At 42.1% G+C, this 883,814-nt stretch overlaps 5 protein-coding genes and 2 long non-coding RNA genes across 23 annotated transcripts; 3 read left to right on the top strand and 4 right to left on the bottom strand.

The window, feature by feature from the left end:
* Positions 1 to 7,688: 7,688 nt before the first annotated feature.
* On the bottom strand, positions 7,689 to 44,674 carry otulinl (OTU deubiquitinase with linear linkage specificity like). 3 transcript variants are annotated; one of them, XM_062979411.1, is made up of 8 exons: positions 29,255 to 34,076; positions 28,982 to 29,118; positions 28,022 to 28,053; positions 27,840 to 27,931; positions 23,616 to 23,765; positions 22,943 to 23,071; positions 20,034 to 20,303; positions 7,689 to 12,034 (listed from the first exon to the last, which is right to left on the bottom strand). In XM_062979411.1, exons 1-8 carry the CDS (start codon positions 29,312 to 29,314, stop codon positions 11,855 to 11,857), a joined length of 1,050 nt encoding a protein of 349 aa, XP_062835481.1. In that variant the 5' UTR covers positions 29,315 to 34,076; the 3' UTR covers positions 7,689 to 11,854. The 3 variants fall into 3 exon arrangements, with proteins under 3 accessions (XP_062835481.1, XP_062835480.1, XP_062835479.1); XM_062979410.1 differs by lacking the exons at positions 7,689 to 12,034; positions 29,255 to 34,076 and adding exons at positions 12,047 to 14,997; positions 42,067 to 44,674; XM_062979409.1 differs by lacking the exon at positions 7,689 to 12,034 and adding an exon at positions 12,047 to 14,997 and having other exon boundaries at positions 29,255 to 41,968.
* Positions 44,675 to 51,271: 6,597 nt separating this feature from the next.
* On the bottom strand, positions 51,272 to 497,639 carry trio (trio Rho guanine nucleotide exchange factor). Of its 7 annotated transcripts, none has more exons than XM_062979400.1 (57): positions 497,108 to 497,639; positions 362,424 to 362,498; positions 355,272 to 355,386; positions 353,054 to 353,246; positions 342,549 to 343,061; positions 333,707 to 333,829; positions 323,921 to 324,112; positions 317,537 to 317,668; positions 292,235 to 292,465; positions 261,357 to 261,479; positions 259,798 to 259,989; positions 239,855 to 240,024; positions 236,226 to 236,400; positions 234,211 to 234,406; positions 227,954 to 228,120; positions 221,799 to 221,918; positions 211,171 to 211,362; positions 209,306 to 209,455; positions 206,453 to 206,567; positions 204,675 to 204,790; positions 201,574 to 201,696; positions 196,376 to 196,570; positions 196,107 to 196,222; positions 193,508 to 193,574; positions 192,857 to 192,966; positions 189,435 to 189,504; positions 188,651 to 188,740; positions 183,186 to 183,278; positions 178,206 to 178,317; positions 174,795 to 174,985; positions 172,802 to 172,903; positions 169,886 to 170,028; positions 164,001 to 164,100; positions 150,519 to 150,762; positions 117,523 to 117,821; positions 116,627 to 116,797; positions 110,617 to 110,712; positions 109,147 to 109,295; positions 100,576 to 100,642; positions 98,640 to 98,743; positions 96,683 to 96,752; positions 94,745 to 94,834; positions 93,806 to 93,898; positions 91,302 to 91,352; positions 89,567 to 89,644; positions 87,481 to 87,672; positions 79,970 to 80,147; positions 78,333 to 79,099; positions 72,437 to 72,684; positions 70,865 to 71,003; positions 66,703 to 66,730; positions 60,153 to 60,315; positions 59,183 to 59,304; positions 59,022 to 59,100; positions 57,976 to 58,176; positions 56,706 to 56,844; positions 51,272 to 53,793 (listed from the first exon to the last, which is right to left on the bottom strand). In XM_062979400.1, the coding sequence occupies exons 1-57, from the start codon at positions 497,259 to 497,261 to the stop codon at positions 53,251 to 53,253; spliced, it is 9,267 nt and encodes a 3,088-aa protein (XP_062835470.1). In that variant the 5' UTR covers positions 497,262 to 497,639; the 3' UTR covers positions 51,272 to 53,250. The 7 variants fall into 7 exon arrangements, with proteins under 7 accessions (XP_062835470.1, XP_062835471.1, XP_062835468.1 ...); XM_062979401.1 differs by having other exon boundaries at positions 117,529 to 117,821; XM_062979398.1 differs by lacking the exon at positions 497,108 to 497,639 and adding an exon at positions 484,586 to 492,268.
* On the bottom strand, positions 121,809 to 149,354 carry LOC134298629 (uncharacterized). Its single transcript, XR_010005726.1, has 2 exons — positions 137,476 to 149,354; positions 121,809 to 136,056 (listed from the first exon to the last, which is right to left on the bottom strand). It is a non-coding gene; the product is annotated as an uncharacterized LOC134298629 (long non-coding RNA).
* Positions 343,092 to 348,371, top strand: LOC134298628 (uncharacterized). Of its 2 annotated transcripts, none has more exons than XM_062979408.1 (2): positions 343,092 to 344,699; positions 348,092 to 348,371. In XM_062979408.1, exons 1-2 carry the CDS (start codon positions 343,317 to 343,319, stop codon positions 348,131 to 348,133), a joined length of 1,425 nt encoding a protein of 474 aa, XP_062835478.1. In that variant the 5' UTR covers positions 343,092 to 343,316; the 3' UTR covers positions 348,134 to 348,371. The 2 variants fall into 2 exon arrangements, with proteins under 2 accessions (XP_062835478.1, XP_062835477.1); XM_062979407.1 differs by having other exon boundaries at positions 343,092 to 344,864.
* Positions 497,640 to 560,046: 62,407 nt separating the features above from the next.
* On the top strand, positions 560,047 to 859,200 carry dnah5 (dynein axonemal heavy chain 5). 7 transcript variants are annotated; one of them, XM_062979388.1, is made up of 80 exons: positions 560,047 to 560,481; positions 582,129 to 582,263; positions 588,432 to 588,516; positions 588,707 to 588,864; positions 589,773 to 589,994; positions 592,319 to 592,456; positions 596,434 to 596,610; positions 598,170 to 598,283; positions 598,980 to 599,087; positions 606,712 to 606,834; positions 608,826 to 609,041; positions 611,839 to 611,946; positions 613,359 to 613,444; positions 614,633 to 614,954; positions 618,220 to 618,426; positions 620,015 to 620,186; positions 622,136 to 622,281; positions 625,714 to 625,858; positions 629,595 to 629,837; positions 631,469 to 631,659; positions 631,755 to 631,851; positions 634,479 to 634,615; positions 635,594 to 635,795; positions 636,720 to 636,955; positions 640,863 to 641,081; positions 642,637 to 642,699; positions 644,029 to 644,267; positions 646,327 to 646,567; positions 648,149 to 648,348; positions 648,435 to 648,588; positions 648,801 to 648,964; positions 649,475 to 649,631; positions 652,586 to 652,798; positions 656,653 to 656,877; positions 658,590 to 658,762; positions 675,063 to 675,241; positions 679,664 to 679,851; positions 680,817 to 681,011; positions 681,925 to 682,059; positions 697,815 to 697,922; positions 699,650 to 699,803; positions 710,024 to 710,170; positions 711,024 to 711,265; positions 712,187 to 712,363; positions 715,191 to 715,395; positions 715,795 to 715,937; positions 716,627 to 716,761; positions 717,596 to 717,718; positions 718,701 to 718,914; positions 720,979 to 721,202; positions 721,908 to 722,106; positions 723,981 to 724,007; positions 738,956 to 739,128; positions 749,805 to 749,935; positions 755,044 to 755,197; positions 755,813 to 756,080; positions 765,245 to 765,476; positions 771,008 to 771,122; positions 771,374 to 771,550; positions 772,994 to 773,197; positions 777,025 to 777,204; positions 778,312 to 778,449; positions 778,836 to 778,971; positions 791,354 to 791,670; positions 792,248 to 792,403; positions 806,340 to 806,522; positions 810,765 to 811,008; positions 814,003 to 814,117; positions 817,543 to 817,733; positions 818,605 to 818,726; positions 819,744 to 819,893; positions 820,695 to 820,940; positions 822,340 to 822,559; positions 822,792 to 822,997; positions 824,018 to 824,221; positions 840,231 to 840,446; positions 844,262 to 844,474; positions 845,736 to 845,888; positions 846,717 to 846,948; positions 856,961 to 859,200. In XM_062979388.1, the coding sequence occupies exons 1-80, from the start codon at positions 560,359 to 560,361 to the stop codon at positions 857,110 to 857,112; spliced, it is 13,962 nt and encodes a 4,653-aa protein (XP_062835458.1). In that variant the 5' UTR covers positions 560,047 to 560,358; the 3' UTR covers positions 857,113 to 859,200. The 7 variants fall into 7 exon arrangements, with proteins under 7 accessions (XP_062835458.1, XP_062835457.1, XP_062835461.1 ...); XM_062979387.1 differs by having other exon boundaries at positions 629,592 to 629,837; XM_062979390.1 differs by lacking the exon at positions 560,047 to 560,481 and adding an exon at positions 572,600 to 574,604 and having other exon boundaries at positions 629,592 to 629,837.
* LOC134298626 (uncharacterized) lies at positions 772,715 to 773,843 on the bottom strand. The gene is made up of 2 exons (XR_010005722.1): positions 773,635 to 773,843; positions 772,715 to 773,214 (listed from the first exon to the last, which is right to left on the bottom strand). It is a non-coding gene; the product is annotated as an uncharacterized LOC134298626 (long non-coding RNA).
* On the top strand, positions 797,699 to 802,975 carry LOC134298623 (uncharacterized). Of its 2 annotated transcripts, none has more exons than XM_062979395.1 (2): positions 797,699 to 799,302; positions 802,696 to 802,975. In XM_062979395.1, exons 1-2 carry the CDS (start codon positions 797,920 to 797,922, stop codon positions 802,735 to 802,737), a joined length of 1,425 nt encoding a protein of 474 aa, XP_062835465.1. In that variant the 5' UTR covers positions 797,699 to 797,919; the 3' UTR covers positions 802,738 to 802,975. The 2 variants fall into 2 exon arrangements, with proteins under 2 accessions (XP_062835465.1, XP_062835464.1); XM_062979394.1 differs by having other exon boundaries at positions 797,699 to 799,467.
* Positions 859,201 to 883,814: the final 24,614 nt, after the last annotated feature.

Below are 883,814 nucleotides of genomic sequence, written 5' to 3'. Positions count from 1 at the left end.
CGGGTTCAAATCTCAGGAGCGGAATGAGCGATCGCTGTTAGCCCCAGCTCCTGCCAACCTAGCAGTTCGAAAACATGCAAATGTGAGTAGATCAATAGGTACTGCTCCGGCGGCCACATGACCTTGGAGGTGTCTATGGACAACACCGGCTCTTCGGCTTAGAAATGGAGCACCAGCCCCCAGAGTCAGACATGACTGGACTTAATGTCAGGGGAAAACCTTTACCTTTTACTATATACATATGATATTGATAATAATATTATCATTTTATACAATATAATATTATTAATAATACTATATAATAATATTAATTATATGTTACATATTACATATAATATTACAGTATAGTGGTATAGTTCAATATCTATATATATAAAAGACAAATGGTGTCCTCCCCTGCCACTAAACAACAAAAGTACAAGCCCAAAAGTACAAACATAGAAATTTGGCAGCACAATCCACCATCCTTGCCCCTACGTTCCGACAAGAAAAAGAAAAGAAAATAAAGTCCTAATTAGAGGGAGATGAATAATTGACTTTAGCCAATTGTTGCCAGTTAGAAGACTAAGCTCCACCCACTTGGTCTCCTAGCAACCTACTCAGGCCTCACTCTCTCTTCCCCACTGCCTATAAAATACAGATTATCTAATTTACACTGGATTATATGGCATTGTAGACTCAAGGCCCTTCCACACAGCTATATAACCCATTTATAATCTTATATTATCTGCTTTGAACTGGATTATCTTGAGTCCACACTGCCATATAATCCACTTCAGTGTGCATTTTATTCAGTTCTGTAGAAGGAGCCTCATATAATCCAGTTCAAAGCAGATAAGATATACAATAGAGTCTCACTTATCCAACATAAACACCCTGGCAGAACATTGGATAACTGAATATGTTGGATAATAAGAAGGGATTCAGGAAAAGCCTATTAAACATCACATTCCCTCATGACCCTATCTGCTGCCAAACGGCCATCCATGTCTATGCCAGGCATCCACAGAGATTATGAGATCTGTTTGAAAACAGACAAGTGGGATGTTTATTTTTATCTCACCAGTGATATCCAGGATGGGACAACTCTTATCTGTCTGAGGCAACTGTGAATGTTCCACTTGCCCACCTTGATGACCATTGAATGCCCTTGCACCTTCAAGGCCTGCCTACTTCCTGCTTCGGAGAGGAATCCTTTGTTGGGAGATGTTAGCTGGCCCTCAGTACATCACGTCTGGAATTCCCTGATTGCTCAGTGCTGTTCTTTAGTTAACTGTCCTGATTTCACAGATTTTTTTTTTTAATACTGGGAGCCACATTTTGTTCATTCCAGGCAGGCAGGAACCATCCAGGCTTTGAAGCTACAAGGCTATTCAGTGCCAATTCCAACATTCACACTTGCCTAAAGCAGACAACACTTCTTTCTTCCACCCTGGTCATTCCACAGATATATCAACCCCACTTCCTTTTGTTACAACACATTTCACAACCTCTGAGGATGCCTGCCATATATGCAGGCAAAACATCAGGAGAGAATACATTTGGAACATGACCACGCAGACCACAGAACTCAGAGCAACCCAATACAAAGAGAAACAAAAATAATAAAATAAATACAAAAAACAAATAAAAAAATAAAAAAATAATACAATTAAAAATAAATAAATAAAAATAATAAAATCAAATAATAAAATATAATACATACAAATAATAAAATAAAATAATAAAAACACAAATAATAATGAAAGAATAAAAATAAAATAAATACAAATAATACAATAAAAATAACAAAAACACTAAAAATAATTAAAAACACTAAAAATTAATACAATAAAATACTATAATAACAGAAAATAACTTAAAAAATACAAGAAAATAATAAAATATAATAAATAAAAAAGATAAGTTACAATAAAATTAATTAAAAAATACAAATAACATCAAATAAAAATTCCACAACAATTTTTAACCAATACCACCACCACTTTGCCACAGCAACGCGTGGCTGGGCACAGCTAGTAGTAATATATAATGCTAATATTGCGCTATGTTAATAATATAATATATTGTGTGTACATTCAGCTGCTCTGAGTTCCCTTTGGGGTGAGAAGGGTGGGATATAAATGTAGTAAATAAATGTAGTAAATTAATAAATAAATAATTTTGGACTTAGGGTGGCCCAAAGTCTGAAATGACTTGAAGACACAAAACAACAACAATCCCAATTAACCTGACTATCTCATTGGCCAGAAGCAGGCCCACACTTCCTATTGAAATCCTGATAGGTTTATGTTGGTTACAGTTGTTTTTATTTTTAAATACTTTGTTGGTCTTTCATTGTTATTGTTGTTGTTTTGCAATACAAACAAGATATGTGCAATGTTCGTTTTTTTTCTTCAAATGATAATTCGGCCCCTCAACAGTCTGAAGGATTGTGGACCGGCCCTCTGCTTTAAAAGTTTGAGGACCCTTGTTATAGTGTATTTTACTTTTTAGCCATACGGGCTTTTTTAGCCATCACACAAAGCACCACTGCACTTAGCAATAGTCTGAATCACAAAATGCTTTGTGTATCCTGCTGTTTGTTTGCCCACAATCCCATCCCAAGCTACTGTCTGGTACCTTGCTGTTGTTGTTTTTTTTCTGCAAGTCGTTTCTGGTGTGAGAGAATTGGCCGTCTACAAGGACGTTGTCCAAGGATGCCCAGATCTTTGTGGTAGGCTTCTCTCATGTCCCCACATGGAGTTGGAGCTGATAGAGGGAGCTCATCCGCGCTCTCTCCGGGTTAGATCGAACCGGCAACCTTCAGGTCAGCAAACCAACCTTCAAGTCACCAGTCCTGCCTGCACAACGGTTCAACCCACTGTGCCACCGGGAGCTCCAGTAGTAACATGGCATCAGAGTGGGATTCCTCTCCTTTCCGCTTCTTCTCTCACCCTTTTCCCCTCACAATTCCCAAAGCTGGCTACTTTTTATTGTATACACATTTTAATCTTTTTTTAAATCCTGAAATTGCACAATTACACCAAATATAAAAATAATTTAAAATTACAGAGCCATATTAATGAAGGATGAAGGGGTTACAAGGGTATGCAGAAGTATGATTGCGGGACTAAAATGGTAAATCAATACAATGGCGCTATTGAAGAGAGATACAATATCAACAGTGCACAACCTAGTACTATCTATTATCTACGTGAGCGTGATTGTAGCAGAATAGTGAACTGGCGTGACAAAAAGTACTGAGAAATAATGGAAATTGTTTTAAAGATGACAGAAGATCTCTACACTAGAAAGGTGTCTCATATGTAGAGTTTTATGGTTGTTTGCTGCCCTCTTGTGTTCAGCTGCTTCATTCTGATTCACACTGCAAAACAGTGATTTTTTTTTTTAAGTATACAAATGGTCTTAAACAAATATGGAAAATAAAAAATTACTGGTTTCCCCAAATTGTCTCTGCACTTGTCAAGTATTTTGCAAAAGGATTGCTGAAATACTGTATCTGAGTCTGTAGAACAGGCATGGGCAAACTTGGGCCCTCCAGGTGTTTTGGACTTCAACTTCCACAATTTGTAACAGCCTACCGTAGTTAGGTATTGTGGGAGTTGAAGTCCAAAACACCTGGAGAGCCTAAGTTTGCCCATGCCTACTGTAGAAGGCAAATCTGAAAGAGCCATCATGGTGTAGAGGTGGAACAGGCCACTAGGAGGCCAGGGTTCAAATCCCTGGGTGACCTTGAGCAAGTCAAACTCTTTCAGCCTAAGAGGAAGGCAAGGGCAAATTGCCTCTGAACAAATTGCAGGATTTCCAAGCCAGACATGACTTGAAGGTGCATCATACCAACCACAGAAAAGACTATAAGGAAATGTCAGGAATGACTGTAGAGATTTTGTGTCGAATATGCTAGTGCCTGGAGCCCCTGGTGGCACAGCAGATTAAACCACTGAGCTGTTGAACTTGCTGACCGAAAGGTCGGAGGTTCGAATCTGGGGAGCGGGGTGAGCTCCTGCTGTTAGCCCCAGCTTCTGACAACCTAGCAGTTTGAAAACATGCTAATATGAGTAGATCAATAGGTACTGCTCCATCAGGAAAGTAGTGGTGCTCCACGCAGTCATGCCGGCCACATGACCTTGGAGGTGTCTACGGACAACGCTGGCTCTTCAGCTTAGAAATTGAGATGGGCACCAACTCTCAGAGTTGGACATGACTAGACTTAATGTCAGGGGAAAACCTTTAGCTTACTATCCTAGTGCCTAAATACAAAGATCCCATCTGATCTTGGAAACTAAGTAAGTTCAGCCCTGGATAATACTTGGATGGGAGACTGCCAACAAATAACCAGGCGCTGTAGGGTAAATTTCAAAGGAAGATACTAGGCAAATTTTATCCCTTGTCTAAGAAACCCCTATGAAATTTATAAGATCACCATGTTGACATGTGATTTGAAGGCACCTATATTTACAGAAGGAACATAGTATGATAGAGCAGACTTTCTAAGTCTTTAGATTTCTTCCCCTTTAATTTTTATCTGCCCTTTTCAATAAACAGCCTTTCCCAGCTAAGGCAGGGCAGTGGCTTTGGATTCTTCACTCATCAATGTCACAATGGGAGGGTGGGGGTGGCTTCCATGGCGACAGGGGGTCTAAAGGATGTTTCAGAGCCTAACTGGATCACTGTGCTCTGCTGCATGCTGGATCAAGTTGATCTCTTTCCTTTTGTGGGGTGCAAATTTCTCCATCCCGATTGATGTGGTAAGTGTGGACATGAACTGGATATATTTCTGCAAGAGAGAATTGAGACAAATGTGCTAAAGAAACAAGCTCTTTGGCTCTGATAGTGTAATACCAGGCGGATTTAAAAGATATAACAAGATCCAGAAGGTAAGCTCTGGGAAGAAAAAAAGAGGAGGATAGTGATGTGAAAGAAAATGAAAGAAAATTGTCAGATTGACTATTCAGAATTAATGAGTTGAGAAGACAAAATCATGCTAACTGAAGACAAAGGCCATGTAAAGCTCTGAATTAAGATGCGACCAGTTTGAAATTTCTGGTAAACTAATTTAAAAATTCGTTTTTTAAAATAGCAAACTTAAAAAAAAACATGCTATAAATTCATCAGCAATGAACAATTGCTTCTGTCTTGCCATGGGGCAGCACAAACTCAAGAGAATAATGGAAGGTATCTCCAGGTGCAGGTTATCACCTACAAAGCCCTAAACGGTTTGGGACCCACCTACCTTAGAGACCACATCTCCCCCTATGAACCCGCACGTTCTCTTCGCTCATCGGGGGAGGCCCTTCTCTCGCTCCCACCACCCTCACAGTTGGTGGGGACGAGAGAGAGGGCCTTCTCCGTCGTGGCCCCCCAGCTTTGGAACTCGCTCCCTAGAGAGATCAGGCAGGCCCCTACCCTCCTCTCCTTCCGTAGGAGCTTAAAAACCTGGCTCTTTCAAAAGGCCTTTGATACTTAATTTGGTGTCGGACTGATCTATCTGCCCATTTTATAATAGCCCCATTCTCGAGGTGTTGCCAATGCTATATTGCACTTTGTCCATTTCAACTGTGAAATTACCTTCCCCATTTCAGCCCATTTCGGCACATGTTGCACTTTGCCTGGGTTCTATGAATTAGTCTCCAGTGTTAATATTGTAGGTTTTATGTTGATTTTAACGATTGTTTTTACTGTAATTGATGTTTTTTATTGGATAACTGTTTTATTGCTGTGTTTTGATATTTGATTGTTTTATCGGGCAAGGCCCCATGTAAGCCGCCCCGAGTCCCTTTGGGGAGATGGGGCGGGGTATAAAAATAAAGTTGTTGTTGTTGTTGTTATTATTATTATTATTATTATTATTATTATTATTATTTATATGTTACTTTACTTGAACCAGTGTAATGTAGTGGTTTGAACACTGGATTACAGATCTCATTACTTTGAGGTCTTCGATGCGGGGAACAGTGAGGGGCTGGGACACAGGGTGGCAAGGCAAATCATGGGCAGGGGAGTGAATCTGTCGTCCGGCATCACTCATCATCCGCACCACCCACTTGCTCATCACATTCCAGAAAGCATAGCTTTCCAGTGTGTGCCCACATTGTCCCCATTATTCCTAAACTGAACACAGGCACTCTCCCGTGTTCAGGTTTTCCCCTCCTACCATACTTCCTCTACAGTCAGAACAGAGCCCCGCTGGAAGTAATTGTATGTTGTGGAATCCGGCGGGCTCCATGCTGACTGCACCAAGTGTCCTACGACACTGATTTTTACTCATGTGATGAGGTCCTACAGCTCTGGAGACTAGGATTTGATTCCCTGCTGTGAATGGGTGACCTTGTATGAGGTAAAACTGTCACCCACAGCAATGCCTGATAAATTCTCCTTAAGATTTCTGTGGGTGATAGTTTAACTCATACAAGGTCACCCATTAAATGAACAGGGAATCAAACCCTGGTCTCCAGAGTTGTAGGACCTCTGAAAATGACAAGAACTGATTATTAGAACCTAACTACTTGAATGTGGGCTTTGTACTGGACTGAATACATGCACGCACGCACACACACTTTATCCTTCTCGATACCACAAAATGCTACTACAGTAGTATCCAATAGTTGGTTCTCCAGGTGTTTTGGACTTCAGCTCCCAGAATTCCTGCACATTGAACAAGATGGCCAGGGCTTCTGGGAACTGGAGGTCCAAACACCAGGAGGATCAAAGATTGGTCACCACTGCTCAATACAATGGATTAAATCTAAAAATGATCACAGGAAGCAGAATATGACCCATGTAAACAGCAATATATGGGGGGGGGGGGGGTAATTGGTCCAGTTAAGCATTTATAGGCTTGACTACTGGCTTAGTTTTGGGAAGGGATTTGAGTGCAAAAGCCAAAATGTTACAGTAGTTTGTGTTGGACTAGGACTTAGGAGACCAGGGAAATCCACTGGATGACTTTAGTCAGGAACATGATCCCTGAGTGACGTGTCATATGTATTAAGTAAAGTAAAGGTTTTCCCCTGACATTAAGTCTAGTAGAGTCTGACTCTGGGGGCTGGGGCTCACCTCCATTTCTAAGCCAAAGAGCTGGTGTTGTCCGTAGACACCTCCAAAATCATGTGGCCAGCATGACTGCATGGAGCACCGTTATCTTCTCACCTAAGTGGTCCCTATTGATCTAATCATATTTGCATGTTTTAAAACTGCTAGGTTGACATAAGCTGGGGCTAACAGCAGAAGCTCACCCCGCTCCCCGGATTCGAACCACCAATCTTTCAGTCAGCAAGTTCAGCAGCTCAGCAGTTTAACCTGCTCTGCTTCTGGGGGCTCCGCATATGTATTAGTGGTTCCATATAAAAGAAATACACATATAAATGCATCACAAGTGTCACATACACTCCAAAGAGGTAGAATTTTGATCATGTTAGGGGAAACTAGACAATCAAATAGATTCAAACTCTTAAAATCATAAGTCATTTCATTCATAGTTTTAAAAATATTGTGACTGCTCTTCACAAAATTTTGTAATGCATAACAAGAAAACTATTGAAATAAATGCAGATATTCATGACTCTTTTCAGTGACACCTCCACAATTAAAAGATTTCATGAGTAATTTATCAATATTCTCCACTTGGAGAGATGGCAAAATTTCAGTGCATATATCTGTGGAGTTTTGCTCAATTTAGCCATAAGTCTTCATAAAGCATATGTTTATTATAAAAACATTTAAACAAATGGAGAGCCGTATACATAATAAAAACAGAACATACATATACAAATTAATGATAACAAGAAAACAAACACAACTTCTTGAACCCAGTTACTATATTTGACTCCTTTTTGTCTCATTTATCTCAATGTGCGCATATGTGCACGTACACAAGTAGAAATAAGAATGGTGAAGAAATTTTACAAACAAGTTTTCTCTTTTTTTTCAAAAGCACATAGTGCTTAATATGATCCACACTTAGGAAGATTAAAAACGCACAGATGCAGAATAATTTGTTATTTACAACCATTACACAAAGATGCGAGAATGAAGAAAATCAGCAGATAAATGTCATAACAATGCAAATTGCAAGATCTGTTTGTATACTGATATGCACTAATATGCACTGATATGCATTTTTTTTCTAAATGGATAGTGGCCAGGCATATTCTGATTTCAACTGAGTGCACAAAGTGTAGATTGTGGCTTTAAACAAAAGGTAGGCTTGAAAAGGCAATAATTGCTCTTGTGAAATTTCAGAGTAACAGTTGAAATGAGTGTTATCGAAGACTTTAATAGCTGGAATCACTGGGTTACTGTGAGTTTTCTGGGCTGTTTGGCCATGTTCCAGAAGCATTCTCTCCTGATATTTCACCCACATCTATGGCAGGCATCCTGAGGTGTGAGGTCTATTGGTAATGAGGCAAGTAGGGTTTATATATCTGTGAAATGTCCAGGGTGGGAGAAAGAACTCCTTTGTCTGTTTGAAACAAGTATAAATGCTGCAATTGATCACCTTGATTAGCATTTAATAGATTCAAAGACTGGCTGTTTCCTGCCTGAGGGAATCCTTTGTTGGGATGTGTTAGCTGGTCCTGATTGTTTCATGTCTGGAATTCCCATTTTCAGAGTGTTGTTTTTGATTTGCTGTCCTGATTGTAGAGTTTTCTTTAATACTGATACTCTGAAATTCTGAATTTCAGGGCCAGCTAACATCTCCAAACAAAGGATTCCCTCAGGCAGGAAGCAGCCAGGCTTTAAGTCTGCAAGGCCATTAAATGCCAATCAAGGTGATCAATTATTGCATTCACACTTGTCTCAAACAGACAGGAGTTCTTTCTCCCAAACTGGCTATATAAACCCCACTTGCCTAATTTCCAGCAGACAGAGGATGCCTGCCATAGATGTGGGCAAAACATCAGGAGAGAATGCCTCTGGAACACGGCCATACAGCCCAGAAACCTTACAGCAATCCAGTTTAAAAGAGATTTCCAGTAGCTGCGGGCATGGCTTCAACACCTTGTACTACTTTTCACTGTTTCCAATGGCAGGTGAAATCAGAAAAAAGTACACAAAACAATATAAAACACAAATTATGAATGAATCAAACAATTAATACAGGCTGCTGGATTATGCTTTCCTTCGCATACACTTTGGGACTGAAGTCCAGCCTGGAGACAGCCAACCAAATGCAGTGTTTGTAACCATTCTTTGACTGCTGCAAAGAACATGTCAACACATCCCATTCAGAACTGCAATTGAATGAATTTTCATAACAATGATCTCCTAGAGGATCAGATGACGTTATGGGTCAGTGGTAGGCAGGAGAGCCTAAAGAAATTATGTGATTGGAGGGAGCAATACAAATTACTCTTCCTAGCTTTATTGTGATACTGCAATACAACACCTGCTAGCCGTATTTTTTTTTGTAATAATCTTTAATGAATTTTTCCAAACGTACAGTAGAGTCTCACTTATTCAACATAAACAGGCCAGCAGAACGTTGGATAAGCGAATATGTTGGATAATGAGGGATTAAGGAAAAGCCTATTAAACATCAAATTAGGTTATGATTTTACAAATTAAGCAGCAAAACATGTTACACAACAAATTTGACAGAAAAAGTAGTTCAATACGCAGTAATGCTATGTAGTAATTACTGTATTTATGAATTTAGCACCAAAATATCACGATGTATTAAAAATATTGACTACAAAAATGTGTTGGATAATCCAGAACATTGGATAAGTGAGTGTTGGATAAGTGAGACTCTACTGTATTTCTAAAATAAATATTGGTAGGTTTAGAGGACGAGTTGAATAGGGAGGGATAAGCGGGGGAAATGGGGGGGGGAAAGGTGAGGAAACGAGAAGACAAAAACATAACAATAACAAAAACACATAAAATGTGTGTGTGTGGGGGGGAGGGGTGTTGTACTTCCAATTTTTTCTTTTGGGTGTGAGTATATTTCTGTTAATATTTTTTAGTCCACTCCATCATCATATATTTATACAAATATCTTCTTACTTCAGGTATATTTTTAATAAAGTCCAATTTGTATTGTTTGTTTGTTTGTTTTGCTTGGTGAGTTTTCAAACAGTAGGTTAGATTGTCCATATTCATTATATCCAAAATCTTTAATATCCTTTCTTCTTTTATTGGTGTTTCTTTCATTTTCCATTTTCTTACATAAATTATTCTGGCTGCCGTGGTAAAATAATTTAATAAAATTTCTTGGTTTCTATCATTCCTAATAGAAAGTACTCCAGTTTCAATTGAAATTTAATTTTAAGGATACTCTGTATTATTTTGTGTATTATCTTTCAAAATTCTTTTGCACTTTTGCAGCTCAACCACATATGATAGAATGTACATCGCCTTGATTCCACATTTCCAACAGTTTTCTTGAATATTTTTGTAGCACTTGGCTAATTTTTGGGGCATCATACATTACTGGTACATCTGTTGCTGTATTTTCTAAGAGGGTATAGGGCAACATATTCCTACTCTCTCAATTGTGCATGTGAAGGTTACTTCTAAAACTTCTTGTACATGATGGAAAAAATGGTTCCCGTGTTACCTTCTGTAACATTTTTCACCCTTGTGCAAGAGCAAAAGGTCAACATCTTTTATCCTCCCAACAAAAAGGTTGATGTCGGAAGCAAAATAAGGTATTCTGCACAAATAAGATTTTTTCTCACAAAAATGCTGCAATGTATTTGGCACAAAATGCATTTTCTTCCACAAAAGCAATTCTGAAATGTGAAAATGCAAACAAAGCTCTTGCAATTTCACTAAAGAAAAAAACACCCTTTGACACTTTGCTTCAGACCAAACCACATATACTGTACAATCATTAGCCCATTTTCCATTACTTGTTATTTGAAGACCTCTTATTTCCAAAACAAATCAGCACTTTTAAAGAACACTTAGCTACTACATCCATGAATTCAAACAAGGCCTCAGTTCTTCTACGTGGATACAAGATATTGTCTCAGCTTACCTAACAAATAGGTTAGGACTACAATAGAGGCTACAGATCACACATGTCAAAACCAAGGTCCATGGGTTGAATCTGGCCCACTACATCATTTTTTGGCTCACAAGGGTTTCAAATCCAAGGCAATATAGATACATTTATACAGTCTTATTATTACAAATGGCCCCTTGAAGGCAACCACAAAGTTGATGTAGCCCTTGGTGTAGACACAATGTTTGGTCTAATGTGCAGACTTCTGGATGCTACTGAAGTTTCAGCATCCATAACAAAAACAGGCAATGATGAGGAATGCAAGAACTGTAATCCAGTGAGATCTGGAAGGCTGCACTGGGCCCACTCTGATATAAATAAAAATTAGGCCTGGCAGAACTATCAACTGGAGTCTCAGAGGACATCTATAGTGTACCATTTTAGATCAATTTCACATAAGAAGACTTTGGCAAATTGCCACTTGGTAGTAGTGCTGAGAATTCTCTCTTTTGAGATCCCTAACCCCCACTCTTTTACAGAACTAGATCCCTTTGAGACAGAGAGTAACAACTGCTTTACAAAGCTTGTGTTGTCACTATACCCAAACCACAGAAATGTATCTACGTGAATATTCAACAATAGCCAGCTTGTACACTATCAAATTATTTGTCAATGAGCATACTTGTGTTGCCTACTTGAAAGTGCTGTTTACATTGTTTTGGACTTACAACAAATTTCTGAGGTAGATATGCTGAGCAATGGCCTGATTTATAGCCAATGAGTGGTTATTACAGTTGGATTGGGATGCCTAGCAGAGATTCTTGTGTTTCTTGTGTTTCAAGCTTAGCCTAACAGTCTTAACTATGTAGACACTGCATTATCCCTCCTCAAAAATTAGTTTTATATCTTGGCAACCAGAATGTTATAGTGACGGTCATCCTCAGTTAGAAGAAAAACTTCATGCCAGTCCCTCTCATAGCCCTCCATATAGTTTTCTCGAGAAACTTCTGAACTGAACTTCGAAATTCTATAAACTACTATTTTAACTTCAAGACAATATCCAAGGAGAAACATTTCAACCTGTGAAGAGAAAACAAGAAAACATATTAGGTTTTTTAAAAGTACAGCACTGGCAAATCATATAAATTATGTTTTATGAGAATATGAAATTATTTCAAAATCACATCAACATATTTTAAAAGTAAACTTTTAGAAAATGGAAGAAATGGGATGCCTATAAAAAAAATAATAGGCAATGAATTTTGTATCCTATCGCATCACAGTTAACGGGGATTCTTCTATAGTTGGGATTTCTACAAAAATAAATTTGTTACAGCTTAAGTCTTTTAAATGTTTTGCCTGATGTGAGAAAATTGTACACCTTGAGGCAACTGTCTTTTCTAGACTACTGTGATAGTGAAGGGTAATGGGTGTGCCATGCCACATATTATTGTAAATCTTCATGCAGCATCTTCTTTACTATTTGCATGAATATCCTGTACAATAATAGGCTGTTTCACATGTGAGATTATAAGAATGCGTTGCTTACCTGTAACCATGTTTCTTCGAGTGGTCATCTGTAAAATCCACAAATATGGGTTTTTCTGCACCTGCACAGACCTTTTGGAATTCTCTAGAAGCTCAAAGATACAATTTTGGCTGGGGCCTTGTACTATATATAGGCAGTGGGAGGGGCCAACGCCCCAGTTCCGCAGCCGCGAGAGGCAGCTTCGGAGCCGAGGCATGACATGCTGCGGGGAGGATGGTCAGGGATGTGTGCATTTCACAGGTGACTACTTGAAGAAACATGGTTACAGGTAAGCAACCCATTCTTCCTTTTTGATGGTCCCTGTGAAATGCACACATATGACTGACTAGCAAGCTACTGACCTGGAAAGGCGGGCGTCATGCCAAGCACAAAGACAGAACGGCCCTGCCGAAGGCAGCATCCTTCCGCGATAACATGTAAAGCTTGTAGTGTGACATGAATGTCAATGGCGTTGACCAAGTTGCGGCACGGCAAATGTCGTCCAAGGGCGTGTGAAGTGGCCATAGCCCTCGTGGAGTGGGCTCTCAGCATAGACGGCGGTTCACGACCCGCACACTGGTAGGCCAGTCGTATGGTAGCCACAATCCAAGAAGAAAGATGCTGCGGCGTCACTGGAAGACCTAAACAGTCTTGACAATACTTTAAAAAGAGGTAAGGCGATCTTCTCAGAGGGTGCGTTCTATCCACATAGAAAGCTAACGCTCTCCTCACGTCCAGGGTGTGTCATGACTGTTCTAAGGGGGATGACGGGCTTTGAAAGAAAGCTGGTAAAATGATAGCTTGAGAAAGATAAAACTGGGATAAGGTGATATCTGTTCGAAGAACAGCCTTATCTTTATGAAAATGGAGTTAGGGTTTGTCGACCCTCAAGGCACACAACTAGCTTGCACAACGTGCTGAAGCAATGGAGACCAGGAATGCAGTCTTCCACGATAAATGCTGTAAGTCAATCGTCACCATGGGCTCAAAGGGAGGTTTGGTGAGCTGGGCAAGAACCAACTCGAGACTCCAGGCTGGTACCGGGGGACGAGCCGGGGAATGCAGGTTCTTATGGACCTTTAGAAACAATCGGATCAAGGGGTCCGCAAAACAAGAGAGATTACCAGCCTTTTGATGCTATCACGAAATAGCGGCCAGGTAACATTTGATAGAGGAGATGGACAAACCCCTTTGCGAAAGGAACAGAAAAAAATTCAGAACTACTGCGGTAGAGGCCATTGAAGGGTCGGCACCAACATGTCTTGCAAAAACAGAGAAGCATCGCCATTTATAGGTATAAGACTTATTTGTGGAGGCCTTGTGGGCTGCATTGATGATGGCTCTCACAGGCCCGGGAAGGCATAAGACGGTCTTATCCTTCATGCTGTGAGGTGAAGGGATTTCACGTCCGGATGACAAATCTTCCCCTGTTGTATGGTGAGAATGTCTGGTCTGAAGTTAGGTTGCTGAAACTCTCTTCGAGAAGCCATGAAGAGAGGTCCGAACCATGGTTGCCGAGGCCACCAGGGTGTTATTAGTATGCAATCCGCATTTTCTTTCAACAGCTTTGATAGAGTCCATGTGATCAACGGGACCGAAGACATCAACCTGGGTGTCCATGGGCAGAAAAACATTTCCCCAGGCATCCCAATGTCCGATTTGGAGGAAGGTGTGCGCAATACAGATCGCATTGTGCATTCTCTGGAGATGCGAAGAGGTCTATAAGAGGAGGGCCCCAATGATCGAAGATGTGTTGTAACCCTTCTGGGTGAACCCGCCACTTGTGGCAGGACACAGGGGTGCTGCTCAGCGTGTCCGCTAACTTGTTCTCTTCACCAGGAAGGTAAATCGCGATCAAATGGATTCCCCGGAGAATGCACCAATCCCAAATTTGAAATGTTTATCAGCTTGTGAGAGCGAGTCCTGCCCTGCTTGTTTATATAGAATTTTGTTGTCGTGTTGTCCGTGAGGAGCTGGACCACCCGTCTGGAGAACGTGGGCTCAAAGGCTCTGTGCGCCTTTTGAACTGCCAGCATTTCCAGGTGGTTGAATTGGCTCTTCTCCGAAATGGACCATACGCCCTGAACGCTAAGACTGTCCAAGTGGGCTCCCCAGCCCAACAGCGACGAATTCGTGGTGAGCGTCTTAGATGGCTCCGGTTGGCAGAAAGGCATCCCTTTCCTGATGTTGGAACAAAGAGTCCACCATTGGAGCGATTTCCAAACTGACCTGGGAAGTCTCAAGACAGGAACCACATTTGGAGCGGCCGCATCCTCAGTCTGGCATGAGGCGTCACAGCTGTTGTAGCGGCCATGTGGCCAAGTACTGACTGGATGAATTCGGCGTGCATAATGTGCTGACAAAGTGCCTCTAAAATGACCGACCTCAAGGCCATGAAGCAGTCTTCTGGTAGAAACGCTCTTTGTTTGGTAGAGTTGATGAAGGCCCCAATAAAATGGACAGACTGGGAAGGCCGCAGGCAGGACTTTTTGTGGTTGACAATCAAGCTGAGACCCTGTAGAAGAGACAACATAAAGTCAATGTGGGACAACAAATCTGCCTTGGACAGAAGCCAGCCGTCGATGTATGGGTAAACCACTATACCCTGCTGGTGAAGGAAGGCCGTGCATTTAGTAAAGACTCTTGGCACGGTGGACAGGCCAAACGGGAGAACGGAGAAACTGTAACAACGGCGAGCAACCTTAAAACTAAGAAACCTGCGATGGGAGGGCCTAATCGAAATGTAGAAATAGGCTTCCTTGAGATCAACAGTCGCGAACCAGTCACCCTTGCAAAGTAGGGAGAGGATCATCAGGAGCATGATCATCCTAAACTTTCAAGGTCTGATGTAGTAATTAACTCCCCGAAGATTTAGGATGGGGTGAAAGCCACCATCCTTCTTAGGGACCAGAAAATATCTCAAGAAGAAACATCTGTCTAGGTTTCGGTCCCTCACTCGTTGGATGGCCCCTTGTACAACAGGGATTGAATTTCTTGTAGCAAAGGGGGGGAAGGGAGAGGATGTTGATCTAATGTGCCCCGTCGGGGGCAACGTGTTGAACTCTATGGCGTAGCTCCTGGATATAATGCTCAGGACCCAATTGTCTGATGTTGTCCGACACCATGTAGCAAGATATAGTGCAAAGCGGTCCCTAAGGGTATAAGGGCGAGAAAGAAGAGGCTCCGTCCCATGTAATCTGGAGTGCGCGTGTTGATCTGAGCCAACAGTGAGCTTAACAGAGCTAACTTCAAACTATGAATTAACAGAAGAACCATAAGAACAGGGACTGACAGTTGTGACAGTGGACACGTGATTTGGTGTGGCTGGGCTAAACTCGCCGCCTGGAGGTATAGGGTTGTCTAGCCCTACCCTGTTGGCAATGCCTCGAAGAGGAAGCAGGCCTCCTTGAAGTTGATGCTGGAAGCTGAATGCACGGTCTTGAGGCCAACGGAGCAGGGCTGAAATGCCTACAATAGAAAGGTAAGGCAGAGGGCCAACGCTGACGCTGTTTGTTCGAGGGTTGTGCTGGAAGGCCAAATCTGTGTGCTGTGTGGTGGGTGCATTCCAAATTAGAATCTGTATTGGGATTGAAGAGGCCAGCATCGTCTAACAGCAGGTCTTCAATCGCCATGCGTACAAAGAGAGGCCGGAGGAGCACAGCCACGCGTGACAACGTAATGCCACAGCAGCAGCAAAGAGTTTGCCAGCTGAATCTGCTGTGTGTTTGGCCAATTCTTTCTGTAGGTCGGCAAATTGGCAGGCCTCTAGCTTAAATGCTCTGGCTAACCGTAGCTCTTCTGGAGGTAAGTGTTCAAGGTAAGGTGCCAACTTGTTCCATAGATAGTTTTGATTGCATCCCCAAGTAGGCCTCATAGTGGGCCAAACGAGCGAACAAGCCTGCAGAAGTATAGATCTTACAGCCCACTGCATCCAATTTCTTTCCCTCTCTATCTGTGGGAGTGGTCTGGGATCTCTGAGATGGGCAACTCTGGGCCACGTCCACTACTATTGAATTAGGTTTAGGGTATTTGCCAATCCACTCAGCAGAGAACAGGTCTGTGCAGTAAAGGTTGTCAGCTTTCTTGGAGATAGCTGGAATCATGGAGGGAGCCAAATTAGGTGTCTCAAGGAGACGAAGAAGGTATGGTAATAATGGGAGTGGTGTGGATATCAGGGTTTGTTGTTGTTCACGAGAAAAAACAAGATCATCGACCACCGTCAGGTCCTGGGGGGGTCAGTAGATTTAGAGCTTTAGCTAGACAAGAAATAAGTGATGAGAAGCCCCAAACCTCCTCTGGAGACTCAGTATCTTGGTCAGTGGCCTCAGGCAGTATGTTGGGCTGCAACAGTTCTACAGAAGAGCCTGAATCTGAGACAATAGCAGCATCATTGTTGGGCTGGATCCATGGGTGTGCTCATGGAGGGGCATGGTATCGAAGCTGCTGCCTGAGAGGGAGCTGTTGAGGCTTCTTGCCCGTGTGAGGAGGTGTAATGAGCTCTTGAGGAGTGGTGTCTACGGGAGGAGCGATGAGGCATAAGGGAGAGAAAATCTCTAGTATAAATAGGGTCCCCGTGGAAATAATAAGGGGAAGGAGACCTCGTTCCATAAGAATGCCCTCCGTAGGTGGAGCTTTGGGACCGAGAGGAGCGATCTTCCCCAGAGCAAGAGCTCCATGAGCTTGAGGAGGGAGACCTATAGTGCCTCCTCCGGGACCGACGATGGTGCGAGTGTCTCGAGGGTGCACTGTCCCTTGCTCGAGCCCTACATCTCTCAGCCATGGCTGTCGTGGCCGACGATACCTCCCCCGAGATGGATGCAAGGGGCGCGGGTTTGTGCGGCGCTTCTCCCTCTCTCTGCAAGGTTGGGGCGGTGGGCGTGGCCATCTGGCTCTTGGCCATGCTCATGATCGAGCCCTCTGATCACGGGGGCCACGTGGAGCTAGGGAGCTCAAGTTCTGGGTGGGGAGGACCCGCCCCATCCAGCCTGGGTTAGCGGGTTGAAGGGCCCAACTCTGCAGATTGATCCTCCATGGAGCTGTTGCCCCTGCCAGGGCTTGCAGCGAGCGGGGGAGTTGGCGCCTGAGCACTTGGTGCTTCCGCTCTTTGTTTGCTGCTTCCCTCACACTTTTTAGGGGCTTTGGAGCCCGTGGAAGGGGCCTTAGGTCTTTTAACCTTTGCCTTTTTCGGGAGAGGGGGCATCAGCTCTGGGGCTCCATCTGAAGGTAAGCATGGCTGGGCTGATGCCACCATCGGGGTTGGGCCAAGAGGCTCGGAAAAGGCCCGTTTTGGAGGCTGAGGGGGTGGCGGGAGAAGGGCCTGTTCATATAACAGCACCTTTAAGCGCGTTTCCGTTTTTCCAGGCTTGTGGAGTAAAAGCCTGACAGATTGGGCAGGAACGGGCAGCGTTCCTGCCCAATCTTCACCCATCACCCAGGCAATGGCACATTGCATGGCCATCGGTGTCAGGCAACTTGCCTCCACACTGAGAGCACTTCTTGAAAAGGCATTTTGAGGCAAGGAGAAAACTGGCCTGAGTAGTTAACAGTCCAGGTCAAATCACAGTGATCAAGGTCCAAATCAGCAGGCAAAGAATGGTCAGGTGAGGTCCAAAGATCAAATTCAACAATTCAGAACTAAATATCTATCACTAATATAGAAAGCTAGAGAGCAAGAGAATCCAACTGTCTAAAACGGCAGAAAAAAAGGAACTGGGGTGTTGGCCCCTCCCACTGCCTATATATAGTACAAGGGGAGAGTGGGCGGAGCCCCCGCCAAAATTGTATCTTTGAGCTTCTAGAGAATTCCAAAAGGTCTACACAGCCACTGGAAAACCCACATGTGTGCATTTCACAGGGACCACAAAGAAGGAAACCATTTAGGTCATCAGCTCTGATTCTCATATACAGTAGAGTCTCAATTATCCAACATAAACGGGCCAGCAGAATGTTGGATAAGTGAAAATGTTGGATAATAAGGATTAAGGAAAAGCCTATTAAATGTCAAATTACGTTATGATTTTACAAATTAAGCACTAAAACATCATGTTTTACAACAAACTGATAGAAAAAGCAGTTCAATACATGGTAATTACTGTAGTAATTACTGTATTTACAAATCTAACACCAAAACATTGTAATGTATTGAAAACATTGACTACAAAAACATTGACTACTAAAAGGCAGACTGCGTTGGATAATAAAGAACATTGGATGAGCGAAGGTTGGATAAGTGAGACTCTACTGTACTACCATGTTTCCCCAAAAATAAGGCACTGTCTTATATTTATTTTTCCTCAAGAAGACACATTATGGCTTATTTTCATGGGATGTCTTATTTTTATATCCATGGCCAGTACTCAAGCGCTCAGGCGGCATGATAGCCAGATGCCTCCCTCAATCTGGTGTGGGCTGCTACTCCTGCAAGGGAGGGAACACTGTGGTGCCCAAACCCTGTGACAGAGAGAGAGGTGGGCTCAGCAAGTAGCGCTCTGGCAATCTCCTCTGGCAGCAAGAGCACCAGGGAGAGGCCTGGCAGCTGCGCTGTGGATGGAATGAGGGCCCAAGCGCATCCTGCCTCCTTGCAGTGTTTACCCTTACCAGGGCTTGGCACTGCTCCTGTGCCCTCCATTTGGGAGATTTTGGCGTGCTCTGGCCCTTCCCTTGCTTGGGCAGGGAGGAGGGCATGCTGGTGTGAGCTGGTAAGTCAGCTGCAGCCATGGCAGAGGGAAGGGGCAGTTGCCTTCTGTACCGCTCCATGCCAGTACATTGCACAGCCATGCCTATTACTATGTCTTATTTTCGGAGTATGGCTTATATTGTGCAAATGCTTAGAAATCCTGCTACTTCTTAATTTATGAGTATGTCTTATTTTTTGGGAAACATGGTAATTCCAGTCTTGGCATGCTCTTTGGGCTTGTTTATGTAGCCCTAAAACCCAAAATGCATCAGAAGCAGCTCCATCAGAAGCAAGTCCAAACAATGTCCAAGGTCCTTCTCCCTGGGTGTACGGGTGCCTTTGCTGATGTCACCTGGCAATAGCTAGGAGCTCTTCTGGAACTCGGTGGCAAACCATCAGTGATGATGAAAAGGAAGGTGAGGTGACAATCCAATGGTCAGAATCTATTTTGGTCAGTTCAGGGTATTCCTATTCTGGTGTCGCACCAAAATGGTTGGTAGGTACAGATGAGTCCTTGGTTTCTTGCATCCACAGAAAACAGTAGTTTGCTAACTCTCCAAGCTTGATGTAGTGACACTCATGAAAGCAGAATATATGAAAAACATTGGAGCCATATGTATCTTGACAATTGTGTATTGTCATCACATCTGAACCTAACATCTGTCATGAAAGCACTGCTATGGAGCGATATTTTCTGATAATTGATTTCTACTTTTTAAAAATTGTATCTAGTCCTAATACTGATAATTTTTCCCCTGAACATAGTTCAAAGAACATGTATTTTAAATATATATATAAACAAATCATGAAACATTTTATAATTTTCTCAAATGCCTCAGTATTTTTCAAGTTTCATGGTGAACCCACATATTTACCTGATCCAGACCTCTTCCATCGCCAGAATTTAGATGATTCATCATATAACTTAACGGGTCTGAGGAAGTATCACGGATAAACAGGTGGTAAAAAAACCTTGGCAAGCCTTTCTGTTTGTTGCTGAAGCACTCGTAAGCCTCTATTACTTGGTAGAGCATCATGAACTTTACACCTTCATATAACTTGTGTTCCATACTTTCATCATTAAAAAGGGCATTGCACAAGTTCCATCTTTCATACTGGTCTTTAATACCACTGATTTCCATCCACTAAAAGATATCAAACAATAAAAAAAAACAAGTTCTTGAGCCTGTCACTCAAAGTAAGGTATTATCTTGGTCAAACTAGCTTTGATATCAAATATAAGAACAATGAATTTGGTTTTTCAAGTCAGTGAGCAGAAAATGAAGTTGAGGAGGAATGAAATGGGAGAGGTCATGGAAGGCTAGAAATAGAGCATTCTGCACAGCAGCAGGAAAGCTTCTGCAGGTATAAAATAGCTTATGCAATTTCCTCCAACTGTGTCAGTTCATTGAACATTATAACAGCATTAAGGAGCTACCCAAATGGGCAATCTATCAAGTTTTGAAACAAACTAGATATCCTCTTAAGACGAATCTACACAATGTACGATCCATAAACAGCTCATGAGCCACATATTGGCTTTAGTAATCTGAAGCTAGTAGTAAAACAGAAGTTTATCAAGGTGTTAATGAAAGACCATATATCACTGATGGGTCAGCACAACCAGAAGGGAAGTGCTCTTTCAACTGTGGAATACTCTGCCTGGGAGACGGGCAGTGGTGGTGCAATTGGTTAAATCCTTGTGACAGCTAAACTGCTGACCTGCAGGTTGGAGGTTTGAATCCACGAGACGAGTTGAACTCCCATTTGTCAGCAATAGCTTCCCATGCGGAGACATGAGAGAAGCCTCCCAGCAGGATGGTAACACATCTGGGCATCCCCTGGGCCATGTCTCTGTAGACAGCCAATTCTCTCACATCAGAAGCAACTTGCAGTATGTTCTCAATTTGCTTCTGACATGATTTAAAAAACTGCCTGGGAGTGTAGTGAAGTCTCCTTCTCTGGAGTTTTTTAGACAGAGACTCGATAGTAATCTCGTGGAAGTGCTTTGAATTTCTATTTCTATTTGGCAAAATGGAGTCAGACTAGATGGCCATTGAAATCACTTTCTGTTCTATGATTCCAGAAAGTACTTGCTGTAAGGGAGGATGCTAGTTACATGTTTTGGTGATGGTCCATTCCTTATTCCCCTGAACCAAGACAGGAAGGATGAGAATATCTTGCTAGGGATAGATACCTGGTTCCAAGAAGCATGGGCACCGAAATTAATGGCTGAAAATTGTGCAAAGCAGCAAAATACTAGTAAACACAGGAAAACACCATAGAAATGGATTTTATTTGTTTGTTTGCTATATTTGTACCCCGCCATTCTCACCCCGAAGGGTACTCAGAGCGGCTTACAAACTATGGCAAATATTCAATGCCGCGTCATACACATAACAATAAACCATAGTAAAATATAAAACAGTTAAAACATATATACAATAAAATAGATCAAAAACTTACGAAGTGCAGAGTCATTATTTCCATGCTTCTTGGTTTTCCTATAGCCATTATTCAGATTGCTAGGTTGAGGTTGAATTCCGCATTAACCTACTCCCCAAACACCTGTGTACAGAGCCAGGTCTTAGCTTTTCCCTGAAGACCAGGAGGGATGGGTCCAGTCTAATGTCACTGGGGAGGGAGTTCCACAGCCGAGGGATCACCACTGAGAAGGCCCTGTCTCTTGTCCCCATTTGCAAATGTGATGGGACTAAGAGCAGGGCATCCTCAGCCGATCTTAAATCTCTAATTGGCTCATAAAGGGAAATACGTTTGGACAAATATGATAAATCCTCTATTTTGTTTCTGTCTGTTTTTTAAATCCTTTCCGTATACATCTATATGTGGTGGAAAGATTTCACTGTGGAATTTTTCAAAGATCATGATATAGGCTACATGACAAACTGAATCAGTTAAGGATTGTTTTCATTAGATGAACAGTGATTTTCCTGAATCCATCACAGCGCACTAATTCTCCCAATGAAATGAAGTGACCAGAGCCCCTGAAAAACATCTTGGCACTGCAAATGCCACTCTCTCAATAAAAATATCAATGGGCAAAACCTGTAAATCAATCTTTTCATTTCCTGAAAGGAAGTTTGCAATGTTTAGCTCTGTGAGAGGGTGATGTTTAATTCCTGATGGCCTCATAAATAACACTCAGTTATTTATTTTTTTTTCTTGGAGGATGTCATAGTAAGAAAATGAAATTTAACTTCATGATTAGCATATAGCTGCTTTGTATCATTATAATAGATATTGCATAGTAGATAATGCAAACTAAATACTGCATTATTCGAAGTTGAGTATCATTTCCCACTATTATTGTACAAGAGGCAATAACAGGAGGATACTTCACAATGCAATGAAAATGACTAAAAGAGAAACTCAACATTTCCCCAAATGTTGAGTACCTTCCTAAAGCAAAAATGTACAAATCTCAGTAGAATATATCAGGACCACAGCCAAACAGTATTCTTTCAGGGCTATCAATCAATTTGATGGCTTCAATTAGCCTTCCTTTTTTAGCTACTTTTCAGCATTTGCATATATGAAAACCTCAACTGAGATATTTGAGATATTGAAGGAAATATTGTTCATTTTCTATAAGAGGAAAACTTCACAATAAAAATGCTAAAGAGAAGCATTTAACTCTCAGGCTTGTAAGTTCAAATGTATTCTCTCCAATTAGACATTTTATCATAGTGATGGTAGATTTAGTGCTAGTGTATTAATTTCCCCTTCAAGTTCCAATTATATAACTTAACTTCTTTCCACTCACCTGATTTTTTAATGCTTCAATACATTTACGTAACTTCCCTAATGTATTGGGACCTGTGTACTGTTCTGGTCCAAAACTATACTGCTGGATCCAATTACAGCCTTGGGAATATAGAAGTTTTTCTGGGAGCTGAAAAAAAGGCAAGAGAACAACTGGAGTTTCTGTGGAGTAGATCAATTGCAAATTACACAAAACCCAAGCAGAAAACATGTATTTCTGATGAGACAGAAAGTGTGAAGAGAGAAACTGAAAATCACAATGCAACAATATATCTTTGATATTTTCTTCAAATAACCAGAGCAACTATTGTTTTCAAATTAATCTATCAATATTCTGCAATTTCTGAAGTTGTGCTAAACACAGAATCATCATATTATTTTCATCTCCATGGATATTATTTAAGTTTCTGAAACCTGCACTGAGAAGCCAAACATGGTCTTCTCATAAAAAAATATTATGACATCCCCCAAGAGCAATTTTATGTAAAGTTTACAACATATCCACTCCCCTTGAAAATATGGAAAGTACGGTAGATTGTATAAGAACAATTGAGTTTGCCCTCAATGTCAGTTTCCAATTTTACTGTTTAGCCACTTTAAAAATAAAACTGTACTTTGAGAATAGGAGCAGAAAGCCATTAATTTCATATGTCATAATTTGATTCAAAGCATACCTTTAGGACATCGACTGCCTTTGTCCATGATGGAGGACGAAGTCCTTGCCGGAATATCTGGTATAATACAGCTCTCAGCACACAGTAGTGATCCTGTCTGACTTCTCTTAGGGATTTCACATCATACCTCCAAAGCAACTGTTCATAAGCCTTTGAGTGAAGATGATAAGGACAATGACAAAATTAGAAAGGACATTTCTTACTGAATTCTGGATGGGAACAAATGCTTGAATGAGCTGTTCAAAGATCATTTGAAAGTGGACCAGCTCTTCTATCATGAAGAAAGGCCCTCATCAAGTGGAATAGAATAGGAAGCAACCAGCGAACCATCAGAACCCATCCCATGGGTCCTGGCATTGCCTATGCAGTTTTTAATGAAATGAATAGAAGCTTTGCTTATTTGGGTTTTTTTTTAATACAGTACCTTTAGTCAAGTTTCTGAGTCAATTGTGCACTATTCATTAGTAGAAGAGAATTGGGTGATGTGGTCCCAATTTCCCACTTAGGGCATTCAAACCTTTTGGGATTTTTTTTCCTTGTCAGGAGTGACTTGTGGAACTGCAAGTTGCTTCTGATGTGAGAGAACTGTCCATCTGCAAGGACATTGCCTAGGGGATGCCTGGATATTTAATGCTTTTACCATCCTTGTGAGAGGCTTCTCTCATGTCCCTGCATGGAGCTGGAGCTGACAGAGGGAGCCCATCCACGCTCTCCCTGAGTTGGATTTTGAACTGGCAACCTTCAGGTCAGCAACCCAACCTTCAAGTCAGCAGTCTGCTGGCCCAAGGGTTTAACCCATTGCAGCACTGGGAGCTCTGTACCTTTTGGGATGGTCGGTACAGTTTAAATTGGTTTTAATTTAGCACAAGCAAAAGTCTATACCTTAAGGTCATAGATTAGGAGGGATCTCACAACCCAAAAAGTGCAGAAAGTCACCTACTTTTCAAGTTTCAGGTGTACATTGGACCTCTTAAACTTGACAAGAGTTATGAGTCTTAGCATGTTGTTATCCAGCCCCAATATTAACACAACTCTACTCCTCTTTGAGCAGTAATTTTATCCACAGCTATGTAGAAATTCATACGACTGGCAGCTTTTATTAGGTTGAAAACATATGTACCTGAGCCATCCTCAAATTGTATCCACACACACAAGTGTGGGCATGCAAATATTCCTTTCCCACCTTCTCCTGTGGAGAGTTAATGTTTTTCAATCATCATAGGCAATGTGTTTGGACTACCTCTGGCCCTCCAGATGTTGTTAGACTGACACACCCCTGAACCCTTGTAAGAATTAACAATGGCGAAACAAAATACAACAATATTAGAAAGAGCACTCGTTGCCAAACCCTATGACAGGTAGAGTCTCTTACAAGTTTCTTCCAAACTGGTACACTTCAAATCTGTTCAACTACAACTTCCATCACTCCCTGCCATCATAGTCATTGATAACAACTGGAATTACAATGTAGCACAACCAGAAGGGTACAAGGTAGGGAAAGGCTGCCAAAGGAAGTCCACCAGAGAGGTACTTCTCGGGAAAGAAAAGAGTTGCACTTGCTTATAATTATAATCTAACTGGAGGAAAATAGGGATAACAATGGAACTTATCACAAAAAGAAATAAAAATTCCATCTCAGCACAATAAACCTGAGGCATGAAAGCAAGAGGAAAACAACTGCAAAGCATTTTACCAGGAAGATGTCTGCAAATACTCAAGCTGTCCAGTTTGCTTAAGAATAAATGGGGCTTGCGGTCTCTGCTAATTTAAAATTCAGAGAGCTACATGTTGACTCAAGACCCAACTTCCCAATAGAGTATAGAATATAGCGATCACTGCTGGGGAAAGTTGCAAAATTAATTTAGAGGCTTATTAACCAAACTTTAGGCATGAATAAACTTCTTCTTTCAGGTCATCATGTAGCTGGCACTGGCACACCCTACTAATAAGGTAGACACATTATCAGTTGCTACTGCATCAGCAGCCATTATTACTGCACCTTTAGTTATCTTTTTATGGATGGCTTTCTTTATTATGCCCATATTTATTTATCAGCTACATTTATACTCCACACTCTGAAGAACTCATGGTGGCATACATAGCTCTCCTTAACACCTTCCCCAAGCAACTATGTGAGGAAGGCAAACAGAGAGGGACAACTGCAAGGCCATCCAAGGAAAGTCGTGGCTTCAAGAGGACTAGAAGTATGATCTCCCAATTTCAGCTCACCATTGCATAACACTCCATACTGGAATCTTTCTTAATCTTTCTGCTATAGTTTTTCTAGTGTCTTAAAGATGTCAAGCTAGAGTTTCTCAATGAAAATAAAAAAGCCTTAAATGCCAGTGCCTGAAATTCAACCATTCCTTCTTTTCCAAAGGTGAAATTCTTGCTTTCTTTTATCCTGAGTTCCAGTAGCCTTTGTTGAAATAATAATAATAATAATAATAATAATAATAATAATAATAATAATAATAATAATAATAGACTTTATTTATATGCCACCCTATCTCCTCAGGGGACTCAGGGCGGTTTCCAACATGATAAAAACAATACAACACAGTACACATAATAAAAACAGAAACATACAACAGTTTAAAGATAATACAAGTAATAAACATACACAACATACAATCCAACAATCAAAAATAAAACTAGTAACAATACTCCATTAACGGGCCAGTTACAGTGACCCAAACTTCAACATTGGAATGGCCAACTATAAAGTGCTATTCAAGTCTTGTGCAACAGGAGGGCTTGGACTTGAAACCACTGGCTAAACAACAAGTAAATCTTGCTTAGCATAACACTGCGCTAAAATAAGTACTAAATTCAGATCTCAGGCTAAATACTTAGTTAGTCTATCCATTTCTAAGGCCCTGAGGACATTTGCTAGAAAGTCCTGAAATTTTCACCAAGAACTCCCTCTCTGCAGTAACATCTCTAATTCCAGAAGGGTTTAACAACACTACAGGAGGCATTCATCTTTGCATTCTGAACTATCATCAAGACTATTTTGCAGTACTTTGGTCTCTTCTAGGTTGTGTGTGTTTAAGAAAATAATAATTTTGTTTTACAAACAAATTCAAAATATTTCTTTCACTTTGAAAATCAATGTAGGGTCTGAACAAGTGCCTGAACTTCCAATTATATCATAGATGAATGTATCATGTTTCATTATTTTCCCCAGAACTATTATATTACATTGTGTTTTACATGTTTGCTGGTCCCTTTGAAAGCCTGCACTGGGGAAATTCAAACGAGGTTTTGATGCTGACACATTCATGATGAATCATGGTCTCACATAATCTTCTATGTGAGGGAAGGAGTGTTTCTTTGAAACAAACCAGTTTTTGTTTATGCTTGATCTCAAAAAACCCCAAACGTAGTTTATTTAAACTGTGGTGCTATAGTTTAAATCAGAGCCAACTAACACCTCCCAACAAAGGGTTCCTCCAGGTAGGAAGCAGCCAGGCTTTGAAGCTGCAAGGCTATGCAATGCTAATCAAGGTGGCCAATTGCAACATTCACATTCGCTTCAAACAGACAAGAGTTCTTTCTCCTACCCTGGACATTCCATAGATATATAAACCCAATTTGCCTAGTTTCCAACAGACCTCACAACCTGTAAAGATGCCTGCCAGAAATGCAGGTGAAAGATCAGGAGAGAATGCTTCTGGAACATAGCCATACAGCCTGGAAAACGCACAGCAACCCAGTGATTCCGGCCATGAAAGCCTTCGACAACGCACTGTATTGCTATAAACAAATATAAATCTCAAACCATAGTTGGTGTTTGGTTATTTCAAGCAAACTACACCTAGGCAGGTTGTTGTTTCCCAACTTCAAACATACTAGAAAAACAGTTTTGTAAAAACTGAAAAATGGAAACTCCCCTCCCGCTCAAATGAGATCTAAGGGAGAACACCACCATATTCTTGTAAAACTAAACCCTATTTTAGTGCTGCATTTGAACAGAGCCACTGAAATACACTCTAAAGCACTTGGTATTTATTGGTAGTCCCATCCAAATACTAACTAAGACTTACACTGCTTAGCTTCCAAGACTAAAAAGGACCTGGTACCTTTAAGGTTTTTAAGTCTACCGCAAACATACACACATCCAAATAAGAGAATTCCAAACTGGTAAAATAAACGCTGTTTGATGAACCATACATAATAATCTCATTTTGTGCTCTGTAGCTTTCCAAATTTTATCCTTACCTTTCTCATCTGTCTGGCCTGCTCTGTTTCTCCTTTCCATTTTTTTGCACAGTAGCTAAGCAGATCAACTTCACCCAAAACACTCTGGTTTTCTAAATCAAAGTCAAAAAAATAGTTATAAATATAGATCGATTTGACATTAAATCATTTTTTAAAAATCATACATACTAATAAACAATTACTTGTGAATTTTTTCTGTAAGTATCTGCTCCATCTGAAAGTCAAGCAAACAAGAACAAGAGTTACAGTGTGCAGTAGGTAAGATTTAAACAATATTTATGCAGTTGGAAGCTGGTTGGCGGTACATTTTGGAATGACAAAAGAAAACACATCATGTAAACACAAACCTCTGTGTGTGTGATTTTTCATGTTGCAAGAGACTAACATGGCCGTGTCTTTAAATATAAACTACTGCATATATTCATATATAACTGTAGAAATTTAAATCGTAAAATCCAACCAAACAATTTGGTTCAACCTATTCATGGATCAATGTAAGCACTAGGACTGTACCTAAAAAGAACCATACCCTTCACTAAGTGATGAAAGGTGAGAGCTTAGCCCATCCTCAAAGAACCCAAAAGAAGCAATGAAATCCCCTACCAGTCCCCTCCCCAAGTGCAATACTTCTGGCCTTTTTGAATGTCTGGTTGGGAAAATTGGGGTGGCTTGGTCCTAAAATGGTACTTTCTTCCCTCTGTAGAATGACCCTTGATTTATCCACAGGTTGCATCAAATATGTACCCCAAACAGAGGCAGCAAAGTCTGAATATTTTCAGTCATCACACAATATTGTCTGTGTAAGGGGAAATGGAAAACCAATAACATGAATGGCTAGAAATCTTAATAGGGAGGTCTTAGCACTACAGTTGCAGGCTCCGCTTATATCTCTCAATACTAAACACTTCAGCTAAACATCTGATAAATATATCTTCACATAATGAAAGCAAATTATTAGAGAAATGTGATTGATAGGTACTGATGGAACAGCACAAAAGATCTTCATATAGACTAAGAATGGGCATTAAAAACTTGCCTTGTGGGGAAAAATAATTGAAAACTAAGGGGAATAAGGAATAGTCTGATACGGCAATGCATGTATTATGATCCAAAACAAATTACCCCAGCCAGTCAAAACTTACCTTTTCAGTAGATGAGCTATATATGTATATAGTTGCCTGCAGTACCAGAGAGCAGTAGCCAAAAGTGACATATTTAATACAAAGTGTTCCTTTGTAGCGTGTAACTTTTTAAAGATAGGACAGTAATTCATTCTATTCTGAAAAAAACAAGGAGGAAATATTAATGATTTAAATTTAGATCATGTCTTTCTTCACAAGCTAAGCATTTTAAAAAGCAAAAACGGATGGTTCATTAATTTACTCCTCACTGAAGTTTACAATAGTGGTCCTTACAATTATTAATGTAGAGGTGAGTATTGGAAAATACTGATCAGTAAAGCATTCTGTCCACATTCCCTACTCCCATTTGCTACGGTATTAGGGCAATGGGGATTAAGGGAGTGTAAGGATCTCATGCATGTCTCTACCCTACATACATACTTTATCCACATTTTTTCCCCATTTGTTAAACAACCAGCTGCAATGCATGATCAATCATCAATGTGCCCATGTATCTAAGCAACCAGAACATGTGACCATAGAAACTTCCAGGCATGTCTGTGACAACATAAAGCAGAAATATCAAAGTTGTGGCCCTCCAGTTGTTTGGGCTCCAGCTCCCAGAAGCCTTAGCCAGCATGCCCAATGGTCAGGAATTCTGGGAGCTGAAGTCCAAAACACCTGGAGGACTACAAGTCTGACCCCACTGGTGAATACTCCTTCCTCTTTCAAAATGGTATCAGTTCTGCTGAGAAGCATCTTTACTTGAAACTTTTCATTAGTTAGCCAGGGGTTAGACAATTTACATAGACCCTTATCTACTTAAGTCTAATACACCATCAAATCTAATGTGCACCTCAATTTTCAAAACTCTGAACCATATTACATGAATCTAATGCACACTCTAATTTAGGGAAGGTAATTTAGTCAAAAAAGGTGAGCATTAGATTTGGGTAAATACAGTATGTGTCCTTATTGTGCATTTAAATGTAAGTAGTAAAGTAGGTAATTCAAATACTACTTGTTTGTAAGTAAGTAGGTAATTCAAATACTACTTGTTTGCCTTTTTTTGCAGTAATTCGTGTCAGAGACCTAAAAGATTTGGTGTTTTCATATTCTATTGAAGGAGACTGATTCTAAATTAAATGAGTTATTGTTTTTTCTAGCAAAGGAGCTAAAACCTTGTAAATCTAATCCCAACAGTTGGCACCATGCATCCCTACCCATTTTAGAGACAATTCTCACCGCAAAACAAAAATAAAACATTCTTCATGTTTTGATTACAACATAGAAACATTTTCCTTCCAGAAGTGCAATTCTCCTTTAAACCTTGGAATAGTTTCTCCTTTCCATATCATTTTATCTAAAATAAGCAAAAAAAATATTTTTCAAACCAAAGGCAATCTGTCCACTTCCAGTTTTGACAGGATAGGGTTATGAGCCCAATGTGGGTTGGAGTGGTATAGAAGTGTATTAAATCACTAAAATTCACCACTATGATATTACAAAGTCCTCTCCCAGACTCTGACCCTGACTTCTGTTGAGAAAAACAAACCAGCAACACCCAAGAGCAGAACTTGATTATCTCAACTGCATGGGTAACATATCTAAATGTGGGCAAAATCTACTAAGCTCAAACAGTATTTGGATATCATGTACCCCACTTCAGATTTTTAATTTAGGAAACAGAAAGAAGCATGTAAACTGAGTAGAAAAACAAGTGAAGATGGAACCCAACAGAATGAAGATACAACCTAATGCTATCGCAAACACCACTAAAAACTGTAGAAATTGCAAGAGATCAATTTACCTTAAGAATGCCTACAAGGAAAAGAAACATATTGCAACAAAATCTGTACTGGCAACAGTAAGCCTAGTGCCAAGAAGGTCTCTGAAAATCTCACATGGGAAGACGAGTTCATGGCCAACAGCTACTACCTATGAAACTAATATGAATATAATTTCAGATATTTGAAGATTTAAGCTCTGCTTAAGTAACCTCATTGTTGTTGTTATGTGACATCATGCATGTAACGTATGACAATCTTATGAATGAAAGACCTCCATGAGTCCTGGTCAGTAGTAGCCAAGCAGTAGCCCAGAGCCTGCAAATTCAGGACCATGGCTTTCTTAAGTCAATCTTCTGGCAATGAGGTTTTCCTCTTGTCCTACTGTTTTTGACTTTACCAGGAATGACCATATTTTCCTGTGAGTCATGTTATCTTGTGTTGTGTCCAAACTATAACAGTGCCAGTATAGTCGTTTTACTTTTTAGAGAGAATTCAGGCTTGAATCCATTCATTTGTGGTTTTAAAAGTGCATGGTATCTGCAAAACTTTTCTCTAGCCCATTTTAAATTTGTTGGTCCTCATCTTGTCAGCTTTCTTTAGGACCAGCTTTTACAGTCATACAAAGAAATCAGAAACACTGTGGCATAAATGATCTCTCCTTGATATTCAATTATTTAACTTTATACTTCAGGATTTTATCCATTACCCTTCCAAGTCTTTTGATTTCTTGACCATAGTCTCCATTTTTATTTATGACATTAGCCAATTTCTTTCTCACCCATGTTAAAGTTGCTTGGAATATGATGTCTTGTGGTTTATTCTGGATAGTAAAATAAAATCAGCTTTCTTCTGCCACTGTGTTGGGTGGTCTTGTGCAATTCGGCTGGAGGGTGATTTGTTTTTGGTATCCAAATTTCATTGGGCACCCAGATCCGTTTTTGGGAGCCTCCCAAAAACGGCTAATGGAAATAGATGTTTAGGCTAGGTAGCTGAAAGATCCGGGAAGATCAGGCCAATTGGCGGCAATGGGGAACTTACAAGGCTCCTCTTTCCGTTCCTACGATCCTATCCTCCTTTCAAGGGAGTCAGTTTGAGCAACGGGGTTAAGGAAGCACCCTTCCTGGGACCCATTCCTTTCTTCCTTTCAAGGGAATCTGGGTTTGAGAAACGGGGTTAAGGAAGCATGTGCCACGTACTACCAAATAGAAGAGAAGAAGCTGCGCCCACAGCCACGTGGGACATTTTGGGTGAAAAAAACATGGCGGCTGAGCCCTTGCCGTTACTGCCTTACTGTGTACAAGCCTAGTGTTGGGAGCATATACATGGATCACGGTTATTTTTATAATTTTTCCATGATTTCTTATTGATATTATTTCATTATAGTATATCCTTTGTTTCTGCTATGGACTGCCTTGCTATTAATACCATCTCACATGTTTTTTTTATCAATTCTGATCAAATTTTACCCTTCTCTTTCCTAAGAACTACCCACAGCTCACAGTCTTCAAGTTTATCACAGCTATATGACTAATAGAGTTATATGCGGTCTTACAAAAGTTAAATCAAATACAGAAAATGCACATTCATACAAAGATACAAGTTTAAAACATGGAAAGTTATTGAAAGTCAATTAAGCAATCCACAAAACAAAACGTAAAAGTCAACAAAGCAGCATTCTATTAGAAGCTCTTAAAGTCAATTGGTAAAAGCCTGATCTCACTTAGTATTCCCTATACACAAAGAATGGCTAAACTGCAAAAGGCATTAAATGTGCAGGGGAGAAAGTTAGCTAAAGACTGATTTTCTTTTCTTTTAATTTGCAAGTAAGCATAGGAGGGATTGGTGTAGATTAGGCTCAACATGCTCCACATGCCCATTCGGAGAGAGTTTAAACCTCTCCTGCCATTTCCCCCTCTTTTAGGGGGTTTAAAAGGGGGGGGGAGTGTTTATGTGTATATAGTGGGGAAAAACAGTAGTGGGAGATATACTTCTCCCCTACATGCACACAGTGAGCCTAATCTGGATTGCAGACTTGTACAGTATATTTATTTATGAAAAAAACCCAAAAATCCACACACACACACACACCAAGAAACGAGTCTCAATTGCATGCTACACAGTTAATTCAACATATAAGATGACTTTGACTAGTAGTAGCCATCCAGAGTTTGACAGATATCTTTCTAGGCCCCATTTGGAAAGGTTAAGGATTAAACTGGAACCTTTTGTATTAAAAGCATAAAATCTTGCAATGAGTCATAACCCTTCCTCTGCCTAAGCAGTTTAGCTGATAAATACTGACTAAAACACACCAACTAAATATCACGAGGATGTTTCTGAGAAGGAGGCCCATAAATCAGATTAAAATGAGTATTTTGCCTTTCAAACAATATTTGCAAGAGACAAGCTTGCAAAAAGGCGTTATCTTTCAGAAGGAAAAAAATATACAGGTTCATAAATGCCATTTAAAAAGGGATGGACTTAAAAGCCCCACCACAGTCTGGACTTTGGATTCTGACATTGTAGAAAGTAGGAATGGAAATTACAGAAGGCTAGTGTGTTTGCATATACCACACCCCTGCTCTGACTACCTTTCTTTAGGGCCTCTATGTGGTTTGTGTTAAAAGAAAAAGGAGTTGTTAAAGAAAACAGTACCGCTGTTTTACATTTGTGGTTCAACACCTACAGATCTACCTTAGAAGCTGCTCTTCTCCTCCAGCACAAAAAAAAAACTCAATTTCTAATTTTGTTTGTTTGTTAACAAGTAGCTCTTTTTACTAGATAGCATGACTACTACTGAGTGACAGTTTCCTTCATGTTATCAATGCTATACACTTTATCTTTTAAGGTTATCTTAAAAATAAAAAAATCTTGCAGTGCACAGCTTGAAGTGCACAGCTAAAGTAAAAACAAACGAAACAAAAGCAGCATTGTGTGAAATGGCAGATCACTGGATGAGTGGAAGAATGTGTGCTTCCTATGCAGAAAGTCACAGTTTCAGTCCTAGGTATCTCCAGGTAAAGATACTCAGGTGGAAGGATGAAGGATGACCTGCCAGAATGGATAGCTCCTAATGAGATAGGTTCAATGCTGGATTTAGGACAGTGCTTTCCAACTTTTTTTTGACCCAGGGACCACTTTGACCAGGGACGACTATCCAACATTAGTACCAAAAGGGTTACAAATCAGTTTTTGGTCAAATTTAGATTTGGTTTGATTATTTGGGGTGCTGATTCAGAAAATTGCATTGGATAGACCACATAAATTCTAGTTTCTGATACAGAACATATGCCATCCAGTAGTTGCCATCTGCTCTCCCACAGAAAACCATATTTAATAATCTAGAACTGATGCGGTCCATCCAATGCAATTTTCTGAATCAGTACCCCAAATAACCCCAGGAACAGGCCTAAAACCAAAGATACCAAGGCGCGCCCGCTTCCAGGCACCACATGGAATGGCTCCGCTGGGGGGGGGGGGGGGGGGGAGAGAAGAAGCAGCAGTCAAGAGGCTTGTTGTCATGCCTTTCGTGGGTAGTCAACCTCTCCCCTCCAGACATGCCCATTGCCTCAGAACTATAAGAGGGTTTTGCAAGACCAGTTGCTCTCACTCCAATGGTGTAGTAATGGTGAGGCAGCGGACCATATTTAGTTCTTGGGGACCACTGGTTGGGAACCACTGATTTAGGACAAATTAGGCCCTGGGCTAGCTATGAGGCCCCTTCTTTGGGCCTTGAAGGAGGTCGGACCGGCAGGTACGCTCCCATAGACTATCAACTCTTTCATTATGTCTGGAATCGCTTCAAAACAGAATGCCCTCAAATTTGGAATAGCACCACATAAGCAAAACCCATTGTAAAAATTTATTTGGGCAAGAAGATTCCCCCCCCCCCCCGCCCCGCCTGGCCAATGGGGCCCAGTGCTTAAGCACACCTAAGCACAATGGTGAATCCAGCTCTGGATGGATGGAACAACTTCTTGTAATTGAGCTTCATCATCATTATCATCTGTGCAACAGTCATAAATGTTAATTCATTGAAAACAAAAACAGCAACATCCATCTAGTAGTATTGCAGGGTTTAGGGAATTGTAATATTGTAAAACTAAAAATGAATGTACAAACAACTTTACATAACAGCATCTGATATTGGTTTCAGTGTTGTTCTACAGCACTGGAGGCCAGGGCTTGAATTCTTGCTTGACCATGGAAACCCACTGGATGTCGCTGGACAAAACACACTCGCAACTTCATAAAAACTTAGGATAGTGTCACTTTAGGATCACCTTAAGTCAGAAATAACCTGAAGATACACAACATCAACCTAGCTCCAACCAAGTCTGGGCTCTACTCATCAAAGAAATCAAGGAAAGCATCCAATGAGGACCAAACATGGTCACCGGCTAAAGACTGCTGTGTGATTGTTGGGTGAATGTTTTCCTGGGTTGAATCAAAACTGGCTGCAACACTGAAAAGGAGTATTCCATATAGCAGCATTGCATTATACATCTCACTTTATGATGATGATGTTCTACATCAGGGTGTGAATCGTTATGCCCTCCAGATCAGGTTGGGCTACAATTCCCAGCAACCCTAGCCATTGGTGAGGAATGTTGGGAGCTGAAATCCAACATAATCTGAAGGTCTGCATGCTTCCTTTCCCTGTTCTCATTTTTCCCCTTAGCAGAGTTTGCTGAAACATATAAGGGTAAAACAGAAGGATGATTTCTATTTCTTTTTGTTTGTGATACTCAAATGATATGTGCTACAGGAAGTATGAAGACCATCCCAGGCCTCATCCAGGCAATGCCTGGTGCATTTTTGTTTATTAGGCTCTTCCAATGCTCAGCATACCCTCTGAAGTATGTACACATTGCCCAAAGCATTGGAAAACATCGCCCTTTCACCACAACAGCTAAATATAGACATTTTCAACTGTTCAAAGCAAATGACATATCATTTCAGTAATCTTCACAATCTAACTTAGCCCTGTTGATAAAATGCTTACACCAAGAAGGAATTCCCACATTGTAAATTCATAATGAGATTTAGCATGGTCAGAGACAAAATAATACTTTGCAGTCCAACACAGCACCACGTGGAAGAAGGCTGTCATCTACAGTTTGAACTAAATTATATGGTCAGTGCAGATTCATATAATGCAGATCTGTCTGCATCATCTGGAAGTATAGATCAGATTCTTTCTCAAACTTGGGGTGCAGGAACAATTAATGTTGCCTGGCGCCACTTTTACTGCCACGACTTCATGTCCTGTAAAGTCCTGAGAGTTGTAGTTTGAGAAGGCACCAGCTATGCTTTGACTAAAGACGGCATAGAACTACAACACTCCTGTGACCCCATAGTATCGAGACATGGCTACACTAGCATATAATCCACTTTCTGAATGCAGTTTAACTGCATTGAACTGGGCTATATGGCAGTGTAGACTCGTGAGTTTTAAAGGCTATTTTAAGTGTATTTATTATATTAAGGTAATCAGTTTTTCAATCCATGTTGTATTATCTAATTATGTTTCCCCATTTTGTACTGTGCTTTTTTAAACTATGGCTTCTTAGCCCCCTTGAGTCCCCACAGGGAGAAAAGTGGGGTATAAATAAAGTAAATAATGAAGTAAATAAATAGTAAAGATGCCAGCCACAGATGCAGGTGAAACATCAGGAGAAAATGCTGCCAGAACACAGCCATACAGCCTCAAAAAAACACACAATATTGTGAAGTAAGTAATAGTAACACTATGTAACAGACTTCTTGTTCCTGGGTTATAAATGTCATTTCCTAATTGGTTCAATCATAAAAACACGGGGAAAAAAGCTGATTAAACTGCTAAAACTTTGTTTTTACGGAACATCCTGCAGGACATTTTGCTCTAGTATTTTAGTGAGAGTCTCAAACCAATTTGACCTCCTGTGCGGCAGCCACAGGAATTAAGTAGAGTAGGACAACGACTTTCAAAGTAAGTACCGCACAATTAAACAGGAGTAACCCTTTCAAACCAGGAACAGAACATTTCTCAAAGTGTAATAATATAATCCAGTTCAGAATACTTCAATCATCTGCATTCTGAAACTGGATTGGATAGCAATGGAGACCTAGCTTGAGTGGCATCAAACTCCCACTGCTTTTTTAAAGAGCAGTTCAGGAGGTGCTGTGGTTTTTAATTCAGGGGGTGCTGTGGGTGAGACGGGGGGGGGGGGGGGAGGATATGATTTTCAAATGCCATTTTAGTCTATCTAGTGTTTTTTAATTTTGTTTTGACTACACTGCTACTATTGAATTACTTTTCAACCTTTATATTGCTCCTTTTAAACATGCCTAGTATGGAGTGTTAGTGTCAGTCGTCGCCCAGGATAAAAAGGACCATGGTGGATGCTGCTGATTCTGGACATCCATCGACAAGTGAGCTAGGGAATCAAAATACAAATGAACAGTCACAGAAGCGGCAAAAATATACAATGCCAGAAAACCACACAATTATGAAATGCTATTACAAATCTGAACCTCAAAGGCGTGGCTACCAAAAAAGGATGCATCAACTGTGGAAACAAGAGTACCCTGACTCACAGATAACAGAACCCCAACTGGCTGACCAATGAAGATTCATAATCAGAAACAAAGTGTTCAGTGAAGTTGAACTCGAAGAAATCCAGAAAATTTGCAAAGTAAATTACCATCACACCACAGCACAGACAGCAGAGACTCCAGCAACACTTGGAATGGTGGAACAGATTGAACCAGAAGAAAGTGTGGAGCTTTTGCAAGAATTTGAAGAACCAGCACTTGAAACACCTGTTGAACCATCAGGAACCTTGACAGCAAGACAACAAGAGCTCAAGGATAAGATCATGGCTCATGCTGCAGCAAATGCAATAAGAAAGCGGCTCCCAACTCTAAAAACCAATGCCCAAGAGACACCTGGTGCCTCTCATGAAAGATGTGAATACAGTACTCTCCACTGTCCAAATAACATCAATTGAACAAACAAGCCAGTATGCCTATAGTGCAGCAGTGATAGTAACAGAAGAGCTTGGGCTCCTACAACCAAGGCAGTCCCAAAGAAAATCAACTGGAAAACCAAAGTGGAAGGTCAGGCTAGAGTTGAAACTCAGATCAAGAAACTCAGATCAGATGCAAGTAGCCTGAAAAATATGAAAGAGAAGAAACTGAAGAATGACAAAATCAAGCAATACCTGATCCAAAAGTACTGGCTGAACACCAGAAAAATTGAAAAAACTTTGGAAATCGTGAAAGAACAAATTACAGCAACAGCCAGAAAAATTGAAAGATATGAAGCCAGAATCATCCAGTACAGACAAAATCAACTGTTTCAATCAGACCAGAGACGGTTCTGCCAGAGTCTGAACCAAACAACAGACACAGTAACCATAAAGCCAGAGAAAACTGCAACAACGAAGTTCTGGAAAAAACTTTGGGAAAATAATAAGAACTACAACAAAAACGCTGGGTGGATAAAGGAGCTTGAAGGAAAATTCTCACAGGACAATATGGAACAGATGGAAATAACAACTGAAATGATCAGCAAATGAGTACAAAAAGTCAAAAACTGGACATCGCCTGGTAGTGATCAACTTCATGGATTTTGGCTCAAACATCTGATTAGTTTACATGGAAAAATGGCCCAACAATTCAATGAGATGCTGCAGAAAGGAACTATCAGTGAATGGCTAACAAATGGAAGAACATACCTTATACAAACGTATCCAGCAAAAGGAGCAGCACCAGGAAACTACAGGCCAATAACGTGTCTGCCCACTATGTTTAAACTACTGGCTGACATCATAGCTGACAGAATTCAAGACTATCTTGAAGAAAAAAACATCTTGCCAGATGAACAGAAAGGCAACAAACGGAAAAGCAGGGGCACAAAAGACCAGTTATTGATTGACAAAATGATTCTGGAGAACTGTAAGAGCCGAAAAGCTAATCTTCACATGACATGGATTGACTACAAAAAGGCCTTTGACTCACTCCCACACAGCTGGATCATCAAGTGCCTGGACGCCATCGGGATTTGTAAAAACGTTGGCACCTTCATTGAAAACACGATGGAGCACTGGAAAACTGAACTGTTTGCTGGAAATGAAAGCTATGGACTTGTCAACATCAGAAGAGGAATTTTCCAGGGACATTCATTGTCCCCTCTGCTTTTCATTATTGCCATGATCCTTTTGTCAACAATCTTACAAAAAAACAAATCTTGGCTATCAAACATCTAAGAATTCTCACAAAATTTCACATCTGATGTACATGGATGACCTGAAGCTATATGGGAAAACGGAAACTGAAATCCAGTCTCTGACCAACACTGTCAGAATTTTTAGCACTGATATCAGCATGTAGTTTGGTTTGGACAAATGTTCGACAGTGGCATTGAAGAAGGGAAAAATCATTGAAAGTGAGGGCATAAATATGCCCAATGGCCAAACAATAAAGTGTCACCAGCCAGAGGCCTATAAATATCTGGGCATATTAAAGCTGGACAACATCAAGCATGAACATGTGAAAACTGTGGTCAGCAAAGAATACACACAAAGGGTCAGAAAAAATTCTCAAAAGCAAGCTCAATGGAGGTAACACTATCAAGGCCATAAACACCTGGGCCACACCTGTCATAAGATATACTGCTGGCATTATAAATTAAACATAGGCGGAACTGGACAATTTGGACAGAAAAACAAGAAAACTCATGACCATTCATCAATCACTGCACCCTCGCAGTGATGTTGACCGGCTATATCTGCCTAGAAGATCTGCAGAGGACTCTTACAAGTAAAACAATCAGTCAAAGAAGAAGAACAAGCCCTGGCAGAATATGTAAAGCAAAGCAAAGAACCTGCTTTGATTGAAGTTAAAAATCAGAAACTCCTCAAAGCACAGCTGACAAAAAAACTGGTACAAGAAAACCACACTACAAACTAGAGCTGACAGCTGGCACAACAAAACATTGCATGGAAAGTTCCTTGACAAAATTGAAGGAAAAGCTTATAAGGAGAAAACCTGGCTATGGCTCACGAATGGGACCCTGAAGAAGGAGACAGAAGGCCTGATCCTTGCAGCCCAGGAGCAAGCCATCAGAACAAATGCAATTAAGGCCAAGATCGAAAAATCAGCTGATGACCCAAAATGCAGACTGTGCAAGGAAACCAACAAAACCATTGATCATATCCTCAGCTACTGTAAGAAAATTGCACAGACAGACTACAAACAGAGGCACAACTATGTGGCCCAAATGATTCATTGGAACTTATGCCTCAAGTACCACCTCCCTGCAGTAAAGAACTGGTGGGATCACAAACCTGCAAAGGTTGTGGAAAATGAACACACAAAGATACTGTGGGACTTCCGAATCCAGACTGACAAAGTTCTGGAACACAACACAACACACAATTGTGGAAAAGAAAAAGGTTTGGATCATTGATGTCGCCATCCCAGGTGACAGTCGCATTGATGAAAAACAACAGGAAAAACTCAGCCACTATCAGGACCTCAAGATTGAACTTCAAAGACTCTGGCATAAACCAGTGCAGGTGGTCCCGGTGGTGATGGGCATACTGGGTGAGGCCAAAAGATCTCAGCCGGCATTTGGAAACAATAGTTATTGACAAAATTACGATCTGCCAACTGCAAAAGGCCACCCTACTGGGATCTGCACGCATCATCCGAAAATACATCATACAGTCCTAGACACTTGGAAAGTGTTCGACTTGTGATTTTGTGATATGAAATCCAGCATGTCTATCTTGTTTGCTGTGTCCTACAATCAAATAATAATAATAATAATAATAATAATAATAATAATAATAATAGAAGCATAGAATCCAAGAGTTTGGAGAGACCCCTAAGGGCCATCCAGCCCAACCCTTTCTACTATGTAGCAAGACACAATCCAAGCATTCACAACACATGGACAACGTATAAATACTATACAATACTACACAGGGACATAGACCCCCTCTACCCTCACCACTTTCACAACACACAAACAACCAAATGCATACTAAACATAAAGACAACCATACAACAGACATTCAATACCACCACTACCTCAACAAGTTCTCACCAACACCACCAGACAATGCCACAGGAAGGCGTGGCCGGGCACAGCTAGTGAACATATAAAATCCATATTATTTGTTTTGAACTGGATTATATGACAGTGTAGACCAAAGCCCCTTCCACACAGCTACATAAAATCCACATTGAACTGGATTCTAATGGCAGTGTGGACTCAGATGTAGATATTGTGGATTACAGTATCTGCCTTGATATTCTGGGTTATATGGCTGTGTGAAAAGGCCCTCATATAGTCTGGTTCAAAGCAGATATTGTGAATTATCTACCTTGATATTCTGGGTTATGTGGCTGTGTGAAAGGGCCCTCATATATTCCAGTTTAAAGAAGATATTGGGCCCTTCCAGGCAGGCTGTATATTCCAGGATCTGCTCCCAGGTTTTCTGCATTTAAATTGGATTACAGTAGAGTCTCACTTATCCAACATAAACGGGCCGGCAGAATGTTGGATAAGCGAATATGTTGGATAATAAGGAGGCATTAAGGAAAAGCCTATTAAACATCAAATTAGGTTATAATTTTACAAATTAAGCACCAAAACATCATGTTATACAACAAATTTGACAGAAAAAGTAGTTCAATACGCAGTAATGCTATGTAGTAATTACTGTATTTACGAATTTAGCACCAAAATATCACGATGTATTGTAAACATTGACTACAAAAATGTGTTGGATAATCCAGAACGTTGGATAAGCAAATGTTGGATAAGTGAGACTCTACTGTATATGAGTCCGCACTGCCAGATAATCTGGGATAAACAGAAAACCTGGGATCAGATCCTGGAATAGGAAGATCCCAAAGAGGCACAGCTTTTGGAGATTTAGGAAGGAAAGCCTACTACTCTGAACATCTTGAGAAACAGAAACCAGCCTCAAGGAGAGCCAGGGTCTGAGGCCCCTTCCCCACAGCTGAATAAAACCCCACATTATCCCACGGAATATATGCCAGTGTGGACTCAGATAACCCAGTTCAAAGCAGATATTGTGGGATTTTCTGCCTTGATATTTTGGGTTATATGGCTGTGTGGATGGGCCCTGAGGCTCGCCCCATCCCTTTCCTCCTCCACAAATCCCCCCAAAGCTCAATAACTGAGGAGGGGAAAGTCCTGCCAGGCTGCAAGGAAGAGGAAAGGGAACATGTCGCCCAGACCCTCCCTCCCTCCCTCCCTCGCAGCTCAAAGCTCGTCTTTGCTTCCTTGTTCCTTACCAGGCTGGTCCTGCTTCCCCAAGGCGCTGGCTTCCCAGGCTGAGGCAAAACAGGCAGACCTTCCTGGTCCCTCTGACCCTGGGCCACGCCTTGGGAGGACGGCCAACCAATTAGGACTTGGAAGGGGAGACTGTCAACACAGACCAGATGATGCTGGGTCTGTGTCAGGCTCAGAGGGACTGCCCACAAGCCCGTAGCCAAGGGGCCTGTTTAGGGGGTTCAAACCACCCCAAAATCTTTTTTTAAAACCTGGTGTACTCGTGGATTTTAACTGAATAACCAAATCCCCATGCCAAGTCTGCAAGAAGCAAAAATTAGAGTCTCTCCAAAACTGCAACACGAGCTCAACCAAATTCGGATTATTCACACTATCATTACCTAACTTTCTATAGGAATGAGTTAAACCCTTGTGCTGGCTGAACTGCTGACTGAAGGTTGCCGATTTGTTTATTTATTTTATCGTGTCAGAAGCAAACCGAGGATACAAGTTAAAAACACAAAGTTAAAAACAACAACAAGAAGAAGAAGAAGTTGGCATTATACTAAATGTCCTTCAACCAGTAGCTGGCCACTTGGAGTGCCTCTGGTGTTGGTGTAAGATGGTCCTCCATTGTGCATGTAGCAGGGCTCAGACTGCGTTGGAGTAGGTGGTCTATGGTTTGCTCTTCTCCACACTTGCATGTCATGGACTCCACTTTGTAGCCTCATTTCTTAAGGTTGGATCTGCATCTTGTGGTGCCAGAGCGCAGTCTGTTCAGCGCCTTCCAAGTTTCCCAGTCTTCTGTGTGCTCAGGGGGTAGTCTCTCATCCGGAGTCAGCCACTGATTGAGGTTCTGGGTTTTAGTCTGCCACTTTTGGACTCTTGCTTGCTGCGGAGTTCCTGCGAGTATCTCTGTAGATCTTAGAAAACTATTTATTGATTTAAGGCATTGTTGTGCTGGCTGACACCTGAACAGGGCATGGGCCAGAGATGTCAATGCCTTGGTCCTTTCATTGCTGGCTGCTACTTCCCAGAGGATGTCAAGTGGTGCAATGCCAGCTAAACAGTATACTTTCTCCAGTGGTGTGGGCGTAGACATCCTGTGATGATGCGGCATGTCTCATTAAGAGCCACTATTTTAACGTGGTGAGATTTATTCCACAAAGGACATGCGTATTCAGCAGCAGACTAGCAATGCGCAAGGGCAGATGTCTCCACTGAGTCTGGTTATGATCCCCAGGTTGTGCCAGTCAGGTTGCCAGTTCGAAACTGTGAGACGGGATGAGTCTGTCTGTCAGCTCTAACCTGCGGGGACATGAGAGAAGCCTCCCAGCAGGATGGTAACACATCCAGGCATCCCCTGGGCAATGTCTCTGTAGATGGCCAATTCTCTCACACCAGAAGCGACTTGCAGTATGTTCTCAAGTCTCTCCTGACATGATTAAAACCCATACCTTTCTACCTATTTGTGTTGCAATAGCAGTAATAGCTGGCATTGTGGAAGCGACTAAGTTGGCCTATCTGCAGCCGGCAGGCAAAGCCTAAGGTACAGATCTGGGGGATTTGTCCTGGATTGCAGGTGGAAAAAGAGGTGTCTCCCACCCTACCAAAAAAATCATGGAACTGGAGCAAAGACAAGAAGCTGTGCCATTGTTAGACCTTGGACTTTATATGAACAAGACTGTTTCTGACGACCAAGTGAAAGCTCAGTTAGTGCAAAATCCACAGACTCCATTGCCAGGATATGTATTTCCTGTGGATAAGAAGTAGCTAATATTTCAACCCAAATGGTTCAGCAGATTTCCCTAGTTGACCTACTCATTTCATGTACAAGGTTCACTCTTTAAGTACGGTGTGGGGTTTGGAGGAGAAATTGGGGGTAAAGGTGGTCATCAGAAGCTTGGTACATTGGTTGCTAAATCATTTGTGCAATGGAAAAATGCACTAGAACTCTTCAATAGACACCAAAAAACAGAGTATGATCAGAATAACTTGTGCTTGGGTTGTTGTGTGTTTTCCGGGCTGTATGGCCATGTTCCAGAATTATTCTCTTCTGACGTTTTGCCCACATCTATGTCAGGCATCCTCAGAGGTTGTGAGACACCTCAGCTTGACTTACACAACAGATTCCAAATTCTTACACCACTAACATCTGATCAGGAAACACATCTTGTGGAGGACCACAGTTACTTAGATACCGCTCAGTGGGCCACTCTTGATCAATGCATGGGAGATAGCCCTGACGGGGACGATGCATTACCACATTCACACTTACACAATCATGCAGATGTTCCATCCCCAGTCGTAGACCAGGAGCAGCAGGAACATCCTTGGGAGAGGGATGGGCTCTTTGAGGCATCTCAATGGATTGTCATTGAGGAATGCACTGGGGATGTTGAGGAGGAGGACAACACTTGACACCTACACAATCCACTTCAACTTTTCAGCAGACCTACACACTATCTTGCACAAAAGAGACCCAGTCAATCCTCAAAGGAAACAGGTCTTGGTAGTAGGCAACTCCCTCCTTAGAGGAACGGAAGCCATCATTTCCAGACAGGATGGGATGGCTCAAGAAACATGTTGCCTCCTGGGGGCAAAAATACACCATATCACTCAGAGGCTCACCAGGCTCCTAAAGCCCCATCACCCCCCCCCCCCCATGTTGATTCATGTAGGAACCAATGATACGGCTAGGCATACCTTTCAAAAGATCACAAATGATTTTCAAGCTCTTGGAACAAAACTAAAACAAAGTAATGTACATGTAGTCTTTTCATCCCTTCTCCCTGTTGTACGATGTGGCCCTGCGAGGGCCAGAAAAATAGTACAGGTCAATAATTGACTCAGAAAATGGTGTCAGGAGAAACGCTTTGGTTTCTTCGACCATGGTTTTCGAGGAGGAAGGCCTACTGGCAAAGGATGGGGTGCATCTCACACAAGTAGGAAAACACCTTTTTGCTCACAGACTACCAAGCTTCATCAGGCACACTTTAAACTAGGTCAGCCGGGGGAGGGGGACAATAGCCTTGCGAACAGTATTTTACCCACGACCACAGGGAATCACCATAAGGCTACATGGAGGGTTGCACAAACACAACAAGGACCCATTACCAAGAACACAATAATCCCAAAGGAACAGCTCAGGGGAAGGTCCCAGGGGCTTACATGTCTTTACAGTAATGCACAGAGCATGGGGAATAAACAAGACGAACTCCAACTTTTAGCACAACACCACACTTACGATGTCATAGGCATCACTGAAACATGGTGGGATGATACCCATCACTGGAATGTAGCCATTGAAGGTTATAACCTTTTTCACAGAAACAGAACAAAGATGAGGGGGAGTAGCCCTATATGTCAAAAACATTTACGTTGCAGAATAGATGCAAGAATCAAGGGAACTGGGACTCAAAATGGGTGTCTACTAGACATCGTGGGTGTCTACTACAGACCTCCGAACCAGGATGAAGAACTTGATGAAGCCTTCTGTCAACAGCTGACCAAAGAGGTACAAAGAAGAGCAGTCATGGGTGATTTGAACTATCCTGATATCTGTCTCATTTCAGTTATTCCAGTTATTCCATTTCAGTTATTCCAGACCAGTTATTGATTGACAAAATGATTCTGGAGAACTGCAAAAGCCAAAAAACTAATCTTCACATGACGTTGATTGACTACAAAAAGGCCTTTGACTCACTCCCACACAGTTGGATCATCAAGTGCCTGGACGCCGTCGGGATTTGTAAAAAATGTTGGCACTTTTATTGAAAATATGATGGAGTGCTGGAAAACCGAAATGTTTCTTGGAAATGAAAGCTACAGACTTGTTAATATCAGAAGAGGAATTTTCCAGGGAGACTCACTATCCCCACAGCTTTTTATTATTGCCATGATCCCTCTGTCAACAATCTTACAAAAAAAAAAAAAAACCAAATCTCGGCTATCAAACCTCCAAGAAATCTCACAAAATTTCACATCTGATGTACATGGATGACCTGAAGCTGTATGGAAAAACTGAAACTGAAATCGAATCTCTGACTAACACTGTCCAAATCTTTAGTGTTGATATCAAGGAGTTTGGTCTAGAAAAATGTTCGACAGTGGCACTGAAGAAGGGAAAAATCATTGATAGTGAGGGCATAAATATGCCTAATAGCCGAGAATAAAGTGTCACCAGCCAGAGGCCTATAAATATCTGGGCATACAACAGCTGGGCAACATCAAACATGAACATGTAAAAACTGTGGTCAGCAAAGAATACACTCAGAAAAATTCTCAAAAGCAAGCTCAATGGCCATAAACACCTGGGCCATACCTGTCATAAGATATGCTGCTAGCATCATAAATTGGACACAGATGGAACTGGACAATTTGGACAGAAAAACAAGAAAACTCATGACCATTCATCATTCACTTCATCCTCACAGTGATGTTGACCGGCTATATCTGCCTAGAAGATCAGGGGGCAGAGGACTCTTACAAGTAAAACAAGAGGTCAAAGAAGAAGAACATACTCTGGCAGAATATGTAAAGGAAAGTGAAGAACCTGCTTTGATTGAAGTCAAAAATCAGAAACTCCTCAAAGCACAGCAGACAAAGAATCAGTACAAGAAGACTGCAATACAAATTAGAGCTGACAGTTGGCACAACAAAGCATTGCACGGGCAGTTCCTTGACAAAATTGAAGGAAAAGCTGATAAGGAGAAGACCTGGCTATGGTTCACCAATGGGACACTGAAGAAGGAGACAGAAGGCCTGATTCTTGCAGTCCAGGAGCAAGCCATCAGAACAAATGCAATTAAGGCCAAGATTGAAAAATCAGCTAATGGCCCAAAATGCAGACTTTGCAAGAAAGCTGACGAAACTATTGATCATATCCTCAGCTGCTGTAAGAAAATTGCACAGACAGACTACAAACAGAGGCACAACTATATGGCCCACATGATCCATTGGAATCTATGTCACAAGTACCACCTGCCAGTAGTCAAGAACTGGTGGGATCACAAACCTGCAAAGGTAGTGGAAAATGAGCAGGCAAAAGTACTGTGGGACTTTTAAATCTAGACTGACAAAGTTTTGGAACACAACACACCAGACCTCACGGTTGTGGAAAATAAAAAAGTTTGGATTATTGATGTTGCTATACCAGGTGACAATTGGATTGACGAAAAACAACAGGAAAAACTCAACCGTTATCAGGACCTCAAGATCAAACAGCAAAGGCTCTGGCAGTGCAGGTGGTCCCGGTGGTGATGGGCACACTGGGTGCCATGCCAAAAGATCTCAGCTGGCATTTGGGAACAATAAACATTGACAAAATTACGATCTGTCAACTGCAAAATGCCACCTTACAGGGATCTGCGCGCATCATTAAAAAATACATCACACAGTCCTAAATACTTGGGAAGTGTTCGACTTGTGATTTTGTAATGTGAAATCCAGCATATAGATCTCGTTTGCTGTGTCTTTGTGTCAATAATAATAATAGAGTAAAATAAGGTAGGAAGGAAGGAGAGAGGGGGGGGGGGAGCCAGACTAGAGAGGGAAGCAACTGAGCAGATCTCCCAGCCAGGACTGAAGCCAGGAATCAAGGAGGGAGAGATTGAGAAGGAAAGCCAGACCAGAGAGGGAAACAAGGGAGCAGATCTTCCAGCCAGGACTGAAGCCAGGAATCAAGGAGGGAGAGATTGAGAAGGAAAGCCAGACCAGAGAGGGAAGCAAGGGAGCAGATCTCCCAGCCAGAACTGAAGGCAAGAAGGAAGGAGAGAGAGAGAGAGAGCCAGATCAGAGAGGGAAACAAGGAAGCAGATATCCCAGGTAGGACTGAAGCCAGAAATCAAGGAGATAGATAGATAGATAGATAGATAGATAGATAGATAGATAGATAGATAGATAGAGGAAAAGTCAGATCAGACAGAGAAGCAACGGAGCATATCTCCCAGCCAGGACAGAAGCCAGGAATCAAGGAGGGAGGGAGGAGGAGGGAGAGAGAGAGAAAGAAAGAGGAAGCTAGACCAGAGAGCGGAAGCAACGGAGCAGATCTCCCAGCAAGGACCGGGAAAGCCAGACCAGACAGGGAAGCAATGGAGCAGATCTCCCAGGCAGGAAGGAAAGAAACAAAGCAGGCAAGGGTGGGATCCGACTCCAGACCTCGGATCCTGGGCAGCAGCAGCAGCAGCAGGGAGAGGGAGGAAAAGGCATGTGCGCAGGGAGGGAGGAGGAAAGGAGAGCTAGGTTGCTCAGCAGGGAAGTGGGTCCTGGACAGAAGGCATGGGCTGAAAGAAGACCTTCTTTAAGCCCCACACCTTCCCACCAGAACCCTCACCTGAGTATAAGCCAAAGAGACGTTTTTCAGCCTTAAAAAAGGCATCCTCAGAGGTTGTGAGATCTGTTGTTGGAAACTAGGCAAGTGGGGTTTATATATCTGTGGAATGTGCAGGCGAGAAAGAACTCTTGTCTGGGAGAAAGAACTCTTGTCTGTTTGAGGCAAGTGTGAATGTTGCAACTGGCCAGCTTGATTAGCATTGACTAGCCTTTCAGCTTCAAAGCCTGGCTGTTTCCTGCCTGGGGAATCTTTTGTTGGGAAGTGTTAGCTGGCCCTGTTTGTTTCCTGACTGGAATTCCCCTGTTTTTTGAGTGTTGTTTTTTATTTACTGTCCTGATTTTAAAGCCCATAGATGTGGGCGAAATGTCAGGAGAGAATGCTTCTGGAACATGGCCATACTGCTTGGAAAACTCACAGCAATCCAGTTATTCTGGCCATGAAAGCCTTCAACAACACAAAAACATAGATGTTTAATTTTAAAAAAAATTAAGTAAAAATATATTATCCATTGGTAGGAATGCTTTCTATTGTAAATTGTTAATTTTGATTTTCCTGAGGGAAATTATCATATAAATGCCATTCAGGCTGTCATAACTTTCTATATTTGTAAATTATTGAGAATGAGTGCTTGTTATAGAGACTAATCCTAGTGTTTAAATGTGAGGGCCCATTTTCCTCCAACTTATATACCCTGTTTCCGTGAAAATAAGATAGTGTCTTATATTAATTTTTGCTCCCAAAGATATGCTAGGTCTTATTTCCAGGGGATGTCTTATTTTTCCATGAAGAAGAATTCACATTTATTGTTGACCAAAAAAATGAACATTTATTATATCTGTACAGTAGTTGTCCTCACAAACCAGCATAACCAGACAAACTGTGAATCCTATCCAGAATTTCTTGTTACTACCATTATTTCCATGATCATCCATCAAAAGAATGTATTTATTACAAAATCCATTCCTTGTTTGAAGTTTTCTTATTCAACCCGAGTTAAAATACATTGCAGAAAAATATAAATTTGGACCTGAAAAATATTTGGACCATTTTGAGCGGAGTGATGGAAAGGTATAGGACAGTCCAAAGATAATTTTGGGTGTAGGAAGGCATACGTGGTTCTTTATTCAGATTGCTGACTTAGCTTTGTGAAATAAGGGACTGGAAACTAGAAACCAATATTGAACTTCATTCCCTTCCCTAGAAGTAATTTTCCAACAGATCTCCCTTAAGCAGGAGTTCATTTTCAACTATTTGACTCTTCTATTTACAATAAAACAGGTGATAAATCATCTTAGGTATTCATTCCCCAAATCCCATTTGTTGCGAGATCTTTCAGATACTGGGAAATGAAAAAAAAATGGATACTTTATCATCTTATCTACTTTTCCCCCATCAGTACGGTATATCTTCTTGCATTAGTATTCATTCCAAATGTGACTCCAGCCTCTTATTACTAATGTCAGTTTTTAGGCTTAGGCAGAACTGAATTTTTAAAGACTCCAGGAAGGCTTTTATTATGCACACTGTATTCTCAGTGTGTTGTGTAGTGTGCATTCTAAATTAGTTCAGATCAATAGCTGCATTTGTTTATACACTGCTGTATTAACATACAATTTCATGCTATAATTTTGTTCTTTAAGAATGACATCATTTTCGTTGGACGGTCCATCTCTAGGGAGGTCCAGTTGATATACGATCAGATTACACTAGACTAGAATCCCACAGCCATTTGTTTGGCTTCATAATTCAAATCATTCTGTAAGACAATAGTACATCACTGCTGATGTTCTTTTCTATATGACCTGTGATAGTATTTGATGTCTTCATCTCCAAAACTGTTTTTCGATTGCTGTTCTCAAACTCATGTATCCTGCACTTGCTCACTAAGCCCTTTTTTCTTTACCCATCTGTCTTTTCAGCCTCTTCCTAATTCTATCCCATTCCAGTTTAATTGTGAATTATTTTGCTTGCCATGTGAAGCTAGTCTTGCCATAGGCCCAGCTGGAGGTTTTAAGCTACTTTTACCTTTGCTACACTTGCAATTTGTTTCTGTAAGAAACAATAGTTTGTTGTGTTGCTGTGAGTTTTCCAGGCTGTATGGCCATGTTCCAGAAGTACTCTCTCCTGACGTTTCGCCCACATCTATGGCAGGCATTCTCAGAGGTTGTGAGGTTTGTTGAAAACTAGGCAAGTGGGGTTTATATATCTGTGGAATAATGTCCAGGGTGGGAGAAAGAACTCTTTGTCTGTTTGAGGCAAGTGTGAATGTAACATTTAGCCACCTTGATTAGCATTGAAGGGTCTTGCAGCTTTAAAGCCTGGCTGCTTTCTGCCTGGGGGAATCCTTTGTTGGGAGGTGTTAGTTGGCCCTGATGGTATCCTGTCTAGAATTCCCGTTTTCTGAGTGTTCTTTATTTACTGTGCTGATTTTAGAGTTGGTGGTTCCCTTAATATATGGTGAGAGCACTCAGAAAACAGGGGAATTCCAGATAGGAAACAATCAGGGCCAGCTAACACCTCCAAACAAAGGATTTGCCCAGACAGGAAGCAGCCAGGCTTTAAAGCTGCAAGAACATTCAGTGCTAATCAAACTGGCCAACTGCAACATTCACACAGACAAGAGTTCTTTCTCCAACCCTGGACATTCCCCAGATATATAAACCCCACTTGCATAGTTTCCAACAGACCTCACAACCTCTGAGGATGCCTGCCATAGATGTGGGCGAAGCTTTGTGAGAGAATGCATCTGGAACATGGCCATGCAGCCTAAAAAACTCACAGTAACCCAGTGATTCTGGCCATGAAAGCCTTCGACAAAAAATAGTTTGATGATAAGCATTTGCAATCTTGGATCCACTAGAGAGGCCTCCGATAAAAAATATTAATCAGGCACATCTGTTAAATATGTTTAATTTTTTTTTAAAATAACTGATGGCAAAATAAATTATTTACATCACATCATACTGTGTAAACACACAACATCACTGTACAAAGAAATATACATGCAAAATAAAGCAAAACCTCCCAACTAAAATAAGAAATGAAATTATAATTCATAAGCAAAAAAAAAGTTATGGTTGGTATGAATACACATTCATCCAGTTTTGATTTTCAATTCTTGTTTAAAAAGTTTCTGTACAACTTTACAAAAAACCAACACAAAGAAGAAATAAATAGATTACAACATAAATTGCAAATAGTGAAATTAAAACCCAAGCCAGGTCAGGGCTTAAGACCAACTGCAATGTCTACTTCGTATGGGATTCGGGCTTGGTGTCTTTCAACAGGGATTACATATGAAGAGAAACATGGATGATTAAACATCCATGTCAGCTTGCCAATGCACAGAAAACCATCAATATCTTAATATTCCACATATTTTAAACATTTTATAAACCATTTTTTAAAAAACAAGAGACAGTAATTGTATGCCAACTTCTGTTCTTGGTTATAACCGCTACTGCTTGACAGTATTTTCTTCAAAGAGCAGAAAATTCATTCATTTATTGTACAGAAAGCAACAGACAAAATTTAAAATTCTAAAAAGTAGAGATTGATTTTGTAGGGGAAAATAATACTTTGGCATTTTTAACAACAACAACAACAACAACCACCAAAACAAACACACTTCTTGAAAAAATTTCACTCTATTTTTTTTTCTTATCCAGTTTGCATTTCAGGAGATGAAAATAATTTTACAATCTGAAAACCAGCTTGACTTCTTGAATTAAATCCCAAGCTAAGGCTCAAGTTCAACTAGTTCAATGACACAGTGATAAACCCACCCTCTCCCATATCCACTCTTGGAAATTCCAAACACAAATGAAGTCATAAAGCTCACCATACTATGAATGTGCTTTTTTTCTATATATTTATTACAGTTACAACAGAGGTCCTCATAAATAGTTGCATAAAATGTTAAAGCCACAACATTGCACATGATACGAAATAAAAAACAAAACAAAACAAAACATAACAAAACAAAAATCCCAAAGTGAGTGCATTTAGAGTATTTTCTTCTGCTGTATACTGCCTGACAATAAAGGTTGGCCTATTGGACACCAAACCCAGGAGTTCTTTTCTGATAGGTCAAAACAAAGCTGACCTGAACTAAAGACCCGCACAGTGGAATACCACCATTTAGGGGGAGGGAAAAGGAAGAAAGGGGAAAATTGAAGAGACACAGACTGAAGGCAGGTAACCATCTATTTACAAGTAAGGCCTACATTTTATCAGAGCAAAATGGTTCATTCTATTTGTATGCAAAAATCTTGAGGTTGGATGCACTTATAAGCAGAGTCCGATCTCAGTGCACTGCTATGCAAGATAGACACAGGCGAGGCAACTGGAAAGCTCCATGTCCAAGTCCAAGAAAATTAAAGAAAATAAAAATTAGATGGTCCAAAATGGACACTACCTCCATGGGCAGCCATTTTGTTGTCTTTCCATGTTCGTGCTTGTCTCTTGATACCAGTGCTTTGAACATAGGTGTATTTCCTTTTGTCTAAAATCTTGAAAATGCTAGTTAAGATCATTTGCAAAATTTCAATTCTGGTTTGACATTTTTTTAAAAAGTTTTTTTTTGCAGAAACCTGAATAAAATACTGTAGTAAGTGTAAAGTTCTTCATTTTGCAGAGTACAATGTTGTAGTCCTCCACCCCAACATAGGTTAGCACTGCTAGTCCCAAGTACAACCGTGCGTAGATTTACTTGGAATGCATTTCCACACGATGAACATGCTAGCAGCTGGTTGGCTTTTGTTTGTTTTGTTTTCTTCACCCCAAATTCGAGTCAACAGCTGATTGGCAGGAGAGCTTCATCCTCACTTTCAGTGACAAGTGAAAGAGAATGAGAGAGAACATCAAAGATAAGTTAAATTTTTGGCAAGAGCCTGCTCTGTAAGAAGTTTTTAATGCTACGAATGGGTCGAACATCATTCTGGTGTTTTCGCCGCTCAATGAATGAAGTCAGTCTGGCTATGTCAATGCTGTCAGCACTTTTGGCACTGCCTGGCTGCAGCCATTGCTCCTGGAGGGCCAGTGCAGCAGAAGGACGCTTGGTTGGATCATCCTGCAACAGGAAACATACAAAATCTTTGGCCTTTTGGCTTACTCCTCTGAAGTAGTCATCTGGGAAGCTAAAGTCTAAGCGACAAATGTTTAGGCAGGTTTCCTCTACACTTTCATCCAGGAAAGGAGACACGCCACTAAGGAGGACGTATGTGAGCACGCCAATGCTCCACACATCTGAGGTCAGGGAGACGGGATTTCCAAGGATAATTTCAGGAGCTGCAAACTCTGGGTTCCCAAGTAACTGGTGGATGTAATAGGTGGTGTTGAGCTGGACAGCATCTCCAAAGTCAGCCAGTCTGATTGTCGCTTTGGCCAAGCTCTTATCCACCAGAATGTTTTCAGGCTGGAAACAAAAGGAGAATTTCACAATCATCGTCCAGCAAGCATCAAACAGAGTAAAAGAACCAGCATTTGTATCTCAAACAATAATAAAAATAATAACAGGGTTGTTGTGTGTTTTCCGGGCTGTATGGCCACGTTCCAGATGTATTCTCTCCTGACGTTTCGCCCACACCTATGGTAGGCATCCTCAGAGGTTATGAGGTTCCTATCTAGAGGAATCCTCCATCTTGTGTGACTGGGGAGCAGAACCAACTCCACATATGTATGCTTGCCCACAATGTCCTGCCTCATGTACGGAGGAAGAATTGTTTAAAGCTACGGACAATGGGGTCGCTGTTGCCCGCTTTTGGTCTAATACCTCACAATCTCTGAGGATGCCTGCAGATGTGGACAAAACGTCAGGAGAGAATACTGGAACATGGCCATACACCCCGGAAAATACACAACTGTGATTCTGGCCATGAAAGCCTTCGACAACACATATAATAATAATAATAATAATAATAATAATAATAATAATAATAATAATAGCAACAACAACTTTATTCTTGTATTGCGCCTTATCTCCCCGAGGGAACTCGGGGCGGCCTACATGGGGACCAAGCCTAGCAATATACAATAAAATACAACAACATAAAATACATTTTAATTACAACAAATTAATACATCAGAACTATAAAATCACAACACCACACAATAAAAGACTAGCCAAGGACAACACAATGGTGATTCAATCTTGGGGCTGAGGAACAAAAGTATAGTTGTGGACTATATTAGGAATACAAATAACTAGCTAAAAATTCGAAAATATATCTACAACACATGGAACAACACCAACAGTGTTAGGTTGCTCTTGTAAAAGAACAGATTTCTGTGGCATCTCTCTGTTTTTTTTTTCATGTCAGGAGTGACTTGAGAAACTGCAAGTTGCTTCTGGTGTAAGAGAATTGGCCATCTGCAAGGACATTGCCCAGGGAATGCCCTGATGTTTTTACCATGATAAGGATCTCTCAGATTAACATATGTGTTATAAAATGAACTTTCAAGGATTATAACCCACTTTTTCAGAACTATACAGTATAGGTAAAGGTAAAAGTTCCCCCTTGACATTAAGTTTAGTCGAGTCTGACTCTGGGGGGGGGGGGGGGGTGATTCTCATCTCCTTTTCTAAGCCAAAGAACCAGCATTGTCCATAGACATCTCCTAGGTCATGTGGCCAGCATAACTACATGGAGCGCCAGAGCAGTAGCTATTGATCTACTCACATTTGCATGTTTTCGAACTGCTAGGTTGGCAGAAGCTGGGGCTAACAATGTGAGCTCACCTCGCTCCATGGATTCGAACTGCCGACCTTTCAATCAGCAAGTTCTGCAGCTCAGCGGTTTAACCCACTGTGGCATCTCAGATTAACACATGTGTTATAGGATGAACTTTCAAAGATTATGACCCTCTTCTTCAGAACTATACAGTATAATCTATATATATAAAAGAGTGATGGCATCAGGGCAGCGGACAAAACAACAAAACTACAGGCCCCCCAACCTCGAAATTTGACAACACAACCCATCATTCACGGCTCTAGGTTGATACAACAAAAAGAAAAGAAAAATAAAGTCCTAATTACAGGGAGAGGAATAATTGTTTTTATCCAATTGCTGCCAGTTTGAAGGCTAAGCTCTGCCCACTTGGTCGCCTAGCAACCTACTCAGCCCAGGGGACAGGCACAGTTAGGCCTCACTTAGGCCTCTTCCACAGATTATCAGATTTTAACTGGATTATATGGCAGTGTAGACTCAAGGCCCTTCCACACAGCTATATAACCCATTTATAATCTTATATTATCTGCTTTGAACTGGATTATCTTGACTCCACACTGCCATATAATCCACTTCAGTGTGCATACTAAACATAAAGACAACCATACAACAGACATTCAATACCACCACTACCTCAACAATTTCTCACCAACAGCACCAGACAACGCCACAGCAACGCGTGGCCGGGCACAGCTAGTGCTCTATAAATGAGGCAAATGCATCCCTAATGATCTAAGAGATAACTGAGTGTGAAGCCCATTTCTGTCCCACTATGCCATGCATCAGGTCAAACCTTCTCCTCCTGATGCTATTAACCATGCAAGGGAAAACATACATGGGAAATGTAGTAGATGGTGTTCTCCCCTTGCCTATGGCTAAAAGCAGCTTTTGGTGGATGAGGTGGATTTATCCTGCGCACAAACCAAAGAAAGGGTGCACAGAAACCACTCTTCTAGTTGTTGGATGGTAACTTTCATCATTCTTCCCTCTGGGTCAAGCTGGCTGAAACTGCTAGGACATGCAATCCAGCTGTATTTGGAGGCCCACATATTGCTCATCCTTAGATAAGTTCCTCCATGCCACAAATTCAAACTGCCCCACTGGCTGTTGTGTCGACAAGAAAAAGCCAGTAAATCTTAGGATCACAAATCTCTTCTGTTCATGTCCTATTTTCCTCAAGTATCCATAATTCTGTGAACCTGTATCATATAACAGAGAACTATTACACTGGATCATTTTTTGAAAACCCTGATTTTTCTTATTATAAATGAAAATAAAATGCCCTAATAATGTTACATGCTATAAAGATCAAGATATGGAATATGGAAAGCGAAGCAGATATCTATTTGTGTGCCTGCAAACAAAACTCTTATTTGAGCTTTCATATGGCTGTGTGACTGTACCTCAGGTGTTATGTTGTGTTTACACAGCCTCTCACAGTAGGTACAGTCTCAATATAGTAAAGGGATGGGACTAATACACTTCTCTATTCCAAGAATCTGCTAGTTGGATTTTTCTAAATATTCCAAAGCATATGCTGTTAACAGGGATTAGTATTGACTGTATTTGAGAAAGAATAAACTGTTACTCTGTTCACCTTTAGGTCCAAGTGCACTATTCTGCAATTGTGAAGATACTGCACAGCTTCCAGAATCTCGCCTAGATACAGCTTGATCTTTCCTTCAGTGAGATTTCCCCACTGCACGACGTAGTCCAGAAGTCGACCTTGGTTAGCCCTGTGACAAGAGAAGCATCAGGTTGAACACAAATTTGACTTCCATATTTCAGAGGGAAAGAAAGAGTGCATTCTAATACTGGGAAAAAACCTTCAATTACCATCTCTCTAATTTGGTTTTTAATAAAGCAGCCTTATTAAGAGTGTCCATTACTCTTCAGAAGCTGTGGCTAAGTTAGTGCTCTTGGCACATTACACTGGAGAAAAGATATAACAACAATGACGACGATGGCAACAACAACAACACTATCTGCCTGTGACAAAGAACTGGTGGGATCACAAGTCTGAAAAGGTTACAGAAAATGAACTACTCTGGGACTTCCGAATTCAAACTGACAGAGGTTTGGAGCACAATATTTCTGACCTCACAATCATAGAAAAAAAACAAAAACGAAGTATGGATCACTGATGTTGCAATCCCAAGCGACAGCAGAATTGATGAGAAACAACGAAAAGCTTACACAATACAAAGATTTTAAAATTGAACTGCAAAGACACTGGCACAAGCCAGTCAAGGAGATCCCAGTGGTGATTGGCACACTGGGCACAATGCCTAAAGACCTTGGCCAGCACTTGAAAATAATTGGTGCTGACAAAATCACAATCTGTCAGTTGCAAAAGGCCACCCTACTTGGATCTGCACACAACTTGCGTATATCTACGGGGTTGCTCGGTGTTGGAGGGACCATTCTCCCCCTTTCATCCCTCCTTTCTCTTTCCCTCCCCTCATACCCTTTCTCTCTTCCCTTTTTATCTGTCTTTCTTCCTCTTCCCTCCCTCCCTTTCTTTCTCTTTTTATCTTTCTTTCCTTTTCCTTCCCTCCCCTTCCTCCCTTCTCCAGTCTGTGGCTTTCATTCCTCCCTCCCTTCCCCTCATACATGTCACCTTTCTTTTTCAGTGAGGACTTCTTCACCTATCAACAACCAATCCCTCACCTAGCAGCAACCAATTCAGTGACATCACCGAGTGCCACTTAACCTAGTAATAGCCTTTTTGGAACGAACAGACAGACGTTGACTTTTATATATACAGAGTACTGGTTCACTGGCTCTCATATAGTACATCTGACCAAAAATTATAAGACAGAAAAAAAGCAAAGGATTTGAATTAAGTAACTTAAGGGCCCACATACATCTCTAACACCAAGATGTAACTGGTGGAGGTCTCAAAGGTATCAAGAAGGCTGACAAGCTGAGGGTGTTGGAGATTCTGCATGATTCCGAGCTCGTGGGTGACCTGATCTCGTTTCATCAGTTTCTTATTTACAAATTTAGCAGCCACTTCTCGCTTGGTCCCCTTTTGATCACATCGCTTAATGACAGAAAACCTGCCCCTGGAAAATAAGGTAAGAAAAGCACAAAGTCAGCTCTGCAAGGCAAGTGTACCGGACAGAGATTATTTATTTATTTTTGTATTTACATTCTTCCCTTCTCATCCCAAAGAGTACCAAGGGCGGATCACAGAATATATGGCAAACAATCAATGCCATTATACACTGATAAGACAAACAACTGTACATAGATAGAGGGGTGTGTCTGTCTGTCTATCTATCTATCTATCTATCTATCTATCTATCTATCTATCTATCTATAGGCTTTTACCATCTTCCGCATCCTGGAGGCTTATTCCCGGTTCCCGCCATAGGTGGAGGGGGTGCTGTTGTTCCATCTACCTGCTGAAGAGCTTTGTTCATAAACTTCCTCCTTGATCGAATTGCTGGCATTTCCTCATGGGTGCCTTAAAATACCTCTCCGCTTTTAAGCGGTACCTATTTATTTACTCACATCTTTCTTTCTAACTGCTTTCAAGCTAGGCTAAAGGTCAGGAGGTCACCCTGATCTGGGCTTCGAACTGTCAACCTTCTGATTGACATGTTTTACTGCAGCTGGTGGTTTAACCTGCTGTGCTAAAGCCCGGCCCTTAGAAAGCACAGGCTTCAGTCCTACAAACATCATTTCAAATTTAGTCTTGAAATCTTCACCCTGGAAATGGATTACACTATGTAACAAACTGTGAAAAATGCTAGAACTGTTGCATGTACATTAACAGGCATGCCACTTCTCTCTAAAATTCAGAACTGGTATCATGTTGTTCAGCAAATTTGAGGGTTGGAGTCCAAAAAGGTAACATTTATATGCATTGCTTGGTATTTAGAGAGAGATGTAGGCTGATTCATACCTGCCAAGCTCAGCCACTTCACTGTACAAGGAATCAAAGTTATCTTTCCACGTTACAATGATACCATCACTTCCAGGACCTGAAACAGGGTAGAGATAATTTGAATCCAAACATTTGATATAGGGAAGTCACTGCAATAATTTAAGTTTTTTTGTCCTTACCTAAAACTCGCAAACTGGCTGAAGATGAAACTGAACCCATGTCATTTGCAGCTATACAGGTATAGATACCGTCATCTTCTGTGGTCACACCAATGATTTTCAGAGATGCTTCTCCTAAATCACTGCAAAATACCACAAACATTGGGCATATGTGAGATCTCAGCTGCTGATTTTCTGCTTTTCCATTTTTCTTTCATCAGAGTTTGCTTTGGTCCTTTTCATAAGAAAAAACCCCCAAAACAAAACAAACTATTTTGTACATAATTTAGATTATTAAAAATGTAACTATTTCTTCCCATTTATTCACTATGTTGGCTCCATATCACTTATCTTACAACAGGGGTTTTTCAACTTTTTCCACTTGCAACCCCTTTCCACCTGAGAATATTTTTATGTAACCCTGGATATGTAAGTATATAAAATAGATACAAAAACTAAACATTTACTAATCAACATTTGCAAGGCTTGCTAAACAGGCTGATTTTTTAAAAATTAAGGTAAGCATTTCCTGTAGAGTCCACTATAAATCTTGCATGTTGTGGCTCAAACATTCGTGTAAATGTGGCATTCAGAAACCATTCACTGTTGCCCAACATTGAGCTAAGGGAACCTCATTTGAAGAAACAGTGCCGTAGAAAAACATTTCCTTAAAAAGCAATGGCTGCCTTCAAACTGAACCTGTCTCAATAGGTTAAAAAAAGCCAATCTAAAATGCTGAGAATGTTCCCCTTCCTCTAAAGCAGTGGTTCTCAATCTGTGGGTCCCCAGGTGTTTTGGCCTAAAACTACCAGAAATCCCAGCCAGTTTACCAGCTGTTAGAATTTCTGGGAGTTGAAGGCCAAAACACGTGGGGACCCACAGGTTAAGAACCACTGCTCTAAAGTAATTTTAATGGTCAACTTCCTCAATGACAATTTCTTTCCTTTCCCACCCAGGTATAAAGCATGCAACCCTCAAGGAGGCACAGTACCTGAATGAGATGCTGTAGTGACTGTCATTGCTCAGTGTGTTATGATCAGGCCCTTTCCAAGTGATGGAAGCTTTGGGACGACCACAGACTTTGCACTTAAGAATGACAGTCTCTCCTATCTCACATGTCAGCCCACTTAATGGTATTATAAATTCTGGGGGAACTGTAAGAGAAGAAAACAACAAACATTAAAAGCTTAACATACTTTTATGTTCATTATTCCAAATGCATGCAGCTATGAGATATTTTTATGCTAGTTTTATACATACTACCTCTCTTGTGGCTAAATTTTGCGTTGCTAGTAGCAGAGGTGAAGTTTGGTAACAAAACAGAGCACAACACATGCCTTATGTCTGCATCCCCCATGGTCCAGAATTCTTTCTTAAGAAAAATTAGGAACCAGCCTCGGTTCCATATAAGCTTTTCCTTGCTCTTCTCACAAAAAAAGTGTTGTTATATAAATGTGGAATTTCTCCTAGCCCAGGGAGATTAAATTAGCTTTGAAGCATTCAGGCATTCACTTTGCCTCACAGGGAAATGAGATGAAGTGAGCGCTTGAATCCTGCTTCCAGTATCTGCGTGGGAGAATCCCAAGATGAAGAATAACACTGGAAGAGTCCATAAGACATACATCAGAAACTTGAGAATCTAAATGCTTTTTTTACAGGAGAAAAACAGGGCTGGATCTATGAACACAGGAGACTAAAATGTTACGATCCTGAAGTGTTAAATGGACTGTAACATTTGAGCTGCAAATAGGTGAAAACTCTGTATCAATCTTTTAAAAGCTCTATGCAAGCAGGACACTCGCACACCAGGATAACAAATAGCAATAAACCTAGATTTACAGGTAACTGTAAAATGTATAAGGAATATATAAACGGATGAAGTGAACCTATACAATCCATCACTGTAGACAACAGTGCTAGAGCATAACACATGCTAAGTTAATTTATGTTACACAAGAGAAAATCTAAGAACCGTATTCCCATCTGCATTTGAAGGGACACATTCCACTTTTATACCTCACACCTCTACTCGTCTCATTGATTGCAGAACAGCTTTAAATTATTATCCTTCATGTCTTAAAGAAAAGTTCACGCATGTGACAGAAAATGATTTTTTTCAAATACAACTGCTGATAAAGTAGGTAAGTTTAGTCATGTCCAACTCTGGGGGTTGGTGCTCATCTCAATTTCTAAGCCAAAAAGCCAACATTGTCCGTAGATGCCTCCAAGGTAATGGGGCCGGTATGACTGCATGGAGCGCCGTAACCTTCCCGCCAGAGCAGTACTTATTGCTCTACTCACATTTGCATGTTTTCAAACTGCTAGGTTGGCAGAAGCTGGGGCTAACAGCAGGAGTTCACCCTGCTCCTCAAATTCAAACTGCTGACTCTTCAGTCAGCAAGTTCAACAGCTCAGCAGTTTAATCCGCTACGCGACCGGGGGCTCCAACAACCATTGATATCTGCCTCTAATGGTAAATTTTTCAGAGAAAGCACTATGCTGTTGGAGATACTGCATCTTGAATAAACCTAAAAATCTATTTCTGAACTAAGATGCATATGGCCAGATCAATCAATTTCAACTGACAGTCCTTACTCATTAAATAGTCCCATGCCTCAATCCCAGTAATTTAGACTGGTGTTGTGGAACATTTGGCTCTCCAGGTGTATCAGATCTCAGCATTTGTAATCTTGGCCATTCAGGCTGGAGTTTCTAAAAAGTCCAAAACATCTGATGGGCCAAAAATTACTCACCCCCGAGTCAGACATTAGGTAGTCAATAAGTGAATGGGATTGGATCTATAGATCACCGGTCAGCTACATTTCAATCTATATATATAAACTAGCTGTGCCCGGCCACGCGTTGCTGTGACTTAGTCTGGTGGTGTTGGTCAGTCTACATTAGGTTGTATTTATGCTGTGACCTCCACCTTCTTTATACTCACATTAGTAGTAGTATTTGAAGTCTGTTACCTTGTTCAATTTTTGTGTTGATTGATAATTGCTTGAGATCCCTGTTGTCTTTGGTTTGTTGTTAATTGTAATGTCTGATTCTGCTGAGTGCGGTTTATATTTTTATTGTGGTACAATAGTCTTTCTTTTGTTTTGCCTGTGTAGGTGTTTATTATTATTGTTGTTCTAGTGGTCATGAAGGTTGGATAAGTTGGATGCTACTGTATTGTTTTATGGAGGCCCAGTGTAGCACTGACTGGCCTCTCAGCCTCAGTGCCTGGCTGCTTCTTGCCTGTGATGGTGTTGATTCTTGTTGTTGTTGTCATTGTTATTATTGTAATTGTTTTTTTTTTGGAGGCCAAGTGTGAATGTAGGGATTGGGGAAGTGTTGGCGTTGTTGTGAGTTTTGTGGGTCCGGATTGTGGTTTTGTGGTGTGGTTGTGTTGTTACAATCGGGAGGGAATGCTTTTGTGTTGTGTTGCCAAGTTTTGTATTTCTGGGGCGTTTAGTTGTGTTGTTATAGTCACGATGCGTTGTTGTGAGTTTTATGGGTCCAGATTGTGGTTTTGTGGTGTGGTTGTGTTATTACAACCGGGAGGCAAGGCTTTTGTACTGTGTTGTCAAGTTTTATATTTCTGGGGCGTTTAGTTGTGTGCCAAGTTTCGTATTTCTGGGGCATTTAGTTGTGTTGTTATAGTCACGATGCGTTGTTGTGAGTTTTATGGGTCCGGATTGTGGTTTTGTGGTGTGGTTGTGTTGTTACAACCTGGAGGGAAGGCTTTTGCATTGTGTTGCCAAGTTTCGTATTTCTGGGGCGTTTAGTTGTGTTGTTATAGTCACAATGCGTTGTTGTGAGTTTTGTGGGTCCTGTGTGGTTTTGTGGTGTGGTTGTGTTGTTACAACTGGGAGGCAAGGCTTTTGCATTGTGTTGCCAAGTTTTGTATTTCTGGGGCGTTTAGTTGTGTTGTTATCGCATGATGCGTTGTTGTGAGTTTTGTGGGTCTGGATTGTGGTTTTGTGGTGTGGTTGTGTTGTTGTAACCTGGAGGCAAGCCTTTTGTATTGTGTTGCCAAATTTCGTATTTCTGGGATGTTTAGTTTTGTTGTTATAGTCACTGCGCAAACAACTTTATCATTTTATATATATAGATGAGTGATCAACAAAACAACAAAACTACAGGCCCCCCAACCTCGAAATTTGACAACACAACCCAGCTTCCACGCCTCTAGGTTGATACAACAAAAATAAAATAAAAATAAAATCCTAATCAGAGGGAAATGAATAATTGTTTTTATCCAATTGCTGCCAGTTAGAGGACTAATCTCTGCCCACTTGGTCTCCTAGCAACCAACTCACCCCAGGGGACAGGCAGGTTTAGGCCTCAGGCCTCTTTCATAGATTATCTAATTTGCACTGGATTATATGGCAGTGTAGACTCAAGGCTCTTCCACACAGCTATATAACCCATTTATAATCTTATTTTATCTGCTTTGCACACTGAAGTGGATTATATGGTAGTATGGAGTCAAGATAGACTCCATACTACCATATAACCCACTTCAGTGTGCATTTTATACAACTGTGAAGAAGGGGCCTTAGATAATCCAGTTCTAAGCAGATAATATAAGATTATCAATATACAGTAGAGTCTCACTTATCTAACATAAACAGGCCGGCAGGATAAGTGAATATGTTGGATAATAAGAAGGGATTCAGGAAAAGCTGATTAAACATCAAATTAGGTTATGATTTTACAAATTAAGCACCAAAACATCAGATTATACAACAATTTTGACAGAAAAAGTAGTTCCATGCGCAGTAATGCTATGTAGTAATTACAGTAGAGTCTCACTTATCCAACACTCGCTTATCCAACGTTCTGGATTATCCAACACATTTTTGTAGTCAATGTTTTCAATATATCGTGATATTTTGGTGCTAAATTCATAAGTACAGTAATTACTACTTAGCATTACTGCGTATTGAACTACTTTTTCTGCCAAATTTGTTGTCTAACATGATGTTTTGGTGCTTTATTTGTAAAATCATAACCTAATTTGATGTTTAATAGGCTTTTCCTTAATGCCTCCATATTATCCAACATATTCGTTTATCCAACATTCTGCCGGCCCGTTTATGTTGGATAAGTGAGACTCTACTGTACTGTATTTACAAATTTACCACTAAAATATCACAATGAATTTAAAACACTGACTACAAAAACATTGATTACGAAAAGGCAGACTGCGTTGGATAATCCAGAACATTGTATAAGTGAATGTTGGATAAGTGAGATTCTACTTTAATATGAAATAATTACTGGGATAGAATAATGCAAAACAATATAATCTCTAAAACCAGGACAGTAAATAAAGAGCAACACTCTGAAAGCAGGGAAATTGGAAATTCCACAAAGGAAACAATCAGGGCCAGCTAACACCTCCTAAGAAAGGATTCTTCCAGAAAGGAAGCTGAGAAGGGAGTGAAGAACTGTGTATTACCAAAGTCATTATTATTATTATCATCATCATCATCATCATCATCATCATCATCATCATTATTATTGTGTTGCGGTCAACCGTGAAAATGAATACAATCTGGCTCCAAGTATTCAAAAACACTAAAATCAGAATATATAAAAATTAATGTGGTATAATAAAACAGAACAATACAATCTCTAAAATCAGAACACTAAATAAAGAACAACACTCTGAAAACGGGAATTCCACACAGGAAACAATCAGGGTCAGCTAACACCTCCCAACAAAGTATTCCCATCATCAAAGTCTGGCAAATCCTCTGTTTTCTCAGGGCCACAGACAGTAGAAGCCATAAAATATTGCAAAGAACACTACTCTGAAAACAAGGGAATTCCAGACAGGAAACAATCAGGGCCAGCTAACACTTCCCAACAAAAAATTCACTCAGGGAGGAAACAGCCAGGCTTTAAAACTGCAAGGCCATTACATCCTAATCATTTCCCCTAATTGCAGCATTCATACTTGCCTCCATCAGACAAAAAAAACAACAAAAACAAAACAAAAACAAACCACAATCAGAAATATTGTATATTCACAACCTTTAGGAAATAATATCCCCTGATGGCGCAGCGTGTTAAAGTGCTGAGCTGCTGAACTTCTGGACCAAAAGGCCAGGTTTGAATTGGGGGACCAGAGTGAGCCCTCACTGTTAGCCCCAGCTTCTGCCAACCCAGAAGTTCGAAAACATGCAAATGTGAGTGCATCAATAGGTACTGTTCCGGCGGGAAGATAACGCCGCTCCATGCAGTCATCCCGCATGACCTTGGAGGAGTCTACAGACAATGCCGGCTCTTCGGCTTAGAAATGGAGATGAGCACCAACCCCCAGAGTCAGACACGACTGGACTTAATGTCAGGGGAAAACCTTTACCCTTTACCTTAACTACCAACAATTCCTCAATACTTTATTTCCCATACCACCATACTTTGCCACAGCAACGCGTGGCTGGGCACAGCTAGTGTATATATATATATATATATATATATATATATATATATATATATATAACTCTTGTAAAACTATATGGTAGTTGTGAAGGCACGCTGGGGGAAATGGCTATCTATAGGTCTGGCTACCCAAGCAGCGTTCGGTTTACCCTTTAATTATACATAAGGTAAGTACTTCACTATGAGGTAAGCTATCTAAGCTATAGGTAAATACTAGCTATGAAATAACTATAAGGTGATAAGCTATAAGGTAAGTACATAAGCTATGAGGTAAACTATCAGCTTTGCTATCTTTGAGGTAAGTACCTAAACTATGACCTATGTGTTAAGTACTAGCTATGGTGAACTATCTATAATGACTATGAGGTGAACCATAAGGTAAATACTTGATTTATGTTGCCTGTTTGAATTTGCCAGGTCAAAGAACCCAGACCAAATTATAAGACCCATCTCTAAGAGGTTTTTCTCAGGAATGCCAAATGGAGGGAAAAAAGGCCTCTAGAGATTAGCTCTGAGGCTGAACCATGTCATCCAAATCTAATCCCAAGCTCCACCCCCAAAATGAGAGCCAATGGAACAGTCCTCCCAAGAACAGCAACCAGGAAATAAGCAAGAGAGGGAAAGCCAAGTAAGACATCACAGTAGTACAGTGTGGGGCATAAATATCTGCCACATTTTGAAGGGGTATAAAAATAAAGCTATCTGGAAATATATATCTATATCTATATCTGAAAAGTACATAACAACAGTGTTGATTTAATGGGCTTTAAAAATCATATCAGACAAATGGAGGCCGTCGTTGGGACTACATTGCTGAAGATGTTCCCGGAATTTCTCCATCACTATCTGGGTCATCTTGGGCAGAGTGGTGTTGAAGCATGTACAGAACACTGTCTGTATCATTATCACAGAACAGTTGTTCTCATATTTGCTTGAATATCAAAACCTCAAATTTCATTTGTCCAACTCATGATGGGTATTAAAAACGGCAGAGCCTTACCTACTGAATTAGACCTATCTCTATCCTCACTACAGCCCACACAGTGCGCCCTCAAAATGTGGGATATCTTTATGCCTCACCCTATATGACAATATGGACTTACCATCATAAATGTAGTTGGGGTTGAGAAGCTGAAAATGAGAAGTTGGAAAAAAATTAGAATTTTGAGAAATTTTCCAAAAATCTTTTAGCGAAAAGAAGGCTTTAAAAAGGTTACGTTTAGAAGCATATCTTAGCCCCATCATAGTGTCCTTTGACCAGTTCATTCCTTAGAGATCTGCTGAATTAACTGAACAGTGTCATTCTTTCCCTACACATATTATCCCCCACTTCAGCAGCATGAAGATTACTGACCTTTTCATTTGGCACTGAAATACTGAAGTATTCACAATGTTACTGGACACAATGTTACTGCTGAAACATAGTCTGTGACTTTATTCAAACCAATTCTAGTGCTAATATGCTAGATCCCCAAAACTTTAAAAGGCAGTTTAGGAAATCCATAGAATTGTCATATCAGAAGGTTCAAATTTGCCTTTTCATCTATTTGCAGGAAACGTAATATATCAAACTACCAGTATTATCCTCTTAAAACTGCATGCAACTATATATATAAAAGTCAAGGTATATGTGTGTTTGTTCCACAAAGGCTCCTATTGGCTTAATGGATGTGGACCAAACCTAGCACACTTATCCTTCATTATCCAATTGAAAACAATTGAGGGATTTGAACTAAAAAACATACCCCCTTTGAGCCCAGAGCAGAGGGAAAGGAAAGTATCAAATCAGATTGGTTGTGGCTAGGTGAAGTGGCCCTCTGTCAGAAATAAAGGAAGTGAAGTGGATGAGCTATTGCTAGGCGATGTGTGTCGGGGAGAAAAAACATTGAGAAGTAGGTCTTCTCAGTGATGGAGAAGGGAGAAAGCAGATGGGCAGTGGCCTCTCTGACACCCAGGCAATGCTGGGTATATACCTATACTGATGCTCTTCATAATAAATATTGTTTGACAGCTTCTTTTTCCTTTTCAGGTTATTTGGAACAAGGTCTGCAGCATTGTTCTGGATTTATATCCCCTTTGATTTCAATATTTGATATTAAAGATTTGAGGCCCTCTGGCTTCTATCTGATTTAAAATAAAAAAAAATCTAATTTTGTTTAATGGTGGGCTTAGATGGAGGCGGCTATTTTTGCTATGCACACTAAGTCAATAACGATTACTAAAGTTGGAGGCTGCACCAAAAAACGTTTCGTAAAAAGATATACCAGCTCTTCTTAGATAAATGACTGACATTTGTAAAAGCACTGGTTTAAAAAACTCTGAATTTAAATTAAACAGAAGATGCTACTTTTTCAGATAAAGACTGTTAAGAAAGTTGCAAATCTTGAATTATGCTGTAATTTAAAGAGTTTGATCTACTTGGGACATGAACATTTCTGCCCAACACTATATTAACCAGTCAATTTGTTATCCATTGTCCTCTTAGCAATGATTGCTCCTGCTTCCTGTGAGCTCAATATGCATCACTTTTCATTTGTAATTTGAAAAGACTTCTGTACTCTGAGCCAGGATATTAGCTTTGTACCAGGAATATTGAAAAGTGATTATAATATTCTTTGCAACCTTCTGAATAAAGGTGATTATGCTTTCTTTACTGCATTATCCGAGAGCTTGGATTCTGGGGTCACGGTGGTGCAATGGGTTACACCATTGTGCTGGCTGAACTGCTGACCTGAAGGCTGGCACATGATGGGGTGAGTTCCCATCTGTCAGCCCTAGCTTCCCATGCAGGGACATGAGAGAAGCCTCCCAGCAGGATGGTAACACATCCGGGCGTCTCTGGGCAACGTCTCTCACACCAGAAGCGACTTCAATTCTCTTCTGACATTTTTTTAAAAAAAGTTAACTGGACAATATATGACCACACAAGAGAAGACACTACTCTGATACTTAAGCAGTGTTCCAAATCAGCTATGATGAAAAGCTATTTGGTGCTCAGCATTTACTTGAATATATCAAAAAAGGGTGAATGGTTTTCTCTTCTTCCCTTTGTTTTAAAAACACTAAAGTCCTCCACTGGCTCGACATACTATGTAAATGCAATCCACCAGTTTTCTGCAAAAATCCTAACTTTTTTTTTGCACAGAGGAGAAAAAGGCTCCCAAATCTACCAAGCTCAATTCTACTTGTTGTAAGGTATAATAATAATGTAGTTAAGAGTTTTGGGTGACATATTGGGTCACAGCAGAACATTTTGATAAAGAACCAACAATTTTAGAATGTTAAGTGGAAGCCATCTCTCAAAGACTTGGGATAAATAAAACAACAATAACAGCTGGCATAGCAATTGAGGTGTTTCAAGTTACAGATACAGAATTAATCTATATTCTAACAAAAATCTGCCAACAAATACAGAAAACAGAATAACAGAAATTTCCAAGAAAGTAGATTTTTGTAACCATCAGATCAATATATTAATCCCTCCATGCAGACAAACTGATATTCAATAAAAGCTTTTATCCTATATTATGCAAGAAATCCTGTATATCTAAGTTGCATTGAGAAAAGGAAGACACCCTAGAGATCATATAGCAAACATACACATCTAAATGGAGAGTGCAAAGAATTTAAGAAGTATAAAAATAAAACTTCAATTTATAGATTATAGTGAAGTCCTTGATTGTAGAGATCCTGAAAACTATGGATGGCTCTAAAAAGGGTGTATGATATATACTCTGGACAAGAGGCCACAATCAGGATAGAATATGGAAAAGCAAAATGGCTTCCCTCTGGCAAGAAGGGATAAAATATAAGTCTTCAGTTTATCATCCTACCCAATTTATGTGCAGAACCTATAATGCTGTGGTTCTCAACCTGTGAGTCCCCTGGTGTTTTGGCCTACAATTCCCAGAAATCCCAACAGTTTACCAGCTGTTAGAATTTCTGGGAGTTGAAGGCCAAAACATCAGGGGACCCACAGGTTGAGAACCACTGCTATAATGGAAGCAGAATTAGACCTGGAGGAAAGAGATTTGAAAATTCTGAGAGGAGACACAATTTAAGACATGCAGATGACAATGTACTTGCAGAAAATAACAAAGACTTGGGATGCTGCAGCTGCTAAATTTAAGGAAGAAAGTTCAAAAACAAGGTTGCATATGAATGTTAAGAAAACAAAAATAATGACCAGATGATTTATGTAACCTTAAGGTTGGAGATGAGGACATCAAAATAGTTAAACATTTTCTAAATCTTGGTTCAGTATTAGAATAAAATGGAAAATGTAGCCAAAAATCAGAAGACAACTAAATCTAAGGACAGTTATGAAAAAAACCTCATACGATCCTCAAGTATAAAGATGTATCATTAACAAAAAAAAGAATAGAACCACTTAGCCATGCTATTTCAAAAGAAGGCTTCTGTTTGATGTTTTGTTTTATGTCTGATGTAACATGTTGCATTTTTAATTTAATTTTAGTTGTTAAGTCATAATTTGTTTTTATATATTGGGTTGTCAATTTTCATTATTATGGATGTATTGTTGTGTTCGGGCACTGAATGTTTGCAATCTGCCCTGAGTCCCTCCTGGGACACAGGGTGGAATATAAAGTTTGTTGTTGTTGTTGTTGTCGTCATCATCATCATCATCATCATCATCATCATCATCATCATCATCATTATTAGCTATGAAAACTGGATCGTGAAGAAAGATGACAGGAAGAAAATCAACACGTTTGAATTGTGGTGCTGGAAGACAGTTCTATGGATACCATGCACAGCTCCCACCCCCAAAAAACAAATTGAACCTGAACTCTTACAAGGAACCAAAATGGCTAAACTGAGGCTATTGTACTTTGGACATACTATGAAATGATGAAAAGGATCATAATGCTCAGTAAGGTGGAAGGAACACTGTAGGAACAGATGATTTACTCCATCAAGGAAGCCATGGACCTGAGTCTTCAAGACCTGATCAGGGATGTTGAGGACTGGGACTCTCATTCATCATAAGTTAAAATTGTCTTGATGGCAGGCACATAACAGCAATAGCAACAATAACAATTTGAACTGTATACAAATTTTCTAAAAAACTGTGTTCAAAACAGGATTTTACTATTTTTATCTAAAAGAGGAGCAGGTATGGAAAAAATGCCAGTACAAACGCATGCCAAGTACAGCAACTTTTGTACTGCAGAAGGTACAATAGTGGCACATTTTGTCCCACAACTTAATGATTCTTATAAATACAACATCAGGAAGAAATACCTTCACGGAAACCTTATTGGCAAGTCCGTCTCGTGATTTACGGTAACCATTTTCTAACTTGCCTTCCCTTTTGCTGTCTTTATCTTTTTTCTCAGATTTCTTCTTTAGACGGAGTGCTGTGTGCCAAGATGATGACTTCCTGAAGGCAGAACAAAACCACAATTAACTGGAGCTTTCTCTGGGTGATTTTTGCCTTGGAAAAATATTTTAAATCAACATGTCGAAGGAAGAACATTTGAAAAACACACTGAACAGTCCATTTCAAACAAGGAGCGGTTTACGGATGAATCAGACAAAGGACTTTTAAGGCCACATACATTTGGCTGGTTTGATAAGAAGAATTATATCATTATTGCACTACGACAGCTATTTTGCATTTAGTTCTGTATGTACTATATACATGACCTCATTCGATTTACACAACAGTGCTCATGACATATGTCCCTATAAATAAATAAAGTGCTGTTGTTGTTATTATTATTATTATGTAAAAAAGAGGGATTTTTTAAACATAGAAACATGACGTAAAACAAATGATTTTAACCTAGAATTTTCCTTGGAATCTATATTTCTGTTTGGAATGATTCAATCACATAAATGCACAGTTTTGGTTTTCAATGGTATCTCAACAAGGTACAACTACAACTAGGCCTCGAATTTTGTCTTCTTTTGTAGAAACAAATTTTTTTCCATGCAAAGAAGCTTAGTATAACCATTCGGTGTTTGCAATATTGAACAGCCACTGGATGGACAAACAGATTTGGAAACTATCTGAATTCTCAAATAATTTCTGCATCTTTGAATTACTAAATAATTACTCACCATGACGGGAAGGATCACCACTTGAAACAACAATTTGGCAAAGAAAAGGTTGTGAGTCTTAGTTCTTAGGTATCCCTCTTAAGAGAGGTTATACTAGCATTTGGGAGTGGTTAGTTGAATTAAAGCACAAAAGCCCAATTTTTGTGGCAGTTTTTCTGAAATTTATCTAATTTTCTCCCTACTTACTTGAGTGTCAACTTACCACATGGGGAGCCATGATGGAACAATGGCTTAAACCCTTGTGTTGGCTGGACTGCTGACATGAAAGTTGGGTTGTTGACCCGAAGGTTGTCAGTTCGAATCCGTGAGACGGAGTGAGCTCCTGTCTGTCAGCTCTAGCTTGCGGGGACATGAGAGAAGCCTCCCAACAGGATGATAACACATCCGGGCATCCCCTGGGCAATGTCTCTGTAGACGGCCAATTCTCTCACACCAGAAGCAACTTAAAGCTGCTTCTGACATGATAAAAAAAAGCTTACCACACAATTAGTCTGTATCCTCCTGGTTTCTAATAAGGATCTTGAGGTCATGGGTTAATATAGGATATGGTGAATGACTGATTGAATCTATTCCTTGAACATTCAACTCTAGTAAGGAGATACCAGGAACTATTGAAATAGGCAGGCAGAAACCTAAACCTAATCCATGAAGAATTTAGATTGCTTCACAAGAAATACGTCAGCCATAGATGAATACAACATACCATTCTGGAATGAGCACAGACACATTGGAATTCTCTGTGAGACTTACTTCATTGTTCCATCAGGGTTGTCAATGGTGATTGCACTGGTGTGCCCCAGGACATAGCCGGGGATCCAGCCCTCGGCTGCGGGGCACTGATCAGTGGCGGCGCGGAACACCAAAAACATGTTCTGTTGGTTGCTGGCTAGAATTTGCACAACTTCTCCTTGGTAGACATTAATCTCATCCTCCTTCACTGCCGTATAATCGTGTGTCACCAGCATGGTGGAGATATTGCTACTGCTGCTACTTTCACTCTGTAGATGAAGTGATCAGGTAGAGGGAAAGGACAAGGGAGAATGTTTACTCAAGTAGAAGGGTGTGTGTAAGGTGGCTCTATTCCATAACATCAGCACAAAGGAACTTCCATTTCAGTAGGCTTGTAGTAATAGCAAAATATTCACTTCACAACTATATTGCTACTACGCTGATTAAAAAAATCTAAACAAACACAAACGATAATCTTAAAAATAGAGAAACCAGATTGATATGCATATTAATGAAGGAGATAGGGACATATTTGGAAGATGCGTATATACTTTTGAAGGTTGTGGTAAACTGAATTACAGTACAAATCCAACATCTGCATGGGATATTTCCCAGGACCTTGTGTGACTACACAAAATTATGGGTAATAACAAACCCTATTGAACAAATGACTTCCGGTAGAAACATACTGTAGTCTCACTTGTAGGACCTAGAAAATACAAAGAGATATAGCTTTTAAAAGTATCTTCACCACTCTTCTGCAGAGGGTAAGTGAAATTTCTGGTAGTGTGAACATCTTCTTAGGCTTTGTGAGCTGAATTTCCTAACAATGACTGGGGAGGCTAGAATAAAAACCCTATCTTTCTCCTTTCCTCTACTCTACCTCTTGTCTTTTCTTGGGATTCATAATACAAGTTAAATTAAACCATAACCTTTCACTGCATCCAAATTAGAGATCTTTGGTAAATGTTAGTTTGTTTCCTAGTGTTTTAAAATCTTGCTAAATTAACTGATAATAAAATCACAACTTCTGTTTTGGATCCATAGCTGAAAAATATCACACACTGAAGCTAACAGGCAGAAATGTGTGTGGAGTCACTACTCACTCCAAGTTTAATGAACTTGGTTTATGCAGATGGGATTGTTATATCTAAACTGGCCAAGCATAATCCTCACCTCGGATTTTCTGTGTTCATCTTGAGGACAGAGCCAAGATTGCATACAGTGATCCTAAACAGGTCCACTGCAACTGTGTGCCCTAATGGGGAAATATTCTGGGATAAAGTAGACCAGTCCCCAGATGTTTTGGCCTTCAACTCCCAGAAATCCTAACAGCTGGTAAACTGGCTGGGATTTCTGGAAGTTGTAGGCCAAAACACCTGGGGATCCACAGGTTGAGAACCACTGAAGTAGACTAAATAATTAACTTGTTTTTAAAGCTAATCTGCAAGTCTGAAGGTAATTGAATACAATCCACAGGTTCTACTATAATGAGTGGCAGACAATATGTTTTCACTTACTGATTGGCAGAAAATATCCTTTTGCCAGGAGACCCCAGTGGCGCAATGGGTTAAGCCCTTGTGCCAGCAGGACTGTTGACTGAAAGGTCGGCAATTCGAATCCGGAGAGCGGGATGAGCCCTAGTTCCCTATGTAGGGACATGAGAGAAGCCTCCCACAGGATGGTAAAACATCAAACATCTGGGAGTCCCCTGGGCAACGTCCTTGTAGATGGCTAATTCTCTCACACCAGATACGACTTGCAGTTTCTCAAGTCGCTCTGACACGAAAAAAAACCCTTTTGCTCTTCTTGATGTTAACTCTTGGAAAAACAGCTATAGAGAGAACTGCCTTGGCTAAGTCTGAAGGAAAGGACATTTCTCCATCAATGACATCATATTATTGCAAATGTTAAGCTTTTCATTGACCACAACAATATCCATATTTAATATAGGGAGGGGAAGGAAATAATGAAGAAAATATTTCTAAGATGTGATTTTATTTTTAATATAAGGAATAGGTACTGTTTTCATTATCTGGACAGAGGCCACAAGGGGGTGCTAGACAGAAAGGAATAGTCCATTTTATGGATTGGGGGGGGGGGGGGGAGGGTTGAAGGAGTTTTCCTGTTATTCCCCCACCCTATTTCCCCATTGTCGCAACAACCATATTTTATGATACTAGCTGTGCCCGGCCACATGTTGCTGTGGCGTTGTCTGGCGGTGTTGGTGAGAACTTGTTGAGGTGGTGGTGGTATTGAATGTCTGTTGTATGGTTGTCTTTATGTTTAGTATGCATTTGGTTGTTTGTGTATTGTGAAAGTGGTGAGGGTAGAGGGGGTCTATGTCCCTGTGTAGTATTGTATAGTATCATCATATTCATCATCATCATTATTATGTAGAGGCTGGATGGCCATCTGTCAGGAGTGCTTGGATTGTGTCCTCCTGCATGGTAGAAGAAAGTTGATCTGGATGATCCTTAGGGATCACTCCAAACCTTAGGATTGTATGATGATGATGTTGTTGTTGTTATTATTATTAGTAGTATTAGTATTGAGAGGCTGGGTGGCCATCTGTTGGGAGTGCTTGGATTGTGTCCTACATGGCAGAATTGGGTTGGATTGGATGGCCTTTAGGGGTGTCTCCTAACTGTGTGATGCTATGATTCGATGTGTATTATTATTATGCAGATATTGGATGGCCATCTGTCAGGACTGGTTGGATTGTGTCCTCCTGCATGATATAAGGAAGTTGAACTGGATGATCCTTAGGGGTATCTGCTAACCTTAGGACTGTATGATATTATTATTATTATTATTATTATTATTATTATTATTATTATTATTATTATTATTATTATTGAGAGGCTGGCTGGCCATCTGTTGGGAGTGCTTGGATTGTATCGTCCAATGGCAGAGTTGGGTTGGACTGGATGGCCTTTAGGAGTCTCTCCTAACTGTCTGATTGTATGATTCGATTTGTATTATTACTGTGCGGATCTTGGATGGCCATCTGTCAGGAGTGCTTGGTTTGTGTTGTCCTGTATGGTAGAAGGAAGTTGAACTGGATGATCCTTAGGGGTGTCTCCTAATATTATGATTGTATGATATTCTTCTTCTTCTTATTATTATTATTATTATTTAGAGGCTGGGTGGCCATCTGTTGGGCGTCCTTGGATTGTGTCCTCCATGGCAGAATTGGGTTGGACTAGATTACCACAGTAATTATTTCATATTACAGTAGAATCTCACTTATCCAACATTCACTTATCCAGTGTTCTGGATTATCCAACGCAGTCTGCCTTTTAGTAGTCAATGTTTTTGTAGTCAATGTTTTAAATTCATTGTGATATTTTGGTGCTAAATTTGTAAATACAGTAATTACAACATAGCATTATTGAGCATTGAACTACTTTTTCTGTCAAATTTGTTGTATAACATGATGTTTGGTGCTTAATTTGTATAATCATTACCTAATTTGTTGTTTAATCGGCTTTTCCTGAATCCATTCTTATTATCCAACATATTCACTTATCCAACGTTCTGCTGGCCTGTTTATGTTGGATAAGCGAGTCTCTAATGTATATTTATAATCTTATATTATCTGCTTAGAACTGGATTATATGAGGCCCTTTCTTCATAGCTGTATAAAATGCACAGTGAAGTGGATTATATGGCAGTGTGGAGTCAAGATAATCCAGTGCCAAGCAGATAATATAAGATTATAAATGGGTTATATAGTTGTGTGGAAGGGCCTTGAGTCTACACTGCCATATAATCCAGTTAAAATCAGATAATCTGTATCTTAAAGGCAGTGTGGAAAAGGCCTGAGGCTTATAACTGTGCCTGTACCCTGGGCTGAGTAGGTTGCTAGGAGACCAAGTGGGCAGAATTTAGCCTTGTAACTGGCAGCAACTGGATAAAAAAACAATTATTCCTTTCCCTCTAATTAGGACTTTGTTTTTCTTTTCTTTTTGTTGTATGAATGTACAGGCATGGATGAAGGGTTGTGTTGCCAAGTTTAGTGTTTCTGGGATGTGTAGTTTTGTTGTTTTGTCCTAAGCCGAATTTTTTTAATCCTTTTATATATATAGATGGGAAAAGAAGGGCTATAACCAGAGAAAATGGGGAAAATGGACTAACCTCTTCTGTCTAGGCCCCGTTTTGGCTGCCGCCTGGATAATGAAACAGTACCAAGGAATATTGTTCTGAAGGACTGTGAAGTTTGTAAGTGGTCTTACTACACTGCAGTCTGAGCCCCACCACATGCACAATGGAGGATTTCCTTACAGTCACACCAGAGGCACTCGAAATGTCCAGCTTCTGGTCAAAAGAAATTTAGTACAATGCCAAGTTTTAAACATTATTTGTGGTTTTTCTATAAATTATAACTGTATTCTCAATTCGCTTCTGACATGATACATAAATTGTGAAGTATTATTTCATTTCAACTAAAGCAGGAACATTTATTTTTTAAGCATCACACAAGGTATTTCTTCTGCCTAAAGAAAAGACACTTTCATCCCAGTTTGCAAAAAATCAGAAACCTAGGAACACCTTTAACAACCCTATTCCCTACTTGCATCAAACAAGTTTATCTTAATTGTCAAGTTGACATTTCTTACATTCAGGAAACTATCGAAGTAGACACACTAAAACCAAATCAAAAAATAAGACCAGGAGCCTAAAAACAAGAAGAGACATGCAAAGCAGAATTTCGTACCCTAAAACTATGCTACAGTAAGTGAAAGAAGAAAACAGGAGTGGTATATTGTTAAAAATTCAATCAAATAGTGCATGCATGCAAGAAAGATTTGGAAGGCCAAGTGATGCGCAGCTGATGTTGTGCAGAAACTGAGAAAGGAGCTGGAAATGTGCACAACATATTTAAACAGAGAAAAAAGGTCTGGGATTAAGTCAGTCTCAACATGTGAGAGTCTCATTCCCCATGATTAGTGTTTATTTTCAAAAATCTTAAAGTGTCCTTTCAAAGTCATGTTGTGTTTCCAGATGGAAGTTTGAAAGAGGAGTATGGAGTCTGTTGGCCGACAACCCTGTTCTTCCCTTGCAGTACCAGACAGCAGAATGGTTTGAAAAATTGCATTTTCAGATGCCCTGGTGCAGAGTTTCTTAGATATTTTACAGAAGGTTTTTTTTAAAGGTGATTTGAGTATGATAGTCTTTTTGTGTGTAGCAGTGTACTCAGGATTTTTTTTTAATGCTGGAAGATTCCTTGACAAGGTACATGCATATTTTAAAAACAGCAAGTCAACAGAATGCTTCAGCTCAATTGGATTTTTTTAAAAGGTAAGAGCAACAGAAGACCTCCATGATTATCTGAATGTAAGATGTTGGAGACCACAGGGGAGTGCTGGCTTCCTCGTGCATCCGGCTGCCTGATCCAGCTGGGCAATTCTTATTTTCTTCAAAGCGTCATCTGGAGTGGGGAAAATGAACTGCATGCTTGTAAGGAGGAGGAAGCCCTGAACAAATCTGCAGCAGAAATACAGGTGATGCGTATACAAGAGTTCCCACATGGCGGCAGCGCACAGCAAGTTAGATTTGTGCCTTCATGTTAGATAGGGAGGGAAAAGCCAAGAGCAAGTTAGTAGAAACCAGACTAGCAGATTTTAAAAAAATTCAGCAGAGGTGAAAGTCACATTGAGAGTTAGAGGTATTTTTTCTGTGTGTCTGTATACATATTGCAAGTCTTTGTCTTATGTATACACACACAGATAAACATACGTTTCTATGAGATCTGCACAGAAAGGCTGGAGCGACTGATTGTTATTATTTCAGAGCAGTGGTGCAGCACTGGAGAGCCAGAAGTTAGTATGGAGGCTGATGGTCACGCGCAGGAGAAGGGAGCATGGGAAGAGTTTTAGAAGAGCTCACAGTAGAGAAGCGCTCTGGCTCTTACCCCATTACTCTGGGTGGAGTGTACTGACTGCTCGCTGGCCGAGGAACATGTGCTCATGCGGTCTGTGTCCTTGCTGTGTGAAGAGTGACGGTGGACCTGGCGCTGGAGGGAGTCACTGTCCCCGGGGAAAGTGAAGGAGCCGGGACGGCTGACAGGGGATGCTGGGATGGAGCTCCAAAAGGAGCCTTTCTGCAGAGGACTACTGGGTGTAAAGTTTTCCTTGCCAAAAGGAGAGGGGAAAGCCATTGCAGAAGGAGGGTTTACTGGTGAGATGGCTCCAGGTCTGGCTTTCCCCAGCGTCAGGGATCCTATGCTGTTCCTTGAACGAATCTCTTCCGAATTCCCTCGGCATTCCCTCTGATCTGCATCCACAGGACAGTAAGTGCTTGTCGGTGCCTTCCGGGGGCTCTCCAAAGTGTTCATCTTGGGGATCTTCTCTGCTTCTCTCTCAGGACCATTTTGCTGTATGTTTGATGGATGCCTGCCTGCCTGGCTGAGGCCAGCCTGTAGGGTAGTTGTGTGGGGAGGCAGGGAGGGATTGTGAATGGACGTACCTGACATCTTGTCTGCCTCTGCCTGGACTGAGGCTGCAGAGGAGACCTGGACTGGGGAATGGTGTCGGACCGGCTGTGGGATCCGAGAGGGTCTGCTACGGCTGGAGCTGGGGATTCCAGTGCAGGAGCTTGGGCCGCTGCTGCTGTTGCTGCCACCACCGCCACCACCAGGACCACTGTGGTTCCTCTGGTACTCGATTGGTGATGTCAAGGCTGTGGTGGTCATTGAGAGAAAGCAGAGAAAATCACATAAAATGGAAGGCAAAGCAAAGCAGTTTCCTACACAAGACTTCAAATTCAACAGGTCTAAGATTGTACCAGCAGTTATTTAGGTCGGCATTGCTCTTAACACATCTGCGAAGTAAAGTGGAACATAGTCAGCTAGTGCACAGTTTCTCCACAGGAACAAAGAGAATACCCGTATTTACTCGAGTCTAATGCATCATCAAATCTAATGTACACCTCAATTTTCAAAACCCTGAAACAAAAAAAAAAAACATTTGCTGACAAATGTAATGTGCAGCAGCAAAAGATGCACTCTTCATAATATTCCCATTACAGAGTCTACCTGCTTAGAAGTCCTTCATTAATAACAGTTGTGTTGGAACATCAAAGCTTTCAGCAATGGAAAAGAAACCTTGAGGTGCACCTGTGCTGTAGTATGAATCCACTTTAACTGCCTTGGTTGAATGCTATGGAATCATGGGGGCTGTAGTTTTAACTTTCTCTACTAAAGTGCGAATGCCTCATCAAAATCCCAGGATCACATAGTATTGAGCTGTGACAATTAAATTACAGATGACCTCATCAAATAGAAGCTCCTGGTGCCCCTGAAGCAGTTACTAAGATTACCAGTATTATGCAAATCAGATCAGTACCCTAATCTTGGGAAAGTAATGTAGCCAAAAAAGGTAAGCATTAGATTCAAATAAATACAGTATTTCAGCAAACCAGAAACACCAATAAATAATAAGATACATATATGCAGGAACTTTTTCTACAGCAATATGACAAAGGAAATTTACTGGAGAGTTTAAACTAATACTAAAATCTGAATAGGACAAAAAATGTAGTTTACGTTACCATTTAGAAAATTACGCTGGTTTTCCAAAATTTGGTTGATTTCATGGATCCACATTTGGCGGACTCCTGGACTGGTGGAATGCAAAACAAAAGTCTCCATAGAATCACTTGCTCTCGATGTCAGTGCAAATTTACATGGATCGTTGTCTATGTTTTCCTCCAAACAAAGGCAACTCACCTTTATAGAAAAAAAATTAGGTGAAAAATTAAGAAATGCAGTTTGTGATCTGGTGTCATTATTTTTAATCAGATGGCAGGAGGAACTAGTATTATGAGACCTCTGAGAACCTGAGATCTTCTCATTGGGTTATGGGATGTAACACTCATTCTGGCTCTATTTTGGCCTCAGCACTGCCTACCAACATAGTCATGTCCTAACTGGGAATTCACAAACAATTTTTCCAGACCAAGCAAGAGACCAAACTTATGCTAACTCTGTTAAAAAGTAAATCATTTGGGGCTTAGACTCAGCCTCACAACTTAGTTCAAGTAGCAGTCCTTTCCTAATTTAATATGACCCTTTGCAGCAGTGGTTCTCAACCTGTGGGTCCTCAGGTGTTTTGGCCTGCAACTCCCAGAAATCCCAGTCAGTTCACCAGCTGTTAGGATTTCTGGGAGTTGAAGGCCAAAACATATGGGGACCCACAGGTAGATAACCACTGCTTTACAGGTTACTTTACTGATAAGGGGTGAGCAATGTGTTACAACAGTTATTGACATGTTCAAGTATTCTGGGATTCTGGGCTGATGTGTGAATAAACAACATAGAAATTAACCTTGGGAGATGTTCAATGAAGCAGCTAATAAAGAATATAGGGAGAAAATATTAGCTTATGGTTTCACTGAATATGGAGGCCCCTAGTGGAATACACACATTTATATTGTACAGGTTTAACAAGATGTTGACTTTTAATTAGAAGTAACCTCAGATAGAAAAGCATCTTGAAAAGAAGCAAAGGGGCTTTCAGGAAACTAATCATAGGAGACGCCAGCATATATTTGGGATCTCTTGTATGTGTTCAACACATAGTGGGGTGTCCTATGGTAGCAGATTCCCTTATATGCCTCCATGAATGTTCAAATGCGGGGTTCACAGCTGTGCAAAGAACTACATTCTATGTATACAAGGCAGACACACTGTGCATGTCTTAATGGATGCATCAAAAACAAAGTGGTCAAAACCTCCTCCTGAATGCCAGTCATATGTAGATACATAACACAAGTGTTCTTGACCTTCATTCCTATTAAGTAATTTCAAATTATACAATGGTTTAATTTAAATTTTCCTTAGTTCAATCTTTCCTCATTATTGTTCATTCCTCACAACAGGCTAACTACTCATTCATCATATCTGGCATAATTGAAAAGCCTCATTATCTATTTATCACACATGCAAAAGATGTGCAGGGAAAAGGAGAAGTAAAGTACTTCATGATGTGGCTCTTGGGACATTGTTTGTCAGCCATAAGCAAAAGAAACAATTTCTTTGAGCTTAGCGGGAATCATAGAAAAAGAACACAAAATCTAGGAGTGACTGGCTGGAAGAAAAAAACTTCACTGTGATTTTTCCTGATTCAGGAAATGAATCTTAGAGGATATTTCTAAATTCCTTTTACAGAGAATACAGGACATTTGGACTTAACTAACCTTCACTAATGCGGTGTCCTCTAGAGCAGCGATTCTCAAAGTGTGCTCTGGAGAGCCCTTGGGGCTCAGCGAGATATACTGAGTGGTTCCACAATGGCCCCTGGGGTTTCTGCTATAATTACTACTACTACTACTACTACTACTACTACTACTACAAAGGCTGGATGGTCATCTGTTGGGGGTGCTTTGATTGTGCTTTTCCTGCATGGAATAAGGATACTGGACTGGATGCCCATTGGGGTTTTTTCTATTATTATTATTATTATCATCATCATCATCATCATCATCATCATCATCATCATCATCATCATCATCATCAACACAACGACGTTGTATGGCACAGCAAACAAGATAGATATGCTGGATTTCGTTTCGCAAAACCACAAGTCGAACAGTGTCTAGGACTGTGTGATGTATTTTCTGATGATGTGTGCAGATCCCAGTAGGGTGGCCTTTTGCAGTTGGCAGATGGTGATTTTGTCAATGTCTATTGTTTCCAAATGCCGGCTGAGATCTTTTGGCACGGCACCCAGTGTGCCCATCACCACCGGGACCACCTGCACTGGTTTCTGCCAGAGTCTTTGAAGTTCAATCTTGAGGTCCTGATAGCGGCTGAGTTTTTCCTGTTGTTTTTCATCAATGCGACTGTCACCTGGGATGGCAACATCAATGATCCAAACCTTGTTCTTTTCCACAACTGTGATGTCTGGTGTGTTGTGTTCCAGAACTTTGTCAGTCTGGATTCGGAAGTCCCACAGTATCTTTGCGTGCTCATTTTCCAATACTTTTGCAGGTTTGTGATCCCACCAGTTCTTTGCTGCTGGGAGGTGGTACTTGAGGCATAAGTTCCAATGAATCATTTGGGCCACATAGTTGTGCCTCTGTTTGTAGTCTGTCTGTGCGATTTTTTTACAGCAGCTGAGGATATGATCAATGGTTTCGTCGGTTTCCTTGCACAGTCTGCATTTTGGGTCATCAGCTGATTTTTCAATCTTGGCCTTAATTGCATTTGTTCTGATGGCTTGCTCCTGGGCTGCAAGGATCAGGCCTTCTGTCTCCTTCTTCAGGGTCCCATTCGTGAGCCAGAGCCAGGTCTTCTCCTTATCAGCTTTTCCTTCAATTTTGTCAAGGAACTTTCCATGCAGTGTTTTGTTGTGCCAGCTGTCAGCTCTAGTTTGTAGTGCGGTTTTCTTGTACCAGTTTTTTGTCTGCTGTGTTTTGAGGAGTTTCTGATTTTTGACTTCAATCAAAGCAGGTTCTTCACTTTGCTTGACATATTCTGCCAGGGCATGTTCTTCTTCTTTGACTGCTTGTTTTACTTGTAAGAGTCCTCTGCCCCCTAATCTTCTAGGCAGATATAGCCGGTCAACATCACTGCGAGGGTGCAGGGAATGATGAATGGTCATGAGTTTTCTTGTTTTTCTGTCCAAATTGTCCAGTTCCACCTGTGTCCAATTTATAATGCCAGCAGTATATCTTATGACAGGTATGGCCCAGGTGTTTATGGCCTTGATGGTGTTACCTCCATTGAGCTTGCTTTTGAGAATTTTTCTGACCCTTTGTGTGTATTCTTTGCTGACCACAGTTTTCACATGTTCATGCTTGATGTTGTCCAGCTGTAGTATGCCCAGATATTTATAGGCCTCTGGCTGGTGACACTTTATTGTTTGGCCATTGGACATATTTATGCCCTCCCTTTCAATGATTTTTCCCTTCTTCAATGCCACTGTTGAACATTTGTCCAAACCAAACTCCATGTTGATATCAGTGCTAAAAATTCGGACAGTGTTAGTCAGAGACTGGATTTCAGTTTCCGTTTTCCCATATAGCTTCAGGTCATCCATGTACATCAAATGTGAAATTTTGTGAGAATTCTTAGATGTTTGATAGCCGAGATTTGTTTTTTGTAAGATTGTTGACAGAGGGATCATGGCGATAATGAAAAGCAGAGGGGACAATGAGTCTCCCTGGAAAATTCCTCTCCTGATGTTGACAAGTCCATAGCTTTCATTTCCAACAAACAGTTCAGTTTTCCAGTGCTCCATCATGTTTTCAATGAAGGTGCCAACGGTTTTACAAATCCTGATGGCGTCCAGGCACTTGATGATCCAGCTGTGTGGGAGTGAGTCAAAGGCCTTTTTGTAGTCAATCCACGTCATGTGAAAATTAGCTTTTCGGCTCTTACAGTTCTCCAGAATCATTTTGTCAATCAATAACTGGTCTTTTGTGCCCCTGCTTTTCCGTTTGTTGCCTTTCTGTTCATCTGGCAAGATGTTTTTTCCTTCAAGATAGTCTTGAATTCTCTCAGCTATGATGCCAGTCAGTAGTTTAAACATAGTGGGCAGACATGTTATTGGCCTATAGTTTCCTGGTGCTGCTCCTTTTGCTGGATCCTTTTGTATCAGGTATGTTCTTCCAGTTGATAGCCATTCACTGATACTTCCTTTCTGCAGCATCTCATTGAATTGTTGGGCCATTTTTCCATGTAAACTAATCAGATGTTTGAGCCAAAATCCATGAAGTTGATCACTACCAGGCGATGTCCAGTTCTTGACTTTTTGCACTCGTTTGCTGATCATTTCAGTTGTTATTTCCATCTGTTCCATTTTGTTCTGTGAGAATTTTCCTTCGAACTCCTTTATCCACCCAGCGTTTTTGTTGTAGTTTTTATTATTTTCCCAAAGTTCTTTCCAGAACTTTGTTGTTGCAGTTTTCTCTGGCTTTATGGTTACTGTGTCTGTTGTTTGGTTCAGACTCTGGTAGAACCGTCTTTGGTCTGATTGAAACAGTTGATTTTGGCTGTACTGGATGATTCTGGCTTCACACCTTTCAATTTTTCTGGCTGTTGCTGTAATTTGTTCTTTCACAATTTCCAAGGCTTCTTCAATTTTTCTGGTGTTCAGCCAGTACTTTCGGATCAGGTATTGCTTGATTTTGTCATTCTTCAGTTTCCTCTCTTTCATATTTTTCAGGTTACTTGCATCTGATCTAAGTTTCTTGATTTTCAACTCTAGCCTGACCTTCCACTTTGGTTTTCCAGTCGATTTTCTTTGGGGCTGCCTTGGTTGTAGGAGCCCAAGTTCTTCTGTTACTATCACTGCTGCACTGTAGGCATACTGGTTTGTTTGTTCAATTGATGTTATTTGGACAGTGGAGAGTACTGTATTCACATCTTTCATGAGAGGCGCCAGGTGTCTCTTGGGCACTGTTTTTAGAGTTGGGAGCCGCTTTCTTATTGCATTTGCTGCAGCATGAGCCATGATCTTATCCTTGAGTTCTTGTTGTCTTGCTGTCAAGGTTCCTGGTGGTTCAGCAGATGTTTCAAGTGCTGGTTCTTCAAATTCTTGCAAAAGCTCCACACTTTCTTCTGGTTCAATCTGTTCCACCATTCCAAGTGTTGCTGGAGTCTCTGCTGCTGTCTGTGCTGTGGTGTGATGGTAATTTGCTTTGCAAATTTTCTGGATTTCTTCGAGTTCAACTTCACTGAACACTTTGTTTCTGATTATGAATCTTCGTTGGTCAGCCAGTCGGGGTTCTGTTATCTGTGAGTCAGGGTACTCTTGTTTCCACAGTTGATGCATCCTTTTTTGGTAGCCACGCCTTTGAGGTTCAGATTTGTAGTAGCATTTCATAATTGTGCGGTTTTCTGGCATTGTATATTTTTGCCGCTTCTGTGACTGTTCATTTGGGTTTTGATGATTCCGTAGCCCACTTGTCGATGGATGTCCAGAATCAGCAGCATCCACCGTGGTCCTTTTTATCCTGGGCGACGACCGAGCCAGTATAGACTTCGTTTGGGTTTGATTCTCCATAATGCTAATGGGTTAGGTGCTCTTGGTTGTGCTCCTCAGCTGAGGCCTCTCTGGCTTGGTTGGACCTGCCAGTAGTTACACTACCGCCAGCACAGCCCTCAGTCATTATTATTATTATTGACACAACGACATTGTATGACACAGCAAACAAGATAGATATGCTGGATTTCGTTTCACAAAATCACAAGTCGAACACTTCCCAAGTGTCTAGGACTGTGTGATGTATTTTCGGATGATGCGTGCAGATCCCAGTAAGGTGGCCTTTTGCAGTTGGCAGATCGTAATTTTGTCAATGTCTATTGTTTCCAAATGCCGGCTGAGATCTTTTGGCACGGCACCCAGTGTGCCCATCACCACCGGGACCACCTGCACTGGTTTCTGCCAGAGTCTTTGAAGTTCAATCTTGAGGTCCTGATAGCGGCTGAGTTTTTCCTGTTGTTTTTCTTCAATGCGACTGTCACCTGGGATGGCAACATCAATGATCCAAACCTTGTTCTTTTCCACAACTGTGATGTCTGGTGTGTTGTGTTCCAGAACTTTGTCAGTCTGGATTCGGAAGTCCAGGTGCCACCCCCCCCCCCCCCCCCCGCAGGTGCCACCTTGACGTGGTGGGGGGGCTTAACTGCTCCAATGATGACTGAGGGCTGTTCTGGCGGTAGTGTAACTACCGGTAGGTCCAACCAAGCCAGAGAGGCCTCAGCTGAGGAGCAGAACTAAGAGCACCTAACCCATTAGCATTATGGAGAAACAAACCCAAACGAAGTCTATACTGGCTCGGTCGTCGCCCAGGATAAAAAGGACCGCGGTGGATGCTGCTGATTCTGGACATCCATTGACAAGTGGGCTACGGAATCATCAAACCCCAAATGAACAGTCACAGAAGCGGCAGAAATACACAATGCCAGAAAACCGCACAATTATTATTATTATTATTATTATTATTATTAGAAAAACAACATGATGAGTCCACAGCAGACACTCTGCTGGCTGTTGTATTGGATCACACAAGTCGAACACTTCCCAAGTGTCTAGGACTGTGTGATGTATTTTCAGATGATAATAATAATAATAATAATAATAATTATTATTATTTACTACTACAAAAGCTGGATGACCATCTGTTAGGGATGCTTTGATTGTGCTTTTCCTCCTGCATGGCAGAAGGTGGTTGAACTGAATGGCCCCTGTTAAGGTTATGTTGGTCAAAAAGTTTGCCCATGCCTGACACACACACACACACACACACACACACACTATATATATATATATAATATATAGTATACTAGCTGTGCCTGGCCACGCGTTGCTGTGGCATTGTCTGGTGGTGTTGGTGAGAAATTGTTGAGGTAGTGGTGGTATTGAATGTCTGTTGTATGGTTGTCTTTATGTTTAGTATGCACACTGAAGTGAATTATATGTCAGTGTGGAGTCAAGATAATGCAGTTCAAAGCAGACAATATAAGATTATAAATGGGTTATATAGCTGTGTGGAAGGGCCTTGAGTCTACACTGCCATATAATCCAGTTAAAATCTGATAATCTGTGGAAGAAGCCTAAGTGAGGCCTAACTGTGCCTGTTCCCTGGGCTGAGTAGGTTGCTAGGAGACCAAGTGGGCGGAGCTTAGCCTTCAAACTGGCAGCAATTGGATAAAACCTATTATTCCTTTCCCTGTAATTAGGACTTTATTTTTTCTTTTCTTTTTGTTGTATCAACCTAGAGCCATGAATGATGGGTTGTGTTGTCAAATTTCGAGGTTGGGGGGCCTGTAGTTTTGTTGTTTTGTCCGCTGCCCTGATGCCATCACTCTTTTATATATAGAGATAAACATTTCTTCGGGCTCAATGAGAAATTTTGCTTCAAGAAGGGCTCCGCGGCTGAAAAAGTTTGATAACCCCTGCTCTAGATTAACATGGTCAGTCATCATGGCCAATCTGGGACTTGCAGGAGCAAACATCTGGAAGGTGTCACATTGGGGAAATCTGAACTAGCAATTAGATGAAAATGGATTAAAACCTTAAACATAATCACCTTTAAAAAAATTACATGCTTACCTTTATACTATTTTTAAATAAGAACCCTGGTGTTGAGAAGCCTTTCTTTTTATCTAGTGGTTCACTGAATATGACAATCTGTTCAAACAGGAAGACACGCCTTTCTTTCAAACGTGGCAAGAGTCCTGTATCCTGGTCCGTAATCATGAATGTGTCTTGTAGCAACAGTTTTCCCTGGGCAACGATTTTACCCTTAAAACAGAAACCAGAACAAGTTTAGTCAAGCTTTCTAGCTCACTAAGTTACACGAGTAATGATACTGTTAAAGAAAAGGACATCTAATAAAATGTTGACATTTCAGGGACTTGTTTTGTTGCACAAAATTATCCTGCGCTTTGTAGTTCAAACAAAACTGCATTCATATGTAGTCATTACTAATTTATTCTTGAAGCACTGTAGTTTTGAGGAGAATGAAGAAGAAAACATAAACAACCAGCAACTTCATAATCTAAACAAATCAGTACTACACAAATCAACAACATGCTAACATGTACCAGAAAAACAGAGGTTTATCTTTTCAATGACAACCAGATGATATCTGCTAAATAATAAGATATGCAGAATATACTATCCTTACTAGGAATCTTAAAAAGTAACAACATAATTATCTATTTCCTAATATCATGCCAAAACATTAGTAGAATTTTGTTCACATTTGGAAATAATAATAATAATAATAATAATAATAATAATAAAACTTTATTTATACCCCGCCACCATCTCCCCAACGGGGACTCGGGGTGGCTTACATGGGGCCTTGCCCAGGACAATACAATATAATGTAACAATCAGTAGCCCTATCCTAATTTAAATTGCGAGGACTGGTGGCATTTTAAAAACAAAGTGCTTTACTAATATTCAATATTCATGAATTTGGAATTTCATGTTGGTTGGTCTCATCTGAGCTACTGTTACCCAACAATCTTGTGAACCAATCTAGGTAAATTGGTTTTTCACATTCTAGACTGTGAAATCATTAAGACCTCCTATGTTAGATGAAAGTAGACACTCTAGGACAGTGGTTCTCAACCTTGGGTCCCCAGATGTTTTTGGCCTTCAACTCCCAGAAATCCTAACAGCTGGTAAACTGGCTGGGATTTCTGGAAGTTGTAGGCTAAAACATCTGGGGACCCCAGGTTGAGAACCACTGCTCTAGAAGAACAGAATGGAAGGAAACATAATAGCTATAGCTCCATGGTTCCCAACCTTTTTTTGACCAGGGACCACTCTCCAATATTAATACCAAAAAGGTTACGAATAAATTTTTGGTCAACTTAAGATACGGCTTGGTTATTTGGGGTGCTGATTCAGAAAATTGCACTGGATAGACCACATCAGGTCTAGTTTCTGATACAGAACTTATGCCATCCATAAGTAGTCACCATCTACTTACCCACAGAAAACCATATTTAATAATCTAGAGCTGATGCAGTCTATCCAATGCAATTTTCTGAATCAGCACCCAAATAACCCCAGAAACAGGCCTAAAACGAGACACCAAGGCACTCCCGCTTCCAGGTGCCACATAGAATGGCTCCGCTTAGGGCAAGGAGGAGGAGAATCAGCAGTCAGGAGGCTTGTTGTCTCGCCTTTAGTGGGTAGTCAGCTTTCCCCTCCTGACATCCCCGTTTCCTTGGCACTATAAGAAGGTTTTTGCAAGACCAATAGCTCTCATTGCAACCGTGTAGTAACAGTGAGGCTGCAGACCATGTTTTAGTTATTGGGGATCACTGGTGGTCCACGGACCACAAGTTGGGAACCACTGCTATAGCAGAATGCATCCCTGGGGCATTTCCTCACCCTCTAACCTAGCAGTGAGAAGATGCGGGTTAGAAATACAATCATCATCATCATCATCATCATCATCCTATTGAATCAGCCCATGTTTAAGGCTAATTGAGACAGAGGCTAATTCTTTACGGGATGCCTTCAACCTGTAATAAATAGAAGATGTTTTAGATTGCCTAAGAATTCTGAAACTGAAACAAGGACATCAAAATGTTTTGTTTGCTCTGAAAATACAGAATTATGAAGAAAACTTGCTGTTCATCAAGAATGAAGAGCACAAACTTAAAGATGAACTTACATCAAATCCTTGTAAACGACCAACATTCATCATGTCGTTGCACCGTTTGGGGACTATACACATTACTTCTACAGCCCTCTGTTGAATCAAAGGAGACAAATATTAGAATAGTCGGATGTACTAAAAAATGTCATTCCAGAAGATACGTTATATAACTCTTATATTATATTAACTATGTCACAAAAAAGACTAGCGATTGCTTGTAGGAACAAACAGAATGCCTCTTTTTTGAAGACTCCTTGATTAATTTCTTCAAAACTGTCAATGTAGTGTGTCAACCATTATTTCCAGAATGAATAACTCTTGAGAAATGAAAATAAAAAGTACTTGGAAAAAGTGGGACACAAACTCCGTAGACATACTCTAACCTCTCCATTTGCCCCTTAGAAAATTGATCTTACATGATTGGGCCCAAGAAAAAAATGGGGAAAGGCAACATGTTCAAGTCCAAGACACACTGCTGAAAAAGACACCATGTTTGATGTGAACCAAATGACACCATGTCAAACAAAAAACATTCACCTCCAGGTGTGTGGACAAGAAAAGTACCTGAGAAAATCTAAAGACAATTCACAAATCAACACAGAAACCACTTTTCTTGATTGTTTCAGATACCATTCCAGAAAAGAAGTTGTACCAAAGCTACATGTTGCTTTGTGGATGAGACAAACTATTCAGAAGACAGAATTAAGGATCCAGGATATTTTAGCAATCATTATAGTTCTGAACAGCATCTACTCATGTATAAGTCAACCTCATGTATAAGTCGAGGGCACATTTTGGGGACAAAATTGTGGATTTTGCAGAGAGGGGACAGCAACAATACCCCAAGGGGCTGCCACTACCATTTCCCCACATAGACATTCAAAAAGGTCAGATGTGGTATCATGGTGGAGTGAATAGAGGGGGTCAGTACTTATTTTACACCCCCCAGAACACACTAAGCACTTTCCTTTTACTACTGTATTCAAGAGAAGGGGAAAATAAAAATAAGAGTCACGGTACAGTACTCGCATTGACCTGTAGATAGGATGACCCAGGGTTTTTTAAACTGATTTTTTAAACTAAAATTTCTAGACTTCTGCATGAGTATACATAGGATAAACATTTTGGGTTGAGGCAAGACATTATGTATTGTGTAATGCCTCATCACAAGATCATATCCAAACGTTGTTTTGATCAAGAGTCTGAGGGTCAATAAGGCAACACATAATGTAGTGAAATTACAGAAAAAGAAGTGATGAGTATAATTAGCCTTAGTTTGAGGACCTCTACCATAGCTCAACAGGCAACTTGAGGGCACATGCGCACACATGTCACTTACCTGTGAGAATTATTTACAACCCATTTTAGAAACATCAGATGAAAGAATCTGTATAAACATCATTAAACATCATTTTCCAAAGCAGAAAGCTGTATTATTATAACAAAATGCTCCTCTTGTCTTTATTATGTACTCTGAACACATTTATATGTACCTGACAGGCAGGATTTTGATTTGGCATTATGATTTGAGAGTGCTAGTGTAATTTTACTCTGAACTTATTTATAAATAAATATCATAACAAAACAAACAAACAACAAGAACCTAGCATTACCTTTATTTAGGAATTACTATAAGAAAGTGAGAGCATTAATTGTGTAGCAGCACTAAAAGAGCACTGGGTTCTGTCACAGTTCAAACAGTTACATTGATGGTGGTAAAATATTTTTCAAAAGCAATATTTCTAAATACCTCTAATTCTGTTATGTCAAGATTAGCTTTTTTGGAGTATTTGAGGAAGTCCTATAAAAAAGAGAGAAATATAAATTGAGACTATTGTTCCATTTATAATGAAGAGCAAAAAACCAAAGCAAAACAACCCCACACATAAATACGAAAGTCTTCTTTTTCAGAAGTACCCAATAAAAATGTGCAATTATCTAACATTCCATTGCAGAATTTCTAGAACCAGAGCTTTAACTAAATTAATTCACTTTACCTGAAATCCGAAACGTATTAAATATTGTCTCTCCTTATTTTCACTGATTTTAATTAACTTGTTGGTGTATCACTCCTAGGAGCAGCTGACCTTCATTTTCTCAGAAAACAAGGAAATCCTAACATTTTCATACCAGACCTAACCCTAGTTATTTACTTTCTTTTCACATAGTTAAACTACCTTAGTAGGTAAGGTATTCAGCATAAGACAAAACCAACAGACGGAAGCGTGCTATATAAAAAATATAGAACATATTGTTCTCTCTCATGTTCACTTTTGCCTTCTCTTCTCTTACATCACTGTATTCCTTTCCTGCAGGTGGAAATCTTTGTTCTTATGTTCTCTCTCAGTTAAATATTGTTTGAATGGATCCTCCTTATTTATCAATTCACCAAAACCCTAATTAGAAACTCAGTTTTAAACCATGATGTTCGTTGTAAGGCTGTGCTTATTAATTTTGAGATAAACTTAAAACTATGAAGATTTTCATCTAGTTAGTTTGTTCTCTATGTGTGGCAGAGGATCAGCTAAAGAAGAGAGCCTCCTGTATCCATGGAGAATCTGCAAGAGTTTGAAACAAAAGATGTAGACAGCCTTCAAAGATCTCTGTTCAGACAACTCCCAGAAAACACACTTTCCCTACTCAAGCTTTTTCACTGAGCAGATAAAGAACCTCTTAAGAAGGCTTTAGTCTATATGCAACACACTGTCTCTGATCTCTACATATCTGCTTCTAGTTTCTTCATACTTCACTTATATTCTGTCAATTTTTATGCAATAGCTTCCTCAATCAAGTCTAAACTTCACTCTTTAAATCTCATCATGGATTCACTCCTTTTTATCCATCTTTGTAATTTCCTCCTATTCTCCTCGATTCATCCATTCCAACACTAACCTTTCTAAATCTATGTCTATTTTATGCTTAAATCATCAGAGCCCACGGTGGTGCAGTGGGTTAAAGCCCTGTGACTTGAAGGTTGGGTTTCTGACCTGAAGGCTGCCACGTTCGAATCCAAACCGGGGAGAGCGCGGGTGAGCTCCAGCTCCATGTGGGACATGAGAGAAGCCTCTCACAAGGATGGTAAAAACATCAAAACATCCTGGGTCCCCTGGGCAATGGTCAATTCTCTCATACCAGAAACGACTTGCAGTTTCTCAAGTCGCTTCTGACAGAAAAAACAAAACAAAACGAAGGGCATATTCTTTCTTTCACACACAGTGATTCCGTTGTTTGTGGAAATATTTCTCTTTAGATTGGGGTGCAGGAGATGTGGCCCTTGTCCACATATACCCCCAAGGCCATGTTGGAGACCCCTAGGGCCTGCCAAAATATCCCCATTGTTTTGGGGGCCTCCCAGCTACCTTTTTGGGGGGAAATGCCTCTGCTCCACCTAAAATGGGTCATCTTCCTTCTGCCAGCAAAATTGGCATTGGGAGCTAAAAATAGTTTTATTATTTCAATTGTCTTTTTTTGGAGTCAGGGGGAGGGAGAAATATATGCCCTATACTCTCCAAAACTGCACATTCCTGCTTTAGATGTTTAGGTAGTTTTCTCTTTGCCTCAGTTTAATTAATAAAGATGCATTTTTCTTTTCTTGTACTTCTTTCTTGATGTTCCTTCCTTTTTTTCCATTTTTTCCTATTTATATATTGGTCACTGTAATGCTTTTACATTAACACAACTTTGCTTTTCGTCTCAAAACACAGTTTCCTCTTCCCCCATGACCTTTCTCTCTCTTTAGATTCTAATGCTGTTGGCAGAAATTTGATATTACTTTCTCTAAGGATTTAAAGACAGTAGATCAGAGCTTTTCAAACTGTGTGTTGCAACACGTTAGTGTGTCGGCTGCAGTGTGTAGGTGTGTTGAGCAAATGTAATGAAAATTATAAAAATCTTGGACATATATATTATCTTACAAATCATAGATTTTAACATATGAATGACAGGTTTCATGAGATGTATTCTGTATGCTGTATCCTCCCACATTTTGTTACTACAATTTATGTATGTGCTTGTATCACTTTCTCTTTGTATGTGGGTGTGTATGTATCTTTCATAAGGGGTTGGTATAATTTCTGGTTTGCTGGTAAAACTGAATTATAATGTCACAAAATAATGCATCTCTAAAAAGTGTGTCGCCAACAAGAAATGTTTTGAAATTCTGCGGTCGATGTTGTTCCTCAGGTAACAAGGTATATATATATATTTATCCCCAAATGCTACAGATTGCAGTTGACAGCATCCCATGTGCTTTACCTTTAGTAACAATTGATATTTCATAATTCTTTGCACTGGCTTTATCAGCAAATCTGTAAGCTGAAGTCTGTGACCCAAACGCTGCTTCAGGTCCTAGTAGCAACAAGATAAAATTTAGAGAAGAGCTGAAAACAATTTAAGAGAGAACATTTTCAAAAAGGCTATTACAGGTCTGTAGAAACCCATACTGAGTCCAAATTCCCCTTCAGATTCTCCCATTGCTTCCGTTATTCTTAGTTCTCTGCTGTATTTAGAAACAAAATGCATCACAAAGAAATCATTTTCTTTTTTCAAAACATTATACTTATAAGTATGGGGTGCAATTCTTCCTTAACTTCATTCTACCAAAATTTGCAAATAAAACAAAACAAACCCATTCTCCCACCCACCCACCTGTCTCTTGGACTAAAACTATTTATCAACGACACTTGATATTCTTTTGCCTTTATGTTCAAGCTGATAAGCATTTTGAATAGGATTCTACCTACTCAGTTCAACAGGATACATAGATCCTTATCAGTTGCAAGTATTACATCTCTATTCATTCCCTCCCATCTTTTAATTGGCCCTCTTTGGTCCAGTGTGTAAAAGCAGCTGGCGGCCTGAATCCAGATTACTATGGCAGTATTGTAAAATTCACTTAGATGAATCAATATTATGTGGCCTTCCAAAATCTCATGAGGACTATTTGGTGAAATTATATTTAAAAACTGATGCTATCTATCTGTTAATTAATTTGGTACAGAGAATTTATTGAATTTCAGAGCTCTAGAGCAGGGAGAGGAATCATTTCTTTGGCAACAATAGACAACTTCACTTTGATCCTCGTAACTGAAGTGGAGTAAATGTATCAGATATAATAAAAACGAGTTTGGGAAAGATTATGAACATTCCTGTCAAACCAGAGACATGTATACTCCCTGTTATTTTGGCACTTACCTCAAAAAATGTATCAATGTATTCTGAGACAATATGCTCAGACTTTGGTTTGTTTTGGCAGTAAACTATGTACATGTGCAATCTTCTCTCCTGGAAGAGAGGGAAATGAAGATTTTTTGAATATATATAGAAAGGAAATTTAGATAGAATAAAACAATGACTAATAACTACAGTACTTGTATGGGCTGCCTTGAACACCATATATATCACTACATATACAAGTTGTGTGTGTGTGTGTTTATACCATTACCATGGATATCATCAAGAAAGGTGGAAGCCAAAATATCAAATGCTTTAGAAAAACATCTGTTTTCAGTCATTTTACTAAATCCATTTTAAATTTATAGTATTCTTCTGTGATGCAGAGCCTAGCTGAAAACAGTTGTTTCCCCCCCTTGCTACTTATCAATCTATCTGCTCATCATATATCCTGTCTGAGGTCTTCTCCAACATATGCATGCTCACAATCACCTGGAGAAATCAAGGATGAAACAGCCTATACATGGATATTGTCAACAGCAATATCTGTAAAAGTGGCTGCATTTTCTGTTACTAGGAGCAAGGGAAAGTGCTGTCACTATATCCATGTTCCACGCATTATACACTTCTGTTATCTACACAGCAGCGTACACTTACACATTTGTAAATGAATTAGTGGCAAAGACTAATACTTTCTGTTAACTGGCTGGAAAGCATGTAACCATGACTGACATTGTAATGTTATTAAAAATAGTTTTGCAGCACAATGAGAATACTAACATTAAGATTAAAGGCCTGAGAATGATTTTCAAACTTTTTGCTCTCTAAACTCATTCTACATTGCCTTGTTTGCTAAGGAACCCTCACAATCCATGATAGACCCTAAAACCTGGAAAGTACTATAGGGATGGGAAAACTTTGGCCATTCGGGCGTTGTGGCCTAAAATTCCCATCAACCCCAGGCAGCATAGATGATGACAAGGAATTGTGGAAGCTGTGGCAAAAAGTAGGAAAGGTCAAAGTTTCCTATGTTGCAAACAGGGTGCAAACAGAAATAAATTGGGGAAGTGATAGGCTACTGGATTATGACCTGTTAGGATCATAACCTATTGGGTAGCAGAGTTTCAGGAGTTTTCTTTTAGTTTATTGGTTAATGGAAGATCACTGGGCATGTAAATATCTTGCTTCTATTCGATGCTCTCAGCAGACAAAATTTAAGTAGACTTCTTTAAATAACAAGTTTGTTTTACTCACAAATTCATGTATTTAAATATACAGCTACATTTCTTGTCAGGTTAAATTTCAAAACATTTCAGTTTGTATCTTTAACTTATAGTCTTTATTATCAGTCTCTTCAAAATTATATTGTTCTGCACAGCTCTCTTTTATAACAGTCTTCTTTCAAGGAACTCAAGCCTCAACTGACTTCTAATTTCTAACACTGGCATCTGTACTCAAACAGACTCAAGTCTCAACTGACTTCCTTTAAAAAAAAACTGCATTCTAAATGGTCACTGAACCAGTCACATGGTCTGCAGCCTCTCCCACTGCCTCAAGTACATAGAGCTAAGAACACTGTAAACCAAAGAAGATATACACCTCATGGAATAAACCAACACATTATAAACAGACAAAAAATTGAGGACGCTTGAGAAGGTCACCATCTGCAACATTTTGGCATATTCTAGAGTCCACTTTCAGTTCATCTAGAACTATGGGAGGCCCAATAATCACGTTTGTCTGTGCAAGCAAGTAAGCGAAGAGAAGCATGTTTATATGATATAAATTATTTAAAAAAACCTATTGCCTATTTAAAAGTATGTTACAGTCACAGAATGGAAAGTATTTAGGTGAATTGCTGCAAAGGCAATCTATATGTTGTTAAATATGTTGTGAAATATCTAGATCCATAATCAAAACAGTTTTTGTACACATTATGGAGTAGATTCTCAAACTTACATGTTTAACAAAAAGTGATCCCAATTTTTCTGGCTCCTCAAGGCACTTCTCTAATTCTTCTAAAAAGAAACTGTATAGGAAAAAAGAAAAGGACAACATAGAGAATTCTTTCTTCAAAACCAACTGCAACAAAACATTGTAGAAGATGCATTGGAGAACACTTGGACATGGCTGGCTGGAGTCATTCTGTTATCCTTAAGCAGCCACACTACTCGAGTTGTCCCTCTACATTTGCAGTTGTGACTTTTGCAGATTTGAATACTCACAGATTTAATTTAAAACGTTCTCTCATGGAATCTGTAGGTTCTCAAGTGTAACTTTATGATCAACTTCCTCCAGTCATGCTGGAGGTCCTGGAGGGAGAACAACTCTTTAGAACCCTGACATTACTGGAGCGCTGTTCCATAAGGTAAAAAATAGCAATTTCTTTTTTTTTTCATGGTTTTTCCCTTTTGTGGTACACCTAAACCTAGCAAATATGAAGTGGCTGATTGTATAACCAGTATTGTGTGCTATCTTATACTCTCAATAATACTGGAATACACTGTTTAGCTTTCACACTGCCTCAATCTACAACAGCTACTTGGTTCTCTGTGAGTTGGACCAGTCCTTAGTTCACAAAAAGGATATATGGAAAAATACTCTTTTTTATAGATGTGAGAATCAAGGAGCAACAGCAATGAAATCTGCTGAAGAGATCTCCTCTAGGACTCCTATGAAGCAGAAAATATGGATATGGGGCTCCTCTCAAATAAAGAAAATACTAGTATGTATTCCTTACACTCCCAATCAGAGAGGTAAATAATCAGTGTTGGATATGGCATGTGGAATTACATGTCAAGACACTCTCATTACTTCTAAACCTGAGCAAAGGCAAACTGAAGAATGATCTCAACCTCCACATTTAGGGAAAGGGGAAATTCCAGCTTAGATTAATCATGTTGCAGGACACTAAACCAAAAGCTATGGAACTGGATCAAAGCCAAGAGCTGTCTATTAAGAAGTATCCACCACTCACCCACAGACATGTTGAAATAGGGAGGAAGAGACAGATGGTCATTTGGGGCCTTAATGATTATTGGAATGTAGTCCTTCCAGCCAAATATTCTATCTCCCCAAGGGGACTAAATAAAACAAACCAGGAGTGACTCAACTTTCACTTATTTTCATATTTTTAATATTAAACAGTCCAGCGAGCGTGTAATACATCTAAAAGCAAATCACTGTCCCTGAAGACTTCCAGAAAAAAAAAATGTTATCCTTCCATCTCAATAAAAGATGGTCTCTGGGAATTTGGGACCACAAAGGCCAGATGCATTCTAGTGTTGCACTTTGCTCATCCATCTATACAAAGCTGCTTGGGATACACAATGGAAACTGATAATCAGAAGCAGACTGCAGATGAACCAGCATGACACTGAAAAAGACCAGTTTCCAGATTTAAGCACAATGTACTGCTCATGTGATGAAAGCAAGAAGGCATTTGTATTCATCTGCTCCTTGCCCATAGTATCCTTTTTTCCAACAGCATCTACTAGCAGAAGTGCCATTCTTTTTGGAAAATATACTCCAAAAATCAGGACAGTAGTTTGCCGGTACCTCTCCTGTCCCCCAAAATAATAAAAGTTCTGCACTCCTCTTCTGAATAATAGAAGCCATATTGGTAAAACAGATATGTGTGGTTGTATGATTTGGCTCGCCTCTCCCTGTGACAACACTGATGCTAGAGCTGCAAGGAAACCATTCTTTAAAAGAGAAGAAATGGAAAAGTCAAAAGAAAAAACAATAAACTGTTTGCTTATATTCTGGACTCCTGTGTAGTGCTGTGGTCAAAGGGGTTTCCAGGCCTGAGGTATAACAGTTTTGAGCATTCTTTAAACTACTTGAAGTGATCCTGTCCACTGCTTCAGCATTAAATATAAAAAGAAAACAAGTTAAAAATAAAAAACATACATACTCTCTGTGCCAGTCATATATTTGATGAATGTTGCCAAAAACAATTTTGTCTTTCCCTTTCATGTCATCAGGAACACCATCTTCTTTCATGAGAGCCATGTAACCCTGAAATAAATTAGCAATAACAATGAAAATATCTTTCTTTCCTTATACATATAGACATCTCAGTTAACAAAATGCTTCTGAATATTAATTCTTCAACAGAAAATTTGGTACTAGAGGTAGAAATAACAAGAGCGAATAGGGATGAATCCCTATACCACAAAAAATTAGCAGTACATACAGGTAAACAAAAACATTTGAACCTTTCCTCTGTGTCTATACCATCAAGTCATCTGTTGATTTATGATAAACCCATGAATTTCTTACACAAGAACTACTCTGAGATAGTTTTTGCTAGTTCCTTCTTCCGAAATATAGCCTACAGCACCTGGTATGTATTGGGAATCTCTGATCCAAGTATTAATCAGTGCTAACCTTGCTTAGCTTTCAAGACTTTCTAGAGAACACTAAAAAGCTTTTTCCACAACACATTCAAAGATATTGTTGTTGTTTTTTTCACCACCCACCCGTTTTCTCATGATTGCCATGGCCAGACTTAAAGATCTGTGCTTTTTACTTGCTGGAGATAGCTGATGAAACAGGTTTATCTGCTTGTCCTGTTTCTCTTTTTTGCTCTTCACCTATACTCAGATATTCTGGAGGCAGCTACTATTATGATATTCCTCAAAGGTGTTACATTTTTGGATTGTAAAGACTTAATGGCATCTTCTTTGCAGTTAAATTTTAATGTTCTTGTTTAACAGATGTTTACTTTCAAAGATCTTATTTTTGGTGATAGCTCAGAGGGAATATTCAGTTTTAAATTTCACCTCACAAACAATAGCATTAATAACATGTCAGAAGAAAAATATTCACTCCTCCTTCATTATCCTTATTATTTATTTGTCTGAAAGACATCTTCTATACCCTTTAGTGGCTCCAGAGAACAATTCTATTGTGGTAGGGTAAAAGGCCTGTAAAAGACCTTTTCCCCAAACAGTAAATGACTGGGCGTCACTTCTGATTTCACAACAAGGCTAAAACAGGTCAAACTCTTTCCTGGGCTAAAACAGGTCAAACTCTTTCCACAAAACATGGTCAATTTGTCCTCATGGCCCCTGCAACAAGGTAATTCAGTGTACCTGATTTGGAGGGGGATATTTAACACCTCAGTGTGCTAAGGACCAGTAATATATTGTTGCTCACTCCCAAAAATTTTTTTTGTTTATTAAAAACTTTCCAGGGATCTTTTTACAGAGGTTTCAAGGTTTGCAACTTGAAGGTAATGATATCAGTTTGAGTACTTAAAATATACTGGCATTGCTTCTTGGCTTTATGTTTCATCAATCCATGGGGAAGTCTGCAGGAAAGCATTGAAGAGACTCTTCTTGAAAACTGATAATATGCACCCTGGAGATCTAATAGTGTTTGTACCTACCCTGTGTTGGTGCTGGAGTTTGAGAAAGTACATTTTTAAACTGAAGCTATGTGTCAAATTGCTCAATCAGTTTCATTGTGAAAGGATTTTTGTAGATCTTTACAACCACAGCACATAGTATAGCTCAGTGGTTCTCAACCTGGGCTCCCCAGATATTTTTGGCCTTCAATTCCCAAAAATCCCAACAGCTGGTAAACTGGCTGGGATTTCTGGGAGTTGTAGGCCAAAAATATCTGGGGACCCCATGTTGAAAACCACTGGTATAGCTCCTGGCTCTAGCTTGTGTCTGTGTTCTTTAAAACACACATATCCACAATTTCCCAAAACAGTGCTTGCATTGTCTTCCATAAAGAACTGGTTGGAGGAAAGTGGCGTGGTTTTCTACACTTCCAAAGTTACCTGTTATAACTGAAGGATGGAAAGGAAATCACTATAATTTTAGCAGAATGAAACATACCTCTACTACGTAGCCAAGATCCCTTACGTAATCTCTTTCTGTTTCCACTAATTCTTGTAGGACATAGCTGCAAAAGTAATGTTAAGTGAAAAATATTAAAAGAAGAGCATAACAATATAAACCAGTTTTTCTCAATGTAGTGTCCTCAAAAGCCAATTGTGACTTGTAGTAAAAGCTAAATTAAATGCAGTGGGGGAACTGTATGTTGTTTTGTGTTCTAATAAGAAAGAAAAATATGGAGCACTAGCCCAATAACAAGTATTTGTTAAGCTGCTAATTCAGGAACAGTTTTCTAAATATTACAATGTAGTATCAATACAGAAGCTTTTTTTGAACACTCAGATTGCATGTACAATAATTACTCTAAAAGTACCAGAGTGTTGACTATATAATAATAATAATAAAATTATTTTTGTATGCCACCTCCATTTCCCCAACGGGGACTCGGAGCGGTTCACACGGGGACAAGCCCAATACAAGTCACATAACATCATAAAATCAACAGTTAAAACAACAAGCATCATTTTAAAAAATTAATCAGGTCATAGTTTAAAAAACAATTGAGAGCAGGAAATATAAACAATCATCTACAGCATTAAAAGGTCCAATATGGACATAAATGGACAAACAATCAACTGATAAAATGAGTGTCTATATCAAATTAGAACATACATCAAATAGACAAAGCAGGTAAGGAAGATAAATATGGGATGGAATCTGTAACGTGACAGGGCAAAATTCGATGTGGGTAAAGGCCAGGATATAACGGATTTGTGTAATCAAATGTACGACAGAACATCCATGTTTTTAACTGCTTCCGAAAGACAGCGAGGGTCGGTGCTAACCTAATCTCCCTGGGGAGGGAATTCCAGAGCCAGGGAGCCACCGCAGAGAAGGCCCTCTCCCGTGTCCCCACCAACCGTATTAACGAAGGGGGAGGAAGCGAGACAAGAGCCTCCCCAGAAGATCTTAGAGATCGCACAGGTTCATAGGGAAAGATGCAGTCACGAAGATAGGCTGGTCCCGAACCATTTAGGGCTTTATAGGTAAGCAACTGCATCTTGAATTGGGACCGGAAACTTAATGGCAGCCAGTGGAGCTGTTTAAACAGAGGGGTTGATCTCTCCCTGTAACTAGCTCCAGTTAACAATCTGGCTGCTGATCTTTGAACTAGTTGTAGTTTCTGAGACGTCTTCAAAGAAAGCCCCACATAGAGTGCATTATAGTAATCCATTCTAGAGGTAACGAAGGCATTGACCACCCTGATCAAGTCAGACTTCTCGAGATACGGTCGCAGCTGGCGCACAAGCTTTAATTGTGAGAAGGCCCTCTCAGCCACCACTGAGACCTGAGCATCAAGTGTCAGCGCTGACTCTAGGACGACCCCCAGACTGCGGACTTGTGCCTTCAGGGGGAGTGTGACCCCATCAAGCACTGGTTGCCACCCTATACCCTGATCGGTCGAGCGACTGACCAAGAGGACTTCTGTCTTGTCAGGATGTTTCAGCCTGTTAGCCCTCATCCAGACCATCATAGCGGCCAGGCACTGGTCCAGGACATGGGGGCCTTCCTTGGAGTTTGGTGGAAAAGAGAAGTAGAGTTAGGTGTTATCTGCGAAGAGATGGCACCGAGCTCCAAATCTCTGGATGATCTCACCCAGCGGTTTCATGTAGATGTTGAATAGCATAGGAGATAGAATAGAACCTTGCGGGACCCCACAGTTCAAAGGTCAGGGGTCCGAGCAGGTGTCTCCCAGCTTCACCAACTGGGTACGACCCTTCAGGAAGGAGCAGAGCCACTGCAGAGCAGTGCCCCCAATACCATTCTGGAGAGTCGACCCAGAGGGATACCATGGTCGATGGTATCAAAAGCTGCTGAGATGTCCAAGTGAACCAACTGGGACACTCCCCCTGTCAAGTTCTCTGCGGAGGTCATCCACCAAGGCAACCAAAGCCATCTCGGTGCCATGATCAGGCCTGAAGCCAGACTGAGATGGATCTAGATAGCTAGTCTCGTCGAGGAAACCCTGTAGCGCCGTGGCAACCACCTGCTCTAGAACCTTGTCCAAAAAAGGGAGATTGGGCGGTAGTTGTTTAAAAACCATAGGATCAAGAGACGTCTTCTTCAGGCAAGGCCTTACTACTGCATGTTTAAGTCTCGATGGCATATGTCCCTGATCAAACGAAGCATTGATGATTCTAACAAACCAATCTACCAATCCCACATTGGCAAGTTTAGTAAGCCAAGAAGGGCAAGGGTCCAGAGCGCAAGTGGTCGCCCTCACAGCCCCAAGGATCCCCTGACATCCTCAGGCTAAACCGGTTGAAACGAATCCATCAAAAACAAAAAAGCAGATGCCTTGGTTACCTCATTAGGTACTGCAGCCAAACTAGCGTCTAAGTGGGAGCGTATCTGAGCGACTTTGTCTGCAAAATGATGTGCTGGGTGGTCGGGGACCCCCTCCCCCTTATGAGAATGGAGAAGCTCCCCGATCACCCAAAACAACTCAGCAGGTCTGTTTGTTGCAGACGCGATGCGGGGAGTCAAGAAAGCTTTTCTGGCTGCCTTCAACGCCCTAAGTAGGCCCTAAGTGAGGCTCTAGCCCGTGCGCGGTCAGGTACACTATGACTTGTCCGCCAGTGGCACTCTAGCCTCCGTCTCGTCCTCTTCATCATTGACAGCTCCTTAGAGAACCAAAGAGCCGGCTTGAGTCTGCAAGACAAGAGGGGATGTTCAGGGCGATCGTGTCCACTGCCCTGGCCATCTCAGTATTGTAGAGCTCGACCAAAGCATCGACAGGATCATCAGCCTTCATGACAGGTAAGAGCCATCAAGAATCCGTCAGGATCCATAAGCCTCCTGGGGTGGACCATTTTAATGGGTCCACTCCCGCTGAGGTTTGAAGTCACAGTCTAAAACTGATCAGGTGATGATCGGTCCATGACAATGGAAGAATATTTTGCTCTTTCACACTGGCCATATTCCCACCCGCAATAAAAACTAGGTCCAATGTGTGCCCAGCCTTATGAATGGGCCCTGATATTACTTGGGACAGCCCTATGGTTGTCATGGCAACCATGAAGTTCAGAGCTGCTCCGGATAAGGTGGATTCTGCATGGATATAGAAGTCCCCCAGCATAACAAGCCACTGGGACTCCAAGATCCAAGCAGAAACCACTTCAGCTAGCTCTGGAAGGGAGACTGCTGTGGTTGGTACACAAGCAAAATCCCCAAACTGTCACGGGCACCCACATTCAGGTGGACACACTTGAACCCAGTAAATTGCGGGACAGTACACCTGATCAGGGAGATGGATTCCTGATAGACCATCGCAACCCCACCTACCAGCCCCCGGACCTGGCCAGCTGATGCACCCCGAAACTCGGTGGACAGAGCTGGGTGAGATTTCTCCCACCCAGCTTGTCCAACCAAGTCTCAGTGATGCACACCAGATCCGCATGCCCATGTTTTACCGTTTAAGGATCTGGCGTTTAACAGCAGGACCTTAAGTCCAGGGGGCCTGTCATGTTGGCTACCAGGTCTATCTTTGCAACAGAGTCGCAAAGACTGTTGCGCTTCTCCCTGGATTTTTGGAACTGACCACATATCACCCTCCTCCCCCATACGACCTCAATGGCACTCCCTGGCCCTGGAAGTCCAACCCCAGGGGTATTTGAAAGGAGAGCTGGGTTTGGAGGGATTAGTCAACTGTCTGATATTGTGGAGGTGAAGGGTGTATTGGAAATAAGGCTTGACTTTAGGGGGGATTTCTGTGGGGGAGAGTAAAGAGAGCCATTTAACAATTTCAATGAGGGTCTGTATAGATACGGTGTTTTGGGCTGATCCTCATTGTTACCAGGAGTTAACAATGATAACGGGGCAATTGGAACTCTCCCACAGATATCTAAGGAGGATTCTAAGGGTCTCCAAGAGATGTCTAGACTTTCCTTGTTTTGAGGGTGTATTTTAAATCCAGAGATAAGCAATCAAATTTTAGCATCCTGGAATACCCTCCTTACATAAATTCCCCAATAGCTCAGATGAGATTTATATACTCACGCCTCGTTTGGTATTTTAGCATCCTTGAATGTTATTAGGAGGTGTGAGAAAGAATCAAGGTGGTCTTTACGGAGACAGTCTACAGATCTGATCTCAATCTCCGTAGGATGTTTCTTTACTACTTGATTCTCCCAGAAAGAGGCTTTTATTCAGATCAGCTTGTATCCCAGAAATTATGTAGACATGATAGCCATGTACAAATATGTGAGGGGAAGTCATAGGGAGGAGGGAGCAAGCTTGTTTTCTGCTGCCCTGCAGAATAGGGCACGGAACAATGGCTTCAAACTACAGGAAAGGAGATTCCACCTGAACATCAGGAAGAACTTCCTCACTGTGAGAGCTGTTCAACAGTGGAACTCTCTCCCCCGGGCTGTGGTGGAGTCTCCTTCTTTGGAGTCTTTTAAGCAGAGGCTGGATGGCCAGATGTCGGGGGTGCTTTGAATGCGATTTCCTGCTTCTTAGCGGGGGGTTGGACTGGATGGCCCATGAGGTCTCTTCCAACTCTACTATTCTATGATTCTATGAAATTTGGAAATACTCCACAATGCATAATCAAGATCAGATTACCACATATACGCAAGCATAAAAGGTAAAGGTTTCCCCTGACATTAAGTGCAGTCATGGCAACTTTGGGGGTTGGTGCTCATCTCCATTTCTAAACCGAAGAGCCGGCATTGTCCGTAGAAACCACCAAGGTCACGTGGCCGGCATGACTGCATGGAGCGCCGTTACCTTCCAGCTGGAGCAGTACCTATTGATCTACTCACATTGGCATGTTTTTGAATTGCTAGGTTGGCAGAAGCTGGAGCTAACAGTGGGCACTCACTCTGCTCCCGGGATTTGAACCTGTGACCTTTCGGTCTGCAAGTTTAGCAGCTCAGTGCTTTAACACACTTCGCCACCAGGGCTCCCACGCAAGCATCAATCGACCCAAATATAAGCCGAGGCACCTAATTTTACCACAAAAACTGGGAAAACTTATTGACTCGAGTATAAGACATGGATGGGAAATGCAGCAGCTACTGGTAAATTTCAAAAATAAAAATAAATACCAATAAAATTACATTAATTGAGGCATCAGTAGGTTAAATGTTTTTGAATATTTACAACAGACTGTAATTTAAGATAATAATAAGACTTCAATAAGATATGACTGTCCAACTCTAATTACTTATATACTCGAGTATAAGCCAACCCAAATATAAGCTGGCCAGCACCCTCACTCGAGTATATACTGAGGGAGGCTTTTTCAGCCCTAAAAAGGACTAGAAAAACTCAGTTTATACTTGGGTATATACAGTACACTAATGCTTTGGGCTTTGGGTTTTTTTGTGTGTGCACATCCTTTACCTCAATGATGAGCTTGCTCTTTAATTGAAAGCAAATTAATAAATACATAAATAAATTAACCCGAAGCAAGTATGCTGAAGACACAGAAAGGGCTGTGAACTCCCTTCTCTGGTTTTTTGTTTGTAAGCAAATGTGTTTTTATTTAGACAAGTCTTCAGCTGCGTAACATGTTGCTACAAAACAGCATGTTGTACTTCTATTTAGATGGTTTGTTTTAAATAGTTTTACATTGTTTTAAATTACGGTTGTCATATAACAGTTTTAACTGATTTTTTGCTATTTATTAGAATTGGCTGTATTTTGTTATCTGCTCTAGATCTCATATTGGGAGAAATGTAGGTAATAAATAAACTCAAATTGTCAACAGGATTCTATACGAACAGTGCCAATGGAGTTTCCTAGTTCAGTGTAGTTTACCCAAAACAGAAATTTGGCCATGCCAAAAATACTCCAACTGGAATATTCTGCATGCACACTTATTTTAATATTTTGGGTGGGTGCCTTCTTTCTGAAGAAGACAAAAAGTGTCTGACACAGAAGGAAATCAAATTATAGCAAAACAGGATGAAACAAAATTTCAAGAAATTCTAAATGTACTAGTTCATTTTTCTCATTGAAACTTACAAAGTGTATGACAAAACTATTGTATGTATAATCACATAGCTGTTTTGTTACAAGATTTCTTGGTCTTTACAGCTATCATTTGAGAAAAGCTGAACAATTCTAAAAACTTTGCAAAGAATATTATGTTTTTTAGACGCCATACTTTACAGGAGACATTATTCTCATTTCCTGATTAATGTCCTTCTGGAAGCTGATAAAATACGAGGGCTATCCAGAAAGTTCATGACGTTTTGGAATTAAAAATAAACAAAGTATAGGAGAAAACATTTACCATATTCAGTTGAAAGCCAGACCCAAATACTAGTTCTCACCATAGTCCCCACTGAAATCTAGGTAGTTATCATAGTGATAAAAGTGTTTGAAAAGCCCTCCCCGCCCCAAGATTCCCGCCTGGCTTGCGTCCTGAACCAGGCTGGCTTCCCTTCTCTCAGCTGTCAAATGGTGCGCTCAGCTTTCCGCACGATCTTCCTCGATCGCTCTTTTGTTTTGCAGATGCTTGCAAGGAAGGTTTTTTGGGACAGGAAAGGTGTGCTTCTTGCAAAACCTTAGAAGAGCACCTTCCTTGCAAGCATCTGCAAAACAAAAGAGCGATCGAGGAAATGAACTTTCTGGATAACCCTCGTACTAGGCTTGTGCACAGATTCAGGTTGGTTGATTCCCTTCGGCCAATCCAGCTTGTACAGACGGCCGTAACGGCAAGGGCTCAGTCACCATGTTTTTATTGCCTGAAATGGCCCATGTGGCTGCTGGGCTTCTTCCCTTCCATTCAGGAATACATGGCGCATGCTTCCTTAACACTATTGATGAAACCCAGACTCCCTTGAAGGCAAGAAAGGAAAGGGTCCCAGGAAGGATGCTTCCTTAACCCCATTGCTGAAACCCAGATTCCCTTGAAAGGAAGAAAGGAAAGTATCCCAGGAACGGAAAGGGGAGTCTTGTAGATTCCCTATTGCTGCCAATTGGCTGGATCTTCCTGGATCTTTCGGCTACCTAGCCAAAAACACATATTTCCATTAGCTGATTTTCGGATCTGGGTGCCCAATAAAATGTGGATATCAAAAATGGATCGCTCTCCAGCATAAGCCTATAAAATACCCATTAAAGAAGATATTTAACAGGCAATTTTCATTACATTTTAAATCTCCATCTCTCTATGTGTGTTTTTAAAAAGAATATCTGATACATATATATTTTGATTGTTACTGTACTGCTACCATTCAGATAATGTTTTTCCTAATTCTCTAATTTGGTTTCAATGGTCATTTGTATTGGTGCTTATGGTATCTGCTATGCTCTCTATCTTTTTGATATTTTTACATTTTTAAATTGAAAAAATGGCCATGGTGTATTGCAAAGTGATATGTTGGCCTCCACTTCTGTCTTTATTTTTTCCTAAAGACTTTTAGCTCCATATAGATTTCAGAGACATTCCTCAAAAATAAAATTGGTGTGTGACTGAAGACATTTTTGAAGCACACAGAACAGTGAGGCTGATAAAAATGGAAGGTAATGCTATGTCTATATTGTATATACTTTTCCAATTTATTTATTTATTTATTGGTGTGACATGTGCAAAGCTATGTGTGCATATACAGAAGCAGGATGTATCTTACATCCTCTGTCGTTTCTGGATATTACCACTTTTCTTTTTTGTGGAATAGGTATTTGTTATGTTTTGCAGGTCTCAGGTGTCATTTCTTGATTGATGTTTTTGTCTCTGAACATCATTAGTTTGCCAATGAGGCCAACCTTGCTCATGATTTTGTAAAAGATTCCTCAATATGTGAACACCAGCTGAAACATACAGTCAGCCCCTGGGTTACGATAGGTTCTGCAGGTTTGTTCTTTGGCTGAATCTGTATGTAAGACAGTTACTTTTTAAAAAGTCTCCTGCCCCCATTTATTTTTTTGAGCTTTGGATAGCTTAGTGATGTGTTAACACCCCATGATGCTTCCTTTGCCTTCAGAAGTTTTCACTGCACTCTCTGTTTCTTTGACAATTGAATTTTGAAAAAATTGGCTTGTTGTGAAAACAAGGATGATAAAGCTTCAGCAGAAACATATTTTCCCCATGATCACCTTTCCAGGAGTGAATTTCCATAATTCTTCTCACTTCCTGTTGTCTGTAACTAGGAGTCGGATGTAAGTTGGATGTATGTAACTCAAGGACTGCCTGTAGTGGGGTTTCTATAACTGAAATAATATTATTTTAAATCTTGAATTCATTTACTTTGTTGTAGGCCATCTTCTCTATTATTGACACCATTCGGTGGGTTATTTGTGTTTAAATACATGGTTTCACTAATGTTTAAAAGCACCACAGCCAAAAGACTGTAGATGAAAATTATTGCTATGCAAAACTTAACAGGTTTTCTAGCACAATTCTTCAAAAATGTAAGTACTCACGACGCAGTCTCCTTCCTCGAAAGAGTAAAAAGTTATATTAGAACACGTTTTTAAAAACCACACAAAAAGTAAGTTAATATACGCATTTCTAAAGCAAATAACAGGAAGTCAAAATTAACAGGCCAATCTTACTGTCGTCTTTTCAAAGAGCTGGACTTTCGTTCTTCCATCTCATCCATCGGTGACGAGGAGGAGAGAAGTGAATTGTCAGAGGGATTGAACGATGGGCTGCTGCTATCACCCTGGTCGACCATCAGCGAACTTGGACGATCCTCCAGAGCCTGTGGGTAAATTGATATGTGTGGTTTACTCTCTCTAGACTGCATTTTACAGTTAATAGGATGAGGATAACATCATTAGAACAGTCAATTTAAAAACCTTTAAAAGACACACTATTTAAAGAACACACTGGCCATTTATTGCTCTCAAATATCTTAAATTGTTACCGTTATATCCACTATGTGGATATCAGAATTCTCTTCTGCCCATCCAGTCTGCCATTATGTAAACTGTGCAGCTGCAGGGTATCTCACAACACCTGCAGCAATGTGTTGGGATCAGAGAGTTTCCTGTGTCTCTCTCTCCGCACCCATATGCCTCTCTGGGTCACTGAAGCAATGTTTAAAGACCTTATCACATGGGGCTTACACTGGTGGCATACGCCAGTTCAGCAATAGTTTACCCATAGAGCCCCCCACTTCCCATCCCATGATGTAGAGGAACTTCTGGCGGGGCTCTGTGGGTAAACTATCATGGAACCGGTGTATGCTGCCACAGCGGCAACACGGGGAGCTTCCCATGTTGCACCTGCAACAATGGGGGAAAGCTGGGAGGTTGATGCTTTTCTCCCCATGGGATAGGGATGGTTGAGTCGGGCAATTAGGGACATGGGGTGATGGGTTCCCAACGCCCCCAGATGGGCACCACCGGGTTCGCCACAATGCATGGCGATTCTGGCAGCCATCTGATGAAGTCATAATTTTGCCTAATTTTGCCTAATTCCAAGAGTCTGGGCAGAGAACTCATCTGCATAATTGAGATCCTTTCAAGAAAGATCCCTGTGCTGAAGTCTGTACAGAAGAAACCAATTCACCTCTGCAGCCATCCTGTGACATTTTTAGTCCAAGAACTGGTGATAGTTACTAACTTTATATGTTTTTTTTTAAAAGGAGAAAGAAATCAGAAACATTTCCAGCAATATAGCTCTATTGGTCTGACCTGATCAGGCATCTCAATGGGCTAGGTAACATGGAAGACTTGTTGCCCCCCAATTAATTTTTTAAGCTTCCCGGGCCCATGGGTTGAAAAAAAAAAGGTATCAATTTTCCCCCTGATCTAGAAATACTCTGCTACTCTTATAGTAAATATGCCTAAACCAGTGGTTCTCAACATGGGGTCCTCAGATGTTTTTGGCCTACATCTTCCAGAAATCCCAGCCAATTTACCATTTCTGGGAGATGAAGGCTAAAAACATCTGGGGACCCCAGGTTGAGAATCACTGGCCTAAACTGAATGTGGTTGGTGCTTGGATGATACCCAGCAGGCCAATGAGTTGGAAAAACTCCAGAATTAAACGAAAGAAGCCAATAAAAACATACTCACCATTTTGCTCTTCACAAGTTCCTCTATTGCACTGACAAGTTCTGCTGCGCTGGGAGTTTCTGAGCTAGTAGGACGCACCAATAGCCGAGAAGATGTCTGCATAGTAATGTGAAAGAGGGTGGGGGAAGACACTCATGATTTCAACTTGAGTTTATATACATGATATACAATATTATTTACAAATATTATTTTTAATGAATGAAACACCTCTCCACTTCTATTAAAAATGGCTTCATTTATCAACAGTACAATAAAAATGTTAAACAAAATTCTGGTACTGACAAATGTTAAACTTCTTTCATCTTTTCAACTATTAATAATACTGGGATAGACTCTGGGAAATATTCTTGGTTAACATTTGTCTTCATAAAAAGCCTATCAAACTGACTACACAAAGTGTTGTCGAAGGCTTTCATGGCCAGAATCACAGGGCTGTTGTGTGTTTTCTGGGCTGTATGGCCATATTCCAGAACATGACTACATAAAGGCCATGTTCTGGAACATGACTACACAAAGTCCGTACTAGACACACTCACTTATCGAAAGATCGTTTCTCCACCCCTCCAAAGTCCACCAATAATTATGGAGAAACAGGAAAAAGAACCACAAAAAAGTAAACCATGGGACAGACTAGGACTACTAAACTAACAGTGAATTGATAATTCTACAAGGGAGCAGGGTGGTTTTGCTCACCATTCCTTGTGCCATCCATTTTCCCCAAAGGTAAGTGCAGAGTCTAGAAGATCTCTGGCCTCAAAAGCTACAAGATGCCAATTTATGGCTGCAACTGAGGATAAAAGGAGTTCACAGCAAAGGATTTTGGGAGGGAGTGCGGCCACTGAATTTGACTTTCAGTAATTAGCAAACACGCGAGCCTGTTTGCAGATTACATGTATCATTAAATAACTGGAAGCTAAACAAGGCACAATAATATGAACTTTACTTCATATTACAAGGACAGCACAGATGTACATCATGCAAAACACAGGCTAAGTTGTTCTTCACCACTGGATGGACGCATTCAACCACCAGATACGATCTATTCAACCTTCTATATGGGAGGCAGAAGATCAGCCCCACCCCCCATAATTTAAATGATAATATGCAGATTTTAGTGTACTGTAATTGGCTTCAATGAGACAGAACACTGGGAATGGGTAAGTGTGAAGAACACACAAGAAAGCCTAAATGGAGAGGTAGGGAAACTGAGCCAAAGCAGAAAGAGAACATAAATCAACATAATGCTAAAGAAGGAGGGTTTTTTTTAAAAAAGGAAAAACAACAAAAGAAAAAAACACAATTAGTTATGCATTAATATAGCAGCTGTCTTAGCAATTTTAATGAAAAAGGCAGAAAACTTAGAAGCTACAGTTTAAACACAATTCATGAAGAATGCAATGATGCTACCAAACAGAAGAACCACAGATTGTATTCTAGTGGTGACAATTTAGTGACACATAAATTAACATGGCCCAATAAAGTTCACAGCTGGAGACAGGGATGCCAACTGAACACAATGGGAGATGTAAAATCAAGGTCCCTCCCTTTCCTACAAAAACATTGGAACTAGTCAGTCTGTTTATAAAAATTTTGGCTACAGTATACACTACAAGGCTTTGGTGATTCTGATTTACAATGCATACTGTGGTTCTTTCTTTTAAGAGACAATTAACAGCTACCCCCTCCCTCCAGATCTTAGGGAAGGGTGTCAAGTACTCAGTCCCACTCTGGATTTTTAAAAAAAGAAACATGTCATAACTTCACAAAATTTCAGTCCTTTAAAGTTCTTTAGCCCAGTTCTCCTGCATGCAACAAACTTGCCCCATATCTCCAGGTGTAGGAGTTGGGGGTAAAAATGTTGTCTAATATTTGTGTTTGCTTCACAACTGATATACAGAACAAAAGGAAAAAAGAGCAATCCCCACAGGTACATCACTACAACATCACATAGTAGGAAAATTAGCGACAGCTCTCTAATATCTTCTTAAAATATCCATGTAACAGCATCCTGTAAGAAGGTCATATACATATGCATTGCAGCCCACGAGTTAGGTCCAAGTACACACAGGCAGTCCATGGGTGCCATCACTGGCTTATGGGAACTAATATCTTACTTTTTGAAAATATAATCAACAGTTAATCAGCTGCTATACACTGTGCTACAAGATTGGTATGAATGGACATGCTTTTGCTACAAAGACTTCTCTGTCATAAATTCACAGTACAAAAACTGAAGTTTTATTCAGATATTGCTTCCCACATTGTACTTCTGAAAATGCTAAAACTGGGAACATGCTTTTGGCTCCAGAGTACTTCTTCAGTGGCATGTGGAATGAACTCCTAGATCAGAACATGCTTTTTTGGATCATGTGATTATAATATTTATATTAGGATGTTTTTTATGCTTTGTCTTAGTGTTTAAATGTTGTTTATGCCTACGATTAATGGTTTAGAATGATAGTTATATGTCAGTGTTTAGTTATTATGATTTTTTTCTATTATATGTATATTGGCATTGAATTATTGCCATTAGTATGCTATAAACGACCTTGAGTCCCGTCCCCCCCCTCCCAGGGGTGAAAAAGGTGGTATATGAATATACTAAATAAATAAATAAATAGAATTTGTATAAAGTATTATAACTGTGAAACCATGTATGGGGAAAATAACATGTTGTTGGACAGCAACGTCTCTCATTGAACTCCCCAGTGCAAATAGAAATTAGACAAGGGCCACGTGATCTCTATCCATGTATAATGAAAGTAAATGGGGAAGAAGAAGAAAATGCACAAAATCCACACTTGTTCCAAAAGCTTCCTGTGCATACAAGAAAAGGAACCTTTTCCCAAAGACTGATAAATAGTTTCAAGAGTTTAATCTTTGGTATGAATGTAAGTTAATATCTTAACCAAAATAAGCATGACCTCAAACCTGATAAAAATGTGTTGGTAGCTATATACACAAAGGGTTTTCTGTGAAAGCATGCGCAGAGCATTCCTCAATTGTGTTGGACCCAGAACTGCAAAAGGTAGCCCTTTGTTTGTGCACTGGATATCCTGAAACCCTAGATCAGTTGTTCCCAACCTTTAGTCATCCAGTTGTTTTGAACTACAATTCTCATAAAGCCCAACTAGCTTACCAGCTGTTAGGAACAGTAGGTGCTGAAGTCCAAAACACCTGGATGACCAAAGGTGGAACCACTGCCGTAGATCTTGGCCAAAAACTTTTGCTTGCAAAACAAGCAAACTAAAATGAAGTCAGGAAAAATGCTAGGCGTTGCTTGGAGAGGACTGGGGGGCAGGGACTGGGCTTTTGTTTCTCTACACTGGAATCTTTCAAGACAGGTTCTACCATTGTTCTATCCACTCTGGGAGTCCATTTCACTGAGCAGGCAGGAAATCCCCACTGCTATCCAGGATGTGGTTACCTTAACAATGATTAATCTCCCCAGGAGAGAACCACAAGAGTGCTGAAGAAAGAAACCAAAGTTGCTGAAAACATCTGCTTTACTGAGAAAGGTGGCCTGTTGCCAAGAAAATGTACTCGTCAGGGGTTCATGTTAAAAAATTACCCTCAAGTCCCACATCACTAAATATGTTAAGCAGAACATGTATTCCTATTTTGGAATAAGTATTTCCTGCAAAACTAAAGACATACAAAAGTGTGAGAGCTTGTAACTCAGAGAGAGAAAGAGCAAGAGAAAACAAGAGAAATAGACAAAGAAGTTAAGTTCTGTAGATTTGTTCTTAAGTTGAATTTGTACGCAAATCAGAACTTGTAATAAGTGAGAGCAGGGACAGTTTAAAGTTTTTTTTTTAAAAAAAACAAGAAACATAAATGGCATAGACGGGGGATGAAAATTAAATCCTATATTTTTCAGTAAGTTAGAAGCTAATTAACTCATCTGTTTCTATGTGCAGTTTAAGTTCTATTTATGTCTTAAATATCTTCTCGTGGTTGTCTGAAAAAGACCATCTTCCAACAAAGAGAAACAATTTATGGAATCCACAAGATTCCATAAATAGCACAGTGTGTTAAAGCGCTGAGCTGCTGAACTTGTGGACCGAAAAGTGCCAGGTTCAAATCCCGGGAGCAGAATGAGCATCTGCTGTTAGCCCCAGCTCCTGCCAACCTAGCAGTTCGAAAACATGCAAATGTGAGTAGATTAATAGGTACCGCTCCGGCGGGAAGGTAACAGCGCTCTATGCAGTCATGCCGGCCACGTGACCTTGGAGGTGTCTACGGACAACGCCAGCTCTTCGGCTTGGGAATGGAGATGAGCACCAACCCCCAGAGTCAGACATGACTGGACTTAACGTCAGGGGAAACCTTTACCTTTACCTTTAATGCTTACGTATATGTGGTAATCTGATCTTGACTATGCATTGTGGAGTATTTCCAAATTTCTGGGATACAAGCTGGTTTGAATAAAAGCCTCTTTCTGGGAGAATCAAGTAGTAAAGAAACATCGTACAGAGACTGAGATCAGATCTGTGGATTGTCTCCGTAAAGACCACCTTGATCCTTTCTCACGCCTCCTAATAACATTCAAGGATGCTAAAACACCAAATGAGACGTGAGTATATCAATCTCATCTGAGCTATTGGGGAATTTATGTAAGGAGCTGCTAGGTTGGCAGAAGCTGGGGCTAACAATGGGAGCTCACCCTGCTCCCCGGATTTGAGTTGCTGACCTTTTGGTCAGCAAGTTCAGCGGTTTAACTTGCTGCGCCACCAGGGGCTCCTAAATGCTCTGTGGATGCTCTTTATTTTCATTTTCAAACAAGCCCAATATGTTTTTACCTTTGTAGTAATTCTGATGGTCTTCTAAAACATAATATATTACAGGTTTTTGAAAATTACTTTAAAAACTATACATACCAACATATAAAATTAGTAACAGAAATTTCTGGAACTGAAAAACTGCTCTACTGACCAAAAAACCCCTCCTAACAAACCAGATCTGAAGTTTTTATTTAAATTTTTACAGATGGTCCAAAAAGGGGAATGATAGAAGGGGGAGAAAAACAGCTTTCAAGGATATAATCATGCAACGGGATAGAAAAAGTACCAAGTGTTTGTTTACAAAAATGAGGGAAGATAAAATGTGTTTATTTAGTCCATTGAATGATTAACGAAATTCAACATATGAGTAACCTAGCTATGTCACGCCAAAGAAGAAACACTGCGTATATGAAGCCTCCTAATTTGAGATAAAGAAGAAGGGGTGAACAGACTTGGTGTATTTTTTAAGATGGAAAGGGCTTTAGCAAGTCACAGAGATGCATGAAATACGATGATATTCTTAAAGTCCAGAAAGACCCACTTGATCATATGTCCCCATTCTTCAGAATGGTAGAGACAATTTTCCTTTTTAACATAGGCCTTTAGAATACTGAACTGGGTGGAGCAGCTGTGTTAGGATTCTATAGATCTGGTTGCATTAATTACATCTATGAATGTATATTAAGAGTACAGTATGTGCACTGAGCACAGGTTTCAGTTTTACAAAGAGAGCAATGTGATGAGAAGACATCCCGAGAAGAGCATGGGTAATGCTGGCTTATATCTCAGAGGTTGGAGAAGGGGCTAACTAGTATTCCCACTATTTGGGGACAAGGTTTTCCTATCCTGGTATAGCTGTGTATCTTTCAAAGACCTAGTAAAATTGAACTGAGTTTTATTAGTACGGTCGCAGATCAGGATTGTTTAGTAAAATGAGAATTATTAATGACAGCAACATGAAGAAATAAGCAAAACTAAATTATACAGATATGCTTTTGTAGCATAATTTATGCATAATCACTATTTTCTTAATACAGACTTTGCACTGCTCTTGCAGAAAAATGTATTGTCAACAGTCCTCTACATGTGAGTCATTTACTAACTTCCAAGGCTACTCATTTGAAGCTCATATTTCTCTGCCATGTGCTGGGTGTGACATCGTTGGATTTGAACTCTAGTCATGTTATGTTGTCATGGACAGAGCTGTTCGCTTTCATTTCATTTACCTTGTCATCCTGAGAGTCTGGTTGGAGTAGACTGTGTTGCTGAATTGCCATTGGAGGTGGAAGTGGCACAGCATCAGCCCCTTCTTCACCTTCTTCCTCTCCGCAGCTCTGCATGCCTGAGGAAGATGATTTGGAGAGCGTGCCACTGCTCAAGCCCTCATTTCGCCCTCTCTGCAAACATAATAGAAATAATAATGGTAATAATTCATCTAGTGCTCTACACAATACTGAAAATGTCTCATAGATACTTTCTCATTAACACAACAGACTTACCCAGTAGGGCAATACTTCCTACTTTAAAATTCCCAGACCTATGAGCTCTTTGCAGACCCTTCCACTCTCATAATATTTATTTGGCAAGGTTCAGCTCATTTTAACCTTCTGGTGAATGAAGTAATCATTCCCAACGTTCTGCTTGGGTCATGGAAACACATTACACAATGTAACAAGATTTTTGTCCCTGGGTTATAGATGCCATTTCCTAATTGGTTCTATCATAAAAATATAGAAAACTTTTATTAAACTGCAAAAAACAAAAGCTGTAGAGCAGTAGGTCTCAACCTGGGTCCCCAGATGTCTTTGGCCTTCAACTCCCAGAAATCCTAACAGCTGGTAAACTGGCTGGGATTTCTGGGAGTTGTAGGCCAAAAACCTGAGGACCCACAGGTTGAACACCACTGCTGTAGAGCAAATGTAGGTAACTTGGCATCCTTGGATAGCTCTCACAATTTCTCTCTACTGACTAGGATTCTGTCAATGCCTGCCTTTTTCTGAAGAATAATCAGATAAGAAGATGTAACATCCTATTCCAGTTGTCTCTGTCTATCTAGTCTGTACTTTGGTTAGAAAACTATGCCACAGTCAATCTCAGAATAAAACACAGTGACAGTACGAACCCACACCTCTTCAATGGTTTCGTCTTGTGGCGTAGCAGCACTGTCGTCCGAGTCCTTCTGAGAACCGGTGTCAGCGCTTTTGCGGACTTCTCGACTCTTCTTATGTTTGTGGGCCAGTTTCTTCACATGGCCATCTGCTTTTCCACTGCTAAGTCGCCTCACTGGGCTAGTGAGCCATTTCCTCAGGGTGTTGCCAGGGCGCTTTGGACCCGGGGAACTCTGTGCCCCAATCATATGGGGCTGGAGTGATGTCACTGAGGCAGGAGGGCTGGCATCGTTGCTGGAAACTGAGAGTGAATCTGTAAGGCAAAAAAGGAACATTTTCAGTAAAAGGGGAAAAAAAATAAGGGCCAATGAGAGCTCTCATTAGCAACTGTGCAATGCCTAGATAGAAAACCAGTGAGGAAACTATGATATTATTTATTTATTTATTTATTTACAGTATTTATATTCCGCCCTTCTCACCCCGAAGGGGACTCAGGACAGATCACAATGTGCACATATAATGGCAAACATTCAATGCCATATAAGACAGAGACACAGAGGCAATCTAACATTCTCCAGATTCCAGCTTCCTGAGGGTATGCTCGATTTCGGCCACAGGGGAGCAGCTGCTTCATCATCCACTGTGGCATCTTGATGGATACTTCCTCATTCCAAACGGGAGCTGGACGAGTTTTATGGTGTCATAAATTAGTTAAATTTGCCTCCCCGCAGAACGTTACCTAAATTACTACTTGATAGATGCAACTATCTTTCGGTTGCTTAGGTCAACAACGAGCAGGGGGTATTTTTTATTTTAATTGTCGGGTGCTCACCCTGGCACGGGCTGGCCTCGAACTCGCGACTTCTTGGTCTTGCAGCTGGCTACTTAACCAGCTGTGCCACAGCCCGGCCCCAACAGCTGGTAAGTATGTTATTGTTACATCACAATGCAGGTGGCACAACATTAATGCATACAGTGCCATGCCTCCTAGCTCTTGAACTATGCAATGCAACAAACAGCAAAATACTGAAGCCTTGTTCTTACTCAGGTGGTAATGATTCTCCCACTTTAGATTCCAGGTGGGAACTCAAATGATTGAGGCTTCCTTGCTTAACACCCTATCATTTCCTGGACACAAAAGCACCACATGAGATAGGAGGTTTTTGCCACGATATGTGACATATGACCATATAGTATCCAGGATCAACCTTGATAATTCTGCTCTCCAGATTCTGCTCTCTGTATAAGTTGGGTAAGCAATGAATGGTGACATAAATTCTACATAATTCATTCCTCAATTTAAAACATCTTTTGTACAATTTATATATGGAGTACAAGTGACAGAGAAGGGTAGGAAGCTATAAAAAGCAGTGAATCTCTACATAACCCACTAAAAATGAATGTCGTCCCCTCTATTGTCTGCTGAGATTGCGACCAGCATTGTAATCCCTCCATTTCCAAGAATAATCTTCATAATCTAAAGAGCAAGGCACGTGGTGGTTTTCTTAAAAATATTAATTAGTATTTTAGACATGAACAATATTCAAAATAATGGTCGCAGAACCATAGATTGATAACATACTTTTGGGGGGAGGGAAGGGAAGGATGAGAAGGACAGTGATGACACAGCTGATTATTTGGTTATTGCTATACATGATCTCTTTTAAAGTCCCATGAATTTTCATGAAGATCCTGGCTATTCTCTCATTTTCCATTTAGAAGATAAGCATTTACTCCTCTTGTTAAGTCTTCAAATGGACCTCATATCCATCTAAGCTTAGCCAAAGGTATTGTCCAGGTTCATAAAACTAGTCATAAATACAGACACCAGATGAGCCTATGGGACTCTCTTACCCCTTTATCAGATTACTCAAGGGTTCACTTTTGTTTAGACTATCAAGAAACCCTCCAAGGGATAATGTATTGTTCTCTTCTCAAGTCTGAAGTGCAACTCCATATGTGCCTCTGCTAATGGAGGTCAAAGTTCATATGAAGTCCACAATTTTTAAAAAAATGAAGTGAAAGCATAATAGATATTATATTATTAAAATTAGCAATAAAATATTCCCAACCAAGCAACTGGCACTATCAAATTGCTTGATACAAAACTAAGAAACCCAATTTTGGGTTTTGTTTTAAACTTAACCATGTTCTGTCTCTTAATGAATGAAAGGAATTGGTCTGATTGTCTTGTTCAGCTCCAGATGACATAATTTTAAAGATATGGCTATCAAGAACATATATTTCCTCCCATGGAAATATACCGGCAAATGAAACAGACTTACTTTCTCACCACTTCTTTCCCAGCCAAATACAGTACACATATACACTGCTTCATATAGGTTAGCGTTATCATTCATGCTGTTGTAGCATGATTACTACTGGAAAATCATTTATCATTAATAGCTGACGAAGCAAGTTGCTACTCAAAGAAAAGAAATGCAATCCAAATCTCCCAATGCCAATATTCACCTACATGAGCACTTTTCTTCCTTCTGTTTGATAAGCCAGTTATAAAAGTGTGCTACAGAATAGCAAAATACATAAAATATACTATCAGCTTGTTAGGACTAATCCTTAATGTTACTTCATTATCCCTTCTTATAAAAGCCATGAACACATGCCAGCATATTTTATGAAGGTAAACATAAACACTTTTCTGACAGTGTGGAGATTTATTTCAGCTTTAAGTATGTTTTAAAGCTGAAATAAATTACCTCTGAGGGGAGATTTTTACATTCAATTAAAGCACAGTATATAACGTTTTCCATGTGACAAACATGTTTACAAAGACATGTTGCTATATACTTCTGCGTGAATGGTAACTGGTTGCAGGTTGATTTTCCTGAACAGTCAGTCTTCCAAACTTCAGTTTCTGAAGCCACAAATTCAACCAACCACGACTCAAGAATATTTTTTAAAATCCAAAAAAACCCCTTGATTTTGCAGTTCACACAGTACTACATTAATGTGTAGGCATGCTCTACTGCAGGGGTCCCCAAACTAAGGCTCATGGGCCGAATGCGGCCCTCCAAAGTCATTTACCTGGCCCCTGTCCTCAGTTTTAGACTTAGGCTCACCCAAAGTCTGAAATGACTTGAAGGCACACAACAACAACAATCTTAATTAACTTGACTATCTTATTGGCCAGAAGCAGGCCCACACTTCCCACTGAAATCCTGATAGGTTTAAAATTATTTTTTGCACTACAAATAAGATGTGCACGTGCATAGGAATCTGTTTGCAATTTTTTTTTCAAATGATAATTCGGCCCCTCAACAGTCTGAAGGATTGTGGACCAGCCCTCTGCTTAAAAGGTTTGAGGACCCCTGCTCTATCGTTTTGCCATTTCATTGATCCTCGGACTCTCTCTAGTAATTGCTTTAGTTGTTTGCTATTTTATATAAGGTACACCATGTATAATGGAATGAGAAACCACAGATTTTGGTATCTACATGAGTCCTGGAAACAAACCCCAACAGATACCAAGGTCTCATTGCACTTCTCTCGTAATCATTTTCTATCAAGAAAATACAACACTCAGAACTTGCAGTTAAGACTCATACAGATGTCACATTACTCAAATTTGAAAGAAAAAAAATTAATGCTGTGTTTTCCATAACTTAGCTGTCCTCAAACTAGATGCTATCCAATTAACTTGACTATAATTTCCATTTATTTAATGTTCTAGCTGAGATGATGGAAACTATATTTCAGAGGGCAGGAGGTCGAGGAAGGCTGCCCTAACCATTATAATATTAGAAGTCAAGATGTTTGTCTCATTTTCTTTGAAACTATGCTCCCTTTCTCCACTGAGAAAATACTCAATTTACATTCTTGAGTGATATGTGTATTAGGTTTTCCTTTTTAACTCAAACAGGATACAGATTCAAGCTCCCTTTTCAGATAAACAGAAAGAATTCTGTTTCTAGACTTTACCATGTAGATTACAGAAAGACAAATTATCTTTTGGTCAGATTTAATATTACTCAAGATTCTGTTTCAAGAGATCCACAGCATTGCCCATTCTGTCATTTTGTGACGAGGAAGAAGAATGCTTTATAATAACTCACTCTGAAGAAGTCTTTTCATTTTCACATTTAATATACAAGCACAATTTGTCATGTTTTATGACAAATTGGCTTGCAAGAAGACTAGTAAATCCAGGATTTATGAAATTTTCCTTTCCTCACTAGTATAGTGCAATGAAGAGAAAGCAAGAAAAAAGAGCATGTGCTCAATCCTCTTATAAATTATGAAGGGTACTAATCAAGTTTGAAAGGACGGTCTGAGACAAATATAAAACAAAAACCCATTTAATAACTTGGACATTATATTACATAGACAATTTACAACAGCAATGTATGTTCCTTGCTATGTTGCAATGTGGTAAAACCACAGATCAAAAGGTGGTTTTTATACAAATGAAAGAGTCAGAGATGAGAAGGCCTGGAAAAAAACCCGGAATAATTGGGGACAAAACCCAGGTTTTACCCGGAAGCCATTTGACCCCTGCAAAAATCATGGAAACAAGCATGTAGAAACAAAAAGTTTCAGAAATCTTTCATTAAGGTCTTCATATTATATAGTTTGGATATCATGTTATAGATATATTATTTATCATCGGAAAATAACATATTCTGCACATTTTTCAATTTTTCCAGGAAAAAAATGGCCTGGGAAAAACCCAGAAAAACAAAACCTGTCCCCTCTCCCCATTTTTTTCTGGTTTCTTTTTCCAGGCCTTCCTATTTCTATTTCGCATACAACTGGGCAAGAGACACTATTGGCTACAGTATGCACAATCTGCAGATGCTATAATCTAGGCCAGTGGTTCTCAACCTGGTGTCCCCAGATGTTTTTGGCCTACAACTCCCAGAAATACCAGCCAGTTTACCAGCTGTTAGGATTTGTGGGAGTAGAAGGCCAAAAACATCTGGGGACCCCAGGTTGAGAACCACTGATCTAGGCCAAGTCCTGCTCCGTAGGGAAAGGACGGCATAGCTATACCATACATATAAAGGTGCGCAACCAATGTTAACACACAGAATGGCACTTCAGTCCTTAATTTTTGTGACACAACATTGTTAAGACATCATAACCAACAGTGGTTTAATGATGGAGGGAAAAAGTTTCACGTTAAGCATAACTGGGGAGAATGTCCAACACAAATATTTTCTCTATACACTTCATGCCAGATTAAGAAAAATACATAGAGACCATAATATGTTCACATATGTGCCTAATTCACATCATGTCCACACAGAGATATCCAATTATCTAGGCCAGTGGTTCTCAAGCTGTGGGTCCCCAGGTGTTTTGGCCTACATCTCCCAGAAATCCCAGCCAGTTTACCAGCTGTTAGGATTTCTGGAAGTTGAAGGCCAAAACATCTGGGGACCCACAGCTTGAGAACCACTGATCTAGGTCTTCTTGGATCTGTGCATTTACTGGCAGCATCATGTAGCAGCAAATGAAAGAGTCAGCTAAATCTTGTGTTAAGCGGCCCAATATGAATTAGATAAACAATTAATTCTCAGCCTAACATCCCATTTCCAGTATGATAATACAGTTAGCAAATCTTACATAACGATAGAAAAGAAAGTATAAAAAGTGTCTTAAAAATCAAGTCATAAAATAAATATTAAGTGTTATTGTATTTCCCATGTGTGAAATGAAACAACAGTGACTTGATATATCTGAAGACAGACCTTCATGTGTAACAGGTCCTCCTATTTCACATTTCTTGCTGATGTTTCCTTGGCAAAATTAATTGAGAAGAGGTTTGACATTGCTTTCTTCTAAGGATGAGAAATTGTGACTTGGCCAAGGCTACCCAAGGGGCTTCCATGGCCGAGTGGGAATTTGAACCTGGATTTCTTGGGAGTCCTAATCCAACACCTAAACCACTGCATCATGTGGCTTTACAATGTAGCCAGTGCAATCAGAGGAACAGAGAACACACCTTGAGATGGGAGAATAGAAGTCAAAAATGCCCAGTGGGAAAGGGTAGTGATTTTGATAGAAAGGAACTTAATGTCTTAGTAGTTTGGCTGGAAGACAGTAGATTGCAATTCCCAATTTTCAGCAGCATGATTTTTTTTTGAAAAAAATCAAAACACGGGGAGGGGCTCAGAGGATCGCGTGTGGCCAACATTTTACCCATTCCAGTCTACATAGATATTTCCCATATGGAATTGAAACTGATGTAGGAAGTAGTCCTCTTAAAAGTCTCTTACAGCTGAACTGTATGAAGCACTCAGACACAAAAGTGCTGGACTGAATGAAGCCAGCCTGAAGTCATTTCCTTTGTTGTTGACATGGGAAACAAGCCATTTTCCAACTCATATGAATAGCCATTTCTGCCCAGTTGAAATAATATTAATTAGTTGCAGGTTCAATGTGAATTCAAGTAGTGTTCAGTTGTCTGCAACCTAAGTATATTTTCTCAAGATAGTGATTGATATCTTGAAAATCACACTGAAAGATTTGGTGTGATATCCTCTGAACAGAATTGAGCCAATGTAATAAAGCCGTGGAGAATGTATGGTCCTCCTGAGGTTGCTACATTGTAAAACTATCCATTCTCTTTTGACATGCTGGAAAAACACAATCAAAGCACCTCCTGAGCAGTGGAGGAGAAGTAGGGTTTTGGAAGCATGCAAGGCGAGGGGGAAAGGATCTGGGCAGCAAGGAAGATGAGGAAAAAAGGCTTTTGGGGGCAAGGGAGGAAGAGGAGCAGAAAAGAGAGAAAGCTTCGAGGGTGGGGGGAGGAGGAAGGGGAGTGTGCTCCATGGAGCACACTTTGAGAACCACTGATCTAAATGGCCATATCTTCCCTATATATCATGCAACAGGCAGTGTGGTGGATAAGGAAAAATGAGCAAGGTTCAAATGCCTACTTTATGCTTACTGGGTAGCATTTTCTTTTACTCTAACATACCTCATTGTCCAAAGTAAGTGTGTGGGTGGTGTATGTAAATAACTATACTGCCAGTGCCTTATGTTTCTTGGAAATGGGATGTGAGAAAACTAATAAATGAATTTTATGGCAATTCTAAGTATCACACCACTATTTAACCGGCATAGCTTCTGCTGGGGCATGTTGGGGCTTGGAGAAACCTAACAATAAAGCTTAACCCAGCTTTTCTTTATATTTAATGGTCTTTGCTGTTGTAATACTTATTTTTATACCCTGAATATTTCAGATATTACAGAAAGGTTATATAAAAACAAAACCCCTCTGTGTATGCACATCAACCAGCCCGTTTTGTTAGACTAGTCATAGACCATGGTAATTCCCATGTCACACATAAGCACTGGTAAACAAATACAATACGCAAATTATAAGCAAAAGAACATCTACAACTATAGTATCAGCAATTATTAGGCATGGTTGCTAGGTACTATTTCAATTACTGGAAGAACTCAAACAGAATTCAAACAGCAGAATTCAATCAGGAGGTAATTGCTCATCTTCATGTTAGAATTTTTTTTTGATTTTCTAACAAACTAAAAAAATACTGTAAATGGCCATGTCTCTGATTTTCCAGCAAGGCAAGAGTAGAAATGTCCCATGACCTTTAAGGGCTGTCAGTTTTGACCTATCGCACACACAAGACGCCAGTGAGTAAGAGAGCACAGAAGCAAACAGTAAAGTTCTCATGTTCACCATGTAATACTTGTTCACCACGTTCACCATGTAATATTTTCTAAAAACCAGATGCTACATATATACTATTATGGGGGTGATGGACTGAGTAGCCCCTAGAGGCATTACGTCCAGCAGATCAGGCCATCTGACGTCATGAAATGGCTGCATTTCTTAGGGGCACTGAGTTCTCCCCCCTTGAGTGAAAGCTGGCCTGTGAAAACAAAAAAAAATCAAGTAGGGCTATTTCATATACATTCAAGGCAATTCTCAGTTTGCCGTGCTAAACCTGTTTATACAAGTCAGCCACATTTTAAATACATAAAAAGTCTCAATTCAACATTGTAAAAAAAAAGCAAGAAAAGTAATACATGTGAAAAAGTCTGGCACAGGCAAAGATCTGAAGGAAATATAGTTGCTTATCTGTAACTGTGTTTCTTCAAATGGTGTTATGTGGAAATCGCATTTATGGGATTTTCCTGTGCCTGCGTAGCATTTCAGAACCTTCTAGAACCTTTCAGTGAAACGTTTTGGCGGAGGCCCCGCCCAAACTCCCCAATAGAGTAATTAAGGCCCTGTGGACGGGGCCAGCCCCAGTTCCTTTTTTCTGCCGCTCAATCAGCACTGAGGAACCTCTCTTGTACCTAGACAAAGTTTTTACCTTATCGGCTTGACTCGGACTGTTTTTTGACTTCCATATTCTCCTACCCTATCGACTCGGACTGTCTTCACCTCAGAATTTGTCTCTCAGAAAGGATTTGGTTACCCAGATTAATGCCATTGTCAGCCCAGTACTATGGCTTCCTTTTTCAAAAGGTGCACGGCCTGTGGGGGAAAACTCCCAGAGGTGGACAGCCATTCCAAGTGCCTTTTATGCCTGGAAGAAGGGCATAATCCTGTCTTGTCACGTGTGCCAGGGCTTCATGCCCCAGACAAGAAAGAACCAGGAGTCTAGATTGAAGGCCCTATTATATATCTCATACCTGAGATTTCACAACAATAAAGTCGTTATGAGAACTGATATCACCTTCTTGCCAAAGGTGGTCTCCGAATTCCACATGTGCCAAGACATCACACTGCCAGCCTTTTTTTCAAAACCCTTCTTTACCCCTGGAAGTGGCCTTACATTCCTTGGATGAAAAGAGAACTCTGGCATATTACATCCATAGGACGAAGGATTACAGGAAGACCACCCGGCTGTTCCTATTGGGGACCCCAATATCTTCCCAGCGCTTGGCCTCTTGGATAGTCTCCACCATTTGTACAGCATACATGCTGGCAGGCTGGGATCTTCCTTACCACGTGCTAGCTCATTCAGCAAGAGCCTTGGCGATGTCCCAAGCATTCCTAAAGGGAGTACCCCTGGAAGATATTTGCAGGGCTGCAACTTGGTCCTCTTGACTCACCTTTGCCTCGCACTACAAGCTGGATGTCCTGGCAAAGAAGGATGCAGCGTTCGGGAGGGCTGTTCTTTTCTCATGCGTGGCATGATCCACCGCCACTGGTAAATAGCTTGTCAGTCTCTCATAAGTGCGATTTCCACAGAAGCACCACAAAGAAGAAGATATAGCTGCTTACCTGTAACTGTATTTCTTCGAGTGGTGTTCTGTGGAATTCGCACAATCCGCCCATCCTCCCCGCAGTGATCATGCCATGGTACTTCAGCTGCTTTCTGGTGGCTGGGAACAGGGGCTGGCCCCGCCCACAGGGCCTTATATACTCTATTGGGAAGTTTGGGTGGGGCCTCCGCCAAAATGTTTCACTGAAAGGTTCTAGAAGGTTCCGAAATGCTGCGCAGGCACAGGGAAATCCCATAAGTGCAAATTCCACATAACACCATTCGAAGAAACACAGTTACAGGTAAGCAACTATATTTTCCTTCAGATCTTTGCCTGTGCCAGACTTGTTCACATGTATTACTTTTCTTGCTTTTTTTACAATGTTGAATTGAGACTTTTTATGTGGCGGGCTTGTATAAAAACTTGTATAAAACCTGTGTTTGGATGCTGGGTCTCATCGTTAGATGTTCTGGCTGAAAACCTGTTGGGGAATTCTACTGGAGTAATTGTCAGTGTCCATAACTACTTTTCCTCTACTTAGGCACGAACACATCCCCTCTTTTCACTGCTGTAGTTTATTTATTTATTTATTTACAGCATTTATATTCCGCCCTTCTCATCCCGAAGGGGACTCAGGGCGGATCACATTACACATATAGGCAAACATTCAATGCCTTTTAACATAGAACTAAGACAAACAAACATAGGCTCCGAGCGGGGCTCGAACTCATGACCTCCTGGTCAGAGTAATTCATTGCAGTTAATTGCAGCTGGTTTGCTCTCCCGCCTGCGCCACAGCTACCAGCTATTAATTATTAGGAACCTACATCTGAAATATTCTTAATAAGTAATAGGAATCTAAGCAGAAACAAAGACCCATGTTTCTGGTTCCTGACTAATTATACTGTAAGGATTGTATGGAATCCACATTTATTCCCTCTAGCTTGTCTTCACCAATATTAAAGGTAGACCTGCACTGGGCTATGGAGAGAGAATGAATGGACTAAGTCCATGCTAACATGCTGCAAAGCAACTGCCAAGTTCTCCCCTCCCCATATCCCAGATGTACTTTTATAAGCTCCTAACCATCTCAGTATAACAACTCCACTCATAAGAGAAAGTGGAGATTCAACATTCTCACCAAAAAAATGCTTGCCAAAGTACGGGGAGAAAAGAAAGGGGAGAAAAAACTGCTCATGTTGCTAATATCTAAAAGAGAAAAAGGTCCTCTCATTACCAAATCAAGCATTACTTTCTAAAATATTATTTCTATGTCTAATGTAGTTCTTGCTCCAGACTGAATGTAGAATTTTAGGATTTATATTACTATGGCAAAATATATCTGTTTAACATGACTGTGCCAAGAGTGCCATTTTAAATTCATGTTATTTGTGGTATTTACCTGCTATTCTGCACTCTAAGATCATGACAATTTCCGACTGTGACGGGTTTTTTGTGGGTGTGTGTCAGGAGGGACTTGGGAAACTGCAAGTCGCTTCTGGTGTGAGAGAATGGGCTGCCTGCAAGGATGTTGACCAGGAGACGCCCAGATGTTTTTTTTTTATCCTTGTGGGGGGTTTCTCTCCATGTCCCCACATGGGGAGCTGGAGCTGACAGAGGTGCTCTCCCCGGATTCGAACTGGGAACCTTAAGGTCAGCAGCCCAACCTTCAGGTCAGCAGTCCTGCTGGCACAAGGGTTAAACTAATTGAGTCACCGGGGGCTCCTAACTGTGAGGCTATTGGGGAGGAAGAAGAAATGAGACATGGCCCACTAACGTTTTTTTTTCAATGAAAACCTTATAGCTGACTGTCCCGTCTTTGATAGTGGTTTCCTAAACCTATCAAAGGAAGACGTTGCTGGAGCATGGATGTGTAGTTTGTTTTTTTTTAAATAACAATTTCCCTTAATAAGGATAAACTTAAGAAGGCATCACGGTTTCTTTTTCTAATGCAAAATTATCTGAGGCTTATTCAGGGCGGATTCAAATTATATTTTGAAAAGGTTATAAAGTAAGTTCTCCATTTTTGCTACTTAGGATCACCACAAAAGTAGAAAAAGAACAAATAAAAAAAACTTTACAAACCCGAGGGAACACCTCTCTAGAAACTCTAGAAAGTACTCTATGACAAATTTCTTCCGAAGTTGGCCATAAAGTTATGCTGGAGGATCTAGAGATTTCTAGATACAATTATTTCTCTAGTAACCTCTAGATCCCCAGTATGATACCATTCTTAATGTCCAGTGTAAACGGACCATGCAGTCACGCTGGAAGATTCCAAGAAAGAACATGTCAATGAAGTCTGCAAATACAGTAGAGTCTCGCTTATCCAACGTAAACGGGCCGGCAGAATGTTGGATAAGCGAATATGTTGGATAATAAGGAGAAATTAAGGAAAGGCCTATTAAACATCAAATTAGGTTATGTTTTTACAAATTAAGCACCAAAACATCATGTTTAACAACAAATTTGACAGAAAAAGTAGTTCAATATGCAGTAATATTATGTTGTAATTACTGTATTTACGAATTTAGCACCAAAATATCACGATGTATTGAAAACATTGACTACAAAAATGCGTTGGATAATCCAGAACGTTGGATAAGTGAGTGTTGGATAAGTGAGACTCTACTGTAATCAAATCTGCAAAAAGGTAAAACTAGAAATCTTAGAGAATGGACTGTACATTCTAAGTATTTCAGGAATATAAAATATGATTGTAACAAACATAATTTTCATTATTTTTATTGCAAATGTTGCTATTCTTTCACTCGCTAGTCCAGACAACACAGGGCTGACTTACACTGCCATAGAATGAAGTCTGAACTACATTATTTGGTCAGTTTAGACCCATATAATGTAGTTCAATGCAATTCAAAATGTGTTATATGGCAGTGTAGATCCAGTCACACTTTAATATCAAATTGTAGAACAGGAATATAACAGGATGTTTGAAAGTGGTGTGCTATGCTTTTATCTTTTAAGTTATATTTTAATCCGCTTTAAATTATTTTGAACCATGAGTAAGTTGATTAAGCCTGAGTTTTTTTAACAGGATTTTAGCAGATTTAGCTGTTTTTTGTTTTAACTTTTTGGAAGCTGTTTTGGATCTCAAGTTGAAAGAAAGTTGGAATATAAAATAAGTATGTATGTATATTTTATTTATCGTGTCAAAAGCGAATCGAGGGTGTGAGAAGGTCCTCCTCCAATGTGTATGTGGAAGGGGTCAGGCTGCATTGTAGTTAGTGGTCTGTAGTTTGTTCTTCTCCACACTCACATTGCCATTTTGTAGCCCCATTTCTTAAGATTAGATCTGCATCTGGTGGTCCCAGAGCAGAGTCTGTTCAACACCTTCCAAGTCGCCCAGTCTTCTGTGTGCCCAGGAGGGAGTCTCTCATCCAGTATCAGCCAAGGACTGAAGTTCCAGGTTATAGCCAGCTACTTTTGGGCTCTCGCTTGTTTAGGTGTTCCTGCGAGTATCTCTGTAGATCTTAGAAAGCTGTTTCTTGATTTAAGGCGTTGGGATGCTGGCTGATATCCGAACAGAGGATGGGCTGGAGATGTCAATGCCTTGGTCCTTTCATTATTGGCAGCTACTTCCCTACGGATGTAAGGTGGTGCAATATTGGCTAAACAGTATAATTTTTCCAGCGGTAGGGTGTAGACATCCTGTGATAATGCGGTATGTCTCATTAGGCACATTGGGCATGTGTATTCAGCAGCAGAGTAGTAAAGCACAAGGCAGACTTCTTCACTGTGTCTGGTTGTGATCCCCAGGTTGTGTCAGTCAGCTTTCATACGATATTATTTCTAGCACCTACTTTTTGCTTGATATTCAAGCAGTGTTTCTTATAAGTCAGAGCACGGTACAGAGTGACTTCAGATATTTTGGTGTGCTACAATGCTTCAGTGGGATTGCTTCCCAGGTATAATAAGTAAGTATATAAGTATGTTGTGAATAAAAGAAATGCCCAATACATTTGATGATGTATACAGTCATTTCTATCTCTTAACTCATTTATATTTCCCCACCTTTTGAATAACAAGAAAAAGAGAAGTTTATAATTTAAAATACTTGGCAAATAAGGTTTTGATCATATAATACACATCATTATTTTATGCACACATGCATTTCTGCAATGCATAAAATATACAATATTTTCAAGTATCAAAATAGAATTCACGTCCTAGTAAGTGACAATACTTCATTTTGAACAATTAGTAATTTATGGCTTGAGGCTTCTCCACATTTTGTGCTTCCATTCTTCCCTCCTGAAACATACAAAAGAACAAAACTCTTCTAAAAGACACTTGTTCTAGAATAGTCATGATGAACTCACTGAGACTAATCTAAAGGAAGTGGTTTCAAAGCTATTGCCAAGATTCAGCTGAAAGAGTAAGGCAGGCGAAATGACTATGTCTAAATGCTTGATGGGATGATTCCTTTTAAGGGAGAGGTGGCATGGGGGAGAACATCCAGGAATGTGAGCTTTCTTGATAATCATCAAGTTTGAATGATTGATCATGGAAAATACTGTTTTAAGGTTTTCTTCTCATATCAAATGTCTGGCATGAGATGAGTTGCAGACCTCTTTCCAAGGATGAGAAACAAATGCACAAAGATGTTAGTTTTATGTGTGGGACAAGTGTTGTCCTAATGAGGACAAGGTTGAATATGGGCCCATTAATAACAAAGTTGTTAGCATCAGGGAGATTGGGACTGGGAAAAAGCTCTTTTGAAGAGAAGTTTCCTTCTCCTATATGTTTTCCTCAGCATAGGGCCTCCCACATCTCAAGTTATTATTAGCTCTGTAGAGGGAACTAGAATTCCTCATTACTATGGCTTTTAAGAAAGGAGCTTCCAATGGTTTTGCATCATTCGATGACTTGGGAGCAAAATGTGTAAGTTAACACCGTACAAAATAAAGGAAATAAACTTCAGATTTCCTAAAATATCATAATGATGTCTGATTAGTAATGATTCATTCATGTGAGATCAACTTTTTGTTACTGACATCTAGTTATAGGAATGCTTGCATGAATTACTCCTAAAGTATGCTAAGAAGAAATACTATTTAAAAGGGATAATGAGTGAGAAGATGACAATGAGCTCTCTAATCATACTCTATGGACTGGATGGCCCAACTCTATGATTCTGTGATTCTAATAAGAACAAACATGTTTATATTCAACTAGTAAAGGTAAAGATAAAAGCTTTCTGCTGACATCAAGTCCAGTTGTGTCCAATTCTGGGGATTGGTGCTCAACTCCATTTCTAAGCTGAAGAGCCAGCATTGTCTGTAGACGCCTTTAAGGCCATGTGGCCGGCATGACTGTATGGAGCGCTGTTACCTTCCTGCAAAAGCGGTGCCTATTGATCTACTCACATTTGCATGTTTTCGAACTGCTAGGTTGGCAGAAGCTGGGGCTAACAGCGGGAGCTCACCCTGCTCCCTGGATTTGAACCACCAACCTTTCAGACAGCAAGTTCAGCAGCTCAGCGGTTTAACCTTATATTTAACTACTGGTCTTAAATTCTCTCCATCAGCCTGATTGTTGGCTGCGCTGGCTGGGGATTTCTGGTAAATGTGGTCCAAAACATAATGTTTGCAAGCTCTGATTCTAACTCAGATTGTGTTTATCAGGGTGAGCTCATTTATCGTTTAAAATCCTGATAATAATTTGAACATCACCAAACATAAATTTCAGCAATAACGGAACTTTCTTTCCTACATTCAAAGCCACAAGTCCTTTCACGTACTTAGTCACAAAAATAGTGAGTTTGCTTTAAAAGTTCAGGAAGTTAATGAGACTTTCACAGTAGCTTCCCATTCATGAAGTAGGTGCAAAAGAGCTCAAGAAGTAGGAAGGAAAATGGGGCCTGAAGTACATTAACAGGCAGACATGCCTCCCTACAGCATCCAGATGTGCGCTGTTCCAGGAGAGATTTTGCAGCCCATTGTTCTGGCTGACTCTGGCATGGGTCTAATGCAACACTTTAACAACTTCCATCTGTGCAACAAAGGCAAGGGCTACATGTTTCTTTCATAACTGGCCCGCGTCCAAGCGTTTTACACCACCCTGTCAGCTACATGGGTTAGTTTACTGCATTCCAGCCTTCACCCTCTTTTCCTGCGCGCCCTTTCCCAGCAGTCATTCCACAGTAATACAATCCTCAAGAAGGAAGGGAGAGGATACATTATATACATGTACATTTGTCAAGATGGATATGAATACTAAGTAGTGAGTGAGAAAAACTGTTTATTCATTTTAATCCATAAACTGTTCCAAAACACAAACAGAAGAAACTGAGCCAGTAAGATACAGAGCACAATACGACTACGGGGGTTCAATATGAGTCAAAGCGATCTCGCCTCCTCCCCCTTAGCTATAACAGGGCTTCTTAAACCTTTTCCACACATTACTCCTTTCAGCATGAGAAATTTTTACATGACATCAGCTTCATCGATATATAAAATATGTATAAAAATCAACATTTACTGATAGTAGTTCAGCAATTGCAAGTCTTGATAAAAAGACTGGTTTTCCTTTTAGTGGAGTACAGCTGAAGTATTTTCTGCAGAGTTCACTGCAAACAGTGCACATTGTTGCCAACAGATTTTTGTAAAAGACTGTCATTCAGAAACCTTTTACCGTTGCCATTTTTTTGAGTGAAGAGGACCCCGTTTGTGGTTCAGACCAACAGTTTAAGAAGCAGTGATCTATACTAAAGATATCTGCTCTTCCACCATGGTAAAATGACATGCACAACCAGAAGCATAGGACAACCACTGCACTATAGTGGTTAAGGGTAATTGGGAAATCCAGGTTCAAGTCTCAGCTGAACTGATGACTTTAGGATGATCATTCATTTTTAGTTTAAGCCAGTGGTTCTTAACCTGTGGGTCCCCAGGTGTTTTGGCTTACAACTTCCAGAAATCCCAGCCAGTTTATCAGCTGTTAGGATTTCTGGGAGTTGAAGGTCAAACACCTGGGGTTGAGAACCACTGGTCTAATCTATGTACAGGAGTTTCTGTAAGGTATAAGTGGAGAGGATATAGGCTGTATATAATAACTTATTATTATTTGGAAAGAAACATATACTTCAGATTATGCTGTAGACAAAAGGAGGATCTGTTGCTGTATGCTCAAGTTATTTCCAATTTATGACAACTCTAAGGTGAAGCTACCACATGTCTTTCCTAGGAAGATTTGTTCAGAGGGAGATTGTATTTCCATTCATCTATATTTGAGTGTGTCTGACTTGCCCAAGATAAGCCAGTTGTTGTAGTTCAGCCTGAGATTGGGCTCGTTCAGCCAGTAATTGTCACTGCACCTGCTTTGCCAGAGGACTCTGGTTTTGGGCCTGAACTACAACCAGAGTCTGTTCCAGTGGATTCTGGGACCAGAGACGCAAGCAGGCATTCTGAACCGCATTCTTCCCCGCTGCCAAGGTCAGTTCAACAGCTGCCAGATGAGCATTCTAGTTTGGAGGAGAATGATGTATTTGACAGAAGGGAGGCGTTCACTCACAGAAGAAGGGAGTGCAAATGTTTACGAAGGAGTAAACAACTGCTTTTGAAACATGCTAACGAGTAGTTTTTCCACGAGTAGTTTTTCCATGGAAGGAAGACCTTGGGTTTTCCTTAAATGCCCGGTCCTTTCTCTGCATGGCAGAGGTGTCAACTTTGCAATTCAAGAGAGAAAGATCTTTGCTCCATGTTCTTGTATGCTCTGGTCCTCCAGGATCCTAGTCAAATATTCAATATGCTGGCTCTCAAAGAAGGATACTGAAATGCATTTTGATGGTGAGAACCAGATGCACTGGAGGACAGCACCTTGAAATAATAGCATGCTCTCCTAATGTCTTGATTTAGCAGGGACAGTCCAGATTAATTTCATAGTTTCAGTTCCTGAGATACTAAAAACATCCCAGCCTCTCTTTCTTCCTTCTGTTTTCTGCCTTTGGGGGGGGGGGGTGTTACCTGAATTGTTGCAAACTCTGTTGTAAGCGAAAAAGCAGCTGACCTCAATTAATTCAGTGGGGAAGGGGATAGAACCTTGCCCTTCCCAGTAGGATCAGGTTTGTGTGTCCGAGGTTATGTGTTCTTGGCCATTTATAACATTTGGCCATCTTGACTACACGGATGTTGATGGCATTGTTTCATTTGTAAAATGTGATAGGCTATATAATAGCTACATGGTTTCAGGGTGCTTCAGTGCTTCAGGACATGTGCTTGCCTCCTGCCTACTAGCAATTATGAAGCAGTTCCAACACTGAAGAGTGTGAGGCAGCTAGTTTCCTGTATGGATCTGTATAAATAGAATTAAATGGGATTAAATGACTAAATATAAAGGAATTTGATATAACCCCCTATAATTTCCTCAAGGATCCCTGGTGGCAAAGTGCATTAAAGCGCAGAGCTGCTGAACTTGCAGACCGAAAAGTCCCAGGTTCAAACCCCGGGAGCGGCGGGAGCGGCCGCTGTTAGCTCCAGCTCCTGCCAACCTAGTAGTTCAAAAACATGACAATGTGAGTAGATCTCTTGTTTCTTAGATTTTTTAAAGAAATCTATATTTATCATCAAAGAAATGGATTCATACAATTATACAGCAAACGATATATATATATATATGTGTGTGTGTGTGTGTGTGTGTGCGCGTGTATGCTGGATTTCACATTACAAAATCACAGGTTGAACACTTCCCCGGCGTTTAGGACTGTGTGATGTATGGTGATAATGATGATGGTTATTATTATTATTAACAACATTGAGGCTGAGTGGCCATCTGTCAGGGGTGCTTTGCTTGTGCTTTTGGTGCACAAAGGTAGAAGGGGGTTGGACAAGATGGCCCAAGGTGTCTCTTCCAACACTCTTTATTATTTTTATTTTGATTATGATTATGATTAACACTGAGGCTGTATTTCTTCCCGTTTGGTTTTTTTTTTACTTCAAAATAAGAGATGTGCAGTGTGCAGAGGAATTTGTTTACAGGGGTTTTTTTTCCAACGGTCTGAGGGACCGTGAACTGGCCCCGTTTAAAAAGTTTGGGGACCCCTGGATTATATGATTAGTTATGGAAATAAAGTGGCGTGAGCGGCAGCTGTTAGCTCCAGCTTCTGCCAACCTAGCAGTTCGAAAACATGCCAATGTGAGTAGATCAATAGGTACCACTCCGGCGGGAAGGTAATGGCGCTCCATGTAGTCATGCTAGCCACATGACCTTGGAGGTGTCTACGGACAACGCCAGCTCTTCGGCTTAGAAATGGAGATGAGCACCAACCCCCAGAGTCAGACATGACTGGACTTAACGTCAGGGGAAACCTTTATCTTTACCTACGGAAATAAAAGGATTGATTATGATGGTACTTGGGGTACTTTTCTGATTATTGTAAAATAGCCAACACAATTTCAACATTTCACTGAGAAGTTATGCAAACTAACCAGCACCTCTGCACTCCAGTGCTCCTTAAAGGTAAACTAGGGCTTTTTTTTTCTAACTAGGAAGCTACTCTTTTTGGTGTGACTACAACATTGAAATGGTATTTCTGGCTACATTGCACCAGTATCTCATACATTTATTTGTAGCTGCTTACACATGGGCAGAAAACAGGGCAAAAATTTCTCCCCCGTCCACTTTCCTTTCTCCATAAACAGCAACAGCTTGGTTGTCATTTGATTTTAAAATCACTACAGTATAATAGCACAACCATAAATTTTTTAATCTAGAGTTTAAAACTGTCTTCCATTTCAACACTCTAAGAAGCATTTTAGTGAAGAAACATGCTTGCTCCCCAGCTATTACCCATGTTTCAACATTGTAAAGAGTGATTTAGGTGCTACAGATGTCTGGGGGAAAGTCAAATTGAAATATTCAATCTGTTTTAAATGGGTCACATGAAGGTCACAACCTTCCCAATTTCAGTACACACATAATATGTGAAAAAAGATTCAATTCCATTTCAGTTTATAATTTCATAAACATTTCTGTTGACTTGCCACCAGAGAATCTTTCAGAGATGTTACAATGCAAGAATAAAAATGCACAGATCAAAACAAGGCAAAACAAAACATAGAACTCAGATGTTTCTTACCAGGTGATTTAGCAGCCTAAGTTTACTTATTGACATATTTGCTAACCATAATTTGAGACATGAATATGGAAACCATAGGTTGGTTTTTAAATATGCATTTCCAGCATATTTGCTTTAGGTAAAGGTTTCCCCCTGACATTAAGTCTTGTCGTGTCCGACTCTGGGGGTTGGTGCTCATCTCCATTTATAAGCCAAAAAGCCGGCATTGACAGCATAGAACACCGTTGCACCATTGCACCTATTGATCTATTCACATTTGCATGTTTTTGAACTGCTGAACCCTGATGAACATCCTGGATTAATACAGCCTACTCCCACCTTCTTATTTCATGCACACAGAATGTAGTTTTATTTTGCTAGAATTAACCCATTTTACAAATACAACCATAACAGCTTCCCCCTATTCCTGACTTTTTGTTTCCCAATAATTATACACAACAAAAGGAAAATCCACTTTCTTTCCTCTAAAGGAATAATTCTGACTGGTGCCTCAGCACATGCATGTTGTTTTAACTTTCCTCTTTGCTTCTCTTAAGTCTTTTGTTCATCATGCTGAAGTGTCGACTTAACACATCCGCATCTGAAACGGGAGGAAAAAAACCTTTCTGTCCCTGCTCTGTTCCCACCAATAACCCCCCCTGTCCACTCCCCCACTTTGTACCTAAGTCCAGGATCCAGTATTTACAACTTCCAGGCTGTCCATTTCCACAGTAGGGTGAATGAAGCGATTCCAGGCTGTCCACTTGCTCAACTTCGTTTGACATCGTGTGCTGGGAGCTGCTGCGAAATTCCCCCTTGCACCTTTGCATATGCTCCTGAATGAAGATTTCCACACACAGCTATTCTTCCCTCTTTCACGCTCAGGACTCCCGCACCAAGAGCTGAGGGCAGAATATATTTAAGGCTTCCGCTCTTTTAAAGACCTTTCAGCACAGTGACTCCCTTCAGGGGATGTTCTCCTCTAATGTGCTGTGCTGGGCAGTGCCAGATTTCAGTCTCACATGTGGGAATAGCCAGATGTGATGGCTTGTCCTCTACCGTAAGTAGCCAAAGTGAAGTTCAGACAAAATTCTTACCCATCTCATTTGTTCCTATGAGGAGCCTATAGCTCAGAGAGAAGGGAGGACAGCATCGAGTTAATTTACCAACGCTTCTTATTTTGAAAACTGAAGGGTGCCCATCGAGCAAAGAGGCTTTCCAATTACCTAATATGATCAAAAGCATATTGCCAAATCACAAACTGGATGTGTGAGATTCTCCAAGTGAGTTAAGAATTACAAGCCTGAATTATGGGTTTGTTTGTGTTTTGAAGCAATATTCAGTGGCTACCATAATGATCACAAGCAGAATCTACATGTAAAAAGAAGGCAATGGATTTTATAGGACATTACAAGATTGCGTTATTGTTTGGTTATGAAGATGCTTACATATTTACTGCCCAATTCTGGTGAGCATTTCTGAGTAGTAAAACATAGTCCCTCCTCTATGTAATTATGTTAACACAATATATTTGCCATTCTACAAAACTTTCTACATTTATAGAATCATAGATTTGGAAGAAACCATAAGAGCCATTCAATCCAACCCCCTGCCATGTGGGAAACTCCCTGCATTGCAAGAAAAGTCCCTGTTCAAATTTGTAACTTCTCTATATAGAAAGCATAACCACAGAAAGAAGTATGAAAGCACAATAACATATCAAATGCAATTATGCATACTAGCCAATGGTACTCTTCTAAACCAGCAATGGGTAAACCATGCCCTTCCAGATGTTGTTGGACTGCAATTTTCATCAGCCTTTGGCAGCACAGTCAAATGCGAGGGATGATGGAGAACAGAGTCCAAGAAGATCAGATGTTGTCTAAACCTTTTTCAAAAATAGTACTCTCTCATGTTTACATTTAGCAACAATAAAGGTAAAGGTTTCCCTTTGACATTGTCTAGTCATGTCCAACTCTGTGGGGTGGTGCTCATCTCCATTTCTAAGCTGAAGAGCCGCTGTTGTCTGTAGCTCCAAGGTAATGTGGCTGGCATGACTGCATGGAGTGCCATTACCTTCCTGCCGGAGCAGTATCTATTGATCTACCCACATTTGCGTGTTTTTGAATTGCTAGGTTGGTAGAAGTTGGGGCTAACAGCGGGAGCTCACCCTGTTCCCCGGATTCGAACTACCAACCTTTCCGACAGCACGTTCAGCGGTTTAACCCGCTGTGCCACCGTGGGAACAATAGGTTACTGTTAATATCTGGCAAGTTTAAAACCAAACCAAAAAAATTGCAGTTACAAATGAGCCAAAATCCATGCACAAAATAGAGGGAGTAAAAGACAAAAGAACAATAAAAATTGTGCAGTGGCTGTTAAATGATAGGTTATTCAGAAAAAGAACTGTCTAGGATGATTTAAGGCAGGGGTGAAGAATGTTTAACTCTCCTGATGTTTTGGCCTTTAGTTTCTAGAAGACACACCCAATACAGGCAATAGATGATGAGAGCTGTAATCTAAAACAATGGGAGGGTCAAAGATTCCCTTCCATCTAGTCTATTGAAATCATATGGCAGTGCATGACCTGAAGTCAAGGCTAAGCCATCTGTGAAAAGAGAAAACTGCCCTTCGGGAAAACTTTATAGATGCATGAAAACTTGGCTGAACAAACAGCAGCACAGGAATGATGGACAGAAGATAAGAGGATCTTTGCACCTGATGAGACAGTGTGACAAGGAACATAGGTGGAGCTTCTTGAAGTACAGATTACAAGTACATGTTAGTATTATGATTGCAATTCCCTGAGCAAAGCAACTTTGGGCCTGTCAAATGTTACTCTCTGGTATGAAAGAGAAATAGTTCCATGCTCTCCTGTAACCTTTGAGCTTCTCGCCACATACTGCTTTTCAAGTACATAATTTTAAAGCTACAACATATGCCTTGAGTCACCCAAAACCTGCTCTATCCAAAAGTCATCAGATGAAAACAGCTAGCATATACTCAAAGTCTGTGAAGTATTTCAATCAGCCAGTTTCAAATCTTATATTACTAATATAAGGTGAATGGGAACACTGCATACAACAAAGCAGAATAGGCTATTTTTCTCAGGCAACAGATGCTGGGTAATGGGAAATGTCAGAAAGTCTGGCTCACATCCTTTAATTTAGACTGCTTCAATTACATGTGCCAGGAGACACTGTATCACCACCAGTGTGATAAAAATACTGACTTTAACAATTACAGGGAGTCCATGAGTTTCAAACATCCGATTTACAAACGACTCACAGTTAAGAATGGGGATGAGACAACAGAAGTGAGAGAAACCTACATCTCAGAATGGAAATTCACTCCTGGAAGAATTATCATGGGGAAAATGTGTCTCAATTGAAATTCTTTCACCAATGCAGGTTTTCAAAACAAGTCAAATTTTTCAAAATCCATTAATTTTCGCAGGGACGGAAAGTGAGGTGAAATCTGAACAGGGGCATAAGACAGCAAAACAAATACCACAGGGGTGTTAAATCTTCCCTATGTTAATTCGAATCTTGCATATCTATCTATCATCTGTCTATCTATCTATCTATCTATCTATCTATCTATCTATCTATCTATCTATATCTATCTATCTATCTATCTATTTCTGGAGTTACACATTCAACTTAAGAACAAACTTACAGAATTTATTTTGTTCATCACTTGTGGACTGCCTGTACTAGATGGATGCGTGGTAAAAATCTAATACACAGAAAGGAAAAAACAGATTCTCTCCACATTATTTTCTGCCTTTGGCCAAGATGCATGTGCCTTTTTGAACAGTACACAGCAAAATTATGAATGGTGAAAAGCAAAATGTGCATATGACGGCTGAATCTATTCATAGCTTGCTCTTCAAAACCAAGTAGCCAACTCTTGAAAGACTTCCAGAGAGCCAGTTTATCATCAGATATGGTTTAAATTGAAATGTTCCCCATAAATTTGAGTGATGAGATACAAGGCTAAGAGCATAACTCTCTTGAGAGATCCTGATTTACTACTATGTTTATATTATGGTTATGGAGAAGAATAGGAATACAAATATTAGGTCACTTCATTTTCACACACGAAAATGGAAAATTTCAACAGCAACTCCGCTGGTAGAGATTATGTGAGTTTTTGCACATTTTCCATTTTCCCTCCACATTTCACAACTTTCTAGTGTGAATTTTGTTTACATAAAAATGTATTTCACATGAACACAATGGACAGAATTCTACAGTAGGGTATATTTTACAAATCTGTAGCTACTGTACATAACAAAAGCCAACTGAACCATATTAGTGAATTGTAAAGATGAATATCCACACTCTGTGGCAGGCCTGTAGCCAGGATTTTGTTTTGGGAGGGGCTGGGATTTTGGTTCGGGGGTGGGGGGCTGAGTCTGAGCCGGAGAGGGTCTACCCTAGCAAACCTTTTGTATTGTTATCCCAATACCCCCATGCATATGGGATATATTGAGCATGGTGATCAGATCATGATATGAATAAACATAACAGTTTAAATTATAAATGTAAGGCCTTCTCGTGGACCACCCTGAGAATGAAGCCCCTCAAGCCCCCCCCCCCCCCCCGGGCTACATGCCTGCTCTGTGGAGACTGTTCCGATGTACACTGAGTGCTTTAGGTGTGGAGCAAATGCTCCACAATGGGAAGTAATATTGGCACTTCTGATGAGCACTGGGCATTTCTATTACACTCCTGGACTTCCTAGGCAGTGTCCTGATGTACATCAAAAATGGACCAAATTCAAGAAAGGCACAGACGGGTCTTTACTGATCAATTACATGAAACAAGAAAAAATGAAGATAATGTTATGATTATATACTGAAAAGAAACAACACCCGTGGGGATCTAGAAAGGAGAGGAGCTAGAAAGCAAGAAGTAGAATAGAAACAGACTTCTAACTAGCACGACAAAGAGGACTGAAAGCCTAATACCCTTCCCTTTCCTCCACTCCCTGTTGTTTGTCAACACTCCCTATCCCATACTCCTTTCCCCTCCCCTTATTTCCCCTGCTTTAAAACCTCCATGTATGTATATTTTATATCTTGTTGAAAATGATTTAATAAAAATACTTAAAAATGGGCACATTAGTGTCTATTGCATCTCAAGTATCAACGACTTATACCTCAGTATACAGAGCTGTCTGTCAATTGCTGCTTCACTCTCCCCCCCTTCTTCACTTGCAAATAATATATCAATTGAACATGAGAAAAAAGAATGAAACATTTCCCTTACTCCCCACTATATTTGCATAGTACAGAAACAAATTTGTGTTATGCTTTGCCTCAATATATTGTTTTAATTTTTTTGGCCACAATAATAATAAAAAAACAACAAGATTTGGCAGGAAAGGCTTTTATGAATAAGTCTTTAATGTTTCTAGCACATTGAACCAACTTCTTACACAGTTTAACTGTTGTACATTCCCTCTTTCTTCAAGAAACAAGCATTAATATGTTTGTCTAAGATTGACAAGAAAAAGGTTTTTTTATTATATAATGTTCTATTCATAGACAGCAGAGAAAAAGACAAGACAGAGGTCCACACTCTGATATGAGACCACTGTGTCTAAGTCAGGCTTTTTGAAGTACGGTTACAGCTGGCATACAAGTTTTAACTGTCTGAAGCACCAGCGCTGAGTCCAGGAGAACCCCCAAACTGTGGACCTGCGTCCTCAGGGTGAGTGTAACCACATCAAGCACAAGTAACCACCCTATGCACCGTTCGGCATCGCGACTGATCAGGACAACAACTTCAGGTTTTCAGACAAGAAACAAGCATTCTATATCTAGAATGGATTATTGCAATGCGCTCTATGTGGAGTTGCCTTCGAAGATGGCTCGGAAACTACAATTAGTGCAAAGGTCAATAGCCAGATTACTAGGCTTTAGGGAGCATACCATGCCGCCACCAAGTTTTTGGTCCCAATTCAAAGTGCAGTTATTACCTATAAAGCCCTTCATGGTTGGGGTCCAGCCTATCTTTGGGACCGCATTCCCCGCATGAACCTGCACAGACTCTAAGATCTGCTGGGGAGGCCCTCCTCTCGGTCCCGCTGCCATCTCAAGCACGGTTAATAGAGACAAGGGAGAGGGCCTTCTCCGTGGCGGTCCCCTGGCTTTGGAACGCCCTCCCCGGGGAAATTAGGCAGGCCCTCACTCTCCTATGCTTCCAGAGGAAGCTGAAAACATGATTTTTTAGACAGGCATTTGACAATGACTAGACATTAGCTAAACTAGAGGTCTAGATAATCAATATTTACTATGACACTTTAAGGTTACTCTAATTGGTTGTGGTGGGGATGCTTAACGTGGTTGTATTGCCCATTTTAATAGTAAATTTTGCTGCATTTTATTGAGTACTTTATTTAAATTGAGCTGGGCTTTTTATCTTTTGTCTATGTTGTTTTGTTATTTGATATTGCTATTGTTATAATTGTTGACGTAAATTATTTGTATTTTATGTGTTTATGACACTGTTACGTGCTTTATTATTATTATTATTATTATTATTATTATTATTATTATTATATGCACATTTGCAGTGAATAAGGCAGATTTTGCTACAATGGAAATTACATTTGTAAATTTTAAAATATGATCTAGAAAATAAATTTCAGCCTATTTTTTAAAGGTAGAATGTGTTATAATTTAAACTGTGTCATTCTGGCACAATGCAATGTAGGAATAACGCCAAAGTGCTCTGCCTCATAGGACACAAGACCACCCAATCCTCGAAGTCAAAAGGTCAGACACAAAACTTCAACTGTTCGGTCCTTGGATTAAAAAGCATGTTACACAAATTACTAGGAATTTTATTTACAGTATGCATTTCCTGTCATGAGAGAGAGAGAATGAACTCAACAGCAAAGAATCATTATATCCTGCCAGTTTAATTATTTACTACACCCTCCTTCTGACTATACTGGCCTTAGCCCAAAAGAATTGCACACTCTCCCCAATAAGGGAACTTCGGTAGATAATTTAGGGGTCAAAACTGTGTGGGTAAATACAACATGACATTCAAACACATTCTGGACAGACTGAAGTTTTGCTTGTCCTTGCTGTACAATGTGCCTACAGTTTTAGCACTAACAGCACAGCTGCATTCAGTAGGATTTGGTTTCTTAGGCTATAAACACAAAGATTGCCCTGTTCGCTAAAATTCTCGTGGTTCCCCCTTCCCCACAGATAAAAAAAAACCCAGCCAGTTTATAATGAACTGAATGATCAGAAAACCACTTCTTTTGGAGGTATTATTTCACGTTGCTTCCTAAGCCTGGCAAACAAAAGCACTTTTTACTGGATCAGTTGGAAGCTGATACATTTGAGTGCAAATGGCCCAAAGGCCTTTTCTTATGAGTGCTTAATAACTTTCAATTCATTGATTTTCTTCCACAAGACACAGTCAACTGCCCAGCTTTCTTCGCCTGATCCTATTAAAGGGCTTTTCAAAATTGATGAGAAGGATCAGGATTTGCTTCAGGGTGGTCAGCAAAAAAAAAAAAAAGCACAAAGACAGTTGCCCTTTAACTTTTGCTGTCCATTAAAAAGAAGTAACTCCTTCATTGCAAACTCTTAAATGAAGTCACAACTGGAACAATGAGCACTCAGGTTTGGCAAATGCATCTCAGCAGATATTTAATCTTAATGATTCCACAGGCCTCTCTCACTTCTAGATGTTCTTTTCCTACCAATCTTGCCAAAAGTGATGCAACAGAATGAGGCATTAACACTATGGGAGATACAAACCTCAGCAAAAGTCCAGAATTATGAGTAACTATTATTTAATTGAATATAGTCATATTTTCTGAAGATCTCCGCAGTGAAACACAACATTCCTGATTCCTGCACATTAAACTAATTAATCAATCATGCAATCATGCAAAGCCCAGAGTGCTGGAGAAAAACTGGCATGCTTATAAATTAAGAATACAAATTGCCAACACCAAATCCAATATTTCAAGACACTGGCGATAAAAGCACACATAAACACAGAAAAATTTAGTATCCTAATATCCTAAGGAACTGAATTATTCAATCTTTTCTAAACATCAATGGTCAAAGAAAAAAAAAACATTTTTGTAACAGGAGATTACCAATACTAAAACAGAAATGCCATATAATTTGCCCAAGATCCCAGACTACTACAATTAAAATTAAAGGAGCTGTTTCCATTATTTCTTCAAGTTTGTTTACAGATCTTTATATATGTTAGATATTGCTTGATGTGATATCTTAGGCCCTTGAAAATCTACGAGTAAACATTACCGTTAGTTGGTAACATATTTATGTATTACATGTCAGTCTTCATATCTTGCCTGTTAATGTGGATAGAAAAAAAAAACAATTCTTGTATTTTTGCAAAACTAGTCCATTTTCCATAACAAGGGAAAAAGTAAATCACGGGTTACCTCTTTGGAACTATTTGGTAATTCTAAGAGCTACATAAGGTCCACATAATGTATAAGTGTCCAGTAAAACCAACCTATGTACATGGCATTCATTGACCTTACAAAGGCATTCAACACAGTGAATCGCAGCACTCTCTGGACCATCCTCCAAAAAAATCGGGTGCCTGACAAATTTGTGAACATCCTGCGGCTCCTCCATGATGACATGATGGCAACAGTCTTGGACAGCAACTGCTCCCAAAGTGACCCATTTAAGGTGGAATCAGGTGTCAAGCAGGGATGTGTTATTGCCCCTACCTTATTTTCCATCTTCATCGCTATGATACTTCACCTTGTTGATGGGAAGCTTCCCACCGGTGTGGAAATCATCTATCGGACAGAGGTTAAGCTATTTAACCTCAGCAGACTGAGAGCCAAAATCAAGGTCACCACAACATCTGTTATAGAACTCCAATATGCCGATGACAATGTAGTCTATGCGCACTCAGAAGACGATCTACAAGCCACTCTAAACACCTTCGCAGAAGCATACGAGAAGCTCGGCCTCTCACTGAACATCAAGAAAACCAAAGTGCTCTTCCAACAGACACCAGCTAATCCCTCTGCAATGCCAGGAATACAGCTTAATGGTGTAACATTAGAAAATGTTGCCCATTTCCGCTACCTTGGCAGCCATATCTCCACAAAAGTCAACATTGACACTGAAATACAACTCCGCCTGAGCTCTGAGAGCACAGCATTTTCCAGAATGAAGCAGAGAGTGTTTGATGATCGAGACATCCGTAGAGATATCAAGGTGCTTGTTTATAAAGCCATTGTCCTCCCAACCCTGCTCTACGCCTGCGAAACGTGGACGGTCTACAGACATCGCACCCAACTCCTGGAGCATTTCCATCAGCGTTGCCTCAGAAAAATCCTGCAAATATCTTGGGAAGACAGACGGACAAATGTCAGTGTGCTTGAGGAAGCAAAGACCACCAGCACTGAAGTGATGGCCAGTCCAGCCATAAACACCGCTGGACTGGCCATGTTGTCCAAATGCCCGATCACCGTTTCCCAAAGCAGCTACTCTACTCCAAACTCAAGAATGGGAAACGTAATGTTGGTGGGCAGGAAAAGAGATTTAAAGATGGGCTTAAAGCCAACCTTAAAAATTGTGGCATAGACACTGAGAACTGGGAAGCCCTGGCCCTTGAATGCTCTAATTGGAGGTCAGCTGTGACCAGCAGTGCTGCGGAGTTCGAAGAGGCACAAATGGAGGGCTTAAGGGAGAAGCGTGCCAAGAGGAAGGAGCATCAAGCCAACCCTGACCGGGACCGCCTTCCACCTGGAAACCGGTGTCCTCACTGCGGGAGAACATGCAGATCAAGAATAGGTCTCTTCAGCCATCTACAGACACCCCCCCAAGATGGAAGACAATCATCCTCGAACTACGAGTGATCACCTAAGTATGAACCCCAGAATTTATCTCTCCAAAACGTTACAACAGTAGATGAAATGACTGTGTTCCCCATCCAAAACTATATCACAAACTGCTTGTAAAAGTTTTCTAAGCGTTCAACAGTGGAGCCCATGAACACTTGTGCCAAATAAAACTTGTGTCAAGATGTGCTCGCCTGAGCTATTCCCACCAAGCTGATCCGTTCCCATCCTGTAAGATAATTGCTAGGCTTTTAAGAGGCCACAAGACTGTTTCAAAACTTTTAATGTGGAATCACAACATGTACAGGATACTTCTAACAATGTTCAAAATGTCCCTATTATCACATCAGGCCTTTTTGCCTAGCCAAATGCATACATAGACTCATATGATCAAAACTAATGTACTTAAGGTACACAAGGAACAGTGTATATGCTGTTTGAATTACTTTAACTTTGAGAAATAAGAACAACCCAATATGGACAAATGCATCAGGTAGTTGACTAATGTGTTCAGTGTTATGTAGTAAGTGACATCTCCTAGCCCATCTCCTAGAGGGGTTTGCCCTTGCATTCCCCTGATGCCGAGAAAGTGTGAAACGCCTAAGGTCTCCTTGTGGGTTCTTTATGGCTGAGCAGAAATTATTGGATTATGGTCCCCAAAGTCAAAGTCTGATGCTCAAACTACGACACCATTAGCCACATGGAAATCTAGAAAAAACAAGCTCAGTATAAATGTGACAATAAACCAATCAACCAGTTTATTACTGTCCTTTTCATGCTAACACAGATAATTTTTATACTGATGTTTGTTGGCCATTTTTCCTCAGTTGGGAATTCTCCTGATGTTCTTGACTATAACTCCTTCCATCCACAGCCAACATATGCACAACACCAGGATAAGGATGACATAATTAAGTCCTTCCAAGCCTGAAAGGTGTTTAATTATAATCTATGAATATAGCCACCTTGAAATTTCAGGTATGGGCTTTCAGATTTCTGTGCTGGGACTACATTTTTTTCTGTCTGGTGACATGTGACCATAGCAAAATAGTACAACATAAGCTTTGCAGTCAGAAGATCTGAGTGCAATACCTGGCAACTCTATAATCTTGCCTGAAAACCTGTGAGCTGCTTCCAGGCAGTGTCCACTATAGAGTAGATGGCCCAATGATCTGGTCCAGTCGCTATGATTTCTGTAACATTCCCCACCATAGTAGAAAAAACAACAGTGAGGAAAAGCATCACATTCTCAATCTGATTTCACTTGATCAACAAATTCACCTGCATGTTATCGTTTCCACTACCATTACTACAGCCATCATCACCACCACCATGTTCAGTGTTGTCATAATCACCATTGCTGATTTCAGCAACTTTTTCAACGTAAAAGTCTTTCAACTGCCAGACCAGGAGCCTCCGATAGCGTAGGGGATAAAAGCCTTGTGACTTGAAGGTTGGGTTGCTGACCTGAAGGCTGCCAGGTTCGAATTCCACCCGGGGAGAGCGCAGATGAGCTTCCTCTGTCAGCTCCAGCTCCATGCGGGGACATGAGAGAAGCCTCCCACAAGGATGGTAAAACATCAAAACATCCGGCCATCCCCTCGGCAACGTCCTTGCAGACAGCCAATTCTCTCACTCCAGAAGCAACTCTGGTTGCTCCTGACATGAAGAAAAAAAAACTGCCAGACCTGGAAAGAAAAACTGGGATCCACTTCCAATTCTCTGCCTTAATTTGCTATACACAGGAAAAGCCTTCTAAATCCTGATTATTCTAACAATAAGCTAATAGCCAAAAAGTTTTCCCTGTTCCCAAACACCAAAATGTAATCGTGATTTAGTTCACACCATATCTGAAATGAGGAAAAAAAAGCTGAAGTATTAAATATTTGGTCTCATAATCTGTTTACTTTATTAGGTCCACTCAGAAATGGGTTTTCCCAAGTTCATGTAAAAGATCAATGTGGAAAAAAAAGAAAACCATGAAGGTTGCAGTTTCTCTCTAGGGCAAACTACAGTAAAACCCCGCTCGTTCGAGCCTCCGTGCAATCCGAGCAGGTGAACGGGGAGGGCCGTAAAGGCCCTCCCCGTTCACCTGCTCGCTGGCGTGCGTGTTGCTAGGTAGATAGCAAGCTACCTAGCAACATGCACCGGGCACTCGCCCCTTGGGAGGTGGCCCCTGCGTGTTGCTAGGTAGATAGTAAGCTACCTAGCAACACGCAGGAGGCACTTCCCAAGGGGCGAGCGCCCTGTGCGTGTTGCTAGGTAGCTTGTTATCTACCTAGCAACACGCACGTCCGACTCCTTCGCCTCGCCAGGCACCGGTGTTGCCGCCCCGGCGGGACGAAGGAGCCGAGGCACGGGCAAGGGGGTGGGTGGGTGAATGGGGAGGGCTTTTTTCCTTTGGCGAAGGCTTGGAGCCAGGGAAGCGGGAGTCACTTCCATGGCTCCAGGCCTCCGCCAAAGGGAGGGAGAGCCCCTTCGTTGTGGGGGGTGCTCCCAACCGTGGGGAGGCCTCTCCATGGGGATGAAGGCTGGACTGGGAGGCGTTGCAAACAGCGCCTCCCGGTTCAGTCCTCGTCCCCACGGAGAGGCCTCTCCATGGGGATGAAGACTGGACTGGGAGGCGTTGCAAACTGCGCCTCCCGGTTCAGTCCTCGTCCCCATGGAGAGGCCTCTCCATGGGGAGGAGGCTGGACTGGGAGGCGTTGCAAACAGCGCCTCCCGGTTCAGTCCTCGTCCCCACGGAGAGGCCTCTCCATGGGGAGGAGGCTGGACTGGGAGGCGTTGCAAACAGCGCCTCCCGGTTCAGTCCTCGTCCCCACGGAGAGGCCTCTCCATGGGGACGAGGACTGAACCGGGAGGCGTTTGCAGCTCCTCCCAGTCCAGCCTTCGTCCCGCCTGGTAATCCGAGTTATCCGGTTGACCGAGTTGCGGTCCGCCGGTTTAACTCGGAGTACCGGGGTTCTACTGTATTATGAAAGGTCTGACAGCTGACAAATACATTAAACAGAACACAAAGCCTATTCTGAGTACATGGATGTCTTATACCAATTAAGTGTGTAATAAATGGCTAAGAGTTTAACAGACTATGTAAGTCTGTTTTACAAGTATATATACATATATACAGTCCTTAAAACTTGAAAGCATGGAACTTGAGCAATAGGAAACATGGAACTAAAAATCCCTTAGCAGGCTTGCCTTGGCAAGAGATGTATCCTCAAAAACCAACGTTGACCACACTGGCGAAAAAGCCTTTTGGTCTTGCTAATATAGACAGAAAATCATGCCTTCTCCCCTGAGAAACTGATAAGGACTTTTTCGCTAACAAGCATCTTGACCTTCGCAAACCCTGCTAAACTGACCTAAATTGATGGAACGTAAATCTCCTCATTAAGCAGAACACCTGGAATCTCCTCTTCTGAGCTCATCTCAGTTTCTGACCTTGCTTCTCTAGAGAACAGCCTTTCTGGAATGTGGCCTTCAGACAGAAAATGCTCAATTTCAGGGCATAAAATCTCTTGCTGACCCTTCAGGCCAATAATCCCCAGTTACATCAGGCTGGCTTGCAGGTCCAGAATCCCCACTGACCTCAGGTGCAGGCACAAACTTCAACAATATGACTATTTCGTCATAAGGGGGCAATTTGTGGCACTTCAGATAATTCCCACTGGCTACATTGGTAGGGAATTACCTACCAATGTAGGTTGCTAAGAACTGAGTTCCAGAAAACATGGAAAGTCAAAAGTCTCTGCCCCAATAAGGAAAATTTTTAAACTACCCACTTGAGTGGTTTAAAAAGCATAAGAAAAGAAACAACAGTGCACTACTTGAATCTCTCCATTTGCCTACCTTTGTGGTTAAAAATGCCCTCCATTTCCATACTGCTCCTAGAGTGGGCAATGCAGAGAGATCCACAGGGGACCAGCCCTTCTGCAGCTGGGGACCGGTCAGTGGTTCGTACTAGGCACCAGTCAGGTTTGTCATGCGGCCGCTCCAGAACCTCCACTGTCTGACCCCGACGGATTGTCAGTTCATTGCTGTTGCATGCGGTGAAATCATGGATGACCACTGTCAACTCACATCCACCTGACAGCTGTGGAGGAAGCCAACAAAAATGGGAGGACAATCAGCACTGTAGGTTTAATAATTCCGGAGGTATATGTCATGTATCTAGACAAATTTCTAATGCAAGGCTCACAACTATTTAAGAGTACGCTAAACAACTAGTAGCAAGAATCAATTCTCATATTGTGTTCAAATGCTAACTTTGTATATGGAGTGGGGCATGCATGGCATCACACAATAAAGAAAGGTTTCACCAGAAAAATCACATAAAAGTTGTTGCAAAATACGTATTACAGACAAACCCAGACTATATAAAAGCATATGCAAAGTAAATCAACATCACATAACAGATTTCCAGTTGCTAAGACATAACAGAAACCATTCATATTAATGACTGCGTTGGGTTTCCCAATATTTGTATTGAACTTTTTAGTCAAAAGTGATACTATCAGCAAACAAGAGGAGCCTCTTGTTCTGAAGATGGTGGTTAGTTTTGGGATTCTCTGTTAACAATTTAGTTAGTGTGGTATCTTATATCCTGGAAAGCTACAAATTTGAAACATAGCTGTAATGCTATCATGAGTATATTAGATGCTAACGTGTATCATTGAATTATGTTGCAACAACAACAACAACAACAACTTCTTTATCCTTATACCCCACCAACCATCTCCCCAAATGGACTCAGGATGGCTTACATATGGGACAAAATGCCACATGGCATAAATATAAAACAATCAATTAAAGGAAAAACACAATTAAGATAAGAACATAGTAAAATATAGCAATCCAGATAAAAGCACAATTAAAATAAAACATAAAAATATAAGACAGCAGTGTTGGAACTCAATTTAAACAATGCTCAACAAAACTAACAGTACAATGGGTGTGACCAGGCAATAAAAGGGCCAGGAGTGGGATAGTACAAGCAGCCTACCATAGGGCCGGGGTATTGGATGAAGTGCAGAGAATAAAATATTATCAGGGAACCTAGGAACTGGGCATTTATAACTAGGGACTAGGCATTCTCAAATGCTAGCTGAAACATTCAGGTTTTCAACTCCCTGCAAAAGTAGGACAGTGTGCGTGCTTGCCTAATCTCACTTGGGAGGGTGTTCCAAAGTCGGGGGCCACCATTGAGAAGGCCCTCTCCTTCATTCCCACCAACTGTGCTTGTGACAGTGGTGGGATCAAGAGGAGGGGGGTCTCCCGGCAGATCTTAGAGCCTGTGCTGGTTCATAGTGGAAGATGTGGTCCGAAGTTATGATGCAGCCCCTTCAGTTTTTCCAGAATTTCAACACAAGGAGATTACATGTTAAGTCATATAATGTTTAAGATGATTACATCTTCAATTGATTGCTGTTTAAACTTACACAAATCAAACATTGTACACACACACACACACAAAATCAAAATAGAACAGTAAAATCCATGAAGACAGAATCATAGAATCACAGGGTTGGAAGAGACCTCGCGGGACATCCAGTCCAATCCCCTACCAAGAAGCAGGAAAATTGCATTCCTAGCACCCCTGACAGATGGCCATCCAGCCTGTTTTTTTTTTGTTTTTTTTGCAATATAGTTTTTATTTATTTCTTAAGGATAAGAATACATTGAAAGTGGGGGAACAGACTAGATAGTGGAGAATAGTAGGAAAAGAGAGTAAGTGAAGGAGGGACACAGAGAGAAAAAAAATTAAAAAATAGAATAAAAAACAGTGTATATATATGTGTGTGTGTGTGTGTGTGTGTGTATGAAATAAGAGGAGAGAAAAATAAATAAAATAAAAGTAAAAAAAAGGGGGGGGGAGTGGTGCTTTGACTTCCCATCCATGCTTCGAAGACTTTTCTTTCGTTTTCTTCGATAGTTTCTTTCATTTATTCTAACCTCCATCTTTTTGTTTGTTTTTATATGCAAGACAGATCTATCATGAAGTTCATTCTTCTTTCTCTTAAGAAGTTTACGACTTTTGCCCAATCTGTTTTATTCTTCCCTTCTCTTATCTTTTGTGTTCAGTATATCCATGTGCATAATATCTATTATTTTAATCAGCCAATCTTCAACATTTGGGACTTCTTCCTTTTTCCATATTCTTGCTAAAGTCAATATTGCTGCTGCGCTAATATGGAATAATATTCTATTTTCATTTTTGTTTAATGTTGTAGTTGTGAATCCTAATAAGTATGTTTCTGGTTTTAATTTAAATTTGATTCCTAACGTTTTTTTTGCTATCCAGCCTGTTTAAAAGCCTCCAAAGGAGGAGCCTCCAACACAGCCCGAGGCAGAGAGTTCCACTGCTGAACAGATCTCACAGTCAGGAAGTTCTTCCTAATGTTCAGGTGGAATCTCCTTTCCTGTAGTTTGATGCCATTGATCCACGTCCTAGGCTCCAGGGCAGCAGAAAACAAGCTTGCTCCCTACTCCCTATGACTTCCTCTCACATATTTATACATGGCTGTCATGTTTTTCAGTCTCATTGCTTTCTGCTTGAAAGCAAACAAATTGGATAGATGCCTAATAATAAGAAATCCATATGAAAGTCCACCTCTTACAGAAAATTTGTGTCTTTGAATCATAGAATCGTAGAGTTGGAAGAGACCTCGTGGGCCACCCAGTCCAACCCCCTGCCAAGAAGCAGGAAAATCTCATTCAAAGCACCCCCAACAGATGGCCATCCAGGCCCTGCTTAAAAGCCTCCAAAGAAGGAGCCTCCACCACACTCCGGGGCAGAGAGTTCCACTGCCGAACAGCTCTCACAGTCAGGAAGTTCTTCCTGATGTTCAGGTGGAATCTCCTTTCCTGTAGTTTGAAGCCATTGTTCCACGTCCTAGTCTCCAGGGCAGCAGCAAACAAGCTTACTCCCTCCTCCCTATGACTTCCCTTCACATATTTGTATATGGCTATCATGTCTCCTCTCAGCTTTCTCTTCTGCAGGCTAAACATACCCAGCTCTTTAAGCCGCTCCTCATAGGGTTTGTTCTCCAGACCATTGATCATTTTAGTCACCTCCTCTGGACGTTTTCCAGCTTGTCAACATCTCCCTTCAACTGTGGTGCCCAGAATTGGACACAGTATTCCAGATGTGGCCTGACCAAGGCAGAATAGAGAGGTAGCATGACTTCCCTGGATCTAGACCAAGGGTCCCCAAACTAAGGCCCGGGGGCCGGATGCGGCCCATCAAAGCCATTTATCCGGCCCTCATGGCACAAGGGCAGAAGGGGATTGGGCTAAATGACCCAAGGGGTCTCTTCTTCTCTTCCAACACTTATTATTATTATTGTTATTATTATTAACATTGATGCTGGGTGGCATCTGTCAGGGGTGCTTTGCTTGTGCTTTTGGTGCACAAAGGCAGAAGGGGGTTGGACTCAATGGCCCAAGGGATCTCTTCCAACCCTCTTTATTATTATTATTATTATTATTATTATTATTATTATTATTATTATTATTATTATTATTGCTCGGTGGCCAACTATAGTCCGGCCCTCCAACAGTCCGAAGGATTGTGAACTGGCCCCCTGTTTAAAAAGTTTGGGGATCCCTGATCTAGACGCTATACCCCTATTTATGCAGGTCAGAATCCCATTGGCTTTTTTTTGCTGCCGCATCACATTGTAGGGTCATGTTTAACTTGTTGTCCACGAGGACTCCAAGATCTTTTTCACACGTACTGCTGTTGAGCCAGGCATCGTCCCCCATTCTGTATCTTTGCATTTCATTTTTTGGATGGCCAAGACAATAATGTGTCTTGCTGCAAAAAAGTGTGCAGGCAGCATCTGCCAGGTAATCGTGTAAATATAATGTACAGGTTAATCATGTTATCTGAAACAAATTTGGTAAGGCTGTTTGGCAAACTTTCCCATGACCATTACCTACTAGTGTGGGTTTCTAATCCCAGTTTTGCACAACAGGGTGTTCAAGGAGAGGAGAAGGTAAAAAGGAAGCCTTATGTTTCTCATAATGAAGTAAAATAAATCAGCATGGATTCAGCAAGAGACAAGGAGGAATTACTCATGTTGCTCCTTACTTAGTCTCCCAGGACAATCTTGACTCAAGTTATGAGGTGCTTGCCTTCAGAAACATTCTAAATCTATTTGGGGTACCCTTCCCCAGCCTCCCCATCTCACTTCTCTCCCAGTTATATTAGATCTTAGTTCATTCAAAGTTATGCCAAGGGGAGCTTGGGGAGGGGGAAACGAAAAGGTCTTGAGGTTTTCTCAGTGCTGATTTATTTTTCATGGTTCTCTGTAGAGTGGAGTGAGAAACAATTGAAAACAGCTGTATGCCTAGAGCAGTCTGGGAAAATTGCCTTATTCTTTTACAGTGTGAACAGAAAGTGTCAAAATGTTAGAAAATGTGCACAAAAAAAGTTTTGTGAACAGATGGTTAAAACCTGGGCTTGACCAGCCTTGTTATATAGGAGGGATGCTTAAAAAACATTGAGTTTCTTGAACAAGTCCACGTCCCCATGAGATTTTTTGGGACTTGGTTTAGTGCCTCAGTAAGAAAACAAGAGTTCAGGAAGCAATGTGATAGAAATAAATAAAAACATGAAGCAAAGTTGGGAAGGAAGGAGACTATAGCTCAGTGACAAGCAGGGCCCTAGGTAATTTTCAAGTGTAAGCGAACAGAATTTTGCCCCCCCCCCCCAAACCAATAACTGAAAAATAAAAGCGTTGGATAAGCGAAAATGTTGGATAAAAAGGCGGGATTAAGGAAAAGCCTATTAGATATCAAATTAAATTATGATTTTACAAACTAAGCACCAAAACTTCATGTTTTACAACAAAACGACAGAAAAAGTAGTTAATTACATGTAATGTTATGAAGGAATTACTATATTTACGATTTTAGCACCAAACATTGCAAGGTATTGAAAACATTGACTACAAACACATTAGCTATTAACAAATTGACTGCAAATAAAGATAGAATTGCATAAAATAAACTTGCAGTAACAACATTGTCAGAAGTTAAATCTGTAAAAACTTCAGTCCTTGCCATAGACCTTAAGAAAGGTCAGAGCATTCTTGGGGATCCACCTCATTGGGCATATCTTTAAAAAAAATATTGCCATCTGGCAGATGGTACAGGGTGACAAAGACAAGGACAGACTGAAGCTTTTATCCTGGAGCTGGGGTTATGTTGGACTCTGTGGTTTCGCATTGATGTGGCTTTGGGGACTCTGTGGTGGGGGTGTTGTTTTGTGGTATGTGCAGGAGAAGGCATGTAATTTCGTCGTGCAGTACAAATAAAGCTATTCTAGTCCAACTCTACGATTCTATTCCCATTTTCCTCATCACCAGACATCATGACTGGAGCTGATAGGAGTTGTGCGACAGCAGGCATGGGCAAACTTGGGCCCTCCAGGTGTTTTGGGCTTCAACTCCCACCATTCCTAACAGCCTGAGGGCCTTTCCTTTTCCCTCTCTGCCACTTAAGCGACTGAGGGGGAAAAGGAAAGGGCCTCAAGATGTTAGGAATGGTGGGAGTTGAAGCCCAAAACACCTGGAGGGCCCAAGTTTGCCCATACCTGCTCGACAGCCACATCTGGAAGGCTGTGGTCCTCTGTGGGAGATCTTGGCCTTGCCTGAGGGAGTGATGAAGAGACCTGAGGGCGAAGCAAGGGGAGGGGGGAGCCGCTCACCTCGAACATGAACGAGACCAGGATGCAGAGCACCAGGCAGAAGCCGATGTCAGCATGGTTGTGGATGAGGAACTCCTGGCTGAAGAGTGGGTGGCTCTTGGCCCGCCTCCGGAATGCCACAGCAGGTGAGGGGTTAAGCAGCAGTGGGCGGGGCTTCAGGCCACACGGCCAGCCAATCAGGTGCCCGCTGCCGCGCCTGCACGGAGTGGCCCAAGCTTGAGGCGCAGTCTGAGCCACTAGAGAAGTTGCCCCAGGGTGGCTGGGCAGAAGTTGGCAGCACCGAGCCGCTGTCTGTCGGCCGGCCAACTTCTCCCCGGCCGCCCCGGGGCAACTTCTCCAGTGAGCACCTGGTTGGCTGGCCGTGTTGCCTGAAGCCCTGCCCACTGCCACTTAACCCCTCGCCTGCTGGATCGGGCCCAGGAGACAGCCCGGCAGCGCCGCATGGCAGAAGGCCATGCCTGGGCAGAGGTGCCTCAACGGTTGCTGAAGGCGCCATCTTCTAGGGGGCGCTGTTGAGGCACCTCCGTCCAGACGTGGCCTTCCTATGGCCGCGGCCTGGCCATGGCCACTGCAGAGGCAGGCCAGGCCACAGAGGCAGGAGGTGCCTCAACGGCGCCCCCTAGAGGATGGTGCCTTAAGCAACTGCCTAATTTGCCTTGCGGTTGAACCACCCCTGGTGACAAGGTGGTTATTTTACACACAAATAGTTTCTACTATCACTGATTAAGAGCATTTCAGCCAGGAGGTGGTGAAAGTACTGACTTTCATGCACATGTTTTTCAGTGCTTCCCCTGGAGACCCTGGTAGCGCAGTAGATTAGACCCTTGTGCTAGCAGGGCTGATGATTTGAAGGTTGGGTTGCTGACCTGAAGGTTGCCGGTTTGAATCCAACACGGGGAGAGGACAGATGAGCTCCCTCTATCAGCTCCAGCTCCCATGCGGGGACATGATAGAAGCCTCCCACAAGAATAGTAAAAACATCAAAAAACATTAGGCTGAGCAATGTCCTTGCAGATGGTCAATTCTCTCACACCAGAAGCGACTTTCAGTTTCTCAAGTCCAGTGGTTCTCAACCTGGGGTCCACAAATGGTTTTGGCCTACAACTCCCAGAAATCCCAGCCAGTTTACCAGCTGTTAGGATTTCTGGGAGTTGAAGTCCAAAAATATCTGGGGATCTCAGGTTGAGAACGACTGCTCAAGTCACTTCTGACACAAAAAAGTGCTCCCCATGAAACAAGGAGTAGAAAACACCTTTAAAAGATTCTTTTAACTCAGTAAAAGTCACCAACCACTATGTGGGCCCTACTGTTCCAGTTTATGTATCATTTCTACAGTGCTAAAATAACCAAATTTTATTCTACACTATAATTATCTAAGTATATGGCATATCTCAAAATTCTTACATATTGGGGTATAAAAAGCACTATTCCTTTCTTGCCCTTTATAATTATCTCATTACAGTTTCCTAAGGTAAGCAGCCAGCTAGTCAAACTGAAGTTGTAAGGAAACTAAATATTAATTGTGTGTGTGGGGGGGGGGGGGGGGGGGGAGGGGGGAATTAGGAAGTGTTATTTCTTTCTTGACCACTTCTGTGCAAACATTTTTTACTCATACCTTGTTAGACTACATTTCAAACTGTTCCTAATTGCCCAGAGATAAGCCATTAATTCTCAAGGAACTGTATCAAAGTGAACTGCATCATAAAAATGAGCACTTATCTCACACAATGCATCATAAAGCATAATAATTTAGCGAATAAGGATTCTAGGTCAGAAGATGCAGCCTTCAGGAAAACTACAAGCCTATACATTTCTTTACAGCGATTAAACCATTCAACAGCCAGTTTCCATTCTCTTTCTCTGTCCACATATCGAGTAGATGAGGCTTCACTAGCACTAGCTACAGGTGGAGGAGGAGGAACCCTTCCTCATGGGGCTACTTCCCATACACTTATTTTCAACCAGGGAGCTCTAATGTCTCATCAAACTACACACCTCTGAATTCCATAAGAAGGCACCATGACAATTAAAGTGGAATCGTAATACTACCACTATATAAGATGTAATGGCCCCAGATTTTGTGTATGTGTAGGTATGTGTATCTATAGAAAAAAAGATGAATACAACATATCAGCAGATAAAAGAATGAAATTCTAGTCAAACCAGTATAATGTTGATAACTGGTCACCTTCTCTATGTCTTCCCTCTTTCCCGCACTCCCAGGGCCAAATAATAACCAGGATACTTCTAAGTCACTTTTAGTAGGGAATTTCTAGTGTGTAGTAGGTTGCTACTGGATCTCAGCCTCTGCAAGTTGTCAGCTTGTGCAAAACAGAAAGCTGTATCATCCTATCAAAATAATTAAAACTGTATTATTTATTATGATACTGTGGCTTAGGTATACACATATAGACACACAGGCAAACATTCTCCTAACCTTGAGTTCTCTTTATTTTACTTTACTTTTTGGTAACTTACAATGATCAATAATCAGGTTTGGATGCCTGCCTGTGTATGTGTCTTACATGTGTGGGTGACCTTTCCTTGCCACTGTGGAGGGTTGGTATTTCTGTACACACAGTGTTCAAAAGCCATTCCTCCCCAGGGCAACTTTAAACTCCTGGAGCGACCTCACACAGACAATGTGAACAAAGCCTATAGGTTACTTTTTGGAACACCATTTTTTTTTCCAACTAATTAGTTATAACTACTGCTAATGTCACATCTCACATTCTTTTCCTTAAAGCCGTACTATCAGAATTATGAAGCAATATGCAGTGCTGTCCTACTCAAACACTGTCTCCCTCACCAGATCAGAAGGGAATTGTGTTCACTAACTGCACCACTTCTATAACATCTCAGTCCCTCTCCTCTTGCTCCCAATATTCTTGCTGAGAAAGACCTAAAGTAAAAGGCTGACCTATCATGTCATATAATGTTAAAGACAATTACATCTTCAATTGATTGCTGATCAAACTTACACGAATCAAAAACTGAATACACACACACAAAATCAAAATAGAACAGTAACATCCATGAAAATAGAATCATAGAATCATAGAGTTAGAAGAGACCTCGTGGGCCATCCAGATCAACCCCCTACCAAGAAGCAGGACAGCCTTTACTTTAAAGCCTCCAAAGAAGGAGCCTCCACCAACACTCCGCGGCAGAGTTCCACTGCTGAACAGCTCTCACAGTGAGAAAGTTCTTCCTAATGTTCAGGTGGAATCTCCTTTCCTGTAGTTTGATGCCACTGATCCACATCCTAGTCTCCAGGGCAGCAGAAAACAAGCTTGCTCCCTCCTCCCTATGACTTCCCCCCACATATTTATACATGGCCCTCACCATGTCTCCTGTCATACCCCAGCCACCTTTGGGTTCTGAACCTGATTCAGAAATGAACTTTGACCAGGATGAAGCTTATTCTGACTTTTTACCTAGTTCACAGTTCCTTCCAATTACAGAGCCCAGCTGTTGATAGCTCGGATGCTTCCTTAATTGGGAGAGATACTGAAAATATAACTCCCGTGGTAGAACCAGATGTCCCGAGTTCCCCAGGGAATGTATCCTTTAACAGAAGGGAGTTTCTGCATCGCCAGAGATCAGAAAAACAAGGGCTTCGAAGGAGTCAACATTTGGCATCTCGAGGGGATAATGGATAGGAGATTCCTTTGGGAACCTCTGGGGAGTTTGGTTTCCCTTCGATGGGATTAGATCTAAGTTCCATAAAAGTGTCCTACACTGTAAACACTTTGCGGTGTCAACGTAGCGATTTCCTGAGAACACTTCACTGACTCCAGTTCCCTGATTTCACCAAGCCAAGTTTCCTGTTCCTGGCGGTCAAGCCAAGCCGCGACTCCCGATTCAAACCGGAATAAATTCACTTCCTTGCCTTGTTCCTGAATCAAGATTGGTTTTAGCTTCATCTCGTTCCTGCCTTGATATCAAAGACTTTCTAGTGACTTTGGACCTTGTTATTCACTCTTGCTTTCTGTTTGCTTTCCCCGCTCAAGAACTTTCCAACAGTTTTGAGCATATTTCGGTTTCTGGACATTGGACAATAATATTGGACATTTCTCTTCAACTCTTTGGACTAATTCATACCTTTTTATAAAGGACTATTGCTCACTCATCCTTTCCACTTATTCATTCCTGAAGTTATAATTGTTTTAATAAAGATATTATAGGATTATTGATCTCTGTTTGGTTTCCAGTGCTCACGCTGCCTTGGGGTGCAACATCTCGTCTCAGTCTTCTCTTTTGCAGGCTAAACAGGCACAGCTCTTTGAGCTCTAAAAGACCTTCTATTATGCCACAAAGATGTGCAATGCAGCCATAGCCAAACATCCTGCAATATACTTTTGTTCATTGTAAACTGCTTGTCTAAGAGGCTAACCAACTTCTGTTTATTCTGTTCAAACTCACTATTCCAAATGTGCTCTTCAGTCACTTAAACAGGGCAAAAATAAAGCTGGTATTTGCCTTATGTGACACTAGTTAAAAGTGAAAGTTAAATCACTTCTTTTTGCTTTGCCTCTTGAATTCTATCCCTTCGATTTGTCCCTAACTTGTACAAAACAGTCAAACAATTGCTTTAAAGGACTTCCAAGGGAATGTGAAAAACAGCTGAACAACACACTACACAACACAGAGGTCTAATATTTTTTTAATAAGGGAGGTTTGAGAACAAAGATGTATTCATTACTTTTAAACACATACAGTGCAACTGTAAGATTCCCTGAAATATGCTATTTTCTCCCCTAAAAGTCCTCAATCTTTTCTTTCACAGCACCCTCTACTGGGCCTACCATGAACTAACAAAAATGTTCTATTTCTGCACAGTGCAGAAACTGTTCCTTTTACATCAGGGATTTCAGAAAAATCTCAGCATCGCTGCTTCACTGAGATGATGCCAGACCAGGCAACTGTAAGGTAGTTGTTATACTGCGAAGTGCAGATGACAGATTTGCTGCTGTAAACTCCCTGAAGCAATGTATTTCTCTCTGAGAACCCACAGATATTTTGGCAGTGTGTCCTATCAGTGATAAAATCATGGAAAATTGCTAAGCATGGGGCTACTTATGTTGTGTTGGATCCCAAAGACACAGTTAGGGTGCTGGGGAGGATTGAAGGTATCATAAATCAACCAGAAACAAGAAAAAGAATTAATGATTAAGTAATGTACAGCTATTACATTATGTTAGTGTAATTTTGGTAAGAAATTATAGATAGATGAGAGATAAACAGTTTAAAATAAAAAGAAGTCTATTATCTCAATTTTGTAATCCTCAGCCTAATATTGGAAGGCAGAAGCATTATTTCTTACACAGCAATTGGAAGAACAAGTAGAATCTAGTAAAAATGATTTATTTATTTATAGAAAGAGAAGATGCTTCAGAGCTCTTCCTTTGTACAGGAGGTTAGACATTATTCCCACTAGGATCTCCTGAAGATGCCAGCTAGATTGGTCTCAAAAACACTTGCCCATGCTTTCGAAGTTCTCCTTTCTCAGGTAGGAAAGCTGCTTAGAGTTGGAACAGCTTTCTTGAGGAACATCTCAAGAGGCTTTGAAAAGTAGTAGCATAGGTTTGCTGCTTTTTTAAAAAAAATAGGTTTGCTGTCAGCGGATGAGAAATTTTCTTGGCAAATGAAATTCTTCTCTGAAGCTTAGAGATGTTTGTGGTGTGCATGGGAGACAGGAGAGAGCAACACAATCACTGCAGCTCCATTACAATTTGGTTTATATATTCCACAGTAAATGTGGTTTATGACAACAGTAATTCCTTTTTAAATTGTGTTACTTTCTGCTGGCTCTCTTCAGATTACATGAGTGATTTTTCACTGGATTGATGGGTTGCTCCTTTAAGGCTTTTTACGAATCTATGTACTACTGACACTAGAAGATGATGTTATAATTACCTTTTTCAAGAGTATCATCAATATTTTAAAATTAATAATTTTAAGCTGATTATCACCGCTCAAGCACATGTTTTAAGAAGAAAAAATAAATGTCAAGGGACAAAAACCCTCAATAATACTGCTGTGAAAGTTTTATATATGAAGAAGTTAAAGGTCAAGCTTAAGAAAATAAAACTATTAACTAAAAATACCTAAGAATGTATATGTTGACTAATGCAAACTTATAAACATATGTTATATAGAGAGCTGCGACAGAACTTGGAAGAAACATGAAACTTGTATGAAATTACCTTTTTAAAAGTGCAACTTTTTTCTGATAATAAATCCATAACACGAAATGAAAGCATGCCTTTTTTGGTGAGCTGAGGGGATGTGTAGTAGGAACTACTTTTAAAAGGGCACTGTAAGAATTTTTGAGCCATTTTCAATTGAATTTGTATATACTTCTCTGGGTGCCCAAATAACCTAATGTAAAAGTAACAAGTAACATAAGATGTTACTTAAAACTTCTTGTGGCAACAATGGCAATTAATCAAGGGGCACTGATAGACTTTGCAACAAAATATAATAAATTCATGTTAAGAAGTAACTTTGCAGACCCTGAGCTGCATAGAAAGCATCTGCAAGACCTATTAAAAGGGTGCAATATCTTGAAGATGTCATTATTGTGGCCCAACTGTACTATTTTGCAAATGTCAATGTCTTGACTGCTGAATATCAGGGGGGACAGACGGGTTTTCCAGTGAGGGAAATGAGGGGATTTTATATCAAGATTCTGCTTGGGAGAATGGGTCTGTGCCTGGCAAAAGTAAAACAGCTCCAGAGCAGGCAGGAAGATGCTGTGGAATCAGATGATAGGGAGGACCTTTCCCCTAGACATTCCTTAGCAACACCAAATAAAGAGCTGGAACACATCTGAAGTTAGCAGAAGTTTGAGACTTGGTCTCCAGGAGAAGGGAGCTAGATTACGTCATTCCCAGAGAATTAGTGAGAAACAACAGAATGAAAAAGCCAAACAACAGTGTGAGAAATCATTGAGGCCACAGAGCAGGTGTGACCGGCATGACTTCCTGGCTCTGTGGAGTCCTTAAATTAAGGGGTTGTTTACTTGAGGGCCAGATCAGGTAACACTGCATTACCCTGTATATCTTGAGTCTAGTTTCATGTCTATGTTTAAGATCTTTGGGAAGGTCTGATACTCATGTTCGTCATCATGTTTTAAGAGAAGTTCATGTATTCCTGTTTGTGGATTTAAGGCTGTTTTGATCCTGGTTTTGCCAAACTTTGTCATCTTTCAACAGAACCTTGTTGCCTTTTAAATGCCTTTTTCCTATTACTGTTTGGACACTGCTTTTCATCTTACCTTTTCCCTTTTGGCTTTTTGATATTTGCTTTTTTGAATAAACTGTTTAGCTAGTATCATTGGACTCCTATGTGGTGTTGAGTGCAAAGATGAATCCAGGATAGAGTGCAACAGCTATTCTGAATTCCTTTAAGGAATAAAATGATATGAAAACAAATGATAGCAACCATAAGATTATATTCTTAGATAAATGAAATTCAGATTTAGTCTCTGGTATGATTCTATGGTATGTATGGTTCTCATATATAAAAAGTTAATGTTAATCAAAACAATTGCTTGCCAATAATTTTTGATGAGCTACTTTTCACCATGCAAAGAAATTTTGCTTTCGTCTTACCTTGTCACTATCTAGTGTATTTTGTGAGGTTCGGGAGGCAATTGAAATAGTATCAGGTTGACTACTGCCATCGCCTTGACTATCCAGGTCTTCTCCATCTCTGTAAAAACAGGAAATTGGGAGTCATTAACTCGAAAAGCACCATCATTTTGAGGATGTCAATATTCAGTTTTATAGAAGAAAAGCATGCAAATAATAACATTTAATACAAAACCTAAGAGAAAGAAATCAGAGTTGCCTATTGTAGGCATGCTATTTTGCTTTCTGGGTTGATGAGGATTAGTGCAGGCTGATAATACAAATTACATAGATCATGTATATTTAGAAAGAATAATGGAAACTCAACAGGAAATAAAGAAAGTGGACATTTCATTACATTGTCTACTTGCAAATTTGCATATTGACCATGCTTATTTATGAATCATTCTATTGAAATAAGTCTTGGCTAGTCTGGGAATTTATGCACATGCCAATACGAACTTGCAATACTACTCTCTCCAAGGTACAGATTTATTTATTTTTTTGGTAAATCTGTGCTTTTAGAACACCAGTTCAATCCAACACCAGTTCAATCCAAGACCTACAGAATCAGTTACCTGGTGACCTGAAATTCCTCATGAGATATACTTGTGTGCAAGTCAAAATGACTTGATAAGTGAAACATAACCACATATTTGAATCCCGACTCAACAATACAAGGCTCAAAGCAGCATGCAACTGAATAAAACATGTGTTCAAGATTTGCTTTAAGTAATTAGACCTAAAGACCTTAGGGTACTGTGATCTAACTTAGCAACATCAGAATTTAACTATTTATTTATTTATTTATTCTTCGAACTTATATGCCGCCACTCCCCTAGGGCTTGGAGCGGCTTCCAAAACAGACTAAAATCTAAAACAATTTAAAACCAGCAATAACAGAAATCAAAAGCCTGCCAAAACAGGCGTGTCTTACATGCCCTGCGGAAGGCTGATATGTCCCGCAAGGCACAAACTTCAGGTGGCAGGGTGTTCCAAAGTGATGGCGCCACTGCTGTAAAGGTTCTGTCTCTAGTTGCTGTTAAGCGCAAGATCTTAAAACTAGGAACTTCCAATAGGTCTTGGTCCTCAGAACGGAGGGATCTCTGGGGTTGGTAGGGGGTGAGGTGGTCCCTCAGGTACATTGGCCCCAGACCATGTAAGACCTTAAAGGTAAGTACCATCACTTTGAAGGCGATCCGGTGCTCAATTGGTAACCAATACAGCTGTAATAAGATTGGTGTTATGTGGCATCTCAACGGGACTCTCGCAAGAAGCTGAGCCACTGCATTTTGTACCAACTTGAGCTTCTGGATCACCGACAGAGGAAGGCCAATGTAGAGGGCGTTACAGCAGTCTTGAGGTGACCGTGGCCTGGATCACCGTGGCTAGGTCGTCTCTAGACAGATAGGGGGCCAGCCGTCTAGCCTTCCACAGATGGAAAAAGGCGGTTCTGCTAACAGTGGGGACCTGGGCCTCCATCGTCAACAAAGGGTCCAAAAGGACTCCCAGACTCTTTACCAGTGATGACGGGTGTAGTGCCTCACCATCCAGGGTAGGCAACTGGATATCTCCACTGCCCGGTCGGCCCAACCATAGGATCTCCGTCTTTGCTGGATTCACCCTCAACCTACTGGCACATAGCCATCCAGTAACGGCCTCGAGGCATTGATAAAAGTTATCGGGTACAGAGTCCAGTCGGCCTTCCATCTTCAACACAAGCTGAGTGTCATCAGCGTACTGGTAGCACTCAAGCCTGAAATCTCAAACCAGCTGAGCAAGTGGTCGCATATAGATGTTAAACAACAGAGGGGAGAGAATGGCCCCCTGAGGAACCCCACAAAGTAGAGGGGACCTTTCAGAGACCAGGCCTCCCCTCTCCACTCGCTGTCCACGGTTGTGAAGGAAGGAGGTCAGCCAATTTAAAGCTGTCCCCCTGACTCCAACAACGGCAAGGCAGTGGGTCAAAAGATTGTAATTGACTGTGTCAAATGCTGCTGTGAGATCCAATAACACGAGCAGCGCCGACCCGCCCTGATCAAGCTGGCATCGAAGATGATCTGTGATGGAGACCAACACAGTCTCAGTCCCATGCCCCGCACAGAAACCGCACTGGAAGGGATCCAGTCCGGCTGTGTCATCTAGGAACTGCTGCAACTGCTCCGCTACTGCCCTCTCGATCACCTTGCCCAGATTTCAATGGGGAAGTTCTGGTTCCGTCTGCTACTGTTAAAAGACTTGGGGTTGTGTTGGACTCATCGCTGACAATGGAGGCCCAGATCACTGCCATAAGTAAGCAGGCCTTTTTTCATCTTTGCCAGGCAAGGAAATTGGCATCCTACCTTTTGTCAGAGGCATTGGCAACGGTGATCCATGCAACAGTCACCACTAGGTTGGATTATTGTAACGCCTTATATGCTGGCCTTCCGAAGACAAAAACCCAGAAGATCCGAATGGTCCAAAATGCGGTGGCCAGGCTGCTATAAGATCCCATATTACACCGATTCTGAAACAACTGCATTGGCTACCAATAGAACATCGGATCTCTTACAAGATACTGATCCTGACATTTAAAGCTCGAAATGGCCAAGGACCATTATATCTTAGGGACCGCCTCATTCCTTTTATTCACCAGTGGTCACCTTGATCCTCCCAGGAAAATCTCCTAAACGTACTGGGCCCTAGGGAGGTACACCTGGAAGCTACAAGGCGTAGAGCCTTTTTGACCTATGCTCCAATTCTGTGGAACTCATTGCCTCCATATGTTAGAGCAATATCGGAGTTGCGACCTTTTGTAAAAGCGCTCAAGACTTGTCTGTTTGGTTGTGCATTTAAGTAAATCAGATCAAATTTGCCAAATAGTCACTGTTGAATGTTTTTATGTTAAATGTTTTTATATTGTGGAATGATATGTTAAATTGTAAGTCGCTTAGAGCACTCTGGTGGAGAGCGACTAATTAAGAAATAAAGTGAAGTGAAGTGAAGAAATGAAAGGTTCGAAACTGGGTGGTAGCTGGAGGGAATCGAGCGATCTAGATCTGGTTTCTTCAGCAGGGGAGAGACCACCGCCTCTTTTAAACCCTCTGGAAAAACTCCTTGCTCAAGGGAGCTGTTTATTATCTTCAACAGAGGGTCAAGTAATCCCTCCAAGCAGGATTTCACCAACCAAGAGGGACACGGATCGAGGCAGCAAGTGGTCAGTCTAGCTGCCTATTGACAGCCTCTGCGTCCAGCGGGATGAACTGGTCGAGGGTGGACCCAGCAAGTGGCCACAGAGTCTCAAGTTCTCTCATTGTATCAATTGTGGCGGGGAGGTCCCGGCGTAGTAGCGAGATCTTGTCTGCAAAATAGCTCTGAAAGGCCTCCACTGAAAGAACCTGATCATTTTTTGGGACAGTAGGGACCGTCATTAGAGATCGAATTATTTTGAACAATTTTTCCGGGCGTGAGCTGGTGGATGCTATCAAAGAAGCATAATATACCCACTTTGCTTCGATGATAGCAAGCTCATAGGACTCCATAAATGCCCTATAAGCTGATCTCGATGCTCCATCATGGAGTTCTTGCCACACGCCCTCTAGCAGTCTCTTTTCCCACTTCATCGGTCGAAGTTCCTCAGGGAACCAAGCAGACAGATTTCGGCGGGGTTGGAGAGGGCATCTAGGGGTGATCTCGTCGAGTGCATTGGATAGCCTGATGTTCCATGTGTCCACTTGGACATCGATCGAGTCACTGACAAGCTCCAGGTCCCTCAGGGCATTCCGGAACCTACTGGTTCCATAAGTCTCCTTGGGCGAGCCCAAATCGGCTTGGCACCCTTGCAGGGTGGGTAGGCGTGCTCCAACTGGACTCTCAGGGCACAGTGATCCGACCATGGAACCTCTATAGTAGAGGCTTGGGTCACTTGAATTCCTGCACTGAAGATCAAATCTAGCGTATGTCCTGCCTGATGCGTGGGCCCAGTACTACAGAACGAGAGTCCTAGTGTCTCCATGGTAGACACTAGGTCCATAGCTGCTAATGAACAAGAGTCTGCATCGGCGTGGACATTGAAGTCCTCCAAGATGATAAGTCTGGGGAACCTCAAGGACCACTCCGACACAGCCTCGAGCAGCTGGGATATGCTGCCTGCTGGTGCGCTAGGCGCACGGTTCACCAGTAGAAAGGTTATACTCTCAGGGGAATGCCACACTAGCCCAACACTTTCAATACCAGAGATGTTCAACACAGGAGCTGCCCTAAGAGAAAAGCTTTCTCGGGAGAGCATAGCCACCCCCCCATCCCCCGCCTCCCAGTCCTCACCTGGTGGGTGACTACATAACATGTTATTTCCTGAAGTAGGATCTTGTCCCCTTCTTGGATCCACGTTTCTGTGATACACACTTGGTCAACTCCCTGGTCAGTAAGAAAATCCCTGATAATAGCAGTTTTATTCCTTATGGACCTAGCATTCACCAACACCAGAGTGGGAGGGGAGGAAACTGGTGGCCTGTCACAGATGTACCTGGGGATAGGCCGCAGGTCAGAGGGGGGCTGGGTCTCCCGTCGGCTCAGCCTCCCTTTAGTATTCGTCCTGTGCCTACCATCATACCTCCCCCTCCCAGAGATGGTAGGAATTCCCATTACCAGACCTACTTCTCTTGGGGGCTCCACAGCAAAGACTAGGTGCCCAGTGTTCGACTGGCCCCCTGAAAAGGAGATGGGGCATGGCCAGTTAACAAGTGGTCATAGGTGGGGCCCTCAGAGTGATGAGGAGTAGGTGTAAAGACCAGAGCACCTAGCCGGCATTGTGTGAGGGGGGATGGTCTAGGGCAGGGGTCCCCAAACTAAGGCCCGGGGGCCGGATGCGGCCCTCCAAGGTCATTTACCTGGCCCCCGCCCTCATTTATAATATAGTATTTTTATATCAGTTTTAATAATATAATATATATACATATGATATTGATATTATCATGTTATACAATGTAATACTAATAATAACACCATATAATAATATGAATTACATGTTATATATTACATATAATATTACAGTATAGTAGTATAGTTCAATATAGTAATATATAATGCTAATATTGTGCTATGCTAATAATATAATATATTGTATGTACATACAGCTGCTCTGAGTTCCCTTCAGGGTGAGAAGGGTGGGATATAAATGTAGTAAATAAATGTAGTAAATGAATAAATAAATAATTTTAGACTTAGGCTCGCCCACTTGACTTGAAGGCACACAACAACAACAACAACAACAACAACAATCCTAATTAACTTGACTATCTCATTGGCCTGATAGGTTTATGTTGGTTAAAATTGTTTTCATTTTAAAATATTTTATTGTTCTTTCATTATTGTTGTTGTTTTGCACAACAAATAAGACATGTGCAGTGTGCATAGGGATTTGTTCGTATTTCTTTTTCAAATGATAATTTGGCCCCTCAACAGTCTGAAGGATTGTGGACTGGCCCTCTGCTTAAAAAGTTTGAGGACCCCCTGGTCTAGGGGATGTCAGATCCAGGTTCCCTCAAGAGTGCTGGAATGAGTTCTCAACTCCAGAAAACTGGGAGGACACTCTCTCTTTTATGTCCACAGTTCTGATATTCGAATCCCAGGCTCTAGTAACTTGGGGGAGTACTCTCTCCTCCTCCATATTTACAGATCTAAACCCACCCAGGGGAACACAGGCCAATTTATGGGAGGAGGCAGTAGTTGTAGATCTTGTCCATCTGCCAAATCCTACTCCCCAAAAGATTCTATGGCATCTAGTTCTCAAAGAGAGGTCAGAAACACAGCTAAGATGGATCTCATGAGTGCCTGGCTGGAAATTTAATCCTTGTCATTTTACTGGAGTGAACTGAGACTCTACTAACCTTCTTCCCTTCTGTTTTGTCGTTGGTGCCGTTTTGGGAATATGAATTGGCTCTTTTAAGGCTCCTTTGAGATGGATTGTTCTTTCCTGTATCACTTCTCTGATGTGCTTGATCCAGTCTTGTTTGTTCTCAATACTGGAAGCCTTTAAGATAAAAGAATGGCAGAAAAATCCACTGGTTAACTCCATGTGTAAAGCACAGCCTAACTGTTCCCACTCATACAATATCTGTAAGTTGCATCAGACAAACATATTGATTTCTGCTTTAAATTATGATAAAAATAGTATGTTTCTTCACCTGTTATGTCATTTGCATTACACAAAAATGCCCCAGGACCCTAAGGGAAAATCAACTCCTACAGCCTAATAACATGCTCGATAACATTGGTATACAGGCAGTTCCTGGGTTACAAACAAGATAGGTTCTGTAGGTTTGTTCTTAAGTTGAATTTGGTTGTAACTCAAAACAGGGACATTTTGTAAGTATAACTCCTGCCAAATATATACATTTTTCATTTTGGATAGTATAGGGAAGGGATAACCCCCATGTGACATTTTGTTTTGCTACCTGTGCCCTTGTTCAGAAGATTTCACCTCACTTTGTGCCACTGTGAGGATTGGATTTTGAAAATTTGTGGGTTTCATGGAAACAAGGATTGGTGATACAGCTTCAGTGAAGACACCTTTTCCCCATAACTCTTACAGGAGTGAATTTCCCTTCCTAGGGGTATATTCCTCTCACTTCCTGTTGCCTCAATTCCATTTGCAACTAGCAGTTATATGCAAATTGGATGTTTATAACTCAGGTATTGCCTGTACTGTATTAGATGGCTATGGAAAAACTACATTTCAGCCTCGATGAAGATGCATTTCTAAGTTTCTAGCCATTTGTCATATCAAAGAAGTTTGTTACGGGTTTGTTGAAAAACAAACTGCGTGCAGTCCTGTCCAGACTTATCCAGCCTTTTGTTGCATCCACAATGAGCAAAGGAAAACAAGCCAGGAAAATGGAAGAAAAATCAAAAATTTACTCTTAAGTAGCAGAGTCAAAAAGAAACACAATAAAACTTCCAGCAACAAAACTCACATAAAGTTCCTTGCATTAAACTCATGCATCTTCATAGTAGGCTCTCAGCAAGTATTCAGTAAGTCCCCAAAAACATTACAAACATTTCCCTAATATACCCCATTCAGGGAGTGGATCAAGCTTGCTAGCCTTGATTGTTCTAATTACTCAGCTGTGAGTTGTAATTGACCAGGTGTTTTTCCCTTAACACACACATATACAAGTAGTGATCCCACAGAAACTTTGTCAAATACATGCATAAAGTTGCCCAAAGCAATGTAATACTTCTCTAGCATCACCAACATCTATGAGAACAGATGGCTGCACAACTCTGTCAGTTACAACAATATGGATTCACCCATGAAAGCTTTTGGCTACCATCTTGCACAAATTAACAAATGTGAAAGCACAGCCAATGTAGACAAGTCGCAGAAAACATCCATATATTAGCCATTGTAAAATCAATTGAATTCAATTACTGCAGTCCAATATTGATGGGGGTTCTCTGTTGCCTATCATGGGAAGGAAAACAGCTGTACAGCTTGAAACTAATGTGTTAGAAGTAATTCTGTCATTCACAACTCAGGAAAGGGATGTGAATGCATTTTTTTTCATTTGCTGTTAATGTAATGGCTACTGCTGCCCTAGAGATTAGGACATGGAACAATGGCTTTAAACTACAGGAAGGGAGATTCCACCTGAATATTAGGAAGAACATCCTCACTGTGAGAGCTGTTCATTAGGGGAACTCTCTGCCCCAGAGTGTGCTGGAGGCTCCTTCTTTGGAGGCTTTTAAACAGAGGCTGGACGGCCATCTGTTGGGGTGCTTTGAATGTGATTTTCCTGCTTCTTGGCAGGGGGTTGGACTGGATGACTCCCAAGATCTCTTCCAACTGTATAATTCTAAATCACTGGTCATTTTGGTACAAGCAATGCTCACTTGTAAAGTAGGGGAAGGAATGTGTTTCTGCTAATTTAACTGTGTGCTGTTGAATTTCTTAAAATAAGTGTCCAATGTATGTAAAACATCTCAAGATGCTGTCTGCTGCCAGGTGTACTTCTAAAAGTGAACAGCACAACATGATAGAAACTAATTTACTCTGATACATATGTTCTCACCTTGACATAAAGCATGTTTAGCTTTATGTCTATCCTCACAGTCCAACCATAGAGGCAAATGATAAATTAACTTTATTATGGAACTAAATAATAGTGACTAAAAAGGAAAATAAATAAAATAAGGGAGGTATGTGTGACAGGATGATTGGAGAATGAGGTAAAGAAGAGATATGTGGACAAGGCCCTTTAGGCAGCAGAAAACAGCTACAATCGGAGAGAAAAAAGCTTGAGGAAGGAGATATAATAACGGACAAGGAATAGAACACATATACAGGCCTCATTACATTTACATAGAAAATATACTTAAAGCATCAGGCCATAACAGAAATGTTGTATTGGGGCAAAAGAATACTGTATTACGAAGGCAGCAGCAGACAGAGTGAGACTCCTGTTTTAAGGTTAAAATAGGAGAAAACTCATCTCACATAGTTACAGTGTTATGCAATCCTCTCCCATAGTAAATATAAACACTTCCTACTGTTCAGGCATCCCAAAAAAATCTCTAAATTAGTAAGTAATAGATACGTAAAGCACAGCAACCTTCTCTGAATTAATGGCAATGAGAACAAATTTACTGTTAAAAAGCAATGCTTCAAAACGCTGGAGACCCCCATGCACTCCTCTATGAGAGCACCAAAGTCCCTGAGTTTTGGGTACGTTCTCAACAAAACTGTTTCAAAATTCAATTATGTAGCAAATAACATTATCAGTCATGTTCGTTTTCTTAATTACCTTTAGCACAATTTTGTTGTCTGAAGTAGGAGTCCTTCCAACCCACAGTGCAAATTTGCAAGGATCACCCTCCACGTGCTCTGTGACACCCAATTCAGATGTCTGCAAAGAAAAGAGACAGGGATGAAAATATATTCCTTTATAAACTTTAGAGTAGCCAAATATTTTCAAATCTGAAGAGATACTTTTCATGAGTTTACATCCTGAGCTCTCCTCTGTAATAAAAAACATCCCAAGAGACCAGAAGTCTATGAATGGTAAAGCCACTGTTTGAAATTGCTTATTGTTTTCTGATTGGGTTTGTGGTTTTTGGTCATGTTTCATGGCTAGCCTCCAACCATTTCCCCTTATTAACATCACTAAAGATTTCCTAATGTCTACTATGCTATAATCTTAAATTGAAAACTCAGTTTACCAAAGATCATTGACGGATGGTTTTGGTAAGCTACCAACATTTCAAAAAAATGTTTGAATATATATTATTCTAACGCAAATAGATAGAAGAACATGCCAAAGCCAATCATAACTGAGCAGTGGGATGTTAATGCTCTGAGACACAACAAATAAACCTAGTGATAGACTCTAATATGACATTATAGCCATTAAAAATGTAACATCCCAGCTGTATTTCTGAATGTTGTAAGCAGAAAGAAAAAAACTAGGTAAGATATCAAATCAGGGGGATTTAATCTCGATTGCTATTCTCTGTGGTATACTGAATTATCAATTTGTGGCAGCTGTTGGTTTATATGGCATTTTAGGATAGGTTTAAGCAAGGTTCAACCATTAGTCAACAATGCAATTTGTTTTATTAATGATCTCTTGATGTGTTGTTGTTAAATTATCCAAAGATGCTAGAACAACAGCAAAAGATTTTTAAAAGCATAATGAGATGTCAACCAGCTTTCATACAGTGAAGTCCATTGCTACACAGGTATTTCAGGAAACCTTTCTAGACTTTGGTTTTGACTTTTCTATTGTTTTTTCTGTATTCCATCTCAGATGTCAAACAGGATATGGGAGAATAAAAATAGTGACTATGCACAGGACAAAGAAAAGGCTCTCCACCACATCAGACATGAAGCAGAGCAATGGAATAATTTCAAAAGCCAAAAGATGACATGTCTGGACTTTGTTCCTTGACATGTTGCCATTGACCATCAGATGTAGATCACTCTCACTTTACACGGTTCAGTAGAGCTAGTTCAAGAAGCTTTTCATCTCTAGGTCAAATCCTGGCTTAGGACAAAAACCATCGTGTTCGGTTGTGTCAATCAAAGGCTTTCATGCAAATTGCTATGACTGGCAGTCTGTGCCCTCGAGATACTCCTCTGTCTACTGTAGGCTCTTTCTCGGTCACAGTTGAAGAACAGTATTAGGGATACATGTGTCTCCTTCAGGCAGCAGCTTTTACTGTACTTCAGCATTCAAAAATTGTCTCCCGATGCAGATATTAGTTTTCTTTGCAGTTAAAAAGCATAAACCAGTGCTACTTAATGGTGGATCAAATATGGTCTTGAGTCATTGGCTTCTGGTCCCTGAGGAATTTCAGGAAAGGAGGAAATAATTCTACAATTGGGCACCTAATGCCAGTGTTTGGAAGAAAATAAATAAATCCTGGCACCCCATACCAGACAACCTGAGAAGCACTGGCATGAGGAATGGTATATATTTCCAGGGGGACAGTCTTTGAACATCTATCTTAAATCATGTAAGAAAATGGGCTGCTTTAAGACAGAGGTGGAAATCAGGAGGCTTCCAGATAATGCTGAAATGCACCTAGCAATATACCATACCAGTAGCTATGCTGGAAAGGGTTGCTGAAAACAGCAACACCAGGAAAGTTGCTGGATTCCCACCCATGCTTTAAAGAAAGACTAAAAAGGCAGCGATTCCTTGTATTTTAGAGTTTTCTGTATGAGGACATCTGCTTGGAATTGACAATTGAACACTTCTGGGTTTATTCAATTGAACTGCAATTTATTGAACTTACAAACAATTTGCTCTTGTAGATGTATTTGCTTCTCCCACTGGAGTCTTTCACCTCTTTACTAAAGACTAGTGACATCTCAAAGAGGAACAGATGCCTCTCTCGGCCTTTCCGAATTAGAGTCTTAGGATCCCATACTTGGAAGGATTCCTGAAGGATGAGCTCTCCCTGAGATTCAATGTTCTCATCAAAACCTATGAAGAAAATTGGAATAATTAAAAAAAAACAGAGGAAAAGAATAAACTCATACAGGGTTCAGAGAAAATGACGCTATACATTATTACACTGGTTTCAAAATTTATGTTTCAAACCTATGCAAGGAGAACAGCTGGGGTTCCATAGAAGCTCTAAGTCAGTGGTTCCCAACCTGGGTTCCCAGATGTTTTTGGCCTTCAACTTCCAGAAATCCTAACAGCTGGTAAACCACTGATCTAAACACACTGGGCCAAATTACAAGAGAGTGGCTATCAGCCAAGAATTAGAAAGAACTATCAAATGGTGAACATGAAAGAAGTGGTGCCGTTTCCTTTGCTGGAGGTTCTTGTACAGATGCTGGCTGACTGCCTACCAGATGGGTTAGAGCAGATTTTCTGCATGGACTAGATCGCTCCTTCTCGAACTGCAGGTCCGGATACCCAACAGGGTCTCCTTAGCTCAATGTTGGGGTCCCAAAACAGTCAAAGTTTCTGAGTGTCACTTAGTGGCTGTTCGGAACATTTACAGGGATCTGGTGTGCAGTATTTACAGTGGACTCTGCAGAAGATGCTTTAGCTGTATTTCATTAAAAAAAGAAAAATCAGCCTGCTTAGCAAGCCTTGCAAGTGCTTATTTGTTATACTTATTTAACATAACTATATACCTGGAATCACATACAAATTTCTTGGGCCAAAAGTGGAAAGGTTTAAGTTCCCCCAGACTAGATAACACATGAGGAGCCTTTTAATGCTATAATTCTGTGACAGTCTCTTAAAAGTACAATAAAATTAAAGTCTGTTGGGGTAGTAACACACTGTCTTTTTAAGTAATCAGGTTCAAGATCTATCAATACTGCAAATGTTTTGGATTTAACATATGCGATTACTGTCCTGGCTTTCCTGTTGAGAGAAAAGGTTAAGCAGATTTCACTACATAAAAGCAAATAATTGTCCAATAATTAGAAAAAATGCAATCTAAGTTTCCCTTCCAACAAGCATTATTATTACACTGTGTAACAAAATTTGGAAAAAAAAAATCTGTTCCTGCTTTGAAAGTGTTATTTTTTTTTGTTTAATTGAGCAGTACTTACTTTGAAAGTAGTTGTTATACTCCAGAAACATTTTTATTGTGAATTTTCAAAGGAGAAAGGGGAAAAAAAGAATAGAAAGAAAGGAGAGAAAAAAAGAGGGGAGGAAAAAGGAGGTGAAATCAACTAAAAGTTGCTTTCACCGCTGCCACAAACTATGTTGAACTGGTTGAAAATCTATGAGATAGTCATTGAAAAACTTTAGCAAAATGTACTGCAGGAGGGCCTGCAAAAATTTTTTGCAGTTTAATAAACTTCTCTCTCTCTCTCTCTCTCTCTCTCTCTCTCTCTCTCTCTCTCTCTCTCTCTCTCTCTCTCTCTCTCTTGATAGAACCAATTGGGAAATGATATTTATAATCCAGGAACAAAAATCGTGTTACATAGTGTTATTATTAGAAAGAAAACCAGTGTATTTATATGCATTCAGCAAGGAAGATCATTCAAAACCCACACTCTAGAAATAACCAGCAAGTTATTTGCTGTGGCACACAGTAGCACAACTGAAGAACTGTGTCTCATGATCTTTGAGATACATAAAGAAATCTGAGGAAGGGATCCTAAATCACTTACTAGTTTAGAATTGCCTGAAAAATACTGCTGCGCCGATCAGCCACTAAAATTACACAGTTCAGCTAGTCCTGCTGCAGATACATCAATAATTAGATGTTTGTCTGTTGCTGGTGCTTGAAATAACACACATACACACACATCTCACAATTAGCTAAATACTATATCAAGTAATAAGTGGAAGTTATTTTCGTTTACTGTTACGTGCCTTCAGGGTGATTTTGATTTGTGATTACTCTTCCACAGGGCTTTTTTTGGGCGAGATTCAGAGGTGGTTTGCTACTGCTTTCTTCTAAAGCTGAAATAGTGTGATCCACTCAATGTCCCCCAGTGGGTTTCCATGTCAGAGTGGGGACGTCTTAGTCCAACACACAAAACATATACTGGCTCTCCTTGATTTGTTACAATTATGCAAAGGATGAAGCCCAAAGATTAAACAAAATGTTAAGACAAAAAAGTGCCACGAAATGGCATGCCAACGTTAATACCATGCCTATAACCTGAATGTATATGGCAATAAGACTTCATAAATTATAGTGCATAATCCATCAAAAACCATAAATATAAACAGATGGATTAGGAGATTTAGAGATCAGTTCCTAAAAGGAATTACTTTCACTTGAGATGTTAACATGTCAACTATAGAAATACTCAACAGGGTTTGTTTAAAAGACTGACCTGTATAAAAGAAATATTGGAATATTCCATGAAGCATATTCACATACTCCTTGGCAAGATGACTTTGTTAAGAGTCTATGCTCATTCCAACACCTCTATTTAAATATAAATAATAGTTCCACCAATTTTTATGCAAGTTTGCAAGCCTCCATTAGAAAATAATTGAAGTGACAGGCTCCACACTATAGACTTAATACAAATCAGGATTGTAATCAAAACAGTAGATTTTTTTCTTACATGTTGTTATTTAATGAATTAGGAGCCATAATTCTAAAATATCACACATACAATTCCCATTAAGAAGGCCGTCAATTTAGAGGAGGCTCAAAATGAAGATTTAACATAGAATTATCTAGGAAGAATCTAACTGGCTAGGTTAGGAAAGTCAAAACATCTTCACTGCATGATAAAAATGGACTAAGTACAATAGATGAAAATGCATACATACATACTGTACTTTCTAGGTGTTTTCTTATTCTTACAAAATCCATCAAACTGACCACTGATGATCATTTATGATTTCTGTTTCTCCAGAACAGGATCTTCCAGATCATTATTTTAAAGGCATATTTAGAGACAATCTTAATACCACCTAGGTGCTGTTTGAACACAGATAATAACTGCTTGCTTTACCATGGGAACCTATTTACTATATCTTGCTGTATGCACCCTCACTGATCAAAAGGGTGTGTGTAATTAATATCCACTGACACCAGAAACAACCTAGTGCCAATAAGATTGCTCTTGTTCAATGCTTATAAACAGTTATTATTTGTACTTTTCGGATGAGTGGAGTAGGGTCACATATGACCAGAAAAATGGCCCTTTACAAGCCTGGTTAAAGCACAGCCTTTGAGAATTGCGATCACAGAGGAGAGTGTTCTTACCTTCCAGCATGCTAAGATGCATGGCATCATTGGCTCGTTTCGGCACACTAAGCATTACTTCTAAACCGTCTTTAATCTCACCTTTACCTTCTTCACAGCAAGTGAGCAGCTCCTGCAAAGTCAACAAAATCAAAATTAGATCACGTGTCACTATTAGACCATTTCTATGCAGGCTGTTTCTTCTTGCTGGGTACAAGTGTATATGCTGTCAGACTAATTTGTTCTCTATTTGCTTATTTTCCCCTTTACTGCTTGCACAGAAGCTGATGGTAAACAATATTAACATTCCATAACTCTCACCTTTAGAGAAATGAACAACTATCCTCTGCCCTCACATATGCTACCCTATAAACAAGATGTTTTATGTTTATATTTACAAGTTCTGATACATGTTGATGGATCCCACTCCCCAGTCATCTTGGGAAATTGCTTTAAGAAATTCAAAATTATTTTTCTGGACATCTACCAGATGTTTAGTGAACAGACTGGTCTATGATCTGGATTGGAAACAAATCAGCTCTGTCCTACAGAGCCAACACAGCTGATGTCAGGCTACACTGAGTCTAGAAGACTATGCTTTCCAGGATGGTATAGTTGTACATTCCAGGCAGCTGTCTTCTAGGCTTGTGCAATTTGGCCAAAAAACATGCTGTTTTTGATTTCGTTTCAGATAACTCCTCATTCTGTTTACTAGGAAGTTACTCGAATTGGGAGGGGGCTGCCGTTTTCATTCGGCAAAGATTTGGCCCATTGGCTACAATAGGAAATTTTAGAGGCTCAATTCTCACTCATTTTAAGGGTAATCTTAATGAAAACTAGCTCATTTTAAGACCCTATTTACAACTGCAGGCCTGCCAAGTTTCAGAACAATTCACCAATCTACCGATTTTTAAGAATTTGGTTAAGTTTAAATTTTAAGTTTTAAAATTGTCCTTAAAATAAGACAAAACGCAGGAGAGGATTCTGGGAATTGTAGTCGCCAGTTATGCCCATTCTCAGCCAATCAGAGCATGGGCACAACCAGTCCTTTTATTGGCTGAGAAACAGAGAGAGAGAGAGAAACTTCAACTCCCATTATGCTCCGAGAGGACCTCACAGACTTTTCAATGACTGCAACATGCAAGTGTTGCTGGGAAAGTGAGTTCTCAGCAGGGCCCTCTCTGAAGGAGGAGCCTAGGGAACTTTTCCAGAAGAAATAGATGCTGTTGCTGCTGCCAGGGAGGGAGAAAAGATGCTGCAGTTAATTCCATCTCCTCCAGGAGCCCTCGCAGCAGAAACCCCTGCCTCAGGTATACTCTTTAGTTTTTGAAAAATCCTACTCTCTCAATTTCTTTATCCGGCCTTTCGCCCCTCAGTCCTGTTTTCGAGGGATATACTAAACAAACCACGGAAGTTTACAAATCACTTTCGTTCAAACAGATCCGGATCCAACCCTATTGTCTTCATTTATTTATTTATTTATTTATTTTTCAAACTTATATGCCGCCACTCCCCTAGGGCTCGGAGTGGCTTACAAGAACCGGCTAGAATCAACAATTTAAAGAACATCTTAAAACATCTTTAAAAACATCCTAAAAGCATCTTTTAAAACATCAACAACAGAACTCAAAGGCCTGTCGAAACAGGTGTGTCTTTAAACCAGTTCTGACAGTTGTTGTTGTTATTATGATTACTTATACCCCGTTTTTTTCTTTCCACAATAGAGACTCCAAGAGGCTTACATTATAAGCATTTCAATACAATTTAAAAACTACAAATATATAAACATTATAACAGAACTAAATATCAATGGTATTAAAAATTCACAGTTAAAATCCACAAAAACTTATTTATATTTCCATGTGGAGCAAGGGAGAAAGAGATGAAATGAAGGCTGAGAGACTAAGAGATTTGGAAGGTTTTTAGAAGCTTGGAGAAAAGTAGCTCAAGGGATAAAGTAAGTGGGATTTTTTAAGGTGATAAAGAATCTAGAGATAGAGAAGGGATTAAATGAATGATTGGAGTAGGTAACAATGAAAATGAGAGACCTCTGCAGTAGTGTAGCAATATGAGCATGTCCTATCGGAGCAATCCGTAGAAACATGACTGACCTTCCAGGGATTGCTTCCTCATTTATTTATTTATTGTGTCAGAAACGAACTGAGGATACAGTTATAATGTATTTAAAAACCAAAGGTAAAAACTTTGCACTATACTAGATTTCCTTTGACCAGAAGCTGGCCACTTGGGAGTGCTTCTGGTGTCACTGTGAGAAGGTCCTCCACTGCGCATGTGGCAGGGCTCAGGTTGCATTGTAGCAAGTGGTATGTGGTTTGCTCTTCTCCACACTCGCATGTTGTGGACTCCATGTTGTAACCCCATTTCCTAAGACTGCAAGTCACTAACACCAGAAGTGACTTGGAGTATGCTTCCTCATTTAGGGGCAACTTTTTCTTGCCTATTGGAGCGAGTGGGAGGGCATCCCAAATTGATCAACCCCAAATCTTCCCTTTTGTGCCAGGAAATGAACCTAATGATCAAGTTCACATGCGTTTAAATTCAACTTTAGTTGAATTAGGTAGGAAGAGGCCATTGAGACCAAAAAACTGAAACTTCAAGAAACCTGCATATAGGTTAAACCCCTTTGTTTTAAAGGTCAGCAATTTCTCAAAGGCCTTTAATGTAGGCTTATAAAATGATGACATCTCCAAATGCTGTAGATCGATTTGTATTTTTAATGGAACATCTTTAAAAGGAAGTCAAGGAGATGAATGAAGTACATCTAGTGCAGTACAAGAAAGCTGCCTGGATATCCCAATTTTCATCCTTGTGGAGGCTCTCAAGTCTTTCTAGTTACAGTAGTCTCTCACTTATCCAACATAAACGGGCCGGCAGAATGTTGGATAAGCGAATATGTTGGATAATAAGGAGGCATTAAGGAAAAGCCTATTAAACATCAAATTAGGTTATGATTTTACAAATGAAGCACCAAAACATCATGTTAGACAACAAATTTGGCAGAAAAAGTAGTTCAATACGCAGTAATGCTATGTAGTAATTACTGTATTTATGAATTTAGCACCAAAATATCACAATATATTGAAAACATTGACTACAAAAATGCGTTGGATAATCCAGAACGTTGGATAAGCGAGTGTTGGATAAGTGAGACTCTACTGTATTTGTATGAACTCTCTGCCATCTGCCAAACTTCTTTTAATTGCTTTTGAGGGGTTTTTTGGTCCCTTGACACCGTGTTGAGCAGGTGCGCAGAAACCTTGCTCCGTGAAGCATATAATCAAGATGTGTTGCTTTGCTGCCGACTACAGAGAGGAAGAAAAGAGTGTGGAAGAGGACTGGCAGTATTTTTAATTAACATCCATATACAGGAGCCGGGTTAAGACAGCAAGCTAATAGCAACAGTTAATTCATGAATAATAGAACTGCATATGAATGTAAAATAATGGTAACACACTTATTTAAGCATATGCCTCTCTAGCTGTGTGCCTATTATAACGAAGAAGGCACATTTATTTCTATAAAAAGCCAAACTTAGTGGTCAAATCAATTCAAATTCTTTCTTCCTTTCACAGGCTCTGGCCTCATAAGATTGAATCACTATGACTTTTTCTACTTCTATGCCAGTGGTTCTCAACCTGTGGGTCCGCAAGTGTTCTGGCCTACAACTCCCAGAAATCCCAGCCAGTTTAGCAGCTGTTAGGATTTCTGGGAGTTGACGGCCAAAACGTCTGGGAACCCACAGGTTGAGAAACAATGCTCTATGTTTTTCCTGATGACCCTTTCTCCAATTTGATCAACTTGGTTATTGTCTTCTCTATGATTGCTGGTAAGAGTGCAATCACTCTTCCACATTCTCTAAGGTTAGAGCTGTAGGACCTCCATAAAAATCATGAATAAAAATAGCTTTTTGGGGTTTTTTTTTAATGTGAGAGAACACTTTTCTAGGAATTGAATATTCCAGCGGGACTCTTTGGTCTGCTTTTGATGGACATTGCCCTTTGTGTTATCCTGGAGGGTATAAAGTGCACCTAAAATCCATGTACTACCATAACAGACAATTTTATGCTGCCTTCATATTGCAATATCCTGCCACAGCCTTGTAAAATGAGTGTGGTAGTCATCTTTATGAGATAAGCATTTTAATCACATCTATACCAGTGGTCCTCAACCTGTGGGTCCCCAAGTGTTTTGGCCTACAACTCCTAGAAATCCCAACTAGTTTACCACTAATCTAAACTATGCACTGGGGCAGCCTTGTGTTTCTTGCTAATGAATATGGCAGGATACATTAAAAGTGTAACTTCTAAAGCAGCTTTGCAACAATTTAACTCTTTTGAAGCAATTTTATGGATGCTCATGTTACTTTACTGTAACTGTTACTGTTACTTTACTCTTTTCATACTACAGTAGAGTCTCACTTATACAAGCCTCGCTTATCCAAGCCTCTGGATTATCCAAGCCATTTTTGTAGTCAATGTTTTCAATATATCGTGATATTTTGGTGCTAAATTCATAAATACAGTAATTACAACATAATATTACTGCATATTGAACTGCCTTTTCTGTCAGATTTGTTGTATAACATGGTGTTTTGGTGCTTAATTTGTAAAATCATAACCTAATTTAATGTTTAATAGGCTTTTCCTTAATCCCTCCTTATTATCCAAGATATTTGCTTATCCAAGCTTCTGCCGGCCCGTTTAGCTTGGATAAGTGAGACTCTACTGTATATCCAAACATGTTACATTTGTTGAAGAATTCCAAGAATCACAAGAGATATCCTAGGTTTTGCTGATTTCATGAATCGTGATCCTTAGTTTATATTTTAAACTGCTTTTGAGTGTTTCTTCTTGCTACCAGTCTGCCTGTTAAGACAGAAAATCATGTTCTTTACAACATACAGAAGAGCTTTAGAATTATCTGAGTGTGAAAGATGCCCTCTTGCAGAACTGAGCATAGGCAATGAATATTGACATTTACCTTCAGAAGAAGTTGATATTTTGTTATTCTCTGAACAGGTTTGATAAGGTAAGAGGAGATTGAGTTGGCTAGTCCATGTCGCTGTTGTATCTCCTGTATCAGAAACAAAATGCATAGAGAAAAATGTTAGTCAACTAAGGGTATTTTGTGGCTCAAGTCTTTATCTTAAGAATGATCCCCCTCGATGGATTGTCACCTTGCTGTGGTGAGGGGGCTTGCGTGTTCCGATAAACCTGTGAACACAACCACATGAGTCATGCATTCCCAGGAGTGGCCGCAGGGGAGGTTCCAGACCAAGCACAATCCGAAAACTGAAAGACCTCAACGGCGGAGCAGGCAGAGGATAACATGATACATGTTATAACGGCTGTGAAGGCGGAAGAAAGCTGCAACAGACTGAGAAGCCACTCTCGTTGTGTTAACCACACAACTGCTGGGACCTCATTCCGTGAAGACTGTGTGTTGACTGGCCGTGCACCGACCTCCACACATTAAAAAAATCACGCACAGGCGTCTTCCAAGAAAAATAAAAACAAACCAAAAAAGTACCATGGCGATCAGCGAGTGGCGATGGGGGCAGGACTGTGAAATCTGGAAGCCCCTAGTCACAGACTGGCACATGGGCGGTGGATATGGACTCAGTCGTTCTACCTCAGGGACCGAGGCAGTTGAGTAGTCCGGCACTGTATCCATGACTGAGCAGCCCTTTTTAGGATCCGCTCTGCTCACCCCAAACAGGGAAGGGGCTAGAAAAGGTACCCTGAACATAGTCTGCCTCTCTTACCCTGACTGGACTACCACGTCCATAGGGGTCACCACTCTGCGGCCAAAAAAGAAAAATGAACTTTGGAACATGGAACGTACGGACACTGTTGGATAACACTGACAGTGAACGCCCCGAAGCAGGACTGCTATCATTGCAAGGGAGCTGGGACGCTTTGAGATTGACATAGCAGCCCTTCAGGAGACCCGGAGAGCAACAGAGGGACAGCTGAAGGAAGAAAAATGAGGCTACACCTTCTTCTGGAAGGGACTGCCTGAAGAAGAGCGAAGAATAGCAGTGCCGGACTACTCAACTGCCTCGGTCCCTTTACACGTGCAATTACACGTGCCAGAGTCCGCTGTGATGTGCTTCTCACAAGAGCCATGACAGGTACTGATGACTCCTGGACAGACCACAGGTTAATGCGATCCACAATGGCTATCAAGATCGTCCCCAAACTAAGATACATCAAGACTGGTTTGACGATAATGACAAAGAGCTAATTGATAACAAAAGGAAAGCCTTCCAAACATGGCAGAGATACACCAACTGTGCTGCCAAGAAAAAGATCTATGCCAGTGCAAAAGCTGAGGTCCAAAGAAGGACCACAGAACTCAAGAACATCTGGTGTACAAAGAAGGCTGAAGAAATCCAATACCTTGCAGATACCCATGATGCTCAGGGATTTTTCAAAGCCACAAAGATCATTTACGGACCAAGAAACCATGGCATACCGCCCCTACGCTCATCAGATGGAACCAAAATTCTGAAGGACAAAACCACTGCACTACGTTGGAAAGAGGACTACCAGAATCTTCTGAATTGCAGCTCCAATGTGGCCGAAGAGACCCTCTCACAAATCCCGCAACAACAAACCAGGGATGAGTTTGCAGCACTGCCTAGTTTAGAAGAAGTTAGCAATGCCATCAGCCAACAAAAAAACAACAAAGCCAGCGGACCTGATGGGATTCCTGCTGAAATCTTCAAAGCGGGTGGACCTGAGCTGATACAACAACTCCACCAGCTCACTGAAAAGGTGTGGGTGACCGAGAAAATCCCAGCAGACTTCAAGGATGCCACCATCATCACCCTTTTCAAGAAAGGAGATAGAACAGACTGCGGGAACTATCGCGGTATCTCCCTTCTAACCTCTGCTGGGAAAATCCTCGCAAGAATCCTTGCAAATCGCCTTCTCCCTGTTTCAAAAGACCAGAATGGCTTCCATCCCTCCAGAGGAACAGTGGACATGATCTTCACTGCACGACAGCTCCAAGAAAAATGCAGGGAACAAAATCAACCTCTGTAGATGGCATTCATTGACCTTGCAAAGGCATTCGACACAGCGAATTGCAGCACTCTCTGGACCATCCTCCAAAACATTGGGTGCCCTGAAAAATTTGTGAACATCCTGCGGCTCCTTCATGATGACATGATGGCAACAGTCTTGGACAGCAACAGCTCCCAAAGTGACCCATTTAAGGTGGAATCAGGTGTCAAGCAGGGATGTGTTATTGCCCCTACCTTATTTTCCATCTTCATCGCTATGATACTTGACCTTGTTGATGGGAAGCTTCCCACCGGAGTGGAAATCATCTATCGGACAGATGGTAAGTTATTTAACCTCAGCAGACTGAGAGCCAAAACCAAGGTCACCACAACATCTGTTATAGAACTCCAATATGCCGATGACAACATAGTCTGTGTACATTCAGAAGAAGACCTACAAGCCACCCTAAACACTTTCGCAGAACCACATGAGAAGCTCGGCCTCTCATTGAACATCGAGAAAACCAAAGTGTTCTTCCAACAGGCACCAGCTAATCCCTCTGCAATGCCAGGAATACAGCTTAATAGTGTAACATTAGAAAATGTTGATCATTTCCGCTACCTTGGCAGCCACCTCTCCACAAAAGTCAACATCGACACTGAAATACAACACCACCTGAGCTCTGCGAGTGCAGCATTTTTCAGAATGAAGCAGAGTGTTTGATGACCGGGACATCCGTAGAGATACCAAGGTGCTTGTTTATAAAGCCATTGTCCTCCCAACCCTGCGAAACGTGGATGGTCTACAGACATCACACCCTACTCCTAGAGCGTTTCCATCAGCGTTGCCTCAGAAAAATCCTGCAAATCTCTTGGGAAGACAGACGGACAAATGTCAGCGTGCTTGAGGAAGCAAAGACCACCAGCATTGAAGTGATGCTCTTATGCCATCAACTTCGCTGGACTGGCCACGTTGTCCGAATGCCCAATCACCGTCTCCCAAAGCAGCTACTCTACTCCAAACTCAAGAACGGGAAACGGAATGTTGGTGGGCAGGAAAAGAGATTTAAAGATGGGCTTAAAGCCAACCTTAAAAACTGTGGCATAGACACTGAGAACTGGGAAGCCCTGGCCCTTGAGCGCTCTAATTGGAGGTCAGCTGTGACCAGCAGTGCTGCAGAGTTCGAAGAGGCACGAATGGAGGGCTTAAGGGAGAAACGTGCCAAGAGGAAGGCCCGTCAAGCCAACCCTGACCGGGACCACCTTCCACCTAGAATCCGACGTCCTCACTGTGGGAGAACATGCAGATCAAGAATAGGTCTCTTCAGCCATCTACGGATCCATCCCCAAGATAACGAAGATAGAGAACCATCATCCTCGAACTACGAGGAATTGCCTAAGGCTTAAGAATGGGATGGGGTCTCTTGAAGATACCTCTGCATTATGAGATATTATACTTTTCAACATGATCATTTACTCAAAAGTCCCACTGAATTCTGCATATCCCACTGATGTACAGCTGCAGTTATGATGGGAATCTCATTTAAGATTTCTGGTTGTTTTTCAACAATTTTCCTCATCTTCCTCTCTTGATTTCCTATATTATCTGACTTTAGATTGTAAACACTTCAGGCATGGATGTCCCCATTCCTTTTGCTTGGCTTATGTACAATAAATCTCCACCTGCTATGCTAGCTAGAGCAAATTACAAGCTCAGAGCACAGCATTATTTCACAAAATTATTTGTATAATCGGGACATTTCCTCTCACATCCTCAGACTAGCTGATGTCATCAGAGGTTGATTTGTTCTTCTAATTAAGCCTGGCAGAACATACTTAAACTGGACGTTCACCATAAATCTTGTACAACACAATTCCTTCCAATGTCCTTTCTCCTTACCTATCACATCTTGACAGTATGGAGTAAGCAACTGCCTATCACTGTGCCAACATCTGAAGCTTTTTCTGTTTGTGACATCAGGCATGAGATCACAATATCATGTTTTCTTTTGATTTCAGCTACCTTCACAGCAATAGCAACAGCAACTAAATCACTGCAACTACAGTAGATAGCCTTCGGCCTAACTACCCAGCAAATTTTTTTGGACATTTTTGATGAGTCTGAAGCAGAATTTACTTTTAACTTGAAAATCAGGCTTCAGATAACAAGATTTCATCTTTTAGAGGGCCATGTTTTTGTTCTTATGGCTACTAATGCTCAAGTGTTAATCCAATCATCTTGTAGGGGAGGAATATGATCATGTCTGATGAAATGTCCAGGGCACAGAGTGATTTAAGGATGATTGCTGTAATATCCACTATTTCCATGACTCACGAGTGACTATGAAAATATGCAAATGTGCTTAATTTTTAGTCCTACCTAGAGTAGCCCCCATGACTCAACAGAAGCTTGTAAATGTCATTACACTCATGTAAATGCCATTAATCTAATATTACCCTAACTGGACCACTCAAACTGATTTATGCTAGAGAATATCCTAATTTAATAAAACTTTCAAGATGCATCTATTCTATTTTACAATTTAAAAACATTTTTTGCTGTCAAAATGATTTAATTGACCATTTTTGGCAACAGCTTATCCAGAAATCCTCCAAAATCTGAAATTGTCCACATGGGACAATTGAGATAGTAACACCTTGGCTTTCTCATGGTTCAGTGTACCAATTTATGCTTCATGCAGAAAATTATTTAAAAACATTGTATAAAATAAACTTTAGGTTTTGTGTTTTAGGTATAAATTAATTTTGTGCTTAGATTTGGGTACCATATGAATGATATCTCTCTCTCTCTCTGTAATTATAGGTATTCCAAAGACCAAAACAAAAACACTTCTGGTCACAAACATTGTATTACATGTGTGTCCTTTCGCTCCATAAAAATCTTATCAAGGATTCTGTTGCAGAATTTAGGTTTTTTAAAATAAGTGTCTAGCACAAAATGTGCACTAGACAGTATCTAATTTCTCTCCCATTGCTCTTCAATCTACAGAGAAGAGGATAGATCCATTTTTAAGTGTAACTTCAGACAATTTTTAAAACGTTTTGGATAGCACTGGGAAGGTTTAATATCCCTGTAACATTTATTTTGCTATCTGTGCCACTGTTCAGAAGATCTCACCTCACTTTCTGTCCCTCTGATAATTGGATTTTAAAATGTTTGGGTTGTCATGGAAACAAGGATTGGTGATAAAGATTCAGTGGAGACACCCTTTTCTCATAATAACTCTTACAGGAGTGTATTTCCCTTCCTGGGGTAGATTTCCTCTCACTTCCTCTTGTCTCACTCCCGTTTAACTAGGAGCTGGATGTAAGTTGGATGTTTGTAACTTATGGACTACCTGTACACCCTTTTGCCCTTCAACATACTTCCAAAATATCAAAATATTGAATCTAAGCATGGGAATTCTATACTCACATCAAAGTAAGCACCAGCATGTTCCAATATCAATTGGGTGGAGTCTGGCTTGTTCTTGCAGTAAGTCACGTACATTTGGAACTTGTCTGCCTGTAAAACACACAAAAAAGTACTTTACAAAATGTTACACCTACTTAAAAATGGTACCTTGCTGAGGAATATCCTTGCTTTAATTAGCTGGGTAATACAAACACCAAGAGAAAAAGAAAATAAGGGGGTGAAACAATGGCTATATGTAACACTAACTTAAATTAGGCAACCTGGAATGCAAACATACAGATGCTATAAATTTCAGTAGGTGAGACTTTGCCTGAGAGAATAACTGGGCAAATTACTTGGAACTTCCAATAATTATGTAGTTCTATGATAATACATTTTAAACATAATTCACAGGATCATTTAAGAATACTAAGGATCATTTACAAGGTGCCTAAACTTCATACTGATGAAATAACATATCAATTTTCTTGTTTATAACAGGATTGATCAAAATGAGACCTCCAGATGCTGATGGAGCTCACCTCCCAGTACTCCTCACTACTAGCTATTCTGAGTATGGCTTCTAAAAATTTAGTTAAGAAATATAAACTTCCTAATCGCAGTGTGTAAGTCACAAAGTATTTTTTATGGTTCACTATTCACTCTAGCGAGGAGTTCCTTCTGATTCTTCTTATGCGGAGAGTATTTCTTTAAACCCATTGCCACTCTGTTTTTCAGAGAATAAGGGCCACAATTGTACAAACCTTCACAAATAATTACATGACACAGATAAATACGCTCTTACCCAAGTTACAAAACAGTGACCAACATCTTCAGGTAGCTGTTCATATTTTTCTAGCTCTTTCAAGAATATACTATAAAATAGAAAGAAATAACAATATCAAACAATTATTCCTACACATATCCCTAGTCAAATATTCATTAAGAAACCTGAAGGCTTATATCTGTAGAATTATTTTTTTCATTTCTGATGCGATCAGAATTAATAGCCACTACTATCAGCTCTTAAAGGAAAAAAAAGGTTTCTAAGGGTAGAACAGGATATTGTAGCTACACAACAGTGTGGTGTGGGATTTGGGCTTTCACTACATTGAGGTTGGAAGAGATATGTCTTCCCAGTCCACATGCCCTGTTGCCATTAAAAGTCCTGTCTCATACCCCATGCCCTAAATTAACAAAAATTAAACACTGACTGCAACAAAGAAAATTGAAATGAGATTCAATACCATCCAATTTAAGTAAAAGGATCAATCATATAGCCGTAAAACATCTCAATAAAAGGATATTTCTCTCAATACTTATGGTTCTGTTCACCTATTGTGTACAATATTTCATTTAACTGCTTAACTCAGACCTGCTAAGTGTGTTAATACTTCAATCCTTCCATTTCAGCCTGAAAACATGGATGTTCAAACAGGCTTTTGACCTCGAGTATTTTATTTATTTATTTATTTACAACATTTTTACCCCACCCTTCTCACCCAAGGGGACTCAAGGCGGCTTACAAAAATTGGCAAAATTTAATGCCCAAGAAATACAATCATAAAAGCAAAACAATACATATAAATCTGTTAAAACATTATTAAAATATACTATAAAAACCTTAAAAACATATATAAAATTAATTCCATTCATCCAAAATCCTCATGCTTCGTCCTTAAATCACTAGGCTGAATGAGCACATATAAAGTTTACTTCTTGGGAGGAGAGAAATGGCCAACCTTGACAAAATAGTGAAGAGCAGAGACATCACACTAGCAACGAAGGTCCGCGTAGTCAAAGCAATGGTATTCCCCATAGTAACTATGGATGCGAGAGCTGGACCATAAGAAAGGCTGAGCGAAGGAAGATAGACGCTTTTGAACTCTGGTGCTGGAGGAAAATCATGAGAGTGCCTTGGACCGCAAAAAGATCCAACCAGTCCATCCTCCAGGAAATAATGCCCGGCTGCTCACTGGAGAGAAGGATATTAGAGGCAAAGCTGAAGTATTTTGGCCACATCATGAGGAGTCAGGAAAGCATGGAAAAGATCACGATGCTGGGGAAAATGGAAGTAACCTTGACAGCATCACCTTCCAAGATTTTAAACAGCTCAGCTGGGATCCCGTCGTCTCCTGCTGCCTTGTTGTTAGCAATGCTTCTTAAGGCCCATTCAACCTCACTCCTCAGGATGTCTGGTTCTAATTCACTCACCACACCGTCAAAGCTATCCTCTATATTATTATCCTTCCTATACAGATCTTCTGTATATTCTCGCCACCTATTCTTGATCTCTTCAGCTTCTGTTAGGTCCCTGCCATATGTTTTTGATCATGCCCATTTTTGCCTGAAATTTGCCTCCGATGTTTCTGATTTTCTGGAAGAGATCTCTTGTCCTTCCTAGCCTGTTGTCTTCTTCCACTTCCATGCATTGCTTGTTCAAAAATAGGTCCTTGTCTTTCCTGGCTAACCTCTGGAATTGTGCATTTAGTTGGGCATATCTCCCCCTATCGCTGTTTCCTTTCACCTTCCTTCTTTCTTGGGCTACTTCCAGTGTCTCAACAGACAACCATCTTGCCTTCTTGGTTTTCTTTTTCTTTGGGACGTACTTTGTTGCTGCCTCCTGAACAATGTTGTGGACTTCTGTCCATAGTTTTTCTGGGACTCTACTTATTAAATCTAGCCTCTGAAATCTATTCTTCACCTCCACTGCATATTCACTGGGAATATTTGTGAGATCATATCTAATTGGTCTGTGTATTTTCCCCATTCTCTTTAGTCTGATTCTAAATTTTGTAATAAGAAGTTTGTGATCTGAACTACAGTCAGCTCCAGGTCTTGTTTTCACTGACTGGATGGATGTCCACCACCTTTGGCTGCAAAGGATGTAGTCAATCTGATTTCGGTGAAGTCCATGTGTAAAGCCGTCTTTTAGGTTGTTGGAAGAGAGTGTTTGTTATGCACATTGAGTTTTCCTGGCAAAATTCTATCAGCCTACGTCCCGCTTCATTTTGTTGTCCCAGACCATGCTTGCATGCCCACCTTAGCATTCCAATCTCTTGTAATGAGAATAATCTCTCTTTTTGGTGTGTTGTCCACTAAGTGCTGCAGATCCTCGTAGAACTTATCTAATTCTGCTTCTTCAGCAGCTGTGGTTGGGGCGTATGTTTGGATCACTGTGATGTTAAATGGCTTGCCTTTAATTCGAATTGAGATCATTCCATCATTTTTTGGGTTGTATCCAATCACTGCTTTCACAACTTTATTATTAACTATGAAGGCTACTCCATTTCTTTGGTGTTCTTCCTGTCCGCAGTAGTAGATCTGGTGGTCATCTTTTGTGAAGTGGCCCATTCCAGTCCATTTCAGTTCACTGACTCCCAGAATGTCTATCTTTAATCTTGACATCTCACCAATAACCACATCCAGTTTGCCCTGGCTCATAGATCTTACATTCCAGGTTCCTATAGTGTGTTGATCTCTAGAACATCGGATTCGTCCTTCACCTCCAGCACCGTTGGCCGTTAGCCTTCCTTTCGGCTTTGAGCTAACTGCGTCATCACATCTGGGGCTACTTGGACTAGTCCTCTGCTCCTCCCCAGTAGCATTTTGACCATCTATCAACCTGGGGGTCCTATCTTCCGATGGTAATCGACATTTCTCTGGTTGTACTGATCCATATAGTTTTCATGGCAAGAATACTGGGGTGGATTGCCATTACCTTCCCCAGGGATCGTGCTTGGTCTGACCTCTCTGCCATGACCTTCCCGTCGTAGGTGGCCCTGCATGGTATAGCTCATGGCTTCATCGAGGCACTCAAGCCCCAGGACCACGTCAAGATAATGATTCAAGCTGGAGATCCAGTGGATATATATGGCTAAACAGACATTCAAACCCTGTATAGTCCAACCTTCAAACCCCAGGGTACAGCTTTACAATACTCTTTTCTGGTTCTTCCATGTCTGTTTGCTGTGTGACATCAAGAGACAAACCTATTTGAGGATGGGAGAAAATCTAGAAAAGGGCTTGAGGATGATTCTCCCATTGAGGGTTTTCAGATACAAAAAGCCTTTCTCATTTTCCTTAATTATTTGAATATTCTTTTCATACTTAGTTTACATGGTGTTTTACTCTGTTAAAATCACATTATGTATTAGTTTACAGGTATCAGAATGCAGTCTACCAGTCTTCATTAGCATCATCTTCATAGTCGATACCATTACTCACTTATTATGGAATTCATAGATCTCCTGCATGTTTCCAAAGATGATATGCTCCTTGTTGACAATGCCAGGAGGGATTTCTTCAACACCGCTTGTCATTTCCCACAAGTATGTCTGGTCAAAAGGACAAGACAAAAGGATGAGCTGTGAAGTTACTTAGGAATCCCCCAAAAGACCACTTCAGGTTTTGAAAAATAAATCTGATAAACTTATTCTGATCTTGTATATACAAAATCTTAACACCAGACTAAGCAGGGTAAACTATACATTTAAATCCCAACAGCTAGAGAACACAACTTCTCTGTAGTTTTAACAATGATCTGTCTAAAAGGAAATAACAGGTTCTCGAATGTGCAATATGCACAATGGAAGAACTGACAGCAGATCATTCCTTTTGACAAAAATCAAAGCCTAAACAAAGCCATAGTCAGTTTACAATTTTCCAAAATGAGGCCTTGTCTGGCTAACATGGGAATTTTACGACAGAAAAACAAGGTGCAAATTAATTTATCACGGTGGCAGTTCCCCAAGATATGACACGGCACCATTTGGCCACCCACTGAAAAGCATAACATTTGATAATACAAAAATTATACAACTAAGCCGGGCTTTTCAACATGTATACACATCAATTGGTTCTTGGACAAACACTCACATCCATACACTCCCGGAGATCTCTTACGTAAGCCTTTTCTGTCTGAATGAGCTCGGCCATAATGAACCTTTGAAACAAAGAGAGACAAGGTCACCAAGTGAGTTTTTATGGCTGAGAAGGGATTTGAATCCTTGTCTCCAGAGACCTAGTCCAAAGCTCAAGTCACTACACCACATTGGCCTTCTAGGGAAGTCCAATACCATCTGTAATTTCAAGAGAAGTTAAAAAGTGGAATAATTATGAAGTAAGGAGGTCTAGAGTGCAATTGAACGATCTAACTCCAATGTGCTCTGATATTAATAAGAAGACAGATTTTATTAAAGAGAATTACTACTAACCTCTATATTTTAATCAAATGAGTATTAGCACACATCTTACAAGTACCCTTTTCTCTCCTCTTGCTTTGTCATGGTTTTTTAGTGGGGTGGGAATCAGCTGCTAATGATTCACCATACTAACCACTGGCCTGGCCTGATTTTGTCAGCTTGTTTTATAGTGTAAAGCAAATATTGTTTTGCATTGTATTTTATAGTATGTGTGTGAGTACGTGCATATGTGCATATATCACATACTTTTTACATGGTGAATACAGGGGAAAAACAATGAAGAAACAAAACAAAAAGTATTTCTTCCTCACTGTTTTGTTCCTGATTTGTTGTTATATTTTGCCTTCAAGCTTATTCCAATTTATGATGAACATGTGTATCATGGGATTTCCTTGGCAAGATCAGTGAAAATTTCCCATCATCTTCCTCTAAAACTGAAAAAGTATGGCTTGCCAAAGGTTATCCAGTGAGTTTCCATGGCTGAATGGCAACCCAGATCTCTTGGACTCCTTGTTCAACACTCCAACCAGGATAGCACAATGGATCTCTTGTTAATAATCCATAGAAATTTGAAGTTGTCTTTGGAAGCTACTACAGTTTTAAAAGGACTGAAGAGAGAATAACTTGCCTAAATATCACTAATAAACTTACAGTGTGCTCTTTTAAGAGAGAAAATGTGGGATACAAATACAAATAATGATATAAATCTAATATATAGTATAATTTAAAATTAACCAGCCTGCTTCTTCGACCTTCTGGAAGAAAGTAAAAACCTGGTTATGGGACCAATTTTCTGGCTAGCAAGTTAGTGAAACATGAATGTATAGAATAGTGAAATGATTAATGGAACGGCCTTGGATTTGATTCTGGATGAGGTGATTTGAGTAATTGTTTTAATAATTGTTGTTTGATTTCTGGTTTTAATGTATATGTTATTTTTATTGTATGTATGTATGTATGTATGTATGTATGTATGTTCATAGCATCAAATTGCTGCCTTTCTGTAAGGCTGCACCAAGTCCCCCTTCTGGGATGAAAAAGGTGGGATATAAATGTAGTAAATAAGAAAATAAATAATAAATAATACAATATAAAACATGCCTGGAGAAAAATTATATAAATTCATAATGTACATTGAGATAGTTTCAAGATGGAATGTCTGAACCCACATTAAAAACAAAAACACATGGAATAAGGAAAGCAATCTAGCAACACCTTTAAGATAAGTGATTTATTCCTTTTTGTGTCTTGTTTTTCCTTTTTTGGTGTTAATAGACTAAATGGGCTATTTCTTTGAATACAGATGCATATACATTTTCAGTGCTAATGAAACCACATATCGTACATGTCTACATATATAAGTTGCCTGTCAACTTATGATGACCCCATGAATTTAATAGACTTTCTTAGGAAAGGAATACTCAAGAGATGGATTTGCCAGATCCTTTCTCTGAAATATAGCTTATAGCACCTGTTATTAATTGATGATGTCCGATCTAAGGACTAGTCAGGGCTAGGAGCTGCGGTGGCGCAATGGGTTAAACCTTTGTGCCAGCTGAACTGCTGACCTGAGGGTTGGGTTGCTGACGTGAAGGTTGACGGTTCAAATCTGTAAGACGGGCTGAGCTCCCGTCTGTCAGCTCTAGCTTGCGGAAACATGAGAGAAACCTCTGACCCACATCTGGGCATCCCATGGGCAATATTTCTGTAGACAGCCAATTCTCTCACACCAGAAGCAACTTGCAGTATGTTCTCAAGTCACTTCTGACACATACACAAAAGTAACCAGGACTGACCCTTCCTAGATTTCAAGATCAGACTGATTCTGCTAAGTTTAAGGAATCTACCTATACAATATGTCAACGATGAAATGAAAACTTACAAACATATATCCACAGAACACTTAAAAAGACAACACAAAAAGCAAGAAGATTGTGTTCAGAAGAGGACATCCTCGGGGTTTGTGGATGTTGATTTTTGTTACTTGCCACATCTTTTTCAATTGTGTGCTTTTATATTCTTGGCTTTTCTTTTCTTAATGAACATTAACTTTCTGTTTGTTTATGAAAACAGTACTAAGCAGTACTTATATAGGTATAGGCTTAAGTTGTGTGTATGTGAGAGTGAATGTGCGGAGAAAGAGAAAGAGAGAGCTTGTCTTTTTGATATCTAGGGCCACTTTTAAGATGTGGAAAAACACTGATGAAAAGCAAATACCACACATGAAGACAAACCATGCATAAAGAGGTATAGGGGGAGAGAAACAGCCTTACTCTTTCCTGCGGGCAGACTTCCTTTTTTCTTCATTGAGCTCATGAGAGGCATCTCGCAGTTTCACCTCTGACCCAGGAATGCTGGCTGGGATTATATCTAGCTGCAGGCTTTTACTCTGAATTAAGAAAAGGAGGGAGAGACAACAGAATCAGTGAAGAGAAGGTAAAGAGGGGGAAAAGACAGCTGTCTAGTAAGGAGCTTAAGCAGATATTAAGCCTTCGTTTCTAGCAGCAAAAGAGACTGGGAGGGGGAATCCCACAGCACTCACAGATTTATTGGAATCCGAAGAGATCCCAAGGGCTTTCTCTAAAGAGGTCCGATATTTTTCCATGCGCAGAGAGAAGTCCCTGTATCTCTTGTCCACCGCTGTGACACATTTTTTAATCTCTGCTGCGTGGGCATGGCCCTTTTCACAAAAGCCATCCGCTAGCTGGATCAACAGCTTCACCCGCTCTTTGGTTTGCTGTGGGGAACACAAAAGAGAGGAAGGTAGCAAGAAGGGCAGACCTTCACACTCACTGTAAACTAACAAAAGTCCTGTCGGGTTGTTTATCAGAGAGATGACAGCTCCTCTTATTGGGTGCTCACGGCTTTTTATTGTTCAGGAACAGACAATAAAAGGCTGAGAGCACCCAATGGATCAACAGCTTTGTCAATGCCTACTGTTTGGATTGCTGTGGGAAACACAGAAACAATCCAGATATATTACAAGAAATTATATTCTCGGTTTGAGAAAGGAAGTTTAGAATTTCTCCTCTTCCAGCTCCAGGGATTCTGCCAGGTAAGAAGGTAAAGACCGGATTTTAGCTACGAAATTATTATCCTTCAAAACCATTTTCTGCCAGACTGTTGATAATAATAATATAATATAATAATAACTTTATTTTTATACCCCGCCCCATCTCCCCGAAGGGACTCGGGGCGGCTTATATGGGTCCTAGCCCGATAAGACAATCAATATCAATAGCACGACTATAAAACAATTATACCAGTAAAACATCAATAGCAATAAAACAATAGTTAAAATCAGCAAAAAGCATATAAAAAACATACAATATTAAAACAGGAGACTAATTCATAAAATCCAGAACAGAATGTGCAATGGAACAGAAATGGACAATAAAGTGCAAAATAGCATTGGCAACATCTCAGAAAAGGGGGCTATTATAAAATGGGCAGATGGATCAGTCCAACATCTAATTAGGTGTCAAAGGCCTTCTGGAAGAGCCAGGTTTTTAAACTCCTACGAAAGGAGAGGAGGGTAGGGGCCTGCCTGATCTCTCTAGGGAGAGAGTTCCAAAGCCGGGGGGCCACGACGGAGAAGGCCCTCTCTCTCGTCCCCACCAACCGCGACTGCGAGGGTGGTGGGAACGAGAGAAGGGCCTCCCCCGACGAGCGGAGAGAACGTGCGGGTTCGTAGGGGGAGATGCGGTCTCTAAGGTAGGTGGGTCCCAAACCGTTTAGGGCTTTGTAGGTGATAACCTGCACCTTGAATTGGGCCCTGAAAGTAAACGGCAGCCAGTGGAGCTCCTTAAACAGAGGCGTTGAATGCGCCCTGTAATTCGCTCCAGTTAGAAGCCTGGCTGCTGATCGCTGTACTAGTTGTAATTTCCGGGCCGTCTTCAAAGGCAGCCCCACATAGAGCGTATTGCAATAGTCCAGTCTGGAGGTAACTAAGGCATGGAACTTCTCAAATAACAGACAATAAGCTTCTGACCTTCAAGGTAGCAGAAGGAAGCTTGTTCAGATACCAATAAGCCCACAGTATGGCAGCAGTGAGAAAGAAGAGTTCTTCAAATATAGCACTTATATATCCCTCTTTGGCTGTCTATAGAGTTCTGCATAATACTCAACCAAAGGAGCCCCTGGTGGTGCCCTAAGTCCCTTCGGGTGAGAAAAGCGGCATATAAATGATGGAAATAAATTAAACCCTTGAGCCGGCAAGACTGATAACTTGAAGGTTAAGTTGCTGACCTGAAGGTTGCCGCTCTGAATCCAACCCGGGGAAAGTGTGGATGAGCTCCCTCTATCAGCTCTAGCTCCATGCAGGGACATGAGAGAAGCCTCCCACATGTATAGTACAAATGTCAAAACATCCGGGCTTCCCCTGGGCAACGTCCTTGCAGACGGCCAATTTTCTCACACCAGAAGTGACTTGCAGTTTCTCAAGTCGCTCCTCACACACACACACACACACAAAGTCTGATCTCCTGCTGATCACACACAAATGTTTCTGAATCGCTTTTATCTCCATCCTATGTAGACTATGTTTCAAGAAACAAGTGGAAGAACACAAATACAATAGTATTTGCGCTTCTGATGGATTTGATTGTTCACAGATTTCATTAAAAGTGTTCTCTCCAGCAGGACCGGCCCAAGGGAATCCTCAGGGGTACGCAAAAAAAATTTTGCGCCCCCCCCGCCGCGCCGCGGGAGGCGGGGTCAGATCTGGCCCCGCCTCCCACACCACGCGCGGGTGCCCTGACCCACGGCGTGGGGCAGCGTGGGAGGCGGGGCCAGACCTGGCCCCGCCTCCTACGCTGCGTGCGGGCGCCCTGACCCCGCCCCCCACAGCGGGAAGCGGGGCTGGCCACGCCTCCCGCGGCGGGCACCCTCTCCCAGCCAGGCCGGCCACGCCTCCCGCAGCGCACGCCCGCTGCAGCTTGGCTGGGATAAGGTGGCCGCCGCAGGAGGCGGGGCCAGACTTGACCACGCCTCCCGTGTCGCGCGGCCATGCCTCCCACAGCGCGGGAGGCAGGGCCTGGACGCCGGAGGCGGGCCCAAGTGTGGCCACGCCTCCCAGGGGCTCGATAGCGCCCCTGGGAACATGGCGCCCAACGTGGGGGCGTGGCTAGCGTCCCGTGTTGGGCCGGGCCTGCTCTCCAGGCATCTCTAGGACCTCCAATGCAATTCTATGGTCAGCTTCCAGCAGAAGTTGACCACAGAGTCATGCTGGAAAAGGTAAAAATTCTCTCACATAAACAATAATTTCTTTAATCATTATTTCCGTTTTCTGGTGGGTGGGGGGAGCTGTGCCCTTATTCCCAACAAATGAGGGCAGACTGTAGTGGGAAATTACTTTGGCTTTTTACCCAAATGGTATTTAAAAAGTATCATATATCTGTAAGTAACAATTACACATAACTAATTCAAATACAGTTGTATGGCACTTTAAGCTAGTCACCATAGAAACAGATATGTCAGCTGTCTGTGATAAAGTGCCCATGTGTGCCACACTGTTCATACACAGGTTGCTCTATCCAAATGCATATGATGGAGAGGTGATATAGGGAAATCAGAGTGACTTTCACATGTGATCTGGTGTCTTAACTACAGGCGGTGTGCTCCCTCCCACTTACTAAATAATAGGGAAAGCTTCTAAGCACCTCAAAAGATGCTACCCAATATCAGAAGTGGCAAAACTTATTTCCTTGTTGAGCAGTGTTTTTTGTTTAGACTGTGGATTTCTCAGAGTGCTCAGGTTGTTCCAAGAGTGAAGGATACACCCACGCCCTTCAGGAAGATGTGGCTTATAGCCAGGGCTGGCCCTAGGTAATTTTCATGTGTAGGCGAAGAGAATTTTGGTGCCGCCCCAGCCAGCTCCGCCCCCTCCTCCTCCTATGGAGCCCGGTGCGGACAATGGCAAGAAGGGACGCCATGGCGTGAGGAGGAGGAGGAGGGGCGGCCGGGAGTGAGCACACCCTCCTGCATGCGCGCATGCACGCATGCGTGCGCGCCGCACCCCTGCCTCCTCCTCCCAGACTCGCTGCCGGTGGGGAGGGGAAAAAAGGAAAAAAAAGACAAGAAGCTGCTCAACGTGGAGGCGCCTCAAGAGGTGCCTCAACTGCGCTCCCCAGAGCATTACACCTTCGGCAATCGCCTAGTTGGCCTAACAGGTGAACCACCCTTGCTTATAGTCCTAATATGGATCTATTTTTGGATACCAGAGCAACTAGGGTGAACATGGCAGCATGGACTCTGCAGGCACAAGAACCTTGGAGTATACTACTTATGGAGTCTTTTTCTTTTGATTGTTATATAGCTAGTTGACCAAATCTTCCTGTTAAAAATTGGGGCGAAAATAAGAAAACATGACCAGCACTGTGTTTCCCGTTGCTTTCTCTTTAACTAAAGATACTAAAAGAAGCAAGTAAATGCCTATCTTGTTCTTGCGGTATGACATTCCATTCAAGAACATGCCAGGTGCATATAAAGCTTAAATCTGGTATAAACCTGTACTTCATCGGGACCAAAACCACCCCAAATGAAACAAGCAACAAACATGGCTGAAAGAAAACCAGAAGATACATATCCTGGCTTTGCATTTCCAACCCTAGGAATCCTGTCACAAATCCTGCCCTTGTTTCCCCACTTAATCATTTTCTGCATTGGGTTCTTGATCCTCAGGTTGATCACTTCAATGTGGACCTCTGCCTGTGCTGTTGTGTGAGTACTGTATGGTAGGTGTGGCCTTTCTTTCATGTCCGGAGCGACTTGAGAAACTACAAGTTACTTCTGGTGGGAGAGAATTGGCAGTCTGCAAGGACGTTGCCCAGGGGACGCCTGGATGTTTGATGTTTACCATCCTGTGGGAGGCTTCACTCATGTCCCTGCATGAAGCTAGAGCCGACAGATGGGAGTTCACCCCGCTCTTTGGAATCGAACTGCTGACCTTTCGGTTAGCAGTTCAGCTGGCACAAGGGTTTAACCCATTGCGCCACCAGTGGCTTCAGATATGACCTGACTCCCAATACAGGCTTGATAGAGGCAGCCAGATATAATTTTAAAACAACAGCAAGAGTATGTTTTTTAAAACACAATAGAACAATATATTAACCTCTAATACTCTACTCTTTCAGCCCCACAAGAACACAGTTCTTCCTTTTGACTGTCTATTCTGTGTCTCTTCCATCCAACTGTCTCTGAGAAATCCAATTTTCTCTCTCAAGTCCCAAACCATGCCTCTATCACCTTCAAAACCCTGTCTGATGAAGAGGCACATTTCTGCTTTTTTATATCCTGCTCTCACACCACCTACCTGAGCTGCCTTCAAGCCAAATCTGCCCGAGCTTGCACAAAAACTAATTTTTTTTTTTGTTTTCTCCAATAAGGTTTTGTTTTCTCTTAATTCTCATTTCTGTGTTTTAGGCATTTGGATTTCTTTGGGTTTTTTTCTGTCAATCTGCTACTTTTAAAAAAATTCTACACTTGATTTCTGTTTCAGCAATGCATGAATTGCTAATTGCATACTCAAAATTGTAACCAAATGAGACAGGCTTCTCAGTACTTTGTGCGGGCCATTTTGTATGTTATAATTGTTGCCGGCTTCTTATATGGCTGCTCTTGGGCCAATCTGAAAGCCACACCGTTGTTTCTGAAGACAGCCAATACTTATACCAATGAGAAAAAAATAGACACAACACTCAGAGGATCTAAAGTTCAGAGTATAAAATGTAATTCCATTACTTTTGCTGTAATCTGGAATTCTTCATGCTCTTTCAACAGCTCTTGAGTATGCTGGATACTGGAGCCTGTGGATGTGTGTGTAGATAAATAAAACTCTCCATTGTCATGGATCCACTCAAGAGCCTAAGGAGGCAATCCACAAGAAAGAATTAAACAGAATACTCCAGAAAAGGAACTGGGACATTTCCCAGCTATTCAAATTTCGGAGTATTTCAGTAAAGACAATTCAAGTGTTTCCCAGGTAGATATTACTATTCAAAACTCTGGTAAGGCATCCCTGTTTTTGATGCCACATTTCTCATGCATCAAAAGGTTTAGTCACAATCTCAGATGAATTCACTTCTCAGTAACTGCTATGAAATGGAATTAATCTTACTTCTGAGTAAATATGTTAGGGATTGTAGTGATACTTACTGCTGTCACGGTGCATGAATCAAGATGGATAAGGCAAGTATAGATTATATAAAATACTCAATACAGCTCTAATTACAAAAAAGATGGGAAAGAAAACATTTTTGAGAACTAGATAGAAAGACTCTAGGTTTTAGAAGGCTTTTTATGGCGTTACTGAAGCTGTATACCAGCCACTGGAGAGTATGCACTACATGCCTACCAAATTGGGCTTAAAAATAATAATTTTTGACAGCTGCAATGTTCAAACACATAATTTTACAAAAACGAGACAGCAGGAGTGCACTGAGAATAGATCAGCAGCTTTTGGACTGATCTGTCTCAGCAGCTCAATGATTTATGGCTTATTATTCAAAGAATCAGACAAATGAGAAAATATAAAAAAGATCTGACCTCATTTAAAGTAAGTGGAGGTTTAAAAATATTCTCCTTTTTCAACTGTTATTGCTTGGAGAGGATTGGTTTATTTACCTCAGATGCTCTCTTTTCCCAATTTGCATATTTTATTATTTTGGTCTTCTACTGTTTTCCCAAATGTCCAGAGCAAATGAAATGAGCTATTAAAGCTATATTAAAGCTATCACATTCATTCATTCAATTTATATACTTGTCTTTCTCCTATCAAGGATCCCAAGGCAGATTACAAAAATTAAAGCAACAAGTTATCTCAAAATGTACTGTCATTATCTTAAAATAAACTGCCATTAAGCATCAGTTCTGTTAAAACCAGTTTTTAAAATACATTGAAGAAATTTTTTAAAAAAAATTAAAAGCAGAGTATTCCGTCCTAAACAATGTTCTTCCACATTATAAAAATCAATTAAATTACTGCTCAAATAAAAAGGTTGTAACCTGCCATTGAAAAGAGAGTGCGGAGGGCGTTAAGTGGACATGCCATGCAAAGTAATTCCCCGGTCTAGAGTCCCTTCTATACTGCCATATAAATTCAAAATTATCTGCTTTAAACTAGATTATATGGCAGTGTAGATTCATTTAATACAGTTCAAAGCAGAGAATGTGGATTTTTTGCTTTGATAATCTGGATTACACGGAAGTGTAGAAGGGGCCTAAGATCCATTCTGTGTCCTTGAATATCTCACTATGATTTAAATATATCTATACAGTTTCAGGGTTTTTTTTCCAGAAAAGCCAATATATATCCATTGACAATTATATAACTTTGTATTTTTGCTATGTATTTGAACTACAAGTGTTTTCAAACAAGGGACCCTCTTGTGATCTCTAGCAATCTTCAAGTATCTCTACAAGCATACCATGATGAGTATGAAGATGATACATCAAAAATTCCAATGCTGGTAATGTATAAGGTAAAGGTAAAGGTTTCCCCAGACGTTAAGTCCAGTCATGTCTGACTCGGGGTTGGTGCTCATCTCCATTTCTTTTGTCAGCATTGTCCGTAGACACCTCCAAGGTCATGTGGCCAGCATGACTGCATGGAGCACCGTTACCTTCCCGCTGGGGCAGTACCTATTGATCTACTCACATTTGCATGTTTTCGAACTGCTAGGTTGGCAGAAGCTGGAGCTAACAGCGGGTGCTCACTCGGCTCCTGGGATTTGAACCTGCGACCTTTCGGTCTGCAAGTTCAGCAGCTCAGTGCTTTAACACACTATGCCACCTGGGGTAATGTATAGTCACAAAGAAAACACGACCCGCAACGCAGAAGATTTGGAAGTTGCAATAATTTTGGTTTGTTTGTTTGTTTATTTTTGCTTTTTAATCCTTTCCCCCATAATTTTCCCTTTTGTTCTCTTCCCTACTCTTTTTTCTTTTTATCTTATTGCTTTTTCAATATTTGTTTTCTTTCCTATCAGTCACAATTGTTCCCCCCCACTTTTAATGTAACTCTAAAATTATAAATAAAGTTTTTTTTTTAAAAAAAATGATGCATCAAAGTTCCAACCCTTAAATATGTAATTCAACCCTTCAGTGTCTAGCAATTGTACTAATTATGCAGGAATTTTAAAAAACCCAATCCACATAGCTCTGGAGCCATGAACTCATAACCATACATTTAGAGAAGACTGGAAACTCTGCTGAATGTTGATGAAGCACACTCACAGGTCATGCCTACAGGGATTGAAGGGAACTGCAGCATCACAAGTTCCCCAGCAGGCTTTCACAGATATATGGAAGCGAAGGGGGTCCAATAACTTTGTATTCCTGCTGATGTTTACTAGTTTTCATAGGACACTTGTCTGCATCTCACATGACTTGTAATTCTCAAAATATCACAGAAGAGCTGGAAAGAGGGGTCCTGAAAAGCAGACCTGGATATATGAAACCTAGGCATGTTTTTTCTTCTTCATCTTTATCCTACTGAATTACTCCTATTAGCCAATTTTATTTTAAAGCAAGTTGTTTCAATTGGTGAATGTATTAATGAGTTCAATATTTCACACAACGTGATCTTGAAAGTAACATTATTCTGACTAGAACTCCTTGGGGCACCAAAGGAATAAAGGTTAAATACACAGAGATGAATTGAGTGTTATCATAATGGAGAAAAAGGGACAAAGGATTCTTCGTTTTTTAAAAAGGCACAGTTCATAAGAATAAAAAAGCTGTATTGTTGTTTGCTTCTTGGTTGCCTGTTGGGAGAAGACTTGCAAGTAGATATGCGTATTTCACTCCAAATATATGAGACTGTTTAAAATACAGGCTCTGACCTGCTTGGCACTTCGTTCAAAGACCACATACTGCTGACATTGGTCAAGACGTCTTTTTCTCATTGTCCAGTAGTGCAACACACGGTTTTCCCTCTGGAAGAGTTCATTGAGGATATCTGCCAGATCAGAAAGAGAACAAATCAGCTAACTTGATTGAGATAAGGGCAAAATTTCTCTTGCATCCTAAAACGTAAAAATGCTATCCCTGTCTGTCATTTCTCGCCTGGTCCAAATGTGGAGGGTGAGTTCCAGAAAAGTGTGGAGGCAATCTACATGATCAAAAACATTGAGAGTCTTCCAAGAAACCTCCATGCATCAGGAAAACTTGCCACTGTGAAAAGTTAGAATTAACATATAAAGAGCAATATAGAGTGAGAGGGTCTAGTATGCTCCTTACTCGCACATTTAATCTATTCAGTTTTTAAAACTGGATTATCAAATCCACCTAGCTGACTGTCACAGTTTCTGATTAGTTTATGTAAATTAGTAATTATACTAAAGAAGAAAGCAGTGTGGTGGATTGCAGCCCAGGAGAATATGGTTTACATCCCCATTCAACTATGGAAACCCACAAGGTGACATTGAGCAAGCCACACCTTCTCAATCTCTGAGGAAGATAAAGGAAACCCCCCATGATATGTTCGCCTTAAGGTTACCATAAATTAGGAATGACCTGAAGGCATGCAAGGTGTTATGCTGTTTTTAGTTTTTAAAAATATTGTATGTATAGTTCTTTAAATAATGACTTATTTTCACAAATCTGTGTAAATTGTGCCAATTTATTATTTATTTACATCAGAATAAACATAATTAGAGTGCACTTGCATTTGTTATTAATAAAATCGCTCTCTATGTGGGGTTGCCTTTGAAGACGGCCCGGAAGCTCCAATTAGTACAACGGGCGGCAGCCAGATTAATAACTGGGGCGGCTTATAGGGAGCGTACCACCTCCCTACTTAGCCAGCTCCACTGGCTGCCGATATGCTACCGAGCCCAATTCAAAGTGCTGGTTTTGACCTATAAAGCCCTAAACGGTTCTGGCCCAATCTACTTGTCCGAACGTATCTCCTCCTATGAGCCAGGAAGATCCCTAAGGTCATCTGGAGAGGCCCTGCTCTCGGTCCCGCCTGCCTCACAGGCACGGCTGGTGGGGACGAGGGACAGGGCCTTCTCGGTGGTGGCTCCCCGGCTGTGGAACACCCTCCCCAGAGAAATACGGCAAGCCCCAACCCTTTTGAGTTTTAGAAAAGCCCTGAAAACATGGCTATGTGCCCAGGCTTTTGAAGATTAAACGATAATGACGACCCGGACTGATTTACGGCTACAGCACGAGGATTTTGGAGGAATGGATTTTAATCATATGTTTTTATATTGTTTTATTGGATTTTTATAGCTGTTTTAATTATGTATAGGCATCGAATTGTTGCCAATTTTGTACGCCGCCCTGAGTCCCTTCGGGTGAGAAGGGCGGGATATAAATGTTGGAAATAAATAAATAAATAAATAAATAAAATATTTGGCCTTGAAATATTTTGTACCACTAAAGAGGTTGTGAGATCTGTTGTCTCCCAACCATGCCAGTTTTTATGCAGTGCAAGTAACAAACCCCAACTGCCCTTTGAATGGATTCCAGTGTCCAAACCACAATCGCAGATGGTATGTAAGAGATTTCCAACTTTTCTTTGTGTACTTCTTGTATTACACACAAAGAAGAAACCCAAATGACATTTTTGCTGAATCACATTCAAATCAATCTGTAGTGAATCAATCGTGCTTACTTTTGACCTGCTGTTCAGGGGCTTTGATGTGAGTCACCATCCCTGGCATATTTACACTATTCCTGTGCAGGTATTTCAGGAACACATCAGCATTTCTCCTAGCTAGCGTGCAAGCCTGAAAGAGAACAAAGAAATACATTAATACAAACGTGAGCAAAATGAAGCTAACTTGACCTGTCATCTTCAGGCAAAGCAAATAGCTAGTACAGTAGCTCAAATGTTATCTATATATGTAATATATGAACAGGAAGAAAGTTCACAGGTATCACAGCAGGTTATGCATAACTGTTGATGCCATTCCTAACTTCACACAATATAACCCATTATGTCCTGCGATCAAAAACTTTTGGCTTTTCTCTTCAGTTCTTCAACAGCATGAAAGGGGAGGAGAACCACTAGATGTCATAACCCCCCAATTAAATGAAAATATCTTACACTGATATAAGGAGAGCATCTATATATAGGTTCTTCAGAACAGAACTGAAGCATGCCACCCATTATGTTAACACAATATCAAGGAAAACATGATCACACTCTTGGAGAAAGTGGTTGGTCGTATTTTCCTCACATCAGTATTCAGCTTTCATGAAGTAAATTAGACTAAATCCTTTTATAGTAAGCTTCACATGCATGTTTCCATGCTGTGTTTTTCTCTTACCACTAATACGAAAATAGTTGTTTGATGCGAGGAGCTGCCCTAGCTTATTGCATATCTCCTAGCATCTATAATTCGCAAATTACCTAACAGGCACACTATTGCTGGAGAACATACACACACCAGGCAAAACCCAAAACCGCTTAATTGGCCCAGGTTTAAAATGGCAATCATTCTCGCTGTGGAAATTTAGAATTCAGCAGGTAGAGAGACCAAGAATTTAAAAGAAGCAAAACTAAGCTTTGCTATGAAGATGAATAAATAATCTGACAATACAAGTGTACCATTTACTTCCAACACTGCTTCTCAAGAATAAGAAGGTGATCTATTTATTATCTGAGTAAACTCCAGGAGTGTGAAAAGACTAAAATCTTAAGCATGCATTTGAGGGACATAGTGGGGGGGGTGTCACTTTTTAATGTTAAGTATTGGATCAATAAGCAAGTGCATGTAAAAAGAAGCATGTAACGTAAAGTAATGCTTGAATGTGGACCAAAGAGAGACAGCCAAAGTAATAATCTGCTACACCATACACTAAGGATTCTGCAGTCACCACAAGATTTTCTTACCAGTTCCAACATGTTTACCAAAGATTCCTTTCAGGCATCTGAAGCACTCTATTTTTGTTTCTCTTCTGCCTAAACAAAATGAATGGTCTTCCCCAGCAAAAACAACTTCCAGTAGGAAGCCAGGTTTAACAATTAAAGAATAGTGTTGGAAGAAGCAGTGGATGAACTCCCTACTTGATCAGTATTATTTATAAATGAAGGTTACTCTAATCCACCAAATGCGATGATGTAATACATTGGTTAATCTTTAAAGCGACACATGAGTCTTTGCAGTTTTGGCAAGCAGGATCTCCTATAACACTATAAAGAAATTACAAAAATGGACATGCTTTCATGTTAAAAGCAGCCTGAACTTCTTGTGCTTTCCTCACTTTCTCTACCTTCTGCTCCAATTAACTAATTGCCTAGATCTGACAGTTTTTATTTGCTATTCTAAGAAACCACAACCTGCTCCTTTTTGCTATTTGCCTTAGCAAAGCATCTTCCCTCATCTTTCCAAAGTTTGTTATAGAAATAATACTCAAAAACTGAAGATATCAAGTTACATACAGCAAAACATAAGCAGAGTCTGTTTGTGCATTGAGCCTTCTGCATTTGTCTTTCTCACCCACATCCCAAAACATTCTCACAAGAACCTCTACTAGGACCTTTAATACAGGTTTGGCAAGTGAACCTTATCATAAAGGGCTGAGAAAACTGCTTCTATACAAATGTCTTTTTCTGCACCATTATCAGTTACATCATTGTTTCTCAAATTCTACGTCCGAGGTATTTTGGACTTCAGCTTTCAGAATCCCTGATCATTGTCCAAAGCAATGGAGGCTTCTGGGAACTGAAGGTCTAAAACAACTGGAGAATTAGAGTTTACAAATCACTGAAATACGTCTCTCTCTTTTGCATCTGCTAATCATGTTTCTTGCCTTCATTCTTTTTTTTCTGCTTCTCTCATTCCTTTCTCATTATATCTATCTGTACTTATAGCTATAGATATATACAGTGTTCCCTCGCTACTTTGTGGTTCACTTTTTGCTCCCTCGTGGGTTTTTAATAAATATTAATGTAACCATTTATTGTGGTATTTTCACTGTTTCGCGGGTCTTTGCAGTGTGCAAAGGGTTTTGGAAGGGGAGGAAATGGAGAAATAAAGGGAGAAGGGGGGGATAGGGAAGAATTGGAAATAAAAAAGGGTTATTTAGCTTCCATTCTTCTTCTTTGCCTGTGTACTGTATATTGTAACTGCTAAAATAAAGTACAGACTGCATTTCTCTCCTCCACACATAGAATAAATATAGTGCCTACTTCGCGGATTTTCATTTATTGCGGTTGGTCCTGGAAGGTAACCCCCACGATAAGTGAGGGAACACTGTATCACGAACGGTAGTTGCTATTACCCCCAGAAACATTCGGTACCTAAATACAGAGAATGATAACTGCAATTCTGTACACATGACTACACTCATGCCCATCAAAAACTATTTGGTACAAGGATTCTTGTACAGGAATTGGTCACTTCTAAAAACAGTCCTTGTGTGAATGGATATTGTATTTTTGTTGTCTCTCCATTTTTGGAAGACTTCAGAACAAGCCTGATAAGCAAAGCATTCAGGTCTAGAAACCCATTGCAGTTACCTTCAGGAAGGCCTCTTTCTGTTCAAGGTGTTTGCTAATCATAGGAGTCACATGGTCCGTTTCCGAGTTGGGACCCAGCTTGTCAGCTCCTCCACACCAGTCTTCTTCCCGTTTGTATTCTTGTTCCAGACTTTCCAGTACGCTGCATACCTATGAGGAAAGAGAGTTAAGTATTTCCATTGAAGGATGTGGACCAAGCTGTCAGCATTGCCTCTTGTCTACAACTTGATTTGATGGCTTCCTTAAAAGTTCACACCGGGTCAGTACTTCAGATTTGATACCAGGAACTCCTTTACTCACCCACCTCATTAAAGGAGAAGACACCTCCTTACCACAGCTTAGTTTAGATAAACTAAGCATCAGTGGATACTACAGGTGTTATAAGATGTCTCAGTGAACATGAGCAAACATTTTTTTTTTAGTATTGGAACACTTTAATTGCTCCAAGCTGCAAGTAGTCAGCCCCCAAGTTACAAACATGATAGGTTCTGTAGGTTTGTTCTCAAGTTCAATTTGTAAGTCAGAATGGGCACATTTTGTAAGTGTAACTCCACACACACACACACACACACACACTTTGGATAGCATAGAGAAGGGTTAACACCCCTGTGGTATTTTTGCTATCTATGCTAATTCAGAGGATTTCACTTCACTTTCAGTCCTTATGATAACCGAATTTTTAAAAAATTGGTTTGTTGTGACAACAAGGATTGGAGATAAAGCTTCAGTTGAGAGACCTTTTCCCCATGATACCACGTTCAGGCATGAATTTCCCTTCCTCTCTTACCTCCTATTGTCTCACCACCCTTTTGTAACAATGAGTCGCTTGTAAGTCGGATGTTTCTAAGTCAGGGACTGCCTGTACTGTCAATACTCCATGACCAGGCCCGTAGCCAGGATTTTGGGGCTGGGATTTTGGTTCGGGAGGGGGGGGGGGCTGAGTCTGGATGAGAGAGGATCTACCCTAGCAAACCTTTTGTATCGTTATCCCAATACCCCCATGCATATGGGATATATTGAGCATGGTGATCACATCATGATATGAATAAACATAACAGTTTAAATAATAAATGTAAGGCCTTCTCGCGGACCACCCTGAGAATGATATGCTGTTAGAGGCTGCTTGCCACTGAAACTGAAAAGCGTGCATTTCTTCTTCCCCCTCCACTAAAATATAACTACCCAATTCCTACAGCATTTTAATGAATGGGACTACAGCTGCCATCCTGGGTTGGTGCTGGTGGAAATCATAGACCAAACCCCCTATGTCAGGAAGGGATGCTATAAAGCACATGATGGGAGATCAGTTCCTCCATTCTCTCCACTCCATTGGTTACTATGCCCTTCACAGGGAGATTCCAGTTCTTCAGAATGTATATGTGGAGATGGGGAAGAAATCTATGGGCTGTTGCTTTGAGATGTAGCAAAAATGCTAAATATCAGACTGTTATGGGATCAAGAACTCACCAAATGAGACTGACATGGGAGGACTAGTAGAAAGCAGGCATTCGGGTTTGTGAGTTGCTACTCCATGAAATGCAGCCCCTGCATAACTGTGTATTATGTTTTGTACAAAAACAAACTGTGCTCACCCTACAGAATAACAGTGCTTAGGAAGCTCTGAAGCTACTAATACAAACACATTTGTCAGCTTTTAAGTAGCTGCGTAATGTCAGATGGTGGCATACAAAATAAAGCAAATGACCCAAGTCTATAAAATGGAATTACTTTCCCTTATTAAACCTAGCCGAATGAATTCGGGCTTTAAAACTAATCTACTACAAAAACCACCTCTGAAAACAGTTTATCAGTGGCTATTCTCTCTGGCTCAATAAATCACACTGCAAAGTACTGTTCCCCCCTACCTGCTCCGATGTTTTATAAAAGGCCACAGAGGCGTTCACAAGCTTGAGTCGGTCTTCCATCTTGAGCATCAGTTGCTGCCAATGGGAGGCCACCTTCTCAGCACAGTCCCTGATCATGTCCATGTCATAGTGATTAGCCTGCAGCATCGCCTCAGCTTTCTGCTGCACCTGCAGTGCACTCTGGTGTGTTTTCTGATCAAACAGAAATAGAACATGCCCATTACTTGACAAATCATTCAGAATATTTTCAGTTAATCATAAGCCCCTTGCTTTCTTTTCCTTTTGTATATAAAAAAGGGCAATATTATTTGGGCAATAAAACTGCAATCACATCGCAACTAGTTTCACATACCACATAAACTGCCTGTTTCATTGCACTGCCTGCTTGGTTCCACCAGCCACTTTTGAATAAAGGAAACAAACTCAGAAGGGGAAAGATAGCACTATAACATTCTATAACCATAGACTGGCCTTTCGGATTCTTACCATTATGGATACTCTTGAAGAGACACAGCCCAACAATATACTGTTTAATGTTTTGTCGATGGCTGGAATAACTGGGTTGCTGTGAGTTTTTTGGGCTGTATGGCCATCTTCCAGCAGCATTCTCTCCTAACCTTTCACCTGCATCTGTCATTGGCTTCTTCAGAGGTTCCTCTGAACCTGTGAAGATGCCAACCACAGATGCAGGCAAAACGTTAGGAGAAAATGCTGCTGGAACATGGTCATACAGCCCAAAAAACTCACAGCTACCCGATGTATTGTTTACAAATGGTAATTAAGATGTGTCCTCCCAAACTATAATGATGAAGAAAACTGAGGTCCTGCTCAATGACCAAACTTTATCTGCTTAGCCTCTCAATCCTGGTCCCCAGTCTGAATGTGTGGAGCTGAATTTGATCACAATAGTCCCTTGTTATGTATGCTTTCTCTGCTCTTTTTGTTGCCACCTCTATTGCTTCTCCTGCCTCCAGCTGAGTATATATCAGTCTGCAATGTAGGTTACAAAATTTACTTAACAGCTGAGATAGTTACTATTGTTGGATTATGGTTGTATGTGTATGAAATGTAAATCAAGTGTTTTCTGCTGTGTGTGTTTCAGCAATGAAACAGTTAACAGCAGGCTAGTTTTGACTGGCAGCCTATTGTGATTGCTATGACCTATCAGGCATGGTTTATGGCTTTGGAGGTCAGGAACTTCCTTCTGACTGAGGAATGTGCTTTCTTATCTCTGTGTGTGTTGAGCTGGTGCTTGCTGAGGCGAGAGGTTGAAGAAGAATGCCAGCTCAGAGCGATGTTTTTTACTATGCTTTGTAAATATGTATTATAGATATGAAATAAATGTTTGGACTTTAGACTAGAGATGTCTTTGAGTCTGACTTTTGAACAGAGGAATTGGTGAGGCAGATGATTGCAACCAATTCATCAGGGTGCTGGAGAAGATGATTGATGGAGTCTGAAGAAACCCACCCAGCACGCACCCTGACCTCCCTCCAAGCTGACAACTATTTCCTACTAATCCACAAGGATCCTATGAAGAAGTTGCATAACTGATGGCACTCTGCTGCAATGTATTCCCATGGAAAATACTCTTGTGAATTTTCCCAAACACCATTCAGAACATTCCAAACATAATACAGTAGAGTCTCACTTATCCAACATAAATGGGCCGGCAGAATGTTGGATAAGCGAATATGTTGGATAATAAGGAGAGATTAAGGAAAAACCTATTAAACATTAAATTAGGTTATGATTTTACAAATTAAGCACCAAAACATCATGTTATACAACAAATTTGACAGAAAAAGTAGTTCAATATGCAATAATGCTATGTAGTAAATACTGTATTTAAGAATTTAGCACCAAAATATCACGATATATTGAAAACATTGACTACAAAAATGCGTTGGATAATCCAGAACATTGGAAAGCGAGTGTTGGATAAGTGAGACTCTAATGTACAACACATTTACATAAAACTGGCCCTGGTGCTGAGATGTAGTTCTATGTCAGTGTGAACAGGCTTGCATTTCAAATATTGTCTGTATAGATGGCAACCTAAATAATGAGCTACCTAATCCTCAATTACATGTCAACCTTAAACAACAAAGAGAGTCAGAGCAACAGCAAGCCTTGTTATTTCTAGCTCCCTTTCTGTGAATGGTTAACTTTTTGGAGTGCCTTGGCAGCTGAAAGTGTCCACAATATTTTAGTCAAGGCAGAACCCCCTCCACCCCCAAATAAAAGTCATGTGTTAGTATATGTTCCTTTAAATAATCTAGATCTATTCTACACACAGTTGCAGCAATATAGCAGTGGGAGAAGGCAAGCCCTACAAAACAGAACTTAGTACCAAACCTGACTATAATTAAGGATTCCAGGTCTAGGATCTCTTTAGGATTACACATTCTTTAACTCAATTTATTAATAACAATCACACTCCTCTGAAATGGCCCTGCATACTCTCTCAACAAAGAAAACAGAAGAGATGTTATAGTGTGTCAGCATCAAGGTCCCGGATCAAACTACCTCTTCAAGAATAGGAACATCAGCTTTCTAACTCATATGTATCATCCAACATATGTTTTTTAGGGGGAGGGGGGAGGAGAGCAGACTGTATCCCATGATATGTGTTTCTATGGCTGTCATGTGACTGTTTGAACATGCTTGCATTGTTTAACATACTTGTCCAAGCATGTTCAAATGGTCTTGTGCACGTATGTTCAAACATTCATATGACTTTTGGGGGGCTCCAAATCAACTGGGGAAATGTGTGGGCCAGTATAAACATCCCAACAAAGGTACTGTATACATAGTGTGGCTTCTACAATGTTACACTATCTCCACCACCAGTGTGTTGTTTCTGCTAATACGGTATTTCTTTCTTTTAAAATACATAGTTTCTCATGTTGTTAGTGATTCCTGCACATCGCACCAGAGTAGATAAGGACATATTAGCAAATCACTGGATAATTTGTTGTGGACCTTTATTTTCTTTTAAATAAACAACAAAAATTTTTCCCTGTGCTCAACGATATTGTTGCTGTGATAAAAGCTTGGGCAGAGAATATCAATATTAGATTTGGGCTTCAAAAGACTATTCCTTTTTAGATTTGGTACCGAGTACACATTTCTGAGTTTATAAGTAATTTGGACTCAGATCTGCTTGGTGGACCTTGAGATTGCAGTAAAAGCTAAGGAGATCCAAGAAGCTGAAAATGTGCACTGATACATTTTCTTATAACATTCATAACAAGGGTGTAAGGTAGGTCAGTATTTATAAGCAATCAGCTCACAACCACATGGAAAAGCCATTTAGTCTTCTTTAAGAACGGTGCATAGCATCTTGATTCCTTGGTGCTGTGGTCAGAAAGGGCAGCTATGTGGATCTCTATGATGTTTAGGTTTTCAGTGAAATCTTCTGCTTTAAATACAGGTCAGTGTAATCATAAGTAGCATCTTGCTTAAGGATGCCCTGGTATGTGTGTGTGAAAAAGGACAAATAAATATTCAGGGTTGAAATCCAACTTTGCTCTGGAATCCTTAAATATAATCTATGTATATCCACCTCCATCACAGTCTAGCAAAGTGCCCCAATAAAAACGCCTACACATTTATTTCCCTACAAGGACAAATATCTACAGGGAAAGAATGTCATACAGAAAAGTTACCAAAGCTGTCAAGAGTGAGGACACACATACTGCAAACTGTGAACAACAGAAAGGAAAAGCAGAAAACTCCACAGAACGACAGTAGAACAGAAGGCATTCGCAGAAGCACCACGGATTTCTGAAAATACAAAGCTTCCCAACGAACAAGGCAAAGGATTTTATTTCCATCTTTATTTAAAGCATTCTGCTCTTAATACATACATTAGAAGGACGTTTATTCTACATCAGTGGTTTCAGTACAACCCAGCTCCGTTTCAGAGAAGATAGGGCACAACTGTATTGACTACACTTGCTCAATGAGTGATCATGGATTATAACACTATGTAACAGGATTTTTGTTCCTGGATTATAAATGTCATTTCCTAATTTGTTCTGGCATTTAAAAATGGGGAAAAGTTTATTAAACTGCAAAAACTTTGTTTTTGCGGGACATCCTAGCAAAACCCATTTTGCTATGGTTTTTCAATTAGTATCTCACTGACTCTCAATCAATATACCGTATATATTCGAGTATAAGCCGACCCGAATATAAGCCGAGGCACTTAATTTTACCACAAAAAACCTGGGAAAACATTGACTCCAGTATAAGCAGAGGGTGGTAAATTTCAGAAATAAAAATAGTTACCAAAAAAATTACATTAACTGACGCATCAGTAGGTTACCGTATTTTTCGCTTTATAAGACGCACCTGATGATAAGACACACCTAGTTTTCAGAGGAGGAAAATGGGGAAAAATAATTTGAACTAAAAGATGACCTAGAACATTTTAATAAAATAACGTAACAGTAAGGGAGAATTGGGCGATCGCCCAATTCTCCCTTAGTTCCTTGACGCAGGCGCAGATCACCTGAACATTAGGAAGAACTTCCTCACTGTGAGAGAGAGCTGTTCAGCAGTGGAACTCTCTGCCCCAGACTGTGGTGGAGGCTCCTTCTTTGGAGGCTTTTAAACAGAGGCTGGATGGCCATCTGTCGGGGGTGCTTTGAATGAGATTTCCTGCTTCTTGGCAGGGGGTTGGACTGGATGGCCCATGAGGTCTCTTCCAACTTTATTATTCTATGATTTTAAAGAAATAAAGGAGTTATTCAGTATTGAAACCCCTTTGTGACTTTTGGCTCACCCTGTGCTTTAGCCGTTGCTGTTGTAATTATTACTATAATTACTTTATATATATATAATATATAATTATTACTATATATTACTCTGGTACCACAAGATGCAGAGCTAAACTTAAGAAATGGTGCTACAAGATGGAGTCTCTGACATGTGACACAGACCCCCTACTACAATGCAGCTTGAGCCCTGCCACATGCACAATGGAGGACCTTCTCATAGCAATCCCAGAGGCAGCTACTGCTCAAAGGGCATTTAGTATAATGCCAAATTTATACTTTGTCGTTTTTTATATACAATAACTGTATTCTCCATTTGCTTCTGAAAGATAAATAAATTATTACTGTTAGTTTCAACATCTATTGCTTTTCACTACCTTATGTGCCATCTCTTTATATTGTAAATAACATTTGGTTTTACAGTGTTTCTTGGAGCAGCATTGTATGGTCAGCGTAGACTCATATAAAGCAGTTACACTGCACTGAGATGGGTCTACAGTTCCAGAAGCATTCTTGCCTGACATTTCGCCTCCATCTATGGCAGGCATCCTCAGAGCTTGTGAAGTCTGTTGGAAACTAGGCAAGAGGGGAATGTTAGGAGAAAAAACTCTTTGTCTGTTTGAGGCTGGTGTGGATGTTGCAACTGATCATCTTGATTAGCACTGAATAGCCTTGCATTTCAAAGTCTAGCTGCTTCCTGCCTGGAGGATTCAATGCTAATCAAGGTGGTCAATTGCAACATTCACACTTGCCTCCAACAGACAAGAGTTCTTTCTCCCACCCTGGACCTTCCACAGATATATAAATCCCACTTGCATAGTTTCCCACATTCATAACCTCTGAGGATGCCTGCCACAGATGTGGGCGAAACGTCAGGAGAGAATGCTTCCGGAACATGGCCATACAGCCCGGAAAACTCACAGCAACCCAGTGATTCCAGCCTTGAAAGCTATCGGCTCTTAGGAATTGTGGGAGTTGAAGTCCAAAACACCCAGAGGGGCGAAATTTACCCATGGCTGGCCGTTGACCATATCATGCATGGATAGGGCAGTGTAGTTGGGCCCATCCTTGGAGAGGAGGCTTCACTCTTCTGACCGGATGGCCAACCCGGAAGTATCCTTGCCATACACGTGACGCGTCTCTCTCCGCTTCGTTCCTATCTCTGTGTTCCGTGCTCCCCTGCCAGGGCGCCTCTTCCCGGCGTCCGCGTTCTGCCCAGAAGCGTGAGCCTCGGCGGGCGCCGTAGTGAGGGCTGGGCGGGGCCAGCGTAGGCCCAGGCGGGCGGGGCCGGGGCGATGGGGAATCTGTTTGGGCGCAAGCGGCGGAGCCGGGTCACCGAGCAGGATAAGGCCATCCTGGTGAGAGAGCCCAGCGGGGCTGGAGAAAGGGAAGGCAGGCCGGCCGGTCGTGGGAGCAGCAGGCCCTCAGTCGGCGAGAGAGGCGCGCCTCTCACCAGTCCCTGAGGCTTCCGCTTCCTCCCTGGCCTTGAGGAGGAGATGAGTCTGCACCAGGCCAGGGTGATCTGCGGATGTGTCCAGGAAGGGAGAATGGGGCGATCTGTGCCGCGATCGCCCCATTCTCCCTTCCTGGACGCAGACTGCGTTTATAAGACGCACTGACTTTTTCCCTCTATTTGGGGGGGGGGGGGGAGTGCGTCTTATAAAGCAAAAAATACGGTAAATGTTTTTGAATATTTACATGAAGCTCAAATTTAAGATAAGACTGTCCAGCTGATCAAATTATTATTCTCATCTTCTTCAATGTAAATGTGCTTATGTATCCTTTTAATAATAATAGAGTAAAATAATACATGTAATAATAATAATAATAATAATAATAATAATAATAATAATAATAATAAATACAGGAAAATAATACAAGTAATAATAGAGTAAAATAATAAATGCAATAATAATAAGATCAGAGTGAAATAATAAATGTAATAATAAAAATAAAAATAGAGTAAAATAAATGTAATAGTAGCAACAATAATAGAGAAAAATAATAAATGAAATAATACCAATAATAATAGAGAAAAATAATAAGTGTACCATATATTCTCAAGTATAAGCTGACCCAAATATAAGCCAACCAGGACACTCACCCGAGTATAAGCCGAGAGGGGCTTTTTCAGTCTTAAAAAAGGGGTTGAAAAACTAGGCTTATACTTGAGTATATACAGGTTTGTGGCAGCCACAAAAACCAAGTTTTTAGAGTATAACAATTACTTTCAAAGTAAGTACAGTAGAGTCTCACCTATCCAACATAAACGGGCCGGCAGAATGTTGGATAAGCAAATATGTTGGATAATAAGGAGCATTAAGGAAAAGCCTATTAAACATCAAATTAGGTTATGATTTTACAAATTAAGCACCAAAACATCATGTTATACAACAAATTTGACAGAAAAAGTTGTTCAATACGCAGTAATGCTATGTAGTAATTACTGTATTTACGAATTTAGCACCAAAATATCACGATATATTGGAAGCATTGACTACAAAAATGCGTTGGATAATCCAGAACGTTGGATAAGCAAGTGTTGGATAAGTGAGACTCTACTGTACCACACAATTAACCAGGAATAACACTTTCAAACCAGGAGCAGATTTTTTTTTTCTAAATTTTGTTACATACTGTAGTGTAATGAAAGAACAAGTCCATATGCAAAAAAGGTAACTTGTTGAGCTGCTCATAATGTTTCTGCCTTGGGATAGAAACTTTGATAAAACAATAGCATACAGTTCTTGACAAATAGCCCTAAAATGCTTTAAAATTGCCTTTACAAATAAGTTTTGAAAGAGACATGAACATGTTGATCATTGCCTCAATAGAGCAATCTCCTTACTACTTTTGAGGGATAACTTTACGGCACCTTTGTTATCAAAAGTAAACTGTTTTACTTGTAGCTCGCTAATACTAAGAATGTGTGTGTTAGTGTGTGTTTAGGAGTTGCCCTAGCCTTTCTGCTGGGCTGCACCATGTTAGAAAAACTTTAGTGATAAAACATGATGAAATATAAACAGCTGAGCATGGGGCATTAAAGAGATGTCTAAATCCTAGTTTTAACTAACACCATGATATCACAGAAAACAGGAAACTGGGTTAAACCCTTGTGCTGGCAGGACTGCTGACCGAAAGGGGAGCAAGGGGAGCTCCTGTCTGTCAGCTCCAGCTTCCCATGTGGGGACATGAGAGAAGCCCCCCACAGGATGGTAAAACATCCGGGCGTCCCCTGGGCAACGTCCTTGCAGGCAGCCAATTCTTTTACACCAGAAGCGCCTTGCAGTTTTTCAAGTCGCTCCTAACATGAAAAAAAAAGTTCTTGAGTCAAATATGCCCAGCTTTTACTACACTGATCAGCATTCGCTCTTTTCCTGCTCTGTCTAATGATAACATGAATTAAAGCTGGACCTTTTGCATGCAGAATTATGGTGTAAATCAAAACCAGTGAGATGATGACATGCTAAATACGTTTTTAAAAATTCAACTAGAATGAAAGGTACCTTTTCTACAACAAAATGGAATGGCATTGATGTTTTGTTTATGCTGGCCTAACAAAACCTTCCTCCTTTTAAGCTTAGTAATGCAATGTATATTTGAAGACATAACAAATGTGTTGAACCTTAGGTTAGCTTCACCTTGCTATATACACCAAACTGCACACAAGTTAAAGTCTTTTCAGTTGATTAGAGAATAGAAGATTAAAAAAGTTCTTAAAAAGAAAAAGTAAAGTTCCAAAAATTAGTTACAAAATAAAGCCTTAGAGCAGGGGTCCCCAAACTAAGGCCCGGGGGCCGGATGCGGCCCTCCAAGGTCATTTACCTGGCCCCTGTCCTAAACTTTAGACTTAGTCTTTAGACCTAAGTCTACCTGGTCTTTGGAGGTCTCTTTGCTTACCTACGGTCTTATGTGATCGTCTAGATGGTCTTTGAAGGTCTCTGTGCTTAGCTATGGCCATATGAGACCATCTAGATGGCTTTTGGAGGTCACTTTCCTTACCTATGGTCCTATGAGACCGTCTAGATGGTCTTTGAGAGTCCCTTCCTTACCTATGGTTTTATGAGATTGTCTAGATAGCCTTTGGGGTTCCCTTTCCTTCTCTATGGTCTTATGAAACCATCTAGATGGTCTTTGAGGGTCCCTTTCCTTATCTATGGCCTTCTGATGGCCTGATGAGATCATCTAGATGGCCTTTAAGGGTCCCTTTCCTTACCTATGGTCTTATGAGACCGTCTAGATGGTCTTTGGAGGTCTCTTTGCTTACCTATAGTCTTATGAGATAGACTAGATTAGGGGTCCCCAAACTAAGGCCCATGGGCCTGATGCAGCCCTCCAAGGTAATTGACCTGGCCTTTGTCCTAAACTTTAGACTTCGGGTTGACCTAAGTCTGAAATTACTTGAAGGCACACAACAACAACAATCTTAATTTTCGACTATTTCATCATAGTCCGGCCCCCTAACAGTCTGAGGGACAGTGAATCGGCCCTCCACCTAAAAAGTTTGAGGACCCCTGCCTTAGAGAATAATTCAAGAAATCACAAGGAATGAACAAAGTCCCATTAAAGAATGACAAAGTCCCAGGAACATGAACACATAGGCTGCAAGATAATCCAGGAAAACGAGAGCTTACTTCTTGGTTGAACAAAAGTTGCTTTGACAAAGGTTTGTCTCCAAACACACTGCTTTAATACCCTTTGCTAAACATGAAAGCATTTCTCTGGCCTCTAACCTCCCTCTTGTTTGCGATTCTCACATTCCTCTGAACCCTGAATTCCAACCGGTCAGCTCGATCTAAGGGGGTCAATGTCAGCCTGCTTGTTAGTTTGCTGAGCCTCGTTATCAGACTGAGAACTGTCCTCCTTTTCTAAGTCAATTTGCACCTGGCTGGTTTCAGTATCATCAACACCATTCCTTGCTGTGGGAAAATGAACTTGCACTCTCTGTTCCTCATCTTCTACAACAGGGACATTTTGAACCTGATTTTGAACCTGAATCCCATTATCCTCATCAGAGTCAATCTGAGGTTCCAGCTGAGTCACAACAAAATGTCTCCATTTCAACACAAACATAATTAACAGGAGTATTTTTCAAAAAAGGTTGTAATGTAAATATTATAGAGTAATATTTCTGTTAACTCTCCTATATATGTATAGCTCTCTGTTTCTTGTTTTCTCATCTGATGGAATCAGTGGCCATGATCCTACATCAGTGCATAGCTCTGCAAGTAGTGTTCCATATTCTCTCATTGCTAAGCCCTTGCTATTACTTACTGGTGCTGCTACTTATTCGTGGAGAAGTAACACAATTCAAACTATGGAGAAGCAGCTGGTTTCAGTAGTCAAGGGGGAAAGAAATAAGTGTGACCACTTACCTTCCCCTGGGAATCCAGAGTAGCTGTATTTTTACAGTCTGAATTGCTTCTTCCTCCCTCCCTATGCAACCAGTAAGCAATAGAATCAGTTCTGATGGGAATTTTTGGATGGAGTGCAACAGGATGAATATCGACCCCATCCAAAACAGGACTTTATGTAAGTTAACAGGATGTTGGCCTGATACGAGAAGCCTTTCAGAGCAAGCTGTCACTTGCTGACAAATATGTCAGTCATTTTTGCTAGCCTACATCTACCAGAAGTCCTATGGTTAGTTGACTATGATTACACCTCTGTGTATAATGTCATCAGTAGCAGATGGATAAAAATCATTCAATGACAATCTGGTCTTTGAGACCATTCAGCATCCTTTTGTAATTCAAAATTGTCAAAGTAAACACATATATCAAAACGCTGTGCCTATTCCATGATTGACTATGAAGTCCCCAAAATAGCCCAAAACACATTTACCTCTATTGCATGCTGGAACTGTTCATGTTCACGCTGCAGCTGCTCAGCTTCCTGCAGTGAGCTAGCAGTAATGAGTCCTGCATTTAGCATAGACTCCCCATTTCGGATCCAGCCCAGCACCTGAAATACAATACAAAATGTCATAATTCTGAAGGCTTTCCTTAAGACTGGGACAATGCTCTTTAAAATTTATCATCTACTGTTTAAATAACATGACAGAAATGGGCATCAGTTTCATACTACAGATGTTTTTAAAGGTGGGATTTTGATGTGCAAGCAGAGGATGTTTTATTTATCTTTTAAAACTTCTGTTTGTTTTAGAATTGTTTGTTGTTTTTGTGGTAGTTTTGATTGCTTTTATTTATTTATTTATTTATTTACAGTATTTATATTCTGCCCTTCTCACCACGAAGGGGACACAGGGCGGATCACAATGTACATATACATGGCAAACATTCAATGGCATATGAACATAGAGACAGAGACAAAGATAAAGACTCAGAGGCAATTTAACATTCTCCAGCTTCCACCTTCATGAGGGTATGCTCGATTCCGGCCACAGGGGGAGCTTCTGCTTCATCATCCACTTGATGGATACTTCTGTCAGGGTATTGTGTATTGTGAAATGTTAAAATCAATTTGGGTTATTAGAAATGCCTTATGTGTTAGTTTTTCGGCAAGGCATTTCAGCAGTTATGGAGTTAATGAGAGTCTGCTATGATTGATGTATCACAGGACCAATGGGGTCAAGTTTGTTTTGACCGGGACTTTCTTTCTTGTTCCTGTGGAATGCAGAGGAGTTTCCTGAGCAGTTGAGCGATGTGCTGTGTGTGCATGAGTCGCTTCGGCAAGCACTCATGGAGAGAAGGACTGATTTGCTCTGTTTGTATATAGACATGTAAATAAAGATTGATTGCCGTTGGATTTCCAACCGAATCCTCGTCTGCTGGAGTGTGTTTGTCCAGTGCTGTTTTTCCACACCGGGAGACAGTCTGGAGAGAAGGAGGTGAAGATCGGGATGGTGAATTTTTGGACTTCACTCTGCTACCCATCATCCCGCTGTCAACTTCCTCATTCCAAATGCTGCTGGACGATTTTTATGGTGTCATAAATTAGTTAAATTAGCCTCCCCGCATAAGCGGCACCTAAATTTTCTACTTGATAAATACAACTATCTTTCAGGCTGCTTAGGTCAACAATGGGCAGGGCGATTTTCAGAGGAGGTCCAAGGTAATTTTCAAGGAGAACAGAAATTTGGGTGTCCCCCCCCCAAAAACCAATCACTGAAAAATAAAAGTGTTGATTCTGATCATGACAACACACACATTATTATTATTATTATTATTATTATTATTATTATTATTATTATTATTATTAAGATCCAAAGGAGCAGGGTGTGAAAATAGTTCACATTCCAGGATCCCACCCCAGGCTTTTGATGTTAAACTGGATTATATGAGTCCACACTGCCAAATAATCTGGGATAAATAGAAAATTTGTGATTGGATCCTGGGATATAGGTCCTGTCTGGAAGGGCCCTAAGTGGCATATAAACTTTGGCAAGCTGAGCATTCCTTCTGCATGCTACAGCAGGCAGAAATGCAAATCGTGGATCAGTTGAGCAACATGACAAGGAGGCAAAGAGAGAGGGCCCTTGCACACAGCCGTATAACCCAGAATATCTGCTTTGAACTGAGTTATCTGAGTCCACACTGCCAGATATTCCAGCTCAAAGAAGAAAATGTGGGATATTACTCAGCTATGTGTGGAAGGGTCCAGAGAGAGAACCCTAGATGACCCAATACAGAGCAGATAAAACTTACCGGGCCTCAATTTGTGGTCCAACAGCTCTCCTGGCGCATAGCTATGACACGCCAGGCGAGTGGGGGGGGAGGGGGGAGAGCGATCCCCCCCCCGCTCTCCTGGCACGTCATTGCTATGCGCCAGGAGAGCTGTCGGACCACTAACGGAGGCCCCGTAAGTTTTTTCTTACTTTTCAAAGCAGTTTGGGAGGCTTTTGGGGAGGGGTAGGTGTCCTCGTGGTTTTCTGGGCTAATTACAGAGCATTCTATAGGATGAAGCCATGGCAGATAAAGTGGAATCATAGCACTAAAATTGTCTTGTATGATAAGAATGAGGGTTTATCACTACTAACAGAGATTTATTCCCAGTTCAGAAAGGTGAATTGTGGGTTTACAATTATCAGATATTATGTATGCAAATATATAAGGCAGAGGGAATGGGTGGAGATGATGGAATGGTCACATCTGAACCCTTAATTCTGGTAAGTGATCACTAGCTTTAGATCCATACAAGAAAATTTACCTGTGCAATGATGAATAATTGCTACAAACAATGTCATTTTATAGCAAAAATCACATGTATCTTTTTATCTCCCCAGGAAAATTACCATATATACTTGAGTATAAGCTGACCCGAATATAAGGTGAGGCACCTAATTTTACCACAAAAAACTAGGAAAACTTATTGACTTGAGTAAAAGGTGAGGGTGGTAAATGCAACAGCTACTGGTAAATTCCAAAAAATAAAAATAAAAATAGATACCAATAAAATTACATTAATTGAGGCATCAGAAGGTTAAATGTTTTTTAATATTTACATAAAACTGTAATTTAAGATAATAATAAGTGTTGTGACTGCGCCTTCGGGGATTATGGTTGATGGTGATGGGATCCGAAGAGGAAGAAAAAACCCTCGTGATGAGGGTTCACTGGAGGAGTTGCGCAGGAAGCGACTTAAAGAGCTATATGGGGGATCTTCTGAGGAAGATTCAGATGGGGAGTTTGGGGAAATGGATGCTGAGGAACAGGTGGTGGCTGGGGAAGTGGGCACTGAATGGGCACAGCCACCAGAGATGTCTGGGGATTTGGGGCCTATGGATACTACTGAACCTGGGGTTTCTGCAGGAGCTGATCCCACTTGGGACGCTTGGAGAAGGGAGGATGGTTCTTTAAGTGTTCATGGGGCTAAGTGTGGGCAGGATTATTGGGACTCCGATTAATTGCTAGGTACTCCGGATCCACGAGCTCTAGCTGTGTGGAGTTCGGACTCTGAGTAGATTTGGGACACCTGGTGTTTGGGTGTGAGTGTTTGGTCACCCAGGAGGAAGGGGAATAAAATGGGAATGTTTGGCCAATGCACTTTGCGTGTGGCAAGGTGTTGCTGAGGCGCCATTGGGATCTCTGTGTTTCCGTGAAGACTGGACTTGGACTGTGATTCGGATGTAAGTTATCTGGGACTGCTTTACAGCAGAGGGATGGAACTGTGTGGGTTTCCCTGGACTGCATTCTGATTACTATTTCTAGCTGCTGATACCATCTGGCTTGGCTCTCGCTGTGTCTTATCGTGGACCTGGTTTGGATGACTGCACCCTCTTCGGACTTTGGATTGAATTTGACCTGGCTTCTGTCTACGCTCCCTGACTGACGATTACTTCTGACTTCTGGAATTTGCTACTGCCTCTCGATCTGACCTTGGACGGCTATTCATCATCCCTTTGAAGCTTCGGCTTTATCTGCACTGTGGAAGCAGTTTACTGCTCTTCTAGTTTGTTTGTTTTTTAAGCCAGTTTGCTGTTTTCCTTTTGGGAACTGTCCCTTTAACTCCGCAGAGCCGGCTGTCTGTTTTCAGAAACGGTTTGAAGCTAAAAGAAGCTTTTGCACTTTCTGTTATACTCTGCAGCTTTTGGAAGGTTGCAAGCCTTCGTTTATTTTGCATGTTATCTTGCAGTCAACTCTATTTGTTTCTCCAAAGCTGAATTGAAGCGTTCTTAGTTTTTATTGAATGCCAGCATGGGAAAATAGCATGGCTTGTTTTTGTGTTATTTTTGGCTTATCTTCAGAATAAACTCTGTTTTGTTTGTTAACTGGTGTCTGACTCTTGACAATAAGACTTTAATAAGATAAGACTGCCCAACTCTGTTTGCCTATATACTTGACTATAAGCTGACCTGAATATAATTCGGCCACAACCCTCTCTCGAGTATAAGCCGAGGGGGGCTTTTTCAGCCCTTAAAAAAGCTGAAAAACTCAGCTTATACTTGATTATAAACAGTATAAACAATCAAAGAGATCAATCTCATTTTGTCCTATTAATAGAGGCCTCTGTTATCCCCTGGGCTATGGACAAAACATAATTACTAGGTTTGTCTTAGGAGTAGCTCAGTACATTTGCTGCATTCTTTTCCTATTAAGAATGAAATGCTAACAGTGGATGTGGACCTGAATAATAAAATATTGGGAAGCTAAAAATAGATAAGCTCACAAAGTCCTATGGTGATGAAACCCTTACAATTGTGGTGAAGTACAGCATGTTTTTCTCCCTCCCTCAATTATACAGAAGCAGCACAAATTCACAAAGATATGCCCCAGCAAAAATTGTGGGTCTTAAAAACTAAGTGAAAGAATGGACATCTTTAAGAACCTCTGTATAATGAATGCCTGATAAAAGCACAGAGTAAAGTGTAAAACCTAAACAGGAAACCATTCCTTGCAAACAGCCTATTTTTCTTTAAAATGCACGTTTAAAAACAGTAATGTCACAGTATGTTTTGCCAGTTTATTCCTATCACCTGCCATTTTAGCTCAGCTAAAGCTTGCATTAACTGCTGGAAAAGAAGTATCCTTAGGTACTTCTCAGGCCAACCACAGCCAATCTGGCAGGAAGTCACAATTAGAACTGGGCATTGAGGGCTGCAGGAAACCAGTACAACAAACAGTAAAAAAATAGTTTACTCTATCTGATCGAACACCTGGGGAGCAGTGAAGCTTTCGCTACCACAAAGAAAAAACAGTGAGACATCTTCCTTCCTGGCTTGAAAATGAAATGGGTATTTTTGTATCAAGGTCACTTATGTCAGAAGATCGAAGTGCTTTCTATTCCCTTGAACACTACAACAATGTGATGTCTGGAAGTAAAACTTGACCTGGGAATTCTCTCCACTGTCAAGATTAGAGAACAGTAATTTATCTTTCTTCCTTTCTTTAAAAAGTAATTAGGATTTTAAGAGACAATTCCAGCAATATAGACTGTAAAAAACCCAAGAACTATTAAACGGCATTAAAATGCAATGATAAGATATTTTCAATGGCTGCTCCATAATAGTCTTTCAGCATCCAAAAGGGACTCTTACACCATATGAATGCCAATGATCTCAAACCAGTAGGTAACAATAATGATTGGCAAATTTCTTTTTGTTTTCTATTAATAGACCACCCACATTTAATCTCCAATTCTGCTGATATAAAGACAGAAGCAAAGAAGAAGCAAAGATCACCAGCATTGAAGCGATGCTCTTACGCCATCAACTCCGCTGGACTGGCCACGTTGTCCGAATGCCCAATCACCGTCTCCCAAAGCAGCTACTCTACTCCAAACTCAAGAACGGGAAACGGAATGTTGGTGGGCAGGAAAAGAGATTTAAAGATGGGCTTAAAGCCAACCTTAAAAACTGTGGCATAGACACTGAGAACTGGGAAACCCTGGCCCTTGAACGCTCTAATTGGAGGTCAGCTGTGACCAGCAGTGCTGAGGAGTTCGAAGAGGCACAAATGGAGGGCTTAAGGTAGAAACGTGCCCAGAGGAAGGCCCGTCAAGCCAACCCTGACCGGGACCGCCTTTCACCTGGAAACTGATGTCCTCACTGCGGGAGAACATGCAAATCAAGAATAGGTCTCTTCAGCCACCTAAGAACCCACCCCCAAAACACCAAAGATGGAAGACAATCCTCCTCGAACTACGAAGGATCGCCTAAGAACATTGTAAACATCCTATTCATCGGATCAATACATTTCCACTTCATTATAGAAATGGGAGGTGAGCCACCGCTAAATCCATGGTATCCTAGTCAGCTCATGAAATAATTAATTTCAGTAGCACTTACTGAGGGCGACTTCTTACTGTGATGTTTGTGTTTTAATTATTGTTGTTTGAGGTTTTTTAAAAGAGTATTTTGACAATCCAAGGTGAAGAGGAAATTGAAGGTCCTGTTTGTTCAAAATAACAAAACTGCCACAACATAAGATACCTGTTCTGCAAACAGATGCATGCAACTAGCTGAAAGTCATTATTTAGGGAAACGTACATCACTTCACAGGTAAAAGTAGGTATTGAAGCGGCAGCAGAGTATCCCATACCTGCTTGACTTCAGCCTGAAGGTGACGCAGCTGCACACATTGTTCCAAGTGCTTCCGATGCTGCTCTGCAGCCAAGTCCAGCTCCTGCTGCTTCTCGTGGAGGAATTCCAGCAAATCCTGAACCCGCGTTGCCATGTCCACATCCCTGTCACAGAGCAGCTCCACACCTGAAACAACCGTCCATGAATTAACATCAATGGGACTGTACCCCAAAGGTCTTATTCCAAAACCTCAACTTCAGCATTGTAAAACTGTAGGAGGTCTTCTGGTTTTGCAGCTGCTGATAAATCTTAACTCTGTTTTCTATTGTGTTTTTCATATCTAAAAATTTGTATATGATACTGTTCTATGATTACAAACGTTTTGGGTTCAACTGAGTGAAAACAACCTCAGTGTGTGTATATTTATTATAAAGATTTATACTCAATAATAGGGCTCATCAGAAGTGAAACATCATTACTTTTAGTTACCATTTTCTACTGGTTTTTACTGATTTTAAAGGATTTCTGGGATGTTGGGTTCTGGAGAGGTGAGTTAAATTGCTGTATATGCAAGTCATTTTGTCACATCATTACCTAAAAATCGACCCAAGAATACTTTTAATCACGATGTGGCAAAATGCTAAGGGTCTCTTAGCAGCACATGCTGCACTTTCCCTATTTCCCCTAATATTTATACATTTATGTTGGCAAAGAGTGAGGGAGTCTTTCCCTGGTAGGCCAACTGGTATGGGAAATGGAAAGAGGGGCAGTAGTGAAACTGAGCATTATGGAGCTAAGGTAAGCTATAAATAAAGATTATTGTTATTATTATTATCATCATCATCATTATATCCACATACCACTATTTACATATAATAATGAGTATAGGAGCCATGAAGACAGTTCCACCTTGTTTCCTGTGCCATCAGTTGGGGGCCCCTCCCCCCAGTAACATGCCATGCTCATTCATTCACACACACACACACACACACACACACACACACACACACACACACATATATATATATATATATAAACACATACATACATACATACACACACACACTATAATATACAATAATATATAATATATAGTATATACTAGGCATGAGCACATCATCGTAATTTACATGCATTTATACCCCGCCCTTCTCCCAGAGGGGACTCAGAGCGTAATGAGTCTTAATTCAGATTAAAATCGGATTTAATTCGCATTGCGAACATGGTTCCGACGCAGGTAATCACGTCGGATCTAACCCGTGATTTCGAAGCGTTGTAGCCCAACATTCTAAATGGCTTCGAAATTTGATCCGAATTTTTTTTAAAAAATATTTTTTAATGCAACCAAACTTGTTTGGGAGCAGAGCACAGTCTAGCTTGACCTTGCCTCCCTGACCAATTGCAGTGCACCTTGATGTAAGGGGGAGGGGTTGAACGTCCTCTGCGTGCCTCCGTAGGCGTCTTTTATAAAAAAGCTCGACTTGGAGTGCCTCGTGGCATTTCGCGTAAGGGTGGGCGTGCGAGTGGGTGGGTTGCTCTTGGCCTCTGGCTGGCTGCAAGTGCCTGGCTTCTGCAGAGCTGGGCTAATAGCGAGCATTGAAGACAAGGGGAAAGGGCTAAGGGCTTGCAAAAATTGAACAGGGTTATAAACAAACACGATTTCTCTGAAATTAAGGCTTTTTTTCCTGAGTTGGCTGGCTGGGTTGGTTGCAAGGCCCCAAGCTAGCTTCAACATGAAATGGATTTGCCGAGACTAGAGAGTTGCACTTTGGAAACCAAGCCCCTGCATTTCTGGGGAAAAGGTTGAAGAAAATTCCTGAGTTCCACGGCTTACATAGAATTGTACAGGATGGGTTGCAATGTGCATTGTGTGTGCAGCACTACCACTCAGTAGTGCAGACTAGAGATATGAGGTCCTTCCGAAAGGCTTGGTGCTGGTTTGGTTTGGGATTTGGTTTGGCTTGGATTGTTTTGGTTTGAGTGGGGCGTACTCCGGTCCTTGCGGAAAGGTAGGGTGGGGCCTGTCCAATTTCCCCACAACCACAAAATCTTGTTCATCATCTGCATGCCATTATTCTTACTCCGGATGGCATGCATCTTTTCCCTCTTTGCTACCTCAATGAATAAAACACACAACTACCTCATCTTCTCTCCTTCGGTGGAATGCTTGCCTTTTTGTCTTGCAAAAAAAGTTTGTTGGTTTTGGTGAAGCAGCAGTATCCTTCAGCTTGTTGCGGGAGCATTACCTGCCTTTTCGGCAAGCGTTGTCATGTGGGACGGGCCATTGGTTTGTAGATCAAGGGACCCCTTCCGCCAGCTGGTCCTTCCTCTAAGGTTGCTGGCTTACTGCTTGTGTGGTTTGGTTTGGTTTTGGGGTGCCTTGAGGGGAAAATATGCTCTCCAGGCCAAAGCAGGGAAACTTTCCTATAGTCCGAAGGCAGCATAAGGACCAAACAGGACTGCGCGTCACATTCTATGGAATTGTAGTGCTGGGTTAAATAAGCCCCCGCATCCAAGGGGGAAATGGAGCAGAAAAAAACAGTCACCCACGGCTCAGATGGAAATGTTTAGGGACAGTGGTTGTGCAACAGTGCGGCCTCGGCCTGGTGTTATCTGGTCCTTGCTGAAGGGTTGCCAGGTTGGCCCCTCGGCAGCCTTGGCCTTGCTGTGTGGGTGTTGTCTTCTGCTGTTTCCTTCCGCTAGGGATAGATTTGTTCTTGGAATGCTTCCTGGACACTGAGGACAGCTTCATGGTCAGTTTCTTTGCTTGCTGCTTACATGTCCTCCGAGAGAGTGTGCCCTTTTAGCTTGCTGTGACATGCTGGTGTTGCACCGCAGGCCATCTTGTCTCATCCATGTCTTCCTGAGAATGAAGGCCGGCAACCTGTGGCCACCCGACAGAACCCCCCGGCCCTGCCATCCTTCCACTGCAGCCACTAGGTTCCTTCCTGGGGTGGGTCAGGAAACCTGCACTTTCAGCTAGTGGTGACAGGGCGGTGCAGCACTGCGGACCAGACACTTATGTTGCACTATTCCTTCCCAAAGGGTTGCTTTTGGATTTGGTTTCTTTTTGTGTTGGCTTAATTTGGTTTCAACTTAGGCCAGCCAGTGCCTAGTGGATTGTTGCATGTTTGGGCATTAGCACAGTCGAGTTATCTGGTCCTTCTGGAAGGATTGCAGGTTGTGTTTCTTTAGGTTTGGTTTGGTGTAGGGCTGCTTGCCTGCCAAATTAATGCCCATTGCATATGGTTGTGCAACAGTGGACGGCAGAATGGAGTAACCTTCCCCCGCCCCACAATCCTTTCGCAGGGGTGGAATTCACTCCTGGGGTGGGCCAGGGTGCTATGACAACCTGTCACCGCTGGCCCAAAAGGTCAAATTCCCACCCCGCGATCCTTTCGCTGGGGCGTGATTAACTCCTGGGGGGGGGAGGAGTGGGGGCCAGCCAACAGTGCCTGCTGCCCCCCCAACAGGAGTGGGAGCCAAGTCCCCATGTCACCACCAGGAACAAAGACAGATTCCTGCCCCGCGATCCTTTCACAGGGGTGGGATTCACTCTTGGGGAGGCAACAGTGAGGGCCAGCCAATGCTGGCTGGCCCCCCAGAGGAGTGAGAGCCAAGCCCCCATGTCACTGTCAGCAGAGAAGTCAGACCCCCCACCCCATGATTCTAACAGAGGGTGGGGGTGGAGGCCGGCCAATGGTGGCCGGCCTCCCAGACGATCTTTCACTGCCAGGCAGAAAGGCAGACTCCCTCCCTGCAATCATGATGGTGGGGCAGGGTGGGGACTGGCCAACGATGCCTGGCGAGGGGGGGGGGACTGCCATAGATGTGTGTGAAATGTCAGGAGAGAATGCTTCTGGAACATAGCCATACAGCCCGGAAAACCCACAGCAACCCAGTGATTCCAGGCATGAAAGCCTTCAAAAACAATGTTTGTCTTTATTACTGAAGCAGCGGGCGAGGGAGGAACTTTAGGACCCTGCTCGTCTTTTTTGTCTCCTTCTATCAAAGCAGTGGGTGGGTGAGGGACTGTAGGAGCCCGCTCGCCCTCCTGTTTTTCCTCTCTTCTCTTCTCTTGCAAATTGGCAACAGCCTGAAGAAGTAGCCCCGCAGAAGAAAAAGGAGCAGCAGAAGCAGCAGCCTGTATGTACAAACGGCAGGCAGGCAGGCAGGCAAGGAGCCCTTGACGAGGAAGGCACGGAGGGCTCCTGCTTGCTTGCCTGTCTGCTGTTTGTACATCCAGGCACTTTCCGCACCAGAGGGGGAAGATGGCAGCGGGGACGGCTCCCTGCTGATGGATAAATCCAGCAAGGGCGAGTTGAGTGTGTGGGGCTGGGCTGGGCATCCTGGGGAGGGAAGGGGCTGGATGGTCGAGTCTTTCTCTTCCTTTGAGCCCCTCTGTGGCCGGCACAGGCTAGAGTGAGAGGAAAGGGAAGGGGGGAAGGGCTCCTTCCTTGGCGGCGGCTCCCTCCTGCTAGGTCTTACTTTCGGGGGAGGTCTTATATTTGGCCAGTCACCAAAATCTCTACTAGGTCTTACTTTATGGGGATGTCCTATTTTAGGGGAAACACGGTAGTATTCTAGTCGGAATGAGATATGGCCACAGACATGCAGATAATGTCATGCACCTTCAATTTCCACTTCTGTCCCCATCTCCTACCATTCAGTAACTCCAATTCTGCCAAAGGGTATTGGACAAAACAAAGCCTGAACACATTTAATAATATTTCAGGTGATTCTCATATTAGCCATATGTGGATTGCATTTTTTGTCTCTACATGGACAAGGATTTTGTGATTGTGGAGGCAAAATATCTCCACAGTAAAACATATTTGTGATCTTGTGTCCCATTATGCTTACCACCCAGTGCGTTAGATCCACAGTAATACAGTAGAGTCTCACTTATCCAACATAAACGGGCCGGCAGAATGTTGGATAAGCAAATATGTTGGATAATAAGGAGGCATTAAGGAAAAGCCTATTAAACATCAAATTAGGTTATGATTTTACAAATGAGCACCAAAACATCATGTTAGACAACAAATTTGACAGAAAACGTAGTTCAATACGCAGTAATGCTATGTAGTAATTACTGTATTTATGAATTTAGCACCAAAATATCACAATATATTGAAAACATTGACTACAAAAATGTGTTGGATAATCCAGAACGTTGGATAAGCGAGTGTTGGATAAGTGAGACTCTACTGTATATCTAAATTCTGTTCATGATGAAGGTGAACTTTGTGGTTTTTTCTTCCCTTTCCTACTTGTGAAAACGCTGTTCTAGATAACTTAGGGCTTCTCTGGAACTGCATGAGAGTCATGCAGAAGGCAACAAGCAGGGTTTCTGTTGGTGGAAGGCTCCCTCAGAGGAAGCCTTCGCTGGATCCTGGTCCATTCCATGAACTTGAAGAGCCCTTCTGATAACAAAATAGCTGTGCTCAATCTATCCAGGCAATAAATATGTACTTCTACTTGCACATTTCTAGTGATATATTTAGTATGCTCAGCGGTTAAACAAATGGGTAATGGGAAATACCACATTGCATAAGCCTAAACATTCAGTGGAAGTATGAAGACACATATGCTGACTAATACCACTCTCCACATAAATTATATCTGACTAGTTAATATAATGAGAGGCTAAATAATGTTAGCTGAGATTCAAGTACTATCTGAAACTCATTCAATATGTTCAGGAACACCTTTGCCTTTTTCAAATAATAAATCTCAAGGTGAAACTCCAAATTTCTTCTGAACTGGGGCTGGAGATGTGCACCAGGAATGTCAAGTGTTATTTGCAAAAGGGCATCCTATTCATGGTAGGTAAACCAAAACAGAATACTCACATTTTAAATTTACCTGTAGCTTCTGTACCTAAGGTTTCAGGGTTATAGCATTCAATATTCCTGCTTATTAGAGAAATCTAAGAACTCAAGTTGGTAGCTCTAAATGCCCAATTAAAAAACAACACCTTTCTATGCCTGCTTACTCTAAAAGCTGCAACATCTACTAATTTGTGGGAAATGATATTGTATTGTTAAGGAAAACAAAAGTTTGTTTTATATATATTTGTTATATATATGTATATATTTGAAATAAAAATATAAATATATTTTCTCATTCAAGCGGGAAGCACTTGGTATGTTCTAATTCTTTTATAAAAACAAAATATTTAAGAAGCAACAATGCCATGACACTTGGTGACCTCAACTTCAATAATCCCTACAAATCCATTAACTTGGTTGCATTGACACCAATCGATCTTACCAGACGCCTGCACTTCATTGACATACTGCAAGAGATCTTGCCCTTGGTGGATGACATCAAAAGTCAGGTTATTCATGGTCAGGGCTTTGTCCGCGTGATGCTGAAGCCTTTGCTCAGCTATTGTAAGATCTTCAGTATCAAAATCATTCATCTGCTGAGAGAGCTCATCATTCCAGGATTCAAGATCAGAAATTATCTAAAGTTAAAGAAATTAAAAATAAGAGAAGGCCTTTCAGTACACAGTTGGCTCTCTCCATCTGAACATTGACTTTTGCAAATTTCATTCTTTGTAAATCTGATTAAAATGTTCTCTAGGTTCTCCAATGTAACTCAATCTTCAACTTCCACTGGTAGATGGCCACAGAGTTGTATTGGTGAACCTTGAAATTCTTAGAGATATGTTCTTTCAGATGTGTGTGTGTGTGTGTGTGTGTGTGTGTGTATATATACACTGATTTTTGCGAGGTTCCCTAACCACAGCAAATGGGCTGACCATATATGGTAAAATACAACACAGGATGGTATATCAAAAGGAATTCAAATATCTTTTAAAGGACTGTTCAGTAAAAAGAGCTCACAGACTCTAGAAGGGCCGAGATCAAACCTACTAAGAAATCATCATGAGAGATCTCTAGACTCAATGAAAGAAGGCAGAATGTTCATATTGATAGCTTCTATGGAGGTGCAGTACATGAATATATAGAGATAAACAACTTGAGAAATGGAAGACAATGTAGAATTTTATAAACACTAGTCTAAATCCAAAGGTTAGTCTCAGCTAGAGTAGACCCACTGAATCAACTAAGCATGTAAGTGTTGGCTTTACCAAGTTCTTATTGATTCAAAATGTCTATTCTATCTAGAAATAATATCTGGATTTAGTCCACTACCTGCTACATGCAAAGGGCCATCTAATTAGGTAGCATTCTGAATGAGTGTGGAAAGTCATATAGGAACATCTTAGATTTGTTAGGCCTTGATGAATATGTTGGACCAATGCCTTGTTACTAAAAAGGCAAAGGAGACACTTTTAACTGACCAGAGAGAATAACAACATTATAAGGAGTGTGGGAGGTTATTCAGGAATGATGGTTTAAACACATGGCAATCCCAGAAGGAAATAGGACAGCAAGCAGTCAAATGAAAACCCAAAATAATCTGTTATGAGGGATGCTACATTCACTCTGGCTTATTCATTCCCTCATTGAATCTGTTCACAACCTCAAACAATAAAGATTCCAGTGTGCAGTCACCAAGCTAACACTGGGATTTATTTTATGTTTAACAGGACCCAGATCAAAGCCCTAAGATATAAACTCTAGGCTTGAAGCAGAGTGAATAAGCATGAGTGCTATGGTAAGCAGATGAGCAAATTTAATAATCGCAAAACTGAGGTTTTCAAACTGATTTTATGGGGGGAGGGAGATACGTGTCATTAATGATAGTCTATTCCAAATACAAGGTGCTATTCTGGGATTTGAACTGGTTATCAACTGAAAAGCTCACATGCAGGTAAGGCAAATGAATGGATACTAGTGTTACCTCGGGCTTTCCAAAAATGAAGACATTCAGAATATCAAAACTGCTGCCATATTTAATATATTGATAATTAAAAGATATAGGCAACTCCGACCCGCTAAAAAGCAGATACATCAAGACTTTATAAAGCCTCCGCTGCTCTCACTGCTAACATGGCAAATATTCATGCATTCATACAGAATCCTTGTGAAACAGGTAGCACACTGCTGTAAATTCAGCCAATGTGACAGCAAAATAGATTGAAATTTCCTGAGGCCATAAATGTCTGCATTAACACTAAGATTACAGCCCATGTATCCAACTCCGTCTCACCTGGTAGAGGATTAAGGGAAATCAAATCAATCAAGGAAAGAAGTCCTAACAGCTTCATTACAATTTTTCTCTTCAAGTGAAACACCCATTTCTACCCCAGTCCACCTCTTTGGTGGGAAAAGAAAGGTGTAATAAAATCATTGGTATATGAATTGTTGGCTTACATCAATGGCATCTCTCTCAAATATTCTCAACTGTAAGAAAAGTTCCAGCTTTATTTTGCGCTCCTGGAAAAGCTCCTCCATCTGCGACTGGGCCTCATCCAGCTGCTGAAGGACGGTCTCAATATGATTGATGGAGCTGTTGTGGGGGGTCTTGTTACTCGAGATGGCAGAATCCCTATAGAAAAACAGAGGGGGATTTTGAATAAGAACATGGGGGTGTGAATGGGAGAATATTAAAGATGGAGAAGGCTCCACTGTTTTGATCTCATTAGTCTGTACTATCACAGATTCCCATCCACATTTTATAAACAACCTGAACCAGACAGAGCCAACTCAAAACAATCTGTTGACTAATGCAAGGGAGAAGATCCATCAACACCCCAATCCTATATACAGAAGTCAACTGATCTTGCTTGAATACTGGCATGGATGGCAGATTGGTTTAGCGAAGTAGTTCTCAACCTGGGGTCCCTAGATTTTTTGGCCTCCAACTCCCAGAAATCCCAGCCAGTTTACCAGCTGTTAGGATTTCTGGGAGTTGAAGGCCAAAAACATTTGGCGACCCCAGGTTGACAACCACTGGTTTACGGAATTAAGTACAAGCCAAAAGTCATAAAAAGCATTTCCCTCCAATAGAGGAGAAATCAATCCTTTCACTCATGTACCCCATCCCAAAACATGTTACTTAAGATGGTTGTCTCAAAGCCCATCTTCAAGGACCACAAAATCTGGGGCTGGTCCAGTGGCAATTCTCCAGATCTGTTGTAGGGGGCTATACTGTCCAACTCTGACCCGTTATTGAGGCAGGACAGAGTCCCCATCCGCCCAACTGGGCCAAACCTGGTTCAGCCTCACTGAATAGTCACCCTTTTTTTCTGTTATTCATCATTGTAATAGTGGTCACAGAGCTCAGGAGAGTTCCTGGCTGTTGCCAGGACCCTTTTCTGACATCAGCAAAAGCACCTGGCAACAGCCAGAAGCTCTCTGGAGCTCTGTGGCCACTGTTGCAGCAGCAAACAACAAAAAAGGTAAGTGCCATTCCCTTTTCCCCATGCTGCAGAGCACAGGGAAAATAGAATGGCAGCACTGACCCATATGAACAGCTATGTCAGTTAGATTCAGAGTCAGCTCAGATATTCATACCAATCCAAAAGTGCAGGTCTGCTCCAGAGTTCTAGAGAAATTCCTGAGTTTTCCCTAAATTCTACCAATACAAAGTAAAACCAAGTTAATGCAGGGTAAAAACTGGGATCTGTATGTCTCTGGAAGTTGAATGGTTGTCCAAGAATGACTTCTCCAGCTCAGTCTGTGTAATGCAAAATCTTAGGGCAGCCGTATTTGGCCAACAACTTTCAGAATCTCCCAGCCAGAGTTGAAGTTCCCAAAATGTAACTTTTCTAAGTTCTGCTTAATGGAAGCTCTTATCCATGCAGCAGATTATGCTGTTGGTTCTAGATCAGTGGTTCCCAACCTTTGGGCCTCCAGGTGTTTTGGACTTAAGCTCCCAGTTCCTAACAGCTGGTAAGATGGCTGGGATTTCTGGGAGTTGAAGTCCAAAACACCTGGAAGCCCAAAGATTAGGAACCACTGCTATAGATTAGAGCAATGATTCCCAAAGTAGGCGCTAACACCCCCTGGTTGGTGCTGCAGCGATCCAAGGGGGCGGTGATGGCAACTATTAGGACACAGGGGCGGGGCCAGGGGAGGGGCATGGCTTCTTCCCAAGTGCCTGTGACAGGTCTGAGAATCGATACCTCTCCTGAGACGCTTGTTGGGACACAAAGGGCGGAGCTACGGAAGGGGGCAGGGCTCCTTCCAAGAGCCCAAGACAGGGCTGAGTTTCTATACCTCTCCTGAGAAGCCTTTTAGGACTAAAGGGAGGGGCTGGGGCAGGGGCGGAGCCCCTTCCCAAGAGCACAAGACAGGGCTGAGCCTCTGTATACCTCCCCTGAGGCGCTTGTTAGAACATGGGGACAGGGTATAGAGGTTCAGCCCCGTCAGGCACTTGGAAAGAGGCCCTGCCCCCTCCTCTCTAGCCCCGCCCCCTGTGTCCTGGCAGGCACCGCAGGACAGGGATAGAAGCTCAGCCCTGCCTCAGAGCTCGTAACTCTGCCCATCCCAGTCCTGGCCTCCCATTTGTGGCCCCGCCCACCTCCCACTCCCAGACCTGCATCTTGGACTGGTGAGAGGCTCAGCCCCGCCCTCTTGAGCAGGAACCACGCCCACCCCTCTAAGCCACGCCCCTCTTTCTAGGAGGTGCTGAGTAACATTTTTTCTGGAAAGGGGGCAGTAGGCCAAATAAGTTTGGGAACCACTGGATTAGAGGAAATGTGAACCAGTGCAATTGAATGTCTCACCATGGACTCAGAACATAATTATAGACCTTATCACATTGGGATATAATCCACTTATATCAGTATGCATCCCATATTTTTTAGAACTGGATGCATACTGTATTAAGAGGGATGCTTACTGTCCTAATTACACCTGACTATTATGATTTTTATGATTTGAAAATACTGTGCTTTGATTCATCACACCAAGGAAGGCTGGCTCCTCAAAACACCCCCTACCATCACTCTATAACCTTTTAAAAAGTATAGTTGCTGATGGGATGCATAGAGATTATCCTATCACACACAAAAACAGCACTTCAACAATAGAAGATTCAATAGTATTTCAAAAAAACACGATTAGAATTCAGTCTGCAAATAATCCATTTCTGTAACGCTTTGCAGGCAGATTCCAATGGAATACTGACAGGATGAGCAAACATCATGTGATGGGACCTGTTCGAAATCATTCTCAAACAGTCTCAGAAACTGAGTATTTTCTAATGTGATAAGGTCCTTAAAGAAATCCAAACATCTCCTGCAACAGAGTATTTTAGAGCTGATATGGAGGGCTGGGTAAAACATCCTTGAAGAAAAAAGATATCCAATGCTCATCTTGTCATGAACTCCTAATAAGCTTTCAAGGAACCCCCAGGTCTGTGAACCACATAGGTTTCTGATCTTGTAAGCCATCTGTTAGTGATGTGCTGCTTTTCAACATCAGTGACATATTTCTCAAGGTTCTGACTACTGGGCACAGAAAAAGATCATCATTATTATCTATACCATCACCACCTATACTCTTTCCCCCAAAAAATCAGGACTCAAGGGAACTTACAAAATGAATAAATTTAACATAGCAAAAAACATACAAATATCACCTCCAAAATATAATATAACTTTTAAGCCCATTGAAAACAGTTTAAAATATACAATTTAACAAAGGTTTTAAAAAAGCAATCTTATATGACTTGTTCTCCTAATTCATATTAACTGATGCCTTAAAGATGTGGCTGCATGGCACTGTAGCCAGCATTAGGCCAGAATGACAGGTTGGAAGACATATCAGCCAATAAGTGGAATAGAAGAATGATTATCACTTTGTTCTCTCTATAGCATGCAATAAATGGGCCATGTTCGTTCCTACACTTTTGATCATAGCAGTCAGTAACGTGGAGGAGTGGAGACAGAAAAACAAAGATTAAAAGCAACAGGGCATGTGTGCATGAACTACACGTTATTGGAGAAAAAGAAAAGATGTTTGCATGGAGTAGTTCTTTTAAATCAAAGTATTACCTCAGCTGCTGTATCAGATCTTCACCTTCTTTGATGACATTCACTGTCACTTGCAGAGTGGTTTGCTGCTGTTGGCCAAATCTTTTGATCAGCTCTTGCACTGCCTCCACAGACTCTGCGTAAACATCATCCAAAAGTTCCTTTTGCAGCTCTTCCAGCCATGTCCAGAGCTGTGGGTGTTTTAAAAAACAAAACAAGCAAAGAACTATTGTTAAGGCTGAAGTGAAGACTTCTCAAGAACGTTACTTTGTCAAGCTAAAGATTTCCTCCCTCCCTTCGTAATATTTTGTATACCATTCTGAGTGCCTGCAAAGAAGAATGGGGTGTAAATTGAATGAATGAATGCATTGATGTTTTAAAGAAAAATGCACATAAATATCAAATATTTAGTAATCATATGCACTTCAAAACTATGACAGAGGTTTCCTAAGAAACTCAGGTGTTTTATATATGTGTGTGTAGTAGTGATACACTATACTATTTCATCCTGTCTACTTAGAAGCTTTTTAGCACCATCAGCATTGGGTGGGGGTAAAGGAGGACTAGAGGAACACAGATTTTCAGTGTTGGGTTGCAGCAGTATGCAGCAAACAGTGCAACTAAGAGTGGGATTCTTCACTCATGGATCCTACCGTAGCCATGTATGCCAGCTTATAACAGGCAAGGTAAACAGCAGCTGCCTCCCGAATCACTTCCTGAGCATGCGTGAACAACAAAACAAAGAGAAAAGGGGACAACACATAAGCCTGCCTTATTGATTCCTCCAACATGTTACAGAATAATAAAACTACAAGTTTGCTCATCAAAATGGAAATCATAAAAAATGTGAAGAATGGTCACTTAGTGAGAATGGTCACTTTGCAGTGGATTTGAAACTTGAACTAAAGACCTGCTCATGGCTGTCTTAAGAGTTTCTCTTGGAAAGTCCCTCTACACTTCTCATGTTGATCGTTAATTAATTAGGCAGCTTTAGGCAAATCTTTGCTTTCTAACATTCTTTCCTTCCACATATAATGTGGCAATCATAAGCCAGACCTACCTTACTTTGCTATTGTGAGGATTCACAACTATAAGACAAGATGGCTCAATGGAGCCTCCATGTTTCAAGTCATTACACAACTTAACACTAGCAAGTGAAGGATGATTTCACCTTACTATGAACTTTCCAGAAGCATTCAGGCTGCAAAGAGATTGCTGGATTAAAAAGGCCTTCCAACCTTATTACTAAAGTCATAGAATCATAGAATAGTAGAGTTGAAAGAGACCTCATGGGCCATCCAGTCCAACCCCCTGCCAAGAAGCAGGAAATCGCATTCAAAGCACTCCCGACAAATGGCCATCCAGCCTCTGCTTAAAAGCCTCCAAAGAAGGAGCCTCCACCACAGTCCGGGGGAGAGAGTTCCATTGCCAAACAGTTCTCACAGTGAGAAAGTTCTTCCTGATGTTCAGGTGGAATCTCCTTTCTTGCAGTTTGAAGCCATTGTTCCACGTCCTAGTCTGCAGGGGAGCAGAAAACAAGCTTGCTCCCTCCTCCCTATGACTTCTCTTCACGCATTTGTACATGGCTATCATGTTTCCTCTCAGCCTTCTCTTCTTCAGGCTAAACATGCCCAGTTCTTTAAGCCGCTCCTCATAGGGCTTGTTCTCCAGACCCTTGATCATTTCAGTTGCCCTCCTCTGGACGCTTTCCAGCTTGTCAACATCTCCCTTTAATTGCGGTGCCCAGAATTGGACACAGTATTCCAGGTGTGGTCTGACCAAAGCAGAATAGAGGGGTAGCATGACTTCCTTGGAGCTAGACACTATACTCCTATTGATGCAGGCCATAATCCCGTTGGCTTTTTTAGCAGCCGCATCACATTGTAGGCTCATGTTTAACTTGTTGTCCACGAGGACTCCAAGATCTTTTTCACACATACTGCTGTCGAGCCAGTCGTCCCCCATTCTATATCTTTGCATTCCATTTTTTCTGCCGAAGTGAAGTATCTTGCATTTGTCCCTGTTGAACTTCATTTTGTTAGTTTCGGCCCATCTCTCTAGTTTGTTAAGATTGTTTTGAATTCTGCTCCTGTCGTCTGGAGTGTTAGCTATCCCTCCCAGTTTGGTTTCATCTGCAAACTTGATGATCATGCCTTCTAACCCTTTGTCTAAGTCATTAATAAAGATGTTGAACAGAACCGGGCCCAGGACAGAACCCTGCGGCACTCCACTCATCACTTCTTTCCAAGATGAAGACGACGCATTGGTGAGCACCATTTGGGTTCGTTTGCTTAGCCAATTACAGATCCACCTAACCGTAGTTTTGTCTAGCCCACATTTTACTACTTTGTTTGCCAGAAGGTCGTGGGGGACTTGTTGAAGGCCTTACTGAAATCCAGGTAGGCTACATCCACAGCGTTCCCTGTATCGACCCAACTCGTAACTCTATCGAAAAAAAGAGATCAGATTATTCTGGCATGACTTGTTTTTGGTAAATCCGTGCTGGTTATTAGCAATGACCGCATTTGTTTCTAAATGTTCGCAGACCACTTCCTTAATGATCTTTTCCAGAATCTTGCCTGGTATCAACGTGAGGCTGACTGGACGATAATTGTTTGGGTCGTTCTTTTTTCCCTTCTTGAAGATAGGGACCACATTCGCCCTCCTCCAATCTGCTGGGACTTCTCCTGTTCTCCAAGAACTCTCAAAGATAATTGTCAGTGATTCTGAAATAACTTCAGCTAGTTCCTTCAATACTCTTGGATGTAGCTGATCTGGCCCTGGGGACTTGAATTCATTTAGAGGGGCCAGGTGTTCCTGGACAACTTGTTTCCCTATTTGGGGTTAGATTTCCCCGAATCCTTCATCCATCCAATGTTGCTGAGGTTGAAGATGGCTTTCTTTTTGTGAGAAGACCGAGGCAAAGAAGGCATTAAGTAGTTCTGCCTTTTCCCTGTCCCTTGTCACCATCACCCCATCTTCTCCTCGCAGAGGCCCTATTGCCTCCTTGTTCTTCCTTTTTCTACCAACGTAAGCAAAAAGCCTTTTTTGTTGTTTTTAATGTCCCTGGCAAGCCTGAGCTCATTTTGCGTTTTAGTCTTGCAAACCTTTTCCCTACAGGAGTTGGCTATACGTTTGAATTCTTCTTTGGTGATTTCTCCCCTTTTCCACTTCTTGTGCATGTCTCTTTTGAGTCTTAGCCCGGTTAGAAGTTCTTTGGACATCCATTCTGGTTTCTTCGCACTTGTCTTATTTTTTTTTCTTTGTTGGCACTGTTTGCATTTGCGCCTTGAGTATTTCACTTTTAAAAAACTCCCATCCATCCTTAACTCCCTTGTCTTTTAATATTGGCATCCATGGAATGCCAATCAGTATTTCCTTCATTTTTTGAAAGTCAGCTCTCTTATAGTCCAGAATGCATGTTTGACTTGTCTTCAATTTGGCCTTCCTTTGTATGGCAAACTGCAGGAGCACATGGCCACTTGCCCCTAAGGATCTGCCCCTAAGGACTGTATTGATCAGGTCTTCCACATTTGTTAAGATTAGATCAAGAGTAGCCGATCCTCTTGTTGCCTCTTCTACCTTCTGGACCATAAAATTGTCTGCAAGGCAAGTGAGGAATTTGTTGGACTTTGTACTCTTGGCCGAGTTTGTTTTCCAGCAGATATCGGGATAGTTTAAATCACCCATGACTACTATATCTCTTCTTTCTGCCTGTTTGGTCAGCTGTTGACAGAAGGCATCATCAAGTCTTTCATTCTGACTCGGAGGTCTATAGTATACACCCACAACGAGATCTTTTTGAGTCCTAGTTCCCTTGATTCTTATCCAGATGCTTTCAAGCCCCGGTGGTGAAGTGTGTTAAAGAACTGAGCTGCTGAACTTGCAGACCGAAAGGCCCCCGGAATGAGCGCCCATTGTTAGCTTCAGCTTCTGCCAACCTAGCAGTTCAAAAACATGCCAATGTGAGTAGATCAATAGGTACCGCTCCAGCGGGAAGGTAACGGCACTCCATGCAGTCATACCGGCCACATGACCTTGGAGGTGTCTACGAACAACGCTGGCTCTTCGGCATAGAAATGGAGATGAGCACCAACCCCCAGAGTCAGACATGACTGGAGAGAACTCAAAAACCACAAAGTTGTTAAAAAATAAAACGTTTCAAGGTCTGCTCCTGACCACACCTAAATCCCACTGCAGACAGCTAAGTAGTTTGCATTGCTTTTTATCACATTATCTTCGCTTGCACTAAAACACTTCCTTAATACATCATAAAATGTTGCCATAATTGAGAGGAAGAACAGATTTGGAAAGGGAAAGGGAAATGAGGTTGATTAGCATCTGGGAAAAGCTAAGCAACTTTCCAATGTGTCTGTATGAACTTCCCAAGTTTATGAATCATATTTAATAATAACCTCCATCAAAGTATCTCCTGTCATATTTACTATTAGAGGGGTATTCAAGAGGCAACATTATAAACATTGGTTGATGAACCTTCTTATTGGGATTTTACACAGTCGGTTGTCTCAATTGTTACATAAGACCTTTGAATCAATACCTTCCTACTGGAATTAGTAGCAAGTATTACCCCAAAGCCACCAAATCCCACCTGATCTTGGAATCTAAGCATGGACAACCCCAGTTAATACTTGAATGGGAAATTGCCAATGAATAGTAGGAACTATGGGCTATATTTCAGAGAAAGGAACTGGCAAAAACTACAGCTGAGTACTCCTTGCCGAAGAAAACCCTAGGAAATGTATGGGATTGATAATAGGCACTGCCAGTCTGGTAAATATTTTGATAATATTTGACAAATAACTTCAATGGCCGGAGGTTATGGATATTTTTAAATTGTGCTTGCTTTAAGTTTCTAAATTGTTTTGATATGTTAACTGGATTTTTTATATCGATATATGATGTTTTAACAGATTATGTATTGTGGTCGGATGTATTTCTATGAATTTTGTATGTTGTATGCCACTTTGAATCCCACCCATGGGAAAAAAGGGGGATAGAAATGAATAAATAATAATAAACTTGATAGTCAAAGGCTACACACACATACCATTTTAGGTATATAAAATTTTAAGTGCTCCTATGAGTCTAGGAATCTGCAATTTTAATTATGAGCTTTTATGTACGATTGTTCACTGCAGTGGTGAGTGGGGTCAAAAAAAGCCAATCAATGAAATGTTCTCATCTCTTCATGTGCACCAATTTGTTCACACAGTCAACTATGAATTAAGCCTATTGTAAATAATCTGTAAGAGGAAACAAAGGAAGTATATGCTATGTGAATGCCAAAAGGTTGGGTGAGTGGCTTCCTTAATTAAAATTCTCTGTAAAATGAACACTCACTGTGGACTATGAATGGTCCAAATGCAGAAGCAATGCCTCTCTGAACACTAGATGCTCAGTGGCAAACATGGCTTCCATTTGCAATAAGAGGGAGAAATCTCTTTTTCTCTTTGATAGCCTTTCTCATGTACCCTTTGGAGCAAGTATTTTAGTCCTACAAACTGCTGCTAGAGGAAGAGAGAGAGAAATTCCCAAGAAAATTGCGAATGTTGCACAGATATGGACCAGAATCCTGGATTAAAGAGAGCTCCAGCCAAATTCAGCGCAGCCATTCTTATTACTATGATTATACATAGCTGCCTTGCCAATTTATGTATGCTGCTCAAAAATCCCACTGTTTCTTCTCAACTGTTCAAAAGGAAGAGCCCAAGAGCATAAAATTATGTGACCGTGTTTACTTATTTAAAGACTAGCTTGGTTACCCAGTGCTTCCCAGGTTTTTTTTTGAAAAAGTCAATCTTAACTGTACAAAATGCATAAGGTTTAGAATTAGCTACAACTGACATCATGCCAGGTTAACCCCAAGAAACAATAGGGTTCGGTGTGCTCTCTGACTGTAGGATAAACTACAACTCCCATTACGGTGAGTCAGTCGCCTTAAATCCCTCCAGTAGTTTGAGTTAGTCATGGGGGCTCTGTGTCCCAAGTTTGGTCCAGGTCCATCAACAGTGGAGGTCAGTTTCTCTGGTTGTGGGAAACCCAGTTTTTCTTAAACCCCTCCAGAAATGACATTTTGACATATCAGGTATGTGTGCCAAGTTTAGTCCAGATCCATTGGTGTTTGGGTTCATAGTGCGATCTGGATGTAGGTGAACTACAACTCCCCCAAATCAAGGTGAATTTTCCCCAAAGACCTCCAGTATTTTTTGCTGGTCATGGGGGTCTTTGTGCCAAGATTGGTCCAATGTTGTCCTTTGGTGGAGTTCACAGTGCTCACTGAATGCAGGTGAACTATACATCCAAGTACCTACAACTCCAAAATGTCTGGGCCAATTCCCCTCAAAACCCACCAGTATTCACATTTGGGCATATTGGGTATTCATGCCAAGTTTGGTCCAGATCCATCATAGTTTGGGCCAATAGAGCAATCTGGATGTAAGTGAACTACAACTCCTATAAATCCCTCTAAAGACCGCAAGTATTTTTTCTTGGTCATGTGGGTTTCTGTGTGCCAAGTTAGTTCCAGGTCCATCGTTGGTGGAGTTCAGAGTGCTCTTAGATTGCAGGTGAATTATACATCCCAGTACCTACAACTCCTATAAATCATTGTGAGTTCTCCAACTCTCTAGTATGTTCAGTTGCTGATCAATTCCTGTTTGCTCTGTGCCATAGAAAAGAGTAGGAAAGGGTTATGGGAAAGGCAATGGGTGGGGTCATGCAACTTGCACACCAAGGGAGAAAGTGAAAAACACTGGAATGCCTGTGATCGAGGAGAAACAGAAAATCTAGGATGAAATTGTCTCCGTATGAAAGCATTCACTTGAGTGGTGGGCAGCATGGTGTTTGTGGAGGACACTGGCAGTGCTCTTCTACATGTTCACGGCACTCGCTATAGCCTGTAATGTCATTGGAGGGAGGGCCATTGGTGTCTTCTGAGCTGTGGGAGCTATAGCTATTTGTGGATGTGGGAGCCTGTCTGTGTAAGTGGACAGCCCAACCACACACACATATGCATATTTTCACTTTTATTATGTACTAGCTGTGCCCAGCCAAGTATGGTGGTATGGGAAATAAAGTATTGAGGAGTTGTTGGTAGTTAAGGTAAAAGATAAAGCTTTTCCCCTGACATTAAGTCTTGTCATGTCTGACTCTGGGGGTTGGTGCTTATCTCCATTTGTAAGCCGAAGAGCTGGTGTTGTCCATAGACTCCTCCACGGTTATGTGGCATGACTGCATGGAACGCCGTTACCTTCCCGCTGGAACAATACCAATTGATATACTCACATGTGCATGTTTTCGAACTTCTGGGTTGGCAGAAGCTGGGGTAACAGTGAGGGCTTACTCTGGTCCCCCAATTCAAACCTGTGACCTTTCGGTCCACAAGTTCAGCAGCTCAGCGCTTTAACCCGCTGTGCCATCAGGGGATATTATTTGTTAAAGCTTGTGAATATACAATACTTCTGATTATTCTTTTTTTTTTGTCTGTTGGAGGGAAGTATGAATGCTGTAATTAGGCGAAATGATTAGCATGTAATCGCCTTGCAGCTTTAAAGCCTGGCTGCTTCCTGCCTGAGGGAATTTTTTGTTGGGAGGTGTTAGCTGGCCCTGATTGTTTCCTGTTTGGAATTCCCTTGTTTTCAGAGTGGTGTTCTTTGCTATATTTTATGTGCTTCTATTGTCTGTGTAGATGAAGAAGTATGTACCCATATGCAGTGGTTGAGCGCACACAGTCCCCCCCAAAACAGTCTGTGGCCCTGAGATACCAGAGGATTTGCCAGACTTTGGTGATGGGAATACTTTGTTGGGAGGTGTTAGCTGGCCCTGATTGTTACCTGTCTGGAATTCCCCTGTTTTCAGACTGTTGTTCTTTATCTAGTGTTCTGATTTTAGAGATTTTATTGTTCTGTTTTATTATACCACAGTAATTTTATATATTGTGATTTTAGTGTTTTCGAATACTTGGAGCCAGATTGTATTCATTTTGACGGTTCACAGCAATACAATAATAATAATAATAATAATAATAATAATGACTCTGGTAATACACTGCTTCACTTCCTTCTCAGCTTCCTTTCTGGAAGAATCCTTACTTGGGAGGTGTTAGCTAGCCCTGATTGTTTCCTTTCTGGAATTCCCAATTTCCCTGCTTTCAGAGTGTTGCTCTTTATTTACTGTCCTGGTTTTAGAGATTATATTGTTCTGTATTATTATACCACAGTAATTATTTCATATTACAGTAGAATCTCACTTATCCAACATTCGCTTATCCAGTGTTCTGTATTATTCAACGCAGTCTGCCTTTTAGTAGTCAATATTTTTGTAGTCAGTGTTTTAAATTCATTGTGATGTTTTGGTGCTAAATTTGTAAATACAGTAATTACTACATAGCAGTAGTAATTCAGTAGTGTTCAGTTGGTGATCAATTCCTCTGTTAACTGTGTGCCATAGGAAAGGGTAGGAAAGGGTTAAGGGAGAGGCAGTGGGTGGGGTCATGCAAATTAAGGAGCTCCGGGATATCCATTCTGGAGGAAAAACAAAACATCTAGGATGAAATTATCCCAGCATGAAAGCCTTCACCTGGGTGTGGGGCAGAATGGTGTTTGTGGAGGACACTGGGAGGGTTTGGGCTACATCAGGGGTCCTCAAAATTTTGAAGTGGGGGGCCGGTCCATGGTCCCTCAGATTGTTGAGGGGCCGAATTATCATTTGGAAAAAATACAAACAAATTCCTATGCACACTGCACATGTCTTATTTGTAGTGCAAAAAAATAACAACCCCAACCCCAATTATTTCTTTATTTATTTACTACATTTATAGCCCACCCTCTCTCACCCTGAAAGGGAGTCAGAGCGGCTTACAAGTTGTATGTACATACAATTTATTATATTATTGGCATAGCACAATATTAGCATTATATATTACTATACTGCACTATACCACTATACTGTAATATTATTATATTGTATTATTAGTATTATATTGTATTACATTATAATATTATTATTAATATTATATGTATACACAATATATTATATTATTACCATAGCACAATATTAGTAAATGAAAGAACAATACAATATTTAAAAATTAAAAAAAAAAACCAATTTTAACCAACATAAACCTATCAGGATTTCAATGGGAAGTGTAGGCCTGCTTCTGTCCAATGAGATAGTCAAGTTAAGTAGGATTTTTGTTGTTGGGTGCCTTCAAGTCATGTCCGACTTTGGGCGAGCCTAAGTCTAAAACTGAGGGCGGGGGCCAGGTAAATGACCTTGGAGGGCCGCATCCGGCACCTGGGCCTTAGTTTAGGGACCCCTGGGCTACATGTTCATGGCGCTCACTATAACCTGCATGTCAGTGGAAGGACGGCCATTGGTGTCTCCTACTCAGTGGAAACTATAGTTGTTTGAGGAGGCGGGAGGCTGTCTGTGTAAGTGGACACCTCCGCCACATACACACATACACATTTTTCACTTTTATTATGTGTATAGATATAGGTTATGCACTTCATTTTTCAATAGTAAATTTATCACTGAGATCCTACTTTCTGGTGCAAACAATTCCTATGGTGCTATGCTGAAATAAAAGCAACACCAAGACGATTCAGAGTCAAATGTGCTATTTGTGTGTTACATCAACCGAAGGGCGAGGACATAACGGTCAGGAAGTTACTATATAATGAAGTAACAGAAAGAAGCTTAACATGCAAAGGGGAAACATTTTAATTTTTAAAATGGTCAAGCCTGCAATTCAGCAATTCAAGAGAAATATGAGTTATGGCCTTGTTCCTGGAAATAAAGAATGAGGAGTTTTTTCCTCCTACACTTTTCTTCCCCCTTCTATTAAATGCATTACTAAAAGAAAAATCCCAAATATCTTTTGCCTGAAAAAGGCAACTGTCAAAGACAGAACGCCACAAGATAAAAGATAACAAAGTTTATTGGAGTTACAGAACCAAAAATGCCCGTAAAAGACAAGGGCTAGGCAAACACTGGCCTTAAAAGTAAAAAGAGACAAGAAAAACGTTCAAAAGATAAACCGGATTAAACCGGAGTTTAATCCGGGTTAAATCAAAACAGCTTGCTTCAGCCTGGGAATAAACAAACAGAAGCTGGTGAACAAAAAGTTCAAAGGAATGCAACTAATTGGCAGCAGATGCTTCTCTGCTGCCAAGAGCTATGTTTGAGTAACTTAGAGGTTACTCCTCCACACAGCAGGCAAATTCCCGATACAAACACAACAGACGAGGGCAGAAGCAGTCAGCGAAGTCCCAATCTGTTCCGAAGGTCGTAAGGCCGATGCAGACGTTTGTACTTCACCAGTTCCAACGATAGACACAGGTAGGAGAATCCGAGGCCGTAGTCAGTCAGTCCGTAAGTCCAGAGTAAGCAGATGGCGTCCGTCAAGAAGACGACGGAAGGTCAAAGGTAGTCAGCAAACGAAACACACCCGTCTTCAGGAAAACTTCCCACACAGATCCCAAGCGTTCGTCCAGATTACCTTGCCCAACGCAATTTGCTATTGCTCCCAAACCCCATTTTATGCCAGTTACAAGTCCTCATCGCTATCAGCTGTTCTCCTTAGCCCGGGCGTTTCCTCATCACTTTCCTCATCAGAACTGGAACACCTTTGACTACGCCCCGCAGCATCCCCAGCTGTGGATCCCGTCCCATCCCTCCAGCTTGTCCACGGGTCTAATCCTGAAGGTCCCCAATCGCCTTCCATACTATCATTGCCAGTGGCACCCAAATCCTCCCTTACACGAGTCCATTCCATGTCATCCTCTTCCGAGCTAACCATCTCTTCCTCCATTCTCTCAGTAAACCCCTCAAAAGAATCCTCGTCAGATGGTTCTGCAAAGATATCTCGCAGCCGCTTCCTTTCTCGCTCCTCGAGAGTATCTGACTCTCGAGGAGTCTTACGCCCACGTCTCCCAGTAGTAGAGCCATGAGGCTCAACCATAACAGCAACATTCAAACTACTCTAAAACAAATACAAGAAGTTTAGTTTCTTCATCTTCCACATGCTCAGACACTCAGATCAAAACTTCATGAAACAACTTCTATTTTGGTACTCAGGTAAGAGTGTTATAAATCAGCAAAACCACTTTTTCTCGTGAATAATAAGTAATATTATGGCTCTATCTGTGAGGCAACATCTGCTGACATTTATGTGCAAGAAATATTACTTGGGGAGGTGAAATCTGTCCCATATTAAACTACAGTGGGCCCTTGGTATCTGCTGGTATTTTGTTTCAGCGTCCTATGGATGCCAAAATCCTTGAATGATCAAGTCCCATTATATACAGTGACATAGTAAAATTGTTTATATAAAAGTGGCAAAATCAATGTATGATTTTTAGATTTTTTTTAAAAAAAACATGTTCATGTAATGAATGTCTGAACCCACAGAATACAGAATCTGTGAATATGGAGTAGTCATGGGCCCAGTTACCATCTCATCTATTTAAATCGTGTTTTTGTACCGTTTCGTTCATTCGGAATGCACAAATGATACACCGCCCCTCCAGTACGGAAATATCAGTGAAATGAAAGGAAAAGAAAGTAACCATTTAGTCAGCTGATTTTCGGCACTCTGCTGCAGGCCCTGGCAGGTGCAGGCACTTTGGAGGCAATCTCCGCAATTGCCTCCTCCCCATCAAACCTACATGGGCCCTAAGATTATCTGGTGAGGCTCTTCTCTCGCTCCTGCCCCTGTCTCAGGTGCGGTTGGTGGGATGAGGGAAAGAGCCTTCTTGGTGGTGGCTTTGGAACTCTCTCCCCAGGGAGATCAGGTTAGCTCCATCATTATCCACTTTCCACCGAGAAGTATAGGTTGCTTACCTGTAACCGTATTTCTTCGAGTGTTGATCTGTGAAATTCACACATATGGGTTTCCCCAGTGCGCCTGCGCAGAGTTCGGAACCTTCTGGAAGTTTAAAAGTGAAAGAAATTGGCGGGAGCCCCGCCCACTCTCCCCATGTAGTATATGTAGCCGTGGGCGGGGCTACGCCTCAGTTCTCCGCCGCAGACAGCAGCTGAGAGACCGAGGCATGACCTCAGCGGGGAGGATGGGCGGGCTGTGTGAATTTCACAGATCAACACTCGAAGAAATACGGTTACAGGTAAGCAACCTATACTTCTTCTTACGTGTTGTCTGTGAAATGCACACATATGGGTGAATAGCAAGCTACTAACCTTGGAGGTGGGTCATGCCACACAGGAGAATAACACTGCCCTGCCGAACGCGGCATCCTTCTTCGCCTGGATGTCCAGCTTGTAGTGTGACACAAACGTCGATGGAGATGACCAGGTAGCTGCCTTGCAGATATCTTGCAGGGATACACCCCGGAGGAAGGCTTGGGAGGCTGACAGTGACCTGGTGGAGTGTGCAGCTACATGCGATGGTGGTTCTTTGTCCGCTAGTTGGTAAGCCAGGCGGATCGCCGAGGTGATCCAGGAGGCCAGACGTTGAGAAGTGATTGGAAGGCCCAAGGCATCTTTCCTATATTTGAGGAAGAGTCTTGGAGATTTTCTGTGGGGGGCAGTTCTATGAATGTAGAACAGTAGTGCTCTTTTGACGTCCAGAGAGTGAAGAGTCGTCTCCAGGGGAGATGATGGGTTAGGGAAGAAGGCGGGTAGAACAATGTCCTGGCACATATGAAAGTGTGAAACTATCTTCGGTAGGAATGCTATGTCCGTCCGAAGGGTCACATTGTCGTCAGAAAAACGGATGTACGGGGCGTCAGCCCGTAGGGCTGCAATTTCACTTGCTCGTCTAGCGGATGTGATCGCGACGAGGAATGCCGTCTTCCAAGACAGGTGGGAGAGATCGCTAGAGGCCATTGGTTCAAATGGGGGCTTTGACATCTGAGAAAGGACCAGTTCCAGGCTCCATGATGGAGGAGGTAAGGAGCTAGGTGGGTAAGTATTTTTGTAGCCTTTAAGGAATAGGCGTAGGAGTGGATCGTGAAACAGTGAGGGCTGTCCTGCTTTCCTTCTGAACCAAGACAGAGCGGCTGTATAGCACTTGACTGATGATAGAGACATATGTTTAGAGGATAGGTGGACTAGAAAGTCGAGTACTACTGAAGTAGGGGCTGTAAAGGGGTCTACTTCACAGGTGGAGGCAAATTCTTTAAATCGAGACCACTTATATGTATAAGATCGCTTTGTTGATGTCTTTTGGGCTGCAAAGATTATTCTACGGACGGCGTCGGAGAGGTGGGCCGTGGTCTGATCCTCCACGCTGTCAACTGTAGAGATGTTACGTCTGGGTGTCTCACAAGACCATCTTGGACTGTGAGAAGATCGGGGCTGTTCCTCAGGCGGACGTAGTCGCCTTTCGATGCCTTCAGGAGGGGTGTGAACCAGGCCCGTCGGGGCCACCAAGGGGCTATGAGAATACAATTTGCATTGTCTGATACGATTTTGGCCACCACTTTGGTCAGGAGTGGGAGTGGTGGAAATGCGTATAGCAGTTCTGGTACCCACGTGAAGAGGAAGGCGTCTCCTAAGCAGCCTGGGGATGCGTGAGGACGTATCCGAGCGCAAAACTGAGGACACTGTTTGTTCGCCGGGGAGGCGAAGAGATCCACCTGAGGAACTCCCCAACGTCTCGTGATGAAGCGAAACTCCCTGCAGTGGAGTTTCCATTCGTGGTTGCTGAGGGGAGTTCTGCTCAGGGAGTCCGCTAGGACGTTGTCCTCTCCCGGCAGGTGAATCGCTATGAGAAAAATATTTCTGCGAATGCACCATTCCCAGATTTGTGATGCGATGGAGAGGAGAGTGAGTGAGCGGGTCCCTCCCTGTTTGTTTATGTAGGCTTTCACTGTTGTGTTGTCCGTGACAAGTTGGATGACCTGGTTTTTGGTAAGGCGGGCAAAGGATTTCAGGGCCTTTTCCACGGCTAGGAGCTCCAAGGCGTTGATGTGGAGCTTTTGCTCTTGTGTTGACCAACGGCCGTGGGCTGTTAGGTTCTGTAAGTGTGCGCCCCAACCTAGTGTTGATGCATCTGTTGTCAATGAGACTGAGGGGCGAGGAGAAACAAACGGAAGTCCCGAGCACACATTGGACCTCTTTGTCCACCATGAGAGGGAGTTGAGGACGTCCTGAGGAAGTGATAGGACAATGTTTTGGTGATCTCGGATTGGGTCGAATTTCCGGACGAACCAGTTTTGTAAGGTTCGGAAGCGGAGGCGAGCGTATGGTGTAACCACTGTAGTTGAGGCCATGTGGCCTAAGGTGGATTGGATTGTCCAGGCGGACGCTCGTCCATAGTGGCGCAATTCGGAGACCATAGTTCTTAAGTTTCTGAATCTTTCCTCTGGTAGGAAGGCCTTTTGGGACTGCGTGTCTATAAGGGCGCCAATGAAGGTGATACGCTGGGTAGGGGAGAGGTGGGATTTTTCTCTGTTGACAACGAGACCTAAGGTCTGCAAAAAAGATAAAGTGAAATGAATATCAGATTGCAATTGATCGCGGGATTCCGCTGATAAAAGCCAATCATCCAGATACGGAAAAATCGTTATGTGGTGTCGGCGTAAATGGGCTGCCACTACTGACATGCATTTGGTAAAGACCCTTGGGGCTGTGGAAAGGCCAAAGGGTAGGACGTTAAATGAGTAACAGGAGTCTCCTATTGCAAAGCTGAGAAATCTACGGTGATCTTCCATAATGGAAATATGGAAATAAGCATCCCTCAAATCAATAGACGCAAGCCAGGATCCCTTCCTGATAAGGGGAAGGATGGTGGGGAGTGTCACCATGCGGAATTTACGTGGTTTGATGTACAGATTAATACCACGTAAATCTAGGATGGGGCGAAGACCGCCACCGCGTTTGGTTACTAAGAAGTAACGGGAAAAATAACAGGAAGAAACGTGGTGAGGAGGGATGGGGGAAATTGCCCCTTTGTCAAGTAAGGAACTTATTTCCTCAAGGAGGGGGTCTGAGGGGGAAGTGGCACAGATGTGTCCCACGGGTGGCAGGGAAAGGAATTCTATAGCATAGCCACTCTGTATAATGTTTAGCACCCAGGCATCTGATGTGATCTGTTGCCACCGTTCAAGGTATGGGGAGAGTCTATCAAGGTAAGTGTGGGTGGTAAGGGGGGGGGAAACATAGTTTGAACTGGGGAGGAGTGAGTGGTAGTAGGGGGAGAGGGGCTAAAAGCGCCGTCTCCTATTGTCTGCCGGTTTTGTTCCGCGGTACTGACCCTTCGTGGGGAGGGGTGGTCTGCGGTTGCCTGTTGAGGCAGGCTGCTGCCGTTGTCTTCCTCGAAAGGGCAGGGGACTGTAGCGGCCCTGGTAGTATTGTGGTTGATAAGGCCATCGCCGATGCTGGGAGGGGTAGGGTTGGTATTGATGTTGTCCATACTTAGTGATGGTTTGTTTCATTTTATGAGAATGTTCGAGTTGGGAGTCTGTTTCCGGGTTGAAAAGTCCCGCTTCATCCATTGGTAAGTCTTCAATAAGGGAGCGAGCGGAGGGAGACAAGATGGCGGCTCAGAGCCATGCATGTCTTCGTAGGGCCACTGCATTTGCAAGGAGTTTTCCCGATGCGTCGGCAGTATTCTTTGCTAGGTCCTTTTGAAAGGCCGTGAGAGATAATGCTTCTTGTTGAAAAGCTTTGGCAAGGGTTTGTTGATGAGGGGAAAGAGAATCGAGGAAGGATTCCATTTTAGTCCAGAGAAATTTTTGGTATACACTCATGTATACTCCATAGTGAGCCATACGGGCGAAGAGGCAGGCTGAGGTATAGAACTTTTTGGCCATTACATCAAGTTTCTTACCCTCTCTGTCTGAGGGTGTAAGCTGTGCCCTTTGAGTTGGTTTAGGTTGGGCGTCTGTAACAACTGAATTGGCCTTAGGCATTTTTGCAAGCCAAGAGGCTGTAGAGAGATCAACCCTATAAAGGTTTTCAGCTCGTTTTGGAGTAGCTGGTACTAATGATGGGGCTATCCCCACAGTTTTGATAACTTGTAGTAAGTATGGAAGGGTTGGGAGGGCTGTGGATATTGGGGTTTGTTGTTCTGAGGAGGAAAAACAGGGATCTTCCACAACATTAGCTGGTTTGGGGGTGGGTAGGTTAAGGGCTTTTGAGAGTCTAATGAGGAGAGCTGAAAAGTTTCTAAAATCCTCTGCCTGTTGAGGGTCTTGATCTATTTCAGTTTGAGGGGGTGCCAATGAAGGGGTGTCTCCTTCAGATGCATTTAGATCCCTGTCTTGCAGTGTGTCAGGGATGGGAGTTGATTGGATGTGAGCTAGCTCCCTTCCTTGCTCAGGCAGATTTGGTTCAGCTGCCTGGGAGGAGCTGGAAGGTCCTTGAGTGGGAGGCAGTGCCTGTATTGTGGCCTCTGGTCGGGAGGCTGAAGCAGAAGGAGGCTGCCTGGGCACTGGAGGAGGAAGTTGGCCTCGGTTTGGGTAAAAATCATAGTAACAAGGAGCCCCATAGGGGAAGGGGGGTGGAGGGGGATAGGGATAAAAGAAATCAGCATAATAAGGGCGGTTGCGGCCAGGGGAAAAAGACCTGGAGTAGGAGGATGCTCTGGATGGGCTCCTAGAGCCTGAGGCCCTGGATTCGAGGGAGGGGGAGCGCCCACGGTACCGAGCAGCCCTCATGGTGCGGCCTCGCCCCTCCTCCTGGAGGCTTTGCCTGTCTGGGGTTGAGCGGGGAGGAGGATAAGGCCGTCCCTGCATGGGGAAGGGCTCTGCAATTTGGCCATCAGGGACAGCTTCGCTGCTTGCTTCAGCGAGAGGCTGTAAAGAGTTAACTGGAGACAAGTGGGGAGGAGTCTCCTGTGGAGAGGGCGGGTTCGGAGAGCCTCGGTCCCGAGGCATGTTTTCTCCAGCCCGGTTTTGCAGCGGGGGACTCAAGGGCTTTGGCCAGTGAGTTGCCTCCCTTTTTTTTGCTTTTTTGAGCCCTCTTTCTGTTTGGCCTCCCTGGTCCTGGAGGATTTGGCTTTTTTGCGTGGCGCTTCAGGCACCAGGTAATCCTCGGCAGCACTCTCTTCCCTGGCTGGGAGGGAGCTTAAGGCCTCAGTTAGGAGAGGAGGAGGGGAGGCCTCTGGGCAGGGCCGTTTTTGGGCGCGTGTTTCTTCTGGCGCCAGGGCTTGCTCATAGAGGACGGCCTTAAGGCGGGCCTCTCTGTTTCTGCGTGCTTGGGGGGTGAAAGATTGGCAAATTGGGCAGGTTTGGGGAACGTGCCCTTCCCCCAAGCACAAAAGGCACATGTTGTGCCTGTCTGAGTCAGGCAGCTTAGCTCCGCATGAGCTGCATTTTTTAAAGAATAAAGTAGACATTGCCTGATTCGTGGTCAAAGTCCAGTCCAGAAAGTGGGGCAGGAGAGGGCAGCAAGTCAAGGCCAGTCCAGAGTCAAAAACCGTTGCAAATCCAAAAGAGAGGAGTACAAAAGGTTCCTACTGTCTGCTGTCGCGCGGAAAGAAGAACTGAGGCGTAGCCCCGCCCACGGCTACATATACTACATGGGGAGAGTGGGCGGGGCTCCCGCCAATTTCTTTCACTTTTAAACTTCCAGAAGGTTCCGAACTCTGCGCAGGCGCACTGGGGAAACCCATATGTGTGCATTTCACAGACAACACGTAAGAAGAACTGAAGATATGGATGTTCCAGAACATGTTTGAATGAATAGCCCATTTCGTGTTTACAAATCCGTTTGGCACTTTATCTTGCTCCTCACTCTATTTTTATAGCACTTTAAGTGGAATTGTTCCCATGTTCCACCCTTACTCGCTTGGATTTTACCCTTGGACCCTATGGAATGCTACACTAGTCTCCCCCTGCTGTGCAGAACAATTTTATCCTTAGGGTTTTAAGTAACTGTGATGGTGTTTTTATCTTGAGTTGCATTGTTTTTAAACCTTACTGTTTAATTATATTGTGTGTACTGTAATGCTATATGTTGTTCATGTTTTTTCTTGTGTAAGCCGCCCTTGAGTCCCTTCGGGGAGATGGTGATGGGGTATAAAAATAAAGTTGTTGTTGTTGTTATTATTTGGGCCTGCTCACCACACATGCACTCTCTTTTCAAGGCAGGGCCTACAGTCTGGCAGGGCCTACAGCCGAGCACTTCTCACTTGGCATGCTTAGATGTAGGCCCTGGCGCTTTGCTGCCAATGGGCTGAAAATATGCATTTTTCGGACCTTGGATGGAAAAGCTCATTTGGAATGGTACCTGTTTTCGGGAGAGGTGCTCGAAAACTAAAACGGGGCCTTACTAATGAAACAAACAGGAATGGATAGTGATTCTATACAAATGCACAAGACAAATATGGTGGTCTAACTATACATTTTTTATGAAAGAGGCCTCATGATTAGCAACATAATGCAATCCCATATCTGCAGGGGATCCATTCCTGGAGTTATATGAAGCCACACATCGTAGCCCTGTTGGAATGAATGGTTTCTGGTAGAAGCATACCATCATAGAATGATCCTATAGGACATACAAAATGTCTGAGAAAACACATCTATACTATTTCAAGGTTCCCCAAGATGACTCTATGGTCAGATTCAAGAGGACGCATACTTAGAAAAGAATACAAACACAAGTATATATACCCAGCATTGCCCTGGTATCGTTGGGACCACTTCCCATCTATTTTCTCCCTTTTCCAGCTCTCAGATAACCTACCTCACAAGATCTCTATAGAAAAATTCTGGCATCGATGGACAGGCGCTTTGTGGCTCTTTCCTTCCCCGCTCCCTTCTCCTTCTACACACATAATCTTTCTTCCCAGTGACATCACAGAGGACCACTTCACCTAGCAACTCCAAATCCCTCACCTAACAAAGACCAATGCAGTGACATCACAGAGGGCCATTTCACCTAGCAACAGCCTTTGTTGTACAAACAGACAAACATACATAATTTTGACTTTTATATAGACAGGTAGAAACAGACAAACAAACATACATAATTTTGACTTTTATATAGACATATACACCTACCCACATGCATACATACACTGTATACTTCAAATTTAATGTCACTTAAAATTAGATTTATCTCTTACAGCTTCCACCTCCCTCAAACACTAGCAACTGCAGTTTTTACGACATTCGTTAGCCTCTTGACAAAATCACACTTTCTCCCGCTTATAACTAACACATTATGAGCAAAGATGCTACTTACAACATGCTGCTTTTAATAAAAACCCATGATTCAACATTAACTCCAAAAGGTTTTGATTTTGACATAACAGGTACCAAACATTATTTTTAGAGGGGAAAATTGTGATCCTCCCCAACGCACACATTTCTTAATTTCTTCTTTCTGAAATCTGAATGTACGCTATAAGGGACACACCCAACTGCTGTGGAAGAATGATAGGGTTCTGAGAAGCTTCCTGAAAAGTACTAAGGGCCCTGTAAAAAGAAAAAAATCACATTGCACATCCATTGTCCTCGTGTGTTGCTTCCGAGTCAAAGTTTTAAAGCATTATTTCTAACATTTGCACTTTATTACAGTTCTGACTAGTAAATATGACTTAAGCCTGGAGTGAGCATTAGCACTTGATATCCTAGGGCAACTGCCAGGGCCTCAGTACCCTGGGCTGAGGTCATTGACGATGCTATATGCCAACCCTTAATTTTTGATTCCGTGTACCAACACATTGAGCAACACCAAGCAGATTAAATCTGGCCCCATTTTAATTTCTGACAGTACGTTGTCATATCACTTTGAGGCATTGCGGGGAATTAAAAGGGCGGTTAGACCCAGCTAGCTACCATAGCTTGAAGCACTGCTATCAAAACTCAACTGAGGAGATGACCCATTGGAGGTTATTCTGTCAAATGCTTGTTCAAACCTAGTAGTAGTCTTCTTCAGGTCAGTCTGAAAGTGAGGTAAAGAACTGGTGAGCTGACGCATCCCCAGAGCTATTATTAACATTTACTCTTTGTGGTTTGTTGGTTACTTACCTCTTTAACATGGGTGTGAAAAGACACAGACATGTCCAGGAGGATCTTTCGCTGCTCAACACGCCGAACAAAATCTTGAATCCTGTCTTCTAACTGATGGGCTGCTTGATAAATCTCTTCAGGGTCGCACTCTCCTGTCTGGGCTAGCTGTTCCGCTGCTTCTAGCAACTTGTCTGCATTGGTATAAGTGTTCTGTGGAAAAAGCAGGAGAGAGGGGTGATCAGTCCAAAAAGATCTATCTGCAAACATGTCGATGTATGACTGCTGCACAAGATACCAACAGAGAACATTCTCACAGCATGTAATGAGTCACAGAAGCTTGTCATTTTGTCTAACGTTCACATAACTAACTTGGATCAATGCTTTAAACTTTTTGCAATCACATATGCCAAATTGCAAGTACAATAAAGTCTTGCTTATCCAACATAAATGGACCAGGAGAACGTTGGATAAGCAGAAATGTTGGATAATAAGGAAGGGTTAAGAAAAAGCCTGTTAAAACATCAAATTACGTTATGATTTTACAAATTAAGCACCAAAACATCATGTTTCACAAGAAATCAACAGAAAAAGCAGTTCAATACACGGCAATGTTATGTAGTAATTACTATATTTACTCATTTAGAACCAAAACATCGCAATGTATTGAAAACACTGACCACAAAAACATTGACTACTAAAAGGCAGACCACGTTGGATAATACAGAATGTTGGATAAACGGAGGTTGGATAAGTGAGACTCTACTGTAGATTAATTCTGAACATTTACAATCATTGCTATCACTATTAGTCAAACCATCCTTCATACCAATGTATTAGTCAAGGAGTCGGGGATTTCAGCATCTAAGCCTGAATTCCATGTATATATTCAGTTCTGAATTCTGTTACACACATTACTGTATCCCAATCAAACTGGTATTTTATTTGCATACTGATATTGTTTGGATAATAAAAAAAAAGCAAAACATACCCACTTAAGCTTCTTGTTCACTCTTCCTACATATCCTGTTCCTGAGTATTCCTTCTTTCCCAAGTACAATACCATCACAAGACATGTTCCAGATGTTTGGAACTTTGGGCATATATTACTTCCTAGGGCTCCAACATCTAGTGAGATATCTTAGATACATGGTGAAAATGGTATGTCCTTACAAGGGTAGCAAAGCAATAATGCAAGTATTGGGTTGGGGAGGAAAGAGGCTCAGCAACATTTGGGTAAGTGGCTAATTGGAAAGTAATCTCTGGCTCTGAATTTCATCAGAAATTGTCTTGGAAGAGAACACGGGATGTGTGTAATGTTTGCCTTTTACTGGAAGCAAGAACCGCAAGCTGTTGAGATCCATATTTTGAACCAAGCAATTGCACATTTCAGCAACAAAACTGGGAAGCTTCTTTTCAGTCACATTTCAGAAGCAAAATAACAAGGAAATTATCTAACTACATGCTGTAGCCAAAATTATGTTGGTCAAAATTTCAGTCCATTCTGTTTTAAAACAATATTCTTAAAAGCACTGTTTTATATCCTACACAGCCAAGGTAATGCCAAATATGTTTCTTACTTGTGCCACTTCTTCAAAGTCCTCATGGCGTTTCTGTAGAGCTCTTGCTCGATGTAAGGACTTCCCAACTCCTGTGTGTTTGCTAAGAAAGGCTTCTCCATGGTTTTCAATCCAGTCCAGTACCTGCAAAAGAACATTTAACAAGAAAAAATCCCAACTATATGCTTCTAAAGCATTTTAAATGGTTTCGGCTTTGCTTTATTACATATAAACTTTTCAATTGATTCAGATTTCTTCTTGTCAATATTCTGAAATTTTTTTGAATATTGGCAGCAAAAAGAAACAACTAAATAAAAATTCAAGGAAGCCTATCAATGGCAAATATTTCCATTTCAAATTAATACTGGCTAAGGTCCAACTAGGACTGGCTCAGCTCTCAAGCAGAGTAAGGTGGCACAAAAATTAGCCATTGCCTAGAGGCCACGTTGATCTGCTCTCATGGCACTGATGGTTTTCACAAAGGTAGTTGAGTGCCACACAGACCTTGGGAACATTTCCTGTGCCAGATTTTGCACAGACATGAAGAATGCTCACCACTGAACATAGTGAATTAATATACAATAACAGCTGACCACAATAAACATGTCAGTGGCAGCGGAGCAATCTAATGCTGCTTCCTGGGCACTGGACCTCATACTGTGAAGTATCCAAGGGGGAGAGATGGTTCCTGAAGTGTTCACAAGACAAGGAAAACAAATGCCTTCTATGGGTCTATGTGGTACTTGCATATTTTACAAATATAAGGGCTATTTTAAGGAATCAGAGCAAAATTTCATCTAGCACAACAATCTTTCTCACACACATATTCACACAGCAATGAACCATGGAAAATCTAATAAAAAGGGCATGAGAGCAATGATTCTCTGCCAACGTCTCCTGCCTCCCCCAAGAAACTAGTATTTTAGAGCTAAACTGCTTTGAAACAATTACAGCCCAGTTCTGCATTATGGTGACCTATCATTAAAAGATTTGTTCTCCACAGGTATGTCTAATCCCTTTTTAGAAATATTCATACCAATGGCCATCACAGCATTTTATAGCCACACATTCAGCAAGTTAAAGTTGTATTATTTTACTTCCCCCAGACTGGCCTGAAGAAACTGCAGATCAGTTTAATTGCCAGGATTCCTAATACTATTTCAAAGGGGTAGGATTTATATTTGCCTTCTGAAAAGCAGGTAAAGTTATCACACTCCGTCAAATTTTCTTCTAATCTAAAAAGTGTTAACACACTTGAAGAAAGTTATGCCGGGGTGTAACCACATCATTGGAGGCACTAGATATGTTCAAAAGCAGAGCAAAATACAACTATCATAACCAAGAAGGTAAAGGTTGTTTTGGTTTATCCACAGTTGCTTGTCCAAAACGTTACAATGAGAAAACTACAGTGATCAAGAATAAATATTTAGTACTGGTATATCATCATAGGTATTCATTTAATTTCAAAGAGAACTGGACTCAACAGTCAGGAGACATAATAGTGCTGTTTCACTGTTTCTTATGAAATGTGACTGTTTCCTCCAACAGCAGTGGCACTTTTTACGTCACCACCTTTTGTAGGACAACCCTTATTCAGAAATTATCATCACTGATTCCAACCATAGAGCACATTTTTTGACTATTAACAACTTCTCTTTAACAATTTTGGTTTTAGAGATAAAGAGATCCCAGAACGAATTATCTCTATATAAAGCAACTAGCTGTGCCTGGCCACGCGTTGCTGTGGCGTTGTCTGGTGGTGTTGGTGAGAACTTGTTGAGGTAGTGGTGGTATTGAATGTCTGTTGTATGGTTGTCTTTATGTTTAGTATGCATTTGGTTGTTTGTGTACTGTGAAAGTGGTGAGGGTAGAGGGGGTCTATGTCCCTGTGTAGTATTGTATAGTATTTATACGTTGTCCACGTGTTGTGAATGCTTGGATTGTGTCCTGCTGCATAGTAGAAAGGGTTGGGCTGGATGGCCCTTAGGGGTCTCTCCAAACTCTTGGATTCTATGCTTCTATTCTTCTTCTTCTTATTATTATTATTATTATTATTATTATTATCATCATCATCATCATCATCATCATCATCTTCATCATCATTATTATGTAGAGGCTGGATGGCGATCTGTCAGGAGTGCTTGGATTGTGTCCTCCTGCATGGTAGAAGAAAGTTGATCTGGATGATCCTTAGGGATCACTCCAAACCTTAGGATTGTATGATGATGATGTTGTTCTTGTTATTATTAGTAGTAGTATTAGTATTGAGAGGCTGGCTGGCCATCTGTTGGGAGTGCTTGGATTGTGTCCTGCATGGCAGAACTGGGTTGGATTGGATGGCCTTTAGGGGTGTCTCCTAACTGTCTGATGCTATGATTCGATTTGTATTATTACTGTGCAGATCTTGGATGGGCATCTGTCAGGAGTGCTTGGTTTGTGTTGTCCTGTATGGTGGAAGGAAGTTGAACTGGATGATCCTTAGGGGTGTCTCCTAACCTTATGATTGTATGATGATATTATTATTATTATTATTATTATTATTATTATTATTATTATTATTATTATTATTATTATTATTGAGAGGCTGGGTGGTCATCTGTTGGGCGTGCTTGGATTGTGTCCTCCATGGCAGAATTGGGTTGGACTGGATTACCACAGTAATTATTTCATATTACAGTAGAATCTCACTTATCCAACATTCGCTTATCCAGTGTTTTGGATTATCCAACGCAGTCTGCCATTTAGTAGTCAATGTTTTTGTAGTCAATGTTTTAAATTCATTGTGATATTTTGATGCTAAATTTGTAAATACAGTAATTACAACATAGCATTATTGAGCATTAAACTACTTTTTCTGTCAAATTTGTTGTATAACATGATGTTTGGTGCTTAATTTGTATAATCATTACCTAATATGATGTTTAATCAGATTTTCCTAAATCCCTTCTTATTATCCAACATATTCACTTATCCAACGTTCTGCTGGCCTGTTTATGTTGGATAAGTGAGACTCTACTGTATATTTATAATCTTATATTATCTTCTTAGAACTGGATTATATGAGGCCCCTTCTTCATAGCTGTATAAAATGCACACTGAAGTGGATTATATGGCAGTGTAGAGTCAAGATAATCTAGTGCCAAGCAGATAATATAAGATTATAAATGGATTATATAGCTGTGTGGAAGGGCCTTGAGTCTACACTGCCATATAATCCAGTTAAAATCAGATAATCTGTATCTTATAGGCAGTCTGGAAGAGGCCTGAGGCCTAACTGTGCCTGTCCCCTGGGCTGAGTAAGTTGCTAGGAGACCAAGTGGGCAGAGTTTAGCCTTGTAACTGGCAGCAATTGGATAAAAAACAATTATTCCTTTCCCTTTAATTAGGACTTTATTTTTCTTTTCTTTTTGTTGCATGAACGTAGAGGCATGGACGAGGGGTTGTGTTGCCAAGTTTAGTGTTTCTGGGATGTGTAGTTTTGTTGTTTTGTCCTAGGCCGACATTTTTTATCCTTTTATATATATATAGATGAGTAGGAAGAGATACTGCTTTATACTATATATTGTTCTATTCATTAGAACTTTGGTCTACTTTATCTGTTAGGCAAGTCTGCAGTCTCTCAAGTCGCTCCTGACACACACAAAAAAACTGTTAAGTGCCAAAAGTCCTTCTTACATACAAAAATTAGAAATCATAACCATTCTGTTTGGAAGTGGTTGAAATCTGGATAGTTTATAATTTCTTTAATTTCAACATAACCTCCATAATGCCAATACTTCATAGATATTCCTTTATTAGAAAATACTGCTTCTGTCTACATTCTGTCTACCATGCTGGCTTTCCAACTTCTAAGGCCCCTTCCACACTGTCCCTATATCTCAGGATCTGATCCCAGATTATCCTTGTAACAAAGTGTGATTTTTTTATTTACAGATGCCATTTTTAACTGTGTTTTAAAAAGGGTTAATATTTCAGTTACTCAGCACTCAGAGTCTGGTTGCCATGGAGAAGGGGGCGGAGCCAACTGGGTTAGCTGAAGAGAGAGTAGAATTTGGAGGGAAACTCAGTCTGTGGTCAGAGAACCACAGGGAAGGTTGATTTTAGTCTGGGCTCTGTAGAAGCTCAGGGAAGGCTGATCCTAAGTTAGGGGATCAGGGAGACTCAATTGGTCATTTTGAGTCAATTTAAAATAAGTTTGGTGACTTATTTTAGGTAGTCTGTAATCGGATGAATTACAGTGAAGACTGATTCTCAGTTGGAGAATCAGGGAGGCTCAAGTGCTTATTTGAGTCAGTTTAAAATAAGTTTGGTGACTTATTTTAAGGTAGTCTGTTTCCAGATAAGGAACAGATAGGCTGTGATTGAAATTCATAGGGTGACTGCAGTTTAGAGTAGTAAAGAAAGAAGTGACATTTTAAGAAGTTTGAATCACCTCATTCTAGCTTTGCAACTGTCAATCAAAGTGCCTCTAAGTGAGAATTGTAACCATTAAGCTTGTGCCTCAATAAACGTGTTATTGTTCTCTCAAACATCTCAGTCTCTATCATATATACACACATCAAGAATAAACAAGAAGAAAAAAGAAGAAACATAAAATTTTAAAAGTCTCCTCTCTAAGTAGCCAGTGGCTAAATCTTCCAATAGTGGTGGCAAGAGCTGATAATCTCCTTAACATCTGGTGGCCGCATTATAAACATCTTTATCTCCGGTGGCAGCATAAATAAACATTTTTAATAACTGGTGGCAGCGGATATAGTTATATATATAATATAATTTAATAAAAACATCATCCTTCTCCACAATTGGTGGCAGAGGTGGGATTCAAAAAGTTCCCCCCCCCCTGCCTGAAAGAACCTCAGTCGTTATTAGATCATTACAACCCTCTTATCTCAGATTATCTGACAGTGGAGATTCATATAATCCAGTTTCAAGCATATAATCTGGGATCAGATCCTGGGATATAGGGCAGTGTAGAAGGACCAAGGAATCAGGAGTCTGTGAACAAAAGGAGGAACAGTGAAAGATATATTCTGCTTGGAAGATACCATATCTATGACCTCCATTGTCTTTCCATGCTGTATCACCAAGTACCCTTTGGGATATATTTGGCGGTTACACAGAACTAAAAAGGCCTCACCTGCATCCCACTTGAGTCAAGAACATGCCCTAGAGTTTTCTGAAAAAAGACAACTTTTCCATGGCTTCTGGGAGTGGCCTCTGGCAAACATGTTAGTGTAAAAAAGATTATCCAAAGGTATAATATACTGAAATACAGGTTTTTTTTCTGATTGATAAGCTGATCCTACATTCTTAACATTAATTTGCACAGTTCTAATTGCATCATCTGACATAGATTCTGCTTTCAATTCACACTAGGCCCCAAGGTAATTAATCAGAATCTACTCAATAACTGAACATTCAGGGTTCTGAAGCCAAAGTACACATTACCATACTATTGTAAGTAAGGCAGTAACAAAAGCAAGATGTTCTCTATTCCACAAATTCTCTACAGATGCATCATTCTGGCAAGCACTAGAGAGCAACTGAAATGCAATTCCTTAAAAGTGTAGTTTAATTCAAGCCTGTCCAAGTAATATTTTCAGGAACTATGTACTGTATGTAAGCCAAGATTCATCTTGGAGTCCACAGACATTCACTCATCAGACCTTCCACTTCTGCTTATATTAGTCAGAGATATTACAGAGCCATAAGGCAAACATTTATTTTTAACTGCCTTCTACAGCCAAAGACTGGCACCAGCCAGACATTCTCATAGTTGTTTGAATTAGAGGAAAGGAAAACTCAGCTGCTCTATGCAGAAGGGAGGGCTTTTCTTGGTTTGTAAATGTCTTCAGATGTTTCACTGTAATGCTGGCTATTGGATGTAGCTTACCAGGATGCCTCAAAAAGGTCACTGTAAGTGTGAAAACTATTACATGGTCTCATCTCTTAGAAGCAATTCTTCCAGCCTTCAATCATGGTTACGGCTTACGTCAGCTTTGGACTTGCACTGGTTCCTTTTTACCCAGAATTCACTAATCAAACCAACATTGTTGAAGAGACTGGGAATGCTCTGCCAGCACACTGGCTCAAGGTTCTCCCATGTGTCCTTGTTGCTTCAGAGGAAACAGATGTCATTGTCGGTATGTCCTTGCTATGAACATTTCCAGCAGCTTGCTTCATCAATATTGGCATTTTCATTTCCTTTCCCCACACCACATTAGGGCTGTCCAATATTTTGGTCGTTAGAAACCAAATTACTGTACATTGTAAGCAAAAGTAGTAAAAAGCAGAAGCTCCTACTACAAAATTAAGTTAGTTGATTACATGCAAAGTAGGGTTGATTACTCCCTACTTTTGTTTTAATGGAGCATCCAAACTGTAGCTGAAAAGTGGGGAAATATTTTTTTTTTAAAGTAGAACTTCAGATATGAAAGATCTATCTGCAAGAACTCTTGCATCAATGATACAGCTAACATCTCGTTATGATATATTACCATTTTTACTAGGGATTGATACATTTGGGGATTTCCGTCTTAATTATTTACATCAGATTTGGGGTATTCCAGATAAAACTGGGGTGTATCTACACAGTCGAAAGAATGCAGTTTGACAAACTTCAACTGCAATTACTCAATGCTATGGAATTCTGTATTAATTCTACAGTGCAGATACACCCTTGGACAGCAAGTTTCACTATTTCCAGATGACACTCCTAATCCCAGGGAAAGACGACTAGAGTTTCAGCCTAAAAGTTTCTGAAGGACCACATGGTCCTGCTCACTCTCAGAAACTGAACACACAATTCAATGTAGTTAGTGGGTGCTTGGAACAGAAAGCAGATATGAAACTTCCTTGTTTTATTGTTCTTCTGATTTTTCGTAATGTAGTGTATATTATCATTTATTGTATTGTTCAATGTGTTATGATTTGTTGTTCTATTTATATTGTGTTATATTGTATTGTTCTGGGCATGGCCCCATGTAAGCCGCCCCGAGTCCCCGTTGGGGAGATGGTGGCGGGGTATAAATAAAGTTTATTATTATTATTATTATTATTATTATTATTATTATTATTATTATTATTATACCCAACCATAGGTTCATCTAGTCTAATAATGTCTACTCTGACCTATAGAAATTCTACACGTTCTCAAACAGAAGTCTTTCCAACCCTACTCCTAATATTCCAATTGACCAATAGAGTAAGAATACAGTGAGACAAAAGTAAAAAGTCATACCACATATCACCTTTAATCTCATTTTTTAAAAAATCTTCTAAGGAAGATAGCCAAAGAGGCTGGCAGACTCATTGTTTTCTCTCATTAGTCTTACATTTTATAGCAGAGCATAATCTATATCTATATCTATCTATATCTATATCTATATATATAATAAAAGTCAATGTTTGTATGCGGTGGGCGGTGTATGTATGTGTGTATGTGGCAGCTTTCTGATTGGCTGCCACTATCACAGGCCACTGTGACCACCAGGAATGACGGACCAGGACCAAACTTCGCACACTTCATCCCCATGACGCACTTTACGCCCTGGTGCCATTTGCGGGACAATGGACCATGGGTGATGGGATATTGTGATGACTCATGGGCCATGTAGTCCCGTTCCTAGCGCTGTTATGACAGATGAAGAGGAAAACTTAGGTTTCCCACCGTTTCAGCCAGAATTGGAGCTTTCACAGCCAGAAATGGAGCCCCTGCACCTGCAGGAGATTTGCCTCCCAGAAGTTTCCCAAACAAGCCCTGAGCCGAAATCTCCCCCTTTTTCTCGCCGTGATTATTGTCAACAACAGAGAGGAGCTCAACAGGCTAATCGCAGAAGCCTGAGAATCGCGGCCAAACAAATGGTTGATTAAACCTGCTTCCCATGGGAATCTTTAGGGAGTCATGCATCTGGACTCAGAGAATGGCTTTCGGTTCTGGTTCCCCAGAGAATTGTTCTCTGGCGGGAAAACGAGACCCTACTTAGGTGTTTTGCCCTCGTAGGAATCTTGCGGAGTCAATTCGTCAACTACGGGAGTAGGTTGTGTGTGGACTACGCTCCCGTTTCCAGCCTTGCTTTGCTTCCCAGGACCTTGTTTTGCTTCTCGGACCCAGCCTTGCCTTCCGGACCTCGCCACGAATTTACCACGGATCCTGTTTTTGCTCCTTGTTCTTTGTTGCCTTGAATTAAGCCTTGTATCCAAGAATCAAGTTATTTCCTTGCCTTGCCTAAGTTTCATGGACTAAAGGACCTTGTCTTCTCCCCTCACCTTGCTTGGCAAAGTGAGTGTTTCGGTTACTGGATTAAAACTTTGGACCTTAATATTTCATATTGGACATTGTTTCTCTGGACTAATTTTGACCTTTCCTGAAAGGTCTACTTCTGAACTATTTCCTACACTTGCTTTTATTAACTTTATATATTTCCTCAATAAAGATATTAGATAGATTCTGGCCTCTGTGTATGGTTATTGGTGTTCTGCAGCCTGGGTCGTGACAGTTTGACTCCGCCACCCTAAGCACCAATTAACCTAGGCCAGAATGTCTACCGGAGCCGGACCGGGTGACCAACCACTCAGCTACACCATCGCCAAGGATGAAGTGGACAGGATCCGGGATATGCTCCATGCGCAGGAGGGAGAAATACGGGGCTTGAAGGAACGTGGAGCCCGTCTCCCTGCCCTGGCGTTGCCCACCAAGTTTTCTGGAGAGGCTTCCAAGGTTCATGTTTTCCGTCGTCAATGCCAGGCATACCTAGAGGCCCGAAATGCCGAGTTTCCCCAAGAAGACATCAAGGTGGCATGGATTTATAGTCTCCTAGACGGGCCAGCAGCCAATTGGGCGACGGCACTGTTCGATCAAGCCTCCCCGCACCTAAGTTCCACGCTAAACTTCTTGGATCACCTTAAGGCGACTTGGGGGATCGAGGACAATTTAGAGACGGCCGGCCACAAACTCCGGCGCCTTTCCCAAGGGGACAGGCCCTTGTCCCAGTACATAGCCGAGTTCCGAGTGCTGGCCCAAAACACCGGCTGGAATGACATAGCCCTCAGAGGACAGTTTCGGGAGGGTCTTAACATCGAGATGTTGGAGGAAATCTCCAAAGTGGACCCTCCAAACTCTCTTGAAAGACTCATTGATCAATGTTTACGAGCTGAAGTCATGCTTGCCAACAGGAAGCAGTGGATCCGAGGCCAGAGTGGAAGAGCCGGAGCAAAACCTCCCGCTCCCGCCGGCATCCAGCCACGTCCAGTGTGGAGACCCCCGCCACCAGCCCCATACCCCAGAGGAAGCGAGGAGGTGCCGTTGCAGTTGGGCAACGTGCGTCCCAGATTGGATGTAGCCGAGAAGGCGCGCTGCCAACGTTTAAACCTCTGTTGGTACTGCGGAAACGGGGGCCACTTTGCCAGAGAGTGCCCAGCCAAAGGAAAACCCGCCGCTCGTCTGGTGGCGGCGTCCTCCATGGAGACGAAGACGTCAGAGGCGACTGGGGCAAAGCCGGTGGGGGAAGCCAGCGACCGGGCGTAGAGAGGCTCGCCAACCCGGTCAAAAGCCCCACTCAAGAGCCGCCAACCGGGGTCCTTTTTCTCCTAGTGGTCACCTTCTGGTCAGCGAAAAAAGGACCCGTCATGATCCATGCCATGATAGACTCAGGAGCCACAAACAATTTCATTGATAGAGAGTATGCCGACTCTCTGGGATTACAATATCACGATTTCAAGAACGCCCGGGTGGTGCAAGCCATAGACGGCCGCCCCCTCAAGACAGGGCCAGTAAGCCAATGGTCGGAACCCACCAGAATGTGGATAAGGGAACACATGGAAGAGATTTCCTTCTTTGTTACCGAGGTTCCTCACTTCCCTGTGATTTTGGGGATTCCATGGCTGACCCTCCACGACCCTAGCATCTCTTGGACCAACAGAGAACTGCAGTTTGCTTCTAAATATTGCCAAAACCATTGTCTCGTAGCCAAGGTCTGTCACGCCACAGACGCTGAACCCATCATCACCTTGCCCAAGAAATACTCAGACTTTTGGGATGTTTTCAATGAAAAAGAGGCCGAGAGACTACCCCCGCATAGGCCTTATGACTGTGCCATTGACTTAGTGGAGGGGGCCCCGATCCCGCGAGGACACCTCTACTCCTTGACTGAACCAGAGCAAGAAGCTCTCAGGGAGTTCATAGAGTCAAACCTCCGCAAGGGGTTCATCAGACCCTCTCAATCCCCAGCCGCTTCCCCAGTGATGTTTGTGAAAAAGAAGTCAGGGGATCTACGCTTGGTGGTGGACTATAGAGCATTGAACAATATCACTAAGCGGAACCGTTATCCCCTGCCTTTGATCTCGGACCTATTAGATCGGCTACGAGGGGCCGAGGTTTACACCAAGCTGGATCTTCGGGGGGCTTATAATCTAGTTCGCATCAGGGAGGGGGACGAGTGGAAAACCGCCTTCCAGACTAAATTCGGATTATTCGAGTCCCTGGTCATGAATTATGGTTTATGTGGAGCTCCCGCAACGTTCCAGCATTTTGTCAATGATATCTTTCAGGATTATCTAGATCGGTTCTTGATCATCTACCTGGACGATTTTTTGGTGTTTTCTAGATCACAATCGGAACATGAGAACCACGTCAGAATGGTGTTACAACGATTGCGGGATCATGGGCTTTATGCCAAGCTGGAAAAATGCGCTTTTGATCTACAAGAGGTAGATTTCCTGGGATACCGTGTCTCGCCACTAGGGCTCTCCATGGACCCGGCAAAGGTTTCAGCAGTATTGGAATGGCGGGCGCCAACCAACAAGAAAGAGGTGCAACGTTTCTTGGGGTTCGCGAACTATTACCGCAAGTTCATTCCAGACTTTGCCCGCTGGTCTGATCCAATCACCAGCTGCATCCGTGGGAAACAGCCCTTCCGCTGGACGGAACAAGCAGAGAAAGGGTTCCAGCAACTAAAGAAATTATTCACGTCCCAGCCAATCCTTCAGCACCCAGATCCTAAAACCCCTTTTGTGGTGCAGGCTGACGCCTCCGATGTGGCAATTGGGGCTGTACTCTTGCAACCAGTGGGAGATCATCTTCACCCTTGTGCCTTCTACTCCCGTCAACTAACAGCCCCAGGGAGAAATTACACCATTTGGGAAAAAGAACTTTTGGCCATAAAGGCAGCATTTGAAAATTGGAGACATTGGTTAGAAGGGGCCAAATTTCCCATTGAGGTCCATACTGATCATCGGAATCTAGAGCATCTAAGAACTGCCCGCAAGTTGAATCAGAGGCAACAGCGCTGGGCTTTATTCTTTGAACGTTTTGACTTCCAGATTCATTATGTAACCCCAGCTCAGACCAAGCAAGCAGATGCTCTATCACGGAAACCAGAATATGCTGCAGGGCGCAGAGAGACCTTTGAATCCCAATTGCTGCAGCCCGAGAACTTTGCCACGCTCACAGTGGGGAACACCAAATCCACTCCAATTGAATCAACTCCCTCTTCTCCAGGGCCCCTTTGTGCTCAGGAAATCAGGGCCAGTCAACAGGCGGATGCCTGGGCTCAAGATCAACTTCGTCAAGGACTACAATTTCCCTTCTCGCTTAAGGATGGGTTACTTTGCTATAGAAATCATGTCTACATCCCTCCCGGACCGGGCAGGGAAAAGGCACTTCGTCTGTGTCATGATTGCAAGCCAGCAGGGCATTTCGGACTATTTAAAACCATGCACTTGATCCTAAGAGATTTCTGGTGGCCCAAGATCCGCAAGGATGTGGAAAAATATGTCAATACCTGCCCGGTATGCCAGCGTTCCAAGACAAGAAGGGAGAGGCCCTCAGGGCTACTGCATCCCCTTCCTACTCCATCCCGTCCATGGGAGATAATTTCTGCGGATTTTATCACTGAGCTACCACCTTCCCTTGGATTCACCACGATCCTAGTGGTGGTGGACCTTTTTACCAAGTTAGCCCATTTCATTCCCTGCGATGGCCTCCCCACGGCCAAAGAGACTGCAGATTTATTCCTTCAACATGTTTTCAGACTACATGGTTTGCCCAAGAGTTTGGTCACAGACCGTGGGTCTCAATTCACCTCTCGTTTCTGGAAAGCACTACAAAAACTATTGGGCATAGACTCTCGTTTATCTTCGGCTCACCATCCCCAAACGGATGGACAAACTGAGCGCACCAATGCCACTTTGGAACAGTACCTTCGCTGTTATGTAAACTATCAGCAGGACAATTGGGCTTCCCTGTTGCCGCTGTCGGAGTTTGCCTACAACAATGGTGTCCAGGCTTCAACTAAAGAAACCCCGTTCTTTGCAAACTACGGCTTCCATCCACGTTTCTTTCCTTCTGTCATTGAAACCTCAGAAGTTCCCGCAGCGGAGGACTGGCTGCAAGAACTCACAGCGGTGCAACAACTTTTGCTCCAGCAACTAGCTCAAGCCAAGGAGGACTACAAACGCCACGCTGACAGTCATCGCCAGCCGGGCCCCGAAATCAAGGTAGGAGACCGGGTTTTTCTGTCCACTCGCTTCTTGCCCTCCCACCGTCCCTGCCGGAAGCTAGACGCCCGTTTCATTGGTCCCTATCCAGTGGTGGCGCAACTAAACCCCGTGACTTTCAAACTCCAACTTCCGCGCTCTATGCGCATTCACCCAGTGTTTCATCGCTCCCTGCTCCTTCCGGCGGATGGTGTGCGCCCTGATGCAGACCGGCCGGCCCCCACTCCTGTTTTAGTGGATGGGGAGGAGGAATTCGAGGTTCAGGACATTTTGGATTCTCGCTTTCATCGCCGCCGCCTTCAGTATCTCATTGACTGGGTGGGTTTTGGCCCCGAAGAACGCTCTTGGGAAGACGCTTCCACAGTCCATGCCCCCGATTTAACCCGCCGCTTCCATCAGACCTACCCCGCCAAGCCGCGGCCCCGCACCTCGGGGAGAGAGCCCATTTTTGAGAGGGGGCTTGAGGAGGGGGATAGTGTGATGACTCATGGGCCATGTAGTCCCGTTCCTAGCGCTGTTATGACAGATGAAGAGGAAAACTTAGGTTTCTGTCACGACCCAGGCGGCAGAGGCACCAATAACCATACACAGAGGCCAGAATCTAACTAATATCTTTATTGAAGGAATATATAAAGTTAATAAAAACAAGTATAGAAAATAGTCCAGAATTAGACCCTTCAGGAAAGGTCAGAATTAGTCCAAAAAAGCAATGTCCAATAAGAAATATTAAGGTCCAAAGTTGTAATCCAATAACCGAAACACTCACTTTGCCAAGCAAAGTGAGGGGAGATGACAAGGTCCTTTAGTCCATAAAACTTGAGCGTGGCTAGGAAATAACTTGATACTTGAAACAAGGCTTGAACGTGGAACAAGGTAACTAAGAACAAGAACAAGGTCCGTGGAATAACTTGGTAAAATCCGTGAAACAAGGCAAGGATTAGTCCTGGGAAACAAGGCAAGGTCCGTAGGTAAACAAAGGCTGGGAAGCAAGGCGAAGGCTGGATAGCAAGGCAAGGCTTGAGCTGAAGCGAGGCTTGAATCGGAGCGCGCTGTCCAGACACAACTCGCTCCGTAGGCTGACGAATTGACTCCGCGAAGTTGCTACGCGGGCAAAACACCTATATAGAGTCCAACTTTCTCACCAGAGCGGTTCTCTGGGAATCAGAAACGAAAGCTAAACTCTGAGACCAGATGTTAAACTCCTTAAAGATTCTCACGAGAACCAATGTTAATTGGCAACATTCTTAGCTGCTATCCTCGCACTCCTGCGCGAAGCTGAATCCAAACTTCTCTGTTGTTTACAAAACTCCCGGCGCAAGAACACGGGAGAAGTAGGCTCTGGGGTTGTTTGACATACTTCTGGGGCACAACTTTCTTGCAGGTGCAAGGTTTCCAGATCTGCCTGGGAAAGATCTGGCTGAGAGGAATCCAGTTCAGACTGGGAAGGTAAAAAACCCAAGTTTTCATCTTCATCAGGGATTACAATGTCCTGAGCAGGACTACAAGGCCCATGGTTCATCACACTATCCCCCTCCTCAGGGCCCCTCCCAAACTGGGGTCCTCTCCCCGAGGCGCGAGGTCGCGGTTTGGTGGGATAGGTCAGATGGAAGCGACGGGTTAGATCAGGAGCATGGACTGTGGAGGCGTCTTCCCAAGAGCGTTCCTCAGGCCCAAAACCCACCCAGTCAATGAGATATTGTAGGCGGCGGCGATGAAAGCGAGAATCCAAAATGTCCTCAACCTCGAACTCCTCCTCCCCATTCATCAAAACAGGAGGGGGGGCCGGTTGGTCTGTATCAGGACGCACACCATCCGCCGGAAGGAGCAGGGAACGGTGAAACACTGGGTGAATGCGCATTGAACGCGGAAGTTGGAGTTTGAAAGTCACGGGGTTTAATTGCGCCACCACTGGATAGGGGCCAATGAAGCGGGCATCTAACTTCCGGCATGGGCGGTGGGAGGGCAGAAAGCGAGTGGACAGGAAAACCCGATCTCCTACCTTGATTTCGGGGCCCGGCTGGCGGTGTTTGTCAGCGTGGCGTTTATAGTCCTCCTTGGCTTGGTCCAGTTGCTGGAGCAAAAGTTGTTGCACCGCTGTGAGTTCCTGCAGCCAATCCTCTGCTGCGGGAACTTCTGAAGTTTCAATGACAGGGGGAAAGAAACGTGGATGGAAACCGTAGTTTGCAAAGAACGGCGTTTCTTTTGTAGAAGCTTGAACTCCATTATTGTAGGCAAACTCAGACAGTGGTAACAGAGAAGCCCAATTGTCCTGTTGGTAGTTTACATAACAGCGAAGATACTGCTCCAAAGTGGCATTGGTGCGCTCCGTTTGCCCATCTGTTTGGGGATGATGAGCTGAAGATAAGCGAGAGTCTATGCCCAGTAGTTTTTGTAGTGCCTTCCAAAAACGAGAGGTGAATTGAGATCCACGGTCTGTGACTAAACTCTTGGGCAATCCATGTAGTCTGAAAACATGCTGAAGAAATAGATCCGCAGTTTCTTTGGCCGTGGGGAGGCCTTCGCAGGGAATGAAATGGGCTAACTTGGTGAATAGGTCCACCACCACTAAGATCGTGGTGAATCCACAGGAAGGTGGTAGGTCAGTGATGAAATCCGCGGAAATTATTTCCCATGGGCGAGATGGGGTAGGAAGGGGGTGCAAAAGCCCTGAGGGCTTCTCCCTTCGTATCTTGGAGCGCTGGCATACTGGGCAGGTGTTGACATATTTTTCCACATCCTTGCGGATCTTGGGCCACCAAAAATCTCTTAGGATCAAATGCATGGTTTTAAATAGTCCGAAGTGTCCTGCTGGTTTGCAGTCATGACACAGACGAAGCGCTTTTTCCCTGCCCGGTCCGGGTGGGATATAAACATGATTTCTATAGCAGAGCAGCCCATCTTTAAGCGAAAAGGGAAAATGCAGACCTTGGCGAAGTTGGTCCTGCGCCCAGGCATCTGCTTGCTGACTAGCCCTGATTTCTTGAGCACAGATGGGTCCTGGAGTAGGGGAAGTTGAACCAATGGGACTGGATTTGGTGTTCCCCACTGTGAGCGTGGCAAAGTTCTCAGGTTGTAGCAGTTGGGATTCAAAGGTCTCCTTGCGTCCTGCAGCGTATTCCGGTTTACGTGACAGGGCGTCTGCTTGCTTGGTTTGAGCTGGGGTCACATAATGAATCTGGAAGTTGAAACGTTCAAAGAATAAAGCCCAACGTTGCTGCCTCTGATTTAGTTTGCGGGCAGTTCTTAGATGTTCTAGATTACGATGATCAGTGTGGACTTCAATGGGGAATTTGGCCCCTTCTAGCCAATGTCTCCAAGTTTCAAAGGCTGCCTTTATGGCCAGTAGTTCTTTTTCCCAAATGGTGTAATTCCTCTCTGGTGTGGTTAGTTGACGAGAATAAAAGGCACAGGGGTGGAGGTGATCTCCCACCGGTTGTAAGAGTACAGCCCCAATTGCCACATCAGAGGCGTCCGCTTGCACCACAAAAGGGGTTCCAGGATTTGGGTGCTGTAGAATTGGCTGGGAGGTGAATAGTTTCTTCAGTTGCTGGAACCCTTTCTCTGCTTGATCAGTCCAGCGGAAAGGCTGCTTTCCACGGATGCAGCTAGTGATGGGGTCGGACCAGCGGGCAAAATCTGGAATGAACTTGCGGTAGTAGTTCGCGAACCCCAAGAAACGCTGCACCTCTTTCTTGTTAGTTGGCGCCCGCCATTCCAATACTGCTGAAACTTTGGCTGGATCCATGGAAAGCCCTAGAGGCGAGATGCGGTAGCCAAGGAAATCTACCTCTTGTAGATCAAAAGCGCATTTTTCTAGCTTGGCATAAAGTCCATGATCCCGCAGTCGTTGCAACACCATTTTGACGTGGTTCTCATGTTCTGATTGTGATCTGGAAAACACCAAAAAATCGTCCAGGTAGATTATCAAGAATCTGTCTAGATAGTCCTGAAAAATATCGTTGACAAAATGCTGGAACGTTGCGGGAGCTCCGCATAAACCGAAATTCATAACTCGGGACTCGAATAATCCGAATTTAGTCTGGAAGGCGGTCTTCCACTCGTCCCCTTCTCTGATGCGAACTAGATTATAAGCCCCCCGAAGATCCAGCTTGGTGTAGACCTTGGCTCCTCGAAGTCGGTCCAGTAGATCCGAGATTAAGGGCAGGGGATAGCTGTTCCGCTTGGTGATATTGTTCAATGCTCTGTAGTCCACCACCAAGCGTAATTCCCCTGACTTCTTCTTCACAAACATCACTGGGGAGGCGGCTGGGGATTGAGAGGGTCTGATGAACCCCTTGCGAAGGTTTGTCTCTAAGAATTCCCTGAGAGCTTCTTGCTCTGGTTCAGTCAGGGAGTAGAGATGCCCTCGCGGGATCGGGGCCCCCTCCACCAAGTCAATGGCACAGTCATAAGGTCTATGTGGGGGTAATTTTTCGGCTTCTTTCTCATTGAATACATCCCAATACTCGGAGTACTTCTTTGGCAAGGTGATGATGGGCTCGGAGTCTGTGGCATGGCATACCTTGGCTACGAGGCAATGGTTTTGGCAGTACGGTGAAGCAAACTGCAGTTCTCTGTTGGACCAGGAGATGTTAGGGTCGTGGAGTGTCAGCCATGGAATTCCCAAAATCACAGGGAAATGGGGAACCTCGGTAACAAAGAAGGAAATCTCTTCCATATGTTCCCTTATCCACATCCTGGTGGGTTCCGACCACTGGCTTACGGGGCCCGTCTTGAGGGGACGGCCGTCTATGGCTTGCACCACACGGGCATTCTTGAAATCATGATATTGTAATCCCAGAGAGTCGGCATACTCTCTATCGATGAAATTGTTGGTAGCTCCAGAGTCTATCATGGCGTGGATCATGACGGGTCCCCTTTTTGCTGACCATAATGTGACCACGAGAAGGAACAGGACCCCGGTTGGCGGCTCTTGGATGGATTTTTTGACCGGGTTGGCGAGCCTCTCTACACCCGGTCGTTGGCTTCCCCCGCCGGCTGTGTGCCAGTCGGCTCAGACGCCTTCGACTCCGTGGAGGACGCCGCCGCAAGACGGGCGGCAGGCTTCCCTTTGGCTGGGCACTCTCTGGCGAAGTGGCCCCCGTTCCCGCAGTACCAGCAGAGGTTCAAGCGTTGACGACGGGCCTTCTCGGCGGCATCTAGTCTGGGACGCACATTGCCCAACTGCATCGGCACCTCCTCGCCTCCTCTGGGGTATGGGGTTGGCGGCGGGGGTCTCCACACCGGACGTGGCTGAACACTGGCGGGAGCGGGGGGTTTTGCCCCGGCTCTACCGCCCTGGCCTCGAACCCATTGTTTCCTGTTGGCAATCATGACTTCAGCCCGTAAACATTGATCAATGAGTGCCTCGAGGGTCTGGGGAGGATCCACCTTGGAGATTTCTTCCAGCATTTCAATGTTGAGACCCTCCCGAAATTGTCCTCTGAGGGCTACATCGTTCCAGCCGGTGTTGTGGGCCAGCACGCGGAACTCGGCTATGTACTGAGACATGGGTCTGTCTCCTTGAAGGAGGCGCCGGAGTTTGTGACCGGCTGCCTCCAAATTGTCCTCGATTCCCCAGGTCTCCTTAAGGTGATCCAAGAAGCGTTGTGCTGAACTCAGGTGGGGGGAGGCTTGATCAAACAGGGCCGTCGCCCAGCTAGCCGCTGGTCCGTCTAGAAGACTGTAGACCCACGCCACCTTGATGTCTTCTTGGGGAAACTCGGCATCGCGGGCCTCTAGATAAGCTTGACATTGGCGGCGGAAAACATGAACCTTAGCAGCTTCTCCAGAAAACTTGGTAGGCAACGCCATGGCCGGGAGGCGAACTCCGCGCTCCCTCAACCCTTTTATTTCTCCATCCTGCGCGTTGAGTCTGTCACGGATGCGGTCCACTTCGTCCTTGCTGATGGTGTAGCTGAGCGGCTGTCCAGCCGGCGCGGCTCCGGTAGACATCCTGGCCTCGGTTAGTTGGTGCTTATGGGTGGCGGAGTCAAACTGTCACGACCCAGGCGGCAGAGGCACCAATAACCATACACAGAGGCCAGAATCTAACTAATATCTTTATTGAAGGAATATATAAAGTTAATAAAAACAAGTATAGAAAATAGTCCAGAATTAGACCCTTCAGGAAAGGTCAGAATTAGTCCAAAAAAGCAATGTCCAATAAGAAATATTAAGGTCCAAAGTTGTAATCCAATAACCGAAACACTCACTTTGCCAAGCAAAGTGAGGGGAGATGACAAGGTCCTTTAGTCCATAAAACTTGAGCGTGGCTAGGAAATAACTTGATACTTGAAACAAGGCTTGAACGTGGAACAAGGTAACTAAGAACAAGAACAAGGTCCGTGGAATAACTTGGTAAAATCCGTGAAACAAGGCAAGGATTAGTCCTGGGAAACAAGGCAAGGTCCGTAGGTAAACAAAGGCTGGGAAGCAAGGCGAAGGCTGGATAGCAAGGCAAGGCTTGAGCTGAAGCGAGGCTTGAATCGGAGCGCGCTGTCCAGACACAACTCGCTCCGTAGGCTGACGAATTGACTCCGCGAAGTTGCTACGCGGGCAAAACACCTATATAGAGTCCAACTTTCTCACCAGAGCGGTTCTCTGGGAATCAGAAACGAAAGCTAAACTCTGAGACCAGATGTTAAACTCCTTAAAGATTCTCACGAGAACCAATGTTAATTGGCAACATTCTTAGCTGCTATCCTCGCACTCCTGCGCGAAGCTGAATCCAAACTTCTCTGTTGTTTACAAAACTCCCGGCGCAAGAACACGGGAGAAGTAGGCTCTGGGGTTGTTTGACATACTTCTGGGGCACAACTTTCTTGCAGGTGCAAGGTTTCCAGATCTGCCTGGGAAAGATCTGGCTGAGAGGAATCCAGTTCAGACTGGGAAGGTAAAAAACCCAAGTTTTCATCTTCATCAGGGATTACAATGTCCTGAGCAGGACTACAAGGCCCATGGTTCATCACAGTTTCCCACCGTTTCAGCCAGAATTGGAGCTTTCACAGCCAGAAATGGAGCCCCTGCACCTGCAGGAGATTTGCCTCCCAGAAGTTTCCCAAACAAGCCCTGAGCCGAAATCTCCCCCTTTTTCTCGCCGTGATTATTGTCAACAACAGAGAGGAGCTCAACAGGCTAATCGTAGAAGCCTGAGAATCGCGGCCAAACAAATGGTTGATTAAACCTGCTTCCCATGGGAATCTTTAGGGAGTCATGCATCTGGACTCAGAGAATGGCTTTCGGTTCTGGTTCCCCAGAGAATTGTTCTCTGGCGGGAAAACGAGACCCTACTTAGGTGTTTTGCCCTCGTAGGAATCTTGCGGAGTCAATTCGTCAACTACGGGAGTAGGTTGTGTGTGGACTACGCTCCCGTTTCCAGCCTTGCTTTGCTTCCCAGGACCTTGTTTTGCTTCTCGGACCCAGCCTTGCCTTCCGGACCTCGCCACGAATTTACCACGGATCCTGTTTTTGCTCCTTGTTCTTTGTTGCCTTGAATTAAGCCTTGTATCCAAGAATCAAGTTATTTCCTTGCCTTGCCTAAGTTTCATGGACTAAAGGACCTTGTCTTCTCCCCTCACCTTGCTTGGCAAAGTGAGTGTTTCGGTTACTGGATTACAACTTTGGACCTTAATATTTCATATTGGACATTGTTTCTCTGGACTAATTTTGACCTTTCCTGAAAGGTCTACTTCTGAACTATTTCCTACACTTGCTTTTATTAACTTTATATATTTCCTCAATAAAGATATTAGATAGATTCTGGCCTCTGTGTATGGTTATTGGTGTTCTGCAGCCTGGGTCGTGACAGATATGTAGTACTTTCAATCGCTACGGCTCCCACAGGCAACTGCGATGCCCACCAGAGACGGAACTGGACCTAACTTGCCACACAGAACCGCCATGAACCCCTTTCCATCCTGGAGAAGATTGGGGGAGGATGGACCAAGTAGCTTCACTCACTTCTTGCTCTGGGAGTTGTAGCTCACCCTTATATAGACAACACTGAACCCAGCCGACTTTGGATCTGGACCAAACTTGGCACACGGCCCCATCATGCCCAGCTGAGCATACAGGCAGGGTTTCAGGGTGATTGTCCTTTGGCTCTGGGAGTTGTAGTTCACCCTTACACAGACAGCACTGAACTCATCCGACTTCGGATCTGGACCGAAATTGCCACACAGGTTTCTCAAAAGACCCGGGCACCGCCGGGTCCCCAAGCTAGTATATAATAAAAGTCAGTGTTTGTATGTGGCGGGCGGTGTATGTATGTATGTATGTATGTATGTGTGTTTGTGGCAGCTTTCTGATAGGCAGGCCGGAATATGGGCCAACTCTCTGATTGGCCAGCTGGAATATGGGCCAGCTTTCTGATTGGCCGCCACTTTCACAGGCCACTGGGACCCCTGAGGCAAAAACTACTACCAACAGGCTTCAGCCTACTCCCTCTCCTCAAAATGACGCTAGCTTTGGTACACTTAACAGCCTTCACCCTACACTTTTGTAATAAAAAACACCACTGGGACCACCAGGAAGGCCAGACCTGGACCAAACTTGACACACATAACCCCTAGGACCCATGGATCTATACCAAATACACCCAACATGGCCAACTGTGCATACTGATAATAAAAAACTTTACATTTACATTACTATATCTACTTTCCATAACAGACTGAAGAGAAAAAATGACTATCTTTTTAATCTTTGCTGTCATTATGAACACTTTTATTCCCCCCCCCCCCAACCTTACCCACCCACCACTGGGCCCCTTTGCCCCCTCTGCTGACATGTTTAAGGCCTTCCAGGCTGGCCCCACGCTGCTAGGCCCAAAAGAGAACGCCATCTTGCCTCAAGATTGCTCCAAAGAAAGCAGCTTCTGCCTGGGTCATTGCCAGAACTATCCTTCTGCAAGGTAAGACAGTACTTTGCACAACAGACTGAAAAGAAAAAATGACTATCTTTTTAATCTTTGCTGTCATTATGAACACTTTTATTCCCCCCACCCACCACTGGGCCCCTTTGGCCCCTCTGCTGACATGTTTAAGGCCTTCCAGGCTGGCCCCACGCTGCTAGGCCCAAAAGAGGACGTCATCTTGCCTCAGCTTTCAACTTCTTTGTAAGGCCCTACTTTCTTCAAAAGACAGCAGAGAACATCGTTATTATCTTTTTAACGATGCCTTTTCAGGCTTATGAACACTTCTAGCCCCCAAAGCCCCAATCCAAGCCGCCTTTGATCATTTTGCTAACACGTTTCAGGCCTTGCAAGCTGGCTCCATTCTGCTAGGCCACAAAAGAGGTGGCCATCTTCCCTGTTCCAAACAGGGTTCCAAACAGGGCAGCTTTTGCCTGGGTCTTTTGGATACAGCACTCTCCTTCAACAAGGTAAGGCGGCAAGTACGTAAATAGGTTGATCTTGGGCTGATGGAAGTAGCACCACATCAAGTAGGAAATAAGGTACCACTTATAAAGTGGGGAGGCAAATTTAACTAATTTACGACGTTGGATTGAGGAAGGGCCGTCACAGTGGATGATGAAGCACCTGCTCCCCCCTGTGGCCAGAATCGAACATCCCCTCAAGAGAAGGTTAAATTGCCTCTGCGTCTGTCTCGGTTCTGTCTGTATATGGGCATTGAATGTTTGCCCTATATATATATAATGTGATCTGTTTATATATATATATAAATGGTTCTGTTTATATGGTTATGCATTTTATAATAGCTTTATTCTTAAAATCCAAAATCCAAAAATGCCTATTTCTAATATATATCCTTACTAAATAAACCCAGGCAACGTCAGGTACTTAGGCAACATTATTTATTTATTTATTTATTTACAGTATTTATATTCTGCCCTTCTCACCCCAAAGGGGACTCAGGGTGGATCACATTATATACATATAGGACAAACATTCAATGCCCATATACACATAGAACCGAGACAAGAGACAGACGCAGAGGCAATTTAACCTTCTCCTGAGGGGATGTTCGATTCTGGCCACAGGGGGGAGCAGCTGCTTCATCATCCACTGTGACGGCACGTCCTCATTAGTTAAATTTGCCTCCCCACTTTATAAGTGGTACCTTATTTCCTACTTGATAGAAGCAACTATCTTTCGGGTTGCTAGGTCCTTTGGCTCTGGGAGTTATAGTTCACCCTTATATAGACAGCACTGAACCCAGCCGACTTCGGATCTGGACCAAACTTGGCACACAGCCCTATCATGCCGAACTGTGCGTACAGGCTGGGTTTTAGGGTGATTGACCTTTGGCTCTGGGAGTTGTACTTCACCCTTATACAGACAGCACTGAACCCAGCTGATGACGGATCTGGACCAAACTTAAGTGATATTTCCGCACATCCCCAAACAACTCAATGCCGTCTACTAATAACCCGGGCACCACCGGGCCCCCAAGCTAGCATATAATAAAAGTGAATGTTTGTATGTGGGTATGTATGTCTGCGGGTATGTATGTATGCGAGTATGTGCCAGCTTTCTGATTGGCCGCCACTTTCACAGGTGACTGTCATCGCCAGGAATGAGGGACCTGGCCCAAACTTTCTGTCCTGGTGCCGTTTGGGGGATGATGGGATTTGTAGTACTTTAAATAGTTTCTACTCTCACAGATGACTACGATGCCCACCAGTGACGGAACTGGACCAAACTTGGCACACAGAACCCCAATGACCCACTTTATGTCCTGTTGCAGATTGGGGAAGGACATACCTAGGATGATGGGACTTCCAGTACCTTCACTCACTTCCTCAGACCACTGCAATTCACATGAATTACAAAATTGGACCACACTTGGCACACATATCCCAAATGACATGCTTTACATGCTACAGCACTTTGGGGGAGAATGGACCAAGGATTATGGGATTTGCAGTACTTTCCAACACATTGTCTCCAACAGATCACTGTTACTCTAACTAATGATGGATCAGGACCAAACTTCACACACATACCCCGCATGACCCACTTTACGGCCTGGAGCCATTTCGGGGATGATGGACCAAGGATTATGGGATTTGCAGTACTTTCCAACACATTGTCTCCAACAGATCACTGTTACTCTAACTAATGATGGATCAGGACCAAACTTCACACACATACCCCGCATGACCCACTTTACAGCCTGGAGCCATTTCGGGGATGATGGACCAAGGATTATGGGATTTGCAGTACTTTCAAACATTTTGTCTCCGACACCTTGGATCAGGATCAACGTTAGCACACATAACCCGCATGACCAACTTTACTTCCTGGTGCAATTTGGGGGAAGGCATACCACGGATAATGGGACTTCCAGTATCTTCACTAAATTCCTCAGACCACTGCAACTGCTACAAATGCCTGATTAAGACCAAACTTGGAACACAGAGCACCCATGACCCACTCTATACCCTGGTGAAGTTTGGAGTACGATGGACCATGGATAATAGGAATTGCAATACATTCACTCACTTCCTGAGAACATTGCAACTCCCACCAATGCCTAAACAAGACCAAACTTAGCACATAGAGCCCCATGTCCTACTCTGCACCTGGGTGCTGTTTGGAGGGGGATGAACCATGGGACTTGCAATACCTTCACTGGCTTCCTGAGAGCACTGCAACTACCACCAATGACGAATCAGTACCAAACTTGGTACACAGAGGCCCCATTACAACTCTACATCCTGGTGTGGTTTGGAAGAGTTTGGACCATGGATGATGGGACTTGCAGTATCGTCACTCACTTCCAGAGACCACTGCAAATGCTACAATTGACAAAACTGAACCAAACTTGGCACACATATCCCAAATGACACACTTTGCACCCTGCAGCAGCTTGGTGGAGGATGGACAAAGGATTATGGGATTAGCAGTACTTTCACCCAAAACATCTCCCACTGCAAACCCCATTGGCCACAGATCTACAGCAATGGGCCCATTCATAATATCCAAAACAGCTCAATGTCCTCTACTAATAACCCGGGCACCGCCGGGTCCCCAAGCTAGTATATAATAACAGTCAGTGTTTGTATGCGGCGGTGCGGCAGCGTATCTGTGTATCTGTGTATGTGGTAGCTTTCTGACTGGCCGCCAGTATCACAGGCCACTGTGAGCGCCAGGAACGACGGACCTGTCTCAAACTTGACACGCTTAACCCCCATGACACACATTGTGTCCTGGTGCCGTTTGTGGGACAATAGACCATGGGTGATGGGATCTGTAGTACTTTCAATCGCTACGATTCCCACAAGCCACTCCGAAGCCCACCAGTGACGGAACTGGACCAAACTTGATACACAGAACCACCATGAACCCCTTTCCGTCCTGGGGTAGATTGGGGGAGGATGAACCAAGTGGCTTCACTCACATCTTGCTCTAGGAGTTGTAGTTCACCATTATACTGACAGCACTGAACCCAGCCGACTTCGGATCTGGACCAAACTTGGCACACTGCCTCATCATGCCCAACTATGCATACAGGCAGTGTTTTGGGGTGATTGTACTTTGGCTCTGGGAGTTGTAGTTCACCCTTATGGAGACAACCCTGAACACAGTCGACTTCGGATCTGGACCGAACTTGGAACACGGCCTCATCATGCCCAGCTGTGCATACAGGCAGGTTTTCGGGGTGATTGTCCTTAGGCTCCGGGAGTTGTAGTTCACCCTTATACAGACAGCAATGAACCCACCCAACTTCAGATCTGGACTAAACTTTGCACACAACCCCATCATGCCCAACTGTGCATACAGGCAGGGTCTCGGGGTGATTGACCTTTGCATCTGGGAGTTGTAGTTTACCCTTATACAGACAGCACTGAACCCAGCTGACTTTGGATCTGGACCAAACTTGGCACACAAGTTTCTCAAATTACCCGGGCACCACCAGGGCCCCAAGCTAGTAATTTATAAAAATGGGTTTAATTCAGACATTCCACCAAACCATGATTGGGGTTCATCAATGATTCTGCTAACCATAACTTTGAATACAGGACTATGATCATAATTACAGAGGATTTTTAATTTTTTCCCACTTCCTAAGTGGTCATCTTTAAATGTATAGCAATGACCACTAAGAAGATTCAGTTTAGACATTATGCTATTACTAATTTTAACCACCTTAATCTTATTGTATGGATTATTATTAGATTACAAGCTCCATCATCTCAAAGGAAGAAAAATAGTACTGAGTTTTGAACAATATTTACCCATATTACCCTTATTTACTTGAGCATAATGCACTATTTTTTAAATAATTTTTTTAACACAAAAAATACATACCGTAGACATACAAAACATTTACAATTCCCACCACCAACACGAGGATTGTTTTCTTTTTACATATTCGTTTCTTTATGAGACAATTTTATATCTTTATCTTTATCCATTTCTGTGATGTCTCATGGGCCTTGTAGTCCCGTTCCTAGTGCTATTGTGGCAGATGAGGAGGAAAATTTGGGATTTCCACCGGTTCAGCTTGAATCGGAGCCTCGCCACCTGGAGGATGTTTGTCCTCAGGAAGTTAACCAAACAAGCCTTGGGCAGAATTCTCCCCCGTTTTCCCGAAAGGACAATTATAATAGAGATAGAGGAGCCAGGGAGGCTAATCGCCGGAGCCTCAGAATCGCTGCCAGACAATTAGCTGATTAGGTCTGCTTCCCTTGGGAAATTCTAAGGAGTCATGCATCTGGACAGAGTTGGGTTTCATTTCTTGTTCTCCAGGGAAAGTGTTCTGTTGGCGGGAAAACAAGACCCTATATAGGGGTCTTGCCGCAAGGGGAACCTTGCGGAGTCAATTGTTCAGCTTGAGGAGAGAGATCGTGTGTGGACTTCGTACCCCAGTTCCTTGTTTACCGGATCGAGTTTCCAGCCTTGCCTTGTTTCATGGATCAAGTTTCCAGCCTTGCCTTGTTTCACGGACTTCTATGGACTCAGTTCAAGTTTCATGTTTGCCTCGTTTCAAGTTTGATCTAGCCAAGATTCAAGCCTATTTTCCAGCCTTGTTGTCAAGCTACCTTGGACTTTAAGGACCCTGTCATTCCCCACACCATTGCTTGGCAAGGTGTGTGTTTCGGTCAAGTGGATTATAACTTTGGACTTTAATATCTTATATTGGACAATATATTCCTGGACTATATTTGACCTCATCTGAAAGGTCTGCTTCTGAACTATATTCTTCACTTGTTTTTATTGACTTTATATATTTCTTTAATAAAGATATTAGATAGATTCTGGTCTCTGCGCATGGTTATTGGTGCTCTGCAGCCTGGGTCCTGACAATTTCAAACCTATATACTATATAACATTTATATCTTATTTCTTATGGCTTGATCTCCAGATTGATTCATGATATAGTTCTTTACCATTGTCCATCTTTCTTCCATTTCTCTTGTTCTATTTTCATTAGTTTTTACAACATTTAGTTTCACATTCATAATTTCAAATTCCATTTGCTCCACCATATATTGGTACCATTTATTTACTGTCCATTTTGATTTATCTTTCCACCCTAATACTATTACTGCTTGTGCACATTCAATTATTGCTTCTTTTATTTCCCTTTTATTTCCCATTTCCTCTCTTTTCCCTAATACCGCTATTTCCTTTGTTATGACCCACTCATTTCCTAGTATTTGATTTGACTCATTTTGTATAGTCTGCCAAAAATATTGTACATATTCACATTCCCACATCATGTGCATAAACCGCCCTTTCTGATGACATCCATGCCAGCACTGACTACTCCCCTTTTTATAGTAGTATGCTAATTGGCAGGGTGTACGATACCATTTGTGCAATATTTTCCTCCTCATTTCTCGTACTCTGGTATTCCTTTTCATCCCTATTGTCTCTACCACATTTCTCATCTCTTGTTCTGTGATTTGCAGGTCCGTTTCCCACATACTTTTTAGATCCCGTATTATACATCCATCAGCCTCTATGAGCATTGTATATATTTTGCTGGCCTGTGCCTTCTTTCCTTCCCCCTTTTCTCTTATTATCTTTTCAAAGGCGTTATCTTCTCTCTTAACCATATTAATATTTTCTTTTATTTTGCAATATGCACAGATTGCTCTTATCTGTAACCAATTTTCTTCTCCAAGCCATTGTTTAATTTTATTTTCTCTTACCGTTCCCTCTCTGTCATATAGTTGTTCTAGTCTCTCTATTCCTTTTCCCTTCAATGTTTGAATATTTCTATTTATATTTGATTCCTTATCCTTATTGATTATCCATACTGTTGACATTTTAGATTTTAAGCTACTTATTCTCCCTTGCCATTTCTTCCACACTTGCATTGTTCCTTTCATTGGTCCTATTAATTTATCTATATTTCTCTTATCCCATTTTCTAATGATTATTTCTTCACAATTAACTCCATTCATTTCCTTTTCAAATCTCACCCATTTTTTATTTGTCACTTGTAATTCTATCGCTCTTTCAATTTGGAAGGCATCACTATATAGCTCTAGGCATGGACAGCCCCATCCCCCTTTCATTTCTTTTGCAATTATCAATTTTTTCCTTACTCTTGGTCTTTTCCCTCCTTCAACCCAATAATTTAGTTTCCTATCCCATTCCTTTAATTTTGCCATGGGAGGAATTCCTGGGAGAGCCTGAGCATAATGCACTATTGAATGTAATGCGCACCTCAATTCTGAAGGTACACATGACAAAAATGGATTTGTCCTCGAATGTAATGCACCCAACAGCGTAGGCATAGCACATCATGGAGGCAGGCAGCATGAATGAGACCATTAGGGAAGCCATGCCCCTTCCTGAGGTAAAGTAAAAAAAGGTAAAGTTTCCCCTGACGTTAAGTCCAGCCGTGACCGACTCTGGGGGTTGGTGCTCATCTCCATTTCTAAGCCGAAGAGCCGGCGTTGTCCATAGACATCTCCAGGTCATGTGGCCGGCATGACTGCATGGAGCGCCATTCCTGCCGGTGCGGTACCTATTGATCTACTCACATTTGCATGTTTTCGAACTGCTAGGTTGGCAGGAGCTGGGGCTAACAGCGGGTGCAGATTCCGCTCCCGGGATTTGAACCTGGGACCTTTTTTGGTCCGCAAGTTCAGCAGCTCAGCACTTTAACACACTGTGCCACCAGGGGTCCCTTCCTGAGGTAAAGGCTGTGCATAAATTAGCCAAAAAAGGTGAACATTAGACTCGAGTAAATATGGTATATGGTTTTGGCAATATGATGACTCCATTCTGTGGAATGCTGGTATATGCAACTTGATGGGGTGCTTGGAATGCTCTGAAATATCACCATTATGTTACCTGGAACTGTCTCAGAAAATGTCAAATTCCTCATTAAAGTACAGGTTCCAAGATTCTACAGGATTGAATCATGGTAATTAAATGAAACCAATCTCCTGTAAATGTGTCTTATATACACCTAGTTTTCAGAATGAAACTTGTATTCTCTCTATATAAAACAGTAATTTGATTTGATTTTGTTAAGGATTACAAATATACAAATATCCTGGGGTTTTAAAAATGAAAACCAAGCCTAAACCTGAACATAATGTTTAATTATTGCCACACTTTTCTATATTAACAGGTTTTGTGAGCAAGGATTAAACAGATGGCATCAATGTAATTATCTTAACATTTATTTGGATTGCAACAAGAATGGCTACTTCTGTATACTCAGGCCAATGGTGTAACCAAGCCTGTTTATTGCGTCTTCAATAAATATTTCTTCAAACTGACAGGTCTAATCCAAGTAAATCACAGTAAGGCTATTTACCCAGAAGAAAAATGGTGGCAGAAAGGGACAAAGTGTTAACACATATGACATTTAACAAATAACACTGACACAAACAACCACATCTCTATGGGATGTGTGCATTCCTCAGGTCAGTTTCTGATGGATTCATAGAACCACCATAATTCATCAATCAGTGACCCAGACGACAGGCAGCCACAACCTTCAACAAAGTGATATGTGAGGATCAAACAATATGACAGCAGTGCCACTTAAAACATTGCACCTGTCAGGGTTTTTTTTTGACAAAATAAAACTAATATGTATATGTTGTAATTATACCAATATTAAGCATGAATGAGGAAAAAAGTCCTAGTCAATGAACATATACCAGAGGCTTAAGGTACAAAGTGATTTTATATATCTGGGGTCATGTAAACATTTCTCAGTCCAAAGGGGATCCTGTGTGGAAAGGTTTAAGAAACTCTGCTCTAGATGCTGCTGGACTGCAATTTCTGTTATTCCCCACTAACTGCTTTGTTTGCAAAGGTTGATGAGTGTGGTAGTCCACATCTGCAGACCACACCTTGGTGACACCTCCACACAACTTAAGAAAGGAGCCAGGAAACACAAGTTTTTCTATGTATTCAAATCCAGGCTCTGATTTGTTACGCCTTTAATAAGGTAAGAAAAGGAAATCACTTTCAAACCCTATGTTTAAGTTCTGGTTTGTTAGGGAAATAAGAAACTACAAATTATTGTTTTCTGCTGTTTAGCCACTCCAGCTGAAAGAAGGAAAGTGGTGACATCTCAGCTAATGGGAATGGCATATGGCTGTGAACCACATGATAGAACTGTCAGCAATTCTGTTCTACTGTTACATAGGGACACAGTACCTGATAATTTTCTTTTTCTGTTCAGCCAACTCTACTGTTGCTCCCCTTCTTCCTCTCTCCTATTCACAGATCAATTGCACCTCCCCTTAACCTCTTCCTACATTTTTGAATTAACTATAAATGGTCAAGGAGCTGTGTGATTCCGCCCCTGAAATCTTTTTTCTCTGAGGCTCCCTTGTTTTCTTGTCCAACCTCAGGAACTAACTGGTGTGTTTGCTGTCACCACATCTTGCCCAAGAAGCAACGGTTGTCATTAGCAAATGCTAGAACAGTGGTTCTCAACCTGTGGGTCCCAAGGTGTTTTGGCCTACAACTCCCAAGAAATCCCAGTCAGTTTACCAGCTGTTAGGATTTCTGGGAGTTGAAGGCCAAAACATATGAGGACCCACAGGTTGAGAAGCACTGTGCTAGAGCTAGGGCTTCATTAATTCCCATTCTTTGGAACTCCTCGGCTACCATTTTTCTTATCTGTGGTAATGATTCTCAAAAGAACAAAGGAAGATAGGATGCAAACTTTTCCCCTCAACTTGAAATTAACATTGGTTTTTGGCCTTGGTGTGACTCTGGAACAAAAGAAAGTCAATAATTGCTTTAATCTTGTCTAGTGGTGTTTGTTTGATTGAAAGGAGATCAAAGTGAATTGGTTAAGAACGTCATTTTCCCTCCATTACTGCTTTTTGCCATAGTAAAAGCTAGCATAGAAAAGAGATGGAAAGGATGCCATTATTGTTGTTTTAAAAAGACTCTAAATGAACCTGTAATGCACTGTCTCCTGTAACATTAGAAGCTATGAACTAACCTGTTGTACATCCTGCTGAAAGACACAGAGCTGAAGTCGTTGATGTAGGCGAACCTTTCGATGCTGCCAGATGTTCTCCAGTTGCCTCTGGTGATGAAGCACTTCATGAATAACATCTAGGACATGATGCACTGCCTTAGAGTAGTTAGCTGAAGCTGTTAGAGAGTCTGAGCTTCCAGGAGTCAAAGGCCGTTGCAGTTTATCAAGTAATGACTTTCCATCTTGGCTGACCTGTTTAGAAAATTATGGAAAAAAAACTTGCTGGTTACAAAATGCAAATATCTACTATGAAAACTGTGCTTTTCCATCTCAGACTACGAATGAGTATACCATTACTCCACATACTGGAAAGAATGTTAGTACTTATTCTGGCTAAAATTCAAAGAGCATTGTTTGTTGAAGGATGGGCTGCAAACTACTGCTTTCAATCACAAACAACCACATCAAATACTATGGATTTGAGCCTAGAGATACGTTAAGCTACAGGGCCTTGGGCATGGCCAGGAGAGAAGGCACAGGACTGTAGAGGTGATACAACACCTGAAAAATCTCAGTCTCATGTGTGGCACACAGTATAGTCTCTTAAATCAGGGTCTATATAAACGGGCATCTTCAAATATCCCAGACTGGTAAATTACTACAAGCGTCTTCTACTGCTATTCTTTTTAAATAAAATTTTAGAAGACTGTCATCAAGGCCCAAGCAATATGATTATCAACCTACAATATTAAACTTGTAAGCTATTTCATGCATACCTTTTAATAAATTATGAAACTCAGAGTACATGTTTAAACATTTGATATATGAATTTTGTTGTGCTATCACAGATGAATATAGTAGAATACACTCAGTCCCCCATATCCACAGACTCTGTTCCATGGCTTGAAAATGTTTTTTTTTTAATCATTTTGATTTTGCCATTTTAAAAAAGGAACACAATTTTATCACATATGGTACTGGTATCCATGGAGGCCCTGGAACCAAACCTCAATAGATAACAAGGACCCAATGAGGTTTAAGTTATAATTACACTAATTACATAGGCTAATGGACTGGATGAGGGCTAGTAAGTTGAAGAACAATCCAGACAAAACATAGGTACTCCTGGCCAGTTGGAAGGCGGATCAGGATGTGAGGTTACAGCCTGTCCTGGACGGGGTACACTACCCCTGAAGACTCAGGTTTGCAGCTTGGGGGTGACCCTGGAACCTCAGGTGTCGACAGTGGCTAGGAGTGCCTTCGAACAACTAAAACCCATGCACAAGTGGCGCTCATACCTTGAGATGTTAGATTTATCCATGGCAGTCCATGCCTTTGTTACTTCCCGTCTGGACTACAACACTCTCTACATGGGGCTGCCTTTGAAGATAGTTCAGAAGCTGCAAATAGTTCAGAGCTCAGTGGCCAAGTTACTAACTGGAGCGCCGTATCGTGAGAGGACGACTCCCTTATTGTGGCAGCTTCACTGGCTGCCAATATGTTTCTGGGCTAAATATAAGATGCTGGTTATCTATATATATAAATGAGTAATGGTATCCTCCCCTCCCACTAAACAACAAAACTACAAGCCCCAGAACCTAGAAATTTGGCAGCACAATCCACCATCCTTGCCCCTAAGTTCCGACAACAAACAAAAAAAAAGAAAAGAAAAGAAAAGAAAAATGAAGTCCTAATTAGAGGGAGAGGAATAATTGTTTTTAGCCAATTGCTGCCAGTTAGAAGGCTAAGCTCCACCCACTTGGTGTCCTAGCAACCTACTCAGCCCAGGAGACAGGCACAGTTGGGCCTCACTTAGGCCTCTTCTAGAGATTATCTAATTTGCACTGGATTATATGGCAGTGTAGACTCAAGGCCCTTCCACATAGCTATATAACCCATTTATAATCTTATATTATCTGCTTTGAACTGGATTATCTTGAGTCCACACTGCCATATAATCCACTTCAGTATGCATTTTATTCAGCTGTGTAAAAGAAGCCTCATATAATCCAGTTCTAAGCAGATAATATAAGATTATAAATATACAGTAGAGTCTCACTTATCCAACATAAACACCCCGGCAGAACATTGGATAACTGAATATGTTGGATAATAAGAAGGGATTCAGGAAAAGCCTATTAAACATCACATTCCCTCACGACCCTATCTGCTGCCAAACGGCCATCCATGTCTATGCCAGGCATCCTCAGAGATTATGAGATCTGTTTGAAAACAGACAAGTGGGATGTTTGTTTCTATCTCTCCAATGATATCCAGGATGGGACAACTCTTATCTGTCTGAGGTGACTGTGAATGTTCACTTGGTCACCTTGATTGCCATTGAATGCCCTTGCACCTTCAAAGCCTGCCTACCTCCTGCTTCGGAGGGGGATTCTTTTGTTGGGAAATGTTAGCTTGCCCTCAGTACATCATGTCTGGAATTCTCTGATTGCTCAGTGCTGTTCTTTAGTTAATTGTCCTGATTTCACAGATTTTTTTAAATACTGGGAGCCACATTTTGTTCATTCCAGGCAGGCAGGAACCATCCAGGCTTTGAAGCTACAAGGCTATTCAGTGCCAATTCCAACAGTCACACTTGGCTAAACCAGACAATCCTTCTTTCTTCCACCCTGGTCATTCCACAGATATATAAACCCCACTTCCTTTCGTTACAACACATTTCACAACCTCTGAGGATGCCTGCCATACACGCAGGCGAAACATCAGGAGAGAATACATTTGGAACATGACCAGGCAGACCACAGAACTCAGAACAACCAATACAAAGAGGAAATAATAATAATAAAACAAATACAAAAAAACAAAAAAAAACAAAAAAAAATAATACAATTAAAAAATAAAAATAAAATAATATTAGCAAATAATAAAATATAATACAGTAGAGTCTCACTTATCCAACATAAATGGGCCAGCAGAATGTTGGATAAGCGAATATGTTGGATAATAAGGAGGCATTAAGGAAACACCTATTAAACATCAAATTAGGTTATTTTACAAATTAAGCACCAAAACATCATGTTATACAACAAATTTGACAGAAAAAGTAGTTCAATATGCAATAATGCTATGTAGTAATTACTGTATTTACGAATTTAGCACCAAAATATCATGATGTATTAAAAACATTCACTACAAAAATGCGTTGGATAATCCAGAACATTGGATAAATGAGTGTTGGATAAGTGAGACTCTACTGTACATACAAATAATAAAATAAAATAATAAAAACACAAATAATAATAAAATAAAAAATAACATAAATACAAATAATACAATAAAAATAATAAAAAACACTAAAAATTATTAAAAACACTAAAAAATGAATACAATAAAACACTATAATAACAGAAAATAACTAAAAATAATACAAGAAAATAATAAAATATAATAAATAAAAAGATAAGTTACTATAAAATTAATTTAAAAATACAAATAACATCAAATAAAAATTCCACAACAATTTTTAACCAATACCACCACCACTTTGCCACAGCAACGCGTGGCTGGGCACAGCTAGTCACCTATAAAGCCCTAAATGATTCAAGCCCAGACTATTTGCAGAGCCGCATCTCCGTATACAAACTGGCTTGGGCGATGCAATCTGCGGAGGAGGCGCTGCTCTCAGTCCCACGCCCCCCTCTCAAGAACGGTTGGTGGGAATGAGAGAGGGGGCTTTTTCCATCGCTCCTTGCCTCTGGAACTCTCTTCCCAAAAGAACTAAAATGGCTCCCTATCTCCTAGCCTTCAAAAAGCTGCTAAAAACCCATCCATGCATACTGGCATATGGAGAGGAAGAAAACTAACACGCCTTGACCTACCTCTTCAACTAGATATGCTAAATCTTGTCTAGTTGCTGGAATTGATTTTAACCTGTTGGTAGCAGTAAATTATCTCTTCTTACTTTAAGGTTTTATTTATTAGTTCCTAACCCCGGTGGCGAAGTATGTTAAAGCAATGAGCTGCTGAACTTTGGGACCGAAAGGATGCAGGTTCAAATCCCGGGAGCGGAGTGAGCACCCGCTGTTAGCTCCAGCTTCTGCCAACCTAGCAGTTCGAAAACATGTCAATGTGGGTAGATCAATAGGTACCGCTCCGGCAGGAAGGTAACGGCGCTCCATGCAGTTACTTAAGTTTTATTTTTGCTATTTTGGTCTGTTATTAAGTTTTAAAGTTAGGTTGCTTATATATTGTTTGAAGTGATCTGCTTTGATGTAATTTGTTTGTATGTTTCTCCTTGCTGGCATTGAATATTTGTCGTATATGCAGGAAACCGCCCTGAGTCCCTGCATGGAGAGAGGGAGGAATACAAATAAATTATTATTATTATTATTATTGTATGACACAGCAAACAAGATAGATATGCTGGATTTCATTTCACAGAATCACAAGTCGAACACTTCCCAAGTGTCTAGGACTGTGTGATGTATTTTCGGATGATGCGTGCATATCCCAGTAGGGTGGCCTTTTGCAGTTGGCAGATCGTAATTTTGTCAATGTCTATTGTTTCCAAATGCCGGCTGAGATCTTTTGGCACGGCACCCAATGTGCCGATCACCACCAGGACCACCTGCACTGGTTTCTTCCAGAGTCTTTTAAGTTCAATCTTGAGGTCCTGATAGCGGCTGAGTTTTTCCTGTTGTTTTTCATCAATGCGACTGTCACCTGGGATGGCAACATCAATGATCCAAACCTTTTTTCTTTTCCACAACTGTGATGTCTGGTGTGTTGTGTTCCAGAACTTTGTCAGTCTGGATTCGGAAGTCCCACAGTATCTTTGCGTGCTCATTCTACAATACTTTTGCAGGTTTGTGATCCCACCAGTTCTTTACTGCTGGGAGGTGGTACTTGAGGCATAAGTTCCAATGAATCATTTGGGCCACATAATTGTGCCTCTGTTTGAAGTCTGTCTCTGCGATTTTCTTACAGCAGCTGAGGATATGATCAATGGTTTCGTCAGTTTCCTTGAAAAGTCTGCATTTTGGGTCATCAGCTGATTTTTTGATCTTGGCCTTAATTGCATTTGTTCTGATGGCTTGCTCCTGGGCTGCAAAGATCAGGCCTTCTGTCTCCTTCTTCAGTGTTCCATTCGTGAGCCATAGTCATGTCTTCTCCTTATCAGCTTTTCCTTCAATTTTGTCAAGGAACTTTCCATGCAATGTTTTGTTGTGCCAGTTGTCAGCTCTAGTTTGTAGTGCGGTTTTTTTTACTGGTTTTTTGTCTACTGTGCTTTGAGGAGTTTCTGATTTTTGACTTCAATCAAAGCAGGTTCTTCGCTTTGCTTTACATATTTTGCCAGGGCATGTTCTTCTTTTTTGACTGCTTGTTTTACTTATAAGAGTCCTCTGTCACTTGATCTGCTAGGCAGATATAGCCGGTCAACATCACTGCAAGGGTGCAGTGAATGATGAATGGTTATGAGTTTTCTTGTTTTTCTGTCCAAATTGTCCAGTTCCGCCTGTGTCCAATTTATAAGGCCAGAAGTATATCTTATGACAGGTATGGCCCAGGTGTTTATGGCCTTGATGGTGTTGCCTCCATTGAGTTGCTTTTGAGAATTTTTCTGACCCTTTGTGTGTATTCTTTACTGACCACAGTTTTCACATGTTCATGCTTGATGTTGTCCAGCTGTAATATGCCCAGATATTTATAGGCCTCTGGCTGGTGACACTTTACTGTTTGGCTATTAGGCATATTTATGCCCTCACTTTCAATGATTTTTCCCTTCTTCAATGCCACTGTTGAACATTTGTCCAAACCAAACTCCATGCTGATATCAGTGCTAAAAATTCAGACAGTGTTAGTCAGAGACTGGATTTCAGTTTGCGCTTTCCCATATAGCTTCAGGTTATCCATGTACATCAGATGCGAAATTTTATAAGATTTTTTAGATGTTTTATAGCTGAGGTTTGTTTTTTGTAAGATTGTTGACAGAGGGATCATCGCAATAACAAAAAGCAGAGGGGACAATGAGTCTCCCTGGAAAATTCCTCTCCTGATGTTGACAAGTCCATAGCTTTCATTTCCAACAAACAGTTCAGTTTTCCAGTGCGCCGTTATGTTTTCAATAAAGGTGCCAACATTTTTACAAATCCCGATGGCGTCCAGGCACTTGATGATCCAGCTGTGTGGGAGTGAGTCAAAGGCCTTTTTGTAGTCAATCCATGTCATGTGAAGATTAACTTTTCGGCTTTTACAGTTCTCCAGAATCATTTTGTCAATTAATAGCTGGTCTTTTGTGCCCCTGCTTTTCCGTTTGTTGCCTTTCTGTTCATCTGGCAAGATGGTTTTTTCTTCAAGATAGTCTTGAATTCTCTCAGCTATGATGCCAGTCAGTAGTTTAAACAGTTAAGACACGTTATTGGCCTATAGTTTCCTGGTGCTGCTCTTTTTGCTGGATCCTTTTGTATGAGGTATGTGCTTCCAGTTGTTAGCCATTAACTGATACTTCCTTTCTACAGCATCTCATTGAATTGTTGGGCTATTTTTCCATGTAAACTAATCAGATGTTTGAGCCAAAATCCGTGAAGTTGATCACTACTAGGCGATGTCCAGTTCTTGACTTTTTGCACTTGTTTGCTGATCATTTCAGTTGTTATTTCCATCTGTTCCATTTTGTTCTGTGAGAATCTTCCTTCAAACTCCTTTATCCACCCAGCGTTTTTGTTGTAGTTCTTATTATTTTCCCAAAGCTCTTTCCAGAACTTTGTTGTTGCAGTTTTCTCTGGCTTTATGGTTACTGTGTCTGTGAAACAGTTGGTTTTGTCTATACTGGATGATTCTGGCTTCATATCTTTCAATTTTTCTGGCTGTCGCTGTAATTTGTTCTTTCACGATCTCCAAAGCTTCTTCAATTTTTCTGGTGTTTAGCCAGTACTGCTCACTTCAAAGGATCAGTCTGAACGCAGATCAGAGATGGCTGCTCTCAAATCCAATCTTTATTGAAGAACACATGACTGCTCTCAAATCCAATCTTTATTGAAGAACACATGACTTTGGAAAAGTCAGGAATGACCCAATGTTTACATACAACTATTTTTATAACTTTTGATGCTACGTAACACCACACGTAAATATCATCATCAAGTCCCACCCCCAATATCACATTACTACCATTTTCACACACTAGACCAATTATAATTGTTTATACTTTCGGCCCCAAGTTCCCAGGCATATTCTATCTTCTTCTGCCAGGTGCTCCTGGGATTGTTTATGTTATGACTCCCAGTTACAGGGCTGAATTACCAAAGCCCTGTAACTGGGTCCCATGACATGGTGCCCTCCTTTTCTTCGTCCTCCTCTTCGGTTCTTCTTTCATCACAAGCCTGAAACAAAACAATAATTCTATGTGTCCATTTTGTCCAAAGTACCCATATATTTTTTCAGTAAGCTACGATGGAATACAGGGTGTATTTTCCCTAAACTTTTTGGCAATGCCAACTGGAAAGTCACCTCGTTGATAACACCCTGTATTCTAAATGGTCCAATATATTTAGGGCCCAATTTTTTCGAAGGTAGCCCCAGTTTGATGTTTTGGGTACTTAGCCACACTAAATCTCCTTTCTCCAATTTATCACCTTCCACCCTCTTTCTGTCTGCGAATACTTTATACTTTTTATGTGCTTCTTTTAAGGATGCAGTCACTTGACTCCAGCATTCCATCATTTGCGCTTTCCATTTCCCTGCCTCTGTTCCCTCATTCTCTGTCCATCTCGGCAGCTGGGGCAGAGGCTGTATTTCATACCCGTAAACTACTTCAAAGGGGGTTTTATTTGTTGCTGAATGTATAGCCGAATTAAAAGCTAGTTCTGCAAAAGCCAACCACCGAGACCAGTCATTTTGTCTCATGTTAGAGTACATTCGAAGGAACTGCCCAAGTGTCTGCTGAGTACGTTCTACCGCCCCATTTGTCATGGGGTGAAAAGCAGAACTTAAACTCCTTTCTGCTCCTAGCATTTCCAGGAATTTTTCCCAAAATTTTGCTGTGAATTGTACTCCTCTGTCACTGACCACTCTACTGGGACATCCATGCAGTTTGTAAATGTGGTTTATGTACAATTCAGCTAGTTTCTCGGCTGATGGTAGTTTCGTCAGTGCTATAAAGTGGGCCTGTTTAGAAAACAGGTCCAATACTGTCCAAATATAACGATGTCCTTTGCTAACCGGTAGTTCCCCCACAAAGTCCATAGCTACACATTCCCAAGGTCTGGTAGGTTCTGCTACTGTTTGTAATAATCCCATTGGCTTCCCTCCTCTCGATTTATTTCTGGCACAATCATCACATTGAACAACATAATTTTTTATGTCCTTCCTCATCCCTGGCCACCAGCAATGTTTTGCTATTGCTTTTGTTGTTTTTGTAATTCCTGTATGACCAGCGCTCTGGTTGTTGTGAAAACGATGCAAAATCTTGATCCTTAATGTTGCTGGGATATACAGTTTCTTGTTCACAAACCAAAATCCCCCCTTCTGCTCCCCCTGTTCTGCATTGGATGCGATCCACTGGTCTCCTTCATAAGACTGTTTCAGCTCGTTTCCCCAATTATCTTTTCCGTCGAGTTCAACCATAGCAGTGTTCTCCTTTTGGGTTTGTGCTCTTGTTCTGACAGCTAAACCCCATTGTTTGTCAGAGAATATTGTTCCCTCTTTTGCTGTGGGTATTCCTTCGTGTTGAGGCATGCGTGAAAGAGCATCTGCCAAGACATTCTGCTTCCCCTGAAAAAACTTTAATTGGAAATCGAACCTGCTGAAGTATTGTGCCCATCTAATCTGTTTGGGGGACAATTTTCGAGGGGACTTTAAATACTGGAGGTTCTTATGGTCAGACCAAATTTCAAATGGGATTCCGCTTCCTTCGAGAAAGTGTCGCCAGCATTCTAAGGCTTTTAATATGGCTAGTGCCTCTTTTTCCCATATCGGCCAACATTTTTCAGTTTCGCTGAACTTCCGGGACAAATATCCACAGGGTTTTAAGTTCCCATTTTGATCCTTTTGCAATAGTACTGCCCCATACGCACAGTCTGAGGCATCGCAATGGATTATGAAAGGGCTCCTGATATCGGGGTGTTTTAGAATGGGTCCTTCTGTGAAGCATTCTTTTAGGGTTTCAAATGCCTTTTGGCATTCTGGCGTCCAACTTAGTTTGGCGCCAGGAGCTTTTACTTTTGCTGTCTCTCCTTTCCCTTTTGTTTTTAAAAGTTCAGTAAGGGGTGCAGTTATTTGCGCGAAGCCTTTTATGAAGGATCTATAAAAATTTGCAAACCCCAGAAACGATTGCAATTGCCTCCTTGTTTGAGGTACTCCCCATTCTTTTACATCTGATACTTTAGCTGGATCCATAGCTAACCCTTCTGGAGATATCCGATACCCCAGAAAGTCAATTTGAGTTTTATTAAATTCACATTTGGACAGTTTTGCGTACAGCTTTGCTTCTCTTAGTCTCTGCAAAACTTCCCGGACCAATTTCACGTGCTTTTCCTTATCTTCAGTCACAATCAAGATATCATCAAGAAATATGAATACCCCTCTGTACAACAATGGGTGCAGTATTTCATTTATAAGCTGCATAAAGCACCCGCCTCCATTTTTTAAACCGAAAGGTAAAATTTTATATTCAAAATGGCCGAATGCGCAGGAAAATGCAGTTTTCCAAGTATCTTCCGGTTTGATCCTTAATTTATGATATGCTTCAATTAAATCAAGTTTAGTAAATATGCTCCCTTTTTTCAATACGGTAATTAAATCCTTTACTAAGGGCATAGGGTATTTATTGTCCTTAGTAATTGCATTTAAATTTCGATAATCAATGCACAATCTTAGGGAGTTGTCTTTCTTTCTCCTGAATAACACTGGGGCCCCGAGAGGAGAATTGGATGGCTTAATGAAGCCCCGCGCCAAGTTTTTATCAATGTATTTCCTCAATTCCTCCTTCTCCTGCACAGACATGGGATACACTTTTGGTTTTGGTAAGTTTGCTCCGGGGGTTATTTCAATTTCTACTTCTATATTCCTTTTGGGAGGTAATTTACTTGCCTCTTTCTGATTGAACACATCCACAAAGTCTCTGTATTCAGGTGGCAATAGCAGTGGGTCTATTTCACCTTCTTCATCTCCCTCGTCCTCCTCTTCTGCAATCTTGCTTATCTCCCATTGCGTCTGCTGTTCTTTAAATGCTAGGCTCTTTCCTCTCCAATCTACTTCGGGATTTGCCTGTTCGAGCCATGGTATCCCTAATATTACGTGGTATGTGGCAATAGGGGCTATCACAAAGGATATTCTTCCTTCCCATTTGCCTATTTTACATGGGACCTCCCGTATTTCCTTTGTAGATACTTCCCCAGTAGCCACTGATCCGTCTAGCTGCGAAAACGCAATTGGGGAGTCAAGCGCCATCTGCTGGCATTTCAACGCTCCTGCTAACTCTGGAGTTATAATATTCCTGGAACAACCACAATCCACAAATGCCTTGCAGGTGGCCCGATTCTCTAGCCCCGATAGGCAGATTGGCACTACTATCATGCGTTTGTCCCGACTCACCAATTTTTCTGGAGATTCTGGGGCTTGCACCTCCTCCTCCGCACGCCTCCCGGTTGCTGGCTTGGGCTTTGAGGGTTTTGGCGGCTCCCCCTTCCGTGCCCAGCATTCTGCTGCTCGATGGCCCGCCTTCCCACATACAAAGCATCCCGGTTTAGGTTTGTTGTCGTCTCCTCTGGAGGGAATCCCCGGCCTCCCTCCGGGTCTTTCCTGCTTCCTCGTTTCTCCTCGACCTCTCGCCACCGGTCTTTGCTGGCCGCCGCTGCTCCTGAAGCGCTTTACTTGGGCCAGGGTGGATTCAACGCGCCCCGCTAGTTGAATCCATCCCTGGAGCGTTTCGGGGTCATCTCTGTGCGCTGCCCAGCTGAAAATCTCGGGGCGTAGTCCCTCTTTAAATAATTCCACTTTGGTCACTTCAGACCACTCTGGTACCCTTTCCGCGAGGTGGAGGAATTCTTCTGCGTACTCGGGCACCGTTTTGTCCCTCTGCTTTATTCCTCTAAGCTGGTCTCGAGCTCTCAATTGCTCTAGCCGGTCTCTGAACCGGTTCTCCAGTGCGGCGAGGAAGCGGGGCACTGACCTCAGGCATGGGTCCTGTCTGGCATGTAGTTGCACATACCAGCTGGCCGCTCCTCTCTTTAGTGTGTTGCCGATGGCCCGAACCCTGCTTGCTTCGGAGGGGAATGTGTGTGCATTGTCTTCCATGTATCCCCTGATGCTAATTAGAAAAAAGTTCAGTTCGGCTGATTCCCCTCCGTATTCTAGCTTGAGATCTTCCCTTCTTGGCATCCATTCAGCGGCCCGTTGATGCTGTCTGGGAGGCATGGGGAAGGGTTGCATCGGGTTTCCTTGGATCACGCCGCGCCCCACTCCGGTGGTCATTCTGCGCGGCTCCCGAAATCCTGCCGCCGCTGTCGGCCCTTCCCCCCATCCGCATACTGGCCTCGCTGTAGCCCCCGCATCTCGCCTTTCCCCGTCGTACGGCACATCCTCCTCCTCTTCCTGGATCTCCTGCTCCTCTCCGCCTTCGGCAGCTAATCCACTGGACCCGATCCCTGGCCCCAGTGGTCTTTCTACTCCGACGCCCATTCGGGGGGTTGGGAGCTCTGTTGGGGTTGGCGGCCTCAGAGTTCCCAGAGCTTGCTGGCGCTCCACTTCGCGCGCCATTCTGTCCCGGAACTCCAGCTCTTGCCAATATTCCTCGTCTCCCTCGTCCCTTGCCGCCGCGGGACTCTGCGTTGAAGCTCGCTGTCCCCTCTGGCTCCAATCGCCTCCTTTGCTTGGCTCTCTCTCGGCGCCATATCGGATGTGCTCTTTTTGGAGATTCTCTTCCAATATTGGCACTATTCTCCCCACGGTATCCGACAGCCTGGATAAATGAGTTTCCAGGATGGATAACCGCTGGGCCACGGTCTCCGGCATGCTTCCTCCAGATCCCCAACTGGTTTCTGCCGCCGCCGGAACACCTCTTCCCCCTCTGGGAATCCTCTGGGTCACGCCGTCCGGCTTGGGGTACCCCGTAGAGGAAGCTATGGCTTGCAATGTCTCTTCTGCCAACGGCAGAGCTCCCAGCGGAGGCCCCTTTGCTCCGTCATGGCTTTGATCTCCTTCCCTGCTCATTATCACTTCACTGCAAATTTGCAGGAGGGTGAGAACTGGATTCCTGACTTAATTGTACTGCTCACTTCAAAGGATCAGTCTGAACGCAGATCAGAGATGGCTGCTCTCAAATCCAATCTTTATTGAAGAACACATGACTTTGGAAAAGTCAGGAATGACCCAATGTTTACATACAACTATTTTTATAACTTTTGATGCTACGTAACACCACACGTAAATATCATCATCAAGTCCCACCCCCAATATCACATTACTACCATTTTCACACACTAGACCAATTATAATTGTTTATACTTTCGGCCCCAAGTTCCCAGGCATATTCTATCTTCTTCTGCCAGGTGCTCCTGGGATTGTTTATGTTATGACTCCCAGTTACAGGGCTGAATTACCAAAGCCCTGTAACTGGGTCCCATGACACTTTCTGATCAGGTATTGCTTGATTTTGTCATTCTTCAGTTTCTTCCCTTTCATATTTTTCAGGTTATTTGCATCTGATCTAAGTTTCTTGATTTTCAACTCTAGCCTGACCTTCCACTTTGGTTTTCCAGTCGATTTTCTTTGGGGCTGCCTTGGTTGTAGGAGCCCAAGCTCTTCTGTTACTATCACTGCTGCACTGTAGGCATACTGGCTTGTTTGCTCAATTGATGTTATTTGGACAGTGGAGAGTACTGTATTCACATCTTTCATGAGAGGCACCAGGTGTCTCTTGCGCACTGTTTTTAGAGTTGGGAACCGCTTTCTTATTGCATTTGCTGCAGCATGAGCCATGATCTTATCCTTGAGCTCTTGTTGTCTTGCTGTCAAGGTTCCTGGTGGTTCAACAGGTGTTTCAAGTGCTGGTTCTTCAAATTCTTGCAAAAGCTCCACACTTTCTTCTGGTTCAATCTGTTCCACCATTCCAAGTGTTGCTGGAGACTCTGCTGCTGTCTGTGCTGTGGTGTGATGGTAATTTGCTTTGCAGATTTTCTGGATTTCTTCGAGTTCAACTTCACTGAATACTTTGTTTCTGATTATGAATCTTCGTTGGTCAGCCAGTCAGGGTTCTATTATCTGTGAGTCAGGGTACTCTTGTTTCCATAGCTGATGCAGCCTTTTTTGGTAGCCATGCTTTTGAAGTTCAGATTTGTAATAGCATTTCATGACTGTGCAGTTTTCTGGCATTGTATATTTCTGCCGCTTCTGTGACTGTTCATTTGTATTTTGATTCCGTAGCCCACTTGTTGATGGATGTCCAGAATCAGCAGCATCTACTGCGGTCCTTTTTATCCTGAGCGACGACCGAGCCAGTATACACTTCGTTTTGGTTTGATTCTCCATAATGCTAATGGGTTAGGTGCTCTTAGTTCCGCTCCTCAGCTGAGACCTCTCTGGCTTGGTTGGACCTGCCAGTAGTTACACTACCAGCTCTATTATTAAGGAACCAAAGGTGCTAACAATGCTGCACTGCATTATCATGGAAAAGTGCCATCATTGGCAAATAAATTGAACTTGCCAGTTATTATCTGTCATTTGATAGTCATGCATCAGGCCAAGTATTGCAATCATACCACTGTGTCCCAGCTGTTATGATATTACTGAACATGAGTATTAAAATATACTGCATAAAAAAGTCTCCAGATGGCCATACGCCTCTGGCTGATTTCAGCAACAATTAGACCTAGTAGACTATTACCAGTTGGATGCATTCCAGCTTGATGCAATGTTTTCCTTTCCTTCTGATGCTGCAACACCTATTAGAACCAAAATCTGTTAAGTGTCTCTGACTTTGTGAAGATATTCATGAGACATTCTGTGTGAATTGGGCCTGAGACATACTTGATGGTGATGGATCACTGCCAACCACCAGGATTTCTTTCTGAATTCTGAAATAACAAAAAGAAATCAAATCCACCCTGAACTGATTTGACTTAAGTGTACCAGCAGCATTTAGCTTGACTGCACTGAATGCATAATGCTTAAAAGCTCAGTTTTATCAAGTTGAGCTCTTCCAATTGATTCGCCAATAGAAGGACCATAAGACTTATGCAAACCCAGTAAGTCTGCCCATCGGTCTTCAAAGGACAACCAAATATCAAACATGGCAGTGGTGACAGCAGTCATTATTCACTCCGTAATCAAACCAACACTTCATTGAACACAGTTACAGTTTAGTCAAGGTTTATCGAACAAGAGAAAAACTGTAGTTCCCTTAATCTTCATAGTTCCTATTCATGTATGTAGAAATTGAATTCTAATTTATTTCCCACTGCATGCCAAGGAATGCAACTGACTGTGTCATGATTGTACAAATTTGTCTTCCTTCATTTTGAAGCACATACTAGGAGAATAAGGACTGCTTCAAACAAGATGTTACTATAATGGGGAATTTACTTTTTAAGAGGGGGAAAATTCCATCATGTTAACATTAATGAAAGAGTCAGACCAAATCGCTGCTTTATACTACAAGAGAATATATGTTTTGTGGCCTAGATAATATTACTAAAAGTTTATTCAATTCAAATATTTGGTATATTCATTTTTGAAAAACCACATTAACAGCCAGAGTCTTCAATACAGTAAGACATAACCGTGAAAGGCTGTAACATAGCCTTCTTCCTAATATGATATTATTTTCAGAATTAGGAAACATCCAAATACCATCACTCCCATCTACATCCTTCAAGAGATGCCTTACATTGAACTGTGGATCACAAGGTTGGTCTCTGCAATTTATTTTAAAAAATCATTTTAACAGACACAAAATAAATCTTGGCAGAGATCATACAACAAGCAGTTAAATGTAATACTCTTCCCACACAGTTTTTCTTGAGATTTACTAAACCAGCAGTTGTCACACAGTCTAAGAGACCAAAGAGAAGGAAGGCATTTAAGATGGTGAAAGAAGCACCTAGTCTCAACTCCGAAGGAAGAAGAAATAAATTTATGCTTACAGGTGGAAGACAGGACCTAGAGCAGAGGCATAATTATAATTTCAGTTTCTTCCTCTTCCTTCCCATCTCCTCCTACCATTAAGCAGTAGCTGTGGCCCCTTTGGGGGCTTGAAAACTGATGGGAGGGGGGAGTTTTGGGCAGAGTACAAAGGACTAAAGCAGAGCTTTCCAAACATTTCATATTGATGACATTTTAAGGCATGCATCATTTTGCGGCACAGCAATTCAGTTTTATTAGCAAACCAGAGGTTAAACCAACCCCTTATAGGAGATACAGAGATACAAGAGCCCAGCCATCATATTTTTTAGTCCGTTACAGGACCACGTGGCAGTCAATCACAGCAGCTTTATCTGCTTCCTTAACTCTGTTGCTGAAACCCAGGCTCCCTTGAAGGGAAGGGAAGGAAAGGGTCTCAGGAAGGGTGTTTTCTTAACCCTGTTGCTGAAACCCAGGCTCCCTTGAAGGCAAGAAAGAAAAGGGTCCCAAGAACGGAAAGGGTAGCCTTGTAAATTCCCCATTGCTGCCAATGGGCCGGATCTAGCCGTATTTTTCAGCTACGAAACTAGAACGGTTATCCAGCGACCTGCCCGTTTTCAAGAGGCACGTGAAAATGGATGCAGGGGTATACCAGAATCCAGCCAGCAGAAATGGACTGAGGTTCAGCCTAAATGCACAAGCCTAATGCATACTTAAATTATAAGAACAAAATATATGAAGAGACAACATAAATGATTTATAAGATAATAAAATACATTTCCAAAAATTTGGGGAGGGGAAAATAATGAGTGCACCAAACTAATCAATACTTTTGCTGAATAAAAATGGATGCAAATTGGTATTGCTTATTTCACGTAGACTTGGAGGTTTCTCGTTACATTTGTGTGGCACACCTCCTATGCTGACATACTGACATGTTGCAACACACAATTTGGAAAGCTCTGGATTAAAGAATAGCTCCACCTACATATCTCACTAATAGGAGGTCCCGACTTCCTCCTCCTCCCAAATGAAGTGTGCAACATTTTATAATTGCTAAAAAAATTACAGGTGAAACAGATATCTCATATATTTTAACTAGTTAGAAAAATTACACATTCCACATGCAGATTTGCAATGTTTAGAAATGTTTACTTTGGGATAATGTGGGAGTTTTGTCAAAGCTGTGCTGTCAAACACATAAGTATGATTTTGAAATGTTCAGAGTATTTTTGCAATGCGTGAATGTTTACTCAGGTCATACGTGCTGACTCAGCAACAAATCTGTACTGGCCACATGGGCTGAAGAACTAACAACACTAGTTTTGCCTGCTTAGATAATTGCAGACAAGCGCAGATCAAGCAGAGAGCTCTGTAACCCTGTCCAGCCAAGGGTGAGAAGCAAGAACAGCTTGGGAAGAACCCTTTCTTTAAGCACTGTCACATTGCCCAGAAACAGATTTAGACCAAATCTTAAAATGAAAAAGAATTGTGGCATAGTAGAATCATGGAATCATAGAATAATAGAGTTGGAAGAGATCACATGGGCCATCTAGTCCAACTGTCTGCCATGCAGAAAAAGCACAATCCAAGTACCCCTGAAAGATGGCCATCTAGCCTCTGTTTAAAAGCTTCCAAGGAAGGAAAAACAAAACAATTTGAAATGTATACTGATTGAGGTATGGAAACAGTAATTAAAAAGTTATGAGAAGGACATTGAACACTGAATAAATTTAATTAAAAAATTAAACACCTAAGGATTAAGAAAATACAGTGGAAAATATTGACAAAATGGGATCAAACTCCACATCAATTAGCTTATATTACAAAAAGCATATTAAAATTATATTGCCATAAATGTGGTGAAACAGGAATCTTTTTATATGCGGTAGGACTGTGGCAAGGTACAAAAATGTTATAGAAAAACGAAGTGTGAGATGGAGGAAATATCTGGCTAAAATAAGAGCTGAATGAAAAACAGTTTTTTACTCATAGACTGGAAAGTAAAAGTGGGAATAAAGAATGGGCAGATATTGTAAAATATATCTGGCAGTTGGTTCACTGGCAGTTGGTTCTCGCAGAAGTAGAGGCAGCAGGAGGACATTTTTGCTCCCTGGCTTCAGGTAGGATTTGGCTAAGATTTGGCTAAGATTTGAAACTGAGTGTGGGCTTGGCTCCTGTGGTCAAAGTCTAACTGTTGTGTGACTGTTGTGTTGAAAGAGAGCCAGGTACCTAAGTTGATTGACAGCAAGCATTGTCCCCTGTTAATTGAATGCCTGGGAAAGCTATATTTGCCAGAGACGTTTACTAACTATCCTTTGCAGTACATACAGAAAATAAAACAACATAAACAAATACAGAAAGAGGAGGTTTTGGGCAGTCTGCACATAAAGTGCGTGCATATTACTTAACTGTACAAAGATCTCACTTGGCCACCACACTCACCAAGAGATGCAACAAAAGCAAAACATTCCCATCACATGCACCAGCTGGGCATGTTCCGCTTTTTCACACAAAAACTAGTCAACAACATCTGTTGCAAATGCAAACAGATGACTCTGATGGAGCAGAGGATCCTACAGCTCGAGCACCGTATTAAGACCCTTAAGGACATTCAGGCACTCGAGCTCTTCTTGGACACTGCACAACACGCTGCTGTAGATCAGCAGCCTGCATCACACCAACACCACCATGATCAGGAAGTTTATGGGGAGATCAACTCAAAGGTAGACAACCCTCAGGCTTGAAAGGAGGTCACCCATAGAAGGAGACACAGGACCATGCAGCCTCCGCAGAACTCCTCTGCTCAGCTGGATTTACACAACAGATTCGAAATTCTTACACCACTAACATACAATCAGGAAACACATCTTGTGGAGGACCACAGTTACTTAGATACCACTCAGTAGGCCACCCTTGATCAATGCGCAGGGGATAGCCCTGACGGGGACAGTGCATCATCACATCCACACTTATGTAATCATGCAAATGCTCCATCCCCAATCGTAGACCAGGAGCAACAGGAACATCCTTGGGAGAGTGATGGGCTCTTGGATGTATCTCAATAGATTGTCATTGATGAATGCACTGGGGATGTTGAGGAGGACAACACTTTACACCTACATGATTCACTTCAACAGGAACACTCTTCAGGGGACATACACACTGTCTTGCATAAAAGGGACCCTGTCAATCCTCAAAGGAAATAGGTCTTGGTAGTAGGTGACTCCCTCCTTAGAGGAATGGAAGCCATCATTTCCAGACCGGATGGGACGGCTCGAGAAATATGCTGCCTCCCGAGGGCAAAAATACACCATATCACTCAGAGGCTCAGCAGGCTCCTAAAGCCCCATCACCCTCCCCACCTTATGTTGATTCATGTAGGTTCCAATGACACCGCTAGGCATACTTTTCAAAAGATCACAAATGATTTTCGAGCTCTGGGAACAAAGCTAAAATTGTATAATGTACATGTGATCTTTTCATCCCTCCTCCCCGTTGTAGGACACGGCTCTACAAGGGCCGGAAAAATAGTACAGGTAAATAACTGGCTCAGAAAATGGTGTCAAGAGGAGCATTTTGGCTTCCTTGACCATGGTCTACTCTTCCAGGAGGATGGCCTACTGGCAAGTGATGGGGTGCATCTCACACAAGTAGGAAAACATCTTTTTGCACACAGACTCACAAACCTCATCAGGCACACTTTAAACTAGATCCACTGGGGGAGGGGAACAACAGCCTGGCAAACACTATATTACCCACGACCACAGGGAACCGCCAAAAGGCTAAACGGAGGGCTGCACAGACACAGCAAGAACCAAGTACAGAGAGCAGACTTTAGGTCAATTCCTGCGAGCATACTCTAATTACAGGCAGGATTGGTCAGAGCTATTACCGTTTGCAGAAGTAATTTTCAACGGAGCGGTACATTCCGCAACCAGCCGTTCACCTTTCAAAACAGTATACAGACAGGAGGTGGCGCCATTTCCTAAACTACCAGAATGGAAGGAAGAAGGGGGGCAAGATGGCAAGGAGTGGTCAGAGAAAATCAGGGCAGGGTGGAGAGACGTAGTAGCGGCGCTAAGAGAGACACAAAGGAAATACAAACTATTTGCCGACCGAAAACGCAGGGAAGGAGAAAAACTAGTGGAAGGAGACTTAGTTTGGCTAAGTACGAAGAATCTTACATTAGGGTTTCCCTCAAAAAAATTAGTGCCACGCTACATAGGCCCATTCAGGATTTCAAAGGTGATCAACGAGGTCACCTACCAATTAAGACTGCCAAAAGATTTAGAAAAAGTGAACCCAGTGTTTCACTGTAGCCTACTGAAGAAATATAGAGGTACTTTGGATGAGGGAGAGCAATAGCTATGTTTGGCATTTTTCTCCCCAGGAAGAAAAGGAGGAGGAAATCATGTCAGGACTCTGATTTCAGGGCCTGTACTCTGGCGCCAGAAATTAAGGACGCTGATATCACAGACTGATGAGGCACCTGTGGTTCTCGGCCCTGAAGAGAAACGGCTGGGGCGTTTGGCTGGAGAATTGCACGGGGTTTTCTCTAGGCGGGAATTGCAACTTTCAATGTGGGGGGAGTGTATATAAGGGAGTCTCGGTGGGCCGATCAGAACTCTCGGCTTTTTTCGTGTCAAGGTTTCCTACAGTAAAGTTCTCAGTGATAACAGAGTGAGTCTCTTGTCTTCATTTGGGAGCGGCTGGAGTGAGCTGACAAACTCATTTTTATTTCTTTAGAGAGGGAATTCCAGAAGCAGGAAGCGATGACAAAACCCTTCTCTCGTTCCCACCAACTGTGCTGGGACTGAGCACAGGGCCTCCTCCGCAGACCGCAATGCTCGAGCTGATTGGTATATGGAGATGTGGTTTTTTGAATAGTCTGGGCCTCCTCTGTTTAGGGCTTTATAGGTAATAACCAGGACTTTAGCTCAGAAGCAGACCGACAGCCAGTGGAGCTGCCATAACACAGGAGTTGTCTGCTCCCTGTACGGCACTCCAGTTACTAAGCTGGCTGCCGATCTCTGAATCAACTGCAGCTTTCGAACTATTTTCTTTCTTTTTTTTAATATTTTTATTGAGTTTTGCACATGTACATGAAAGGAAAGAAAACGCCATATACATAGAGAGAAAAAGAAAAAAAAAACAAAAAACGTGAGTTTAATAAATAGTGTTAAAAAAAAAAAGAAAGAAATACACACAGTTGGGGGGGGGAATGGGGGGGGGATAGGAAGTGGGGGGGGGGAGTCGACTTCCACTGCTCCCGACGGTAAAGCTTCTTTTCTCCTTTTGAAAACTCATCCATCTTCTCTTCACTTGCTTCTTTGCTGTTGGTGCTTTGGTTTCCACCTCACTGGGTGGGGTGCCGAGTTCCTAGTTTATTTTCAAATCTAATAATTCCTATCTCTTTTTGGTAAATCTTTAATCTATATCCATTTCTTTTATTTATTTGTACCCTTATTTATTCGTTTTAATTCCTTGTATATTTACCTATGAATATATAAATATGTACTTATTTAGTTCTTATATAATCTTTTAATTATTCGTTTGTTTAGAGCTCTTTTTTGTAGTCAGATTGGCCTCTAGATATTTTTCTATTCCTCGCCAGTCCGTTTCTTTCCTTGATCTGCCCTGATTCCTTGCCATTAAGTAAGTCAATCTATCCATATTTTTTATTTCCACCACTTTGATTAACCATTCCTCATTCTTAGGGATTGTTTCTTGTCGCCAATATCTAGCGTATGTTAATCTAGCCGAGGTGGTTAAGTATATCATTAATTTTTCCTCATTTGGGTTTCGGGGTTCATTGAATATTCCTAATAGGTAGAGTTCTGGAGTTTTCCTAATTTTAGTATTCATCATTTTTTGTATAATTTCATGTATTTTAGACCAGTATTCTCTCGCTTTTTTGCATTCCCACCATGTATGGATGAATGTTCCTTCTTTTACTCCACATTTCCAGCACTTACCATTCTTAGTTTTGTTAATTATTCCTAATTTTTTAGGGGTGAGGTACCATCGGTAGAACATCTTCATCCAGTTCTCTTTTAATTGATATGCGTAGGTATATTTTAGTTTCCTTCCCCAGCACGCTTCCCACTCCTCCATTTGAATGGGTCTTCCTATATCTTTGGCCCATTTACTCATATTGTTTTTTACCTGTTCTATCTCTGTATTCCATTCCAGTAATATCCTATAAATTTTTGAAATTAGGCGGCCTGTTGTAAATAAAATTCTATCCCATAAATTATTTTTCCCCATAAATCCTTTCACTTTGTCTTTTTTATAATATTCCTTCAGTTGGCCATATTGTAACCATGTTATATTTAAATTTTCTGCTTTCAATTCCTCCTGGGATTTTAATCTAAGTTCCGATCCATGTAATTTTATTAATGTTTCGTAATTAGGCCATTGTGACCAACCTAGGAGTCTTCTCTGGACTGCCTCTATGGGTGAAATCCATATCGGGGTTTTATTGTACATTCTTTATTTATATTTATCCCACGTTTTTATAAGTGTCGATCTAATAAAATGATTGCCGAAGTTTTTTTCTATTTTAATTTTGTCATACCATAAATATGAATGCCAGCCTACTCTTAAATCAAAACCCTCTACTGTCAGAATTCTTTTATTTTCCAGTTGCATCCAATCCTTTATCCAAATTAGGTTGCAAGCTTCGTAATAAGTCTTCAAATCAGGCATTGCGAAGCCGCCTCTTCTTTTATCGTCAATTAAATTAATCCTTTTTATTCGGGGTTTTTTACCCTGCCAAATAAATCTACTCAAATCTTTATTCCATGTTGTAAAAATTTTCTGGCTTCTTAATATAGGCAGACATTGGAATAGAAATAACATTTTCGGTAGGATACTCATTTTTACCGCTGAGATTCTACCCATTAGGGAGATTTTTAAGTTGTTCCAATTTTCTAAGTCCATTTTTATATTTTTCCAGGTTTTTTCATAATTGTTTTTTAATAATTGGGAGTTTTTTGAAGAGATGTATATTCCCAGGTATTTAATTTTGGGTGTTATTTCAATGCCTAATTTTTCTGATATCAACTTCTGTTTTGCCTTATTAATATTTTTTGCGAGGGCCTTTGTTTTATTCATGTTAATCATTAAGCCTGCGACTTCTCCATATTCTTTGATAATCGAAATCCATTTTTCTCCCTTCTTTGCTGGGTCTCCTATAAAACAAATAATGTCGTCTGCATATGCTTGTATCTTATATTGTACTCCTTGGATGGTTGTTCCTTGTAGTTCCTCATTCGATCTTATATTAATTAATAGGGTCTCTAGGGTCATTATAAAGATTAGGGGCGACAGGGGACACCCCTGCCGTGTTCCCTTTCCAATTTCCAACTCTTCTGTTACCTTCCCGTTTACCATGATTTTTGCTTTTTGTCTCTGATATATGGCCTCAATTGAGTTTTGAAGGTGATAGCCCATATCGAGTTCTTGTATTAACAATTTAAAATAGTCCCAGTTTACCCTGTCGAAAGCCTTCTCGGCGTCCACGGCCAGGAGTAATATCTCCTGTTGATTTTGAGATTCGTGATATTCTAATAAATCTACTACTAGTCTTATATTATCTTTGATGTTTCTATTTGGTAGGAAGCCGGATTGCTCTTCCTTTATCCATTTTTTAAAAAATATTTTTAATCTTTCTGCAATTATATTGGAAAAAATTTTGTAATCTACATTCAATAACGATATAGGTCTATAATTTTTTATATCTTCTGGGTCAGAGTTTTCCTTATGTATTACGGTGATCAGGGCCTCCTTCCATGAGTCTGGCATCTTTCCTTTTTCTCTTATTTCATTCATTATTTTGAGCAGATATGGTGTTAACTCTCCCTCGAATACCTTATAGTAAATTGCCGTCAGGCCATCTGGGCCTGGCGATTTTGAGCTGTCTAGTTTCCTAATTGCTGCTTGAATTTCTTTTTTAGAAATTCCTTTATTGAGATCTTCTCTCTCCTTTTCTGTGATTTTTTGTAATTTTAACTTCCCTAGATAACCGGTTATCTTTTCTTTTTCTATCGGGTCTTTCCCATATAATAGTTTATAGTATTGTGCAAATTGTTTTAAGATATTTTCCTCCAGATAATGGTATTTTCCCCCTGTTTTTATTCTTTTTATGTATGTTGCTTCTTTCCTTTTCCTTAATTTCCTAGATAGCCATCTACCTGGTTTGTTTGCCGATTCAAAATGGGTCTGTTTAATGTAGTTCATTTGCTTGGCTCTCTCTTCTAATTCAAAGTATTCTCTCTTTTTTTGTGTCATCTCTAATCTTAGCAACAAGTTTGAGTCCCTAGGTTTCCTTTTAAGTTCTTTTTCAATTTTTGCTATTTCTTCCATTATTATTTTAATTTGTTTTTGTTTTTCTCTTTTTTTCCAAATTACCTGTTCGATTAGATAGCCTCTCATAGTAGCCTTGCTGGCATCCCATACCATGTGGAGGGGTGTTTCTTGGTTATCATTTATTTTAAAAAAATTCTTCCAAAAGAGCCCTATTTTTTCTATATCTTCTTTCCTTTTCAGAAGATTACTGTCCAATTTCCATCTCCAGTGTTTTTCCTTCTTATTTAATATTACCTCTATGGGGTTATGATCTGTATCTGTCCTTGGTAGTATCTTAATATTTTGAACTAAGGGGGAAAGGGATTTGGAGGTCCATACCATATCTATGCGGGACCAGCTTTTATTTTTTGCTGAGTAAAAGGTGTAATCTTTTTCCTCACCATGGTGTGTCCTCCACACATCATCTAAATCGTACTCTTCTTTAAAATTTCTGAAGTCCTTTGATAAGAGTCCTTTAAATTTCTTGTCCCTGCTGTTTCTCCCCGGATTTCTATCAATTTCACAGTTCATCACCCCATTGAAATCTCCCATTAAAATTATCTTGTCAAATTCCTTATATTGTATTAATTCCTTCAGTTTTTTCACAAATTTGGATTTAGGCTCATTTGGAGCGTAAATATTTATCACTAATATTCTTAAATTTTCAGTATTAATAATAATTCCCAGTATTCTACCCTCCGTATCTTTAAGATTGTTGAGCTTCTAATTTGGGGCTAACATAAGTTACTACTCCTCTTTTTTTTTGTATGTCTGAAGAATAAAATTCTTTACCTAATTTTGGTTGCGATAAAAGTTCTGCTTGGTCCCGCCTTATATGTGTCTCCTGGAAAGATATTATGTCATAATCTGATTTTTTAAGGGGGTTATAAATTTTATTTCTTTTTTTGGGGGGGGAGTTTAGTCCATTGTTTATTGTTGTAATGTGAATGGAGCTTTCGAACTATTTTCAAAGGCAGCCCCACGTACAGTGAACCAGTAGTCCAGGTGTGATGTAACTAAGGCATGGACTACCCTGACCAGATCTGGCGTTTCAAGGTATGGGCGCAGCTGATGCACAAGTTTTAATTGTGCAAAGGTGTTCCTGGCCATGACCAAAACCTGGGGTTCCAGGGTAAGTGATGAATACAAGATCACCCCCCAGACTGCAGACCTGTGTCTTAATGGGGAGTGTGACCCCCCTCTAATACAGGCGGTAAGCCCACACCTTGGTCCGCCTTTCGACTGACCAGGAGTATCTCTGTTTGTTTTGAAACAAACATAAGTGTCTTTCTTTTCAATTAAGATTTTTTTAAAAAGTAAAAACAGCAATTGTTAAAAGAAACAAACTGAATCAATACTAGCGGGGGGAGGGGGGGTTAAAAAAAGAAAGAAAGAAAGAAAATGGAGAACTCAAATTGATAAAACAATGCATGGTTCAGGGAGTATTTTTATTATACTGAAGTTAGCTGCTCTTGTTATGTCATACAAGCCTAACACCTGTAGTCATCTGGACATTACACACAGAGGCGAACATGCCTTTGGTATGAGAATACTCTCAATAGGGAGCTGCAGTCAATCACAACTCACTTCCAAATCTTACACAATTCTACATTTAAAATTTCTTCATACACACCAACTACCTATCTAGTTATAAATTCTCACCCTCTTACACAATGGCAGATAGAATCTAACTCCTTAAAACATTGTTTAACTGTGAAACAACCATTTGTGGACAATAATCCATTACATCAGATGCACTGCACGCAATCCTCAGCAGGCATGTATGTATAGGATAAAGAGGAGAAAAGAAATAGATGCTGTGAAGCAGGACTTATGGTATTGTTAACTAGCGGAAGCAGCCTTCTTAAAAATAGAGAAAATGTAGTTGCCTACCTCAGAATATGCCAAAGTAATATGCTCATATATCCCTTGGTGATGGTGGATGGCATCTTCCAAATCCTGCAGTTCTGAGGGAAGCTCTACCTCACCGCAGGCTTTACACCATGAATCCACATTACTCATGTACTGCAAGGAAAAAAAGCTCCGATTATTCGCCACCATGCACACATTAACAGACAGCATACATTTCACTGGACAAACAAACAATGACTGAACTAGTCCTTTGGAAGGTGAACTTATTATCTTGATACACTGCCTTCAAAACCCAGCATTCTTCTTTCTGAAAAAGCGGTGCTTGCTTTGTGAATAAAGCAGGAAAATTACCAAGAACCTTTTCAACTGGAGGCTAATAAGGATTCAAAAGTTATTTCTACCTCTTGCTTCATCTAGTTTAAAGAGCTGGCATAATGAAAGAGCCCCTACAAATCTATTTTGCTATCCTCTGAAAAGGAGAGGCTGTAGTTAGCAAAAGAAAGAAACACTTTAGCAAAATGGGAACTCTTGGTTAACTGTAGAGGGGTTTGAGAGCGAGGAAACAAACACACATGGAAGCACTAAAACAACCCACAGCCAAACCTCAATTCCACAGGCAACCTAGGAGAAGTCTAAATGCATCCAAAAACTTTTTAACATGTTCAGCTGCAATCTCTGGCAGCAGAAAATCCTACCAAATCATATTCTCTGATTGCGCTCCCCATTCACATACGTTCATAACAAATAGATATCTGATGTGAACAAAGTAGTTTAAAATGCACCGCCAGTTTCCTTGTGGAAAAGGTACTACAATTAAGCATTCAACCAAGCAGTGGAACAAACAGTCAGTTTAATTCAATCAACCAAACACACTTCTCCGTGTTCTATTTTCTTCTCCTCAAGTTGCATTTACATAGAAAGTCATCTTTAAAAAAAAAAAACTCTCCTTCTCCTCATTTGGCCATCTGTACAGCAATGGTCACACAGAGAAATGAAAGACAACTCAGCATTGCCTGGGTATACATTTTTCTAATGCTACTGATCAGAAACTATATACTTGCCCAGATGTCAGAGGGATTCTTGTCCCTCTTTGTTTTGTTTTTTAATTGCATCAGAAGCAACTTGAAAACATACTGCAAGTTGCTTCTGGTGTGAGAGAATTGGCTGTCTACAGAGATGTTGCCCAGAGGATGCCTGGGAGGCTTCTGTCATGTTCCCGCAAACTAGAGCTGACAGACGGGAGCTCACCCCATCTCACAGATTCAAACCAACAACTTTTAGGTCAGCAACCCAACCTTTAGGTCAGCAGTCCAGCCGGCACAAGGGTTTAACCCATTGCACCATTGCTCCTGCCCCTCTGATTTCATCTTACTTTTCTCCCCTCATTACCTTATCCCCTTTCTCTTCCTTCCTTCTCTCCTTTTCGTTTCCTCCCCTCCCTCTCTTTCTTCTTTCTTTCCTTTCTCTGCTTTTTCCTCTTCCTCCCTCCCTCCCAATGTTTCAATGGCACTTGTGACTCCTTCCTCCTACCCTCCCTCCCTCTCATACGCACCTTTCTTTCCCAAGTGACACCTAAGCTAGTGACATCACAAAAGGCCAACCCTTCAGCTAGCAATAGCATTTGTGGTACAAATAGATGAACAAGAGTTATATATATCTACATACATACGAGGGTTGAATTAAAAGTAATGCCTCCACCTTCATTACTTGGGTTTGGATGGGAATATTTTAATAACTCAAACGCAGAAATAATCCGAGGGGCTGCTGGACCCCCCCCTCCCCTCTCCTCCCCCTCCCAAAGGAGCCCTCACCCCTTGGAAGGAGCCCATGAGGGCTCGGCCCAGGGAAGTAGGCCATGAATGCTGCTAGGCAGCGATCACGGGCCATTTCCTCCGGCCTCTCCCTCTCCTCTCACGAGAAGAAGCTCCTTCGCGCGAGAGGAGGAAGAGGCGAGGCGCTTCCCTCTTCCTTTCCTCTCACGAGAAGGAGCTCCTCGCAAGAGGAGAGGGGGAGGCAGGAGGAAGTGGCCTGCGATCGTGGCCTGCTTCCCTGGGTCCAAGCGTCGGGCAAAGGGAGAAAACTTCTCCCTTTGCCCGGCGCTTGGGCCTTTAGGGAAGCGTGAGGCATGTCGCTAAGCAGAGGCATGCCTTGCACTTCCCTGGGTCCAAGTGAAAGGAGAAAACTTCTCCCCCGGCACTTGGGCCTTTAGGGAAGCGTGAGGCATGCCACTGCTTAGCGACATGTCTCACGCTTCCCTGGGTTGAAGCGCCGGGCGAAGGGTGAAGTTTTCTCCCTTCGCCCGGCACTTGGGCCTTTAGGGAAGCGCAAAGCATGTCACTAAGCAGCGGCATGCCTCGCACTTCCCTGGGTCGCAGTGCTGGACGAAGGGAGAAGCTTTAGGGAAGCGCAAGGCATGCCGCTAAGCAGCAGCATGCCTTGCACTTCCCTGGGTCCAAGCGCCTGCTGGAGGGAGAAGTTTCCTCCCTCCGCCAGGCGCCTGGGCCTACAATCGGGTTATCTGATTAATCCAGGTAACCCGAGTTTAGGTTCGCCCTTTTAAATCGGATAACCGGGGTTCTACTGTACCACTATTCACTTTTCCACATAATCACCAGACAATTGGATACATTTCTTCCAACAATGAATAAATTTTATTAAGCTGTCACGGAAGAAGTCAACACTCTGTTTCCGCAACCAGCGTCTCACAGTACCCATCGTGCGCAGACCTTCCGATAGCCAAGCAAAGCAATAATGTGACCCACACATTCTTGGGAAATAACGATTATGCTTGAAATTTCTCTCTGAGTAATACGACAATCATCCTGAATCAATCTGTCAAACCTTTGCTTGTGAAACTCGGTGATTGCTGTCACAGGATGTCCAACTCTTTGTTTGTCACGCAAGTCAGATGTTCCCACCTCAACATCTTTAAACTTACTCACCCAACGACACGACACAATCACCATAAACATAAACAGTTTGCATTTTCTGATGAATCTCCTTTGGGGTGACACCTTCTGCTGTCAACAATTCAATTACTACATGTTGCTTAAGTCGCATTGACCGACCGTCTGCACAGGGTTCCATACTTTGCACTTTAACAACACAACCATTCAATGCTAAGGCTTCCTGCCAAATGGAACTGTAGAGGAGAGTCTACTGAATAAGCCAGTACCTGCCCCATACCAGTACTGCCATCTGCTGAGGAGTTACGAAGATGGAGGCATTACTTTTCATTCAACCCTCGTACGTACATACATACACACACACACACACACACAGAGTTTGTTTTATGATGTTCTGAATGGTCTCATTAGAGATGAATAAATATAACTAAATGTGTGTGTGCATGCATGTTGATGATTTCCCTCCAAAGAGGCCACTGCTGCCAGCCTCTCCCGCAGTCCCACCAAAACATGGCAACACACACACACACACACACTTAGTTTTATGATTTTCTGAATGGTTCCATTAGAGATGAATAAATACAAACTATATATATGTGGGTGTGCATGTTGATGATTTCCCCCAAAGATGCCACTGCCACCAGCCTCTCCCGCAGCCCCATCAAAACACAGCAACTGGGTTAATGCCCACCTCCTTTCTCCCTTCTCCAGCTTGCTTCCATATTTGCCTGGCCCTCTGAGAAAAACTCAATTTGAACTTCTCAGTGGGAAGGCTTTGGCCACCTGAGAAGCTCCTAAAGCAGGGGTTCTCAACCTGTGGGTCTTCAGATGTTTTGGCCTTCAACTCCCAGAAATCCTAACAGCAGGTCTTCGGAAAGGGACTCCTACAGTGGATCTACGCTGATACCCTAGCCCTCTTCCAGGCTAGATTGTAAGGGGCTGGAATAATTTGTTCCCCAGCAAATCTCAACTAATTGGGCCAGAAGATTGATTTCCCCCCCTCTTTTTGCCAGAGTAGTGTCTCAAAATGCTTGTTTCCTTCTCCTACTTGGCTCTACAAAAGCACAATCAAACAATGTCATTAACTGTAATAGAAACAAAACTGGAATGCAACTTGGGGCTGAATTTACAAATGAACATCTTATTCCCTTAAGGAAGACATGCTCTAGTTATGGAGACAGCCCAGTGAGAGAATATGAGCAACACTTCTGCCTGCTTTTCACAAGATTGGGGTTTTCTTCATTCACTCGTAAGTATACATAGCATAGGACTATTGTTTTAAATAACTCTGTTGCCTGAAGCCAGAAGCTGCATTCAAATGTTTGCCGTGGGTTAAACTTCTAATTTCAATCTTACACTCCACTAGCCTCTTTTGCCATCCAGGCTTTACTGTCCTTCATGGATAGTGTAGAGAATGAAACTTTTACAATGCCAATGAGAGAAAAATGCATTGGCATAAGCCGTAACTTTTGTTTATGCTTTTCAGCACACCCACAATTGAATTTTGAGAGTATGCACAGGTTGAGAATCCCTTATCTAGAATATAGAAACTTTTGTTAGGCAAAGGTAAAGGTCTTCCCCTGACATTAATTCTAGTCATGTCCAACTCTGGGGATTGGTGCTCATCTCCATTCCTAAGCCGAAGAGACGCCTTCCAGAGTCTTGTGCAGAGACGCCTTCAAGGTCTTGTGGCCGGCATGATCTACTCACATTTGTATGTTTTTGAACTGCTAGGTTGGCAGAAGCTGGGGTAGCAGCAAGGAGCTCACCCCGCTTCCTGGAACAAACTGCTGACTTTTCAGTCAGCAAGTTCAGCAGCTAAGCGGTTTAACTCGCTACACCACCGGGGGTTCCAAAACTTTTGTTACATGCACAAAATTATTTTAAAATACTGTATAAAATACAAAAGATAAATAAATTTAGTGTTTAGATGGGATCCCAACTCCAACATCTGAGTATGTATGCAAATAAAGGCATATCAAAATTAATAAAAATGAAATCCAAAATGCTTATGGTCACCAGCATTTTGAGCAGGGGTCACCAAACTAAGGCCCGGGGGCCGGATGCGGCCCTCCAAGGTCATTGACCTGGCCCCTGTCCTAAACTTTAGACTTAGGGTTGACCTAAGTCTACCTGGTCTTTGGATGTCTCTTTGCTTACCTGTGGTCTTATGAGATCATCTAGATGGTCTTTGAAGGTCTCTTTGCTTAGCTACGGCCTTATGAGACCATCTAGATGGCTTTTGGGGGTCATTTTCCTTACCTGTGGTCATATGAGACCATCTAGATGGCCTTTGAGGGTCCCTTTACTAACCCATGGTTTTATGAGATCGTCTTGATGGTCTTTGAGGGTACCCTTCCTTACCTATGGTCTTATAAAACCATCTCAATGGTCTTTGAGGTCCCTTTCCTTATCTATAGTCTTCTGATAACCTTATGAGATCATCTAGATGGTCTTTGAAGGTCCCTTTCCTTACTGATGGTCTTATGAGCCCATCTAGATGGTTTTTGGAGGTCTCATTGCTTAACTATGGTCTTGAGATCATCTAGATCAGGGGTCCCCAAACTAAGGCCTCATTTACTTGGCCCCTGTCCTAAACTTTAGACTTAGGGTTGACCTAAGTCTGAAATGACTTGAAGGCACTCAACAACAACAATCCTAATTTTTGACTGTTTCATAGTCCGGCCCCCCAACAGTCTGAGGAACTGTGAATCGGCCCTTCACTTAAAAAGTTTGAGGACCCCTGATTTTGAGTATGGGATACTCAACCTGCAACGAGTTTATCTCTCAACAAGGAATCACAGCAGGAAGAGCCTATTGACTATTTTCAATGACTACCAATCCTAGAGGAGCTAGGCACTTTTGCACTGAGAATTCCTTTCAAGATTTCTCTTTCACTTTGAATGAATAAAATCTCTAAAGTTGTCTATTCATCCTTATAGCAGGACAAAACAGTAAAAATGAGCTGAATAATGTTGGCTCTCTCTCCTTACCAAAGGTGAGCATGACAGAAGAGATTCAACAGCAGAGCTTCCTATAAGCATCTTCAAGAGCTGGCAACTGCTTTAGCCATTCAGAATCTGATTTACTTATTATTTTCAAAAAATAAATTCTCTACATTTATTTCTTTTGATCACCTCAATCTGACAAACATGATTCTCACAACAACACACCAAGGTAGGTAAGTCTCAGAAAAATGACTATCTTAAACTACCCATCTGATGGAATAGCCTGAATCTATGAAAGGCATGCTATAAACATCCTTCTCTCAGTTACTCTCAAAGTTAATACAGAGTAAGGTGGATTGAATACCAAGATAATCCAGTGAGTTTAATGGCTAAATGAAGACCTAAACTTGCCAATCCCATGCTTTTATCTACTACATCACATTGGTTATCTTCATGTCCGTGTAAGAAATGAACCTTAGATAACAAATCCATTGCCTGTGAAACCAGGAGAAATCAGTCAGCTGTCATTTGTTTTTGTTGGAATTACTGACCTGCTCAGCCTTCTGGTGGAAAACACCTGACATTTCCAATAAGGTACTACGTTCATCCAGGGCTGCAGCAAATGCTTTCCATTCTTGCTCCAACTGGCTGGCGATTTGCTTGATTTGCTGTGAGGCATAGTGACCAGACTCCATCAAACGGTTGGCTACAGACATGATGCGGTTTATGTTTACATACACATTCTGCAAGAAAAGATCAAACAAAGACAAAAATGCTCAGCATGTTAAGCTCAAGGATCTCAAAGTGAAAAAAGGAACTCATCCTGATCTGCCTCATTTCAATTCTGTACTATAATTGTAGATGTGGGCTACTTGGGCCATGCAAATCAAAAGAGTTTTGCATTCTTAACTACATACTTCCATTAAAATAAATATTGGTGGAGACTTCTCTGATAGGTTTCAGGCATAGTACAATACTAAGGCACAGGAAGGCATAGTGTGACCCATTTACTTTATTTAATCTTGTCCAATTCTTACCCTGAAACAGCCTTAGACACAAGTGAAAGCAAATTTAAAAAAGGCTTTACTTCAGCTAAAATTAAGATAATGCAATTTAGAAAACAGAAAGTGCAATCTCGATTATCATCTTCAAGCAAACACAAAACAAAGGTCTTTAGAGCAGACATCAAATAAAGTCTTTGATATGCAGGCTTATGAGTTGCAAACAACAGGAGGTTTCAGAGATTCCACACTGGACACGATACTGGTAACAGACTCTCTCTTGAAAGTAAGATGGTTGCAGCCAGCACTGGCCTCTAACCTTGCTGCTAATTTATAACCCTCAGCTTCTCAGCAGAGCTGACCCTAGGGCGAGGTCCGATTGCTTGGCGTTTTCTCTGCTAGCCTAGCTGAATTTCTTCTGCCTTCTTTCTCCCTTTGTCGCTCCAAAAAATTAGGGATCTCTGCTATATCTGCTTTCACTCCTCCTTAGTCTACTTCCTCACCAGTTAACCCTAAATCCCCAAGTGCTGCTTCTTCAACCACCTGTCCTCCTCCTTCCTCAGAATTGGAAGAGCAATCCATAACAAATCTCCTATAACATTCAAAATTGACAAAATAAGTTAAGGATATTCTGATCTACCAGAACTGGTGGTTTTGCGGGAAACAAAGTACCCATATCCCCTACAAAAGGCCTCTCCATCAAAATGGGAAGTAAACTTCCAGTGAACCTTCAGAGTGGCCTGTTTTGCTAATCTAGTAGAGCCAGCAGAGCATTCCATAGGCTAAGAATTGTCCCCTAGACCAAAACTGCACAACTCTGCTCTCAAGCTAAACTTTCATTAATTACAGGTAATCCGCAAACATGACAGCTATGACAACTCCATTTCATTAGAACTGTGAAACTTTATAACTGACACCCTGCTCACTTCCATTGTTCCATTCTGGCACTGGAAGTATGCAAGATTGAAAAGCAATACATAGGAGAAGACTATTTTTAAATGCGCCCTGTCAGAATAATTCAGCAAGTTAAAGTCAAAACAAGCAGCATGAACTTCACCCTGGGTGCCCTAAACCTCACCTTCTGAATGCAACAACAGGGTTGAACCTAACAAGAAGGGGCAGTCTGTTCCCTGGGTAGCTGGCATCATTCTCAACAACTGCGTAAGCTGAACAGTACTACCTTATCTGACAGCAATTCTCCAGAGAACTCTGCAGGAAAAGATTCTAGCCGTTATTCTATGTCAGGGTGTGTCACAATGCCCTTTCCTGATTCCCATCAGGGGTCACACCCCGTGGCAGGGAAAAACAAAGACATTCCTCTGAAATCAAGACACATGTAAATAAATCCCTTTTTAAAAAAAAGAAGCAATACTGTGCTTCTGCATGTCTTGCTTCCGAACGAACCTCTTGGGTGAGTGTGGTTGCCATCAGAATTGGTTGTCAGTGGCTGGAGGTTGTAAAAACATGTGGGTGAGCAACATAATGCTCACATTGCCAAACTGTAACGTAAGTTCTACCTCCCCTTAATTTCAAGACATTGTATGGAAATCTTATCCTACAGGGAAAATGATAGAAATAGCAATTTTGGGGTAAATATGCAAATCACTTATGATCCAAATAGTGGACAGTGATAGGATCATAGAATTGGAGGAGACCTCGTGGGTCATCCTGTCCAACCCCCTGCCAAAAAGCAGGAAAATCGCATTCAAAGCACCCCTGACAGATGGCCATCCAGCCTCTGTTTAAAAGTCTCCAAAGAAGGAGCCTCTACCACACTCTGTGGCAGACAGTTCAACAGCTCTCACAATTAGAAGGTTCTTCCTAATATTGAAGTGGAATCTCCTTTCTTGTAGTTTGAAGCAATTTTTCTGCGTCCCACTCTTCAGGTCAGCAGAAAACAAGCTTGTTCCCTCCTCCCTATGACTTCCCCTCACATCTTGATCCATGGCCCTCATCATGTCTCCTCTCAGCCTTCTCTTCTGTAGGCTAAACATGCCCAGCTCTTTAAGCTGCTTCTCATAGGGCTTGTTCTCCAAACCCTTGATCATTTTAGTCACCCTCCTCTGGACACATTCCAGCTTGTCAACATCTCCCATGAATTACAATGCTCAGAATTGGACACAGATGTGGTCTGACCAAGGATCTAGACACTAGACTCCTATTTATGCAGGCAAAAATCCCATTGGCTTTTTAAGCCGCTGCATCACATTGTTGGCTCATGTTTAACTTGTTGTCCACCAGGACTCCAAGATCTTTTTCACACATACTGCTGTCAAGCTAGGCGTCCCCCATTCTAAGCCATCTTCCTCACAGAAGAAATGAATTTGTGATTTCTATTGTAAGGCTGTGTTTGGACTATCTAATTCAGGATGCAGACAAGCACTCATGAGAACACAATGTTCATCTCTCTGTCTATCCAATTTGAAGCCCTGTACATAGGGCTTTGAATTGGCTAGGCTATAATGACTCCCCTCGTTATGCTATTTTCCTTTGAAGTTGCTTGCTTAGATACAAAAAAGCAAGTGTCCTGGGTTTGTACAAAATAGTTTAAAATAAAACCCATTATCCACATCTGGAGACTTCTGTTTTCCATTCTGGCCTGCAGAAGAATTCCAGGGAAGAGCACTGGATTTGTAAAACATTACAAGCCAGCGATCTGAAAAAAAAAGGAAATTTCAGGCTTTGCCAGCATCACTAGGTGGCATTATATCTACCTCCCACATAGGTGGACTTAGCTAGTAGAGGAGATACAGAAATGTGAACATCCAAAGATCTTTACAATGTGATGTCTTTACAGCCTACAGGTAAATGTTAGACACTGAGAGTAAAAATGCCATTTCTTAAGATCAGGGGGAAATTAAAAAAATCCCTAGGCCTACATTGGTGATCAATCATATGGCAAGAATAGATATTATTTGTCTGTGGAGTCCTTTGGAGAATCAATCCAAAACGTATGTGCATTTTCTTCTGCTGTACACTATGTTGCAAACACAGTTCCCTGCACTTTTATTATGTTGCTGACTCACAGTCTGAATGCTGTGACAGAGCACATGCTTTGCACCTGAAAGCCCTAGGTTCAATCCCCAGCTTTTCTAGACATTTGGAGAGTTGCTACTTGTCAGATTTGATTTGATTTGATTTGATTAGCCTCTCCCAATCTGATGTCCTTTAGATTTCGTACACAGGCAGTCCACAAGTTGCAAACAATATAAGGTTCTATAGGTTTTTTATAGGTTATAGGTTCTCACACCAGAAGTGACTTGCAGTTTGTTCTTGAGTTGAATTTGTATGTAAGTAGGAACAGGTACATTTTAAAGTGTAATTCCAGCCGTGTGTGTGTGTTTTGGATTGCATAGGGACGGGTTAACACCCCTGTGGTGTTTGTCTTGCTGTCTGTGCTCCCGTTCAGAAGATTTCACTTCACTTTCTCTCCCTGTGAGAATTGGATTATGGAAAATTTAGCTTGTTGTGGAAACAAGGATTGGTGATAAAGCTTCAGTGGAGACACCTTTTCCCCATGGTAACTCTTTCAGGAATGAATTTTCCTTCCGAGAATTAGATTTATCTCACTTCCTGTTGTTTTACCTCCATTCTTAACTATGAGTTGTTTGCAAGTCTGATGTTTGTAACTTGGGAATTACCTGTACTTTAACTCCCATCACCCCCAGCTAGCATGACCAGCGGCACAGTTGCGGTCTACAACATTTGAGATCACTTATTACAATGCAGTCTGACCCTGACATATTAACAGTGGAGTATCTTCTCACAGCAACACCAGTGGCACTCCAAGTGGCCAAGTGGTTAAGGGAAATTTAGTATAATGGCAAGTTTTTAACTTTGTGTATGGTTTCTCTATGCATTACAACTGTATTCTCATTTTGCTTCTGACATGATAAATAAGTCCCGCTGCAGAAGAGTGATACACAAAATACAGAGCTTAGAGGGGCTGATGATCTGATTCAATATGTTGGGTTCCTGTATTATTTAAACAAACATTTAGGGTATATTTAATAGTATTCATTCATCATCTACAATCAAATGCAAAGGATTTGTTGCTGTGTGCCTTCAAGTCATTTACAACATAAGGCAATCCCATAATGGAATTTTCTGGGCATGATCTGTCCTGAGAGGGTTTAGCTAAGGCAAGTGTGACCCCACTGGGTTTCCATGGCAGAGTAGTGATTTGATCCCTGGTCTCCAAGAGTTATACTCTGACATTCAAACCATGTTGGCTCTTGGTCCAGTTTCTGCCAACACTGCTTCCTTTAAAGTCTCTTCCACCTGCTTTAGAAGAACCTAAAATGTTTGACCTGCTTTGAGAAAAGCTGTGCATTCATTTGTTTGAGCCAGTCACTTGGAGTGAAGAAGGAAGAAAGGGATCCTCCATCTAATTGACACAGATAGTTGCTAACCGTGCCTCTTGTTTGTTGCAACCTCAAAAATACCCTTGGAGGGCTTAATAACACCTTATTAAATCAGTCTCAGGTGATATGTATCTGAATTAAAAAGAAGTATGAAAATCAAAAAAATAATGTCAAGTGGGGTGGGAGATGGAGAATAATTTCAGCTTGCCAGTTCTCCAGTTCTTGAACTAATTTTACTTTATCTGACCTCATTGATTTATTGCAGAGAGCTGTTCCATGGAAATGCATGCTGAATGATGACTATTTACTCTAAACATACCCTACAAACTCCCCTATTTATGCCTTTTTGAAGTACACAGTAAAATAAAAGAATGATAAAGGGAAAAAGGGGGAGGGGGAGATAATTAAAATCTCATGGTTTGAGGCTTCAGTTTCAGATTTATTTTTAATGCAATGGCTTTCCTAGACTAATATATGTTACTAAGAATAATACATAATTTTTTCCCCTTCAACTTGCTCAGGTCACAGTATTCTCAAAACTCACAGATAACCTGGAAAATGGCTTGGCCCAGAAAGGGCCACTACAAAACACCCTTTTGTTCAGAAAATGTACAGCAGAGCCACAAGGCTGGTTTGAAGTCATAGATAGATGTTAGACCAGGGCTAGTATCAGAACATTAACCTTGGACTGGAATCCGGGAGATCTAAGTTCAATTCCCCACAATGTCATGAATGTCGTCGTCATCATCATCATTATCATCATCTGTATCCCACTACTATCTCTTGTTTGAGATGCAAAATTATTTTGCTTTCTTTTGTAATATTAGTGCACAGATCCCCCTCCTCCCCAATGTTTCCATTATCTTTGATTTTTTTGAACTGAGCAACTGTAAGATGAAGATGCAAAAGTAAAATTAACGTCTCTTTATAGGGGGGAATTGGTATAGTTCCCGAGTCATCTTGGTTGCGCTTTTATGTACTGTGAACAGTTGTGCAATATATCCAATTGTCCAAAATATCAGATAGACAGAAAAATAGTGGGCAACATTCCCACAGTCACCAGACCATAAAATGGAGATGGTGAATTTGTGGCTCACCAGATGTTGCATTTCATATCTCACCAGAAGGCAAACAGACAAGAATGATAAAATTTACAGATCAACATCACATTTGCATACTATGCCTCCATCAAGACAAGCTATATGGCCTGGCTGGCCACACTTTGCCTTTTTTTAATTGGGGGAATGTTTGGAAATGATTACATTCTATGTCCCTCCCAACAACAACTGAAGACCCCTTATGGGAGGAGCTTATGATGTGGCACTTTTGCATACACACACAGTTAGATCCATTTATGTGGCCATCATTTCCATTCTTACTGGATGAGCACGGAAGAGGAACATTCTCTCAGATCAATAAGGTGTACAAAAATAACCTAAAGAAAAACATCCAGGCAAAACAGCACTACTGAAATGCTGCTGAACAAAGACATGTGAATCATCCCACAGGAGCAAAGAGAAATAGATAGCAGCTCTTATGCTCTGAAACTCTGGTGCCATGCCATGTTTATTTGCTCACATCTTAAAGGAAACTACTAATTCACATTACTATATGCACATTACTATTATAACAGTTCTTGGTTTCACAGTCTTCCTGATGTTAACTGCCTGGAAATTTGGATTCTCGAGGATCTGGAATCTAGAAGTCAATGATATATTATTGGATTATATGGCACATTCAAAATACAGTAGAGTCTCACTTATCCAACGTTCTGGATTATCCAACGCATTTTTGTAGTCAATGTTTTCAATATATCATGATATTTTGGTGCTAAATTCGTAAATACAGTAATTACTATATAGCATTACTGAGTATTGAACTACTTTTTCTGTGAATTTGTTGTCTAACATGATGTTTTGATGCTTAATTTGTAAAATCATAACCTAATTTGATGTTTAATAGGCTTTTCCTTAATCCCTCCTTATTATCCAACATATTCGCTTATCCAACATTCTGCCGGCCCTTTTATGTTGGATAAGTGAGACTCTACTGTAGTGCTACTTTCTGCAATGGTGCTATTGCAACCATTTTACTATAAGCCTATTGTAAAGAAGTATGAATTTTAATTTACAGATGCCATGTTCAACTGTTTTTAAAAAGGGTTAATATTTCAGTTACTCTGCACCATGAGTTGGTTGCCACGGAGAAGGGGGCAGAGCCAACTGGGTTAGCTGAACAGAGAGCAGAATTTGGAGGGAAACTCAGTCTGGGTTCTGGTGAAGCTCAGGGAAGGCTGATCCTAAGTTAGGGGATCAGGGATAAAATAAGTTTGGTGACTTATTTTAGGTAGTTTGTAATCGGATGAATTACAGTGAAGACTGATTCTCAGTTGGAGAATCAGGGAGGCTCAAGAGTTTATTTGAGTCAGTCTAAAATAAGTTTGGTGGCTTATTTTAAGGTAGTCTGTTAGTGGAGAAAGAACTGACATTTTAAGAAGTTTGGAACACCTCAATATAGTTTTGCAACTGTTCAGTAACGTGCCTCAAACAAGAAGAAAAGTTATTGTAACCATTAAGCTTGTTCCTGAATAAACTTGTTATTGTTCTCTCAAACATCTCAGTCTCTGTCATATATACACACATCAAGAATAAAGAAGAAGAAAGAAAAACCAAGATTTAAAAGTCTCCTCTCTAAGTAGCCAGTGGCTAAATCTTCCAATAGTGGTGGGATCAAAAAGATTCCCCCCTGCCTGAATTCTCCACACCTATCTACATTGATTTTATTCAGAAACTATTTGTTTGTAACTGCTTCAACAGCAATTGTCATTTCTATTCTTCTTCTTTGCTCCAACAGAAAAGGTCAGTTACTTATAGCTTTCACATTGAAAAGCTTAGATTCCCAATAAATCTTTACCAACTCTGAATGTATATCTTGCCTTTCCTTTGTTAAATCCAAGACAGCATGTATAGCTCCGAGGACATGAACTGAAATTTTCCAAATCTAATGCTCTCACTGCTACATCACAATGGCTCCTGTGCAATCCTAGTTAGATCATGAGCTGTGAGATTTCAGTGCCAAAATATCAACTAAAATCAGATATAGGTCTCATGTTTAAGGAACCTTAGCGTGGCCTGCTAAACTGCATACACTTGTGTTTCTATTTGTCAGCTACAAAAATCGTGGGCACTTGAAATTATACTGTGCCAGTTAGCCTCTGATAACTAGACTCTTAGGAGTTTATGCATAAGCAAAGAACGCCAGAAGTACACGCTGAATCTATTCCTTTCACATAACACTCACCTAGAATGATCTCTTCAAACAAGTCAGTATTTCTTTCCATTTTAATTCAATTCCTGTCCTTTGCTTATACTGTCCAAGATGCTAATTCACTTCAATAATTAGTGCCTTTTGATACAGGCCAGCCTTCACAGGCCCCGGAAAAGGACTACTAAGTAAAACTAGGTTCTCTCAGACCAGGTCACATTTGAACTACAAATCTGAAGCCATGCTGCTCAATCACAATCACATAGTCTTTTCCGACTCTTTGTGACCTCATGGACCAGTCCGCCAGAGCTCCCTGTCGACCATCGCCGCCCCCAGTTCCTTCAAGGTCAAGCCAGTCACTTCAAGGATATCGTCCATCCTTATTTCCCTTGGTCGGCCTCTCTTCCTTTTTCCTTCCATTTTCCCAAGCATCATGATATTTTCCAAGCTTTCCTGTCTTCTCATGATGTGGCCAAAATACTTCATCTTTACCTCTAGTATCCTTCCCTCCAGTGAGCAGCCGAGCATTACTTCCTGGAGGATGGACTGGTTGGATCTCCTTGTGGTCCAAGGCACTATCAGGATTTTCCTCCAGCATCAAAGTTCAAAAGCATCTATCTTCCTTCGCTCAGCCTTCCTTATGGTCCAGCCAAAAAGGATAACAGCAGACCTTAACATTTTTAGGAAATGCGAGATTTCCAGTATGTTCATCCATTTCAAATTAGTTTTCAGAACTGTCAGCAACTGATGGATGCTCTGTTTATTCAATATTTATTTCATTTATTAGACACATCAAAATATATTCAAACCAAGACCAAAGCGATTTGGCTTAGTTCTAGCAATATAGCACTTTAAAGTGCCCTCAAAACTACAATTTAATTTTGTGCAGTTAACCCCCATTTTGTTGGGGGCACAGAAAAATATATGGCTGTTACATTCCCTGGGCACATGGAAAACATGCCTGAGCAGATGTTTTTATAAACTAAATTGTTTCAAAAAACTTATGGATTTGTATTCATGCTTTGTTTTTGCCCAGCAATTCACAACCCCGGTGCCAAAGACACACGTAAGAATGAGGCCTCCAACCCCTGCTGAACTTGGAAGCAGTCCATATATGTTAGACTGCATAGAGGTCACAAGACTGACTCATTAGCCTTTGGCACAATTCCCTAGTCCCCACGAAGTACCGTAACTAAGCCTGCAAAGAAATGGGACACGTACTCCTTTCCTGGTTTACCCTCACTTCCCTCTATTATCTCCTTCTCTTGAAGGGCAGATTATAAGTCTTTTGGCAGTGGCAGAATTCAGTTAGTTGGAGGAAATCATTCTCAGAATGCTTAGCCACCACAGCTACAAGTAGTCCAAAAAAGTAATTTTTTGAAAGTGATGCCATCTCAGTATGTGCTTTCTTGTAGTTTGCAAAAGGTATCAACCCAATCAGTTTGCATACTGAATCCTTACGTTAATAACAGCCAACAGTATTTTTTTAGTCCTGCTAGAAACTCTGGTGTAGCATTGAACTCACCCCCCTCAGACCTTTTCCTTCTCTTCTTTATTTATTTAGATTAGATTCTATTATTTGCTTTTCACTTTGTTATATATGGAAGGGAGCAACACACTAATTTACAACAGTATATTATTTCTGCACCATAAAGAACACAACATGTGCCAATTACTAAATGTTTTGGTAAGTTCCAAAGATTCTTACCATACAGTTCATAGCAAAATGATTGTGCTGTGTCTGAAGCTCCATGGCGTGAGGGTGACTGGCTCCAATCTCTGTGTAGCTGTTCAAAAACAGACCTTTGTTGTGTGTGATCCAGTCGAACATCTAAGAGAAAAAAAGGAATGAATGTTCACCATAGGGCAGAACATTTACATGTTTCCAAGCCAAGGACTTCCAAAAAATTATCATGATTTTGCAATGACACACACCCAACTCAACCAGACTTGTGGGCCAGAATTTGAAAGCAACATGGTGCGAGCAGTGATTAAAGTAATGTGTCACTCTCTTGTGACAACAAAGGCATTATGATGCTACATTTCAAAAGTGGTATGACAATTAGGAGCTACATAACCTCTTTGAGTCAAATAATAATAAGTAACATTTTGTACCTAGACTGGCCTTGTCCACATAACTGCAGGCGATTAGTTCTGAAGCCCGTTGCGGATATGAAAAAATTATGACTATGATACCCCATATTATTAAATGACAGTAATGTGAAGACTTGCACTTCCCTCATTCATGTTGCTTCCATTTTCTAACATTGGGCACAATAATTAATCTCTGGAAATAGTAGATCTGGATTCGGAAAGTACAGCCTCCTAATTATTTTCAAAGGTCATTTTAAAGTAATTGGAATGGATTTTTTTTTAATACCACACTCTTACTAACAGTAAGGACTTGCTTCAAACATAATGGTGAAATAACAGTTTAAATAAAGATGTTACTTTTTTAAAAAGAGCATGCAAAAAGACTAATGCTAACAAATCAATGGGAAATCAGTTTTACAATGTAACTGTGGTGTAAACTAGATTGTGAACAACAATGTCATACACAGCTTTCTGCCCAGTCATCTCTGGCAAGACTAGGGGGCTTCTATAAATAAAAGAGTTAGTGCTTTCGTATGATCAATACCTTTCAAAAGGTAACACAGAAAACAAGTGCCTAGGTGGGCAAACAGAAATAGTTAAGGAATAGTGTGCCTGAGCTGAAGTAAATACAAAAAAACAAAAACAAAACCAATACGGAATGCTTATTAATAGCATATGCTTATTATTGTGGCATATGCAACAATAAAGATAGACTTTACAGACACATTCAACCTTTCCATTGCTCTGGGTAAAGGTCAGAACACACTTGCATCCCCAAAGTTTGAACCAGGAACAACTTAAATGATATCTAATTATCTGGGGAAAGGTTGAAAGGGCTCTTAAACCAGAGGGCAAACTGAATGAAACAAGAGACAATTATGAAATAACACATAAATACAAAGAGAGAGAAGAATGTCCTAAAAACAAAAAGGGGAGGTCATCTGCTAAGAAGAACTATCAGCAAACACTAAATTAATTCATAAGAGTAGCAACATCAATTCAAGATATTAGCAACTGCAGCAGGAGCAATCACTTCCTATCCCGAAGCTAAGGAGGCATACTTATTTCTGAGATATTTCAGAAGCTACAAAAGATAAGAATTCTGCAGCACTACATTGCACCAAAGAAGCCATTTCTCATACATATAACATGTGCAATGTTATATGAAACTCAGCACAGCATTAGTTAAGTCCAGTCAGACCTCTGTGTTTTGAGAGTTGGAGTCTAAATCTCTTAGCTTTACATGAAACAGAGGTAACTCGGCTCTGAACAAATCTTACAAAAAAAATATGTGATAGGGTTGCTTTTGGGTCGCCATAAGTAAAAAATTACTTGAAATAATGTACTGATTTCAGTTTATTTTGCTTTTGTTATTACGTGTTTTCATGTAGACCAGTGGTTCAACCTGTGGTCCATGGACCACCAGTGGTCTCCAAAAACTAAAATATGGCCTCACTGTTACTACAACATTGCAACAGGAGTGACTAGTCTTGCGAAAACCTCTTATAATCTTGAGGCAACAGGGATGTCGGGAAGGGAGAGACCGACTATCCACAAAAGACGTGACAAACAAGCCTCCTGACTGCTGCTTCTCCTCCTCCTCCCTCCCCCGAGCGGAGCTGTTCCATGTGGCGACTAGAAGTGTCGCCACATGGTGCCTTGGTGTCTTTGTTTTTAGGCCTGTTCATGGGGTTATTTGGGGTGTTGATTCAGATAATTGTACTGGATAGACCACGTCAGCTCTAGATTAGTAAATATGGTTTTCTGTGGGCAAGCAGATGGCAACTACTGGATGGAATATGTTCTGTATCAGAAACCAGAGCTGATGTGGCCTATCCAATGCAATTTTCTGAATAAATATACCAAACCAAATCTAAAGTTGATCAAAAACTGATTCAAAGCCCTTTTGGTACTAATGCTGGAGAGTGGTTCCTGGTCTAAGTGGTCCCTGGTCAAGTGGTCCATGGTCAAAAAAAATCTTGAGAACCAGTGATGTAGTCACTGAATTATGTAAACTCTATTCTAGAAATTTCTTTGCAAGATTTACTTTGCATATGCTGCCTTCTTGATTTAGAGTGTAACTTGCCCAAAACCACAAATAAATGTCCACAACAGAATGGATATTTGAAATCTGACTTGTCAGAGTCTTGATGTAACACTTGCCCTACAATACCATGTTAGCTCTCATTTTGCATACATATATGTATTTAGGTAGTTTAAAAACTAAAAACTCTTTTAAAAACAAAAGGGTAGACCTCAGCCTAAAATATAATATTATATTGCTCCTCTTGCTTTAACACATCTTGCAATCCTAAATAGTCCTTTTGTAGCACAAATTTGATGTTGACACTTGCTCTACAATCCAGTTCTACAATGTTATCTGTGAGCGTAGTGCTCTTATACATCAGTCTTTGCTTTAAAATGTTAACCATTCACTCCGTGGTGCATTGGAGGAAATAAGGGAAGGCAATGAAGGTGAAACAGTTGTATGGCTAATTTGGATGGGAAGAGAGGGAGTGAGATACTGCCATCTAAACAGGGTTCGTGTTAAAAAAAACAGTTACTAGACAGTGTATTTTGTTTGTTCTTTTGTCAGTAGTATAATTTAGATGGCACGGCTTTAATTTTATAGAGTTCTATAAAACATCCAATTATGTTGTCTCAGCTGGTTCTTCTCTTTAGTATCAGCTTCATCTTCACCACGAATGCCTTTTTAAAAAAAAGCTTTTATGCTTGGTCCTAATCAACACATACAAAACTCTCCAACTCAGAACACACATTTGGGCTTGAATTAAACCACCCAGTCAGAGGTGAAATGAATGAGCTGTGGCTCAATCGATAACTAATTAGTCCTCCTTACTCACATCATTCAAGGCCAGCCTAGATAATGTTTCATTTCGCCACTGTATGTCTCCACTTGTGACCTCAAAAGGGCCTTCTTGTTTTGTGAATGCTCTGCTCTCACTGCCATGATGTGATGCCAGAGAAGTATGTGACTACACCATGTGGTCCATGTTATGGGATGTGTCCCCATCCTTTGTGGGGTTTGCCATCTTTGTGGGGTTTGCCACTATCCAGGACCCACCATATAATCTCGCACACCCACAGCGAAAGGTTGGCAACCCACTGAAGCAAGATATTTCAGTGGAAACCAAGGGGACTCAGAAAATGTGTGTTTCAAAAGGATTTTCCTCGTTCCTGTCAAATTTTGAAAAACAAGTGAAAATGATTGGTTTATATGGCTTTTGCAGTTAATCACTTCGGAAGCACATTTCAGGATGGCCAGGGGCTGCCACATTTGCCTTGAGGACCACAGCTAGCCCAGTACTTACTGAGAACAAAGAACACCCTTCATGTTGTGCATTATAAGCCAATCAATTCACTAACTCCACAGAGGTTGCTATGTGAGACAACATAACCACCAAAATGACATAGTGTTTTTTTGATGTGCTTTTACTTCTATGTATTTCAATAGGCAGGGGGATTTTCCCTTTTGCCAACTTCAAATTAATTGAAACTTTATTATTCAGTATTACTCTGACCCTGCAGACACCTTAAGTTTCTACAAATGAAGATTACATGCTAATATCTCCTAAACATGTAAAGACCCAAACCAAGTTTATAAGCATGTAAAGGATTGATTCTGGCTGCCAATGCATCTGACTGATCTGTTCAACATGCAATGCAAATCAGGTGTGGAAAAAATACCCATGTGCATTTTAATGTGCATGTTATTCTTATGAATGCCAAAAATAAAATGATCCAACCTTCAGCGTAAAGGGGGACTTGCATCTATGTCTACTTTCTGAATTCAGAGAAGACTGTTTGGACCAGCATGTTAGCTATTACATGCGCCATATTGCTCGGCTGTGGCTTGGGACCTGTATGTTAATTTCAACATTTTACTTGGAGCATAGAAAATGCTACAGGCAACATAGTCAGAAGCTGGTATACATTATTCCACAAAACAGATAAGTCCAATTTCTTTAAAAAAGCACTTCAATATTTAAACCTGTTTTCTAATGAGCTTTCCCATTAAAAGAGAATTTAAAAATGCCATTCAAGTTCATACTTCTGTTACTTGGAATATGAAGCTCAGTTACATATAATGCTAGGCTGAAACATGAGGCAGGCATTGTGGCCCCAAACACATCTTCAAATCAGATTTTAATTTTTTATTTACAAGGCTCTAATCTATCGTATAAGTAGGACCCTGTCCTTTCATTTCCCATTACTTCAAGTCCAATTACAAATTACTGCGGAATTTAGCATCATTCTGAATTTTTTTAACAACAATAACAACAACAGAGGAGCAAAATCCATAGCAAAAACTTTGTACAAAGATAATGACCCACATAGCTGAAGGTGAGATGAAGATTAACAGTGTAGATGTTCCTGATAACAAGAAACAAACAGGAAAGGATGAACTCTTTATCCAATCAAATGCAAGAGCTGTACAAATGTACAGGATGTTCATTATGGTGTCATTAACCACAGCTCAAATCAAGCTATGGCATCCCTACAGAACACATGACTTGGAGAACTGTGTCACGCTGGGTCGCACAAGTTCACTGCAGGCATGCCACTTTGAGAATGAACTCCCTCAGGGAAAGCTGTGCTAAGTCTACTGGGGCATCAGCATTTGGGGATTTAAGTGGTCCACAAAAGCGTATGCTATTATCAATTTGATAGTTATGGTACCACAAGATAGTTCCAAATTTTAAAGAATGAAAAGGACTCTGAACTATTTAGCAAAACTTCAATATAAACACATGAACATGCACATACGCTTTCATTTAGATGAAGAACAGAGCAGAATACACATGAATTTTCCATTCTAAAAGCTTTTTATATACATTTAATCCTTCATGGTTATTCAGCTACAAAGGAACACTATGATGTCAGAATTGGCTCCTACTCATATTATCATCTCCTGTTGTTATTGGCAAAGATGATGAATCTCACCTTCCCCAGCCTCAGTAAGTCGAAAATCTTGGGAGAACATCTCCTATTTTTATGAAATGTAGAAAGATGTGCATACTAAGCCAAAAACTCATGTTAGGCTGCACACCAGGTAGAAATCCACATGGAGCTTCTTTATTTGGCCAAGAATTCCAATTGAAAGATCAGAAAGAAAACCATTATAACCTCTGGGCATTTTATGGAAAGGGAAGCACCTCATTCCTCTATTTAAGGAGCAGCTGCCAGGAGCACCTCAATCTCTATCTAAGGAGCAAAAATGCCCCCAGTGTTGACCTCAAGCTCACCCAACTGCATACAAATTAAAAGGGAACTTTAGACTCCTCCTGTACCTTTAGCACACACCATTTAATCCTGCCTCTCTCTTTACATGGAGTCCAAAAATCTCCCAAAAGCTTTGTTAACACAATCCTTACATTTAAAAACAGCATGACTAAAACCACCAGACTAATTGTTTAGATCTTTGTGGAGCTTTTGGAGATTTCTTTGTAAAGAGAATATATCCTCAATAGAAATCAATGAAAGTGTTAGAAGGTAATTACAAGCAGTCCCCAAGTTACAAACAAGATAGGTTCTGTAGATTTGTTCTTCAGTTGAATTTGTAAGTCAAAACATTTTTTCAGTGTAATTCCAGCCAAATGTTGTTGTTGTTTTTAGTTTTCTTAGGCACATAATAGCCAGAAACGGTTTCCCATTTGCTCCTTTGAAAATATAGCCTACAGGTTGCCCCTTCTTAGCTTCCAAGCTCAGAGGGCATCTCATGCTTTCATGGTATTTAGGCCAATTTTTTTTTTGTAATTTTACAGATCACGGTCAAATAGTTTATTGTACTAGTCCAAGGTCATGACAAGAGTACAGGTGCAGGGTACACAGAATAGTTCCCTCAAAGCAAACAGGAAGCAAAAGATAACAAACATAGGTGAGCTTCATGCTCACACAAAGAGCAAAAAATAATGTGAATTATCTATAGTTACTGGGGGAGGGTTAAATTAGCCCCTTGAGTCTCTATAGCAGTTGATGGCAATTTTATCTATCTCTCTCTTTCTGATCTTTTTTGCAGACAAAGCAAAGAGAGACACCTTATATGTTACATAAGCATTTGAGTCGCTTAGCAAAAATTGAACAGTTTCTACAAGAAAGTTGCCATTGTCTTTTATCAGCAGGGGTTTCAAATATCTATCTCTTGGGTCACTATACAAAAGGCAGTTTAGCATGTAGTACATGATGTCTTCCACCTGACACTGGCTACAGATGCAAAGTCTGTTTTCCAATGACACATTATGGTAACGGCCTTCTAACACTGCAGTGGGCATTACTTGGAATCGTAATTCAGTGAAGGCAATTCTTAAGGAGGCTGGCTTAAGTTTAGTCAGATATCTGGCTCTAAAATGTTTGGATTTCAGATAGGAGAACCATGGGGTGAATTTTGTGTTCCTGATTGATTGCAGATCCCTTCTATCACTCAAAAATAACCAATCTCGTAATTGTCTCTTATCCATGTCCAAGGCAGGATTCAACTTGGAGAAGTTGTAGCTGTGTAGGAGATTTTCTAACATTATTTTCCAATGTTGATGGTTACTTATTTCCAAGTAATACAAGGCTGGAAGATGGTTACTTGGTAGAGTGGCAATTCATTTAAAGTATCTTTATTGGGAACAATCCACTTTTATCTTGACTGATAGCCATATGCAGATTTGGTACGCAGAAGTGTTGTGGGAATTCTAGTTGGGAGAGAATAAAATTTTCAGAGGAACTTGTTCTGTAATATTTCCAAGGTTTTACAAATGTTATTATCTAGGCCCCAGATTTCTGTGCCATATAGCATTTGTGCCAACACTTTGCCAGTGAAATTTTTAGAACAGGTTCAATTAGCTGACCATCCTGAGTATGGAAAATATTCATCAATGCTCCTATTGTTTTCTTGGCTTTCAACTTCACTGCTTCCCTGTGGCATTTCCAGGAAACAGATTCACTAAAAACAATTTCCAGATATTTGAATGGTTTTGTTCTATGGCATGTTGGTCTAAAAACCATTTATACCTGGGACAGCATCTGCCAAAAACCATAACCTTGGTCTTGGAGTAATTTATTGACAGATATTCCTCTTGGCAGTAGATACTGAAAGCCTGCAGAAGATTTTTTAAGACCCAACCAAGAGGAGATGAGCACTAGATCATCTGCATATATCAGAATGAAAATCTTTCTGTTCCTGATTACTGTGAAGGAGAGTCAATTTTAAGTAAGTTTACAGGAGAAATAACTGCAAAAATCAAAAGACTGGAATATAGAGGCTGAACTGTAAACTTAGCTCTTCTTCCACTAGGAACCAACGGGGACACAGCATCTAGGGGTGACTTAAGAGGAATGTGTAGGTACTCCTGGCAATTATTTAATGGAGGTTTTTATTCTGAGGTCTTCTAAATTGTCATCTTACTTCAATATAGAGAATTATTCCTTCCTAGTGGTTATTTTCAAGGAGAAGGCATGACAAGGGCAAGTTACCCTCTTGAGACATACTCAAAGTTGCTGGATTAGTATCCAATAACCCAGCAGTGACAATGGAAGCTTTAAACAGGCCTGATTAAGTAACAGATAGTTGGGTCCTTCAAAGGAGCCCTCTCGGAAACGGAAAGTCATCAGAAATTATGTTAGCCATGAGACTTGGAAGAAGTGGCAAAGTTTCAGAGGAAAAACCACACTACATTAAGAGCACTAAGTGGACTGTGATTTTATTGGGTCTTCTTTGTTTGGGACTGGATTTAATCTGCTACAGAAGACAACTTTGGCTGGAAACCTTGTGTGTGCATGCATGCATGCGATTAATTTGTCAAATGTGTAGGATTATGTGTGTAAAAAACAGCCATGGCAACAAAATGCAACCAAACACGTTCCCAGAATGTTACAGTCTTGCAACCAATTGCGAAGTATGAATATTTAAATGCCAGAATGTATTGAATTCATTGGGCTTTATTCTCAGATCTGTGTAAAGATGCAGTACTACTATTCACTAAGGTTAGATTAAGGGTCATTGACTTTTCAAGACTTAATGCATGTGAAAACTGAACATCAGAATTATACATGTCATTCTCTTCATTAAAAGAAGAAAAATGGGAAAGGGGAAGAGAAGCATTTCCAATTTTGTAACATTGCTTGGAACAGAAATGGTTATGTGGCTGGCCCAAGACAACATCTAGCTTCTATGGGAGCCTGGACATTTTCTAGGCTTTAACTCTACACAAGAGCAACCCTGGTTCATTCCGAGTTTTTTTTCCTCCTGCAGGTCCAACAGCCACTTCTTTCCCAAGTATTGATGTTTAGCCCAAGAAAGACAGTCACACTAAGTCCTAGTCTCTTGAGATGAAATAAGAGCAATCATCCTGGTTCTACATAGCACATTACAACTGAGTATAACACAAAAGGCCCCACCAGCTTAAAAGACAGCAACCATTGCTAGATACAACTGTTCCCCCTTTTACCTTTTCTGCATCTTGTTCAAAAAGCCTGAGCTGAAAGCATTGGTCCAATTTCAACTTCCGCACATGCCACATCTGATGCAGATGCTGCCGTGTCGAGTGCAGCCGGTCCAACATAGTGGACACTTTTGGCAAGAGGTTCTGTAGGTCCGCATTTCCAGAGCCAGAGTTCTTTTTGGGGAAAGTCTCACTGCTCTGTATCCTTTGCAGCAGCTTTTGCCCTTCTAGATCCAGGTCCTCAATAGGAGCTTTGATGACTTTCTTCTTCAGTTGTGAATGCTCCTCAATCATACTCCTAGCTGCCTCCATGTCCTGAGGCAAATCCTTTTTGGCCAATATATCCTGTAGCTCCTCCAGCCTTGAGAGCATGTGGGTGGCATTGCTAATGTAATCCTCAAAGGCAACTCTGATTTCTATCCATTCCTCGTGGTTATATTCCAAGCAGCCATCAAATTCAGGAGTTAACTGAGATGGGTCAACAACTTTGGTAAGGCCTTCCAGAGATACCATGTTTGTCTGAAAAATAGAAAAGAGGAAACATCAGTCACACAATATTGTCAGAACCCTGCTACTAGAGCCTGGATGTGGCTCTGAGTTTCAGGGTCACTGACATTGATAAGACACCTGCGTCCCAGGACTCGGAGGAGAAACGGCTGATGGACTTGGCGGGGAATTTGCGCGGGGTTTTACTGAGCGGGAAGAGACTGTTCAAATGAGGGGGAGGGTATATAAAGGAGGGTTGGCCGGAGCCTCCCATTCTTGGCTTTTCTGATGTTCATGTTTCCTACAGTAAAAGTTCCTGGTGATACCACAGAGAGTCTCGTGTGTTCATTCAGGAGCGGCTGTGGTGAGCTGACACTAAGCCAAGAATACGGACACCATCCCGCTGTAGCGGTGAGGTGTAACATGCAAGTGGAGGATGAAGAGCTCTTGGGCGCCGGAGGAGGAAGGTCGGAAAGGGCCACTCCCGAGACGGACGCTGAGTTCCACCAGCTGGCGGCCCTGGCGTCATCCACCGCTTATGCCCAGCCAAATGGGGTAACCCAGAGGCGCGGAGTGGTGCGGGGAGATAGCACCGGAGGAGAGGAAGGTTCACCTTCCCCAGGCCCGCAAAAGATGGTGTTTCTGGAGGAGAGGATGTCGGCGATGGAGACCACCCTGGCAGTGATGTCGAGGGCGATGGAGCGCCTGGCGGTTTTGGCGGAGCCGGAGCGAGGAAGGGAACTCCGGGCTAGCTCAATGTGGGACGTGAGCATGGGAAGCAGCCAGGGCTTTGCAGACCTCCCAGCACCGAAGGGAAGGGAAATGCGAAAGGAGCCCGGTGCCCGGCCCAAGATCCAAACGAGCCTGACGCGGGTGGAGGAGAGTGACGACGAAGGGGAAAAGCCTCCGAGAATCCCGGCTACGCTCCCAACTGAGACCCTGGTGCCCCTGGCGAATGCCGGGCGTGGCACAGGACAAAGGGAAGCAGCAGCGGGGCCCACTGGCCCGCAAGGGGGCTTGCGACGGGCGGAGAATTGGGGATTGCCACCACAGGGACCCCTACCGAGACGAGAGGAACTAAGGATCGAGTTTGGGGGAGAGTCCTCTGAACTGGATTTTTTCCTGACCACGGTGAGGGGCTATATGGAGGACAATGCCCACACTTTTAGAACGGAATCCAGCCGGGTACGGGCCATTGGTGCAGTGTTGAAGAGGGGAGCGGCCAGCTGGTACGTTCAACTACACGCGCGGCGCGACCCATGTCTGGGGTCACTCCGACGCTTTATGGGGGCCCTGGAGACCCGTTTCCGAGATCCACTGGAGCAGATCCGGGCGAGGGAGGAGTTGAAGACCGTCTCCCAGGGGCAGAGGTCGGTATCTGAGTATGCGGAGGAGTTCCAATGCCTCGCTGAAAAGGTGCCGGAATGGTCTGCAGTGACAAAGATAGAACTCTTCAAAGAGGGGCTCAGGCGGGAGATCCTCTCCTGGGCGGTGCATCGTGATGAGCCTGACACACTGCGCGGATGGATTCAGCTGGCGGGGCGCATCGAGACATCGCTGGCCCAGGCGAGGAGGCACCGAGGAGGGCTACAGCAGCGGCCGCAGATGAAAGAGGGGAGCCGGAAGGAGGGATCAACCCCAGCCGGGAGGAGAACGGAGCCGACAGGGAACGTGAGCACCAGCAGGAGGGGCTGCTTCGTGTGCGGCCGTTTGGGCCACAGGGCTGCCGAGTGCTGGCAGAGAAAAGGGGAAGGCGGAGGCCCGCCCAAACCAAGAGCCGTGGCAGGGAAACGCGCCGAGGAAGAACCACCGATGAGGCACCACTCGGGGGGGTTGGTAAGTCAGGACAAAGCCATGATAGTGGTCCCCATTCAGCTGGAAAGTGGCAGCAAACAAGCAACCTGCAAAGCATTTGTGGATTGTGGATGTTCCAGGAACATCATCTCCCCTGAATTAGCCGAGGGATTGGGATGCGAAAGAACGAACCTAGAATCCCCAATAGCTTTTTCGCAGTTGGACGGATCCACAGCATCGGGATCATTAGCTAAGTACAGTGCCGAAGATGTAAAGTGTAAGATAGGGAGTTGGGAAGGAAAGGTGTCATTTGTGATATCACAAATAGCCAGCTATAATGTTATACTAGGCATGCCATGGCTGGGGCAGGCCAACCCGCAAATCAACTGGGAGGATAAGAGCATGATCTTCAGGATGAAGTTGGAAGGAGGGAGCCAGGAAGTGGAAAGGGAGCCGGGGAAAAGGGGGGAGGAAGACTCTATCAGGATAGCAGAACTGGCAGATAAATTACCCCCAGAGTATCGGGATTTTGTGGACGTATTTGATGAGAAGGAAGCAGACAGTTTCCCACCGAAGCGGAGAGTTGAAGTGAAGATAGAGCTAGTCCCAGGAGCAGAGCTTCCTAAGGCAAAAATATACCCAATGTCGGCTAGGGAAAAGGAGGAACTGAGAAAATACATTGATAAAAACCTAGCGAGGGGTTTCATAGAGCCTTCAAATTCCCCTCTAGGGGCGCCTGTGTTGTTCAGGCGCAAAAAGGACCAAACGCTGAGGCTCTGCATTGACTACAGGGGCCTGAATGCAATCAGTTCTGGAAATAAATACCCCCTACCTTTAGTGAAGGACTTGATCGCCCAGTTATCGGAGGGACAGATATTCACTAAATTGGACTTAATTGAAGCGTACCATAAATTGCAGATTAAACCAGAGGACAGGTGGAAGACGGCCTTCTCCTGTGCATTCGGATTATTCAATTATCGTGTGCTCCCTTTCGGTTTGTGCGGCGGAGGCGCTGCGTTCATGCAATTAATCAACGAAGTGTTGCATCCATTGTTGTACAAGGGAGTCTTTGTTTTTTTAGATGACATATTGTTAGTATCTCGGACTAAGGAGCAACACATAGAACTAGTCAGGGAAGTCCTGCAAAAGTTGAGAGAAGCAAAACTGTATGCGAAGCTTGCCAAGTGCGAGTTCAATAAAGACCAGATAGACTTTCTGGGGTATAGGATTTCCTCCCAGGGAGTGGCGATGGACCCTGCGAAGGTAGAAGACGTGAGGGGGTGGGAAGCCCCCAAAACACGGAAGCAGCTGCAATCCTTCCTAGGGTTCGCAAACTTCTATAGAACATTTATCAAGGACTTTGCGCGCCTCACTTTGCCATTAACGGATTTGTTAAAGACTAAAGGTAGGGGAGAAACAGCCAAAGTGAAGGCCCCAGGGGCCAAACTGGCCTGGACAATAGAATGCCAGGAAGCTTTCGAAGCCCTTAAAAAGCGTTTTACTGAGGAGCCTGTCCTACAGCACCCTGATATGTCTAAAGCCTTTGTATTACATTGCGATGCGTCAGACCGGGCATATGGGGCAGTTCTGCTACAGGAAGACGAGGGGGGGAACCTGAAGCCATGTGGCTATCTGTCAAAAAAGTTTAGCGATACAGAAAAAAACTGGCCGATTTGGGAGAGAGAAGCCTTAGCGATTCTAAAAGCACTAGAGTGCTGGAGACACTTTCTGGAAGGAAGTGGAACACCGTTTGAGGTGTGGACTGACCATAGAAATTTACAGTATCTAAGATCCCCTCGTAAACTATCAGCGAAGCAAATTAGATGGGCCCAATATTTCAGCCGTTTTGATTTCAGACTCAGATTCTTCCAGGGGAAACATAATATACTCGCTGACGCTCTCTCTCGGATGCCTCAGCACGGGGGAGGAATTCAGGAATCTGAAGGGAGTATTTTTCTTGATAAGCAATGGGGCCTGGCAGTACTAACTCGAGCACAAGCGGCCAAAGAAAACAAACGTACTGCCATTTCCACGGGGGGAGGAGAAATATGGGAGGAAGAGTTGAAGCGAGCGTATGGAATGGACAAATGGTTACAAACAAACAAAGAAAAGGGAGAATTGTGTGGGGATTTGGTGTTTGTAAATAAGAAATTGTATATTCCTGAATGTTTAAGACGAGAAATGTTAAGGAAGTACCATGATAACAAGGGTGCGGGTCATCTAGGCCCCACCAGGACTATTAAACTGTTGGCCAAACAATGCTGGTGGCCCGGAATGAGGAAAGACGCCAGGGGATACGTCACGCAGTGTGAATTATGTGCAGAGGGAAAAACACCACCGGGGAAGCCCCAGGGGCTATTGCAGAAGGTGGTGGAGCCCATGAGGCCATGGGAATGCGTAGCCATGGATTTTGTAGGCGAACTACCCCCCAGCAGAGGCCACAGATACATTTGGACAATATTGGACCTATTCTCAAAACAGGCACACTTTGTGGCTCTGCCAAAACTCCCTTCAGCTGAAAAACTTGCTGATTTGTATGTGAAGCATGTATATCGCCTACATGGGTGTCCCGACAAGATAATTAGTGACCGGGAGTCCAATTTACTGCAAAATTTTGGGGAAAATTCTTACAGCTGTTAGGAGCAGAAAGGAACCTGAGCTCGGCCTTTCATCCCGCGACCAACGGGGGGGTCGAACGTACCCAACAGACACTGTGCCAATTCTTAAGGATGTACACCAATTATAGACAGGATGATTGGGCGGACCTTCTTCCGTTTGCTGAGATGGCTTTTAACGGGGCCGTACATTCGGCCACAGGTCGTGCCCCATTCGAAATAGTATACGGACAGGAGGTGGCACCTTTCCCCAGGCTACCCGAGTGGAAGGAAGGGGAGGGCCAGACCGACGAGGAATGGCCGGCCAAAATCAAGCAAGGGTGGCAAACCGTGGTAGAGGCATTGCGGGAAACACAAAAGAAGTACAAGCTCTTTGCGGATCGTAGGCGCCGAGAGGGGGACAAATTGGGCGAAGGAGATCTGGTTTGGCTGAGCACAAAAAACCTGAAATTGGGGTTCCCATCCAAGAAATTGGCTCCACGCTATATAGGGCCATTCAGGGTAGCAAAAAGAATAAACGAAGTGACCTATGAGCTGAGGCTACCAAAGGACCTAGGAAAGGTACACCCGGTATTCCATTGCAGCCTGTTAAAAAAGTATAAAGGAACTCTGGACAGCGGAGAACAATAGTTGTGTTTAATCTTTTCCTTCCAGGACGAAGGGGAGGAGGACGCCATGTCAGAACCCTGCTACTAGAGCCTGGATGTGGCTCTGAGTTTCAGGGTCACTGACATTGATAAGACACCTGCGTCCCAGGACTCGGAGGAGAAACGGCTGATGGACTTGGCGGGGAATTTGCGCGGGGTTTTACTGAGCGGGAAGAGACTGTTCAAATGAGGGGGAGGGTATATAAAGGAGGGTTGGCCGGAGCCTCCCATTCTTGGCTTTTCTGATGTTCATGTTTCCTACAGTAAAAGTTCCTGGTGATACCACAGAGAGTCTCGTGTGTTCATTCAGGAGCGGCTGTGGTGAGCTGACACAATATAACATATACATGCCCAACACTTGAATTTTAAAAAGCCATTTGGATAGAAAACATATAAAACAATAATCAGAACACAAAAATAAGGGTAACAGATTTTCTGTTTATAACCTACCCTTCCTCCACATACATGGAAATCTTCCCATACAACCGTCATAAAATCTCTCATATCAGTCAGATTACTTTAAGGTCATCTAGTGCACTGGTTCTTAAACAGTGGGCCTTGACCCCAAACAGGTCATTTTAGCTCAATGTTGGGACCTAAAAAGTTTTGGCAACAGTAAGTTTTCTGAATATCACCTATTAGTTATTTTAGACATTTACATGAATCTGTTGTGCATTATTTACAGTGAACTCTGCAGATGCTTCAGCTGTACTTCATAAAAAGGAAAAGCCTGATTAGGAAGCCTTGCACATGCTGATTTGTCATCAGTAAACATTTGATTTTTATACCTATTTTATATACCTATATACCCGGATCATTTAAAAATGTATCGGGCCAAAAAGGGTCCTGAGTGGAAAGGTTTAAGAAGTCCTGAACTAGTGAACTATGGTTTAATAGAGACTTGATTATGTCTCATATTCCCCAAGTCTAGCATTCTTCTCACTATGATACTTTAGATCACTCTTGTAACAGTGTGATGCTTACATTACTACGTATATAATTTCAAAAGTGAAAGGCATTCTACATGTGGAAGTAAATGTAACAATAACCTAAGATGAAGTAGATAAAAAACTTATAGGAACAAATACAGTAGATAAACAATTGAGGTTCATTTGTTTAGGGGAGTGGTGACAACAGTTCAGGGATCAAGAGCAACACTGGTCCTTTAGGAGAATTCTGTGAGCCATATCTCTGCCACAATCCTCTAGGACTCCAGGAGAGAAATATCAATATGTTTTATGGCATTCTCTGGGCTATTTTAGGCCCAATTAATTCTCCTTTTCTATAGGAAAAGAGACAGAAGTCAAATTCTACACCCATTTTTCTCCTGGAAAAAATCTTCCCTTGGGCTTAAAAACTTAAGATTGACTAAATCAGTCAAAATTCTAAATAGCATTTGTATGCCAATGGAATGAAAGGCTCTATTGCTGCCAAATATTATGAAAGAAACTCCAAAAAAGGGTGGTATAAATGATAAATTGGGAAAAAGCTGTGGACATGAGCAGAAATGAAAATCACGTGTATGATTCTCATAGGTGCTTAGCATATTCATGCTCACAGTTTTCCCCAATTTCTTTTATATGAGGGCGGGGGTGTTCTTTCAGGTCTACATTTGACTCCTACTAGACTGCTTTTAGGAGTTTTAGGTTGCTTTTTTAGTTTTTTACTACCTTGCGAGTTTTGAGGGCCTGGGAGGAAATAAAGAACTATTTTAAACAAACACTATCCATGCATGGCAATATCTCACAATCTTTACATCAGCCACAACTAGCATACATACTTCAATGGAAAAGGCTGTAAGAAACAACGATGGCAGTTCACTTATTAACACCTGCTTTTCTAAGTTTTCTCATGACCAAAATAAGTCCTACATAGGCAACTCATAATCGGATCGGAAACTTAAGAAAGTTACTGTTTTGGAGCACAGCTCACAGAAACTCCAAAGCCAGCATGGCAAAGCAATGAAAGATATAGTCCAAAACAGCAGCTTTCCCAAGTTGTAATTTCAGATGATGAAGTGTGTTTTTTGGAGCCGTGAAGATCCATGTTGTACAACCTTAAGTGTCTGCAAATAGGAACACTATTAATAGAATCCATAGAGAAAGGAAAAGTATATTATGCATTAAAAAGGAAGCACTTTCATAAATAGTGCAAAATGAGCCCCAGACACCAGATCAGAGTTAGAACATTTTGCTACTATTTTCTTCTCAGAACTTTTGCAGACATTCAGTCTCAAGACTCCTGGCGCAAACACCTGTATGAACAAGGGCCATTCCAGCTCTCCTCATATAGCTTTTGAAAAAGAAAGGGGGGACATGAGCTGCAAAGTAGACCGATTGCACTTCTCTTCCGTATCTCCCCTTCACATCCCTCTTCCTCTGGATTGAAAACATTGCATCTTCGCAGAAAAGTAGCACCCGCCTACTCTTCCCTTCCACTGTTTCCCATCTCTGGAAATTCCACTCATTCCCAGATTCATGCATGCTTTCCAAAGGCATAGGAAAGGCAGTCTACTCCATTCACTGCTATTGCTGAACAGTCATACACAAACACTGTTGTTTCTTTTGTTTACCAATCAATCAGAATTTATTTTTTAAAGCAATAAGAGGAGAATACAGCAACAAATAAAATGATTCCCTAACCAAAATGGATCATTCCAAAGCAAAGCTTTGGGGAGGGACTGAAACATCACAGTAATAAGTAATTACTTCAGAAACCCAAAAGTGTAAATTTTGGTTTACAGTTGTTATGTTTAATTATAGGTATATGTTTGGTATGGGTAAGCATTAGAGTTATCAGTGCATGGGGGACGGTAGCCAGCTCAGCATTCTGAGGCAGGTTGCCATAGAAACGTAGGTGGAGCCAACTGCCATTTGGTAAGAGAGAGGAGATTTTGAAAAGAGTCTGTGATCAAGGAATCACAGGGAAGACTGGTTCTAAGGTAGTGAGAACCAGGAAACTTCAGATCTCTAGTTTGAGTAGTATTAAATAGGTCAAGTGACTTATTTGAGTTCGTAGTGGAGTCTGAGTGATAAAGGGAAAGAAATCCCAGTTAGATCTGTAGTGATCAGCTGAATTAAGAACATCAGTTGGAAGAAAAAAAGTTTAAACTGCTCAAGGGAAGAAATAATCCTTTTGAGAGTTGTATCATAACATGTTATCATTGTAACTGTTGAAGAAGTGTACCTCTAAGTGAGAAGCAACATTGAAACCGCTGAGCTTATGTACCTGAATAAACTTGTTAGTTTTTTAATATCCAAGCCTCTGTTACATACATTCCAAGCCAAGTTACGCTACCATTTAAAGTAAAAGTAAACATCTCCTTGCGTCTTTGGTGGTTGCATCACCCCAGATTGCTTATTCCAAAAAGATTGAATAACTTCAACAAAACCATGGCAAACTGCACCAATGAAGGGTTTTTTGAGGGGAAATGGTTAAAGCTTCTGAAAACATACTTCCTCGCAGGTAGAAGGACATTAAAGCAGACACCAGGCAAGTCTTTTGGGAAAGTGTACGACATTACACAAAACATTTACTCTCTGTCTCTCTCTGACTTGTTTTGTGGGATCATAGCTTCCCAAGCCTATACTCCATATACGGAGTCATCAGAGGTTGCTGCTACAAGTATGTGTCAATGGATGCTCTTGTAGCTCCTCTCCTTGGCTGCTAAAACAGTCCTCACCTTCCTGGGTGGGTTCTGATCTCTGGTCCCAAGAAAGAGCTGTGGGTATGCCTTGGGAGAGGACTTCTGTCCACTCATCACTAGCAGAAGAGATACCCAGTACTAACAGTAGTAGGATGCTATGGATTTGGGGAGGAGAGATTGTGGTAGTCTTTGCTTTGTGTGTGTTGTGCTGCAAAGGTATATTTTAAGGCATTGTGGTTTTGGTGTGGGGAGAGATGGAATGCCTGTTGTGTGGGTGTTTGTGATATGAGTCCTGAACCAAATATCTCTGTTTGGGAGCAGTGTGTACATGTCATAGTGGGCAGACTCCCTTACTGGTGCATGTTCCCAGTGTCACCATATAGGCCGAGGTATGTTTCATGTTTTAATGTTCTTTTTTCTGGTTCTGCATTCCCTCCACCCTGGGATGAGCACACAAAACTTTTCACAATGCAAGGGTGTAGGAAATGTGGCCTGTGGGATTCAAGTGCCTACCAAGGACATTTTTGTGACCCCCAAATTGGGGAGGGGGGTGGTTGGTTCCACATGCTCCCAAATGTATTCTGGGTAGTGCTGAGGGAAATCCAATCACATTCAAAGGCCCCTGGGACAATTAGACCCTTGTAAAGCCTTTTTTAAACCCCAGAGCACAATGAAATTGCCCCCATATCACCTTTGGCAATGAAATTGGTTGATTCATTGATTGACACTGATTAAGAGCAGCATGCATGCCTTCAAAAGTCTCTTAGGAGGCTAATGTGGCGCCTTAGCTTTTCAGTTTCCCAACCCTGCCACAATTCTCACACTGGCATAGGTGTAGCATGTTTTTGCAACCCCTCAGTATTACTGAGATATAGGGTTGTTATTGTTTACAATTCATCTTATGATATTTTTCGGGTTAGGAGCGATTTGAGAAACTGCAAGTCACTTCTGGTGTGAGAGAATTGGCTGTCTGCAAGAATGTTGCCCAGGGGGACACCCAGAAGTTTTTGATGTTTTACCATCCTTGTGGGAGGCTTATCTCATGTCCCCGCTCATCCACACTCTCCCTGGGTTAGATTCGAAGCAGCAACCTTCAGGTCAGCAACCCTATCTTCAAGTCAGCAGTCCTGCCAACACAAGGGTTTAACCCACTACGCCACTGGGGGCTCCAATAATCTTATGATAATGAAATGACGATTATTTTTGTATTCTTCCTACAAAAAAAAACTCGTGCTTGAAACAATGCTTAATAAACAGATTTTTCCTTTCATGTTTTGAATACAGCATGAAGAAATGAAATCCAACTTTCTTGTGACCAGTTACCTCAAATTCAAACTTAGAGCTGCCAAAGTTAGTCCGCTGTTTCTGCCAAAAGTTGTCTGGCTTGATTATCAGTGCAACATGGATGCAACAGGGAAAGGATTCCTGTAGGATCTTCAAAAGTGGCTTTATAGAGTCCCATTTAGATCCTCGCATATCTACAATGACCGTGAAACCTCGTTTACACACTTCTTCACTAGAAGGCAAAGAAGACAGCAGTTAGTAGAGGCAAGCATTGTACTATTCCACGTGCCAATTCTATTCTCCTTCTCATGTGTTTACTCAGTAGGAGTTTTACCTGCAGAAGCATGAGTCTGGTCAGAAATGTAAATAACATAGTAGTATAAGGCACATATGTAGGGCTTCATCCCACATGAAACAAACATCTTTGAACATAGCTACAATCAATGGATAATACTTGTTTTGCTAGTTTTTCTCCTGATACTGAACCTGATTAGCAAAAGCCAATCAGTTTTCAGACTTTTCAGAATGTCAGCAGCAGGTGAGATTATGGAGTGAAAATGGGCAAAAAGGAACTCACTCAGACCCATTTAAAAACAATAGAAGTCTAAGAGGCTTGCAGGATTTGTGAGTTTGCATTGAGATGTTCTTTTTGTCCATCATTTCACCAAAGAGAAAACCTGAAGCGGGCATGAAGTCACTTGTAGTTGTGATATTTCCCCCCAATCTCGTTATTTTTCTCCCACTCCTGCCAATCAAATATATCTATTTTGGAATGAACCTTCAGTTCCTCTAGCCAAAGGCTACCCATGCCTTGTATTCAGCCTACACTGAATCTTTTGGAAAGCTCCTTCCATTCCTAACTAGATAGGGCTGGGTCAGCTGGCCTTGAACTCACTTGACTCAGTATTATTCTCACAAACCGAATGAGAAGCAGCCAGCTTAGAAGTTAGCTGTTTCTCTACCAAAAAGCCCTCCTGCAATGCCATATTGAATACTATTGACAAGGTAGAAACTTTATTCTGGAGTTATTACTGAGCCATTCCTCTAGATGTGCTCTCCTGTGAATCACTTTTCACAGAATAACCTTTCAACATGAATCCAAAGGGGCATGTTTCAGGGTTGCTCTTTTTCAAGTAGCTAAACTGTTCTCCAAAGGCACGTCATTGGAGCTTATAGTCAGGGTTTCATGTGTCATGTTTTGTAAACACTACTTTCCCCCCTTGCACATGAGATTCTTCCTTGGTCAGGTTCTTTCAAATGCAATCCCCAGAACCAAAAGGGCAACACATATCTTACACCATACCACTTCAAGAAATAGGTTTTTTTATCGTGTTAGAGGTGATTTGAGAACTTACTGCAAGTTGCTTCTGGTGTGAGAGAATCTGCAGTCTACAGAGATATTACCCAGGGGAAGCCTGGATGTGTTACCATCCTGCTGGGAGGCTTCTCTCATGTCCTCGCAACATAGAGCTGACAGACAAGAGCTCACACAGTCTCGCGAATCTGAACCAGCAACCTTCAAGTCAGCACCCCACAGCAGTCCAGCCGGCACAAGGTTTAACCCATTGTGCCATAAACACCACTTTCCTCCCTCGCACATAAGATTCTTTCTTAGCCAGGTTCTTTCAAATGCAATCCCCAGAAACAAAATGGCAACACTTACCTTGCCCCATGCCACTTCAGGAAGTAGGTGTTAGATTGGACAGTTCCGTACTAATACACAAAAATGTCCCACAGATCGACATATAACTATATACAATGTCACATAGAAAACTAGGCTGAAAGGTTATTTTTTTATGTGGAGAAAGGGTTCTTTTGTTCTGGTTTTGGGTGGATAACCACTGAGACACAGAACCTGGTATCATACCATTTGGAGAGATAGGGATTACTATTTGATTATTTATGTTATAGAAAAAACTGCCTTTAAACAAGCACAGTGTTAAGAAATCCAGCAGAACATATTCTGACTTTGGCTGCAATCCACAGTGCATTCCTCTTAACAGTAATAAGTTTGGAATACATAATTTCGTTGATTATAGCTCCCGAATCATTTGAGCTGAGAGCCAAAAAATGTTATTCTAAACACTTTTTTTTAGAAATCTAAATTTTCTAAAACAGGGTACTTTGTTAGGAAGGTTAGAGGAACGTGAACTTGGTATGAATCTCCACAAGGCTCCCTTACAGATTTTTCAGTTTTGACACAATGATTAAAAAACACGCAGATTCACATCAGAACACCGAAAAAAGATGCTCTTACCTAGGTATACAAGCTAGGTATGAAATGAGTCTCCTAAGGTCCTCCTGTCGTATTCTATCATGATTACTGCGAGCTGGAAATGTTAGAATGGGGCCTCCTCGCTTATCTCTTCCACCTGAAAAAGAAGCATATTGAGTGCCAATGTTTCTGTAGGCTGTAGTGGTGATAAAAGCTTCAGCCCTGGGGAAGTCGCCAGCTGACGATATGCATCTGAGCTTGGTATTTATGCACATCCCTTCCTCCAAGTGTGGCTTGGCTCAATGAAAAGAGGTCACAGGTACATTTAATAATATCTTTTAAAAAACAAAAGGCATAATGGGAAATACAAATGCGTGCTTTTTTGACAACAAGAATCATGCTGAATTCTCTTGAAGTACATAAGCAGTAAGCATTTCATATTTATCCGATCATATCTGCATCCCAGCCTTTGTCCCTGGACTCATTCCTAGAATTATTTTATCACCAGAACAACACTAGAAGACATATTAAGGTGAATGGGTGTCTTGCCCAATCCTCATCAGGTTTCACAGCTGAAGAGAAACTGTCATCCAGATCTTCCAAGCATTATCCGCGTTACACATATTCATCCCTTCCTCTTTGCATCTCTTGATCCTTTCCCTCTATAGTCTTCCTTACTGTCTACTTTAGGTTGTTGGCTCTTTGGTGTTAAGCCATTCTCTCTGCTTTTGGGTGAAAAAAGGCAGTGCTACTCAAAGTGATGCACCATATACAAGCAATGGTACATGACTTCGTTACTTATATCCTCCGGAGCATGTCCAGGACATTTTATTGGTGCATGGCACAGCATTTATGCAGGTTGTTTATGAAAGCGGAAAGTGTTCAAATGCTTAACTCGGTGGTTCTCAACCTGTGGTCTGTGGACCACCAGTGGTCCCCCCAAGAACTAAAATATGGTCCACTGCCTCTTCGTTACTACACCATTGCAACGAGAGCAAGTGGTGCCGCAAAAAGCGCAAAAACAAGCCTTCTGACTGCTGCTTGCTGCTTCTCCTCCTCCCTCCCTCCCCTTGAGAGGAGTTATTCCACATGGCACCTGGAAGCGGGGACACCTTAGTATCTTCATTTTTAGGACTTTTCCTGGGGTTATTTGGGGTGCTGATTCAGAAGATTGCATTGGATAGACCACATCAGCTCTAGATTATTCAATATGGTTTTCTGTGGGCAAGTAGATGGTGATTACTGGATGACATACATTCTGTAACAGAAACTAGAGCTGATGTGCAATTTTCTGAATTAGCACCCTAAATAACCAAACCAAATCTAAAGTTGACCAAAAATTGATTCATAACCCTTTTGGTACTAATGTTGGAGAGTGGTCCCTGGTCAAGTAGTGCATGGTCAAAAAAAGGTTGGGAACTACTGCTTTCTTGCCTTTCTCCATACGCATGGTAGAAGCAGAACACTATGAATTCTAGCTAGGATTCCCAATTTACAATCCTATTTTACACAAAAAAACCCTGTGGCTGTCTGGAAAGTGTTTTTTAATAATATGGCACAAACATGGGATCACTCACTGGATGAGCAGGGAGAAGAATAAGTCTGCTACAGCTCATTGTTTTGGAGACAGTGTGTAAAATATCTTGGAGCCTTATGCTGCTGTGTACAGTATTAATAATGCAACTACTATTTTCAAATCACAGCAACTCTCCAATTTGTAAAGGCTGGAAAAATTAGCTTTAACTACTTTTTACTGCACAATATGGCCCATCTCAAAATAATGCAGGATTGTTTTTCAAAGCCAGTATGGGAAGGAAAAATCCCTCCATCAAAGGGCTTAGGACAGGTTCCATGATCTTCTCAAGGGATACGTCATGAAAGTAATGGCACAGCTTTGGAATTTTGGAGGATTACAAATCCCAGACCCCCTCAGCTGGGATGCCCATTTGCCATGTTGGCTGGGGATTTTGGCTGTCTTAATCCAAAAAGGTACATTCTCAAAGCTCTTTAACAGCCATATTTCTAGACCTCCTTAGTGTCTGAGGAACAATTATTCTGTGTTTCCCTCATTGAGGAGAATGAGAGAAAAAAGAAAATTGGTGGCATTAAGAAAGCTAGCAAAATGCTGAGCAGCCTATGAACACATAGCAAAGTCAGCTGTAAGTGCAGCTTGAGACATGTAGCAGCCAGGATCTACTATGACTCCTTTCATGGAATTTCCAACTCCAAATTCTATCCGTTCCTCTCTGAGAGGAAACAAATGCCACACACAACACCTAAGTTGTCAAGGTGAAACCCACTGGCATTACATGACCCTTGAGCTCACAAACACAACAGGATATTTGTCCTTATGTTCTGCTCCCCGCTGCAAGCATACAAGGATATCCCTAATCCGTGGTGCTGCTTTTAATTTAGGAAGTGGCTCAGAAAGGGGGACCCATCACTGATACCAGTACTATTTTGTCACTTCAAATAATGTCAAAATCTATCTCCTCTTAGCACAAGTCTTACAGCTCAAACTCTGAAGCAAAGACATCTCACCATTAAAGCTTATTATTCTCTTTTAGGACAATTTTTCAGCTCACTTTGGTTGATTATAATCTATGGCATATCCAACCCCCTTTCCCAACAGAATAACTGTATCACAAACAAAGAAGTATTTTTTTTTGTTCTGCTGTTCTTTGTGACTTTGCAGAGCTAATTTGAAGTGATCACATGTACAATGCTTTTGCAATGACATTTTGATTTGTTCTCAGTGCTATCAACAGTTAAATCAGGGTTCATATGATTTGGGAGAGAAAAATACACACACAACCTAATGCTCTCTCACGACGTTTGGAATGTCTAAGGATGTGGACCAAGCTATTTCAACTTTTAGCTAAACTAAATCCATCCTAACTCACATGCAAACCACTAATACAGGGATTCTCAAACTTTTTCAGCCACAGACCCGTTTGAAGGAAAAGTTTCTTGTGGAGCCCCAGGAAATGCTTATATATTATGTTATGTATTGGAACCCCCAATGGCGCAATGGGTTAAATCTTGTGCCGTCAGGACTGCTGACAGGCAGGTCAGAAGTTCAAATCTGGGGAGCATGGGTGAGCTCCCTCCATTACCTCCAGCTCCCCATGAGGGGACATGAGAGACAACTGCGACAAGGATGACAAAACATCAAACATCCGGGTGTCTCCTGGGCAACGTCTTTGCAGACGGCCAATTCTCTCACACCAGAAATGACTTGTAGTTTCTCAAGTCATTCCAGATATGGCAAAATTATATATTATATTATATACTAGCTTGGGGATCCGGCGGTGCCCGGGTCATTCAAGAAAGGCATTGTTTGCCCATGTTCCAAGTGTAGCCTAGATCCAATGTTAGCTGGGTTCAGTGGGTGTGGGTGAACTACAATTCCCATATGCAAGTCCCACTGTCCATGGTCCATCCTCCTCCAAACAACGCCAGAATGTAGAGTGGGTCATGGGTGGTCTGTGTGCCAAGTTTGGTCTGGATTAGTCATTAGTGTGGGTTCGAATGGTCTCAGGAAGTGAGTGAAGGTACTGTAAATCCCATCATCCATGGTCCGTTGTCCTTCAAACTGCAGCAGAGCATAAAGTGGGTGATGTCTTAATCAGTCATTGATGTGTGCTGCAGTTGTCTGAGGAAGTGTGTGAAGGGACTGTAAATCCCATCATCCCTGGTGCTTTGTTTCCTCAAACCGCAAGAGGATGTAAAGTGGGCCACACTGCACCTTTCTGTCAAGTCTGGTACAATTTTGTCATTCATTTTGTCATTTTGGTCTCCAGCTCAGTGCTTTAACGCACTTCGCCATCGGGGCTCAAAACAGTTGTGTTTATCCTCCATTAAAAAAAGGCCTGACAAAGTCTAAGTAAGGCCTTTTTCTAAATCAAAAGGTAGAAGAAAAAAGCCATAAAAATGACATAGGCAAGGAACCATGTTAGCAAGAGAAAATGAGAGGCTTCTAAGAAAAAGAAACAGCAAAAATGTTAATGTTGGAATGAGGTGGATTTGTAAAAGCAACAATAGGAAACAAGAGGCACAAGGCAAGAAAAGTTAGGAAAAGAGGAAAAATAATGGGGTGAAAATTAGAGCAAGTCTCCAAGATAGACCTCACTCAAGCATATTCAAGTAGAGATTGAAAAATTTATGTTTTTTTGAATCCCCCCGCATATATTTCCCACTCTTGTTGTGATTGCAGTTGTGAGACTTCCTGGGGTATTTGCACATGGAAATCTGTACATATTTTGATCCCCACACTTTAGTACATTTTACTTCTTGCAGATAATTAAAATGCATTTTTCTTAAGGACTAAAGTATGTTTATGTTCAATCATATGCATATAATTCAAGAAAGAAAGAAACGGAAAAGGAAATTAATTACTCTGCCATATGTGGTTTCCTTGCATTCGCAGGAAGCTGAAAGACAGACAAACATTTGTTGAAAGCCCCAGAGGGAAAATAAAGATTTAGATCAATCTGATTGATCTGTAAGGCCAGCATAGTGCAATGGTTTGAGTGCTAGAGTGAGACTCTGGGAGAACAGAATTTGAATCCCTTTTTGACTATGGAAACCTATGGGGTGACACTGAGCAAGTTATATTCCTCCTCCTTCGAGGAATGCAATGGCAAATCTCATCTGAGGAAACCTTACCCAGTAAGGTTTCCTCAGATGAGATTTGCCATTGCATTCCAGTTCTTGCCATTGCATTCCTGTTCTTGAAAAATTCTGCAAGAACATGGCCATAGCACCCGAAACCACACAACATCCCAGTAGTTATCTAATCAAGGTATGTACTGCTGTTAAGGACCAGTGTGAGAGTTTCCTTAAGTCTGAGGATTTGAAAGGATCAGTAAGTAGGCAAGTTTCTCAATGTATGTTCTCTCTCTAACCCGCTACCACTCTTCTAGAAGATTGCTCAGCATTATTCCTGCACTGCAGATTTGGGAGGTAGGAGGCAGGCTGAAATATTTAGTTTTGCTAAATGAGTATATTCAATGCTGATATGAGACCCAAATCTAAAACGTTTTCATTTAAACAGTACTGAGCAGCACTTAAATCAAGTTTTCCTACTAAATATATCAGCCACGTTCATAGTTTTGCTTGGCAAGCTTCTACTTGCAGGGCGTTCATTTTAGCCCTGGGTTTGATGAGCAATCTGACTCCTGATGATAGGCCAACCTTAAACCGTTTTAACTTTGTGCGATTTCACACAACTGAATCAAACAGAGATAAGAGCTACAACACATCCTCTTAAACAGACAGTCGCTTAAGGACTGTGGAGAAAAAAAAACTGCTGCATGATGGTCCCAGCATCTTTAAAAACATTTAAACTTGAAAGAATGCCACACAATCAGTTCACCATTCCCTTGAAGGTTAACTAGCACTATGTAAAGCTGTAGCCAATTCATTACAATGTTATGTCCCTAACATCTGAACTTTCCATTGATTTGCTTCCAATTCCTGCTCTTCTACCTACAGATTAATTAGTCATATTGAAAACACCACTGCAAAGGCATCAGGTGCACGATACCAGCAATGCAAACATTTCAGAACAAGTTCAGGATGCATTTCTCAACTCCCCTGTGCTCTTGAGTAAATGTGTTAATTGAGGAAAGGAACCAAGAGTAGAAATTAGCCCCATTAATCTTGCTACAAAAGAGCAAACGGAGAAAGAGAGAGAGGGAGGGAGGGAGGGAGGGAGGGAGAGGGAGAGAGAGGGGGGGGGAGAGAGAAAAGATCTATATGGGGTTGTGGGATATACACCTGAGATTCTTTCAATCTTTCAGCCCAAAAGCTCAAAACAGGCTTAAAATGGCAAAACAAACAAAGGTAAACAGCTATGAAGCCCCAAAAACTTTCCCAAAACCCAGGAGTACAACAGCGATTCCAAACTGAAGCAAAAACCCAAACCGGGCTAAAATCTCTTTGCTGTGAGCGGCAAAAACAAGCGAAACTGGAAGACGCTGAGGAGTTAGCGGCAAGCCGCTGCAGAGACGAAAGCCAAGCCAGGAGTTAAAGGAGCAGAGTGTTATAGCGTAGTCAAGCCGGTCCGAAGTCGGGATAAGGAAACAGCGTCAGGGTCAGGAACGAAGCCAGTAGTCAGCAACAGAAGGCAGCCACAGAGATGAGAACGATGCCAAGCCGGGTTTGGGAGCGAAGAGACAAGCCAAGTCGAGTTTCAAGGTCCAAGGTCCAAAGGGTGAAGTCGTCACAAGAAGGTCCACATCACAGGATGGCACAAAAAGCCAAGACAACGGAGGGGAACAGCAGCTAATGCAAAATAGTAATAACAGTGCAGTCCAGGAAAACCCACACAATTCCAGCCCTCCGTTGAAGAATAACCCAGATCAAACTTACATCTGTTGCAAAGTCCCAAGCCAGTCTTCAGAATCATGTTCAGGAAACCCAATGGCGCCCAGCAACACCTTGCCACACGCAAAGCATAGTGTCCAAACACCCCCAATTTATTTAGGTATCCTTGGGCGTCCAAACTTCCAACGCCCTAGGACCAGGTGTCCCAAGTTCCTCATCAGAATCTGAGCTCCAAACAGCCAACGCCCTAGGATCAGGCGTCCCAAACTCCTCATCAGAATCAAGATCATCCTGCCCACACCCAACTCTGTCCACACCTGTGGAACTACCCTCATTCCTCCAGGCAGACCACGTGGGGTCTGCTTCTGAAGATACCCAAGCCTCTCCAGCATCTACAGCATCCATGGACCCAGATTCCTCCCAAAGATCCTCCGGAGCCCGTGCCCAATCTATGCCAACCTCCTCCGTCACCACCGGTTCCTCAGCATCCATTTCCACCTCAAGATCCCCTCCCAAGTCCCCACATGAATCCTCCTCGGAAGACTCCTCATCAATTTCCCTGATTCTCTTCCTGTGTAACAAAAGTGATCAGATTCCTATTAATAAAACATGACCACTGATAACATTGGATGTAGATTTTCCCCTAAGAATTATCTTCTGTTGATGCTGCTGTAGTGGCTTTTGAGAAAACCTAAACCACATCCAAAGCTGTAATCTTACAATACTTAGCTATGAATTCCTCTGAACCTGCAAGACTCATTTCTTGAATAAACATACAATTAATTGCACTGTTAATAATCAATGATTGCAACAAGATAGTTAACAAGTTTGGCTAAGGATTATGAGTAAAATGCATCCACCTACCTGAAAGGTATGCAACTTTCTCCTTCAAAATAGGCAGGACTTCCATAGCTTTCATTTCATCATTTTTACGAAATCCTGGAAAGACAAAGGAAACAGGTGTTATTTGGTTTCAAAAGCAAAATATGTTTCCTTCCAAAAAGACAAACATACATGTGCAACAAAATTATCGTGATGGGAGGATGTGCAGGGATACTTGAGTTAAGCATAAAATAAAATCCTTAGTACATATTGTGGCCAAGATTTCAGACTATACCATTTCACATTTTGTACAATGGGAGCAGAGGTGGTTGCACACTTGAAAATCTCACTGATACATAACATATGGAGACTATTATTTACTTTATTTCTATCCTGCTTTTTTCACCCCAGAGGGGACTCAAGGCGGCTTACAAAATTCGGCAAAAATTCAATGCAGACACAGAAAAAACCCCACATTCATCAAAGAATAAAAGTCTAAGTATATAGACAATTAAAACAGGCATCAATAAAACAGATGTTCTACATTTCTGTGAGTTATGAGGGTTTCTTAATATCCTGAATATAGCAAAATCCAAAATCTACTAAAGAGCAGTTCTGACTGAAATGCACATAGTACATCATGCAAGCTTTCACATCTCCATTCATGAGGCAAAACATGTTTTAAAAATCATACAGGAGAAGAAAGGTGATGATGGAAGAATCTCAGTTGGCCAATAAAGGTATCACTCTTGTAGGAGTGTCCACAATGTCATTTTTGAAAACAGGAGCTGGGAAATCCGGCAGTTTTGGAAATCGAATCCTCAAAACTGGAATGGGTGGAGGGGCTTGGATTGACTTGGCCGAAACGGACCACGTGGCTGCTGATATCTGCTACTTTCGGGAGCGCCATGGCAGCAGCCCTGTGTGCAGGGGTTTTCCCCCTTATCCCTGCCTGAGCCAATCAGAGCAAGAAAGTCCATTATGTGTCTTTTTGCCAAGCTGGTCTATATATACCAGGGCGGGCTCCTCCATTTTCCTGTGGCATCCTGGCTTCCGAGAGAGAGAGAAAGATCGTGCGCTTGTTGGCGCCATGTTCTATCTCACTGCCACCACTGCTTAGGATCTCTTTTGGACTCAATTCCAATCTTTTCCTTTGGCAATTTTGTTATGTTTTCTTAAGTTTGATATAATTCAGTCCTTTTTTTTTACTATTTTGCTAGGGAAGTTATGGTAGATATGTGTTTGCGGGGCTATGAAAAGGCATTTGGGGGGGGGGTGTTTGATTAAATATTTTTTACCTTTGTAATCGTCCAAATTCTGGAGACAAATACATGATTAGACACAAAAAATCTTAGGAAAAACCTTCCCGATGAAGCCTGAATATTACCTTCTAGGTTTAACGGAAAGTATAACGGATTTAAAAAGAAATGATGATAGGGTAACTTTTATAACAATGGTGGCAATAATTATCTTCGCAAGATTTTGGAAACTACAAGAAATACCTACAAAAGAGTTATGGATTGAAAAATTAGACAAAATTTATGATATGGGCAGATTAACCTTTCTTTTAAAAGAATATACTGGAAGAATTTTAAGAACAACAGATTGGAAAGGATACCAGGAATATAGGAAGAAAATAAAGATTTATTAAGAAAAAAAAACAAGACTCAAGTCATGAGGTCATTGAAGAGTCTAAAAAATGTTAAAAAAATTAAAATTGATTATATTAGATGATTGACGACGAGAAGATCAAAGAATGGAAGACCAATTTACCCCTAAATTTTCCTATGATTTTCTTTTTCTTTTCTTTTTTCTTCCTCTTTTTTTTTCTTTCTTAGTCATTCTCTCTTTTGTATTTTACAATATTGTTCCCGTACTTTTTATGTAGTAAAATCTTTTCTTTAATAAAAATTATTTTTTTAATTATTTTTTTGTCTTTGTGGGGGAAAGATTAGTGAAGGGAGGGGATAGCCTGACTCCCTTTAGTCCATGCGGGGAGAATTGACTCTCCCCCCAGCCCTATCGATTTACTTGCTTCTGCAATCTGTCCAGCAATTTCCACCAAAAAAATGTTCTGAAACTTAGGGGGCTTGCAGTGGTAAATGTGTCCTCCGAGTGTGGCCATTTTCATCCCAGTAGCCATAAAAATGACAGAAAGGAGAGCCTCAGAAGTTCCCCCATAGCTTCCAATGGGCCGGATCTTCCAGGAGCGAAAACAGAATTTCCGGGTGACAGATGAATAAACGGTATTTTTCATCTCCCAAATTTAACCATTTCCCAAAAAAAAAACAAAAACAGAATGGAGGCAACCAAAAATCGGGTTTTCCTGAATTGCACTCCCCTACTCTTTTGTCAATGCCGGATATTGCTGAATGGCCAACATCGCTACCCCTGAATATGATTCCTAATACCCTGAAGAATCGGATTTCAGAAGTTAAGCATGGACAGGCTTAGTTAGCACTTAGAAGGGAGACCTCTATTGAATACTAGCTTCTGTGGGCCATATTTCAGAGGAAGGCAATGCCAAGTCACTTCTGAATAGACTTTGCCTAAGAAATTCCTTAAAATTGATGTAGTCACCATATATTTTATGGTGACTTGACGGCAAATCACTTTATTCTTCATAGATGCACATACCGTATCACTACTGTCCACAGAAGTCAAAGGGCAAAGGTACTCCATATCCACGGATTTTGTACCCTTGGATTCAACCACCCATGGCTTGAAAATATGCCCCCCCCCCCAAAAAAAATCCCAAAGTCAAATCTTGATTTTGCCATTTTTTAAAAAGAAACTAATTTACTATACTGTTGTATATAAAGGGACTTCACCCACAAATTTTGGTATCCATGTGAGTCAAAAAAAGGAAATCAAATTGAGCTTCCTTTCAGTACCAAGCAACAACAATAATAAAAGAATATAATGTTCTGATGGGGCCATTTTATTCTCGGTGTTGTGGTTTTTAAAAATAATTTATTAAAACAAAAACAATATAGATCAGGGGTCCCCAAACTTTTAAAGTGGAGGGCCGGTTCATGGTTCCTCAGACTGTTGAGGGGCTGAATTATCATTTGAAAAAAAATATGAACAAATTCCTATGCACACTGAACATGTCTTATTTGTAGTGCAAAAAAAAACAACAACAACAACAACAGAAGCAACAATGAAAGAACAACACAATATTTAAAAATAAAAACAATTTAAACCAACATAAACCTGTCAGGATTTCAATGGGAAGTGTGGGCCTGCTTCTGGCCAATGAGATAGTCAAGTTAATTAAGATTGTTGTTGTTGTTGTTGTGTGCCTTTAATTCATTTCAGACTTTGGGCAAGCCTAAGTCTAAAACTGAGAGTGGGGGCCAGGTAAAAGACCTTGGAGGGCCGCATCCGGCCCCCGGGCCTTAGTTTGGGGACCCCTGATATAGATGATGCCAACGGAAACATTCCAAATTAAACTTTTTTGTAAAGAAAAATGACTATGAAAATCTGATGGCAATTCTGGCAAAACTAATTAAAGACAACAATAACGTGAAGTGAACTATATCTGAATGAAGACTGGTACAGTGTTCCCTCACTTATCTCTGGGGTTATGTTCCAGGACCACCCGCAATAAGTGAAAATCCGTGAACTAGGAACACAATATATATTTTAATATTTATACATTATTTTAGTAGTTATACACTATTTTAAGTCTTTATCAACCAGTTGTGTATTGATAAATCGCCAGACTCAACTCCCAGACTCAAGGCCCATTCCCACAAACCCCTGCAGTATATTCAGTTGGTCATGAGGCTTCTCTGTGTGAAGTTTGGTCCTGGTCCATTGTCAGTGGGGGTCACTGTTTCTCTGGATGCAGGTGAACTATAAGTCCCTTTTCCCCAAACTTGTCCAATATGTTCTGTTGGTTATGGGGGCTCTGTGTGCCAAGTTTGGTCCTCGTCCATCATCGGTGGGATTTGATTTGCAGGTGAACTGTAAATCCCAGTACCTACTACTCCCAAATGTCCAGGCCAATTCCCCCCAAAACTCACCAGTATTCAAATCTGGGCATATCAGGTATGCATGGCAAGTTTGGCCCAGAGTCATCAATGTTTGGGTTCATAGCATTCCGGGTGTAGGTGAACTACAACTCCTCTAAATTCCACAGTAGGAGTCACAGTGCTCTGACTTGATGCAGGGTGAACTACAACTTCCACCATGTGGAGCCAATCCACCAAACTCCTCTAGTAAATTTAGCTGCTGCTCAGTTGTGCTGTGTTTGTTCTGCAGATCAATTTGAAAGGGAAGGGCAATAAGCGGGGTCATGCAAATTCCACACCAATGGAAAACCCTGGGATGCCTGCCTGTTGTGGAGGAAAATGCAAAATCTAGGATGAAATGGTCCCCAAATGAAAGCATTCCTTGGGTGGTGGGCCGTAGCGTTTGGGGAGGACATTGGCAGGGTTTGGGCCACATGTTCATAGCGCTCGCTGTAACCGCAATGTCAGTAGAAAAGAGTGACTTGCTGGTTCCTCAGTACTGGGAACTGTAGCCTGTTTGTGGAGGTCGGAGGCTGTCTGTGTGAACAGACACCCGTGCCACATACATACACATACGGGTTTTCACTTTTATTATGGATATAGATATACGGTAGATATAGATAAACGCGCCGGTAGAATGTTGGATAAGTAAAAATGTTGGATAATAAGGAGGAATTAAGGAAAAGCCTATTAAACATCAAATTACGTTATGATTTTACAAATTAAGCACCAAAACGTCAAGTTTTACAACAAATCGACAGAAAACGCAGTTCAATACATGCTAACGTTATGTAGTAATTACTTTACTTATGAATTTAGCACCAAAACATTACAATGTATTGAAAACATTGACTACAAAAACATTGACTACCAAAAGGCAAACTGCATTGGATAATACAGAACGTTGGATAAGCGAGACTCTACTGTATCTTGATCTGTGCTACTAAAGATGGTGGCCTGTAGACTGGTAGCAATCTGTGAGCCACAAGCTGCCAGATCCTCAAGAATTTTTAAGAAAGAATTTGTAGCCAATAGGCCCAAATAAGGTGCCGGCCCACTGTAAAAGCTGTTGGTCCTGCACTTTTTATCACCTTTAAGTCTATCATGTAAATTATTTCAATATAAGTATACCTCAAGCTGCATCTACACTGTAGAAAAAAACACAGTTTGACCCCCCCTTTAATTCCTACTACTACTACTACAACTACTACTAACAACAACAACAACAACAACAACAACAACAACCAACTTTATTTATACCCCGCTCCATCTCCCCGAGGGGACTCGGAGCAGCTTACAGCAATATAACAATGTAAACAATGTGAACAGTAATAAACAATGATCAATAACTCAATGCTATGGAATTATGGGAGTTTTAGTTTTACAAGGTCTTTAGCATTCTGTCAAAGGATGCTGGTGTCTCACTAAGCTACAAATCTGAGGATTGAGCCACAGCAGTTAAAAGGAGTGTAAAAATACACTCCGGTGCTCCATGCAGTCAAGCCGGCCACATGACCTTGGAGGTGTCTACGGACAACGCCGGCTCTTCGGCTTAGAAATGGAGATGAGCACCAACCCCCAGAGTCAGACATGACTGGACTTAACGTCAGGGAAAACCTTTACCTTTACTAAAAATGTATCTTATCCTTTCCACTAGGCACAGGCAAAAGCAAACTGCTGAAGCCTCTCCTAGATTGTGTGTTGTTCCTCATTAATAACTTTTGTGATCTTGACCAAACTTTGATGTTGCTTATCCAGTGAAATACTGGACAATATGAGTTCTACCCTTTATTTTATGCCCGTTATCCAAGGGTATCTAATGCTTCACAGTAAAGATAAATATAACTATGTGGGCAACACAAACAGTGGCATTAAATCTTTGACTTTATTTGATCCAGTGCAGAGTTTTTACCTAGACTTGCAAATGAAATGATGAACTGTTTTGGCGTACATCTTTTCACTCTGGTAGAGTCTCAGTATAAAATAATGTGTTTGCGAAAACAAAAGAAGCAACCCATCTCAGCCAATTTTAGACTTTTACAATGAAATTACTATAGACTACCTTTTACTGAAGCACCGAGTGCATTATTTGTACCATTAAAAGTGATTTTCTTGAACCTACATATTTCGGCAGGTTTCCCCACATTTCTTCAGATATTCAGGAACCCTATCATGCAGAGTAGTTAACAAGTCATTAATTTTTTCATCCAATGTGCAAATGATCTAGAGATGGAGCTTAGAGGGGTGAGTGATGCTGGGGATGTGATGACTCATGGGCCTTGTAGTCCTGCTCATGACATTGTAATGCCTGATGAAGAAGAAAACTTGGGTTTTTTACCTTCCCAGTCAGAACTGGAATCTTCTCAGCCAGATCTTTCCCAGGCAGATCTGGGAACCTTGCACCTGCAAGAAAGTTGTGTCCCAGAAGTATGTCAAACAAACCCTGAGCCTACATCTCCCGTGTTCTCTCGCCATGAGTTTTGTAAACAACAGAGGGGTTTGGAAGCAGCTTCGCGCAGGAGTGCGAGGATAGCAGCTAAGAATGTACCCAATTAAGTCTGCTTTTCGTGAGAATCTTTAAGGAGTCAGACATCTGGTCTCAGAGTTTAGCTTTCGTTTCTGGTTCCCAGAGAACTGCTTCGGCGGGAAAGTTAGACTCTATATAGGTGTTTTACCCGCGTAGTAACTTCGCGGAGTCAATTCGTCAGCCTCCGGAGCGAATTGTGTCTGGACAGCGCGCTCCGATTCAAGCCTCGTTCCTGCTCAAGCCTTGCCTTGTTTCCAGCCTCCGCTCCTGTTTCCCAGCCTTTGTTTACCTACGGATCTTGCCTTGTTTCCCAGGACTAACCCTTGCCTTGTTTCACGGATTTTACCAAGTTATTCCACGGACCTTGTTCTTGTTCCTCGTTACCTTGTTCCACGTTTCAAGCCTTGTTTCAAGTATCAAGTTATTTCCTAGCCTTGCTCAAGTTCATGGACTAAAGGACCTTGTCATCTCCCCTCACTTTGCTTGGCAAAGTGAGTGTTTCGGTTATTGGATTACAACTTTGGACCTTAATATTTCATATTGGACATTGTTTCTTTGGACTAATTTTGACCTTTCCTGAAAGGTCTGCTTCTGGACTAACTTTTACATTTGCTTTTACTAACTTTATATATTTCCTTAATAAAGATATTAGATAGAATCTGGCCTCTGCGTATGGTTATTGGTGCTCTGTAGCCTGGGTCGTGACAGTTTGACTCCGCCGCCCTAAGCACCAATTAACCTCGGCCAGAATGTCTACCGGAGCCGGACCTGGACCGGGCGGCCAGCCGATTACCTACACCATCGACAAGGATGAGGTGGACCGAATCCGTGATAAGCTCAATGCACAGGATGGGGAAATAAAGGGTTTGAAGGAACGCGGAATCCGTCTTCCGGCCATGGCGTTGCCAACCAAGTTTACTGGAGAAGCTTCTAAGGTTCATGTTTTCCGTCGCCAATGCCAAGCTTATCTAGAGGCCCGTGATGCCGAGTTTCCCCAGGAAGACATCAAGGTGGCGTGGATTTACAGTCTCCTAGACGGGCCGGCGGCTAACTGGGCGACGGCTCTGTTCGACCAAGCCTCCCCACATCTAAGGTCAGCGCAACATTTCTTGGACCACCTTAAGGCGACCTGGGGAATCGAGGACAATTTGGAGGCCGCCGGGCACAAACTCCGCCGCCTCTTCCAAGGAGACAGACCCATGTCTCAGTACATAGCCGAGTTCCGAGTGCTGGCCCACAACACCGGCTGGAACGATGTTGCCCTCAGAGGACAATTTCGGGAGGGTCTCAACATTGAAATGCTGGAGGAAATCTCCAAGGTGGATCCTCCCCAAACGCTGGAAGCACTCATCGATCAATGTTTACGGGCTGAAGTCATGATTGCCAACAGAAAACAGTGGGTCCGAGGCCAGAGCGGTAGAGCTGGGGCAAAACCCTCCGCTCCCGCCAGCGTTCAGCCGCGTCCAGTGTGGAGACCCCCACCACCATCCCCATACCCCAGAGGGAGCGAGGAGGTGCCGATGCAGTTGGGCAATGTGCGTCCCAGATTAGATGCCGCCGAGAAGGCCCGCCGCCAACGCCTAAATCTCTGCTGGTATTGCGGGAATGGGGGCCACTTCGCCAGAGAGTGCCCAGCCAAAGGGAAGCCCGCCGCCCGTCTTGCGGCGGCGTCCTCCACGGAGACAAAGGCGTCTGAGGCGGCTGGCACACAGCCGGCGGGGGAAGCCAACGACCGGGCGTAGAGAGGCTCGCCAACCCGGTCAAGAAACCCGTTCAAGAGCCGCCAACCGGGGTCCTGTTCCTTCTAGTGGTCACCTTATGGTCAGCAAAAAGGGGACCCGTCATGATCCACGCCATGATAGACTCAGGAGCTACCAACAATTTCATTGATAGAGAGTATGCCGACTCTCTGGGATTACAATATCATGACTTCAAGAATGCCCGTGTGGTGCAAGCCATTGATGGTCGCCCTCTCAAGACGGGCCCCGTAAGCCAGTGGTCGGAACCCACCAGGATGTGGATAAGGGAACATATGGAAGAGATTTCCTTCTTTGTTACTGAGGTTCCCCATTTCCCTGTGATTTTGGGGATTCCATGGCTGACACTTCACGACCCAAGCATCTCCTGGTCCAACAGAGAACTGCAGTTTGCTTCAAAGTACTGCCAAAATCATTGCCTCGTAGCCAAGGTCTGCCATGCCACAGACACCGAGCCCATTATCACCTTGCCAAAGAAGTACTCCGAGTATTGGGATGTATTCAATGAAAAAGAAGCCGAAAGGTTACCCCCACATAGACCTTATGACTGTGCCATTGACTTGGTGGAGGGGGCCCCGATCCCGCGAGGGCATCTCTACTCCCTGACTGAACCAGAGCAAGAAGCTCTCAGGGAATTCATAGAGACAAACCTTCGCAAGGGATTCATCAGACCCTCTCAATCCCCAGCCGCCTCCCCAGTGATGTTTGTGAAGAAGAAGTCAGGGGAATTACGCTTGGTGGTGGACTACAGAGCATTGAATAATATCACCAAGCGGAACAGCTACCCCCTGCCCTTAATCTCGGATCTACTAGACCGACTTCGAGGAGCCAAGGTTTACACCAAGCTGGATCTTCGGGGAGCTTACAACTTAGTTCGCATCAGAGAAGGGGACGAGTGGAAGACCGCCTTCCAGACTAAATTCGGATTATTCGAGTCCCGAGTTATGAATTATGGATTATGCGGAGCTCCCGCAACGTTCCAGCATTTTGTCAATGACATTTTCCAGGACTATCTAGATAGGTTCTTGATAATCTACCTGGACGATTTTTTGGTGTTTTCTAGATCACAATCAGAACATGAGAACCACGTCAAAATGGTGTTACAACGATTGCGGGATCATGGACTTTATGCCAAGCTGGAAAAATGCGCTTTTGATCTACAAGAGGTAGATTTCCTTGGATACCGTATCTCGCCTCTAGGGCTCTCCATGGATCCAGCCAAGGTTTCCGCAGTATTGGAATGGCGGGCGCCAACTAACAAGAAGGAGGTGCAGCGATTCTTGGGGTTCGCGAACTACTACCGCAAGTTCATTCCAGATTTTGCCCGCTGGTCTGACCCAATCACTAGCTGCATCCGTGGAAAACGGCCCTTCCGCTGGACTGATCAAGCAGAGAAAGGGTTCCAGCAACTAAAGAAATTATTCACATCCCAGCCAATCCTTCAGCATCCAGATCCTGAAACCCTTTTTGTGGTGCAAGCGGACGCCTCTGATGTGGCAATTGGGGCTGTGCTCCTACAACCGGTGGGAGATCACCTTCATCCTTGTGCTTATTATTCTCGTCAACTAACCGCACCAGAGAGGAACTATACCATTTGGGAAAAAGAACTATTAGCCATAAAGGCAACTTTTGAAACTTGGAGACATTGGCTAGAAGGGGCCAAATTTCCCATTGAAGTCCACACTGATCATCGGAATCTAGAACATCTAAGAACTGCCCGCAAGCTAAATCAAAGGCAGCAACGTTGGGCTTTATTCTTTGAACGTTTCAACTTCCAGATTCATTATGTGACCCCAGCCCAAACCAAGCAAGCAGACGCCCTGTCACGTAAACCGGAATACGCTGCAGGACGCAAGGAGACCTTTGAATCCCAACTACTACAACCCGAGAACTTTGCCACACTCACAGTGGGGAACACCAAATCCACTCCCATTGATTCAACTCCCCCTAATCCAGGGCCCATCTGTGCTCAAGAAATCAGGGCTAGTCAGCAAGCAGATGCCTGGGCGCAGGACCAACTTCGTCAAGGTCTGCACTTTCCCTTTTCGCTTAAAGATGGACTGCTTTGCTATAGAAATCATGTTTATATCCCACCCGGACCGGGCAGGGAAAAAGTACTTCGTCTGTGTCATGACTGCAAACCAGCAGGGCATTTCGGACTATTTAAAACCATGCATTTGATCCTAAGAGATTTCTGGTGGCCCAAGATCCGCAAGGATGTGGAAAAATATGTTAACACCTGCCCAGTATGCCAGCGCTCCAAGATAAGAAGGGAGAAGCCCTCAGGGCTTCTACACCCCCTTCCTAACCCATCTCGCCCATGGGAAATAATTTCTGCGGATTTTATCACTGACTTACCACCTTCCTGTGGATTCACCACGATCCTAGTGGTGGTGGACCTTTTCACCAAGTTAGCCCATTTCATTCCCTGTGAAGGCCTTCCCACGGCCCAAGAGACTGCAGATTTATTCCTCCAACATGTTTTCAGACTACATGGATTGCCCAAGAGTTTGGTCACAGACCGTGGATCCCAATTCACCTCTCGTTTCTGGAAGGCACTACAAAAACTATTGGGCATAGACTCTCGTTTATCTTCAGCTCATCACCCCCAAACGGATGGGCAAACGGAGCGCACCAATGCCACTTTGGAACAGTACCTTCGCTGTTATGTAAACTACCAACAGGACAATTGGGCTTCTCTGTTACCACTGTCGGAATTTGCCTACAACAATGGAGTCCAGGCTTCTACAAAAGAAACGCCGTTCTTTGCAAACTACGGCTTCCATCCACGTTTCTTTCCCCCTGTCATTGAAACTTCAGAAGTTCCCGCAGCAGAAGATTGGCTGCAGGAACTCACAGCGGTGCAACAACTTTTGCTCCAGCAACTGGAACAAGCCAAGGAGGACTATAAACGTCACGCGGACAAACATCGCCAGCCGGGCCCCGAAATCAAGGTAGGAGATCGGGTTTTTCTGTCCACTCGCTTTTTGCCCTCCCACCGCCCTTGCCGGAAGTTAGATGCCCGTTTCATTGGCCCCTATCCAGTGGTGGCGCAATTAAACCCCGTGACTTTCAAACTCCAACTTCCACGTTCAATGCGCATTCACCCAGTGTTTCACCGCTCCCTGCTCCTTCCGGCGGATGGTGTGCGGCCAGATGTAGACCGGCCGGCCCCCGTCCCTATTTTGGTGGATGGGGAGGACGAGTTCGAGGTTCAGGACATTTTGGATTCTCGCTTTCACCGCCGCCGCCTGCAATATCTCATTGACTGGGTGGGTTTTGGCCCTGAGGAATGCTCTTGGGAAGACGCCTCCACAGTCCATGCTCCTGATCTAACCCGTCGCTTTCATCAAACCTATCCCGCCAAGCCACGACCTCGCGCCTCGGGGAGAGAGTCCCAGTTTGGGAGGGGCCTTGAGGAGGGGGATAGTGTGATGACTCATGGGCCTTGTAGTCCTGCTCATGACATTGTAATGCCTGATGAAGAAGAAAACTTGGGTTTTTTACCTTCCCAGTCAGAACTGGAATCTTCTCAGCCAGATCTTTCCCAGGCAGATCTGGGAACCTTGCACCTGCAAGAAAGTTGTGTCCCAGAAGTATGTCAAACAAACCCTGAGCCTACATCTCCCGTGTTCTCTCGCCATGAGTTTTGTAAACAACAGAGGGGTTTGGAAGCAGCTTCGCGCAGGAGTGCGAGGATAGCAGCTAAGAATGTACCCAATTAAGTCTGCTTTTCGTGAGAATCTTTAAGGAGTCAGACATCTGGTCTCAGAGTTTAGCTTTCGTTTCTGGTTCCCAGAGAACTGCTTCGGCGGGAAAGTTAGACTCTATATAGGTGTTTTACCCGCGTAGTAACTTCGCGGAGTCAATTCGTCAGCCTCCGGAGCGAATTGTGTCTGGACAGCGCGCTCCGATTCAAGCCTCGTTCCTGCTCAAGCCTTGCCTTGTTTCCAGCCTCCGCTCCTGTTTCCCAGCCTTTGTTTACCTACGGATCTTGCCTTGTTTCCCAGGACTAACCCTTGCCTTGTTTCACGGATTTTACCAAGTTATTCCACGGACCTTGTTCTTGTTCCTCGTTACCTTGTTCCACGTTTCAAGCCTTGTTTCAAGTATCAAGTTATTTCCTAGCCTTGCTCAAGTTCATGGACTAAAGGACCTTGTCATCTCCCCTCACTTTGCTTGGCAAAGTGAGTGTTTCGGTTATTGGATTACAACTTTGGACCTTAATATTTCATATTGGACATTGTTTCTTTGGACTAATTTTGACCTTTCCTGAAAGGTCTGCTTCTGGACTAACTTTTACATTTGCTTTTACTAACTTTATATATTTCCTTAATAAAGATATTAGATAGAATCTGGCCTCTGCGTATGGTTATTGGTGCTCTGTAGCCTGGGTCGTGACAGGGGAGAAGGATAGCACCAAAACTCAAAAATATTACTTTTTGGATTACAACTCTTAGAATCTCCTTGCTATGAGATTCCAGAAGTAGCGTTCCAAAAAGGAACCCTTTAAATATTTAGTGAGTACATGTGTCTCCCTGCACCTTCCATATGTTTATCTGAATATCTGGAAGCTAATTTCTAAAGGAGGCTTTAAAAGCTAGTTCCTAACATGCCACTGTATTTGGAGGACTGTAAGCCAAGCCTGTAGCGAGGGGGTGGTTTTAGGGGTTCAACCCCCCCCCTGAAATTTTTCAGGTTATTAAAAAAAACCTGGTTTACTCATGAATTTTAACTGGTTAACCAAATCCCCATGCTAAGTCTATGAGACATAAAACATTAAGAGTCCCTCCAGGCACTATCTCAAGCAGATATTGACAGGTTTGTAGTGGGGAGGGGTGTGTGCTAGGGGTTAAACCCTCCCCCCCCCGCCCGAAATTTTCAAAACCCCTCCCGAATTTTTTTTCTGGCTACGGCCCTGCTGTAAGCACCATAACTGCTGGCCAACTATTACTATTGCAAGGTTTTATTTTCTTATACGCAGAATTCCTAACATAGGAAGAGTGCTTTGCCCTTCTTTCCAAACAAAAAACAATCCTGAACTTGATGTTTCATTGAGGAAAACTTGTCTTCAACGCTTACATTGGTTCCCTCTACTTAAGTCAATTAAAGCTTTTACTGATGAATCTACTTCATCATAAACCAATTAAAGCTTCAAGCCCAAGTTGTAACTAAAGTAGAATCCTACAATCAGCCTCTGCAAGAAGTGCACAGGAAAACCACAATGCACGCAACCTGGAGTATTCAGATAAGAAATGTCTAAGGACATCAAAAGAACACAGTCATCTCCATCACATGTTGACACCTCGGGACTTTTGATTCCCTGAAATCTAAAGAAGGCACTGTTCCTCAGAAACCTCCAAGGAAATGAAGATGCCAGAACTTTTCAACACATTTTTCAAAGTATATAATCTCCTTGTGAGCATCATGAAAAGAAAAACAATATATCTGATCTTGGGGACAGACAGGAAGAGAATAAACAATGCTACCTCATCAAAATCCATTCTAGGCAACAGACTTCACAAGTTAAAAGTAAAGGTTTCCCCTGATGTTAAGTCCAGTCATGTCTGACTCTGGGGGTTGGTGCTCATCTCCATTTCTAAGCCGAAGAGCCGGCGTTGTCCATAGACTCCTCCAAGGTCATGTGGCCGGCATGACTGCATGGAGCGCCGTTACCTTCCCGCCGGAGCGGTACCTATGGATCTACTCACATTAGCATGTTTTCAAACTGCTAGGTTGGCAGAAGCTGGAGCTAACCGCGGGCGCTCAAGCCGTTCCTGGGATTTGAACCTGGCACCTTTCGGTCTGCAAGTTCAGCAGCTCAGCGCTTTGACGCACTTCGCCACCAGGGCTCAAGTTACTGTAGTTAAATGTATATAGTAGTTGAAAACAATACTGGAATTCTTCTGATCTCCAAAGTGAACTAAACACTATTTGCCATTGTTAATACAATGTTGTGATGCAAACACAACACCTGCTTGCTAGAAGTTAAGGCTCATAAACTGGGAGTCTGTCTTGGAAGGCACCTTTGTTCACTGCCTGTGCCATTGTTAATCCTTTTCTACAGCTTGTATTAGAGCAGTGGTTTTCAACCTGGGGTCCCCAGATGTTTTTGGCCTACAACTCCCAGAACTACTAACCAGTTTACCAGTTGTTGGGATTTCTGGTAGTAGAAGGCCAAAAACATCTGGGGATCCCAGGTTGAGAACCACTGTATTAGAGCTAGCTGTACAAAACCCTAATTATGGTTGGTGCTAACTGGGTTTCTTTGTAGCAAATTCATTAAGTCATGTTTTCAGATTCTGTTCTAAGACAGAACATTGGCCTGGGTCCAACAGAAAATGCTAATAGAGCAACTCCTTCCCTGTCTGTGGACTCCTGAGCCCCCTATAAATTTGCTCCAGGGAATTGATTGGACTCAGCAGAGAAGACTATGGGCTGTAGAAGAAAGGAGAAGAAGGAGCAATCTGCCTGTGGAACACCAGATGTAGCCAATGTACATATATGGAGCACCAAAGCGCCCATTCCTTAATCAATTTTGCCATGCAATGTGTTTACACCTACGTGCACTAATGCACATTATGGTCCCTATATCAGAATATCCAACCATTTTGCTTATCCCAGTTAAAGGCCTTTAGTGCATGTTCCTGCACACATTCCTGCCATGCATCATTAAAACACTGCATTTTTGAGATGTCTTTAATCTATGTAAAATGGTGTAGAAATACTCTTAAGATTCTACGACTGTGCTGATTTAAATGCAACCATGCACCATGTTTAACTCAAGGGGGGGGGGGCATCCCCAAGGTTATTTTACAAATAGGAAATCTGAAGTAACTACTCTCAATAAAAGAGCCCCTGATAGCACAGGGGGTTAAATTGCTGAGCTGCTGAACTTGCTGACCGAAAGGTTGGCAGTTCGAATCCGGGGAGCGGGGTGAGCCCCAGTTTCTGCCAACCTAGCAGTTCAAAAACATGTGAGTGTTAGTAGATCAACAGGTACCGCTCCAGCAGGAAGGCAACAGCGATCCATGCAGTCATGCCGGCCACATGACCTTGGAGGTGTCTATGGACAACGCTGGCTCTTTGGCTTAGAAATGGAGCTGAACACCAACCCCCAGAGTTGGACACGACTAGACTTAATATCAGGGGAAACCTTTACCTTTACTTACTACTCTCAATAAAATCTATATGTATGCCTCTTCGCTACAGCATTAGATATAGTAGTGGCCCTTTGGTATCTCCTGGTATTTGGTCCAAGAACCCACTTGGATACCAAAATCTGTGAATGCCTAAGTCCCATTATATGCAATGGCATAGCAAAATGGTGTCTCTTATATAAAATGGCAACAAGGTTTGCCTTTGGGAATATTTTAAAAAATATGTTCATGCCACGGATGACTAAATCTGTGGGTGCAGAATCAGTGGATATGGAGGGCCAGCTGTATTAACTGTTAAGAATTTCTTCACACACCTTACTCCACCACAGATTTCTTTGTTTGAAGCAGAAAATAATCAATATTCTCACGCACCCTTCTTTGTAGGTAATTTTTTGCTGACCATTCTCTAAAGGCACATTAAAAGCATATTAAATTAGTCCTCATTTATTTTAGATCTATGTAGCATAGCATTGATAAATGGCTTGAGAAAACATAAGGATCCACAGCTAAGTCAAATTAATAGAGAATATACTGGTGAAAAGAAAAAGACAAAACCTGAATGCATTTGTGAAGGACTGGAATTTAACTGAATTCTGTGACTGAATGTATTTCAATATAAGTCAATGTACTAACACATTATGAGCATATAGTGAAACCAACTAATATAAAATTCAATGCATCTTTAATAGACTGCCTTATTGTAGTAACTCCAACATGGATTCTAGCCCAGGTTAGCAACGGCAATTACTGCACATAAAAATTGGATCGTGTTTCAATGCACATTAATTATTCAGAAATAAACAAGGTCCCTGTTGCCTGTTAAGGCTACTGTGACATGTATGGTAAATGTCAGCTACTTACTGTGTTCTTTCTAAAAACAAAAACAAACCCTAGAAACATTTGCTTCTTAGGCTCCACCAAGGAGGGTTTCTGAAGTTGCTGCATGCGTCGCGCAGAGCCATAAATATCTGCATCAATCTCTGCTCACACTCAACTCGGCAACCCTCCGAGTGAGCATCCTCCTCGACACTACATTTTCATAGGGATGATGTCATCTTTTCAAATTCAGGGCAGTCTGCAGCTCCGGCTTCTGCTGTCGTCTTTTCCACTGCAGTGCCTGCAGTATTCACAGGATTTGCAAGGCGACACAGCAGAGACCCGAGCTAGAGAGGGAAAGCACCTACTGATTTGCATCCGGCTTGCATGCATAGAAAACTTGGGAATAAATCACAGACTGGCTTCATTGTATTCATTCCTGACTCTACTGATTCACGCAACCAGCTTCAAGCTTTTCACTTCCTGACTTCCTGAGCTAACAAAGAAACACCAACTGGCATGATTTTCATAGAACAAATCAGACTCCCCCAAGAAACAACTACCTTGTGTAATAGCTATTTTAATAACTGCAATAATTTATCCCTCCCCTCCCCCTTTCCAAACCACCGAATCACATATATGATAGATATAAGATCCGGGGATGTTAAACAAAGGCACAGTTTCTTCTACAAACTTCCAAGGGAAATCTTGATTTTGACATTTTACATGAGAGATACCATTTTGTTATATCATTGTAAATAAAAATAATAGAGCAGATTTTAGCATCCACAGCAGTCTCGCAACCAACCTCCAGTGTACTGTACGGGGTTTTAGGACATGTAACTTTTCATTTTGTCCTAAATCACTTTGGCTATATTTGCCTAGACTTTTTTTTAAAAGATATAAATAAACTGGATGATGATGATGATGATGATGATGATGATATAAATAAAATGTAATGTGCATAATCAGGACAGAGTTAACAACAAAACCACTGGGCTAAATCACACAAAATTTGGCCACCATATTCATCACTTTCCAAAGAGTGACTTTGCAGCTTCAAAGCCTGTCTGCTTCATACCTAGGGGGTTTCATTGTTACCCAACTTGAATACCATTGAATAATCTTGCAGTTTTAAAGCTGGCTGCTTCATACCGAGGGGAATCCTCTCTAGGCCACCTTGAATGCCACAAAGAAAACCCCACTTAGGACTATGCCACAGCAACGCGTGGCTGGGCACAGCTAATAATAACAACAACAACAACAACAACAACAACAACAACAACTTTATTCTTATAACCCACCTCCATCTCCCCAAAGGGACTCGGGGTGGCTTGCATGGGAACCAAGCCCGAAAAACAAGTGTAGAAGATATAAAATAAAACACACAAAAACAATATAATTAAGTACAATTAAAACCACGGAAAAAAGCATCATAAAATACATCAGTGAGCATCAAAGGATCAAAAGTGGTCAAAATCACAACCCAGGAATTCTTTAAATACATTTGGATCTGTACATTCAATATATGGATTTCTATATTCGAGCCTGACACCTGCATCTAACATAATATGTAATTATGCAACCTAAGCCCCAATTCCCTGTAATAATTTTTGGCAGCATGTTTGGAACACATCTTACATCAAAACAAACTGTCTACTGTTCCACTCTGGTTGGAAGACACTTTTCAGTTTTGTAATGTGTGTTTTGCGCACACTAAAATACCGTATCAAGCTGAAGCGGCGTAACAAAAAATTATACCACAGAAATTCAAGAAAATGGCAGGGCCTTTGTTAAGCTGAGATCACGAAGTATATACTGCCATCTACTCAAGATGTGAACACTGGGAAACACCTGGAGGAAAGAAGAACTGCCTCCTTACCCATCACTTTGCTTTTGTTCAGTTTCCATACAATGAGATGCATCCTGTTTTTTCCCCCATCCTTCAGCTGGCTTTTCTCCTTCATATTCTACCAGCAGAATCATTGTCTCCCAATACAAAGGAAGAAAGCAAGCAGGAACACAGCAATCCAAGCACTGGAGGGCCTGACCTGTCTATAAAAAAATCTCAGCCAAGGGTTTTCCTCTAATTTAAAAGATCCAGCTGCATTTTGAAACAGGCATCTTTCACAGCATGAAAGTACAGATCTTTAATCATGTCAGGTCAAATCTCAGTAGCAATCAAGAAAGGCGTAATTTTCAATTAGAAAGTGAGGCTTTTAAGGTACTACACTTAACACTCTGAAACACTAGCCACCGCTTTCAAAGCCAGGGGGGTCAAAAGTCAAACAGAGGTTGCCTCACAAAGGCGAGCCTAGGAAAAACGGTACTTTGCAATGATATGTACAACTCTGAACAACAATGTACCCAAAATGGCCCGAAAAAGAGCCCAAGCAAGCAAGCAAGAAATCACTTCCAGAAATAGAGTTTCATTACTAGTCTGCAGCAAAAGATCTTCAGATGAAATTACCAATAGTCAACATACGAACTAGAGCAGTGTTTCTCAAACTGCTCCTTCCCATGTTTTGGACTTCAGCTCCCAAAAATCCCAGCCAGCTAACCAGCTATTAAGAATTTTGGGAGCTGAAGTTCAAAACATCTGGAGGGACACAATTTAAGAAACTCTGAACTAGAGGCAAGTCTTCCTGACTCTTGAAAAATAATGAATGTGTGCACCTTCCTCCTTCTGCTCCTTCTCTCTATTTTAGTTTTCCTCTCTCTGATGGTCTTGTCACTTTTGTTTCTCCTCAGTGAACTCATTCCTACTTCTAATAATAATAATAATAATAATAATAATAAAACTTTATTTATACCCCGCCACCATCTCCCCAACGGGGACTCGGGGCGGCTAACATGGGGCCATGCCCAGAGCAATACAATATAATAAAATATAAAAACAACATATCATAGCACCATTCAAAATACAATAAATAATAATAAACAGAACATCAGGAAATCAAAAAACAATAAAACAAGGGCAGGCCGCGTGAACACAAAGATAAAACCCGGAGTGAGAGGGACAGAGGGGTACTCCACTATGGGCAGGGACATTTGGAAGTGGGGTAATCTAGAGGATAGATGTTCGGAGGGGAGTAACACAGGCATTCCCTAAACCAGGTGTCCCCAAACTAAGGCTAGTGGACCAGATGCAGCCTTCCAAGGTCGTCTATCCAGCCCTCACCCTAAACTTTAGTCTTTTTTCCATGTCAGGAGTAACTTGAGAACCTACAAGTCGCTTCTGGTATGACAGAACTGGTCATCTGCAAGGACGTTGCCCAGATGTTTGATGTTTACCATCCTTGTGGGAAGCTTTTCTCATGTCTTCGCATGGGGAGCTGGAGCTGATAAAGGGAGCTCTCCCCAAATTTGAACTGGCAACCTTCAAGTCAGCAGTCCTGCCAGCACAAGTGTTTAACCCATTGCGCCACCGGGGACTCCAACTTTAGTCTTTAGTCTGAAACGACTTGAAGACACACAACAACAACAACAATCCTAATTCACTTGACTATATCATCAATCAAAAACAGGCCCACACTTCCCTTGAAATACTGGCAAGGATATGGTGGTTAAAATTGTTCTTCATTTTAAATATTATATTGTTATTTCATATTTTTTGCACTACAAATAAGATATATGCAGTGTTTTTATTTCAAACTGTATCCAGCCCCCCAACAGTCTGACGGACTGTGAACTTGCCTTCTGCTTAAAATATTTGAGGACTCCTGTCGTAAATCAACTTTTGCTAGCTGGATCTACACTGCCCGATATTTCAGGATTTGATCCCTGATAATCTGCTTTGAACTATTTTCCACTGCCATATAATCTGGGATAAGTAAATAATCTGGGAACAGATACTGGGATATAGGGCAGTGTAGAAGGGGCCTAAGCTTCCCTGTTGTTCTCTGGGAGACCAACATTTGGGAAACACTATTCTACAGTATCAGAGCAGTTCAACCAATGGTGGTCTTAATTCCAACTTCTTCCACTCTACCCAAGCTCCACTAATCAATGCCAATTACCACATGCCTCCGCCACAAAATCCTGCCCTATATTTATGTACACAAAGATTCTTATTTGCAGGTAAGAGGTACCTGCACAGATGTTGTCACAGAAACACCTAAATAATAATAATAACAACAACAACTACTACTACTACTACTTTATTTATACCCCACCACCATCTCCCCGCAGGGACTCGGGCAGCTTACAACGAGAATATGACAACAACATAGCATGCAATACACATGGTCCACTAAAACAATGAGCTTTAAAAACAATGCAATACAAGATAAAAACAACATAATAGTTACTTTAAAAACCAGAACATCAAATTGTTCTGCACAGCAGAGGGTGACTAATAAATCATTCCATCAGGTCCAAGAATAGACCTGAGTAAAGAAGGAACAAGGGAACAATTTCACTTAAAGTGCTATAGCATGTAGAGTGAGGAGCAAGATAAAGTGCCATTAAGGTTGTAAATATAGAGTAGATACCAAGTCAGATGGGCTATTTATTCAAACGCGCTCCAGAACATCCATGTTTTTAGTTGACGGCAAAAGATGGACAATGACGGAGCTAACCTGATCTCCCTGGGGAGGGAGTTCCAAAGCTGGTGCACAAACTATAACTGTGCAAAGGTCCTCCCAGCCACCGCCGACACCTGAGCCTCAAGCGTCAGTGCCGAGTCCAGGAGGACCCTCAAACTGCAGACCTGTACCTTCAGGGGGAGTGCAACCCCGTCAAGCACAGGTTGCCACCCTATGCCCCGATTGGCCACACAACTGACCTGGAGGACCTTTGTCTTGTCTGGATTAAGCTTCAGCTTCTTTGCCCTCATCCAGTCCATCACAGTGGCCAGGCCAAGGATCTGGGGGGCTTCCTTGGAGTTAGGTGGGAAAGAGTAGTAGAGTTGGGTGTCTTCTGCGTAGAGAGGGTACCCAACTCAAAAACTCCGGATGATCTCACCCAGCAGTTTCATGTAGATGTTAAAAAGCATGGGAGACAGAATGAAACCTTGCGGGACCCCACAGGACAATGGCCAGGGATTTGAGCAGGAGACTCCCAGCTTCACCAGCTGGGAACGGCCCTCCAGGAAGGAGCAGAGCCATTGCAGAGCAACACCCCCAATATCCATTCCAGAGAGCCGTTTCAGGAGGATACCATGGTCAATGTCATCAAAAGTCGCTGAGATGTCCAGGAGAACCAATAGTCACACTCCCCCTATCAAGTTCTCTGCGGAGGTCATCCACCAAGGAGACCAAAGCCATCTCCGTACCATGACCGGGCCTGAAACCAGACTGCGATGGATCCAGATAATCAGTCTCTATTAGGAACTCCTGGAGCTGCGAAGCGACCACTCGCTCCAGAACCTTGCCTAAAAAGGGGAGATTCGAAATTAGCCGGTAGTTAAGTACCAACAGATCAAGGGAAGCCTTTTTCAGGATCGGCTTAACCAATGCCTGCTTCAAGGTGGATAGAAAAAGTCCCTGTTCCAGTGAAGCGTTTATTATCCTCATGAACCAATTTACCAACCCCCAACCGGCAAGTTTTATCAACCAAGATGGGCAAGGGTCTGAAGCGCATGTGGTCGCCCTCACAGCTCCAAGGATCCCTTCGACGTCATCAGGCTGGACAAGCTGAAACGAATCCATTAATACTGGACAAGAAGGTGCCTCGGTTACCTCCATATATACTGCATTAAGGCTGGTGTCTAAGTCAGAGCATATCAGAGCGACTTCGTCTGCAAAATGATGGGCAAACTCGCCACATCGAGTTGTCAGGTGGTCTGGGGCACCCATCCCCCCATCACATTATCCGCCCCCTTATCCCAGGATTTAAATTAGGCACCGAAATCAATGGGAATGTAAGTCATCCCTAAAGCCCAGTAGAACCATCATTGGAAGTAACTGTAAAAGATCTCGATTGCCCAAGACAAACCCAAACCCACATGCAAGGGAAGGAGCTCCCCCACCACCCAAAACAATTCCGCTGGTCTATTTGTTGCAGACGCAATGCGGGCAATCGAGAAAGCTTTTCTGGCTGCCCGCAATGCTCTAGCCCGTGCTCGGTCGGATATACCCTGAGTTCTACGCCAGATGCACTCTAGTCTCCGTCTCGTCCGCTTCATCATGGCCAGTTCCCAGAAGGGCAGTTGCTGATCCCAGAAGGGCAGTTGGTTCTCGCAGAAGCAGAGGCAGCAGGAGAACATTTTTGCTCCCTGGCTTCAGGTAGGATTTGGCTAAGATTTGGCTAAGATTTTAAACTGAGTGTGGGCTTGGCTCCTGTGGTCAAAGTCTAACTGTTGTGTGACTGTTGTGTTGAAAGAGAGCCAGGTACTTAAGTTGATTGACAGCAGGCATTGTCCCCTGTTAATTGAGTTTCTGGGAAAGCTTTATTTGCCAGTGTGAGTTTCTGCCAGAGCCTGATCCCAGAAGGGCAGTTGGTTCTCGCAGAAGCAGAGGCAGCAGGAGGACATTTTTGACTGTGTGACTGTTGTGTTGAAAGAGAGCCAGGTACTTAAGTTGATTGACAGCAGGCATTGTCCCCTGTTAATTGAGTTTCTGGGAAAGCTTTATTTGCCAGTGTGAGTTTCTGCCAGAGCCTGATCCCAGAAGGGCAGTTGGTTCTCGCAGAAGCAGAGGCAGCAGGAGGACATTTTTGTGCCCTTAAAGTAAAGTTAAAGTAAAGTAAAGTAAAGTAAAGTTAAAGTAAAGGCACCTTTACTAACTATCCTTTGCAGTACATACAGGAAACAAAGCAATATAAACAAATACACAAAGAGGTGGTTTGTTGCAGTTTGCACATAAAGTGCGTGCATATTACTTAACTGTACAAAGATCCCACTTGGTCACCACGCTCACCAAGAGATGCAACAAAAGCAAAACATTCCCATCACATGCACCAGCTGTGGCATGTTCCGCTTTTTCACACAAAAACTAGACAACTACATCTGCTCCAAATGCAAACAGATGACTCTGATGGAGCAGAGGATCCAACAGCTTGAGCACCGTATTAAGACCCTTAAGGACATTCAGGCACTCGAGGTCTTCTTGGACACTGCACAACACGCTGCTGTAGATCAGCAGCCTGCATCACACCAACACCACCAAGACCATGATCAGGAACCTTATGGGGAGATCAACTCAAAGGTAGACAACCCTCAGGCTTGGAAGGAGGTCACCCATAGAAGGAGACGCAGGACCAGGCAGCCTCCGCAGAACTCCTCTGCTCAGCTGCATTTACACAACAGATTTGAAATTCTTACATCATTAACATACAATCAGGAAACACATCTTGTGGAGGACCACAGTTTCTTAGATACCACTCAGTGGACCACCCTGGATCAATGCGCAGGGGATAGCCCTGACGGGGACAGTGCATCACCACAGTCACACTTATGTAATCATGCAAATGCTCCATCCCCAATCATAGACCAGGAGCAACAGGAACATCCTTGGGAGAGTAATGGGTTCTCGGATGTATCTCAATGGATTGTCATTGATGAATGCACTGGGGATGTTGAGGAGGAGGACAACACTTTACACCTACATGATTCACTTCAACAGGAACACTCTTCAGGGGACATACACACTGTCTTGCACAAAAGGGACCCTGTCAATCCTCAAAGGAAACAGGTCTTGGTAGTAGGTGACTCCCTCCTTAGAGGAACGGAAGCCATCATTTCCAGACCGGATGGGATGGCTCGAGAAACATGCTGCCTCCCGGGGGCAAAAATACACCATATCACTCAGAGGCTCAGCAGGCTCCTAAAGCCCCATCACCCTCCCCACCTTATGTTGATTCATGTAGGTACCAATGACACCGCTAGGCATACTTTTCAAAAGATCACAAATGATTTTCGAGCTCTGGGAACAAAGCTAAAACTGTATAATGTACATGTGATCTTTTCATCCCTCCTCCCTGTTGTAGGACACGGCTCTACAAGGGCCGGAAAAATAGTACAGGTCAATAACTGGCTCAGAAAATGGTGTCAAGAGGAGCATTTTGGCTTCCTTGACCATGGTCTACTCTTCCAAGAGGATGGACTACTAGCAAGCGATGGGGTGCATCTCACACAAGTAGGAAAACATCTTTTTGCACACAGACTCACAAACCTCATCAGGCGCACTTTAAACTAGATCCACTGGGGGAGGGGAACAACAGCCTGGCGAACACTATATTACCCACGACCACAGGGAACCGTCGAAAGGCTAAACGGAGGGCTGCACAAACACAGCAAGGACCAAGTACAGAGAGCACAATAATCCCAAATAAACAGTTCAAGGGGAGGTCACAGGGGCTTACATGTCTTTACACTAATGCTCAGAGCATGGGAAATAAGCAAGACGAACTCCAACTCCTAGCACAGAACCACACATACGATGTCATAGGCATCACTGAAACCTGGTGGGATGACTCCCATCACTGGAATTTAACCATTGAGGGCTATAACCTCTTTCACAGAAATAGAACAAAGGGGAGAGGAGGGGGAGTAGCTTTATATGTCAAAAACAGTTACGATGCAGAAGAAATGCAAGACTGTAATCCGGGAAACCAGCTTGAAAGCATCTGGATAAGAATCAAGGGAACCGGGACTCAGAAAGATCTTGTCGTGGGTGTCTACTACAGACCTCCGAGTCAGGATGAAGGACTTGATGAAGCCTTCTGTCAACAGCTGACCAAACAGGCACAAAGAAGAGATATAGTAGTCATGGGCGATTTCAATTATCCCGATATCTGCTGGAAAACAAACTCAGCCAAGAGTACAAAGTCCAACAAATTCCTCACTTGCCTTGCAGATAATTTTATGGTCCAGAAGGTAGAAGACGCAACAAGGGGATCAGCAACTCTTGATCTAATCTTAACAAATGTGGAAGACCTGATCAATACAGTTGAAGTGGTTGGATCCTTAGGGGCAAGTGACCATGTGCTCCTGCAGTTTGCAATACAAAGGAATGCTGAAACTAAGACAAGTCAAACACGCATTCTGGACTTTAAGAGAGCTGACTTCCAAAAAATGAAGGAATTACTGAGTGGCATTCCATGGACACCGATATTAAAAAACAAGGGAGTTAAGGATGGATGGGAGTTTTTCAAAAGTGAAATACTCAAGGCGCAAATGCAAACAGTGCCAACAAAGAAGAAAAATAAGACAAGTGCAAAGAAGCCAGAATGGATGTCCAAAGAACTTCTAACTGAGCTAAAGCTCAAAAGTGACATGCACAAGAAGTGGAAAAGGGGAGAAATCACCAAAGAAGAATTCAAATGTATAGCCAACACCTGTAGGGAAAAGGTTCGCAAGGCTAAAGCGCAAAATGAGCTCAGGCTTGCCAGGGACATAAAAAACAACAAAAAAGGCTTTTTTGCTTACGTTGGTAGAAAAAGGAAGAAAAAGGAGGTGATAGGGCCATTGCAAGGAGAAGATGGGGTGATGGCGACAGGGGACAGGGAAAAGGCAGAACTACTTAATGCCTTCTTTGCCTCGGTCTTCTCAGAAAAAGAAAGCCATCTTCAACCTCAGCAACACGGAATGGACGAAGGATTGGGGGAAATCCAACCCCAAATGGGGAAACAAGTTGTCCAGGAACACTTGGCCTCTCTAAACGAATTCAACTCCCCAGGGCCAGATCAGCTACACCCAAGAGTACTGAAGGAACTAGCGGAAGTTATTTCAGAACCACTGGCAATTATCTTCGAGAGTTCTTGGAGAACGGGAGAAGTCCCAGCAGATTGGAGGAGGGCGAATGTGGTCCCTATCTTCAAGAAGGGAAAAAAGAATGACCCAAACAATTACCATCCGGTCAGCCTCACATCAATACCAGGCAAAATTCTGGAAAAGATCATTAAGGAAGTGGTCTGCGAACACTTAGAAACATATGCGGTCATTGCTAATAGTCAACACGGATTTACCAAAAACAAGTCATGCCAGACTAATCTGATCTCTTTTTTCGATAGAGTTACGAGTTGGGTCGATACAGGGAATGCTGTGGATGTAGCGTACCTGGATTTCAGTAAGGCTTTCGACAAAGTCCCCCACGACCTTCTGGCAAACAAACTAGTAAAATGTGGGCTAGACAAAACTACGGTTAGGTGGATCTGTAATTGGCTAAGCGAACGAACCCAAAGGGTGCTCACCAATGCGTCGTCTTCATCATGGAAAGAAGTGACAAGTGGAGTGCCGCAGGGCTCCGTCCTGGGCCCGGTTCTGTTCAACATCTTTATTAACGACTTAGACGAAGGGTTAGAAGGCACGATCATCAAGTTTGCAGACGACACAAAACTGGGAGGGATAGCTAACACTCCAGAAGACAGGAGCAGAATTCAAAACGATCTTGACAGACTAGAGAGATGGGCCAAAACTAACAAAATGAAGTTCAACAGGGACAAATGCACTTCGGCAGAAAAAATGGAAATCAAAGATACAGAATAGGGGACGCCTGGCTTGACAGCAGTGTGTGCGAAAAAGACCTTGGAGTCCTCGTGGACAACAAGTTAAACATGAGCCAACAATGTGATGCGGCTGCTAAAAAAGCCAACGGGATTCTGGCCTGCATCAATAGGGGAATAGCGTCTAGATCCAGGGAAGTTATGCTCCCCCTCTATTCTGCCTTGGTCAGACCACACCTGGAATACTGTGTCCAATTTTAGGCACCACAGTTGAAGGGAGATGTTGACAAGCTGGAAAGCGTCCAGAAAAGGGCGACTAAAATGATTAAGGGTCTGGAGAACAAGCCCTATGAGGAGCGGCTTAAAGAGCTGGGCATGTTTAGCCTGCAGAAGAGAAGGCTGAGAGGAGACATGATAGCCATGTACAAATACGTGAGGGGAAGTCATAGGGAGGAGGGAGCAAGCTTGTTTTCTGCTGCCCTGCAGACTAGGACACGGAACAATGGCTTCAAACTACAGGAAAGGAGATTCCACCTGAACATCAGGAAGAACTTCCTCACTGTGAGAGCTGTTCGACAGTGGAACTCTCTCCCCGGGGCCGTGGTGGAGGTTCCTTCCTTGGAGGCTTTTAAGCAGAGGCTGGATGGCCATCTGTCGGGGGTGCTTTGAATGCGATTTCCTGCTTCTTAGCAGGGGGTTGGACTAGATGGCCCATGTGGTCTCTTCCAACTCTACTATTCTATGATTCTATGATTCCTCAGAGAACCAAGGAGCTGGCCTGAGTCTACGCAATGATAGGGGACATTCAGGAACAATCGTGTCTACCGCCCTTCCATCTCGGTGCTATAAAGATCAACCAAGGTTTCAACAGGAACACCAGCAATCATGACAGGACACTCCCCAAGAGATATCAGGAATCCATTAGGATCCATTAGTTTCCTGGGGTGGACCATCTTAATCGGTCCACCACCCCTGCTGAGGATTTGAGCTGTGGTTAGTCTAAAGCTAACCAGGTGATGGTCACTCCATGACAATGGAAGAATATTTTGCTCTTTCACACTGACTTTTCGTCCGTCCACAACAAAAACTAGATCCAACGTGTGTTCTGCCTGGTGGGTTGGTCCAGAAATCATTTGGGACAGGCCCATGGCTGTCATGGAAACCATGAAGTCCTGTGCTGCACCAGAAAGGGTGGACTCTGAATGCATGTTGAAGTCTCCCAGCACTACAAAATGCTGGGACTCCAACACCAGGCTGAAGACCATTTCGGTGAGCTCAGGCAGCGAGACTGCTGTGTTGCGGGGTGGTTGGTACACAAGCAGAATCCACAACCTGTCCTGGCTTCCAACTTTCCGGTGGGCAGAGTCAAACCCAGGAGATTGTGGAACGGGGCACCTGGTCAGAGAGATAGAATCTCGATAGACCACCGCAACTCCACCTCCCCGCCTCCCAGACCTGGCCTGCTGGTGCACACGGAAACCTGGAGGACACAGCTGGGGTGAGGCTGACCCCTCCAAACTCATCCAACCAGGTTTCAGTAATGCATGCCAGATCTGTTTTTTCTTCCAGGATTAAGTCCTGGATGACCACTGTTTTGTCATTTATGGATCTGACATTTAGCAGCAGAACCTTAAGTCCAGGGGGACCGTCATGTAGGCTACCTGGCCTATCTCTCCTCAGGATCGCAAGAACTCTTGTGCGCTTCTCCCTGGGATGATAGAACCAATTGCATTCGCTCCTACCCCACACAACCCCAATGGTGTCCCCCTGGCCTCGGAGCCTTCCCCCCTCTGCAGTGGTAGAGCTAACTGGTGTAAGGTGTGAGGTTAGTCAATTTCTTGATTCCAATGAATCAAGGAAAGTACTACTGGGAAGGGAAGCTGACAGGGAAAATTCATGTTCCATTTGTAGAAAAAGGCCATTTTGAGTGTTCAGGGTAGTTGGAAGGGAGCTAATAGGGGATGGTAACAATAAATTGGGAGGAGTCTTTCCTTGCATGGGGGTTCGGGTTTGTCTTGGGCAATTGAGATCTTTTACAGTTACTTCCAACGATGGTTCTACTGAGCTTTTGGGATGACTTACATTCCCATTGATTTCGGTGCCTAATTTAAGTCCTGGGATAAGGGGGCGGATAATTTGGTCTCTAACAACTCTTTTAATGTAAATGCCCCAACTTTCTAATAGAGGTGTGTGTGCCAGGATCTCCACAGTTAGTAAAATGTCCTCAAATTTTATCAAAAGGACAGAAGAGCGGTCCTGGCTATGATGATTGCTACGAAGCCAGTTGATATCACTAATTTTAACCTCCACAGGGCTTCTTCTTAAAATCTGGCCCAGGGATTTCCTCACTGTTCTGTAAGAGCACCACCTGCGCCGTATTTAGTTAGAAATCAGAGATCTGAATTGCCAGCATATTGGGCTGTAAAGCCCATTTTTCTTGTAGAAGGTCAATTTATTAGACATCAGAGGTACAGGTGTTATCAGGATGTGATCAGCCCAGCATTCACACCAAGCTGAACTGTTCCCATCCTGCCAGAGCTGATTGGGATGGGGAATGGCCTAAATGATAAGAGCCATAAGGCTGGGAGGATTGATTTGTGACTCGCTCTGAACTTTGAGTCTGAGAAAGGAATTTTGGGAGATAAATGAGAACATGGAAGGGGGAAGAAGCAGTTTGATATGTTGATATGTTGGGGCTTGGGTGGGTTTTAGTTAGAAGTAGCTTTGCTTTCACCTTGGCAAGAAGAATTTCAATAAAGTGTATCCACGGAATACCTGTGTGAGCCTACTTTCTGTTCTATACCTTCCAAGGACTGACATTAAGCTACTACTCCCAGCATATTTGCTCATCCCATAAGGAATATCCCTACTGGTGAGAGCATCATGAACTCCATTGGGGGTTATGACTTGCAGGAGCCTTTACTCCCTGAAGAGGTCTGGACAAACCCGCAGGATGCTGGGGATTCAGAGGATGAGGGGATCCATCGCCCACAATGAGTGAGGTCGGAGCACAACCATGGGAGCCGTCTTGGAGACCACTGACTTCCACCCAGTTACCCACTGGAAGGGGAGTGATGGTGAGACGGAAGATCCAGATGGGAGGCGACCCAGAGCAGGCCGGAGATGAGTCCCCGGAACCCAGGAGACTAGAGAGTAAGATGTATGTGATTGAGAGGATGCAGATGTATGATACCGGCGCCCCCAAGCTAAGGTGCTTGGATGATTTCCTGGGGGCTCTCCGAGAGAGATCTGAGGACCCACTGGTGGACGAGAGGGCAAAGGCTCCGCTGAAAAGAATATACCAGGGAAGCAAAACTGTGTCGGAATATGCACTGGAGTTCAAAGTGGTGACTGGAAGGATCAGGGACTGGTCGGAAACCACCAAATTGGAATATTTTAGAGCAGGTCTATGCTCAGATGTGCATGAGTGGCCTCTGCACCGAGGTAACGCTGGGGACTTGGAGAGCTGGATCGTCTTAGCAGGCAGAGTGGAGGTTGATAAACAGCAAATGCCTCGCCGATCTAGGGAAAGCAGCAGATTCAAACCCCCAGCAACAGCGACACGGCGCTCCTCCTCTCGCGGGAGATCAACGAACCGGAAGAGGAGAGGGAGACGAGGCACCTGCTTTTCCTGCGGACACGAGAGGCATCGAGCAGCGGAATGTTCGAAAGGAGCCAGCACAGGAGCAAGAGGAGAGAAACCTCGCAGCCAAAACTCACCCCTCCCTCTGCCCAAAACAGCTAGGGGGAAAGCTGCTATGGCAACTGAAACAGCTTTAGCTCCCGGGCAGCTCCCGGAGGAAAAGCTAGAGGGAGAAGAAGTAATCCTAGAATTATCGGGAAACGACCCAGATCTGTTCTAGACGCCTACGAACAGATCAAGCCAGCGAAGGGCGACGATAGTGAGTTTAAAAAGCTCAATTGTGAGAGTTAGGATAAGACTGCTGAACCCTGAAACAAAGACCCATATAGAGACTGATGCTATGCTAGATTGTGGGTGCACAGTTAATTACCCCTGAACTGGCCAAAAGTTGGGAGTAAAACCCAACCCCTAAAGACACTGGTAGTCCTCTCTCAATTAGATGGGACCCCAGCGTACAGGGCCCCAGTAACAGAAAAAACACGGTTCTTAAGAATGACCATGGACACCCATGCAGAGACATTGCAGTTTGTGATTTCAACAATGGCACACCAGCCAGTCATATTAGGGGTCCCTTGGCTGAGGTGGCAAAATCCCCAAATTGATTGGACCTTTACATTCCGGGATGGGACTTGCAACTTTGAAAGCTCTCCAAGGCCAGTTAAGAGAATTAAAGCTAGAAGGGGTGCCAAAGGAGAACATACCCAAAGTCTATCAGGATTTTGCGGAAGTTTTCAGCGAGAGAGTGACCAATTACCCCCGCATAGAAAAACTGACTGCAATTGAAATAGATCCAAACGCCAAATTGCCAAAAACAAAGCTGAACGCAATTCCAGAGCCTGAGAAAAAGGAACTCAGAAAATTCATTGATAAAAACATAGAGAGGGGGTTCACAGAGCCGTCCCAATCCCAATTGGCAGCTCCGGTCTTTTTCCAGCCAAAGCAGGATGGGACACTGAGATTGGTAGTGGATTATTGTGGGCTTAATGCGATATGCACCACTAATCAATATCCGCTCCCGCTAATGTCCGAGATGTTAACCCAATTGGGGAAGCAGGTATCTTTACCAAACTAGATTTGCAGGAGGCCTTTTATAGGGTTTGAATTCAAGATGAAGACTGTTGGAAAACAGGTTTTAATTGTTGTTTTGGTCAATTTCACTATAAAACCATGTCTTTTGGTTTGTCCAGTGCCCCTAGAGTATTCATACAATTCATAAATGAGATTTTTCATGAACTATTATATAAAGGGGTGATTATATATTTGGATGACATCCTTATTGACAATCTTGTTGTAAATAAATAAATAAATATACAGACACACTAACCACCTTTCATTCCCATTTGTCTTTACTGGTCAAGGAAACCAAAGGTGGAGTGAAAATAGACCATATCACCAGCTTGAGTAACTCGGCTTCAGAACTACTCAGGTCTATCTGTTCCATTCTCCAAATGCTTCAGACCTAGAATGCCTTTCTGGGTAGAGATGTGGCAAGCCAGCACAGTATGAACAGCAGAAAGGCTGAAAAATAGTTAGCTAAACAAAAATAACACCGGCCTTTGAGCTATGTTCCTTTGATAACTGTTGCTTCCTACTTCTTTATAATATCCTATTGACTGATTTAACCAACTTTTAATTTTATACGGTAATTTAATTTATTGTTTTGAAAGGCTCTGAGCAGAAATCAGGATGCAAGTGGAGTTTAAATGATCAAATGTTTGCTTCATAAACAAGGGGTTTCAATGGCAAAGCCAGGCATACATTCTGTCAGCTGTGTAAATCTTTTGCTGCTCTATGAATACTCATACTTCCTTCCTAAAACTTGTGAAAGCATAGCCAGACTAGACCAACTAGCAGCATCAGCAAAAAATAGATATGACTTGCCTAGGGTAGTCTGCCAATCTTTTAAAACAAACCAGAGGAAAAGGTTAATGTGGCTAAAATCTCCAAAGCTGTGATCTTCTTTAGATATAAAGTCAATGCTAATCCCATGTACATTTCAAACGTGAGTGACAAACACAATACCCCTCTATATGATATCAATTCATTGCCAAAACAAGCTTTAAACAAGGACAATAACCAACTAGTATTGGTTATTGAGGGCCTTCTCTGTAGTGGCCCCCGGCTCTGGAACTCGTTGCCTAGGGAGATCAGGCAAGCCCCCACCTTGATGGTATTTCGGAAGAGCCTAAAAACCTGGCTTTTCACCCAGGCCTTTGGTTAAGATCGCCTTTTTCCATTATAATTATTATGCTCCTCGACCTTTTGTACTGGTCACTCTTCTCCTAATTCCTGATTGCTTGATATTATTTAGGACTCCTCCCTACCTAATGTGACCTTAAATGATTCTATTGCATTTTATCTATTTACGAATTTGTTACTCATAATGTGCACTTTGCTTATCCACTATTGCAACCTCATTGTTTTTAATTTGATGTTTTAATTCCGTGTTGTGTTTTTTCGCCTATTGTGTATATTTATTATTGGTTTCTGTTGTCCTTTGATGTGTCATATTTTATCATTGCTTGTATTTTGATTTTGCTGTAAGCCGCCCAGAGTCCCCTTCAGGGGAGATGGTGGCGGGATATAAATAAACTTATTATTATTATTATTATTATTATTATTATTATTATTATTATTATTATTATTATTATTATTATGACACAGCAAACAAAATAGATATGCTGGATTTCGTATAAAAAAATCACAAGTCGAACACTTCCCAAGTGTCTAGGACTGTGTGATGTATTTTCGGATGATGCGTGCAGATCCCAGATTATTATTATTATTATTATTATTATTACTAAAAAACTAAAATAATGCTTTCAAGGAGCAATACTTCTGAATGTTATTAGAATCTTCATTTTCTTGGTCTATGGAAAAGCAGTGCCTTCTCTTTCTATAAACCTGGTGCATAATTACGGTATTCTTTAATTAAGGACCACAGGTCTCATTTCAATTGAGTGTTGCTTTTTCACAGGGCACATCTACATTATAGAATTAATGCAGTTTAACACAACTTTAACTGCCTAGTATTTATTGTTCAGTGAGAGCCATCAAAACTTTGGCAAAGAAGGCTAAAGACCTTGTCAAACTTCAGCTTCCAAGATCTCATAGCATTGCGCCATGTCAATTAAAGTGGTATTAAACTGCATTAATTTTATAGTATAGCTAGTGAACACTCATGCCATGCCCTGAAATTGGCTCAAACATTGAATGCTCCATCAAAAGTTGAAAGGGGAAAGACAGTATGACAGGTTCTACTTTGTGAGCTGGGTGGCCAAATTGGTACTAACAGCCATTATGGATTAGATATCTCTGCAAATACAGAGGCTTAGGCCCCATCCAGACAGATCAATCAAATCTCACATTTTCTGCTTTGAATCGGAATATATGGCAGTGTGGACTGAGATAACCCAGTTTAAAGCAGATATTGTGGGATTTTCTGCCTTGATATTTTGGGTTATATGGCTGTCTGGAAGGGCCACTAGTTCTCATTCCTTTTCTGCCTTTATTACTATTATTTTGTGCAGTGATGCTGGGGAGAATGGAACATCAGGGACAAGGAATCTGAGAAAAGTGGGGAAATTAGATGTTTTACTCAATTTCTCCTATTTAAAGTCTCTTTTTAATTTGTTTTGCTGCTCATATTCCCCAAGCTCTTTAATGATTTCAGTTACCTAGATTGAGAGTTCCTTTGAGGACATAATGGATATGCGTGTTGTGAGAGAAGAAATGCTATAGCCCACCTTGAACCCAAAGATAACTTAGTACTATAGTGTCCCGTGGGTACAAACTTTTAGTCTGTACAAGTGACAAGAAGGGGGCTGGGTGCAGTCATAATAAATTAACAAGTTTGTGTTTAATGGGGGGGGGGGGGGGCACACAATGCAAATATATGTAGCAGTTTGCAAATCCGGATACTTTTTGTGTGTGTTTGTGCAGAGTTTGTGCATCCTTCTGCTCATTATTGCTTTTCCAAAATATAGTCAGTAGATTTCAAGGGTGGAAATCATTTTGCTCCTTAAATCAGATTTCCAATTCTTCTCTCGCACCATCCTCCCAAAAAAACCCAAACCAGCAAACAAAGCCTCTGAAAGACGTCTACACAACAAAAGAGAACCGGTATTTTTCAGCAAGATCATATATTGCAACTCTATCGTCAACTTCCTCCTGAAGGACCTAGAGCAGTGGTTCTCAACCTGTGGTCCCCACATGTTTTTGGCCTTCAACTCCCAGAAATCCTGACAGCTGGTAAACTGGCTGGGATTTTTGGGAGTTGTAGGCAAAAAACACCTGGGGACCCACAAGTTGAGAACCACTGACTTAGATAACACCTATCTAAAAATTGATAGATCCTCCAATGTGATTCTATGGCCAGCTTCCAGCAGAAGCTGACTATGGAGTCATGCTGAAGGACCTAGAAATTCTTGTAAAGGTATCTCAGGGTTTTTTTTTTAAAGCTATTTCTTTATTTGCTTTTTTCCATCTTCACTGGTTTTTTTTGCCTCTAATTCCAGAGAGGGCTGACTGTAGGTTTAAAAAATACCATATTTTTAATGTAGGAGTGAAAGATTTTCCATTGTTTGTTTAAACGTAGTCCAGATGTGTAATATTCCTGATGGTTTTCAAATCCAGAAAATAAACCATACACAAAAGGGGGAAGGGAGGGGTTTTACTCTTTCACTTTTAAAAAATAAGGTAGGCAAGTGGTTGCTATTAGCAACCCATATTCCCCTTCTCGCCCAAAGCGGAGGATAAGGGCAGCCTCCAGTCCGCAAGCAGATGTCCCAAAAGATTCAATCCCTAACAGTGGCAAGTTGTGCTTGGAGAAAACAGAAGTGCTCTTCCCTTTCACAGATGCACATCCACTACCAGTACAGTTCACATAAAGATCCCAAAAGGTGCAAGAATCCACCTATCTTTTTCCCCCACAGCAACCCTGAAATCACTCTGGATAATGAAGCGACACAATACAGCGGGAGCTGTGTGAAATGCAGCAACAGAATGATCTCCCCCCAGCCGGCAGCCCCTGCAGCAGAATGGATTACATCATCGGTTTGCAGAGCTGAGCCAGTGAATACGCTTGAAACCCAGCACCCAGCCAGATGGAGCTGCTTTGCCTCTCTGCCTGTTATCACCTGCCTCCCACCTCATGAGTCTGAAAAATGTCGCAAAATTAAAAAAAGATCTCTCTTACCAGAGCTTCCACCCTGCTCTCTCCCTTTCCGATACTGTCTGCAGATGTCAGAATAACCTGTATCTTTTCTCCTCCTCCTTTTCTCCCACCCCAAACAAAGCACAGAAGGAAAACAACTTCTACCTCTAGCAAGCTTTACAGATGGCACCGTGCAATGTGAAAGATAGAAACTATAACCTGGTTTTTGAATGAATACAAAAAAGACGGGAGTAGGGGAGAAATTGCATGCTTTAATGGGGTGCATGTAGGTCACACCTGTTCCCATTTGTCATAAAATCCGCTTTACTACTCCTAGGGAAGGCAACGCCATGGCACGAAGGCTTATACTGCCCAAATATGCACCAAAAATCTTTTGGTGGCACCTCCCTTTGTTACTCAGCACAACCAGCTGCTTTATTCTCATTGTGCTTTGCCTATAAGTTGGCGTTTGGCCTAGCTATGAGCAGCAATGACATAAGAGACAACAAGGAAACACCCATTTTCCAGCATTTGCTCGATGACTGGATGCAGTCGACTCTTGCCAACACACTAATCTGGGAACACACAAAATGAAATGTCAATATGAAATGGGAGTCTTTACCTTTCAATTAATTGTGTTGCTTGGAAAAGCCACAAGGCACATGAAAATTTGTGCTTTTGCAAGATTCCCTCCTGTTTTGCAAAGACAAAATATGCTGTGTGCACTGTCCTTTGCTATTTATGAGTAAATACACTTTAAGACATCAGAGCTGACATGAACGTTTGAGCCATCCCTGCAGTTTTTCCCTTTCTTCAAGCATCCTTAGGCTGCGTCTACCAACAATTTTTTGCAAGTGCAGATTTTCAAGATTTTTTTTTAGAGCGGGGGGGGGGGGGGGTGCTTGTACGATGTTCTCTTTTCTATTATAGCCACTGGAATGATTTGATCTTACTAGCAATGGGGGGAAGGTACTGTCAGGGTATTGTGTATTGTGAAATGTTAAAATCAATCTGGATTCAGCAATTATGGAGTTAATGAGAGTCTGCTATGATTGATGTATCACAGGACCAATGGGGTCAAGTGTGTTTTGACCGGGACTTACTATCTTGTTCCTGTGGAATGTAGTGGGAATTTTTTCCTGTGTAGAACGGAGAACAGCGATGAGCAATGGCTGTGTGTGTGCATGAGTTTTTCGGAAAGGACTCATGGAGGAGAAAGGACTGAATTTGCTCTATCTGTAAATAGATCATGTAAATAAAGTTGTTTGCCGTTGGACTACCAACTGGACTTCGTCTGCTGGAGTGAGTTTGTCCAGTGCTGTTTTTCCACACGGGGAAACAGTCTGGAGAGAAGGAGGTGAACCGGGATGGTGAATTTTTGGATTTCACTCTGCTACCCATCATCCCCACCGACAGGTACAGCATGAAAGGTCACAAGCACTGCCTTCTGCTGCCTTCTGCTAAGGTCACTATATTTTGAGAAGCAAAAGAGGGCACATAGACTGAATGACTAACCCAGTGGTTCTCAGCCTGGGGTCCACAGATGTTTTGGGCCTACAACTCCCAGAAATCCCAGCCAGTTTACCAGCTGTTAGGATTTCTGTGAGTTGAAGGCCAAAACATCTGGGGATCCCTGGTTGAGAACCACTGGACTAACCTATCGCTATGCTGACTGTCACTTAAAATTGTTTATATTTGTCATCAAGTCATTTCCAACTTATGACAGCCATAACACAGTATCTTGAGAGGAGGTTTCTCACTGCTTTCCTGAGGCTAAGAGAGTGAGACTGTTGCACCTCAGTGCCGGTTCACCTTGCTCTTAACACACACTCCACCACAGCAGACATGGTTAAAACAGTTTATTGATAAAAGATAGCAATCTCTGAATAAAAGCAGCAAAGAAAGCAAAAATCTAAATGTAAAGACAGTCGGTAAAAGCAATAATCCAAATGCAAAGGCAATCGGTAGAATATAGTTCAAAGCCTCTAATATAGCAAATCAGTCCTGAAAACAAGGTTTCATGAACTCCAAAACGCAATCCAAACACAGGATCTAATAATGAACAAAAGCAAGAGTTCTTTTCCATGAGCATAGACAAGGCAGGAACTTAGCTTCCAAAATCAACGTTGCTTCATCTGAAATCTTTCCCAGTTTCTGTCTTATTTAACCATGCTTACAGGCTAAGAAAACATTCCTTTTTCCTTGAGTTCCCACATATTTGCCAGCTATTCTAAGAGAAAGTCTGGGACGATGACCTCTTAACCTTAACCTTGTATCTCTATGTAAGGAAGACTCCTCTGACTCGCTGCCAGAGCCACCTGTGACTTGTTCTGAACCCTGTGAAAGGTCACCCTTATCATTAATTTCTGCTTCACTACTATTCTGTTTATCAACAACTTCTGCTTCCCTCCTAGCCTGCGGCCTCTCTGACAATTCAGAGCCTTCCACTGACAATTCAGAGCCTTCAACATTTCCTGGATCAGCCTGCATAAACCCAAATCATCATCAGACTGAACCACAACAGAGACTTGCCCAATATCGCACTCCATGACAGGGCAAGGACTCATATCCAGGTCTCCAAAGTTGTAATCCAATGTTCAAGTCACTATGCCACATTGCTCTCTGCACTATCAACGTTCCTGCTGTGATAATTGGTACAAGAAATACTTCTAACTTGCACTGCATTTCAATAGCAACAATTTTAATTGATTATTTAACAATATTTAATAATGCTGGCAATTGCTCTGGTTATGTCAGCAATATTGTAAGAGAGTGAAAATGTGGCTTTGTGACCAAGCCTTTGGAGAACTTGTGCAATAGATAGATTTGGAATGATGTGCAATGGCTGTCGGAATGGCCCAGATTACACTTGTGGATCACGTGTTTAATTGTAAGGTTTTGTTGTAAATGTTTTAAACTGTTTTAATGTATTTTATAATTCTATTTTAAATGCTCATTTTAATTCTCTTTTTAAGGCATCTAATAGTTGCCTACACATAAAACCACCTTGGGAAAGCTGGGGTAGAAATGTCGTAACTAAAAAATTATAAATATCCCAAAGAAATTGTTATTCTTCATTCTAAAGCAGAATATCCCATAACCCCTTTTCTCGCGAGCCTTCACATCTTTAATCCTTCAGCTTGTATCTGATAGTGGCACCTTTTCACCTCACTTTGTAAGGTGAAATCCAGACCAGCCCATCTGTCACAAAGGAACTTGCACAGGCTTTCCTTCTTCTTAACCATTAATCCAGGAACTCTCTCTGGGGCTCAGAAACACCCTAATATCCCCCAGCAGGAGACAAAGAATAATCAACATAGAACAATGGCAAAGCATGCTTCAATTGCATGGATTCTGTACCTGATAAGAAAGAGAGTACTTTTAATATCCTCCTTTTCAGATAAACTGATTTGCAAGCATACGTAAAGTTTTATCATCCTTCAGAACTACAATCCTGGAGAAAGTAATACAACAAACTTTTAATGCAGAATCCTTGCAGACAAGAAGAACAAAACTCCTAGGGCCCTTCCACACAGCCATATAACCCAAAATATCAAGGCAGAATATCCCACAATATCTGCTTTGAACTGGGATATTTGAAACAACACTGCCAGTTCAAAGCAGATAATGTGGGGTTTTATTCTGCTGTGTGGTAGGGGCCCCAGAAAAACCTATCTGGGACTGACAAAACAGTGAAATGGTATGGTTAATTACCTGTAACCGTGTTTCTTCCAGTGGTCACTCTGGAATTCACAACTGTGGTATCTCTTGCATCCATGTAGCTGTTTCGGATGAGCTCTTGCAAAACTTTGCTCCATTGAGGACTCCAACCCCGCCCCTCCCCATTAGTAATAAAGCCAGGCTGCGGGGCTTGAGGCCTTAGTTCCGTACCACAAAAAGCAGTCGCACTAGGCATGACAAATGTGGGGAGGATGGGCGGGTTGTGTGAATTCCAGAAATGACCACTGGAAGAAACACGGTTACAGGTAAGCAATCATACCTTCTTCTGTGTGGTCACTCTGGAATCCACACCTGTGGTAGACTAGCGAGCTTAGTGACTGATGGTGGGTGTCATGCTAGTGTGGAAAAAAGGATTGCCCTTCCAAAAGTTGCATTCCTTTTGGCTGCGAGATCCAACTTATAATGAGTAATAAAGGTGTGAGGTGTTGACCAAATGGCCCCATGGCAAATGTCATCCAATGGCACTCCATGCAAGAATGCAGTTGATGCAGCTATTACTCGGGTGGCATGTGCATGGATCTGAACAGGTAAGCATAGTCCTGCCATCCCATAAGTTAAATGGATAGTTGAAACTATCCAAGCTGCCAATTTCTGAGTGGAAACTGGAAGGCCAATAGTGTCCTCACGGTACTTGGTGACTTCCGCAATGGAGCTGTACAATGGACATAAAAAGATACAGCTCTACGCACATCGAGGAGGTGCAATGATTGCTCAAGAGGTGTAGATGGATTTGGAAACAATGCTGGTAGCACAATGTCCTGAGACATGTGGAACTGAGATACAGCCTTGGGCAAAAAAGAAATATCCGTTCGAAGCGCAACTTTGTCTTTATGAAACTTAAGGTAAGGATCATCAACCCTTAGGGCAGTAAGCTCACTGGCGCGACGAGCAAATATAATGGCCACCAAAAAGGCCGATGAAGAATCTTCATCAGAGAAAGCACTCTCCGAAAGTGAAGTGGAAGCCAAACCACCAACATTTTAATCACCTTTCTACCCCTTCCCCCCACAACCCTCCCCCCCGTCATCTACCCAATTTTGTACCTCATTTTTCCCTCCCACCCCCTACCCCCAGGAATCCCCCCCTCAATGCTTTTGCTCCCAGTCAACCCAACCCCTTCCCCTTATTTCCATTCTTTTCCCTCCCTTATCCTTCTTTGTATGTATGTTTGTAAATAAAGCAATAAACAATTTTTTTAAAGGCCGTTTTCCAGGAAAGGTAACGCATCTCTGCAGTGGCCATTGGTTCGAAGGGAGGTTTTACTAGGGCTGAAAGGACAATTTCTAATTTCCAGGAGGGAGAGACGGGGCAAACTTGCAGCCGAAAGTTCCTGAAGCCCTGCAAGAACATTCTCACCAGTGGATCAGCAAAAAGAGAAGGCAGGTAATGTTCCTTTTTGAATGAGGCTATGGCAACTAAATAAACTTTGAGTGAAGATAGAGATAGTCCAGAGTCAGATAGAGAAATTAAAAACTGGAGGAGAACAGAAGTAGGCGCCAGCAATGGTTGAACTCCCTTTTGCTGAATAAAGTCAGAAAAATGACGCCACTTACAGATATAAGAATGTTTGGCGGTAGGCCGAAAGGCAAGGTCCAATATATCTCTTACTGGTTGAGGAAGAGATGTATTCAAATCCTCCATGCCATCAGTCGGAGACGTGTAATTTGGGAATAAGGTACTCTGGTGGATCCCGAAGTCAGCAAGTCTGGTCTGAGTGGCAACCGAACACAATTGCTGCCTGCCAGTTGGAGGAGCATGGCAAACCACGGCTGACGGGGCACCCACAGCGTTATCAAGATACAACTGACCCGCTCTGCTTGCAGACGAGCAACTACCCTTGACAACAGTGGAAGTGTGGAAAGATGTAGAGGGGCATCGTTGTCCAGTCCAAGAGGAAAGCGTCCCCTAAACAGCCTGGCTGCTGATGATTAGGGAGTCGTGAACCGTAGAACTGGCATTTCACGTTGGAAGGGTAAGCAAAAAGGGGTGTGCCACGTAAGAAAAAGTTATTGTGCCTGGCCAGGATGAAGGGACCACTCGTGATCTGCATATGTTTTCCGGCTGAGGTAGTCTCCTAGAGAATTCTCATCACCTGGGACATGGACAGCCATGATGGTTACATTCCTGGCTCTGCACCAATTCCAAATCCTGGGAGTAAGGGACACCAGAGCTCGAGATCGTGTGTCTCCTTGCTTGTTGACATAAAAGATGACAGTAGTGTCGTCGGTGGTGAGATGTACTACATGTCCTTGGATTAGATGACTGAAAGCGTGAAGTGCCCTTTGTACTGCTAGCAGCTCCAAATAATTGATGTGCTCGTCTCCTTCTGACATGGTCCAAGCACCATGCTCTGTAAGGTTGCCTAGATGAGCTCCCCAGCCTGTTAGTGAAGCATCGGTTGCCAGCAGCATCGAAAGCTTGGGAGGACGAAATGGAAGTCCAATGCACAGGTTGGATCGGTGAGTCCACCACTGTAGAGAGTGCCGAATAGCCACAGGGATTAGCAAACGCCTGTTGGGGCTGTCGTGTAAGGGATGAAATGTCCGGATAAACCAAGTTTGAAGTGGTCAAAGATGGCGCCAAGCAAATGGAATGACTCCCGTAGTGGAAGCCATATGGCCCAACAGGCACTGGATATCCTTGGCTTGAACGGATGTCTTTGTTATTACTCGAAGAGCCAGGGTACGAAGATTTCAGAATCTTTCATCCGGAAGGTACGCTCTTGCCCGATGGGAGTCCAAGACAGCCCCAATAAATTGAGTAGTTTGGCTGGGTTGAAGATGAGACTTGTCCTTGTTGATAATAAGGCCCAATTTCTGTAATAATGATAAACTGAATATTGTCTTGTAACTGCTCACATGTTCCAGCGGCCAGTAACCAATCATCGATGTAGGGATAGACCACTACACCGTGTTCTCTAAGGTGAGCTGCCACCACCGCCATCACCTTGGTAAACACCCTGGGAGCTGTAGAGATGCCAAAAGGAAAAACGCAAAACAAAAAGCCTGGCCATTAGTCATAAAGGACAAAAATCTATGATCCTGGCACCTAATTGCCACATCTTTAAGATCGATACTCACAAACCAAGCATTGCTGGGCAAAAGGGGAAGGATGGTTGATAAAGTCACCATCCGAAAACGACGATAAATAATATATGCATTCAGCCCTCTAAGATCCAAAATAGGACGGAGACCTCAATCTTTTTTAGAAACTGAAAATATTTAAAGAAAAAACAAAAAGGAAACATAGAAAGCAATAAGGGTTCTATAGCCCCTTTCTCAAGTAAGAACTTCTTGCCAAAGCGCAGAAGAATGAGGGGTGACTAGAACAGTTCCCACAGGGGGTTGTTCAAAAAACTCAATGGCATAACCATGTTCCATAATTTCTAGCACCCAAGCATCTGACGTTATAGCACGCCAGGCTTCAACAAATGGAGCTAACCAGTCCCCAAAAGCAGGGGAAGTGGATTGAACAGAAGAAGTGCAAGGTTCACCCAATGAAAGAGGATTCTCATCACCCAAAGAAAAAGGAATAGGGTTATCAAAACCGACGCCGACCCTGGTTCTGTTGCTTCCCTTTAGTGAGCTGACGTCCTCTGGTTGAAGAATTACATCTACTGGGGACTGAAAATCTAGGATTCTGGCCCTGAGAAGGCCTAAAGGGAGCAGGCGGTAAAATGGTTGGGGGGCTGGCCACCGAAACCTAGGCTGAGAACCTAGTTAGATTGCTGAGAAAACCCGAACTTCTGAACTGCGTCCTTAATTTTCTGCATACTCTTTAACTCAGCATCTGTGTCAGGATGAAATAAATTGTTTTCAGACATTAGCAACTCCTCCGCCATAGCTCTGCCCTCTTCAAATAATGTAAAAGATCTTAGCCAGGCATGGCGACAAATAGTTGTTGCAGTTGCAAACATTTTTCCTGCCGTATCAGCCCCATGCTTAGCTAAGTCCCTTTGATGAAGTGCCAAAGTGATTCTTTCTTGGTGAAGAGTCCTTGGCAACTGCTGGTGCTCTGGTGGAATCATGTCTAGGTAAGGTGTTAACGTGTCCCACAAATAAGACTGATAGGCTGCCATATAGGCCTGATAATGAGCCATACGGGTAATTAAACTGGCAGCAGTGTGCACTTTTTTCCCACAGCCATCCATCTTCTTGCCCTCTTTATCCGGTGGAGTAGATTGCAATTTCTTAGATTTTTTAGGTTGCACAACTTTCACCACAACTGAATTAGGCTTTGTAGGCCTTGTTAACCATTGTGCTGAGGAAGTAACTATATGATAGAGAGAATCAAACTTCTTGGACTCAGCAGGCACAAAATATGGGGGACCAGATTGAGTCTTTGCTAGTTTTAACAAGTAATGAAGTGCAAGAAGTACAGTGCTAGGCACGTGATCCTTCTGTTGGTCAGGAGAAAACAATAGGTCATCTACTGGGTCATCAGGCACAGAAGCAGCAGGCAATTGGAGAGAATGAACCAAACGTAAAATCAATGAAGAAAATGAAGATGCATCCTCTGATGTAGGAACTGAGGAAGTACAACACTGCATTAAAGTATCCTCATCATCAATAGAAGAATCAGAATCTGAAACAAAATTATCATCCTGTGCTTGAGGAACTCGATGAACAGAAAAATTAGAAAACTGGTTAGGCTGTGGAAAAACAGGCCCAAAATTATAAGGATTAAATTTTTGAACTGGAGGATTGGGAAAGTAATACCAACCACCCTGCTGTGTAGGCCACATAGTCTGAGAAGAGGAACAAGGATATATACTTGTAGTTTGGAATAAAATTGGCTGACTGCTGCCATGGGGAACCGTTCTAAGCGGGGGACCACGGGAGGTACCCTCAAGGGGGTCATCCTCTAGGAGCTGAGCCATGGCAAGCCATCACTCGCGCAGGCGGCATGGCTGCCAGAAGGGTGGAGAGGCCCTCCCCCTGCCTGCTGAGGCAAATGCGGTGGCGAGAAGATTGGGGGCTCTAGGGGCCACACTGCCACTCCCATGGGTGCTGGAAGGCCCTGTGCCCCAGAAACACTGGAAAATTGGAAGCCGGCTTGACTTCCGGCAGCCCTTGCTGGGGCTGGCTCCGCTCCTTCCTGGGCGTCCACCGGAGGAGCGGAGGGCCTCTTCCCTCCCACCTGAACAGACGCTGGGGAGGAGGAAGGTAAGTCTGCAGCCACAAGGGCTGTATTTACGGAAGCCTGTGCCTCCACAACTGAGGCACAAGAGGCAGCCAATTGTTCCCCTTGGCGGCAGAGAACACAAAGGGGATGGGGGTCTCCCTGGGGCAGCTTCTCCCCCACACCTCATGTACTTAAGGGCTGCGTTTGCAGCCATATTGGCCTTAAACAAAACAAGAAGTCCAAGCAAAGTCCAAAGAATAGTCCAGGAGTCAAAAGCCAAAGTAGATAAAGAGTAGAAACAACCCAATGTTGCTGCTTTTGCGGATGAAAGGAACTAAAGCCTCAAGCCCCGCAGCCTGGCTTTATTACTAATGGGGAGGGGCCGGGCTAGAGTCGCTTTGCAAGAGATCATATGAAACAGCTGCGTGGATGCAGGAGATACCATAGGTGAGGGTTCCAGAGTGACCACGCAGAAGAAATACCTGTTATATTCACCTCATCATATCTGATATAGATATATAAAGGGTAAAAGTTTTCCCCTGACATTAAGTCTAGTCATGTCTGACTCTGGGGGTTGGTGCACTTCTCCATTTCTAAGTCGAGAAACCATCTTTGACACCTCCAAGGCTGGCATGACTGCACTGAGCACCATTACCTTCCCGCCATAGTGGTACCTATTGATCTACTCACATTTACATGTTTTCGAACTGCTAGGCTGGCAGAAGCTGGAGCTGACACTCAGAGCTCACTCCACTCCCCGGATTCGAACCACCGACCTTTCGGTCAGCAATTTCAGAAGCTCAGAGATTTAACCCACTGTGCCACCGGGGGGTCCTATATATTTCTATCTCCAGCTATAAGAACCTTGGGCAACAAGGAGTCTATTTATCTTTGTGTAATCAATTTTTTAAGACAACTTTGTGCTTAATTTTATCAAATCTATAAGCCAAAACCAAACAGCACTGCAAGATCTAGACTACTGCACATGTTCAAATTAACCTACTATAAAACAATATTTAACAAAATTCCAGCCAATGAAGTCACTAAAAAAGGAAACGGTACTATTTTAAGCTCTCTCTTTCACACAGACTACAGCAAACATTAACTTACAGTAGCATCTCACTTATCCAAGCCATTTTTGTAGTCAATGTTTTCAATATATCATAATATTTTGGTGTTAAATTTGTAAATACAGTAATTACAACATAACATTACTGCATATTGAACTACTTTTTCTGTCAAATTTGTTGCATAACATGATGTTTTGGTGCTTAATTTGTAAAATCATAACCTAATTTGATGTTTAATAGGCTTTTCCTTAATCTCTCCTTATTATCCAAGTTATTCGCTTATCCAAGCTTCTGCCGGCCCATTTAGCTTGGATAAGTGAGACTCTACTGTATTTCTTACCTTTTTTCTTTCATATTTATATTTTATATTTTTGAAAAAACACAATTACAGGTTATAAATGCTGGGGCAGGGGGACCACAGAAAAAGCAAATGCACTTGGGTTCATTGCACTCAAAGTTTAGTTCATTTCCACTACAGTGATTTCGACAATGGCACATCATCCAGTCATTTTGGGTATTCCTTGGCTGTGGCAAAACCCTCAGATTGACTGGAAAAGGGAGACTTTTACCTTCCGGGATGGGAACTGCAATTTTGAAAGTACCCCAAGGGCAATAAAGGAACTGGAGCCAGAAGGGGTGATAGCAGCCACATCTCAAGATGTACCAATGGAAAACATTCCCAAAGTTTACTTAGATTTTGCAGATGTGTTCAGTGAAAGAGAGTGTGACCAGTTGCCCCCTCATAGGAAGACTGACTGTGCAATTGAAATAGGCCCTAATGCCAAACTACCAAAATCAAAACTATATGCAATGTCTGAACCAGAGAAAAGGGCACTCAGAGAATTTATTGATAAAAATCTAGAGAGAGGCTTCATCGAACCGTCTCAGTCCGCACTGGCAGCCCCAGTATTTTTCAGGCCAAAAGCAGGCGGGTCTCTGAGATTGGTCATGGATTATCGCAGATTTAACGCGATATGCACCACAAATCAATACCCACTCCCCCTAATGTCCGAGATGTTGGCGCAATTGGGCAAAGCACGCGTCTTTACCAAACTGGATTTGCAGGAGGCTTTTTATAGGATTTGAATCAAAGAAGAGGACTGTTAGAAAACGGCTTTTAATTGTAACCTGGGGCAATTTCAGTGGAAAATTATGCCTTTTGGACTGTGCAGAGCCCCCAAAGTGTTCATGCAGTTCATAAATGAGACTTTTCGTGACCTGCTATATAAAGGGGTTATTATATTCCTAGATCACATTATCATATACAAGAAATCGCTATCGGAACACATTAAATTGACCCAAGAAGTCCTGCGGAGATTAAAGGAGAATCAGCTTTATGCTAAAATCTCCAAGTGTGAATTCCACAAAACTGAATTAGACTACTTCGGTTTTCGACTCTCCACAAAGGGCATAGCTATGGACCCCGCTAAGGTGCAGGATGTATTAGCGTGGGAACCTCCCAGGACCCGACGACAGCTACAGGGATTCCTGGGCTTTGCAAATTTTTATAGACAGTTAATCAAGGACTTTGCCAAACTGTCTCTACCGTTGACAGACTTACTAAAGATTAAGGGAGTGGGGGAGACTCATAAGACTAAGATGCCGGGCGCCAAACTGAACTGGACGCCCGAGTGTCAAGAGGCGTTCGAAGAATTTAAAAGGAGGTTCACGAGTCAACCCATATTGGTTCATGCCCAACTGAACAAACCTTTCGTGGTACATTGTGATGCCTCAGAGCCGGCCTATGGAGCAATACTATTGCAGGCTGATGATGAGGGTGATCTAAGACCTTGTGCTTATTTATCAAGAAAGTTCACAGAAACTGAACGGAAATGGCGGGTGTGGGAGGAGGAGGCTATCGCAGTGCAGTCTGCCCTATCTCATTGGAGACATTTTTTAGAAGGGACTGATGTTCCGTTTGAGGTATGGACCACTCATAAAAATCTGCAAACTTTACGAACCCCCAAAAGACTGAATGCAAAACAGTTGTGATGGGCACAGTTCTTTAACCGTTTCAATTTTAAACTGAATTTTTTTCCAGGGACACAGAATAGACTGGCAGATGCACTTTCCCAAATGCCCGATACAAACTATTCAGCCCTGGGAGAAGTCGGAACTGTGTTCACGAAAGAACAACTGGGTTTAATAGTGCAGAACAGGGCCACAAATAAGGAAAGACCCCATCTAGTGATCAAATACATGAACTGTCCCAAGAATTAAAGTTAGCCGCAGATGGAGATCCCTGGCTCCAGTCTCATAGGGACGAACTGTCCCCAGAAGGAGGATTGTGGACTTACAGTTCCAAATATTATGTGCCGGAGGGACTCCGGGGGAGGGTACTGGCTCAAGCACAAGACTCCAAACTCTCTGGTCATTTTGGATTTACAAAGACTCTGAAGCTGTTGAACAGACAATTCTGGTGGCCAACCATACACAAGGATGTAAGGGATTATTTGCAAGAATGCCCTGTTTGCGCTAAAGCCAAACAAAAGTGGGCAAACCGGAAGGATCGCTACATTCCACAGCAGACCCCTCGAAACCATGGACATATAGCTATGGGCTTCGTGGTAGACCTGCCCAACAGCAACGGGTTTAACAAAATTTGGACTATAATTGACCTCTTCTCCAAACAAGCTCACTTCGTGCCCCTTAAGAAACTCCCAACGGCACCTGAGTTGGCCAAATTGTTTCTGCAACACGTGTTTCGCCTGCATGGATGCCCCGAGCGAATCATAAGTGACTGGGGTTCTCAGTTCACATCTCAGTTTTGGAAGTCTTTCCTGGGCCTTTTAGGAACTGAAAGGGCCCTAAGCACAGCTTTCCATCCAGAGACAGACAGAGCCACCGAACGGGTCCAAAAGACCCTTCAGCAGTTCCTCCGTTGCTACAGCACACACCAGCAAGATCAATGATCCTCGATTTTGCCGCTTGCTGAATACTGCATTAATAATTCGGATCACGCGTCCACTGGGGTTTCTCCGTTTAAGGTTGTAAACGATAGAGATTTTCCGCCATTCCCCACACTGCAAAAGAACTTGCCCTCTGACGCGAAGCCGGGAGATTAGGGTGAGAGAATTGCTGCCACTTAGCCTTCGGTTCAGGAGGCCTTACGCTCAGCCAAACTGGATTACAAAAAATATGCAGATAGAAAGAGAACAGCACTCCCGGACTACAAAGTAGGAGAGTTAGTGTACCTGTCAACAAAGCATCTGAAATCCACCCAACCATCACGAAAGCTGAGCCCACGATACGGTGGGCCCTTTCCCATCTCGGCCGTGGTGAACCCAGTTACAGTATGGTTACAACTGCCTCATAGATGGCGCAAGGTGCACCCTGTTTGACGTTAGCCTGCTGGAACCGGCGTCTACCACCCACAGAAGGAGTAAACCAGGTTCAGACCCGGTCCCCATTTTGAAATCAAGGACATTCTAGATTCCAAGAAGTCTCGGGGGAAACTATCCTACTTGGTCGAATGGACTTCAAAAACCCTACACCCCGAGTGGGTGGTATCTGAGCATGTTAAAGCCCCAAAGTTGAAAAAACGGTTTCAAAATCGATTTCCCCATAAGCCTGGACCATGAACTCAGGGGGGTTGGTTGGGTTCTCCCTCTCCTCTTTCTTTTTCCTTCCATCTTTCGCTGTTATTGTTGTCATCTTGTCGCACCCTTTGTATCTCCCCACAGGATCGTCGTCTGAAGGGGGGAGTCATGTCAGGATGCAAAAAGCCCAGCATTCACCCAACTGACATTTTCACATCCGACCAGTGCGGGGGTGGGGGGGGGAGCCGGATGAGGAAGACCACTTGTTTGGAAAGACTGATTTATGACCTGCTCTGGTTTTCAAACATGGGAAAGGACTGTTGACGGGGAGGTGTGAATGGGAAAGGGGAAACGTGGGAGGGGGAGGGAAGAAGCAACTTGATATACTGGGGGCTGATGGAAAAGGGGCAGTGTAAGCTTTGTGATCATCTTGGCAAGACGGATTCAATAAAGTTTCCATAGCACCAGCTGTGTGAGCCTATCTTTATGTCCTATACCTTCCAAGGACTGACACACAGGTTGAGAACCACTGCCATAAAACATCCACTTTCGTGCCAAGAGAAGAGATTCACACAAGTAAGTGAGGTAACTTACTTACCATCTCTTTGGTAACTCTGCTAAGTTACCAAAGTATTCACTGAAATCATTTCTGAAAGAAATATTTAAAGCCAGCAAAATAGTTGGCTCTTACCATGACAATATGTTCAAAACACTCAGTGTAATGGTAGGCCAAGCTACTATGGCAATGATGCTAAAAGGCAGTTCAATAATAATAGTACATTTAATAAAATTTTATTTATATCCCGTCATCATCTCCCCGGAGTGACTCGGAGTGGCTCACAGATACACTTTGAAGTGCACCAGATAAAAGAACAGTACATAAGCATATAAACAACAACATAAATTTAAAAACAATACACATAACACACATAAAATCACTCCTATTAAAACTGAAGATTCCTAAAACGCAGAAGAACCTGCAAATAAGACTGGCTATCTGAACTCACAAATCAAAGTGTGGAGTGAAGCAATTGATGAATTCTCAAGTTTGACCATAGATTACACAAGGACAAAGTCTGTCTAAAGAGCCATGTTTTTACACTAGAACAAAAGGCTTGGAGAGTGGGGGCTCACCTAATTTCTCTAGAGAGGGCATTCCAGAGCTGGAGGGCCACCACCAAGAAGGCCCTCTTTTTCTTCCTCATCAACCGTACTTCAGACGGTTGTGGGACCGAGAGAAGGACCTCCCTGGGAGATCTCAAGGCCCGAACCAGTTCATAGAAGGAGATGCAGTCTCGAAGATAGACCAGTTTTTAAACTCCATGCAAAACATGTGTTTTCCTATTGAGAGAAATTGATTTCAGAATTGCTTCTCATGGTTGTGAACCTGGTGAAGTAAAAATTATGGTGCATCAAGTTTGCTGTTTTCTCAAAAGAATATACAATAGTCAGATAATGCCAGAATATAGACTAGCTTCAAACCCTAGTAAAAAGCACAAACAAGTTGTGTTTTTCTTTCATGCTGTGGAGAATGCCCAAAGCTGACCATTTACTTCTCTTCTCCCTCCTCTCTCAACCAATAGATAGGAGTGTTGTTTCCATATCAGAACAGAAATAACAGGGAAGATTACAGTATAATTCAAAGTAAACCGACTCACATAAAAGGGGGAGTTCGCAACGGCAAAACACAACAATCATACCAAACATAAATTCTTGAGCAAAATGCTGCCCGTAATAGCAACACTTTGTGAAATGTGTTGTCGAAGGCTTTCATGGCCGGGATCACAGGGTTGTTGTATGTCTTTCGGGCTGTGTGGCCATGTTCCAGAAGCATTCTTCTGGAACATGGCCACACAGCCCGAAAGACATACAACAACACTTTGTGAAATGCCACAAAGACCACATTCTTCTATGTAAGAGTTTGTAATAGCACATCCCTAAATCTACTTTAAAACCCACCATGTAAGGTTGCCAACATCAAGTGTGGCTTGGAAGCAAGGACAGGAGCAAACTCACAAGTCAAAGTAACGTGATGTAGCATGAGAGGTGATGTTACATAAGATGCATTTGTATCACTGTAAAATGAATCTGTGGTCCTATTTGGATGTTATTCAAGGTATGTGAATCATAGTTTGGCCAAGAAAGAGCCCACCACTCCATCCATTATCTATTTTATCACAGCGAATGTGACAAGTCTGTAAAAAAGTTCCTGTTGTCGGGGTTCTTGCTTGCATACAGAATAAGCGACCCTGAACTTCTTCTCTTCAAGCTTGTCACTTTCATCATGAGGAAAGCAATGATGGAAGGACTGGGGGTAACCACTCTTCTGTTCACATTCTCAGTCAAACCCAGGTAACCTCTAAACAAAGCTTATGTATAAGTAGATCTAGTGTTGAGTCTGAACTGGTTTCCAAATGTAGAATGGTTGATAGCATGTACAGTAGAGTCTCACTTATCCAACATAAATGGGCCGGCAGAATGTTGGATAAGCAAATATGTTGGATAATAAGGAGGGATTAAGGAAAAGCCTATTAAACATCAAATTAGGTTATGATTTTACAAATTAAGCACCAAAACATCATGTTATACAACAAATTTGACAGAAAAAGTAGTTCAATACACAGTAATGCTATGTAGTAATTACTGTATTTATGAATTTAGCACCAAAATATCATGATGTATTGAAAACATTGACTACAAAAATGTGTTGGATAATCCAGAACATTGGATAAGCGAGTGTTGGATAAGTGAGACTCTACTGTATTTGGAGACTGTCTTGAAGCCTGGAAAGGAGGGTAGAGAAATTAGGAGTTAAAGGATTATTAGGAAATGACTGTTAGAACAATTGTATTGTGGGTTGAATAGAAAGCATATCTAAAAGTGCCATGATTAAGAATGAAAATGAGGAATAGTATGGCCACAGTAAACTCCAGTGTTGCCATAAATTGGAAAGAATACAAAAATGCACAACAATGTGATCAAATATATATATATTTCTGTCATACAACCTCTGCCAGGAGAATGGCAGTGAATTAATTAATTAACTAATTAAATATTTACATCTGTAGTATGGAATTAGTGACCCAGCACAAACTCTAATCAAGTATTTATGGGCTGGAGGGCAGAAAGGAATTTGATATTATTTTAGAATATCCCAAAGCTGTAAATAATTAAATATTCTTTGTTCTGTTGATAAATCACACTTACTGTCATAGAAATGTATGAACAGAGTGTAATAATCAATAGCATCAAAATTATGCAACTTGGATATTAAAAGTTGATTCTATATAAAGATCCTGGTGGCACCCGAAAGCCAAACAAGAAAGTGAGCCTAAAGTGGAAAGTTGTAAACAAGTAGCCAGTTCTAAAGGGAAAGGAGCTAGATTATGTTTTAAGTAGTAACTGGAGAAGAACACTGGGGCAATTCAATACATGAAGCATGTAAAACCTACACACACAACAGACCACTATTTAGCAAACTCACACTGTTTAGCTTTTTCACATTATGCAATAACAGCATTCTAATTCTACCATAACCACATCCTATGGATCATCATTTGATAATACAGTACTTAAACTCTCTGAATGAGACCTAAGTACGGTACTTCCAAAATTTCAAAGAACATTGTTAGATATGCAGAAATAGCAGTGAAAACAACTGTTTAAAGGGCCCTCAGTCTACTCACAGGAGATAAGAGTCATGAAATTATTTTAAGAGATAGTGTTATGTACACGAAACAATGGCTCAATACTCTGAGGATCCTCAAAATAATTCTAAATAGCAACAGAGATGCTGTCATCATCCCCAATTCACTTACTGTATTTCACTGTTTAATGCCAGTGCATAATAGTCACACACACCATTTTTGGGTCCCCAAAATGGTATTCCAGCCAAAACACCTCAAGTCCCACAGGCTGAGAACCACTGCTCTACCACAACCCTCTACAGCTGGAGGTGTAAGATGAGGTAATGCATTCCCTGAGCTAGGGACAATTTATTCCCTGAGAAAAAATGTTTCTCAAGGGGACAAAAAGTAGCTAGGTTTCCTAATGTGCTTAGTCTTGTCAAAATAAAATCTCACTGTTCTACATGCATCCAAGGCACTATCATACCTTCTTCCAAGAGAACATGGATTTGTGCAGAAGGAAGAGATCACGAGATCTTGTGCCCTATGGAAAGTTGGGTTTAGTTTAGGGGGAAAGGCAAGATCTGGACAAAGGACCACTAACTGAAAAACCACACTGGTGAAGGAACTATAGCATCTCCCCAATGTATCTAAATTGCATAGCCAAGCTCCTCTGTATTTTTCTTTTTAAAGTTCTTTTGAAGTTGCTTTTGCTTTTTTCAGAGGGGGTTTGGGTTTACCTGCATCAACAACTTAGACGAAGGGTTAGAAGGCACGATCATCAAGTTTGCAGATGACACCAAACTGGGAGAGATAGCTAACACTCCAGAAGACAGGAGCAGAATTCAAAACGATCTTGACAGACTAGAGAGATGGGCTGAAACTAACAAAATGAAGTTCAACAGGGACAAATGCAAGATACTTCACTTTGGCACAAAATATGGAATGCAAAGATACAGAATGGGGGACTCCTGGCTCAACAGCAGTACGTGTGAATAAGATCTTGGAGTCATAGAATCATAGAATCATAGAATAGTAGAGTTGGAAGAGACCTCATGGGCCATCCAGTCCAACCCCCTGCTAAGAAGCAGGAAATCGCATTCAAAGCACCCCCGACAGATGGCCATCCAGCCTCTGTTTAAAAGCCTCCAAAGAAGGAGCCTCTACCACGGCCCGGGGGGGAGAGTTCCACTGTCGAACAGCTCTCACAGTGAGGAAGTTCTTCCTGATGTTCAGGTGGAATCTCCTTTCCTGTAGTTTGAAGCCATTGTTCTGTGTCCTAGTCTGCAGGGCCGCAGCAAACAAGCTTGCTCCCTCCTCCCTATGACTTCTCATCACATATTTGTACATGGCTATCATGTCTCCTCTCAGCCTTCTCTTCTGCAGGCTAAACATGCCCAGCTCTTTAAGCTGCTCCTCATAGGGCTTGTTCTCCAGACCCTTGATCATTTTAGTCGCCCTCCTCTGGACGCTTTCCAGCTTGTCAACATCTCCCTTCAACTGCGCTGCCCAAAATTGGACACAGTATTCCAGGTGTGGTCTGACCAAGGCAGAATAGAGGGGGAGCATGACTTCCCTGGATCTAGACGCTATTCCCCTATTGATGCAGGCCAGAATCCCGTTGGCTTTTTTAGCTGCCGCATCACATTGTTGGCTCATGTTTAACTTGTTGTCCACAAGGACTCCAAGATCTTTTTCACATGTACTGCTGTCTAGCCGTCCTGGGCCTCGTGGACACGTTAAATATGAGCCTACAATGTGATGCGGCTGCTAAAAAAGCCAACGGGATTCTGGCCTGCATAAATAGGGGTATAGCATCTAGACCCAGGGAAGTCATGCTACCCCTCTATTCTGCCTTGGTCAGATAACACCTGGAATACTGTGTCCAATTCTGGGCACCGCAATTGAAGGGAGATGTTGACAAGCTGGAAAGCGTCCAGAGGAGGGCAACTAAAATGATTAAGGGTCTGGAGAACAAGCCCTATGAGGAGCAGCTTAAAGAACTAGGCATGTTTAGCCTGGAGAAGAGAAGGTTGAGAGGAGACATGATAGCCATGTACAAATATGTGAAGGGAAGTCATAGGGAGGGAGGAGGGAGCAAGCTTGTTTTCTGCTGTCCTACAGACTAGGACACGGAAAAATGGCTTCAAACTACAGGAAAGGAGATTCCACCTGAACATCAAGAAGAATTTCCTCACTGTGAGAGCTGTTCGGCAGTGGAACTCTCTCCCCCGGACTGTGGTGGAGGCTCCTTCTTTGGAGGCTTTTAAGCAGAGGCTGGATGGTCATCTGTCAGGAGTTTTTTGAATGAAATTTCCTGCTTCTTGGCAGGGGGTTGGACTGGATGGCCCATGAGGTCTCTTCCAACTCTACTATTCTATGATTCTATGATTCTAATGGAGGCAGGAAGTAGGCAGTGACATCAAGAGGAAGCCTGCATATAGTATGATTCCCCTTTGGACATACAAAAATGTAATTCCTTTATATTGTTCCTGCCAAGTCTTTCCCTCAATGTAAGGACCAAAAACTGTTCTCAAAGGTCAGCTATAAGCTCTAACCAAATAGTTAAAAATCTAACCAAATAGATTTTAAACTAGAAATGTAAACTATGGATTTTTTTAGATATTGAATTCTCAACTGAAGCTTGTAAGCATGTTCTGAAAATCAAGACAAAATAAAAAATGAGCAACAATTTCTTTAAAACATATTTATTTTTCAGATAATCTCATGGAAGTTTTACACCTGCTCTAAATGAGAAAGAATGCCATGCGGACAGACCTAAAACCTTAACTTTTCCCACTGCTCATACCACTGAGAGAATTATTGCTTTGAGCCTGCTGTCTCTTGAACAGTATGATGAGTGTGTTCCCATCTTCTCCTACCCTTATAAAAAGATATGCTGCTTGTAAACAATAGTGTTCAGCTCTACTGATGGTCAACAAGAGCAGCAATTATTTCACTATATGAAACACTAGCTGTGCCCGGCCACGCGTTGCTGTGGCGAAGTATGGTGGTATGGGAAATAAAGTATTGAGGAATTGGTGGTAGTTAAGGTAAAGGGTCCCCTGGGCTGAGTGGGTTGCTAGGAGACCAAGTGAGTGGAGCTTAGCCTTCTAACTGGCAGCAATTAGATAAAAACAATTACTCCTCTCCCTCTAATTAGGACTTTATTTTTTCTTTTCTTTTTGTTGTATCAACCTAGAGGCATGGATGAGGGGTTGTGCTGTCAATTTTCGAGGTTGTGGGGTATTTACTTTTGTTGTTTTGTCCGCTGCCGTGATGCCATCACTCATATATATATATATATAGCACTGCAGTCGTTCCCAATCTTTGTTATTCCAGGTGCTTTTGACTTCAGCTTTCAGAAACCCACCCAAAGCACCAATGTTTGGAAATCAGATGATTATGAATATTCTGTAGCCACAAGTTGTTACACCAGATTGATTCATGTTGTCCTGTACATGCAGGAGCCATGCTATACGAAGGACCACACTTTGTTATAAGAACGTGCCCAAACTCTAAAATGTTCAGGGGAGATTCTTCTTTCAGTTCTCCTTTATACTGCCCTATATCCACAGATCTGATCTCAGATTATCTGCTTTAGACTATATGAGTCTCCACTGGGATCAGATCCATAGGCGCAGTGTGGAAGGGGCCACAGTCCCTTAAGTCCCTTAAGTATATTTAAGTAAGTAATATTTCTTAGCTCGAGCCCCACCTCAGCTTAATGAAAGCATCATTCACCCATACTTTGATCACCAGCAGATGGGTGTTCTTTCTTTCCATGCAGCTAATGCTTGATAGAATAGGTTGGGAGAGAGTTATGATCATGGGAATAATGTCACAATTGTAACTAAGCAACTATTATAAATTCAGAACCGTTATGGATCTCCTTAGTCTGGTTGCTAAAAGTCTCAATGTGACTTTTCCACAAGAGCCTACACAATCATGGCAACCAGAAATAAACTAAACATTCAGTATGCGTTCATCAGTAGCACCCTCTTGTATCAGTTATCATTTATATCATACTAGCTGTGCCCGGCCACGTGTTGCTGTGGCGTTGTCTGGTGGTGTTGGTGAGAACTTGTTGAGGTAGTGGTGGTATTGAATGTCTATTGTATGGTTGTCTTTATGTTTAGTATGCATTTGGTTGTTTGTGTACTGTGAAAGTGGTGAGGGTAGAGGGGGTCTATGTCCCTGTGTAGTATTGTATAGTATTTATACGTTGTCCATGTGCTGTGAAAGCTTGGATTGTGTCCTGCTGCATAATAGAAAGGATTGGGCTGGATGGCCATTAGGGGTCTCTCCAAACTCTTGGATTTATGCTTCTATTATTATTATTATCATCATCATCTTCTTCATCATCATCATCATCATCATTATTATGTAGAGGCTGGATGGCCATCTGTCAGGAGTGCTTGGATTGTGTCCTCCTGCATGGTAGAAGGAAGTTGATGTGGATGATCCTTAGGGGTCATTCCAAACCTTAGCATTGTATGATATTATTATTATTATTATTGAGAGGCTGGCTGGCCATCTGTTGGGAGTGCTTGGATTGTATCGTCCAATGGCAGAGTTGGGTTGGACTGGATGGCCTTTAGGGGTCTCTCCTAACTGTCTGATTCTATGATTCAATTTGTATTATTATTGTGCAGATCTTGGATGGCCAACTGTCAGGAGTGCTTGGTTTGTGTCGTCTTGCATGGTAGAAGGAAGTTGAACTGGATGATCCTTAGGGGTGTCTCCTAACCTTATGATTGTATGATATTTTTCTTCTTCTTCTTCTTCTTCTTCTTCTTATTATTATTATTATTATTATTATTATTATTATTATTATTATTATTATTGAGAGGCTGGATGGCCATCTGTTGGGCGTGCTTGGATTGTGTCCTCCATGGCAGAATTGGGTTGGACTGGATTACTACAGTAATTATTTCATATTACAGTAGAATCTCACTTATCCAACATTCGCTTATCCAGTGTTCTGGAATATCCAACGCAGTCTGCCTTTTAGTAGTCAATGTTTTTGTAGTCAATGTTTTAAATTCATTATATTTTGGTGCTAAATGTGTAAATACAGTAATTACTACATAGCATTACTGCGCATGGAACTACTTTTTCTGTCAAATTTGTTGTATAACATGATGTTTGGTGCTTAATTTGTATAATCATTACCTAATTTGATGTTTAATAGGCTTTTTCTGAATCCCTTCTTATTATCCAACATATACACTTATCCAACGTTCTGCCGGCCTGTTTATGTTGGATAAGTGAGACTACTGTATATTTATAATCTTATATTATCTGCTTAGAACTGGATTATATGAGGCCCCTTCTTCACAGCTGTATAAAATGCACACTGAAGTGGATTATATGGAAGTGGAGTCAAGATAATCCAAGATAAGCCAAGAAGATAATATAAGATTATAAATGGGTTATATAGCTGTGTGGAAGGGCCTTGATTCTACACTGCCATATAATCCAGTGCAAATTAGATAATCTGTGGAAGAGGTCTAAGTGAGGCCTAACTGTGCCTGTCCCCTGGGCTGAATAGGTTGCTAGGAGACCAAGTGGGCGGAACTTAGACTTCTAACTGGCAGCAATTGGATAAAAGCAATTATTCCTCTCCCGCTAATTAGGACTTTATTTTTTTTTCTTTTTGTTGTATCAACCTAGAGCCGTGGATGATGGGTTGTGTTGTCAAATTTCGAGGTTGGGGGCCTGTAGTTTTGTTGTTTTGTCCGCTGCCCTGATGCCATCACTCTTTTATATATATACTAGCTGTGCCCGGCCACGCGTTGCTGTGGCGAAGTCTGGTGGTATGGGAAATAAAGTATTGAGGAATTGGTGGTAGTTAAGGTAAAGGGTAAAGGTTTTCTCCTGACATTAAGTCCAGAAATGTCTGACTCTTGGGGTTGGTGCTCATCTCCATTTCTAAGCCGAAGAGCCAGCGTTGTCCGTAGACTCCTCCAAGGTCATGTGGGATGACTGCATGGAGCGGCATTACCTTCCCACCGGAGCAGTACCTATTGATGCACTCACATTTGCATGTTTTCGAACTTCTGGGTTGGCAGAAGCTGGGGCTAACAGTGGGGGCTCTCTCCGCTCCCCCAATTCAAACCTGCGGCCTTTCGGTCCAGAAGTTCAGCAGCTCAGCGCTTTAACCATCAGGGGATATTATTTCCTAAAGGTTGTGAATATACAATATTTCTGATTGGTTTTTTTTGTCTGTTGGAGGCAAGTATGAATGCTGCAATTAGGAAAAATGATTAGGATGTAATGGCCTTGCAGCTTTAAAGCCTGGCTGTTTTCTCCCCGAGTGAATTTTTTGTTGGGAGGTGTTAGCTGGCCCTGATTGTTTCCTGTCTGCAATTCCCTTGTTTTCAGAGTGGTGTTGTTTGCGATATTTTATGTGCTTCTACTGTCTGTGGCCCTGAGAAAACAGAGGATTTGCCAGACTTCGATGATGGGAATACTTGGTTGGGAGGTGTTAGCTGGCCCTGATTGTTTCCTGTGTGGAATTCCCCTGTTTATCTACTGTCCTGGTTTTAGAGATTATATTGTTCTGCATTATTCTATCCCAGTAATTATTTCATATTAAAGTACAATCTCACTTATCCAACATTCGCTTATACAATGTTCTGGATTATCCAACGCAGCCTGCCTTTTCATAATCAATGTTTTTGTAGTCAGTGTTTTAAATTCATTGTGATATTTTAGTGGTAAATTTGTAAATACAGTACAGTAGAGTCTCACTTATCCAACATAAACGGGCCGGCAGAACGTTGGATAAGCGAATATGTTGGATAATAAGGAGGGATTAAGGATAAGCCTATTAAACATCAAATTAAGTTATAATTTTACAAATGAAGCACCAAAACATCATGTTAGACAACACATTTGGCAGAAAAAGTAGTTCAATCCACAGTAATGCTATGTAGTAATTACTGTATTTATGAATTTAGCACCAAAATATCACGATATATTGAAAGCATTGACTACAAAAATGCGTTGGATAATCCAGAACGTTGGATAAGTGAGACTCTACTGTAATTATTACATAGCATTACTGCGCATGGAACTACTTTTTCTGTCAAATTTGTTGTATAACATGATGTTTTGGTGCTTAATTTGTATAACGATTACCTAATTTGATGTTTAATCGGCTTTTCCTGAATCCCTTCTTATTATCCAACATATTCACTTATCCTGACGGCCTGTTTATGTTGGATAAGTGAGAGTCTACTGTATATTTATAATCTTATATTATCTGCTTAGAACTGGATTATATGAGGCCCCTTCTTCACAGCTGTATAAAATGCACACTGAAGTGGATTATATGGTAGTGTGGAGTCAAGATAATCCAGTGCAAAGCAGATAATATAAGATTATAAATGGGTTATATAGCCGTGTAGAAGGGTCTTGAGTCTACACTGCCATATAATCCAGTGCAAATTAGATAATCTGTGGAAGAAGCCTAAGTGAGGCCTAAATCCCGAACTGAAGCCTGGCTGTCCCTTGGTTGCTAGGCAACCAAGTGGGCAGAGATTAGCCCTCTAAACTGGCAGCAATTGGATAAAAAAAATTATTGCTCTCCCTCTAATTAGGACTTTATTTTTCTTTTCTTTTTGTTGTATCAACCTGGAGGCATGGATGATGGGTTGTGTTGTCAAATTTCGAGATTGGGGGGCCTGTACTTTTGTTGTTTTGTCCGCTGCCCTGATGCCATCACTCTTTTATATATATAGATAGATAGATAGAAGAATGGGCCCTGTTAGCAGCTGTCACTTGTTAAGTATTTTGCAAGAGCAGCTGAATTTTTATTAACATACTTCAGCCCTCCATCTGATCCCAGTTTTCAGGCAACCACTTAGAGATTTCATCACCATCCCACAGAGGTTACCATGACCAAGACATAAAAGTCAGAATTTGAAGAGTTGTCAACGTCAGTGTCTGTGTACAACACCACATCCATCTCATTTCATTATACAAGGCTAATTTTAATACTCTGAAGCTTTGGAAACAGGATTTCTCAACCAGGGTTTTCTGGAAACCTGATGTTCCATGGGATGTCATTAGGAGTTCCTCAAAATATCATGACTAGGGGAAAAAATCAACATTTTTAGTTGTAGACATAATAATTAGGGGATTGGGGGAGGGAGTTCCTGAGATCTGGAAATTACCGTATATACTCAAGTATAAGACAATCTGAATATAAGCCGGCCAGGACCCTCACTCGAGTATAAGCCGAGTGGGACTTTTTCAGCCCTAAAAAAGGGTTGAAAAACTCTGCTTATATTCGAGTATATAGGATACTTTAAGATTTTCTCCAGAATGAAATGGCTGAGAAAGAATAAAACGTGTGGATATTTTTAGAAGAATAGGCTACAGTTCTATACAACAGAAATAATTAACTAAAATTGATGAAACTCAGGGAATTTGAAATGAAATTAAGGATGTGCAATAAAGCAAGCCGCTAAGTGTACCAAAATAAACATTACTGAAGACCGCTAAAAATGGAAGAAACTATGGACAAGAAGCAAATAATTATCATTATATCTGAAGAACCAGCTACACTCACAGGATTATCTAATCTACAGTACCTGCTTGAATCTTAAGATTTGCATTGGAGGCCATTTTTTCTGATTCATCAGTGAGTGCTATTACCTTGGAAAGTGTGGAAAAACCTCTGAAGGGACACATACATACCACTCTGATGGCATTTGGAATTCTTTTTAAAAAATAATAATGCAAGTTCATATGTGTCTTTACTGCAATATGTTTTACTCACTGCTATTTCAATATCACTCATTTTTATTGTTTAAATGTTTGCATTGTATTAGATGATGTTTTACACACTGGTTTGTAAGCCTTATTATGTCTTATTATGTGATGTTTTAAAGGTGAAATTGCTGTGTAAATGTATGTTGTCATTGTTTTATATGCTTATATATTGTGTATTCTTTGCTTTTATGAGCTTCCCGAGTCCCTTCGGGGAGATGGTGGGAAGATATAAAGTTGTTGTTGTTGTTGTTGTTGTTATTATTATTATTATTATTAGCCGTCGTGGGAGGAGGGTGAAACCCCTAAATGATGAAGAATAAATCTATTAAATGGACATACTCTAAAAAAACAGGAAGTTAATTCAAGGTACAATAAAATTCAAGACAAGAAACGTAGGGAAAATGTTTACATATAATCACATAAAGTGGCAAAGGGAAGGGAGGTGTTGCTTGAAAAACATCTGTTTAAGCCACTGACGTAGAATCTATAAATACAAAAAAAACTGGTCATGAAAGCTACAGAAGTATGATAAACTATCTGATGTCACTAATATTTGGCTCAGCAATCCTAGCATCAGTGGTTCCTGTTAATATGCATTAAGGTCAGGACTCATGAGTCCTGATAGAATGGGAAAAGATTAAAAAGTAAATCACTTTAATGGAGGCTGGTGGTGAAGTCAATATTTTTATTTAGCATTTTTTCTAGTCTAAGCAGCCACTCCAGCAAAGAACACTGCTGTGTGGCTCTTTTACAAACCTGTGTTTTAATATCCCCACAAGGATATAGCACAGCAAGGGTGAAGCAAATATTGCATCAACCCTGAGATAGTCCTTTATATTGTTGATCATTTCCTGTTTTCTGTCTCATATAACAGGTTGTTAAAATGATGCCCACTTCCACTCTCAAAGGGCTCTAGGTTTCCATAAACGAGTTCTATTTTTTTCCTCAATGTACAGTATTAAATCTTGAAACAGAAATGGAAACTGAGGTTAGGAAGCAGGCAGTTTCTTCTGTAGCTTTCCCCCACAGATGCCTTTTTGGAAGGATCAACAAAAAGGTTACCAGGAAACAATGACAAGTAAGTATATTACCACCATTCTCTAAAAATAGTCTCACATTCACACCTTCTAGGCCAAACCAAACCAAACACCAGACCAGACTCTTTTGCTGGGCCTGGTACTTCATTCTTTCTTCTTCTTTTTTTCTTTTTTTCTTTTGGGCGGGGGGGGGGGGGGGGATAAGCTCCTTCTATCAGCTCCAGCTCCATGCAGGGACATGAGAGAAGCCTCCCATAAGAATGGTAAAAACATAAAAAACATCCGGGCGTCCTCTGAGCAATGTCCTTGCTGACGGCAATTCTCTCACACCAGAAGCCACTTGCAGTTTCTCAAGTTTCTCCTGACACAGAAAAATAAAAGTGGCTCACCAGCACTCCCAAGTGAACATGATGCCCATATATACATACATAGATATCTGCATCAATCTGTACAATTCCTTGGCACAGAGACATTGCTTTTTTTTTTACTCTCTGAGTGGAGAAACAACATGCACATTGAAAACTATGCACTCAGAAATACTTCTATCAAAAAATATTCAAACCCTAGTTTTCTCTCTACTAGAATTCTTATAATGCACAGAATATAATATATATGTAGTCTGTATGAATCTGCTGGTTATATTGCACGATTATTGGCTCAAGCAGGTCAAGATATGCTACATCCCCAGTTAAATACTAGATACATTTTTAGGTTCATCAACATATTGCAGTAAACTGCGCCAATCACATATTAAATGACAGAACAGCCTGCTGTTCCAAGATGTCAATCATTAGCATTCAGGGGTTTTTTTAACATTCCATATTGAAGTTACATGTAAAAACACTTACTTACAGATACCAAAGCATAGCATTAATATAAAAAACGTAACATTTTTTTTAAAAAAAATCTGAAGTCACAGACCAATTTAAGGTTACCAGCAGAGAAATTGCACAAATGCACTGCTTGAGCACAAGCACAACTAGGTCAGTCCCAAGCAACAGACCAGCCAAAGCCGATTCCAGCTGAACTGAAATTACCTTCTGTCTCATTCTTTTCTTGAGAAAGCAAATCTTGCAGATACAATATTTCTTCCACCATCTTTGTATATTAGAGACCAGTGATTCCACGCCCATATTCCCAAGTGGCACACATGCATGCCAGTTTCTGCATCTTCATACAAGAGCTCCGTCAGAACATCAGCTTGCTGAACAGTTGCTTTGACTGGATTTACTACCAAACAGGCTTTGATGATGATTGCTTTTAATCCCCTGTAATACTGAGCTGCAACTGTTCACAGCTAGCAAGACATGGCCAGTGCTAGAAGAGAGGCTGATCTGGTGTGTGCGTAAAAGGGTTCCAGTGGGGTCTCAAAGGGCAGCAAAGAAATCTTAGTGTAACACCAAAAATAGGGACTACTGTTACCCTATATCATAGAAATTACACAACGCTGAAAAGCATTTAAACTGATTAGAAGGAACTTTCTTCAGTTTAGGTGCAGAGCATTTAACATGTAAAATATGCAGTTTTTGTAGCAATTTATCCACCAGTTAATCTGCTATAATGCTTTGCCTTATGACAAACTTTCAGTTATCATTAATATTAAATAGCTAGGAAGCAGACCGCTTTCTGGCAACATCGTTTTACTGCTACAGAAAGGAGTTGTGGGCAATGCTCATTTACATGGTGGTCTATTCAGTTTAGTGTTTACATTATTTAGTGCTATATTTCTATAAAAACATATTTAAATAAATACACAAGCAGTTCTGTATTATGCAAAACTCCTACGGAAGCTAATCAGATTAACAGTCAAGGTTCACCTTAGTTGACGACGTTTTTGTGTTCCTGGGCATTCCTTCTATAACAGAACATTTGATATCATAAGCAACATGGAAAGAAGATGGAAGGGTTTCTACACCGCAAAAAAGACCGGTTTCAGCAAACATTTCCTTCAAAACTAAGAATATACAAATGAGAAATGAAAGAACTAGATAAGAGAAGCTAATTCAAAAAACATTGGAATTGTCTAGAGATAACTTGAAGACTTCTTCCAAAATGTATTCAGGGACTTTTTCTTTCTTTCTTTCATCAGCTTCCACGTTTCGTATGATTTCTACTCTGGTAGACATATTTATGGATCAATGTTTTTTAAATTAAAAATCCATGTTGGGGACAAGTAATGAAACAGGTTTATCTGCTTCCTTCATTTTCTCTGTTTTGCTGTTGTTTATCAATACGGGATTCTGGAGGTAGATGCTGCTTGCCTTGCCTGTTGTAAGCAGGTAAACACGGGTGGAGTAGGATCAATTACTGGATCATTATCGCCCAGCTCAACCTTTACTATTATATTGTGTTCCCTGGAAGACATGCTGAAGCAACCTGTTCATTTCTAGTGCTCTCAATTCCGCTATTGATAAAATATATCAATATCAAGGAGGAGGGCGCTTAGCCAGCTTGTAGGCGAGTTCAATGGCTTGCACAATCCAGTGGGAGAGCCTCTGAGAGGAAACTGGGTTGCCCAGTTTGTCCAGGGCATAAGCGATAAAGAGTCTAGGTGTCTTGCTCATTGCTCTAGTCCGGTCCCTCTAAAAAAGAAGAACCCTCCTAACGTCCAGTAGATGAAGTCTCCGTTCCAGCGGAGAGTTAGGAAAGAAGGCTGGGAGAACAATGTCTTGGTTAAGGTGGAAAGCAGAGACCACCTTGAGGAGAAAAGTGATGTCCGGACGGAGGACAGCCCGATAGTGGTGGAAGTGAAGATAAGGCTCGTCCACTCTAAGAGTTGCCAACTCAGAAGGCCTACGGGCTGAAGTGACTGCAACCAAGAAGGCTACATTCCATGAAAGCAAGTGGAGATCTGCTGAAGCCAGCGGTTCGAAGGGGGAGGACGTGAGTTGGGACAATACGAGCTCGAAGCTTCAACCAGGCGTAGGTTGCTGCGTCAGTGGGTGGAGGTTATTGTAACCCCTTAAGAAGGTCCTTATGAGATGATCCATGAACAAGGAAGGCTGGTCATGACACTGAAAACACCAAGACAGGGCAGCTAAATAAGATTTTATAGAGGCCAGAGACAGCTTTCACTCCGCGAGGGTAAGAAGAAAGTCCAGGACCACCGGTATCAAGATGGGAAAAGAGACGATGTTTTGGGACCGAAGGAAGGCATGGAACCGGGAAATATTGTAGACGTAGGCTTTAGACGTCATGGGCCTGTGGGCCGTAAGGAGAACAATCTGAGGACCTGGAGGGAGGGAGCTCAAGCGAGAATCCTCCATGCAGTAAGATGGAGAGACGGAATTTGCCTGTTCTGCCTGGTCAGGAGGTGAGGCAGAGATGGAAGAGAATGAAAGGTCCCTCCAGAGAGATGCAGGAGTGCCGAATACCACGGATGGGGCTATCAGAATCGCCATTGCCGAGGCAAGGCAGAGTCTTTCCAACACCTTCGGTATCAGGGGAAACGGGGGTAGAGGGGTTCAATTGACCAGTCTAGAAGGAAAGCGTCCCCAAGGTACCCGGAAAACGACACCGGAGGAAGTCTTGCGCCGTATCAAGGTAGCTGCGCATTTTGGGGAGAAGTGAAGAGGTCTAGGGTCGGCCATCCCCAGTCGTGAAAGACAGAGTGGAGAGTCTCGGGGTTGAGTTGCCATTCATGGGAGGAGCTCGTCATCCTGCTGAGGGAATCGGCTAGACCATTCTGGAGACCTGGGAGGTGGAGCGCCACTAAGGAGACATTGTGGGCTATGCACTATTGCCAGATCTGGCTGGAGAGAGACATCAGCTTTCTCGAACCCATGCCGCCCTGTTTGTTGATGTAATACATTGCCACTGTGTTGTCTGTTTGAACTTGAACAGTCTTGTGAAGTATCAAACGGGCAAACGCCTTCAGGGCCTTGAAGATGGCAAGGAGTTCTAGGAAGTTTATATGATGGGCCCTTTCGAGGGGAGACCAAGGTCCTGAATCGTGAGAGCGTCCAGGTGGGCTCCCCAGGCATAGTTCGATGAGTCTGCGGTTATGGTGACCAACGGGAGAGCAGGGTGGAATGGTAGTCCCCTGCAAACATTGGCTTGAGATTTCCACTATAGAAGGGAATGGTGGACGGCAGATGGTACCGAGAGGAACCTCGAATTGGAGTGGTGAAGTGGATTGAAGTTGTCTATGAACCACCTTTGTAGGGATCTGAGATGTAGTCTAGCGAAGGGAGTGACGAGAACTGTGGACGCCATATGACCAAGAAGGACCTGGACAGATCGGGTCCGGACCCTCCGGTTTTGTTTGCAAACTGTTAAATGATGGCGGAGGGCAAGAAACCTGTTGAACGGAAGGGAGGCAGTCTGGGTGATGGAATAGAAGAGAGAGACGATGAAACGAATTTTCCTCGATGGAACGAGGTGAGACTTCTCGGCATTGAGCTGGAGACCGAGCGGGTCCAACAGCAGGAGCGTTTGGGCGACGTGGAGCTGCAGCACATCCAGATCCGGACCGACAAGCAGCCAGTCATCCGGGTACGGGAAGACCAAGATGCCTTGCTTCCTCAGGTGTGCCGCAACGACGGCCACAACCTTGGTGAAGACCCTCGGTGCCGTCACGAGGCCGAAGGGCAAAACAGTAAACTGGTAAGTCTGGTCGAGGACCTTGAAGCAGAGGAAACGTCTGTGGGCCCTCCGTTTCAATATATGGAAGTACGCATCGTGTAAGTCGCCCTGAGTCCCTTCAGGTGAGAAGGGTGGGGTATAAATGTTGTATATAAATAAATAAATATGGATGTGAAGTAATCTCCTTGCTGTAGCATTGGGAGAATGGACGCAATGGATACCATCCGGAACTTTGTTGAATGGATAAACAAGTTCAGAGCCCTTAAGTCCAGGATGGGACGAAGTCCTCCCCCTCTCTTCGGGACCGTAAAGTATCTGGAAAAGAAGCTTTGAGGGTCTCATTCGGATGAAGAAGGCCAAATAGCCCCTTTGGCGAGCAGGGAGTTGATCTCGGCCAAGATCTCCAGGAAGGGATCGGTGAGGAAGACGCAGCCTGTTGGAGGCAGTTCTTCGAACTCTAGGGCATAACCCTCTCAGACAATGCAGAGAATCCAGGCATCTGAAGTAATAGCCTCCCATTGGTGATAGAAGGAGGCTAGACAGTCCGTGAAAGGGCAGGCGCATGGGGAGGGTGGGGAGGAGATTTGTGGAGACAGAATGGAGGCTGCAGCGGTACCGGATACGGAGAGCATACACAGGGGCACATTGTCAGTTCTGACAGTGAGCTTGAGCGGGGGCGGAAGCAGCTCGACCTCGTTGTTTCAAGGCCTGGACCGAAGGACTGGGCTGCTGTTGGCCTTGCTGGCTAGACCCCGAAGACTGCCTGAAACTTTGGTGTCGAAAGGATTGAGGCGGGAAATGGCGAAAACTGTGAGGAAACCAATGGGTGCGCTGAGCGTGAGACTGTTCAACCCCACACTTTGAAGCGAGAATCTTAAAGTCGTGATTAGATTTAAGCTTGTCATCAGTCCCAGCGTTGAAGAGCCCTAACGCATCAAAAGGTAAGTCCTCAATGACCTGTCTAGAGGAGAGACCCGACAACCTCAGCCAGAAATGCAATCAAATGGCGTCCACATGGGCAATCATTTGCCGGCAGTGTCACCAGCATGCTTTGCCATCTGGATCTGATGGTGGGCCAAAAAGTCTGCCTCCTGTTGAAGCGTGGTAAAGGACCGAACGGTCTTTGTCGGAGAGCTTCGCAAAGAACGGCTGGGCTTTTTCCCAAAGGATTTGTTGGTAAGTTCCATAGTTCACCATCCTGCAGAGGAGGAGAGCACCAGAGTAAAGTTTACGGTCCACGGCCTCGAACCATTTGCCTTCGCTGTCGGCCAGAGTATTGGACTGGCGACCGGAAGACTGGGAAGCCTTGAAGACCATTGATTTAGGGTCTGGATGGTGCTTGAGCCACTCCTGGGCGTCATCGGTATGAGGCATCGATCCTCTTCGAGGTGGGTGGTATCGAGGACGGAGTTTTCCAAGAAGCTTTGATAACGTCCAGTAAGTAAGGCAGAAAAGGAAGGAGAGTAGCCAGAGGGCCTGAGCTTGGACCCTTTTGAAAACAGAGTCAGATACGGCTTTGGAAGCCTGCTTGATTTCCATCCCGAGAGCGTCAGCCATTCTGACCATCTGATCAGAGAAAGCACGAACATTTTCTGTTGGGGAGGGTAGACGGCCAAGGGTCTTGAGCCGAGGCTTGAGCCACTCAGGCTAAGCGGGCCGTTTGTCTTCTGGAGTCGAGTGTGGGGGAAAAAGCTGCTGGCGAGATTGCCGACGACCCGAGGAGGGTTCCGGCATCGGTACCCTGACCACTGTTTGGGTAGAGTGGTGGGGTGAGTCCTATATTTTGCCTTCTGACAACTGCTGAGGAGGGGACTGAGAAGCAACTCAAGGTCGCTGGTTGAATGGAAAAAGATCTTCTCGACAAAGTAGCCGAGGAAGAAGGGACATCTCTCCGCGAGGAGGCCAAAGAGAAAGAGTGCTGAGGCATTTGCCTTTTCGTCGGTGGTTGTTTAGAGGGCACCCTCTTAAATTTTCCCGGGGTCGAAAAAGGGAGAAAAAAAGTGAGAGCAGGGGAGGGGAGGGGAGGAAAGGGTTGGAAATAAAAAAGGGTTTTTTAGTTTCCATTCTTCTTCTCTGCCCATGTACTGTATATTGTAACTGCTAAAATAATACAGACTACATTGTAGGAAGTGGTCTGTGGTTTGCTTTCCCCCACACATAGAATAAATATAGTGTCCCTACTTCGCGGATTTTCACTTATTGCGGGTGAAAAACTTATATTGTTTTTAATATGATATTGAATATTGAATAATACCTTTCGTCGGTGACTACGGTGCAGTAATAGCTTGCTGCTAGTGGCTAATTGCAATATCATTTTTAAAAATAAAATAAATAAATTTTAGGGATAATGGGGAATTTCATGCAATCTGTCAGACACTCTATACATGCTGTGATAACATATACAAATAGCAATTTGTATAGATGGGTAATGGTAAGCACTTGGCCACCTCTATGTCTGCGGAAAGGAGGGAGAAAAAACTCTCCTGAACAAGGAACCAAGCAAGTACTACCAGTACACAGACAACCTTTGACTTATTTTGCCTTCCTACAAAGGCCAGCTCAAAAAGACAGCAAGTTCTATCCACACAACTCTGTAACCAAGGAGTGAACAAAGGGGCCTTAAGCACCGCACTGCTTTCCAGTGTGTATCAACTTTGAAAAAATTCAAGAACAGGATCTGACTCAGTGCTGAAGTGACTCAGCTCTGTCAAACAGCTTTTTCCACCTAACTACAGGCAGATGAGTTTGACCATTAAAAAAAATCTCCTCCTCCTCCTCCTCCTCCTCCTCTTCTTCTTCTTCTTTTGGGGGAGGGGGGCAGTAATGAGAAGTTACAGTGTGTACAAGAAGAATAAAATTTAACATGTTTTGTGTTGTACAAGCCACACTTGTAAAAGACAAAGACAATGTCGAAGGCCTCAGATGATGCCAAGTCAAAGAAACACAACGCTCAAGCAGCACCTTTTTATCACAGCATCTGAAAACCAGCAGCAAATCTCTTTTTCTTTCTAATTAAAACAGGAATTTTGGTGTGATGTGTATAGCAGTGGCTCAACTGCCACATTACCTAGAGCTTCTTAATACAAATGTGTAGCTTTTTTTTTTTTTTTTTGGCTGTGGGTAGACCAGTAAGTGACTGTGGTTCTACTTTAATTGCCATGCTTAAGACCTGTAAAATCCTACAGTTAGTAACTTGAAGTGCTATCTAAATATCCCTTTCTATATAGGTTGCTTCCATGACAGTTAAAGTGAAAACCAAAGTTTAAAACCAAGCTTTAAACAACTCTGCCCCTACTATTCCATCTACTGTATCCCATCTGTTCCTCAGTGTTCTGTTTCAACCGCTGCATTTTACCAGTCTGTAGCAGCCTGTTTCATAGGTGCATCTGAGCTTGAAACACAAATGGTTTCATTTGCACAATCCTAAATTTCTTGAAGTTAGGTTGATGAAATGTGAACTACCCGAGCTGACACCATCACCCTATCTAAGAACTCCTTCCATCGGTCTCATTGTTTATTATCATTCTCTATTAACCAGGGTATGAAGACAGTTTTAGTCCTGATTTGCTTATAAGTACTACCATCAGTCAGGTTTAACAGCAGAGCCACTGCAAATATTAGCTCTGTATGGGTAAGGCAGAGGAGAAGCAAAGAAGCATACATAACCCAGAATCTACTCCTTTAAGGTTCAGCTTAAGAACAAGTGTGGTATGGTAGTTGGACTATGACTCTGGAGACAAGGATTCAACTCAGCCATGGAAGCCCACTAGGTAACTTTGGGCAAGTCATGTACTCTCAGCCCCAGCAACCTTATAATAAGGGTACCTTAGGGTGCTGTGAATTGTAAATTATTTATTTACTTCACTTGTATACAACTTTTCTCATCCCGGATGGGGGACTTAAAGTGGTTTCCAAACATATTATGGCAAAATTCAATGCCTACACAACAATAATAAAATACAACTATCATATGAATCATAAAAATGCAATAACATTAACATTAAAATATACGAGTTAAAATGTATTATTTTAAACATTAAAATCACAAAATCCAAAAATCAAAGTCCAGGGCTATTCCAATATCAATTTCTATTGCATGTAATCTCTGATCATTCCTTTTATTGCTTATTGCCTGAGGGCCTGGCCCCATTGCGAAGTTCTGAAGGCCAGAAGGGAGGGTGCTGATCTACTTTTGTTGGAGAGGGAGTTACACAGTCGAGGAGCCACCACAGAGAAGGCCCTGTCTCTTGTCCGCACCAGTCGTGCCTGTGAAGGATGGGACCAAGAGCAGTGCCTCCCTGGACAATCTTAACCTCCAAGGTGGCTCATAGAAGGAGATACGTTCAGATAGGTAAGCTGGGCCAGAACCACTTAGGACTTTATAGGCTAAAGCCAGCACTTTGAATTGAGCTCGGAAACAGACTGGCAGCCAGTGGAATTGACGTAACAGGGGGGTTGTGTGCTCCCTGTACCCCACTCCAGTGAGCAATCTGGCTGCTGCCCGTTGGACCAATTGAAGCTTCCGAATTGTCTTCAAAGGCAGCCCCACATAGAACATGTTGCAGTAATCTATACAGTAATGACTTGAAGGTACACAACAGGAACGTTAAGGATAAAGGTTCAAGGATCGTAAGCAATCAAAAACAGCTCAAGTTCAAAAACAACAGAAATATCCACATCACTGATTTTTAAACTAGGTTCCAGGAGTTCTGTGTGAATCTCTCAAGGTTTATCAGTGGCCACTCAAGATTATCATTGATGGTGGGTATATTTCTTTGGGGGGGGGGGGCATCCTGCTATTGAATGGGAAGGGGGAAGGACTGTAACACATAGCCAGAAGAACGCATCAGCAGTGGTCTAGGGCAGGGCTTCTTCAATTTTTTTTGGGTTGGGACCCCTTTCTGCCTGAGAAATTTGTGTATGACCCCAGGAACATAAGTATATAAAAATTAAACATTAATAATTATAATAAATCAGCATTTGCAAGGCTTGCTAAACAGACTGATTTCCCTTTTTGTGGAGTACAGATAAAGCATTTTTTGCAGAGTTCGCTGTAAATACTTCACGTTATCGCTAACAGATTAATGTAAATGTCTAGGTGGCATTCATAAGGCTTTTAGTGAGCTATGGGAACCCCATTTGGGATTGCGCATTTCCTTTCTTTGCATAAGCCATTAATGCTGCTCAGATCTGTGCATGTGCCTTGAAAAAGGCTCCAGAATCACTCCTCTCCAGGGTTACATGCAGGGTATCCTTAATAAACATATTAAAATCAAATTAGAAAGCTAAACCTTTTGACCATGGTGGTGGCTTCACTGGTTGAATAATAATAATAATCCCCCCCGCAGGTGCCACCTTGACATTGGGGGGGGGGGGGGTTTGATGACTGAGGGCTGTGCTGGCGGTAGTGTAACTACCGCCAGGTCAGACCAAGCCAGAGAGGCCTCAGCTGAGGAGCAGAACTAAGAGCACCTAACCCGTTAGCATTATGGAGAATCAAAACAAAACGAAGTCTATACTGGCTCGGTCGTTGCCCAGGTTAAAAAGGACCGCAGCGGATGCTGCTGATTCTGGACATCCATCGACAAATGGGCTATGGAATCAAAATACAAGTGAACAGCCACAGAAGCGGCAGAAATATACAATGCCAGAAAAACGCACAGTTATGAAATGCTATTACAACTCTGAACCTCAAAAGCGTGGCTACCAAAAAAGGATGCATCAGCTATGGAAACAAGAGTACCCTGACTCACACATAACAGAATCCCGACTGGCTGACCAACGAAGATTCATAATCAGAAACAAAGTGTTCAGCGAAGTTCAACTCGAAGAAATCCAGAAAATCTGCAAAGCAAATTACCATCACACCACAGCACAGACAGCAGCAGAGACTCCAGCAACACTTGGAATGGTGGAACAGATTGAACCAGAAGAAAGTGTGGAGCTTTTGCAAGAATTTGAAGAACAAGCACTTGAAACACCTGTTGAACCACCAGGAACCTTGAAAGCAAGACAACAAGATCTCAAGGATAAGATCATGGCTCATGCTGCAGCAAATGCAATAAGAAAGCGGCTCCCAACTCTAAAAACAGTGCCCAAGAGACACCTGGTGCCTCTCATGAAAAATGTGAATACAGTACTCTCCACTGTCCAAATAACATCAATTGAGCAAACAAGCCAGTATGCCTACAGTGCAGCAGCGATAGTAACAGAAGAGCTTGGGCTCCTACAACCAAGGCAGCCCCAAAGAAAATCGACTGGAAAACCAAAGTGGAAGGTCATGCTAGAGTTGAAAATCAAGAAACTCAGATGAGATGCAAGTAACCTGAAAAATATGAAAGAGAAGAAACTGAAGAATGACAAAATCAAGCAATACCTGATCAGAAAGTACTGGCTGAACACCAGAAAAATTGAAAAAGCTTTGGAAATCGTGAAAGAACAAATTACAGCGACAGCCAGAAAAATTGAAAGATATGAACCGAAAATCATCCAGTACAGACAAAATCAACCGTTCTACCAGAGTCTGAACCAAACAACAGACACAGTAACCATAAAGCCAGAGAAAACTGCAACAACAAAGTTCTGGAAAGAGCTTTGGGAAAATAATATGAACTACAACAAAAACACTGGGTGGATAAAGGAGTTTGAAGGAAAATTCTCGCAGAACAAAATGGAACAGATGGAAATAACAACTGAAATGATCAGCAAACGAGTGCAAAAAGTCAAGAACTGGACATCGCCTAGTAGTGATCAACTTCATGGATTTTGGCTCAAACATCTGATTAGTTTACATAGAAAAATGGCCCAACCATTCAATGAGATGCTGCAGAAAGGAAGTATCAGTGAATGGCTAACAACTGGAAGCACATACCTGATACAAAAGGATCCAGCAAAAGGAGCAGCACCAGGAAACTACAGACCAATAACGTGTCTGCCCACTATGTTTAAACTACTGACTGGCATCATAGCTGAGAGAATTCAAGACCATCTTGAAGGAAAAAACATCTTGCCAGATGAACAGAAAGGCAACAAACGAAAAGCAGGGGCACAAAAGACCAGTTATTAATTGACAAAATGATTCTGGAGAACTGTAAAAGCCGAAAAGCTAATCTTCATATGACGTGGATTGACTACAAAAAGGCCTTTGACTCACTCCCACACAGCTGGATCATCAAGTGCCTGGACGCCATCGGGATTAGTAAAAATGTCGGCACCTTTATTGAAAACATGATGGAGCACTGGAAAACTGAACTGTTTGTTGGAAATGAAAGCTATGGACTTGGCAACATCAGAAGAGGAATTTTCCAGGGAGACTCATTGTCCCCTCTGCTTTTCATTATTGCCATGATCCCTCTGTCAACAATCTTACAAAAAACAAATCTCGGCTATCAAACATCTAAGAAATCTCACAAAATTTTGCATCTGATGTACATGGATGACCTGAAGCCATATGGGAAAACGCAAACTGAAATCCAGTCTCTGACTAACACTGTCCGAATTTTTAGCACTGACATCAGCATGGGGTTTGGTTTGGACAAATGTTCGACAGTGGCACTGAAGAAGGAAAAAATCATTGAAAGTGAGGGCATAAATATGCCTAATGGTCAAACAATAAAGTGTCACCAACCAGAGGCCTATAAATATCTGGGCATATTACAACTGGCCAACATCAAGCATGATCATGTGAAAACTTTGGTCAGCAAAGAATACACACAAAGGGTCAGAAAAATTCTCAAAAGCAAGCTCAATGGAGGCAACACCATCAAAGCCATAAACACCTGTGCCATACCTGTCATAAGATATACTGCTGGCATCATAAACTGGACAAAGGTGGAACTGGACAATTTGGACAGAAAAACAAGAAAACTCATGACCATTCATCATTCACTGCATCCTTGCAGTGATGTTGCCCGGCTATATCTGCCTAGCAGATCAGGTGGCAGAGGACTCTTACAAGTAAAACAAACAGTCAAAGAAGAAGAACATGGCCTGGCAGAATATGTAAAGCAAAGTGAAGAACCTGCTTTGATTGAAGTCAAAAATCAGAAACTCCTCAAATCACAGCAGACAAAGAATCAGTACAAGAAAACTGCACTACAAACTAGAGCTGACAGCTGACAGCTGGCACAACAAAACACTGCATGGAAAGTTCCTTGACAAAACTGAAGGAAAAGCTGATAAGGAGAAGACCTGGCTATGGCTCACGAATAGGACACTGAAGAAGGAGACAGAAGGCCTGATCCTTGCAGCCCAGGAGCAAGCCATCAGAACAAATGCAATTAAGGCCAAGATCGAAAAATCAGCTGATGACCCAAAATGCAGACTGTGCAAGGAAACCGACAAAACCATTGATCATCTCCTCAGCTTCTGTAAGAAAATTGCACAGACACACTACAAACAGAGGCACAACTATGTGGCCCAAATGATTCATTGTAACTTTTACCTCAAGTACCACCTCCCTGCAGTTCTGGAACACAATACACCAGACATCACAGTTGTGGAAAGGAAAAAGGTTTGAATTATTGATGTTGCCATCCCAGGTGACAGTCGCATTGACGAAAAACAACAGGAAAAACTCAGCCACTACCAGGACCTCAAGATTGAACTTCAAAGACTCTGGTAGAAACCAGTGCAGGTGGTCCTAGTGGTGATGGGTACACTGGGTGCTGTGCCAAAAGATCTCAACCGGCATTTGGAAACAATAGACATTGACAAAATTACGATCTGCCAACTGCAAAAGGCCACCCTACTGGAATCTGCACGCATCATCCGAAAATAATCACACAGTCCTAGACACTTGGGAAGTGTTTGACTTGTGATTTTGTGATACGAAATCCAGCATATCTATCTTGTTTGCTGTGTCATAATAAAATAATAATAATAATAATAATAATAATAATAATAATAATAATAATAATACATTTTTATAACCCACCTCCATCTCCCCAAAGGAACTCGGGGTGGCTTACATGGAGACAAATCCTAAAGCATCAGGTTGACATACAATTTAAAACAAAAACAATTACAGAATTAACATAATACAACAATTATTTAAAACATCTTAAAATAAACACAACCATATCAACTAAAAAGCGAAGTGGAATTTTTCAGGTTGCATGGAGGGGCAGGCTGTGTAGCCGTGAAAAATAGGACCATAGTGGCGTAAAGTGCTAAATATCAAATTTAAGAGGCCCCAAGCAAGTTCAGTGTGATGTGAGACTGGTATCATTTTATTTTGCAAAGAAGGCCACAAATCACACAAGCTGTTTCTCACTTAAGCTCATAAGAATCTGGTGAAGCAAACATTTGCAGGAAGAATGGGAAATCAAGTAAAAATGAAGCAGCCAGGGCATAGCAACTTGACCTCTACTCAAGCTCACCTGCTATATGGCTAAATACAGATCTAAGGTTTGTTTTTCTCTCTTCTGCTCTCCAGTGCCAATGCTAATGAAGCATAAGGAACTAGGCAGTACATTTAAATAAGGAATACTTGTCTATTGAAACACTTCAGAGCTGAATGTGTATTAGAGTATAACTCTAGCAACCCATTACTTTGTAGCATTGCTGAGTTATTTTAATGCAAAAATTACAAACATAGCAAGGGTAAAGAAAATAAACAGAAATGACTTATTACACATCCCAACTACAACAACACAAAATCTTGGTGTCTTGGATTTTAGGCCTATTTCTGAGGTTATTTGGTGGCATTGATTCAGAAAATATTGGATGGATTAGTAACCTAATTTTTAAGTGTTGCCACTGAAAAATCCTGCAAATCCCTTGGGAAGATAGGCTGACAAATGTCAGCGTGCTGGAAGATGCAAAGACCACTAGCATCGAAGCGATGCTCCTACGCCATTAACTCTGCTGGACTGGCCGCGTTGTCCGATTGCCAGATCACATCTCTGAAAGCAGTTACTATACTCCCAACACAAGATCAGAAAACGGAACGTTTATGTACAGGAAAAGAGATTTTAAGATGGGCTTAAGGCTAACCTTAAAAACTGTGGCATAGACACCGAGAACTGGGAAGCCCTGGCCCTTGAACGCTCTAGCTAGAGGTCAGCTGTCACCAGCAGTGTTATGGAATTTGAAGACACACAAATGGAGAGAGAAAGCAAAAAGAGAGGGAGAAAAGGGAGAAACGAGCCAAGCCTGGCCGGGATCATCTTCCACCTGGAAACCAATATCCTCACTGTGGAAGAACATGTGGGCGAAGAATAGGGCTCTACGGTCACCTACATATCCACCGTGAAGACACTACACTTGGAAGGCCATCATACTCGGACAACGAGAAATTGCCTAAGCAAGTTTTTAAGATATTGTTATCATAGTTTTCTATGAGAGAAGAAATGAAGACTGGTATGTGACATATGTTCTATATTACAAAAACTAGACTCGATGGGGAAAAACTGGTGCCATTTTTAAAATCAGCAGATCAAATATACCCAGAAACAGGTGTAACATTTGAGGCACCAAAATATGTGTTATCAATATTTCGACAAGAAAAGCAATGCAGAGGAAAGGCAGCAGTTTACATTTTACTTTTGTCTTATTGGTTGCCTTCACTCAGTTTCATTGGAGTTATTCTTGACAAATAACATCTACCACAATGTGTGTGTGTGCATATATATATATACACACACACACACACACACACACACACACACACACACACACAGTAGAGCCCCACTAATCCGAGCCCCGCTAATCCCATCGTCTGGATTATCCGTGGCAAATGTGTCCCTTCCCCTCGCTTTCTCTCTCACTCACTCACCCCGCTGGGTTCCGGGGCTACGGGGACCAGTCCTGGTGAAGGAGCCGAGGGACGGAGGGCGGGCGGGTGAAGGAAGGTGGCAAAGGCCCTCTCTCTCTCTCTCTCTCTCTCTCTCTCTCTCTCTCCTTCGCCAGGCCGGGCCCTGGGGCTGCCGGGACCTGGCCTGGGGAAAGAGCTGAGGGACGGAGGGTGGGTAAGTGAAGGAGGGTGGCAAAGGCCCTCCCTCGCTTGCTCACTCTCTTTGTCTCTCGCCAGGCCAGGCCCGGGGCTGCCAGGACCTGGCCTGGTGAAGGAGCCGAGGGACAGAGGGCGGGTGAGTGAAGGACTGTGAGTGCCTCTTGCCTTCGCCCAGCGCCCGGCGGCCATTCAGGGAGGTCTATGTGTGTTGCTAGGCAGCAAGCACGCATCGAGGCCTCCCTGAACGGGGCACTGGGTGGAAGAAAGAGTGCCTGCCTCTTCCCTTCGCCTAGCGTCCGGCACCCCGTTCAGGGAGGCCATGGTGTGTGCTTGTTGCCTAGCAAGACGCACCGGGGCCTCCCTGAACAGGGCGCTGTGTGGAGGAAAGAGTGCGTTTTCCCTTCACCTAGTGTCCAGCGGACGTTTGAGGAGGCCCCGGTGCGTGTTGCTAGGCAGCAAGTATGCATCAGGGCTTCTCTAAACAGGGTCTGCCTGTTATCCGGGGAGTTCGGTTATCCGAGATTGGGCCTGCTCCATTATCTCGGATAACCAAGACTCTACTGTATATATATTTCAGTCTATAGTGATAAATATTAAAACAACACTGTCTTCAGAAATACATTTTGTGGGGTAAAGCAGGAATGAACAAAGTGTATCCCTCCAGATGTTATGGGACTCCAAGTCCCATCAGCTCTAGCCAGCATAGACAATGGAGAAGGATGCTGGTCACTGAAGTCCAGCAATATTCCGCCATACATCCTACCATACTTCTGCAAAGCTATTGAGAACACATTCTAGATATCTATTCCCACTGTGTGCCGACTGCCTCTATCCTGTCTGCATTATTATTTTGGCACCATGACAGAATATAAATCCAACTTAAATACATGTTTCATTACTCAAAGGAGAACATTACTCATTACACTACAATATGGGGAAATGCTGAATGTTTCTTCAGAATGGTCCCTGTAAAAAGCTTTATAACACCTGTATAGTATAAAAAAACTTTTTACATGTGTCTGGCTATCCTTTGACACACCAATGGTATATTTGCTGACGACTCTGTGTAATTCAAATAAAAAACCAATTCATCTCATTTGTTTAAACTGCACCTTCCAAAATGCACAGAACAATTTTGGCTTTCCTGATGCCACTTTATCATGTGGGTGGTTGTCACTCCCACCACATAAACACATTAAGATAGCTTAGTCTACCCTTGCTGATCAAAATAGTCCCACGCAGTTCACCCAAGTCTGCCCAAGGTGTAATTTGAAAGCCCATGACATACAGGTTTAGACAGCACAGTTTTACTTTATGAAAAATGTTTATGTACTATGAAGTTTTGTAAACCTCCAAAATATTTCTTATTCATATTTACAACTGTGATACCACAGCCATAATTGTAAATGTCCCCAAAACTGGCCTTAGAGTCCAGCAAGCCAACCCAAGGGATGTTGTAATGAGACAATGCTGAGCTGGACACTGAAGGGTGATGTGTCCAGCTCTCTTCCATCAGAGAGTGGCATTGCATTAGAGGATCATGACAAGACCTACCTGCTTATGGTGTTGGCAGGAGGGAACTGAATGCATCATCCTTCAATGCCCTCCTTCAGTGGAGCTGGCTGGATTTTAAGTTGGTTTTGACTGGTGAGGTCAGGAGACAGATCATAGCCACAATACAGTAAAGTCTCACTTATCCAACATAGACGGGCCGGCAGAACGTTGGATAAGCGAAAATGTTGGATAATAAGGAGGGATTAAGGAAAAACCTATTGAACATCAAATTACATTATGGTTTTACAAATTAAGCACCAAAACATCATTTTTGAAATTGAAAACACCTGGAAGATCAGAGTTGGAAACACACTGATATACTGTAGATTCTACTTATATACTGTAGAATCCCACAATGAGCATAGAGGAATGGCAACATTGGAAAACCAAAGTTTGCTAAACACTGATATTGGTCAACTGTCTCCAGAATCTCACCTGGAGCTGGTGGTCTGTGTTGGGAAGGCTTGGCTTGTGTCTTCCAGCCTAGCAGAATGGGGCTGGACTGGATAGCCTCTTAAGAAAAAAAGGCCAGAAGTGCAAGTTGCTGTAAGGCTGTCAGAATTAAAAGCGGGAGGAAGAGGAGGAAGAGGGAGTGCGTGGGGGTGAAAAAGGAAGGGAGAAGGGAGAGAGGATCTGGAGCAAAGTGTGTGTGTGCAGCAAGCCCAGCCCGTTGCCTTGGCTTCTCTCCCCTCCATTCCTTCCTTCGAATCTGATTTGGGAACTAGGCTGAGCTGGAGAGACATCTCCGAAGCTCTGCATGCACCAAGAGCAGAGAGAGGAGAGCCATTGCATTTCCTTTTTTCCCTCCTCCCTCCCTTGCATACAAATGGCCCCCAATGGGGCGATTCACCTCCCTTCCCTCCGGAGATGTGCTTTCCTCCTCCTCCCCGTTTTTTTTTTTTTTTTTGCACGGGACTCTCGCCATGCATTGAATGAAGGCAAGGGGTGCAATGTTTCCAATCCGCCACAAGATGGCGTCGGATAATACGGAGTGTCAGTTAAATAGAAGTCGGATAAGCGAGACTCTACTGTATCATCAATGTAACACATGGCTTTGAATATGTACATATGTCAGAAAAATACAGTAAAGTTTTAGCTTGGGAGAAAGAGAAAGGGGGGAAATAAGAAAAGAAGGAATGAAATAACCTTATGGTTATGGACCAGGCTCCAGGTTGGGTGTCCTTCGGGAGAGGTAAAGCAGGGTATATATAAATATAATAATAATAATAATAATAATAATAATAATAATAATAATAATAATAATAATAATAATGGTGACACTGTTGCTTTGAGACTAGAACTGCCAGTCCGCATACTTACTTGCCACCTGTTCAAATGTACAGCTGTAGAAAAGCTCATTACAAAAACTTCCAGTGCTTTCCATCCGCCCACCCTCAAAACAAAGCCAGTAAAGAAGCTTATTTTAAGAGTAGTCGGTCATTCATTTCCCACAAAGTGCTTTAGCTTACAATCCAACGCAGATAATGTAAGAGAAAATGGGCAAAGAAAAGAGAAGCCAAGTGAAGCAAGCTCAGCCACTGAAGAGATCATCAGTCTATAATCTTTTTTGTTGGATACTACTATGGGAGAAAAGCTGCTGAAGAGGTCATTTGGAAAGGGGCACACTAAAGGTTGATTGCATTTGGAATGATCAACTATGCTATTAGGCTAACCAAGGTTAACCAGAAATAAGGATATGGAACCAACTTTAAACCAGTTTCACATCCTGATCAACCAATGGCAAGGATCTTGCAATTACAAGCAGCCCAACACCTTTGCAAGCATTTTAATGGCCAAAATTGCTCTCAGAATAGCTTCAAGGTAGCTCTTTCAAAAATGATGTTGCTGGAAACAGCCCAGTAACCAAAAACTAATTAAAAATAGGATCCAGAAGTGATAAGCCTACCATTTCTACTCCTGTAAAATTGTGTCCTGGGGTTCAGAGAACACCCCCCCAAAAATCCTTCAGCTTCCCAGGTGCCCACTCCTGACCTAATCCATCATCCATTTAAATGTCAATACAGTGCATTTTTATATATCTCCTTCTTAATTGTTAAAGACAACATAACATTTTACTACAGTTGAATAGGAAATTGAGAATTTTTACCCAAGAGATAAGGGAAAGAGCACTGGCCATCCTTCCTCAGAGATAAGATTATATATGCAATTAAAATATTTAAATAGAAATCATTTTTCAATGTTGATTTCCACATATTTTTTTCAAGCAGCAAGATGCGATACTAGCAATTGTGGTCTAGGGAAGTATTGTTTTTAGTGAAATTACAATCAAGAGAGCATTTGAATTGCAGCACAATTACAAACCAGGGGCAATTACTAATGCTAAGGCTTAGAAAATGCAAAGCTATGCAATTTTCTTGCTACTGGGAGTCATGTGTCTAAAGCCAACACAGCAATGCCAAGTGAAAATGCAATGTTTCCCACTGAAGTATAAAATGCTACCTTTCACTGATCAGCAAGATGGAGCAGCAATGATTATTATAAAGAAACCATGATTTACAACTCTGTGAGTCCTTCCAATTTTACTTGGACTGAACTATTTTCAGAATTGCTCTAGAATTGAATCATTGCTCACAAACATAGATCTTTAAGGCAAAATAATGGAAATTCATGTTCTCCCATATAGCATGCTATCTTTTCAATCAAGATTAGTGTATGCAGTCTCTGCTTACCCAGAAGTATATAGTACTGGGTTCAGGAGGTTTTCACCCCAAGTATGCATAGGATTACAATTCAAGACATTTAGTAATATTCAAAGGTTACTCAATACATAATTAAGCAGTTGACAACCCATTCATTTCCTCTGCTGCACCAAGGCATTTCAGGAATGCATTAAGGAACCAACTGCCTGCATAGCACAATAAGGAGAAAATATCAACCCAGCTTGAAGGCAAACCATCAAGCATGGGAAACAAGGCATTTAGCAAATGTTTAACGATTGGAGAAACACATAACTCGGTGTTAAGCATCAACAGGAAGTACCAATTACTTTTTTATCCTAACCGTTTATATGACGGCAAAGCCCTATTCACTAGCCCTCAAACCACAAGTATTCTGGCTGGGTTATGAATTTTAGTGCTAAGAATCTACTCCAGGCTTAGAGGATGAAATACAATTAGCAGCACTAATTATTATTATGTACACTGGAACTCAATCGACAGACCCAGTCTTTTGAACTTGAACATGCCTATCTGTATTTTATAATGTTTTATGAATGCCCGATGTAAGTTAATAATAATTTTTAACTGATTTATAGTGCATTGTACAATTTTTATATATGCGTTTTTTGTAAGCCGCCCTGAGTCCCCTGTTGGGTGAGAAGGGCAGGATATAAATATTGTAATAAATAAATATATTAGATAAAGAAGTAGCCACCAGTATCAGTGATTCTGAAACTCTCTATTTCTAAATTGTAAACATAGGCCTTTCCACCAATTTCATGCTCACCTCCAAAGAGGATCTACAGACAGTTCCGAATTACAAACATTCAGCTTAAAAATGACTCATAGTTAGGAATGGGAGTGAGACAACAGGAAGTGTGAGAAATCTAGCCCTAGGAAGAGGAAACTCACTCCTGAAAGTGAGTTGGGGGAAAGGTATCTACGTTGAGGCTTTAGGGCTGTGCATTCAGGGTAAACCCTTAAGCCGTTTCGTGTCCCGGCTTTCGGTGGGAGCCCCAATCTGTTTTTTGGGAGCCCGCCAAAATCGGGAGGGTAGATATTTGTTTTCCATTTGGGGCTCTGAAAAATCAGCTTCCTATTGGACCATTATGGGGGAGCGCTTCCCCCCAGGCTCCCCTTCCTGGTGCGCACTTTAAGAAGGCTTCTACTCACCTGTTTCTACTCTAGAGGAGGCATTCAGCTGCAGGCCCTGGCAGGCCCCGGAGTTCCTGCACACCACACATGCACTCTCTTTTCAGCAGCACCTCCCAGGCTGTAGGCCCTGGGAGGCGCTGCTGTTCCTGAACGCAACACACGCACTCTCTTTCCAAGAGAGTGTGTGTGTGGCATGCAGGAACAGAAGCGCCTCCCAGGGCCTACAGTCAAGCGCCTCCTCTAGAGTAGAAAGAAACGAAGGAAAAGAATTCCACGCACAACTCTATTTATCACCAATCCTTGTTTTCACAACAAGTCATTTTTTTTTTCAAAATCCAGTTATCACAGGGACAGAAAATGAGGAGAAATCTAAACAGAAGCACAGACACCAAAAAAAACCCCATCACAGGCCATTAACCCTTCCCTATGCTATCCAAAGCAGTCTGGAAGAGTCTCCCTTACCCAACATAAATGGGCCGGTAGAATGTTGGATAAGCGAAAATATTGGATAATAAGGAGAGATTAAGGAAAAGCCTATTAAATGTCAAATTACATTATGATTTTACAAATTAAGCACCAAAACATCATGTTTTACAACAAATTGACAGAAAAAGCAGTTCAATACATGGTAATGTTATGTAGTAATTACTGTATTTATGAATGTAGCACCAAAACATCGCAATGTATTGAAAACATTGAGTAGAAAAACCATCACTACTAAAATGCAGACTGTGTTGGATAATACAGAATATTGGATAAGTGAAGGTTGGATAAGCGAGACTCTAGTGTGTGTGTGTGTGTGTATGTGTATGAAGTGACACTTTAAAAATGTACCTGTTCCAACTAACAAACAATTGCAATGTAAGAATAAAGTGATAGAACCTATCTTGTTTGTAACTTCGTGACTTGCCTGTATAGCAAATCCCAACCCTGCAGTTCAAGGGAAAGTTCCTAGGTCATGAACTGTCTAAAGCAGCTGTGCTGACTTCAAGTGCAAACTGGGAGGTCCCCATTCAGATCTACCATCAGACATATCACACACAGAGACAATCTGAAACACTGAGTTGCTGTTGCTACGGCTCTAAGGATTTCTGTGCTAATATATTTGAAGCATTTTGAACACTTGAAATGAGTTGGATCAGTTTTAAGCATGATTACTATTCCACCTCCTCAAAATCTGCTTGTTGGATAATATCCTTGTGCTGAATGACATCTATGAATCATTGCAACAGTACAGCATTTTTCAGTGTTTCCCTCGCTTCACGAATACCTCTTGGTGTGTCCCTTCAAATTGTTTTTCTGACTTACAGTGGCCCTAACAAAAACTAAAAATGCAATTAAGCTATCAATAAAATTGAACCCCATTAAAAACAATTGTTAGCTTCTGATAAATAACATAGATTGTCTATTTCCTTCAGGAAAAGGAGGGTGGTCTAGTCAATACATTTTAGGCTGCATTCATGTATCTACATTTTCCAAATACTACAACTGAACATTGTGGGACCAGCTCCTGAGTAACAGTTTTCAATGGTGAGACCATGTGGAGCTTCAGTAATAAGAACAGAGGATCCTAAAAAGGAGGAAGGTAGAAAGGAGAGGAGATGAGGAATCCAGGAACTGCTTTAGGACCTGCTGATCTGTTTTTGATGTGGAAGTTTGTTGATGAAAATCCACTTATTCAGAAGTCTAGAGAGAAATTTAGAAAGGGGGATTGATATCAACAAGTGCTTATGCTGGGATATATTAGTTGGTCTTGGGTGTGCTGCTGGATTCCTTTTCCTTTTCCTTTGCTGCCACAGACTAACACAGCTGGTTAAAAAAAACCAGAGAGATATTCCAGTGTACACCTTCAAATATCTAACACAGGTAATGTATAATAACTTTGATTTGCCTTTAAGGCACTATGGCACTTTGTTTTTAATTCTTAACTTACAGAACTATGCTGTTAATTCAGGTGTAGGAATCATGGGGACCTCCATATGTTTTCCCTGCATAGGGTCCAAAGGGGTTGCCTTTGAAGATTGTTCAGAAGCTTCAAGTGGTCCAATGGGCGGCAGCTAGATTTCTAACTCGGGAGCATACAACTCCCTTGTTACGCCAGCTCCACTGGCTGCCAGTCTGTAACTGAGAACAATTCAAAGTGCTGGCTTTAGCCTAAAAAGCCCTAAATGATTCCAGCCCAACTTACCTGTCTGAACGTATCTTTTTCTATGATCCAACTCAGAGATTAAGGCCCTGCTCTCGATCGCTCTTTCCTCACAAGTGCGACTGGTGGAGTGAGAGACAGGCCCTTCTCAGTGGTGGCCCCTCGGCTATGGAATTCCCTCCCTAGTGAAATTAGAGCAGCACCCTCCCTCCTGATATTCAGGAAGAAGGTAAAAACGTAGTTATGTGACCAGGCTTTTGGACAGCAAAGCTCGTAGTACAATAAGATAATAAGGAACTGTGCCGTCGCGCCTGGGGCTGTAAACTCTTAGTGAAAGAGGCATGGACATGACATCTTTCCCCAGGGGATTGCTTCTTGCCCTCCTTTAGGGAAACTGGAACTCCCAAGGACCAAAACACTGTAGTTAACTCAAAAACTGGGTTTATTCTTCACAAAGGGGGTAAAAGAAAATATACATTACAGTCTTTGATTGTTTAAGTCCATGAAGCTTGTCCAGATCCCTCTTTCTCTGGCTGTGAATGCCGGAGCAAACTCAGCCTCAGTCCAATGACCTATATCTGAAGACAAGAGTCTTCCTCTGTTGCCAAAGGACTGATGTGAAGGCGCTTGAGACTCCTCAACGTTGTTCAGGTTGGCCCTGAACATGAAGTGTGAGTCCCAAGGGTAAGAACCTCAGAATTGGTGCTGAGAGGTAACTTTTGAAGGGCTTTTTGAGCCAAGCCTCTCTTTCACGTCCATCCGATAGAGTGGAATGAAAAGGAGGAAACACAGTCCTACTCCAGGAAGAGGTGGAGCCAAACAGTTTTGCTGAGTGAGCAATATAACAGGTACAAACAACATTGATTGACAGATATAAATAACCAATCCAACTACATTTACAGGGTAAGGGCAAAATCAGGCATGATACAACAATTCAGATCTTGAAACTTATAGTTCAACATATAGATGGCGCCACTCGCGCCGTCACACTCCCGGCCTAGATTTCCGGACTTTCGGAAATCTAAACAAAATGGAGTTAAATACCTTTAACTCTAATAACTTTGACTGTACGTCTTGTGAAAATAACTCAACCATGTCGCTAATAGGCCTGTCAAATAAAAAAAAAACCTTTTTGTTAGAGACGACCTTAACCTGGGCATTGCGCACTCTATTGTCAGAGCTAGGATATAATTTTGACACGATACCCTTAGCCCATTGGTTTCTAGGAGCATCTTTTTGTTTAAGTAACACCAAATCCCCAACCTTTACGTTGGCACCTAACAATCCAAAACCCATAGTTTCTTAGGGCAGACTGAGTAATTGACCTTCCTTGGTGTTTGACTTTTGTGTGGAAATGCTGTGTCAACAGCAGAGCTATGTGGCTATGGTGTGGCAAAATAAAAGGATTTTTTAACACAGGATCTAATCTTTGCTCTTTTTAGTCTACCTCCAACCCTAAGGAGACCCTCATTGTCCAGGAAGGGGTTCAAGTCCTTTAAACAACTATTTTTGGGCAAGGATGCTTTTCTTTCTAACCAAGCTATTTCTTCTAAAAAACACTGTCTTTGAGTGGATCTCAGGATGACTGTTGAGGCTTTTGAAAGATCTTGGGGCTGAATTGCATCACTGTTTTTTGTAGTGATGTAATGTATGAGCCTGGCAATGGCTGCCTGAAGTCTAGTCCGTTTTGAAAATCTTTCAAACTTGGCTGGATTTAAACCTTGCCTTGATAAGTCTTGGCCATCGATGGTAGATTTGCAGGACTGAATTTCTGGCAACTCAGTGTCTTTGAGCACGGAAATGCTTTCTGGAAAGGAAGGATTTTGAAGACATTTGGGTCCAGTGATCCAGGATGACTTGGACAACTTTGCGGCTGATGTTCCTCGGGATGTCACATCTGCCGGATTTTCTGAAGTGGATATGTAATGCCACTGCTCTTCTCCCTCCGCACACACGCTGGCTGGTTCAGCGTAGTTGCTTCTGAAGAGGTCTTCCACAAACTGGGTGATCTGGGCCTTTACCTTCGGATCCTTTAGCATCCTTCTTCTTAAGGACAGGAGACGATGAAGAGCAACATCTCTGTTGTTGGGTAGAGATGGTCTTTCCGGCTTGAAAGGTAAAGGTGCTATCCAATTACCTTCAGGGTCTTGAGTGACTTGGTTGTTCATCATCTCAAGAAACTTCTGATCATTTTTAGAGAAGGCTGTTTGCTCATCTCTCTCTGTCACTTCGATGATGGGAGAGTAATCTGGCATTACTCCCTGGCAGCAAACTGAGATGTGGCTGGCACATCCTTGCATTAGTGAAGGCCTTTTAGTGACAGGCTGGAACATCTTGTTCAGGCAGACTGGGCCTAACACCGTCCATCCTAAAGGCAACTGCTGGGCCATGGGTGATCCCTTAGGACCCTCAATCTGGTTGCTAACACGGAACAGTGTGGGACAATCTGCACCGATAAGCATGACGATGTCTGTTTCCAAGTCCAAAGCTGGAATTAGATCTTGAATACCTTTGAGATGAGGATGGGCTTGTACCACCTCTTTCGTGGCTATCTGTTCTTTGTTCCTGGGAATCAGGCTGCATTCTATAAGGTCAGGAAGATCGTACCTGACCTTTTGTCCGACAGGCGAGATTTTGAACTTTGTTGCAACTCTGCCATTCATCTTATTCTTTCCAGAACAAGTGGATATGGTGTATTCTATTGTCTCGGTATGAAGGTCGAACATGTCGAAGAACTCTGGGGTTGCAAGAGATGCGTCACTTTGGGCATCCAAGGCGACGTAGACCCTTTTCTTATTCCACGGCTGCTTGTCTGGATACACCTCTGCCAGGCAGATTGGGTGGCAAATCCTGGGCTTGTGGCTATTTTGACAAAGCTTGGTGCAGGCAACCGCAGGAGCCTTGAGGGCTACCTGAGGTTCTGTAGGCTTTTGGTCTTCTTTGGTTTCTTCTTTGGCAGGAGAATTTGACTTTGCTTTGAATTGAGGGGAATCGAAGTTGTGCATTGCAGAGCAATGCTTGATGCTGTTGCAGTGTTGGCATTTAACCTTTTCTTTGCAGTCTTTGGAGAAGTGAATAGTGGCGCCGCAGCATCTAAAGCACACCTTGGCCTTTTGAACTATTTGGAGTCGTTCTTTGTAAGGCTTCTTTGCGAACTCTCTGCATTCAGCTAGGCTGTGTGGCCTTTGATGAATGGGACAGGATATGGTGTTGTTGCTGACTGGTTGAGCAGAAGTTGCAGGAGTTGCGTCTGTCATCTTGACACTTAGGTTCCTACTAAGATCTTTGCCCTGGGCTTTGTCTTCTTTGGAGGTCTTTTCAGGCTTTAGGTCTTGGTACAAAGCGAGAAGACCTGTTTGAGGGTCATTCCTCTCACGGGCTGCTCTAGTGACGAAATCCACCAAAAAGGTGAAGGGCGGGTATACATTTGCATTCTCCTCTTTGTACTTGAACACCTGTTTCCCCCAAGCTTCTCGAAGAGGAAAGGGAAGTTTGCAGAGAATGGCACTCTGTGACATGTACTGGTCCAGACATGCTAAACCTGGGAGCTCTGGATTTCCTTTGGCTGAAGCTAGCTCTAGTAAAAGATCACTAAAGTCCCAAAGCTGTTTGCAATCTTTCATCTTCAGTGATGGGAACCTGTTGAGTCGATCCATGAGGGATGCTTCTATCTCAGTGCTCGCACCGAAGCGCTGGTCCAAGCGAGACCACGCTGTGGACAAAGCTCTTTGGGGGTCTGCTACATGAGCAGCGTAAAGTCTTTTTACTTGCTCGGCTGAGCTGGGTCCAAGCCACGCCATAAGAAGGGACAGTTCTTCATCCGCTTCTAGCTTGAAATCTCGAATGGCCCTCATGAAGGTGATTTTCCACAGAAGGTAGTCATCCGGTCGGTCAGTGAATTTCTGGACGCCTTTGTCTCTGATGTCTCTTCTTGGATTTCTCAAGAGGGAACCCAATTGAGACTCCAGTGTGTAAGGGTACATCTGAGGAGTGTGATGTGACCCGACGAAGTCAATGTTCTTCGGTTGAACACATCTTGTCGCGATGGTAGGCGATGCTGGGTTCAGCAGATTGCTGGCAGGCAGCACCTCTGAAGCCTTCATCTTCAGCGATGGGAGAATTGACTTGGTATGCAGGGATGAATGTGGTGGTTCACTCCCGGCCATGCCTTGCCAATGTGGATGGACATCTGGATGTTGTTGAAAGACGTCATCCATTCGTTCCCAAGTAGACAGGTGGTATCTCTGAGGCCTAAGTGCAGGAATGGACTCTGACAGAGATGGCACTCTCCCGGCCGTGCTTTGCTGTACTTCTGAGGAATGGGCTGGCCTTGAAGTCGCGAACACTGGAACAGATGAGCGATCTTCAAGGTGGCAAAAGGAGATATGACTCTGCACTACAGGTGGTGCCAGTTGCAGGTGTGCTGAAACCTTTGCTGTAGGCTCTTGTGTTGGCAGGAAACTAAGGTTTTCTTGGGTTAGTTCCTGTGATAGGGCTTTGGCTAGAACGTTAGCTCTGACTATCTTTTGTGCTGTGTCTCTTTTTACTTGAAGCAGATCTAGATCCCGTTGCAGCTCATCTTGCTTGGCTTCAGCCATTGCAAGCTCTATTTCTCTCTGGGCCCTGGCCTGTGCTAGGTCAGCTTCTTGTTGGGCCCTAGCCTGAGCTAGAAGCAGTTTCTGCTTGGCTTTAGCCTGTTGAAGGAGGAGTTCCTCTTCATTGAAGGCAAAGTCTTGCCTAGCCATTTCTGCAGACGCCTCTGCTTCTAAAACCTCTTTTCTAATTTTCAAACGGACAGCCTCTCTGTTGTAGTGGGCTGCTTTGGAAGAAGTACTGATGAACGAGTATGTGGATTGGGAGGAACTGCTATGCCTAGATGAATGCTTGGATTTAAGGCTAGCATCATTAGATGGAATCTTGAGCAGACTGGATCTAAGGCTTACACATGGGGAGCCTTGAACCCTTTCTTCTGCACCTTTGAATAAGGAACTGGGCTCTGGTTCAATTAGAACTGCGCTGTAGCGCCTCCTCTCTTCTTGTAGGCTGAAAGAAATTTCCTTAGCCCTATCTAAAGACTCTGGAGTGTTAATTTTGTTCAGTACATAGATTATTTCTTCTGCAATAGCACTCCCATTATTGAAGGCCTTTACAAATTCTTGCCTGAGAATTTCCTTTTCCTTTGGGCAAATGGATGCCCTTATTGCATCAGCTATGGTCAGCAGGTTTTGCCAAGCTCTGTTAAACCTCTGCCTAAGCTTGCCTTCCTTCTGCAAAAGGCAGAGCATTGTTTTCTCTGTGGGGTGCCTTTCTCTGACTGGGCGGGGAGATTTGACCCTTGTTTGCAAAATCTCATTGCTATGACTTGACATTCTGTGATTCAAAAGGAAACTTATCCCAAGTTTCAAACAGTACAAAAAGCAATACTATATAACTATACAATTAAAGGCCCACAAAAGGGCAATGCAATATTTTAAACAAGACAATTAAAACAGCTGCTTAACTGAGAAGTTAAGCTTGGGCTTTCATAAACTTGCAGCAGGCTCTGAAGAAATGGCAGGAACTGCAGAAGGTTGGAAATTTATTGCTTTGCAAACTGAGTTCTGGAAGAGGCTTGGTAGAGCTGTAAAGGCTGGCTTCTGGAGAAATGTATCTACTTTGCAAAAAGCTTGATCTTGTGCAGTTGCAAGAGCTGAATGTAGCGATTTGCTGGCTTGCTTGATAAACAGAAAAGGCGGGAAACCTAGCCAATGTTTCAATTTTGCAAAGGCTTGGCTTCTAGCAAAATGTATCCACTTTGCAGAAAGCTTGATCTTGCTGCAAATGTCTCAATTTGCAAAGGCTTGCTTCAGATGCAAAAAGGGCGGGAAAGCTTGCAAAGTCTCAATTTTGCAAAGGCTAGGCTTCTAGCAAAATGTATCCACTTTGCAGAAGGCTTGAACTTGCTGCAGCTACAAGAGCTGAATGTAGCAATTTGCTGGTGGCTTGAGATGCAAAAGAGCGGGAAAGCTTGTAAATGTCTCAACTTTTTGAAGGCTGGGCTTCCTTTGACTTCTTTATCTTTAGGAGACTATGGGCTTGGCAAATTTAAGGCCCTTTCACTCCTTCTTTTCCCTTGGCACTTCTGGAAGGCTTCTTTCAGCAGTTCTGGAAAAGAAGGCTCCTCTCTCAGTACTTCTGGAAAAGAAGGCTTCTCTCAGCACTGCTGGAAAAGAAGGGTCCTCTCAGCACTGTGCCGTCGCGCCTGGGGCTGTAAACTCTTAGTGAAAGAGGCATGGACATGACATCTTTCCCCAGGGGATTGCTTCTTGCCCTCCTTTAGGGAAACTGGAACTCCCAAGGACCAAAACACTGTAGTTAACTCAAAAACTGGGTTTATTCTTCACAAAGGGGGTAAAAGAAAATATACATTACAGTCTTTGATTGTTTAAGTCCATGAAGCTTGTCCAGATCCCTCTTTCTCTGGCTGTGAATGCCGGAGCAAACTCAGCCTCAGTCCAATGACCTATATCTGAAGACAAGAGTCTTCCTCTGTTGCCAAAGGACTGATGTGAAGGCGCTTGAGACTCCTCAACGTTGTTCAGGTTGGCCCTGAACATGAAGTGTGAGTCCCAAGGGTAAGAACCTCAGAATTGGTGCTGAGAGGTAACTTTTGAAGGGCTTTTTGAGCCAAGCCTCTCTTTCACGTCCATCCGATAGAGTGGAATGAAAAGGAGGAAACACAGTCCTACTCCAGGAAGAGGTGGAGCCAAACAGTTTTGCTGAGTGAGCAATATAACAGGTACAAACAACATTGATTGACAGATATAAATAACCAATCCAACTACATTTACAGGGTAAGGGCAAAATCAGGCATGATACAACAATTCAGATCTTGAAACTTATAGTTCAACATATAGATGGCGCCACTCGCGCCGTCACAGGAACAGTGAATGGACCAATAGAACAACTTGATTTTAATTGGCATGATTTTATTAATTGTTTTTAAATAGTGTTGTTTATTGGTGGTTTTAATATAAATATAATAAAGTATTATTGATGTTTAATTTTATGCTTTATGTCTAAATGCTATTTTATGTTTCAATTTGGTTAATTTATAGATATATGCTATTGCCTTGCCATTATCTTTGGTTTGAACATGTATGTACGGCATTGAATTTTGCCTTTATAATGTTGGAAACTGCTTTGAGTTCCCTTAGGGGGAGAAAAGCGCTATATAAATGTAGTAAATAAATAAATAAATGTCTAGGAAAGTAATAGTTCCACAACATTCTGCACTAGTCAAGCTTCATTTAAGCACCGTGTTCTGTTATTGAGACTTCATTTAAACAAAAACATAGACATGCTGGAGCAGGTTGAGCAACAAGGATAATAGATATTAAGAACAAAACATATAAGGAAAGTTTCAACGATCCGGGCATGTTCAGCTTAGTGAAGAAGAGTCTGACCAGTGACATGAATGCACTGTTAAATATCTAAAAGGCTATCATGGTGAATAGGGTAGAGCAGGGGTCCCCAAACTAAGGCCCGGGGGCCAGATGCGGCCCTCCAAGGTCATTTACCTGGCCCCCACATTCAGTTTTAGACTTAGCCTCGCCCAAAGTCTGAAATGACTTGAAGGCACACAACAACAACAACAACAATCCTACTTAACTTGACTATTTCATTGGCCAGAAGCAGGCCCACACTTCCCATTGAAATCCTGATAGGTCTATGTTAGTTAAAATTGTTTTTATTTTTAAATATTGTATTGTTCTTTCATTTACTAATATTGTGCTATGGTAATAATATAATATATTGTGTATACATATAATATTGATAATATAATGTAATACAATATAATACTAATAATAATACAATATAATAATATTAATTATACAGTATGTATTAAATGTAATATTACTAATAATATTACAGTATAGTGGTATAGTACAATATAGTAATATATAATGCTAATATTGTGATATGCTAATAATATATATTATATGTACATACAACTTGTAAGGCGCTCTGACTCCCCTTTGAGGTGAGAAAGGGTGGGGTATAAATGTAGTAAATAAAAAAATTGTTGTTTTTGGGGATTTTTTGCACTACAAATAAGACATGTGCAGTGTGCATAGGAATTTGTTCGTATTTTTTTTCAAATGATAATTTGGCCCCTCAAGAGTCTGAGGGACCATGAACCGGCCCTCCACTTAAAAAGTTTGAGGACCCCTGGGGTAGAGGTTTGTTATCTGCTGACCCAAAGGGTAACCTGGTCTAATGGTTTTAGGTTAGAGAAGGGCAAGTTTTGATTGAACATTAAAAGGTGCATTTTACTGATAAGAGCAGATCAGCAATGGAACAAATTACCTGGAGAGCAGATGGGGGTCTCCTTCTCTAGACACCTTTGAGGCTAGACAGCTCCCTGCTGGAGTTTGCCATTACATCCCTCTGGAGCTGAGAAAGAGTGACTTGCTCAAGGTCACCCAATGGGTTTCAATGACTCAATAGCGATTCAAACCCCGGTCTCCCAGAATCCTAATCCAACATGCAAACCACTATACAGTACTATGTTGGTTCACTTAAGAGTAACATACATGCCTATCTCAGTCTACAGTTTGTATACAACAGGGGTCCCCAAACTTTTTAAACAGGGAGCCAGTTCACAGTCCCTTAGACCAGGGGTCCTCAAACATTTTAAGTGGAGGGCCGGTTCATGGTCCCTCAGAATGTTGAGGGACCGAATTATCATTTGAAGAAAAAAATGAATAAATTCCTATGCACACTGCACATATCTTATTTGTAGTGTAAACGCCCCCCGCCCCCAACAACAACGATTTATTTATTTATTTGCTACATTTATACCCCATCCTCTCTCACCCCGAAGGGGACTCAGAGTGGCTTACAAGTTGTATGTACATACAATATATTATATTAATAGCATAGTACAATATTAGCATTATATATTAATATATTGTACTATACCACTATACCGTAATATTATTAGTAATATTACATTTAATATATAATATTACTAATAATATTACGGTATAGTGGTATAGTTTAATATACATTTAATATATAATATATAATTTATATTATTATATTATACAATATTATTATATTGTATTATTATTATTAGCCGCCCTGAGTCCCCTATTGGGTGACAAGGACAGGGGTGGAAATACTGTAATAAATAAATAAATAAGTTATTATCAATATTATATGTATACACAATATATTATATTATTACCATAGCACAATATTAGTAAATGAAGGAACAATACAATATTTAAAAATAAAAACAGTTTTAACCAATATACTGTAAATCTTTCAGGATTTCAATGGGAAGCGTGGGCCTGCTTCTGGCCAATGAGATAGTCAAGTTAAGTAGGATTTTTGTTGTTGTGTGCCTTCAAGTCATTTCAGACTTTGGGCGAGCCTGAGCCTAAGTTTAAAACTGAGGGCGGGGGCCAGGTAAATGACCTTGGAGGACCGCATCCGGCCCCCGGGCCTTAGTTTGGGGACCCCTGCCTTAGACCATTGGAGGGCCGGACTATAGTTGTTTTTTTAAAAAAAAAACTATTAACAAATTCCTATGCACACTGCACATATCTTATTTTGAAATAAAAGTAACAAAATGGGAACAAATACAGCCTCAATGTTAATAATAATCATCATCATAATCATAATAAAAATAATGAAGAGGGTTGGAAGAGACCCTTTGGGCCATTTAGTCCAACCCCCATCTGCCTTTGTGCACCAAAAGCACTAGCAAAGCACCCTTGAATTAAATTAAGTAATAATTAAAATACCATTATAAACACAAGCAAAGCTTTGGAAGGCACGCACTGGGCGAGGGAGGAGGCAGGAAAGGTGCATGGGGCATGAGTGAAGAGGCAGGAAAGGCATGCGCCTTTCCCTCCTCCCTCACCCCGTGCACGCCTTCATCGGTGGCGGAAAAGGGAGGCAAGGGAGGAGGGCAAGGTGTTGCCTTTCACTCCTTCTCCTTCGCACTGCATGTGCCTTCCTTGGTGGAGGAGGAGGGAGCCACTGCCGCCACCACCACGGGGGCCAGATAAATGGCTTCAATGGGCCGCATGTGGCCCTCGGGCCATAGTTTGGGGACCCCTCGCATACAACTTCTTGTGTGCTTTTTTACAGTTGTTTCCAGGAACACTTTGCTCCCTGGAACTATATAATAATAATAATAATAATAATAATAATAATAATAATAATAATAATAATAATAATAATAATAATTTAAAACAAATAATTTAAAACAATATAACAAAGATATAAACAACATAACATAATAGTTACTTTAAAAGCCTTAGCGTCAATTGCTACATACAGCAGAGGGTGAGTAGTGCAAGAGTGCCGAAAGATCCATTGGTAAAATCAGGGCAAATAGGGAAAAAACAAGGGAACAGTTCCATTAAAGTGCTAAAACATATAGCGTGAGCAACAGTGATAAAGTGCCGTACATATTTGTAAACAGACTGCATGTCTGATGGGCTTATTCACTAAAACACGTACCGGAACATCCACGTTTTCAATTCCCAGCAGAAGATGGGCAATGAAGGAGCCAGCCTAATCTCCCTGGGGAGAGAGTTCTAGCGCCAGGGGGCCACCACCGAGAAGGCCCTCTCCCTCGTCCCCACCAGCCGCGTTTGGTACAGAGGTGGGAGCGAGAGAAGGGCCTCCCCGGAAGATCTTAGGGGTCATGCAGGTTTGTAGAAGAGGAGGCGAACGCGGAGATAGGCAGATCCTGAACCGTTTAAGGCTTTATAGGTAATAACCTTCACCTTGAATTGGCCACGGAAACTTATTGGTAGCCAGTGGTGCTGCTTGAAGGGTTTACCGCTCTCTGTAGCTTGCTCCCATTATTAATCTGGCTGCTGATCTTTGTATCCGCTGTAGTTTCCGAACCATCTTCAAAGGCAGACCCACGTAGAGTGCATTGCAGTAATCCAACCTGGAGGCAGCGGGCGCACTAGCTTTAACTGTGCAAAGGCTATCCCGGCCACCGCCGACACCTGAGCATCAGGCATCAGTGCTGAGTCCAGGAGGACCCCCAAGCTGCGGACCTGTGCCTTAAGGGGGAGTGCGACCCCATCGAGCACAGGTTGCCACCCTATGCCCTGATCAGCCACACGACTGACCTGGAGGACCTTTGTCTTGTCAGTATTGAACTTCAGTTTGTTCACCCTCATCCAGTCCATCACAGCAGCCAGGCATCGATCAAGGACCTGAGGGGCTTCCTTGGAATTTGGTGGAAAAGAGTAGTAGAGTGTCATCTGCATAAAGATGGCACCCAACTCCAAAGCTCCGGATGATCTCACCCAGAGGTTTCATGTAGATGTTAAAAAGCATGGGAGACAAAATAGAACCTTGCAGGACTCCACAGGTCAATGGCCAGGGGTCCGAGCAGGAGCCTCTCAGCTTCACCAAACAAACTAGTAAAATGTGGGCTAGACAAAACTACGGTTAGGTGGATCTGTAATTGGCTAAGCGAACGAACCCAAAGGGTGCTCACCAATGCGTCATCTTCATCATGGAAAAAAATGACAAGTGGAGTGCCGCAGGGCTCCGTCCTGGGCCCGGTTCTGTTCAACATCTTTATTAACGACTTAGACGAAGGGTTAGAAGGCACGATCATCAAGTTTGCAGATGACACCAAACTGGGAGGGATAGCTAACACTCCAGAAGACAGGAGCAGAATTCAAAACGATCTTGACAGACTAGAGAGATGGGCCGAAACTAACAAAATGAAGTTCAACAGGGACAAATGCAAGATACTTCACTTCGGCAGAAAAAATGGAATGCAAAGATACAGAATGGGGGATGCCTGGCTTGACAGCAGTACATGTGAAAAAGATCTTGGAGTCCTTGTGGACAACAAGTTAAACATGAGCCAACAATGTGATGCGGCAGCTAAAAAAGCCAACGGGATTCTGGCCTGCATCAATAGGGGAATAGCGTCTAGATCCAGGGAAGTCATGCTCCCCCTCTATTCTGCCTTGGTCAGACCACACCTGGAATACTGTGTCCAATTTTGGGCAGCGCAGTTGAAGGGAGATGTTGACAAGCTGGAAAGCGTCCAGAGGAGGGCGACTAAAATGATTAAGGGTCTGGAGAACAAGCCCTATGAGGAGCGGCTTAAAGAGCTGGGCATGTTTAGCCTGCAGAAGAGAAGGCTGAGAGGAGACATGATAGCCATGTACAAATACGGGGGTGAGGGGGGGGGGGTTGGACTGAATGGCCCATGAGGTCTCTTCCAACTCTACTATTCTATGATTCTATGATTCTATGATTCACCAACTGGGAACGGCCCTCCAGGAAGGAGCAGAGCCATTGCAAAGCAACACCCCTAATACCCATTCCGGAGAGCCTCCCATGGCCCAAGTAAACCAATCACAACTAAGACTAACTGAAATAAATGGACCAACTCAGTTGTACATTATCTAACTCTCATTGCTGTCAAAGGGATTTTAATTTCACCCATATTGGTGAATCAAATGTTTTATTACAATGTAGACAAAAGACATGGTTCCCGATTAGCTCACAATGCTAGATCAAATGTCAGCTAATGAAAGTCTATAGAAGGCTTTCATGGCCGGAATCACTGGGTTGCTGTGAGTTTTCCGGCTGCGTGGCCATGTTCCAGAAGCATTCTCTCCTGACGTCTATGGCAGGAATCCTCAGAAGTTTTGGGGTCTGTTGGAAACTAATCAAGTGAGGTTTATATATATCTATGGAATGATGTCCAGGGTGGGAGAAAGAACTGTTGTCTGTTTGAGGCAAGTGTGAATGTTGCAACTGGCCACCTTGATTAGCACTGAATAGCCTTGCAGCTTCAAAGCCTGGCTGTTTCCCACCTGGGGGAACCCAAAGTCTTTTTAGTTCAACCAAGAAATACTGAAAATATAGTTCTGGTCATGCAGTTTGTAAACGCAAGCTCAGACCCTAGCATATTTCCAAAGATATAGATTAGGGGTCCTCAAACTTTTAAAGCAGAGGGCCGGTCCACCATCCTTCAGACTGTTGAGGGGCCAAATTATCATTTGAAAAAAAAAATCCTATGCACACTGCACATATCTTATTTATAGTGCAAAACAACAGTAATAACAATGAAAAACCAATACAATATTTAAAAATAAAAATAATTTTAACCAACATAAACCTATCAGGATTTGAATAGGAAGTGTGGGTCTGCTTCTGGCCAATGAGATAGTCAGGTTAATTAGGATTGTTGTTGTTGTTGTGTGTCTTCAAGTCATTTCAGACTTTGGGCAAGCCTAAGTCCAAAATTATTTATTTATTCATTTACTACATTTATTTACTACATTTATATCCCACCGTTCTCACTCTGAAGTGAACTCAGAGCAGCTGTATGTACATACAATATATTATATTATTAGCATAGCACAATATCAGAATTATACATTACTATATTGAATTATACCACTATACTGTAATATTATATGTAATATATAACATATAATTAATATTATTATATGGTATTATTATTAATATTATATTGTATAAAATGATTATATTATTATCAATATCATATGTATATACAATATATTATATTATTAAAACTGATATAAAATATTATATTATAAATGAGGGCGGGGGCCAGGTAAATATCCTTGGAGGGCCGCATCCGGCCCCCGGGCCTTAGTTTGGGGACCCCTGATATAGATCAATCAGATTTTGACTCCATTTTATTCCCTTCTCTCCGAAAAATACCTCTGAGAGAAGGCCTGCAACTCAGGCCAGTTTTAAATGTTCTCTTTGGAAAGCAAAGCATCCTGTTCTCCCTTAAATCTAATTTTTTAAAACACAAATAGATGAGGAGGCCTTGCACACGCATGTAACATATCTTCATTCTACAAAATTACTGTTCAATGAAAACTTAATAAGCTCTTTTTTCATTATGCTCATTCATCAAAATGTGCCTCTTTTGCTGTATTATATTCAAACACATCCAGCATTGATTATTTTGTTAAATACCAAACGACAATGCCTCGTTGTGAGGAAGATCAGCAGCAAAGCAAATAAGAAATTATTGATTCAGAAGGCTTTCTGCCAGAAAAGATTATTTCGCCCACTTGAGACAGGGAGAGTTTTGAGCAAGGATTCTTCTCTCCGGGACACAGAGACTTTCTCTCACTCTTTATTAGCAAAGTTTCAAAACAGGCCAGATACGGAGAATTAACAAGCGATGATTCACACCACTAGTCACACTTAACTAATGTATAAGAACGAACTACTCAGATATCCAGAGAACTGCAGATTGGGATAGGAACGGCCCTGTGTTTTTAAAACAGACTTCTATTTAGGAGAGGACTTCTGATTCAGCACTTCCTTTATGAACCACATTTTTGGCCAGCCCTCAATACTTCTTTTCAGCCAATAGCAAAGTCAATGACATCCACCTTCGCTCTTCAAAACATACAAGAGGCCCAGGAAGTATGATTGCAGACATTTTGAGACATCATGTGTATCTCTGATTTCTCACAGATTTCATATTTCAGTTTAAGATCAAAATTAAGAACAGAATGGCACAGGGTCTCAAGCCCTCCTTCAGAATGAAACTGACAACGAGTGGTTTGGGGTCTTGTTCCAGATTCCCAGCCTATGGGAAAATAGCTATCAACTAATTCATGAAGTGATGGATAACACCGGAATAACACCAGTGTTATCTAGCTAGTTGGCTTTTAGACCTCCTGGACAAGGCTGTCATCATGATAAGGTATTTACCTTCACTCATGTTTTAACTTAGGTTTTGTCAAAGAAGAATCTGAATGGGCTGAAATAATGACATTATCTCTTAGAGCCCTTCCAGACAGGCCCTATATTCCAGGATTTGATTCCAAGTTTTCTACTTTAAACTGAATCACACTGCCAGATAATCTGGGATAAACAGAAAACCAGGGATCAGATCCTGGGAGAAAGGGCCTGTCTGGAAGAGCCCTTAGAAACAAGGCTGGATGAAGGAAATAGCGGGAGAGTTGAAGTTAAAAAAATACACCTTCGACAAGTGTTTAAAACAAAGAACTTATTAAAGTTTCAGCAAAATATCTCTTGTTAATTCAACCTTCATATTGGCCATGTAAGACAATATAGATAGCAAAGACCAAGCTCAAATAAATTTTCTACAACTGAACATGCTTTTTCAAAATGATACCAGAGACATTTTGGTCGGGGGGGGGGGGGGGGGGGTGCACAAAATTATTTTTACAATGCCAAGAGTGAGATCTAGAAAACACCTTCTACTGGGTGACAATATCTTTGCCTTGGTTTTTCACTTAGGTATTTCCATTATCGAACACTAAATAAAGCGATCGATTTTACTCTTGTTCTTGTTTTCCCACCTTTCAACAGACATATTTAAAATGAACACTGGCTTTATTATAACCTGTTTAAAGTCTTCATTTGCCATATCTGAAAACAGGATCTATCAAATTATTATCATAAATAATGAGAAATAAAAGCAGACTCATGACAAAAACCTATTTAAACAAATCACACTTTGAGGTCAAGCTTGTTATATCATCTTATGCATTAGTTTACCAAAAGCTGGTAAACTGGCTGGGATTTCTGGGAGTTGTAGGCAACCACTGCATTAGAAGATAGATGCAGGAAATCAAATGTAGGTAATAATAATAATAATAATAATAATAATAATAATAATAATAATAATACATTATTTGTATTCCACCCTATTTCGCCGAGGGGATTGAGGGAAGATTCCAACATACAAAGGCAAACATTCAATGCCTCTGTAAAACAAATACAGTAGAGTCTCACTTATCCAAGCCTTGCTTATCCAAGCTTCTGGATAATCCAAGCCATTTTTGTAGTCAATGTTTTCAATATATCGTGATATTTTGGTGCTAAATTCATAAATACAGTAATTACAACATAACATTACTACGTATTGAACTACTTTTTCTGTCAAATTTGTTGTATAACCTGATATTTTGGTGCTTAATTTGTAAAATCATAACCTAATTTGATGTTTAATAGGCTTTTCCTTAATCCCTCCTTATTATCCAAGATATTTGCTCATCCAAGCTTCTGCTGGCCCATTTAGCTTGGATAAGTGAGACTCTACTGTACTGACATAAAATCCTAGAGAAACCCCACATATGAAAATAACATTAAAACCTAACATCAGTAAATTAAACCTAATATCAATAAATTAAACTACACGCAGTCAAATAAAATTATATAATAACTTAAAATATAATCAAACATCCACATTAATTTACAACAGCTAGAAGTCACAAAACAGTGTGGGTTGGTTGTGTAGTCAAACAATGGTCATTGGGCTGGCGTAGACTAAGAGAGCCCAAATCTGAAACAGTTCTCAACCAGGGGCCCCATAGGGACTTCCCATTATCTAAGTCTTTACAATGATGTAATTTAGCCACAACCCAAGCAATTATCATCAGCTGTTTGATTTGGTATTCATACCTGGTGCCATGTAATTGTATGTGTATGTGCTGTCAAGTGACTTACTGATTTATGGTAATCGCATGTACTTCATACAGCTTTCTTAGACAAGAAATATTTAAACCTTAAAGCGTGCTCAGTTCAACCATTACTAACTTATTTAATTCAGTCTGTATTATCCAGAATTGGAGATAAGATGGCGGGCGGCATGATGGTATTTTTGTTTTTCCTACTCCCTCACCTGGAAATGGGAAACAGAAAATGAAATAGGACTAGCCCTGAGTCAACAACGTACCACAAGGCTTCTAAACAACTAAAAATTGAACTCTTCGGGGAAGGAACTGTGAGTACATCTGACTTAAACACCCTGTTGGAAACTACAACTGACAACAATGCTACTCCCTTAATTCTTCATGATAAAGCTAACGAGCCTCTATCAGTAGCCTCTGACAACAACTTGGCTGCATATCATGAAGGAGTATCCTTGGAGTCAATTGAAACTGATGAAGTGGAAGAGAACCCCCTCTTTACTGAGACATACAGGGCAAACAATTACCACAGACTTTGTGATGAACCAATGTCTTCTTACAGCCCACGCTGTTGTTTCTATCTTTGAAAGGATAGAAAAAATAGTAGGACAGTTGGAGCTTCTCAAAATTGCTGTTGACCGCTTCACTCAGAAAAGTATACCTTTAAAAGAAAGTTCAGCTAAGGATAACAGCACGTGGGCCAGAGAGGAGGATAATAATGTGCACCAAAACACCTCTGAATTACCTACTAAGGAGCTACAAATGCATAATGGCAATAGGATATTACAAGCAAATCAAACAATGCTGCAAATTGCCCACATTGGAATAAATAAGGGCAAATGGAATTCATTTAGAGCTATCATAACTTCTTTGAGCCAGCTATTAAACATACACCCACATAGTATCGATATGCTTACAGTGGAGTGGCTTCCCAGAGTGTCAGCTCACGACAGGATTCTCATATCGTTTGAGCAGTTGACAATTCCCAGCATGCTGATGAAGATGAAGCTCTTTCTGTCCAGTTTTCAAGTAACACCAACAAGAGTGTTTCGAGATTCAAGCATCACCCCTTTGATAATTCCTTTGCACAACAGTAATTGTTTGAGAAATCCCAAAGAAACATTTCGCAAGAACATGCTGCAGTCCAGCCCAGCCAAAACCCTTAGTACACTAACAGAGAAGCAGCCTCGGGGCCTAAGTAGGCCATCCTGCAATGAACAACAAGACATTGCTTGTAGATTGGACCACCTTAAGAACTTGATGTTTACTATCAGGGACATGGCTGAACCATTAATAGACTTAGTTCTGTTGAAGCCCCACATACTATGAGGGGCCGGGGGCTCTGTTGATGCGCTACTAGCGATGAACGAGGATGACATCACAACTATAAGTCCAATGCACCCCCTGATGCCTATGAGGGAAAATCAGATACCTTCAACACACGAATTGCTACCCAACCAAAAAGCTCCTGCTCAGACTGAACTTCTGGAGATCAGTAATGTCTCAGACCCATCTACATCAGCGTGACAATTACACCTGCTATCCTGGAATATAATGGGATGGAAAAATAAGTTCCATGATGCAGATTTTGCAATTTATCTGCAACAATTCAAAATTATTTGTTTGCAGGAGACATGGGCCACTGAAACAAATCCTCCTTCTCTCCATGGTTTCTGTGCATATTCAGTTCCAGCTGTGAAAACGAGCTCTAAAGGCCGTGTTAGCGGAGGCCTTGCCATTTTCATTTCAGTTGATCTGCATGTGGACATTCAAAGTGTGGATAGTTCCCTACCGCAATATATACAGGTCCTCCTCATTAAGAGCACGTTTTTGGTTGTGTAATCTGTATAAATGTCTAGTTTCCACCTAGATTAGCAAAAAATGGAGATCCAAATAATGTTTGGTTCAGGCTATCTGAAACCCTCACCCGTTTGGAATGCCAATATCCCTCCACAAAGCTCCTTTTGTGTGGAGATTTTAATGCTAGAATTGGGGTGGGTATGAAACAAGTGGAAGGCACTAATTTTGGGTAAGATGGCCAGGTCACATCTGCTGACATGGTTTCTCAAGACACAATTAGAAACAAGTCAGGTCTGAGTTTCTTAGAGGTCCTATCCTTGCATCAATTGCACTGCCTCAACGGAACCCAGCATGATATAACACAAGGTGCCTATACCTATGTCACCAACAGGGGAGCTAGTACTATCAATTATATAGCAGTTTCTGCTGACCTGCTACCTGATATTCAAAGATTTGCAATTAATAATAGGGTTGAGAGTGATCATTTTCCTTTGTCTCTCATATTTAACTTTGAAACATCACCTCCAGCATAATCCTCCCAAAATTCTCAAAATCTAAATGGAATCTATGTTGGAGAACGAAGAATAAGGTGGTCAGTCAACTTAGGCAACTCCATTCTACACATACTGGAGAGCAATCCCTATAGACTTCACCGACAATACATCCTAGACTCTAAAACAGACATTTTACATGCCTATCAATCCATCATTCAAAATCTCAGACCCAAACTGGCCTGTAACAAACCCCAGTAAGGTGGGAATTAACAGATGGTTTGATTCTGAATGTAGAAGCGCCAGGCAAGCTCTAATGGAGTATTCCAAACATACACTTAGAAAAAATGATGCTGCTGTTACTGTAAGTCTAGCTCAAATGAGGGCAGCCTACAAGGCACTTTTAAAGCAGAAAAAAGACACACATGTTAGAGCTCAGTGGAACCAATTAGCCTTAGCTGTGTCGGAAAATAATGAAAAGCAGTTTTGGGATATCATTTCAACTGGAATTCATATGGTCAGGCCGGTAGTGCTTGGGCATATTACAACACAGCAATGGTTTGATCATTTTAGTAAGATTTACGGAGCTACTTCCCCAGGGAATTCTATTAGTGCTCCCATTACCATTGGTTTGCCTCACTGGTCTCCTGTGTCAACTTCTGAGGGGAAAATATGATGCCCCCAGAAATATTTAAGAACTTTCCAGAGTAGTGGGCTCCAATATTAGCCAAAGCGTTCTCACAAATCAATAACACAGGCAAAATCCCAGAGGGCTGGAAACAGAGCATAGTTGTCCCCATTTACAAGAAAGGTTATAAATAAGATCCCAACAACTATCGCCCTATTAGCCTCTTAGATATTGACTCGAAGTTATATAGTAGACTTCTGTTAAACAAATTAGAAGACTGGGAATATGATAACCAAATCATTTATCCTGAACAGGCTGGTTTCAGAAAAGGACAAAGTACAACCGACCAATGTTTGACCTTGTATTTTTTAGCCCAACAAGCCATTGCCGGACCTACCAAACATCTATTTGTTGCCTTTGTTGACTTAGCAGCAGCTTTTGATTCTATCGATAGAAACTTGTTGTGGCATAAACTGGCTAACACCAGCATGGATAAGTGCCTTCTGTTTTTAATCAAGGCACTTTATACTAACACCACGGCTAGAATAAGAGTTGGTATCTCTGGCTCATTAACTGACCCCATCCATACAAATAAAGGAGTAAAACAAGGATGTCTACTGGCACCAGCACACTTTAATCTATATCTGAATGACATAATACCTGCACTCTCAGGCCAGAATTTTTTCCACCCACAGTAGGATCCAAGAAAATTTCCATTCTATTGTACGCTGATGACATGGTTCTAATTTCACTTACCCAAATTGGGCTGAAAACATTGCTTGCAAAGCTTGGCACTTATTGTTCTGAAGAAAAGCTGAATATTAACTATAATAAAACAAAAGTAATGATGTTTGGAAGAAGACACTCTCAACACAGATGGATCATCAGGGGGTCACCAAATTGAACAATGCCAGGAATTTAAGTACCTTGGAATCCATTTCACAGAAAAACTATCTTGGAAATCCCATATAGAACATACTAAAACAGTGGCTTTGAAAATTATTGGAGCAATCCTCAGATTTTGCAACACTGCAGGGGGTCATCGTGTTGTCTCAGCGCTCAAAATATTCCAGAGTAAAGTCATAGCCCAGATTTTGTATGGTGCTGCTGTTTGGGGATGGGATGAGACTCAGACAATGAAACTAGAGACCCTTTAAAATACATTTCTTAAGGAACTACTGAGGCTCCCACCAGGCGCCTTAGTCCGGGCAGAAGTGGGTCTCCCTTCCATTAGATCACGGATTCACTTCACCCTATTTAATTATTGGAGATGTGTAAAAGATTCATCAGTTAGGGTCCTCCCCAAGGGATGTTTTGAACAGATAGCAAAATGCAAACTCTGGAATACAAGATACCAGAAGCTGCTTGAATTTCACCCCACTCTGACCAATATACCCTTCATCTTAAACTCAAGGGAGAAGCTCAAGGAATATATTTTCAATCACAGTGTTCACCTGGATAGGCAGGCTATTAATAACTCAAAATTTTCCCACTGGTACAGATTGTACAAACTTGACAATGATAGGGCTAGCTACCTGACTAGGCTCACATTTCCAAAACTTAGGCAAGCCTTCACAGCCCTTCGTTTCCAAAGTATGCCCACAGCAGTGATTGATGGTAGATATACAGGCATCCCTCTGGCTCTTTGTTTATGTGTGTGTGAGGCCCCGGAAATTGAGTATTTGCATCACTATTTGTTTTCCTGCCCTCTGTATTCTGAGACAAGAACTAAAATTCTGGGACCTATTCTTTATCCCCTCCTAATGAATATGGTGTCAGAAAGGATTTTCTACCTTCTGGCCGACACTAACCCTGCAGTTACTCATAAGGTGGCCCTTTTTGCCCTGGCAGCTCAGAAAATCCGGGCAAAACTGATCTCCGACTGTGCTGGGGATGCTTTTAACTAATAGTGGTTTTTATATCCAAGGTGTGTCCCTGCTTGGATTTTAATAATGCTGTACTTACTTGGTTTTATCTTGTTTTTAATTATGTTGATGCTAATCCATGAAATATGCAGTATTTCAAGGGCATATCCTGACATTGATATTTGCAGCATTTTAATGTTTTAATGATTTATATAGGGTTTTAATTGCATGTTTTATATTGTATTTGATGGTCTGGCTTTTGTGTATTTGTTTGTCTTGCATGCGAAAGACCTATGGTCTAAGCATTAAATAAATTTGGATTTTTTAATTCAGTCTACCAAGCAACCATTAGTTTCTACTTTATTCCCACACATCTACTCACCCCATACACAGTGTTTTAGCCACTAAGTAGCTACACAAAAGTGGCATGATATAAATCAAGAGAAGAAAACAAGTTATACAGTAAGTATTAAGCTACATCCTTTGTAGTTGTGTTGCTATGTTTCCTCTAAATTATCACAGTGTTTTCCTCAATAAGATTTATTCAGGGGTGTGTGCAACTGCCACCTTCTAAGACTAAGCCAATATGAGATACTCAAGGTCAACCATACAGCCACTGAACAGCAATTTGAACTTTGGTCTCCAGAATCCAAATCCAACATATAAATCACTACTCCATACTAGCTCTCTGTCTCAGGATTTACTACCTAAAAAGGATGACTAAGTTCATACATTTTTTTTCATGCTCTGGCATGCTGTCTTCAATTTAGTTCAGGATATCTAGCCATCATGAATAGTGGCATTGATGGCCTCAAACTCTTATGAATGTAAGTATCGAAGGTGCGCAACAAGCTTTCTGACACTCTCTAGAAAACATGTTTCATTGCTTCACAATACAGTTTTACATCACAGAGCTACACTTAGGTGATCCCTCATAGTTCGAGGATGATGGTCCTCCATCTCTTGGAAGACGCCTGTGCATGATTTTTTTTAATGTGTGAAGGTCAGTGCACGGCCGGTCAACACACAATCTTCACAGATTGAGGTTCTAGCAGTGGTGTGATTAACAAAACGAGAGTGGCTTCTCAGTCTGTTGCAGTCTTCTTCCACCTTCACAGCCATTGTAACATGTACCATGTTATCCTCTGCCTGCTCCGCCGTTGAGGTCTTTGGGTCTTCGGATTGTTCTTGGTCTGGATCCTCCCTTGTGGTCACTCCTGGGAGTGCATGACTCCAGTGGTTGTGCCCGCAGGTTCATTGGAACACGCAGTTAATTTGGAACACAGAGTGGGGCAAAACTCATACTGATACCATTGTGTGTGATCCCTAGATGCCACTTCAACAGCCAATGATAACTAATGGATAACAACAATAATAAAGTAACAGCTGCACATCAAATTCTAGGATTTTAGAAAAACAAGCCATTTTAAAAAAACAAGCCATTTCAGCTAGAGACCAGCACAGATTCAGCAAAAGACCCCTGAAATAGTGAACAAAGATTATCACCTCTGCCCGATAGTCAGCTATATTGGCATGGGACAAAACAGGGCTACACCCAACATCTGGCCTTGAATCACATCATGTTATGCAGTAATTTTACTGCAAAATTTTATAAATTCTTACTCTGGAGAAAATCCAACTGTGTTTAGCAGGACTTTACTCCCTGGTAAATATGTCTGGGATTGTAGCCTTAATCTTTCAAGAACAAAATCAAAGTTATTTGTGTAATCCTGGAGCAACAGCTTTCCATGTATCTCTGTGTGTGTCATATGCACACACTTCTTCTGAATGACCATGCAGGACATGATTCAAAGTGAAAGTTGGCACTAGAAGTACACTATTTTTAGCAACTCTCAAGGTTTGTTTGGGCAATGCTGGATAACAAATGAAGGCTTCCAACGCCCAAAAAATGAAAAAATACAACACAGTTCTCAGCCTTGATCAAAGCAGTCAGAGGCTGCAGAGGAGGGCAGATAATGGTCTGTTTCATGCAAATAATGAAGCAGTCCCTTCAAAGAACAGGAAGCATCATCCTTCAACCTCGACTTTTTACTGGTTAAGCAGATCCATTTATTTTACTAATGTGGTCTTATGTGACGGTGACTGCCAACAAGAAGCTCTGGCGTGGAGTCGGAATCGACTGGTCGACTGAGCAGCAGCAGCATACGTAACCACTTACCAGATAGTCAAAGGTATCCAGAAATTCCTTGCAAAAGTGACTAGAGGGGAAGATATAAATTGGTCTGTGCTTACTTCTAAAAGCTTTCTTCGTTTCTTCAGGGAAGAAGAGATTCCCCACAGTTAGAATGTGGACATACTGGAACATGTGAGGAGGGTGAATTCTCTGCTTTGTCTATTTGATAGAAGGAAATTCTTTAGCCACCTAAGAAGTTAACAGTTTAGGTTTCCATGCGAGCCATGCAGGAAAAAAAGGGTTGAGCATGCCAATCTTTTCAAGCTACTGAGAAGTAAGCCAGAACTTGTGGAGCTGGGTTCTTTGAGGACTTAAAATAGCCAGGGAGGCTTCATGAAACATCTGCCAACATCTGATCTTGAGACCATATTTTTTCATACCGAGGGTAATCATTCCTTAAGTGATCATTACAACACCCATGTGTGCCTTCAAGTTGCTTGTCAATTTATAGTAACTTCATGAACTTCATAAGTTTTCTTAGACAAGGAATAATAAGTACAGTAGAGTCTCGCTTATCCAACATAAACGGGCCGGCAGAATGTTGGATAAGTGAATATGTTGGATAATAATGAGAGATTAAGGAAAAGCCTATTAAACATCAAATTAGGTTATGATTTTACAAATTAAGCACCAAAACATTATGTTTTGCAACAAATTTGACAGAAAAAGTAGTTCAATACACAGTAATGCCATGTAGTAATTACTGTATTTATGAATTTAGCACCAAAATATCATGATGTATTGAAAACATTGACTACAAAAATGTGTTGGATAATCCAGAACGTCGGATAAGCGAGTGTTGGATAAGTGAGACTCTACTGTATTGCCAGTTCCTTCTTTTGAAATATAGCCTACAACATAGTCTATCAGTCATAGTTTCTACCATAACAACATGGCATGCAATGGAATAGCAGTTGTATGAATACCTGTCCCACAGCTACTCTTCTTTGAAAACATCTCTCAAACACACATATGCAAAACCTATGGCTTCATTCTTCCCATTCCCCAAATGGAACAAAGCCCAAGATGGACTCTCCTTAGTTTCCTCTTATCATAGAAATATATGTTTTATGTTCCATATGTTATTCCAAAAAGCACAATTTGTATAATATACATAATTACAGCTGCTTTTCTAGACAGCAATACACAGCGGGCCTCTCCAAGTGCAGGGAGCTTGCTAGGAGGGATGAGATGTTGCCGGCACAGACATTTCCCTCCTGGCAAGCACTTGGCGCTTGGAAAAGCCCACTGTATGTTGCTGCCTAGAAAAAAAGCTGTTTCGCAGCAACACACAGCTTTTCTTTAATCCCTCCTTATTATCCAACATTTTTGCTTATCCAAAATTCTGAAGGCCCGTTTATATTGGATAAGTGAGACTCTACTGTAAAAATATTCATTGCCTGTTTTCTCTATAATGAAAAAGCAAGCAAGCATTCCATACCTTTCCAAAGTGGTACAGAAACAACATAATTCAAGGAATAGTTTATCATTTGTGAGCCTTTCACCCTGGACTAATCTGACTAATCACATTTCTCTTATTCAGGGAACTATGATTTTATATGTTTCAAGGTCTGGGCTCCCCTTTGACAAAGAAGGCGAGATCTTCTAAATTGCTTTACAATAAACTGCACATGTGTGTTACCTCCAAATACTAAACTGTGACTAAATACAACTATGGTTTATTGACAGAAGTTAACTTTATAAATGAAAGGGGGGGGGGTCCCCAGGAAATGACAACTAAGACAATGCTAAATGCTAGTTTAAAACAAACATGAAAGCTTCCAATATGTTTCTTATAGCAATATTAGAGGAAGAAACAAATAAGAAAGATGCTCACTGAAATACCCTGTTTTCCCGAAAATAAGACATCCCCTGAAAATAAGAACTAGTAGAGGTTTTGCTGAACTGATAAATATAAGGCCTCCCCCAAAAGTAAGACCTAGCAAAGTTTGTGTTAGGAAACATGCCCACCAAACAGAACACCAGAGCATGCAGGATTGGTAAATGTATGTACAGTGTTCCCTCGCAATCTCGCGGTTCGCTTTCCGCGGATTCGCTCTATCGCGGAAAATTGTTTAATTATTTGTTTGTTTACCCACCCAATTGCTGCTTTTAATAGTGCCGGGGGAAGCTCTTACTATCACTTCTGGGTTTGCCCCGGCGGCGGCCGTTTTTGGGCACATGATTTCAGAGTCTCATGACAGTGCCCAGTGCCTCCGAGTTGTGGCTTGCGTACGGGGCGCTCTCGAGAGACTCTGAAATTGCGTGCCCAAAAATGGCCGTCGCCAGGGCGAACACGGAAGTGAGGGTAGGAGCCTCTTGCACGTCCCAAAGTGCTCATGCCTTGGTGGTGCTGGGGATGGCACAAAAAGGTAGAGCGAGCGCGAGCACTAAGACAAGTCGTTTCTCACGCACGGGAGCCGGAAAACAGGCGCGACGAACCTGGGAGTGTAGCTCCTCTGCTGCCACCCCCCCCCCTCTCTCACCCTCCCTCCTTTGCTCGCTTACTGGGTGGAGCGGCCTTCCTTCTTCCCTGGCTTCAGGAGCAAAGGCAGCCAGGGCAACATGGCAGCCACAAAGCAAGGGGCCTGCCGGTGCTGGTAAGAAAGGCTTCACTCCCTCCAGGGTTTGCAAGGGGAGAAAGGCCACTTAACTATTAAAATAATGTTTATATATTAAAATTAATATAGTGCTGCTAGGATTCACAGTTTGCCTGGTTATGCTGGTTTATGATGACAACTACTGTACAGTATATAATAAATGTTCATTTTTTGTTCAACAATAAATGTGAATTTGTCTTCATAGAAAAATATGTTATTCCCAGAAAATAAGACCTAGTGCACCTTTGGGAGCAAAAATTAATATAAGACACTGTCTTATTTTTGGGAAAACAAGGTACTAAATCATGTCTGACATCATGTCCACATGTAATTACCGTATATACTCGAGTATAATCTGACCCAAGGCACATCATTTTACCACAAAAAACTGAGAAAACTTATTGACTCAAGTATAAGCTGAGGGTGGGAAATGCAGCAGCTACTGGTAAATTTCAAAAATAAAATTAGATACCAATAAAATTACATTAATTGAGACATCAGTGGGTTAAATGTTTTGAATATTTACTGTATTTCAAAGAAAAACAGTAAACTAGCTCTATAAGTGGAAAAGCAACAAAACTTTATAATCATCATCAACAACAACAACAGCTTCATTTGTACTCTGCCCTATCTATCTCCCTCTGGGGACTCAGGCCGGCTTCCAACATAGTAACAGGCAAACATATAATGCCTACATAAACAATGCAGAGATAGATATAGATCTATCATTATATATACTAATTTCACATGTGTATTTCCCCCTGAAACCTTTGCAAATCCTCTCTCTAGGTGCATTTTCCTCCTGCAATATTTCCAAGCCCGATTTATCAATGTTTATATCTACCTAGACATCTGTGTGTGTGTGTGTGTGTGTGCGCGCACACGCGTTTTCCCTTTGCACTTGCAAACATGTGAGGGTAAAATTCATATAAAATTCATATATAAAATTAATGTATACATATAGGAACAGATATACAGGTACATGGAAATCTCTAGTTATCTATATTTACATAGGATTTGCAAAGACCTGTAAACATATGAGGGAAAAATTCATATATTAATGTATTTGTAGGGGGCACATCTATATAAATATTTAGAAGCTTTGGGGCATGCATTTACCCAAGGAAGAAATGCAAGCAAAGCCCCCCTAAAAACAACTTTGTCCTCTTTTCTCTTGCCCTTTCCCACCTCTTTTCTTTCTCCCTTTTTCAAACTCTAAAAGTAGCCAGAAAGGGCTTTTTAAAACTTCTCTCCCCCTCCCAAAAAAAGCCCACCTCATTTTTGTTTCCTTAGGAATAAAAAAAAATACACACATTCTGTTGCTCTCTTTTTCCTCCTTCCCTCCCTTTGGACTCAAATGTTCTTGCAATAGTAGTAGTAGTAGTAGTAGTAGTAATAGTAATAGCAATGAATTGTGCAAATTTGCAAGAGTATCTTTTTTTTCTTCCCCTTCTGCCCATGCAATCTGGCTTGCAAGAGTTTCTCTCACACTCTCCTTTCACTTTTGAAAACATTTGCTTCTTCTCTGTCTCTCTCTCCAAAAAATATAAGATAACCAGTCTAGGAGGAGAAGCAGAGGAGGGAGGTTTTGGAAAAGAAAACATACTGTGGCCTCCAGACTCTGCTGCTGGCTTGACCTTGACCCGAATATAAGCCGAGGGAGGCTTTTTCAGCTCATAAATAAGGGCTGAAAAACTTGGCTTATCTTCGAGTATATACGGTAATATATGCCCTCCCCATATAGTTCACAGAGAAATAAACTCAGGCTAATTTGCAAAAGTAATTTAAGTATGTCCGTTTCCAGAAGCTGTTTACACATCAACCTACAAAGGAAGCAAAATATAGATCAGAGAAAGCATTCACTTATTTTTTCCAATATAATAGTCTGAATTCTACTTCAATTAGAAGTAGCAAAACTGGAAGCCAAAAATAATTGAGTAAGATCCAAAGAATCTCTCAAGTGCTTTTCCTTCATGATTTCAGCGCAGAAAATGACAAGATTCTTGTATTTATCATTCACAATTGATATTCTGGGGTAGGATGAAATGCCAGGAATTTCTTATTTGTTCTCAAGCCAAATAAACTTTTGGGAAGTAAAGTATTTACAGTTTTAATCTGATTTCAACGCAAGCATATAGTGGGGATCAATAGCTAAATGCCACTGGATTAAAACTGAAGCAGAAGACATGCCTGGAGGGAGGCCTCCTACCAGAAAGAGATTCTTGTTGTGTGTGGAGAACATAATTTGAAACTGTAAGTACAAATAGTGGTTCGGGAAACCCAGAGAAAAAAGATAGGCTGACACATACATGCACACACAAGTCCCTTTCACTTCAATCCCCCCCCCCACACACACACACACACAACTTTCCCATCTCTAGTTATTTGGCAGGCGATTTCCAAAAGACACAAAAGCTATATTGTCTACTAAACTGCACTGTAAGCATCCGAGACATTCTTCCCATACAGTTGTCTTTACTAGACACATCTCACTAATGGATGGGTTTGCAATGTAATAGGGACTAGCCCAGATAACCCCACTTGGTGGCTTTAGACTCCTATCCCTCTAACACTTTCATCTTTCACTCAAAGCAAAATACTGACCATCTTTCATAAACCATTTGCTTTATTTTTTTCAGAAATTTGCCGCCCCCCCCGCCCCCCGCCTCATTTTTTGCAGGTCTTTCCCATTACGGCAAACATTTTGATAGCTTCTGTTCCTCGCTCCCTGTTCTATTTGTGTGCTTTGAACCACGTATTAAGCAAAGCAAGAAATCCAAGTTAACAGCTGAAGCTCAAAGACACCATCTCCATGTAACCTTAGTGGCTATTTTCATTCATCAAACCTGAGTGGTAGGCTTTATTAACTTGAGACCTCTCTAAGTGCTCTGACTGAGCAAGGGGATATCTCAAATTGAGCCAGAACTTGTTGACGTTGGAGCAATTGCTGGAAGAGGCTTCCGGCTGCCAGGAACCTCCCTTCCCTTAGACCTGAAACTGTCCTGTGCAAATGGTTTGTCTTGAATTACATGTCGATCCTAGAATCCACAACTCTGATGGCCTGTTGACATTTATGTCCACCAGACAAGCTGCTTCCAAACCTACTTCCAGAGAGAGTAATAATACTACTCCTACTTTTGGGACCACATACCAGTTTCGCAGGATCCTGCCTAGTATAGAATACTGACTTTGTCCCCCTTGATGGATTGTGTTGAGGGGACTTGTGTGTTCCAATGAACCTGTGAGCGTAACCACCGGAGTCATGTACTCCCAGGACGGGCCTCAGGAGAAGATCCAGATGAAGGACAATTAAAAGACCCAAAGGCCTCAAAGGCAGAGCAAGCGGAAGATAACATGGTACATGTTACAATAGCTATGAAGGCGGGAGAAGGTTGCAACACACCGTCATCGTGTTAACCATGCCACTGGATGTGCACCTCATTCTGTGAAGACTGTGTGTTGATCGGCTGTGTACTAACCTTTAAAAAAAACCTCACACACAGGCATCTTCCAAGAAAAAACAGAATGTTGGTGGACAGGAAGAGAAATTTAAAGATGGACTTAAAGCTAACCATAAAAAACTGTGGCATAGACACAGAGAACTGGGAAGCCCTGTCCCTTGAGCACTCTAGCTGGAGCTGTGACCAGTAGTGCTGTGGAATTTGAAGAGGCACAAATGGAGAGCAAAAGGGAGAAACGTGCCAAGAGGAAGGCATGTCAAGCCAACCCTGATCGGGACCACCTTCCACCTGGAAACCAATGTCCTCACTGCGGAAGAAATGCGAGTCAAGACACTACACCTGGAAGACAATCAGACTTGGACAACAAGGGATCGCTTAAGTACTGATTTTGTGTCACACGGGGCACTTGCACACCACACAACTATTTATTTTTTTATTTTTTTATTATTTAAACTTATATGCCGCCACTCCCCTAGGGCTATGGCAACCACATCAACTCAACAATTAGAAGTCCTTTTACTTGGACTGTCAGTGACTGAACTGTAGATCCTAAGAGTGCATCTACATCAGGCATGGGCAAACCGGCCCTCCATGTGTTTTGGATTTCAAATCCCAGCTAGTTTACCAGCTGTTAGGATTTGTGGGTCACTGCGCCCACAACTTTATCATTTTATATATATAGATATATAAAAAACTAGCTGTGCCCGGCCACGCGTTGCTGTGGCGAAGTCAGGTGGTATGGGAAATAAAGTCTTGAGGAATTGGTGGTAGTTAAGGTCAAGGGTAAAGGTTTTCTCCTGATGTTAAGTCCAGTCGTGTCTTACTCTGGAGGTTGGTGCTCATCTCCATTTCTAAGCCGAAGAGCCGGCGTTGTCCGTAGACTCCTCCAAGGTCATGTGGGATGACTACATGGAGCGGCGTTACCTTCCCGTCGGAGCAGTACCTATTGATGCACTCACATTTGCATGTTTTTGAACTTCTGGGTTGGCAGAAGCTGGAGCTAACAGTGAGGACTCTCTCCGCTCCCCCAATTCAAACCTGTGGCCTTTCGGTCCAGAAGTTCAGCAGTTCAGCGCTTTAACACGCTGCGCCATCAGGGGATATTATTTCCTAAAGGTTGTGAATATACAATATTTCTGATTGTTTTTTTTTTGTTTGTTGGAGGCAAGTATGAATGCTGCAATTAGGAAAAATGATTAGGATGTAATCTAATATAGATTTAGATTAGATAGATTAGATTAGATATAGATAGATGAATTAACGGTAACTACTACAATAGAGTCTCTCTTATCCAAGACTCGCTTATCCAAGGTTCTGAATTATCCAAGGCATTTTTGTAGTCAATGGTTTCAATATACCGTGATATTTTGGTGCTAAATTTGTAAATACAGTAATTACAACATAACATTACTGCGTATTGAACTACTTTTTCTGTCAAATTTGTTGTATAACATGATGTTTTGGTGCTTAATTTGTAAAATCATAACCTAATTTGATTTTAATAGGCTTTTCCTTAATCCCTCCTTATTATCCAAGATATTTGCTTATCCAAGCTTCTGCCAGCCCGTTTAGCTTGGATAAGTGAGACTCTACTGTATATTCTTAGAAAAGCTAGTAAAATTTGATCTTTCAATAAATATAACCCCTATTAGCCAGGAAATAACAAATGCCTTCTTGAAATCCTCGTTATTTGCAACAGTGCTTTATTGCGTGTGGGAAAAAGCCACACTTGTCAGATCAGGGATAGTACAGAGCTCTCTCATGTCAGCAGCCATTCTGTGTAAGAGGACACTTCCACAACTAAGAGAATAGTTTAGATCCAGACATACCTTAGAAAAAATACCACATATAGGTTTGTGAACTTCCAGATATACATTTTGTTCTCCTTAGTCAGAAGCATCAATGAGGTTTGCAACACATGTAGAAAGGACAGGAGACATACAGAAATACACATGTTCTGCATTTGCAGCCTGTCCAAATTAGAAAAGTATGCTGATGGTTATCTCATTTTTACTCTCAAGCATTTAGGCAGGTAGGCCATGAAACAGTGCTGGCCAAAGGCCAAGCCTAGTGACCAAGCTCTGACCTAAGTGTCATTGCTGAGTAAGACTTGAACCTAGCCTGCCCCTTCTCCGAACACACATACACTCTACTTATACCAGTAAATAATGCCACTCACCCTTAATGTATACTAACTGCAGTAAAAATTAAATATGATTCCATAACTATAGGACCAGTACCTGCAGTTTAACTTACCCTAACCTGATAAAATGCACTCTCACATTATAATCCATGAAGTTCCATAGTAGGTTATACTGAAAATTTGGTCTTGGATGACTCTTACTTTCAAAGAAACAACAACACTTTTAAAACTTGAAATTGTAGTTGCTTAAAAAACACAAGAACACTGAATTACACACAGTCTGATCCCCATATCTGTGGGATCAGTACCATCAGTTTCCGTTATAACCCACTAACAAAATATGACCTTCCTTGGCACTTTCTAGTGTGAATCTATGAATTCCTGGGTCCTTCATTTCTGTAAAATGTATAGCTTCTTGTATCCACGCAAAGTCTAGGAACATGTATAGCCCCACAGTTTAGTCCTGATGCTTGCTATTTATTTTATGAATGTTATCTTACTGTTATTGATTTAATTATATATGCTGTCATCATATTGTTTAACTGTTGATCGGGCTTCGTCCCCATGTGAACTGCTCCGAGTCCCTTCGGGGAGATGGAAGTGGGTCATAAATAAAGTTTTATTTATTATTAATTACATGTCCCCTGCAGACGCAGGGAGGGAAGGTCACAAGGAATTAAGGGAACTAACAATGTATGCAACAAAAAATATATAAAGATAAACATGAGCAGCAGAAAAGGAACATGCTGATCAAGATGACAGGACAATTGCTGGAATGTGACCAAGACTGGGAAGAAAGTAGGTAATGGGGAAATTAGACCTTATTGGGGGGAAAAGCCACCAAATTTCAAAAGCATCTTTCTGTCTTTGTCTATGTGCTTTGTAGACTTGAGCAGTTTTCTGAACAAAGAAAGATTCTAAATTCTTCCAATCTAGTTTCTGATAGACAGGTTTTAACATATGCCAAGATAGGTTTTTCTTATAGGGTGCTATATACTGAGGAGCTATTTTTTGTGAATAGGTCATGTTCGTATTAATTTTCCTTCATCAGAGTTAGTGGGAGGCTAGATGCCTTTTGACTTATAGAGACTCTTTTATCACAAAAGTTTTCCTCTCTTCTGTCCTCCCTTTTTTGCTCTATAATGGTCATCAACACAAGAAAAGCAACAACAGAGTCATCAGTATATGAATCACTTCGTAGTGATGCAGTACTTTTCCTGGATAAAATGATTCAGCTTTTCAGAGGCTGGTATCTTACTGAATCACAGTCCTACTCTCTACCCACCATCACTAGAACTTCAAAATTTGCTACATCAGAGGACACCCTGCCAAGGGTTCACAGAAACAAGGGGACAAACACAGGTCACATTACTTTCATTTTAGCTGCATACTGCTATTGAGTATTCTTGCTTCCACACTCTCACGATCCCTCTATTTCTGCAATGGTTTGTGTAAGGCTGCTTAGCACTGACAAAAGTACTCACAGCTAAGATATCTGAATATTCAGCTAGAAATGTATATTTCTTTGTCTTATAATAGATTATAGTTACAATAGGTAGCCCTGCAAATGCTTTCACTGTGATGAACTAAAATTCTGACACAACTACTAGATACGTTGTGTATGTGCCTCTATGTCACCTATCAACTTATGGCAACTCCATGAATTTCATTTTCTCTGACAAGCAATACTCAGAGGTGGCTTTGCCCGTTGCTTCCTGGTATTCATTATACAGACTGGTATTCATTAGCTGACTCCCATTTAAGTATTAACAGTGTTGACCTGCTTAGCTTCTGTGATCAGACAGGATCTGGTGCCTTTAAGATATTTACATTGAAGTTGATTTATTTGGGTCATTCTTCAAATGTACAGTTCCAATAACAAACCATACAGAAGTGCCTTATAGCAGCCTTTTGTTTTTGACACATCACATGATACAGTAGATAACTTAATAATTGTTGACAAATAGCTGATAGTTCAATTCAAACAACACATCCAGGCAATGTTAAAGAAGTTCAACTGTACCACAAATCACATGTGACCAGTCCGGTTGTTTCTCCAACCCTTGCAAGTACCTTTGTCACATAGGCAAAATTACAGTTTTACTTATAAAGAAGGTGCATGGGAAAAGAAATACTCTGTTTTAAAGAACTGTACTCCTCCTAGAGGCTTGACTATTTGCTTGTAAAACAATTAATGTAGTTGTTCAATATGGTCATCCTCCTCTGGAAGTTCCCCACCCTTTAATGTTGGAATTGATAAGTCATGGTATGTTGCTTCCTAACAACCGGGTTCAGAAGTCATAAATTGAATAGATTTAGAAATCACTCTGTGTGTCTACTCTGGTGTGGCAAGTTACTTGCACTAGCAAGCCACCACAGTGGTTGTTTATCTCCAGAGTTCTTGGACTGCTAAGCAGATAAAAGATGAAATTAAATAGGCACCCTTACTATGTAGGAATCTTGTAGGAACACTTTTGGTGTTCCAATTTAATCCAACCATATGTCAGTTTGTACTGAACCCAACTATGGTTCACTTTGGTGTTTGAACTGAACCTATCTGCTGTCATGATTCCAGTGCTGGGAAAAAGGTGGAATAACTATTAAAATAAACAAAGACACTAAACATCTTAATGTTACGATTAAAAAATAATAATTATAGCATATCTAACCATTCAGCTGCTGCTCTGCTCCTGTTATGCTATTTCTCATTCCTAGATTTCCTCAGGGTAATCGTGTCTGAACTTGCAAGACTTATACTTGGCAGTGTTGAATAGCAGTTCTAGGATTTCACTAAAAGACTCAAGGGCCAGTTTATAACCTAGTTAACATTGAGGTGGCAAAGGTACATCTGAGCCTAGCTTCAATCTTCAGTCTGAAAGGGGTGGCTCACAATCAAATGTTTCTGAAAATAAACAATGAGTTCAGGAAAAAAGCTAGGCAAAAATCCTTATAACCAATATCTTACTTTCTCTATGGACAGACACAGACATAAACATCTCAATGACAACCCCCTCCCAATCTGAAGGGTACGAGTGTATCAGGTTTACTACCATATACACACACACACACACAGAGTAGAGTCTCACTTATCCAAGCTAAATGGGCCGGCAGAAGCTTGGATAAGCAAACATCTTGGATAATAAGGAGGGATTAAGGAAAAGCCTATTAAACATCAAATTAGGTTATGATTTTACAAATTAAGCACCAAAACATCATGTTATACAACAAATTTGGCAGAAAAAAGTCATTCAATACGCAGGAATGTTATGTTGCAATTACTGTATTTACGAATTTAGCACCAAAATATCACAACATATTGAAAACATTGACTACAAAAACGGCTTGGATAATCCAGAAGCTTGGATAAGTGAGACTCTACTGTATATGTATATATACACACACACACACACACACACACACACACACACACACATATATGATCACGCTGTGCTCCAAAAATCCAAAACCATTCTCCCATATTAGTATAATACACAACTACTGCGGTTTCTTTTAGTATTAATGTTTTTGGAAAGGATCCACACAGATATATGCTTCCCAGAAATATAAAAACAAAGTGCTAATAATCCTCTGTGGAAGATTTCTGGTAAAACACAAATTGCAGTTTCAAGTAACAGCACTGTTTATTTTATATGAACAGTTACAACACAAGACATAGGAAGGAAAACATTCCATTTCTTTGTATGACAATAACAATAAAACAAATTATAGCCCACCTGTCCACCTGTAAAGGTGCCCAATGTAGCTAACAGTAATTAAACACGGATTAAAAATAAGATTTAATTTCAAAATTACCTAAAGCAAGTAAATTTAATGTATATCAATAACATATAGGCTACCTTCAATAGCAGTCCAGTTTGAATGCTAAATGTCGTGAATAAAAAAACTGTCTTTCTGCTAGTAAGAAGGGAACAGAAGGAAAACAATGTCAGGAGAGAATACTTCTGGAACATGGCCACACAGCCCGAAAGACATACAACAACCCAATGTCAACTCTACCCTTTGACTAAATAGACAAAAGTCTGGGAACTGCCACTAAAAAGTCCCTGAAACAACTGAAAGCAATTAGCTCCCCAATTCTTTTAAAAAAGGACTCACTTTGTTAAAACATAAGATCTATAATAATAACAACAACAACAACAAAACAACAACAACAACAACTTTGTTTTCCGCCCTATCTCTGCAAGGGGACCCAGGGCAGATTCCAACATACAACGGCAAAATTCAATGTATCCATAAAACAAACAAATACTGACATAAAATCCCAGAGAAATCCCGCATATGAAAATGCCATTAAAAACTTAACATCAGATTAAAACATCTACTTCGCTGAATCCATCACAAAACTTGCTTGCTAGCCTTGTAAGTCAGGTAACAGAGGAACTTGCTCTTTATTCACGTGCAACATCTGGTAATTGGTGGCATATCACATCTGTATAGTACAATTCTTACTTGCAACCAACCATCACTCCAATCCCAAAGGCTTTTATAATCCCCTGAACAAAATAATCAAAGAATCATAGAGTTGGCAGAGCCCACAAAGGCCACCTAGTCCAAAACTCTCCCATGCAAGAATACAAGCAAAATACCCTTGAGAGGTGACTATTCAGCCTTTGTTGTAAAACCTCCAGAGGAGGAGACTCTTCCTTACTCCAAGGCAGCGTATTCCACTATAAAAACACTCTTACCTTCAGGGAACTCTTCATGAAGTTTAGATAGAATCTCTTTTCCTGTAGTTTAAATCCATTGCTTAGTCTCTGGAACAGCATAAAACAAGCTTGCTAACTCCCCAATATTACATCCTTCCAAATATTTGAACACGGCCATCATGCCACCTCTTAATGTCCTCTTCTTCAGGCTAAACTTACACAACTCCCTAATCCGTTCCTCAAAGGGCTTAGCTTCCAAACCTTTTACCATTTTGGTTGCATATAATTGTCAACTATATCGTCCATCTAAAGAATAGCTCACCTAACCATAAAAGCAATAAACAACCCTATGCAGTAGATCAACAGCCCAACCAAGTGTCTCCTGAGTATTCCTACTAGAATTCTTTTATAGTGATACCTACCGCCAAGATCAGGATTTTCCAAAAGCAAGAGAAAGTGTATGCCCTGCCACTGAACTGCTGAGATCCTTGCCACATTTCCTGATGTCAGGCACCAACATGTCTGGGTTTCACAAGCAAGTGATGAAGTGCTTCTAAGAGAATTTTCTAAGAAACCTGAAATTACATCATCACAGTGGCTGGATCTGTGCATCACAATGAAGTCATGTTCTAAAGGATAAGCCAAGATTCTGCCATTGTGTATTATAGATGCCATAGATATATAGATGAGCCTGTATTGGTAGAGTTTCTCTTCCCCAAACTATCCTAAATCATAGTATGAACTCTGGGATCCACTTCACATTTCCCATGAGTCATCTAATGTAAAAGGAGGGGAACCCCATAAGATAACAACTTTTACCGAGAAATTAAACAGGAAAAAAATCACAAGGTGTTCAGTGCTCTTACATATTATGTAAAAAGGCATTCAATTCATATGTTCTGCGTGAATTACACACTTTGAAATAAGTAAACCTTGTGCCTCCTTGCATTTGGTTTTATGAGTCTTATAAAAACATCTTCAAATCTTCCCTCTGTCAGCTCCAGCTCCATGCAGGGACATGAGAGAAGCCTCCCACAAGGATGGTAAAAACATCAAAACATCCGGGTGTACCCTGGGCAACGTCCTTGCAGACGGCCAATTCTCTCACACCAGAAGCAACTTGCAGTTTCTCAAGTCGCTCCTCACACAAAAAAAAAATCTTCAAATCTATATGTCCCAAAAGCTGCAGTTCAAAAGAGAAAAAAAACGAACTAACAGATTAGCTGGATAAAACTAGCATCTCAGGCTACAGATAGGGTTTAAAAGATCGAAGAGTGTGTGTTAAGGGAAGAATGTTCAACTGGTATCAGTCTTGCTTTTTAAACTATTAAAATATTCATTTAGAACCAACAGAGGATTTATGAACTACCAGAAAGGATACCTGTAAGTATATAATTTTCTTCAGTACATCACTGCCCGATACTACATTACTTGTAAGCTTCGGGTCCAACCTATCTTCGGGTCCCACCTATCTTCGATGAACCAGCGCGGACTCTGAAATCTGCAGGGGAGGCCCTTTTCTCAGTCCCATCACCGTCTCAAGCACGGTTGGTGGAGACAAGAGAGAGGACTTTCTTGGTGGGGGCTCCCCGGCTCTGGAATACCCTCCCAAAAGAGATTAGATTAGCCCCCACCCTCCAATCCTTCCGATCTGGCCTAAAAACATGGATGTTTAAACAGACCTTTGACCTCGAGTAGGCTGGAATGGGCCCATATGAGGTTGACACTCAAACACTTCAGGTCGTAAACTGATACCACCTAGTTTTATCAGCAGGGATTCTATGTTTTAAACTGAGCAATTTTATCTTATGCTATGTGTGTTGGTAATGGTTGTTGTTATAATGTTATGTGTTATTGTTTTATACTTTTGTACTGTTTTATATGCTGCACCCTGGAGTGCCTTGTGAGCCACCCCGAGTCCCTTCAGGGAAATGGTGGGGGGATATACATAAAGTTTGTTGTTGTTGTTGTTCTTCTTATTATTATTATTATTATTTAGTGTGACTCTTATGAATTGCATTGGGATTATGAAGTTAATTAAAAACATACTTATCTACACACACACTTTGCTAATATACTGAAGTTCAGGTAAGACAAGTATCTGGATGCAATCTGCCAGTTGGTCAATCTGACAGCAGACTAACTGAAATATTCTGGGACAACCAAATGAGGAAGCTAGTCTGTACAATTTCAAATATGATAAAAGACAGAAGATAATGAACAGACAGGAAGTGTGGCTCAGTCGAGCTTCTTGTCCTACTTCCTCCATCAATGCATACCAAAATCAGTGGTTCTTCTTCCTTAATCCCAAAACATTTTGGTTCTATTCAGAATTGTAACTTTCAATTTGTATTCCAGGTCACATCAATGTTCTTCAAAAACTTGTTCGCTAGAAAGTATAGTACAAGGTAAATAATCAAAGAAATTCTCACGGACAGCTTATTCATCACTACAAATCTTTCACTCAACATCAGAGGAGTATGTTTGTCCTTGACGCAGTAGTCTTCATTTTTTCCAGATCTGTCTTTCATGCTCACCTGCAACATAGAGCCCATCTACACAGACCAAGCCTTTAGGGTAGCGCAATAATGGCAGAAATAGGAAATTTCACCCTGCTGACTGGATACGATACAGCTGATTTTGTGATGGTTTTAAATAATGGTTTTAATGTGAAGATTACTTATTTTAGTGTTTATGTATATTTATGGTTAATTTTATGTTCCAGCATTGAATGTTTGCCTTATATATGTTTTGCTCCACCCTGGCTCTCCTTCGGGGTGAGAAGGGTGGAATAGAAATGTTTTAAATAAATAAATAAATACACTGACCACTTAATGCAATTTCAGACTGGTATTGAAGAAAGTGGTTTCGCTGTGCAGATGATTACACAGGAAATCCTGGAACTAGTTTGAGGCCGGGATGGTGATTACATAAACCACAGAGCACTGATGCACATTAAGAGAATTCTTTCGCACATTTTTGTGGGTATTTGTTGCCAGGGCAATGCATTTTGAAGCTAGCTTTGAACTACATTAAATGGTCAGTGTTGGTGGGGCCAAAGAATCAATGTATGTTTCTGCCATTTTTTTATCATGTCAGAAGTGAATTGAGAACATACTGCAAGTCGCTTCTGGTGTGAGAGAATCGGCTGTTCTACAAAGACATTGCCCATGGGACACCTGGATGTGTCACCATCCTGTGGGAGGCTGGAGGCTTCTCTAATGTCCCCACATGGGAAGCTGGGGCTGACAGATGGGAGCTCACCCTGCCTCGAGGATTCGAACCACCGACTTTCAGGTCAGCATTTCAGATGGCACAAGGGTTTAACCCACTGCACCACCACTTTCTGCCATGCAACTACACCTCTTCCTTCCTCTTCTTTGTCTCTCCCACCTCTTCCTTTATCTGCGTTTCTATGGGCGCTTCAACACATTCAAACATCCCAGAATATCATGACAGAAAATCCCACAATATCTGCTTTGAACTAGGTTATCTGAGTCCACACTGCCATATATTCTAGTTCAAAGAAGATCATGTGAGATTTTATTCAGCTGCATGGAAAGGGCCTTAGTCTCTTCCTATCATCTGAAAAAATAATAAGATTTGAGAGAGAACAAATAACTGTTGGCATTAGGATGGATTACAAACTGCTTGTGGATCTGGACTCACAAAGTGAAGATCCGTGTTTTTAAGGTGTAGTCTCAGGTTATATAGAAAAGATCATCCGGTCCAACCAACTAGGGGCCCTTCCACACAGTCCTATATCCCAGAATATCAAGGCAGAAAATCCCACAATATCTGCTTTGAACTGGGTTATCTGAGTGTATACTCAGATAATGTGGGATTTTCTGCCTTGATATTCTGGGATATAGGGCTGTGTGAAAGGGCCTTAAAGACTCCAGTAAATGGCTCAATTGCAATGCTGGGCTACATTTTAGTGCATTATAGCATAAATTTGTATGCCCTCTCTTCCTTTTCCATCTGTAGGGAAAATAGTGTTTGCCTTTTCACTCAAACCAACCAAGCATGATTAGCAAAGCAAAGGTAAACTATGGATTTCTGGTTTTGACAGTTTGTCTCAAAAGTGCCAAAACGTCTTATTAGCTTGGTCACACAGAACCATGGGCTGACACTGTGGCTGAAACATCTCCAACCATGTTATCCCATGTAGAGAATTCTCAATGATCTTTTGGCAGAGATTAATGCTATCTAAGGAAAGTAATTCCACAGCCAAAAGTTTAAAGTATTTGGGCCCTGAACACAGGCTTTATATCTAAAATATAACCGGAAGTCGGGCTTTGACCAGTTATGGGCACTAGAATTTTTTAAAATAATAATAAGCTATTTGTTTAGAAAATAGTTCAAATGACCTCACAAGATAGTAAAGAACTTTAACACTGCACAAGTTCCAAAAGTGTGCTTGATCTAGTTTGTTCAAAGTCACCCTTCCATTTATTTTTAGAAGGTATTTTAAAAATGTAGACCACGAAGAGCCATGCTGCCCATCAAATCCAGTGGGCCAAGTTATATAATTGCAGGGAAAAATCAAGAATGAGGTTGACTTCTTGGGTCATGCTTAGCAAACAGCAGTATGCAGCTTTAAGTCAACACATTATACCTTCCCATTGCCTTTTTAATATGGAGTCAGTATAATGCTACCAATATTGATTTTTGCCCCAAAGAAGGCAACGAAACTGAAAGTGACAGGAACACTTAACAGGCATCCTTTCAAACTATGCATATTGGATTTGGCCATAAGGATTAGTGTGCTTGTTAAGCAAACATTTCCCGCGCAAGTTCTAAGCATGCTCAGAAATGTGTACTCTCTCTTTCCAAGAAAATGGGAAATGTTGCAGAGTTATGGATCTTTTGTCTCTTTTAAGGTATTTAGGCTTGCAACTGCGGAGCCAATCTGGGTGATCACAACTATCAAAAGAAAATATACTGTTTCTTTCCCAAATGGACAACATGGGTGGATCAGAACATGGGACACAACAATCTACCCCAGCTGCACCCCACACCAATCGGGAGGTTCCCTTGGCTCTTTAGCTTGGTTTTTAAAGAAAACATGGGGAGATCTAATCACAGATTCTCCCATCTATCTTGTAATTTTCAGTTCCCACAGGGCAATCATCTAGACTCCAGGGGATGCAGGCCAAGATTTAAAGGAAAGAAGAGTTATTTCTGTACTGTCCTCCACATCAACTAAAAATATAGGTTTAATGGATAATTTTTTTATATTCCTAATTTCAACTTGAGCTGGATTTGTGACATTATACCCAGTTAAGGGAAAGGTTTTCCCTTGATGATAAGTCTAGTTGTGCTCGACTCTTGGGGGGGGGGGGGGGGGGTGTGCTCATCTCAATTTCTAAGCCAAAGAGCTGCCGTCTGTAGATATCTCCAAGGTCATGTTGCCAACACGACTACATAGAGCGTCGTTACCTTCCTGTCTGAGCAGTACCTATTGATCTACTCAAATTTGCTATGTTACTGGGGGCTTCCCTTATACCCAGTTACCAAACCTCATTTCAGTTGATTTCGGAAGTATCACAAACACTGAGAGAGCTTTTTATAAGCCATACTAGCTGTGCCCGGCCACGCGTTGCTGTGGCGAAGTATAAGGCCCCTTCTACACAGCTGGATAAAATGCACACCGAAGTGGATTATATGGCAGTGTGGACTCAAGATAATCCAGTGCAAAGCAGATAATATAAGATTATAAATGGGTTATATAGCTGTGTGGAAGGGCCTTGAGTCTACACTGCCATATAATCCAGTGCAAATGAGATAATCTGTGGAAGAGGCCTGAGGCCTAACTCTGCCTGTGCCCTTGGCTGAGTGGGTTGCTAGGAGACCAAGTGGGCGGAACTTAGCCTTCTAACTGGCAGCAATTGGATAAAAACAATTATTCCTCTCCCTCTAATTAGGACTTTATTTTTCTTTTCTTTTTGTTGTTTGAACGTAGAGGCATGGATGAGGGGTTGTGCTGCCAAGTTTAGTGTTTCTGGAATGTGTAGTTTTGTTGTTTTGTCCTAGGCCGCAATTTCATTAGCCTTTTATATATATAGATTTCTACTTTCCTTAATCCAATATATCATACTTTCCTGGCTTCCACCTATTTCACTTTATTCAGATATTCATACCTCACCTTCCATTACAGGGTCCCAAAGTAGCACAGATATAAAATCAATTTTTTGAAAATCCAGAATATGTTTATTTTCTTCATCAGCACAGACCTAGGATTGATAGTGCAAGACCTATTTTGATTTCCTAGCCCACTGGAAGCAATAGCAGTCCACCACCAATACATTCCATGCCATAAAAAGTTCAGCCTTCCCAATGACTCACAGACCCTTCCAACAGCTGCTGAGCCATTCCAAACCCAAACCCACTCCCTCCTTTGCAGTCCTGGAAAACTAGTCACTGTTGCTACACAGCTCCACACTCCTACACACATGCTTGAAACACCATTTCTGTTCTCTGCCTAACTTCATGCTCAAAGCCCAGGTATGTGGCACACTGATCATACTCAAGACACTTAAATGTCAATCAATAGTCTATCTCTCTCAGTCGCATAGTCGTTTCTGACTCTTCGTGACCTCATGGACCAGTCCACGCCAGAGCTCCCTGTCGGCTGTCGCTGCCCCCAGTTCCTTCAAGTTCATGCCAGTCACTTCAAGTATACCGTCCATCCATCTCGCCTTTGGTCGGACTCTCTTCCTTTTTCCTTCCTTTTTCCCCAGCATCATGATCTTTTCCAAGCTTTCCTGTCTTCTCATGATTTGGCCAAAATACTTCAACTTTGCCTCTAATATCCTTCCCTCCAGTGAGCAGCTGGGCATTATTTCCTGGATGATGGACTGGTTGGATCTTCTTGCGGTCCAAGGCACTCTCAGGATTTTCCTCCAGCACCAGAGTTCAAAAGCGTCTATCTTCCTTCGCTCAGCCTTCCTTATGGTCCAGCTCTCGCAACCATTGGTTCCTATGGAGAATACCATTGCTTTGACTATGCGGACCTTCGTTGCTAGTGTGATGTCTCTGCTCTTCACTATTTTGTCAAGGTTGGCCATTGCTCTCCTCCCAAGAAGTAAACGTCTTCTGATTTCCTGGCTGCAGTCTGCATCTGCAGTGATCTTCGCGCCTAGAAATATAAAGTCTGTCACTGCCTCCACATTTTCTCCTTCTATTTGCCAGTTATCAATAGGTGTAGTTGCCATGATCTTGGTTTTCTTGATGTTTAGCTGCAACCCAGCTTTTGCACTTTCTTCTTTCACTTTGGTGATAAGGCTCCTCAGCTCTTCCTCACTTTCAGCCATCAGAGTGGTATCATCTGCATACCCAAGGTTGTTAATGTTTCTTCCAATCAACCAGTCGTATTTTCTAATAATCAATAATAAAGATACAGAATGGAGGATGACTGGCTCGACAGAAGTATGTGTGAACAAGATATTGGAGTCCTTGTGGACAACAAGTTAAACATGAGCCAACAATGTGATGCGGCAGCAAAAAAAAGCCAATGGGATTTTGGCCTGCATCAATAGGAGTCTAGTGTCTAGATCCAGGGAAGTCATGCTACCCCTCTATTCCACACCTGGAATACTGTGTCCAATTCTGGGCACCGCAACTGAAGGGAGATGTTGACAAGCTAGAAGGTGTCTAGAGGAAGGCGACTAAAATGATCAAGGGTCTGGAGAACAAGCCCTACGAGGAGTGGCTTAAAGAGCTGGGCATGTTTAGCCTGCAGAAGAAAAGACTGAAAGGAGACATGATGGCCATATATAAATATGTGAGGGAAAGTCATAGGGAGGATGAAGCAAGTTTGTTTTCTGCTGTCCTGGAGACTAGGACGCGCAACAATGGCTTTAAACTACAGGAAAGGAGATTCCACCTGAACATTAGGAAGAACTTCCTCACTGTGAGAGCCGTTCAGCAGTGGAACTCTCTGTGCAGCGGAGTGCTCCTTCTTTGGAAGTTTTTAAGCAGAGGCTGGATGACCATCTGTCATGGGTGCTTTGAATGAAATGTTCTTGCTTCTTGGCAGGGGGCTTGACTGGATGACTCATGAGGTCCCTTCCAACTCTGATTCTATGATTCTCAGAATTTCTCTTCAAAACAGAAAAAACATACATTCAATTGTTAATCCCTATTAGAGTAGACCCAACTGGATCCATGGGAATTTGGCATGGCAACACAGATTAAATCAGCTAACTCTAGTAGAAACCATCAACACCTATCCCTACAGATGTTGATGTACTGCATCTCCTAGAACAGTGGTTCTCAACCTGTGGGTCTCCAGATGTTTTGGCCTTCAACTTCCTGAAATTCTAACAGCTGGTAAATTGGCTGGGATTTCTGGAAGTTGTAATCCAAAACACCTGGGGACCTACAGGTTGAGAACCACTATCCTAGAATATCTCACCACTGGCAATGATGGCGAGGCCTGCTGGGACCTTCAATCCAATAACATCGGGTAATCCATTCAATTCTGATTCAGGCCAAAAAATTATTATTGGCTAACTTCAAAAACATAAACATCTATTGTGAAGCCATGACTTGGTGGGATTAAATCTAATAGAAACTTAACATCATTTTCTAGATTGCCCAAGTCAGGGCATCCATACATGCATGTTTTAAATAGATTCTGAAGTTAAGGAAGCTTTTGTTAATGATTATTTCCTCTATTTTGACAGCCCTTCAAATTTTCTAGCACTGACACTACTGAGATGCTCATTTACGCTTTTACTACAACCATTCCCAAGGGTTCAGTGGGTAGCAATGCTAATGACTCAGAAACCAAATAATACCAGAAGAATCACCAGAGCGTAAGAATCAGAAGCCAAATAAAACCAGAAAGAGAACCTCTAGAGAAGACATAATAAGCTTTAAACTAGACTTGCCAGTTAGTCACTTACCTGAGGCAAAAATCTAAAAATACAAAAATTAATTTAAAGTCAACACTATCTGACCAGGAAGGAAAGATGGGTCAACTCATGCCCAAAGAGTTTGAAATAGGTAAGCAAAGACAAGGGGGTTAGTGAAATTTCTATGGGCTACTAGGTTTTGCAGAGTTATCTAGAAGCATATGTTGAATGAAAGCCTACATGCGCCTCAAATCCAAAACAGTTCACCCTCTGTATCCATATGCAATACATTCCCGGACTTTACCTGGTTACACAAAACAATAGCAAATTCTATTGAAATTAACGACTTCTAGCTCAAAGTTGTGCTAGATGACCAAGAAAATGCCTAGAGATTATATATTTTGTTAAGACATGGTTAGATGAAACAGCAGATACCAATCCAGTAAATCTGGAGGCCATACTGTACTGAAACTGCATCCAAAATACAAGTATTTTTTTTCTTACAATAGTTGCCTACGGCTACATCTTCAACATCCAGCACAGGTTACTTCAGACAAAATAATGGCAACCTTGATCAACATGCCAGCATTACTTGTAGACGCTAGCAGCTTTCAACTCAGGTTTTGAATATGCCCCAAAGACCAAAATGTTCTGTGACAGTTATCTCCAAAGCCACACAAAATCAGGCAACCCTGAGCGCTGGCGCTTCAAAGCCTTGCTCATGGCAATGGTACTACAGAGCTACGGGGGTTTCTGGGGAATATGATTTGTGCCATCCATCCTGGGAATCCGTTTTACAGAATGAAAACAAAGCCCGCAAGGGAGTTCGCCACCTGCCCGAAAAGCCACCACCATCATGGATCGGATTAAGGTACTTCTGAGCTCCGCAACTGGGAGTCCCAATTGTATGTCAACTTCCCCACCCCTTGTATACCAGGAGGAGCACCTGATTATGGCCAGTTTTTCAACCCGTCCTTCTCTCTATGGGCCTTTAAATCACCTGCTGAATTCTGGTGGCTCCATGAATTTCATGAGGCTTTCTTAGACAAGGAATACTCAGAGGGATTGCTGTGAGTTTTCTGAGCTGTATAGCCATGTTCCAGAAGCATTCTCTCCTGACCTTTTGCCCACATCTATGGCAGACATCCTCAGGATTCCCCCAGGTGGGAATCAACCAGGCCTTGAAGCCGCAAGGCTTTTCAATGTCAAACAAGGTGATTAATTGCAACATTCTCACTTGCCTCCAACAAACAACATTCTCCAACAAACAAAAGTTCTTTCTCCCACCATGGACCTTCCACAGATATACAAACTCCACTTGCCTAAGGAGAGAAAGCATCTGGAACATGGTCATACAGCCCGAAAGACTCACAGCAACCCAGTGATTCCAGCCATGAAAGCCTTCAACAATACAATGAGTTTGCCCTTCTCGGAGATACAGCGTACAACATCTTTCCCTGCTTGGTGGTACCAAGTACTAACCATAGTGGAACCTATGTAACTTCCGAGATCAGAGGGCTTCTGGTGCCTTGAGGATATTCATTTCTATTTAGCCCTTAATTCTTTGTCAAGGGGGAGAGGGGAGACTATGCCACCAAACCAACACATCTCCAAATCAATGATGTTCTCACCCCAATTCCTGCTACAAAACAAATGCAGACCCCCCTCAAGACAGACCTAAGCCAGCCACCCCTTCATTTCTCCAGTGATGAGTCTGCATTTCTGCCCACCCCCACCCCCACCCCCACCCCCACCCCAGTCTTGCTGGGCTCGGTCCTTTTAAAGGCATTTGGATGAAGGCAGCTGCCAAGCCTGCTCTCTCCCCTCCTCAAAAGGAGGAGTAGAAGGAACCAAGAGATCCTAACAGGAGGGAGGGAGGGAAGCCCAAAGAGAACCTTTCCATCTCTCCCACTGGCTGAGGGGGTGTTCGGAAGGAACCTCAATCAATATCGGAGGGGGACACTCTTTTCTGGGTTTCTCCTTCAGCCTTTCCCTACTTCTTTTTTCTTCCAGGTATCTTTCTCACCTTTGGAATCAAAGGACAGAGTCATCATTTGTATACGTTTGCCAAACACAAGACACTGGATCCCCCCCCCATTTGCTCCCAGACAGTATTGGCTCCTCAATCCAAGGCAGTAAAGAGTTCCATTTATAGCCCAGCAAGTGACCGCCCCATGCGAGTGTATAGACACACACACACATATTATGCATGCATACACATACTTCCCAAATGAAGGGAGCATTCCCAGTTCAGCTGTGTGATCCAGGGACACACTGGCCTGGCTTAGACTTCGGTACTGAACAAACAGCAATCCCCTTTAAGCTCTTATATGGGGTGTTACATACATACATACACACACACACACACACACACACACAGTGCAGCAACCGTCCATCACTGTCTGAAACAGCCTTCTCACTCAAAAGGCCTGCCCTGAAGGAATCAATTCCCAGTTGCTCCTGATTCCTTCCACCTTCCATTTGCAACCATTCACACTCATGCGCAAGCTGCTTTCCTTTTTATTATAAGTTTACACTGCTGTAATCGGATACAAGGTTACTACAACAGCTGGGGCCACCATGTACGGGAAGGCTTGCTTTGTGTCAAAAGCATTTAAAAAAAAACAATAAACACAAACAGTTGAACTATGCAAGAGGCGTGTGTCTCTTTGACAACAAGCACAAAGACGCTCAGTGTCCCTTCCATATTTAGCAGGGATCAGGATCCAGAGGGCAGGCCTGTATGATTTGAAACAGGCTTTTTAATATACATATAAATCAATCCTAAATACAAAACCTCGGAAACAAGGCTTTGAAGTCTAAAAGAGGAAATGGCCGATGGCCCCTTCCACACAGCTATATAACATCCATACTGAACTGGATTATATGGCTGCGCGGACTCAAATAATCAAGTTCAAAGCAGATATTGTGGATTATCTGCCTTGATGTTCCGGATTATATGGCAATGTGGATTTAGATCATCCAATGCAAAGCAGATATTGTGGATTACATGCCTTGATATTCCAGATTATATGGCAGTGTGGACTCAGATAATCCAGTTCAATGGAGATATTGTGGATTAGCTGCCTTGATATTGTGGATTATAGGGCAGTGAGGACTCAGACTACACAGTTCAAAGGAGATATTGATTACCTGCCTTGAAATTCTGGGTTATATGGCAGTGTGGACTCCAATAATCCAGTTGAAAGCAGATATTGTGGATTATCTGCCTTGATGTTCCAGATTATATGGCAATGTGGATTTACATCATCCAATGCAAAGCAGATATTGTGGATTACATGCCTTGATATTCCAGATTATATGGCAGTGTGGACTCAGATAATCCAGTTCAATGGAGATATTGTGGATTACCTGCCTTGATATTCTGGGTAATATGGCAGTGTGGACTCCAATAATCCAGTTCAAAGCAGATATTGTGGATTACCTGTCTTGATATTCCGGATTATATGGCAGTGTTGACTCAGGGCCCTGCCACACAGCAAAATAACCTAGAATATCAAAGCAGATAATCCACAACTGAATTATCTCAGTCCACACCGTCATATACTCCAGTTCAAAGCAGATAATGTGGGATTTTATTCAGCTGTGCGGAAGCGCCCTCATATAATCCAATTCAAAGCAGATATGTATATATTCTGGTATATATATTGCTATGTGGTAGGGCCCACAGTCCAAAACTGATATTGTGCGATTCTCTGCCTCGATACTCGGGGCTCTATGGCTGTGCGGAAGGGCCTGTGTTTGGTCGGCTTCCAACCCAGGTGACCAGAAATGGTGGCACAAAGGCGAAGGAGAGGGACACAGCGGAGCCGCCACTCCGCCAGCCGCTTGGCCTTGTGCTGCTCTCCAGTAAGGAAAGCTTTGGACTGGAGACAAGGGAAGACATTGGAGGCAAGGGGGGAGGGGGGGGGGGAGGCGGCTCTGTTACAGGACATTCTTCAGAGGCGCACATGGCTCCCAATGCAAAGGGAGGGGGGGATAGATACGTGGAGGCAGGGTCTCAGTCCCGAAATGCAGGCGCGATGTATGCACCCAGGAGGGCTCTCTTCCTTCCTTACTCACCGGATCGGAAGAAAGCGGCGATGTCTGCGGAATCCTTGGTGGCGGCGTCCTCGGCCCCTCCTTCCCCGGCCGCGTTGCCACTGCCGCCGCCGCCGGCGCAGGAGGACGAGGAGGAAGAGGAGGCGCAGGCGGCAGAGGAGGAAGAGCCGCTCATGGCTGACGGTGGCTGGAGAGCGCTGGATCCGAGGGCCCTTCCTCCTCCTCCTGCCTCCCTTCCTTTCCCTTCGCCTTCTAGCAGCAGCCCGGGAGGCGCTCCATTGGCATTGGCGGCGCTGCTTCTGCTGCTGAAAAGGAAGGGAGGGCGGGCAGGCGCCGAGACAATTGCAGGAGGAGGGAAGGGAAGGAGAGGGAGACAGGGAGAAGGGGCTGCAATCAGTGCGGCAGCAGGAAGCCGGTGGGAGGGGAATGAGAGGGGGGGAGGAAGGAAAGAAGGGAGGGAGGGTCTCCTTTCCCCTTTCTTTTCTCCCCCTTTGCTACTCAGCCTCAACCTCGCTCCTCCATCTTGCAAAGGTGGGAGGGGTGAGGAAGGGAAGGGTCGATTCCCCGCCCAGGGAACAAGAGGGAGGGGAGGGGAGGGGAGGAGGCGCCGCGCTCGGGAAGTTCCGGACGGCTCCGTCCAAGGTTCGGGCGCCGAGGTGGGGTCTAATTGGAAGGGGAAGAGGAGGAGGAGGGAAAAGTGCCTCCCTTATTGGCTAAAGCGGGCTTCGAAAGCCCCCTCCTTTTTTCCGCGCAGAGGGAATCCCCGTCAGTGCAAAAGGGATCAGTGCTGCTCAGCCTTCTGTTTGGAGACAATACAGTAGAGTCTCACTTATCCAAGCTAAACGGGCCGGCAGAAGCTTGGATAAGCGAATAACTTGGATAATAAGGAGAGATTAAGGAAAAGCCTATTAAACATCAAATTAGGTTATGATTTTACAAATTAAGCACCAAAACTTCATGTTATACAACAAATTTGACAGAAAAAGTAGTCCAATACGCAGTAATGTTATGTTGTAATTACTGTATTTACGAATTTAGCACCAAAATATCACAATATATTGAAAACATTGACTACAAAAATGGCTTGGATTATCTAGAGGCATGGATAAGCGAGGCTTGGATAAGTGAGACTCTACTGTAGTTAGAACAGGCATGGTCAAACTTGGGGCCTTCCTCCAAGTGTTTTGGACTTCATCTCCCAAATTTACTAACAGCCCCAGACACTTTCCTTTTCCCCCGCAGCTGGGCTTAAGCTTAAGCGGCTGAGGGGGGAAAGGAAAGAGTCTGAGGCTGTTAGAAATTGTGGGAGTTGAAGTCCAAAGCACCTGGAAGGCCCAAGTTACTCATGCCTGAGTTAGGAGAAAAGATAGCTCATAGAATCATAGAATAGTAGAGTTGGAAGAGACCTCATGGGCCATCCAGTCCAACACCCCGCTAAGAAGCAGGAAATCGCATTCAAAGCACCCCCAACAGATGGCCATCCAGCCTCTGTTTAAAAGTCTCCAAAGAAGGAGCCTCCACCACAGCCCAGGGCAGAGAGTTCCACTGTTGAACAGCCCTCACAGTGAGGAAGTTCTTCCTGATGTTCAGGTGGAATCTCCTTTCCTGTAGTTTGAAGCCATTGTTTCGTGTCCTAGTCTCCAGGGCAGCAGAAAACAAGCTTGCTCCCTCCTCCCTATGACTTCCCCTCACATATTTATACATGGCTATCATGTCTCCTCTCAGCCTTCTCTTCTGCAGGCTAAACATGCCCAGCTCTTTAAGCCGCTCCTCATAGGGCTTGTTCTCCAGACCTTTGATCATTTTAGTCGCTCTCCTCTGGACGCTTTCCAGCTTGTCAACATCTCCCTTCAACTGCGGTGCCCAAAATTGGACACAGTATTCCAGGTGTGGTCTGACGAAGGCAGAATAGAGGGGTAGCATGACTTCCCTGGATCTAGACGCTATACCCCTATTGATGCAGGCCAGAATCCCGTTGGCTTTTTAAGCTGCCGTATCACATTGTTGGCTCATGTTTAACTTGTTGTCCACGAGGACTCCAAGGTCTTTTTCGCACACACTGCTCAAGCTCCCTTACTGTTTATTTCCCCCTGCCAGTTGTTTTTAAATACAGTAGAGTCTCACTTATCCAACATAAACGGCCGGCAGAACATTGGATAAGTGAATATGTTGGATAATAAGGAGGGATCAAGGAAAAGTCTATTAAACATCAAATTAGGTTATGATTTTACAAATTAAGCACCAAAACATCATGTTATACAACAAATTTGACAGAAAAAGTAGTTCAATACGCAGTAATGCTATGTAGTAATGACTGTATTTATGAATTTAGCACCAAAATATCACGATATATTGAAAACATTGACTACAAAAATGTGTTGGATAATCCAGAATGTTGGATATGCGAATGTTGGATAAGTGAGACTCTACTGTAATAATTTACACAAAATAAATTATACAAATCACACACAACAAACATTAACACAAAACATACAATAATTCAGTTAAACAATTAAACATATGTATTGTTGAAGGCTTTCATGGGCGGAATCACTGGTTTGTGGTGAGGTTTTTGGCCTGTGTAGCCATGTTCCAGAAGCATTCTCTCCTGACGTTTCACCCACATCTGACGTTCCTCACAACCTCTGAGGATGCCTGCCATAGATGTGGGGAAAACATCAAGAGAGAATGTTTCTGGAACATGGCCATACAGCCCGGAAAACTCATTGCAACCCAATTAAACATATATTGTTTACACATGTAATCTCTATGTGCACCCACCACATTCATCCTTACATCATCCTTACATCCTTACAAGGACATTCATCATTAATATTAATTATTATTATTTTAATTTCTATCCCACTTTTCTCCCGAGTCGGGACTCAAAGCAGCGAACAACATGTAAAAAGTAGAAAAAACATAACATACAATCAAAAGGAACAGCATTTTATTGACCTTTTCTCCAAAATGCTAGTGTATGTTTTTTGTTTTTATTCATCCTGTCAGAAGCAAATTGAAAAAACAGTTATAATGTATCTTAAAAACCCACAAAGTTAAAAACTTGGCATTATTCTAAATGTCCTTTGTCCAGAAGTTGGCCACTTGGAGTGCCTCTGGTGTTGCTGTAAGAAGGTCCTCCATTGTGCATGTAGCAGGGCTCAGACTGCATTGGAGTAGGTGGTCTCTTCTGTGTGCCCAGCTGGATCCCCACTGTGCCAACCCTCAAACGTGTTGCTATTTGTGGGTTCTCTAAAAATGTCCTGGATCTCTCACACCTTAGTCCAGTCCATTACCTCATCCTCTGAACTTGTCATCCCATCCTCCTGATTCTCAACCCCATCATCCCTCTCAAAGCCCTCAAATGAGTCATCATCAGTAGGCTCCATAAGTATTTCCCGGATCCGCTTCCTTTGTTGCTCCTCATCGGAGTCTTGCTCACGAGTAGTCTTTCTTCCGCTTCTAGTGCACCTAGTAGTATCATTACTCAAAGACTCCATCACAAAACATTTCCCCTTGCAAGCCTTTGTAATCCCTATATACCTTTATATTTGTATCTATCTATCTGTATATACATTAATTTTATATATGAATTTCCCCCTCATATGTTTGCAGGTCTTTCCAAATCCTATACAGATATAATTATCTATACATAGTAAGCTTGATCAAAAAATCCTCCATATGTCAGATGCAATTCATTAGTTTTGTCGCTTTTGAAGCGATATTCGATGCGGATTTCCCGTCCTGTGGATCCCGCGGTATTGAACCGCAATAGCTTATTTTTCTAATGGAGTCAGATGTTTGTCGGAAGCTAAGCAAGTGCATTTGCAAATCTCCCAAACTTGCTTCGAGGGTGGTGCACTGGGACAACCTAGCCTGTTGTTTCCTCCCTGTGGCCAATCAGAGTGCACGTTGAACTAATGACAGTCCAAATCCTCACAGTTACTCTGGAAAAATATGTTATTCAGATCGATGAAGTTCCTTCAAAAAATGTTCCAGAATAAGAATACAGTAGAGTCTCACTTATCCAAGCTAAACGGGCCAGCAGAACCTTGGATAAGCGTATATCTTGTATAATGAGAGATTAAGGAAAAGCCTTAATCTTAGGTTATGATTTTACAAATTAAGCACCAAAACCTCATATTATACAACAAATTTAACAAAATAAGTAGTTCAATACGCAGTAATGTTGTTGTAATTAATTATAAATTTATTACAAATTTAGCTTCAAAATATCACGATATATTGAAAACATTGACTACAAAAATGCCTTGGATAATCCAGAACCTTGGATAAGCGAGTCTTGGATAAGTGAGACTCTACTGCAAAAAAATATTTTTTGCATTTGTACCCATCACAATCTTCCCCTTGGTTACTCGGCACGGCTTTCTTTGCAATAACAGCCAAACATAGTACACTTGTAAATTCAATGCACTCCCAATAAAAAAGGAGAGCAAGGAAGCTTGTGTACAAAGTTAAAATATACAGTAGAATTACAAAATATTAGAAAGAAACAAAAGAGAACACGTCTTGTCAGTTCCGTTTCCATGTAATAGTGTTGAAATGTAGCTCTGAGAGACACGGAACCATCACTCTTATACCGTCATATCCGAGGACCTTTAAAATAACAATATACTAATCTGGAGATTCCAAGGCATGGAGTCATTGCAGTTGATTATGGCTAGATATGTAATGGTCTAGCAATTTAAAAAGGTTTTTTTTCATAAAATTTTTATCTGGCAATGTGGGTGGGGACAATGGAATGACATTCTCCTAAAATCCTATGGAGATAAAACACCCATATGATACCAATACACTTATTTCAAGGGGAATAAATTTGATTCCAAATTATCAACCGCAGTAATGATGTTCTCATTCCGTAATGGGAGTTTCATAGAAGTATGTTGAAGACCATCTTTGGAAGGGATGCACTTTATCTCTGAGGTTTCAGGCCTTCCAAAAAACAAAACAAAACTCCGAGACAAGTTAACCCTTCCAAAAAATATGGGCTGAAATAATTTGGCCAAAGACATGTATAGGTAGAGCCACATTTATGCAACCTACTGAAGAATCTTGGTGTATATTTCAGCATGCAGAGGAGGGGAAAAGGAGAAGGCTATAAAACATTGGAAAAAGGTAAAGAATTCTCAAGTTAGGCAGCAAAGTGTAATGTTACACAGCAAACTTGAAAGGGAAAGTGAGTTCAATAACCTGGAATGGGATGTGTTTCTTGATATCAGCAGCAAAAAAACCATGCAGGTTGATAAAATAGACAACAGGAAGGCCCTTGATATTCCTCTACATTGGATAAGCGTTGTTTGTACGAGTGAGACTCCACTGTACTGTGGTATGGCATTTAGCCACTCTTTTTTATCTGAAGTCAACACACTACTATCTCACCTTCAGAGTTTGGTTTATCAAGGAGTAAAGAAAACTACTTCTAGGTTCTTCCAGCAGCCATGCAGCTCGACTTAAGTTACATGCTTCTGCTTTCCCACCAGGTTTCAAACATCACATGCTTAAGATGGGAAGGGGTGATTTTAATTTGAACTTGCTTTCATTATTTTCATAATGTGAGCTATTTTTACTCAAATACTGCTTACTTCCTGGTTCCTGTTCTTCTTGCAATGCTTGTCCGGGTCTCCCCGGGGGTGGTGGCCAGCCAACTGTGGCAGGCTGGGGTGGGGGTGGGTGGCTTTGGGACTGGCATTTACATGGTGGAGTTGCGCCGGCTTATAGCTTGATGCAGAAGTGCCTCTTGGTTATCAGTTGGTAGAACTCGGCCGACCTCTTGAAAGCATTTTCACTGGCCGCGTCACGCCCGATAGTATAATCCCCATTCACACAGCTGAGGTTGTGGAATCCGGGCGAGAGGCCAAAGAGCCTTCCCCAGGCCTTGTCCAGGCCTCGTCCGTCTCCCTCTCTCCCTCCTTCCATTTATCTTGCTTTCTTCGGAATGGAGGGTGGTGGCTCCTGGGTGGAAAAGCTCGCTGTCGCCGAGCTCAAGGAGGCTGGGGTGAATGCCGAATTTGGGCCGGCCTCGTCCTTCTCCTGAACAGACATCCTCTCCGGAATCACCAGAGCAGAGGCTCTGTCAGGGGTGCTTTGAATGATTTTCCTGCTTCTTGCAAAAATACACCATATCACTCAGAGGCTCACCAGGCTCCTAAAGCCACATTACCCTCCCTCCTTATGTTGATTCATGTAGGAACAAATGATACCGCTAGGCATACTTTTCAAAAGATCACAAATGATTTTTGAGCTCTTGGAACAAAGCTAAAACAAAGTAATGTACATGTGATCTTTTCATCCCTAATCCTCGTTGTAGGACACGGCTCTACAAGGGCCAGAAAAATAGTACAGGTCAATAACTGGCTCAGAAAATGATGTCAGGAGGAGCGTTTTGGCTTCCTCAACCATGGCCTACTCTTCCAGGAGGATGGCCTACTTGCAAGTGATGGGGTGCATCTCACACAAGTAGGAAAACACCTTTTTGCACACAGACTCACAAACTTCATCAGGCGCACTGTAAACTAGATCCACTGGGGGAGGGGAACAACAGCCTTGCAAACAATATTTTGCCCATGACCACAGGGAACTGCCAAAAGGCTAAATGGAGGGCTGCACAAACACAGCAAGGACCAGTTACCGAGAGCACAATAATCCCAAATAAACAGCTCGGGGGAAGGTCACAGGGGCTTACATGTCTTTACACTAATGCACAAGGCATGGGGAATAAGCAAGACAAACTCCAACTTTTAGCACAACACCACACTTACGATGTCATAGGCATCACTAAAACCTGGTGGGATGTTGCCATTAAGGGCTATAACCTCTTTCACAGAAATAGAACAAAGGGGAGAGGAGGGGGAGTAGCTTTATATGTCAAAAGCAGTTACGTTGCAGAAGAAATGCAAGACTGCAACCCGGGAAACCAGCTTGAAAGTATCTGGATAAGAATCGAGTGAACCGGGAATCAAAAAGATCTTGTCGTGGGTGTCTACTACAAACCTCCGAGCCAGGATGAAGGACTTGACGAAGCCTTCTGTCAACAATTGACCAAAACAGGCACAAAGAAGAGATATAGTAGTCATGGGCGATTTCAGTGATCCCGATATCTGCTGGAAAACAAACTAGGCCAAGAGTACAAAGTCCAACAAATTCCTTGCTTGCCTTGCAGACAATTTTATGGTCCAGAAGGTAGAAGAGGCAACAAGGGGATCAACTACTCTTCATCTCATCTTAACAAATGTGGAAGACCTGAACATGGAATGTACAGACACTGTTGGATAACACTGACAGTGAACGCCCCAAATGCAGGACTGCTATCATTGCAAGGGAGCTGGGACACTTTAACATTGACATAGCAACCCTTCAGGAGACCCGGAGAGCAGGAGAGGGACAGCTGAAGGAAGAAAAGGGAGACTACACCTTCTTCTGGAAGGGACTGCCTGAAGAAGAGCGAAGAATAAATGGAGTAGGCTTTGCTATCAGAAATGACCTGGTGAAGCACCTGACTGAAGCACCCATTGGCATCAATGAACAACTCTCAACACTCCGAATTAACCTTGCCAAAAACCAACAGGCAAGCATCATATGTGCCTACGCACCAACACTAGATGCTGATGAAGACATCAAGGAAATTTTTTATTGTCAGCTGGACACCATCCTATCGGAGATACCTAAGGAGGAACAAAATCATCCTCCTGGGGGACGTTAATGCAAGAGTCGGACGGGACTCCAACCTATGGCCAGGGATCATAGGAAAAGACGGGGTCGGAAACAGCAACTCGAATGGCATCTTGCTTCTCACCAAATGAGAAGCAGAACCTTGTAATCACCAACACGCTCTTCCGCCAGAAAAACAAGCTCAAGACATCATGGAAGCACCCCCGGTCAAAGCATTGGCACCTCGAAAACCCGAAAACGTTGAGGAACACTGGAACAAACTGAAGACCTCCATCATCACAGCCTGTGAAGAAACCATTGGATATAAAACATCAAGACTGGCTTGACGATAATGACAAAGAGATCCAACAGTTAATTGATAACAAAAGGAAAGCCTTCCAAACATGGCAGAGGGACACCAGCTGTGCTGCTAAGAAAAAGATCTATGCTAGTGCAGAAGCTGAGGTCCAAAGAAGGACCAGAGAACTCAAGAACATCTGGTGGACAAAGAAGGCTGAAAAAATCCAACACTTTGCAGACACCCATGATGCTCAGGGATTTCTCAAAGCCACAAAGATAATCTACGGACCAAGAAACCATGGCATACAGCCTCTACGCTCATCAGATGAAACCAAACTTCTGAAGGACAAAACATCAATTCCACTACATTGGAAAGAGCACCACCAGAACCTTCTGAATCGCATCTTCAATGTGGCTGAAGAGGGCCTCTCACAAATCCCGCAACAACAAACCAGGGATGAGCTTGCAGCATTGCCTAGTTTGGAAGAAGTCAGCAATGCCATCAGCCAACAAAAAAATAACAAAGCCAGCGGACCTGATGGGATCCCTGCTGAAATCTTCAAAGCAGGTGGACCTGAGCTGATACAACAACTCTACCAGCTCATTGAAAAAGTGTGGGTGAGCGAGAAAATCCTAGCAGACTTCAAGGATGCCAACATCATCATTATTTTCAAGGAAGAGGATAGAACAGACTGCGGGAACTATCGCGGTATCTCCCTTCTAACCTCCGCCAGGAAAATCCTCTCAAGAATAATTGCAAACTGCCTTCTTCCTGTCTCAGAAGACACCCTCCCAGAATCCCAAAACGGCTTCCGCCCCTCCAGAGGAACAGTGGACATGATCTTCACTGCACGACAGCTCCAAGAAAAATGCAGGGAACAAAACCAACCTCTGTACATGGCATTCATTGACCTTGCAAAGGCAGTCGACACAGTGCATTGCAGTGCTCTCTGGACCATCCTCCAAAACAATCGGATGCCCTGACAAATTTGTGAACATCTTGCGGCTCCTCCATGATGACATGATGGCAACAGTCTTGGACAGCAACAGCTCCCAAAGTGACCCATTTAAGGTGGAATTGGGTGTCAAGCAGGGATGCGTTATTACCCCAACCTTATTTTCCATCTTCATCGCTATGATACTTCACCTTGTTGATGGGAAGCTTCCCACCAGAGTGGAAATCATGTATCGGACATATGGCAAGCTATTTAACCTCAGCAGACTAAAAGCCAAAACCAAGGTCACCACAACATCTATTATAGAACTCCAATATGCCGATGACAATGTAGTCTGTGCGCATTCAGAAGAAGACGTACAAGCCACTCGAAACACCTTCACAGAAGCATACAAGAAGCTCGGCCTCTCATTGAACATCGAGAAAACCAAAGTGCTCTTCCAACAGGCACCAGTTAATCCCTCTGTAATGCCAGGAATACAGCTTAATGGTGTCACATTAGAAAACGTTGACCATTTCTGCTACCTTGGCAGCCACCTCTCCACAAAAGTCAACATCAAAACTGAAATACAACACCGCTTGAGCTCTGCGAGTGCAGCACTTTTCTGAATGAAGCAGAGAGTGATGATCGGGACATCCGTAGAGATACCAAGGTGTTTGTTTATAAAGCCATTGTCCTCCCAACCCTGCTCTACGCCTGCGAAATGTGGAAGGTCAACAGACATCACACTCAACCTATTCTTAACCTGCAGTGTTTCCATCAGTGTTTCCATCAGTGTTGCCTCAGAAAAATCCTGCAAATCTCTTGGGAAGACAAGCGGACAAATGACAGCGTGTTGGAAGAAGCAAAGACCACCAGCATTGAAGCGATGTTCCTACGCCATCAACTCCACTGGACTGGCCACGTTGTCCAAATGCCCGATCACCATCTCCCAAAGCAGCTACTCTACTCCCAACTCAAGAATGGAAAATGAAATTTGGTGGTCAGGAAACGAGATTTAAAGATGGGCTTAAAGCCAACTGTGGCATAGATACTGAGAACTGGGAAGCCCTGGCCCTTGAGCGCTCTAACTGGAGGTCAGCTGTGAACAGCAGTGCTGCGGAGTTTAAGGAGACACCAATGGAGGGCTTAAGGGAGAAACGTGCCAAGAGGAAGGAGCGTCAAGCCAACCCTGACCGGGACCGCCTTCCACCTGGAAACCAATGTCCTCACTGCGGGAGAACATGCAGGTTAAGAATAGGTTTCTTTAGCCACCTACGGACACACCCCCAAGAAACCAGAAACAGAGGACCATCATCCTCGACCTATGAGGGATCGCCTAAGGATAAGGATGAAGGGTTAGAAGGCATGATCATAAAGTTTGCAGATAACACCAAAATGGGAGGGATAGCTAACACTCCAGAAGACAGGAGCAAAATTTAAAACGATCATAACAGACTAGAGAGATGGGCCGAAACTAACAAAATGGAGTTCAACAGGGACAAATGCAAGATACTTCACTTCGGTAGAAAAAATGGAATGCAAAGATACAGAATGGGGGATGCCTGGCCTGAGAGCAGTACGTGTGAAAAAGGCCTTGGAGTCCTCATGGACAACAAGTTAAACATGAGCCAACAATGTGATGCGGCTGCTAAAAAAAGCCAACGGGATTTTGGCCTGCATCAATAGGAGTATAGCGTTTAGATCCAAGGGAAGTCATGCTACCCCTCTATTCTGCCTTCGTCAGACCACACCTAGAATACTGTGACCAATTCTGGGCACCAAAGTTGAAGGGAGATGTTGACAAGCTGGAATGTGTCCAGAGGAGGGCAACTAAAATGATCAAGGGTATGGAGAACAAGCCCTATGAGGAGTGGCTGAAAGAGCTGGGCATGTTTAGCCTGCAGAAGAGAAGGTTGAGAGGAGACATGATAGTCATGTATAAATATGTGAGGGGAAGTCATAGGAAGGAGGGAGCAAGTTTGTTTTCTGCTGTCCTGGAGACTAGGACGCGGAACAATGGCTTTAAACTACAGGAAAGGAGATTCCACCTGAACATCAGGAAGAACTTCATCACTGTGAGAGCTGTTCAGTAGTGGAACTCTCTGCCCTGGACTGTGGTGGAGGCTCCTTCTTTGGAGGTTTTTTTTAAAATCGTTTTTATTATGTTATAAGTAATATTTACAGTGCAGGTGGGGGGAAACATTGTGAAGAAAGAGAAGAAAGAGGAGGAAAGGAAACAGAGAAAGACGGAAATGGAGTAAGGGAAACGAAAGAAAAAGGAAAAAAATACGGTGAAAAAGAAAGAAAGAAGGATAAAATAGTAATAATGATAAATATTTTTTTAAAAAGAGGGGGGGGTTGGAAAAAAAGGAGTTATAAGGGTAGACTTCCCATTGTCCTCTTGAGGGAGGAAAAAAAACACCTTCCATAAAAAAAAGGAAAAAAGAAAAAAAATCCTTCTATTGTTCTTTCCAGTTAGCCTTCTGCATTGCTTTTCAAACATCTGATAGGTTTATTGTTAATGTTGTTCCTCTATTTTGCATGAAATCTTGGAAACCAATCCAATCTGTTTTCTGTTTATCATCTCTTCATTTTTGTGATAGACAGTCCATCTGTATTAGATCTAACAGTCGTCAGGAGTTCGAAATTTTTTTTTTTGTTTCCAAACTTTAGCCAAGACTAATCTTGCAGCTGTGCTCATAAGAAAAAACATTTTATCTTGATTTGTGTTTAGTTTTGCATTTGTTATGCCCAAGAAATACATTTCTGGCAGCAGAGGGAATTTGATTTTTAGTATTTTCTGTATCATTAAATGAATGCTATTCCTGTATCTTTTAATTTCTTTACAAGCCCACCATTGATGGAAAAAGTTCCTATTTCTTTTTCACACTTCCAGCATTTGTTAGATAATCGCTTGTTAAATTTAGCAGGGGTGTAGTACCATCTGAATAGCATCTTATACCAGTTCTCGCGAATATCTATAGCTGTGGAAAAATTTAGTTTTTTATTCCAAATTTCTTCCCACTGATTTGCATTTACATGATGACCAAAGTCTTTTGCCCATTTTACTTGACAATCTTGATGATGATGATGATGATGATGATCATCATCATCATCATCATTTAATTACTTATTAATCACCCTCCATCCACGATGCTCTAGGCGATTTACAAGATAAAATTGTAAAGGATAAAAATACATACATACAAATATTGATAAAATTAACATAGATTAAAAGCTCTAGTAAAGACCCAGGTCTTGAGTGCTAGGGTAAAAGGCCCTAACTCACGCATGGCTCTCATATAGGGCGGCAAGGCATTCCACAAGGCAGGGGCAGAAATAGAAAAAGCTCTTCCTCAGTGGTCCATTGTAATAATTGTTGGTATAGTATTTTGATTATCTTTTTTTCTTTTAGCATTATTAAATCCCAAAGGCGTGATTCTTGCTTGAAGCCTACTTTAGTATCTTGTTTGTAGCACACTTGTATTTGATAATATTGAAACCATGATATCTTCTTATTTTCTTGTTTTAATTCTTCGTAAGTCTTAATTGTAAATTATCTGTTATAATTTTTTTAATATTTGGTGATATGTTAACCAATTTTCTACATCCAGTTCTCTTTTGTGTTTTGCCTCGATTGGGGATATCCACAATGGAGTTTTATTTAAATAAATTTTTATTGTGCTCTTATATCTTGCGTGAAATACAGTGTCATGACCGATATAAAACAAAACTGAACATAGATAGTGAACATATACTCCCCCTCCCACCGTGACAGACAAAAAAAATAAAATAAAAATAAAAATTAAAAAAAACCCAAACCAAAGACACACATATACATTAAAATTGACTTCCATCTATTATCTGGTGTTATTATTTTTTTTTCCTTGATGCATTCAATACTGTTCTATTTCCTCTTAAGTTCAGTCCTTCTTTTGACCTGAGGCCTAACTCTCGCCCAATGTTGCTCATCCAAAGAGTGTATACATATCATCTATATTATCACCTTAAAGTTTTCATTTCTTAAGTAATCTTTCATTAGCTCCCAATTTGTCGCTTTTTTTGGTTTACCCTGTGTGTTTGAAAGTAAATATGTCAATTTATCCATGTTCATAATTTCCAAAATTTTAATAAACCAGGCATTTATTTCTGGTCTGATTTTCGTTCTCCATTCTTTTGCATATACTAATCTTGCCGCCGTAGTTAGGTAGCAGAATAGAATTTCTTTGTTTCTATCCTCCAAGTCTAGCATTCCTAGTAACAGTATCTTGGGGTCTAGATTAATCTTGATTGACAGGATTTTTTGTATATTTTGGTGTATTTCTTTCCAGAACTCCTTGGCTCTCTTACAGGTCCACCAACAATGATAGTAGGAGCCTTCCTGATCTCCACATTTCCAGCATTTATTGGAAGTTTTTTTATAAATTTTGGAGAGTTTTTGGGGGGTTAGGTTCCATCTAAAAAAAATTTTAATCCAGTTTTCTTTAAGATCTACCGAGTATGTGTATTTTAGTCTTTTATTCCAACATTTCTCCCACTCCTCTAATTTAATTGGGTTCCCAATATTTCTTGCCCATTTGGTCATACATTCTTTGATGCTAACTTGCTCTGTAGTCCACTCTAATATTTTTTTATAAATTTTCGATATAATTTTGGATTCTAATTGTATAATTTTATCCCAGCATGTTTCTTTATCTTCGAATCCTATCTTCTTATCTATATTAAAGTACTCTTTAATTTGGGCATATTGGAACCACCCTATATTCTTAATTTCCTGACTTAGCCTTTCCTATGTTTTGGGTTCAAAAGTTCCCTTTTCTTTGGTTAATATGTCCTTATATTTTGGCCAGAGTATTCCTCCCGTTTCTCTTCTTTGGCATGCCTCTAAGGGGGAGACCCATAGAGGTGTTTTCAAGAAAATCCTTCTCTTATACTTATCCCAGACCTTTATTAGGGATGACCGAATAAAATGATCCCCAAAATTTCTATCTATTTTTCTTTTTTCATACCATAAATAGGCATGCCATCCAAAGCGGAGGTCTGCCCCTTCTAGCGTCAATAATTTCGTTTTTTTTAGCGTAGTCCAATCTCGAATCCACATTAATCCGCAGGCCTCGTGATATAATTGTAGATCTGGGAGTGCCAGTCCCCCTCTTTTTTTTCCGTCAATCATGTATACTCTTTTAATTCTAGGTTTTTTGTTTGACCAAATAAATTTGTTTATATCTTTGTTCCATTTTTTAAATCTTACTGCATTTCTAATTATCGGGATGCATTGAAATAAGAAAAGCATCTTCGGTAGGATTGTCATTTTAATTGCCGCTATTCTCCCCATGAGTGATAGTTTCTGATCTTTCCAGGTTGCTAATTTTTTTTGAATATCCTTCCATCTAGTGTCGTAATTATTTTCTATCAATTGTGAGTTCTTAGCTGTCAATATTATACCTAAATATTTTATTTTTTTTACTAACTTTGATTCCAGAAATTGTTGTTAATTCGAACTGTCTTTTCTCAGTCATGTTTTTTGTTAGGAAGATGGTCTTATCTTTGTTTATTTTAAGTCCTGAAATTTTCCCGAAATTTTCCAATTTATTTAGCCAATTACCTACCGTTCTGACTGGCTCTTCTATAATACAAATTAAGTCATCGGCATAAGCCTTAATCTTATATTGTTCCTTTCTAATTTTTGCTCCCTTTAATTCTGTGTCATCTCTGATTGAATTAATTAGCGTTTCTAATGCAAAGATGAACAGTAAGGGGGAAAGGGGGCAGCCCTGCCTAGTTCCTTTGGAGATTTTAAAGTTTTTTGATTCTATTGAGTTTATTCTTATTGTGGCCTCTTGTTTTTCATAAATTTTGTTGATAGCATTATTGAATCTATACCCCATATCTAATTCATTGATTAGTATTTTGAAAAAATCCCAATTTAGACTGTCAAAGGCTTTTTCCATATCAATCGCTAATAGAGCTATTTCTTCCTTATTACTTTTTTCATAATATTCAATAATATCTACAATTTCCCTTACATTATCTTTTAGTTGTCTCCCCGGAAGGAAACCTGATTGTTCTTCTTTTATCCAGTCCATTAGGACTTCTTTCAATCTGTCCGCTAAAATGCTTGTAAATATTTTATAATCTTGATTCAAAAGTGAAATAGGTCTATAATTCTTCACATTTTGGGGGTCTTGGCCTTCTTTATGGATCATTGTAATTGTAGCGAGTTTCCACGAATCTGGTATTTCATTGTTGTCTAGGATCCTATTCATAATTTTTTTTAAATAAGGGGTTAGTTCATCAATGAAGACTTTATAATATATCCCCGTGAGTCCATCTGGGCCTGGTGCTTTATTCCCATCTATTTTTCTAATTATTTTTTTGATTTCTTGCTCAGAAATTTCTTTATTTAATTTTTCCCTTTGTTGATCCGTTGTTTTGGCTAGTTTTTGCTTGCCTATAAAATTCGTAATTTCCTCCTTTTTTATTTGGTCCTTGGTGTATAATTTACTATAAAATTTATTGAACTGATTAACTATCTCTTGTTCTGTGGTGTAATATTTACCTTCTGCTTTTATTTCTAATATATGTTGGGATTGTTTTTTTCCTTCTAATCCTCAAAGCCAGCCATCTACCTGGTTTATTAGCGTGCTGGAAATGTTGTTGTTTAATAAATCTTAATTTTTTTTCTAGCTCTTCCAATTCTAAATTTGTCTTTTGTTTCTTAAGGATTTCTAGTTCTTGTTTTGTTCTTTTGTCTCCTGGGGTTTCTTTCAACTTTTTTTCCTTGATTTTAATTTCCTCTAAGACTTTGTTAAGGGCTTCTCTTCTCTGCTTATTTTTTTGGGCGGTCTGTTGTATAAAGTGACCCCGCATTACCGCCTGACTGGCTTCCCATACTATTTGCTGCGTGACTTCTTCAGAGTCATTTATCATGAAATATTCCTTAATAATTTTCTTATTCTTTATAATATCCTCCTCTGATTTTAGCAAATTGCCATTTAGTCTCCAGGTTCGTGTTTTCTGGGTTTTGTTTATTATAAATTCTATCGGGCAGTGATCTGAGTAGTTTCTCGGCATAATTCTAATTTTTGAGATTTTGGGTATAAGTGATGTTGACATCCATGTCATGTCTATACGGGACCATGACTTATGCCTGTTAGAGAAGAATGTGTAATCTTTTTCTAGCTGATGGTGGATTCTCCAGGCATCTTTTAGGTCCCAGTCTTGTAGGAATTTTTGAAAATTTATCGGTAATTTTCCATTTTTAAATTTCTTACCTCCATTACCGTCCCCTTTTTTATCTAAGTCCGGATCAATTATCCCATTAAAGTCTCCCATTATTATTAATTCTTCAAATTCTTGTTCGGCTATTTTATCTTTTAATATGTTAATAAAATTTGTTTTAGGGCCAGTTGGAGTGTATACATTACATAATAAGAGTGTTTTGTTGTAGATCTTAATTTTTACTCCAAGTTTTATCATATAATCTTGGTTTGTATTTCTCCCATATCCTAATTAAAGATGCTCTGATATAATGGTTTCCGAAAAAATTTTCAGTCTTCCTTTTGCTGTACCACAGATAATCATGCCATCCTGCATGGAGGTCGTGTCCTTCTAGTATTAGTAATTCGGTGTTATTCAAAGTCATCCAATCTTTTAGCCATACCAAATTACAGGCTTCATAATATGATTTAATGTCTGGAAGTCCTAGGCCTCCTCTCTTTTTGTCATCCATCAGTATTTTTAGTTTTATTCTCGGTTTTTTATTTTTCCAAATGAATTTAGTTATGTCCGTATTCCATTTTTTAAAAAGATAGTCGTTCCTAATTATAGGCAGTGTTTGAAAAAGAAATAGTAGTTGAGGCAGGATAGTCATTTTTATTATCGCTATACGGCCCATTAAATAAATATTTTGATACTTCCATTTTTCCATATCTTTTTGTATTTTTGACCAAAGTTGCTCGTAATTGTTCTTTAGTAATTTCGCATTGCTTGTTGTCACTGTCACTCCTAGGTATTTTACTTTGTTTTCTATCTTTATCTCTGAAGTCATCTGTATTTGCTCTTTAATTTTCCCATCTATATTTTTAGTTAACATCTTGGGGTTTTTTTTATTTAATTTGAAACCTGCAAGTTTACCAAAATTCTCTATTTTTTCTATCCATCTATTGATATTGTTTAAGAGGTTTTCAATAATACAAACAACGTCGTCGGCGTATACCCTCAGTTTGTAGTTTTGATTACTTATCTTCAGTCCTCTTAGATTTTTATCCTCATTTATTTACCAGGGTTTCCATTATTAGAATGAATAATAGTGGCGATAACGGACATCCTTGTCTCGTACCTCTTTTAATTGGGATTGATTTGTTGTTTTCTTGGCCATTTATCATTAACATAGCTTCTTGTTTTAAATATATGGCTTCTACCGCGTTTTGAAATTTATAACCAATATCCAATTCTTTTAGCAGCAATTTTAGGAAGTCCCAATTGATCTTGTCAAACACTTTCTCAGTGTCGATGAAAAATAGAGCCAGCAGCTTTTCATTGTGTTTTTCATAACATTCAATGGTGTTGATTATAATTCTAATATTGTCTTTTATTTGCCTATTCAGAAGGAAGCCAGATTGCTCCTCAGATATCCAATTTTTCAGGAAGTTTTTGAATCTGTTCCCCATGATTGTGGCGAAGATCTTGTAGTCATTATTTAGTAAGGAAATGGGTCTGTAATTTTTAATTTCCATAGGGTCTGTATTCTCTTTGTGAATTAATGTTATGTTGGCTTTTTCCCAAGATTTTGGAATTTCCTTGTTTTCTAATATATTATTTAGGATATCTTTTAGTAATGGGCCTAATTCATCTTTAAATGTCTTATAAAAAATCGCAGTAAAGCCGTCTGGTCCCGGGGCTTTATTGTTCTTGAGTTTGTCGATTGCATTGTTGATTTCTGACATTGTTATTGAAGTATTCAAAACTTCTCTTTGTTTATCAGTTAATTTTGGTAACTTCAAATTGCAGAGGTACCTTGTTATTTGCTCTTTGGGGACTTCTTCTTTTCGATAAAGTTCTCTATAAAATTTTATAAATTGGTCGGCTATTTTGTTTTCTTCCACATACAATTTCCCATCTTTCTGTATTTTGGTGATGTAAAACTTTTGTTTTTTATCTTTAATCTTCTTAGCTAGACATTTTCCGATTTTATTTGCATTTTGGAAATGGTATTGTCTTATGGACTTCAATTGATTCTCTAATTTATCTGTTTGTAATATTTGTAGCTGTTTTTTTTAATATTTCCAGATCTATAGCTGCCTTCTTATTTAATGGATCTCTTTTTAATTGGTCCTCTTTTTTATTTATATTTTCAATACTTTCCTTTATTTCTTTATTTCTGTTTTTGTTTTTTTATCGAATTTTGCTGAATGAGGTAACCCCTAATTACTGCTTTCATTGCTTCCCGTTGAGTGAGTTTGGAAGTCTCATTTCCTTTGTTTACTTCTAAATATTCAGTTAATAGTTTCCTGTTTAATTCTATATCTTTCTCCTTTTTCAATAGATTTTCATTTAGCCGCCATTTGAATTGGTTAGATTTCCCTTTTATTTTAAGTTCTAGTGCACAGTGATCGGAGAATATTCTAGGTAAAATTTTGATATTTTTTAATCTTATTATTAGGCCGTTGGTTGCCCAGGCCATATCAATACGCGACCACATTTTGTATCTGCTGGAGTAGAAAGTATAATCTCTTTGATTATTACTCTGGTGTCTCCACATATCTTTTAGATTTAGTTCTTCCAGGTAAGCAAGAAACTGCTTAGGTAATAAACTTGATTTGAATTTTTCTTTATTCTGGTTACCATAGTAGTGTGTTTTATCTTTTGTCAAATCAACAATCCCATTGAAATCACCCAGGATTATTAAGTCATCAAAATCCTGTTTATCTATGTTATTTTTCAGATCTTTTATAAATTTCAACTTAGGGCCGTTTGGGCAATAAATATTACAGAACAGTATTTTTTGATTGTTTATTTCTATAATAACTCCAATGTATCTTCCTTGGGGATCCTTGAAGACTTGTTTGGTAGGTATCCATTCCTTAATGTATAGGACTACACCACTTTTTTTTTCATTTGCCGAGGCGAAATATTCTTTCCCTAGGCGTTCTTGAACCAGATATTTGACGTGTTTATTTGCAATGTGCGTTTCTTGGAGTGCGATCAAGTCGTAGTTATTTTATTTAAATAGTTAAAGAGTCTCCTCCTTTTATTTGGGGAGTTAATCCCATTGATGTTGTTAGAATAGATCTTAAGTTCTTTATTCATGTTGATTTTCTTGCATCTCCCACTGTATCACTTCTTGCGGTAACACTACTTGGTAGTTTTCAGGTGAGAATTGCCTTAATTTCTTCAATTTTCTTTCTTTCTCAGTGAAATATAGTTGTTCCTCCTCTTGCTCATTGTCTTCATCTTCTAGCACTGTTGGTTCTGCATTCTCTTGTTCATTTACTTGCTTTCCTTTCCCATATCTATTTTTGTCTTTTTTTGGTTGTGCCTGGGCTTTCCCTTTGATATGTTCCATATAGAAAGCTTTAGCTTTCTCTTCAGTATTGAGCCAGTATCTTGTTTCATTGAATGTTACTGTAATTCCTTCAATCTTTTCTCACCTGAAGTTTATCTTTCTTTTAATCAATTCCTCAGTCAGGAATGAGTATTTTCTGCACCTGGTCAAACTCAATTGGGATATTTTTTCATGATACCGTGTTTCCCCGAAAATATGACAGTGTCTTATATTAATTTTTGCTCCCAAAGATGCGCTAGGTCTTATTTTCAGGGGATGTCTCATTTTTCCATGAAGAAGAATTCACATTTATTGTTGAACAAAAAAACATATATTATATACTATACAATAGTTGTCATAACCAGCGCATAACCAGACAAACTGTGAATCCTATCAAGAATTCCTTGTTATTACCATTATTTCCATGTACAACACTCTATGGTATATACATTTACCAATCCCACATATTCTGGTGTTCTGTTTGGCGAGCATTCTTCCAAACAAAAACTTTGCTAGGTCTTACTTTCAGGGGAGGCCTTATATTTAGCAATTCAGCAAAACCTCTACTAGGTCTTATTTTCTGGGGATGTCTTATTTTCGGGGAAACAGGGTAATTACCTTTTTATCCTTGTAAAAAATTGGTCTTTTGGAGTTTTCTTTTAAAATTTCGTCCCTGATCCTTTTCCTGCCAAATCTTATTATTACGTCTCTGGCGGTTTTGTTTCTTTTGGAATATCCTGTTGTGACCCGGTAAACTCTGTCTAGGTCTTGGTCAATCACATCCGCACTGGTGTCCATCAAATCAGCTAGAAGGTCTGCTATTAATTGTTTTAAGTCTTCCTTTGCAGATCGCTACTGCTGCAGTGCTCATGGGGTGGTTCCCTGGGCCAAGCCCTCGCCTCTTGGGAAGCACCCCACGAGCGCTGCTAGGCAGCAGCACTTGTGAGGTGCTTCCCAAGGGGCGAGCCCTCGCCAAGGGACATCTTCCCAGATATCCCTCAGCCAGGCCCTTGCTGGAGGAAAGAGTTTCCTCCAGCAATGGCCTGGCCGAGGAAAATCTGCGGAATGCTGAGGGTGCCCCTCCCTCTCCCTCTCCTTCTCTTGAGTGAAGGAAGCTTGAGAAAAGGAGAGGGAGAGGGAGGAGGAAGCACCCCGGAAGTGCCTTGCGATCACTGCTGCAGCAGTGCTCGTGGGGTGCTTCCCAAGGGGCAGGCCCTCTCCGAGGGACATCTCCCAGGCTCTCCTCAGCCAGGCCATTGCTGGTGGAAACTTTACTCTAGCAAGGGCCTGACCAAGGGAGATCTGTTGGGAAAATTTCATCCTGCACTGCTTAAGTCTCTATGGTTAAATAGGAAGCCTAGAAAAGAGTTAGGGACACCTTCCCCAGTTCTATGCATGCTTTGATTAGGCTTTACTATTGTTTCCTCCTTCCTATTCTGTTTAGGTCAATCCCACCCTTTGATGCTTTAGAAATGTGATCTCTCCTAGGGCTTAGATGTAACTTTCCCAATTTGGCTTTTGGAATGTTTATGGCCCTAGAGAAGAAGCGACCCACAAGGTTTGGTTGCCATTCCATCTTCCTGCTTTGTTCCAGAGAAGGATGCATTTTGTCCCCTCTTCTAGTCAAGATGTAGCTATCTAGACCTTTGTTATTTTAATCCGTCTATGTGTATTAGATCAGGATAGATTAGTTATTTAGCTCCAAACTTTTCTATCCATCAATGGATTTCTTTTACCTCAATAAATGCTTTTAAACTTTAAAGCTAACTTTGCGTTCCTTTGCCATCCTGAAGAACTCACATCGCATAAGTCTCACTGCTGCATAGGAAGAAATGCTTCCATTCTCTCTACTATTTTAATGGGAATTTACCTTATAAAGGGCTTGAGGCTCATCATTTGAGTTTGACGGCTCATCAATTCCCACTCGGCATTTCTCGGAGGGACAGGCCCTTGCTCCAGCAAGGGCCTGTCCCTTTGAGAAACAAGGAGCTGCCATGGGTTTTCCTTGGCCAGGCCATTGCTGGAGGAAACTCTTTCCTCCAGCAAGGGCCTGGCTGAGGGAGATCCAGGGAAACATCCCTCGGTGAGTCCTCGCCCCTTGGGAAGCACCCTCTGAGCATTGCTAGGCAGCAGCGATCACAGGGTGCTTCCCTAAACCAGATTGCCGGTTTATCTGAGCAGTTCGGTTATCCAAGATTGGGCCCTCCCGTTTATCTCGGATAACCAGGAATCTCCTAGAAATGAAGCATTTTCACTTTGGGCTGTTGTTTTAAGACAAATTTAGGCTGCTGCAGAAGAGATTTAAACAGACTGCAAAGTCTTATTCTCTCCCTAATGAGTATTTTTCAGGGTTTTTTTTGGCAGGGATTCAGGGAGGATAGTGGTTTAATAGGTGCTCAGGGGTTTCTGAAGGCATCATGGAACTTCCAAATGGTCACCAACCATCCAAAAGCTGCACAATCCTTATCCCTGATCTAAATGAAAAGCTCATTAGAACAGTGGTTTTCAACCTGTGGATCCTCAGGTGTCAGCTCACCACAGCCGCTCCTGAATGAACACACGAGACTCTTTGTGGTATCACCAGGAACTTTTACTGTAGGAAACATGAACATCAGAAAAGCCAAGAATGGGAGGCTCCGGCCAACCCTCCTTTATATACCCTCCCCCTCATTTGAACAGTCTCTTCCCGCTCAGTAAAACCCCGCGCAAATTCCCCGCCAAGTCCATCAGCCGTTTCTCCTCCGAGTCCTGGGACGCAGGTGTCTTATCAATGTCAGTGACCCTGAAACTCAGAGCCACATCCAGGCTCTAGTAGCAGGGTTCTGACATGGCGTCCTCCTCCCCTTCGTCCTGGAAGGAAAAGATTAAACACAACTATTGTTCTCCGCTGTCCAGAGTTCCTTTATACTTTTTTAACAGGCTGCAATGGAATACCGGGTGTACCTTTCCTAGGTCCTTTGGTAGCCTCAGCTCATAGGTCACTTCGTTTATTCTTTTTGCTACCCTGAATGGCCCTATATAGCGTGGAGCCAATTTCTTGGATGGGAACCCCAATTTCAGGTTTTTTGTGCTCAGCCAAACCAGATCTCCTTCGCCCAATTTGTCCCCCTCTCGGCGCCTACGATCCGCAAAGAGCTTGTACTTCTTTTGTGTTTCCCGCAATGCCTCTACCACGGTTTGCCACCCTTGCTTGATTTTGGCCGGCCATTCCTCGTCGGTCTGGCCCTCCCCTTCCTTCCACTCGGGTAGCCTGGGGAAAGGTGCCACCTCCTGTCCGTATACTATTTCGAATGGGGCACGACCTGTGGCCGAATGTACGGCCCCGTTAAAAGCCATCTCAGCAAACGGAAGAAGGTCCGCCCAATCATCCTGTCTATAATTGGTGTACATCCTTAAGAATTGGCACAGTGTCTGTTGGGTACGTTCGACCCCCCCGTTGGTCGCGGGATGAAAGGCCGAGCTCAGGTTCCTTTCTGCTCCTAACAGCTGTAAGAATTTTCCCCAAAATTTTGCAGTAAATTGGACTCCCCGGTCACTAATTATCTTGTCGGGACACCCATGTAGGCGATATACATGCTTCACATACAAATCAGCAAGTTTTTCAGCTGAAGGAAGTTTTGGCAGAGCCACAAAGTGTGCCTGTTTTGAGAATAGGTCCAATATTGTCCAAATGTATCTGTGGCCTCTGCTGGGGGGTAGTTCGCCTACAAAATCCATGGCTACGCATTCCCATGGCCTCATGGGCTCCACCACCTTCTGCAATAGCCCCTGGGGCTTCCCCGGTGGTGTTTTTCCCTCTGCACATAATTCACACTGCGTGACGTATCCCCTGGCGTCTTTCCTCATTCCGGGCCACCAGCATTGTTTGGCCAACAGTTTAATAGTCCTGGTGGGGCCTAGATGACCCGCACCCTTGTTATCATGGTACTTCCTTAACATTTCTCGTCTTAAACATTCAGGAATATACAATTTCTTATTTACAAACACCAAATCCCCACACAATTCTCCCTTTTCTTTGTTTGTTTGTAACCATTTGTCCATTCCATACGCTCGCTTCAACTCTTCCTCCCATATTTCTCCTCCCCCCGTGGAAATGGCAGTACGTTTGTTTTCTTTGGCCGCTTGTGCTCGAGTTAGTACTGCCAGGCCCCATTGCTTATCAAGAAAAATACTCCCTTCAGATTCCTGAATTCCTCCCCCGTGCTGAGGCATCCGAGAGAGAGCGTCAGCGAGTATATTATGTTTCCCCTGGAAGAATCTGAGTCTGAAATCAAAACGGCTGAAATATTGGGCCCATCTAATTTGCTTCGCTGATAGTTTACGAGGGGATCTTAGATACTGTAAATTTCTATGGTCAGTCCACACCTCAAACGGTGTTCCACTTCCTTCCAGGAAGTGTCTCCAGCACTCTAGTGCTTTTAGAATCGCTAAGGCTTCTCTCTCCCAAATCGGCCAGTTTTTTTCTGTATCGCTAAACTTTTTTGACAGATAGCCACATGGCTTCAGGTTCCCCCCCTCGTCTTTCTGTAGCAGAACTGCCCCATATGCCCGGTCTGACGCATCGCAATGTAATACAAAGGCTTTAGACATATCAGGGTGCTGTAGGACAGGCTCCTCAGTAAAACGCTTTTTAAGGGCTTCGAAAGCTTCCTGGCATTCTATTGTCCAGGTCAGTTTGGCCCCTGGGGCCTTCACTTTGGCTGTTTCTCCCCTACCTTTAGTCTTTAACAAATCCGTTAATGGCAAAGTGAGGCGCGCAAAGTCCTTGATAAATGTTCTATAGAAGTTTGCGAACCCTAGGAAGGATTGCAGCTGCTTCCGTGTTTTGGGGGCTTCCCACCCCCTCACGTCTTCTACCTTCGCAGGGTCCATCGCCACTCCCTGGGAGGAAATCCTATACCCCAGAAAGTCTATCTGGTCTTTATTGAACTCGCACTTGGCAAGCTTCGCATACAGTTTTGCTTCTCTCAACTTTTGCAGGACTTCCCTGACTAGTTCTATGTGTTGCTCCTTAGTCCGAGATACTAACAATATGTCATCTAAAAAAACAAAGACTCCCTTGTACAACAATGGATGCAACACTTCGTTGATTAATTGCATGAACGCGGCGCCTCCGCCGCACAAACCGAAAGGGAGCACACGATAATTGAATAATCCGAATGCACAGGAGAAGGCCGTCTTCCACCTGTCCTCTGGTTTAATCTGCAATTTATGGTACGCTTCAATTAAGTCCAATTTAGTGAATATCTGTCCCTCCGATAACTGGGCGATCAAGTCCTTCACTAAAGGTAGGGGGTATTTATTTCCAGAACTGATTGCATTCAGGCCCCTGTAGTCAATGCAGAGCCTCAGCGTTTGGTCCTTTTTGCGCCTGAACAACACAGGCGCCCCTAGAGGGGAATTTGAAGGCTCTATGAAACCCCTCGCTAGGTTTTTATCAATGTATTTTCTCAGTTCCTCCTTTTCCCTAGCCGACATTGGGTATATTTTTGCCTTAGGAAGCTCTGCTCCTGGGACTAGCTCTATCTTCACTTCAACTCTCCGCTTCGGTGGGAAACTGTCTGCTTCCTTCTCATCAAATACGTCCACAAAATCCCGATACTCTGGGGGTAATTTATCTGCCAGTTCTGCTATCCTGATAGAGTCTTCCTCCCCCCTTTTCCCCGGCTCCCTTTCCACTTCCTGGCTCCCTCCTTCCAACTTCATCCTGAAGATCATGCTCTTATCCTCCCAGTTGATTTGCGGGTTGGCCTGCCCCAGCCATGGCATGCCTAGTATAACATTATAGCTGGCTATTTGTGATATCACAAATGACACCTTTCCTTCCCAACTCCCTATCTTACACTTTACATCTTCGGCACTGTACTTAGCTAATGATCCCGATGCTGTGGATCCGTCCAACTGCGAAAAAGCTATTGGGGATTCTAGGTTCGTTCTTTCGCATCCCAATCCCTCGGCTAATTCAGGGGAGATGATGTTCCTGGAACATCCACAATCCACAAATGCTTTGCAGGTTGCTTGTTTGCTGCCACTTTCCAGCTGAATGGGGACCACTATCATGGCTTTGTCCTGACTTACCAACCCCCCCGAGTGGTGCCTCATCGGTGGTTCTTCCTCGGCGCGTTTCCCTGCCACGGCTCTTGGTTTGGGCGGGCCTCCGCCTTCCCCTTTTCTCTGCCAGCACTCGGCAGCCCTGTGGCCCAAACGGCCGCACACGAAGCAGCCCCTCCTGCTGGTGCTCACGTTCCCTGTCGGCTCCGTTCTCCTCCCGGCTGGGGTTGATCCCTCCTTCCGGCTCCCCTCTTTCATCTGCGGCCGCTGCTGTAGCCCTCCTCGGTGCCTCCTCGCCTGGGCCAGCGATGTCTCGATGCGCCCCGCCAGCTGAATCCATCCGCGCAGTGTGTCAGGCTCATCACGATGCACCGCCCAGGAGAGGATCTCCCGCCTGAGCCCCTCTTTGAAGAGTTCTATCTTTGTCACTGCAGACCATTCCGGCACCTTTTCAGCGAGGCATTGGAACTCCTCCGCATACTCAGATACCGACCTCTGCCCCTGGGAGACGGTCTTCAACTCCTCCCTCGCCCGGATCTGCTCCAGTGGATCTCGGAAACGGGTCTCCAGGGCCCCCATAAAGCGTCGGAGTGACCCCAGACATGGGTCGCGCCGCGCGTGTAGTTGAACGTACCAGCTGGCCGCTCCCCTCTTCAACACTGCACCAATGGCCCGTACCCGGCTGGATTCCGTTCTAAAAGTGTGGGCATTGTCCTCCATATAGCCCCTCACCGTGGTCAGGAAAAAATCCAGTTCAGAGGACTCTCCCCCAAACTCGATCCTTAGTTCCTCTCGTCTCGGTAGGGGTCCCTGTGGTGGCAATCCCCAATTCTCCGCCCGTCGCAAGCCCCCTTGCGGGCCAGTGGGCCCCGCTGCTGCTTCCCTTTGTCCTGTGCCACGCCCGGCATTCGCCAGGGGCACCAGGGTCTCAGTTGGGAGCGTAGCCGGGATTCTCGGAGGCTTTTCCCCTTCGTCGTCACTCTCCTCCACCCGCGTCAGGCTCGTTTGGATCTTGGGCCGGGCACCGGGCTCCTTTCGCATTTCCCTTCCCTTCGGTGCTGGGAGGTCTGCAAAGCCCTGGCTGCTTCCCATGCTCACGTCCCACATTGAGCTAGCCCGGAGTTCCCTTCCTCGCTCCGGCTCCGCCAAAACCGCCAGGCGCTCCATCGCCCTCGACATCACTGCCAGGGTGGTCTCCATCGCCGACATCCTCTCCTCCAGAAACACCATCTTTTGCGGGCCTGGGGAAGGTGAACCTTCCTCTCCTCCGGTGCTATCTCCCCGCACCACTCCGCGCCTCTGGGTTACCCCATTTGGCTGGGCATAAGCGGTGGATGACGCCAGGGCCGCCAGCTGGTGGAACTCAGCGTCCGTCTCGGGAGTGGCCCTTTCCGACCTTCCTCCTCCGGCGCCCAAGAGCTCTTCATCCTCCACTTGCATGTTACACCTCACCGCTACAGCGGGATGGTGTCCGTATTCTTGGCTTAGTGTCAGCTCACCACAGCCGCTCCTGAATGAACACACGAGACTCTTTGTGGTATCACCAGGAACTTTTACTGTAGGAAACATGAACATCAGAAAAGCCAAGAATGGGAGGCTCCGGCCAACCCTCCTTTATATACCCTCCCCCTCATTTGAACAGTCTCTTCCCGCTCAGTAAAACCCCGCGCAAATTCCCCGCCAAGTCCATCAGCCGTTTCTCCTCCGAGTCCTGGGACGCAGGTGTCTTATCAATGTCAGTGACCCTGAAACTCAGAGCCACATCCAGGCTCTAGTAGCAGGGTTCTGACACTCAGGTATTTTGGCCTACAACTCCCAGAGATCCCAACCAGTTTACCAGCTGTTAGAATTTCTGGGTGTTGAAAGCCAAAACATCTACAGACCCACAAGTTGAGAACCACTGCATTAGAGGGAGAATCTACCTATTAAAATAAAATCAGCTTTCCAGAAAGCATCAGAAGCAAAATTCCTATTTTAAACAAATGCCTCCTTAAAAACCCGTTTTGAAGTAGAAATGAGTACTGTTTATGTAGTTCTGCCTGCAGTATTGGGGTGGTTGGCCCTGAACAGAATCCAGAATAGTGAACAGGGTGTTAGATCTTTCAGAGTTGTCCACCCCTGCTGTGAATGGTGACATCTCTAAAAATGAGTGAGTTTTCATGCTGCAGTCTTGTTTAATGTTTTTTGCAAAAAATATATATGTCATTATGATGTAGTTAAAATGCCAGAATAAGACTCAGGAGAATCAAGTTCAAATATCTACTCAGTAACGAAATTCACTGGGCAGACTTGGGTTGTTCAGTTTTACTCCCTTTATTCTACTTCACAAGTTTGTGCCGAGAGGAAAATCATAGATTCCATCTTGGACTCAATGAAGGAAAGGCAGGATATAATTAGAAATAAATGTGGTGAGTGAAGAAGACACGTGGAACACCTTTCAGGTTAATAACAGGCCAATCAGGGCTCCCAGGTATATGTACATGTAGGCTTTCAAGTACCTTATTTGTCAAACATTATTCATGCTCCCAATGAAAAAAAGGCTGAATTAGATTATGCAAGCAATATTGTCATGTAGAATCAGAGGCTGCTTTGCAGAATGCTAAAAAGAGTATCTCCATACGTGATCAGTGAATAAAAAGATTGTGAAGATCACAATCCAAAGTTGGACAGGAGTGATTAACCTATATTTTAACTGCCTTGTCTTTAAAAAGGAAGGCACTGCCAGGCTTTAGATAATGTAGGAAAGATTCTACTAATTTAGCCATGCAAAGGAATCACGTCCCATTTAAAGAAGTGTGAACTTAGGGTTGTTCTTAAGGTACAGCATCAAATCTGGAATTAAACCAGATTTTATTGCTTACAAATATCTGCTTGCTCAGGGTACATCTACTCATAGAGTTGTGCAATCCAGGTAAACCTTGACCTGTTTTGACCCCAGCTTTCAGTGGGGGCCCGATCCATTTTTTGGGAGCCTCCCAAAATCCGGAGGGCAGATATCTATTTTTGCTCTGGGGTGCCGAAAGATCCATTTTCTATCGGCCCATTATGGGGGAGGGGCTCCCCAGGCTCCCCTTCCTGCCGTAGGCAATAATTTAGGCTGTTTCTACTCTAGAGGAGAGGCGCTCAGCTGCAGGCAAGTTTGCACTTTAAGGAAGCTTTTTACTGTTTCTCTACTCTAGAGGACAGGTGCTTGGCTGCAGGCAGGTGGGCTTCCTGGGCCTACATGCCACATATGCACTCTCCAAGGCAAGGTGGCAAGTTCTGTTTCTTACTTTAGAGAGAGTGCTCAGCTGCAGGCAGGCACATGCTTTAAGGAGGCTTCTGACCTGTTTCTCTATTTTAGAGGAGAGGTGCTTGGCTACAGGTAGACACCACACACTCACTCTCCAAGGCAAGGGGGCAACAGGCAAATTCTGTTTCTTACTCTAGAGGAGAGGTGCTCAGCTGCAGGCAGGTGCATGCCTTCTGGGCCTGCACGCCACACACACACTCTCCAAGGCAAGGAGGCAAGTTCTGTTTCTTACTCTAGAGGAGGTGCTCAGCTACAGGAAGGCGCACATGCTTTCTGGGCTTGAACGCCACACACACACACACTTTCCAAAGCAAGGAGGCTGCTCACGAAAAGCAGGTGAGGAACCAGGATCGGCTCTCACTTGCTTTCACATTGAGCTGAATTTTGTACAGGGTTTCTTGTTATGTGCTCCCGAAGTACCAATGGTACCGAATTAAATGGAGGAAACAGAAGAAACGGATTCCGCACACAACCCTACTACTCAGTAGAATTAATGCAGTTTGGCACCACATTGACTGTTGTGGCTCACTGTTATAGGATCCTGGGGTTTGTACTTCAGTAAACTGCCAATCCCAATATTCTTTAACATTGTGCCATGACAGTTGAAGTGGTGTGAAACTGCAATACTTCTATAGAGTAGATGCACCCTGTATCACATCTGTTTGATGCATATTTTCAAAAAAAGAAAGAAAGAAAGAAAAGAAATCCCCAAATGATCAAGAAAATATAGTTAAAAATAAACAAAGGATGTTGTGAGCTAAGAGTACAACAAAGAGATGTAGGGCCCTATGTTCTAAGGCCCCCTCTACACAGCTGAATAAAATCCCAAATTGTCTGCTTTGAACTGGAATAAATGGCAGTGTGGACCCAGATAATCCAGTTCAAAGCAGATATTGTGGGATTTTCTGGCTTGATATCCTGGGTTGGTTATATGGCTGTGTGAAAGGTCCCCTAGAAACTAGAATTGGAAACAAACAAATTTTGTTATATCCTGCTTTCTAAGACATTTGTCTGAGACATATTATGTTTATGGGAACCACTGTTTTGGGTTTTTGTTCTTTGAGGCTGGCAATTCTGATGCATCAGGAACTACTGAATGATCCAAGAGAGAAATGTGGCCAAATTTATCCTTAGTGAAGAAAAGGGGATGAAACCAAAGCAGTGATTCATGCACACATCGAATGGGCAATCTGCACTCTGGACGGATGCATGAACTCAAAAAAAAAATTCATTTTGTTATTAGTTTATTTTATATAGTCATGCAATATGGCTCGATTCTCAGAAAATACTGACTTAAATTGCTCTCACATTGTCGATTTGCAATTTTTATTTTCCCACTCTAGGGTCATACTTTCATCGGTGAAGGGAAAATTAGTGTGCATAGATGCCTATGAATTTAAACAAGTGCCTCTTTTTAAAAAAAAAATAAATAAATTTTTATTCACGTTTCTTAAGTGTGTTACATAGTTTAAAGGTAAGAGGAACAAATTGTGAGGTAAAAGTTAGAGGGGGAAGGAAAATAGTATTGGGGGTTGTAATGAAGTATGAATTTTGATTTACAGATGTTATGTTTAATTATAGGTATATGTTTGGAATGGGTAAGTATTAGAGTTACCAGTGCGTGGGGGATGGTAGCCAGCTCAGCATTCTGAGGCAGGTTGCCATAGAAGCGTAGCTGCTTCTGTAGAAATATAACTATTTCGAAGCTAGTAAGAAAGAGGCAGAGCTAGCTGGATGAAAAAGGAGGGAATGTTTTTACAAAAGTTCAGTCTGTGATTGGGGGAATCACAGGGAAGTTCAAATTTGAGTCTGTGATCAGAGGAATCACAGGGAAAGACTGGTTCTGAGGTAGTTAGAACCAGGGAAGTTAAAATGTCAGTCTGTGATCAGAGGAATCACAGGGAAAGACTGGTTCTAAGGTAGTGAAAACCAGGAAAGTTCAGATCTCTAGTATGAGTCGTTTTAAATAGGTCAAGTGACTTGTTTGGGTTTATTGGTAGAGTCTGAGTGGCAAGGGGAAGCAATCCCAGTTAGATCCAAAGTGAGCAGTTGATAGCATCGGTTATAAAAGAAGAAAAAGTTTAAACTGCTCAAGGGAAGAAGAAATTCCTTTGAGAGGGAATCTATCATATGTTATAATTGCAACTGTTGAAGAAAGTGTAACTCTAAGTGAGAAACTACATTGAAACCACTAAGCTCTGTGCCTGAATAAACTTATTGTTCTTTCAACATCCAAGCCTTCTGTCGCATATATTCTAAACCAAGTTACACTACCATCTAAAGAGAAGAAGAAGAAGAAGAAAAGTAAACGTCTCCCTACGTCTTTGGTGATTGCATCTTTCCAAATTGGTGGCAGTCGTTAATTGTTCTTTACAAATTGCTGGCAGCGGGTGGATAAAAAGATTCCCCCTGCCTGAAAGAGCCTTAGATGTTCATAGTCCTTTACAAATAACTTCTCTTGTTTTCTGGTCTCTATCTTGTTTTCTTTTCTCGGGTACTCCTTTTTGTTGACTAAACCTTTGCATTCTTCTATATTCATATATTTTCCAGTCTGTCATTTTTAATGGTTTTCCTCTATTTTCTTTCATTAAATAAGTTAATCTGTCCATATCATGTGTCGGAACACAGGCACCTTAAAGAGCCACACACACAATACTCAGTCTTAACAAAAAAATTATTGCAACTCAAAAACAGCCTCAGGGACACTTAACTGCAGTGCCTCTGACCAAAACTCAAAGTTTTAGCCCAGACTGGGTTTAAAAAGAACGGAAAATAATCCGGATCAAATGGATGGATAATCCGGATTAAAACGCAGTCAATGGAATTGGCAGCAAACAACAGTGTAACAGGCTTCCTGGAAGACAGCGCTGCACACAGAAATTAAACAAAACCAGTCAAAGTTCAACAAACAGCAGAAAAGAAGGTCCAAACTAACGTCGTCTTCAAGGTGTTTACACAAGCCGCAGTCGAGTCAAACCAGGAGCCAGGAACAGGGGAAAGCCGCACTCACGATAGCCAATCCAAAGGTAGTTTTCCGAAGTGGGTAACTGGAGCCGAAGTCAAGTCAATCCAAAGCCAGGAAGGGAGAAAGCTGCATCCACGAAAAGCCAATCCAAACATCGTTACCGAAGGTCATCAAACAGAGCCGAAGTTGCCAGTCCAAAGGTTCAGGAAGGGAGAAAAGCACACTCACGATAGTCCAGTCCAAATCCAAGAATCACAGGAACCAGGAACGCCAAGCTGTAGAGCCAGGACCCAAAGCCCAACAGGAAAAACAGGCAGCAACAAACCTACGCCAAAACGACACTTTGCCTTCTGCAAAGGATCCCCATTTCAGACTCTACTTTTAACTTACACATCATTATCCGAAGATGAGCTGGCCTCCACCCCATCGTCATCTCCCACAGCTGTTCCTGTCATCACACGTGAATCCTGGTTATGATCCCTCCAGTTTCTCCATCTCCTATCAAGACTCAGGTTTCCCCATGACCCTGGTGTATCAGCTGTTTGCCAATCCTCTTGTCCCGAAAACCCCACAAACGTATCACTAGAAGTTGGCTCTGCACACATATCCCTTATTTCTTGTACCCTAGTCCAGTCCGATGTGCCCTCCACATTTTAATCACTCTCAGACCCATCATCCCCAGAGAAACCCAAAAACGACTCCTCCTCTGTGGGAGCAGTAAGTATATCCCGGAGCTTCTTCTTCTCCCGTTCCTCATCTGATTCCTGCTCCCGAGTAACCCTCTTAGTTCCTCTATTCACATCCATCCCGTCTCCTTCTTCAATCATTGACTCCTCATCACTTGAAAACCCTTCAAATGTGTCTTCCTCAGAAGGTGCTATAAGTATCTCCCGGATCTGTTTCCTTTGCTGTTCTTCATCTGGCACCTGCTCAAGATTACCCTTTTTCCTCCTACTAGTACTTCTACTGCCGTTTGTAATATTGCCAGCAGACTCAACTACAACATCATGGACTTCATCTTGTTTGTCTAAAGTTCTTTTGTTGGAATCTCTTCCAATTTCCAATATCTAGCAAAGCTTATCCTTGCCGCTGTGGCTATATAGGTAAAAATAATATCTTCATTCTCATTAAAGTTTGATATACTTTCTGTTAATCCTAGAAGATAATATTCTGGTTTCATCGGGAATGTTTTTTTCAGTATTTTTTGAGCTTCTTCATGTATTTTCTTCCAAAATTTTGTTGTTTCTAAACAGGTCCACCAAGTGTGGTAGTAGGCCCCCTCATGTTTCTTACATTTCCAACATTTTTTGGGTATTTTTATACATTATTCCTAATTTCTTTGATGTTATGTGCCAGTGGTGAAACATCTTGAACCAGTTTTCCTGGAGATCTGAAGCATAAGTATATTTTAATTTTTTATTCCAGATCAATTCCCATTCTGCTAGACTAATTGGGCATCCAATATTTCTTGCCCATTTTATTGAGCAATTTTTGATTTTTTCCATTTCTGTGGACCACTCAAACAAAATGTCATAAATTTTTGTAATCTCTTTCTTCTCGTTTTGTATTATTTTATCCCAAAAGTTCCCTTTGTCATTGAAACAAGTGTCTCTTAACAAGTTATTGTACTTTCTATATACTTGAAGGAAGCCTGCAGAACAAGTATCTTTACTATTAACTTGTTGAGATTGAAAAGGCCTGTACAGGCAAGCTTTCCCAAGTTCTTTCTGAAAGGGTCAGAAGGGCAAATGATGCTGCACTAGCGAGTGCGAGGAAAGAAATTTCAACAACGCTAAATATTAAATGAACTGTTTTCAATAGATGACAGAACAAAAGCCTATTTTGCAAATGTGAAAAATCCTAAAATAATTTTGTTATGTATACAATACAAAAATATACAATGCTTACTATACATCATTTGGACAAATTCCAGGCAGCAGATCCCATTCTTTACAAGCATCTCTGCACCCAACAAGGTTTTCATAGCATTCCCTAGATGCCCAGCTGCTTAGGAAATGTTTCCACCCTACAAAAAGGTGCTTAAGAATTATTTATTATTTATTTATTTCAATTATTTATACCCTGCCCTTCTCACCTGAGGGGACTCAGGGCTGCTTACAAGTGGCAATTGATGCCGTTACACCATTATACAATGAACAGTTAAAACAGTCATAAAATACAATATACAAAGTTTTAAACAATGCAAAGTGCTTATGCCATTCATCAACCAGACCTTATACAAGAGCCTTAATTGAAGCCAACACATGCTTATTCTTCAAACGCCTGCATACGTAGCCAGGTCTTCAGTTTTTTTTCTGAATCCCAGAAGGGATGGAGCCTGCCAAATGTCACTGGGGAGGGAGTTCCACAGTGGGGAGCCACCACCGAGAAGGCCCTGTCTCTCGTCCCCACCCGCCGTGCCTGTGAGGCGGGTGGGACCAAAAGCAGGGCCTCTCCAGATGATCTAAAGGTTCTCGTGGGCTTATAGGGGAAGATACGTTCAGACAGGTAAATTGGACCAGAACCGTTTAGGGCTTTGTAGGCCAAGACCAGCACTTTCCAGACCTTAGAAGTTACACAAAATCATGAGAAATATAAGGATACAAATTGTACTTTAACAACTATGATGTTTTACACATTGGAAACCTTGTAAAACAGTGTAATAATCAACTGTCCAGATGTAAAGAAGTGAATTTAGTAAAAGCAGTGGATATGGAGGTATAAAAGAAAAGAAAGAAACACACTGAATTCCAAATAAATATCAGTCAAATCAATCTAGTTGAAGTAGTACATTTTACCAATTTCAGTAGAATCATGGATTGCATAGCTTGTATAGAGGTTCTTACAAAGAAGATAGTATGATATTAGATGTTTGCAGAAAGACCAACTGAAAATGATATCATACAGTTATGAGGGGGGAAACAAGACCAGTAAACAAGACCTAGAGAAGACAGGCTAGGTTTTGCTGCACTTATGAAAAAGCTGCCATTTCTTATGCCATATAGTATCCAATCATTGCATCAGAAAATTATTTAGAGATTATTCACACTTGCTCAGTAGTTCTCAAATTACTTTATAATAGCTTGTTGTAAATACTTATAGCATTATGGGGAAAAAACTAACTATATTTTTAGACTTTACTAGAACCCCAGTCTATGTGGCTGTGTTGAGTTACAAGAAAACATGGAGGTTCACCACAGAAATATTGCAAATGTACATGCTTAATTAAACATTTGGGATCAATGCAAAGACTTAAGTAGCCCATTTACATCTTAAATTATGTTGTTAGAAACAGGCTGGATTTCAACTCCAATAGATAAATACAGCCAATAGAAGGGATGGAGAAACAAAGAAATGTATAGCATTAAGGATTTATTTGCAAATGCTATGCAATTTTACTTGATTGAAGAAAGCTAGTTCAAAGAGATCCAACCTCCTCTTGGTGTTAACATTTAACTTCCTGATAACACAAAAGAGAGGAAGCAGAATACTCCTTAGCCGAAGTGCATTGAACCAGAAGTATTTTAGATTTCAGATTTTTTATTATTATTTTGGGATACTTGTATTTGCAAGTATGTACTCTGAGATAACCTGAAGATGGGACCCAGGTCTAAACACATTCATTGATATTTCATATATAGAATATGTGCATAGCTGAAGATATTATACACACTATTTGGTACAGCTCCATTATACAGATGGAGGTCACAAAGGGGTGGTAGAGAGAGAGGAGGATTGTCCAATTTATGGGTGGAGGGTGAGTCGAAGGAGGAAAACTATTTCCCCCTGTTTTCCTGTTTTTCTCCCCACCCATGTCCCCATCATGGAAGCAACCCTTGTTTATGATATTTGGGGGGGGGGGGGATGACCAACGAAAATGGGGGAAATGGTTATCCTCCATCAACCCTCCCCCCTATAAATTGGACAATTCTTCTCTCTCATGCACCCCCTGGTGACCTCCACCTGGATAATGGAACAGTACCCACTATTTTTAATAATATATATGTATACTGAACCTTCATAAAGTAAAAGTTTCATTAACTTTGCAATTTCTGTGGTCAGTTTTGGTTTTTCGAATAATACCGCTGAAGGATGCCATAAATTGTGCAGCTTTTCAGATGCACTGTTATTCCCAGCTTCTCCTGGTTGATGGGATGTATTCCACACTGGGCATGCATATTCAGCAGCAGAGTAGCAAAGAGCAAGGGCAAATGTCTTCACTGTGTCTGGTTGTGATCCCCAGGTTGTGCCAGTCAGCTTTCATACAATGTCATTTCTAGCACCACATTTTGCTTGATAGTCAAGTAGTGCTTCTTGTAAGTCAGGGCATGGTCAAGGGTTACTCCCAAGTATTTTGGTGTGCTGCAATGCTCCAGTGGTATTCCTTCCCAGGTAATCCTCAGAGCTTGAGATGCTTGTCTGTTCTTAAAGTGAAAAGCACATGTCTGCGTTTTAGATGGATTAGGGATCAGCTGGTTTTCCCTGCAATAGGCAGTAAGAGTACCTAAAGCTTCAGAGAGTTTTTGTTCAACCATTTCAAAGCTCCCTGCTTGGGTGGTGATGGCACAGATGAAACTCTCTGTGCTTTCTGGCAATGGCTATTCATTTGTGTAGATGTTAAACATTGATGGAATAAGCACGCTCCCCTGAGGCAGGCCATTCTTCTGTTTTCGCCATCTGCTTCTCTGACCCTGGAATTCAACAAAAAGATCCTGTTTTGTAGCAGATTTCCTATGAAGTGGGTGAGGTGGTTGTCCTTTGTGATATTATAATTTTTTTGTCAGGAGAAGGTGATGATTTACAGCGTCATAGATACTTGCAGGAACACCTCAGCAAGCAAAGAGTGAACCACAGACTAGCTACTACAATGCAGTCTGAACCCTGCCACATGCCGCGTGCTGGCTGATACCCGAACTGTCTTACAGCAACACCAGAGGCACTCCAAGTGGCCAGCTACTGGTCAAAGGACATTTAATATGATGCCAAGTTGTTGTTGTTGTTGCTGTTGTTGTTTTTAACTTTGTGTTTTCAAATACATTACAACTTGTACTCTTGGTTCTGTTCTGACATGATAAATAAATACATTCTCCTGGTTATGCTGACTAGGGATTCTGGGAGATGCAGTTCACCAATGTCTGGAGGGGCAAACAATCCCGACCACTGACTTAGAGCAGCCAGCTGCAGCCAGCTGCAACAAATCATTCTGACCAAGAGGTCATGAGTTCGAGGCCAGCTCAGAGCCTGTGTTTGTCTCTGTTAAGGGATTGAATGTTTGCCTTATATGTGTAATGTGATCCGCCCTGAGTCCCCTTCGGGGTGAGAAGGGCAGAATATAAATACTGTAAATAAATAAAATAAATATTGCAATTATTATGTTTATTTCTTTTGAGTTGTTTTTATTATTTGTTGCCAGCCTGAGACAAATGTATGTATATTTAATTTCTTGTAGCTATATTGCTATATTGCTATATTGCTGTTTGATGTTGAGGGATGTCATCTATAAAGGTAAAGGTTTCCCCTGGCGTTAAATCCAGTCGTGTCCTACTCTGGGGGTTGGTGCTCATCTACATTCCTAAGCCGAAGAACCAGTGTTGTCCGTAGACACCTCCAAGGTCATGTGGCCAGCATGACTGCATGGAGCGCTGTTACCTTCCCGCCGGAGCGGTACCTATTGATCTACTCACATTTGCATGTTTTTGAACTGCTAGGTTGGCAGAAGCTGGAGCTAACAGCGGGTGCTCACTCCGCTCCCCGGATTAGAATTTGCGACCTTTCGGTCTGCAAGTTCAGCAGCTCAGCGCTTTAACACACTGTGCCACTGGGGGCACTGTCATTTATATATACACACATACGGTATATACATCCACACATTATTTAGTACAGGGATGCTGTACTATTGCTGACCGCAATCTCACAAGTTCATAGATTCTGACACAAATTTGATTAAAGCAACGGTGTTCATCCTCATTGCATACAAATAAAGAATGGGCAGCTGTTTGGATAAATCTGGCAGGAGTTCTGCTCTTATCCATATTTGTTGCATATATACAACCTCCTGGAGTTCTGCAGTCAGGCCCATCTGTTGGAATGGCATGGTTCCCATATATAAGTTGATCAGCTCAGTTCTCCCTGGATGTAGATACATGTCTACTTGTTACTGTCAAGCCAGTAATTTTAGAAATAGACGATGTGTTACCTCTTATGTGCACAGTATACTCTTCCATACCATTTAAGCATTGGCACCATTTGAATATCCCATGTGCCCATGGAAGCAGTGGATGACTCAAAAATGCACATTCTGAATCTGTAGACAGAATGTTATTTTTTATTGTTAAGATTGTATCCTGTGTATAGAAACTACATAGCTAGGATGAAGATGAGTGCATCCACACTTTAGTATTAATGCAGTCTGAGACCACTTTAACTGCCATAGGTCCTGGGATTTGTTGCTTAGTGAGACATCAGAGCTCTTTGACAGGGAAGGCTAAAGACCAATTTCATTAGTTCCATAACATTGGACCATGGCAGTTAAAAATGTATCGATCTGCATTAATTCTACACTTGCCGTTAATTGGACATTATGAAGCTGAATCAGAAAGAGCAGTCTTTCCTGCCTTGATCTCAATAGCAATTCTACCCTCCTTGAGATTCCCGCCCGATCCCCAAATTTTTGCTTTTCAGTAACTTAAAACTTCAGTTAAGCGTTAACAAATACAGTATCTGAAGAAACAGAACAGGCCAAGTTAATAAGGTAATCCTAACACTACTAATACAAGATTTATAGGTATAACAGTTTTCAATGGTTTATTCTCTGCAATACTAAACATTTGGGAACTAAAGGAACATTTCATTGGAGGCAGAATTCTTATAAGGAATATAGTCCTCATCCTCCCCTGCATCCCCATATCTTCACCCCTTTGGTGTAGTGGAGGATGGTTTCCATCCACTTTTTGTTTATGTGAGCTTGCAAGATGTTTGCTTTTTCTTCCTGTATTGCAATTTTTAGTGATTTTTCTACGCATTTTCCCCAATATGAGCATATACTATTATGTATTTTACACAGTTCGTAGACTGGAATGTGTTTTGTGTTAGGAATTGTGTGAAGTCCAAAACACCTGGAGGGCTGAGGTTTGCCCATGTCTGTTCTACACTGTATAATTAGTGTCGTTTCATATAACTTCATATAGCCAGTAAGTTGGCTGGGATTTCAGGGAGTTGGAGTCCAAAACACCTAGGGTCTGAAGCTTGCCCATGCCTGGTATAGATGCATCCCATATCTTCAAATGAAATCCCGGTCCCTGAAATTCTCAGGAAAGGCCTTTCTCTACACCAGTGGTTCTCAACCTGTGAGTCCCCAGATTTTTTGGCCTTCAACTCCCAGAAATCCTAACAGCTGGCAAACTGGTTGGGATTAATGAGAGTTGTAGGCCAAAACACCTGGGGACCCATAGGTTGAGAACCACTGCTCTACACCAGCTTGATGCCATTGTTGATGTGAACATGAGGGAGGGCATTCTCAGTAGCTGGCTCTTTCTTCCTGGGATGACTAGAATTACTAAATCCTTAAGAGCTGTTATTCTAGCAGGCTTTTGAGAACCAACAAAGCAGATATCTTGAAAGTCTGCTGTACTTTTTTGTTAAAACAGCCTCATTGGCTACTCGTCTGTTTGAATAGCTTTTCCGCATTTTGGTGATATGTTTTATTCAACTGTTTGAATGTGAAAAACATTTGGATTATATGCTTTAATTTGTTTTGAATGCCATTGGCAGTTTAATGTTAACCTGTTGTATGTTTCAGCAATAATGTATTTGTTTTTATTTGTTAGCAATCTTGAACCTCAATTTTGGGCAAGAAGGCAGATTATAAATAAAAGGCATTGTCCCTATCCTACAGAATTATTTTCCCTTCTGTATCATAACTAATCTGGCATTTCTGCTAATGTGTGGGACTGTGTGAACTTTCTTTTCAGAGCCTCTGGTTTCCCTCTAATGACCATGCTCTTTCTGTGCATCCCTAGTGTTGCTGGTGCGTGATGTATTTGCACTCTGCTGGTCTGGGATGTATTGATGGTGTTAAGCAATGCACATTGAATGAATGCAGTGAACTGCTTACACAGCAGCAGGGTGCCCAGATTACACTAACAGATTGGCACAGAAATACTAGGAAGTTCAACAGTTGCAGCAATGGAGGAGACTTAGGACTGCTGATTCTGGCAACTCATAGCGTATTAGCAAGTGTTGAAAAGATAATCCTGATAGACTTGGCATGTCCCTTCCCTTTTTTTGTCCCTTAGTTCTCCTGGCTATAGTAAGCAATCATGGGAGCCCTACACTTTGTATCTTGCCCAACAAGATTGTCATCATGAAGCAGTGCAGGTTAACATTTAATAACTTATTTTAAATTTTAATTTTATTCAGAGAAGCTATTGGCTGTGTTCAGCACAGCCCAGGCTGATAGTGTAAATTTGCCCCAAGAAGTCTCATGGTTGGACCCACAAAGATTCCTCACCCTTCCCAAGGCTCCCATCACTACAGAGAAAGTGATTGAACTATGTTCCTCTCTCTGGGTCCTTCCAGACAGCACAAAAATCTGGGTTTTAAATAGGGGTTAAAAAAATCCCAGGACATGACCGCAGGTTCCCACACAGACCTGTGAATCCCTGGGATTGGGTTTCCCGCTGTCCTCAAAGGCTTACTCTTTATTGGAACAAGATGGAGTGTGGACATCCGGTGGAAGGTTTTTAAAAAATCATTATGTGCTGGACTTTATATGCACACATGTGAATATCTTAATATAAATAAAAACATTTGCATGTTCGCATATGAAGTTCAGCACATAATGAAGTGATTTTTTAAAGACAAAACTTCCACCAGATTTCTCTCTTCCCCCAGTTGTTTATCCCAGCTCTGTTTAATATTCTAAAGTTTAAAATAGTTTCAGAGAGTTCTAACTGCTTTCTGTTTGTGCTTTCTTTAAAGAGCTGTGTGTCCGTTTTACAACTCAATCAGCTGATCAGCTGTTTCAGGCTTTTAAAAAGTAGGTGTGTGCTGGAACAGTCTCAAGAGGGCTGAGGGAAAGAAATCACATGTTTTTCGCAAGTGGAGGGATATACAATGATTTGAATATGCACATTTTCTGGATGGAATCATAATAAAAGGGGGCCTTTTAAACACGCATTTTTCATCAGTTGCAGCAAATCGGCATGGATTTACTACTAGCATCATGTAGCCACCTTCCCTTTTACCTGGACATGTTTGCATTTTAGGTGTTGTGTAGAAGAGCCCTCAGACTCTGACTCTTTTCCCTTCCCTCCCCATTCTTTGGAGCAGAATTATTCCCCTACTGGAATCTGTAAGTAGTAATCAAACTGTCAGTTGTATCACCCTGTGAATCTATTGCTTCATTCCTACTTCACTCTACCTCATTTGTAGATTCACCCCAACTGGCACCTTGTTGATGTCTGTAGAATCATAGAATTATAGAGCTGCAAGAGACCAGAAGGGCTATCCAGTTCAAATCCATTCTGCCATACACAATGAAATCATTCCCAACTGATGTCCATCCAGATTCTTTAAAAAACCTCAAGAGAAGGAGACTCTAACATGGTCTAAGATAGGATATTCCACTGTCAAACTGCTCTTACTGTTAGAATGTTCTTCCAAAAGTTTGGATAGAATCTCTTTTCTTGCAATCTGAATCCATTTTTCCATGTCAAAAATTATATCTACACCAGCAAAAAAAGGTGGACTTTGAAACTGGTACTAGAAGGCTAGGTTCTTTATAGCTATTTCCAGAGGTAATCTATATATTTTGGCATATACTGTAGAATTTGCTCAGATCTAAGTAAAGTTAGGGGAAAGTCAAATTCAATATTCAAGATTTTTTTTTACATTCTATATAGATAGATTTTGTATTGTGCTTTAATTATATGTTGAACTTCTTGTTCTTTGGACTTCATCCTCATGTAAGCCACCCCGAGCCAGTTGTTCACCTACACTATTTTTTTTGACTTTTTATTACATGTTGTTGTTGTATGCCTTGTTGTTTCTTTTTTTAAAAATATATTTTTATTGAAGTTTTACCTTATAAGATAGAGTAAATTAACATCAAAAGAGTGAGAACATTTGATTGTATAGAAAGTAGGAAAACTGTGATTAAAAAAGGATCAAAAAGGGAGAGAGAGAGAAAAAAAACCAAAAAACCAAAAACAAAGCTAAAGTGTCCATATACACACACACACACACATATAAACACACACACATACACACACACACACATATACATATAAATATATATATACACACACACATACATATATATATACACACACACACACATACATACATACATATACATACACAAAAGTCTGAACAAATGGTGATATAAAAATGCAAAAGTACTTGGTAAAGAAACACACCAAAAAGCAAAAGCAAAAAAGCATTAGACACTTTGAGTAGAATTGCTAGATTAGAAGCAGCTGACATTGGTAATGTTCTAACAAAGAACTGCCAAAAACTGTTCAAGTTAAACTAAACAATCATTGTTGTTCCAGTACAACAGTTGGAAAATATAATAGTAATAATAATAATAATAATAATAGTCAGGATTTCCAAGCAGTATGTCATCATTTGGTTAACAGAGAATATAGAAGAATAATATAACGTGCATTTATGATGTCTATATTTCATTAAGGCTAGTAATGAATCATGTTCTTACTCCTAGCCACCAGCAGATGTGAACTCTAGTTCTTTTTTTCTTCATCATGACTTTTTTAAAAACATAAATGAGTGGTGAAAATTAAAGTGTATAATAGTCAAATTTGAAACCCCCACGTTGAAATAGACTTTCCTTCTAAAAACCTTTTGAAGGGCTCCCAATCTTTCCTAAACTCGGAAGGGTCTTTTAACTGGAGATACCCTGTCAGAATGTCCATCTCAGCCACCTCCATCACTTTCACGATCCATTCCTCCATTTCTGGTGTTTTCTCCAATTTCCAGGCTCGTGCATAAACTATTCTCGCAGCAGTTGTCATCAAAGTGAAGAGTTTATCATGTGGCTTCAGCAGTGATGTGTCTGTTATTCCTAGTAGGAACATTTCTGGGTGCATGGGTATTTTTAGCTTTAATATTTTTTCAGTAGTTTTATGGATCTCAATCCAAAAGTTTTTTGCCTTCTTACAAGTCCACCACATGTGGAAAAATGATCCTGTTGCTTGTTTACATTTCCAGCAAGTGTTTTTTAATTGCGGTTGCATTTTGGCTAATTTAACAGGAGTCATATAGGATTGATAAAACATTTTGTAGAAATTTTCTAGACGGGAATAGCTTCTGAAATTTTTTATTTTTACTTTCCAGAGGTATTCCCATTCATCTAAGCTGATCGAGCGGCCAATGTTTTTGGCCCATTTTACCATACACTCCTTGATATATTCATCTTCTGTGTGTAATTTTAACAGGAGACTGTAGAGCTTAGATAATTGTTTATTTCTTGATTGAAGTATCTTATCAAGATCTGTCTTTTCTTCTACAAATCCTGTATGCACGTCTTTTTGATATTGTTGGTGTATTTGTGCATATTCAAACCAGTTCATGTTGTAGCCCTGCTGGTATATTTCTATCACTGATTTCAGTTGGAGGTTATCTTGTGTTTTCTTGAGTATTTCCGCATATGTTGGCCATCTTTTACTACCCTTTGAATTTCCACTTTGTTTGAAAGCTTCTTGGATCAAGGTCCATTGTGGTAATTTTGTGTAAATTTTTTAAATATTTATTCCAAGTGTTCATCAGAGTTTTCCTAATTGGGTGTTTATTGAAGTTTGAGTCTTCTGCCACTTTCCCATAAATTAAGTATGCATGTAAGCCAAATTTTAAACTATCTCCTTCCAGAGTTATGAGACTTTGATTGTCAAGATGGATCCATTCTCTTAACCAAATCAATATAGCTGCTTCCCTGTATAATTTTAGGTTTGGGAGAGCCAGTCCTCCTCTTTTTTTTAATGTCTTGTAAATTTTTCATCTTTATTCTCGGTTTCTTCCCTCTCCAAATAAATTTCCTAAGTTCAGCATTCCAATTTGTAAATTCTTTTTCCTTGATGTCAATTGGAATGTTCTGGAACAAGAAGCATAGTCTAGGTAAGATATTCATTTTTATTGTAGTTATCCGTCCTAGGAGAGAGATATCTAGATTCATCCATTTTTTCAGATCATTTTTTATTTTATTCCAGGTTTTTTCATAATTATTTTTATACAGATCTTTGTTATTCATTGTTATGTTTATTCCTAAATATTTTGCTTGGATAGCTATTTCAATTCCTGTTTCTTGACTTAATTCTTATTTTTCTTTATTGTTTAACTTTGTCGCTAATATTTTTGTTTTGCGTAGATTGATTGAAAGACCCGCAACTGACCAGGCATATCATTTTGGGAAATTTCTTCCGCGGATCTTCTGACATTAAAATAATGTCGTCTGCAAATAACTTTATTTTATATTTTTGGTTTTTCACTTTTATACCAATCAGTTCATCATCTTGACATAGTTTTCTTGCTAGGGAATACCCTTCTATATGCAGATGATATGGTTTTGATGTCTAGTACTCAAATAGGATTACGAAGATTGTTGATTAAACTTAACACCTACGCCCACAAAAACAAGCTGACAATAAACAAATCCAAGTCAAAAACCATGGTGTTCGGAAAGCACCCATCTAGACACAAATGGGTTCTAGATGCAGAGCACATAGAACAGGTGAGCTCTTTTACATACCTAGGCTTAGTATACTCAGAGACTGGCTCTTGGCTGGCACACTCCCAATCTTGCGCGATCAAAACTAGGGCACGATCCAACACACTGGCAAGATTGCTAACCCACAAATATCCTGGCTCCTTAACTCCAATAATCAAAGTTTATAAAGCAAAAATCCTCCCCATAATATTATATGGAGCAGAAATCTGGGGCCTAACCAGATTACCAATATTGGAACAAACACAATCAAAATTTTTAAGACAGATCCTTGGCGTTGACACCAAGACCACCGCTGCTGCAGTCAGAGCAGAGTTAGAAATATATTCTATTGAAGATCTTGCCAAAATCAGGGTCTTTAATTACTGGGCTAAAATAAAAAATCTCGAAAATAACAGACTCCCGAAATTGTGCTTCTTAGAACAATCTAATGGCCAAAACCAAGATTCATGGGCTGAACAACTAACTAGGTATCTTCACATCTGTGGATTACAAATTACTTACTTAGGCCAGAATAGGGAGGCTGAAAGAAGGACAGTAACCCAAAGGATCCTAGATATTGAAACCCAGAAAGACATAGTCACCCTGTCAAACACAGGATCTCTGAAGTGGTTAGGACGTTTTAAATGTAATTTCCAGAGGGCGTTATACCTAAAAGCAGATATGCCAAGACACCTAAGAATCGCGAGATTCGAACAAAGGGAGTCCATGGAGAGATATGGCAGATTCAACCACATCCCGTATGAAGAAAGATTATGTATTTGTGGCGCCCCTGAAGTTGAATATTTGAACCACACTTTGCATAATTGTAACTTATACGAAAAAGAAAGGAAACAATACTTATGGCCTTTTATTTGTAATAAAACAAGCTGGGACATAGCAGCCAAAATTACATTTTTATTGGCCGGTTATAACCCCATTGTGACAACAAAAGTGGCCCTGTATTTGCTTAAAGCTGCTAAAAGGAGATCGGAGTACATAGATCAGATTGGGGTGCAGTGTAGGGGAGATGAGGATAGCTGATGCATACATCTATGGTTAAGCTACATTGGCACCAAGCTGGCAAATACCTGTATATTTTTATTTTATTTTAAGTGTACCAGATATATGTTGTATTTCATGTTTGTATTGTCTGTGTTTGATAAGGCCAACTGGCTAATCAATAAATTGTTGTTGTTGTTGCTGCTAGGGTTTCTATTGCGAGTATGAATAATAAGGGTGAGAGGGGGCATCCCTGTCTCACACCTCTCTGTATTGGAAACATTTCAGTCATATCTGTCAGAACCCTGCTACTAGAGCCTGTATGTGGCTCTGAGTTTCAGGGTCACTGACATTGATAAGACACCTGCGTCTCAGGACTCGGAGAAGAAACGACTGCTGGACTTGGCGGGGAATTTGCACGGGGTTTTACTGAGCGGGAAGAGACTTTTCAAATGAGGGGGAGGGTATATAAAGGATGGTTAGCCGGAGTCTCCCATTCTTGGCTTTTCGGATGTTTATGTTTCCTGCAGTAAAGTTTCTGGTGATATCACAGAGAGTCTCGTGTGTTCATTCAGGAGCGGCTGTGGTGAGCTGACACTAAGCCAAGAATATAGACACCATCCCGCCGTAGCGGTGAGGTGTAACATGCAAGTGGAGGATGAAGAACTCTTGGGCGCAGGAGGAGGAAGGTCGGGAAGGGCCACTCCCGAGCCGGACGCTGAGTTCCACCAGCTGGCGGCCCTGGCGTCATCCACCGCTTATGCCCAGCCAAATGGGGTAACCCAGAGGCGTGGAGTGGTGCGGGGAGACAGCACCGGAGGAGAGGAAGGTTCACCTTCCCCAGGCCCACAAAGGATGGTGTTTCTGGAGGAGAGGATGTCGGCGATGGAGACCACCCTGGCAGTAATGTCGAGGGCGATGGAGCGCCTGGCGTTTTTGGCGGAGCCAGAGAGAGGAAGGGAACTTCGGGCTGGCTCAATGTGGGACGTGAGCGTGGGAAGCAGCCAGGGCTTTGCAGACCTCCCAGCACCGAAGGGAAGGGAAATGCGAAAGGAGCCCGGCGCCCGGCCCAAGACCCAAACAAGCCTGACGCGGGTGGAGGAGAGTGACGACGAAGGGGAAAAGCCTCCGAGAATCCCGGCTACGCTCCCAGCTGAGACCCTAGTGCCCCTGGCGAATGCCGGGCGTGGCACAGGGCCAAGAGAAACAGCAGCGGGGCCCACTGGTCCACAAGGGGGCTTGCGACGGGCGGAGAATTGGGGATTGCCACCACAGGGACCCCTACCGAGACGAGAGGAACTAAGGATCGAGTTTGGGGGAGAGTCCTCTGAACTGGATTTTTTTCCTTACCACGGTGAGGGGCTATATGGAGGACAATGCTCACACTTTTAGAACGGAATCCAGCTGGATACGGGCCATTGGCGCAGTGTTGAAGAGGGGAGCGGCTAGCTGGTACGTTCAGCTGCACGCGCGGCGCGACCCATGTCTGGGGTCAGTCCGACGCTTTATGGGGGCCCTGGAGACCCGTTTCCGAGATCCATTGGAGCAGATCCGGGCGAGGGAGAAGTTGAAGACCGTCTCCCAGGGGCAGAGGTCGGTATCTGAGTATGCGGAGGAATTCCAATGCCTCGCCGAAAAGGTGCCGGAATGGTCTGCAGTGACAAAGATGGAACTCTTCAAAGAGGGGCTCAGGCGGGAGATCCTCTCCTGGGCGGTGTATCGTGATGAGCCTGACACACTGCGCGGATGGATTCAGCTGGCGGGGCGCGTCGAGACATCGCTGGCCCAGGCGAGGAGGCACCGAGGAGCGCTACAGCAACGGCCGCAGATGAAAGAGGGGAGCCGGAAGGAGGGATCAGCCCCAGCCGGGAGGAGAGCGGAGCCGACAGGGAACGTGAGCGCCAGCAGGAGTGGCTGCTTTGTGTCCTGCTCACTTCAAAGGATCAGTCTGAACGCAGATCAGAGATAGCTGCTCTCAAATCCAATCTTTATTGAAGAACACATGACTTTGGAAAAGTCAAGAATGACCTAATGTTTACATACAATCATTTTTATCACCTCTGATGCTACGTAACACCACACGTAAATATCATCATCAATCCCCACCCCCAATATCACATTACTACCGTTTTCACACACTAGACCAATTATAATTGCTTATATTTTCAACCCCAAGTTCCCAGGCATATTCTATCTTCTTCTGCCAGGTGCTTCTAGGATTGTTTATGTTATGACTCCCAGTTCAGGGCTTGGTAATTCAGCCCTGTAACTGGGTTCCATGACATGGTGCCCTCCTTTTCTTCGTCCTCCTCTTCGATTCTTCTTTCATCACAAATCTGAAACAAACCAAACAATTATTCTATGTGTCCATTTTGTCCAAAGTACCCCTATACTTTTTCAGTAAGCTACGATGGAATACAGGGTGTATTTTCCCTAAACTTTTTGGCAATGCCAACTGGAAAGTCACCTCGTTGATAACACCCTGTATTCTGAATGGTCCAATATATTTAGGGCCCAATTTTTTCGAAGGTAGCCCCAATTTGATGTTTTGGGTACTTAACCATACTAGATCTCCTTTCTCCAATTTATCGCCTTCCACCCTTTTTCTGTCTGCGAATGTTTTATACTTTTTGTGTGCTTCCTTTAAGGATGCAGTCACTTGACCCCAGCATTCTAGCATTTGATTTTTCCATTTCCCTGCCCCTGTTTCCTCATTCTCTGTCCATTTTGGCAACTGGGGCAGAGGTTGTATTTCATACCCGTAAACTATTTCAAAGGGAGTTTTATTTGTTGCTGAATGTATAGTCGAATTAAAAGCTAGTTCTGCAAAAGCCAACCACTTAGACCAGTCATTTTGTCTCATGTTAGAATACATTCGAAGGAACTGCCCAAGTGTCTGCTGAGTACGTTCCACTGCTCCGTTTGTCATGGGGTGAAAAGCAGAACTTAGACTCCTTTCTGCTCCCAGCATTTCCAAAATTTTTTCCCAAAATCTTGCTGTGAATTGAACTCCTCTGTCACTGACCACTCTACTGGGACATCCATGAAGTTTGTAAATATGATTTATGTATAATTCAGCTAGTTTCTCTGCCGATGGTAACTTCGTCAGTGGTATAAAGTGGGCCTGTTTAGAAAATAAATCTAATACTGTCCAAATATAACGATGTCCTTTGCTGACCGGCAGTTCCCCTACAAAGTCCATAGCTACACATTCCCAAGGTCTGGTAGGTTCCACTACTGTTTGTAACAATCCCATTGGCTTCCCTCCTCTCGATTTATTTCTGGCACAATCATCACATTGAACAACATGATTCTTTATGTCCTTCCTCATTCCTGGCCACCAACAATGTTTTGCTATTGCCTTTGTTGTTTTTGTGATTCCCGTATGACCAGCGCTCTGGTTATTGTGAAAACGCTCCAAAATCTTAATCCTTAATATTGCTGGGATATACAGTTTCTTGTTCACGAACCAAAATCCCCTCTTCTGCTCCCCCTTTTCCGAATTGGATGCGATCCACTGATCTCCCTCATAAGACTGTTTCAGTTCTTTTCCCCAATTATTTTCCCCGTCGAGTTCAATAATAGCAGTGTTCTCTTTTTGTGTTTGCGCTCTTGTCCTGACCGCTAAACCCCATTGTTTATCAGAGAATATTGTCCCCTCTTTTGCTGCGGCCAGGCCTTCGTGTTGAGGCATGCGTGAAAGAGCATCTGCCAAGACATTTTGCTTCCCCTGGAAAAACTTTAATTGGAAATCGAACCTGCTGAAGTACTGCGCCCATCTAATTTGTTTGGGGGACAATTTTCGAGGAGATTTTAAATACTGGAGATTCTTATGGTCAGACCAAATTTCAAATGGGATTCCGCTCCCTTCGAGGAAGTGTCGCCAGCATTCTAAGGCTTTTAATATGGCTAATGCCTCTTTTTCCCATATGGGCCAACATTTTTCAGTTTCACTGAACTTCCGGGACAAATATCCACAAGGTTTTAAGTTCCCATTTTGATCCTTTTGCAATAGTACTGCCCCGTATGCACAGTCTGAAGCATCGCAATGGATTATGAAAGGGCTTTTGATATCGGGGTGTTTTAGGATGGGTTCTTCTGTGAAGCATCCTTTTAGGGTTTCAAATGCCTTTTGGCATTCCGGCGTCCAACTCAGTTTAGCACCAGGAGCTTTCACTTTGGCTGTCTCCCCTTTTCCTTTTGTTTTTAACAGTTCAGTGAGGGGTGCGGTTATTTGTGCGAAGCCTTTTATAAAGGATCTATAAAAATTTGCAAACCCCAGAAATGATTGCAATTGCCTCCTTGTTTGAGGTACTCCCCATTCTTTTAGGTCTGATACTTTAGACGGGTCCATAGCTAATCCTTCTGGAGATATCCGATATCCCAGAAAGTCAATTTGAGTTTTATTAAATTCACACTTGGATAATTTTGCATACAGCTTTGCTTCCCTTAGTCTCTGTAAAACTTCCCGGACCAATTCCACGTGCTTTTCTTTATCTTCAGTTACGATCAAGATATCATCAAGAAATATGAATACCCCTCGATATAATAATGGGTGCAGTATTTCATTTATGAGCTGCATAAAGCAACTGCCGCCGTTTTTTAATCCAAATGGCAAAATTTTATATTCAAAATGGCCGAATGCGCAGGAAAATGCAGTTTTCCAAGTATCCTCAGGTTTAATTCTTAATTTATGATACGCTTCAATTAAATCCAGTTTAGTAAATATACTCCCCTTCTTCAATACGGTAATTAAATCCTTTACTAAGGGCATAGGGTATTTATTGTCCTTAGTAATTGCATTTAAATTTCTATAGTCGATACACAGTCTTAGGGAGTTGTCTTTCTTCCTTCTAAATAACACTGGGGCTCCTAGAGGAGAATTGGATGGCTTAATAAAGCCTCGGGCCAGGTTCTTATCAATATATTTCCTCAATTCCTCCTTCTCCTGAACAGACATGGGATATACTTTTGGTTTCGGTAAGGTTGCTCCTGGGGTTATTTCAATTTCTACTTCTACATTCCTCTTGGGGGGTAATTTACTCGCCTCTTTCTGATTGAAAACATCCACAAAGTCTCTGTATTCCGGCGGCAATAGCTGTGGGTCTATTTCGCCTGCTTCATCTCCCTCGTCCTCCTCTCCTGCTAATCTGCTTATCTCCCATCGCGTCTGTTGTTCTTTAAATGCCAGGCTCTTCCCTCTCCAATCTACTTCAGGGTTTGCCTGTTCAAGCCACGGTATCCCTAGTATTACGTGGTATGAGGCAATAGGGGCTATCACAAAGGATATTCTTCCTTCCCATTTGCCTATTTTACATGGGACCCCTTGCATTTCCCTTGTAGATACTTCCCCAGCAGCAACTGATCCATCTAGCTGCGAAAATGCAATTGGGGAGTCAAGAAATGTCTGCTGGCATTTCAGTGCTTCTGCTAGTTCTGGAGTTATAATGTTCCTAGAACAACCGCAATCCACGAATGCCCTGCAGGTGGCCCGGTTCTCTAGCCCCGATAGGCAGATTGGCACTACTAGCATGCGTTTGTCTCGACTCACCAGCCTCTCCGGAGATTCTGGGTCTCGCATCTCCTCCTCCGCTCGCCTCCCGACTGCTGGCTTGGGCTTTGAGGGTTTTGGCGGCTCCCCCTTCCGGGCCCAACATTCCGCTGCTCGATGGCCCGTCTTCCCACATACAAAGCATCCCGGTTTGGGTTTGTTGTCATCTCCTTTGAAGGGAATCCCCGGCCTTGCTCCGGGCCTTTCCTGCCTCCTCGTTTCTCCTCGACCTCTCGCCGTCGGTCTTTGCTGGCCGCCGCCGCCCCTGAAACGCTTCACTTGGGCTAGGGTGGATTCAACGCGCCCCGCTAGTTGTATCCAGCCCCTTAGTGTTTCTGGGTCGTCTCTATGTGCCGCCCAACTAAAAACCTCGGGGCGTAGTCCCTCCTTGAATATTTCCACTTTGGTCACTTCAGACCACTCTGGTACCTTTTCTGCGAGATGGAGGAATTCCTCTGCGTACTCGGGCACCGTTTTGTCCCTCTGCTTTATTCCTTTAAGCTGGTCTCGAGCCCTCAATTGCTCTAGCCGGTCTCGGAACCGGTTTTCCAGCGCGGCGAGGAAGCGGGGCACTGACCTCAGGCACGGGTCGCTTCTGGCATGTAGTTGTACATACCAGCTGGCCGCTCCTCTCTTTAGTGTGTTGCCGATGGCCCGAACCATGCTTGCTTCGGAGGGGAATGTGTGTGCATTGTCTTCTATATATCCTCTGACGCTAATGAGGAAAAAGTTCAGTTCAGATGATTCCCCTCCGTATTCCAGTTTGAGATCTTCCCTCCTTTGCATCCATTCTACGGCCCGCTGCTGCTGTCTGGGGGGCATGGGGAAGGGTTGCATCGGGTTTCCTTGGACGGCTCCTTTTAACACGCCGCACCCCATTCTGGCGGTCGTCCTGCGCGGCTCCCGAAATTCTGCCGCTGCTGTCGGTCCTTCCACCCACCCGAATTCGGGCCTCGCTGTAGCCCCCGCATCTCGCCTTTCCTCGCCGTACGGCACATTCTCCTCCCCTTCCTGGATCTCCGGCTCCTCTCCGCCTTCATCTGCTAATCCACTGGACCCAATTCCTCGCCCCAGTGGTCTTTCCACCCCGACGCCCATTCGGGGGGTTGGAAGCTGGATAGGAAGTTCTATTGGAGTCGGTGGTCTCAGAGTTCCCCGAGCGTGCTGGTGCTCCACCTCGCGCGCCATTCTGTCCCGGAACTCCAGTTCCTGCCAGTATTCTTCATCCCCCTCGCTCCTCGCCGCCATGGGGCTCTGCGTTGAGGCTCGCTGGCCTCTTTGGCTCCAAACTCCTTCCTTACGTGGCTCTGTCTCGGTGCCATATCGGGTGGGTTCCTTCTGGAGATTTTCTTTCAACAGTGGCACCAACCTCCCCACGGTTTCCGACAGCCTGGATAAATTCGTTTCCAGGATGGATAACCGCAGGGCCACGGTCTCCGGCATGCTTCCTCCAGATCCCCAACTGGTTTCTGCCGTCGCCGGAACGCCTCTTCCTCCTCTGGGAATCCTCTGGGTCACGCCGTCCGGCTTGGGGTACCCCGTAGAGGAAGCTATGGCTTGCAACGTTTCTTCCGCCAACGGCCGAGCCCCTAGCAAAGGCCTCTCTGCTCCGTCAGGGCTTTGATCTCCTTCTCCACTCATTATCACTTCACTGCGAATTCGCAGGAGGGTGAGAACGGGATTCTTGACTTAATTGTCCTGCTCACTTCAAAGGATCAGTCTGAACGCAGATCAGAGATAGCTGCTCTCAAATCCAATCTTTATTGAAGAACACATGACTTTGGAAAAGTCAAGAATGACCTAATGTTTACATACAATCATTTTTATCACCTCTGATGCTACGTAACACCACACGTAAATATCATCATCAATCCCCACCCCCAATATCACATTACTACCGTTTTCACACACTAGACCAATTATAATTGCTTATATTTTCAACCCCAAGTTCCCAGGCATATTCTATCTTCTTCTGCCAGGTGCTTCTAGGATTGTTTATGTTATGACTCCCAGTTCAGGGCTTGGTAATTCAGCCCTGTAACTGGGTTCCATGACACTTTGTGTGCGGCCGGTTGGGCCACAGAGCTGCTGAGTGCTGGCAGAGAAAAGGGGAAAGCGGAGGCCAGCCCAAACCAAGAGCCGTGGCAGGAAAACGCACCGAGGAAGAAACACCGATGAGGCACCATTCGGGGGGGGTTGGTAAGTCAGGACAAAGCTATGATAGTGGTCCCCATTCAGCTTGAAAATGGCAGCAAACAAGCAACCTGCAAAGCGTTTGTGGATTGTGGATGTTCCAGGAACATCATTTCCCCTGAATTAGCCGAGGGATTAGGATGCGAAAGGACGAACCTAGAATCCCCAATAGCATTTTCGCAGTTGGACGGATCCACAGCATCAGGATCGTTAGCTAGGTACAGTGCCGAAGATGTAAAGTGTAAGATAGGGAGTTGGGAAGGAAAGGTGTCATTTGTGATATCACAAATAGCCAGCTATAATGTTATACTAGGCATGCCGTGGCTGGGGCAGGCCAACCCGCAAATCAACTGAGAGGATAAGAGCATGATTTTCGGGATGAGTTTGGAAGAAGGGAGCCAGGAAGTTGAGAGGGAGCCGGGGAAAAGGGGGGAGGAAGACTCTATCAGAATAGCAGAACTGGCAGATAAATTACCCCCAGAGTATCGGGATTTTGTGGACGTGTTTGACGAGAAGGAAGCAGACAATTTCCCACCGAAGCGGAGAGTTGAAGTGAAAATAGGAGCAGAGCTTCCCAAGGCAAAGATATACCCGATGTCGGCTAGGGAAAAGGAGGAACTGAGAAAGTACATTGATAAAAACCTAGCGAGAGGTTTCATAGAACCTTCGAACTCCCCTTTAGGGGCACCTGTGTTGTTTAGGAGGAAAAAGGACCAAACGCTGAGGCTCTGCATTGACTACAGGGGCCTGAATGCAATCAGTACTGTAAATAAATACCCTCTACCCTTAGTGAAGGACTTGATCGCCCAGTTATCGGAGGGACAGATATTCACTAAATTGGATTTAATTGAGGCTTACCATAAATTGCAGATCAAACCAGAGGACAGGTGGAAGACGGCCTTCTCCTGCGCCTTCGGATTATTCAATTATTGTGTGCTCCCATTCGGTTTATGCGGGGGAGGGGCCGCGTTCATGCAATTAATCAACGAAGTGTTGCATCCATTATTGTACAAGGGAGTCTTTATTTTTTTAGATGACATATTGATAATGTCTCGGACCAAGGAGCAACACGTAGAACTAGTCAGGGAAGTCCTACAAAAGTTGAGGGAAGCGAAGCTGTATGCGAAGCTTGCCAAGTGCGAGTTCAATAAAGACCAGATAGACTTTCTGGGGTATAGGATTTCCTCCCAGGGAGTGGCGATGGACCCTGCGAAGGTGGAAGACGTAAGGGGGTGGGAAGCCCCCAGAACACGGAAGCAGCTGCAATCCTTCCTGGGGTTCGCAAACTTCTATAGAACATTTATCAAGGACTTTGCGCGCCTCACTTTGCCATTAACGGATTTGTTAAAGACTAAAGGCAGGGGAGAAACAGCCAAAGTGAAGGCCCCAGGGGCCAAACTGACCTGGACAATAGAATGCCAGGAAGCTTTCGAAGCCCTAAAAAAGCGTTTTACCGAGGAGCCTGTCCTACAGCACCCTGATATGTCTAAGGCCTTTGTACTACATTGCGATGCGTCAGACCGGGCATATGGGGCAGTTCTGCTGCAGAAAGACGAGGGGGGGAACCTGAAGCCATGTGGCTATCTGTCGAAAAAGTTTAGCAAGACAGAAAAAAACTGGCCGATTTGAGAGAGAGAAGCCTTAGCGATTCTGAAAGCACTAGAGTGCTGGAGACACTTTCTGGAAGGAAGTGGAACACCGTTTGAGGTGTGGACTGATCATAGAAATTTACAGTATCTGAGATCCCCTCGTAAACTATCAGCGAAGCAGATTAGATGGGCCCAATATTTCAGCCGTTTTGATTTCAGACTCAAGTTCTTCCAGGGGAAACACAACATACTCGCTGACGCTCTCTCTCGGATGCCTCAGCACGGGGGAGGAATTCAGGAATCTGAGGGGAGCCTTTTCCTAGATAAGCAATGGGGCCTGGCAGTACTGACTCGAGCACAAGCAGCCAAAGAAAACAAACGCACTGCGATTTCCACGGGGGGAGGAGAAATATGGGAGGAAGAGTTGAAGCGAGCATATGGAATGGACAAATGGTTACAAACGAACAAAGAACAGGGAGAACTGTGTGGGGATTTGGTGTTTGTTAATAAGAAATTGTATATTCCTGAATGTTTAAGACAAGAAATGTTAAGGAAATGCCACGATAACAAGGGTGCAGGTCATCTAGGCCCCACCAGGACTATTAAACTGTTGGCCAAACAATGCTGGTGGCCCGGAATGAGGAAAGACGCCAGGGGGTACGTCACGCAGTGTGAATTATGTGCAGAGGGCAAGACACCACCTGGGAAGCCCCAGGGGCTATTGCAGAAGGTGGTGGAGCCCATGAGGCCATGGGAATGCGTGGCAATGGATTTTGTAGGCGAACTACCCCCCAGCAGAGGCCACAGATACATTTGGACAATATTGGACCTATTCTCAAAACAGGCACACTTTGTGGCCCTGCCAAAACTCCCCTCGGCTGAAAAGCTCGCTGATTTGTATGTGAAGCATGTATATCGCCTACATGGGTGCCCCGACAAAATAATTAGCGACCGGGGAGTCCAATTCACTGCAAAATTTTGGGGAAAATTCTTACAGCTGTTAGGAGCGGAAAGGAATCTGAGCTCGGCTTTTCATCCCGCGACCAACGGGGGGGTCGAACGTACCCAACAGACACTGTGCCAATTCTTGAGGATGTACACCAATTATAGACAGGACGATTGGGCGGACCTTCTTCCGTTTGCTGAGATGGCTTTTAACGGGGCCGTACATTCGGCCACAGGTCGTGCCCCATTCGAAATAGTATACGGACAGGAGGTGGCACCTTTCCCCAGGCTACCCGAGTGGAAGGAAGGAGAGGGCCAGACCGACAAGGAATGGCCGGCCAAAATTAAGCAAGGGTGGCAGACCGTGGTGGAGGCATTGAGGGAAACACAAAAGAAGTACAAGCTCTTTGCAGATCGTAGGCGCCGAGAGGGGGACAAATTGGGCGAAGGAGATCTGGTTTGGCTGAGCACAAAAAACCTGAAATTGGGGTTCCCATCTAAGAAATTGGCTCCACGCTATATAGGGCCGTTCAGGGTAGCGAAAAGAATAAACGAAGTGACCTATGAGCTGAGGCTACCCAAGGACCTAGGGAAGGTACACCCGGTATTCCATTGCAGCCTGTTAAAAAAGTATAAAGGAACTCTGGACAGCGGAGAACAATAGTTGTGTTTAATCTTTTCCTTCCAGGACGAAGGGGAGGAGGACGCCATGTCAGAACCCTGCTACTAGAGCCTGTATGTGGCTCTGAGTTTCAGGGTCACTGACATTGATAAGACACCTGCGTCTCAGGACTCGGAGAAGAAACGGCTGCTGGACTTGGCGGGGAATTTGCGCGGGGTTTTACTGAGCGGGAAGAGACTTTTCAAATGAGGGGGAGGGTATATAAAGGATGGTTAGCCGGAGTCTCCCATTCTTGGCTTTTCGGATGTTTATGTTTCCTGCAGTAAAGTTTCTGGTGATATCACAGAGAGTCTCGTGTGTTCATTCAGGAGCGGCTGTGGTGAGCTGACACATATCTCCATTAATTTTAATTTTGGCTCTTTGTTCTGTGTATATGGCTTGTATTCTGTTAATGAATTTTCCCCCATATCTTAGGTTCTTTAATAATTCAATGATGAAATTCCAATTTAGTCGGTCAAAGGCCTTTTCAGCATCCAATAATAAAAGTGCCCCCTTTTTAAGTTTTGTGTTTTGAATGTGTTCAATTATATTCAAGATTATTCTTGTGTTATCTTTAATTTGCCTTCCAGGTAGAAAGCCTGCTTGATCTGCTTTGATCCAATTAGTCAATGTTGATTTTAATCTGTTTGCCAGTATTGAAGTAAATATTTTATAGTCTATGTTTAGCAATGAGATTGGTCTGTAATTTTGAACCTGTTTTTCATCTTGATTTTCTTTGGGGATTAGAATAATGCTGGCCTCCTTCCATGTCTTTGATTTATTTCCAGTACTGAGTTCATTATTTTTTGTAGTATCGGTGTTATTTCATCTTTCATCATCTTGTAGTATGTTGCTGTATAGCCATCTGGGCCCGGGGATTTATCGGTCTTTAAATTCTGAATTGCTTCATCAATTTCCTGTACTGTTATTGATGCATTTAGATGTTCCTGCTCTTCTTCAGGAAGGGTTGGAAGCTTTTGTGATTTTATGTATTCTACTACCACTTCTGTTGAGCCTTCTTCATTTTTGTATAGATCTTCATATTTTTATCTCCCTTCCTAGGCTGTGTCCTCCAACTGGGAGGAGAAACAAAATGATTCCCTCTGCACAAAGATTTTTCAGCTTCTTACCCAGAGCAATAGCAAACCTCCTGTGAACAAATAGTGCCAAGAAAACCCAACGATAGGGTGGCCATAGAGCAGGTATGGGCAAACTAAGGCCCGGAGGCCAGATGCGGCCCCCTGGGCGTTTACCTCAGGCCCTTCTCATTTTCCGTCTTCTCAGCATAAGAACACGGTGGCTTGCCACATCCTAATGAAGAAAGGACAGGAGGAAGGTACGCAGCAGCCGAGAGCCCTCTGGAGAGCTCGCAGTCACAGCATGTCTCACCCTCCTCCTGGAACAAGAACGGCCTGAGGAAGGCACACAGTGGCTAAGAGCCTTCCAGAGAACTCTTGGCTGTCATCTGTCTCTCCTTCCTCCTGGCATAATGCTGAGAGGACAGCCTGAAGATTTGGGGGAGGAGGATCGGAGAGGAAGATTGGGGCAGTTGCTTCATGTCTCATTTTCCTCCCGGCATAAGGATGGAGTGAGAAGCCTGATCCTTATGCCAGGAGGACAATCTGAGGATGACCCGAACCCTGCCATGCCCCTCCCCAACCCCGCCCTCTCACAGGTCCTTTCTCTCCTGGCCCAGCCATCTTAGTCAGGCCCACAATGTGGTCCCAAGGCAAAAAGGTTTGCCCATGCCTGCCATAGAGTCATAATTAAAGCCAGCATGATGTAGTTGTCTGACCGTTGGACTCTGATTCTTGGGACCAAGTTCTGAGTCCCTGCTCAAACATAGAAACCCACTGGGTGACCTTGGACAAGTCACACTCTCTCAACATCAGGGGAAGCCAAAGACAAACCTTCTCTGAATAAATGCTCACCTATATGGGCAAAATGAAATGGCTCTGGGGTCCATGGACTCTGGAGCACCCACATGATACACAGGATCCATTCACTGCCCCATTCACATGGAAACAACCAGCCACCACTAGGGAAAACAGTTAGATGGATCTATGGAAGAGTTAATTGTTTGGGCAGTAGTTTTGGAGAAAGTTTGGAGGACAGAGAGTTGACAAGCGAAGGCCAGGAAGGAGGTGATTGTAGAGTTGTTTATCAGGCTTAGAAAATATGAAACACACTTAGGGATAGTTCCCATCAAACATTAAAAGAACGTACTTATGGGTAGGCATGCCTGGGATTGTAGCACATGGGAGCTTTTTAAAGATTTCAGTTTCTTCTAAAAGACACTACTGGCACAGTGTCAGGATCCGTATAAGAAGACAAATCCAGTGCCCTGAGAAGTGTCAGTTTGCGGAGTCATATAGACCTAGTGCAAGATACTGTATAGAAGAATCTAGACATAAAAACCCTGACATAAAATCAGCCAAGGCAGCTTCACATTTAGGATGAATCACAAAAATGCAGAAGCTTTTCATTTACTTTGCCATAAAAGAGTGGGATGTTTCCTCTCCGCTTACTAGCTGCATCCGTTAATGACATTCATGGCCAAACAAGCCTTTCCAGAAGCATCTGAATTGATGGAAATGATTTAAATTCCAAATGGTAAAGGCGTGAGGAAATGCCTCTTGAGGGCAGTATTGGATCAGGCAGAAGAGCCACATTCCTTGGGGATGAGCTCAGTCTCACTTGAAAAAAGGAACTGATATATTTATAATTCAAAAAGGCTGAGTGGCTAAGGCGTGCCATTTCCTCTTGGCAGCTTCTACCGAGTGTTAATGTCATGCAGAACGTGGGGGGAACCATAAAACAAATTGACAATGTCAGTTTATGAGGTCTGTTTCAGCAAAAAGCGTTCGTAGTCCCAACATCTTCAGGCTAATGTCTGCTTAACATGGGTGCTTTAATGGCATGTTTTGTCAAAAAACATCAGGAAAGCATCAAAAGAAGTGTCACGACGATGTTGAGGAAGATGTGACATTCCCTTAGGATAGTGCTTGAGACCTTTTTCTAGATCTCAATGTGTCTAGATGTATGAAGCTAAAAGAGATGTCTGTCACCTGATTCTGCCACTGCTATATCCCTCCTTGTTTGTGACAGATACCTACATCTGGCTACTTGTCCCTAAAGACTGGTTTGCCTTGTACGAAGAACTGGTGCTGCTACAAAGACTGCATAAAAACTTTAACTGGCATAGTTGGCAATATAGCTGAGCTATAATTTCACAGGAAATAACTCTCCTTCAACCGACTTGAAAAGGAATGACCATTATCTACATTATCTTCATGTTTGCTTTATGGCATCTGCCATGTTTTCCCCCAAACACCGTGTGAGCTTCCAATGGTGAGCTCCACTCCCATAATTCTTGGATAAATCCTTCTTGGAATATATCTGGAAATACCATCAATTCTGACACTATGTTGTTTTCGTCCTATAGGCTATATATAAAGTATATAGCAACCTGTATCACGAGGCAGGCATGTAGCTGGAAGCGGGGGGGGGGGTAGGGGTTCAAACCACCCCCGAAATTTTTCAGGTTAAATAAGAAGCCTGGTTTACTCATGAATTTTAACTGGTTAACCAAATCCCCATGCTAAGTCTATGAGACGCAAAAAATTAAGAGTCCCTCTAGGCACTATCTCAAGCAGATATTGACAGGTCTGTAGCTGGGGGGGGGGGTGTTCAGGGGTTCAACCCCCCCCCCCAATTTTCAAAAACCCCTCCGAATTTTTTTCTGGCTACGGCCCTGTCAGGAGGCTTGTACAGTCTGTCAGGCCTATGCTGTCTGTCATTTAATTTATGAGCCGAACACATGATGGGTTGCTGTGAGTTTTCCGGGCTGTATGGCCATGTTCCAGAAGCTTTCTCTCCTGACGTTTCATCCACATCTATGGCAGGCATCATCAGAGCTTGTGAGGTTTGCTGGAAACTAGTCAAGTGGGGTTTATGTATCTGTGGAATGTCCAGCATGGGAGAAATAACTTTTGTCTGTTTGAGACACAATTGATCACCTCGATTAGCATTTTTTTTTAAAAAAAAATCATATTTATTGGTGGGTAGGGTATGGTAGGTGATATGATAGGGTACAGGAAAGTGGGATAGGTTGGAGTTATCGATAAAATAAAGAGGAAAAAGAAAAAAGAAATGGTTTGTTGACCTCTATTCTCTTCCATCAGGGTTTCTTAGATTTCTTTATAGTCTGCTCTTCTGTATCTCGTACCTCCCTTTTTGTTTATCATCTACATATAAGTTAAATTCTCAAATGTCTTCCTTATTTTTAGATTATTTTAATTTTTTCTTGTTTCATATATGTTTTGACTGGTGTCCAAACAGTGAATGTTATAATTAATCACCTTGATTACTATTGAATAGCCTTGCAGATCCAAAGCTTGGCTGCTTCCTGCCTGGGGGAATCCTTTCTTGGGAGGTGATTAGCTGGTCCTGATTTTTCTTGTCCAAAATTCCCATTTTTGAGTGTTGTTCTTTATCTACTGCCCTGTCGTTTTGCATATACATTGATCCTGGCATCGGTCTTGCTGTTTTAGGGCCCTTCCACACAGCCATATAACCCAGAATATCAAGGCAGATAATCCACAATATCTGCTTTGAACTGGATTATCTGAGTCCACATTGTGATATAATCCGGTTCAATGTGGATTTTATACATCTGTGTGTAGGGGCCTCAATTATTGAAGGCCAGATTGAAAGCTATACCAAATTATATCTTTTCTTTGATGGCACCATGCCTATTGAGTTTTCAGTATAACTACTGGTTTTTGTTTTTTGAGGCATGTGACTAAAAATCCTGAAAATGCTTAGATTTCACTTGCAGCCAGAGTCCTTTCTATGTGCAGATTTACAGACAGTCCTTTCTACGTCCTGTCTTCCACTGAGAAAATTTAACCTGAGCATTTGGACAAGTACTAGTCCCTGCACTTCCCTTCGTTGACATCACCAGACAAATGTGATGATTGCTACGGAATCAAGAATAACAAGACCACTTGCTTTATGCTCATAAATGATTGCGATTACTCTCCATGGCCCTGTTCCTATTGTGGGAGTTTCTGCCCCCTCTAGTGGCTAGATTGTAAAACATACAAATTGTTTCCCTGATAATATTACATTTAGCAGCACCTCTCGCTCTTCCCCAAATATATTCCTAACCAGCAGAGTAAATTGATGTAAGAACCAAAATTCAACAGATAGCCCTATCATCCTCAAATGTTTCTTGGACATGTTAATGCCATACTCTGATCTTTGGGTGCATCTACACTGTAGAAATAATGCAATTCGACACCATTTTAACAGCCAGAGCTCGATACTATGGAATCATGGAAGATGTAGTTTTACAAGGTCAGGTGCCTTCTCTGCCGTTGTCTCACCAAACTACAGTTCCAAGGAATACATAGTGTTGAGCCATGGCAGTTAGTGGCACCAAACTGCACTAACTCTACAGTTTGTTGTTGTTTATTTGTTCAATTGCTTCCAACTCTTTGTGTCCTCATGGACCAACCCACACTAGAGCTTCCTGTTGGCCAGTGCCAACAAATTCTACAGTTTAGATGTAGTAAAATGGACTTGTGGATTGGTAATCTATGGGCCTTTTCCAGACAGGCCCTGTATCCTAGGATCTGATCCCAGGTTTTCTGCTTTAAATTGGATTATATGAGTCCCCACTGCCCAATAATCTGGGATAAACAAAAAACCTGGGATCAGATCCTGGGATATAGGGCTTGTCTGGAAGGTCCCTAAATGAGCAAACAGCCATACCTGGGGATGCCTAGTTCTAACTCAGTAACCTATGGGATTGTGGAACACAGTCCAGATTCCTTGGCAACATCCAGGGTTTGTTAGCAGGCACATCAGTATGGAAAGGCATGGCCAGCCCTTCCTCTTGCAAAATCTGCTTTAGGTAGAAGATAATTAAAATGCTATGATTAGTTACCAATAATATATATTTTCTTTTTTCCTTCAGAAAATGAAAGAAGAGCTTGTAGAATTTCTTGCCTTATGTGGCAAAGCTGACTGCATATTCTTGAGCACCTCAACTTAAAGTTAGGTAAAGGTTTTCCCCTGACATTAAGCCTAGTCGTGTCCGACTCTGGGGGTTGGTGCTCATCTCCATTGGTGCTCATCTCCAAAGAGCCGGCATTGTCCGTAGACAGACACCTCCAAGATCATGTGGCTGGCATGACTGCATGGAGCACCGTTACATTCCCACCAGTGCGGTACCTATTGATCTACTCACATTTGCATGTTTTCAAACTGCTAGGTTGGCAGAAGCTGGAGCTAACCCTGCTCCCTGGATTCAAACCTCCAACCTTTCGGTCAGCAAGTTCAGTAGCTCAGCAATTTAACCTGTTGAGCCACTGGATGCTCCACCCCAACTTAGTATGTATATTATTTTGTTCTATCTCAGGCAGCAATATATTTCAAGCCAGTCCTGTGAAAAGGGTGTCACCTTTACAAAATGTCTGACAACACCTGTAAATGATATTTGTTGCTGTAAGGGGATGGAGAGTGGGGAAGGTGAGAGAATTAAGCCATGTTGGGCTAAATTATTGGGAAAGCAGCCTTAAAAGTTGGAAGTACAAAGCTTGTTTGACTAGACTAGGCATTGAAGGTCTAGCAATTTGCGCGTAGAGAAACTGCTGAGAATCACAGGCCAAAAATGGCAAAGGGAGAGGCCAGGGGAAGAAGAAGGAAGCAGCAGCTTTGCAAAGTGTCTCAGAATTCAGGCTCACCATGGAAACGGCATCAGCAGCAAACAGGCCGCTGGAGGCTGACTGGCTTCTCAGAAAAGCAGTAGCTATAGCAAGACCCGGCAACATTGTTTTCAAAGGAGATGGAGAACAGGGAAAGGGAGCTACAAGTACTGGTTGCCTGTTCGAGCAAGTCTGGCTCCCAACATCCACACCCCAGACCAACCCAGCCTATTGCTCCGATGGAAAACATCAAAGAACTACAGGTGAAAAAATAAACATGTTTGTTTTGGTCCTTAGATTAGACACTTTTGCTGGGTGAAGCAGATCAGACATCTCCTTCTCTAGCTCTTCAGAGGGACTCTGGGGGAAAGTGGCGTCCAGAGACATGCTTCATGCTAGGATGGTGATTAGCTGTAAAATTTGGTCACCATCCTATATCTTCTATATGTATATATTTTGCTGGTATAACTTCTTAACTCTGCAAGACAAGAAAAGTCTCTTCTGAAAAGCTTTCTATGAGGGGGATTTGGTGAGTGGGGTAGTTGCTGCATACTTGTTTTTCTAAATATGTTATATATCCTTTAAAATTATACATGAAAGTCTTTTTCAATTAGGATTGATAGAATTTCTAAACAAAACACATAAAAGTTGGAAGTGACACCAAAGATCATATAAATGCAAGGAATGCACAGTAAAAACATCCTGAAAATGGGCACCCAATCTCTGTTTAAACGTTTCCCATAAAGAAGTGACAACTACCTTTCAAGGTAGTCAGTTCCACTGTCAAATAGCTTTGAATGCAAGAAATTCTTCCTAAGGTTTAGCTGGAATAAACATTCTGTTTTTGAACAGAACTTTTCAGAAGTTCAACTACAATAGGAAAAAACCATTGTAAGTATTTCAGCACACTGAATTGATAATTTATCCAGAATGGCTTGAGGCAAGGGGAGTTACTTGATGCTAAGTGAGCTATTACCCAATCTATATACGTGTTTTAAAATTACTTGAGTCCAAACATTATGTTTGTCTAGCACCTCTTGTTTCGTAAAGTTTAATTATGCTGCTCTAGGAACAAAAGCACTTGGAAATAAATTGGGGGATGCTGGTGTATGGTACACAGTTTGGGGTTTACAGATTAATTTAATTCTAACATACATTCCTGTTCTCTTTTCCTATAAAAGCAGTGCTCTTCCCTATGTTATCTACCTTACAACAACCTTTTGAGGTTGGTCAGTTTGAGAGATAATGGACAGCCCAAATTTACAATGTGCAAGTCAGGTTTGAATGGAGACTTCTCACTCATACTTCCAAAGTCTGACCATTACACTATACCAGTTTTTGTTTGTACATAGAGCTTTGTTTTTAAAATGAGCCAGGACTTGAATTTCCCAGCTCATACTTTGGTATCTGGAAATTCTTCCCTGTAACTCCATTTTACAGAGGCTGGTTGAGGTTGTTTTGGTCTCTTTCCCATAACAAACCAACAGTGCTGTCATTCTACTTTAATTGCCATGGATCATGGGGTTTCTCATTTGCCAGAGGCACTAGAATAGAATAACTTTGTTATTGTACATTTTACAATGAAATTAAATGCTTTCCCCAGCATACATCACAAAAACGACACATTCATCCCTCCACACCTCAACCACCACCGCACAGCCCCCAATGCCACATCAGTGCAAAATCATGGAGCTCAATATAGTTCCAGCTCTATGATAAAAGCTATGTCTCAGTCTGTTTGTCTTTGTGTTTGTCACCCTGTGTCACCTGCCAGATAGAGTCTCACATATCCAACATAAATGGGCTGGTAGAATATTGGATAAGCAAATGTTGGATAATAAGGAGGGATCAGGGAAAAACCTATTAAATGTCAAATTATGACTAAGCACCAAAACATGTTTTACAACAAGTCTCTCACATTTTTGGGAGCATGGCTGCACTTGTGTTGTTGTTGGGTATATTGGCTCACTGTGAGTTGCTGCCTAGAGAAACAGCTGTGGATCCGGGCGGAAGGCAGACTGCGTTGGATAATACAGAACATTGGATGAGCAAAGATTGGATAAGTGAGACTCTACTATAATTCAAAGAAGGAATATACTGGGTGAGACGGATCCTTAAGATTGCTTTGAGCTTTCTTAAGGCTATGGGACTTATAAAGTTCTTCCAAAGATGGAGAGGGCAATCAATGATTCTCTATGCAGTAGTGGTGACCCTTTGAAACATCTTCCTGTCTGCCACTGTGCAGTTACCAAACCATGAGATGCAGTAAGTTAGGACACTCTCTGTGGCACAGTGGTAGAAAGTCACCAGCAGTTTTTCATTCAGTTGTTGGTTTCTTAGAAGGCTCAGGTAGTACAATCTCTGCTGCAATATGAATGCAGGTCAGATCCTCCTTAACAGCGACAACCAGCTCCACTTGGTTTCCATTTATAACCAAGGGCTTGATTTCTGGTCTATTTTTTCTGTAGTCCACCATGAGCTCCTTGGTCTTATTGATGCTAAGAACCAGATTATTTTCCCTGCACCACGAGAGCAGCCAATCTACCTCATCCTGATAGGCAGACCCATCCCCTTCAGAGATAAGCCCCACCACTGTTGTATCATTCCCTGAATTTGCTAATGATATTGCTATGATGGATGGTACATATGTGTACAAAGTATAAAGCAGAGGATTCAACACACAGCTCTTTGGCTGAGAATTCTAAATATATCTCCCTAAACCACAATCCCATGAGTCCAAGGATTTTGCCATATCAGTACTATAGTACAGCACAATAATTATGTACTTTGAAAGGATCCTTAGTGTGTGCCCAAGGCATGTAATTCAAAAATTATGATATCTCATTAGGCTGGATTGGGTAATTCAGTATGCTTTTCTCTCTTAGAAAACATGTAACCCTGAGTGGTTTAAATCTTTAACCACACTTGACATATTTCAAAAACATCATGTAAAGTTAAAATAGAGGAGGTTGGGCATTGTTTTATAAGTAAACAAAGCACTTTGGAAAATTTCTGTTTGGATGACAGCTCCCAGAACCTTGCAACCAAGACAGGTATCACTGTCCAGCACACATTTTAGTGCCTCAAATGTTAGCTCTGTTTCTGGGCATATTTGACTGGCTGATTCCAAAGATATTACCAGAAACTGGGTACTGGGTGAAGTGGGATGGTTATATTTGTATCATATTAGTGATGCTAGTTTATCTCACCTTAAGTCAAACCCAGAAGGAAGTTGTATCCTGTCAATTAGAAAGCAGCTGACAGGCTTGTCTTTCCCGATCCAGTACCCTTCAGCTGTGTTAACTACTATTTCCTTCATCCAAGCAAGCCTAGCAACTCATAACAGAAAATAGGAAGCTCAAGAAGAAAATGGGCAGCAGTTAGGAGCACGTAACTCATGACTATTATGTTGTGCAACATGAGAGTGCAATCTAAGAAGCTGGAATATCTATTGTAAAATATTTCCACCCTCTTGGTACTTTTGATTTCAAGGAACTTCACCAGGCATTTTACAAAAATAAACATTCCATCAAATATAGAATACAAAAGTTATATAAGAATCAGAAAAACAATAAAGACATATTGCAATAGGTAGTAAAACTTTGAAAGTCAGTGTACATAGCTATGTTTAGTCATTGAACCTGTAAGATGCTTTTGGTCCATCTTTTAACCACAGACCTAAACTATGCAACAATGAAATAAGACAAACCTCATCTCATCATTGTGCCTCCTTCACAATATTAAGCAGTGTGTTGTTGTGCATTTTCCGGACTGTATGGCCATGTTCAAGAAGCATTATCTCCTGATCTAATCTATGGCATGCATCCTCAGAGGTTGTGAGGTATATTGGAAAAAAACTAAGCAAGGGAGGTGTTATGATTGAGCCTCATGGCTCTGCTACTGGCAGACGTGGGCGTAAGACTCCTCGAGAGTCAGATACTCTCGAGGAGCGAGAAAGAAAGAGGCTGCGAGATATCTTTGCAGAACCATCTGACGAAGAGTCTTTTGAGGGGTTTACGGAGAGAATGGAGGAAGAGCTGGTTAGCTCGGAAGAGGATGAGATGGATTGGACTCGGGTAAGGGAGGAATTGGGTGCCACTGGCAATGATGGGATGGAAGATGATTGGGGACCTTCAGGATTAGACCCATGGACAAGCTGGAGGGATGGGACGGGATCCACAGCTGGGGATGCTGTGGGGCGTAGTCAGAGGTGTTCCAGCTCTGATGAGGAAAGTGATGAGGAAACGCCCGGGTTAAGGAGGGCAGCTGATAGTGATGAGGACTTGTAACTGGCATAAAATGGGGCTTGGGAGCAATTGCAAATTGCGTTGGGCAAGGTAATCTGGACGAACGCTTGGGATCTGTGTGGGACGTTTTCCCTGAAGACGGGTGTGTTTCGTGTACTGACTACGTAAGTTGTTTTGGAATTTGGGTTCAGACGGCGGGAGGAATTGTGTGGGCTTTTGTGTGCAAACCTCTGCTTAATCTCAATAGCTTTGACCTTCCGTCGTCTTCTTGACGGACGCCATCTGCTACTCTGGATTTACGGACTGAACTGACTATGGGCTCGGAATCTCCTACTTGGTGAACTTCATACGTCTGCTTCCTATTGACCTTCGGAAAGAACTGGGACTACTCTACTGCTTCAATCCTCGGCTGTTGTGTTTGTATTGGGAATTTGTCTGCTGTTTGAAGGAGTGACTTCTAGTTACTCAAAACATAGTGCTGGCAGCAGAGAGGCATCTGCTGCCAATTAGTTACATTCTTTTGAACTCTTTGTTTCCCAGCTTCTGTTTTGTTTACTCCCAGGCTGAAGCAAGCTGTTTTGATTTTACCCGGATTAAACTCCGGTTTAATCCGGTTTATCTTTTGAACGTTTTTTCTTGCCCCTTTTTGCTTTTAAAGGCTAATATTGCCTAGCCCTTGTCTTTTACGGGCAATTTTGAGTTCTGTAAATCCAATAAACTCTGTTATCTTTGATCTTGTGGCGTTCTGTCCTTGACAGGAGGTTTATATATGTGTGATAGGACCAGGGTGGAAGAAAGAACTCTTGTCTGTTGGAGGCCAGTGTGAATGTTGCAATTAATCACCTTGATTAGCATTAATGGCCTTGGAAGCTTCATTCCTACCTGGGGAATCCTTTGTTAGGCAACGCTGCGTTTGGTGGTCCCTATGCAGACTTGTCCACAGTTGCATGGTATACAGTAGACTCCTGAAAGGTGAGAGGATCCCTCTTGTCCTTTGCTGAACATAGCATTGGTTGGATTTTCTTAGTGGGTCTGTAGATACTAGATAGTTTGTAGGTTGTGTTTCTGCGTCAGCTTTCCTATGCTGTGGTTCCCTTGATATATGGTATGGAACTTGGCCAAACAGCCTGGAAAATGCACAACAACCCAGTGATTCCAGCCATGAAAGCCTTCAACAACACATTCAGCAGTGTATTAGCCAAAGAGTTTGGTATGTAAATGTAAATTCCCAGTATAGCAAGAAATATTTTAAACCATATTTTTCATATTTTCATAGGAAACAATTCATAGTAAGAGACAGAAACCTATCAGTTTTAATCCCACCACTAACAATAAGTTTATTAAATAATTACAACTAGGCTGGTGTTCTCAGCTTCCTCTGCAGTCTACAGAAAGCAGAATTTGTCCAGTTATTGTAAATGTTATTGAAATAATGAAAAAATATAAATTGGTGGTGGGAAAAAAGCTGTTGGGAATCGCCGTCCAACAGCATCTGGAGGGTCATGTTATTTCCATCCTTGAATGATTAAATTAGAAACTAGTCTCATAATGTAGATACACATGAAATTAGCCAGAGATGGAGCCAAAAGTGAGGTGAAACTGGCCTCAATGTGGTTGTTGTATGTTTTCCGGGCTGTATGGCCATGTTCCAGATGTATTCTCTCCAGACGCCCATATCTATGGCAGGCATCCTCAGAAGTTGTGAGGTATAGAGAAATTAAGCAAGGAAGGTTTATATATCTGTGGAAAGTTCAGGGTGAGAGAAGAACTCTTGTCAGTTGGAGGCCAGTGTGAATGTTGTAATTAATCACCTTAATTAGTATTGAATAGCTTCATCTCCTGGCTTCTTCCTGCCTGGGGGAATCCTTTGTTCAGAGTCGTTAGTTGCCCCTGTTTGATTCATGTCTGCAACTCCTCTGTTTTCAAGGTGTTGCTTCTTATTTACTGTTCTGATTTTTGAGTTTTTTTTTTAATACTGGTAGTCAGATTTTGTTCATTTTCATCGTTTCCTCCTTTCTGTTGAAGTTGTCCACATGCTTGTGGATTTCAATGGCATCTCTGTGTAGTCTTACATGATAGTTGTTGAAGTGGTTGAGCATTTCTGTGTTCTCAAATAATATACTGTGTTCAGCGTGGTTCATCAAGTGCTCTGCGATGGCTGATTTCTCTGGTTGAGTTAGTCTGCAGTGCCTTTTATGTTCTTTGACTCGTGTTTGGCCACTGCGTTTGGTGGTCCCTATGTAGACCTGTCCACAGATGCATGGTATATGGTAGACTCCTGCAGAGGTGAGGGGATCCCCTCTTGTCCTTCGCTGAACGTAGCATTTGTTGGATTTTCTTAGTGGGTCTGTAGATAGTTTGCAAGTTGTGTTTCTTCATCCGTTTGCCTATGCGGTCAGTGGTTCCCTTGATGTATGGTAAGAACACCTTACTTCTGGGTGGATGTTTGTCTTGACTCTCCTGGCTTGCTCTTGGCCTTACAGCTCTTCTGATGTCTGTGGTGAACTATCCATTGGCCTGTAGAGCCCAGTTTAGGTGGTTTAGTTCACCCTGGAGGAGGTGAGGTTCGCAGATTCTTTGTGCACGGTCTGTCAGGGCTTTGATCGTGCTTCCTTTTTTGACTTGGGTGATGGTTGGAGTTTTTATGAAGGTATCTGTCTCTGTGTGTAGGTTTTCTGTAAACTGTGTGGCCCAATTGTTGATTGAGTTTGTGGATGACTAGAACGTCTAGAAATGGCAGTTTTCCTTTTCTTTTTCCATGGTGAATTGGATGTTTGGGTGGGTGCTGTTGAGGTGGTCCAGGAACTTGCTGAGTTCTTCCTCTCCATGGCTCCAAATTGTGATGGTGTCATCTATGTATCTGAACCAAACAGTTGGCTTTTTTTGGTGCTATTTCTAGGGCCTGTTTTTCAAAGTGTTCCATATAGAAATTTGCTACTACTGGGCTGAGAGGGCTCCCCATGGCCATTCCATCTTTCTGTTCATAAAATTCATTGTCCCACTGAAAGTAGCTAGTGGTGAGACAATGGCGAAACAGGGCTGTGATGTCTTCTGCGAAGTTTTGTTTGATTAGTGCAAAGGTGTCGGCTACCGGGATCTTAGTAAATAGGGACACCACATCGAAGCTGATCAGGATGTCCTTGGTGCTTAGCTTGAGGGTTGCTGATTTTTTCTATGAAGTGTGTTGAGTCTTTGATATAGTGCATGGTGAGCTCAATATGAGTTTGTGCTGTGTAGCCAGAAATTTTGCCAGGTTGTAAGTCAGAAACCCAATGGCACTCACAATGGGTCTGAGTGGGATGGAGTTCTTGTGGATTTTTGGAAGTTCGTAAAGTCTGGGTGGGAGGGCTTCTGATTTGCACAGCTATTGGCGTATGTCGAGGTTAATGGAGGAGTTCTTGATCAGAGTGTTAGTTTTTCTGGTGATTTTGTTAGTTGGGTCTTGTTTTAGTTTTTTGTATATTGTGGGATCCAGAAGTTGTCTGATTTTTTCTTTGTACTGAATTATTTCCATGATTACCATGGCATTCCCCTTGTCAGCTGGGAGAATGATGATTTCTGGATCTGAGTTAAGGTCTTTAATGGCATGTCTTTCTTTCTTTGTTATGTTGCTAGGGGGAAGTTTTGCCTTTTTCAGGATCCTTGCTGTTTCCATAATCATAATCATAATCATAATTTTTAAGAAAATCATCCCATCTGGTCTTGAAAACTAAGCAAGATCAGCTCTAGTTAATACTTAGATAGGAGACTGGCAATGAATACCAAGTATTGTAGGCTGATTTCAGAGAAGGAATTGGCAAAATCACCTTTGAGTATGAATTTTTATTAAATTCTATGAAATTCCTAGAATTGTTATAATTTAGCAGAGGACTCGAAGGCACATGCAAAACCAGGGAGACTTCAAAACCAGGCTGAAAGTCCATGTGATGAAGTCCTTAGTCTATTTCAGGTGAACCTTAAAGAAGCACTAATCCTTTCTATTTTCTCCAGCATGCTAATGCTTCTCACCTTTTTGAATACCTGATGGGAAAATGGCAGTGGCAACAAAGCACATCTAAACTCCAAAGACAGCACTGGTACTTTCCCTTCTCCACAGAATGGCTCTCAATTCATCACCAAAGAATCATAGAATCGTAGAGTTGGAAGAGACATCACAGGCCATCCAGTCCAACCCCCTGCAAGAAGCAGGAAAATCTCATTCAAAGAACCCTGACAGATGGCCTCTGCTTAAAAGCCTCCAAAGAAGGAGACTATTGGAGAAGCTGCCCTACAGTATATTTTACAGCTGAACAATATACCTTTTAAGGCACAGTCACTAAAACTTTATTCAGTACTCCAAGTGTCATCAGACTATAGTTATGTATAGGAGCAGTTCAACATTGACAATATTTATTTTCAAAGTAACCATGGAACTGGCCTTTTGCACAGCAGTTATACACTGTGTGGACATTTCCACTGACCCCAAAATCTCTTTCTTGGTCAGGCAATATGAGCTCAGACACTTTCAATATATGTGTCAAGTTATACATTGAAGAATGGGATGCTAAACAAATAGGAAGAAATCTCAATGTACAGGGAAATGAGAGGATATCGTATCTTGCAGCTCCATTGACCTCAGTGGTGTAAAGGCAAATGTCAATCACAGGTAATAATATACCCATCTCATTTAAGAGGAATACAAACAGCAGGTTGCTAAGAGTTCACCTTATCATGAAACTGATCTTCACCTTGCAGGAAAATAGCATTACAAACTTCCTGTTCCTTGCATTTCATGGGTATGTGATTTTATTAAGAAGATTGGTCCCCCCCCCCCCCCAATTTTAGTTAGCTGTTGTAAGAAACCAAATTTCAAAAACCATTTTGCTAAAAGCAACCCTAGATTTGTTGTTGGGAGTCTTGAATGAAGGAGGGAAGAGCTAATTCATTCTCTGGGAGGTTCTTGAAAAACAATTTCTGTTCCTATTAAATGTGAACTACAGCTGGACCTGCTAGGTTAAAAGAAGAAATGCAATTCACTACATGGTAATTCAACAGCCAAAATGGTACCACCTCACTTAAATTCTCACAGCAAAGCCCACATTTTCCTTGAAAGTATTATACTTAACATCTCCGATACTTTGTCACACATCTCAAATTTCATAGGCAAATATACTTTAAAACCACCCAGATTTGTTTGGAGACGTCAGTATGTAATAGTGTCTTCTGTTGAAGATGGGAGCAGGACCATAGCCTGAATTTTTTTTTGGGTGGGGGGGGGGGGTGAAACTTTGTAATCATGCAAAATAATTCAGAAAACAGGCTCCATAGATAAACTTCAGTGGACACTGAAAACAGATAAACTTCAGTGGATACTCATGGGGTGTTATGGTTGAGCCTTATGGCTCCGATACTGGGAGACGTGGTCGTAAGACTCCTCGGGAGTCAGACTCTCTTGAGGAGCGAGAAAGGAAACGGCTGCGGGACTTATTTGCAGAACCAACTGACGAAGACTCCTTTGAGGGTTTTACCGAGGGAATGGAGGAAGAGATGGTTAGCTCAGAGGAGGATGATATGGAATGGACTCGTGTGAGGGAGGATTTGGGTGCCACCGGCAATGATAGTATGGGAGGCGACTGGGGGGTTGCAGGATTAGACCCGTGGACGAGCTGGAGGGATGGGACGGGATCCACAGCTGGGGATGCTGTGGGGCGTAGTCAAAGGTGTTTTAGCTCTGATGAGGAGGATGATGATGAGGCACCTGGAATTAGGGTAACAGCTGACAGCGATGAGGAGTTGTAAACTGGCATAAAATGGGGTTTAGAATCCAGGGCTAATTGCGTTGGGCAAGGTAATCTGGACGAACGCTTGGGCTCTTGTTGGGAAATTCCTGAAGACGGGTGTGATTCGTTTGCTGAATACCTTGGACCTCCGTCGTCTTTTTGACGGACATTAATTGCCTACTCTGGATTGACGTTGGACTGACTGACTGACTACGACCTCGGACTATCCCTTCTGTGATTATCGGTGGAACTGGTGAACTAAAGACGTCTGTACCTGGCCTTCGACCTTGGACCGGATTGGGACCCCGCTGACCGCTTCTGCCCTGATTGATGTGTTTGGACCCGGAGTTCGCTCGCTGCACGGAGGAGTAACAACTTAGTTATTCAACCACAGCTGTTGAGTAGCAGAGGGGAATCTGCTGCCAGTTATTTACGTTACATTGAGTCTTTGTTTACCAGCTTTTGTTTGTTTAAAGTGCCAGGCTGAAGTAAGCATTTTTGGTTTAACCCGGATTAAACTCCCGTTTAATCCGGTTTATCTTTTGAACCGTTTTTTAGTATCTTTTCATATTGAAGGCGAGTGTTTGCCTAGCCCTTTGTCTTTTACGGGCATTTTTGGTTCTGTATCCTTAATAAACTGTGTTGAATCTTATCTGGTGGCGTTCTGTCTGTGACATGGGGATTTGGCTAATCAGTTAAAATTCATGAGTAAACCAGGTTTTTTAAACCTGAAAAAAATGGGGGGGGGGTTGAATCCCTAACCCCCCCTCCCCTTTGCCTACAGCCCTGGATGGAAGTATAGCTATTTCAATTCGTATCACTAGAGCAACTTCAATAGGAGGGGGTGGGGAGGCTTACCGTTCAACACTTGGTGTCTTCTATGGCCAGGTATAGGAAATATGGTATCATCATTTTAAACATTGTTTATCTACTCTGAACATTGAGACAAGATACAGGTTATATTACATAAATATAGCTGCGTACAATTGCTAGGACAATCACACTCCCAGTTCTCTTATATGACAACCAAGAAATATTATACTCAGGTCTTAGCTATTATGTTCAACTGTAGCCACACACAAAGTGCTCATACTATTGTAGCCTCATTTTATCCAGCCTTACTACTTCACTTCCCCTTTTCTTCTGCCTCAGTGGTTCTCAATCTGTGGTCCCCAGATGTTTTGGCCTTCAACTCCCAGAAATCCTAACAGCTGGTAAACTAGCTGGGATTTCTGAGAGTCATAGGCCAAAACACCTGGGGACCCACAGGTTGAGAACCACTGACTTACAGATTTGTAGAGAAGATTGGGGTTCTGCTCCTATAGAGATGGCAATAAGGCTTTCTGATTGCAAATTGCTACATGAAACTTTTATTCCTTCCCATTCCACTGTTTTCTTGAAGTATTCTTGATCCCTTATTGCTTACCTTCACATTCATCATATGAAGGAAGGTTTGCCAAGTCCTCCCTGCATTTCCCCCTTCTCTATCAGCCGAAAACCCCCTCTTTTTCTCTTTGGATCTTTTCACATTGTTGGCCCCATTTTAAGAGGCAGCTCCTGGCAGTGAGACCAGGAAGAAGCCTTTTGGCAGAAACCCAGGCAAGTGATAAGTCTGATCTGCCCATTTTTAGTGAGTCCCTGCTCTGGCTAGCATTCAGATCAGCCCCAATTAAAATCCTCTAACAAGCAAGGAGAGAAGGTGATTTTCAGCCAAGGAAGATCTTTATTATCTGCATATAAGACACTAGCCAGTGATCTTTCACAAAGCAGCTAACATCCAGAATACAGTTTCACAGCCCTTTTTATACACAAACATTTCAATTTTCCTGCTGTAGCTGCATCAGCTGCAGAGAAGATGATGGTTAACAAAGTCTCACGAGAGCAAGCGTGAGCGGGAAGCTGGCATAGGCTGCAGCCAAGCCTCTAATTCTGACCTATCACAGAAAGGGGCTTGGCTTTGCCGGCTGGCATGGCTGTTTACCAATGGGTGATTTGAGTGGCTCACTGGCCCTTCCCAAGAAGGCTATTGTTCTATGGGATGAACATGACCTGGTCCATTAAGAGGGCTGGCCGGCGATTCCAGACCCCAGAAAAACAAAACATCATATATTAATATAATCATGCAAAAATGACAGAGGATGCATGCAACAACATCCACCACTGGAATCGCTGCGGATCATCGTGGGTTGTGGCAATTTTAGCTGTGCCTACCCAGGGAATGTGGAGACCTGTCGCCCTGTGCCCGGCACAGTCCCGGTTTCCTCCATACTTCATCACACAGGGCGAAGCCTCTTTAAGCTGGCTGACCTTGCTAATTTCAAGGGAAAGATGGGATGCCTCCTGGCTTTTGCTGCCGGCTATTTTTTTGTGCTGGCAGGGGGTTTGTTGTGGGCAGCCCAGAGCTGTCTCAGTAGTACTTCTCTGGGGTGTGATGGGAGCTGTTGGGCTCTGTGGCAGAACTGCCAAAATCCTGTCACCACCACCGAAAAACAAAAGTGTGAAGAGGTCCTTTCTATTTTTTTCTCTGCTGACTATGCCTCCCCAGCCGAACACTGCTCTCAATTGCTCTCTGTCTGTAGCAGCTCTTTCTGGCTTTGCAGCAATGAAACAGGATACTTCTCATCCCACAGGTTTTTAGCCTTTAAGAGTGGATCAAATCGCAATAGCAGCTCACAAGGTGATTACTCTCTCGTGGTGGGAACTCTTTTCTTCAGGCTCATTTCCATGATGGATGGGAACACAAGACAGCTGGAAGTAGTTCAGTGTCATGTGATGGGCTTCGTGCCTCTCCATCATTGAAATGAGCCTGAAGGGAAATAAGCCAATGTAATGAGGTGGTAGGTTCTTGCTTTTCACTATTTTACTTAATGAAGGGGATGGTTCCTTTTTAAAATAAGAGTTAATGTATAACACTCATAGATAAGTTGACCCAATTTTCTAAGTGTGACTTTTTTGACAAAAATGTCTAAGCTTGTATTATACTATACTACCTGTTCTAATGTGCTCACAAATATTTCTTTGTATTTATTGGCACAGTCTTTTTCTTCCTGTCTGTATTGATGCTTTTGAAGATCTTTCATGTCATTAATGAGTATTAAATAATTACCTTAAACTGCCTACAAAGATGATTCCCCTTCTTCACCTCCTCCTCCTATACAAAATGGAGTTCACTGGAACACATTTTACAGTATTGGCCACTTGAAGGCACCACAACACTACTTTTGGCATTTTACATGGGCTATTCGTTTCTATCCATGTTTGCAAAATGACTATCTAAACACTGCAAATGTAAAATTCTTAGCCAGACAAGTGTAAGATTAGGGCCCCTAGCAATGGTTGACTGAGCTGGTAAGATGCATGGAAAACTTGTGAACATTTCAGTTCCTGAGGGAGAACAAAACTGTAAATGTTTGCAATCTAGCTTTTGAAATAAATCTATGCCTTCAGTTTGGGAATCTAAGTTTGCATTGGGAAAAAATAGGAAAACTAAGTGAGGCAATTTGAAAGAGACAAAGTGGATATGAGCAGGGGACTTTTTGGAGAGTTGTGTTGTGGAAAAGGACAAGGGAGCTAGGTAACAATGAGGAAGTAACAGGACAGCAGGACATTTGCTATGAATTGAATGAGGGAGGAGTTCTTCAAGGCTGGAGAAGGAAGTGAGACAAAATGGAATTGGCTGTCACAAGAGAGATCTGAGGTAACAAAGTATAATATTGCAGAGGTTTGGTATTAAATAAAGTACCTACAGAAAAGAAAGTAGGTCTCTGAATCTTGAGTTAGATTAACAATTAACCACAGCGTCTGAAGGCTTCTGGGAATCATGGCTCAAAAGTAACCTTTGCCAAGTCTGGATTGGGGGCTTCCTCATAGAACTAGATTTTTGATAACGTGCTACATCTCAACTGTGATAAGTTCAACACTTTTCTATAGCCTTTACACAATTTGGTCTGAAACAGCTAAGACTATTTGTTCATGATCCAAAGAATAAACAATTCTGAAGATAAGACATTCTTTAAAAAGCCTGCTGGCACATTGACAGCTGTTCCTGATATGCAAATCTCACATAGGAGTTGCATAAGTCAGCATTCCCATAACAACACCAAAGCTAGGCTGGATTTGTTTCCATAGCTCAAACTCTTGAGTTGTGGAACAGAAGCTGACTCTGTTCTGTTCTAGCTTATGCATGAGTTCACCAAGGAATCTAAACTGAATTTCTTGGTACCTATGTTTGTAAGAGATCACTCTGCATCAAGGATTCAGAACATGCCAATCTCACTGGCTTAAAATAAAGTTTGTTCCAGATTCTGAGCTTTAGTTTGTAAAATGTTTAGAAGTGGAAAACGACAGCTTTGGAAACAAAGCATTAGCAGAGTTTTAAAGGTAAGAGACAGGGGACAATGATCAGATGTGGGTGGAAGGGAATCTAGTGGGTATGGGTTTTATAAGACCTTCAAATTCTACAGCCTGATTTCCCCTTATTTTAGCCAAAGAATGCCTCTTTGAAGATGCATGGGCTATTGCCATATTGGCAGCAGAGATATATCTGCCACCTCGATATGCCAGTGGTTCCATTATAGCATAATATATAGAATATGTTCTGGTTGAATCCCTGTTGTCTACAGACCTATGACTGCTTCCATGCTTGTCCCAATGCAGAAGATGTTTCTGTTTCATTGGTGCTCAATTGAATCCCAGTGGTACCTGTTGTTCAAAATTAAGGAGTTGTCTTCAAATCCAAAAGGACCCAGAATCGTATTCGTGCTAAAATAATACATGTAAAAATGCAGGATTGCTTTAAACTCTTTGTGTGCCATATGCTTGCATTCCAGTTATACATAGCTGTACATACAGGAATAAACTGGTTTGTGAAATCTGGAAAAGAAACAGACCCTTGTTCTTAATCAAGAATTTTATGGTATTTTATGACAAAGCATTTTTAAATAGGGATTATAAAATACCTCTCTTTCCTTTTTCCATTTTGGGAAGAGTGAAAAATGATGATTACTGCATAATTTCCATTATTCCCAAGTGAACTTTCCATCCATTAAAGTCTGACAATTGTTGTATTTGGTATGATAAAAATTGCCACTGGATATATCACTTCTTCTCATAAAAGATATTTAGATATAAAATGAAGGCTTATTTTTGAATATTTAATATGGATGATGAATTGAGCTATAGTTATTGGAATCTTTATTATACCATATATTTTGATTCATGATCTGATATCATCCTGTTACTTATTTCATGATGGATGACTTTTTGTCACACTGCTTTCATTGGTGAGTGGCAGTCTCTGCCTGTGTAATTATTTCAAATTGTTAAAATATTAGATCAATCAATTTAATAAAATCTATGATAATATATTGGTTGGAGCAGGTAAATGAAAAAGAAGTGCCATGCTTTGGAATTCAGTGGTTGAGGACAAACAATAGGACAAAGTTGTTACCTTTTTACAAACCTCTGTGGCCATCCTAGAATTAGAATTGGAGCGTGATCTACAGGATTTGTAATTATCATGTCGCCTCGCTGCTGCTGCTGCTGCTGCTGCTGCTGCTGCTGCTTCTTCTTCTTCTTCTTCTTTTTAAAAAGAGCTCAACCAAGAGAGAGGCCATTACCTCTCTAAGTAATTGGATTCACTGTTTGACTGTTCTCACCAACTACAATACACCCTTCTGTGATGTAAGCCCATTTAGTCTTGCCTTCCGGTACAGTAGTAGAAAAACAGTATTTTATCCATATTTGTGGAGTTTGAAAAGGAAGACTGAGGGATGTCCTCATTCAAGGTCCTTCCAGACAGGCCCTATATCTCAGGATCTGATTCCAGGTTTTCTGTTTATCCTAGTATGGACTCATATAATCCAGTTTAAAGCAGAAAACCTGGGATCGAATCCTGGGATATAGGGTCCTCAATCTTATCTTCTCCAGGAAGAACACATCCAAGCCCTTCTATTTTTTTCTCTTTAGATTTAGAGTTAAATCTAGTACATTATAGTGAGGTCTTGGTATTGACCAGGGCTTTGTTCCAGGGATGCTCATGTGGATACCAAAATCTGTAGATGTTAAACTCCCATTCCGTACAGAGATGTGGTAAAATGGTATCCACTAGGGTTATGCATTTGTATGAAATTTGCTATCCGTTTCTGTATGTTCCATTTGTATGACCCCATTTTTGTTTTTGGGCACAGCTTCCGAAATGGGTGCCTATACAAATGAGCATTTTGGAAAAGGTAAAAAAAAAATATGAATATTTTCGTGCCTGCCAGGACTGCAGGCTCTGGGAGGCACAAGCACTTCTCTCTTCTCCCCCCCTTAACTGTGTAAAGAAAAGGAAAAAAAACCCTTTACTGTAACTCCATCGGAATGTGTGAACACAGTGCATCTTCAGCGCTTGGTGCTCCATTTCAGGATCTGGTATGCGCGTTTTGGGCCTGCTTGCCACTCTCCTTGGATAAAAGTCTGTGTCTGGCAAGCAGGCCTGCCGAACACCAAGCACATCTTCAGGGTCTGACGTGGAAAACCGAGTGAGATGCATTTGGCGCTCCACTTCAGGGCCTGCTGCCAGGCCTGCTCACCAGATGCAGTCTTATTCCAAGGAGAGTGTGTCTGGCGAGCAGGCCCAAAATGTGCAAGCGCCAGATCCTGAAGTAGAGCGCCGAAGATGCACTATGTCCACACACGCCGATGGAGTTACAGTAAGGTTTTTTTTCCATTTGCTTTACACAGTTAAGGAGAGATAAGAGTACCTCCTAGAGCTTGCAGCCCTGGCAGACATGAAAATTAGATGACAAATGGTTCCCACTTTTCATTTGTTTCACTGACATTTCTGTACCGGGGGGGGGGGGGGAGGGGGTGTACTGTTTCGTGCATTCTGAATAAACAAAATGGTATGAACTATATGAAACAGCAAAATCAATGTTTGTCTATTGGCAATATGTGTGGAATATTTACAAGTTGTGGATTATGAATCCATAGACATAAAAGGCCGACTGTATCACCAATACAATCTTAATCACAGTGTTGCAGATGTGACCTGGCCAGCGGTTAAAAGTATAAAAACATGAAAGAATCTTGTTTTTAATTTTTTATTCACTTTGTAAGGTAAGTACATCATAAAATAAATAAGCTTGTCTGACCAATTTTATACATGCGGTGTTAAATCATACTTTTATTCCCCTTCTCATCTTTTTTAATGGAAAAATTGAAGGGCTCCTAATTTGCCCAGCTAATTTTCTCAACATATGCTGTGGCCACAACTGAAACTGATATCCTGAATTCAGAAACTGGCATGACCTCTCAGTTGTGTTTTGTTTGCAGCAGCTTGGTAACCTGTTGCTTAGCAGCTTTGGCTACTGTTTTTGTGAAACTGTTCAAAGAAATTTGCTGCCAGGGTGAAATGAGATCTCTCAGTCATTCAGTTTGTTTTGTTGAACCATTTACTTTGTTTTCTAACCCCATGGGGAGAAGCCTTTGAAAAGCCAAACAATCCATCATTGGGGAATGAAGTTTGGAATCCAATTTATATCTCAGTTTGTTTCGGAGTTGAAAATCTGTCCATACTGCTTTGTCATTGACCAAGAAAACATAGTTTTATGTGTCCTGAAGTGGTCAGTCTAGATTTTATTGGACTTTAACTCTCTCTGTCTTTCACCATTGATTATGATGAGAATTGCAGTTAAATAATCTTCAGAGAGCTATCTATTCTTCATCTAAATCTCCCTCACAGTGCATGTAGTGCAGGATCCACTATTTCACTTTATTAGTTGGTGTACACCAGAGATCCTCAAACTTTTTCAGCAGATGGCTGGTTCATGGTACCTCAGACTGTCAGGGGGCTGGAGTATAGTTTAGAAAAAAATGACTGAATTCCTATGGACACTGAACATACGATATTTGTAGTGCAAAAAGCATGTAAGAACAATAAAATATTTTAAATTAAGAACAATTTTAACCAACATAAGCTTACTAGTATTTCAGTGGGTGGAGCCCCAGTGGCAAAGTGTGTTAAAGCACTGAGCTGCTGAACTTGCAGACCGAAAGGTCTCAGGTTCAAATCCTGGGAGGTTCAAATCCTGTTAGCCCCAGCTTTTGCCAACCTAGCAGTTCGAAAACATGCCAATGTGAGTAGATCAATAGATACTGCTCCGGCGGGAAGGTAACGGCACTCCATGCAATCATGCCGGCCACATGACCTTGGAGGTGTCTACGGACAACGCCGGCTCTTCGGCTTAGAAATTGAGATGAGCACCAACCCCCAGAGTCAGACCTGACTGACTTAACGTCAGGGGAAAACCTTTACCTTATTTCAATGGGAAGTGTGGATCTGCTTTTGGCTGATGAGATAGTCAGTTTAATTAGGATTGTTGTTGTGTGTCTTTGGGCAACATTAAATCTAAAGTTTAGAGCCGGGTTGGGTAAATGACCTTGGAGGACTGTATCTGGCCCAAGGCCTTAATATGGGGACTCTTGGTGCATGCGCTGCCTAATCCACAGCAATATGTTTGGCTGTTATCTTGAGTGGGAAGGCTTTGAAAGCCAGAGATACAGTGGCCTCCACTTTTCCAAATCTCCTTATGCAGATTGCTCATATTTTTTTACATGTCATCTCTGAAGATGAGTGGGCTGTTGGGTGCCATGTATTATGATTTTCATTCATATGTCCAGATATGTTGAAGAGTAGGCGCTAGAAAATATGTCCAATTGTTATATATCTTTACATCATTTCTGACGTACAATGACCCTAGTTAAATCTATCATAGCATTATTTCTAGGCAAGATATGCCTAGAAGTTTGCCATTAGCCAAAATCACCCAGTGGATTTTAATGGCATGGGAACTCAAAGCCTGGTATTCCATAGTTCTAGATCAACACTGCGGCCTTGGTAGATAAAGGAACGTGCTCAAGGATCTCCTCTCATATATCCAGGAAGCGGAGAGATTTTGGGCCCTTCCACACAGCCATATAACCCAGAATATCAAGGCAGATAATTCACAATATCTGCTTTGAACTGCATTATCTGAGTCCACAATGCCATATAATACAGTTCAAAGCAGATAATGTGGGATTTTATACACCTGTGTGGAAAGGGCCTTTGTCTGTGATGTCTAGTATGAGTTCCATGCTGAGACAAGTTGCATTTATAGTTTCATGCATGCTAGTTTGCCTAAACATTTCTTTAAGGATCGTCCCCACCATATGATGGGGTAAGGAAGGAGGGCACACGGGGTGCCACGGGGTGATTGCCAGCATAACGGAATGATCCCCTTGGACCATGTGAAGAGGTCCCAAGTACTTGCCTTGTGAAGCACACATTGTTCTGAAAATACATTAATCCCAACTGTTGCAGCCCAGCCTGAGATTGACCCCATTCAGCGGGTTATTGTTCTTGCACCTGCTTTACCAGAGGCAACTGCCTTGCTAGAGGACTCTGGATTTGGGCCTGAGATGTAGCCAGAGCCTGAGATGCAGCCAGAGTTTGTCCCAGTGGATTCTGAGACCAGAGACAGAATGGTTGCAAGCAGGCATTTTGAATCACATTCCTCACAGCAGTCAAGATCGGATCTCCAGGTGCCAGATGGATATTCTAATTTGGATGTGGGAGCTTATACAGTGGAGAGAGATAATGAGTTTGACAGGAAGACAGCGATAACTCACCAGATGAGGGAAAGGGAATTTATGAGGAGGAGCAGACAGTTGCTTTTGAAGCAAAATAATGAAAAATCTTCTCGTGGGAAAAAGACCTTGGATTTCCCTTAAAAAGTGTTGCTTTCCCTGACACAGCCAGAGGTGATAACGCTGCTAATTCAAGAGAGGAAGATCTTTGTTCCGTGTTCCTATGTATTCCTGCAGCTGTGTATCTTGCTCCAAGTTCCAGCCTTGTTTTGGCCTGTGAATCCATTTGGATATTGCAGTGACTTTGCCATTTGATTCCTATTCTAGTCAAGACCCTCGCCTTGTGTTTCAGCATTGACTTCATATCTTGGACTATCTTGGAGTTTAATCTTGCTTTCTAGTCTTGTTTCCTGTGGTTATCATTTGACTCATGCCTTGAAATTAATCTTGTTTGGACTATTCGTGATACCTTTCTTGGGACTTCCTTTGATATCTGGTTTTGGACTATGTTCTTTGAGTGACTTTTATAAACTCTTGCTTCAAGATTTTCAAGTACCTTGCTGTTGTGGATTTTAAACCTATTTTACTGACTCTGAACTTTGTTTTGCTATTGCTTGCATATAACCTTCAATAAACAGCTTGCTTGCTTATATTCTGGGCTCCAGTGTGGTTTTGAGGTGCCTACGTAGCCTAGAGGTGCAACACCAACATGTATGCTAGTGGTCTCAATCAGGCTTATGTGTTTAGCAAGGCATTTGCTAAGTAGAGGAAGGAAGCCAATGACATACCATAATTAGACTTTTGTTATGAAGAGTTATGAACACATGTGTTTGGGTGTAATACCTATTTTAATCATATGCTGGAATAGAATATTAATTTTTCCTCCAGAGTTTAGAAAAGTTGCTTTTTTGGATTGCATCTCCCAGGATAGTTACTGCTGATTTTCAGATTGATTTCCTTGAATTGATTTCTCCCACTTTCCAGTTAATAAATAATACTATATGGGTTTGGGCAAGAAATAATATTCATATACATGTTTTAATGGAATTTACATATACTCCTGAAAATTTTGATTTAAAAATTGTAGGAAAATCATATTAAAAGATTATTGGGGAATGGTATTATTAAGGGTTTCTGGAGAAGACAGCAAATGTATGCCTGAAACTAATTGTTAGGAAATATGACTACAGGCAGGCTCCAAGTAACAAACATCCAACTTACAAATGACTTATAGTTACAAATGGGGGGGGGGGGGGAGAGAGATGAGACAACAGGAAGTGAGATAAATCTACTCCTAGAAAGGGAAATTCACTCCTGAAAGAGTTATCATTTATTTATTTATTTATTTACTATAGTTTTACCCCACTCTCTCTCACCCTGAAGGGGACTCAGAGAGACTTTCAAGATGGCAACAATTCAATGCCATATAAGTCAACATATACATACAATAAGCATAGACCTTAAAATCATTTTTTAAAAACAAAACAAAACATTAATACATTAAAAACCAAGTAATAACCACACAGAATCCAGAGTCATAATCTAGGAGCCATTCCAACCGTATTGTACTTATGGGCAGAAGGTGTCTCCACTGAAGCTTTATCACTAATCTTTGCTTCCATAACAAGCTATTTTTTTTTCCAAAATTCAATTCTCACAGGGACAGAAAGTGAAATCTTCTGAACAGGGGCACAGACAGCAAAACAAACACCACAGGGGTGTTAACAGTAACACTTCCCTATGCTATCCAGAGCATATCTACCTACCTACTTGCCTATCTCTCTCTCTATCTGGTGTTGGTGTTACACTAAAAAATGTACCTGTTCCAACTTACAAACAAATTCAACTTAAGAACAAACCTACAGAACCTATTTTGTTCATAACTTGTACATGGTTTACCACATGTAATATGCTTTTATTTCTTGAATTAAGAAAGCTTGAAAGTAATCAGATAAGAATATTTAAATATTATTAGATATTATTATGATTATTATCAAAATACTTTACAAATATTTTGTTTTCTCCACTTCCTGTATTTTCTTCACATCTTTACACCCAAATTCCATGCATATTTATTTGGAGGTAAATCCTACCTGATATGTTCAAAGGAACTGACTAAATCAGTGCTTGTAGAATTGTAGCCAAAATCTGTGAATATTTCATTTTTCCCACCACACATCCCCTTCCATGATTATCAGGACCTGATTCAAGGATATTTTGAGTTTTCATAGGTTTATTTATAATAATTTTGAAGCTCTCTATAAAATAATAATAAAGACTTTGCTTCTACAGCAAAAGTTAAAGGAAGAGAAAGAGGCCAAACAAGCCCATCTGGATGGAAGACATGATTATATATTCTCCATAATTGCTTCCTGTGTGGTTCTCGAAAAGGCAGAAGTGGAAGATGCAATTCTTGAAGGAAATCAGGTATGCTGTGGTGGCATGTTATTTCAGAAGCCAGAATTCAAGAGGGTGTATAAACAGGGTTGTTGTATGTCTTTCGGGCTGTGTGGCCATGTTCCAGAAGTATTCTTTCCTGACGTTTCGCCCACATCTATGGCAGGCATCAGAGGTTGTGAGGTATGGAAAAACTAAGCAAGGACTGTTTATATATATCTGTGGGAAGTCCAGGGTGAGGGAAGAACTCTTATCAGTTGGAAGCTAGCCTCAGTGGATCTCCATGAGGGGACCACAAACGGCCCTGTCAGATTCCTGGATCTGAATGCGATTTTGGATCTACCGAAACCCCTGGAAGAAAATCTGAAGGGGCTAGATCGCTCAAACTGTTTGGATGATCAGAGACCTGGTCAAGATGGTGCAAGATCAGATTCAAGATTGGTGAGTCTGCTGTTTGCAGAATTCAACCAATTGGCCGATCGGCTCAATCGGTTTGGGAGACTGCTTCGCCAACTGAACCACCCATCAGCTCAATCCCTAGATTAAACACAAGGGAGGACCTTATGGAATTTGTTGGATCCTGACCCTCAGAATGCCAGAGACCTAGCTTGGGCTCAAAACCGGGACTACCCATAGAGCCTTCTTCAATTTTGCGAAGAGCTTCCCTGGAAATTGGAGAGCCATTTGAGAGTCTTGTGATGAGCCAGGATGCGCTCTCGATGCCGAAGGGGGAGATTTTAGAGTCAGCTTCCCATGGCTGCTTGTTTGGTGGTTTATGCCCTCTCGGTCTTGGGCCAACCTGCCCATGTCCCTGGTCTGGGCAGGGGCCCCCTGGGACCACCGGACAGGAAAAGGATTTGCCCTCTCTGCCTGAAGTGAAGGCATTGGATGTGACAGAGATCCTTGGACGGGTGCCTGTCTCTCCTTCAGTGCCCCCCTTCTGTGGAAGCCCCCAACGACGTCGCTGCCTCTCCCTGTCAAAGAGGCAAGCACCAAAGATGCTTGGGGACGCCATCGGTGAGCTTATGCCTTCATCTCCAAATCCCAAAAAGCTTCAGCGCAGGCATGCGGGTCACCCCGACCGGAGACAGAAACGCTGCCATGATATGCACCAGACTTCTGGTGAGAAGCCAGAACAAATTATTTTGCAACAGAGGGAGTTTCTGGCGCTTTGCAGAGTGCTGGATTGGCAGCGGGCCAAGATGGACTGACAACAGACTCTGGAGAACCTGAAGCCCCAGACATGGATAAATATACAATGGTAGGAACTGGTAAACCTCCAAATCGTAGGTCTCAGAGACATGGCTGTCATCAAAATAAATTTAAGACTAGAATCTTCTGGGGAGTAGGATTCGGTAGCTGGCCAAGACCTGCAACTACTACCTTCTCCCCCAAATTGGCCAATGTTCCCCCAAGTGGTTCTAGATCTGTAAATATGGAGGAGGGAGCACTCCCCCAAAACACTAGAACCTGGGATTCGAATATCAGAACTGTGGACATAAAAGAGGGAATGACCTCCCAGTGTGCTGGAGTTAAGAACTTATCCCAACACTCTTGAGGGAACCTAGACTTAATGTCCCCTAGACCACCACCCCCCCACCCACAATGCTGGCCGGGTGCTCTGGCCTTTACACCTGCCCCTCATTACTCTGAGTACATACTCATTTATGACCACTTGTTAATTGGCCATGCCCCATCTCCTTTTCAGGGGGCCAGTTGAACATTGGGCACTTAGTTTCTGCTGTAGAGCCCCCAAGAGAAGTAGGTTTGTGTATGGGAATTCCTAGGATCTCTGGGAGGGGGAGGTATGATGGTAGGCGCAGGCCGAATACTAGAGGGAGGCTGAGTTGATGGAAGACTCGGCCCCCCTCTGACCTGCGGCCTATCCCCAAGTGCACCTATGACAGGCTACCAGTTTCCTCCCCTCCTACCCTGGTGTTGGTGAATGCTAGGTCCATAAGGAATAAAACTGCTACTATCAGAGATTTTCTTACTGACCAGGGAGCTGACCTAGTATGTATCACAGAAACTTGGATCCAAGAGGGGAATGAGATCCTACTCAGGGAAATAACATCTCCAGGTTATGTAATCACCCACCAGATGCGGATTGGGAGGCGGGGTGGTGGGTGGTGGCTATGCTCTCCCGAGAAAGCTTTTCTCTTAGGGCAGTTCCTGTTCTGGACATCTCTGGCACTGAAAGTGTTGGTCTGGTGTGGGATTCCCCTGAGAGCATAGCCTCTCTGCTGGTGTACCGTGCACCTAGTGCACCAGCAGACAGCCTATCCCAGCTGCTCGAGACTGTGTCAGAGTGGTCCTTGAGGTTCCCCAGACTTATCGTCCTGGGGGACTTCAATGTCCATGCTGATACAGACTCTTGCTCAGCAGCGGCTACGGACCTAGTATCTACCATAGAGACACTAGGACTCTCGCTCTGTAGTACTGGGCCCACGCATCAGGCAGGACATACGCTAGGCTTGATCTTCAGCGCAGGAATTCAAGTGACCCAAGCCTCTATTATAGAGGTTCCATGGTCGGATCACTGCGCCCTGAGAGTCAGGCTGGAGCATGCCTACCCACCTGGCAAGGGCGTCAAGCCGATTTGGGCTCGCCCAAGAAGACTTATGGAACCTAGTAGGTTCTGGAATGCTCTGAAGGATCTGGAGCCTGTCAGCAACTCAATCGATGTGCAGGTGGACACATGGAACATCAGGCTGTCCAATGCACTCAACGAGATCACCCCTAGACGCCCTCTCCAACCCTGCCGAAATCGGTCTCCTTGGTTCACCGAGGAACTTCGATCAATGAAGCGGGAAAAGAGACGGCTAGAAGGCGTGTGGCGAGAACTTCATGACAGAGCTTCGCGATCAGCTTATAGGGCATTTATGGTGTCCTATGAGCTTGCTATCATCGAAGTAAAGTGAGTATATTACGCCTCTTTGATAGCATCCGCCAGCTCACGCCCGGCAAAATTGTTCAAAATAATTAGATCTTTAATGACAGTTCCTACCAACCCAAAAAGTGATGATCAGGCCCCTTTAGCCGAGGCTTTTCAAAGCTATTTTGCTGACAAGATCTCACTACTACGCTGGGACCTCCCCGCCACAATTGATACAATGAGAGAACTTGAGACTCCGTGGCCACTTGCTGGGCCCACCCTCAACCAGTTCATCCCACTGGACGCAGAGGCTTTTGATAGGCTCATAGCTGCAGCTAGACCGACCACTTGCTCCCTCGATCCGTGTTCCTCTTGGTTGGTGAAATCCTGCTTGGAGGGATTACGTGACCCTCTGTTGAAGATAATAGCTCTCTTGAGCAAGGAGTCTTTCCAGAGGGTTTAAAAGAGGCGGTGGTCTCTCCCCTGCTGAAGAAACCAGATTTAGATCGTTCGGTTCCCTCCAGCTATCTCCCAGTTTCAAACCTCTTGTTCCTGGGCAAGGTGATTGAGAGGGCAGTAGAGGAGCAGTTGCAATAGTTCCTAGATGACACAGCCGGATTAGATCCCTTCCAGTCCGGCTTTCATGTGGGGCATGGGACAGACTATCTACAGACAAACTATCTACAGACTAACAAAGAAAATCCAACAAATGCTACAGTCAGCAAAAGACAAAAGGAATCCTCTCTCCTCTGCAGGAGTCTACCGGATACCATGCAGCTGTGGACAAGTATACATAGAGACCACCAAACACAGCGCACAAACACGAGTCAAAGAACATGAAAGGCACTGCAGACTAATTCAACCAGAGAAATCAGCCATAGCAGAGCACTTGATGAACCAACCTGGACACAGTATATTATTTGAGAACACAGAAATGCTTGACCACTCCAACAACTATCGTGTCAGACTACACAGGGAAGGCATTGAAATTCACAAACATGTGGACAACTTCAACAGAAAGGAGGAAACCATGAAAATAAACAGTAAAACAGTATTAAAAAACTCAAAAATCAGAACAGTAAATAAGAAGCAACACTCTGAGACGTGGGAACTAGGGGCAGTTAACAAAGAATTCCCCCCAGGCAGAAAGTAGCTAGATGTAGCCATTCAATGCAAATTAGGATGATTAACTGGAACATTTATTTATTTATTTATTTATTATTTAAACTTATATGCCGCCACTCCCCTAGGGCTCGGGTCAGCTTACAAGAAAAGCTAAAATCTAACAATTTAAAAACATCTTTAAAATATCTTTTTTTAAAAACATCTTAAAAACACTCCCCCAGGGCTCAGAGTGGCTTACAAAAACAAGCTAAAATCTAAGCAATTTAAAAACAGCAATAACTGAGATCAAAAGCCTGCCGAAACAGGTGTGTCTTACATGCCCTGCGGAAGACTGATAAATCCCGCAAGGCACGAACTTCAGGTGGCAGAGTGTTCCAGAGTGATGGTGCCACTGATGTAAAAGCTCTATGTCTAGTTGCTGTTAGATGCAAGGTCTGTTAGATGCAAGGTCTTCCAATAGATCTTGGTCCTCAGAGCGGAGGGATGGGGTTGGTAGGGGGTGAGGCGGTCCCTCAGGTACATTGGCCCTAGACCATGTAAGGCCTTAAAGGTAATCACCATCACTTTGAAAATGATCCGGTGCTCAATTGGTAACCAGTGCAGCTGTAGTAAGATTGGTGTTATATGACATCTCATCGGGACTCCCACAAGAAGTAGAGCAGCTGCATTTTGTACCAACGTGAGCTTCCAGATCACCAACAAAGGAAGGCCAATGTAGAGGGCGTTACAGTAGTCTAGTCTTGAGATGACCATGGCCTGGATCACTGTAGCTAGGTCATCCCTTGACAGATAGGGGGCCAGCCGTCTAGCCTGCCACAGGTGAAAGAAGGCGGTTCTACTAATGGCAGAGACCTGGGCTTCCATCGTCAGCAGAGGGTTCAAAAGGACTCCCAGACTCTTTACCAATGATGACAGGCATAGTGCCTCGCCATCCAGGGTAGGCAACTGGATATCCCCACTGCCCGGTCAAGAAATTTGATTTAATGAAGTCTATATAAAATATACTTGAAACCATATAATTTAAAGTATTTTATGTTATGGCAGGATGAAACATGCCTGTTACCCTTTGTAGTCTTTTACCTAGGTCATTGCTATCTTAAATGCTGGTTATAAGTTTTAATTCTGGTTTTATCAGTTTTATCTGCTGTTAATTCCACCCACATCGTGTGTTTTAATCAGTTTTGGCTATTTTTGGCCTTACTAACCTTGCATACCTTGTATCTTATACCTTTTACGTAGCAATAAGGGTTGTTGGACTGTAATTAAAATGTTGTTGTTGTGTTATCGAACTATTCTTCATGATTTGCTAAAAAAAAGTTTCAACCCCTCCCAAAAAATTTTTCTGGCTACGGCCCTGATGGTGGCAAAAGCCATAACAATGAACAAAGCTGTCAAACAGAAATATCACAGCAGAGTCACTGTACAACCTTCTCACAACATGTACTTGCTAGCTGTCATAAAACATCGCATCAGTTTTCACTGGTTAGAAAACTGTCTGCTTTGAACAAGTCCAACATGCTATATGGTGTTATTTATATATTAGTACCCCACAAAATACTATTATGCTGTTCAAAGCTTTCCAACAGGAAAGACATTCTAAATGAGAAAATGCACATGACAAGATAGTCCTACTGGTGTATATGTGATTAGAAAACCATATTTCATTCCAAAAAAGACACTGGACATTGTCTACTTCGGTAAACAAAAGTAGAACTGCAGCATCAGTGAATAACAGTAGCATTGTAAGCCATTGATTCAAATTCCCAGTATTAACCATTCCTTTAAAATTTGAATGACTACATTCAAAGAAATTCCTCAGTTACATGGAACTGAATATATATAATTGTTTAATTCCTGATTTGCACACTTATATGGAGACCAGTTCAAATGTCTTGTTTCTCTATTTCTCTTAGGGAGATCCTTACCTACATTGGAACATGAGACAAGTGGAGTGTACGTTAATAGCATCAGTTCCAATTATATTATTAATGTATTGAGAACATACAGCAACAATAGTTATTACGGTCCATAGGCCCATCAGTGAACAAACATGTTCACTGATGAGTCTATGTGCAGATTGATGTACATTAATATTGAGGAATGGTGCCATCTGATAGGTGTTTGACACTTTGGTGTATGTACTCCAGGGAAACTAAGTCTGAAACTTTGAAATATTTTTATCACTTTTCTTTTAACAGATTGAGCGTATCGATAAATTCTTCACTGTTGGTGGCTTTCGTCATGTCATGTTCTATTATCAAGATATGGAGGGATCTGAAACAGGTAGGCAAATGGCTTCATTGCACATGTGTTCATGATGTACAGTTGTGGAGACATGTAATGCGCATATTCATGTATATTATATGCAGAGCATGAATTGTGAAAATGTGTGCATATTAGTCCCTAGTCTTCACAAACGTGCTATTCAGGATTCTAGATAACAGAATATTTCTGTTTCTCCCAAATATTACAGGACCTGGAAGCTCAGCAGGCATTAATTCTCAACCTGCTAAGAACAAAAAACACAAGTTATTTGTGACAGAAGGAAATGATGTTGCTTTAACTGGCATATGTGTGTTCTTCATTAGAACTAATCCTTCCAAAGTAATCACTGCAGAGAATATTCACCGTGTAAGTATTCTATGTGATGCAGGTGTCCTTTGACTCTGGGTCATGCTGAATCTCTGTGGGACCCATCGGGTCTCTGTTATGTTGCTCATCAAAATGACCAATTTAGGACCAATTCAATCCTAAAAACACATTCATTCATTTTAAAAGCTCAAGAGACATCATGGCCAGATATTAATTTTTTAAACTTAGTTTATATCAACAAAATAGCAATGAAAAATGTTATACAAAAATCTACTATATGATTAAAATACCCAAGATACAATTTATTTTTCAGAGTAATCTCTCTCTCTCTCTCTCTCTCTCTCTCTCTCTATATATATATATATATATATATATATATATATATATATTCCTCTTACAAGTGAAGAATCATGAATCTTCAATCCTCCAAATGTAGAATATCAAGGATTCCTTTTAGCATTTATGCTGAAATCCTGGTGATTTTGTGATATCAGTTGCATTGTTTACAAAAGTAATAAATAGCTGGCATTTCTTAACTGCTTTGAGTCTCGATCTAGAAAGAAAAGCAGGATACTACTATTACAACTAACAACAAAGTCTGTTCTAGTTTTACCTCTGAGAACTTTACATTTAGCTATTGATTTTTCATTTAATGCTAGATCTTACATTTTTTCATTTAGTGCTAAATCCTCTATTATGTGAGAATATCCACTTCCTTAGCATATTTCCACTCCTTAGTTATGCTCATTGTTGCCACTAACAGAAGAATACATATCAGACATTTGTGATGAAAGTTTTGATCATTATTTGTAAAAATGAATGATAATAATAGTCTACCATCATAGTTATGCTGGATTGTGATTCTACATATTGGGTTCAATCTTAGTTCTAAGGGATTACATGGCCAGATTAACAACTAACAATGCTGTTTGCTATTTTGTTGCCAGGAAGTGGTTTTCAATATGATGGATACAACTCATGGTGGTTTGCTCAACAGTGTACAACACTTGCTGTCAGATATCTTCATACCAGCTCTGAAGACTATGAACCATGGCTGGGGAGAGTTGAGTGGCCCTTGGAAAGGAATGAATGTTAAACAGGATTTTCTTGCTTCTCTAGAGGGATTTGTCAGTGTCCTTTTAGGAGCTCAGCAAAGTCTGTTAGAGAAGGTAGGCCTACATGTCCACATGTGGGAATAAATTATACTTTGTAGAGTACAGAAGGCATTGAACAGTACACTGGAGGAAAACAATAGAAAAGAAACAGGCATATTTTTCAAACCCCGTTTCTTGAGTCGTTTGTCTTGCTAATCTGCATCTGTTTGGGGGTCCCTCTCACACCATCTGGTCACCCAGACTCCTAAATTGTGAACAATAAACAGATTTAGTATTAGTACTCCCCATAAGCACTCTTAAATCTGGGAATTTCAGGAATTTTACATGGGAGAATATTTAATACTTTTAGGTTATCAAAATGGCAAATCAAATACCCATGAAAAGTCCATAAACATTTTGCTTTATCCCTTTGTTATTTCCCAGGTTGATATTTAAGGGATGTTATCTTGAAATTTACTTACTGGAGCACTTTAAACCAAATTAATCCCTGAGCATCATGGGTGACTGCAAAGTGTTGGATTTCTTCAGCCTTCTTTGTCCACCAGATGTTCTTGAGTTCTCTGGTCCTTCTTTGGACCTCAGCTTTTGCACTAGCATAGATCTTTTTCTTAGCAGCACAGTTGGTGTCTCTCTGCCATGTTTGGAAGGCTTTCCTTTTGTTATCAATTAACTGTTGGATCTCTTTGTCGTTATCGTCAAACCAATCTTGATGTTTTTTAGTTTGGTATCCAATGGCTTCTTTGCAGGCTGTGATGATGGAGGTCTTCAGTTTGTTCCAATGTTCCTCAACTTTTTCGGGATGTTCTATGGGTAGATGATCCTTGAGTGTTGTTTGGAGAAGGGCTCATTTGGAGGGCTCCTGAATGGCTTGGGTATTCATTTTGCGAGTTATTTTTCTTCCTTAGAGTCTGTGTTTGGGGGCGATCTTGATAGCCATCGTAGATCGGATTAACCTGTGGTCTGTCCAGCGGTCATCAGCATCTGTCATGGCTCTTGTGAGAAACACATCACGGCAGTCTCTTGCACATGTAATTACATAGTCCAAGAGGTGCCAATGCTTTGACTGGGGGTGCTCCCATGATGTCTTGAGCTTGTTTTTCTGGTGGAAGAGCGTGTTGGTGATTAAAAGGTTGTGCTTCTCATTTGGTAAGAAGCAAGATGCCATTCGAGTTGCTGTTTCCGACCCCGTCTTTTCCTATGATCCCTGGCCATAGGTTGGAGTCCCGTCCGACTCTTGCATTAAAGTCCCCCAGGAGGATGATTTTGTCCTCCTTAGGTATCTCCAAGGTATTGTCCAGCTGAAAATAAAAAAAATTCCTTGATGTCTTCGTCAATATCTAGAGTTGGTGCATAGGCACATAGGCAGAGCGGATCCTAAAAAGGGCTGCTCAGTCATGGATACAGCTGCCGGACTACTCAACTGCCTCGGACCTTGAGGTAGAACGACTGAGTCCATATCCACTGCCCATGTGCCAGTCTGTGACTAGGGGCTTCCAGATTTCACAGTCCTGCCCCCGTCACCACTCGCTGATCGCCATGGGACTTCTGTTGGTTTGTTTTTATTTTTCTTGGAAGATGTCTGTGAGTGATTTTTTTTAATGTGTGGAGGTCGGTGCAACGGCTGGTCAACACACAGTCTTCACAGATTGAGGTTCCAGCAGTGGTGTGATTAACACAACAAGAGTGACTTCTCAGTCTGTTGCAGCCTTCTTCTGCCTTCACAACCATTGTAACATGTATCATGTTATCCTCCGCCTGCTCTGCCATTGGGTCTTTGGATCCCCCCCGTGGCCACTCCTGGGAGTGCATGACTCCAGTGGTTATGCCCGCAGGTTCATTGGAACACGCAAGCCCCCTCACCACGGCAAGGTGGCAATCCATCAAGGGGGATGTTTTGACTATAACTGTCAAAAGCCATAGCTGGCATGGTGTATGTTTCAAAATTTATGAGACATGTAATCTAGATCATGGCTTCTCAAACGTTTTCCATTCATGACCCCTTTTTGCTTGAGAAATGTGTATGTGACCCCAGGTATACAGATATATAAAATAGCTATATAAAATCAACAATTTTTTGAAAATAAATAATCATTTGCAAGACTTGCTAAACAGTCTGATTTTCCTTTTCATGGAATATGCCTAATGCATTTTCTGCAAAGTCCACCCTAAGCACTACATGTTGCTGGTAACAGATTTGTGTAAATGGGTGGCATTTACAAATTTTGGGGGATTTTAACATTGAGCTAAGGGGATCTCATTTGGGGTTGGATCTCACAGTTTAAGAAGCAATGGTCTATGCTGACTATATGTAGCATGATTTCTTAAGTGATTACCATAACAGACTGTTTAGAACAATAACTGTTTAAAATGTTGCTCAGGTAAATTTGAAGGAATGTGATACCTATGATTTGAAAACCCTGAAAGGACCTACAGACTACCTGATTGCAGCAAACAGCACAGAGACTCTGGAACGAATAGAAGCTTGCATGAAAGTGTGGATTAAGCAAATTGAACAGGTGATTAGAATTGCAATCGATCATGGAATTTGTAGACTTGCAACTGTATTTCTTTCAATGAAGAAAGTTATTTCTTCACATGGGACATAGTCCTGTGAAATGAAGATATGACCATAAAATGTGTTTTGTTTGTTTTAAACTACATTTTCTTTATGACATCAAGGGTCATATTAAATGTTATGTGGAAGATATGTAACTGGCCTCCTAATATAATTTTCTTTTTGGTGTGCTCGTGATTTGGACTGAAGGCATAGCATTGAATGAAGATGAAGAGACCTAATCCTTTTCCCACCTACTCTAATTCAAATCATACTTCTCTGGAGCTGTTACTAGGTGTGGAAAAGAAAATGAACAGACATGTGTTTTCCTTTATGTTTTCTCTTATACAGTTAAGCATGGATCAAGGGGACGATTTGCATCAGAAGATCAAGGACAGGAAAAAGGCTCAAACTCCCTTACGCTTCATTTTGATCCAAGTTGCACTCCCTTGGTTGATTTCAGTAATGGCAAAACATAGATAACAGCAATACATAGTAACATTAATAAATATCTGGAATTTCACCTAATTTGGCTCTATGGGGTTGTCTACATCAGAAAAATAAATCAGATACAATTCAGAGTATTCTATCCTGGAGTTGTCCCAGACTTCCCCTAATTAGCACAACATGGACTCATAATATACCACACTGACATTGCATTGATGGATGCATATTTCCCCTCCTTAAATTCAGATCAGGGTCGCTACACCACCTACTCCCCAGCTGAGCATATCCATGAATGAAAGTAGCTAACTTGTCTCCCTCACCATAGAGAGTAGCCCAATTGTCCCCTTCACTCCTGATCTTAGATCCTGACATCAGGAAACATACTGAAAAAACACCTTTTTCCTTGGAAAACATGTAGGAAAAAGTGAGTTTTCAAAAATACATTACATTCTAAAAATAGAACTTCCACGGCTATACATCACAGTCATACAGCACCATAATGAAAGATTTTTTTTTGACATAGACAACCCAACATTATCCAGAAGGTAGAAACTTAGAATTGTTTAGGGTTGCTGTTATTAAAACAAAGTGAGAAGTTCTATATCTGTGAATAACCACCCATTTCAGACAATGGGAATACATGACAGAATAAATGAAAAAATGAAGGTAATTTTAATATTTAGTCTTTTAGTAAGACATTATCTTCAGTTAGGGCATTATAATAGAAATCTATCAAAAGAAAAAAATGACACAGCTAATTCTTTTCCTGGTTTATTTAGCACTAGCTGTGCCCGGCCACGTGTTGCTGTGGCGAAGTATGGTGGTATGGGAAATAAAGTATTGAGGAATTGGTGGTAGTTAAGGTAAAGGGTAAACGTTTTCCCCTGACATTAAGTCCAGTCATGTCTGACTCTGGGGGTTGGTGCTCATCTCCATTTCTAAGCCAAAGAGCCGGCGTTGTCCGTAGACTCCTCCAAGGTCATGTGGGATGACTGCATGGAGCGGCGTTACCTTCCCGCCAGAGCAGTACCTATTGATGCACTCACATTTGCATGTTTTTGAACTTCTGGGTTGGCAGAAGCTGGGGCTAACAGTGAGGGCTCACTCTGGTCCCCCAATTCAAACCTGCGGCCTTTCAGTCCAGAAGTTCAGCAGCTCAGCGCTTTAACATGCTGCGCCATCAGGGGATATTATTCCCTAAAGGTTGTGAATATACAATATTTCTGATTGGTTTTTTTTTTGTCTGTTGGAGGCAAGTATGAATGCTGCAATTAGGGAAAATGATTAGGATGTAACGGCCTTGCAGCTTTAAAGCTTGGCTGTTTACTCCCTGAGTGAATTTTATGTGCTTCTACTGTCTGTGGCCCTCAGAAAACAGGATTTGCCAGACTTTGGTGATGGGAATACTTTGTTGTAAGGTGTTAGCTGGCCCTGATTGTTTCCTGTGTGGAATTCCCGTTTTCAGAGTGTTGTTCTTTATTTAGTGTTCTGATTTTAGAGATTGTATTGTTCTGTTTTATTATACCACATTAATTTTTATATATTCTGATTTTAGTGTTTTTGAATACTTGGAGCCAGATTATATTCATTTTCACGGTTGACTGCAACACAATAATAATAATAATAATAATAATAATAATAATAATAGTAATAATAATGACTTTGGTAATACACAGTGCTTCACTCCCTTCTCAGCTTCCTTTCTGGAAGAATCCTTTCTTGGGAGGTGTTAGCTGGCCCTGATGGTTTCTTTTGTGGAATTTCCAATTTCCCTGCTTTCAGAGTGTTGCTCTTTATTTACTGTCCTGGTTTTAGAGATTATATTGTTCTGCATTATTCTATCCCAGTAATTATTTCATATTATAGAAGAATCTCACTTATCCAACATTCACTTATACAATGTTCTGGATTATACAACACAGTCTGCCTTTTCGTAATAAATTTTTTTGTAGTCAGTGTTTTAAATTCATTGTGATATTTTAGTGGTAAATTTGTAAATACAGTACAGTAGAGTCTCACTTATCCAACATAAATGGGCCAGCAGAATGTTGAATAAGTGAATATGTTGGATAATAAGAAGGCATTAAGGAAAATCCTATTAAACATCAAATTAGGTTATGATTTTACAAATGAAGGACCAAAACATCATGTTAGACAACAAATTTGGCAGAAAAAGTAGTTCAATATGCAATAATGCTATGTAGTAATTACTGTATTTATGAATTTAGCACCAAAATAGCATGATATATTGAAAACATTGACTACAAAAATGTGTTGGATAATCCAAAATGTTGGATAAGCGAATGTTGGATAAATGAAACTCTACTGTAATTACTACATAGCATTACTGTGCATGGAACTACTTTTTCTGTCAAATTTGTTGTATAATATGTTTTGGTGCTTAGTTTGTATAATGATTACCTAATTTGATGTTTAATTGGCTTTTCCTGAATCCCTTCTTATTATCCAACATATTCACTTATCCTGCCGGCCTGTTTGTTGGATAAGTGAGACTCTACTGTAATTACTACATAGCATTACTGCGCATGGAACTACTTTTTCTGTCAAATTTGTTGTATAATATGATGATTTGGTGCTTAATTTGTATAACGATTACCTAATTTGATGTTTAATCGGCTTTTCCTGAATCCCTTCTTATTATCCAACATATTCACTTATCCTGCCGGCCTGTTTGTTGGATAAGTGAGACTCTACTGTATATTGATAATCTTATATTATCTGCTTAGAACTGGATTATATGAGGCCCCTTCTTCACAGCTGTATAAAATGCACATTGAAGTGGATTATATGGTAGTGTGGAGTCAAGATAATCCAGTGCAAAGCAGATAATATAAAATTATAAATGGGTTATATAGCTGTGTGGAAGGGCCTTGAGTCTACACTGCCATATAATCCAGTGCAAATTAGATAACCTGTGGAAGAGGCCTGAGGCCTGTCTGCCTGTCCCCTGGGCTGAGTTGGTTGCTAGGAGACCAAGTAGGCAGAGATTAGTCCTCTAACTGGCTGCAATTGGAGAAAAACAATTATTTCTTTCCCTCTAATTAGGACTTTATTTTTCTTTTCTTTTTGTTGTATCAACCTAGAGGTGTGGATGATGGGTTGTGTTGTCAAATTTCGAGGTTGGGGGGCCTGTAGTTTTGTTGTTTTGTTGGTCGCCGTGATGCCATCACTCATTTATATATATAGAAGATTAAAGACATGGCAACTATTTTCAGAACATTAATACTGCAAATCCAACTCAAACAGTGTCACGTTTTTGTAATTAATTGAAGGCACAAGAAGTGGTCCTCCCATGCTGGTAGCTTCTAATGTCTATCATTTCTAGATTGTCTAGATAGATTTTCTAGACAGACATGATATGAATTATCTTTAGAAAATATATACTTGTCCACACATTCCTCATTGCTGCTCTTTAAAAAAATAGTGGCTACTATTGCATTTGATGGGTAACAATCTCTGAACAAATCACAGGTCATTGCTGAAAATAGCCAACTGCGAAAAGAAGCAGACGACCTTGGACCACGAGCAGAGCTGGATCACTGGAAAAAGCGACTATCTAAATTTAATTACTTGTTGGACCAACTCAAGACACCAGATGTGAAGGCTGTTCTTGGAGTACTTACCGTTGCTAAATCAAAACTACTAAAGGTAGGTCTGTTAGTATAGAATAAAATGCCTTATGATCCCTTATGATGGGGTCATAAGGCACTTTAGATGAACTCTACAGAATTATAGTAACTAGAAAAAAAGGAAAGGAAAAGAAAGAAATATAAATGTATATTGTATGTGTTATAAAACTAAATAACAGAAGTAACTGCCAAAAAACCTAAAAGAGTTAATTAAGCACACAACATACAACATGCTCTGTATGCTTTATATATATCTTGATTTAATATAATGTATAAGCCACTCTGGTCTGGCAATTTGAGTGTTAGACTATGACTCTGGAGACCAGGGTTGAAATCCCTGTTCAACCATGGAAACCCACTGTGTAATCTTAGTCAAGCCACGTTCTTTTAGTGTGAGTGAAAAACAATGGCATGCCTCCTCTGAACAAATTCTGTCTCAAAACCACATGATAGGGTTGCCTTTGTGTTTCCATAAATTGAAAGTTACTTGAAGCACACAACAACAACAAATATAATGTAATATAATTGATGTGATGGCACTGTGTTGCCAATTTGTAAGCCGCCCTGAGTCCCCCAGGGGAGAAGGGCGGGGTAGAAATACCAGAAATAAATAAATAAATAAATAATGTATGGCATATTCTTGGCCTTATAAAAAATCCCTAAATTCAAACAGACCTGGAGTGATGGCAAAGTGGCAAGAAGATACTCCTCCTTTCAGTGGCATTACAAGTGTATTTTATGCTTGGAAGTGCACAGCTCGACTCACTGGGCTGTGCCTGTTTCAGGGCAGGGCGCCCCACGCCCCCATCATGGCGGCGATCCAGGGGCTTCTTCGTCCCAGAAGCCTCCTGGGGGCGGCGGGAAGCTTTTCCGTCGCCAGCCCCCACTGGCCAATGACGGGCGGGACGGCCTTGGCTCGTCATTGGCCAGGCCCCTCCCCAGAGGGCGGGCCCAGCGCTGGCTCTGCCCCCGGGAGGCGTCTCAGCAGCCATTCGGCTGTTTCAGCTTGCCATCCCGCCCACCCTGCAGTCAGTTTACTGTTGTGTTACAACTGGTTGGTTTTGTATTCTGTTTTTTGTCACAACTGTTAGTTGGCGTGTGGCATGGGCCCCGGATCCGGTATGATTACCCCCCCCCCCTGCATTGGCAGGAGGAGGGAGTATCATTGCGGCCACTAGGTGGCGCTCGGATACCAATTACCGTATATGGTGTCGGTTGCGCCGGGCTTGTTTGTGATCGGGCAGCACTGGGCTGACCGATCGGTGATCCAGGACCCATGCTGGGCAGCCAACCCTCGTTTCTGTAACCAATAAAATGTTGTGGCCAGTTTTTATCCAAAAGAGTTACATGTGTGCTCGTGGTTTTTTGGTCATCATCTTCCAGCGGAGACATGTCGCCCATGCCCAGGCAACAAAATTAACATTTTGTTATTTTTAGTGAGTCTAGCTTTTCCACCTGACTCAGAGAATTTTTAAAATATCTGCCACTGCCCTGGGCACAAACCTTTCTGAAAAGTAGAATTAAAAGTTTAATAATAATATATGTTCTTTGACCAAATGTTTGTTGCAATTTTCCCAGAGCTGGCGAGAGTTGGATATTAGGATAACTGATGCTGCAAATGAAGCCAAAGACAATGTGAAGTATTTGTACACCCTTGAGAAATGCTGTGACCCTTTGTACAACAGTGACCCGGTAAGGGGAAAAAGTTGCTTGTGGTATAGATGGTTTATTCAAGACATTGTTCATCATTTGGAGTAATGGTATACACAATTGATCTTGCAGAGTCTTGTAATATAATGCCAGCGGTCTATCTGGACCTGGACTCTTTCCCATCTTTATCTCTGAGATTGCCAGTCCTTTTCTTTGTTCTTCATTAAGTGTAGAGATAATTTTCTTTTCCACGTATTTTCCCAAGGAAACTTTAGATTAATCTGTAGTTTTATATAGCTTTGAGTAGTAGTTGTGGAGAATTGATTTAATCTTGTTCTGGTTGGTAACTTCCTCTTTTCCAACTCTAATTTTTAATATTTGCTTCTTATTTCTTTCTTTTCTTAACCTAAAAGCAAGCCATCATCCTGGCTTATTAGCCAAATCAAAATGCTTCTGTCTAACATATCTAAGTTTCTTTTCAATCTTGGAAACTGTAGTCACTGAAAATTTGTAGCTCTTTAATCTCATAAGCTAAATTCTTATGTATTAGATTCTTTTGTAGTATTTTCTCTTTGGCCTTAATTTCATCCTGTAACAGTTTGATTGGTGTATCTTTAGCCAGTACGAAATTGGAAAGAACAGGAATAAAAATTTGGAATTTTCAATCAGTTTAGAAACACCCTATGATAGTCAAAAAGCACTGCAGAATTTGTTCAGATAATCTTGTTTCTATTTCAGGTAATGATGGTAGATGCTATCCCAGGACTCGTACATGCTATCAAAATGATCCACAATATCTCACGTTACTATAACACTTCAGAGAAGATAACTTCCCTGTTTGTGAAGGTATGTGCTCTGACAGCTCTTCTGATCTTGTGAAAAATTTATTTATTTAATAAATATTTATGGAAGATACCTTATGTCATCTGATTGGCTGAACAGGATCTTTCAGTAGCAAATATCATTTCTGGAAAAAAAATAGATGACACAGGGCACTCACAATAAAAAAAAATCTATGGTATTTGAAGCCATATGATTGATTGAAGATCTCTACTACTTAAAGGTCTTAGATGATATTCCATCTTAGAGAAAGATGTAATCTTGGGAGGCCTTCTCTGAGCCTCATTGAGCTACCATGGAGACATATGTCATGGCTTCTTTCAGGCTGAAATTATGACTTCATGTGCGTTAAAGGGAGAAGTATGTTAGGGTTGTGATGGTGGAGAACATTTTCCTTAGTCCCCAACCCAACTATTCTTCCATCATGGAGGAAAATTTAAAAGAAAGACTAGAATTAATAAATCCCTTCTCAGTGCTTGCACTAGGAGAGATTATTTTCCCAAATGAGGAGATAATCCTCTTGGAGGCTCTCTGGATGTCAATCGTATGTGCTTTCCATTGTCCTCTATCACCTTGCCCAAACCTTGCAAGTATTTTAAGTTGGATCATGAAGGGTATGTGTAGTGGACCAATTTTGATCCAGATCCATCATGGGTGGGCATCATGTGATCCTTGATGTGGCTGGACTACAACTCTTATCATCCTCTATCAGTCGTCTCCAAACCTCAGCAGTATTTTTTGTTGGATCATGAAGGATATGTGTACCAACTCTGGTCCAGATCCATCAAGCCACATAAGAGTCTTTTTGCTACATACAGACATTAGGCATTAGTGATCCATGAAAAAAAAAGGTTCAATACTCGCTTCAAAAGTAGGGGGCACTGGCGCTTCGTTTTGAAAATCATTTCCGATTTTTGAACCAAATATTTTGGAACTTTCTGAAAATTCGGAATTACTTCGTTAATGGTGGACGCGCATACACAATCGCGAAAAAACAGTGCTGGGGGGAACTTTACAGGACTCTCCTGCCCTCATTTTTTGAGCTATCCTGATCAAATTTGGTACAGTGATAGAACACATTTAACCCTGCTAGCTCACCAAATTGCAGAATGTTTCCTGTATCCTCTGATTTTTTGGTGAATTTTCATAGCTTATATAAGAAACCATTTTTTAATAATTGCAGAAATTTGTTCCTTCTTTGAAAGTTTTATTTCCTGTTTCATTGGGTTGTCTTTACTTTGAAAGTACTTTTTCTACTTGGGAAACTTTGTTTTTGTGGCTGAAACTCTGAAATTGGTGGCCACTGGTGGACATAGTGCTGCCACAATGTGCAATGTGCATCCGGGAAGGATCCCCTTCCATGGACACTGGGGAACCTCTGTGCACATGTAGAGTACACAGTGTGAACCCCTGGGTGCAATGCCAACATGTTACCACCAGCCAAAAAGGCAAGCATCCTGCCCCACCTCAGGAGGGAATCTTCCACAAGTGGAAGGATACTGCAGCTGCACCCAAACCAAACCAAACCAAACCAAAAGAAAACCAAACCAAACCATACCTGCAGCAGGAATGCCAAAGGAAGGACCAGCTCACTGAAGGCGTTGCTGATTCACTGAAGGCTAGACTGCTGTCCAGACAGAGTGTCCAGTCCATGGGACAACAGTGGCCTGTCACTGCCACTCAAAAAGGCATCCCGCCCCACCCCAGGAGCTATCTGAAGGCTGCGCTGAAGGACCAGGAAACTGAAGCCAGCGCTGAAAGACCAGCTCACTGCAGGCCGTGCTGAAGGACTAATGGTGCAACTCCAACCTGTCACTGCCAGCCAAAAAGGCTTCCTGACCCACCCCCCGCCAGCCACAGTTGGCTGGCCCACACCCCTGGAAGACACCAAATAAAACTTTCAGCAGACCCAAGCTGGGAATGAAAGGCCTGCATGTGCATAACATTTTGGGCCAGCGGTAACACGCTGGTGTGGCACCCCACCCCACCCCAGGAGTGAGCTCAACCTCAAACCTTCTTGCATTATGGAATCCTGCCCCTGTCTGCAGTGCACTGTTGCAAAACCATAGGCAATTAGGCAGCCCTAAACTAATCAAACCTAAAGAAACCCAACCTGCAATCCTTCCGCAAGGAACAGATAACTTCAGTCTGTGCTATTGCCCAACCATCCTAATAATCCACTTGGCAGTGGCAGGCCCAAGCCAAAACCAAATCAAACCAACACAAACCAAAACAAAACAAAAAGCAACCCTTCAGGAAGGACCAGTGCAACATAAGTGTCTGGTGTGTGGTGCCGCACTGCCCTGTCACCTAGTGGCCACAGTGGAAGGATAGCCGGGCAGGGGGTTCCCTCAAGCGACCACTGTTGGCCAGCCCCCAGCCCCAGGAAGACATGGCTGAGCCAGCAACCCTTCAGGAAGAACCAGATAGATAACTGAAGGCTGCATCTAATGATTCCAAGATGGCGCTGTGGTAGGTTGGTCTTTTGTGGGGCTCCACGTGGTCATCTGTTTTAACAACTTTTAACAAACTTTTAACAACCTCTGCCACTCTGGTCCTGGAGCTGAGACCCAGGGGCGAAGGTCACCTGGGGGACCAGTCCTCATGCCACCTAAGAGGGTGAGAGAGAAAGGAAAAAGGGGGGAAAAATGGAGTGCGAGCCCTGCCTGGAAGGAGGGAGAGGGAGCCCTTCCACCTATTTAGATCTCAAGACCAGCGTTTGAAAACCTTTTAACCCTACCTGGCTGCCGAATACTTAATTTAATCTAAGGACACTTACTTTGCACTATACCAGCTGAGACCTCCATTGCTATCGCCCTGGAGGCGAGTGTGCCCGTGAAGCCTTTGTGCCCAGGACTGCTGGGTTGCTGTTGGGGCTACTACCAATCCTTCATCCACTTCATGTTGCTGAGGTTGAGGCTGGCTTTCTTTTTGTGAGAAGACTGAGGTAAAGAAGGCATAATAGGAATAAGAGAATTAAAAATTATACTAACGGATTTTGAAAAAAATAAAGAATTGGGAGTAAATATAAAGAAATCAGAAATTATGTATTTTGAGATAAACAAAAAAGAAAAAAGAAAAATAGATAATATAACAGAAATAGATATGGGTTAGAGGAAAATAAAATATTTGGGAGTGACTATACATAAGAATATGGGAAAGATGGTAGAGATAAACAGACATGGAAGAAAATTTCTAACAATATGAAAAATTGGAAAAAGAAAAATCTGAGCACCTTAGGCAAAATTAAAGTGACTAAAATGTTCCTGATACCTAAATTATTATACCTATTCCAAGTTCTTCCATTGGAAAATAAACAAGGACAATTTAATATTTGGAACAAGACTATTAAGAAATAGATCTTAGGAGAAAAGAAATCTAGAATACCAAATAAAATATATTTTACATACCAAGAAGAATTGGGGTGGGGAATCTCAAATTTAGAACTATACTATGAAGCGTTCCAGAGAAAACCACTACTTGAAAATATGAGAGAGAAAAGAGATAAATGGTTTAAGATAGAGGAAGGAGTTAATAAGAGAGAGGCAAGGTTTGGAATTTTTACAAGGAATTTGGAAACAAGCATTAAAAGTATAAGAGGCCCAGGAAATTGTCATTACAAATTTGGAAAAAATGGAAACCTAAATGGATGCCAGGAACATCAAAATGGACCCCAATTGAAAGTCTTTATGAGAAGGAGTTTGATTCTTGCAGGTGGAGAGAAATGAAGGCCAAAGGATACTATAGGATTAAAGATTTATATGATACTAGCTGTGCCCGGCCATGCGTTGCTGTGGCTTAGTCTGGTGGTGTTGGTCAGTCTACATTAGGTTGTATTTATGCTGTGACCTCCACCCTTTTTTATACTCACATTAGTAGTAGTATATGAAGTCTGTTACCTTCTTCAATTTTTGTGTTGATTGATAATTGCTTGAGATCCCTGTTGTCTTTGGTTTGTTGTTAATCATGATGTCTGATTCTGCTGAGTGCGGTTTATATCTTATTGTGGTACAATAGTCTTTTTTTTTTTTGCCTGTGTAGGTGTTTATTATTATTGTTGTTGTAGTGGTCATGAAGGCTGGATAAGTAGTGGTCATGAAGGCTGATTCTTGCCTGTGTAGGTGTTTATTATTAGTGGGTGAGTGGATGGATAGATGAGTGGATGGATAGATAGAGTGGGTGCTCTCCTTGTTTCCTTTATTCCTGTACTGTTCCCTTTCTCTGCTCCAATCCTGAGCTCGCTGATAAGAACACACTGGTCTGAAAGGAGGTTAAATATAACCGGATCAATGGTCTTTCTCTCCCTTTTGCTCTTGGCCTTCTGGGCAGAGAGGGAGGGCTCTTGTCCTTGGCGTTCCTTCGCTTCCCTTCCCTCCCTCCTTCCTTCGTTCTATCCTTCCCAGCCTTTCCTGCCTGCGGAGCCATGGAACTGGGTCAGTGGGTTGGATGGCGGGGAAAGGGAGAAGGAAGAGGCTTCTAATTGAAATGCATGGATTCCATGCCATGGGGTGCTGGAATTTGTAGTTTGCATCTAGTCCAACCCCTTTCTTTTTGTCATGGAGGAAGGACCCACCCAAACCTCTCAGACAGATGGCCATCCGGTTTAGTTACGGTGCATTGTTGTGAGTTTTGTGGGTCCGGATTGTGTTTTCTGGTGTGATTGTGTTGTTACAACCGGGAGGCAAGGCTTTTGCATTGTTTTGCCAAGTTTCGTATTTCAGGGGTGTTTAGTTGTGTTGTTATAGTCATGATGCACTGTTGTGAGTTTTGTGGGTCCGGATTGTGGTTTTGTGGTGTGGCTGTGTTGTTACAACCGGGAGGGAAGGCTTTTGCGTTGTGTTGTCAAGTTTTGTATTTCTGGGGCATTTAGTTGTGTGCCAAGTTTCGTATTTCTGGGGCGTTTAGTTGTGTTGTTATAGTCACGATGCATTGTTGTGAGTTTTATGGGTCCGGATTGTGGTTTTGTGGTGTGGTTGTGTTGTTACAACCGGGAGGGAAGGCTTTTGCGTTCTGTTGCCAAGTTTTGTATTTCTGGGGCGTTTAGTTGTGTTGTTATAGTCACGATGCGTTGTTGTGAGTTTTGTGGCTCCAGTGTGGTTTTGTAGTGTGATTGTGTTGTTACAACAGGGAGGCAAGGCTTTTGCGTTGTGTTGCCAAATTTTGTATTTCTAGGGCGTTTAGTTGTGTTGTTATAGTCATGATGTGTTGTTGTGAGTTTTGTGGGTCCGGATTGTGGTTTTGTGGTGTGGTTGTGTTGTTGTAACCGGGAGGCAAGGCTTTTGCATTGTATTGCCAAGTTTCGTATTTCTGGGATGTTTAGTTTTGTTGTTATAGTCACTGCCCCCACAACTTTATCCTTTTATATATATAGATGAATGGCCATCTCATAAACAGAATAATAGATAAGAATAATAGATAATAATAATAGGTAAGAATAATAGATAAGATGGGAGACAAAAATTGGATCAAAATTTTAGGACTATATAATAAACTGAAACAAGGAAAATATGGAAATAGGGAGAGTATGATAGAAGACATAATAAAAAAGAACAGATTTCAGAAAAAGGGCTGGTGAGAGTAATACAAAGGGATGATCAAAGATGAGGAATATATCATAAGAACATTACAAGACAAATGGCAAAAGAGGGGGTACTTACAAGACAAATAATAGAAAACTTAAAAAGAGAGGCCACAAAAATCAAAATAGAGAAGTACAAAGAAATGGAAAGGAAATTCATATGGAAATGGCACCGTACCCCAACACAGCTAGCAAATATGATTAGGGATAAAAGTTCAACATGTTGGCACTGTGGATTAGGCAAAGGATGGTACGCTAACATGTGTTGGGAATGTCCAAATGACAAATAACAGGATAAATAGAGAAATGATTTAGAATATCACTTCAAGTAAACATGGAATTGATGTGGATGGGAATATTAGGAAACAATAAGATCAATGCAAAATATCAAGATTTATTCAAAGCGATGATCCTTGCAGGGAAGGCAGTAATAGCTTGGGGTTGGAAAGACGAAAAAAAGTGGAATATGGCGAATTGGAACAATTATTTGTTTGATCAGGTCCAATCATAAATTATTGCAAATGTAACCTGTGTGGATAAGAAGGAAGATAAAATGGAATCGCTGGCTGGGTTGGGGAAGGCAGCAAACAGTCACCAACTGGTAAAAGGAGCAAGCAAGGCATTGGGACTTAAATTTGTCCCAGCGCCAGAATATGTGCAGAGAGCAGACTGAGAGTAACCCCCAGCAAAACCCTTTCCTTCAGTTAAGTTCTAATATTTATATTTATTTTTAAATTTTTAAAAGAAAAGCCCTTTCCCTTTCCATGCAATGCCTTTTCAATGGCTTAGCTAATGGCTGCAATTGATGCCGCAGCTCTGCAAAAGCCAGCCAGCTGGAGCCACCTGGAGCCCAACCACCCGCTATGTGCGCGCCCCGCAAAATGCCTCGTGGCGCTACGGTCAGGCGCTTTTCAAGGAGACGTGTACGGAGGCACGCAGAGGACATACATTTTTTTCAAATAAAAACATTCCCGATCAAATTTCGAAGCCATTCAAAACATTTGGCTAGAATGCTTCAAAATCACGGGTTGGATCCAACGTGATAACCAGCGTCAGAACCAGGTTCGCAAATCGGATTATATAAGATTTTAATCCAAATTATGAGGGATCCGACGATTTCGCTCATGCCTAACTGACATACATTTAAGGATACATACATACTTTAATACACTCACACACACATCTATGTGTTAAAATATGTGAATTCTAACAGTGTAATTGTATGTTAATCAGTTAATTGTGAATCATGAAGAAGGAGAGGGAGGAAAAGCAAGCTATGTCCATTGTTACAGTACTTCTGTCCTTCAGAAAAATACTTGGAAATCTGAATAGCTCTTCATAATGGAGTCTCTGTTGTTTGAACCCTCTCCCTTAAAGTTGCCTCCAAATTTGTAGAAAGTAGGCTTAATTTGCCTTTGAAATGGGTGCATGTTGATAAAAAACATTATCATGTGTTTGCCACCACACTGTGGTCTTATTTAAGTGAAGCATTTTCCTACCTGAAATCTGAACTTTCTCATTTCCTTAGCCTTATGAAATTTCTTATTCTAAATTCTCAGTTGTTGGTGTGCAACAAAGTGAGTGAGAGAGAGAGAGAGAGAGAGAGAGAGAGAGAGAGAGAGAGGGATGAGCAGGATAAATTAGTCACACGAAGGTGTTAAGAGAAGAAAACAATAGTAACAGGAATTTGGTCACTAGCTTCTCCTTCTCCATGTGACTTTTAGGGAGGGGACCTGAAAAACAATGGTGACTGTTAGGCTCCTTGTCAATGGGGTTTGTCCAGGCTTTGAAAGAGGTTCCCAAGTGCTGAACCCCATCCCTAAAATAGGTTCAGAATCTTGAAAAGCTCTTTTAAAGTTCAGCCTAAATAAGTGTATTTGTTGTCCTGTACGAGTAACATGGATGCCACCATCTGTCATGGCTTCAAAGTTCTGAAGAGGCTGATTTGACCAGTGTGATACCTATTTTGTGTAATAGGTAGTCTGATAAATTGACATCTTTAAAAGTGTTTCAACAGTGTACAAAAATGATGCTCCTTGTTCTTCGTTGAAGGTTACAAATCAAATGATAACTGCTTGCAAGGCTTATATTACTAATAACAATACTGCCACAATCTGGGATCAGCCACAAGATGTAGTTTTGGAAAAAATACAAGCTGCTATAAGGCTTAAGCAGGTAAGCTTTATAAGATGATATGAGATATCAAAACTTACTAGAATTTACATTTAAGAAGTTTTAAAAATCATGTCAGAAGCAACTTGAGAACATACTGCAAGTTGCTTCTGGTGTGAGAGAATTGGGCATCTACAAAGATGTTGCCCAGGGGACGCCCGGATGTGTTACCATCCTGCTGGGAGGCTTCTCTCATGTCCCTGCAAGCTAGAGCTGACAGACAGGAGCTCACCCCGTCTCGTGGATTTGAACCAGCAACCTTCATGTTAGCAACCCAAACTTTTAGTCAGCAGTCCAGCCGGCACAAGGGTTTATCCCATTGCGCCACTGCGGCTCCTTAAGAAGTGGGCTGGTGCTACTATGACACAGAGTAAGGCAACTATGCCAAGTAATATAATAATAATTTATTTTTGTACTCTGCCACCATCTCCCCAGAGGGACTCAGGGCGGCTTATAGATATAAAACCAGCATACAGTAATATCAAATACAAAAACACACAAATAAATTTAAAAGGCATTAAAAAATCACAATCATTATAAAACACATGAAAAACACAGCAATAAAAACATAAAATGAGCTGGGCAAAGTGCACTGAGTGGAACTTGTAAACAAGAAGGAAGTTAAGGTGCTACAAGGTCATGGGAAGAGCCTTAAACTGGGGTGGATGTTGAAGGATAGTAGGTGTACTCCTTCCACTATTCCTCCTGAGTACTCTTGGACATCTTTCTCTATTGGAAGACAGAGCGTTATGTCTTGTATGAGCTACCCTGAGCCCCCTAAATGTGGGTATCTGACTCAGATATAGTGAAAAATGTTATTCAAGTAATATTGAGTTACCAGTACCATTTTGTTTGTGGAGTGGGAGAGTGGCACTTTTTGTTCTTTCACTACAAAACCACAGAAGTTCTCAAAAAGATACAAAACACAGGGAGCAAAATAATCAAACCATCTGAAGAAGTGAATGTCAATATTATAACATTATGAAAACAATTATACACAAAATAAGAACTCTTAACTTTAAACAACCAAAATCAGCAAGCAAACAATGTAACTAAAACACATGTTGTATAGAACAGACATCATGAAGCTGAATGTAATATATAAAGTATTGCAAAAGCAGCAGATGATTATTATGAAGTAAATTGAAATAAAAGATTGAAGTCCACATTACAAACAAAAATTGTCAGAAAAGTATGACTGATGATTTTCAAACCATGCACATTTAAACAGTGTGCTTAGATGATGGACAAGCTCTACTAAAATGCTGTACTTGTAATATAATGAGTTGAATACAAGGACTGTAATGGCAATAAGCTTATAAATTGTGAAAATCAAACTTTTATCAAGTCTTCAAAACATGCATCCTTTATCAACGGAGATGAAATGCAGAATACCATCATAAATATCTGTAATTGTAATGAATGCTAAGAAGCTAAACAAGCTTCACTGATGAGCTGTTTGTATTATGGACTTTAATCCTTATACTGTGTTTACTTCATGATAATCATCTGCTGCCTTTGCAATATTGTATACATTACATTCACTTTCATGTTATAATTGTTTGTTGTCCACCGCATGTTACATTGCTTACTTATTTACTTTGGTTGTTTTAGGTTAAGAATTCTCCTATTTTGTGTAGCATTGTTTTCATAATATCCTCTTTACATTCACTTTTTCATTTAGTTTGACTATTTTGACTCCTGTGTTCTATTGGTGTTTTGTACCTTTTTATTTTTTGTCAGAGGCAGTAAAATATCTTTGGTAAGTGTTGATGAAGAAATTATGGGATTGAGGAAGTGTGAATAAGTTTAGAAGAAAGAACATTGGTGCATTTTGCTTGAGAGCATACCTTTTAAGAACTTACACTTGAATTACACAAAAACGTATTTTAGCATACACAGCATAGAACATCCCAAGTGCTTTAAATATGCATGCCACTCTGTCATGGCACATTGTTCTGTTTATTTATTTTGTCTTTGTTCATGTTCTGAAGGAATACCAAAACTATTTTCACAAGACCAAACAAAAACTGGAACAGAGACCAGCTGAAAGGCAGTTTGATTTTAGTGAGATGTATATCTTCGGAAAATTTGAAACGTTTCATCGCCGCCTACTTAAGATTATGAAAATCTTTGATATCATCACAACTTATTCAGTTTTACAAGATTCCAAGATGGAAGGACTAGAAGTGATGGCAACAAAATATCAGGTATGCAAAATGCCTCAGTGGATTTGATCCTCAGTAGTTGAGATAAATGAATAAGTCTACAAAATATTGATCTAGGAATTAAAGAAGTGAGATCTCTTCTTAAATTCTATTCCAATTCAAGGACACATAAAAACATACAGCCTGTGGCTCTTTTTGCCCCACATCTTTGACTCTTCTTGCCAAGGATGGGGTTTTGAAGGATCCAAGCACAGGTCAACAGTGAGTTGTGAGGTTATTTTTCCCTCCTGCCAATTCTCCCTTGCAGCCATGTTTCCATGTACTAAAATATGGTTGATAGACCGTATGGAAAAATCACCGAGTGTCAGTGAAATCGCTGAGCCTTCAGTCTGAATTGTTTTTGTGATCATTTTACAAAGAGAAGAACTAAATTTAGTTTTTCAAATAGCTGAAGATGTGGAGTTATTTGTTTTTGCTATTTATTAAACAAGACAACCAGTTTACAATCCTTAATGTGAACATGAAAGTTAAAATGAAAGAAAAGGAAATGTATGGTAGAATACTTTATCATTTGGGTTGCTATTCTTCCAATTTAACAGATAGCTTCAATAAGATTAACCTGCATATACAAGTCCCTTAGTTGCAGAGGTAGAAATCCTATGGTTCTCAAGTCTCAGCAGCCCTAGATGGTACAGACAATATTTGGGAATACTAGGAGTTGCAGTTCAACAAGATGTGGGGCATGCCTTTATGATTCCTATACCTGCATGACTGCATTGTGACTCAGGAGCTTTTAAGTTGATTCCACACATGACCCTAGCTCAGTGGTTCTCAACCTGGGCCCCCCAGATGTTTTTGGCCTACAACTCCCAGAAATCCCAGCCAGTTTACCAGCTGTTAGGATTTCTGGGAGTTGAAAGCCAAAAACATCAGGGGACCCCAGGTGGAGAACCACTGCCCTAGATTAAATGCAAGAGTCTGGAAAATGTATACATGTCAAAGGTTTTCAGATAAGACAAATCACTTTGCCCAAATTATCATGCTGAGTTGATAACAGATGATGAAGGATCACAAAACTGGTAAATTTATATCTGTATCACATATATCCTATTGTTTATCCAGGCTTGACTTTATGTTTTGGGAGAGAAGGGAGGGAAAAACAACCTTTGGTGGCATCTCCCATGATTAATTTATAAGTTATCAGACAACTTTAATCTCTGAAGGCTGCACTGAGTGAAGCTGTAGCCCACAAGACTGGACTTGGCAGCACCCGCATCTTCAGTATGTTGCCTATGACATATCCATTTTAGAGATGGGAGCACCATTATTTGACTGCAGTGCACTGGTTTTCAGGTGTATGGGTCTGGAGCTCTGCTCAGTGCTCTTGCTACATTTCTGTGTGTCCTAAACACGAGGCAGGTGGGTAAACAGCTTATCTGCCCAGATCCACCTAGCTAGTGTCAACCATGTTGGTGGCTTGATGGTGATGCTAACATGCTCTAGATCAGCCAGTTTACCAACTGTTAGGATTTCTGGGAGTTGAAGGCCAAAAACATCTGGGGACCCCAGGTTGAGAATCACTGCTCTAGACTTATGTGTCCAAAGTTAACTCATTCATGCTGCCATCTTAATGATATTGTCAAATTGGGGCATGTAGGTTCAGGCCAAAGAACTGCTTCTATGCTTTCATCATCTTCACAGTTTACCTCCATGGGAGCAGCAGGAATAGATTTATCTAGGAATAGATTTAACACCTTTCTCTCTGAGATAAGAAGTGGCATAGAAAATTCAGCAATATAACCTTAGAGTAAGGGTCCTTAAATTTTTAAAATATAAGGCAAGTTTATGATCCCGCAGGCTGTTGGGGAGGCCAGATAATAATTTGAAAAACGCATGAATAAATTCCTATGCACACTTCACATATCTTATTTGTAGTACAACCCCAACCCACCCCCCGAAAAACGGTACAATATTTAAAATGAAGAACAACTTTAACCAACATAAATTTACCAGTATTTCAATGGATAGTGTGAGTCTTCTTTTGGCTGAAGAAATAATCAAGTTAATAAGGATTGTTGTTGCATGCCTTCAGATAACTTCAGACTTAAGTTGTGGGTGGTGGGGTAGTGGGGGTAAATGATGTTGGAAGGTCGTGTCCAGCTGGCAGTGACTGAATCAGGAGTCAAAGTTGAGTCTTTTAGTCACACTGATCTTGGCCTAGAACTGTAATTTTTCACCACCTGAAAGAATAGTGGGGCTGTTAGAGAACTCTGGGTCCTCAAAGTTATGCATATTTAATGTAGTAAGCTATCTTGTACTTTCATTTTCACAGACTGCGGCAATGCAGGAACAATGGGAGGTAACTTATGCCAGGGCTACTAATGCTGTGCCTTGTGGTTATGAAAATGATAGCTTGCTTCTCCTTGGAGACCTTTTAATAAAGAGAAAATAATGTTGTGTTTAATTTCTACAAACTTGTACATTTTCCTGCTTCTATGTGTCTTCTGTCCCACCCACTCCCGCCCAAAATAAGTGCACCAGAGTGTGTTGTACAAAGTGTTGCATATCTTTGCATGTTTGGAAACTTATTTTACTTGAAGTTTAAAAAAAATGAAAATATGTTATGTGAAAAAAACACTGTCTAATTAATGGATGCTGCCCTAGTTTTTATGTTCAAGCTTGCCATAATATATTTTTAGGATATGGAGCTTCTTTTCTTTTTCTCTTTTGAATTCAGTATTAGGGCTGGGTTTAGGAAAAATATTAACTCTCTCTTTAGAATTCTTACTGAGAAAATGAGTACTACTACTTTAAAAGTCCCTTTCCCAACTACCTTTAGGGCATTGTAACCACCATGAAAAAAAAGCAATACAACTTCTTGGATCAACGGAAATCTGATTTTGATCAAGACTATGAAGAGTTCTGCAAGCAAAGCAATGATCTTCACGTAGGTTGAATTCTTTTCAAATTTTGCTCATTTTTTTGTTGTTAATCATAATCTCCATTTGTATAGAGCACTGCTTCTTAAACTGTGGTCTTAAACTTAAACCCAAACTTAGTTGGGGTCCTGAAAAAGTTTTCTGAATGTCACTAAGGACCTCATAACAAGTAGGGCCTTGATGTGGGGGATAATGGGGAGATCTCTAGGGCAGCAAGACAAGTCATGGGGCAGTGGGGCAAATCAATCACCCAGCACGCCGCATCACCTGTTTGTCCATCACATGCCAGAACATGCACCTTTCCAGCATGCTCCAGCACTGTCACCATGTTTTTCTATCTGAACATGAGCAGTCCCCCATGTTCTGAATTTCCCCTCATAGAATGCAGCCAGCATGAAGCCTCGCCGGAAGTAGCTGTGTGTCATGTTATGAGGTCTGACTGGCTCCGTGTTGTCTGCATGAATGAAGTGATCTACGATGGGGAAATTTTCCCATGTGATGAGGTCCTTAGTGGTTGCTTTAGACATTTACATGAATCTGTTGTGCCGCATTTACAGTGGACTCTGCTGAAAATGCTATAGCTGTACTTCACAAATAGGAAAATCAGCCTGTTTAGGAAGTCTTGCAAATGCTGATTTGTTATCAGTAAATGTTTGATTTTTATACTTATTTTATATTCCTATATACTGGGGACACATAAACATTTCTTGAGCTGAAAGAGGTCCTAAGTTGAAAGGTTTAAGAAGCCCTATTATAGAGATAGCAGTCATCAGAAATTATTCTTACTCCAGCACAAATACTGTTGAACATATAATTAATTTAAGGGTATAATTCACAGGTATCAGCATATGCTGATTTCCAGTGCAGTAGAACAAGTTCTCCTCTTTATAATTGTTGGATAGAATTGTGAAGTGACAGCAGAAAACATGAACCCTTTCCAAATGGTTTTCTGCATCCCTCATGCAGTTAAGCTGTATGTCTTCAGTGTTTAAAGTTTTCCCCTAAGGGTTAACAAGAAAGTAAAAGAGCATATTCAGGAACAACATTTGGGAGGTTGAATATGGTGTTTTCCTACAGTGATTCTAATTAATGAACAGAGAACTTCTGAACCATGGAGTCTCCATATCTGACTTACAGTCTTGTCTTGTTACCCCATCTCATTTGTAGCAACACTTATACTGGGAACAAGCCTCCTTACTCAAATGCTAGGGAAATGTGCCACAGATGAGCATGAAATGGTTAACCTCCCTCTTCATCAGCTGCAACTCTGGCTCCCCATTCCTGCTCTAGCCTTTTAGAAGAAAGGTCCTCTGTATGACTGTGTCCTATTTGGATTTCTTCTGATATAAGAATCTGGTGAATTATGAAGCCCACTTTTCACAATATGCTTAACTAACATCTTCATGGTTTCCTCCTACAGCAACAATTGCAGACTTTCATGGATATTACCTTTGAAAACATTGCAAATACTGAAAGAACTCTATATATGCTGAAGAAATTTGAAAGGTAAAGAAAGGACATTACAGTAGAGTCTCACTTATCCAACATAAACAGGCCGGCAGAACGTTGGATAAGCGAATATGTTGGATAATAAGGAGAGATTAAAGAGAAGCCTATTAAACATCAAATTAGGTTATGATTTTACAAATTAAGCACCAAAACATCAGGATATACCACAAATTTGACAGAAAAAGTAGTTCAATATGCAGTAATGCTACGTAGTAATTACTGTATTTATGAATTTAGCACCAAAAAATCACGATATATTGAAAACATTGACTACAAAAATGCGTTGGATAATCCAGAATGTTGGATAAGCGAATGTTGGATAAGCGAGACTCTACTGTATTCAGTTTCATTTGAGGTAACTTTGAATGTGTTCAGCATGTTGTTGTTGTTGTTTTTTTTAAAAAAACTTTTGTAAACAAATGTTTTACTTACAATCTTTTTAAAAGAATTGTGAACTGTTTTAAATCCCATCTTGCCAGAAAGGCAGCATATAAATAAATAAAATAAAAATAAATAGTAAAGCACAAATATATTTGCAGTTCTTCTCTGTCTGCTTTTGAACTAAATATTGTAAATCCTGCTCACTAATACTGAATGTGATCCCATACAGTTGCATTATCTTGCGTCATTCCAGCAACAGTAAGGTCTTGTCATCTCATTTCATAAATTAGCCACATTCAGAGTTTATCTGAGGTTAAGATGAATTATGTATTTATCTGTTGACAGAGATCATATCTGTTACCAGTTGTCTCATATCTTTAAAATGGCACAGCATATTATGGGCCACTGTTCATGGTTGTATCTTGAAGTCCAGACACATTAGTGGTTCAAGCAAATGACAGGCCTACATTTATTTGGAAGTCCTAAATGAAAGTAATCCCTTTCAATTAAGTGAAAACATTTCATCAACATTTATGTAAACTCAATTGGTCTAACGGGTCTGCTTTAGCATCCAGATTTAGTGTTAAATTCAATCTTGATTTTCCTTTTGCAGCAAACAAAAGACTATTATTATATTGTCATTATGGTGGAATCAACGTTGATGACACCAATGTTTCACATACTGAGGCTGTATTAAATATTCTTTAGGTCCCTTTAACCTGCGTTATTCTATGTTAAGAAACTATGCTGCATTAAATACCAGTATACTATCCACTACTGATGGTAGTTCTTCCTCCATATTAGGCTAGGAATCCCCAAACTTGGCATTGATGAGAAATACCAGGTAATCCTCCAGAATTATGGCCATGAAATTGATGTGGTCTCTAAACTCTACTCCAAGCAAAAGAATGATCCCCCATTAGGACGTAACCTTCCTCCAATGGCTGGTAAGATCTTGTGGGCACGGCAGCTTTTTCAGAGAATCCAGGAGCCGATAAGTCTTTTCCAGAAGAACTCCACAGTTCTGCAGACAGCAGAAGCAAGGCCCATTATCCACAATTACAACAGGGTGGCTAAAATCCTTCTAGAGTTTGAGGTGGTCTATCACAGAGGATGGCTTCAACAGGTAAGACAGAATGCTGAATATTTTCAGAGAGAATTTACATGACATGTCTTGTTCTCAATGCCAATCACATCTAAAAAACTTGAGTTTAACTGTCTTATGTTTTTTCTTGTGATAGCAGTTAGCCATGCATTGTAGTCATTTCCCTCGTTGAAAAATGGCGAGCATGTTATTAGAATATTTCTAGGATTTAATGAATGATTGGATTTTAATGTTTGCCTAATGACTTTTATGGTTGATTTTATAAAATATTCAATAACTCTATTTAAAACAACAACTGCTGCTTCTCCAGGTTCGGTTTTCATATTCTCGAGTTGGCTTGCAGCATGCTGTCTGGAGTGTATATTCAATTGCTAATTTACAAAAGTGTAGAGTCCATCATTTGACTCAACAGCTCTGTACTAATTGAGACTAGCTGTTGGATTTAAGCTTTGCAATGCAATAATCCTCAAACTCTACAAAAAGTACAAATTAAACATAAAATGTTATCTAGAGGCATTTCTGCCCAGGTTCTTTTTATAGCTTCAGGACATGTCACTCTGTTGATGAAAGACTGGAGCCTTGCTACCAAAACCAAAGTGTGTGTTTTTAAGAATACATGACTAGTTAAATGTGTGACATCGAATTCTGCTTTGCCAGCGTTAGAGATATTTTGTAGTAAGGTGAGATGCGTATCACAGCTCAGGCCTTCTGCACATAGGAGACTGACTTGACAATGACATACAGAAGGTGGAGTTATTTGCATCACCTGTTAAAATTATTTGGAGAGTCAGACAGGGACCTTTAATTATGGCCTTGAAGAAGTCTGAATTGTATAGATCAGTGGTTCTCAACCTGATGTCCCCAGATGTTTTTGGCCTTCAACTCCCAGAAATCCCAACTGTTAGGATTTTTGGGAGTTGAAGGCCAAAAACAAGTGGGGACCCCAGGTTGAGAATCACTGGTCTAGATTTTTTATTATTATTTGATGTCAAAAAATTGCATAATAAATAAGTTTAAAAGTGATAAAATAAAGAAATCACAAACAGCTAAATAGTTTTGGACTAAAACTGGTCTAGATCATCTTTGTTTATTTTAGTGCTCTCCAGTTGTGTGGGATTATGGCTTCCTTCATCACTGACCATGGGTAATACTGGCTGGGATTCTTGGGTAGTAAATTCCAAAGCACACTGAATGGAAAGCATTATCTAGAACCTGTGAGTCCCCAGAAGTTTTAGCCTTCAACTCCCAGAAATCTTAACTGGTAAACTGGCTGGGATTTTTGGGAGTTGTAGTCCAAAACACCTGGGGACCCACAGGTTGAGAACCACTGATCTAGAAAAAGGAAAAAAAGAAAGCCCATGCTCCAAGTCTTGATGATAACGAGGATGAGAAAATCTGTGGCTTGCTGTAAGAAACAGTTTATCTGTCAGTATTAAATCTATTGGTTTCCATCGGGTTTCTGTCAGAGGATCACAAATATCCATGTTCCCTCCTATGTGGGGTACCCCAAGGTGCAATTCTCTCCCCTCTTCTCTTCAACATCTACGTTAGTCCCCTTGCTAGTTTGGCTCGGAGTTTCGGCCTAGATTGCTATCAATATGCAGACGACACCCAACTCCTTCTGCGCTTGGAGCCTGGAGCAACGTCAATACCAGACAATTTCACCTTATGTCTGGAGGCTCTGTCGAACTGGTTACGTGCTAGTAGACTGAAGGTGAACCCGGCGAAGACTGAGATTCTCTGGCATGGCCACTCGATTGGTCTGACCCATTTGCTACCCACCTTTGATGGTGCTGCCCTATCTCCTTCGCCTACCGTTAAGAGCCTGGGTGTCGTTTTGGATTCGCAGCTGACAATGGAAGCTCAGGTCGCTGCTGCTAGCAAACAGGCCTTTTTCCATCTACGACAAGCGAGGCAACTGGCACCCTATCTATCTGATGAGGCTCTGGCAACAATCATCCATGCCACGGTCACGTCTAGGCTGGACTATTGCAACGCCCTGTATGTTGGCCTTCCGTATTGTTCAGAATGCGGCAGCCAGGCTACTCACATGAACACCCATGAAATGCCATATAACACCAGTGCTGCAGCATTTGCATTGGCTTCCAACTGATTACCGTGGTCTATATAAGATGCTAGTTCTGACCTTTAAAATTCTTTACGGCCAGGGCCCATCGTAGGGACCGTCTCTCCTTCTCCCATCATCGGTTGCAACGACCATCCCAACGCAACCTACTTTATATACCGGGTCCTAGAGAAGTACACTTGGAAAGGACCAGATGTAGAGCTTTTTCTATTTCTGACCCTGCCTTATGGAATGCCTTGTTGCCCTATATGAGAGCCATGCGTGAGTTAGGGCTTTTTACCCTAGCACTTAAGACCTGGCTTTTTACTAGAGCTTTTGATTTATGTTAATTTTATCAATATTTGTATGTATGTATTTTTATCCTTTACAATTTAGCTTGTAAATCGCCTAGAGCATCTTGGATGGAGGGTGATTAATAAGTAATTAAATGATGATGATGATGATGATGATGATGATGATGATGATGATGTTGAAACATTTTCATAAAAAGACAATTAAAACTTTTTTCATAATCATTCCAACTAATTTGTAGAATAGAATTCCGACACTGGTTTGTCACACAGTTGGTCAGATGCTTATACTAGTTCCCTTATCTGGAAGTCCAAAATTCCAAATTGTCAACATGAATGGCTGAGATGACATCATCATCATTATTATTATTATTATTAATAATAATAATAATAATAATAATAATAATAATAATAATAATAATATCCCACTTTCTCTTTCCATAAGGAGACTCAAAGTGGCTAACAATAAAATAATTACAATACAATTTAAATAAAGTGAATAAAAAACAATTCAGATTTAATCCAAAAAAACCTTATAAAACCATAGCTGCACCTGACATGATCTTAAAAACCTTTTCCCTTGTTTTTATTGTACACAAACTTTGTTTCATGTACACAATTATTTAAACTATAGTGTATAAAATTACCTTTAGGCTATGTGTGTAATTATAAAAATGAATGAATTCTGATTTATACTTGACCCCAAGATAGCTCATTCTTTATATCCAATATTCAAAAATTACAAAAAAATAAATAAATCAAAATACACCATGTTTCTGGTCCCAAGCATTTTAGAGAAGGAATAGTCAACCTGAATCTGCTTCCATCACTGCTTAACAATGGTTTGGAAAAAGCCAGTCTAAACAATTCTTACATTGCCTGATAACTTATGTGCATTTCTTGTGTACAGGTGCAGCTAACTAAAGCAGGTCTTCAGGCATCATTGCTAGTGAAAGCTCCAGATAATGGAGAAATATTTGTGAATTTTGATCCAGAGATTCTCACTTTAATAAGGGAAACTCAGTGCATGGCTCGCATGGGGCTAGAAATACCACCATTTGCCATTGCTCTTCAGCAAAAAAGTAATTCTTACAAACAGGACGTGAATAAACTGCAGGTATTTTTGCATTGCTTAAACTATGACTGTTGGGTTTTCAAGAGATTCCAGCACTTTGTATGCAATTTTATTAGCAATTCCTAAATCAGTTGTTCTTGACCTGTGGATCCCCAGATGTTTTGGCCTTCAACTCCCAGAAATCCTAACAGCTGGTAAACTGGCTGGCATTTCTGGGAGTTGTAGGCTAAAACACCTGGGGACCCACAGGTTGAGAACCACTGCCCTAAATACCGGTAAATGTGAAGGACAAGCTTCCATCCTGCTAGTGTAAAAACTTATCTCCAGGTGGAAAAGTCCTTATGCACAATCATTTTGGCTTTCTTCAGAATATTATTATGGAAAACAGCATCATAAAAAAAAAACCTGTTTAGGAATCTCTAGTACTTTTAATTTGATCAGGTGGTTTCCTTTCTTATTTAAATAGCTGCATAGTATTTCCTGATGAATGTATACATATAGTGTTAAATTTGCACAGAATCTTCCTTGTCACTGAGGCTGGTGCAATGCTCTGTCATGCCAGTGAATATACTTTTGGGTACCACAGGATTGGAAAATATAGCCATTTCAGTTGTCAGGCAAGCTGTTCTGAAAGTTCATAAGCAGCACAGAAGCCATCAGAGTTTGGGATCCCAAATCTTAGGGTTTGGCTCCTCTTACTTAGTTCTCAGGGCAAGCAAGAGGAATTTCATGGTGAGAAAATTGCCTTGAAAAATGAAGGTGTTTATTTCTCTTTTTGTTGAGTGGCATAATCAATACAGTTGCTTAAGAATCATGCTTAATGACATCATCAGAGCAGTTTTGTGTTTTGAGATAACTTTTAATGTCACCCTTTCCTATGTGGTGTCTGTAGTGATTTTATTTCTGAAATTGCACTGTCTCTTGATCCACTACTTAGGCTGGCATAGCTATAGTAGAAAACAGGATTGCAGTCTTGGAGGTAGTTCTCTGTCTAGTAAAATCTGAGGAGATATAAAGTGGAGTGGTGAGATAAAGTAATGTTACTTCTTATGTCATCCACCTTGAGAAAGTGAATTATGCTAATCCGGTGCTCTTTAAAGTAGCAGTTGAAAATGTGTGGCCATTCACAAGTAGTGGAGTGTTGTGTGGTTTCCAGGCTGTATGGCCATGTGCTAGCAGCATTTTCTCATGATGTTTTGCCTGCATCTGTGGCTGGCATCTTCAAAGGATCTGATGATGGTAAAGCAAGTGGAATATATATACCTGGGGTGCTTTTAACACCATCAGATCCTCTGAAGATGCAAACCACAGATGCAGGCAAAACATCATGAGAAAATGCTGCTAGAACACAGCCATATAGCCCAGAAACCACATAACACTCCAGTGATCCTGGCCGTGAAAGCCTTCGGCAGTACAATTCACTGCAATTCCAATAACTCTCACCAAAGGCTACGGCCACCACTTAACATGGACTTGAGAAGACTGATTTTTCTGCCTGCTTATCTGGGAATGCAACAGCAACATGGTTGCCAAGACCAGCCAGGTGCAATATGTAGGTTATGCAAATAAGCCTTAAAGTCAATAGCATATTAAATGAACAATGGATTCCACCATATGGTTATTATTTCAGATGATGCTGGAAGAATATAAGAGAGTCAAATCCAAAATCCAAGCTCCCCTTCATGTGCTAATGGCTCCTCATGTGGCTAAAGTGGATGAGGCTATGCAGCCTGGAATGACCACATTGACTTGGACATCCCTAAATATTGAGATGTACTTGCAGAATATATTGGACAAACTTGGTATGTTTATCAACGGGATAATGTCTGATACTTCCCCAAGAGAGCTATAAGCATACACATTCTTGATGAGACTTTGTGTATGACTATTTAGTTCAGATAGATCCAGTATTTCTAATACTGGCTGCGTCTTTGCTGCCCAACCTGAGGAATAAAGAGATCCAACACCAAATATGGGATAAAATAAAGGGCAACTTTATTAGCTGTTAGTAACAGCTAATAAAGTCACCCTTATTTTATCCCATCTTTGAGATGAAATAGACTGTTACCTATTTAATTGTTTTTTTGTAATGACCAAATCTAAATTTGGCATGGGAGTGGCTGGGGCCATCAGTCTCCCCAGATCAGCCCCAGCCCCTGTTGGGCGAAAACACCATAGCCCCTTAGAGCAGTGGTTCTCAATCTGGTGTTTTTGGCCTTCAACTCACAGAAATCCTAACAGCTGGTAAACTGGCTGAGATTTCTGGGAATTGTAGGCCAAAAACATCTGGGGACCCCAGGTTGAGAACCACTGCCTTAGAGGAATCTTAGAAAATCAGAGTTGCTCCCAGGCCATTGAATTGAAAGGCTAGTCAGAGGGTGGAAGGCTCCAGGCCACCAAGCCTCCAGTGATGGCAAAGCCCTAGAGACCAACCCCAAGGACAGGAGATTTTTCTCCAACCCTGCATATCACAGGATACCCAGCGGCAGTTTCAAATTCCCATTCTACAAAAATGCTCAAGGTGTATCTCCGGTTCGTATCTCCCCCTGACACTTGCCATGGAGACCTATTACACACCACCCATAGCCAATTGTCCGATTCTACATGACAATGTAGGGTAAATGGGGGATCTTACTTGGCCCGTAGTAACCAAAATTATAACTGTGTAAGGAGGTGTGGTGGTGGGTTGAAGAAATCCAAAAGGAAATATGGAGGGTGAGGTTGCCTTTTATGAGCAGCCTAGGCCCTCCGCCATCTCTTGGCAAATCATGCCAGGACACATTTACAGCAGGTCTCCATCCTGAAGAGAAGGAGAAAAATCATCTCCCAACCTCCATTGCTCTATGGTGTGGGGAATCCTGAAACTGCAGAATTAATGCAGTTTGACACCACTATAATTGTCACCGCTCAATGCTATGGAATCCTGGAAATAGTGCTTTGGTGAAGTACCAAAAGTCTTAGACAGATAAAGACAAAAACCCTTGTAAAACTGCATCTCCCATGATTCCATAGCATTGAAAGTTAAAGTGGTGTCAAACTTCATTAATTCTACAGTGTAGATGCACCCTTTGATAAAATGCCTTAAATGATAGCAGGAAGACAGTCAGCTAAGACAATTCCTAAGTTCACCTTTTGTTTGAATTTTGTTGCTATCGCTAGTTGATATGTCAGGATAACATGGACCTGGTCCTCTTCTCTTTGCTGACGTGAAGATGTCACTTGGATGAGATATGGGTAAACTAATACTTAGGGCTATCCATGAAGCTCATGGCCATAGCTGCTGACCAAACTGTAACAAAATGATATGTTGTGCATGGGAAATATAGTGGCAGTACTGATGCTGGCAGTTAACACCTGGTCTTCTGAAGACATACATATTTTTTATTTTTTTCTGTTGTAGGTCATACTTTCCTAATACTGCTATGCTATTCTTTAATAGCAGCTAAAGTTCCAGCTAACAAACCTCCTCAGCCCTTTGTGGGCTGTATCAAAACATTTTGCACAGTTTTGGCTCACTTCTGAGTTTCTTATAAAGAACAATTACACTTTGTATTTTTCTGCTGACCTCCTAGATGTTTTCAAGCTGAAAAACAGTCTGACTGTTATTGAAGAAGGATGTTATTTAATGATGGTTTAAAAAGTTTCCATATTCTCTTAACATATTAACAAGTTCTTGCTAAAAAGAAGAAAAGGTCATTTCTGAAAGTCACAGACTTGTGAACTATATTCGCTCTCCCCTTTGTCTTTGAAGCTGACCTTGAGCTGCTGCTAGATCGAATAAATGACTTGATAGAATTTCGTATTAATGCTGTTCTTCAAGAAATGAGCACAGTGCCCCTTTCCAACCTTCCAGAAGATGATCCACTGACCTGTGAGCAATTTCTTCACATGACAAAGGTATTGTTGTATAGGTCTAGTTTCTAGGGGAGATGAAGGATAATTACCTTAGCTATGCTTTTCTGCTTTCATACTAATGGAAGCAGTGTGAATGCTTCCAGAAATGTATGCTCTTTCTAATGAAACCATAGACTGATAACTGTGTGGAAATGCTGTCCTAAAGTTCTGTTTTATGTTGATACTGGTATGGCTATACTATTTATTTATTTATTTATTTCTCACATTTATATCCTGCCCTTCTCATCTGAAGGGACTCAGTAATGGCAGCAATTCGATGCCCATACAAAATCAATATCAAACAATGCATAAAACAGTTAAAACTATTAAAATACTATATAAATTACAAAATATAAATTTCAAACATAAAATCAGATCCGTTCATCCTCATGCTTTGTCTGTAGTTCAGTCCATGTCATCTTTGCCATTTATTGATTGGGTACTAAGAATAGACATATGTTTATGTACTACTAGATTATGATGATGATGATGATGATGGTGATGATGACAACAATGTTGATGGATAAAAGTCAATGTGGAATACTTTAGAAGGACCATCTTCTCTTAGGTGTTAATTATTTCAATGTCTGTAGTAGACCTGTATGGAGAGATGTATATACAAATTTTTGTTATTAAAGTATACATATAAAATGATGTGATGAATAAAAAATACCTTCCATGTAAAGTAATATAATGAAGTTAAGTACCCATGTCTGTATCTTTGCCTAAAGAAAACTTTATGTACATGCATCTATGAATACTTACCATAAATCACATGAAATAGTACCAACAAGCCTGATAATTTCTCATATAAATATGCTGAAATTCCAGTACTTAAGAATGCTTAAATGGAGTGTTGGTGGTGATTTTGGCTATCTGGTTTAACCACCACCACAAATTGGATACTGAGATGTCTAGAAAGTGATGGAGGTAACCCCCAGAGAGAATATGAAATTAGTTACAGTTGGAAAAGGGAATCATAGAATCATAGAATCGTAGAGTTGAAAGAAACACGGGCCATCCAGTCCAACCCCCTGCAAGAAGCAGGAAAATCTCTTTCAAAGCACCCCCAACAGATGGCCATCCAGCCTCTGCTTAAAAGCCTCCAAAGAAGGAGCCTCCCCCACAGTCCAGGGGAGAGAGTTCCACTGCCGAACAGCTCTCACCGTCAGGAAGTTCTTTCTGATATTCAGGTGGAATCTCCTTTCCTGTAGTTTGAAGCCATTGTTCCACATCCTAGTCTCCAGGGCAGCAGCAAACAAGCTTGCTCTCTCCTCCCTATGACTTCCCCTCAAATAGTTGTATATGGCTATCATGTCTCCTCTCAGCCTTCTCTTCTGCAGGCTAAACATACCCAGCTCTTTAAGCCGCTCCTCATAGGGTTTGTTCTCTAGACCCTTTATCATTTTAGTCGCCCTCTTCTGGACGCTTTCCAGCTTGTCAACATCTCCCTTCAACTGTGGTGCCCAGAACTGGACACAGTTTTCCAGGTGTGGCCTGACCAAGGCAGAATAGAGCGGTATGACTTCCCTGGATCTAGACGCTATACCCCTATTTATGCAGGCCAGAATCCCATTGGCTTTTTTCGCCGCCCCATCACATTGTAGGCTCATGTTTAACTTGTTGTCCACGAGGACTCCAAGATCTTTTTCACACGTACTACTGTCGAGCCAGGCATTGTCCCCCATTCTGTGTCTTTGCATTTCATTTTTTCTGCCGAAGTGAAGTATCTTGCATTTGTCCCTGTTGAACTTCATTTTGTTAGTTTTGGCCCATCTTTCTAATCTGTTAAGATCATTTTGAATTCTGCTCCTGTCTTCTGGAGTATTAGCTATCCCTCCCAGTTTGGTGTCGTCTGTAAACTTGATGATTGTGCCTTCTAACCCTTCGTCTAAGTCGTTAATAAAGATGTTGAACAGAACCGGGCCCAGGACGAACCCTGCTGCACTGTACTCGTGACTTCTTTCCAAGATGAAGATGATGCATTGGTGAGCACCCTTTGGGTTCGTTCGCTTAACCAATTACAGATCCACCTAACCGTATTTTTGCCTAGCCGACATTTGACTAACTTGTTTGCCAGAAGGTCATGGGGGACCTTGTCGAAGGCCTTACTGAAATCCAGGTACACAACATCCATGGCATTCCCTCCATCTACCCAGCTTGTAACTTTATCAAAAAAAGAGATCAGATTAGTCTGGCATGATTTGTTTTTGGTAAATCCGTGTTGACTATTAACAATGACCGCATTTGTTTCTAAGTGTTTGCAGACCACTTCCTTAATTATCTTTTCCAGAATCTTGCCTGGTATCGACGTGAGGCTAACCGGATGGTAATTGTTTGGGTTGTCCTTTTTTCCCTTCTTGAAGATAGGGACCACATTTGCCCTCCTCCAATCTGCTTGGACTTCTCCCGTTCTCCAAGAACTCTCAAAAATGATTGCTAGTGGTTCCGAAATAACTTCCACTAGTTCCTTCAATACTCTTGGGTGTAATTGATCCGGCCCTGGAGACTTGAATTCATTTAAAGCAGCCAGGTATTCCTGGATGACTTCTTTCCCTATTTGGGGTTGGATTTTCCCCAATCCTTCATCCACTCCATGTTGCTGAGGTTGAGGCTGGCTTTCTTTTTGTGAGAAGACTGAGGCAAAGAAGGCATTAAATAGTTCTGCCTTTTCCCTATCCCGTCAGAATTTCCCCATCTTCTCCTCGCAGAGGCCCTATCGCCTCCTTGTTCTCCCTTTTCCTACCGACGTAAGCAAAGAAGCCCTTTTTATTGTTTTTAATGTCTCTGGCAAGTCTGAACTCATTTTGTGGTGCTCCATGCAGTCATGCCTATGGCCACATGACCTTGGAGTTGGCTATTCGTTTGAATTCTTCTTTGGTGATTTCTCCCTTTTTCCACTTCTTGTGCATGTCTTTTTTGAGTCTTAGACCAGTTAGAAGTTCTTTGGACATCCATTCTGGCTTCTTTGCACTTGTCTTGTTTTTATTCTTTGTTGGCACTGTTTGCATTTGCGCCTTGAGTATTTCACTTTTGAAAATCTCCCATACATCCTTGACTCCCTTGTCTTTTAGTATTGGCGTCCATAGAATGTCGCTCAGCATTTCTTTCATTTTTTGGAAGTCAGCTCTCCTAAAGTCCAGAATGTGGGTTTGACTTTTTTTCGTTTCAGCCTTCCTTTGTATTGCAAACTGCAGGAGCACATGGTCAAACTACAGGAGCACATCATTCATTACTCCCCTCTCCCTCTATTCATAGAAAATTCAGCTATTGCAAAGAGTCTTCCATTAGAGAACATTGATGAGACACAATCCATGTCTCTCAAAGTTGGCTTGATCTTTTCCTTTGTATATGCACCACATGATATAATTTGAGCCTTGACATTGCTAAACTAGACTTAAATAAAACTACTATAGATAATCCATTTATTTGCAGGAACTCTGTATTAAGGGTGCATACAAGCTTCATCTGAAAAGCTCATTAGTAGAAGAAGCAACCAATGAGCTTATCAACATGTTATTGGATTTAGAGGCACAAAACAAAAATGATACTGAAAGCAGAATTGAGGAAACTGATGAAGGTAATTAGTAAATCAGTTTATCATCTGTCTGGTTTGTTTCATTTAAAATATTAGATTTTGCTTAGGATGGATAAACTTACGTGTATCCGTTTTAAATGAGTAAATTTTATGCACAGAGTTACTTCAAGAAAGTATCAACTCTAAAATTAATCTAACTTTTCAGAGTAAAATACTGTAAAAGTTGTCTTCTATAAACCTAAGCTTTGTCTATGTCTCTGAGAAAATTTGTATCTAGCATACTGTACTATCGGCCATGTGTTATTCCTCTGCTTAAAATTCTTATTTTTGATACTGCTTCAAATACATGTTTGCTGATTCAGACACACTTCTTTTTGTTTTATACATACCGTATATACTCGAATATAGGCTGAGTTTTTAGCCCTTTTTTTAGGCCGAAAAAGTCCCCTTCGGCTTATATTTGAGTCAAGCTATTAAGCTGGTGTGAGGTGGGCAGCTAAAAGAAAAAAGACTCTGGCTCCGAACGCCATGCAGGGGAGCAGAGGAGGAGAAGGAGCGGCAGCGCCGCCTCCTCCTTTGGCCTCTTCTCTCAGAAAGGAGGCGAGGAGCAAACCGGGAAGGAGAGGGAGAGGCCCCACAGTCTGAGAGAAGAAGGGGAAGGGAGGTAATACACTGGGAGGAAGGAGGCAGTAAAGGGCCAGGAGGAAAACAACCGGAGGAGACGCAGACAAGGAGGGAACAAGGCAAAGAGGCAGCCAAATAATCAAGAATGAAAGCAAACAAGGGCCAAGCAGCCAGGGAAAAAGGCAGCATCAAAAGTCAGAAGGCAGGCAGCAGCGTGGCCCTATGGATCAGGCTGGGCTCCTGGGGAGGGAGGGAGAAGCTGCCCCCTCCCCCAAACAGCAGAGTCTCCCTTTGAAAACCAGAGCCCATTGCCAGACTCTTCCTCTTTTTCCCTCCTCCCTCCTCGCTCCAAACCAAAACAAGGCACCTCAGAGAAACTCCTCTTAGAGAAACTTCTTTCTCCTGATCTATCCCCGCTCTTCAAGACACTGCAAAAGGAGGAAGAAAAAAAGTCTCTTTCCCCGTTTGCTTCTTTCCAAACTGCAGACTTCAGCGAGGAGCGAGCTAGTCTTAAAGGGGAAGGACCAGTAACAGGAGAGTCTTCTTAAAAGTGAAACCTTAGTCAGGGAAATCTCAAATGCTGAAGAAGGAATGCACTCTGATACAGCTCAATTGCAATAGATTCAATGTCATGAAATCATGGGAGTTTCCGTTTACAAGGTCCTTAGCCTTCCCTGCAAAAGTGAGCCAGTACTGTGCCAAACTACAACTCCCAGTTTTCTATCAGATTGTTTTGGATTTTAATTCTTACAATTCCTCACAGCCTACTGGCTGGGTTGCTGTATGTCCATGTTCCAGAAGCATTCTCTCCTGATGTTTCACCCACATCTGTGGCAGGCATCCTTAGAGGATGTGAGGTCTATTGGAAACTAGAGAAGTGGGGTTTATATATCAGTGGACTAATGTCCAGGGTGGGAGAAAAAAACTCTTGTCTGTTGGAGCCAAGTGTGAATGCTGCAATTGGCCACTGATTAGCATTGAATAGCCTTGCAGCTTCAAAACCTGGCTGCTTCCTGCCTGGGGGAACCTTTTGTTGGGAGGTGTTCGTTGGCCCTGAATGTTTCCTGTCTGGAATTCCCATTTTCTGGGTGTAGTTCTTTATTTACTGCCCTGATTTTGGAGTTTTTTAAATACTGGTGGCCAGATTGTGTTCATTTTCATGGTTTCCTCCTTTCTGTTAAATGAATTTTACCCTCACATGTTTGCAAGTGCAGAGGGAAAATGTGCGTGCGCGCGCGCGCACACACACACACACACACACAGATGTCTAGATAGATATAAACATTGATAAATTGGAAAATTGGGCTTGGAAATATTGCAGGAGGAAAATGCACATAGAGAGAGGATTTGCAAAGGTTTCAGGGGGAAATACACATGTGAAATTAGTATACATAATGATAGATCTATATCTAGCTCTGCATTGTTTATGTAGGCATTATATGTTTGCCTGTTACTATGTTGGAAGCCGGCCTGAGTCCCCAGGGGGAGATAGATAGGGCAGGGTACAAATTAAGCTGTTGTTGTTGTTGTTGTTGATGATGATGATGATTATAAAGTTATTGTTGCTTTTCCACTTATAGAGCTAGTTTACTGTTTTTCTTTGAAATACAGTAAATATTCAAAACATTTAACCCACTGATGCCTCAATTAGTGTAATTTTATTGGTATCTAATTTTATTTTTGAAATTTACCCGTAGCTGCTGCATTTCCCACCCTCGGCTTATACTCGAGTCAATAAGTTTTCTCAGTTTCTTATGGTAAAATTATGTGCCTCGGCTTATATTCGGGTCGGCTTATACTCGAGTATATACAGTATTCGCCAAGCCCTTTGGATACAACCTTGGAAATATCTGGCTATAGTGCAAATATTCTCAAACATTGGGTTTTGGAAGCTGCACAAGATGTCTTTAAGGCAATTTCTGCCCCCTCAGCCAAAACATATACAGCCAACTTCAGTAAGCTGAAAATCATGCATCCAGCTCAATAGCAGATTGTGATGGGAAAGGTCTAGAAAGTGCAGTATAGAGCAGGCATGGGCAAACTTCAGGCCTCCGGGTATTTATTGTTGTTCTTGTTGTTGTTGTTGTTGTTGTTGTTATATTTTATTTCTAACCTGCTCTCCCTCCCCGAAAGGACTCAGGGCGGCTTGCAAATGCAAAGGCAAATATTCAGTGCCATATACAATCATAAAAACACAAAACAATAAAATAGCAAATAAATCATAGTTAAAAGTGCATATAAAATAGACTCTATAGGCAGGGTAAATGATTGGATTTCAACTCCTACAGCTTAGCTTTCTCTGCCAAAAAATGGTGGTACCATACCAAACTACAGCTCCCAAGATTCTGTAGCAGTGAGGCATCTTGGATATTGCAAGGGATACATTAAGAAGGCTGTCTTGGATATTAGGAAAGGCTAGCCTTCTTGGATGTTGGGAGAGGAAAGAAGGAGCGGGCTACCATCTTGAAAGGCATTATTTTTCAAAGTCTCCTTTTTATCCTGTTATAAATAGGTCCCAATACTTCTGAAGTTATTGTTGATACCATATTGTTTTTGTTGATCCTCCTTGTCCCCTTACAGACCTAGTTTACTGTTTTTCTTTGAAATATGGTAAATATTCAAAACCATTTAACCTACTGATGCCTCAATTAATGTAATTTTATTGGTATCTGTTTTTTATTGTGAAGCTTACCAGTAGCTGCTGCATTTCCCACCCCCAGCTTATACTCGAGTCAACAAGTTTTCCAAGTTTTTTTGTGGTAAAATTAAGTGCCTCGGCTTATATTTGGGTCAGCTTACACTCGAGTATATACGGTATTGTGAAGTTTATATGTTTGTTTTGGAATTGCGGCACTTATAGAACCCATGACTTAGTATACAATCTCCAGTTTGATTGGGGTTAAGTGGCTGTTTCTACTTCATAAATCTTCAGGTTTTGGGAGATCTCTAAATATTTACTAGATGTCAGTCACATTCCCTTTGGTATCTGCCTATTAGCAACAGAGAATAAGATACAATGGCACAAATCTTGATTTCCAAGAAGCATGAAGCCATAAAGCTACATGTATAAGGCACAATATCCCTACAACAAATACTAAGAATTTTCTTAGAGGGTGAGCAGAACTCTAATTCAATTGCTTGTTCTTCCCAGCAGCAGAAGATGAAGGCCCACCAGACATCTTAGCCTCCTCACACACTCCTAGCCAGCTTTCAACAGCATTATCTACTCCTTTAACTAAGAAAAAGAAGAAGGAAATGGAAATGCTAGAGGAAGAAGCCCAAGAGCTGCTGTCTCATTTCAACCACCGCAATGTGGATGCTCTTCTGAAGGTTACTCGCAACACCCTGGAGACCATACGCAAGCGCATTCAAGCTGCTTCTATTATCAGCTTCTTAGGTAGCTACTGCTTCCTTCTGCAGCTGGACTCATTTTTAAAAAAATAGTTTTAATGTCTCCCACATCCTTTCACAAGGATTTGAAAACCTGGATGTTTTAGCTAGCATTTGAGAATGCCTAGTCCCTAGTCATAAATGCCCAATCTCTAGGTTTGCCCGATAATATGTTGTTCTCTGCACTTCATCCAATACCCTGGTCCTATAATACGCTGCTTGCACTATTCTATGCCCAGCCCTTTTATAGCCTGGTCATGCCCATTGTATTATTGGCTATTGGTTATGTTATTGTGGTTTTATTTGGATTGTTTGTGTTTAATGGATAATTGTATTTATGTCTTGTGGACATTTTGTACCATATTTAAGCCACCTTGAGTGAGTCCCTTCAGGGAGATGGTGGCGGGGTATAAGAATAAAGTTGTTATTATTATTATTATTATTATTATTATTATTATTATTATTATTATTACAATTATTAGTTTAACAAACTATGTTTGATAGAACTGGATCGTTGTGGTGATCGTAGATGATAATGGAGCATGCAGAATATTTCCTGTGGGAAATTTTAGATGGGGCATTTTTTGATCTCAGCTTACTGAAATGCATTGGGAATACAAATATACCTGTAACCTGGAAAAGTGTCTACAGTATCACTGGTATCATATAAGACAAGACTAGCAGAGCAAATTGGTTTCTCCTTAGGCATCTATATTATAAGAAGCCATGTGTAAATGTAGCATGTATCAAGGAAGAAGTAGACAAGTAATACTGCTGATTATATCATTCTCTACTATACAAAGACAGGACTACATTTTACAGTTACATCTTATATTTAAAACAGACCCTAGTAATCAAACCAAGCACTTTGGATTTCTACATTCATGAATCCATTTTCCCTTGCCATATTGATGTAATCCACTCTTGTATTAGTTGATGGGAGAGAGGAGGTACATTTTTCCTGTTTAATTGAAGTTTTGGAAGTGCAAACAGATTCAAATAGAAATGAAAAAAAAATTGAAATGAGATATAATTTTTCCTTTTGAACAACAGTAAATTCTGTTACTAAAACTTGTAATGAAACAATCCTTCACTGATAAGTGTTACTTCTGCATTGACAGAATGGTGCTCTTTAAAAAGAATGAATAGGGTTCAAAGTGATCTCACAAACATGTGTTTTTGTGGTATGGAGAGATAGTGTGTGGAGCTCAATGCAGATATTGGAAGTCTAATGTATGTCATTCATTTCAGTCTTTAATGAAGACAAATCCAATTTCCACATATCACATGCCAAGCCATTATTCTTATTCTCTAATTTTCATGTTTGCTTGGCAAGCATGGACCAGATGCTGGATATTTACCCAGTGTCTTTTTTTTTTTTTTGCACTTCTATGTCAAGTTTGAACAGGGAGGCTTTATTTCACTTGAACAGTACAAGCCAAATCAGAAGAGTAGGCATCTGCAGCTATCACACTTTCTTAGCAGCAGACACCACTAATTATTTCCAAGTATATCCTTGGTGCAAGCTGTGTACTAATATAACATGATCCACTAGGGTTGATTGGAAGACATGGGCCATACTTTCCTCAACAGTCAATAAGTAATATAATAAGTACTTTGTTTTGTATTTCTCTCTAGATAATGAGAATGCTTTTAAGCAGAAGCCAAGTGTTCAGCCTATATTTCAGGCAAATGTTATCCTTTCCATCCCAAATTTTGCTATAATGCCAGCCCTTGAGGAAGTCCAGCAAACACTTAGCAGAGCTGTAGACAGTATTGTAAGTGTCATGAAAGGAGTTGGCCAATGGAGCAAGGAGAGACTGTCCAAGGTATGTGGTCATGTGCATCTGAGAGCTTTGATGATATGGTACTTTATGTTCAGTTTGCCACCACCACCAAAAATGTCTTCTTCATTTTCCCACAGAAAGGGATGCTAGAAAGAAAAATGGCTGCTTTACAAAATGATGGTGGTAGTGATTCTGAGAATGAAATGCAACAAACTGAAGTTGAAAACATCCGTGGTAATTCTTTTACTCTTGTGTGTGTATGTATGAATCTGCCTTTGGTTAGGATTTGTTAGTAAGTGCGTCAAAATGTTCCCATGACCTATTTAGAATATCATTTTTCATCCCATTAGTAGTTGAATATATAAGGTCCAGAAGCAAAATAGCTCAGATCTGTGACTTAGCTAGAGTGCAAAGTAAGAACATGGAAGAGATTTGCAATCAAGGCATAAGGAAGACAAGAGAAATTGCAATGCACAGTCTTCTTTCCATGGACAGAACTGACATTTAAAGGTTTTGTTAGCACTTTTTAGCCCTGGAAGCTTACAGCATACCAACATAGACTATGTAATATACTTCATAAGATGCATACTTTCTGTGATAGTTCCCAGAAGCCTCAGTTCCCAGAAGCCTCAGACAGATAGGCCAATGGTAAGGGATTACTATTGCTGTTCTCAAAAAGAAAACAAAGCAAAAAAAATTCCTAAGGGTCAATGGTTGCCCCAAACCTGACTTTAAACCTTTTTCGAAATTGTAAAACATGGCAAAGGAAAGCTCAAATATATTTCCTGTTTGATGTGTAATGCATAGACCCTCTTCCATAGAGGCTAGAACAGTCTGTAGTAGATCATGATGGATCTTTTTAACAATATTAATTATTTTAAAATATGTCTATTTATGATAGTTTGCATCTGTGGTTCCCAATCTTTTTTTGACCAGGGACCACTTTCCAACATTAGTACCCAAAGGGATACAAAAAGATTTTTGGTCAACCTTAAATTCCCTTTGGTTTGGGGTGCTGATTCAGAAAATTGCATTGGATAGACCACATCAACTCTAGTTTCTGATACAGAACATATGCCATCCAATAGTCACCATCTGCTCATCCAGAGAAAACCATATTTAATCATTTAGAGCTGATGTGGTCTATCCAATGCAATTTTCTGAATCAGCACCCCAAATAACCCCAGGAATGGCCTAAAAACAAAGACACCAAGGCACCCCCGCTTCCAGGCACCACATGGAATGGCTCCGCTCAGGGGGAGGGAGGGAGGGAGGAGGAGAAGCAGCAATCAGGAGGCTTGTTGTCACACCTTTTATCGGTAGTCATTTTCTCCCCTCCCGACATTGCTGTTGCCTCAGCATTATAAGAGAATTTTGCAAGACCAACGGGGTATTAACAGGGTTGTTGTGTTTTCCGGGCTGTATGGCCATGCTCCAGAATTATTCTCTCCTGACGTTTCGCCCACATCTATAGCAGGCATCCTCAGAGGTTGTGAGGTATATGTATATATGAGGTGTATTAACAGTGAGGTCATGGACCATATTTTAGTTCTTGGATACCACTGGTCATCCATGGACCACAGACTGGGAACTATTGGTTTACATGATCTTGGATACAGTTTTATTTTTAATTTTATAAAACAAGCAAAATTGTGATTATTCTCAGTATTTTGCGGGAACAGCCTCCTGAAGCTAGTTCTTTGCAAATTTTGTCTCGATAAAGGCCAAGCATAATTTTAATGATTCTTCCTAATCCAAAAAATCTTTGAAACCTGCATTATTTGCAAAGTATTGGCATTTCAGGACTTATCCTGGACAAAACTCACATGCAAGTTAAATTTTTTTTCTGTGCAGTTAGCTGCCTTTTCTACATTCTGTAGTTGCATTATTATTTTCTGTGCAAAATGTGTAACATTTGTTCAGAGTAGTTTCTAGTATTTAAGAAATATGTTTTAAAACATTTCCCAAATAGATTCCTACTACTACTTTCCGAAGTGTCTAAGAAAGGGTGGTTTTGTATGTTAAAACATGTAGTGAAAGCACATGAGGTAGTGTACTCATACATTTCTTCATATCTTGGTGTACACTTTGAGCATCTCTTATTCAGAACGCTTGGACAACAAGTGTTTTGTACTTTAATTTTTTTGGCATATCCATAATGATATATTTGGGAAATGGAATGTAAGTCTAAACACAAAATGTATACACAGAACTTGAAGGAAATTTATTATCCACATTTTAAAATAATTGTATGCTTGAAACAAAGTTAAACCACCAGAAACCAAATGTGTCAATATCTCAGCCACTTATATGGATAATTTCAGATTTTTGAATATTTTGGATTTGGGAATTACAGATAAACGATGTAAAATATAAAGCTAGTCAAAGTGAATTTTAGCAAACTATTATAAGCAGATATAGCATTCCATCACCCGTAGAACCTTGAAAAAGGAAACCCTAGATCTAGCCTGGAGGCATTGATGTCAATAGGTTGCACAAATGGGGTCATAGTTCAGTAATATAGCAAATGCTTTGAATGTAGAAAATCAGAAGTCCTACCGTAGGCATCTGTAGCTGGAAATACTCCTTCTGACAACTCAGAGGGACTACAGGCAGTCACAGCTAACAATATTGGCCTGTACAGATGACAGCTCTTTCTTGATATAAGGTACTTTCTTATGCTCTTATCTCACTCTTAGCATGAAATTTTAGAACAAGTTTGAGTTTTTCATGTGAACCCTTCAGAACATAATTTGTACCCAAAATATTTCCATGCAACTCTACTTCTTTGTACTTCTGCAGCGAATGTTATAAATGTATAATGCCATATCATTTGTAATTTTCTTTCTTTTGCATTTTAGATACTGCTTCAGATTCTGCTTCTTTGAGCTTGCCTTCTACTATCCAAACCAAGAACTACTACAAAATCATTTCTGAGAATAAAGAAATAATTAAGCTGATGTCTGTTCTTAGTACAGCTATTACTTCCACCAAAAGGGTAAGCAAAATGTTGTGAAGACACTTTTCCTTAAAATGGAAATGCTGGATTTCAAGAATTGGGCAGATCTAGGGGAAAGAGTAGTACAAGAAGGAAGCATAAGGTCACAGGGCAAAAGTTAAACAGGGGAAATCAGGAAGGAAGAGGAAGGAGGAGGCTGCAGGAATTAGCAGAGCCAGGAGTCAGTAATGCATTATTGCAAAATGGGATATATCACTGTTGCAGAGTTGACTCTGAATTTGTTGGCAATCTTGTATTAGTCTTTTTGGATTATAGTGTCCACAGTCCCAGCCAGAATGGCTAGAGGCCAAATTATTCATCTACTGTTCATTCAAACAAGGGGGAATTTCATTCTTCTTGTTTTTATTACTTTCCTTCTTGTATAAAGCAAATAAAATGCCCAATGCAGCACAGATGTACACAAGGGCCTCTTCTGAAGGATGTTTCAGTCTGGGAATAAAAGAAATATTTTGGGCCCTGTTGGTTGCACTGAATGAAGTCTACATTATAATTCAAAATATGATAGTATCAGATTCCATCACTCTTCAGAGGTCAGATTTGTGTGTTTTTATTAAACCTATTCAGTGTTGCATGTTTTGCATATGTCATTTGGAATTCATAGGGATCAATATGTAGAATTGCTGGAAGAACTTCTTTAACTCATGCTGCTTTGTAGTCTTCCACAGAAAATGTTTATTTGACTTCATGTGGAAACTGCTTTTGGTGAACTTTCAATCTGTGCTACTTTCACAAGAATAGTAACTTGGCCATCTTAGTGCTTTTCAAACTTCACTTCCTCAGTCACTTATTAATGATGACAATAATATTTTTACATCTAAAGTTTATTTATTGTCTTACCCTGCCTTCATTATGGGTGATATTAATTCTTCTTTGACATTCTTTCTTAATATGAGGCATTACAATAGAACTAGCTGCATATACAGTTCTTTTCCTTGTCTGTCTTGTAAATGTTTCTAGGACATTCTTGCAGCCCTGGAGCATTTCAAATGTTACCATCACATCTGGCAACAGGAGAAAGAGGAGACAATTGAAGATTTTGTTAAAGGAAGTCCTTTGCTCTCTGAGTTTGAATCCCAAATCCTTTATTACAGAGACTTAGAACTAGAAATTAACTCGGAGCCTGAATACATCTGTGTTGGAACTGTTGCTTTATACACTGGTACTATAATTTAATATTCAGTTGTCAGCAAGTTGTTTTTAGCTATTCTTAGTCTAATAATGCTAATACTCTATATGCATCTTTCTGGGAGCAAGTCCAATTGTTGTGATTTACTTCTGAGTAAATGTGTTTGGTCCGAGGGAGGGGAACTGAACATAAAAGAGGGCCTTGATGAGCTTGGTGGCTCAGTGGTCACAGAGTGCAGTATTTACAATGCACAAGGGCGAAAAAGTAATATTTTAAATGATTTCTATCAAATTCTACAGACTTGGGCACTAACTATAATAGCTACTGAGTTAGTTTGAAGACTATCTGTAAAAATAACTTTCCTTTAGTCTATTTCTAAAGTATGTCTCTTTTTCAATTTTCACTTTCCAGTTTAATTTCATTTATTGTTATATATGAGATGATAGGGGAAAAAGCTTCCTTTTGGCAGTTTTTAACCATCCTGCAAACTCCACTTAGCTTTTCAACAATCTTTAACTGCCTAGATATTCTTGCTCAGATTTTTTATGTTAAGGTTGGTCTTACCCTTGTTTTAAATCTCTCTCCTTTTACTCTACTTATTGATATATTATATGTTGTAATATGTCACAAGGCCATTATTTTGCCTCTTGTCATTAATGTGTGTTTTAAAGAAATGTCTTCATGTGTGTCTTTTATGGAACTGCATTGTAATATGTTTTTGTAGAATTTCCATAGTATTTATGTCTTTTTGATTGTGCTGTAACCCACCTCGAGCCATGGGGAGAGGCAGTTAAGGAACAACATTACTACAACTTATTATTATTATTATTATTATTATTATTATTATTATTATTATTATTAAATTTTTGAACTGGGGAAGAAAGAGAAGAGGTTTTGGAAAGAACTGTGGCACTATTTTTCTAAAAACAGTCATCAATTGAATGTTATATTCCATAGAGGATCTAAAGTTGGCCCTTACAACAGAAACAAAATCATGGATGGTTGCATTTGGTCATCACTGTAACAAAACATACAGGACAGAGATGGAGAACATCTTTACTTCTGTGGAGGAAATTTCCAAGAAATTGAACCGTCAGATTAAAGACTTGGATGATATAAGAATAGCTATGGCTGCCCTGAAAGAAATCCGGGAACAGCAGATCCTCATTGACTTTCAAGTAGGACCAATTGAGGTAAGTGGAAAGGAAATCTATGTCCACATCTTCAACCAATAATAATAATAATAATAATAATAATAATAATAATAATAATAATAATACCTTTATTTTTATATGCCGCCTCCATCTCCCCAACGGGGACTCGGAGTGGCTCACACGGGGCCAAGCCCAGCAAATCGCATAACATCATAAAATCAACAGTTAAGACAACAAGCATCACATTTAAAAACTAATTAAACAGATCATAGTGTTAAATAAACATAATTTGAAGCAAAAATATTAAAACAATCATCCAAGGCATTAAAAGTCCAGTATAGGACAACAGTATGGGCGACAATTAAACTGATGAAGGGAATGTCTATGTCAAAATAGAACACACATCAAGCAGACAAAACAGAAGATAAATCTGTAATAGAAATCAAACTATAAAGTGACAGCGCAATTTACAATGTGGATATGGGTTATAATGAACTTGTTTAGTCAAATGCATGACAGAACAACCATGTTTTTAACTGCTTCCAGAAGACAGAGAGGGTCGGAGCTAACCTCATCTCCCTGGGGAAGGAATTCCAGAGCCGGGGAGCTACCGCAGAGAAAGCTCTCTCCTGCGCCCCCACCAACCGCGTTTGAGAAGGGGGAGGAAGTGAGAGAAGAGACTCCCCAGAAGATCTTAGGGATCGCATAGATACAGTCACGAAGATAGGTCGGTCCTGAACTGTTTAGGGCTTTATAGGTTAGCACCTGCACCTTGAATTGGGACCGGAAACAATAGCAGCCAGTGGAGCTGTTTAAACAGCGGAGTTGACCTCTCCCTGTAACTAGCTCCAGTTAACAATCTGGCTGCTGATCTTTGAACTAGTTGTAGTTCCGAGCCGTCTTCAAAGGCAGCCCCACATAGAGTGCATTATAGTAATCCATTCTAGAGGTAACTAAGGCGTGGACCACACCTGCAACTGTATCTCTTCTCGAGATACAGTTGCAGCTGGCACACAAGCTTTAATTGTGCAAAGGCACTCCCAGTCACCGCTGACACCTGAGCATTAAGCATCAGCTCTGAGTCTAGGAGGACCCCCAGACTGCGGACCTGTGCCTTCAGGGGGAGTGTGACTCCGTCAAGTACAGGTTGCCACCTTATACCCCAATTGGTCAAGCGACTGACCAAGAGGACCTCTGTCTTGTCAGGATTAAGTTCCAGCCTGTTAGCCCTCATCCAGTCCATCACAGCGGCTAGGCACTGGTCCAGGACCCGGTGGGCTTCCTTGGAATTTGGTGGAAAAGAGTAGTAGAGCTGGGTGTCATCTGCGTAGAGATGGCACCAAACTCCAAAACTCTGGATGACCTAGCCCAGCGGTTTCATGTAGATTTTGAATAGCATAGGAGAAAGAATAGAACCTTGCGGGACCACACAGATCAAAGGCCCGGGGTCCGAGCAGGTATCCCCCAGCTTCACCAACTGGGTATGACCCTCCAGTAAATAGCGGAGCCACTGCAGGGCAGTGTCCCCAATATCCATTCCGGAGAGTCGACCCACAAGGATACTATGGTCGATGGTATCAAAAGCCACTGAGATGTCCAAGAGAACCAGCAGGGACACACTCCCTCTCAAGAGGATGGCGAAGCTCCTTGATCACCCAAAACAACTCAGCAGGTCTATTTGTTGCAGACGCAATGCGGGCAGTCGAGAAAGCTTTTCTGGCTGCCTTCAATGCTGCGGAGTAGGCCCTAAATGAGGCTCCAGCCCGTGTTCGGTCAGGTACACTCCGAGTCATCCGCCAGTGACACTCTAGCCTCTGTCTCATTTTCTTCATCATTGCCAGCTCCTCAGAGAACCAAGGAGCTGGCTTGAGTCTGCAAGATGAGAGGGGACGTTCAGGGGCGATCGTGTTCACTGTCCTGGTGATCTCAGCATTATAGAGTTCGACCAAGGCATCAACAGGATCATCAGCCTTCATGACAGATAATTCCCCAAGAGCCATCAGGAATCCATCAGGATTCATAAGCCTCCTGGGGCAGACCATTTTAATAGGTCCTCCACTCCCGCAGAGGTTTGAGGTCACGGTTAGTCTAAAACTGACAAGGTGGTGATCGGTCCACACCGACCATATTCCCGTCCTCAATAAAAACTAGCTCCAATGTGTGTCTAGCCTTATGAGTGGGCTCTGATATCACTTGAGACAGCCCCATGGTCGTCAGGGCAACCAGGAAGTCCTGAGCTGCTCCAGATAAGATGGATTCTGCATGGATATTGAAGTCTCCCAACACCACAAGCTGCTGGGACTCCAAGATCTGAGCAGCAACCACCTCAGCTAGCTCTGGAACCGAGACTGCTGTGTCGCAGGGTGGTCAGTACACAACCAGAATCCCCAAACTGTCCCAGTCACCCATTTTCAGGTGGACACACTCTAACCCAGTAGATTGAGGAACAGTACACTTGATCAGAGAGATGGATTCCCGATAGACCATCACAACCCCACCTCCTCGCCCCCCGGACCTGGCCTCCTGATGCACCCCGAAACCCGATGGACAGAGCTGGGTGAGATTTACCCCACACAGCTCGTCCAACTAAGTCTCAGTGATGCACACCAGATCCGCATGCCCATCCAGGATCAAGTCCTGGATGGCTGATGTTTTACAGTTTAAGGATCTGACGTTTAATAGCAGGATCTTAAGTCCAGGGGTCCTGTCATGTTGACTGCTAGGTCTATCTTTCTTCAGGGTCGCAAAGACTCTGTTGCACTTCTCCCTGGATTGTTGGAACTGACCATATATCACCCTTCTCCTCCATACGACCTCGATGGCATAACAAACACTCTCTTCCAACAATCTAAAAGACGGCTTTACACATGAACTTCACCAGATGGTCAACTCTGAAATCAAATTGACTACATCCTTTGCAGCCAAAGGTGGTGGACATCCATCCAGTCAGTGAAAACAAGACCTGGAGCTGTCTGTAGTTCAGATCACGAACTTCTTATTACAAAATTTAGAATCAGACTAAAGAGAATGGGGAAAATACACAGACCAATTAGATATGATCTCACAAATATTCCCAGTGAATATGCAGTGGAGGTGAAGAATAGATTTCAGGGACTAGATTTAATAAATAGAGTCCCAGAAGAACTATGGACAGAAGTCCACAACATTGTTCAGGAGGCAGCAACGAAGTACGTCCCAATGAAAAAGAAAACCAAGAAGGCAAGATGGTTGCCTGTTGAGACACTGGAAGTAGTCCCATCAAATAAACCCCTCAAATCAATGGAACTTACATAGAAGCTGATATACTCAGTTTCTAGTGTGATGACGATAACAACAACAATAACAACAATAAGGACCTGCCACTTGACCTTATTAGCATTCTGACTTTGATATGAGTTTTGACACATTACCCTCATTGTTGGGGGTAATTTGTTCATTTATGGGTATTTAAACATGGATCCTGCTGTCTCTTTCCTGTCTTAAAAAGCATTCTTCCTTCTCTATGGGAGCTTTGCTGATTGGAGAGCGAATTCAGTTTATAATTCTTATAGTGATTAGTTCAGTTCAACCATTTAATCAGCTTGCTATTGATTTGGTGAGGGCAAAATAGCCCAGTTTTAATCGTGCTCCATTTTGGGGGTGATATCACATTTTTTTTGTGAACCAATTGTTGGGAAGTCTGTATATTTGGAGGTTATATCCCTAGTACCAGACAACTGATTCTAGAATGTAATCAGGATCTGGTAGAAGAACATAAACGAATTGGTGTAAATGTTCACATTGTTGATTTTTAGGTTGCTTTTCGCACCTGACTAACTACCTGGAATCTTTAGCAAGACCACCTGATGCAGTCTTGATTCTGAGCTAACAATGAAAATTTTCATTATGTGCATCCATTTGGGTTGGCTTTATGATGATCACAGATAACAACCTTTTTCCTTGGCAGGAGTCTTATGCAATGTTGAATAAGTATGAGTTACTGGTGGCAAAGGAAGAGATAGAAAAAGTAGACACACTGCGCTATACCTGGGAGAAACTGCTGGTCCGAGCAAATGAAGTGCAGAATGAATTAGTAGCATTACAGCCTAAATTTAGAGGAGAGCTGATAAGTACAGTGGAAATATTTGTTGAAGATTGTGATCAGTTTTACTTGGATTATGACACGGTACAGTAATACAATTTATTGGAAAATATGTATTTATTATTTTTATATAAATCATTTTGAGGGGAGGTGGTATGGGTGGTTTGGGAGTTGCCTGAAAGCATGTGAAATGATAAACATCAAAACTGGAGTTTAATTTTCTGAACATGATTATTTAACATCCATGAGACTTGTGTAACTTGCTTGCATTATATATTTATTAATTAAAATATTTTCATCCAGCCTGATAACTGAGGATGCTAGGAAGCCATACAATAAAGTCAACTTTAACAGTTTAAAACTATTTTTAAAAATAGCAGCAATTTATACAGTCTTAAAACATATTAATCTGACAAATGAAAAACAAAACCTATTAAAAAATTTAAGACAATTTAAAACCAAGCACATGTGCAAATTTGGATCAAACCAAGTGGCCTCAAAAGCTCTAGGTCAAAGCCATATGTTTATTTGGCACCAATCAGGCATCTAAAAGGATAGTATTCTATGACTAGGATATGCAAAGAAGCCCCTCTCCTAATTTCTTCCACAGTACTTTATGTCCTCTAATAGGATTAAGATGAAGGTCTCTGCAACATATCTTAATGTCCCTCTACATTTCTGGGTTGGAGTCCCTGGTGGCGTAGTGGATTAAAGCCTTGTGACTTGAAGGTTGGGTTGCTGACCCAAAGGCTGCCAGGTTTGAATCCCACCCGGGGAGAATGCAGATGAGTTCCCTCTATCAGCTCCAGCTCCATGCGGGGACATGAGAGAAGCCTCCCACAAGGATGGTAAAAACAAAAAACATCCAGGCATCCCCTGGGCAACGTCCTTGCAGACGGCCAATTCTCTCACACCAGAAGCGACTCAGGTTGCTCCTGACACGAAAAAAATAAAATAAAAAAATTCTGGGTTAAGTATTCATGAACTGGATTATTTATGGATTACTTCATCATTGCAGTAGTGTATAAATAAAAGTTATAAATGTTTCAGTTTCCCCCTGAAAGAACCTTCCTCTAGGTCCTCCAGCATGATTCTGTGGTTAACAGAATATGGAGATAAAACTATTTTATCTCCAGTCCAGGCTTTTAGCATCTCCTCACTGAGAGAATTCCAGAATTATGGTGTTACATACAATAGAATTCTTATATGGAAGACATTTTTTCACCAGCATAATAGAATGGATGCTATCATTTGTTCTGATCCTGCAGAATTTTGGGAAATGTAGTTTAGGGAAGCCAAGGACCTCTCTAGCTGAGAACTTCATAGTTCTACATTTCCCAAAATGTTGCAGCAGCAACTCCAACAACTGCCTCAATTCTATAATGCTGGTGGGAAAAAGTCCACAGAAATACCTAACCCTTGGGAAGGATTACTATGATTAGGTAGTTCTTAAAATAAGGGCTGGTTCACATATGCATACGGCATAGGAACCAGAATGTTTACAAGTTCTACTAAGACTGTTAAAATAAGCCACAATAGAGATCGCAGACAATAAATCATTAAAGCCTATTATGTTTTCCCCCCCAAAAAACTTTAGGCTTGACATATATTGATATGAAACAACATCTTTCTCTTCCAGAATGGCCCCATGGTTGCTGGTCTTGAACCCCAGGAAGCCAGTGACAGGCTGATCATGTTCCAGGTACATCAGTAACAGGATTAATGAAGTACTACATCATCCTCAACTCTTATATGTCACTAAATATAATTCAGCGGTGGTTCTGAAGGTATCCTACTTCAAGTTCATGCCTTTCCTGCTCATGGTGGAAGGGCATTGTGTGAGAAAAGTGATTCCCTCTCATCCAAAAAACTATAAGTATAATTCTGCTAGTTTCTTTGGATGATTTTTTTCCTGTCACTATTCCCCTACTAATATACAATATAATAACCTTTCTCATGACTCCACTCAGTCAACCACCTTTACTTAAAATTTAAAAAGCGTTAGTTTTTTGTTACTTTTCATTTCTGCAATATATAATATGTGATTATCAGAACTGTACACAAAATTCTAGGGCTAGATTGGATTTGCAACACAGGCAAACTTTTGTTCTGAAACCAGTGCAGGAAATCATCTACAAGTATGTGTGTGTTGGGAACAAAGTAGGTGGAAACAGGCAGTTTTGCATTGGTATGTTTTGTCTATGCATTAGCCCTATTAGATGTTCAGCAAGTATTTCTAGTTCACATGTGCAAAGAGGAGTATGCTAGCTCTGCCTCTCCCATTATTGTGCTTTCTTGATGTAAAACATGATTATGTGAACAAGAGAGCCAGTTATTTTCGCCAGAACACTGTCTTTTCCATGTTCATGTTCACATGGTGACCCTTCATGAGTACATGAGTACAACAGGCTTTCACATGAGAAAAGTGATGATAGGGGTGTGTGGGGAGAGACATCCTTCTTCTCACTGATCATATGGGTACCACATTCATATCTCAGCAGCTGGAACTATGATAGCCAGATGCTCACAGGGAACTCCATGGTTGGTGAGGAACAATGGCAGTGACACATGGATAACTCATCCTGTTCTCTGATTATGATGATGGTAGTGTGCATGTGGATTAGGCCAAAATGGACATGATCCAGCTGTCCAGGTGGCTACAAAACCCAAGGATACTCCAAAATTCCTGCAAAACTCAGATTTATCTCCCAACTTTGCCTACAATGGAGAAAAGTTGAGTTAAGGGCAAAAAAATCATGAACCTTACAAGAAGTCATGGTGTATCTATGCCAACATTAATAATATTTATATTTTAATTAGTATAGCTAAGTTCTATGGACAGGATAAAGGAGAAGAGGGAAGGACTATTGTCTTTCCAATTGATTCAAGCAAAGTTTGTTTGTTCTTCCACATTCTTAACTTTTGCCATTCTGAAGTTGCTTGCACTGGCTTCCCAAAGTGGTATAATAATTTTATTTCTTAAGATCTCAAGCATTGTGAGTATACTTACTCTTTCATTTTTAAACTATAGAATCGGTTTGACAATCTTTATCGGAAATACATCACCTACACTGGAGGCGAAGAGCTGTTTGGCTTACCAGTGACTCAGTACCCACAGCTCCTTGAGATAAAGAAGCAGCTCAGCTTGTTACAGAAGCTTTATGGTCTTTACAACAGTGTCATTGAAACTGTAAATGGCTATTATGATATCCTCTGGTCTGAAGTGAACATTGAGAAGATTAATAATGAACTCCTTGAGTTTCAGAACAGGTGGGTAAATATGGAGGCATTAAATCTTTGTTTAGCACAAGTTAATGCGACCTCTTATCTGGAGTGGGCTGTAGGGAGCATGTATTTACTGCTAGAATTTGGTGCTAGTCTTTAACTTTGATCTTTAACTGTTTTCTCTCAAAGAAAAATAGATAGAAGGTTTTGCTTTAATTAATTGTTTTTTAAAAATGTAATCCTTTTTAGAATCTATATTGCTGAACAGAATGATTCACGGATTTTATTTTCATCCTAGATTAACTTCTCAAATTTCTGATAATTGGGAAAGTATGCAGGTTTTTGCTTTACATAGATGCAGGTATGCTTTGAATATCAATGGGGACATTGTATATAGGGCCTCCTTTAAATAAAAGTTCATTAAATAGAAACTACCCTTTTCTTTCTAGAACTATAGATCAGAGTAAGGAATGTGTGGCTGTCCAGATTCTTGATCTGCAGCTCTTATTATTTCTCATCATTGTCTCTCTACCTAGGGCTGATGGGAGCTACAACCCAGCATCATTTGGAGGGACATATATTTCTCATACCTGCTATAGATAGATTAATAACAACAACAACAACAATAATAAAAACAACTTTATTTTTGTATCCCACCTCCATCTCCCCAAAGGGACTCGGGGCGGCTCAAATGGGGACAAGCCCGATCAAACATGGGTTAAAAGCATAAAAACAAAAAATAATATAGTCCCCTAAAGGAACAAAGATTCATGCATCCATTTTGCAAATTAAAAATCGAACCATGAAGTTGTAGAAGACGTTTAAGTGTTAATGAAGGTTTCTTTCTTAATATACTTTTTGCATGTTTCTGTTCTTCACCTGAAATATTGCAGTAAAGACAGAACTGGATTTTCATCATTCAAGGAAAAAATCAACTGAATACATGTCTTAGATGACTTGCATATAACATTGCATTCTTCCTTTAAAATGTGCATGTATTAAGCTATTCTGTGGTTTAAGTTGACCTAGCTAGGATTAGCTGAATTGCTGTTATGACTTAACTGCCCTTTTAGAATTGTAAAGAAAGATAAAATATATGTTCTTACATATATGGGATAGCGAGACACTACGTCCGTCATCTTCGGTAAAATGTCTTGGTGTCTTACTGGACCCTCTGCTCACAATGGAGGCCCAGGTCTCTGTGGTGAGTAGATCTGCTTTTTTCCATCTACGTCAGGCTAGGCGACTGGCTCTCTACTTATCTAGGAACAACCTGGCTACGGTGATCCAGGCGACGGTCATCCTGAGGCTTGACTACTGTAATGCCCTCTACATTGGCCTTCCTTTGTCAGTGATCTGGAAACTGAAGCTGGTGCAGAATGCGGCAGCTTGTCCTCTCGCCGGGGTGCTGGCGAGGTGGCGTATCACCCCAATCCTTCAACAGTTGCACTGGCTTTCGATTGAGTACCGGATTACTTTCAAGGTGTTGGTACTAACTTTCAAGGCCTTACATGGTTTGGGGCCAGCGTACCTGAGGGCCCGCTTATCCCCCTACCAACCCCAGAGATTATTTCGGTCTAACGACCAAAATTTGCTTGAAGTCCCTAACATTCGGACCTATCATTTGTCTTCTACTAGGCATAGAGCCTTCTTGATTGTAGCCCCTTATCTATGGAATGCCTTGCCAGTTGAAATTCGAACTACCCGAGACCTACTTGCCTTTCGGAAAGCCTGTAAAACCTTTCTCTTCCGACAAGCCTTCGATGGGTGAAAACTTGGGGCTATGTCCGTTCTTATTGTTATCTAAAGCTAACTGTATTGTTTTATCTATTTTTGTAAACCTCTCCAAGGCAAATTGGGAGTAGTGGTATACAAGTCCAATAAATAAATAAATAAATAAATAAATAAATAAATAAAATATTTTTTGAATATTACCCTATTAAGGTAATGACAGCTGCAATCTTGGAAATAATACTACTGAATTATTGAGACTGATACATGGGTAGTAATTCATAAAATGATGACTGTGTTGTGAAACCTTTTGAACTGAATGTTAAGAGTTAAGAGGGCAGTTATTGTTGGGTGTGTCTTTGTGTGTATGTAGGTGCCGTAAGTTGCCACGAGCTTTGAAGGAATGGCAAGCTTTTCTGGATCTTAAGAAAACAATAGATGATTTCAATGAATGTTGCCCTTTGTTTGAGCTCATGTCCAATAAAGCCATGATGGCCCGTCACTGGAAGCGCATTACTGAACTTACAGGCCACAATTTTCATGTTGAAAATGAAACTTTCAAACTGAGAAACATCATGGACGCACCTTTGCTGAAATATAAAGAAGAGATAGAGGTACTAATATTGACAGGTATACGAGGAATCCTATAGTGTGTGGTATGGCATTCCCAGTATTGAAATGTGGACTGCTAAAAATATCAAAGCCCAAACCAACTGAGAAATGGTCAGTCACTTGTTTTTCATTTTGATATTTTAAAAATGTTAAGCAATATGTACATATGGTGTTTGTTTGTCTGTCCTATGACTTTCTAAAAGCTAAATTAATGCTTTTGGAAGCAAAAAGGCAATCCCAGGAGTCACCTGGAGGGAGGATGGGCCAAATACATACACAAAGCTTTGAGTGACAGAGGTGACCCTCGCATATCTACTTTGCTTCGTCGCAGAATCTTATTCTTACACAGCTGGTGAACTGGTGTACTTGAAAAACTTGTTGACTGGGCAGTATGATATCTGAGTCGAGAAAAGAAATCCCATCCATCCTTTTAAGACCCAAGAGGTAATGAGTAGGTAATGGATATAGCCAACAGCACCAGGGATAACTTATCCAGTGAGCAACTATGAACCGGTATGGTGTTGTATATCCATGCATGGATATACCCTCTACTTCCACTATAACTGCCTTAAAGGTGTAGGTGTTATTTCCCTCCCACCTTAATCATCATGTAAGAATCATCATGTAAGCAGCTTTTGATAGTGGAATGCCTCTCTGTCCAACTGTCCAACTAATACATAGGTTTAAGTCATCAACTAATCTTCAAACAAAGATTAAATTACATTAGCAATTGGTAATGACAGAGATATGATCATTCGACAATGGCATCAACTCATTATTTAAATGAAACATTGTATTCCTAAATACTAATCATGCATTTGTTGCCCTACAGTTGGAAATGGCCTTATGGCCATCTTAATTAATTAATTAGCTATATTTCTAACCTGCACTCTCTCACCCCAATAATAACAGAAAATAACTAAAAATAATACAAGAAAATAATAAAATATAATAAATAAAAAGATAACTTACAATAAAATTAATAAAAAAATACAAATAACGTCAAATAAAAATTACACAACAATTTTTAACCAATACCACCACCACTTTGCCACAGCAACGCGTGGCCGGGCACAGCTAGTAATATAATATATTGTATGTACATACAGCTGCTCTGAGTTCCCTTCGGGGTGAGAGGGGTGGGATATAAATGTAGGAAATGAATAAATAAATAATTTTGGACTTAGGCTCGCCCAAAGCCTGAAATGACTTGAAGACACACAACAACAACAACAACAACAACCCTAATTAACCTGACTATCTCATTGGCCAGAAGCAGGCCCACACTTCTATTGAAATCCTGATAGGTTTATGTTGGTTAAAATTATTTTCATTTTTAGATATTGTATTGTTCTTTCATTGTTATTGTTGTTGTTTTGCACTACAAATAAGATATGTGCAGCGTGCATAGGGATTTGTTCGTTTTTTCCCCCCAAATGATAATTTGGCCCCTCAACAGTCTGAAGGATTGTGGACCGGACCTCTGCTTTAAAAGTTTGAGGACCCCTGCATTAGAGAATATTCCAGATACTGGGCAGGAAGTTTTCAAGTTCTCTATCTTAATTTTGGGTTTGATTTGGTAGGATATCTGCATCAGTGCGGTGAAGGAAAAGGACATTGAACAAAAGCTGAAACAAGTGATTGCTGAGTGGGACAACAAAATGTTTACTTTTGCTAACTTTAAAACCCGTGGGGAGTTGCTCTTGAGGGGAGACAGCACTTCTGAGACAATTGCAAGCATGGAAGACAGCTTGATGGTTTTAGGGTCTCTGATGAGTAACAGGTAATATAGAAAACCTCCTGTTGCCTTCTACTTACATGTTTATGTGACTGTTTAAATATCTTGGCTAAATATGTTATTTATTTCAGATATAACACACCTTTCAAGGTTCAGATTCAAAAGTGGGTACAATACCTGTCCAACACAACTGACATCATTGAGAACTGGATGACAGTACAGAATTTGTGGATATACTTAGAGGCTGTCTTTGTAGGTGGAGACATTGCCAAACAGCTTCCAAAGGTAGGAGATTTTACTCGGTCCTGTGCAATTTGAAGATATATTTTGACGACCTGTTCATCAGAAATGGTTGGCTCTCACAGTGTAATAAATATCCAAATATGTAAGCAAAAGTCACATGGTTATTAAAGAATAGCATGAGAAATTCCAAAATTACTGATATAATGAGTATAGAATTCATAGGAGATATCATCTTCATTTGTATCTTTAAACAGGAAGCCAAGCGTTTCTCTAATATTGATAAATCATGGGTGAAGATCATGACCAGAGCCCATGAAATACCAAATGTGGTCCAGTGCTGTGTTGGAGATGAAACAATGGGACAGCTTCTTCCACATTTGTTGGATCAACTGGAAATTTGTCAAAAGTCACTTACAGGGTGAGGCTACCAATAGAGAAATCCTTGAGTAGCCCAGAGCCAATCATGTTTGCATTCAGAAGCCTAGGATGGATATTTTGAGATCTATAACTCCTAGCATCTTGTTATCAGAATATTTATTTTAAAATACGTCAGTTCAAAACATATTCAAAATTGAATGGCACTGAAGGTAGTTATAGGAATAAGAGTACTTCTGGCTATTTTAGTAGTCCATCTAGCTATGGCTTTAGTTTTTGCTTAATAACTTCTCATTTAAATTATGTATGTCTGGAATATAAGCAACCTTCATCAGTTTATGCAACAAATGGCTTACAATGCTAGGCAGGATCATCAGAGCATTTTAATCCCTTTGGTAACTGGATTTGGCTCAACCTCTATGACTGATAGTATATTCACATTTGAGAATTCTCAGCTTATTTGATCAGTGACCGGATAGCATGAAGCTGAATTTACAAAAGCAATCTTTTACAAACTCACTCATTTCTTGGGTTTTTTGTTGTTTAATTCCAGGTATTTGGAGAAAAAGCGGCTTTCGTTTCCCCGTTTCTTTTTTGTATCAGACCCTGCTCTTCTGGAGATCCTGGGCCAAGCTTCAGATTCTCACACAATCCAGGCTCACTTGCTAAATGTTTTTGATAACATCAAATCAGTGAAATTTCATGAAAAGGTTTGTGTGATTGTAAGACCAGTCCTATAAGGGGATCAAAACTTGTTCTGAGTACCTGACAATGTCCTATGTATAAAAGTCAGAAAGATAGATCCTGTATTATATGTGCATCTTAGTGAGGAATGGAAATACTTAGTACTGCTCAGGCATCTTAAGACTGTAGAAGTAATTATGTGAGGAAAGGGGAAGGTATTGTAATCCCATTACTGCAACTCACTCTATACATTGAGAATGACATTCTGGAAAGTCTTCATTATGTACAGGGCCTCTCCAGGATTCTCAGCGCTGAAAAATCAGGGTTTTGGATCATGCATCAAGTCTAGAGGCTAGATCAGTCATATTTCAGTATGATTTTATGGTGCAGAATTTCCTGTTTGTTGGCTGAAGCACTGTATCATGTTTTCATAATGGCTGAAGCTACATTTTTCTCACTTTTGAAATTTAAGATAAATATAGCTTTATAAAATAACTAGCTGTGCCGGTCACACGTTGCTGTGGCGAAGTATGGTGGTATGGGAAATAAAGTATTGAGAAATTGGTGGTAGTTAAGGTAAAGGGTAAAGGTTTTCCCCTGACATTAAGTCCAGTCGTGTCTGACTCTGGGGGTTGGTGCTTAGCTCCATTTCTAAGCCGAAGAGCTGTCGTTGTCCGTAGACTCCTCCAAGGTCATGTGGGATGACTGCATGGAGCGCTGTTACCTTCCCGCCAGAGCGGTACCTCTTGATGCACTCACATTTGCATGTTTTCGAACTTCTGGGTTGGCAGAAGCTGGGGCTAACAGTGGGGGCTCTCTCTGCTCCCCCAATTAAAACCTGTGGCCTTTCGGTCCAGAAGTTCAGCAGCTCAGCGCTTTAACACGCTGCACCATCAGGGGATATTATTTCCTAAAGATTGTGAATATATAATATTTCTGCTTGTTTTTTTGTCTGTTGGAGGCAAGTATAAATGCTGCAATTAGGGAAAATGATTAGCATGTAATGGCCTTGCAGCTTTAAAGCCTGGCTGTTTCCTCCCTGAGTGAATTTTTTGTTTGGAGGTGTTAGCTGGCCCTGATTGTTTCCTGTCTGGAATTCCCTTGTTTTCAAAGTGGTGTTGTTTGCAATATTTTATGTGCTTCTACTGTCTGTGGCCCTCAGAAAACAGAGGATTTGCCAGACTTTGATGATAGGACTACTTTGTTGGGAGGTGTTAGCTGGCCCTGATTGTTTCCTGTCTGGAATTCCTGTTTTCAGAGTGCTGTTCTTTATTTAATGTTCTGATTTTAGAGATTGTATTGTTCTGTTTTATTATACCACAGTAATTTTTATATATTCTGATTTTAGTGTTTTGGAATACTTGGAGCCAGATTGTATTCATTTTCATGGTTCACAGCACAATAATAATAATAATAATAGTAATGATAGTAATAATAATGACTTTGGTAATACACACTGCTTCACTCCCTTCTGGAAGAATCCTTTCTTGGGAGGTATTAGCTGGCCCTGATTGTTTCCTTTGTGGAATTTCCAATTTCCCTGCTTTCAGAGTGTTGCTCTTTATTTACTGTCTGGTTCTAGAGATTATATTGTTCTGTATTATTCTATCACAGTAATTATTTCATATTAAAGTAGAATCTAACTTATCCAACATTTGCTTATCCAATGTTCTGGATAATCCAACACAGTCTGCCTTTTAGTAATCAATGTTTCATTGTGATATTTTGGTGGTAAATTTGTAAATACAGTAATTAGTACATAGCATTACTGCACATGGAACTACTTTTTCTGTCAAATTTGTTGTATAACATGATGTTTTGGTGCTTAATTTGTATAATGATTACCTAATTTGATGTTTAATTGGCTTTTCCTGAATCCCTTCTTATTATCCAACATATTCACTTATCCAACGTTCTGCCGGCCTGTTTATGTTGGATAAGTGAGACTCTATATTGATAATCTTATATTATCTGCTTAGAACTGGATTATATGAGGCCCCTTCTTCACAGCTGTAATAAAATGCACACTGAAGTGGATTATATGGCAGTGTGGAGTCAAGATAATCCAGTGCAAAGCAGATAATATAAGATTATAAATGGGTTATATAGCTGTGTGGAAGGGCCTTGAGTCTACACTGCCATATAATCCAGTGCAAATTAGATAATCTGTGGAAGAGGCCTAAGTGAGGCCTAACTCTGCCTGTCCCCTGGGCTGAGTGGGTTGCTAGGAGACCAATTGGGTTGAGCTTAGCCTTCTAACTGGCAGCAATTGGATAAAAACAATTATTCCTCTCCCTCTAATTAGGATTTTATTTTTCTTTTCTTTTTGTTGTATCAACCTAGAGGCGTGGATGATGGGTTGTGTTGTCAAATTTTGAGGTTGGGGGGCCTGTAGTTTGTTGTTTTGTCCACTGCCGTGATTCCATAAGACAGATAGATAGATAGATAGATAGATAGAAGTAGGTCAAAAGATTATAAACAGATAGCAGATTAAGGTAGCAATCATGTTATTTGATGCCTCAACCACTAGCACTAGCTGGAATTTTGGAGATGTTCTTACACAAATGTGTGCATTCCTACTGCCCAGCTATACTTCTTAGGCAGGCCAGCAGGAAAAAAGCTTCCACAAATGTAAACTTTGTGGCTCAATTTGAGGAATCTGAAAAGGATCTCAATAGCAAGGAATGTTCAATTTAAATTATAAAAAAGTTTAATCTTAATAGTTGTCTGTTGGTGATGTTATATTGTCTACAAGTAAAATAGTCACTGGAAGCTCTGTGCATCTTGGAGACAACCAGTGGTCCATTCAGCTTGAATATGGGATTTTTTTTTTAGTGGAGACAAGCCTTCTAGTAATGTAGAATGCTTGAGCAGGGCTAAAGAATTTACTCACTTGTGAGAGTAGTTTAAAAGAATGTGAAAAACAAACATTTGAATAGCTTGGTAAAAAAAATTCACACTGATTTACATTGAATTACAGATCTATGATCGGATTCTTTCCATTTCCTCTCGGGAAGGTGAGACAATTGAATTGGAAAAGCCTGTAATGGCAGAAGGAAATGTAGAGGTTTGGCTCAATTCCCTTTTGATGGAGTCTCAGGCCTCATTACATCTTGTGATTCGACAGGCAGCTGCAAGCATTCAGGAATCAGACTTTCAGCTAATAGAATTTCTTTCTTCTTTCCCTGCACAGGCAAGTTTATTTTCCTTCTTTCTTCAAAAAAAAAAAAAAAAAAGAAAAGAAAAAAAAAGAAAAGAAAAGAAAAGAAAAGAAAGAAAAGAGAGAGAGAGATGATTATGACCCCAATTTTGCAAGATATGTTTCAATACAAAAAAACAAACCCAGTACATACTAATAGTTTTGCCAAGAAGTCTTACCCATAATGGTCTCTAACAGTGCAGCCGTTGTTTTACTGTTGCTCTTATCTCAATATTGGATTGCTGTTAGACAGTAATTCTCCATCATATGTACATCACAACTGTGGGACAAATATATGCATCTTTCAGGTTTTGTTCATCTGCCAGTACCGTATATACTCAAAGATAAGCCGAGTTTTTCAGCCCTTTTTATGAGCTGAAAAAGCCTCCCCCAGCTTATAATCAGGTCAAGTCAAGCTGGCAGTGGAGCCTGGAGTGCGTTGCTTGCAATATATGATATATTTTTCTCTCATCTTACCCTCCCTTATTAGTGTTTATTTTTCCAAAGTCTCCCAAGGGAATGTTTTGAAAAGAGAAAGAAGCCCTTGCAAAGTCACGAAGAATATATATATATATATACACATTAATCTTATAAAAGCATTTTCCCCGAAATATTTGTTAATCTCTGCTACAGATATCTAGGCATTTCCCCTTGCAAGCCTTTGTAATCCCTATATACTTTTATATTTGTATCTATCTATCTCTATATACATTAATTTTATATATGAATTTACCTCTCATATGTTTTCGGGTCTTTGCAAATCTTATATACATACAGATATCTAGAGATTTCCATGTACCTGTATCTATGTGTATACATTATTTTATATATGAATTTTCACCTCACATGTTTGCAAGTCTTTGCAAATCCTATAGAGATATAATTATCTATATATAGAGAGATGTCTATATAGATATATATGAATACAGATATATAGGGCTTGCAGATATTGTAGGGGAAATGCACACACACAAAGATTTCTAGATAGATATAAACATAAATATATAGGGCTTGCAAATATTGCAGGAGGGAAATGCACATATATAGAGAGAGGATTTGCAAACTTAGTGGGAAATGCATGTGTGAAATTAGTATATATAATTATAGATCTGTATCTAACTCTACATTATGTAGGTATTGAATGCTTGACTGTTACTATGTTGGAAACTGGCCTGAGTCCCCATGGGGAGATAGGGCAGGTTACAAATGAAGTTATTATTTTATTATGACACAGCAAACAAGATAGATATGCTGGATTTCGTATCACACTTGTTTGCTGTGTCATAATAAAATAATAACTTATTATTATTATTATTGTTAATACCATATTGTTCTTGTTGACCCTACTTTTCCACTTACAGAGCTAGTTTACTGTTTTTCTTTGAAATACTGTAAATATTCAAAAACCTTTAACCTACTGATGCCTCAATATAATTTCATTGGGATCTATTTCCATTTTGAAATTTACCAGTAGCTGCTGCATTTTCCACCCTTGGCTTATACTCGAGTCAGTAAGTTTCCCTAGTGTTCTGTGGGAAAATTAGGTGCCTCGGCTTATATAATATAATATAATATAATATAATATAATATAATATAATATAATATAATAATTATATAAGTCGACTTATACTCGAGTATATACGTATATTTTTTCACTCATAGGTTGCCAGCTGCCACAATAAGGTGCATGTGCAACAGTTCATTGTGCATAATTACTTGTGATATTAAATGCATCATTTTAATTCACATTCAGATTTTTAAAAATACAGTAGAGTCTCGCTTATTCAACCTTCACTTATCCATTGTTCTGTATTATCCATTGCAGTCTGCCTTTTAGTATTTAATGTTTATGTAGTCAATGTTTTCAATACATTGCTATGTTTTGGTGCTAAATTTGTAAATATAGTAATTACTACATAACATTATCGTGTATTGAACTGCTTTTTCTTTCAATTTGTTGTAAAACATGATGTTTTGGTGCTTAATTTGTAAAATTGTAACATAGTTTAATATTTAATAGGCTTTTCCTTAATCTCTTCTTATTATCCAACATTTTTGCTTATCCAATGTTTTGCCAGCCCATTTCTGTTGGATAAGCGAGACTCTACTGTATATAAATCAAGAATAGACAAAATTGATTTTGATTAGAAAAATGTCATGTAGGTGGAGGAGGTACTTCAAATAGTGATTTTAAAAATAATTCCTATTGCCATTCTTGAATCACGGTTTACAATGCGAACTTGAAACTGCTGTTACTTGAAGTTGGAGAGATCAGCTTTAAATCTTGATTAACCATAATAACTAGCTTTTATTGACCATAATAAACTTTAGTGCCAAATGGACAGAAGTGAATAAAATAGTTAGCTAAAGGGCTATCAGATGAAGTCTTCTATTTCAAAGTATCCTTTTCAAATTAAGACAATCCACTAGGTCAGTCGTAATTTATTACTATCCAGTCTTAATAGTTTACTGCCCTCATCTCTAGCACTTAGTCCCATTCTTAATTTTATTGTCCCACGTTTGCACATGCTTGCCCTTCCCTTGCAATTTTAATAGCCCCACCTTTTAGTTTCAATATCTGCTGTTGTATTTTATGATGTTTTATTTTACTGCTTGTGGTTGTGTTTTAACTTTTATCTGTTCTGTTCTCTGGGCTTGGTCCCCATGTGAGCTGCTCCGAGTCCCTTTGGGGAGATGGAGACGGGTTATAAAAATAAAGTAGTAGTAGTAGTAGTAGTAGTTATTATTATTATTATCCACTCCAAGAAGGGAGAAATAAAGGCCTTCAAATTAAGTAGTGGGCTCTATATGTGTGTGAGAGAGATGCACCAGAGTTAGGAGCTGGAGTCAGGAGAAAGCAATCCTGCAATCTGTGCTCAGCAGTTTATCACACAAGGCAAGCAAATTACAATTACAGCAGGACAACAGCATCTTTGCCTTGGACCTATCATATGATGTCACTCCTTTCCTGTTGCCCTGCCGTTGGGGAACTGTTGAAAGGCATTCCCTTAACTAAAGGAACTTGTACATAGAATCATAGAATCATAGAATAGTAGAGTTGGAAGACACCTCATGGGCCATCCAGTCCAACCCCCCGCTAAGAAGTAGGAAATCACATTCAAAGCACCCCCGACATATGGCCATCCAGCCTCTGCTTAAAAGTCTCCAAAGAAGGAGCCTCCAACACAGCCCGGGGGAGAGAATCCCACTGTCGAACAGCTCTCACAGTGAAGAAGTTCTTCCTGATGTTCAGGTGGAATCTCCTTTCCTGTAGTTTGAAGCCATTGTTCCGTGTCCTAGTCTGCAGGGCAGCAGAAAACAAGCTTGCTCCCTCCTCCCTATGACTTCCCCTCACATATTTGTACATGGCTATCATGTCTCCTCTTAGCCTTCTCTTCTGCAGGCTAAACATACCCAGCTCTTTAAGCCGCTCCTCATAGGGCTTGTTCTCCAGACCCTTAATCATTTTAGTTGCCCTCCTCTGGACGCTTTCCAGCTTGTCAACATCTACCTTCAACTGCAGTGCCCAAAATTAGACACAGTATTCCATGGATTATTTGTGTTTGCAAGAGAAATGCATTCCAAGCTGTTTCCTCACTGGGAGGGTGGTGGGAAAGGAGTGGGAAAGGAGTGATGTGATGTGATGTGATAGCTCAAAGGTAATTATGCTTTTGTGATTGTGATTTTCCCACTTCGTGTGATAAATGCCTCATTCACAACCATGGATGCTCAATAACTGCAAATAAGATTGCTTTTAAAATATGGTAAGTTATATTAAAGGATAGGAACATTGGGCTTTTGAAATATACTGAATACTGTGAAGTTTTATTTTAAAAGTGTTTTTCAAGGTTGGCTTGCTGGGGATTCAAATGATCTGGACACGAGATGCTGAAGAAGCATTGACAAATGCAAAATATGATAAGAAGATAATGCCCAAAACAAACCAATTTTTCCTGGATCTTCTCAATACTTTGATAGACATGACGACAAAAGATCTGAATCCAATAGAGCGCATTAAATATGAGACACTGATCACAATTCATGTACACCAACGGGACATATTTGATGACCTGGTAATTGTCTTCTTATTTATTATTAAGAACAAACAAGGTAGAAGCATGCTTAAGCTTCTGGACACATATGTATATCTCCATTAAATATAATCACTTAGGACCTAATGTGAGTGACTAGTCCTAGCAATATTTTCATTGTTCTGCTGTGTTTTTAATTTATTGACCTGGCTTTTAATGTTTGCATAAATTTGCCTGTTTGATTGTGTGGTGTTGATTTGTTGTTGTTTGCTTTGTTTACCTATGTTATATTATTTCTTTTATTTACTGTGCACTTCTTCACTTCACTTCTTCACTTCACTTTATTTCTTAATTAGTCGCTCTCCACCAGAGTGCTCCAAGCGACTTACAATTTAAAATAACATTCCACAATATAAAAACATTCAATATAAAACATTCAACAGTGACTATTTGGCAAACTAGATCTGATCTACCCAAATGCACAACCAAACAGCCAAGTCTTGAGCGCTTTTACAAAAGGTTGCAACTCCGACATTGCTCTAATATATGGAGGCAATGAGTTCCACAGAATTGGAGCATAGGTCGAAAAGGCTCTACGCCTTGTAGCTTCCAGGTGTACCTCCCTAGGGCCCAGTACGTATAGGAGATTTTTCTGGGAGGATTGAGGTGACCGCTGATGAAAAAAAGGAATGAGGCGTTCCCTAAGATATAATGGTCCTTGGCCATTTCGAGCTTTAAATGTCAGGATCAGTGTCTTGTAAGAGATCCGATGTTCTATTGGTAGTCAATGCACTTCTGGCATTGAATGGCTGCCATTTTTGTGTTGAGCTGTCCTGAGTCTCAGGTGGGGAGATAGGATGGAATACAAATAAAGTTTTTTTTTCTTATTATTGCCTAAGCTTATGCTGGAACGAATGCTTTTGTGTCCAAGGCTTTGTAGTCTTGTCTCAGTACAGTATACCCCCTGTATTTTTTCTAGACAGTAGAACTTTTGGGGGGTAGGGGTAGTAGTGACAAGTGAATAAAGAATGTTTTCTATGTTACTCATAAAATTATATTTAAATTATTAACACAAATATGGGGAAAACATTTTTCTGTCTCTTGGATATTAAATAGAATAGCTTCAGAAAAAATGCCATCTCTGAACATCTTGATACCACAGTCCTTTGTTTGAAAATCAGGACACCTCTGTAATAAAGATCTGAATTTGTGATTATGTCATTCTTGCATGGGAAAAGAAAAATGTCATATTTGTCTTTACCACTGAGCAAGATTTCAAGAATTTTGGCTAATTTACTAATAGTGAACATTTTGCAGACTTTTTAAATTGAAAAATAACATCATCTTGTTCTATCAAATATGACAAAATTGTTATATCTGTAACCAATAACATGTAAACCAAATTTGCCTCATTGTTAAAAAAATCACTTTTCTTCTGCTGATAATGGATCTCTGCTTTGCACTTACTGTAATTGTCATTTTTCATAATCATCTCCTAGTTCAAGGCAATGGTCAATTTACTCTTATGAATTTGAAGAACATACTGTACTCAATTTGATTAAGAGAAAATGTATCTCAAACACAACTTAAATCTAAGGTTTTGATTAAATGTTGTCCTTACCTTTCACAGCACCTAAAAACAAACATTTTTCGGTCTCCAGAATTGCTTGTATTTTTACAAATTGCTCTTCCAAATGATTAATTGAATGTACACATGATGTACAATTGATGTAAACATGATTTCTTGTCCCTAGTGCCGTATGCATATCAAAAGTCCTACAGATTTTGAATGGCTGAAACAATGCAGATTTTATTTCAGTGAAGATGCAGACAAAATGATGATTAACATCACAGATGTGACCTTCACATATCAAAATGAGTTTTTGGGCTGTACAGACAGGCTGGTTATTACACCTCTCACAGACAGGTAAGAAATAATTGATGTCATTCATCCTGATTGAAGGATTACATATTCTGTATGCCAATTTCATTCTCCAGCTTTTCATGAGGGAGTCTTGTTCATGTTTGTTTAATGGAGTGGAAGGGTGGAAATACAAGCAGAAAGGGGCAATCCTCTATACTCCAGCATGGGAGAAAAGAAAGGAACCCTATTCCAGTTTCTGGCATTCCAAATTACTATTGCTGTTTTCAGGATCGGGACATCTGTAGGGACACCAAGGTGCTTGTTTATAAAGCTATTGTCTTCCCAACTCTGTTATATGCCTGCGTAATGTGGACGGTCTACAGACATCACACTCAATTCCTGGAACGATTCCACCAGCGTTGCCCCCCAAAAATCCTGCAAATCTCTTGGGAAGACAGGCAGACAAATGTCAGCGTACTGGAATAATTGAAACATTGAAGCGATGCTCCTTCGCCATCAACTCCGCTGGACTGGCCAGATTGTCTGAATGCCCAATCACTGTCTCCTAAAGCAGTTACTATACTCCCAACTCAAGAATGGAAAATTGAATGTTGGTGGACAGGAAATGAGATTTAAAGATGGACATAAAGCTAACCTCAAAAACTGTGGCATAGATACTAAGAATTGAGAAGTCCTGGCCCTTGAGCACTCTAACTGGAGCTCAGTCGTGACCAGTAGTGCTGTGGAATTTGAAGAGGCACAAATGGAGGGCGAAAGCAAGAAACGTGCCAAGAGGAAGGTGTGTCAAGCCAACCCTGACTGGGACTGTCTTCCACCTGGAAACAGGTGCCCTCACTGTGGAAGAACATGCGGGTCACAAATAGGACTCCACAGTCACCTATGTACCCGCTGCCAAGACACGACACTTGGAGGGCCATCATACTTGGACAACGAGGGATCGCCTAAGTAAGCTGTCTTCAGGAGTCTTTGCAGAATTTCTATGAATTTAAAAGTAGGAAAGGGTGGATTTGGACAGCAGGCTCCAAATGTCTACTAGGCTTGTCCGATCGATGGAAAAATTGTTTCAATTCTCGTTTCTAAAGTAGGGGGTGCCGGCTCTTCGATGTAGAAATTATTTCTAAATGTTTCACCCAAAATTTTCGGATATTTCCGAAAATTCGTAATTTTTCTAAAATGTTTCTAAAATGGCGGACGCGCATGCACAATCGCCAAAAAACAGGAAACCGGGGGGGACTTCTCTGGGGGTCTCCCGCCCTCATTTCTTGAGCTATTCTCATCAAATTTGGTACAGTGGGAGAACACATTCCACACTCTTTGCTCAACAAATTGCAGAATGATTCCTGTCTCCTATGATTTTTGGCGAATTTTTATAACTTTTTATAATATACTATTTTTTTATATTTTAAGAAACCTGTTCCTGTTTTGAAAGTCTTATTTCCTGTTCAATTGGGTTCTTCACTGTGAAAGTCCCTCTTTTCTATTTGTGTATCTTTGTTTATGTGGCCGGAAATCAGCGATAATGGTGGTCATTTGCAGAAACTGGAAACCCCCCCGCTCCTATCTAAAAATAAGGTGGTGATATTTCAGCTTCCTAAGACATGGGAGCTCGTGTCCCACTCCCTTGTGACCTGAGCCCCACACCACACACCCTGCCCCTATCTAATAAAAAGCGGTGGCCAGGGTTTTTTTTTTTGTGCAACAAGGAAAAGGGGTGCTCACTGCTCGGGACTCATTGCCCCGCCATTGGGAAGGCCGAAGTCTTTCCTCTGGGACCACTTCGCGGTCCATTCCCAACACTCTTCCTTGGCTGTGTGCAGGCACTGCGGGATGCACATTAGCAGGGGTAAAGACCCGAGGCATTTGTCCACCACTGGCTTGCGGTACCACATGAAGAGACATCATCCTTCAATTCCCTTGGGAGGGGGATCCCTTATCCCCATAAGCAGCACCCTGAGCTCTCCTTCTTCTCCGTTAGGGTCTGCTGGGAGAGGGTCTCAATTAACCCTGGACAATTGGGGCCATTCCACTGGAAGGAAGAGCACAGGGGGAACGGCACCCACCGTTGAGCAGATCACTCAGCGTCTGGGAGAGATGCTGGCTCTCGACCACCATCCCTTCAGAATGGTAGAGCAAGAAGGCTTTGTGTGGTTCGTGGAACTGCTGTGTCCACTGTCCGCAATACAAAATCCCATCGCGACAAACCTTTTCAAGGACAGTGATACCAGGGCTGTACGAGGCCTGCAAGGTACGCGTAGAGGCAATGTTGCGGAGCGCCCTTGGAGGGCGCATCCATTACACGTCTGACATTTGGACAAGTGTTGGGGGTGGCCATTCCTATCTTTCGTTGACTGCACATTGGGTGTAGCCTTTTTGGCAGCTAGAGAAATGGGGGCCCAAGCCTCACTGCCCAGGGGGGCCGGCCACCGTTGGCCGGCCCCACGCCACTACCCCAGCACCTATGGGGAAGGGGGTGTGGCCTTTAGGGCTGCTAGTGAAATGGGGGCCCAAGTCCCACTGCCCAGGGGGGCCGGCCACCATTGGCCGGCCCCATGCCACTACCCCAGCACCCATGGGGAAGGGGTGTGGCTTTTAGGGCTGCTAGTGAAATGGGGGCCCAAGTCCCACTGCCCAGGGGGGCCGGCCACCATTGGCCGGCCCCACGCCACTACCCCAGCACCCATGGGGAAGGGGGTGTGGCCTTTAGGGCTGCTAGTGAAATGGGGGCCCAAGTCCCACTGCCCAGGGGGGCCGGCCACCATTGGCCAGCCCCACGCCACTACCCCAGCACCAATGGGGAAGGGGGTGTGGCCTTTAGGGCTGCTAGTGAAATGGGGGCCCAAGCCCCACTGCCCAGGGGGGCCGGCCACCGTTGGCCGGCCCCATGCCACTACCCCGGCACCCATGGGGAAGGGGGTGTGGCCTTTAGGGCTGCTAGTGAAATGGGGGCCCAAGCCCCACTGCCCAGGGGGGCCGGCCACCATGGGATGTCACCCAGCACTGCCCATTTCTGCCAAGAAGCAGGAATTTCCTTCTTGAGTGTCTCTCTCATTCCACGGTGTTTGTCGCATCACCCTGGCCAAGCACAAACAAGATCCAAGCCTTCCGGTTGTCTGGGCACCACACTCGCATCAAACGATGAAAAACTTGTTGAAATCCCCAGGGTGGGCCCCATTCCACCATGTTTCCTCTTCTATAACCAGAGACTTCTGTATCAACCAGGCCAGAGCCACAAAGTCTCTAGCCGCCACAAAGGCACACTCCCTGACAGCAAACCGTCTGCGGCCCTGGCCGCAGCCCTACCGGATGGACACAAGCAAGCTGGCAGTCCGCAGGGTTGTCGTGGCCACCATCACATCAATAATAATAATAATAATAATAACAATAGTAAGAACTTTATTTGTATACCCCGCCCCATCTTCCCGGAGGGACTCGGAGCGGCTTACATGGGGCATGCCCGTCAACAATACAATGGCAGCAATTAAACAAAAAAATATCCACAAAAAAACAAATGTTGCATCAATAAAACATAAAATCAATAAGCAGTCAAAGTCGGCATACAGCATTACATTGTTAAAAAACAGAGGACTAAAAACACGGCTCTGGGCCGAGGGCAGAATACTTCAACATAGAAGAGGTAGTTTCACAGTTAAAAATCAATAAAGTGCAAAATACTCATGGCCTGGCAACCTATTCTTCAATAGGCAAAGATCCACCCTACAATCCTCGAAGGCTTTTCGGAAGAGGCAGGTTTTAAGGCTCTGATGTAAGGATCATGTTTCTATGGAGTTAAACTAGAGGGAAGACTTGTGTGTGTCTGGTGTTCAGTTATTAAAGTTCTCAAGCAGATGAGCTAGAAAGAGGGAAATGAATTCTGTTGGTTTACAGTTTCAGTCAAGTTGTAGATGTAAAATAATGAAAGATATTGTCTTTATTGTGTAGAAATGAAACCAAAGAACTTAAACCTAGCCCAAATTTCGAGACAAAAGAAACCATGAAGAAATAATTCATTGTTTTTAATAGTAATACAGAGTTTCTGAGTGGTTGGTTTCTCTACTTATGAGTCAGCGGAAGATTTGGATCACATACTTTCCCTCAGTGTCACATCTTCTCATACACACGCATAGAGAAAAGAATTATAGCAGGCAGTGGCAGGGATCCATAAAAAAAGGTTGGCCCCTGTCATTGTGGGATTTCAGTGATCCCATATTGTAAAAGCATTGGAAAGGGGTGGGAGATAAAGAAAAAGTTTCCGTTATCCTAAACGACAAGAGGCTTTGGGCAGGGTGTCCCACATGTAATGGTGGCAGTGGTAACAAAGTTGGATTTTAAAGCAGCGTACATTTCCTTTGTGAAAACACAGTCTTCATTTTCTATTACAAAACACTATGAATTGTCCTGGACTGTATAATCAGCTTAAATAGTGGAAAAGTGCACCTGGTACTGTTGCACTGCAGACGTTTCTGCATGTTCCATAAGATTTTATGTTGTTAAGACACAATATGAGGAGCAAATATGAGAAAAAAAGACACGAAAATAGACTAGGTTGTTGGGTAGTTGGGTGCCATTGCATCACCTATCGTTGGTGTACCGCCAGTTGCAGGATAGTAGGTTCATTGCACCCTGCAAGTTTGCCATCTCATTTCCATACAGCTGGTCATTGCCATTCTTGAAAGCTGTGGTGCAAGCCCCAAATCCACTCTGCTTGCCACTTGCTCAAAAGTTGCTTCCAAAAGCCAGTTCCATTATCAAAACCTAGAGCACCATTACCCACCATTCTGAGTTTTTGCACCAAAGTCTGTCTTGACAACTGCACTATAGGTTCTTTCTAGGTTTTCCCTGTCTGTAAATCCAAGACCACCTCTTTTGTGAATAGAATACATTGCCGGCCAGGGGGAGCATCGACATAAGAAAAGAAACACTGATTCCAGTTTTTTTAATAAATTTGTTTAAAAAATTGGCTGGGTCAGATTACAGTTACCGCCGGCGCTTCTCATCTTAAGCAGGAGGTGTTTGAACCCAGGTGGGAAAGCAGAAGCATGTAGGTTTTGCCAGATTGAGCCGCATGGCCGTCCAAAGAGCATGGAAGCAGAGGGATCGCAGATGCTCAGTGAGCATCGCGATGTTGACACACGAGCCAGAAATGCAACCCTCAGACCATCATCGCGGACAACGAGGGCGTAAAGCCCAGAGGGACACATTTGAAGCAATTTTGAAGTTTAATCTACATATTTTAATCCTGTGTTTGGTTGACATAGAGAAATTTAAATCCTGATTTTCCTTTTCTAAGTCGAGATTTGTATTTTGTGGCTTTTATTTTGTCCTCATGTTGTTTGGGCCGCTGCCCCAAGTAAGCCGCACCGAGTCCACGCAGGGAGATGTTGGCGGGAAATAGATAAATTTTTATTCCTTTTAAATTGTTCGTATTATAATCACTCGGAGCGTCCTCCTTGCTTCAAAGGGATTTCTTGATATTCTAGGACCGGGAGTTTGGCCTCGAGGAAGACCATTCTCTCAACAAGAAAGGTCACTCGGCAAGCTGCAGCAAGAGGTCACACCATTGTTGGCCATGTTGAATACCCTCTTGAAAGCCTTGAACTGCTTGGAGGATAATTAATGGCATGTGCTGGGTTATTTTGGAATTCCAAGTCACCTAGTCTGTCCCCCGAAAAGTGTAAGTTGACATGGTAGGAACAGAAAACGGATCAACCGACGGTTTCAAGATTGGGAATGGGGTGCGGCAGGGCCGCATAATTTCAGCCTCTCTAATCATCTAGCTGTTTGTGTGGAACATTTAATGCGACATGCGTGGCTAGAGGACCTGTAGGCAGGATTTTAAATTTATGGAAGACACATATACAACCTATGGTATGAGATAACAGTCTGATGGCTGAAAGAGAGTAGGGGCAGAGGAGCCTTCTCTCAAAGGTGAAAGAAGAAAGGGCCAAAGCTGGGTTGTAAGAGAAGGAAGCTTAAGGGAACCACACAGATTTATAACTGTCAAAATCATGGATTGGATGTGGAGGGTATGACAGACGTTTTATTTCTTCTTGCGACATATCACTGCAGATGCGGACTGTGGCCAGGAAGCTAGTAGAGGTTTTGCAGAGCTATGTCCAAACTTGACAAAATAAGAGCAGAGACTTCACGCAAACATAGGAGGACCGCATACTCGCATTGTCATCGCAATGCAATTCCCCATAGTAACCTGTGGATGTGAGAGCTTGACCGTAAGGAAGGCTGAGCGAGGGAAGAATGGCACTTTTGAACTTACTTGCTTTTTGAAAAACAGGAGAGTGCCTGGGACTGTAAGAAGATCCAACTGGTCCATCCTCCATGTTATAATGCCCGGAGGGAAGAATATTACAGGCAAAGCAGCAGGCTGGCATGGACTTGAAGGAAATGTGGCCGTAGATGTCCGACAGGGAAGTCTTGTGTGAATCTGTCCAAGAGTTCTCCATGGCTCGAAGAAGACTACAAGTCTGAGCACTGCGTGAAAGACTTACTCCGGTGTGATTCCACCGTCTTCTATCGTCCCCCTGTCAAACCAGCAAGAAGCACTTCCGTAACCAGAGGACCTGCGCCCACATGTCACTAGCAGCCACAAAGGCACACTCCCTGACGGCCAAACGGCACCGTCCCCGTGCATGGCAAGAGGGCGCGGGGACCATCAGGCGGCCGTCCCGCGGGCAGAGCGTCGACCACCCTCTCAAGGTGATGCTACGGCCTTGATAACTATAACACGATTGGGACAGTGGAAGACAACTTTGAGAAGGGGTGACCAAGGCCGAGGTGTACTACTTACTCCGGTGTGGTTCCACCGTCTTCTATCGTCCCCCTGTCAAACCAGTAAAAAGCACTTCCGTAACCAGAGGACCAGCGCCCACATGTCACTAGCAGCCACAAAGGCACACTCCCTGACGGGGATTGGCGGGGACCGGAATGTGTACTTGAAAGGCTCTTTCAAGTCTTGTCCGGATCCCACAACCTCGACTGCGTAACTCCGGTCTGGGCACCTAACTTGACAGCCAGAGGCAGGCTGGCATCAAAACTGTCCAAACTCACAAGACTTGTAAAAACAGTTGTAATCCGCAAAGAGAGCACAAGCCCCAAACCCCTTTCGGCCCTGGATGGATGACCAATTAGCCCCAGGGATACCCGGCGAGGCATCGCCGTAATTAATGGAACTTCATATGCAAATTTTGACATCGTGGACAATGCATTAATAACGGAATGAGACAACAGACATTTGATTGAATAAAGAAGTTTTAACTTTTATTTTTATGAAATACATGCCAAAGTATAAGACAACTCAAAACACAGGAAATGTTGTGCTTGCAAACTTTATATTTCAAATAGTATTGCAATCCTTCGGGGATTGCTTTATGCGGTGCTCATCAAACGGCAGCAAAGTATGTCTCTTCTCAAAACAGCAATCAGTGGCGAAAGGGCATCCCCCTAGTAGGACACCAGGATAGAGGAGTTCATAGTGCCTGCCCATTGTCAGTGAAAAGTTGAGAAAAAAGCTCAATGTTCTGAGAAAAGGTCCATCATAGAAGCGGGGTAAGACTTGGCGTTATGAAGATAAAACCTCTGGTCTTCGGAGAGGGTGCCTCACTTCCAAGGAAGCTCTGGAAAATTCAAAACAGGGAGGTTGGCCTTGAGGAAGACCAATTTCTCCACGGAAAGCGGATCCAGCAAGCTGCGATGAGGGGTCACGACATCGCCGGCCATGCTGAATACCCTCTCGCTCTGCACGCTGGTGGGATTGCGGGCAACATTGGCAAGATGCGGCCACACGTGTTCACAAGAAGACAAGTAGGCCAACGGATCACAAGATAGATTCTCCTGCAGTTCCTCGAAGTAACGGTTGACGCTACACTCGGCAGAATCCAGCTTCCGTAGCTTTGAGGAATGAGAAGCTCCCGATTGTGACAGAATGGCGACCATTTTCCCGAATAAATCTTGCCGAGGCTGCTGCTGCTGCCCTTGCTGCTGACAACGCTGCTCTCTAGAGGTCGGAATCCTATCGCACGGCACTTCCGGGCTGTCGGACTCGCCACTGGCGCTAGTGCTAGGGGTGGCAGGCATCCGTGCCAGGGGGCCCATGTGCTGCTCTGGGGCCCCCTCCGCGGCGACACACTCCTCCTCGTGCACAAGGTTGACGAGACGTGCCTTCCACTCCGGATAGTCTTTGGAGCAGACGGTGTCCTTCAACCTCGGATCACAGATGGCTGCTATCATATGGACATAGCTGTTTTGCAGCAGCTCCAGACGTTTACGGACAGCGATGGTCAGCCTTCTCACGACCTCCTGGACCTGCGGTGTTAGATTGCTGGCCAGGGAGTCGAGTGTGCAACCTCCTCCCAGCATTTCCAGATGCCTCTTTAGGGCCAAGACCAGAAGCACTCCCTGGCTGAGAAGGGCCCCCTGTGCCAATAGGGTCTCTGTTGCTTCCTTGAACGGTCTCAGAACTTCCACCAGTTGTGAGATGGTGTCCCACTCTTGCTTGCTTGGAACAAGCTTGCCAATAGACGCAACCAAGGAAAGGGAGATTCCATGGACCGCCTTCTGCTGTTCCACCGGGTGGAAACGTCCTGAAGGAGCTTGTGTTGCGGTAGCCCCTCCAATTTCTGTCTGTCCCTTAGCTCTCAGGCAGCCTTGATGCTGCGGTGGAAGAACCCGGCGATCTTGCAGCAGCGTTCAATCAGCTGTGACAGGTGTGTGCCACCGGCGGAGGCCTGCTGCTGCTCCTCCGTGCTCTTGAAAGCATCCTTGACCGTGTTGTGCAGCAAGTGTGCCAAACATGTAATGCTGGTGAAGCCGGCGCTTTCAACTGCCCTAATCATGTTTTTCCCCGCGTCAGTGACCATGAACCCCATCCTCATTGTCTCCGGATGCCTTGGTGTCCATCATGTCCTCGAGGATCTTGCAGATTGTTTCTGCCTTGTGGTCTCTATCAAGACCCTCCAGGGCGAGGAGGGCCCAGTGCTGACCGGTCTCCACGCTGTCACCTTTATCCCACCAATGTGCGGTCAACGACAGATAGGAATGGCCACCCCCAACACTTGTCCAAATGTCAGACGTGTAATGGATGTGCCCTCCAAGGGCGCTCCGCAACATTGCCTCTACGCGTACCTTGCAGGCCTCGTACAGCCCTGGTATCACTGTCCTTGAAAAGGTTTGTCGCGATGGGATTTTGTACTGCGGACACAGCAGTTCCACGAACCGCACAAAGCCTTCTTGCTCTACCATTCTGAAGGGATGGTGGTCGAGAGCCAGCATCTCTCCCAGACGCTGAGTGATCTGCTCAACGGTGGGTGCCGTTCCCCCTGTTCTCTTCCTTCCAGTGGAATGGCCCCAATTGTCCAGGGTTAATTGAGACCCTCTCCCAGCAGACCCTAACGGAGAAGAAGGAGAGCTCAGGGTGTTGCTTGCGGGGCTAAGGGATCCCCCTCCCAAGGGAATTGAAGGATGATGTCTCTTCATGTGGTACCGCAAGCCAGTGGTGGACAAATGCCTGAGGTCTTTACCCCTGCTAATGTGCATCCCGCAGTGCCTGCACACAGCCAAGGAAGAGTGTTGGGAATGGACCGCGAAGTGGTCCCAGAGGAAAGACCTCGGCCTTCCCAATGGCGGGGCCCCTGGCGGCCTTTGTGGGGTGCTCACAGGACTGGGGGAGGAAGGAGTGGGTTGCGACATGACGTCCTCTGTGGGAACGGCACGAGTGGGATTGCCTTCTTCCTCATCATCATCCGATGAAGTCAGTGTTAAGGGAAGCCTATCTATTTCTTTCTTAATTTTTATGTCTGGCGCGAGGACAGCGACACGACCCAATTCAGAGACGTCCGTGGCAGCCTCTGATACGGTTGGCGGTGTGGTTTTATCACGGAGGGAACCCTTTTCTGACGTCGACCCACCGGGAACACGCCCTTCCACCATTTGTGTTTGCTGCCCTCAGGAGCACCCCTTTGTTTCCTTCCAGTGCCACCCCTCGTTCCTCTTCCCGAGGCCAAGCCTCTCCCCGAAGTCTTGCGGGAACCACCTATTCCCCATGAACGCTTCATTACAGTGCTCTCGCTGATGAACTCCCCGAAACAGTTCCGTATGTTAAAATAGTTTATTTCAACCGACAGAGCCTTTGTAATTTGGACACGGGCTCTCGAGATCAACGGAGCCTCTTTCTGTGATCCCCCTAGACTGGAGGCCAATGCCTTCCCTTGAATGTCTAACTGGGTGTGAGGGAAGCACTGGCTGGAATGCACACGTTCTTTGGAAACTGTTACTTCCAATGGACCCTTTTAATTTTGGAAAGCTATGTGTGTCTTTGTAATTGATGCAGTAACACTCAGCCCGGGGGCTTGAGATTATAAACGAAGCGTGAGGTAAGCTCAGCGCTTACAGGGAAGCAGACGTGGTTAGAAAACTATAATTTTCAAGCTCCCTCCTTTGAAGGTTTGGAAAGGCTTATGGGGTGATTGCTTTATTCCAGAAAAATTTGAAAAGGAAAGGCAAAAGGTCTCCCTCAGAAAGAAAAAGCACCCCAAATCTCTGTGGTTACAGGGAAGCAAGCAGTGCACCCTCCTTTGCAGGCTTGGAAAGCCTTATATGGGTTGATTGCTTTATTCCAGAAAAATTTGAAAAGGAAAGGCAAAAGGTCTACCTCAGAAAGAAAAAGCACCCCAAATCTCTGTGGTTACAGGGAAGCAAGCAGTGCACCCTCCTTTGCAGGCTTGGAAAGCCTTATATGGGTTGATTGCTTTATTCCAGAAAAATTTGAAAAGGGAAGGCAAAAGGTCTCCCTCAGAAAGAAAAAGCACCCCAAATCTCTGTGGTTACAGGGAAGCAAGCAGTGCACCCCCCCCCCTTTGCAGGCTTGGAAAGCCTTATATGGGTTGATTGCTTTATTCCAGAAAAATTTGAAAAGGAAAGGCAAAAGGTCTCCCTTAGAAAGAAAAAGCACCCCAAATCTCTGTGGTTACAGGGAAGCAAGCAGTGCACCCTCCTTTGCAGGCTTGGAAAGCCTTATATGGGTTGATTGCTTTATTCCAGAAAAATTTGAAAAGGAAAGGCAAAAGGTCTACCTCAGAAAGAAAAAGCACCCCAAAGCTTAGCGGTTACAGGGAGGGACGCAGACTCCTTTGGAAAATAAAAATTCCCAACATCCACATCAAGAACTCTGCCCCAAGCCCCAAGCCAATTTCCCCCCAACATAATATCTAACCGGCAACAACCCTCTACCCCCAGTCACTTTGCCCTCTCAGCTTCAAGGCGCATGCGAACCACCCTCTCTCCTCGGTATCCCAACCCAGAATGGCTTGGCTCCGTGTGGAGGCGATTTTTATAGCGATTCTACACGTCGATGGGAGGACGCTAGCCCCCACCTTTTTTAGCCATCGTGGAAGACTCTGATTGGCAGGGAGCGGGAGCCATGTTAGGCTGCGCTAGGCTCCCGTTCATGTTAGGTTGCAGAAACAAAACAACAAAAAAATAATATTTAAAAAATATTTTAAAAAAATTTTTGGAAGGAAAAAAATTAATGAAAATTTTAAGACACAATTACAGAATGGGCTAACGATGAATCGTATTACATTGCCAGTTGCGCCCAGGGAAAACGTTTCAATACTTGTGTCAAAAAACGGGAACAATACAAAATAATTACGGTAGGGATATTTTTACGACAATATGGACAACCCTAATGTCTACTATGTGGATCCATCCTAGCTTGAGCAGCAGATCACCTACAGCTCATGATGGTACACCATGGCCACTGCACATGTTCTAATGTTGGGTTTTGTTTGCTCTGCACTCTTCACGTAATAAAAATATCTGAGGTAATTTCAGATAGTAAAGCTACAGAATTGTTGAATATAATTTTGATTTATAATGCTATACAACAGGGCTGAAGATGTTCAAACTGCTATAGATTTTGAATCAGTTGCCCAGGTGGCTGTTCTTAATGAATAAAACAATTGATGTGGGCACATCTGCCAATCTTTAGCATGTTCCAAGTGCTTGGCAAGAGTAATTTTTAAAAAACTAACATCAGTTGTGAAAAGCGTTATTGTTAAACTTGCATACTAACTTTCCAGCAGATGTGGAAAATACAAAGAACTTAGTTTGCTCAAGGGTACACACTAAAATACGAAGGCTGAAATCTCTTTGTTACTGTTTGTCAGAGCTGATCTACTGAAGCAATTGAACCCATGTAATTATTTACTTACCATTGGTTCATGGGTTTATTTTGGTTATGACAAACAATTGGATTTACATTAAAGACAAAGCAGATATTTATTATGGTCATCTAATAATAAATAAATTATGATAAATTTTCTGCAAAGGAGCCCCCGGTGGTGCAGTGGATTAAACCCTTGTACAGGCAGGACTGATGACTTGAAGGTTGGGTTGCTGACCTGAAGGTTGCTGGTTTGAATCTAACCCGGGGAGAGCACGGATGAGCTCCCTCTATCAGCTCCATCTCCATGCAAAGACACCTACACCTAGAACACTATGAACCCAAACAATGATATCTCTCAGCCAAACTTGCCATGCACACTCGATATGCCCAGATTTGACTACTGGTGGGTTTGGAGGGGAACTGGACTGCAAGTTGAGGAGTAGTAGGTACTGGGATTTATAGTTCACCTGCAATGAATGAGCACTCCAAACCCTGCCAATAATGGACCAGGACCACACTTGGCACACAGAGCCCCCATAACCAATACAACATATTGGATAAGTTTGGGGAAAAGGGAGTTATAGTTCACCTGCAGCCAGATAAACACTGACCCCCACCGACAATGCACTAGGACCACACTTCACATAGAGAAGGTTCATGACCTACTGAAGATACTGCAGGTATTTGTGGGAAGGGGCCTTGATTTTGGGAGTTGTAGTTCACCTCCATCCAAAGACCACTGAACCCAGCCAATGACGAATCTAGACCAAACTTGGCACACAGACTGAATATTGCCTGCTGTGGATACTGATAGATATTTCGGGGCCCCAGGAATCTGGAAGTTTTAATAGTTCACCCCCATCCAGAGAGTACTGCAGCACACCTGGTACACACGCCCAAAATGGCCAACTTATAATACTAGCAGGGTTTGGGGAGAATTCAGCCACGATTCTGGGAATTGTAGTTCACCCACTCCAAACACAATACATAACATTAAAAGACAAATAATACCATTCTCATATGCCCAGTACCTACTACTGGGCATCGCTGAGTCCCCAAGCTAGTGTGTGTGTGTATATATATAACACATACATACAGCCGGGTGTCCCCTGGACAATGTCCTTGCAGATGGCCAATTCTCTCACACCAGAAGTGACTTGCAGTTAAAATATTAAGTCATACTGAAGATTTCTGTATTTCTGTACAGAAATTAAGAAAACTGTGTGCATGGTTAAAAATAACAGTATAGAGAAAATATGTGGTCGGAGGGATGGGTGATCGGTGGTCAACACGGGTAGTTTTTATTATGAAAAATTAGTTAAATGTTAATTTTAAAAAGGACACATATAAGAAGACTTGTGTGAATAGTCCATCAAATGAAAGTGGAATGCATCGCACAACATATGTACAACTATCAAGCTTAGAATTCCTTGTTATTTTGCAGAATTGTACAAAATAAACTTTTAGAAAAAAAGTCATACATTATTAATTATAATATGTTACAATCTTGTAACACTCATTGGAAGTCTAAAATTATATATTTTTTAAAATGCAGTTTGTAGAGATCACTCTGTTAGTACCAACCTTTAAAGAGTCTGAAGAGCATCCTGATTTAATTATAGGTTAATTAACTATTTTCCCATACTTTGATGATCTTCGCCGGGAACTGGACAGGGGGAGTGTGTCCCTGCTGGTTCTGCTGGAACTCTCAGCGGCCTTCGATACCGTTGATCACGGCATCCTTCTGGGACGCCTCGCGGGAATGGGACTTGGAGGTACTGTTCTGCAGTGGCTCTACTCATTCCTAGAGGGTCGGTCCCAGATGGTGTTATTGGGGGACGCTTGCTCGGCCCCACAACCATTGACTTGTGGGGTCCCACAGGGCTCTGTATTGTCTCCCATGTTGTTTAACATCTACATGAAGCCACTGGGAGAGATCATCAGGAGTTTCGGGGTCCGGTGTCATCTGTATGCAGATGATGTCCAGCTCTGTCACTCCTTCCCACCTGTCACTAAGGAGGCTGTTCAGGTCCTGAACCGGTGCTTGGCCGCTGTGTCGGACTGGTTGAGGGCCAACAAATTGAAATTGAATCCAGACAAGACAGAGGTCCTCCTGGTCAGTCGGAAGGCCGAACAGGGTAAAGGGTTACAGCCTGTGTTGGACGGGGTCGCACTCCCCCTGAACACGCAGGTGCGCAGTCTGGGGGTGATCCTAGACTCATCATTGAGCCTGGAACTTGTGCGCCAGCTGCGACTGTACCTTGGGAAGCCGGATTTGGCCACGGTGGTCCACACTCTCGTTACATACCGTTTAGACTACTGCAATGCACGTTACGTGGGGCTGCCTTTGAAGACTGTTTGGAAGCTTCAATTAGTCCAACGGGAGGCTGCCAGGTTAATAACTGGAGCAGCGTTCAGGGAGCGTACTATTCCTCTGTTACAACAGCTCCACTGGCTGCCGATTAGCTGCCGAGCATAATTCAAGGTGCTGGCTTTATACTATAAAGCTCTAAACCAGGGGTCTCCAAACTAAGGCCTGGGGGCCGGATGCGGCCCTCCAGGGTCATTTACCTGGCCCCCGCCCTCAGTTTTATAATATAATATATTGTATATACATATAATATTGATATTAATATTATAATGTAATACAATATAACACTAATAATAATACCATATAATAATATTAATTATATATTCTATATTACATATAATATTACTAATATTACAGTATAGTGGTATAGTTCAATATAGTAATATATAATACTAATATTGTGCTATACTAATAATATAATATATTGTATGTACATATAATTGGTAAGCCACTCTGAGTCCCCTTTGGGGTGAGAAGGGTGTGATACAAATGTAGTAAATAAATGCAGTAAATAAATACATAATAATAAATAAATAAATTTTAGACTTAGGCTCGCCCAAAGTCTGAAATGACTTGAAGGCACACAACAACAACAACAATCCTAATTAACTTGACTATCTCATTGGCCAGAAGCAGGGCCACACTTCCCATTGAAATCCTGATAAATGTATGTTGGTTAAAATTGTTTTTATTTTTAAATATTGTATTGTTCTTTCATTGTTCTTGTTGTTGCTGCTGTTGTTGTTTTTGCACTACAAATAAGACATGTGCAGTGTGCATTGGAATTTGTTTGTATTTTTTTCCTAATGATAATCCGGCCCCTCAACAGTCTGAAGGATTGTGGACCGGCCCTCGGCTTAAAAAGTTTGAGGACCCCTGCTCTAAACGGTTCTGGTCCAGCTTATCTGTCCGAACGTGTCTCCCACTACGACCCACCTTGAAGCTTAAGATCATCAGATGAGGCCCTGCTCACGGTCCCGTCAGCCTCACAGGTGTGGCTGGTGGGGGCAAGAGACAGGGCCTTTTCAGTAGTGGGTCCCCGCCTATGGAACGCCCTCCCCATTGAAGTCAGGCAGGCTCCCTCCCTCCTATCCTTCCGTAGGAAGGTTAAGACCTGGTTATGGGGCCAGACCTTTGAATAATAATTGGCAGCGTTAATTATTATCATGTACGCTGGAACTCAATCGACAGACCCAGTTTTTTTAATTGAACACGCCTACCTGTATTTTATAATGTGTTTTATGAATACTGATATAAGTTAATAATAATTTTTTAACTGATTTATATTGCACTGTATAATTTTTATATATGTGTTTTATTGTAAGCCGCCCTGAGCGCCCTGTTGGGCGAGAAGGGCGGGATATAAATATTGTAATAAATAAATAAATAAATACTTAAAAATGAATGTTGCTGGCTGTTAAATAGTATGTGGCCGATCACAGAGAAACCAGAGAACAACTCAGAACGTCAAAGCATTTAAGCCTCAATGCTATGCTTGTATCATTTTGGCACAATTCTGCAGTGTTCAGGTGGTGGGGTCACGACTACCTGTGTTTACCTAAAATAATTTTTGGTCAAATTGCTACTCCTTACTTTTTGTCTTAGCTTCTTAGAGGGGGTGGGATATAAATAAAGCTTTATTATTGTTGTTGTTGATATTAATAGCTTTTGCATTTAATGAGCACACCTAAGAATTCTTTCCCCATCCTTTAGTAGTTCTGCTGTGCATTTCACATCACTGATGTTTCAGGCTGGTGTTTGGTGAGAAATTGATTCTTATATCTGTTTCTTTATAGGTGCTATATTACTTTAGCTCAAGCCTTAGGGATGAGCATGGGGGGAGCACCAGCTGGGCCTGCAGGAACTGGCAAAACAGAAACAACAAAAGACATGGGAAGATGCCTTGGAAAATACGTTGTGGTTTTCAATTGTTCTGATCAGATGGATTTTCGAGGACTGGGAAGAATTTTTAAAGGTTAGAATACCTTCTGTTATGGAAGCGATGATCTTATAAAACTGAGTATTCGGTTTGAAGTCAAGATGTATCCAAGTGCGTGTTAACCTTTATTTTGTATGAAAAAATGACAAATTCCTTCATATTATTGTTTAAACTTTGTTTTGGGCTACATCACCCCATGGAAGCCACATGGAGATTCCCAAAGAGGTGTTCTCTCATATAAACTCATGCACACATAATTTTTTTATTTGTGGTTTTATACATAGTCTAAAACCCAAAGAAATGTATTGTCCCAAACTGTCTGTGCACGGCTTCTTAGTTGCTAATCCACAATGTTGCATTTTCACAATATTTCTTTTACTAAATTGTATTATTTTTTAAATTAACATGCATTATTCCAGCTCTCAACAGTTTATGGATGTAGCTTTTAGAATGTTTCTGTTTTCAGAGGTCTTTGATTGAATTGCTTCTAGGTTAATGATTGCTAGCAATCTTGTTGCATAAATGTTGCAAGCCATAATGTGGTACAATATAAACAATTAGATTCAGTAATAAAAAACAGCAGGAGAAACAGTGTGATCATAGAGCTGACAAGAACTAAATGGTGTCTACTTCAGTGGGCTCCCCCCAAATCTTCCTGCTTTCTCTGAGGTCTTTTCTGCAGGCCTGCCCTGAATCAGCATGGTGTTGTACCAGTTCAGCAGCCCAGGGCAGATTCGGCACCACTGTTGGCTACGACAGTGACAGAATTACATACTTTATGCTGAGGACTTCATCTTCCTCCTTTCATGCCTTGTGACTTGTGAAAGAGGATGGGAGTAGTGTGTGTGTGGGGGGGGACCCCTCTTCCCCTCCTTCTTTGTGAGTCACAAGACATGGAAAGCAGAAGAAGCCCAAAGCATAAAGTAGGTTGGATGACACAGGAGCAGGGGGAGTGAAGTGACAGCCACCCCATGTCACTGGGCCACCTGAACCCAGGGAGTATGGGATGGCAGTTGGGATACCTACAGCTGGTTTTGCATATAAACCGGCTTCAAGTTTCTTTGCTGATATAACTCAGGAGAGAACCTGAATCTTCGTGTAGGATTGAGGTTTTCCCCTGAGTTATATTAATCTAGTGTAGAGCAGCTTTCCCATCTTAATCCGTATCAGTCCATGTGCATTTTGTGGAAACCAATGGGCTGATCTATCATCACACCATCCTAGATGGGGCCTGAGAGACTGGGGGAAGCAGAAATGGGGCTTTATGCAGTCTCAACATCTCCAGACCACTTTTTAAAAATCTGGCAAAACCAGATTTTTCTGTCTTGGGAATAATATACAAGGGCTATCCAGAAACTATATTACGTTTTGGAATTAAAAATTAACGAAGTATAGGATAAAATATTTATTATATGCAGTTAAAAGCCATACTTCAATAGTACCTTTAAACATAGTCCCCATTCAAAATTAGGCCCTTTTTAGAACTATTAATGAGTTTACAAACTTCCTACCCTCTGCAGTTTCCCGCCGCGTAATGAAACTCAGCCAGCTGAAGAATGAATGCAGGAGGGAGGAGCAAGCAAAACACCCGCTCTCGCTTCTTTCGCTTCTTTCGCAAGATCTCAAGAATCAAAACATTGAGCCTTTCCCTTCCTGTCAGCTCAAGGAAAAGGCGTGGGTTTATCTCTCCTTGCAAGGAGGAACAGCCAGAATCGGCCAGGACGGTGGCTGCTTTTCCTCGGAGGCTACACCGCTTTCCTCCACACGTGGATTTACCTCTCCTTCCGAGGAGAAGCAGCCACAGTGCAGTATAAAGTGCAGTATAAATTTATAAATAGTTACAGTACATGTCTAATGGGCCTATTCACTGAAAAGCACGCCGGAACATCCACGTTTTCAATTCCCGGTGGAAGATGGGCAATTATGGTGCCAGCCTAATCTCCCTGGGGAGAGAGTTCTAGAGTCGAGGGCCACCACTGGGAAGGTCCTCTCCCTTGTCCCCAGATGATCTTAGGGCCCGTGTAGGTTCATAGGGGAGGAGGTGATTGCGGAGATAAGCAGGTCCTGAACTGTTTAAGGCTTTATAGGTAATAACCTGCACCTTAAATTGGGCCCGTAAACTTACTGGAGCTGCTTGAACAGGAGGGTTGACCGCTCTCTGTAGCTTGCTCCAGTTATTAATCTTTGTACCAGCTGTAATTTCCGAGCTGTCTTCAAAGGCAGCCCCACATAGAGTGCATTGCAGTAATCCAACCTGGAGGTAAATAAGGCATGGACCACCATGACAAGTCAGACTTCACGAGGTACGGTCACAGCTGGTGCACAAGCTTTAACTGTACAAAGGCCCTCCCGGTCACCGCCGACACCTAAGCATCAAGCATCAGTGCTGAATCCAGGAGGACCCCCAAGCTGCAGATCTGTGTCTTAAGGGGGGGTGCAACCCTGTTGAGCACAGGTTGCCACCCTATGCCCCGATCGGCCACACAACTGACCTCGAGGACCTCTGTCTTGTCAGGATTATGTTTCAGCTTGTAAGCTTTGATTCAGTCCATCAAGGCGGCCAGGCACCAATCCAGGATCTAAGAGTAGTAGAGTTGAGTAGTAAGAGTAGTAGAGTTGAGTGTCATCCACGTAGAGATAGCACTGAACTCCAAAATTCCAGATGACCTCACACATCAGTTTCATGTAAATGTTAAAAAGTAGTAAGAGTAGTAGAGTTGAGTGTCATCCGTGTAGAGATGGCACCGAACTCCAAAATTCTGGATGATCTCACACAGCAGTTTCATGTAAATGTTAAAAAGCATGGGAGACAGTCTGAGCAGGAGTCTCCCAGCTTCACCAACTGGGAATGGCCTTCCAGGAAGGAATGGAGTGATTGCAGAGCAATGCCCCCAATACCCATTCCAGAGAGCCGTCCCAGGCGGATACCATGGTTCATGGTATCGAAAACCACTGAGATGTCCAAGAGAACCAACAGGGTCACACTCCCTCTGTCAAGTTATCTGCGGAGGTCATCCACCAAGGTGACCAAAGCCATCTCTGTGCCGTGTCCAGGCCTGAAACCAGACTGCAATAGATCTAGATAGTCAGTCTCAGACATGAAACCCTGTAGCTGCGAAACAACAACCCGCTCCAGAACCTTGCCCAAAAAGGAAAGGTTGGAAATTGGCCGGTAGTTGTTAAGCACTAACGGATCAAGGGACGCCTTTTTCAAGATTGGTTTAACCTATGCCTGTTTTAAGGTAGATGGAAAAAGTCCCTGGTCAAGTAAGGCATTTATGATCCTCACAAACCAATTTACCAGCTCCCCACTGGCATGTTTTATCAGCCAACATGGGCAGGGCTCTGAAGCTCATGTGGTTGCCCTCACAGTTCCAAAGATCCCCTCGACGTCATCAGGGCAAACAGTCTGAAATGAATCCATTAACACTAGACAAGCAGGTGGTTCGGTTACCTCCATAGATACTGCTTTAAGGCTGGTGTCTAAATCGGAGCGAATCCGAGCGACTTTGTCTACAAAATGATGGGCGAACTCACCACATTGAGTTGTCAGGTGGTCTTTATCCCCATCACAAGGATAAAGAAGCTCCCCCACCACCCGAAACAACTCAGCTGTTCTGTTGGTTGCAGAAGCAATGTGGGCAGTTGAGAAAGCTTTTCTGGCTGCCCGCAATGCCGCAGACTAGGCCTTAAGAGAGGCTCTAGCCCGTGCTCAATCAGATGCACCTCTACATGACAAGAGAGGACATTCAGGGGTGATCATGTCTACCGCCCTGGCCATCCCATTGTTATAGAGATCCACCAAGGCTTTGACAGGATCACTAGCCGCCATGACAGGAAAATCCCCAAGAGACATCAGGAATCCATTTGGACCATCTTAATCAGTCCACCACCTCTGCAGAAGCTTTGAGCTGTGGTTAGTCTAACTGATATGATGATGGTCAGTCCATGACAACGGAATAATGTTTTGCTCTTCCACACTGACTTTTCCTCCATCCACAACAAAAACTAGGGGGGGAAAGCTCTATGAGTGGTAATATGCTATTTGGCTACATTTCTCACCCTACTCCAGTTAACATTAAAAATGGTTTCTCTAAATAAAGCAAACTGATACTTTTTTTTGGGGGGGGGGGGCATTTGGGGTAATCTGTGCAATGCTTAGAGGTTTCTTGAGGTAGCAAATGGACATTCACATCCCGGCCATGAAAGTCTTTGACAACACAAGACGTTCACATCCTCTGAACATGCCCAACTCTAGATTAAAGCTGATTTTATCAGATGCCAATTTCTTTAAGAACCTTCAGTTGTGTCAATGTTGAGTCTGCCTTCATTAGACTTTAAGTGAACTTTTTGATTATTGAAAGTACAGTGATTCCCAGTGTCTTTGATAGCTCATTGTGTAAAAAAGGCACAGAGTCTGCCCCATTTAATCCAAGCCTTTTTCTACCCTGATTGAAGGTCTTGCTCAGTCTGGATCATGGGGATGCTTTGATGAGTTTAACCGCATAGATTTACCAGTGTTGTCAGTTGCTGCGCAGCAGATTGCAATCATACTGACCTGTAAGAAGGAGAGGAAGAAGAGTTTCATTTTTACCGATGGTGATAATGTGGAAATGAATCCTGAATTTGGGCTTTTTTTGACAATGGTATGTACACCAAGGATGATGGGAAGGAATATTTCAGCTCAGTAGAACTAGAGTACCTGCAGTTATTGTGGCTTGATTCATAATATATATATAAGACACTTTGGCCTGGCATTGAGAAAAAAAAATTGATACTACATTGGATTGGATTCTCATTAGCAGCAGTCTCAGACAGATAAAACAGGTGGATATTGTGTTGTTGTTGTTGTTGTTGTTGTTTATTTATACCCTACGTTTTCTCTCCACCAGGAGACTTGTACATTGTTAAAAGATCTAGGTTTCAGAAAAGCAAAGAATTGCTGATACATTTTCAGGGGCTCATTTTTTTTGAACTCATTTCACTAATTCACATTTAGCATGGGTTATCTACCAGTAGATGGTGGAGTAAAACCCTGGAACCATAAATTGCGATTTCATTTGTTCAGAAGACTTTCAGCAGGAGCTTGTGTGGCCTGAGGGCAATCATTGCACTGCTGTCATTTCAAGCAGGTTACATGAAGTGGTATTCACAAGGCAGAAGAACATGAGCTTGCAGGAATAACTGAGGGCACACCTACACTGACTATATAATCCAGTTTTAACTTCAAACTACAGCAGAAATACAACACTACCAAAGCATACTGCAGTGCAGATTAGAGCTTTTAAAGTGCATCAAGCAAAGCTGGGGAAAAGTAGAAACATTCCCATTCTGGAGAGCTTTTGGAGGGGGTGGACAAGCTTCCAAGTTGCCTAAGATGGGAAAACTATGTACAATTGTACCTCTTGTCAGTGTATAGACGGCACTGAATGTACATTCTGTGATCCACCCGGAGTCCTCTTTGGGGTGAGAAGGGTGGAATATAAATACTGCAAATAAATAAATAAATGGTGGCTGCAAAAAAAATTTACTGAAGGGAAATTGCCTGAGATTTTCCTGTTATACAAATGAGGCTGGTATGACCAAAACTGATAATTATCTGTTAAATCAGAACCCTGGATATGCAGGCCGTCAAGAACTGCCCGAAAACTTGAAGATCAACTTCCGGTCTGTGGCAATGATGGTTCCTGATCGGCAGATCATCATCCGTGTCAAGCTGGCTAGCTGTGGTTTCATTGATAACATTGTCCTTGCAAGGAAGTTCTTTACCCTATACAAACTTTGTGAAGAACAATTGTCTAAACAGGTACAAATAGTTATACTGATTGTTCCATCTCTTGGTGGATGAATGTTTTCCAATCAGCAACCTTCTTAAATGCTATTAATAGCAGTGTAGATCATGATATTACATGTTGGTAGTGCTAGTGCACGAGTTCAGTAATTCTCTCATTTCATCCCAAAATACAAGGATTTGAACATTCAGAATACAATATAGAAACTGTTGTCGCTGCTGACTCTCATGTCTGAATGCACTCAAGATTTTCATTCAATCTTTAAAAGTATTCTCCAAGGTACTGGACCTATGTAATGGGTACAAATCAGCATGAAATTCCCTGTTGTATAGTGGAAGAGACTCTTCACTCCTATTAGGGAGCCAAATACCTTCTTGCAGTGAAGTTGTCTCCTTAGGACACAAAGCACCCAGACACAGAGTTGTTTGTTCCAACCAGGAGGTTTTTCTTTGCAGTAATAATACAAATGTTACAAACTCTCTCTCTTCTATCTTCATACACCAACCTCCAACCCACATCAACTCAAAAAAGGGCTACTACAAACAGTGAACCTTAGGTTAATCCAGAGTCACTGATACTGTTATTACTTAAAGAAATTAAAAATCCTGATAACATATAGTGGTAACGTATGACATATTTGTCTGTATTTATTTCAAATATAGCTATTGCAAATCATGCCACTTATTTCAATGACTAAATATAGAGTTATTGTTTTGGTCACAGTTCCATATTCCATCTGTTCATTTCTATGTCAGAGGGATTATATTTATAAGTCTAATTTTTCCTGATTTAGGAGTGGGCAAGCCAATTCATTTCAATAGAACTCTAAACCAGACCTTTTCTTGAAAAGATTAGTAGGAATTTTTTCATTGTTGGTGAAAGCGTTCTCCATTTGTGCCAGCCTAAAATCTTTTGTCCTGTTTCTAGGTACATTATGACTTTGGCTTGAGGAACATATTGTCAGTTTTGAGGACCTTGGGAGCAGCCAAAAGATCAAATCCTGAAGACACAGAATCTACCATAGTCATGAGGGTCTTGAGAGATATGAATCTTTCTAAACTGGTAAGCATGAAATGGATGCATACTAACAGCATATTTGGAAGCCTTTCTGTAGGTGCTAGAGTTGTGTGTGGAATTCGTTTCTCCTGCTTCCTTTGTTTCTTTCATGTATTTCATTTCTTTGGAGGCACAGAACAGGAATGCCCCTCCTGCAATGGAAATCAACTAGAAATGAAGCCAAGCAGGAGAGGGTCCCAGCTCCTGGCCTGCTTTTTGGCATCACAGAGTAAGAGGTGCCCGGCTGCAGGCCCTGGCAGGTGTGGGCTGTCCTGCATGCCACACACACTCTCTTCTTGGAAAGAGAGTGAGTGTGGCAGGCAGGAGTCTGTAAGAGGTGTTCAGCTGCAGGCCCTGGAAGAATAAGAGGTGCTTGGCTGCAGGCCTTGGCAGTTGTGGGTGCTCTTGGCCTGCATACCACACACACTCTCACTTTCCAAGGAGAGTGTGTGTGTGTGTCATGAAGGAGCACCTGCCAGTGCCTGTAGCTTATCACCTCCTCTAGAGCAGAAACAGCAGGTAAGAGAAAGCCTCTTTAAAGTGTGCACTGGGAAAGGGAGCCTGGGTGGGAAGCCCACCCCAAAATGGGTCAATAGAAAATAGATCTTTGACACCAAAGACTGAAAATAGATATGCCCCCCCCCCCAATTACTGGAGGCTCTCAAAAATGGATTTAGTCCCCCACCGAAAACCAGGACATGGAATGGGTCAGGATCTGAATACACAACCTTAGTAGGTGCCTCTGCTATCAAAGTTGAGGTGGATATTATTTCGTGGTGGTGGCCACTGGGTTTTGGCATGGCAATTCCCTGCCTTACTCATTCTTTTGTGGCCATCTCAAGCAGTTCCTTCAAGATATGTTAGACATAGGTACCAAGTATCAGTGGGCAAACCAAGAAGGTGAGAAAAGTGTAGGTAGTTAGTTACAGTAGATAGCCAGAGTAATTAAACCCTTGAATACTGAAGGAAGGAAAGAAGAATGTGGGAGAAGAAAAGAGAAAAGTGTAAAAGATGCAGAGAATGAGCAAAAGCTTTGAAAAAAGCTGGAGATATAAAATAATAATAATAATAATAATAAAACTTTATTTATACCCCGCCACCATCTCCCCAACGGGGACTCGGGGCGGCTTACATGGGGCCATGCCCAGACACCATACAATATAACAAAATAAAACAACATATCATAACACAATATAACAGTGCAAAAATAATCATATACATTACAGCACAAATCAGAGAAAACAGTAAAAAACAGGGCGGGCCACATGAACACTTAATTAAAAACTCGGGAGAGAGAGACATAGGAATAGGGGGAAACAGGGAAATAAAATGGTGGAGCAGTCTAAAGGATAAAAACCAAGGGGAATGGCCAGAGCAATATATTACATTTACTCCCCAAAGGCACATCGGAAAAGCCATGTTTTTAGATCTTTCTTAAAGGCTAAGACCAGAAAGATATCATGATACAGATGAGGAGGGGCAGAGAGAACAGGAATGTAAACAGGGAGGAAGGATCGAGGCTAGAGGATAGCAGGATACCTAAAATAAAGCTCAATAAGAGAATGAGAAAGAAGTTCGTGGAGCATCTATTGGAGCATGGTTACCTGAAGTGTCCTTTCTTGAAAAAAACAAAACAAAAACAAAAGCGTGAAGCCCCAGGCAAGAAACTGTCATGACCATTAAGAATTACTGGAATAATAGAATCTTTATGGGTTCATTTGAGGGAACTGAAAAGAAAGATTTTTCCCGTAAAAAGAATATCGAAAAAACTGATGCTGGGGGAAAAAGCTTTAGTATCAAAAATAAAAGTAAATAAAGCTTGCATTTTTCATCTTGTCATTTCCTAGATGAATAGCGAGCGTGACCTTTATGGGACCTTAGTGACACAAGCAAGAAAAATCCAAACCTTTGTTCATCTCTTGCCCATTCTTACATCTTTTCAGAATCAGACACAGATGTATTTAAATCTATTCTGCCTTGGTCAGATTACATCTAGAATATCATCTCCAGTTCTGGGCACCACAACTGAAGGGAGATGTTGACAAGCTGGAATGTGTCCAGAGGAGGGTGACTAAAATAATCAAGTCTGGAGAACAAGCCCTATGAGGAGTGCCTTAAAGAGCTGGGCATGTTTAGTTTGCAGAAGATAAGGCTGAGAGGAGACATGGTGGCCATCTATACATATGTGAGGGAAAGTCATAGGGAGGAGGGAGCAAGCTTATTTTCTGCTCCCCTGGAGACTAGGACGTGGAATAATGGTTTTAAACTACAGGAAAGGAGATTCCACCTGAACATTAGGAAGAACTTTCTGATTGTGAGAGCTGTTCAGCAGCCCCGGAGTGTGGTGGAGGCTCCTTCTTTGGAGGCTTTTAAACAGAGCCTGGATGGCCATCTGTTGGGGGTGCTTTGAATGCGATTTCCTGCTTGTTGGCAGGAGGTTGGACTGGATGGGCCATGAGGACTCTTCCAACTCTATGATTCTAATTTAAAGGGGTGATTTGGGAACTAACCCCAATCACTGAAAATTACCCGAGTTCGCCAAGCCGCTATGAGACCATTAAAGAGCCCAAAATTCGTTGAGGACAAAACACCTTTATTGGTAGCTACCGGCAGACAGAGTCACACAGCAGTGTGTGGCTGGCAAAAGCTGTCGGCCAAGAGTGTTCCCACCTCGGCCAATTTATAGGGCAGTTGTTTACAGATTTTAGTTCCTCTTTCTGGACTGGAATTTACTGGAAATCCCCCAGATCAGTTTGTGGTGAGCTAGAGTTTCCTGCGTTGTCAACAAGTCCAGGATGTTCTAACCGCAAGGTTTCAGCAGGTGCAAGCATAACATATGTAACGTATATATGTTGCATACAATTCTCGGAATTACCCTAACCGCAAGTACAACCGAAACTGATTATTGCTAAACTTAGACACATGCTGCAAAAACAGCAAGTTGCAATTCTTTATAATTTAGAGGGGAGACTGATCCTCCATTTCAAAGCAGACAGGCAATTCTAAAATGGAGTCACTTTGGGCTCAGTGACCCCTTCATTCCCCCGTTTTTTTTTCTTGTAACCAAGGAAGACATTTTCTTGGTTACACAGGCAATTTCACCTTCCCAATTACAGTGGGGTGGTGTCTTGCTCCATGGTGTTTAACTGCATATACATGACACGTTGAACTTCCCTGTGCTGACTGAAGGTGGCAGTGATCAGTCTCGCCATCATGTTTCTTAAGCATGACATAATACAAGGCAAAAAGAGCAAAGCAAGAAGTATAATTAGCAAAATTATAAACAATACTTTGATGAGGTCTCGTAACCAATTAAGATTCGGGAGCCAGCCAAAAAGCCAATCCATCCAGCCGGTTCCCTTGGGGGTGTAAGTAGCCCTTATGGTGGAGACAACGTTGTTGATTTTGGCCACATCAGATTCAATAAGCCCAGACTCATTGACATAATGGCAACAAGTTGTGTTCAGCCATACACATAAGCCACCCTCTGCTGCCAGAAGGTAATCTAATGCCATCTTGTGTTGCATAAGGACTCCTGCTAGTGAGTCAATTTCAGTCTGGAGTGCCTTCATGCCTATAACGGTTTGATTGGCCAAAATTTCCAGCTGTGCGGAAAGCCTCCTTAGTTGTTTGACATTTAGGGCAACTCCCACCCAAGGGAACAGGATTGCTCCAAATCTTTCTCCCTCTGTTAGGTATGTATTCTCAGGATCATAGCCACGTTTTTCATCATAGGATCTCTTAGGCCTGTTCCACCGGTCAGCTGCTTCCAATGCATGCAGGGGCTGCTCTCGCGGGTGTATCCCAATATTAGTGGGGATTAGGGTACCAATGGTGCAGGTACCAACCCATAGTGGGGGTAAGACTTTACCTCCCCACTTTCCACATATCCAGAAGTATCCCGGAGGCAATCCTCCCATTGCATGGTTATCAAGCAGTATACCGGGCCTTGGCCTTCCAGGAATTTGGTATTCCATTGGGAAGTTTCCTTGTGTCCGGAGCAGATCTTGCCGCGGTGGGGGTGCGGCTCTCACCACTGGTGATCGTGGTGAAGAAACAGCACCACCCACAGGCGGTTGTGGTGGAGCCGCCGCTCCCGCCTCAGGTGGTTGAGTTGCTGCCCGAGGCAGCTCCGACCCGGGCTTAACCACATATATTTTGGGGGGAGTGTTAACTTTCCCATTACGTGCCGGACGAGAGGGCGGTTTCTTGTCACCCCCCTCTGGTGAGGCCACTTGTCTTTTTAATCTCTGCAAGTGACCATCTCGTTGTGGCTGTGGCTGTTCAACTCCAAAGTGTATGTTGTCATAATACACAGGGAGAGTGAGATTACAACGGGGGTAATCTCCTACTTTTATGAGTTTGGCTTGGGGGAAGTTCTTATGATCAACTTCTGAAATCCCTTCCTCTGACCGTGTCAGACAGGCTGATGCATCTGGTGCAGAATCATCAAGGGCCAATAAAAATTGAGCCGAATCAGTCAACCCCTCTTCACTTGCATATGTCCAAGGGGTAAACAATTTCCATCCAGATACATCCAGCAGTGGCCCTGCTTTCATGACCCAGCCCTCATATTGAGAGTGAGGGCTATGGGCACAAATCCAGCAGTCTGCGACCTCTGCTTCTTTGGCTATTTCTTTAATTAATTGGTGGAACATGTTCTTGTCCCAACCCATCTGAGTCTGCACCAATGGCATCATTATCAATATCAATAAGTATAATTGTGTCCTCATTGTCACAGTGGTGTTTGTCCTTAATATCACAAAATTTCAGCCAACACAGAAACAAAATACAACCCACACAGGAACCCCCAATTCCCCACACCCAAAACCAAGTGTCCATTCGGTCTTTTGGGACACTCTCGGAAGTGTACCCTCCTTCCTTCTTCAAGGCGGTTCTTGGTAACCTGACCTCTGGGGCTAGCTCTAGGTAGCTTCGGGCCCCTCCTCTTCAGGGCAGCTCTTGGTAGCTTGACCCTTAGGGCGTGTGAGTGTGAATTTCAGTGGATTGTCCTTGTGTAGGTTTACCTTCCAGAAATCAGGATCTTTGGTGGTATAGTCCTTCTTGACACGAGTGTAATGTACCCACGGCTTTACACCCTTCAACTTCACAGCAGTAGGGGTTGTAAGCAACACCTCCAGTGGTCCCTTCCACCTTGGGCCGAGGGGATCGCACTTCCAATCTTTCAGCCAAACAAAATCTCCTGGTGAGAAAGAATGTAACGCAGTAACGGGAAAAGGGTAACGCAGCATGCCAGTATATTTATACAGTTTGTTTAACACTGTACCCAAAGCTTGGACCTCTTTTATCAATTCTTGTTTGCCTAATTCATGTATGTCTCCTTGCAGAGGTCTAATTTTCAGAGGGGGTCTTCCATACAACAATTCATAAGGTGACAAACCCAAAACCCTGGTGGGGGTGCATCTGACCTTCAGTAATGCCATTGGCAATATTTGAACCCATGTCATTCCGGTCTCTTGACACATCTTTGAGATGGTCCCTTTCAAAGTCCTGTTCATCCTTTCCACTTTCCCCGAAGATTGGGGCCGGTATGCACAATGCAATTTCCAAGCGGTTCCTAACAACTGGGCTAGGCACCCTAGGACCTGGTGGACAAAGGCCGGGCCGTTGTCACTCCCAATGTGTAAAGGTATTCCGTATCTAGGGATTATGTCCCTCATCATGGCACGGCTGACCTCTACAGCCTTCTCAGAGGTGGTAGGATATGCTTCCACCCACCCTGAGAATGTGCATACCATCACCAACATGTAATGAAATCTTTGGACTTTTGGCATTTCAGTGAAATCAACCACTAGAGACTCAAAGGGTGTCGTTCCCAAATACTGAACCCCAGGTGGAAGCAATGGCCCCATCCTGGGATTGTTCTTAGCACAAATTTCACATCTTAGAGCAGCGGTTCTGGCCAGGGCATGCAAGCCGTCCACCCAGATTTGCCGTTCCAAGAGTGAAGCCATTCCTGTCGCACCTAAATGGGTTTGTCTATGAACCTCCTTCACCAATCCCCACCCCAAAGCTTTTGGGACGAAGATTTTCCCATTGGGCAATATGAGAATATTACCCTTCCATTCTGCCCCTTCTGCTAGGGCCCACTCCTTCTCTTGTGCAGAGTAAGTCATGGACTCTACTGTGGGTGTAACATCCAATTGCAAAACTGATTCCTCTGATGTGCTCTCATCTGCTGCTTTCCTAGCCTGTTGATCTGCCAGGCGATTTCCCTGTGTTACCTGATCCTCACCGTACTGATGTCCCTTGCAATGCATGACTGCTACCTCCTTTGGTTCCCAAACTGCATCTAAAAGCTGTAAAATTTCTGTTGCATTCTTGATTTGTTGTCCAGCAGAGGTCAGCAGTCCTCTTTCCTTGTAAATGGCACCGTGGGCATGCAAAGTGGTGAAGGCATATTTCGAGTCAGTATAAATATTGACTCTTTTTCCTTTAGCCAATTGGAGGGCCCTGGTCAGAGCAATCAACTCGGCCCGCTGTGCGGAAGTCCCCGGAGGCAACCCCTTTGCCTCTAGGGTCTCCCCATTGCTATTCACCACTGCATACCCCGCTCTCCTTTCAGAACCAACCACACGACTTGAACCATCTGTGAAAAGCACCCATTCTGGAGTCTGTAGTGGCAGATCTTTGAGATCTGGCCTGCTCGAATATACTTCATCCATCACCTCTAAACAATCATGCTGCATCAATTCTCCTTCTTCCACTGGCAACAAGGTAGCTGGGTTTAAAGTGGCACACACTGACAATTTAACCTGTGGATTGTCCACCAACATGCTTTCATACTTAAGCATTCGGCTGTTGGTGAGCCAATGGTGTCCCCTGTGTTCCATTAAAGTCACTACTGCATGGGGACACTTTAAAATCACAGGCTGCCCTAAGGTCAGCTTGTTTGCCTCTTCCACTAGAACTGCAGCAGCCGCTACAGCTCTCAAGCATGGGGGCCATCCACAGGCCACATTGTCCAGTTGTTTAGACAGATAAGCCACTGGCCTGGGCCAATCGCCTACCAACTGAGTCAATACTCCTACAGCCAGGGCCGGCCCCACTCATGCGGCAGCTGACGCCGCCGCCTCGGGCGCAGGCCCGGGGGGGCGCCGTCAGGCTGGGCGGGAGGCGGGGCACCGCCCTGACGGTGCCCCGCCTCCCGCCCAGTGCGCCCTGGCCCGTCTGGCCTGCTAGAAAAGGCCAGACGGGCGAGCGGGAGTAGCGTGGGAGGCGGGGCCAGCTCTGACGCCGCTCCCCCCCCCCCCCCGCCCAGCGTGCCTTGGCCCTGCCTCCCACGCAGCGTGGGAGGCGGGGCCAAGGCACGCTGGGCGGGGGGGGGGGGGGAGCGGCGTCAGAGCTGGCCCCGCCTCCCACGCTACTCCCGCTCGCCCGTCTGGCCTTTTGTAGCAGGCCAGACTCAGCGGAGGTTTCTCCAGGCCGCGATTGCGGCCTGGAGGAACCTCCGCTGAGTCTGGCCTGCTACACAAGGCCAGACGGGCGAGCGGGGGTAACGTGGGAGGCGGGGCCAGCTCTGACGCCGCCCCCCCGCCCAGCGTGCCCTGGCCCCGCCTCCCACGTTGCGTGGGAGGCAGGGCCAAGGCACGCTGGGCGGGGGGGGGGGAGCGGCGTCAGAGCTGGCCCCGCCTCCCACGTTACCCCCGCTCGCCCGTCTGGCCTTTTGTAGCAGGCCAGACTCAGCGGAGGTTCCTCCAGGCCGCAATCGCGGCCTGGAGAAACCTCCGCTGAGTCTGGCCTGCTACAAAAGGCCAGACGGGCGAGCGGGGGTAGCGTGGGAGGCGGGGCCAACTCTGGCCCCGCCCCCCGCCCAGCGTGCCCTGGCCCCGCCTCCCACGCTGCGTGGGAGGCGGGGCCAGGGCACGGGGGGCGGGGCCAACTCTGGCCCCGCCCCCTCACTATTCGCCAGGGGCCAGGGCGAATAGTGAGGGGGCGGGGCCAGAGTTGGCCCCGCCCCCCGTGCCCTGGCCCCGCCTCCCACGCAGCGTGGGAGGCGGGGCCAGAGCACGCTGGGCGGGGCCAGGGCGCCGGTGGCGGGGGCGCTTTTCAGCACCCCCGCTTTACATAAAAAAATATCTCCGGCCGGCCCTGCCTACAGCCACTCCTTTCCGTTCTCCTACATACAAGTAGAAAGTTTTGTCCAAATCAGGCAACCCCAAAGCTGGGGCAGACATCAAGGCTTTCTTTAATTGCTCAAATGCATCCTGCTGTTCTGTTCCCCACACCAAGGGGTCTCCTGACTTCCCTTTTGTAGTCTCATGGAGGGGTTTGGCATATATTCCGAAGTTCGGAATCCATATACGACAAAACCCTGCCGCTCCTAAGAATTCTCTGACCTGTTTCCGAGTTTGGGGGGTAGGGATGGAGCAGATGGCTTCCTTGCGCTCCACCTCTAGCCTCCGAACACCTTTAGCCAAACGAAAACCCAAATACTTCACTTCCTGCTGAACCAGCTGAGCCTTTTTCTTTGAGACTTTGTAACCTTTCTCTGCCAAGAACTGCAACAAGGTCTGAGTTCCCTCTAAACATTCCTCTCTACTATCTGCACAGAGAAGAATGTCGTCTACATATTGGAGAATGGTCCATCCTTTATCATTTTTGACCATAGGCAGCAAGTCCTGTGCCAGGGCTTGTCCGAAAATGGTCGGGGAATTACAAAACCCTTGCGGCAATCTTGACCAAACGAGTTGACCTTTGGCCCCTGTCCCAGGATCCTCCTTTTGAAAGGCAAAAATCTTCTGGCTTTCTTCAGCCAGTCTGATGCAAAAGAAAGCATCTTTAAGGTCCAGGACAGTAAACCATTGGTGATGGGGTGGAATAAGGCTAAGCAGTGTGTATGGGTTTGGAACTACCGGGTGAAGAGGGACTACTAATTTATTTACAGCCCTCAAATCTTGGACAGGGCGATAAGACCCATCCGGCTTCCTGATTGGCAACAAGGGTGTGTTCCATGGAGACTGGCAAGGAACCAGTATTCCGTATCTCTCCAACTTCTCCAAATAGGCGGCGATTCCAACAATCGCCTCCCGAGGGAGCCGATACTGTCGGATTGCCACTGGATTGGCGAAGGGCTTTAATTCAATTATGACTGGTGGAACATCCTTTGCCAACCCCGGAGGGTTATCTTCTGCCCATACCTCTGGGACATTGAATGCTTCCCAGTCGGTTCTTTCTTCCAATACAGAATATAATCTCCACTCTTCCTCCATAGGTAGTTCCAAAGCCATTTTCAACTGCTGTTCTACCAGTTGCCTATCCGGACCTGTCCTGAAGCCTGCCAACATTGAACCATCCTCTTCAAAAAGCAGAGCAGCTCGCATTTTGCACAAAAGGTCTCTTCCCATTAGAGGCACTGGACACTCAGGCATATAAATGAACCTATGCCTGACCAGATGCCTCCCTAGCAAACATTCTCTTTCTGCCAACAAAGGACAAGCTTTTCGTCTTCCTGTAGCTGCTACAATATTTACATCTTCTCCAGTTGGGTGAGACACAGCCGTGTTCACCACAGACTTAGAAGCCCCGGAATCAAGCATAAACTCGACGGATTGATTTCCAACTTTCATATCGACCATTGGCTCCCCTGGTTCAATCCTAACCACTCCATGGCTACCCGGGGATCCGGGAGCCGGTCTGTCCTATTGCTCATACTCATCCTCCTCCCTCACGGAGGCCAATCCATGCACATCTAACGCGGGGTCTACCAATCCAGCTGCAACCGGAGCCCATCTGGGCTGGCCGGCAGCCCCACGGTTCTGCCTTTTCCCTTTCCAGTTTCCATTCTGCACTTTTCTATTCTGTCCTTTCTCAAGATCCACTTTGCAATCAGCTGCCCAATGCCCATGCTTGTGGCACCTTGCACATTCATTCTTTCCCAGTGGCTTGCCCCCTGGTCCTTTCTTTCCTTGTTCTCTCCCTTTCCAGCCTGATCCTCTGGGTCTTTGCGGCTGTCCCCCTTGGAACACAGCAGCTATGACCTTGGCCCTGCGAGCCACCGCTGTTTCATCTTTCTTTGCCTGTACAACCTCACGAGACAAGTAAACCTGATTTGCAATCTCCAAAATCCTTTCCAAAGTCAAATGAGCCAAACCAGCATCCTTCTGTAACTTTCTCCGTATGTCTGGGCTACACTGGCTTGAGAAAACACTTTTCAACACTATCTTCCCTGCAGCCTGATCCCTCTGATCATCCATGTCATAGGGAGAAAACTTCTCAAACGCTTCCCTGAGCCTTTCCAGAAATGCGACCGGGCTTTCATTCTTCTCCTGCTCCATCTGGTAAATCTTTTTCAAATTTGGGACCCTTGGAACTCCTCTCCTCAAAGCGCGCACAACCAAATTCTGATACAACCTCAGAGCATCCTTACCAAGGCCACGTGGTTCATTCAAATCCCAATGTGGGTCTTCCCTCACTGGGAATACCCTTTCCTGGTACACATCCACCGCATCTATACTATGAGAGGTTGCATGTTCCTTTGCAGCCTCCTGTCTACCCACTTGCGTCAACAACACTCGTTCTTCTGCCGTCAACAAAGCCTCTAACAACTGTTTCAAATCCACCCAGCTAGGATTGTGTGTCTGAATGATACCTTCAACCAGGTTCGCCATGCCTCTCGGATCTTCTGACCAGGCGGGGCGGTTTGTGCGCCAGTTCAAAATGTCCGAAGAAGTAAAAGGAACGTGTTGAAACAGAGTCCTAGTCTCAAACCTAGGGCGCCCCTGATCATCTAGGGACAATGGCACAAGTTGCGGCACCTCCCTTATGGGGCACAATGTTGCCTCATCATCACTTGATTCACTATAACAATGGGCTTGCTTCAATTCTACCAGCTTCTGGCGAGCATCTATTTTTGCCTGCCTCTCCGTTCGCTTTATCTCTTCTGAGGGGTAGAGCGGCTGGGGGCCAGAACTCACAGCAGGCTGCTCCTGCTTGGGGGCGCTTGCCGCTGCCGTGAGGTCAAGTCCCCCCACCGCACCTCCCCTTACGTGTGATGTCAGTGGAGTATAGAGGGTAGGTATATACGGGGGAGCCGGCATGGGTTCGTCAGCCGGATTCCCTGAATCTTGATAGGGGGGAGGTTTAGCAATTTGCCTTCCCCCTCTCCTTCCCATTGGGGTGCCAATTCCCCTCTGGGAATTACCTGAGGCAAGTCCTCTATTCCCCCCAGACATCACCTCTTCAACCACCATGCATTTGCATTCTCTCAACCAATCAGGCGGTTTCCTTACAATATCATACCAAGCTGAGATGTATTTGGCCTGATCAGGGTGTACCTCACCAACAAATCTATAGACATTTGCAGTCAAAGCAAGATCGAGTGACCCTTCAGGAGGCCACTGGGGAGTGAGGGGGAATGAGGGCCATTCCACCTCACACAGCGAGCGCAACTTATTTGGCTTCATTCCTTTCTCATATGTGTATTTGGAAAACTTATCAAAATTATCTAACATGCATTGGAGAGGGGTCACCGACCCCTCTGCTCCTTTGGATTTCTTTGATTCTTTCCCACCCATTGTGGTATGTGGAGTCGACCCTGGCCGGCACCCCCAGAAGATCAATGGCCAGTAACCGGGAACGCAAGGTCTTCTCCGCCCTCCCACAAGATGCGAAAAGAAAGCACAGAAATAAATTTTTCAATGGAGTATGTCCCTCGGACTGTGGTTGGATCTCCCGTGCACGTCCAGTTAATAGGGCCTCCTAGACCTGGTTGGATCTCCCTATCAGGTCTCTCCTAGAGCTCTTCCCTTTGGGTTTCTCACGTTTTCCCAAGGGCTTCTAACGGGACCCAGAACAATTTCTACAATTTGAAACTCTCCCTCCCCGCAATGCTAAACAACAGCGGTTTAAGAGATATACTTGCCTATCTGGCGTTCTGTCCCGCGGCGGCCGCCTTCCCACGAGCGATGGTTGTCTCCCAACAAGTTGGTTTTGGAGGAGAGCTCACCTTTCCTTGCCTCGGGTGTCACGTAGGGAACCGCTGGTCTTTACCTCGAGAGGCCGTGCACGTCTCAGCGCGGACCGTACGCGGCACCCCGGAAGGGGGAAGCGGCCACGCCTTGCTCCCAAGAGCAGCTCTTGAGTGGTCTACAACGGAACCTTGGCGAAGTACTAGAAATCCCAAAATTTCAAAAATCCCGGACGAGCCCCCAGAAATGAAAGGGGTGATTTGGGAACTAACCCCAATCACTGAAAATTACCCGAGTTCGCCAAGCCGCTATGAGACCATTAAAGAGCCCAAAATTCGTTGAGGACAAAACACCTTTATTGGTAGCTACCGGCAGACAGAGTCACACAGCAGTGTGTGGCTGGCAAAAGCTGTCGGCCAAGAGTGTTCCCACCTCGGCCAATTTATAGGGCAGTTGTTTACAGATTTTAGTTCCTCTTTCTGGACTGGAATTTACTGGAAATCCCCCAGATCAGTTTGTGGTGAGCTAGAGTTTCCTGCGTTGTCAACAAGTCCAGGATGTTCTAACCGCAAGGTTTCAGCAGGTGCAAGCATAACATATGTAACGTATATATGTTGCATACAATTCTCGGAATTACCCTAACCGCAAGTACAACCGAAACTGATTATTGCTAAACTTAGACACATGCTGCAAAAACAGCAAGTTGCAATTCTTTATAATTTAGAGGGGAGACTGATCCTCCATTTCAAAGCAGACAGGCAATTCTAAAATGGAGTCACTTTGGGCTCAGTGACCCCTTCACTATACACCTTTCTTAAAATTACTATTGCTGTTTCAGTTTCATCATGATGCTATATCTTTGTTTTTTTATTGCTTTTCTGTATTTTTCTACCATTGGTATAATATTTTTTATGTTTTTATTGTTACTTGCATATTAACAATAATGGAAAAGTCTCACAGGAGGATGAATGTTTGCTTCATGTAGGTTTGATATTCTTTTAAGACATATTGGAATTCCCAGAAGGGAAATAGTTCAGAATAGTACATACAGCAGGTATTTTTAAGATGAGTAATTCCTTTGTTTTAAACTGTGCTTTCAAAGTAGGTTTTGCAATAGATTTTTTCTCTCTTCTGATTTGCTTAAAACAGCTGGGAATGTCAAATCCCCATTCTTCTGATCAGCTAGTAACTCTTTGTATCTTTTCCTTAACCCCTTTGTATATCCACTTACTGTATTCCCATCCTGACTCTCTCTAAGTCCCCTTTGGATGTCATACTTTGTATATTATGTTTTTGTTTTACTTTGCAGTAATAACTATTAGCCAAACGTTTCCTAAATTTAATTTTTCACTCCCTATCCAGAAGCAAGGCTAGCCCTACCATTAGGCAGAGTGACGCAGTCACTAGAGTTGGGCCAGAATCCTGTTTCATCTGTTTCTTTCGTGGTTTTGTACCATTTCGTCCATTCGGATTGCACAGAATGGTACAACCACACAGGAACAAAAGAAACAGTGAAACGAAAGGCAGAGGGGAACGGTAGCCATTAGGTTGGCTGATTCACGTTGCTTGGCTGTAGCCCTGGTTCACAAGGCCTTCAGCCAAGTGCTAGGCATTCAATGCTTATAGGCCTGGCTCGCAGGGCCTGGTGCTTTGACGCCCAAGTCCTGAAAAAAATTGTTGTTTTTTTCCCGGAAAAGCCCATTTGTATAGGCACCCATTTCCATAATCAGCAAAAGGAAACGGAAATGGGGCCATACGAATGGAACAAACAGTAAGTAATTCCATCCAAAGGCAAAACCCTAGCAATCACCTCAAGTGATAGATGCTGCGAATGGAGGTATCTTCCATGTTGCTCCTTCTCAACCTCTCTGCTGTTCTCTGCCTGTCCTGTCCTAAAATAGCCTAGTACCTGAGATCTTGGTGTGAAACACAAGTCCATTGAATATGCTGAAGTAAATTTATTTATTTATTTTATCTCCATCATTTCTATCCTGCCGTTCTCACCCAAGGGGACTCAGGGTGGCTTACAAACTGGCAATTAATGCCAATACACCTTAATACAGTTTTTTTTTTAAAAAAAAAAATTAAAACAGTTAAAACAGTTATAATATACAATATACAAAGTTTAAAACAGTGCAAGTGCTTATGCCATTCGTCCATCAAACCTTGTACAAAAAGCCTTATTCCAGACCAAGTCGAAGCCAGTAAAATCTTATTCTTTAAATGTTTGCACGCATAGCCAGGTCTTCAGTTTCTTTCTGAACTCCAGAAGGGATGGAGCCTGCCGGATGTCACTGGGGAGGGAGTTCCACAGCCAAGGAGTCACCACTGAGAAGGCCCTGTCTCTCGTCCCCACCAGCCGCAATTGTGAGGTGGGTGGGATCGAGAGCAGGGCCTCCCTAGATGATCTTAAAGTTCTCATAGGCTCATAAGGGGAGTTACATTCAGACAGGTAAGTTGGACCAGAACCATTTAGGGCTTTGTAGGCCAAAACCAGCACTTTGAATTGGGCTCGGTAGCATATTGGCAGCCAGTGGAGCTGGCTTAACAGGCGAGTAGTACGATCCCTGTATGCCACCCCAGTTATTAATCTGACTGCTGCCCGTTGTACTAATTGGAGCTTCTGGGCCGTCTTCAAAGGCAGCCCCACATTGCAGTAATCCAGGCGGGATGTAACCAGAGCGTGGACCACCGTGGCCAAGTCAGACTTCCCAAGGTATGGGCACAGCTGGTGCACAAGTCTTAGTTCTGCAAATGCTCCCCTGGCCACCACTGAAACCTCAGCAATGAGTCCAGGCTCAGCAATGAGTCCAGGAGAACCTCCAGACTGCAAACCTGTGTCTTCAGGGGGAGTGTGACCCTGTCCAACACAGGCTGTAACCCTATACCCTGTTCGACCTTACAACTAACCAGGAGGACCTCTGACTTGTCTGGATTCAATTTCAATTTGTTCGCCCTCATCCAGTCCGACACAGCAGCCAGACACCAGTTCAGGACCTGGACAGCCTCCTTAGTGACAGGTGGAAAGGAGTGACAGAGCTGGACATCCTCTGCGCACAGATGACACCGCACCCCGAAACTCAAGATGATCTCTCCCAGCGGCTTCATGTAGATGTTAAATAGGATGGGGGACAGTATTGAACCCTGTGGGACCCCACAAGACAATGGTTGTGGGGCCGAGCAGGCATCCCCCATGACACCATCTGGGAACGACCCTCCAGGAAGGACCGAAGCCACTGCAAAACAGTGCCTCCGAGACCCATCCTGGCGAGGCGTCCCAAAAGGATACCATGATTGACGGTATCAAAGGACGCTGAGAGGTGCAGCAGAACCATGCCCCGGCCTAAAGCCAGAGTGTGCCGGATCTAGAAAATCAGTGTCAATCCAGTTGACTTCTGCATGTGAGAATATTCTTTCCCTTAGGTATTGAAATACATTGATTTGGCTTTGATGAAGAATGAAATATTAGCTACATGTTTGGCATTCTTAAAAAACATTTTATCAACACTGCAGATGGAACAGGAATCCTGTACCATAAGCTTTCAGTTTCATGTTTAAGTTAGCTTTCTTTTCTTTTCTTGCATTCGATATGCTCCAGTTTTTCTTGCACTGCCTTTTCTCGTGCCTATTAAGGTTTCTTCTTCAGGCAACCAAGCTGGAAACTACAATGACTCTTGAGAGCAATGTCATGCAAATGTGTGCATATTCGTGTGTTGTGGTTCATCTGTGAAGTGATTTCAGCAGGCACCATTATTAAGTAACAATGTAAGCAAGCATGATAAGAAAGAAAAGAGTAACTATTCTTTACTCCTTCTTTTTTGGCTCTGCTAGATTGATGAAGATGAGCCCTTATTTTTAAGCCTGATTGAGGATCTTTTCCCGAGTATTCAACTTGACAAGGCAGGCTATCCAGAGCTAGAAGCTGCCATTAGTAAACAGGTAATGCAAATACATATTTGTATGATGTTTCTTCAGCTTGATTGAATTAGCCATTCAGTAAATGAACAAATTTCATGAAAAGCTCTTTGAAGTGTGAATTCCCAATGCAAAAATAAAAGCGTGTTGGTGCTCTGTCAAAAAATTAATAACCATACCAGTTAGCGGATTCTTAACTTTGGTTTAATAAATGAACCTGTCAGATGGGATATGTTCAGGCATATAAACAGCATATGCTAAAACAGGAGAGAGAGAGAAGTAGCTTATAATTAAATCTCCACTGTAGCTGTTCACCAGGGCAGAAGTTCTAGTGGAAAGGTTAAAATGATGCTGAATTGTGAGCAGTACGGTTACAATACAAGGAAGTATCTTCAGATGTGTCTGGCTACACCTGGAAACTTATTCCAGTCTAAATCTGCCCTAGAGCAGCCCTGCACCCAGCACATACATCTGCTGGTATCCAAATAGGCCAGGGCTACATCATCTCTTCTGGGATATCATTTCATCGTGTGTCACCACTGCTGTTCCCTTCCAGCCCTGCCTGTCATGTCTACTGATGTCAGAATGGAGCACCCTGCTGGTTGCACAGGCACCCTATTTTGTGACATCATTAAGTATGACAGTGATGGCCAGGCACTCACAACTAGTTCTGTGGTTGCCACCCCTTTTAAGGAAAGAATGACGACAGTGGTGACCATCAGTCCAGGGAGTAGGGATGAAACAAACCTGATATAGTTGTCCAGATAGAAGCTTTAGGATGCACTGCAGTTTCCACCAAACCCTATGTGGTTTCCCCCAATTTTGCCTAAAGTGGCGCAAAGTTGAATTAAATCTAGAAAACCCAGGATACTCACCAGAGCTCACTGTGTGTCCTGGAAACAGAAAGCAGTCCTAAGACAATGCCTCTTAGTGATCCATATTCACTCTATGATTAGAGGACAAAATGAAAGAACCCTTCTTCACACATTCACTTCATTGTGAGTTGAAGCCTCTGCATAATTAAAAACCCCTTTAAAGCAGACAAAATCTTGTAGACTACTATACTACTATAGGCATTGCCTCCTGATGTTTCATCCACATCTATGGCAGGCATACTCAGAAGTGGAGCCTCTGGTGGTGCAATGGGTTAAACCCTTGTGCTGGCAGACTGCTGACTTGAAGGTTAGGCGCATCAAGCAAAGATTGGGGAAAGTCCAAAATAAGCCCCTTAATGCACTTCAGTGAGCCCTAAATGTAAACCACAAAACATGGTGGGGTTGTCATATATACATGGCGATACAGACCCCTCAACCTCTGAAGATGCCTTCCATAGATGTGGGTGAAACATCAGGAGAGAATGCTTCTGGAACATGGCCATACAGCCCAGAAGACTCACAACAACCCAGTGATCCCAGACATGGAAGCCATTGACAACATTACTGTGAAGACCTATTCTGAATCCACACAGTCTTTCACAATGAGGACATAGATTTCCAGATGGAAGGCAGTCTTGAAGGCTTGATGTGCCTTCCTCTTGGATCATTTCCCCATTTGCCTTCTATTCGTGCATCTTCAAAATCCATGACACCATTGGTAACAGCTCACAGATTGAGCAAGCAGGGATGAAGATATTGTAAATGGGGGCCATTTCATCTTATATGTATTTCATAAGTATGCTGTTCATAGAGAATATCTGAACACAATTTCTCTGTAAAGGAAATGATCAGTGTTATTCTTGGTGTTCCTAACAGGTTGAAGAGGCTGGTTTAATTAATCACCCTCCATGGAGACTGAAAGTTATCCAGCTCTTTGAAACACAAAGGGTGAGGCATGGCATGATGGCCCTGGGCCCTAGTGGGGCAGGAAAAACTACATGCATCCACACACTTATGAAATCCATGACAGGTATGGTACATACTTGGGATTGTTCACAGCCGAAACAGTAAAAAGAACATGCAATTATTTATTTGGGATATCTTCCTTGTCCCTGGGATTAGGACTCAAAGCATACTATAAATATTGAAGTATGTATGATAAAAATATGAAAAAATTGTGAGGCTGAAGCACACCTTGAAAAATTGTTGTTTTATGGTACTTTTATTCTGCAGAATGGTCTCTTCCATGTTGTCCTATTGGCAGGTGAAGACATGTTTATTCAGACAGACTGTCAAAACTAAAGATTTTTAAGGAAGGGACTATGGGTCTGTCCCAATTAGTAACAGGCCCCACCCACAGTGCGGGACACACACTGGACTTGGTCTTCTGTCATGGATGGGAGGAAGGTGGCGGTGTGGAGGAGGTTACCATCGCTCCTTTGCCATGAACCGACCATCACCTGATCAGGTTTAGACTTACTATGCCCCCCAACCTCTGCAGGGGTGGAGGACCTATTAAAATGGTCTGCCCCAGGAGGCTTATGGATCCAGATGGATTCCTGACGGCTCTTGAGGAATTTCCCGCCTCCTCAGCAGGTATCTGGTCTCTCTCTGGAATGGAGAGATGACTAGGGCAATAGACATGATCGCTCTGGAGCATCCCCTCTCAAGTAACTGAGCTAAACCAGCTCCTTGGTTTACTGAGGAGCTGGCAGCGATGAAGTGAAAAAAAAGGGAACTAGAGGGCGTGTGGCGATCAGAGTATAACGAGTCAGACCGAACACGGCTAGGTTCCAATCTTAAGGCATATGCCGCGGCAATCAAAGCTGCAAGGAGAGTCCATCTTGCGGCCAATATTGTGTCAGCACAAAACTGTCCAGCGGTACTGTTTCCATGTCACCAGAGGGTTGTTAACTCTCACCAGTCAAGGTGGGAGCCCTGATAACTCAGCAGCCTGCTGTGAAGCATTTGCTCGGTTATTTGCGGACAAAGTCGCTCTGATCCACTCCGACATAGACACCATATTAATGGCAGTCTCTGAGGATGTAATGAGTGCACCGGCTTGTCTAGTTTTGTTGGATTCATATCAATTGGTTGAGCTCGGACAAGATCCTTGGAGAGGCAAGACCGACCACATGCATCCTGGACCCCTGCCCATCCTGGCTGGTGAGAGAGGCCATAGGGGGTTTGACCGAGTGGGTGAAGTGGTGGTGAATGCCTCCCTTCGGGAGGGCAAATTTCCAGTGAGCCTAAAAATGGCTGTGATCAAGCCACTGTTGAAAAAGCCATCACTGGATCCCACTCAATTCGGAAACTTTTGGCCTATTTCCAATCTTTCCTATTTGGGCAAGGTCTTGGAACATGTAGTTGCCTCACAGCTCCAGGGATTCTTGGATGACACTGTGGTAATGATTGGTATATTGATGGTTTTGGGAAGTGCATGAGGGGAAGAGGAAGTAAATAAGAGCATTGGTTGAAAGTTTAAACATTGAATGTTGGTAGGAAACTTTAACTACGAAGAAAGGAAAGAGAAGGTAATTAGAAAGGCCGACTTCTGGAAAGAAATTGGATAGTTCTATTCTGAGAGTTTTTGAAAGGTTAGTAAAGAATGAATCAGACATATTTATTTATTTATTTATTTGCAGTATTTATATTCCGCCCTTCTCACCCCGAAGGGGACTCAGGGCAGATTACAATGAACACATGTATGGCAAACATTCAATGCCAACAGACAAACAACATATATAGACAGACACAGAGGCATTTAACATTTTTTTTCCAGCTTCACGATTCCAGCAACAGGGGGAGTTGTTGCTTCACTGTCCACTAGTGGCTGTACTTCCTCATTCCTTTCCTCGTGTTTTGCTGGCAGTTTTAAATTAGTTAAATTAGTTAAATTAGCCTCCCACATAAAGCGTACCTAAATTTCTCTACTTGACAGATGCAACTGTCTTTCGGGGCTGCATAGGTCAACAGCAAGCCAGGCTATTTAATGGTCGGGGGCTTAACCCGACCCGGGCTCTGAACTCATGACCTCTCGGTCAGTAGTGATTTATTGCAGCTGGTTACTAGCCAGCTGCGCCACAGCCCGGGAATTACGAACTGTTCCAGCTGTGTCATCTTATGGACAGGTCTTTTAGTCTTGTTCTTTCACAACTGGTAACTTTGAACGAGAAAATAGATCACCTCCTTAAAGGGATCTCGTTACACAGCATAATGTCCCTAGGGAGGAGAATATTATTGGATATAATTCAATGGAGGTCAGTTGGCCCTCAGATTTGGCTGGGGAGGGAGAGATTGGGCAACAAAAGTGTGGCAAGGAAGTAATATTAGAAAATAGGGAAGTCAAGGGAGAGGGAGATCCTTTTGGTGATCAAAATGGGCAGGGAAGGGATGGGAATATGGAATTAGACTTAGGAGCGTCGAAGCAGATTATGAAACCTCCATTGGAGATGGACTTTTCTCCTTCGTACGCAGAGCGCCACGATGACTACCTTTTTCAAACGGAACAACTGGCACTTGAAATTAGAGACTCTCAATTGAACAGGGGCAGATGGACCTCGAAAAGAGCGATCCAGAGGTCCTTGGCCCAAATTCTATCAAGGAGGCTGATAGAAGTTAAGATTAAGACCATCACTTGGCTTTATAAGGACTTTCAATCTTATGATCGCTCAACACGGCTCATTACCACCTTTGAGGATAAGTTTGTAATAGATGGACTATGGGCTCTCAGGTTTCAGCTGAATTCATGGGGTATCACCATCAGAAGAGTAATTGTGGACCCCTTGATCCGTCCTCTTATGGCCAACCTGCCTCCACATGCCCAAGCCCCCATTAGGCCCAGAGATAATAGGATGCCTAATCCTCTGTGTAGGTCCTCTCCCTCGGTAAATTCTCATTCAGATACTTCTGCCCAACCCTTTTCCATACCCTGCCCACAATCCTTGTCTTCTATCACCCTACCAAGCTTCTTTGAGGGATCTCCCCCCTCTGATAGGCTCCATTTGTCCCTTTCTCCAGATACTAGTCAAGATAGAAATTCTTGCAGCCTTCTGGACTAGGTCTTTTTAATAATGTCCCAATAGAGCCGGATTCCTTGGGGGGTGGGGACTGGAGAGGGGGGTTCCATCGAGGTTGTGTGGGGAAGGGGAAGGCGCGGTCAACGGATTCCCAGGGAGAAGCACAACAGGGTTCTTGCGACCCTGGAGAAAGATAGGTGTGGTAGCCTCCTTGGCAGCCCCTCCGGGCTGAAGGTCCTGCTGCTCAATGCCAGATCCGTCAACAGTAAATCATCAATTATCCAGGATTTAATCCTGGATGAGCAGGTGGATCTGGCATGCATCACCGAGACCTGGTTGGATGAGCTGGGCGGGGTAAGTCTTATCCAGCTTTGTCCTCTGGGTTTCGGGGTGCACCAGCAGGCCAGGCCTGGAGGGGGCAGGGAGGTGGGGTTGCGGTGGTCTTTCGGCAGTCCATCGCCCTGGTCAGATGCGCCGTTCTGCAATCCGTCGGGTTTGAGTGTCTCCACTTGAAGGTGGGTACCTGGGACAGTTTGGGGATTCTGCTGGTGTACCGTACATCCTGCGACACAGCAGTCTCCCTGTCTGAGCTAGCAGAGGTGGTCTCTAGCATGGTGTTGGGCTCCCAGGGCCTGATAGTGCTGGGTGACTTCAACATTCATGCTGAGGCCACCTTGACAGGTGCAGCGCAAGAATTCATGGCCGCCATGACGACCATGGGACTGTCCCAAGTAATATCGGGTCCCACTCATCAAGCTGGACATACACTAGATCTGGTTTTTGTTGCGGGCAACGGTTTGGTCGGAGTGGAAGAGCAAATTATTCTTCCATTGTCATGGTCTGACCATTATCTGATCAATTTAAGACTTACCGTGTCCTCAAACCTCCGCAGGGGTGGGGGGCCCATTAAGATGGTCCGCCCTAGAAATCCTGATGGATTCCTGAGGTCTCTTGAGGATCTGCCTGTCATGGAGGCTGACGATCCTGTCAATGCCTTGGTCGACTGCTATAATAGCGAGATGTCCAGGGCAATAGACACGATCGCCCCCGAACATCCCCTCTCGCTGCGTGGAAGTTGCCCCAGCCCCCTGGTTTACTGGGGAGCTGGCGGAGATGAAATGCACGAGAAGGAGATTAGAGTACCGCTGGTGGACAACCCGTGATGTCTCTGACCGAGCATGGTCTAGAGCCGCTATTAGGGCCTACTCCGCGGCGTTGCGGGCAGCCAGGAAGGTTTTCTCGACTGCCTGCATCGCGTCTGCAACAAATAGATCTTCAGAGTTGTTTCGGGTTGTCGGGGAGCTCCTCCACCCTCCTGAGGCTGGGGGGGGGGGGCACCTGACAACTTGGCAACTTGGTGTAGCGAGTTCACTCACCACTTTGCAGACAAAGTCGCTCAGATTCGTTCCAACTTGGATGCCGGCCTTGTTGCAATGCCAGGGGAGGTAACTGAGGCATCTGTCTGTTCGAGCTTGTTCGTTTCAGTTTGTGCAGCCTGATGACGTGGACAAGATCCTTGGAGTGGTGGGGGCAACCACCTGTGTCCTTGGCCCTTGCCCATCCTGGCTTTTAAAATAGGCCAGTGATGGGTTAGTAGATTGGTTTGTGAGGATAATCAATGCCTCCTTGGAGCAGGGTAAATTTCCATGTTGCCTAAAACAAACCAAGCCTGTCTTGAAGAAGGCCTCTTTGGATTCGACCTGTTGCCTATCCAGCAATAGTCCCTTGTGTATGCCTTCCCCAGCACTTTAATGGGTATGATAGCTTGTGTAACCACCCCTCCCTGATACCGACATAACTTGCACTTTCGGCCCGTTTCTTTTGGAGCCAACCCAAGATTTTATCATTATATTTTTTGTATGTGATCTTTTATGACCTGTTTTTATTTTTGTTGTTGATTGATTTGTTTTATTGCTTGGTTTTTATATTGTTGATGTCCAGGCTTGGCCCCATGTAAGCTGCCCCGAGTCCCTCCAGAGAGATGGGGCGGGGTATAAAAATAAAATTATTATTATTATTATTATTATTATTATTATTATTATTATTATTATTATTATCGCTGGGAACTGGACAGGGGAATGTGTCCCTGCTGGTTCTGCTGGACCTCTCAGCGGCCTTCGATATCGTCGATCACGGTATCCTTCTGGGATGCCTCGCGGAAATGGGACTCGGAGGTACTGTTCTGCAGTGGCTCCACTCATTCCTGGAGGGTTGGTCCAAGATAATCTTTCTCCCTCCCCATTCCTCTCTCTCAAGGAAGACTATATTTAAATAAAATTTGTACTGAACATTAGAAGTTGGAGATAAGACCATACATTTAGTTAGAAGTTTAGCAAATTGCAGCCAATGGATGTGCCATGACACAAATGGGGGGAATCTGTGTTCCTCTGGCTGCTATTAATTCCAGTTCCCATTCGCATGACCAATATTATAGGCTGATGAGAACAGTCGTACAGCAAAATATGAAGGCCATTGATTTCCTAGTCCTGCTCTAACTTTCTTATGTTTCTGAGACCCCATCTACACTGCCATGCATACATACAAGTAGGTTTGGATGGATGGATGGATGGATAGATGGATAGATAGATAGATAGATAGATAGATAGATAGAAAGAGATGGATGGATGGATCAGTAGGTGATCAATGGGAACATATATAGAGACTATACAAAATCCCAGAATACTTGTAAAGTATCTACACAAACACAAGATGGTCTATGTACAAAGAAAATATAATTTCCAAATAGCATATAGTATTATTAAAGTTCCCCGTACAAAGCTCAATTCGGTAGTACCAGACAAAATGAAAAGGAGCAAAAGTTATCTAAGTCTGATATTGGTTCCAATGTATATAGGCTTCAGAGATACATAATCAATGAAAATGTCTTCCAAACGAAGTAAACAGACGGTTGGTCATGTTGCTTAATACAGAATGAAGAAAATAATGATGGAGCAAGTAAAGTCCAAATAAAGTCCCAAGTAAAGTCTACAGAGGTTCCTGGGTATTTTTGCTCAGTTCTTTGCAGACAAAGTTGCTTTGATCCGCTCTGGATTTGACACCATATTAACGGCAGTCTCCGTGGATGTAACAAGTGCACCTGCTTGTCCTATTTTGATGGATTCATTTCAATTGGTTCAGCCTGAGGACGTGGACAAGGTGCTTGGAGAGGTGAGGGCTACCACATGCATCATAGACCCCTGCCCATCCTGGCTGGTGAGAGAAGCCAGAGGGGCATTGGCCGAGTGGGTGAAGGTGGTGGTGAATGCCTCCCTTCGGGCATTGTTCCAGCGAGCCTTAAATTGGCTGTGATCAAACCACTGTTGAAGAAGCCATCACTGGACCCCACTCAATTGGATAACTATTGGCCTATTTCCAATCTTCCCTTTTTGGACAAGGTCGTGGAACGTGTGGTGGCTGCACAACTCCAGGCATTCTTGGATGATACTGATTTTCTAGATCCAACTCAGTCTGGCTTCAGACCAGGGCATGGTACCGAGACAGCCTTGGTTGCCTTAGTTTATGATCTATGCCGGGAAATGGACAGGGGGAGTGTGTCCCTGCTGGACCTCTCAGCAGCCTTCGATACCGTCGATCACAGTATCCTTCTGGGATGCCTTGCCAGGATGGGGCTGGGAGGTACTGTTTTACAGTGGCTCCGGTTCTTTCTGGAGGGTCGTTCCCAGATGGTGTCACTGGGGGACACCTGCTTGGCCCCACAACCATTGACTTGTGGGGTCCCGCAGGGGTCAGTACTGTCCCCCATGTTGTTTAACATCCAGAGTTTCGGGGTGCGGTGTCATCTGTATGCAGATGATGTCCAGCTCTATCAGTCTTTCCGCCTGTCACTAAGGAGGCTGTTCAGGTCTGGCTGCTGTGTCGGACTGTATGAGGGCAAACAAATTGAAACTTAATCCAGACAAGACAGAGGTCCTCCTGGTCAGTTGCAGGGCTGAACAGGGTATAGAGTTACAGCCTGTGTTGGATGGGGTCGCACTCCCCCTGAAGACACAGGTTCGCAGTCTGGGGGTTCTGCTGCACTCATCACTGAGCCTGGAGCCCCAGGTCTCGGCGGTGGCCAGGGGAGCTTTCACACAACTAAGACTTGTGCGCCAGCTGTGCCCATACTTTGGGATGTCTGCCTTGGCCACGGTGGTCCACGCTCTGGTTACATCCCATTTGGATTACTGCAACACGCTCTACATGGGGCTGGATTTGAAGACCACTTGGAAGCTCCAACTAGTACAATGGGCGGCAGCCAAACTAATAACAGGAGCGGCTTATAGGGAGCGTACTACTCCCTTGTTGAGTCAGCTCCACTGGCTGCTGATATGCTACCGAGCCCAATTCAAAGTGATGGTTTTGACCTACAAAGCCCTAAACGGTTCTGGCCCATCTTACCTGTCCGAACGTATCTCCCCCTATGAGCCTTCTAGAACCCTTAGATCATTGGGGGAGGCTCTGCTCTCGGTCCCACCAGCCTCGCAGGTAAGGCTGGTGGGAACGAGGGACAGGGCCTTCTCGGTGGTGGTTCCTTGGCTATGGAACACCCCAGCAACATACGGCAGATACCAACTCTCCTAGGCTTCAGGAAAGCCTTAAAGACATGGTTGTGCACACAAGCTTTTAATGAATGAGAACATTGCCTTTACACGGCCTGTTCGAAGACTTATTGAGGATTCTGGATGAATAGATTCTAATTTTGGACATGCTTAACATTTTATATAATGTGATTTTATTTTGTAATTGTATCTGTTTTTATATGAATTGTTGTTTTGTACATTGTCTTATATGAATTGTTGTTTTGTACATTGTTTTTAGGCATTGAATTTTTGCCTATTTATCGTAAGCCGCCTTGAGTCCCCTCGGGGAGAAAGGCGGGGTAAAAGTGATGTAAATAAATAAATAAATAAATAATTTTTTACCCTGTTTCGGGGGAAAAAATTCCCTTCTTCAGGAGTTGGTATAAACAGCAACAATGAACTTATATCTAAAACAAAACATAGAGTAACAATTATTTTACCAGCAGTATACTGGACTTTCTTGAGAGCGGTGCTCCATCATTCTTTTCTGGTCATGTTCTGTATACAGCAACATGACCAGCCGTCTGTTTACTTCATTTGGAAGATATTTTCATTGATAATGTATCCCTGAAGCCTATATACATTGGAACCAATATCTAACTTTTGTGTTAAACCTGTTGCTCCTTTTCATTTTGTCTAGTACTACCGAATTGAGTTTTATACGGGGAACTTTAATAATACTATATGCTATTTGGACATTATATTTTCTTTGTACATAGACCATCTTGTGTTTGTGTAGAACATATATACAGATGCGTACATATATGAAGAGAGATATATTAGAGTAATTTTTAGATGGAAACACAAATATATTGAAACATGTATAAAGATAGATAGATGATAGACAGAAACATATAGAGATGAATATATGCAGATAGAAACATATACCAAGATAGATATACACACACATATTTACACATATGTACATATACACACAAACACACACTCACACACACACACAGTAGTGACATTTCAAGTATGTGCTCATACTATCTAATGCCCAATTTACACTGCCATATAATCCTATTTCTTAATGCCATTTAATTACATTGAATTGGATCAATCAAAAATTTATTACAGTCCAAAGACCCAATTTGTTCAGTGGTAAAAGATACACAACTGCAAACAGATGCATATAAGATCAATTAAACACAGGAATGGGATTATATGGCAGTGTAGACTCATATAATCCAGTTCAAAGCAGATAGTCAGGATAGTCAGGATAGTCAGGATTCAGAAACTGGATTATATGACAGTGTATTTCCAACCTGAGATACACAAATATACCTCTCCAAGTGCTGAATGCTATATTCTTTATAAACTAGCCAGTCTGGCCATTGATGGGGTTAGTTCTTCAGTATCTGGAAGTTCACAGTTTTGCCACTCCTGCATTCAGCCCTAATTGTATTCATCAGAAAAACAACATAACATACTTAAACTCACTAAATTTTTTGGAACAGCTACCATCCAGTTAGTTCCATGTTGACAATGGCTAGCACCAATTAGAATTTGTACAAAATCCATAAACAGTCATTAAGAATGTTTAACTTCTATTTAAACATATTGATGGTAGTAGTTAAAATGGTAAATGATGTATGTTAAGCAGCTTCAGAAGTAAGAGTAGGCTCCATTATGGGTGCCTTTTGGTTCAAGTCTATGGTACCATCATTGAAGGTTTACAGTCTCTATCCTTGCTCCTTTACAAAATGTTCTCTAATAAAGTGTAGAAAAAATGATACATCTAAAAATGTCATAGGGTAAAGATAAAGGTTTCCCCCTGACATTAAGCCTAGTCGTGTCTGACTCTCAGGTTGGTGCTCATCTCCATTTCTTGTCTGTAGATGCCCCCAAGGTCATATGGCCGGCATGACTGCATGAAGTGCTGTTGCCTTCCTGCCAGAGCAGTACTTATTAATCTACTCACATTTGCATGTTTTTGAACTGATAGGTTGGCAGAAGTTGGGGCTAACAGTGGGAGTTCACCCCACTCCCTTGATTCGAACTGCCAATCTTTCGGTCAGCAAGTTCAGCAGCTCAGTGGTTTAACTTGCTGCACCATCAGGGGCTCCTAAAAATGTAATATATGGATACACAACTCATGTCAATAATTAAAGGAGTCTCAAGTCTAAGACTTAACCAGCATGTAACCTAGAATTCTATGAGAATCAGTTTGTTCACATATTACTTGTGTATAAGTACTTGAAAAAATATGAGAAGAAAACTAATGTAAAAAAATGCCTTTTCTAACATTCGGTCTTCAAGTTGTGATGATCTGCAAATCTGCAGATCCCTGACAATTGGGATTTTGGATTATGGGAACTATAGTCCATGTGTCAGAGGACTCAAGTGGGAAAAGACTGACGTACACATATTGATTGAAGTCTTCATTGTGATGCATTTGCCAATTTGTCTTCAACTGATGCCTGTGCTAGCTGGGGATAATAGAACTGTTGTTCAACATATCTGGAAAGCACTGGGTTGGGGCAGGCTGTTGAATATTTATAAATACTTTTAATATTTTTGAGACATTTAACCCATGGAAATGAACTGGACTGCCAAATTCAGAGAGTGATGATAAATACATTAATATAATGCTGTGTTACTCTACCAGAAATTATAAATGATTTATATTCTAAAATTGGCTTCTACAGATTGTGGGCAGCCACACCGTGAAATGAGAATGAACCCTAAGGCCATCACGGCACCTCAGATGTTTGGACGTCTCGATGTTGCAACTAATGACTGGACAGATGGGATTTTCTCCACTCTTTGGAGGAAAACATTGAGAGCAAAGAAAGGTATTTAAAATCTGAGTGCAATGCTTTCATATATAAATTATTTAAACCCATGTTTTATACTTTAACCAAAGTTCCTTTTAATTCAGAATGCTGCAAATTGCTCCCTCCAGTTGGCACAGTATACATTTTTATGGAACCTGCAGATTAGTTGCAAATATGCATTTATCGTCACATCATTTTTGCCTTGAGAGAAGTAGTTTAGAAGTGCTATTTTTGCTTTTGAGGTTGATACTCTGGTCTGGGAGTACTTGTCTGCATGTTACTCAGCTGCTCAACTTGCACATCTATAAATAAACAGTTATTCACGAAATGCCACAGGTTTTCAGATCCGTTCTTCAAAGATGTAGCATTGTCTTAATATAATACTGGTTTGAGAAAGTCTGAAAGGATCTATTGAGCCCAGTATTATACCAATAGAAGTTATTCAAAAGGTTACTTTATTCTCTTTATGTCCCAAGTCTTAAATATTTTTTAAAATACTCTGATAAATAACTTATTAATATTAGATAATTGTTTTCAGTAATGACACTGCTATTATGAATATCCATTTTGCACTTGTAGATATTGTTGAACAGGAACCAAAGAAAGATATTTGAAGAACTAATACTTCATGCCCTTTTGTTTGCTTGCTTAGTTTTCTTCAAGGCTTCTAAGTCCATAAAAGCTATGTGAAGTAGACTGAACTTCAAGTTTATGTATTGATTTGAATCTCAGAACCAATACAATGTCTGCCATAATAATACATGGCCTGAAGCTCATAGTCATATTGACCACTATTCAAGATTATCAGAGCATTTGTGAGATATGTTTGATTTGTACATTTTTTTTAAAAAAAATACCCTTTTGATTATAGGAGAACACATTTGGATAGTTCTTGATGGTCCCGTTGATGCAATTTGGATTGAGAACCTGAATTCAGTGCTTGATGATAACAAAACACTAACACTAGCTAATGGAGACCGGATCCCTATGGCACCAAATTGTAAAATTGTTTTTGAGCCTCATAATATTGACAACGCCTCTCCTGCCACAGTGTCAAGGAATGGCATGGTGTTCATGAGCTCATCAGTTCTGAATTGGAGTCCCATTCTTGAGGTATAAATGTTCTCATAATTTCAAATTCCTTACTTTGCTATTTCAGTGGATGTCAAAATGTCAATTACCTTTGGGACCTTAAAATCTGGTTTCTGAACCCCATTTTAGAATAGTTTGTAACAGCCCACAATTATGAATCTATTTTGCTGATGTGAAAGACAGTTTGCTACCCTAAACAACAGTATCTCCAGTGGTTTTAGATGATGATGATGATGATTTGAAACACAACAAGATGAGTCCACAGCAGATCCCAGTAAGGTGGCCTTCTGCAGCTGGGAGATGGTAATTTTTTAAGCACCAATTGTGTTCAAGTGCAGGCCAAGGTCTTTAGGCACTGCACCCAGTGTGCCGATTACCACTGGGACCACCTTGACTGGCTTGTGCCATAGTCTTTGCAATTCGATCTTTAAATCCTCATATTGTGCCAGCTTTTCTAGTTGTTTCTCCTCAATCCTGCTGTCACCTGGGATTGCAACATTGACAATCCATACTTTGTTTTTAACACAATCGTGAGATCAGGAGTATTGTGCTCCAACACTCTTGTCTGTCTGAATTTGAAAGTCCCAGAGTAGCTTGACATGTTCATTCTCTAACTTTTTCCGGCTTGTGATCCCACCAGTTCTTTGTCGCAGGCAGATTGTATTTGTGGCACAAGTTCCAATGAATAATCTGAGCAACGGTGTTATGCCTCTGCTTGTAGTCTGATTATTATTATTATTATTATTATTATTATTATTATTATTATCTCTCTACAAAGGAGACTCAAAACAGCATCAATGTCACATCATTATCGCATGATGCTCTAAAATGAGTCCTGCCATTTGTTGTGTAATCATTCAGCAGGTGGTACTTTTTCCAAGGAAAATCCATCGCCAAAACCTAGACCTTCCTCATGTGGTTGGTTTCTCTTGGTCATAACAGGGTTTTCTGAAGAAGCGTTGTTCACAGGAAGCTGAGATTTTGCGACAGCTGTATGCAGCATCTTTTCCAGAACTGTATCGATTTAGCATCCAGTCTTTAGAGTACAAGATAGAGATGCTGGAGGCCTTTGTGATAATGCAGAGCATTAATATGCTACAGGGCCTTATCCCTTGTAAGGTAAATCATGTTTGATTTTGAAATCTTGTTTAGTAAAACTGGTTTGTTATAGACAATAACAAATTAACATTTTTTTTGGATGTGTAAGAGTAAAATGTGGAAATGGGTCTTTAAGAATAACTATTAGGGATTCTCAGATCAAGGATAAAACACATGTTTTGCATGCAGAAAGTCCCAGGCTGAGTCCTTGGTATCTCCAATGAATAGGTTATCACCTTGATGTAAATCTAATAGCCTAATAACTGAGGACTAAACCAATTGTTAATCACAATTAGAGTAGACACACTGAATCAATTCATTAATCGAAAGTCACCATTTATGTTACTAATTATATCCACTCTGAAAGCATAATGTACAAAAATGGCATTGTTTGTGTAAGTTTGTGATTAAAAGAGTAGGGAGATAGCATTTTATTACAAAATGCTATACAATTAAAATTATTGGGGCAATTCTTGTTCTGGTATGGCAAGCATTCCAGCCCAGTGCTCTAATGCCTGGCAATGCAAGTTGAATGAAAAGATATGAAAGAAATCATGCAAATCTATACACATAATAAAAGTGAAAAATGTGTATGTGTATATGTGGAGGTGTCCACTTACACAGACAGCTTCCCACCTCCACAAACAGCTATAGTTCCCACTGAGCAGAAGACATCAGTGGCCCTCCACTTACATGCAGGCTATAGTGAGTGCCATGAACATGCAGCCCAAACCCTACCAATGTCCTCTACAAACACGATACTTTCCCCCACCCAAGTGAAGGCTTTCCCGTGGGGACAATTTCATCCTAGATGTTCTGTTTGTCCTCCAGAATGGACATCCCAGGGTTCCTTAATTTGCATGACCGCTACCTCTACATTAACCCTTTCTTACCCTTTCCTATGGCACACAGTTAACAGAGGAATTGATCAGCAACTGAACAAGAGGTTTGGGGAGAATTCACCATGATTTACAAGAGTTGTACTTGACCTACATCCAGAGAGCACTGTTCACCCAACCAATGATAGATCTGGACCAAACTTGCCACAGATAATGGGACATGCAGTACCTTCACTGATACTGTGATCCCCACCAACAATGGACTGGGACCAAACTTGGTACAGAGAAACCCTGTGACCAACTGAGCATGCTGCAGGGGTTAGTGGGAATGGATCTTGCTTTGGGAGTTACAGTTCACCTACATCTAGAGAAACTGTGACCCCCAGCAACAATGGATCGGGACCACACTTGGCACAGAGAAGCCCCATGACCAACTGAACATACTGCGGGGATTTAGGGGAATGGACCTTGATTTTGGGAGTTGTAGTTCACCTGCATCCAGAAACCACTGAACCCAGCTGGCCAAACTTGTCATACAGATTCAACATGGCAAACTGTGTTTGAGGCCTGGTTTGAGGGTGATTGACCTCAGATCTGGGAGTTGTAGTTCACCCTTATCCAGAGAGCCCTGAACCCAGCTGACAATGGATCTGGATCAAACTTAAGTGATATTACCTAACATCTCAAAACAAACAAGGCCTTCTTCTAATAACCCAGGCACCGTCTGGTCCCCAAGCTAGTAAATAAATAAATGTTAAGCAGTAAAGTGCCTGAAACCTTTGCGCTTTAACTGCAGCAAATTAGCTTCTCATCTTCTCATACCTGTGAAACATAGAAATACATTTTAAAGCAAGTTTTGAAATCCAAAGAATGTTCAAATTATACATTTTTCTTTGATATTTAAAATTAGCCCCAAAATTGAATTCTGCAACAAACATTCAATGACAGGCAAAGGTACCTGTTTCATATTGGTAGAATCAAGAGTTCTATGTTATGTTGCAAGTAAGCTATTGAAACTATCTAGTATTGAAATTTACAGCTTTCAAATAGCTATAAATGTTGATTTCTGTATTTTTTACACTGTTAACTTTTAATGCATAGAAGTATGAAGATGGAAGGCACAAGTAATGGAAGACAAACTAAGCAGACACCAATCTCAAGTGTCTGATATTTCATTTAACTCAATATAGATTTCTTTTCCTGAGGTCTTTGAAATAAAAGTGAAAAACAAGTCAATATATCTAAAGCGTATCACCTGTCAAATTATGACTGTTGTAGATCAGATATTGTCAAGCTGCAATGGCTCCAAAAGCTATTGTTAAAGCTTGTCTAATATTCACTTTCCATGTCAGATATAGTCAAATACTGACTGGTCCTGAATACCAATATACTGTCAAATACTGACTTTGTCCATGCTTTATCCTAAGAATATTTTGTTTCTTTACCAATTTGTTTTGATATATAAAATTTACAGCTCTGATTGCTTGTAGACCAGGCATGGGCAAACTAAGGTCTGGGGGCCGGATGCGGCTCCTTGGGTGCTTACCTCAGGCCCTCCTAATTTTCCCTGTCCTCTTGGCATAAGGACACGGTGGCCAACCACATCCTTATGCCAAAAAGAGGGGGGGGAAGGAGGGCACGTAGCAGCTGAGAGCACTCTGGAGTGTTCTCAGCCACCGTGTGTCCCACCTTCTTTCCCAAAATAAGGACTGTGCAAGCAATCCCATCCTTATGCCAGGAGGACAACTTGAGGAAGGCACACGGTGTTTGCGAGCCCTCCGGAGCACACTCAGCCTCCGCCTGTTTCTCCCTGTTCCAGGCATAATGCCAAGATTACAGCTTGAGAATCGGGGACGGGGGGGGGGGGGGGAGGATGGGAAGGAGGATTGGGAGGAAGGCAAGACATGTGATGACTGCCCCAATGGGATGAGCAGTTTCATTTTTATACTGGGAGGACGACTTGAGGATCTTAATAGTTAAATGACAATTGATGTTATGTTGTAACTTAGGAACAGGGAGGAGAAATAACAGCAGAATTCCTGGAACGTCTGTACATCTTTTCTCTGATGTGGAGCATTGGGGCATTGTTGGAACTGGAAGACCGTCGCAAGATGGAGCGCTGGCTTTGTGGTCATGAAACAATAAGACTTGACCTTCCTAACATCCCTGAAACAAGCGAAGACACTATGTTTGACTACTATGTTACAAATGATGGTCAGTGAACTAAAGAGGAGTAGTATGTGTTACTAAATATCATCCTCAAAAAGATTGCTAGGTGTAGAAGATACATCAAGCTGATTCTTCTTGATCTCCTTGTTGTTTAGTAATTAAATATAAATGAAACTGTAAATTAAATACAAGGCACTTTCAAGTGAATTTTTCATCATGTCATGAGGACAACGAGTGGTTGATAGCTGAGAATTTCATATTCTAATTAAACGATTTAGTCCTTAGTAAAATTAGTTGCTTTGATTTAGTTTCACTTTTGCTTGTGAGTAGTTCTTAGTTATGCCTAAGCAGAAGCCAAAAAAGACTTAACTTGACTCAACTGAAGTTCTGGAGTCCTGTTCTGCATTTGTGGAATTAAGTACATTTGCTTGTTCTTCTGGGTAGGGAAATGGATGCATTGGAATACTTGTGTTGAAGAATATGTCTATCCTAGCAACAGCACTCCAGAGTATGGCTCTATCTTGGTTCCAAATGTTGACAATGTGAGAACGGACTTCCTTATCCAGACTATTTCAAAACAAGGGAAGGTAATGCCTTACTGTTTTATATGGGGATGCCACCAACACCTCTTGGATTGTTACACAAAAAAGCAACCTTTTTTGTGGAGAGCCGGAAGTCAATATATATTAAATTCTATTTATTCTATTTTTCTTTGAATTCTTTAATATTATTTTTCTGTATAATTTATTTTCTATTTTATTGTGTTATTGTTATAAATATAATAAAAACTAGTGGCTTACCAATGTACTACTTTAAAGCCCTAGTGAGAGGAGAAAAGATCAGGATAATAAGGGCTCTTGATAGCAGTTGTAATTAGAAATGGTTGGAAGATCAGGATAAGTTCAACCTGGGGAAGAAAAGATTGAAGGGAGGGCTGAATTGTCTTCACAGACTGTGAGGCTGTTTTGCAGAAGATGGTGCATGATATTCCCTGATGCTCCAGTGGGCAGGTCTTGAATCAAGAGGTGAAAGTAGCTTTTGGTTCAACTTTGAGGAAAAGGTTCCTTCCTAACAGTAAAGGCTGTCAAACCAACCTCATTTTGGTTGTGAAAGGAGCAAGCCCCCAAATTTAATGAACATTTTTGAGGGCTGTTGGATTTTGTGTGAAAGTTTCACTTTTGCTTCTCCTTCATGAATAATTTTGAGAATTGAGACTTTGCCAATATTTTTGGCTCTCATGTCCCCAAACTCATTTGAATTCTATTCTCATCTTCAGGCAGTGCTGCTAATTGGTGAACAAGGGACTGCTAAAACTGTCATCATCAAAGGGTGCATGTCAAAATATAATCCTGAAAGCCACATGGCTAAGAGTCTAAACTTTTCATCAGCAACTACTCCTCTTATGTTTCAGGTAACTTGATCTTCCTAACATTATCTTTCTCTGAAATGAAAGTAAGGTTTCATTTGGTCTACTGACAACATCCCAGGAAGGAACTACAGTAGGCCCTTGGTATTGACAGCATTTTATTCCAAGAACGCCTGTGGATACCAGAATCCATAGATGCCCAAGCCCCATTCTATGTAATCGCATAATACAATTGTGTCCATAATATCAAATAGTATAAAGTTTGTCTTTTGGAATTTCAGAGATTGGAGGTATTTTTGAGCCATGGATGTTTGAATTTGTGGATATAGAAGCAAAAACATTTTTAATGGTGAAAGTTTTGCTATCTTTTTCCTTTTAGCTTTAATGACAAAATGGCTATTCTTCTGGGATTGCTATCTCTTTCTGGTTCATATCATTTTAAAACAGACAAATCATCAATCTTAAATCTCTTCCAAATCTCCCGCTGTTGCTGTTTTTTAGGACAGAATAACATCATTTTCTAGGAATGCATGTCAGCCTCAACAGAAATGTCATTAAGTTCTCATTAAAAATATATGGAATAATAAGTAACAAAGTATATTAGAGCCATAAAAGTGAGACTAATTGTGGAAACCCCAAACTGAACATATGCCCATGCAGCACTATCAACTTCTTTCTCTTTAAATTATATACTTGTCCTAAATCCAACTGCTGGTCTAGCTAGATTATGTTAATTGAATCTGTAGGTTTTACATACTTGCTGATTTCCAGTTTATCAATTTTTTCATAGCATCTACTTTATCTCACATACTGTGTAGATCTGATTTTGAAAATTTCATAGGGACATTGTTGATGTATCTTTAAACAATTTTTTTATAGCGCACAATAGAAAGCTATGTGGACAAGCGCATGGGCACAACGTACGGTCCTCCTGCAGGAAAGAAAATGACAGTTTTCATTGATGATGTGAATATGCCTGTAATCAATGAATGGGGAGACCAGGTCAGCTAACTGAATAACCTGTGTGTTTTGCTGTATAACACCTTTGTTTTTACATTAGAATAGCTGCAAGGTGATTGTTTCAATGAGATTTTTGTTTAAATTGGGAATATTTCAAAGGAATGTTTCTGGTTGGAAGCTGGAAAAGAACATTGCCTGAATTGATTTTGATAGCAACTATCATATATTGGTTGTAGCAATTTTACAATAACAAGGAGAGAATGATAGAACAGCACAGTAAAGTAAAACATTAAGGAGTTATGGGATCGTAGATTGTCTCAAAATGCTATATACTGCTTTGTACATGCCATGCTAAGTGGTATTACCAGTACATAGTCAGATACAGGAATAATAAATATGCAATCTATAAAAGTATATTTTTCTCAGAAACTTTGCAAATCCAATGTAAACTGGAAAAAAATAATTCAACCCTTATTTATCTGTGTTTCCATTCTTTGCAAATATAACTTAACCTATAATCTCTTTGAGTAAAATTTGAAATTGAAAAATGCACCTGCATACTGAATAATAGTGATTGCAGAGGATTTGATTAAGTGATCCGCTCTGGGTCCCCTTCGGGGTGAGAAGGGAGGAATATAAATACTGTAAATAAATAAAGAAAAGAAAAATGTATTCAGAACTATGATAGTTATATGTTGATGGTCAAATCTGCAACCAAGTAAATATTGTCAATAGAAGTAGATTGTTAAAGATATTTTTAGTAAGGGTGGAAAATAGCTTATTTTAACCAAGTAGGGCAAGTATTCTGTCAAAATAATATTACTATGTATAAAGAAATCCCCACACAATTTGATTTTGGATCGCTTTCCCAAGCTTTGAGAAAGGCCTTTGTACAGTGTGATTTAAATTTAATAAGAAGAAAGTAAAAGGTTACCATGTGAAGCAGGAAGCCATGGCAAGAAAATACATACATCAAATCCATTTAGTTTTTTCCTACAGATAACTCAAAAATCTTCTTTTGCAGGTCACCAATGAGATAGTTAGACAGCTGATGGAGCAAAATGGGTTTTATAACCTGGAAAAGCCGGGAGAATTCACCAACATCGTAGATATTCAATTCCTGGCTGCCATGATCCACCCTGGCGGTGGGCGCAATGACATCCCCCAGAGATTGAAGAGGCAATTCTCTGTATTTAATTGTACCCTGCCTTCTAATTCATCAATTGACAAGATTTTTGGTAAAGTGCAACCCATTTCTAATGCTGTTATTTATGTAGGCTCCTTAGAGCTTTTTCATTTAGATGAATAATCCTTTTTATGTGAAAAGTGAATCTTGCCTATAGCAGGTTTGATAGAGCTTTTGCGAAGCATTCAGTTTACAGAGAATATTGGGGTGGTTTTTTTTTTACAATAAATCAACATTGTGGTTGTATGTTGTGCTATTATTTAGATTGTATATATTGATAGTGAAGGTCTGCTAAGAACAAGATCTACGCTAGTGCAAAAGCTGAGGTCCAAAGAAGGACCAGAGAACTCAAGAACATCTGGTGGACAAAGAAGGCTAAAGAAATTCAACTCTTTGCAGACACCCATGATGCTCAGGGATTTTTCAAAGCCACAAAGATCATCTATGGACCAAGAAACCATGGCATACAGCCTCTACACTCATCAGATGGAACCAAACTTCTGAAGGACAAAACATCAATTCTACTACGTTGGAAAGAGCACTACCAGAACCTTCTGAATCGCAGCTCTAATGTGGCTGAAGAGACCCTCTCACAAATCCCGCAACAACAAACCAGGGATGAACTTGCAGCATTGCCTAGTTTGGAAGAAGTCAGCAATGCCATCAGCCAACAAAACAAACAAACAAGCAAACAAAAACAAAGCCAGCGGACCTGATGGGATCCCTGCTGAAATCTTCAAAGAGGGTGGACCCGAGCTGATACAACAACTCCACCAGCTCATTGAAAAAGTGTGGGTGACCGAGAAAATCCCAGCAGACTTCAAGGATTCCACCATCATCACCCTTTTCAAGAAAGGGGATAGAACAGACTGCAGAAACTATTGCGGTATCTCCCTCCTAACCTCCGCTGGGAAAATCCTCACAAGAATCCTTCAGAAGACACCCTCTCAGAATCCCAGAATGGCTTCTGCCCCTCCAGAGCAACAGTGGACATGATCTTCACTGCACGACAGCTCCAAGAAAAATGCAGGGAATAAAATCAACCTCTGTACATGGCATTCATTGACCTTGCAAAGGCATTCAACACAGTGAATCGCAGTGCTCTCTGGAACATCCTCCAAAAAATTGGGTGCCTTGACAAATTTGTGAACATCCTTCACAAATTTCTCCATGTTCTCCACCATGATGACATGATGGCAACAGTCTTGGACAGCAACGGCTTCAAAGTGACCCATTTAAGGTGGAATCAGGTGTCAAGCAGGGATGTGTTATTGCCCCTACCTTATTTTCCATCTTCATCGCTATGATACTTCACCTTGTTCATGGGAAGCTTCCCACCGGAATGGAAATCATGTATCGGACAGATGGCAAGCTATTTAACCTCAGCAGACTGAAAGCCAAAACCAAGGTCACCACAACATCTATTATAGAACTCCAATATGCCAATGACAACGTAGTCTGTGCGCATTCAGAAGAAGACCTACAAACCACTCTAAACACCTTCACAGAAGCATACGAGAAGCTCGGCTTCTCATTGAACATCGAGAAGACCAAAGTGCTCTTCCAACAGGCACCAGCTAACCCCTCTGCAATGCCAGGAATACAGCTTAATGGTGTAACATTAGAAAACGCTGACCATTTTTGCTACCTTGGCAGCCACCTCTCCACAAAAGTCAACATCGATACTGAAATACAACACCACTTGAGTTCTGTGAGTGCAGCATTTTTCTGAATGAAACAGAGAATGTTTGATGACACTGAGAACTGGGAAGCCCTGGTCCTTGAGTGATCTAACTGGAGGTCAGCTGTGAACAGCAGTGTTGCAGAGTTCGAAGAGGCACGAATGGAGGGCTTAAGGGAGAAACGTGCCAAGCTGAAGGTGTGTCAAGCCAACCCTGACCGGGACCGCCTTCCACCTGGAAACCAATGTCCTCATTGCAGGAGAACATGCGGGTGAAGAATAGGTCTCTTCAGCCACCTACGGATCCATCCCCAAGACCTCACAACTGGAAGACCATCGTCCTCAACCTACGAGGGATCACCTAAGTAAGTAAGTAAAGTAAGTCTAGTTCTGAGATGCATGGATTTTTCACACTATCAAACTTGATTTTTCTAGGTGTGATTGGCATAGGGCATTATTGTAGCCAAAGGGGCTTTATAGAAGAGGTGAGAACAACTGTCGCAAAGCTGGTACCTCTGACACGGCGCCTTTGGCAAATGACCAAGAACAAGATGTTGCCAACCCCAGCCAAATTCCATTATGTGTTTAACCTCAGAGACCTTTCCAGGATTTGGCAAGGGATGCTTAACACTATCCCAGAAGTAATAAATGAATCAAATGTAAGTAGCACATCTAGTACTGTCATATATTAACTCCTGCCATCACAACCTTTGTATTTTTTTCCACTTTGTATGTATGTGGGAGATGTGTATTTGAGGTTACAATGCAGGGAAATCAATACATAATTCATTGCTTTGTGCACAGTGGGTAAGATTGACAAGTAATTCACTAAAATTATAGGACGGTATAGGTGAAAACATTGGATCAGAATATTAGTGGGAGAAAACCCAACATGGGAAAGGGTCAAAGCATTTGTCAGGAGAAGGGCTGAACAATTTTTTTGATCTCCCCAATTCTTTTCTTGATATGAATCAGTCCTTTCCTTGAAAAAATAAAATAAGTATTCATATGAAAACAGCAGGTGTAGCCTAATATGGGCACAGAAAAAGGTGATTGTAGAGTTATGAGGCAGTACTCATGGTAGGTATGTGTTGTTACATCCTTTTAGCTATTTACAGCAATTGTCAGTTGTGCCATGTAACCAGGGAACTAATAACAAATATAGAAGCTCCTGAGACAAAGACATGTCTGAAATACGAAATTGTGGAGCTCCTGTAGTCTTATCACTTGCCACAACACGGTATTGGACCATATCCAACAACCTTTAAAAGATGCATTGTGAGGAGGAATGATTTTGAAGCTGGAAATTCCTCACCTGTGGTGAAAAGCTACATCCTATTTTCTTTCTGCTTGCTTCTGAAAAGGTGCTCATAAAACTATGGAAGCATGAATGTAAGCGTGTTATTGCTGATCGTTTCACAATTCCAGAGGATGTGGCTTGGTTTGATGTGGCACTGGCTAAACTGATTGAAGAGGAATTTGGTGTTGATAAAAAGGCACTAGTACATCCCAACATTGATGCATATTTTGTGGACTTCTTAAGAGATGCACCCGAAGCAACAGGTAGGAAGCTAAATTGAAAGCCAACTTTCTGACAAGAATATGAAATAGTGTTGGATTGGTGAATTTGATAAAATAAGTATGGAAGGGCTGGGTAGATTGAAGATGTAGACACAGGTAGCATCCCACAAGCCATTCTAGTCGGGAGGCTTTTGAAGTTATGGGGGAAAAGTAACTTTTCTAAGGTCTGATCCAAATTAGAGTACCAAAAGATAAGAAGTTCAATGTCATTGTTGATAATTGGGAAAAATGGAAGTTCAGAATATTAAAAGGATCAAAGAAATAATGGTAAATGCTTACAACATACATTTATGTGAGTTCCTTGGTGACTTTTGGCAGCAACTTTCATCTACCATTGTGTGTCATTTCTCACTGTTTCTTTTCTCATTTGCTAAAGATAACCTTCCCCATTGCATTTATTCAGACTAAAGACCCACTGGGTCCAATGAGGTTGCTTATAAATCATTGTATATCCATGTATGTTCACTTGGAAGCATCTACCTTAGAACTTTGTGGGATTGATTTCTAAAAGAATAAACATGGGCTTGAGCTTTGGATTTTCTAGGTCAACATGGCTAGTAACCAGGCCTGTAGCTGGGGGGCGGGGGGGGGGGGGTTAGGGGTTCAACCCCCCCCCCCCCCAAATTTTTCAGATTAAAAAAAAACCCAACCTGGTTTACTCATGAATTTTAACTGGTTGACCCCATGCTAAGTCTATGAGATGCAAAAAAATTAAGTCCCTCCAGGCACTATCTCAAGCAGATATTGTCAGGCCTGTAGCTGGTGGTGGTGTGTGTGTGTGTGTGTGTGTGGGGGGGGGGGGGGGGGTTAGGGGTTCAACCCCCCCCCCCCCCCCGAAATTTTCAAAACTCCTCCCGAAATTTTTTCGGGCTACAGCCCTGCTAGTAACATTACAAAAGTTACAGTATATAGGAGAATGGAAATAAGAATATTTCATGACTGTCTTACATGTTGCTTTACAATAGCTTTCAAACTAATTACTAGTCTTGTGCTTTCGGGGTAAAGCTTGCCCCATTTTGTGTCTCAGCTTTCATTTTCAAGAGCCTCCTAAAATCAGGGATTTTTTTTTCAGATTGGGGCACTGAAATTCAGACCATTTTAATTTGGGGGGGGAGGCTTCCCCCCCCCCCACTGCCTCCCATTTCTGGCATTCTTCTTACCCACTGGCACCTGCTGTTGCTACTCTAGCGAAAGGGGTTCAGCTGTAGGTGCACTCCGGGCCTACCTCCACACCTTGCCAGCCACCCCACATGCCCTGCCACACTCTTGAAGACTGTTTGTGTGGTGGGAGCTACAAGCAGGCCCTGAGCTCACCTGCAAGCCCCGCTAGCCGTCAAACATACCCTCCACATTCTCTGAGAATGTGTGTGTGGCGGGGCCTGCAATCAGGACCAGAGCTTGCCTGCAGGCCCTGCTAGCTGTCAAATATGCCCTCCACACTCTTAGAGACTGTGTGTATGGCAGGTCTTGCAAGCAGGCCCAGAGCTCACCTGCAGGCACTGCCAGCCACCAAATACGCTCTCCACATTCTCAGTGTGTGTGTGTGTGTGTGTGTGTGTGTGGCGGATCTTGAAAGCAGGCCCAAAGCATGCCTGCAGCCTAGCTCCAACCTGCCTACATGCAGGCAAGGAGACAATTTTGGCTTGACACGAAAGCAGTATTTTGTGTCAAGCAAATTTCCATGTCAGGAGAGGGCTTCATGTTTCGTGCTTACGAATAAACAGAAGACATGAAAAAAACGGTAGGAACAAATTTCTTGCACATGTCTACTAATTACATGATACACAGGGAGGTGAAAATGTGATAGCCATTAGCCATCTTTTTCCTAAAAAGAAACACACTTTATTTCAAACTAGGTCTGGAGAAAGAAAAGTCTCTAAAAGGTAAGTTGTAGATGCCTGAGGCAACGAGAATGCTTACATTTGTCTTTTTTAAGGGCTTGGGTTCTGCGCTTGGCATGTTTAGTTCCATAGAAATCAATGCATCTAAGCACTGTTCACAAGATGGCAGCCTTGCTTTTTAAAAAATATCCTTAGTTTAACAGAAATAGTTTATGCTCATAGCATGCTTGGTTCTGATACCACTTTCTTTTTGACTGCTGATGGCACAGTCCAACAATACTGCAAATTAAGCATCAATACACTGTGCAGCCATTGTTAATAAACTTTCTCCACACAGGAAAAGGTAATTGTTACTGCCTATTGTAACAAAACATTAATCCTTGCAGTATTTGAAGTACTATCTGACTGGCATTGCAAAAGAGACTCTCCTATATGTGTGAGGGAAAATATTAATTCTGCTTAGTTTTGCAGTATTAAAATTATCAGCTTTTTTAAAAATAGCATGAAGTGCTTGATTCAGCTATTGAGATGAACTTAAACTATACAATTAACAGTAGTACTAGCATTTTGGCATGTTTATAAAAGCTACTAATTGTTGGGTTATAGTGTAGTTTATTGTTTCTGATAGCTTTTATGTAATATAGATATGCTGAAGAAGGCATGCTTTAACAAAACATAGTGTATAATGAGATGTCTTGCAATGATGACCTGTCTTCTACTTGTAAAGTACTTAAGAAAGTGTCTTTATTTTTTTCTGCACTTCTGGTGTTGCTCTTCACTGTTCATTAGCTCATTCCGTAAATCCTGACAGGTTGACATTTCAGAGTTGGAAAAGTGAGGACCAAATGAAGTGGAAGTGAACACACTAATTCTTCCATCTAGAAGGGAACTGCAGGCGCATAATGCAAATATACAAGTTTGACCTGAAGGCTTCCTGGATAGCATGGTTGTTTTTGTTAAAGCAGAAACATTTGCTAAGCTTCCACAATTATAATGTCTATATGAGCAGGACATAGCATTGTGCTTTCCTTAAAGACTCCGTGTAATGTAACAATCTGCATACAAATTTACATTATACCGAACCATATGTCTGATTTACTTTAAAGTCTTGAAACTGCCTTGTACAGCTGCGTTTGCTTTGCAGCAAGCAGGAAGCTTTGGAGAGACATCTGGCTAGACAGACAATGATTACACAACCAACCAAACAAAAAAAAATGGTGTCTTGGTTTTTAGGCCTGTTCCTGGGGATATCTGTGGTGCTGATTCAGAAAATTCCACTGGATAAACTACATCAGTTCTAGCTTCATAGATATGGTTGTCATGGTTTTCTGTGACTGATCAGGTGACGGTAGATTTTGGTAGATTTTCTATCTCCAAAACTAGAACTTATAGGGGAAAACTGGTGTCATTTTTGGAATCAGCAAATCAGATATACACAGAAACAGGGCTAACATTTGAAGCCAGTGTTATAGAAGATGTCCCCCGAGTAGTACAACAGGTTAAACCGCTGAGCTGCTGAACTTACTGATTGAAAGGTTGTGGTTTGAATCCGGGGAGCGGGGTGAGCTCCGCTGTTAGGCCCAGCTTCTGCCAACCTAGCAGTTCAAAAACATGCAAATTTGAGTAGATCAATAGGTTACCTTGGTGGGAAGGTAGTCATGCTGGCCACATGACCTTGGAGGCATCTATGGACAATGCCAGCTCTTCGGCTTAGTAATGGAGATGAGCACCAACCCCCAGAGTCAGACATGACTAGACTTAATGGTGAGATCCGTAGGGATCTTCTATGGGGTTGTAGTGCTTCTGTAAACACTGTGGATCTGGCAAGTTGGGTCAAAGGTGTCAGATATTTATGTGATCTTTTTTACTTGCCATGAAAAACAAAGTGGCCATGCAAGGCGGCTATGACTTTAAAGTAAGTCAGAATGGGGGATTTGTGCACTGTACAGAGAGGACAAGAATACCAACCCACCAGTGCCCTCAAAAAGGACATCTACATGTTTAAGACATATTTACGGATGCAGATGTCTCTATCGAAATCCTTTCTGTTATTGATATTTCTTAAACTCCCCAAGAATCCTTGCTTTATACTCTCCCAACTACTTTAACACCAATGTATCTTGAAGTTTGTATTTTCTCTTCACCAATGATTAGTATAGAACTATAAAATGGACAACTTCACAAGCTTTGCCTCTAAAAAACTCCTGTAGAAATGTAGAAGAGATGTTATGTAAAAGAATGAAAGGGGGGAGTAGAAACTAGATATAGTCCAGTATTTGTTATAAGCAGTCACCTTCTCAGAAAATTTCAGAATTTACAAGCATCTTGCACCATAAAGGCACAAAATTAACTTGATATTGATTCCACCTTTACCATTTTCTTAGTAGAAATATATGTGAATGAATGTGTGAAAATAATGAACAAGTGTATGTATAAAGTATTTTTGTAGTCAAGATGGCCATAAGGTTAGGTTTTCATCTAAAACTGTCAACAGAATGCCAAATTGGAACAGAAATTTGAATTCATACAAATCACTGTTCAGTCACTGAGCTCACTGGGTGGCCTAAAAGCGATTCAGAAAACAGCTTACTCTTAAAGAAGTTACAGTGAAAGCATGATCTCCAAAAATCTTGCTGTCCCCTTGAAGATCATCCCAATCTTCTTTTATGATGCACTCCTTCCTTTAGCAGCTTGAAAATGTATAAAACAGCATATTTTGAAACAATTAAGACCAAATAATTAATTAAAAATCTATCCAAAAGAACACATGTTGATCTTCATGGGTTACAAAGGTATGAACAGCTGAGGAAAATATGGAACAGATTTTTTCCACTTTGCCCTCTTTCCTTCTGTTTTTCCTTGATCCTTTTCCTCTCTAAAGATTGTGTTGAGTTACACACAGGTCAACACTTACTGTAGCCAAAATAATTTAAAACTGTATTTATTTTTGAGACATATTTGGATGCTCATATTTTTTATGAAAAAAGTTTAGATACTGCATGTGTTAAGTAAATATTTCATGTATGTTTCAATGAAGCGTAATATTAAATATGATTTCTAACAGATAAAACCCCTAAACAGAAATGTCACACCTAACACATCTATATATATAAAAGAGTGATGGCATCACGGCAATTCACAAAACAACAAAGGTACAGGCCCCCCAACCTCAAAATTTGACAACACAACCCATCATCCACGCCTCAAGGTTGATACAACAAAAAGAAAAGAAAAATAAAGTCCTAATTAGAGGGAGAGCAATAATTTTTTTTATCCAATTGCTGCCAGTTTAGAGGGCTAATCTCTGCCCACTTGGTTGCCTAGCAACCAAGGGACAGCCAGGTTTCAGTTAGGGGACAGGCCGATTTAGGCCTCACTTAGACTTCTTCCACAGATTATCTAATTTGCACTGGATTATATGGCAGTGTAGACTCAAGGCCCTTCAACACAGCTATATAACCCATTTATAATCTTATATTATCTGCTTTGCACTGGATTATCTTGACTCCACACTACCATATAATCCACTTCAGTGTGCATTTTATACAGCTGTGAAGAAGGGGCCTCATATAATCCAGTTCTGAGCAGATAATATAAGATTAGAAATATACAGTAGAGTCTCACTTATCCAACGTAAACAGGCCGGCAGGATAAGTGAATATGTTGGATAATAAGAAGGGATTCAGGAAAAGCCAATTAAACATCAAATTAGGTAATCGTTATACAAATTAAGCACCAAAACATCATATTATACAACAAATTTGACAGAAAAAGTAGTTCCATGCGCAGTAATGCTATGTAGTATTTACAGTAGAGTCTCACTTATCCAACACTCGCTTATCCAACGTTCTGGATTATCCAACGCATTTTTGTAGTCAATCCTTTCAATATATCGTGATACTTTGGTGCTAAATTCATAAATACAGTAATTACTACATAGCATTACTGTGTACTGAACTACTTTTTCTGACAAATTTGTTGTCTAACATGATGTTTTGGTGCTTAATTTGTAAAATCATAACTTAATTTGATGTTTAATAGGGTTATCCTTAATTCCTCATTATCCAACATATTCGCTTATCCAACGTTCTGCCGGCCCGTTTGTGTTGGATAAGTGAGACTCTACTGTACTGTATTTACAAATTTACCACTAAAATATCACAATGAATTTAAAACAAAACTACAAAAACATTGATTATGAAAAGGCAGACTGCGTTGGATAATCCAGAACATTGTATAAGCGAATGTTGGATAAGTGAGATTCTTCTTTAATATGAAATAATTACTGGGATAGAATAATGCAGAACAATATAATCTCTAAAACCAGGACAGTAAATAAACAGGGGAATTCCACACAGGAAACAATCAGGGCCAGCTAACACCTCCCAACAAAGTATTCCCATCATCAAAGTCTGGGAAATCCTCTATTTTCTGAGGGCCACAGACAGTAGAAGCACATAAAATATCGCAAACAACACCACTCTGAAAACAAGGGAATTCCAGACAGGAAACAATCAGGGCCAGCTAACACCTCCCAACAAAAAATTCACTTAGGGAGGAAACAGCCAGGCTTTAAAGCTGCAAGGCCATTACATCCTAATCATTTTTCCTAATTGCAGCATTCATACTTGCCTCCAACAAACAAAAAAAACCAATCAGAAATATTGTATATTCACAACCTTTAGGAAATAATATCCCCTGATGGCGCAGCGTGTTAAAGCGCTGAGCTGCTGAACTTCTGGACCGAAAGGCCACAGGTTTGAATTGGGGGAGCGGAGAGAGCCCCCACTGTTAGCCCCAGCTTCTGCCAACCCAGAAGTTTGGAAACATGCAAATGTGAGTGCATCAATAGGTACTGCTCCGGCGGGAAGGTAACGCCGCTCCATGCAGTCATCCCACATGACTTTGGAGGAGTCTACGGACAACGCCGGCTCTTCGGCTTAGAAATGGGCACCAACCTCCAGAGTCAGACACGACTGGACTTAATGTCAGGGAAAAACCTTTACCCTTGACCTTAACTACCACCAATTCCTCAATACTTTATTTCCCAAACCACCATGTTTCGCCACAGCAACGCGTGGCCGGGCACAGCTAGTTGTATTATATAGGAGAGGCATAAAAATTATTAATAAAATATATAAAAGATATTTATGACTTGAATTCAGAACATAACTTTCTGGAACTAATTCAAATACTCTAACTATTGTACCTCAATATTACGGAAAAGTATAATATTCACAGTTATTTAAATAAAAAAATTAAATATTCATTAAATAAAAACACAGAGAAAAATATTTCAAAGATGTGAAAATCCCTTACTTTTAAATGAATATGTAATTGCAAATAACTCTTTATTTACTACATTAGAGATATAAATCCTTATTTATTTATTCTTGAGAGCTAAATCAAGAAGATGGCAAGCCTTCCTTGCATACAAGATGATAAGATTCTCTCCTTCTTGCTAGATTGTTCTGATGATATTTCTTTCATTGACAAGAATGGGTATTTTTTTGTGTTGTGAATTGCATGCAACCGAACTAGTTGGTGCCTAATTGCATGGACATATATACATCCATACTATAATAATTATTATTTTTACTCACATATAAGTCTAGAAATGTTAGTAAACATATCAAGGCAAAAAACCCAAGTCAGCTTATCCATGGATCAATGTGTGTCCTGTACCTCATATATAAAAAAGAACTGCCCCCTTCTCTGAGTAGAGTGGCAAAAGGCAAGAGCTTAATCCATGCTGGGAGAATCTATAAGAAGCACGAGCTCTCTCTACTGCCTCTGCTGTGGAGCTGCTTCTGGCCTTTTTGAATACTTAGGTGGGAAGATGTTGGTGGCTAGAAGTGGCTGCCCCCCTAAGGTGGCATTGGCGCTTTCTCCTTTCCACAGAGTGACCCTCGACTTATCCACATGTCTCACCAAAATTCATAATTTTGGTCATTTTGAGTCTTTTTTTGTGAACAACAACAACAACACCTGACCCTTACGTTCTCTCCACTCGTCGGGGGAGGCCCTTCTCTCACTCCCACCACCCTCGCAGTCTCGGTTGGTGGGGACGAGAGAGAGGGCCTTCTCTGTCGTGCCCCCCGGCTTTGGAACTCGCTTCCTAGAGAGATCAGGCAGGCCCCTCTCCTTCCGAAGGAGCTTAAAGACCTGGCTCTTCCAAAAGGCCTTTGACACTTAATTTGTTGTTGGACTGATCTATCTGCCCATTTTATAACAGCCCCATTCTTGAGGTGTTGCCAATGTTATTTTGCACTTTATTGTCCATTCCAACCGTGAAATACCTTTCCCATTCCGGCACATTCTGTACTTTTATGAATTAGTCTCCTGTTTTAATATTGTATGCTTCATGTCGATTTTATCGATTGTTTTACTGATAATTGAGATTTTATTGGTATAATTGTTTTATTGTTGTATCATTGATATTTGATTGTTTTATCGGGCTAGGCCCCATGTAAGCTGCCCCGAGTCCCTTCGGGGAGATGGGGCGGGGTATAAAAATAAAGTTATTATTATTATTATTATTATTATTATTATTATTATTATTATTATTACGTGTACACAAGGTTGATTTATACATGAGTATATATTGTAATGGTTTGCCACTTATGTCACCCAATCAGGTAGTTCTTCTGTATTTCTGTACATGTATGCTATACTTCAGAAAGAAAGTAGTTTGTAGCAAAAAGTTTCTCTGCATTTTATAAAATCTTCTCCTTGGCTTCTTTTTGTACTGGAGCCAATAACTTTCACAGAAACTGATGATTTCTCAGTAGACTGTCTCAGTTTGAAGAGACAGCCTGCCTAGTTGAGAACGAGAAATTTTACAGATAATCCTTATAGGCGCATAGTACAGCATTTTACTATACTTTGCTATGAGAGTTTTAAATACTAAACATTAATTAAAACTCTCATACAAATGACACTGGAACTAAAAAAGTTTATTTGTAGTTTCTTTGTAGTTTATTGGAAATAATTGCCTAAATATCCCAATTTCAATACATTTCTCTCAAAATAAACTCCATATTTTTTAGTTTCAGTGATCTCTTAATTCTTGGTTGAATCCGTTTAGCATTTTCTCATGCTAGTAAATCTGGCCACAAGTGGCTCACAGTCTGGTTTCAAAAGGGGTGATGCCAAAGCAATGTTGAGGTAGTGTGAAAGCAAGAGGGAATAACAAATAGAGTGAAAGAGAGATGGGATAATCTTTCCCACTGCCAACATGTGATCCCTGACAGGCTGTCCCCAAGGAATTGTGGCTCTTGATGGAAATATGCCCCTAAACAGAGAAATGGTTGCCTTCGCTAACTCTTGAGTTTTAGTTGCTATCACTGGACTCCTCCAGATTAGTCTAAAAAGTGTTAGCTGTGCAATATAGCTCTATTAGATTTGTTGGATTTTGCCAGTTGTTGTTGATTTTGTGTCCATGCACCCCACTCTTTTTGTGACCTGTTTGTAGTAATCACAGGCATTTGCACTAATACTCTTCCTAGAGTTTTTTTCCCCTTCATGATATGTTGACATATCCCCAAAGTTTGAAGGGCAAAAGAATAATTTCATTGATGCATCATTGGTACAAAAAAGCTGATTCCCCTCTCTTCCTTTTTTTTAAAAAATTTTTTAAAAAGAGGAAGAGAAGGGAATCAGCTTTTTTGTACCAATTTGTTTCATTATTTTTTAAAATCCCACTGAGTGATGTGGATTTAATGTTGCAGCTGGTACCTGGAATTGTTAGGAAAGAAGGATGGCAAACATGTCATTTGGATACATTTTTATTTTTACAGTAACAACCACTGCAACAACAATGTACAACAAATATTGCAAACTTCTTATGCATTTGCCCATTTGGAAAAGCCCACTTTTACATATTATCAACTTGTTGGTCTAGTTCGTGTTGTGTGCCTTCAAGTAATTTCAGATTTATGGTAAGCCTAATGTGAATTTATCATAGGGTTTTCTGATGCTAAGAATATGTGACATGCCCAGAGTTATTCAGCGGATTTCCAAAGTTGAGAAGGGATTCAAACCCTGTTCTCCAGAGTTATGGTACAACAACAACAACAACAACAACAACAACAACAATAATAATAATAATAGGTACCCTACTGGGATCTGCACTCATCATCCGAAAATACATCACACAGTCCTAGACACTTGGGAAGTGTTCGACTTGTGATTTTGTGAAATGAAATCCAGCATATCTATCTTGTTTGCTGTGTCATACAATAAAGTAATAATCATAATAGTAATAAGAATAATAATAATGAGATAACAACAATGGAAGAAACCAACCAGCTTGCATACAGCACAGCAGTGATTGTAACACAAGAACTGGAGATACAACAACTGAAACCCGCAAGAAAAATGATTGGAAAACCAAAATGGAAAATAAGCCTGGAGTTAAAAATCAGGAGCCTACGATCAGATGCAAGCAATCTAAAAAACATGAAGGAGGAAAAACTGAAGAATGTCAAAACAAAGATTAAAAAATATTGGCTGAACACAAGAAAAATTGAAGAAGCTCTTGAAATTGTGAAACAACAAATCATGGCAACAGCCAGAAAAATTGAGCGGTATGAAGTCATCCAATACAAACAAAATCAACTCTTCCAATCTGATCAGAGGTGGTTCTACCAGAGTCTGAATCAGCAGGTGGCTGTGAAAAATGAAAAACCAGAAAAAACAGCTACAAATGCATTCTGGAAAGATCTGTGGGAAACAGAAAAAAGCTGAGTGGATAAAAGACTTTGAAAATAAATTTTCAGAGAACAAAATAATAACCTTGGAAATAACAACAGAAATGATCACTGAAAGAGTGAAAAAAGTCAAGAACTGGACATCACCTGGCAATGATCAACTGCACAGATTTTGTCTTAAATATCTGAGTAGCCTGCACTCAAAAATGGCCGAACAATTCAATGAGATGCCGCAAACTGGAAACATTAGCAAATGGATAACAACTGGGAAGACATATTTGATACAGAAAGATCCAGAAAAAGGAGCAATACCAGGAAACTACAGGCCAATAACATGTCTTCCTACAATGTTCAAACTGCTGACAGGCATAATACCTGATCAAATCCAGGATTACTTGGAGGAAAATAACATCTTGCCAGTAGAACAAAAAGGCAATAAAAGAAGAAGTAGAGGCACAAAAGATCAGCTTCTGATTGACAAAATGATACTGGAGAACTGCAAAAGCCGCAAAACAAACCTCCATACAACTTGGATTGATTACAAAAAAGCATTTGACTCATTGCCACATTGTTGGATCATAAAATGTCTAGATGTCATCAGGGTTTGTGAAAATATTAGAAACATAATAATAATAATAATAATAATAATAATAATAATAATAATAATAATAATAATAACTTTATTTTTATACCCCGCCTCATCTCCCTGAAGGGACTCGGGGCGGCTTACATGGGGCCTAGCCCGATAAAACAATCAATATCAGTAACACGACTATAAAACAATTATACCAGTAAAACATCAATAGCAATAAAACAATTGTTAAAATCGGCAAGAAGCATACGAAAATCATACAATATTAAAACAGGAGACTAATTCATAAAATCCAGAACAGAATGTGCCGGTAGAAATGGACAATAAAGTGCAAAATAGCATTGGCAACATCTCGAAATGGGGGCTATTATAAAATGGGCAAATGGGTCAGTCCAACGTCAAATTAGGTATCAAAGGCCTTTTGGAAGAGCCAGGTTTTTAAGCTCCTACGAAAGGAGAGGAGGGTAGGGGCCTGCCTGATCTCTCTAGGAAGAGAGTTCCAAAGCCGGGGGGCCACGACGGAGAAGGCCCTCTCTCTCGTCCCCACCAACCGTGACTGCGAGGGTGGTGGGAGCGAGAGAAGGGCCTCCCCCGACGAGCGAAGAGAACGTGCGGGTTCGTAGGGGGAGATGCGGTCTCTAAGGTAGGTGGGTCCCAAACCTTTTAGGGCTTTGTAGGTGATAACCTGCACCTTGAATTGGGCGCGGAAAGTAAACGGCAGCCAGTGGAGCTCCTTAAACAGAGGCGTTGAACGCGCCCTGTAATTCGCTCCAGTTAGAAGCCTGGCTGCCGATCGCTGTACTAGTTGTAATTTCCGGGCCGTCTTCAAAGGCAGCCCCACGTAGAGCGCATTGCAATAGTCCAGTCTAGAGGTAACTAAGGCATGGACCACCATGGTCAGATCAGACTTCTCGAGGTATGGTCGCAGCTGGCGCACAAGTTTTAATTGTGCAAAGGCCCTCCCGGCCACAGCCGACACCTGAGCCTCAAGCGTCAGCCCTGAATCCAGGAGAACCCCCAAGCTGCGGACCTGCGCCTTCAAGGGGAGTGCGACCCCGTCAAGCACAGGTTGACACCCAATACCCCGATCAGACATACGACTGACCTGGAGGACCTCTGTCTTGTCAGGATTAAGTCTCAGTTTATTCACCCTCATCCAGGCCAACACAGCGGCCAGACACTGGTCCAGAATCCGAGGGGCTTCCTTGGATTTAGGTGGAAAAGAATAGTAGAGTTGGGTGTCATCCTCATAGAGATGGCACCGTACTCCAAAACTCCGGATGACCTCTCCCAGCGGTTTCATGTAGATGTTAAAAAGCATGGGGGACAAAATAGAACCCTGCGGGACCCCACAGGTCAATGGCCAGGGGTCCGAGCAGGTGTCCCCCAGCTTCACCAACTGGGAACGACCCTCCAGAAAGGACTGGAGCCACTGCAGTGCAGTACCCCCAAAGCCCATCCCAGAGAGCCGCCCCAGAAGGATACCATGGTCGATGGTATCGAAAGCCGCTGAGATGTCCAGGAGAACCAGCAGGGTCACACTCCCCCTGTCCAGCTCCCTGCGGAGGTCATCCACCAAGGCGACCAAAGCCGTCTCGGTACTGAACCCAGGCCTGAAGCCAGACTGTGATTGGTCCAGAAAATCCGTATCTTCCAAGAATCCCTGGAGCTGAGAGGCATCCACCCGCTCCAAGACCTTGCCCAAGAATGGTAGGTTAGAGATTGGCCTGTAGTTACAAGGATTGGTCGGATCCAATGAGGCCTTCTTCAAAATAGGCCTTACCACTCCTTGTTTTAGGGTGGATGGAAATTTGCCCTGCCCCAAAGAGGCATTAATTATTGCCACAAACCAATCAACTAATCCACCACTGGCCTGTTTTAAAAGCCAAGATGGGCAGGGATCAAGGGCACAGGTAGTCGCCCTCACTTCACCAAAAAAGCAATGAAACAATGGAAAACTGAGTTGTTTGTGGGCAACGAAAGCTATAGAACTGTTAACATCAGGAGAGGAATTTTCCAGGGTGACTCACTGTCACCACTGCTGTTCATCATTGCAATGGTCCAATTGTCAGTAATTCTACAGAAAACAAATGTCAAACAGCAAGACATTCACCAAAAATTTCCCACTTGCTATACATGTATGATCTAAAGCAGGGGTCTCCAAACTAAGGCCCGGGGGCCGGATGCGGCCCTCCAGGGTCATTTACCTGGCCCCCGCCCTCAGTTTTATAATATAATATATTGTATATACATATAATATTGATATTAATATTATAATGTAATACAATATAACACTAATAATAATACCATATAATAATATTAATTATATATTCTATATTACATATAATATTACTAATATTACAGTATAGTGGTATAGTTCAATATAGTAACATATAATGCTAATATTGTGCTATACTAATAATATAATATATTGTATGTACATATAATTTGTAAGCCACTCTGAGTCCCCTTTGGGGTGAGAAGGGTGTGATACAAATGTAGTAAATAAATGCAGTAAATAAATACATAATAATAAATAAATAAATTTTAGACTTAGGCTCGCCCAAAGTCTGAAATGACTTGAAGGCACACAACAACAACAATCCTAATTAACTTGACTATCTCATTGGCCAGAAGCAGGGCCACACTTCCCATTGAAATCCTGATAAATGTATGTTGGTTAAAATTGTTTTTATTTTTAAATATAGTATTGTTCTTTCATTGTTCTTGTTGTTGTTGCTGTTGTTGTTTTTGCACTACAAATAAGACATGTGCAGTGTGCATTGGAATTTGTTTGTATTTTTTTCCTAATGATAATCCGGCCCCTCAACAGTCTGAAGGATTGTGGACCGGCCCTCGGCTTAAAAAGTTTGAGGACCCCTGATCTAAAGCTTTATGGAAAATCAGAAACAGAAATCCAATCACTGGCCAACACAGTCAGAATCTTTAGCATTGACATCAGTATGGAGTTTGGCCTAGACAAATGTGCCACAGTGGCATTAAAGAAAGGGAAAATGACTCACAGCAAGGGCATAGAGATGCCAAATGGACAAACCATAAAGTGCAATCAGCCTGAAGCCTATATGTCGGAACACAGGCGCCTTAAAGAGCCACACACACAATACTTAGTTTAACAAAAGGTTTATTGCAACTCAAAAATTGGCTCAGAGACACTTAACTGCAGTGTCTCTGACCAAAACTCAAAGTTTTAGCCCAAACTGGGCTCAAAAAGAAGAACGGAAAATAATCTGGATTAAATGGATAATCCGGATTAAAATGTAGTCAGTGGAATTGGAGGTAAACAGCACTGTAGCAGGCTTCCTGGAAGATAGCGCTGCACACAGAGAGTAAACAAAACCAGCCGAAGTTTCAAAAACAGCAGTAAAAGAAGGTCCAAACTAATGTCGTCTCCAAAGTGTTTACACAAGCCGAAGTCAAGTCAATCCAATGCCAGGAAGGGAGAAAGCTGCATCCACGATAAGCCAATCCAAACGTCATTACCAAAGGTTGTCAAACAGAGCCGAAGTCACCAGTCCAAAGGTCCAGGAAGGGAGAAAACACACTCACGATTGTCCAATCCAAATCAAAGAATCACGGGAACCAGGAACGCCAAGCTGTAGAGCCAGGACCCAAAACCCAACAGGAAAAACAAGCAGCGACAAACCTATGCCATAACGACACTTTGCCTTCTGCAAATGATCCCCATTTCAGACCCTACTTTTAACTTACACATCATTATCCGAAGATTAGCTGACCTCCACCCCATCATCATCCCCCACAGCTGTTCCTGTCGTCACACGTGAACCCCGGCTATCATCCCTCCAGTTCCTCCATCTCCTATCAAGACTTAGGTTTCCCCATGACCCGGGTGTTTGCCAATCCTCCTGTCCCGAAAACCCCACAAACGTATCACTAGAAGTTGGCTCTGCACACATATCCCTTATTTCTTGTACCCTAGTCCAGTCCGATGTGCCCTCCACATTTTCATCACTCTCAGACCTATCATCCCCAGAGAAACCCAAAAACGACTCCTCCTCTGTGGGAGCAGTAAGTATATCTCGGAGCTTCTTCCTCTCCTGTTCCTCAACTGATTCCTGCTCCCGAGTAACCCTCTTAGTGCCTCTATTCACATCCAGCCTGTCTCCTTCTTCACTCATTGACTCCTCGTCACTTAAAAACCCTTCAAGCGTGTCTTCATCAGAAGGTGCCATAAGTATATCCCGGATCCGTTTCCTTTGCGGTTCTTCATCTGGCACCTGCTCATGATTAAACCTTTTTCTCCTACTAGTACTCCTACTACCATTTGTAATATTGCCAGCAGACTCAACTACAACACCATAAATATCTGGGCATACTACAGTTGGAAAGTATCAAGCATGGGCATGTGAAAAATGTGGTCAGCAAACAATATATCCAAAGAGTCAGAAAAGTTTTGAAGAGCAAATTAAATGGTGGAAGGCTACGATCAAGGCTATCAACACCTGGGCCATCCCCGTCATTAGATACACTGCTGGAATTGTGAACTGGATACAAGCAGAGCTAGATGATCTGGACAGAAAGACAAGAAAACTAATGACAATCCACTACTCATTACACCTGCATAGTGATATCGACAGACTGTACCTGCCTAGAAAATCAGGAGGCAGAGGGCTTCTGCAAGTGAAACAAACGGTAGAGGAAGAGAAACATGCCCTGGCAGATTATGTGAAAGGCAGTCAAGAACCAACATTGAGGGAAGTTCAAGGGAGGACTGCTTCAAGTTCAAAATACAAAGAGTGAATACCGTAAAAACACAATCCAGAGCAGAAGAGAAAATTGGCAAAAGAAGGCTCTCCATGGACAGTTCCTAGAAAAAATCAAGAGTCAAATTGACAAAGAAAAACATGGCTGTGGCTCACAAATGGAACTTTGAAAAAGGAGACGGAGGGCCTGATTCTGGCAGCCCAAGAACAAGCCATTAGAACCAATGCCATCAAAGCCAAAATTGAAAAGTCAACCACAGATCCCAAATAATAACCACATCATCCGAAAATACATCACACAGTCCTAAATACTTGGGAAGTGTTTGACTTGTGATTTTGTGATACAAAATCCAGCATATATGTCTCATTTGCTGTGTCATACTATGTCTTTGTGTCATTAATAATACTAACTTTATTCTTATACCCTGCCATCATCTCCCTGAAAGGACTCGGGTTCACTTACATGATACCAAATGTCCATACGTCAATAAACAAATAATCCATCAAAACAAAAACGTCGTCGGCGTCTCACTCGTTCAGTCGTTTTCGACTCTTTGTGACCTCATGGACCAGTCCACGCTAGAGCTCCCTGTCGGCCGTTGCTGCCCCCAGTTCCTTCAAGATCAAAAACACAAAGTACAAACAGTAAACTATAGGGCTAGGAACTGCACGGGATAAAGGGAGCAGAATCCTATCTGACTAACTAGGGACTGGGCATTGTAAATGGAGCTAATTATTCTCGAACACTTGCTGACAAATTCACAATGCTGGCTCATTTATCAGTATTGTTTTTTAGCAATAATATCAGTATTCTTTCTATGAGGGCTAGTAGTGCTTTTCTCAGTTCCCAAATAGAAGAGAAGATCCTACTATAAGATGTACAAACGCAGTCAAGATTGTCTCTAATGTGAGACATACATTATTTTTATTTTTATTTCATTCCAGGAGAGGAGCCAGAAGAAACAGAAGCTGACATGCCTAAAATATATGAACCCATCGAGTCCTTTGATCACTTGAAGGACCGTTTGAATATGTTCTTACAGATATATAATGAAAGCATCCGAGGGGCAGGAATGGACCTGGTGTTTTTTGAAGATGCCATGATCCATTTAATAAAGGTATTGGTGCCCATGGTAATTAATTTAGTTTAGGAATTGAAAGGGGTGGTACAAACTTGCATCATCATCATCATCATCATCTCATTTCATACATTTATACTTTGAGGATACTACAAAGTTAGATCTGTGTGGATGAAAGATGCTGACTGGGGAGCAATATCAAAAAATTCCAGAAGATGCTGCTAGTGTGCCAGTTCTTTGTGAACATATTTCTACACTGAAATGGAGAATGTTGAGAAGTAGATGTCTGCTATTCGTATATTCTCCAACACTGGTATGTCCCTAGGTATAGGAGGATGAAAAACCAAAAAGTCAGACTTCAGTGCACAAGGAACTAAAGGAAAAATCCTAATTTTCAAGAAACAGTCCTTCCGTCCACTTTACAGAAGGCCTCTGGACATGTGTCCTTCACATATTGAAATATAAAGGGAACCTGCTTGCCTACAGCACATCCTGGACTTCATGGCAGGGCCAATATGAGCTATGCATGAGCTACATGTATGAGCCAGTATTCTAGCACTTGGTTTATTCATAAATGTGCTATAATTAAAATAGGTTTGCAAAGAGCCCCTGGTGGCACAGTGGGTCAAACTGCTGAGCTGCTGAACTTGCTGACTGGAAGGCTGGCGGTTCGAATCCAGGGAGCGGGGTGAGCTCCCACTGCTAGCCCCAGCTTCTGCCAACCTAGCAGTTCAAAAACATGCAAATGTGAGAAGATCAATAGGTAATGGTGTTCCATGCAGTTATGCTGGCCACATGATCTTGGAGGCATCTATGGACAACGCTTGCTCTTTGGCTTAGAAATTGAGCCCCAACCCCCATATTTGGACACGTCTTGACTTAATGTCAGGGGAAAACCTTTACCTTTACCTATGCAAAGAGATCTTGTAGTGTATTAGAGATGAAAAAAAGATGATAGCTTAAGCTTTCATAGACTATCAGAGGAAGTAGACTTAATCTAGGAAAACGTATGCTATCCAAATTCCTTCTGTCAGGGCTCTTCTACATGATCCTTACAATCTGAGGGTGGACTGGAATTGCCCTCCTTTCCCCACATTGCATCAGTAATTTTGCTGATGTCTCTCCTGACGACAGCCCAGGAAAGTTTCATCCCCTTTTCCCTGCCACATGAAGTGGATGGAAAAGGGGATGGTGACAGTGTCCCATGTGGACAGTACACAGGTTCAAACTAGCTATCCACACCACCTGTCTGGAGAAACTTGGGATCTTGCTGTCATCGTCTCACTCGTCCAGTCGTTTTCCACTCTTCGTGACCTCATGGACCAGTCCACGCTAGAGCTCTCTGTCGGCCGTTGCCGGCCCCAGTTCCTTCAAGGACAAGCCAGTCACTTCAAGAATACTGTCCACCCATCTTGCCCTTGGTTGGCATCTCTTCCTTTTTCCTTCCATTTTCCCCAGCATCATGATCTTCTCCAAGCTGTCCTGTCTTCTCATGATGTGGCCAAAATACTTCAACTTTAATATCCTTTCCTCCAGTGAGCAGCCGGGCATTATTTCCTGGAGGATGGACTGGGTGGATCTTCTTGCGGTCCAAGGCACTCTCAGGATTTTCCTCCAGCACCAGAGTTCAAAAGCGTCTATCTTCCTTCGCTCAGCCTTCCTTATAGTCCAGCTCTCGCATCCATAGGTTACTATGGAGGATACCATTGCTTTGACTATGCGGACCTTTGTTGCCCGTGTGATGTCTCTGCTCTTCACTATTTTGTCAAGGTTGGCCATTGCTCTCCTCCCAAGAAGTAGATGTCTTCTGATTTCCTGGCTGCAGTCTGCATCTGCAGTGATCTTTGTGCCTAGAAATATAAAGTCTGTCACTGCCTCCACGTTTTCTCCCTCTAGTTGCCAGTTGTCAATCGGTCTGGTTGCCATGATCTTGATTTTCTTGATGTTGAACTGCAGCCCAGCTTTTGCACTTTTTTCTTTCACCTTGGTGATAAGGCTCCTCAGCTCTTCCTCACTTTCAGCCATCAGAGTGGTATCATCTGCATACCTAAGGTTGTTAATGTTTCTTCCAGAAATTTTAACTCCAGCCTTGGATTCATCAAGCCCCGCACGTCGCATGATGTGTTCTGCGTACAAGTTGAATAGGAAGGGCGATAGTATGCAGCCCTGCCGTACTCCTTTCCCAATCTTGAACCAGTCTGTTGTTCCATGATCTGTTCTTACTGTGGCTACTTGGTCTTTATACAGATTTCTCAGGAGACAGACAAGGTGACTTGGTATCCCCATACTACCAAGAACATGTCATAGTTTATTATGATCCACACAGTTGAAGGCTTTAGAATAGTCAATAAAGCAGAAGTAGATATTTTTCGGAAACTCCCTGGTTTCCTCCATTATCCAGCAGATATTGGCAATTTGGTCTCTCGTTCCTCTGCCTTTTCTGAACCCAGCTTGGACATCTGGCAACTCTCGCTCCATGTATTGCTGGAGTCTGCCTTGCAAGGTCTTGAGCATTATCTTACTGGCATGGGAAATAAGTGCCACTGTACGGAAGTTTGAACATTCTTTAGCATTTCCCTTTTTTTGGTATGGGGATGTAAACTGATATTTTCCTATCTGATGGCCATTCTTGTGTTTTCCATATTTGCTGGCATATGTCATGCATCACCTTGACAACATCATCTTTCAAGATTTTAAACAGTTCAGCTGGGATCCCATTGTCTCCTGCTGCCTTGTTGTTAGCAATGCTTCTTAAGACCCATTCAACCTCACTCCTCAGGATGTCTGGTTCTAATTCACTCACCACACCGTCAAAGCTATCTTCTATATTTTTATCCCTCCTATACAAATCTTCTGTATATTCCCACCACCTATTCTTGATTTCTTCAGCTTCTGTTAGGTCCTTGCCATCTTTTTGATCATGCCCATTTTTGCCTGAAATTTGCCTCTGATGTTTCTGATTTTCTGGAAGAGGTCTCTTGTCCTTCCTATTCTATTGTCTTCTTCCACTTCCATGCATTGCTTGTTTAAAAATAGTTCCTTGTCTCTCCTGGCTAACCTCTGGAATTGTGCATTTAGTTGGGCATATCTCCCCCTATCGCTGTTTCCTTTCACCTTCCTTCTTTCTTGGGCTACTTCCAGTGTTTCAGCAGACAACCATTTTGCCTTCTTGGTTTTCTTTTTCTTTGGGATGTACTTTGTTGTTGCCTCCTGAACAATGTTGTGAACTTCTGTCCATAGTACTTCTGGGACTCTATTTATCAAGTCTAGTCCCTGAAATCTATTCTTCACTTCCACTGCATATTCATTAGGAATATTTGTGAGATCATATCTAATTGGTCTGTGTATTTTCCCCATTCTCTTTAGTCTGATTCTAAATTTTGCAATAAGAAGTTCGTGGTCTGAACTACAGTCAGCTCCAGGTCTTGTTTTCACCGACTGGATGGATGTCTGCCACCTTTGGCTGCAAAGGATGTAGTCAATCTGATTTCGGTGTTGACCATCTGGTGAAGTCCATGTGTAAAGCTGTCTTTTAGGTTGTTGGAAGAGAGTGTTTGTTATGCACAGAGAGTTTTCCTAGCAAAATTCTCTCAGCCTACGTCCTGCTTCGTTTGATTGTCCCAGACCATGCTTGCCTGTGATCCCGGTTGTCATTTGACTGCCCACCTTAGCATTCCAATCTCCTGTAATGAGAATAATGTCTCTTTTTGGTGTGTTATCCAGTAGGTGCTGCAGATCCTCATAGAACTGATCTAATTCTGCTTCTTCAGCAGCTGTAGTTGGGGCGTATATTTAGATCACTGTGATGTTAAACGGCTTGCCTTGAACTCGAATTGAGATTATTCTATCATTTTTTGGGTTGTATCCAAGCTTTCGCAGCTTTATTATCAACTATGAAGACTACTCCATATCTTCGGTGTTCTTGCTGTAAATTTTATCAATGTGAGGTAAAACCTGGTTAACTGCTTTTACTCTGCAGTCCAGGCTGGAAGTTTCTGGACATAATCTGTCCCATTTTAGGGTTTCTGCTCAGTGTAGACAGCCCTTAGTCTCTAATGTACTATAAGATCACTTTGCATAGTGATATTCTAGACTAACATGACAATCTCTCTGAAAATTAAATAAGTCTTTAAATATTGATTTTATCTTTTTAAAAATAATGTAGGGTAGAAATACTGGGGAAATTGAACAAATTAATGATATGTATTGAAGACAGATGAATATTCCCATTCCTATTAGATGTTCATTTCCATGGCACTACTTCTGCATTGGCAGGATTGAATGATCCTGCGAGGCTAGAAGCTGTGGTGATGGCAGGAGCACTGCTGGTGATGGCAGGAGCACTGCTAAAGTTAAAGAGACTTTTGCTTAGGATGGCAGACTAGACTGAATGTGCCAAACAGCTATTGGGAAGCAGCAATTGTGGTGTATGTGTGTGACAATAGCAGATTATTTCTCTGAGATGACAGCAGTGGTACCACATCTAACAGTTATTAATACTGTGCAGAATAATAATAATAAAATAAAAATAAAACTTTATTTTTACCCCGCCACCATCTCCCCAACGGGGACTCGGGGCGGCTTACATAGGGACATGCCCAGAACCATACAATATAACAAAATATAAAACAACACATCATAACACAATTTAACAATACAATAAATAATAATATACATTACAACACAAAATCAGAAAAGACAATAAAAACCAGGGCGGGCCACATGAACACTAAGTTAAAACTTGGGTGAGAAAGGCATATGAATAAAACCACGGGGAACAGGGACATAAAATAGTGGAACAGTCTAAAGGATATATATCCAAGCGGAATAACCGAAGAAAGATATGACAGTTACTCTCCAAAGGCACACCGGAAGAGCCATGTTTTTAAGTCTTTCTTAAAGGCTAGTAAAGTGGGGGCTTGCCTAATCTCAATGGGCAGTGAATTCCACAGTCGGCAAAGAAGGTATAGTAAACACCATGAAAACTGTGCTGAGACAATCCAAAATGAAACATGATGAAATTCCCAGATCAATTGCACTCAAATGAGCTATTGGAATATAACAGAGTACAGTTATGGGCAACACTCTGGCTAATGACACAACTCAACTCAAGCTGAAAGAATGTTCAGTCATTAATGTTCTTAGGAGCCAAAGGAAGCTCTAAAGCTGCACAAAACATATTATAGGGACATGGAATGTGAGAAGCGTGAATCAGGGAAAGCTAGACATAGTAAAACAAGGAACGAAATGTATAAATATTGCAATGCTTGTGATGAATGAGCCAAAATAGACAAGGATAGAACATTTTGTCAGATAATTCTGCACTGTTTTACTCAGGAAATAAAAATCTAAGAAGAAATAAGGTGGCATTAATAGTGAGGAGAGATGAAACAAAAGCAGTGAAGTTTGATCAAATTATATCATTAACACTTTAGGGCAGTGGTTCTCAACCTGTGGGTCCCCCGGTATTTTGGCCTACAACTCCCACAAATCCCAGCCAGTTTACCAGTTGTTAGGATTTCTTGGAGTTGAAGGACAAAACATCTGGGGAATCACAGGTTGAGAACCACTGGGCTAAACATACCCAACTCCCTAAGCCGCTCCTCAAAGGGCTTGGCTACCAGATCTTTTACCATTTTGGTTGCAAATTATATCAGTAACACTTTAGGAGAAACTAATCAATATGTTCACGTTCTCATTACAAAAGCAGCAGAAGAAGAAGAAACTGAAAAAGTCTGTGCTGGGATTTAGGAGGAAATTGATCACACACAGTAACAGCTGCTCTTGTTCATCTTAGACAATTGAAATGCAAAAGCAGGAAATCGAGCAGAATCAAAGATTGTAGGAAAATTTGGCTTAGGATCAAGAAATGAAGTAAGAGAGAGACTGGGTGAATGTTGTGATGCAAAGAATTTGTTCATTGCAAACATTTTTCAAGCAATCAAAGAGGAAACTGTATACATGCAGCAGCATTTGCCCCAGAAATTTTATTGCTATTACTAGGATATCCTGCTGTTTTCATTTGTGATGATAAATGTTGTCTGAAAGCCCTATTAAACTGCACAATGATAGCAGTATTATTCCTCTAGCTGCTATGGCTACATTCCACGGAATATTCAGGATAGTAGTCTGGTGATGCAAGAGAGAGCTTTAGCTGAGAATTTTAAGTATTTCTCCCTAAACTGCAAACCCCAGGAATGGTTGCTATGGTCGTGAAGTGGAATCATAGTTATCCTATATACTCATGTATAAGTTTATAAATTTAAGTCTAAGAATCAATTCAAAAAATTGGTCAACTTGTCCATGAGTCAATGTGTGTACTGTATCTCAACTCTTATTTTAAAAGGAAACATTCCCTTCTCTCAGTAGATTGGTGAAAAGCAAAAGCATAGTTCAGCAGAACCTAAAAGAAGAAACAAGGTGACAATCCCCCTCGATGGATTGTCACCTTGTCATGGTGAGGGGGCTTGCGTGTTCCGATGAACCTGCAGGCACAACCACTGGAGTCATGCACTCCCAGAAGTGGCCAGAGGGGAGGTTCCAGACCAAGCCGAAGACCCGAAGACCTCAACGGCGGAGCAGGCGGAGGATAACATGGTACATGTTACAATGGCTGTGAAGGCGGAAGATGTCAGCGGGGATGATGGGTAGCAGAGTGAAATCCAAAAATTCACCATCCCGGTCTGCCTCCTTCTCTCCAGACTGTCTCCCAGTGTGGAAAACAGAACTGGACAAACTCACTCCAGCAGATGAGGGTTCAGTTGGTAGTCCAACGGCAAACAACTTTATTTACATGATCTATTTACAGATAGAGCAAATTCAGTCCTTTCTCCTCCATGAGTGCTTGCCGAAAGCACTCATGCACACACACAGCACATTGCTCATCGCTGTTCTCCGCTCTACACAGGAAAACACACTCCCTCAACATTCCACAGGAACAAGATAGTAAGTCCCGGTCAAAACACACTTGACCCCATTGGTCCTGTGATACATCAATCATAGCAGACTCTCATTAACTCCATAATTGCTGAATCCAGATTGATTTTAACATTTCACAATACACAATACCCTGACAGAAGAAGGCTGCAACAGACTGAGAAGCCATTCTAATTGTGTTAACCACACCACTGCTAGAACCTCACTCTGTGAAGACTGTGTGTTGACCATCTGTGCACCGACCTCCATACATTAAAAAAAATCACGCACAGGCATCTCCAAACAAAAATAAAAATAAACCTACAAAAGTCCCATGGCGATCAGCAAGTGGTGATGGGGGCAGGGCTGTGAAATCTGGAAGCCCCTAGTCACAGACTGGCACATGGGCAGTTGATATGGACTCAGTTGCTCTACCTCAAGGTCTGAGGCAGTTGAGTAGTTCAGCAGCTGTATCCATGACTGAGCAGCCCTTTTTAGGATCCGATCTGCTCACCCCACATGGGGATGGGACTAGAAAAGGTGTCCTAAACATAGTCTGCCTCTCTTATCCCTGACTGGACTGCCACGTCCAGAAGGGTCACCACTCTGCGGCCAAAAAAGAGAAATGAACTTTGGAACATGGAATGTATGGACACTTTTGGATAACACTGACAGCAAACGCCCCAAACGCAGGACTGCTATCATTGCAAGGGAGCTGGGATGCTTTAACATCGACATAGCAGCCCTTCAGGAGACCCAGAGAGCAGGAGAGGGACAGCTGAAGGAAGAAAAAGGAGGCTACACCTTCTTCTGGGAGGGACTGCCTGAAGAAGAGCGAAGAATACACGGAGTTGGCTTTGCTATCAGAAATGACCTGGTGAAGCACCCACTGGCATCAATGAACGACTCTCAACCCTCCGAATTAACTTTGCCAAAAACCAACAGGCAACCATCATATGTGCCTATGCACCAACTCTAGATGCTGATGAAGACATCAAGGAAAAATTTTATTGTCAGCTGGACACCATCCTATCGGAGATACATAAGGAGGACAAAATCATCCTCCTGGGGGACTTTAATGCCAGACGGGACTCCGACCTGTGGCCAGGGATCATAGGAAAAGACGGGGTTGGAAACAGCAACTCAAATGGCATCTTGCCAACCTTGTCATCACCAACACGCTCTTCCGCCTGAAAAACAAGCTCAAGACATCATGGAAGCACCCCCAGTCAAAGCATTGGTACCTCTTGGACTATGTTATTACACGTGCCAGAGACCGCCGCGATGTACTTCTCACAAGAGCCATGACAGGTGCTGATGACTGCTGGACAGATCACAGGTTAATCCGATCCATGATGGCTATCAAGATCGTCCCCAAACGCAGACTCCAAGGAAAGAAAACAAGGCGCAAAATGAACACCCAAGCCCTTCAGGAGCCGTCCTAATGAGCCCTTCTCCAAACAACACTCAAAGATCATCTACCCACAGAACACCCCAAAAATTTTGAGGAGCATTGGAACAAACTGAAGACCTCCATCATCACAGCCTGCGAAGAAATCATTGGATACCAAACTAAGAAACATCAAGACTGGTTTGACGATAATGACAAAGAGATCCAACAGCTAATTGATAACAAAAGGAAAACCTTCCAAACATGGCAGAGAGACACCAACAGTGCTGCCAAGAAAAAGATCTATGCCAGTGCAAAAGCTGAGGTCCAAAGAAGAACCAGAGAACTCAAGAACATCTGGTGGACAAAGAAGGCTGAAGAAATCACAACACCTTGCAGATACCCATGATGCTCAGGGATTTTTCAAAGCCACAAAGATCATTTACGGACCAAGAAACTATGGCATACAGCCCCTATGCTCATCAGATGGAACCAAAATTCTGAAGGACAAAACATCAATTGCACTACGTTGGAAAGAGCACTACCAGAACCTGCTGAATCGCAGCTCCAATGTGGCCGAAGAGACCCTCTCACAAATCCCGCAACAACAAACCAGGGATGAGCTTGCAGCACTGCCTAGTTTGGAAGAAGTTAGCAATGCCATCAGCCAACAAAAAAACAACAAAGCCAGCAGACCTGATGGGATCCCTGCTGAAATCTTCAAAATCTCCCTTCTAACCTCCGCTGGGAAAATCCCCGCAAGAATCTTTGCAAACCACCTTCTCCCTGTCTCAGAAGACACCCTCCCAGAATCCCAGAATGGCTTCCGTCCCTCCAGAGGAACAGTGGACATGATCTTCACTGTACGACAGCTCCAAGAAAAATGCAGGGAACAAAACCAACCTCTGTACATGGCATTCATTGACCTTGCAAAGGCATTCGGCACAGTGAATCGCAGCACTCTCTGGAACATCCTCCAAAAAAATCGGGTGCCCTGACAAATTTGTGAACATCCTGCGGCTCCTCCATGATGACATGATGGCAACAGTCTTGGCAACAATGGCTCCCAAAGTGACCCATTTAAGGTGGAATCAGGTGTCAAGCAGCGGTGTGTTATTGCCCCTACCATATTTTCCATCTTCATCGCTATGATACTTCACCTTGATGGGAAGCTTCCCACCTGTGTGGAAATCATGTATCGGCAAGCTATTTAACCTCAGCAGACTGAGAGCCAAAACCAAGGTCACCACAACATCTGTTATAGAACTCCAATATGCCGACGACAACATAGTCTGTGCACACTCAGAAGAAGACCTACAAGCCACTCTAAACACCTTCGCAGAAGCATATGAGAAGCTCGGTCTCTCACTGAACATCGAGAAAACCAAAGTGCTCTTCCAAAAGGCACCAGCTAACCCCTCTGCAATGCTAGGAATACAGCTTAATGGTGTAACATTAGAAAACGCTGACCATTTTTGCTACCTTGGCAGCCACCTCTCCACAAAAGTCAACATCGATACTGAAATACAACACCACTTGAGTTCTGTGAGTGCAGCATTTTTCTGAATGAAAAAGAGAGTGTTTGATGACCAGGACATCCATAGAGATACCAAGGTGCTTGTTTAAAAAGCCATTGTCCTCCCAACCCTGCTCTACGCCTGCGAAACGTGGACGGTCTACAGACATCACACCCAACTCCTAGAGCATTTCCATCAGCGTTGCCTCAGAAAAATCCTGCAAATCTCTTGGGAAGACAGACAGACAAATGTCAGCGTGCTGGAAGAAGCAAAGACCACTAGCGTTGAAGCAATGCTCCTACGCCATAAACTCCGCTGGACTGGCCATGTTGTCCGAATGCCCGATCACCGTCTCCCAAAGCAGTTGCTCTACTCCCAACTTAAGAACGGGAAATGTAATGTTGGTGGGCAGGAAAAGAGATTTAAAGATGGGCTTAAAGCCAACCTTAAAAACTGTGGCATAGACACAGAGAACTGGGAAGCCCTGGCCCTTGAGCACTCTAATTGGAGGTCAGCTGGGACCAGCAGTGCTGTGGCGTTCGAAGAGGCACGAATGGAGGGCTTAAGGGAGAAACATGCCAAGAGGAAGGAGCGTCAAGCCAACCCTGACCAGGACCGCCTTCCACCTGGAAACCGATTTCCTCACTGCGGGAGAACATGCAGATCAAGAATAGGTCTCTTCAGCCATCTACGGACACATCCCCAAGATGGAAGACAATCATCCTCGAACTACGAGGGATCGCCTAAGTAAGTAAGTAAGTAAAGTAATTTGTCAGTGTTTGTTCTGTTGTTGTTTATTCGTTCAGTAGCTTCTGACTCTTCGCGACCTTATGGACCAGTGTTTGTTTACTTCTTAAAATACATACTTAACAATAAGTTTTTGTATTTTGTAGATTTCTCGGGTAATCCGCACTCCATGTGGAAATGCTTTGCTTGTTGGAGTTGGTGGGTCTGGGAAGCAGAGCTTGACTAAATTGGCATCATTTATAGCTGGCTATGATATGTTCCAGATAACATTAACAAGGTAAGCTCTTAAATGTTTTTCCCCTTAGACATTTGGTTCAACCCTTAGCATTTGGTTCAAGCAGAATTTGTTATTCGTGCTGTAAAGTTAAGTGAGGTCTTTTGCTTCAGATAAGTTGCCAGTGAAGAAAGAATGTACTGCTATATCACAGAAGTGTGCAAAGGGCAGCCCTATAGGTCTTCTTGAACTGCACCTCCCATTTGCCTTAGTTAATATTTCCAGTGAGAACTGCAATTCAACTACATATTGAGTAACATAATATCATGTAAACTTTCTATTCAAAGAACTAGCAATTTTGTATGGGAAAAGGAAATTTCTACCTTCTTTCAACACTTATCACAGATTGTTTCAAATGGTGGTGTAGACAGTGATTGTGTAACCTTTATTGTCAAGTATTCCCAAAATGTCACAGGTAGCATAATATAAGAGATATCTTGATCTCTAGTCTTCTCCCTTTTCTGGCTAAAAAGAACACTACCTATAAGCCCCAGAGGGAACAATCTATCTATTTATCTATATCTAATCTAATCTATCTAATCTAAATCTAAATCTAATCTATCTAATCTAAATCTAAATCTATCTAAATCCATAATAAAAACAAAAACCCGTATGTGTGTATGTGGCATGGATGTCTGCTCACACAGACAGCCTCCGCCCTCCACAAACAGGCTATACTTCCCAGGCCTGAAAATCTAGCAAGTTATTCATTTGCACTGACATTGTGGTTACAGCGAGCTCCATGAACATCCAGCCCAGCCCCTGGCAATGTCCTTCCCAAACACTACAGCCGACCACCCAAGGAATGCTTTCATTTGGGGACCATTTCATTCTAGATTTTGCTTTTTCTTCCACCACAGGCAGGCATTCCAGGGTTCTCCATTGCTGTGGACTTTGCATGGCCCCGCCCACTGCCCTTTCCTTTCCAATCTCTCTGCATAACAAACAGAGCAGAATTGAGCTGCAACTAAACTTACTGGAGGAGTTTAGAGATTGACTCCACATGGTGGAAGTTGTAGTTCACCCTGCATCGTCAGAGCACTGTCACTCCTACTGGGGAATATAGAGGAGTTGTAGTTCACCTACACCCAGAACACTATGAACCCAAACAATGATATCTCTCAGCCAAACTTGCCATGCACACCCAATATGCCCAGATTTGACTACTGGTGGGTTTGGAGGGGAACTGGACTGCAAGTTGAGGAGTAGTAGGTACTGGGATTTATAGTTGCCCTGCAATGAATGAGCACTTCGAACCCTGCTGATAATGGACCAGGACCACACTTGGCACACAGAGCCCCCATAATCAATACAACATATTGGACAAGTTTGGGAAAAAGGGAGTTATAGTTCACCTGCAGCCAGATAAACACTGACCCCCACCGACAATGCACTAGGACCACACTTCACATAGAGAAGCCTCATGACCTACTGAACATATTGCAGGTATTTGTGGGAAGGGGCCTTGATTTTGAGAGTTGTAGTTCACCTCCATCCAAAGACCACTGATGTATCTAGACCAAACTTGGCACACAGACTAAATATTGCCTGCTGTGGATACTGATAGATATTTTGGGGCCCCGGGAATCTGGAAGTTTTAGTAGTTCACCCCCATCCAGAGGGTACTGCAGCACACCTGGTACGCATGCCCAAAATGGCCAACTTATAATACTAGCAGGGTTTGGGGAGGATTCAGCCACAATTCTGGGAATTGTAGTTCACCCACTCCAAACACAATACATAACATTAAAAGACAAATAATACCATTCTCAAATTACCTGGGCATCGCTGGGTCCCCAAGCTAGTCTATATCTATATCTATATATGTAATAAAAGTCAATGTTTGTATGCAGCGGGCGGTGTATGTATGTATGCATGTATGTGTGTTTGTGGCAGCTCTCTGATTGGCCGCCACTATCACAGGCCACTGTGACCACCAGGAATGATGGACCTGGCCCAAACTTGACACGCTTAACCCCCATGATGCGCTTTATGTCCTGGTGCCATTTGTGGGACAATGGACCATGGGTGATGGGATATGTAGTACTTTCAATCACTACGACTCCCACAGGCCACTGCGATGCCCACCAGTGACAGAACTGGACCAAACTTTGCACACACAACCCCCATGAACCCCTTTCCATCCTGGGGCAGATTGGGGGAGGATGGACCAAGTAGCTTCACTCACTTCTTGCTCTGGAAGTTGTAGCTCACCTTTATACAGATAGCACTAAACCCAGTCAACATCAGATCTGGACCAAACTTGGCACACTGCCTCATCATGCCCAACTGAGCATACAGGCAAGGTTTCAGGGTGATTGTCCTTTGGCTCAGGGAGTTGCAGTTCACCCTTATATAGTCAGCACTGAACCCAGCCGACTTCGGATCTGGACCAAACTTGGCACACTGCCTCATCTTGCCCAACTTAGCATACAGGCAGGATTTTGGGGTGATTGTCCTTTGGCTTTGGGAGTTGTAGTTCACCCTTATACAGACAGCACTGAACCCACCCGACTTCTGATTTGGACCAAACTTGGCACACTGCCTCATCATGCCCAAGCATACAGGCAGGGCCAGCCAAGATTTCTCCTAGGTAGAAAACCCCCAGGCTTTGAAAGCCACAAAGCTATTCCGTCTCATTTAACCTGGCCTAGCAATGGTGCCCTATGTAGAAAGCGGCCAGGCTTTTAACCTGGAAGACTATTCAGTGCAATTCAACCAGACCAACAAAGAATTAACCTTGGTAGAAGGCGGCCAGGTTTTGAAGCAGCGAAACTACTCTGTACTATTGAAGCTGACCAACCAAAGATTTCCCTAGGTAGCAAGCAGCCAGGTTTTGAAGCAGCCAGGCTATTCGTTGTAATTCTAGCAGCCCAAAAAAGCATTCCCCTGGAACGCAAGCGCCCAGCCTTCCAAGCATCAAGCCTATTCCATTGCATTCCAGTTCACCAAACATGGATTCCCATAAGAAGAAATTGGCCAGGGTTTGCTGCAAGGCTATTCACTGCTATTCCACCTGGCCAACAAAGGATTCTTATAAGCCACAGCAAAGCGTGGCCAGGCACAGCTACTAGAATATATAAGAATAGCTTGTTCTTTAGGTATATGCAGCCTTACAAATGACTATACAAAAATTATTAGATTGTATTAAAATGAGAATGGAAGGGGTATGCCACAATTTTATTGGCAACAGATGCTGATAGGTTTGGCACTCACATGTCTTCAGATCCAGGCATCAGCTCATCCAGCTGTTGATTGATAAGCCTGGTCATTCAACCCAGTGCTGGAACCATTGGAATAACAAGTGCAAATCTACATGGGTAGATGTCTCCCTATGGTCTCCTTGCTACCAAGGTGCCGGAAGAGCATCTGTCTCAAGCTGATCCTGCCAATTTCTGTCCCACAACTCCCAAGCACTTTTAGAGAACCATATTCTTTAATGATACCTGTGTGTAAATGGCATTTGATGACTGGATCCACGATCTATGTCAACTGCCCCAAAATTGTAATAGGAAAGCAATACAAAGTATGTACACAACAATTTAGATTACAAATTTATTTTGCAATTACAACATGCAGTGAAGGTAGACTTGAACATTCTTCCTTGTCTTTTATGTAGACTTGTTTCTCCTTTGTATAGAGTAAACTGTGCATAGGAAGACCTTTTGACAATGGTATAGAAGTTTGTACTATCATCTAATCCACGTAGCAATACTCCAAATTATCCTTACTTCATTCTTATTTACATGAATGAATAACTTGTGGATTGGTTATGAGAGTTGTTTTTCATTTGGGGACTTTTTGCAAAATATTGAGCTTACAATATATTTGTGTAGAAAACAATGTTGTATTTAGTGTATTTTGTGAAAAAGACACAATTTTCTTAATGAACTTTTTTTGCAAACACAAGTTTTCATATGAAAAGTTGATCTGTGCACAATTTGCTCCTGCTCATCAAACTCTTACGATTTGGACAGGATTATTGTGAGAATTTAAAGTCTCCTTGTGCCTATTAGACCCTTACCCTTAAAAAGCCAGAGGGGGGTTGGCTGATGGGTAGAGGGAACAGTGCCTCATTAAAACAAGACAGACTTCCATCATGCTGAAAGGAGTTAGCTACAAGAAAGCTGTTGAAAAAGCTCTCTCTGGATCTCATTACTACTGGCCAGTCTCTAGCATTCCGTTTTTGAGCAGGATACTGGAATGTATGGTGGCCACCCAGCTCCAGAGGTTTCTGGATGAGGTGGATTTTCTAGATCAATTTCATTGTGCCTATGTGACAGAGAAGCTTTGAGCAGTGAATGCTGGGAGTCTCCTGGTTGTTTCCTTAGCTGGTAGTCTTTGGGGTTCCTGAGGGTTTGGTTTTCTCTCCCATGTTATTCCACATCCACATGAAACGTTAGGTGATGTTTAGTGCCATCCTCACAACCTCTGAGGATCTCACAACCTCTGAGGATACCTGCCATAGATGTGGGTGAAATGTCAGGAGATAATGCTTCTGGAACATGGCCATACAGCCCGGAAAACACACAACAACCTTTTAGTGCCATCCTTAAGTGGGAGATGCCCAGCTCCATTACTTTTTTCCATCCCAATCCAGGGAAACCATCTTGGTTCTACACTGGCACCCGTCAGTGGTAATAGACTGAGTGAAGTTAAACAAATTGATTCAGACAGAAAGTGGTGTTTCTAGTCAGTAAAAAAGGCAGATCAGGGAATAGGGATTCAGCAAGAGTTGGATAGACTTTCCTTCCCTCCTCTATAGCTTGGATATATTATTGGATTCAACTCTGAATATAGAAGGTCAGGCTTCACTGGTGGCCAGGAGTGAATTATCACAGCGTACCCCATTGAACTTATTTTCTGTTGTTTTGGATTGCTCTGCAATACTTCTATACTACATGAATTTATCTAGGAGTAAGTCTGGCTGACATTCATGGGATGTACTTCCAAAGTGATATGGATGTTATTGTGCTATATAACTTCAAAAACAGTGACCAATAAACCAATAAAGAAAATGAAAAGGAGGATTTGGGCAGGAAAAAAGTTTTTATTTGAGACATATTTTCTTCTTCAGATTTGTTCAAACCTCTTTTTTATCCTTTCTTTAGGTCTTATAATACAGCCAACCTGATGGAAGACCTGAAGCATCTCTATAGGACAGCTGGACAGCAAGGCAAAGGAATCAGTTTCATCTTTACAGACAATGAGATAAAAGATGAGGCTTTCTTGGAGTACATGAACAATGTCCTGTCATCAGGAGAAGTAAAGATTTTTTTAAAAAAAATCTTCTCTTGGTTTTTAGTTAATTTTCCTTTCTCCCTTGGTGTCCAAACAGCAGATAGAGGTTATCCACAAGGGAACGATCCTAGATGATGATGGAATTAAGCATGCTTAAAATTAGGATGAAACATTTTAATGGTAGATTGATCTATTAATGCTCTATTCTCAAGAACACCCTTTATGAAATCCAACCCACTGAATACAATAGAAGTTATTTCTAAGTAAATGCAGAGGATCATGCTCTAATGCCTTGGCTGATTAATTGGTGAAATGGAATTTTAATAACTGAGAATAAACGTTCAATTGGTGCAGATTCTTATTAGAAGTACATTAATTTATTTAGTGAACATATGTTGGTTCTAGTGTGTTAAAATAATGAGGAATGAAAAGGAAAATTAAATACCATCTAAAACCCAGAACTTCATCTGCAAACAATGCGGATAAAGTCTATTGAGTTTTTGGTAATACACAATTTAATTAACTGATCATATTAATCAGTCTTGTAAGAACTAATCAATTAGTCAGTTCTATGTTCTTTTAATTATAGGTTCTGCTGGAAATATTTTCACTCAAATAAATAAATAAATTTCCACTTAGGTTTCCAACTTGTTTGCTCGTGATGAAATAGATGAAATTACCAGTGATCTCATATCGGTTATGAAGAAGGAGCATCCACGGCGGCCTCCAACCAATGAAAATTTGTATAATTATTTCATGACCAGAGTGCGGCAGAATCTCCATGTTATTCTCTGCTTTTCACCTGTGGGTGAAAAATTCCGAAATCGAGCTTTGAAGTTCCCTGCCCTCATTTCTGGTTGTACTATAGATTGGTTCAGCCGTTGGCCTAAGGATGCCCTTGTTGCAGGTAAGCCTCCATATCCTTTACTGTTGTAACTTATTACAATATATTGGGATGAGAAACATTTACACCATTCTTGCTATGATCATGGTAGATAGGTAGATAATGGTAGGAGTTATAGTCTAAAGTAGAAATGTCTCTAGTCCCTGGTGTAGACAGTAATCATAATAGTGGCTTTATTATGACAAAAACTGTAAGAAATCAAGGTTGTGTTAGATCACACATTTTGCTGAAAATAAGGTTTTCAATAGAAATCTCAGTAGAGTAGATACAGATTAACTTTTTTGAATGCATGGAAGAAGGTGGCAGTGTTCTTCTTACACATACGCACACACACACACACACACTCACACAGAGAGAGCAAAAGCCCCAAAACATTAGAGGAGACATGATGGCCATGTATAAATATGTGAGGGGAAGTCATAGGGAGAAAGGAGCAAGCTTGTTTTCTGCTGCCCTGGAGGCTAGGATGTGGAACAACGGCTTCAAACTACAGGAAAGGAGATTCCACTTGAATATTAGGAAAAATTTCCTCACTGTGAGAGCTGTTCAGCAGTGGAACTCTCTGCCCCAGAGTGTGGTGGAGGCTCCTTCTTTAGAGGCTTTTAAGCAGAGGCTGGATGCTTTGAATGCGATTTTCCTGCTTCTTGGTAAGGGGTTGGACTGCATAACCCACGAGGTCTCTTCCAACTCTATGATTCTATGATGTCTGCAAAATGTTCATTTTTGAAGCTTATTAGGTTATGGAATATTTGAGATGATTCAAGATTTACTTCAGATTCATTTACTAGAAAATTAGAGTATTACATTTCAGAGATAACTTATCAGATTTGGTGAATGCTATTTTAAATGCTATGCATGATTCTAATCCCTTTGTAAAAATGTTAGTAAAGGAGAGAACATCCATAAAACCTATTTCACTGCTGAATATTTTCTTTAAAACAAATGACTTGATGTGCAATTTGTGAACACCTGAATTAAGTGATGTCCACTGACCTACTCTCTTAGCAAAATAATTCTTAATCCCATCAAGACAGGAATACTAGCATAACTACTTGATAATTACAAAAGAAGGATTACTCACCAGTGAAAAGAGATAACCGCTGAGCTGATTTTGCTCTTGGGGTGATAAGCAGAGCACTCTGTGCCACACAGAAAGAATAAGTTGTAAAATAGAAGCAAAGGTCTGAACAGAGAGCAAATCAAGTAGTTTAAATAATATAGATTTATTTTGCTTAGCAGTTCAGTTATTTAAAAAGTTTCAGTGTTGTTATATGGTAAAAAATGAGGTTCAAGTAAATTGGAGTGGGAAACTTTATAGGAGTGTGGTGATAACTGCATCCCCCAGGTTCTGTGCAAATACCTCCATTTTCTCTGCAGGTCCTTTCCTGTCACCAGGTACTTTTTCAGAATTCACTGGCTCTTAACTTGTGATCCCCAGGTGTTTTGGCCTACAACTCCCAAAAATCTCAGCTAGTTTACCAGCGGTTAGGATTTCTGGGAGTTGAAGGCCAAAACATCTGGGGACCTACAGGTTGAGAACCACTGCTTTAGATTATTTTATGCACAACGTGGGACTTTCTGTGTAGTTTTTGGGCAAAAAGTGGCCCCCAAATTATTCAAGGCCCTCCTTCCTTCCTTCCTTCCTTCCTTCCTTCCTTCCTTCCTTCCTTCCTTCCTTCCTTCCTTCCTTCCTTCCTTCCTCTCACTATCTGCTCTTTCATGTTCTTCTTTTCTTTCTTTGAAGAATTTTTCCCTTACCCATTACATGCTTTCTGATGAATGGTATGGGAGTCCCTGCTTGTGGTTTACAGTCTGGGTTTAGGAAATATGACACACAGAGAATGGGGTAGGATGAGCAGGGAAATGAAATTCAGGGCTCCTAATCATGAACTGGTTGAAAATAGCCCAGACAGGCTGCTCACCCTTGATGATGATCAGCTTGAGGCAAAATAAGAGAGAAAAGATCCAAGACTGTGATCTAGGATGGCAGAAGGTAAAGTCAAGAGATGTGTTAAAGTCTGACTAAATTAGTTAACAAGGGGAATTGGTTGGTTTTCCTTGGTCTCTGTCATAATGTGTTCACTGAGTTATAATAACAGAAAGACAGTATTTGAAAGGGCAATCTAGTCCAAGTCCCTACAAGTGTAGGAATCAACAGCTAAAGCACTCTTGAGAAGTGACTGTCACTTTGTTTTAAAAGTCCATCAACATCTGAGACAGTGTGTTGCTTTGCCAAACAGTTCTTATTGTCAGAAAGTCCAGGTCTTATTGTTTAGTACAGCAGAAAATAAACTTACTCCATCTTGCTCACGAAAACCCTTCCAGTATTTAAAGATGGCTATTATATCACCTCAGAGCCACCTTTCCTGAAGTTTAAATATACCTCCCTCCCTCAGCTGTTCTTCACAGGTCTTGGTTTCCAAATCTGTTACCATCTTGGTTTTCCCCTCTGAACACATTTCAACTTGTTAACATCCTTTTTAAATGGTGATGGCCAGAATGGAACACAATGTTCCAAACAAGATCTCTCTGAAAAAGAATCAAATGGCACTATTACTTTCTTTGACCAGGACAACACACTTCTGCTTGCACTGGGCTTTTTTTTTTTTTTTTTTTTGCCATTGCATTAGATTGCTGATCTGCGGTTTGCTATATCCCTTACATCTTTTTCTCATGTTCTGCCAGATTTTTCAAGGTCCATATCTGTTTTTGCATCTGACTTTTTATGATGCAATTAATGTTGTTATCCGAATTTCTAGTTTGTTAAGATCATCTTGAATCCTGATTCTGCCTTCTTTGGATCAGTCATTCTTCCTAATTTGTGTGATCTGCAAATCTGATGAGCTTACATGGCCTCTGTTCCTTCCATCAAGTCATTTATAATGATGTTGAATGACACCAAACCCAGGATAGAACCCTGTGGTACTCTAAATCTGGGATGACAATGAGGTAATGACTACATCTGCTAACTAGCTACAAATCTACCTAGCAGTAGATCATCTAGCCCATATTTTTGCAGTTTTTCTAAGAGGATATTATAGAAGAACCATGTAAGAGGCTTTCTAAAATGAAGATATATCCACAATATTCCATTAATGAAGTAAGCTTGTAACTGTATCAAAAGAAGATATAAGATTAATCTGAAATGACTTGTATTTTAGAACCTTGTACTATTCTTAATTATGGACAGTCTGATAGTTTATGTATAAGTACTGGTACCTTTCAGAGATTAATATCAAACTGAGTGACTGCAGTTGTCTGGCTCTACATTTTCTCCATTTTTTGTGGATGGGAAAACATTTGCTCTCTTCCAGATGACTTCCTTTTTTCTATTCTGAAAAATTATAGATGGAAGTTTTAAGGTTACACCTTCAAATTACTTGGAATTGGTTAATTGTTACTGGAAATTTGAACATCTTTTAAAGAAGCTAGGTACTCCTTTACCCATTTGGAATATTGGTTCCTCGCTGCATTATTTCTTCCTTTTTTATCCAACTGAGCACTGTTTTTCTTTTAAGAAGGCAGAGTCAAGGTTTATGTTACTCAGTTCCGCCTTATCTCTATCACCATTACCATTTTACTATCTTTTACTCACAACAGACATCATTTCCTTCTTCTTCCACTTGCTTTGAATACAGCCCAACCCTATTTTTATTATTTTAGCCTCTTTTACAAGCATAATCTTGTGCTGAACGTTAGTTCTCACTACTTTCTCTCTGAAAATATTAGTTATTTGTGTCAGGATGTGATCGCCCAGCATTCACACTAGCTGAACTATTCCCATCCTGCCAAAAGCAATTTGGGTGGAGCTAGCCTAAAGGATAAGGAGCCGTCTGGCTAGGAGAATTGATTTATGGCCATGATCTGGTTTTCAAGCCTGGGAAAGAACCATCTGACAGATAGGTGTGAATGTGGAAGGGGGCTGGGGGGAAGTAGTAGTTTGATATGCTAAGGTCCGGGCAGAAATTGATTAGTAGCAGCTTTGTGCTTGACTTGGCAAGAAGGTCTTCAATAAAGCGTTTCCACGGAATTACCTGTGTGAGCATTCATTGTGTCCTATAGCTTCCAAGGACTGACAATTTGAGCTCTTCCTTGCTTATTGACCTGTTTTCCCATTTCTGATACAAATGTGTTTTGAATCAGGTCATCCAGAGTTTGCTGTGAATCCACTCTGGTTTCCATCTCTTACTTTTCTTTCTCATTTGGAATTCTTTTTTATTGTGCTTTCAGCTTCACTTTTAAGAAACTCCAATCCATCGTGATTTTCCAACTCTTTAGATGTTTCTGACCATAGATTCCCACCACTATTTCTTTAAGCTTATTCACATGGGCTTTCTTACATTCCATTGTACATCTGATTTACTTTGCATAACCTTTCCTCCCTATAACAAATCTCAGAAAGATATCCACTATTTTCATATAACTGAGAATCAGGTCCAAAATAGTCAATCCCTTTGTTATACTTTCCACTGTATGGAATTTGAAAAGCAAACAAATTATTTCTTCTTGGGAGAGATAGCAGAGTAGTTGAAGTCTTTATGTTGTCGTTACCTTTGTTGTTGTTGCATTCTTTCAAGTTGGTTCAGATTTATGATGATTCTCAGGTGAGTCCATCACAAGGTTTTCTTGGTAAGATTTGTTCAAAGGGGGCTTGCCATGGCTTTCCTTTGAGGCTGAAAGACTGTGATTTGCCCAAGGTCACACAGTGATTTTTTTTTTACTGAGCAGGGATTGGAACCCTGGTCTCCAGATCCTACTTCAACAGTCAAACAAGTACAGAGTACTAGCTTGCTTGAAATATTTTGTTAAAATTTACCAACCAAAAACTCTCATTTCTATATATCCTTTTTATGTTAGATAATTTCATCCGAGTCTTCTATTAAGATGGTTTTTTATTGTTTGGTTCATTTAATATACCACTTGGGGTTCCTGCTCTAATGAGATAGTATTTTGCTTTTATGCAGGACTTAGTTTAAAGCCCCCTGATGAGTATTCTGAGACTTCTAGCAAATACATTCTTTCTAACTTCTCTGAGGTGCAATCCATGACTTTCCAGACATTGAAATAAGAACCTATTTTTTCCCTAGTGACACAATTTCAGCCAGTTGTTCAATTTCAGTGTTTTTCACTTGCTTCCTGGGCCAGGAACTTCCATAGGAAGAACTGTTGAAAAACAATCCGTCTCCCAAGATCCTTCATCTTCCTGTCTACATACCTATAGCTGTTTGCAGTACACTGAAGGTTCAATAATACCTGTTTTAGAGCTTGATTATCATTTGTTCTCATTTATGTGAGAAGAAAAGGATTATCTTCAGTGGACTTGATGAGTCTTGGCATAGAATCATAGAATCATAGAATTATAGAATAGTAGAGTTGGAAGAGACCTCATGGGCCATCCAGTCCAACCCCCTGCCAAGAAGCAGGAAAACACGTTCAAAGCACCCCGACAGATGGTCATCCAGCCTTTGCTTAAAAACTCTCCTCCAAAGAAGGAGCCTCCACCACGGTCCGGGGAAGAGAGTTCCACTGCCGAACAGCTCTCACAGTCAGGAAGTTCTTCCTAATGTTCAGGTGGAATCTCCTTTCCTGTAGTTTGAAGCCATTGTTCCGCATCCTAGCCTCCAGGGCAGCAGAAAACAAGCTTGCTCCCTCCTCCCTATGACTTCCTCTCACATATTTGTCCATGGCTATCATTTCTCCTCTCAGCCTTCTCTTCTGCAGGCTAAACATGTCCAGTTCTTTAAGCTGCTCCTCATAGGGCTTGTTCTCCAGACCTTTGATCATTTTAGTTGCCCTCCTTTGTACGCTTTCCAGCTTGTCAACATCGCCCTTCAATTGAGGTGCCCAGAATTGGACACAGTATTCCAGGTGTGGTCTGACCAAGGCAGAATAGAGGGGTAGCATGACTTCCCTGGATCTAGATGCTATACCTCTATTTATGCAGGACAGAATCCCATTGGCTTTTTTAGCAGTCATATCACATTCTAGGCTCATGTTTAACTTGTTATCCACGAGGAATCCAAGGTCTTTTTCACGCGTACTGCTGTCGAGCCAGGTGTCCCCCATTCTGTATCTTTGCATTCCATTTTTTTCTGCCGAAATGAAGTATCTTGCATTTGTCCCTGTTGAACTTCATTTTGTTATTTTCGGTCCATCTCTCTAGTCTGTCAAGATCATTTTGAATTCTGCTCCTGTCTTCTGGAGTGTTAGCTATCCCTCCCAGTTTGGTGTCATCTGCAAACTTGATGATCGTGCCTTCTAACCCTTTGTCTAAGTCGTTAATAAAGATGTTGAACACAACTGGGCCCAGGACAGACCCCTGCGGCACTCCACTCATGACTTCTTTCCAAGATGAAGAAGACGCATTGGTGAGCATCCTTTGGGTTCGTTCGCTTAGCCAATTACGGATCCACCAAACCGTAGTTTTGTCTAGCCGACATTTTACTAGTTTGTTTGCCAGAAGGTCATGGGGGACTTTGTTGAAGGCCTTACTGAAATCCAGGTACGTAGCGTTCCCTGTATCGACCCAACTAGTAACTCTATCGAAAAAAGAGATCAGATTAGTCTGGTATGACTTGTTTTTGGTAAATCCTTGTTAACTATTAGCAATGACCGCATTTGTTTCTAAGTGTTCGCAGACCACTTCCTTAATGATCTTTTCCAGAATCTTGCCTGGTATCGACGTGAGGCTGACCAGACGGTAATTGTTTGGGTTGTTCTTTTTTCCCTTCTTGAAGATAGGGACCACATTCACCCTCCTCCAATCTGCTGGGACTTCTCCCGTTCTCCAAGAACTCTAGAAGATAATTGCCAGTGGTTCTGAAATAACTTCCGCTAGTTCCTTCAATACTCTTGGATGTAGCTGATCTGGCCCTGGGGACTTGAATTCGTTTAGAGGGGCCAGGTGTTCCTGGACAACTTGTTTCCCTATTTGGGGTTGGATTTTCCCCAATCCTTCATCCACTCCATGTTGCTGAGGTTGAGGCTGGCTTTCTTTTTGTGAGAAGACAAGACAGAGGCAAAGAAGGCATTACGTAGTTCTGCCTTTTCCCTGTCCCTTGTCACCATCACCCCATCTTCTCCTCGCATAGGCCCTATCGCCTTCTTGTTCTTCCTTTTTCTACCAACATAACCAAAAAGCCTTTTTTGTTGTTTTTAATGTCCCTGGCAAGCCTGAGCTCATTTTGCGCTTTAGCCTTGCAAACCTTTTCCCTACAGGAGTTGATTATACGTTTGAATTCTTCTTTGGTGATTTCTCCCCTTTTCCACTTCTTGTGCATGTCCCTTTTGAGTCTTAGCCCAGTTAGAAATTCTTTGGACATCCATTCTGGCTTCTTCGCACTTGTCTTATTTTTTCTTCTTCTTTGTTAGCACTGTTTGCATTTGCACCTTATTTCACTTTTAAAAAACTCCCATCCATCCTTAACTCCCTTGTCTTTTAATATTGGCGTCCATGGAATGCCGCTCAGTAATTCCTTCATTTTTTGGAAGTCAGCTCTCTTAAAGTCCAGAATGCATGTTTGACTTGTCTTAGTTTCAGCCTTCCTTTGTATGGCAAACTGCAGGAGCACATGGTCACTTGCCCCTAAGGATCCACCACTTCGACTGTATTGATCAGGTCTTCCACATTTGTTAAGATTAGATCAAGAGTAGCCGATCCCCTTGTTGCCTCTTCTACCTTTTGGACCATAAAATTGTCTGCAAGGCAAGTGAGGAATCTGTTGGACTTTGTACTCTTGGCCGAGTTTGTTTTCCAGCAGATATCGGGATAATTGAAATCGCCCATGACTACTCTATCTCTTCTTTGTGACTGTTTGGTCAGCTGTTGACAGAAGGCTTCATCAAGTCCTTCATCCTGATTCGGAGGTCTGTAGTAGACATCCACAACAAGATCTTTTTGAGTCCCGGTTCCCTTGATTCTCATCCAGATGCTTTCAAGCTGGTTTCCCGGATTACAGTCTTGCATTTCTTCTGCAACGTAACTGTTTTTGACATATAAAGCTACTCCCCCTCCTCTCCCCTTTGTTCTATTTCTGTGAAAGAGGTTATAGCCCTCAATGGCTACATTCCAGTGATGGGAGTCATCCCACCAGGTTTCAGTGATGCCTATGATATCGTACGTGTGGTGCAGTGCTAAAAGTTGGAGTTCATCTTGCTTATTTCCCATACTCTGTGCATTAGTGTAAAGACATGTAAGCCCCTGTGACCTCCCCTCGAGCTGTTTATTTGGGATTATTGTGCTCTCTGTACTTGGTCCTTGCTGTGTTTGTGCAGCCCTCTGTTTAGGCTTTTGGCGGTTCCCTGTGGTCATGGGTAATATAGTGTTCGCCAGGCTGTTGTTCCCCTCCCCCAGTGGATCTAGTTTAAAGTGTGCCTGATGAGGTTTGTGAGTCTGTGTGCAAAAAGATGTTTTCCTACTTGTGTGAGATGCACTGCATCACTTGCCAGTAGGCCATCCTCCTGGAAGAGTAGGCCATGGTCGAGGAAGCCAAAACGCTCATCCTGACACCATTTTCTGAGCCAGTTATTGACCTGTACTATTTTTCTGGCCCTTGTAGAGCTGTGTCCTACAACGGGGAGGAGGGATGAAAATTACACAGTTTTAGCCTTGTTCCTAGAGCTCGAAAATCGTTTGTGATCATTTGAAAAGTATGCCTAGTGGTGTCATTAGTTCCTCCATGAATCACCATAAGGTGGGGAGGGTGATGGGGTTTTAGGAGCCTGGTGAGCCTCTGAGTGATATGGTGTATTTTTGCCCCCGGGAGGCAGCATATTTCTCGAGCCATCCTATCTGGTCTGGAAATGATAGCTTCATTCCTCTAAGGAGGGAGTCACCTACTACCAAGACCTGTTTCCTTTGAGGATTGACAGGGTCCCTTTTGTGCAAGACAGTGTGCAAGTCCCCTGAAGAGTGTTCCAGTTGAAGTGAATCATGTAGGTGTAAGGTGTTGTAAAGGCTCTCTCTCCTGTCTTCGATCCTCTTAAAATGTTTTGTCAAGTCTGCACAGTGACGTCTTCCTCAGTAGAATTAGCATGAATTTGCCATTTGTAACTTAAATGATGGATGAAACAGGATTAGAGGGAAGATACTGGAAATGTGTCTTTTGTAACAAAACATTTTGATATTTTGCTCAGATGAAATTTAAATCTTCTTCTTCTTCTTTTAGTGTCTGAACATTTCTTGTCATCCTACGAGGTTGATTGCACAGATGAAATAAAAAAAGAGATGGTGCAATGTATGGGTTCTTTCCAGGATGGAGTAGCTGAGAAATGTGTTGACTATTTCCAGCGATATCGTCGGTCTACACATGTAACTCCCAAGTCTTATCTCTCCTTTATTCAGGGCTATAAAGCCATATACAAAGAAAAACATACTGAGGTGCAAACTCTGGCCAACAGGTGAAGTTGTTTTCTTTGTTTCTCTCCACATCCTCAATTATTCTTCTTTAAATATCAGTACATGATAGCAATTCCCAATGTCAATTCTTTTTTATATAAAACTATTGCATTTGGAGCAGACTAGAAGGATGTTTACCATATGAAGTAGTGTTGGAAGATATAGCCTGGAGAGGGAAAATGGCAGATGCGGAAGAGATACTGACTATATCAAACAATCTTAAGGCAAAGTACATGAATCTTCTTTCACCTTCTACTCTATGCTCACAATAGCCCTAGGAGGCTGGATAGACTGTGAAATAGTGGCTTGCCCAGGGTAAATGATTTGCCCACCCTTGCCATCCAGGAAATATCTCAGCAGGGAGGTGAATATCTCTGGGCTTGCTCTTACATTACAATGTTTTTGCAAGGAGCCGAAAACATGGCTCTTCAGACAGGCCTTTGGAAATGATTAAGACATCTGCTAATCTAAGCATCAAACTATTTAATACTGACACTAGCACTTTAATGGTTGAACTATGCTGTGGCTGAGATACGTTACTATTTGTTTTAATTGGTAATTATTAATGTGTTTTTATTTATTTTAATTTGGATAATGTGTTGACATTGTTTAATATGTTGATGTAATTTTACCTTTATTTATGTGTTATGGCATTTGTATGTGCTTCTGTAAGCCGCCCGAGTTCTGGGAGATAGTGGTAGGGTATAAATAAAGCTATTATTATTATTATTATTATTATTATTATTATTATTATTATTATTATTATTAGGTTATATTTAGGTAAAGAAGTTTATGCATTATATATCTATATATTTTTATATAAATAAAATGTAATGTCCATCTGTTAGGGACATCATATCTCCCAAACTATTCCACCAACGGCTATCAAATTTGGACACAACATAGTATTCGACCTGGCTAGTGTTTTAAGCGTACACCCACAAACCTAACCCACCTGAGAAAAGTTTAAAAAATGCAAAACAATGGCCAATCAGTTGCCTCCACTCTTAACTACCATCATAACAGATGGCTCCTCCCCCAGCGACAGCCAAGCACTCCCCTCCTCCCCTCCTCCCTTAGCAACTGTCATAACAGATGCCCCTCCCTGTTAGCAACAGCGCAAGCAACGGCAAAGCAGTCTTCACCCTTTTGCAACCGGTGTGGGCGGGGCTGCACAGCATGAGGGGAATGGATTCCTCTAGTCTTTTTCCCCCTCATGAAGGCATCTCCCGATGGAGAGAGACAGCCTTCAGCCACTTAAGCAGAAAAAGAAAGGGAAAAGGAATAGGAAGGGGCCTGAAACTATTAGGAATTGTGGGATTTGAAGTTCAAAACTCTTGGAGGGTGGGCCCAAGTTGGACCTGGCCTGTTGAGCTTCTTTATGTCCCAACATTATACCATTTTGTAGTATATGTGCATTGTAATGTGTGTGATATATCTGATGGTTTTTGGGATGGTTTTTGTAATGTGTGTGGTATGTCTGATGGTTTTGGGGATACAATTTATTAAAGGATTAGATATGATAGCTGTTGCTGCTTTGATCTTGATTTTCTGTTGTTTTGAGCCTGCACAAGTTTGAAACGGGTCTTTTAAAAAGGGGAAAATCGTATATTTATTTCTGAGTCTTTAGAGAACTATACATCTTTTTTTTTTGGAGTGGGATTACCATGGCTCAATAACATATAGGCCAGGAAAGGAGCATTTAGGCCTTTATCAATTTCTCTATGTCATGTCAGATTACTAGTTTGAGTTTCAGAATATGTTGTGCCTGGTCAGAAAAGGATCTGTTCTAGATGCTTTGCCACTTTTATAACCACTGCCCCCATGTCCTCTAGAGTTTAGCTCTATCACTGAAGGAAGGCCTGGGAGTGTGATCTGGTTCAAATAAGCATAGGAATCAGACACTGTGGCGTCTTGTAAGCCACCCCAAGCCCTAGGGGAGTGGCGGCATATAAGTTTGAATAATAAATAAATAAATAAATAAATAAAATGCAGTTATTGGTCCCATTTTGGAAGTTACCATTTATGTAGGTCTAATTGATATCAAGAATGGATTTAGGTCTACAGCACGGATGAAAAATCTTTAGCTTTTAAGAAATTTTAACCTATATCTTCCATTACCCCTTCTCATTAGTCCTTCTGGTTACCATTTCTAGGAAATGTGGGCCAAAACACCTAGTGCAGGGGTCCTCAAACCTTTAAAGCAGAGGGCCGGTCCACAATCCTTCAGACTGCTGAGGGGCCAAATTATCATTTGGAAAAAAAAAACGAACAAATTCTTAAGCACACTGCACATATCTTATTTGTATTGCAAAACAATAACAATGAAAGAACAATAAAATATTTAAAAATGAAAACAATTTTAACCAACACAAACCTACCAGGATTTCAATAGGAAGTGTGGGCCTGCTTCTGGCCAATGAGATAGGTTAATTAGGATTGTTGTTGTTGTGTGCCTTTAAGTCATTTCAGACTCTGGGCGAGCCTAAGTCTAAAATTATTTATTCATTCATTTGCTACATTTATTTACTACATTTATATCTCGCCCTTCTCACCCCGAAGAGGACTCAGAGCAGCTGTATGTACATACATTATATTATTAGCATTATTAGCAATATATATAATATATTAGCATTATATATTACTATATTGAACTATACCACTATACTGTAATATTATATGTAACATATAACATATAATTAAATTATAGTATTATATGGTACTAGCTGTGCCCGGCCACGCGTTGCTGTGGCGAAGTCTGGTGGTATGGGAAATAAAGTATTGAGGAATTGGTGGTAGTTAAGGTCAAGGGTAAAGGTTTTCCCCAGACATTAAGTCCAGTCGTGTCTTACTCTGGGGGTTGGTGCTCATCTCCATTTCTAAGCCGAAGAGCCGGCGTTGTCCGTAGACTCCTCCAAGGTCATGTGGGATGACTACATGGAGCAGCGTTACCTTCCCGCCGGAGCAGTACCTATTGATGCACTCACATTTGCATGTTTTTGAACTTCTGGGTTGGCAGAAGCTGGGGCTAACAGTAAAGGCTCACTCTGGTCCCCCAATTCAAACCTGCAGCCTTTCAGTCCAGAAGTTCAGCAGCTCAGCGCTTTAACACGCTGCGCCATCAGGGGATATTATTTCCTAAAGGTTGTGAATATATAATATTTCTGATTGGTTTTTTTTTGTTTGTTGGAGGCAAGTATGAATGCTGCAATTAGGAAAAATGATTAGGATGTAATGGCCTTGCAGCTTTAAAGCCTGGCTGTTTCCTCCCTGAGTGAATTTTTTGTGGGGAGGTGTTAGCTGGCCCTGATTGTTTCCTGTCTGGAATTCCCTTGTTTTCAGAGTGGTGTTGTTTGCGATAATTTATGTGCTTCTACTGTCTGTGGCCCTGAGAAAACAGAGGATTTGCCAGACTTTGATGATGGGAATACTTTGTTGGGAGGTGTTAGCTGGCCCTGATTGTTTCCTGTGTGGAATTCCCCTGTTTATTTACTGTCCTGGTTTTAGAGATTATATTGTTCTGCATTATTCTATCCCAGTAATTATTTCATATTAAAGAAGAATCTCACTTATCCAACATTCGCTTATACAATGTTCTGGATTATCCAACGCAGTCTGCCTTTTCATAATCAATGTTTTTGTAGTCAGTGTTTTAAATTCATTGTGATATTTTAGTGGTAAATTTGTAAATACAATACAGTAGAGTCTCACTTATCCGGCAGAATGTTGGATAAGCGAATATGTTGGATAATAAGGAGGGATTAAGGATTAGCCTATTAAACATCAAATTAAGTTATGATTTCACAAATTAAGGACCAAAACATCATGTTAGACAACAAATTTGGAAGAAAAAGTAGTTCAATACATAGTAATTCTATGTAGAAATTACTGGATTTATGAATTTAGCACCAAAGTATCACGATATATTGAAAGCATTGACTACAAAAATGCGTTGGATAATCCAGAACCTTGGATAAGCGAGTGTTGGATAAGTGAGACTCTACTGTAAATACTACATAGCATTACTGCGCATGGAACTACTTTTTCTGTCAAATTTGTTGTATAATATGATGTTTTGGTGCTTAATTTGTATAACGATTACCTAATTTGATGTTTAATTGGCTTTTCCTGAATCCCTTCTTATTATCCAACATATTCACTTATCCTGCTGGCCTGTTTACGTTGGATAAGTGAGACTCTACTGTATATTTCTAATCTTATATTATCTGCTCAGAACTGGATTATCTGAGGCCCCTTCTTCACAGCTGTATAAAATGCACACTGAAGTGGATTATATGGTGGTGTGGAGTCAAGATAATCCAGTGCAAAGCAGATAATATAAGATTATAAATGGGTTATATAGCTGTGTGGAAGGGCCTTGAGTCTACACTGCCATATAATCCAGTGCAAATTAGATAATCTGTGGAAGAAGTCTAAGTGAGGCCTAAATCTGCCTGTCCCCTAACTGAAACCTGGCTGTCCCTTGGCTGGTTGCTAGGCAACCAAGTGGGCAGAGATTAGCCCTCTAAACTGGCAGCAATTGGATAAAAAAAATTATTGCTCTCCCTCTAATTAGGACTTTATTTTTCTTTTCTTTTTGTTGTATCAACCTTGAGGCGTGGATGATGGGTTGTGTTGTCAAATTTTGAGGTTGGGGGGCCTGTACTTTTGTTGTTTTGTGAATTGCCGTGATGCCGTCACTCTTTTATATATATAGATTATTAGTATTATATTGTATAAAATGATAATATTATTATCAATATCATATGTATATACAATATATTATATTATTAAAACTGATATAAAAATATTATATTATAAATGAGGACGGGGGCCAGGTAAATGACCTTGGAGGGCCGCATCTGGCCCCCGGGCCTTAGTTTGGGGACCCCTGACCTAGTGAATCAGATGTTTCCCCATTTCTGTACTAAGGGATAAGAAGAGGTAGCATCAAGCCCTTGTCCATAACAACAAACACAGGAAAAGAACAACCCACTTCTTTTTTTCTTTAGCAATTTGGGTGCTGGTTACAACTGGAGATCTACATTTTTATGTCCCAACATTATACCATTTTGTAGTATATGTGCATTGTAATGTGTGTGATATATCTGATGGTTTTTGGGATGGTTTTTGTAATGTGTGTGGTATGTCTGATGGTTTTGGGGATAATTTAAGTATAAGATTTAATAAAAAAAGAAGAGATTGTCAGTTTGAGCACCGTTACAGTAGTGTGGTGATGATGATATTGAGTGTGTAATAGAAGTTGTACATTTTCAAAGGAATAATATATATGTGTATGTGTGTTACTATACATTTGTCTTCTTTGCACCCTCCACCTCCTTTCCTTGTCCCTTTGCCGCTGAATGAGTTATTGGGTTCTTGTCGCAATGTTTTAGATTGAAAGGGAATATGCAATCAGTAATCTCCCATTTTCAAAATTGTAACATTTGATCGAGTCAACTTCTAATCAGCCTTGAGGCAACATTGATCCTATGAGAGCTTTAAAAATTCATCCCTCCATGTTAAATTGCAGAATGAATACTGGATTGGAAAAACTAAAAGAAGCTTCTGAATCAGTGGCTGCTTTGAGCAAAGAGCTGGAAGCCAAGGAAAAAGAACTTCAGGTTGCCAATGAAAAAGCTGATATGGTAAGATTAGCTTTTCTTTTTTCCTCCTTTAAAAAAGCTAATTTGGAAAGCCTGGAACAAAAAATATTTTAGGGCTCTCACACAGCCTGATCATTGAAATAGGAAAAAAATCTTAGCAACTCATGGAAAACAATTTAATATTTTACTCAGAAAAAAAAAACAGTAATTACAACCATCTCTCCATTTCATTTCTTCCTCTTCCCAGTTAAGTTCTATTTAGTTTCTTCATTGAAGTTTGGTTTCCTCTATAGGTTTTAAAAGAAGTCACAGTAAAAGCGCAGGCTGCTGAAAAAGTGAAGGCTGAAGTACAGAAAGTGAAAGACAAGGCCCAGGCGATTGTAGACAGCATCTCTGCAGACAAGGCGATTGCAGAAGAAAAATTGGAAGCTGCCAAACCTGCTTTAGAAGAGGCCGAGGCTGCTTTGCAGGTTAAAGATGGATAAGTGGGGAATGCCATTTTGACCTCATTTTGATATTTATTTTCCTCTCCAGAATTGTACCCAACAAGAGATTGAAAGCAGGTCTATCTGCTCTTTCTACTGCGTTTCCCATTGTGGGAGAAAAAGTAATCATTCATGTATTTGGGTGCAAGGGTTTCCTGAACTTGCAAGGCAAAACTCTCCATCGTGGAATTTGACAGGGACACATTCAAGTAACTGTAAGATTTCTAGCTTTAATCATTCAGTTTTGCTGCAGTACTTCAGGTGAGGCATCGGAGAGCACTCTTGCAAATGCATTCTCAAAGGAAAAATAACACACCTGTAAACCATTTGTCTATTTTATGACTAAACTAATTAAAATCAGGGTATTTCCTTTCATCGTTCAACCAGCATAATATGATTTTTCCTTTTTTTTGAACAAAAAAGACATCAAGTGACTTGGATGATGGAGATAAATCTGCATTGTGTTCTACTACTTGCTGCCTGGTTTTCTTATCTGCTGCCCTGCTGAAGGTGGTGGGTGTATTGCTTATTCTGCAAAACAGTGTCAATTTATAGTTAGTTAGCAGATCTTGTGTTACTTCTACTTTCACATTGAGTCCAATGTGGAAATACAGCTCAACACGTTTGTTACTACAGTGTAACCAAGTTGAGTATCCCATGATGTCACAGGATGCCTGATCAGTTGAAAGTCTCTCTTCAGAGAACATAAGGTCTCAGGATTGCAGCACTATCACACTTTTATGCCAGATTTTTTTTTGTTTGATTGACTTATGCTTCTAGCATTAGCATTTAACTCACTGTTCGTCATTGTTTAGCCTCAGCCTTGTTTTGTACTGTGATTGAAGCTGACAATGCAAACATCCTACAAACAGCTGGCTCTTTTTCTTTATTTATATTTTTCCTTGGTCCCAAGTTTTCCTTAATGCTATCTCTGATTGCCTTGTGGTGGATTGTCAGTGAATGCTTCCACCATATTCTTTCATCCCTATCTTTTATGACATTAAGTATCTCTATACTTTCTGGGCAGGATCAAGAAAACATTTCCTTGGCACCTCTTCCCGTTCTGTTTCAACCACAACATGATTCAAAACATCTTTTGACATCAATACAATACACTCCCAAGTCCCCTAAATGGCAAAATGCAAAGGCTTTGTTGGGGCAATTTTTATTCCAGTGGCAGAAACTTGTGGATGTTATTCAAACCCCTTTAGTGACACTGTTACAAAAGGCTTAGTTTAAAGATCTAGATGTGTGTGGTTTCTGCAATAAAACATGACTCAGGAGAGTTAAATTGTTGCATCCGATAAGCTAATGGTGAGGCCTTTGTCCAATAGCTTTTGCCAATCTTAGATGTGCCAATCTTAGATATGTCGAGAAGTTAAAGTGGAGGATATTGGCAAACCTTTCTGTTCTTTTTCAAAAATCTAGACTATCAAGCCTGCAGATATTGCCACCGTTCGCACATTAGGTCGGCCACCACATCTTATCATGCGTATCATGGACTGTGTGCTACTGCTATTCCAGAGGAAGGTAAATGCTGTCAAAATAGATATGGAGAAAAATTGCACCATTCCTTCATGGCAGGAGTCCTTGAAACTGATGACGGCAGGAAATTTCTTACAGAATCTTCAGGTATGTCAAAAGTGTGGCTGAAATTAAATACAGAATTAGCAAGAATAAAAAATGATTGCATAGAATTAAGTGAACTGTTGGAGAAAATGGAAGACAAGGAAATTGAGTCAACATCATCCCTTCAAAGTTATTTTCTTCATCACAACTGTAATAAATCCCTCCCTCTCAATCACAAAAAGTATCAGGCATCTTGTCCACTTTCTTCCAAGATGAATATAAGGCATGGACTTTTATCTCCTTGTTCTATGAGGGTGCTTCCAGACAGCGGCAAAACCCACACCGAAGCAAGTTTAAATAACTCACTTTGGCATGGGTTTTTGTCCCCACTCCCCCACGCAAACCCTGGGCTTTCTCGAGGGGGGGGGCAGCTATGTGTCATTCCTGGACAAATAGGGATAACTTTATGCCAAGTCCTAAATTTATTGTTGAAAACTTACAAGGTTCCTGGCCACCATCAGAGGCAGTTCGACCGCCAGGCAAAGTAGTCATTTGCCTGTGGCACCACCCTCCTGGGGGCACCCTTGAACCCCCCCCCCCAGGAGGATGGTGCCACTCCCCCGCTTCCTTCCCCTTCAGCTGGGGCCTTCCCATCGTGGCGTGAGCCTTCCCTCCGCGAGGGAAGTCCCAGGCAGGCTGCAGCAGCAAGAGCAGCCAGGGGGGGCGGGGCCAGCCCACGTGGGAGGTGGGGCCAGCCCATGCAGGAGGCGGGGCTAGGCTGAGTGGGGGTGGGATCAGGCTGGCTGGGGCCTCCCACCGTGGACCGCGCGGCCTGGCCCCACCTCCCGCCCCATGCGACCAGGCCCGGGCCTTCCCTCCACAAGGGAAGGCCCAGGCAGGCTGCAGCAGCAAGAGTAGCTAGGCGGGGGGCGGGGCCAGCCCACGCGGGGGGCGGGGCCAGCCCATGCAGGAGGCGGGGCTAGGCTGAGTGGGGGCGGGGTCAGGCTGGCTGGGGCCTCCCACCGCGGACCGCACGGCCTGGCCCCACCTCCTGCCCCGTGCGACCAGGCCCGGGCCTTCCCTCCGCAAGGGAAGGCCCAGGCAGGCCGCAGCAGCAAGGCCAGCCCACGCGGGGGGCGGGGCCAGCCCACGCGGGGGGCAGGGCCAGGTCACACAGGGGCGGGGCCAGGCTGGTTGGGCGGCCCCACCTCCCGCTTGGCCCTGCCTCCCGCCCTGCCCGGCAGTGATGTCTGTTGTGGGGCATGCTGTTGTGTTGTTGATTGTCCTCCTCCTTACTAACTATATATTGGCCTGAAGAATATTCCCTAAAAATGAAAGGAAGAAACTTCACAGCTCCGTGGATGGACTAAGCTTTTGGTATGAATTTTCCCTTTAAAGTAAATGTTTTCTTTTTCTTGCAAGGAAATAACATTTTGTGGAACTTTCCACTCATGTATGGCATTGCCTCATTAGAAAAGTGTTCAAAGTACAGCTGTACCTCCCACTTGTAAAATAAACACAGTAGGAAAAGTATTTCCATTAAAAATGCTCATTAAAATTATAATATTTTTATATAATTATAATGTGTTTGTGCTTCAGTACTTTGACTATCTTGAGGTTGGGGAAGCAGGGAAGCAGGAGCCCTCCTTTCTGAGACTGACCCCAATCACTAGGTTTGTCTCTGTCTTGATACTGGGAGCTGTCATTGGGTGCCTTCAAGTCGTTTCTGACTTCTGGCAACCCTGAGACCAACCTGTCCAAAGCCTGGCTGATTCCTGCCTAGAGGAATCCTTTGTTGGGAGGTGTTAACAAAGGATTCCTCCAGGCAGCTACCAGCCAGGCCTTGAAACTGCTGGCCATATGCTAATCAAGGTGGCAAACTGCAACATTCACAGTACCTCAAGCAGACAAGGGTTCTTTCTCCCACCCTGGACATAAATAAGCCTCACTTACTGATTGATTCTTGTCTTGAATCCCCCTGCTTTTTGAATCTAGCTCTTTGTTTACTGTTTTGATTTTAGAGTTTTTCAAATACTGGTTTCTAGATTTTGTTCATTTTCATCATAGTTTCCTCCTTTCTATTGAAATTGTCCACATGATTGTGGATTTCAAGAGAAACCAAGAGAAGGAATGCTCTAAGGAGGTGTATATATATATGTTTGTATACATACAATATAATTTACAATAATATATAATATTATAATATATTGTATATGCATATAATATTAATAATATTATGTTGTAATAAAATATATTACTAATAATACAATATAATAATATTAATTATATATTATATATTACATGTAATATTATTAATATATAGCTATAGTACAATATGGTAATTTATTGCCAGTCTTGTGCTATGCTAATAATATAATATTTTATGTAAATTTAATTTGTAAGCCGCTCTGAGTCCCCATCGGGGTGAGAAGGGTGGGATATAAATGTATGAAATAAATAAATAAATGAATGAATATGTGGGTGATCTGATTTGATAATCTGGATTATATGGCAGTGTAGAAAGGGCCTTGAGGACCTTCCACACAGCCATATAACCCAGAATATCAAGGCAGAAAATCCCACAATATCCGCTTTGAATTGGAATATATGGCAGTGTGGACTCAGATAACCTAGGTTGCTTCCACGTAGCCATATAACCCAGAATATCAAGACAGAAAATCCCACAGTATCTGCTTTGGGCTGGGTTATCTGAGTCCACATTGCCATATATCTCAGTTCAAAGCAGAAAATGTGGGATTTTATTCAGCTGTGTGGAAGGGGCCTTAGGGAAAAATGATCCTTGTAGTCATAATCTAGTGCAAGTGGTGAGCATGGTCCCAGGATCTCATTCTAGGTTTTAAAATCTTCACTGCCAGATAATCTGGGATAAGCAGATAATCTGGGATCAGATCCTGGGGTATAGGCCAATATAGGTGAAGGTCCTGGAGGACCTATGGGTGTGTGTGTGTGTGTGTGTGTGTGTGTGTGTATATATAGGGAGCTCTCAGTGGTGCAGCGGGTTAAACCACTGAACTGCTGAACTTGCTGACCAAAAGGTTGCAGGTTCAGATCTGGGGAGCGGAGTGAGCACCCACTGTTAACCTCAGCTTCTGCCAGCCTAGCAATTTGAAAACATGCAAATGTGAGTAGATCAATAGGTACTTCTCTGGCAGGAAGGTAACGGCCACCACCGCCGCCACCTTCAGGTCAGCAACCTAATAATTTGTTGGCTGATCGAATTTGGGGAGCAGGGTGAGCTCCCGCTGTTAGCCCCAGCTTCTGCCAACCTAGTAGTTCAGTGATTGGTTTCTTTGGGGGGGGGGAGCGCCAAAATTTCTGTTCGCCTACACTAGAAAATTACCTTGGACCGGCTCTGGCCATATGTCTGGGGTGCTTTGAGTGCGATTTCCTGCTTCTTAGCGGGGGGTTGGACTAGATGGCCCATGAGGTCTCTTCCAACTCTACTATTCTATGATTCTATGATTCTATGAAAACAGGGACTGGGAACAACTAGAAATGGACAGCACTCCAGGGTTTAGATGGGCATATATCTATATACTAGCATTGATTGAAGTAGAAGTAATGAAAAGAGGATTTTTTTTCCTCCTTAGTAATTGGGAGAGCATGAATTTGAGGAAGATATATTGTTAACAGCTCTTCAAATCAAAACTAAGTTTATTGGAAAATGACCAATTTAGCAAAATCATTTCACAAGATGAGAGTATGAGTAACAAAATTAATCGGGTCGCACTAAGCTTTTAAAGTAACTTTTAGTAATATTTCCCACACACTATGCTAGACCAATATGGAATCGTCTTAACATTGTTGTTCATGTGAGTGCTTGTGAGAGTTGGTTCATCAGTGAAACTAAATTCTTCTTATCTTTATAGCAATTTCCAAAGGACACCATTAATGAAGAGGTGGTAGAGCTTTTGAGTCCTTACTTTGAAATGGCGGACTATAACATTGAAACAGCTAAGAGGGTCTGTGGAAATGTGGCTGGTATTTGTTCATGGACCAAAGCAATGTCTGCCTTCTTTGCTATCAACAAGGAAGTTCTGCCTTTAAAAGTAAGCCAACATACACAAGCCAAGACTCAAATCAAATTAGAAGTAGACTGGCTGGTGCTTATGGTATTTGGACCTCTTGTGTCAAAGATTATCTATTTGTCATACTGTGTTAAGACATTATTTATTTATTTATAAATAATGTATATACCTATATACTTCATATAAGCCTAGAAATTTTAGTCAAAAAATTAACCCACAAAAACTGGGCTGACTTTTCTACAGGTCAATATGAGTACTTTGAAATTTGTTTTCTGGAGTCTTCTGCAAACTGACACTTCTATCTCAGTATCTCGGGAACTGACTTCCTATGGAAACCTCAGTCACTATTCAAAAACCATTCTTGGCTGAAATCCTGTAGTTGAGATATGCTGTTGTATCAAAGGGTTAAGTAATTGTTGGGACTTTGCAGTACACAATTTCCTTGTGATTACTGAAAAAACAATTTAACAGTGCTAGGGTGAGGTTTCATTACCAATTACTGACCAGGGAGGGCAGGGAAGTCCAGGCAATGTCTGGCCACAGTTGTTTAGCAGGGAGGATGAAACAGTTCTTGCCCTACTGGAACTTCATTAGACACTAGATTACACTGTGTTCACTGAACAACCAGGACAATGATAGCTGTTATTTACTACCAGCTGTACAACTGTATCTGGATCCACAGCCCGGGGCTGTGGCGCAGACGGGAGAGCAATGAGTCACTGACCAGGAGGTCATAAGTTCGAGGCCCGCTCGGAGCTATGTTTGTTTGTCTTTGTCCTGTGTTAAAAAGGCATTGAATGTTTGCCTAATATGTGTAATGTGATCCGCCCTGAATCCCCTTCGGGGTGAGAAGGGAGGAATATAAATGATGTAAATAAATAAATAAATAAATATATCTAGTCTTAGAATATGAAGTGTGATATCTTAAGAACATTATTGCTTAATTATATCAAATTTAAAATGATTTCATTAATTCTGCATTTGTCAATAGTTATTTTTAATATATTGCCAGTTATAGTCCTATTCTTTTAATTTTCATTCTTTCAAAAGAAGTTTTAGAGATTTCAACTAATTTTTTGCACTATATACCATTTAAAAACTTGATTTGTGTGAATTGATGGTTTATAGGCTAATCTGGCTGTCCAGGAGAACCGTCTGACGACTGCCATGTTAGATCTACAGAAAGCTCAGTCTGAGTTGGATGCCAAGCAAGCTGAGCTAGATATTGTGCAGGCAGAGTATGAGAAGGCCATGAGGGAGAAACAGGTGGGTTATTGTGCGAACGGTGGCAATATCTGCAGGCTTGATAGTCTAGATTTTTGAAAAACCTTACATAACATCCCCATATGGTGAGAAATATCTAACATTTTTTTTTAAATTACCATTGACTGGTTATGACCATGTAGCAAAGACAGTTGAGGAGGTGGGGTTTTGGGGATTGAAATTGAGAAGTTGCCCACATTTTCTTTATTTGTAACTTTGCTGTATAGTCTCGTAACCTAGCATTAATTTTTTTTTGCAAGATTTCCTTGTGAGTATAACTGCTACCAAGGTTCTGCACTCATCACTTAATATGACATAACATACAACTGGTACACCACAGAGAAGTATTAAACTGCCATTCATGCGTGTTTTTAAAAAATCTTTGACAGACACTGCTTGAGGATGCAGAACGCTGCAGGCATAAAATGCAGACAGCTTCCAGTCTTATTAGTGGTCTGGCTGGTGAAAAAGAAAGGTGGACTAAACAAAGTAAAGAGTTTGCTGCACAAACAAAGAGACTTGTGGGTAAGGCAAATGATCTGCCATTTCAGGACTCTATTAAATTGTCAACTACACTGAGTATATTTTAGCAAATGAATAAATGAAGCCTGCATTCCTGTTTTCTCCTCTTGGAAAAATTTCTGATCTCTGCATTAAAACCAGCAGTGAATTCTGTAAAAGTTTAAAGAAAATTTAATGTTGTTGGTAAGACATTTTATAGCTTTCATAGGCTAAAATTTGTTCTGCTCCATAAAATGTTACCTCACAATGAGTTTAGTATGTACTAAAGCTTGTACTAAAGCTCACACCCTCCTTGAAAGCACAGGTTTGTAGTTTGGGAGCCGTCCTGGACTCATCACTGAGCCTGGAACCTCAGGTTTCGGATGGTGGCTAGGGGAGCTTTCGCACAATTAAAACTTGTGTGCCAGTTGCGCCCATACTTTGGGAAGTCACACTTGGCCACAGTGGTCCATGCTCTCATTACATCTAGGATAGACTACTGCAATGTGCTCTACGTGGGATTGCCTTTGAAGACTGTTCTGAAGCTTCAAATAGTCCAACAAGAGGCAGCCAGGTTAATAACTGGTGCGGCGTACAGGGAGCACACAACTCCCATGTTGAGTCAGCTCCGCTGGTTTCCAGTCCGCTACCAAGCACAATTAAAAGTTCTGGCTTTGGCCTATAAAGCCCTAAAGAGCCCCAGCCCAGTTTACCTGTCTGAATGCATCTTCCTCTATGAACCACCACGGAGATTGAGATCTTCCGGGGAGGCCCTGCTCTCAGTCCCGCCACCATCACAGGCCCAATTGGCGGGGACGAGAGACAGGGCCATCTCAGTGATTGTCCCATGGCTATGGAACTCCCTCCATGGCAAGATTAGATCAGCCCCCTCCCTCCTGTCCTTCAGAAATATGATAAAGACCTGGCTGTGAGACCAAGCCTTTGGGGCAGTGTAATGAGGCAATAAGAGGAAACCTATTCCGCTGACCAGAGCCAGCATGGTGTCCTGAGTTGGTTTAAACAGCTGATTTTAAAGTAGATATAACTAATTTTAACGATTAATGTTTTTAATGTTTTAATGGTTGTGTATATTTATAATTATTTCATGCCCGGCATGGAATGCTTGCCGTGTATATGTTGTGCTCCGTCCTGTGCCCCGCAGTATTCGCTGCAACATTAGAGCAACACATCAGCAGTGTTGACCTAGACTCACAAAAGGACTATACTTTTTTTTGTACTCTCCACTGTGTGGAATACTCTTCCACCTGATATTAGGTAGACTTGAACATTTCTTGTTACCCCTCTATTCTGCCTTGGTCAGACTATACCTGGAATACTGTGTCCAATTCTGGGTACCGCAATTTTAGGGAGATGTTGATAAGCTGGAATGTGCTCAGAGGAGGTTGACTAAAATGAACAAGGGTCTGGAGAACAAGCATTATGAGGAGTGGATAAAAGAGCTGGGCATATTTAGCCTGCTTCTGCAGGCTGAGAGGAGAAGGCTGAGAGGAGACACGATAGCCATGTATAAATATGTGAGGGAAAGTCATAGGGAGAAGGGAGCAAGCTTGTTTGCTGTTGCCTGGGAGACTAGAAGGCAGAACAATGGCTTCAAAATACAGGAAATTAGATTCCATCTGAACATTAGGAAGAACTTCCTAACTGTCAGAACTGTTCAGCAGTGGAACTCTCTGCCCCAGAGTGTGATGGATGCTCCTTCTTTGGAGGCTTTTAAACAGAGGCTGGATGGCCATCTGTTGGGGGTGCTTTGAATGCAATTTTCCTGCTTCTTGGCAGGGGGTTGAACTGGATGGCCCACAGGCTCTTTTCCACCGCTATGATTCTTATTTTGGCTTACATGTTCAAGTCTAACCTATTCTTACAAGTCCTCCTGGTGCTGTTTAGTCTACAGTGTATTTTACTCTTATTGGTCATGGAAATATATGTGTTTTGTTGATTCTGCACAGTGTATGATGGCTATACACAGGCCCGTAGCCAGGATTTTGGTTTGGTGGGGGAGGGGGGGCTGAGTCTGAGAGAGGATCTACCCTAGCAAACCTTTTGTATCGTTATCTCAATACCCCATGCATATGGGATATATTGAGCATGGTGATCAGATCATGATATGAATAAACATAACAGTTTAAATAATAAATGTTATTTGTTTACTTTCATTAACAAAATGTTTAGAATACTTGTTGACTTGTTTTTTACTTTACAGCAACAGACTTCTTTTCTTCTCCCCGGCCATTTTGTCAATTACTTTTTCTGGTTTGATAGTGATGTCCCGATGGATGGAAATAATTGTTAGCCCACTAAGTCTCTGGTCTATCATTAAACTTCAAGATACACTTTTCACTATCTTCATGGTTGACCTTGGATCTGGGAGTTGCAGTGTGCCCTTTATCCAGAGGGCATTGAACCAAGCCAACACTGGATCTGGACTAAACTTGGCACATAGAGCCAATGTGCCCAACTGTGTATAGAGGCAGGAATTAGGGAATGATTGCCCTTTTTCAAATGGGAGCTGTTGTTTACCTGGATCCAGAGAGTCCCAGAAGGCATCCAACAGGCTCGACACACTCCACTCCCAGCCACGAGTGTAGGGAGACTTCAATGCACAGGCGCGAAGGCCTGCCAAGTGCACGGGCACGAAGGCTTATTGCGGCCTCCAAATGGTCTGCGGTGAGGCAGCATCCTCTTTGGCACCTGCGCTGTTGGCGCACTCCCCTTCCTCTCCCAGCACCGAAGGCTGAAACCAGGGGCACCGAAAAGGAAAGAGAGTGCGCCGAGGGCCCAGGCAGGGACAAGGATGCCACCGTACCATGTACCAGTAAGGCCTTCTCGCTGACCATCCTGAGAATTTGGGGGGGGGGGCTGAAGCCCCTCAAGCCCCCCCCCCTCCCCCGGCTACATGCCTGGCTATACACTGCTTTAAAGTCTTTAAATATAAGAGGTTTATAAAGAATTGCAATAAACTGGATTTTATTGTCATGATAAATTGTAGAACCCCACACAAAAGAAGAGCCAGACTTGATCTCATGCACCCAGTCTCTCAGATACAGAGTAACACTTTGTGGGGGATAATGGAATGTGATCCAGAGAACAATCTGAGGTCACATGATGCAGGCCTGCATCCTGAAAGTGCCTGGATGTAATAGCAGGTTGGAAGAGAAGCTGGGATCCTATCACTGAGGAGCTCTAAGAAATATTTACAGACCCTTCACAGGGCCGGTTTGACCTATGAGGCCCGTTAAGCCGTGGCCTCGGGCGCAGCCGCTAGGGGGCGCTGTCGACGCCATGGGAGGCGGGGCCAGGGTTGGCCCCGCTTCCCGCGCTACACACCCTCGCCCGTTTGCTGTTATTGGAAACGGCCGGGGCCTGGGCGGGCGGTGAAGATCTCGAGGTGCCGCCGGGAGATGAAGCTGGAGTGGCCCATGCTCACGTCCACCGAGCCCTGCGAGGAATTACGGCCGATGGTCACCGAGCGCTTCTTCATGAGGTATTCGAACTCGCGGCCTTCCAGCCGGGCCACTGCCGCTGCCGCTGCCGCCGCCCCCACCGCCATCTTGGCCGAGACAGGGCACGAGAGCCTGCCTGCCAGCCAGCCAGTCAGCGCGCGCACGCAGCCCCCCCTCCTCCTCCTCCAAACCCGAGCGCGTGCGCGGCCCCCCTCCTCCTCCCCTCGCGCACCAGCCCCCGACACCGACAGGCACAGGCAGCGGGCGCCCTGCAGCCTATGCTCAGCAGATCCTCCCCCTTCACCCTCCGTTAGACGGGCGGCAGGCTCGGCCAACGAGAGCGCTGCACGCCTTTGGAGCTGCTCCCGGTTCGCCAATCACGAGCGGAGCCGGGACCAGCCAGGGAGAGGGGCGGGGGGGGGGGGGTAGGAAGCAAGGTAGAGTACACTGCGCCAGAGGCAGCCAGGCAGCCTGGGCGGTGGAAAAACGTGGTCTGGCGTTCTGAAATTATTCGGAGAGGGTCCTGCTTGCCGAGAGTCCCAACTCGTTGGAACTAGCCTTCAAGAAGAGTTGGAAGTACATGAGGCGAGGAAATTGTTTCCATGCTTGCGCACACATTTCTATCTTTATTTTATTATCACACAAGCATGTGGATACTGAGTTGCTGTGTTTTTTCCTGTCTGTATGACTATGTTCCTGAAGCATTCTCTCCTGACGTTTCGCCTGCATTTCTGGCAGACATCCTCAGAGTTTGTGAGGTCTGCTGGAAACTAGGCAAGTAGGTTTATATATATGTAGAATGTTCTGGGTGGGGGAATAAAGAGGTTTGTGCATAGTGATTCTATCCTCAGAAGTTGTGAGGTCAGGAGGAAATGTTTTCATGTTTCATGTTTTCCTCCTTTCTGCTGAAATTGTCCACATGCTTGTGGATATCAATCGCTTCTCTGTGTAGACTGACACGGTGGTTGTTAAGAGTGGTCCAGCATTTCTGTGGGGAATTCCAGACTCAGAAACATTCAGGGCTAGCTAATACCTCCCAACAAAGGATTCCCATATGCAGGAAACAGCCAGGCATGAAGCTGCCAGGCTATTCAGTGCTAATCAAGGTTTATTTATTTATTTTGTGTCAAAAGAATTGCATGATAAATAAGTTTAAAAGTGATAAAATAAAGGAATCACAAACTAATCAAGGTGGCCAATTGCAATATTCACACTTGCCGCAGGCAGACAAGAGTTTTCTCCCACCCTGGATATTATTATATAAACCCACTTGCCTAGTTTCTAACAGACCTCACAACCTCTGAGGATGCTTGCCATAGATGTGGGCGAAACGTCAGGAGAGAATGCTTCTGGAAGATGGCCATACAGCCCGGAAAACTCACAGCAACCCAGTGATTCCAGCCATTAAAGCCATCAACAACAGCATGTAGACAGTTTCGACAGAAAGGAGGAAACCATGAAATTGAACAAAATCTGACTACCAGTATTTTTTAAAATAAAATCAGGCCAGTACATAAGGAACAACACTCTGAAAACAGAGAAATTCCAGACATGAATCAATCAGGGCCAGCTAACACCTCTCAACAAAGGATTTACCCTGGCAGGACACAGCCAGGCTTTGAAGCTGCAAGGCTACTCAATGCTAATCAAGGTGATCAATAGCAACATTCACACCTGCCTCAGACAGACAAGAGTTTTTTCTCCCACCCTGGACATTCCACAGCTATAGTGGAACTTGCCTAGTTTCCAACAGACCTCACAGCCTCTGAGAATGCCTGACATTTATGTGGGTGAAACGTCAGGAGAGAATGCTTCTGGAACATGGCCATACAGCCAGGAAAACACACAGCAACCCAGTTATTCTGGCCATGAAAGCCTTTGACAACATACCTTTATTTCGTTTACAGTGAGGAAGCATCAGAAACAATTAAGGATTATTTGTGACTTAGAGTGCATCTTCTACACTGTAGAAGTAATACAGTTTGACACCGTTTTAACTACCATGGCTCAATGGTATAGAATCATGGGAGTTGTGATTTTACAAAGTAGCTTTCTCTGCAAAGAATGCTGGTTCCTTTTGTTGCCCAAACTACACTTCCCATAACATTGAGCTATGGCAGTTAAAGTACTGTAGTACCAGACCATTCATTCTGTGGTGTAGATCTTCCATAAGTCTACAAAGATGACTACAGTATTGTCACCCACATTTTCCAATGTACTGTAGCTCCCTGGCACAGCACCCACTTTGCATACGAAAATGTTTCAGGTGCAAACATATCTTATGTTGCCAGAAGAGTGAATACCATCTTCTGAGTCTTCCCTGGCAAATTGAAAAACAGAGTCTTGTACAATATATCTGTGATTTATTTCAGACATGCTTGCTTAACACTTCTGTATACCCTTTTTCAGGTATAAACAGAATCCCAAAGCCATTTACAGAAATTTTAAGGATAGCATTTAAATTCAATCAGTAATGGAAAGGCTAGCAACAATAAAATGCAAATTCATATTGTAAGTACAATAATCATATGTACTAAAAGCATTCTTTATAGTGAGCAACTGTGGCCCTGTTTGTTGCGTTGTCTCCAAGCCATTTCCAACTTATGGCAAACCCTAAGGCCAATGTATCACTGAGGCTGAGAAAGTGTGACTCACCTAATGTCACCCAGTGGGCTTCCATGGATCAGCAGGAACTGAATCTGCTGTTCAGCAGGAACAACTCTAGAGTTGTTGTCCAGTGCGCAAATCACTAAAGTACACTGGCTGTTGTGGCTCCCTTAATTGCTCAGTGTTGACTGTATTGTCCAGGACTGGTTTAGGAAATGGGCCAAAACATGTGGAGGGACACCAGAGCTCCTCATCTGAAGCCTAGGTAAATAGCAGGGGGGGAAATCAACTGGCTAATGTTCCAGAGACAAGGGGCCACAGTGGCTAAAACCCTGTCATCAGTCATGGCATACCTATCCAAATGCAGCAAAGGGATCTACAAAAAGACCTTTGATGTAGGTCCTAACAGTAAACAAATGTATGTGGTGGGTGGTCTGGTTTTGAAGTTATTTAAGGAAAATTGGCTTGCATCACCACTCCTATGGAGCCGCAGTGGCGCAATGGGTTAAATCCTTGTGCTGGCTGAACTGCTGACCTAAAGGGTTAGTTTCTATCTGTCAGCCCTAGCATGCAGGGACATAAGAGAAGCCTCCCAGCAGAATGGTATCACATCCAGGCGTCCCCTGGGCAATGCCCTTGCAGGCAGCCGATTCTCTCACACCAGAAGCAACTTGTAGTATGTTAGCTTCTGGCACAATAAAAAAAACACTATGGATTTCTGTCTATCCATAGATAGACATCTGTGGTGCAGTCTTATGTGTGTTTACTTCGCAATAAGTCCTATAGAATTACAGTATGTCTGCTCTCAAGTGTATATGCATAGACAGACGGTTTCAAGGTTTCAAAATACTGGGGCTGAATTGAGTGCTGGTACAACTTTTTCAAAACAGGTAGATTGTGTTTCTTTCATCAGATCCCAATAAGTAACCAAGTTTCTGGAATATGTAATACTGTATATATCTAAAATTCTATTAATATATATTACTAGCTTTGCCCGGCCACGCGTTGCTGTGCCTTATGGGAATCCTTTGTTGGCCAGGTGGAATAGCAGTGAATAGCCTTGCAGTCTCAAAGCCTGGCCATTTTCTGGAGTAGCTGGAGCTTTTTGTTGTATGAACGTAGAGGCATGGATGAGGGGTTGTGCTGCCAAGTTTAGTGTTTCTAGGATGTGTAGTTTTGTTGTTTTGTCCTAGGCCGAAATTTAATTACTCTTTTATATATATAGATGAAAGTGGAATTTTAATTATAATTAATAACACTTTTTATGTTTACATGTGACATTTGAATTTTAGGAAATATCTTTCCTGTTTGTGTATCGTAATACATAAATACTGTATCTTCCCTCTCATTAAATGCTTTACTTTCCTTAGAGAAATAGTAAACGAACTCACAATTTTCTTACAGTAGCTTGTATACATAGGAACAAAACGTCAAACATAAAACAACAATTATTATCATTATTGTTATTATTATGTTTCTTTGCTTTTAAGACATGCTTTCCTCCCATACAAACTAAAAATGGGGTGTATCTAAAAATGGGGTGCCAGCTAGACCAGGGCGCACTGGGCGGGAGGCGGGGCACCGTCAGGGCGGTGCCCCGCCTCCCGCCCAGCGTGCGCTGGCCCGCCTCCCACGCAGCGTGGGAGGCGGGGCCAGGGCACGCTGGACGGGAGGCGGGGCCAACCCTGGCCCCGCCTCCCACGCTACTAGCCCTGACCCCGCCTCCCACGCTACGTGGGAGGCGGGGCCAGGGGACGCTGGGCGTGAGGCGGGGCCAGGGCGCGGGAGGCGGGGCCCGCCGGCGCCGTGGGAGGCACATGGCCACGCCTCCCGCGGCGCCGGCGGGAGGGGGGGCGCTTTTCCCCATCCCCGCTTACTATTGTAAATTTTCTTCGGCCGGCCCTGACCCTTCAAGAGCACAATTGGGTCAATGGCTTCCCTGTTGACTTGTCATCCTGTTTGTTTCATTCCCCATTTCACTAGGATGACAAAGTGATGATTTATTTTTTCCCATGGACATTCACTACATTAAGCCTATAGTGAACTGGGATTCTGAATGTCACTGGTGTATCTCTGTGTAGTTGGAATCAGGAATTTGAAGTTTAGGAAGGGAAAATGGTAATTTTCAGCCAAAGAGTCTAGCACCTCACCAAACTGCAAGCAAAAGGATTCCATAGGATATTGCCAGCACATTTAAAATGGAACTGGGTAGTGTGAAAAGACCCTTGACCACAATGCTTAAGCACATTGTACTTCTAATTGTACTTTTCTGCAAAAAATAAAATAGAAATGAAAGTTTTTAAAAAATCACATGTTCACAGAAAATACAAAAATCTGTGTATAAAGTATTCTGAACAGAAATGGAAAAGTAATTTGATTCTTACCAAAGAGGTTTGGTTACTGAAACTTACTTACTTAGGCGATCCCTCGTAGTTCGAGGATGATTGTCTTCCATCTTGGGGGGGTGTCCGTAGATGGCTGAAGAGACCTATTCTTGATCTGCATGTTCTCCTGCAGTGAGGCCATCGGTTTCCAGGTGGAAGGCGGTCCTGGTCAGGGTTGGCTTGACGCTCCTTCCTCTTGGCATGTTTCTCCCTTAAGCCCGCCATTCGTGCCTCTTCGAACGCCACAGCACTGCTGGTCCCAGCTGACCTCTAATTAGAGTGCTCAAGGGCCGGGGCTTCCCAGTTCTCAGTGTCTGTGCCACAGTTTTTAAGGTTGGCTTTAAGCCCATCTTTAAATCTCTTTTCCTGCCCACCAACATTACGTTTCCCGTTCTTGAGTTCAGAGTAGAGCAACTGCTTTGGGAGACGGTGATCTGGCATTCGGACAACATGGCCAGTCCAGCAGAGTTTATGGTGTAGGAGCATCGCTTCAATGCTGGTGGTCTTTGCCTCTTCCAGCATGCTGACATTTGTCTGTCTGTCTTCCCAAGAGATTTGCAGGATTTTTCGGAGGCAACGCTGATGGAAATGCTCTAGGAGTTGGGTGTGATGTCTGTAGACCGTCCACGTTTCGCAGGCGTAGAGCAGGGTTGGGAGGACAATGGCTTTATAAACAAGCACCTTGGTATCTCTACGGATGTCCCGGTCATCAAACACTCTCTGCTTCATTCTGAAAAATAGTGTGCTCACAGAGCTCAGGCGGAGTTGTATTTCAGTGTCAATGTTGACTTTTGTGGAGAGGTGGCTGCCAAGGTAGGGGAAATTGTCAACGTTTTCTAATGTGACACCATTAAGCTGTATTCCTGGCATTGCAGAGGGATTAGCTGGTGCCTGTTGGAAGAGCACTTTGGTTTTCTCGATGTTCAGTGAGAGGCCGAGCTTCTCGTATGCTTCTGCGAAGGTGTTTAGAGTGGCTTGTAGGTCTTCTTCTGAGTGCGCACACTCTACATTGTCATCGGCATATTGGAGTTCTATAACAGATGTTGTGGTGACCTTGGTTTTGGCTCGCAGTCTGCTGAGGTTAAATAACTTGCCATCTGTCCGATAGATGATTTCCACACCGGTGGGAAGCTTCCCATCAGCAAGGTGAAGTATCATAGCGATGAAGATGGAAAATAAGGTAGGGGCAATAACACATCCCTGCTTGACACCTGATTCCACCTTAAATTGGTAACTTTGGGGGCCGTTGCTGTCCAAGACTGTTGCCATCATGTCATCGTGGAGGAGCTGCAAAATGTTCACAAATTTGTCAGGGCACCCAATTTTTTGGAGGATGGTCCAAAGAGCGCTGCGATTCACTGTGTCAAATGCCTTTGCAAGGTCAATGAATGCCATGTACAGAGGTTGGTTTTGTTCCCTGCATTTATCTTGGAGCTGTCGTGCAGTGAAGATCATATCCACTGTTCCTCTGGAGGTACGGAAGCCATTCTGGGATTCTGGGAGGGTGTCTTCTGAGACAGGGAGAAGGCGGTTTGCAAGGATTCTTGCGAGGATTTTCCCAGCGGAGGTTAGAAGGGATAGTTCCCGCAGTCTGTTCTATCCCCTTTCTTGAAAAGGGTGATGATGGTGGCATCCTTGAAGTCTGCTGATTTTCTCAGTCACCCACACCTTTACAATGAGCTGGTGGAGTTGTTGTATCAGCTCAGGTCCACCCGTTTTGAAGATTTCAGCAGGGATCCCATCAGGTCCGCTGGCTTTGTTGTTTTTTTGTTGGCTGATGGCATTGCTAACTTCTTCCAAACTAGGCAGTGCTGCAAGTTCATCCCTGGTTTGTTGTTGTGGGATTTGTGAGAGAGTCTCTTCGGCCACATTGGAGCTGCGATTCAGCAGGTTCTGGTAGTGCTCTTTCCAACGTAGTGCAATTGATGTTTTGTCCTTCAAAAATTTGGTTCCATCTGATGAGCGTAGAGGCTGTATGCCAGGGTTTCTTGGTCCATAAATGATCTTTGTGGCTTTTAAAAATCATTGAGCATCATGGGTATCTGCAAAGTGTTGGATTTCTTCAGCCTTCTTTGTCCACCAGATGTTCTTGAGTTCTCTGGTCCTTCTTTGGACCTCAGCTTTTGCATTGGCATACATCTTTTTCGTGGCAGCACAGTTGGTGTCTCTCTGCCATGTTTGGAAGGCTTTCCTTTTGTTATCAATTAGCTGTTGGATCTCTTTCTCATTATCGTCAAACCAGTCTTGATGTTTCTTAGTTTGGTATCCAATGGTTTCTTCGCAGGCTGTGATGATGGAGGTCTTCAGTTTGTTCCAATGTTCCTCAACATTTTCGGGGTGTTCTGTGGGTAGATGATCTTTGAGTGTTGTTTGGAGAAGGGTTCATTTGGAGGGCTCCTGAAGGGCTTGGGTGTTCATTTTACACCTTGTTTTTCTTCCTCGGAGTCTGCGTAGCCATTGTGGATCGGATTAACCTGTGGTCTGTCCAGCAGTCATCAGCACCTGTCATGGCTCTTGTGAGAAGCACATCGCTGCGGTCTCTGGCACGTGTAATAACTTAGTCCAAGAGGTCTTGAGCTTGTTTTTCTGGTGGAAGAGCATGTTGGTGATGACAAGGTTGTGCTCTCCAAATTTGGTGAGAAGCAAGATGCCATTCGAGTTGCTGTTTCCGACCCCATCTTTTCCTATGATCCCTGGCCACAGGTCGGAGTCCCATCTGACTCTTGCATTAAAGTCCCCCAGGAGGATGATTTTGTCTTTCTTAGGTATCTATCTCCAATAGGATGGTGTCCAGCTGACAATAAAAATTTTCCTTGATGTCTTCGTCAACATCTAGAGTTGGTGCATAGGCACATAGGCAGAGCAGATCCTAAAAAGGACTGCTCAGTCATGGATACAGCTGCCAAACTACTCAACTACCTCGGACCTTGAGGTAGAGCGACTGAGTCCATATCCACCGCCCATGTGCCAGTCTGTGACTAGGGGCTTCCAGATTTCACAGTCCTGCCCCTGTTGCCACTCGCTGATCGCCATGGGACTTTTGTAGGTTTGTTTTTATTTTTCTTGGAAGACGCCTGTGTGTGATTTTTTTTAAATGTGTTGGAGGTCGGTGCACGGCTGGTCAACACACAGTCTTCATAGAATGAGGTTCCAGCAGTGATGTGGTTAACACAACGAGAGTGGCTTCTCAGTCTGTTGCAGCCTTCTTCCGCCTTCACAGCCGTTGTAACATGTCCCATGTTATCCTCTTCCTGCTCAGCCGTTGAGGTCTTTGGGTCTTCAGATTGTGCTTGGTCTGGAACCTCCCCTGCGGCCACTTCTGGGAGTGCATGACTCCAGTGGTTGTGCCCGCAGGTTGATCAGAACACACAAGCCCCCTCACCACGTCAAGGTGACAATCCATCGAGGGGGAAAGTTAAGTTGCATTGGCCGAAACTTAATAACTTAGTAGAGATAGATAAAACTTCCTAGTTTGACTAAAGAAAAATCCTTAGTAATATTTGTGAAGGAGTGGAAACCCCTAAGAGGTATTATGGGGGAAATGGGAATGGCTTAATGACTGTTGGCTTTGTCAATTAGTATGACATATATGTAGACAAAGTATAATTCGTTGATAAACCAAAGAGAGGACGAATTTAATGCTTTAATGATAATTGAAGAAATTGTATTTGGAAGCCATCCTTTTTTCTTTTTTTCTTTTATCAATTCAGTAGTATTTGTGTTAATTTTTGTATTTAATTTTTCTGTTGTGTAGTTGGTAGCTTGTGTGTCAAATAGTTAAATTCAATTTGTATTTTATGTAGACCTTATTTAATAAAAAAGATTACCCAGAAGAAAATGAGAAAATCTTACATTTTTGCTTTTACACTCACAATAAGCATGTATATTGTCTTAGCAGTATATGTGCACAGTGCTTCAGCACTCATCAAGTATGATCTCTCTATATTAATTCAGGGGATGTACTGTTGGCCACAGCCTTTCTGTCCTATTCTGGTCCCTTTAACCAAGAATTCCGTAATCTTCTGTTGAATGGATGGCAACAAGAAATGAAAACCAGGAAAATCCCATTTGGAAACAATCTAAATCTCACAGAGATGCTGATTGATGCTCCGACTGTCAGTGAATGGAACCTTCAAGGGTTGCCGAATGATGACCTATCCATACAGAATGGCATCATTGTCACAAAGGCAGCTCGTTACCCTTTGCTGATTGATCCACAGACACAGGGCAAGATATGGATTAAAAATAAAGAAACTAGAAATGAACTGCAGGTAATCTATATTCAGTCATTCTTACATTCAAGCTTGGCCTTAAGAATATTTTGGAAGGCAATGGTAAAAATAAAATGCACAAAACAACACCCTGATTGCAAAGTTTTGATTTAGTTGAATATACAGTACTGAGGGGCAAGACTGATTCCGTTTCTGCATTCAAAGACAGCCGTCTTAGTGTGGATCAATATGCGAAGGGATTTTGTAGCACCTTCGAGACTAACGGAGAGACCGAGGTGTAAACATCAGCTTTCATAGACTAAGCTGCTTTCATCCAATGCCTTTCTGCATATAACTCTGTTTCTGCCTATAATTCACTTTTGGCATTCAACTGAAGGCCAAACCATACACATTGTATCACTGACATCTATAACGATGCCATGCATGTTCTGTGCAATCCAAGAAATAGCCAAAGTTAAACCAGAACCATATTATTGAAGGGAAAGGGCACAACAACCCTTCAACTTTGTATGGTTCGGTCTTCAAATGGAAATGAAATACCAGATTTATTGGACATTTCTTTTTGTCTTGGTTGACCTATCAGGATAATACATGGGCATGATGATTCTCTTTACAGATAACCTCTCTAAATCACAAGTATTTCAGGAGCCACTTGGAGGATAGCCTTTCTCTTGGAAGGCCAATGTTAATCGAAGATGTTGGTGAAGAGCTGGATCCAGCTTTGGATAATGTACTGGAAAGAAATTTTATCAAAACGGGTTCTACATACAAGGTGAGAGAAATGAAATATTCCTGTTTCAAAACATTTCATTTCATATTACTTACCTACACATTTCTTGTCACACCTGGGGTTGATGTAAAAAAGCAATTTAACCTGTACTGTTACAGAGAATAATCTACAAACAGTGACATTTACTTTACCTTACCATAGACCAATATTTTGTTTCACTTGTAGTACTCTGTGGGCAGAGCTGGCCCTAGATAATTTTCAAGGGTAAGCAAACAATATTTTGCCGCCCCCCCCCCCAAAAAAAAACAAAAAACAAAAAGCAATCAAGTCATAAGATATACATATCTACCCTCAGTTACCAAGAGTTAAATAAATTGTCAGTCCTTGGAAGCTATAGGACACAATGCGGGCTCACACAAATAGTTCTTTGGAAACGCTTTATTGAAATCCGTCTTGCCAATATGAACACAAAGCTAGATCTAACTCTTTCCCACCAATTCCCCAGTATATCAAACCACTCTTTCCACATTCACACCCCTCTGTCAAATAGTTCCTTCCCATGCTTAAAAACCAGAGCCGGCCATAAATTAATCCTCCTAGCCAGATGGTTCTTATCATTCAGGCTATCTCCCTCCCCCATTGCTCTGGCAGGATGTAAACAGGTCAGCTAGGTGAATGCTGGGCTTTGCATTCTGACATGACTCCCCCCTCTGCAAAGACGACCCTGTGGGGAGAGACAAAGGATGTGACAAAACAACAGTAGCAACAAAAAATTCACTAAGAGCAGTCATGGTCCAGGAATTGATTATGAAACAGTTTTATCAGGCTCAGGGCCTTAACATGTTCAGCCACCACCCACTCGGGATGTAAGGCTCTTGAAGTCCACTGGACCAAGTAGGACAGTTTCCCTGAGACCTCTTGGAGTCCAGAATGTCTTTGATTTCAAAATGGGTATGCGCCCCCACCATGATGGAAACCGGGTCTGAGTCTGGCTTATTCCATTTGTGAGTGGTACACCCTGGCTTCAGCAGGCTAACATGAAACACAGGGTGTACTTTGCGCCAGCTATGAGGCAGCTGCAATCTTACTGCCACAGTGTTTATCACAGCCGAGATAGAGAAGGGCCCAATGTCCTTGGGCTCAGTTTCCGTGATGGTTGAGTGGATTTCAAGTGTTTTGTTGACAGGTACACTAGTTCTCCCACTTTAAAGTCCGGATTTGCTACTCTCTTTTTATCCACATATTTTTTGTAATCCAACTTGGCCAAATGCAGAGCCTCCTGAATTGAAGGCCAAGAGGCGGAAATCCTCTTTCCCAAATCTCCCAGCTTTGCGTCAGCAGGTGGGTCCTTTTGTAGCGCGAGGAATGGTGGAAAATTCCTACCTCCTACAATCTTAAACGGTGAAACTCCAGTGGACGCATGGTCTGAATTATTAATGCAGTATTCAGCAAGAGGCAGAAGCGAGGACCATTGATCTTGTTGGTATGTACTGTAGCAACAGAGAAATTGCTGGAGGGTCTTTTTTGTAATCCAACTTGGCCAAATGCAGAGCCTCCTGAATTGAAGGCCAAGAGGCGGAAATCCTCTTTCCCAAATCTCCCAGCTTTGCGTCAGCAGGTGGGTCCTTTTGTAGCGCGAGGAATGGTGGAAAATTCCTACCTCCTACAATCTTAAACGGTGAAACTCCAGTGGACGCATGGTCTGAATTATTAATGCAGTATTCAGCAAGAGGCAGAAGCGAGGACCATTGATCTTGTTGGTATGTACTGTAGCAACAGAGAAATTGCTGGAGGGTCTTTTGGACCCTTTCTGTGGCTCCATCTGTCTCGGGATGAAAAGCTGTGTTTAGGGCCCTTTCAGTTCCTAACAACCCCAGGAAGGATTTCCAAAACCGAGATGTGAACTGGGGGCTCCTTTCACTTACAATTCACTCAGGGCATTCATGTAAGCGAAACACATGTTGCAGAAACAATTTGGCCAACTCAGGTGCCGTTGGATGTCTCTTAAGGGGGATGAAGTGAGCTTGTTTGGAAAACAGGTCAATTATAGTCCAGATTGTGTTGAAACCATTACTATCGGGTAAGTCTACAATAAAGTCCATAGCTATATTGGTCCATGGCTTTGAGGGATCGGCCACGGATTGCAACAATTCCGCAGGCTTGCCCACCTTCTGTTTGGCTTTAGCGCACACAGGGCATTCCTGTAAATAGTATCTCACATCTTTGCATATGGTTGGCCACCAGAATTGTCTGTTTAACAGCTTTAGAGTTTTTGTAAATCCAAAATGACCAGAGAGTTTGGAGTCATGGGCTTGGGCCATTACCCTCCCTTGGATGCCTTCCGGCACATAGTATTTGGAATCATATGTCCACAAGTCCCCTTCTTGGGACAGTTCTTCCCTATGAGACTGAAGCCAGGAATCTGTATCGGCAGCTAACTTTAACTCCTGGGATAATTCTTGTATTTGGCCACTAGGGGGAAGTTTGTCCTTGATTGTGGCTCGGGTCTGAACTAACAAGTTATTTCGCATTCAATCTTTGGGGGGTCTGTAAAACCTGCAGATTCTTATGGTCAGTCCATACCTCAAATGGAGCATCAGTTCCTTCTAAGAAATGTCGCCAGTGGGATAGGGCCGATCTCACTGCAAAGGACTCCTTTTCTCACACATGCCACTTCGCTCTGTCTCAGTGAACTTTCTTGATAAATAAGCGCAAGGTCTTAGATTACCCTCTTCATCGGCCTGTAACAGGTTTGCTCCATAGGCCGCCTCTGAGGCATCACAGTGTACCACAAAAGGTTTGTTTAGCTGGGCATGAACCAAGATGGGTAGACTCATGAATCTCCTTTTTAATTCCTCAAATGCCTTTTGGCACTTGGGCGTCCAGACCAGTTTAGCGCTCAGCATCTTTGTCTTATGAGTCTCCCCCACCCCCTTGGTTTTTAGTAAGTCTCTCAAGGGTAGAGTCAATTTTGCAAAGTCCTTGATGTATTGCCTATAGAAATTGGCAAATCCCAGGAACACCTGTAATTGTCTTCAGGTTCTGGGGGGTTCCCACACCAAGACATCCTGCACCTTAGTGGGATCCATTGCTATGCCCTTTGTAGAGATTCGAAAACCCAAGTAGTCTAATTCGGTTCTGTGGAACTCACATTTGGAGAGTTTTGCATAAAGCTGATTCTCTCCCTCAAGATCTGCAGGACTTTTCGGGTCAATTTAACATGTTCCGACAGCTACTTATTGTATATAAGGATGTCATCTAATAATATGATCACCCCTTTATACAATAGATCATGGAAGATCTCATTTATGAATTGCATGAACACCTTTGGGCCACCGGACAATCCAAAAGGCATGTTTGTGAAATGGTACTGACCCAGATAACAATTAAAAGCCGTTTTCCAACAGTCCTCATCTCAAATTCAGACTCTATAAAAGGCCTCCTGTAAATCCAGTTTGGTAAAGACACGTGCTTCTCCCAATTGTGCTAACATCTCGGACATTAGCGGTAGTGGATATTGATTTGTGGTGCATATCACGTTAAGATCGTGATAGTCCACTACCAACCTCCGAGATCCATCCTGTTTTGGCTGGAAGAAGACCGGGGCTGCCAGTAGGGATTGGGACGGCTCAATGAAACCCTTCTCTAGGTTTTTATCAGTGAATTCTCTAAGTGCCTTTTTTCTGGCTCTGAATTGCATATAGTTTTGGTTTTGGTAATTTTGCGTTTGGGTCTATTTCAATTGCACAGTCAGTTTTCCTATGGTGGGGTAATTAGTCACTCTCTCTTTCGCTGAAAATATCTGCAAAATCCTGATAAACCTTGGGGATGTGGAGAACACACATCCCCAAAGCACCCCTTCTGGCTTTAATTCTCTTATGGGCCTCTGGGAATTCTCAAATTTGCAAGTCCCATCCCAGAATGCTAAAGTTTCCTTTTTCCAATCAATCTGAGGATTTTGCCACCTCAACCAAAATGACTGGCTGGTGCGCCATCGTTGAGATCACAAATTGCAAAATCTCTGTATGGGAGCCCATGGTCATTCTTAAGAACCCTGTTTTTTCTGTTACTGGGGCCTCGTATGCTGGGGTCCCATCTAGTTGCGAGAAGACTACCAGTGTCTTTCAGGGATTGGGCTTCACTCCCAACCTTTTGGCCAGTTCAGGGGTAATTAGACACTGAGTGCACCCACAATCCAGCATAGCATTGGTCTCTATATGGATCTCTGTTTCTGGGTTCAGCAACCTCACCCTAATTCTCACAATGTCACAATTTAGCCTCTTCAACTCACCCTCGTCGTCCTTGGCTGGCTTGATCTGTTTACAGGCATTCAAAACAGATCTCTGCCATTTCCCGATAGTTCCAAGATTCCTCCTTCTTCTCCCTCCAGCTCCTCCGCTTGGAGTTGCCCTGGACCTAAAGCTCTTTCAGTTGCCGTGGCAGCTTTCCCCTTAGCCGGTTTGGGCGACGGGAGGGGTGACTTCTGGCTGCGAGGCTTCTCTCCCTTCGCTCCTGCGCCAGCTCCTTTAGAATACTCTGCCACTCGATGCCCCTTGCAGCCGTAGGAAAAACAGGCACCTCGCCCCCCCCCCTTCTCCCGGCTTGTTTATCTTCCACAGTGGGGAGAGAGACGCCGTACCGCTGAGGCTGCGGGTTTGAACCTACCACTCTCCCTTGGTCGTCGAGGCATTTGCTGTTGATCCACCTCCATACGGCCTGCCAGAAAAATCCAGCTCTCCAAGTCCTTTGGGTACAGCCCATTCAAGCACCTCAGACCACAGGCCTGCCCTGAAGTACTTCAGTTTGGTGGTTTCTGACCAGTCTCTAATCCTCCCAGCCACCGCTTTGAATTCCAGGGCGTATTCCGACACTGTCTTGCTTCGCTGGTATATCCTTTTGAGTTGAGCCTTCGCCCTCTCCTCTGCCAAAGTGTCCTCAAACCTGTCACGGAGAGCTTTCAGAAAGTCCTCCAGGCAGCCCAGCTCTGTATCATACATCTGCAATTTCCTCCCTTTCCAGGCTTCCAATTTGTTCCAGGATTTTCTGCATTTTCCCCCTTACAATACTGGTTTCAAACTGCATAAAAATGTTAGTGTGGATATATTATTATGCCTTTAATCCTCCTGTATTAAGAGCCCCACTTTCCATCTGAACTTGCTCTAAACAGGGTGTCCCAAAAAAGGTATACACACTTAAAAACAGATACCTTAATTGAGGTTTGTTTTCCCCCATGTTAAACCCATTGGAATTAATAATGGAAATCAGCCCCCTTCTATGCTGCCTTATGTCCCAGGATCTGATCCCAGATTATCTTATTTAAACTGGATTATATGAGTCCCCACTGTCAGAACCCTGCTACTAGAGCCTGGATGTGGCTCTGAGTTTCAGGGTCACTGACATTGATAAGACACCTGCGTCCCAGGACTCGGAGGAGAAACGGCTGATGGACTTGGCGGGGAATTTGCGCGGGGTTTTACTGAGCGGGAAGAGACTGTTCAAATGAGGGGGAGGGTATATAAAGGAGGGTTGGCCGGAGCCTCCCATTCTTGGCTTTTCTGATGTTCATGTTTCCTACAGTAAAAGTTCCTGGTGATACCACAGAGAGTCTCGTGTGTTCATTCAGGAGCGGCTGTGGTGAGCTGACACTAAGCCAAGAATACGGACACCATCCCGCTGTAGCGGTGAGGTGTAACATGCAAGTGGAGGATGAAGAGCTCTTGGGCGCCGGAGGAGGAAGGTCGGAAAGGGCCACTCCCGAGACGGACGCTGAGTTCCACCAGCTGGCGGCCCTGGCGTCATCCACCGCTTATGCCCAGCCAAATGGGGTAACCCAGAGGCGCGGAGTGGTGCGGGGAGATAGCACCGGAGGAGAGGAAGGTTCACCTTCCCCAGGCCCGCAAAAGATGGTGTTTCTGGAGGAGAGGATGTCGGCGATGGAGACCACCCTGGCAGTGATGTCGAGGGCGATGGAGCGCCTGGCGGTTTTGGCGGAGCCGGAGCGAGGAAGGGAACTCCGGGCTAGCTCAATGTGGGACGTGAGCATGGGAAGCAGCCAGGGCTTTGCAGACCTCCCAGCACCGAAGGGAAGGGAAATGCGAAAGGAGCCCGGTGCCCGGCCCAAGATCCAAACGAGCCTGACGCGGGTGGAGGAGAGTGACGACGAAGGGGAAAAGCCTCCGAGAATCCCGGCTACGCTCCCAACTGAGACCCTGGTGCCCCTGGCGAATGCCGGGCGTGGCACAGGACAAAGGGAAGCAGCAGCGGGGCCCACTGGCCCGCAAGGGGGCTTGCGACGGGCGGAGAATTGGGGATTGCCACCACAGGGACCCCTACCGAGACGAGAGGAACTAAGGATCGAGTTTGGGGGAGAGTCCTCTGAACTGGATTTTTTCCTGACCACGGTGAGGGGCTATATGGAGGACAATGCCCACACTTTTAGAACGGAATCCAGCCGGGTACGGGCCATTGGTGCAGTGTTGAAGAGGGGAGCGGCCAGCTGGTACGTTCAACTACACGCGCGGCGCGACCCATGTCTGGGGTCACTCCGACGCTTTATGGGGGCCCTGGAGACCCGTTTCCGAGATCCACTGGAGCAGATCCGGGCGAGGGAGGAGTTGAAGACCGTCTCCCAGGGGCAGAGGTCGGTATCTGAGTATGCGGAGGAGTTCCAATGCCTCGCTGAAAAGGTGCCGGAATGGTCTGCAGTGACAAAGATAGAACTCTTCAAAGAGGGGCTCAGGCGGGAGATCCTCTCCTGGGCGGTGCATCGTGATGAGCCTGACACACTGCGCGGATGGATTCAGCTGGCGGGGCGCATCGAGACATCGCTGGCCCAGGCGAGGAGGCACCGAGGAGGGCTACAGCAGCGGCCGCAGATGAAAGAGGGGAGCCGGAAGGAGGGATCAACCCCAGCCGGGAGGAGAACGGAGCCGACAGGGAACGTGAGCACCAGCAGGAGGGGCTGCTTCGTGTGCGGCCGTTTGGGCCACAGGGCTGCCGAGTGCTGGCAGAGAAAAGGGGAAGGCGGAGGCCCGCCCAAACCAAGAGCCGTGGCAGGGAAACGCGCCGAGGAAGAACCACCGATGAGGCACCACTCGGGGGGGTTGGTAAGTCAGGACAAAGCCATGATAGTGGTCCCCATTCAGCTGGAAAGTGGCAGCAAACAAGCAACCTGCAAAGCATTTGTGGATTGTGGATGTTCCAGGAACATCATCTCCCCTGAATTAGCCGAGGGATTGGGATGCGAAAGAACGAACCTAGAATCCCCAATAGCTTTTTCGCAGTTGGACGGATCCACAGCATCGGGATCATTAGCTAAGTACAGTGCCGAAGATGTAAAGTGTAAGATAGGGAGTTGGGAAGGAAAGGTGTCATTTGTGATATCACAAATAGCCAGCTATAATGTTATACTAGGCATGCCATGGCTGGGGCAGGCCAACCCGCAAATCAACTGGGAGGATAAGAGCATGATCTTCAGGATGAAGTTGGAAGGAGGGAGCCAGGAAGTGGAGAGGGAGCCGGGGAAAAGGGGGGAGGAAGACTCTATCAGGATAGCAGAACTGGCAGATAAATTACCCCCAGAGTATCGGGATTTTGTGGACGTATTTGATGAGAAGGAAGCAGACAGTTTCCCACCGAAGCGGAGAGTTGAAGTGAAGATAGAGCTAGTCCCAGGAGCAGAGCTTCCTAAGGCAAAAATATACCCAATGTCGGCTAGGGAAAAGGAGGAACTGAGAAAATACATTGATAAAAACCTAGCGAGGGGCTTCATAGAGCCTTCAAATTCCCCTCTAGGGGCGCCTGTGTTGTTCAGGCGCAAAAAGGACCAAACGCTGAGGCTCTGCATTGACTACAGGGGCCTGAATGCAATCAGTTCTGGAAATAAATACCCCCTACCTTTAGTGAAGGACTTGATCGCCCAGTTATCGGAGGGACAGATATTCACTAAATTGGACTTAATTGAAGCGTACCATAAATTGCAGATTAAACCAGAGGACAGGTGGAAGACGGCCTTCTCCTGTGCATTCGGATTATTCAATTATCGTGTGCTCCCTTTCGGTTTGTGCGGCGGAGGCGCCGCGTTCATGCAATTAATCAACGAAGTGTTGCATCCATTGTTGTACAAGGGAGTCTTTGTTTTTTTAGATGACATATTGTTAGTATCTCGGACTAAGGAGCAACACATAGAACTAGTCAGGGAAGTCCTGCAAAAGTTGAGAGAAGCAAAACTGTATGCGAAGCTTGCCAAGTGCGAGTTCAATAAAGACCAGATAGACTTTCTGGGGTATAGGATTTCCTCCCAGGGAGTGGCGATGGACCCTGCGAAGGTAGAAGACGTGAGGGGGTGGGAAGCCCCCAAAACACGGAAGCAGCTGCAATCCTTCCTAGGGTTCGCAAACTTCTATAGAACATTTATCAAGGACTTTGCGCGCCTCACTTTGCCATTAACGGATTTGTTAAAGACTAAAGGTAGGGGAGAAACAGCCAAAGTGAAGGCCCCAGGGGCCAAACTGACCTGGACAATAGAATGCCAGGAAGCTTTCGAAGCCCTTAAAAAGCGTTTTACTGAGGAGCCTGTCCTACAGCACCCTGATATGTCTAAAGCCTTTGTATTACATTGCGATGCGTCAGACCGGGCATATGGGGCAGTTCTGCTGCAGAAAGACGAGGGGGGGAACCTGAAGCCATGTGGCTATCTGTCAAAAAAGTTTAGCGATACAGAAAAAAACTGGCCGATTTGGGAGAGAGAAGCCTTAGCGATTCTAAAAGCACTAGAGTGCTGGAGACACTTTCTGGAAGGAAGTGGAACACCGTTTGAGGTGTGGACTGACCATAGAAATTTACAGTATCTAAGATCCCCTCGTAAACTATCAGCGAAGCAAATTAGATGGGCCCAATATTTCAGCCGTTTTGATTTCAGACTCAGATTCTTCCAGGGGAAACATAATATACTCGCTGACGCTCTCTCTCGGATGCCTCAGCACGGGGGAGGAATTCAGGAATCTGAAGGGAGTATTTTTCTTGATAAGCAATGGGGCCTGGCAGTACTAACTCGAGCACAAGCGGCCAAAGAAAACAAACGTACTGCCATTTCCACGGGGGGAGGAGAAATATGGGAGGAAGAGTTGAAGCGAGCGTATGGAATGGACAAATGGTTACAAACGAACAAAGAAAAGGGAGAATTGTGTGGGGATTTGGTGTTTGTAAATAAGAAATTGTATATTCCTGAATGTTTAAGACGAGAAATGTTAAGGAAGTACCATGATAACAAGGGTGCGGGTCATCTAGGCCCCACCAGGACTATTAAACTGTTGGCCAAACAATGCTGGTGGCCCGGAATGAGGAAAGACGCCAGGGGGTACGTCACGCAGTGTGAATTATGTGCAGAGGGAAAAACACCACCGGGGAAGCCCCAGGGGCTATTGCAGAAGGTGGTGGAGCCCATGAGGCCATGGGAATGCGTGGCCATGGATTTTGTAGGCGAACTACCCCCCAGCAGAGGCCACAGATACATTTGGACAATATTGGACCTATTCTCAAAACAGGCACACTTTGTGGCTCTGCCAAAACTCCCTTCAGCTGAAAAACTTGCTGATTTGTATGTGAAGCATGTATATCGCCTACATGGGTGTCCCGACAAGATAATTAGTGACCGGGGAGTCCAATTTACTGCAAAATTTTGGGGAAAATTCTTACAGCTGTTAGGAGCAGAAAGGAACCTGAGCTCGGCCTTTCATCCCGCGACCAACGGGGGGGTCGAACGTACCCAACAGACACTGTGCCAATTCTTAAGGATGTACACCAATTATAGACAGGATGATTGGGCGGACCTTCTTCCGTTTGCTGAGATGGCTTTTAACGGGGCCGTACATTCGGCCACAGGTCGTGCCCCATTCGAAATAGTATACGGACAGGAGGTGGCACCTTTCCCCAGGCTACCCGAGTGGAAGGAAGGGGAGGGCCAGACCGACGAGGAATGGCCGGCCAAAATCAAGCAAGGGTGGCAAACCGTGGTAGAGGCATTGCGGGAAACACAAAAGAAGTACAAGCTCTTTGCGGATCGTAGGCGCCGAGAGGGGGACAAATTGGGCGAAGGAGATCTGGTTTGGCTGAGCACAAAAAACCTGAAATTGGGGTTCCCATCCAAGAAATTGGCTCCACGCTATATAGGGCCATTCAGGGTAGCAAAAAGAATAAACGAAGTGACCTATGAGCTGAGGCTACCAAAGGACCTAGGAAAGGTACACCCGGTATTCCATTGCAGCCTGTTAAAAAAGTATAAAGGAACTCTGGACAGCGGAGAACAATAGTTGTGTTTAATCTTTTCCTTCCAGGACGAAGGGGAGGAGGACGCCATGTCAGAACCCTGCTACTAGAGCCTGGATGTGGCTCTGAGTTTCAGGGTCACTGACATTGATAAGACACCTGCGTCCCAGGACTCGGAGGAGAAACGGCTGATGGACTTGGCGGGGAATTTGCGCGGGGTTTTACTGAGCGGGAAGAGACTGTTCAAATGAGGGGGAGGGTATATAAAGGAGGGTTGGCCGGAGCCTCCCATTCTTGGCTTTTCTGATGTTCATGTTTCCTACAGTAAAAGTTCCTGGTGATACCACAGAGAGTCTCGTGTGTTCATTCAGGAGCGGCTGTGGTGAGCTGACACCCCACTGCCATATAATCTGGGATAAAACGAAAATCTGGGATTAGATCCTGGGATATATAGCAGTGTAGATCCAGCCTCAGATTTAAGTTTTGAAAAAGGGAAACTATTTTTAAAATGTGACTGGAAGTGTGAAAAGGTAAAGTCCAAAGAGGGTTGAGGAGGGAGTTTCAAGGAGACTTACTATAAGTTGAATTAGTGATCAGTTGGAATCCCTTGCTCTGCATCAAGGAGGAACTCCAGCCCTCCAAGGTCTGGGAGACAGTGAACTGGCCCCCTGTTGAAAAAGTTTGGGGACCCCTGGTGTATACAGATGGGGTTTGGGGGTGATTACCTTGGGAATCTGGGAGTTGTAGTTCACTCTTATCCAGAGAACAAAGCTGATTTTTTTTTGGTGTCAGGAGCAACTGGAGTTGCTTCTGGAGTGAGAGAATTGGCCGTCTGCAAGGACGTTGCCCAGGGGACACCCAGATTTTTTTTGATGTTTTACCATCCTTGTGGGAGGCTTCTCTCATGTCCCCGCATGGAGCTGGAGCTGATAGAGGGAGCTCATCCACACTCTCCCCAGGTGGGATTCGAACCTGGCAGCTTTCAGGTCAGCAACCCAACCTTCAAGTCACTAGGCTTTTATCCTCTAGGCCACCGGAGGCTCAACTCAGCTGATAACGTATCTGGACCAAACTTGACATACAGACCCAACATGGCCAACTGTGCATACTGGCAGGGTTTGCGGAGAGATTGCCCTGGAAATCTGGGAGTTGTATTCACTCTTATCCAGAGAACACTGAACCCAGATGACAATGTCTCTGGACCAAACTAGGCACACAGACCCAACATGGCCAACTGTGGGGAGTTTTGGTAGGGTTGACCCAGGATTTTTGGGAATTATAGTTCACCCACATCCTTATACATTTTCTCATGGGAGCATCCATAAAAAACAAAAGAAAAGACTGAGTTTTTTTCCTTAAGACAAGGAAAACGTATAACATATGTACATACATATGTGCGTATAACCTACCCTAACTTCCAAAAAACAAACAATCCCCCTTTCAAATAACCCAGGAATTGCCAGGTACCCAAGCTAGTTTTTAAAAAACTGGGAATAAGAGGAGAGGACGGGCGTTAGGACCCCACGGACCTCGGCCGGGGCAAGAGGGAGACACTCCAAGACGAGAGGGAGTCAAAGGAGGGAAATGGGAGGAAAAGGCCGCAGGAGAAAAGGCAAAAGTGACAGCAGCAAAGGACTCACAGCACATACTGCCTCTCTCTCTCTCTCGTCTGCCTTGCCTGTGTGTGTGAGAGAGTGTGTGCGTGCAACCAGCTTTGCTGTCTCACCTCTCTCCCGGCACTGTCTCTCTGTCTCTTGCCTACCTTGCCTGTATGTGTGAGAGAGAGTGCGTGCATGCACCAGCTTTGCTGGCTCGCGCCTCTCTCTCTCTCTCTCTCTCTCTCTCTCTCTCTCTCTCTCTCTCAGCTCCCCAATACCCCAATCTCCGAGGGGCGCTATACACAACAGCGTAATTCACCTAATGGTTCAGCCACCCTTGTCTGTGGGGCTCAAACCCTGTGGTTGATAAATTGGAAGATGCTTCAAAAGAGCTGTATAAGAATGCTTTTCACTATGTAATTTGCTTTTCTTCCTTTCACCTATTTCTTCTTTCCCCTCTTTCTCTGTGTCAGTTGTTTTCAACCTGTGGGTTCCCAGGTGTTTTGGCCTACAACTCCCAGAAATCCCAGCCAGTTTACCAGTTGTTAGGATTTCTTGGAGTCGAAGGCCAACATCTGGGGCCCCACAGGTTGAGAACCACTGCACTATGTGCTGCAGGAATAGGGGATCTTAAAAATTAATATGCCAGACTTTCTAGGCACTTACCTAAATGCTTCCCACTCTAGAAACAGAATCTTTTTGTTGATTTCTTTTCTTATTTTTTTCCAATTTTCATTGCAGTATGTCACAATGCAATGCAACCCTGCAATGTTAAAAAAAGGAAGCTACTTTGCTGAAGAAGCAAGCAGCATTTGCAATTCATTTTAACATTTATCTGAAGAAGTGTAGCCACATTAGAATGTAAAATAACTAAAACAGCCATCCCCAGAGGATATTTTAAAAGAACTGTTGGCTTATTAAAAAATAAGGACAGTTACATATGCATGCTGCTGTCTGGAGTTTATGCACCAGCTTATTAGTATACAAGAGTATTTGCAAGCAAAAAACAATACAATGGCCTTTTTTCTTCAGAATTTTGTATATTGAGATTGTGGATATGCAGCCCTGCAGATCATAGCAAACCCTATCAAAATGAAGGACTTCTGATCCAAAAATTTCACAAACAAGTACTGGAGGCCATAGAAGATGTCTATCTGTTGTGACTCAGCTTGTTTCTAGGATTGACTCTGATGAGGAAACAGGGGTTCAGGTTCAGAATCTCCCTGAAAGGCCTGTAACTTTGGAAGATGAGGAACAGAGAGTGCAGGTTCAGTTTCCCACAGGGAGGGTTGGTGTTGATGACCCTGAAACTACTGAAGCCAGCCAGGTGCACACTGATTTGGGAACGGAGGAAGGGAGGATGGAAGGTTCCCAGCTTAATAATGAGTCTCAGCAAAATAACGAGCAAGCTGACCTTGATGGGATGGGCTCCTTAGATAGAGCTGAGCATTTGGAATTGAGGGTACAGCGTAGTGCAAGAATTGCAAACAGGCGGGGAGAGGTGAGAGGGCAAAGAAATGGTTTCAGCAATGAGTGTTAAAAGGGGACGTTTGGGGAAAAGCTGTTGTCAAAGCAACTTTCTCGCTACCGGAGAAGCAAGCTCCAGTTTTCCTTCTGTGCTTTGGATTATATTGCAGGCCATGTATCCATGTGGAATTTGTCGTGTTTTCCTTGGATGTTGTTTATTCCTTGTAAGCTCTGGACTTATATCCCAAGGCTATATTTGTAACTGACTTTTGGTGCTTTACTTTTGGTTTTTAAAGAACTTTTTACTATCTATCTTTAATAAACTACAAAGACTCAAACCTGCTGTGGAGTTTGTGTGCTAGAGCAAGGTGAATCAAGGCTGAGGTGCAACACTATCAAGGATCTATTTGGGCAGATGTGGATAATGGTTACTGGACAGTCGAATCACAGTGCAGTTTTTGCCTACTTTGTAATATATGAATTAAAACAGACCATTACTTACATGGAAATTGTGTGAAAAATTATGTATTGTGTTACGTGAGCAAAACTAACACAGAACTTTAATGCACAATAAATAAGTGGTTGTTCCTTGAAACAGCAAAATAATGCTCAGAGATTTCTATTTCCCTTCTGTCTTTGTTAATTAGGTAAAGGTTGGGGATAAAGAAATGGATGTAATGAATGGCTTCAGACTTTATATTACCACTAAGCTTCCAAATCCAGCCTATACTCCAGAAATCAGTGCTCGCACCTCCATTATTGATTTTACCGTCACAATGAAAGGACTAGAAGATCAACTTCTAGGAAGAGTCATTCTAACAGAAAAACAGGTAGGTAGACTTTTTTCTAGAATAAGAAATAATAATTTTAGAACTGTGTGAACTGAACCCCTTCTCCCATTTATTTTACATTAGAAAGATTAATCAGAGATAAGAGTCAAAACAAGACAGTACTCTGGTAAAATAAATAAAACATTGAAATAAAATAATTAGAATTCAGCTCACATTTTCCTTTACAACCTGTCATTGTTCTGTTCCTGGTTAAAACATTTATTATATTATGCATGAAAGCCTGAAACAATACAGTTAGTAAAGCCCATTGGGCATGCAAAATCACAAATGTGGATTTCTATTTGCATGAAGTGAATTCCTTTGCCAGTCCTTCCCTTTTAATTTCTGTGTCTCCTAAATTGACTTCAGAAGGTCCCCCAAACCTACAGAACACATTTGGGGCTTGCAACAAAATGGGGAATTGACATAGCTGAATAAAGTCCAGTGCATACATTGACTGGCAGTGCTTTCCTAAGGTCTCAAGAAAAGATTCCTCCCATCTCAGTAATCTAACATTCCTTAACTGAAGATACCAGAGGTAGAACTTGAGACCTTAAAAGTTTGCCAAGTATAGTTGAACCTTTTATCACAGTCTCTGCACCTACGGATTCCACCACCTATAGTTTCAAAATCTTACAAAAATATTTCTTTCAAAATATTACAAAATACCAACAAACCCTTTCATAAAGCAAGACTTGTTGCATCATTTTATATAATGGATGCATTTTTGCTATGCAAATAGTATTTGAGCATACACAGATGTTGGTAACTATAGGATGTCTAGGAAACAAACCCCAGCAAATATCACAGGCCCAATGTGAATTTTGTTCTTTATTTACAAGATTTATTTTTAGAAAACCCTTCCAACATAGGCTGTTTAAAACAAAATCAAATATTCACCCTACTTTCTCCCTAGTTTTTAAACATTACTCAAAATTATTCAGACATCCAAAAACTATTCTAACATCACTGTCAATGTTTGAATAGCAATTGCTACCAGGAAAAAAAACTAGCTAATGCATATTCTTGATGTCTTCCTCCCAGTATTTCTATAAAGTTAATTCTCATAATATGAAGGCAACTTTGTGAGGGTGCTCACATTTCATAATGGAATAGCAATGACCTAACTGTAGAACAATGTTTTCCAGAAGAAGGGAAAATGATACTTATATGAATCTGTCCAGGAATGAAACCTTAGTGTCCTTTGATACTGCTCGGGATTTGGCATACATTTGATATGGTTTGACTATTGGATCTTAGTCTCAGGTTTTCATATTTTTCTTTTGCTGCTTCTTGAGACTTGTTGTAAATAGGTCTCCCTTCAGGTGAGAAGGGCGGGATATAAATGTTGGAAATAAGGAAACTACATTTTGCCAATGTGCTTGGTAAGGCAAATTGTATTTTCCCCTAATATGGGAAGGGCAACTTATAACCTTCAGATATTATTGGAATGCAACTCCCAGGATATCCAGTTTACAGCTAATGGAAGTTACAATCCATCAGCAAGTGGAGAGCCACAAATCACCCACTCTCATTCTGTACAGAACATCATTGTATTTGCTTCTAATGACATTACTTACTATCCATGTCAGAGCCAAGGTAGACTGTGGCATTAAATGCATCTTTGCATTTGACAAGAACATTTTAAAATGCAAATAGCAGCTGTAAGAATAATGTGTGGGGAAGATATTTTCATGAGGACTACTGCAGCAGAGGAAAAGATTAAAACATCCACTCTAACTGCTGAGAGCTTGGTAAGATAAAGGTAAAGGTTTCCCCTGATGTTAAGTCCAGTCATGTCTGACTCTGGGGGTTGGTGCTCATCTCCATTTCTAACCCGAAAAGCCGGCGTTGTCTGTAGACAATTCCAAGGTCATGTGGCCGGCATGACTGCATGGAGTGCCGTTACCTTCCCGCCAGAGCGGTACCTATTGATCTACTCACATTGGCATGTTTTCGAACTGCTAGGTTGGCAAAAGCTGGAGCAACAGCAGGCGCTCACTCCGCCCTCAGGATTTGAACCTGGGACCTTTCGGTCTCCAAGTTCAGCAGTTCAGTGCTTTAACTTCGCCACCAGGGCTCCTGAGAGCTTGGTAACCATGTGCATATTAGATGCTGCAATTTATTGAGTGCCATGCTTAGTTTGACCAATCATTCATCCATTGCATCTCTTTCAGAAATCAAACCACTTCAGTTTATAAATAAGCTTTTGAGTGAGTATAAGAATAAAGTAGAATATATTCAGACCACCTCTAACTATCTCCCCATTAATGATACACACTGCTGTACTCATAGTTGATTGTCAGTATCCCAGTCCTACCAGAACATGAGTTCAGTGAAGCTTTACTAAAAACACGTCCCTTTTAGAAATTTATGTAAGAGTTTGCACACATGTTTCTAATTTTAGTAGCTTCTGTAAGTGTCTCAATTCACAGGATATGCGTTTACGTCTAACTCTTCTGTGCAAAAATAGAAGTCTCTCATAGAGTCGTGTTTAGAACATAGTGACAAAATCATTTCCATATTAACTATCAATATTCTTGTGTTGTCCAAAATCACAGATACCTTTTTAGTGAAAATGGTAAGCATAACACTTGTTTGTATTCCGCAGTCATCTTTTTTCTCCAGCCATTTAATCTTTAAATGGAAACGAATTAAAACAAACAAAATGAGCAAATGTTCCCTTGTTTCTTTCTGGATTACTTTTTCATCCTTTTTGCCTCAAAGATATTTGCATTTTTAATGCTCAGATTTTCTAGCATGGTATGTCCAAAGACAATTCATAATTTTCATAAATTACTTTCACAATCCCCAATTACATTTTCCTCTCCCCCTACAGATTGAACATGCCATAGGTCTTTCTTTCATACAAGGATGTTATTTTAAAGCTCATTATGACCAGTCATATTCTGCAGAATGAGACCCACATTTGAATTAAATGTAAATTAACTACTTGGTAGTACTAACAATGTGAAATTAATCATTCCTGTCTGGAAATACTGGGGCATTTTAATCAACTATAAATAGAGCATAATGCAAGTTGCTTGTATGAATGTTTCTTGTAGCACTGCATAGAAAACTCCAGATTTTTTATCAGTGGGTAGGACTGTATTGCTGCCTTTACTATCACTTTTTTTTATATATATATAGCTCAGGGCTTCTTAAACTTTTCCATACGGGGCCCCTTTTGGCCTGATAAAATTTGAAATGAACCTGGGTATATAGGTATATAAAATAGGTATAGAAATGAAACAAATACTGATAACAAATCAAGATTTGCAAGGCTTCCTAAATATGCTGATTTTCCTTTCTATGAAGTACAGCTCAAGCATCTTCTCCAGAGTTTGTGATCTACATAGCAGATTCATGTAAATGTCTAAAACAGCTACTAGGTGGCATTCACAAAATTTCAGCCAAATTCTTTGAGACCCCAACATTAAGCTAAGGGAACTCAATTTGGGGTCAGGACCCACAATTCAAGAAGCTGTGATCTAGCCGATATATTGGCTTCCACAAGTTCCACACTGTTTAGGACTTGATAGAACTAAGAACTGGAACTAGAGAGCCAGAGTGGTGTAGTGGAAATACTATGTTTATTTATTTCTCTAATGTCTGGCTACTGCTATTATATTATAGGGTGACAGGTTTGAATCATAAAACTCACCAGAAACATTAAGATTAAATCACTCACACAGCACTAAATTGTGAGACAAATCTAGAGAGTTTCTATCTACTACAGACATATATTGACAGCTATGAAAATTCCAGATACTCCAGCTAAGCATCACTGAGCAGAGGAAGTTCTTCGAAGTTCTACATGTATTTCCCCTTCCTTCCCTGCTGTCAGTTTGTTAGAATGGGCATGCCAGTCCTGATAAGAATTGTTTGAGGAATATGAAAGTAGGAGGCATCCCAATGGCTTTCTTGTCTTCCCTAAGGACTGTTATGTGTTACTCAATAATTATTTGGGGAGCCTCTTCACCCATTTTGAAAATGGATGTTTAGAACTTTATGCAGTATGAGATTTTGCCCATGCCATACTATTGAGCAACAAATATTCCCTTGAGAAATACAATTTTAGTATCAAGTCATAGCTGCCTTCTACTACCATTGCATGGGATATAAGTAATGAATAATTTCTCTTCTGAACTATGTATGCTACTCTGTATGTCATATACATTAATGAGCCTGATTCTGACAGTGCATCCTATTAAAGTATAGCTTTGTTTTGTGTTCTAACAGGAGTTGGAGAAAGAGCGAACTGATTTAATGGAAGACGTGACAGCTAACAAAAGAAAGATGAAAGAACTGGAGGATAACTTGCTGTATCGACTGACAAGCACACAAGGTTCTCTGGTGGAAGATGAGAGTCTCATTATTGTACTTAGTAACACAAAGAAAACAGCAGAAGAGGTGACACAGAAATTGCAAATTTCAGCTGAGACTGAAGTACAAATTAATTCAGCCCGGGAAGAATATAGACCAGGTAAATTGATTGCCGTTAATTATAGGAAGCCAGTGATGGGAAATCTGACATGTTAAACCAGTGATGAGAAATCTCAATGAATCTGAGAGACCAATGTTAGCATATGAAAAGATGAAGAAATTGTGTTATACACCTAAACCAAATATATTGTTTTCTTTGACTCTATAACATTGAGTAGGCAATTTCAAAAACTCAGCAGTGTCAAAAACTCAGCACAAAAACAAAAACAATGGCCATGTTCTCAAATCACTTTAAGTTGTGGTTTGTGTTAATCGTGGCTTATTCTTAAAACCATGGATTGCACAAGATATGACCAAACAAACCATCGTGTGTTTTCTCGATTGTTGGTATGTTTCTGGTTTCTTTTTCTCTTCTTTCTTTTGGTTGCTCCTGTTTCAGGGTGACTGCATGGAGTGCCGTTACCTTCCCGGGTGAACATCTAGGGAAAGGAGTTAGGGATAAATTATGACTCTGGATTCAGATAAAAAAATAGAAAATAATTTGAACAGGCCAGAGATCATAAGCTAAAAGAAACAAAAATGATTTCTGATTGTGATTTATGGTTAGTTGCTAAATCATCTTTTTTTTTTTTTTAGCAGAGGTGAGTTATATCACAACAGGCTAAATTTCAGCAAACTACACCATGGTTTGTTGTGATGTGTGAGTGTGACCAGCATGTCTTGGTTTGGTTTCACTTTGTTTGTATGATTAATTAGCATCATTAACACTTCTCACCACAAATACACATATTTTATCCTTTAGTGGACTTTCTTTTAAAAATGTGTATGTGTGTGTTCTGTGCTATATTTCTCTCCTCCTTTTAACCCCCACTACTTTTCATTTTAATGAATATTACTGGTTCCCAGCCTGTTTCTGGACATAATTTAAAGTGCTGGCTATGACTTATAAAACCCGGATACTACTAGGGTCTACATTATCTAAAGAACTATATTTCCCCAGATGAATCTACCTAGATCTTTAAATTAAAACAAATCTTTGGAAATGGACCATGTACAAAGTTTTTGTTTTTTTAAAAAAATTGCTTTACAGATTTTATCCCTTGCAATTATATGCATATGTTTTAAAATTAATTTTAGTTTTGCCAATTTTACATTTTGTACAGTTTTACTAGTAGGTGCTCCAAGTCACTTCCATTTTAAATTTTCTTTAGCACAGAAACAAAGGGATACTGTAAAGTAACTAAGGTCTACCTATATCCTTAACTTGGTACATTGAGTCACAGTATGCATTTTCTGAGATGCTTGCACTGGGGTATTAGAAGGATCTAAACAATATTAATTTATTTTTCATTATTAATGAAAAAAGCTATGTGTTTTGGACTTTTTCCACACAAAAGTGACCTCTGGGGGTTTTTTGGTGTAAAAATTATATATGTATTTTCTAACATAGGAAAATTGGTAAAAAGTAACTAGATTGGAATATTACATTTTCTGTGCAGGAAATGTGATTTTCTGCACAGGAAATTAGCATTGTTTCAATCACTTTCCCAGCCCTTAAAAACAAGTTTTCCACAGAGAAAACCCTCATCTTTTCATAGAAAACATGTCTTTCGTGTGAAAAATATATTTTAATGCAAAAAATATAATTTATGTGAGAAAAATAATACTGTATATATTTAAAAAAACACATTTGCCTATTTAGGCACAAAATACTCGTTTGAAAAATGCCCCAACTGTCAATAGGCTTCAAAAACTCTTCAGTTTTTAAAAAGCATTTCATGATCCTGGAATACATTGCTCCCAAGATTGACAGAGTCTCTTTTTTTGGAGGTTTTTAAACAGAGGCTGGACTGCTTTGATTGTGTGGCAAGGAGTTAGACTGGATGGCCCTTGTGGTCTCTTCTGACTCTATGATTCTCGTTCTCACCTATGATAAAAATATTGAAATAATTCTTTATTGCTTTCAAAAAAGAGAAAGAAATGAAGATTTATATTTCTAGGTTTATATATTAATGATAAAGTAATTAGAACTCTAACCAGAAACTAATAACTGAAACTAGATTTTTACTGAATGTCCACTAGATCTTCAAAAAGCAATTTGAACTCCAGTTTGGTTCTGGAATGCATCAGATATCCATGTTTTGGCATGCAGCAATGCCGCAAACCAGAACCTCATGTCCTTAATTTCCCATTCTGTAACTCTCATTTCCCAAACTAACTGAGGTTGTAAGATGGGCACCAAGAAGGCTGAAATTAATTTTTCAAGTTTGATAGACTTCTTAATGATTTTTTTAAAAAATAAAATAAAATCCAGGGGTGTTACATATTCTCCAGTCTGAATTAATCCTGTCACCCCACTTTTCTAGTTCATCTTAAAATGTCCCAGTTTATCTCTTTGTGCCTCCCATTTGTTCCCATCAATTGTTGCCAACTGAGCTAGAAGTGCAAAGTTGCTTGCATTCAATTCACTCAGCAGGGGGAATAGGAGGAGAGGAGTGAAATCTCACCCAGTAAACTCAGGAAAAAACTTGGAGCCCCTCCTAGCTTATTTTTTCTTTCTCAGTAATAATTTTTACCATCTTGACCATACTCTGATCCTACTTGGCCACACATGCCCCAGTTTTCATCTGTGAATATGTGTTTTTAAAAATATTGTGCTCAGGCTCCTGGAAACAGGAATTTTATACTGTTGCTGTGCTCCATAAATATTTCTATGATTCTGTGACATGGTATATTGGTTTAATTCCATTTGTATAGCTTCAAGGAAGCAATAACAAAAAGATGGCAAACTGCATTCACATTGCAGTGTTTGAAAGCTTGATGTCTGAATTGCTGCAAATCAGAAAAGGAAAGCAAGTTTGTTTGTTTTTTAAATGAAATGAAATGAAAATGAAATGAACTATGCAGTGAGACTGGTTGCATGCTGTTTTAATCATGAAAGATATATTAATAATATTATACATATCAGATATAGAAATAAGTAATTTTGTTGTTCATATCCTGCATTGATCAAATCCAATCTTCTTCTCTTCAGTTGCAACAAGAGGCAGCATTCTCTATTTCCTGATAACTGAGATGAGTATGGTTAATGTCATGTATCAAACTTCACTTCGGCAGTTTTTGGGTCTGTTTGATCTTTCACTTGCCAGGTAACAATGGTTAAATGATGTCATTCACATTCTGGACATTGGATTAATCAAATAGTTTTGAAGTAACTGGAGTAAGGGGAGAGATTAGTCTTTCACAAGAATCTGTAAATTCTGATCACCATTGTCCCATAGATGGCAATTCTCAAGCAGTTTCTGCATGTTTTTGAAGCATTGCCAATAAAAATAAATTCTACTAAATCTTATTGACCAGAAATGGCAGTTGGATTGAACAGTTCAAATTGTGACCAAAAGTCTAATAGACCATTTGTAACTTCCTGCTTGGCCAGCATTTTGAGCTACTGAACTTGCTGACCGAAAGGTAGGTGGTTCAAATCCAGGAAGTGGAGTGAGCTCCCACTATTAGCCCCAGCTTCTGCCAACCTAGATATTCAAAAACATGCACATGTGAGTAGATCAATAGATGCTGCTTCTGCAGGAATGTAAGGATGCTCCATGAAGTCATGCCAGCCACATGACCTAGGAGGTGTCTATGGACAATGCCAGCTCTTCGGCTTAGAAATGGAGATGAGCACCAACTCCCAGACACGACTGGACTTAATGTCAGGGGAAACCTTTACCTTTCCTTTACCTTCATTATAGTTATTGTTGTTAAACACATGCATGATTTCTCCCAGGTTTTGTATATACTGGGAAGATATTGAAAAGCAAGGCAACCCCTGAAGCTCACAATTTGATAGACATAGGGCAAAGGAAGAAAAAGAGCAATGAGGAAAGCAAGTACTAGAATAATATTCTTTTTTTTTTTTGCATATTGAATAAGGTCTGATTGATCTCCTCTTTTAGGATCATTCCATGGCTTATTTTCCATGGCAATTTTCTGAGAAATAAAAATTTGGCTTTCAGAAGCATCTCCAACTTTAGGAGAAATTCCTTGACAATGGTGGTGGGAAAGTAGAGGATTTTAAAAATATAAATAAACCTGGATATAATTTGAGATAGTGTACTAGTTTACTGAGCATAGACTAGTTGGACGCTTTACCTGGCCACATTCTTTCATTCTTGAAGGAAGGCAAAGGTAGATTCCTTATGAATAAATCTTGCCTCGAAAACCCTGCAATAGATTCACCTTAGGATCAGAACAAGTCAGAAATGAGTTTCAGGCATACAAAAACAAAAAGAAAATAAATTGAAATAAATAAAACATAAATAAATCAAAACCAAAACAAATTCAGCAAAGCTAGAGAGACAATGCTATCCATGAAAATCAATGTATGTGTGTATGGTAGCTCAAAAGTCACTGAGTAGAATAAAAGATATTATGCTAACGTGAATTTTGCTGTGGTTGATATTGCTGTAGTTGATGTTGCCACACATTGTCCACAGAATTTTTGTGAGGGCAAACCTGCATTGATTTTATGTCCTTTTCTTAAGTTAGGATGAAACAACTTTGACAGGTCTAGGGGCTCATATTCTGTCCTTGGAACTTGCCAGTTGCCCATGGCTGGGCCCATAATCTATTATTTTAAACATGTTAGATTTGGCGCATACATTTAAAACCGTACTGGGGGTGCACTTCTGGTTCTTTTGTGATATTAAAAGAGTACAGGAGGACTCTTCAATATGTTTGAAACACAAAACATTATTTTTGAAAAGTTAACATCTCCCTTATTCTTTTTGCTTTGAAAAGAGGCTGTCTGGGGAAACTGGAGGTGGGACAGTTATCAGGGGCTTTAAAAGCAGCCTTCAGAGAGGCTGCATTGTGATCTGAGGATTGCTCTTTACTCACTGCCAAGTAAATCTTTGATTATTTCCACCTACCCCGGGGACTCTTTGGGAGACAGGAGGAGAGATTGCAGGGCAACGTCATGAAAGGAAACAAAAATCCTCTTAGGTTCTGTACTGCCATAATAAGTAAGGGCTTGAGCTTCATTCTGCATTCAGGGGCTTGAGCTTACATTCTGTCAGTTGGCAAAACTTCTTCAAAGCAAGCTGCATGTCTATGATGGCACCCAGAGGGATGGAGAGGCACCAGTTAGCCAGAAGCAAGATACCCTAATAGAAGAGATGTTGATGTTCTCCTCTTTTGGAGTTCTTTAAACAGATGAGAATCTCTTAGGGGTTTCTCTGGGATTTTATGTCCATATTGTTTATTTACGGAGGCATTGCATGTTTGCCATTGTATGTTGGAATCCGCCCTGAGTCCCCTTGGGGAGATAGGGCGGAATACAAATAAAGTTTTATTATTATATTATTATTATAGATGTGTTTGAGTTGTGTATTCCTGCATGGCAGTGGACTGGACTAGATGCCATCCCTGGGGTCCCTTCCAACTCTACTTATACAATTCATGCTTCTGAATAGTTATGTATGTGAATAGCAGGCAACAATAATTGATTTTATCAAGTCTCTGTGAGAGAATGTGTACATGAATTTGCTTTGCTCATTTTTGCTGAGCCTAGTGTCATTCCTCCTTAAGGCGTGTGCATTTAGTTGAGTGGCACTGGTGGGTATATGGTAGAGAATTATGTTCCAACTTATCCAGAAAGGCCATGTTTAGCTCAGTGGTGCCAAACAAATCCATAGCATGTAAAGGGTAAGAATAATAAATAGACTAACCAGATTTGTAAGATTTTAGATGACAGCTTCATATTATACCATTCTGATTATGTAATTGTTAACACAGCATGCGGTCAATTTTTAAATTGCTTAGGGCTATGTACACATTGCTTTGTCTGTTCTATCAAAACTAGTAAACCTGAAGCTGTCATACTGAGAGTCACACTGAATCAAATGATTGCTGACAGTGTTTTGTAGTAATACCTGTAGCAACTTCAGGGAAATATCCAGTTCTGTAACTAGAATTTTTCCTGGAGGGATTGTATGCACCACCTCCAAAGCTGACCTGCTAATAGGTTCCCCATTGCCATGGAAAAATTTACCAATCAGCATAGTTTGCTCTTTTTCAAGAGCTATTTTACATTAAGCTGTGTTGATCTGTAAAAACCTTAAAAAACAGCAGATATTTTGGGTTTTTTCAATGTGCATGCATGTTATTAATTAGTATTCTGTTTTTAGTGACTTCTTACCTATTGAAAGGTTTTAAAGAAACAATATGAGCACAGACCAGACAGGAAGGAATAAATTATCAAATGAATGAAATATATGAAGCCCCAAATGTTGTGCATTTCAGTGCCTTTATGAGAGGCATTATCTCCTAGCAGATCAAACACCTAGTAGGAGCTCTTTTGGCTCATTTTGATTGAACAACATTTAGTGTCATGTTGATATGATCTCTGAATTTCTGCTTGCTTCTATGATATTTTAGGATTATAAAGTGCAACTCTGAAAGTCTTGCTTCTTTTTTGCGGGCGGGGTGCAGGAAGGAAGAGGGCAATCTCTAAAGCATGTAACCAAGGCACACAATTACCCTTTTTATTTTTCTCTCCTTTCCCTCTTTTGAATAGATCTGTCAAGAGTCCAATTACAAACAAGAGAATAGCAAATATCATTGAGCATATGACCTATGAAGTGTATAAGTATGCTGCACGGGGGCTTTATGAGGAGCACAAGTTCTTGTTCACATTACTACTTACCTTGAAGATTGACTTGCAGCGAGGCAGAGTGAAGCATGAAGAATTCCTGACACTGATTAAAGGTCATAGCTAGTGTCTAAAATGCAGTTTGTTTACTTAATATTTTAGTTTCCTGCAGGATTCACATTCTGAGCAGCATCCTGTTAGTAACATACACTTGCATAAATATGGCTTACATATGTATATCTATTTATTAGATGGGTTCAGAAAGCTATTCTCTAGTTCAGTGGTTCTCAACTTGTGGGTCCCCAGGTGTTTTGGCCTACAACTCTCAGAAATCCCATCCAGTTCACCAGCTGTTAGGATTCATGGGAGTTGAAGGCCAAAACATCTGGGGATCCACAGGTTGAGAACCACTGCTCTAGTCCTTTATTTCCCATTCAAACTTCCTTCTGACAGTTGTGCTCTCAGTGGAAGGAAAAGAAAGGTGTCCTTCATTTGTGAGTGTACCTTCATTTCTTTCCTTAGCTTAGTTGAGACTATCTGTTTCTTCTGCACTTCCTCACTCTCCCTCCCCATCAGTTGGCAGCAGCAGTAGCAGTAGGTATCCCCCACCACTAGGATTTTAACAGCTGCTGTGGAGAAGATGCAGAATTGCTCAGGTAGAATATTATGCTGCACTAAGGTTTTGTGAAGGCTCTCGGCTTGTGTATGCAGCCGAACATGCCATCTTGCTCTTCCTTCGCTCATGGCATACTCTCTCCAGCATGTTCTTTCCAAGTTCATGGCATGTTGGACTTTATCTGCACATATACTTGCGCTCTCTCTGCACATAATTCTGTGATAACAACCACTGTGCAAGCATAAAGGGCAATGTATGAATAATAGGTGGGGCAGTGAAAAGTCAAAACATGGCCCATCAATAGAAAATAAAATTTCTCATCATTTTCTAACACTCTGCAATGTCTTTATATTTTATCTCTTTTTTCACAGGTGGTGCTTCATTAGATTTGAAAGCTTGTCCTCTCAAACCAGCAAAATGGATCCTGGATATGACTTGGTTGAGCTTGGTAGAACTCAGTAAGCTGAGACAATTCTCAGATGTACTTGACCAAGTAGGTTATTGATATAAATTAAGATTAAGTAGCATGGAATAATTAGGTTTATAATGTGACTAAGGATACTGTAACTGTGCCGTCGCGCCTGGGGCTATAACTCTTAGTGAAAGAGGAATGGACGTGACATCTTTCCCCAGGGGATTGCTTCTTGCCCTCCTTTAGGGAAACTGGAACTCCCAAGGACCAAAACACTGTAGATAACTCAAAAACTGGGTTTATTGTTCACAAAGGGGGTAAAAGAAAATATACACTACAGTCTTTGATTGTTTTAAGTCCGTGGAGCTTTTCCAGTTCCCTCTTTCTCTGGCTGTGAATGCCGGAGCAAACTCAGCCTCAGTCCAATGACCTATGTCTGAAGACACAGTCTTCCTCTGTTACCAAAGGACTGATATGAAGGCGCTTGAGACTCCTCAACATCGTTCAGGTTGGCCCTGAACATGAAGTGTAAGTCCCAAGGGTAAGAACCTCAGAATTGGTGCTTAGAGGTAACTTTTCAAGGGCTTTTAGTGCCAAGTCTCTCTCTCACGTCCATCCGATAGAGAGCTTGCTGGTGGAATGAAAGGGAGGAAACACTGTCCTACTCCAGGAAGAGGTGGAGCCAAACAGTTGAGCTGAGTGAGCAACATAACAGGTACAAACAACATTGATTGACAGATATAAAAAAACAATCCAACTACATTTACAGGGTAAGGGCAAAATAAGGAATGACACAACAATTCAAATCTTGCAACTTACAGATCCACATATAGATGGCGCCACTCGTGCCGTCACAGTAACCCTACATGAGTTTTTCCAAAAAAATTGCTGATGTCAACCTGCCTCAAAATGCTATCTGTTGGTTGTAGGACAAATCACATGCTTAAGTTTGTGAAGAAAAATTGAGGTTACCAGATCATGAATAGCAGTAGCAAGTACCTTTTTAAAAAAGGGAAATGGTCTGCAATTAAATTATGTGAAACTAAACACTCTTCCTATTGATGGAGGATATTAAATATCTTTCCAATTCATTAACAGATCTCACGAACAGAGAAACAGTGGAAAATTTGGTTTGACAAGGAGAAACCAGAAGAAGAACATGTTCCCAGTGGTTATGACCAAGCTCTGGATTGTTTCAGACGCCTTCTTCTTATAAGGTCTTGGTGTCCAGATAGAACTATTGCTCAGGTAGGCAAATATGTTTGACAAAGACAGGAATAAATAACACCAGATGACAGGTAATCTAAACTTTAGATAATTCTCATTCAAAGTCCAAATGAGACTAGCACAACATACAGTGTGTGGGCTGCATGCAGCCTCCCAAAGCATTTTAGGTGGCTTGCAATGACTGCCCTTGGGTAACAGCAATATGGCTACCAGTGGTTGAGCAAGCCTCGGCACGGGCCTTTCCCCAAGGCAAGAACAAGAGCAGAAACCAGGGCCCATTGCCAGGACAGCACCACTGCCTCCTCTTCCTCCAAGGTGCTGCTGGGTGGATAGGATATATGCTGGATGCTCTCCCTTTTCTGCCTGGCAGTTTGGCTCCCCTTGGGCGGCATATGGAGTCCATCTGTACCAGCTCCATGGTGCCAGAAAATGTGCATACTGAGCTCCAAATGACACAAGCAGGGAGGGAGGGGGCTCAGAAGCAATTTCCATAGATGGCCTCACACTCAAGGCTGTGGGAAGGATGACAAGAATTCCATGACCAAGGTGCTCCCCAATCTCAGTTCTGGGAATGCAGGCTGATGTCTAGCCTGTTTTAATTCTGCCCCCTATCTACTGCCAAGTTGTGCAGGTCTGGTCTAGATGCTCTATTTGAAATCTTCTAATAACAAAACATTGCAATTCCTTAACACCGATCTTTAATTTTAAAAAAGCCTGAAGAAATATGAGCCTAGAGGGAAATCCAAATAATTAATGTTTTTTTCTGTATACATTCTGTATATATGTGAAACATTTGTGCTTATCTGTTTTTGATTTCATTAGGCTAGGAAGTACATTATGGATACCATGGGGGAAAAATATGCAGAAGGGGTCATCTTAGATTTGGAGAAGACTTGGGAAGAATCTGACCCACGCACACCTCTTATCTGCTTCCTCTCCATGGGCTCCGATCCTACCGATTCTATAATTGCTTTGGGCAAAAGATTGAAGATTGAGACCCGTTACGTTTCTATGGGTCAAGGGCAAGAGGTCCATGCCCGCAAACTCCTGCAGCAAACTATGGCCAATGTAAGGCAAAATCTGGATTATTTTCAAGAACAAGCCATGATTTGAATTTTTCAAGACATTTCCATCAACCTAGAGGAGTCAGAAACATAAGATAGTGACCAATTAACAATTCGTATTTTTCATTCTAAAAAGTAAAGATAGAATTATTTCTATCCAATAGCATACTAACAGTAGAACAGTTGTCTTTGGAAATTCTTTGAGTACTTCCTAAAAGTCACCAGTTCACATGTCTTCACATATACAGTGAGCTCTCCACTTTTGTAAAAGTTAGGGGTGCAAGGCCTTCATGAAAGTGGAAAATCTATGAATGAAAAACTGATTTTTTTAAACATGAGAGGTGCTGTAGTCAGATCCTGCTGGATGTTGATCAGAGTTGTGCTAGAGGACCTAAAGATTCCTAGACAAATCTTCTCACAGTCCTCCAGTGCAACTCTGTGGTCTGCTTCCAGCTGACATTGATCATAGAGTTGCACTGGAGAACCTAGAGATTCCTAGAGAAAACATGTTAATCAAATCTACAAAAGTTAAACCCTCAAATGAAGGGTTATTAAAACACAAACTGTACTATGTTTGTGGTATAATAATAAATCATGTATATTTGTTCAGAAGACCAACCCACTGCATTCAGTGGGGTTCATACCCTAGTACATATGTTCAGAATGGTGGCCTAAAAGGTGTGGAATAATAACTTGTGCTGTGAATATCTCTACCCTTCTAATGACAACCAGTGAATTATAGCATGGGAGCAACAAAGGCTGAGTGAGGAAATGAGACGACTTAGGGCCTTATTGCACTAGAGCTTAAAGGGTATACAGAGTATGCATACCATTTGAAATCCTGTGGCTGCCTCCTGGAGAATTCTGGGGCTTGTACTTTTGGGGAAGGGCCAGCCAGAGAAGTCCTGGATTTGAAATGCTTGGTTTCAGCCTAAGGCTGGATCCATAATCTTGAGTTATTGTCGCCAGTCAAAATGGAAGAACACTTATATGCTTGCAGAATCATCTATGTATAAAATCTAGTTGAACCGGAGGAAGAAATGTCCACCAATATTAGGAAACTCTACAGAGCTTGGATTCCATCTTGGATTCCATTTTTCCCATAATTAGGAAAAAAACATGCTATCCCTTTTATGAAAGAAGCTAAGAGCATTTTCCCCAAGCAAAATTAACTTTTTGAGTGTTTGAACACTCTTCCAAAAGAAGAAAAGGAAGTCTACACTTAAGTCCAGCTGGCCTCATTGCAAAGCCTCATGATGATGGAAAGAAATATGTAATGGGCCAGCATTATGGGGTTGTAAACATGTAATGTCTCTGGCAGATAATGGTAATGCAATTAATGTTTGGGATTGTGTTGATTTCAAAATGAAAATCTAACCAAATTCTGTCTTTTTTTTTTTTAGGGTGGGTGGGCACTTCTACAAAACTGCCATCTAGGTCTTGACTTTATAGATGAGTTGATGGACACTGTTGTGGAAACAGAGACTGTGCACGAAGCTTTCCGCTTGTGGATGACCACAGAGGTTCACAAACATTTTCCTATAACCCTTCTACAAATGTCTATTAAATTCACCAATGAGCCTCCCCAAGGACTCAAAGCTGGTTTAAAGAGGACCTATGGAGGTGAGTGACTTTTTCTTTTTCAGCTACTTGTCATGCATGTCCAGTTAACTTTAGAACAAAAAAAACCCCTCCTGCACCCAAATTCTTCTAGAATTTGACTAGTGTATCTCCATACTTCTTAGGGATCTTGTTTAGTCAAATTGTTTTCTACCTTGAGTTCTCCAATGATCTGGTATATGAAATAGATCTAAATGCATGGTTTATGGTAATATCAATTAATAATTTTTAACAGGTGTGAGTCAGGATCTCTTAGATATTAGCAACATGATACAATGGAAACCCATGCTATATGCTGTAGCCTTCCTACACTCCACAGTCCAAGAAAGAAGGAAATTTGGACCTCTTGGATGGAACATACCCTATGAGTTCAATCAAGCTGATTTCAATGCCACTATACAGTTTGTTCAGAACCATTTGGATGATATGGACATGAAAAAGGTACTTGGCACAATTTTGCTGAAAGTCAATGTCTGGTGGCGTATCTGATACTTTATTACTGCGCTAGTCAATTGACACTTGAAATGGTCACCGTGTTTGATGGGTTGGGTTGAAAGTGAGGAATCCACCTTTTCCATCCTTTACACCAGCTGTGTAGGTTAACAGCAGAGTAACAAATATTAGGCATAAGGTGGAGGTGAAGGCAAATTAAGAAAGTGTAGTGGTCCCAGAAAAAAAAGATTTTACCTAACCTATATTGGAGGGCCAACTTCATGTTTCTCATAGAGGTATCCTTCCTGGAGGGAAAGCCAACCATTTTAAGGCTCAGGAGAAGGTCCACATCTAGGCATTCTTCCAACTTCTGTCCTAGAAACATTCTGTGACTGTGGCTAGAATCACAATATATCACTCACCTCTTCACTCATTCTACAGCTGAAAAATAGGACTACAATGGGTAATAAATGCTCTCATGTCCTAGGAAGGTCAAAGAAAGAGAGATTTGCAATTCCAATCTGATTCAAATTGGTTCCGAATTCGTACTGAGGTGGGTGTTCCTCCATCACAATATAGGAGCTTCAGAATTCTTGGATTTTCAAAACCAGCCTTTATAAAGCCTCCGGTGGTGAAGTGTGTTAAAGCGCTGAGCTGCTGAACTTGCAGACTGAAAGGTCGCAGGTTCAAACCCGGGGAGCGGAGTGAGCGCCTGCTGTTAGCTCCAGCTTCTGCCAACCTAGCAGTTCGAAAACATGCAAATGTGAGTAGATCAATAGGTACCGCTCCGGTGGGAAGGTAACGGCATTCCATGCAGTCATGCCGGCCACATGACCTTGGAGGTGCCTATGGACAACGCCGGCTCTTTGGCTTAGAAATGGAGATGAGCACCAACCCCCAGAGTTGGACATGTCTAGACTTAACATCAGGGGAAACCTTTACCTTTACCTAATATAGAGAGACTCATTTCCCTATATGCAGCTCCATAAAAACATATCATAACCTTGTTTTGTCTCTGCTTTGTTTCAGGGTGTGTCTTGGAATACTGTTCGTTACATGATAGGGGAGATCCAGTATGGTGGGAGAGTCACCGATGACTATGACAAGAGATTGCTTAACACATTTGCTAAAGTGTGGTTCAATGAAACTATGTTCAGCCAAGACTTCTCTTTCTACAAAGGCTATAGCATACCCAAGTGCACTTCAGTGGATCAATATCTTCAGTACATACAGGTTTGTGTCATTAACAATGTCATATAATAGAAAGCATTTGTCTTTTTGAGAGAAAGAAGGGGTTGGAAATGGCTAAATATAAACTTTCTTGCACATAATTTGAACCCTGGTGTGATTTGTCCTTAAGGAAGCTTCCTGTAGAGATATTAGAGACAGGAAATCCAAGAGTATGCATAAAGACTTCTCAAATGAACTAGATGGGTAAAATTATCGACTAATAAAACAAATAGATCTGTGCCCTAGCAGACAGTCTCCCAATATTATATTTTATATCATCTGAAAGCAGATATCACTGTACTAAAGACTTCCACAGTCTGGGGGCCCTCAGTCAGACCTGTAGCAAGGGGGGGGGGGGTTAGGGTTTCAACCCCCCCCCCCGAAATTTTTCAGGTTATAAAAAAAAAAACTGGTTTACTCATGAATTTTAACTGGTTAACCAAATCCCCATGCTAAGTCTATGAGATGCAAAACATTAAGAGTCCCCCCAGGCACTATCTCAAGCAGATATTGACAGGTTTGTAGCAATTCAACCCCACCCCCCGAAATTTTCAAAACCCCTCCCGAATTTTTTTTCTGGCTACGGCTCTGCCCTCAGTTATTTTGGACTGTATCTTCTCTGATCTCTAGCTGATATGTGTGCTATTTCGGGATGTTGGATTTAATAACTCAAAGTTAAAAATATAAAACAAACTAAAACTAGTTAAACCAGCAAGAAAAGCAGGCACACAATCTATACCTGATGGTCTACAGTGAACAATTAATAATGCTTGAGTTGGGAAAGAATGAGATTCTGCTCAAGGCAGTTCTACTATAACCCCATGTGCCGTTTACATCAGGCAAGGTAAATAGCATCTGCTTCCAAAGGCCATCTCCGAGCATGCATTAACAGCAAAACAGAAAACAGGGGAGATCAGATAAGCTTGCCTTACCAGCTGTTCTCAGAAAGTTAGAAAAGCTGTTATGTCATGATACAGCCACCTCTTAAAGAGCCACACACACAATAAAAGTTCTTAAATGTTTATTAAATGATGTTTTAAACTCAAAAACACTTAACTGCAGTGTTTCTTTTAAAAGGTAAAAGTCTTAGTTCAAAAGAAGTCAAAAAGCAAGAACAAAAGGATAATCCGGATTATCTGGTTTGATAATCCGCATCAAACATAACACAAATGCCACCAAAGCTGACACCATGTAATGCTGTGGCTCAAAGAGCTAAAGAGGAGCTAACACTCCCAAAAGGCAACAAACAGAAGCGTAGTCGAAAGCCAGGCTGAGTTTCAAAGACCAAAGGAGGAAACTAAAGACGCCAAGCCAGGAGCAAGCACAGACATAGTCAGGAGTCGAATTGGGTTCAGTAGCCAGAAACGCCGAAGTAGAAATGCCAAAGTGGGGACGCCAAGGCAAGCACCAATCTGGAAATGCTGAAGCAGGCCCGCCAAAGCGAACGCCAAACCGGAAGTACCGGAGCAGGAAAGCCAATGCAAACGCCAAACTGGAAACACCGGAGCAGGAACACTGAAGCCAACGCCAAACTCGAAACGCCAGAGCAGGAATGCCGAAGCAAACACCAAACTGAAAACGCTGGAGCAGGAATTCCAAAGCAAACACCAAACTGGAGATGCCAAACTGGAAACGTCGTTGTCAGGAGCCGAACAGGAGTCAGAAGCTAGGAACACCGAAGCAGGATTCAATCTGGATTATCAGGAAGCTGTACAGCCAGGACCCAAGGAGAACAGGCAGCAACAAAGCAATGTCCCCAAAACGACACCTTGCCTTCTGCAAGGCAATAGCTCTTGAAACTCCACTTTTAATTTACTCATCGGAGTCCGATGCTGATGAGGCCTCCACCCTGTCCTCATCATCCACAGCTGATCTTGATCTCATTTGTGGACCTCGCCTCTCATCCCTCCAGTCCCTCCATCTTCGTTCAAGACTTAGATCTCCCCATGTCCCAGGAGTATGAGAGGCATGCCAATCCCCTGATACAGCCACATGAGCTGGCTCATCATCCACATTTATTTGAGTCCAATCAACATTCTCCATCTCACTCCCAGACCCATCATCCCCAGAGAACCCCTCAAATGTTTCCTCATCCGTGGGAGCAGTGAGTATATCCCGGATCTTTTTCCTTTCTCTTTCCTCATCCGGCTCCTGCTCTCGAGTAGACCTTTTAGTTCCTCTACTCTCTGTGAAACCATCATCCTCCAGCATGGACTCCTCATCACTAGAAAACCCATAAAATGTCTCATCCTCTGAAAGAGCCATAAGTATTTCCCGGACCCACTTTACTTGTTGTTCTTCATCAAGCACCTGCTCTCGATTAGCCCTTTTTCTCCTTCCAGCTGTTTCACCCATAGAACCATTACTGCCCCTTTTCCCAACTACAACATGTTAAGTATGGCCCCCAAAAAGGAAACTATAGGAAAAGCAGACCCAGGTGGAAAAATGTCATCCCAAGGTTATATTTTAGAAACAGCTTTCACATAGTCTCTAGATTATTCAAAAACTTTTTTTACTTATGCAAAACTTACCTTAGCTGGCTGTTTCATTTGCCTGGGCATGGTCGACTGTCTCCGCCATATGATGGTGAACAATAAGCACACTGACAATAACTGTTTTGGGTAAACTGGCCACAACATTTTATTGGTTACAGAATGAAGGGTTGGCTGCCCTGCATGGGTCCCGGATCAAAGATCTGACAGCCCATTGCTGTCTGATCCAAATGAGTCACGGCACAACCGACACCTGACCCGGTAGTCGGTCTCCAGCGCCACCTGGTGGTAGCCAAAATATCTCCTCCCCCCTAATGCCAATGAAAAGGGGGGGGTGGAGTATTTTATGAGATCCGAGACCCATGTCACACGCCAACAACAGTTGTGACAAAACAATGCAAAACATGAGAGCCAGCAGGGTGGGCGGGATGGCAAGCTGCAGCCTCCGAATGGCTGCTGTTGAGCCTCTCGGGGGGCGGAGCCTGGTGCGGCCCCGCCCACAGAGGGGCGCTGACCAATGGCAGCCCAGGAGTGCTGGCCTGCCATTGGCCAGCGGGTGCTGGCGGCGGGAAACCTTCCCGCCGCGCCGAGGGGGCTCCTGGGAAGAAGAAGCCCCCCGGTCCGCCGCCATGCTGGGAGGGAGGGAGCGCCCTTCCCAGCAATCTGCAGGGCCCGGTGAGTCGGGCCCTGCCCTTTGCCTGGGCATGGTCGACTGTCTCCGCCGTATGATGGTGAACAATAAGCACACTGACAATAACTGTTTTGGGTAAACTGGCCACAACATTTTATTGGTTACAGAATGAAGGGTTGGCTGCCCTGCATGGGTCCCGGATCAAAGATCTGACAGCCCATTGCTGTCTGATCCAAATGAGTCACGGCACAACCGACACCTGACCCGGTAGTCGGTCTCCAGCGCCACCTGGCGGTAGCCAAAATATCTCCTCCCCCCTAATGCCAATGAAAAGGGGGGGGGGTGGAGTATTTTACGAGATCCGAGACCCATGTCACACGCCACAAAAGGAGGGTGGGGACCCCCCACTCTCCTTGCCGCCAACCCTACCTTCCGTAGCCAACAAAAAACAAAACGATAACTTGAATAACCATGTGGGTAACTGTCACGACCCAGGCTACAGGGCACCAATAACCATACGCAGAGGCCAGATTCTATCTAATATCTTTATTAAGGAAATATATAAAGTTAGTAAAAGCAAATGTAAAAGATAGTCCAGAAGCAGACCTTTCAGGAAAGGTCAAAATTAGTCCAAAGAAATAATGTCCAATATGAAATATTAAGGTCCAAAGTTGTAATCCAATAACCGAAACACTCACTTTGCCAAGCAAAGTGAGGGGAGATGACAAGGTCCTTTAGTCCATGAAACTTGAGCAAGGCTAGGAAATAACTTGATACTTGAAACAAGGCTTGAACGTGGAACAAGGTAACTAGGAACAAGAACAAGGTCCGTGGAATAACTTGGTAAAATCCGTGGTACAAGGCAAGGATTGGTCCTGGGAAACAAGGCAAAGTCCGTAGATAAACAAAGGCTGGGAAGCAAGGCGAAGGCTGGATAGCAAGGCAAGGCTTGAGCAGGAGCGAGGCTTGAATCGGAGCGCGCTGTCCAGACACAACTCGCTCCGTAGGCTGACGAATTGACTCCGCGAAGTTACTACGTGGGTAAAACATCTATATAGAGTCTAACTTTCCCACCGAAGCAGTTCTCTGGGAATCAGAAACGAAAGCTAAACTCTGAGACCAGATGTTAAACTCCTTAAAGATTCTCACGAGAAGCAGTCTTAATTGGCTACATTCTTAGCTGCAATCCTCGCACTCCTGCGCGAAGCTGAATCCAAACTTCTCTGTTGTTTACAAAACTCCCGGCGCAAGAACACGGGAGAAGTAGGCTCTGGGCTTGTTTGACATACTTCTGGGAGACAACTTTCTTGCAGGTGCAAGGTTCCCAGATCTGCCTGGGAAAGATCTGGCTGAGAGGAATCCAGTTCAGACTGGGAAGGTAAAAAACCCAAGTTTTCATCTTCATCAGGAATTACAATGTCCTGAGCAGGACTACAAGGCCCATGGGTCATCACACTATCCCCCTCCTCAAGGCCCCTCCCAAACTGGGGCCCTCTCCCCGAGGCGCGAGGTCGTGGTTTGGTGGGATAGGTCTGATGAAAGCGACGGGTTAGATCAGGAGCATGGACTGTGGAGGCGTCTTCCCAGGAGCGTTCCTCAGGGCCAAAACCCACCCAGTCAATGAGATATTGTAGGCGGCGGCGGTGAAAGCGAGAATCCAAAATGTCCTCAACCTCGAACTCCTCCTCCCCATTCATCAAAACAGGAGGGGGGGCCGGTTGGTCTGTATCAGGTCGCACACCATCCGCCGGAAGGAGCAGGGAACGGTGAAACACTGGGTGAATGCGCATTGAACGCGGAAGTTGGAGTTTGAAAGTCACGGGGTTTAATTGCGCCACCACTGGATAGGGGCCAATGAAACGGGCATCTAACTTCCGGCAAGGGCGGTGGGAGGGCAGAAAGCGAGTGGACAGGAAAACCCGATCTCCTACCTTGATTTCGGGGCCCGGCTGGCGATGTTTGTCAGCGTGGCGTTTATAGTCCTCCTTGGCTTGGTCCAGTTGCTGGAGCAAAAGTTGTTGTACCGCTGTGAGTTCCTGCAGCCAATCCTCTGCTGCGGGAACTTCTGAAGTTTCAATGACAGGGGGAAAGAAACGTGGGTGGAAGCCGTAGTTTGCAAAGAACGGCGTTTCTTTTGTAGAAGCTTGAACTCCATTGTTATAAGCAAACTCTGACAGTGGTAACAGAGAAGCCCAATTGTCCTGTTGGTAGTTTACATAACAGCGAAGATACTGCTCCAAAGTGGCATTGGTGCGCTCCGTTTGCCCATCTGTTTGGGGATGATGAGCTGAAGATAAACGAGAGTCTATGCCCAATAGTTTTTGTAGTGCCTTCCAAAAACGAGAGGTGAATTGAGAACCACGGTCTGTGACTAAACTCTTGGGCAATCCATGTAGTCTGAAAACATGTTGGAGGAATAGATCTGCAGTCTCTTTGGCCGTGGGAAGACCTTCACAGGGTATGAAATGGGCTAACTTGGTGAAAAGGTCCACCACCACTAGGATCGTGGTGAATCCACAGGAAGGTGGTAGGTCAGTGATGAAATCCGCAGAAATTATTTCCCATGGGCGAGATGGGGTAGGAAGGGGATGTAGAAGCCCTGAGGGTTTCTCCCTTCTTATCTTGGAGCGCTGGCATACTGGGCAGGTGTTGACATATTTTTCCACATCTTTGCGGATCTTGGGCCACCAAAAGTCCCTTAGGATCAGATGCATGGTTTTAAATAGTCCGAAATGCCCTGCTGGTTTGCAGTCATGACACAGACGAAGCGCTTTTTCCCTGCCCGGTCCGGGTGGGATATAAACATGATTTCTATAGCAAAGCAGTCCGTCTTTAAGCGAAAAGGGAAAATGCAGACCTTGACGAAGTTGGTCCTGCGCCCAGGCATCTGCTTGCTGACTAGCCCTGATTTCTTGAGCACAGATGGGTCCTGGAGTAGAGGAAGTTGAACCAATGGGAGTGGATTTGGTGTTCCCCACTGTGAGCGTGGCAAAGTTCTCGGGTTGTAGTAGTTGGGATTCAAAGGTCTCCTTGCGTCCTGCAGCGTATTCCGGTTTACGTGACAGGGCGTCCGCTTGCTTGGTTTGGGCTGGGGTCACATAATGGATCTGGAAGTTGAAACGTTCAAAGAATAAAGCCCAACGTTGCTGCCTCTGATTTAGTTTGCGGGCAGTTCTTAGATGTTCTAGATTACGATGATCAGTGTGGACTTCAATGGGAAATTTGGCCCCTTCTAGCCAATGTCTCCAAGTTTCAAAGGCTGCCTTTATGGCCAGTAGTTCTTTTTCCCAAATGGTGTAATTCCTCTCCGGTGTGGTTAGTTGACGAGAGTAAAAGGCACAGGGATGGAGGTGGTCTCCCACCGGTTGTAAGAGTACAGCCCCAATTGCCACATCAGAGGCGTCCGCTTGCACCACAAAAGGGGTTCCAGGATTTGGGTGCTGTAGAATTGGCTGGGAGGTGAATAGTTTCTTTAGTTGCTGGAACCCTTTCTCTGCTTGATCAGTCCAGCGGAAAGGCTGCTTTCCACGGATGCAGCTAGTGATGGGGTCGGACCAGCGGGCAAAATCTGGAATGAACTTGCGGTAATAGTTCGCGAACCCCAAGAAACGCTGCACCTCTTTCTTGTTAGTTGGCGCCCGCCATTCCAATACTGCTGAAACCTTGGCTGGATCCATGGAAAGCCCTAGAGGCGAGATGCGGTAACCAAGGAAATCTACCTCTTGTAGATCAAAGGCGCATTTTTCCAGCTTGGCATAAAGTCCATGATCCCGCAATCGTTGTAACACCATTTTGACGTGGTTCTCATGTTCTGATTGTGATCTAGAAAACACCAAAAAATCGTCCAGGTAGATTATCAAGAACCTGTCTAGATAGTCCTGAAAAATGTCATTGACAAAATGCTGGAACGTTGCGGGAGCTCCGCATAAACCGAAATTCATAACTCGGGACTCGAATAATCCGAACTTGGTCTGGAAGGCGGTCTTCCACTCGTCCCCTTCCCTGATGCGAACTAAGTTGTAAGCCCCCCGAAGATCCAGCTTGGTGTAAACCTTGGCTCCTCGAAGCCGGTCCAGTAGATCTGAGATTAAGGGCAGGGGATAGCTGTTCCGCTTGGTGATATTGTTCAATGCTCTGTAGTCCACCACCAAGCGTAGTTCCCCTGACTTCTTCTTCACAAACATCACTGGGGAGGCGGCTGGGGATTGAGAGGGTCTGATGAATCCCTTGCGAAGGTTTGTCTCTAGGAATTCCCTGAGAGCTTCTTGCTCTGGTTCAGTCAGGGAGTAGAGATGCCCTCGCGGGATCGGGGCCCCCTCCACCAAGTCAATGGCACAGTCATAAGGTCTATGTGGGGGTAATTTTTCGGCTTCTTTCTCATTGAATACATCCCAATACTCGGAGTACTTCTTTGGCAAGGTGATGATGGGCTCGGTGTCTGTGGCATGGCAGACCTTGGCTACGAGGCAATGGTTTTGGCAGTACGGTGAAGCAAACTGCAGTTCTCTGTTGGACCAGGAAATGTTAGGGTCGTGGAGAGTCAGCCATGGAATTCCCAAAATCACAGGGAAATGGGGGACCTCGGTAACAAAGAAGGAAATCTCTTCCATATGTTCCCTTATCCACATCCTGGTGGGTTCCGACCACTGACTTACGGGCCCCGTCTTGAGGGGGCGGCCGTCTATGGCTTGCACCACACGGGCATTCTTGAAATCATGATATTGTAATCCCAGAGAGTCGGCATACTCTCTATCAATGAAATTGTTGGTAGCTCCAGAGTCTATCATGGCGTGGATCATGACGGGTCCCCTTTTTGCTGACCATAATGTGACCACGAGAAGGAACAGGACCCCGGTTGGCGGCTCTTGAATGGATTTTTTGACCGGGTTGGCGAGCCTCTCTACACCCGGTCGTTGGCTTCCCCCGCCGGCTGTGTGCCAGTCGGCTCAGACGCCTTCGTCTCCGTGGAGGACGCCGCCGCAAGACGGGCGGCAGGCTTCCCTTTGGCTGGGCACTCTCTGGCGAAGTGGCCCCCGTTCCCGCAGTACCAACAGAGGTTTAAGCGTTGACGACGGGCCTTCTCGGCGGCATCTAGTCTGGGACGCACATTGCCCAACTGCATCGGCACCTCCTCGCCTCCTCTGGGGTATGGGGTTGGCGGTGGGGGTCTCCACACTGGACGTGGCTGAACGCTGGCGGGAGCGGGGGGTTTTGCCCCGGCTCTACTGCCCTGGCCTCGAACCCACTGTTTCCTGTTGGCAATCATGACTTCAGCCCGTAAACATTGATCAATGAGTGCCTCGAGGGTCTGGGGAGGATCCACCTTGGAGATTTCTTCCAGCATTTCAATGTTGAGACCCTCCCGGAATTGTCCTCTGAGGGCTACATCGTTCCAGCCGGTGTTGTGGGCCAGCACTCGGAACTCGGCTATATACTGAGACATAGGTCTGTCTCCTTGGAAAAGGCGACGGAGTTTGTGACCGGCTGCCTCCAAATTGTCCTCGATTCCCCAAGTCTCCTTGAGGTGGTCCAAGAAGTGTTGCGCTGATCTTAGGTGTGGAGAGGCTTGGTCGAACAGTGCCGTCGCCCAGTTGGCCGCTGGCCCGTCTAGAAGACTGTAAACCCACGCCACTTTGATGTCTTCTTGGGGAAACTCGGCATCACGGGCCTCTAGATAAGCTTGACATTGGCGACGGAAAACATGAACCTTAGAAGCTTCTCCAGTAAACTTGGTAGGCAACGCCATGGCCGGGAGGCGGATTCCGCGCTCCCGCAAGCCCTTTATTTCTCCATCCTGGGCGTTGAGTCTGTCGCGGATGCGATCCACTTCGTCCTTGCTGATGGTGTAGCTCAGTGGCTGCCCACTGGGCACGGTTCCGGTAGACATTCTGGCCGAGGTTAATTGGTGCTTAGGGTGGCGGAGTCAAACTGTCACGACCCAGGCTACAGGGCACCAATAACCATACGCAGAGGCCAGATTCTATCTAATATCTTTATTAAGGAAATATATAAAGTTAGTAAAAGCAAATGTAAAAGATAGTCCAGAAGCAGACCTTTCAGGAAAGGTCAAAATTAGTCCAAAGAAATAATGTCCAATATGAAATATTAAGGTCCAAAGTTGTAATCCAATAACCGAAACACTCACTTTGCCAAGCAAAGTGAGGGGAGATGACAAGGTCCTTTAGTCCATGAAACTTGAGCAAGGCTAGGAAATAACTTGATACTTGAAACAAGGCTTGAACGTGGAACAAGGTAACTAGGAACAAGAACAAGGTCCGTGGAATAACTTGGTAAAATCCGTGGTACAAGGCAAGGATTGGTCCTGGGAAACAAGGCAAAGTCCGTAGATAAACAAAGGCTGGGAAGCAAGGCGAAGGCTGGATAGCAAGGCAAGGCTTGAGCAGGAGCGAGGCTTGAATCGGAGCGCGCTGTCCAGACACAACTCGCTCCGTAGGCTGACGAATTGACTCCGCGAAGTTACTACGCGGGTAAAACATCTATATAGAGTCTAACTTTCCCACCGAAGCAGTTCTCTGGGAATCAGAAACGAAAGCTAAACTCTGAGACCAGATGTTAAACTCCTTAAAGATTCTCACGAGAAGCAGTCTTAATTGGCTACATTCTTAGCTGCAATCCTCGCACTCCTGCGCGAAGCTGAATCCAAACTTCTCTGTTGTTTACAAAACTCCCGGCGCAAGAACACGGGAGAAGTAGGCTCTGGGCTTGTTTGACATACTTCTGGGAGACAACTTTCTTGCAGGTGCAAGGTTCCCAGATCTGCCTGGGAAAGATCTGGCTGAGAGGAATCCAGTTCAGACTGGGAAGGTAAAAAACCCAAGTTTTCATCTTCATCAGGAATTACAATGTCCTGAGCAGGACTACAAGGCCCATGGGTCATCACAGTAACTGGATACCGCCTGTCCCAACGGTGGGCCGCGAGGCGCTGCCATGCAGCTGTCCGATGACCTGAGTCCTCTACCACCTCGCATCTAGATGCGAGAGTCCTCGTCAATCCATCCAGTGCCTAGCGGGCAATTTTGCCTTCCTGTGGCGGCCGCGGCGCTCGGTTCCTCCCGACCGACCGCTACTGGATGATGCCATCTCTGTCCCTGCGATTGATCTCCTCGATTCGCGGCGGCGCATCTGAGGAAAAGGAGGAGAGGGGCCGGCAGACCTCGTAGCCTCCAAGAGAAGGCCGGGTCTGATGTATGAAGAGTAAGCTGCCGATTTCCACCTCCCCATGGTTTTTATGATGTCCACTGGAACACCCCCCACCGCTGCAGTGGTGGCTGCTCCTATCCTGAATGAATGCCCTCCGTACTCCGCAGCGGGGAGGCCCAGGCCTAGTAGGGCGCTGCGGAATATCGCCATAAACTGGTACCTAGATAGTGGGGTACCATTGCGATGTATGAAAAGCGTTCCCGGGGATGACCTACGCATTCGTAAATATTCAGAGAGTGCCCTGACTGGGCATAACCGCCCCGGTTCTAGCCCTTGAATGTTAAGGGATGCCCCTCTCCCCCCTTGATCCGTCTTGGATTGCCTGATTCTGATGACTAATGAATTATGCCCGATGGAAACATCCCTGAGCTGTAGTGCCCTCCCAGAACCATCTGACTTGGAGTCGGCCACCACCTCCCCCAGTCTCAGTGCCCCGAAGAAGGCCGTGGTATAAGCCGCTGTGAAAAGTTTCACCTCGTAACGTGAAGCGCAGATTCCCTTCAGCGACGAGATGAGCCTGCTAAGAGTGTTGTAGGAGAGGGGGCGTCTTCCGTCTTTCTGCATCGGCGCCCGCTTGCTCCATCCTCTCAATAACTACCTTGTTCTGTAGTCGTTGCATGGGTCTCCCCATCCTGCCGCTTTGCTGTGGAAGGCAATGCCTGCCAGTTGCCGCCGCATGGCGTGTGCTGAAACGTTTGCCCTCCTCTGGCGAATGATGAAATGTAGCACCTCGTCCTCGCTGGTTGGCCATCTGCTGCCGTACCCCGCTTCCAGCCTGAACTTGGTGAATGTTGTCATAGCTGCACGGTAAGCCCTCCTGGTCGCAGGTGCAATGGTTAGCATTAGTTCTGACCAGGCTTCTCCTCTCCAAGGGTCCACAGCTCCTGTGGGAAAATGGTGGGCTGGAGGTCTGCTTCTGGTGCTAGTGACCGAAACCTGTCGTCCTGGAAATGGGACAATGCATCCGCTACTTCATTGTGAACACCTGGAATATATTGAGCTAAGAAAGTGATGTTAGCTTCCAAGCAAGTTAGTACAAATTGCCTCACAAGCCTCATGACCCTAGGAGATTTTGATGTCTGTTTGTTGATGACCCTGACCACGGCCTGATTGTCACACCAAAATCGCACTCTCTTGTTCCTGAAGAGGTTGGTCCAGGTTCGCACGGCCACTAATATGGGAAAAAACTCAAGGAAGGTGAGGTCCCGCAGTATGTTTCCTCCCGCCCAACTGTCAGGCCACCTGGCCGCGCACCAGTGCCCTTGCAGAAATACTCCGAAGCCGCTGCTGCCCGCCGCATCGGAGTGAACCTGGAGTTCATTCCCTGGCTCCCATCTTTCCTGCCAAATGGCAATACCGTTGAACCTGTCCAAAAATTCCAACCATACCTTCAGGTCGTCCCGCATCCCTTGCGTGATTCTAATACGGTGATGCGGTGCGCTGATCCCCGCGGTTGCCCGCGCTAAACGTGCACAGAAAGGCCTCCCTGGTGACACAACTTTGCAGGCAAAGTTGAGGTGCCCTAAAATGGCCTGCAATTCCTTTAGCGTGACCTTTTTCTTGCCTATGGCCTCGCCCACCAGTCCTTTTAGCTTGGACAGTTTGTCCTCAGGCAGGCGGGATACGCCCCGAATGGAATCTAGTTGTATACCTAAGTAGGTGATGCTGGTGGAGGGGCCCTCGGTCTTTTCTTTCGCCAATGGTATGCCGAAAACTATGGCCATAGCCCTGAATGTCCGGAGAAGGTGTGCGCATTCGTCACTGTCCCTGGCGCCCACAAAAAGATAATCATTGAGGTAGTGAGTAATAAACTTGGAACGAGCAAAGGTGCGCGCCACCCATTCCAAAAAGGAACTGAATGTTTCAAAGGCAGCACAGCTGACTGCGCAGCCCATGGGCATTGCTTTATCAAAATACCATTCCTCATTAAATTTAAATCCCAGCAAGTTGAAGTCCGCCGGGTTGACGGGGAGTAGCCTGAATGCGGACTGGATGTCACATTTTGCCATGAGGGCGTGCGGACCTTTTTCGAGTACTAAGTTGACAGCTTGGTCAAATGAGGCATATTTGACTGAACAGAGCTCAGGGGGAATGGCATCGTTGACAGATGAACCCTTTGGGTAAGATAGATGGTGGATAAGACGGTATTCGCCCGGCGCCTTCTTAGGCACCACCCCTAGCGGGGAAACTCGAAAGTTCTCGAGAGGTGGCGCCTGGAAAGGTCCTGCGATCCTGCCTGCCTCTAATTCCTTGGCAATTTTGTTGCTAAGGACCTCAGGCATTTGCGCTGCCGATTTTAAATTGCCTGAGGTGAATGCGGTTCTGGGACCTTGCGCCGGTATGCGAAAACCGCAGGAAAAACCCTCACATAAAAATGCTGCTGCCGCCTTTAAGGGATACGCCTTCAGCCATGGCTGCATGGCAGAGAGGCGCACTGGGGTGAAAGCCAGTGTCCCGATGGAGTCCTGGGAATTACTTGGTGCGAGCGGAGCTGCTCCCGTTGGTTGCTCCGCCTTCTTTTTTGAAACCGGGCTGAGCTCCAGCCCGGCCTGACCGAAAGGGCTGCCCGTTGCTGCCGGACTTCCCGCAACTCATCTTGGTGTGGTTTCCCGAGCAGTATTCACACGCATGGTCAAAGCGGCAGCGTGCCCGCTGGCATTTTCCCAGGTTAAACTCCCAGCACACCGCCCGCCTGCTTTCTTTTCTGCCCCAGCCTCGGTCTGACCTGCTCATATCTGACTTGCTTTTTATGCTGGGGCCGACCTCGGTAAGCCAAATGTCATGATTAGTGAGGTCCCACCTGACCCTGGCGCTCTGAGAAGCTCTTTTTCTAAAGGCTTCGTCGTATGCAATGGCCGCTGCCTCGCCAGCCATCCTCCTAGCCTTGACAACAGTCTTTTGATGATTTGCAAGATGCCACGCCCGGTTAGGAAAAGACGTGGCCACTACCCCAAGGTATACGGAAAAACCGGCCATCCAGTTAACAAAGTTCTGCTCCACCGGCTTATCCTTCTCCCCTCTTCTGCGCCTTCCTCTTAGGGGGGGTTCCCTACCCTCTTCCCCCTCTGGTTTTATGAGAGAAAAAACATCCACGTAGTAGCCTTTTAGAATCTTGCTAATGACACGGGGGGACAGGTGAGTGCCAGGTGGATCTTCATTGTCCTGAAAAGGGCCAGGTAGCGCCGGGGCAGGAGCCCTGCGCTTGCCCCAAGCACCACATGGGGCTCCCCACGCTGCCGCTGTCTCAGTTCTGTCCCTGATGGCCCATTCAGGGAGTCCCGGCACTAGGGCCGCTGTCCTCCAATAGTTATCTCTGTCAACTAGGTCAACACGGGCATACTCACTCTCCGCGGAGTCGCTGTCTGTAGTGGTCTGGCAACAGCGCCTTGAAGACCTGCGTGACTTCTTTCGCGCGCCGCCGCCGCTCCGTTCGGTCCGCTCGGTGGCTGCTGTGGAGTCATCACCGCTGGATGCCGGACTAATTGAGGGTGACCTGGATACGTCATTGTCTCTCGTTCGTCTCCTGCCTCTAGGTGCATCCCTTTGCGGGGATGCTGATGTTCTCTCGGACCTTTGGTAAACTCTTGACTCAAGTTTACCCATTCTATCCACTAGGCGAGCGAGGTTCTGGGATATCCCCTCCAGCGCGCCCTCACCCTGCTTACCAGCGCGTTTGGGAGCTGCTTTACGCGTGGGCGCCTTATTTGGTGTTTTTCTTCTAGCCTCCCCCTCGGCTGTTGCCTTGTTCCTGGGCGGCCTCGATGTTCTAGGCGGTAACTCCTTATCCATTCCTGCTGCCGCCCTGGTGCTCCTTTTAGGCGCCATTGCCCTGCATAGGGAAATGGAAAAAACAACTTCCCCTTGAGGTCGGGGCTGTGTGGTGTAGCGAGCAGGGCCCCGGTACCAATGCAAAAATGGTGGCCCCAAGACTACAATGCACACCTTATTTTATTTTATTTTATTTTATTTTATTTTATTTGAATGGCATATGCCCCTATGTATATATCCGCATATATACACAATTGAATGTATGTATGCATACGTATATATATTGGCCCAGGCGAATATATATATATGTGCCCCGTACCCCTGAGCGCGCAATGCTGGAAAGGAGAGGGGGGGTTGTTGGGCCCGTAAAAGCCCCACAATGCCCCATGCCTGAATCTCACGGGGGGGGGGGGGGTGGCCTGCCGCCCACAACCTGCTGCCGAGGCAGGGACGTACGGCAGTGAAACACGCAACCACGCAACCAAACTGGCATGTCCCATACGTGAAACACCGCCGGAATGAACCCCGGCGAGGGGGGGGGGGCCGCCGGGCCTGCAGCCGCCACCCGGGCCCGCGCCTGACGCGAGGCCCAGCAGTAAAGGTGCGCTTGAGGGGCCGCTCCGCGCTCCCGCCGCCGCCCACACCCCCCCCTTGCTCGCCGCCCGGGCCCCCCGGAAGGCCAGCATGAGGAACGCATGCACCCGGGACGCTGCCCGAGGCCCGAAAATCAAGCGTTGGCCTGGCGGGGGAGGGGGGGGTGCTGGAGCAAGCGGACCCCGAGAAGAGGGAGTGTGAGGGAGCACGGCGATGGCCCCAAAGCCGGGAGGTAGCGGAGGCCAGGAGGCCCGGAAATAAAGCGTTGGCCCGGCGGGGGGGGGGGGGGGTGCTGGAGCAAACGACTCCGTGAAGAGGGAGTGTGGGGGGAGCACGGCAATGGGGGGGGTGGCCTGCGCGAGGCCGGGAGGCAGCGGAGGCCAGGAGAAGGACCCATGATTAGTTGACAATGTCCCATGAATGAAACCGCCCGGCGGATGCCAAACGGAGCTGCCCAGACTCCCAGCGGGGTACCCTCACCTTCCCCTCGTTTCCAGCCTTCCTACTGTAACTCCGCTGCCCCTCGTTGCCTTCTTCCTCGCGCTGCCTTCTTTCTCTTGCTCCGTGCGTGTCCTCCTCCTCCAAGCTGCAGCCTCCGAATGGCTGCTGTTGAGCCTCTCGGGGGCGGAGCCTGGTGCGGCCCCGCCCACGGAGGGGCGCTGACCAATGGCAGCCCAGGAGTGCTGGCCTGCCATTGGCCAGCGGGTGCTGGCGGCGGGAAACCTTCCCGCCGCGCCGAGGGGGCTCCTGGGAAGAAGAAGCCCCCCGGTCCGCCGCCATGCTGGGAGGGAGGGAGCGCCCTTCCCAGCAATCTGCAGGGCCCGGTGAGTCGGGCCCTGCCCTTTCACATATATTAACTTGAATTTAAAAATTGCCAAAATACATTGAACAGAACAGCTCTTCATTTTTTTGGTGCCAAGACCCTATCTTTCTTTCCATGTGATTTCTGCCTCTGATTTCAATTTTTCTTTTAAAGAAGAAATGCCCAGGAGCACATCTACATCAATAGCTGGGTATTACCTATAGCAACAAGATCTTTAACCCATACTATTTTGAATTATTCTTTTGTACTCTCATACACTATTTCTTGTATTCTTAGCTAAAATATCTCAGTGCGAAGGCTTTAATTAATAACACATGAACATTCAGAAGTTTTGTTGATAAAAGAGCTTTTATATTTCAGGGTGATGTTCCTGCACTTTTGAAAAAAACAAGGACATTCTATTTCAAGTCATTTTAATCACCAGTACTGGTAAATACTTTTTTTTTAAGTGCTGTGTTGCATCTTCATGTTTCACTTGTGTAGGGCCTGCCTGCTTATGATACACCAGAGGTATTTGGGCTGCATCCCAATGCAGACATAACTTACCAGAGCAAACTTGCAAAAGATGTGCTAGACACCATTCTGAGCATTCAGCCAAAAGACAGTTCCAGTGGAGGAGGTGAGACCCGAGAGGCTGTGGTTGCTAGACTGGCTGATGACATGCTGGAGAAGCTTCCTGCAGACTATGTACCATTTGAAGTAAGTTCCTGTATTTCTTGCAATAGAGGAATTTGGGTTGTAATTGATTTGTTTTAGACTTTACCAGAGAAAACAGAGGAGAGACACCAACTCAATAAAAACTTGAAAGTCACCGTTTCTGCATATCTCACCGATTCATGGATGCCAAAACCAAAACAGTCAGTCCCAGAGTTACAAACAGTTAACTTACAAATTACTCATAGTTAAGAATGGTGCAAGACAACAGGAAGCAAGATAAATTTACCTATAGGAAGAGAAATTAAGCAATAAACTAAATTCTTCAAAATCGAACTATCACAGGGATAGAAAGTGAAATGAAATCTTCTGAACAGGGGCACAGACAGCAAAACAAACAATACAGGGGTGTTAAACCTTCCCTATGCTATCCAAAACTTGTGTGTGTGTGTGTGTGTGTAGTTAGTTACACATAAAAACAAAGATGGCAAGGACCTGACAGAGGCTGAAGAGATCAAGAAAAGGTGGCGAGAATACACAGAAGATCTGTATAGTAAGGATAATAATAATTCAAAGAGGATAGCTCTGATGGTGTGGTGAGTGAATTAGAACCAGACATCCTGAGAAGTGAGGTTGAATGGGCCTTAAGAAGCATTGCTAATAACAAGGCAGCAGGAGATGACAGGATCCCAGCCAAGTTATTTAAAATCTTGGAAGATGATGCTATCAAGGTGATGCATGCCATATGCCAGCAAATATGGGAAACACAAGAATGGCCATCAGATTGGAAAAAATCAATTTATATCCCCATACCAAAAAAGGGAAATGCCAAAGAATGCTTGAACTTCTGCACAGTGACACTTATTTCCCATGCCAGTAAGGTAATGCTCAAGATCCTGCAAGGCAGACTCCAGCAATACATGGAGTGAGAGTTGCCAGATGTACAAGCTGAGTTTAGAAAAGGCAGAGGAATGGGAGACTAAATTGCCAATATCTGCTGGATAATGGAGGAAGCCAGCGAGTTTCAGAAAAACATCTATTTCTGCTTTATTGACTATTCTAAAGCCTTCGACTGTGTGGATCATAATAAACTATGACATGTTCTTGGTGGTATGGGGATACCAAGTCACCCTGTCTGTCTCCTGAGAAATCTGTATCACGACGACAGTAAGAACAGACCACGGAACAGACTGGTTCAAGATTGGGAAAGGAGTACCTATTCAACTTGTATGCAGAACACATCATGCGACGTGCGGGGCTTGAGGAATCCAAATTGCTGGAAGAAACATTAGCAACCTTAGGTATGCAGATGATACCACTCTGATGGCTGAAAGTGAGGAGGAGCTGAGGAATCTTATAACCAAGGTGAAAGAAGAAATTGCAAAAGCTGGGCTGCAGTTAAACACCAAGAAAACCTGATTGATAACTGGCAAATAGAGGGAGAAAACGTGGAGGCAGTGACAGACTTTATATTTCTAGGTGGGAAGATCACTGCAGATGCAGACTGCAGCCAAGAAATCAGAAAACGTCTACTTCTTGGGAGGAGAGCAATGGCCAACCTCGATAAAATAGTAAAAAGCAGAGACATCACACTGGCAACGAAGGTTCCCATAATTAAAGCAATGGTATTCCCCATAGTAACCTATGGATGCGAGAGCTGGACCATAAGGAAGGCTAAGCTGGACCGAAGGAAGATAGATGCTTTTGAACTTTAGTGCTGGTGGAAAATCCTGAGAGTGCCTTGGACTGCAAGAAGATCCAACCAGTCCATCCTTCAGGAAATAATGCCCGGCTGCTCACTGGAGGGAAGGATATTGGAGGCAAAGATGAAGTGTTTCGGTCACATCATGAGAAGACAGGAAAGCTTGGAAAAGATCATGATGCTGGGGAAAATGGAAGGAAAAAGGAAGAGAGGCCAACCAAAGGCAAGATGGATGGATGGTAGTGATGAGATGGAAGTGACTGGCTTGACCTTGGAGTTGGGGGCGGTGATGGCTGACAGGAAGCTCTGGCGTGGCCTAGTCCATGAGGTCATGAAGAGTCAGAAACGACTGCGTGAATGAAGAAGAATACACAAAAAAATATAATTATTCCAACTTACATACAAATCCAACAAGAATAAAGTTACTGTCTTGTTCATAACTTAGTTACTGCCTATAAAAACAAAAGCAAAATGGAAAAGTTCAATTCTGGGTTTGAGAAATATGCATTTTTATGTGTGGGACTGGATTCTGTTTAAATGGTGAATTGCTCCCAACAGAAGTTTCTAAGATAGGAAATCCTTCATTTATTTTTTACTAGTGAAACAGGTGCTCAAGCAATCTGGAGGTATCAAAATACACAGACTGATGGTGCATGCCACCATTGGGGTACCAAAGAATAAATTGTAACAGCAAAATAAGTCAGATTCAAAGCAGAGATAAAAAGGTGGCTCAACTAGACAAAATACCTGGGTTTTTTAAATTTACATGCAATCAAATTCAAATATTCTGAGTATTTATCAGACTACACTTTCAATTCTTTTTTAAAAAAATTAACTCAAATGTTTAGAAAAGGCATTTAAATTATTGTACAGGGAATGGAAGAAGAAGAAGAAGATATTGGTGTCCAAAGGATAGCAAAATTAAGATTTCATACATATCATCTTTGAACTCATTGGTCATCACAATACATACCTTTATTAGTTCATGTCTTGGTCAAATTTGGTAGAAATAGGTAAAGGTAAAGGGTTTCCCCTGACATTGAGTCTAGTCATGTCTGACTCTAGGGGTTGCTGCTTATCTCCATTTCTAAGCCAAAGAGCCAGCGTTGTCCGTAGATGCCTCCAAGGTCATGTGGCTGAAATGACTGCATGGAATGCCATTACCTTCCCACCGGAATGGTACCTATTGATCTACTCACATTTGCATGTTTACGAACTGCTAGGTTGGCAGAAACTGGGGCTGACTGCAGGAACTCTCCTTGCTCTCCAGAGTCGAACTGCCGACCTTTCGGTCAGCAAGTTCAGCAGCTCAGCAGTTTAACCTGCTGCACCATCAGGGGCTCTATGGTGGTAATAATAGAGGTATAGAAATTTGAGCAACTGCAGTTTTCCCCCTCAGTTCAAAGCTGATTAGAATGTCTTCAGCTTTCCTCAAGAGAATTGTGGAAACAGAGAACCTCCAATTCCTAAAGTAGGTGTTGGAATGCTGGATCTTTCCAGATGTTGTAGAAAGTAACTTCCAGTGTTCTTCACCACTGGTTTTGCTACCCAGAGTTGTCTGTATGTCCCTTTGAGTCACCTGCCAGCTTATGGCACCTCATGAATTTCATAGGGTTTCTTCAGAAAGGAATGTTTAAAGGTGGTTTTGCCACTCTCTTCCTCTGTAATATGGCCCAAAGCACCTGATACTAATTGGAAGCCTCCCATCCAAGTGCTAATCTGAAGCTGACCCTGCTTAGTTGCCAGGATCAGGTGGGATCTAATACCTTTGGGATATTTAGGCCTCCTGGGAGTTACAGCTATTGATATCTAGCACGCTATGTGATTCTCATCCCTGCTGTAAAGTAAACACATTGTACACTTCTTCAGTCATGTGTACACATACACACACACACACTCCTTGTCCAAATCAGAGGCAATAAGTGTATCCCTCAGTATTCATATATATTGTAACAAACTTCTTTTATATACTCTTAGTCTTCCCAGAGAAAGAAAAAACCCATCATTCAACTCTACCTGTCTTTTCCATTTGAACAACTGTATCTTCTCAGCCTCTTTTTGCATGATAGAACTTTATGTAAGTTTATCAGTCTAGGAATTTACAGGGCCTGGCAATCTGCAGGTTCTTATATTCATACATTTTCTCTTCTTATTTCAGATAAAGGAGAGGCTTCAGCAGATGGGGCCATTTCAGCCCATGAATATCTTCCTGCGACAGGAAATCGATAGAATGCAGAGGATTATTGCTCTGGTTCGAAACACTTTGACAGATCTAAAGCTTGCCATTGATGGGACTATCATCATGAGTGAGAACTTGAGAGATGCTTTGGATTGTATGTATGATGCAAGAATTCCTGAGCGCTGGAAGAAGGTTGGCACTGTTTCTTTCATGGACGATGGAGGGAGAATACTAGTACCAATTTAACAGGATTTTACACTATAGGTCTGGCATTTGGCATTTGTGTGTCTTGAAATATCTTATAGCTGCCATGTGTTTCAAAATTTCAGATACACACAAACATTGTGTAATTGAAAGCAAGTACTTTTGTAACATTGTGAGCCGCCCCGAGTCCCCACGGGGAGATGGTGGCAGGGTATAAATAAAGTTTTATTATTTATTATTATTCTTTCCCACTATCTGAATGTCATACCACTCTGATAACATTTGTAATTTCTAGACCATATGGAAACGTGTAAGTTGTGGCTGTTTTCTCACACAATTCCTGGCTGATTTAATATGGGAATCTATTGGGAATTATGACAAATGTCATTCATCTTACAAATAGCTTGATTCACCCAATCCACCAGCAATGTTTTCTTATCGTAGCTTAAGTCTAAATGTAATTGAGGTCCACCATGTATTCAACTGCTTCAGAAGAGAGATGGAGGTTCATAGGAATTTGTGTTTCTATGTACAAAGCAAAGGTTTTTAGCCCAGTGTTTGTTTTCTTTGTGAAAGTAGCATTCACCATGCAAGCTTCCTCCTGCAGATAGATGTGGTAATATCAAAATATAATTTTACCACAACAGTGAAGACTTCAAAGTGTTCCTTCAAACACCTGCACCTGTTCTCTGTTTTTCTGTGCTTGTCTAGGATTGGTTGGATCCAGGCCATTTTAGAAGGCCATAAAAGGGGGTGAAGCTATATGTGATACATGGGACACACTAGTCCACCACCTTCTACAATAAGCAGAGGGGCCAGTGTGATTGTGATCCAAATTGACTCACCACACTTTAAATTGCTTTGCTCCCAATGCCTCCAAGTTTTCTTAAGGTGGCACAAAGGCATTTACACCACATTTTGAGGTCATCTGGGTCATATTAAGCCATTTTTTAAAGGAAGATATCAGTAAGTGACATCTGGTCATTACAGATGTTGTAAAAAGATTTTTATTGGGTCTGAAATGGTTGAGGAAGCCAAAATGTAGTAAAAACACCCTCACTGCAAAAGGCTAAATAATGATATGGAGCTGCGACAGGGGTTCTGGTGAGAATGTAAATGCCAACCATGGAGTTAAAATAGCTGTTTTGGTTCAGATGACAGAGTATTCATGTATAAAAAATTTAGGCATTGCAATAAATTCACTGTTGAGTTCTTTACATCATTAAGACAAATATATTTACGTTTCTAGGCCTCTTGGACTTCTAGCACTCTTGGATTCTGGTTTACTGAGCTGCTTGAGAGGAACTGGCAATTTCACTGTTGGATTTTTGAAGGGCGACCAAACTGCTTTTGGATGACAGGGTTCTTCAACCCTCAAGGATTTTTAACTGCAATGAGACAGGTTAAAGACTGCTTTTTAAACATTGCTATGTAGATCGTAGAGGAGATAGTATCTGCTCGTGTCTACTGCAAATTTGAGTAGCCCTTGCCATCTTGAGACAGTTTAAGTTCTGTGTGATTTAGCTCTGACTTTGGCATTCACACTACTGATACCCCTTTTTTCTTTGTAACTCAGGATGTAATATTTCTGATCCTTCCTTTTCTCTGGTAGAGGATTAGGGAGAGTTAGTCCTGTTAATTTTGTTTATTTAAAATTGTCCATTTTATTCAGGGATTTCACTCTTCTTATCAAGAGTTTTGCAGTGTGAAGCTTACTTTTTAAAGGTTCCCAGAATAATTAACTATTGTTCAGGGAATTACAATAAATCTTAAATTCTGACTTATTCTCTCCCTTGACTTTCACAGTCAGAAGCTTTTTAATGAGCTATTATCTGAGTGGAAGCCTTGGTCTTGGTCTACCTATAAAAACTGTCACCTTTACAGAGCTTTGCATCTTACTCCCCTGAAATACTTCCATGTAGTCTACCCTTATCTCTTAATCTTGATGTGAGAAGTTTATTTAATCCCCTTATTTATACAGTATCATTCCTCCACTGCCTCGTCTTCCTCCTCTTTCCTGTAGCAAAACGTAGGAAATGTGGGACTGAAACTTTATGCCCTATTTTCCCCAAATCTAGTGAGAAACATCAGAGGCTACCAAGAAAGCAAGAAAAAAATGTGACAGTCATTGTTCTCCTTGCAGAAATTATAGAACTTGAGAAGTAATGTAATGACTCTTCACTTGTTGAAATTCCAGTTGACAAAACTTAGCTCATGTATTGCTTCACAGGAGATAACCCGGGCGAACAAGGGATGGGCATTGGACAGTGTAGTTCTGTGTAATGAGGTAACAAAGTGGATGAAAGATGACATTACAATTCCTCCTTCGGAAGGCGTCTATGTATATGGCCTCTACCTGGAAGGAGCTGGCTGGGATAAAAGAAATATGAAACTCATAGAGTCGAAGCCTAAGGTGCTTTTTGAACCAATGCCTGTGATAAGAATATATGCAGAAAACAACAGTAAGTATTGAGCAGTTTGTGATTAGGATGTATTTGTTGACCTACTGACATCTAGTAACTATTCTACTGTAGTTGTTGTGATGTTGTCTACCATCACATAGACACCATCACAACATACAAAGCTTCATGTATGTTCACAGTGTGATGGAGCTATCATGTGGCTGTTGTTGTCAACCAATGAGGATCAGGTTAGATGCTGCCATGACTGCAATGCAGCCCACTGAAATGCCTTTTTTGTGATAGTGATCTACGCAGAAGTTGTGTAATGAATCCTGGGCTCCTGTCATTCACCTTGTCCTCTCTCCATAAAATCCCTCCCTTAATTGGGTACTTGGGCTTCAAAGTGACCCTATTTGGACCAATGAATGTGTTTTTCTGTGGGTTCACTGTGCTGAGACAATGAAAAGATACCAAATACAAGAGGGAAACTAGGGAGGATGCTTTCTTGTCTACAGAAATATGGTTTTACTGTACAAATTATTTTTCCTTCAGGGACACTTTTAGTTCCAGGCAGCTTGAGGTTTGGGAATTTCACTTCTGTTGCAAAAGATTTCAAAATACATCTTTTGTTCCTGTTGGAATAATTCTCATACCATCTGGTTCTGGGCTCATAATCAGTAATGCAGAATACAAATCCCACTCTGTGTATTGAAATGGAGCTCAAGCTGCCCAGTGGGTGTACTTTTTCTCTCATACAGTGGTAGTTTGGTCATCTGTTTACTACTGCCAAGGGGAAATGAGAATTTCAGTATATTAGAACTGGGAGCAATAGTAAGATAATCATTTTGGTTTGCAAAGCAGAGAGAATGTCACTTTTATATTGCCCTTTAAACCAGTGGTGAGTCAGATATGGCTTCTTACAGGTGCTACGTACATCACTGAAGTACCACTCTTCTTACCTGCTTTCCAAACAAAGTCTATCTCCTGTCAGTCCATCCAATAGCTGTTTTGGTGGGTTGGCAGGGGCTCAGTTCTGCTGGGAAAGAGATTGCATGAGGACAGTTTTCATTGCATGCCTTCTTTTGGAGCAGAGCCCAACGTGCTAAGAAAGGAAGCCTTTTTCACCTCTCAGTGATCCTGGAAATGCTAGCAAATCTCACTATTACTTTGATAATTCTGTTTGCTGAGTGAAAGTTTTCCTTTTGGGCCAACTGTAGCTATTGAGCAATATATCTAGGACCAGGATGAAGTTTTAGGCTCAGTCCAAGATTCTGCTGTAGGTCACTGGGATGGGAGTGGAATTGAAGTCTACTATCAACCCAGTGCTCTGGCTTCAGTGTAGGTCCCCCTGGTCATTTTGGGGTTGAAACGTAAAAAGGGGCTCATGTAACTTTCATGGTTATGCAGAAGAGAAAATTTCAGGACATGTAAGCATGTTGATGTTGTTTTTCTAATTTATGGCAACCATAAGGTGAACATGGTTGAATAAGGTTTCTGGGGTGTGTGACTCGCCCAAGATCACCCAGTGGATTTCCATGGTTAAACGGGGAATTGAATCTTGTCCAATGCTCAAACCACTACACCATTTGAGGCACAGAAGCCCTGGTCAGCTAAATACAATTAATGGGCATCACTTATAAAACCAGAGGCTACACTGCTTGGCTGTATTTCAATTAATACGAGTAGTGTGGATCATAGAATAACATTAGTTTAGGTGGGTACAATCAGTACTGTATGGCATCCTGTCCACTCTGCTATCTTGTTCATTGTTACATGTACTTTGGTCAATTACATTTTATTTCTTTTTATTTTATTTATTGGTTATTTGATTTATGGCAGTTGCATTTATTTAATGTTATCACTTGTTTAATTAACTGTCTGGCTGACCTTCTTTTCATCCAATAAGCTCCAGACAATACACATAGCTCTCACCCTTCCATACAACAACCTTATAGAGCAAGTCAGAATGACAGTGACTGACCCAAGGTCACTTAATGAATTTCATAAATAGGGAATACTTCTCTTCTGTGATCTCAAACATGTGTAACTTGGTAGAAGAATTCATCTTAGTGTTAAAATACCCTAGCATACTTATTTATATTACAATAGGTTCACGTATTACATGAGCAATATATTCTGGGCCGCTTTTTGTAATCTGGAACTATTTTTATTACCTGAAATGCCTTTGTTTTCCAGCCAAAGCATACCATAGAGCTGCTCTGGAGAATAAAGAAAATCATAAAGAAGTATTTTCTCTAGTCCTCGAGCTTGATTCTATGGCCAATGTCCAGCCAGCAAACGTCCCAGAAGAAGTTGACTGTAGCATTGGAGGCCTAAATAGAACACTTTCCTATGTATTGCTAGGTCTTCCAGAGCAATTCTGAGTTTTTCAAAGTGTGTATAAAAAAAAACCACATTCAGTGAGCTTGCATAATAAGCAGCCTTTTTGTGCATTTTAGATGCCACTTGTCTGTTTTTAAGTTTAAAATGAAAGGTTGTTGCAGAAGAGGTAAGACTTGATGACAAAAATAATTATTAAACAATTTTGATTTTAATAGTCCAAATGAAGTGCCTTGTCTCCCTTTCAGAGCATGAAAAAAGTTAGATTTTAGGACTACAGCTACCAGAATTTTCTACCCTCATGGCTGTCATCCATGTGTGTTCAGGGGTCTGGAGGCTGCAGGCTCGTTTGATAGTCTGTGTGTTAGAATGAGAGGGGACTTGTGATCAATAGTCCAAGAAAGCTATTGCACATTCGTCTGCTCTTAAGTTCTGGTTTACCGAACATCACTTTCCAATACAGGCAGTCCCCCAAGTTACAAACAAGATAGGTTCTGCAGGTTGTTCTTAAGTTGAATTTGTTTGTAAGTTGGAACAAAAACATTTTTTTAAGTGTAACTCCAGCCAAATATATACATTTTTAGCTTTGGATAGTATACTTAACACCCTGCTGTGTTGGTTTTGCTATCTGTGCTTTGTTCAGAAGATTTCACCTCACCTTCCATCCCTGTGATAATTGTATTTTGAAAAATTTGGCTTGTTGAGGAAACAAGGATTGGTGATAAAGCTTCACTTGAAACACCTTTCCCCCGTGATAACTTTTTCAGGAGTGAATTTCCCTCACGAGTGATAGATTTCTCTCACCCCCTTTTTAACTATTAGTCATTTGTAAGTCGGATGTTTGTAACTCAGGAACTGCCTGTAAATAGAATGTGGTTACAAATAATGAATGCTTACATATGTTTAGATGCTGAGGCTTTCTGCAGAAGTCTTAGTCATCTAATAAGAGCTAGGAATATGAAGTGAGTATTAAAAAAACTTCATAGTAAGCCGCCCTGAGTCCCCTTTGGGGAGACAGAGGCGGGGTATAAAAATAAAGTTATTATTATTATTATTATTATTATTATAGTACTCTAAAGGAAAATCAGCTGTTCAGAAAAAAGGAAAGTCTACTTAGTTTTCTTTTCACTACCATAAGTATTTTATGGACTCCTTGTTAAAAAAGAAAGAAAATTCCAGGCAGCTTCAAACTAACGTTTTTCTCTTGGAAGAGTCCAAAGTTTTAGCAAGTGCTTGGGAGGCTGCAAGTTGTAACAGGGCACACTGGTGCTCATATTGACAGCTGAATGTGTGGAGTTTGGATTTGCTTGAGTAAGCAAGTCAAAAGATTGAAAGAGCAACTTGAGAAGTGAAAAGTAGGACCTCTGGGGTCCACAAAGGCGGGAAGCAGCTGTCAAATTGGATTGCAGGCTGGAGAGACAGACACCTAAAGCCCAGCCTGTTCTGATTTGTGGCGTTCAGCATGTGCTGTTCTCTGAAAGCAGTCAGCCTTGTTTAAGAAATAAAATCCCCCATGGAATAAACATAAAAACCGTGAAGGGCAAAAAAATCTCCTGATCCATAATCCTGCTTTTATTTTTGGCTCAGTCATAGAATCATAGAATTGTAGAGTTGGAAGAGACCCCATGGGCCATCCAGTCCAACCCCCTGCCAAGTAGCAGGAAATTGCATTCAAAGCACCCCGACAGATGGCCATCCAGCCTCTGCTTAAAAGCCTCCAAAGAAGGAACCTCCACCACACTCCGGGGCAGAGAGTACCACTGCTGAACAGCTCTCACAGTGAGGAAGTTCTTCCTGATGTTCAGGTGGAATCTCCTTTCCTGTAGTTTGAAGCCATTGTCTGCAGAGCAGCAGAAAACAAGCTTGCTCCCTCCTCCCTATGACTTCCCTTCACGTATTTGTACATGGCTATCATGTCTCCTTTCAGCCTTCTCATCTGCAGGCTAAACATGCCCAGTTCTTTAAGCTGCTCCTCATAGGGCTTGTTCTCCAGACCCTTGATCATTTTAGTTGCCCTCCTCTGGATGCTTTCCAGCTTGTCAACATCTCCCTTCAATTGCGGTGCCCAGAATTGGATGCAGTAGTCCAGGTGTGGTCTGACCAAGGCAGAATAAGAGGGGTAGCATGACTTCCCTGGATCTAGATGCTATACCCCTATTTATGCAGGCCAGAATCCCATTGGCTTTTTTAGCAGCCACATCACATTGTAGGCTCATGTTTAACTTGTTGTCCACGAGGACTCCAAGATCTTTTTCACACGTACTGCTGTCGAGCCAGGCATCCCTCATTCTGTATCTTTGCATTCCATTTTTTTCTGCCTAAGTGAAGTATCTTACATTTGTCCCTGTTGAACTTCATTTTGTTAGTTTCGGCCCACCTTTCTAGTCTGTTAAGATCGTTTTGAATTTTGCTTCTGTCTTCTGGAGTGTTAGCTATCCCTCCCAGTTTGGTGTCGTCTGCAAACTTGATGATCGTGCCTTCTAACCCTTTGTCTAAGTCCTTAATAAAGATGTTGAACAGAACCAGGCCCAGGACGGAACCCTGCGGCACTCCACTTGTCACTTCTTTCCAAGATGAAGAAGACGCATTGGTGAGCACCCTTTGGGTTTGTTTGTGTAGCCAACTACAGATCCACCTAACCGTAGTTTTGTCTAGCCCACATTTTACTAGTTTGTTTGCCAGAAGGTTGTGGGGGACTTTGTCGAAGGCCTTACTGAAATCCAGGTACGCTACATCCACAGCGTTCCCTGTATCGACTCAACTCGTAACTCTATCGAAAAAAGAGATCAGATTAGTCTGGCATGACTTGTTTTTGGTAAATCCGTGTTGGCTATTATCAATGACCGCATTTGTTTCTAAATGTTCGCAGACCACTTCCTTAATGATCTTTTCCAGAATCTTGCCTGGTATTGACATGAGGCTGACCGGATGGTAATTGTTTGGGTCGTTCTTTTTTCCCTTCTTGAAGATAGGGACCACATTCGCCCTCCTCCAATCTGCTGGGACTTCTCCCATTCTCCAAGAACTCTAGAAGATAATTGCCAGTGGTTCTGAAATAACCTCAGCTAGTTCCTTCAATACTCTTGGATGTAGCTGATCTGGCCTTGGGGACTTGAATTCATTTAGAGGGGCCAGGTGTTCCTGGACAACTTGTTTCTCTATTTGGGGTTGGATTTCCCCTAATCCATCATCCATTTCATGTTGCTGAGATTGAAGATGGCTTTCTTTTTGTGAGAAGACCGAGGCAAAGAAGGCATTACGTAGTTCTGCCTTTTCCCTGTACCTTGTCACCATCACCCCATCTTCTCCTCGCAGAGGCCCTATCGCCTCCTTGTCCTTCCTTTTTCTACCAACGTAGGCAAAAAAGCCTTTTTTGTTGTTTTTAATGTCCCTGGCAAGCCTGAGCTCATTTTGCGCTTTAGCCTTGTGAACCTTTTCCCTACAGGAGTGGGCTATACATTTGAATTCTTCTTTGGTGATTTCTCCCCTTTTCCACTTCTTGTGCATATCTCTTTTGAGTCTTAGCCCGGTTAGTTCTTTGGACATCCATTCTGGCTTCTTCGCACATGTCTTATTTTTTTTCTTTGTTATCACTGTTTGCATTTGCCCCTTGAGTATTTCACTTTTTAAAAACTCCCATCCATCCTTAACTCCCTTGTCTTTTAATATTGGCGTCCATGGAATGCCGCTCAGTAATTCCTTCATTTTTTGGAAGTCAGCTCTCTTAAAGTCCAGAATGCGTGTTTGACTTGTCTTTGTTTCAGCCTTCCTTTGTATGGCAAACTGCAGGAGCACATGGTCACTTGCCCCTAAGGATCCAACCACTTCGACTGTATTGATCAGGTCTTCCACATTTGTTAAGATTAGATCAAGAGTAGCCCATCCCCTTGTTGCCTCTTCTACCTTCTGGACCATAAAATTGTCTGCAAGGCATGTGAGGAATTTTTTGGACTTCGTACTCTTGGCCTAGTTTGCTCTCCAGCAGATATCGGGATAGTTGAAATCGCCCATGACTACTATATCTCTTCTTTGTGTTTGGTTGGCTGTTGACAGAAGGCTTCATCAAGTCCTTCATCCTGACTCGGAGGTCTGTAGTCGACACCCACAACAAGATCTTTTTGAGTCCTGGTTCCCTTGATTCTTATCCAGATGCTTTCAAGCTGGTTTTCCGGATTACAGTCTTGCATTTCTTCTGCAACGTAACTGTTTTTGACATATAAAGCTACTTCCCCTCCTCTCCCCTTTGTTATATTTCTGTAAAAGAGGTTACAGCCCTCAATGGCTACATTCCAGTGATGGGAGTCATCCCACCAGGTTTCAGTGATGCCTATGACATCATACATGTGGTGCTGTGATAAAAGTTGGAGTTTGTCCTGCTTATTTCCCATGCTCTGTGCATTAGTGTAAAGACATGTAAGCCCCTGTGTGTCACGCCCAAGGCAACGGAGCACTAAGAACCAAACACAGAGACCAAAAACAATCTAATATTTTTATTAAGGATATATTAAAGTAGAATAAAAACAAGTAGAAAATGTAGTCCAGCAATAGACCTTTCAGAGAAGGTCAAATATAGTCCAGAAATATATTGTTCAATATATAATATTAGAGTTCAAAGTTATAATCCCAAAACCGAAACACACTCTACTTCCAGGCCGTAGAGTGGGGAAAACGTCCAAAGTATTTCTAAGGTTCAAAGCAAGTCCAAAGCAAGAACTGGAGACAAGGCTAGATACTTGAAACAAAATCCAAGGCTGGAAACACGACGAGATAGTTCATGAAAACTTGACAAAACAAGGCAAGGCAAGGCAAGGAAACTGGAGTTGCAGACTTAAAACGCAGTCCACACTAGGCTGGAACCGAGGTTAATCCTGAAGCTGAACTGTTGACTCCGCACGGATCCCCCTATGTGGGGAACTTTTATGTTCTTCAATCTTCCTGCAAAGCAGGTGTCCAGAACTTCCTTTCCCAAGGGAAAGAGAAGTGAAACACATCTTTCTGCAGCTGCGTTCCTCCCTGCAAATTCCCAAGAGAAACTTAGCTAATTAGCGTCTTGTTTGGCTGCTAATCTGAGGCTTCTCCTTGATAGTTCTTTCTGGCCCCGACTCGCAGTATAGAATTCCTTTCTCATGAAGGGAGGAGAGGAACTGGGAGAAACTTGTTCAAGGTCCGTTTGGCTAGAATCATCAACAACAGGCATCTGGAAGAAATCCGTCTCCTGCTGAGACGGCAGAAAACCCATGTTTTCGTCATCATTATTCATGATGGCGCTAGGGTCAGAACTCTGAGGCCCATGAGACATCACACTGTGACCTTCCCCCGAGCTGTTTATTTGGGATTATTGTTGAAGTTTTATGGTTGAAGCTGCTTGCTTAGTTGAGAATCCCATTGTGAGAGGAGAGCAATATAATAATCTGTCATACATGTCCTTCAGGTAGATGAGATGTTAGTGCAGTGGCATGCCTGTTGCAGGTATTGCTGGGGGTTTATGTGGGTTCTCCTGGTTAAAATGGGCTATTAGTTTTCAGACACAGTTCCAAGACATCCCCCCCCCCCGATGGCTATACTAATGGGCAAATCCTAAAGGTCTTCATCACTAGGGTTGTGTACATATTCGATTAGACTGGAATTGATTCGTAAAATTTGGTGATTCTTTTTCTAAATCCCCAAAAATAGGAAGGTGTGTGGGGGCGGGGGGGGGGGGGAGCTAGAAGGCCGGCTGGAAAAATCAACAGTAGCCTAATCTTCTGACTACAGAGATGGTTAACTGTATTCTCCCTGAAGTAGAGGTCTGCCGCAAGGGCTCCTGGAGATATGGGGTTTGTATCTGAAGCAGCATCTATTTTCTTCCCGCAGCAGCATCTTCCATTCTGGAAAACTTCCATGGCCCCTTTTCCAGAGGGGGCCCTGCTGGGAACTCACTTTCCCAGCAGCACTTGGAAGGGGTGAGCATTGAAAAGTGTCTCCTCTAGGGGCATGATAGGAATTGAAGTCAGTCACACACCAACCTGGGTTTTGCCAGCACATTGCAAGAGAGATCCTGCAGAGGCGAGGGCATTGCAAATCCAGGCTCCCTCCACTTCTGTAAACCGATTTAAGAGCAGGGAAGAGGAAGTGGTTTGCAAGGGAGATCCTGCGGAGGTGAGAGCATTGCAAATCCAGGCTCTCTTTTCTGCAAGCCAGTTTAACTCCCTGCAGAGGCGTGGGCATTGCAAATGCAGGTTCCCTCTTTTGCAAGCAGGTTTAAGAGCCCCATAGAAACCAACCACTCCAGAATGGGAAGGGGATTTCTCTCCTGAATAGCAACGGTTGGTTGAATTAAAACAATTTCTCATATATCCAAAGGTTATCTGAAGATATATCGAGGCATGGGCACCAATGATTTGAATTGGAAGGATAATTCAGAAGCACCAAACCACTTCAGAAGCCAGTTCAATATTAATACAATTAACGAATTGCCTAATACACACATATAAATCTAGAAATGTTAGTTTTAAAATTAATGGAAAAAACATATTCCTGCATCAATATGAACACTGTGCCTTACCTCTTATCACAAAGGAACAATGCTCTTCTCTGAGTAGAGTGCAAAAAAAGCAAGAGCTTATTCCATCCTGGGAGAACCTAAAAGAAGCATTGTTTCTCCTCTTCCTGCCATGATTCCACTTGGGCATTTTAGAGTATCTGGACAGAGAGTTGGCCTTCTGAGGCAATATTGGTGACCCCCAACTTATTCATGGGCCATATCAAAATCCATAATTTTGGTCCCCAAACCTGCCCTTGACTTATACATAAATATTCACAGTAGGCATGCTAAACTTGCTGAAGTCAACTATGGCAAATTCTGTATACTTCAACTGAAATGTGTCTTAACTGGTCCAAAATTGCATATTCACAACAAGTTTGGTTTTTGATGTGGTCTTGAATATATTTCATTAATTCTCAGGCACACAGTGTCCTTGGTTTACAATCTACATAAGTAGCAGTTTTAAACACCTTCACTATACATTTATTAGACTAATTTCACACCACAGTGGAAGGCACATAATTTTATTCTGTCTATTTTATCTGGGACCAACACAAATGCCATCTGCTTCCAATACCTAGGTCAGAGGTAAGCAACCTCAGTGATAGATTTGCTTTTTGTTTCTAGAATTTAGATTTTTTTCAGCAAAAGTGGAGGATGAAATTAACCAACTCATAATTCATGGAATTGAGAACCTCCAAGCATAGTAGAAACTCTCCCCTTCAGAGTCTTCCTTTCTTACAAGAGAAAAGAGATAGTGAAATAGAACAGGGCTTAGAACAATGGTAGCAGGAGGTTCCCATATGAACTGGGCAGTGAATCTTTACCAGATTTTAATCTAGGCTTTAAAGGAGCTCTCTTCCTAAATAGGTCTGATATCACAAATAGCTTCTTTAATGCTATCCAAAATCCTAACATGAATTCACCCCCCCCCCCTCACTGAGTTGGGATCTAGAAGCCACTATGAGCTTAGACTATATCCTGTTTGTTAGATAACAAATGCTTAAGTAGGGCTTTAGGTGAGCTAGAATTTAATATGTCACACATCAAAGTCCTGGGCTTTTATCATATCTTATATTTGCATTTCTATTTCAGTTCTAGTTATCTGCTGTAAAATCATTTTTAAATTGTATTTGTCTTCTTTGAGAAGGTGCTCTGGTTGTTCATAGCCTTGTAACAATGGAGGATTTTCATTTTCCCCCTTCCTAGCTGCAAAAGATCCATGGCTGTACTCGTGTCCAATCTACAAGAAACCAGTTCGGACAGATCTGAATTACATTGCTGCGGTGGACCTAAGGACCACACAGTCTCCTGAACACTGGATATTGCGTGGAGTTGCCCTACTTTGTGATGTCAAATAAAGTTTGGAAAATATATCCATGTTATTTTAAGGTTTTTAGAATAGAGGCCTTCTGCTTTGCAACTTTCACTTTACCAAGAACTAGATAGGTAGCTAATAACAGAAATGTTTGGGGTGTGTTTAAATAATCTGAAAAGTATCCCAATTGCTTGACTTCCTCTCAAAATTTTAACAGGCTAAAAGCACAGAAAAATCAGAATTTTCAGGAATAGAAAAGCTCTTGAACACATACTCTCATTTATCTGTAGATAATTTCTTTTTTGTTTTTCCTGATTGAATTGTGCTTTAAGAGGCTGAGAATTGACAGGCAAACATTAGCTGTCACCATGACCTTCCAGTGTAACAAATTCGTGGCAATTTCTGTAGAAAGAAAAAATAGAGGGAGAATGTAAACTAGAATGTACAATCTTCCATACAAAATGTAGGTTTTCTCCTTATAGATATGACAGTTTTAAATGACTAGCTTTCATGAATTAATACAGTTTTTCCCCTGCTTGAAATTAATTAGCTGTGATTCAAAGAGAACCGTAGGTGTAGAAGACCTTTTGAAATCTGTAGACTATCCACCCTTCCTCATTCAATTTTGATGAATGATATTCAGGTGAACATGTTACCAAAGTTATCCAAGGTACCAAAAGGGAAAGGAAACACATTCCTATCATTTTGTGTTGTTTTATTTCCATCTGTTTCCATTTCATTTCTGTCTTGCAAGCTCTCCTTTCATTTAAAAAAACTCTTCTAACAAATACAGTTAACATTTCAAGTTTGGAGAAAAATGTGGATCATGCCAGCCAATTCTGTTCTGTCACACTTCATGTCAAGTCCTATTTCTCAGTTGTTGTAAGCTGCTAGATAGATATCTAGAATTCATTTAAAAGCAGCCTGGCTTAATCCTAGTAAAAGAAAAATCCAAATTCTAAATATGTTTTCATTATATATCCATATATGTAAACAGTAAGTGCTTGACTTAAAGGCCATTTAAATATACACTATTATTGCCTTTAAGTGTTTCACAACTCTGAATTTCATTCTTAAAACAAACAAACTAATGTCCAGCCTTAACTTTTCTGCATACATGAGGCCCTAGGTTCAGTCTTTGATATTTCTAGTTAAAATCAGTTTTGGGTAGCATAGCTAAGAAAGCCTTCTGCTTGGGACTTTGGAGGCCTACTACTAGTCAGTTTGCAAGTCTGGGCAGATGGACCATTGGTCTGGCTTAGTATAAGGCAGGTTAATATGGAAAGATTCAAAATGTATGGATATACCAGAAACCAAACTGAGAAGGGCAAGTCTCCTAGGTCTACCAGAGTGCTTTATCCTACAGAAAGTGCCTTGTCTTTCTCAATTACCATGCAAATCACCATCACCTAATTTTCTCTCTGATATTTGATACTCTTCCTCTAGTTATTTCTCTGTGCTCACAAGACTAAATCCAATTCTTATTCCTAACTAGAATAAAGCAATGTATTAGTGGGATTTGATTCATTCTGGTTGGTTCTAGCAATTAAGTATAAGTCAAATTCATTACTGGTTTATATATTTTAAAGAAAATAAACATTGTACATTAATTAAGTACACCAAAATGTGTCTGATTGAGAATCCCTTACTTGTTGCTAAATATAACATTTCTGAAGCGAGGGCCCTGTATTGGTTGTTGAACTTTGGAGACATTGACTTAAGATGATCATCTTAAATTCAGTTCCATATATGGAGTAGACAGGAGGCCTGTCTGGCTTGGCCTTTCCTGCTAATATAAGATCTAAATAGAGAGTGAAATGAAAGTGGACCCATCCTGATGAATTCATCATTGTAATGGATAATGCTGCATTTAGTAGATATTTTCACATCCTAGAAAAAATTGCAACAGGCGAAACATAAAGAACCATGCTGGCTCATTGCTGCTGGGAGCTGTAGCCTAAAAAGATAAAGTTTCCAAGCTGGTGGTAGAGATTTTGCTTCTTCTATGAATTCTTTGTAAGCAATCTACCCTTTTTCACAGATACCTTTGAACAAATTATATTGAATTGCATTTTTGTTACATGATCTAAGGGTAATTCTTCATGTTATTAAAAATGAATGCTGAAATCGACTTTGATGAGTGGTTGTAGTTTGTGTGTTGATAATGATCAACATCAAATAACATCATTCGGATAAACAACACACTTGCAGACATTAGAAGTATTAAGTAGAATGCAGATCTCTTTAATTAAAAATACAATAATAAACTTGAAGAGGAATTTAGTTTATTCTAGTAATATATGCTGTTGGGTTGCATTGGTAAAAAGGTAAAGGTTTCCCCTGACGTTAAGTCCAGTCAGGTCTGACTCTGGGGGTTGGTGCTCATCTCCATTTCTAAGCCGAAGAGCCGGCGTTGTCTGTAGACACCTCCAAGGTCATGTGGCCAGCATGTCTGCATGGAGCGCCGTTACCTTCCCACCAGAGTGGTACCTATTGATCTACTACTCACATTGGCATGTTTTTGAACTGCTAGGTTGGCAGAAGCTGGAGCAACAGCGGGCGCTCACTCCGCTCTCAGGATTTGAACCTGGGACCTTTCGGTCTACAAGTTCAGCAGCTCAGTGCTTTAACACACTTCACCAACAGTAAACAGGAACATATTCTGCTCAGAGGCCATGTCAACTCTGGAATTTTGAGAGTTGTAGTCCAAAATGTAAAATTCTGAAATTCTCAAAAAATGCAGTAGTAGCCACAGAACTAAAAGAACTAACATACATCCAAATAGTGGCCCTCCAAGAGTTTGATGAATCAGTTTGTTTCTTAATAGAAGAAGACATAAAATGATGTGTTGAACCTAGACATTCATTGTACTCATACAGTAGTACTTCCTTGGGCTTCATTGTTACATGTTATAGAGGTCTCACAAGTGAGTGTTTAAAAGGAACAAGTGGCAAAAAATATCCTAAATACAGAAGGCTCTACTTGAACAAACTCACAAGGTCTTTCAATACCTTTCTTGTTTTCCCTGTAGACTAGCAAAGAAAAGAATTCTTTGTACTACTTTGATCCTGCTATGGGAGTTAATTTCGTAATTAATTAAAGTTTTGGTTGCTGTGACTAGTCCTGCAGGAAGGAAAGAAGAAGACATTTCAGAGCCAATTACAGTTTTGCTAAATTCAACTCTCTTGTGCTTCTTGAAAGTATTTTGCTCATCAAACACTGGGATCAAATAATAATGTCCAATTTGGTCATTATTTTTTAAAAACCTGGTGAGTAATGTTTGACAATGATTTAAGATAAAATGTAGTATTATCATTGACCTTGATACCGAATGGTTAACACTGCCTTATCTTATCACCTATTTCAACATAAATTAGACAAGTATCCAATAGGGATGTGAACATCTTTCAGTTCTGGTTAAAATTTCCCTGAATCCAGCCTGGATTTGCATCTCTTCTTCAGCTTATATCATGTTTCAGTGCCCCCCCCCCCCACTTTTCTGGCAAGTGAATTCATATTAAAAAGGTACATTTTTCTATATATTTTAAGGTGTATATTTTCCCATTGACAAAAGCATGTTTTTATAAGCATATTTTCTATTGTTTGCATATTTGCCCATTCACTTTTAAAAAATAGATGCATGGTCTTATTTATAAGTATGATAAACATGTAAATACTATGTAAAATGATTTAATTTGGTTCTGGAAGAATGCCTGCCAATATATGAGGGTTATCCAGCGGAAAGCTATGGTGAGGACTAGTATTTGGGTCTGGCTTTCAACTGAATATGGTAAATGTTTTCTCTTATACTTTATTTATTTATAATTCCAAAACGTAATGAACTTTCTGGATAGCCCTCATATCTCTGGCCCCATCCATATGGACCCAGAACACTGGCCAAATTGATCCCAAAGTTAGTCTGAACAAGGATTCCCTCAACTGCTGCAGAGGCAGAAGGGAGCCCATAGTCCCCTGTGTGGCCACCCTAAATGTTGTTGTTTTAGTCCTCAGCCACAACACAGAACCTACATATTCCTCATCGCTCGCTCTAGTGTCACCCATGGCCACAGGCCCCTTCTGTCCTCCTTGAAACTCCCGATCTCTCTGGCTGATGTCAGAGTGAGTGATGGGGAACAGATAAATCCCAGCAATGGGTGAGAACAAAGCAGCCATAGGACAGGCACTACAGTCAATAGTAGCTACAGGCACAATTCTTCTATGGTAAAATCACTTCACAAGTTTCTTGCAATGAACTCTTTAGACCAGTGGTTCCCAACCATTTTTTGACCAGGGACCATTTTTTCTAGGAACCAGTTTGGCCAGGGACCACTTGACCAGGGACCACTTTGACCAGGGACCACTCTCCAACATTAGTGCCAAAAGGGTTACAACTTGGTTTTTGGTCAACTTTAGATTTGGTTTGCCTATTTGAGGTGCTGATTCAGAAAACTGCATTGGATAGACCACATCAATGCTAGTTTCTGACACAGAACATGTGCCATCTAGTAGTCTCCATCTGCTCATCCACAGAAAACCATATTTAATAATCTAGAGCTGATGTGGTCTATCCAATGCAATTTTCTGAATCAGTACTCCAAATAACCCCAGGAACAAGCCTAAAAACAAAGACACCAAGGCACCCACTTCTTCCAGGTGCCACATGGAATGGCTCCGCTCAGGGGGAGGGGGGAGGAAGAGAAGCAGCAGTCAGGAGACTTGTTGTCACACCTTTTGTGGGTAGTCAGCCTCTCTCCTCCAAACATCCCTGTTGCCTTGGCACTATACGAGGATTTCGTGAAAACAGTTACTCTCGTTGCAACGGTATAGTAACGGTGAAGCCACGGACCATATTTTAACTCTTGGGTACGGCTAGTGGTCCAAAGACCACAGGTTGGGAACCACTGCTTTATACCCACAGGTTTCAGTTGTGTAGCTGATCTTTGTGTCCCACCTCTTTGATATGGTGGAAAATCAGGCACTCTTTCCTTATTCCTATAACTTAGATAGCCATAGTGTAAGTTTTCCTCTTTATTCAGGGACAGCCAAAATGCAAACCTCCCAACTGTTAGTAATATTGGAAGCATCTTAAATGGGAAGAATGCAAAAGTAATTAGATAATCAGAACATGGTGGAAATCACTGCTTAAAAGAATATTATTCACAAATACATTTTGAAAATCTAGATCAGACAGGCTAGGAAAAATCTAATTTTCTGCCTACTTAAATGTAGAAGGAAATGAGCACTTCAGAATGCTATTCTTCAAAGTGTGATTTCATTGGCCATCTAATTGACTAGTAAATAGAAATGTTAGATTTTTCCTGGGCTATGCCATTCAAATTTCTTTATCAATTTATGTGTAAGCATACTCTGTGAGATTTCATTAATGTATTTGTGAACACTGTAATATGTATCATGCATACAGAAGCCATCTAAAATGTGCGACAAATACCTGTACAAAGTAAAGCATAACTTTCAAGGCGTGTTAAATGTTCATCAAATTGTATCTTCTAATTGCTGCAAATTCCTTTCCAGATTGTGAACGATGTATACATTGCTTTATCATAGTAATCTCCAAATTGTGTACTCAATGCATATATGAAGAATGACTAGCTACAGTAGTTGGTCTGAGTGATAATTTTCTGTCCTTTAAACTACCTGGGGAATGCACACGATTGTATAATGCTTTCAAATATTGATGTTTTCATAAGGTTGACTTTTTGTATTTAAATTTGTATTGCTATTATGCTTTGCTTTAAATTATGCCCTGAGCAACCATTTGAAAGAATGACAAGACATGAATTAAATATATAAATAAAAATTGATGGAGAAGGTGGAGATAAAGTCAAATTTTTGTTTTAAAAAAGCAAGTATGTTTTATGTTACATGATGGAGAGGAAAAAGTTGTAACCTATTGTGAATTTTTATTCCTGGAAATTTCAAAGAAAACAATTCTTTTTATTTTGTGCCATGAAAAAGGATGTTCAGGAGCAGGTAGGGAGAGGTTGAGAGCATGAAACACCTTTGAGAGCTTCATCAGTCCAAGACGGCAGTTTGTTACTGTGCCTTCATGTTGTTCCTGACTTATGGTCATCCTAAAATGAACCGATCAATGGGCTTTCTTGGCAAGATTTATTCAGTAGAGGTTTGCTTTTACCTTCTTCTGAGGCTGATAGAGCATGACTTGATCAAAACAACATAATGGGTTTCCATGGTTGAGTGGGGATTTGACCCCTGTTCTCCAGACTCCTGCTCCACTTGGTTTCCAATGCTCAAATCAGTCAACCGCACTGTCTTCCAGGACTGCACTTTCTTCGCTACTATTGTAAGGAGTTAAGTGGAGTTGGACTCAAAAAGGTACATTTCCATTTATACTTACTGAGAACCAGTATGGTGGTTTGAGTGTTGGACTAGGATTTTGGAAACCCACTGTATGAACTTGGGCAAGTCAAATTCTCTCAACTTCTGAGAAAGGCAATGGTAAACCCATCCTGAACAAATTTTGCCAAGAAAAACATCAGGAGAGAATGCTACTAGAACATGGCCATTTAGCCCAAAAAGCTTACAGCAACCCAGTGCTTCTGGCTATGAAAGTTTTCGACAACACAAACTCCGGGATGATAATAATGATGATACTTTTTTATTTATTATCCATCCTCCTTACAGCTCGGGGTGGGACTAACATAGGATTGCCATATGTTGGAGTTGCCTTGAAGGCAAATAACAACTTGAGAGATTACATCTCCTCCTACCAGCCCACACAAACCCAGAGATCATCAGCAGAGGCCCTTCTCTCGGTCCCCCCCCCCCGTCACAAGTGTGGTTGGTGGGAATGATAGAGAAGACCTTCTCGGTGGTGACCCCCAGTTCTGGAACTCCCTTCCCAAAGAGGTGCGATCTACCCTCTCTACTGGCCTTTTGCTCACAAATTAAAACCTTTCTGTGAAATCAGGCCTTTCCTGATATGCAATGACCAGGCAGCTATTCAGGAAAGGAGATTCCACCTGAATATTAGGAAGAACTTCCTAACTGTGAGAGCTGTTAAGCAGTGGAACTCTCTGCCCTGGAGTGTGGTGGAGGCTCCTTCTTTGGAGGCATTTAAGCAGATGCTGGATGGCCATCTGTCGGGGATGCTTTGAATGCAATTTTCCTGCTTCTTGGCAGGGGGTTGGATTGGATGGCCCACAAGGTCTCTTCCAATTCTATGATTCTTTGATTCTATGATTGGTAAGGCACATCACTGAAGCACTTGGCAATGTTTACATGGCCTAAAGAAGCAGAGCTTCTAAGATCTTTAGTATAATGTTTTTATGTATAACCTCAGTAGCCTGAGGCCCAGGGAATTTTTAATGATACATGCATTTAATAAGCTTGTTGCATATGATTTATTGTCAGGCTCACTTCAAAGGACCAGTCTGAACGCAGATCAAAGATAGCTGCTCTCAAATCCAATCTTTATTGAAGAATACATGACTTTGGAAAAGTCGAGAATGACCTAATGTTTACATACATTCAATTTTATCACTTCTGATGCAACGTAATACCACACGCAAATATCATCATCAAATCCCACCCTCTGGATCACATTACTACCATTCCCACACTATATCAATTATAAATGTTTATACTTTCAACCCTGAGTTCCCAGGCTCATTTTATCTTCTCCCGCCAGGTGCTTGCAGGGTTATTTATGTTATGTTATGAAGCCAGATTCAGGGCTTGGAAATTCAGCCCTGGGATTTGGCTCCATGACATGGCGCCCTCGTTTTCTTCGTCCTCCTCTTCGGTTCTTCTTTCATCATAATCCTGAAACAAATCAAACAATAACTCTATGTGTCCATTTTGTCCAAAGTCCCCATGTATTTTTTCAGCAAGCTGCGATGGAATACTGGGTGTATTTTCCCTAAACTTTTTGGCAATGCCAACTGGAAAGTTACTTCATTGATAACACCCTGTATTCTGAATGGTCCAATATATTTGGGGCCCAATTTTCTCGAAGGTAGCCCCAATTTGATGTTTTGGGTACTTAACCACACTAGATCTCCTTTATCCAGTTTATCGCCTTCCACCCTCTTTCTGTCTGCGAACGCTTTATACTTTTTGTGTGCTTCCTTTAAGGATGCAGTCACTTGACTCCAGCATTCTAGCATTTGCGTTTTCCATTTCCCTGCCTCTGTTTCCTCATTCTCTGTCCATCTTGGCAACTGGGGCAAAGGCTGTATTTCATACCCGTAAACCACTTCAAAGGGGGTTTTATTTGTTGCTGAATGTATAGTCGAATTAAAAGCTAGTTCTGCAAAAGCCAACCACCTAGACCAGTCATTTTGTCTCATGTTAGAGTACATTCGAAGGAACTGCCCAAGTGTCTGCTGAGTACGTTCTACCGCCCCGTTTGTCATGGGGTGAAAAGCAGAACTTAGACTCCTTTCTGCTCCTAGCATTTCCAAGAATTTTTCCCAAAATTTTTCTGTGAATTGTACTCCTCTGTCACTGACCACTCTACTGGGACATCCATGCAGTTTGTAAATGTGGTTTATGTACAATTCAGCTAGTTTCTCGGCTGATGGTAGTTTCGTCAGTGCTATAAAGTGGGCCTGTTTAGAAAACAGGTCTAATACTGTCCAAATATAACGATGTCCTTTGCTAACCGGTAGTTCCCCCACAAAGTCCATAGCTACACATTCCCAAGGTCTGGTAGGTTCTGCTACTGTTTGTAATAATCCCATTGGCTTCCCTCCTCTCGATTTATTTCTGGCACAATCATCACATTGAACAACATGATTCTTTATGTCCTTCCTCATCCCTGGCCACCAGCAATGTTTTGCTATTGCCTTGGTTGTTTTTGTAATTCCTGTATGACCAGCGCTCTGGTTATTGTGAAAACGATGCAAAATCTTAATCCTTAATGTTGCTGGGATATACAGTTTCTTGTTCACAAACCAAAATCCCCCCTTCTGCTCCCCCTTTTCTGCGTTGGATGCGATCCACTGATCTCCATCATAAGACTGTTTCAGTTCGTTTCCCCAATTATCTTCCCCGTCGAGTTCAACAATAGCCGTGTTCTCCTTTTGGGTTTGCGCTCTTGTCCTGACAGCTAAGCCCCATTGTTTATCAGAGAATATTGTTCCCTCTTTTGCTGTGGTTATGCCTCCGTGTTGAGGCATGCGTGAAAGAGCATCTGCCAAGACATTCTGCTTCCCTTGAAAAAACTTTAATTGGAAATCGAACCTGCTGAAGTATTGCGCCCATCTAATTTGTTTGGGGGACAATTTTCGAGGAGACTTTAAATACTGGAGGTTCTTATGGTCAGACCAAATTTCAAATGGGATTCCGCTTCCTTCGAGGAAGTGTCGCCAGCATTCTAAGGCTTTTAATATGGCTAATGCCTCTTTTTCCCATATTGGCCAACATTTTTCAGTTTCGCTGAACTTCCGGGACAAATATCTGCAGGGTTTTAAGTTCCCATTTTGATCTTTTTGCAATAGTACTGCCCCGTACGCACAGTCTGAGGCATCGCAATGGATTATGAAAGGGCTCCTGATATCGGGGTGTTTTAGGATGGGTCCTTCTGTGAAGCATTCTTTTAGGGTTTCAAATGCCTTTTGGCATTCTGGCGTCCAACCCAGTTTGGCGCCAGGAGCTTTTACTTTTGCTGTCTCCCCTTTCCCTTTTGTTTTTAAAAGTTCAGTAAGGGGTGCGGTTATTTGCGCGAAGCCTTTTATGAAGGATCTATAAAAATTTGCAAACCCCAGAAATGATTGCAATTGCCTCCTTGTTTGAGGCACTCCCCATTCTTTCACATCTGATACTTTAGCTGGATCCATAGCTAACCCTTCTGGAGATATCCGATACCCCAGAAAGTCAATTTGAGTTTTATTAAATTCACATTTGGACAGTTTTGCGTACAGCTTTGCTTCTCTTAGTCTCTGCAAAACTTCCCGGACCAATTTTACGTGCTTTTCCTTATCTTCGCTCACAATCAAGATATCATCAAGAAATATGAATACCCCTCTGTACAACAATGGGTGTAGTATTTCATTTATAAGCTGCATAAAGCAACCGCCTCCATTTTTTAATCCGAAAGGTAAAATTTTATATTCAAAATGGCCGAATGCGCAGGAAAATGCAGTTTTCCAAGTATCCTCCGGTTTAATTCTTAATTTATGATATGCTTCAATTAAATCCAGTTTGGTAAATATGCTCCCTTTCTTCAATACGGTAATTAAATCCTTTACTAAGGGCATAGGGTATTTATTGTCCTTAGTAATTGCATTTAAATTTCGATAATCAATGCACAATCTTAGGGAGTTGTCTTTCTTTCTCCTAAATAACACTGGGGCCCCGAGAGGAGAATTGGATGGCTTAATGAAGCCTCGCGCCAGGTTTTTATCAATATATTTCCTCAATTCCTCCTTCTCCTGCACAGACATGGGATACACTTTTGGTTTTGGTAAGTTTGCTCCTGGGGTTATTTCAATTTCTACTTCTATATTCCTTTTGGGAGGTAATTTACTGGCCTCTTTCTGATTGAAAACATCCACAAAGTCTCTGTATTCAGGTGGCAATAGCTGTGGGTCTATCTCATCTGCTTCATCTCCCTCGTCCTCCTCTTCTGCAATTTTGCTTATCTCCCATTGCGTCTGCTGTTCTTTAAATGCTAGGCTCTTTCCTCTCCAATCTACTTCAGGATTTGCCTGTTCGAGCCATGGTATCCCTAATATTACGTGGTATGTGGCAATAGGGGCTATCACAAAGGATATTCTTCCTTCCCATTTGCCTATTTTACATGGGACCCCCCGTATTTCCTTTGTAGATACTTCCCCAGCAGTGACTGATCCATCTAGCTGCGAAAATGCAATTGGGGAGTCAAGCGCCATCTGCTGACATTTCAGCGCTCCTGCTAATTCCGGAGTTATAATGTTTCTAGAACAACCACAATCCACAAATGCCTTGCAGGTGGCCCGATTCTCTAGCCCCGAGAGGCAGATTGGCACTACTATCATGCGTTTGTCCCGACTCACCAGTTTTTCTGAAGATTCTGGGGCTTGCACCTCCTCTTCCGCACGCCTCCCGGTTGCTGGCTTGGGCTTTGGGGGTTTTGGCGGCTCCCCCTTCCGGGCCCAGCATTCTGCTGCTCGATGGCCCGTCTTCCCACATACAAAGCATCCCGGTTTAGGTTTGTTGTCGTCTCCTCTGGAGGGAATCCCCGGCCTCCCTCCGGGTCTTTCCTGCTTCCTCGTTTCTCCTCGACCTCTCGCCACCGGTCTTTGCTGGCCGCCGCTGCTCCTGAAGCGCTTTACTTGGGCTAGGGTGGATTCAACGCGCCCCGCTAGTTGAATCCATCCCTGGAGCGTTTCGGGGTCATCTCTGTGCGCTGCCCAGCTGAAAATCTCGGGGCGTAGTCCCTCTTTAAATAATTCCACTTTGGTCACTTCAGACCACTCTGGTACCCTTTCCGCGAGGTGGAGGAATTCCTCTGCGTACTCGGGCACCGTTTTGTCCCTCTGCTTTATTCCTTTCAGCTGGTCTCGAGCCCTCAATTGCTCTAGCCGGTCTCTGAACCGGTTTTCCAGTGCGGCGAGGAAGCGGGGCACTGACCTCAGGCATGGGTCGCGTCTGGCATGTAGTTGCACATACCAGCTGGCTGCTCCTCGCTTTAGTGTGTTGCCGATGGCTCGAACCCTGCTTGCTTCGGAGGGGAATGTGTGTGCATTGTCTTCCATGTATCCTCTGATGCTAATTAGAAAAAAGTTCAGTTCATCTGATTCCCCTCCGTATTCTAGTTTGAGATCTTCCCTTCTTGGCATCCATTCTGCGGCCCGTTGATGCTGTCTGGGAGGCATGGGGAAGGGTTGCATCGGGTTTCCTCGGGCGGCCCCTTGGAACACGCCGCGCCCCACTCCGGTGGTCATTCTGCGCGGCTCCCGAAATTCTGCCGCCGCTGTCGGCCCTTCCACCCATCCGCATACTGGCCTCGCTGTAGCCCCCGCATCTCGCCTTTCCTCGTCGTACGGCACATCCTCCTCCTCTTCCTGGATCTCCCGCTCCTCTCCGCCTTCGTCTGCAAATCCACTGGACCCGATCCCTGGCCCCAGTGGTCTTTCCACCCCGACGCCCATTCGGGGGGTTGGGAGCTCTGTTGGAGATGGCGGCCTCAGAGTTCCCAGAGCTCGCTGGCGCTCCACTTCGCGTGCCATTCTGTCTCGGAACTCCAGCTCCTGCCAGTATTCCTCATCTCCCTCGTCCCTTGCCGCCACGGGACTCTGCGTTGATGCTCGCTGGCCCCTCTGGCTCCAATCTCCTTCTTTACTTGGCTCTCTCTCGGCGCCATATCGGATGGGCTCCTTTTGGAGATTCTCTTCCAATAGTGGCACCAACCTCCCCACGGTTTCCGACAGCCTGGATAAATTAGTTTCCAGGATGGATAACCGCAGGGCCACGGTCTCCGGCATACTTCCTCCAGATCCCCAACTGGTTTCTGCAGCCGCAGAGACGCCTCTTCCTCCCCTGGGAATCCTCTGGGTCACGCCGTTCGGCCTGGGGTACCCCGTAGAGGAAGCTATGGCTTGCAGCGTCTCTTCTCTCTTCGGCCGGGCCCCTTGCGAAGGCCTCCCTGCTCCATTTGGGCTTTGATCTCCTTCTTCACTCATTATCACTTCACTGCGAATTCCGCAGGAGGGTGAGAACGGGTTTCTCGACTTAAATGTCAGGCTCACTTCAAAGGACCAGTCTGAACGCAGATCAAAGATAGCTGCTCTCAAATCCAATCTTTATTGAAGAATACATGACTTTGGAAAAGTCGAGAATGACCTAATGTTTACATACATTCAATTTTATCACTTCTGATGCAACGTAATACCACACGCAAATATCATCATCAAATCCCACCCTCTGGATCACATTACTACCATTCCCACACTATATCAATTATAAATGTTTATACTTTCAACCCTGAGTTCCCAGGCTCATTTTATCTTCTCCCGCCAGGTGCTTGCAGGGTTATTTATGTTATGTTATGAAGCCAGATTCAGGGCTTGGAAATTCAGCCCTGGGATTTGGCTCCATGACAATTTATGTTTTGTGCTAATTGTTTACCTGTTTTATTTTGGGTTATGATGTTGTGCTTTCTGTGTCATGTAAGTGGTAGGTTATGTATTCCTTGCTTTCTTGGAAGGGGGTAAACTAAGGCTAGTTTAATGTGTTATCGAAGGCTTTCATGGCCGGGATCACAGGGTTGTTGTATGTTTTCCGGGCTGTATGGCCATGTTCTAGAAGTATTCTCTCCTGATGTTTCACCCACACCTATGGCAGGTATCCTCAGAGGTTGTGAGGTATGGAGAAACTAACCAAGGAAGGTTTATATATATCTGTGGGAAGTCCAGGGTGAGGGAAGAACTCTTGTCAGTTGGAGGCCAGCGTAAATGTTGCAGATAATCACCCTAATTTGCATTGAATTGCTATATCTACTAGCTACTTTCTGCCTGGGGGCATTCTTTGTTAACTGCCCCTAGTTTCCATTTCTCAGAGTGTTGCTTCTTATTTACTGTTCTGATTTTTGAGGTTAGTTTAACAAATGCTGAAAAGATTAAGTGACTTTCCCCCTCTTTTTCATTTTAAAAGGGAAACATTTCCTGGGGTTCTTTCATCTCATACAGACAGACAGGCGCTCATTTGCGGGTCAATTCCAATATAGAACAGCAGTTTGCACCATTTTCCTCAGCCTGGTTCTCAATAAGCATAATAAGCATGTGTAGTATATTGCCACTTAGAGCAAATATTTGAAGCACAGAGTCATACCTTGACTTGTCAGCCAAGCCATTATTTCTGCTGTGAACTCTCACAGACTCCTAAAATTACCAAATAGGTCCTATATATCCTTGTGGCAAAGTGTCAACAAGGGTGAATGAGATTTCCTGAGCTGCTATTATTATTTTAATGTAAAAGCTTCCAGGGAAGGGGGCGGGAAAGGCAAAAGAGAAAACATGTGCCCTTTGGGGGTGGAAAAGAAGTCAAACAAGAGCTTGAAGTCTGATTTAGTGAGCTTCTGGTGATAAAATAGTTATAAAAATGGTCGGGATTTTTATTTAGGTATAGATCCTCTATGCCAGGACTTTTTCAACTTTTTCAACTTGTGACCTTCTGTTTGGGGAAGGTGTGAATGTTACTACTTGGGCATTCGTGGACTCAGGAGCTACCAGTTCCTTTATGGACGAGCGAGTTTGCACAGGAACATGGGATACCATTAACTAAGAAAAGCAAGATGGTTTGTGGAAGGAGCAGACGGCAAGTTAGTAGGAACTGGTTTGGTTACTCATGAGACGTTGGGTGTGGCATGGAGTTTGCAAGGGGTGGTAGACAACTTTGTGTGGAGTATTACCAGATTACCAAGATACACAGTGACTTTAGGTATGAGTTGGTTAGCTAAGGTCAACCCGCACATAGATTGGATCACAAAAACAATAACAATTGGGAAGCAACAGTGTTTGGTTGTCATGATCCTGACTTAGAGGGGGTGCCATCATGTTATTTTAGTTTCAAAGATGTGTTTTGTAAAAAAAAAAAAAAGCTGATAAATTACCCCCACATAGGCCTTATGATTGCGCCATAAAATTAGAAGAGGGGGCCAGATTACCTTCTGGGCATTTGTACGCTTTATCTGTTCCGGAACAGCAAGCTTTACGTGAGTTTTTAGATGAGAATCTGGAAAAAGGATTTATTAGACCGTCAAGCTCTCCTACTGCGGCCCCAGTGTTTTTTGTAGCAAAGAAGACTGGGGATCTTAGGTTGGTTTGTGACTATCAGGTGTTAAATAAGTTTACCATCAGAGACCGATATCCGCTACCTGAATTATTATCTAGAGTACAAGGTGCAATTATATTTTCTAAGTTAGATTTACATGGCACTTATAATTTAGTTTGAATTAAGGAAGGGGATGAATGGAAGACCGCGTTCAATACGTGTTTTGGGGCCTACAAATTTTTAGTTATGCCCTTCAGTTTGTGCAATGTTCCAGCTGTGTTTCAGTGGTTGATCAACGACATCTCCCGCAATTTGTTTGATCGTTTTGTGGTTATTTATTTTTTCTAAAAACATATATGACCATAAACAGCATGTACAGCAGGTGTTAAAACGTCTAAGGGACAACGGGTTATTTGCAAAGGCGTCTAAATGTGTGTTCCATGTGATAGAGGTGGAGTTTTTGGAGCATGTCATTTCTGGAAAAGAACTGAAGATGGATCCACATAAGGTGGATACAGTTAACTCGTGGAAGGAGCTCAAAGATTCCTTGGGTTTGCTAACTATTATAGGGAATTTATTCCTCATTGTGCCCAATTAGCGTTACATTTGACCTGTCTACTCCAGAAAAATCATCCTTTTGTATGGACCGAAGAGATACAACAAGCTTTTGAGCGTCTTAACTCTAGTTTTGTTGATGGTAACATTTTAGTTCATCCTGATGTTAATAAACCATTTATAGTTGAAGCAGACACTTCAAATTATGCGTTGGGGGCTGTACTGTCACAAATGGATGGTTTGGGGAGGTTGAGACCTTGTGGATTTTATTCAAGACAACTTTCATCCATTGAGCAGCATTGTACCACATGGGAGAAAGAATTGTTGGTGATTAAAGTGGCCTTTGAGGTTTGGAGGCATTGGTTGGAAGGTGCAAAACATACTATTATTGTGAGAACCGACCATAGAAATCTAGAACATTTACAAACAGCTAGGAAGTTGAATCAGAGGCAAACACGCTGGGCTTTATTTTTCTCTAGGTTTGATTTCAAAGTGGGAGTTATTGAGGGCAAACAGAATATAAAAGCAGATGCCCTGTCAAGAAAACCAGAATATAAATCCTTGGTTGAGCCAATGATCAAGACTGTGTTACCGTCGTCCTTAAATGTAATATCTGACTCCGATGATGATTTATTTAATCAAGTAATTAATAGTCAAACGGGCGATGCTTGGTCGCAAGAAAAGTTGATTTTACTTTCTAGTGGGACTAGAACAGTTTTGCCAAATCTACAGGAGCAAGATGGAGAATTGGTAAGAAATGGGCAACTATATGTACCCACTGGGAGATGGCAGTTAAAAGTCATTCGTGCTCATCATGATGAGCCAGCAGCGGGGCATTTCGGACTATTTAAAACTGTGCAACTCATTACTCGCAATTATTGGTGGCCTAAAATGCGACAAGACATTTTGAAGTATTGTGATAGTTGTGCTGTGTGTCAGCAATGTAAGAATCCTGTCGGGCAGCCAAGGGGGTTATTGTCACCATTACCTGTACCGGATAAGCCTTGGCAGATCATTTCTATGGATTTTATCTCTGATCTTCCCAGGGCTCGTGGTTACACTTGTATTTGGGTAGTAGTGGACTTACTTACTAAGATGGCTCACTTCATACCATGTTCTCGAGTTCCATCGGCTCAGACTTTGGCAGGGTTGTATATTCGTCACATTTTTTGTTTACATGGAGCTCCTGAAGTTATTGTCTCTGGATAGAGCTCCACAGTTTGTGTCTCGTTTCTGGACACAGTTCCAGACCCAGGGACTAAGTTAAATATTTCCTCTGCGTTTCATCCACAAACCGATGGACAATCAGAAAGAGTTAATGGTTTTCTTGAACAATACTTAAGATGTTTTTGTTTACAGCAATGTGTGCAATCTGGGCACAGTGGCTTCCGATTGCGGAGTTTGCGTACAACAATGCTACTCATAGTGTCAGCCGTCACTTGCCATTTGAACTAACATATGGCTTACATCCGCGGTGGGGTCCAGCACTGTCATGAAATGTAGTGTCACCTGATGTTACTTATCGTGCTAATGAATTTCAAGCTTTACATGATGTAGCCAGGAAGATTTTGTTGGAGTCTAAGGCCTCTCAAAAGAAACAGGCTGATAGGTTGCAACAGGCTGGGGAAGATTTAAATGAGGGAGATTTGGTTTGGTTGTCTTCAAAAAATTTACGTCCATCCGGCAGTAAGTTCACAGCGCGTTTCTTAGGGCCATATCCAATTGTAAAGAAGATCTCACCTGTGGCATTCTGTTTACGCTTGCCTTCATCTCTCAAAGTACACCCTGTATTCCACCGGTCGATGTTGAAATTGGCAACATCTGAAAACCATCCTGCGGTGGTTACTGAACTATCCCAAGATGTGGCTTCGCCGGTGGGGGGCTTTGCGGAGGGGGATAGTGTTGTAGTTGAGTCAAGTGAGCAGGTGTCAGATGAAGAACAGCAAAGGGAACGGATCCAGGATATACTTATGACACCTACTGATGAGGGGTTTTCAAGTGGCGGGGAGTCGATGAACGTGGAAGAAAATGTGGTGGATGGGAATAGAGGTACAAAGTGGATTACTCGGGAGGAGGAATCAGATGAAGAACGGGAGAGGAAGAAGCTCCGGGATATATTTACTGCTCCCACGGATTATGAATCATTTATGGGTTTCTCTGGGGATGATGGGTCTGGAGTGATGATAATGATACAATGGATTGGGCTAAGATACAAGAGATTAGGAATTTATGTGCAGAGCCAACTTCTAGTGATATGTTTGTGGGGTTTTCGGGACATGAGGATTGGCAAACAGGAGATACATCCGAGTCATGGGGAAATCTAAGTTTTGACAGGAGGTGGAAGAATTGGAGCGATGTTAACAGAGGTTCGGGTTTGAAGACAAGAACAGCTGTTAGAGATGATGATGGGGTGGAGGCCAGCTCATCGTCGGATAATGATGTGTAAGTTAAAAGTAGGCGCTGAAATGGGGGATCTTTGCAGAAGGCAAAGTGTCAATTACATATTGTCTGTATTCTTGCCGCTGCCCCTTCTTGTGTTGGGTTTTGGGTTTGGTTTCTGCAGCTTGGAGTCCTGTTTCCTGAGAATCATCGACATTTGGACTGGTTTATCGTGAGTGTGGCTTTCTCCCTTCCTGGACCTTTGGATTGAATCAACTACGGCTTGTTTGATTACCTTAAAAGACGACGTTTGGACTGGTTTATCATGAGTGCAGCGTTCTCCTTTCCTGGACCTCTGGATCGACTCGACTGCGGCTTTGCTTTGACCATTTGGGAAAAAATAATAATAATAATAATAAAACTTTATTTATACCCCGCCACCATCTCCCCAACGGGGACTCGGGGCGGCTTACATGGGGCCATGCCCAAGACAATACAATAAACCATAACATAATACAATTAAATAATACATTACATAAAATAAAACAGTACAACATAAGATCAAAACAGCAATATAACACGAGCGGGCCGCATGAATACTACATTTAAAAACTAGATTAAAAATTAAAACTCTGGGTGAGAAAGGGATCAGAATAAAACCTCGAGGGACGGGACATCAGATAGTGAACCAGTCTAGAGGATAAATATCGGGGGGAGTAGCATAGAACATTTACTCTCCGAAAGCACACCGGAAGAGCCATGTTTTTAAATCTTTCCTGAAGGCTAAAAGGGTGGGGGCTTGCCTGATTTCAATGGGCAGCGAGTTCCACAAGCGAGGGGCCACCGCAGAGAAGGCCCTCTCCCTTGTTCCTACAAGGCGAGCCTGAGATATAGGTAGTGGCGACAGGAGGGCCTCCCCCGATGATCGGAGAGGTCGGGCAGGTTTATGATAGGAGATACGGTCACGAAGGTAGGCGGGTCCCAAACCGTTTAGGGCTTTATAAATGATGGTCTGCACCTTGAATTGGGACCGGAAGATGAACGGCAGCCAGTGGAGCTCCTTAAACAGGGGAGTAGATCTCTCCCTGTAACTCGCCCCCATTATTAGTCTGGCGGCCGAACGTTGGGCCAGCTGTAACTTCCGGGCCGTCTTCAAGGGAAGCCCCACGTAGAGCGCATTACAGTAGTCCAGTCTAGAGGTAACTAATGCATGCACCACCGTGGTCAAGTCAGACTTCACGAGGTATGGTCGCAGTTGGCGCACAAGTTTGAGTTGTGCAAAAGCCCTCCCGGCCACCGCCGACACCTCCGCTTCAAGCGTCAGCGCTGAATCCAGGAGGACCCCCAAACTGCGGACCTGTGATTTCAGGGGGAGTGCAACCCCGTCCAGCACAGGTTGCCACCCAATACCCCGATCCGACGAGCGACTGACCAGGAGGGCCTCTGTCTTGTCAGGATTGATCCTCAGCTTGTTCCTCCTCATCCAGTCCGCCACAGCGGCCAGGCACTGGTTCAGCACCCGAGGGGCTTCCTTGGAGTCAGGTGGGAACGAGTAGTGGATTTGTGTGTCATCTGCGTAGAGATGGCAACACCCTCCAAAACTCCGGATGACCTCTCCCAGCGGTTTCATGTAGATGTTAAAAAGCATGGGGGATAAAATAGACCCTTGCGGGACCCCACAGGTCAAAGGCCAGGGGTCCGAGCAGGTGTCCCCCAGCTTCACCATCTGGGAACGGCCCTCCAGGAAGGACTGGAGCCACTGCAAAACAGTGCCACCGAGTCCCATCCCGGAGAGCCTCCCCAGAAGGATACCATGGTCGATGGTATCGAAAGCCGCAGAGATGTCCAGGAGAACCAGCAGGGTCACACTCCCCCTGTCCAGTTCCCTGCGGAGGTCATCCACCAAGGCGACCAAAGCCGTCTCAGTGCTGTGCCCAGGCCTGAAGCCAGACTGCGAGCGGTCCAGAAAATCAGTGTCATCGAGGAACTCCTGGAGCTGCGTGGCCACCACCCGCTCCAGAACCTTGCCCAAAAACGGGAGGTTGGAAATTGGTCTGTAGTTGTTACATACAGATGGGTCTAGCGAGGTCTTTTTTAGTAACGGTTTTACCACCGCTTGCTTAAAACAAGATGGAAATGACCCCTGACCCAGGGAGGCATTTATTATAGCCACAAACCAATCCAACAACCCCTCTTTGGCCTGCTTAACCAGCCAAGAGGGACAAGGATCCAGAGCACAAGTGGTCGCCCTCACAGACCCAAGAATCCCCTCCACGTCATCCGGAAGAACAAGCCGGAAAGAATCCCACAAAATCGGACAGACAGGTGCCTCGGTTACCTCCGCTGGAACTACAATTAAGCTGGACTCCAACTCATGGCGTATCTGAGCAACTTTGCCTGCAAAGTGGTGCGCAAAATCGCTGCACCTAGTTGCCAAGTCATCAGGAAGCCCCTGGGTCTCAGGAGGCCGCAGGAGCTCCCCAACAACTCGGAACAACTCCGATGGCCTGTTGGCCGCAGACGCTATGCGGGCAGTCGTGAAAGCTTTCCTGGCTGCTCGCAGAGCCACGGAGTAAGCCTTAATAGCGGCTTTAGCCCGTGCTTGGTCAGACACATCCCGAGATTTCCTCCAGATGCACTCTAGTCCCCTCCTCGCACGCTTCATCACAGCCAGCTCCTCAGTGAACCAAGGAGTCGACATGACTCTACGCAGCGAAAGAGGACGTTCGGGAGCGATCGTGTCAAGTGCCCTTGTCAGCTCACTATTATAGCGATCAGCCAGGACATCGACAGGATCGCCAGTCTCCAGAACAGGAAGATCCCCAAGATACCTCAGGAGTCCATCCGGATCCATCAGCCTCCTGGGGCGGACCATCTTAATGGGTCCACCACCCCTGCGGAGGTTAGAAGACACGGCGAAACTCAAACAGATCAGATGATGGTCAGACCATGACAATGGAAGAATATTTTGCTCTTCCACTCTGACTGTCCCACCGTCCACAATGAAGACGAGGTCCAGCGTGTGTCCTGCCTGATGTGTGGGCCCAGATATAACTTGAGTCAGCCCCATGGTCGTCATGGCAACCATGAAATCCTGAGCTGCACCTGTCAAAGAGGTCTCGGCATGAATATTAAAGTCCCCCAAAACTATGAGTTGTTGGGAGACCAGGGCCGAATTGGAGACCACTTCTGCTAGCTCGGACAGAGAGACTGCTGGGTCGCGGGGTGGACGGTACACCAGCAGAATCCCCAAGCTGTCTCGGGCTCCCACCTTCAGGAAGACACACTCAAACCTCGAAGACTGCGGAACGGCGCATCTGATCAGGGCGATGGACTGCCGAGCAATCACCGCGACTCCTCCTCCCCGCCCCCCAGCCCTGGCCTGCTGATGCACCCTGAAACCTGGTGGGCACAGCTGAGTGAGATTCACACCACCCTGCTCGTCCAACCACGTCTCGGTGATGCATGCCAGATCCACCCCCTCATCCAGGATCAAATCCTGGATAACAGCTGTTTTACCGTTGACGGATCTGGCGTTCAAAAGCAGGACCTTAAGGCTGGGAGGTCTGTCCTGAAGACTACCACACCTATTCCTCTCCAGGGTCGCAAAAACTCTGTTGCGCTTCTCCCTGGGTCGAAAGTGACCGTTCTTCCTTCTCCCCCAAACCACCTCAATGAGACCCTGCCCGTGGAAACCCTCTCCCCCCTGGAGAGATGACTGATTGAGGTTGCCCATTGAAGGGGATAGTCAGCTGTCCTGAGATAGAAAATCACCAGCAATACTTGGTTGTTTAAAGGAGGGGCCTATCTCCGCTGGTGTAGGAGGAAAGGAGTCATCTAACAGATCATCATCTAGCGTGGGAAGGGGGCTAGGCACTAATGATGTCTGAGAACGGGACTGAGAGGTAACATAGACATGGCCTAAACCTGGGGGATCTTGTCTACCAAGATTCCGCCTGATGTCCAGGGGGCGAATCAATGGGTCTACTAGTACCCTCCTGAGAGTAATGCCCCACTGTTGAAGTTTGGGCCTATACAAAAACAATTCCTCCATCAGTGTTCTGTCTTCCAATCCAATGAGAAGACAAATGGAGCGGTTCCAGGACTGATAGTCTCTACGAAGCCAGTCGATAGTAGCGTTTGTTTGGAATCCTTTATAGCGGCGCTTTGGGGCTTTGGCTGGCTTTGGCAATAGTCACTTACAACTTAACTTCCTGGATACAGCGCTGTCTGTGAGGACCTTGTGTTATAGCGCTGTTTGTTGCTGTTTGTTTGACTGAGTTTAATCCGAGTTTTCTTTCCATTTAATACGATTTTTTCCCTGTTTAATCCAGATTATTTTCCAGTTGCTTTCTGAAGCCCAGTTTGGGCAAACGCTTTAAGTTATAGCTAGAAACACTGAAGTTAAGTGTTTCTAAGCGTATTTTTGTTGGACTAAGAAGTGTGTGCTAAGAAGTGTGTGTGGCCTTTTAAGGCCTCTGTGTCATGACATGACCCCTTTTGCCCAATAAATTTTTAAGCAACCCCCCCCCAGTATATAAGTGTATGAAATGTCTGATTATTACACAATCAGACTTTTAAAAACTATCACATGGTTAACTCTGTGGATATGGAGGACCAACTATACCACAGCAGCAAGGGTATATAGAATATACCCTGTTTCCCCTAAAATAAGACATCCCCAGAAAATAAGACCTAGTAGAGGTTTTGCTGTATTGCTAAATATAAGGCCTCCCCTGAAAGTAAGACCTAGCAAAGTTTGTGTTTGGAAGCATGCCCACCGAACAGAACACCAGAGCATGAAGGATTGATAAATGTACGTACCATAGATTGTTGTACATGTAAATAATGGTGGTAACAAGAAATTCTTGATAGGATTCAGAGTTTGTCTGGTTATGCTGGTTTGTGACGACAACTACTGTACTGTAATGTTCATTTTTTTGTTCAACAATAAATGTGAATAAATGTGAAAGCGTCATTTTTCAAAATCCAATTATCACAGGGACCGAAAGTGAGGTGAAATCTTCTGAACAGGGGCAGAGACAGAAAAAAAGCATTACAGAGGTGCCAATCCTTCCCTGCGATATCCAAAACCAAAAAAAAAAAAGGGGGGGGGGGCTGGAATTATATTTTAAAAAAATCCCTGTTCCAACTTACATATAAATTCAACTTAAGAACAAACTGATAGAACCTATCTTTGTTTGTTACTTGAGGACTGCCTGTATTCTTTTTGTTAGACACACTTTGCTTTCAGCAAATATGAGTGATAATGGACTCGCTCTTTATTTTAATGGTGTTGACTGGGTTGTAGCTTTGATAAGAACTGAAAAACTTTCATCAAGCTACTTTCATGGCATAGGAATCCTGCAAAATTTCCCTTGTGTAAGGAGAAATTTCAACTGTTATGGTGTCTCCATATCTACTCCAAATAAAGTCATGGTATACTTATCCTCATTTCAACTTGTTTTTCATTTCGATCACCCATAATATGATACAATGACTGGCCTATGTTCGTAATGTGATATCAAGAGACCTCCCTAAGTATCCATCCAACCACCCATGTCACCTCTGTGGAAAGGAGATTTTGTCAGTTCCTTCCTCTGAAATATAGCCCACAGCTTCTAGTGTTCATTGCCAGACTCCCATTCAAGTACTAATTAAGGCTGACACTGCTTAGCTCCCAAGATCAGGTAGGATTGTTGGGAAAGTAAAAATATGATGGCTCATTTTTCAACTTGAATGGGGATGTTTGCATCTCAGAAATCAACCTTAATGTTTTCAGACATTAAATTCTAGATTTTAAGGTCATGGAGGGATTTTTTTTTCCTTATAGGCAGATGTGAACGCTTCCCCATAATATTTAAAAGTGAAAATATTTTTAGCTACAGAATTTAATTGTAAATGAATATGTGTTATAATCTTAGCTCTTTAGACATCCTGGGTTTCCAGAAGGTATATAATGTGCCCCCACCCTCCTCTCCTTCCGTAGGAGCTTAAAAACCTGGCTCTTTCAAAAGGCCTTTGATACTTAATCTGGTGTTGGACTGATCGATCTGCCCATTTTATAATAGCCCCATTCTTGAGGTGTTGCCAATGCTATATTGCACTTTGTCCATTTTAACTGTGAAATTACCTTCCCCATTTTGGCCCATTTCGGCACATGTTGCACGTTGCCTGGGTTCTATGAATTAGTCTCCAGTGTTAATATTGTATGTTTTATGTTGATTTTAACGATTGTTTTTACTGTAATTGATGTTTTTATTGGATAACTGTTTTATTGCTGTGTTTTGATATTTGATTGTTTTATCGGGCAAGGCCCCATGTAAGCCGCCCCGAGTCCCTTCGGGGAGATGGGGCGGGGTATAAAAATAAAGTTATTATTATTATTATTATTATTATTATTATTATTATTATTATTATTATTATTATTATAATGCTGACTAGTTTGGGTTTCAGTTGTGAATGATGCAAAAGTGTGAATAAAATGTCACTGGCATCAAACAGAATGGGGAAGCCTTTGCCTACAAATATTGATAGAACTTTTACATAAACAGAACCATTCGCAAAGCATTTTCGGCCCCTTCCACATAGCTGTATAAAACCCACATTGAACTGGATTATATGGCAATGTGGATTCAGGTAATCCAGTTCAAAACAGATATTATGGATTATCTGTCTTGATATTCTGGATTATATAGCAGTGTAGAAGGGCTCATGGTAGAATTAATTCAGTTTGACATCCCTATAACTGAGATGGACAAATGCTAGGAAATCCTGGAAGCTGTGAAACTAATTATATAGTGTTAGATATACCACTAGAATACAGGGTAATACTTTCATTTCAATGGGATTTACTCCTGAGTAAATCTGGAGCCCTGGTGGCGAAGTGCGTAAAGCACTGAGCTGGAGACCGAAAGGTCCCAGGTGCAAACCCCGGGAGCGGCGTGAGCGGCCACTGTTAGCTCCAGCTCCTGCCAACCAAGCAGTTCGAAAACATGCCAATGTGAGTAGATCAATAGGTACCACTCAGGCGGGAAGGTAACAGCGCACCATGCAGTCATGCCGGCCACATGACCTTGGAGGTTGTCTACGGACGATGCTGGCTCTTCGGCTTAGAAATGGAGATGAGCACCAACCTCCAGAGTCGGACATGACTGGACTTAACGTCAGGGGAAACCTTTACCATTACCTAAATCTGTCATCAGCCTCTAATGGTGTCTACACCATAGAATTAATTCAGTTTGACACCCTTTTAATTGTTGTTAATTTGCATAGCTCAATGCTAGGAAATCCTGGGAATTGTAGTTTGAAAAGACAGCAGCACTCTTGGAAAAGAAGGCTAAATAACCTGTGAAACTGCAACCAGTTTAGATGCAATCTGACAGTCATCAGTGACAAAGGGTCCAGTATTGTTTTTGTAGCTGAGAAGGAGAGTGATCCAATGATGGGGGGAGGGTGGGTTAATGTTTGGTTGAAGTACAGCCTACAATGGATGTCACATCTCCCCCCTCTCGTGGATGTCCATATTTTTTTTCTCAAGCTCAAAACTCGTGCAAATAGGATTTGTGCAATAAGAAACCTGGCTAGACTTCCCAACTCAGCCAAGACAGGTTTACCATGGGAGAACCCATTTTAGGTGACATGTGTGATAATATCCTAGGACAGTGGTTCTCAACCTGTGGGTCCCCAGACATTTTGGCCTTCAACTCCCAGAAATCCTAACAGCTGGTAAACTGGCTGGGATTTCTGGGTGTTGTAGGCTAAAACACCTGGGTATCCACAGGTTGAGAACCAGTGTCCTTGAACAGTCTAACTCATGAACTAGTTCCACAGTTGGAAGGAATTTTCAATATGACAGAAGTGTTCTGAGAAATGAGTTACTGTCAGAACCCTGCTACTAGAGCCTGGATGTGGCTCTGAGTTTCAGGGTCACTGACATTGATAAGACACCTGCGGCTCAGGACTCGGAGAAGAAACGGCTGCTGGACTTGGCGGGGAATTTGCGCGGGGTTTTGCTGAGCGGGAAGAGACTTTTCAAATGAGGGGGAGGGTATATAAAGGATGGTTGGCCGGAGCCTCCCATTCTTGGCTTTTTTGATGTTCATGTTTCCTACAGTAAAAGTTTCTGGTGATATCACAGAGAGTCTCGTGTGTTCATTCAGGAGCGGCTGTGGTGAGCTGACACTAAGCCAAGAATACGGACACCATCCCGCTGTAGCGGTGAGGTGTAACATGCAAGTGGAGGATGAAGAGCTCTTGGGCGCAGGAGGAGGAAGGTCGGAAAGGGCCACTCCCGAGCCGGACGCTGAGTTCCACCAGCTGGCGGCCCTGGCGTCATCCACCGCTTATGCCCAGCCAAATGGGGTAACCCAGAGGCGTGGAGTGGTGCGGGGAGACAGCACCGGAGGAGAGGAAGGTTCACCTTCCCCAGGCCCACAAAGGATGGTGTTTCTGGAGGAGAGGATGTCGGCGATGGAGACCACCCTGGCAGTGATGTCGAGGGCGATGGAGCGCCTGGCGTTTTTGGCGGAGCCAGAGAGAGGAAGGGAACTTCGGGCTGGCTCAATGTGGGACGTGAGCGTGGGAAGCAGCCAGGGCTTTGCAGACCTCCCAGCACCGAAGGGAAGGGAAATGCGAAAGGAGCCCGGCGCCCGGCCCAAGACCCAAACAAGCCTGACGCGGGTGGAGGAGAGTGACGACGAAGGGGAAAAACCTCCGAGAATCCCAGCTACGCTCCCAGCTGAGACCCTGGTGCCCCTGGCGAATGCCGGGCGTGGCACAGGGCCAAGAGAAGCAGCAGCGGGGCCCACTGGTCCGCAAGGGGGCTTGCGACGGGCGGAGAATTGGGGATTGCCACCACAGGGACCCCTACCGAGACGAGAGGAACTAAGGATCGAGTTTGGGGGAGAGTCCTCTGAACTGGATTTTTTCCTGACCACGGTGAGGGGCTATATGGAGGACAATGCTCACACTTTTAGAACGGAATCCAGCCGGATACGGGCCATTGGTGCAGTGTTGAAGAGGGGAGCGGCCAGCTGGTACGTTCAGCTGCACGCGCGGCGCGACCCATGTCTG

The sequence above is a fragment of the Anolis carolinensis genome, chromosome 4 (genome assembly GCF_035594765.1).
Source record: "Anolis carolinensis isolate JA03-04 chromosome 4, rAnoCar3.1.pri, whole genome shotgun sequence".
Taxonomy (NCBI): domain Eukaryota; kingdom Metazoa; phylum Chordata; class Lepidosauria; order Squamata; family Dactyloidae; genus Anolis; species Anolis carolinensis.
This window is presented reverse-complemented; position numbering and strand designations above follow the sequence as displayed.

Coding starts and splice junctions, on each gene's coding strand:
- trio (XM_062979398.1), bottom strand. CDS start 484,838: ATGGCATCTATAATACACAATGGCAGAATCTTGGCTTATCCTTTAGAA. Junction 333,830..342,548: donor TTGAACAAGATGCAGAAAAG/GTAAAAGGGGGA, acceptor TTTTTCTCTTAG/ATGTTCGACTGGATCACACA. Junction 89,645..91,301: donor TTGACATAACAGAATTAGAG/GTATTTAGAAAT, acceptor TTGATTCAACAG/AGGGCTGTAGAAGTAATGTG.
- LOC134298628 (XM_062979407.1), top strand. CDS start 343,317: ATGTTCATGTTTCCTACAGTAAAAGTTCCTGGTGATACCACAGAGAGT. Junction 344,865..348,091: donor GGCACCACTCGGGGGGGTTG/GTAAGTCAGGAC, acceptor TTTTCCTTCCAG/GACGAAGGGGAGGAGGACGC.
- dnah5 (XM_062979387.1), top strand. CDS start 560,359: ATGGAGAACAGGGAAAGGGAGCTACAAGTACTGGTTGCCTGTTCGAGC. Junction 716,762..717,595: donor CTACTCCTCTTATGTTTCAG/GTAACTTGATCT, acceptor ATTTTTTTATAG/CGCACAATAGAAAGCTATGT. Junction 773,198..777,024: donor ATTTCTTACAGAATCTTCAG/GTATGTCAAAAG, acceptor TTATCTTTATAG/CAATTTCCAAAGGACACCAT.
- LOC134298623 (XM_062979394.1), top strand. CDS start 797,920: ATGTTCATGTTTCCTACAGTAAAAGTTCCTGGTGATACCACAGAGAGT. Junction 799,468..802,695: donor GGCACCACTCGGGGGGGTTG/GTAAGTCAGGAC, acceptor TTTTCCTTCCAG/GACGAAGGGGAGGAGGACGC.
- otulinl (XM_062979409.1), bottom strand. CDS start 29,314: ATGTGGACAGAATGCTTTACTGATCAGTATTTTCCAATACTCACCTCT. Junction 28,054..28,981: donor ATAGCTCATCTACTGAAAAG/GTAAGTTTTGAC, acceptor CTTGACTTTCAG/ATGGAGCAGATACTTACAGA. Junction 27,932..28,021: donor CTTACAGAAAAAATTCACAA/GTAATTGTTTAT, acceptor ACTTTGATTTAG/AAAACCAGAGTGTTTTGGGT.